The 1,149,976-nt window shown below is 32.2% G+C and overlaps 35 protein-coding genes and 3 long non-coding RNA genes across 61 annotated transcripts; 20 read left to right on the top strand and 18 right to left on the bottom strand.

Moving 5' to 3' along the window:
• Window positions 1-12,272: 12,272 nt before the first annotated feature.
• On the bottom strand, window positions 12,273-31,973 carry LOC139519679 (regulator of nonsense transcripts 1-like). The gene is made up of 23 exons (XM_071311892.1): window positions 31,620-31,973; window positions 29,406-29,563; window positions 28,798-28,887; window positions 28,107-28,316; window positions 26,772-26,984; window positions 24,973-25,145; window positions 24,458-24,556; window positions 23,902-24,010; window positions 23,226-23,433; window positions 22,693-22,839; window positions 22,121-22,324; window positions 21,480-21,623; window positions 20,675-20,888; window positions 20,239-20,356; window positions 19,596-19,752; window positions 18,194-18,336; window positions 17,730-17,772; window positions 17,125-17,256; window positions 16,773-16,845; window positions 16,188-16,352; window positions 15,593-15,720; window positions 14,949-15,065; window positions 12,273-14,012 (listed from the first exon to the last, which is right to left on the bottom strand). Exons 1-23 carry the CDS (start codon window positions 31,791-31,793, stop codon window positions 13,893-13,895), a joined length of 3,339 nt encoding a protein of 1,112 aa, XP_071167993.1. The 5' UTR covers window positions 31,794-31,973; the 3' UTR covers window positions 12,273-13,892.
• A 3,755-nt stretch (window positions 31,974-35,728) lies between these two features.
• On the top strand, window positions 35,729-57,830 carry LOC139519680 (poly(A) RNA polymerase GLD2-like). Its single transcript, XM_071311893.1, has 13 exons — window positions 35,729-35,749; window positions 38,355-38,826; window positions 39,363-39,465; window positions 39,987-40,101; window positions 41,788-41,879; window positions 42,426-42,489; window positions 43,097-43,163; window positions 43,840-43,916; window positions 44,199-44,327; window positions 44,747-44,793; window positions 45,708-45,838; window positions 46,431-46,537; window positions 56,316-57,830. The coding sequence occupies exons 2-13, from the start codon at window positions 38,360-38,362 to the stop codon at window positions 56,453-56,455; spliced, it is 1,539 nt and encodes a 512-aa protein (XP_071167994.1). The 5' UTR covers window positions 35,729-35,749; window positions 38,355-38,359; the 3' UTR covers window positions 56,456-57,830.
• Window positions 57,831-68,479: 10,649 nt separating this feature from the next.
• On the bottom strand, window positions 68,480-69,983 carry LOC139519677 (uncharacterized). The gene is made up of 3 exons (XM_071311891.1): window positions 69,635-69,983; window positions 69,074-69,142; window positions 68,480-68,800 (listed from the first exon to the last, which is right to left on the bottom strand). Exons 1-3 carry the CDS (start codon window positions 69,927-69,929, stop codon window positions 68,574-68,576), a joined length of 591 nt encoding a protein of 196 aa, XP_071167992.1. The 5' UTR covers window positions 69,930-69,983; the 3' UTR covers window positions 68,480-68,573.
• A 408-nt stretch (window positions 69,984-70,391) lies between these two features.
• LOC139519676 (uncharacterized) lies at window positions 70,392-72,396 on the top strand. The gene is made up of 3 exons (XM_071311890.1): window positions 70,392-70,749; window positions 71,465-71,533; window positions 72,046-72,396. The coding sequence occupies exons 1-3, from the start codon at window positions 70,455-70,457 to the stop codon at window positions 72,276-72,278; spliced, it is 597 nt and encodes a 198-aa protein (XP_071167991.1). The 5' UTR covers window positions 70,392-70,454; the 3' UTR covers window positions 72,279-72,396.
• A 7,476-nt stretch (window positions 72,397-79,872) lies between these two features.
• LOC139519675 (uncharacterized) lies at window positions 79,873-81,416 on the top strand. The gene is made up of 3 exons (XM_071311889.1): window positions 79,873-80,230; window positions 80,724-80,792; window positions 81,067-81,416. Exons 1-3 carry the CDS (start codon window positions 79,936-79,938, stop codon window positions 81,297-81,299), a joined length of 597 nt encoding a protein of 198 aa, XP_071167990.1. The 5' UTR covers window positions 79,873-79,935; the 3' UTR covers window positions 81,300-81,416.
• A 4,841-nt stretch (window positions 81,417-86,257) lies between these two features.
• LOC139519674 (uncharacterized) lies at window positions 86,258-94,639 on the top strand. The gene is made up of 4 exons (XM_071311888.1): window positions 86,258-86,511; window positions 87,177-87,259; window positions 89,219-89,514; window positions 90,928-94,639. The coding sequence occupies exons 1-4, from the start codon at window positions 86,335-86,337 to the stop codon at window positions 93,942-93,944; spliced, it is 3,573 nt and encodes a 1,190-aa protein (XP_071167989.1). The 5' UTR covers window positions 86,258-86,334; the 3' UTR covers window positions 93,945-94,639.
• A 34,943-nt stretch (window positions 94,640-129,582) lies between these two features.
• On the bottom strand, window positions 129,583-141,194 carry LOC139519670 (hybrid signal transduction histidine kinase D-like). Its single transcript, XM_071311884.1, has 3 exons — window positions 140,983-141,194; window positions 132,182-132,554; window positions 129,583-131,239 (listed from the first exon to the last, which is right to left on the bottom strand). Exons 1-3 carry the CDS (start codon window positions 141,139-141,141, stop codon window positions 130,212-130,214), a joined length of 1,560 nt encoding a protein of 519 aa, XP_071167985.1. The 5' UTR covers window positions 141,142-141,194; the 3' UTR covers window positions 129,583-130,211.
• A 21,369-nt stretch (window positions 141,195-162,563) lies between these two features.
• On the top strand, window positions 162,564-173,261 carry LOC139518437 (neogenin-like). Its single transcript, XM_071309977.1, has 8 exons — window positions 162,564-162,689; window positions 163,788-164,090; window positions 165,500-165,614; window positions 166,392-166,579; window positions 168,763-169,065; window positions 170,536-170,650; window positions 171,426-171,613; window positions 173,232-173,261. Exons 1-8 carry the CDS (start codon window positions 162,638-162,640, stop codon window positions 173,249-173,251), a joined length of 1,284 nt encoding a protein of 427 aa, XP_071166078.1. The 5' UTR covers window positions 162,564-162,637; the 3' UTR covers window positions 173,252-173,261.
• Window positions 173,262-211,922: 38,661 nt separating this feature from the next.
• LOC139518436 (uncharacterized) lies at window positions 211,923-216,746 on the bottom strand. Its single transcript, XM_071309976.1, has 3 exons — window positions 216,246-216,746; window positions 214,897-215,053; window positions 211,923-212,330 (listed from the first exon to the last, which is right to left on the bottom strand). Exons 1-3 carry the CDS (start codon window positions 216,346-216,348, stop codon window positions 212,195-212,197), a joined length of 396 nt encoding a protein of 131 aa, XP_071166077.1. The 5' UTR covers window positions 216,349-216,746; the 3' UTR covers window positions 211,923-212,194.
• Window positions 216,747-230,654: 13,908 nt separating this feature from the next.
• Window positions 230,655-235,289, top strand: LOC139518435 (uncharacterized). Its single transcript, XM_071309975.1, has 6 exons — window positions 230,655-230,799; window positions 231,034-231,139; window positions 232,829-233,065; window positions 233,432-233,499; window positions 234,130-234,211; window positions 235,095-235,289. Exons 1-6 carry the CDS (start codon window positions 230,723-230,725, stop codon window positions 235,176-235,178), a joined length of 654 nt encoding a protein of 217 aa, XP_071166076.1. The 5' UTR covers window positions 230,655-230,722; the 3' UTR covers window positions 235,179-235,289.
• Window positions 235,290-238,425: 3,136 nt separating this feature from the next.
• On the bottom strand, window positions 238,426-521,982 carry LOC139521857 (focadhesin-like). Its single transcript, XM_071315518.1, has 39 exons — window positions 521,849-521,982; window positions 517,899-518,056; window positions 386,045-386,119; window positions 385,575-385,729; window positions 385,068-385,175; window positions 364,070-364,171; window positions 352,014-352,188; window positions 351,526-351,717; window positions 350,802-350,889; window positions 341,258-341,448; window positions 325,387-325,659; window positions 323,180-323,284; window positions 320,738-320,946; window positions 319,957-320,083; window positions 318,976-319,034; window positions 299,122-299,197; window positions 298,204-298,338; window positions 295,038-295,179; window positions 292,114-292,424; window positions 286,278-286,370; window positions 285,349-285,437; window positions 283,194-283,235; window positions 279,700-279,925; window positions 270,573-270,824; window positions 267,046-267,113; window positions 266,379-266,523; window positions 265,113-265,232; window positions 264,138-264,260; window positions 262,950-263,027; window positions 262,317-262,488; window positions 259,614-259,694; window positions 250,758-250,883; window positions 248,879-248,994; window positions 245,607-245,849; window positions 244,591-244,790; window positions 243,607-243,781; window positions 241,845-242,057; window positions 239,832-239,901; window positions 238,426-238,543 (listed from the first exon to the last, which is right to left on the bottom strand). The coding sequence occupies exons 2-39, from the start codon at window positions 517,950-517,952 to the stop codon at window positions 238,464-238,466; spliced, it is 5,289 nt and encodes a 1,762-aa protein (XP_071171619.1). The 5' UTR covers window positions 517,953-518,056; window positions 521,849-521,982; the 3' UTR covers window positions 238,426-238,463.
• LOC139519668 (FMRFamide receptor-like) lies at window positions 428,723-487,039 on the top strand. Of its 6 annotated transcripts, XM_071311881.1 has the most exons (4): window positions 428,874-428,897; window positions 429,171-429,198; window positions 444,846-444,939; window positions 485,308-487,039. In XM_071311881.1, the coding sequence occupies exon 4, from the start codon at window positions 485,463-485,465 to the stop codon at window positions 486,867-486,869; it is 1,407 nt and encodes a 468-aa protein (XP_071167982.1). In that variant the 5' UTR covers window positions 428,874-428,897; window positions 429,171-429,198; window positions 444,846-444,939; window positions 485,308-485,462; the 3' UTR covers window positions 486,870-487,039. The 6 variants fall into 6 exon arrangements, with proteins under 6 accessions (XP_071167981.1, XP_071167983.1, XP_071167984.1 ...); XM_071311880.1 differs by having other exon boundaries at window positions 428,723-429,198; XM_071311883.1 differs by lacking the exon at window positions 444,846-444,939 and having other exon boundaries at window positions 428,864-428,897.
• LOC139519667 (uncharacterized) lies at window positions 464,081-469,145 on the bottom strand. Its single transcript, XR_011663644.1, has 2 exons — window positions 465,672-469,145; window positions 464,081-464,796 (listed from the first exon to the last, which is right to left on the bottom strand). It is a non-coding gene; the product is annotated as an uncharacterized lncRNA (long non-coding RNA).
• Window positions 521,983-522,160: 178 nt separating the features above from the next.
• Window positions 522,161-530,980, top strand: LOC139521858 (G2/mitotic-specific cyclin-B-like). The gene is made up of 9 exons (XM_071315519.1): window positions 522,161-522,339; window positions 523,635-523,910; window positions 524,364-524,591; window positions 526,031-526,189; window positions 526,625-526,861; window positions 527,220-527,360; window positions 528,469-528,573; window positions 529,222-530,182; window positions 530,860-530,980. Exons 1-8 carry the CDS (start codon window positions 522,313-522,315, stop codon window positions 529,336-529,338), a joined length of 1,290 nt encoding a protein of 429 aa, XP_071171620.1. The 5' UTR covers window positions 522,161-522,312; the 3' UTR covers window positions 529,339-530,182; window positions 530,860-530,980.
• A 6,429-nt stretch (window positions 530,981-537,409) lies between these two features.
• Window positions 537,410-554,475, bottom strand: LOC139521856 (galactose-1-phosphate uridylyltransferase-like). 2 transcript variants are annotated; one of them, XM_071315515.1, is made up of 10 exons: window positions 554,353-554,475; window positions 549,406-549,575; window positions 548,672-548,747; window positions 544,906-545,084; window positions 542,370-542,426; window positions 541,472-541,594; window positions 540,844-540,976; window positions 540,183-540,266; window positions 539,573-539,727; window positions 537,410-537,776 (listed from the first exon to the last, which is right to left on the bottom strand). In XM_071315515.1, the coding sequence occupies exons 1-10, from the start codon at window positions 554,372-554,374 to the stop codon at window positions 537,726-537,728; spliced, it is 1,050 nt and encodes a 349-aa protein (XP_071171616.1). In that variant the 5' UTR covers window positions 554,375-554,475; the 3' UTR covers window positions 537,410-537,725. The 2 variants fall into 2 exon arrangements, with proteins under 2 accessions (XP_071171616.1, XP_071171617.1); XM_071315516.1 differs by lacking the exon at window positions 554,353-554,475 and adding an exon at window positions 554,149-554,213.
• A 14,024-nt stretch (window positions 554,476-568,499) lies between these two features.
• Window positions 568,500-899,734, bottom strand: LOC139521850 (hephaestin-like). Of its 3 annotated transcripts, XR_011664079.1 has the most exons (16): window positions 899,551-899,734; window positions 898,845-899,083; window positions 898,093-898,275; window positions 891,768-892,023; window positions 889,030-889,136; window positions 888,477-888,600; window positions 887,549-887,775; window positions 885,777-885,964; window positions 885,392-885,449; window positions 884,815-885,021; window positions 884,015-884,195; window positions 881,922-882,082; window positions 880,811-880,968; window positions 880,018-880,252; window positions 877,709-878,086; window positions 568,500-568,580 (listed from the first exon to the last, which is right to left on the bottom strand). XR_011664079.1 is itself a non-coding variant. In XM_071315510.1 (15 exons), exons 1-15 carry the CDS (start codon window positions 899,724-899,726, stop codon window positions 877,776-877,778), a joined length of 2,811 nt encoding a protein of 936 aa, XP_071171611.1. In that variant the 5' UTR covers window positions 899,727-899,734; the 3' UTR covers window positions 877,210-877,775. The 3 variants fall into 3 exon arrangements, 2 of the variants coding, with proteins under 2 accessions (XP_071171611.1, XP_071171610.1); XM_071315510.1 differs by lacking the exon at window positions 568,500-568,580 and having other exon boundaries at window positions 877,210-878,086; XM_071315509.1 differs by lacking the exon at window positions 568,500-568,580 and having other exon boundaries at window positions 877,210-878,086; window positions 891,768-892,027; window positions 898,094-898,275; window positions 899,551-899,732.
• Window positions 569,383-635,379, top strand: LOC139521852 (serine/threonine-protein kinase 32B-like). The gene is made up of 12 exons (XM_071315512.1): window positions 569,383-569,557; window positions 573,868-573,994; window positions 587,048-587,103; window positions 590,769-591,094; window positions 614,277-614,314; window positions 616,503-616,592; window positions 619,926-620,029; window positions 623,051-623,167; window positions 631,134-631,259; window positions 631,554-631,688; window positions 632,587-632,651; window positions 633,375-635,379. Exons 2-12 carry the CDS (start codon window positions 573,943-573,945, stop codon window positions 633,823-633,825), a joined length of 1,560 nt encoding a protein of 519 aa, XP_071171613.1. The 5' UTR covers window positions 569,383-569,557; window positions 573,868-573,942; the 3' UTR covers window positions 633,826-635,379.
• Window positions 581,504-586,414, bottom strand: LOC139521853 (craniofacial development protein 2-like). Its single transcript, XM_071315513.1, has one exon. It carries the CDS (start codon window positions 582,820-582,822, stop codon window positions 581,776-581,778), a length of 1,047 nt encoding a protein of 348 aa, XP_071171614.1. The 5' UTR covers window positions 582,823-586,414; the 3' UTR covers window positions 581,504-581,775.
• On the bottom strand, window positions 643,684-671,078 carry LOC139519666 (uncharacterized). 2 transcript variants are annotated; one of them, XM_071311877.1, is made up of 21 exons: window positions 670,902-671,078; window positions 665,780-665,871; window positions 664,933-665,004; window positions 664,130-664,178; window positions 661,616-661,771; window positions 661,022-661,056; window positions 660,389-660,472; window positions 658,970-659,002; window positions 658,178-658,272; window positions 656,600-656,627; window positions 655,678-655,837; window positions 654,919-655,009; window positions 654,506-654,556; window positions 653,769-653,859; window positions 653,029-653,133; window positions 652,646-652,736; window positions 652,064-652,175; window positions 650,791-650,883; window positions 649,924-650,026; window positions 648,992-649,131; window positions 643,684-648,020 (listed from the first exon to the last, which is right to left on the bottom strand). In XM_071311877.1, exons 1-21 carry the CDS (start codon window positions 670,948-670,950, stop codon window positions 648,014-648,016), a joined length of 1,737 nt encoding a protein of 578 aa, XP_071167978.1. In that variant the 5' UTR covers window positions 670,951-671,078; the 3' UTR covers window positions 643,684-648,013. The 2 variants fall into 2 exon arrangements, with proteins under 2 accessions (XP_071167978.1, XP_071167977.1); XM_071311876.1 differs by having other exon boundaries at window positions 643,684-647,994.
• On the bottom strand, window positions 674,397-677,050 carry LOC139518434 (complement C1q tumor necrosis factor-related protein 6-like). The gene is made up of 3 exons (XM_071309974.1): window positions 676,912-677,050; window positions 676,022-676,081; window positions 674,397-674,848 (listed from the first exon to the last, which is right to left on the bottom strand). The coding sequence occupies exons 1-3, from the start codon at window positions 676,997-676,999 to the stop codon at window positions 674,433-674,435; spliced, it is 564 nt and encodes a 187-aa protein (XP_071166075.1). The 5' UTR covers window positions 677,000-677,050; the 3' UTR covers window positions 674,397-674,432.
• LOC139518433 (uncharacterized) lies at window positions 679,851-681,203 on the top strand. The gene is made up of 2 exons (XR_011663343.1): window positions 679,851-680,184; window positions 681,128-681,203. It is a non-coding gene; the product is annotated as an uncharacterized lncRNA (long non-coding RNA).
• LOC139519665 (uncharacterized) lies at window positions 698,724-709,746 on the bottom strand. The gene is made up of 5 exons (XR_011663642.1): window positions 709,562-709,746; window positions 706,426-706,488; window positions 705,861-705,928; window positions 703,912-703,971; window positions 698,724-700,434 (listed from the first exon to the last, which is right to left on the bottom strand). It is a non-coding gene; the product is annotated as an uncharacterized lncRNA (long non-coding RNA).
• LOC139521851 (zinc finger protein 714-like) lies at window positions 771,041-779,109 on the top strand. Its single transcript, XM_071315511.1, has 3 exons — window positions 771,041-771,194; window positions 773,618-773,948; window positions 776,526-779,109. The coding sequence occupies exons 1-3, from the start codon at window positions 771,168-771,170 to the stop codon at window positions 778,607-778,609; spliced, it is 2,442 nt and encodes an 813-aa protein (XP_071171612.1). The 5' UTR covers window positions 771,041-771,167; the 3' UTR covers window positions 778,610-779,109.
• LOC139521369 (uncharacterized) lies at window positions 829,243-830,679 on the top strand. The gene has a single exon (XM_071314848.1). The coding sequence runs from the start codon at window positions 829,243-829,245 to the stop codon at window positions 830,677-830,679; it is 1,437 nt and encodes a 478-aa protein (XP_071170949.1).
• LOC139521855 (tetraspanin-33-like) lies at window positions 850,780-874,468 on the top strand. Its single transcript, XM_071315514.1, has 8 exons — window positions 850,780-851,250; window positions 855,686-855,874; window positions 867,075-867,269; window positions 867,925-868,071; window positions 868,273-868,320; window positions 869,765-869,881; window positions 870,616-872,339; window positions 872,796-874,468. Exons 1-7 carry the CDS (start codon window positions 851,167-851,169, stop codon window positions 870,697-870,699), a joined length of 864 nt encoding a protein of 287 aa, XP_071171615.1. The 5' UTR covers window positions 850,780-851,166; the 3' UTR covers window positions 870,700-872,339; window positions 872,796-874,468.
• Window positions 899,735-908,045: 8,311 nt separating the features above from the next.
• LOC139519662 (DNA-directed DNA/RNA polymerase mu-like) lies at window positions 908,046-940,676 on the bottom strand. The gene is made up of 9 exons (XM_071311874.1): window positions 940,514-940,676; window positions 937,450-937,648; window positions 936,425-936,523; window positions 935,734-935,913; window positions 935,238-935,306; window positions 915,591-915,714; window positions 914,717-914,849; window positions 910,044-910,611; window positions 908,046-909,482 (listed from the first exon to the last, which is right to left on the bottom strand). Exons 1-9 carry the CDS (start codon window positions 940,624-940,626, stop codon window positions 909,396-909,398), a joined length of 1,572 nt encoding a protein of 523 aa, XP_071167975.1. The 5' UTR covers window positions 940,627-940,676; the 3' UTR covers window positions 908,046-909,395.
• On the top strand, window positions 916,978-920,321 carry LOC139519661 (toll-like receptor 4). The gene is made up of 2 exons (XM_071311873.1): window positions 916,978-917,075; window positions 917,929-920,321. The coding sequence occupies exon 2, from the start codon at window positions 917,948-917,950 to the stop codon at window positions 920,261-920,263; it is 2,316 nt and encodes a 771-aa protein (XP_071167974.1). The 5' UTR covers window positions 916,978-917,075; window positions 917,929-917,947; the 3' UTR covers window positions 920,264-920,321.
• On the top strand, window positions 926,963-932,304 carry LOC139519660 (toll-like receptor 4). Of its 2 annotated transcripts, XM_071311872.1 has the most exons (3): window positions 926,967-927,028; window positions 927,604-927,696; window positions 929,624-932,304. In XM_071311872.1, exon 3 carries the CDS (start codon window positions 929,661-929,663, stop codon window positions 931,986-931,988), a length of 2,328 nt encoding a protein of 775 aa, XP_071167973.1. In that variant the 5' UTR covers window positions 926,967-927,028; window positions 927,604-927,696; window positions 929,624-929,660; the 3' UTR covers window positions 931,989-932,304. The 2 variants fall into 2 exon arrangements, with proteins under 2 accessions (XP_071167972.1, XP_071167973.1); XM_071311871.1 differs by lacking the exon at window positions 927,604-927,696 and having other exon boundaries at window positions 926,963-927,028.
• A 361-nt stretch (window positions 940,677-941,037) lies between the features above and the next one.
• Window positions 941,038-942,364, top strand: LOC139519664 (uncharacterized). The gene has a single exon (XM_071311875.1). The coding sequence runs from the start codon at window positions 941,091-941,093 to the stop codon at window positions 942,114-942,116; it is 1,026 nt and encodes a 341-aa protein (XP_071167976.1). The 5' UTR covers window positions 941,038-941,090; the 3' UTR covers window positions 942,117-942,364.
• Window positions 942,365-944,574: 2,210 nt separating this feature from the next.
• Window positions 944,575-956,937, bottom strand: LOC139521849 (phospholipid phosphatase 5-like). 2 transcript variants are annotated; one of them, XM_071315507.1, is made up of 8 exons: window positions 956,814-956,937; window positions 955,335-955,428; window positions 954,571-954,676; window positions 953,225-953,312; window positions 952,213-952,276; window positions 949,863-949,987; window positions 946,439-946,609; window positions 944,575-945,039 (listed from the first exon to the last, which is right to left on the bottom strand). In XM_071315507.1, the coding sequence occupies exons 2-8, from the start codon at window positions 955,406-955,408 to the stop codon at window positions 944,876-944,878; spliced, it is 792 nt and encodes a 263-aa protein (XP_071171608.1). In that variant the 5' UTR covers window positions 955,409-955,428; window positions 956,814-956,937; the 3' UTR covers window positions 944,575-944,875. The 2 variants fall into 2 exon arrangements, with proteins under 2 accessions (XP_071171608.1, XP_071171609.1); XM_071315508.1 differs by having other exon boundaries at window positions 956,908-956,930.
• Window positions 956,938-956,953: 16 nt separating this feature from the next.
• LOC139521848 (WD repeat-containing protein 11-like) lies at window positions 956,954-1,000,458 on the top strand. 3 transcript variants are annotated; one of them, XM_071315503.1, is made up of 29 exons: window positions 956,954-957,267; window positions 960,406-960,475; window positions 961,316-961,357; window positions 962,205-962,358; window positions 966,421-966,594; window positions 967,700-967,801; window positions 968,378-968,489; window positions 969,906-970,083; window positions 970,752-970,875; window positions 971,221-971,402; window positions 971,810-972,062; window positions 972,437-972,521; window positions 973,067-973,173; window positions 973,741-973,813; window positions 974,650-974,904; window positions 977,087-977,198; window positions 987,668-987,774; window positions 988,133-988,253; window positions 990,501-990,669; window positions 991,234-991,408; window positions 991,869-991,934; window positions 992,888-992,969; window positions 994,045-994,230; window positions 994,931-995,097; window positions 995,966-996,060; window positions 996,907-997,004; window positions 997,386-997,466; window positions 999,095-999,239; window positions 999,902-1,000,458. In XM_071315503.1, the coding sequence occupies exons 1-29, from the start codon at window positions 957,203-957,205 to the stop codon at window positions 1,000,042-1,000,044; spliced, it is 3,723 nt and encodes a 1,240-aa protein (XP_071171604.1). In that variant the 5' UTR covers window positions 956,954-957,202; the 3' UTR covers window positions 1,000,045-1,000,458. The 3 variants fall into 3 exon arrangements, with proteins under 3 accessions (XP_071171604.1, XP_071171605.1, XP_071171606.1); XM_071315504.1 differs by lacking the exons at window positions 999,095-999,239; window positions 999,902-1,000,458 and adding an exon at window positions 998,885-999,078 and having other exon boundaries at window positions 957,170-957,267; XM_071315505.1 differs by lacking the exons at window positions 999,095-999,239; window positions 999,902-1,000,458 and adding an exon at window positions 998,990-999,078 and having other exon boundaries at window positions 957,183-957,267.
• Window positions 1,000,459-1,016,234: 15,776 nt separating this feature from the next.
• Window positions 1,016,235-1,041,656, top strand: LOC139519659 (lysyl oxidase homolog 3A-like). 5 transcript variants are annotated; one of them, XM_071311867.1, is made up of 11 exons: window positions 1,016,554-1,016,993; window positions 1,017,418-1,017,435; window positions 1,029,571-1,030,634; window positions 1,032,214-1,032,843; window positions 1,034,227-1,034,397; window positions 1,034,688-1,034,844; window positions 1,035,564-1,035,704; window positions 1,036,181-1,036,298; window positions 1,037,270-1,037,427; window positions 1,037,919-1,038,013; window positions 1,039,595-1,041,656. In XM_071311867.1, exons 1-11 carry the CDS (start codon window positions 1,016,720-1,016,722, stop codon window positions 1,039,718-1,039,720), a joined length of 2,952 nt encoding a protein of 983 aa, XP_071167968.1. In that variant the 5' UTR covers window positions 1,016,554-1,016,719; the 3' UTR covers window positions 1,039,721-1,041,656. The 5 variants fall into 5 exon arrangements, with proteins under 5 accessions (XP_071167970.1, XP_071167967.1, XP_071167968.1 ...); XM_071311868.1 differs by having other exon boundaries at window positions 1,016,570-1,016,993; window positions 1,032,217-1,032,843; XM_071311869.1 differs by lacking the exon at window positions 1,017,418-1,017,435 and having other exon boundaries at window positions 1,016,235-1,016,993; window positions 1,032,217-1,032,843.
• A 13,893-nt stretch (window positions 1,041,657-1,055,549) lies between these two features.
• LOC139519658 (uncharacterized protein DDB_G0283697-like) lies at window positions 1,055,550-1,063,598 on the bottom strand. The gene is made up of 6 exons (XM_071311864.1): window positions 1,063,452-1,063,598; window positions 1,062,548-1,062,641; window positions 1,061,563-1,061,690; window positions 1,059,000-1,060,874; window positions 1,056,747-1,056,833; window positions 1,055,550-1,056,211 (listed from the first exon to the last, which is right to left on the bottom strand). Exons 1-6 carry the CDS (start codon window positions 1,063,498-1,063,500, stop codon window positions 1,056,135-1,056,137), a joined length of 2,310 nt encoding a protein of 769 aa, XP_071167965.1. The 5' UTR covers window positions 1,063,501-1,063,598; the 3' UTR covers window positions 1,055,550-1,056,134.
• Window positions 1,063,599-1,066,253: 2,655 nt separating this feature from the next.
• LOC139519655 (galactoside alpha-(1,2)-fucosyltransferase 2-like) lies at window positions 1,066,254-1,084,283 on the top strand. 2 transcript variants are annotated; one of them, XM_071311856.1, is made up of 4 exons: window positions 1,066,257-1,066,406; window positions 1,069,490-1,069,531; window positions 1,080,416-1,080,483; window positions 1,082,536-1,084,283. In XM_071311856.1, the coding sequence occupies exons 3-4, from the start codon at window positions 1,080,459-1,080,461 to the stop codon at window positions 1,083,489-1,083,491; spliced, it is 981 nt and encodes a 326-aa protein (XP_071167957.1). In that variant the 5' UTR covers window positions 1,066,257-1,066,406; window positions 1,069,490-1,069,531; window positions 1,080,416-1,080,458; the 3' UTR covers window positions 1,083,492-1,084,283. The 2 variants fall into 2 exon arrangements, with proteins under 2 accessions (XP_071167958.1, XP_071167957.1); XM_071311857.1 differs by lacking the exons at window positions 1,080,416-1,080,483; window positions 1,082,536-1,084,283 and adding an exon at window positions 1,073,373-1,077,951 and having other exon boundaries at window positions 1,066,254-1,066,406.
• Window positions 1,084,284-1,084,701: 418 nt separating this feature from the next.
• Window positions 1,084,702-1,117,559, bottom strand: LOC139519656 (methyltransferase-like protein 27). 6 transcript variants are annotated; one of them, XM_071311862.1, is made up of 6 exons: window positions 1,117,149-1,117,559; window positions 1,107,558-1,107,734; window positions 1,105,789-1,105,917; window positions 1,104,344-1,104,479; window positions 1,086,386-1,086,478; window positions 1,084,702-1,085,345 (listed from the first exon to the last, which is right to left on the bottom strand). In XM_071311862.1, the coding sequence occupies exons 2-6, from the start codon at window positions 1,107,711-1,107,713 to the stop codon at window positions 1,085,161-1,085,163; spliced, it is 699 nt and encodes a 232-aa protein (XP_071167963.1). In that variant the 5' UTR covers window positions 1,107,714-1,107,734; window positions 1,117,149-1,117,559; the 3' UTR covers window positions 1,084,702-1,085,160. The 6 variants fall into 6 exon arrangements, with proteins under 6 accessions (XP_071167963.1, XP_071167964.1, XP_071167962.1 ...); XM_071311863.1 differs by lacking the exon at window positions 1,117,149-1,117,559 and adding an exon at window positions 1,116,470-1,116,631; XM_071311861.1 differs by lacking the exon at window positions 1,117,149-1,117,559 and adding an exon at window positions 1,109,491-1,109,613.
• Window positions 1,117,560-1,123,840: 6,281 nt separating this feature from the next.
• Window positions 1,123,841-1,133,277, bottom strand: LOC139521368 (zinc finger and SCAN domain-containing protein 29-like). The gene is made up of 2 exons (XM_071314847.1): window positions 1,133,217-1,133,277; window positions 1,123,841-1,124,733 (listed from the first exon to the last, which is right to left on the bottom strand). The coding sequence occupies exons 1-2, from the start codon at window positions 1,133,275-1,133,277 to the stop codon at window positions 1,124,135-1,124,137; spliced, it is 660 nt and encodes a 219-aa protein (XP_071170948.1). The 3' UTR covers window positions 1,123,841-1,124,134.
• A 255-nt stretch (window positions 1,133,278-1,133,532) lies between these two features.
• LOC139519654 (toll-like receptor 4) lies at window positions 1,133,533-1,136,246 on the bottom strand. Its single transcript, XM_071311855.1, has one exon. The coding sequence runs from the start codon at window positions 1,136,066-1,136,068 to the stop codon at window positions 1,133,540-1,133,542; it is 2,529 nt and encodes an 842-aa protein (XP_071167956.1). The 5' UTR covers window positions 1,136,069-1,136,246; the 3' UTR covers window positions 1,133,533-1,133,539.
• An 8,695-nt stretch (window positions 1,136,247-1,144,941) lies between these two features.
• Window positions 1,144,942-1,145,484, top strand: LOC139521367 (uncharacterized). Its single transcript, XM_071314845.1, has one exon. It carries the CDS (start codon window positions 1,144,942-1,144,944, stop codon window positions 1,145,482-1,145,484), a length of 543 nt encoding a protein of 180 aa, XP_071170946.1.
• The last annotated feature ends 4,492 nt before the right edge of the window (window positions 1,145,485-1,149,976 follow it).

Here is a 1,149,976-nt window from a genome sequence, read left to right as displayed (position 1 = left end):
GAAAATATTAATTATATTGCAGTTCCAAAATATTCAATCAGTGATCACTATCCAGTATGTATTTCTCATAAAAGAGGGTTTAAAACGAAAAAGCAAATTCATGATTATATAACTTATAGATCTACAAAATATTTCAACGAGACTGATTTTATTCACCATTTATCTCAGTGTTCCTTTGACAGTATACTAGAAATTGATGACCCTGATGAAGAGCTACAAAGTTTTATAAATATTGTTACTGAAGTGTTAAATCATCATGCTCCTCTCATTAAAAAGCGAGTTAAGCATGTTTATCAAAATCAGTGGATAAATGATGAAATTATGGAGGGCATGAAAAAACGTGATTATTATCATAAGAAAAAAGACACATATAACTATAAATTTTGGAGAAACAAGGTTAAATACCTCATAGAAAATTCAAAACAAAATTTTTATACTGAAGTATTAGAACAAGAAAAAGGAAATAGAAGCAAATTATGGAAACACTTGCATAATGTAAATGGTAGTGAAAATCATCATGACCATGCAATCTTAAATGACTGTAGTAATAAACCAATTACAGACCCTAAAAGCATTGCTGATACTTTCAATAATTATTTTTCAAATATTACTGAAAATGTTAATCTTAATTCAAACCACAGCACCAGTTGTTCTGGAAAACTTGATAATTATATTTCATGTCGTGTACCAGATAATGTCTTTTTTACCATACCACAAATAACTAGTGAATTTGTTCTCCATCAATTAATCACACTTGATGAGAAAAAAGCAACAGGTCTTGATAATATCAGTGCAAAGTTTTTAAAAATGTCATCACACCTAATTTCAGTTCAATTATGCCACATTTTTAATTTAAGCATCAGAAAATCAGTATATCCATCGTTATTCAAACTGGCTAAAGTTTTACCAGTATTTAAAAAATAAAGGTTAAAAAAATGATGTTTTTAACTACAGACCTATTGCAATTTTACTATTACTATCTAAGATCCTTGAGCGACACGTAAAAACTCATTTGATGAATTTTCTAAACAAATATAATCTATTGTATGTCATGCAATCAGGCTTTCGTGCAAACCATTCCTGTCAAACTGCTATGACTTCTTTGTTAGATAAATGGTTAAAAGCCATTGATGAAGGAAATTTAGTAGGGGCAGTATTTTTAGATCTGTGTAAAGCTTTTGATCTTCTAAATCACAAACTGCTCCTTCAAAAATTACAAAAATATAAATGTTCTTATAATTCTATTCATTGGTTTACTTCGTATTTAGCTGATAGACATCAAGTCGTATCAATTTCAAATACTTTTTCAGATGTATCTACATTAAAAGCAGGTGTACCTCAAGGGTCCGTTTTAGGTCCTATATTATTCTTGATATTTATTAGTGATTTGCATTTGTGTAATCCTAATCATTATCTTGATCTTTTTGCTGATAATAGCACTATTTCTGTAATTGGAAAAGACAAAAGGTATATAAGTCAGACACTCAATGTTGTATTAGAAAATATTTGTCAATGGGTTGATGAAAACAAAATGTTAGTTAATGTGTCAAAAACTAAGACAATGTGTATAGGTTCAAAACAAAAACTGTCTGTGATGTGTAATGACACATTAAATGTATCCATTAATGGCCAAAAGATTAATGAAAGTCACTGTGAAAAAGTACTAGGTATTTTTGTTGACAAAACTCTTTCTTGGTATGATCAAATTAATCATATAATCAAAAAAGTTAATTCTTCATTAGCTTTATTAAAAAGAATCAAGAAATTCTTGAATCACAATGCACGAATTCTATTTTACAATGCGTATATTCTTTCACATTTGGATTACTGTTGTTCAGTATGGGGAAACTGTAACAAGTTTTTAGTTGACAGTTTACTAAAATTGCAAAAAAGGGCAGCTAGAATTATTTTAAACGAACACGATATTCGTAAACCATCCAGTGAACTATTTAAGGAATCTGGAATTATTCCTATTACTAAGAGAATATCTTACCACAAATCATTATTAATGTATAAATCGAAACACCAACTGGCACCAAAATATTTATCAAATCTTATTGTGCCTGCAAGAAGTAAACAATCGTACAATACTCGACTTTCATCATCGGATAATTTTATTGTCCCTAAATCAAATACAGAATTATACAAATCAAGTTTTTCTTTAAGTGGTCCAAAAATATGGAATTCATTGTCCAGTGAAATTAAAAAACAAAAAGTATATCTGCTTTTAAAAACTCTTACAAGTCATTTTATTTTGAAAAGTGTTAAATTTTAAGTTAAGCCACAATGTATACCATAGGTGTTGTTGTTGTTGTTATATTACTTTCTATACGTCTATTCTTTACATGTGTGTAATAGTAGATTAATTATGTTTTATTCATATTGTTAACATTGTATGTATATATAGAGAGCCTTATTGAAAATTGGTTTAATCCAAATAAGTTACTCTCTTTAAATAAAGCTATTATTATTATTATTATTATTATTATTATTATTATCATTTTTAAACACGCCGAACATGCGCAGATTTATTTTCATATCTGAATATAACTTTCACATGAAAAAAGCGATCGATCTAAACATTTACACTTGAAAAAAGATCGATTCAAATAAGATTGATCTTTTTAAAACTACATCGATATCTGGAAGTAGACTTTTTAAGACCGATTGAAGATCGATATTTTCCGTTTTCATTATTCCATCCATCGTTTTGAAAAATGTGTGTTTTTTGCCGCCAAACATAGGTAGTAATTTCCATGCAATCGTGAGAGATATGTACAATAAAAGTTAATTATGTGCGAAAATAGATAACGTGCTTAATACTTCTAATTTTTATTCCCAAATTGGAGTAAACTAAGGGGATATTTTGAATCCCAATCTTTTTAAGATTTTTATAAAAGAATTTTACCGGATGCATTTAATGAAACCCCAGATGCTGTTGATATAAATGACCGCAAAATTGAGTGACTCATGAATGTAGAGGATCTTGTTATTTTTTGTATAGTTCCAAGGCAAGTCTTTCAAAAACGACTTGATAGTTTATCCTGTACTGTAAAATGGTGTTTAGAGGTCAATCTATCTAAAACCAAAGTTAATATGTTTAACAAACCCGGAAAACTTTGTATTGCGAAAAAGATATAATAGAATGTGTTTACTAAGTATCTAGGTTTAAAATGTATATTGACTTTTTAAGCATGGAAAGGGAGAGGTATACAAAAAATCACTATAAGCAATACTCAAATTGCGAACTTCATCATCTTACAATCCAAGTAAGTTTACTCTATAACATATATATATATGACCATACAATAAAACCTATTTTAATAAATGACAGTGAAATTACAGGAATGTTCAAAACTATCTCTGCAGCATGCCAGAAAGAAAGTGAATATTTATTACAGCACCTTTACATATGAACGATTTTTTAGATGAATCCAATTTAAAATATATGAAATATATTTTAGGCTAAACAAATTGTCTTCTAACTTTAAAGGGTTTATTCCTTGAATGCCAACATCCTTTGTTCTATCGACAATTTAACTGTAAAATTATGTTGGCGTTCAAGGAATAGGTGCAAGTAGTTATCACAACAAAAGTGCATGCTTATTAAAATAGTCATACTAATTAAACAAATAGGTAAATACAGGTAGCTAAATCTAGTTCATATTTGTTAAGTTGTAGAAATTCATATTTTGCTGCTCCTGCTTGATAATATGGATTCTCTTAAAATGAAACTTTCAAAAGTGTTGCATCACAAAGTCAGGACTGCAAGGATTCCAGTTTGCACAAATTCTACAATAGACTCTTTGAAGGTTTTTTTTCAATATTTCTATAGTTGTGTGTGCTGTAATAACCTACCATATTACTGATTTTTCTTGAAACTTTGTATATGTGTTAGATTACTATTTTCTTTATTTCAGTTTGTTCAGGATATTTTTCTTGGTTATACAAATTTTTTTTTTTATTGTAAGTGATTCCTAAAAAAAACATTGTTTAGTTATTTGTCATTTTCGCAACTCATCTGAATTCTTTTTACCATATTTCATGAAATTTATGTAGAGTTTCCCGCTTAGATGTTATCAAATTAACTTAATTATTTTTTAATATCATTAATTGTACAACTGAAATCTTCATATAGTTTATATTAACTAATAAAATATTTAAATTGATATGGAACTAAACAAATCTCTTATATCCTTTATTTAGTTTGAAATAATTGTATTAAACTAAAATTTCATTATTTTTTTTAATATTTCTTTATGTTATTAACATATATTCATTCCAAACATATTTGTTTGATAAAAAGTATAAAACGTTTTTTTTTATTTATTTCTTTAAATTCATAATAATTTTACACCTAAAATCTTCTATTTTTCCTTAGGAGAATCGTAAAATGTTGCATTTCTATAATTTTCATTAATTATTTTTAACAGTTAAATTCTTATAAAAACACCTATTGTTATTATATAAACATCTATTAAAATATTTTTGTTGGCATTCAAGGAATAGGTACCATATAAAATGTTGGCATTCGAGGAAGACACCCTTTAAAGCTGTGCTAGGAGAGCTTTATATTTTTCAGTTGTATTATCAATTATGAAATATCGGTTTAGAATTAAAAAAAAAAAACAATATGAAAGATGGTTTGCTATATGATACCTTTTATGTGTAACAAAAACATGTTCACTAATAATATTGAACGCTTTAATTCATCCATACACATACATTATTTTTTTCAAAAAGCTGAACATTCATAATTTGGAAGTAAAGCTAGACTTTGTAATCAAGTCAGTTAAGCAAAAACTTTGTTATAGTTTGGTAAAATTTTGGAACACAAAAAGAATAGATTCAAAGAGTAGTAAATTAGATTTTTATTTCAAATAAATGATGAAGTGTCGTCATATGTAAAATCAGAATCAGTGCCTACGATCTCAAAATAGAAAGAGACAAGATATAAAACTTTGTATATAGCAAGAGACCATTTTAAAGGATTTGTAAGAAATGTAGTTGAAGATGAACAAAATTTCATTACAAGTTGTCCAGCATGTACAAAGATGATCTGTAGGGAGATGTTTTTCAAGGAGATATTTTTCAGTACTTTTGCTAATTTTTCATATCTCTCAAATGAGACAAAACAAATTTTGTTATGTATATTTGAGAATGTGTCTGTACATAAATATTTATGGAACTACATTTGTATATTATTACAAGTCTAGATGTTAAACGAAATGTAAATGATTAGATGATACTTAACAATGATAATTGTAATGATTTTATAGTTCAGGCACTGTCTTGAATTAAATGAAGGTGACTTATTTAGAATAACATTTCGTTTCAACGTATAAAATATGGCAGTGGCTGTTTTCTCGACTCTCTTCGGTGCTATTTTACCAGCTCCAGCAGAATAGCGATCTATATAGAGTTTTGCTATTTTGCCGGTTTTAATTAAGTTTAAAATAACTTATAATTGACAATATCAAACATGTGAACACTATATAACTCAAGTTTAAACCTAAGTGACTCAGTTTAAGAAGTTACCCAATACTTTCAGAGGCGGATTTAGAGGGGGGCAGGTGGCCAGGGCTCCCCTTTTTGCGAAAAAATTTGGTTGCTTATATAGGGAATCACGATGTAGCAAAAATCAATTTATAGTTTCCAATTAAATCTTACCTGCAAAATGGCGCAAATATAGTTTTAACAATAGTATCTTTGACAGCTACATTTATAAAATAAAGAATAAAAATGGGGAATGCGACAGCAACCAATTCAAAACATACAATTCAACCAAAGGTCATTAAGTCTACAACACAGCGAAAAATCACACACCTAGAGGGAGCCCTGAGCAGGCCACGAAACTCAATATTAGATAGATCAAGAATATAGACGCCATTCTATGCTGCTAAATATAAAGATGAACCAAAATTAAAACTTATACAAGAGTAACAAAGGCTAAAGGTTCCTGACATATGCGGCGGGTTTAAACTGGTTTTATTTACGCCCATCATATCGCCTTCATCTCTAGCCAATGTATAAGACATATATAATTTTAACATCCTCAATTTTGAGTGTCACTGACAAACAATAAATTTTGCGGTCCCTAACGAATATTGCCCGGCTCTGCAACTGCCCCAAAAGGCCACTTTAATAAACGAAATCTGCAGAAGGGGTGTTTTACATATATGTACTATAGTTTAGTTGCTATCTCCCTTTACGTTTAATACGACGGTGCTATGTATGAAATTTAAAAATAATTAAACTGCAAGACATCTGCTGTATTTCAAAAGGCTATCTGCTTCTTCAGAAAACACTAAACGTAGTGATTACATCTAGTCCATTTTATTTTTACAAGAGACTCAGATAAAGTCCAAACCACAAAAATAATCAACAACACTATGTACAATTCTATAAGCAATCATTATTCCAAAATGTTATACAGTTACACCAAAAAATTGAAATATTTTAGTTTTCACATTTTTACGCAATTCGACTTAACTCGCAACTCGACTTTCTTAACTCGCAACTCGACTTTTGTAACTCGCAACTCGACTTTCTTAACTCGCAACTCGACTTTTGTAACTCGCAACTCGACTTTTGTAACTCGCAACTCGACTTTTGTAACTCGCAACTCGACTTTTGTAACTCGCAACTCGACTTTCTTAACTATAATAATAATAATAATAATAATAATATCTTTATTTAGAGAGAGTAACTCATTTGGATTACACCAATTTTCAATAAGGCTCTCTTAATACAATAATAATTACATTACAAATAAACAATGCATCAATAATAATAAATTAAATAAAGATTATGTACAATTTAAAATACAATAAACAATTATGATATGGCATTACAGTAAAAATATGATGGTAATGTTAAAAGTACATAGATTTGTATTTATGTTTAAATTCGGATACTGTATTTGATTTTTTTTATTGAATTAGGAAGAGCATTCCACACTTTTGGTCCATTGTACGAGAAACTAGACTTATACAACTCTGTATTTGGTTTTGGAATAATAAAATTATCTGAGGATGAAAATCTCGTATTATATTTTTGGTTTGCAGAAGCTGATACAATAAGACTGGACATATATTCTGGAGCTAAGCCATGTTTTGCCTTATACATTAGTAATGATTTGTGATAAAGTATTCTTTGTGTGATTGGCACAATGTTACATTCGTGAAATAATTCTCTTGAAGGTTTGGTGTAATCATGTTCGTCTAAAATTATTCTTGCTGCCCTTTTTTGCAGTTTTAGTAAACTATCTAACAGAAAGTTATTACAGTTTCCCCATATTGAACAACAATAATCTAAGTGAGGTAAAACGTAAGCGTTATAGTACATTTGTCTAGCTTTATGATTTAGATATTTCTTTATCCTTTTTAGTAAAGCTAAAGAAGAGTTAACTTTTTTGATTATATAATCGATATGAGAAGACCAAGATAGAGATGCATCAATAAAAACACCTAGAACTTTTTCACATGTACTTTCTATAATTTGTTGTCCATTTAAAGCAAGATTAATGTTTTCATTTGATGTAACGGAAAGCTTTTGTTTAGATCCAATGCATATAGCTTTCGTTTTAGATACATTTACAGCCATCTTATTGTCATCACACCAGCGAAAAATATCTTGTAAAACCGTATTAAGTTTTTGACTGATGCAACTTTTGTTTTGTCCAATGACTGATATGGTGCTATCATCAGCAAATAAATCGGTGTTATGATTAGGATTAGACAAAGGAAGATCATTAATAAAAATTAAAAACAACACCGGTCCTAATATGGATCCTTGAGGTACACCCGTTTTTTGTTTTTGTACGTCTGAAAATGTATTTGAAATAGATACTTTCTGATATCTGTCAGCCAAATATGATGTAAACCAACGTAATGAAGTATAAGCTAATTTGTATTTGTTTAATTTTTGAATAAGCAGTTCATGATTGAGAAGATCAAAGGCTTTTGCTAGATCTAGAAATACTGCTCCAACAAGATCGCCATCATCAATGGCTTTAAGCCATTTATCTATTAAAGCTGTTAAAGCAGTTTGACAAGAATGGTTTGCACGAAAGCCTGACTGCATTCTATACAATAACTTGTATTTATTAAGATATTTTACTAAGTGTGTTTTCACATGTTTTTCAAGGATTTTAGAAATGAGTGGTAAAATTGCAATTGGTCTATAATTAAAAACATCCTGTTTTGAGCCTTTGTTCTTATAAACTGGTATGACTTTTGCCAGTTTAAACTCGCAACTCGACTTTTGTAACTCGCAACTCGACTTTCGTAACTCGCAACTCGACTTTTGTAACTCGCAACTCGACTTTCTTAACTCGCAACTCGACTTTCTTAACTCGCAACTCGACTTTCTTAACTCGCAACTCAACTTTTGTTACTCGCAACTCGACTTTTTTAACTCGCAACTCGACTTTTGTAACTCGCAACTCGACTTTCTAAATCGCAACTCGACTTTCTTAACTCGAAACTCGACTTTCTTAACTCGCAACTCAACTTTTGTTACTCGCAACTCGACTTTTGTAACTCGCAACTCGACTTTTGTAACTCGCAACTCGACTTTTTTAACTCGCAACTCGACTTTCTTAACTTCCAACTCGATATTCTGAACTCGCAACTCGATACTCGACAACAAGTGAATCTCATTTTACTGACTGATGAAAGGACTGTTTTTTTGTTTTTTGTTGGTTTTTTTACTTGAGGCCGTAGTTTTCAGTTAAATTTTTATATACATGTAGATACAAATTGAATCTTGATCAATCTTGGGTTAATGGTTAGTAGACATCAGACAATTACTTTGTCAACACAAGAAGGCTTTAAGCAATCATTGGCCAAAAATGGTAGAAGCTAGCTTTTTAGGAGTGAGAGGTAAATATTTATGTCTGAATCAAAATATTCATTTTTTTTCTTACTGATAACAGGAACTCTCTATACTAGTTAGTATAGACTGTCCCTGCTGATAATTAAGCAAAGTTAAATTTTTTTGGCAGTTTACAATTACAAAAAAACAGTCTGAGCCTTACACTTTTATAAAGTTAAACAATTAAATACTTAAATCAAATTAATCTTTGTGGAATGTTTTGAGATTAAGAAATTAGCTTCTTCAAGATCAAGAAATAGCTAGCATATGAAACAAAAAGTTCGATGTTTTCCTTTATTTTACATTTACTAAATTTTACTGATTAAAGTTTCCATCGTTTGATATTTGTGTTTTCAAAATACAATGGATAAAAAGTTTACAGTTATAGGTCAAAGTATACGGCCTGTAAATCATAGCCGCTTGGCTCATACCGAACAGCAAGCTATAAAGGGCCACAACATGACCGATTTAAATATGGAAACAAACGGTGAACAACACCATCAAACGACAACCAGAGAACAACAGGTTCCTGACTTTAAAAAAAAAAAACAAAGAAATATGTACTTAAAAACCTAAGCATAATTCAGACAAAGATTGGTTGTAATTGATTTATAAATGGTGTTTTAGATGGGGGCTCTTTAATTAAATGCATTCGAGCTCACCAATGAGCAAAAATGTTAGGTCCGGTGTTTCTGTTGTCCCTGAGTCCGGTTTCATCAGTGGTCGTCCCAATGAGTTGTAAATTGGCGTGTTATTAAGGCAGCAACCATTTGATTTTCTGGGGGGGGGGGGGGGGGGGGGCTATGGTTTTTTTTGGAAAAAAAAGTTTGTTTCCATTTTTGGGAGAAAAAATAATTTGTTTTTAATTCTGAGAAAAAAAATTTGTTTGTTTCACCCTCAGCTGCCACTATATGTAATGCTAAAATTGAAAAGAAAAAAATTGTTTTCGACTTGTCGCAAAAAAATAGATTGTTTTTCGGCGCAGGCGAAAAAAAAAATTTGTCCAGAAAAAAAACCATAGCCCCCCCCCCCCCCCCCGAAAATCAAATGGTTGCTGCCTAATATCTTTTTGTTATATTGGACCATAAACCGGTTGTCTGAATAGAATAGTATTTTAATTTTTTACGAGCTCAACATCATATTGCGTTGTGAAAAGTCGAGTGGTCTATACCAGCTAATGCTTATAAAAGACTTTAAGTTCTCTAGTGTAAGCTGTATGTCTTTTATAAGCTAGAATTGCTAATGAAGTTTCAATTTGTCCACCGTACTTTTTGTCCAGCTGTACCAGGTCCTCATGCTCGTCAGACAGTTTTCACTTGACCTCGATGGATCAGCGAACAAGATTAAGATTTGGTGGTCAAGTCCATATCTTAGATACTATAAGCAATAGGTATACTATATTTGGTGTATGGAATGATTGTAAGGTGTATATGTCTGTCTGGCTATTATCATCTGACCATTACCTTATTTCCATGGTTCATTGGTCAGACTGAAATTTTCCAGGTTAAGTTTGTTTCTTGAATACTGTATGCAAAGCGTCAACTATATCATATGTAAAGCACGAAAAGATTGTCTGTCTGGCAGGGTACATCTGATTGTGGCCTCATTTTCATGGTTCAATGTTAAGTTTTCCTGGTTAAGTTTGTTTGTTAGATGTGCAAAAGGTCAACTATATTTCAAGCAAATTGGCGAATGGAATGATTGTAATGTGTATATGTATTTCAAATTTGGTTTATCTGACCTTTTCTTGGACATGTTAAGTTAATGTGAAAGTTGTAGTAAAGTTTTATATTTAGTAATATCAACATATCAATGGTTAGTAAAGAAGTGCTCTGTGTTAAGATATCAGAAAAAAAAACACAAAAATTGTAGAAATATTCATTAAAAGGCAAAAACTCCAATCAAGAGTTATCAAAAACTTCAGGAATGTTGATTCATTTGTAGATCTAGTCTTGCTGTTCATTTTTGCTATTTAAGGTTTCTCTCTATCTAGCACTATAGGCCAAATTGTGTTTTAATTGGTGGAAAAAGTTGGACAAAAATTGAACATTCATGTCAAATAAGATTGGAGTCAAACGCACCTACTACATGCTGGATTCAAACTCATCTCAATGTTGATAGGAAAGTTATACAGTAGATGACCAATCAACCACCAAGGCCTTGTGCTAGATAAGACTTCACCTTGACCTATAATGGTTTACTTTTATAAATTAACTTGGATTGAGAATTGTCTCATTGGCACTCGTACCACACCTATATCTATTAGATAACATATTAAATAAACATACAAGTGATTTTAAAATAAATGCATTTAACCCTAGATCTACCTATCTATAATACTAAAATTAGGAGGTCCAATTTGTCAGCCGTCATCACGTAAAAACGACGAATAAAAAAATTCAATTTTATATATAACTAATATAGTACAAAGATGTAGATTAAAAATTACACCACTCCAGGTCCTTTTGTTTTCCACGTAATTAATATTGCCAATAATTAAGAAGTTCCGGGTCAAGTCCGATACCAATACCAATAGTATATTCACCTGTTACCTATTACCTTATCTGTACATTCCGCATCTGACAGGCGCACCACCAAATGGTGTATTAAGGATTAATATGCTATATACACGGGTCATAATCACAGGGTTGACACTACTAAATTGTCAAATTGTTACCTATTGTAGTATTTTAATCAGTAAGACTTTCTAAGATAACAATACGAATACTAAAAATAAGGCGTATAGGTACAGTTTTCAATTTGTTAGCGGGCATGACGTAAAACAGCAAATCAAAGAATTCAACTTTATTTCTAACTAATATAAAACAATGCTGTTGATTAAAATACTCCATTCCAGGACCTTTTGTTTTCCAAATAATTAATATTACCAATAATTGATAAGTTCCAGTTCGACGGGTTCAAACAGAAAGATTTGAAAGCAGAGAAAACTGTGTATCTTATAATCGGCATGACTTTATCAGATGACAATACTAATACTAAAATAAGGCTTGCGCATAGTTATATACTTTAATTCAGTCACGGACCCGCGATATCACGGATGTGTCTAGTATATATATAAATATGTGATTACCAGTACTTTCTTTGATGTACAATCTCCCAAGAGACTAATAATAATGCTTACTGATAGACATCTATGAACACCGACTTTTAAGTCCATATGTACTATAGATGCCAATGTGCTGATCACCCTACTCAAACTAATATTCTTAAAAGTCAATGCTCAACCTCTTAACCTAATTTGCTTAGTGTTTTTAAAAGAATTCAATATGTATACTTTCAACTGATTAGGGATCAAGCTTAATCTCTTCACAACTTGAAGCTAGCGCACTTCGACTAGAACAGAGGCAGTTTTCTACAAAAAGAAGAACACAATCTATTATTCCGCTAATTTTTATTAAGCAAGCTCATTCAGTATTCCATAATAATTTCCTCAAATTACAATAACATTTTAAAACTAAAGTTACACAAGGAATTACCATTTAAACCACAGAGTCTGTCTTTATGTTTTTCAAACAAAAATTCAATTTCAAATTATTCAAGAACTATTTTTAAATAAGTGTAAACTATCTTGATTAAATAATATACATAAAAGTATTAAACATGCATCCTTTATGAGAAAGTGAAACAGCCTAGTTTGCAGGAGTTTTTATGTATAAGCCTAAACACAGCTTTATTTCCCTTTAGTCGACCACAGACCATCCTCCTCTAAAAAAAGTATTGCAATATTCACTAATATGAAGAAAATTTAATTTGGAATTTTGAAGAGATAATAAAGAAATCAAATAAGAATTCCAGGTGCTATGCAAATTTCCCAAAACAGATTTTACAAGCTCAAACATATTTTAATAGTGACAAGTAGGTGCACGACATAGCATGGTACAAAATTCATATCAAAGAAACAATTTTTAACTTCAACTTTACATAGGTCAAGATAGTATATGACACTTAATTACATCAATATAAGTTAAAACACTGTGTATCTAGAGTGCGAAAGATCTTCAAAATAGTGAAACACACAATATATAAATACAAATATTTTTCTTTTTTATATTTATTTATAACTCAATTCACAAATCATAACAAACTTTACAGCTGTCCTTATACAACATGTAAATCAATATCACATTTTGCTTTCAAAAACACCTATCATAGTTATTGGAATCTGTTGTTTGTATTGTGGGCAAGTCCATTTCCATTTCAAAATAAGCTAGTTTCTGCTTCACTTTAAACTTTCTGATATCAAATGTATTTATTATCAAACCTAAATCATAATTTTTATAATTCAATATCTAGTTTTCAATTCCTTTTGAATGTCCCTTCTTGTGAATTATAATTCCAATGGGCTAAATTTCCTTATTAATACTCTAGCTCAGATGAGCTGATTCTTTTTCATTTTTTGGCCTTTGAATTTTATCACCATATAACAGAAAAATAGGATGTTAGAATCTTTTTCTATTCCAAGTCTTTATACTGTTCTTACACCATAGGATGAAAAAAACTGATTTACACAAAAATAATAAAACCAATTACAATTACATGCACATTAAAATAATTGAAACCAAGCAAACAAATATGTAACCATATAATGATACAAGGGGGGATACGGAAAAAAAAATATACATACTAGTACTAACTATAGATTAATTCAAACATTGGATCTGGTAGCAAAATGTTCCAGATAGAAAAAAAAATCATGGTAAACAAAATGATTCGTAAAATAAGTAATCATCATCGGTTTCCACAGTTCACTGTTCTGAAGTGTCCGTTGTCTTCGTCAGAGTCGATCCGAGCACCACCTGTTGACAAACATGGCTGGCAGCTTATGTGCCTCGTGTTTGGAGGTTTCTCAGCACATTGTTGTTATGCCAGTGAAGGCGGCTGGGTTTGTTTCAGGTAGGCCCCATACATACAGACACTACTCCACACCGTATCATTTATTTATGTTATTTGTCCATTGTTTTGCTCCAGTGTTACTGCTGTGCTGCAGTTCTCACCTAGTTAAATGGACCCTGGGATAGCTGAGACGCATAGAACATACGATCACCCTGGTATGTAGAATCCTGGGAGAGCATGCCATCTGCTTGAGACTTGAAGTCATCAGCTAAGTAGCTATCCTGTAAAGATAAAAGAAAATTTTAATTGTTTAATTTTCAAAGTTGAGAGTTTTCTTTTCTATTCTTTCTGGGTTTTTTTTTTTTTGAAGACTTTTCTCTGCCTTTTCTGCTTCAATGTTTTTCATTTTCTCAACTGTCACAATTTGCTTTATTTTGTTACTAATAATACTTTCATAAAAGCAAAACGAATTTTGGAATTAAAAATAATATATATATTTCACAGTTTAAGTTATATCAATCATGATAACTTCATGCTAGAATTTTAGCGCTAAAATTATTATAAGAAAGCCTAGAATTGTCATTCAAGGTTTGCCTATCCGACAGTAAAGGTTCATTTCCCACCCACCCACCCTTTTTTTAAGACTTCATAGGAATGTAAATAGTACGTTATGTAGAAAATAGTTGATAAGATACATGTATGTATTACTGTAAAGATTTTTTTCTTCAACTTATAGAACATTTTTCTATTGTAGATTGTGTTTATATGTGATGGCAGCGGTCGATGACAGCAATTGGACATTTGTTAATTGTTTATAATAAAATAAGATTTCTGTGCTGTCAGGGCTAGCTGATAACCAAATAACGGTGTTGAGTTTTACTTTATAAATGCTTTATCTTTATGTTTGTTTGAAGTATTGAATAAGAACATAATGGCCTTTATTGTGTCTAGTGAAATGTACAATTAGTTACAGTGCTCAAAATAACAGGCAACTTTAAACTCAGGGCTATTCCAGAAAAAAATGTATGGGGGGGGTTGGAAGGCACATTATATTAATAATACATGGGTGATGGGTATCAGAGCAACTTTTCACACTATAATTCTCAATTACAATTGTCTGGGTGGCGGGTGCTGACAAAAACTGCCTTCCAACCCCCACATACATTTTGTTTCTGGAATAGCCCTAATAAATATTTGTTAGAGGCTGGAAAACCTACCTGTGACAGTTCAGGCTGTGAGAGACCTGAGAGTCCAGGTTGACTCATCTGGAAAGGCTGACTCATTGACAATTGTCCTTGGGTCAGTGGACCTTGGGAGAAGGACTGGCCCATTTCCTGAAACATTAAATTGAGTTACATTTTATGATTTTCAGACAGAACTTTCATTTTCACATGTATATATAAGATGTCTTTGTAATTATTGCTAATTTCTATCTCTGTACATACTTTTGGCTTGTTTATACTGTTAAATATTTAGATTCAAACATATGACCTTGATTTATTTATGATCTGGATGAAATCAGTTACAAAACATGAAATATTACGGCTGATGTCTATTTTAACAATTTAATGAAAAAAGCCATCAAATAAAATCATCAACACATAATAAAGTTTAATCATAATTTTTGGAAAATTTCTTTCCCCAAGGTATCAAAATTTATGCTATCTAGACAGTTAAAAGAAAGAACATAGAACAATCTAACGTAATACTGATAAGAATCCATATATCCATGGAACATCCAAATTTAGTTGTTCTTCGTCTGGGCTGATGCTGGAAGTCTTAAGACTTTTGAGATGGAGTATGTTATCAATACCTAACAACAAACATAGCTGACCTTACCCAATATTTAAGATGTACATACCTGACTAGCTTGACTCTGACTCATACCCTGACTCAGAGGCTGTTGTACTTGTGTGTTACTGTAACGAGGAGGTTTCTGTCGACCACCTCTACCTTTGTTGTTAAAACGACCTGGCACCATCTTGTTACCTAAAAATAACAATGTAAGAGTTAGAAATATTGATATAGACTTTTTTTCAAATATATTAGACAGTTTTTCATTCTAAAGGTCAACTTACAATATTAAACATAAAAAAATAATCTTTCATGAATCATTTCTTCCATTATATTTGAAAGAAATAACTTCAACTTCATACTGATTTCTATGGACAAGATGCATTTTTCTTCACTAGGTATGTTCTATGTTGTGTACTGATTTTTATGGACGAGATGCATGTTTCTTCACTAGGTATGTTCTATGCTGTGTTTTGTGTACTGATTTTTGATTATTGGTTGTTTTACGTTTTTTGACATGTCATTAAATCAGTTTGTTTTCAACTTATGAGTTTGAATATCCCTTTGATATCTTTGAAATCTGTATTCTAGTGATTGACAGTTCAACAGAACAGTGGCAGTAAAACACAATGAACGATACTGTAGAAGAATCAAGAACTAACCCATATGCATTGGTGGCTGTCCATTAAAGTTCTGTGGCATGGCTGGTGGTATAAACATGTTAACTGGTACTGGTAGATTAACTGCTGGTCCAGCATAGGCTCTCTCTGGTCCAATGTAACTCATCTGGTCATGGGTACGTACAACTGGTTCCCTGTACGCTTGATCTGAAAGATAAATGTAAAAAGCTTATTACTCACAACACTAGAAACAAAAATGCCTGAAATATTTTTTAATCAATAATGCTACATGTATTTCATGCTTTGGAAAATTCAGCGTTCCAACTATTCAGCATCAGGAACATTATTTTATGCTCTCAGTAAGTAGAACATATATATTCACGAACATACACAAATGATAATATTAACTGTCATTATAAAAAAGAAGATATGGCATGATTACCAATGAGACAACCCTTCACAAGAGACCAAATGACACAGATTATTGGTCACCTTACTGCCTTCAACAAGCAGCAAAGCTCATACTACATAGTCAGCTATATATGATAATAGTATGACTATATTTGGTAAAAAGGAAAGTTTTTCATAGCATGCAATACCAACATGTTGTTATCCAATTCTACTTACTTCTATCATAAACACTTCCAGGTATCAAGACCTCTCTAGCATCAAACATGATGTTACTCATAAATCTTCCTCCCTATAAACAACAAAACAAACATTCTCAACAGGAAATTCTCCAATGCATGTAGAATTCAGTTTTTAAAGTTAAAAAAGTTTACAGTAATAAGATATTTCATGGCATTTTTAAAGTCATGGACTACTTCATTGACTTTATTCTTTAACTTTTGTAACATGTACAGTTTTTATTTTTTTCTCTCACTTAAAGAAGCACAACAATGTATTTTGAAATGCTGCACTAAAAAACAGAAATTGAAGTTTTATGTGCTCTGAACTACATTATTGTACTACTACTAACCGGGTTTGAGGTGTTGACCAGTTTCCTTGGTTTACTGAACTGTATCATGCTCTCCTTCAAGTTGTTCAATGGTCCCTCTACCAAACATTTTTGCTCTTTAAAGTAGGTCAGTAAATGGTTCCATAGAGGTTGCTGTAAAAAAATTAAAAAGAGTTAATCCAATCATTCTAAACTATACATTAGAACTTTAATAACTGGACATAAAAAGTTTTTCAGAAACCTTAAGTTCAATGGAACTTATATGCCTTGAGCAACCCTTAAATCTTACTAAACTAGTTAATGCCTGTATACTATCAAAGTAGAACGCTACATTTTGTGATTAAAATAGCTCCCTAGTGTCAGTGTCACCTCTTTTTATGTGGTTCTCTGATCATGTTGCATGTACTTCTCAAATAATGTTGAATATATGTATGTCTGTTAAAAGCTCTGTACAGAGCTTATGTTGTATAGTTATGTGTATACCTGACTTTAAATAAATCTTTAACACTTTTATGCTTTATGCTGTTATTAAGGAATTAAGACTTGCTTATTAAATATCACAGTCAGTGTATCATGTGTATAGTTTAAACTACATTTTAAATAATAATCTCAACGCAGAAACCTACCTTGGAAAGAACCTTTGGGTTTCCAACTATGATTATTCCAAATCTAAAAAGAAATTATTTCAGCATTAATGTGCATGATCATATATAATCTAGTTACAAAATTCTGAATAAAATTCCTTACTCTTGATACAAAGAATTAGAACTGTGGCCAGGGACAAGAAATTAACTGAGCTAAAAGAACATGTACATGTTTAACCTATTTTGTGTCTGAGCATCTATCATGAAGCCAGGCTATCTATTTGTTATTGTATGTCTTTTTTGAGTGGGCAGATGATGTGGTCTGTTGTACTGTCTATCTTTTTGTAGTTTGTTATTATTTTTATGTATTATTTAAAAATTCCGTAACCTTGTAAGATTAACAATATAGAAAATCTCATGACACAATAAAACCATATTAATTTTATTTCAAAGTAAAATCCCACATTTATACACCATAGATAATTCAGAAATCCTAATTAACTTACCTTGCCCTAGTAAGAGCCACATTAAGACGTCTTGGGTCATTAAGAAAACCTATTCCTTGATGTTCATTAGATCTGACACAGGATAGAATAATGTAATCTTTTTCTCTTCCTTGGAAAGCATCTACACTAGCAACCTCTATTTCCTGAAAATAAAATTATCATTATTTACAAAATTTGATATGCACAAAATAAAATGTTTCATAGGTAGTCATGTATTTGTATACATAAAGCCATAAAAGATACCCATTTATTTTTACAATAAAAACAAACCAAAGCATTTGTATTTTATATTAATTTGATGTTTTTAAATCTATTTTTTGCTTCACTATTTCTATATTTTTTTATAGCTTTTTCGGGGGGCTGGGGATATTTCCCTATATCATAGATGCCAACCCCTTTTGAGACAATCAGTAACAAACTATCAAATTTTCCGTATTTTTGAAAAGTTTTCAGTAATCATTCAAAAACTTGCATTTACCAATAAAAATTACTGACGAGTGGTTGCAAAATGATGTGCACTAAAATTTGTCGTTCAACATGTTGTCTGTAGTATGAATTCCATTCATTAATTGTTCAGATGTTCTGGACTCGTACATTTTCGTTTTGTCAAGGAGAAGTAGAGAAATGGGGAAAGCTACTTCATAAAATGCAAGTTTTCCTCTTCGGAAGTCAGTTAGTTCCCATCAATAGGTTGATAACTCCCGAGAAACCGGAAACATAACATTGTCGTTTTCTAAATACCGGACCAGGACAGAAAAGTAATGATAAAAATCCGCGATTTCCAAATTGAACGGCGATGATTGGGAATCCGTAACTATTCGACTTTGACCGTAATAGCATAATTTGTATCGCAAAATCAGAAAAACTACGTAAAAATCGTAATGGTTGGCATCTATGCTATATAATAGAATGTAATTACATATGCAATTATTTTTTTCATGTTGCCTACAGATTTCTTCTAAAGGATAATCTATTTCTACCAAAAAATCATCAGAAAATTTATAAATTAATAATACCTTCATCAAAATATGAATTAAAAATTTGTATTTTATTGTAAACTGTGTTCATTGGAATATGTGAAATTGTTAAATGTTACTTTTGTTAGACAAGTGTTTACGGAATTTGGAGATAATTTTTCTGAGTTCATTTACATCAATCATCAATTACTTCCAAAACAGTTATAATCCCAAACCAGGTGGTGGTTAATAATGAATATGCTGAGGTAGAAATAAAGGGACTTCCTTAATCTTGTAAAAAATTAGCTCTTCAGCTCATCAATGCAGAAATTCCAACACCTGACCAGATGGAGTATTAAGATAAAATCACTTTTCCTCAAATACACTTTTTCTAAATATTCTAGAATTCTACTGATATCTCATCTTTAAATTCCTATTTTCCCTACCTGGTACAGTTTCTTGTTAAGGGATCCACTGTACTGCATGTACTGGACAATATATGCTCTCTGTCCTTCATATGGTGTTATAATACCAATCTGTTCTGGCTTGATGTTTGAACGAAGAAATCTGGTAGCAATTTTCTCTACATTTGCTGTTTCAGTCCTGTAAGAATTGTCACAATTTAGTCAAATAGATAAATTAACTAGTGAAACTATGAAATAATTGGAAGGTCAAGTGAATAACAATGTTACAAGTGTGGTTTCAAAAAATGCTTCTATGGTGGTTATTATAAAAAAGATGTGGTATGATTGCCAATGAGACAACTGTCCATAAGAGACCAAAATGACAAAGACATTAACAACTATAGGTCACTGTACAGCCTTCAACAATTAGCAAAGCCCATTCCGCATAGTCAGCTATAAAAGGCCCCGAAATGACAATGTAAAACACTCTATTTTCAAAGTGACTTCCTTGGGTACCATGTGTGTTTAAATGGAAAATCCTGAACAATAAAGTATTAATTGTTTCTTAAAATATTCAATTCCTACTATTTAGTTGGATTTTTGTTTAATGTACATATATTTACACACCTTTATTATACTTCTTTACAAATGAAATTTATTTTTTACAATGCAAAGCCATAAATACCTGTTTAAGTATGAAGTTCCAGAGCTGGATATTTCCTCCTGTCCAGAAGTTGTATAAAAGAACATCGGTTTGTCTGGCTGGGGATATGGAATATCCAAATTCTTCCTCGTACGATCAGCTGAAAGAGAATAAATATATGTATATTTCAGTTATGTACAGATGTATGGACACCAACAAAGGCTCAGATCATCTGAGTAAGGGTTTGATATCAATTTTCTTACACTTTGAAAAACAAAATTCAGAAAAAGTCTTGAAAAATCACTTCTTCATTAACCAGTATCATAAATTTGGCAAAGGCTCTTCAACTTTGTTTTAATTTGGCTATATTCACTTTTTTTAATTGAGTGTCAGACAAGTCTTTTGTAGACGAAACATGCAACTAGGGTACAGAATTTCAATCTTGGTATCTATGATTAATTTAATAGGTAGTATTTACCTGGAGAGACACCATTCTGTAGAGATCCTTCATAAAAGATGTTGGAAGGGAAAGAACTCAGTGCTGGGTGCATTCTGTATTGGACTTGTAGACGAATAGGTCTGATACCCAGAACAACAAGACGTTCAAAAAGTGACTGGGACAGACCAGCTCTGGCTGCCTTCTTACACATAACAACAGGTCCTAACTGACAATGGTCTCCAACAAGAATTAACTAAAAGTAAAAAAATAAATATTTTACACATCCATGTAACAAGACATACACTGTGACTGGTATATATATTATGTGACACAGTGATTTTACTGCTGGTCTTTTTGAATGACTTCAGAGGATGATGAATCTAGATTTTCCTTTTCAACAGGTAAACCATTTAATCAATCAGATCACTTTTCTTCTATTCTAAGGGCTATTCCAGAAAAAAATGTATGGGGGGTTGGAAGGCACATTGTATTTATAATACATGGGTGATGGGTATCAGAGCAACTTTTCACACTATAATGCACTATAATTCTCAATTACAATTGTCTGGGTGGCGGGTGCTGACAAAAACTGCCTTCCAACCCCCCCCCATACATTTTTTTTTTCTGGAATAGCCCTAATAGTTATTATTGTCAATGTCTAACATATAGATGCTTAGAAAACAAATTTCAATTACATTATAGTATATTTTGTTGTAGTTTAAAAAAACCATAAATGAAACATAAATGAATGCAAATACATATATTTTAACCAGATCCAGTTCCTATATTGTCAAAGGAAATAAAGAATTCAGATTCGACTTAAGTTTTGATTGGGAAAACCTACCTGTCTACATCCAAGTACAACTGGGATCATACACTCTGGTTCTGTAGCCTGTGTACTCTCATCAATCAACACAGACCTGAACTGCATCTTAGACAGACGTGGATCTCCACAACCAACACATGTAGCACAGATCACATCAGCATGCTGTATTCAAATAAATAAAAATTGTGTTTGGATTTGATATGTTTATCATATTTTCTTTTTGACATTATCAAACAAGTATAAAAACACTTTCTTTTTACTTCAAACAGTAATTACACATCAATCAACAAGTTTATGAAAAGCAAAGATATCTATTTTAAATGATTTTTCACCTTTTCATTTACCTCATTCCACTGTTCTTGAGAGAGTTCCTTTTTTTGTTGTAATATTTAAGTATAATTAAAAATCTATTTTAAATGCAAGATATTGTATGAAAAGAGTCAGGGCTGTTCCAGAAAATACTGTCCCCCCCAGGGAAGGCAATTTTTTTAAATATTATGTGAGTGGTTGTATTTGAAATACCAAAATGCAAAGGGAGTGCTGTTCTAATTAAATTTTATTTCTGTGGGTGGTGGGGGTTAAAAAAAAGTGCCGTCCCTGGGGGGACATAGTATTTTCTGGAACAGCCCTCAGTAAACTCGTAAGGATTTGGTATTAACCTGTAAAAGTTCCCTTTCACACTGTTTCTTTAGAGCTCTGTATCTCTTCTCATCAGCAGAAGACAGTTCCCCTGTCTCATCCTTCAGCTGCTGTAGCTTGGCTAACTCTGGTACACTGTCCATGTTTCTGATCTGGTTGTGTAAAGCCAGGAAGGAAACAGGAGAATCAATGGCCTCCCTACTCTTGGCACATAACCTTACAACCTGAAATTCAAAGTTTCTGTTAATTTAAAAATATTACATATTTATTGAAATGAAATTCTATTCACTTTTGCATCAATAATAACAACAAATAAATTAAAAAAAAATATGAATTTTTCTAATTTTAACAACAGCTCTTTCTGATATCATAAATCATATTTATTTTTTTCAAATCAAACTTAATAATCTTTTGATTTCCCTCATATAAAAAGAAGATCCTTTAAAACAATCAAACTAACAACTTATATTTCTATCTATAACATGAAATCATAGTGCTTTTAAACCACTACCGGTAATCAGTCCACAGTTTACAAACAACACAGAAAGCCCTATTCTGATTCATCAGATGAAGGTGTCAGTAATTGACTTACTTTCAGTCCAGTTTTATGAATCTTTTCAGTGAGTTGATCTACAGCAATGTTTGATGGGGCACAGACTAAGACTTGTCCTTGGTTCTGTTTGGCCAGATGATACACTATGGTGGCTGAAGTGACAGTCTTTCCTGTTCCTGGTGGTCCCTGTAATTAAAGAAATGATCAAATTAGGAAACCCATTTTCTCTCTTATTGTAGAGTGTAATTGTTCTCAAAAAACCTTTTCACTCATTACAAATGATTAGCATAACATATGATAATAATAGAATTAAAGCTAGTAGATATTGTAGCATAAAATTTAAATGTTTTCCAATCAAAATCTCTATCTGTATCTTACCACATTTTGCAAGGACCCAATAAGAAACTATCAATAATTCAAAGTGTGTTCTATAGCTGAAGCTGATACTTATATCCCATTTTGAATCTCCCTTCATCTATTAGTGTTCACTTCAGAAGTCATTTAATGACCACATCAATTCCAAATAATCTACACACGAGATAGAAAAGACTACATAATTCTAAGAAATATACCTGAATCAAGCTGAGTGGTCTCTGGAGAACGGTCTTGACAGCATATACTTGTGAGTGATTCAACTCTGCCAAACTTGGTGCACTGAACCTCTTTGGTAACTGACACTTGATGACAACATCCTCTACCTCATGTCCTAGTAACTTGTGATAGATATATCCCCACACTGAGGTCTCGTCTACAGCAAAGGTCTTCAAACCAGCCTGCATCCTACAAAGAGAAAATAGATGATAGAAGTTTTTCAGTGGCATTTAGTTTGATTGGAAAGCTATGAATATTCAACTAATGAATAAATTTTAGCCAAAGATTGAAATTAAGTTTTAAGCATTGAATGTAGATGACACATCATATTGATTTCATTATTTAGATGTAATATTTTCCACTGGATGTTAAGCAAACAATAGTCAATCAATCATTATTTACATCAAATAGTAGAGTCAGGAAGGAAACAGAAGAATCAATGGCCTCCCTACTCTTAGCACATAACCTTACAACCTGAAATTGAATGTTAATTAATTTTCAAATATGACATTTACAATATTACAAGGGCCAGCAATAGAACTAGTATAAAACATATGTTTTCAAAGCTGCAAACAAAGTGTAATGATACTTTAAATATCCTATACCTCCCTCCATTTTAAGTACAAATTAATACAAATGAGATTACTGATAATTTACCTATCAAATGATGTAGATTTCCACACAAAGTCAACAACAAAGTTATGTGTACATTCTGTAGGTACACCAGCATTACTCTTCAACTCTATAGCTACTTCATCACTATGGTCTGGTAACTGGTTAAGGATTATTTCAAAATCTAGTTGCTAATAATACACCGATTGTTTATTCTACATAATTTATATCCCTACCTGTCTTATATTTATGTAAATATTTTTTTAGAGAGGAATTTTTTTTAGAGGTGGAAATGTTTTAAAAAGTTCTTATTGGAGTATGTCGAAATTTTATATATTGGTTTTATTCTATTGTAAGGTTGTTGTCTCATTAATGAATATTTCACATCTTCTTTTATTAAAAAAATATGACTGATCTGAGTCCTAAATAAATTTGCAGGTTGCACAACTTGATTCATTAAATGTGGAAAAAGATTTTGGAATCTATAAATTAAACTGCATTAATTAATGACTAAATAAGAAATCTACACAAGCACTGGTTTCCTTATTAAGAAATGTCAACTATGTAACCTTCATGCTTTGACAGAATATAGAAAGGATACTGTCTGGTATCTTGATGACATGTCCTACACCAGACCAAGGCTTGTGTAATTCACCCTGGTATCTCAGTCTCAACTCATCTCCATGCATCAACTTCATCTCTGAAATGTTACATAATTAATTTTGCACAAACAATTATTTTTGTCTCTGTGATGTATTTAAAAAATTGATACATAAAAAGTTACTTTTCATTGGCATCAACACTTTGAAACTTTATAGCAAACTTAGGTATTCTAGTTTTACATAATCTAAAGAAAACCAATTTAAAATTTGACATTTGAAATAAATTTGTCAATTACATGTTATTCAAGGCAATCTACTATTATCAAAAATTTGTGTAGATTTCACAATATTAAGGCCAGCATAAAATTATAACTTACAATAAATCGTTGAAAATAATAGACTGCAACTCATTTCACAAAATATCTTACGAGTAAAAACAATAGTAAGTTATTAATATTTCAGTATAATTTCCTATTGAAAGGGTTTTTTTGTAAAAAGAGCCCATAAAAATTACCATCATTAGCTTTAGGGAGGTGGAAGAAAGCAATCCTCTTCTTATTAAGACCAACATCCCATCTGACAACAATGTTGTCCTGGGTTTGAGATTCCTTCAACTTCTTATCATAGTCAGCTTCCAACTTGACGAGAGGACCAAATATATTCTGGTACTGGTATGCATCATCATACCTAAAAAGTAAAACAAAGACAATCAATACACAAATCTTCAATTACAGAATTACAGTAGGATAAACTTTTCTAACACTGTTAATTTCAACATAATGTGATGAATTTTGTGTAAATTGAAAATGTGTTATTAGGACAAAGATGATGCCCCTGTTTGAATATAATGTTATACAGGGACAAAACTTAAAAAAGGCAAAAGTGACGCGAACTCAATCTGAGTATTCTGGTAATAAGACTTGTCTCAATTTGCTATTAATAAGTATTGCAATGTGCATTGTTATTAAATGTAATATCAGTATTTAGTTCAAATATAATCTTAAATCAATCCTAATTCTTTCTTATTTTTGAGATATAGTTTTAGTCATTCAAATGTCATGTCATTTTTGTGCTGTTTCAGAATTTCAAATGTGATGTAATTTTTGTGCCTTTTCACCATTTCGTATATGACGTCACTTTTTTTCACATTTTGAGTTTAGGCCTCGACTAAGTCGGGTATGCTATTTTTTGTGTTGGTCTTTGTAATGTATCTGGGTTTTGTTTTCTGTAATTAGTTAATACTTCAGTTTTATCATGTATATCTTTTATATTCATTTGATTAAATTTACTGTTTGCAATAGCATAAATTGTTCTAAATAATAAGGATGTTCTTTTCCTAAGCAGAAAACCCTAGCCATATTTGGCGCAACCTTTTTGAACTTTTGATCCTCAGTGCTGTACAACTTTTTACTTGTTTTGACTTTCAAACTTTTATATCTGGGCGTCACTGCTATTAAAGTGCGAGGTTTGGCATGCCACAAAACCAGGTTCACCCACCATTTTTTTCTTTAAAAATGACCTGTACCAAGTCAGGAATATGGCCATTGTTATATTATAGTTCGTTTCTGTGTGTGTTACATTTTAACGTTGTGTTTCCGTTGTGTCGTTTGTTTTCTCTTATATTTGAGTGTTAATTCATATTACTATAAGATGTGTTACGGTACTTTTCTATCCCAAATTCATGTATTTGGTTTTGATGTTATACTTGTTATTCTCATCGGATTTTGTCTAATGCTTAGTCCGTTTCTGTGTGTGTTACATTTTAATGCTGTGTCGTTGTTGTCCTCTTATATTTGATGTGTTTCCCTCAGTTTTAGTTTGTTACCCCGATTTTGTTTTTTGTCCATGGATTTACGAGTTTTGAACAGCGGTATACTACTGTTGCCTTTATTTGTGTATAAGTTTAATAAGGTTTGGATGTGGTAAACTTATGTAGGAGAATGGAAACGAAAAATTTCATCATATTTTTCATTTGTAAAGGGGCATAACCCTAGAACAGTAATAAAAAGTGACGCCACCCAAATTCAAATCTGATCTATGTTTTGTTGTAATAAGCATTAATGTGTATAAGTTTCATAATATTTGGTTGAGGCAAACTAAAGTTAAAGACCTGAAACCAATTTCCATAGTTTCAGACAGACATGCTGAGCAGGGGCCATAAATATCAGATGTAACATTATCAAATAAATAAGCGGCTTCTTATTCTTTTTCCAGTGCCATTTAATGTTAGGTTGCTATCTCACTGACATGATCTGTCATATATCTCTTCATAGAAAAACCCGTTGTGTAAATTTCAAATGTCTTTTTCATTACCTGAGTAGAACTTGTTGTGGCTCCTCATCAACTCCTGGCTTTTCCAGATCCTCTAGAGTAGCATCAGGGTTATCTTTCCATAGTTCTTCCAACTTGTTGATCTGCTGGGCTGTAATCTGACGACTTCTCATCTGTTCCTGGTCTGATGGTACTTTAACCAACCATGACAGGAACTGACGATCCTGTATCAATGGCTGCCACTGGTTTGGATCCCTGTAAAAGAAATGGAATATAAGAATTTTTATAGCCTGCTATGTATCATAAAAATCACCTGAAGACAATTCTGCCATTTTGCCCTCTGACAATTCTGGTGTAATGTTGAAAAGTCTTATTTTATTTTTTGTCAGAAATCAGGTCTAAACAAGAATGTGTCCCCAGTACATGAATGCCCCATCCGCACTATCATTTTCTATGTTTAATGGACCATGAAAATGAGGAAAAACTCTAATTTGGCATTAAAATTAGAAAGATCATATCATACAGAACATGTGTACTAAGTTTCAAGTTGATTGGACTTCAACTCCATCAAAAACTACCTCGACCAAAAACGTTAACCTGAAGCTGAACGAACGGACGCACAGACCAGAAAACATAATATATAAAAAAGAAGATGTGGTTTGATTGCCAATGAGACAACTGTCCACAAGAGACCAAAATGACACAACATTAACAACTTTAGGTCACCGTATGGCCTTCAACAATGAGCAAAGCCCATACCGCATAGTCAGCTATAAAAGGCCCCGATATGACAATGTAAAACAATTCAAACGAGAAAACTAATGGCCTTATTTATATATAAAAATTAATGAAAATCAAATATGTAACACATAAACAAACGACAACCACTGAATTACAGGCTCCTGACTTGGGACAGGAATGCCCACAAATGGGGCATAAAAATTTGTGTTATTTTTTTCAAATACCAAAACCAAAGAGCAGATATGCTAGTCATTAAATAATAATTAAGGCACATGTCAAGAACTTTGTTTTAATAATCTAAAATACTACAAAAGCTAAAACTTAAAATTGCAAAGAAATGTTGCCTTCTAGTGGATGATTGAACTTTTGTTTTCACAAAGCAGACTCACTGCACTTATATCTTGATTTCCAATGATCAATACCTCATGATAGACAGCATATTAGTTTTCTAACAAACTACTACATGTATTAACTTGTACAGGAAATTAATTTTGGCAAAATCTTCACAATAAACTTGTATAAATCTTCAGACCAAAAGCATAATTTTACGAAAAAAGTAGTTGGATTCTATTGGTCTGTCGAGATAATTTTTAAAAGTCTGGGTTAGTGGGCTTGGGAGCAAGACTGATTACTTACCAGTTCATATCCTTGAGGTTGGACAGAGTAGCACAAGGTTGTCTACACAACAAGACCACAACAGAATCTGCCTTGGCTGGTATAAAACCCAACAAGAAGACGTTCCTACATCCACAGTTGTAACATTCCAGTATTGTCTCTCCCAGGGGTCCATCCTTATGCAGTGTCACTTCCTTTGCTTTGGCTCTCACTAAATGGTTGATAATGTGGCTACAATTATAGGTAGTATCATTTAACACATTATTATTGGCTAGTTTTTAACAATCAAGCATACAATTTATCGCAAAATTCAAAGAATTAAACTACTAGAATTAAGTTTGTTTACCCATCTGAAACTAACAGCTCTGAAAATTTTACTAAGCAAAGCATGAATTGCTTTACAATTCCATTAGCTATATAAGATGTTGGATATAATTTATTTATTTTTTAATTTCAGTGAAATACAGCCACTGGTTTAGAAGATGGGTATATCATATCAAGTGCTGATGAGCAAATAAAAGAATGAACAGACAAATTCCCGACCAAACAAATGGAGGATCACTATATACCCCTGCTTGAGAAAATAAAAGTGGAAAATATTATCTAACATTTCTTACAGATTTTTCAACTGTTTCTCTACCATTTCTATATTTCAAGAAAAATCTTGATAATACCATGACTTTTTATCTTCATAAATGACAAGAATACAAACCTTCCAGAGGTGTTACCACGACCATTACAGAACCATTTCTTTGTACTGTTACAAAATACTACACAGCTTGGATCATGAATTCCACAGTAACTATAATAGAAAACCTTGTTTAAATATAATGTATACAATCAATAGAGCAGAAGTTGTAACTTGTACTTCCATTTGAAATCAGGTTGGTAAATAGTCAATAATACATGTACAAAATGTAGCAGGTGCCTGCCTAACAAGTGAATTTTTATACAAAGTCTAAGGTATTTGGATTGAGGAATTAATTACATAAAATTTGTACCTTCTTCATGTTTTGTATCCTGTTTGTCGTCTTGTTTTTTTCGCCTTGGTACTGTAATTTTATTTTCAACTTACGAGTTTTAATGTCCTTTTAGTTTTTTCACCTTTCTGTTACAATTTTTTTTTATCTCTGAAGATTATTTAGAAAAAATTGCCATGGAAGATTATCATCATATTTTTGAAATGAAACTGCACTGTTTCTTCTTTACTTAAGCTGTCGCCCATTTCCAACTAATACATTTATAGATCATGATTATTCTTTATAAGCCATATACTTCAAATGTTTATAGCTTTTAATAGTTATCATTAAGAGAACTTACGAGCATGCATGTTTGGGGAGATCTTTCATACAAAACTGTTCTTCTTCATCTTCCTCAAAGTTCAGCTCCCCAACTCCCTGTGCAACATTATTAACTTTCACCTCGATGGTACCTTTCGCATCCACGTCATTAGGGATACTGCCATCTATACCATTCACCTGATAAATATTATAAACAAAGTTACAAACACATCTCAAAAAGATAAAACTTCAATTCTCATTTATAAGAAAAACATAGGTCTCAGTCTATCCAACATGTCAAGTTACAATCCTCAGCATTGAAGAAAGGTACATTGTACAAAATATTAGAAAATCTTTGTGGCCTAAAATTGCATGTTTAGCAAGGGTCCTATATTTGTAGTTCATGAATTTCTTAACCTTTCAAAAACAAGAATGTGTCGAATTCTAGTCAAATCGGCACCTGGTCAAATCGGCACCCAGTATAGTTAAATGGGCACTTAGTCAATTTGGCACCTGGTTAAATCAGCACCTGATGTAGTAATTTGGGCACCCATATTAAATATGTCTTATATATTTTATATCAATTAATATATATTTTTCGGCAGTATTCTAAGCAAATCGATTAAAATAAAGAAGGGGTTGTCCCAAAATATTGACCAATTTACATTTTCGGGGGGGGGGGGGGGGGTTTGTATGCATTATTTTTCGTTCAAATTAATGTGAGTGTATTAAAGGTGTAAGATATTTTTTATGCATGTTTCAACCAGATGAGCATTCTGCATGATTGTTGGTTTAATGCTGTTTAAACTTTCCTGCAAAACGACCTTAGAATTACATATAATTAGTGATACTAATGAAAAGGACTCATAGTTTTCCCTCTTACTACTTCTAACTTTCTCATGATTAAACAACATCTTGCGAAAAGGCTTCATTGTTTTTTATTTAGTTTTTCAATGAAGAAAAAAAAAAACATCAATAACTACTTCTATAGAGATACAATGTACACTGATGTACAGCTCTTTTAATAATGCTAGTAAGACATGGGTTTGGTTGACTTTTTAATCAACAAAGATTTGTATAGGTACTAGTGAATTCTTAAAATTAATTAATTGAAAAGAAAACTTATCAAAACAACAGTCTGAGTCATAGAATTTTGAGTCATTAATGTTAAAAAAAAACTAAAAATAATCAGAAATAGAAAGATCATTTATTCATTTTTTTAATAGTTTATATATATTTATATCAAATATAATTGGATGCCCAATTGACTTCAAATAGGTGCCAATTTGACTAGATGCCGATTTAACCAGGTACCAATTTGACTTTTTCTGTGGGTGCTGAATTAACCGGATGCCAATTTGACTTGTACCCCAATATCACACGGATGCCCTACTAGCACTATCATTTTCTTTGAACAGTGGACCGTGAAATTGGGTTCAAATGTCTTTATTTGGCATTGAAATTAGAAGATCATATCATAGCCTAGGGAACATGTGTACTACTTACTTTCAAGTTGATTGAGACATGGTTCTATTAAATATTTATCAAATTTTATTTTGCTTTAATTCATTGACATGTGTTAGATAAATTCTGATCAATACGATAGAATTAAATATGATGACATGACTTACGCTGATTACGCAGAGAAGATCGAAACCTGTTTTCTTCAACACATGTACTTTTTGAGCATCAGAAACTTCAAACAGGGACCCATTGCAACTACTTGAGGTGTCACTCTATTGTATTTTAAGAACAAAAGGACATTTCCACTTATAAATATAACAAAACTACAAATGTAGATTTACACAACGACAATGTAATAGATAACACGATAGTGACTTAAGGTTTTCACATTCAATCATGTCAAAAGGGGTTTCCTTTGCATGTTTGCATGAATTGGGTGTTTGAACGCTGCAATGGGCACTTGTATTGGGTTTTCAATTGTTTTCTTTATATTGCATGATCAGGCATATACGCAGCTTATCTAGAGCTCTGCTGGTACTAGTAGTAGTAGGTGTTAGTTGAGACAGCTCAAATTGGAAGGATGTTTTTGGTTTTGAAAGGGCTGGATAAAATGAATGTAATTTGACGGAATGTAAATACTATAAATATTTGATTTATTGTATACACTTAAATGTATGATTGCCATGAATGAAACTCGTTGAAACTGAAAGTCAATCAAGTTTGCACACGTGTTGCATACTTTCGTTCCATGACAAGTTAAACTGATAAGAAAACTGACATGCTTATTTACCTGGCTTTGATTGGAGTCAAGCTGTGATGCTTGAGTTTGAGATTGTGTCTGAGACGGGAGCGTAAAATCAGTGAAATCAAAATCCGTTCCTTGCGTGTCGGCCCCAAGGAGATCCTCCTCTGTTTCAAGGAATGTCAACGTTTGGGAATTCGGGGCGTAAGCGTCAACACTCATATTGGCATCGCTTGATTACAAACGGTTCTTTGTTATATCTGTTTAACGTGTTGACTCTTAATTCATGTCAATAACGGGAAATAATTGGTCGGAATGCGTTTCCTCCTAACTCATGCCATTTGTGTCCAAGGCCGTTGACGTCACTACCACAACAAATTATGATGACGTTCCGGTATGAATAAAAGACAGAAATAAATTGTAGAAACACAGGACTGAGCCTGTAAAGTGCCTCTAAATTATATCGAAATATAATACATAAATACATCTACCGATATGCATTCAAATGGTGCAAAACATATGGCTTCAGTGTTGTACAAGATAAAATATGTTTTTTTTTTTATCATGACTCATGATAGATGCATATGTACTTTGGTCTTTCGTGATGTTATATATATATGAATACTATGATTTAATGGATATTCTTTTTTTATACAGCAGAATGCATTGAGTATGTAGGTTAAGGTAGAGTATTTGGTTAGCTTGCTTATTAGCAGAAATCAGTCTTAATTACCACTGACTTGAAAAAATAGGGTAGTCGACCCTATTTTTTCAAGATCCTCAGTCAAGTTAGATTATGATCAAGCAAATATACAATTAACCAACAGTTTCAGTCTGCTTTTTCTGGGAGAACAAGCATTTCAAACCAGGAATTCCAAGATAGATGTGGATCTTCAAACAAAAATTATCCATCTATGCCAGAAGTTAACATCACTGGCAGATATGTCATGCATGGAATACTGAAAATACTAATAAAGTCTAAATCGATCACACACGGCAGCTGCTTTTAAAAGCTCTTCAAAGCTTGTATTTTTACTTGAATTGCATATACCGACTCTTACTGAAGTTTTATGTGTTATATCTTATGGACCACTGAGACCAACTTACATCTGCTAAGGTTCTAAACCGTAACCGTATAGCCACCGAAATAACACCAATATTCAGTATCATCTTCCAAAACTCTTATGAATATGGAGAATTACCAATAGACTGGAAAATGGCCAACGTTTGTCCTATCTTCAAAAAAAGGTCAAAAGTACAAAGCAGAAAACTACCGTCCACGGTATCTTTAACGTGTATAGCAGGTGCAAAATCATGGAACACATACATGTAATTACCTAACCAACAACATCATGTCCCACTCAGACAAACATAATGCCCTTCATAGATGATATTACACAAAACCTAGACGAAGGAATGCAAACAGATTGCTTAATTATATATGGACTTCTCCAAGGCTATTGAAAAAGCAATCTAAAGAAAATAAAAATAACTTGTTAGAAGCACATCAGCTTTATAATTCTTTCTTCGTTGGCTTGTAATTGTGAATAAAATTGACAAAATTTACTTTCAGTCAAATGGAATCATATCATTTATTTGTTCATTTTCTGTCAAGTCTGAAGCTAATGTGAGTTTTATACTCCCTTCCCTTTTGTTTTAAGCAATCCTTTATCTCCTTAGAATCGTTTTGTGGTTTACAGTTTTGTTGAGCCTGTGACATACATTTGTATTTAAGATGCCAAAGCGCGACATAGCGATCCTATATGGCTTTTTATAAATTATCAATGCATCAATCTTCATAAATTATCATGAAACTTGGGCCAAAACTAGTACTCAAGATCAAGACAAAATATCTAAAGAAAATGTTGGATTTTTTAAAAATCCTGTAATGGAATGATAAATGGATTCACTATTTGCAGGGGGAATCCTTGACACAAAAAAACAGCATTCCACAGAACCCTTTACGATATCTATTATTGCACCTGAAAATCTCTGAAGATTAATGTTCATTTACGAAATTTGGAAATTAAAAGGTGATTTTGTTAATTGGTTAATTGCTTTCAGGGGCGTAGCTAGAAAGAAACAATGTGCAAGCAACTCCCAAATTTTTTTTGCAGAAAAATGTTTTTTTTCGGTTTTCGGTCAAAGGACGGTTAATGAGAGGCACTATATGTAGTGAGGACTTATAAAAAAAATATTATTGTAAAACTATTAATAAATCTTCTGAATAGAGTAATACATAAAGAAAACATATTTGTGATACAGAATTTACTCAAAATCGTCAAAAATCTGCTCTTCGGGTCTAGGCAGAAACAAACTTCTCTATTACTTTGTCAATATTCACACTGAAATACCGATGAATATGCAGTAACTGTATGTCGTTGTTCATTGTTGATCGTACATTTGTTTTCAACATACGTAGTACACTGATAGATCTCCATGGTAGCACTCGCAAGATGTTATAAACCAGCGTACATGTTCGGCATCGAGCGACCTCCCAATTAAATTCGTCAAAATTACATGCCAGGTCAGTTTCGTATGTCTCAGACAATGTTGAGATTTGTTCGTCTGTTATATTTCCTACAACACGATGAAGCAGATACAGCACAAAGAAGCGATTTTCTGATAATACTAGACGTACGCGACTCCACTCTCCAGTTCCCTTATCATATGGTCTATGAACGCAAAACATAATGAGACTTTCCAATACTGTTTTGGCGTGTTTGCAGGGTGATTGGCTCAGGTAGTCTGCCGACCACATCGCCTCGGCATATTTTCAATTATATCGAAGGGACCTGATAATTCCAATGCCGATTGGTACATCTCATTCCAAACTGATGAACCGTACACTGTAAAATGTGCTCCAAAACTACATGTCTTCTAAAGACTTCAGTATTACAAATTCAAATCTTGTAAAAGATACAAGTTACTGTCCGATTTTGCCATCATCTCCAATAAAACTTTTATTTTGAAACCAAATGCCGTTATTTAATGATATTTTATCAATTGAAAAAGTGACAACATACGTGTTTCCTTTAACATTCAATTGATAAATTTTTATTTTGCCATTATTTTTTTTGCATGCCGAATCGATGTGCACGCAACTTCGTGTTAGCGTATAGGGAGCTACGCGCCTGGCTTTACCCTCACAGCTCTTTTAAAACATATTTAAAAGCTACTTGTTTTGACATTATCTCTGAATCCAATAACTATTTTATTTCAAATTAACAAAATGAATAATTTAACATAACAAATAAACCATCTAGATTCTAAAGTATGTTGATACTGATGAGTTTTTAATGACAGGAATGGTATTCATTCTCGATAACTCATTAGCTTCCGGGGGCCTCGCTCCCTAGATCTAATCCACTACCAGAAATTGTTTGACATGGATCAGTTTGGGGTCTTCAGACCCCTCGCCGAGGTTCGGGCGTACACGCAAAAATGACCTAGCTACGCCACTGACTTGTAATAGGGTAATACACTTTAAGTCCCAGATCGTGAACTTGTGACTTGAAAAAACCTCCTTCAATCGAAAACCAACAATACAAACCAATAGACCATCAAAATTAGAAGTAACAGTATCATCAAATCAAATCAAAGTTTTATTATTTATTGTCGATGCATAGTAAACAAAGTAACACAAGCTCTTAAGCTTTTAAAATCGACATTATAATAAATTACACACAAGCAAATAATATGTAAACAAAACACACATATTAAGACAATCATACATACATTAAAGCAGGGTATTAAAAGCACATACATAACATAAGGAAATAAAATAGTACTGTTTTATTGAAAGCACATACATAACATAAGGAAATAAAATAGTACTGTTTATGCAGATAGAAATATAAAACCATAGCTAGCTAATTTTAGTATTAATATATAAAAAAAAGGGGGGAAGCAAAGCTATGTATCAATCACTAATGGCATGCATTACATTGGCATGAGCTGCCATTCCAGTTCTGTATTAGATTGGAAAATTGAGTTAGACAATTTTCCTGTCTTATGTGGTTTGGCAGCTCATTCCATAATTGATTTTTTTATGTAGTGATACAATTTTAACTGTATAGTGGTATTTTTATACGCATTGTAACAACGTTCATTTTACTTGTGAAATCTTGCATTTATTCGAATTTGGGTTCCCTCAATATCAGTGACGTTGTGCACAGGTACCTAAACCACGTTGAACTGTGTTTACAAAATTGACTCGGTTACTTCGAAACCTGAAGTAAGATAAGCTGATAAGAGTAGGATCATTTAACCGATTGAGTAATAGGATATACATGCAAAAGCTTATAATAACAAACATATATTCGCAAATTATTAATTCTGTAAACTGGCTGTCAAACTCAAAGAAGCAAGATTCAAGATAAAAGTTTTTATTGACCAATCATAGATCCTCAATGCTAAGGGGCATATACTCAAAATATATCAATTTCACAATGATCATGATGATTATAGCATAACATTTCTCTGTCACAACTTTTTTGACAAATGACTGTCACTACTAATGTTAGGTTTTGAAACTGCTCTAAGACTTTAGCTTCAACAACGTACAGGTGCCTGAGTCTGAGTTTAGGATGTCATTTTCATATATGTGTTTAAATATTACTATTAATACATTACAATTTAATTCCAAGTGGAAGAAAATTCTGTCATTCTGATTGAAATTAAACTTCTCAGAGCCTAAAGGAACATCTGTTAGGTGGCAGGGAAGCCTTAATTAAAATCCATAGAAATTTTTAATAATTTGTCAAAATGTAGTTTTTGTCGTGCTTTTTTCAAAAATGTAATAAAAGTATGCATCACATGAATATTTTTCACATTACAGGTCAATTTCAGGTTGTGCAAAATTGTCAGATTTTGACTATATTTGTGTATAGATTATGCATGGAAAATCCCATTTTGTGTGATAAAAAGAAAACTACATCAGGGCTTTCCATTAAAATGGAAGTAGAAGGCTGAATTAAAATTATAGGCGGCTATAACATGCGTTCGGCGAAGCCGGACGCCCACCAAGCTGTAAGCTTGGTGCCTTACGGCAGGGGGTCTTGGGGCCGCTCAAGGCCCCCAGAAGCTCTGGCATAAATAGAGAAAAATCCTGCATTCTCGCAATCTCTTGGCACCTAATTTAATCTTTCAAATGACCATTTTTTATGTATGAAATTAAAGAAAGAAAAAAAAAAACTCCAAGAAATTTCATTTTTTTTATGTCAGTTTTTTATTTTCATTACCTTATGCTTAAAATTCATTTACTTTTAAAGGAGTTTTATTTAAATAATCATCCGATATGTTAGAAATCTTGATCTATTTATTTTGCATAACTACGTGCATTTGTAAACAAATGACCCCCCCCCCCCTTTTCTCTCTAAAGACTGTTACGCGTATTTAAATCATACAATTATTTCTCAAGCATTGACAGAAAATTGATATATCCTCTGATTTTCTATTTTTTTGGGAAAATGTTCAATAAGTCGGATACATAAATCATTTGGAAATGTTATTTATTTGAGGTCGAGTCGACAATATTCTACTTTCGTTTTTGACCTTGATTCTCTGAACACCACGTGGGCTTTGAAAAATGAACTTCAAAAGATACTGTTTTCCAGATTCTGAACAATATGATCTACTAAACTTTCTTTAATTTGACTAATATTATTCCATAACATAAGATTGTCATCCTATCTGATTGTCTTCACGTTTTAAAAGCCAAAAAAAGCCAACGAGTTAATGACCATCGGAACGTCTCTATTGTTATCTTTCAATGACAACCGGAACGTCTCTCTTGTTATCTTTGAAAAGAAACGATGCATTCTGACTTTAAATAGACAACCAATCAGTGACCTGAATTCATGTGAACTATATTTAGCCCACGGTAAACATTGACTTTTCATTCTTGTTTATCGTGACCGCGACTTTGCGACAAACGTCTCTCGGCTGCCTGTAAACATTTGAAAAAGATATTTTTTTCTTTTTGAATTTATATTTTTGGCAGTGAAATAGCCGGCACTTGAAGCCACCGTAAGCGGCGGATTTCCGCCGGCTACCGGCTTCAATGGAAAGCCCTGCTACATGACAGAATTTGAAGAAAAAAATGTGAAAAGATAGCTCTGGGACTTGCTTTCAGAAAAGAAAAATGCTAGATATTGAAATAAGCATTAAATTCACAACACTTCCTTTATATAATTGCTTTATCTGATTTATCTCCCCTTATTTGGCAAGTTGGAAAAAACTGAATCAAATTGGTACATTTTTGTATTTTTTTTTTAGAAATCAAAGCCTTAAATAAGATAAAACACCTAATTTTCTATATTAACATCAAAAGTCTTACACATGAATTACATACTACCGGGTACTCTCAACATTTGACTTTTCCAGTAAATGAAATGTTGCTACATGTAGATTGATTCTTCTTAAAAATCTGCATCTTTCAAGAGATCCAACTCGTTTAAAAACACTCTGTTTTGTTGATTGAGAAAAGATGCCAAATCAAAGTTATTACTTCTGATGTAATTATTTGCACTTATTTTAATCCCGTTAAATTGAGAATATTCATGTTAACCCTTGAATCCCCAAAAATGATTTTGCTCAGTAAAATTATATCCCACTTGGACATGTTGGAGATTAAAACCCCAACTTGTCCACACTCTGTTCAACAATGTTCAGTTACACACATAGTTTAAGTGTTGGTTATTTGTCTAAAAATATAGCAGCATTTATTTAGAAATCCCTTCACTTTTTCTCAATTAAATTATGTAAATTATTTATTTTCAGATTTTATGGCATGCAGTGTTTTGGGTCAAATACAGTTTTCTCGTAAACAGTCGGTGGTTACTAGACTTCTTCAATGGATTGCTGTACTGAAATCTGAGTGGACTTGTACTGCAGATAAATATCTTGATAATAACTCACAAACAATGTATCACCAAGGTTACAATCCTCAGTTTGAGGACCAAAACTACATGTATTATGTGCAGCAGCAATTTCCAGCCTACATGCAAAACTACAACATGAACATGCCAATGCAACAAAATTTTAGACCACGCCCACGTTTTCAGGGACGTCCCCCTTTCCCTGGTGGGCGTCGCCCTGAACAGAGGCACTGGCAGCAACAGGACAATTATTCTAGTGTTCGTGACAATATAAGACAAGATATAATTAATCAACTAAATATCCAAGTAGGGGATGATGAACTGCATAACAATCCAAACTACACAGCTTTCAATGCCAATAATTCCAATAAAAAGTAAGTGTCACAATGGATTTAAATAGATCATTTGCATATTACACAAATGTACCTTTGACTCTGGATTTTGTAGTTTTTTTACAGGTTATATGTACCTTTTTTGTCAATATCTGTGGTACATGTAGGTCATTAGTACATTCTGGTACTTGGCCAAGTGAGAACAAATATTTGAAGTAAAATTAGTGCAGTTTGAAGAAATGAATATTTCTGTTTTCCCATGATTTTGTGGTTTACATGTATAGAAACCATGCTATAGTTTGAGAGTACTTTTCCAGTTTGTCAGGTATCTTCTTTCTGTTTGCAGATACTTATTTTCAAATGAAGTAAATTTCATGAAGATCTAAAAATTTTGCTTCACACATTCTTCAGACCCTACTGAGCACTACTGTTTTCTGATACATTGAACTTCTAGTAGGGGCATGGTAACCATGAGAAAGCATGCACTCTATTTTCCCACAATCATGATAATTAAGTATTGGGAGGCTTCCATTGATACCTCAAAAGCTGACTCAATACTTTAAACTTTATCATTTTAGGAGAAAATCAGATGATGATGACTCACCAAGTAAAAGTAAAAGATCTAAACAAGATTATATACTCAGGATACCACCAACTCCCAAGTCTTCATCAAACTCACAGGTAAATGTTACTCACAGTCACTTTGGATTCATAAATTGAAATGCTCAGACATGTCAGAGTAAAAACAAATGGAATACCCTAGACTTGTTTTCAGGAAAATGTCATAAAATGTGAAATTGAAATTGTACATGTTGTATGAAATACTGTAAATTCAGAAATTATTGCGATGTTTTTATTATTGCAAAAAATACGACAGGGTTATAATCGCAATAATTTAAACTCACGTTTTGAATTTGTTTATATGAATTAAACAGGATTTTTTTCAACATCGCATAAATTAAAATCGCATTTTAGTCTAAAATGACAAAATCACAATAATAATTTACACCATAATTTCTGAATTTACAGTACTATAATGGTTTACTGCAGTTTTGTAAAACTTATACCTATAAATTGTGATGGGGAAAACATATAAAAAAGCCTCATTATATGTGTGTAAAATGAAATTGAGAATTGAAATGGAGATGTTTCCATTCTCAAAATGTATGCACATTTACAAAATTCTACAATTCTGTTGACAGATAACACAAGCTATGATAGAATATTTTGTTGAGAATCACCAAACAGAGGAAATGTACATGAAGAAGGTCAAGTTAAGGGATGCACTGTACAGTATATTGAATGGAGTATTACCACGTAAGTAAATTTGCCATGTTAACATTTGATTTTAGAGATAGTCTTAAAAAGTAAAATCACAAAAATACTGAACTCTTGAAGAGAATTCAATTGGAAAGCCCCTCATCAAATGGCAAAATCAAATGACAAAACACATCAAAAGAATGGACAACAACTGTCTATTTCTGACTTGGTACAGGCATTTTCATATGTAGAAAATGGTGGATTGAACCTGGTTTTATAGCGCTAAACCTCTCACTTGTACGACAGTCGCATCAAATTAAATAATATTGATAATGAAATGACAATACCTGCAAATATATTAGTTGATCTTTACAAGTATTTTTTTAAATTATTAATTGGATCAATGTTTTGAATGAAATATTAGATGGTTATAAATGAAACACGTAAAAATATTTTCAGTCGCTATAATAGATCTATTCCTCTGTTATGACAATTTCCATGGCAACATTCAAAACATTGATGTTGCATTTTTGAATATGACTCCAATTTCAATGTACATTCATTTACTGATGAAAATTGACACAATGTGCTAGAATGTTAGGCCAACTAAAATTAATTAGTAGATTTTCATCCAAATTTTTGAAAAAAATGGGACGGGTGGGAGGATTTTATTTTTTAAATTTTATTTCATATAAAACCCTCTTGTCAAGAGTTCTTCATACCGCGGGGTATAAGCAAGTGTAAAATAAGCTCATATCGTGTATATACATGCCGTATAAGGAATCATACATAATTTTTCAAACTCTTAAATAAATATCTCTGATTGGCAACCACTGTTATACATGTACATGTAATTGCCGCTTTAGAAACCTATTTATAGTAAACATCAAAAACGAAAAGAAATGCTCTCTTCAGTTGGACTGTACCAACACCAAATTTATTTTGCTTTCTAAGCGATGGTTTGTAGTCCCCATAAAATTAAGAAAATGTATTGGTACATTTTTTGCAACACAAGTATTATGAGTACAGAGTAAAATGAGACCTCAGTGTTGAAAGTAAGCGTTGAAAGTAATTATGATGTAAAACATGAACTTCACCAAAAAGAAGTTGTTGTTAAATGACTACATTGAGGGTATTGGGACAAGAGACAAATGGTGTTTGCTGTTTGTCAACAAAAAACGACAGCCATGGGTAAATCTAAGGGCTTGCTATAATAAATGCATATGTTTGTCGACTTTTTTTTGCTCAATATACGGTCATAAATCTAACAAGATTGTGCTTGTGTCATTCTTTAATCCAGTCATGTTTTTTTGTACCAATTTGTTCCACGTTTCTTGCACTTTGGATATCACAGTCCAAATTTCCTGACACAAAGTCATGAAAATCTATCAATTAATTGAAATTGTTTCTAAAATGTTTGCAGGCCAAAATACAAATATGATGTAAAAATTTTCAAATTTAAGTAAGCCTCTTATCTACATGTTATATGTCTTAGAAAGTTAAGATGTTCTTTTAAAATCACATCAGAGAAGATTAAATTTAAAAATAATATTATAAAAATGACTTTTAAAAATAATATTATAAAAATGACTAAATTTAAAAATAATATTATAAAAATTACTAAATTTAAAAATAATATTATAAAAATTACTAAATATAAAAAGACTTAGTTGATTTTCATTTACAGATTGTGGTTTATATATTGTTGATTCCTCCATGAGTGGTTATGTTTTTCATTTACAGATTGTGGTTTATATATTGTTGGTTCCTCTATGAGTGGTTGTGGAACAATGACATCAGATATGGATCTCTGTCTTATGATCACAGACCAACCAGTATGTACATTTTTTATGTCTGGTTTGAATTAATAAAAAAAAAATCTATTTGTTGCACAATCATGTCAATAATTATAGTTATTGCTGTGAATTTTTCCTTTGATATCTTTTTGATAAATTTTCATATCATACTACTCAATTGAGATAGCAAATTATTTAACTAAGGGTGCATGTGCCATTGTCAATGTCAACATTAATGATGTCATAGGCAAAGGCAAATTTGACTACACTTTTCAACCATTCACTAAGGAAGTTATTTGATGATTTCAGGTTGCAAATTTAACAATGAAGGAAATTATTTTAGTTGGCAGATGTTAAAGTTCACAATTAAAGAGAGACACGATAAAACAAGTCATGTAGACCATTGACCTGACAACACGATATTAAAGACATCCAGAAGTCAAAATCATTTTGCAAAAATATTTACAATGAAATACATAAAATCATGGTTTTTTTTCAAATTATTTTCTTTTTTAAAAAGAAAATGGCATTTCTGATTTTTTATGAATCTATGGTTCAGACTTTTACGGTGATATTTCTTTTCAGATAGAACAAGCCAAAGAGGCACCAGAATTATTATATCTAATCCAGAGGTCTTTCGGTAAATGTTGTAAGTATATCATAATCTGTATTATCTGTTTGTTAACTTATTTAGGGAGATTCAGTGGCTGGGTGGTCTTAAGTAGTTGAACTACTGTATCACAAACATGTAACGACCGAGGTTGAGAGCTCGATTCCTGCACATGACTAGGATTGTCAGTTTCTACAGACAGTTTGTGGTACTCTTAGTCTCTGGGCACTACAGCTTATCAACCACCACTAAATTGCACATTAGTGCAGAAAGTTGCATTGAACACCAATCAATAAAATGAAATTAACCTTTTTAATTCATAAGTACAGTACACAAAGGATACATCAGGTTCAGCATCACCTGCATTGCATACATCACCCACTATGGAAATTCACACTGTCACAATCAGGAACAGGACACAGTGTGAAAAATAGGGGGTGACTCATAAATAATCACATGTTGTGTATAGTAATTTAAGGTCAAATCAAAGGGTAGGCCTTCATTTAGAATGCTGACATAAACAATAAGCCAGTCTAAAAATAGGTTTTGTTACAAATTTTGTACAAATTTCACAGTACTTTCTGTATTTTTGAAAGGAAAAAATAAAGAACTCCAATTGATGTCATTTTGTTTGAAATTTTTTCAGCATTCCTTAACAGATCAATGGTAATAAGAGCCAAAGTTCCAATTCTCAGGTTTACTGACACCATAAGGTATTTTCTTACTCTGAAAAGTAAAATAATTAGTTGGAAAGTCTTCAATTTGCCATCTTTATCAGAAGATTTTTGACATAATTTGTATTTCTGCAGAAAAATTAAAGAAAAAAGGTTGAAAATCAAGTGAAGACATTCAAAACTCATGTCAGATTATTATAAGAAAGATGAAAACTACACTCAAAATTGTTATAAAGATAAAAACTACACTCAAAATTGTAAAAAAGATGAAAACTACACTCAGAATTGTTAAAAAGATGAAAACTACACTCAAAATTGTAAAAAAAATGTAAACTACACTCAAAATTATTAAAAAGATGAAAACTACACTCAAAATTGTTAAAAAGATGAACACTTCACTCTAATAGTTATCAAAGGTACCAGGATTATAATTTAGTACGCCAGATGCGCATTTCGTTTACATAAGACTCATCAGTGACGCTCATTTCAAAATATTTATAAGATATCAAAGTGTTAAAAAGTTAAAAACTTCACTCAAAATTGTTTAAAAAGAAGAAAACTACACTTAAGATAAATTGTTCAAAAGTGAGATAATTTAAATAAAAATTCTGTGAATTTTGCTTGGATTTTTTTTTTATATTATATCGGTTCACGTTATTGGATTATAGTATAAATTGATGACTAATTATGATTGACATTTTAATATTTTTTGCAGTCAAGTAGAATGTGATTTAAATGTAAACAATAGTGTAGGAATACGGAATACACATCTTATCAAGTATTATTGTATGTGTAAGTATTTCATTTATTGTAAGTGCTTCTTTACTGCTCATGCTTGCCGTCAATCCAAGAGGTTGGATTTCATTTCAATTCAAGAACCAGACTTTAAATATGGAATTTGTTACCTCTGAGTTCTCTGCAAAAGAAAGTCTAGTTCAAAGCAGGTTATATATTCATATTACATGAAGATGTTCTGGTACTGATATGCATAAGCATATAATATTTGCCATCATCATCATCACCAATTTAATACCAAATATATAAACTAATTTTTTAAATATTTTAAATTTGTAGTGGATTGGCGAATACGTCCATTAATGCTGTACATTAAGATGTGGTCTCGTTTCCATGACATTAATGATGCCAGGAAGATGACAATATCTAGTTATTCTCTATGTCTCATGGTTATTCACTACTTACAATGTAAGTATAAATGTGCATCGTAAAATAAGTAATTATACTGAAATTTAATTAAATTATTCTCATATAATTTATGATATCAATTATTTGCCACGTTATTTTTTATGTAGGCCTCGTATATGTAAAAAGAAAAATTCTGGCCTTAGTATATTTTTTACCTTTTTTATCTGGAATTCACAGCTAAGGCGAAATGAGAACACACCACTAGTTATAATGGTACCATAAAGCTTTTAATGGTATATATAGTTTGAAATTTTTATCAATTAACAGCCTTGGTCCGGTATAAACAAAACTGCAATGTGGAGGAAAACATCAATAAAACAGCAACCCAAAACCCCTGGAATAAACTAAATGATACATATCTTGTATATATTTGTACTTTAATAAAAACAGCTATTATCTTTAACTCAATGTTTTTTTAGTTGGATGTAAACCACAAGTCCTGCCATCACTACAAAAACTTTATCCTGTGAGTATATTTTGTATTGTTTCTGCTTTTAAACATACTATGTTTTATGTTTTAGTTTTGGATCAAAGACAATGATCTTTTTAAACCTTCATTGAATGTTATGAATTATGAACAAAAACTTCTTCAAGATAAAGAAATGACATCTGAAGAAAAATTGATCTTTTAAAAAGAAGTTATCTTTTTAACAAATAGACAAAGTTTATGACAGTCAACATAACACTTTTACAGCAATCTAAAAAAAAGCACATAGTTGGTTTGTTGAACCCTTGATATATGATTTGTAAGAATGTCATCATTTAATTTTCATCACACACAGATATTATACATATGTTACAGACACATTCTATCTAGTTTGTCTTTTTTTGTTTTTTTTTTTAAATTTAAAGAGATTTCTGTTGCTTTTGGGACTTATATTGGTTAATTGAAAATTAGAAAGATCATCAATGAAATATGACCTCAATATGAAATTGAATTCAAATTCAAATTACATGGGAAAATAAATAAATTTGGTGTTTTTACTGTCTTCTGATTGGTTAAAATTATTAGTTTTATTTTCAATGTTGTCAAATTTGATGGCGACACGCCCACTCTGACGTTGTGTATTCATACGCCAACATGTGTGTACGTTGTTATTGTTAATATAAATAATATAAAACAATTTTTTGAGCCTTATTTTTTATAGAAATTTATTTATAATGAATGGCAATAATTTATTTTGATTTTATTGAACCATAAAACTAATTTTTGACTCTTCACATTTTACATAATCCGCTTCGCGGATTATTCAATGTGAAGAGTCAAAAATTAGTTTTATGGTTCAATAAAATCAAAATAGATAATAGTTCATTTAAAATATTTTCGAAACATCATTACGAGTGATTGTTTGAATGTTACTTTTTACTTTTCTTATTCAGGATATTTTCCATTCAGAGTCTGACATTACAGCATTAAGATTTGATCACCAGCTGAAGTATAAAAGTAAAAATGACCAGACACTTGGGGATCTGTTTTTAGGGTTTCTGGAATATTACACCAATAATTTTGCGTAAGTATAGGACTTACAGTAACAACACTATATGGTTATTTCATCATTGTGGATTTTGTTTTTGTTTCAAAATAAAAAAAATAATCTCAATATTGACGTTTTTAGTAAATAAATGTGGATTGCATACCTGCCAACTGTCAATATTTGCGGGGGATTTTCCCCATGGAGGCTCCCAAATTGAAATTTTTAAAGAGCTATAATGTCCACAATTTTAACAAAACAATTTGTTTTACAATGACTTGAGGCTTATAACAGTATGAAGAACCAAAAAAACAACATTACACTGTATTTGAAGGCCCCCTTGAAGGTTTTTTTAGGAGTATAGTAGCCATCTTGCACACAAAACCCTTGTGGGCATTTTGAAAACTTGGCAAGTATGGGATTGTTTGGTAACGACACACCAATTTAATCTTAATTTTCAGTTCTGTGCTTCTGTGCTATAGATATAAAAAGGTTTAAGTATTTTCAACCTCAACCCCCAATGGAAGATTACCATTTGGCCTCAAGTCGACCATCAAATTGTGTCCAGAAACTTAAGAATTATCCAACAATGGCAATATATAGATGTGACCTTTATCCATTTCTATTTCAGTTTTGATACTCAGTTGATGAGCGTAAGAACAGGAACAAGAATGCAGAAATATATGGCCATAGGCCAGACAAATGATAAAAACCAATGGAAATGCCTAAATATAGAAGGTTAGGAAACAGAAATACATTGGCATAGGCCAGACAAATGATAAAAACCAATGGAAATGCCTTAATATAGAAGGTAAGGAAACAGAAATACATTGCCATAGGCCAGACAAATGATAAAAACCAATGGAAGTGCCTAAATATAGAAGGTAAGGAAACAGAAATACATTGCCATAGGCCAGACAAATGATAAAAACCAATGGAAGTGCCTAAATATAGAAGGTAAGGGAACAGAAATGCATTGCCATAGGCCAGACAAATGATAAAAACCAATGGAAATGCCTAAATATAGAAGGTAAGGAAACAGAAATACATTGGCATAGGCCAGACAAATGATAAAAACCAATGGAAATGCCTAAATATAGAAGGTAAGGAAACAGAAATACATTGCCATAGGCCAGACAAATGATAAAAACCAATGGAAATGCCTAAATATAGAAGGTAAGGAAACAGAAATACATTGCCATAGGCCAGACAAATGATAAAAACCAATGGAAGTGCCTAAATATAGAAGGTAAGGGAACAGAAATGCATTGCCATAGGCCAGACAAATGATAAAAACCAATGGAAATGCCTAAATATAGAAGGTAAGGAAACAGAAATACATTGGCATAGGCCAGACAAATGATAAAAACCAATGGAAATGCCTAAATATAGAAGGTAAGGAAACAGAAATACATTGCCATAGGCCAGACAAATGATAAAAACCAATGGAAATGCCTAAATATAGAAGGTAAGGAAACAGAAATACATTGCCATAGGCCAGACAAATGATAAAAACCAATGGAAGTGCCTAAATATAGAAGGTAAGGGAACAGAAATGCATTGCCATAGGCCAGACAAATGATAAAAACCAATGGAAATGCCTAAATATAGAAGGTAAGGAAACAGAAATACATTGGCATAGGCCAGACAAATGATAAAAACCAATGGAAATGCCTAAATATAGAAGGTAAGGAAACAGAAATACATTGCCATAGGCCAGACAAATGATAAAAACCAATGGAAATGCCTAAATATAGAAGGTAAGGAAACAGAAATACATTGCCATAGGCCAGACAAATGATAAAAACCAATGGAAGTGCCTAAATATAGAAGGTAAGGGAACAGAAATGCATTGCCATAGGCCAGACAAATGATAAAAACCAATGGAAGTGCCTAAATATAGAAGGTAAGGAAACAGAAATACATTGCCATAGGCCAGACAAATGATAAAAACCAATGGAAGTGCCTAAATATAGAAGGTAAGGAAACAGAAATACATTGCCATAGGCCAGACAAATGATAAAAACCAATGGAAGTGCCTAAATATAGAAGGTTAGGAAACAGAAATACATTGCCATAGGCCAGACAAATGATAAAAACCAAATATAGAAGGTAAGGAAACAGAAATACATTGCCATAGGCCAGACAAATGATAAAAACCAATGGAAGTGCCTTAATATAGAAGGTAAGGAAACAGAAATACATTGCCATAGGCCAGACAAATGATAAAAACCAATGGAAGTGCCTAAATATAGAAGGTTAGGAAACAGAAATACATTGCCATAGGCCAGACAAATGATAAAAACCAAATATAGAAGGTAAGGAAACAGAAATACATTGCCATAGGCCAGACAAATGATAAAAACCAATGGAAGTGCCTTAATATAGAAGGTAAGGAAACAGAAATACATTGCCATAGGCCAGACAAATGATAAAAACCAATGGAAGTGCCTAAATATAGAAGGTTAGGAAACAGAAATACATTGCCATAGGCCAGACAAATGATAAAAACCAATGGAAGTGCCTTAATATAGAAGGTAAGGAAACAGAAATACATTGCCATAGGCCAGACAAATGATAAAAACCAATGGAAGTGCCTAAATATAGAAGGTAAGGAAACAGAAATACATTGCCATAGGCCAGACAAATGATAAAAACCAATGGAAGTGCCTAAATATAGAAGGTAAGGAAACAGAAATACATTGCCATAGGCCAGACAAATGATAAAAACCAATGGAAGTGCCTAAATATAGAAGGTAAGGAAACAGAAATGCATTGCCATAGGCCAGACAAATGATAAAAACCAATGGAAGTGCCTAAATATAGAAGGTTAGGAAACAGAAATACATTGCCATAGGCCAGACAAATGATAAAAACCAAATATAGAAGGTAAGGAAACAGAAATACATTGCCATAGGCCAGACAAATGATAAAAACCAATGGAAGTGCCTTAATATAGAAGGTAAGGAAACAGAAATACATTGCCATAGGCCAGACAAATGATAAAAACCAATGGAAGTGCCTAAATATAGAAGGTTAGGAAACAGAAATACATTGCCATAGGCCAGACAAATGATAAAAACCAATGGAAGTGCCTTAATATAGAAGGTAAGGAAACAGAAATACATTGCCATAGGCCAGACAAATGATAAAAACCAATGGAAGTGCCTAAATATAGAAGGTTAGGAAACAGAAATACATTGCCATAGGCCAGACAAATGATAAAAACCAATGGAAGTGCCTTAATATAGAAGGTAAGGAAACAGAAATACATTGCCATAGGCCAGACAAATGATAAAAACCAATGGAAGTGCCTAAATATAGAAGGTAAGGAAACAGAAATACATTGCCATAGGCCAGACAAATGATAAAAACCAATGAAAGTGCCTAAATATAGAAGGTAAGGAAACAGAAATGCATTGCCATAGGCCAGACAAATGATAAAAACCAATGGAAGTGCCTAAATATAGAAGGTAAGGAAACAGAAATACATTGCCATAGGCCAGACAAATGATAAAAACCAATGGAAGTGCCTAAATATAGAAGGTAAGGAAACAGAAATGCATTGCCATAGGCCAGACAAATGATAAAAACCAATGGAAGTGCCTTAATATAGAAGGTAAGGAAACAGAAATACATTGCCATAGGCCAGACAAATGATAAAAACCAATGGAAGTGCCTAAATATAGAAGGTTAGGAAACAGAAATACATTGCCATAGGCCAGACAAATGATAAAAACCAATGGAAGTGCCTTAATATAGAAGGTAAGGAAACAGAAATACATTGCCATAGGCCAGACAAATGATAAAAACCAATGGAAGTGCCTAAATATAGAAGGTAAGGAAACAGAAATGCATTGCCATAGGCCAGACAAATGATAAAAACCAATGGAAGTGCCTAAATATAGAAGGTAAGGAAACAGAAATACATTGCCATAGGCCAGACAAATGATAAAAACCAATGGAAGTGCCTAAATATAGAAGGTAAGGAAACAGAAATACATTGCCATAGGCCAGACAAATGATAAAAACCAATGGAAGTGCCTAAATATAGAAGGTAAGGAAACAGAAATACATTGCCATAGGCCAGACAAATGATAAAAACCAATGAAAGTGCCTAAATATAGAAGGTAAGGAAACAGAAATGCATTGCCATAGGCCAGACAAATGATAAAAACCAATGGAAGTGCCTAAATATAGAAGGTAAGGAAACAGAAATACATTGCCATAGGCCAGACAAATGATAAAAACCAATGGAAGTGCCTAAATATAGAAGGTAAGGAAACAGAAATACATTGCCATAGGCCAGACAAATGATAAAAACCAATGGAAGTGTCTAAATATAGAAGGTAAGGAAACAGAAATACATTGCCATAGGCCAGACAAATGATAAAAACCAATGGAAGTGCCTAAATATAGAAGGTAAGGAAACATAAATACATTGCCATAGGCCAGACAAATGATAAAAACCAATGGAAGTGCCTTAATATAGAAGGTAAGGAAACAGAAATGCATTGCCATAGGCCAGACAAATGATAAAAACCAATGGAAGTGCCTAAATATAGAAGGTTAGGAAACAGAAATACATTGCCATAGGCCAGACAAATGATAAAAACCAAATATAGAAGGTAAGGAAACAGAAATACATTGCCATAGGCCAGACAAATGATAAAAACCAATGGAAGTGCCTTAATATAGAAGGTAAGGAAACAGAAATACATTGCCATAGGCCAGACAAATGATAAAAACCAATGGAAGTGCCTAAATATAGAAGGTTAGGAAACAGAAATACATTGCCATAGGCCAGACAAATGATAAAAACCAATGGAAGTGCCTTAATATAGAAGGTAAGGAAACAGAAATACATTGCCATAGGCCAGACAAATGATAAAAACCAATGGAAGTGCCTAAATATAGAAGGTAAGGAAACAGAAATACATTGCCATAGGCCAGACAAATGATAAAAACCAATGGAAGTGCCTAAATATAGAAGGTAAGGAAACAGAAATACATTGCCATAGGCCAGACAAATGATAAAAACCAATGGAAGTGCCTAAATATAGAAGGTAAGGAAACAGAAATGCATTGCCATAGGCCAGACAAATGATAAAAACCAATGGAAGTGCCTAAATATAGAAGGTTAGGAAACAGAAATACATTGCCATAGGCCAGACAAATGATAAAAACCAAATATAGAAGGTAAGGAAACAGAAATACATTGCCATAGGCCAGACAAATGATAAAAACCAATGGAAGTGCCTTAATATAGAAGGTAAGGAAACAGAAATACATTGCCATAGGCCAGACAAATGATAAAAACCAATGGAAGTGCCTAAATATAGAAGGTTAGGAAACAGAAATACATTGCCATAGGCCAGACAAATGATAAAAACCAATGGAAGTGCCTTAATATAGAAGGTAAGGAAACAGAAATACATTGCCATAGGCCAGACAAATGATAAAAACCAATGGAAGTGCCTAAATATAGAAGGTAAGGAAACAGAAATACATTGCCATAGGCCAGACAAATGATAAAAACCAATGAAAGTGCCTAAATATAGAAGGTAAGGAAACAGAAATGCATTGCCATAGGCCAGACAAATGATAAAAACCAATGGAAGTGCCTAAATATAGAAGGTAAGGAAACAGAAATACATTGCCATAGGCCAGACAAATGATAAAAACCAATGGAAGTGCCTAAATATAGAAGGTAAGGAAACAGAAATGCATTGCCATAGGCCAGACAAATGATAAAAACCAATGGAAGTGCCTAAATATAGAAGGTAAAGAAACAGAAATGCATTGCCATAGGCCAGACAAATGATAAAAACCAATGGAAGTGCCTAAATATAGAAGGTAAGGAAACAGAAATACATTGCCATAGGCCAGACAAATGATAAAAACCAATGGAAGTGCCTAAATATAGAAGGTAAGGAAACAGAAATACATTGGCATAGGCCAGACAAATGATAAAAACCAATGGAAGTGCCTAAATATAGAAGGTAAGGAAATAGAAATGTGGAAGTGCCTAAATATAGAAGGTAAGGAAACAGAAATACATTGACATAGGCCAGACAAATGATAAAAACCAATGGAAGACAAATGATAAAAACCAATGGAAGTACCTAAATATAGAAGGTAAGGAAACAGAAATACATTGGCATAGGCCAGACAAATGATAAAAACCAATGGAAGTGCCTAAATATAGAAGGTAAGGAAATAGAAATGCATTGCCATAGGCCAGACAAATGATAAAAACCAATGGAAGTGCCTAAATATAGAAGGTAAGGAAACAGAAATACATTGACATAGGCCAGACAAATGATAAAAACCAATGGAAGTGCCTAAATATAGAAGGTAAGGAAACATAAATACATTGCCATAGGCCAGACAAATGATAAAAACCAATGGAAGTGCCTTAATATAGAAGGTAAGGAAACAGAAATGCATTGCCATAGGCCAGACAAATGATAAAAACCAATGGAAGTGCCTAAATATAGAAGGTTAGGAAACAGAAATACATTGCCATATGCCAGACAAATGATAAAAACCAAATATAGAAGGTAAGGAAACAGAAATACATTGCCATAGGCCAGACAAATGATAAAAACCAATGGAAGTGCCTAAATATAGAAGGTAAGGAAACATAAATACATTGCCATAGGCCAGACAAATGATAAAAACCAATGGAAGTGCCTTAATATAGAAGGTAAGGAAACAGAAATGCATTGCCATAGGCCAGACAAATGATAAAAACCAATGGAAGTGCCTAAATATAGAAGGTTAGGAAACAGAAATACATTGCCATATGCCAGACAAATGATAAAAACCAAATATAGAAGGTAAGGAAACAGAAATACATTGCCATAGGCCAGACAAATGATAAAAACCAATGGAAGTGCCTTAATATAGAAGGTAAGGAAACAGAAATACATTGCCATAGGCCAGACAAATGATAAAAACCAATGGAAGCGCCTAAATATAGAAGGTAAGGAAACAGAAATACATTGCCATAGGCCAGACAAATGATAAAAACCAATGGAAGTGCCTAAATATAGAAGGTAAGGAAACAGAAATGCATTGCCATAGGCCAGACAAATGATAAAAACCAATGGAAGTGCCTAAATATAGAAGGTAAGGAAACAGAAATACATTGCCATAGGCCAGACAAATGATAAAAACCAATGGAAGTGCCTTAATATAGAAGGTAAGGAAACAGAAATACATTGCCATAGGCCAGACAAATGATAAAAACCAATGGAAGTGCCTAAATATAGAAGGTTAGGAAACAGAAATACATTGCCATAGGCCAGACAAATGATAAAAACCAATGGAAGTGCCTAAATATAGAAGGTAAGGAAACAGAAATACATTGCCATAGGCCAGACAAATGATAAAAACCAATGGAAGTGCCTAAATATAATAGGTAAGGAGACAGAAATACATTGCCATAGGCCAGACAAATGATAAAAACCAAATATAGAAGGTAAGGAAACAGAAATGCATTGCCATAGGCCAGACAAATGATAAAAACCAATGGAAGTGCCTAAATATAGAAGGTAAGGAAACAGAAATACATTGCCATAGGCCAGACAAATGATAAAAACCAATGGAAGTGCCTAAATATAGAAGGTAAGGAAATAGAAATGCATTGCCATAGGCCAGACAAATGATAAAAACCAATGGAAGTGCCTAAATATAGAAGGTAAGGAAACAGAAATACATTGTCATAGGCCAGACAAATGATAAAAACCAATGGAAGTGCCTAAATATAGAAGGTAAGGAAACAGAAATGCATTGCCATAGGCCAGACAAATGATAAAAACCAATGGAAGTGCCTAAATATAGAAGGTAAGGAAACAGAAATACATTGCCATAGGCCAGACAAATGATAAAAACCAATGGAAGTGCCTAAATATAGAAGGTAAGGAAACAGAAATACATTGCCATAGGCCAGACAAATGATAAAAACCAATGGAAGTGCCTAAATATAGAAGGTAAGGAAACAGAAATACATTGGCATAGGCCAGACAAATGATAAAAACCAATGGAAGTGCCTAAATATAGAAGGTAAGGAAATAGAAATGTGGAAGTGCCTAAATATAGAAGGTAAGGAAATAGAAATGTGGAAGTGCCTAAATATAGAAGGTAAGGAAACAGAAATACATTGACATAGGCCAGACAAATGATAAAAACCAATGGAAGACAAATGATAAAAACCAATGGAAGTGCCTAAATATAGAAGGTAAGGAAACAGAAATACATTGGCATAGGCCAGACAAATGATAAAAACCAATGGAAGTGCCTAAATATAGAAGGTAAGGAAATAGAAATGCATTGCCATAGGCCAGACAAATGATAAAAACCAATGGAAGTGCCTAAATATAGAAGGTAAGGAAACAGAAATACATTGCCATAGGCCAGACAAATGATAAAAACCAATGGAAGTGCCTAAATATAGAAGGTAAGGAAACAGAAATGCATTGCCATAGGCCAGACAAATGATAAAAACCAAATATAGAAGGTAAGGAAACAGAAATACATTGCCATAGGCCAGACAAATGATAAAAACCAATTGAAGTGCCTTAATATAGAAGGTAAGGAAACATAATTTCATTGCCATAGGCCAGACAAATGATAAAAACCAATGGAAGTGTCTAAATATAGAAGGTAAGGAAACAGAAATACATTGCCATAGGCCAGACAAATGATAAAAACCAATGGAAGTGCCTAAATATAGAAGGTAAGGAAACATAAATACATTGCCATAGGCCAGACAAATGATAAAAACCAATGGAAGTGCCTTAATATAGAAGGTAAGGAAACAGAAATGCATTGCCATAGGCCAGACAAATGATAAAAACCAATGGAAGTGCCTAAATATAGAAGGTTAGGAAACAGAAATACATTGCCATAGGCCAGACAAATGATAAAAACCAAATATAGAAGGTAAGGAAACAGAAATACATTGCCATAGGCCAGACAAATGATAAAAACCAATGGAAGTGCCTTAATATAGAAGGTAAGGAAACAGAAATGCATTGCCATAGGCCAGACAAATGATAAAAACCAATGGAAGTGCCTAAATATAGAAGGTTAGGAAACAGAAATACATTGCCATAGGCCAGACAAATGATAAAAACCAATGGAAGTGCCTAAATATAGAAGGTTAGGAAACAGAAATACATTGCCATAGGCCAGACAAATGATAAAAACCAATGGAAGTGCCTAAATATAGAAGGTTAGGAAACAGAAATACATTGCCATAGGCCAGACAAATGATAAAAACCAATGGAAGTGCCTAAATATAGAAGGTTAGGAAACAGAAATACATTGCCATAGGCCAGACAAATGATAAAAACCAATGGAAGTGCCTAAATATAGAAGGTAAGGAAACAGAAATACATTGCCATAGGCCAGACAAATGATAAAAACCAAATATAGAAGGTAAGGAAACAGAAATGCATTGCCATAGGCCAGACAAATGATAAAAACCAATGGAAGTGCCTAAATATAGAAGGTAAGGAAACAGAAATACATTGCCATAGGCCAGACAAATGATAAAAACCAATGGAAATGCCTAAATATAGAAGGTAAGGAAAAAAACCAATGGAAGTGCCTAAATATAGAAGGTAAGGAAACAGAAATACATTGCCATAGGCCAGACAAATGATAAAAACCAATGGAAGTGCCTAAATATAGAAGGTAAGGAAACAGAAATACATTGACATAGGCCAGACAAATGATAAAAACCAATGGAAGTGCCTAGATATAGAAGGTAAGAATGCAGAAAAATATTATGCCAGACAAAAAATTAAAAAAAATTTAAAAGTCCAAATATAGACAGTAAGAATGCAGAAATATATGGCCATCGGCAAGACCAACGATAAAAACTGATAGAAATGCCCTAATATCATGAATATAGAAGGTAAGGATTTAGAGATATATGGCCATAGTCCAGGCAAATTGTCAAAATGGATGGCTATGCCTAGATATAGAATGTCATAGGCCAGACAGACAATAGCACCAATAAAAGTTTCCAAATTTAGAAGATAGGACAGGTGTGAAATGATACTGGTTAGTATGCTTAGTGAGATACTAAATGGATATTCAAACTCACAAGTCAATGACAAACTGACAATGCCAAGGCAAAAATTAACCAAAATGACGAAAACAGTATACAAAACACACTATTGAAAAAACAAGAATAAGCAACACAAACCACATTGAAAAATGAGATGATCTTGGGTGCTCCTGAAGGGAAAGAAAATCTTGCTCCATATGTTTTCTCACAACTATCCTTTTATGATAAAATAATCAGTTGAATTGACCCTATAGGTAGGTAAGGCATAGTTATTCTTTCCATTAAAAACAAGTAACAGTTTACCATTACAGATCTATGATGAATGTTAGAACCTTCTGTTAACATTGACAACTTTGTACTAAAAAGGGACACAATTTGAAATAGTTCTGTGCTTTTCTTCACTTGAAACATTATATTCGTTTATATTTTCAGAACCTTTTGATCTCACTAATACTGCCAGAAGTTGTTATGATGAACACACATTTGAGAGGATTAAGAGAGTTATCAGACTTAGCTATCAAAGACTTTCAAGGTCACGTGATGTCAAGGTCATTCTAACAAGTCCATTCTAATTGGTCAAGATAACAGCAACTTTTGAAGCTATTGACAAACAAATTGTGGATAGGACTGTTCAAGACAAAAGGAAGTGTTAATGTTATTTGCCAGAAGATAGTGGATAGGACATATACACTGAATTCTATAATCAGATGCAGAACATCATAGTGATTTTGGGATAGATTGTTTAGTTTTGAACATGTTTTCAGCATGTTCAGTGAGATTTGACTCATGGTATGAGCTGTATCTAATTCTGTGAACAGAAACTGTGATTAACTAAAAATACTTAAAACTTGTACAACAAGAGATTTAACAAGGAGCTTTATTTAAAAGTTAGATAGATGTGAAACGTTTTACTTAATGGAAAAACAACATGATATTGTCTTTAAAATTTAGTGATTGTATTTATGAATAGGTGTTTAAAGTATAACTGAATTTTTGATTGACTAATGTTGATGGTTGAGGTTTATAGCTGAAAAGAGACATTCGAAAATTTGGTGCTTAAATATGTCAAAAAAGCATTTATGTATAATTGGATTACAGTTACCTGGTTACCTTGCAAATACTTATTATTTTAGTGCTGAGATATATGGTGTTTTAGCTCACCAGGCTCTAAGAGCCAGTATGTGTTTCAGTATCTTGAAAACTATACAAGAATATTAACAAAACTGTCTACTCTTGATGGCAGTTACTGCACTCAAATAATTATTTTTCCTAAGATTATATAGACAATTTGAATTGCAAAAGGAATGGCCCTTTAAATGTCAAAAGATTTCAACACATTTTTGTGTTTTAAATGGAAACAATTTAAGATATATATCAAAACTTTATTAAAACAGCAAAAATATTAACTTATTTAACTACACAGTTTTTTCAATGTTTTACACTTTTCCTTTTTCCTTTTTCATGAAAACTTGATTAAATGTTAAGACAAAATATCTGTCCAGCAAAATGAATTTAAAAATTATTTTGGCCTGCACAAATTTCCATTGATTCTACACTTAAAATTCTTAGTGCACACTATCAGTTTTATGATAAAGTGTCGGGGAAGAAAATCAAATACAGACTCTATGGAGCCCTTACTTAAGTTCTACTTGTGCAGTGAAAAGATATGAGTCCCAATCAAGAAAATATTTTCATATTTATCAATAGAATAGTAAATTTATGATAATCAAAGTATTATATAGTTGGTCGAGTCCAAATTTTGTCCATGGGAAAGATTTTATGAAAGCTCATTGAATTTTGCCAAACAATGTTTAAGTTTTGATCTGCATTAATTAATGTGATATTTATTGGGTTATAAACATGATAATATTACATTTGTTATAATGTATTTTGATATGTACAGAGAGCATTTGATAAAAATAAACTATTTTCTAAAAACAGTATAAATATATGTGGTTAAATTTGTTGGTTTTGTATTAATGGAGAAAATAGGTGTATGAGACAGCAACCCAACAACTAAGAAGATATAAAGGGGTCCACATACAGTTTTCAACAATACATAAACATCTGTACAATGTGTCAGAATCTAGATTTAAGTATTTGTCCATCACTATTGGAAAGATTTAAATATACACTTGCCTTTGTGCTGTTCAATCCAGATATGTCTCACCTATATCAATTAGCTATTCAAATCTTTAAAAAAAAATCACTCTTTAGTTTTGAAAATTAATTTTTATGCTTCGATGTAGCAGAGGGTTAAGTTTTATCATTGTCTGAAAATTGGTTTTTGTTCCATTACATTAATTTGCCTCAAACAAATGTTATGAAACTAATACACAATGCTTATTACCACAAAACAATGATCAAGTTTGTATTTTGATGGTGTCACTTTTACTGTTCTGGAGTTGTGCCCCTTTACAAATGGAAAAATAGGGATTTTTTGGTTTCTGTTAACTTTAGTTAGCCTCAATCTGATTTATGAAACTTATACACAATGCTTATTACCTGAAAATACAGATCAAGTATGACTTTGGGTAGCCTCAGTGTTACCATTCTAGAATTATGCACCTTTACATTTGTGGGTACCAATTTTCACGGATTCAGGAAAAATTGTATTATCATTGCTATTAGATTTTGGGATCTTGCTGAGGTCTGAATACAAGCTGTGAAGCCTTTAGAAAATTTGTGCTTTGTGATCACCTATTCCCAGCAAATGGACAACAACGTCTATATCATGAATAAAAACAAGTTTATAGTATGTAATCTGTAGAAATCATACAACCAACCAAAAGCTACCTATTTCAATATTTGTTTTTATGTGCTATCAGGTCTAAATGGTTTAAGCCTTGGGGAAGAGGTTATTGTGCACATATGGCAGCTTGTATTTGCTGTCAAGTCATGTGTAGTTGGAATGATCAGTTTGATGTATAACGAATTTCAACAATCAATAATAACATTACATGCATGTTTCATAAAAATCCATACTTTAGATTGGCTCAACATTCCAATAATAAATTGTATTTCCCAGTTAGATTCAATATTCATGACATCACAAGCATCTTGTGACAATTTGACAACAATCATAGGAAAACACTGAAATGCTTGATACAACTCATAATTTCATTGTAATAGCATACAAGAGTTGACTGCTTCTTTTTGTAATGTTATAGGGTTATAGAAGCTATGATCATGCACACATATATAGATACTGTGATGATTTTCTAATTTCATATACAAAAAGATCAATATGAAATAGTTAATTTTATCCCCTTAAAGGTGAAATACATATGTGAATTTCATGAAAGCCATAAAAGATATGTAGAGAAAATCTGATAGGGGGGTGGGGTTCTTGTTAAGTGTGATCCACTTTCACTTTCTACCAAAATCATACCAATATATATATTTGTTTGCTTGATTTAATGATTTTGCACCATTAGGATGTATTTGCATTTTTATACGACTGCAAAAATTTTCAAATTTCAAATTTCAAAATTTTTGCAAATTTTTGCAGTCGTATATTGGTATCATGGTGGCGTCATTCGAAGACATTTGGTTTTCGCATTCTAACTTTAGTAAAATTAAATAGAAATCTATAAAATTAAAAAGAAATCTATAAAATTAAAATACAAGGTTTATGACCATAAAAGGAAGGTTGGGATTGATTTTGGGGGTTATGGTCCCAACAGTTTAGGAATTGGGGGCCAAAAGGGGCCCAAATAAGCAGTTTTTCTTGGTTTTTGCACAATAACTTTACTATAAGTAAACAGAAATCTATGAAATTTTAACATAAGGTCTATGACCACAATGGGAAGGTTGGGATTGATATTGGGAGTTTTAGTCCCAACAGTTTAGGAATTAGGGGCCAAAAACAAATCCCAAATAAGCATTTTTCTTGGTTTTTGCACAAGAACTTTAGTATAAGTTAATAGAAATCTATGAAATTTTAACACAAGGTTTATGACCACAAAAAGAAATTAGGGGCCAAAAGGGGCCATAATTTAACTTTGTTTGATTTCATCAAAAATTGAACTATTGGGGTTCTTTGATATGCTCAATCTAACCGTGTATTTAAATTCTTAATTTTTGGTCCAGATTTCAAATTGGTCTACATTAAGATCCAAAGGGTCCAAAATTAAAGTTAGCTTTGAATTTAACAAAAATTAAATTCTTGGGTTCTTTGATATGCTGAAATCATACATGTACTTAGATTTTTGATCATGGGCCCAGTTGGTCCAAATCGGGGTCCAAAATTAATTTTTGTTTGATTTCAACTAAAATTGAATATATGGGGTTCTTCAATATGCTGAATCTAACCGTGTATTTAGAGTTTTAATATTTAGAACCGGTTATCAAATTGGTCCACATTGAGGTCTAAAGGGTCCAAAATTGAACTTTATTTGATTTCATCAAAAATTGAATTCTTGGGGTTCTTTGATATAATGAATCCAACCATGTATTTAGATTTTGGATATTGGAACACCACAAAGGGATGGAAAGTATTGTCTGTGGGAGTTATGGCTCAAACCGTTAAGGAATAAGGTGCAAAAAAGGGTGGAAAAGAGTTTCCAGGTTAAAGGACAATTACTTAAGTACAAAACAAAATTTAAAAGCAACTTAAATCATGACTGTATGACATTCTATATTTTATGATGTATTTAAATGAGCAGTTATTGTTTATATATTGTTTCAGATTTCAGAAATGAAAAAGGAAATTTCTTCAAATATCAAAGGATTAATATTCAACAGCATAGTGAATAGCTCAAAAGCGAAAAAAAAAAACCAGTTTAAGTTTATTAGACCACATTCATTCTGTGTCAGAAACCTGTGCTGTGTCAACTATCATAGTGAATAGCTCAAAAGCGAAAAAAAAAAAACAGTTTAAGTTTATTAGACCACATTCATTCTGTGTCAGAAACCTGTGCTGTGTCAACTATTTAACCACAATCCAAATTCAGAGCTGTATGAGCCTGTATCCAGTTTGAATGTGGTGTCCATACTAGCCCCAACCGTTCAGGGTTTACGACCGCAGAGGTCGTATAAAGCTGCGCCCTGCGGAGCATCTGGTTTGAAATCTACAAGGGTGTCTTTTACATGCAAGAGATATGGCAATTTCTCCATCTAACTACTCAATATTTAGGAACATTAATTGCCAGTGGATCATGCAAGTGTACTAAATAACTTGCTCTTCCTTCCAAAAGATTAAAACTTTAAAGCATTTATGTACCAATGCAAAATTACAAGCAGCTTATATTTTATGTACTGACAAATTGACATTTATTCGTTATGATTTTATCTATGAGTCACATCTTGCTCAAGGTCGTAAACCCCTGGTCTAGTATTATAAACGATTATAGATTTGCCTCCGTCATTAGCAATATATAGGCGAGTAAGATGTCTATTGAAACATAAAGCCTTTGGTTTCTTGATTCCATTTTCCTTTTTTAAAGCGACAGAATTCATGATATCGCCTCCTTTCATTTCGAGTTTATGCAAAGCGAATGAACCAAATCCAGCTACATATACATGACGATTAGCAACGGCAATACCAGCTGGCGATACAAGAAATGGCGATGTATGAGTAAAAACCTCTGCACCTTCTATGGAAATACAATAAACTGAATTGTTTTGACTTGTGAAATATATGTTTTGTCTTCTTTTGTACCAACGCATAAATAACGAATGCAATTTCCCGGTACCCTGATCGTTTTTAAATTGTTCCCTTCTATATCCATAATATATATTTCATCATCGCCGCCAATAAAAATTTTATCGTTTTTACAAATATTCCCCAGCAGTATCCTCTGGTTTTTAGCTCATTTCCAGATGTCCAGTTGATCGTATCAACATACTGTAACGATTTGTTGCCGGGCAAGGTAACAAGAAGTTGCGAAGAGTTCGGTACCACTGCAGCGTTAAACGGTCGGTTGGCCGTCTCACACGATTTTAAGAATTCGCCTTCCGCATCAAAGATTAGAAGTTTAAATTGATTTCTAAAACAGAGTACAATTTGGTTATTTTCCGTTACGACTAATCCTGTAGTCCAGACTCCTGCATCTGGCTGTGTGTCGAATTTGTAATTGAGTGATAGTGATTGAATTAACGGTGCATTGTCAATAGGCGGCTTTTTAATGGTGGCTGCATTTGTAGCTCTACTTTTGCAACAACCCATTGCACAGATCTTTATTTGTTATCAAACAATACTGCTGCTACACTGAAATAGTAATATCATAAATCAACATATTGATAACATTTTAGTAGGATTTTCTATATGGATGGGCTTTTGAATAAATAAGCATATTCACCTGCGGAAAAAGTATATTCACCTCGAAAAACGTCGCGTGCTTTTACGTGCATAATTTTGGTATAAAAAAAAAGTTTGATGTACAATTAGTTTTGGTAAATGCATTTCTCTCGGAATATGAAATACAACAATTACTGTCTTTTGTTTCTGTAAATATGTGGTTTCATTGAATTTTGAAAATCTGATATTCACTTCGGCCGTGAAAAATATTTGTGATAAAGGTGCATTGAATCAGCCAAACAATACGTTACTGAAATGCCAATTCTTAAGACACACACACATAAAATAATAAATTACAGATGACAGTAGACCATTAGATTCGATCCGAGAACATAGTTTTTACAAATGATATTTTTAGTCTCCTTTTCTTGTCACGAAGAGTATGTATAGTAAATTATACATATCATACCTGGATAAACATGTCACTTAATCAAAATGTTTTAAACACAATTTATATACTTTTTGTATGTATACTTACATAACTTCCTTAAAGGGGCACTAGCAACGATATACATACCTGCCAACTTTTGAAAATGCCCATGGGGGTTTTAGCGCGCCACAACAATTTCAAAGGTTAAAATTCTTTGCGACAACTATTTTGCGCGTGCTGTTTTGTAGTCTAGAAAAAGTGTCATATTTGCATGATTTGTAAGATGGACTTACATCCCTTTTTCTTAAGTTTATTTGCATGATTCTAGTTATTATATCAGCAGAAAATATGAACATGTAGCTGTAAGACCAGGAATTATTTTCATGTGTAAGGATACTAAATAGTTGTTGACTTTTCCAATTAAAAAATTATACACAAAGAAGGACCTTTATCAGGTTGGGAACAACACATAGGGATCACCCCTCAATGTTTGGACATTAAAAACCACTTTTTAAGTACAAATGAGCACACATTCATATTATTTGAAGAAACTTTTCCCAAAGAACTATACATCTTATGATCTATCTGGTATTATATGGTCAACACATGTCCAAGAACTTTGATATGTTCTTGGCCTTATATCTTCTTTATTATTCAAAATAATAGGACTCTTCATTTAGAAAAGCTGTTCCAAATATAATGTCAGAATTTCCCATTTTTAAGTTAATAAATCTACATTTTTCTATTTTATTTTTTACAAGAGTGACCCCTTGACTAAGGGTAGTCCCTCATTTAAGGGATTCCTCATGTTGATGTGGGTGGGGGGTCCATGTGAAAAATAATGAATAGTACATTATACTTTAAATGATTGAATACATAAATAAAATTATGTTACAGCAAGTGTACATGTAATGTCAATAAATTAGTGAATAAACTACTATTTATTATATTCATGGTAGTACTGCATCATTGAAGTTTGTCAATCAGCCATGCTTTTATTCTTATTCTGTGTAAGAACCTCCTTGCAGTTGAAAAATCATTTGCCATGTTCACGTTTTTACAATTCTGACCAACAAACAGAGGAATACAACACAAGTTCAATATCTAGCATGTTAAAACAATCTTGAGAGAAAACGTTTTTGATTGGCTGATTAATTTGATCATGAGAAACACACAATTTGATTGGCTGAACACGATTTCCTCCATTGGACACAGTTCAAAATCGGGAACAACAATATTTTTCGTGTAGATTTTCACCAAATCGTGTTTTAGAGGGTTTTTCAGGAACACGATCGTGCAATCGTGACAAAGGGTCAAAATCGTGTAGTACACGCCTAAATCGTGAAAGTTGGCAGGTATGGATATATATAAAAAAATAAAGTATGATTTTTTTTTTAGATCAATCATTAATCAAATTGGAATAATGAAATAATAATTTGCTTTTAGCAATCAATTTCCTTTAATTTTGTTGAAATAAGCGATTAAATATAATTTTTGACTGATTCACTTGCAAGTGAAAACGTCATCATCATTCTAACCGGTATTCATGTGAACTTCAAGTTAACCCCTAGCTAGAGATTGACAACGCATGCATTGTACGTGTACTGGTTATTTAAAGAAAAAGAATGTCAACAATGAAAGTGAAACTACGGTAAATCATTTGATTACTAATTCGATGCACATAAAATCATTCTTATATGGTTAAAAACAATGAGAAACATCTATTTTTAATCTATAAAATAAAATCAAACAGACCTATAAAAATGCAATTGCACGTGTTGGTTTAATCTATTCGTATCTTTATTTTTGTTTACATCGCTTATATGGTCATCTGAGGTTAAATCGATAGTTAATTAGATGGCGTCTGGACTAAAATACACACGAAACGAACCTATATATTATCTACCCCATGCTCTGTAAACTGTTTATTTTAGACTTTTGATAGTTTGGATAAATGTTTTACATTGTTATAAACCAAATATGAGAATTTGAGTCAAATCGGTTACAATGAATTTGACAGCTAGTGCCCCTTTAAGGCTTAAGTACTATAGCAAAGCTGAATTTGTACTTATATATTTCCCTTTCATTTGACGTGACACTGTATTATTTGAACTAAAAATAGAAGTTTAAAAAAGAGTGTTTAAACGTTTGAAATAAGAGAAAATATTTATAGTAAGTTATTTATCTGTTAACCCACTTGGTTGCAGCTATTGTTTACCGTCCATTCAAAGTCATTGTTGCCCGTCTAGTTTATTCATTGATATAGTCCATTTAAGTTCTATAAATCTTCAAAAATAATTTGTAAAAAATTATAAAAAAAAGGTTGATTTTTCATTCCCTTCTTTTTATTTTCTTTTAATATAATATAATATAAATTTTGGCTACTTTTAACTGTCTTTTATTTGTGTAAATTAGAAGAAAACAATCCATTAGGATTTTACCTCTCCCTGTACCCATGGAGCCACTACTGTTCCTATCAACAGCACCATTCATTACAAGTAACAACCACTTTTGGGGCTTCGAGGCATTGTACTAATCTTGAGTGCGGGAGGTTATTTGTTCAACCTCCAGCTGGGTCAAACGAAAATGCATGTAATAGTTGCCACTGGATACCAAAAAGCAATCCATCATAGCCACCATCATCTGACATTAGAAATAATAATTCTGACACATTCACACTGAAACAAGTGTTATCATCATTTCAATTTTTCCATTTTAATGACCAATACAAAAGGGACAATGTATTATTAATTCATTGATTATTGGTATTTATGTACCTACATGTATATATGATAAACGTATAGAACTTTTACATGTATCAATCAAAACGTTGGCTATCTAGCGCCGCACCGTCCCTCCCCAACCCCATCACCACCTTATCAAAATCATTGATCCGTATCAGGAATGATACATTTTGCTTACAAGCATCAAAGCATTGATTGTTATCCGTTTATAAAACAAACAAAAAAACATGCATGCCTTAATTTGTGACGAAGATTTATATGGAATAGTGCCCGTCAAATGTAAAAAATTCGTAAGGGTTCCACGGAACCCAGTGTCTCGCCTACTTACGCTGTTAATCGCAGACTCAACAAAAATGAGGAAAAACATCAATAAAAATTTCCTTCTCGATACTGTCTTTTGATTGAAAGAAGCTTCCAAGTTTGGTAAAAAATCCAGGATAGTTTATGAATCTAATAAATGTTTTATAAACTTTAACTGCAAACTGTATGTAATGTTAACTGGAAGAAAACTAAGTCCATTTATAAGTAAAATACGGAAAAAAGTGAATTTTGTTTTTACAAAATTTCTTCTGAATAATATCTTATGATCAGAAACAAGCTTTTGTCTAAGTTTGGTAGAAATCCAGGATAGTTTAAGAACATTATAAAAATTTTAAAAACTTAAACCACAGAGTGAATGTTTTGTTTCTGGCAAAAAAACTAAGTCCATTTATAAGTAAAATACGGAAAAGTGGAAATTTATTTTTACAAAATTTACTTCTTGATACTATCTTATGATCATAAACAAGCTTCTGTCCAAGTTTGGTACAAATTAAGGATAGTTTATGAAAGTTATTAAAATTTTAGAAACTTTAACCACAGAGTGAATGTAATGTTTCCTCGCAGAAAAACTAAGTCCATTTATAAGTAAAATACGGAAAAGTGGAAATTTATTTTTACAAAATTTTCTTCTTGATACTATCTTAATATGATCATAAACAAGCTTCTGTCCAAGTTTGGTACAAATCAAGGATAGTTTATGAAAGTTATTAAAATTTTAAAAACTTTAACCACAGAGTGAATGTAATGTTTCCTCTCAGAAAAACTAAGTCCATTTATAAGTAAAATATGGAAAAAATGGAATTTTATTTTTACAAAATTTACTTCTGGATACTTTCTTATGATCATAAACAAGCTTCTGTCTAAGTTTGGTAGACATTCAGTATAGTTTAAGAAAGTTATTAAAATTTCAAAAAACTTTAACCACAGAGTGAATATTTGTGGACGCCGCCGACGACGACGACGACGCCGACGCCGACGGAATGTAGGATCGCTTAGTCTCGCTTTTTCGACTAAAGTCGAAGGCTCGACAAAAACACTGAGTTAAACTACACAGTTGACCCAGATGTTATTTTATTTGACTGATTGATGAATTTTAAAAGTATCTAAATCTCTTTAACATCGCAATAATAACAGTTTTGATAAAAAGTTACACAAAAACATTCATTAAAAGATTCACTGGAAAATGCCGAAGGTCTACCACTTCTAAAGGTATATTTCAGATCAAAAGTGTTGGAATTGTGAAATGGCCTTATCGTTATTTAGAAATCTGCGACACTATAACAGCCGATTGCATTGAGTGTATAGGTGTATGTAATAACAAAGATTAAAATCATATTACGCATTCAAACCAATTGCAAGAAGCCCAAAACCAAAACAACTAAACCAAAGCCAACAACAACAATCCATACAATCAAACTGATAGGATTGTAGACGTCAGAGTAATCTCGGACTGGCTTGTCTGGCAAAACAGCCGTTGGACGTCAGAGTAATCTCGGACTACTTTGAATGAGAAGATATGAATGAGGCCTTGCCCTCTTTTTATAAAATATTTTTTGTTCTGCTCCCAACTGGCAGTCATATCGTATTCTATAATATTGAATCATTAATAGCTCTGAAACTGGAAAGTTGCAGATATCGCTACTTATTCGTGGGTGTATTTGCCTCGCATGTAGCGAAACAAAAACAAAAATAGGAATTGTATTCATAAATGATACCAAGATAAAATGTATTGCTGTATTTAGGAAACATGGCAGGCTTGAAATTTGATACGCTAGACTCGCGTATCGTCTTCAAAAGACTCGTCAGTGACGCTTCAGATCAAAATAATTAGAAAGCCAAACAAGTATAAAGTTGGAAAGCATTGAGTACCCGAAATTCCCAAAATTTGTGTACAGCTAAGGTCAACAATGCCTGGGATCAGAAAATCCTTAGTATTTCGAATTATTCTAATTACACTAAATTTATAAAAAATGACCATATAATTGATATTATGTCAACATCGAAGTGCTCACTAAAAAAACGATTTGGAAGTGTTAACACATTTAAAAAGTGCTACTAGTGTTTTTAATAAAAAAAAAAATTGTTTTTACACGAGAAACTGAGTGATCATGTGTGGCCTAAGTAAACAAAAGAAGATGTGGGATGATTGCCAATGAGACAAATCTCACTAAGAGACCAAATGACACAAACATTAACAACTAAAGGTCACCGTACGGCCTTCAACAATAAGCAAAGCCCTTACTGCATAGTCAGCTATAAAAGGACCCGAAATGATAACTGTAAAAAATAATTCAAACGAGAAAATGTTATGAACCATTACAGACGATAACAATACCATGGTATTTTACCAACCATGAGACTGAAGGGCAAATATTCATTACCAGGAAGGCTCAATGTTATTAAAACATGTTAAGTATTAAAATACATTGGGTGCTCTTAGTGACTATGCGACCGAAGGGCTATTAACCATTAAAGTACGGTAGTGTTTAGGTATAAAGTCTCTTCTTCGACCTCTCACATGCTTCAAAATAAAACCTGATGACATGTATTGTTTTAGTTTGTTCATTCGTCTGTCCTCAAAAAGAATATACAATTTTTTGTTATGTATCCTGACTATCGCGCCTATGTTAATTTGTTGCGATCTGAGCGATTTTTTTAGTAGATATAGGAAGGTGTGCCCATTGGCAGTGCTCAAAAACAATTTTGATGTAATCAGTGTTTACATGTGAAAAAGGATTGCTCTTAAAATTGGGGCTATAAGAAAATAAACACCGACAACTAAACATCGCTACACACAAGTTGACACAAACCATAAAACAAACAGAAGCTATTTCAAAAAATAAAATAAAATGTTAAAATATGCAAGTAAAAATATAAGTTTATTAGTTGAAATAAAATAAATACAATATTTATAAATAAGTTTTCACATTAAAAAATATTTGATATCGTAAAGTTTATATGGATACATCTGGTAAACCGGAAACGGTGATTGGTCTTGGTTCTCTGGCAGGTCTTCTTCCCTTTTCTCTTTTCGGCTTAGGGATAGCTCCATGATTACCTTCCTCTGCTCTATTTCCTCTCCTTAATTTTTTCTCGGTTTTTATGATTTTTTCTTTTAGTCGCTTGTCTCTTCTTGCTTTTGCTTTCTGCCTTCTTCTTTCTGATTCTTTTGCCATTTTTCCTAAATACGACAAAAGAAGAATACTTATTTAACTTCCTATGATTGCTTATGCATATATTTAGTATGTTTCTGGGTTTTTTTTTTATAGAATAGCCGGGAAAATATATATATATGACATAATCCGATCTGATTTTGAATATGTTTGGCTTCCATAACTCCGCCGCAGTAAAACATAGTAATATTACATTTATAAACATGATATCAATCTTTCAAGTCACTGTATTAACTATGATGTGTACATTAAAGTTGATTATGCGAATCTTTTAGAATTACCTTTATCAGCCAAGGCATCCATGCGTCGAATCTCGACCATAAGTCCCTTATCTTCATTATCATATATATCTACAAAAGAAAAAAATGATGTTGTTCAAAATTCGTTTTTTACATAAGTTCAAAACATATATATTCCTTGTCCCCTTTAAAGCCCTGAATAAGAAATCAGATACATTAAAACATAGAAAATACAGAAGATTTTGTATTCTAATCTACGAACTATAATATTTCTTATCAGTGCCTTCATGATCATATATGCATCAGTTCGATAATTCACCAGATAGTGGTATGAACTGTATATGGAATAAGAAGAAGTGATGCAAATTGTGCCATAAAATTCAAAATCAAATTTCCAGTAAATCCCAAATTCAACTGTCAAGTTAATACCAAATTCAACTTTCCAGTTTATTCTCAAATTCAACATTCAAGTTAATTCCCAAATTCAATTTTGCAGTTAATTCCCAAATTCAACTTCCAGTTAATTCCCAAATTTACTAACTTGCAATGTTCTCGCCGTCCCAAATTCTAACATTTTTTTTTAATTTGAAAATATATGTCTACCTTTTGACGTACTAGCCCTGGATTTGTCAGTGAGTCTTCTTGTTGAGTCATTAGACATAGAGATTGCCGGAAGTCTCCTGGGCTTTATCATCTCATTTTCTGTTAATGTCTCAACAATGAATCTCACACCTCCGGAACGTTCTGTAATTATCCCAACTCTCTGTAACTCCTGCAATATTTCTGGTGATGGGCGCGTTTCAATTCTATTGATTATCTCGAGAGAACTTGAAATCACTCCAATCTTGTTTTTGCGTATTCCTCCACAACAGTTAAGTTTGGCAAATGATGCTCCCATTTTTCCTTTTGGATTTGTTTTAAGCGAGTTTCGAACTGAGGTTTCTAAGTCGCAATTGTGACGTTTTAGGTCATTGTTTGTGATTTAACGTCATGTGATAATTCGTTGCAATGCAGTACAGTGCATACAGCTTGGACAGATATAAACTATTTTAATTAATCCAAGCGGCAGAAGTTTGAAAATGAATATCTGTAATCAAGCTTCGCGTAAACCTCATGAAAGGGTCCTGCCATGTATATCGGTAAATATCCTCATACATTGTATGCACTGTACTGCATTGCAACGAATTGACACATGACGTTAAATTGCCTGTACCAAGTCAGGAATATGACAGTTCTTGTCCATTCGTTTTTGATGCGTTTTGTTTTTTGATTTTGCCATGTGATTATGGACTTTTCAAATTGATTTTCCTCTGAGTTCAGTATTTTTGTGATTTTACTTTTCACAATCAATGACATAAAACGTCACAATTGCGACTTGGAAACCTCAGTTCGACACCCGCTTAAAACAAAACCAAAAGGAAAAATGGGAGCATCATTTGCCAAACTTAACTGTTGTGGAGGAATACGCAAAAACAAGATTGGAGTGGTTTCAAATTCTCTCGAGATAATCAATAGAATTGAAACGCGCCCATCACCAGAAATATTGCAGGAGTTACAGAGAGTTGGAATTATTTCAGAACGTTCCGGTGGTGTGAGATTTATTGTTGAGACATTAACAGAAAGTGAGATGATAAAACCCAGGAGACTTCCGGCTATCTCTATGTCTAATGACTCAACAAGAAGACTCACTGATAATTCTAGGGCTAATACGTCAAAAGGTAGACATATTTTAAAATTAAAAAAAAATGTTAGAATTTGGGACGACGAGAACATTGCAAGTTTGAAATTTTGAGATTTAACTGGAAATTTGCATTATGGATGTATCTGGAAAGTTAAACTTGGGATTAACTTAACAGTTGAATTTGGGAATTAACTGGAAAGTTGAATTTGGAATTAATTTGACAGCTGAATTTGGGATTTAACTGGAAAGTTGAATTTCGAAATTAACTGGAAAGTTGAATATGGAATTAAACTGGAAAGTTGAATTTGGGATTAACTGGAAAGTTGAATTCATGGGATTTAACTTGAAAATTGAAATTGGGATTTAACTGGAAAGTTGAATTTGGGATTTAACTGGAAAGTTGAATTTGGGAATTAACTGAAAAATTTGCATTTGGGAATTATCTGTAATGTTGAATGTAGGAATTAAGTGGAAAGTTGATTTTGGGAATCAATTTGAAATTTGAATTTGAGAATTATCTGGAAGCTGATATTGAAAATGACTGGAAATGTGGAATAATAATCAAACATTTCGCATTTATAAGAATTTTTAAAAACATGGTTCCTCAAAGAAATAAACACCTCGCATTTACCCGTTTCTCAGCTTCATCCTTATATTGATGATAGTCACGTCAATGCACTAATATCATCTATATATTGGGCTTAAGTAGAACACGAATTTTTAACAACATTATGTTTTTTTTTCTGTTTTAGATATATATGATAATGAAGATAAGGGACTTATGGTCGAGATTCGACGCATGGATGCCTTGGCTGATAAAGGTAATTCTAAAAGATTCGCATTATCAACTTTAATGTACACATCAGTTAATACAGTGACTTGAAAGATTGATATCATGTTTATAAACGTATGTTGTAAAGCAGGGTAGTGATGGAAGCTAAATTTATTCAAAATTAGATGGAGCACACAAACTAATTTGCTTTGCTCATTGTTGAAAGTCGAACACAACAACATACCTTACAATCAAGCAACTAGGGATTAAGCTGAATATACGGATTTGATAATTAACTGTTGTTTTGTTCGAATTGGTATGAGGGAAACCTTGTCCTCACCTTAAAAATTTTTGTTCTGCTCCGAACTGGCAGTCATGTTACATTTTGGGATATGATTTATGATCATCAATGTAATACATGGCATTGCACTGCATGTACCGAATAATTACACGGATTATTTTAATTATGTATTTTCCCGGCTATTCTATAAAAACTGAAACATAGTAAATATATGCAATCAAAGGAAGTTAAATATGTATTTTTTCTTTTGTCGTATTCAGGGAAAATGGCAAAAGAATCAGAAAGAAGAAGGCAGGCAGCAAAAGAAAGAAGGGATGATAGACTTAAACAAAAAATAAGAAAAACCGAAAACAAATTGAGGAGAGGAAATAGAGAAGAGGGATCTAACCAAGGAGCTATCCCTAAGCCGAAAAGACAAAACAAAAGAAAACCTGCCAGAGAAACATGTTCAATCAAACCTGCCGTTTCTGGTTTACCAGATGTATCCGTATAAACTTTTAATTAGAATATCAAATAATTTAAAGTTTAATGAATAAATATTTTTTAATGTGAATATTTATTTGATATTGTATTTCTTGAATTTCAACGAATAAACTTATTTTTTACTTGCACACTTTAACATTTTATTAGATATTTGGAAATGGCTTCTGTTTGTTTTAATGGTTTGTGCTAACTTGCTATAATGTGTGTAGATGTTTAGTTGTCGGTGATTATTTACTTATAGCACCACAATCTAGATTGATAGCACCAAATAAGCAATACTTATTATTATAAATAAAAGTCTATAGATTTCCACATGTACATTATACACTGATTAAATCGAAATTGTATCCCACAGCACTGGACACATCTTCCTTAAAACTCGTTTGGATCGCAACAAATTAACATAACAACAATAGTAAGGATACATACAAAAATTGTATATTCTTTGTTCATGAACATAGTACTAAAACGATACATGCCATCAGGTTTTATTATGCGGCGTGAGAAAGGGAGAAAGAGAGACTATCTGTACATCTTAACACTACCGTACATTATGGTCTTCCTGGTAAAGAATTATACCCTTTCATTCTCATGGTCGGTAAAAATACCATCTTATTATTCATTGTTATTATCGTCCATAATGGTTAACCCTTTCTCGTTTAGATTGTTTTAAATTTGTCATATCGGGGCCTTTTATAGCTGATTGTGTTGTATGGGCTTTGCACATTATGGAAGCCCATACGGTGACCTATAGTTGTTAATTTGTGTGTCATTTTGGTCTCTTGTGGAGAGTTGTCTCATTGGCAATCATACCACATCTCAACGGCCTAATTTAGGTACAAAAAAATGAACGAAAAACAAATATGTAACACATAAACAAACGACAACCACTGAATTACAAGCTCCTGACTTGGGAAAGGCACATACATACAGAATGTGGCGGGGTTAAACATGTCAGCAGGATCCCAACCCTCCCCTTACCTGTGACATAGGTATAACAGTACAATATAAAAACTCATCAGATGCATGTCCAGTACGCAATTTAAAAAAAATGTTATTTTTGCAATCACCTGTCCGTTGAATACGGATACAGATTTCATTTTAAGAAAAATAATTTATACTATTATGCTGTTTTTTTATGGAGTTTTTATTTTGCTTATAACATTTTTTTCCTAATTTTTCGCCAAACATACTCGAGGTAGGCCTCTGTCAACTTGATATAAATACAGATTGCTGCCACTCCTTGTAAATGAATATACGGAATTCCTTAAATAGGTATATTTGGGGAGAGGTCATGCCAAGAAATTGCCACCGTTGAAATTTTGAAATTGTCCCGTGGAGAAAATTATATACATGATTAATTTTGACTATTTTGAATATCGCCGTTTTCTAAACGACACCAGAAAACGGCGATATTAAAAAACATGCTCGAAACATGAAATGCAGCCATTTGATTGTTTGATTTTGGAGTATGAGTACAAGAAACTGATTCGAAAGTCTTATGACTTCAAGGCCAGGGGTTGAAGTCATAAAACTTTGCTCATTGCTCGGAGCACAAAAATCATGATCGAAACATGAAATCCAGCATTTTGATTGTTTGATTGTTTGATTTTGGAGTATGAGTATAAAAAACGGACTCGAAAGTTTTATGACTGGACTTCTGACAACACGTACATGAAGGTCATAAATCAATTTGTTGAAAGAAATCAAATCTTTAACTGCTAATGTGTGCCGTTGGAGGTCCACTGGAATGTTTAGCTAAGATTTCTTGGTATGTTCACATGACAAAAACAAAAGAATGGATTTGTCCATATATAACTATTTTTTTTAGGGTACGGCAGTCGACACAGATCAGTGTCCCTTTGAAACTCATCTTTGAGAAGACAAAGTTGAAACGGATTTCTGACTTGATAAGATAATTATCACTAAATAAGTATGTTAACAATATTGCTAATCTTTTCTCGAAAACCACATGCCAGTATTAGTTTGCAATGGTTTTCGATAGCAAACATCAGGAATATATCAAACCCCATTTTTACATCGCGATAAGTTCATAACCGTGAGGTCATTCCGATGTATTGCTGTCGCCTAGAATTCGTCTAAACATCAGACCAACTATGTTAGATCGGAAAATTTTCTTTTGCAAAATTTTTGTTCTTCCCTCTCCGGGATTCGAAATCATGCTACGAAGATATCGTGACACCAAATCGCCTTGCACTGTATCCGCCACGCTATACGCACTGTGCTTAAACGGCTGTGGGTAACTTAAGTTACCCACAGCCCAAGATGGCGGACTCTAAACTCGTTGATACGGGGCGCCGAATGGGACTTGAACTTTTTGTAATCAAAATCAATTTTGTGAACACAAAATTCAATTCTGTCATAACAAAATCATGTTTGTCTTACAAAACTATGTGATACAGACTTGTTTTATGAGAGCTTCAATTTGGTAATGACAAAATTCATTTTTTTGTCAAATAGGTAATATGCAAATATAAACTTATTTGCATACAAAATTGACTTTTGTTACCTGATACGGAAATTAAAACACAAAAGTCAATTTTGTGAGACAAAATTGAATTTGTACGAAATTAACATGTTGATTAAATTAGCATCCTGTGATTTTGTAATCAAAATTATTTTGTGTGTGGACAAAATTGAGTTTTATTAGACAGAAGTGAAAATTTATTACAAAATTGACTTTTGTGGCAGAAGTCAATTTTGTGTCACAAAAGTAAATTTTGTCTACACAAAAATAAACACAAAATTGAATTTTGTCGCCCTATTTTCAAATTAGGTAGCAAAAGAAAAGTCTGTGTTACAAAAATTAATTTTGTTATGACAAAAGTAACTTTTGTCCACTGAAAGATAATTTTGTATGACAAAATTTAGATTTGTAGTATGCTACAAATTTTGTTAAACTGAACTCGTTTTTGTTGAACAAAAAAAAATAAAATTGAGAATGGAAATGGTGAATGTGCCAAAGAGACAACAACCCGACCATAGAGCAGACAACAGCAGAAGGTCACCAACAGGTCTTCAATGCAACGAGAAATTCCCGCACCCGGAGGCGTCCTTCAGCTGGCCCCTAAACAAATATATACTAGTTCATTGATAATGAACGCCATACTAAACTCCAAATTGTACACAAGAAACTAAAAGTTAAAATAATACAAGACTAACAAAGGCCAGAGGCTCCTGACTTGGGACAGGCGCAAAAATGCGGCGGGGTTAAACATGTTTATGAGATCTCAACCCTCCCCCTATACCTCTAGCCAATGCAGAAAAGTAAACGCATAACAATACGCACATTAAAATTCAGTTCAAGACAAAATTGAATTTCGAGTACTAAACTACAAGAGCCACCTAGGATTCACGATATATTAGTATAACACATTTTCATATTATTAATTTATGTTCTAAACAAAAATATTTGTATCAGTTTCGTGAAAACGAGGTCACGGTTAGATGAACCAAGCCAGACAGACATGTACAGCTAACAATTCTTCCATGCAACAAATATAGTTGACCTATTGCTTATAGTTTAAGAAAAATAGACCAAAACCGAAATGAACCTTAAAAATGAGGCCACGGTCAAATAAAACATGCGCGACTGACATATAAACATAAATTATATTTCCATACATCAAATACAGTTAACCTATTGTATATATTTTTCGAAAAGAAGACAAAAACACAAAAAAAAAAAAATAGCTTTGACCAATGAACCACGAAAATGATGTCAAGGTCAAATGACACCTGTCAGTTGGACATGTACACCTTACAGTCCTTCTATACACCGAATATACTAGACCGATGGCTTATAGTATCTGAGATGTGTACTTGACCTCAAAACTTAACCCTGTTCAAGGATCCGTGAAATGAGGTTAAGGTCAAGTGGAAACTGTCTGACGGGCATGAGGACCTTGCATACCAAATATAGTTATCCTATTACGTATAATAAGAGAGAATTTAACATTATAAAACATATTAACTTTGTTTTCATGTAGTCAATGAACCATGAAATGAGGTCAAGGATATTTGACATGAAACTAACGAAAACTATGTAACATGAGGCATCTATATACAAAGTATGAATCATCCAGGTCTTACACCTTCTAAAATATAAAGTTTTTAAGAAGATAGCTAACGCCGCAGCCGTAACCGTAGCCGTAGCACGGTCGGCGGATCATTATCCCTATGTCTAGCTTTCTGCAACAAAAGTAACAGGCGTGACAAAAATCATTGATAATATATATGCACACGTACTGAAAAATTGTGTAAACGCATGCGGAAGAATTTTTAAAAACGTTTTGAGGTTGAGCAAGGGCTGATAACTTTGCATTGAAGATTGATTTTGCTGGAAAATATGAATGTCTACTCAAATCCCTGTCATTTATTCATCATCCAGGCACAAACTTGTCTCAGAAAAAAATATCTCTATCTATACATTAACCTCAGTTTCAGGTATAGAGATGTGATGTTTTTTCTGAGACAAGTGTTTTTTACCATCCACAAGAACTTGCTGTCATCCGATGTTCAGTACTTCAGTACTTTGATTGTTTGTCGCAATGACCATACGTTTTAAAGAATAAGGAAGTTAGTGTTCGTGAATCGTTTTATATAGATCTGAGTGAATCTAAGAATTTTAAGGACCAAGTCTTACGCGTATTCATCAATTAACTGTTTTAATATGACATAATTTTGTTTTAATTTTGCCAGACATTAAATTACTGTAGTATGTTTCACTGATTTATCACACCAAAAGATGCCTTTTAAATTTCGCCTTAATTTCCAGGGTTAACTGACATTGTTTTCATAAACTAATGAATTGACTGCGCTCTTCTTGATTTCGCAAAAATGACCAAAAAAGTTTAAACGCCCTATCTATTCACTGACAGTTACTTTTTCCCGCTTAAAATCTTATCCCTTATTTATGAGAACACTGCTCAGTGCGCTTCAGAAAACTTCACACATTATCTTCTATATATTAACTACTGATGTAGGAAATCTGTGACAAAATATATTAGCATTATTTATAGTCCAGAGGATATTAATGATTATATATATATATAAATTATTCTTATTTACACGAATTACAAACTATTTCCAATAATTCAATAGGCAGAAGTTTGATGAAAATGAATATCTGTAATCAAGCTACACGTAATCCTCATGAAGGAGTCCTGATACAGGAAGATGTGGTATGAGTACCAATGAGATAATTCTCCTTATCGGTCGTCCCCAGTGGCGTAGCCAGGGTTGAAATGATGTGGATGTTTCGCCGAGCGGAGCGAGGCGGAGCGAGGCGGATTTTTTTTGGACCTTTTTATGCAGAAAATTATTTTTTATTTAAGCACATGTACTCCCCCAGAATCCGAAACTAGTTAGATTTTTGTTTAAATTCAAAATACCCACCAATTTATATATTTATATTTTCAACCAAATTTTATTGTTTCCTCGAAACTACCATCATTCAATTTATAAATATTTGATGTAAACGTTTCCCACCCAATCTTATATTTGACATATCAAAAACAGACCCCATTACAGCGGCACTTCTGTATAATTAAGGAACTTCGGAATATAGGAACTGAGGTGACTCCCCTTTACCGGAATTTGAGTCAACAACCTTGGGTTTTTGATTTTTTATTACTTAGCTAAACACGTTGCAGGAGACATAAAAATACCGGGCGTCCGACCGTCCGGTCTTGTTAGCACTCTCATGTGTACAATTCCTTCCAGATTTAGTGAAACTTAGTGAAGCAATGTCTTTGACACTTTCAAAAATAAGTCGTAATTAAATATTTTTAACCAATTATGACCCTTTGAAATATAAATTGTAATTGAAATCCCATTTCATTTGTTGTGAAGCTTTTATTTCTCTTAAGATATCGAAAAGAAAAAAGAAAAAGAAAAAAGTGCTTTTTTAGTTATTCCCTTGTTCCTTGCCCTTTGATATGATATGACATGTAATGTGCATGGCGGGGAACATTGGAACTTTGTTCTTTAGTCGAAAATAAAATGAGTATTAGAACCTAGATAAGAAAGAGGAATTCATAAGCCTAGGAATTATCACGATCTATAACAAATTGATTTTTTTTTATCACGTCGTTTACTATGTCACAAGAAACGATATCAGGATATAGTGTTTTAGTTGTTAGTTGCTATAGTCAGATGAGAAGCCATCACTCCACTAGGTTCAATTTCAGATGAAACATGTTCACGGGGCTGTGTATCCTCGGTTTGCCTTAGCCGATGACTTTTTTTACGAACAAAAGTTAACTTGAAACACTATTCTGCGATTGAACTATCTTGTATACATAAACTAAATTATCCTAAATGAAAGACCAGGCATACTGCTTCGAAAATGACTAGACGTTATCCTCATATCCTCAGCCTTGTTATATTTGGATACTTCCGAGTTGAACTGCTGCTATTTTTTTATTTATTTATTTGTCAAAATGATGTGGATGCTTGAGCATCTGAGCATACATGCAAGCTACGCCACTGGACTCCCACTGTCTATATCACTCTGTTCAACTCTTAATATTATTCCGTATCATGTCTTTGTGACGTCAAATACGTTGACCCGGCCTTAATAACTTTGACCCGGACATATCAGCGACGTCATAATGTTTGAACCGACGTTAATAACTTTGACCCGAACTTATCAAGTCATCTTTTGTGTGCTGGTGAAACAAAGAAAACACTTCTGAAACACGCAAATATAGCCCGATAAATCGATTATCAGATTATCTGCATATTGATATTGTAAAATATCAGCTGCTTGACATTATATGAAGGCTTTTTGATCTCGTTCGCTACGCTCACTCGACAAAAAGCTTCATATTATGTCTCGCAGCTGATATTTTACGATATCAACATGCAGATAACCTGATAATCGGTACATCCAAATAACAATTTATAAAAGTAAACCATTATATTTCAAGGTAAGGCCTTCAATACGGAGCCTTGGCTAACACCGAACAAAAAGTTATAAAGGGCCCTGTGTAGCAGCAATTACCCTCATACATTAGTAATTTAGTTTTCAAATAAATGGCAAATGACTGGTGATCCTTGTAAACATCTTTGGACCGATAAATTTGAATACAATAATGTATGAATGAAACTTGAAAGGGGTATGATATATTGCTGGTTTGTTAGATACGAAAATTGTCATATTGTTTTTAGATACACAAGATACAAACTATCTTTACAGCCGATTTCATTGAGTGTGTAGCCAAAGTTAATATCTTTGGTTAGCGTGCTTGTTAGCTGAACCGTGAAGTCATTTTTTGGTTAGGTAAATTACCCTTCTTTAAGAGTAGACTAGTCCGACGAATAACCAATCTATCTGTCTGTTGGACTAGGCTACTTCGAAAGGAGGGTAGTATACCTGACATAATAATGACTTCACGGTTCAGCTAACAAGCAAGCTAACCAAAGATATTACCGTTGGCTACACATTAAAAAAAATCAGCTGTAACAATTAATCTGATAGCAAGCAGGTTGAAAATAAATATCTGTTACCAAGCTGTATGCACTGTACTGCATTGCAACAAATTATCACATGACGTTAAATCACAAACAATGACCTAAAACGTCACAATTGCGACTTGGAAACCTCATTTCGAAACCCGCTTAAAACAAATCCAAAAGGAAAAATGGGAGCATCATTTGCCAAACTTAACTGTTGTGGAGGAATACGCAAAAACAAGATTGGAGTGGTTTCAAGTTCTCTCGAGATAATCAATAGAATTGAAACGCGCCCATCACCAGAAATATTGCAGGAGTTACAGAGAGTTGGAATAATTTCAGAGCGTTCCGGAGGTGTGAGATTTATTGTTGAGACATTAACAGAAAATGAGATGATAAAGCCCAGGAGACTTCCGTCTATCTCTATGTCTAATGACTCAACAAGAAGACTCACTGACAAATCCAGGGCTAGTACGTCAAAAGGTAGATATATATTTTCAAATTAAAAAAAAAATGTTAGAATTTGGGACGGCGAGAACATTGCAAGTTAGTAAATTTGGGAATTAACTGGAAGTTGAATTTGGGAATTAACTGCAAAATTGAATTTGGGAATTAACTTGAATGTTGAATTTGAGAATAAACTGGAAAGTTGAATTTGGTATTAACTTGACAGTTGAATTTGGGATTTACTGGAAATTTGATTTTGAATTTTATGGCACAATATGCATCACTTCTTCTTATTCCATATACAGTTCATACCACTATCTGGTGAATTATCGAACTGATGCATATATGATCATGAAGGCACTGATAAGAAATATTATAGTTCGTAGATTAGAATACAAAATCTTCTGTATTTTCTATGTTTTAATGTATCTGATTTCTTATTCAGGGCTTTAAAGGGGACAAGGAATATATATATTTTGAACTTATGTAAAAAACGAATTTTGAACAACATCATTTTTTTCTGTTTTAGATATATATGATAATGAAGATAAGGGACTTATGGTCGAGATTCGACGCATGGATGCCTTGGCTGATAAAGGTAATTCTAAAAGATTCGCATAATCAACTTTAATGTACACATCATAGTTAATACAGTGACTTGAAAGATTGATATCATGTTTATAAATGTAATATTACTAAGTTTTACTGCGGCGTAGTTATGGAAGCCAAACATATTCAAAATCAGATCGGATTATGTCATATATATCTATATTTTCCCGGCTATTCTATAAAAAAAAACCCAGAAACATACTAAATATATGCATAAGCAATCATAGGAAGTTAAATAAGTATTCTTCTTTTGTCGTATTTAGGAAAAATGGCAAAAGAATCAGAAAGAAGAAGGCAGAAAGCAAAAGCAAGAAGAGACAAGCGACTAAAAGAAAAAATCATAAAAACCGAGAAAAAATTAAGGAGAGGAAATAGAGCAGAGGAAGGTAATCAAGGAGCTATCCCTAAGCCGAAAAGAGAAAAGGGAAGAAGACCTGCCAGAGAACTAAGACCAATCAAACCTGCCGTTTCCGGGTTACCAGACGTATCCATATAAACTTTACGATATCAAATAATTTAAAGTTTAACGAATAAATATTTTTTAATGTGAAAACTTATTTATAAATAATGTATTTATTTTATTTCAACTAATAAACTTATGTTTTTACTTGCATATTTTAACATTTTATTTTATTTTTTGAAATGGCTTCTGTTTGTTTTATGGTTTGTGTCAACTTGTGTGTAGCGATATTTAGTTGTCGGTGTTTATTTTCTTATAGCCCCAATTTTAAGAGCAATCCTTTTTCACATGTAAACACTGATTATCAAAATTGTTTTTGAGCACTGCCAATGGGCACACCTTCCTATATCTACTAAAAAAATCGTTCAGTTCGCAACAAATTAACATAGGCACGATAGTCAGGATACATAACAAAAATTGTATATTCTTTGTGAGAACAGACGAATGAACAAACTAAAACAATACATGTCATCAGGTTTTATTTTGAAGCGTGTGAGAGGTTGAAGGAGAGACTATCTTTATACATAAACACTACCGTACTTTATGGTTAATAGCCCTTCGGTCGCATAGTCACTAAGAGCACCCAATGTATTTTAATACTTAACATGTTTTAATAACATTGAGCCTTCCTGGTAATGAATATTTGCCCTTCAGTCTCATGGTTGGTAAAATACCATGGTATTGTTATCGTCTGTAATGGTTCATAACATTTTCATGTTTGAATTGTTTTTTACAGGTATCATTTCGGGGCTATGGAGTAAGGGCTTTGCTCATTGTTGAAGGCCGTACGGTGACCTTTAGTTGTTAATTTTTGTGTCATTTGGTCTCTTATGGAGAGTTGTCTCATTGGCAATCATCCCACATCTTCTTTTGTTTACTTAGGCCACACATGATCACTCACAGTACCTAATGTCACACGACATATTACTTTCTCGCAACCTTCGTGATCATGGTTACTAGATCTTCCAAATTATTATGATGTCCATGTGATCAGCAGCAAAGTCAAACAAATGATCAATCATTTGTTGAATAAGAGTAAATTTTAAACTGGATTCCGCTTGTGTTACGACGCTTCACTCAACTGAACATAGTGTAGTATTCAGCCGAGAACCAGCTTATACAGTCATGATTCTATTTCTTGAAAATGACTGACTTTTTGCACATTTCTATTTCAAAAACCATAGATGAATATAAAAGGACAGAGATAAGGAACACGTACAGCCAATAAAATGCATATGTAATGTATTTAATGACGTTGGACAAGCTCGATCCAAGGTATTGTACAGTAAACTCGCAAGGTATTGTACAGTCAATAAGAATACTTGTATCCGACATTGAGAAAATGAATATATTTGGATTTCTGCTGAGACAATCGGTTTTAAACTTTCAGACATGCAAGACTTTTTATCAGAAAAGGTAACAACGATTGGTTTTTCGATGTTTCTGACATTTTTATCGCTGTTGTGAGGAACAGTTTCGATCGATTTACTCGGAGCTCCATCATTTTAAGGAAAACTTTGTTATGCTTTTATTGTTTTTATTAGAATGAAATTCAAAACAGTGTGGCTGTAGCCATTAATTGACACAATAAATTCATCCATTGACTGGAACAATTTACGTGAACGTTTGTCTGTAACGACCACTGTTCACGACGTACCTACGATAGACATTTTTAACTGTGGGGTCACCAAAGGTTTCTTAACGCCTTTAATTATAAAATTATAATTCGAAAAATTAATCAGAAATAACCTTTATGATGTTATTGATATAAATCAAAACATCGTGTTATTTCTGATTAATTTTTCGAATTACTTTATTAAGGTGTTGAGTACCTTTGGTGACCCCATAGTTTAAGTGTCTTTAAAAAGTTTACAGTGAGCAGTGGTCGTTACATACAAACGTTCACCTAAATTGTCCCAGTCAATGGATGAATTTAATGTGTCAATCAATGGCCACAGCCACACTGTTTTGAATTTCATTCTATTTGATCGATCATATTTACATATATATATATAGAATATTTTGATTACCAAAACTTGAAGCAAAAACGTTAAATAGTAACATTTGAGTTCCTCAATCTTTCCATCAAGCAACTTGTTATTTTTTTCGAATGTCGGTGAGCCCCGCTCATCCTTGACAGTCTCAAGAATGACCAAAACATTATAAAACTGTATAGTTCCGTCCTCACACTGTGATTACGCCCGATAATCGTTACAATCGTAGAAATGGAAGCAATTGTAGGGATGACGCGCTGTCAATTTAACTCTTGAAAATCGATAAATATATCCGCATAGCATCATTACGATCCTTAATTGTATTTTAAGAGACAGTCAGATGTATCTACTAGCTATTGAGCGCCATTTTAAAAATATTTGATCGAAGCAACGTCACCACTGGTTCGGAGTTTGAGAAATTATAGCTAGAAAATAGGTCAAACTCAAACATATACCCCTCGACACTTACCAAAGAGGAAATCCTGGATAATCATAAGTCTGTTCTATGCTCCTTTGACATTTTAACCAAAAATGAAGAACTGGATGACATCATATACATGTAGTATGTCAACACTGATGTAACAGATAAAATCAACAAACCTGCGTAGGGGAAAATATTCATTTGGAAAAATGCAGATGTTAAAGAACAAGTTAAAAAGGCTAGTAAATTGAATACAAACTTTAAAGAGAAATCTAAATTGGACAGTCCTAAAACTGTAATGTGAGAACTTATTAAATTCAACTTACTAGCATATACTTGAAAAACAGTACCATTGAAAATGTCATTCTCAAAATTTAATCAACCTTAGATTAACCGGAAAATGAAAATAGAAAAACTAAAAAAGAAAGACCATAAGATAACCGGATCTTGACAGATACCATCTACTAAAAAGCTCAACACAAATAGAATGTAGGAAGGCTGATAGAGACTACATAAATGATCATTTCTCCTGAAATATCAGTAAATCCTAATGGATTCTTCGGATGTATCAAAAGTAACAAAATACATGTGACTGAAAATGGTGTACTAAATGTTGTAAAGCAACTTGAACATCCACAAAGCAGCTGGTCAAGATGAGGCCCCAAACAAGACTTCTCAAAGAGTTTGCACCATGCATAGCAGCAATATTTACCACTTTCTTTCAAGCACTAATCAATCAAGCATCATACCACCAAATTGGAAAGAAGATTTTGTTGTTCAAATTCTCAAGAAAGGAGATAAATCACGTACCAGTAACAACAGTCCAGTTTTCTTGACAGCTTGCCCTTCATGAGCAGCTTGTCGGGATTCGTGTTACTGTTGCACCTCTATTTGTGACATTTTACCTATTGTGTCTGTTTGTTTTGTTCACACATCGTTGTCAATATAATGAATTTTGATGCGACTGTCATAGAAGTGAGAGGTATATGACAGTTATTATCCATTCGTGTAATGTCTTTGAGCTTTTGATTTTGACAATTTTGATGAGGGACTTTCCGTTTTGAATATTCCTCGAAGTTCAGTATTTTTGTGGTTTTACTTTTTTTTTGTCACATGCAAAACCCGAGAGTATATAATCTGCAGTAGTATTGTAGAACACCATGATACCCAGTGCATCCTAAACGACGCTAAGATTTAGAAAGAATCGTTCCTGCGAGTCGCAACTGATCCTTACAATACAAGAACATTGATCTAGGTGAACAAATTGACCTGATCTGGCTTGATCTTCCTAAGGCATTTGATAAATTCCTCATTGGAGACCTCTGTATTTTCAGATGACTGTGTACTGTACAGAAAGATCCACAATGATGCAGACTCACAGCTACTACAAGAAGACACGAACAACGTGCTCAGATAGGAATCTGATTGTCAAATGGAATTCCATCCCAGCAAATGCCAACTTCTACGTGTAACCAACAAACCCATCCCAGATCCAACAAGTTACATCATTCATGGGCATAATTAAGAATTGGTTGACTCACCAAAATACCTCGGCGTATCAATACTTAAAACCATTAATTGGAAAACACACATAGAGAGCATTGCAAAATAGGCAAATTAAATCAAGGCTTTCATCCACAGAAATCTTCAACACTGTCCCAAGGACGTATATTAGTATGTTAGTTATACGTCCTTGACTGTCCCCAACGAACAAAAGCTTTATGATACAATGCGATAGACAATTGTTTGAGTACGCATGCTCAGTTCTGAACCCTTCCACAAACATTTACACACAGAAACTAGAAACTGTGCAAAGAAGATCGGGCAGTCCCGGTTTGTAATGGACGATTACCAACAAAGCAGCAGTGTAACATTAATGCTATAAACAGTGACAACCATTTGTCGAAAGAAGGGCAAAATACAAAGTAGTAATGATGTACAGAATATATAGTACATGTCCTCGTAGCAATACTAACGCTAGAGCTACATAATACATCATCGGTAGCTAGAGGACTCATACCACGATTTCTCGTACAACATACATGCATTCCTTCTTTCCAGACAGCATACGAACATGGAACAGCCTTCCACAACCTTTAGTGGATAGTACCTCACTCGATGATTTCAAACAGGGGGTTCTGAGCTACAGCATCCCTTAATTGCACAATCAGACTGGTTTTTCTTACGGTAGCGTATTAGAACCATCCCTTCTTTTTTTTTTTTAAATTGTTGACTTTAATCTTGGAATTATCACTTAAATTTACTTCACTATATATATATAACGTCAAACGATAGACACAACTGTTGACCATGTTTCTTTGCCTCTTTTTTTGTTTGTTCGATAGGTACATGTAATATCCGATAATCATTGATGATGAAGATAAATCCATACTGAAATATGCATTACGACTAGGAAAAATTGAGCACGCCTTTTTATACTTTGATAAAATAGTAGAAAATTTGAAATGATTTAAATTTGTAGAAGACAATTTACTTATGATAATTAACTTCATAATTACTGTATAGCTTAATTAGTATGCACCGACAAACTGCCCATGACATAAAACATGACAAAAAAGATTAACAAGTCCTAACAACATTATCGTTGAAAAATGCTGAGGTCCTAGGTTAAATTTAACTATATAAGGAAATTATCATGGAGGTTTTTTCATCAGTAACGTGTACATTCATATTGTTTTTGTTTACGTTACCCGTTACTAAAGGTCACGGGATGATGATAGAACCTGCCATGAGGTCATCTCTGTGGAGATTCAATTATCCTGGTGCCGAACCTAATTATAATGACAATGGAGTAAATTGTGGAGGATTTACGGTAAGAATATATTTTTCTTCTTTTTGATATTTTCTACAAAAAAAATAATTCAAATTCATTAAAAACGCATGTTTTACATTGGGGGGGACATTTTATTTGGTAAAAAAATAATTTGTATTTGACACCCCGAATATCAAATGGCTGCTGCCTTATATATTGCAACTTAAAAAATATATATATATATAAATATACCTGTACAATGACTCTTGCATTGACCTTGAGGTATACAGACTTTAGACAGCATCCCCCATAAAACCAAAACGAGTTTTTTATTTTTGCAATAAAAGAAATACAAATGATTACGTTGTTAAATGACGTCCTGCCAATTTACCTAACATATTAAATAAATAACATGTTGAATATTTTGCATATGCTAGACACACTGCTTTTCCTAACCATTGTCTAAATATGAATAACAAATTAGGATATAAATTGAAAATGAGAAAAATTTATCCTAGAGACCAACGACATTGACATGAGCAGCTATTTTAAAGTTACTGTTAGACCTTTAACAATGAGCAAATCCTTATGGGGCGTTATGATAATATGTGAAACAAGACAAACGAGAATATCAAGTTTTCTTATTGGCACTAGGACTCATTTTTCATGACCTTTTCTACACCACGTTTTTATGCTGTATATTTTCTAGTATTTTTCTTATCTAGAATCAACATGAACGTCAGAATGGCCGCTGTGGAGTATGTGGTGACCCGTTCCAAGGACCACGGAATAATGAGGCTGGTGGAAAGTAAGGAAAAAGTAAAATCACAAAAATACTGAACTCCGAGGAAAATTCAACCGGAAAGTCCCTAATCACATGGCAAAATCAAATGACAAAACACATCAAACGAATGGACGACAACTGTCATATTCCTGACTTGGTACAGGCATTTTCAAATGTAGAAAATGGTGGATTGAACCTGGTTTTATAGCGCTAAACCTCTCACTTTTACAAGTCTCATCAAATTCCGTTATATTTACAACGATGTGTGAACAAAACAGACATGATAAATAAAATGGTCAAAATATGGGTTCAGCAGTCATCACTGTGTTACAATTTAAAACAAACAATTTTACAAAAAAGCACACAAGCATCTATCAAATTAAAAACACATTCATTGCTTCGCGTGCCTGAGCATGTTTTGTTCAGGTCTTAGATTTGTTAGACTGATGATGCATCCAGAACAATAGACACTAACTCTGTACATTCACACTGTATTGCTCCGTTTGGAGTGTATGCTATTCCCTCAAGTTTTTACGTCGGGATTTTGCATTCGAAATGAATTTTCTACTTTTGAGAATCGGTATCCTACTGTAGCCTTTGATATATATTGCTCCCAATATAATGAACAAAAGAAGAATGCGCGGGTAACTACTTAAATAAAGCTAAAACAAATCAAAATACAACTTGACAAATAACATTAGCGTGACTAGGTCATTGAAAGGCAGAATGATGTCACTACATTTTTTACAATGACTATTTTCATATACAAAAAGAGCCTTTTTAAGGCTAATGTTTTATTTAAATAAATTAAGCATCGTCTGTCGAGGTTATGAATACATTTACAATTACTACACACTAACATGTTTTTAAATATGCATATCCTGTTAAACATTATTTCTGTATGATGTTTTCTTTACATAAGTATAAATAGAACGAAACTGACATATTGCTTACTGTCACACATCTTATTATAACGTACATTTTAAACAATCAAGGTCTACGACTTCATCTTGTTGTAATTTACAGAAACCAATAATAATTTAAACATGCAGAATACATATAAGATCAGAATAACAAAACCGATTAGTTCCATAAAGAAATCAAAATGTAACTACTCAGTTTTGCTTTTTGTCACACATCTTATTATAACGTAGATTTTACACAATCAAAGTCTACGACTTCATTTTGCTGTAATTTGCAGAAACTAAATTATTAATTTCAACATGCATAATACATGTAAGATTAGAATAACAAAACCGATTAGTTCCATGAAGAAATCAAAATGTTACTAATAATTTAATTCCGAATATGAGTATAAGTAAGTTATAACCTACCGATTGTATGTATCTAGTCTAAAAAATGAAAACAACACGTTAAAAAATTTAAGCATCCCAGGCGCTTTTCTGGATTTTCCTTCATCAGGAACTCTCAAAGCCATATAGATGAAAGTCAAAGATTTATAAGAACAGAAACCATTAAAGAGGTATATGACAAAAAATAACATTATAAAATAGCTAAATCCATCTAAGGCCAACTTCGCCTGATAGAGCTGCAGCTTTGGTTTCTTTATACTAAAAAAACAACATTTTAACGGACAATTTTAGAAAGGATTGTTATTAAGCATGTCAGTACCGAAATACTGACTACTGAGCTGTTGACACCCTCGGTAACATGTGTCTACCAGCAAAGGTATCGATGCAATGATGTAAAAATGAATACAACACGTTATATAAATTTCCTGTAAGACTCTTACGATTAACTTGTAGATATGCATCGCGGACAATGCTTGCATAGTAGAAGAAACGCACCCTATCAGAACATCCAGCATCGCTCCTTTGTGGATTTCATGCGACTCCTTTGGTAAAGTTTTTACCCTAATTTCTACAGTATATACTTCGTGGGTTTTGTGATTTGAGACCATCGGTAAAATACTGTAATTTCATATTAAAGGAGAAAATAATTCTCTTTTGATTATAATTTTAGGTATGCCAAAGGGATAATAGCCAGAACATACAAGTCAGGACAATATATAAAAGTAGTTTCAGATATAACTGCGAATCATGGTGGATATATAGAGCTAAGACTTTGCCCACATGATAGCCCTAGGATACCCGTTACTCAACAGTGTCTAAACCAGTATATATTACAGATCAAAGGAGATGGAAATAGACATTACTTAACAACCAATCAAAAGAGTGATTTTAAAATAAGACACACTGTAAAACTACCCGACTTTGTCACGTGTAGACAATGTGTTTTACAATGGTATTGGAAGGCCGGTTAGTAGGTACTAGAATTATGATTTTTAATTATTAAAAAAAAATAGACATAGGAATAACAAGATGTATTAAAAGTAAACAATTATATTTCAAAGTACGATCATCAATACAGTACATTGGGTCATACCTAACAAAAAACCTCAAAATGACCCGTGTAAAACAAAACAAACAGGAAAACGGTCTAATCTATTGGTGTATGAAAAACGAGAAATAGTAAACACATATGAACCACATCAACACACGACAACAACTGAACAGGCTTCTGACTTTCGACAGTTACAGACAAATTGAGAGCGTTAAGTAGCATAGGCGTGCTATTGAGTATGTTTGTACATTTGTACGTCTCAGTTTTAATGTATCATTGTATGTACTTCATAGCTATAAAGATAAAAAAAAGAACACTAAGTGCTTTAAATCTGATTCAAGCGAAGATTCCAATCAAATTTTAAAAAAAAACCGCGTTATAACTTTTCAATTAATATCCTGATTTGATATATAATTAACAAAGTAACAAAGAAAACAGATAACAGGACTGATCAAGCTGATGTGATAAAATGAGAAAGGAAATGGGGAATGTGTCAAAGCGACAACATGATGCAGTTATTTCGGTTGTATATGCTCATAAGTATGCAAACAAACTCATCATAGATATCAGGATTGAAATTGTATATTTACGCCAGACGCGCGTTTCGTCTACAAAAGACTCATCACTGACGCTCGAATAAAAACAAAAATGGTAAAAAGGCCAAGTAAAGTACGAAGTTGAAGAGCATTAAGGACCAAAAATTTGCCAAATTCAATTAAAGTTATCTATTCCTGAGGTAGAAAAACCTTAGTATTTCAAAAATTCAAAGTTTTGTTTACAGTTGATTTATAATTATATTCATATCAATGATACCTCAAGTCAACACAGAAGTGCTGACTACTGGGCTGGTGATACCCTCGGGCAAGTAAAACTCCACCAGGAGTTGCATCGACCCAGTGGTTGTAATTAAACTCGTCATAGATATCAGGATTGAAATATTATATTTACGCCAGACGCGCGTTTCGTCTACAAAAGACTCATCTGATCAGTGATGCTCGAACAATAAAAAGGCCAAATAAAGTACGAAGTTGAAAAGCATTGAGGATCAAAAGCCCGTAAAAGTTTTGCAAACGAGTTTACATAATAAATGGAATAATACAATTTTTCTTTGTTCACGGTGTTGGCTTCATCTATAACCGCGATTTCGGTTAAAAAGGGTCATTATTCAGAGAAATGCACCGTTCAATCTTTCGTACACGTTGAAATCGTATTTTTTGCACGATCCTACACATGTACAAATATCCATTTTAAGCCCTTCGATTACCCATTAATAACACAGTAAAAAAAGATTTAATATTTCTAATACATCAGTTTTTTTAATTTTTCAGGACAACATTCTGGTATAAATCCAATGACCCGCCAGGAATGCAAAGGTTGTGGTAAACAAGAACAGTTTATCAATTGTGCAGATATAGCCATCACTGACGAGTTTGGTATGTTTCCTATGGTAACAAGAGTGCCAAATTATCAGGTTACCACGCCCAACCCCATGTATGATTCGTTCATGTTTCAAACTCAGGGAATGTTTCCAGATTATTATGACGAATTTAATCCATTTATGACCACTCCTTCGTATTTCAATCCTCTCAACCAACGTTTCATGAACAATGGAAGAAATTTTGGACAAAACAACAATAGATTTATTGATAATAGACGAAATACCGGAAGAAATAAAGGACAATCTATAAATAGAAATTTTAGAGGACCTGTACGAAATGGTTACCCAACGATAAACCCAGTACGTCAAAATATTCAACATAATAGAGGATTTCACAGAGATGGTTTTAGAAATGCTAGACCCCAAGGAAATGTGTTCAATAGAAACAAAGTTAGTCCCGATATTCGAAATCAAAGACGTCCATATAAAAATAGTAGACCTTTAATTTCTAGAAACAACAGACCACACGTCAACATTTTTGCAACTGTTATTCCTAGAAAAAATCAAAGGAAAACCAAAGCAAACGCTATCCGGAATATACGACCTATTCAAATTGCCCCTTCAAAAATTCCAACGACAGATGCTTCGGAGGCAGATGATTCGATGGAAGAAATGATGGATGACGAAGACAATTTTCTATTAAACAGCGCATTTTGGTCTGACTTCCATCGCTTGATCAATATGTCCTCACCTGAAACCAAAAAAGCTTTGTATGAAATAGCAGAAGATGCGGATGACATTGAAGAGTTCCATAGAAATGTGCAATTGATGTTACAGATGCAAACGATGATGCCGGATACACAGGAATCCGTGGACACCAAAAGTGAAAGTGACGAATCATTAGATATTGACTGGCTTTTAGCTCAAACAAAGGATATAGAACTAGACAGTGATGAGAAGAGTTTATTAGGTCTTATGAAAGGAGGATCTACAGAAAGTGATGAAAAGGGAGATAAACAAGAGGATTTAGCAAGTAACAAATATTTATCCAAAGGAAATGATTTATACTTTCCAGATGAAAATAGAGTTCTTGACGATTCTGACGGTGATGATCTTCACGATTCTGATGGTGGTGATCATGACGATGATGATAATAGTGATCGTTTTAATGATAATTCTGATGACAATTCAAAGGAAAGTGATAATTTTGATTATACAGAGTCAACAGACGAGAGTTCTGATCTTGATACAGAGTCAACAGACGAGAGTTCTGATATTGCTTACGCTGACTTAGGTAAAGATTATGATAGTGACGACACAGACAATGAAATGAAAATTGACAATCATATGGGCTATAGGGACAGCCGCACTAAAAAATATCTGTCAAATTATCAAAAACATAAAGAATCAGTGGAGCGTGAAATAAAATTATTTCCAGTCGATGTAAATCCTTGGAATGAAAATTCTCTTTACAGAGCTGATAATATTGATTATGATGACAAGGACGCTGACATAGAAGGAGACAAGGACGCCGACATAGAAGGAGACAAGGCCAAACCATATAACCATCTGTCATTCGATTCACAGCAAACAACTCAAAGCGTCATGAACACCGTCCCTCGAGATAAAATAGAGGTTAATTATTTTCAAAGTGATGCGCATGATTATACAGATTCGGAAGTTGACCAAGAAGGTTATGACATTGATAAAGTTGAAAAGAAATGGGATGATATCCCAGAGGAAAAGGAAAAGAATGAATTTGATGACGATTCCTGGTCGGTAAACACTTTACCGGATGTTACGGCGTCTACAGTTGTGGTTACTGGTAGACGTAGTAATGGTATACGTAAACATATGGAAGATGAAGCTGAAAGAAACGATGAACCAAATTCCCTGATTAATACAAAGGGAGAGAATAATGACGAAAACACGGATAAAAGTATTCACTTGGATGAAAAAGAGAAGGGTTCTAGAATTTCACAAAAAGGTGAAAAAGATAGAGATGAAGAAAATACAATAAATGATATTCAAGGTGAGAATTCAAATAAAGAAATATTAGAAAACACGATTATGTCAAATGAAAATAAGGAATCAATTATGTCAGAAATTTCTGTTGACACAAATGATAAAATGGATGACGCGCCAAATATCAAAACTGGAGAAGATTTCAAATCTATTTTGAAAGGAGCAGATGATATTGCTGAAACGACTAATAACGAGATTGGTTTTCATCAACAACCTGCTGTGGACGACGTTCCGTCGCCGTCAATGGATATGATTGAAACCGGATTTCAATTAAGACCTTCTTATATTGATGATGCATCTAATATTGGCCAAACTACTGGTCATGATTACACATATACCACTGTACCTGCACATATTTCAAATAGTCTGTCTTCAGCTAGTGGAAGCCGAAGGAGTGGAGTATATCCACCACGATCTCAATTAGTTAGACACCAAATTCTTTCAGGACCAATGCAAATGAATCAACCACAAGTCCCAAAACCTAACTTATCAGTATTTCGACAGAAAATTCAAGATACAATATCTAAATCCATGAACGAGAATGAAAACGGTGATATTCTTACAACCCCTAAACTAATGTCGTCTCCGAAAGGTTCTAAAAAAGAACTATCGCCAAGTCTTTCCAAACTTGTATTAAAAATGTTTATGAATTCAAAATCAACAGCAGAAACTTGTTCAGAACCACACCAGTCAGTTTGTACTCCTGTTAAACTGTGGAGTAAATATCAGCAGATTGTCGATTGGTGCAATTCTCTTTGCCAATATGGAAATTGTCCGTCAGCTGTTTGCACTTGCAAGTGCCAGGCACCGTCGAATTCAGTAGAACCGAAAGTCTGTAGAGCACAAAATTCATACAAGAAACAATCCGGTGAACTCGACCAGTGGTGCCAAAAGTCTTGTTCTGCAGGAGATTGTCCGGAACTTTTGTGTGTATGTTCCTAAAGAGCAATTTACTGCTACTCGACTCGTTGCGACCTGGCAGACATACCCCAAAATACGTTTGCAGATTGTTACAGTACATTATGAGGCTGAAAATTAAGTTATCTGATTATTCATACAATTTCAATACGAAAGTGCCAGTATTCATTTATCTCTCTTTGTGTTCATCAAACAGCCGAACTATACTTACGGTATTTACCAATATATAGGGAAAGTACCAGAAACAATGCTGCTTTAAAGAGATTGAGTCAGTTTCCCTGAATATATTTCATACTGCCAATTAAAAAATATCCTTCAAGCGTTAGAAAAAGTAAGAGTATCACACCCTTATATGTTTGCTTTGAGGTTTAAAAAACATTATTTCATGTATATGATTGAAAATTTAAAAAAAGATTTCGACAAGATTTGTGGTGTATAAATGGATATCAAGGCCTAAATCAAATTTTTGGGAATTTTGTTTTTCAGTGCTATTCAATTTTGTAACTGATTTTGGTCTTACAACTGTTTTGATTCGAGGGAATATATGCTGAGTTTTATGTAAGTCATACCCAGGTCTGCGCCTTGAATATTAACTCTGGTATCTTTGGTGAGTAGTTATCGCCAAATTATTTCAAACCTTTAGTGAAGCAAGTTCAACGGAAATTTGCCATACTTCTTTGTCCTGTATTACAAATAGAACCATATTTAATTACGATTATGATTAAACTAAATAATTTCTGAGCTATTTGTATAGTTTGTTTTTATTTTGTTCACACATCGTTGTCAATACAATGAGATTTTATACGACTGTCATACAAACGAGAGGTTTAGCTAGCTATAAAACTAGGTTTAATCCACCATTTTCTACATAAGAAAATGTCTGTTGCAAGGAATATGACAGTTGTTATCCATTCGTTTGATGTGTTTGAGCTTTTGATTTTGCAATTTGATTAGGGTCTTTCCATTTTGATTTTTCCTCGAAGTTCAGTTTTTCTGTGATTTTACTTTTTTATATGAACTATAAGATAGAAAAAACAGCAGAGACACGCCCTATATAGAACCATCAGTTCTCATGAAATCCACAACCAAATCAAGGTATCCATGTCCTTTTTTTCTTATTATTATTAATGTTGCATTAGTAGGTCCAAGGACACAGTTATCGTCCTTTGGTTTTCGTCGTCTACGAATATAATCCCTAGTGTAAACAGTGTATAACTTGCATGTTTTATTTAAAACACTTTCCCAATTTATTTCTTGATATTAAATGCATGAAATATTAAGTAGGGGGATGTAATTACATGTTAAAAGAAATTGGGTGCTGAATCTTTATATTAAGTAGTGATTTGGTCTAGTTCAAAAAGGTCAAATTTTATCACGTTTGAAGCTGTCAAACTGAATTTTACACTCCCTTAACACAGAATTGTCAATATTTTGAGTTAGAGCTGGTAGAAGATTCTATAATTTTGATACTATTTGTCTCCGTGGAAGTACACTACACTGTAAAAATCTTTTTAAGAAATAGCAGGTGCGATTTTTTTTAATTTGAATTTATTGTCTAAAAGAAATGCACTACGAAATAACTGTGTTCTCGGGCCAGTACACACAAATTATATTTACACAGATAAGAAAATATGCGGGAAGGATGAATGCCATGACATAATGGAGTCTTTATGTTCGAAAATCTAAAATCACTTTGCAATGATAAAAGATCGTTATAGGTAAACACGACAGTTACACATACAAGGATTTTACTGCTTCTATTTTCTAGGTAAAACACGATATAATGACTATTTTTTTCGTATTTTTCTAAGGAACTACAAATCAGAGCTGGAAATGCGATGTGATGTGATGCATTCTCAAATTATTGCTTAACAACTTTCTGTTATTCTATTACTGTTTACCGAATACTCAATCTTTCTCATATCAATGCATGCAATTTTCATTCTAAGTTTCCGATGAACTACAGATTAGTAAACTTGAGAATGGAAATGGGGAATGTACCAAAGAGACAACAACCCGACCATAGAAAAAAACAAAGCAGAAGGTCACCAACAGGTCTTCAATGTAGCGAGAAATTCTCGCACCCAGAGGCGACCTTCAGCTGGCCCCTAAACAAATATATACTAGTTCAGTGATAATGAACGCCATACTAATTTCCAAATTGTACACAAGAAACTAAAATTAAAATAATAAAAGACTAACAAAGGCCAGAGGCTCCTGACTTGTGACAGGCGCAAAAATGCGGCGGGGTTAAACATGTTTGTGAGATCTCAACCCTCCCCCTATACCTCTAGCCAATGTAGAAAAGTAAACGCATAACAATACGCACATTAAAATTCAGTTCAAGAGAAGTCCGAGTCTGATGTCAGAAGATGTAACCAAAAAAAATAAACAAAATGACAATAATACATAAGTAACAACAGACTACTAGCAGTTAACTGACATGCCAGCTCCAGACTTCAATTAAACTGACTGAAAGATTATGATCTCATCATATGAACATCAGGCACAATCCATTCCCGTTAGGGGTTTAGTATCATACCATCATAACATATATGAGAAGAACATAACCCGTGTCATGTCAACAACTGGTTTTTGAATAAATGTGTTTAGTTCCGATGCAAAGACCCTATAAGTGAATCAATATTAACGCCAAAATATGCAATCTTTAATGACCTGACAACAGTATCGTAACTATATCCCTTCTTAATAAGTCTATTCAAAGGTTTTGTTAGTTTTTGAGGTGAATACCGACACCTTTGTGTTTTATAAAGAATATTTCCATAAAAAATTGGATGGGAAATACCTGAACGTATAAGAAGTCTGCATGTTGAGCTATATTTTCATATGATTTCCTTATACCGATGATAAAATTTAGTAAATGTTTTAGACCTTTCATACATTTCAACCATAAGTACATCGTGTGATACTAAATACAAACGAGATTACCAATTTAAATCACTCAGTTTGTTAAATCTCTTTCAAATTGTTTCACATTTCGCCAACCCGGGGCTTTTTGTAGCTTAAAAGGGTTGAACGTGACTATTAATGGAAGCTATAATATAACTTAAATACTATAATTATTCGCCGAGTTAATGAGATAGAATATGACGTGAACTCATTTTTACTCAGATAAGAGCACACATACAAAGGTAAATACATAAACTTGAGTGCAATCTTATTTTCAAGTAACTGTTTATAAGAAAAGTAATGGTAAAATGTTCTTGTATAGAAAAAAGATAATGTGCTTTGATTGCCAATTCTTCATAAGATATAAAAAAGAAGATGTGGTATGATTGCCAATGAGACAGCTATCCACAAAAATGACACAGACATTAACAACTATAGGTCACCGTACGGCCTTCAACAATGAGCAAAGATCATACCGCATAGTCAGCTATAATAGGCCCCGATAAGACAATGTAAAACAATTCAAACGAGAAAACTAACGGCCTTATTTATGTAAAAAATGAACGAAAAACAAATATGTAACACATAAACAAACGACAACCACTGAATTACAGGCTCCTGACTTGGGACAGGCACTTACATAAATAATGTGGCGGGGTTAAATATGTTAGCGGGATCCCAACCCTCCCCCTAACCTGGGACAGTGGTATAGCAGTACAACATAAGAACACACTATAAAAATCAGTTGAAAAAGGCTTAACTCATCAGATGGACAAACATACCAAATTGCTCAGTAATTTACATCTATGGGTCACAGTACGGCCTCCAATAATGCGTAAAACTTATACCACATATTCAGCTATTAAAGGCCACGAATTGCTAAATGTATAACACTTCAAACGAGAAAACCAACTGCCTAATTTATGTACAAAATACATATGTGCAAGAATGCATTCTTGTTTTCTGAATCTGTTATGCTTTTGAAATCGATCAAAATAAATGTATTTTTACCAATAACGCAAAAATGAAATACGGCTCAAACAAGGTTTAGAACATTATTTCTTTTCACTAAAAGTTATTTTTTCTAAAACCTTTAACAAAGAGGGAACCACAATTCTGAAAGATAAGTGACCGACGAAAAGATGGTAAGCCTTTTTCTGTATCTTTATTCTCATACAGCTAATGTATTGTATCGGTACAGAGAATATACAACTTTAAGTACAGTAAATAGAATATAAACAATGATGAGTAAGGCACAATGTAACAAATACAGAACTGAAAGTTTTGCCAGATATTTGATATAGTATTAAATACGTATAAACCTAATGCATTGTATCGATACAGAGAACATGCAGAAAACACGATATACATATAGTGATGAGTGAGGCACACTTTAACTAAAATACACAGCTGAAATAACAAAACATATTCACCTATGTTATATACACACACATCGACTTTGAATTTGAATTTTGTCTCTTACTATATTTTGTATATGTCTTTAGTTCTTCTGTGAAAACAATTCAGTCTAATGTGTCAATACAACACGAGCTATATTATCTGCTGTAAATTTCTATATTCTTCCACATATACCGTTCTATTTAGAGCAGTGTATTCGATGCTAACATAACCTTCCAAAATTAGAATGTTGAAATATTTCCGTCTTAAATATAAACAAATCAATACCGATATATATCATTTCTAAAACCTGCTATATGACAACTTTCATCTAAATCTTATTATTTATATCCTGTACATGTTGAATGTTTCATATAAAAACAAATTTGGCTTTTATTTTTATGCTGTTTTGGTGATAAACACATTAAAGTTTTTACGCATAACTGGCTTATAAGTGTTTATGTTTGAGTGTTCTAGATGAATAAATAAAACAGCTTCGCACGCACGATATATTTAAGATAGTTATTTCATTTACTTACACTGTGTCTATAACGCTGTTTTCAAACTAAAAGTCCCCGATGGTATCATTAGCTGTGACGCCGTTGCTTCCGTACCGACATGATTTCAAACATCTTATAAAACCTTTTTAAATCACACGTTCATACATTGATTTGTAAGAAGAAACTTAGGTTACAACTAAACATGGAAAATTAACATGAACTGAACAGATATACTGCTTAGATATGTGTTATTCATATTGGTTCTCATATTACAGCGTATATACGCATTCCTAGCTTTTCATTCTTATCTATTTTATAGTTTATTTCATATACTAACACTGGATAAGATGAACTGTTTATTCCAGATGGTTTCATCAGCTCAGGAATCATACCTTCTGTACTGACACAATTGATAATATACTAGCATACGAATAGCAAATTTCTTGTTCATAATTTAAAAAAATGTAAAAAAGAGAGGTTCCAACTCCCTTATCCAAGTTGACATAATCCGAATTTGAATATTCTGTTTACTTATGGCATATCGCTTACAACATTGCACTTTATTTGTGCATCTCTGACTTTCAAATGTTTATGCATATGTCTGAACCTTCCTGATAAGATAAATCATTAAAGATTTCGTACGCAAACATATTTGTTTATACAGGCGTAATATATCTAAAGATTGTGATTTGTGAACATGATGATAATGATGTCTGTATTAGAGTGTTTTGTTTGCTTAAATAGCTACAAATAATTCTAACTAATAAGAAACCAACCTAATTTATTTCATTTCTTTTGCCCCTTGTCATTGACAATTGTTTTCGACTAATGAGTTTGAATGTCCCTTCTGTATCTTCGCCTCTCCTACACAATCATATCACATCTCCCTATTTTTATATTCGTGTCCCATATTTTTATCGAAAATATGCCCGAGGCAATGATTTGGTAACAGAGTATTACTAGGGATGTTTTCAATAGTTAAGTCAAATGCAAAAGACAAACAGCAGATAGGAAACACAACAAAGAAAACAAGAGACCGAGCAATATGAACCAGGCCACAAACCGAAGCGATCTTTGATACTATGAGAGGGAAACATATACTGCTCCACATAAAAACATCGTCGTGATACTCATTAAAAAAACTTTAAGTTATTTAGTGAGGAGGCAACACACAATAGCAGATGATTAATTGACTCTTATTTAGTCATAAAATATTATCAATCAGTTTTGTAAACCATCAGCAAAAATAAGGTTTTACCCCGAAATTTGAATAACTGTAAAATGAAAATCGCCCAAAAAAATTGAAAGCCAGGGGTGAATAAATATTTGAAGAGCTATAAATGTAAACAGGCCATGCATAGAATGTCCAAAACATCAAAAGTAAATTTTGCTCGAGGAAGTTTATACCGTAGACTTTCTAAATTTGTGTACGTAAAATTTTCGAAAACGTGTGTCAGATCATGACAGACAGTGGTATCAATATAATTCTAGATAATGAACACAGCACTTACGAAGAGCCGGATTGACCTTCTTCAAGAATGTTTTTCTTTCAAACATCTGCAAGTCAGTGATGTATATTCCAAACACGAAAAGGAACCTAAACCCATATAAGGTCAACTCTGCCTGAGGTAGCTGGTACCGAAGTTTCTTATAATTTCGAAATCTTATCAAAAGAAAAACTTGTAAGAATGATATATTTTATAAGATTTAGAAACAAATGCATAGATGGACAAATACAAAATGTAGGAAAGCGACTGTATGAGACTGTGGGCTAGTATTAACAATAGGAACAGAACGATAATTCATATAATTAACTTCTTTATTTACTAGATTTTGAAAATCGTGATACAAGAACTATTTGAACCTCTCACGTCGATATCATCAATCCCCGTAATCCAAATGGTATCATTTATATTCAGCTCGACATTCGCAGTACTAGTAACAGATGTGTATTGTCCAGGATTACTTACTTGCCATGCCTCTATGACCTTATTTGAATTTTTCATAATCTGATAGCCAACATTTTTCGTTGTTGTCGCTATAGCTGACGTTATAAAGTAGAGTCCAGGCACTTTACACGTGAATTTTCCAGTTGATCGAAAATTTGATTGATTTTTTACGGCAGACGATTGTAATATTTTGCTGAACACAATAGCTGTTCCTGCTGAAAAACTCGCTGAAGCAGGAACACACCCCATTAGTGCAATATTTGTATTTTCCTTTAGCAGCGTAACTAGAGTTTTATTCTGTGATCTTTCAATGCGTAAATTGTCATCGTTCTTCTTCACTATTAAATCTCGAAGTTGCTCTACAAGACTTTCGCTATTATTAAATAGTTCATACATATTGCTTCTGAGAGAATTATTAAAACTCTCTAATTCAACATCCCGAGTTGTCGATTCCCTCAGTATATTATTTATTTGAAAGCTTGTTATATTGTACAATGAAAGAAAATCTTGATTTCGAGCTAGCTCGTGGCTTTTTAACAAATTGATAGACGAATCTATCATTTGCACTTTCTTTTGAAGACCCTGTAGCTCTTGTAGTTGGTGAATGTTTTGCAAGTTATGTAAATTTGTTATCTCAGTTTTTAGATCGATCGTTTTTAATTTTGTTTCATTCAGTTCGTGCTGAATTAAACTGAAATCCCTCTCTAATGTCTCGAACTTTTGTTGCAATATGGAGTTATTCCTTTCCAATTTCTTGTTCATCTGCTCAAGTGTCAACATTTTTCTAATGAGTTCAGATAATGTTCTATTTTCAGATATCCTATTTTCTAGATCATCGAATCGTTTTTTTAGTTGAGAGGTTAATATATCCAAACTTCTTTCGTGGTCGTGGCGTAGTTCGTCCAGTTCATGATTAATGTGTACTTTATCGTCAATTGTCAGGTACTGGTTGCTAGAAACAGCGGCCCCAGTGGGATTTTTATCATCTAATAGAAATCCCCAGTTCAAAGCAACACTTAGAAAAAAACTAGTGAACTTCAACATGACTGATTTAGCTAACAACAATTGTTTTCTACCATGAAAGGGCGTTTTATCATTTCAGATATCAGTAATAATTTTATCTGATATTTATTATTAGACGTAAAGGACATACATACAATACAAAGTCTAACAGTTATCATATACGTTCATATATAAATATAATATGAATGCGTATAATACGTGTTTTTTTTTAAAAATAATATTTATTAGTAGGCTAGACAAATACGGCTAAGGTAATCTATGCCTGGGATAAGAAAATCCTTAGTTTTTCGTAATATTCAAAGTTTTGTAAACAGGAAATTTATAAAAATGACCACATTATTGATATTCATGTCAACAACGAAATGTTGACGACTGGGCTGGTGATACCCTCGGACGAAACGTCCACCAGCAGTGGCATCGACCCAGTGGTGATAAAAGGTACCAGGATTATAATGTAGTACGCCAGACGAGCGTTTCGTCTACATAATACTCATCACTGACGCTCATATCAAAATATTAATAATACAAAACAAGTACAAAGTTGAAGAGCATTGAGGATCCAAAATTCCAAAACGTTGTGCCAAATACGGATAAGGTAATACATGCCTGGGATAGGAAAATCCTTAGTTTTTCGTATTATTCAAAGTTTTATAAACAGGAAATTTATAACAATGGCCACATTTTAGATATTCATGTCAACACCGAGAATACGAAAAGATACGCATGAATGCTTTCTCTTAATCAAATTTTAGCAAAGATATACAACTATGAGGACACTGTTATTCGAATATGTACCCTTATTGCTATTGACGTTTAACTAGCTGTCAGTAATTGCGAGACTCTCAGATCTGTAGCAAGTTCCTTTCTGTTGTGTGGATGTATAAGTACCCATATGCGTTACAATTCAAAAATGTCATAAGCAAATAATAGAAAAAAGAAAATTGACAGAAATAACTCCAAGGAAAATTCAAAATGGAATCTTTGTTATAAATAATGTCAAAATATCTGTTCCTGTTGGAAAACACATTTTAAACCATGTGTTATGTTAGGAACATATACTGTTATTTATATTCCAGTGAAAAAATATTCCAGAATAATTTTTTTCTATTTGGAAATTATACTATGAAGGAACTTCTATTTCGTGACAATCTTCTCACTTGTTTCACCTGTATGAAAAATGATTTTTGATTTATCCTAAATAAAAGAAAAAAACTCTCTTTGACCAATTTTAAAGCGTACCGGATGGACCATATTCAGTGAACATTTGTTGAACACATGATATCATGTATTGCAGGTTTTTATAACCTCAAAACAGGTGCCGATAGACTAATCAGAGATACAAGATTTAATATTCGTTTACGAGCGTTTCATCTTCAAATGACTCATTATTAATGCTCGAATAAAAGGGATTGTACTTTATATTCATATGATTAGGAGCCGCTCCGCATTTATGCGCCTGTCCCAAGTCAGAAACTTTCTTCCTTTGTAAGTCTGGTATATTTTTTATTATGGTTCATTATTTATGTTTCGGAGTCAATGTTCTCTGAACTAGTACACATTTTATATTTAGGGGCCAACTAAAGCCCGCCACCGGGTGCAGGATTTTCTAGCAGTACTGAAGACCCTTTGATGTAATTTGGCTGCGTTTTGCTCTTTGGTTGACTTGTTGTCTCTTTTGCACATTACCCGTTTCTGTTTTCAATTTTATTGGAAAGCCAATTATAAATAAAATATTAAAAATCTCAAACTAATAACCTAAATAAAGTAAAAGGCAACTTCCTTAAAGAAGTTACAGCTTTAATTGCGATTCTGAAGCACTGAGTGACCGATGAGCGGTTGATACCCTCGCGTGTTGATAATACACCAGAAATATTCAAAAGAATTTAAAAACCGCTACTGCTGTTCAACATCATATTGACATATCAACTCATCGAGAATATTTAATGACTTTACCGTTCAAAACCATATGCCTACTTATTTTGATAACACAGAACCACCTTTTATTTCGTACACATATAAAACAAAACAGCAGGCCTTGAAGGCATAAAACTTTGCTCAGTGCTCGGAGCACAAAAATCATGCTCGAAACATGAAATCCAGCAATTTGATTGGTTGATTTTCGAGTCTGAGTACATAATTCATGCTCGAAAGTTTTATGACCGTGAGGCCAGACGTTTAATTCCTTATTATACGTCGGTAACAGCAGACGTCTATGTAAAAAATAACACTCCTTTAATTTGAAATTGTGAATCGTTTAACTGATAGATTCAGTCGAGGATTATACCAGGCAATGGGCTAAACGCGAGAAATAAGATGTAGATACTCTTTCTGAATGGATTAAGGCTGAGGTGTCGTTGAAACAAGTCCGAATTAAGAAACTAAATTGGTCTATCAATACCTACGCTACGTCAACTTTTAAAATCCTTAGTATTTTTTTTGGAATTTTGGGTCATTAACGCTTTTCAATTTTGTACTTCTTTGGCTTTATAACTTTTTTGATCTGAGCGTCAATAATGAGTCTTATGTAGACGAAATGCGCGTCTGGCGTATTAAATTATAATATTGGAACGTTTGATAACTTTTTACACCACTGGGTCGATTCCACTGCTGGTGGATGTTTCGTTTCTGATGGTATCACCAGCCCAGTAGTCAGCACTTTGGTGTTGACATGAATATCAATTATATGGTAATTTTTATAAATGTCCTGTTACAAATCTTTAATTTTTTCAAAAAACTAAGGATTTTGTTATCCCAGAAATAAATTACCTTAGCCGTATTTGGCACAATGTTTTGGAATTTTGGGTCATTAATACTTTTCAACTTTGTACTTCTTTGGCTTTATAACTAATTTGATCTGAGCGTCACTGATGAGTCTTATGTAGACGAAACGCGCGTCTGGCGTATTAATTAACAATCCTGGTACCTTTGATAAACATTTAAAGACCCAAAAGTTTCAAAACACTTGTTGTATCTTCATAACAAATATGTTGTTGTCCCCGCAGATAAAGTAACAAACAATATCGTTTTTGTATGTAAATATGATTACATAAACTGCTTGATAAATGAATTAGGTATTGATAATTCACTTGGAAACTCAACATATACTTTCATGACATATATCAAAGAGGAAATCCTGGATAATCATAGTTCTGTTCTGTGTTCCTTTGGAATTTCAACCAAAGATGAAGACTTGATCTTCCATCACTGTATTGGATACCTAAACTACATAAGTGTCCCTACAAACAACGGTATATTGCTAGGTCTTCCAAGTGCTCCACGAAACCTCTTTCTAAATTATTAACATCTATTTTATCAGCAATCAAAGACGGGCTTCAAAGTTATTGTAAAACTGCATATTCTAGAGGAGGCGTGAATCAGATGTGGATACTTAAAAATTCCAAAGATCTTTTAGAGTACATACAATATAACTCTCTTTCAACTTGTAACAGTATTAAAACATTTGACTTTTCTACTCTTTACACTAATATTCCACATTCCAAACTAAGAGACAAATTGAAAGAGTTGGTATTGCTTTGCTTCATAAAAAAGAATGGCCAACGCAGATACAAGTATCTTGTCTTAGGGAGGGATAAATCACTCTGATTCAAACAAATAATTCTCTGAAACTGATTATATCAAGATGCTTGATTTTTTGATTGACAACATATTTGTTACGTTCGGAGGACGTGTTTTTCAACAGACTGTCGGCATTCCAATGGGAACAAACTGTGCCCCTCTACTTGCCGACTTGTTTATTTATTATTATGAGGCTGACTTCATGCAGCAACTTCTTAGGAAGAAAGATAAGAAGTTATCAATATCCTTTAACTCTACTTTCCGCTATATAGATGATGTTCTTTCACTAAATAATTCAAAACTTGTGGAACGCATCTATCCCATCGAACTAGAGATAAAGGATACTACAGATACAGTTAAGTCGGTCTCATATCTTGACTTACATCTAGAAATTAACAATGAGGGTCGGTTGAAAACAAAACTTTACAACAAAAGAGATGATTTCAGCTTTCCATTTGTGAACTTTCCATTTCTAAGTAGCAACATTCCAGCATACGGGGAATATATCTCCCAATTGATACGATATTCCCGTGCTTGCATTTCCTATCATGATTTTCTTGATAGAGGGTTGCTGCTCACAAGGAAGCTTTTAAACCAAGAGTTCCAAATGGTGAAGTTGAAATCATCCCTTCGTAAATTTAACGGACGCCATCACGAGTTGGTTGACTGTTATGGAATAACCGTTTCACAAATGATATCGGATATGTTCCTTTCGTCGTAACTACAATCCCCTTCCCTTTCATGAATGTGACCTACCGAAATATTTACCTGATTTGTTATCACATAAGCAACACGACGGGTGCCACATGTGGAGCAGGATCTGCTTACCTTTCCGGAGCACCTGAGATCACCCCTAGTTTTTTGGTGGGGTTCGTGTTGTTTATTCTTTAGTTTTCTATGTTGTGTCATGTGTGCTGTTGTTTGTTTGTCTTTTTCATTTTTAGCCATGGCGTTGTCAGTTTGTTTTAGATTTATGAGTTTGACTGTCTCTTTGGTATCTTTCGTCCCTCTTTTATAATAAAATACTTTCAAGTTTGAAAAGGATAGCGGGAAGCATATTTTTCCTGCCTGAATTTTTAAGCAACACATATTTATTACTTTTACATGAACATGCGCATTCTCTTTATTTTGCATGCATATTGTAAGAAGAGTACCAATTTTTAAGTATGAACATACCCAGATTTCACGAATCTGTATATAGTTTATTTTTGCATACACATCAAAGTTGATCCGTAATTTTGATAATCATACATACATGTGAACCCATGACCTATCACCATGTTGAAGTAATAGCTACATGTATTTGTACATGTACATGTACTAGTTCAAATGGGGATTATAAGGTTAAAAGAAATTGCACTGCATTTACCCATATACTTATAGTCGGAACTGTTTCACCTCTATTTGTTATTTTAAAATTACAATGTAATCGTGATTGTGTACTGGTTATTTTTCTCACTATTTGAAAAGGGTCAAAGAAATCTGTGTCAATTTCAAATAAAATGCATGCTGGTATGTTTATGCATACATATAATTATATATTTATCTCTAACTGGATCATAATTCCATGTAATCAGACTAGTCTCATCAAAGTATCTAAACGGACAAAGAAAACACTAGTAAGAGTGTTCGTTTTCACGTTAAGATGATGCCGTGTATAGTAATTAGATTTTACTTATATTTCATAGAATACGCAATATTGGGTGCACTTTTGCTTTTCAGTAAAGTGCCATTTAAGCATTTGAGTGAATAATCACAGACCAATTCTTACCAATAATCTTTATAAAGTGTATTTTCAATGTGTGTTTTTTATAAAACTTGTACACCGGAAGTTTTGAAACGGATAGTAAAAGTATAGACAAACACGGAAATTACTTTTACTATTCCGTAAAAAATAAATCAAGTTTTTGGTGGGGTACGTGTTGCTAAAACTGTAGTTTAACAGCAGCAACCCTCTATCAAGAAAATCATGATAGAAAATGCAAGCACGGGCATATCGTATCAATTGGGAGATATATACCCCGTATGCAGGTGCTGCTGGAATGTTGCTATACTTAGAAATGGAAAGTTCACAATTTGAAAATCATGTCTTTTGTCGTACAGTTTTGTTTTCAACCGACCCTCATTGTTAATTTCTAAATGTAAGTCAAGATATGAGGCCGACTTAACTGTATCTGTAGTATCCTTTATCTGTAGTTCGATGGAATAGATGCGTTCCACATAGTCATCAAATTTTGAATTATTTAGTGAAAGAACATCATCTATATAACGGAAAGTAGAGTTAAAGGATATTGCTAACTTTTTATTTTTTCTTCCAAAGAAGTTCCTGCATGAAGTCAGCCTCATAATAATAAAAAAACCATCAGAGTGATCCTTTACAAAGTAGGATTTATCCCTCCCTAGGACAAGATACTTGTATCTACGTTGGCCATTCTTCATTATGAAGCAAAGCAATACCAACTCTTTCAATTTGTCTTTTAGCTTGAAATGTGGAATACTTGTGTAAAGAGTAGAAAAGTCAAATGTTTTAATACTGTTACAAGATGAAAGAGAGTTAGATTGTATGTACTCTTAAAGATCTTTGGAATTTTTATGAATCCACATCTAATTGACGCCACCTCTAGAATAATGCTGTGAAATAGATGTTAATAATTTAGAAAGAAGTTTCGTGGAGCACTTGGAAGAACCAGCAATATACCGTTGTATGTAAGGACACTTATGTAGTTTAGGTATCAAATACAGTGATGGAAGATCCAGTTCTTCATCTTTGGTTGAAATTCCAAAGGAACATAGAACAGACTTATGATTATCCAGGATTTCCTCTTTGGTAAGTGTCGTGAGGGTATGTGTGGAGTTTCCAAGTGAATTGTCAATACCTAATTCGTTTCTCAAGCAGTTAATGTAATGAGTTTTACACCAAAAAACCGATGTTGTTTGGGGCTTTATCTGCGGGGACAACAACATATTTGTCATGGAGGTAGGATAGGTGTTATGCAACATTTGGGTCTTTAAAGATTGACGTAGCATGGACATTGATAGACCCATACAGTTTCTTAATTCTGAGTTGTATAGAGGACCTCACTGCCTTAATCCATTCGGAAAGAGTGTCTACGTCTTCTTTCTCGCACTTAGCCCAAAAATATCTTGATTTCTTATTTAAATAAATCTATAAATGATGTAGATAATAGAAAATCATATTTTGGAAATAATTATGAAATAAATAAAAGAGTACACAATACGTCTATTTTACAAAAAAAAACCTCCCAGAATTTTCAAAGCGGTTCGTGTTTGTACAGGCCGACAAAACAGCCAACCATGTGGTGGTGGTATACCGTTAAAAATACTATGCGGACATTCTTAGGAATGAAATTTAGATTCATCTACATTCAACTTATCATATTTTGATGCTTTTTGTGTCAAATTTACCATGATGTTAATTTTGTAAATTTGTGATTTTTCGCTGTTTTCAAAAACAAAATGCATTTTTTCATAACATTTTTGTTATAAATGATTGAAAAAATTAATATCTAAGAAATTTGAAAAGAAAAAAGGGATATGGGATGTTCAGGTTTCTGGTAAAATAATTTATTGTATCCCTTACCCATTTTCTCAAATTTTTGGCTATAACATTTTTGAAATTCATTTATATTTTCCACTTTGATCCGATAATTTGGAAATAATTCCAGAACGAGATTTCACCGAGACTGAAACGTCAGAAGAATACATCCTTAAGGCCTCTTCTGAACAAAAAAAAAAAAAAAAAAAAAAAACACAGCAAAACATCGTTTTATCTCGGTCTCTGGTAAGTTTTCTACAACTAATCTTTCAGTGCTTTTAACAAGTTCCTTAACTACTATCAAATAACGTATCACAAAATATTGTAATAAACCATATGATGATATAGGAGTTAACTTTTTGGGGAGATGTAAACAAATCTTTTGATTTTTTTAGAAACATTACGTGCTTTTGATGGTCCTTTTGATTCTGTTGACAGTTTTGACTTTTCTACTCTTTACACTACACTTCGACATAATCTTATCAAACAAAAGTTTTCCAAATTAATCAAATGGTCTTTTGGTAAATCTAAATGCAAATATATTTGCTGCAATTCATGATTTTTCTCAATATACTGCCGAAATTTACCCAAAGGAACTTACTTTAAATTTATTAAATTCAAACGGTAATAACTGTCCATTCCTAGATTTAGTTATTACGTTTTGATACGAGAAACTACACACCTTAAAATTACGACAAAAGGGACGATTTTTTATTATTCCTAATTATTAATTTTCCATTTTTTGATGGTGATGTTCCTTTTGCACTATCTAACAGTGTTGATATATCACACCTAGTTTGCTATTCCAGTGTGTCTGTTTTAACATTTTGATTTTAACGAACGTAATCTATGTGTAACTGGTAAAATTATTAAGCCAGGGATTTCATTACCACAAATTACTTTTAAAACCTTAACTTAATTCTTCCATGGATATAAAGATTTGGTTTTGAAGTTTGATTGTACCTGTAGAAACTTTATTTCAAACGTGATAGCTATCTTCATTTTTACGGTAACATTATTTAGCGTGCCCGGAAATTTAGAAACGATCTTGGTAAACTTGTCGATCCTTTAAATCAACTTAATTATTCTAAAATGTTACCAATTCAACACTGTAATTAGATCATTGAATATTGTTTTTATTGGTATTAATATTGATTTTGTTATCAGTAAATTAGAAGCAAAACTAAATGTTATTATTATATACCTATATCTTGGCATTGCACAAGGCCATGTTTTTCTCTGCCTGCTTATGACGTCTTTATACTAAATCCATTGAATGTTGGATGTGTTTTATTTGTAGCGAGACATAAATGTTAGAAGAAAACAAAATATCAGAATATATAAAAAAAATCTTTCCACGGAAAAGTGGAAATATCAGATTAAATAAGAGCAATTGAATAATAGTACAACGGATGTACACCTTTTTTGTTATTAAATGAGACTCACGATTGGAATTATTTAATTTTTCGTTATGATAAATATTATTTTTATTATAAGATAACATATTTCATTTCTACTATTCCTCGATTAAAAAGGTAAACTCCTTTTACTTCCTCTTCGTATGCAGCGTATAAGTTTAGTACGGAGATATTGATATCGTAACCGTCTTTAGAATATACAGATTGTAATTAATACTCTCCTATAGTTTGAAGAGTGTTAAGCAGGACGATTTAGCATACTAGATGTTCTGTCGGCAACAATCTCTATATTGTCATTTGCATGTAGCTCTACAACTGCAATTGCTGTGACGGAAGTGTAAAAAACTATTTTCTCTTCCACCTGTGTGCCAAGAAACCGACACTTTAATGAAATTCTTCTTAATTTGAAATTGAGCTGAATTTGACGTTATTACAACCCAAATGAAATTAAAAAAAATCCGGCATTTCACATGCGAATTGTCCTGTTGACTACAAACTTGAAATATCTTTTATCCACTGGATTGTAAAATATTTTGGAAATTTAAGGTTTCCAATGACTTTGCGACTCTATTAGATGTAACGCATCCCATCAACACAACTTTTTGTGCTTTCTTCTGAAGTGATGTTAAACTTTGGTATGATAACGTTCAGTGCGCAAATCGTCATCCCTCTGTAATTCAAACTGTTTGAAGCTGAAGACTCCTGAAATCCTGATGTCGAGCTACTTCATGACTCTGCAGAAAATTGACAGACGAATCAATTGTCTGTACTTTTTGTCTTAAATCCTGTACACTCTGAAGTTGTTGGAAACTTTGTAGTTGTTGCATACTAATGACGTCAGTTCTAAGATGCATTGTCTGTCTTTCCATCGACAACTTTAATGAATCGCAATTATTTTGCCAGATGTGAAAACTGCCCTGCAGTTCCGTGAAATTCGTGTGCAATTTTGTGAAGTTCGTCTGCAGTTCTTGATGTTGTTTCATCAAATCTGTCAAGACTTTCGTAAACTCAATTTTTGTTTTATTTTCCGACAACGCTGATTCTAAGTCTGCAATTGTTTGTTGCAGTTGAGCAGTCGATATATTTAAACTTCTCTCATGATCACGACGTGTTTCTTCCAACGCATGGTTAATTATTACTTTGTCGTCGACAGAAAGATACTAGTTAGAACCTAATGATTATCCTGTTGAAGGCGTTTTATCCAGGAGAAACCCATTACCAAAGCAAAGCAAACAATTAATCCCAAAATCTTCAACTTGACTGTCAAATCCGTCTGCAATAATGTAATGTGGTAAAATTTTGTACAAAATCAGGTTCAAACCACCATTTTTCTCCTTAAAATGTCCTGTACCAAGTCAGGAAAATGGCCATAGTTATATGATAGTTCGTTTCTGTGTAAGTTACATTTTAATGTTGTGTTTCTGTTGTGTCGTAGTTCTCTTATATTTGATGTGTTTCCCTCAGTTTTAGTTTGTTACCCGGATTTGTTTTTTCTCTATCGATTTATGAATTTCGAACAGCGGTATACTACTGCTGCCATTATTTATCTAATTAACGTCCTGAATTGTTTTTTTTTATCAATCCTAAACAATGATAACTAGTAAGTGCATGTATTGCAGATATGATATCTTAATTGGATTTGAATCTTTAATTCGATTGTATCGCGTACGACAATAAATACACACTGAATAATGTCTAAATACAATTTTTTCCTAAAATAATGCATATAAATTAGCTGGAAATGTTGAAATCATGATCCAATGATTTGCAATAAGAAAGTTGCCATCAAAACAAAGTTGAAGAGAAACAGGCAACACTACGAAAAACAGCAGACCACAAATCACTTATTTTATACATTCTTTTGTTAAGCTTAGCAACAAAACCCAAACAGAAAGGGTCAACACAGGAGTTTCGTGAAACCCAAATTACTGTATACAGAATGTCCCTTAAAAATGGCAAAATCAAAAAACCAAACACGTCAGACGAATGGAAAACAATTGTCATAATCCCGATATGGTACAAGATTTTCCCTATTTAGACAATGGCGAGTTAAACCTGGATGTATAGCTAGCATACATCTCTGTATACAAAACAGGTAAAATGAATAGTCAGAGAACTGGAACTGCAAACACATAATAGTGTTCACTTCGGTTAAGAATGGATTGGCAGTATATATATATATATATAAACGCCTAAAAAAGTGTACACAACAACTCCAAATACAAAAAAAGGTAACTATAAATGTAATTATTTATAAATATTTCGGATAACAGATATCCTTCGTCAGTCAGATTCTGATGTGAAATGAATCATCTTTGAGTCTCGTTAGATTAAACTTTTACTAAATCTTGAATTATATACAATAAAAAAAGTCAAACCGAACATCAGTAAAGACGCTTGCACCATTCTAAAAAAAATGTTAACATGACATAGGTTATATGGTTTATTACAACAGAGAGCTCATATATATGCTTTAAATACAAATAATAATGTGCGATTTGAACTAGCACAATTCTAAAACTGTATCGGGAACGACAATTATGATGGTATAACATGAATACGCATGATAACGTCTGTAAAATTACCAAATAGACAGCATTGGACGATCTAAATATTTGAAATTGAGAGTAAAGTAGTTACAACAGAGTCTGAATATTTAAACATCGTGAACAAACGGCCGTAAAAATAATTACATTTATAGTTACCTTTTTTTGTATTTGGAGTTGTTGTGTACACTTTTTTAGGCGTTTATATAATTTATTTATTGTGTACATGTATCGTTACTCGTAACGATCCAGCGCCCTCGTGGGGAAAATCGTTGACTACTATACAGACGTTTATATATATATATATATATATATATATATATATATATATATATATATATATATATATATATATATATATATATATATATATATATATATATATATATACAACTCGTCTAAACATCAACCCAACAATGTTAGATCTGTAAATTTGCTTTCGCAAATTTTTGGTTCTTCCCTCGCCGGGATTCGAACCCATGCTTCTGTGATATCGTGACACCAAATCGCCTGCACTATATATATAGGATATACAAAAAAAAGGAAAACAACACTATGAAAATTCTGTGTCTATATCAAACCTCTGGACTAAGCCGTACTGGAAATGCACAAAGCAAAAAACCTGATTAGTAATTGCACAAATACCGAGTCACGTCAAGTGTCATGCAACTTAAAGGAGCATAATAGTATATACAGATAAAAGAAAACCGTAAAATGGTATTATTTGTGAAGTACATCTCTTTTATACGAGGAGTTCTTGGACCAACACTGCATAACAGGAATACACAAATCATGCATCACAGATTATTTTTAGAGAGTTTATAAACTTTTCTTTGTACGTAAATTCATCAACAGGGAATTTTAAAAAGAAGAGATATTGACTAAATGTCATTGTAATAACATTTACGGTACCAATTTTTCTGCACCAGATGCGCATTTCGACAAATAATGTCTCTTCAGTGATGCTCGTGGCCAAAATATGTAGAATCCAAAGCTTATATAAAAGATGTAGAGCTATAATTCAAATGTTCCAAAAAGTATAGCCAAATCCGTGAAAGGAAGCAGAGCTTTGCATGAGGGAGATACATTCCTTAATTTATAATATTTTTTAACATTTTGTAACAGCAAATTTAATAACACCAAAAAATCTGTATTTTCATGCCAGTACCGGAGTACTGGCTACTGGGCTGGTGATACCCTCGGGGACTAACAGTCCACCAGCAGAGGCATCGACCCAGTGGTAGTAATAACATTTACGGTACCAATTTTTCTGCACCAGATGCGCATTTCGACAAATAATGTCTCTTCAGTGATGCTCGTGGCCAAAATATGTAAAATCCAAAGCTTATATAAAAGATGTAGAGCTATAATTCAAAAGTTCCAAAATGTATAGCCATTTTTGTTATATATTCTAAGTGGGTTCATACAGAAACCATGAACAATACTGTCCAGTATATGTTATTTCTTACTTCATTTGCAGTCGTCAATGGATTTAAGCATTTTTCTAATAAACAATTCACGATGCAGTCGAAGAAATAATGATTTGTATAGGAGAGTACTAGTACTTTAAAATTTCACTTTTGATAAATCAAATGATTTGTTATGTATTGGTTGGCCTTACTTTCCCTGACTATTTATTATTAAAAATTTTTTGATTCATATTCATGTTTATTTATTAAAAAAATCATAATAGCAGAAATAATAAGAATATCATCAAAGTAACTAATATTCGGGTTTCACCAGATTTTCTGGAAAAAGTGTCACAAGAATTTAAAGGTATTGTGACGTTTTTGACAGATAACAGTGCCTAAATTTTTATTGATATTGTATACATAGTTTTGGCTATAGTTCTTCCAACCCTACTTTGTATTATTTTATTAAAGCAGTAAATGTGTGTATTTTATTTTATTATTACCTATTCATGGTTTGATCGTTTTAATATTGTATATTCCAGAATGACAGAAAACGTGTGTTTTCTTACCGGCAGCTTTTGATTAATTTTACGTTACTTTCACTTTCGCTTTTACCGGAAGTCACGAGTATTATTATAAATATAGTGACAATAGAAATCGTATAATTTGTACACTGTCCTGAACATGCTGTAGTTATATTTTTGTATGTTTTTCAAAATAGGGATAAATGTTAGAGTATTTTATGTAAGGTTTATGTAGAAGAGAGTTTTATTCTAAATATTGTAATAAGTTCTTATGAACTATTTTTGCACCGACGTTGCGCACCTTTTCACAGTAATTGGGCTGTTATGACGTCATTTGATCAGACGTTTAGTGCAAAGATATGAACCTTATAAAGAAGTTTCCTTATTAGGTCATTGATTTCATCCATATTTGGAATTTCTCCCACGCGAAACAACAACACTAGCGTAAGATTCATAGTATTTTACGTCAGTTCCAGCTTGTCCCTACCGCCGGCTAGCAGCTTTATTTACGTGTCTCATAAATTTCAAGGTACAGTTTTTCTAAAGCAGCAGTTTAGTTCCTGTATATTGCACTTTATATGCAATATAACTATTTATGCAGTTCATATATAATCGTTCCAGTTTTCAGTTTTAAACGGAGGCAGAATTTTAATAGCGTTCTTGTTTTCTAAAGATTCTAAGTTTGGAGAATAAAGTTTGATAATAAATTTCAACTTTAAATAGGAAAGGTGCGTCAACTCGGCAAAAGTGGCCGTTTGTTTCGAATAGTAGGGTGGCTGTTTATATATCTTTTTATAGTATAAAAAGAGAGTTACGAAAATAGGGGCTCATTTATTTGTGTATAGTATTTTACATGTATTTATATGGAGAGTTGCTGATATAATCTGTGTTTCCTGAATGTTGATTTTATGGTGTAGCTGTTTTATAGTATTATCTTACGTTCGTTTAATATATGCGGACTATTGTTAATTGTTGATTGTTGTTTTAAGAGATTTATTGCTGTTAATCCATGTTCCAGTTGTTTTTAATATTATTGTCTGGTGAATAAAAGTTATTATACACTTGAAACGATTTTGTGTTTGCATTCAGAGCATCAACGAAAAGGCGGATCTGATACCTTATTACATTACATATAAAAATACAATCCGTCTCACACACACGCACATAAAAAGGAGACTGCGCTGCCCTAGAAACTATATTTGTGTGATATGCAGTATACAGTAGCAGTATTAGTAATTATTTCATGTATTCTGAGCCTTCATATTTCCCGTAAATTCTTTTGGTTCGTTGTTGGTGTCTGTCTGGTCTGGTGGTTGGTTTGGTTGGTTAGAAAGGTTCTCACCGGTTTGCGAACACGTTACAGTATGTTTGGTTGTTTGCGATTTATGCTGGCGTGCACCAAACGTACAGAGACAATTATCAAAGTCGGTATACGTTAGTTGCACGCCAGAGGAACGCTAAGCAATCGTTCAACGCGCGTTGCACAAGTTTGAAGTACGTCGAAAAAACAAAGGTATACGCTTGGTGAACGCTACCACTCGAGGTAATTTTCATGCAGCATAAAAATGTTCATCCAGCTCATGCGTGTGTCTAGCATACACATGTACGCTACACGCACGTAATACATACCTTACAAGCGCGTTGAAAACGCTACAGATAAGTTTCGAGACACGTTTAGGGCACGTTGTATACGCTTTAAGATCGTTCGACTTTAACTAAAACGTATGCGGGTGTGTTTGTAAAACAAACAACCCATAAAAGAACGTCCAAGTTACGACCGGGATGCGTCTTAAATACGTTCAAGAAACGTTTTTCCTTCATAGCGTGCATTCGATCTACGTTAGAAATACGCCAGACATACGCCAACTTACGCTTCTCGTACGCAAAATACACGCTTAAAGCCTGTTGTGCACACTTTACAGATATGATTGACAGGTTGAAGCCATCCAAAATTACTAGAGTATTGGCAACGTACATAATTTCTTAACACGCCCGGCGTACATCGGAGATATACGCTGATGTGTGACGCCGGTATAATCTAAAAATGTTCGTATTTTTCATACATTTATTAATTATTCAGAATACAGAATACACAATAATGCCAGCATTTTGAACAAAATAATCAGATGGTTTGCAATTACAAACAACAGATGATATGCTTTCGTATGTTTTTCATGTTTGGAATGGGTGCATCAAAGCCTTAGTTTTGTGGTGCTATTATATGTAACTCCTATATTTTCGTTTACCCCTAGAGAATTAGGAAAATCCTTTTATTATACACGAGTTGATATTGTGAGATCCTCTCTCAGGGTTGAGAAATTGTAATGCAGAACGAGTTAACCGCATATAAAGACATCGTCCTATCAGGCACGATCTTTATTGTGTCATTTTCAATCAGTTCTACAACCGAATTTCCTGTGGTGGATATGAAAGTCTCACTATATATTGAATAGAATATGTTATTGCAGCGTAATTTTTCATTATTCGAAATCAAGCTTGAGATGAATTGTGCGTTACGATTACAACCGATACAAAATAAAATCCGGTCTTTTGGCATGTGAATAATTCTGTTGACTGAAATCCAGAAATATTTTTTTATCCCCTTTGATTGTATTATATTTCGGAAACCTGATATATTTCATGTCGTTATGGAAGCTGGGACACATCCCAGTAAACAACATTTTCATCTTCCTTCTGCTTCAAAATTTTTAAAATGTTCAGTATGTTGTTCAAACTGCATAATTTGCTTATTTAGAAGAAGCTGAAGACTCCCTAAACGACTACTGACATCCGAAACGTTGTCGGCAAGGAAAATATTAAGTCTGTTTATTTCAATACTATTGTCGTTTGATATTTTCTGTAGCTAATTCGTGGATCTGCAGAATACTGACGGACGAATCAATTGTTTGCACTTGACTTCTTAAATCCTTTAAACCTTGAAGTTGTTTTATGCTTTGCAATTGTTTCAGAGTAGTGACCTCGGTTTTCAAATTCATTGTCTGGCTTTCGGTCGATAACATTAGTGATTCGTAGGTACTTTGCAAGATGTGAAAACTCCGTTGCAGTTCAGTGAAGTTTGTATGGAGTTCTTGATTTTCATACTGCGAATCTTCCATTTTCTTTAGTAACTGCAAGTTTGTTTTATTTTGTGATAATTCCTTTTCTATGTCCGCAAATTTTTGTTGCAGTTGGGCAGTCAAAATATTTAAACTTCTTTCATGGTCACGGCGTATTTCATCTAATTCATGGTTAATCAATACTTTATCGTCGACGGTAAGATACTGGATAGAACCCAATGTTTGACCTGTAGAAGGGGTGTTATCCAGAAGAAACCCATAATTCAAAACAACGCAAACAAGTAAACCTACAACCTTCAACATGATGAATCCTTTCACTGGGATGTATTTTTATTTTACACTTTTAAGGTGGTACCCAACTCTTTCACTTAAATTAATTTGGCTCGTTTAATTTTCATAAAATTTTGACAAATTATTCACCTTGACCCTTTCACAAAAATATAAAAAATAAAAAAATTTGAACCAAGCGTTTTATCAGAAAAATTACACTGGTTATATAGCAGTTTGACAAACGCTAATTTTGATCCTTATGAAACTTTATTTTGTCTTCACAAGAAAACGTGATTAAAACGTTTAGCTGATATTACAGATTTATCTCCCTGTAGTGTTAGGTACCACCTTAAAATAAGTTTGTTATCAAATACGAACGAATAAACATATTTCAGTAAGTGAATACAATGTTCATTAAGATAATGTATATGAAATGGTGGAAAAGTCCAATTACAATTGTACTTCGTATGACTATAAATAAAACTTATTTATATCTTTAATGAGGATAAAAATAGAATTTCACAACAACAATTCACCAAGTTATTGGAAATGTTGATATGCAATGAATTTAACCTTATATTTTCTTTAAAAAGTGTTGACAATAAAAACAGAAATACTGAAGTAAACAGACAACCAAAATGACCAAAATATAAAATCGAAATAAAAAAAACCAACTGTACACACATTGCTATATAGATATAAGCTGAGTAACACGAAACCCACAGAAAGGATGTCATTGCACTCGCGAGCACAGAAAGGTTCAGAAATACATTCTCCAAAATTGAAAACCTACCAACTTATTTGTGTTAAAACGCGTCGATGTACTGATAGAAACCCTACACTAGCGTATTGAAATACATCTCTGTCTTTCTTCAAGTAAAGAACTATTCATAATCCAACAAGTTTGAAATGAAAACATTTGAAATGCTCTCTTAAGATAAAAGAATATTTGAAATACAATCATTACAGGTTTAATTAAATTCGATTCTGCAATAAGAAAGACATTGCCACTATGTTGTTACCACAGCAAACTGCATCACCCTTACCAAAAATAAAAATCTAAGAAAACATAGACACAAGAACAACAAGTAAAATTGACACAAAAGGTTGTGATATAGCTTCTAATTGGCAAAATCAGGTAAAGAATTTGTAACATACTGTAAACCAACTTAATTTCGCGGATACTTTATTTCGTGTTAAGCCCTATCTAGTCAATTTCGCGGCTATTTAATTTCGATTTTCATTTTTCTAATTGCGAAAATAAATCGCTCGCGAAACACATATATATTTTTAACTACAAGCACGTGTTGCATGATCTCTGTATTGACAGATAAATGTCTTGACCAATTGACTGCACTTGAAGTAAATTAACAAAAATACCAAACTTAGAGAAAGTTCTAAACCGAAAGTTCCTAAGCAAATTGCAACATCAAAAGGCCAAACATATTAAAAGAATATCAACTGTCATATTCCTGACTTGATACAGGCATTTTCTTATGTAATCAGTTATGTATTAAACCTGGTTTTATAGCTACCTAACCTGTAGCTTGTATGACAGTCGCATATAATTCTATAATATTGACAATGATTGTGTAAAGAAAGCAAACAGAAGTTAAATATAAAATGTCAAACATAGTGGCACAGCAGTCAACATAGTGTTATAATATATATCACTATAAAAACAAGCAAACATATCAACAAAGACAAACAAAAGGGCATAAACACAAAGCACATCAGTAAAAACGAACGACAAGAATACAAAAATTTACAATAGTTGATAAGTAACGTTAGTACCTAGAATATATATTTCAAGACCATCGTGTATTATAAGTGAAGTTGATACGGAATATTTATCAACAAGGTCTTGGTATCTTCCAAATGAACTTTTTTTTAGAAAAGTTTCCTCTCGATATGTACAGTGATCAGGCTTGTCACATTTAATTTTGATCCTTATGAAACTTTATTTTGTCTTCACAAGAAAACGTAATTAAAACGTTTAGCTGATATTACAGATTTATCTCCCTGTAGTGTTAGGTACCACCTTAATTAAAGAGACAACAGACACGGCTTCATCCGCCTCATTTTTAGACTTATACCTCGAATTTGACATACACAGTCATCTTAGTACCAGAATCTATGACAAACGAGACGATTTTGATTTTGAAATTATCAATTTCCCCCACCTTAGTAGCAACATACCAACTTCACCTGAATATGGAATATACATTTCCCAACTTATTCGGTATTCAAGAGCTTGAAGCTCCTACTCAGACTTTGTAAAACGTCACCAGTGTCTGAGCAGAAAGTTGATGAACCAGGGGTATGTCAAAGAACGTCTCGTCCTTTTTCTAAAAAAGTTCATCGGAAGGTACCCAGAACTTGTTGATAAATATTCCGTATCAACTTCACAAATAATACACGATGGTCTTGAAGTATAGATTTTGCGTACTGACGTTGTTTATCATCTTAAGTACGTGTTATATTATTCTTTTATTTGTCTTTATTAATATTACTTTTACTGTTGTCTGTTTTTTTAGATATCCTTTTGACGTAACTCTGTGCTTATGTATCCCATCATACTTTGAGACGACATAATTATTTTATGATGTGACTCTGTACCTATGTATCTTGTCATACTTTGAATGACAAAATTATTTTATGATGTGACTCTGTACCTATGTATCTTGTCATACTTTGAATGACAAAATTATTTTATTCATTAATATTACTTTTACTGTTAACCAACTTTTTTTGTGATATACATTTTACGTGACTCTGTACTTATGTATCACGTCATACTTTGAACCACACTATTATTTTATTTATTATTATTACTTTAACTGCTAAGTCAGTGTTTGTTATATCTATTTTGCGTGACTGTATTTATGCATCCCGGCATACTTTGAACGACAAAATTATTTCATGTCTACCTGTGCGAATTTCAAACGCTCAATTTTACACCAGTACCCATACCCTCCTTCCTTGATGGGTGCATTTTACATAGACAAATATAATCGTATAATATAATCAAAATGAGGATGTTAATTTGATGTATGCCTTTTTGTGCTTCTTCGTTACATTTGTTGTTTTTATAGTGATTAAGATGATAACACAATGTTGACCTCTGTACCCCTATTTTTGACATTTTTACCTATTATGTCTGTTTGTTTTGTTCACGCATCGGTGACTATATAATGGAATTTGATGCGACTGTCATACAAGTGAGAGGTTTAGCTAGCTATAAAACCAGATTCAATCCACCATTTTCTACATTTGAAAATGCCTGTACCAAGTCAGGAATATGACAGTTCTTGTCCATTCGTTTTTGATGCGTTTTGTTGTTTGATTTTGCCATGTGATTATGGACTTTCCGAATTGATTTTCCTCTGAGTTCAGTATTTTTGTGATTTTACTTTTAACTTATCATCTTACTTATTGTCAACACACATTTCTACTTAATATTATGTGTCAAAGAACAAAAAAAATGTTAAGCCAAAACATGAAATAAAATGTTAAAATACAAACATTAAATACAGTCAAAAGAAACACACTTGATCGTAAGTCGTAGATAACAATCATGCTTACATTTATTCCAAATCCCAAATGTTGATAAACAACTGTTCAACTTTGAAACAAACATGTTGTTGTACCTTCAGACAGAGCTGCACACAATATTGTTGATTAATTAATATATAGTATGAAAAAAATAATGTAGATTTCTTTGTAAAATAAATATGCAATGTTTGATAATATAGTTACGTGTCTTCCTTGATAAATATATCTATAAGTTGCACTTACAGTTGTTTCTCAAACCACATCTCTTTTGGGGAATAAATAATATTCATAGATAACTAATTTTGTTAACGTACTGGTTCCCAGTTATGATCTCTATGTTTCATCTTGTAGAGACATAACTTGGGAATGTTGCCAGTAAATATGCATATCAGTCATATTGAAATATGTGGAAAGCCTAAAGGTAGGGGTAGATGAGACATTTTGTGTAAGTTTAAACTTTAAGAAGTTCGGGGCAATTAATTTCGAAAATATGTCGAACAACCCTTTATTTTGACCTTTGAAAAAAATAGTAGTGCATATGATCTTTCCATTCTAGGATATATTTTTTTTTCAAAACTTCATGTCGTTCAGTTCTAGCCGTAAAAGGAGTTCCTGTGGGGAAATTGCAATGTGGATATTTACAGAAATGCAACCTATACCAATGAACGATTAACAATATGTAATTGGCAATTCACTTGAACACGTCAAATGCTCAAACTGCACTTTCTAAAGGGAGGAGGACATGTCTTTGGTTAAACAAACAGTGTTGATAGGCTCAACTGATCTTTACATGTGACAGTGGAATATTAATGTCTTAATCATCGAGCTATAATGCTCTTCGGTTATAAAATAAAACAGACTTCCCGGGCAGGAATGTCTGACAAAGTTTGTTCTACCATAAATGACCTAATACTATTATTTCCATATGCTCCAATTATTGAAACATTGGTCGAGCTTCATATTTAAAAACTTAATAAAACGTTGTTTCGATTTCAGAGGTTCTAAAGTAGATGATCGTTTCTTTTTCAAAAGTAAAAAGCCAACATGTTCCCAAAAAATATGAATAAAAAAAGGTAAATTAAAATTAGGTTTCAATATGAAAATCGATCAGAAATTTTGTTAGCTAACGTACAAGTACCAAACTTTCATCAAGTACCCAATTTGCACCCGTTTTGCATAACAGCTAGGATTTCTACTAACAATTGTCTCTTTTTTTTGTCATTTATCATTATTCATAAACATACACAAAACGGTTACATTACACTTATCAACAGATATAGTCTATCTCCAGTAAAAAAAAAAGGTGAAATTTACGGAAACGTTGCAACGATTTCAAAAAGTTGACTTTTAAAAATAAGAAATGAAATTATGATTGAAACATTCTATTCTATTCTATTCTAAAGAGAAAATGAAAATATGCTAGATATACTTACAGGAGGTGTGATGAGATGATTGAAGCTGGAAACAAAGTTTATTAGCCGGTAGTAGATGTTCCTATGGGCACTAATTGCGACCCTTTAATCATGTTAATAGCAGACTTGTTTTTGTACTCATTTGAATCATGACCAAACCCGCTAAAGACCCATCTTAATTGCATTTAATTGATAAATTCGACAACGCTTACCATTATATTGATGAATTGTTTTCGTTAAATGATCAAGAATTTTCTAGATATACTGCCGAAATTTGCATAAAGGAACTTTGTACTTTAAATAAATCAAATTTAAACCGTTATAACTGTCCATTCCTATATTTAGATACTTCGGTTTTACGCGGGAAACTCCAAACCTTAAAATAAAGGCAAAATGGACGATTGTTTTCGTTCCGTATTGTTAAGTTTCCCTTTTTGGACGGTGATGTTCCTTTGGCACCTATTTACGGTGTTTATATTTCACAACTAGTTCGCTATGCCCGTGTCTGTAGTGTTGGGACGTTTTTGAATTTTGATTTGAACGAACGTTATCTTTGTATTACTGGTAAATAAATTAGCCAGGGATTTCGTTACCACAAATTCCTTAAAATAGTTATCAAAGGTACCAGGATTATAATTTATAACGCCAGACGTGCGTTTCGTCGACATAAGACTCATCAGTGACGTTCAGATCAAAATAGTTATAAAGCCAAACAAGGACAAAGTTAAATGAGTACCTGAGATCACCCCTAGTTTTTGGTGGGGTTCGTGTTGTTTATTCTTTAGTTTTCTATGTCGTGTCATGTGTACTATTGTTTTTCTGTTTGTCTTTTTCATTTTTAGCCATGGCGTTGTCAGTTTGTTTTAGATTTATGAGTTTGACTGTCCCTTTGGTATCTTTCGTCCCTCTTTTAAAGAGCACCTTAACTAAATTCTTCTATGGATATAAAGATTTTGTTTTGAAGTTTGGTTATACATGTAAAAAACTTATTTCAAACGGGATAACACGTCCTCATTCTTATGGTAATGTTGTTTACCGTGCCCGGAAATTTAGAAACGATCCTGGTAAACTTATCGATCCTTTAAAACTCATTCTAAAAGGTTGCCAATTCAACACTAATTAGATCATTGAATATTGTTTTTATTGGTATTAATATTGATTTTGTTATCAATATATTCAAAGCAAACTAAATTTTATTGTTACATACTTTCATGGATCTACAATCTTTCGATACCTGCATGTATCTTGGCATTGCACAAGGTCATGTTTTTCACTGACTGCTTATGCCATCTTTACACTAAATACATTGAATGTTGGATGTGTACTGATTAATAATTTAGTCATAAATGCATGATTTTTTATTAGTTGTTAGTGAACTAGCTGTCAGTACTTGCGAGTACTCTCAGATCAGTACTTGTTGTTCTTATGTTGTTGGGATGTATAAGTACCCGGCCACGTCCGCTATGTGTTTTTGTTAGATGTATTTCGATCTGTATCCATCCGATGAGTTAAGCCTTTTTAAACTGAACTTTGTAGTTCGTTCTTACGTTGAACTGTTACACCAATGTCCAAAGTTAGGGGTGGGTTGGTATTCCACTAAAACACGTTTAACAACGCTGCATTCTGGCTGTACGAGCCTGTACCAACATGACCAAGTCAAGAGCCTGTAATTCAGTGGTTGTCGTTTGTTGATGTGTTACATATTTTTTTTTTCGTTCATAAATTAGGCTGTTAGTTTTCTCGTTTAATTTGTTTTACATTTGTCATTTTAGGGTATTTTATAGCTGACTATGCGGTATGAGTTTTGCTCATTGTTGACGGTCGTACGGTGACCTATAGTTGTTAATGTCTGTGTTATTTGGGCTCTTGTTGAGAGTTGTCTAATTGGCAATCATACGACATCTTCTTTTTTTATTTGTAGCGAAACACAAATGACACAAGAAAACACAATATCAGAAGAAATTAAAAAATCTTTCCACGGAAAAGTGGAAAATATCTGATTTATCGCAATTGAATAATAGTACAACGGATGTACGATACCTGTTCTGTTATCAAATGGGACTCAAGATTGGAGTTTTTTTAATTTTCCGTTATAATAAATAAATGTTTTATTTTCATTATGCACAAGATGACATATTTCATTGTCACTATTCCTCAATTAAAAAGTAAACTCCTTTTACTTCCTCTTCGTATGCAGCGTATAAGTTTAGTACGGAGATATTGATAGCGTAACCGTTTTTAGAAGAGTGTTAAGCATGATGATTTAGCAAAGTGCATACATGTACATACTAGATGGTCCGTCAGTAACAATCTCTATATTGTCATGTAGCGAGACAACTGCAATTGCCGTAACGGAAGTGTGAAACTATTATCTCCACCACCTGTCTGTCAAGAAACCGACACTTTAACGTAATTCTTCATAATCTGAAATCCAGCTTTATCTGAATATGACGCTATTACTACCGAAATGAAATAAAGTCCGGCCTTTTCACATGTGAATTTTCTTGCTAATCGAATACTTGAAATATCATTAATCCCACTGGATTGTAAAATATTTTGGAAATTTAAGGTTTCTGATGACTTTGCGACTCTATCAGATAAAACGTATCCCATCAACACAACTTTTTCGGCTTCCTTCTGGAGTGATGTTAAACTTTTGTTTTGAAAACGTTCAGTACGCAAATCGTCATCCCTCTGTAATTCAAACTGTTTAACTTGCTTATCTAAAAGAAGCTGAAGACTCCGTTAATGACTACTGACATCCTATACGTTGTCGGCAAGGATATTAAGTCCGTTTGTTTCAATATTCATATCATTATTTGATTTCCTCTGTAGTTTGTTTTTTTCATATCTGGTAGTATTATAAAATGACATGAAATCCTGATTTGGAGCTAATTCATGACTTCTTAGAATATTGACAGACGAATCAATTGTCTGTACCTTTTGTTTTAAATCCTGTATACTCTGAAGTTGTTGTATACTTTGCAATTGTTGCAGACTAGTGACGTCAGTTCTAAGATGCATTGTCTACCTTTCCATCGATAACTTTCGTGAATTGTAGTTATTTTGCAAGATGTGAAAACTGTCCTGCAGTTCCGTGAAATTCGTGTGAAGTTTTTGATGTTTTTTCAGCAAATCTGTCAAGACTTTCGTCAACTCAATTTTTGTTTTATTTTCCGACAACGGTTTATTTACCATCGTCGTTAAAAGAAAAACACGAAAGAAATGTTTAAAATGACAAACGATTTAAAATATGTTTATTTAAAAAAAGAAAGATTTTCGATGTATAGCTTCTAACGTTTCTATGTTTTTATGAACACTTGGATTTAATCTGTTTTTGGTTTGAGTATTCCTGATGCAGCTAAATCCAAATTTTGAAAAACGTCCTGAACACACACAATTAATTTATGTTTTAATTTTATTATATATGTAATTTTTATAATAAACAATAAAACACAAACTGAAAATTTAGCCTCTGTTTGATTAGTTTTTATTTAAATCTCAGAAGTACCGAAATCTTGATTTCTGGGAAGGATGATGACACTCGTCTTCAAACGCGGCCGTGTACAACACTTAGTTTGGCCTTTAATAAACCAAACTATAAACTAAAAAAAGGACAAACTTAGAAACCGAACAACCAAACCAAAAGGTTATATTGAATACGGAGTACCAAAATGATTAATTAATATTATGATATTAAAAGGAGATGTGGTATGATTGCAAATGAGACAAATGAGAAAAAAACTTTCAGTTTCCTTACAAACATCACCTCATGACTGCAGTCGAATGCACCACGAAATATCTTTAAAACGTTTTTTTTTTTATCATGAATCACAGACAAGGACAATGGTCCTTCCAACAGTTCTGATAGGGTCAAATGATCTTTACAAGTGTCAGTGAAATATTCACACACCTTAATCATCGCTATATAATGCTCTTCGGTTATAATGTTAAAACTACAGATTCACCGGGCGTGCATGTCTGACATAGTTTGTTCTACCATCGATGACCTAATACTATTATTTTCATATGCTTCAATTATAGAAACTATGGTCATGTTTCATATAGTTGAAACTATTTAAAAGGTTGTTTCGATTTCAGAGGTTCTGGAGTAGATATTCCCCCCCCCCCCAAAAAAAAGTTAACGCATAACAAAAGACAAGAGCCTACATATTATAAAATAATGAATAAAAAAGTTAAATTAAAGTTAGGTTTTAATATGAAAATAGATCAGAAATTCTTGTAAACTGATAGCTATATATACGTTCAAGTACCAAACTTTCACCAATTGCTCAAATTGAACTCGTTTTGCATAAAAGCTAGGATTTCGTAGAGACTTTAACTAAACAATTTGTCTCTTTTTTCATATCATTTCATTATTCACCTTTTCAAACATGGGTAAATACTCATAACAATACACAAAACGGTCACATCAAATATCAAAAGACGAAGTCTTCACTCTCAAGCGAAAAAAAGTAAAATTTACGGAAACGTTGCATGTGACGTTTTCAAAAAATGAAAAATTAAAATGTGCAATAAACATTCATTTAATAAAAAATATATATAATAAGCACGGACTTTTTCGTTGAATTGTTAAAAAGAATTAAAAGAAAATAAACCAAATTCATTTTTTCGGATGTATATTATTCATTTCAGTAAAACCTCATCTGACCCAAAAAGCAAGCCCCTTTGGTAGCCAGGTGGTTCGGTACTGCGATATTAACTCATTCTGTTTTAGTTTCACTTTAATTTCTTTCATAATGTTTTTATCTCGAGCATACCTAGATATTGACGCTAGGTTAAGCAGGAAATATCGACATACTTTGACATATTATAAAAAATAAGATGTGGTACATGTATGATTGTCAATAATAGACCGATTGACATATAGAACATCACGTAACTAAATGTTCTATACAATGGTTACGTTGTGTAGGCAGTATATTGTAAATGTATTTTTATGGTATACGTGTCCTCTATCGACCTATAATGATATTTCTCGTGTAGAAACATACATTTTTATGATATTATTAGCGCTAAGTTTACCATTAATTACCTATTTATCAACTAGAACAAGTCATATCATAATATATATTCATATCGAAATTTGATCTAATAATGATTATCACAAGACACCTTATATTAATATGTGTGGATATCTATAGAATCCTTATTTTTAGCATGCTTTTTAAATGTTAAATTGCAAGTTTAGACTATATTGCATGTGGTGTTTTTTCTTTCCTTTTTCTAGTTTGTTTTTACAATTTATTGTGAAATTAATGACAAAGTTGATGTCGATATCAATTACGCATATCGTGTACATGTTACTAGTACAACTAACTGGTTTACACGGATAAATTGTAATAAAAAAAGCATGCAAAGACTTATCAATATGAAATTAACCAAGTGGTCAATCTATTTCATATCAATTTTTCAAACAGTTTTCATAAATTGTAAAAAGACGGGGAAGACAGCAACATACTGATGATGAGACAGATTGTCTGTTCTAGTAAGCGATTGAAATAGTTTTTTGGGTATGAAAGACCGATCGTCTGCTCTGGGAAATTGCTAAAATCTGTCAATTGAGTAGAGAATTCAAAGGTTCAAGACTTAGATTGATTCAATAAACGATGTTTCCAACAAAATTATATTCATAATTTCATAATATACAATTGTTAGTGTCCTTGCATGTGATAAATTGTGAACGGAAAAAAAATCAATCATAAAACGATTGAAAAGTTATGTATATGAGGCAGTAACACGACGACAAACAAAAAAACCAAAGACATTTCAATGTCGATATTAAGTTACGGTGTTCAAGAATAGGAAAGTGTCAATACTATATGGAAAGCTCTAAATCGCCAGCGGAGTCTAAAAGAAAGGACTGCAGATTTTAGAAACTAGCAGAGTTTGTAATGTGCTATCGTCATTTACCAAAGCGAAGGCCCCCATATATATTTGTTTTTCGTGTTTTTTTGTTGTCATATTTTTTAAAGTGTTCTTGGTCTTATCCATAAGACATTACAATAAATTTAGTTTTTGAACTTTGACTATTCACCATCTTTTATATTTTTTCGGGCGAACAAAAAAAAAATTAAAAAAATTCGTGAAGCAAACGACGGATTTGCACCGGCACTATGGAAGCAATGCATCACACGTGTACTTTAAGAGGAAAAAAAGTAGTATCACATTATCCCTGGTTTATTTAGGTTGGCTTTATGTGTGTCAATGCCACCCGAGGCAGGTGCAGGAAGTCAACTTAGGAGCGCTGTGATTGGATGTAAGGGTACAACTCTTTTAAAAAAAAATTAACTATGAATAACTGTAGTGTGTATATTTACAATTTCATAGAAACACTATTTTGAGAATTGTTCGAAAAGACTTCCAAAATTATACTATTTAACTTTAATGTCTAAAACAGAAACATAACTGTTTTATTATAAAAGGTGGTAAATTTAGAAAATACTAGTATTGTCGCCTATGGAAGAATAAATACTACCGTTTTCCCTACAGGCAAATGACAAAAAAAAAATACGTAACCGGTAAAATATATTTATTATATTCCATGGTTTCAGGCATCGTGTCATAAATTACACAAAAAGAAAGCAAAAAAGTAAAACAGATTGATGGCGAGGTTGATGTTTTGCTCTAGTTCGTGATAACCTATTGTTACTATTTTGTCTTTTGATATTAATCCAAAATGATTTTAAAAGACAGATTTAGTACTGCATTCATGACCTCGTACGGCATTCATCCCCTTCTTGACCGATCATTGTGTCCTAGTAAGTTAAAATATTTGGCACATTGTAATAAAAAATTAACACTCATCACTTAATGCATGTCCCAGATATCTAATGACAACATATATCCCCAATGTTATTTTTACCTGTCACCTTGTATACTTAATGAACAAAACATGTAGATTGTTAAAACAGTATTTTGTTGTGGAAATGCAAAAAATATGTGTAATTTGCGATTCATTATTTCCATGAATTTTCATGTTTTTTTCATCAATTTTAAAATAAAAATTAATAAATATCTAACAATACAGGTTTATTTAGCTCATGCGTGCTAAATTTGCTACAAGTTCCATGGGGGTATGGCTTGTTGAAAACAACTCAAAATGGGTTGATACAATCCACATAAAAATCTGCATATAACTTGATTACAGTCCATCACACCAGCAGTGGTCACTTGGGCAGTTGTCTGGGTTTGAATTACACGTGATTGTACACCATCTATCCATTGATTGATCCCCAAACGATGTCATGCTGTGACATTTCATTTGTTGCTCATGCGCATATTGAGCATTGTTTTGTCTGTTGTTTTGTTTAGGCGGGCATGTGCACGAGCAAACGGCTGCCGGACATACTCCCGTGGGACATAAAACAGAACACCATTCGTCAAACGGTCTATTGTTATTCCACAGGGGCACAGCTTTACACACAGGGCGAATAAATCCATCACATTCAATCATCCCAGATTCCATAGCCGTATCCATTGGCAACGATGATACATATTGCAATACCATAGCTGTAATTTGATTTTTAGAATCCAACATTTTATCATACGACACTTGTTTCGAAATTGGTGAATGTTGGTTAAAGCCTTTACGTTGTGTCTGATGATTGTTTCTGTACTCTTGAGGTGAATTTTCCCTCTGATACACATATATTTTATTTTGAGACGTACCTGACCTACGACCAGTATTTGAACTCCTTTGAGTGTTTGAGTTCCTTTGTTGGTAATTATTAGAATTTTGAACGTTTGAGTTCTTTGGCTGGTAATTATTAGAACGGTAATTATTAGAACTCTGAGCGTTTGATCTCGTTGGTTGGTAGTTATTAGAACTCTGAGCGTTTGATCTCGTTGGCTGGTAGTTATTAGAAGTTTGAGCATTTGAGCTCGTTGGCAAGTAATTATTAGAATACGAATCCACTGGTGGTTCCATAACAGATGCATCGTAAACCCTTTGAACAGGTTGTTTCGGTGCAGATGTAGTTTTTGAAGGGCTATGAATAACATTCATTTTAGGACCTGTTTTGCTAATAAAAACACCTCTTTGTCCTGGTCGATTTAGAGGTAGTACATTGGCTCGACTGCCTATTGAGACATCCGCACAGTTTATAAAATGTTCCTGGGGTCCACATCCAAAACATTCACCGCCATGACCATTGCTCCCCTTGTTCTGAGCTGCAAAAAAAACCCAACAAAGTTATACAAATAATCAAACTAAATGTGATCAAAATGACTCGCTTTTTTTGTATGATGAGTTTTACCATCAAAAGTAGTTTCATTTCAAATCAGATAAAAATGTGGAACACGTTATATTATTGTATAATTTTTATAGAAAATAATTTTGAGGTAAAACGATAAGAGAAAATAACATACCAATATATAAACTGAATACTATTCACAAGTATGATCTTGATTTGGTTGAGTAGTTTCTATGAAGACCCATTCAGTACAGAACAGGTATAACCAAAGTCCTTTCTACTAAACCGTTAACAAAGATTTTTGCAAAATATAATTCTTAAATTAATTAACATTGACTATTATGATTCCTTACATCCATCCACTCCTATGAACTTTGCTGGAAAGTTGTCTCATTGGCAACCATACCACATCTCTTTATTTTCATATGCAAACATGCAGTACATGTGTATGTCTAAGTGACAGCTATTTACAATTCTTCTCCATGTTAATTTTATTGCCGTCTTACTTTAAACTTACATTTTGTTACTGAAGCAAGCTTTCAATCTTGTCTTATATTTGAATACATCACAAATATGAAAGGAATTTATTGTCTTTCAAATGATTCAATCTAAATTTATCGACAAATAAAAAAGAAGATGTGGTATGAATGCCAATGGGACAACTCTCCACAAGAGACCAAATGAATCAGAAATTAACAACTATAGGCCACCGTACTGCCTTTAACAATGAACAATACCCATACAGCATATTCAGCTATAAAATGTATTTAACAATTCAAACTAGAAAACTAAGGGCCCAATTTATGTAAAAAAATAAACGAAAAACAAATATGTAACACATCAACAAATGACAACCTCTGAATTAACAAGACATGTCTTAACAAAAATTGTATTATTAGACATTAAAAAATCTGCGTACCTGCTCGCCATTTCCACTGTAAGACACACTGTGAACAACTCAATCCTGGAGGCAGCGATAGCTGAAACTCCATAAATAAGTTAGAATCTGGTGAGTCTATAACATATCGTTTTCCGTGACCCATAATATTCAAAACATTTCTATTTAAACATTCCTGAGTTACAGCCCTTGATGGATTATTGTTAGGGCAGAGTCGGAATTCGTAGTACCCTTTATGATTGCTCGTTAATTCTACTGTCACGTTTATGATCTGCCCTGTGGCATAATGCCGCGCTATAGTTCCTGTGGCATATTTACCACCTGCTTCATTATTTCTTGGACTTATCCAAGGGTCACCACAAGGGCCACATCGACCACCATCATCCATCATTTTCTGAAGAAGAAAAAAGAAAAATTATTCAAAATTATTCAGCAATGAGTATTTGTTTTCCTTTCCCCAAGGTGATAGGAACATTTAGTTCAAAATATTGTTGATTTTTTTTTAGTTTTTTTTTTTCAAAATGGAAACTTTACACTATCGGGATTCGGTTCCATTCCCTTGTTAAGATCGGTTTACCCGTTTTCGATATTCGCTGGATAGTACCTAATATCGAATTTCAAAAATGATACTCGACTGATCGGTTTTCTATTATGACATTGTCCCTTTTATCCTCCGGAAACTGATTATCTATTAAATACACATCGGATAATTAATAGTAATTTCTTTCGATGAAAGTTAAATATAAAAAGAAGATGTGGTATGATTGCCAAATATGTTTCGTGTGTTAGTGTTTTAAAATTGTTGATTAAAATGTCTCCGAAATTTTCCATTTAGAAATAGTAACGGAGTTACGAGATTATCATATATACCATTGTGAGCTACAAACATGAGCAGCTTTTCTAGGTCTACACTTTTGGAAAAATTTGTCTTAGCCATTCCCAAAATATCGGTATAAAGTCGTTTTTTTGGACTACAAACGAACTCGTCGCACCCTGAAATGACCATCAGTGAATGACCTCTGAGACCTCTAATCATCATGCATCTACCAACCGGTGACACCTCTTCTCTGCATCTAGATAGATGTATGGAATCGGCCTAGTTGTGACAAATACCATCACGATTATACAATGTGACTTGTGTTTGATCTGGTTTGACTTTTGTTATCATTTATATTCAATATGTGTTCATTAAATTAATGATTATGAGACTGTTTTGTTAATTAGCACACGTAGAAATGAGCTATTAATCATGGTATATATTTTCCTGGACAATTAATCAATTCAAAATAATTCTTTAAATAAATATCCGGTCAATTAATTTATACAACGACCTACAACGTTAACAAACATAACATTATTGTGGTGAAGGTAGTTAGAAATCAAATGTGTACTTTTGGTTTCCCTAAACTACTTTTATTTTATTTTTTTGATATCGCCTTGTGAAAATTTCAAATATCACATACAGAATTGATTGGTAAATACCCTTGATTCCAATCGTCTTTCCGTCTTTTTTGTGTGTGACGTTATTTGACGTCTTTGTGCGTTTGTCAGGCACAAAATCTACGCCAGTAGGTCGAAAAGGGACATCCGATACTTTCCTTATGGTTGCTTTAGTTACTGTTTTTAAATGAACAATTGATATATTTCTTTTGACAGGGTTGAATTTGGTAGGTATGTTATATTTCCTATTTTGCAAATTGGTAATTTCAAAATATATCTATAACATCTTTGAATATCCAATTTGCAAAATAGGATATATAACACGTAAGAATAAAGACGGGTGTTTGAACAATGTCTAGAAGTTACAATTACTTTATCATATTATGACACTTGGATTTAGTTAGCCCTAAGCTGGTTCTCGGCTGACTACTACTTCTCATAGAGTGTAGTGTAATACAAGCAGATTCCAGTTTAAGTTAGCCCATAAAACGAAATCAGAACTTATATTAAAATTGTAACACGTCGTGTATATTTGCTTGTCCACCGGATTGTTCCTGATCCATAATGCATTGTTGCTTATTTTGTAGATATTTAAGCGAGGGAGAGTACTGGAATTTCGCTTTGTGAAACCAATCTGTACTCGAGAAGTAATTCTTCACCGTGCTGAGGTGTGGTTGACATCCTTTTTTTTAATATTCCCTGGTGTTTCCTGACACATGAGAGCAAAGATATATGTACCATAACAAAAATATCATTCTTCTAAAGCATAGTCAGTTGCAGTTATTTTTTAACTGAATACAAATGCCGTTGCAAACGCTGTGTAATTATTGTTGGTTGGTGTTTTCTCTACGTTTAATGGCACACATTTCAAGAAGATGATATCTTATCAATTTAATTAGCAAGATTTTTAGTATGATTTTTTTTAACCTAATGTCATCAATTGCATATATTAACATTGTAAATAATATTACCAATGCAAATGCAGGTAATGAATTAAACAATTTGAACAGAATATAAATAAACTTTATTAATTAATAAAGAAGAATGCTAATTTGGCATACAAATGCAGCCCTGTTATATAATAAATGCAAAACATGCTTCATTCATTTCACGTTCCAAATAAAACATAGATAGCTAAAGTAAATACAATGACCTATTATGATAATTCCTCTCTTCGCATTGCACAAACTTGTCGCTGGGAAGGGCCCGGATACCAGGTTAGAAGAGATGGTTGTACGCAAGTGCCAAATTTAACATACATTTAAAAAATCTGCATGGTAAATGTGTTTTACGGTAGCTATTGCAACTTTTTTTTTGTGGACAAATACAGATATTACAAACTGTTAGAAGACAAATTTATGATATTACCAGTTACTTTATTTTCTTCTTTTCTCTCATGATTATACTTTATATGCTCTACTGCAAACGGTCCAAAAACAAACAAAAACTGATAATAGTTTACGTCTAAAACACCCAAATAGGAAACAGAATACATATACTGAATGTGTGGGATTTACTGTATCAATCACGTATAGGGATTAGAAAATTACAAAAGTTTATTGTTAAAATTGCCATTTTAGTTGGTTAGATGGTTCCAACAGAAATTTGGTTACGATTGGCATATTATTGGCTAGTTTCAGGCATGACCTGTGTTAACCTTATCTGAATGCAAGCCTCGATCGCGAAAAATCCAGACCCTTATAAATCAAAAATATCAAACAAAAAAGAATCGCTTAGAAAATAAATATCAATTTGGGTTTGATATCGTTTCGAGGTTTAAAGGTGGAGAATATACAAGCTTGTTCCTTGCAAATGCACATATAATGTTAACAGGAAGTGTGTAGCAAAACAAACATCGACAGCAACATTGAATATATTAAAATTGAAAACAATTATACCAATTAATTCATGCAACGATGTCAAATTTAATAGATGCATGTTTATTCATTGTTCAATTCTTGATAGTGTCTTAAAACAGTTGCAGTCTTTAAAGTGCATCGTCGTGCGAGCCATTTCGATGCAAACATCGAAGTTCATAACCTCGACAATCAAGCGAATGCTTCAGGAAAGTTCGGAGAACTAACAATTTTGCTTCGGTAATTAGCAAAACTCCTTTCTAGCCTATTTTTGAATTTCATCTACCCCCTACCCCTATTAAAATCAAATGGTAGCTCCCTTACAACTATTATAAATGAAGGGTTATAAAAGAGTACTACGTATATATCATTTTAAATCTTCAATATCCAATTCCTCGTCACATTCAAAACAAATTGACCATACATGTACCTTTTTTTAGTTGGCAAAATTTTACTGTAAAACATTTCGCTGTCTTTTTGGCAACGACCTTGACATCGTTCTAATCATACTCAATATAGAGATTTAATAAAAAATCTTATTCAAAAGATTCCTTCGGTTTTCTTTAGAAATAACACCATTAACATTAAAATATAGACAATAAAGCATGTACAATTATTGTAGTATCATGTACACGCGTAAAAAAATACAAATTTGTTTCTTGGTCGTTAATTATGATTGTCTTGTGTGGCTATTGACATACCTTTTAGGATATTTTTTTGTGGTAATATATATAATGGTGTCAAAGAAAAAAGAAAGTGTATACTAAATAAGTATGGATATGTTTAACAGGATGTCTAAAAAAAACACAATAAAATTTGTAAACAAATATATTATTGACATGCTATGCAGGTTATTTTTTACAATGGTATCTTAACACGGAAAATGCGGTTTATCCTTTACATATTTTTTTTTATACTTTCGCGTCTTAACAAAGAACAAATATAAAAACAAAATGAAAAACAAAAAGATTGTAAATAGAAAAAAATAAATCAAAAATAACATGCACTCAGTGAAATTTACAAATTACCGATAAAAGATGTTATTTTTTTTTATGTCAGAGTTTTTATTGTAAAGGATTCCTTCAGTCTTCTAGTCGACAGCAGAGTACAGAAAGAGAAAAAAAAAAGAAAAATTAAGAGGAACAACAAAGGTGTACGAACAAAAAAGAAACAGCGAAAACTTAAAGATTGAGGTTTGGTCGATGATTTAGCCTCGAGAATACATTTGAGGGATACCAGAACGTTCAGAAAATTGAGAATTTTCATTTTGCATGTCACACCTTTTCTTGTTTGGTCATGTGGCTCTTGTCATGTTGGTCATGGAAGTACACAAACAGTTATGTCATATTCGAGGGGAAAGGGCGACGGTTATGAAAATTGGAACCGAACCATTTCGGGACTTAAGATTTTGTTCGGTTTTGGTTGATGTTCGGTTCTATCAGGTTCACAACGCATACAATTTGATATGACAGGGCTGAAGAACATGTTTGGTATATACAGGTTTTCGGTTTATGCAGGATTCGTTGTAGCCAGGTTTCACTGTATATGAAACAGGTATTTCATAATGTTCAAACAACTCGTGTGGTGCTGTAAACTGTTTGTAGTGATAACTTCAGCTTCAACCCAAAATATGGATACACAGAATATGAAATTTCACAATTAGGAAGCTGTAATCTTCTCAGGGTTTTCCCCCAACCAGCACTCAATGTCAATATCTAGACGTAATTCATGTTATGAAATAGACTAACTATCTACCGTATCCTTATTTCGAGTTCAATGTGATAGATGTGTTTAACAAAGTCACCAAACTTTAAAGTATTTTGATAGAGGACATCATATATATACCGGAACGTACAGTAAAATGATAATGCTAACTTCTTTTCATTCAATGTACGAAGCTCCCTTATAAAGTCTACAAGAAGAGGAGCACAGTTGGTGTCTAGGGGGATGCCAAATGTTTGCTGAAATACATGTCCAACAAACTTAGCAATAAGTTGCCTATCACAAAATAAAGCACCTATATAACGAATCAAAGTGTTTTTTTCTTCTTCAAAGTATGATTTACTGCTCCCTTAATATATTTGAATCTACGTTGTCTGATTTAAACTCATAGAGTGTAGAAATCTCGCAGAGTGTAGAAATCTCGTAGAGTGTGGAAATCTCGTACTATAGTTGTATAAATGAATATACCATGATTCACGGCGCCCTTAGACTAGATAGTTTCACAAAAGTTCTGAAGGCTGGAGTTGGCTATGATTGTTGATTAAATAAATGTTAATAGTTTAGGAAGAGATTTTGTGGAGCATTAGGAAGACAACACTTTTTAACTATGACGTTGTTTGTATTGACACTTTATGTTATTTAGGGTACTGGTATCCCAAACAATAACCGATTGTCTGGTACTTTTTATGCGGAAAAGTTGTATTCTTACACTTGCAAATGAGGTTCTAAAGTACAAACCCTTTTTTGGACGTTTCGACCATGTTACATTTTGTCCAGGGTTGTTTAAGATAAATATAAAGATATAGTATTGGCTTACATCAAGCTGGGCTTTATTATCAAAGTCAACTAAACAACATAAGTTGAAAGAACAGTCCTCAGAGTAAATGATGACTAGTGTGCGCGAACCAACAACAATGAGTAATGACAAGTATAGAAAGTCAGTTCATCATTCTATTCAATTGATTGTAAGTCCATTTCGTATGAAACCAACATTTCTCTATTAAATGTTCTTCGTTGCTTGTTCTTTTACAAAAGCTACATTAAATTCTTATAGTTGAGTAAAAACTTATTGACACGACATTAAGTAGAAACAAAATAGAGATAAAAAAAAAATGATAGTTATGATTTATTTCAATACAAATGTAGATTTACCTTTATATGTTAACCTTGTATTGACACGACATGCGCGTGATAAAAACGGTTGCAATACGATAAAAAGTATTAACATTTCCGCGTGCCAAATGTTTTAGCCAATAGAAAATTACATTCAGTTTTTTTTTTAGTTTTTTAAATTTATTTTCAAGTTAAATTTCAATTTTGGTCAATTTGGTTGTTTTGGGGGTTGTTTTGGCTTATATTTTCACAAAATGTTTATGTCATTTAGAGTGCCGTGTGTGTTTCTATTTTCATTTTTTAGGGGTTGGAAGTGGTTGGAATAGAGATTTACATGATGTTAACCTTGTATTGATGACGGCATGCGCGTGGTACACAGTTTCCATACGATATAAATGTATTAACATTTCCGTGTGTGTATGTTTGAGCCAATAGCAAACACACTCAGTTTTTTAAATTTAGTTTTTGATGTCAAATTTCAATTTTGGCTGTTTTGGTTATTTAAGGGGTTCTTTTGGCTTCTATTTTTTTCTGTCACTGAGCGTCCCATGTGTGTTTTTATTTTCATTTTTGGGGGGATTGGGAAGTGGGTGCGGTGCGATAGTGTCTCATAAAATCAGCAGTTTTCATTAAGTTCGGTATCATATTTTTTAAGTTCATACATGTACAATCGTGTAACAAAATGTTGAACAAATCCTTGGACTTTTTTTTATTTATTGAAAAACGCAGTGCATATGAGTTAAATAAACATCCTCTCAAAATACTCGACATATAGCAACAGGCATTTGTCTCAGAAATATTTTTTCCTATATACCTTAATATTACACTATTAAGGTATATAAGGGGGGGGGGGGGTGTCTGAGACAAGTGCCTGTGCATATAGCCTCGCAAAAACACTCGACTTATGGTCTAACAAAAAAGCCACGAGTCTAAGTTCTTTGTACCGTAATTAGAGTGGACTATCATTGTACCGTAAGAGAGGACTATCATTGTACCGTAAGAATCATGGACTATCATTGTACCGTAATAGTGGACTATCATTGTACCGTAAGAGTGGACTATCATTGTACCATAAGAGTGGACTATACAACTTCGTTTGCACATTACACTAATAAAAATGAATTTGTATAGTTTAAACAATTTTAGATTATTTGTCAAATATGTAACGTTGATTTCTTGCTTGGGATATTATCTTTGAATACCGAAATGAACCAGAAAGTTTCCCATATTTTTTAAGATAAAGGATGTCTTGAACTCATCCCCTCAAAAAACCTCGTGGCATTAAAAGTGAAAAAAAGTCCTCTTATAGATTTGAATTTTCATTAACCTTTGATTTGTGGAATATTATAGTCATAAAACATAACAAAAATAAGTGAAAAAAGTCAGTGTTTGATTCATAAAAGATCAATATGAAAATAAGGAAATGGGAAAAGATAGTAAATGAGACAACTATCCACCAGGGGCCGGTTTCACGAAGCTATCCTAAGACATGACATAAGACATATCTTAGGACATGTCTTATGATCCTCTTATGACTATCCTAGGACATATCTCAGACCTCGTCTCGAAGCTGTCTTAGGATCATCTTAGTTAAGAAATCCTAAACCTGTCGCAAGTTCTTTAAATTTTCAAATAAAAATATGATCTACGGAAAAAAATCATGTAAATGTAGTATGTCTTACCATAAATTATTCTAAACGTATTGATTAATATAATGACATAATTTGCAAAATAAATATAAAAAAATAAAAGTAATTTATATATAAATTATCTTTAAACAATACATCAATATAAATATGAAATTTTCAATGCAAAATTAAGAAAAAAGAATATAAAATTAATACATTGTTTTGGTACAAGTGAGTTGAATTCAATTTCGACTTTATTGGTTATAAAAGGTTAAGAGATAAAATCGTGCAATTTTTATATCAATACATCGAATTTTCATTGTTGACAAATCCTGACAATCCGTCAATGTATATATGTTTTAAGCAGGAACAGGAGAATAGATAATTAGATAATAATAAGATATTTTTTTTCAAAATTAATATAAAAAAGGAGTGCAATTTATATAAATAAACGTATAACTATCCTAAGACCATCATAGGACACCTCTCGCGTTGTCCTAACTTTATGACCAACTTTAAGAGATGTCCTAATTTAGGACCGCTTTGTGAAACCAACTTAGGACTAAGATATGTCGTAAGGCCATCCTAAGACATGTCTTAGTCCTAAGACAGCTTCGTGAAACTGGGCCCAGAGTTCAAATGGAGTGGATATATGTAATTAATATATGTTCTTCAACAATGAAAAACTCACACCGTATAGTCGACTATAAAAGGTTCCAACATGAAAAATGTGAAACAATTAAAACTAAAAAAACTAAAAACCTAATTCATATAAAGAAAACTATTTTTAAAACACAAATATGACATTATGTTTATTTTTATATTTTTAGCTATTTTACAAGTGTACTGTCTTTATAATTACATAACATACGCGTACCGTGTGTATTTTTAGAGACAACTTAAATATCTATCATATTTGATATTCATAAAACCAAATAAAGTATGCCTAAAACTAAAAGAAAACGGATCAGTTATTTGCGGTTTATTTCAAAATAAAATATTGTTTAACAACACCATAAATTATAGTACCATGCAAATAAAAGTACAAAAAATCTAAACTTACCGCAAATCCGCCACAGTTTAATTCATTGTCGTTATAATTTTTAGGAGTTTTAAATCCATATCTCCACATAGAGGACCTCATTGGGGGTTCAATCATTCTGCCATGACCCCAGACTGTCCCAATACACAACAAAAACTGGACTAACGTTAGTTTATCCATAACTGTACGTGTGAACGGTGAACATGGAAGTGAATGATTTAGACATGTTATAGTCTATGATGTGTGACGGAGTCGTTACAGACAATGATTTTCTCATAAATCTGACAATTTAGGACCAATAAATAATAGTTGACCAGTTTTATTTTTAGAACGTACTATAGAATAGCGGAAAGGTTTCCCAAATGTATCTTGCGTACTCTTCCTCGTGTCAAGCCAATGTGTCATTGCATACGTTAATACCATACCAGTATAATACAAAAAAATAAGGGAATAGGTGGACAACCTTGTCAAAGTCTAACATTAAACACGAAATGTGCGTGTTTTTCTTTACGTTTTGTACTTTTTTTCATTGAAAAAAAAATTGTTTTCAGGTTTCATACGAGTACATTGTGCTTGTATTCGATTCGAACGCATTTCAACTTTAACTGTTTTTTTCTGTTTTTCAAAAATATTTGAAATTTGATTATAACAGTTTGTAGACAATCATCTACTGAAAATGCAATTTCAATAAATTAAATCAAGAATCAAAAGCATTAACCGTTTTCGAGAAAAAACAATTATTAAACTTCGGAACTACCGATATATATTTTTATTGCAATATCATGTAATCATTTTACCGGAAATAGTAAATACATCACCATTAACAAGTCAGCAATGATCTGTTTTTTATTTCTTTTTCATGGATATTGCAATAGATAATTGTTATCACGAATCGCATAACAAAAATGGCAATTGCTCTGATGATGTCAAGCATATACCTACGTACTAACCGATACCATGTCACACTATTACAACTATACTGAGAAAAAATATTGTTCAATTGCATTTTAAGCTTTAAATGACGTAGCAAAACATCTTTTTCTATTTACTGGTTTTGATCAAATTCGGATAAGCTATTCAAGTAACCAGTCGAGTAACCAGTATTAATTAATTTTAACGGCAGACGACGCATAAATCATTAACCTGCTGTCATGTCATTCAAAGTTAATTATTGTGTTCAAACAATTTTACATGTGCTATAAATATAGTTCATTAATTAAATTAATTTGTAAACATTTTTATATACATTAATTCATAAACATTTTTATATCAATTAATTCAGGAACATTTTTATATAAATTAATTCATATATTTTTTTTATGTAAATGATACCACAAGGAAATATAATTTTGTTATATTATGTATCATACAATGTATCATAACCGTCCGTAGAGTATGCAAAAGAAAGACGAAATATACCAAAGCAACATTTAAACTCATAACTCAAAATTAACTGTCATTGCTAAATAAGAAAAAAAGACAAACACCGGTATACAAAACACAACATAGAAAACTAAAGACTGAGTGGATGATCCCAGGTGCTCCGATAGGGTAAATAGATCCTGCTGTCTATATGGCACCCATCGTGTTGACAAATTCATTAATCAAGTAGTTTGTATAGGGTAATTGGTAATGTTATCTACACCAAAAACAATGTGGTTTGGGGATTTATCTGCATGGACAACAATATATTTGTCATAGAGGTAGGACCGGTGATTCCAAACAGTTGGGTCTTTAAATATTGATGTAGCATGGATATTCATAGACCAAATTATTATTTTTTAATTCTGAATTGTATTAACGACCTTACAGCCTTGATCCCTTCGCAAAGAGTACAGTATTTATATCACAGATGGGTCAATATCCCATATGCACCTGAAATTGAGAAACTCAAACGTTGTTCTTAAACAAGAAATCTCTGTGTAGTCGATCGATTATAGCTAGAATTCGATGCGGTACACTACCTTTAGAAGTCGAACGAGGTCAATATCGAAATATTCCAGCCGACCGGAGAATCTGTAAGGTGTGCAACTCTAATGTGACTGAAGATGAAATTCACTTTTTGCTTTTGTGTGACCGTTTCTCAGCGAGAAGAAACGAACTCAGACGAGAAGTCACCTCTATTAACTTTGACTCCAAAGAAGAAGCACTAAAAGAACTGTTAACGAGCAACCCGAAAACGGTGGCAAACTTTATCATAGACTGTTTAAGGATAAGACAAGATGTTATATAAGCATTTTTACTTTAATACAACGTAAAAACTGTAAAACTAAATATTTCATATCTTATCAAATGTAGCTATACATGTATAATAATGTTTTTAAATGACAGTGCTTCGTAAGCCTATAAGGCTGGCTCTAAATAACAAGGTTCATAACATAATGTATTATATAATGGCAATTTAGATTGCACTTTAATAAATTATGTATTCATTCATTTATTCATGTAGTTTTATATATTTCACATATTGTATTTTCTAATTTCAACAAGTGACTGAGCGTAACCATTTGTATTGATTTGGAAAGTAGAGGACCCTAGAATACATTTGCAAAAACTATGAAGCTATTAAATGATTTCAACTATAATTTTTTAAAGAACTTATTGTGTGAAAAAGGGGAATTTTACCACGATGTTCGCATCACAAAATAATTTTTGGGGTTATGCTAATTTACAGAAAAATGAATCATGCCCTGAAAATGTAACCACATATGTGAAAATGTTTCATCTTTGAAACGAGCAATCATACATATCAAAGTTTGCGATGTGGACTGAGCTACAGAAGAAAACGTTACCATTACCTACTATGGGAAATCCATAACTTATATTGACCCAGATAGCAAAAGTGTATGCAAAATTTGAGTCTCGGAACTTGAGAACAATAACCTTATGAAAGAGGGAACCTTTGAATTGAGATTAAAATGCAAGTAGGTCACTTCAACGGTAAAAGAAGAGTGTCACTTCACAAGACATATTTTCACATAAAAAGAGATCGGCTTTATAGCTGGTATATATGTATTGAAGACCAATTGAAAAATATTGAGTTTGAGGAAAATTATTATTACCGAAAACAATACTCTCAATTTTCAGTCCTCTGAAAGTTTAAAAAATAATTCATCCGAAAATAAAAAAAATCGGCTATGGTTCTTTTATCAAATGCGCTCTGTCAAATGCTCAATGGAACACAATTTAATCTTTTCATGCGATATCTATACTGTGAGACTTTCAGAAATCCACAAATCCGAAAAAAATGAAACATTTTGTGCTCCGAGTGCTGACTATAGCTTCATGACCCAGAGCTCCTTATCATATATAAAGGAAATGTACTATTATACATGTTGAAGTCATTTATAGTTTGCTATTTTAAAGTATACAAAAAAATTTAATGTATATAAATATATATATAGACTTTTATAACTCTTTTTTATTTTTAATGTCGTTAGAGAAATTATATTTGAGGCATAATTGTGCCCCTCTTAAAACTGTAGATGTGTTTTTTCTGTTCACAAAAGCCAAGGGAAATACCACCATTTATGTAGGCAGAGATTAAACTAGTGTAAATTATTGTCTTTAAACAATTCAGTTCTTTTAATAGCACTAATGAAATATGCCATATGGACTGTCTCTAATTATTTCAAAGTATCTCAGTTGACTTGATATACCCGTGTTGCTATATTTTTGAAGATTTGAAGATTTAACAGTTTAGCTAAATTATTGGTTTTATCAAATTAAATAATTAAAGTTATAGTTATCAAATATATACATGCAGTGAATAAAGTACAACAAAGTGTGAATACTAGTAAAATTGATAATGGAAATGGGGAATGTGCCAAAGAGACAACAACCCGACCATAGAAAAAACACAACAGCAGAAGGTCACCAATAGGTCTTCAATGTAGCGAGAAATTCCCGCACCCGGAGGCGTCCTTCAGCTGGCCCCTAAAAAATATATACTAGTTCAGTGATAATGAATGCCATACTAATTTCCAAATTGTACACAAGAAACTAAAATTAAAATAATACAAGACTAACAAAGGCCATGCGGCGGGGTTAAACATGTTTGTGAGATCTCAACCCTCCCCCTTTACCTCTAGCCACTGTAGAAAAGTAAACGCATAACAATACGCACATTAAAATTTAGTTCAAGAGAAGTCCGAGTCTGATGTCAGAAGATGTAACCAAAGACAATAAACAAAATGACAATAATACATAAATAACAACAGACTACTAGCAGTTAACTGACATGCCAGCTCCAGACTTCAATTAAACTGACTGAAAGATTATGATTTCATCATATGAACATCAGGCACAATCCTTCCCGTTAAGGGTTTAGTATCATACCATCAGTTTTGTAAACAGTTAATTTATAGATATGACCATATCAATGATAATTCATGTCAGATCATAAGTGCTGAATACTGGGCTGGTGATACCCTCGGGGAATTAAAACTCCACCAGCAGTGGCATCGACCCAATGGTTGTAAAAAAAACTAGGATTAAATTTTGTGTTTACGCCAGACGCGGGTTTCCAAAAAGTTTAAAAGGCCAAATTAAGTACGAAGTTGAAGAGCAGTGGGAATTCATCACTAATATCTGTCAATCTGGCATAAATATGACCAGATGAATTTCTGCAACATTCCAAGAACATGATTCCATAGAAATTCCTTCTCAGTTATCATGAAGGATTACCGAGGAATTGACCAAAATATAAAACCCCCTTCTGATATTTGACCACCGTTTTTAAAAATCTGCATAACCACATTGGCACTCTACGACATCCCTTTATAAAAGGGTATTATATTTATCTTCATGATATGACCAAAATTAGCCATGAGGTATTTGGTTCCATTAAATTTGTCAATGTATCTTACTTGTCACCCTACTATACACACAATAGGTAGTCGCTGTGATAAATAAAGATACTTTAAAAAGTTTTTTTTTCTTGTCCACGCGAGATCAACTGTTTATGAAGTAATAAAAAAAATACAATGATATATGGGTGACTGAATTTACCATAATGATGAGAAGGCAATATATTTATATACCATTATTGTTTTAGTTAGATGGTAGACAACTCCATACACAAACAATGTAATAATATCTGATATCATTGACAAAATAATATGAACAGAATGTAAATGTGATGTATGTTTATGTATAAATATGATTATCAGAAGATGTAGTATAATTGTCAATAAGAAAAACCTCCACCATAGACCATAAAAAGTATGAATAGGACTGTAAATGAGGTGTATGTATATGTATAAATATGATTATATGAAGATGTGGTATGATTGTAAATGAGAAAAAATATTTACCATATACCACATAAGTATGAATAGGCATGTAAATGAGATGCATATGTGTATGTGCCCGTTCCAATAAGTAACCTCGTTAGTGTTTGTCTTATGTCTTGTCTCGGATCTTATAGTTTTTTTTTGTGCTTAGAGTTTTGTGGGGATTGCAGATTTTTGATTATTGATGTTAAATGTTTTTTTACCTTTTTTAAGACAGGAATATATTGAGCCAGAAATATTGTTGATACACCTTTCTATTATTTATTGCAAGTTAGATCTACTTTAAAAACTTAAAACTTTGTACACTCTTAAAAATATAAACATTGAATGGTTTTGTCTTTCAAACAAATTGACATTCCATTTTTGCTTTATACAGACCCATAGTCAAAGCGAATATTACGAGTTTTAATTTTTGCTGCATATTATTTTTATTTTGTTTGTTTAATTGTTGTTCAAATTCTTTTTTCTAACTTCGGACAATTACAGAGTATGTGCATGCTTCCGTGACATATTAACAAAAAAAAAAAAAAAAAAAAAAACACTTGAAGTTGGTACGTTAGGACTTGTTTTCGCATACTTATATTTTAAACCTGATCTAACATCCCCTCCAAAAGTCTTCTTTTCGCTTGGTTTGTTTAGTGTAGAATGCGTGATAACATTACTCCACATATTTTTTTCCTTAAATCTATTATCAGTTTTTAATATTGTAATTTACCACAGCATTTATGTGCAAGTGTCCTTGTGAAGGACATGATCGAACATAGAAATACCACAATTTGTTCCCACTTTAAATGACCAATGAAGTTCTAAACATATTTGCAAATTCGTGTTATCGATTTGATCGGTTTGATTAAACTAGCACATAAACAAAACCTATTTGGAAACTGAAAACCAATGAAATAAAATGCAAGTAACGTCACACAGGAGGATCAGGAGTTTGTTGATCTTTAAACTCTTCCTGGTGACTATCAGAAAAAACAACAGTTTAACGTGTCAACATGTTTAACCGTAAATCAGAAAACAAAAGTATATAATCTACAATACAATCAAGGTAATTCACCTTTTAAACTAGAACAGTATAAGTGTTATTCTTTCGTTCAAACTGTCTCATAAATTGAACTTTATCCATGATAAGATGAATTACTTGCATTAGTACAAATACACAATGTTTTAATATAAACTAGTCTTGTAGGTTGAAATGCAACACATAAATCTTCACAATGCATTGCACTAAGATTTAGTATTTTGTCGAGAAACATTGTCCTGAACTGTAAGCTAGCATACAGACCATACAATGAAACTAGTGGAACTATTTGCTTATTGCTATTTAACACTGTTCCTCTGACTGTTCGAGAAAATTATATGACCTTCTTGGTATGCTCTTATTTAACATTCTTTACTGTTATCGAAGTGTTTATTCAAACATCCTACACAGAGTTTAAACCTTGAAACAATTGTGAAAAATGTAAGATATAATGCTTCTGTACATTCACAGCTTTAATTGAAGCTGCACCTGTCAGTAGTATTTTAAACAGTTTTTCATAAGGATATGTGGATATTACAACTTTCGGAACACCTAATATTACCCGGTTTTGTGTGGGGTTTGTTTTGCTTTGTCTTTAACTTTCTTTGTGGCGTATGTTTTACTGTCGTTTTTCTTTTGTATTTCTATGTTGACATTTTATTTATGTTTAAATTCCCATCGGTATCTTTCGCCTCTCTTGAACCTACGAATGAAAACATCGATAATTTAAGTTTATTTGCTACAATTAATTTTTGCACAACAGTATTACAAATAAGAATGAATAGAAAGAAACCCATCAAGTGACAAACACACCCATAACAACCCTTCAAACCACTACAGAAACCATAAAAGACAATACAAAAATTCAAGAGTCATCTAGAGGCCGGTAAAAGACCTTAAACAATAGTAAGAGTTTAATAGAGATATCAAAATTCAAATTGCTCCTTCTAGATAAAAAGTAAAACATTTTAACAGGTGCCTATCAAATACCTACTATCGACGACAAATTTTCAAGTACAGAAATATCAATGCGTCACTTTGGACGAGCAAAAGACTTTTTTTTTTTTTTTTTAACTTCTGAACAAGCTGTGAATACCGTGACACTAATGGTGACTCATCTGTGATCAACCCAATCTTCAGGACTGTTCTGCTATGAAATCTACTGTATATATTGGTTTTAATTTCTGTTTTTCTGTTTTCTATTACTATTTTAGTTTACCTTGTCAACACCTTGTGCTATTTTTTATTCGGTTTTTATCTTTTTGAGTTATGCTTATATTTCCGAAACACAAATATTTAATTCAAACATATAGACGTTCTTAATGTAGAAAATATTAACTTGCGTGTACCAAAAAGCAAGCACAAAATAAAAATTATCTTACTTGAAGTCATGTAACGTTAGTAAATCATGATAAGATTAACCCTATCTTTATCAAATACAGATTTATGTGACAGATTCGAACGGTAGACATGTTCTGTAAGACTATAGAACAATATTAGTATAACCCCGTTAGTAAATTAGAACAAAGACACACTTTACTTCTCGAACGCATACTATAACCTTTCTTAGCTGTTTATCTATAAATTATCGACATTTCCCGCCAGGACAACATTTATTCCTTGTAGAGATTCAGTGTAAAACTAGTTGTGATATTTTTTAGAATAATATGGAATTTTTAAGGCATTTTTTGTTTATGTATCTAATCAAAGATACAATATGTAAGTAAACCCAGCTTTTTGAGATTTAAAATATATTGGAATACATTTTATATTAGGTTAAATGTCTATGTAATAAGAAGTTCCATTTAATTTTAAGATGGGGATAACTTTGCAAGGTATCTTTTCTGAAAAAAGGCATAAAGAACTGTCAATTTTTGAAGAACTATGAATTATTTGCCCCAGGAAAGTATAACAAGTAATCATCACCCACCATTGACATCTGCTTTGAATCGGAGAAACAGAGGGTTGGATGTACTAATGAGAGGGAACCAAAAAAACTGGCCATTTTGTATAACAGGAGATGTCGGGTAAATGTAAATAATACAACTGTACCAATAAATATTGTACATAAAACGTTTTTTAAATCTATATTTTAGCCTTTTGTGGTACTGATCCTTCAGGAATCAAAGTAACAACAAAGTCTACTAAGTCCATTCATGTTGCATGGGATACAACAAAAACAAACTGTGGTATAAGCATAACTGGATATAGAAATTACTTCAACAGCACAGCGCCATTAAAGACTTATAAAGCTAAAGATGTTTCAGGTGCAACAACGGACAATGTGGAAATATTTCCCATTGTTCCTGGATTTTCCTATACTATTTCAGTAAAAGAACTTACCATAAACGGAGCATTATCAAATCCCAATTTTATCAATTATACACATCCACATGCAAGTAAGTACTTTATTAACTGTGTTATATGTGATATCTATATGACAAGTTTTTTTTAAATTGAAGACAAAACAACAATGATTATATACCTAACTACAAAATTATTTCCTTTGTATATTATTGTATTTGGAGGCTTTTTGTTCAAGGTTATTGTTTTTTTTATAATTTGTTTAACATCTCACATCGGTAACTACTCTTTCCTTTATTTATTCCCCTTTAATTTATTGATTTTGTATTTACGTTGTACCATAGATCGCATTTATTCGTTCAGTGTATTTTCACTTGTGTTTTATATGTCTTTTGATTGAGTTAAGCCATTTCAATTACTATTTTATAGTGCGTCTTCCTATGTTATGAAGTTACACTTTTGTTTCAGATAAGGGTGAAGTTGGTACCTTTTAACGTTTTAAACACGCTGCATTTGTTTACACCTATTCTAAGTCAGGAATTCAACGAATAGTAGATGTCGTTTGTTGGTGTGGTTCATAAGTGTTTCTCGATTTTTTCTTTTTAAACATACTTTAGACCGCTGGTTTTTGCGTTTGATAGGTTAACACTGGTCATTTTGGGGGCACTTTATAGCTTTCTGTTCGGTATAAGCTAAGTCTCCATGTTGAAGACATCATTTTGACTTATACTGGTTTACTATTACAAATGGTGACTTAGATGGAGATGTGTCTCATTAGCAAAATCATAAGTTCAAGCACATCAAACGAATGGATGACTACTGCCAATTTCCTGACTTGATACAGGCATTTTCTTACGTATGAAATGGTGGATTAAACCTGGTTTTATAGCTAGCTAAACCTTGCACTTGTATGGCAGTCGCATCAAAATCAAATTCTATTATCTTGACAACTGTGTGAACAAAACAAACAGACATAATAGATTAAAATATAAAATATAGGGGTATAACAGTCAACACAGTGCTATAAACTAAATCACTATTAAATAAATGAATATGTAAAAAAAATGCACAAAAAAGACATAGAGACAAAGCACATTAGCAAAAATGAATGACAAGAATACAAAATATTAACATAGCATAATTTCATACGTTCCAAAGAAACACGAAAAGACATAGAGACAAAGCACATTAGCAAAAATGAAAGACAAAAAATACAAAATTATCATAGAATGATAACACAATGACGGGATGTATAAGTACTAAGTCATGTCAAATGGATATCACCAAAAACAATCTAAACAGTAAAAGTAATATTCATAAAGACAAATAAAGGAATACTATAACACATAATAAAGATTATAAACAATGTCAGTACCAATAATCTGTACTTCAAGACCATCGTGTATTATTCATCTACAAGGTCTTGGTACCTTCCGATGAACTTTTTATAGAGACGAGACGTTCCGTGACATACTGGTTCATCAACTTTCTACTCAGACACAGGTGACGTTTTACAAAGTCTGAGTAGGAATCGCAAGCCCTTGAATACCGAATAAGCTGGGAAATGTATATCCCATATGCATGTAAAGTTCGTATATTGCTAATAAGGTGGGGAAAATTGATAATTCCAAAATTCTAATCGTCTCGTTTATCATAGATTCTGCTACCCAGATGACCGTGCAAATTTGAGGTAAACGTCTAAAATGAGGCGGATGAAGCCGTGTTTGTTATTTTCTCTGATTTATAGTTCTTGGGGATACTTATGTTCTCGGTAAATGATTGGTTAAAGTTTTTTTAATGATATCAAATGTTCTTCTTTCTTCTAAATTTCATATTGTGAGGTCATAAAAAAGGCAACGATGACCGATGATGTGACAAATAAAGAACACATTTGTCAGCAAATCTTTGAAAAGAAAGGGTGAAATAAAATACAGCCTTCGAATCATTTTTATCCAAGAACAACATTTCATAAAAACAAAAAGCCATGCAAGCGTAGTTTTTTTACATATATATATAGATTAATTGATCAGTTAATGTCCTTCAAAGTAAAACATGTTTGTAAAAGTTAACTAAAAAACTATGTAAAATAAAAGTTGTCTTCAACAACAATGTAAAAAATAAACAGCATCTTGATTTAACAAACATTTATAAGAAAGTTGTTTTTATTGATATTACTTTAGATTTATCAACTTTCCCATTCCGACTATGTAACTAGTTTATTCAAAACGCCATTAAGGGAAATAATTGTTAAACATAGTATTGCTGGCAATGGGGCCGACATTTAGTACCTTATATTCTTAAACGTGTGTTGTTTATGACAAGCTGTTTTTACCATTTATTCTATTTTCCAGATAACTTATAAACATTACATTGTTTTTTTATATAATTATGGCCGTTATTTTTCTCGTTTGAATTGTTTTACATTGTAATTTCGGGGCCTTTTATGGCTGACTAGGCGGTATAGTCTTTGTTCATTGTTGAAGGCCGTACGGTGACTTATAGTTGTTAATTTCTGTGTCATTTTGGTCTCTTGTGGAGAGTTGTCTCATTGGCAATCATACCACATCTTCTTTATGATAGTTATAACATATCTCAAAACGTTTCACGTATGTACTAATTCTCGGCGTGATATCCATGTAATTGATACAAGTTGACATCACTTTGGAACCTTACGACTAGAAGACATGTACAATGACCCACTAACATCGACAGTATTCCCAATAATTTGGAAGGCATTCATGTGAATTTATCAAGAATTAAAGACACTTGAAGTAGTCTGTAGTCATCATTTCTGTGTTCATATGGATTAGCATAAACATGGTCATAAGTTTAAATAAACTTTTTGAAATACTTACCATTGTTTGTAATACTAAGGGTTTTCTACCACAGAGATAGATATTACCTTAGTCGTATTTGAGAAAACCTTTCGGAATACTGTGTTGTCAATGCTCTCCAAATTCACATATACAAATAATTATTTTTTCATCAATTAAAATATTAGTGATTTAATTCTTAAGAAATGATGAACATTTGTATAAAAATTACACACAATCGTCTTAAACTTGTCTAAAAAATCATCAAGTCTCTAATTTCAAATTAATAGATTTTTCTTGAAAAAAAATATTTGTTGTAATGTTATGTATTGCTTCAAGACTGCACAAACACTAATTATTTTTGACAAGTGCTATAGATGTCTGTTGACGTTTAAAAAATTAATTTAAAAAATAAGAGTAAGAGTGCAATGAAGCCAAAACTAGATGTTTTTAAAAATGATTTCTAACAGATGCTCACATTCTTTTATGTGTTACATAAACTGTCGCGGGACGTAAACTGGTCTCTATAAAGATAGAGACTGCGTTTTTCTTATGTCAAAATACTATAAAATGTCAAAAACAATAAATAATATCTCTCTTATATTTTCAATGCTATTAAATGTATTTGAACAGAACCTTCAGCTGCGCCGAGTAACATTCATGCATCTACAAAAAGAATTACATCATTAACAATTAGCTGGGATGCGTTAAACGTATTTACCAAGAACGGAGACGTTAAAGGATACAAGTAAGTGTTTTTTCTACACACTACATTAACCAATATAGGATAAATTTTTAAACTAATTCTTGTACATAAAAAGAAGAAGGAAGAACAAGTTTTATAATAACCCTTTTTAAATAGTGTTGAAACACCCGGTTCATACTGCAGGCAAATAAAAAAAGGAGTAAAGAATTGTAGTAGAAACAAGTTTTTTTTATAATTGGCATTGCGTTTCTTGTGTATGACTGTTTTTGATTGCAAATTTTTTGATGAATCAATATGTATGGAATTTTAGAATTATATCACTGCTACATTACTATTTGTCTAGAATTCATCATCATCAGATTTGACGACTGTAACCAAAGTTGACACAGATGACGACTGATATGTTGCAATTGTCATAACCACAATCTAGTCATCTTTCACCCGAGTGTGACCTACCTTGTAAGACTTTTCAGAGGGTTTGTACAAACATTAGCAACACGACAGGTGCCACATGAATAGCAGGATCTGCTTCCCTGTGGTAGATTTTGTATAAATTTATTCATCTGGAAAAATATTTATATTTCCAAAGTAATAACTTAAAACACTTACAAGCATTAAATTCCTATATCAAGTATCCATTGTAATCCGAGTCTAGAAATTGTTTGGAGTTCCGTGTATAAGGGACACAATTCTCCAGCAAGGAATTTCCGTTTTGCTTTGATGGATAATACAAATGACTTCGGTATAGATGCGATATTTCTGATGCCTTGTTTCCGATCTCCGCAATTTAAACTTTGCAAAAATTGGGATGATTCATATGTGACCTACTAAAGCAAAATTTTTATATATATATGTCCAACATTTTTCAGTGGCTTTCCAAATAATTTTCCCAACCTCGTGTCTGTCGACCATATTTGCAGAGCCTATCTGTTAGATTGGTGTTAATTTGATCTGGTTTAAAATGAAATCCAATAAAACTTATTTACTATCTAAAAATTCTATTGACTGGATCCATTTTAACGTACCCATTATGACCTACATGACTGCGAATTAATAATATTTATCGTGTCTGGTGTAAGAATAATCAGTGACCATAGATCTGATTGGAAATGAAATGAATAAAGGCACAATGTAGATATCTTAATATTCGACGATATATGTTTCTGAAATCTCTGTCTTTTTGTCATTTTTTTCCAAATTTCAATATAAAATCCGGGGGTCACGAACCTAGTTTTTTTCTTCGTAAAAATACTTGGAAATTAAATAAAACGATGTTATTTTATATGGGTAATATAGAAGAAACTTTCCTTGTTAGGTAAACATTAATCGATTGAATTGGTAAAATTGGTCGACATTCTCTCTATGGATGGATAAGTTTCACCAAACCCTCATTTTCATGTTACCAGTATTAATAATGTTGTCGTTAATAAAAAAACAAAAGATGTGGTATGATTGCCAATAAGACAACTGTCCACAAGAGACCAAAATGACACAGACATTAACAACTATAGGTCATTTAACGTACGGCCTACAACAATGAGCAAAGCCCATACCGCATAGTCAGCTATAAAAGGCCCCGATATGACAATGTGAAACAATTCAAACGAGAAAACTAACGTTAAGGTTATTTTTGTTAATTTTTGTCATTTTAAATTCGTGTTTGTAGAGTCTACTACCGGGGTCCAGGGCTTATAGGAACAAAAAGTGCAACCGTGCTCGGAGAAGCTAATCATGAATATACTGTAACTGGCCTGCGACCAAATAGTACATACCAGTTTATTGTATCAGTTGTCAATGATGTAGGACATGGTCCATACAGTGGGTTTATACCCATATCAACACTCCCATCAGGTTGGTATAACATTTATATCAAAGTGCTAAATCGTTCTCCAATAATTTTACTTGCCGGTATGTTATGACGAAAAGGATAGTTGTGTTGGAAGTTAGTTTTGATATTTGGGAGAGAAAAAAGGGAGGGGTAAAAGGGGCTGTGAGCAATAGTCAGTCCTCTTCTGCTGATTGACACTTCTTTATACCCAACTGCAATGGTATGCTTACTTTGCTGGGCAAAATATTTTGATAGATGATTTTAACCCATTCTCATATCATTTTATACATTTTACAAAACTTACCAAAATAGTCGTATTTCAGTATATGTACTGTATCTCTTGTTACAATTAATATAATGTACTGTTAAAACTGATTTAAATAGATAAAAAAATATCATTCAAATCAAACCAATGCCGATAACTGGCTACTGGGTAGTTATTACCATTAGAAAACAATCCATTGCACAAACAAAGGTACTGATTATTAAAACCAGGTTCCCCTACATTACTTTTTCTTTTGTCTTGAATGTGAAGTTGTTTCGTTTGCAATCATTCCAGATCTCCTTATTTTGTATTACAGGAATGACAGAATATAAAGGCTACAGTAGTATACCGCTGTTAAAAATAACTAATAAACAAACATAACAATAACAATCACAAAAGTTTTTCGCATTAACATAATCCACGTAGATTTCAGTAACGGCACTTTTATAGTGTATTAGAATTTTTGTGTCTTTTTTCACTTCTTTTGTTCGATAAGAAATATACAGCCGATTCATATATACGTCTATAAGTATCTATTTCTATCTTTTATTTTTCATCAATATCATCTTTTTTTGTTTCTATTTTTGTATTGTATTGATTTGCCATATTTATCTATCTCCTCCAGAACTGTATGTTAAAGTATTATGTTTTCTTAACTGTACCTTTATTTTCATAAATTTATGAACCAAGTGATCGGCCTCTTTCTTTAAAAGCAATTACATTGAATGACATTCCTTGTTTTGGTTTTCATTTTCTTTTGACAAATAAATAGAAGTAAATTCGTTAGCTTTATGATTAAATTTTTTTAAAACTTTGTTGTATTTCAAATACATTCTTTTTAAACTTAACCAAACAGCAACGACTTCAACAACAACTACAACACCATTACTGACAACAACACCGACAGCAATAACGAAGACGACAACAACATCGCCAAAACCACCGACAACGACAAATACAGCAACTGCACCGACAAAAACAACAACAATACCGAAATCAACATCATCCACAACAAGTGAGTCGACTACCCAACGAACAACGAGGTTCGAAAGACAAAAAAATCCCAACTCACAAATTATCATAACTACTACACTACCAAGGCTGACACATACGGCGATAACAACATTAAGTAAGCATAAAACCAACGTTAAGTATAAATATACTAGTAATTATTTTATGCTATATCTTATAATGTTGTATAACTATATAAAACAGTCACAATGACAAGTAATTTCAATATGCAGATGGCCTATGTTAACATATGAAATTAGAATTCAAGTGAAACGTATTTAATTCAATATGAATAATTACATTCAAATGAATAAATCTTACGCTGAAAATACCAGAATCGGACAAATAGGTGGAGAAAACCACAGTGAAATACATACTCCTTAGTCGAAGACAAACTTACAACTTCAAGGTAAAACTAAAAAACGAGGGAAAAACCAAAACAATCAACAAACCACACCATAGAAAGCTAAACACTGAGCAAATCGAAGCACACAAATGATGTTCCGGAAGGGTTAGCATATTCTATTTCAAAAAAAGAAAAAAATGTAAAAACTACGATCGTATACAAATATTACAAATTTACACCATTAAAATAAACTATAAGTTTAGAACATTGTACGGTTTACTTTATAAGATTGTAATTTATACTTTCAGAACATGGAAAATTAAATTCTGGTCAAATAGCGGGCATTGTTATTTGTTGCGTCTTGACGGTTTGTATAGTGATTGTTTGGTATATACTGTGGTCTTGCGAAAGAACAAGGAAATGGATCAAAATCCGCCGTATTCAACCGATAAACCGACAACAATAGTTTGATGAGATCATTTGACAGGAAATGAACAAATGCGCAGAGCTTGACAATTGATCATCGTTTGATGTGTTTTAATTCTACACTTTATATTCCAATTTATTGATAGGACTTTTATGTCTGATGTTCGTCTGGTTTTTTTTAAATTTGTATAACTTATTAATATTTCATTTTATGCTTTATTCTTTTTCAAGCAACTGTCATGTATTCGATGATAATCATATATTTAAGAGATTTTTTAAATGAAATATTTTCATTTAATCAGTGCCTATTATATTTGAGGGACATTCCAGTCTCTAAAATACAGTTTCGTGTAACTGGAATTAGTACATTGTAAAAATATGTGCCAGATCCCAAACTTGTACCACCATTTGCATGATTTTGTCAAATTAAGGCACTAAATATAAGCCGCCACACTATTATAAGTCTCTTTTTACAAACAACAAACTTTTAAACCTGGTATCTTAAATGAATTTTAATATACAATAGTACACATGTGAACAGCTATCAACTGTTGTTGCAAGATAATAGCTTTGTCAAATGTTTAAAAAAAATGGATATTATCGTCGCATTCTCTTCTACAGTGAGGAGAAAGACAAATGTAGTCTTAGATGCATGATTTTTTTATTAGTTGTTAGTGGCTTTGAACTAGCTGTCAGATAACTGCGAGTACTCTCATATCATTTCCTAGTGTCTTTTTGTTGTTGGTATGTACAAGTACCCAGCCACGTCCACTTGTATTTTTTATGAGTTAAGTCTTTTCCAACTGATTTTTATAGTTCGCTCTTATGTTGTACTGTTATACCTCTGTCCCAGGCTAGGGAAAGATTTTGGATCACGCTAACGTTTTTAACCCCGCCACATTATGTATGTATGTGCCTGTCCCAAGTCAGGAGCCTGTAATTCAGTAGTTGTTGTTTGTTTATGTGCTACATATTTGTTTTTCGTTCATTTTTTTTTTATATACAAGGCCGTTAGTTTTCTCGTTTGAATTGTTTTAAATTGTCATTTCGGGGCATTTTAAAACTGACTTTGCGGTATGGGCTTTTCTTATTGTTGAAGGCCGTATGGTGACATATAGTTGTTAATTTCTGTGTCATTTTGGTCTTTTGTAGACAAATGTCTCATTGGAAATCATACCACATCTTCTTTTTTAAATGTATAAATTATTGTACATTTATTAGTGTGTGCAAAAAGACCAATGAACTCAAGATAGATTGTTTGCTTGGTTGACGAAGAAATCAAAGTCACCTTTGTATCTACAATAAAGAGACGCAAAGTTTGGTCGTGCACAATATTTTGTTCAAAAGTGGTTATTATAGCTATAAAACCAAATTTAAACCACCGCTTTCCTTGGAGAATTTAAGTACAAAGTAAGAAATATGGCAGTGGCTTTTAATTTGTCCTTTGAAAGCATATGATCTTTTCCCGTTTTTGTTGTCTCTCCCTATTTTATTTTCCTAGGAGATCGGTTTCATTGTTAAATTAATTTTACACTTTTTATTCATCTAATAATCAGAAACATTTGCTCGTCTTTCTACAACGTTTAAGTTTGTATGTTGATTACAAGTGCTTATGTGATTATGATAACTATGTGGTGGTTTATTGGAACATTTATGGAATTCAGTTCCCACAAAAAAATCATTCCAGTGTTAATCAATGCTCTGCATTCAAATTGAGTATCTTCCAGACTTAGCAAAGTGTTACATGTATGGTAATTTTTTTATGTAATGTTTGTGATTGTTGTTTGTCCTTTCGTCGTTTTTATATTTGACCATGGTATCGTATGTTTTTAACATTACGATTTTTGAGTGTATCTTTGGTATCATCTATCTCTTTTTTATTCATAATAAGACCAATGACAGGGAAATATCAAAATATCCATACACTTAAATGTAAGGGTTCTATTTAAAATTGAGAATGGAAATAGGGAATGTGCCAAAGAGACAACAACCCGACCATAGAGCAGACAACAGCAGAAGGTCACCAACAGGTCTATTTACTATGGATTCAACGTTTGAAATATTTCAACGTTTGAAATATTTTTTCACATAATACACTTTCATATACAGAGAACCTACAAGTTAAAAGATTTGACGATTGGCGATTATGTTAAAGACCTTGACTTATTGTAATTGGCATGCTAACGTCTAGTTAATTTTTCTTTGTGTTTTTATTAGAGGGTTGCATCATAGAGTTCATTATGATCCAGTCTCACTTATTCCTACCGTTTTCACAACGATCAAATAACCTTCAATACTTAACTTTGGTTTCAAGTTTTAATAAATATCCTTTTGTACTGCTTCAATTTGGTCCTGTTGGTTACAAACATATCGAAGGAGCCATTCAATATTACTATGCATTAACGCTCTCACAGATCAATAAATCATAGATATTGATTTTTGGCTTTGTTTTTCTGAGCATTACTATTAAAAATAAACAGCATGCTTAATAAAGGCAACAGTAGTATACCGGTGTTCAAAAGTAAAAATCGACTGAGAGATAACAAATCCGGGTTCAAAGATTGTTTTAACATTGTAACACAGTGATGACTGCTGTACCCATATTTTGTCTATTTTATTTATTATGTCTGTTTTGTTCACGCATCGCTATACATATAACGGAATTTGACGAGACTGTCGTACCAGTGAGAGGTTTGGCGCTATAAAATCAGGTTCAATCCTCCATTTTCTACATTTGAAAATACCTGTACTAAGTCAGGAGTTTTCCTCGGCGTTCAGTATTTTTGTGATTTTACTTTTTACAAACCAAAACCGAGGGAAACACATCAACTATAAGAGGAAATTAAAGGAACAACAAGAACACCGAAGTTCAACGAAAACAAACGTCAACTAACATAAAACTATTTGATAATAACTGCCATATTCCTGACCTGATAGAAGGTGAATTGAACCTGGTTTAATGGCTATCCAAACTTCCCGCTGTATGAACATGTCAAAAAATATCGCTCAAACACTACGTGAAAGAAATACAGCACAAACACATGAAAGAACATTCATAACAGAGAAATACACAAACAAAAAATCTCTTAAATCTTAACGTGCTAACTATAGTCTGTAATTTTTTTACCGGCTCTGCAGTTGATTGAAACACACAAATACTATGTTTATGTACGATGCTACTCAAGATTATTTACCAAAATCAAAATTTGAATTTTAGTCAGTTAGATGCATTCCGTGCTACAATCATACAAGTGAGAGGTTCATTTAGCTACAAAACCAGGTTCAATCCACACTTTTCTACGTAAGAAAATGCCTATACCAAGTCAGGAATATGACAATTGTAAAAAAAACTCATCATAGATACCAGAATTAAATTAAGTATACGCCAGACGCACGTTTCGTCTACAAAAGACTCATCAGCGACGCTCGAATCCAAAAAAGTTAAAAAGGCCAAATAAAGTACGAAGTTGAAGAGCATTGAGGACAAAAATTCCAAAAAGTTTTGCCAAATACAGCTAAGGTAATCTATGCCTGAGGTAGAAAAGCCTTAGTATTTCAAAAAATTCAAAAATTTGTAAACAGTAAATTTATAAATATAACAATATCAATGACAATTCATGTCAGCACAAAACGTGCTGACTACTGGGCTAGTGATATCCTCGGGAGTAATCTATTCGTTTGATGTGTTTGAGCTTTTGATTTTGCCATTTGATAAGGGACCTTCGTTGAATAACTTTACCTCAGAGTTCAGTATTTTTGTGATTTTATTTTTTTCAATAGGACATTATTCAGCCGTTATTATTATTTTCAGTCGGCAGGATTTAAGATTTAGAATTCATGTGATTTGTTGATATTCGAAAAAAAATACAAGCGTTTTAAACTCATCTTATTTATATTCTTGTAATACTTGCTACTCCGTATCTTAAGGGCATACGATACAGTTTTGAACCTGTATTTACAAGTTGATGAAAATTTGCATATAGGCTATTTTTTACCTGACTAAATAAAATATGTAATAAAAAATATACCTTCATGTGCTACTTTTTGAGTAAAATGAGGTCACAATTTTGTATATTAGCTCAAAATTCAGATTTGTGGCCGTATTTTCTTTTTCGAAAGAAAGACGTAACTTTTTTGTTTTAAAAGATAAACACAAATTGTTTTTTTGTTAAATAATTTGTAACTTCTGTATTTTATAAGTATCCTAAAATATTATGCATTTTTTATTCAGAAATAACTCATATTAATCAAATGGTCATGTATTGAGAAAAAAAAACTTCATTTTTGCTGTATATTTATCAAAATTAAAAAAAATGTACTATTTACAGTTTTATAAAATTTGGTCCACATAATCTCCCTTCAAAATGAAACAAAATGTCGTTTAAAATAGGGGTCCATGCACTCGTTTTCAAATGAAATCAGTTTGAATGATAAAAATCAGTTGAAAAATGCATCTTTTCCCGATATGCCACAGTTTGACGTGGCGAAAATAACATTTGACGTTAGCAACGTCATTACCTCCCCTGTAACTGTATCGTATGCCCTTAACAACCAAGACCGACCACAACTATTGAATAATAATGACTAGACACACAAACAAAAACAATCAGCAGCAATCATAAGCTTTTGTGTAAATGATATAAGAAATTCCAAGGGTCACCGACTCCTTCCCCCCCCCCCCCTAATAATCAATCTGTATCTATTTTGTAGTTAAATTTAAAAAAAAGGTAATGTTTTCAGCCTGCAACACGATGACGTTACTAATATTTCGACTATTTATGGTATTTTTTTCACATTGAAGAAGCCCACTTTGAATGATGTATATATACCTTAAAACGGTGTCGTTGAATCTGTCATTAATTGGCATAATCTAAACGTAAACTTATGAATCAGCAACATTTAATAAAAAAATATCTAATTGTCAGAAATTAGAGATTGGATGATTACAAGACACATTTGAGATGGTTTTTAGCCAATTTTATGTCCTTTATATACAGCTGTTCACCTTTTTGAAAGAGATAAATGCTATTTGTTTTTATATCTTTACAATATCGCAATGTTTACCTTTAATTGAAAATCAAAGGAACGTATCTCTTCTATGAAAAAAAAGCATTGAAAAATATTTGGAAATATATTTTCTGTTTTTATCGTTCTACCAAAGTTTTTGGTTATGTTAAGTGTAAAGTTGCAGTCCAATAGTCTTAAATTTGTTTTTAATGCTGTGTTGTGTTTTGTACACTTTGTTTGTCTTTTTGTCCTTCTCATGTTAACCTATTTCGTTGTCAGGTTATTTTCGACTTGTGAGTTTGAATATTTAGTATCCCTTAGGTACCGTTCACCTTTATGCTATAGTCAATCATGATAGCATTGCTAGAATCCTTTCAAAGACAGATGTATGGAATATAATTAAACTTTCTATGTATTTTATGAAAAGATGAAACAATATTATAAAAACGATAAGATGTGTTATGTCAATGAAACAACTCTAACGTGAGACCAATTGACGTAAAAAACTATATTGATTGTATGACCTCAAAGATATATAAATGTTCGATGCACTACCCCTACACTCCCGACCTTCAAGATAAGTAGTTAAGAATAAACATAGATATGCCGTGTCGACAGGTACTATTATACAAGTAATATTATCAAGGAGAACATGGATTTTTTAAAACTTGTTTTGTTTCTATATATGATTAGAGATGCAACATGTAAGTACATGTAAGAAGATTATTTTAAAATTGATTACACCTTATAGAAGAATGGCAGATTTTTATTGGTTGGTAGCTAGTGTATTTTTCACATATTTAAACATTTTTTCCTCATTTCAAACGAATTTGCCTGTTTTTCACCACTCCCGGTGAATATGCCTAACGTACCATGGTATTTACCATTTAGATATTCCTTTTTTACCCTCGCGACCATCTTCCCGCCAAAAGATTTCGAATATGACGTTACATACAGAAAGCGTATTAGTACATGTATAATTCCCGCGGTTCTATGCTAATATCCACTTATCCTCAAATTATGCATAAACGTGTTTATGAATTACAACAAACAAGTATTTATCTGCACCTGTACAGAGAATTTCAAATCTATTCGATATAATTAAACAGATATATCATGTTATGGCGGGGTATTTGCGAAAAATACCAGTCTTGAAACAGAATTTCCCTCGCCTGGTGGCTCGGGAATTTCACAGTCCCTTGACTGGTATTTTTCACAAATAACCCTCCATAACATGATATATCTGTTCAATAACATTGATACGTCTAGTAGAATATGCAATTAGTTATCAAAGGTACCAGGATTATAATTTAATACGCCAGACGCGCGTTTCGACTACATAAGACTCATCAGTTACGCTCAGATCAAAAAAGTTATAAAACCAAACAAGTACAAAGTTGAAGAGCGTCATTTTGTTTTTTACAATATTATTATCATTGTTTTTAATTCTGTAGTAAAATTATTAAAGATTAAAAATTATTCCTGCATTCTCAGCTACATGTGGCATGTACTTGTGGCATACTCCTCGTTTTGCTATTAAAAAGTAAAACATATGGGTTCATAGAAATTGCAGGATAACAGTAACGATTAAATAAGTTTCACAGAAATACAGAGGTTTAATTTGAGGAAGTGACGTAAATTATATAGTTTCCCCTTTATGTGTATATACGTCAAGGAGTTTGAAAGAAAAGTTGGTGTTAATAATTGTAAAAGGAAAGGTAGAGTAAAAGTCAATGACACAGTAACTAAACGATACAAATAATTACAAGATAATAATCATGTCTAATTTCTGTCTATTTCAGCTTTTTGTGGTTCTGACCCTTCAGGTATTAAAGTAACAACACAGTCCGCTAGGTCTATACATGTTGCATGGGATACAACAAAAATAAGCTGTGGTTATACTATAACTGGATATAGAGTTTATTTCAACAGCTTATCTCCAGTCAAGAATTACAAATATAAAGATGTTTCAGGAGCACCAACTAACAATGTGGACATATTCCCTATTGTAGCAGGATTTTCTTATAATATATTTGTCAAGGCTGTTACGGCAAACGGGATAGTATCAAACCCGACATCTATTAATTATACACACCCACACGCTCGTAAGTAATGTATGTCTACTTTACTCTACAATTTATATTTTTACCAATCATTATTGCAGTTTATTCATTTACTTTAACGTTTTAAGAAAGCAAAATAAGACAATATACAAATTTTAAGACGGTAACTCACAAATAAAAAAACGGTGAACATAGCCTTGTGTTTTTGGTTTACAGATACCACAGACTTGAATAATTTACTTTATTTTAATGATTAGTTTTCATGTATTTCTTATCTTATCTTTTATTATTCTATCGTTATTAACTGAAGCATTATAAAATATATATCTTAACCATTTGTTAAACAACAAGATCTACAATCATTATGGTTACGCAATATGGAACTTATTGATTTGGAACGGGTTTTCCTTCTGTTAGTCTTCGAATTTTGAATACTCACAAGCATCTGACAAATACAGCCGTTTTAAATAAAGATATATGAGACTACATTGACATGCAACTTTCTAATGTTTTTGTTTTCTTCATTTATAGAATTCACATTTTATAAATTCCGATTTTCCTGAATTAATATACATGCTAGGTTTGTTTTATTGCGTTTTTGAAAACAGTGCATGCAGGTCTATATTTAAGCTACACAATGCGTGTTCTTATTATTGCAACACTCACCAATTCATATTTTTTGCATTTATAAAAACCTCGCAATAATTTCTGATTTTACAGTTACAACTGTGGGTACACTAACTAGCGTTCGGCAGTTGCTAACACTTTTCTGAATTATGAAATTCATATTATACATTTATATACATTATAGAACATATCAACCTTAAAACAAGTTCATTCAAAATAAAAAGCTTTTTCTTGTCTATTTGTATACAGAAAATCTCTTCAATGACCTCACATTTTTACATATAATTAAATTTGTCTTCAGCAAAAATAGTTATTACTGAATACATTGCGTCTTTGACTTTTAAATATTTGAGTATGAGTTTTCCTGATGAAGGTAAGTTCTTGTAAATCCAGAAAAGGCATCTGACATACGAAATTTTTATTTAGGGGCATTTTCGTGAATAGTTCTGTCTATATCGCCAATGAACATCACTTCTTTCTAATTTTAGTCCTTGGTTGCTCTTATAAGAGAAGAAGAAAAATCATGCATTTAGACAATATTAAAAATAATTAAAATTCGTGCCAATCCCTGTTCAATGAGAAATCGAATTTAAAAAATAAAATTCATAATTGTAAATACGTCGGTTCATTTTTTCCGAGATGCGTGCAATTCACGCTATACACAATTTTAATTCTTGTATGCATGATGAGTTTTTCCGATCAGTTTTTGAAGGTTCAGAGTTTGAAACTTACAATCGTAAAGAAAATCATTCTCTTTCTAGGTTACAATATCAAATTACAATGAAATGTATCTACGATTTTTCATGCCTATTGTTTTAATACAGGTCCGAGTTCTGCGCCTAGTAATATTCATGCATCTGTACAAGAAGAAACATCATTAACAATTTGCTGGGATGCATTAAACGTTTTAACCAAAAATGGAGACATCAAGGGATACAAGTATGTAGTTTATTTTTTCTATGTTTCGATATTGTGAAATGCACTAAAAAATATGAATCTTTTCATTTGTAAGTAATATTTCTTTTGGAAGATTTATACTATGTTTTTGGTTGTCCAGCACAATGGTTATGCTAAATAATTATTTGTCTTAAATGTTCTAACATCCTAACATCTACTAAAATTGACAACAGTTATTTGTTTGGGTAATAGTATGGTGTTATAATTATATCATAAGTAATAACTTCTAAAAAACTTATTTCACTCGAAAGGCATCCATAGAACCTCCCACAAAAGATTCTATACATATGTGTCAACAAACCACAGTAACATAAGCAGAAGTATCAATCTCCGGTAGAAATGGTTAACCAATCAGAATTAATACTTTTTCCATGCTGCAGGTTTTACCTATAACGCATTACTACTAATACACAATAAAATTGAGAATTGAAATTTGAAATGTGTCAAAGGGACATCAACCCGACCAATGAGCAGAAAACAGTCGAATTCCATCAATGGGTTTTAAAGACAGCGATAAAATCTGGCACCCGGAGGCGGGCTTCATTTGGCCCGTAAACAAAAATGTGTAGTAGTTCATACTAAACTCCAAAAATATAAATGAACTAAAATAAAAAAAAAACATCATACACGACAAACAAGGCCAGAGGCTCCTGACTTCGGACAGGTGCTAAAATGCGACGGGGTTTAACATGTTTAGTGACATCTCAACCATCTCAACCATGTAAGTGTTGATCGAATTACGGTTTAATTTATTTGTAGGATTTATTATCGAGGTCCTGGGCTTACAGGCACGAACAGTGCAAACATCCTTGGTGAAGCTAATCGTCAATATACTATAACTGGCTTGAAGCCAAATAGTACATACACGTTTATTGTACAAGGCGTCAATGATGTTGGACCTGGTCCGTACAGTGCATTCATACCTATTCATACTATGCCCCCGTTACGTAAGTATACTATGTAGCATAAACATGCATCTTATTTAAAAGCTGTTTATCACAAAGAGGAAAATACACACATACCACATGTCATATGTCCTTCAATGACTTTAAAGGATGTTTGTATGTCGTAAAGAAATTATATTGGTCACAAAACCTAAAAATTTTAAAATTTAATTGTAATAAAAGCATGGCAAGTTGCAAAAAATACTTTAAACGTCAATCTTTTAGGTAGCAATACACAGTTAGGAGTTTAGTTTCGCATTTTGGCCCCTGTGGATTTTTCAAATAGGAAAGTTATTGTGTAATAAAATTCATTTTTAGACAGATGAGTGCTAATTTAGCCTTCAAAGATGGTTTATAAGTGCATCAAGACTATTTTTTACCTGTTTTATGGGCTGTTTTCTGTTTGACAATCCGTGTTTTTATAGCTAGACCGGACATCGGTCCAGAAATTAATGTACTGTTTACAAACACCCTTTTTCTACATGAAGTTTTTGACGCAATTTTACAAAAAAATGAGATGAAAGACATATGATTTTCATTGGATTTGCTGAATGATATATGTACACAGTTTCAGAAAAGGTATTACTTCAAGGGATTGAAATTCTACTTTTAGCCAAATTTTGGGGAAATATGTGACATCTTTCCCCCCCTTTTTGCAATATTTTATAACAAATAAATGCAGATTGTTGCCATGGATACACCAAAAAAAAATTATATTTTACCATTTTATATACTGGATATAAAATCTATGAAAGATTCTGATTACATACATATGCCCATATATGACACAAACAGTAAGCTTGATATTGCAAGAAAGCAAAGAAAAGGGGAGGGTAAAATTCATGAGGGCAAATTTTAGTATTTTTTCCTAATTGTTTATTGCTACCTTAGTCGATTGATTTGGCGGACTTTTTGACGTTACGGACGACTGTAGCGCCACCTAATTAATTCCCCCTGCTATTGTTGCTGATAAAGCTTGACGACAACGGACGTTTCCAAGGACTTGCTTTCCAACTGTAAAGTACCATGGTATTTACCATTTGGATATTCCTTTTTTACCCTCACGATCATCTTCCCGCCAAAAGGTTTCGAATATGACGTTACATAAAGAAAGCGTATTTGTACATGTATAATTCCCGCGGTTTTATGATAATATCCACTTATCCTCAAATTATACATAAACGTGTTTATGAATTACAACTAACAAGTATTTATCTGCACCTGTACAGAGAGTTTCAATCCAAATCTATTCGATGTAATTAAACAGATATATCATGTTAGGGCGGGGTATTTGCAGAATTTCACAGTCCCTTGACTGGTATTTTTCGCAAATAACCCTCCATAACATGACATATCTGTTCAATAACATTGATACGTCTAGTAGAATATGCAATTAGTTATCAAAGGTACCAGGATTATAATTTAAGGTGGTACCTAACACTACGGGGAGATAACTCTGTAAAGTCAGCTAAACGTTTTAATTACGTTGTGTTGTAAAGGGAATATTAAGCGTTTTAGTGATCACAATTGGTGTTTGTCAAACTGCTATATAATCAGTGTAATTTTTCTGATGAAATGGTTGGTTCAAAATTTTAGAAATTTTTATATTTTTGTTGAAGGGTCAAATTAAATAATTTGTCAAAATTTTATGAAAATTAAACGAGCCAAATTAATTTTAGTGCAGGTGTTGGGTACCACCTTAATACGCCAGACGCGCGTTTCGACTACATAAGACTCATCAGTTACGCTCAGATCAAAAAAGTTATGAAACCAAACAAGTACAAAGTTGAAGAGCGTCATTTTGTTTTTTACAATATTATTATCATTGTTTTTAATTCTGTAGTAAAATTATTAAAAATTAAAAATTATTCCTGCATTCTTAGCTACATGTGGCATGTTCTTGTGGCATACTCCTCGTTTTGCTATTAGAAAGTAAAACATATGGGTTCATAGAAATTGCAGGATAACAGTAACGATTAAATAAGTTTCACAGAAATACAGAGGTTTAATTTGAGGAAGTGGCGTAAATTATATAATTTCCCCTTTATATGTATATATTTCAAGGAGTCTGGAAGAATAGTTGGTGTTAATAATTGTAAAAGATATAGTAAAAGTCACTGGCACAGCAACTAAACGATACAAATAATTACTAGATAATAATCATGTCTAATTTCTGTCTATTTCAGCTTTTTGTGGTTCTGACCCTTCAGGTATTAAAGTAACAACACAGTCCGCTAGGTCTATACATGTTGCATGGGATACAACAAAAATAAGCTGTGGTTATGCTATAACTGGATATAGAGTTTATTTCAACAGCTTATCTCCAGTTAAGAATTACAAATATAAAGATGTTTCAGGAGCACCAATTAACAATGTGGACATATTCCCTATTGTAGCAGGATTTTCTTATAATATATTTGTCAAGGCTGTTACGGCAAACGGGATAGTATCAAACCCGACATCTATTAATTATACACATCCACACGCTCGTAAGTAATGTATGTCTACTTTACTCTACAATTTATATTTTTACAAATCATTATTGCAGTTTATTCATTTACTTTAACGTTTATAGAAAGCAAAATAAGACAATATACAAATTTTAAGACGGTAACTCACAAATAAAAAAAAAAAAAAACGGCGAACATAGCCTTGTGGTTTTGGTTTACAGATACCACAGACTTGAATAATTTACTTTATTTTAATGATTAGTTTTCATGTATTTCTTATCTTATCTTTTATTGTTCTGTCGTTATTAACTGAAGCATTATAAAATATATATCTTAACCATTTGTTAAACAACAAGATCTACAATCATTATGGTTACGCAATATGGAACTTATTGATTTGGAACGGATTTTCCTTCTGTTAGTCTTCGAATTTTGAATACCTCACAAGCATCTGACAAATACAGCCGTTTTAAATAAAGATATATGAGACTACATGCACATGCAACTTTCTAATGTTTTTGTTTTCTTCATTTATAAAATTCACATTTTATAAATTCCGATTTTTATGAATTAATATGCATGCTAGTTTTTTTTTATTGCGTTTTTTGAAAAAAATGCATGCAGGTCTTTATTTCAGCTACACAATGCGTGTCCTTATTATTGCAACACTCACCAAGTCATATTTTTTGCATTTTTAAAAACCTCGCAATAATTTCTGATTTTACAGTTACAACTGTGGGTACACTAACTAGCGTTCGGCAGTTGCTAACACTTTTCTGAATTATGAAATTCATATTATACATTTATATACATTATAGAACATATCAACCTTAAAACAAGTTCATTCAAAATAAAAAGCTTTGTCTTATCTATTTCTATACAGAAAATCTCTTCAATGACCTCACATTGTTACATATAATTAAATTTGTCTTCAGCAAAAATAGTTATGACTGAATACATTGCGTCTTTGACTTTTAAATATTTGAGTATGAGTTTTCCTGATGAAGGTAAGTTCTTGTAAATCCAGAAAAGGCATCTGACATACGAAATTTTTATTTAGGGGTATTTTCGTGAATAGTTCTGTCTATATCGCCAATGAACATCACTTCTTTCTAATTTTAGCCCTTGGTTGCTCTTATAAGAGAAGAAGAAAAATCATGCATTTAGACAATATTAAAAATAATTAAAATTCGTGCCAATCCCTGTTCAATGAGAAATCGAATTTAAAAAATAAAATTCATAATTGTAAATACGTCGGTTCATTTTTTCCGAGATGCGTGCAATTCACGCTATAGGTTTATACACAATTTTAATTCTTGTATGCATGATGAGTTTTTCCGATCAGTTTTTGGAGGTTCAGAGTTTGAAACTTACAATCGTATGAGTTTCAATACTTCGATTTTCTACTGTTTATTTCCAAAGAAGACGAAATCATTCTCTTTCTAGGTTACAATATCAAATTACAATGAAATGTATCTAAGATTTTTCATGCCTATTGTTTTAATACAGGTCCGAGTTCTGCGCCTAGTAATATTCATGCATCTGTACAAGAAGAAACATCATTAACAATTTGCTGGGATGCATTAAACGTTTTTACCAAGAATGGAGACATCAAGGGATACAAGTATGTAGTTTATTTTTTCTATGTTTCGATATTGTGAAATGCACTAAAAAATATGAATCTTTTCATTTGTAAGTAATATTTCTTTTGGGAGATTTATACTATGTTTTTGGTTGTCCAGCACAATGGTTATGCTAAATAATTATTTGTCTTAAATGTTCTAACATCCTAACATCTACTAAAAATGACAACAGTTATTTGTTTGGGTAATAGTATGGTGTTATAATTATATCATAAGTTAACTTCTAAAAAACTTATTTCACTCGAAAGGCATCCATAGAACCTCCCACAAAAGATTCTATACATATTTGTCAACAAACCACAGTACCATAAGCAGAAGTATCAATCTCCGGTAGAAATGGTTAACCAATCAGAATTAATACTTTTTCCATGCTGTAGGTTTTACCTATAACTCATTACTACTAATACACAATAAAATTGAGAATTGAAATTTGAAATGTGTCAAAGGGACATCAACCCGACCAATGAGCAGAAAACAGTCGAATTCCATCAATGGGTTTTAAAGACAGCGATAAAATCTGGCACCAGGAGGCGGGCTTCATTTGGCCCGTAAACAAAAATGTGTAGTAGTTAAGTCATACTAAACTCCAAAAATATAAATGAACTAAAATAAAAAAAAAAAAAACCATCATACACGACAAACAAGGCCAGAGGCTCCTGACTTCGGACAGGTGCTAAAATGCGACGGGGTTTAACATGTTTAGTGACATCTCAACCATGTAAGTGTTGATCGAATTACGGTTTAATTTATTTGTAGGATTTATTATCGAGGTCCTGGGCTTACAGGCACGAACAGTGCAAACATCCTTGGTGAAGCTAATCGTCAATATACTATAACTGGCTTGAAGCCAAATAGTACATACACGTTTATTGTACAAGTCGTCAATGATGTTGGACCTGGTCCGTACAGTGCATTCATACCTATTCATACTATGCCCCCGTTACGTAAGTATACTATGTAGCATAAACATGCATCTTATTTAAAAGCTGTTTATCACAAAGAGGAAAATACACACATACCACATGTCATATGTCCTTCAATGACTTTAAAGGATCCGATAATAATTCATAGACTTTTTTTGCCAGTACAAAGGTCATTATTATGCCTCTCTTACATCAAATACTTGCATTGCAAATAAAATGATCCAATATAATTAAAAGAAATAATAATCTGCCTTTTACGAATTATTAAACTTAATTTTACGTCATGCTTTACTTGTACCGAATTGTAAATATATATATAAAAAAAAAGGATGTGGTATAATTTCATGGACGTCAGTCGGTTTTAGATAAATCCAAAATAGAAATTCTCTGATTCCGTTTCGTTTTCAAAATCGAAACATTCATTTTTAAAATGATAACATTAATCCTTGATGAAATGATCATTAAATGGCATTCATACCAATGATACTAAGCATCAAGGGAGCAAGACACCTGTTGCATTGCTTGGTTTCTAGGTGCAAATTGTGCATATGTTCGTATCTTATCAATAGAATAACGTAACAGCCTGTTTCTCAGATACGGGACCAGATAAAACATAGCTTCAATGTTTTGTATTATCACTATTCCTTAACTACTATACTATGTGAAAAAAAAATGAACATGTTACATTTTATATTCACTCATTTATTTACTGAATGAATCTTTTATCTATTTATTTGTAGTTCATTCATTCATTCATTCATTCATTCATTCATTCATTCATTCATTCATTCATTCCTTCATTCCTTCCTTCATTCCTTCCTTCCTTCCTTCCTTCCTTCCTTCCTTCCTTCCTTCCTTCCTTCCTTCCTTCCTTCCTTCCTTCCTTCCTTCCTTCCTTCCTTCCTTCCTTCCTTCCTTCCTTCATTCATTCATTCTTTCATTCATTCATTCATTCATTCATTCATTCATTCATTCATTTATTCCTTCATTCCTTCCTTCCTTCATTCCTTCATTCCTTCATTCATTCCTTCATTCATTCCTTCATTCCTTCATTCATTCATTCCTTCATTCCTTCATTCCTTCATTCATTCATTCCTTCATTCATTCATTCATTCATTCATTCATTCATTCATTCATTCATTCATTCATTCATTCATTCATTCATTCTTTCCTTCCTTCATTCATTCATTCATTCCTTCATTCCTTCATTTATTCCTTCATTCCTTCATTTCTTCATTCATTCCTTCATTCATTCATTCACTTATTGATACCTTCATTCATTCCTTCGTTCGTTCGTTCGTTCGTTCGTTTGTTCGTTCGTTCGTTCTTTCGTTCGTTCGTTCGTTCGTTCGTTCGTTCGTTCGTTCGTTCGTTCGTTCGTTCGTTCCTTCCTTCCTTCCTTCCTTCCTTCCTTCATTCATTCATTCATTTGACCGCGGTTTTTCAGACATCGACACCGAGCACGTTCAGAACCAACGTTTATGCTTTATAATTTGACTTTTTTTTCTATTTTGCCTCGCCCTGTTTTCATGTTTCAGTTTCAATTTTATTCCAGTTTTAATGATTATTTTTTTAGCATATTCACTTGACGTTTTAATCTCTAAAGGTTGGTATTACTTTACATTACTTTATATTTCAGATGTTATGCAGAAAATATGATACCTTAAGGAGGCTCGAGGGTATAAAAATTTCAGAAAAAAAATAAACATTTGTTTTTCATTACAAATTTTATTTATTACCTTTTGTAGTTGTTACTTTATCATATGGTACAAAAAACATTCAAAACAATTAATTCGTGTTGGCCCCAGATGACTTTTAAAATGTAAACATCATTGAAAAAGTTCCAAATTATCTCCCTTTGGTGGAAACGTGCCATTTTTTGGCTTTAAAATTGAAATATTTCTTTTAACTCATCGGTGACCTATATTTGTTAATATAATTTCGATATATGCTGTACTTAAACTTAATTATTGTAAAATTTGAGCGATTTTTGTAATAAATTTCTTTTTTTATTTCGATATTACCGTTATTTCTCCTATAAGTTTAACAGGAAAAAAAAACACTTTTACAAAGATGTATGCCTCTTTCGAGGGCAGATTGTGAGCACAAATGAACGGTGACCCCATTTTTTCATTTGATTTGTCTATTAACTATAAGATAAAGTTCATTTATAGAAAAATATAGAGAAATCCTATATAAATGATTTAGACCCGCGAACCCCCTTAAATGTTTTTATGATATTTAAGTAATCTTCAAAGCATGTAAAAACCTACTTAAAGACATCTCACTTAAGTAAATCATGATAAGTTGGTTACCTTTAAGACATATTTAAGCGGCTGTATCGAATTTTATTCTTGTACTTTTGGAACAATATAGCCAAGGTACAAATTGTATGAACTCGTAGACAAATAAACTCGATGTGCATACAGAACAAATCAAATCATCGTGAGTAGTTGAATATAGCGTAAATAGATTTGTTTTACCGACATGAACTCCGCACAACAAAATTTGTATCTAATACAAACCTATGTTAACTTACGTTTTTGATCGATATTTTATCGTGTGCTTTTCTATGTTGTGATGTTGTACTATTGTTTCAGAAAAAAGGGAGAAGGTTTGGTACCATTAAAACGTTTAATCCCGCTGCAAATGTTTGCACCTGTCCTTAGTCGGGAATTTGATGTACAGTAGTTGTCATTTGTTTATGTGATTTATACGTGTTTCTCGTTTCTCGTTTTTTATATAGATTATACCTTTGGTTTTCCCGTTTGAATGTTTGCACACTAGAAATTTTGGGGACCTTTATAGCCTGTTGTTCGGTGTGAGCCAAGGCTCCGTGTTGTAGGCCGTTCATTGACCTATAATGGTTTACTTTTATAAATTGTTATTTGGATGGAGAGATGTCTCATTGACACTCACACCGCATCTTCCTGTAACTAATTGGAGTAATTTTAAGTTCGTTTTAACATGTCTATTTTTTTTGGTTCAAGGACGCCATATGTTAGTAAAAATCTCATTCAAAGATATAGAGTTGATACATTGACATTAAGTAGACTATATATAACATAGTAGTCCACAGAAAGGTCAAATGAAAAGGTAATTGGAAAAAATATATTGACTACTTACCAAATATTAGTTTTATTCAGCGGTATTTAGAATTGGTTGCCCGTTATGGCATATCTGTTTCACAAATGACAATAGATATGTCCGCATTTGTCCTGACTACATTCTCTCGTCCCCAAATGAGACATTCCGAAGTTTGTACTTGAATGAGCAAGGCGACGGGTTCGACATGTAGAGCAGGGACTGCTTACACTTCTGAAGAAACTGAGATCACCAAAAGTTGTTGATGAGTTCGTCTTGCTCAGTCTTTAGTTCTTGACATTGTGTTTTGAGTACTGTTGTTTGTCAGTTGATTTTTCCCCCTGTTTAGCCATGACGTTGTCTAAAAATAGAAAAAAAATATAGCTATAGGTCATGATTTATAAAATATACACGGAATTCTTATTTTTATTGTAAAAGGAGCTAAATAAAAATCTTTGTGGCAGCTCTGTTACAAGCTGGTTTTAAATACATTCAAAGTTTTAAGTTTTGATTTAGTTGTCATTGTTGGACCTAAACACTGGTGTTAATAAGAACTTGAAATAATTTTGAATGATATTTTTTGACAACTATGTTAATAAACGACAACAAGGTCTCCAACAGTTAAGGATTGGTTTAACAGTCGAAGGAAAAAGGAAGACAGCGACGCCAATAACGGGGTTGACTAGCCCACTCCGAACGAAGACCAACAAAGCCAAGCTCTATCAGTATACTAAAGACATATATATTATTTAGAATAGAAATACGTCTTCGGTAGTTGCAACGTCAAGTAAGCATTAGCTTATTATAATCCGAATTTACCAAACATTTATACTTCGATATACAATTAGAGTCGCAACTAATTCCTTTTCTATATTTATTTAGTTTCATATTAACAATAGATGTAATGATAGGCAAATGTGCAATTAATTTGAACCGATATGAAAAATGCATTCAAGTGAAAATGTTCGTATACTATGAAAGTAATATAGTATCTGACAAATAAGGTTAAACAGACCAAATTGTAAAAATTGATAAATTGAAAGATAATTATTATAAATTTGCATCATTATAATATCTTTATCCAAAATTATCTTATTTTAATTTTCTAAATTGCAAGATTTTACATTTTAGCAGATGGTGAATTGAAAACTTGCAAAAAAAACACCCAATTATTTGTTGAGTATTAACAGTTTGCCAAAGAAAAGAGGAACGAAAGATGCCAGAGGGACAATCAAACTCATTACAAGTGGTTACAATTGGCTATATATTTTGTTATTCCGACAATACACGAAAATGGATACAAATTTATCGCATTCAACCAATAATAACTATAGTTTGATGCTATAACACTGAGCCTTTTGTTTATAAAATATTTATAACAAAAGTATGTGAATTTAGAGAAGTAATCATATGTTTTTAACTTAATTTACACTATTTTAGTTGACCGATCGTTGCAAATGTTAGTGAGGTTTTTTTTTTTTAAATATAAGTTGAGAAAATAACAAACAAGGTTTCGGTCAATATGTTGTCATGTAACTGACATGTTGTTATGTTAAGACTTCAAACATAATGTATTGATTTCTAGTATATAATGTTTATATTTTAAGAGTTAATGTCATCTTTGAAGGAATTCTAAGTGAACAAATATAGGTTTTTGTCTCCAGAATTAAGGCACTTGATACTGATCGGACCAGTAACCTTTAGCTGCTTTTTTGTTTTTTGTTCGAGGGTTATTTGTGATCCTGTTTTATTCATACTGTTTTTCATAAACAACGATCATATAACCTGCCATACTTAATCTTGATTTCAATTGTGGAATATATATCCTCTTAATTGCTATCATTTGTTGCTGTGGGGTACAATTATCTTGAAAAAGACATTCAACCTAGCTATGCATTGTAGTTGTTTATAAATACATACAGGTAACTCGTTAATGTGTACAGTCATATCTTGAAGATGGTAGGACTTTAACAAGGATTATGTCTTATGTAGACGAAACGCGCGTCTGACGTAAATACAAAATTTAATCCTGGTATCTATGACGAGTTTATTTACAACCACGGGGTCGATGCCACCTGCTGATGGAGTTTTGATTCCCCAAGGGAATCACCAGCCCAGTAGTCAGCACGTATTTGCTGACATGCATTATCATTGACATGGTTATATTTATAAATTAACTGTTTACAAACTTTTGAATTTTTGAAATACTTAGGCTTTTGCTACCTCAGGAATAGATTACTTTAGCTGTATTTGGCAAAATTTTTAGGAATTTTGGTCCTCAATGCTCTCCAACTTCTTAATTTATTTGGACTTTTTTTTTTACCTATTTTGATTCGAGCGTCACTGATGAGCCTTTTGTAGACAAAAAGCGTGTCTGGCGTTAATACAAAAGTTAATCCTGATATCTTTGATGAGGTTATTTATATCCAAACAGACAGTTCCCATAAATGAAATCTTCAAGTCCGTAGTTGAAGCTAAATTGAGTTATTTGGGCATTGGAACCAGCGGCGCTTGTCTCAGATTTTTGTTCCCTATATTCCTTAATATAACACAAGGTACTTAACTTGGATTTTCGAAAAATGTCAGGCGGTGACGAAATTCCGTTGTATGCCGCTTTCTAGGCTGTCAACCCCACTATCACTGGGGTAAAGCTGATGACCGTAACTGCATTCACGGTCATCCCAAGATGTCGGATGAAAAATTAGGGCAGTTTCTGTATTGTCTGTTAAAGTGTTTCTATATCATTTTCTTTACAAATCATACATTGAAACGATGTAAATTTATAAAAGAATCACTCAAAAATCACTAATTACTTCCGAGAAATGTGCATGAAACGGGAAAATCGATATGAAAAAATCGTTAAGATGACCGTAAATCATAATCAAAATATTTTCAAGATGACCGTAACATAAAACAAGGATGACCGTGATTGGTAAAAAGATGACCGTAACTTGTAAAGGATGACCGTAAATTGCATTTTTCTCGTAAAAAATGAAATATTTATTGATATCGACGTTAAAATTTTAACACAAATTGACAGCGATACGACGAAAATTTGAAGAAACATGAATGTGTCCCTAGTACACGGATGCCTCATCTACACTATCATTTTCTATGTTAAGTGGACTATGAAAATGGGATAAAACTGTAATTTGGCATTAGAATTAAAAAGATCATACCATAGGGGAAAATGTGTACTAAGTTACAATTTTATTTAACTTGAAGCTGGACAAACGGACAAACAAACAGACGAACGGACGAACGTACGCACATACCAGAAAAACATAATGCCAATAAATGGAGCATTAAAAACATTAATAATACATACGAATATTTGGTAATCGAGCCCATGTGTATGGTTCCAGAGGAAGCAGATTAAAATCTTAATTTGTCTTGATATATGCAGGCGGAAACACTTTTGAAATAGAACAAAAGAATCGAAGCTCTGTGTTTATCGAGAAAGCGATAAATGTTAACTGTAATGTTTGATATAGTAACAAAATTTTAAAAAGTTAATAGAAACAAATAAAACGACAATTTTCTTATTTTAAAAACACCATTTGCATAAGTTTTCAATGTATCTATTACATAGTAATGCAAAACAATAAGATATCAAGTCGACGACATGGTTCTTATCGGGGCCTTTTATAGCTGACTATGCAGTATGGACTTTGCTCATTGTTGAAGGCCTTACGGTTACCTATAGTTGTTAATGTTTGTGTCATTTTGGTCTTTTCTGGATAGTTGTCTCATTGGCAATAATACCACATCTTCTTTTTTATATATAGTATCTATAAGTTGGATGTAGAAAATGCATAACCTCCGATTTTTTTTTATCACGGACGGAGAACATATCAATCTTTTAGTTCAGAAATTTTCGTGTCTGTCCTTCCATTATGTGAATCAAGAAAAAATTCCCCAAAACAGGTAACGATTGTATCGAAACGAGAAAAATCGGGTGCACCTTTTTATGTTAGGGCATGTTTGGGGTGTATATTTTGTCTTTAAAACGTACAAAGCAAGAGTATTTTATATAGCATCTCGCTTCAAATTCTATCATTATTATATATCAAAGCTACAGGTTGACTTTATAACGTAAAAAAATGACAGTACGAAAAGATGAAATATATGGGTCAAGTGAGATACCTATCTAAAGAATCACAAAAACAGAGTAGGTGTGTTCGAATAGCTTTTTTTTCTAAAAGTACTTGACGACAGTCTTTTAATTTGCATGATGAAAATGGATATCTTCGAAAAAATATGATTTTCTTGTGTGTGATAACTAGGGTTTATAATCTTCAACTACTGAAAATGTTTAGTCTGCCCTTCCACGAAATATTTAATTAGAATTGTTTTAAATGCTTAAGAATTTTCAAAAATTCCATCTGACATCAGAACAGACAATATTTTTAAGTTGAATCAATGCAGATAAGATCATTAACTAATGCTCATTAGCTAGTAGATACATTTGTCTTTTAAAATATAACTGACATATAACGATCGATCGTAATGGTGCTATGTGGATAAATTTATCAGTTTTCAAGAGCAAAATTGGAAGAGCGTCATCCCTACAATGGCTTCCATTTCTACGATTGTGAGCATGAACTGGCGTAATGGGGAGATAATTTTGAAGAAGTAGAATCCTGACTGTATGAATAACATTTCTGTATATATACAAATTGACAACGTTCCGCCTTGTGATACGCTTTTCGTACAATACTATTTTAAGGATCTACTTTGCTGGAGCTCACATTCACTAGTTTATTCGAATGATATTTTCAAAATGTTTCTGTTATTTTATTTGCATGACAAAATGAAAGACGATATAATACCAATGGGTGTACATGCACATTTTTGGCATTTTTATAAATGTGTATTTATTATATGTCTTTTAAAGGAATCCCAGAAACAAAAAAAAAATCTTTTGTCGAGCAGTTGAAGGCTGTGCACCGCATTTTTTTCATTATGCTTGTAAGGTGTCATTTTATCGCGCTTTTGTAGCATTTTTTCCCTTCCTGTTCATTTGAATGTCTTTTGTCAAATTCATTTTAAAAATTAAACCCTCTACTGTAAAAAAGATACATATGGTAATCTTTGCATTTGAAGCACGTCTTATTTTCTTCTACCTATAGGATAAAACTCTCTTATTTATATGTGTATACCAACACGATTAATCATTTGATATAAAAAGATAGTTATATAAATACGGATATTTCTTAGAATTGAGGGTCATCCTTTAAAAGTTACGGTCATCATTTACAAATTACGGTCATCTTAAAAGCAGTTACGGTCAGCCTTGTTATGAATCTCTGATTCTGTTACGGTCATCTCGATTGTGATTTACGGTCATCTTGGCGATTTTTTCAAATCGAATTTCCCGTTTCATGCACATTTCTCGGAAGTAATTAGTGATTTCCGAGTGATTCTTTTATAAATTTACATCGTTTCAATGTATTATTTGTAAAGAAAATGATATAGAAACACTTGAACAGACAATACAGAAACTGACCTAATTTTTCATCCGACATCTTGGGATGACCGTGAATGCAGTTACGGTCATCAGCTTTACCCCAGTGACTATAACTTGTAAAAGCGTAAATCTAAATTGATTTATCTTTACAATGGTGTATAACATGCCTACATTTGTTGTCGGAATTATCCGTAGCAGTCCTACACAAGTATGTCAGTCGTAATAATTTTGCCTGATATTTTCCGAAAATGCAAGTACCTTGTGTTATATTAAGGTATATGGGAAAAAATTTCTGAGACAAGTGCCTGTGCTTGGAACGCGAAAAAAGAAACCCAATACCACAGCATTATTTACAGTTTGCTAGTTCTAATTTTCTGGCGTTTGATTTTATCTCCTTTTGATAAGTTCTGCTTAAAGCATTCTAAAGATTATTAGAATAAAGAAAACGCACACTGATAACTTTTACATTGACTATTATAATGAGAATCAAGTGTACATACATTGACTTTAAACATGATATAAATAGTGGTGCGTCATTTTATGCCGGAATGTTTAATGGATTTTTATTTGGACATCTTTTTGCATACCATTGTAACTGAATGATGAAGTTTGTCTACGTACTGCTTTGCTGTGAAAGTCATTTGGGGGACATATTCCACCATAGAATCTCGTTCAATACTATATATCGCTTTATTCTCTTACAATCAGCTGTACACTAGAGATTTAAAACGCTCTACAAGTCTCGCCATTTTAATTTAAAAAAAAAAAAGAGCTGTCTCCAGTTGAAGAATATCGTAGTATGACCGTTGTACTGGTAGAATCAATATTGCTCAAATTGTTTTTATTTTTCTCCATCGATTGAGTATGTCGGTTATTTATATGTGGTTTGCCTTTAAAAAGTAATATCACCAAAAATATCAACTCCGAGGAAAATACAAAACGGCAAGTCCATAAACAAATGACAAACCCATTAAACGAATGGATAACAACTGCCATATTCCTGACTAGGTACATGCATTTTCTTATTTGGAAAAAGAAGGATTGCACCTAGTTTTGTAGCTAGCTAAACCTCTCACTTGTATGACAGTCGCACCAAATTCCATTATATTGATTGCGTGAAAAAATAAACAGACAAATCAGGTAAAAATGTCTAAAATACAGCAGTCAATATTGTGTTTTAATCTTAATCTATACTATTAAACGAGAAGACCTCATTTTGTGTGTCGCTTCTCTTCTTGCCACAATAAATTAATCAACACGCCACTCTGTCCTATAGGTACAGTGCATAGTCGCATTTGTCATCCATTCATATGATTATTCAGATTGAGTTATTTTGGGAGAAAAACGAGAAAAAAGGCATCCGGATATTGTCCCGTCATTGGACGAAATTTTAAGTCAGATTAGACATCCGGTTTGCGTTTTTCTGTATACTTCCATACATGTATACTACGAATAAAGTGCATTCTCAAGTTTACTATCCACGGCGGTCATAGAGTTTATTAAATAGAGAGGGTCTGTATACAATATCAATAACCACCATGGATTGATTAGTAAACTTAGAATTGAAAGTAAATACACTTTATTTATAGAGTAATGAATGTTCATAATATAGTACAGATATAAAAGCGCTTAAATTATTCATGTGAACTTTTGATAACTTTTTTGAAATTCTCCAGTCATTAAATCTTTTACAAAACAGTGGCGGATCCAGAACTTTTTGTAAAAGGGGGGGGGGGGGGTGTGACTGACCTAAGGGGGGCCTGCTCCAGTCACGACTCAGTGATTCCCTATATAATCAATCAAATTTTTTACACGCAAGGGGGCGGGTCTCCAGCCCCCCCCCCCCTGATTCCGCCTATGCAAAATTCATTGATTTAAAAAAAATGGTAAGATTGCCATGTTGAGACAACTCTCCACAAGAGACCAAAATTACACAGAATTAACAACTATAGGTCTTCGTACGGCCTTCAACAACAAGAAAAACCCATACCGCATACTCAGCTTTAAAAGGCCCCGAAATGACAATGTAAAACAATTCAATCGAGAAAACTAGCAGCCTTATTTATGTACAAAAAATGACCGAAAAAAAAATATGTAACACATAAACAAACGACAACCACTGAATTACAGGCTCCTTTCTTAAATGTTCATAACACACTAAATGTATGTTCATAACAAACGAAATGTATGTTCATATTGAAATTGATAGAAAACCGAAAATTGGGAATTTTGGAAATAAAGGAAGAGGGATAAAAAAAAATATATGTCCCCAATAACCTATGATACTTTTGCTGAAATTCTCCAGTCATTCATTATTTAACCAAATTCTTACAACACTTTACATACTTTAAACTACGCTCTGAATGCCCGCGATTTCGCGGGTGTGTTCTAGTTTTAATAAAACCAAAACATACAAATATGTAACAAAGATGCACAAAATGACATCAAGACCAAGCATATTAGCAATAATTAAAGACAAGAATACACAAATGTACCTTAGCACAATAACACAATGACGGGATGATTTAACCAAGGCAAAGCTACTGAGTCTTTCGTAAACCATTGGTTGTCTTTTCTTTATTTTGTTGTGTTCAAACTGTTATCTGTTTTCTACCTTTGTGATGTATTATTTATACTTTGGTACTTACGTCTTATTCAAAATTTAGTTTTATATTTTTTTTGTAGGGTTTTGTCTGTCTATCTTTGTGCATATACGGATTATTGGCGTGGTCTTGTGACCTATTCAGCTAGTTGATATAAATTGATGTTGTTAGGTAAAGAATATGTTCACATTACAAACTATTTTAAAACATGTCGGCACTATGTAAGTTTAATGGTTATAATCACGAATTGATTGACCAATATGATATGTCAGTTTGTCAACTCACTAGTGACATTGTTTCGTAGTTTTAGATCTTGAAATTCCAGAAAAATTTACTGGTCTGTAATTGTACTGATTATGTCCTTTTCCTGATAGTGACATTTTACTGAGTATGCGTTAGCATTCTGGGTAATGCATCCACACTCCTGTTAGATTTCCTCAGTTTCTGTGTGTTTCCTTGATTTGTCTCTTCATATGCGGGCTCATGGTTTCTTTTTCAAGAATCAACGCTTATCCATTGTATCTTTATCACGTAAACTAATGTCGCCTGAAATAAACAAAACTCTAACAGCACGCTTTTCTTTTTTCCATTCTGAGGAAGACTGAATTAATTACATGATCACTGTAAATTCATCAACCATTTTTTGTTTTCCTTATTACTATTTACTAGTATAGCGTTTTCTCTTGAGCGTTAAGTCAATAGTGTCCATGTGGATTTAATACCAAAACTTTTTAGTTGTGATATACTCATTTTTTATGTAAATTCATTTAATCTTTTTAGTCTGTGTTGATACATGTGATTTAAATTGTTTGTTCATTTCATGTTTATATGTTATTGTATCATAATGTAACTCACAAATATGTGTACGGTTATCCACAGTCGATTAGGAAACGTAAGAGCACCGAAAAACATGAAAGTGATGTCACTCCGAAAGGTCTTCAGTTTGTTTATCTTTTAAACTTGTTCCTGGTGACTTTCTCAGTAGGTGTTAAAAATGTCAAATAGGTTAACTATAAATCAGAAAAAAGAAAACCTCATATCGTCAATTTAGGATTCTACTTTAAAGTAAATACAAATCAGCAATAGCCAATGTTTTATCCTTTAAATATAGAAGTATTTAAAATGTTATTATTTCCTTCAAGCTGTCTCATAAATTCAATGAAATTCGGTTTAAACGATATCTTACTTACAATCTTGTAATAATTGGTTTAGGGAAGGAATCATTCAAACAAATAATTCATCCTGTTTGTCTCATTTAATTAATACACTTCTTTTACATGCGTAATTCATCTTTAGGAAAGGGGTTCAATTGAATATCTTATGAGTACAGATTCAACGAAGTGGAATTATTCACTTGCAAGTGAATAATTCAACAGTGATGGCTTCTTTATCCTCTTTTGACAAAATTGTACCATACTGGTTTTTAAAATCAAATTTTTATTTTGATATTTTATTTATATTAAAGATTGAACGCAACAAATGTTAAGTTTTGTTTTTATATCTCGTAACTAATGTCCCTTTAAAGTCATGTAACTTTTGTAAATCCTGATTAAATTGGTTATATCATTTCTAAAGAAAATTTATGTGACAGTTTCGATTTTTATTCGTGTTCTGTAGAACTTTGACACAATGTATCACTTGTAGATAATTTAAATACCGATGAACTTCCTTGACACCTTAAGCCTTTGATATCAGATTTGTAGAGCGTATTTACTATATATATGTTTTAACATAAAATAACTCGAATAATTCGATTTACACATTAAGTACAAAACTGCAAACAAAACTAGTTGTAACATAGTAAAGAGTCATGGATTTTTTAAAACTTGTTTTGTTTCTGTTTTTGATCAGAGATACGCTATGTAAGTTAATCAGCATTTCATATATAATATTGATACATAATGTAGAATTTGTCGTGTTAATTTCATTTACTACGAATATGGTGAAAAAGTGGGGAAAATGGGAATACATTGATTTATATATCAAACCATATAGTACCATGTTAATATCTTATGAAAAGAAGTAATGAAAATAAAACAACATTAAAATCTGAAGGTGATGATGATAAAATAATTGATGATGGTGTTAGTGATGGCGACCACAATGATGATAAAAAACACAAACCTTATTCCCGCATTCCAACCTAGCATGTAATGTATAGATCATGACAAAATCTATAGTTTACTATCAGGAACTAAACATGTCTGATAAAAAAAAATGCAGGATAACAATAATAAATGTTATTCAAGTTTTAGTAAAATCAGAGAAGGGATTCGAACGAGTTGTGATTGGGGACTTTCTGTTTTGAATTTTCCTCGGAGTTCGGTATTTTTGTTATTTTACTTTTTACTTCGTTTTTGTAGATATAGTTAGGAGTCTTCAATGAGTCTTTATAAATTTTTGATGATAGAAAATATTAGCGAGATATGTGGTAAACGTCAGAGAGACAGCAACTCAACATTACAAACTAGATCATAATCTTGTCTTGTTATTCATATTTTAGCATTTTGTGGCATGACCCATCGGGAATCAAAGTAACAAAAAAGTCCGCCAAGTCTATACATGTTGCATGGGATGTAACACAAACAAACTGTGGTTATACTATAACTGGATATAATGTTTATTTCAACAGCTTGTCACCAATCAAGACTTTCAAAACTAAAGATGTTTCGGGTGCAACAACGGACAATGTGGAAATATTCCCAATTGTTCCTGCATTTGTTTATCATATTTTTGTAATGGCACTTACAGCGAACGGAAGATCACCAAATCCAACCTCTATTAATTATACACACCCACACGCTAGTAAGTAATTTACTGAGTTAACTATTACGTATGTTAAATTTACAGGAGAAGTTTGTTATGTTGCAGACTGCACAACAACTTTTAATACCCAAACCAATCCTGAGATCTAAAACAAAAATTGTAAAAAAAATGTAGATTTGTAACTCATTTTATACAATCTAAAATAAAAGCTTAATTAAGAACAATTTGTATAATTGTTTGTAAATAGTTATCAAAGGAACCAGGCTTATAATTTGATACGCTTGGGTTTAAGTAGATCTTTGGACATTTCAGAACGTCTCTACGAAAGGGATCAATATTAATGTTGCTCTAAAACATTCTTTTTTAAAAACAACATTTCATAAAAAATAAATAGCCATGTATTTTATTTGAATATGAATTAATTTATGATGATTCCGAATGTCCTTCGATATAAAAAATTGAGAACAACACGCTTAATAATTTCATTCCCGAAGCGCTTTTCTGGATTTACCTTCATCAGGAACGCTCAAAGCCAAACATTTGATATCCGAGGATGTATAAGTACCGAAACCGTTGAAGAGCTATATGACAAAAATACCTAAAATTGATAGCCAAATTCATCTAAAGTCAACTTTGCCTGAGAGAGTTGAAACCTTAGTTTCTAAATAATTTCAAAATTTATAGACGGACAATTTTAGAAAAGTTGTTTAAATCATGTAAAAGGATATCTTTTAAAATATGTTACTTCGACTTTCTGTCATTTAATTCACATAAGCTACTAATAAAACTGAAATGTTAAAGCACTATTTGTCTATTATCTCGACAATTTTATATATAGACAGAAACTACAAAATTAAGAAATTGTCAACAAGTTGGGATCTACAAAAAAGTGAATACAACCGAAACTATCCATTTAGATTTTCTTTTATCAGTATTAGCATTTAAACAAAATCAGATTGACATATTCTGGCTTTAAGGAGCCTCTAATCTCATATATTCGTTATTGAAAATCTGTCTAAAATTATTTGTATTTAATGTTAAAAGGGATAATTCAAGAAAAGAGGTGTCGAGATATTTTGCGTTATATCTTATTGATACAAGTTACAGTCACTTACGAATTTAACCAATAGAAAACATGTACAATGAACAACTTATATTAAAAATAATGGCAATTAATTTGGAAGTTCTTCTTTTCTTCTATAACTGTAAATTTACCATGAATTAATTACACAAACAGAAGTCAGCACTACTATTTTGAAAGAAATTATAATTGATGTGTTCATCACTTTAAACTGTTTGAATGATTTTACTTAAGTTTTTTTCTCTAATACAGAAATACATAACCTTAATAGAACTGATAGGCAAAAAACTCTTCGCAATTATTGGTTATCAATGCTGTTCAAATTCGTATTTTATTTGGCCTTTTTAACTTTTTGATTCTAGCGTCCTTGATGAGTCATTCATAGACAAAACGCGCGTCTGGCGTACAAATTTTAAGCCTGATACCTACGATCATTTAATTTAAATCAGCAAGATGTTCTTCTCGAGGAAAGTCAGTAATAAGTCTGATTTGCCGTTCCCCTTTACTTCGTTCAGGATTGGAATTTGCAGGTGTTGCGTAAAAGCTACATTTTTTTGTCAATTTCATGAATATATGTGTATTTGTTACTGTTGAAAACCCAGTAATGCTTTATTCAGTAAAGACATGGATAACCTTTGTATTATTGTTGTATGATGATGCCAGGAAAATACAAATCTTTCAAAATTATTAATCGCAAATCAAACACTATGTTCTACAGTACATTATATCTTTATGATTTCAAATAAGATAATTTCTTCGTAAATTTTGCTTAAATGAGAACTTATAAGTTCTCCAAATTTGCCTGTAGAAAGACAAGTTATTGGATTCTTTAAAAATTAGTGAAAGTTTGTGAAAAAAGCACACACAATCGACCAAAGTGTGTTTAAATTTATCTTGAAATCTTCAACCCTCCAATTTTACGCAAAATTGATTTTCAAAATAGATATCAACAAAAAGGTGACATTCTCTTATGCGTTAAACAAATGCTTCTTGACTGAAGTTATTCTATACAAGGAAAATAACAGAGACTTTATTTTACTTATAATCGTTTTCGTGATAAATACAATTAAATGTGATAAAGAAAGGAATTATACTCATATTTTCAAATATATGAACAGAGCCTACAGCTCCACCAAGTAATATTCATGCATCTAAGAGAGGATTTACATCATTAACAATTAGCTGGGATGCATTAAACGTATTTACAAAGAATGGAGACGTTAAAGGATACAAGTAAGTCTTTATATATCTTTTCTACATAATCACTCATTCTATACTTTTCTATACTTGTAGCGAAGAATGGGGGTGTCTTATAAAGATGTTTCCCTGAAAATAATACAGAAGCATTCTGTTGATACTTCAGCTAAAACAATACAGAAATATATTAAAAAACATTTTCTTTTTTTCCCTGTCATTTAGTGAGCTGTGTATAAATGTTTCATCATTGAGTAGTTTTTAATTATTCAAGATTTCCTATCAACCTAAGATACAACAAGTTAGACACAGTTGACGCTGATAGCAACGGAAATGCTAATGCTAGTGGTAAGCAAAATCCCGTCCTGCCAAATTAATTTATCAACGGGTTTGTAATACATGAGCAACAAGACTGGTTCTATAGGTTTAGCAGGATCTGCTTTCCTTCTGGTGGAGCATTTGAGATCACCTTTGGTTTAGTTTGGGTCTCAGTCTTTTATTTTCTATTTTGTGTTTTATATACTGTGTGTGTTTTGTTCAGTCTACAAAGTCAAGTACGATATGTCCTGTTTAATTATAATCGATTTATGATGGTAATTGTTATTATTCTGCTCAGTTTTTGTGCTATGAATGGCAAATAAAATAAGTGATGTTGTTACCAATTCTATAATCTGTACAGCAAGTAAAATGTTAAGATTCCCAAATTTACCTTAAAAGGAGCCTATAGATTTCTTGATAACTTTTTATTTGTCTCTCCAAATCCAAATAAATTTTATCTGAGAAAAAAACTAACTGTCCCTGTCAAAAAAAATTTCACTAATGGAATATCATTCATCGCAAGTAGATAAATATGAAATCTTAGATAAATTAACCTGCTATGTTTTGTCATCACTGGGCGTTTGATTTCCATCGAAAACAATAGGAACACATTGACCAGTACGACTAAATCATTGTCAGCTATGTATCATATGATCAGTGTACGATGCATAATCTTTGAATGGATAACCAATATGACAACAATGATTAAAAATCGCTTTCTTGATTAGCTTCAAATTCATAGATCTTCGTTTTTTCGCCAGGGACATTTAGTTGTGGACTCCTAAAACACTCCTGCATCTCATTATTGGAATATATAGAACATAACATGTTTTATTTGAACACGAGTAACATTTTAGTCATGATAATGGTAACGTTTTGTGGATTTGGTTACACATTAAATCCATCTAAAATATGTTGCAAAATTATTCTGGTAATCTAATTTAAACAGATATTACACAAAATCATAATCAAGTCTTGCTTCACGTTATAGGTTTTATCCATAAATTCTTGTAACCAGTGTATGGTGGTGTTATCTTTTGATGTATATACATTTGTATTTTTTTATTATCAATTCGTACTTCTAGGATTTATTACCGAGGTCCAGGGTTAGCTGGAACGAAAAGTGCAAACGTCCTTGGAGAAGCTAATTGTCAATATACTATAGCTGGTCTAAGACCTAATAGTACCTACCAGTTTATTTTACAAGCCATCAATGATGTAGGACCTGGTAAATACAGCGGGTTTATACCTATATCAACACTCCCATTACGTTAGTATAACATTATTTTAAAAGCAGTTTATCATAGATAGTAATAAACACTTGTTCTCCAATAATTGTACCTTCTCTGTAATTAGCAGTAGGACAAGAGGGCACATGGGACAATATTTACAATATTTCATCCTCTAATGTGCATTTGGCAATTCTGACTGGAAGAGTATACTTGTTATACAGCAACACTTTTTGATGTGATGCACATACAATCTAACATGATTTCACAATACTTAAAGTGAAAGAAGTAAACAATCATCTATCAAATTATTAACCTCAACTTTAAGAAATGCTTGTATTTTACTGTCGGGTTTTTGACTCGCGTTACAATAGAAATACACAAAATAAGGCTTAAAACTAAAAATGTTTGAACTTGTGAAAAAAATATGATCCAAATTGTGCCAAATACAGTTTAACGTCATAAAAGATATGTTCATCAGTAACAAACGGAGACCAGACTTATATTAATATTAAAAACAGAATAACAGATTAATGTCATAAGAAACCTCAAATTAAAAAAAAACATATGCATGTGTTTTTAATAACTAAATGGATAGTTTTCATTATTCAACTTATGTACATATACTTTTTTTCTGAGGAAAATTCTTTAATTTGTCCACATTTACAAAAAGTTTACTTATTTTTAATTGCTTCTTTCCAGGAAGCGATTCGCCGACATATTTTCCGTATGCATAGCGACCTGAGTGTAACCCTCATCGTAAAAATCCGGTGATCTGTCATTAAATTAAACAAGTATCTGATTGTACATGTTAAACACGTGCTAAATACCCATGCTTTTTGTTATTTGTTTACTATAAAGTGACAATCGGTAAACTTAGGCTTGAAAACACGGCATTTAATGAGCAGCCATATTTTTTAAATCATATCAGACAGAGAGAAAAAAAATGACGATTATACGGTATATTTGCGTAAAAAATGAAAAAAATCGTGCACAGAGAACTAAGTTTATGATATATATACATGCATTGGTTCAAGAATTAAATAAACATTTTTTTCCACCACTCTCTCGTTTCATATGACTTTAACATGTTTAAGATATGCTTCTTGGAAAGAAAAAAAGGAGACATAAAAAGAATATTTAAAAACGTATTGCAGTTAACATTATCCTTTATTTGTATCATTTCAAAAACAACTGTGCTGCATATCCATTGTCATCTGTAAGACAGTTGTTTGTTCTATATTAAAATACAATAAAATTTTTATACGTTTTTATATTAAATGTAGTTTTATGAGCCACATAACGTAATAAATTAAAAAAAAAAAAACCATATCTTATATTTTTTGTGTTGATTTAGTCGTCTTTCGTTAAATTTTGTTGTATTCTACAATTTCAATTTTAGAATAACCCAAGAATTCAAAAATATCGAAAAATAGTCATCTCGTAACAGAGCATCAGTATCAATTCACGAATGCGCCAATCGTAGACTATTTTTGCAATATTGAACTTTTTTTTATATATTACTAATTGAAAAAAAAAATCATTGCAATGAACTATATAATATGTAACAGCAGCTATTGTTTTGAATGACGTCAAATACGTGAAATTAAAGGATTTCATTCATGTGTGAAATAAGTTTTTATTTTACTATGAAATCAACGTATTTCATTGCAATTTCTATGTAATAACTTCATGTATTTTTATCTTGTTGTTTAAGCAACTACTACAACGTCTACATCAACCACAATACCGTCAATAATCACAATGAAAAGAAAAATAACGACGACAGCAATACCACCAAAAACCACAGTAAAACGTAAAGGTACAACACCAAAACTGTTCACATCCGTTTTTAAAAAGAACAGAATAACAACAATAATGAGTTCGACTACCTTCAGACAAACAACGATTAAATGGCCAATAAATCTAGGCAGAATACTTTTAAAGACAACTACGCTACCAAGGGTAACACATATGGTGGTAAAAATATTAGGTAAGCATAACATTATGATCGTACTTATATAAATAAGATGTGGCATGATTTCGGATGTCACAATTATCCGGCAGAATCAAAACAATGTGGGCTACAGCAATTATAGTTCCCCTTACTGGCTTCAAAATGTGACAAATTCTAACGCGGGAATATCCATGTTGTGACAGCTAATCCCTCCTTCTCATACACAACCAGTGACAACATTTTGACAGAACAACAAAAAGTCAAACAAGCCGTTTATTTTTAATTTGGACTAAAGTCACAATAAAAAGAGCTCTTTTTTATTTATATAAAGACGTAACTACATTTGCATATGAAGATACAGAATGCCTATGCTTTTGATTTGATGTGTGTACAAAATATACATTAAAAAAAATGAAGATCTAGTGTACACTATAAAAATGCATATGTGTCAAATTAGAAAAAAAGATTTGATTGAAATAAAAAAAAATGTGCATGATGGTTATATTTATCAGATCGAAATTATGTTATGCTAACTTTCTCCTATGCATGATTTTACATTGCAGAAGCTGATAAATTAAAACCTGGTCAAATAGCGGGTATTGTTATTTGCTGTGTGCTGGCAGTTTGTTTGGCGACTGTTAGTTTTTTACTTTGTTTCTGCGAAAACGCGAGAATGAAGATAAGAAACCGTTGCATTCATCCAACGCATCAGTAGTTGTGGTTTGTTGACATGCTTCATTGAAATATCGCTTATAAAAAAAACATATAGAAAATCTTGTTGGTTATGACTCATCACAACTTATCTAATAACATAAAAGTACTGTATTCAAGTTTTAGTTGGTTTTTTTTTCTCTCACGTAATTGTCACCATCATTAATAGATGAGTTCATAGTTGTTTATATGATACTACATTTTGAATAGTTTTATAACATCCGTCAGAGCTATTGAGTCTAAGAAATGGATTTTTCATGTTGCCAAATTAATGTTTCTTGTGATCAAGCAAGTTAAAAAGTTTTGCGCAGTTTGTTGGACCACTACAGATCAATATACATATTTTTTTTGAATAAATATACTATTGTTCAATATCCCCATCTGTTTTTTTTTTCTTTATCAATTGAACATTATATTCTTTCTATGTTTGAACGCAGTAGGTAGTATCCAGACTTTCATTGATAAGAATTTTAAAAGAGGCTGACTGCTTGGCTGTAAAGGTTCATTCATGAACGGAAATCGAGAATAAATAAATCACCGCCACATAAAAAAGAAGCAGCATAAAATAGCTATATACAAGAAATTTGTTCAGTACAAAACATGGAATTCCAAACAAACTCGTGGTTCTTATATCCTGTTCTTTTAAAGGAATATTAATGTAAGGCAGTCCTCAGCATGTGTTTTTCTTTGCATTTAGATTTAATATAATTTCCGACATATAACATTCCAATTATAATGTTTAAGTTTGAATTTACTTATTTCTATAAACATATGAATATCATGTAGGTTCAGACCAGAATAATATCAGCAAGTTTTTAGATATGAGGGGGGTATTTTGGAGGAGAGGGGTCCATGATCAACTTTTAATTTCGACTGTTTATGACGTCAAAGCGACACAAGTAAAGCACATTTGATATGTTGTTATAAAATCTGCTTTGAATATGTGATGATTGCCAGTGTCAAAAAAACAGACCAAACTATGTGGCAAAGTTACAAGGTTCTTTATACTGGTTTATAGTGTCAGATTTCGTAAGATCTTGTGTGTGACTTGAAGGTATGTCATCATGAACTGTGATGGTAATCAAAATACGTGTTCTTACATTGGACTGTGTAAAAGCAGTTCGTCCTATGACTGTTGAAATGATTGCATACGTTCAGATATAAAGGATAACACGCATAGAGAGAACGATTAATGAAATAAGGAAACAACTTCTAGTTTAACACTTTATGAAGATTGTATGCCATTGTACTCATCCAATTTCACATTATACTCATACTATTTCACATTATACTCATTCAGTTTCACATTTAACTCTTTCAATTTCACATTATACTCATTCAATTTCACATTATACTCATCTAATTTCACATTGTACTCATCTAATTTCACATGATACCCATTGAATTTCACGATATACTCATTCAATTTCACATTATACTTATCCAATTTCACATTGTACTAATCCAATGTCACATTATACTAATTCAATTTCACATTATACTCATCCAATTTCACATTATACTCAGTCAATTTCACATTATACTAATCCAATTTCACATTGTACTAATCCAATTTCACATTGTACTAATCCAATGTCACATTATACTAATCCAATGTCACATTATACTAATTCAATTTCACATTATATTAATTCAATTTCACGATATACTCATCCAATTTCACATTATACTCATCCAATTTCACATTGTACTAATCCAATGTCACATTATACTCACTCATCCAATTTCACATTATACTCATCCAATTTCACATTATACTCAGTCAATTTCACATTATACTAATCCAATTTCACATTGTACTAATCCAATTTCACATTGTACTAATCCAATGTCACATTATACTAATCCAATGTCACATTATACTAATTCAATTTCACATTATATTAATTCAATTTCACGATATACTCATCCAATTTCACATTATACTCATCCAATTTCACATTGTACTAATCCAATGTCACATTATACTCACTCATCCAATTTCACATTATACTCATTCAACTTTACGATCTGTTAACAGTCAGACAATCTTAGTCTTTTTCCTTTTGCAATATTATTACACTATTTCACTTTTCTTCCTTTTCTACAAGTACGTCCTTTTATGTAATATAAGTTACGATTATTTAAAAACGCCTATAAACAGTCAAATGGTTGTACAAAAGTAAAAATATGAGTCACAAATCCGATTGAATACAATTATCAGCCATATTTTTTTTATTCTGTATCGTTTGTTTTAAATAGGACCAACTTTTTTAATACGAAATCACAAGCACCGTATCGGGACCCACCAGCACAGAATCAGGACATGTCTAAACTGAGAAAATGAATAATTTTAATAAATTGCATAGGTTTTTCACAAAATAATTTTGTCGTGTGGATTTGGGTATAGAAAGCGGACTCCAGGGGCATTTTTTTCAGTTCTAGATTTTCTAAAAGTAAGCACTATTATGTTACGCTTACTGAAACAGTTCTGAGAGTCTCATTTTACATTGTCTGCCTATGAACCCACAAGAAACAATTAAAACATCTCAACTGTTTCCTTCCTTGTTTATGCGACAAAACGTCAAAATTCATCTTTTTCGTCTTTGTTTACATCTTTAAATGATCACTAGCACCAGTCAGAACCAAATCTACAGCACAGAACGTTTTCTCGCATGACAACCTTACCCACCGTGCTTCTTACACTGCATCGCTATGAAGTATACACTTAATCACGTGTTCTGTCGATATGGTCAGTAAATTCCGGCGTTTTGCATTTACACCGATTTGGGTTTTTTTCATTTCCGCCGATTTTTTTTACAGGTAAATTACAGGTGAATGTTATTTTGCATTTATTATCATAGACCGTTAGCCAGTTGTACAAATTTTATGAATTGTCAATCAATTGGGATAGCCATGTAACAATGTCACTTAAATTGTCTTTACATTATACCCTGTGCTCAGCCCAACAGACTGGATTTTCCTCCACCAGTTCTGAGCCAGTTGAAAACGACAACATTTTTTTCAACATTGTGAAAAAGCATCCACAATTTGTGTTTTGCAATAATTGCTTGTTCAAAGTCAATAGACATAACCTCGGCCACAAAGGAAAGTTGTTTTTGATGGTAGAGATCGCAAAATATATTCCACATAACTTCATAACACTGTTCATCTTTCGTTTGCATAAATAAGTCCTATAATGTATTCCTTCGCATTATATATTCATTATTTAACGGCTTTATGCCGATATATCTTTTTATGCGGGTGGCACATTGATAATAATAAAAAAAGAAAATTAGCAAAATTAGTAAAAAGAAAACAGAAATAGAAAATAATGCCCCCGAGTTCATATATTATAGGACTGGGCGATTTTTACATAGTAATAAAATTGAGAATGGAAATGGGGAATGTGCCAAAGAGACAACAACCCGACCATAGAAAAAAAAACAACAGCAGAAGGTCACCAACAGGTCTTCAATGTAGCGAGAAATTTCCGCACCCGGAGGCGTCCTTCAGCTGGCCCCTAAACAAATATATACTAGTGCAGTAATAATGAACGCCATACTAATTTCCAAATTGTACACAAGAAACTAAAAATAAAATAATACAAGACTAACAAAGGCCAGAGGCTCCTGACTTGGGACAGGCGCAAAAATGCGGCGGGGTTAAACATGTTTGTGAGATCTCAACCCTCTCCCTATACCTCTAGCCAATGTAGAAAAATAAACGCATAACAATACGCACATTAAAATTCAGTCCAAGAGATATATACCTGATAAAAGTATTTCGGACAGCACTTAAAAGTTCCATCTATAAATATTGCAGACATATCATTGCAAAGACATTCTAGATTTAGGTGTGCAGAAAAAATAAGTATACCTTTTTTGCGAGCATTTGCTCTGACCTTCCGATATGTATATATGGCCAGTATTTACTCACCAATGTTAAACTTTAAATGCAATTATGAGCAAATATAAAATCGGCGCAAATGAAAGAATGAAAATGTTATAAATCGGCGCAAATGTCATACGCCCGTAAATTCGTCGTACATTGAAAACAATGCAGCAATTTATTTCTGACAAACGAACCTCCATGTTTGTATCTTGTCGCAACTTTGCCAAAAAATTCAACTTACTTATAAAAGGTGCGCACTAACGTACACTATTTCATCCCAAAATGCACGCTTATGTTAAGCGTCTCAGCAAACAATGTGGTGGCGGTATGACGTTTATACCAAATGAAAAATAAAAAAAGGAAATGATAAATTCTTCTTGATTCAACCCCATAAATAGTCATATATCTGAATTGAAAAAAATCAGATAAAACATCGTGATTCGATGACACCGAGGTGCCTGCCCTTTACAAAGGGAACGTTATTGTGTCCAAGGTTAATTACAGTTGGTATTTTTCACATCGTTCCGGCATCTTTTTGTATTCCTTACTGCAACATCTATGCTATATATGTACCTACGTTTTAATATTGTATTCATATTGTGACTTATTCGTTCAGTGTATGTTTGCCTGTTTTTGCTAAAGTAGTTTTGATCGCGTTAAGCCATTTCAATTGATATTTTATTGTGTGTCTTTTAATGATTATTTATTTTGTAATGTTACACTACGTTCCAGGGTAAGGGTAAATGTTGGCGCCTGTTGAAACGTTATAACACGATTCGTTTGTATGTTCCGGTCCTATTTCAGGAGTATGTTGTTCAGTGGTTCATAGTTGTGTCTCATTTCTCATGTTTTATGTAGTTAATACCCATGAGGTTGCTGTTCGGATTGTTTGACTCTAGTCATTTGGGCCCTTTTATAGCTTGCTTTTCGTTGTGAGACAAGTCTCAGTGTTGAAGGCCGTCCAGTTGTACATGTACTGACTTTTAATACATTGTGACTTGGATGGACAGTTGTCTCATTGGCACTCATACCACATCTTTTTATTTATATGTGATGTGAGTAATATCTATCTTTTTTTATCTAATAAATATCTAGTTGTGGGAAATGACGTCTACGTTATCAAACAACAATCTATATGTAAATAGAATCGCACCGTTCACTGAACCTTTACTTTGACACTGGTTAGCCGTGGAGGTATGTTCCTTCAATGATTGAATCGACAAAAGTAACACCAGACGACCGGAAGTAACATTTATTCATAAAAAAGAAGGAAGTTCAGTCTCCAGCAGTAGCATAAACTCGTAAACAAAATATCCATCGGCAAGAAATTACACAATTTCGACCGACACTCAGTCTCCAGAAGATAGAAGATACATTCAGCATCCAGAAGTAACACAATGTCGACTGACACTCATTCTCCATAAGTTGTATCAGCCCGTCAGATGTGACATTCATCATCAAGAAGTAACACCATTTCTACTGACACTCAGTCTCAAGAAGTAGCACCAGCCCATCAGAAGTAACATTTATCATCCAGGAGTAACACAATGTCGACTGACACTCAATATCCAGAAGTAGTATCATCCCGTCAGAAGTAACATTTATCATCCCAAAGAAACAGAATGTCGACTGACACTCCATCTCCAGAAGTAGTATCATCCCGTCAGAAGTAAAATTGATTCTGCATTCAGATGTGACACCAAATCGAGTGAAGTAAAGCCTAATCATATAAAGAAACACCCATTCACTAGAAGTAACACCAATGTAGACGAACACCATCAGAAGTAACACCAAACTCAGAGATGAAGACGAACACCATCAGGAGTAACACCAAACTCACAGATGAAGACGAACACCATTAGAAGTAACACCAAACTGAGAGATGAAGACGAACACCATCAGAAGTAACACCAAAGACATGCACGATTGTATCTGTAACATTTTGTATAAAATTCCCAACCGTCTTCTTGTTTCTTTGGAATCTCTGTTACAACACCATGGTCAGGACTGAATGCTAGTAGTTCACAACTGAAACTAATAAATTGAGTCATAATTAATTTGAGTTAAAGATATTTTACAGTTTTTAAATCTTTCTTTAAACTATCTTATTTGATAATCATTACGTCCACGACTGGAGCAATTTCGATATGATGTCTCGACAATATTCCAAAATGTGTCTTCCTCTTTTATTTAAGATTCAGACTTTTTTTTAGTAGATACATGTTAAAAGGGTAAAGAGATATATTTCTTCTGTTGGTTTTTTTGTTTAGAATATAAAGGACTAATACAATCAAGTCAATATGACTTATGACGGTCTTGTTTGTCAAGGGACCCTGTTTTCCTGTATTATTTAATATAAAGCCAGTATTCTCTATTTTGCATATTTTCATTTTTTTTTTCTCTATTCTTTGATACTTTTATCATAATTGCTTATTTTTCTCTTTACTTTATAACTAAAACCATGTTTGCCCATATTTCTTCATTCGCTATATTTAGCATTTCTTGAATCTCAATCTGTTATCCCCCCTATTTTCGCCATGTTAACGTTTGTTAATCATATTCAGGCCCTCCTGGATGACAGGTAGGATATGTGAAAAAAAGTCACGTTTCTCAATCAATTATACTTTTTTTTAATTTATTTTGAAAAGTATCCATTTACATGGATTTAGAAGAAAATGTCTTCTCGTGTCTATTTCATTTTTTATTTTTTCATAAATTCTACATTCAATCTTTTGTTTATATATATTGACGGACATGACAAACGCAACACTAGATTATTCTTGTTAGTCTATTTCCAATATGCAATTCTTGTAAATGAAATGCTTAAACATAAATTTCATGTATTACTTCATTGTAATCTAAAGCTTGAAACTTGTTTTGTCTTCTGTACTATTATTTGTCTGTTTGTGGAGTTTTGTTTTGCCATGGCGTTGTCAGTTTATTTTCTATCAATGAGTTTGAATGTCTCTCTGGTATTTTTCGTCCCTTTTGAATTGATTATGTCATGTTTTATGTTCAAATCATGAGGTTTCACTGAAACCCTGCTTTCCTCTAACTAAAGGATAGTAGTGACTTCTTCTTACCGACGCCCAAATGATTGATACCTAGATGAACCCGTTCTGTTTGGCATGTTTAGAGTTCTGTTTTGTACCTTCACATTTGCTATATCCATTATGCGATACTCGAGCACTCGTTGATATCCTTAATCAAAATACATATATGGTGACAAACTTAAAAAACGCATCACACGTTATGTTGAATAAGATAAGTTAATTCAGGTATGCATTTTTCTAAACAGTAAGAAGTATGGTAGGCATGAATAGTAGTAACTTAGGAACAATCACGTAAATAAATGTGTGATGCGTCAGCATATGTGTATTTTGAGTAGGTATGTCAACGAGTACTCGAGTACGCGAGTATTACTCGGTAGTACCGAGTATCGATTACCAAAATGATGCTCGTCTAATCGGAACCTTAGAACTTAAAATATTTTTTGCTGCAAGATATTCTATGTATTTCAGTATAATGGAATCATTTAAAGCGTTAATCTTTCAGCCATGATATACGACGACTTATTTAACAGCTGACGCTGTGGCCTTATCGATGTCTCGCAAGTTTATACGTTTCGTAATAAAACTAACATTGGCGTACGTTTTAATCCCATATTGATCTAGTCATGAAAAGTTATCAATGAATTTCGTCTGATGTACCATTTCTGTTTGGAGTTTGTGACGTGAAATTTTAATAGTAATAGCACGTTCACATATTCCTACGTACAGTATTCTGATGGCCTGATTTACATTTTCATTACACAGTCTCGGCAATATGAAAACGCAATATTTGCAATTGTTTACTGATTTAAGTGTGGGTAATGATTAAGAGAAATTTTTCACCAAGAACTTTTTTGGAGTTTCAAATTGAAATCATGAAAATACGGATATTTTTGTGTTATTATATTTGCTGTTACAAAATGTTAAAAATTATTATAAATTAAGGAATGTATCTCCCTCATGCAAAGCTCTGATTCGTTTCGCGGATTTGGCTATACTTTTTTTAACTTTAGGATTATAGCTCTTCATCTGTTATATAAGCTTTGGATTTTACATATTTTGGCCACGAGCATCACTGAAGAGACATGTATTGTCGAAATGCGCATCTGGTGCAGAAAAATTGATACCGTTAATGTTATTAAGAAGTTCGTGCGACTTTAATAATCCGTTATGTTGAATAACCTGCGGAATTTCTGGTATGAATTTTCTAAACAGAAAGAAGTATGGCAAACACGAATAGTAGTAATATAAGAACAATCACATAAATAAATTTGTATGAAGAACCCACAATAGATGGGCTAATTAAATGTAAAATACTATAACAGTAACATCACTAGAGTAAATTGTAAGCTGTATACTATAATGGATTCATTATTAATCATTGTATACCTGTTTTGGTTGATTCTTATGGAACAAGTGAACCATGAAAATAAATGTCCAACGACTGTTATATTTTAAATAGGCTTGTACGTAGGCTTCCACAAAATCACGAAATTGAATATCCACGAAAATGCATGTTTTTCTCAATCCACGAAAATTGTAACTAACGAAAATAAATGAATCCACAGTACCTCCTATTTACAATATAAAAAGAAATCTTAAATGGTATTATGTATCTAAACAAACTTTTACCGGGTTTTCTTTCGGGTCTAGCACTTCACTCTCTTCACAGGACTGAAATGTGTATTGAGGAATGACAATAAAATGGGGAAAAAACATACCTTTGATAATGATAATTATGTCCAATGCATGAGAGTAGCATATCACACATGATAGCACACTGCAACAATGATGTTTTCTTTGAGAGTATAATGTCCAGGACTGCTTTATAGTTTGTTGAACATTGAAGGAAACTTCCATCAAATAGTTTGTGCAAAACTAAAAAAAACAAACATATTCGAATAAAGTTTGTGCCAAACTGAAAAAAAACATTCAAATACATTTTCAGATATTTTAGTTCGTAATGATCAAATGAATGATTTTACTTTCAAACGCTGTCTTCTTAAAATGAAAAGACATGAGCAGCTACTATCCGAAGCGTTTTTGTTGTTTTTGTTTTTGTTTTTGTTTTATTTAATTTGATATTAATATGAATATAAAACAGTGCGTATTTGAACGTATAATGCTATAAATAGTTATAAAGGTACCATAAAAGAGGCACGAAAGATACCAGAGGGACAGTCAGACTCATAAATCGAAAATAAACTGACAACACCATGGCCAAAAATGAAAAAGATAAACAGACAAACAATAGTACACATGACACAGCATAGAAAACTTAAGAATAAGCAACGCGAAACCGACCAAAACTTAAGGGTGATATCAGGTGCTCTGGAAGAATAAGCAGATATTGCTCCACATATGGCACCCGTGTTGCTCATGTAATAACAAATCCTGTAAATAGTCTAATTCAGTAGCTCACATTCATGAAAGGGAAAGGGATTGTAGTTAAGACGTACGGAACATATCTGATATCATTTACAAAACGGTTATTCCATAACGGTCAACCAACACAGTTTAACAAATATGTTTAATTGTACGATTGATGTTTCTACTGTTAATATTTTTATATGTTTATAATTTTTGCATGGCATGGCATCGTTTAATGGTTTTGAACTGTTTAGTGGCCGGTTTCTTATTCGTTTTTTAAAACTTTATTTACGACCAGCCGCTAGCAATACAAAATAAGAACACGGGTTATGAAAGCCAATGAGACAACTGTCCACCGAAGTTCTAATGAAGTGTATGTAAGCAATTGTTGTAATTGATATTAGTAGTTGGTTAATATTCAAAATTACTTAGTAATCAATGAGATGAAATCATTCAGGAAAAAATGGAAAGAATATTTTTGATAATTTAAAATTATATTAAAGTATTGTGAATTTAAGAATGTTCCTCAGGGTTCGGTATTTTTCTAATTATACTTTTTCCATAATCTGCAAGTTTTTAAAATTAACACTTATTCGGTAGATGAAATCAGCTAAATGTGAATCCATGATGCGGGTACCCTAAAAAATGCGAATAATATGTAAATTGACCCAAAAGATTATGATTGTCCTCAATTATAACTCTTTAGTAAAATAAAAAAAAATCACTATTCTATTTTAATAGATATTCCAGATACAAATATTTAATAAATGACCACCCAGAAATGTATAGATTAAAAACGGACAGTTCAATGAATTGTAAAAATATCAAACTATAAAAAAAACTATAAAGGATATATTACAGCGCTTTGATGTATTTCGGGGATCGTTCAATAGTTATCAAAGGTACCAGGAATATAATTTAGTACGCCATACGCGCGTTTCGTCTTCATAAGACTCATCAATGACGCTCATATCAAAATATTTATAAAGCCAAACAAGTACAAAGTTGAAGAGCATTGAGGATTCAAAATTCCAAAAAGTTGTGCCAAATACGGCTAAGGTAATCTATGCCTGGGATAAGAAAATCCTTAGTTTTTCGAAAAATTCAAAGTTTTGTAAACAGAAAATTTATAAAAATGACCACATTGTTGATATTCATGTCAGCTCCGAAGTGTTGACTACTGGGCTGGTGATAACCTACGGGACGACACGTCCACCAGCAGTGGCATCGACCCGGTGGTGTAAATAGTTATCAAAGGTACCAGGATTATAATTTAGTACGCCAAACGCGCGTTTCGTCTACATAAGACTCATCAGTGACGCCCATATCAAAATATTCATAAAGCCAAACAAATACAAAGTTGAAGAGCATTGAGGATTCAAAATTCCAAAAAGTTGTGCCAAATACGGCTAATGCAATCTATGCCTGGGATAAGAAAATCGTTAGTTTTTCGAAAAATTCAAAGTTTTGTAAACAGAAAATTTATAAAAATGACCACATTGTTGATATTCATGTCAGCACCGAAGTGTTGACTACTGGGCTGGTGATACCCTCGGAGACGAAACGTCCACCAGCAGTGGCATCGACCCAGTGGTGTAAATAGTTATCAAAGGTACCAGGATTATAATTTAGTACGCCAGACGCGCGTTTCGTCTACATAAGACTCATCAGTGACGCTCATATCAAAATATTTATAAAGCCAAACAAATACAAAGTTGAAGAGCATTGAGGATTCAAAATTCCAAAAAGTTGTGCCAAATACGGCTATGGTAATCTATGCATGGGATAAGAAAATCCTTAGTTTTTCGAAAAATTCAAAGTTTTGTAAACAGAAAATTTATAAAAATGACCACATTGTTGATATTCATGTCAGCACCGAAGTGTTGACTACTGGGCTGGTGATACCCTCGGGGACGAAACGTCTACCAGCAGTGGCATCGACCCAGTGGTGTAAATAGTTATCAAAGGTACCAGGATTATAATTTAGTACGCCAGACGCGCGTTTCGTCTACATAAGACTCATCAGTGACGCTCATATCAAAATATTTATAAAGCCAAACAAGTACAAAGTTGAAGAGCATTGCGGATTCAAAATTCCAAAAAGTTGTGCCAAATACGGCCAAGGTAATCTATGCCTGGGATAAGAAAATCCTTAGTTTTTCGAAAAATTCAAAGTTTTGTAAACAGAAAATTTATAAAAATGACCACATTGTTGATATTCATGTCAGCACTGAAATGTTGACTACTGGGCTGGTGATACCCTCGGGGACAAATCAGAGCCTCACGAATACGAATACCAATACTTCATTAAACCAATTAACAGCAAATAAAGGACATGTTACATATATTTCTAACTAATAGATATCAGTAAGAAAAACAAAAATGCTAATGCTTGCGATAATATGGATTTAATAATAGCAGTTATTGTAAATTATTCAACGCAACAATGCTGTATATTTTTTCATTGTCACAAGACAGAAGCCAAATCAACTGGTTTTCTATATTTTTATTACATATGTTTAAAAAAAAAAAGAAAAAAAAAAGAATAAAACTCAACTTTTACAGAAAATTGATTTCAATCTCAATTTAATTGAAAGAACAAAAATTACATATAAAGTTCTTTTTGATTGGATATATGATAAACAATGACGTCTGTACTGAAGCGATTAAGAAATTAAGAAAAGGAAACAATTTTACCTTCTAGCTGTACCTTCCATTCTACTACATTTTCCTGATTTGTGTATATTCCTATGGCCCTTACTGTAAAAGGAGGGGGGTAATAAAACTCGGCTATAAGTTTCATACCAACGATACGTCCTTCTCCGATCGAAAGAATTCCGTCTATGGCCCTGATCCAAAATGGTCGGTATTCATCACATTTACAAACGTCAGGAGTATGGTAAAATACAGTTTGCTTGCTCCTCGCTGTAAGGGAATCGTCCTTCCGCCTTCTAAGAAATGATTTTTGATTTTTGGTTTTTGGGGTCTCCAACTTCTGAATTTGACATGACAATTGAAGCCTCTCCACATGCCATCACCTCAAATGTCAGTGTCGTAATTCCAGTCAAATCAAGACCATATTTGTTGACATCAACAACATACTGCCAAAAATCAACAAGGTAAAAAAAATCCTTTGTTCCTATGTTTGGTGTTGTAAATGTATTTTCAATTACCAGTCCTATAAAAGGATAAATATAAACCAATCCAGTTCATTCAGAGTAAGACAGGAAAAATATGATAAAAAGGGAGGATAAAATATTTTTTCTAAGTGGCTTATTAAAAAGTTATCGTTGCTATTTCTGTTCGGAATCAGTACTGCATAGATAATGAAATTAATATAAACCAAAAAAAAAGATGTGGTATGATTTCCAATGAGACAGCTCTCCACAAGAGACCAAAATAACACAGAAATCAACGCCTATAGATCACTGTACGGTCTTCGACAATGAACAAAGCCCATACCGCATAGTGAGCTAGAAAGGCACTGAAATGATAATGCTAAACAGTTCAAACGAGTTACTCAGTTGTAAAGATATAACTACCGGTAATTGTTTTTGATTGTAGTGATAGAAAACAAAATTTTGTTCCACAATGCTTCTCAACTTCGTACCTTTTTTTGGCATTTTTAACCTTTTTGGAAACAAGTGTCTCTGATGAGTCTTTTGTAGACGAAACGCACGTCTGGTGTAAATGGAAAAAAATTATCCTGGTATATATATGAGTGTATGATATACAATGTTTTATATAGTTCTCAGAAAAACGATTATACTGTGCAAATAAAACAAAAATGGGGAAAACAAATGATAGCTTTAAATTGCAAAGAGTGATTCGAAATCAGGCATCTTAAATCTTTATTTGCAGCTAAGATTATTTACGGGACATTTTTCTATCACAAAAGACCCCGTTTTCTCTTACGAGAACTACAATTGAATTTGAGCAGAGACAACCGGAGAGTGGAACACAACAAAATGTACATGCATGTATTTCAAACCTGTTAAATAACATCTAAAAAATTTGAATCATGTGTATAAAGCATCTATACTTTAAACAATATTAAGGTTATCTTTTGTTAGTCTCACCTAAAGTCTTCAAAGCAACAATACTCAAAAGGAAAAATCTTTGACCAAAAGCCATCTTCTACTCATTCAGCCAAATTCTTGTAGAATTATGTAATATTTCTAGATCTCTTCTCTTCTGATATAAATATCAACAACATATATGAAATATTTAACAAAAGTTGATATCGTTATAAAAGACCATGTATAATTCCATGACAACATTTTATTGGGAAAATTAAGAACATGGGTGTCGTATAATTTTTCATTTGAAATGATCGGAGATTTTCGGAATGGGAAATATAGTAAATTAACCCAAGATCTGATGGCTTGCAAAAAATTATAAAATCTTTATGAAAACTGCTAAAAATACTGGCAGTTGTTTTCTTATATGCAGTATAAAATAATGGAATGAATTTTAAGACGATAAATATTTAAACAGTTTATCACTTTAGTATTTTTTGTTGGAACAGAGGGTTGACATCGAATATGACAACTGAAAGAGATAAGGTACTGTATGAACGCTGGATGATTAATTCAATAATGTTTACAGTCTTGACTGTCTCCCTTGAATGTATCGTCAAATTACTTTTCCCACAAATAAATGTATATTCATATAAATGTATATTTGACTTTAAAGTCGAAGGTGTATAGCCAATTCCATCCTTGATATAGTACACACTAGCGATAATTCAAATAAACGTAATTATTTTTTAATTAAATTCATATTATCAGAGTTCCATGTGTATTCTAATAAAAACTTACAACACTGAGCTAATTCTAAACAGGTAATTTGTCAGTTTAGTTGAGGTAATTTTCGAAAAACTAAGGTGTTTTAAAATAAATTGATGAGACTTTCATTAAAGTGAGAGGGTTAGCGCTATAGAACCAGGTTTAATCCATCATTTTCTACATTTGAAAATGCCTGTACCAAGTCAGGAATATGACAGTTTTTGTCCATTCGTTTTTGATGCGTTTTGTTATTTGATTTTGCCATGTGATTATGGACTTTCCCAATTGATCTTCCTCTAAGTTCAGTATTTTTGTGATTTTACTTTTTACCTCAAGAATAGATTACCTTAGCTGTATTTGGCAAAACTTTTAGGAACTTTTGGTCCTCAGTGCTCTTGAACTTCGTAATTTATTTGGCCTTTGTAACATTGTTTTGACTTCGAGCATTACTGATGAGTCTTTAGAAGACGAAACGCACGTCAGCCGTAAATGTAAAATTTCAATCCTGGTATCTATGATGAGTTTATTATTTTATTTTCCGTGAATAAAGTATTGTGTTAGTCCAAATACTTATGACGTCATTATAGCATTAATCTTAAATAGCCTCTTTAAACAGTCGTAATCATGATATTTATTTGGACTAATAGTATGAAAATATTTGTAAAATTTTGTGGATCTTGTTTCATATAACAATATGAATTTCAAAATTATATGTGAACCATGAAAATACGTCACTGCTTGTGATATACTGTGTTGTTGTTAAAAGGAGTTGTTCGTTGTTATTCTACAGTCTACATGCGTTTCTCTTTGCTGGTTTGATCTTGCGTTAAAATTGCCATATAATCATGAGGCTGGGCTAGCTATAACACCAGTTCAACCCGCCATTTTTTCAGGTAAACCCAATTTTGTTATTTTTTTTGTTGCGTTTTGGTGTTCATGTTGGTCCATTGTTTTTTATCTTTTAATTGGTGTGTTGTCCTCGTTTTAGTAAGTGGCTCGGATTTGTTTTCTCACAAACGGTTAATGTCTTTTGAACAGTGGTTTAGTACTGCTGCCTTTATAATATACCCATCTTTTCAAAGCCTGACGATTGCACAAAAACGCAAGTATGTCAGAATGTAGCACTTTTGTGTATTTATCCGTTAATTATAAAAGTGGTAAATTATAATCGAAAATTAAAACCAGATTCGCTGAAAGATCCCCCCTAAATCATTGAAAACAATCATGCTGCTTTGACAATAATATCTAATTGTGCAAATTAGATACATTCATTCGGACTAATGCCCTCCAGGTGTAACTTAATACATATTTACAGACTTCCTAAACTCAATATAAAGAACGATACATAGCTGGATCATCAACATATTCGACTAATTATAGAACAGAAGATGTGGTATGATTGCCAATGAAACAACTCTCCACAAGAGACCAAAATGACACAGAAATTAACAACTATAGGTCAATGTATGGCCTTCAACAATGAACAAATCCCATACCGCATAGTCAGCTATAAAAGGCCCCGAAATGACAATGTAAATAATTCAAACGAGAAAACTAACGGTCTCATTTATATATAAAAAAAATTGAGCGAAAACAGTTATGTAACACATAAACAAACGACAACCACTGAATTACAAGCTCTTGACTTGGGACAGGCACAATCATACATGTGGCGGGTTTAAACATGTTAGCAGGATCCCAACCATCCCCCTTAACAGTGGTATAGCATGCGCAGTACAATATACGAACGAACTATTCTAAACATTTTTGTAAAGAACTGACTAATATTCTTTCTACAAAAAAAGATGGCCTTCAAAAATATTGTGATCAGAGACATTCTTCAAATGGTGTTAACCAGATGTGGATTCTCAAAAATTCTAAAGATCTACTGCTTAATCTTAGATCACAATCTCACAATCTCTGCAATTTTGCAACAAGTTTCAAGTTGATTGGTTTTCACCATCATTAAAAACTACCTTGACCAAAAACTTTAACCTGAAACGGAACAGACGGATGAACGGACGAATGAACGGTCGAACAAACGAACGGACGGTCGGACGGACGCAAAGACCGGAAAACAGAATGCCCATAAATTGGGCATAAAAAACACCTTGCGAAATTCTTTAATTTTACTTTCAGATATATTGATGATGTCACTGAATAACCCATATTTCAGCCAATACTTGCATCTCATATATCCCAGTGAACTGGAAATTAATGATACAACTGATACAAGGAAGACTGATACATATCTTGATATTTTTTCCTCAATATTGACACAGATGGACGACTTCACACTAAAATATATGACAAACAGGACGATTTCTAATTCCCAATTATCAATTTCCCATTTTCAGCTGTAACATACCCTCTTCCCCATTGTATGGTGTTAACATATCCCAGTGATGAGGAAAGACAATCCGTAATTTTTTAGACACTATCACAAATGAGTTGATCCATACGATATGTCTGTGTTAAAAAATACAAAGAATATTATTACAGCGTCTTAGATTGTATAGTTTTCGAAAAGGAAATTCCGTTTTATAGTGCACAATCACTTAGTGCTGGACATATGTACAAATATGAATGTAAAAACATACTAAATCCGAAGATTGAAAGTACGGATTTAACATGTCGTAACGTAAATATAAAAAACTGGATGCTCTGAATAAAATTGCTCATTGTACTGAGCACGGATTAATTCAGAAACATTTGAAAAACGTTTGAGTTTTGCAGACGGTAGTGCTGCCAAAAGATCTGAAAGAAATATGGAATCTGTTGAAAAACCTTTGCAATGACTAACATAACAACATAACCACTGGGTCGATGCCACGGTTGGTGAAGTTTTATTCCCGAGGGTATCACGAACCCAGTAGCAGCACTTTTGTGTTGACTTGAGTTAACATTGATATGTTCATAATTATAAATTTACTGTTAACAAAACATAGAATTTTTGAAATACTAAGGCTTTTCTACCTTCGTACTTTGTTTGGTCTTTTTAACATTTTTTTTATTCGAGTCTCACTGATGAGTCTTTTGTAGACGAAACTCGCGTGTGGCGTAAATATAAAATTTCAAAAATCCTGGTATCTATAAAGAGTTTATTCGCCATGAAATATACTCTAAAATAATATGTCCTGTCGACTTAGTAAGTAAATTCGACTTACATTAAGGAAGTTCGCTACTCAGTTTCAAAATAAAAAACTTTTCATAACACAAGTATTTATTGATTAATAAATGAACAAAAAATAAAACCCCAAAAAATATATGGGGCAATGGGCTTGTTTTCGAGAATTAGCCATTGAAATTTTTGTGGGAAATGGTCTCTCTTGACTTTATCATTAATAAGTTTATGTTGTCAAAAACTATTAGAAAATAACAAAGAATTTTAAGACTTTTTCAGATGAATTATAATGATGCATCTACAAGATTTATAAAAAGGAAAATGGGCTAAAATTGTTAAGGCATTCAAAAAGATAAAATGAAATGTTCCCGAAAATCTGACAAACTTCCAAAAGCATGACAAGCGAACATCATTAAATCAATTTCCAGCGATTTATTTCCTACATACCAAACTTCATGCTTATGCCTTGCCGCAACTTTGCTAGCTGATTCAACTTATTTGTTAAAGCTGCGCACAAGCGTACACCATTGTATTCCCATTTTTATTCATAACTGCAGTTTCTATGTTTTAATATTGTAGTTATATTGTCACAAAGATCAAACTTATTCGTTCAGTGTATGTTTGCCTGTTTTTGCTTAATTATTTTGACCAAATTAATGTTACACTAATTTCCAAAGTAAGGATTGGGACGGTTAAAAAGTTAAAACCCGATGCATTTTTATGCATCTATCCTATGTCAGGAGCCTGTTGTTCAGGGATTTTAGTTTGTAAGTGCGGTGCATATGTGTGTCTCATTTCTCGTGTTTTATATAGTTTAAACCGTTGGTGTTGCTGTTTAAATTGTTTTTCTATAGTCATTATGTGCTCCTCTATACCTTGCTTTTTATTTCGTGACAAGGCTCCGTGTTGAAAGCCATACAGGTTTACATGTATTCTATAATCATTGACTTTTAATACATTGTGACTTGGATGGAGGGTTTTCTCATTGGCACTTACATCACATCTTCTTATTTATATGTGATGTAAGTTATACCTGTCTTTTTATCTAATAAATACCTAGATGTGGAAAAGTATGTCTATATTATTAAACACCCATCTAGATGTGAATAGAATCGCACTGTTTACTGAACTTTTTCTTTGACACTCTTCAACCCTGGAAGTATGTAACTTCAATGATTGAATCGACAAAATAACACCAGACGACCAGAAGTATCATTTATTCATAAAAAAAGAAGTAAGTTCGGTCTCCAGCAGTAGCATAAACTCGTAAAAATATATCCATTGTCCAGAGGTAACACAATTTTGACCGACACTCAGTCTTGAAGATAGAAGCTACATTCAGAATCCAGAAGTAAAACCATGTCGACTGACACTCAGTCTCAAGAAGTAGCAACAGCCCGTTAGAAGTAACATTCATCATCCACAATTAATACCATACCTACTGACACTCAGTCTCGAAAAGGAAGAACCAACCTGTCAGAAGTAACATTTATCATTTAGAAGTGACACCAAGTCGAGTGAAGTTACACCTAATCATATAAACAAATACCCATTCACTAGAAGTAACACCAAACACCAACAAAAAGAGATGAAGACGAACACCATCAGAAGTAACATTTATCTAAGAGATGAAGATGAAAACCATCAGAAGTAACACAAAGCTCAGAGATGAAGATGAAAACCATCAGAAGTAACACCAAACTCAGAGATGAAGACGAACACTATCAGAAGTAACACCAAACTCAGAGAGGAAGACGAAAACCATCAGAAGTAACATCAAACTCAGAGATGAAGACGAACACCATCAGAAGTAACACCAAACTCAGAGAGGAAGATGAAAACCATCAAAAGTAACACCAAACTCAGAGATGAAGATGAAAACCATCAGAAGTAACACCAAACTCAGAGATGAAAATGAAAACCATCAGAAGTAACATCAAACTAAGAGATGAAGATGAAAACCATCAGAAGTAACACCAAACTCAGAGATGAAGACGAACACCATCAGAAGTAACACCAAACTCAGAGAGGAAGACGAAAACCATCAGAAGTAACATCAAACTCAGAGATGAAGACGAACACCATCAGAAGTAACACCAAACTCAGAGAGGAAGATGAAAACCATCAAAAGTAACACCAAACTCAGAGATGAAGATGAAAACCATCAGAAGTAACACCAAACTCAGAGATGAAAATGAAAACCATCAGAAGTAACATCAAACTAAGAGATGAAGATGAAAACCATCAGAAGTAACACCAAACTCAGAGATGAAGACGAACACCATCAGAAGTAACATCAAACTCAGAGATGAAGACGAAGACCATCAGAAGTAACACCAAACTCAGAGAGGAAGACGAAAACCATCAGAAGTAACACCAAACTCAGAGATGAAGATGAAAACCATCAGAAGTAACACCAAACTCAGAGATGAAGATGAAAACCATCAGAAGTAACACCAAACTCAGAGATGAAGATGAAAACCATCAGAAGTAACACCAAACTCAGAGATGAAAATGAAAACCATCAGAAGTAACATCAAACTAAGAGATGAAGATGAAAACCATCAGAAGTAACACCAAACTCAGAGATGAAGACGAACACCATCAGAAGTAACATCAAACTCAGAGATGGAGACGAAGACCATCAGAAGTAACACCAAACTCAGAGAGGAAGACGAAAACCATCAGAAGTAACACCAAACTCAGAGAGGAAGACGAAAACCATCAGAAGTAATACCAAACTCAGAGATGAAGATGAAAACCATCAGAAGTAACACCAAACTCAGAGATGAAGACGAACACCATCAGAAGTATCATCAAACTCAGAAATGAAGACGAACACCATCAGAAGTAACACCAAACTCAGAGAGGAAGACGAAAACCATCAGAAGTAACACCAAACTCAGAGAGGAAGACGAAAACCATCAGAAGTAACACCAAACTCAGAGATGAAGATAAACACCATCAGAAGTAACACCAAAGACATGCACGATTGTATTTGTAACATTTTGTATAAAATTCCCAACCGTCTTCTTGTTTCTTTGGAATCTCTGTTATAATACCATGTCCAGGACTGAATGCTAGTTGTTCGCAACTGAAACTAATAAATTAAATCACAAATAATTTGAGTTATAGATATTTTTATAGTTTTTGAATCTTTCTTTAAACTATCTTATTTCATAATCGTTACGTCCACGACTGAAAGAATTTCAACGTGATTTTTCGACAATATTCAAAAAATGTGTCTTCCTATTTTTTTTTGAAATTCAGACTTTTTGTTAAGTAGATACATGTGTAAAGGGTGTTTACATTAAAGAGATATATTTCTACTGGTGTTTGTTTGGTTAGAATATAAAGGACTAATATAATAAAGTCAATTTGAACTATGACGGTCTTGTTGGGGCAAGGGGTACTTCTGTTCTGTATTAATTAATTATATGTCATTTTTCTCTATTTTGTATATGTTCACTTTTGTTAATTTTTTCTCTATTGTTTAATACTTTTGTTTATGCTTGCCTATGTTTCTCTTTACTTTATAACTACTATAATGTTTGCCCATTTTTCTTCATTCGTTATATTTAGCATTTCATTAACCTCAATCTGTTATTTTTCACCATATTTTCGTCCTATTTGTTAACCCTATTCAGACCCTCCTGGAAGACAGTGGCGATATGTGAAAAAAGTCACGTTTCTCAATCAATTATATTTTTTTTAATTTATTTTGGATGGTACCAATTTCCAAGAGATTTAGAAAAAATGTGTTCTCGTGGCTATTTCATTCTGTAGTTTTCACAAATTCTACATGGAAACTGTTATATATATATATTGACGACCATGACAAATGCAACACTATCTTATTCTTTTTAGTTCTCATTTTCCAATATGCAATACTTGTAAATTAAATGCTTAAATATAAATGTCATGCTTTACTTCATTGTAAACTAAATTTTGAAACTTGAATTGATTATATCATCTTTTATGTTCAACTCATGTGGTATGCACTGAAACCCTGGTTTTTCCCTAACTTACGGATAGTAGTGACTTCCTCTTACCGACGCCCAAATGATTGATAGCAAGATGAAACCGTTCTGTTGGGCATGCTTAGAGTTCTGATTTGTACCTTCTGATTTGCCATATCCATTACGGCATTTTTTGTCAATTATGCACTTTAAACCTTAGGACTTAAAATATTTTTTGCTGCAAGAGATTCTTTAATTAGTATTTAAGTATAAGGGAAACATTTATAGCGTTAATCTGTCAGCTATAACATTCGACGACTTATTTATCAGCTGACGTTGTGGCCTTATCGATGTCTCGCAAGTTACGTTGCGTAATAAAAAAAAATGGCGTGACGTTGTCATCCCGTATTGATCTAGTCCTGAGTAGTTATCAATGAATTATGTCTGCTGTACCATTGTTGTTTCGAGTTTGTGACGTGAAATTTTAATATCAATAGCACGTTCACGTATTCCTACGTACAGTATTATGATGGCCTGATCTACATTTTCATAACACAGTCTCGGCAATATGAAAATGCAATATTTGTAATTGTTTACTGATTTAAGTGTGGGTATGTATTGAGAGAATTGTTTCACCAAGAATTTTTTTTTAGTTTCCAAATGGTAATTTAAGAAGTTTCTGCGACTTCAATAATCCGTTATGTTGAATAACCTTCGGTAGTTAAGGTATGAATTTTTCTAGGCATGAATAGTAGTAATTTAGGAACAATCACGTAAACTGGGCTCCGTATAAATGTGTAATGCGTTTTTTTAAGTTCGTCGCATATGTGTATGTTGATGTAACATTTAGTCATTCAGCTAAAACTATAAAAAAAAAGTGCCTGACGATTAATGAAGAATCCACAATAAATTGGCTAATTAAGGTGGTACCCAACACTTTCACTAAAATTTATTTGGCTCGTTTAATTTTCATAAAATTTTGTCAAAGTATTTACTTTGACCCTTTAAGGAAAATATAAAAATTTCAAAAATTTTGAACCAACTGTTTTGTCAGAAAAATTACACTGGTTATATAGCAGCTTGACAAACACCAATTTTGATCATTGAAAAGCTTAATATTCCTTTTACAACACAACGTAATTAAAACGTTTAGCTGACTTTACAGAGTTATCTACCTGTAGTGTTAGGTACCACCTTAAATGTAACAATAGTATAAAAGTAACAGCAGTAGAACAAATTGTAATCTATATACTCTGGATTCATTTTTATTCGTTGGATACCAATTTTCATTGATTTCATGGGTACAAGGTAACCACGAATTTAAATGTTCAACACATCACAAATTTGCTGCATGATTATATGCAGACTTTTCTTATCCCACGAAATCAAATATCTACGAAAATGCAAGTTTTCCTCAATACACGAAAATTGGTACCCAAGAAAATAAATAAATCCACAGTGCTACCTCCTATTTACAATATTAATAGGAATTTCAAATCGTGTATAATGTATCTAAAAATCCTATACCCCGTTTTCTGTCGGGTCTAGCACTCCGCTCTCTTCAAAGGAATGAAATATGTCTTATTTCATTTCTGTTTAGAATTTTGGTATTGTATGCGAAATATCTGAAGTACTTAATACCAGTATCCTTTTTTTTAGTTGTTGAAATAATTTGGAAGAATGACAATAAAAATAAACAAAACCTACCTTTGGTAATGGTAATTATGTCCAATGCATGAGGGTAGCATATCACACATGATAGCACATTGCAACAATGATGTTTTCTTTGAGAGTAAAATGTCCAGGACTACTTTATAGTTTGTTGAACATTGGAGGAAATTACCATCAAATAGTTTGTTCAAAACTGAAAAAAAAACATATTCAAATACATGATCGGATATTTAAGTTCGTAATGATCAAATGAATGATCTAACTGTCGAATGCAGTCTTGTTAAAAAATGAATAGAAACGAACAACCACTATTCAAAGCGTAATGTCGATTTTTGGTTTTTGGTTTTGTTTATTTTTTTTTTATATTAATAATGAATATAATAAATAAAGGCAACAGTAGTACAGTGCTAATAATAGTTATTAAAGGTACCATAACACAGTTAAGCAAATATGTTTTTTAAATTGTACGATTAATGTTTAGGAATTACTTTTAAATCAGTAACGTCACCGGCATTTTTTTACTGTTGATATTTTTCTATTTTTCCATAAGACGAGTGAAGTTTTGCATGTTATCGTGTTATTGGTTTTGACACTTTTTAGCGGCCTGTTTGTTATTTTAAAATTTTATGTTCAACCGTCCGCTAGCAATATAAAATAAGAAGATGTGGTATGAAAGCCAATGAGACATCTGTCCACCGAAGTTCTATTGAAGTGGGTGTAAGCAATTGTTGTAATTGATTTAGTAGTTGGTTCGATATTCAAAATTGCTAACTAATCAATGAGATGAAATCACTCATGGAAAAAAAATGAAAGAATATTTTAAGTAATTTCGAACTATATTTAAGTATTGTGTGGACAACATACAACGAACATTCAAATAGCACTTTTGCTGATAATTGCTTTTAGAATGTTCCTTGGAGTTCTGTGTTTTTCTAATTTTACTTTTTCTATAAACTGTAAGTCTTTATAATGATAAGCACTTATTCGGTAGATGAAAGGAGCTAAACGTGAATCTATGATGCGGGTACCCTAGATAAAATAAAATGCAATAATATGGATTTAATTATAGCAGTTATTATAAATTATTTAAAGCCACAATATTGCATATTTTTCCAGGGTCACAAGACAGAAGCCAAATAAACCGATTTTACTGTATTTTGAATTTTGAACTTATTACGTATATTTAAAAAAAGAATATAACACTACTTGTCGCTGTTGTTTGAATGCTGGACAGTCCGTCAGAAAATCAATTTCGATCTCAATTGCATTCTTCAAAGAACAAAAATTACAAATTCTTTTCTAAATTTTTTTTGGATTTGAAATATGATAAACAATAACTTTTGTACTGAAGCGATTGAGAAATTAATAAAATGAAACAATTTTACCTTCTATCTGTACCTTCCATTCTCCTATATATTCCTGATTTGTGTATATTCCTATGCCTCTTACTGTAAAATGAGGGTAGTTAAACCCAGCTATAGCATCCATACCAACGATACGTCCTTTTCCTATCCTTAGTTCTCCGTTTATGGCACTGATTCAAAATGGTCGGTACTCATCACATTTACAAACATCAGAAGTTGGGAAAAGGATCATTCGCTGGCTCGTCCCAGTAAGGGAATTATCCAAGCGTCTTCTAATAGCTGATTTTGTATTATTCTCGCCACCAATGATAAAATTATACATGGGCTTTTTGGGGTCTCCAACTTCTGAATTTGACATGACAATTGAAGCCTCTCCACACGCTTTCACCTCAAATGTTAGCGTCGTAATTCCACTTAAATCAAGACCATATTTGTTGACATCAACAACATACTGCCAAAAATCGACGACGTGAAAAAAATCCTTTGTTCCAATGTTTGGTGTTGTAAATGTATTTTCAATTACCAGTCCTATAAAATGATAAATATAAACCAATCCAGTTCATGCAGAGTTAGACAGGAAAATGTATAAAATAAAAAAGAGAGGATAAAATATTTGTCCTAAGGTGCTTAAAAAAAAAAAGACAAGAAAAGAAAAAAACGACGAAAAGACAAACAGTGCACCAAGCATTAAAACAAACATTGAAAGCAACAGGGAAAGAACTAAAATTTCAATTAGTTAACACATATTTATTTATAGTGGATTAGGAAACAACTTATTGCAACTTATATTAATCCCTTTCTACTTTGCGGGAAAGAACTAAAATCTCGTTTACCTTTTAAAAATTAATTTGCTATGGCATACTTTTTCAATTCAATTTAAATAAGAGGAAACGTTAATCAGGTTAGTAACAGAAGTGTTTATAATAAGACTACTCTCACAATCAAATCAGAATGACGCCACAAATATTCCTAGCAAGTACTCAGTTGTAAAGATATAACTAATTGTCGTTGATTGCAGTGAGAGAAAAGAAATTGATATACAATGATTTCATATATTTCTCAGAAAAACGATTATACTGTGTAAATAAAAAAATGGGAAAAAATGACAGCTTTAAATTAAAGACCAATTTGAAATCAGGCATCTTAAATCTTTATTTTAGGTTCAAATTATTAACGGGACATTTTTTATCACAAAAAATCCCGTTTTCTCTTAAGAGAACGACAATTTCATTTTAACAGAAAAAACGGAAGAGTGGATTTTTTTTTTAATAAATATCGTTGTCCAAAAAACCTGAGACGGAAAAAATGAAAAGTCTGTTTTATTCAAAATAACTAAACACAATAGAATGTACATGTTATATGTTATTCAGGTCTCAGACAGGATATATACTGTGACATTCCCGCCTTAGAGTTTATAGCCCCTGAGCCGAAAATAACATTAAGTCGGATTACCCCTGACTTAATGTTATTTTCCAGTGCAGGTATTTGTTGACAACACATATATATTGAAAAACCCAACCTGATATGTTCGGCATACGTGATGATATTTCTAATTTACTGTGAACATAATTTTACCATGTATGTAATAATTTATAATAACACTTTTAACATTAAATTAAAGTATTAAAAGTGTAAATTGCGTGATCAAAAATGTATTATTAACTGAAGCACGTCATTATTTTCCCTCTATGAGCCTCTAACATTCTGATAGCTCATGACTATGTCACATAGTAACCGGGTGTTATGATGACGTTTTTGAGGTTCCAATTGGGGATAAAAACGTCGTATATACCCCGGCTGTTTCCTGAATATATACTGACGTCTCTGTGTTGTTATCCAATCACAAACCTCGACACATTTGTAATCCGTACTATATGTATTTATATCCTGTTGAATTACGTCTTACCAAATCTAAGACATGTACATAAAGCATCTATGCTTTAAGCAATATGATGAGTTATCTTTTGTTAGTCTTACCTAAAGTCTTCAAAGCAACAATGCTCAAGAGGAAAAATCTTTGACCAAAAGCCATCTTCTACTCATTAAGCTAAATTCTTGTAGAATTATGTAATATTTCTCTTCTCATCTAATATAAATATCAACATCATATATAAAATATTTAGCGAAAGTTGATATCGCTATGAAAGACAGTGTATAATTCCAAAACAGTATTTTATTGGAAGATTTATTATATATGTTTTCAATTGAAATGATTGGAGATTTTTGGAATGGGAAATATTGTAAATGAACCTAATGAACATCTGATGGCTTGCAAATAAATAATGAAATCTCTCTGAAAACGGCTTAAAATACTACATTTGTTTTCTTATATCCAGTATAAGATATTGCAATAAATTTTAGGACGATAAATATTTAAACAATTTATATTTATCAATGTGGTATTTTTTGTTGGAATAGACGGTTGACATCGAATAGGACAACTAAAAGAGATAAGTGCAAGGCACCTTTTAAACGCTCGATGATAAATTCAATAAATATTCGCAGTCCGATCAATTCGTATTTGTATAAAATGTCAAATATATTGTATCTCTCGAAAGTATCTTCAAATTCCTATGCCCACATAGAAATGTATACTCAGATAAAAGGTATACTTGACTTTAAAGTCGAAGGTGCAAATATATATTACACAATAGCAATAATCAAAATAAAAAAAAAATCTTTACTCAAAATCATATTATCAGAGTTCCATGGGTGTTCTTATAAATACTTACAATACTATAACTAATTTTAAACAAATTATGTGCCAGTTCAGTTGAGTTTATTTTCATTTTCCGTGGATAAAGTGTTGTGTTAGTCAAAATACTTATTACGTCGTTATAGCATTAATCTAGAAAAGCCTTTCAAGACCGTCATAATCATGATAATTATTTGAAAAGTGTGAAAATAGTTATAATTTTTTGGATCTCGTTTCATATAATTGTATGAATTTCAAAATTATATATACATTACAAAAATACGTCACTGCTTGTGTGTACTGTGTTGTTGTTAAAGGAAGATGGCAGTTGTTATTCTGCGGTATACATGCGTTTCTCTGTGCAGAGTTGATCTTGCGTTTGTTTAATTTAACATTATTGCCATATAAGCATGAGGTTTGGTTAGCCATACAACCAGGTTCAACCCATCTTTTTTCAGATAAAGTCTGTTTGTTTTTTGCATTCCAGTGTTTCTGCTGTTCCGTCGGTTTTTTATCTAATAGTTTGTGTGGTTTTCCTCGCTTTTAGTTTGTTGCCCGGATTTGTTTTCTCTCAATCGATAAACGACTTTTGAACAGTGGTATACCACAATTGCACAAAAATGCAAGTAGGTCAGAATTTTGCATTTTTGTGTATCTCTCCGTAAAATTTAAAAGTGGGACATTCTCGTCAAAAATGAAAACCAGATACTCTGAAAGATCCCCATCCTTAATTTTTGAAATCAATAATGCTGCATTGCTAATAATATCTTGGTGCAAATTAGATATATCAATTCGGACTAACAACCTCCAGGTGTATCTAAATACATATTTACAACGAAGTGTTATCATTTATCAGCAAAAAAGGTTACGATTTTAAAGCAAATAAACCAGGAAAAAGACATAATACAGCATTACTAAAGCAGTGATAAGGTATAAATTTAAAAGTTTGATGAGAGACAAAATAGACTTCATTCCAAATAAATAACAATCAAATATCATCTGAAAATGTTACTGCATCTGGAAAATTTGCGATAATGACACCATTCCTGTTTTGTAAAGACTTATTGCTCATTTCAGAACAAAAGGTAATATAAAATATTTGTTTATTACTCCTATATAAATCAGATGTAGCCGTTTCATATATTCGAGGCTAACGCCCTCATATAATTAAAGTTTAAATCTAATAATCGCAAGCGCTCTTGCACTTACAATAATAGTCTCATTGGAGTTTGATAAAATTTATGTGGAAATTAATATCAGTTATATCTGAGAGGAACCGGTAAATCAGTGTGGTTCGTTTTAATGCCCTATCATATATTGTCTAGTGCACTGATTTTCCGTTCTGCTGCTAGTTATTCTGTTCGTCCTGTATCAGGTAAAAATGGTCTGGATGGGGTTTACAGAATAGACAAAAATTACCAAATATACAGAATAGTAAAAAATGAGCAAAACATATAATAAAGAAAAGAAGACTAAAGGGGTGCTAAATCATAAAGAATTACTGTGAAAAATAAAAACAGTATTAGGTGATTTTAGACTTATTCCATTAATTATGGTATCAAATTGAACATTCTAAATAAAGGAAGAGTTTATACTCTTCAAAAAATTCACCAGCACATAACGGATAAGTGTAAACAAAAACACCATAGAAATAGGAAAATGTGGGATGGGGTTCCAATGAGACAACTATCCATCTAAGTCACAATGTGTAAAAAGAAAACATTTCTATAGGTAAAAAAGACGGCATTCAACACGGAGCCTCTGTTCACACTAAACAGCAAGATAAAGAGCGTCAAATAACTCGTATAAAACAATTCAAACAGAAAAAATAACGGTCAATTTAAATAAAATAACTCTATCTAAAAGTCATATAAACAAACAAAAAAAGAGTAGAAATACACTTCACGTATACATTTAATCTATTACACAAAATAAATACAATATTTATAAAAAAAATATTTGGCAAACCAATCAAATCGAATTAATACTTCAAAATGTAAGGAGCTTTTTCAAAGACCTATGCAGAGAAAATATATAGTCTACGCTTAATATATATATGTGGTGCACTCAATATAATTATAATGTGCACAAACAATTTTTTGTGCTATCAATTTAAAATTAATGATGTATATAATTATATCGATAGTAAATTGACTTGGTTAAAACATATACAATATATAGAGGCAAAATGCAGTAAAGTCTTAAATTGCAAGAAACTTCTAACAGGTACTAAGTGGGAAGCAAACAGCCATTCTCCTAGTAACATATATATTGCATTTATAAGATCTAAAATAGACTACGGATGTGAAGTATATAATTCCGCCTCCCATTCCGTAAAGAAAATACTGGACCGGGTGCAAAGTCAAGCACTTCGAATTTGTACCGGTACATATAAAAAAAAATGTAGCCACAAGTGGACTGCAAGAAGAAATGGGTGACCCACCCTACGAAGAACATAGTCAGTGCCTTATTACAAAATCGTTTTTAAACATACCTAGTCATGAGGACAACCATCCAACCAAGGAAAGTTTAGCAAAAAAGTCAGCTTTTCTTTGCTACTCCAGGGTAATAAAACAGAATAAAAAACCATATGTTATTGTTTCAAAAGATATGATTAATCAACATGATGTAGATATTAACCAAATATATAAATATAAATACTTCCCAACACCCTCTTGGCATTTGACGAAACCCAGTGTATGTACACAACTCTAAAATCTCATCTCGAAAAAGGATAATCCACACTTAATTCGAAGTGAAAGTAACTTCATGATTGATACGCAGTACCGCCAGTTTTTAAAAATATATACGGACGGATCTAAAGATCCAAATTCTAATAAAACCTCATTTGCAATACCTGAAATGGGAATTAAAAAAAAGTTTAAAACTGCCTAAGAATATGTCACTTGTGAGCTTATTGCAATATTTCTGTCACAGGCGCGTAGCTACCTATACGCTAACACGCAGTTGCGTGCATATCGATTCGGCATGCAAAAAAATTCGGCATGCAAAAAAAAAATGGCAAATAAAAATTTATAGATTGAATGTTAAAGGAAAGTTTAACACTTATGTTGTCACTTTTTTAATTGATGAAATATCATTAAATAACGGCATTTGGTTTCAAAATAAAAGTTTCGTTGGAGATTAGGAAAAAATCGGACAGTAACTTGTATCTTTTACTAGATTTGAATTTGTAATACTCAGTCTAAGACATGTAGTTTTTGGAGCACATATTACAGTACACGGTTCATCAGTTTGGAATGAGATGTACCAATCGGCGTTAGAATTATCAGAACCCATCGATATCGTTGAAAATATGCCGAGGCGATGTGGTCGACAGACTACCAGAACCAATCACCCTGCAAACACGCCAAAACAGTATTGGAAAGTCTCATTATTTTTTGCGTTCATAGACCATATGATATGATAAGGGAACTGGAGAGTGGAGTCGCTTCTTTGCGCTGTATCTGCTCCATCGTGTTGTAAGAAACATAACAAACGAACAAATCTCAACATTATCTGAGACATACGAAACTGACCTGGCATGTGATTTGGATGAATTCAATTGGGAGGTCGCTCGATGCCGAACACGTACGCTGGTTCATAACATCTCGCGAGTGCTACCATGGAGATCTATCAGTGTACTAAGTATGTTGAAAAAAAATGTACGATCAACAATGAACGACAGTTACTAGCATTACTGCATATTCATCGGGATTTCAGTGTGAATATTGACAATTAAAGTAATACAGAAGTTTGTTTCTGCCTAGACCCGAAGAGCAGATTTTGGACAATTTTGAGTAAATTCTGTATCACAAATATGTGTAGTTTATGTATTACTCTATTCAGAAGATTTATTAATAGTTTTACATTCATAATTTTTTTAAAGGTCCTATCTACATATAGCTCCTCTTTTAACAGTCCTATGATCGTAAACCGAAAAAAAACCCATTTTTCTGCATAAAAGGGTCACAAAAATTGCCAATGATTTTACATCTCTTCTTAATAGTATTTGTATATAAGGTATAACTTGTAAACGGAAATAGAAATGTATGTTCTTTGTAATTTCAATAAAGATCGACGGAAAACAAATGTTCTAACTTTTGAATTTGACTAACATACGGAAACGCACATTTATTTGTATGTTTTCTTCCTATGTTTGCGTTGCGTTGTAATGCATGAATTTACGATATAACGCAAACATTTGCTTTGTTACACAAACAGACGTTTTATCTTATTTCTTATTTAAGTTTCAATGGAATCAGGCTGCATTTATGAATTTTGAAGATTAGAGAAAAAAGGGGTAAATTTTTTGAAGAATAGAGAAAAAATTAGAATAGATGTGAAAATTAAATGTTTAACAGACCCCTCCCCTTCCATCCAGACCCTCAGTCAATGCTACTGATTAAATAATAATGATCCATAAATTAAATGTTCACCAAATACAGAACAAATCAATTACAATAATAGTGTAATTTGAATGTTGCCGATCGCTTATTATTCCGAAATCAGTAAACAGCATTGTATGAACATAAGTAAAGCATAAGAATATGATAGATACCAAATACAAATTGAACAATTTACATTTTACACGATATTATTGATTTCGTGGCTCATTCAGTTCTTCTTTTAAAATGAAAATTAAAAAAGTGATATTGTTTAAACTTTCTACCATATAATATCTGAAATCATTAAAACTCCAACTTGGCAATAGAAACAAAGATCATAAAAAAAAAATTTAAACAAGATAATCAAATTATCAAAAATACAGTCTTAGATTATCAAATAATCATGAAATACTTGTCTGGTAATAAAATAGATCCATTACATGTATGTTTCATTATAATACTTTATTTTGATTGGCTAACAGCAATCTAGCAGTATCATGAATTAAACATTCATATCAAAATGAAATGTAGCATTCATGATGACGCGAGCATCCACAATAAAACACACTGGTAAATAAAAGAAACACTTGATAGAAATCGTGTTTCATGATCCTAGCTAAAAAATATAATTATAAGTATTCAATTGAATGCCTTTTTTTTTCGAAATTTCTTCTGAACTTCATACAAAATATACTTCGATCAACGCTTTTACACCCCAAATAAATTTACAAAATGAAGCATTCTATTCATAAACGATATACTTGTACAATCTTAAAACAAATTTTCTGTACAGGGCATATAAAATGTCTACAGGTATATGAAGAGACTCCGTACATTAAATATCAATTTGTATGAGAAAACATCTACACAATGGCTAATAAAAATAATTCAGTTACGGAATAGAGTAAAATAACAAAATTACCGAACACCGAGGAAAATTCTAATCGGAAAGTCCCTAACCAAATGACAAAATCAATAGCTCTAACACATCAAATGAATGGATGACAACTGTTTTATTCCTGACATGGTATCGGCATTTCTTACATGTACATTAAATCTGGTTTTAAAGCTAGCTAAACCTCTTATTTGTATTACAGTCGCACTAATTTAAAAAAAGATTATAGAAAATCAAATTAGCTTGCAATTTAGAATGAACCTTGGTGACTGTTCAAGTAGTCCATGATCACCTAGTTCCCAACACTGATTTTCCAAGTTACCTGTACTGAGGGTTTTGAACTGTTTTTATATCTTTTTTATATGTCAAATTCATTTTTACAGTTGGCCATGCAGTATGAGTTTTGTTCATTGTTAAAGGTCGTGCGGAGACTGATACTGCTAAGTTTAGCGTTTTTTGCTCTCTGGTGTAAAATTGTCTCAATGGCAGCCACAAGGGGGGGGGGGGGATCTACGTCATCACGCAGGGTGTCGGCGATTGAAATAGGACCACCATCTTGTCGCTTCAAGGTAAGAATTTTACTTATTATGTCAGTTATATGAGGGTTATGATTATACAAAATAGTCCACCAAAGACTATATAAAGTAGGAAAATAAATGAGCCATCGCTCAATATTATTGGTTATCTCAATTTTGCAAACACTTCAATACCAGTTTTAGGAATTAGGTCAACATGCAGGATATCGGCAAATTTTTTCATAACAACATCTTGATTATCAAGAACCGCCTACTTTATCAACAAATGAACATGTCCGAATTCTTTATTGCACTCGGGAAATAATTGTTACTCACAAATATCCGTCATTATGGTCGAAAAACGTCTTATTTTTTTTAAAATGGAAAAAGAATGTCGGCAACACATCGAATATCGAAGGATGTCGGGGACACACTAATATATTAATAATGTAAGTGTCCTTAAAGTTTGATTATATATCAACCATAATAAAGATACGATAAAAAAAAAACAGGATTAGTGTTCCTTGCTTGCTTCCATTTCATGCACTCAATTTCAGGATTCAATGTTTGTAAATATTCGAGAAAAAAAAAGTTTTAGAAGGTGAAAGTCAGATTTCGTTTCAGCCTAAGCCAGGGGTCCCACAGGGGTCAATTATTGGACCAAGTCTTTTTATTTATAAATTAACTGTTTACAAAATTGTGACTTTTTTTAAAATAATAAGGCTTTTCTACCTCAGGCATAGATTACCTTAGCTGTATTTGGCAACACTTTTAGGAATTTTGGATCTCAATGCTCTTCAACTTCGTACTTTATTTGGCTTTTTTAAAACTTTTTGGGATTCGAGCGTCACTGATGAGTCTTTTGTAGACGAAACGCGCGTCTGGCGTATATATAAAATTTAGTCCTGGTGTCTATGATGAGTTTACTTTATACTATATATATATATCGTAAGGATAAACATCCCCCAACAGACTGTCTGGTTCAGTTGCTGCGACTAGTGCTGGAAAACAACAATTTTGTATTCAACGACCAGCACTACTTGCAGGTTGACGGTACCAGTATGGAAACCAAAATGGCACCTTCTTTTGCCAACATTTTCATGGGGAGTCTCGAAGAACGCATCTTTTCGAATGTACCATACAAACCCTTGTCTTGACTCCGTTATATTGATGACATCGACATCAAATGGAACGAAACTGCAGAACGTCTGCAAGAATTTCTCGATTTCTGTAACAACTTTCATCAATCGATAAAGTTCACATCTGAAGTTTCAAATGAGAAAATTGCGTTTCTCGACACCACCATAACTTTAAAAAAACGTAGTAATGACAACCGACCTTCACACCAAAAAAACTGATAAACACCAATTTCTCTCTCCAAAGAGTTGCCACCCGAAACACTGCTCCCGGAGCATTCCGTACAGCCAAGCTATCAGGTTAAAACGGATTTGTTCATCGGAATCAAAATTAAACCATCGTTTGGGGCAACTCAGACAGCAACTTAAATCAAGAGGTTATAAGAACAAAAATATTTCAGAAGCTTTCGGTAAAGCAAAAGAAAAAGACCGAACAAACCTACTTGAATACAAAGAAAAGACGGCCCAGACAAATAAAATCCCGTTTGTTGTTAGCTTTCATCCTGACCTGACAAATCTTTCATCAATTGTCCACAAACACTGGCGACTTATTGAAAATGATCCTTCCTTAAAAGAGATTTTTCCATCACCTCCCGTTATAGCTTACCGCAGACACAAAAACCTCAAAGATATTCTAATAACATCCAAAGTATCTAAACAGGAGATATCAACAATCGGAGGTTATACACCATGCGGAAGGGGCAATTGTAAGTGCTGCAGAGTCGCCACTATCGAAACCCAATTCGTCAGCACAGTCACAAATAAAAATACAACATATTCATAACATCAAATTGCAAAACGCAAAATTGCATTTATGTTCTAACGTGTGGAACTTGCAAAATACAATATGTTGGTGAAACAGAAACACCATTTAACATCCGACTAAATAACCATCGGTCATTTTATACAAAACAAAGGAACTGCCCAATTACAAGACACCTTTTAAGAGCAGGACATGATTTTGAAAACGTCACATTTCAAATCATTGAGAAAAATCAAAATTGGGATACACAAGAAAGACATAAAAGAGAGAGATATTGGATTAATCGAACATCTATAAATGTGTTAAACTTTTATTCCAAGTTCATGTAGTTGTAGCTACAAACATATTTTATGCAACATCAATCAATATGTTACACTTTTCCTCAACTCTTGTATAGATTTAGCTACAAAAATATTTTTTTGTCATGCATCCGATTTCACCTTGAGAGATGCACACGCCTGATGAAGCTAATTTGTTTAGCGAAATATTGCGTATTTCTATTTAACATCTAATAGAACTTTTTAATGTATTACTTAGTGTGTTTAAGTTATATTCTTAGACATTTATATAATTTTAATTCAGTAACTGTATCAGTTTATTTTCACAAACTGATCCACGCTTAAATAGATTGAATGTTGATTGTTGCTATTTTTAGACATTATATATATATATATATATATATGACATTTCATTTGGCCCTACATCTACCGGGTGTTTAGTAAAGGCAACAGTAGTATACCGCAGTTCGAAATTCATCAATCGAGAAATAAAAACAAATCCGGGTTACAAACTAAAACTTAGGGAAACGCATCAAATATAAGAGGAAAACAACGACACAACAGAAATACAACATAAAATGTAACAAACACAGAAACAAGCTATTATATAACAATGGCAATTTTTCTGACTTGGTACAGGACATTTTAAGGATAAAAAAAATGGTGGATTGAACCTGGTTTTGTGACATGCAATACCTTCCACTTTAATGGCAATGATAAATTTAACATTAAAATGACGATGTTACCTGACAGGATTACATTACAAAAAAATGGGAGAAAATATAGGACAGAGAAATTCACTAATAATAGCTAACAAAAAGTATCAGGTTTAAAATTTTATACGCCAGACGTGCGTTTCGTTACATTTTACTTGCAGATGATACCGTAGTTAATTTGGCTTTTTAATCGAACTTTTATGTCTCTACAGTACAAAAAGATCTCATGGGAAACTATGCTGGTAAAGGCATTCCACCCAGAAACCAGATTAAAAAAGCAATCTTATATAACTACACGTTGTTCAACCACACATTAGAATACGGAAGAACTACAGGAGCAAGTGCTATCAATTCTTGCAGTTTGTCATTTTTTGGGGGATCCTTTATTTCATGTTCCATTTCATGTAACATGTCGTTTTGAAGTTGATCTACAAACAATCGTATGCATGGCCCTGTTGGTCCTCTGTTCAACATCAGATTGTATTCGCGATCGTTTCCGCCTGCACAAGTTTAAATTTGATTTGCGGCTTGTCATTAGTTTTAAATTAGATCTAGTCACATGTTGATTAACGTATGTGTTAAAAATAGTATATATTTATAGTGTGTCCCCGACATCCTTCGATATTCGATGTGTTGCCGACATCCTTTTTCCATTTTTTAAAAATAAGACGTTTTTCGACCATAATGACGGATATTTGTGAGTAACAAGTATTTTCCCCGAGTACAATAAAGAATTCGGACATGTTCATTTGTTGATAAAGTAGGCGGTTCTTGATAATCAAGATGTTGTTATGAAAAAATTTGCCGATATCCTGCATGTTGACCTAATTCCTAAAACTGGTATCGAAGTGTTTGCAAAATTGAGATAACCAATAATATTGAGCGATGGCTCATTTATTTTCCTACTTTATATAGTCTTTGGTGGACTATTTTGTATAATCATAACCCTCATATAACTGGCATAATAAGTAAAATTCTTACCTTGAAGCGACAAAATGGTGGTCCAATTTCAATCACCGACACCCTGCGTGATGACGTAGATTCCCCCCCTTGAGCCATATCACATCTTCTTATTTAATCATTGTTTATATTCAAATTTTCAGTGTAACTATGAGTCAAAAAATATGTAAGATATATGCTTCAATTGGACAGCAACGAAACTGCACAAATAAAAACAACAAGACATTTAAAGGTCAATATATATATATAAAGTCGGTGACCATAGGCAGGCGTAAAATGAATTTGCTCAATCACTAATAGCCCCGCGGCTTTGCAAATTTTTAAAGTATTGAGAGAAATTTCAATTGTTTGACCTATGCATTACTTAACGGTGACCTTATACATAAGGGTATGGAAAAGGGTCCTACATTTCTACCATTTTCATCTAATCTTTATATTTTGTGTTCATGCATTGTCTCTTTTGTGCAAAACACCATCCACACCCTAATACATGTATTTTTAGACCTATTATATCATAGGCCGTACTCCAGAGTTGATATCAAACACATATTCAAAAACTGCAGATGCAGTAAGATATGGTCATGTGCCACGCCAAGATCAATCGTATTCTGAAACAAATGCAAAAAAAAAAAAAAACAAAAAAAAACAAAAAAAAAAAACAAACAACCAGACCCAAATTAACAAACGGGACATTTTAGACACACTAATCACTGTCAATTATTTATGTTTATAGGAAATCGAAATCAACAAAATTACAACCATAACCGTTATTAACAAATCTCTTACGCCAAGATATTAATTTAAATGGTAATATTAATATATTATATATATGTGACAGTACCATAAAAAGCTATGTCATTCGCCATTCAATTCCTTTAAGTAAAGTGACTCAAGATAATGGGAGGACCACTTGATATTCTAAGAGGGAGGAAGTTGAAGGCTGTTTCCAGATTATCTATTCATAACAGCTAGATGAACATGTCACGGCGTGTCGTACATGTAGGTAAGAATAAAACATACATAAGTAACTTTTAACTTCAAAAACTAGAGGCTTTCAAGAGACTGTGTCGCTCATCTGACTCTACTTGGGTATTTGAAATCATATAAAAAAGATGAAAATCATAACAGATACTTAAATAGTGGTTAAGGCCAAAAGTTTGACATTGGCCCCATAATTTATTAATAAAGCCTGGTGGCCATCTTAGACAGAAAATCAGCAACAATAGTAACACTTCATCATAACCTCATTAGGAACATTTATGACATGTCCAAGCAGTGGTTCTCTCAAAGAAGACATTTGCATGTATTTCCTTAATAGATTCCTATGTTAAACTAAGTCCCCTGCTGATGGCCATCTTGGATCACGGATCAGCTACAAAGAAACACGTTAAACATTTGGGTAGCACCTCGTAAGGAACATGCATGTCATATTTGGTTTCATTCAGTGGTTCTCTAGAAGAAGTTTAAAATGTAAACAGTTAGTGACGACAACGACGGACGACGGACGCCAAGTGATGAGACTTCGGGCCAGGTGAGCTTAAAAAAGGGAGGGTTATGTGTTTTTTTTTCTTTCTTATAGTTAGATTTTTTTTCTCTTGCAAACGACGAAACTTGATTTAGTTTTTCGTTGCAATCAATCTAATTTTTATATAATTTAACACTATAAGGTATGGGGGAATTTGCATGATCTCTTTGGGGATAAGAATATTTCTTTTAGAAAAAAAAATACCCTTCTCCCTCTTTGAAATGAAATGGTTGTTCCCTTATACAATGAATACTTGTTTATCGCTTTAAACGTAATGTTGAGTAACAACATGTTCATTCAAGAGCCATCTTCGATTTAAAAAAAATCTTTCAATGATGGTGGCAACTGTTACGGTAATGAACTATTAGTATGCATGTATGGGTTTAAATAAAACCATTGAAGTATTATATATAATATAATATTTCAATAATGAAGCTAACTCCCAGCGGCAGAGATCCGTTGAACTTAAAACTATAATGACGTTGACAAAAAGAAACGTTCTTATGTCTAATTAGAATACGTCTTTATTGTGACGTCGGCCCTTCCCATCATTCTCTTCTTTCCTTCACAACCACGTTAAAAGAAATACACACAAAGATTCAGCAACTTATTAAATATTAAAAGAGTATGGAAGAAACAAACGACATCATGACCATATTTATTCCAAGGATGTACGGAATATGTTATGTTTTTTATGGAATCATGTAAGTATGTTAAATAATTTAAACACGAATTGTACTAACTTTTATTTTAAAAATTGTTCTTGGTTTGGGAAGGGCGGATAGAAGTTTGACGTTTTAAGCATAAAAAAAAACTAATAACTGTAACTTTTGAATTTTTTGTTAATAATGAAAATTGAGAATTGTTTTTGACAGCTAGATTTATATTCTTTATAATGGTACAGTTTTGGTTTTACATATTCTTATTTTGATTTATAGATTTGAAGACGAGTTTTTCCATCAATGTGAAAGGATGGTCAGAAAAATGGAAAAGAAGATTAAGCTACACAGACAAATTTACAAGCAACTGCAAAAGCAACAAAAGGTTAGTTTAGAAGTCTATAATTAAAACACAAACATGGTATCACAGGGCAGTCACCATTCATCAATAGTATACAGTTAATCAAAAAGTGTCAGACAAAAAAACTGGCAAGATCTCCTCAGGGGATCGTACAAAAAAAAGGAAAAAAAAGTCAGGAATAATGTTACAATAAGCAAAAAGGGCGTGGAGAAACAATAAAGGTATATTGTAAGATTGCAACCTGGAAATTGTTTAAACATAAGAAAGATATACAATGCATAATTAGTTATTCTCTCAGGGACACCTACGAAATGGGTCATTAAAACTTTAAAAAAACTTTGCAACAATACATTTCACAGAGGAGGCCGGTATACAACTAGCTTATAAATAGCAACACTTGAAGATTAAGTTCGGTGTTTTTTATTCAGATAGTCAGACAGTAGTACCCTACTACCATAGACGGATCGGGGTGGGGGGCTTAGAGCTCTCCTTTTGAGAAAAAAAATGGTTGATTATAAAGCGAATCAATGAAGCATGACTGTAGCCTTCCTTGTCGCCAAAGGGCCAATTGAGCTTTTCTCATCACTTGTGGTCCGTTGTCTGTCGTCGTTATCTTTTACAAAAATATTCTACTCTGAAACTTGTGGGCCAAATTTCACAACACTCAGCCCAAATCATCTTTGTGGTATCTAGTTTTAAAAATGTGTTCGGTGACCCGGCCAAACAACAAAAATGGCCACCATGACTAAGAATAGAACATAGGGGTAAAATGTAGATTTTGGCTTATATCTCTGAAACCAAAGCATTTATAGCAAATCTGACATGGGGGTAAAATTGTTTATCAGGTGAAGTTCTATCCGCCCTGAAATTTTACCCGTTGTTGAGTTGCTGGCCCTGAATTGGTAAATTTAAGAAAATTTTGCCATTTTTTTGTTATTATCTTGAATATTATTATAGATAGAGATAAACTCATTTAATTTACTGTTCACAGCAATAATGTTCAGCAAAGTAAGATCTACAAATAAGTCTGCATGTCCAAATTGGGCAATTGACCCTTTTAGGAGTTATTGTCCTTTACATTTTACAAAACATTTTTTCGCTGTAACTACTGGGTCAAGTTCATTATAGATAGAGATAATTGTAAGCAGCAAGAATGTTCAGTAAAGTAGGATCTACAAACACATCACCATAACCAAAACACAATTTTGTAATGAATCCATCTGTGTCCTTTGTTTAACATGCACATAGACCACGGTAAGGGAGCTACCATTTGATTTTTATGGGGGGGGGGGGGGGGGGGGGGGGCTAGGATGAAAAATTTTGTCCTACATTTTTTTTTAGCTGTAATCTCTGTCCTGCCTTTTTATTTTTCACTCTGTTCGGTCCTGACTTTTTTTTTTTAGTTTATCCAGACTTTTTTTTACCTAAATTGTCGTCCTGACTTTTTTTTTTTTGCAAGTGTCTCATCCTGTCCTTTTTTTTAACTCAAAACTCCTGTCCTGCCTATTTTTTTCAAATTTCATCCTAGCCCCCCCATAAAAATCAAATGGTAGCCCCCTAAGCGACACAAGCTCTTTAGAGACTCTAGTTAGGTCAGTCAGTAAGCCCCCCTTACAAAAAGTTCTGCATCCACCACTGGATACGTTATAGGTCTCTCCTAGTACACTGTTACAGTTATAATTATAATAATAATTGAATTAATTTACTTTTCAGGTGTGTTGGCTTGCTAACAGCAAAGTTACAACATACCAACATTGCTTAGATACTTTAAAGAAGATATATGATCATGTAGCAGAAACTTTAAATAAACGCGAAATGCGCTCAAAGCAAACAGCAATATCTAAGGTTCAGAACCATCTTCAGGCAAAATTAAAACTAGCAAAAAAGGCAGAAGAGAAGTACCAAACTATTATGGAAAATGAATCCAAGACAAGATTATCCATCAAAGAGGTAAATAAATCTTCATAATCCAACAAACCTACACATCGATTTAATCAATTAAAAAGAGGGGTCTGGGTGGCCAAGCCAACTCAATTACCTTACACTTTCAGTTTTCTTTCTATTCTGTGTTTTTAATTTTTAATAAATTTGAATGAATGTGCTGAAGGGTAGATAAGGATGAAATAGCATTTACTGAACAGCTTCTGAAACATGAGATATTTTCGGGGCAGGATAAACTTATAAGCGTTGTATATAATACCCTGACATTATAATATGTCTCTGTGTCCACTATCTCATTAGATAATACAATTTAAGATAAAGGGCTTAGCCAATAAGAACATACTATCTAATTTCAAATCAATTTGATTTTTTCAGATTGAACAGGACATATTCAGATTGATTGAGATTCAAACAAATGACAGGAAACTTACATCAGCATCAGAGTAAGTTAAATGTATATTAGGGAATTAGGGAGAAACCATTTAACTTTTGGCATCGATCTGCTTGACCAAAAATATTTGTTTTTTTCATCAAATTAGGGATCAGAATATTTTTTGGGGAAGAAAACATAATTTCTTATCTTGAAAAAGAGAGGCAAAGGATACCATAGGGACATTTAAACTCATAAGTTGGAAATAAATGGACAATGCCATGGCTAGAAAATTAAAAAGACAAACAAACACAAAACACAAAATAGAAAACTGAAGACTTAAGCAACACAAACTCCACCAAAAACTGGGTATGATCTCAGGTGCTCCAGAAGGCTAAGCGAATCCTGTTCCAAATGAGGCACCCATGAACATGCATGAAATATTTGCTCCTGAATATTCAGCAAGCATCAACCAATAGTTACATTAGCATTTGTATAAATAAAAGGACAAAGAAGCAAAAACTGGGAAAATATTATGAAATATGAATTATAAATGTAAATGTCAACAATAAAAACAATACAAAAGAGGGAAGAAGATCGAGGAGGAATAAAGACAATTTCATACACAAAATAACAATGGATAAAAATTGAACACTTCCTACAATCAATTTGCATTACAAGTATTTTGTCCATTTTATTTCAGTAATAAAAACATACATACAACTATCTCAGTACAAACTCTTGTTGAAAAAATGAGCAGCAGATACCTGGTTACTCTTCCTCAGGTAAGTTCATTTATTAACTTCATGAAGGTCACATGACTAAAATTACTGCATTTAAATCTTTAAATGCTTTAAGGAAGGACTAATATGTTTAAATAACCTGAAAAATGAGGAGTATAAGGTGGAGTATAGTGATATATTATTAGCTTTCAGGTGAAATGAAAATGCAAAAAAGATTAAGGTGGTACCAAACACCTTGACTAAAATAAATTTTGCTCGTTTAATTTTCATAGAAATTTGACAAAATATTAACTTTGACCCCTTGACAAAAAATTAAAAAAATTAAGAAATCCAAACAATTTATCAGAAAAAAATTTCATTGGATATATAGTTGTTCGAAAAACACCAATTTTGATCAAGAACAGGGGCGAATCGAGCCATTTTAATGCTGAGTTCACACGTAATTCAAATTCGATTCGCATTAACTAATTCGAATTAGTTTTATTCGTTTTCGAAACGTTTTACGTCCTAACGTCAATTCTAATTCGAATTGCAATGTGCGTCTAATTCGCTTTACTGTCCAAACGACGTTAACTTTTAATTCGTATTAACAAAAATGTATTTATAATGCGAATTGGCTAAAAAAAAAATTCAATTCGAATTAAATGTCTGTGTGAACGAGGCATAAAAAGGGGGGGGGGGGGGGGGTCCTAACGGTTCCAACTACACGTCCCCATTCAAATGCATTGATCACCCCAAAAAAGGGGGTTCCAACCACCTGAACCCCCCCTCCCCCCTTCTGGATCTGCGCCGGAAGAAGCTTAATATATTAATAACAATAAAAGGTGATTAAACAAGTTCAGATGATTTTTACACAGTTATCTCCCTGTATTGTTATGTACCATTCTAAAGGATACTAGCAAAAGTGCAATTTCTTTTTTTCCAGGTGTTTAATGAGAAGAAAGGATTTCATGCCAAGTTACCAGATGTTCTACTTGTCAAAAGAGAATTCCATAGCGAAAAACTGTGATATCTGAACAAAGAGCATAATGTGCAATATTTTTGTTTGACTTTATTTTTGTACTGATGTTTCTTTTTTAGATTTTTCATTTTACCTTTAATAAACTAATGAAACAAACAAGATCCCTTTTGTAAATCAGACTAAAACATTGCTTTGATTTTTGGTTAAAAATGATTAGATGTGGTATGGTTGACAATGAGACAACTTTCCTTTAGAGATTATAAGATTTGGATGTGAGCAACAAAAGGTCACCATACAGCTTCAACAATGAGCAAAACTTACTTGGTATAGTCAGCTTTAAGACCTTGATATTACAAAATGTGAAGCAATTCCAATGATAATAATAGCTATGTCCGTCTTTTTATGCCTCATTTATGGGCATTATGTTTTCTGGTCTGTGCGTCCGTTTGTTCGTCCGTTAATCTGTCCCACTTCAGATTAAAGTTTTGGTTAAAGTTTTTGGTCAAGGTAGTTTTTGATGAAGTTGAAGTCCAATCAACTTGAAACTTGAAAATTTTAATGCCACATTAGAGATTTTATCCCATTTTCACGGTCCACAGTAAACATAGAAAATGATAGTGCGGATGGGGCATCCATGTACTTGGGACACATACTTGTTTTCATTTCTTTTGATCACTGTCAATGGCATTTAAAGAACTGCTTCACCAAATCTTTTGAAATATTTACAGATTAAATACAAACTGAGATTAGTGTTTGTGGATTTGTAAGTCATGTATTTAGACTCTAGGAGTTGTTGCCCTTGCTACCTTGAATAGTTGTGATATTGTTTGGTCAGGTGGTAAGATCACATTATAATGACTTACGTCATCTATCGGGGTCACAGTAGCTGAGTGGTCTAAGTAGTCCAACTATTGTATCAGTAGCCAGTCAACATTGAGGTTGAAAGTTCAAATCCTTGTTCTCTCCGACACAGTCTAGTTTCATCAGCCAATAAGTAAATAGCCATTAAATAGCACAAAAGTGTTGAAAGTGGGATTAAACATCAATCAATCAATCATTAATTAGGACTGTTTCTCTTTTTTAAACAGCTGAGATGACACGAAAATTTTCAATTTCAAAAAGTATAAATCAGATCTAAAATTCATCATTTTTTTTTAAATTGATAAACATATCATTACCAATCTCTTGACAGCCATTTCTTATACGTTGTGGTATTTATTAAATTTAAGATTTTTATGACCTTAAGCTTTTTGAGTCTTCCAAAATATATTATGGTAGGGCATATAGGTTTTGGTCATTGTTGAAGATGTACCATGAACCGCTTTTGGTTTGCATCCTTGTTCTTTGGTCTTTTAGAGGATAATTTCCTCATCTGCTTATTTTGCAATTAGGTTTATAAAGGTGTAATACCACCAAAGCATGGTACGTCACATCCAGTTGTATACCAAAATAGGTTGAAAAAAATATTCCCTTGAATTTGACAGTTGTAGGTATTTAATCCTACATTTTATTGCAGTAAAACATTTCTGTTTCATAAACATATGTCTTGGGTATTACAAATCACTATTATTTTTTTTATTTTGGGTTAGAATATTTAGTAAACTTGAGGTTACATGGTTCCTAAACCTTGTACACCGGTTAAATAAGGGGAGAAATTTGATCGGTTAACTTCCAGGGATGGTTATTTTATTGCATGCAATGAAATGGTATGTGAATTTTTGTCTATAGTACTTGACATGATAAAACTTTACTCATGCCAAGTATTTCTTTATTTGAAACAAAGATAACTTCTGCAAATTTTTTTGAAAAGTGCAAATTTAACAAAGACTAACAGGGGAAAATAAATGGTGGTATTACACCTAAACCTATCTTACTTGATGTAGAATATATATCCCTATCATCAACAAATTTTTGCATAAATATTTATCATGTTCTACTTTGGATTAAGTATTATTCGTTGAATACCAATTTCGGTTGATTTGTGGGTATAGGTGAACCCCAAATTTATAGATTTGTAAACAGGCTTGGGCAAAATCAAGTATCCATGAATATACAACTTTTCCTCCATGCACAAAATTGGAACCAAAGAAAATAAATAATTCCAAGGTAAATGATAGGAATTCGAATGCAAGATTGCTATGTCTCTCTTTTTCAATGAAGTTTGAAGGTGCTACAAAAATGAGTTGATGAAGTAATTGCCAATGAGACAAATCTTATAGTGATATTGGAATTATCATTGAAACCTAAAAATGTTTTTAAGGAAATTGTGGAACCCCCACCACCTCTTTGATATTCTGTTTACAGCTGATATCTTTTACAAATCCAAAATATATTAAAATAATTCTTGTCAATCAGATTAATTTGTCATTTTAAGCCAATCTTTCCTAAGAATCAGGCAGTGGTGAAATCATGACAAACAAAAACCCACTCAAGTTTACATTTATTCATGTTCAAAATAATAAATCGTCCTGAACATGCATGATATATTTGCCACTAGACGTAAAGCCACCAACAATCAATTTATTAAAATGTATAATGGTACATGTGATTAACCTTTGTTTCCTTCCTGTTTAAGTAATACACATAGAAACGAAAGATGATTAATTGATTGTTGGTTGCTTAATGTCCAGTGGCAAATATTTCATGCATATTCAGGACGAGAACAAGTTAACAATAAATACAATAGGTAGGTTGTTGTAATAGAGGCCATCTAGGATGATGGTCGGGGAAATTTGGACTGCCACTGGAAAATGAGGGTATATTGGATAGGGACAGAAATTTTGCCTTGCAACAGGCCACCTACCGACCCCTCAAAGAGTTGTTGCAAGGGTTCTTAACGTGCAAAGAGCATGGCACTCTCTTTATACGAGGCATCAGATTTAACGTCCCCCTTCTGACCGGACGTGACTGCGAACTTGATATATCCCGCACAGCCAAACGGACGCCCCACTTCGGCAAGTGTTTTACTGCCGGTCGGGAGAAGACCAAGTGACCATATTTCTATACCCAAGTCACCCTTGGAGTGTAGAAACGAAAGACATGCCATTTCTAACTCAAGACTAGGGTAAATTCAAAATATGATGGTTAGGTCAGTGTTTTTTTTCCCCACCAAGTTTGGAAATTTTTCTAAATTGCCTGATTCTTACCAAGACGAACTCTTAATAGAAAAAACCAAAACTATTGAAACTAAAAAGACAAACTCTTAATAGAAAAACCAAAACTACTGAAACTAAAAAGACAAACTCTTAATAGAAAAACCAAAACTACTGAAACTAAAACACATAACAAGAGACAAATAAGCATAGTTTTATTTATTCAATTTCATAATTTGTTTTATATATTGTCATGCACAAACTTTGTCCACACTGCAGCTTTGTGAAAATCTTTGATGTGTCTTTGCATCATACCACTGGCTGTAAAAGAAAATTAATCTTTTGAAATAAAAAATTATAGAAATACATTTATTTAACTGGATACTTTGATTTAAGAGAGAAAAAAATATACAATAAGCAATAGTGAGAAATATTTGTTGAAACTCAATAAATCTAGATCTGATATTTTTTTTTACATTTAAATAAAACAAGTGTAACTGTTAACTACTGCTCACTGATGATACCCCCGCCGCAAGTGGATAATGTTAATAGTGTAAAAATATGTAAGTGTTCGGTAAACAGGAAGTTGCCGAGTGATGAATCTGAAAGTGCATCACACAGTATAGCTGACTTATATAAACCCTGAAACCAAATTTCAGAAATCCTGGCATTGTAGTTCCAGAGAAAAATGCGAAGGAAATTTTCAACTTGGACATCATGTGTAAAATGATAGTAGTGTTCGGTAAACAGGAAGTTGTCGAGTGACGAATCTGAAAATGCATCACACGGTATAGCTGACTTATATAAATCCTGAAACCAAATTTCAGAAATCCTGGAATTATAGTTCCTGAGAAAAATGCGACGAAATAAAATGGTAAGTGTTCAGTAAACAGGAAGTTGTCGAGTGATGAATCTAAAAACGCATCACACAGTATAGCTGACATATATCAAGCCTGAAACCAAATTTCAGAAATCCTGGTAGTGTAGTTCCTGAGAAAAATGTGACGAAAAATATTCATGGGACGGACGGACTGACAGACTGACGGACTGATGAACTGATGGACTGACGGAAGGACAGATGGAGGTAAAACAGTATACCCCCCTTTTTTTCAAAGCGGGGGTATAAAAAAATATTTTGTAAACCTTTTATATAAGAATTCAAATTTATGTGTGAATTAAGAAAATTTGTGAGAAAATGTTTTTTTTTTCATCAAATGTTTATATTAGCAACCATACTTTTTATATGCTTGTCCCCTTTCTAAGGGTCATAATGGGGTTTACAGAATAGAGAATAATGAGCAAAAAGTCAAAAATAAAGGGCAAACAAAATAAGGACAAAATGAAGAAAGAATAGAACAAAATAGATTTTAAAATTTAAGAATAAGTTCAAAGTTCAAAGTTCTTTATTTTCCAATTAAGGTCCCCTGACGAGACATAATGACAACAATACAGAATACAAAATAACATCAAAGTAAATAAAGGAGAAAGAATAATGGTCAAAATAAATAAAAAATAGAGAAAAATGAAAATTGAAGATTAAGGAAATGAAAGGCTCTACCATCCAGACCCTCTTTCTGCTTCTTGAGCAAAATATAAACAAGTTACCTACCTTTGACCATATTCCTCGTTTTGTCAGGAATAACAGAGGAGGATGCAATTATACCTATCCAGTCAATCACCTGCAATGAAACAAAACTTGTGTTTGATTAATACAATATAACTAAAGGCTCTTCAGAGCCTGTGTCGCTCACCTTGGTCTATGTGCATATTAAACAAAGGACACATGGATTCATGACAAAATTGTGATGTGTTTGAAGTCCATACTTTACTGAACGTTCTTGATACTTACAATTATCTCTATCTATAATGAACTTTGCCCATTAGTAACAAAGGAAATTATTTTGCAAAATATTTACAAAAATTTACCAAATAAATGAAATTTGTAAAAAATTTACTATAAAGGCAATAACTCCTTAAGCAGTCAACTGACCATTTTGGTCATTTGCCTTATTTGTAGATCTTACTTTGCTGAACATTATTGCTGTTTATAGTTTATCTCTATTTATAATAGTATTCAAGATAATAACCAAAAACGGTAAAATTTCTTTAAAAATTACCAATAGGGGGACAGTACTCCAACAACCAGTTGTCCAATTCATCTGAAAATTTCAGGGCAGATATATATTGACTTGATAAATAATTTAACCCCTTGTCAGATTTGCTCTAAGTGCTTTTGTTTCAGAGTTATAAGCCAAAATCTACATTTTACCCCTATGTTCTATTTTTAGCCATGGCCGCCATCTTGGTTGATTGGCTGGGTCACCGTAAACAGTTTTTAAACTAGATACTCCAATGATGATTGTGGCCAAGTTTGGTTTAATTTGGCCAAGTAGTTTCAGAGGAGAAGATTTTTATCAAAGTTAATGACGACGGCGGACATAGGACGCAAAGTGATGAGAAAAGCTCACTTGGCCCTTCAGGCCAGGTGAGCTAAAACTGGTCATCAACTGACATGTTTAACCCCGCCACATGGTGTATGTATGTGCCTGTCCAAAGTCAGGAGCCTGTTATTCAGTGGTTGGCGTTTGTTTATGTGTTACATATTTGTTTTTGTTCATTTTTTGAAAAATAAATAAGGCTGTTAGATTTCTCGTTTGAATTGTTTTACATTGTCATTTCGGGGCCTTTTATAGCTGACTATGCGGTATGGGCTTTGCTCATTGTTGAAGGCCATATGGTGACCTATAGTTGTTAATTTCTGTGTCATTTTGATCTCTTGTGGAGAGTTGTCTCATGAGCAATCATACCACATGTTCTTTTTTTTTTATATCAAGGGGCGTATTTCATGAAATAAAATATCTATAAATAATAATAAATGAGAATAAGTAATTTAAAACTCTAAAAATATAAACTAAATGTGATGGAAAGGAAGCGTTATAAATTTATGTTATAAATACTTAATTGACTAAACCAAAAGCAGAGGAACATCAGTGTTTATTGCTGTTCTTTATCTCAAAGTTAAAATAATTAAACCTTCAATACACAGCAAAACCTTACAGTCTCCCTGCATGTTCAAAACAGTCCCTAACAAGAATATGTTCTAATTACAAGGATACCCCACTTGCATTACATTTTCGTTGTTCAATGGACTGTGAAATTGGGTTTAAAATCTATTTGGCATTAAAATTAGAAAGATCATACCATAGGGAACATGTGTTCTAAGTTTCAAGTTGATAGGACTTCAACTTCATCAAAAACTACCTTGACCAAAAACTTTAACCTGAAACTCCAACTTTCATTTTCTATGTTCAGTGGACTGTGAAATAGGGGTCAAAAGTCTAATTTGGAAATTAGAAAGATCATATCATAAGCAACAAGTGTACTAAGTTTTAAGTTGATTGGACTTCAGCTTCAACAAAAACTACCTTGACGAAAAACTTTAACCTGAAGCAGGACAGATGGACGCAAAGACCAGAAAACATAATGCCCCTCTACTATCGTAGGTGGGGCATAAAAATATTTTGAGTACAGCTTTTGCTAGATGTTGAGTACAGTTATTGCTAGATGTTGAGCATGATTTTTGCTAGATGTTGAGTATAATTGCTAGATGTTGATAACCTACATTTGGTGAAAGCTGATCCCAAGGATTATTTTGAACATTTTCTATACATGATGGCAGACAGGACAATCCCGGATGTAGCAGGGCTCCTTTGTTGAATTCTTGTTCCACATCAGGGGAGAAGTAATTGTTGTTAATCATCAGAAATGGGACAGCTATAGTTGATGTCCATAAACACAGAGCACTTGACACAATATTACAACAGAAATCTAAAACCTGAAAGAAGATATATTGTAGTGTTTAAATTGTGTATTATTTATCATAAACTTTTTCAATTCTTATGTAAGCATTGTAAATTCAGAAAGGGTTTGCAATCAGTATAGGTCTCATAAAAATCAAAATTGGTGAAAAATATTTCGTTTTTGCTTCAAGTATCCAACAGTCACATGTCCAATGTCCTTGACCTCATTTTCATGGTTCAGTGACCACTTGATACAAAAGTTCAGATTTTTTGTAATGTTGAATTCTCTCTTATTATAAGTAATAGGATAACTATATTTGGTATGTGCGTATCTTGAAAGGTTCTCATGTCCATCAGACAGTATTCACTTGACCTCGACCTCATTTCATAGATCAGTGAACAAGGTTAAGTTTTGGTGGTCAAGTCCATATCTCAGATACTATAAGCAATAGGGCTAGTATATTTGGTGTATGGAAGGAATGTAAGGTGTACATGTCCAACTGACAGGTGTCATCTGACCTTGACCTCATTTTCATGGTTCAGTGATTAAAGTTAAGTTTTTGTGTTTTGGTCTGTTTTTCTCATACTTTATGCAATAGGTCTACTATATTTGTTGTATGGAATGATTGTAAGGTGTACATGTCTAGCGGGCAGATGTCATCTGACCTTGACCTCATTTTCATGGTTCAGTGGTCAGTTAAGTTTTTGAGTTTTTGTCTTTTTATCTAATACTATATGCCATAGGTCAACTATATTTGGTGTATGGAAATATTTTATGATCTATATGTCAGTCGCGCAGGTATTTGAGTGTGACCTCATTTTCATGGTTCATTGCACAGTGTTAAGTTTTTGTGTTTTGGTCTATTTTTCTTAAACTATAAGAAATAGGTCAACTACATGTGTTGTATGGAAGTGTTGTTAGCTGTACATGTCTGCCTGGCATGGTTCATCTGACCGTGACCATATTTTCATAGTTCATTGGTCTTTGTTTAGTTATCTTGGTTAATGTTAAGTTTATGTGACAGTTGTAATAAATCTTTATACCCTCTTTATCTTTATACAAGAGTACACACGCTGAAATTTCTCGCCTTCTTTACTAATCATTGATATTATGTTGATACGTAGTCCTAAGTATAAAGATTTATTACAACTGTCACATAAACTTAACATTAACCAAGATAACTAAACAAAGACCAATGAACCATGAAAATATGGTCAAGGTCAGATGAACCATGCCAGGCAGTCATGTACAAAAGTTGCAGGCTGGAATAAAACTATCTTATTATGTAGAAAGACCATTTTGAACATTGAATTGCTTCTTCTTTTATAAAACCATCTGGAATTGAGATATTATCATTTAGCAAATGGGAGAAAAATGTAAAAGCATTATAAAACAACGGTGTTTAAATAAAATCAGATATGGTGACCTTCGGCTGTTTTTTTGCTCTTTGATCAGGTTGTTAAATGTCCCTTTGACACATTCCCCATTTCCATTCTCAATTTTAGATATTTGGAACACTAATAAGTCTTTTGGTAATTTTATCAAAATGAACTAGAATCTTTGAGATTAATGAATATAGTTACCTGTGCCATTTGAACATCTTTAGAAATTTCCATCACACCATTAGATATATTACGGGTATGTCCTAACAGCTCTAGGAACCACTGGACACACTGAATTGTTCCAGTATAGTCAGACTGACAATGCAATACCTGGTATAATGTACACTGTAATAACCTTGTCACATCAGCAGTGTCTCTGAAATTTATTAAATTAAATATTAAAATAAATATCTATTTTATATGAGATTAAATAATCTGTCCTTACTACTTTATTTTTGACATTTAAATTTTCCTTTATATCATTTGTTGAAAAAAAAAAAAAAATAGAAAAATGATCAAAATGAGGTAAACAAAATATGGGAAGGGTGAAATATGGACACAGGAGACAAAAAAAAGAGGTATATTTTATTCATAGCTGCAACTACAGTAAATCATCACAGTCACATCGTTGAAATCATTTAGTAGACAATAGTCCAAGTTTCATGAATTTGAAATAATACATGTAGTAAGATAAAAACAAGTTCTGTTAACAATACACACATCTAAAAAATCCTTTCATGCTTATTTGAAATATTTGGGATTAAAGATGATTCTTACTGTACTTAAAGTGGTACATAACACTACAGGGAGATAACTCTGTAAAAATTAGCTGGAACTTTTATTCACATTCTATAGAAAAGGAAATATTAAGCTTCTCAATGATGAAAAAATAGTGTTTGTTAAAGAGGGATGACAGATACCAGAGGGACAGTCAAACTCATAGATTGAAAATAAACTGGCAACGCCATGGCTAAAAAATAAAAAGACAAACAGACAAATAATATTACAACAAACTGCTATATATCAAAAGAAATTTTCCAATGAAGTGTGTGGTTCAAGTTTATTGAAACTTTGTATTTTTGTCAAAGGGTCAAAGTAAATATTTTGCCAAATTTTATGAAAGTCAAACCAACCAAACTAATTTTAGTCCAGGTGTTTGTAACCACATTAAACACCATTACTTACAAACTAGTACTGTTGATTGCTTGATCAATACAAGAATTCAAAGTTGCCATGGGTTGTTTCCCTTTAGACACAAGATAACATCTGATGAACATTCCCTTGTAACATGAATCTTCTGTCGTTAAATCATCACTTGTAATCTTGTCGAATATTTGATCTGGCACTTCAGTAAAACATTCTCCAAATATACACATCAAAGATGGCTGAAATTAAAAAAAGAAATTGTGGCATCAAATATAATCTTTACATGTTTTTGAACATCCTGGCACCTTAAATTTGTAGTAGGTGAGATTCTGCAGGTTTTACTTCAAACTCTATGAGAATTCACAATCTTTTTTAACTCCAAAAAAAATGGTGAAAGATACCAGAAAGATATTTAGACCAAGGTCATATATGATCAGGAGATTTGCAAAATTGATATTAAATTAAATTTTAGTGAGTCAACAAAAAATATATTGAATCTGAAATTTTTAGTATTATAAATCAAATGGTAAAACCCCATGATTTGTCCCTGCTTTAACTCTAATATCTAAAGAGATAAACATAATCTAATTATCTGATTGGTCAATCTTCAGATACACACAAATGAAGGTTGATTTCAAATTGCCAAAAGTCTTGATTTGTACTCTCCAAGGACAAAATTTCACCAAAATTTCACACATGGCAATTTTGTGTAGGAATACATGAATATTTGGAAAACATTAATTTATAAAGGATGAGTTATGAATCGGAAAAACAACACACAGTATAGCATGCTTTTTTGACGTTTAAGGAAGCTCTGATTTGTTGTACGAGTCTGAGACAGACAGACTGGGATAGATGGACGGACATACAGTAACTGAATGATTGACTGACTGACAGACAGACAGACTAACATAAACCATTGTATCCCCTCCCTTGATAGCAGGGGTTTAAATACAAATGTATCTTTTTATCTATGAAACTTTATAAATGAATAATATTCATGAGTTCATGAAAGGCTTTTCCTAGATTGCAAAATTGAACAGTACTTTACATACCTCCTTTATATCAAGTTTGTACAGACACTCAAGACACTGATATAATACACTGGTGATTGAATCTGGAGGGTCTGGAACTTGTAATGATTTGTGTAAACCCTTCAGCACTTCCTGTTTGTCCTGCAGATCAGCATACGATAAAATGTCAACTCCTCCTCTTTCTAAAAATGTCTTGATAACAGATGGAGCCACTGATTTGATCAAAACTGGCAAGGCCTTGTATAATGTTTGTTTACAGTTAATCTAAAAAAACCAAAATATAATATCAATAATTTTTGTGATTTTCATTTAAAAAAATATAGTGTGTAAATCTGACAGTGAATCATCAATGAACAAATCATCCTTTTGTCATATTTTTTTTGCATGTGTGTAATTTATCAACATTCTAGCCCATGCTGACCAAATAGATGACCTGCAACCACACATTGGGGCTTATAGAGGCAGAATGTCAGTGTGAAAAAAATGCCATTAACTGTATGTGACTAGACAATTTCAGGCTTATAAGGGTACATTGTAAAAAAAAAAAAAAAAAAAAAAAAAAAAAAAAAAAAAAGTTTTTACAACAATTTCACTTGCAGTGTAGGGCATAGCAACATCTGTTTTGAGGTAAAAACAGGAGTTAGGCAAGGATGTGTGATGTCTTCTCTTCTTTTCAATGTTGTCATTGACTGGGTAATGAGAAAAACAACAGAAGATGCTCCAAGAGGAATAAGATGGAACCTTTCAGCAACACTAGAAGATCTTGATTTTGCTGATGATCTTGCTCTTTTATCTCATACCCACCACCATTTACAAGAGAAGACAAATCGCCTTAATACATTTGCCAGTCAAGTTGGACTTAAAATCAGCCAAACCAAAACAGAAGTCATGACCCTAAACATCAATAACCCAGCTCCTATCCTAGTAGATGGAAAAGATCTTCCCATCACAGAAACATTTACATACCTTGGAAGTACAATAAGAAACGATGGAGGTGCAGGAAATGACATTATGAACAGATTAAACAAAGCCAGAAATATTTTCAGATCATTAAACAATGTATGGAAATCAGCACAGTACAGTAAGAAGACCAAACTTAAACTGTACAGGAGTTGTGTTTTATCTACTCTGCTATACGGATCTGAATGCTGGAGGATGACAGAATTAGACCTAAACAAACTGTCAATTTTCCATACCAAAAGCTTAAGAAGAATCCTACGTATTTTCTGGCCAAATAAAATATCTAATGAAGACCTTTTGAGACAGTGTCATCAAGATAGCATGGGTACAATATTAATGAGAAGGCGTTGGAAATGGATTGGGCATGTCATCAGAAGAGATAGAAATTCCATCACTAGAACAGCTCTACATTGGACTCCAGAAGGAAGGCGTAAGCGAGGAAGACCAAAGAACACATGGAGACGTACTGTAGAAGGAGAACTGAAGACCATGAATAATACATGGGGAACAGTAGAAAAGATGGCCAAAGACAGACAGAAATGGAGAACCTTTGTTGCTGCCCTACATGCCGATGGCATACCGGGCAGTAAGTAAGTAAGTAAGGGTACATTGTCTAAAATTAGCTTTTTGTATAATTATCTAGAACATGAAGAAACAAAACTCTCTGTCATGTTATTATGACATATTTGTTGTGATAGCATTGAAACAAGTTGTTTCGAATACTGCCATGATAATTAGACTGTTTGGTGACAACTTTTATTTAATGATTTAATAAACACACTGATTTACAAATTACCAAATTATTGTATTTTATTGGTGCTTAGTAATCTTTAACAGAGTATTTGAATAAAATTCCAAAGAATCAAATTTACTACTATACAAACAATGCTAAGCTCTGTTTAAGAACATGTACTTTAAACTTGTTGAAATGAAGTTTAAAAGTTTAAAAATTGACAAAGTAAGCATTTAGAGTTCCTTTTTTTTCTTTTTTTATCTATAATTAAACTGAGAGACCATGTCATGTAACAGTTTATAAGCAGTTGTCCTCATATATGCATTTTATACAGTGCATTCATTGTAGATAGATATATACATATATTTCAGTCATTTTCAGACTCCATTTATGAAAATCTGTAGATCAGAGTTTAAAACTTATATTTGATGTATAGTTCTGTGTCCGCAAATGAGAAGTGTGTTAATATCTCTTCTTCACAAATACTTTATCAATTAAATCTCGTTAATTATCATGTTTATAATAGTTAGCAGCATGTTTCTAACAATGACGTTCTACATTTATAAGTCTAGAAATGTCATGGATGGTCACATATGAAGTCATTCTGTTCTGTAGAACTAGAAAATATTTGACCAGACTATTTTCTATTATCTCTATGTCCTTCATTCAGCAATATTGGTTGCAGGCCAGGAAATAAGATGAATGCTTTTAAATATTTCTTCCATCTCTAAGCATTTCTAAAGAAGGTTAATCCAGAAATGTATAATAGACGCAGGAAGTTCAAGTATGTCCGTCTTTAGTTTTTTCACAATCGATGCTTTAGAATTAAAATCAAATTAGGATCATATAATTGATAAAGCTGTCAACATAAGAATAATGTAATGTCTTCATATGCCAACAAGGAGTTCTCAACATACATATTTGGGTATGTTTGTGGGCTGAAGTATAAATTATAGCCAACCCCCATTCATATATTGATTTTTGAAAAAAATCCCTATCATGTATTTCATAGGAATATCATAACCCATTTATATATTTCCCAACTTCGATATTTAATCTGTAACATCTTATTTAAATTCTATCCATATGGGATCATTTGTATTATTTGATAAAAAAATAAGTACACAGTTTTTACAGAAATCTTCAACAGATCTTCTATCCAAAGTTACTTTAGATCTGTGAAATTGCATTCCATTAAAAAAAAATTACATTCCAGAAAAGTGACCCATTCCAGTGGCACATTAGGGTATACCTTTATATAGAAAAGAAACCCTCCCTGTATATGCCTTATAACAAAAAGTTTAAATTAAACTTATTTGAATGGTTCATTTCAGAAATTGAAATAACAGGTCCATAACATGTATCAAAATTTTGCATGGTCTATGTCATATGCTTATACCAACATGTTTCTAAATCATTTCTGTATATGAAATAGTCTAATTCAAAAATGTAATACCTTATGGGAATGCCACTGTTTTTGACATTCTGATTGGTTAAAATGCTATTTTCAAAATTACAGAGACTGCAGAATTTAGTTAATGATACAAGGAAAAAAAATTAACTTCCAGAATTGATCAATTAAACAAAAACAACAGCTTACACTTAATGTGTTAAATAGTGGCGCTGTCATCCAGGAGGATAAAAACATGACAGCTGTTGGTGAGGCAGTACTCTGATTAACAGCTAACTGTAGGCATAGTTTCTGTACTTCATCACCTGAATAGAGAAAAAAAAAACAATTTAAAAAAGCATTATGGAAATTAATGTAATGAACAAATGTTAGGTAATGAAATCAAGATTGCTCTTGCAGGTACGAGTGAATTGTGCAATATTTATCAGCACCATTTTAATTTGTAAGAGTACTGTGACCTTCATTTTTGGTAACACTCTGTAAGATTAAAAACTATCTGTCACCCTTGCAAAAATAATCATCAATATAGAATTAAGCCATTGTAAAAGTATATCACCCACTGAGTTTTTATCAAAGAGTTTTTTTAGGGGTGTTGCGTGACCATTTTTAGGTTTTTGCATATTGTTTAAGCAGAATAATATTTGCTTATTCATCCTTTTTATCTTGGTCATGTTTGTCTGTCCTTATTCTTACTACCAGTAATCAAATTGATAACTCCCTTAGTAATTCATACTTTTTTTTTAAGAAGTAGGGCATATGAATTTGAAAATGAATAAGGAATGTCTGCCATTCATGAAGTAACAACAACAAAATCCTAGACTGACTTTCGTCATGAAATAAAAAAGAAAGGAAGTAGAGGAAGTTTATTAGTTTATATTTCTGCTAAAAGATAATTAGAGTATATTTTCTATGTAAAAGCCTAAAATGTCTACAGGGCATAGTCTTGATGAAAAGATAGTTTGGAATAACAGGAACAACATAAGAAATCAACATGTTTGTTTAAAAAATTAAACTTTAAAAAGAAAGGGATGAGCTGCGATTTTAATTTAAATCTTACGAAAAGTTGCCTACTTAAATTATGACACAAGACATCTATACACTCCTACTCCATGTGTTTTCAAGAAGTTGGTTAACACTGCTACAAAAAAATCAAATAAATATGAAAAAGAAGATGTGGTATGATTGCCAATGAGACAACTATCCACAATAGACAAAATGACACAGACATTAAAAACTATAGGTCACCATACAGCCTTCAACAATGAGCAAAGCCCATATCGCATAGTCAGCTATAAAAGGTTGTTTTCATTGATTGCCAATAGACTTTATTTGTTGTCTCTGAGGAAAAAATGTGACCAAAATTACAAACATGGCCATTTTGTGTCAGAATATATGATCGTTTGTTAAAAAGAAAATTGATGAGTGATAACAAACAGGTTTATCTATAAAATAAAAGTTTCAAAAGAAAGGAATGAGCCACAATTTAAATTAAATCTATGAAAAGTTGCCTACTTAAACTCGAGAATCTTCACTCCTACTGAAAGTTATTTTGTGTCAATATAATCATGCTAAACAAGGTCGGAATCATCCTTGAACACTTAACTTTTCTGCAAATTAAGGTTTACAGCAAATTTAATTTCAACCCTTAATGTCTGAGTCTTTATTCCAATTTAAGAAACATTAATTTTCGGGCCAAATTAGGCATACAGCCTCGTCATTGAATGTTGATGATTTTTCTAGTTTTGCCCTTCTTCTAAAATTTCTTAAATACGATTAAATCTTTAATAAATTAAAAAAATATGTAGGTATGTAGCCATTTATAGCTGACTTTGTGATATTGGCTTTGCTAATTTTTAAGGCCGCACAGTAAACTATTGTTGCTAATGTCTGTGTCAAACACAATCAATTGTGCAATCTATCAGTCAGACCATCAATACCTATATTTAAGATATATGGAGAAAAATACCCAGAAACAGTTTTCTTTTTATACCTTATGCATGGTAATAAAAAAAAAATAACAAGTTAATTTAATTCAAAATGTATACAGCTTTGCTATAGAAATAAATACCAAAATTAATCCTCATCAGTGGAGTAAGAATACCAGCCCAGTTCACAGGTGGCAGCACTCTTGTGACCTCCTCCTGTATAGAGGTCAAGGTTATCTGTACCAGTTCTGGTGGTATAGATTCTGGACCTGTAAAATAGTCACATGTATATTATTATTTAAGTCATCGATTTGAATTTTTGGTAAGATAATAGTTGATTTAGCAGTGATTCCAATTAAAAAGGCCCTTAGCAAACAAAGTCTAATGATTCAATATATCTGAAGGACTGCATGATCTGTTAACTGTATGCAATTATTTCTTTTTTAGATGGCACAGATTTTCCCCGATTGCTCATTGTTGAAAGCAGTAAAGTGTAATATGAGAAAAGTAGATCTGAGGTATGAGGTCAATGAGACAGCAAGTCAATGACAGATAAACTAAAAAGGAGATATGTGGTATAAGGACAAAGAGGACACATAAACTGAAATGGAGATCTTTGCAAGTCAAGGTCATATGAACAGAAAACAACTCAGGGTCACATAATCTAATAAAATGCTTCACTGAGTGCAGCTTGATACAACCGCAGAGGTTGAACCCTGAACAGTTGGGCCAAACTTGGACACAATATTCAAGCTTGATACTGTCTGAATTTGGATTGTTATTAAATTTTTTACATAACATAGGTTTCTGACACAAAACAAATATCAAGATCTTACAAATCTATTGCACAATACTGTCTAGATTTCTTCTTGAAACTTTATAAAAATTTTGAAAAAAAAATGAAACCCTTGAATAAATTGGAACCCCCAAAACTCCATCCCTGCCTTTCCTTTGTAGTATGGAAACATGTAGTAAAATTTAAGAGAGATCCATACACTTAAACACAAGTTATTATCTAGAAACTATAGATATATGCTCGTTTTTGGCCCCATTTTGGCCCTAATTCCTGCATGAATGGGGCAATAACTCCCAAACTCAATCCAAGCCTTCCATTTATGACAGGGAACCTTGTGGTGCAATGTAGATAGATCCATACTCTTACATACAAGTTATTGTCCAGAAACTTCAAAAATGCTTGTTTTTGGCCCCTTTTTTGCCCTTAATTCCTAACCTGTTTGCACCATAACCCGCAAAATGTATCCAAACCTTCTACTTGTTGAATTAAACATTGTGGAACAAATTCAGACCAATTGAAATACTTATACACAAGTTATTATCCTGAAATCAATCCCAACCTTCCTTTTGTAGTATTGAACCTTCTTATAAAATGTCAAAGAGATCATTTCATGTAAACTAAAGTTATTGTCCGGAAACCAATGTGTCTTCAGAAGACGCAGACAACAACATCATACCATTATACAATCCCAAAATTTTTTTTGCAGTCGTATAAGAAGGAAATCCGTGGTATAAGTCATTGACCTCTTTCAACAATCGCTTTTTAATTATGACGTCAATTTTTTATATTGTGAAACAATATTTTACAGAAACTAGTGGGAAAACTGTTAAAACCAGGATTTCTTTTTATCCCACATTCAATTTATATACAAAGTGTTATGAAAACAAAGACTTAGCAAAAAAAATGAAAAAAAGAAATTCTGCATTGTAATTATAGTGCATAAACTCCCTTCAAAGTTCTATAGAAAAGTATTCATGATAAAACGATTTGCCTAAGGGGAAATAACTCTTTAATTTACATTGAAAAGCATGATATCTGTTTCCTGTTCTTTAAATATATTAACTTTTAATAATCAAAGGTCAGACATTTTGATGAGCATATATTGTTCTGCATGTATCTTCCATCACAATACATGTCATAAGATGGTCTTTAATGACATCCTTTCATTTCATCATGCATATAAAATTTCATAAGAATTTGTTTACCATAAGTCAATGTCCTGAAAATATGTATTCCTTTAGTTCGTTTAAAAGTACTTGATACCTTTAAAGTAAAGAATTAAATTGCAGTTCCTAGGGAGTTTCAGAGGTGATTTAAGCTCTTGACATAAATGGTACTTTGTAGGTTAGACTGATAGGTCACAAAAACATTTAGGGGTATATTTTCAGCCGAGAATCTTTCAATCTGAAGGGGATTTGTCTATTTAAACTAGTTGTTATTCCAAAATACAGTACAAATGTTGATACATAACTTTTGATCATTTAAATAATTTAGATTGAAAAAAAGAATGAATTAAGACATTCTTTCCAGTTTATTATGAATGGTGCATGAACAACTTTTGATTTCATTTAAAGACAATATGATAAACTTCTTTAAGAAATCTGTCTGTGAGAAAGTTTACCAGACTAAGTTAATCAACTCTCGGAAATCAGTCTGAGTAACTTTAGAAAAAAACAATTGTCTTAAACACTTCCTTTGCAAAGCTTACAACTAGATGGATGTTTATCATGAAGCTGGAACAAAAGTGAATACTAAGTTGATGATGATGTACTTTTTTTATTCTATTCAAAATTAGATTGCAGTTAGGCAAAAATTGTTAATGCAAATGTTACAGTTTGAACATGCATAATGAAAAATGTCAACTCAAAGTTACTTCAAACTAAGTTAAAGTTGAATTCCTTTTTTTTGTATTGTTTTTACAATTAGAGTACAAAACTGAAAAAGAGTTTAAAACAAGGAATTATTTGAATCTGGAACAATTTTGAATTCTGGAAAAACTTATGAGAAATTTATGATGAAATTAACCCAACTAAATAGGGTTAGTTATATAGTTCATACTGAAATGATAATGAAAGTAAAATTAACCTTAGCCATGCATATGGCTAGCATGGCTAACCCTATTAAGTTGGATTAGTTTTCATCATATTTTTCTTATCAATTTTCCAGAATTCAAAATTATTCTAGATTCAAATAATTGAATACCCATGATAAAAAAAAGACATTACTCCAAAAGGCAAATATTTAACTTCAGCAAATAACCTTTGAACACAGAACACTAGATCATGTCGTCTATAAAATAATCACAAAGATTTAAAAATAAGTTAATTAGTTTTGATAACATACAAATGAGTATATGTTTAGCAGTGATAATAGTAAGACGCAGTTTTCCGAAATTTTTTATCCATAAACAAGGCTGACTTTATATTCAGACATCTTAACCTTTAAACTAAACTTTTTCTAGATACAAGTTCATCCTATTTTATAAGGGATATTTATCAATGGCAGGCACTTGGAGAAGTGGATGTTCTAGACAAATCCTTATAGTCATATCAGTCTATCAATAATTCTTTAAATCTTATTTTTCCTTTATCCAAGTAAAAGGTTTTAAACTAGCCATAACAAAGGGTTCAATGACCTCGTTTTCGATTTAAAAAATTTTTTTTTTTTAAATTAGGAAATCTTGACTTCTGGTTACAAACAGAATTGTATTTTTATAAAAGTTAAAATATCATAAAAATTGCCTGTTTTGTTAACCTTGTTGTTTGAAGAAATTGTTTTATTGATATACTCATCTTCTGAAGAACAAATAATAACCATATGTTGCTATAAAAAAGTTCCTGGCTTTTTTTATGGTAAAATATCTATAAAAAAAATCCAATATTGTAAACAATTTACAATCGATCAATGTTTTCTTGTTGAGATTTCAGTAGTATATTGTTTTTATTTAATAAAATAAACAAAATAAGAGAATAAAATCTAAAGGTCACTGTAAAATGAGTTATTTTGATAGAAATTAGGCACAAAAACAGAAATGGTTTTAGTAATTAATTGGAAGAACATTGCACCAACTATAAATGCAACGTAAAAACACATTAACCATGTTGACAATGATGTCACAGGATATGGACGAATTAAATTCCCTCTATTTGATGTATTGATGTATTTTTTTAATTTTTTTTTGCAATTGCTATAAATGAACATAAGATACACCAATTCACAGTTGATGCTATGAAAAAGTACAGGCAAGCGCAAAATGACGTATGAATTTTTTTTATAAATGTATGATTTGACAGGTGTTTTTTTTGTCAGATTCATTAGAATTGAGATAACAAAATTGAATTTTAAGCTTGGACAGCATCAATTGGCGATTTGATGATCGCAAATACCGTTTTACTGGCTTTGCAGATGTGAAGCCTGTAAACTTCATTTGAAACCATCAAATTACCAATTGATGTCATCAGTTTAAAATAAAATACAGTTATCAAGTGCACCTTAAGTGAAAGAGTACACATATTTTTTTCTGAATTCAGAACTATAAAATGTAGATAACTGTTGTGTTTCATAACAGTTGACAACTATTATTAGGTCTCCTTCAACAATAAACCAGTGTTACCTCTTGAAGCAAATAAAATTATTATCTTTTACATAATCCAGATAGAAAATCAATCGCTATGTACTTTCAAATAAAAATAAGATGTCAATATAAGATACATGTAGCTTCGCTGAAGTAAAAGGTACAATGTGAACATTCTCATCCTTCTGGTTTTGAAAATTAAAAAGTTCATAAATCTTTTCAATAAAATCTCTTAGATGTTCAAAAGACATTTTTGGTACACCTGTAAACTTTATTTAATTTGCTAAAAACTATCTTTACTCTAAATTACTCCAATTTAAGGTCAATTATGTCAATTTTCATAGTGCAATAGACATTTCTATACTGAAGTTTAAAGATTATATTATCCTATTCACTTATCAATGAAATTGGGATTATTCTAAATCATAGAAGGATTTTACTGTGTCTTTTGTTTAAAGTCATAAGAAACCTCAAATCAAAAAAAATAATGCTTATGTTTTTTTATAACTCAATGGATAGTTGAATGTAAATATACTTTTTTCTGAAGAAAATTCTTTAGTTTATTCATATTTAGAAGAAATTTACTTTATTTTAATTGCTTCCCAATTCCCCCGACATATTTTCCGTATGCAAAGTGACCTCAGTGTGACCCATCTCGTAAAAAAATGGTGATCACAATACGCATGGATGTCCTTAAAATAAACTATTATCTGAATTTACATGTTAAACACGTGCTCAATTTTCATGCTTTTTGTTGATTTTTTGTCGATTGTTGACAAACAGGTGACAATCATAAAACTTCGGCTTCAAAACACGAACTTTAATTACCTGCCATATTTTCACAACAACACTGACTGATTGAAAAAAAAAATGATGATTATACGAAACTAACACGAAAAAAATTATAAATTCGTGCACAGAAGACTAAGTTATGATGTTTGTATGCATTGGTTCAAGAATTGGTAGAACATTATTTTTCACCGGTCACTCGTTTCTTATGACTTTAAACTTTCAATTGTTTACACAAGATTCAGAAGTGTCGAACGAGTACACATATTTTTTCTGAACTAACAAATGTATAAAGCCGATAAACTGTCCTGTTTCATAGCAGTTGACAACTATTATTAGGTTTCCTTCAATAATAAACCTCCTGAAACATATAAAATTACAATTTTTACATAATCCAGATGACAATTGAATTGTTATGTAATTTCAAAAGGTTATTCAAGAGCACTCTCAATATTTCATTTTATAACTGTCACTCCAAACTTTCTGACTTGGAGATCAGTTGCAAACAAACATACAAGCTTTTTTCGTCAGTTAACGAACATTTTCCTTTGTTGTACAAAAAAAAAATATAATAAAAATACTGAACTCTGAAGAAAATTCAAAAACAGAAAGTCTTTAATCATATGGTAAAATAAAAAACTCAAACACATCAAACCAATGGATAACAAAAACAGTGACTTTAAATTCAAAGTTTCCAGTTCCTCATAAGTGAGTGAGTGTTAAATTTCTAGTTTCTCGTTTTATATATAGATTAGACCTTTGGTTTTCCTGTTTGAATAGTTTAACAATAGTCATTTTTAATTGGGGCCCGTTATAGCTTGCTGCTTGGTGTAAGCTATATGGCTACATGTTGAAGACCATACTTAGACCGAGATTGGTTTACTTTTACAAAATGTGACTTGGATGGAGAGTTGTCTCATTGACACTCATGCCACATCTTCTTATATCTATTAAGTATTTATATTTTTGTTCTTTTAAGTGCATGTATATATGACTCTTATCAGTGTGGATAGTTTCATTAATGCCATAAAACAATGGACTACCGGTAAGTTTAAATTGTATTAAAATCACCCATGGTAGTTTGAATGTGAAAAATGTCCATACCAACAAAAATCTATTCAGTTTTAACCCAGTTTCTTGAAGAGTTCTTTTCTAACAAATATTTCTGTTGTTAGACTTAGTTAGTGTAAGTTGAGGTCAATTCAAGAACTGTGTTGTACCTAAGTTAGTCTCATTGTAATGTGATACTCAGATTTTAGTTTAATTCTTACTGAATTTAAATTCAAAAGCATTGAACTTGTAGTAGTTTGGCTGTTATCCTATCCAGCTGTTATCCATACGAAATAACACAAATGCAATAAATTCATTTTATTTTCAAAGATCTGAATTATATGATTTTTTTACATTTTAAAGATTCTTTAAAGATCAGTAGGTCAAGTGTTTTATCTAACTAAATTATAATCTTTTTTTAAACACATTCCCTGAAACCTTTGGTGGCTTCAAAGTCTGAAATATCTCTTACTAAATAACTTCTATGAACTTGAATATTATAGTCTTTTTATCTTTATTGTATTAGGTGAATTTTAATAATGCCATGTGTTTTTCTTGTACTTATATATTCCTGATTAGTCCCAGATTACTCTGACATCCAACGGCTGTTTTACCAGACAAGCTGGGGCCGTGGGACAGCCCCAGCTTGTCTGGCAAAACAGCCGTTGGACTTCAGAGTAATCTCGGACGAATTCCTGATCTATTCAAATTTCAGACACAGTTTGAGGTTAGTTAAATATCTATGGTTTAAATACACGACTAAGTAAAAGGAAGTGAGAACACAAATATTATAAAAAAAAACACATCTTCTTCAATGTTTCAGATAAATATAGGATAATTTTACATGATCTATAATATCCTCTTTGCATGGGTTTTCACGCTTTTATGAATGCACATGGTAAGCGATGGAATTTAGTTCTAATACCCAAAGTGAATGGAGGGGTTGGTAGGATTTAAGGTGGCTCGGGACCATTCAACTGCGCATAATTTCAGGCATGAATAACCAAAGTATTTGACGTAAATTCTATATATTTTTTTAAAATATTTTGATTGATTAGAAATGTTGAATCATTGTAGTTATGTGACTAATAGAATATTTTCGTTATTATCCGTATGTGTTAAAGGGTCAAGATGACATTTCACCCATTTTCACCATTTTCCCGCCAAAATTTTGGTCTTAAGGCAAAATATTTTTTTTTCCTTATCCGTGACCTATGTTTTTTATTTGCTCATTCTTTGAAGCTATAGTTCACCTTTTTATATTACAGTTTTGGACCAAGTGTCATAGAACGTTTTTTTGATATTCCAATAAAAATATGTCAAGACCTCTATTTTCCCTATCATTTCATTGAAAAATGGTCCCTTTTACATAATAGTTTAAAAGTAAAATTTTGAGCTAAAATGGTCCGTGACGCCCTATTTTTTTTCGACCAATTTGATTCACTTTCTGTAAAGTATAAAATAACAAAAAATACGGCACTTCTGATAGAAATTTCGAATAGGCCCGAGCCAGCATAAGTATAACTTTAAACTATTAGAAGTGAGGCCCCTCATGGGGGGGTCCTAGTAATCACATAATCACCATTTTTTTGCCAATATAATCACATAATCATTAAATATTTGCTATCTTTAGTAATCAAATAATCATAAACTAAAAATACAGTCATAGGTAATCAAATAATCATGAAATTTGGCTTAATAATCAAATAATCATTAAAAAAACGGCCAAGTAATCACATAATCAAAAACCCCATGAGGGCCCTCAGAAGTTTGGGGCATATAAATGTTGAAAATATGCCACACAGCACTATGTTTTGACCTTTGAATAAAAAGTAGAGCATATCAACTGTCTATTCTAGGATATAATTTTTTATAAAACTTCATAGTAAAGACAATAACAATCAAAACCAAGGAGTAAACAAAGACTCAAAAAAACAAAGGACATTTACATCAACAGTTATAAATAATAAATAAGAAACAACACAAACTCCACTTAAAACTGGGAGTGAAATCAGGTGCTCCAGAAGGTGGCAACGTTTTAACTGTAAAGGGAGTTTAAATTTATTTGTCTTGAAAGAGGCATATCTTCAATCTATTCACTATTCACAAGTTTATATTTAAGTAACAATTAGTTTTCCTGGAAAATGCCATGTCAATGGCATTATTTCAGCATCTAGAAAGTAAAAATGTACACTTACATGTTCTTCTGACAAGCAGAACAACTCCTTCAAAATATTTTATTCAGTTCAATTTTGAACTTCAATCTACACATAAAAAATCAATCCAATTCATACAATGAATCAAATTGTACATACTTGTACAAACTAAATATCTACATTACAGTTTACTGTCTCAAGGTTCCCAACACAAATGATTTCATAATTTGCAGTGACAGATCTGGTAATTTTGAAGTAAAAGGTGCAGGCAGTACTGTTAAGTGTAAGGCACAGATTCAGTAAATTGTTGAGATCCAAAAAGGCTGCTGAAAAGATCAGGGGACAGGCTAATTGTCGAATTACCATTGTTACCAAGGTCACCTAAGGTTTTGTTAGTAACAAGTTAAACATCGAACTAAATAACTGTTGTTTTTTTATGTAAAAGTAAGATAAGAAATTGTACCCATCACTGTTTAAATTCAATACCATTTCAATTTTGTTAATAAGAGCATGGTTTTCAATTTAGCACAGTTCCCTATAAGTTTCCTCTTAATCTTCTACGTCTTAAAATGTTTCATTTTTATTAGTACATCTAGCTTTGTTGAACTTCGTTATATAAACAATAATTACGTACCAACTTTAGAAGCTTCCAGAAGACAGTCTGTGAGAGCCCTTACGAAGCTGTGTTCCGGCAAATACGAATAGTTGGGTGGAACTGTAATTGAAAATATAAAAAGTACACAGAATTATATCATACATTTTTTTAGTGAAAAATAGGTGAAAGGAAATTAATCTACAATCTAAGAGTCTTGAGGATGAAAACAATCTAATTAAAGTTAAATCTCAGCACTTTTTTTTTAATTTTTGGTTGCTGCGTGGGTGCTAACCAAGGATAAAAAATGGGAGAGTACAGAGATTTAATTTTAATCAGATTGAGGTTAAAGAAAAGTCCAGACTTAATTATGATGCATCATTAGAAAGAAAAAACGTCAATGCTTACAAGGTAGTTATGCTGGCAAGTTCATGACACTTAGGAACAACGGAAAATAGTTTTGCCCTGCAGGACATAAATTCAATAAGTCTTAAAAATAAATGTATAATATAACTCCATGTTTTTGTTCTGCAATTCCAAGTTCTGGCTGGATCATCAGTTTGCCAAAAAATTCCACCTAAACATGTGGTAGTGGCTGTCTTAAATGCAATGAGATCAGAGTTTTTTGGCTCCATGTTGAAGATCTCGCTATGACTAAGATTATAAAAACAGCAATTTAAATGCTTTTTCTTGATTGTTGTATGTTTTTTGCTGTGAATGTTTTTATTTTGTGTCATGAATGAATACCTCATATCCTTTCTTTTCTATTCTATCAAATGAAAAATTTCTTTTAAAAATTTGAAAAAATTAACCAAATTCTAGCCCCTCCATCCCCCTAAAATCTACATTATAATCATAAAAAAAATCCTTTGTAATTAGTTATTTCCCTGAAAACAATTAAAGTAAATATATTTCAAGAAACTAAAGCTCTTTTACATGACAAATAAAAGAAAGATATTTTGTATAGTTTAGATTTTTCTTAATACGAAAATAGATACTCTAACCTTGACATTTTAGTCAAATAATTAATTGATTTCATTAAAGTATTTTTGAATCACATTGATTTAAAGTTTCCGTCATATTGTAATTATTTTAAAAGGAAAATTCTATCATTCATACTTTGCAATTACATTTATTTATTTTTTGTTAATTATTTTCTATAAAATTGACATGCCAATTTTTTTCTAACATCTTAAATGTCCTGTGTTATTATTTTATATTTTTTATTGAAAATTAATGTTTACAAAATCAATTTGTATTCATATTTTTATCCCTAAAGAGTCAATAAATATAATAAGATTTTTTTTTAAGTCATCTAACATTTTTTATTCAATTTATAAAGATAAATCTATAAATTTAAATTATTAAGCTGTCAAATTAATGTATTTATATTACAATAGATTTCACTTTGACATATGTATTGTACATAAGGAACTCATCTGATAAGAAAATTATTTGAAATTCAGTAGTGCGGGACATTTGATAATTATAAGCAAAAAAAACCAAAAGCATTTCAAAAAGTGTGTCTCCTCTCAGACATGCCAACTTTCCAGAATTTTTTCCTTTGAAGTATAATTTCTACACTCTGTTTCCATAGAATATATAAAAAAGAAGATGTGGTATGATTGCCAATGAGACAACTATCCACAAAAGACCAAAATGACACAGACATTAACAACTATAGGTCACCATATGGCCTTCAACAATGAGCAAAGCCCATACCTCATAGTCAGCTATAAAAGGCCCCGATAAGACTGTATTAAACCTTAGGTCGTTAGTTTTTTCGTTTGAATTGTTTTAAATTTGTTATTTCAGGGCTTTTTATAGCAGGCTATATGATATGGGCTTTGCTTATGGTTGAAGGCTGTACTGTGACCTTTATTTGTTAATATCTGTGTCATTTGGTGTCTTGTGAAGAGTTGTCTCATTGGCAATCATACCCAATCTTCTTTTTTTATTTATAACATTTAATCTTATCGAAACAAAAAATTCCCTAATTAACAGATTTGTATTTTGATAATCTCAGTCTTTCTACAGATATAGGAAGATGTGGTGTGAGTGCCAATAAGACAACTCTCCATCAAAATAACAATTTGTAAAAGTAAACCATCATAGGTCAATCTACGGCCTTCAACACGGAGCCTTGGCTCACACCGAATAATAAGCTGTAAAGGGCCCCAAAATTACTAGTGTAAAACCATTCCAACGAGAAAACCAACAGTCTAATGTATGTTTGTGGTCATATATACACTAATTTGAAATACAAACATTTTTTTTTGCTCTATCATATATATATTATATATACTAATTTTGGTGACACAGTATATTGCAAATTAATTGGTACTCCAATGGGAACAAACTGTGTCCCTCCTACTGCATATGCGTATCTATACTGTTATATATTATCATATATGGCCACCATTATAAAAACAACATGAAACACCACCTGATAAAATATTTTCAACAATACCTCCAGATGTTTAGACACAATTAATATCCATTTCTTGGCGGTATATTTCATTGCATGAATAATTGTCTTAAAGGATGAATGACACATTGTAAAAACTTTTGTGCCAAATTTTTCATGATTTAACATTATAATTCCCCATTAATGGACAAAATTCACATTTGTACATGAAGACTTATCAAGAGGCAGCATAAATGCCAGTACAAAAAATATGTTATTCAGTGCTTTAATTTTTTTTTATAAAAAATCTATATATATGTTTGACCTTAAAGACCTACCACTTGCTCTAGTCTCAGCCACAGCACAGGCAGACAAGTACAGATGTCCTAACATCCAAGAACAGTTACTCTGTATTCCAAAGTTATCTCCCTTTAATACAGTATCCATGGCATGTTTGATAATTACATCTACATTTACATCCCCACCTAACATGGAAGTATTACTTTGTACCTGAAAATAAAATTCTTGTTGTGTGATGTTATCTATGATAACATTTATGTTTGACACTAACATGAAAACAACTTTGATTCAGTATTCAGATGTGCAATCTTTACTTTTATATGTAATTTTTTTTCATCTACTTTAAGAGGTAGACCTTTGTTAAGTTACATGCCTCTTAAAATGGCTGCCCCCATTTTCAACTCCTGCTGTACATCTGTGTCAAGGATTACCATAAATATATTTTAAATGTCAGTTTCTACAGACTATTTTAATTATTCAAGCACCCCTAAAACACATTGATGTAACTGACTACTACAAATCACATCACTGGTTCAAAGAGTTATCCCCCATAAACACAGAATTACTCACCCGTGAAACACCTTTGAATAATAGCTAATGACTCATTTCAGCAGGACTTTGGGTCATTCTTGTCAGAAAAAAACCCACTAACTTTTTTTTTTTTTACTCACTGGAATCAAAGTCCTTTCAGATCCAACCAAAGCTATCAAGCCATTTAAACAGGCCAAAGTCACCATGGAATCTTCTTCCTGTAAATAAATACATTACATTATAATACATTATTGTGATTGGCTAACAGCAATCTCGCATCATTCTGAAGTTAACATTCACTTCAAAATAAAATGCAACATTCATGATGACACTAACTGTCACAATAAAGAACACAGGTAATTTTAATAAAAGAAAAACTTTAAAAAATCGTGTTTTCATGATCCTAGCAAAAAAATAAAATTACAATGTATAAGTATTGAATACTTCTTTTAGTAATTTTATAGGGTTGTAAACGAGTTGACTGTACGCATGTTTTTAGAATGAAGCGCTTTCACGCTTCATACAAAATTTATTTCGGTCAACCCAATAAGTTTACAAAAAAAGCCTGTAGTTCTTAAATAAAAATTCAATTCAGTTGTAATGTACTGGAGCAGGAAAACTTGACATCACTTAATAAGATTTTACCACTTTAATAAATATCTACTCAATCTTAAAAGCTTTCAAAATTGTTGACAATGAAATTTATCCAATGGCTAAGCTAGAAATAAATCTTGAAATTTATTTCCTGTTAAAATCTATTTTCTCTCAATTACTGCCAAGGTTTTTGGAGGTTAATGGCACGTTTCTTTCACTTTGTCTTGAGTGCATTTGTCTTTCAATTTTTTTTTACCTTAATTTTATATATTAAATCTGTTTTTTCCATCTCAAGATTCAAAACCTTACACTTTAGAAGTCTTTCATACCTCATTAAAAGATATTACAAGCTCTTATGTTATAGTTCAAATGGCATTTCTCGTATTATATCTTTTGCTTTGAACACAATAAACCAAGGTTTTAAGCATATATATTGAAATAAGTGCAAATAAAGCAACTTTTCTAACCAATATCACCAAATGGGTTTCAGTGACTTGAATACAAAGTAACAAATTTGTCTATTTAAACAACTCATTTAATTTGTAGATAGTACCTAAACCAAAATGTCTGACACTGTGCAAAGACATTTATATAATGTGCAATTATGAAGAATATATCAAAGAATTGTTTTCATTCAAAATGTTTAAAAAACCTAAAAATATGGAATAATGATTTTGCCATTTTGAATTTTAATACTGTCAAAACACAAAAGCAGGAGTTAATTTCTTGGTTACCATTTTCTTCAGAGTAGCCATCCATTTGCCATACAATTTGATCTTGACTTCACCAATGGTAGGATGTCCAGTTTTACTGATACTGTAACACAGCATCCCAAGAGCTAGACTTACTCCTGTAATCTGTAATGGAAAGAAAGACAAATCAGAGGAGAGAAAGAGATATTATTATTGAGACAGCAACATATGTTTAGTACTGTTAATTCAGATATCTCTGCAATGATTTTATTATCCCAAATAGTTGTGACTGGATGGGTTCACTGTGTGAAACATTTAACAACCATTTCATATTTTTCATGGCATTATATGTGGAAAAAAATTCCTGATAGTCTATTGGTAATATGTTATCTTGTATGTTATTGTTTGTTCAGCGAATGCAATTATAAATTCAAGCATTAATTTTGAAGATACAATACATAATTCTTTCTATTGTTGCAAATGTTTTGGAAAGTTCAAAACAGTGCTTAGAAAGGAATTATATTTACTTTCAAAAGCATTGATTTTCAAAGCATTTGAAAAATGTTTTCTTTACTATAAATTTTATTTTAGCAAAATGTCTATTTTTATTGATCTTTATACAGCCCTTGTCATTACACAATTCATGCAGTCTTAAAAAAAAATATTTCATTGATTAAGAATCAGTCACTATTACATAGTCAATGTATGATTATTACAAGAAGCCATTACTAGTATAATATACTCTTGACTTATCTGAATTAAGAATGTTGACAATGATGTCAAATACAATCATATATGTGTGCAAACGTTCTATTTTAGCATTCAAAAAGCAATAAAAGACCTTGATGCCAAAGTGACAAAATTTATAAGGATTTTCTGTATCGACCTGCTCAAATAGCTATCAATGACCTAGTTGCTATAGCGACAAAACTAGCTAATGATTTTGTGTACTAACCTTGAAAATTTTCAATGACCTTGTTGTCATGGAAACATAATGAGTTTATTATGATAACATACCTGTGGATTATCTGTGTTGACCTTCAGAAAGCTATCAATGACCTTGTTGACCTGGTCTGGTGATACAATATTACTGCTGAAGGCTGCTCCAGACACACATGCCAAACATACAGACAAAGCCTACATAATATATAAAACAATATTCATGATATTTTAATTTCAATACATATTATTTTGTTGTAGGTTTACTTTAATCCATCATTTAAAAATTTTGTTTCTTTTTGTTTGTAAAGTGACTTTTTATACGACCGCAAAAATTGTAAAAATTTTGGTCCTATATTGGTATCACCTTGTCGTTGTCGGCATCTTTGTCAGCATTGTCCAAAGACAAATGGTTTCTGGATAATAACTTTAGTATAAGTGAATAGAAATCAATAAGATTTTAACACAAGATTTATAACCACTAAAGAAGGGTTGGGATTGGTTTGTGGGGTCATGGCTCAAATTGTTTAGGAACTAGGGACATAAAAGGGCGGAAATCAAGGGTTTCTTGGTTAATGGACAACTGAGACAATTTTAAAGAAGTGTAAGTGAGGTAATCCAAAAGTAATCCAAACATAATATGTTGGATTACCTCCCTTACACTGCTTTAAAAATTATTTATTCAGAAATATTGTATTTTCTTGAGGTGATTAGCTGTCAATTTACTTTAAGAAGTTACTATTAAATTTATGCTGATTAAGGAATATCAATGTTCTATTATAAGACTTTTATGATGTATTTAAATGGGTAATCATGGTTGCATCTCCAATGGAAATTTGAATTGAAATTATGACCATATCCTATGGGAAATAACTCATTTTTGGAAAAAGGGTACAGGAGGTGAGAAAAAATTTGGAGGGGTTGGGGAGGGGGGGGGGGGGGGCATTTTTTTCTCATTTCAGATTTCAGAAATTAAAAAGAAAACTAATTCATATATTAATACGTTATATTATTTATATCACAAAAGCCAAATATTGAGTATAAATTCTAATCATATAACTAATCCTAAGTTCTTTGACTGCAGTTATTCTGTGTCAGAAACCTATTTAAAATTCAAACCTTTATCTTTTAGTCTTTTAGTCAGTGATGGAAAATTGTTTCATTTACAATCAAATGCATCTATTTCTGCCCTTATTACCATAACTACTTTTGGTGATTCTATCTTTTATGTGGACATAAGATAATCTGTAAACATATATTTTCGATTTTAGCTTCAAATATAAAAAAATTTCCTATTTATAAAGTTAAGGCAGATTTACCTTAATATTGTTCATAGTTACTGACCTGATAAGCTGTATCTTTCTCCTTTGAAGCTTCTAGTTGCCCAGACAGTTTGTCAAACACTGAGGAGACGTGTGCTCTGGCTTCAGTCTTTCCTTCCTCACACATGGCACTTATAGCCATAGCTAGTCCTAGTAAACACCCTTGTCTAAAGTACAATTCATATATATCTTGCATGAGAAAAACTGATTAAATAAGTTCAGAAAGTTTCAAATTTTGAAAATTACCATAATATTTTTGTGACACTAAGCCAGTATTACAGTAAGCTTCGTGTAATTCATTGGGTTTTTTTTCTGACTCATATTTTAAATAATTTGTAAAAAACTGTTTAAGAAGTATTTACATTATTTTGTTTTAAAAACCTGTATATGCACTTGCAAGTTTCTGTATTTATTTCTACAATTTACAATGAAATTATCAGGCAATGAGAGTATATGTTATAAATCTTTGCCTGTTATAGTCTGTAAGTTATGCTAAAATCAGTGCTTTATGGGTATCATTAAACTAATTAAGAGTTTTGCATAATGTTGACTTTGAGATGAAGAACAGCGATACAAATGTTGTTGCTTTTCTTTGATTTTTGCTCTGTGTCCGTGTTTTTTTTATGCCATGAATTAACGCCATATCCTTGTTCCCATTAAAGGTTGATTGAGCGCAGGATTGTTCTCACCTATTATCTTTTGTTGAAAAACAACATTCTTCAAAACTGTCAAGCGTCTTCCAGATCTCTACCATACCCTGTAAAAGAGAGATGGTGATTATAGTTTTTTGTAGACATACTTCTCAGCATTATTTGCAGACTACAAGAAAATGGAACAGAATTATAAGTACATGTGTTTCTTCTCATTATGAAATGACAATCCATTTTTTTTCCAAACTTTCTAAAACCAGATGCTCTGCAGGGCGCAGCTTTATACGACCGCAGAGTTCGAACCCTGAACAGTTGGGGCAAGTATGGACACAACATTCAAGCTTGATACAGCTCTGAATTTGGATTGTGATTAAATAGTTGACACAACATAGGTTTCTGACACAGAATGAGTGTGGTCTAAGAACTTAAACTTAAAAACTTAAAAAATTTAAATTGGACATTTACAGTATCCAAAATCTAAATACATGGTTAGATCCAGCATATCAAAGAACCCCAAGAATTCAATTTTTGATGAAATCAAATAAAGTTCAATTTTGGACCCTTTAGACCTCAATGTGCACCAATTTGATAACCAGGCCCAAATATCAAAAATCTAAATACATGGTTAGATTCAACATATATCAAAGAACCCCATATATTCAATTTTTGTTGAAATCAAACAAAGTTTAATTTTGGACCCTGATTTGGACCAACTTGAAAACTGGGCCCATAATCAAAAATCTTAATACATGTTTAGATTCAGCATATCAAAGAACCCCAAGAATTCAATTTTTGTTGATATCAAACAAAGTTTATTTTTGGACAACGATTTGGACCAACTTGAAAACTGGCCCCATAAGCAAAAATCTTGATACATGTTTAGATTCAGCATATCAAAGAACCCCAAGGATTCAATTTTTATTTAAAATCAAACAAAAGTTTAATTTTGGACCCTGATTTGGACCAACTTGAAAACTGGGCCTATAATAAAAAATCTAAGTACATGTTTAGATTCAGCATATCAAAGAACCCCAAGAATTCAATTTTTGTTGAAATCAAACAAAGTTTAATTTTGGACCCCAATTTGGACCAACTTGAAAACTGGGCCTATAATAAAAAATCTAAGTACATGTTTGATTCAGCATATCAAAGAAGCCCAAGAATTCAATTTTTGTTTAAATCAAACTAAGTTTAATTTTGGACCCTTTGGACCTTATTAATGTAGACCAATTTGAAAACGGGACCAAAAATTAAGAATCTACATATACAGTTAGATTCGGCATATCAAAGAACCCCAATTATTTTTGATGACCCTTTGGGCCCCTAATTCCTAAACTATTGGGACCAAAACTCCCAACATCAATCCCAATCTTCTTTTAATGTCATAAATCTTGTGTTTAAATTTCATAGATGTCTATTTACTTATACTAAAGTTGTGGTGCGAAAAACCAAGAAATATGCTTATTTGGGCCCCTTTTCGGCCCCTAACTCCTAAACTGTAGGGACCAAAACCCCCAAAATCAATCCAAACCTTCCTTTTGTGTTCATAAACCTTGTGTTTAAATTTCATAGATTTCTATTTACTTAAACTAAAGTTATAGTGCGAAAACCGATGTGTCTTCGGACGACGACGATGACGCCAACGTCATACCAATATACGACCGCAAAATTTTTTAGCGGTCAAATTTTTTTGCAGTCGTATAAAAAAAAGGATAGGGTGTATGATGCTGATATTTGACCTATTGATTAATTACCACCTCCATTTTCATGTAATAGTACAAGTTTGAGAAGAATGATATAATATCAAAAAAACCTACATTAATGACCCATTTTCTCTATTAATACCATATTTATCATGTTTATATAGTGACATTTCAATCTCTGAAAATCTAGTTTTATATTACATATCCTTGAAATGAACATCACAATGGAACTCTAATTCAATTGTAGATTTCAACCTAAATTTGTCAAAAGTGGCATGAATGTATGAGTTTTGTAAAAGCTTTCAATACAAATTTCACAGCATCAATTCAATTAAAAATTGAAACTTAAAACTATGTGTTTTGGTACAAAACTAATAGCAGAAGATTTTTCTGTATGTTGACAATGCCTAAAATAATTGCAATCATAAATTACGCTCCCACTTATCACCCTACAAACCTAGTTTCTTTCCCCCACATTAGATAAGACTAATAATAATCACTTTTCTGCTATTAGATTGAAGGTCTCTGTCTAGCCTAGCTATAATATTGGTAACAAAATTATCTGTGAAAAATGTAAATCCCTTGAAATGTAATTTGTAATAGATTATTTATGATTTAACAATATTAGCCTTATTATCCATAAATGCATAAGTTATGGGCTAAACAGCTTCTTGTTAGAAATTATTTGTAAATTGCTGCAATTTTTCAAAATTTTCTTATTTTGTAAAACTTGTTTTCTGGCAAGTCTTAAAAAGCATCAATCTGACATCATATTCAATATTCTTTTAACAGGAGATGTCTCATTAGCTTAAAAGCCTAAGTTAAAAAGCTCAATTACTGTACTGTTATTTTGAGAATTTGGTGTTAATGTAGATTTTTTTGTTTGATCTATTAATAGACTTTTGTCTATCATTAAAGACTGGATATTTCCCTTTATACGATATTTTGACTTTTTTGTGTTACTGGGTTGCTGTCTTACTGTAGTATATTTTATTTTAATATTATTGTGTTCATTTGGCAGTAAAAAAATGAGAAAAGTACATGTATTTAAACTCATTTTTTATGCTTAAAGGGAACAACTTTAATGGCTTGGAAATATCTTTGAATTCAGTATTTCATCTTTCATTTTCCTAGATAGAACCAAATACCCTGTGTAAAAATTTCATCAAATATTCTGTCATAAACATTCACATGCATCATGCAATTTCATGGAACTTTAAGTTTGAAAAAAAGATTGTATCCACTAACAATTGGAAAAAAGAGGCAAAAGATACCCGATGGACATTCAAACTATAGCAAATATTTTGAAAAATAAACTCACAACGCCATGGCATGAAGAACAAGAATGTGTCCTCAGTACAGGAATGCCCCACTCACACTATCATTTTCTATGTTCAGTGGACCGTGAAATTGGGGTAAAATCTCTAATTTGGCATTAAAATTAGAAAGATCATATCATAGGGAACATGTGTACCAAGTTTGAAGTCGATTGGACTTCAACTTCATCAAAAACTACCTCGACCAAAAACTTTAACCTGAAGCGGGACAGACGGACGAACGAACGAACGGACAAACGAACGAACGGACGAACGAACGAACGGACGCACAAACCAGAAAACATAATGCCCCTCTACTATCGTAGGTGGGGCATAAAAAGACCAGCAGACAAACAATACATGTAGTACACAAATCACAATATAAAGACTAAGCAACATGAACCCCACCAAAAACTATGGGTTATTTCAGGTGCTCTGGAAGTGTAACCAGATCCTTACATTTATGAATATGTAAGAACCACTGTTGAAAAAGAAATTTATTCTAAAATATCCTAGCAATAAATATACCCAAATAAGAAAGACCTACCTGTGAACCACAAACATCAGAGAAATGTTCCTCAAATATTCTAGCCAAGAACATTCCAAGTCCAAGTCCTGCATGGAACTGTAAAACTGGTGATTCTTCTTTCGACCCCGGTAACCTTGACAACAATAGTCTGATACATGGCAGAATTCTGGAGGAATCATTAGATATCAATATAGGTACGATTTGACTGAGGGCCACACTGGCTGTTGCCTGGGCCAATGTACTAGCAGGCAGTTTGTCACCTGATGATCTCTGTGTAAAACAAATAAAAAATATGTTAAATTTTGGAACAATCTTTTTGCATACTTTCAACCAATACCGTATTAAAAATAATCGGAACTTAATGCTTCATGATCACCACTTGATGATACATTGGCTTTTGTTTTTGTTTTTTTTTAAGTCTTTGAGTATTGGAAACTATGATTTCAAAATTAAAACTTTAAGCAAGTTTTCAGTTTCCCCAAGCTATTCTTTATATTTTTGGCTCTCTTACTTATCAAGTATTTTTGGCCTCTAGTTTTCTTTGCTATAAACCAAATATAGAACTTTACATATGCCTAGAAACTTGTTTGAATTTGAAGAGTAAATGTTGACATGAAGATCATGTTCTCTTTTGACACTGATCTACCAAAATAATTTTTTTAAACAACAATGTTGCCATGAAATGTTTTTCTCAAAATTAGGTTAATTTTTATCGAGCAAGCTGCTTTATCTACATAAAATTACTATGTACTGTTACATTTACCTAGTATATGGAAAGTATTTCTAGCAAAACAATTTATTTTTCAGGTAATACATTTTTAATTACAATATTTAATTTTACTTGAAAAATAAATTGTATAGGTAATATTTATATCCATACAGGCAACAATTCATGCAGGGATGGAAAAAAGCAATAACAACTGTGCAAAAATAATAACATAAATTGTCTGCTCCTTCAATTGACACATGAATCATCAATAAACAGAGGCGGATTTAGGAAGGCCCAGGGGTCCCGCCCCCCCCCCCCCCCCTTTTTGGGAAAAAATTTGGTTGCTTATATAGGGAATCACTGAAGTGTGACTGGAGCGGGCCCCTCTTAGGCAGTCAGTGGGCCCCCACTTCTGAAAATTTCTAGATCCCCCAGGAATAAATATTAAATATGCGATAAAAACTAGACTGGTACTAGTTTGTGTTATATTTGTTCCTTCCATTACACTTTTATTTTCTACAAGTTTAGTATTTAAATGAATCTTTAGGCAACAACAATGAACCTTAATGAATGCCCAGACCAGAAAACATAATTTATTTTTTACAATGAAACATCTATTTCACTATGAGTATAAATCATTTATTAATAACTACATTTTTTTATGATGATAATATTAACGGGTTAAAAAAAATAATTGTTTTGACTGATGTACTTAAAGCCTCGGCAGAACTTGCAGGATATCTTATTGAATAATGGGCAAAAAGTATAAAAGACACAAAAAAAAGAATAAAGAAATACACGTCAAAAAATAAAGACTGAAGCATAAAGGAATGTTAAAATATAAGGAATAAAGAATAATGGGTAAAAAAGAGATAAAATGTTATAAACAACAAGGTATCAGATTGACAGAAAACCATATTTTTCCTGCATGAAAATGATATTTGCAAGTCTAAAATATTCCTTAACAACTCAACTAAATACTTTTATCATAAGATTAATTTTACACTTAAGATTTTTTGTGAAAAGGGCTACAGAACACCAAAAAAAGATCTAGTAAAAAAATAAATGTTTTTTTTTGTAGGGTTCAGAAATGGAAAGGCCAAAATCAATCTGAGTATCACTGTTGAAATTGAACTTGACCTTCATTTAGTCATAGGGAATAACATATCTAAATTTGAAAAGATTTCTTCAAAGGGTTTTCAAAATAAAAATGTTGCACTGACATTGTAAGCCAGACGCCCACCCAACCACCAAGCTGCCCAGCATTCATCTCCAAATAAATATCCAAAATTTTTGTTTGGGAACCTTGTTAAATTCAAAGAATAAGGAACTGAAGAACCCCTTATCCAGACCCTCTTGTGTGTTGTGGTATATCACATAAATCATATGTCTCCCTTCTGTCTAAAGTCACATCTTTCATTGAACCCAATATTTTAAGATATGACATGATGAAATGAAAAAGCTAATTCGGTCATTTGAATAATTTGCAAGTGACAGCAATTTTTGATTTTGAATCATTTATATTAATTGTCCTATATATTTCATTTAACTTGAGGTCTGCAAAATGGACAAGAAAAATTAATCACAATTAAATAAATAAAGGATTTAGTTTCATCTCCTGATCATCTGAAATTGTCCTATGAGTTATCAACGCACAGATATGAATATAAGAATTAAAATTTCAAATACATTTAACTTTTTTGTTTTGAAAGTACTTCAGGATATTTGTGGCTCTGTTTTAAAATAACAAGCTTTTTAAACTACTGATATAAATTCTATATAAAGTTTTAAAATATACTTGATCATCTTTCTTATTTTGCCATTTACAAATAAGGCAAATATATCAATAACAGTTCTGTAATTTTGTGACAGGAGAAATCAAGTCATTCTTGAAATTGACAAATGTTATACAAAACTAAAATTAACAAGTGTTACACAAAACACAAAACTAATCTCCCAGATGCATTTATATCCATTGTTTTGATGTAATACATATTGGCTGAGTTCTACCATAATATGAAATTTGATAAGATTTTAGAAATTATTATTTTAGCAGCCATATAAAAATTTAATCACATAAGAGAATGTTGTTATTAAATTTTTCCTCACAAACATTTTAGAATCGTTCAGTTATAGTACGTGTATTAAAATCTGAAAACCATTTTCTTGAATTTCTTCTATGATTTTTCAAATAGTAATTTCTTTTTGTAATATAATATCATGCCAACAAATATTTAATAGAAATCAAAAATATATTAATATGATTAAATCTTTGAACCTTAAAATTTTTCAAAGATATAGTGTATCAAACAAGAGAAAGAGTTTGAAATGTGATGTATAAAACCTGAGCAAACAATGAGTTGAACTTCTAAAAAGACTCAAGGCAAAACGTGAAATAAAAATAATCCTTTATATTTTAAAAGATACTATTTCAAAGAAAAGTCTCATTTCTATTTCATTTTTAAAAAGGAATTAATCAAATTTACTACAAAAAAAGTCATTAGAAACAAAGGCTTTAAAATTGAATTTTGAACTCTTGGATGTTTGAAGCCTATTCAATTTTTAAGTATCCATATCATAAACCGTATTTTACTCTTGATTCAAGATGATGTCATTCATGAACATAAATGAAATAAATGCACAATGTCAGCAAATTAGACTTTAGTTGTTAAACTAGGCAGATTCACTGGAAACTTTGTTATAAACAGCGTCATAATATTTTTTTCCTGTTAGAACAAATATTTTATACCATCTATTCTGTTAGGAACATTTACTGTAATATTTAAATTATTCTGTTAGGAACATTTACTGTAATATCTATTCTGTTAGGAACATTTACTGTAATATTTAAATTATTCTGTTAGGAACATTTACTGTAATATCTATTCTGTTAGGAACATTTACTGTAATATCTATTCTGATAGGAACATTTACTGTAATATCTTTTCTGTTAGGAACATTTACTGTAATATTTATGCTGTTAGGAACATTTACTGTAATATCTATTCTGTTAGGATCATTTACTGTAATATCTATTCTGTTAGGAACATTTACTGTAATATCTATTCTGTTAGGATCATTTACTGTAATATCAATTCTCTTAGGAACATTTACTGTAATATCTATTCTGTTAGGAACATTAACTGTAATATCTTTTCTGTTAGGAACATTTACTGTAATATCTTTTCTGTTAGGAACATTTACTGTAATATTTATGCTGTTAGGAACATTTACTGTAATATCTATTCTGTTAGGATCATTTACTGTAATATCTATTATGTTAGGAACATTTACTGTAATATCTATTCTGTTAGGAACATTTACTGTAATATTTATTCTGATAGGAACACTTACTGTAATATCTTTTCTGTTAGGAACATTTACTGTAATATTTATGCTGTTAGGAACATTTACTGTAATATATATTCTGTTAGGAACATTTACTGTAATATCTATTCTGTTAGGAACATTTACTGTAATATCTTTTCTGTTAGGAACATTTACTGTAATATCTATTCTGTTAGGAACATTTACTGTAATATCTATTCTGTTAGGAACATTTACTGTAATATCTATTCTGTTAGGAACATTTACTGTAATATCTATTCTGTTAGGAACATTTACTGTAATATCTATTCTGTTAGGATCATTTACTGTAATATCTATTCTGTTAGGAATATTTACTGTAATATCTATTCTGATAGGAACATTTACTGTAATATCTTTTCTGTTAGGAACATTTACTGTAATATTTATGCTGTTAGGAACATTTACTGTAATATCTATTCTGTTAGGAACATTTACTGTAATATCTATTCTGTTAGGAACATTTACTGTAATATTTATTCTGATAGGAACATTTACTGTAATATCTTTTCTGTTAGGAACATTTACTGTAATATTTATGCTGTTAGGATCATTTACTGTAATATATATTCTGTTAGGAACATTTACTGTAATATTTATTCTGTTAGGAACATTTACTGTAATATCTTTTCTGTTAGGAACATTTACTGTAATATCTATTCTGTTAGGAACATTTACTGTAATATCTATTCTGTTAGGAACATTTACTGTAATATCTATTCTGTTAGGAACATTTACTGTAATATTTATTCTGTTAGGAACATTTACTGTAATATCTATTCTGTTAGGATCATTTACTGTAATATCTATTCTGTTAGGAACATTTACTGTAATATCTATTCGGATAGGAACATTTACTGTAATATCTTTTCTGTTAGGAACATTTACTGTAATATTTATGCTGTTAGGAACATTTACTGTAATATCTATTCTGTTAGGAACATTTACTGTAATATCTATTCTGTTAGGAACATTTGCTGTAATATTTATGCTGTTAGGAACATTTACTCTAATATCTATTCTGTTAGGAACATTTACTGTAATATTCATTCTGTTAGGAACATTTACTGTAATATCTATTCTGTTAGGAACATTAACTGTAATATTTATGCTGTTAGGAACATTTACTGTAATATCTATTCTGTTAGGAACATTTACTGTAATATTTATGCTGTTAGGAACATTTACTGTAATATCTATTCTGTTAGGAACATTTACTGTAATATCTATTCTGTTAGGAACATTTACTGTAATATCTTTTCTGTTAGGAACATTTACTGTAATATCTAATCTGTTAGGAACATTTACTGTAATATCTATTCTGTTAGGAACATTTACTGTAATATTTATGCTGTTAGGAACATTTACTGTAATATCTATTCTGTTAGGAACATTTACTGTAATATCTATTCTGTTAGGAACATTTACTGTAATATCTATTCTGTTAGGAACATTTACTGTAATATCTATTCTCTTAGGAACATTTACTGTAATATCTATGCTGTTAGGAACATTTACTGTAATATCTATTCTGTTAGGAACATTTACTGTAATATCTATTCTGTTAGGATCATTTACTGTAATATCAATTCTCTTAGGAACATTTACTGTAATATCTATTCTGTTAGGAACATTTACTGTAATATCTATTCTGTTAGGAACATTTACTGTAATATCTATTCTGTTAGGATCATTTACTGTAATATCTATTCTGTTAGGAACATTTACTGTAATATCTATTCTGATAGGAACATTTACTGTAATATCTATTCTGTTAGGAACATTTACTGTAATATATATTCTGTTAGGAACATTTACTGTAATATCTATTCTGTTAGGATCATTTACTGTAATATCTATTCTGTTATGGTCGATTGGTGTTATATGTCCAATTTATAAAAACAAAGGTGATGTCACTAACCCTGACAATTACAGGGGGATTACAATACTTAGTTGTTATGGTAAACTTTTTACAGCTGTACTAAATAACAGACTTAATGTTTATCTTGAAAATATGAATGTTCTCTGTGAAGAACAGGCAGGTTTTAGAAAGAATTATGGAACTTATGATCATATATTCAATCTTAAATGTTTAATTGATTTGTACTTACACAAGAATAAACCACTATATTGTGCCTTTATTGATTATCGCAAGGCTTTTGACTCCATTAATAGAACAGCTTTATGGAATAAGTTACTGCAAAACTGTATTGATGGTAAAATGTTTAATATTGTACATGCTATGTATGAAAATGCTAAATCTTGTGTACGACAGGGTAGTCAAATGTCAGATTATTTTCAAAGTAATGTTGGTGTTAGACAGGGAGAAAACCTGTCGCCTGTACTTTTTTCGCTGTTTCTTAATGATTTAGTCCAGTTTGTATCTAATGCATATGATGGGTTGTCAGATGTTTGTAATGCTGTTCATACTGCTCTTGATACTGATGAAATTTCTGTCTATTTAAGATTGTATCTATTATTATATGCTGATGACACTGTTATACTTGCTGAATCTAAGGCTGCGTTACAAGCTGCACTTAATTCCATGTATTTATATTGTAAGACTTGGAAACTTGAAATTAATGCTACAAAAACAAAAGTTGTTGTATTTAGGAAACGTAAATCCCCTGATAAACCTGTATTTACACTGAATGGGGAGGTTTTGAATATTGTTGATGATTTTGCTTATTTAGGTATTATATTTATGTATAACGGTTCCTTTAAAAATAACCAGAATAAATTGTTAGAACAAGGTAGAAAAGCCATGTACAGTATGTTAAGAAAATGTAGAAGTCTAGGATTGCCTATTGATTTGCAATTACAAATGTTTGACACAATGGTAGCACCTATATTGTTATATGGGTGTGAAGTGTGGGGTTATAGTAACAATAATACTGTTGAATCTTTATTATTACAATTTTATAAGATTATTTTAAATGTTAAGAAGTCAACTCCAAATTGTATTATATATGGAGAACTAGGTAGATATCCTATTGATGTATTTATTAAAAGTAGGATGATTGGTCTATGGAAAAGATTCATGTGTAGTAAGCAAGATAAGATTTCATCTATTTTGTATAAATTGTTATACACCATGCATAACAGAAATATGTACCATTCAGAATGGATACGTTGTGTTGAAAATACTCTAAATGAATGTGGTTGTTCTGAATATTGGTTAACTCAAAATGTGTCTAAATCTGTCAACCTAGCTAAGATTGTAAAGCAAAGGTTATGTGACCAATTTAAGCAGAAATGGTGTGCTACTGTGTATGAATCACCTAAATGTCTCAATTATAGAATTTTTAAAAGAAAGCATTGTTTTGAAAAATATTTAATAGAACTTCCTACAGATTTAAGGAAATCTTTATGTAATTTTAGATGTGTTAATAATAAACTGCCAGTTGAAAAGGGCAGGTTTTGGGGAATAGCAAGAGATGATAGAATTTGTGATATTTGTGAATGTAACTCATTAGGTGATGAATTTCATTATTTATTCCAATGTTCTTATTTCAAAAACGAGAGGAAAATGTTATTGCCAAAAGAATTCACTACAAATCCAAATGTTGATAAATTTCATGCTTTGTTTAACTCAGACAATTATAATGTAATATTCAAAGCTGCAAAATTTTGTAAAATCATACTTTCTTTAGTAAAATGATTGAAGTTACTGTTTATATAATATGTTAGTCTTCCATATATTTGGAAATGTATATCATGTATATATGTTAACTTGTTCATTTAATCAACCTATTTTGTTATATTGTGTTAAATTGTATTCAATTGTATTTGTTCACATACCCTGGTTAAGGGTCTTGAGAAATAAAAACTTGAAAACTTGTTAGGAACATTTACTGTAATATCTATTCTGTTAGGAACATTTACTGTAATATCTATTCTGTTAGGAACATTTACTGTAATATTTATGCTGTTAGGAACATTTACTGTAATATTTATGCTGTTAGGAACATTTACTGTAATATCTATTCTGTTAGGAACATTTACTGTAATATTTATGCTGTTAGGAACAGTTACTGTAATATTTATTCTGTTAGGAACATTTACTGTAATATTTATGCTGTTAGGAACATTTACTGTGTAATACTTATAACGTAACGGTACCCAAATTGCACCGAGTACCCAAATTGCACCTATTTAGCAAAACTAGCAGCGAAAATCTTACAAGATTTTCTAGAGACTAAACAATTTGTAATTTTATGATTTGATACTAAGCACATCTTTCAACATAGGTAAAACTATTTAGATATGCACAAAACGTTCACAGTATCTATCAACAGATGAAGTATTTACTGAAAAAGCAAAATGTACTGAAACGTTGCCATGCGACGTCATCAAAACGTCATCTTTTTAAAATGAGCAAATACAATATGTTACAAGTATCCATTTAAAGAATAATGAAGAGTAAGCATGGACTAATATCCAATTGTTCAAAATATTTAAAGAAATTAAACAAAAGCTCTGTTATTAGACTTTTAACTATGTGAATTTAAGCATGGAAGCAATTTGGGTACTCCTCATTTCAGAATCATTGATGGTTTGGAGGTCAGTACGAGACCTATTTTTCTATGATTCCATATGGAATAAAAATCAAATTGGTGTACCTTTATAATAAAGAAGGATAGGGCTACAAAATAAACACAGAATGGACATTTTTGTTTCATCATAAAAAAACGTAGATGAAAAAACTGTCAAAATAGGTGCAATTTGGGTACCGTCACGTTACCTGTGGAAGTGATATTTCATAATACTTTTTCTATTTTGAACTAATATTATGGAGGAACTTCTATTTCGTGACAAAGCAAGCAGGTTAATTAGAAAAATTAAACTTAATTCAAATACAAATAGAGAATAACATTTTAAGAAAGTGCAACAGTCTGATTCATGACTAGGTACAGTGCATAGTAAAATGTAAATTTAATCATGTTGAGCACAGAGTATACACTGGGGATTCATTTATAATCGCAGATACCAATTTTGCTTTGTTTTATTAGGTACTTGATGTCATGGGTTTGGCAAAAATCTACACACAAGTGGCCTTTATGTATATACCTGTTGACATAGGCCCAACAAGGATCCCTTGGGTTTATGATTGACATCTGCCAAGCACATTATGGTATCCATAACAACTGTTAACCAATGAGAATGACTCAAATATTCAGTGCTCCCTTCTGCAACTTCTAGACTTTCTTTATCCAAGTTGGATCCATATCTATTTATAGTAACTGCCAAACCAGCCAAAGCATAAATAGAATTTGACTGGATACCTGGGTTCCCCCTACAAAGAAAATAACAAAACATACATGGACTATTGTTTCTTGTGAATTCACAGCATGCATTTATATTCATCAACCAACAAATATGCAAACACATTTCATACACATATATATAACAGTAGAAAAATTACTGACTAGACGGGGACAAATATTAAAATGCCAGATGTATTATTGTGAAGTTTATCCTCTTTGACATTTGTGTTTACATAACTATTGTATTTCTTCTATTCTAAAGAACATGATACAGTTTAGAGCCAAATTGGCTTTAAATCAAATAATACTGTCAAGGATCTACAATAAGCACATTAATGTTGAATCTATGTGAACTATTAAAATAAAACAATGCTTTTTTTTTTCTAAAGTTTTTCCTTTTTATGGTTCAACAGCTATAAAATAGCAATAATTTGGTAAAATTGCAAAAATATACAAAAACTTGATAGTGAAATGTCACAGACTGATGCATAAAAATGATATAGAGTACACAGCCTTGTCAATAAAGATGAAGTTCCAGAAAGTGTAGATGGTAGTGTATCCACTCAAAGGCAAACACATTTTTTGAGTCACCTGTGTGCTCTGATTTTTTAGCCAACATGTTTCTGAAAATAGTTCATTCTTTGGCAAGAAAAATAATATTACCCATTGATCTGCAACAAACAGGGATTTTAAAAAATAATGTCTCTATACTGAAGCTGGAGGTCAAAACCTAATACAAACTTTGAAGACATGTCCAAAAGTAAAACTGGACAATGCAACAGGGCATTAATTCATGAAAGCTGACAAATCTCCATTATAATGTCAATTGAATGTCACCATAGCATGAATGTTGCTTCAAACCTATGCTAAATATTTTGAAATTCAACTGCTGAGAATGGGGAAACGCTGAATCATTTGAAGAATTTATTTCAATAACTATTTAGTTGATATGTAAGCTTTTTCTTGCAAAAACAGTATGTTACTATTCGTGTAAGGTGTAATTAGGGATGATTGCTTCTAAAAATGCTGACACAAAAGAAAAACCAGACAACAGGAAGAAAATCTCCACACATGCAAGCTAATCATATTTTAAACATATAAAAAAAAAATCATAATCAAACCCATTAAGTAAAGTGCAAATTGACGAGGAAGCAGGGAAATTTAATTTTAAAATAATTTGATTTTTGAAAGCTTCCTCATGCTTTCAATTAAAATTGACAAGTTAGTTGTATCAGTTGTCCAATGCAATCTGGCTATCCAATAATTCTCTAAACAGATGGACAAACCCTATGCTTTTGTTTGCAAGTGTCAGTTCTTATTGTGTTTGTAAAGCAAATATTCTATTGTGCAAGGGCGCTCAAATCATTGGCAGATCCAGGGGGGGGGGGGGGGGGTGTTCCGGTGGTTGAACCCCTCCTTTTTTTTGGCCGATCAATGCGTTTGAATGGGAGCATATAGCTGGAACCCCCCCCCCCCCCTTTTTAAAATGGCTGGATCTGCCCCTGCAAATAATATAAATATAATAAAAAAAATATTTTATGAAAGTGTGAAATAATATGCTGTTTGAAAAGAAAATTTATATGTTTTAACAGTTGCAAAGAACACAAATAGAGACAATTAACAAAGCAGAATCTACAATATAAATTGAAGTCATAATACAGCAATAAAAAACTAAAAAAAAACATTAAATCTTATACATTATCAATACAGGAAACTTCAAAATGATACCTTTGATTTAAACAGCAGAAACAACTATACTACTATGGTAACCTATAAGTCATTTAGTCTCTTATGAAGAGTTGTCTCATTGGCAATCATACCTACCACCTGCCTACCACATCTTCTTCTTTATATTACTACTGTCATAACAAAGAACTTTTTTTTGTTGCCTTAAACGACCTGACTTCCTCTAGTTATTACATCATATACCATCCCATCTCATGCTAATTAATTAGTTTGGTGTGCCTTAAACATTAGCTTGCACTGACATCCTCGTGCAGATGCAGATGCTGCATATTTTTGTTTTAACTTCCTGATTCAAATGATGTTCTAAGCAATTTTGCATAAATGATATTTGTATTTTAATTTCCTCCAAATGCATTCTTAATTTAAATGGAATACTGGCAGACATTGTAAGTGGTGGAGAACATTTAAGAAACAATTGTTGTCTTTTTTTTTACCAATTTCTGTCTTATTTGAAAAACAACTGTTTTAATTATGAATCAATTTTAAACCAGCAATATTTTGAATTATATATTTTTCTATACACACGAGTTGTTGAAGCTCAGAATAATGTATAATATTAAGTCACAATGTCATTATTTGTCAAAATTTGCCATTTCCTTAAAATTGAAAAAAAAAATGATTTCTAAACTTAACACATGAAACAGTGAATACTTTAACTAAGGACAACAGCTCTTTCGCAAATGGGAGATAACTCAAGTTTTGTGAAATGATTTGAAGTGTTTGAATCAATAGTTAGAACAGCATTAATCAACACACCAATAGGTACTTTTATTTTTATTCTGATGTGACATTGCACTCTCTTGTAGTAAACTCTTGTCCTTGACAGGATATCATTAATGTTGTGTACCTGTATCTTGTAATCAAGTACATAGTAGAAATACTTTGATTAGTCTTAATAAATATTTTTAGTTTTTCAATACATCAAATTTGTATTCCATATTTTTGACTGCATCATTTTCTCTCCATTTTTGTTTCTATAAAACATTACTGATTGATTGGTGTTGAACACCACTATCAACAATATTTTGCAAATCGTGTCAGTCTATTTTATTGGTGGAGGAAGCCAAAGTGCCTGAAGAGAACCATTAAACTTCCTATCTAAATTGGTAGATGGCAAGACATTCAGAGAGAAAATCGTATTTGTACTTTGTGCAATTCCGGTGACATTGGGGACGAATTCCACTATATTTTAGAATGCTCGGCAATAGGCGATAGTAGACAACTGCTACTAAAGCATTATTTTGTAAACAGACCAAATATTTTAAAATTTCAGGGTCTAATGAATAGTAGCAACCCGTCTGAACTAAACAATCTGTGCAAGTTTATAAGAATTATTATTAAATGCCTAGAATCTCCTGGGTAATAACTTTATGTCTCTATTTTACATTTGTATTTAAAATTTATACTATGTTAATTTATTTGTATATGTCTCTGTACCATTGTACTTTGGTTTATGAGAATAAAGATATATACCACAGTTGCACATTCTAATCAGAGCCTTTCATTAATTATTGTATGTTAATGTCAGAATTAAAACTGCATGTCCCTTACCTAGAAGCAGTCTTGATCATACCAGTTATTTCTCCTCTAACCCTAAAATGAAGAATAGATATATATATTGTATAACCATTGCAAATATCAATTTCAATTTAGAACTTTTTCTGTAATCTTATTGGGATGTTAAAGTGTTGACTGGTTGAAAAGCATGTTTGGTATGAAGTTCAGATATGCCATTGACCAATGCTTTTACAAACCCTACGTTTCAAACATGAATTATTTTTCCTTTGGTTTCCTATGCCTTGTTTACATTTACATTGTCACATTATTATAAAAGAATGTTTATTTTTTTTAGGAAATACACTTGAAATGTCTATCAATTGTTGTCAGCTAATTAAAATCATGGATTCTTATGAAACAAACTTGAAATGAAATTATCAAAAGATGACAAACATTGAACTTTTCAAGTACAGAAAGTCGAGGATATAAATTTGTATTTACAACTATTTCTTCCTGATTTAATGTCCCTGTCAATGATACTTTTAAAACCTCTTTCCAGGACTCCAACAATGATAATGGAATAATTAGGATTGTCTGACAACTTTTCTTCTTCAGACTTCCTTCTTCAAATTATTTTCTATTTGTTATTTATCTCCAGGGTTTATTTTTTTTTTATGAAAGGATTCAATAGCTTTTAAAGGACTTTCAGGAAAAAAATATTTTATTTCAAGGACACTCATTCATTCTTTATCTAAACAATGTTTTTTCTGGTTTTGATTGGTCTGAAATTAAACATGTTTTGCGCCAACCAATCAAAATTAAATGAAATCTACACTAAATTGGTCCCATCCCGTTAATTTTTTTTCACAAATTTTCCTGGTGCAGGAATATTACATTAAAGTTACTCAGACACTAATGAACTTAATTATTATCATCAAAATATTTTGATTTAAAGGAAAAGAAAAGTCAATCTTTTGTCCTGGCAATGACTATCCTTAAAGATCTTCTGAGATGAAAGAAGAAATTAAATATTGTTTCAATTAGGTTAAAGTGTGTTCAGCCAGTATATGGTATTAATTGAATTTTGAAGGTCTTTTTGGACAATATATGTAGTTTAAAGGCCTTCCCATTTTCTATTTAATTGTCCAATAATTTTCTATATACCAGAACATTCAAAGATTGCAAAGAAAATAAAAAAACAATTTTTTTTTGCAAAATTCAGTTTATTTGAAGGTAGTGTGATCTTGACCCTTGACGGTAATTGACACAAAAAAGTACAAGGGTGTTGTTCTTGCTAAGGAACATTTTCAATCGAAGTAACTGTGGTTTTTAAATGTTGGCAGATATGTAAGGTGGTCAAGATGGTATATATGGTTTTAAATTGTATTCCAATATCAGTCTATTCTCATTGCAAATCCATTGGTGGCCTTAGGCTCTTTCGTCAGGTTGTTGTCTCTTTGACACATTCCCCATTTCCATTCTCAATTTAATATCAATTGTTGCTTTGACTTTGATCATAAAATTGTGAGGGATATTTAACAACCCAATTTAATATTCCAGTAATAATACACTTGACATTAATTGACTAAAATACTTGCTAAAGGTCTGCAAATTTATTGAAATTGTGAAAAACTGCACAAATTGCTACAACCTTTTTATACTTTCAATTAATATTTAGACAAGTGCAATAACCTTATCCATTTTGATATTTGTCACAGGATATGTTTTTCTAAAATATAGATGGGAGTAAAATGTTTTTTTATGAAGACAATTAGTCATGTTTAATTTGAAAAAAAAAAAAAATTCTGTAAATGGACCTTTTCGGTCATATATGTCAATCATTGTATTTTTATGATATCACAAATGACATTTCAGCACTAAAAATCATCAGACTTCTATTTATCAATGAAACTAAAAAAAATATTTTAAAAGGATTGAAGAAATATGAATTTTGCAGTCACTTATAAATAAAGGCTTTTAACCCTACTAACCTATTGATCCTTTTGGAAATTAATTATTATAAATCTCAGAAAGTTAATGTTACATAGCTATGTATCTTATGGAAATCTTAAGTCAGAATGTTGTCACATTCCCCATTTCCATTCACAATTTTATATAAAGAAAATTAAAATAATGTTTTTTTGGACAAAATCTCAGGCCAGCAGAGTTTTTCGGATCAAGTAATCACTATATTGAAACACATATATACCAAAGCCAAGCAGCCAGTTGTTTTTCTTCAGCCTCATGTTCTGTTGTGTGTTCTCTCTTCAACTGAAGCTCAATCTCTGCTGTTCTACCCTAAAATAAAGATGGTAGTTTCCTAAAACAAATTCTAAGCAACTAATAAATGACAAATTATCTGTCAAATAAAAGATAACATACAAGATCTTTGTGCAAAATGTATAAGCACTTCAGATAATTATTGGTGACCTTCAAGCAACTGTCAAGGTGACAAGTTTTTTCTTTCTTTCCAATTTGATGATTTTTACAATCACTGGAAAGATTCCACTGTTCATGGATGTTTTTTCCCTTAAAAGCATGACCAGTTGAATAGTCAAATCCTGTACTGACATGAATAAACATTATCTATTCTGTCATTTTACAATTCAAAATTTTTATTCATGAAAAATAAAAATTATTCAAAACATGTTCTTTTTCAATGCCATGGTAAAGATGCTCTTTGCCAGATTTGGGGCAACTTTCCTTAAAACTTTTGTTTTTCACTGTTTTTTAAATCTTTGATTGATTTTCCCTCCCAGCTGTTTTGATTCAAGCCCACTGGTGAACTCTTATCTAAATGAAAAGCAATACATTTTACGCTTTCAAATTTTAAGCTTGGTATCTTTCAATGAATTTCAACTTTGTACTGTATTTGGTTTATTTGATGACTTGTTTTATTCATGAGAAGGTTGTAATGTCATATTCCAATGTCCTATGCATGTTAAGGGCCATTGTGACAACCATTTTCAGGGCTTTGTAGGTGACCTTTGTATTCAAAATCTCCTGCCCTTAATTAATAGTTTACCAACTTTACATACCCCATCTATTGGTTGCAGAAAATATATGCCACTGGACAGTAAAGAAATGAGTTTTAACTGGTCATATATGCTTTTTCTTTTTATTCAATTGCACAAATACCTCTAGCATAGCTGTGAACAACCTGTCCATAAATGATGTCCATCCTTGTGGAATGACTAGTGTTCGGTGCCACTCTGAGGGCTGGATTGGAACCTGAAATCAAAAATAACTCCATTACCGACGGATATTCTGTGATTTTGTAACAATAATGTATGTTCTTAGTGATAATGGACTGGATAAAAAAAGGACTATTTTCTATGGTATCACTTAAAAGTTCTTACAATAGGGAAAGACTAAAAAGATAGTAATAGGGCCTTATTTATTTTATTATAAAAGCAAATATTTACAGATTATATCAAACACTGTGCTTAAATTATCTAAAATAGAGCTGACTTTACCATGACAGATCTATTAAGTAAGAAATGGAATACTTTTACGTCTTTCTTGACTGACTTCAAATAAAATGTGAATAAAAATATATTGGTTAAGAAAAGACCAAACTTTCAATGACTTAAATCAAAGAAAATGACTGAGAATTGAAGATTATCTAAGATTTTGAAAACAAGAGAAATTTTCTCTGTTATAATCTCCTCGAAAGGCAAAAATCCTAAGATGAGTCATAGATGAAAACTTGCTCTAGTTGAATTGAAACACTATAGATTAAACTGTTTATTGTCTTTTTCCTAGGCAATGTCAATGACTTTTGACAACCTCCTGTTCTCACTCTACTCGATTAAAAAAAGACATTCTCAGGCGAGTAGCTCGAGATGGAAAATTGTCACACATAAGATCAAACCAAAATTAAAGAAACTAGAAATAAATGTTTATTTTTTAAAACTTTGATGGATTAATTGATTGGTTCCAGCACTATTGCACTATTACATGGATGTTAGTTTTTATTGGTGGAGGAATCCAGAGTCTATGATCCGCAAATAGTAAAAAAACTAAAAATATCATAAGGACCTAAGAGCTACAGTTTTGGAGGTAAGTATATAAAACAATTATTAGAAGTTTTCTTAAAAGCTTAAATTCTTATATGTAAAAAAAACCATAAAAACAAGCTAGATTTTCCATATGACAGTTTCAAAACTCAGGCTTATCATATCTGATAACAAAAAATGTATCATCCTTTTAACTGACAACATCATCTCTTATAATATCTTGTAATTTCCTGAAGAACTAAAAAACTATTTCAAGAACAATTCTTGATGTTGTCTGTTTTTTGCAACTTGAGTTTAAACTTCCTTGATACAAGTGCTATTATCTATCAATCCTTTAATCTGTCCATTTACTTTTCAATTTCATTTTGATAAAAAAAACAAAAATAGGCAAATTGAGTTTCGTCTGCTTATGATAGATGAAACTCTGGTTTTAGGACAACAAATATCTTCCTTATTTGCTCCAACAGGTTATTGGCTATTAATTACAGCATTTTAAATTGAAAAACCATAAAACACAAAAGTTTGAACAAAAAGTTTACAAATATTACGTAATCCGTTATGTTAGAAGATTCAAACATGTTTCTTTTATCAATTTCCCCTTTGTAAAGATTTCGTAGAAAAATGTCTAAGCTACAAGTACAATTATTTTTCTATTTCAGTACTCACAAACTTTTATTTTTTTTTAAACGAAAGCATAATAAATCATCTTTTTATACCAAAAAAAGAGAAAAGTATGAATTTTTCTATTTCAGTACTCACAAACTTTTGTTTTTTTTAAACGAATTCAAAGCATAATAAATCATCTTTTTAGACCAAAAAGAGAGAAAAGTATGAAATTTTCAAAAGACACAAATTGAAACTTGACACTCCTTATTGTTGATCAGATGAAATATAAATATCAAATAAACATAAAGCTGCTTTTGATATTGTATACCTAGATAAAAATAACAAATACAAGATAGTTTTTTTTTATCAATTTACTATAAATTACAATAGTAAGAACCATTTTATAAAAAAATATATTTGTCTGTCATGTTTCAGATCATCAAAGAAAAAGAAAAGAAAAATAGAAATACAAAATAAAATTTGTTGTAAATTTTTTTTAATTAGTAAGAAGAGTAATAAACAGATCTATCATGTTAAGGAGGGGTATTTGCGAAAATACCAGTCGAGGAAATTCATTCTCAAGACTGGTATTTTTTGCAAATACCCCTCAAGAACATGCTATATCTGTTTAATTACACCGAATGTTAACATTCAAAAACGCATTGATGATCGTGACATTACAAGCGTCCAGTTGGATTGAGTATTTTTTGGCAAATACCACGGCAGAGAGGGTAAAAAAGGCATATCCTTTTTGCATATACCCCGGCTGCGTTAAAAAATACACTGGCTATCAACCAATCAAAACCAAGGATTCTTACATAAGGTGTAATTATAAAAAAATATTTGTCATGTTTCAGATCATCAAAGAAAATAAAACTCATGGTCAGCTATGTAATAATAAACTTTCCACCGTGGGAGGATTATTTTCTTGTGAAATAACAGAAGCAATTATTTTCTCACAGGTAAAAGAATTTTTTAACAAGAAAATTTAACTTCACAATTAATCTTCTACCTAATCATTTGCCGAGAACAGATTTTTCACTAGTGAGGAGAAATATTTTTCTCATACCGGTCAGGAAATATGAAAATAGCACAAAAATTATAGAAATACAGTATTTAAACTATATGGTAATTTTTGCAATTAAGTAGATTGAAAGAAATTATATACAATAATTTCCATTACTTATACAAAGGAAGAAACAATTTTCATTTTGAAAAGTATTATAAGCCAGAGAAATATAAAATTCAAACAGAGGAACTTTATCCATAGTATGAAAGTGTGATTAATATATAGAGAATTTAATTAAAAATCGACCCATCCAAAAAAGATAAGCTTCATAAATTACATTTGTCAAGAATCGTTTCAGTTCTTTACTATCTCATATAAATCTTGTTTTCTTAAACCCTTTCCTCCATGGATTTTTTTTCTTCAAATGCTTAATTCGCATAGGATTTTTTCAACAATAAAAAATCATCAGTGTTAAAGTATTAATACGTTGCGAAAACAAATATTTCATCAATGAAATTCAAGTTAGATATTCTCATGAATATCCTTTTTATATTAGATGGTCAAAGGACACATGTTATCGTCCTTCGGTTTTCGTTGTCTATGAATATAGTCCCTAGTGTAAACAGTGTAGAACTTGCATGTTTTATTTGATACACTTTACCAATTTATTTCTTGATATTGAATGCATGAAATATTAAGTAGGGGGATTGAATTACAAGTTAAAAAAATTTGGGTGCTGAATCTTTATGTTAAGTAGTGATTTGGTCCAGTTCATAAAGGTCAAATTTTATCAAGTCTGAAGCTGTCAAACTGAATTTTACACCCCCTTAACACAGATTTGTCAATATTTTGAGTTAGAGCTGGTAGAAATTTCTATAATTTTGATATTATTTGTCTCACTGGTAGTACACTACTCTGTAAATATCTTTTTGAGAAAGAGCAGGTGCGATTTTTTTAATTTGAATTTATTGTCTAAAAGAAATGCACTACGAAATAACTGTGTTCTCGGGCCAGATACAAATTTCTATTAAGTCTGATACAGATTGTCAGAGGCAAGACATTTCAAATGAGGTACTACAAAGGCGTCAAAAAGCGTCATTATGGAGTAAAGGGGTAGGCGTCAAAAGGCATCATTATGGAGGAAAGGCTAGGTCTTTACAATGTCTGGTTTTTCAGATTATCAAAAGTTTTATTACAAAAACCACTCAGGGATATATAATAATAAGCAAGATTGTGGGATAATTTCTTTCTTTTTACCTACAAGAATGCATCAAGTTTCAGTATTAAAACCTTTCTTATGGTCAATTGTTGCTATATATGACAGTAAATGATTGATAAGTTGATGGAAATTATACAGTTGTTAGAGGATTTTTTTGTTATCCCTAACCAAAGGGAGGAACAATTTACTAATTAAAAAGTACTCAAGGTGCCATTTGATTTAATGCTGGTGATGTGTAGCTTATCATCCAAAGAGACAAACCAACATTTTACAAACAAAAGTACATTCTAGGTATAATGTTTACGATTTTTTTTCAATCTTCAGCATTTACTGGAAATCAATCTTTCATGCCTTAATTTAAAATGGAATTATCAAAACCATACAAGAACATCCCCCTCCTAAAAACAACAAACAAACAAAAAACCAGCCAAAACAGTTACATGAGAAAACTTGGACTATGGCAAATTGTTTATTGGTTCTAGCTTTCTAGATTTGCTATTCTGGAAATCACTTCAAACTCTACTAAATGTATTCATTTTAACAAAAAGGTTTAAGTCAGTGATTATATGCTATGATCTCAAAACTACAAAGTTCATCAAGGCATAGATTTTAATACTACCAGTTAAAAGATTTATACTAACTCAGCATTGTTTACAAATGGTAAAACAACTGTCTAAAGTTAACCAAAGAAAAGCTCTTCAAACTTATAAGCTTTTATATTTGTCAACTTTCTCAAAAGCTTGTATTCTGAAAAATATGTGTTATTGCTTTTTTCTTTGCCAGATCTACATCTGTTTACAGAAAACAGTCATGTCACTGAGGGATGCTTTTATAGCATGGAATCCATATGAGACAACGAACATTCTCTAATTTTTGTGCTATTTTCACATTTCCTGACCGGTGTGAGAAAAATATTTCTCCTCACTAGTGACAAATCTGTTCTCAGCAAATGAATAGTCGAAATTTGATTATGACGTCTAAATGTTTTGTTTTCTTCTGAATTTTCCTATTGTGACGCCATGAAAAAAGGCAGCAATGCCTGATGACGTCTCATATAAAGAACACAAGTTTCTGAAAATCTTTGAAAAAGAAGGATAAAAATCATCAGGGAAACAGATTCCCACACTATAACTCGTGTATTACGATATTTCTCCACTCTCGACAGTTAAATTTTAGTTATTTAAAGAGCTCGGCAAGCCTCGTGCTTTAAATAATAAAATTTAACTGTCTCGAGTGGAGAAATATCGTAATACACTTGTTGCAGTGTAGGAATCTATATTTCTATGATTTCATCAATTGTTACCCTCCAGGCTTATAGTCAAGTTGAATCTTTATTGTAAGAAATACAATATTATTATAAGATTAAACAACAGGCTATTATTTGAACTTGGAATTATTTTTAATTATGGAATTTGCATAATTTCTTGTGCTGGAAATTTTTAATAAATTCTCCGTTTATTCTGTACTCAAATGTTCTGTGCTGCGCACAACACTTTCTATTACAAAGAAGATAGTACATTTTCAATAGAATGTACTGTGCCGCGCACAACACTATCTATACAAAATACATTGTATGGCAAGTGTTATGATCCACTCAAAACATTATAATACATTTTTTTACCAAATAAAAATTGAATTTATTAAAAAAAATTCTAGGACAAGAAATTATGCAAATTCCATAATTAAAAATAATTCCAAGTTCAAATAGTAGCCTGTTAAACACAATTTCCTATTTTAATATTGTGTAAACTTGACAATATCAAAATAAGAATGTATTCTTTTATTGCCAATGTCTCTAGAAGAGACCACATGAGGTAGATAGATATAAACTCTAGGTCACTGTACAACCTTTATCAATGAGCAAAAACCCATATCTTATAGCAATGGTTTCTTCCAAATGAATAAAAGTTTAAACACTTTTACGTTGAGTTTGTAAGGGAATTACCTTTGTTTAAATAAAAATAGAATCAAACATTTGAATGCAAATTGGTTAATACATAAATAAATAATGCAACCATCAAAAAGGAACAGAAAAAAATAACACAAGACACAAAACCATATGAGAATTCATGGAAAACCATATGAGAATTCATAGAGAACAATATGGGAATTTTATATTACCTCATGCATAAGTGTTGTAAACATCTGCTGAAAAGATTTACTATGAGACATGATATAATGTCTCCTGGGCCTGCCATCTCTCCCAACTTCTACTGGTGGATCATAACTAAACAATAAACCAGCAGCTAAGCCAGGTCGTAACCCAGGTTGTTTTGTCTTTTGGTACTGAGACAGCAGGAATGATGGGATAGATCCAACAGCTTTACCCTGATTGGATGCTGCTCCCTGTCTCCGTAGTGATGAGTGGTAAATTCCTCTTGGTAACTTTTCTACTTCCTTAGCAACCATTGATGTTAGAAAAGCTTCATATCCTATTTGAGAAATACAAATATTTATTATTTGATATTTTTATGATATTTTACACTATGACATTCTTTCAAAAATATATCTGTAGGACACTGAACTGCAATGGTATTTCGAACCACAATGGTCAGACTTAAGTGTGATGGTTCAAGATTGAAGTTCAAAGTTTTATTTAGAGTCGATATTCAATAAACTATATAAACACAAGCTCTAGTGAGCTTTTCAAATCGACTTAATAACAAAATACAATACACACATACAAAAGTCATGAAAACAACACAATTTTAAACATATAATGCATAGTAAGATATCATAAAAGACATATATAAGTTAGAACCATAGTACACTTAAAACATAGCATAAGTTAATAATAAATAAGGCAACAGTAGTATACCGCTGTTCAAAACTCATAAATCCATGGACAAAAAACAAAATCGGGATAACAAACTAAAACCGAGGGAAACGCATTAAATATAAGAGGAGAACAACGGATTGCACAAATCATATAGTCACACGAAAAATAAAAGTAAAATAAAACAGGCATAAACACTATTTGCAAGCACTGCACTGGCATGAGCTATTACTTGGATCCCATGTTTTTTACCAATTTTTTAAATTGGTCAAAAGATGTTTCCATTCGACAATAGTTTGGTAGCTCATTCCATATTTGTGCATCATTATAGTGAAACGATGGTCTGCACTGAAGTTCATTTCAAATAACATGCTTTAAGGTGTGATGGTGACATTGTGATACTAACTTGATAATAGCTACTCTTAATTTAGTTGGTGTTTATTTAGCTAAAGTTGTAGGGTCTGGAGTCAGAAAAACATTGAATGTCAAGAGTGCTAGCCTCACATTCCGAAGTTACAGTTTAATTTCTAACCACTAAAACCAAGACTTTCAAACAAATTGATGATTTTTTGCCTAGCAAGCAACAGTATGGAGTCAGAAAATAGAGTTGGTGGATTTTGTAAATGGCAAGACAAAATCATTCAATAAATTTCCACATATGAACCTTAAACCTAAAAGTAAGGATATTTGGTTTGAAGGTCAATGAAAAAACTATTCGCCTAAGGTGAATGGACAAAAAAATGTACTTCCTCTTCCTGGTACTATATACAAAAATATTTTTATGGAGACAATTCCTTAAATTAAACAGCTGCTTAAATCTCACTAAAAAGAAAAAATACTGCTTAAGGATGTCTACACAATCCAATCAATTTTTTTGGGTGGATGATTACAATATAATATGCCATGTGATGCACTTATTTTCGGATTTCAAAATTTGACGTCTGCCCAAATCTCACCAAACAAAATACAGTTGTTATGGATGTCTGTAAAGACATTACTTATGCTATACCAAATATTCCTAAAAAATGAAGTAACTTTTCAATTGAAAAAGTTTAATGCTTAAAACATTAAAATAATGTAAATATAAACATAGTCTGTAACCTTGTTTTACTGAGATTAAAGCATTCAAGATCTGTTTAAATTTTTGCAGAAAAAGATGTCTCAGGATTTTTCTTGTAAAAAGTTAGTATCTAACTGCATGCATATTTTGATATATTATAAATAACTGAATTCTAATATTTTTTACTACAAGTGATTTTGAGAAGATACTGGGCAAGTCTTACAAATGAATAGTCTAAGAAAAAGGAATAAAAGAGTTAAAAACATTGAGGAAAATTTTAACCCTGATCGTAAATTTATGTCTACGTAGCAATATAATTTTTGTATAAATTTAGTAACAAGTCCTTTTCCAGACTATTAAAATGAAGGTTAGTTAGGTTACTTATTTCTAATTTTTAATAAAGCATTACAACTGATAATATCATAAATTGTCTTGTCTATAAGGAGGAAATTATTATAAGAAAGAATTCTGTAACATGGTTTAAATCAATTTTTCCCAGGAAAATCGTGTCTTTATCCATATTCTAATCCATTCAATTTACATTTAGACAGCTTCAAACTTCATAAATAAGACCACTTCAGACATGTATTGATGTATGCAGATAAAGCACAGGGTTTCCCTAGTTCAAATTTATTGACCAAATTAATTGGGAGTTCTGTCAGACAAGTAATTAAAAAGACATGTTAAAGTCCTTTGAATGCAGGTACGTTCCCTGTCTAAAGAGTTTTGTTAAAATATTATAATCTAAGAAACATATCACTTTTTCATGAATCAATTTACAAAAATTGGTCTATGATGTGCATATCCATATTAAGATTTCAAAAGTTTCTTTTTGGGGCTTTAAAAGTAATTTCTAAATTGTTTAATTCAGTCACTCTCCCCTGAATTTATCAAGGTCATGTTCTTCTAACCTTAAATCCTAGATCTGCTCCTGTTTTAAAATTCTTTAAAAAAAATAATATTGAGGTTAAATCAAGCTTCATTGAAAACTAATTTTTATGGATTTAATTGGTATTGCTGAAACCAGTTCCATTCAATACTTAGGATAAATCATAATTTACCAAGACTAAATCTTCATGGATTTTATTGTTGTAGAATTAGAAAATTCCCAAGTACCAATAAAAGTCAAATTCAGTGAAAACAAAGGTCAAACTAAAATAAAAGAATCATCAGCCACATGTGTCTCACTCTTCCTAAGGTTAAGTTTACCTTTGTGACTTCCTTTTCTGATATGCTTCAATAATCTGACATAGAGTAAGGCTGGAATATTAGGCCAAACATCATCCACAGATAGAGTTGTCTCCCCTTGTGCTGATATTATTTTTGCCTGATCTGTGAAGTCTTCTATTAGCTGTTAAAACATAATTGAAGATTATTTAGAGTAGGACCTGCTTACCCTTACAGAGCCTTTGAGATCACCTTCAGTATGTTGTGGGGTTCATGTTGCTTAAGCTTTATATAGTTTTCTATGATGTATTTTATGTACAGTTATTTGTCTTTGGTCTCTTTTGCCATAAAGTTGTCAGTTTAACGTTGTCAGTTTGGTTTCAATTTGTGTCCCTTTGGTATCTTTTGTCTCTCTTTTAAGCATTGTAATATTTGATTCTGGTTTAATACTAAGTTAGTATAAAATATGGGTGTTGCAAAACGGCGGAAACGGAAAACAGAATGGAAACAGAAAATGGAAAAAGAAAGAATTAGCATTTTTTCTGTTTGGTTATTTTATCTACATAGGCATATTGTATTTTTTTATACTGTAGTATAAAATATGTTTACAAAGAAAGATAAAAAGATGAATGCATTTAAAATAAAAGATTTTAAAGCATAAAGTATTGAAAAAATTGAGACTATGTTGTTTTATGTGTTTTTGTGTTTTATTTATTTGATGAAGTCATGTGTACATCGTTCATGCAATTCAATAAAGTCAGTGGTTGTCGTTTGTTGGTGTTGTTCATAATTGTTTCTCGTTTCTCTTTGTTTTATATAGACTAGATTGGTTTTCTTGTTTTTATGTTTTTTCAGCTGTTCGACTGTTCTTTATATTTAAAAATTTAAAAAAAGTAGGATAAATATCAATAAGATAGTAACTCAACAACAACAAACAAATCTACATACGGCCTAAAAAGATGGACATTGGTCTTGATTCTATAGAAAGGTTGTGAAGTGATCTAATTTTGGAAAAATAGTTTCAATTGTTTTTTTCTTTGTTTCTTTTTTTCAATTGCCTTGAATTAGAATGAGTGATGTTGCGTATCTTGTCGCGTTGTTATGCATTGGTGATTTTCATTGTATCTTTTCTTGTATAATGCCAATGGAAAGAAAACATACAAGAAACCTAATGGGACAATGGTTAATAGACAACAACCGTCCGTAAGGATACCAGGGGAGTAGAATAGAAATTTGAATACACTTTATTTTTATTGCTTGATTACAATACTGAAGTACTTTTTTGGTTTAAACATCGAAAACACATTACACTCCTGGAATTTTAAATCAATAATAACGAATTGATGTGAAAAAAGAGATGGAAAATTAAAATCCTACATGGATATACGATTTGCACAGTGCTCTTATCTAGTGAGTTGTAGTAATGTCCTAGGGTTTTCAAACTCATATTTTCCACACTACTTCAAATAGAATGCCGCTTAGATCTTCTCTGAAAATTCAATCTCTTAGGTTATTCAATCCCTCTCAAGTAGCAATGAAATTTATTTCATAAGATTACAATTGAAAATCGTGTCACTCATTAAGTATGCTGTTTTACTATAGTTGAAAAACTTTAAAAGATAGGTGAAAGATACTAAAGGGACATTCAAACTCACAAGTTGAAAATAAACTGACAACGCCATGACTAAAAAAAGACCAAAAAGACCAAAAGACCAAAAGACAAACAGACAAACAATACTACACAAAACACAACATAAAAACTAAAGGCTGATCAACACGAATCCCACCAAAATGTGGCTCCGGAAAGATAAAAAGATCCAGCTTCACATGTGAAGCCTGTCAACATAGACATGAATTTAAATTCATTCATACTAGAGGAAAGTTGAAATTTGAAATTTACTTTTATTTTTATTGGTTGTTTTTAAAGATTTGGATGCTATGTAAAGACAACTGAAAATCCATTCTTCTCTGTTCTTGTTTTTTTTGACGGAAATAATACTTTAATTTACACTTCGTATCTGAACGTTAATTTTTGATGTTTCAACTGGCCAAACATCCTATAATATTCAAGATATCACTGATATCATTTACTTAAAACACTGTTGGACCTGTTTGATGTTGTCCAATTTACCACGACTCTTTGCTTGCAGAAGCATAGGAATTAGTAAATCCAACACTGTGTTTTACCTGGTTTCCTGTAACTGTTTATTTTCAGTTTAAATGGAGCTTTTTCAAAACATAACATTAATATGTCTGTAACGTGTCCTTATCGATGTTTTGGCAAACTTCTATCTGATTACGCATTGTGTTGGATCATACTTTATGTTAGAGCATCTTTCAGGTAATGCATGTTTGAGATACCTAGCCTAAATGCAAAAATATCTACTCGGGTATTACACCGGTATTGATGATTGGTGTTTTTGCCAATTATCTTGAAAACCGTGTAAAAGATTGCTAAAACCTTTCAAAACAAAAATGATCAACAAGATAAGATCTACATACAAGTCAAAGTTTCTTTATTTTGGGTAAGAAAGTAAAGATAGAGTGATTTTTGACATGGTTTATTCAAGTCTATACTGTTGGAGAATTCCCATTGTTTAGATGCACACAGACTTAGATGAAATGTCAACATATTTGTTTTGTGATTTTGTTAATTCAGTCGTTATTGATTTTCGTAGTTCTTTCCATTTCCCTCCTTATATTCAGTCCATGGAAATATTTCTTTTCGTTTTCCTTTCCGTTTCTCTTTCCTTTCCATTTTCCGTTTCTGCCGTTTAGCAACACCCATAAAATATGGCTTACAAAAAAGGAAAACCTTAAGCTCATGGTTTGTTTTTGTTTGTTGGTGTTATAACTTGCCTTTTATCAACCTTGGCTATATCATGTCAGCCAGTTTTTATTGATGGATTTTTTTTTATCTGGTAGAGAACCACTGACCAGAGAAGGAAAAACTTGTAATCCTTGTCAACTAAGATCAAACTCAAACAATACCTAGTAATAAGCAGAGTTTGAACTTGTTAACCTTGAGTTTTCAAACTAAGTAATCACAATAAATGAACTACATAAACCAATAGCTAGGAGGATCCATAACTGTTTTCTGTGCATAAATTGGGTAGTCTTATTGTAAAATTTAAAGGCTAGTGTCTCAAAAACCTTTTCATTTAAAAGATATTTGTGTAAAAATATCAAATATTACTTCTGGACTTACTGTTTGAGGAAGATGTGACATTTTAAACAGATCAGCAGGAAACATTGACAATGCCTGGAAGGCAGCCTGAGACACATTATCATACAGACTAGTAGACAGCAACCATAGGTTTCTTACTGTGTCAAATACAAATTTCTGAAACAAAAACAAAATGGTACTTTTCAATGTTTATAAACACAAATTTTGTCATAACTGTATAAATTTTTCTAATATATTGCAATATCTGATATTTTGGTGTGTCATCTAAATGTACAAATATATGTTGAGTCAACTACATGCTCTGGTATCAGGATAAAGCTGACATATTGATGTTTCAACTTAATTTGCCTTTTCAGAATCTTAAGGATGTACTTAGGTGAGGTTGTGTCAAATGTTCGGACTCCTTGGTGTTTTTCCATACAATACAGTGTAAAATATTTTGCCCCATAACACCCATTTATTTTTTCATATAAGACTTAATAGCTCATGAAAGGTCATTTACCAAAATTTAAGAAGATTCTTAATTTTCTTTCTTTTGCTTTGAGACCTAATAATACCAATGCAAATATAAGGTAAAAGCCTGAGTCAGCCTTTTCCCGCCATATTTCTAAATCTCAAATATCTCGAAAAGGAGGTCCATGACCTATCAATATTTTTAGCTTATTTTTATCCTTAATTGATGCTCTACCAGCTTATAGTATCAATTTTAACTTCTTAATTTATTAATTTTCACCTAACCTCACCTAAGTACATCCTTAAGTACTATGGGTAATTTCACTGTTTGTACACCAAAATGAAAATAACTTTACATCATTGGTTTAATTTCAATTGTTTAGAACATTTTTAATCAATCACAACGTTTTGGTGTATGCTTTTGAAAATATTACTCAGAATTCATTAGATTCTGAAACAGTGAATAAGCTATTACCAAAGACATACCTGATACTCTGGTGTATCAACTGCATGGTCTGGAACCAATGAAAACAGATCACATATTTTCTCAACCACAACTGGTCTGAAATAATAAATTAAAAATCAAAATTAATGATACATTTCTCTGTAATCTTTTTCCAGAACACAATGTCAAACAGGAAACCAGGTTTACATTGAGTTCATTAGTGACATTGTTAGAGCAATAAAGGGCAATTACTCCTGAAAAGCATAATTAGAAATAGCCAAATTCAAATTTGACTTCCATTTTAAGATGTACAATGTAAAATGAATTGGCTAAACTGTGCTCTAGTGATTGTATCGGGTATGAAATGGATCTATAGGCATGTAAAACTACAGTTACTACCCTTATCAATAACAAGATCTTCCTTTTGGAAAATCAAAATTAATTTCCATTAAAGACATGGCATGATTTTAGTAAAAAAAAATAAAAAATTAGTTAGTGCTTTTGAATATCTCAAATTATTTCAAATACATGTATTGTGACTTTAGACATTTTATTGCAATAAATATTATTTAAGTCTGCATAATATATGAAAATAAAATTTTACAAACAAAAATAGCATGTTTTAATTTGAAGTACATTGACTGGTCCAAGGACACAGTTATCATCCTTTGGTTTTTGTTGTCTACGAATATAGTCCCTAGTGTAAACAGTGTATAACTTGCATGTTTTATTTTATACACTTTCCCAATTTATTTCTTGATATTAAATGCATGAAATATTAAGAAGGGGGTGTTAATTACATGTTAAAAAATAATGGGTGCTGAATCTTTATGTTGAGTAGTGATTTGGTCCAGTTCAAAAAGGTCAAATTTTATCACGTCTGAAGCTGTCAAACTGAATTTTACACCCCCTTAACACAGAATTGTCAATATTTTGAGTTAGAGCTGATAGAAGTTTCTATAATTTTGATATTATTTGTCTCACTGGTAGTACACTACACTGTAAAAATCTTTTTGAGAAAGAGCAGGTACAATTTTTTTAATTTGAATTTATTGTCTAAAAGAAATGCACTACAAAATAACTGTGTTCTCGAGCCGAGTGACTTCATTTATTTCTGCCTATTCAAGAAGTTTATTGTACTTTAAACTTTTTGAACTTACAAATTGGATAAAGTAAACTGTATCATGTGTTATTGAAGCCATTATAAGTGCAGAAATATCTGCAGTCTTTTTATAAAACAATCCTCGTAATTGGTATGTGCTTTTAGTTTTTCTTATATCAGTGAAAACAGTTCATCATTACAACAGCACTATATAAAGATCATGCTATTACAAGATAAAAGTACATGTGTTCTTAGAAAAAGGATTTTTGCTGCTTTTCAAAAATTAATTAGATTTCTCAACTTCAATGTAGCTGCAGATTGACTATGTGTATTTTAACCTTAAACAAATGGAGAATGTGACCATTGGGCACACATGATGCCCCACTTGCATATCATATAAATTGATAAAGGGACATAACTGATGTATGGTAAAAGTGACGCTACCCAAATTTGTACTTGATCTGAGTTTTGTGGTAATAAGTATTGTGTATGTTTCATAACATTTAATTGAGGCAAACTTAAATTAGAGAAAGGAAACCAAAAATAAAGCCGTTTTTCCATTAGTAAAGGGGCATACCTCTAGAACAGTTAAAGGGACACCACTTAAATTTGTACTTGATCTGTGTTTTGTTTAATAAGCATTGTGCAAAAGTTTCTTACATAAATTTACCTAAACGAAAAGTTCAGCTTTTTTTCTGTTGGTATAGGGGCATAACTCTAACAGTTAAAGTGACACCACTAAAATTTAAACTTGATCTGTGTTTTGTGGTAATAAGCGTTGCATATGTATAAGTTTCATAATATTTGGTTGAGGCAAACTAAAGTTAAAGAAAGGAAACCAACTTTGGGACGTACAGATGAACATGGGTAAAATTTAATTCCCCCTCATCTACAACGGATGCATAAAAATCAGTCTTGCCAAGGTTATACAACACAGTTAAACATGTTACACTAAAGTACAGAAATGTGAAATTAGACTTAAAAAGGTTCTACATCCCGAACATGATTGACAAAACACTATTCTCTGAAATAAAACAGTTATGTCATTACATAAGACAGCAATGTTCTTTAATTCTTATCTAATTGACAAATTGGACAGATAAATTGAAAAACCATATAAAAAAGTAATAATACAATAAATAAAGCAAAAAATAAAAACCATAAAGACTATGGCTTCCATTAAATGTATCAAATTCTAATAGCTTCTAGGTTCATTACACTTCCAGGATAAAGACATTTTGTAATGAAATTCCAACTATTTGGAGATTGATTATACTTCCTGGTTCAAGATCTGATACAAAAAAGCTACCGGGAAAGCTCACACTTAGGGTGAGAAAGACCTTTACCATCAGGAATCAAACAGTATTTTTTTTTTACATCTGTTAGTGTCAAATTGGTTAGCATTTTACTGTGATTCATCAAAATATCCTTATCTTGATTTGTCAGAGGTCTCAAATAATAATCGTTACCATTATTTTTGATAAAATTCAACATAATTCATCAAAATCAGACGCTTTTTTTATCATCATACACCAAAAATTACAGTTTAACGTCATTTGGCAAGATTTTTTACCATTTATATTGGTCATGCATGAATGTACCCTCCATTACATCCCTCCACATTGGTCCTCTGTATATTGAACATATTTGCTTTATCATTACTATTTTAATTGATACTGTTTTTATATTCTATTCTAGACATGGTATAAAATTTTGAGATTTTTTAAAATTCAAACTTTTGATATACATTTTGTACTTCAAAATAGTTTTACTTATACTACAGTATCACTACAATAGAAATAGCATTTTATGCTGTAAAGATATCAAGGGCCATTACTTAGGCAGCAACCATTTGATTTTCGGGGGGACTATGGATTTTTTTGGAAAAAAAATTTGTTTCCAGTTTTTGGAGAAAAAAATAATTTGTTTTTGATTCTGAGAAAAAAAAATTGTTTGTTTCCCCCTCAGCTGCCACTATATCTAATGCTAAAATTGAAAGAAAAAAATAGATTGTTTTTCGCCACAGGTGAAAAAAAAAGTTTGTCTAGAAAATAAATCCATAGCCCCCGCAGAAAATCAAATGGTTGCTGCCTTAGCTGAACAGAAAGAATGGAAAAGGTCAAATATAAGTTTTACCACCAATTTGCGATGAGAAACAACATACTTAATAATGAAAGGGATTGGTTGATCAGTTCTCTAGATGTTTTTGTGGAATTGCTTGATTGATTGATTGATTGTTAGTTGCTTAACGTCCAGTGGCAAATAGTTCATACATGATCAGGACAAAGGAATGGCTTGAAGATGCAGGTTGATTAATAACCAGTTCTTTTTATTAAAATCAGTATCAAAATAAATTTGCTGATCCATATCAATAGAAAATTAGCAATTCTAATATGACGTCCTTATTACGCTTTGTAAACAAAGCTGTGTTCTAATGAGCACAAAATATGTTTGACACATGCGCACGAACTTTCTGTGTATATTAACGTTATTTCCATCGTTATCCTTTAAAATATATACATTTAAGCAGCTAACATAAACGTTTATTATATATTTTTATAAAACAACATATATTTACCCTGCTCGTAGTTTTTAAACTTATCAAATTTGAAATGTAATGTACAGACTCCTCGGGGAGGAAACGGCAAAAGCCAATCATTTTTACAGTATTTTCGTATGCTTCGACCTATAAAAGTACTGTATTTGTCCTATTAGAATCGAAATAATTCCTTCATGTCATGCTCTATGTTCATTTTAACATGGGTAGGCATTATATTTGACCACATTTTACACCTCGCTAACGCTCAGTGTAAAATATCGACAAATATAATGCCTACCCATGTTAAAATGAGCATAGAGCATGACATGAAGGAATTATTTCTTAAATTTTAGGAACAATTTGACTAAATCATGGTAATCTTAACAAGCAATTATCCCAAAAGTATTTGTCTGCAAAATGTTAATCACAAGACACAAATTTATTTTTCAGCTGAGGGCTAATTTCTGTACTAGTATATGATTCAAACCTTGTTAGAATTAGTCTTGAGATTGTGATTTCTTTCCATTCTACAAACCCCAGTTATTTTAGATAGCATTATAAATCTATGATATTTTTAAAGACAAACATTTTAGGTTTTATATTAGTTCATCTTTTTCTGTAAAATTCAAAAATTTCTGTCATAATTATCATTACCTTTTTGAACTAACAAATTACCAACAAGAATGTGTCCTCAGTACATGAATGCCCCACTCGCACTATCATTTTTCATGTTCAGTGGACCGTGAAATTGGGGTAAAAACTCTAATTTGGCATTAAAATTAGAAAGATCATAACATAGGGAACATGTGTACAAAGTTTGAAGTCGATTGGACTTCAACTTCATCAAAAACTACCTGGAGCGGGACAGACGGACGGACGAACAGACGGACGAACGGACGCACAGACCAGAAAACATAATGCCCCTCTACTATCGTAGGTGGGGCATAAAAATATACTGTCTCTTATGTTTTGAGAAACCACTATAATTGCAGAATTTCGTGCAGACATTAAATTTCAAACATTCTTCATAATTGGTATGTAATTATTTTGTTTCTTATTTTAGTAAAAATAGTTCAACATTTCATAACAGTGTAGCTCAACTGATTTTGATGATATATGTCACTCATAATACGTACTTCCTTAAGGCTTTAATTTTGCTGCTCTATAAAAGTTTATAAGATTTCTTAACTTTTAGGTAGCTGCTTGTTCAATATATATATATATGCTTAATCATTAAAATACTTTCCAAGGTTTTGATCAAGACACCAAAAAACTACTATTAGTACAGAAATGTAAAAATACAAACAAATATTGTCTTCGTTCTGAGCATAATTGAAAAATAGTATTCACCAAAAATGAAACAGTTATGTTTTTCTATAAGACAACAATATTCATTAATTCTCATAGAATTGACAAATTGGACATATAAATAGAAAAACAATATTAAAAGTAATAACAAAATTAATAAAAACACAATAAAAACCATAAAGAACTAATGGTTTCCGTTGAATGTATAAAATTCCGACAGTTACAACTATGCGGTAGATTTATTACACTTCCTGAATGAGAACTATTGTTTCAATTAAGTCTATTAAATTTCAATAGTTTCTTGATTCATTACTCTTCCTGGTTCAAGATCTGGAACAAATTGCCAAAGAATTTCAGTCACCTTCCAAGAATTATATAACATTAGTAAAGACTAGGGATGTCAATTCGGTGAAGATTTACTAATCGATTACTCGTTGGATTTACAGAGCGATACTCGAGTACTCGCTCGATAAAACATTTACATAAAAGGGAAACATAAAATTATACCCATGTTCTGTATTGTGGGTCGTTGTCTTATGATCGTAATATTCTCATCATTTTTACCAAAGACTAAAAAACAATTGAAGGAATTTCATACCATAATTAATAGCTCATTTACTACTTGTACTAATTATGTAAACTGGTAATAATCTAATCAAGTAATTAACAATATCTATAGAAAAAGTATTACTCAAACAACAGTATTTGAGAGCCTTAAAAACACATTTAATTATCAACAAAGGGGTGATGATTGGATGTGCAACAGATTTGTTCTTATCAAAATTATATTATCTTGTCAATTTTTTCAGGGACGTAGCGATTTCTTGAATTGAATAGGTAACAAACATTCCTGCTGATGAAAATATATGCTCTGACAGTACAAAGATGTGGGAGGGACTAAGATTAGCTAAAAGTGTAAGCCTTGGAAAAATGCTCGTGTTCATATATCCTACACATACTTCTATTTGGAGAAATTTTAAATGACAGTTAAACGCAAACATTCGAATTGTATTTAAATTTTTATTCATTTTGATTAATATATAATTTCCCGAGAAGCTCTCTCAATAGAAATATTTTTGTTAAAGAAAGCAACAACATTATAACAGTAAACCGATTAGTCGAGTATCATTTTGATAATCAATACTTGGTACTACCAAAGTAACTCGAATACTCTAGTACTCGTTGACATCCCTAGTAAAGACTGATGATTGGTTATAACTAACCAATCAAATTTGACATAATGGTCATCTGATATCTAAATAAGGGGAAGAAGTGTGGTTATATATGGTATAACCATGAGAAAACAGCAAGATGTCAACTGATCATTTTTAAATTTACCCAGTAAATACACAGCTGTGTTTATTTCAGCTGGATGTAAAGTTTGTTTATCGTTAAACAGACATGTTGGATAAAGGAGTAGGTCCTGTGAGACAGTTTTACAAAATTGTTAAAATGTACACTTTGTGCTCTTTATTGGAAAGTAGAATACTTTCTGCTACATAAATATGGGCTGATTTTGACAATACAATGCACATATATCGGGTACTAGCATCATTAAGTCATGCTAAATTACTGAAATCTTCACAATTTTATAGCATTTGAGATAATTTTTAGACGGTTTCCGTCTTAAATGGAAGTGGCCCCATTCGTGTTCATTCTTCATATTTAAATGTAAATTGTATTTGATGATAATACATAACATATAAAAAGGTTGAGAGTGAACACGGATGCGGCCAATTTCATTTTTTTTTTTTTTTTCATATTATGGCATAATTTTGAAAGATTTTTCATATTTATTAAAGCTTGAATTTAAGCGTCTGCAATGACTAAATCAGTTCAAATCTTTCACATAAACTTATTGAATTGACTAAAGTAGACACTTAAGTGTTTAAAAAGTGTCCAAAATCTTCAGATGAGCCTGAAATTTGAGGCCAAAATCATCAGATGAGCCTGAAATTTGAGGCCAAAATCTGCCCTTACTCCTTTGACAACACATAGAGATGACAAAATAAAACAAGTAGAACTGTGAAAATTCCCCACAAATGATACCCTGCTATAATTAATAATGTACAATTGGTAAACAGGAAGTTGATTGCTGAGCAATACATGTAAATAAAAAATAAATGTAAAAAAGGCATAGCAATTTGCTCAAATGAAAGGTGATTTCAAATTTCAGGAAACATTGATTTTTGGTTTTTGAGATAAATGCGACGATAATTTCATGCTTGGCCATTATATGTTAGAATATAATTAAATTGAGAAAGGAAACAGGGAATGTGTCAAAGTGACATCTACTCGACCAAAGAGTGAAGAACAGCCCAAGGCCACGAACACAGCGAAGAAAATCCTGCACCTGGAAGTGGGCTTCAGCTGGCCTCTAAACAGAAATGTAATTTCTGTTAAAATGGAAGTGGATGAGCAAAGAAATCAAAATGTTTGTCACATCATATACCATAATTACATGAAGCTTGTAACCAAATTTTAGGAGGCCCTGATTTGTAGTTCTTGAGAAAATGTTACCAAAATTTTATACAAGACCAAGCTAAATTATGTGTAGGAATATAAAACAATTCTGTTAACAGGAAGTGGATGATTCATATATATTTACAGTTTTTACCAAGCTCAAATGAAGCTGGATACCAAAGTTCAGGGAATTCTAATTTGTGATTTCTGAGGAAAGTGTAAATAAAATTGATAGGATGGACAGACAGTAAAACATGCATCTAAACACAGACAGATTAAACCAGTTTACTAGACCTATGCAATAATTTCTGAATTAACAGAAATATCAAAATTAGGCTCTTTGTTGCTTTCTGTTTTTGACTATAATATAATTCTAATCCAGACCTTTTAGAAAGAACTTTAAATGAAAGGGTATTTACTTTAATATTTTTTTTCTTAAATATCAGCACTATTAAGGAAGACTCTAATTCCTTAATCACACTCCCTGACATCAACTTACTTTTTTACTACTAAAGTAAGTAAAGGTCATTAATACTCAGAGGACAGCTGATAGTCAGATTAGAAGGAGTCATTCAACACGCACAAATGACAAACCTAATATAAAAGATATTAAGACAATAAACTAACTTGGAATAAAAACAATTAGGCAGGTGGGAAAAATCACTTCAACACTGGTGTCTAGAGTTTATAAGGAAATTTGGTTTCTAGATCGATGACCAAATAATATAGAGATAAATTAACCATATTAATACCTAGGCAAATGATCTTTGAGCCAAGGTCATAAACTAGGATTAATGAAAGTTTTGCCATTACCTAAGGCACTGTCATCATACTTGTATATGGTTGATGAAAAATATAGCTAGCATTTCATTCAAGTTATATTGACGACATGGGACAGGTTTTATCATTACAAAATGAATTATAATAACTGCCAGACAAAATCTGATTTACTGCTTGTAGTCATGAAGGACAGAGTTATTCATTATTATTTGGTTGGGTTCATGAGTTATTAGTTCAAAGTGACTTATTCAATTTCTTCAAGGAAATAATTTGTAATTAATCACCTTTCAGAATGAGTTTATTCAAATCATTATTATTTGGTTGGGTCCATGAGTTATTAGTTCAAAGTGACTTATTCAATTTCTTCTAGGAAATAATTTGTAATTAATCACCTTTCAGAATGAGTTTATTCAATAGATCAAGAAGTTTGGAAGGATCATATCTAAATTTATGGGCTCTATTGATAACATCTTCATGAAAATCGGGATAAGGTATTCTGCTTGTAATATGGTGTGAACAGGTTTTATGTCTTTAATTTTGTAAATATATTCATGTGTTCAACTGAAATAACCCAAACTAGAATAGAACAATTATTGACAAGAAGCACAAATTAGAAAAAATATATATGCCCCACTACAATTTGGGTAAGGCATAAAAAATAATTCTTTACATTTTATATGTTTTTGAGCTTAGATTTCATCTTTATTACAAGATGTGATATCAAATTTTCAACAGAACCTTGGATCATCCGATAATTTAGACCAACAAGCAAAACATAAACCAAGCATAAAATGTTTTACTTTAAATGTAACAAAATGTCACAGATGTATTAACACTTTGGACCTCAATAAAAATTTAAAGCAAACCTAATCAAGTTGGTCAAGCATATAATATAGGTCATATTATTATCCAAGGACTCCTGTTGATTATGTTTGTCTTTTTTCATCCTCGGATCTTTTATTGAACATCCTAATCATACAATTAGAGGGAATTATTGTACACGCACAAATGACAAACTTAATATGCGATAATAAAGACAATAAACTAACTCAGAATAACAACAATTAGGCAGGCCAGAAATAAATCTTTCTAGACAGTGTCTTATAAATAAGAAAATTCTGTTATAGATCCTTGACCTAAATTTATTATATCAACAAGTACACTAATGTTTTTGAGCCGTAGCCTCTAGAACCTCACTCATAAAATGTAAAACAAATTGTGCTTGAAATACCAAATCCAATAATTTGATTGGTTGATATCTGAGTCCGGTGTAGGCCATTTTGGTGCATTGATAGGACATTTTAGGGAAAACAAGAATCAGTGTCCAAAGTACACGGATGCCCCACTCGCACTATCCTTTACCATGTTCCATGGACCGTGAAATTGGGTAATAATCTAATTTGGCATTAAAATTAGAAAGATTATACTATAGGGAACATATGTACTAAGTTTCAAGTTGATTGGACTTCAATTTTATCAAAAACTACCTTGACCAAAAACTTTAACCTGAAACTCCCACTTTCATTTTCCATGTTTAGTGGACTGTGAAATTGGGGTCAAAAGTCTAATTTGGCTTTAAAATTAAAAAGATCATATCATAAGCAACAAGTTTACTAAGTTTTAAGTTGATTGGACTTTAGCTTCATCAAAAACTACCTTGACCAAAAACTTTAACCTGAAACTCCCACTTTCATTTTCTATGTTCAGTGGACCGTGAAATTGGGGTCAAAAGTCTAATTTGGCATAAAATTAGAAAGATCATATCATAAGCAACAAGTGTACTAAGTTTCAAGTTGATTGGACTTCAGCTTCATCAAAAACTACCTTGACCAAAAACTTTAACCTGAAACTTCCACTTTCATTTTCTATGTTCAGTGGACCGTGAAATTGGGGTCAAAAGTCTAATTTGGCATAAAATTAAAAAGATCGTATCATAAGCAACAAGTGTACTAAGTTTCAAGTTGATTGGGCTTCAGCTTCATCGAAAACTACCTTGACCAAAAACTTTAACCTGAACGGACGGACGGACGGACGAACGGAGCCACAGACCAGAAAACATAATGCCCCTCTACTATCGTAGGTGGGGCATAAAAATCTAAGGTTTAAGTGCCAAAGAATAACCCATTTTAGCACCAGTATAAATTACTGTTCATGGTTATAGTAAAGTGGGTACTACATGTATTCAACCAGGTAAGTTTTCACTAAAATAGGCTATCGAAAATACAGGTGAACGGATAAATTCCGTACTAAAATGGGCTCTTATGTCTGCGCTCAAATGTCTCCTAGTAGTTTTAATTTTTTGCAAAATGTCTTGCACCAATGTGAGTCTGAGTAGGATAATCAATCTAGACAGTTTTATGACGGCAAGTCTTGGTCATCAACTTTTTGTATGAAATTTCTACACTTTTTCAATTCACCTTTATCATATTAGTATTAAAGGGAAATTCCGCGATTTTTTACTTATCATCTAATTATGTTCATCTTAACATAAAAAACACATTTGCAAAGTTTTAAATTTATATTCCTTCTAATAACGGAGAAAATCAAGTATTTGTAACTTTTTTGGTTGAATTCTCGAGTGGGTCGTGACGTATTAGCCCGATTTATTGAATTCTGGGAAAAAATAAAATCTGTTGAACTCTTATAGCTTATCGACAATATACGTAATTAAAAGCGCACAGCTGACGAATGGTCGAAGTTATGAACCACAATATAAGAATGAACGAAAATGAATATGCATATACCGTTTTGTATTGATTGAATTAAACTCCTATAAAATTATCTCTAGTAAATGTTTTTGAATAAATTTAATTAATTATTGTTGAGATTTTTTTCATAAAATATTTATTGAACATTTTTACTGATATTGAACTGAAAATATTTCAGTTCTATTTACCGTTATTGTTTTGATAATCATTTCAATGCAACTAATGTGTGAGCAGAGTGTGTATATTATTTTGTAAAGGTCACTGTATATTTCTCGGCTTGAGGTCAATTCGTTTACCTTGTAGCTATTTAGCCGCAGGTGTGAGTTCAAGCGTACACAGGTATAAATGTTGTTATTTGGAAAGGATAAACAGAAAGGATTAGAAAGAGTATGCTGTCACGATGTTAATACACTAAGATTTAATACACGATGAGAATAAAGATACAATAATAAAATTGTGTAAATTAATTGAAAATAAAATTCAGATTCGTAATTCCGAAAGTGTATAAAAATAAAAGGAAACAATTTTTGATTACTTTCTTAGCGGCAATTGGCGTAAAGATTCAAATATGAAGCAAAAAATAGTAGTTTTAATCTTTTATAAAAACTAAATGCAATATTACCCAATTTGATATACCATTGTACATCTGTTTGATATCATTGACTTTACCGGAATTTCTTAACTTGTATTCAAATCTGGCTGTGTTTAAATGCTAATAAAACTATTGCAATTTTAAAGTTTTTAATTGACCAAAAAATACAACATACAACATGCATGATTTTTTTTTAGTTTCTTTTTAACATTTTATTCTTACATAAATAAATTCATTTGACAATCAATTACACGAACTTTTTGTGAAAAGAATATCAATTATCTAAGCTAAGGCATTATTTCTTTTGAGGATTTTTGAGGATTTTTTTTTAAATTCTATGATAATATTTGTGCAATGTTGAACATGATAGCCGTCATTAATCCAAATAAGTAATACAGTAGTTGTAATAAAAGTTATATTTTAGTCATGCATAACTGATATTGACGAATTTATAATAGTTCGTCCATACATCGTTGTTCTTGAAACAATCATTATTAGTATACATGTAAGTTTCCTGACGTATAAGAGCCATTGAGGATGAGCTCCAGAGAAATCAGACTAGTGGCGTTTCGTTCGTTTGTTTGTTGGGAAAGGAGAGGAAATGCAACCGCTTGTACAGATAAACGACAGAATTACCATACAAGCATTTATAGTCAACACAATCAGAAAGAGTTCCCATCGTTAGACGGGGAATATGAAGGCTTCCAAGAATGAACAAGTGACATGTCTAACTCTGAACAGTTAGAAAACAGACTATCGACATCGACCGCTTGTTCTTAATATTTGAAACTGTATGCATATATACGTATACGTTTATGATATATATATAGTGATGAGTTCTTGCGTCTGACAAAAACTAAATTCCTTCATGGTTATATCTTGCCATACGTTTATATTGGTTTGTAAGGTGATTACTCACAATCGTTATTTGAAAATCCTGTTTGTGAGATGTAGATTCATTTCAATACAGAAATTTCGTCTATATATTTCACAAGTGTATAACACGGAGAAGCTCTGAAGGTCCATTACTCCCATTTTGTTTGGGTGTGAACCATCGATGTTTACAGCAATATCACAGAATAAGATGATGATGGTAGAAAGAACTATGGGCGTCATGTGGCAAATATTACATGCATATCGGACAATGAGTTGTCAATCTGTATGAAAAGATTTCCAATACAACCATATTATTGAGAAGGAATGTTTACATGCTATACTCTCGTACTAGTATTACAGGGTTCTTGTGGCGTTCACCTTAGACACACATCTTTTTAACGATGTTTAAAAAAAGACAGAACCAATTTAATGTCATATTTCCCTATTTTTTAAATATAACTAAAAGTCTTTTATCTGACAAGAATACCCCTATTTAGCGAACAAGTTATTTATTCTTTTTTCTGTTATTGAATACCAAGAAAGAAAATAAATCCCGAAATTAATTTGAAACTTTGATACTCAAAAGTTTCCCAGCAAAATATTCACATTCCCTGGGGATAATTAGTGTTCGTCCAGTGGCATATATAACAATTGTGATGACGAATTACTTCCTTTGTTCGAGAACAATCTTATTGAAATATAAATCTGTGATTTTACTAGGTCCACAGCTTCAATGAACCAAAGCAAAAGTTATACATCGACCTGTATTTAAATCAAATTGGTTCTCTTCTTCTTCTGGTATACAATAGTTTATCGACATTCGATGATTACATACTGTTGGCATACGTGGACCAGTCTATTTACAACCCTTTTACCCCTATTTATTCAAAATATATGTTTTTTTCTTATGTTCAATGTATACATGTATATATTTTAAATTGCGCTATAGTTCCGTAACTTTCTATCCAGTCGTATAAACGAATCGTCGGCAAGTGCGTACATTTTTTTAAATCAATATTTCTGGTCTGTTCCAATCTGTCCTTCACTATTGACAATGACTATATATTACATTTTTCCAAATTCACCCTTGGAAAAAATATTTAAATAGATTTTAATTTCATCAAATCTTATTTTTTGGGTATTATTTATATGTTTATGAATTATATTCTTTACACCAGAAATGTTATTTATAAACACTTACAAGCGTATGAGTTTAGTAATGACAAGTAAGACAGAGTTGTATATTATTCATCTGATAGTTCAAAATGGAAAGTTATAAGTTATAAGTTATCAGCCGTGTACACTGATCAATACCTGCAGAAGTGAAACGATGCATGAACTTGCAAGCCCGACAGGAAATCGCTTGAATACCTGGACGTGTCACCTCACACCCCTCACAATACCTTTGGAAGTAATACCTTTAGCCATGCTGGTGATCAGATGAGGGAAGATCAAAATATATTTGTTTATTACTTTAAAGAATTATGAACAAATTAGATTTTCGAAAACAATTTTCACGGAACACTTATTTATGATTTCAACTTTGACTTTTCACCTAATTCCAATATCAACAGTTTAAAAACAACAGACCATGGTAATTTAAAAAAAGTAAGAATATTTTTCGTATCAAGTTAGTTAGTCGGATAAAACAACCGTACGATTGACAAGATATCGACACGCAATTACGACTACATCGGTTACTGTAGTTTTGTTTCTTTGTGGTTTATAGACATATCGTTTTTATTAATCGGGAAAGAAGACAAAATGGCGGATCGCAGAGAATTGATACTCTAAATTTAAAATCGATGGTGATCGCTTATCTAGCGGAATAAAACTTTAATATCTATGAATTTGAGCATTTTTATACAGAATGAACATAATATCAATTTTTGATTTTTTTGCGAAGTTTCCCTTTAAGTCAATGATATAAGCATTTTATCCATATCATTCATATTAGAGACACTGAATATGTTTTTATCGTCCCTAAATGAATTATGATAAACTGTCAGACAAAATCAAATTTACTGCTGTGATTATTATCTTAAGCCATTAGATAACAACTTTATTGTAATAACAAGGTTGGGGACATAAATAATTAGTTTAGTGACTTTTTTTCACTCCAACACCGAACACTTCAGCAGAGTTTTCTCTTACTTAAAGTTTTTCTTCACCATGAAGTCTAATCGTGGGTGTTACAAAAATATCCAAGAAGCCATTCCATGTCAACCTAAAGCTTTGTAAAATGCTGCCAATTATCTATTTGTCCCTGCTCCAGAAATGACTAATTTGATGAAAGCACACTTCAAAAGAACAATATTAGATTATAATATGCCTTCTCTTATAAGGTGTTTCTACAGAAATTATGCATTTAATATGTTTCAAGGCAACTTCTTACATGAAAAGTACAAATTCTTCAGACATCCTCAGTCAAAGGATTAATGACAAAAAAGGCAACTTCTTACATGAAAAGTACAAATTCTTCAGACATCCTCAATCAAAAGATTAATGACAGCATAATGCAGCGGTTTTCTTTAGTTTTATTTTGATGATTTCTTGTCCTTTAGGGAAATTGGTAAAAAGGATAGATCTCTGTTAAAAGTATAATCTTCTTATATAGACTAGACTAGGGGCAGTTTAGGGCTTGACCTATTTAGACTTTTTTTTTTATTTTGAAGAAAGTATGGTGTATATAAAAAAAAAGATGTGGTATGATTGCCAATGAAACAACTCTTAACTAGAGACCAAATGACACAGACATTACAGGCCTTCAACAATGAGCTAAGCCAATAATGATGGTCTCAGCTATAAAAGGCCCGGCAATGACAAATGTAAATCAGTTCAAACAAGAAAACTAACAAGCCTAATTGATGTACAAAATAATGAAGATAAAACAAATAGGTAACATAGCTTTTTTCCCATTAAAATATTTTCTCACATTTCCTTTTCATTAAAAATGAAAAACAAATGATTAGAAAAGTAAAAGTCAAAGATATCTAAATACCTATTGAACACTTGAAGAAATATATGACCAAAATGGACCTGAATAAAATAGCAAGGCCAGTTGCCTTTAAACCTAAGCTTCTTTAGCATTTCTAAGTAGAAGGTTTATATCATGTAAGTGTCAAAGAACTATATAGCTTACAACTGAGCTAATGATATCTGCAACCATAGAAGTGCCATCAATCGTGGAATGAAGCCAGTGTAAAATGAAAATAAAAATGTTTATCCTTCAATTATTATTATTACCAAGTTTAAGAAAGTCAATGTTTATATCCCCTGCAACCATAGAAGTCCAGAAACTACAGTATTAACCCAGCGTAAATAATGCTAATAAAATTTCCATCCTTTAATTATTATTAAAGTCATTGACCGGTGAAAAATAATGTTCTTCCAATTCTTGAACCAATGCATACAAACATCATTAACTCAGTTTTCTGTGCACGAATTTAGCATTTTTTTCGTGTAAATTTCGTATAATCGTCAATTTTTTTTTCAATCGGTCAGTGTTGTTGTGAAAATATGGCAGGTAATTAAAGTTCGTCTTTTGAAGCCGAAGTTTAACGATTGTCACCTGTTTGTCAACAATCGACAAAAAATCAACAAAAAAGCATGGAAATTGAGCACGTGTTTAACATGTAAATTCAGATAATAGTTTAATTTAAGGACATCCATGCGTATTGTGATCACCGGAATTTTACGAGATGGGTCACACTGAGGTCACTTTGCATACGGAAAATATGTCTGGGGAATTGCTTCCTGGAAGAAAGCAATGAAAATAAAGTAAACTTCTTCTAAATATGAATAAATTAAAGAATTTTCTTCAGAAAAAAGTATATGTACATAAGTTTTACAATGAAAACTATCCATTGAGTTATAAAAAAATGTATGCATTATTTTTTTTGATTTGAGGTTTCTTATGACTTTAAGACTAACTTTTAGCAAATATCTTCAACAGGTCACGATTTTTTTTTTAAATCTATCATTTATTCACAAGAGTGCAGTACTTCAGATGAATAATGAATATTATTTTAAACATTTTCAATAAAAGATAAACTATTGTGAATTCTAGTTTTCTGTTTAATCCGATATAATGAGATCTTTCAGAGGGTGGAGTTTTAAGCTTATATTGATGATAGGAGTTTTATATTAGTATTCCGTGCGAGTAAAGCTGATGGCACTTAATTGTTACATAATAAAGTTAATTTGAGTGAAATTATAAGAATTACGTTAATTCTTGGAAGAAATTGCATAAGGTTCAATTTGGAATTATTTCTATGACATGAAATGCAATTGCAAAAAACAAAAACAAAAAAAATTGTCATGAAATGATGGTGTATATATTTTTTACATTATATAAAATGCCAAAAGCAAAATATGAAATAATAATTAGGCCAATAAACTATAGCTTAATCCTTTTACTGGAATCATACTTGTTTTGCAGTTATTAAAATTGTTCACAAGTTTAGGTAGAGTGGATTCATTCTTTTCTTTGGTTCCAATTTTGTGAATTCAGAAAAAAATTGTATAATTCTGGATAGTTTAAATTTCAAGGCCAAATAAGGCAAATTGCAACTTTGACTTGGAACCTTAGTTTTTTATTATTGCTAAATTGATCAACAGAGAATTTCAGAGCAGTATGTTATAAAATCATGCTAGTGTCAAAGCACGGACTATAGAGCTGCTGATATCCTCTGAAACCATTTAAGAGGGTGGTAAAGGGTTATTTTCGTGCAACGTGTTTTGCCACTTTTATTACACATGCAGCCATGAAAAAGGTTCGTTATTCCCTGTGTTTTGTGAAATCGGTAAAAAGATCAATGTGTTTTAATTGTTCATTTATCGTGAAATGGCAATTTTGTTTCACGTTTTCCCCTGCAGATGCTCCCCTTTACGCCCCCCATTAAACTCCATGGGCAATTGTAACAATCCCATGTAAAATTTGAATAAAAATTTTCAATTATTGCATGATTGTTATTATGATCAACTTTTAGTAAATCTCTGAAACATGTTTCTCTGGAAGATTTTATTTTTAAATGAGCTTGTATTTTACAAGAGTGCAGTCATTGCAGTACTTATGCTGAATTTACTATTCCAAACATTTCCAATAAAAGATAAATTGTTGTGAATTCTTGTATTCGGTTTAATCCGATATAATGAGATCTTTCAGAGGGTGGAATTTTAGGTGTCTTCCCGATTGTCCCACTTTTTGAAATTACAGGTAAAAAGGTAATGAAATCTTGTGGGACAATCGGGAATATGTTTGTGGGACAATTGGGAAGTTTAAATGTGGGACAATTGGGAACTGTTTTTATAATGATTAATTTGTTTTTATAGCGTGTTGCAGTTAATCAAAGGTTACTAATCAATGTAACTTATAAAATATGAACAAAATAAGAACAAATAATAATATTTACATATTTTATTTTGCTCATAGTAGGTACAATTGAAGTATCATATGATATAATATGAAGTCTTTTAAAAAAACATTTTTTTTTAGTCTAAGATGCATATTTGTATTGGCTTTGAACTAGCAGTCAGTACTGTGAGTACTCTCAGATCTGTACTTAGTGTCTTTGTTGTGGTTATGTCCCAAGCCAGGAGCCTGTAAGTCAGTGGTTGTCGTTTGTTGCCGTGTAACATATTTGTTTTTCGTTCATTATTTTGTACATAAATTATGCCATTAGTTTTCTCGTTTTACATTAGTCATTTTGGGGCCTTTTGTAGCTATGTGGTATGGGATTTGCTCATTGTTGAAGGCCGTATGGTGACCTATAGTTGTTAATTTCTGTGTCATTTGGTCTCTTTGGGAGAGTTGTCTCATTGACAATCATACCGCATCTTCTTATTTCTTATGGAAGTCTTGCTCTTCTTTATAATTGGTGAAGAGTCCTGTTGACTGCAAACACAATGGGAAAATTGGAAAAGCAACCTTTAATAGTGATTCTTTGAAAGGCTGATCTGGAAAAGTTCTAGACAGCAGCAAATTTAGAGAAAATGGATGGGGGTACAAGAAATGATTTTTACCAGAAGCATGTGCATCCCATATAAAAGAAAAATCTTTCAAATTTTTCAAATATGTATTTTTTCAATCAATTATAACAAAGAAGTTGAAATAATAAGATTTGTGTTCTAAAAAAAGAGAAAATTCCAAAATTGACAAATTGACAAATTGACAGAATGGTCAATAGTGATTCAGAATAGTCAATAGAATGGTCAATTTGACACAAAAAAGCAATAAAATTTTATTAAACTTTCTTATATTAACACCTACTTCAAGGTTTTTTTTTAAGTTAGATCTATTCAGATTGGTCCAACCTATCTTTATTGAAAGTATAAAAAAAATAAAGTTTAATTGTGAAACTGTGATTTTTGTCATGATAATAGCCCAAAAATGGATAACATTTGATGAAAACTGACAAAATTATCAGAATTGGGTACTTTCAAATGGCTGTAGCAAAAATAAGTGCACCACCATATGATTTTCGTCACCAATTATTTTTCTAGATTCATATATAAACCCAAAAATCAGGTTCAGAAAAAAAGTTTAATTCAAGACCTTAAAAGATCTATTTCATAAATCAGAAATATTATATTTTTTTAATCAAAAGTGTATCAATCTAATGATTTAAAAAACATTTTTTTTATACTTTTATAAAATTAATATTAAATGTGCAATAATTAATTCTTGTTTATTTAGCAAAACAAACAACAGTTACCTTGTTTATCTAAGAACATTTTACTACATAAAATAATGTGGGACAATCAGAACTTTTCATGTGGGACAATCAGAACTCTAAAATTTTAAAAAGTGGGACAATCGGGAATAAACCGAATTTTAAGCTTATATTGATGATAGAGTTTTATACTAATATTCCGTGCGAGTAAAGCTAATGGTACTTGTTACATAATAAAGTTAATTTGAGTGAAATTATAAGAATTACTATAACTGTTTGAAGAAATTACATAAGTTTCAATTTGGAAGTATTTCTATGACAACGCTTTAATTGCAAAATAAAAAATCTGTCATTTAATGATGTTGCAGACAATTTTTACTCCTTTTAAAATGTCAAAAGCAGAATATAAGTTCTACACCATTAAACCTTAGTTAACAAACTATTGGAAATCATACTTATTCTGCCATAATCAAAATCATTCTTAAATTTAGGAATAGCAGATTCTTCTTTTACTTGGGTACCAATTTTTGAATTAAATTTTGGGGATAGTTTAAAGTAAATTTCTTGTTTTTTTGAAAATTTTGCATTAATGACTAAAAGAAATTTGTTTGACTTTTCATAAAATCCTTGCATCTCAAACTGATCCACAGATTTTATAATATGGCAATTAAGAATTTTTCTTTAATTGGTACTAATATTCACAGTCACCATATTAATTTTTAATATTCATTCTATTTTATTGATGTATTTGTAATCTTCAACATAGAAAAAAATGTGTTTTACATTATTTTTTATTTCAAAGTCTGTTTCAGAACAGATGGGGTGAACAAGTCTTTTCATTGTATTGACTAACCTCGTATCAGTACTTAGTTTAACAGACAACACATCCCACGCTGACTTGATGTCAATAACCTAAAAATAAAAAATAAATCTTTATAGTTCACACATTTTCTCATTTTCATTTCTTTAGTCAAGGATCATTCCATCAGACAAGGACCAGAACTCCTGAATGGCAAAAGTGAAAATCATTAATATTGAAAAAGACCTTTATTTTGTCATGAGAAACAACATGCAATAAAATAATTGGTTTTGTCATTATCCATTCAAATGTTAGATAACAGATGAATTTTGGTCTGTTCTGTAGGATTGTTCAATTTTCAAACAGCTACTGTCTTTCTGTTGAGATCTTTTCAACCGTAATTAGATGTAGTGATATTTATTTGCATTTTAGGTGGATTTCTATTGGATGTAGCTCATTTGTTTATAAATCACTTGATTATTCAGGTTTATCATAGGTTTCAACATAAGAAAATGCCTGTACAAAGTTAGGAATATGACAGTTGTTATCCATTTGTTTGATGTGTTTGAGCTTTTGAATATGACATTTGATAACATGCTTTTTCCTCTGCATTTGGTATTCATGTTATTTAACTTTGTCATACTGTGAATAAAAAATTCAAATGTTTAAGAAAAACTTATCCTCACTCTCTTGAATTCAAAGTGACTTAAGGTTGTACCTAACACTACAGGGAGAAAACTCTGTAAAATCAGCTAACCGTTTTGATAACATTGTGTTTTAAGGGAATATTAAGCTTCTCAAGGATCAAAATAAATGTTTGTCAAACTGCTATATAATCAGTATATTTTTTTTTGATAAAACGGTTGGTTCAATTTTTTGGAAATTTATATATTTTTGTCAAAAGGTCTATACTTTGTAAAAATTTTATGAAAATTAAAAGAGCCAAATTAGCTTTAATGAAAGTGCTGGGTACCACCTTAAGGCAAAAATAATAATGGTACTCCAACGTCGTAACTTTAACATTACATAACTTACATCAGCTTCACACAGGTAGTAAAGACCCTCAAGTGCCATGGCTGCAATGGGACCTTCCTCCTCTTTACTAAAAGTGTTTAAAATATCTGACAAAGGTCCTAACATGTCTGTCCCATGCTGTTCTGGTCTGAAATAAAATGAATTAAAGAATATCTTCTTGTACTCATGACAAAGGAGGGTCTGGATGAGGGGGGGGGGGTCTGTTATTCTGTAAACATTTAATTTTCACCCCTTTTTTCTCTAATCTTCAAAAACTTAACCCCTTTTTTTCTCTAATCTTCAAAAAATAAGACCACGCTTTTCTCTAATCTTCATTTTTTAAGGGCATTATTCTTTAATCATTTAACCCCATCCAAACCCTCATAAAGACTTGCTTTATGTGACTAAACTAATAATAACCCTTATATTACTTGTCAACAGTTTATACCTCATACACACGTCATGAATCGAAGAAAACCTTTTTTTTTTTAAATAAAAACAACTCCCCTTTTCCACAAAATTAAAGATCATAGTCTTAAAATACAAAGCTTTAAGGTACTTGCTAGAGAACTTGAAGGGAACTTTGAGAGACAATAAATGTACTACGGATTTCTCCAAAAAAAATTACAACAACTAGAAATTAAAACTAGATGAATATCTATTTACATGAATTATTTGGATATTGCTCAACCAAATTCAAAACGGTCAATAAAGTAAATATTTTCTATAGAAGTGTGTGTAGACTTGGGTAAAACAATGAAATCAGTTAACCATGGTCACAAATGATGGCTATATTTCTCACCTTGTTTTGCAGACTTCCAATAAAGCTTTAGCTCTAGCCAGCTGTACATCATAACTTCCAGTGGAGTAATCTGAAACCATCTGTAGTAGGTGGGGGAAACATCTGTCTTGTAACTGCCATAGGTCTACCATCAGACTCAGGGACAGAGGTTTTAATGCTGGTGTGGTGCCTAAAGATTGGATAGTCTTCATCACTGGTCCAACACAAACCTGAAATTACATAAAAACTTAGTGATTTATAATTTCTTTTTTATAACCACAGTGCTGTCCTCTTTAACTCATTTATTACATCTAAAACTTGTTCTTTATCTTTACCTTTCCTGTGTAATACAATGATTTCCACTAGGGGAGTGAGCCAGCTTGTCATTAAGACACGCCTAATTAGCCCCTGTTTTTTCACTGAGAACCTGTTGCACCATGCAAGGAGAGTAGCAACCGAAACCCAAGCACCGATGTTTATATATCTTTTATTTGGTAGAATTTACAATGCCCAATCTTCAGTTTTCTGTGCAGTGTTTTTTGTGAACATTTGTAGTTTTTCTCCTCTCTTTTTCTTTTGGTCATTTCCGTTTGTTTTTATGGATTTATGTGTTTTGATAATAATAATAATGAACATTTCTTTGACTAACCAAATTGAAATATGCATTACAGATCCTTTCTAGATCGCAGTGATGAATAAAAAAAGTCTATATGTTAAAAAAAAAACTTTTTCTAAAGTCTAGTGCTCAATTTAAAAAAACTAATCTTGCTGATTTACGAAGAAACTTGTGCAACTATAGACCTCAACTATGGAGACAAAAGGGCAATAACTCTTGATCAAATTGTGTCAATTAAAACCTATCTTTTGAGAAACATTTATTCATAATGAGCTTATAACCATTTAACATTTCCATGATAAAGCCCATATGTTCTAACATTGTGTCAAACAGTCATCAATCAATCAATTACAGGAATAATTCACGGACTGGTATACATTCATTCAAATTTTGTTACAGCTACAATGTATAACAATTGATTAACATAGTACAAACAACCCAAATTACAATAGACTTAACCTATAATACATCTGGTATAGAATTCTCAGTAGAAAAGAATGGAATTTGTTCAAAGTATGAATAACCTGAACAATGAAGTAAGGATTACCATGCCTATATATACAAAGTATGAATAAAAGAATTGTGAATGAATCAAAATATAAACAAGAGGCTGTCACAACGACAGCAAACCGGATTTATTAACATTTATTTGTGTCCTGGCAATATCACAAGAATCATAACTGATGAACGGTGAAAGTGAAAATCGTCAATATCAGATTTGACCTCCATTTTGTCATCAGTATCAACATATTAAAATTTGAAAAAGCTTAGGTTGAATGGTTCATGAGTAAATGCAACAACATGAATGGAAACGCCATTTTTTTATCTTTCAAGAACCATAACTCCTGAACGGTAAAAGTCAAAATCGACATTATTAAACTTGACCTCCATTTTGTCATTAGTAACAACATATCAACATTTGAAAAGCTTTGGTTGAACAGTTCATGAGTAAATGCACGGACACGACTGGAAACACCATTTTTTAATCTTTCAAGAACCATAACTCCTGAACGGTAAAAGTCAAAATCGTCATTCTTGAACTTGACCTTCATTTTGTTGTCAGTAACAACATATTAAAATTTAAAAAGCTTTGGATGAACGGTTCATGAGTAAATGCACAGACAACATTTGGTTGCCGCCCACCCGACCGACCGCCTGGCCGCCCGACCGCCCGACCACCCGCCGTACATCCCCAAATCAATAACCTGACATTTTTGTCACAAAAATCCTGTTTAAAAAAACGAATTTAGTAAACCTACATTTGCATATGAATATGATAGACAGTTAATTGTTTATAGGATATGTCAAGCTTAAAATCATCCCTTGTCAAAAGCTAAACAGATGTAAAAGAATAAACTCAAGGTCAGACAACACATCCTCGTGTAACTTTTTGAAAGACATTTATAAAACACTAAATATAAAGATATAAGAAGAAAACCACTGCCAAAGTTCTAACTTGAGGTTAGACCAGATTTACACACACATAAACCACCTGCATTTGTTATCTGGATCATATGCTGTATTTGATATCTCATTAAGTTTTAAATCACCCTTAGCCTTACAGCCAGACAAGATGTAAAAGACTTAACTCAAGGGAGACAACCAATCAACAGAAATTCCTACAAGACACAAAACACTTAAGATATAAGAAAAAAACCACTGCCAAGGTTCTAACTTGTTGAGATTGAACCAGATTTACACACAAATAATCTTGCTTTGCCTATGTAGATCAAATGCTGTAAAAATAAACTGCACAGTAAAAAACCTGCACATTTAATTGTGCAGCTACTATTTCTATATTACATCAGTACTTTCTACCTAGTTATAGAATTCACATCAGTTCTTACCTTATGTCTTGCTATTGCTGGGAGTGACTTAAGAATTTTGAGTTTTACATCCCAGTTAGTCTCCATGCCAAGTTTACATAGCATCAAAGGAAGAAAATTTGGGGACTGAAAATATAATAAAAATTAACCAACATAATATGTTAATCAAAAACACATAAAAACTGTGAATGAAGAAAGCAACAGGGAAATTAACTCAAACTTTTTTTTTAAATGAGTAAAAATTTTGAGTATCTAGTTTCATCAGTATGTGAAGCAAAATTCACAAAATTTTGTATATTTCAATTCTAACTTTATTTTCATGGCCAAATATAAGGCCCTTTACACATATCCACCAGCATATTCGTTTGTTTCATCATGAACTCTTGCTGGGATAAGAATTCATTTATTTTTTTCTAAAACCAAGAAAATTGCTATCTGAAATTCTGAATGCTTTTAGTGTAAACGATTGTTTATTAATTTATTCTGCATTTGGTATTATTGCAGTTCCGTTTTATAAAATATATAGTCCTTTAATTGAAGGTTACAGCAATTAAAGTGAAAGTTTAATAACTTTGCAGCTGCAATAATAAGAATTAACATTTAAACAACTTTTCACAGCATTAAAATAATTAATTAAAGTGAACTTGTGCTGAAAATAATAAGATTTTGAAGCCATAAATAGTTAAATTATAAGTTCATTTGAGGCCAAACTCCTGTGTGAAAAAAATTTCAGAAATGAAAAACTCCTAAAGAAAAATCATATTTCCTTTTTTCAATAACAAAACTATTTATAGAATTGCTGAGTATAAATGTTTAATTATTTTCTTTTTATTATAAACTTAATATAGTATATTTCATCAAGATCTAGATGCCGTCAAAGACAAACAACAAAAGAACAATACTTTTTAATCTTTTAATCATATTTAAGAACCTAAGACGCTTCTCTCATAATCAACTAAGGTTTCTAAACATGATTATCTAAAATGGTTTTAAATTAAGGATGGTAGCATAACCATCAATAGACATTCTGTACATTTCCATGAAACAGAAAGGGCTTATTTGAATGAAATTGATGAATTTTAAACTTTATTAGATTTAGTCTGTAAAATAGCCAATTTAAAAAGATTTAAAGCTAAATGATGTGTTCCAGTTATTGGACAAGGTTTACAGACACAGATACCACTTAAATTCAATTATTTAACAGGTACATACATAACTGCGTTTAAAAATATGCCAAAATAAGCGTGGCTCATGAAAATGACCAATTAAAGGATCTATGTACTCATTGTGAAATCAACATGAAAAACTTTAACTTTCATATTTTTGCATGACACTATATTGTTTAAAAGACCTTCTCCATCAGAAATTTTTCTATAAGTCCTGCGGTGAGGTATCTATAATCTAGAATTGTAGTCTCACATGCATTATTTGGACAACGTAAAAATATTTCTTAAAGAACTGATACATCAAATTGAATGTTATAACCAGAATTCATGAATAAAACTCATATCTATGTTACATTAGACAAGTTATTGCAGGACTTAACTGTTACTTAGTGAAATAGAGTTGAGTCCACTATTAAACTTATAAGAAAATCAATCCTGATGAAGACAAAGAGCAGATAGTGAACCCTATGTATCAACTCAGGTGCACTAACGACACAACCATGCTTAAATCATGGTTTAATGTCAGAACAGATCCAAAGAAAGAGGCGTGGAATCTAAATTCTTATTTTATTCTATTTTTGATTACCAGTTAAGAGTTACAAAATCAAAGTGCTTGTAATCACAGAACGGTAAAGATTGCTTTACCTTATCAGTGGGAAGTAAAATCAAAATATTGCATTGTCAATAAAGCATTGGTTGTAGTTGATTCAATTACAATTCTGAACAATGGGAGATAACTCAAATTTTTAAAGATGACTTTAATAATGACATCATTTATATTTTTAGAACAGATTCCTGCACCTTTTAAAAGTTATGTTATTTTCTTGAAAGTAGAAACATCCGTTTGTGCCTTGAATATCAGAGCATATATATTACATTGATAAATTTCTGGTAATGTTCATGGATATGATATATAGAATGTTATGATCAGTGCCCTATATATTGTGTATCAAAAAGGTTGTGATTAGCCTTGGAAGATTTAGATATCAAGTCAGTAACATAGGCTTTGGATTGCATTTCAGGCAATCTTTACCCAAAAAACCCACAAAAACCTGTCTCTACCTGACTAACATCCTGCTTAGCAATTTCAACCAGGGTTTGTATTCCTAGGTCTGATAGCACTTCAGTCTTGGAAAGCAGGAACAGTGATGCCACCATATTGGTTATGTTAACAGGAACAGTCTTCATCTTTGGAATACATGACTTTAGATTCAATAGCCATGTTTCTGCATGTCTGATATCTGTCCAGATCTGGTCAGCTATAACTGACATTTCTTGGCACTGGTAGCCTTCTGAAGTCATGGTAAACTCAAATTCACTGTTATCTTGTTTGTTCTGAAATTTAAAAAAAAAACTCTGATCAATGATAAAGGAAAAAAAATCATATTGAAACAAAACTTTTACTATATTTAGCATAAACATATATAATTCATAAATCTTAGGAAAGTAATTAATTGGAAATAAATGATTAGTGAAATATTAAGAATTGAAGACTATAAAATCAAGATGTTTTATGATTGCCAAAGAGACAACAATCCACCATAGACCAAATGATGTGGATGTATTAGCAACTATAGGCTGCCATTTGACTTTGCAGATTTCCCATACTATTAGTTCTAATAAGATCTGGACCTTGGTATCAATTGAGGTGCCTCAGACTCATTTAAAAAAAAACATACAAGACCATTTTTTTTAGTATTTCTGCATTTTGAAACTCATCTTGAGAGGGATTTTTGGGTCCCACTTAAATCCATATTCTATCTTTCTGTAAAGGGGGTCTCATTGGGGGTTCTGATCCAGATCCCGCTTACTGATTTGTCAAGATTCCTGTATCTCGCTTACACTATTTATGTAAGCAATTCTCATTTTTTTGTCATTAATCCCAGGTCCTGCAAGACCTCATTTCCTGTTTTCACGACACAATAATTTGACTTTCACGTGTCATGCTTACGAAAAATCGGCAATCCCGTGTCACGCTTAGACCCCAATGAGACCCACTGTAAAGATAAAGTCACTTCTGGTAATTTAGATTAACCGACAAGTCTATTATACCTTTAATTGACTAAACTGACTTATGGTGAAAATTAAATTAGTGATATATATCATAATAGTACATGAAGATTTGAATCTTAAAGCATAAACAGCTCTTAGAGATTTCCTAAAATAAATTCCATCATCCTTTATCACAATTCAATTTTAAATCAAGACGTTCTAATTTCCGTTATGTATGTCAATTATGCAATAAGGAAATTGACATGCTATGTTTGGTAAATCGAACAGCTGCGATTATTAAACTATTACTTTAGCATTATTTTGTCTTTGGGGAACAATCGAATTGACAGATATTATAAACATTTTCTAAGACAATGAATATAAGAGAAGATGTAATATCATAAATAATGATTTAATATACATTTTAAATATGGACGATTAAATTTCCTTGAGGCCTTTAATATTTATGAACAAAATCTATCATCAGTAGAACTACTTATAAAAATAAAGATGGATTGTATTTTTTCATGCAAAAAACAGCACAATTAACAAAATGATTAAGGTAATAAAATGCTGTGATAAATACAAATTTAATAAGTCAATAAATGAACATAAAACGAGAATGGGATAGCAAAGCATAGCTTGACATTTTGTATAAACAGTGAAACCTGTATTATCCGACACACTGGTGGACCAGAAAAAAGGTCGAATGAAAATGTGTCGGATAAAGTAGGATGTTGAATACTCAGGTGTCGAATTAGACAGGCTACACTGTACAATGCTGGAAGACTTTAGGTGGAGTATAGATCTTGACATTTTGATACTGTTGTTGACATGTTATAGAGTATTTTGAAAGACATGAACACCTTACAACCATTTCATCCACAAAATATCAGGGGCAGATTTAAGATTTTTGAAATGAGGATCTAATTCAATTTTATATAATGTAACCCTGAGTAATTCCATAAGCCTGACATAAAACCAAAGACAAGAGTGCACACGCTGAAATGTCTCGCCTTCTATACTAATCATTGATATTATGTTGATAGTCCTAAGTATAAAGCTAAGCTTTATTACAACTGTCACATAAACTTAACATTAATCAAGATAACTTAACAGAGACCAATGAACCTTGAAAATGAGGTCAAGGTCAGATGAACCATGCAAGGCAGACATGTACAGCTAACAATGCTTCTATACAACATATATAGTTGACACATTACTTATAGTTTAAGAAAAATAGACCAAAACACGAAAACTTAACACAACACTGTGCAATGAACCGTGAAAATGAGGTCACGGTCAAATAAAACCTGTGTGACTGACATAAAGATCATCAAATATTTCCAAACACCAAATATAGTTGACCTATGGCATATAGTATTAGATAAAAAGACCAAAACTCAAAAACTTAACTTTGACCACTGAACCATGAAAATGAGGTCAAGGTCACATGACATCTGCCCGTTAGACATGTACACTTTACAATCATTCCATACAACAAATATAGTAGACCTATTGCATATAGTATGAGAAAAACAGACCAAAACACAAAAATTTAACTATAACCACTGAACCATGAAAATGAGGTCAAGGTCAGATGACACCTGCCAGTGGGACATGTACATCTTACAGTCCTTCCATACACCCAATATACTAGCCCTATTGCTTATAGTATCTGAGATATGGACTTGACCACCAAAACTTAACCTTGTTCACTGATCCATGAAATGAGGTCGAGGTCAAGTGAAAACTGTCTGACAGACACGAGGACCTTGCAAGGTATGCACATACCAAATATAGTTATCCTATTACTTATAATAAGAGAGAATTCAACATTACAAAAAATTTGAACTTTTTTTTTCAAGTGGTCACTGAACCATGAAAATGAGGTCAAGGACATTGGACATGTGACTGACGGAAACTTCGTAACCTGAAGCATCTATATACAAAGTATGAAGCATCCAGGTCTTTCACCTTCTAAAATATCAAGCTTTTAAGAAGTGAGCTTATGCCACCTCCGCCGTCGCCGTAGCCGCCATAGCCGCCGCCGCATCACTATCCCTATGTCGAGCTTTCTGCAACAAAAGTTGCAGGCTCGACAAAAAACCTCAAAGCATACAAAGTGAACAATTTTAGGATGATTTAATGGTAAAAACCATATATATTTTCCAATCAAAGTGTTCATACGCCCTCTATTTCCCTTCCCCAGAATTATAATGGTTTTTGTGATTGTGTAGGGTAAAAAAGGCTGTGTTAAATATAAAGTGGAAAAAGATGTCTGTATAAATGAATGATTTCAAGTTGGAATGACAATGATATTAACACATAGATACCATGATGTTACATAGACAATGCATCCATGTATAGTTCCTGACGTACTTTGATATATACTGGGCTCATGCAACTTATAAACATGTTTTCATTTTTTATATACCCTATATTCTATAAGTAACATATTCTCTCTTTGTTGAACTTTACCATAAGTATAAAGTGCAGATTTAAGATAGCCAACTACAGACATAACCTTGATACTGTACTCAAACAAGACAGCTAATGACAATCTATTCTTTTCTTATAATTAATGATTTTATATTATAATCAGGTTTTATAACCAATTTGTCAAACAATTTATTAAAAGAGCATTAATTCCACTTATTTGGACATATACAACTATAATGGCATTCCTTTATGGATTTCTTGTGTTATGTAATTGGTAATTTAAAAATTAAATTATAGTTTATACATATTTTGATAAATTCCTTGGGTTAAACTTCCCCTGGTTTGTTTTCATAATGATAAGGTCAACTTGTTAGCTTGTCAGCTTGGCAGTTTTGTTTTAATTAAGAGATTAAGGGATAGGTATTAGATCATAGATAGGAAACAGCTTGATGACAGCATGGGTGTAATCAGAGAAACATCTGTATATCATTTTGATAGGATGGTCAGTTGTTGTTTGAGCATTGCACTGTTAGCAGTCATATTTTTATTTGTGGATAATTTATTCAGGAAAAAAATTACTTTCCATTTTTCTTGAAAATAGCTATAATATTTTTTTGATGCAAATCAAAACTGGACTTAACACGTTTTAATGGGACTTTTAGAAACTTCTTTGTATTGAAGTGATGTTTGTAACATGGATATTGATATTTGTACCTGCTTCTAAAGATGCTGTTAATTATTAATTTCATTATCAACTTTGTTAGTTGTTAGTTAATGTGTTTGCTTCTCATTAACTATATTGGACCTCGCATGCAGTACATGTATGGGACGGTAATAGGTTGGGATTTACCGTGAAATTGCAAGGTGAACCAAAAAATAAATAAAATTGACATGTTTAAGACTTATTCAGTTACGGAACAATCTATGGAATGATAGTACCTTTAAATGCAAGGAAAAGGTGCTATTCAGAATATTGCTTTTCAGACTTTATTATCATAATGATAATATAATCGAAATGAAGGACATATTCCGTTATTAGCAGATAAAATTCAAGCTACACCTTATATGGTAGTGTGCGATCCCACATGCATCAGTTAGTACACAAGAGGACCACATGCTTTTGAATTCCACTTCAATTTAAATGGACAGAAACTCGGCCTCCATACTTTATTCAACCATGCTTCAGTGGAAATGTTATGTTTCATCACTGACTGGAGTTAGTATCATCAAAATCTTAGGAGAATAGAATACTTGACAGGACATTAAGCAGCTGATTTTTCTACTTTCACTTCAACCAGAAGTTACGCTGTGACAATGTCAATTTATCCCTACTATTATACATACATATGAAGGATCAGGATATGCAGCCTTTACTAGGAATTCAATTACAGAGACTGCAGCTAGTAGAAAAACCAGGAAGTGTGTGGTGTGACGGAATACAAGGTGATGCAGCTGAATGACTGCCTTTCTCCCAAACTGAGGAAAACAATTCACATCAGGTACGAACTCCTTATACTCAATCCTTATTATGCCGGGTATGACATAATGAAATTTCAATGGAGGCTTTACATTACAAATTCATCCCTAGGCTAACTAGGTTTTCATCAGTTATTATAGTGGTGTCTATTCACGTTTTTAGTTTATTATATATCTTATATTTATATATAGTAATACCCCGATGGAGAAATAATGTTATTTCTATAAGAGGGATCACGTAGATACATTGTATGACCACTTATTACCTAGGTATAGGATTCTGCGGATATTACTACTGTTTACGTACAGCTCATATGCCTCTTTACAATATAGTGCAGAGTGGTCTGTTAGAAACATAACTCTCTTTTGTATCAATTTTTCGATAATACTCTTCCAAACCTGTGTGGTAACACATTTTCCACTCCTGGCTTGGTAACTTGCAACAGTCATATAAGCACAAGTGTAAGATAAACTAATCGTCTAGGTTGGGAAATTCGTATTTTTTCAGGTATCAGAGGATGCGCAGCTATGAGATGCTGCAATAGTCATAATATTTGTTGGGTTTGTAAAGGGGAAATCGGAAAATCATATATGTATATACTTACCAAAAAACCGAGAACCATATGAGCCCCAGAGTATCGAATCTGGCAACTTGAAGACACTTTAGTTCCCCAAGACAGTTTTGATTTTCAGTTTCCATTTTAAAACGTTACTAGTATCAGAATTTGAATGACCATCCGTACTATGAATTTTAAATAGTTGAATTGATGGTTTAATATCAGGTTTTCATGCAGGATGGCCACAGGCACTGAACGGTAAGCAACTAACAATCAATCAATCAAACTTGCAGGTTTGAGTGCCTGACCGTCTAGCCCAAGTATTTGTTCAAATCTACCTGAGGAATTCTCATCTAAAACCTTGTCTTTGATCAACCACAGGTGTTTTACACATGAATGTTTTTTTTTTTTTTTTTTTTGCTCACCTTTCAGGGTTCTTCCATAGGTTTCAAGATTTTAACTGTCTGGGTTCTGGATTTTGCATGTTTTCAACTGTCAGGGTTATACCACATTTTCAGATTTTACCTGTATGGATTTATCACAGGTTCACATATAGTTTTAACCTGTTAAGGTTGAACCAAATGTTTAAGACATGATACTGCTTTAAGTTTTATATTTCAGCAGGAACCTGGGACTTTTATAGTATAATAGTCCCAGCTGGTATGCTGTTTATGGTTCTCAAGATAGTAGGTGAAATTGTAACTATAAATCCGCTTAGAAGTGCTAGATAACTTGTCAGTCCTTTGAAGTGAACTCAACTTATGGTATCTGGCAGATGCAGCTGTGCAGGATTCAACATTCATATATTTCCAATATTAGTGAACATTGGAACGTTAAGCAACCAACAATCAATCAATCAATCCAGTGAACATTGGGACCTTAAGCAACAAGCAATCTATCAATCAATCCAGTAACATCGTATCACATTATGTACATTGCACGTACATGTAGCAAGGCTTGCAGACCTGCACGTTTTCATATGCAGTCTCAGAATTTTTACCTTCTTGGTCTACAAAATGTTATTGTTTTTTTTGTTTTTTTTGTTTTTTGTTTTTTTTTTTTTTTCTCACCTATCTTAGTCTTACCACACGTTATTATATGTCTCACTTGTCAGGGTTTTACTACAGTATTCAAGTATTTTTACCTATTTGGGTTCTACCACAGGCTATTGTTGTTTCACCTGTGGGTTCTACCACAGGTTTCTAGGCATCCTTATGTATAAGTACAACCGGAGCAGACAACAGCTGAAAGCTACCAATGGGTTTTCAATGCAACGAGAAACTCCCGCACCCTGAGGCGTTTTTTCAGCGGGACCTATTACATCTCAAATTTTGAAATAATTGTGCTGTATTTTACAGCTAGGAGTTTTTCTCCATTCGTCGACTTAATGTTATAGCGCTCTTTTAATCTAGCTTTTTTTGGATTTCTCCGATGTGGTGAATTTACGTATAGTAGTAAAATTGCCAGGCAGAACACACTATTAATTCAGATATTGATTTTGACACAATTTTCAAAATTTCACAGTACATCTGAATTCCTCCAAATGTGACCCATTTCGAGAAGGTATTAACATTACTATTTTTGAAAATGATATTTTTGATTTGATGAGGAGATATATACAAGTAGAAAAAATTATGGAGCTAGACCAGATTCTTATTTATTTGTTAAAGTTGAGTATAATAACGCTCCTTTGTATAGAGATACATTTATAGCTCTGCTTCGAGAGTCCCTGTTCAGATTAGGGTATAATGATAATAAATTTTGTGGTCATTCTTTTCGAATTGGTGCTGCTACATCAGCTGCAGCAGCAGGGGTTGAGGACCATATTATTCAGACTTTAGGTAGATGGTCATCCGATTGTTATATACGGTACATTAGAAATGACCCAAAAAAACTGTTTGGAAGCACTAAGCAGATGTGTTGTTCTTAAATTTTTATACATGTTTTGTACTATATCAAGGAGTTATAAGAACTTCATTTTGTTAAATCTTTTTAGTATTTTGAATTAATAGTGTGTTCTGGTTTTTTATTTTATGCGTTTTGAATTAATAGTGTGTTCTGGTTTTTTATTTTATGCGTTTTCATTTTCATATATGAAATTCTATTCAAATACTTATTCTTTTTAATGGTATATTGAAAATTTTGTATTATTATTATTATTTTTTTTTTTTTTTTTTTTTTTTTTTTTTTTTTTTTTTTTTGTTATTCAACTTTATAAATATGTATATGTATCATTTCTTGGGGGCTTTCACTCATGCTACTCGTTTCAATTTGGCCTACTTAATTTCAGGGAAATTATTTTCCCCCAATTCATTAATACATTTTATAATTTATTTAGGCTTTGTTTTATTTAAGGGTGATAATTAAGTTATTTTTTGTACCTGTTGGAATCTACCGCAGGAATTCTCATTTTTCAAATTTATACTTGTCTGGGCTCTACCAGTCAGGTTCTAATAGTACCTGTTGGGATCTACCGCAGGAATTCTCAGTTTTCAAAATTCATACTTGTCTGGGCTCTACCACTCAGGTTCTAAAAGTACCTGTTGGGATCTACCGCAGGAATTCTCAGTTTTCAAAATTCATACTTGTCTGGGCTCTACCACTCAGGTTCTAAAAGTACCTGTTGGGATCTACCGCAGGAATTCTCAGTTTTCAAAATTCATACTTGTCTGGGCTCTACCACTCAGGTTCTAAAAGTACCTGCTGGGATCTACCGCAGGAATTCTCAGTTTTCAAAATTCATACTTGTCTGGGCTCTACCACTCAGGTTCTAAAAGTACCTGTTGGGATCTACCGCAGGTATTCTCATTTTTCAAATTTATACCTGTCTGGGCTTTACCACTCAGGTTTCTAAATTTAATTTTTCACCTGTCAGGGCTCTACTGCAGGTTCTTAAAATTGCATAATTTAGACAATTTACTTTTCAATTAATTTAAAATTGTTTTGAGTAGGTAGTGTTTTTCATATGGTTATTTTTATTTGTTTTATTGTAAGTTTTAACGAGTAGCCCCCTAGAAAGCCAAATGATACATTTATTATTATTTTCATATGTATTCAGTATAATAGATTTAGAAATGATTGTGAATATGATATTCGTATACTGTGTATACTATGGTGTCTTAGTATATTAGTTTGTTAATAAAATTAGAATAGTTATTATAAAGTTGCATATGATATCAAGTATCCAGTACGGCAGGATAATGTTCCATCCTAGTTAAACATTTCCTTTTCTACTCTAAGTATCTATAGTAGTATAGATAAATGTGGTATGATGCATGAGACTAGTTATGGTCTTAAGGACACATCAACTGTTCTCGTGGTATGGTATATGAGACTGGTTAGGTTTTGGGTTGAGACTTCTAATTGTTTTATGTGGTATGGTACATGAGACTTATTAATGTCCGTTAGAAGACATTTACATTTCTATGTGGATGGTATATAAGAATTGGTAGCATTTATTAGGAGACATCTATTGTTTCTTGTGGTATGGTATATGAGACTTGTTTGTGTTCTTTAGAAGTCATCTACTGTTTTATTGGTATGGTATATTAGACTCGTCAGTGTTCAAGGAGACTTCTACGTTTCTGACAGTTAAAGGTATAAACCCACATTTTATGTACTTATTCTAACCAGACTAGACCTACAATCATAATACAAATATGGGTTTTGTCGGCTGTTGAAATAGAAAAAAACAACTTCTTTGTTAAATGAAGGCTTGGTATCTTAAGTTCACTGCAAGTTGTTTTTTTAAATACTCATCATTCATGAATGCCTGGAAATTGCAATGCTTTTTTAATACTGTTATTTGTATAAGATTTAGAAATGAAAAGGGGCACTAGAACAGTAAAAGTTGGGCCACCCAAATTCAAACCTGAACTGTGTTTTGTGGTATTAAGCATTGTGTTCATAACATTGTGTTGAGATAAACTTAAGTCAGAGAAAGGAAATGAAAAAAATTCAACAATCTATATTGGGGCAATTAACTATAAAAAGGTAGAAGTGATACCATCCAAATTCTTACTTGATCTGTGTTTTGTGGACAAACGAAATGTATTGGTTCATAACATTTAGTTGAGGCTAACTAAAGTTAGAAAACAGAAACCAATTTCGGGATGTACAGACAGACATATGGATGTACAGAAGGACAAGGGTAAAACTTCATGCCCCTTTTGTAATGACAGCTAGGGGCAAAATAAAAAAAAGGTCTTAGTTTAACTGTTCTAAGCATTAATCAATGACAAGTAAACTATTCCAGTATAGAATCATATCCACACTATTGTACACCAATAGTACAGAGAACCTTTAGTTAATTGAAATAAAATCTAATTAGTTACCACTTTGGATCAAATTAATGGAAAATTAGCCCCCGGGAGGCATATTCTGCAATACCAATTTAAAGTAACCGATAATAGTTCAAGATTTTTTATGTGGATGCATTTATTTTCTTTGAATAAAAGTAATTTATGAGTGTACATAGGTGTTGAAAAAGGGGACTCTTATGGGGAGTTAAAAAGAAGATTTTAAAGGGGACAAGCATAACACAAGTTAAACTTAGCCAGTGAATTTCATTTATCAATGCTATTTAAGGGGCATGTGCAAAATCTACTTTTGGATTTAATGTTGAATAAAACATGTTCCTAACCTTGCTTTTAATGAAGCCTTTTCCACTAGACATTAAGCATACAATTATTAAGCAAATATAATGGTACTATAAAAACAGTCATTTTATTTTATACTGTACAAATTCTTACAGTCTAAGTGTTTTACCATGGTTACATAATATAAGCATTTGCACAATTCTTAATTTGATTAGGAGCTTTTATTCTATTTCCCCCTCTTTACACAAAGTATACCATATTTCCTCTAATTTACCACATTAATCCACAAAATCTCACTCAAACCTATTACCTAAATGGAAGTGAAAAGTCAGTTAATATAAAGTGCAAGATTTCTAATGGACTGCAACTTTTAACTACCCTGATACTAATACAAAACACTCATTTCGATATATTTTCTTTATAAAAATTAACCAAAATTTATATCCCTATAAGGTTTCACAATAAGTTTCCAATCAAACAATTTATCTATGGAGTATTGGTATATTTTATTCTGACAATTTAAGGTTATGTACCTACTCCAACATTTATTTACAGATATTTTGTTATGTAAGCGACAACTTTACTGTTCTTTATCCTTTTCAGACAAGGCCTATGGACATCAATCTACTTAATACAAGTAATCTCACGGCCTTAGTAATAGTACTGATTTCAATTTAATGACAAACTATTGCAATATAGGATCGTAGCTAGAATATTAAGCACTTACAGTACATGGAATATTTGTATAGCTATTATAAGTAAATAAAATTTACTTTTTTTGTACTTTAAAAATTCCTTGAAATCAAATTCAATATATAGTCTTACCACTTTTAGAATTCTTAATTAGTCTGGCTTTTTTGCTGAAAATCTTTACATTTTTTTTTTTGTTTAAAGTTTTATGCAATTTAATATCAAACCACATCCAGCTCAACAACTCATTTTTATTTTTTTTTTGTAATAATAAAATTTATATGTGTCTGCATGTTTCAGTATTATTTAAATTGAATTTATACTGCGTTAGTGTTAGAATCTGATTAAACTAAGAATCTATTTATGCATTTATCTCATAATATCATTCAACTTGTGAAAAGATAATTGCATCAGACAATTTCTAATTCAAAATAGTAGTCCTTAAAATAAACAAATATTTGCCACTGAAGATTCAGCACAGAGCTTATATATAAAAAAACGATGTGGTATGATTGCCAATAAGACAACTCTCCACAAGAGACCAAAATAACACAGAAATTAACAACTAGGTTGTTTGTCTTTTTGTCTTTTTTTTTAGAGTGTGTTCCTATTTGTTTGTGGTTCACCGTGTCTCTCTGTATTTTCGCTTCCATATTTTCTAAAGTAAAAACTGGAATTGTTTCACCATATATACTATTAATTCAGAAATTAATGTGAGGTTTTTATTATTGTGATAAATGATAGTTCAAACTCTCATTTTGAAATATCTTATATGAAATAAACAGAATTTTTCTCAAAATAGTAAAAATTAAAATCGTATTTAAGTCTAAAATGACAAATTCACAATAACAAATGCACGTAATAATTTCTGAATTTATAGTATGTTAACAAGAGTGTGTCCATAGTACATGGATGTCCCTCTTGAACTATCATTTTCTATGTTCAGTTGACCTTAAAATTGGGATAAAAACTCTAAATTGGCATTAAAATTAGACAAATCATATCATAGGGAACATGTGTACAAAGTTTCAAGTTGATTGGACTTCAACTTCATCAAAAACTACCTTGACCAAAAACTTTAACCTGAAGCGGGAATAACAGTCGAAGGAAAAAATATATGTTTTTTAAGGAGATGATTGTGAAGATCTTCGAAAAAATGTCTGCCTTAGAGCATCTAATTGTTGTGATAGTATACCAAACATCCCCTTCTAACTATTCACAAGATATAATTAGTCAATCTTGATGAATAGTTTAACATGGGGTATTTTAAGCAACAAAATTGAGTCACTGCAGGCCTTTTAAAAACAAATCTAGGTCATAGAAACCTGATTGTAAGAGTACACGTAACATTGGATGTAAATATGCCACTGGGAGAATGTTGCTTGTAAATGACTGATGTTTGGTATTGAAAATATAAAGTTCAGTTGCACTGAATGTTATCTTGTCAAGGTATATTTGTTCCACCTAACAGAAGTTCCAGTGGAAACTTTGTTATAAACAATGTCATAATACCTGTACCTGATGGAACAAATATTCTATACTATTTATTCCGTTAGGAACATCTACTGTAATATTTATTCCTGTGGAAATAATATTCCAGAATATTTGTTCCATTTGGAAATTATATTATGAAGGAACTTCTGTTCCGTGACAATCTCATTCAAACCAAATCATAAATTGTCTGTAATATTTATTTATGTATATTAATATTGCATTTCATACTGAACTATTATTAACCTTCATAATTTTCTTATTCTAGAGGTCAAATATTGTACTCTGGTAATAAACTACAAGGAATATTAGAAAATCTCCATTCTGTTGTATACCAAAATCACAAACTAACTTAAATAAATTCACAAGTCTAGACTTGGCTGTAAGAGATTGAAATAGCTTAACATATGGTATAGACACTTCAATGTCACCACCATATTGTTGAAGATCACATTTTAATCTCTTACAGACAATTATAAAAGAAGATGTGGTATGATTGCCAATGACAAAATGACACAGAAATAAACAACTACAGGTCACTTTACAGTCTTTAACAATGAACAAAGCCTATACCACAAAGTCATTTCCGGTAAAAGGTAAAAGTCAGAGTAGGCCTTTTTTTGCCATTTTTGTTAAAATATCAAACATCTTGAAAAGGAGTTCCATAACGTTAAGTCTATCAATATTTTGGGTTATTTGTTCCTTAATTAATGCGCTTCTGATTTAACATTTCCGTTTTAAGTTTCAGATTTTTTAAATTTCACCTTACTGTCCTTTGTGTCTTTTTGGTATTGTTTTGAATATGTTTGTGTTATAAGGTTGCTGTCTAATTGACTGTTATCATATATCCACTTTCATCAATATGGAAAAACCAATTAATGAAATAATGACTGAGTGAATGCAAATGTACTTTTATATACCAAATCTCTTTTTAAGCTTAATCCACAGATTTACGTCAAATTTATGTCTTATGATGCTTCCAAGCTGAATAAATAGAAAAAATCTCAACATCCTTTAAAGAAAAAGTACATCTATCTATTTAGAGCATAATGCTTCTTTTATTAGTTCTACCAGCATGCAAAATTATTTTGCAAGAAGTTGCATTTATCTTTGAAATCCATCTTTGTTTACTTCTACATGTTTGCACTTTTCAGTGAAAAGCTTTATCTTGTGGGCTGACAGTTATCTGCCACGAAAAATTAGTTTTACGATTTGGGCTTTATATTCGGAAGAATGATCGTATCCTTACAATACAATGATAAATTTCTCTTCCTCAATTAAACAATCTTAATTGAACAACCTATTTTTATACAATTCTATCTAATAAACTGCAAGCTATGTAAAGTCAGTTCAATAAAAATCGTGAGTTATGTTCATTTAAAGTTTTCTTCTGCGAGAAAAATCCTGTTGGATCTAATATTATGTACTTTTGGTGCCATTATATAAATCTTCTTGAAACTTCTACATCTATTTTAGAAAATCATAAGCTTTAATTCTTACCAAAATGTATAAAGTGCATGTTAAGAGGAGAAAATTGTTTGCTCGAAAAAAACAATGCAGACATCAACAATGTATTAACCAAGAAACTACATTTTACAAAATGCCAACGGGATTGTGAAATACAAACATATAAATTTGTTGCAATGTATCTATTTCGTTTTATGTATTTGTACTGATTGTGACTGTAATACAATATTTTGAAATCGTAAAACAAGTGCAGTCAGAGAGTATATCGTTTATATAGTGAAAGTCTTGTGACAACTCATATGCTTTATTCTTAATTCTAACTGCCTGTAGACAATTTCAGTATACATTTTTCTAAATGTATTTTTTTTTTTAAACTAGGTGCATGTACATGAAAAAATAATCTTTTGTGGTCTATAAAACCTAAAAATTACAATCCATTATTTTTTTCAAGGACATTAATAAAAGACACATATTTATGACCTTCATAGACACAAGTTTTCTCTTTCAAAGGGTTCCTATAATCTAAGAACATAACTCATCATCGTTCTTTTCAAAGACAGATTTTTATCTCATTATATATTACATTTCTATGCATATCACATCACGTCTTCCAAAAAGTGCATGGCTGAGATGATGTGTTTAAGAATTCATAAAGAAAACCTGAGAAATGTATATTTCATTTTGAATAATGCTACAGCAAACCTACTGACACTACAAAATATCTGAAACAAGTTCTGAACCTTCTGTAGCAAAAGTTCAACAATTTGGAATGCTAAAGAACAATAATTTAATAATTTCATTAAGAAGGTCCCAACTACAAATATGAGTGCATTATCACTGTGAAAGACAGTCAAAATATAACTACATGTAAATGATAAGTTGAAAAAACATACTGACAACACCATGACAAAACTAGAGGCTCTTAAGAGCCTGTGTCGCTCACCTTGGTCTATGTGCATATTAAACAAAGGACACAGATGTATTCATGACAAAATTGTGTTTTGGTGATGGTGATGTGTTTGTAGATCTTAATTTAATGATCATTCTTTCTACTTACAACTTTCTCTATCTGTATTGAACTTGGCCCATTAGTTAAAGAGGAAAATATTCTGTAAAAATTTACCAAAATTTACCAAATTAATGAAAATTGTAAAAAATTGACTATAAAGGGCAATAACTCCTTAAGGGGTCAACTGACTATTTTGGTCATGTTTCACTTATTTGTAGATCATACTTTGCAGAACATTATTGTTGTTTACAGTTTATCTCTATCTATAAAAGTATTCAAGATAATAACCAAAAAATACAAAACTTCCATAAAAATTACCAATTGGGGGGCAGCATACCAACAACCAGTTGTCCAATTCATCTAAAAATTTCAGGAAAAAATTACTATAAAGGGCAATAACTCCTTAAGGGGTCAACTGACCATTTTTGTCATGTTGACTTATTTGTAGATCTTACTTTGCTAACATCTTTGCTGTTTACAGTTTATCTCCATCTATAATAATATTCAAGATAATAACTGAAAACGGAAAAATTTCCTTCAAATTACCAAATCAGGAGCAGCAACCCAACAACCAGTTGTCTGATTTCGAATATTTTGGCCACGAGCATCACTGAAGAGACATGTATTGTCGAAATGCGCATCTGGTGCAAGAAAATTGGTACCGTTAATTTTATTGTCTAATTCATCAACAAATGTCAGGGCAGATAGATCTTAACTTGATAAACAAATTAACCAAGTCAGATTTGCTCTAAATGCTTTGGTTTCAAAGATATAAGCCAAAATATACATTTTACCCCTATGTTCTATTTTTAGCCATGGCTGCCATCTTGGTTGGTTTGGCAGGTCAGCCGACACTCTTTTTAAACTAGATACTCCAATGATGATTCAGGCCAAGTATTGTTGAATTTGGCCCAGGAGTTTCAGAAAAGAAGATTTTTGTAAAAGTTAACGACGACGGACGACGACGGACGACGGACGCCAAGTGATGAGAAAAGGAAAAACAACAGTACACAGAACAGAACCAAAAAACCTGGTTGAAAGTTTTGAATACTGTTGGGTTTATAGCAATATGATACAAAATACCAACCTATAACTAGATTCTACAGTATTCAATGCAAATGAATAAAGGGGATCATTGAGTGGTAGGAGTCTTCCTTCTGATGTATCTACCATGAGCCTTCTATTCAAATAATTGCAGGAGTTTGACTAACCTTTTTTGTTTCTTTTTCTATCAAAATTTTCTTCACTGTTGAGAGTAAAGTTCTTATTCCTTGCTCTAACTGCTGAGCTGTCTTGTTCCCTGTCTGTGTTACAGAGGGAATGGTAACCAGTACAAGAGAAGGTAAAGCAAGCATTCCAACAACAACAGGGTTCCATGAGGAGTATTTTAAAACCCAATTAGCTGAAAAATATTTAAACTGCTTATCAAAATAGTAATGTAAAAATGTATGGAATTTTCTTTATAACTAATGAAAATAAGTGTCTTTTCAAAGACTTCAACTATCATAAACATATTGCTAAGCACTTTTTTTTACATAGAAAAGTGTGCCTAACTTGATAACAAAAGTATCTGAAATGATTCTTAGAATCAGGAAAAGCATTTACAAGACACAAAAAGAAAATTTTATACAATTTCTTAAAAAAGAATTAAATAGACCTCATTTGGAGTTTCTTAGAGTCAGTAATGTATAATCTTAAGATACCGGTCATTATTTAAGTCTGTCTATATATATGGTATATGGCATAACTATGTTAATGATTTATCTGTCTGATTCACTTTATTTGTACAAATAGAATAATTTTACAAGTCATATAACTGAAACATCTTTAGGGTATATAACAGAGTTTTATGCAATGTAAGCTGAATAACAATGATCCACTTCCCAATTTAAATATCGGATAGGCCTTAAGATAGAAAAAGATTGTTTTACCCTTAAAAAAATGAATTTATTCATTCAGCTCAGAACAGATGATATCACAAGAAGTGGGCCCCAAGTGCTGGACTAAAAGCTTTCTTTTCATATCTGCTCCTCATGAAAATAGAAATACTGTATGGTGACCAAATTTCAATCCCCATAAATTTTCTAACTTAATGCACCAATGTGATGGCTATATTTTATATCAGACAAACTTCAAACTAATTCAATTGCCATCCAGTACATTCGAACTGCATTTCTGCATAGCATCATTTTAGAGACAATTATCTACTTCTTTTACCACAATTATCTTCCTCAAGGAGCTTTTAATATATCAAGTACCAATACAAATCATTCACAGCATTTCTATACCTCCAGGGGAGGAAACTCTAAGAACAGAAAAGATGTCAGTAAGAATATACCAAGAATAAAAAAGAAGCCAAATCAATACTTTAGAGACTGTCTGCATATAAATATTGTTTTGACATATTTACTTAACAATTATACAGCATATTCGATACAAGAATAGTAAGTGAGCATTTTATTGACATATTTGAAAGAATTGGCCTCTTTATACACTTCACAGCAAGAGTTATCAAAGAACCTTAAGTGTTTTGTATAACATGGTCAATATAATCAGTTTCAAAGTAAATACAAGGTTTTGTTGACTTCAATCTTACACTTTTTCTGACTGTCCTAGCATTTATTGGATTGACCTCTTTCTTTTATTACCAAAGGGCACACTCAGTTACAAGGTTATTAATGTATATGAAGACTAACTTAGCATGTTGTCCTGTCTGACAATTTGTATGAATTTACACCAGATATTCTTCATCTCACTAGTTCACCAATTTATCTGCAGTTCTTTGGTTGTATTTAAAGTATTAAAAGACAGTATAAAAAAATCTGGTAACCATTTAAATAAAATAATTGAAATCACTCTCTTGTTTATGTAAGATGAAATATAACATTATTTCAGAAAGCAAAAGGAAATATGGTCACCATACTTATAGTCTTGTCAAATACACAAATTAAAACCCTTACAGTAAATAATTTTATACAACTTATTTTAGTGAGTTATCTCCCCTTAAACAAAAAACACAAAATTTGCAAGAAATGTACAATTATCACATTTACAAGACTGAAAGAACATCAGGGCATAATTATATCCCCATACCTAACCTTGTTCGGGGAACAAAAAAGTGTGAACACAACATTAAAATGTATTTATAAAGTGTCATAACTCGAGAATGGTTGAAGTGACACCACCAAAATTCAAACTTCATCTGTGTTTTGTGGTAATAAGAATTGTGTATAAGTTTCATAACATTTGGTAGAGGCAAACTCAAGTTAGAGAACAGAAACCAATTTTGGGGCGTACAGACAGACACTGTTTTCTATATTCCTCATTTTTACTTTTAATTTCATGGAAAACCCGTTTCAAGTATAACATAAACTACAACTATGCACATTGGACATTGTGATACTAAAAAGAGATAATTGATTCCATATAACCACATAACGTCTTTCTTCTTCCTGGATAAACATCCTGCTATCTAATTGATCGGGAATTTGATCCTTCCTTTATTTTCCAATCTTATTTATCCCTCTTATTGTTTAATAAGGATTACATCATTATAAAACCATGGACTACTTTGCAATTTTTTTTATCTTTCATAAAGCGATATGCTGATTTTTCTAAAAAAAACACAAGAAGCTGAGATTATCTTTGTGTCACGTCTTGTATAAATGCATAATTTTCTGTTCGATTTGGTCACGAAATACTGTAAAAACTGCAAAATAATTGTCAAAATTCTGCTCACATTTCAAAATTTTTTGAATTTGAATTATATCCGTAAATTTTTAAATCCTACACACAATGTAATAAATTCATTTTGTGCATGTTTTAGATTTTAATTGTTTCAGCTGTCTAAAAAGCATGTACATTGTTGATAGATGGTTTCTACAACTGCATTTTGGGAGAAACAATATCTATAGGCATTGAAAATTGTAGACTAAAAACGCAAGAAAATTTATCAGTAGAAAAAAAAGTTAGCTGTTAAGGGTGGTAGAATATCTTAATGCACATATATATGATGGTGGAATAATTTTTCTTCTAATAAAGATGTGTCTGGCAAAATTTGTCTTTTTTTCAAGGATTTGCTAAATTTTGTGGGTTTTTTTCTGAGAAATATATTTCTGATATTAACTATGATAGTCTTTTTATTTGATTTCACAATTCAGAAAACAATCAGTACAGATTGCATGAAATTTTTTATGTCATATAAACTGTTTAACCAATGCAGCACTAAGATTAAGCGAACCACACAGCGATTAAAAAAAATTTAACCCTGGTATCAATCAGTTTAGAATGGAGAGTTAATATTCTTTTATATTTCATGCACAAAAAAAAAAAAAAAAAAAAAAAACCTAGCTAGCTGCATGATATACAATACCATCAAAACTAAAACTGATACAGAGAAATGCTGTGCTATCTTTTTTCATTAGTTATTAAAACCATTGGGGGCAGAAGTTAAGCTGTGTTCTAGATGAATAAATATAGATCAGGAAGTTCTCAGCCCTTTGTCAATTACAGATATATCAAACCATAGGAATGATGGTTAAAAAACTAAACATTTTCAGAGTCTCTGCATGCTTCAGTGCACGTGACCACACACTTACTTTTCATGACATATTTATATTTGATCTAAATTTCCGACCAGATGTACTTTTTATGTAGTTGTTTTAAAAAGTTTTTGTAAATTCTGATCCTTATTTTCAACTTTACAGTGTTTCCCTGAATTAAACTACAGTTTAATCTTCACTCTACTCAATTTACTCAACAAACTATGACCGACAAGAAATGATGTCAAATAACATTAGTGATGTTCGCTAAATGTCAAGTCTGGTGTCATGTTGCTTTTTTACATTTCCCAATTTAAAATTTAAATATCTTTTTACATCTTTTTACATCTTGTGGCTTTATTTGCTCTAGATATAGGCTCAATATTTTGGAAATTCGCAAATCATATGATAATCAAAATTTTCATGACAAAAATATCCAGTAAACCATATATAGGCAGAGGCACATAATTTCTAAAGGGCTGCAGCAAATAATTTCCAGCATTATTTATTCAATATGACAGAACACTGTAAGATTCAATAACAACATTAATTATTCTCTTTAAAAAAAAGGAGAGTCTCTCAAGGTGATACAATTTGTCTTTTAAAAAACAAAATAAAAAAATATTAGTTAAATTCAAGTCTGTTACTATTACTGATGTCTGTTGTACTTTTGCCTAATCATTACAAACCAGTATTTATGGGTTATAAAATGAAGGAAATTTAAACTTTTGGATGCTGACAATTTAAGTCTTAAAATCTCACTTTGTAAGGCAGATTTAATCTTGGTTGCTAGTTAATTCAGATAAAGTCCTACTACATGACTAATGAGTCTTTAATTCAGAAAGACATTGATACTGATTACAACGAAAAATGCCTCAATCATTGTAACATAAAACAAGCATTCTGGTATCTTAATTAAGAGAAATTGCCAATTTTAAATCAATTAAATCTGAACTAAAACAAAAAGAAACTAGACTTTGCTGTAGACAAACATTTGCAACTACTATTTCCAATATTCATGATATTTTTTTTATAAAGTTGCAACACTGATGTGAAATTGGGGACCTATTTGAAACAAGAAAGATTGAATATGTCAAGATGTTCTTTATCAGCATAAGCGTAGGTGTCGTAATTCTTCAACAGAATCAATTTGGAGTTTTTAACAAGTTATAAAACTGAATCTTTCTTATCATAGTTAGACTCTGTCACAATCTGTCAGGCTTACCTAAGAAAAAAATCTCGCTAATTATATTGTTGAATTCTTGCATACAACTACACTGCTGATACCATAAATAGAAAAGGTATAGTTTTATTCTGCAAATATTTCAAAACATAACCTTTAAGTTTTAGTGGCTTTATTATTTATCTTACATGCTTATTACAAAAAGGATAACTTATCATTTTCATAACCTGAATGTAACCTTCAAGCTTTAATGTACGTAGGTTTATTATTTATCTTACATACTTATTATAAAAAGGCTTCCTTTCATATCCAGAGCAAAACAGCAGTGTCAAGTCTCAATATATTGAAAATATCTAGGTAGTCTTTTATATAATACTAGCATTAATCTAAAAGTGCATAAAATATAAAAATATGAAATAAAGGATTTCCAGAGCATTTTCTAATAATCTTGTTATTTAATTAAGCAGACTTTTCTTTAATACTGCAGGCATTTTTTGTAATGTTTTGACAGATAGGTGGATATTATATAATTAATATAAAAGACAAAAATATCATAACAAAATCAAAATATGACATTTGGAAATATTTTTTTATAATAATTTCTTTGAAATAATATCTTATAAAAATAGATATTATATAATTAATATAAAAGACAAAAATATCATAACACAATTAAGATATGACATTTGGTAATATTTTACTTTAAAAAATTCAATGAAATTATAACTTAAAGACAAAGCATTTGTGAATCAATAAAAAACCATAAGGCTACAAATTTGAATGAAAGGAGATGTGGCTTTTTGACATCTTTAGCTTAATACTATAAATTTTCCCTAAGTCTGCAGACAGGTTATGAATGAATTCTACAGCTGAGACTACCAAAGTTCTACCATCAACATCAATTTGTTTTATGAAAAAAAAATGTACTTTTTAATACCGTATCATCTGTTCAGAAAAAGCACTTAACATTGGTAAAACAGATGACAAATGACAACATTGACAAGTAAAACAATCCTGATTCGTTATATATTTATTATTCTCATTGGATTTTGTCTAATGCTTAGTTCGTTTCTGTGTGTGTTACATTTTAATGTTGTGTTGTTGTTCTCCTCTTATATTTAATGTGTTTCCCTCAGTTTTAGTTTGTAACCCGGATTTGATTTTTTCTATCGATTTATGAGTTTCGAACAGCGGTATACTACTGTTGACTTTATTCGTATCCTTTTGAAATCAAGTGCAAAGGATTTAGCCTATTGCTAAAGATATCTTGCCTTCTTTTTGTACATAAATAAGGCTATTAGTTTTAAATGGTTTTACATTGTCATTTCGGGGTGTTTTATAGCTGACTCTGCGGTTTGGGCTTTGCTCATTGTTGAAGGTCTTACAGTCACCTATAGTTGTTTATTTCTGTGTCATTTTGGTCTCTTGTGGAAAGTTGTCTCATTGGCAATCATACCACATATTCTTTTTTTATATTATTATAATTAAATATGAGCAGCTCAACTTCTGAGACATATTACTTTAAAGATTTTATATGGCATGAGCTTTTTATTTTTTTCAATTTAAAGATTTTAAATTTGAAAAACAATAAATCAAAATATAATACTCAAAATATGTATAGTACTACTCAGTACTGTGAATTCTTTATTACAATATATTTGTGTTCTAATTCCTTTGCTCAGCTGCTTTTAAGACTTAAATGTATGTCATCTTCATATATATTTCTGAATGAGGTTTACAGAACGGAAAATAATTGGTCAATTCTACAGGGCGTTTAATTAATACAAAATAGATAATAAATTACAAAATTAGTTTAAATAATAGAGAAAAATAAGGAATACAGAATTAAAGACTTTAGAAGACAAGAGCAAACTTGTTGAATTTTATGTTTTGTAGTGATTTTTAACCTGTATTAGAGGCCATTTTATTGGTTAACCAAAGGAGTAGGTTCAGTAAGAGCCCTTTTTGGCCCCAAAATATAGCAGTTTTAGAAAATTGTGAAAATGTAATCTTTCAGCTATATTTTGGAAAGTAAAATGCTTCTGCTACATAAATATGAGCTGTTTTTGACAATACAATGCACAAATATCGCGTTCTAGCATCATTAAGTCATGCTAAATTACTGAAATCTTCAAAATTTTAGCATTTTGGTTAATTTTTAGACGGTTTTCATCTAAAATGAAAGTGGCCGCATTCGTGTTTATTCATAATATTGAAATGTAAGTTGTATTTAATAATAATACAAAACATATATAAAGGTTGAGGATGAACACGGATGTGGTCACTTTCATTTTTGACAAAAACTATCTGAAAAGTGACTTTTTTTTGCATATTTGATAGATTTTTCATATTTAAGCTTGAATCAGAGCGTTTTTAATGACTAAATCAGTTAAAATCTTTCGCATAAATAAATCGAATCAATTGAAATAGACACTTTAGTGTTTAAAAACATTCCAAAAACTTTCATTAGATGAACCTGAAATTTGAGGCCAAAATCGGCCCTTACCGGCGATTTCATTTATTTAAGAATGGTCACACAATAACATATGTTTTATGCATTATTTCAAAATACAACAAGGATATTAAAGTATGAAGCAAAATGACACAAGAGTGCACACGCTGAAATGTCTCGCCTTCTATACTAATCATTGATATTATGTTGATAGTCCTAAGTATAAAGCTAAGCTTTATTAAAACTGTCACATAAACTTAACATTAATCAAGATAACTTAACAGAGACCAATGAACCTTGAAAATGAGGTCAAGGTCAGATGAACCATGCCAGGCAGACATGTACAGCTAACAATGCTTCTATACAACATATATAGTTGACCCATTACTTATAGTTTAAGAAAAATAGACCAAAACACGAAAACTTAACACTGTGCAATGAACCGTGAAAATGAGGTCGCGGTCAAATAAAACCTGCGCGACTGACATAAAGATCATAAAATATTTCTATACACCAAATATAATTGACCTATGGCATATAGTATTAGATAAAAAGACCAAAACTCAAAAACTTAACTTTGACCACTGAACCATGAAAATGAGGTCAAGGTCACATGACATCTGCCCGCTAGACATGTACACTTTACAATCATTCCATACAACAAATATAGTAGACCTATTGCATAAAGTATGAGAAAAACAGACCAAAACACAAAAATTTAACTATAACCACTGAACCATGAAAATGAGGTCAAGGTCAGATGACACCTGCCAGTTGGACATGTACACCTTACAGTCCTTCCATACACCGAATATACTAGCCCTATTGCTTATAGTATCTGAGATATGGACTTGACCACCAAAACTTAACCTTGTTCACTGATCCATGAAATGAGGTCGAGGTCAAGTGAAAACTGTCTGACAGACACGAGGACCTTGCAAGGTACGCACATATCAAATATAGTTATCCTATTACTTATAATAAGAGAGAATTCAACATTACAAAAAATTTGAACTTTTTTTTCAAGTGGTCACTGAACCATGAAAATGAGGTCAAGGACATTGGACATGTGACTGACGGAAACTTCGTAACATGAAGCATCTATATACAAAGTATGAAGCATCCAGGTCTTCCCCCTTCTAAAATATGAAGCTTTTAAGAAGTGAGCAAACGCCGCCGCCAGATCACTATCCCTATGTCGAGCTTTCTGCAACAAAAGTTGCAGACTCGACAAAAACTAAACCCTTAGGACTGCTAAACAAAAGCTTTCTTTTTTTTGCAAATTGATAAGCTGTTTAATCATATTTTTATTCATTACTGAATACTTAGAATTCCATTTTGTATAAAGTGTTTAGCTGATAAAAACTAAAAATATATGCATCTATCTGATGAGTTGAGCCTTTTTCAACTGATTATTATAGTTCGTTCTTATGTTGTACTGTTATACCACAGTGTGACAAGTTAGGGGGAGGGTTGGGATCCCACTAACATGTTTAACCCCGCCACATTATTTATGTATGTGCCTGTCCCAAGTCAGGAGCCTGTAATTCAGTGGTTGTCGTTTGTTTATGTGTTACATATTTGTTGTTCGTTCATTTTTATTTTTTTTATACTTTTTACATAAATAAGGCCGTTAGTTTTCTCGTTTGAATTGTTTTACATTGTCTTATCGGGGCCTTTTATAGCTGACTAGGCGGTATGGGCTTTGCTCATTGTTGAAGGCTGTACGGTTACCTATAGTTGTTAATGTTTGTGTCATTTTGGTCTTTTGTGGATAGTTGTCTCATTGGCAATAATACCACATCTTCTTTTTTATATGGTCAGCACTTTTACAACACTATACAAATTTTCATTTGTTTAGTTTTAAAACATTCTACATAATGTCATTATGTTGTCATATATAGCTGTTATGTAATCTGCATTTTATTTGGAAATAAAATACCAGTTTTAAACATCATATATTTTCTATTGTCCAATCAAAAGGATGGAATCCTTATGACATCTATATAATTTAATTAAAGTGAAATAAATACTTCCTGCATGCAATTGTTCTTTTTTCAAATGTGCTTTTAACTGTGATTAAATTTTTAACACCATCCGAAAAAAGGTAATTTCTTTTTGAATTTGAAAAAGTGCAAAACAATGATATTAGTGCTTTGTGTTATGTTGTATTTTGTGGCTTTCAAAGATCCCATCTCCATATAAGGTATCTCAAGATTATAAAACTGACCCCACTATAATCCCTATATGCCATGTGTTTAGTTTATGTAAATTATAAAGTCCTTGCACTAGCAGCAATAACTTTGAAAAAAATAATTTGATATGAACTTTTCCTCAAAAAACTTCCATCTTTGAGAAAACAAAACAAAAATTGCATGAAAGCAAATTTCTGCTATATTATGACTGGTTATTGTATGGAAATTTAGAAATAGTGTTTCTTGCCAAACTATACTCAGCAGTGTATTTAGGAGAGGGATCAAGTACATTTGATATGCTACTCAAGACAAAACTCCACAAGAACATTGTATTTATGCTATTCAAAATTTGCTATGATATATAACATCTTAGAACAAACTTACCTATATTGACTATTGGACCAATATATTCTTTGGGACTGGTTGAAAGAATTGTTGCTATAGCAACCAGATTTGTGTCTGACATTATATTCTGAAAATGAAAAAAAAATAAGATTCCCTATATAAACTAGATGAGTCAGTTCAAAAAGTATTCCTTTGTGTGCAGTCTTATCCCAGAAAATTTGGTCACTCACAATAAAACACAGACAACAAACAGTGAAATTTGACCTATTAGCTGATTTCTAAAAAAAAATGCTGTTACTCATCATTAACTAATTTGGATTCTCTAAAACTAGATCCAAATCTGGAGACAAATCTGCAGGCAAATCCAGAATAGTACAATTTTCATGAAATTTTCTTGTTCCATCTGTCTTAGTTCCATACATTTGGAAGTCAAATCTCTAAGCTAACACAGACATGGAGAGAAACTCTGCATCTTGGTGGAAAAATTAATTTGAAATATGTTTTTCTATATACGACAAAAATCATTGGAATACAGTTAATTTCCCCCTGAATTGCACCTTTCATAAACTTAATCACAGTTTGTTGATTTTAAATGTGTCATTGGATTTAAAAACGTTTTAAGGTTGATGTATCTTTACAATTTACAACCCTTCTGCCATTTTTTCATATAACATGTATTTCACTAATTCCACTGTGAGCAAATTTTTCAAAAGATTTGATTATAATATAATTAATTCATGCTTTATACATAGCATTATCTTACGCTTTTGCTGTTCATTATACAATTTTGCAGACTTCTTGCTAAGATTGAATAGTTGATTTGTAGTTGGGTGCTCTGTAAACATAAAGAGAATCCAAATCTCACAAGAGTTGACAACTCTTGCTGGCTTTTGATGATTGGTAGGAGTTCTGACAGAAACTGACAAGTCATTGTCAAGGAATCTGGACTGTTCACCTATAAATAAAAATTTAAAAAAAATATCCTTTTATATGATTTTCCCCTTTTTGGTCAATTTTAATATATAACAATAAAAGAACAATAAAAACCACTTTTTTAACAAAAAAGTATTGGCTGAGTTTTTGCCAATGACCATGGTTATGGCACCAGACATCATCCAATCAAAAGTGGTCTTAGATGTATTAAAAACATCAGGTACATTAGAGACTATAGAATATAAAAATCTGATATAATAAATTAGAGAAATTTCGTTTTTTCATTGTTATATTTCTAATAACTAATTACACACAAACCTGAAAGCATGGCAAAATGTTCACCAGGAATTTTAACCCTCTGTCCTCTGAAACCACCTGCAAAAGTGTTTGCTGTAAGTTTACCCTCATGGACAAAAATTGTAGACTTTGCTGAGGTTCTAGGAGTACAAACTTCAGGAACGGTTCCATCAAGGAAATGCAGCTTGTTCTTACACTAAAATAAAGAAGAATACATTAATTGCTAACAGAAAATGTATTCAATGTTAAATTGATTGATTGATTTTTGCTTTTTTTAACATCAAAACTCAAATATTTCATAAATATTTAAGATAAGTATAAATAATTGATAAATCAAAGTAGGAAATATATTTCAATGATACATGTTTCATCTAGGTACTATTCTGACAATACAAACTGACAGAATACTGCTAAAAAGAACGACTGAAAGTATTTTTTTAACAACAATTAACATGTTATTGCAATGTGAACAACTGACAGTATTAAGGCATGAGAACAATACAAACTGACAGAATACTGCAAAAAAGAATGGCTGAAAGTATTTTTTTTATAACAATTAACATGTTATTTCAATGTGAACAACGGACAGTATTAAGCCATAAGAACAATACAAACTGACAGAATACTGCAAAAAAGAACGACTGAAAGTATTTTTATAATAACAATTTAAAAAATGTTATTGCAATGTGATCAACTGACAGTATTAAGCCATGAGAACAACTCACAGTATTTAGCAATGAGAACTGATAGTATTTAGCAATGCAAACTGATAGTAGTTAGAAATAAAAACTGACAATATTTAGCAATGACAATAACTGACACTTGTTAGCAATAAGAACAACTGACAGTAGTTAGCAATGAGAATAACTGAACATAAAAAGCAATGAGAACAACTGACAGTATTAAGCCATGAGAACAACTGACATTTTTTTACAATAAGAACTGAGAGTATATTGCAATGCGAATGACTGGTAATATTTTAGAACATATTGGAACTGACAATATTTTGGAAGATAAGAACTGACAATTTGTTGTAATTCAAAATACTTGCCTAAATTATTTTGATGTTAAATCAGATTTTATTGGAAAAATGACTTATCACATAGTGCATGGCTGAATGTTTTGTGCAATTACAATGACTGACATAATAGTGCAATGACAATGACTGACATAATAGTGCAATAACAATGACTGACGTCATAGTGCAATTACAATGACTGAAAGCATGGAGCAATGTCGATTACTGACATTATAGGACAAGGACAATGACAAATAGCATGGAGCAATGACAAAAGCTGACAGCATAGTACAATGACAACATGACTGACAGCATAGTGCAATGACAACATGACTGACAGCATAGTGCAATGACAATGACTGACAGCATGGATCAATGTCAATGACTGGCATCATATGACAAGGACAATGACTAATAGCATGGAGCAAGGACAATGACTGACATCATAGTGCAATAACTGAAAGTATAGTGTAATGACAATGAATGACAGAATAGTCCAATGCAAATGACTGATAGCAAACAGTAATGACTGACAGAATAATGTAATGACAATGACTGAAGTCATATGACAATGACTGACAGAATAGTGTAATGACAAAGATTGATATAATAGTGCAATGACTGACAAAAAAGTGCAATGAAAATGACTGACATCATGGAGCAATGTCAATGACTGGCATCATAGGATAAGGACAATGACTAATAGCATGGAGCAATGACAATGACTGACATCAAAGTGCAATGACAATGACTGACATCGTAGTGCAATAACTGACAGTATAGTATAATGACAATGACTGACAGAATAGTGCAATGATAATGACTGATAGCATAGTGCAATGATAATGACTGATAGCATAGTGCAATTACAATGACTGACAGCATAGTGCAATGACAATGACTGATATCATAGTGCAATGACTGACAGAATAATGTAATGACAATGACTTACAGCATAGTGCAATGCCAACCACTGACAGAAAAGTGTTATGACAATGACTGACCGCATAGTGCAATGACAAAGACTGACATCATAGTGCAATGACAATGACTGACATCATAGTGCAATGACTGACAAAAAAGTGCAATGACAATGACTGAAATCATGGAGCAATGTCAATGACTGACATCATAAGACAAGGACAATGATTAATAGCGTGGAGCAATGACAAAGGCTGACAGCATAATGCAATGACAATGACTGACATCATAGTGCAATAACTGACAGTATAGTGTAATGCAGTGACTGACAGAATAGTGCAATGATAATGACTGACAGCATAGTGCAATGACAATGACTGATATCATAGTGCAATGACTGACAGAATAATGTAATGACAATGACTGACATCATGGAGCAATGTCAACCACTGACATCATAAGACAAGGACAATGATTAATAGCGTGGAGCAATGACAAAGGCTGACAGCATAATGCAATGACAATGACTTACATCATAGTGCAATAACTGACAGTATAGTGTAAGGACAATGACTAACAGAGTAGTGCAATCATAATGACTGATAGCAAAGTGTAATGACTGACAGAATAATGTAATGACAATGACTGATAGCAAAGTGCACTGACAATGACTGACATCATAGTGCAATGACAAAGGCTGACAGCATAGTGCAAAGACAATAACTGACATCATAGTGCAATGACTGACACAAAAGGGCAATGACAATGACTGACATCATGGAGCAATGTCAATGACTGACATCATAGGACAAGGACAATGAATAATAGCGTGGAGCAATGACAAAGGCTGACAGCATAATGCAATGACAATGACTTACATCATAGTGCAATAACTGACAGTATAGTGTAATGACAATGACTGACAGAATAGTGCAATGATAATGACTGATAGCAAAGTGTAATGACTGACAAAATAATGTAATGACAATGACTAACATCTTAGTGCAATGACTGATAGCAAAGTGGACTGACAATGACTGACGTCATAGGACAATGTATGACAGAATAGTGAAATGACAAAGACTGACATAATAGTGCAATGAAAATGACTGACATACTAGTGTAATGACAATGACTGACAGCATGAAGCACTGTCAATGACTGACATCATAGACAAGGACAATGCCTGATAGCATAGTGCAATGATAATGACTGACAGCATAGAGCAATAACTGACAGTATAGTGTAATGACATTGACTGACAGGATAGTGCAATGATAATGACTGATAGCATAGTGCAATTACAATGACTGACAGCATAGTGCAATGACTGACAGAATAATGTAATGACAATGACTGACATCATGGAGCAATGTCAATGACTGACATCATAGGACAATGCCAATGACTAATAGCATGGAACAATGACAAAGGCTGTCAGCATAGTGCAATGACAATGACTGACATCATAGTGCAATAACTGACAGTATACTGTAATGCAGTGACTGACAGAATAGTGCAATGATAATGACTGACTAATAGCATGGAGCAATTACAATGACTGATATCATAGTGCAATGACTGACAGAATAATGTAATGATAATGACTGACAGCATAGTGCAATGCCAACCACTGACAGAAAAGTGTAATGACAATGACTGACCGCATAGTGTAAAGACAAAGACTCACATCATAGTGCAATGAAAATGATTGATAGCAAGGAGCAATGTCAATGACTGACATTATATTGTAATGACAATGACTGACATAATAGTGAAAAGACAAAGGCTGACAGCATAGTGCAATGACTGAATAAAAAGTGCAATTACAATGACTGACATAATAGTGTAAAGACAATGACTAACAGCATAGTTCAATGACTGACATCATAGTGCAATGACTGACAGAATAGTGTAATGTCTGACAGAATAGTGCAATGTCTGACAGAATAGTGCAATGTCTGACAGAATGAATAGTTCAATGTCTGACAGAATAGTGCAATGTCTGACAGAATAGTGCAATATCTGACAGAATAATGCAATGTCTGACAGAATAGTGTAAGGACAATGACTGACATCATAGTGCAATGACTGACATCATAGGACAATGACTGACATCATAGGACAATGACTAACAGAATAGTGTTATGACTGACATCATAGTGCAATGACAATGACTGATATCATAGTGCAATGACAATGACTGATAGCATAGTGCAATGACAATGACTGACGTCATAGGACAATAGCTTACGTAATAGGACAATGACTGACATCATAGGACAATGACTGATTTCATAGTGCAATGACTGACATCATAGTGTAAAGACAATGACTGACATCATAGTGCAATGACAATGACTGACGTCATAGGACAATGACTGACAGAATAGTGTAATGACAATGACTGACATCATAGTGCAAAGACAATGACTGACAGCATAGTGTAATGACAATGACTAATAGCATTGAGCAATGACAATGACTGACTTCATATGACAATGACTGACGTCATAGGACAATGACTGACAGAATAGGAAAATGACAATGACTGACATCATAGTGAAATGACAATGACTAATAGCATTGAGCAATGACAATGACTGACGTCATAGGACAATGACTGACGTCATAGGACAATGACTGACGTCATAGGACAATGACTGACAGAATAGGACAATGACTGACATCATAGTGCAATGACAATGACTGACGTCATAGGACAATGACTGACAGAATAGGACAATGACAATGACTGATATTATAGTGCAATGACAATGACTAATAGCATTGAGCAATGACAAAGGCTGACAGAATAGTGTTATTACAATGACTAACATCATAGTGCAATGGCAAAGACTGACAACATAGTGCAATGGCAATAATTGATAGAAAATGCAATGCCAATGATTTACAGTATGTGTAATGTCAATAACCGACAGCATGAATCCTATTTGGAAATGTTAGGTATATTGACAGAAACAAAAACAAACGCATACATAGAAACGGACTATTTGAAACAGGGAATTGATGGATTAACAGTAATATCAATATATATCTCACAAACAACTTATTTAAGTGAAAACCAAAAGAAAGATAAAAAATTAGAATTGTGTATAGATCACAGAAACTTGAATTCCTTACAAAACATGTAAGGTATAGTGGAATAGTGGTATATTGTTCTAGATTGTTCAAATTGCTTTAAAAAGATAGTGTTTTCAGTAAATAATCAGGATTTGGTATGGCATACGTTACTCACTATACCAAACGTAAAAGGTACGCATTTTCATTACATTTTTCTCTAAAGTTTAAGAACTCGAGAGCTTTTTTTAACACTTATACAGTATTCAACTTAAGATAATAAACTCTTAATTTCAATACAGAAAGTTTTAATGAACAACTGTCTTAATAATCACCATAAAACGATAAGAAACCAAACCAATAATGTTTACAATTTTTTAATTGTTTTTCTTCGCAAAATAAAAATCATGAAAGACAAAATACTAACCAATATTATCAAAATAGTATTTAACTTCACTAAGCTACAGAATAATCCACCAACTAATTAGGTGTTTTAATGGGAATAAAAACACATTGGGAAAATGATATCGACTTTTGTAACAGTGTTTGAGCAATCCATCAGGATATGATTATCAAAATGTAAAATAAGAAAAATACCAACCTCTAAGGAAAATTCAAAACATAAATTTAATCCAATTGCAACTTCAAAAGCAAAACACATTAAAAGATTTGATAACAACTGTAGTATTTCTGACTTGGTACAGACATTTTCTTATGTAGAAAATGGTTGGTTGCACCTGGTTTTATAATTATCTAAACCTATCACATGTATGACATTTGCATAACATTCCATTATATTGACAACACTATGTGAATAAAACAAATGGACATCATAGGTGAAAAATTAATGTACAAAAGGGGTACAGCAGTGAACATTGTTTTATCATCTTAATCACAATAAAAACAAACAAACATGTTAACACAAATACCGAAAGCACTTTGGGGCTCAAACAATAAACAGGAGCCGCATATTATACTGGAAGCTCTAAATTGTTAAAGGTCATGGTAGGATGTGATTAAACTTAGTACATAATATCTATTTTATAACATCATAAAAAAAGCAACAGTAGTATACTACTGTTTAAAAGTCATAAATCGATTGAGAAAAAAACCAAATCATACTCTGAATTGAATTGGTCGGACATTAAAGTTACTACCCGTACGAAAAACATGACACGTACTCCAGCCGGACAGTAGCCGTACTGTAGCCGTACTGAGAACCGTACTTATAATAATCATTTGGACTTTTCTTTGAATGTCTTATAATGGATAACCCGGTTGGACTTTCAGCGAAATTAGCCGTAAACCGGCTCGAAATATTTAAATTAGCAGGAGTCCGGTTCAGAAAGTCCAGCTGGACTTTCATAAAAGTACGTCTCAAAAAATCCAGCCGGCATTTCTGGCAAAAATTTGGCCTCTTTAAAGTTCAACCGGACTTCTGTAAAGTCCGGCTGAACTTGGAGAAGTCCAGCTGAACTCGCAAAAGTCCAGCTGGAGTTCAAAAAGTTCTGTTTGACCTTTAAAGATGATCTCAGCAGGGGCTGATCCACAAAAAATGAGGGGGGGGGGGGGGTCCACCCGGCAGAACCCTCCCTCTTGATCCACTACTGCTTAGTTTTTCTTTAAATGGTGGATTCTCCTGATTTAATATGCATCCCTTGTTACAATCTGAAAATTAAAAAAAACCAAGATGTCATTATGCATATATACTGATTATTTCTTTTTTTTTTCTACTGTCTTACTGGCAAAATCAAGAAATGGGGAATTGTGACGCTAAATGCTTACTCCTAAAAAGGTGTGGTTATAACCATCATGATTATATATTAAGACTAAATAAATTCAAAGTGCATAAAATAAAGTAAAGCTTTTAAAATCACTCAAACTGATTTTTATTGCATAATTAAGTATTTAATGCAGTTTTTTCTTTATTCTTTTTACTCTTCAAAAATAAAAATTATAAGCTATTCATAATGTTGTAATTATTCCATCAATATGTTGAAGAAAAAAGAGCATATATCAGATAATATCACCAAAATGGTGGAATTCAATTACATTGTACTTACCAGAATATGCAATCCAAAATATGTGCAAACAGCAATCTTCCTAAATTTTCCTTGATGCCAGTCAGAAGTATCCATCTTCTCTAATATAATGTGAAAAGAACTTCCAAACACTTGCTTTACATCCAATGTAAATTTCTCATTTTCATGATTTTGTTCAAGAAAGAAGACACATCTTCCTGTTAATTCCAAATTCAAATTTTGTTGTATTGCAATACATGAGGTTGTTTTGAGGAGCTGTGAAAAATTTTCTTCTTATAACTTCTTGCATATGTCTTAATTTTGAATATGTGATATATTAAAAAAAAGAAAATCAATTATTAATTTGTTCAATTATCAAATGTTTAATAAAAGTTATAGTAATTGCAGATATATGTATTTAGAAATGTGTTATCCTTCAAATGGCCTCATGATCAACCTCTGTGTAGATGCTACTTCCTGTGACCTGTCCAGACTGAGGTTAATTGAAAACAGATGGCACTTTCTACAAGACTACTGCTATTAAATCACTGCTATGGCTCAAGTTTCTAATTGATATTAAAGAATGATGATAATTATTTATTCTATGCATTCATCTTATTAAATATAAATATACTAGAAAATATATAAATTTAACCTATTATTAGATGTAATTTTTCTAGGGGTTTTATTTCATGAAATAGTAAAAATGTTAAATAATTGTTGAAAACATATTAACTGGGATATAATTCAATCAAAATTCAGTCACCTACATTAAATTTCAACTTTCCATTTACAGTCTATGTTAAATATTTTATAATGGAATTGAAAATTTAGGGAAAAGATCACATCTTATAGTTTAGTATATTCTAAAAAAAATATGATATCAATTTTATAACTTGCAAATTTTCATTAACATGATTAATAACTCTTTTCCATTTTGAAAGAGATTGTTCTTTCAAAGAACAGAATCCTAGTGGCAAAGTTTTTATTTCTGTAAGAACAGATTTGGCTGATGAAAATTTTCTAAGTCTAAATTCCTGCTCATAAATGACTGTAAAATTTTCTAAGACAAAAATCCTGCTGATCATTCTACAGAAAGAATAATTTTTCTCAAAAGTCCGGCCGTCTTTTTTTTCTTGTCAGAATTACAAAAAATGCAGTTGGACTTTTAAGAAAATACCGGCTGGCAAATAACCGAAGTATAAAAAAAAGTACGTGTACGGCTCATGTCAGACTGGACTTTTCAAAGTCAGACTGGAATACGTCTCAAGTCCAGCTGAAGTCCAGTTGAACTCCTGTTGAAATTTTCGTACGGGTAGTCACTAACATATCATTTTGTTTTAAATAATTAATTTTACCGATTTATTTATTTTTATACATTAATAAATTGTGTTGCAAGATTTTGATTGTATTTAGAATTCTGCAAAAAGGCCTAAACAACTGATATTTTCTATGAACTACATAGTAAAGGACCATTAAGAGCTTGCAAGTTTGATAACAATACAAGTACTAAATGTACACTAATTGTTTTAAATTTCTATTTATAATATATCAATTAACACTTTTTTCTCTCAAATAAATTATAAAAAATGCTTGCAAACATTTGATATCTTAAATAAAGGCAACAGTAGTATACCGCTGTTCAAAACTCGTAAATCTATGGACAAAAAACTAAATCGGGGTAACAAACTACAAGAGGCTGTCACAACGACAGCAAACCGGATTTATTAACATTTATTTGTATCCTGCCAATATCACAAGAACCATAACTGATGAACATTGAAAGTGAAAATGGTCAATATCAAATTTGACCTCCATTTTGTCATCAGTATCAACATATTAAAATTTGAAAAGCTTATGTTGAATGGTTCATGAGTAAATGCACAGACACGACTGGAAAAGCCATTTTTCAATCTTTCAAGAACCATAACTCCTGAACGGTAATAGTCAAAATCGTCATTATTGAACTTGACCTCTATTTTGCCATCAGTAACAACATATTAAAATTTGGGAAGCTTTGGTTGAACAGTTCATGCGTAAATGCACGGACACGACTGGAAATGCCATTTTTCAATCTTTCAAGAACCTTAACTCCTGAACGGTAAAAGTCAAAATCGTCATTATTGAACTTGACCTTTATTTTGTTGTCTGTAACAACATATTAAAATTTGAAAATCTTTGGTTGAACGGTTCATGAGTAAATGCAAGGACAACATTTGGTTGCCGCCCGCCGTACATCCCCAAATCAATAACCGACATTTTTGTCACAAAAATCCGGTTAAAAACTGAGGGAAACGCATTAAATATAAGAGGAGAACAACGACACAACATTAAAATGTAACACACACAGAAACCGACTAAGCATTAGACAAAATCCGATGAGAATAACAAATATAACATCAAAACCAAAAACATGAATTTGGGATAGAAAAGTACCGTGACACGTCTTATAGTAATGTGAATTCACACTCAAATATAAGAGAAAACAAACGACACAACGGAAACACAACATAAAAATGTTACACACACAGAAACGAACTATGATATAACATTGGCCATTTTCCTGACTTGGTACAGGACATTTTTAAAGAAAAAAATGGTGGGTTGAACCTGGTTTTGTGACATTAACAAACAAATAGTAATATAAAAAACTATTTTATAATTACTCTGCTATCAAATAGTACTAAAAGCATGCAACGATTTCTATTGATTAGACCTAAAATTAATATTATTTTTTTTCAAATTTTATTTCATGACTTCCATCTATTTCATTATAATAACTAGAAATTAACTGCACTTTTGCATGTTACATCTGTGTTACATTTTGTATCTGGTTCCTGATACCAGCTGTTACATGCCCATGATATTGTGGGTAATGATAATAACAGTGAAATTGATTAATGGAACATGATTGAATTTTTTAATATTTACAGTATGTCAAGTTTTGACCCAGTTATCATAGATTCAATCATAGTGCAACAGATTTTTCAACATTATGTATCCGTTAAATCATTAATTAAAAGCCTGGTTTGACAACGGCAAAGTAAAATTAAGCTGGAGGATAGATTCAAAAGCAACTGTGTGATTATAAGTTTATAAAAATCTCCAGTTCTACTCAAAATTAGGTAAACACATATTCCTAACCACCACATATCTAAAATCTAGTTGTCTGTACTTTATAATTTAACATCTAGTATATTAATGTACTTCTTTTCAGTAATTTCAAAAACAATTTAAATGGTTGTTCGTCATTTATTCTATGGATTTTGATATTTTTGGTTCAAAATTATGAGTAGAAATATTTGTTTATTGTTATTGATTACAAATTATTTCTTCAGCTTAATTGTCCATACATGTTATGAAACTAAACTTTTAAAATAGTTCTTTTTTGTGAATGGCAAAGATATTTGAAAAAAAAACAAGTGTGCAAACACTGAAATGTCTCGACTATTTTCTTAGGAATTGGTTTATATATTGAAAGTCTTAAAGATAAAGGTTTTATTACATGTATTACATACATTTAATATGTATACAGATCTATGACAATGAGGTCAAGGCCGGATAAATCCTGTTAGACAGAAAGGTTCATCTTTATAAGTATGGTATACACCAAATATGGCTGCCATATTGCTTGTGGTAATATCTTTTAACATCGACCAATGAACCATGGAAATAAGGTCAAGGTAAGGTGATACTTTCTAGACAGTAATTAACAACTTACTACTACTATATTGTACACAAAATATGGTTGACCTATTGCTATAAAAATTTACAAACACAGACCAAAACACAAAACTTTAAATAACCATGTTAATTAGGTCAAGGTCAGATGAAACTTACTAGACTGATATGTACTCCTTATAATCACTCAATACACCACTTATAATTGACTTACTATTTATAGTATCTGAAAAACTGACATAATCATGTAACTTTAACCTTCGTCACTGGTTAATGAAAGTCAGATAAACACTTACTGACACACATGTCGACGATGCATGGAAACCATATACCAAATTAAGTTAGCTTAATACTCACAATAATTGAGTATTTAACTTTACTAAAAAAATGTATTTTTCTTCTTCAAATAGTCACTGAACCATGAAAATGAGGTCAATGACAACGGACCAATGACAGACCGAAATTTAGAAAAATAAGGTATCTGCATTGAAATGATGAAATATCAGTTTAATCAATACAACTCACAAGCCACTTCTATTGATGTCAACCAAAAGAGCGCTATAACGTACAAATGTGAATAAATCAAAGATACTCGAATTATGTAACCAAAAGAGGCATTCCCCTTTTACTATACACATATTAAAGCTTCATAAATGTAAGATTCTTCTTTACGTTTTTGAAATGAAGTAAAAATAGTCAATAAGATCGATGTTTTCTTTTATTTTGTTTACAAATTTGTCTTCCACCTGCTATACGGTAAAAAAATGTAAGTGTTTTGAATTAGGATGCACATTTTTACTAAAGTTTATCAACCAAAGAGTAATTTATCAGTTATCAAAAGCAAAAAAGGACGTCTTGCACATAAAATCTTAAATCTGGAACCAGTGATGAAAATTTACTGCTGATGGATGCTTCTTTCCTGAGGGTATCAAAAGCACAGTAGTTTGTGTTACTTTGATGACATGAAATATCATATATATACGGCCGGTTCTGTAATGGTGTTTATTCCCCAGTGTCCAGTCTTAACCAGATTTTCACATCATTTTATAATTTTAAGTTTTTCACGCTCTTTACCTCGTAATTGCCTCAACATTTAAAGTATTGTTATTCAAGCATCACTGATGAGAAGAAACCAATGTTTGACGTATTAAATTATAAGCCTGATATCTTTAACGAGTTTCTACATGTTTTATTACATTCAAGTATTTTCATTCAGTGATTTAAAAAAAAATTGAGACAGTAGTTTGCCGTTGATTTAGGTGACAGACAACTCAATTATAATCCATAGGAGCATGTCTGGTCTGACATTATATTGATCACTGTATTTTCCATCATAGTATATTTATTTGACCTACCTTAAATTCTCACTATGGCACAACTGTGAAAATTCCTGACGAATCTGGGGCCATGACTCTGGTCTGTTGTTCAAAACTGTTATAAAAGGATGTGGTGGCAATCTGAAAAAAATGTTTCCACAATTAACTGTTCATATCTAAAACTGTTAATTAAGATTTTGATTAATTTTTCATTTTCTCTATCAGTTCAGTCTTATAAGTTGTCGTAAATGGTTTGCACTTTGCAAAATAAAAGGTCTGGTAAGGGCCTAAGTTGACCCAAATATAAAGTCCCTTGAAATGAAATGATATTGTGTTTCAAGTTTTACTGAATTGTGAAGCAATCGTTTGGATTTCATAATTTGTATTATGTATGCCTTTAAACAATTAGGAATATGAATCTTCAATCTAAATATTTAATCAAAAGTATATTATTTGTCATCAGATCTGTTTTGTCCACAAATGCGCTTTTAATTTTAAAAAGAGTGCACACGCTGAAATGTCTCGCCTCCTATACTAACCATTGATTTTATGTTGATAGTCCTAAATATAAAAATTTACTTCAAGTATACATTAAACTTAACATGTTTCAAGAAAATGAGGTCAAGGTCAAATGACACTTGCCAACTAGACATGTACACCTTACAATCATTTAATTCACCAAATATAGTTGACCTTTAATAGTATTAGAAAAAACAAACCAAAACACAAAAACACTGATCAATGAACCGTGAAAATGAATTCAATGTCAAATAAACCCTGCGAGACTGACATTTACATCATAAAATATTTCCATACACAAAATGAAGTTTACCTATTGCATATAGTATTAGAAAAATAGATCAAATCTCAAAAGTTTAACTTTGACCACTGAATAATGAAGATGAGGTCGCGGTCAAGTGAAATCCGCCAGTTGGACAGGTACACCTTGCAATCATTCCATACACCAAATATAGAACTATTGCTTATATTATCTGATAAATGGACTTGGCCACGAAAACTTAACCTTGTTTGCTAATCTATGAAATGAGGTCAAGGTCAAATGAAGACAGTCTGACGGGCATGAGGACATTGCAAGGTACGCACATGATAAATATACTCATAATAAGAAAGAAATAAACATTGCAAAAAAATCTAAACTTTTTATTCAAGTCGTCACAGAAACCATTAAAAAGAGGTAAAGGACAATGGATATATATATATATGCCAGAAGGAAACTTCGTAACATTATGCACATATATATATATATATATATATATATATATATATATATATATATATATACAAAGTAGAAACATCCAGGTCTTCTACCTTCTAAAACATAAAGCTTTCAAGATGTAAGCTAACGCCACCACGGCCGCCGCCGGATCGTTATTCATATGTCGAGCTGTCTGCGACATAAAGTCGCATGCTCGACAAAAACCTATGGAAATAGGCTTGATCTCTTTCAAGTTGGTTGGAAATATACACTTATGCTAATTGTAACACTAAACAAAATATGCTGACAAATCACTTTTTTCCATATAGAAATTGTTTTAGCTTTCAAATATTGTAGCAATTGCCATTACATCTTTATTTGGAATTAAAGCTTCAAATGATGGCCTTATTTTCCCTTGTTTTGACCAATAAAAAAAAAACAAAATCTAAAATAGTTATCAAAGGTACCAAGCTTATAATTTAATACGCGCATTTCGTCAACATAATTGATCTATTATAAAACAACCAAAGTATACTCTTATATCATCCTGCCCTTGAATTGTTTTATCTTTCTAAAGCAGGAATAAGTTTTAATAAGCAATAAATAAGTTGCAATAAACATTGCCCTTTATAATTATATTTCTTATGAAGATTTCGATGCCCGGTAACATTTTAATGACGTTTAAAAAACATTGTTGCAAACGAACACGATGAACAATTTTGCAAATTTAGATAACTAGGACATAAAATAAAACAAAATAAACGTCACTTTTATAACACTTTCTTCTGGGAGACAAAATGGGAAAAATTATCTGGCTCAATGTTACGGTCTTTCTTTAAATAAATATTCATCATACTTGTTCGTGTTTGGCTTCACTTTTTTTTAATTTTATATCATTTTGGCTTCGGGCATCACTGAAGAGCCATGCATTGTCAAAATGTTCATCTGGTGCAGTAAAATAGCAAAATTGTATCTCATAAAAATCGAATATCATAGTTTCCTGTGTTCACAGCACTTGTTTCTAGAATAACCTCTTTCAAGTATCCTTTAGCCCAAAAGTTTGATACACGTCCGAATAAAAACTAAAAGGGCCTAAATAATTAGACAAAATCATCCCGTGTCAACATTTTCTTAGAAATAAATCAGTCAGTTCGTATATAGTCCTGCTAAAATGTGAATTTTAAAATCAACTTATTACATGAAACTGCAGTATAGGATTTCCCTATACTATCTTGAATTATGACTGACCATTCAAAGACGCATGGTGCTTTCAAGGTTAGCGTCAAACAATTTCCCACGGGTAAGAAATGTTAGAGGTTATAACTGGAAAATAAAAGCAATAAACATGGATTCTGTCACTTCCAGAAGAAATATGGAGACATTAGTTTATCCAATCATATAGGCATTCTATTTTTATTCTTTAAAGATATAAGGAGTGTTCTATTTATATAAAGGAAGAAAACAAACATGAAAACATCTTCTTTTTGTATATGAAGTCTTCACGTACTATAACCTTACTAGAAAACAGCAGCTCTCTGTCATAATAAGAGATAGACACATAATCACATAGCTTTAACATTGATCACTGATCAATGAAACGAGGTTGAGGTTAGAGGGACCATGTCTGGTGAATATGTATACATTGCAAGAAACCAAAATACCTAATATAAGGATCATATTTCTCATCATAAGTGAGAAATCCACATGACAAAAAAAAAATTGCTGAACCATTAAAATGAGGTCATGGACAATGTACACATGACAGACCAAAACCGTAACATAAGGTATCTGCATGCAAAATATGGAACATCCAGGTTTTCTACATTCAAATATTTGAAAATCCAAAACTATTATAAAGAGACCAAAAACGACCTAACATGTAGCTAAATCAGAACAAGGAACACCTTTGAAACGAATCATACCTATTCTTTTGAAAATTTGGAGACACATCATAATTGAAAAACTGAGTTTAAAAATCTGACAACACATAGAGAATATAAATACCTCTACATAAGAAAATGGCTGTACTAAGTCAGGAATATGACAGTTGTTATCCATTCTGTTGATGTGTTTGGGCATTTGATTTTGCTGTTGAATTGAAGACTCTCTGTTTTGAATTTTCCTCGGAGTTTGTTAATTTACTTTTTAAGATATAGTTGATTGTGAGTTGCAAAACAAAACCCCGTTCATTTCGACTGACAAATAACATTAAAATTTAGAAGAACGATATACCAATATTTCTTAAATTAGAAGAACTGTCAGACCAAAGTTTAAAAAGTGAGTAACGTAATAACTATCTAGTTGCTGCTATGGTTAATAATAGAAATTCATATATGGCATAAAAGAAAAAAGTGAGGTTACCAAAGACCAAAACAAAACGTTTTCATTGCAATTTGTAAATGAGTGATCACAAAATAAGAATTTTGTCCAATACATTATTAATTTGAATGAAAAGCATGAACAATCCTGCATCAAATGTCGACTCCAGGTAATTATGTTTGCAGTAAAATGTCATACTTATGTAATGCATTTTCATTATTGTTCAATCGAAGACAATATTTCTAATAGTATTGTCAAATCAAAATGTGCATATGCACTTGTTCAAAAATCTGTAATATGGTGATGCAGGAAGCAACGACGTCGAAAATTCATATTTAAATTGAGATGTATCTGTACACGATTACTTTAAAAGTCAGTGAGTAAGACATTACATTTTAGTATTATTTAGTGAGTAAATATTGTATATATATATGCCTCTGGCCTTTGTTAGTCTTGTATTATTTTAATTTTAGTTTTTTGCGTACAATTTGGAAATTAGTATGGCGTTCGTTATCACTGAACTAGTATATATTTGTTTAGGGGCCAGCTGAAGGACGCCTCCGGGTGTGGGAATTTCTCGCTACATTGAAGACCTGTTGGTGACCTTCTGCTGTCGTTTTTTTCTATGGTCGAGTTGTTGTCTTTTTGGCACATTCCCCATTTCCATTCTCAATTTTAGTGTAAAAATATTAAAAACAATCAAAAGAAAAGATTTTTGTTCCGAAAAATTATGACTGATTATTCTGAAGAGAAAATGTCTTAGATTAGCATCGAAGATGATTTCCCTGGTGTAGAAAATATGGGTCGCTAAGAACAGAACAATTAAATCAAGAAACTATGATTATTTTATTACTATAGATATGTAGTTTGAGACATTGACAAAGAGGGAAGTATTCTATCTTTTCTTCTTCAAACGAATTAGAATCTCTCCTTTGAAAGATGAGTTTCTGATAAGTCCTTCACGGAAGAAAACAATGAAGTCGCCTGTCACCATAAAGACCAAGGTTGCTTACAAAGAAAATACAAAAAGCATGAATATATTGTTACAGTACAATAGATTACGACGCCTCGCGCGTGCACAAATTATCTCTTTGGATATATCTAGTATGCTAACGCGGTGACAACTGCATACCAAATATCATTGAGTTGATATTGGTAGTTCCAATTAAACCCACATAACACAACTAGAAAAAGAAAACCGACACCAGAACACAAAACAAAAGGTAATGTGAATAGCATAATTCGTTTTAAGGTGCAAATCAAATACAACTGCAAATGTTTTCCACACGAAATAATACTCCGGTCAACAATGCTATGATAAAGATTTGTAATCAATGTATTAATTCAAATCTAATGTTAATTCTTTTGAAGTCTCTGACAAGTAACATCGATGGATCCTGTTCTCGTCGTTTCTAATCATCCGACTGATTACTATCAGGCCTAGCTTTATAAAAGTGAGCCGAATGATACCAAAGGGACATTCAAAATCACTATGTCAGTCAACCACAAGATGACAATATCATGGGAAAACAAGAATGTGTCCATAGCCCGTATGCCCCACTCGCACTATCATTTCGATGTTCAGTGGACCGTGAAATTGGAGTCAAAACTTTAATTTGGCATTCAAATTAAAAAGATCATATCATAGGGAACATGTGTACTAAGTTTCAAGTTGATTGGACTTCAACTACATCAAAAACTACCTTGACCAAAAGATTTAACCTGAACTTCACACTATTATCTTCTATGTTCAGTGGACCGTGAAATTGGGGTCAAAACCCTAATTTGGCATTAACATTAGAAAGATCATATCATGGGGAACATGTGTACTAAGTTTAAAGTTGATTGGACCGCAACTTCATCAAACACTACCTTGACCAAAAACTTTAACTTGAAGCGGGACGAACGGACGAACGGACGCACAGATCAGAAAACTTAATGCCCCTCTACTATCGTAGGTGGGGCATAAATAAACCGAGCCAAAAACAATTAACAGTATGGAAAACATATATAAAAACCAAATGAACAATGACTGAAAGAAGAATACCACAAAAATGTTTTTAAAAAAATAACAGTTAAAGATTTTATTCGTCAAAATGACCTATGTACATGTAACTAAGATATTCATCAATAAAATTTTGTTTAAAGTAGATTTAACTGGAACGTCTGTTTTGCTTTAAGGAAGTTCGCTTCTCAGTTTCAAAGTAATTAACTTTTCAAAGCACTAGTTTATATTGATAGGGAATTGATAAAGGAATCCAAAGAGCAAAAAAAAATATAAATTTAAATTTTGGCGGGAAAAATTTCTCTCTTGACTTTTTATAGCTTTATCATTGACAAATTGAAGTTCTCAAAAACTGTTAAAAAGTAATTAAAATTTTATAAGACTTTTACAGATGGCTTATCATTATACATGTAAAAGATTTTCAAAAAGAAAAATGGGGGTCACCTGGCAAATTTTTTCAAGGCATTTAAATGGATAAAACCAGAGGTTTTCGAAAATCTGACAAAAAATCCAAAACATGACAAGCCAGCTTCCTTAAAACCAAGTCTAATCCATCATTTTTATTCATAAGAAATGCATGTACCAAGTTAGGAATAAGACAGTTGTTATCCATTCGTTTATTGATTTTGCCATTTACTTAGGGACTTTCCGTCAACAGTTTTACTTGGGAGTCCGGTAATTTTGTCATTTTATTTTTTATATGAGTTCTCATTTTGCCTTGTTTCATTTGCTATTGATTATTTCATTGCTTGCTTGTATTTCAATCCAACCTAGCTAGCACAAAACATATTTAGAATATTTATTATTTGTTGTAAATTTACTATGGTTTAAGTTATTCAAATCCATGTCAACATCGTTATCAGGTTAAGATGTTGTCAGTTTAAATTCATTTAAAAAAGATCATCAAAATTAAACAACGACTATTGGTTTATTGTTCATTACAAATATCATAACATACATTGTAACTTCATAAATTTTGTGTAAACTATAGAAATCTCTTTTTATGGATACAATTTTAACATGTTTAACATATTCCAAATTCAATTCATACAAATGTGTTAGAAATATGTAAGAAATATATTATATAAATAGTATATAAATGTTTGAAACATTATTAAATATACTATATTACAAATTATATTTAACTTAAAAAAAAAAATATACGCAATAACGACAAAGCTGAAGGTATTCGCCGAGATCATTGAAATGTTATGGTAAGTTACCACCAGAAGATATTGTTTACCTACATCATTGACAATATTTCACAAAATTTAAGACTTTTATTTTATTAAATAGTAATCTCCACAGTGAAATCTTTTTGTAAAACTCTATCTAAAGCATTATTTTGCTTTAAGTGAGGAAGCAAAATATCCTTTTCAATAATTATCCAAATCTGAATCAACGTTATCAAACACAAGTTGTGTGTACTTTCTTTAACTGTTATATAAAAATATCAAGGTATATTTTTTTATAATAAAACATCAGTTTTAGAAACCATACTATTCTACTGTATTAAAAACGTTCTTAAATAATATATGTAACATTTTCATGACTTTTTACAAAAAAATTAATGAAATCCACTGCAATAAATGCCACAAGGATTCTTACATTGAATGTTTTTCTCGTTGGTATTTTTTTTTTTTTTTTTTTTTTTTTTTAAATAAAACACATATGAACCGAGAAAATTTTCTGTCACATTTTCCAAAGATAAGTTAATCCTCTAAAACTAAGGTTTAGTTTACTACACAACATGTTTTTGTTCCATTTAATGATATCACGAGTTACAAAACAAATTATTGTTCATTTCTTGACAAAACAATTACAGCCTTTAACATGCGAACTACTAATATAAACAAATTTATTGATATGTTTGTAAAAATATTAAATGCATCAAATTAGCTTTCCTATCAATATGAATTTATTTGGCTTTACATTATCAGTGTGTTATTGCATGATCCTTTTACTTTTTTGTTTGCTCATTTCTAGAAAGCAAACATATACGACCCAGAAAATGTTCTGACAAATTTTCTACATTCAGGTTAATGTTCGTAAAACGTGAGGTTTATATCATGTACCAGCATGTGTTTGTTCCATTCAATGAAACCACGAGTAAACGAACTCGTTTCGTGGTGACAAAATAATTGCAGCCTATATAATACTAACTAATAATATAAACACAGATATTGGTTTGTTTTCACGCCATTGCAAACCATTTTCGGTAAACAACATATGAACTTTTGAAATTAACAAAATATCATACATAAATTGAAACTAAAAAAGATCGAATGAAGATAAAAAGATCGTGACATCTTAAAGTGGTAAACAAGTGGTAAATAAACTCTTATTATATATGCCGGGATTAAAATACTGTACGCCGACACATTTCGTCATTTGTAATGCTCGAATAAAACATTGGTTGATTGGTGTTTGCTTTACGCCGAAAACTGAGCGCAAAAAGCTATATCGCGGTGATCGAATAAAACAAGTTAAGCAATTAAAGTACGATGTTGAAGAGCATTTAAAACCTAAATTCCGTAAGGTTTTGTCAAATAAAAACCCAAGCAATGTAAACAAGAAAAAAAAGGGGAATATCAACAGAACTATAAAAATAAAAATATATGTGAAGCAACGCTGCAGGAATATGGACCAAAACTGATTATGAATTGTGTTCACAAATCAAACTACACCAAAATATCAATACTGGTGTAACTATGACAATTATGTCAAAAATAAAATCTTTATTTAATGATGAGGATATTGTCCAAAACTGCAGATCCAAGTCAACCCCTGAAGCAACAAGTGTTTTATTTTACTAAAATTCAGTTCTAAATGGATATGATATGGACATTAACAAAAAAAGAGACGTATGCAATTAAACTAGTATCTTGCAATGTTAGACACTTCACAGCTAACCTTAGAAAATTTCTTAACCCATGAAACACAATCTTCATTTAATAATGCTATGTTTTGCCTTATTTTCTGTGGTCTCTCCATTTGACATTTTACCAGATAGAAACCGACACATGTCATTATGTTGCATGTCTCAACAAATTAAACTTGAGAAATAACATGTCTTTGTCATTTCCACAGAACATCATCAATTCATTTGTTTCTGAAAGTGTCAAGTTGATTCCTAAGTAGGACAACTGATAAGTAGGACGACTGTCTTAAAATAATATCAACTAATCGTTATTCAAATGTCATTTTGCAAACCATGTAAAATTCGTAAAGATCACATAAAACATAACGATCAACGTATGTGACGCTTTTGGGAAATTTCAAAATAAGAAATATATCTCCCGCGCGATTCTTAGCCCTGAGACTGAGTCCTTATATTTACCATTGGTACTTATGTGTTTTATAACCTCTTCATCAGTGTTAGACTCTCAAAAATATTACCTCGTGCATCACCGAGGAGACATTGCTTCTCGAAATTCACATTCGGTGCAGTAAAATTGTTACCGTTAATGTTTATTCAATTTATTAGTCAGAAACAATTTATTATATGCGCATAGTTGAGCGTCCAGATGCTTGTCCAACTTATATTTATCAGTTATTGGTAATGCACTTAGAACGACTGACTGATTGAAAAAAAAAAATTATAGAACAAACAACACAACTCAACAAGTTTTATAAAGAACGTGATTTACATGTATGTTAAAGACAATACAAATTCTTGATGTTGATGCCCCAAGTCAAGAGCCTGTTATTCATTTATTGTTGTTGGTAGCCGTCTTTAATGAGTGTTTTTTGCTAAATAATTTGTTATAAATCATGGTTTTATCGATTTAAAGAATGCTTAATGTTACAATAACCAATTATCCTTATACAGAATTACTTAGCTCTTTAACGAGAAACACCAAATAACAAATCTGAAATTAGTTAAAGGTTATTCGTGTTAAGTTATCAACAAAACAACGCAAAAAAATATGTACAGTCTGTACCATATTGAAAATTATTGTAAAAACACTGTTGAACATTAAATCATATCAGACGTTTGTTACTACCCTTTTGATTGTTATAGCTGTTATAAGAATATCAATTGAACCAGTGTACGGTCCGTCTAGTAGCCATTGATTTGGTATTGTCATGACTGAATTGAAACATGTTCAATTCTTTTGTTAATTTAAAGATTCTAAAAAATGTGACGATGTTCAAACTAAGGTTACGATATCTTGAACATGACATGCCAACTCTAGTAAGTGTTTCTTGCACTTGAAGATGTCTTAATTCTAACTCTTTATACAAAAATACGAGATTGCCTAATAAATGTGGCAAATTTCTACATGGTCACGTGGTAAATTATGATACAAGAAATAATCGAAACCATTTCCTCTTCAAAAATTGTGATCAGGCATCCTGTTGGTGAACAGATTAATGTTAACGGTAATTAATAATTCCTTTCAAATTTTCATAAAATAAGGTGCACAACCAGAACTTAATGTTATATCCGACACAAATAATCTCGAGGTAACAAAGAACAATTACCACAAAGGAATCAGAGACTGACGACCATTTAATTTTCGGAATCCTTTAAAAAAACATCCTGATCACCAATGACAATGAGAAACAATAAGATTGTGGTGAAGCATATGCCAAAAAAATATCAAGATTGTCCTCCAAACATTAGTGTTAATTTTTGAGAATTTTTTTTATCTGAATGATAGTGTCGAATTGTTTTTTTTCTGACCTTGAAAAAACCCCATATCTAATCAAAATGAGGACTTTATCCTTAAATTAAGAATGATACCATTTATTTACAATACTTTGGATATACATACCAATACAAAACAATAATTATAAACTGAAGTAAATTATTAAGAGAATAAAACGCCATTCATACCTAGCACCACACTGCTGTCATAAATTTGTCATTATGCCCCTAACAATTGAAAATGATATTGAAAAAGCACCCTTTATGATGATTCTTCAATTGTAGGAACGGCCAGAAAAGTAGTTTTAAATGCCACTTAAGTAATCACCATTGAGTTGAGACTAGAGTAAACAATTGAAGTTCAATAAATCCGGGAAATTAGAACCAAGTTAACCAAAATATGAAATTAAACGCTGCGATTTCAATAGGTAAATAAACGATTATATAACTTACAAACCATGACATGTAATCAAAATTTAAGCCTAGATATTTATGATGCCCACACGAGTATACTAGTGCAAAGCAATAGTATAATATGTTTTCGTTCCATTCAATACACATGTGTTCGGCAAAAAGGTCACATCAAAAACTAAATATATATTCTTTAGAAAACTGGAATCTGGTCAGGTAGAGAGCAACAACTTCGATCAAAATCAAATAACTATATACGAAAACCAGGAAGGCCTATTAAATGAAATGTTTAAAATGAAATAATACTTAATTGACTGAAACATTACGTAAATTTCATTGATCAACATTTCCTTCTTGAAAAATTAAATGATGTGCGCGTCTTCATTTAATAAACACCGAATAAGGCATTTGATTTTGTTCTAAGTGATAGCAAAATTGAAACAGTATCAAAAAAATTAGCAATGCTTAAAAACAATTTTAACCACCGACCTAAATGTTGAACCTACCGACACCAATATAATGTTGAATCACAATGTCTCGATTTTATGCAAAACTGTTTATTCTATCATATTCCTCGTGTGATAAATCAGTTTTCTTACGTGTTTTCAAACCATTTTCGTGGTAAAGTTCGGAATACTAAAAGGTTTATGGCAATTCTAAATGCGTTTAAATACGATTTGCTTAGTTTTTTTCTGAATCAATCCTTTAATCATATAAAAGAGGGACGAAAGATACCAGAGGGACAGTCAAACTCATGAATAGAAAATAAACTGGCAACGCCTGGCTAAAAATGAGAGAAGACAAAGAGACAAACAATAGAACACATGACACAACATAGAAAACTAACGTATAAGCAACACGAACCCCACCAAAAACTAGGTGCTCCGGAAGGGTAAACAGATCCTGCTCCACACGTGGCACCCGTCGTGTTGCTTATGTTATAACAAATCCTGTAAATAATCTAATTCGGTAGGTCACATTCATGAAAAGGAACGGGATTGTAGTTACGACGTAAGGAAAATATCCGATATCCGATATCATTTGTGAAACGGTTATTCCATACCGGTCAACCAACTCGTGATGGCGTTCGTAAAATTTACGAAGGGATAATTTCAACTTCACCTTTTGGAACACTTGGTTTTATAGCTTCCTTGTGAGCAGCAACCCTCTATCAAGAACATCATGATAGGAAATGTAAGCACGGGAATATCGCATCAATTGGGAGATATGTACCCCGTTTGCAGGTGTTGCTGGAATGTTGCTACTTAGAAATGGAAAGTTCACAATTGGAAAGCTGAAATAATCTCTTTTGTCGTAAAGTTTTGTTTTCAACCGACCCTCATTGTCAATTTCTAGATGTAAGTCAAGATATGAGACCGACTTAACTGTATCTGTTGTATCCTTTGTCTCTAGTTCGATGGGATAGATGCATTCAATATAGTCACCAAATTTTGAATTATTTAGTGAAAGAACGTCATCTATATAACTGATGATATATATGACAATGCAAATTGACCTCTGACGGCCGGTAGAAGGATATCCTGACGTAGAGATCCGTTTTGGCATTCTGAAGCAAGGTTTATAAACAATCATATTTTTAAATCAATAACAATTTCATTCATTCTCTCATATCCTCTTAAAAAAATTAAATTTCCTCAGAATAAACCAAAACAACTGGTGTTCTATTTTTTTACTCCTTTGTAACCTTACTCAGTTCAAGCTGGAGTTTCTGATCGATTGATAAATAAGAAATTATAAGTTTAATTTATCTTCCAATAACTGTTATTTCATGTACGTTATTCAAATGTACAATTTCCATCTAGAAACTCCCTTTTTCTCTGTAAGAAAAATCGAATCGGATATTTGGAATGTTAAACAATCCTCGATGTGTTATAAAATGGATTTAAACATTACATTGATTGATCCATACAGACCTCAAACGACAGTGAAACTGATATAAATTGCAAGGGGTGATCTAATGAAGATTTATTTGAACGTAAGAGCTCCAAACAATCAGATAAACGACTTAAAGCTCAGTAGTTACTGAAATTTGCGTCAAAATACCTGATTAATGGGCGGGAAACAGTGGGAGAAGGATTTCTGCATGGTTGAAGAAATAATATTACACTCCTTGTATACTGCTGTCATACATAGAACCAAAATTTGTATGATAGTGATTGATGCTATAGGCATCTCGGACAAAAATGAATTTTCATTTGGTCTTAACAAAATTCAAAAAAGAGTTGACGTTGAATACTCCTGATGATAAAATGACGTGTTATGTATTGTCAAAAGTTTCCAGAAAAAAAGACATATAAGGAAAAAGATATATAGGGTCTATAGAACTTTAAACCCAAGGACTCGGAAAGATTAGTTAGGAAATAACTAAGGTTTACACTAATTCTAAATCTTACAGAATATATTCAATACAACCTCATTTAAAATCTAATTTAAAGTTCTGGTAATTTCGACCTTCAGTTAGATATTTATCATATCTATTTCTGCGTAGTGTTGCTGAGGTAGGTGTCAAACAACATATTACTGGACACAAAACAGTGGTGCTAGGTTGGAAATCTATAAGTTGGGTTCTTAAATATGATAGAACTCTTATAGTCGATATCTAAAAGTAACTGAATTGCCAAACGAAGGCTTTTGTTGGTTTCGAATTGTTCTTTCGAGAGAAGAGTGTTAACAATGTACTTTCAATGTACTACTCTTGAAAGCTTCCGAGAACAGATTCCAATATCTGTTCTCAATAAACATCTAAACATTTAAATAAATTCCACAATGTATATAGTTTTAACCAAAATGTATAGTACAAAAACAGAAGAAAAAGAAGTTATGTTGAAATTTATATTTTTATTTTTGTATTATTCACTGTAAATAAAATTTATATCCCACGCACGCGCGGCATAGTAAAATCAGTGCCCGTCACGTTGTCATCAGTATGTTGATGGAGTGCTGAATTATAAAGAAGAAGAAGAAGAACATAATTCACGCAAAAGACATCGGTTCAAATAACAAGCAAAAACTGTCATCACATACATTTCTATTTACTTTTCTTTATGCTGAGAGATGAAACAATTTGTATAACAAGTCTCTAAACTTATAAACTTAGTTGACATGTTCCTTTTTATAGAATAAATGTCGTTAATTCTGTTTGCTGTGTGGCTATGATAAGAATTATATAATTTCTATCACTGTCATAACCAAATATCTACCACTAGGGAAAAAATAGATAATCTTTATTAACTAATATTACATATTTCCTTGTAGATCATATAGATTCAAAGGATGAGTGAAATGATTATACAAAGCTCTTTTATACAACCATCGGTGAAAACAACAGCGGAAGGCATCGCTGTACTAAAGAAAGTTATTTTTAAACTAAGAATTGTTAGGCAATTTGTCTAGCGCTGAACACTTCGCCAGGGAAAATTGTCACGATGTCACATAAGCATTGGGTCAAATCTTTCAGTTAGAAAGACAAAAAATCCCCATACAAATTTACATATCTATTAATCTGCTAAATAAACGTAGCATACAATCCATAAAAAGTATAATTTTTCGAGCAAAATAACAATACCTACTTAATGAAACATTGCTAAAATGCAAACTAATGAATCTTTTATCATCATTGTGGTGCTCCTGATTACATTATTCGTGGTTTTTCTTTTTAATTAGATATAGGAAGATGTGATATGAGTGCCAATGAGACAACTCTCCATCCAAATAAAAATTTAGAAAAGTAAACCATTATAGGTCAAGGTACGGTCTTCCACACGGAGCGTTGGCTTACAACGAACTGCAAGCTATAAAGGGCCCCAAAAAATTACTAGTGTAAAACCATTCAAACGGGAAAACCAACGGTTTAATCTAAATTAAAAAAAAATCGAGAACCAACCGAGAAACACTTATGAATCACATCATCAAACGACAACTACCGAACATCAGATTACATTGATGCTAGTGATATATAATAGTGATCAGGTTCATTTATCCTACTTGTTTCAATCACAAGGTCGATAAGGAAAGCTGACGATATCTTATGAAATCTAAATATTTAAAATTTGAAATGATACATGTGTACCTTAAAGATACAAATTTGATACACTGACATAAATTTCGGACAATAAATGTTCAGTTTTCAGCTGATAGGTGAAAATATATATGCTATTGATTATTACTACATTGATTATCATAAAAATTATTCCCGAATTTCCTCAACTTCTATCAAAATAAAAGTTATTATTATCGTTACTAGTACGCTTATATAATTTGGATGCGACTAAATGTTGTAAGAATCATTAAATATATACATATTTGTTTTCTCTCTGAAATTTCGACTGAAGGAACCTGGTGTGAAATAAATTAACGAAACAAGAACATTTTCCTTTTGTTTTCATGTTGTTTCTTCTTCTTCTTAATATTTACCATCTTACTCAATTCCTCCATAAGGACATTGATGGAAAAATAGTCAAGATATCGGACGTTAAAATTACTGTAATTCTAATCATACTCTAGTGCAATACATCACAGGGTTAAACAAATAAAAGGAAATTAAACACCTTGTGTCTTATTAGCTTGATTCCAAGGACACTTTGTGACAGTAAAGAATTTCAGACATGGCATGTAGACAGTTGCCAATCGGAGTTATGTTGTGTTGTTGTTAAACAAACAGGTGTCATTGTTAAATTTCTGTTAAATAAAACAATAACTTTAAATATTGCATAAATGGAAATTGTTGTGCACATTTAGGGCCTCTTCTTTTTTGAATTTTCCACAGAGTTGTTTTCTTTTTTTTGTTGTTATTTTACTTTTTATAAAATAGACAGGATGAAAACAAACATTTTATTGTTAATATTTTGTTTGATTGATCAAAAGACGTTTAAGGACAAATATTTCATGGACAAAACCTACGTCATATACGTATTACACATTCTGATAACAAAATTACGAATTGTTTTCCCTCAAAAACATAAAATAATACGCAGTTAATTTGTATATTAACAACTAAATAGGATTTAAACCGGAACAGTCTCAACATAAACATTGACCGAAGGCATATCATATATTGGTAGACGGGTAATTAAGTGTCTCGCAAAATTAGAAAGGAAATCATACAAATACAAAACTCACATTTCATAGGCAATTCAATTAGTTCAATCTGTTAAACTATTCTTTCAAATTAAAAAATAAACAACAACTTACTACATCACGTAAATGATTTTGTACTATAAGTAACCGATCCCATCTGTGTGACATGGAAATATTTCACTGTCATTTACTTCTGTAAAACTGATATTTGAAATTTCAAAAGTGCATTTTCACTGACGCCTATTAACTTAAAGACAATTCTTTCGTAAAATTATAAAGATTTATATTTCTAACAAGTTTACAAATAGTACATTATGTTGAAGCATACAGTCCATAAATGCACTAAATTAAATTTGCTTAACATTATATTTTTCTAATTGACAGATTTCGCTACAGCTTTCGCTAAAATACAGACTTTTAATGCTGCTGAGACAAGAATACGATACTCAAGGGTAACAATAAAACAGTCAAAATTGGAAAAACAACTTCATTGAAGACCAACGGGGAAAAGAAGAATTGAAACCTAGAGAACGTTAATCATTTCACATAAAAGTGCATTTAAATAACATCGCAAACAATTTACCTGGAAGTGATTCTGAAAAGTTTACAGTTGTTGTTCAACTAACATAACAAGTGATTGAATGATATTAGACATCATATTAGGTTCTACCATTTCAGTAAACATTTCTCTTTCCAGAATAACTTATTTACATGATTCATCAAAAGATCGTGAGTTTCCAAAAATTACACTTTGTATGGGTCAAGTTACTCAATCTTCCTTTTTTTTTTTAAATTGTTTTTGGTTCTGTCTTTTCCTGCTGGTCATTACATCGAATGTCTTTTACTTTATCATATGTGTTGCTTACCTCTTTGGTATATTCTTACTATTTTCAATACTTAGGCGATATCAATATTTTAAAATAAACTAAACAAGAATGTGTCCTCAGTACACGAATGCCCCACTCGCACTATCATTTTCTATGTTCAGTGGACCGTGAAATTGGGGTGAAATCTCTAATTTGGCATTAAAATTAGAAAGATCATATCATAGGGAACATGTGTACCAAGTATGAAGTCGATTGGACTTCAACTTCATCAAAAACTACCTCGACCAAAAACTTTAACCTGAAGCGGGACAGACGGACGAACGGACGAACGGACGCTCAGACCAGAAAACATAATGCCCCTCTACTATCGTAGGTGGGGCATAAAAACACCCGCGTCGCGGATCCGTCACTGAATTAAAGTACCTACGCCTTATTTCAAGCCTGAATTTTAAGTATTCGTATTGTCATCTGATAAAGTCGCGCTGATTAAAAAGTCCATAGTTTTCCCTGCTTTAAACATCTTTCTGTTTTAACCCGTCCTTGTTTTCTTACTTCAACCGGAAAATTCATGTGAAACGATTGATTAGTAATACTTATCCATGTATCATGACACATTTCATAACCTCGTTATTCTAGTATTATAGATTTGGAGGGCAGTTCGTCGACTGAGCATGCGCCAAAGCATATAAGACACGGATCGATAAAAGTCTCCTAATTTGGATTTTTTCTCAAAACTTGGCGTTTTCTGCTGGAAAAAAATTGTTTCAAAGACAAATTTAGGAAGTAAAAACACTTCATTTATGTCATAACACAAATACATCGTTTACACTTTTGTGCTCACATGAACTATCATTGATATGGTTATATTTATAAATTTACTGTTTACAAAATTTTGAATTTTTTGAAGTACTAAGGCTTTTCTACCTCAGGCATAGATTACCTTAGCTGTATTTGGCAAAACTTTTTGGAATTTTGGTCCTCAATGCTCTTTAACTTCGTACTTTATTTGGCCTTTTCAACTTTTTTGGATTCGAGCGTCACTGATGAGTCTTTTGTAGACGAAACGCGCGTCTGGCGTATATACAAAATTTAGTCCTGATATCTATAATGAGTTTATTTACAACAACTGGGTCGATGCCACTGCTGGTGGAGATTTATTTCCTCCGAGGGTATCACAAGGCCAGTAGTCAGCACTTTTGTGCTGACATGAATTATCATTTGGTTATATTTATAAATTAACTGTTTACAAAATTTAGAATTTTTTGAAATACTAAGGCTTTTCTACCTCAGGCATAGATTACCTTAGCTGCATTTGGCAAAACTTTTAGGAATTTTGGTCCCCAATGCTCTTCAACATCGTACTCTATTTGGCCTTTTTAACTTTTTTGGATTCGAGCGTCACTGATAAGTCTTTTGTAGACGAAACGCGCGTCTGACGTATATATAAAATTTAGTCCTGGTATCTATGATGAGTTTAATTCAGACGAATTACGGCTCAATGAAATTGGTCTTTTCCTTTAGTAGTATACATATCAATGTCATCAAAGCGACGAAAGGGGCTAGAGTAAATAAATTCTTTGATATGTGCAAAATTAATAAAACCTATGTTTTCATAATAGTATATATTATTTATCTAAGTATTAACTTCGTTTGTTCATTGGAGCAAACGAACTAAGTTAAAATAATAAACACCTGTCTGGATGCTTATAAAATCATGCTTATCGAGTAGAATTTCATGGACATATTCGTCTGAGATATCAAGGTCAAGTATTCTGATTATTTAGCAAATTTGTACACACACAACAGAAAAGTACTAGAAAACGAAAAATAGATTATCTGCATGATTTTCACGTATTTGACGCGACATAAACCCGCTATATTAATAAACTTCTAATGTACTTTTAGGGATTGGTCAATTTACCCTTATATGTAAAAGTACATTAGTCATAAAGATTTTAATCAAATAACTTTTCCTAAATCTGACAATTTCTCACTTCATCATGAAAGCCATTAAAATTTCATTAATAGAAAAACTACTTACATTTGTGGCTTTTTCATATCTTAAAGTGTCCACTGTACAATTTGAGATAACATATATTTGATCCATCAATGTTGTATTCGCGTTATAATACTGCAAATCCTTTATCCAATTGTCTCGTTTTAATTGTATGAAGATCACGTTGTGTCCAGCACAAAAATGCACTTTTAGTCCTTGTATTTAAATATTTCCTTAACTTGTTGGGAGAAAACTTGATGGAACATATAATCAGTTGTTTATGTAAAAGTATAGTTAGTAATGATAGGATTTCGACTAGTAATTATAATTTAACTTCCTAAAACATCAACAACATATTCAATGTGTCATTTCTGCAAGACTGACTGGGTTATATAACTATGGTTGACTGGACTTTTCCCGCCAGCAACAAGACTCATGCCTAGTCGGTGTTCATTTGGGCAGTGGGCAGGATGCATATATACAGATACGCAGACACTTCTACTAGCAAAAGGTATCGTTTGAATAGTTTTACATTGTCACTTCAGGGCCTTTTATAGCTGACTATGCGGTATGGGTTTTGCTCATTGTTGTAGGCCGTATGGTGACCTATAGTTGTGTATTTCTGTGTAATTTTGGTCTCTTGTGGAGAGTTTTCTCATTGGCAATCATAAAACATCTTCTTTTTTATACGTAAATTTGCTAACCTGTGTTCGAATGGTGTGATGCTCTCTGTACATTCAGGTACTTACCAAAAACCTTTTGTGTCGCTGCAATATTTCTTGCCTTATTCTAAGGTACATTTTGTTTCTATCAACTCCTTAAAGTTTAAATACGTTTTGGTTTTGTTATTTGTTGGCCTCAAGCATCAATGAAAAGACATCTATTGTCGAAATGGGAATATTGTGAAATACAGTTCAGTACCGTTATTTGTTGTTGATATATGAGATACCAATTTTTCGAATGGCGTCCAAATTTTCAAACTGAACACCATACATAAACAGTCTCAAATACAAAATGTCGGGAAATTATTTCAAAAAGGGAAAACAGAGATGTCAACTTCATAACGAAAACAAACAATCAACCCCATGGTAAAACAGTAAGAATGATCTTTGAACAAAAGTCCACAAAATACAATATCAAAAACTAAAGATTCAGAATGCACCCGAACAAAAGACCGATACGTACCTATTAAAGCGTTCGGCCGGCGAAAAGTGTCTGAAGCCTAGTTGTCAATGGGTCAATTTTTGCTAACAATCTTACTTACTGACATAGATTCAAGGTTCGCTGCAATCGAACTTACTGATGAGGATACACCTTATTCTAGTTAAATGACAGTGGGTCATACTAAAATACCGGTAAATAAAGCGTACAATATAAAAAAGAAGATGTGGTATGATTGCCAATGAGACAACTATCCACAAAAGACCAAAATGACACAGACATTAGCAACTAAAGGTCACCGTACGGCCTTCAACAATGAGCAAAGCCCATACCGCATAGTCAGCTATAATAAGCCCCGATAAGACATTGTAAAACAGTTCAAACGAGAAAACTAACGGCCTTATTTATGTAAAAAAAATGAACGAAAAACAAATATGTAACACGTTAAACAAACGACAACCACTGAATTACAGGCTCCTGACTTGGGACAGGCACATACATAAATAATAGGCGGGGTTTAACATGTTAGCGGGATCCCAACCCTTCCCCTAACATGGGACAGTGGTATAACAGTACAACATAAGAACGAACTATAAAAATCAGTTGAAAAAGGCTTAACTCATCAGATTGACAAAAATACAAGTAGACACAAATATGTCTAAATCTAAGTTTACCGCATTAATTTACTCATTTTCCAAAGTTTTTTTTACAGTGAATTAGTTTTTCCGAAAAGATTTTTTTACGGATGTTCTTAGGTGAGGTTAGGTGAAAATTAACAAACCAACAGTTTAGAATTGATACTATATACTGGTAGAGCATTCGTTAAGGATAAAAAATAAGCTAAAAATATTGATAGGTCATGGACCTCCTTTTCGAGATATTTGAAATTTAAAATATGGCGGGAAAAGGCTGACTTGGACTGTTGCCTTATATTTGCATTGGTATTATTTGGGCCACAAAACAAAAGAAAGAAAATCAAGAATCTTCTAAAATTTTGGTAATTGACCGTTCATGAGCTGTTAAGTCTTATATGAAAAAATAAATGGGTGTTATGGGGCAAAATATTTTACCTTGTATTGTATGGAAAAACAGCAAGGAGTCCGAACATTTGACACGAATTCCAAAACCTCACCTAAGTACATCCTTAAGTGACCTATTTCTTCTTTCTTTTTTTCTTTTCTTTTTAAATGACCTGCATTTCGCATTCATCTCATTTAAAAATTATATGTAGGTAGCTAATATAAAAATCTATTTTATAAAAAATTACATATTGTAAGTGCAAATGTTTGTTTTAAGTTTTGATGGGAGGAATACAATTGATGAACATTATCATCCTCACAATGTCTCCTACCTTAAGGTATATGGTGAAACAAATGTACCATCCTGTTCTGTGTTGATAGCAACAGCCAACTGAAGCTTTAACAGCGCTGTAATTGCCTGTATAATTCCATTAAGGTTTCTGAAAGTTATGTAATGAAATAATTAGATCAGCACTATTTTCTTATGAACTTGTTACAGTGTTCATAATTCATAATTCCAAATAATCTTAATTTATTGAAAATAACAGCAATATTAATTTTAAAATCTACGTCTCCGTATTTGCTTGTTTTCAATCAAATTAATATTCGGGCGCTGAACTTCATTCATGTCATCGATGCGTAAATTATAAGCCCTGTAGTAAGTGTTTTGATCATTGACATAATTTCTTCAAATTCCTAAACTAAAATTCCCCTTCAGACGCATGAAATTCAGTACGTGTTTATTTCCATTTATTTATTTCACAGTCACACTTGGATAGTTAGTTCTAAACTATATCACATTTATCTATAACAACCAAAAAGAAACTACATCAACTTACTTTGCTGAGGGTACCAAGTTTAGAAGACATCTCATGACAAAATCATATTCAATGACCCCAAGTTGGACTAAATCGACTACGGCATTACAGCAAGTAACAGCTAGTATATTGTTTTTGTCTGTACATTTCTCTAAAAGTATGGCCAGTTCATCAACCTTTTAAAAGAATTAAAATCAGATCTTATCAATTTCAAAATATAGAAATCATGAGGTTAGACTAGAAGAATGCGTACTTGATAGTGAGAGTGGAGTGAGAAGATTATCTCTATATTATCATCTAGTTATCTAGAATCAATCACATTCGTGTTCATCTAATTAAGAATAAAGAAGGTAGGCATATTTCCTGCGATTAGCCATTTTACAAAATATGAACAGATAACCTTTGACAAGTTTTATTTCTAATAAGATATCAACGCTAGGCTTCCTTTGATTACTAGATCGTGATACAAAACTTTTGAGAGATATTCTTACCTGTGGGGTGGATTCTATGATTGTTCCATATTTCTCTTTCTTTTTGGTGATGTCTAATTTTAACTTTCGAATAGCCTGCAAAAGAAATGTATAATAATAAGAAATTTCGTCAATATTTTTTGTAGACTTGGTCGTCAAAGTGGTACCTATCGAATTACCATGCTTTCTTTTACTTTGAAAGAAAGCAATAACCTATACTATTTAAATAATTGATATTTTTAGGGAGCAATGTGAATACAAACAACGCAACCTTGTCAAGAAATACAAATCGTATTTTTTGTTTAACGATGTTCAAATCTCACTATTCAATTAAGGAGATACAAATTAAGATAAATAAAAAAAACACTCGAATAAGGGAAAGTAAACGAACTAAAAAGGGATCAAGACTTGCTAAACCGGCATGATAAAATAAAGCGAAAGTAAAATCACAAAAATACTGAACTTAGAGGATAATCTAATCGGAAAGTTTATAATCACATGGCAAAATCAAATAACAAAACACATCAAAAACAAATGGACAAGAACTGTCATATTCCTGACTTTTCAAATGTAGAAAATGGTGGATTAAACCCGGTTTTACAGCGTTAACCCTCTATCTTTGATGACAGTCTCATCAAATTCCGTTATATTTACGATGATGCGTGAACTAACAGACATAATAAATGAAATAGTCAAAATATGGGTACACCAGTCATCATCGTGTAACAATTTTAAAAGGAACAATTTAACAGAACACAAAAAAAAACATCTATCTACAAACACGTTCACTGATTCGCGTGTGTGACGCCAGAAAATGTTATACGTCACATATATTTGTCGTTCAATGTATATACAAACAATTTTAAAATTTCACATAGGCAATGTAAGCATGTTCAAATCTTGTTAATCGATTAAAAAAAGAAACACACCACGGATTTAAAAAAAAAACCAAAGGAACGAGACAGTGTACCTCAACAGTTTAGGCGTATACTCCTGTGTATACATCACTCGTCATGCGCATTTACGATGTCTAAAATCACAATTGTGAATATAACACAATCGTTTAATTCACAGATAAGATAAGTCTACCTGTATCTAAAGATCTAACACTAGCAAACACATGTCACTTATGAGTTAAGACAACGACACATCGTTTCGTCTAACCAATTCGTTATAGTGTCATTAAAATTGATGAAGTTTCGATATTATTTATTTTTTACTCATCACTCTGTTGGAGAAGTTTGTGTGAAATGGGTTCACCTCTGTCAATGAAGTATAGTGTGAAAATACGTTAGCGTATCGTTTTAACTGAAACATGTTTTGGTCATACAATGGAGCAGAGAGTATGTTCTGTTTTGAAATAAGAAATAGGAAATTGAAAATTAATCGCAGGTTCACTTAGATATGAGAGATGTAAGCATTTATGATCATGCGGGTTAAATGATACTTTAGAATAAATATATGACACAAGCCATTCTAAAAGGAACAATTGAAATTGAAGACAAACACCCACACGTAGGCTTCAAGTTATACCGATTGATTGTATCTAGTACTTAAAGAAAAATCAAAAACAGGTCAACTCATTTAGTTTTAAGATTATTTGCAATTGACGCAATGGTTACTTCTCAGATACATTTTTACAGTTGTATTGTGTCAGATATTAGAATAACACTTTTTTTTCTTGTCAGATTTCATATTATCCTTTTGAGACTTGTGAAGTATAAGTTTCTATCAGTTTATACCAATTAGAACCAATTTAACAATTCATCTATTGTACACTTCAAGGTTTTTTCTTTTAAATGTCAATTTATGATTAATAAAGTGGCATTTACTTTTTTGTCCTTAAGTGTCTATACATCTAGCACTGCGTGAATTTTATAATTCAAATGTTTTTGCATATTCTTTTGACTTATCTCCCAACTAGGTTATTTTTTGTGGTGATTGGTCGCTGCGTTGATATCTAATTTTACTTGCATTGTTAATCATATACTCTAGTACATGTGTGTCTTTTACTGTTGAAAAAAAAATGAAAATTGTAAATATAACATGAAGTATCGTGGGTTATTGCTCACTAATGATTCCTTGCAATAAGTACTAGAAATACCAATTGATGAGCGATGGGTGCTATATAATAACTCATCATAGAAACCATGATTGAAATGTTGTATTTGCGCAAGACGCGCGTTTCGTCTACAAAAAAAACTCATCAGTAACGCTCGAATCAAAAAATTTGAAATTGCCAGATAAAGTACGAAGTAAAATAAATAGTATTGAGGACCAAAAATTCCTAAAATTTGCAAAATACAGCTAAGGTAATCTATTCCTGAGGTAATAAAGCCTTAGTATTTCAAAAATTCAAAGTTAATAATTATGCCCATATCAATGACTCTTCATGTCAACTCAATAGTTATCAAAGGTACCAGGATTATAATTAAGTACGCCAGACGCGCGTTTCGTCCACATAAGACTCATCTGTGACGCTCATATCAAAATAGTTATAAAGCCAAACAAATACAAAGTTGAAGAGCAATGAGGATTCAAAATTCCATAAAGTTGTGCCAAATACGGCTTAGGTAATCTATGCCTGGGATAAGAAAATCCTTAGTTTTGTAAACAGGAAATTTATAGAAATGACCAAATAATTGATATTCATGTCAACACCAAAGTGCTGACTACTGGGCTGGTGATACCCTCGGGGACGAAACGTCCACCAGCAGAGGCATCGACCCAGTGGTGTAAATGGTTATGAAAGTGTTATAACGCATGCTTGAAAGCAACACGAAAGGAAATTTAACTTAGATATGATTGTTGTTACTGCGACACTACGATAACAATTTCATCGGATCACGGGAGGGACCTTTGCACCAGCATATAATCTTTCGGGGCGGGGTTTAAAGAAAAAGGCATCCGAAACACATGAACAACCCTTAAATCAAACAATCAAATCAAACATAACCACATCAGTGTTATACCATATCACACATACTGTGGATTCATTTTTATTCGTTGGATACCAATTTTCGTGGGTTTCGTGGATTCAGGTGAACCACGAATTCAAATGTTCAACGAATAACATATTTATAATAGGCCTTATATAGAGAGATACGCAAAACCACGAAATCAAATATCCACGAATATGAAAGTTTTTAGCAATCCAAGAAAATTAATACCCACGAAAATAAATGAATCCACAGTATTCGATATACTTATTTTAAAATCAACTTATACGAGAATCAATATCAAACGCTGGGAGTCAAAATATATAAATCAACCCGAGTTTGTTGACATATTTTTAGACATATGCATTTCACGATATTGTTTAAATTTGTCCTGGTGTAGAAAGTCCAAAAAGACAAAATTTAAACATTTATCATAGACTTAGAAGTAAAACAATTGTATGTGTAATACAATCAATTGCAATCGTGCTGTAACTGTGATCAGTGAAGATATCGATTTCAGTCACGATAACAAAAGTTATCAACCAACTAATCTGTATGACGTCAGGTCATCGATATCAGTCACGGTTTCACCCTCATTTTGAATCCTCAATGCTCTTCAACTTTGTACTTGTTTGGCTTTATAACTATTTTGATATGGGCGTCACTGATGAGTCTTATGTAGACGTAATGCGCGTCTGGCGTACTAAATTATAATCCTGGTACTTTTGATAACTATTTACATTAAGTCACGTCACGTGAAAATCGTTGTCTTGAGGCACATAATTAAATGGATATTATTTGGCTTTGTTTAATATCCCACACCGTATCAAACCTAAGCCAATATAATAACTCGAGCAAAACTCTTTGGATTGCATTAGAGTCTCATGTTGATACGGATATCATATTGAAAAAATCTTATGATTTTCTCTATTTATCTAATGCATGTACATGTACATTAGATAAAAATTGTTATTGAAAAACATCTATTAAATTATAGTCGGTTTTATGTTAACAAAAACAGCTCATGATTGACTATACACGTATTATTTAAAGACAGAAAAGATAGTTCATTCGAAAATAATAAAATAAAGAACCAACAATCTTAAACGGGTAAGTCTATATGATAAAACGTTAAATTGCCAAATCACTAATCACAGACACAGATGTATAGACTTGCAACAAAAACATACTTCGATTCTATAAATAGGATTTTTTTTTTATTTTAGTAGTTACTAGTAAATAAGAATAATTTCTTTCTGTTAAAAAGTACATATCATTATTCTTAAATTTCATTCATCATGCAAATGATAAAAAAAAACATGATCGTCGATCTCGAACGTGGAAGTCGTATAATAATGTTTTAACGAGACTACTCACTAATAAAGAAAACAGATGAATGGACTAACAATAAAAACATACTTCAAATACAATATGATTTTATAAGTAGTTACTAACAAAACTTTATACTGACGAAAAGTGCATGTTATTCTAAAAATCAATGAAATACATTGTTTCGAAGGCATTATCTTTTCTAAATGAGAGATGCAGGAATTCCAAATACATGTATCAGTATCTGTCTCCCATTTGTATTTTTCACAATTTCAGAAACCAAGTGTCAACAAAAACATTTAACATAGACGATCTCGGTCAATGTACCATATCAATGTAGTTATACAATGAAAATAAAATGACATAAGTCGTCAATAATACGACGGAAAAAACTCGATTACTTCTGAATACAAAATTGTATGTCATTTTTCCTTACAATTTCTTACAAGATTGAAATGAAATCAATATTGTCTTAGGTTAGAAAATTGATTGTTTTAAATTCTACAATCATTCAAGAGACAAGTCCAGTTCAAACAGATAATAAGGATATTGTTTACATAAATCTCTAGTACAACTTTTAATATCCGTACAGAACACCAGATAATACATTGGAGATGAGTTACGATCTAAGTATTCGATAGTGTGCTGGGAAGGGCTATGATCATATTCCTGTTTATTGCATTTGATATGCATGATGTCAATTCTGTTTTTAAAAGTCCGTGTAATCTGTTGGTGTCCGGTGTCATTGCATTCTAGTATTTCATTTGAAGGCGTATGCAATTTTTAAGTATGTATTAAAGTTGGTTTATAAATAAAATAAAGCACTATAATAGAAACGTCGGGTGGGTTGTTTTTTTCAAGAGATAACAAAGTAAGGCTTTTTTTATTACTATTCATAGGATAGAATTCCAATTAAATTTTTTGTTTCCAAATTGAAAAATGTTCTGGAATATTCTTGAACAAATATTTCAGTATTTGTTCCTGGTTGAATAAAGGATATATTCAAAGCAACAGTAGTATACCGCTGTTCAAAAGTCATGAATCGATTGAGAGAAAAAAATATCTGGGTAACAAACTAAAACCGAGGGAAATACATCAACTATAAAACGAAAACAACGAACAGAAGCATTGAAGTGCAACAAAAAACAAAAGACAATGCAACACACACAGAAAAACGAACTATAAGATAACAACTGTCATTTGTACTAGAATATTTGTTCTAACTGGTACAGATGTTTACGCATAATTTATAACACATTTTCCCAGATAATCAACTAAGGACATGTAATGCAACAGAAAAAGAAATACTTTTGTAAATATGGAGGAGATATGCCCCATTGCTGGCTAAACAATTGGAGAAATACATAGCTGTTGAAGCCAATTTTGAAACAATGTGACAATTGTGCATGTTTTAGTGAAAAATACCAAACTCAAGGCAAGTTTTAATCAAACTGAATTGATTTGTATATGAAAGACAACACACATCTTACTTAAAAGAGAACTTTGATCTTTATTAAGAGCATTTTATATCAATTGCAATTAAACAATACATCAAGTCTGTCAAAAGAAATCAAAATTGCACATTTTTGACATCTTTATGCATTTATAAATTGATTAGATCTTCTTGAAATGTGACATATCGTCGCTAGGCTTCTAAAATGTTGTAAATTATATAAATTTTTCAAGAAAAAAATATCTCACAAACAGGCTTTGAAAATTTTGGCAAAATGCATGCTTCCAAAATGTTGTATGTGAACTTGAACATTTTTGTAAATAGCAGTGAAATAAAAACTTTGACATTTCTGGATTATCCAAGAACTTAAATTATTTCACAGAAATAAAGAAATGTACAATATTTTTTTCCCAAAGCCATTCTACAAAGATTTTCAAGTTTTCATACAACATTTTAGAAGCAAACTTTACAAAGAACTGACATTGGCAATTTTGTAATATGTCTTATTTCACACATTTTGATTGGTCTTACTGTATGCTGTTTTGTAATACCAAAAATTTCCTCCCGCCCAGACCATTGGTGTCAAAAGATATTTTTAGCCAAAAATTCATATACGACATTTTAGAAGCCCAGCGAGGATATAATACATGTTATATAAAGAGCCAAAATATACCAAAGGGACATTCAAACTCATAACTCGAAAATTAAATAATAATACCATGGGTAAAAAGAACAAACCAACAAACAAAACATAGTACGCAAAACACGACATAGAGAACTAAAGACTGAAAAAACTGGGGTTGGTTTCTTGTGTCCGGGACGGGTGAGCAGGGTTGGTTTCTTATGTCCGGGACGGTGAGCAGATCACGATCCACAAGTGGTACCCGGCTACTTGTTCATGTTACTTATAACAAGTGTTATAACCTAAAAGTGCTCATATGGCTATTTTTCCACAGTAACTTATCAACTCAACTAGAATATATAAAAGCATTCGAGATGAAAAATCAACCATTACATAGCTGAAAGGAGCACTTCTTAGAATCATCCTTGATGGAGTCTCAAAAGTAAATGATTAATCTTACAGAAATATCGAAGGTTTGAACTATTTGATTTTCATTTCTTTCCTCTATACTGATATTATATGCATCAGGAAATTACGTCACGTAGAGTTATACCGTATCATTATATTTTGTTAATCAAGTAAGTTATATAACCTTTCAGACATATATCGTAGCAATTTACTTAAAATAAACAATAAGTGGGATAAAAGTAATTACTCCCGTGTAATTAGGCATAATAATGAAACTTGACATTGGTTTTTAAACGTTTGCTCTTTTGATACCTTACAAGGAAAGATAAATGAAAAAGCACCATCCGGTATTCGATTTCTACATTTACATTTATCAATAACTTTTCGTATATAAAGTATGTAGAAATCTGCATTAATTAAGTGCGACATTATTTGTGGTAATAAAAGGATCGATTGTTAACCGAAATAATAAACTAAATGACAGTCATCAAACAGCATCCTACGACTGTTCTAGATAACTTTTCATTTCGTAATTTTTTCGACCGTGTATTATAAACTCTCCTAGGGTTTTCCCAGCCCAGTAGTCAGCACCGCTTTTGTTACATGAATTATCAATGATATGGACACAATTAATTATTCACTAATGCAAACATAATAGTTTGAAAAAATAACTGAACATTTTCTATCCCAGGAATAGACAGGTGTATTTGTCAAAACTAATGCTCTTAAACTTCATTAATCATTTGACCTTTTTACCTTTTTTAACGTCACTGAATTGGCTTTTGAAAACGAACAGTGCACTGATGCAAAAAATTTAATCTTAGTATAAAATATGAAAAAAACAAGCTATTAGAGTATTATCAAAGGTACCGGTTATAATATAATACGCCAGACGCGCGAATCGTCTATATAAGACTCATCATTGACACTCAGATCAAAATAGTAATAAAGCCAAACAAGTAAAAAATGGAAGAGCACTGAGGACTCAAAGTTTCAAGAAGTTGTGCCAACTACGGCTGAGGTAATCTATTCCTGCGATAAGAAAAACCTTAGTTTTTCGAAAAATTCAATGCTTTGTAAACAGGGAATTTAAAAAAAAACAACATATAATTGATATTCATGTCAACATTGAAGTGCTGACTACTGAGGTGGTGATACCCTCGGAGACGAAACGTCCACAAGCAGTGACATTGACCCAGTGGTGTAAAAAAATTATCAAAGGTACCAGGATTATAATTTAATACGCCAGACGCGCGTTCCGTCTACATAAGACTCATCAGTGATGTTCAGAGAAATATAAGTGTCATGCATCCGAAGCGTTTATCTGGATCCATCTCCATCAAAAACTCTAAAACACAAATTTTATTCCTGGTATCCATCATGAGCTTATTTACCACATGTGAGAAATACACAAACAGAGAAATTCTACTACGTATTTCCACTTGGATTTCATTTCCGACGGAATAAAAAGTAAGATAACAAAAATACCGAACTCATAGCAAAATTTAAAACTGGGAGTCCTTGATCAAAAGGCAATATCTAGAGCTCAAACACATCATACCAATGGATAGTAAATGTTATAACCCTTACTTGGAATAGGCATTTTCTTATGAAGAAAATGGTGGATAAAACCACACACTTGTATGACTTCCATTATATTGACAACAATGTGTGAACAAAACAAACATAATAGGTAAAAAAAATCTCAAAAAAGGGGTACAACAGTCAACATTGTGTTATTATCTTAATCACTTTATAAACAAACACATATATCGACATAGAAAAACTATATAGCATATATACAAAGCAAATAAGCATAAACTGAAGACACGACTACAAACATTTACCATAGCACAATAACACAATGACGAGATGTACAAGTACTGATCCACGTCAAAGGGATATTATAAAATAAACATTTCAAGTAATAATTTAAAAAAAAAAAAAAGAACACTTTCAAACGAAATAAAGATGATAAACAACGTCATTTCCTACATTATATACTTCAAGACCACGGGTATCAGGTATAAAGTTTGTCATTACGTTACGTTGTATTACCTTGATAAAAGGAAGAAAACAGGAAGTTCAAGAGCTTACAAACTAAGAACTTTATTCATTAAACTTGTCTTTAAGGAAGACTAGAACTCCTTTAAAAAACATTATAAGAACATTGCTTCAAATAATGTTAGAAATGCTAGGGGTTTTTTAAATGAGCAAACTCAAACATTATTTTTTGTCAATTACAAAATCGTGCATTCCAATAGAATATAATTGGTAGCTGCATTACTGAACAAATTTCCTACAGCTTTAATAGTGCAATAAAACCATTAAGCGTTTAACAAATTTAACAAAATTAGTATTACAACAGTGTCATGAGGGCAGTAAATTATACTAAAAAAATTTCTCTTAAACTGTTTGCCATATTAATGCCACTATTATGTATAAATTGCATGTTCATTTCATGTCAAAAATAGCTTAGTTACGTTTGGACTGCAAGTAGTATCGTAACAAGAGAAAATTCATCAGTTCGTTGAACTGATGTTCAGTTAAAACAAAAAACCCTAAAGTGAAGAACAGAAAATATCTAGCTGACAGTACGTTTGTCGATGGCAAAGAAACCAAAAGATAACGAAGTATCTACCATAGCTTACATCGACTTCATTCCTTTTTAACACATTTGCGATCGTTTTGAAATAGCTTAGATATAAGTTTAATTAGATGATCATTTGAGTGGGCCTGGTTGGTATTGTCTACGTTTTGTTTGGTTATCTAATTGGAATTTCATAGACGACAGAATTTCAGTTCTTTTCTAAAAAAAATCTTATACAAAAACCAACATGTTGACAACTAAGACAAAAAGGATAATGCATTTTTAACATTTGGCATTTCCGACTGAACATTATTCTTTATAAAAAAAACAAGTATTATCTTCATTGAAAATTGAAAGACAATATATAATTATCAACACAATGCTTAAAGAAAACAAAATCACAATATCAAAAAGTGAAGTTGGAAAGAGCTGATAATACTATGTGTTGACTATATCATTGTGATATACCAAACCGCTAGTAATACAAGGAACTTAATTATCTGGAATCATGTTTGACGAGGTGATTATTACAATGTCCAGATTGGCAGACACCGACCAGTGATTAATGAATGGTCCTTGGACAAATCAGAAAGATGTCACTTAGGTTGATGGCGAACTTACCAATTATACCATGGATGAAAGTTGAAAACAGCAAGAAGCTAGAATAGAGTCGTTCATTTTCATTCTTCTATAGAATATCCATTAAGTATTTACCTTTGATACAACTAACAGTAATTCATTCGAAAGACGGTATTGAGGGTAATGTGAAACGTTACAACCTAAGGAATGAAGACACCAACATGTTACGAAAAAAACAAGAACATAACACAGTCAGATATATATATAAACATTGACAATGATGTATATTACATAGAGTTAAATAAATCAAAGAACATATTTTGTCGTATTTTTTCCCTGTTTAACTTAAGTATTACATTGATAGGCATTTACTAAATAGGTATTGTTAGTGTCTTGGGGGAGCCTACCCATTTGTTCTCACTTTGTACACGAATAAATAATACTTGCAGAAGACAATTTATTAATCCAGCAACAATATCTTTTATAATATATAAATAAATATCGTGAATTTTTAGAAAGAAATCAGTTGTATAGTTCGAATCAAGAATGACAATCAGTGCTATAGCATTGAAAACTCCAAATCATTTAGCTTCATTAATTTTATTATAACAGAGCATACGGTCATTATTTTATGAAGAATTCTGACAGTTGTATTGAAACACATTCGTTAGTTTGCAGAAATTATTTTGATTGAAAGAGAATTGAACTGTTAACAAATATTATGTCAGTAAATTTTAGTAAAATGTACTGCATTTCACTTAATAATTAGAAAGAACCTTTATAGTCTATGGTTTGAAAATCTAATGGCGCTTTAACAAAACAATATTTGAAATTTTCCTAGAATCTTTTTCACAGGTTTAGTAACAGACGTAGTTATTTGACTTCACTAACATTTCAAAGGACCTCTTAGTATTTTTATCATACTGTATAAGCATAAAAGAATAGGTCAAGTGACTGTCAAGGGAAATATGAACGTTGTTTGCATTCAATGAATAAGATAACCTGCGAAAAAAAAAATTCTAAATGTATCACCATGTCATAACGCAGTTTTGGGATGAGTAACAAATAAAAAAACAATATTTCCTCAATGCAACGATACCGGAGAACTTAACTAAAGTATTTGAAATAAAAAAGGGTATAAGCCATCAAGTATTTAAGTAGATGTGTGCTTAAAAAATATATGAGTCCATCCAAATACACAACCTCGTCATGGCTTTTTATTACTTCTTTATCATGAAGCAACCATACACCACAAGAAGACCCTTTATAATCACTGATACATTTATTAACAGCTTTTCTGCGACTTGGACCGATAAAGAGCTTGGCATATTGTGTAGAAACGTGTCCATCGTTAAAGACCTAAGTTGACTTTAAGATGTCTTTTGGTGTCTGCTTCATTGACGTATTTCTAAAAAGGTATTCAATTCACATGACTATCATGTCTCTCAGTCTTATATATATATATCGCGCTTTTAAGGCGTACTTGGCAAGTTGCGAACACATAGGCTTTTTCTCGGATTAAGAATAATGTGCTGAATGCATATTATTTAAATGGAATTGGAAACTCTACAAAACATATTAACTGCTCATAAGTGTAAACAAAAATAGACACTACGATAATATGAACAGTCTAAGATAAGCAGGGGTATAAATACGTGAATTGATGGAGGCTGGATAGAAATTTGTAATATCAAGATTTCTTTACTTCATACCAAAAGGAGGCTAACGATAAGAATATAAAAAGTTATAAAGATTTTTTTATTATTATTCTGGCATTGCTTCACTGTTTGGTGGCATAAGCGTAATGTATACTCTTTTTTTTAATACGATACATGTTGTTAAACAAGAATGTGTCCATAGTACACGGATGCCCCACTCGCACTATCATTTTCTATAGTCAGTGGACCGTGAAAATTGGGGTTAAACCTTTAATTTGGAATTAAAATTAGAAAAATCATATCATAGGGAACATGTGTACTAAGTTTCAAGTTGATGTTACTTTAACTTCACCAAAAACTACCTTGACCAAAAACTTTAACCTGAACTTCGCACTATCATTTTCTATGTTCAGTGGACCACGAAATTGGGGTCAAAACTATAATTTGGCATTAAAATTAGAAAGATCATATCATGGGGAACATGTGTACTAAGTTTCAAGTTGATTGGACTTCAACTTCTTCAAAAACTACCTTGACCAAAAACTTTAACCTGAAGCGAACGGACGCACAGACGGACGCACATACGGACGGACAAACGAACGAACGAACGGAGGCACAGACCAGAAAACATAATGCACCTCTACTATCGAATGGGGCATAAAAATCAATAAACGCATTATAGATTGAAATATTGTATATGCGTCCAGACGCGCGTTTCGTCTACAACAGACTCATCAGTGACGCTTGAATGAAAAAGTGAAAAAAAGGTAAAATAAAGTACGAAGTTGAAGAGCATAGGGGACCAAAAAGACTCAAAGAAAATCAACATTCTTATGAAACCATTTTTACCTTGCATTATTCTGATAATTTCATGTAGACAGGGTATGCCAATTCCTTAGATGCAATGCAATTATGAAAATTGAATTAAAATGAGGGACCAAGAAGACATTTGTCCACCTGTACTTCCTGGCCCCGACTGTCATCCATTTACCAAACTGAATAATAATATATCACATATGTCTCATCATCACGATGAACAAGACCGGCATGACCAGTCGAAAGCTTCGGATAATTTCTATGTTTTTAAATATTTTTTGATAGCATTATAGATACGAGCATTTGATAGCTCAATCTCTCCTATTTACAGAATAATCAGTGACAAAAATTCGCTTAAACCGGTTCTTCTAATGGAAACTTGAAGTTGACCAGTTTATTAAAGTTAAAGTTCTGGGTTTAGAAATAACAAGTTTATTCTGAATTCAACCAAACAATGTTTACAGATTTTTCCCCTAATCCTTTTAAGTCACGTAAAGCCTTCGACGCTGAAATAATAGATCATTCACCGTCAACACGGAGAAACATAAATCCAAGTGACGGTCTTGCGTAAATCATTTTAACGAAGGAGAAAAAGCATCCACTACTGTACTTTAAAAAAGAAACTATGTTAATATATTCAACTTTTTGAGGTTAAGAATTGCCTTAACAATAGTACTTGTCGTTGATGCATTTGTCATTCCAACCGCATGTCGATCTTATTTTTTTTAAACCAAAATACAAAAAACAAGCTTCTCATTCAATATTCGTCTTCAGTGATTATGTGCAATAGGAATAAATATCTACCAGAATTTAGGAATTTATTTTACGTATTAATTTTTTGGCAATTTTTAATGACAAAAAAATAAAACATTAACAAAAAAGAGAACATTCCTTTACTATTATGGACAAATGCAGGAAAAAAACGACAATGAAAGATGCAAAAAACTCAACTTAAAACTTAGAGTGAACAGCATTCTCCTCGCTTATATTATAGCAATATAACCTCTATCCCAGGTTATATAGACTCGTAAGCAGTTTCTGCTCTACCCGTCATTCTAAATACAAGGTTATATATGTGACACCTGCTACACGTGAACCATGTACTTCGACAACTTGCAACAGGTAAGACTATAAAGCTGGATTAACGTTGGAATAGTTTGGGTAATTCAAACTTGATACATATTTCATGAAACATTTCCAACCAGCTTTTTTCGTACGAGGACATACACCGAAGGAGAATATGTAAATTCAAATAATTGAATGCATGGACCAAATATGATCTACTAACATGAATTATACTATATAAGTAAAGAACTTTCAATGTGTCATATAGGTGAGAGGTTTGGCACTATTAGGCCGGGTTCAATCCATTCTACATTTAAAAATGCCTGTACCAAGTCAGGAATATGACAGTTGTTGTCCATTCATTTGATGTGTTTTATCATTTGATTTTGCCATTTGATTAGGGACTTTCCGTTTTAAATTTTCCTCGGAGTTCAAAATTTCTGTGATTTTACTTTTTTCAATAAAGAATTCACACATTTGTTTTTCAATTATAAATCAAAGTTTTCAATGTACAGCACTATATTATTCTTTTTAGGAAATTACAGGAACAATGTCTCATCCTGAAATTGGAACTGGTTCTAGTTTTAAGATTGTGCATTGCACTTTTATGATAAGTGGTAACATATTCAAATCTTATTTGTTCGACAATCTGCTGTAGATTTTCAATCAATTTGACAATAAAACATCTGGCTTTCCCATTAAACCATAGGATAAGTAACGAAAGTTTCGGTAAACCCGGAAGTTTTATTTCAGTTTAGTGTTATTAATGCGTCTGTAGAATGAAGGCTAGCTAATGAATATACTTTCTTGACATACTTGATATATATCTGTCCGGACAAACATTTTTTTCAGGTCAATGACCTTCAAGTTATGTTCGGCATATACGTGAATATACTACGAATTTACCATTCTATGTTGTTTCCAAAGTCTGTGATTTCAGATTCAATAAAAAAAAATGAAAAACAGTCTATTTACAACAAAGCTGGCACGGAATTCATGCAAAAGCAACTACACGCACATCCTGTTAATTATATCCAGCGAATGCTTCTATCCGATCAGTCACGACTTCATGACACTTTATGAGATCTAGAATATGCGATAGTTGTTAACAAAATATACTTAGAGTGCTTTCAAACAATTTAAAAAATTGTTAATTAACTCCTTTATTATGAAAAACAAAACAAAAAATACAACATCCATAAAACATATCACAAAACTTAATGATTGAAAACACAATATTCACCAAAATCGGGAACAAGGGAACCTTATTCAAATTGAGGATACTGTACCTATTTCTTGGAGTTTTGTAGCAATTCTTCATTTCCGGGACAGTTCAGGGTGTCATTACAAAATGTTCACTTATATACGTTACTTTCAAAAAAAATCAGGAGTAACATTTTAAACAGATGAAAATTTTTAGAATTTGATAAAATACGAATTACTCGTTCGGTTAATGTTACAAAAAATTAAATTGTATCAATACTTGTTCTCAAAAATAGATGTGTCGCCTGTGTAGCATACAAACCATGCAAAAGTCAATAAACCAAAATTGAAGAGGCTGAGCCATCTTCATAAGAATGTTGCTGATAACTAAATACCAATGTCTTGCCATTAGTGGTCCACTTACAATGATCAAACTGTAACAATTGTACAATGATAGGTATAATCAAGTAAAACCGGGTTTGTTCTAACATGAGCAACACGGTGAAACATTGTCAATCGGTTTATGAATTTCGAACAGCGGTATACTACTGTTACCTTTATTTAGAATATAATCTGCTTACCCGCTCGGAGATTTTGGTGCGATTCGTGTTGCTCAGCCTTTAGTTTTCTATCTTGTGTTTTGTGTACTATTGTTTGACTGTTTACATCTTTCTTTTTAAGCCATGGTGTTGTCAGTTTAATTTCGACTTATGAATTTATATATCCTTTTGTTATCTTTCGCCTCTCTTTAACTGTTCCACCGTAATTTGAATATCTTTAAAAAGACAAGTTCAAACTATAACCCCTTTTATGTAGTCTCCTACTCCAAGATAATGATCACTCATTATGATAGTTTACATATAAAGAAAATATACTTTATATAATAAACAAGATAAAATTGAGAAAGGAAATGGTGAATATGTCAAAGCGACAACCACCCGACCATAGAGCAAACAACAGCTGTCACAACGACAGCAAACCGGATTTATTAACATTTATTTGTGTCCTGGCAATATCACAAGAACCTATACTGATGAATAGTGAAAGTGAAAATCGTCAATATCAAATTTGACCTCCATTTTGTTATCAGTATCAACATATTAAAATTTGAAAAGCTTAGATTGAATGGTTCATGAGTAAATGCAACAACGTGAATGGAAACGCCATTTTACGATCTTTCAAGAACCATAACTCCTGAACGGTAAAAGTCAAAATCGTCATTATTGAACTTGACCTCTATTTTGTCATCTGTAACAACATATTAAAATTTGGGAAGCTTTGGAAGAACAGTTCATGCGTAAATGCACGGACACGACTGGAAACTCCATTTTTCAATCTTTCAAGAACCATAACTCCTGAACGGTAAAAGTCAAAATCGTCATTATTGAACTTGACCTCTATTTTGTCATCTGTAACAACATATTAAAATTTCAAAAGCTTTGGTTGAATGGTTCATGAGAAAATGCACGGATACGACTGGAAACACAATTTTTCAATCTTTCAAGAACCATAACTCCTGAACGGTAAAAGTCAAAATCGTCATTATTGAACTTGACCTCCATTTTGTCATCAGTAACAACATATTAAAATTTGGGGAGCTTTGGTAGAACAGTTCGTATGTAAATGCACGGACACGACTGGAAACTCTATTTTTCAATCTTTCAAGAACCATAATTCCTGAACGGTAAAAGTCAAAATCGCCATTATTTAACTTGACCTTCATTTAGTTGTCAGTAACAACATATTAAAATATTAGAAGCTTTGGTTGAACGGTTCATGAGTTAATGCACGGACAACATTTGATTGCCGCCCGCCCGCCCGACCGGCCGCCCGCCGTACATCCCCAAATCAATAACCGACATTTTTGTCACAAAAATCCGGTTAAAAATGATTTTTATTCGTTTGCGGCTGATCACGCTTGATTTTGTCAGTTATTATGGACATGCTCTTTTAGAATACTATATCGGAGTTAATTTTTTTTCTTCTTGTTTTCGCAATTCAAACATTAAGAAAACGTTTGAAGAAGTATGGTTTTTATTCAGACTAGGATCATCTTAGCTATATTTTACAAAACCTTTCGAAAAAATTGGTCCTCACTGTTCTTGTACTTTGTATTTCGTTTGAGCGTTTTCACATTTTTTATTCCAACGTAACTAGTGTGTTTTTTTTATACAAAACATACAAAATGTAATCCTGGTATTTATGATGAGTTAATTCATATTTCTCCCACCTCCTTAAGAAAAATCTCTAAAAAGAATGATGAAAGCATACACTGTGCTTACGTTGTCCGGATTGAAATATACTTTTAAGGATGTATTCTTCTGACGTTTCAGTCTCGTTGAAATCTCGTTCTGGAATTATTTCCAAATTGTCATACAAGTAGAAAATAGCAATGAATTTATTAAGTATCATTCTCAAAATTAACTCTGTTAAAATTATTGTGTATTTACCATTAGCAGTTTTTTAGAAGTCTTTTTTTCAAATTTTATAACCAATCAAGTCGGTCTTTTTTGCCAAATTCTGAGAAAATAGGTGAGGGGTACAAGAAAGGATTTTACCAGTAACATGTACATCCAATATCCCTATTTTCTTTTCAAATTTCTTGCATGTGTATTTTTTTCAGTCATTTATAACAAAGAAGTTGAAATAAATGCAATCTCAAATTTAAAAAATCGACAAAATGGTAAATTCGACACGAAAAAGCATGAAAATGTGATAAAACGTTTTTATATTAACACCTCCCTATAGTTTTCCTAAGTAAAATTTATTGAAAGTATAAATAAAAGTTTAATTGCCAATGGGGAAAAATTTATGAATGGAAAAATCATCAAAATTGGGTACTTTCAAAGGGCCGTAGCAAAAAAAGAAGTGCACCACCCTCTAATTTTTTTCTTCACCATTTTTTTTACAGTCTTATAAACCCCAAAAATCAGGTTTAGAAAAAAGTTAAAATTCCTCAGAGGTGTACATTCTCAAACACTGTTTATAAAAGTCTAGGCGCAGGGAAGTATTACAAAGATAATGTAACAGAAAAATCGTTACGGGATTGTGCAATTCATATTCATAGAACTTTTATGAAAAAGACAATCACCATTCAAATAATGTGTGAAAAAGGAATCATGTGTTTCAAGAAAATCTTCACAGAAGAATACGATTTAGTATACCACTTCCTCATTGTGGTATCAATGATGAGTTTCAGACTTAAATTTCCAAACAGTTGAGCGATGGGTTTAGTTACGTTATCGCATAGCTAAATAAAAGGTTAATCAATAAGACTTTAAAATCTTCAAGACAATTACTATTTAATTCCTCATGTTACTTCATTTGATACATATTGAGGAAGCGTTACGTAATAAACATCATCGTTGTTTGGTTCCTGCTGGAACTTCGTCTAATTGCAAATTATATCACATCATCTTTTTTTTATACTTTAAAGTATAAACTCTGTTGACACAAATCGATGTATATGAGTGATATTCCGGATTATTACGAACCAAACGTGTAACCTTATTACTGGAAATGAGACAGTATTGAAACATAACATAAAATTCTAAAAAAATCCCATGCATTATTAAAAAACAATACAAAAATTTGTTTCTTTTGTCTTTGTAGTTGTTTTTCGTTCCCAGTACCGATTTTATTTGCAAAGCTCACCTCAACGTTTGTTCTATTGTTGTAATATTACATCACCACTGTTTCAAGTAAAGAGATGACTATCGTTTACAAATAGCATTAACCCTGATATATTCTGTCTGAAGCAACATATATATAAAAAAAAAAAAATAAGAAGATGTGGCATGATTGCCAATGAGACCGATTCATCGCGTGCATAGTCCAGTTTTCCATTGTGGTAAATAATTTAATTCAAAAAGTAACGCCTCTTCTGATTGGCTGACAGTGTTTTGTATATCAGCTCATAGACATATGTTTGTTTGATCATATACATGATCCTGTGACCGTGACGTCTTCAATGTTTTTTAATGATTGACTGCGGTTTAAAATGCAATCTAGAATTAAGTTATGAAGAATGACTTTAATATTTTTTTGTTCTATTCAAAATAACATAAAAATGTGGTGCACACTTTAAAATAACACGCTACACGGGTTATTCAGTTTGCACCCGATTTTTGATGTTATTTCTCCATAGACAGAAAAATATTAAAGTCATTCCGTAAATGTTTTTCATAATTGTTCTTTGTGTTATTATATATGCTTAAAACTATGTTAATTGGACATGCTTTGATACTATATATGCCCTTGAATTTTTACTAGATAACATTTTTGTTCGCTTTTGGGATTCCGTATATCGTCAGATTATCGGAATTCCAATGGGGACTAACTGTGCACCAATATTGCGGACCTGTTTTTGTATTGTTTTATGAGTTACAATTTATGACAAAAATAAGCAAAGACCCATCGAAACAACATCTGATAAACAAATTTAATAATACTTTTAGATATTTGGATGTTATTTTGGCTCTCAATAATGACGACTTCAGTATGTATAATAATGAAATGTATCCTGTTGAACTTACTTTAAATAAAGCTAATACTAACAATGACCACTGCCCTTTTCTCGATCTTGATATCTATATCACTAATGGAAAGCTGAATACTAAAATTTATGATAAAAGGGATGATTTTTCATTTCCTATCGTTAATTATCCGTTTTTAGATGGTGACGTTCCCTTGTCACCATCTTACGGTGTTTATATATCTCAACTTGTACGATTCGCTCGTGTATGTAACAATGTTTTTGATTTTAACGAGAGAAATTTATGTATTACTGAAAAATTATTACACTAGGGTTTTCGATATCACAAACTAGTCAAAACATTTACTAAATTTTATCAGCGGTATTATATAGCTCAACATGCAGACTTCTAATACGTTCAGGTATTTCACATCCAATTTTTTATGGAAATATTCTTTATAAAGCACAAAGGTGTCAGTATTCGCCTCAGAAACTTACAAAACCTTTGAATAGACTTATTAAGAAGGGATATAATTACGATACTGTTGTCAAGTCATTAAAGATTGCATATTTTGGCGTTGATATTGAGTCACTGATAAGGTCTTTGCATCGGAACTAAACACATTTATTCTAAAAACAGTTGATGGCATGACACGGGTTATGTTCTTCTCATATATGTTATGATGGTATGATACTAAACCCCTAACGGGAAGGATTGTGCCTGATGTTCATATGATGAAATCATAATCTTTCAGTCAGTTTAATTGAAGTCTGGAGCTGACATGTCAGTTAACTGCTAGTAGTCTGTTGTTATTTATGTATTATTGTCATTTTGTTTATTTTCTTTGGTTACATCTTCTGACATCAGACTCGGATTTCTCTTGAACTGAATTTTAATGTGCGTATTGTTATGCGTTTACTTTTCTATATTGGTTAGAGGTATAGGGGGAGGGTTGAGATCTCACAAACATGTTTAACCCCGCCGCATTTTTGCGCCTGTCCCAAGTCAGGAGCCTCTGGCCTTTGTTAGTCTTGTATTATTTTAATTTAAGTTTCTTGTGTACAATTTGAAAATTAGTATGGCGTTCATTATCACTGGACTAGTATATATTTCTTTAGGGATCAGCTGAAGGACGCCTCCGGGTGCAGGAATTTCTCGCTACATTGAAGACCTGTTGGTGACCCTCTGCTGTTGTTTTTTATTTGGTCGGGTTGTTGTCTCTTTGACACATTCCCCATTTCCATTCTTAATTTTTATTAAATCAGACAGTTTGGTTTTCTCTTTTGAATTGGTTACAGTGTGTTAGTCTGACATGTGATTTTATAGCATACTATATGGTACGGATTTTGCACATCATTGAAAGTCTCATGGTGACCAGTTACATTGTATACGTTCATCTTTGTACTTCATGTCATTGGAATTAATTAAGTTGTGATCCAAGTTTACATTAATCACGTACAGCAACAATCTTTAATACACAAAAAAAAACGTATACATTCTGTAAATTTCGTGGGATGATGAAATTATATACTTTCTTATCACTTCCCTTCCAACTGACCTCACGAAAGAAATAATGTTATTACTGAAAGAAAATATATCATACAAGGTTTTATATCCTTGCTTCAAGACATTTATGTTCCGTTGGGTGTTTATATGAAATATATCTTATAAGGACCCTGAACTAATACTTAAATCGACACCTTATAGTCCTTGACTTATTAATAATTATGCTATAATGGAACTCTACTTATCGACCCTTAGCAAATGATCAGTACGCGTTGTAAATAAATCATCACCCTTTATTGATCATCAAATTTAATTTGTTTACGGTTCCTAAATACTATTTTTTGAGATTATTGACAGTTTTCTTATTTGGTATAAGTAGTAATATAAATTGATATTATCTAACGTATAAAATTCAGAAACTTTTATCTAGTCATTGGTAATAATGTTGAGGGTGTTGTGTCCCTAAGAAAACGACAAACAATACATAACATGTGTATAATTTTGTGTTTCCGTTTTGTAGATGTTTTTTTTTCCTAGCGAGTACTCCGAGTATAGCTCGGTAAACTTAACGAATTAGTAAATCTTAAGCAAGTTGACATCCCTAATCATTACAATTGAAATAACAAGTCTAAACTCTATGAATTTGATAGCTTGATTTTCAATATGAAAATCTAAAGAATATCACTTTTCCACAGTAGTTTAATGGTAAACATATCACCACATATTTGCCTAAAATCAAAATAAAGGAAGAGCCATTAATTGAACCATAAAATTGCAACAACAAAAAAATCCCTTCAATTCCATCACTTATTGTCAAATAGTAAATAAATGTCAATTTGACGTCACTTCACCATTATAAAAGGCAATTTAATTTATATAAAATAGGTTTAGTAAATTCAAATGTGATTTGTAACTCACATAACCATCTTTGTTTTACAGATTACTTTAACCAGATTACTTTTAGCATAATCTCTTTTAGGGTAAGATAGTAAATTTCACAATTGAGATAACCAAGATATTTTGAAGGCTTTTTATAGTTTTTTCCATGGCGGAATGCAAGAATAATGAATGCTTAAAGCAAAAACGTAATGCCGAACTAAGAATATATTTGAATATTGATATCTGACAAACATTACTTAGCGCAATATCTAAAGGATGTTATTCCATAGATTTATAGGACTATTTAGGCCAACAAATGTCATTATCATACGTTCTACTTAAACAAATGTGTGTTTCATACAATATAACCAAAGCCTGTGCAATGCAAACTGTAAATAAATAGCATATACAAAACAAGAAGTAATTGTAACAGGATGCTGTTACGAAGTCTCCCAAACAAAGCTCCGATAACTCCCCATTCATATGGTCCCATGTTCATTTGATTTGATTTTTTGTCCCATACAAGAATATATATGGCTTACAAGTAGGGATCTCCAACATTTACAAGTTTTCAAACAGGAGGGGGTGGTGGTGACCCCCAGGGACTTTACCTGCATTTCATTTGATTTGTTTTATTGTCCCCTACAAGAAAATATATGGTTTAGGGGTGGGGATCTGGACCGTTTACACGATAATAGTACATACTCAAATTGAACGGGGTGGGGGTGACCCCCAGGAACTTCCATCTAATTTGATGTGATTCGTTTTATTGTCCCATACAAGAATATATATGGTTTAGGGGTGGGGATCTGGACCGTTTTCAAACAAGAGGGGTTGGGGTGACCCCCTAGGGACTTCCCTTTTATTTCATTTGATTTGTTTTATTGTCCCCTACAAGAATATATATGGTTTAGGGGTGGGGATCTGGACCGTTTACAAGTTTTCAAACAAGAGGGGGTGGGGTGACCCCCTAGGGACTTCCCATTTATTTCATTTGATTTGTTTTATTGTCCCCTACAAGAATATATATGGTTTAGGGGTGGGGATCTGGACTGTTTACAAGATAATAGGACATTCTCAAATTGAACGGGGTGGGGGTGACCCCCAGGAACTTCCATCTTATTACATGTGATTTGTTTCATTGTCCCATACAAGAATATATATGGTTTAGGGGTGGGGATCTGGACCGTTTACAAGTTTTCAAACAAGAGGGGGTGGGGTGACCCCTAGGGACTTCCCTTTTATTTCATTTGATTTGTTTTATTGTCCCCTACAAGAATATATATGGTTTAGGGGTGGGGATCTGGACCGTTTACAAGTTTTCCAACAAAAGGGGGTGGGGTGACCCCCTAGGGACTTCCCTTTTATTTCATTTGATTTGTTTTATTGTCCCCTACAAGAATATATATGGTTTAGAGGTGGGGATCTGGACCGTTTACAAGATAATAGCACATTCTCAAATTGAAGGGGGTGGGGATGACCCCCCAGGGCATCCCCCTATATTTCATGTGATTTATTTTATTGTCCTATAATCATTTCTGAAGACTGCATGTATCTATCACTTATAGTTTTCAAGTTATATTCATTTAAAAAATTTTGAAAATAAAATCCCATAGGGTTCTATAGTAACACCCTCCCTGCTTTCTACCCCCCAAAACACCCCTTAATAGACCCCAATGCACAAACGAAAGATTGATGGCTCACCTAGACATTTAGTCTACCATTTTATGAAATCCTAAGTCAATCTGACAAGCGGTTTTGGAGAAACGCTGCGGACAAGTTCATTTTTTAAAGCGGCGGAAGAAGAAGAAGAATAATAAAAATAATAAGAACTGAGCAAAAACAATAAGTCTCCAAACTTTGTTTGGGAGACTTAATAACCGAGGATATCAGAGACGACGAACACTACATTGAGACAATTTAACGACCTATCAATCCAAGATGACGTCGAAATAACTTGCAAAAATTATGATTTCAATCGTTCATAAATTGCCCTAATAAAAGGAATTAAAAATCTAAAGCGTATGATCGTTCAAAAAGAACACGACGGCAACATAGTCTTATCGGGGTGCTGCTAAAAAGCTGAAAAAAGCAGAACATCGGTTAAGGTAAACAAATACAATTTAATGTTTACCTATTGACACTATGCAAGACTGTTTCTCAAGTAATTTGTCTTGGAAACTACCATGAATGCAATAAACCAGCGTTTTCATTACATAACTTTCGTATTGTCAATTCTGTTTTAATGACATGTTGTATCAAGTGCAAAACAATTCTCTTGTCGAATAAAAAATGTGACAATTACAGCGTATTGATGATTAAACTTCCAAAAGTTCAATAACAAATTTGTCATACATTTCAATAGAAAGATAAATTACTCCCACCACAGTTTGATTATTGATACGTCTCAACCATTTCGTTTTGAAAAAACAAACAACAGTTAAAACAAGGATAAACAACCAACGATAAACATGTCAAAATGTTGAAAATCAAAAACCCAACAAAAAATTCACGAACGAGAACCCTCCCGTTCTCCCTCCAAAATAAATTAAATAATAATGGACGCAAGTCTTAATAAAGATTTTGGAAATCAATTGCAGTTGCAATTATTACATAAGAATAATGAACCGAAATGTAACTTGTTACACACAGATCGACGGGTGCTATTGAGTGGGTCAGGAACTGATATATCCTTCCCCTGCGACTGAACACAACCTCGTTATGTAGAGGGATTCGTGTTTTGTTTCGTGTTGGTAAAGGTGTAGTCAGTATTTTTAGGCTGACAGGTTATTTTTGACCCTTTTATATCTCCCCCTTATACTTTGCTTACTGAGAACATTTGTCAAGTGTTAAAAACGATGTATAACAGTGTTGGAAATATGAAGAATTTATATGTACATACAGAGGTCTCAAGTGGAAAAGACAAACTCGTGCGATAAACAGCCACGTGAGATAAATATAAGTGTCTATCCTAAAGATTAATTATTTGTCATTCTATTGGGCAACATCACGAAAGATGACCCACACATCTAATAAAATATCCAACAGAGTCCGAATGACGTGGAGTGATCATGAAAGAAGACCCACACATCTGGAAAAAAAACATCAACTAGATTTCAATTGACGCAAAAATATCTTGATCAAATATCGTTTGGCTGGTTTATAGTTTTCTGGTACATATTAACAAAAGACATGTATATTCTTGTACGAATTATTTACAATATATAATTAAAACTTTTGCACTTTTGTAAATTCAAAATAAATTGATAGTGATATTTCAATAAATAAAGGCAATATTAGTATACTTCTGTTCAAAAGTCATAAATCGATTTAGAGAAAACAAATCAATAAAACTTTTTTAAAGTGACATTTAATTTTTTTTATATCAAAAACATCTGCGTTCAAAGCATACCTTAGTTTGCGTACGACCCGATTTTTATCTTTGGAAAATAATATCTTTATTTCAAGGATAACTTTAGTTAGACGAAAAAGTATTTTTACCACCAATAAAATGCAAAGACGTTAATTTCGGACATAAATGAACTAAATTTGAATAGTTAATAATAATGTTTTCATTTTCAAATAAATGAGTGTAATTATTCAACATTCAATTTCAATTACTAAAAGGCACAAATCATGCTTAAATGTACGTTGAGGAGAACATACTATGCTTCACTATCTTTTGGAATGGTTGGTTCCCACTTTTGTCATCACAATGTTTGAAGGGGGGTCGGTACAACGCACGAAATTTTATTTTTACATTGTGAGGTTTAAAAGACACTGTTTCTGGTTGTTCTAAAAAAGACCATCAACGTGTGACAACCCTCATGCTTATATCCAATTTCTGAAAATCGGTCAAGCCCTGAATAAGAATATTTTTAGAACAGTTAAATATGTAATGTGTACAATGATAACATTGTCTGTTCAATTAATTATAACTTTATAATATTTACCGACAAAGGACGCACAAGTTAAAAGAATTATTCATGTTGTGGGTGACCACATGACGTTAACATTATTCACTATTTATGTCACTCATTTGAATGAAAAATTAAAATCAATAAATACGACACATTCGTTTAGAAATATCAAATATTGCATCGTGGTATATCACTATTTATCATATGTTTAGTAGTAAATACAGTAGTTTTGCATATGTGATAAATAGTCTGCTGTTTAATCCATATCGCGCAACTTTGATGCGCACCCTTTATCACACCCTTACCCTTTATCGCATACCCTTTATCACATCCTTACCCTTTATCACACGCCTATTTTTTTTTTTTTTTTACATAATGTCAGTTTTGGTTTTTTTTTTGCTAAAGAAAAATTTTCCTCAAAATACGACAATTTTTTGAATGACGTCATTGTTTGGTATGTGACGTCACGAACGTCAGGTTTTCATATTGTATGTGACGTCACGTACGTCAAGTTTTCATATTTTTTGGCAGACTGAATGCAACTATAAAAAATACAAAACACACAAATAAATAAAATAATAAACAAAATATTTTTAAAACAACAGCACGCAAATTGTAAGGTAACCCAGGTGCTTCGGATAAGTAATTGAGAAGTTCTTTTAAGGCCTTTGAAACTAGAAAAAAGTAGAACTTAAAGTAACCCAGTGCTATGGATCAGAAAACAGTTCATATAATATAATACTCTTCTGTTGAAATATATGATAAAGCGTATAATACATGGCAAAATCCGTATCACATGCCGTATAACCCTCGACCAATATCATCCCTCGGGCCTAAAGGCCCTTGGGCTGATAATGATGTCTCGGGATGATACGACATATGATATGGTTTTCGAGTACATATCAATCAACGTCGCTTATGTTCTAGTAACAAATGATTATAGAGGATAAATTATATATAAGGAGGTACGTGCACACTGCACTTGGTATCATATGTTATTAATACCAAATTGCAGCTGTCTGAAATAAGTCTTAAAGAGATAATAGTCAGGATAAAGAATGACTAAAGAATGAATATTGCAGTCGGGATATTTCGTGTAAATGCCTGATTAACTTGTTTCTATAACTGTAAATATTTATTTCATTTACTGGCACAGGGTCAATACAGATGATGATGGACTGTTGGTCCCCGCGTGTGTTGTCATTAGCTTGAGTAGTCAGTGCAATTACAAGATTTATAATGTATACTTATTAAAAATTCACAGTTCATAAAGTACAAACTTCAAAAAACCAATTTTCAACTCCCTCGGAAAAATGGAAAAATGAATTTGGCTTTTCTGCTTAAGTTCGTTTTTTTATCATATAGCTGATAACGTTTCGGCGTATTTTCGCATTCTCGGCGTTCTTATAATCAAGCTTGAGCGCTTCAGATGCAGGAGAAAATAAACACTTTATAAATGGATAAAGTGTTTACCTTATTTTGTTATTTCATACCACTTGATTTTCCAGGTAAATTTAAAAGAAATAATGAGGTGTCCGGAATATTTTGCGATGTGATATATAAGAAAAATCTACATTAAGTTCGTATAAAGTTCTCAAAACGCGTAAAAACGCTATGATAAAATATGCGCGGTTTTTAATTTTCCTATGACCTTGAACATTATTACGTTGTTCATCTACGTTTTTAATGTATATAGCTGGTTCAGTTCAAAGTAAATGATACCATTCATCTACAGAATCTTGTTTAAAACAAATCTGTCATTTTAACATATTTTATGTGCTTCTATATGTAAAACAAATAGGATCAGACATATGTTATCACAACTGCGATACTCCCTATTGAATATATATCCCGATCTTAATAACTGCATTACGCAGATCCTTTTAACCTTCGACCATAATATGTGTCATTGCGTTACTTGGTATGAATAAAATGTAAAATTACTACAATACAACTGAAAGAAAATTTATCTTAAAAGACAGTTTTCTTTTTTTTTTAAATGCTATTTAATATCCTTCCTAAATAAAATTTTCTAATATTTTAATACACATAACATGAAACATAAACAGATCATCCTCTGAAGCTTTTTAAATGCATTAGATCCTTTTCAATTTCTGAAATTTTTCCACAATACGTTTCACGATATTTTCTTAGGAAAACAGCAATTTTCAATTTTTTTGAAATGGTAAGCTATATAACATCTAAATTATAATATAGGACAATAGAAGTAATACTATAGATCTGTTTATGACTTCAAAATGCAAATATGTGCAGCTTTATAAACACGTTTCCACAGTAAGTAAGAGGTATATAGATCGTAGGTAGTTGAAAAAGAATAACAACCATTGAAGCATTCATTTGGCTCAAGTAATGCTAATAGTTATACCCTTTCAGTTAATTAAAGATATTTTAACATTGGGGTTACTTGATACTTAAGTGTAGAAATGTTATTATATAACGTCATGAACATGTTAAATCTGACAAATCTTACCATGCATGGCAGTCTTTCAATGTATTTTTGTTTTTACAATTAATACTTAAAAAAAAATGGTTAACCCGTAAAATTAGTTATACCACATGAAGGCAGCTGTGTCAAAAAATTACTTTTTTGGATTCATTGATCATATCGATGTAAATTCTCGCAGATTTCCTAACATGCAAAACATGTTGAGAACCTAGACCAATTCTTAGAGTATATTCAAAAATACAAATAATTACAATCTTGATGACTCACGTTCTTTGGACATCTGAGTGCATTTTGTATTTTGGACATCCGAGTGAATTTTGTATATGTATATTGTTATTTTTCATATAAGGAACATAAAAAGTCCACAATATAATGCAAATGGAGAGTTTTCAACAATTAATAACCTAATAAAGTTCCTTAACTCCCTAATATCATATCAGACATTTATATAAAAAAAACTTATTTGAATTGATGTAAAAAGACACCAATGTTTCATGATAACTGCTAGACGCGCTATTTAGCTAGAAAACCCCGCGTTCAATAAGAAAGTCTGGATACTCGACAACGTAAAATCATTTTTTTTCTAAATCGAAAGTGAACTAATATCAATACATATTATAAAAAAAAAAAAAAAAAAAAAAAATATCAATACATATAAACAAATCATTAAAGTTTTATAAAATTGTTCAAAGTATTTTTGAGATATAGTCCGATAAGTGGAAAATCACTAATATTTTTATATCTAATAAATCTGAAATTTAAAGTTGATGTTCTTCGTGATAAAAAAAAATATGTGGTTCTAATTTGAATAGTTTTCCTAATTGCAGCGAAATACACACACTGTTTTTATATCCGTTAACCTTCTTCCAGGGAAAGATAAAAGTACATATATTGCAGTTGGAAAGTAATGACAATGTCATATGATCATTCCAAGTTCAGTCTATATCAGAATTGTTTTTAATTATTTCCTTGTCATATTTTTCTGGGTTTTTGCCTTTGTTTCCGCCTTATAACAAACTATTATCATAGTCATAGTCATGTGTTCGTGATCATTTCAAGTTTGTTTTTATTTTTTCAATGATACAACTCCGTTTGGTTCAAATTAAATGGCACCACCTGCCGAATCTACCGAAACCAACAAAACAGGCAATCGTTTTTTAAACCATAAAACCTTTGATAAATCTACAAAGGAGACATTGGGATAGAAATAAGATAGGAACAATTTAAATATTTGTTCTTTGCTTTTGATCCATTAAATCCTCAGCAACAATTTAGATTTAAGAATTCGTGAAAATATTGATTCCAAGGAAACATTATGCAGATAATTTCATAATACCATAGGGGGAGGGGAAAACAACGTGTATGATTTATGGATAAACGAATGATCTAAGGCAAAAATGCAGCCCGCAAAAGTGAATGTTTTTGTGATTAAGATGTGTTTGAGAACCAAACTTTTTGATTCATTAAATATAGTTCAGAATCACATAACTCTAGTAGTATGGTTGGTATTTGTTTCGTTTTTTGCCGTATCATTGTCAGTTTGGTTTCGACGTATGAGTTTGAATATTCTTTAGGTATCTTTTGCTTTCAATTGCTTGCAGAAACTCCATCAACCACCAATCAGCAAAGACAAATAACATACATAAACTGTTCAAATATAGTTACTCAATAAAGACATATGCTCGCAGTGTAAGACCTTTATAAACTAGAATAATTGTCTCATCTTTAAACTTACCGATTGTGTTATACTCTCGCGATGTTGTTTTGTTCTTTTAGCCCGTTTTGTACTTATTTATGAGATTTTAACATCGATTAGCTTCTTTTGACTCTTATTTACACCATGGTAATAAGTTGTCACCTGCTTGCATCAAGTCAATTGGAAAACTTGTTTTGTTAGATTAATTAAATGAATGTCATGAATGTGTACACGAAGACAGCTACTCGTCAAGGTTAGCATCAGTTTGAACTGAATGAAGACTGATTTGTGACTCTGTAATTGACAAAATCACCTGTCATTAGAACGATATTTAGCTAATGGATATTTTAGTACAGATAAGCGCAATAACCTTGTTATAGTGTGCCAAAGTCAGACGGAAACAAAGTACTCTAAAGTTAAAAAATCTTTCTTATAAACACTCTTTTCCTCGAAATGGTCAATGTAAAAAGACGTGCTTGAAAATGCTTCTTATTCGGCTGAATAAATAATATTACTTGTGACGTACTGTACAAGTCAATCAGATACCCGCTAAACAAACAAAAAAAACATACACACAGTAACTACGAAATATCTTCCATCCCGAAAATAAAATGTTTTTAGGAAAAAAATTAAACAGCATATTCAGTGATACTTTTTGTTTTTATTATTTATATATAATGTGCTGCAAAAAATGAGCTCTAAAGCCTTATTAAACTCGCTCATTATAATCCCACGCGTCTTGTGCTAACTTATGCCGATCCTTGCATGATCAAATACAATTTACAATAATTCTAAATTCAACATCAAATTAAAATTATTAACATCTTATTAAGAAAAATTACTTTTTAAATAAATTATATCGGCTTGTTACGCAGAACCATTTGTTATCTGTTAAACACAGATCAGGGCAAACCAACACAACTCTTCTGTTCAATAATTTTGCATCGAGTGTGGGTGTTTGCCCATCTGTATATGCAACTCCCATTACTTCAAAAGTTCAATTATTTACAATGAAAAAAATCTACAGTGATGGATATCACAGTACAAATATATAGCCGGCCTTTTGGAGGAAATATTTATCACACTGGATACAGTGTCATTGGATTATACAAATGTAATAATGCAAGGAACGTAAGTAAGCGGAAACAACTGATTAATTGGATGCATTAACGAATACAAGGCAGAAATTACCATTTTGCTTCAACTTTTTAAAATTTTATATTCATTTAATAAATTGGATTCTTACAACTTATCTATATAGTGTGGTTTAGTGTCGGCAAAGACTTCATACATTTTCATAGAATTCATCTAAACATGTATACTTTCTTTAAAAAAAAATACCGTATAGCTATACACTTTCGTCTTAATTCTATTGTTATTTCTGATTAGATTATAAAATATTGATTAATCGGATTTCCTAAATTAATGCTAAACATTTTCAAAGCGGGGATTAGCTGCATCAGGCGACTTATTGACACGTGTTTTCATAGAACACCAGGGTTGCGTTCAATATCGTAGCGGCTACACAGGGCTACGTAGATTTGTGTCTACTGAACGAGTAGCTAGCCTATCTGCTATCAAGCTACACGTTCAATAATCATAAATCTACGTAGCCCTATATAGCTGCTACGATATTGAACGCAACCCTGGATTTTAGTATTGAAATTATAATCGCACCAGACATTCTCTACTTTCAACGACATCAAATCGTAAAAAGTTCAACTGAAATAATCGGTAATACTATTGACGTACATTACAAATACACCAACATATAATTAAAACTAGACAAACATGATGTTTACATACTTGGAATCAAGACATTCATTCTTTTAATGATAATGTATGCGCTTATTACAGTTTAGTATATACGTTGCATGGGCGGCACAAAATGATGAATGATAGTTCCAGGGCTATAGTATTCGTTGATCTGTCAGTTAAAATCGATTATGTTTCATGGTCAGCTTATCTAGACTAAAAAACTTTCAATAAATTGTATGTTAGGATCAATTCAGAATGGATTTATTGCTTATCTAAAAGTGCTACTTCAAATAAACATTTAATACATAATAATAATAATAATATATAATAAAACTCTCCTACATTATCCATATCAAATGACAGAAAGAACCGAAGAAGCGTTGAAAGCTGTGCATTTTAACTATACTGTCTCGTAAGACTGCTATACATAACCTTGCCGCATCGTGAAAACGATTTGAATTTACTAAGGCGAAGTTTCCATAATTAACATAAAAATGATATTATGTTTGAATGTTTAAACTTCGTTGATGCAGGTTACACGATTAAACATATAGTTTATGAACCTAAAAATCTAGTTCAACTCATTTGAAATGTGTTTGTCCTATGATTATGAAGTCAATTGAACAATTTGGTCATTTTTATAATCAAAAGACAATGTTAAAGAAACGGATAAAGAAAAGAAACTGAAAATAAAAATATGGAAAAAAAACTTAATATATTATGAAATATTAAAAAAGAATATTTTCTCAAATAAAACGAGAATCCAAAAAAACTCAGTGATTCCTTTCCCACATGGTGTACCGACTGGTATATTCTTTATCAAGGCAATAGAAACATTGCATGCTCTTGTTGTCCATTTGTTTGATGCGTTTGAGCTTTTGATTTTGCCGTTTGATTAGGGACATTCCGTTTTCAAATTTCCTCTGAGTTCAGTTGTTTTGTGATATAACTTTTTTCTGTCAAGACAATATCTACGCCATGTGACAAAAATCTGATAGCAGAAAACAATACAATAAATAATACAACTAACTAATTCTATCAGATAGAACTTTACCATGCATTTTTTGCAAATAGTTACATAACTTAATTGTACACGATGTGAATAAGCTTTTCACAAACGAGATAATTCTAAATAATCCTAAAGTCGGTATCTCGAAAAGACTTTTTTTGTGTCGCATATGAGGAAATAAATTACTTTTTGCAATCTGTAGGTGTTCTGTGAAATATAACTCCCACTATTGCAAAAGTTCAATTATTCACAATGAAAGTAAATGGTACTAATATCAGAAAACATCTAGAATGATGGATTTTACTATGACACGACATTGTATATGTGGCCGGTCTTTTCATAACGGATGTTTATTATATTGGATGCAGTAACATTGGAAATTACATACGTAATAATGTAAGGAACGTCAATAAGCGAGAAATGATTAATTGACTGAATGCATGAAGGAAATTGAAAGGCAGAATTTGCAATTTTGCGCCCACTTTTTGAATTTTTAATCCATTTTATAAATTCGACTCTTACAGCTAAACAAGGTTCTAGTTTCTTCAAAATATGGATACATTTTCATCTTTTTAAACAGAATCAATCTGATTGTCTACTAGTCATTTCAGCAGACTACCGCGTAACACGCGTAATCACTGGTTCTCCGTTAAAGCGCCAATTTTATGACGTTATTTTGTCCCACCATAATAAAGCAAACCTAACGACTTCCAGTTATATACCCGTAGCTTGTTATACTTATATTTGAGAATTTTAGATTTCTTTATTATCTATATTTTTAATTTTTATAAAGTTTAGTACATATTGCACAACGATCGTGATCGTATCGACCGTTCATAATGTTTTCTTCGAAAAGCTGAAATTTCCGTTGATGGAAAAAAGTCCAAGTAGGACAAAATATTTAGAACAATATAGAGTGTAATATGAGTTAAATTTGATCATAAGGTTACCATAAATAATTTTGTTTATAACAATGGTCATTTATTCCAAGTTACATCAGTCTGAAAAACGAAGCAAAGTTGAAAACTGTAGAGATTTGTTAAGCGTGTAATCTCCGTGGAATGGCCAATTCTTTAAAAACATCTTTGATTTTGAAAATAAATTCTACATCCAGCAGATCGATATCGGTGTCAACATTAAATTTTAGTACAACTTCGATCTTAAGGTATACATATTATGGTTCATAAATGACGAAATCGTCGAAATGTAACCTCCGTTGACATTTTGGTAAAGAGTGCTTTCTATCACGTCCGCACTTTTATCGAGTATGGCATGCCAAATAAACATATTAGATAGTTATAATGGATGGCGGATATATAACTAACAGATCAATGATATATTTTAATTCAGACGACATAAGAAGACATGTAACATTTTTTATAAATCAATTGTTTGAGTGTAACAGAGTTGCTTCTTTCTCAAATCTAAAAGAAAAAAAAAACGAACCGGATGTTTTTATATCAATCGTAATGCATGTAAATAATTTAGACCTGTTTTCAATATTCAAGATATGAAGCTTCTATGATTAATATAAATTTGATACCGAATTCAATATGATTTAACAATTATGCAAATGCAAGAAGCCATAAAAATTGCTCTTTCTTTTTTCGTGTTCCACAAGGAGAGAAGCTTTTGATTTCTTTCATTGAAATTAGGAAGTCGGTTAAAAGGGACTGATATATATTCCGCTACATTAATTAACAACACCTTGTACAACATTCTTTTCGAAATTAAAAGCAGTTAGATAGATTAAACAAAACTATCCGTCACAATGCTATATAGTACGGTCTGTATTAGGGGAGGATATCTACATTTCTGTATTCTGTAATTCTTTTTGCCATTTTTTCTCTATTCAGTTAGAAATATATGCCCTTCTCTGTAAAATTCTTAGGTTCTGTTCCTGCATTTGAAAACTTTCGCATCAACAACATACGTAGGACGACACTACTCCGTATAGCCCTTTTTATTCTGTCACTGTACTGCATAAATGATACTATGTTTAGAATAAGTGTAAAACTTGGAGAGAAAAAAGTATTTCAATTTCTTAGAAATAAGGATAATAAACGAAAGTAAAGATGATATGAGGTATATTTTATCAAATTTTCCTTGTGATTCGAGGTACTAGTAATGAGGAGCTGAACGTTCAGTTTTATAACAGTGACAGTACCGGTAGCTAACCGACATTAAGAGAAATCTGAAATCGGATAAAATAAAAATTTGATCACCAAAAAGATTGTATCATTGATTACTCATCTGTCCAACAAAATATAGAAAGAAACACTGCTTATCAATCAATTGTTTTGGTGAATAATGAAATATATTTAATATATGTTGGTACTAAAATAATGTTATACCCCAAAAAATTGAAGACAATGTCTTCCGTCCTCGAGCATCAGTATGAAAATTAAGACGCACGAATTATGACAATGTTTTGATTCTGCAAATCCTTACAATTACAATCAATGGTCAATTTATATATTTTGGAATTATAAAGATACCTAAGGTTTTAAACTCCATCAATCAATGTTACATTCGACTGATTTGACTTTTTCTGTGTGTCATTTTGTTCATATAGCTCATCAACTTTGGATTTCAAATACTTGTCGCTGGGCGTAAATGATGAAGATAAATCAAATATAGTACTCGCTTCGGACGCATCAAATTTATGACTTGTTGTTTTTTTTGGACCACAATTGCAGATCTTTTTGTTGCTTATCGGATTATCGTGGTCTGACATCTGTCACGAGCTATTTTTTTTAAGGTGAATAAAATTTAAAAATCGCTGACGCAATTCACGAGAAGGGTGTAAGGTTAAATTTGCCTACAATAGGAAACAAAATGCTAAGTTAACTCATGCAAGATCGTGATTTTGGCGAAAAACACTGATGCTTATGAATGTATAAAATTTGCATCGCTTATTTCATTTAACCAGTGCGTTTATAACCAATTTGAAAGATCAACGTTTCTTTCGAAATGATCTACTAGAATATTGTCAATAATGAATTTAATATGCAGAAAACAGAAAGTTTCATTAATCTCTAAATCATTTATTTCTGTTATTTTTAATTCACCATATTTTTAATTTTCAAAATTATTTTTTAATCTATAAACCACTTCCTATATCTTGAATTATTTCAAATAACTATATGATATTCAAGCTGAATACGATGCATAGTACTATAAGTTTACTTGAAGAGGATCTACAAAAAGAAGCTGTTCAATTGGTCGTTACTGGTCGTCTAAAAATCAAAGCTGCGAGATTAATAGGCTACAACTAACCAACAAAGATGATGAAAAAAATATCTATGAAAAATGATGTTATATTTTATATTTTGCTGGATCATTTTTTGTTGTGCCTCTCTCATCATTGTTTTTTTTATATATTTATATTGAACCTTTTTAAATTCTTCATCAATGACAACGTATGTAACATCTTATTTATTTTTTGAATATTCTTCTCCCGGTCATTAATCTGCATGAAATATTTGCCACTCTACGTTCAGAAAACATCAATTAATAAATCATATCTCCTCTAAAATTGTATTAATATACAACTGTAAACATTATCAAATAAGTGATTCGTTTAAATTTCAGTCAGATATTTTCAGTTACACAGTGTGTTAGTGACCTAATACGATAAATACGGGGTCAGTAAAATCCATAAGGGGTTTGAGCGAAAAAAGAACCTCATATGAAATTTACTGACCCTGTATATATCGTACAGGTCACTAAAACACTGTGTAACGAATTTATCTTGCCGACTATCTTTATTAGTTGAATTTTAGACTGGAGTCTCATTTGCAATCATACCACATCTTCGTATTGTTATTTTAAAGTTTTCAAGTGTTCAATTTTAAGAAACATACTCCCATTGGTCTGCTAAAAAACTAATAGACACTTCTCGTCTCTCTCCTATTTTTTTCGAATTTACGATACAATGAACAAACAGGTATTAAGGAATATCAAAGGAAGTAACCCATCAAAGATACAAGATCATACAAGTGTTGTGCTTCGGCTTCGAAGGAATTTTTCAAAACAGTTCAAAGCAAGAAATTCATGCGTTATACGCCATACTGTGCATTTTGAAATTAAAACAGTTGATTGATATATGTTTTCGATATCAATATGACCACATCAATGATAATTCATGGTAACACAGATTGGTAAATAGGATGATGACGAAAAGGAGAAAGATTTAGTGGCGAATTATATGCGTATTCGTGTTGAAAGCATGTTTATACGATTTTGTTATTTATCCTGCTTTGTACAAGACTGAAATGCCGAGTCGATTGTTCATGGTACTAGTTCACACAAAAAGGCCAAATTGAAGATTTATCACCTTAATTTGTGTTAAAGAGATAAAAAAAAAACCTTATATATATATATAATAATAATAATGCAGACACCACTGAATATCATGCTTAAATTTTAACTAACAAGAACAAGAAAAAAAAGTTTACGTGAATCATTAACATTTTGGCTTTGAAAATCACGACGTCAAAGAAAATAAAATGACGTTAAATTTTTTTTTTTATTGTTTTTTTTTTTCATCTTAATTGTCTCGAGCATTACAAATTAACGGTAGCACATTACATGTTGAAATTTATAGGGTTGATAGAATACACTATGAGGATGTTCTATGTTCTTTATAAACAAGTTTTGCTGCAATTTATATTTTATCAATTTTTACACTGACGTTGGGCGCTTTAACGGAGAACTAGTGAATACGTGTGACACGTGTTTCCATAAAAACCCAGATTTTAGATTTGAAATCGAAATCGTCCCTGACTTTCTATACTTCCAACGACATAAAATTGTAACAATTCATTTAAAGTCATCAGGAATTCTTTTGACCTACAACATAAATATGCTGAATTATCATTAAACCCAGACAAAGAAGATATTTTCATGCTTCGAAGTAAGACCTTCCTTCTTTTAATAACTATGTACGGGCTTTTTTCAGTTTAATATATACATTGCATGGAAGGAACCAAATGACTGATGATAATTGTAGTGCTATAATATTCGCTGCCAGTTAGAATCGATTATGTTTCATGGTCAGTTGATCTTTACTGACAAGTTGATATTAAATTATATTTGAAGATCAGTGCAGCATGGGTGTAATGCTTATCTACAAGTGCAGCTTCAGATATAGAATGAATAAATAATAATAACATATATAAAAATAAAATTCTTCTAAACAATTAAGTTCTGAAGATAGTGTCAATGAGTAGAAGTGTAAAGCGCTTTACGTTTTAACAGTTTTGCAGGATTGCTATATTAAACCCTATCGCATTGACAAAGCGTTTTGATACTAGTAATCAAATGGCAAAGTTTCAAGAATTAACATAAAAAAGATATATTATTTTCGCTTGATTTTCTTTACTTCAAAGTAATCGTTATACTACCTTTTGAAATAGTCTAACAGACTGAGTATAACACTTTAGCATTTTTAGTAGTATTAGTTTAGTTATACCCATAATAGTCAGAAGATAAGAATTTCTTCTGAATCAGCAATTAATATTGGCAACCCCGTAAACCTTTTGATTTTTTATTTGAAATTCTTGGTCATAGCTTTTCTAAGAGAAGTAATATACAAATGTTCAAAACTCGTAAATCCAGTTTAAATGTCAAAACCGAGAGGAAATTCGTCGGGTAATCGTTAAGAGTTAAACCGGGTGTGTAAACAGGTTCAAGCGTTTATATGTAAATATTATCCGCCATGATGAAGACTTGGTCAAAGCTGGCACGAAAAAGTAAATTAACAAAAATACTGAACTCCGAGGATAATTCAAAACGGAAAGTCCCTAATCAAATGGCAAAATCAAAAGCTCAAACACATCAAACGAATGGAATATAATCAACAAATACACAGAGCAGACGACTCTTCTCGAGTTTTTAAATCTTTGACCTCGACAACATGTCCCACATGACTTAAGACGGAGACACAACGTATTGTATTGAAATAAAACATTTACAATGAAATTTTACAACCTGCAGCTTGAAAAAATATCTAACATATAAAGGAAAGATTAAGACAAGGTAGATATTTTTTTTTTAAATCTAGTTTACAAGTTAAGGAAATTTCATTCTTCGCATATTTGACTTGGGAGGTCTAATAACCAAGTTTTGTCATATATAATAAGTATGTTAATTTCAAAGACAATTCCTTCATTTGTATGGCTTTCACTTAGTCATCAAAAATAAGAGTACGGCTATTGCTATTGAGAAACGAATGAGCAATGCTTCGAAGAACTTAAATTTTATACATTGTCAATATTTCTTCGTCATTCTGAAGGTCAACTTATTTACATTGATAGTCTAAATGGGACATCCATTTATAACGATTTCATTCATGCTAAATCTATAGATGAAACCTTATATGTATACAAACAAATATCAACTTTAATGTTTTAAGTTATAAAAAACTTAATATCTTATGGCGAATAAAAATATATTCCTACATTGAGCAGTTTTTATTCGTCTGGTTTTCAAAACACCTTTGTCCGTCATAAATCCGGTTTTCTATAAAAGTTATATCATTGCATTAGGATTGTCATGTTTGTATCATTAACTGTCGTCGCAGTTTATAAACATTATTACCATCCAAACACGTTCCACTTTTCTGCTTAATATTTAGCTTTCTTTTCATTTATTGCGTTTAACTATCGCAAAATTTATAGGAAAATTGATAACAACTACATCATTAAAACATATTGTTTAGTTAGTGCAAATTATATGCTCATTATTCCGCGTTTTATAACTTATTTCCATTACAACATGAAAAAGAAAGAATTTTGACATCCCCATTGAGACTTGTTAAGTTTTAGAAATGTGCATTTATATGAATTAAAATATAATGATGACACGTGCACATGCATTCTGTTATCCACGTGGTTCAAACAAGTTATGAAAACACAATTACATGTCGATTACGTTGATCTCCTCTCAAAAGAACAATATATAAGCTCAAATACACAATCACAATTCCCACTTGTTTTAGAACTTCATCCTTAGTAATTTTATACATGATATGTACATTTTTTTCTCGTTCAGTGCTTCAAAATAAATCAAACCGTTGGTTAACTCTTGTGTTATTTTTAGAGGTACTTTTAAAGCTTACTATATAAATATTTGGTGACGGTTTTTCCCACTGTAAAATGCCGTTACTTGATAATCGCCAATACGGATACACTTGTTCAACAAGAGATTTGATACTTTTAAAGACAAATTCCCTCTGGATTGTTCTCATTCGCAGGCATTGTCACAAACACGAATATAATTCAATTTTGTATATCCTTGAAATCAAGACATTATTCACCGTTAAAACGACAAGTGAAGGTAAATGTTGAAATAATATGCATATTCTGTACTACGAGTAGTATATTGTTTTATTCCTCAAACTTCTCTAACCACATTCAATTATTGTGCATTTCAAAAACAATAATTAGCTCTACTACCAATACACATTGATGCTGGTTGAGAATATTTTTCTTGACTCGTTTTTATGAACGAACAAAGTATGTCAAATTCTATCAAAATTAAAGTGTTATTTCTGTTCGTATTTCATAATATGCTTTAATGTCTTAAATACACCAACTTTGTTGTTGAAACTCACATGAGGCACTTATTATTCTAAGTGCTGGTTGAGGGACCTTACGAAAATGCCTCACATCTAAAATAAAGTCAAACCAACTCTACGTTAAAGTTTACTAGGACCAAGTTCCTTTGAATTATATCACATACACTTAATTCCTAAGGTCTTTTACAGCTTTATGCGCATTAAAGATATGATTACATTAAATCTTTTTTGTAACCAAATTATAGCTGCTAAACGATCATGAATCAAAAGTATATTTCACATTTTTAGTGTTTATCCAAAGAAGGAGAATGAGAGTCAAATTCAAAATCAAATTTTCTATTTAGATGCTGGGTTTTGTCCTTCAGTTAAAGATTGATAATTCATTTTTACTCTGAATTGTCGGAAAATTAGGTGTTTTCCGTATGTTTAGTAATTAATTGAGTCTTAATAATTTCATTATTACACATGGATAGTGTTTGTATATGATTGTTAAGCAAAAATTATTATATATATATACAATCAAGACTGTGGCGTTTGTTTTCCATTCAATTCGCAATATGTTCATTTAAGCATGTTTTATTATCTACAAGATGGTTAAAGACCCACATTTCTGTCCGTTCTATGAAAAAAAAAACACACTGACTAGTTGTTTTTCAGAACACATTTCATTTTCCACAATTAATTCGTAACGATAATTTGACATTTCCATTTTTATCAGCAATAAAGTACGAAAAAATGACAGACACCTTGACTTATGACCAATATATAGAGAGATTCAATGTTAAACAACAAGACCGAATTACCAAATTAATAAGCATCTTGGCGTAAGCAGTGGATATAGTCTAAGACATGTTCATTTTGACACTTACTTTTCAGAGAAAGAAACATTTATTTACCATACAAATAAGGAAGGTCGAGTATTTACATCGCAGCATCTACTTTACTGTCATTCCCGTACAAATGTTACACACTTTTACATATTTAGTTTTTCTTTATGGACAAAATATATATTATTGCAAACCTATTTGCATATCATTATGTTCAATCGATTTTGCTTCTTTAGTTAATAAATTCATACGGCAATCTTCCATTATGAACAGTGTCATAGAATGTCGCAAACTTACAAATGGGAATTTTATGCGACTGTCATACAAGTGAGAGGTTACACTAGCTGCGACACAAGGTTTAATCTACCATTTTCTACATAAAAAAATGCCAGGTCAGTATAATGACAGTTGTAATCCATTTAAATGATGTATTTGAGCTTTTGATTTTGCCGTTTGACTATGGACTTTTCGCTATGAATTTTCCTCAGAGTCAGAATTTGTGTTATTTTACTTTTTCCATTTTTTTTCACAAGACTTCCAAAATAGTAACACGTGTACATTTTTAATGCAGAACTCAAAATTCAACCCTGATTCTTTGAACTAAAATAAATTATGTATTTGATACATTCTAATGTCATCTTATAAAAAGTTGAAATGTCATCTTATAAAAAGTTGAAATGTCATCTTAAAAAAAGTTGAAAACCAATGAAACAATGTGATACCTCATTATTGCTTATCAAATATCGCCATTTATTTTAAGTTATCAAAACATGTCAAATTCATGCATCTATGGATACATTTAAAAATGTATTATAAATGATAAATATAAATCTGCCATAAACTGATATAGAAAATAAAGACTCTAATAATATATACTTGTATGCATTTTAAAACTATTAGTCGGCGGTTTGGTATCAATTAAGCATTACATTTTATTATACCTTTGCAAATGATAATTGTAAAGATTCAGTGAAGAGATGTTGGATATACGTCAATGAGACCTAAACGCAAAATTCAAAAACAAACAATGGAAAAGACGTATATAATGTGACTCCTACAAATAGCAGACCTTGAATTACCAATGAGAAAAAAAGAAAAGGGTTATCCCAGGTGAAAATCAAAAGGCTTCTTTGGAAACGTACTACTAACTTTAATAAACATGTCTAGTTATGGTTATGCATGGTTATGGAGATCCAATTATGCCCCCCCCCCCCCCCAAAAAAAATAGCATGATAAATGGTATGAAAAATTAAGATATAAGTCATTCAGATAATAAAGCACTTTTCCACAAAAGCTTTAATATGATGTACAGAGAACACATAAAGCTGATAAGTGCAAGTTTGTCTGATGATCTTGTTATTTACAATTGTGGCAAAGCCACTCCGATTTGCATAATCTACAGATATGCAATAACTTTCAGCTACAGTTAAATTATAATTCATCTTTGAAATTTAAATTTTGTGTATTATTCTATCTATTAACCAAGCTGAATAAATTAAAGATAAACATATTTCTATACAAACCAACATTGTGATCATCAACGAAGGAATAAAACACATGTCACAGTTGTTATCCATTCGTTTGATGTGTTTCAGCTTTTGATTTTGCCATTTGATAAGAGACTTTCCGTTTTTCATTTTTCTTCAGAGTTCGGTATTTTGGTTAATTTACTTTTTAGACACAGATCTAAAATTTTGTTTCATAAATTTACTAAAATACACAGACTTTTCTGCAATCATCATACCTTATAGTAATAGATGTTAAATTTCAAAGTATTCGTACGGCCTGGTTGTAAATCGTCCGCTGGTAAATGTCATCCAAAGAGTTTACTAAAATACAAGAAAGTTACTACTAATAATTATTGTTATCCGTAATGCTAATTAGACATTGTATGTATCAAAGTACTGGTAAATGTCATTTAAAAAATTAAAGATTTCACGATGCAAGGAATCAATGCTGAAGAAAAGAAAATACTCGATACGGCTGATCATTGGTTATTCTTATATGAAAGGAAGAAGAGATGAAACCGTATAGCATAGTCGGGTGAAACAAATGATTTGTTACGGTGAATTCAATAACTGTTAGAACTTATTGTGAGTAGTGGTCGTAACATAAGCTTGTGAATGGAATGAAAAATGTTATTGATCATAGTACTAGTGTAAATATGAAATAACTATCAAATTATCACATTATTTGTCCTCGAATATTGGCTTAAATGATTGAGTGATACGTTTCTTTTAAATAAATAACGATATAGATAAAACTGATATTGGTAAAAAGATATTGTGGAATTTGCTGGCGTAATAAGTTGTTAAAGACTTTCATCGGTTTAATATCTATACTGGATATTTTTTCTCTTTTCATAGAATTTCTTCTACCTTTATGGATTAGCAGGTAAGACTTTGTAAATAGCAATAATGATGATAAAATTTGATATAATTATGAAAAAAAGTTATTTGAAATTCAAATGTTTGCTTTGTTTGGGTTTTGCCAATTGAAGCAATTGGAATTGAAATTGAAAAATTACTTAAGATTTTATAATTTCCATAATTACACCTGTAATTGCAGCGGTGATTTTTCGACAAATTGATCAACAATACTTTTTTCTGCATTAATATATTCATTCCAAATTATAAGGAAAGCTATAAAACAAATCGTTAAAAGTACAACGGATTTTATTAAACTTTTCAATCCATTATGTTTTTTATTTAATAGATAGATGCACTATTGAATTTTTTTATTTTTTTTTATTTTTATGAAAATTAAATAAAGTTTTTTAACTTACATAAAGCTCGACACTGTTTTTCAATTTTCAGTTGAAGATAAACATCATATTTTTTTTAAATTTTTATTGATATTTTTCCTTTCAACGCAAAGTTTTGATTTGACTGGTTGATACCTGCTTAACGTTATTGGTATGCTTTTTTTAGTTTCTTTTTTGGGGGGTAGGCTCACAAGAGCTGGAATAAGATGCAAACTTTGATAATATTTTAGATTTGATCTAAAATTGAGCAAATTTAAACCGAGTTAATAACTTTCAAATTAATCCTACTAATGCACAACTAAGAGACCTGCTTGTATTTTAAGCGTGCACGAGAAAATATCGCGTTACGTCAATTAAATTAGTAAATAAAAGGTTTGATAGTTTTAATTATTGTTTTGCTGGCGAAGCAGTGTCGCCTTTCTTCTTTGCATCTACTTACATTCTACTTCATTAATATAACAGTATAACTACATGCGCTAATTTCTTTTGTTCAAAGACAATTTCATTTTTGATCTTAAGAACAGTAAAGCAGTTTTATTAAGAAAAAAAGAAGTACCATGAAAGTTGGTTAATGTATTTCGAAAGAGCTTTAAAAAATAATTTTGAGTCTAACGGGTATTCAAAATAACAATGAATAAATAAAGGCAACAGTAGTATACCGCTGTTCAATAGTCATGAATCGATTGTGAGAAAACAAATCCTTGTTTCAAATCAAAACCGAGGAAAAACAACAACTATAAGAGGAAAACAACGAAACAATGAAGTGCAACAAAAAAAATACATTGCAACATACATAGAAACGTACTATTACAAAACAACTGTCATATTCCTGACTTGGTACAGGACATATTAATAAAAAATGACACTTTTTAAGAATCTTCAGAGTCACAGAATACATTTATGCACCTTGAATTATGTTATCATTTAATCAGAGTGACTTTAAAAATCTAATACCAAGACAGACAGTGGTTATTTTTATTGCAAAATATATATTTTAAGGGTTCTGTTATTTACGTGTAGAAATACATGGACTGCGACTTTCGCTTGAAATTGTTTTTAATCGTTATCAGTCAGCTAATTGATAAATTAATAGAAAAATTCAGTTGATTGTGATTTATCTTATCTTGCTTTTAAATACCTGCTAATTATTTTCAATTCGCTGTGCATTGTTGTAAGTAAGTATGTGTAACTTTAAATTGCACCAACTTACGTAGGCAGACGCCGAAACTGGTAAATAAGACTAATTCCGTTGAAATTCAAATAATGGTGTAAATAAAGCAATAAGAAAAATATTAATGAGGACGCATCTATAAAATGATGAAATCAGACTAGAAATCGGATAAACATACGTAAAACTGCAAAAGGGTGATAAATGTGGCTATTATATATATATAAAAAAAAAAAAAAAAAAAAAAACACATTTAAGATACCCGTAATTGTTTAAATGGGTTGATTATTTAATATACAGTTTTAACAAGAGGAAAGAGAGACAAGTTACTGTTTGACGGGAACAGATTTCATACGAGTCTTTTAGGATCCAAGGCATTTCAAGAGGACTTACCGTAGCAAGAAATTACAAAATCAATAATGTTCAACCCAAAAAATAACACTACGACCATTTGTTCAAGAAACTTTGCAGCCATTTTTCCTTAACTAATATTCATTATATAAATTGGTGGAGTGTTATACCCGAACATACTTTATCCATTAAAATAGCCGATTATCATAATCCGTTATCATACTGTAATGAACAAAACTATGACAAAAGAGCAAACAGTATGAATAAGAGTACAAGTATTTTAATTTAAATATAACTAATACAATTATTGAATAAGTTTTAAGCTAATCAAATTATAACAACAGCATGTATAGTCTGACCCTCTTGGCATTCATTTATTTAAACTAAAGCTTGCACCGAGGCAATAGCAAAACTTTCATAGAACACCGCTCGGATGCTTTAAAACATTAAACCACAATATGAATATTAGTACAGTACTTGTCAGAAAATAACGATTAATAAACGCTGAGTTGATGATGCTTAACAGGTTTTGTGTTTTTTGTTTAGAGATTAACGAAGCAGCGATACAGATGTATCACTTAATTAATAACTGAGAGGGTTTTTACATGATAACCTTATGGTATTTATACAAGAGATCGAATCAGAACAATCAATGGAATAAACAGATTGTTTATAATTAACAGAATTATGGAATACAATATAAACGTTATAGGTTATGTGGTGTATGAGCCTATATCTAAATTGATATTCTATAAAATTGTTTTCCGTTAGGATGGATATTGAAAATCAAGTTGTGCATGTGCATCGATTTGAATACTTTCTTACGTATATTCAGTGGATATGCCATTGTCTAGTTTAACATGGAAGGCATTGTTTATATTGCTTTAAGATGTGAACATACAGTTTAAATTGAAAACAAATATTTTCATTTAATCATTTTATAAAATTTTAAATAAGATATTGAAAGAATGCCTTTAAAACGTCTAGTATAGACAACAACTCTAATTAACGTGTAGACAGATTTTGAATATCCGGTTTAGAAACGAAGAAAATGTTACACAAATATAAAACAATAGACAACTTTCGAGTTCGATGCATTTCCGTCAAAAACTCTGGTTTTAGTGAACGTCATTTGTGCGTTTAGGGGCGTCGTCACTTCCATTCCAATGTTGAGCGAGTGGTTGGAAAACTAATAATTCTATATTGTACAAATTGAATTCTCAAAATTGACAATCAGCATTGATGTCATTAGGGAATTGTCATTAAGTACCTACAGAACAACCATTATTTCTAGTTTATCATGCACAATGAAGATCACCAAGACGCTTGATGAACGTAAATAGTGCAGGGATACAGGCGACCCCCCTCTATCTGGTAAATGACGTCATAAAGGCGCGTATAATTGATGAGTTTTTTTCCGGTGACGGATGAACTCGAAAGTGGTCGATTGCTTGGTTTGTTTGAAAGATCATGTCAATACCAAGTCTTTGTACTGTACTTTGAAAAAGTTATCAAAGATACAAGGTTTTCAACAAAGAAAGCCAGATCATAGCATTTTTAAATTCATATCCGTAAAGAAGATTGATGAAAAGTGAAAACTTTATAAATAAAAAAATCGTGCTAAATATGAAGAGGTTCCTTAATTCAGACATGCACAGAAGAATGGGAAGGATTTAATTGGAATTTTGATTCAATATCAACCCTCCCCCGATCAGAAGCTGGTCGATATGATTGGCCTCATCATTTCGTCATTTAATTATCGTAACTATCTGCTTTATGACGTGAAACAGTTTTGTTAGCTCAATTTTATTTTCTGTAACCAGATCAAATGTAATTACATTAGTTGACACTATCAAAACGACAATTAATTTACAAAATGATGTTTTTCACTCTATCGACGTGGCAATTTTGAAGTAAAATGCTTCAAATAGTACATTGCAGTTCAAGTTTAATTCTTTTCTAACCATTTTTATTAAGTTTAGAGTCAGCCATTTGAGGCATTCAAACGATTTTGGCGTAATTCGCTGGCAGAAACATGTCAAAGGCTCCATCAAAAAAGCATCTTAAGAATGAAGTTCTTAATTAACAAAGTTCATTTGCTTATTAATTTGAAATTATTCAAGAAAGTTGACTGTTTTGCACAAACAACCTCTATAATCAACAATCAATCAATTTTATTAGTAACGTCTAATCAAAATAGACAACTAAGGTTAAGAGTTCAACTGTTCTTTTATCCAAAGAGAATTGATGTTAAAAAATATTTGGAAGTAAAAACTGTGCTAAAGTTCACAAAAACTATGAGCAAACAATTCGCATAAAGTTTCGTTAATGTTGTACCAAAATTCAAAAGAGGAAATGCAACGTAGAGGACTGAAACGGTGACGAATCAGTTAGAATGCAGGCTTTTTCGTTCAATGTGTTTGGGATTTTGATACTGTCATTTGCTAAGGCAATTTCAGTTTCTGTATTTTTGTTATTTTACTTTTTAAAACAACAAAATGAAACATCTAAAACAGGAAGGCTCCAAACAGAAAAAAAATCTTATCTTCCCAATAACTATGTGGTTCACTATTTTTGTTATACTTTTTTTTTTATCGATGACTGAAAGTAATAACCCTCGACTATCTTAATATTAACTGCAAGAAAACAAAGTCCATTAATTTTCCAGTTTCATAAAATGAAGCAGCACCTGATATAGCTTTTCGTTTCATTGAAGTTCATTTTATGAAACTGAAAATCATGCTATCAGTCTGATAAGCAAACTGATTTATGATTAAAAAAACAATTCGGAAGAAACACATTAAATAGCACATACAGGTAGATAAGTGTTGTTGAGGCTAATAGTAGCCGCAAACGGACCATCTTTGTTTATTTTTGCAATAAAAGCATGGTAAACTGTTCCGATTGAGAGTTTCACATTTGAATCTACAGTCCTTTTCATCAAAGAAAGAGGACTTTTGTAAATAGCAACTGAAAAAAAATCTTTATTAAGAGGAGAATATACCAACAAGCAATAAGTAAAACTAAAACTTAAAGACAATGCAAACTGATTGATGTTGGGTGATCCGAAACGATAAATATACTGTGTTTGGATTGCAATGCACGTCTCTTTGTATTTGACTGTTATTGTTTGTATATTGCTCTCCAGAGTTCGACATTAGCTAGGTTTATCCTACATCAACTATAACTCATAAAAACAAAACCAAAATACAAAGGTTTGCTATCATCGTAAGATTATCCAATCTATCCATTCTGTATTTTATGAGTAATTCAGTTTTAAATTCATAATCTAATATGTTACCCTTCTTGCATATCAATTATTAATCCTATGAACTGTGATAAATCTAGGCAATTGAAAGGAATAGAGGCCACCATATATAATCGCCTTTGATGATCAAACCTGTTCAGACAAAAATGACACTATGAATAATTAATAGGGTGCATTAGAACCTAAGTCACCATAAACGTTTTTTACAATCAATGTGCTGCACTAGCTCTCCCCAATCATTATAATGTAGGCATTTTTTTAATAGGGTTAATGCACAGGTTAGTAATGATGTGTGGTAGATTGCACATTAAATGGAATTTTTGACATTTTTATGGCAGCAGAAAGATTTCAGGCGTTCGTCGAATTAACAACACATTAAAAAGCGTCAAGCTTTTTTTCGACATAGCTCGCCTACCTGCCTGCACAGATTTACTCAAGTCACTAGGACAATATTTTAGAGTAATTTCCAAAAAATTAAAAATAACAGTTGTCATTTTATACATTTCTTGAAAGACAGTTATGAATATGAAATGAAAATTAATATGGATATTCAAAATTCACTTCGTACATTTAGATTAAGCGGACCTTCATGGATCATATGTATCATAGATGACCACGGATATGTAACACTTGTCGTCTAGCGGCAATACCGTATTCTTTTCCTTATTTGTAATATCACCAACAGTGACGCTGTATGAACAACACGATAACTAATAAAGCAGGAAATGCATAACCTGCTGTATCACATGAATTAATCGCGTTTGGATTTGTTTAGGGTTCATTTTTGGGAGGGTCATGTTTTTCAATCAATGGATTTTGAGAGGTTCGTATTTTTAGATCATTGCCTTTCTGTTTAGCATTCAATGAACTTTTTATCTCGATTTTTTGTCGTTTTTCAACTTGTTTGATTATGGAGATTGTTTTTAACTATCCCTCTTTTGTATATTCCCCTCCTAAAAATAATAATAACACTCGCCTTAATTGCACTCTAAATCGAATTTACTAAAATCTTGCACATTACCAATTTTAAGTACGTTATCGGTAAAGATCGATTAATATCGAGGATTTGTAGCGATTATCGCTCAATATCATGGATTTATATATGTTATAGGTAACTATAAATGCATTTTAGCGTTTGTCTGTGAATATAAATGATGTTTAAAAGTCGTCATCGATAAACATCAAGGATTATATAAAGGCTATCTATGAATATTGAAGAAACTGTTTATAATTGCATAGAATTATTCTGAAAAGCAGGACAAATAATCCAATACAAACCAAAGCATATTTTTTTTCTCTCGGAAGGACGAGCTTCAAGATTATAGCAAAAATAATTCATTTTCAATGGAGAAAGAAAGTCGTATTTCCTTATCAAACGTTCAATGAACTTTCTTTTATAGCAATTATTATGATTTAGGGATGAGGTTGCTATTGTTAAAATGATGAGGTTTTATATCATAAATAAATGCAACAATATAGGACGAGCATAAACATCACGACTGCTTCGTTATTTATGACTGAAGAAGTTGAGTTTGTCAGTGCAAAGACAAACCAAGACTAAACAAAAACTTGAAAGGAAACATAACAGTCGATTGGGAAAAAAAGCAAACAGACTGGATCGTTTTTCAAAGTTTATTTATAAATACATTAGTTTAATTATATTAAAACTATATAGTTTGAAAATAAAAAAATACTGCTAGATATATTTCTCAGGCTTTTTAACCATTTTGTTATTTCCAGAAAACCAATATTTTATTCAGTGCAATATTAATTTGAAAATATTTTTTGATAAATTTTGCAACGAAAATAATTTGAAACCAAAGTTGTTTAACGCAACCAGAAAGGCGGACTGCGACCCTTCACAAAGCAAAAACTAATGTCATCAAAAAGCCTTTTCAAAGATATTATTATTAAAATAAGACGATGCCTTTATATGTATATGCAAAACGAGTACCATGCCCAGGCAATATCAGTTTTTCAATTTATTAGTTTGAATATCCTTTTGGTATCTTCCACAAATTATATAAAAAAAAATGATGGAGCAACTTCACAACCCCAAACGAAAGACATATGCATTCAAGAAAACTTCGAAAAGCAAAAAATAATTCAGTACAAACTCCTGTTAAAACCAAGTAAGGTGTTCCGAAAAGGAGGGCAATTCTGTGTCATTAAATGAAAACATAACAACAATATGTCCAACGGTATGCTCCACTAGCATTGCCACATTTCCACGTTCAGTGTGTCTGAACAGTGAAATCTAAGCCAGACCGTTAATGCTATACAAATCAAAGACTTTATTTTAAAATAAACATGTGTACTATAATTTAACAACAAATTACTTCAATGTAATATAATTTTAACCAATCTTATACCAGAACCTTTCCCTGGTATGGGACCTGGTATGGGATGAGACGGACACAAAGACCGACAAACATAATGCCCTTCTTCTATCGTAGGTGGGATCTGAAAATCCTCTTCCATGACTATTAAGGTGAAGATTCGTGCAAGTTAATTGCTGATGCTTGATATTAAACAGTTCAACATATAATCGAGAAAAAATTACACTAAGTCTTAACAATAGATCATATGTAACGTTCAATTTCCATTATTTTTTTTATTATTATTTTATCTCAACATTAACCAATTCCCTGACATATTATATTATCTTCTATAAACTTTTTTACTTTTAAAAAGATATCTACCTGACAAAAAACCATCCCTCGGATTATACCTAATATAATAATGTTCTAAAAGCTTCTTTACAACCACAGTTCTTCTTAAGTCGGTCTTGCGAGTATAAATCTATCATCAATAAAGAAACAAAAATCGGTAAGCAATCGCCATAAGATACGCACTATTATAATAGGAAGACATTTACAACTTAATAATTCAATTGTTCGTGGTGTATCTAATAATTTTATGGATGAAACCATTTATATATAATCAAACTTTCTATCCTATTTGGTTATCTTATCAATTATTCAGCTCCAGTTCAATACTAAAACTAGGTATAGGTCGCCATAAATCAGCACATCAGATGGTAAAATCTGTTCAGCCAAGGAGGAAAGTTATGAATAATTTAGAAGAAACAATAAACACAAAGACACCATAAACATTTAATCTGATAAATGGCAATGCCGAAAATTGATATAATGGTCTGCTTTGTCCGTGGAGGAATCGCGCGGGTCGTTTAAAGAGAAAATAGCACTGATATTGAAATTCAATATTTATTCATAGAATTTTAGTAATTCTAGTTAATTTCTTATTAATGACACAAAGAATGAATCATTTATAATTAAAACATAGTGTAAGATACTTAAATATAGAATAAAAAACAAAAAAGGCTTTCTAAGTCACTGAGGAAATTGATTTAGATGTTTCATCAAAACCTGAGAGACAGTTCAATAAAGTATCGTTCTTTGGTGAACATTATGGTTACCAAAGATAAGGTGTAACACCACTAATTCGGGCCCGGCCAGAAAGCACATACTAGAAAGTAGTACATATTTAACACAAAATAGTTCCTACGCATGAGTGTAACTTTCAAAATATGTAGAATATTTAGGTATATTTGGTATCAAATGAAAGCTGAAGGACTGGTGAGCATTGTAGAACACTTTTTGACTTATAACTTTAAATATTGAAAATACTGCATCAAATTTTAAAAAGAGGGTACATTTTGTCTGTTTGTCAGATCTGAAGTACATGTTCTGGTACATCCGAAGTTCCGGGAACTTGTTCTTTCTAATATGCCATTAAAGGTTTGTTATTTTTTTTCAGTAGAAGACACCTTAAAGTGTTGCTTTGACATGCAATGATTGTCACTTTATTTGAACTTTAAACAAAAGAAAGAGATGTACCTGCTTGAAATGGAGGAATTTAACGTAGAAACCGATGGGACCATGAATTAGTGGTGTACTTCTATAACAGCACAAATCACAAATATTAATGCTATTGATAGCGATAGGCAGTTCCTTGTTGAAGGGCATATGGTTACAAAGCATTGGTTTAAATTACTTATCACAAATCTGTCGTTTTTGATTTTTAAATCTAGATCGTATACATATACTTTAACTTCTCGTTTACGTGTTCTTCATCAAATAATTATTCGTCCTAACCAAGCATGAATAATCCCGCTGCAATTGTTTGCACCTGTCCTAAGTCAGGAATATGTTCAGTGGATGTCGTCTGTTTATGTGGTTCATAAGTGTTTGCCGTTTTTATATAGATTAGACCGTTGGTTTTCCCATTTGTATGGTTGTAAACACTAGTAATATTTTGGGCCCTTTGTAGTCCGCTGTTCGGTGTGAGCCAAGGCTCCGTGTTGAAGACTGTACCTTAACCTATAATAGTTTACTTTTATAAATTGTTACTTGGATAGAGAGTTGTCTCGTTGGCACACAAACCACATTTTCCTATATCTATGAAATATTTGCTACCGGGCGTTAAGCAAACAACAATAAATCTGAATCATCAAGTTATAATAAATAAGCCATTTTATTGAAAGTTTTTGCGATGCCATGATGAATTAGTTTACCGTTAGGGAATATCAAGGTCACAGACGCAACTGATATATCTTGTTCTTGAAGCCTCAAAAACATTCTAATTTCCGTATTTGGGACTCTTTATTGAATGACGCTTTTGTTTTTTGTCTATGTAATGTCAGCAAATCAAACATATACTGTGAACCAACTTATTTTCGCGGATACTTTATTTCGCGTTTACTCCTTACTAACACTTTTCGCATCGATTTAATTTCGCGATTTTCAAATTTGCTTGATCATGTTGATGTATTTAAATAGATAAAGATCCAAATTGTACATATTCGCGACTATTTATATTCGCGTTATTTTTGTACTCGCGAATGTGGCGAAAATAAATCGCTCCCGAAAATTAGTTGGTTTTTCATGTGTAATCAGATTTATACTTGACAAGAGCAGCAGAACACTCCGGATGCAGAATTTTCTCGCTGCACTAAAGACAAATTGTTTGCTTTGATCTGTTTCTGGTCTTCGGTCGGGTTGTTGTTTCTCTGACATATTCCCTGTTTCAATTCTTTTTTCTTCTTTTGCATACCAAATTTTAATCTAGATTTTGAGGGATTCGGGTAGCTCCATTCTTAAAATTCTCTATTAAAGCGTTTTTTGGGCGTTTATTTACTTTTAGTGCGTGGTAAACAACATGATACTAGCACATGAAATATACTGTAATACATTGAACCTACGTTCGATCAAGGAATTTTAATCAAGTAATACAACTGTTTTGAATTACCTGAAAGATGAGGAGTTTACTCGACAATCCATGTCATAGATGTTGATGTTTTTAAATCAAGGCGTAAGTGAACAAGACTTAGTTCTTTTCAACAGAATATCAAATTACCGATATTTTTAATTCTCTATAAATTTATACACTATTAACGCTAAAGAGGGTAGTTGACTTTAATGAGTTGAAAGACAAGTGCTCAGTATATTTTCATTCATCATCCTACGGATAAAAAAAAATCCACAAGTGAAAGGTATGTTTAATTTTCAAATTCCCACTTGATTATTTTTTAATATTTTCGATTATTTCCCCCGAAGGGTTCTAGGTTCGAAATCGTCATCGGTCTGCCACTTTTATACATTTTTTATATTATTTAATTTTATATTTTAAATATATATACTTTTGACAAAATTTCATACATATTTACCCTTTTTTTCATTTTTCCTCGCATTCCATTCAAAAAAATATAAAGACTTTCCAGCCATTTCCATTTGGATCACTCCAGTGAGCATTTTCCATTGTATAAGTAGAAAAACCATTCTTGTACTTTTCAAAAGTAATTCAAATTTTTAGACAATGCTAACTCTTCCAAAGGACCTGAGTTCATCGTTGTATACTGCCTAATATTTGGTTTTCTGTGTAGTGTTTTGTAAACTTTTGTTTTTCTTCTGAATGTTGGCATTTATACCACGTTAGTAACATTTCTATTGTTTTATGTTCTACTTCTGGACCCGTAATGTTCAGAGAAAAATAAATAATTTTTTATTTTTTTTTAAATAATACATAATTGTAATGCCACAAGACAAAAGCATTTACAAAGTTGTATTACATTAGCTTAAAATAAATATCAGACAAAATGGTTATGTCTATTAATATAAAATATCATTTCCCAATAGATAAAATAAAAATTTATCTGATTTATTGGTTCGCGTAATAGTTTTACACATTTTAGCAGGAAATCAGCTGAAATAAGAATGGGAAAGGATCTCGACAGAAAATGAATCGAATTCAATTAAATTTTTGTGTCTTTCCTTGTGAAACCACTGACAATAAAACATAAAATATGAGATCATACGGTGGCTATAAGATATTTATATGTCTTAAAATGTCAGGTTCTAATAAATATCGATACAAGGAATTTAAATGGCTTTAATTCTTCTAGATTTTTAGAATTTCACTTGATACTCTGACCGAGTTTCAAAACAAATGACTAAGTTTAAACATGATCCTTAAGAACTTTTTACACGAAACAAATTCCATCATGAAATCAATTACTCTCATTATATGATATAATTCAGTAAACAGTAGCTGATTCTTCTATGTAAAAGCCTTTTGACATGGCATGCAGTCAACCTGGTTTTTTTTTTAAACAAAAAGCAAAAAAGTAAAAATCTTTGCGTATTAGCTGAAAATATCTTCTAATCAAACAAATTTTGTTATCGTATAATTTCGAAGGTAGACCAGATAAACGCTCATGCATAGTGATACAAGATAATATGAAAACACTATATAGATCAATCGAACCACAGAGAATTCAAATACATCTGTTATATCACTTTATCATGTCTATTAACCAAGAAATATGAATAATGAACATCGACAGGTACGTTTTGTTTATATATATTATTAATATAGAATAAGACGATGTTGCAAATGAAACAGCTATCCAACAGGGTTACGATGACGTGGGTTAAAGCAATCATAGATCACAGTGCGGCCTTCAACAATGAGCCAAACCTATAATGTAGAGTCGTTTATAAAATGCCCTACAGCGAAAAAAAAATTGCTATATTCCTTAATATATTAACATGAATTGTGGGTCAATGACACAGAAACACAGAAACAGAAAAAGGCAAAACAGCAACACAGAAATACGAAAACACAAAACAGCAACACACATAGGCAAATCTATTTTGACCAAGAATACAAAAGGTTTATATATAACCAGGCCTAAATTACACCGAGCCATTTAAGTTGTTAAATTTAACAGCCATATATAAAGTTATGTTTAATTTTAACAGAGACTATTAAAAACTTGAAACCTTAGCCAACTTCCAGAGGAAGAAAAAAAGACTCAATATATTAAAACGCAGAGGCAAATAAAAGCTAAACCAATCGTACGTCGGTCCTTCCTTTCCTTGTTAATTCATTCATTCATTCATTCATTAGGGAAAGTATGATAAACGACAGTCGATTGACATTTGTCTAATATGTTTCAGCCCCATTGGAATAATGGTTGGTGTGGGTTGAAATTGAGGACTGTGAAGCAAAAATATTAATGATGATAGGTCACTAAATAGGGCAAGTGTAATATAAGAAGTCGAAGCCTATAAAGTGGTTATCTAAAATCTTAATGTAAAAATGTTGTTCATAAGAAATCAGACAAAGCGTTCTGTACATTTTAATGTTACTTTAATAGTTTACGCGTCTTAACGTATAAAAACACTTCAAGAAGAGCCAATTTCTTACATTGTAACTATTATACGTTGAATGATATGATATATCATTCTTGGGAAATATAACTGTATATATATTCCTTTAAAGCAATTTCCTGAATTATGAAATATCTGCAATAATAAAAACTTCAAAAAAAATAAAAGTAGCTGTACAGTTATATTTTCATATAGAAAAGGTTCGTGTATACGTGGTTTAGGTTTTAAAGGCAACTAATAAGACAAAATGACACGACAAATGATTGTAGATATATTTAAAACGTCAAGGGGCAAATATCACATGCATATTCATAAAAAGAGCATGCTTATTTGATATAAACTTTGAGCCTTTTTTGCACTATATCGATAATCTTAGTCATTATTTTTATTTTGCTAATCGCTTCTTGTCTTACCCGGAATGGTTTTGTTTTCTGAATCCGAGCCGATCAGTATTAATTTTATTTTTACCGCCTAAATGCTGCGTACTTTTATAATTCAACAAGGCGTTGGCAAAAATGATCAGCCATAACATATATATTTATCATATATTTAGTACAAAATACAGCAATTTTGTATATCTAATAAAGGTTCTAGTTTCCAGTCTGTATCACCTACCCTGTATCGCATACCCTGTATCGCATAGCTAAATCCGTATCGCATACCTGGCGTGACGTCATAATTAGAGTGACGTCAACGTTTGACATATGACGTCCAGTTGCTGCATTTTCAGGTTTATTAGGGAAAAAACGATTTCTATTAAAAAAAAACGTCCTATCATTTCAACTTAAATCGAAATATATAAGTTTTATTGTTTATTTGGTCATAATTTTCGTCAAGTTTGTTTCTGCACAAATGCATTTTTTAACGATTTTAATTTGGTTTTAAAAAATATATGATAAACAGAATAATACATGGCAAAATCCGTATCACATGCCGTATCACCCTCGACCAATATCATCCCTCGGGTCTAAAGGCCCTCTGGCTGATATTGGTATCTCGGGATAATACGACATATGATACGGATTTTGCCATGTATTATTCTCTATATAATCGTTATCATTTGCAATATTGTGACGTCAATGCTTTAAACAGTCACATAATTTGTAACCAATTCATCACGTATGGATATCTATTCTGGAATAAATTCTACAAGAAACGCTCGCTTTCTAAGGTTTGTGAATCCAAAAGCAGTTACTACGTAAAACAATACCTCCGTTGAAACCAAAAGAAGTACAATTTCCTTTTTAACAAGAATTATGCCTGGAGTAAATCAAATTAATATAAACTTCAAATGATTTTACAAAAGACAGAACTGAATTTACAGTTATGAAAAGGATCAAACACTAGGGAGATCAATAAAGGATAGATTTGCAGCATGATCGTAAAGGGGGAAATAAAAATTACCTCACGATTAGTTAGAAATGAATAAGTATCATTTTTACGGTAAAACGTAACATGCAATATCATGCACACGATTTTTAACAAGATGTCTATTTTCGCTAATAAAAAACAACATAAAACACCGTTCAAACAAATCTCTATTGAACAGCAATACGAAAATATCAGAATTTGTAAGAAATGAATACGTACCATTTCCACAGAGGTGAGGGGAAATACAATTTTGCAAAAACACACACGATAACTGAAACAAGATGTTCATTATTGCAAAAATTAACCCATAATAAATGTCCTTTAAAAATATCATTATTGAATAACAAAAAGAAAGCTAATTTGATGTGTTGTGTCCCGGTTTTACCGGAGTTATCTGTTAAATTGATGTGTGGTGTCCCGGTTTTACCGGAGTTATCTCTATGAGAGAGGAAAAAGTAAACTGACAACGCTATGGCTAAAAAAGAAAAAAAGATCTTTTGTGTATTTCACTTTTCAATAATGACGTGCATGGTGAGTAAGGAAACAAGACTCCTTTTCTTTTACCTCTGTTTATTCAGAACAGTCAAAGAAAACATTTCACCGAGAACAGTGATGGGCAACATCAAAATTGACAATGTATTAATTAATCTCGCAAGTTTCAGATTTCTTTTGAATAAATTATACTGAAATGATTAGTAGACAAGTTGAAATAAGAAGTCATGGGATCGTGCAGTTTTACACGAACCTTGTAAATTTCATGTCAAGCTCAACAATAATGCATGTTTACGGAAACCAGGTATCATTGTTGGGAAACGTCATGAACATGATTGATGTGTGAAATTTTGTCCACTGGTGTAACTTTATGAGTTTGACTGTCCCTTTGGTATCTTTCGTCCCTCTTTTACAGCCTCGTTTTGACTTTAATTGAAGGACATCATCACACGCGTTCTTTGTTCCCTTTTTTCGATTTTTTTTATAGTGCACTAGGTTAGGAGTCACCTTGCTTTATTTTTTTAACTAGATCTTCAAATCCCTTCATACCAATATGTATTTTTGCAATCGTGGCTGTTTTTAGAAGTTTGAAATTTCTGTCTTTACTTTGTTCCATTTTTTTTTTAAATCCCACGTATTGAGACGTCACGTACAAATTTGATATACGACACTCATCATACATAACAATAATCTCAAAGAGGGATTGTGCATCAAATTCGTTTTGTTTTAACTTCTGTTTGTATTGATAACAATGTGTTCTACTGTATCCTTGAACGTTGAGACGATCATAATAACTTGATGCCAAGATCAATTAACTTCTGTAAGCCTTATTTCGTCTCCAATTTTACATAATTGGAAAACTAGTTTTTATTTTCGCATCTTTTTGAGCATTTAATTAATATCAAGGATTAACACATGCTAAATTAGTTTCAGGATTTATGACTTATTGAAGACTCCCAGTTTATTTAGTACAGTGACTACTTCAGATAATAGATACAACTAATGCAATCCGGTAAATCCTTATACGGTAAGAAAAACATAATAAAATATCAATTCCAAGCAGTTGAATCTGCCTCTTTTTAAACTAATAGAGGTCATCCGAATTATTGGTTTTACATCACATGACAGAACAAACAAAATTGAAATCCTAACAATATAAAAATGATAAAGGAAACAAGTGCTTTCTTGAATAATGTGTAACTGTAGCGACAAACAAGAATTATTAATAAGCGTGAACTGAGTGAATACAGTAGATTTATAGAAACTTCTTTTTACTTTGATTTATGAAAGACTTTATATAAAACCGTAACCTGCGACTGGCTCAATAGTTACTACTCATTTAATGTTCATTAATGTTCTGGGTTGAATCACTTCTGTCTCGTGAATGCGGCATTCTAAGAACACGGACGAACTGTCCCTTTTCTTGCGTATTTGATACAATCCGTCCAGGGTTTTTTTTCATCTTTTTGTTTTGTTTTACTTTTTAAGGGGTGTCATTTAACCGAGATGTCTATACTTTGAGGTTCCCCTCGAGGTTTAGTTCATAAGTTATTGCGCGAAGAATGATCATGGCTTATGTTTACATGATCCATTATATGTAAAACACAATAGCTTAAATAAACTACCATCAAAGTCATGTAGATACACTTGTGGTTCTTCAAAAATGGTGTGGCTAACCAGTAGATGCTTTTAAAGTGGCATATCATTGCAATAAAATGTACTGAGTTACAATTCTTAGTACCATAGCACGGAACACAAGCCATGACAAGTGTAACACTAGTGAATGTTATTTTTACATTTCCTAAACTTAATAAAGATTGATTACACAATAACTTTGTATCTTGAGTTTGCTCAATTCTATTTTTATCGAATAAGAAGCTTCTTCTGTTACATGTTAGCTGTGCCGGGAAAACAGTGTTTACATAACTTTACTGAACGTATACTTGCATAAGCTGCGCTTAGTCATTTAGATTGCAGCAGTCAACTTAATATGTTGAACTGACCACAAGCAAACGTTTGATGGTTAATGGATAACAAGTTTCAAGTGTTACCTTTATTGTCTTTTCAAACACACCATTACTTTGTGAAACATTGAGTAAACAAGAATGTGTCCCAAGTACACGGATGCCCCACTCGCACTATCATTTTCTATGTTCAGTGGACCGTGAAATTGAGGTCAAAACTTTAATTTGGAATTAAAATTAGAAAGATCATATCATAGGGAACAAGTGTACTAAGTTTCAAGTTGATTAGACTTCAACTTCATAAAAAAAATACCTTGACCAAAAACTTTAACCTCAAGCGAACGGACGCACAGACGGACGGACGAACGGACGGACAAACGGAGGCACAGACGGACGGACGAACGGAGGCACAGACCAGAAAACATAATGCCCCTCTACTTTCGTAGGTGGGGCATAACAAAAGAACAAACACAAAGAACTGTGAGGAAAACTGTTTTGCTGGACTGACAACTGGTCAGACAGATAGACGGACAGAGTTAAAACCTAGCGTCGGTACGGCACTAAAAATCATATTGGAGACGCAAACAATGTCAAAGTTAGTTCGATAACAGTGATAGTTTATAGCTTATTGTTTCTTACAAATTGCCTTCACCTAAACAAATAAAAAGATTGAATAGTTGTATAAAGCGTAACAGTGGGGAAATAATATATAGAGATATATAAACTCATTCAGTCAGAGTAAAATGGAGAATATATTCAAGCGTAAGAAATATAGTCAAAATAAGCTCATAAAATGTCTTCATTTTTTTCAGTTATTATTGCTCAAGCTTTCGCTCAATGAAACAACGACATAATTCAAAGACTCGAATCACTATGAAATAAAAATATTACACGTATCGACGGATTTCGAAGCTTGTTTATAAATAATCAAATAATCAGAAATAAATATAGTATTAAAGGACGATAGTATTAGTTTCTTTTCTTCATTCTAGCATAAATAAGTTCATGATCACAAGCTTATCTCAAAATAAAACTATATTTTTTTTAAATAGAATACAAGTTAATTTGTAAAGAAATGCAATGCCCATCCCTATTTAGGACGTAATTAAGAATCTATTGCTTGCATAATATATGGATAAGCAAGAATGAAAGAAAACTTGGCTCTCTGAAGTTTCTAATTAACGAGGATAAAGCGGCAGGTTTCTAGGATATCGCTGTGTAATTGAGCTTTGAGAATGATTTTTATAACCGATGTCATCAATTTAAATGTCAACAAATTGATTTTATCTCGCGAGAACTACAACAATCACCGAGGCCGCTGGGATACTAGACGGAACAGCCAATGCGCAAACTTGTTAACATGAGTTGTTCGTATTACACTTTTTTTCTTGTAGTAGAAATCACCGACCTCTAGAATTAACAAAACCATGCAAGTGCTGTATAGCCACTCAATGTCGTTAAACACTTCCATCACTAGAATTCTAGAATTAAATACTTCTGGTAACATAATCTCAAACTATTTATTGAATAGACTGATAAACATTCACTTTTCTGCTATTAATGAATGTTCTCAAGCTATAATTGTAAGTGTATGCTGATTCTTCTAAAGTTCTTAAGATTTTACCACCTCGTTCAAAATACCAAAATACGAAGGTAGCTAAATATATACTCAAGGTCAAATTTTACCATTGCCTAAACGTCTTTCTTGACCATGCTCCGTTTTGATATGTCATTTCATTTTCTCCTTACGATTTTTGGAATCCTATCCTTTGAAACAGGAGATTTAGTGCTGAGTGTGTTTGTCCGTATTCAACCTGTCCTCGGTGTAACAATTTTATTTCAATATAGCAATTTGGACTTGTAAAAGTTGCTACTTTATAATTCATTTTAATCTATTTTCATGTTGAAATACATTTTACAGCCATGTATTAGGAGTGGAAGACTTTAAGGTCGTGGTAATAACACCGCTCATTTACGTAATAATTCCTATTATTCAAAAGATGGTAGCAATTCAATTTTACACTTATTCAACCAATCAAAAGCATGAGTTCTAAGGTCAGTTATTACAGTATGTTTTTAGTTTGTATCAGATGTTATACAATATAGCGCGGAACTCTCTCCTCGTGTTTTCGGATAAAGTATGTTCGATTCGAAACCTCCTTGCACTGATTAAAAATGTCGTTCCCTCTCATGAATAACCCTGTGGTTCGACATCCTACTATTGAGTTAATTCCGCCTTCTACTGCATGAAACTCGAAAATAAAAAGATTGAGCACATTTTCCTCATTGTAACGTAAATAAAGCTCGCATTTACATCATGCTCGCTCAAAGTATTATATGAAACCCGTATGTTCTAGGAAAAGTCTATCTTTCTATTACCGACTGTTGAATCGAGAATTTATATTTTCGACAGGTGACCAACTCTGTGGTAGGACATCCTGGTAATCGACCAAAATAAGAGATACATAAGAAAAAAGTTAAACCAAGCTTCCAGTCGACAAAACGTTGGGGGGAAATGAATTGTTTTGTGTTTACTATACATGACAAAAACATTGGAAAACAATACTCTTTCCTCCAAAATTTCACCGATTATATATTTGATTTTTACTTCTTTTGGTCGCTCTTAATTGACCGAGTACTAGGATGTTCTACCACGGAATCGGTAACATGTCGTAACTGTATGTATAAACCAGGGTCAACAGTCTATAATATGAATATGAAGTCCCTCGGTGTAACAATTTACTTTCAGAATAGTAATTTTATTTCAATATAGTAATTTTGACTTCTAAAAGTTTCTACTATATAATTCATTTTAATCTATTTCCATGTTGAAATACATTTTACAGCCACGATTTAGGAGTGGAAAACTTAAAGGTCGTGAATATAATACCGCCTATTTATGTAATAATTCCTATTATTATGATGGCAGCGATTCGAGTGCATACGAATTACACCGAACAAAAGCTTGATATCTAAGGTCAGTTATGACAGTTATTGGTATGCCCCACCTACGATAGTAGAGGGGCATTATGTTTTCTGGTCTGTGCGTCCGTTCGTTCGTCCGTTCGTTCGTCCCGCTTCAGGTTAAAGTTTTGTGTCAAGGTATTTTTTTGATAAAGTTGAAGTCCAATCAACTTGAAACTTAGTACATACATGTATGTTCCCTATGATATGATCTTTCTAATTCTAATTCCAAATTAGAGTTTTTACCCCAATTTCACGGTCCACAGAACATAGAAAATGATAGTGCGAGTGGGGCATCCGTGTACTTGGGACACATTCTTGTTTAAGTTTGTATCAGATGTAATACGATTTAACTGGGAACGCCATCTTCGTGGGTACTTTTGAAGCTGCATGAAACTCGTAAAAAAAAAAGAATATACATTTTCTTGCTAACAATGCAAGCACATTTTTCCTCGTGGTATCCCAAATAAAGCTCACATTTATACCATGCTGGCTTAAAGTAATTTTAAAACATGTCCATATGAAACTGGTCCCTACTATACTATATGTCAGTCAGTGGCTGTTTACTCTAATTATACTTCGCTCAGCAACAGTATACGATCTTGCGTAATGCCCAGAATAATGTGCACAAAATTTCATTGCAAGAATTTTTTTTATTCTTCCAGAATATTTGTATGTAACTAAGATTACAGTGAGCTCAATAAAATTCAATGATTGTCTCTTTAGCACTGCCTGTCCCAGTTATTTGAACTATCATTTGTCTTGTGAGAATTAAATGACAATTATTCCATGTCATGAACTAAATCTGACATGTACATTTGTTCAATTATCTACTCTCAATCTATCACACTTCTATGACAGAATCTCTAACCATCCAACTTAGCTTTTAATTTGCTGGTTTAGATGGATGTCATTGTCAACAACACAACGTATTATTGAAATAATGACATTTCTATTGGAATAATGAAGCAGCAATTGTGAACTTTCATACACAAACAATATATAAAATTTTAATCTCATCAATTCTTTAATTTTGGCATCTTGTAATTGTGTGTTGCAAAGCGCCAGTACTCGTGTACTGTTTTGAATTTGTTAAAATAAAATTTGAGTACTTGTGTACCGATATTATCATTTCTATATGATTGGGTTATTTGTGTCAATGGGTTTCTACGTCTTTTATCCATATCAATATTGTGAGATAAACTAATTGTCATTTAGAGAAAACGATATTATTGAGCAAATATCTGTTTAGAAGATTCGGTTCCACGATACTTTGTCCTGGACAATGGCATCGGATTAATATCAGTTTAGCCAAACTGCAAATAAAATATCTGTGTTTGGCGTTTCCCCTTAGTAGCTACTGGTAGTATTTATGAACAATATGTTTTTAGTTTATCTGGAAAAGTGCATTTTCTATCATGAAAAGTTTTTCTAAATATCATTTCCTCTAAGTTTACATCTCTTTCAAAAATTCAAATATTCAAATATTTTTTGGGCACCACAATTACTCACGAGACATTTGTCAACATTCGTGTCTCGGCATCAAATAAGGAAACGATTCATGTCACTGCAGTAAAATGAATAGTCCTGTGTTAATATGATTTCCTCTTTCTATTAATGGAAATCATGATTCCTTATGAGTTCAAGCTTACTGAAATACATGAATGAAATCTTATATTCTTAGCAATGCCGAGTGACCGGAAGGAACTAACTAATCAAATCACAGCAAGTTTAACTACCATGTGACAACTCGGATTATTTATTATAGTTCATGACCTCTTGAGTGATGGACATTACTGATCCACTGTGTTCACTATTCAACAAACGAAAGAGTAAACGAAAACAAATGAACATGGATATTTTGACTGATTTGACTTCGGATGCTACTGAGTTTAACCTAAGATGTTGAGGGTTTTTATAAGAAAACATTTGTCAATACATCATAGTGTTTCTTAGAAGGCTTCATTAGTTTTGGTAATGTCGTACATTTTTAACTGGCACGTATGTACCTCAGTTCAAGAAATATTTGAAGTGGTAATTTCTAGTCGACATATGACTTTTTATCAGAAAATACTTATCGAATTCTAGCAAATTCGCTCCTTACGTCATACGGTTTGATACATTTAAATACGTAAATAAACTCATCATAGATACCAGGATTAAATTATGTACATGTATTTACGCCAGACGCGCGTTTCGTCTCCAAAAGACTCATCAGTGACGCTCAAATACAAAAAAAGTTAAAAAGGTCAAATAAAGGATAGCATATGCACTTATATGGGTAAGGTACTGTTAAATCCTAAATATGGAATATAACACAAATCATTTTTACGCAGATTCCTTTAAACTAATCACAACAATTGAAAACGCCCATGCAATACAATTACTAACTATATAATCCAATATACATATAACAATAATTTGATACAAAGAATCGTATTAACAGGAATACTTTTAATAGATTATTGGAAACAGGAATAGCAGTTATTAGTATAAAACACAATAACCATAGTATTTGAATCAAAACATCTTTTTGCTAATAACACGAATTGACAACAGTGAAGCCGTTACTAACGGCACCAACATACAAAATAATATATCACTTATTGTTTCCTAATTATATATAGACATATTAAAAATAATATAATATTGCTGTTTAACCGACATTTAATAATTGTATAAGTTGTCATAACAATGTATGTATACGTAGGTTACAGTGCAATATATTACTGTATAATTATAATTTCCAACGGTTCGATAGTATAGTGGGAAATTATTGTAATAACGGTACTAGTGAATACTATTGATACGGGTACTTCTTGTGTACACGTATATACATACATGTATCACGTGATACTGATATTTAGCGGGAATATTTTCCCCTAATTGGTCACTTCTAGCCAAGCATCAGACTGGACAACAGTGAAATAAATTTCATTTTCAATTGAATTGTTATTCAATTTGTATTTAGTAGGGATTTATAAAGTAACTTGATTTATTATTTATTCCATATAGTATATTTATTCAGTTATACCAAGGAATTGTATATTTAAATATACAATTCCTTGGTTATACACAGTCCAAGTTTACCTCTCGAGACGGTCTTCCGAGCATTTGGGTTTGGACACAGGTTTCCAAAATTTTCCACTTTATTTAAAATGCAGTCTTTTGACTGCATTTTAAATGGAGTTTGAACCGAGGTCGTAGGGATAATCGGGAATTGGTCGGGTATGCACATTTTTAGTATAAAAACGTCCGATTAATTTATTTCCTTATCTTCTTTTTGTTATGCTACAAACATTTCTGGACAAACGTAAAATACGGACAGACAAAACAGAAAATAGCCCATAAAACAGGTTAAATATAATCTTGATATTCTTATCAACCAACTTTGGAAGATAACTTAGTCATCAGCAGTCTAACAATGAACATTATTGTACAATTAGTTTAATATTTGAAAAATCCGCCAGTGCCAAAATTACAGGATTTTCTTCCCTTCCGGAACATCTGAGATCATCCAGGTTTTGTTGGGTTGCGTGTTACTAAGTTTTTAGTTTTCTATGTTGTGTTGACTGCTGTTTGTCTTCTCGTCGGTGACCGTTTTTCGCTATGGCTGTGTCGGTTTGTTTTCGACCTTTGAGTTTGATTGTTCCTTTGGTGTATTTTGTCTCTCTTTTGAAATGTTACCTCTCCTTGCAAAAGTAAAGACACGTACTATACATGGAGGAATTCGTGTACAGTTAAAAATAATGTTGGGAATATATTTTTGCGGAAGCAGAGTAATGAGAGTTAATCAGATCTGCACACACTTTTAGAGAATCGTGTAGCAGTCATGTGTTCTCGTGTATGGCCGAGTAGAGATCGAAGAGTGGTCGAATGTGGTCGCGAAGGTATCGGGTATTGGTCGAGTTGGTCTGGGATAATATAAAAATACAAGTCGAAGTGATATGGAAGAGATCGGGAATTGGTCTAGTTAATCTGGAATTGATCGGACATTAGTCAAGCAAAGGTCGAAATGATCGAGTACTGATTGGTAAATTTTTTGTATTCCGACCAAACTCGATCTTTACACGATCCTTTCCCTATCAATTCGACCGCTACTCGACGAATTATCGATCTCTTCTCGAGTGACTTGCTTCTCGATCCTTACTCGAATGTTTTTGACATGTCAAAAACTCTCGGGTAGAAAGTCAGATTGATAACGAGCAAGGTAGACTATCCCGAACGTTCTTGACGATTGAGTCAGACCAGTCTCCCGATCACGTAATTTGTCTTGATCGGGCCTGATCGAGTTGATCTGTTTTGCAGTGTGAACCTAGCTTTACCGGAGATCAAACCTGAAAAACTGTCTCACAAATTGAGCTAAATGAGATGATACACACGACCAAATTATTTTTGTTTAATAAAATAATACTATTGACGATGAGTCTTTGATTGAGTAAATTGATAATTGAATATGAGTTGAAAATAGTAAACCTTGGATCCGATCCGTTTCTTATTAATTAACCATTTAATAAATTTAGTGATTGATGAATTCATTACATATTAAATATTAAATTCAAAGATAGCTGTTGCCGGATCTTATTCGTGATAACTGACAATTAAAAAGTATAATGCTGCAATGGTGTCAAATGCCACATAACCGACATTCGGATATTTTCTGGTCTTTGATCAGGTTGTCTCTGACACATTCCCTATTTCCATTAGGAAAATCAAAGCGATGTATGTCGTAGCTGAATCTTATATCTTTCAAACCTCAGTAACCTATTTATATTTGTCACAATCATTTGTCTTTTTGCTATTCCTACCTACCGATTTTTTTAGACAAGAATCGGTAGGTGGTATTAGCTACTTCTAACCCAATAGACTAACATTATATAACTTAAACAAAACAGAAATTCTAAAGGAATTGAATAATGACAACGAGGTTAATATATATCGATAAGGAGAAAATAGGTCAACTAGATGATTGTTTTCATGTTTGTAATACAGACCATAAAAGAGTTGACTCCTGCAGATTTCATTTTCTGTTGAAAAAAGTCAAACATATTTTGTAGACAGTTTATTGGAACGGATTTACTGCATAAATTTGAACTCTGCTTTCATGAGATGTATGAGCTAATCTGAATTATACCGTGGTGCAAGACTTGAGACGTGTCACTCTCCCCAGACAAATTCTGCCGACCAGTATTTGCGTTATACCTATACAGCCGCAAGAGAGATGAACTTGTCACATATCAATTTTTAAGGGCAAATAATTTGATTTGACCGGCAAGTGATAGAAGCACGACCTGTCACACTCGAGGAGAGAACACTTCTATAAAATTTTATATGATTATAACCATGTTTTAGTAATATAAATATATATTAAAAATCGTTTTATTTATAGTTGCTTAAAAGTGTAATTATGTTACCGTATCATATTGAGATCGTTCTGTCTGATTGATATCCTCTCGCGTATCGAACGATATCAGCTCTTGCCTTTGATCAGAAATTATAACATTTGGAAAATCACTGGAAAATTGGGATAATTATTCATAAATGGTATATTATTGATCTTGACTTCTATTCTTATGCTTTTAAGTCCACTCGTTTTAAGAAGCAATCTAAAGTACTAAAATTATAAAGAATTACAGTTTTCTAATTTGTAACTTGTTAATGCTTTTCTCGGCATCTTAACCTTCTACATACACAGCTGAATGGAGCAATATGTCTTATAAGATGTTTTTTAATGATTTGTTGATTTATAATCTCTTCCGCAAATGACATGAACATTCGGGTGATCTCTTGAGGTATTAACAATCCATTACGAATGAAACACGATGTGATATAGACATAACGGTTCTTTACTTTGCCAGAAATATGTTTTTCAAAGCCGATAATGTTCAACTCCCGTCTTCTGTTTAGTGTTAAAAAACTGAACTATATAAGTACTTTGTACTTTATTTGGCATTTTATTTTCTTCTTTTGAGCGTCAGTGATAAGTCTCTTGTGGAAGAAACGCGCGTCTAGCATAAAAACTAAAAAGAGAAATATAAGATGTGGTATGAGTGCCAATGAGATAACTCTCCATCTAAGTCACAATGTGTCTAAATGTTAAAAAAAATATAGGTCAAAGTACGACCTTCAACACAGAGCCTTGGCTCACACCGAACAGCAAGCTATGTAATATAAAAAAGAAGATGTGGTATGATTGCCAATGAGACAACTATCCACAAACGACCAAAATGACACAGACATTAACAACTATAGGTCACCATACGGCCTTCAACAATGAGCAAAGCCCATACCGCATAGTCAGCTATAAAAGGCCCCGATAAGACAATGTAAAACAATTCAAACGAGAAAACTAACGGCCTTATTTATGTAAAAAAAAAATGAACGAAAAACAAATATGTAACACATAAACAAACGACAACCATGCACTGAATATGTAAGCCTGCTAGCTAAGATTTATGAGCCTTTTTTTTTTTTTTGTTATTATTATATTATGAAATTAAATCTTTTTATTTTATTCAATATACCTGTAAATTGCTGCTTCAATTAAAAAAAAATAGTGAAAATACTGCGAACATAAAGAGCATATATATTTTTTTTAAATTCCAATTTCACTTGAACAAATTAATTAATCCTGCATTATTTTTTTGTTTTTAGGAAATATTGTCTTACTTTCAAAAGTACGCTTTTCGATGAAATTATTTATCTTGCAACCTATGCCGTAAGAACATTGTGGGATTGAAATGACTTTTCATGTTTACTAAAATTGATGATAATTGGAGTTTTTAACGACCTTGACTGGCTATACAGCCCTGGAACAGTCGGGATATGAAATTCTACTCGAATTGTATGTGCATCATTTATAGCATTTTTCCGTGAGGAGTAATATGTCTTTAAAGATTGTTTTGTACGATATGTTGATTTCTAATCACTTCGAAGTGACAAGGACATTTTTATGTTTCTAGTAGATCTCTAGGGATATTTAGAATCCATTACTAAAGAAAAGCAACTGTTAAAACCTACATTGCTTCGAGTCAATAAAGTTCAACATGTCCGTCACTTTTTCATTGAAGTTTTTAAGAAAATTGCTACTGATTTATATACAATTAGCAGCAAGAATACGTTCAAAAACAATTTGTTTTCCTTATTTAAATGTCAGCATTTACTCAATATAAGCATTCAACCATTATCAAAGAAAATTGTATTATACTGACGTAAGTGTTTCCCTAATAAAACTTAAAACCCTCTGTTTAACTAGCACTATTACAAAAAAGTAAAACTAAATACTTGACTCCCGAGACAAATTCATAAATGGGAAGTCCATAAAAACAAATTAAACTCTTTCAATCAATAGTACAATTTATACAGGTATTTCCCGAAAAAAATTTACCTCTAGGATTGAGAAATTTTAGTAACGTATCTTGCAACATTAAAATATGCCTAAAATGAAGGGGAAAAAAACGTAAAAACTTAAATTAATTTAAAAGATAACTATATCAGTATCAATCATAAACATTTACAGCGCTTTCCGTCATCAAATTATTTCACTGTTTTTAATTCAACGAAAATTTTTAATTAGTCGACCCATTCATCATGCATGTACTTTTGTGAAACTTTATTACTTGTTGCGCTAAAATTATGTTTTCGATCTGTCGCGATTATTATATTAGAAACATGGCTCTTATTAAAGACATTGCGTTGAAAATAAATAAAGGAAGGTTCATCGCGCGATTTAAAATCAACATACATGCCTTAATTTACATGTATCAAGATGACGACGCACTAATTTCTATTCTTTTTTTTCACAGATTGTTTTACAAATAAAATTACAGTAGAATGAAATTAGAATCGGCTATACGAGATTACTATCCCCAAAAATGAGATCATTTGTTTATCAGACATCAATTGACCCCTACGTAAAATAAAAGTTTGAGAGAAATTAATATATTTTTTAACTTTTTTAAAATTCAAATTGTGATTAAAGTAGCTATTTTTCCTATCCCTTCTGTTGACATTCTATAGTTTTCGATATGAGTAAAAGTTATCAACAGACAATTGAACTGAAACTAACACTTTTGCTGACGAACAGTCCTTCTATTGATGTTTAAGATGAGAATGGAATTAAAGACATATCTGAATACCCAAATGATTCATTCAACTACTAAACGAGTGGGTCGAGAAACAAAATCATTCCAAAATAATTTTCTGATTAAATGGAGATAAGGGCATAATTCGTATGGTATCTTTTTTTTTATTTTCCCATTTTATAAATAAATTAAACTTATGATAAATTGTATAACAGTGACGCATTAAGGCAATGACTTGTGTTTGATTTCCCTTATAAAAGACGTTAAACCATATTTATATAGGATCCAAGTGAAACATTTCAAAACATGTGATATATACGAAAATAGCTTTAAATCTAGACATAAAGACTACAGAATGTTGTGACTAAGAAACTTTGCGAGTCTTTGATAACTCTGTCGAGTACCTTGGAACATAATTCTAAATATATCATTTGTATGCGGCATGCCCTGTGAAATGTAAGTCTATATATTTTTTTTTCATTTTACTTTGAACTTGTATAATTCTTAACTATTTTAGTTTCGCCAGCAGTTGGTTTTTTTATAATCAACTGGTGGTTCGTTTGATCTCAGTTATCCATTTGTCTATATTTTATAATGGCATCAAATTTTCTAGCTTCCTTCATATTTTCTATTTTGACGACACGACACGATAAAAATCGGCAATGACTAATGACAGCATACATAAAGAACACATTCTGTAAAAAGAAGGATAAACTTTGCCTATCACATATATCACAAAAAAAATCATAAGCGCAACAGACAATACCCTCATATATTGTGCTCCTCATGCGAACTTTAAATTCGGCAAGCCTCGCGTTGAAATATGATGATTTAATTTTTCCAGAGGAGACAAATAAAGATGGAACCCCACATGACACATTGGTAGAATCTCTTTATATTTGCATGTTCATTTAATTGACACGAACTTGCAATAGCCTTCCCACAAGGCAAGATTTCTTCTGGATTTCTATATTATCGTAACTATATTAAGTACATAATTCAACGTGGAATGGTAGCGAAATAATTTGAATACCATGCAAAGGTCATACGGTTGCTCATATATATGGTCAGAAGACGTGTAAATAATTCTTAATCCAATTGTATGTCTCCAAGCTTGACCATTCCATTTTATATTTCTACGTCATTTTATTATACTTATTATCAAGAGAACGTTTGTAGCAAATGTGAAATTATATCTGTTCACGATTTAGGTATTAACACTTCACAAGTCTGTAGCGTAAACAGGCAAACCTACGCGTTATCACGTGAACAAGCAATTATTCATGCATAATTCAGGATCATAAAAAAAATACAAATAATAAAAACAAAGATGTAACGTATGATCCTTCTAAATGCAAGTCATCTATAATAAGTGTATATATGCAGTGGACTAGTTTTACTTTTGTATTACGTTTCTGTACAAGTGATCAGTATGTTGCAAACCTATACATAATTGGTAGAAACAAAACATTGTCTTTGATAGAGGCAGTGCTTAGTGTTAGATTCATGAAAATATTGTGCTATAATTATCAAGCTAGATAATCATTACAGATGAAGTAATATCACCAGTTGCAAGGTTGGTCAATTAATAACAATAATTGCACAAAATTACAATTTGTACACGGCATATATATCAATAAAATCAATTTCATTTTCTTTGAATCAACTTGTTTTTTAACCTCGGCTACAGTTTCAGTAGAAATTGCATATTTAATTGAGACTATTTAATTTTTACAACTAATTCTGATGTGTTTGGCGTCGTGTAGAACATTACCTGCATGGATCTGACATAAATGCTAGCTTTTATTCCTCTTCCCTAAATGTTTGAAACACAAAAGATCGATTTTTTGTTCGAATTCGTAACTAATTCCCTTAAAACTTCGTGTTAAGGAAAGGGTGGGACAAAAGACTGTACAATGAACACATCCTAGAAAATTGTATATCTTTCTAATTCTTATATTCATACTTTGAAAACTGAACCCCGAGTGACCTTTCTGAATAGCGTCTAACTATTCTGATATTACAAAACTGTCATGTTTTTTTCTTCTCAACTGGATTTGATATTCTAATTTTTTATTTCATTAAATCTGTCACGAACTTTCAGTTGACCTCCAATGAGAAATCTTTGTCTTTCTTGGTAAAGCCTGAATCTGTCACGACAGAATTTAAGCTTCCTCACGAGCTGCTTAAACACCGATGACGGGTTATTATCCTTTAATATGAAAATCTAGATTTTCTGATTTTGAGACGAGAAAGCTAAAAGTCTAATAAAAGAACGACTATTTTCCTCGTCGGATATTTCAGGCATGTGGCTGTTTCTCTAGTTATCATATAGGCTCATATTAAGTTCACATTAAAAAAAATGTATAACCCCAGTTTCCGTGTGTGAGACATTTGGTGTCAAGTCATGATTATGTAAAACAAACACCATGCAAAAGGTTCGAAAAGCCACAAAATACTTTTCTGTGCCTAAAACTGCAAAATTCAACTGTATATATAGTATAGCCAGCATTAATAATCTACAATCGGATTAATATCATTTCTGGTTGAAAGAAAATTTCCACGTATTGTACGTCTTAAACGACCTTGGGGAAATAATCGACCATGTGGAACATATGATATTTCTATCATCCGTAAATCTATTTTGGATTTTGTGCCAGAAATAACCTTTACGTACTTAATTCTGTAATTGTAGTGCAGTATTTCAAAACATAAAATAAACATTGAATTAAAATAACCTAGTTTTATAACCGACATATTGCAGACGCAATATGACTCTGACAAAAACCTCATCACAACCCAAGGACTTGTACAAGGGCTTGACTGTCATAATTTGACACAGTATCATAATCTATATGTATACAGTCAGACGTGGTAAATAAATGTAAGTTGTTTTATTCATATCTGGTTAAAATTTACTGCATATCTATCAAATAGTTTCTGTTGAACATGCATGTATGATTCAACAACAACGGTCGTAATGGTGATTAAATAGACTTGAAATAATCGCCACGAAATTAATCAATAATATTTTGAAAATTTAACTCGAAGACTTGTATAAATGTCCCTTTGCTATCTTTCGCATCTCGTAAAACAGACTAAACAGTAAGAGAACCATTGTGTGTCTACAATGGTTAAATTACTACATAACTACAAAGCTTTCTTCTTTTCTGAAGGATTCAAAATAAGAGTAAGGAGTTTCGTATGAAAGTGCATTAACCAAAAATATATATATGTATATATGAATATGTCTCATGTGTTGTTTTTTTTCTTGCGTGTTGGGTTTTTTATCTTATGGCCATATTCATAAAACATTCCTGTACGCGATAATGTCAATTCTTCAACAATTGGCAAACAGCCAAACTTTAATGGTCTCAGGGTTTTTTCCGAAGTTTTTAGTTGTACTTAGTTAGTGCATCATACTTGAACTTATGTGCTTTATTGTTACATCACTATATATATAGTGTCTCCTTAATAGTTTAAAATTTTCAATTGCCAGGAATTGCAGTATTTCGTCTATACTCTCCATTTATTCGTGTCGATAAAGCTTAGAAGAAACATGTGATCTTGTCAGCATAAAATATTCAGCTATAATTAATCCATGTAACACATTATAAAGCCATGTAATGGACAAATAGTTAAGTCTAACAGTGACTAACGGATTATGATGTCTATACTTGAAGAATCAATCATATATAACAATAGTATATGGCAAATTAAAGATCTACAATACTTAAGCTATCAAATGTGAAAGCTATCCCATTACAGGTACGCCGATGCAGTAGAGATTTCAGACAAGGGCAATTGCCATTACAGAGCAAACCAATGATGGAATTGGGCTTAATCGGTTACATAAACCTGCTCTTTTGAATGAGTAAGATTGTGTAAATAAACTTATCTGAATTTTGTCCTACCAAAAGATCATTTATTTTGCCTACTCCTGTATCGCACTTTTAAAGTGTAAGTACATTGCACATGTAAACAAGTTTTGCTCTTTTTCAAACTAAAACCCCGGAATTACGAAAGGGACACTCAAAATGATATCTGAGAACGGTATAAAAAATACCATGACCAAAAGAAAACAGACAAAAAGACAGAACACTAAACTAAACAAAACAAAGAGAAGGTGCAGATAATTGGGACTGTCATTGAATAAAATTGAGAATGGAAATGAGGAATGTGCCAAAGAGACAACAACCCGACCATAGAAAAAATAACAACAGCAGAAGGTCACCAACAGGTCTTCAATGTAGCGAGAAATTCCCGCACCCGGAGGCGTCCTTCAGCTGGCCCCTAAACAAATATATACTAGTTCAGTGATAATGAATAAACTAGATTATTTTTGCGTAAGACTAATAACAGAATCTCGTGTGACCTTTTGAAATGTCGTTGCTCGATTTTTTTTTTACGAACAAAGACTTCGATCGATCACCCGTATTACACCGGAACACCGTCGAAAACGGGTGTCCTTTAAGCGAGAGTCTTACTTACGTATATAAATTGGCTCATTATACAGATCATCGTATATTGTCCCTTACTTTGTCGCCCATTCTGTAAAGTTTCTATTATCTGAAATTGTATTAGAGCAGATGCTATGTTTAGTACGATTTTCACCAGATATGTGTTAATCAGCAAAAGAAACTCGTTCAGTCTCATCGTGAGGACGAGATGTAAATAGAACATCATGAATACCGGTTTACCACCTGATCTTGTTTTGAAATAAACATTTTTACGTCATTACGACGTCTATTTCTCCTTTTGAAAAGATATTTTGAAAGATGAGCACGTTTAAATGTGAAAATGTTGAATTTATAAAAAAAAATGTCAGTTATAAATATTTGACAGCCAGTGTTTTTCTTATTAAATGAGTACTTATATGGAAATAGAAATTTACCAATGTTAAAAAAATTAACAATATGTCATATTATTCTCTCTCTGGCGTTTAGAATATTAAACACAATGTTTAATATGAAATATTGAGTTATAAAAGAATTGTCAGGTATTAATATTTGACACCCAGTGTCCTACTTAAGGAATGAGTGCTAATATGGAAATAGAAATTTACCAATATTGAAGGGAAAAAATACTGTTTGTTGTTTTGTTATATTAAAATCGCTCCATTACAATATTGAGCTCTATATGACAAGAACTCAGCAGATTAAAGAGATGGGTATGATGCAATTATGAAAATAGTCAGATGTCATATTTGACAGCCAGTATTATACTTGCGTAAATCTCATATCGACCAATATTGAAGCAAGGAGTAAATGCAACGGTAATTCTATTGTTTTTAGCTTGATTGGCTTTGCAAGAATTCTGCGTTAAAGATTCCAAATCTCAAATTAAAATCAAACTTTTCACACTAAAACGGAATGCATACAGGGGAAAACAGTATTTTTTTATTTATTTATTTTTTTTTTTTGGAAAAGGGGGATATTTATAGCATATAATTTCGTAAGGATTAAGATGGTAAAAGTGCGAGGCTTGTCGAGTAAAATAAAATGCATATAATTATGCACAATACACGAATATTCCCTTTATACAATACAGTGATTGAAAAAAAAATGTAAAGAAATATCCGTTTGATTGTCTTGGATGTATTTATCTTACCTTGACCTTAAATTAAAATAACCGCTGTGACTATAAAGGAGTAGGTTCAGTAAGACCCCTTTTTGGCCCCAAAATATAACGGTTTTACAAAATTGTGAAAATGCAATCTTTAAGCTATATTTTGGAAAGTATAATGCTTCTGCTACATAAATATGGGCTGTTTCTGACAATGCAATGCACACATATCGCGTACTAGCATCATTAAGTCATGCTAAATTACTGAAATCTTCAAAATTTTAACATTTTGGTTAATTTATAGACGGTTTCCGTCTAAAATGAAAGTTGCCGCATTCGTGTTCATTCATAATATTGAAATGGAAGTTGTATTTGATGATAATACACAAAACATATATAAAGGTTGAGGATGAACACGGATGCGGCCACTTTCATTTTTGACAAAAACCATCTGAAAAGTGACGTTTTTTGGCATATTTTATAGATTTTTCGTATTTAAGCTTGAATCAGAGCGTTTTTTATGACTAAATCAGTTAAAACCGTTTACATAAACTAATCGAATCAATTAAAGTAGACACTTAAGTGTTTAAAAAGTGTCCAAAAACTTTAATTAGATGAACCTGAAATTTGAAGCCAAAATCGGTCCTTACCGGACCTACTCCTTTTTCCGACAAGAACATAGCTTTTGGAAAGAAAAAAAACATTTTTACTTATTTTCATTAGTATTTACGTTTTATATTGTAAAAGTTAATGAATCTTTGATTTGCTGTTTTTTAGTTTTATACTCGTCGGTTTTTTTTTTTTTTTTGTGTATTCGGAAAGTCTAATAACACGTACTGATTTATCGCAGTCAATAATTTCTATGACTATAATTATTCCAATGAAGAGCTAGCTCTTGTCCTTGAGTATATTATGTTCTTTGAATGGGCCAAAGAACAACTAAATGCTTTTGTAGCTGTTAAAACCATCAACGAATTGATAAATAGAATTCGTATATAAAATGTGCGGAATTACATGGGATTCAATAATTTCATTGGTTTTATACTGTTACTTTCATATTTATTTTGCAATTTGAATTATAAAAACATGGGATTTTCAATATCCCATGGGACAGGGCAAAATCCCATGGGATTTACCATTATCCCATGGGATTTTGGTTAAATCCCATGGGATTTTTTTTGGTCCCATGGGATTATTGTAGTCCCATGGGATATTTGTTGTCCCATGGGACAAAAAAAATCCCATGGGACTATAATTATCCCATGGGATTTTTAATATCCCATGGGACAAAATAAAATCCTATGGGATTAAAATTATAAATATATATATATAAATATAAAGTTATGTGTATGTTACAATGAATGCTGTTTGGTAGTAAAATGTTTTAAATGTATACGAGTTTTTTTTATATTTTTTATATATACATATATATAATTTTTTTTAAATTTTGTCACAAACATGTTTTTTATTTGTTTATATGACAATAAATATTATTCTTATTTTGGAATGTATAATAATAGTATTTTACAGTCAAAGAATAAAGTCCTTTCACTGAAACAAAATGATGAAATTTCTAAATAAATGAAAAATATTGTTTTGAAATCTTTGTCTTGTTTATTCTATTATGAAAAATAGAACTGAAAAAATATTTCATATTCTGACTGAATAGTTCACTCTTTTCATGAGGTAAGATTTTCTTTGTTATAGGTTCATTGCAATACTTGTATAGGCAAACAATTTGAATTATATATAACTTTGTGGTGTACATAATAGTATGCTTATAATTGCAAATTTATAATATAAACACTTTTTGTTAAAGTTTTTGCTTTCTTTATTCACAGCTTGCTATGTACAATTATTCAGTCCACTATATAAGAGTGAAGTCAATAAATAATTTCATTCACTAGAATATTCCTGCAATTCTTAGACAAAACATTTTTTCAATCTGTTCTTTAAAGATCTTCCTCTGTACATCTTTATTGAATGGAGAGATTCAAATGAGAAGACAAAGCAAGTTTATTTGGACAACAACATTCTAATATCTTGTTCATTCGTTCCATCTTTCAATTGATAATTACATTGTTGTATTTATATGATCAAGTTCTTGTGCATCAATGATCGTGATGATATGACTCCTTTTTGTTTATAGTCATCATGTTGAAATTTCCTCTTTCAAATAAATGTAGGAAAAAACATGTTCCATTTCAAATTAATAAAAAAGTCGCACTATGGAGAAAAATATCAGCTTTAAGTTTTCCGTTCAGTATTGATCTGTGAATGATGACCATGAAAATCCAGATTTCTGACCTACAAATACACAAACTCAAAAATTATCAGTGAAGAGATCAATAAAATGGCTATTTTATCATGTTTATGATTAATATGATAAACTTTCATTTAAATATTCAAGTACTAAATTACAGAAATCGCTTAAATTTTATAATAGTTTAGTTAAAGTACAGCTTATTTAAAATTATAATAAAAAAATATAGGCCACCGATGAGTTAAATAAGATATTACATTTTTAATGCCAAAAAATGGCTTTTTTGCACCAAAGGGAGATAATTTGGAGCTTTTTCAATGATATATGCATTTTAAAAGTCATCTGGGGCCAAACCGAATTGATTGTTTTGAATGATTTGGTGTACCATATGATAAAGATATAAATAAATTGAGTTATGAAAAAAAAATATTAAAAAATTTTTCTGAAATTGTTATACCCTAGAGCCTCCTTAAATGTCATTTGATCTCTATTGGAGAAATGTCTCATTGGAAATCAGACTGCTAAGTGTTTCTTATTTTTATATCAACCCAGCCATATTATACCTGTCTAATATCAGGAGCTTGTACATAGTTCAGTGGTTGATGTTGGTTCATACCCGTCATTTTTATTTTTCATAATTTTTTGTTTTTATAAATTAGTCTGGTATATTTGACGTTTGAATTGATGCTCTGTTTCAAATTTGGTTAGTGTTGACTTTTATAGATTACTATAACATGTATAGGGTATGGGTTTTCTCATTACTTACAGGTCATCAATGGCCTCTAATAAGTAATTACAATGCTTACATCCACTAAATTGAACTCTGATGGATAGTTTTCTCTTTCATCATACCACATCTTATTTTAATAAATATTTAATTATTATTCAAGGACAAAATTTTTTATAACAGTGGACTTACCATTTAGGCTTTGTTGACCTCTGTAAATCTTATTTTGTTGATAATTTCTTCTGTTTATAGTTTCCCCTTTATCTTTCATGTTCTTGCCCTACACATAAAAGGGTAAACATCATTTAATGACAAAAATAACTACTACATGTATTACATAATTAGTAGGCAACTGAAAATTTTGTCTTATTTGTATATAACATCAACTTACTCATCATTCTTGCTGTTCAATATCATGAATATTATCATTATTCTATGAATATGAGGTCACAGTAAAATTAACCTTGGCAGGCAGACATCTTTTTTTATATGATACCTTGTAGTCATTCCATACAACAAGTAGACCTATGCTTAAAAAATCTAAGGCCAAAATTAAAATAATGTTTATTTCCCCTCCCCCCACACGGGTCAAAAATAAGCGCCCGGGTCAAAAAATTATTTTCCACAAAAAAATCGAAATTATTTTTTTCCTGAAAATAATTTGTTTCCATTTTTGGAAAGTGCTTGAAAGCACTTGAAAGCAGAAGGATTGATAATCTAAATAAATACACTCAAATTGAGCACAAACAACTGATAAGTGGCCTGGACTGGACAAGTCAAACCATTCATGTGACCATGCTATGACAATCACATCCAGTTAAAAAAAACTAGAGGCTCTCAAGAGCCTGTGTCGCTCACCTGTTAATGTGTTTACTGATGTCGGCCATCTTCGTTGGTAGGCGGGGTCATTAGACACTTTTTTTTTAAATAGATACCCTAGTATTATGATTGTGGCCAAGTTTGGTTAAATTTGGCCAAGTAGTTTTAGAAATGATTTTTATACAAGTTACAAAAATGACGAAAAGTTGTTCAATATTGACTATAAAGGGCAATAACTCCTTAAGGGGTCCTCTAACAATTTTGATCATGCTGACTTATTTGTAGATCTTACTTTGCTGAACATTATTGCTGTCTACAGTTTATCTCTATCTATAATAGTATTCAAGATAATAACCAAAAACTGCAAAATTTCCTTAAAATAACCATTTCACAGGCAGCAACCCATCAACAGGTTGTCCGATTCGTCTGAAAATTTCAGGGCAGATAGATCTTGACCTGATCAACAATTTTACCCCATGTCAGATTTGCTCTAAATGCTTTGGTTTTTGAGTTATAAGCCAAAAACTGCATTTTACCCCTATGTTCTATTTTTAGCCATGGCGGCCATCTTGGTTGGTTTGACAGGTCACGCCACACATTTTTTAAACTAGATACCCCAAGGTTGATTGTGGCCAAGTTTGGTAGAATTTGGCCAAGTAGTTTCAGAGGAGAAGATTTTTGTAAAAGTTTACAGACGACGGACGCAGGACGACGGACGCAGGACGACAGACGACGAACGCCAAGTGATGAGAAAAGCTCACTTGACCTTTCAGGTCAGGTGAGCTAAAAAAAACCTGCCTTCCTGGTCTGTTTACAAAGGGTAGACCCCGGGAGGGGAAACAGACATTCTTTTAAATGTGGCCTGATAAAATGACAAAACCAAGAAAACTTATCATTGACCAAAGAACAATAAAATGCGGTCATGGTTTATATATGAATCTGCCATTCAGACATGCACACCTTACAATTGTTTCATATCTACCAAATATAATCTACCTGTAACTTTAAACATATGATAAACTGACAAAACAATGCAGTGTTTCATTGACCAATGAACCATGCATGAAAATGAGGTCAAGTTCATATAAAATATGACAGACAGCTAAGTGCATCTTACAATTATTTCATTCACTAAATAAAGGGGCCTTATTGCTTACAGTATCCGGAAAATTGACCAAACCACAAAAACTAAATATTTTCAAAGTTCCTTATACCCTGCCAATTTGTTATGGTTGTGCCTGTTCCAAGTCAGGATCCGATAATTCAGTGATTGTCGTTTGTTTATGTGTAACATATCTGTTTTTCAATTTTTTTGTACATAAATTAGGTTGTTAGTTTTCAACTTTCAACTTGGCTATCATGTGTAAAATCATACAAGTGTTGGGAAAACAGGAAGTTGTCGAGTGATGAATCTGAAAATGCATCACACGGTATAGCTGACTTATTTAACCCCGAAACCAAATTTCAGAAATCCTTCTATTGTAGTTCCTAAGGAAAATGGGACGAAAAATATTCATCGGACGGACTGACTGACGCAAGGATGGATGGACAGACAGGGGTAAAACAGTATACCCCCCCCTTTTTTAAAGTGGGGGCATAATTTTAATACGGGGCTATAAAAACCCATGCAAGATGTCAAAACAAAAAGAAGTAACCTAATTCTTACTTGTTAGGGGCTATTTATTTATTGTCGGTTATACATATAACAATACAACATATTAAAGGTCTGTAGAGCTTTTATCCGACATATATATACGACAAGCACAATACATTTGTACATGAAACATAAAGCTCATCACTGAGATAGTAGTCTCAGATAGAGGGAGGCGGGGTCAACCAAACTCCCCTATTCAATCTGAATGCAGGACAGAAAGTCACAGTCAAAAAGTCACACACTGTCACAGGACAAAAAGTCACAATTTAGTTTTGAGATTATTTTTCTTTGAACAAGAAAACACTCTTTTTGTATTTTTCTTGAAGTTTTATACATGAACATGATGTAGCAACTTTAAATTAAAATTTATTAAAAACAAATAAATCAGTGCATTAAGTTTGCGCACATTACCATTACATTTGCGCACAAAAATCATTACGTTTGTGTGCAGCTTTTGATTACATTTGCACGCATTTTTTAACATGTAAATATAAAAAAAAAGATATAGTATGATTGCCTTTTACAGCTGACTATGCGGTATGGGCTTTACCTCGGGCTTTGCTCATTGTTGAAGGCTGTTTGGTGACCTATGGTTGTTAATGTCTGTGTCATTTTGGTCTCTTGTGGACAGTTGTCTCATTGGCAATCATATCATACCTTCTTTATATTGGCTTATGGTTGAAGGCCGTAAAGACCTCTAGTTGTTAATGTCTGTGTCATTTTGGTCTCTTGTGGACAGTTGTCTCATTGGCAATCATACCACATCTTCTTTTTATATTATGAACAATTTCCTAAAATTAAAAATGAATATATGTAATAAAAAGAAGATATTTCAAAATCTTTTTTCATTTATATTCAATCAATTGTCAACAAATTGTTTGTGACTTTTTGTCCTATTAACTTTGTTACTTTATGCCTGAGTTTGACATGTGTTTGACTTTTTGTCCTGTGACTTTCTGTTTTTGCAGAAGTCCAGGGAGTGTTAAAAAATCACATGTGCAAGTTGAGAGTCAACACTTACACAGGGACTACACAATACTTTTTCAGAATGTCAGCAAAAAAGAATCACTGGTGACAGGGGAGTGTAACCGATGAATTGATCCTGAATCAGATAAGATTTTCCCGGTACGTCTAAACACCGCTCAGGAGGACCTCCTGGGTGCACACATGCAGGGCATACAAAGTGCACTCATGGCAGAGCCTATATAGTCGCCGTCGTATCTGCACACATGATGGATGTATATATTCGTTATAGATCGTCATACACTTCTCATTTTAGAGTTAAATTTGCAAGCAACCTCTTAAGATTCTAAAATAATAATGCTACTAAAAATATATTATTTCCCCCAATTTTCGCAATTTTTTCGCCATATAAAATATTTAGGCGACTGTGCTTTTAGTGAATATAAACGATGACGAGGCCTCACGAATAAATATAAATATGAAATATACTGGAACATCGATTAGCATAGATCGAGCAGCAGAGTAAACTTCCACATAAATCTCTAAGTTATTTACGCCGGATAATATAGACTGTGCTCCTGAATAAAGTTGTCAAATACATTAATTTGTGATTTTTTACTTCTACAAGAAATTTGATTCAAATGCACCATTTGCTGAGCAGAGAATCATTCTAAGCCAGGAACCGTCTATACTAACTGATAACAGTAAGAATAGAAAGTCTCTGTAAAAAGGCAGTCAATACTAACAGAACTGTATTAACTTAATGATACATGTACATCAAGTTCCAGCACCTCACCAAGCACCCTTGCCTTGCATACTGAGATGGCAAACTGGTGTGTGTCAGTATTTTAATATAAAACTGCGTAGGTTCATATCGTTTGATTCAACGTTTGTTTGGTTATTTTTTAAGGATCGTTGTAAAATTATATCTAAATCTTTGTTAAAATACGATTTTAAATTGTTCAATTCTTTCTATTTCATAATTTTGTCAAAGTCTACTTTTTAAAGTTTTAAATTTTACAGAAAAAATGAATATTCCAATTTGATTTGAAGAAAATCTTTTTGAACTGTCATGACATGGTGTTGCAAAGCTGATTACAGGTAACTATAACATACAGTAATTTTCCATTACGACAGTGCGTGTATTCTCGGGTGTGTATAACGTATAGTTTTCTAGAGTACATCCTGTCTACGTGTAATACAGATTGATGACATTATACAACATTTCTTTGGTTAAATGTGATAAGGTATCTGTGTCCATTCCCCATTTCAACACCACTAATTTTTCGAAGAAAAAAAATCAAAAAATAATTATATGAAATTAAGAAGAAAAGTAGCAAATATAAACTTCAGTAATTGCGCATTGAGTAAACATAATTCCAATATTGCATGAACAAATCCGTGAGAAAACGTATATATACATGTATGAATAAAGATGTGTTTTAAAAGACCTATTGGCATTATTTCACACTAGGACCTAAGATAACTAGAACTAAGCAATGATTGATCCAGAAATTTTCATAAGTGGGGACTCATTGACTGCCTTAGAGGGGTCTCAACCCAGGACAAAAGGGGGAGGGGGTGGTTCCAACCATATGTCCCCATTCAAATACATTGATCGTTCAAAAAAAGGGGTGGTTCCAACCCCCGAAACCCTCCCCCTGGATCCGCCACTGATACCTAGTATGCATATAATTAAGAACAGCTTTGAATATATGCATATAAAATAATGGTACGTTTAAAAACCGTTCAGGATCTCCTGGTTGCACACAGGACATTAAGTAACTTAGGACATGTATATATAATAGTAAGAGTTCAGGGTATACATTCGATAACTAACATATTTTATAATTTTGTAATTTTTGTTTTGATAAAATCAGAGACATATAATACATGTATTGAGACATATATAATACATGTGTCTCTGAAAAAATCAAACCATCTTTAAAGAAGTTATTTAAGAATTGAATGCTGCTTTTTGTAAATTTATTGGGGTGTAAAAGCGTTGACCGAAGTACATTTTGTATGAAGCGCGGAAGCGCTTCATACTAAAAATGTGCGCACGGTCAACGCTTTTACAACCCTATAAAGTTACAAAAAGAAGCATTCAATACTTATAATTACATTTGTTTAGCTAGAATCATGAAAACACAATTTTTATCAAGTTTTCATTTAATTTACCTGTGCACTTTATTGTGGGACCTCGTGTCATCATGAATGATAAATGTTATTGTCTAATACAATTGTTTCAGGAATAGCACGAGATGTGCAGTTGGCCAATCAGAATAACGTATTATAATGAAACATACATCTAATGTAATTATTTCAGTTTGAATCGACTGTCTTTTGCATTAGAATTCCAAAACGTTAATGTTATTTACAAATGCCAAAACCTGCAAGAAAGAAACATTTATATTCGGTGATTTTTACACTAAACGTTTTCGTAATTTGTTTTAAAAATATTAAAAAGTACATGTACATCGTTTTTTCAAGATTTGTATAGTAACTGGTTTAATTAAGTCCCCTTGATGAAATTTAAATTGCGAGACGCTAATTAATAAACTATGATCTATCTATCGGCATGCGTCGTTATTTGGGATACGTCACGGATGACCGATGGTCATATTCAATACGATATACCAATCATCATTTGAATTTGGGCAATTGATATTTAATAATTAGGACTAATTGGTGATGGCAGAGAATAAGTCGCTGGTGATGGTTAAAAACATATAGAAGTAAACTTTGCAAAAAAAAAGGTTTCCTCGGAAAAAATTATGAAAATATATGAATATGCTAAATAATTTTTTTTTCCGAAATAATAATTAAAGACGTTTAGAAATAACAAATTTTCACAGTTGGGAAATTTTCAATTCAAGTTATTTCATTTTGAAAACGTTGAAAAATATAGATCTTATTATATGTTAAATGTGGGCCGCTTGGAGATCAACTTGTGAAACCCTGCATAATTAGGGTTTGTCTACTTTCGTCTTTTTATATTACCAAACATTCTATAATCAAGGATTTGTACAAGGCCTTGTTATAATGAATATTATCGCCAATATCACCATAATTAAATAAAGAACAGATACAATATTCGCCTAAAGAGTTTGCCATCTAACAATTCAATATGAAATGTTGAGTCGAAACTGAGGTACCAAATCTATAAAAAGAATCACTATTTTAGTCGAAATTAAACTGTATATAATATTCTTTTTTTCAAAACTCCTGAAATAATTTAACATTAACTATAGAGAGCTTACATATGCAAATCTGTTTAAAAGTATGTGAGCGTAAATAAAATTTGTTTATTACCCCCCCGCCCTTTTTTTCTTCTATAAAATTTAATTGTAAACGATTTTCGTTCTTAATTTGTGTTTGCTCATTAACTGGGGTTCATGCTGTCAAAAAAAAAATGTCTCCTTGTGTAAAAGTTATTGATAAGAAAAAATTGAAGCTTCCAGAAGAATAACGGTACGTCTAAACACCGCTTGAAGGACCTCCTGATTGCACTCATGACATACGAAGTGCACTCAGGACCCTTTATAGTCATCGCACACAGGATGGATGCATATATTCTTTATACGCTTCTTATTTTAGAGTTAAATTTGGTAGAATTTGTAATTCTTAGAAAATAATAAGGGCACGTGTCACTGATTACACAACTACTGAGCCATGAATTATCCAATCAACAAAATTAATTGGATTATCTTTATTGTTGTTTTATACATTGTGTTGTTAGTACAGTGTGACCATGGGGGAAGTAATATTGTGACGTCTAGAATGAATATCACGATGTTTTAAGATTTTCGTCTTTTATTAAAATTTCGTTCCATAAATTTTTAAGTTTTATTCTTAATTTTATTATCATGTCCTGGACCAGTAATTAATTCTTTGCACGAGTTTGAAAAGGGAAATAATTATAAATGTTCATACTTTAAAAGAATTTATATTAATTAAAGTTTTGTATATGGAATCCGTTCTAAACGGTAAAAGCCGTACTTTTCAAACAATCAAACTCATATACATGTAGTTAGATGTTATTTCTCATTTTTATCGAACTTGTCCAGGAATTTTATTTTTGAGTTATACGAATATTTTAAGAAATCCGTTTTTATTAAGTTTTTTTTTCTCTAATTAAAGTCGTTTTGTCCAGTTTCACAAGCCTGAAACGAATTTCAATGCGAAAATAAATTCTGAAAATGAACTTGTCTCCGTTTTCGTCTCCGTTTTTTGAAAATTATGATATTTTGGGTATAATTATTTCTAAAAAATATGTAAGTTAGATTGTAGTAGCGAGAAATTTTAAAAAAGAAGATGTGGTATGATTGATAATGAGACAACTATCCACAAAAGACCAAAATGACACAAACATTAACAAAGAAAGACTATTTCGAAGACAGTTTATTGACACGAAATCCGTTCAAACCACGACTAAGTCTTCGTGCACAGATTTCCGTTAAGGTTAAACTGAATATTGTACATAATTGTCTTCTCTTGTATAATGGTTTGTTGAGAATAAAGATATACAAATGTAATAAAATTTGATATTCAGTCAACATTGTGTTTGTTTAAAAACTTGATTTAGAGAGAGAGATAGAGAAAAGAATCACACTGAAAAACAAAAATCGAACTTGTTACAGAAAAAAAACGCAACTATAAAATAATTTTCTTTATTCGTGAACTGCAAAACACAACAAATTAATTTACCCGTCATCATGAAAAATAAACTGAAAAAGCACATCGAATGAGATATATGTTTTATTTTTTCTATATGCAAATTCATGTTAAAGGTAAAACTGAACTAAACAATACAATTCCTAAAAAACAATAAAGATAATCCAATCAATTTTGTTGATTGGATAATTCATGGCTCAGTAGTTGTGTAATCAGTGACACGTGCCCTCATTATTTTATAAGAATTAACATATCTATCTAAGTTCGATTCAGGCGCGGATCCAGAGGGGGGAGGGGGGTTCCGGGGGGGTTGGAACCCCCCGTTTTTTTGGCCGATCAATGCGTTTGAATGGGGACATGTAGTTGAACCCCCCTTTTTTTGCCCTGGGTTAGGACCCCCCCCCCCCCCCTTTTAAAAATGGCTGGATCCGCCCCTGCGATTTCAACTTCTACCAAAATTTAACTCTAAAATAAGAAGCGTATAACGAATATAAACATCCATCATGTGTGCAGATATGATTACGGTAATGGGTCCTGAGTGCACTTTGTATGTCCTGAGTGCACTCAGGAGGTCCTGAGCGGTTGTTAAGACGTACCCGAAGAATAAATCATTTCCTGAACCTAAAATACATTTATCTGTAATTAAAGAAAATTCGCCTAAAACATTCTCTCATATATTTAAACAATTAATTGTAAAATAATTAATTCAACGTCGGACTTTCTGTCTGTTTACTAATACTTTTCTTGTTCAGTTTAGTTTATACCCATAATAGATGAACGGAAATAAGTACTTTTTTTTGGAAAATTTACAATTAGATGAACGGAATTAAGTACTTTTTAGGAAAATTTACAACTCAAATTTTCAAAAACAAAATTCTACACTTTTTACCTGGATGTTTTTCTCTGTCTCGAAGCCGCAACCTTTGACCCCGTATCAAACGTAGCGACCAACACCTCACATGACGTATTCTCGATGTTGAGGTATTGACAATATACAATCACATTTACCAATCACATTTATCAATATACAGCAAGTAAGTAATTTGGTGTTGAATGCCAGTAGATCAGAATTTGTTAATTGAACTTTACCTGTTTAAGGGGCACTAGCTGCCAAATTCATGTTCTTCATCGATTTTAATAAAATTCACATAACGTGTATATAGTGTTGAATTGTTTATTAAAATGTTGCGCACAATCTTGGCTGATATGCATAAAACCATTATATTTCATGACACTGCATGGAAAAGAAATTGACTTATCGCATAATACCAGAACCAGAGACATATATATTGTATCTAATATCTCTGCCAGAACTAAAAAATAAACTACAGTAAGTCCACATACACATAAGAGGGTATGGATGTTAATTAACAGAATAGAGAACAAAGGACAAAGAAAAAAAAAAGGAATAAAGAATAGTGAAAGAAAGAGAATAATGGAAAAAAGTGTAAGTTATTAAAAATATAACTAAAACAAGAATGTGTCCCCAGTACACGGATGCCCCACTCGCACTATCATTTTCTATGTTCAGTGGACCGTGAAATTGGGGTAAGAACTCTAATTTGACATTAAAATTAGAAAGATCATACCATAAGGAACATATATACTAAGTTTCAGGTTGATTGGACTTCAACTTCATCAAAAACTACCTCGACCAAAAACTTCAACCTGAAACAGGACGAACGAACGGAGACACAGACCAGAAAACATAATGCCCCTCTACTATCGTAGGTGGGGCATAAAAAGAAGACAGAAAAAAAGACACCCCTCCGAGACGAGCCTTACATGCACTGTTATTACCCAAGGTTAATTTTACGGCGGCTCATTTTATTTTGGCTTAGAAATAAACATAATTGACAAGTTTCCTTCCCCTGCATTCTCGATCCCATATGTAAATAGCACGGTGATTTCAAAAAGACATTGATACATCATTACAACACTTGCCGTCAGTATTTGAATATATTGATTAAGAAGGTATAGAAGATTAATGCACGCACACTATTATCCACCACTGGCCTAAATAGTTAGTCCGCAAACAACGAGGGTCATAAAAACCCAGCACTTTGAACACAGCCACCGGCATGGTGTGAATCTGAAAGCTTCCCACTATCCATTTCTACCCATAGAAAACTTTTGCCTTTCATTTATCAAAAATGAAATATGTTGATATTAATGGTATATAAGAATTATTGGGGAATTCAAACCATTCCTATTGTAAGTGATAAAACTAAATTTATATCAGGGTGATTGAAATGAGGAAAAAAAAGGGGGAATCAGGAGTTCAGGGCCCCCTGTTTGGGAAAAGAATTGGTTGATTATATATGGAATCACTGAGTCATGGCAGGAGCAGACCCCTCTTAGGCAGTCGGTGGGCCCCACTTATGAAAAATTCTGGATCCACCACTGTGGTCATGGTGGTCTTCAGTTGTATTATCTTTTAAAAAAAAAATTACACCTGTATATAGTGTATATTCTTTAGTGTAAATCAAGGGAAAATACTGTGAACTATCTGTGCATTGGGGCTTATTAAAAGGTATTTCGGGGGGGAAGAAAGAAGGGAGGGTGAGTCCATGGGAGGTAATCCCCACCCCTTTCAATTTGAGAATATGCTATTATCTTGTAAATGGTCCAGATCCCCATCCCTAAACCATATATATTCTTGAATGGGACGATAAAACAAATCAAATGAAATTAAAAGGAGGTCTTTGGGGGTTACCCCACTCTGTTCAATTTGAGAATGTGCTATTATCTTGTGAACGATCCAGATCCCCACCCCTAAACCATATATATTCTTGTCGGGGACAATAAAATTAATAATGAAATAAAATAAAAGTGAAGTCCCACCCCCTCTAGTTTGAAAACTTGTAAACGGTCAAGATCCCCACCCCTAAACCATATTTATATATTCTTGTATAGAACAATAAAACAAATCAAAGGAAATATAGGGAGAGTCCATGGGGTTCACCCCCACCCCCACATGTTTGAGAAACTTTTAAATGGTTGAGATCCCCTGTCATCCAGTGGTTAGGTGAAAAAATTTCAGGATCCCTGATCCCCACCGTCAAACCATATATATTCTTGTATGAGACAATAAAACAAATCAAATGAATATAGGATCATCCCCTTTGTCTTGGGTTGGGAACCCCCCTTTTTAAAATGGCTGGATCCGCCCCAGCATACCATCTAGCTAGCTATAAAGGCTTTAAAATATGAAATAAAACAAGGAAATTAACAGTGTAGGCAACTGTTTTGAATTTAAAAAAAAGTCTTTTACATATATATAACAATGTTAAATTTTTTGTGCATTTATTTTTGCTTATCGTATTTTCAATAATAGACAAAATTGCATGATTGAATATTGTTATTTAAGAAAAATCAGCATACATGATATAAAATGGGAAGTGGAAACTGGCAATTTGACAAAGAGACAACAACCCAATCAAAGAGCAGACAACGGCCGAAGGTCACCTATGGGTCTTCAATGCAGTGAGAAAAATTCGGCACTGGTCTTCAGCTCATAAATATGTATCAGAAATGAAAACGAGATACAGCTTTCAGTTGTATTAATAAAAACCTCACAATAAGTTCTGAATATCAGAATATACAGTATTGCAAGATTCTCTCAAAATGTACACATAGAGCTGAAAAACTGTCAGTGACTGTAAAATTAATCATGCTTACATTAAAGTCCATGGAATCCATCTTAATATGCATACTCTCGTACAAAGGAATATAAGTATGCAATAGACATCAAGTTTTCAAAAATAAGAGTATCTATGCCATTAATTTACAACAAGATCTTAATCAAGTAATAATTTCGGTTTGTTTAAATATTTCGGAGGTTAGTATGACCTCCTCTTTGGTGATGATGTTTTCGTTTTAAAGTTGGGAAAATTGTTTGTACATGTACCAACAAAAATAAAAACACAAATTCAATCTAGAATTATGTTTTTATCATTTTTTTATGTTTAGGTTGTCAGCAAGATGAAAAGGACAAGTATGCAGTTCAAAATTCAAAATGTGGATAAGTTGAGGTTCTAGGTCTTACCTTTGCAGATTTTCATATTTTGCATGAATGAATTCAAAGGTTATATGATGGACAGCAGAGAAAGAAAAAAACAACTTTTCAATTATCCTGCTCCTGGATAAATGTAAAACATCTTGTTTTTCGGTAAGTTTTATGCTCTGTTTTGATAGTGTTAGTGCATTCATCTTTCCAGTCTTTCCTCTAAATTGTAAGTTTTTGGTGAGTGTTCACCATGAATTTCAGTAAGTAACTTGTGGATTTACATGTATATACTCAAAATTTAGTACTAATATTAATGGGATTTTAACATGACATCCTGCCAAATGCTTGTTAATCATGTTTATGTTCCAGAACAAACAAGTATTTGGACTGTACGCATACAGTCTGCCCAATTTTAAGAAGTTGGTCAAGTTTATTACAAACAAATGTACAGTACAGATCAACATAACTGAAATCTTTAATAGATTAATACAAAAAGTTTAATTGCAGTTAAAATAAAAACACAGGTTTGGTTGAGCTGGTACCAGACAGTACAAGTATACTTAAATGGTCTGACTGTACACATATGGTGGGACTGTAAGTTCTGGACCATAAAAGTAAGATCCGAATACTGATATGGTCTGGAACATTTATACATGTCTTAAAATTAATATCAAACACATTGGTGTTTTTGAACTTGGTAATAAGTTATGTGATAGAACTATAATGTTTTGGGATATCAAAATCAAAAATATCCCATTTTTACTTTTAATAAAGAAGAAGATTATTGATGTATGTTTAAATGTATATTAAAATGAGACAGCAAGCCAACAACACAAAAAAAAAAGGATAAAACATACATATTTTGTTTGTATCAATGTTATAATTTCCAATATGTTCAAGGTATTTTTTCATTGAAATAAAACACAAATTGAAATCTGTCTGAACTTCAAAAGCTTAAAGAAATATTGTTTCTGTTGTCTGCATTTTGTATAATATATTGCAAATTCTTGTGAATAATGGAAAGTTATTATAGTTGTCTAAAGTTTTAACTTTTAACATTGATCTTTATACTGTAAAATTCATAAATTATTGCATGCATTTATTATTGCGATTCTGTCATTTTAGACTTAAATGCGATTTTAAATTTTACGATTTTGAAAAATCCTGTTTAATCCATATAAAATATTTCATAATACGAGTTTAAATTATTGCGTTTACAACTCCGTTGCATTTTTCGCAATAAAAAAAAACTTGCATTAATTCTGAATTTACAGTATATATATATATTATAACTTGGGAAAATACCCAAATTTTATAAAGAAGAATAAATTATTTGATTGTTATATGGTATTAGAATAGGAAGATGTGGTATATTGCTAATTTGACAACCCTCCATCAGAGACCAAAGGATGTAGGCCGTTAGCAACTGATGACACTGGACAACCTTTAACAATCAGTAAAATCCATACCGCATAGCTATTTTTATTGAAAATCATATTATTGCTACATGTATGAAAACAATTTTGTATAATCCATTACTTTAGATTTTATTGGTTCTTTTTCAGAAGGATTGAAATTCACCACCTAAAATAAATGGAGAAAACATAGAAACAAGACCAGAATAAATTCAAAGAAAAAAGTTGGATCAGTTATTATTTTCATCACTCAGTCAATGATTTGAAGTTCTTTTAAATTCAAAAAAATATTGAAACCACAATAATGTCAAAGTTCTGTGCTGAATGTCCAAAAAGTGGACTATACCATCAATCAATGCTGGATGATAAGAAACTATTTATGTTTTGTGTTGAGGGATATTGTGAAAAAAATAGATTTACTTAAATAGCTACTAGTATGTTAAGCCTAACAATAGAGTTTTTATTGATTTCAAATGGCAAATAATTGTGTTTCAAGAAAGTATTCTATAATTCATGAATAAACATATATTGATACTTACATTATCTGCTTTGTTTTTTAAAAGTTTAGTTTTGAACAGTTAAAGAACAATATGCTAAATTAACATTTCCCAAGAAAAAAAGATATTCAATTAAAAAGATTCATCTTATAATAATTTACTACCAAATAGAAAACATTGTAACATACACTTTACTGTTTATTTATATCTATATATTTACAATTAGAATCCCATAGGATTTTAATTTGTCCCATGGGATATTAAAAATCCCATGGGATAATAAAAATCCCATGGGATTTTTTTTGTTCCATGGGACAACAAATATCCCATGGGACTACAATAATCCCATGGGACAAAAAAAAATCCCATGGGATTTAACCAAAATCCCATGGGATAATGGTAAATCCCATGGGATAATGGTAAATCCCATGGGATTTTGCCCTGTCCCATGGGATATTGAAAATCCCATGTTTTTATAATTCAAATTGCAAAATAAATATGAAAGTAACTGTAGAAAACCAATGAAATTATTGAATCCCATGTAATTCTGCACATTTTGGTTATATACATGATATTGTAGCTCTTGTTTGAGGCGGCGGCGGATTTGCAAATGAGTGTTTTGCAAATTAAAAGTGTCCAGTGTTAATAGTTAAAAAAACATATGAGCAGTGACTTTCAATCAATCGTTGCTGCAATACACGTAAACCATGGCATTTTTATGACTTTTGAAAAGATGGCGCAAAATCCCCTAGATATAATACATTTATGAAAAATTAGAAATTAATCCATTTATCATGTACACAATCATTTATGCATTTTTCATACACAAGGATTTGTAATCATAATGGAACTAATTCATTATTCTACTTCCATCATTTTTTTTATCTACGTACTATTTTTTCAGACTGATCTTATGGCGCCAAATCGAATTTATATTGTCTAATTATAAAAATCTACATGATGTAAGAAAATATACGTTTGTTATCATTTTTGATAAAAAATTTCATTTACAATTTGCCTCTTTTCTGATCGCCGCAAAAAGATTTACTTACTTTGCATCTGACATAATAAAGAAAGGATTTGTGGTATGACGGCCTTGCAACAGTTATCTACCAGACCAAATGATGTGAATGTACACAAAACCCAAATCCTGATTTATGTTAAAACGATTAAATGAGATTTTCTCCCTACATAAAAATGAAGGTGCTAGCATTGCGACAAAAGAAATTACCGACGAACGTTTAACAAATAGTATACCCTCCGCAACGAACCTCCGCGACTTCGTTGCGTGGGATAAAATTGCACTATTCTGAAGTGTAAGCATTGAAACTTTTTAACACTTAGACCATATATATATGCTTAATAGTGGTACAATAGTAATTGAAATTATTTGCTAATGGTACTAAAGTAATCGCAAATTACAAACTTATATAACTTGAGTATTCGCAAACTACTTGCTAATAACACAAAATGTACGAAAATAATTGCAAACTTAAAGCTTGTGTGTAGGTAGAACCATTTCCAAAATTAAAACTAACGGAAAACGTTACCTATGTGTAAAAAGAAACAGATGCGACTGTCGTACAAGTGAGAGGTTTAGATAGCTATAAAATCAGTTTCAATCCACCATTTTCTACATTAGAAAATGCCTGTACCAAGTCAGGAATATTACAGTTGTTATCCATTCGTTTGATGTGTTTGAGCTTTTTATTTTGCCATTCGATTGTTTTCTTTTTTTTTTCGTTTTGAATTTTCCTCGGATTTCACAGTATTTTGTGATTATTTTTTTACTTTTTTATGCTTTTTACTATGTCGATTGCAAGTTTACATAGTGAAATTAATTAAGTTGACAGGCAAGAGTAATTTTGTTACAAGACATGCATGTATTTTTCGCAAATGTCTCTCCAAAACAATTGCAATCAAAGGTAAGAGTAATACCCAAAAAGATGAGCCTACATGGGCGCACAACGTCTGCCGCGTGCTGTCTGGAACATTGTAAGTGGTTTCGGTGGTGGAGGAGAATAAATATTTTACCAAATACGATGACGAAGAAGTGATTGGGGTAGACGATTTGAAAAACATGTTTTGGGTGAAAATCCTAAAAAAGGTATTAATTATTTCAACATAGCTTCTATGTTTCTTAATTACCTTTTATGATGACAGAGAAGTGGTATAATTACAGTTATGAATTGAAGTTACTTGAGATTGGAATGTTGCATGTTTCGGCGTCTAAACTTCTGCAATAAAAGTTTTCCAGAATATATCACGTAATAAGTTAATAAAGCAACAAAAAAAATATTTTTGCATTCGTGACATGTCATTTCTGTCTTTGGTAATTAGTGATATTATTATAATTATAACACAAGAAATGAAATCGGTAACAATAAATGTGTTCCGCACCGAAACATTTGGCTTGATTGGCTTAGACGTTAATTATGACAATTATATTTATGTTTAGTAAATCTAGTAGGAAATGAGATAGCGTTCATTTCAAATGCATTCAAATAATTGTTATAGACGTGGAAAGTATTCTTGATTGCTAAATTTAAAATCGATGGTGATCGCTTATCTAGCGGAATAAAACTTTAATATCTATGAATTTGAGCATTTTTATACAGAATGAACATAATATCAATTTTTGATTTTTTTGCGAAGTTCGTATATACCTCATGCCTCTTTTAATTTTAAATCCAAAGAGATTTAGGATTAGTTTTTAGATCCCGTTTCAAGTAACATAGGAACCATTTGTTCTTTTAAAATGGCCGAATGTTGATACGTTTTAATTAAAATGTGACTGAAGACATTGTTGATCACAAATATCAGTCATTTGTGTCTTTCACTGAAGTATTCCACTTGAAAGAGATTTCTTCATTTGTATGTAATACTCCTTTAAAATCCGTGTGTTCCCAGAAGTAATTGTGTTGTCTAAACTAAGAACTGCATCATTAATAGAAGGAAATGTTTAGTCCTGTTATCAAATCATTAGTTTTAACAATGCCTCAGTGCATCAGTCTTCATCATAACTGATAACGGCCTTTGGTTTTAACAATGCCTCAGTGTAACAGTCTTCATGATAACTGATAACGGCCTTTGGTTTTAACAATGCCTCTGGGTAACAGACAAACACGATGAAGACTATATTGGATTTACTGCCAATTTCTGAAATGTGTAAATTGGGGTTAATATGGGGAAGATTAGCTGATATTACATATAAACAATTGTCATCGTTACTTTTATGTATTGATCATGACTTCATAATTATATTGACAGTTAATTATTCTCAACATCCAGAGACATGTATTTATATGTCTCTGTCAACATCTAACATCTAAAGTGTGATAAGAATCGAACTCATGCAGTTGATCTCAATCTAGAGAAGGCCGAAAATTCAATAAACTAAAAGATGAATTATTCGAAAAGGGTCAATTTGATTTCTCCGCAGTTTCTATTACATTGTAGAGGTATCAATTAGGCATCCAGCGCTAGTAGAGTTATCCACGAGTTGAACCTTCACAGATACGTTTGTTCAATATTTCTATAAAAGAAATGCGGCAGGCCTACTTTAGTACAATACCAATTTCACAACCATTCAATAATTCCATTCATAAAAATAAAAAATGGTAATTATAAAACACTGAATCTTGTCAATTCAATCTAAAACTATCAAATGTGCTAATCAAAAACAGCAACAAAGCCAAACTTGCAATAATATTGAAAGTTCGGAGGATAAACGACTTTCTAATGAATACAATTAATGTAGCAAATTGTTACGTAACTGGTATCGCGAGGTGAATTTATGAGGTTGTAGAAAGTTTGTATTGCTGATTAAATGGGCCATTGATATTATTTCCAGTTAATAGAATTTATGATTCAACATATATTCGGTTATTAGTGTAAACATACATGCATAATTGGCAGTTTCACTTCATGTCAAATGAAGGCTATCATATATGATCAATACTTGGCAAGCAAAACGAACGGAAAGATATTTCGTGATTGAAATAATTGTTATGAACTTGGAAGAACTGTTTCATTATACGGTGTTATTTATAATCACTTGTTTGTTCAAAGTGTTCACATGCTATTTTAAGCATCATGGGATTTCCATTGATATATAAATCATCTTTTTTAAGGGTTGTTGACAGATTCAAGGATTTTTCTTACAAATCATGAGACAAAAAACGGAAACGGCTTCTTATTTCAATACATTGTGCTGTATTTGTTAAACACAAGTTTACTGTATTGTTCCTTATATGGTATATAAATCAAAGTGCTGAAGTACTGAACATTCTGGTGAATGGTCAAGCACTTATCTCAGAAAAAAATCACATCTCTATACCTGAAAGTAAGGTTAGGTACATCTTTCTTTATTTTCTAAAACACGTGTCAGTGTAGATGAGCAATAAATGATAGGGAATTTAACCTCATCATAATAACCATAATATTGAAGTGATATAATCATTTGTTATCAGTATACTCTGGTTTGTTGTTATATATTATATTAATAATTCTAATAACAGTTATATATAATTTTCATCCATTTTTTTTTATCATTTTATCTGTCATCCGTTGTAAAAATAATAAGAGATGACGGTATGATTGCCCGAATGAGGCAAATCTCCTAAAGAAACCAAATATCACAGAAATTAACAACTATAAGTAACCGTATGACCTTCAACAATGAGAATCACCCATTGTAAAATGAGAATGGAAATAGGGAGGGAAGTTGGCTTTACTCCCAGTGACAATTATGTCATGCATATTCAGAACGAATAATAAATGAATATTAATTGAGTAAGTCGGTTTGCAAAGCATGTAGAGCACAGCTCACAGGAAAGGAAATTTAGGCTTTCAAGTGTGGTTTTCATTTTGCAGACTGGAATGTTTACCTTGTGATTGATGGATTTCTAAGAAACTTTCACATTTGTTTTCTTACATGATTACATTCAATTTACTCAATTTTGATCCAAATTATTTGTTATGCCTTCAAAGAGAATTTCATTGACTGCTTATATAACTTTCATTCATAAGGCAAGTTAAAATATAGTAAAAGTGTTTGCGACCAATGAAAGTATAGAATTTCATGTTTCTTCTTTGGGAAGAATGTATGCAACACATGTTCTTGATAAGGGATAATCCTATTGTGTATTTACAGTTCACTAATATAGACTAGTATACATATTTGTCTATCTACTTATGCTTTGATGTGTCTTGTTAAGGTTTGCAATAACGGAATAAAATATTGACATTTCATGAAGAAAACAAGTCTACAATGTTAACTATACAAACAAAAAACGATAAATCAGTCTTTTACTAACTCAGATCGAGGCTTAATTTCTGCGAAAATGTATCATTTTGAGAATATCATGGATAGAAGTAAATTATTGGATAACTATAAGTGCAATACACATTCTAAATGCAAAATGATATGGTACCATGCATGTTGGGTGTAATCCAAGACGTGTGAAAAAAAATTAACTATTCCCGACTTCTAACAAAAATAATATATAATTCTGAATTAATCAATTCACAAATATAGAGGGAGTACTAAACCGTAATTAATTCCTACACGTTGTTTTCATGTTAAATACAGATGAAAATTGTCTGCATAGTCAAATAAAATTCTCCTTGGAGATTACAAATGCTTTAAGTTTGAGATAGTCGGACATGGATTTCTGCTTTAGTTCTTCTAGCATGGAACTTTTATACGAGTGTTTCAGTGAATAAAAGAGTCCAGAATTTTCATTTTAAATAATTATTCCAGCTGAATAATGCATCTTCATTACATTTTCAGGAAAAAGTCATGCGAATCGTTAATCCAGTAATTCACTCAACAATTACAATCGAACCGAAAGGAACTCAATTTCCATCACAATAACATCAAAGAGATCAGAATATTGAAGTCACCTTTTTCCCCCATAGTTAAAGATTCCGAAAGACCATATTCAAATGCAGGTAGTTGCTATGGAAACGGAGGATACCCCGATGCTTTCGTTTATTTCCAATAAAACTGGCTGGAATCCGTCCTTTCCACGAGATCAATCACAGCACTTGGATATTACGACATTTCTACCAATCGCTGTTGACAGTCAGCAGCATCACCTAGTAGATTCGGTCCTACTCGAAAGATACATGAACGGGTTTATGGCTATCATAATTATCGTCCTTGGCCTTGTAGGCAACAGTTTGACAGTGATAGTATTGACTAGAAGGACAATGCATTCATCCACAAATTGTTACCTTACAGCACTGGCTGTCTGGGATGGAATGGTGCTTCTGGGAACGTTCTGTCTAATGGTGCTGCCACAGCTGTCAATAGGATTTAAAGGATATGTGTTTCCGTATATCGTTAAATATATTTACCCGTTCGCCTTAATTGCTCAAACAGCAACTTTATGGTTGACCGTATCTTTCACGGTTGAGCGGTACATAGCCGTGTGTCATCCACTTAAAGCAGCTCGGATGTGCACTATAGCCAGAGCACGGCTCGTTATAGCCTTTGTGTCTGTGACGTCATTCCTTTTCAACGTAAATCGGTGGTTTGACTATGAGATCATCCGTCGAGATAATAACACAACGAACACGACAGAACTGGATTATGCTTTTACAGATTTTGGAAAAAATAATGTGTACCGTCAAGTCTATTTTCTGTGGCTTTATCTTTTCATTATGTTCTTCATACCTCTTACATCATTAGCAGTTTTAAATACATTTCTTATATTTGCGGTGAGAAGGTCGCACCAGCAACGGAAAGATATGAACGTCAGGCAGTCACGTGAAAATAATGTGACAATCATGTTGGTATCTGTTGTCATAGTGTTTATGATATGCCAATTACCTGCTTTGGTGTACAACGTAGCATTTTCTGTAAATAGTTATGTCATACATATGTACGGGTGGCAGATTCTGTCAACAATTCGTAATTTCATGGTTACATTCAATAGTGCTATCAACTTTATACTCTATTGTGCTTTTGGACAAAAATTCCGTAGAACTTTCATTCGGACGTTCTGCAGATGTCTTGTGCACGGTGAAAACTTTAATTCGTTAACTTATCCACACTCAACAGTTTTAGCTTCAACAACTACAGGAAATAAATATAGAGTATTAAAAGGTAAAAAGGGATTACATTATCAGATGGCGGACTTATCATGTACTCATAACACACTTCTTTCTAAATACACACCACATTCCAGAACCGATTTACTACCTTTACCAAAAGTAGGCCGTCAGAAATTTGAAAATGGCCGATGTCGTAACAGAAACTATGACTACAGGGGAAACATTCAAGAAGAATCAGAACTATGTGACATGATCAAAACGCCAAACTCTAGTTGTCCACCGTCACCCATTTAAAATTATTATTTTTCTTTTTATTATAAATTACAGCTCAAAATAAGATGACAGTGGGAGATGATGTTAAAGCTCAGAGGTACTCCAAATGGGAAACATGTCATCCTTTTTATTATTCAGTCCCATTTTCACGAATAATGTCAAACTGTTATTGTTATAAACGTACAATTTGATATTTTGTTTTTGTTTTTATTCATGTGTACATTTAATGGTGCAGAGATATTTCAACTTCAGCATGAAAATATGCCGATTACAAACTATTCTGCCTACCGATATCTTCAATCATAATCATAATATGAAACTTTTTTGGTAAGTAAGCACAGCAAACGAGACGAAAAGCTTCATATTGTGTCCAGCATAAACAAAAAAAATGTGATATTCGATTTAACAAATTGCATTTGTGTGGTTTTAATCAAGAAACAAGACAGGAGAGGATTTGATAGGTTATGTAGAGGCCAGGTCAAACACATTTGTCTTCAGAGCCAAGACACATGGGATTTTTGTCAGGCTGAGTGGTGTGATACAGGCGCTTGTAAAACCAATAAAATAAACTAAATAAGAAAGCAGTACCAGTTTGCTGTAATCAAGAGTAATTACTGCAATATACAGAATATTTTCAGCTCTATTATTGACATTGGTTTGAAGATGGTAAGGAGTTCTAACGCAGATTTTTTTTAAATACGACTTTCAAATATTGTTTTGAAATATATTCTAAGTGTCTGTCTTTCACCATTGCTTTTTATTCAGGCAAACCCGTCCCAACCTATAGAATAAAGGTGAAAATAGTTTAGAGTCCATACCGTTCCCGTTATATTCATTTCCATGTCTATTTGGGTTATTTTTTAGCTTCCCAATGACCAATCCCCAAAAAGGGAAACGGCATCATAATACAGATATACTTTGCAACTTCGAACATACGACATTGACATTATGTAACATTGTAAGCTGTGTTTGCATATTCAAACAATATCGGTGATCAAAATAGTAATCACAAAATGCAAAGTACAAAGTACAAAATACACCGCTCCCTCTTCAATTTCTCTAAGAATAGTTATCAAAGTCTGAACACATTTGACATAGACATAGTAATCTGCTGATTTCTAATCATATTTTTAGGTTCCATTTTCAGTAGCGTTAGAAAAGTTATGCGAAAATTCATTTTTACACCAAGTCTGAATCGTTTATTGTATTTGCTCAATAAATGCTATAAGAAGCCTTCATTAGGTTCGCTCAAGATAAAAAAAAAGTTTGGGATGCAAAATACATAAATCGCGTGTGATCCTAATTGAGTTTCGACCACTGGCCCTTGTAATGGATATACTGAAATTCGTTTACTCCGCATATTTGACAAACAGATGTTCCAAGATAAAAGACAGACACCAGACATTATCCATCAATTTAGAGCGATAGTATTCAAACGACAAAAGATAAAAGAAGATCACACTTTCTCGTTTGATATTACTTTGGCAAGACAGAGGCATTATTCCAGTTCTTTGCAGTTTTATTGAAAATTAGTGTTTATGCAATCAACATTTCACTGCAATAAGTAACTATAAATTCTATTCTTACAAATGGTTTGCCAATCATTTGTCAATACAATTAACAGTATTGTTGATTCTATTTCTATACAAAATACAAAGATGTGGTATTATTGCCAATTAAACAAATATCTACAGACTATATTTGTTTTGTTTTGTTGTTTCTTTAGATAAGAAAAAAAAGAAGATGCATGTATTCATCAGTCTTTTCATGGTTAACGAATGTATAGCGAGTGAACTTTGTTGGTGGGTTGCTATTTTCTTCACATTTTAACAACATCTTGTAATTATACTGAATAGTTATTACTTTCATACACAAACACAAACAAACATTTAGATTTGAGCGTCACTGATGAGTCTTATGTAGACGAAACGCGCGTCTGGCGTACTAAATTATAATCCTGGTACTTTTGATAACTATTACATCTCATAACAAATTGCGCTTTACTACTACGATAAGGAATATAACTGCTCGCGGAAAACAAGTACCGTCTTTCAAATAAGCGTGTCTTGCTATATAAAATCTTTGTCAATTCTTTGTCAGTCAAACCCAACCAATATCAATGGGGGTTGAGGAATAGCACATGCAGTATGACGTCACAATTGTTTATATTTACTGGTGGATTAAAATACTTTGTACTAAACCTAACCAACTGAGAAGACCATTGTGATCCGAAATGGCATGGATTGAAGGATATGGGTATGTATTTACCCTATAATAAAATAGCACAAAATAAATTAACAGAAAATAAACACGATACATTTGGCACCACTAAACCAAACAATTAAAATTACATTCTGGAGATGAATTGTGTTATTCAGACGGTATATTTCAAAGCTCAAATCAAAGAACGAGTTCCATTATTATGGCACCCTCAACGGAGTTGGGGTGACATCTTGTTAGTCTATGTTCTTTTTTTTCTTATTTTTCTTATTTTCATTATTTTTCTTCCACTATTTTTGTCCGGGGCAGTTCTGGGAATTGAATGGACCAAATTTGATGGTACTATGCTATAATGTTGACCACCATCTGACTTTGGAATTGTCAAGATGGCTGCCGTTGCCATGGAAACGGGGAAAATATGAAAAAAATCAAAATTTTCAAATTGCTCCAATCTTTCTAAAACTTTACAGAAATATTAAATGGCCGCATGATGTGTAAATGTGCTCTTTGACTTTGGAATTTAAAAAATGGCTGCCGATGCGCTAACAATTGGGGAAGGGTGCCATCCGTTATTGCTGGAAATTACAAATCTAGTTATTGTTCTTATCATAGTTAATATTTCGAGACAATACGTTACGATTATCATTGTTATTATTATTAATATTACATTAGATCACGAAATATTAAATGAACTTTATCACAGATTTTGGTAAAATGTTGCATGCAACTTTAGTTCGTTGTTTTTTTTAATCAAAACTCAGTTTTTCAGTTAGATATCAATGAGTCAAAGTTGTATCCAAATTTAACCAAAATCTTTGATATAGTCCATTTACTGTAACTTTACATTAAACCTGGTGTTTCCTGTTCTTTTCCTCCAGTTATTCAATGTTAGTTGTTTCATTGGTTGTTTCGAATCTTAACTTAAAAGTCATGAAAATATATTTAAGGACACCGTCTCAGCTAATACAAATATCTTAGTGCTAATAGGTCTTAATTTGACACGCAATTATCAACAGGACACGACATATTCTTTCCATTATAACTGGACTACATGAAAAATAAGATCACAACGAAGTAATCACTTTGATCTTAACGAACGTGGACAGTATGTTTCGTGACATTATTTAATATAATTCCAACAAAGTATATCCGTAACATGACGAGGAAATCGCTGTATACGCCAACACGTAAAGAATTGTTTAGTGGAATTGGACAAAGAATAATGAATACGCCAAAGCATACAAAGTCTTTTCAGTATTTTTATTATCACTAATTCGATGTGCGTAGAAAAATATTAGATCTCAAATACAATCGCTTTTTATTTAGAATTAACTTGGTTTTCTTCTTTGTCAGCCTAGTTCTTCATTAATCGATGTATATAGAAACGATTTGTATGCATTTAATATGTGGCCACATGTTCGAAAACACATCAAAATTTGATACCTTAACCCTTTAACCCCCAATCCCGCCTGTAGGCGTGATGGCGACAACCATTATTTGATGGCCCGTATGACCCTCCATACTTTTTTTGAACTGCCCCAACTGAACTGTCATGATAGCAGGGACTTCAACCAAGCAGTTCATGGTCCATCAACTCTTCTCAGATGTCTGTTCATGAAAATTTGGCACTTTGAAAGCCGTTTAAGAGTTCAAAATCGGAAAAACATGAAAAGTAGCCAAAATCAGGTGGGGGTGGGCATCTTTTGATGGCCACTACGTAACTGGAAGTGACTGTTGGTAAAAACTATTATCATATATGCATGCATAGATGGTATAGGAACACAACGAGGTATGATATGGCCAATAGGAATCGAGTCTGTAAAATCTAGGTCACCGTTTTGTCAAAAATCCATAAAAACGGACATTTAGGCAGACCTGACTTGACAATAATAATTCCCAAGCAAGACACTGAAGTCCAATATACTCCCAGCTAGCATGAATGGACTACTGTAACTATAGGGTAATACTTGAATGACAAAAAAAACACAGTCTTGTCAGTGTTCACCTCTCAAGGTCGTTTTAAAATCGGAAAATAGACGGAAAATTAACATTTTTCACGGGGGGTGGGTTCAAACCCACGAGAAAATATTTTTGAAAACGATACTGGTAAGAAACATTTATGGACATGGCTCTAACTCTTTGCGTGTTTTCATCGTATTTGTGATTGATTTAAAAACATGATACCTTATGCTGAAATGACGACAAACTTTTCGAATAAACTCGTGGTACCAGGACAAAATGAGTGTACTCAAGATGCAAGTCTCGAATCACAAAGGTTAAAATGGTCAACAAAGAACAAAGTTGAAGGAGACCATCATTTCTTCATTCGATTAAAAAAAATATCCACAAATTTTTCCTAATTTATTCAGATTTATATCTCTCAAAGTTCATCGGCATTCATTTGGCTGGTGTTATCGCTGTATTCTCCAAATTGTATATACACATCGAACAATGGGTTAAAGTTTCAAATTGCTGGGTTGCAATATTCGTGACTAGTTAATGTAGAATGTTTACATTAAAGTTGCAATTACTTGAGGGTTGAAACTATTTGCTTGAAAAAAAAGTTCCCTAGTTTGGATAATGTAAACAATTTCTCCATACAATTTCATGAGAGAAGTGAACAACTTCTACATGTATTCGATCTTTTAGTGAAGTCTAAGGGATCTTGGTTGAAAACTGTAAGAGTGGAAAATGAGCAGCCTTGACTAATGAGAAAAAATTCTTAAAAACCATGCCATAGTATCATGTCAACAACTTCAACCCGTCTGCAATCTTTCTGTGAAGTTTCAAGAACCTTGGATGAAGACGGTAGAAGGAGTAGATAATACCAATTAGGTATCCACTTTCAACTGCCCTCTTGACAGCCGGACCTCATTTTTTCCTACACGTCTAAAATATTTATAGAGGATAACACGTCAAAACGACATTTAAAAAGCGACTATATAGTAGAGCCGAGAGATATGGAAACTTTGCAAAATTGTTTCTTAAAATATGAAAAAGCAACAAAACATAAGGAAAACACACATCTAACCAACTATTGCTCACTCAAACTATGGTTATCTTTCAAATTCAATAAAAGAAAAAAGACCTGCATGCAGTGGTGATAAGTTTTAAAATGTCCATGTATGGAAAAGCCAGGATTAACATTCTTGACAGCGTTTTATCATTTTTACAAGGCAACCAACTTAGCAGCTTAAAAAAAGTAGCTGTCCATGTTATTCATGCAAAAAGCCCAATGAATGTTTTGCTTTTTCTTAAATTCCACTTTCAACATCTACCAATTTCAATTCCGTGATGAAAGCAAATACAGAAAGACCACAATTTCGTAAAAAAACGTTGACAACATAACTCCTGTATAAATAATTGTTAACTTTCAAGTATTGTATATCAATTAACCGACTAAGACTATAAAGCTCTTGAAAAGCAAAACAACTTCGAAAATTTATATTCCAAAAGCATGCAGACATTTCAGGCAATGTTTTATCGGAAAATCGAAATATATAGTTTAGTATTCATCTTCCGTTTAGTCTTGACTGAAAGGTATAGAGAAAGTATAAAGCAAACTTGGCTGTGAGTGTCATGTCTTTAATCCCTGGCTCAGCTTGACTAATGAGATGAACTGACATCGGATAGGATTGCCCAAAGGAAGTGCATTATCCAAACAACGAAAGATTCTCGTCCGTACAAGAGTATTATTCACTGGGGTAAAGCTGGTGACCGTAACTGCATTCACGGTCATCCCAAGATGCCGGATGAAAAATTAGGTCAGTATTTGTTTTGTCTGTTTAAGTGTTTCTAAATCATTGTCTTTACAAAGCATACATTGGTACGATGTAAATTTATAAAAGATTAACACAGAAATCACAAATTACTACCGAGAAATGTGTATTAAACAGGAAATTGGATTTGAAAAAATCGCTAAGATGACCGTAAATCATAATCGAGATGACCGTAACAGGATCAGCGATTCATAACAAGAGTGACCGTAATTGGTTAAAAGATGACCGTAATTTGTAAAGGATGACCGTATCTTTTAAAGGATGACCGTCTATTCTAAGAAATATCCATAATTGTATTCATAGCTTTTTGTTGAGTTTGTCTCAATAGGGCGGGCTCGATTAACGGATATAAATATATTTAATCAATTTCTTTTAACTATTTGCCGTATTGTGAGTTTATGACAATGATAGTAAATTGCATATTTCTCGTAAATAATTAAATATTTATTGATAACGACATTAAAATTTGAATACAAATTGACAGCGATTCGACGAAAAGTTGAAGAAAAAAACCCGGTTAATTAAACATATGAATATCAAGTAATCGAGCCCATGTGTATGGTTCCAGAGGAAGCACATTCAAATCTTAAACATCTGCCAAAAAAATGACGCACTCCCTTGACAACACTGGATTCGATGGAACTGCAAAATTTTGCATTCAGTTGGTTTTACTGGTATGTTGTCAGCTGATCGTCCTTTTGCTTTATAACCATACCTGTTATCTGACCCGTATTCTGCGGGTGTGACCCGAGATTTTCACAATTCTTAGGGATCACCCGGAACACCCGCCGGGTCATTGAAATAACCCGGGAATTCCGAAAATGACCCGATTTCACCCGTATTTCTTAGCCTTGAGATTGATTTCATAAGTAATATTTCTTTGAAATACTGGCAAAAATTAATTCGCAATGAACAGGAAGTTCATCTAGCTATGTAATCTGTCAAATTAAGTGACCCATTAAGTGCATGGCTTCACTTGACAGCTTTTGGTGTCAAACACACTGTTAATTAACACCAATTACCTTAGCTTTAGGTCGTAAATAAATTGCACCATTGGTTTACAAACTGAACTAGAGTTACTTCCCCTTATTTGTCACCATTTAAAATTATTCCTTATATTTACGTTTTATGGGTGAAAAAGATTAAATCATAAAAATATAAAATTCAAATACATATTGAAAAATAACTTTTCATTATTTTTATACCTTTATACAATTTTTTTTAAAAAGTTGAAAATTATTTTTTACATTTATACTTCCTTTAACTGTATAACTATATTTTATCATAGTCTAATTTCCTTGTTAAATGAAAAATATTATGGTTAAATTTATAAAAATCTTTAAAAGTGCAATGAAATAATATTTAATAAGATTTAAAATGACTTAACAAAGTGAACATGCATTGAGGTTTTGGTATCTTTGATATACATTATAAGAAAATGTACCATAAATACTGAAATTCAGCTCGAAAAAAGTTCGTACGCGTTATGACCTGAGATTTGATTCTTCAATGCAGGTCATGACCTGCATTTTCATCGTCACAGGTTGACAGGTATGTTATAACCTCTAAAAAGTTAACTCCCTTACACTTGAACAGTATCTTTATAGTAATCCAGTTTGCCAGCGTGTCTGGAATATATCTTATGAAGTATATTGATGACTGGGAATAAAACCTTCCGACATCCAGTAACAAATGAAAAGCAATATGATCAGTAAATATTCCATTACATATGGATTTCAATACGGAAATAAAGTCTTCTATCTCTTTTAGTTTTGCTTCAATATTTGGCAATAGTTCATAAATATAAAAAAAAAAGAAGATGTGGTATGATTGCCAATGAGACAACTCTCCACAAGAGACCAACTTGTCACAGAAAATAACAACTATAGATCACCGTACGGCCTTCAGCAATGACCAAAGTCCATACCGCATAGTCAGCTATAAAAGGCCCCTAAATAACAATGTAAAACAATTCAAACGAGAAAACTTACGACCTAATAAAGTTCATTTTTTAATTCCGATTGACACCCTTTTTCTATATAATCGCCATTGACTTTCAAATTCGATATAGTTTGTTCTTCTAAATTTATATTTGGCTTACTAGTATAACCTTTTCCTTGCATTGTTGTGTTACTTCAATTCCGAAATGTACAGACAGATATGCAGAATGACCAGTGTTTTTTATAAAATCGAAAACTTTATTTCTAAAACTAAATGTTTGTGGTCAAACATGATTGTCTAGTGTGAATCAAAATGCTGTCTACATTTAATGACGTGAACTTGCAGGCGGTATAGTGATAAGACATGTACCTATCTGAAATAAAGAACATTATTTTGAAATGGTAGTTGAAACGATATAATGGGTGTACATGCATTGGCATTTTTAAAAAGGTGTATGTATTATATGATAGTAATAGGAATCCTAGAAATAAAAAAATATGTTGGCTTGTACTTGGAGGCTACATATGGTCAAGGAGGTTATATGAGAAGGTCTCATATAACCTCCTTGATATGGTGAACTATGTATTTTTCTTCTAACTATAGGATAATGCAGTCTCGTAAATACGTTTGATACCAACACGATTTACTAGTTGATACAAAAAAGGTAATACAAATACGGATATTACTTAGAATTGATGGTCATCCTTCAAATGTTCAGTATGGTCATCTTTTATAAATTACGGTCATCCTTCACAAATTACGGTCATCTATTTACCAATCACGGTCATCCTTGTTATATGTTACGGTCATTTTGAAAATATTTTAATAACGATTTACGGTCATCTTAGCGATTTTTTCAAATCCAATTTCCAGTTTCATACACATTTCTCGATAGTTATTTGCGATTTCCGTGTGAATCTTTTTTTAATTTACATTATACCAATGTATGCTTTGTAAAGAAAATGATTTAGAAACACTTAAACAGACAAAACAAATACTGACCTAATTTTTCATCCGACATCTTGGGATGACCGTGAATCCAGTTACGGTCATCAGCTTTACCCAAGTGACTATTGGCCTATATTATCGAAAATATTGTAACTATGTTAACATATTAACAGATGATAGCACAGATGATGACAAAATCAAAACAATTAAAACTATGTCATACAAGTAACAGAATCTAGGTGAAAATTTTTGAATGAACTTAAAAAAGCCACGACAAGTCTATAGCGTTTCCCTGTCGGACGAAAAAGCACCTGCAAACACACTTTCATAATACTTTATTAACGTTATTCCGGAAGATAGAATGGAATACGAAAAACAAATATCATAATATTATATCTATTTACAAAGTTCAATTTCAAAAATCCTAATATTACATTATTGGTAAATTTTTGAAGTTAATAGAATCTTATGATTGAAACTCCAAGTTGCAATATATGTTTGTCGAAAACAAGTAAAAAGTTGGTACGGCCAACCAATTAATAGTACGAATTTTAAGGGTTCTTTCAGAGATATATAATGCAAGAGATTCTTGTAATATATGTCTCTGATTCTTCCCCTTCTTTATGCATTTCATCAACATAAGTCTCATACCAACAAAGAAAAATCAATTTATCATCCATAAATCAAAAGCTCTAAACTTTTTTAAACATATTTCTGGTTATAGTTATAATACAGATTTTTTTTTATATGAATTACTTTTTACATTGATAAGCCAGTCATTGCCAGCAAAATAACGGACTCAATTCCTGAATGACATTGTTAGTTAACTCACGCAGTCATCTGAAAATTAAACATGAAATTTGTATCAATTTATGGAATATTTGATTTAAGCTAAAAGTAATAAAGTCTGCTAAATGGAATAGTTTTACATAATTTCATTCATGTTTTCAACATAATTGTGTCATTCTTGTCTTAGTTATTCAACAGATCGAACGAAAATTATTCCTGGCAGTTAAATCAAATTTGGGAATATTTGATAAAAGTAAAAGTACTTTGGTCTCCCAAATGAATTTGTTTTCCATTATGTCATTCATATTTTCAGCATTATTATGCGATTCTTGTTCTTAGTTTTCAACGATCGTGGCGACAATACACGCAATATTTAGTATTATTACTTATAACAAGTGTGCTTTATTCTGAACTATCATAGAATAATTACATTACATAAAAAAAACTTCACGGTTGTGACATTCTAATTGGTCGAAAGTTTTATGACCCAATAAGGCTGCAATAATTGGACGCGCCCACATTTACCGGGACTTCTTTCGACGATTTGCACGTACTGAAAACCTAAGTGCGCATTTATTAAAGACGAAGAAACAAATGATGTATAAACACAATATATTTGAAGTAAGAATATATTAGTATATGAATGTATTAACATAAACACCAAAAACTATTTGGACGAACAATAAAAGCGGTATTCCATGTTCAGTGGTTATTATACTGAAGTATTTATGTTACTCTATGTTCAGTGGGTAAAATAAATAATATTAAGAAAGAAAATGGGAGACTACAACCCGGCCAAAGAGTAGAAAAACAGCAGACGGCAATCAATGTCTCTTCAACAGTTTGAAAATCCCGGAACCGCAATGATCGGTTAATATATTAAGTTAATTCATAACTGGTGTCTTCCCGGTTAATATGAAAATAGCCTCCACGCTGGAACTCAGCATTCTATAGTTTGATAAAAGCATTCCTTACTACAGAAGCTAAGTAATATGTAACACATAAACTTCATTATCATTATATATAGGCATGTAGTAAAACCAAAAATAAATGTCACTGAAAAAGAAAGCTTTGTCAATTGGTTACACGGTACAACTCATTCCTATACTATTACATACCAAGTATCAAATCATTCACACAAATGATAAGTCATATATTTGTAACAAAGTTTATAGTCAGACAGACTGACGAGGAACACCGACGAACAAACTCTTCACTTGGCAAGTTCGTCATCTATAGTAAACAAAATAGTTCAAAAACAGCTATGATAAGTTACAATTCACAAGTACGACATAAATTCTGTTCGCATTCGTATAAACAAGACGAACAATATACTAAAGTGCTTAAAAATATTTAACCCTGGAAGCATTTTAAAATGAATAGTTTGAACACAAATTTGTTTATACTTCTAACAAATGACGAACACTTTGATTACTTTCCATGAATGTCAAACCTGATGCTTATGAAGAAATTTCAAAGATCTACTTTTTAGCTGACATTGATTTTGCAGAAATCCCGTTTGATGTATTCAGAGCGAGAATTTCAAAGGAACTACTTAGCATTAAAATTCTAATATAATCATCTCTTAATCCCTTACCCAACTGAGAAAGTCTGTTTTAGAAATGCATGCATTGCAAATCTATGCATATATCAAATAAGTATCCCCGGGACAACTACGTAATATTGTGCAATTTCTCTTCGTCTTCAAATGGCAATCAATAAACTTAAAGGTCACCCTAGCTAGGCCTTTGGTATGATGAAGATCACAGCTTTGATCTGTATCAAAGAAGACGTCAGACAGTAAATTTTAAGTAACATTATATATTCAGATGTAACCAGAATAACCAAGTTTCTTTTTAATCCGATGAATTTAACGTATGTGCCGAAAAAAGCCTTCGCCTCAGAAATATAAAGTAATATATATTCTTCGTCCTAAGCTGAAATGTCATAAATTTTATTTCTCTGGGAAAAGCGAGTTTTTACCAAACTTGTCTTGGGAATCAACTACTATTTATTGACAAACGGGAAAGAATATCGCAAAATTATTTTGATACAGAACTTTCTACAGTGACCTTCAGACAGTCAAACAAAACGACATTATACTCACGTGACTTCGTGTTACCATAGTAATATTTGTTATGTTAGGGAACAAGACATTTAAAACCTAACTCCCCTTTTTTGCAACGCCGTATACGGCAATTATTAGCCTAATAAACATATTTGTACTAGATTAACCTACTTTTCAAAATGTTAAATAAAATTTGAAATATCAAAACGCAAAATATATGAATTTGTGTTTGAGGGGTAGATGAGGACTTGCAACATGAATTCAAGCCAACTCGGCTATATTAATATCAATTTTCTTAATCTAAGATCAAATGCATCAAAATCTGCTTCCAAACGAGGTCAAAGAGGAGTGGTGGCTGCATTTCAAGTCTTGTGTATATACAAAGCAAAATTAGTTTTAGTTGTAAAAGAGGGACGAAAGATACCAGAGGGATAGTCAAACTCATATACTAAAACTAAACTGACAACGGCATGGCTAAAAATAAAAAGACAAAACAGACAAATAATAGTACAGAAGACACAACATAGAAAACTGAAGACTAAGCAACACAAACCCCACCAAAAATTTTGGTTTTAATAAAAGTGAATTTAACCTTCATCAATGTAATAAGGTTTTCGCTCGTCTGCTTTTCAACGTACCTGATATAAAAACCAGTGGTGGTTTTGGAATCGGTACAATTCACATCTGTATCAAAATAAAAAAGCGGACCAAAATTTTTTTTTTCATTCATCTTTACAAATAGATTCGATGGTTCCCAGGCACATGTTTAGTCTGAAACAGTTACATAATTTTAATTACAATTATTATCAATAATTCGACTCAGTTAACCAGTTTGACGCAATAACGTACAACAGATGAGTATCCTATGGTATTAAATTGCCAATTAAATCAACACTTCCACGTATAATTGAAAACGGAAGAAATTGACAAATAGTGAAAAGGATAACTTAAGTTGTATAATATCAATACAGATTATTTTTTTTTGCAATTAAAACCTTCTTTAATTAAAAGATAGCATGATTTTGTATCAGCAGATTAAGTATGTTGAGCTTTTTTGCTTTCAGTAACTGCTAGTATGCTAGTCTTATGGTATACTGGTGTAATATCGTTCTGTTCTTTTGTTTTGTTTGTTTTAAAGTATACCGTTAAAATACAGTTAACTCCTTCTCATGTGCCAATTTTTATGTGTTTTTGCCCTTTTTGTCACTTATCGAGAGAGAAAAAAGGGAACCTTTAAATTAATCTATTTTAACCTCATGCAGTCAGGAAACTCCCAAAACAGTGAAGTAGAAGGAACAGTTTTTATTAAAAACTTCTCTGGTCGGTTTATTGATTTTAAAATAAACCCACATTGGAGTTACAATATATCATTCACAGAGTTACGCAATGCAATCCTTCATTAACTTTTCAAAATATAATCTTACAGGATCTCGATGCAGTGGATGATTGTTCAATATTTCAAAGCAACATTGGTCAAACCTCTCTTTAGTCGTAGGTTGACGGTTCCCTTATAAATAAGAAAAAGGGTCAACAAGTATCTGACAAAGTAATTAATTATAAAGTTATCAGCAAGTCATTATGACAAATCACTATACTGAAATACATATAAAATAGAATTATGCCAGAAAAAGCGTGTACTATTGGCTTTAAAAGTGCAAAATGTTCATTAGCATGTGTGATGCATGCACACTGAATTATTTCAGAAGCGGTACCGTTTCAGAGACTTTTTATGAAGTAGGAAGAGGGAAATTGCAAATTCGTACTGATGACAACCCCTCAACAATTTCTAGATCCGTCCCTGATACATATACATGTACATAGATACAAATAAAATAATGGAAAAAAAATACATATCATATCTATAAGAACCAACAAATGTGGCAAATAAAATTTTTATCATTCAGAGGAAATATCAGTCCTTTGTTCGCATCAACAACTAACATAAGAATTCAAAAACAGCTCGGAATTTTTCTTCCAACAGTAAAGTACATAGGATCCATGTTCAAACAAACAAACTTGATTAATGACAATTTCAAAAGAAATCATGAAGAAACAGATACAAAACGCTACCGATACAATACCATGTCGAAATCGAATTACACGACAATTCTCTAAAGACTTCGGAGTATTGTTCGACTGTCAAACTAAACTTCAATGTGAGCTGATAAATACATTTCTAGCACTATGATACCTTAAAACGCTACAGCTTCACTTTTAAGAAAAATCGCATTCAAAACTCTTTTTTACTTCGTGCGTTCGAAACGCTTTTTCTGCATTGACATTCATTAGAAGGCTCCATCCAAAAACAGTTAAAAGCCAGGAATGTATAAAAATGAAGAGACGTAAGGACTTATATGAATTATAGGACATAATGTATTGAACATTTTATATTGTACCTATTTAAGAATCGAATAAATCTTTTTGTATTTTTTTGGACGCAAAAAGAGTCGACCAAAACACTTTTTCCGCGCTCAGTTATGCTAAAGTGTACACACGGTCAAAGCATTTTCAACCTTGTGAAACTTTAAAATAACATTTTAATCTTTTAATAACTGTAATACGGAAACAGAACAAAACAAAATCGACATTAATCAAGTTTTCAGCTGTTAAGTTTAAAATATTATCCGATGCATTGTTATGACGTTGCCATGGAAAGCACGTGCAATCATAAATATTGTGTTTAATTGGGATATAAAACATCTTTTTTAAATCACGAAGTGGATGTTCTCTGCCATTCAAAATTAAGGAATTTTATGAAACATCTATGTAATGCAATTAACCGTATATTTATTTATTTTATTTGAATCCTATTTTTGTTTTAGTCTAAGCACAGTTGTCTTTTAACTGCAATTTAAAATAACTTCCCGTATCATATTTGTTTTCAACCACTCAGTCGACGCCACTGCTATTGGAGATTTATTTCCCCGATGGTATCACAAGCCCAGTAGTCAGCACTTCTGTGTTGACTTGAGTTATCATTGATATGTTCATAATAATAAATCAACTGTTAACAAAACTTTGAATTTTTGAAAAACTAAGGCTTTTCTACCTCCGGAATAGATAACCTTAGCTGTATTTGGTAAAACTTTTAGGAATGTTTGGTCCTCAATGCTCTTCAACTTCGTACTTTATTTGGCCTTTTAAACATTTTCTGATTCGAGCGTCACTGATGAGTCTTTAGTAGATGAAACGCACGTCTGGCGTAAGTGAAAAATTTTACTCCTGGTATCTATGATGAGTTTATTCTTATGTTTTTCTGTCAATTTTTTTTTTTTCATTCCATGAATTTACTTGCATTATCGATTTTCTCTGGAAAAGGAAACGAACGTGTAAAAGTTTCTTGTTCTATTTGCATTGTGTAAATGCATTGCTCTTGTTATTGTTTCCTCCTTGGGATTTGCATTTTCTCTGGATCCACTCCATTCGCTGCTCGTGTAAATAAAACAAGTCCTTGCTCACTTTTCGCAAATGGAAAACCTTAGCACTTATTTCCAATTACTCATTTTTTTATTATCATTTTACAGTTCTACCAGAAGATTATTTAAAAGAAAGTAAGACGATACCAAGATTGGAAATCAAACCTCACATGTAGATTAAGCAAAAAAAAAATCAGCAAAAAAGAAATAAGCAACTTTGAAGAAAAATTGAGTCGAAAACAAATATCAAAGATAAAACCGAAGAAGTTGAAGCTGCTGTGGAAGTGTTAACGATTCCTATTCCACAATAGAACGTTCCCTTTCCGAATGACAAATAAAAAGTTAAAAGACTTGTATTCGACGATAAACGAGGGACGAAAGATACCAGAGTAACATTTAAAATCATAGATCGAATATAAACTGGCAATTGCCATGGCTAAAAACAAACCCTGTAAATTATACAGAGGAAAAAGGAAGAGACTCTGGTTTCTACAAATAAAACATTACTGTAGTCATCAGCGACGATTCAAAGCAGTCATGAAGTCCTCTACAAAAATTCAACCGAGATAACCTGAACTTCACAATAATCTATTTGATATATTTTTTTTTTTAAAACAAACGATATCCTTTACTATTATATGCTATATAATAGAATTTGAACTAGCGTTTCAAAAAGCAACGGAATCTGGATCTTCGTCATTGCATATAATTGATTGAGGTAACAGGTATACTGAAGCAAAATTGATCTTTCTCTTTTATTGAAGCCATAAAAACTTCCAATGTTTTTTTATAAAATTTGAAATTATCGACAAAGAGCAAAAGGATGCACGAAAGATTTTCTAATTCCTTATACACAACAACTCAACATTACCACACTGCAGACAAAGTATAAAATCATTTTTTTACCTTCCATAGAAGCACAGAAAAGTTTTTACCTTCCATAAAAGCACAGAAAAGTTTTAACCTTCCATAGAAGCACAGAAAAGTTTTTACCTTCCAGAGAAGCACAGAAAAGTTTTTACCTTCAATAGAAGCACAGGAAAGTTTTTACCTTCCATAGAAGCACAGAAAGTTTTTACCTTCCATAGAAGCACAGAAAAGTTTTCTTTTTAATTTAAAAGATGTTTTAATATAAAAATAAAGTGATAGTTTACTTCGAGTCACGAATAATCCAATACGATACGTGAAATGTTGATATCGGGAATATTATCATTCTGGGTCTATAAGTCGGAACAAGTAACTTGTCTTCACACATGACCATTCTATTTGAGGAGCTTTTATCGTTATATAGTATTGTTTTGTTTCGTATATACAATTGGGTATTTGCATTTTGAATTTCAAATAAAAGAAACAACAAATTTGTGAAATTTCTGATTTTGGAACACCTCTACATATTTTTTGTAATCAATAGAATTTTTTATAAACACATGCAGTTTCAATCATTTATAACATCATCGACATGTACAGTTTTCTATAAGACCTCAAGATTCGATTTTAAATTCGTTTATAAGGAATCAATTTCCAACAGAAAATGACAAATTAATAATCAAGTTTACAGATTATTTTCATCTAAAATTCGTTTTCGATTTAGTTAAACAATTTCCAACCAAAAATAATAAATTAATAATCAAAATTACAACATTCGTTTTTGATATACTTAAGTGAGATGTATATTTTTTTTTAATTCCATAGACTATACCACAGAAACCAATAAAATTGGCATAAGGATGCAATAAGATGGGATGTTATACGGCATCAAAAAAAAATATTTTTTTAAACGAATGATTTCTTTGAATTTTCATCCCATTCATAAATTACCAATGTAGTTTAGAGGACCATATTAACATCTTATTTCTATTTTTAAACCACACAGTAGAAAATATAAAAATTGTTCGAAAGTTGTAAACTGTAATCCTATCTATTTTTGTACCCCCCCCCCCTTTTACACCACTGAACAGATACTTTCAAAACAACTCGTATATCTGAAGTTTTCTAAATCGATGATGATAACTGAACCATGTAATTTAATATATTTTTCTGTGTAGAGCAATTCGTAATTCTATGAAAGACTAAAAGACAGTACAGTTTCATATAGTGAAAAAAAATAAAAAGGACACCATACAGTCTAATAAATACAACAACAATAAACGAGAGCCAATTATATCAGACAGCAACAAAGGACAGCCACTGTCCAACAGGCTCGTGGCTTGGGACGTGAACATGTTTGTGAGCGCACAACCCTCCAATAATCTGACCAGAAGAGTAACAACATGAGTGCACAATGCAAAACTCATTTGGAAATTTTGCAAGTGAAGAAAGACTAAGTATACACATCAATCAACTCCGTGAACAAAATAACCATTTTAACATGTGTTCCCAAAATTCAAATAATCTGCACTAAATATATGTTTAGGTAAAATAATTCTTCAACATTTACAGAACTATTTCCCCTGTGTAGGCAATCGTAATCTTGACAAAGAAACGGGTTTATACGCGTGTAAACCGTTTGGTTATCATGGTGCTTACCAATGAAACATGATTACAAAACATCGAAATTATCTATGGTTTGAAATAGCCTTAAAAAGAAAATAAAGACCGACATAAGATTTATTATTTCTTGACATTATCAAGTTCTTCCAACTAAACCAGGACGAAAACATGACTTTTTTATGTTTTTATTTCAAATATCAATTTGAAGAAAAGAACAGGAATTAAATCCGTAGATTGGTTCCGTTGATGTAATCGCAAGCTGTCATTTATACTTCTATCTCGTCTTTGTATGAAAGTTGTTAAATAGAAAAATTGCGTGATATTTGATTTCATGGCATGAATATCAAAATAATACGATATTAGGTAATATAGTTTATCGCCGTATTGACACAGTGTTTTTAATACTAATATACCACCAACTTTGACAGATAATAGTCGTGTTATCCTAGAATGTGTAGGATGTGCCAATTTCTGTCCAACATAATCGAGAAATTATAACTATTCGCTCACTTGTATTAGTCAGATATGTTTTGGGTTAAATGTCAGAATATCCGTTCCAGTTTCAAACGAATATATATAGGTCATATTTTGAAAATATTATAAATATATAATTTGTGTCCTTTTGACTCACTAAGTGGTTGTCTGGATAAAAGGCAGAATGCCAGGACAAAGGATTGTTTTCTCAATTTTGCTATTTCAGACAACCCCCTAAAATAGACCTTCAAGGAAAGTCAGAAAAAGACAATCGCATTCAACCATGAACCATTCCACTCCTGAATCTACGTTGGAATGTTTCGTAATGGTAAATCCAAAGGAGTGCTTTACATGCGGCAAGGTTCGGCATTTATATGTTTTATTTTTTAGAGTAGCTTTCAAGATGGTGTTTCTAGTATGTCATACGAGCTGTTTACACCAAAGGCTTCTTCATTTTTCGGTATTTACCACATCCGAATATTTACGATGAAAGCGTGCACACGACAATATTGAAAAAATCTAACTAAATTTGATAGTTTTAAAATAATGCTGTGTTGTTTGGGTGATTTCTTTTTAACATAACTAAGGTTTCGTCCCCCGATCCTTAATGTTTGAGGTAGTTAAATAAAGGTTCTTCAATATATCATTCATCAGATTTGTTTTGGGCTTTTTCAACAGGAAAAAAAACTAGTTTCCTCCCATGGCTCAAATATAGCTATGCGATATCATCGTCGTTGTTTATGATTCCAATTCAGCAAATGATGAGGCTACTTTTTAAGCATGTGATTTATGTGGTGCGCTAAAATCAAATTTCTCTTTTATTGTTAACATTATAACGTTTCTTGAATTCACAGGCGTAATAACCTAGTACCTTGGCCATATTAACTCTTTTATAGGCAATATTGACACTTCATTCAGATAAAGGAAAAGAACGATTGACTTACTGGAAACTGATTGCTGCTATTATTCGAATGATGCAGACTGTGAAAGGATTGATCTGGATTGGTGGTAATATGAGATCTAAGGAATAACCGACGTATGAAAGGAATATGGCTTTTGATGCTGTTTTTCTTTTCGACAATTACTAAGAGGTCTAAAACGGTTGAGAAAAGTCCTCATCTTTGAGCGAGGTAAAGAAGACCTGTCTTTTAATGTCGGCTTTTGTGATACTCTTTTTGTTAAGATAATCGCTACACATCGGTTATTGAAACAGAAAATGTAGGAGTAGTTAATAAACAGCATAATAAACAGCTGCACCCGACCATGTGAAAGGCAAGTCCACAAATCAATGTTTCTGAATAACAAAACCGCCAACAGAAAAATCGTAAGGATCCATGAAGATAAATGAGTTATCGTTATATCACAAAAAGGGTTCTTGCCATGAGCAATCAGACGATTGCCGCTAATGGAACATGATATAATTACCTTATCTGGGGCATCCAAGTTCATCCCTTTTTATATATATAGTGCTTATGTTTCGTTGGTTTGTGAATTTACTGATAAGATGGAATTATCCCAAAGACATTTATCATTCCGTCATCGACGATACGTAATCACCAGATATGACTCATCAGCATATCTATCTGGAGTAACAAGTCGACTGTCATTAATGGAACGGATGGTCCTTTCGAGCCACATGGTTTCATTCCCGTTTTTCTTTGCTGGTTTCTAGTTGCCCAATCTTTATTTTGGCTGTCTAGGGATTTGTGTTCTGTTGTTTGTCTTTTCCTCGTTTTTGTTTTGGTCATGGTGTTGTGGGTTTTTTCTTCTTCAAGTTACAGTCCTCTCGTGTCTCATGATGTTGCCTTCAATGAATTCCTCCTTTCATATTTGAATTGGAATTATTTATAAAACAATTCGGTCAGTTATCATCTGTAACAGATATTTCATAACGATCTACCAACTTGTGGTGGAGTGTATAAATCTTGGAAGGATTACTTAAACTTAACCACTTGGAAATATTGCTTTGGTAGTTTCTTGTAATCAGAAACCCTATATCGAGATATGATAATATGAAGCGCAAACTTTGGAATAAGCTGGGAGCTAAATACTCCATATGCAGACACTATTGGAATGTGCTCCATAGAAGTGGAAAGTTCACAATTGTAAAGGTGTAAGCATCCTTTTTGACATAAAGTTTCATTCTTAAGCGACCCGTGTTGTCAATTTCTAAATATAAGTCAATATATGACACAGGCATAACTATATATGTGGAATCATTTGTCTGAAGTTCGGTGTGATAGATGCATTCAACAGTCACCAAACTGAACTATTTTTCGAGAGAACATCATCTATTTTTTGCACAATGTAAGTTAAAGGCGAGTTCATTCATCATGAGAAGCACTGTGTGTATTCCTAATGATACAGGTAAACAAATCGGAAAAAAAAATAAGATACTAAGAGATTGAACTTGCCTACACATGCGCTAGGGGAATGGAGCCCCTTTTTCTAAATATTTTTTGGTGTTTATTAAATTTTGTTGATATTCTGTTAAATTTCACATATTCAATAAATTAGTCCTACATACCAGAGTTAAGCTGTTAGACGCTAGACGCACATTTCAACTACAAAAACTCATCAGTGCCCGCCGGATACTCGAATAAAAAAACGGCAAAATAACGTTATTTTTGGTATCTAACTGTTTTCCAGATACGATAAAGTTAACATTTTTAAACAGTAGTGTAAAACCATTTTTGTTATTTACCTCGTAGAAACATATTGGACACAAAAAGTAAATAACAAAAATGCCAAACTCAGGGGTTATAACGGAAACTCCCTTATCAAATGGCAAAATTAAAAACTCAAACCCATCAAACAATTAGACAACTACTGACAAATTCCTGACTTGGTACAGGCAGTTAACCTGGTTTTAAAGCTAGCTAAACCTCTCACTTGTACGACAGTAAATCTAATTACATTCATATTTGCATCAATGTGTGAACACAAGTTTCTTGAAAACTTACATCAGGTAACACATATGACCAAGAGTTTTGAAATCAAAAGTATAAGATGATAAATCAATTAAGATCACTGTGGAGTAACAAGCATTTAAGTGCGTTTTTGTGTATCCTGTAAAAGTACTAACAGTCTATAGAATCAATAAATATATTGTATCTTGTTATCGTGCAATATGCCAGGTTTGAGAAACAATTACATAAACTTGTTGTGCTTTATAATTAGTTAAAAGCGGAAGAAGGACTCATTTCCTATCAGACTCCATAATTTATTTTACTTATCTTCAAGAAATCAAGAACATATTGGTGATAACTCAGACAATCCTATAAACAGAATTGATAAGAAAAACAAAAATCTAATTGTTTTTCGTAACAAATATTTTAACTGATCCGCACGATCATTTATTTTTAATGAATGTAATTGTCTGATGGATTTTCAATGCTTTAAAGTTATACCATTAAAACAATTTTATCTTATCATTCTGACACAACAACAATGTCTATGGTTTCTATTTGCAATTATAGGTAATACTTAATACATATGCAATAAAATTTAAAGTATCTTAAACAAATAGTGATTATGAATAATCGTATGGAAAACAGAACGTTTCCACTTCATACTTATTTCTTGGGCGTTTTCGTATTACAGTCTACTTGTATTTATTTACATAGTGATTCTGGTGATTGAAAATATTTAATTTATTTAAGACTCATTGATAAATCTTTTAGTAATATAGAAAAAATATAAGTTTACTGAAATAACAATTTCGATTGACATGCACTTTCACTCAAAGAAAAACAAACGTTTATTGACGTATCAACATTATTTTTTTTTAATATTTGTTAACCAAACAAAAGAACCATCCTTTAACAACTAATGAATTGGAAGTATTAAACTACTCTTAAATTTGTGTTACTATTCTTGCAGGAAGGTGGTCATCAATGTGAAAAGAACAGTAACTCAAACAGATCGACGTGCTTTCTACACTGAATTGAGCACAAGCCTACTTAAAGTTTGGAAATCCAAACTAGTGAAGAGAGGAAAATAACCAACAAAATTGTCCAAACAGTAAATCAATAGTCCAAGGCCAGCATTACATGTCTATAACAATTAAAAATATATATTAACTAGATCCAATCCATTTGTGATATTGAGGCATCATTGTTCCTATCGATACATTCAAATTTCGTTTTGCATGTCTTGTTAGATTTAATACATCAGTATGCTATAAGAGTTGCTATCTTAAAAAGTTTCAATGGATTCCAGCCAGAATTTTGTTCATTGCAACATTTTCTAATATTAAGATTTAGCAAGATGATCCTTGTAGTATTGGAGACATTTAGAATAACCTGATGATTGTTTTTGTAAGATTAAATGAAAGCCATACTATTAGCCCATGTGGGAGTTCCTATAAACAAAGTTGCAAGATTAAAGACTATAAAGGTTTTTTCTACTTCCAGAAGATCTTACACAACAATTTGTTAAAGGTCAATTTTCAAATTTCCTGCTTGACGTACTCCTTGAGGAACTTTTCAACAAGCATCCATGCAATTACTCGTGTATTGCCTGGTTTGAGCATCCCGATAAAAAAACAAAAGAAAGTAGATTTATATTTAAACGTGTCAAGAATAATGCCATACTATTCAACATCAAATGCAGATTAAACATCGTGGAATCCCATGAATAAACTATTGTCTATAAAATTCGCTACTTTATTCTAATATATGATCATTTCTCAAATATGTTTTTGTTTTATAAAATAAAAGTTTTAAATCCTTTTGGACAAGGTTTTCTTGACTGCAATGCTAGGGGAGTTGGCAATGCTCTATCAATGCACATATGCTATCGTCTTGTGCTTCCAGGCTACATATTCTGTAGACCATAGTTCATCTTTTGTGTTTTTGCTGTCATCAAGTGTTTTGATAGTGGTGACTTTTGAATTGACCGGGTAACAGGATATTCGTTCATCTTTTGTGCTTTTGTTGACAACAATTGTTTTGATGGTGGTTACTTTCGAAATAACCAGTTAACAGGATATTCGAGTTTGATGATGTATTAGTCTGAAGGTTTTTGATATCTGTTTTGCTGAGACTATTCACAACTTTTAGGATTCTGGTCCTCCTAATGTTGTGATATCCGCTTTTTCATGACTTGTATTGGAGAGCTTCTCTTGTAACAATTAGTGTTATGCATATTTTGCTCAAGATTGAAAGCATTATGCAGCTTACATCTGTGTTGTTAATAATGCTTTTTTTCTGCCCATGTCTAGAAACATATATATAGATATACTGTTCCCAGCCATGTCCAAGACTCATTATCAAGGACTATGATGGAATATCTTATCTTATAAGGGCGTTGATTCACTTTTATTTAGTATGTCATGTATTTTTACAACCATGTTCTTGTCAGTTCCTTTTTAGCTCACCGGGCCCGAAGGGCCTAGTGAGCTTTTCCCATCACTTGGCGTCCGGCATCCGGCGTCCGGCGTCCGTCGTCGTCCTGCGTTAACTTTTACAAAAATCTTCTCCTCTGAAACTACTGGGCCAAATTAAACCAAACTTGGCCACAATCATCATTGGGGTATTTACTTTTAAAAATGTGTCCGGTGACCCGGCCAACCAACCAAAATGGCCGCCACAGCTAAAAATAGAACATAGGGGTAAAATGCAGTTTTTGGCTTGTAACTCAAAAACCAAAGCATTTAGAGCAAATCTGACATAGGTTAACTTGTTTATCAGGTCAAGATCTATCTGCCCCGAAATTTTCAGATGAATCTGACAACCTGTTGTTTGGTTGCTGCCCCTGAATTGGTAATTTTCAGGAAATTTTGCTGTTTTTGGTTATTATCTTGTATATTATTATAGATAGAGATAAACTGTAAACAGCCATTATGTTCAGCAAAGTAAGATTTACAAATAAGTCAACATAACAGAAATGGTCAGTTGACCCCTTTAGGAGTTATTGCCCTTTATAGTCAATTTTTAACCATTTTTCGTAAATCTTAGTAATATTTTACAAAAATCTTCTCCTCTGAAACTACTGGGCCAAATTAATCCAAACTTATCAACAATCATCTTTGGGGTATTTAGTTTAAAAAATGTTTCCGATGACCCGGCCATCCAACCAAGATGGCCACCATGGCTAAAAATAGAACATAGGGGTAAAATGCAGTTTTTGGCTTATAACTCAAAAACCAAAGCGTTTAGAGCAAATCTGACATAAGGTTGAATTGTTTATCAGGTCAAGATCTATCTGCCCCGAAATTTTCAGATGAATCGGACAACCCGTTGTTGGGTTGCTGCCCCTGAATTGGTAATTTTAAGGAAATTTTGCTGTTTTTTGTTATTGTCTTGAATTTTATTACAGATAGAGATAAGCTGTAAACAGCAATAATGTTCAGCAAAGTAAGATTTACAAATAAGTCAACATGACCGAAATGGTCAATTGACCCCCTAAGGAGTTATTGTCCTTTATAGTCAATTTTCAACAATTTTTATAAAATTTGTAAATTTTTACTAACATTTTCCACTGAACCTACTGGGCCAAGTTCATAAGTAAGATGTACAAACACATCACCATCACCAAAATACAATTTTGTCATGAATCCATCTGCTTCCTTTGTTTAATAGTCACATAGACCAAGGTGAGCGACACAGGCTCTTTAGAGCCTCTAGTTGATTAACCCGAGTGAATGTCTATTTAATATCTGCTAGATTCTTTTCGCAGCACTTTTAACCAGTATCATCTGAAGACACTGTTATATACGATCTTGTTGACCCTTAGGTTATTGCTTAAATTTGTTGTTCTTGCAGCTTTGTATGGAGAAAGATACATATAGCAATATTGCATGTATCTGTATAAGTAAGACTTGTTCATATCTTTATGATTTTCAGAATAAAAAACTAGAGGCTCTTAAGAGCCTGTGTCGCTCACCTTGGTCTTGTGCATATTAAACAATGGACACAGATAAATTCATGACATAATTGTGTTTTGGTGATAGTGATGTGTTTGTAGATTTTACTTTACTGAACATTCTTGTTGCTACAATTATCTCTATCTATAATGAACTTGGCCCAGTAATTACAGTGGAAAATATTTTCTAAAAATTTACAAAAATTTATGAAAAATGTTAAAAATTAACTATAAAGGGCAATAACTCCTTAAGGGGTCAATTGACTATTTTGGTCATGCAAACTTATTTGTAGATCTTATTTTGCTGAACGTTATTGCTGTATACAGTTTATCTCTATCTATAATAATATTCAAGATAATAACAAAAAACGGCAAAATTTCCTTAAAATTACCAATGCAGGACAGTAACCTAACAACAGGTTGTCCGATCCATGTGAAAACATCAGGGCAGATAGATCTTGACCTGATAAACAATTAAACCCTGTCAGATTTTCTCTAAATGCTTCGGTTTTTGAGTTATAAGCCAAAAACTGCATTTTACCCCTATGTTCTATTATTAGCCATGGCAGCCATTTTGGTTGATTGGCCAGGTCACGCCACAAATTTTTTAAACAAGTTACCCCAATGATGATTGTGGCCAAGTTTAGTTTAATTTGGCCCAGTAGTTTCAGAGGAGAAGATTTTTGTAAAAGTTAACGACGACGACGGACGACGGAAGACGGACGCCGGACGCCGGACGCCAAGTGATGAGAAAAGCTCACTTGGCCTTTTAGGCCAGGTGAGCTAAAAAAAGAGACCTGATGTCTTATCAAATACTAAATTTCAAAAGCACTGTAGTAATGTCACATTTTAATTGTTTTGTTTTAAATTTATTAGAAAGCACACCTGTCTGTCTTAAAACTAGACTAATCAACTTAATGTATAAGGTATAATTTTCATTTCAGATTAACAGGATTAAGGTGTTCCAATAATCTACTGCAGTAAACAATCATTAAGGTACTTTTCATTCACCCTGACATTCTCACACCTAAATAGCACAAACATATTTCAGAATTAAATAACTTATGCTGATGGTAGAACTTTAGTGGTATCTGCTAAAATTCTCTTCTTTCATCTGACTCTATGCAATGCAGAGCTTGACATATGGTATGGGCCTTCATCTTTTTCAGAAGATCATAGGTTGACTTAATTAGGTCTTTTCTGGGTTTTTTTTTTTTTTTTTTTTAACTTTTTTCAGGTTGCAATTTTACTGATGTATCATGCTCTTCATCTCTTCATAAATAAATATCCATTACAAATATGTTCAGATTCAAAACTGCTTTAAGGAGCATGGCAGACTTTACAACTTTAATTCTCTTAAATATCAAACCTTGACTTTCCAACAACATATATCAACAATAGAGGAACAATACTATCATAATTGTTGACAAGAGTTTTTTTAGAATATGAGCATTAACATGCATTGTTTATTCATTCATTTAAAAAAAAATGATTGATTGATTGATTGTTGGTTGCTTTACAAAAAAATGAAAAATGGCAATACATGAACTAGGAGAACCATGCAATAATAATCAATAAAGGTTCTTATTATTATCATTTTTGAAAATTTCTTTCAAAATTTTAAGGAAAATCAACTATATCCATATATCTGTATATAATTAAAAAAAAATGCAATATGTATTTACCAATTAGCTTAAACAAATAACATTTTAACTATGATTTCATTGTCAAGTGTATGCTGCTGTCTCATTGTCTTATACTCCAAAACATTTTTTTGCATAAAACGATGTTTAATAGAAGACAACACAAAATAAGTTATCAGTGACGAATCTCAAAATCAACAATGTTCTTTAATAAAAATGCAAGAATTCCCCTTGGGAGATATTGAAGATGACATCTTGAAATTAGATCATCCTGATTTTTTTAGCTTTTTTCATTCTACCTGCAACAACATCAAATTCACATTAATGGAATAATCAAATTAATCCAGATTATGATTAAGCACAATAAATCTTGTAATAAGGATGTCTATATTTAGTTGAGGTGTTTTCCAATGTTAATCAGATTATCTTTAGCTCATTTTTATACAAAGACAATGATTATCAAAACAAAGGAAGGAACGTGTAAATTCATATTACAAAATATGTGTTTATAAGGAAAAAGGAAAGAAACATCAATGATACATCAAAACAAAAAATAATAATGGGTAATCATCAACAACTTAAAATAACATAAAAAGCCATCCATCATGGCAATAGTTTTTAAAAATCCCAATTGTACCTACTCGGCCATTCTTGCTATGCAGTACAATTACTTTCTTCGTGCAATCAGAAAGGCCGAGTAGATCGGATTGTAAAAATCTATGTTGCATACCTGCCAACTGTCATTATTTGGGGGGGATTTCCCCCATGAAAGCTCCCAAATGGAAATTTTGAAAGAGCAATTTTGTCCACAATCTTAACCAAAACAGTTAGTTTTATAAATCCTATAAGCTGTAAAAAGTATGAAAAAGCATAAAAACAACATTAAAGTGCATTTAAAGGCCCCCTTGAAGGTAATTTGGGATCACAAGAGTCCTCTTGCACATAAAACCCCCCATGGGCATTTTGAAAAGTTGGCAGGTATGATGTTGTAGTTTTAGTTTTTTTGCTATTTCCGAAATTTTTCAACATGAATGATTTCTCTTTAGTATTTATGATACCTTTGATAATCCAATAACTTAAAAATATCATTAATTGTTTTCAAAGTTTCTCATAAATAATTTCATAATGTCCTTTCACAAAATACACTGCTTCATTTAGGATTGCTTTGATCGATATAGATAATGTCTATATCATTCAAAGTAATCCTAAATTTTGAAACAGAGGTACAGCAGTCAGTCATACTGTTACCATTGAAACCAAAATAAGAACTGCTGGCTTGTAACAATCAAATATAATATCAACAAATAACCACATAATGACTTGTCTGCTGCTTCCGAAATCATTTGATTGATCTGGCTCCATTAATGGTTGATTGCTTATTATTCTTAAACTCTACTTTCAATGCCAAGGCTATTTAATTTCAATAACTCACAACCTCTGGTCTACTTAGAACTTGCAGCCCCCTAGGCCCCCATGAATGCTCAAAGCCTTTATATAAAGGTAAAGAATATCTTAATGAAAGCAAGTTACATAATTTTAGATCTTTAATGTCAGGCAAAATTAAACAAAACATCTTTAATATATTATTTTTATTACAGAAATGTAATCAGGTTATCAACACTTAAAGGTTGCACTTTGTATTAAAATACATCTGTTTCTCAAACCACGCCTCTTTTGGGGAGAGAATATTCATAGAAAATTAATTCTGTTTACATACTGGTTCCCAGCTCTGATCTGCAGGTTGCATCGCATAGAGACATAACTTGGGAAAGTTACCAGAAAATATGCATGTCAATAATTGTTTATAATGAAATCTATGGTAACCCTACAGTCGAGGTAGGGATAGTTAAGAAATTTAGTGTTAGTTTAAACTCTTAGAAGTTCAGCGCATATAAACGTTGAAAATATGCCACACAGCCCTATATTTTGACCTTTGAAAAAAATAGTAGTGCTTATGGACTTTCCATGCTTGGTTATGATTATTTTCAAAGCTTAATAGTAGAAGTGGTACAGTTTTAGCCGTAAAGGGAGTTCCTATGGGAACATGCATTGTCAATATTTACAGAAATGCAACCTAAAGAACCTCAGTTTTAACCTCAAATAAATAATCTTAATTACACACTTATATCTTGACACCTATTGTTAACACTTCACTCTAATCAATGAAAAAGATGAAAATCATGACTTGAAAGTCAGGCCTTAAAGCACTGCCTTTAAAACCCATGATGATAATATTAGACACTGGATTCATCAAATGTTTTGATATTTTATTGTTTTTCCAATTTCTTAAATTTTCCTTTGTCCTTTTTGTGTGATAATTTTAAATGTCAAGCTAACAGACTGAGTGTGAATTTTCTCAGTTGACATGGTTGAGGTGAGTTAGAATACAATGACATCATAAGCCAACGTCATTAATCTTCTCAAGGTTAATAGTAATAAACCAATTATCAATGGTCCTTGAATTCAAGGAAGTTTCTCTGCTACATCTCATCTCAGAGTTATTGCCCTTTGATGAGATTGTAGATGATAAACTCCTTCTTGTTCCAAAGCAATAGATAATCTAGAATCATCTGTATTTTTCTGCACAGTTTAATAAACATTTAAACAAATATTGTTGACCTACTACTTATTGCATTAGAAAAACAGTACAAAAAATAAAAACTTGAGGTTGACCAAGTAAACTTGAAATTGATATCAAGGTAAGATGACACCTACCAGACTGACATGTACACTTACTGATCATCCCATACACTAAATATAGTTAACCTAATGCTTACAGTATCGGAGGAACAGACGTTATTATATAACTTTAACCTTGATAACAGATCCATGAAAAGAGGCGGAGGTAAGGTGAACCCTGTCTGATGGACATGTAGACCTTACAAGGAACCCATATACACAATATAGTTACCCTATAACTGGCCATAATGTGAAATTCTCATGACAAAAAAAAATTACATGCAATCACTGAACCATGAAATGAGGACAAGGACAATGGACATATGACAGACGCAAAATAATGTATCTTTAAACAAGGTATGAAGCCTCTGTCAGGTTTTCTTCACTTTTCGTCACAGGTAAGACATAAAATTGGAGACCTTTCTTCTTTTCCTGATATTTTACATAAAAGTGCAAAAGCAGGTAAACAAGCATTCACTCTTAATTATCTACCCTGAATTTAAACAATACATTGCACTATGTCTAAAAAAATTCAACATATCAATTATAACTAATTGATTCATAAACAGGGCAATAGTTCCAATGCATCTGAAATAAATTCAAAACAAAATATAGTGTTTTAAACAAAATCATTTCCAATTGATGTAATTGATATTGAATACTACTTTTGTCTCTATTTTATTAAGAAGCATATACCATTATGGTCATTCATATACATTGTAGATACTCAGTTTTTGTTTAGTTTAGTTTGTGTACTTTTTTACTACAAAATACAACGGTCAAAAGTCCTTCTGAAAAGTTATACACATATGCAGTCAAACTTTCTATTAGAGAAAAGATGTGTTACACACAAAAAATGAAAATAATTGTTACTAGTGTAGTTATGCTGAACTCGAAAATACAAAATACAGCAGCAGTAAGATCACCAGACATGGAAATCTCAGACTGTCAGACATGCAAGGGTTAAGATTTCATTGTCTTGCATTCTTGGCAGTGTTTGACTTTGTTTTAACCTTCCAATTTTCAAATGGATGATCAAATATGTTGAAAACCTCATGAGTAGACACGTCATCTCATTTGAGCCTAAGATATATATACTTTTCTTCCATTGCAATGTCATGTGTATTCAAACAGGTAGGAACAAAACAAGAAGTATCTGTTCATAAAAAAGGAATTGGTTACATGTAGAATAATAAAGAAAGAGTCTGGCATTAATCATCTTCTTATTGCATTCTTATGTAACATGAGAACATGATTTGCATCTCATAATCTCTGGGATTTGAACTATGGACCTCTAGCACAATTAGCCATAGCTCTATCAACTAAACTAAAGGAAAAGGGCAGCTTATGAAGGGCAGTTATATGTCTACTAGGTAGTCAAGTGTCATTATCTAACATAGCAAGACTATGCATAACTGAGGGGATTAGTAATCAGAATTTTCAGTTTAAACTTTCTGTCTCATATTTGAGGGGGGATAGGACCTTTATCAGGACTCCTTGATCGGGTGTTTTTAAGCTCGGGAATTTCGGGAGTGACCCTTTCGGGATCCGGGAATTCTTTTGTTGAATTTCAGGATGTCGGGTCTAAATTCATTTAAATTTGGGACCTCAGGATTTCGTCTTTTTAAGCCTGGGATTTCAGGATCAGGACCCCTCCTACCCCCACCCCTACCCCTTCAAATTTGTTAATTGATATGACTTTGTTAAAATGATAAAAAATTAACTAATTCTCCTACCTGAATCTGCACTGAAATGTTATTAAATTCCAATCTTCTCTTCAATTCTTCCATCTTCAGTTATTTTCTTTATTCACCTCCAGATAAATTTAGAAAGTAGAAGTTAAATATAGATTAGGGGAAAACACCTCACTGGATAGTCTTTTATGCTCTTCAAACTGAAATGAAAGTTGGTGTTCTTTTATTAATGAGATGAATTATATACATGTACCATAACTAGATTTTGTCATATTCACTTTATATACAACTTCTATAAAAACAATGATGGTTTAAAGTCTTACACAAAATAAGAGAATGTACTCACTTTACGTATAACCTATGCATGTATATGATACTGTAAATTCAGAAATTATTGCGATATTTTTATTAATGCGAAAAATGTGACACAATTATAATCGTAATAATTTGAAATTTCTATACAAATTATAATTTATATAGGTATATTCTCAATATCGCAAAAATTAAAATCATTATTTAGTCTAAAATGACATAAACGCAATAATAAATGCAGGCAGTAATTGCTGAATTTACAGTATATGTATGAAGAGAATTGCAAAAAAACATGACCATTAAAATAAACAACTTTATTAAAGAATTCATCAATATTATATTTATAGTACATGTAGTAGAGTGAGTATGCAAACAGTATTTCCAAGTGAGTTTTAAAAGGTATTTTAAGTTATCTCTCATTCATCTAAGTGTCTAGAACTTTGCATTTTAGATTCCACCTAAAAAATATGTGTCCATTATGGGGACACAATGCCCCTTCCCTCCTTTGCACTTCCACTTTTACATTTTCATGTTTAGTGAACCAAAAAATCTTTGTCAAACAAACCCCTAAATTATGGCATATTAAACAGATCACTTTATATGGTACATATGTACTAAGTGTCATGTTGATTTAACATTAAACTACCTCAAACCAAAACTATAATGTGAACATCGACATCTGGGTCAAAAACATAATTTTGCATGTAAATTAAAAAACTACTTTCATAGGTTGTGCATAAAAAAAACTTATTTAGCCCAGTATTTACTAGATTACAAATTGAAGTGAAAACTAAATCTTATTCTGATGTTCCTTCAAAATATGTTACAAAAAGTTCTTCAAGAGCATTGAACTGATACATAAGCTCATCAAAGATATCAGGATTAAAACTTTGTTTGCCAGACATGTATTTTGTCTACAGAGGACTTATTAGTGATGCTCAAATCAAATAAATGGGGAATGTGTCCGTGGGACACAGATGATTTCCCCATTTGCATGTAATGTTGTAAAGGGACATAACTCATGAACTGTAAAAGAAAGGCTACCCAAATTTGTACTTGATCTTAGTTATGTGGTAAAAAGGATTAGGTGGAGAGTTGTCTCATTGGCACTCGTACCACATCTTCCTATATCTATTGAGCATAAGTTTCATTAGGTTTGATTGAGGCAGAGTAAAGTTAGAGAAAAGAAACGAAAAATTCAATATTTTTTTCATTTGGAAAGGCATATAACTCTAGAAAGGTAGTAGTGAGGCCACCTAAATTCAAATTTGATCAGTGTTTGTGGTAATGAGTATTGTGTATAAATTTCATAACATTTGGTTCAGGCAAATTAAAGTTAGAGAACAGAAACCAATATTTCAGCTTTTTTTTCCATTTGTAAAGGGGTATAACTGTAGAACAGTAAAAGTGACACCACCAAAATTCACCCTTGATCTGTGGTTTGTGGTAATAAGCATTGTGTTTAAGTTTCATAACATTTGGTTCAGGCAAACTAAAGTTAGGAAACTTAAACCAGTTTTGGTGATTTAAGGACATATGGACCTATAGACAGACAAGCATAAACTTAAAGCCCTCTCTTCTATGACAGGAGTATTTTAAGTGAATAGGCTAAATAAAGTACTGTAAACCAACTTATTTTCGCGACTTTCGCGAGTTGAAAAATAATGCGAATATTAATTGTCGCGAATATATAAAGCTTGAATCTATCCTTTTTAAAGTACATCAAGTAAATTAGAAAACCGCTAAGTGGACTAAAAAGGGTAAAACAAGAAGAAAAGGATCTGCGAAAATAAATTGGTTTACAGTGTGACGATACAGTGGAAAGCAGAAAATATGCAGAATTGAAATATCACTGATTCATTATATTTTCATGTTTCTGAGAGACTTGGTGCAGTTTCTAATAGATGTTCATAATAACCAACATAGTGGACTAAATATTTAGAAATGGCAACTTAAAGTGAGAGAAAAAAAATAATCATTTCCCACTTTTTACATTGACTGTGTGGACCTGTCCTTAATAATATGGAGTTTCTATTCAGTAACCTGAGAAGACCTCAACTGAATATTTAAATGTTTTTGCTAAATGAATAGAGATATCAATACAAGTACCTGATATGTAATGTTCGTTTACTTAAGACGCATTCTTCGTAAATCTCGAATTTAAATTTTGCAGGTGGGAGTAGGTGGGGGAGTTAAAGCTTTGAAAATCACATGCTCTCTAAAAAAATATTTACACATAATCGATATTTTGTTTTTATCTCTTCCAGAAAATTGCAACAATGTGTAAATTTCATTTTTGGCAGGTTAAACATGTGTCCTACAATAATTTTGTCTTGACCTTTTGTGTTCATGTTCGCTGTATGTTTGCCTGACTGTACACAGGATTTTGAAGTTTTAAATGAAAATTCTTTTATAATTTTTTTGTAACTATAATAATATAGAAACTCTTCAAGCCAAACACACCTTTTAATATAAGATATTTTTAAAATGACCTAGGGAAAGTTAATTACAGAAATATGTATTTCATTAATAAATGTATTTAAAACAAATTATAGCAACTAAAAAATTCTTCTAGTTGAGAATAAAAGCTAAAACATTTTTAAATAATATCAATTCTTTGATAATTGTCCTCCTACTGACATGACTGACTGAGGAGTTTTAAAATCAGAATATTTCATGGTGCGGCTTACCAATATATAAACTGTATTGTTGTGGTAAAACAGTTTAAAATACTAATCTGTTAAATATATTTATAATGCAAAGTTAATCCTTTTATTTTTTGCATATGTAAGCATTATATCAAAGATTCTGCAGACATGCACTAATGACATAAACATATATATGTATCAGGGGGTGGATTCTAAAATTTGCAAAGCAAGGGGTTTGTGTCCTCAGCTTGATAAAGAATATTTTGATAATTTTGCCTAAAAAAAGAATTTAAGTTTGAATTTGTTCATACTTTTCCAAAAAGAGATATATATTGTGATATGTAGGACTATAGTACTGAAAGAGCCCTTTATACCTAAAAACAGTGTTTGCAAAAGAATTTTTTTTCTAGAATATTTAAGAAATAATGTGAAAATTGTTAAAGTTATTGGTACTAACAGAAAAGTTGAGAGTTTAAAACATTTTTAGCAACATATCATTTTATTAAAATAAATTCAAAATTCTGTTTATATAATATAAATATATAATTTATTGATAGTTTAATGATCTTTCATTAATTCAACATTTGAAGCTTCAGCCAAAAAATCTGACTTTTATCAATTATAGCCAATATTCATATTTTATCCTTCTTTTCATGCATTATTGTTAGTTTGTATACTATAGACTAGTGTACATATAAATGCAAGTATGTACACAAAACAATATTTTAAACATGTCATTAAATCCTTTATTTTATTGCTTTTTAAAGTACATTTTGTTGTTTAAATTTTCGTTATCTTATTTGACCATGTCCAATTTACATGTACAAACAAATCAAAGACAATTTAAGGAATGTAACACTTTTTGATTATATTTTCACATGTGTTTTCATGCCCGATATAAATAATTTTATATTGAATTTATATTCCGTGGATATATATGCTATTTATATCTATTAATAGAAGACGCGTTAATGGAATTATGTACAGACTTGCAGATCTGTTCATTCATGACCATTTAACTACATTTAGCACCTTGTAAATAAACGTGTAAAGTCTTGTTTCATTTTCTCCCACGAAGTTCATTCGGAAATTGTCTTGTACATTCATTTCAAAGAAAAAATCAAAAACTATCCGAAAGATCACATGCAAAGTGAAACTAATTTTTTAACCTATGTTAAATACAATCAAAGTATTTTTAAAAATTCTAAAAGTTAAAAAAAAACGTTCGTCTTTTGAAATTTAAACATTTCAGGACATCGAAATTCATTATTTTACGAAAAAAATTATCCGATAATAGTATTAATCTATCGACCAATCAGAAAGATGTTGTGTAGAAATTTAACCAATCAAACCACAGCGGTTCATTTGAATTGGCCCGCAGAGAATTTCAATGGAAAACATCAGTATGCTATGAAAATAGGCAAGGAGTAACATTGATAAAAGTTGCAGTTTTTTCATAGCTAGTGCACAAAATATTATACGCTTAACAAGATAAAATGGCTTTGACTACAAGAGCACAATCGGTAAGTTATAATTGGTCTTATTTATGCATTTTCGCGTTTGAAACGTATCGTCCAAATGCTGCGAAACGAACTCGGACATGTTTTGACGACCCAAGTAAAGGTATATTTATTTTATGAAACTGATATTATTTCAAGTAACTTAAAGAAAAGCATTTATTAGAACATCATTCTGCAAATATTCGAATGTTTTTTGAGCTCAGGTACTATGAAATGTGTCTAAAATTTACAAATTAGACGAAAAATATTCGTTTCCGTCACGGTTGGCAGGAATAAACTTGTCCATGACATTTTGTCTTCTATATATAATAAACCAGTCAGGACCATTGTGTTTTGTTTATCTTGTTTATTTTCTGCTCATTATTTGTTATAAATTGCCGGTTTTCATGCACCACGTGCATGTTCAAAATTTATTCTTTCATCATTCATGAAAAGGAGTTCATGTTGACCTCCCCCTTTTTTATACAAAAATTTGTTTGCAACTTCATTGTTTGACCTAAACTTTTATTTGACTGATCAAATCACAAATAGCTTATCTAGACTGATTGGACTCAAAATCTTCACTTTATAAGGCCTTGAAAATAATTTTCTGCTACATGTGTCATATGCACTTGATTCAACCAAATTAAATTTGACTTTCATTGTTTTAACACCTAGTATGCTAACAGAAAGTTGTCAATTTTCTGTATTATAAGATGGTGTGAAATCTACATTGTACATGTTCCTTTTTAAAAATAATGAATTAACCCTTGATAAATTTCCGAATATTTACCAGGTACATTTTACTTAGTCTAACTAATTGTGATGTCTTGGAAGGCTATTTTAAATTTTTGCTTTGACGCCTTCCTGTCCACATTTGGCGTCAAAGAAAAAAAATATAATAGCCTTTTAAGATGTCATAATCATTTGGACTACCAGGTACTCTAAACACAAACAAAGACTGGGCTATTTAGTTCTATAGATAAAGAGCTAAATGTTCATGACAAAAGGGACGTATAGTGATCACTATTGCCTGAGGGAGTTCAACTCGGGTGACAGATTTATAGTAAAAGCAGCATACAGCCTAAGAAAAATCTGAAAACAAACAAGATTTATATTACCCCAAGGTCATGAACTATGACTTGTTATATTCATGTCCTATGTTCTTCTGTCTATGTGGATTTGTAATTGCTTGTTGAACAGTATAATTAAAATTTTGAATGAAATGCGTTTCAGCTTGCATTATACATGTATTTAATGGTAGCAATATTTTTTAAGGAACAGTTATTTGTCTTTCATGTATGTCATCATCATTCCAGGCAAACATCATGAGTCAAACTCACAAGATGCCACTTAACAGAGAGAATCCAGATACTGCATTATTAGCCAAAACAATGGCAGGGAGACCTACCTCACAGACGGGCCAAAGATCAGCTCTTGGCGACATTGGAAACAAGGTCAAAGCAATATCAATTGACCCCAACAGAAAACCTGCCGCAATCAAAAAAGAAATAATCCAGCCTGCTGACAAATTAAAGGTGCTAAACAAAAACAAAGGAACTACGTCACTCAAATCTCTAGTCGAAACAGTTTCTGTAAGTATTATTTGGGTACATTAAGTAGTACAAATAACATTCGTCATTATAAAATTATGTGTTCAAATACAAATGAAATGACAAATGGACAAAAAAGATGACCATATGTATAGCTGTAATTGTAAATGCAGAGTATTATTCTTATTATTAGATATATTAGTTTAGGTAGTACTGTACATAAAAAAAATCAGAAATAAAAAACTCTGAAGAAAAAAGCAACATAATAAAAAAAAAAACAGGATGTGGGTGCTCATCCATGACAGGAAATCAGAACATTCACATAAAAAACACTCAAAGTACTTGTCAACTGTTCTTCAACTCAAAGCTGGCGACAAAGATTATTTGAACTTCCATCAGTTCAACAAAGTTTTCATATTTGCCTGTAATATGAACTACAGTTTAAATAATTCAAATTAAAAAAAAATATCTTACATTTTCACCTTTATTTTACAGAACAATGATGTACAGTTAGAACAGATCAGTCAATTTTCGAAACCCGTTTCCAGTGCCAGACCTCCTTCTATATCAGTTCCAGAATGTATGGACATCAGTGCCAATAAGGAAGAAGCTTTCTCAAAAGCCCTCTCGAGAGTGGAAGACATTGATGTCAATGACAAAGACAACCCACAACTTGTCAGTGAATATGTCAATGAGATCTATGACTATATGAGAGAATTGGAGGTATGCAAACAGTGATTTTCCTGGTGTTTAGGGGAAGGGTCCTGGGGCCCATGCAATTGTGAAAAATATGATTGGTCTTTATGATGCGGGGACACAGCATTAGACGTGTACGCCTCGCTAGGGGGGTTTGGGGGCATGCCCCCCCAAGAAAATTTTGAAAATTAGGTGCAAAATCCTGCATTCTGAGAAGGATTAACTGCATGAATTGCCTACAAAATAAGCTATCTTTTTAAGGAAAAGGATTAAAAATAAAAGTTGAATGTGTCTGAGGACACATTTGCATGCACTCAAGCTTTGTAACTTTACTCTTGAAAGGTAAAATTCAACCTATCCCTTCTGATTCTATTTATAATGATGAGAATCTATAGAAATTCTAAAAAGACACATTTGAAATCTGAAGCATTTATTTTTTAGTTTTATTTGAAATTCCAAGTTTTCCTTCATGTTTTTTTTTAAATATGTCAACTAGTTGTTCCAGTTCTGTATCTGAGAGTCGGTCTTTTCCTTCTTTCACTTGTTTCATCAGAAGGAAGTAGAAACGACTTTTTGCTTCCAGCTTCCGGCATTTACTACCGTCCGCCGCCTTTAGCTTCTTTGTGTAATATTTGGAATTATGAGACATGATCTACGTTCATTTTGTTTACATTATGTCTCATTTTTTTGCTTTGTCATTGAATTATTCATTTGGATGTTTCAAGCGCAAACGTGACCAGAATATCGTAGATTGCAATGCAATCCAAAAAAGATTGCAAACCAATCATCGTCTTAAGTGAACGATAATGATAACTCCCGAAATACCCCGAACGCTCATTTATTTGTCAATAAAATAATACACGATACGGAGATACGACAATAACAAAATCTCGCGACGATGTCCATATACGATTGGGAATTTAAGAGCTGAAAATTGGGAAAAAAAGAGCATATTTCTCTTTGGGAATGGGGCCGAAATTCGGCCCCAAAATGAGGGTTGGAAAATCACTGGCAAACCATTGTAATTTAAAATTAATGATGTAATGGAAATATTTATGACTTGTTTCACACTTTTTTAAATTAAGACAAAAAGGATGGGAGATGTTCTTCCCTAGCAATATATTAAGCAATTCCAGTGTTCCACAATATCTCTGGTCTATTTGTCGAGGAAAACTGTGTATATAAAGTGAAATATCCAATATGATAGATGAATATGTCCAATGTTTTAGAATTATGATCGCCTGATTCAAGGCAGATACAAAAAAACACTTTTATAATCTTCTTTAATTTACTAAATAATTTGAGAAAAGGGGGTAATTTCTTCAGAAAGGTATATTTTCAAGTCTAGTTATGTTGCACTGTAGATTGTATCATATAAAATGTTGGAAATACAAATTGATGGAACATTTTGATAGTCTCATCATAAATTGTAGTGTATAAACGTTTTTCTCTTTTTGCAATTTTAGGACAAATATCCAGTGAAAACTGGGTTTTTAGAAGGACAAGAAATTACTGGCAAAATGAGATCCATATTAATAGACTGGTTATGTCAAGTACACCACAGATTTCACTTACTGCAGGAAACACTCTACCTTACAGTAGCCATTATAGACAGATTTTTACAGGTAATTATTTTGGAACTTACAACAAGGGTTTTATTTATTTATGCCCATCAGTTTGAATGCTTCACACAATACTCATGTACAATGTATTAGAGAGATGTAGTATAAAAATAAGCTAACAAAAGAACTGAAATTGAAAAGATGCAAAAAAAAAATAACATGCTGCTTTTCCTTTATATGATGAAACAATGATTTTTCATTATTTTTGTCTTTTCAAATTAAGTATTTCACTTGATGAGAGATTTAAAAAGATAGTTTTGATATTGGTTCAACATCCTTTTTTTTTTTAACAAAATGATGGTTGTAATGAGAAGTAGAGGGAGACCTTAAATTATATTCAAGGCATTGGATGATTTGGATATCCCTTCCTTAAAAAATAAATTGTATAATTGCAATACAAAAAATTTAAAAAAAAAAAAACTTTTTTTCTTATTTCAGGAACATCCGGTATCTAGAAATAAATTACAATTAGTTGGTGTAACATCAATGTTAATAGCATCCAAATATGAAGAAATGTATGCACCTGAAGTTGCTGACTTTGTATATATAACAGACAATGCTTATACTAAGAAAGAGATTCGTGACATGGAAGCAATTATATTACGTGCTTTAGACTTTAGTGTGGGAAAACCTCTTTGTTTACATTTCTTGAGGAGGAATTCTAAAGCTGGACAGGTAAACACAATATTTTTAAATCTCCTTTTGAAATATTTTGTAAGAAGTAAAAAAATATGTGTATGATTATTCATCAATCATTTTCTTCTAATGCAATTTTGCTTCAGAAAAGGATAGTGGGTATCACAAGCACTTTTTCAAACTACACTGAAATTTGTAAAACTAAGCATGTGTAAAAACTATCTATCTTGCATAAATTAGACTAGATTCTATTGATTTGTTGAGCAATTTGGAAAAAACAGAAAAACTCTTTACTACAATTAAGTTTGACATTGAACTTTTTAAGTCACAACATAAAGAAAACTAATGTTATTATTTCAATTATAAATAGGGTAATTACATTTGATATTGATTACAGGTTGATGCAAACAAACATACCCTTGCCAAATATCTAATGGAATTGACCATTATTGAGTATGACATGGTGCAGGTGTATCCGTCCGAAATAGCATCATCAGCCTTGTGTTTAGCTAACAGATTACTTGATGGAAGTAAATGGGTAAGTTTAATTAAATTCATAAATATATGACAAAATATTTTCAGAAATAACTTTTTAAAATGTAAATTTAAGGTGGCTCATGGGTACAAAAATTTTAGCAAAAAATTAAACCTTTATTTTTTCATTACAAATTTTATTTATTACACTATTAGTTGTTACTTTATGATATGGTACAAAAAAAAACCCAAAAAAATTATTTGGTTTGGCCCCAGATGACTTTAAAAATTGAAAAAGCTCCAAATTATCTCCCTTTGGTGCAAAAATGCCATTTTTTGGCCTTAAATTTGAAATATCTTTTTTAACTCATCGGTGACCTATATTTTTTATTATTGTTTTCAAATAAGCTGTACATAAACTAAAAAATTGTAAAATTTAAGCGATTTCTTATATTAGGTTATTTTTTTATTTCGATATTTCCTCTTTTTCTCCTATTAGTTCAACAGAAAAAAAGGACATTAACAAAAATGTATGCTTCTTCTAGAGGCAGATTTTAGCTTAAATGAACGGTGACCCCATTTTTTTATTTCATTTTTCTTTTAAGTATATTATAAAGTTCATTTATGAAAAAATATAGCGAAATCCTATATTAGAAAAAAAAAATCATTTATACCCAGGAGCCCCCTTAATTGGTGGTTCAAATATATAAGAAAAGAAGGTTATGTGCCTGGTATCCATCCATGACACAAATCAGTATGTGCAGAGCTAAGGAACTCTGCATTTATTGCTGTTTTTATATCAGTCTGTGAGGCCCTGGCATCACTGCAAGTAAGCAGAGTTTTAAGTGGAATACTTCCCAAACTGTCAGATGATTGTGTCACATTGTTCATGCTTATTTTATGCTAAACTTCTATAGAAACATACAATTTACAAGCTTAAGAAAAGAAAAAAAAAGTATCGCTTTAAAAAAGAATGTAACCACTTCTGTGATAATCAAAAAATGTTCCATGTTCATAAACAAAGGAGTAGCAAATACAATTTATACATGCCAAAAATAACTTGATCATTGTTGAACATTAACCATGTTAACTGATGGTGAAAAAATAAATTAAATTTTGTTATAACAATTATTGTCAAGAGTTGCACTAATAAATAAATTTCCCCATTTCAGAATGACACATTAGCTCATTATAGTAGTTATGAAGAAACAGAATTAGTCCACACAATGCAAAAATTAGCCAGTCTAGTCGTAAAAGCAGAAAACAGTAAACTCACAGTAAGTTTTTTAGCAGCTGCATAAACAAATAATGTTGACTTGTAAAATAATGGTAAACTGACTGGTCTTTCAAACTCTTGTCATCAAACTGCAATGCAATTGTACCTGCTAATACTTGGCTTTCAGAACCCAAGATTTTGTCTTTTAGTGAATTGTTTTCGCAATATATGTGAAGGATTTAATTTTGTTTGAAAATGTAAATAGATATTGGAAAATTTTCTGAAATTGTAATTCAACTGACTTACATATTTGAGGTTGGCTAATCAAAAGATGTGTGACTTCCTGTTATTATGAAGGAGTTGATATGTAAACTAAATATTCTTTATTACAAACTAAAAGTTCATTTAAGATCTAAGTTTGAGTGAAAGCTTGAGTTGCATAAATTCTGTAGAATAACCCTATTATTGGAATGAAACAAATATGTAGGCAAAGATTATATAAAGAACAAAAGTTTATTTTGTCTGTGTATGAGTTAATTGTTTGTGACATCTTTTAAAATGTAAACTTTTTCAATTCTGCAATGTTGACCAATAAAAATTAAATATCACAGATTATTTATTGAAAAGTTTATTATACATATATTGATTACATATTAACTCCTTCCACTATATATAAATAAATAATAATAAATCTTGAATTCTATTTCAGGCTGTAAAAACAAAATATTCCAGTTCCAAATTCATGAAAATTAGCACCATTCCAGAATTAAAATCTCAACAGATCAAAGATCTTGCAGCAGCAGCAGCTTTACAGAATGTTTCGTGATCAAAATGAACAATTGTTTTTAAATGGTGGCACTGTGTGTGAATGAGAGCATGAGTGAATGCACGTCCTAACTTATTGCCTTCAAAAAGGAATGTGGTGTTTGGTTGTGGTAATGAATGTGAGCGAGAGACGACTACAAGATGTGTCGATATGTGACCCAAATCATGCTCCTGTGATTTTTAAAATATAGCAATTCTAGAACTATCTCGATTTTAAATAGAAGCCCAATTGTATGTTATGTCAAAAATGGATCATGAAGTTTAAGGTTTAATTTTTATCTTTTTTATTTTTTATTATTATACATACTATAGGAATTTATAGACTTTGTACATGGGGTTTATTATCGGAAAGGAACTCATTATCATGAAATGAAGAATTTTTTTGAAAGTGTTTTCGAGTTTGAACTAACCTACCATGACATATTTTTTATCATTCATCAAAGGTAATAGAACTCTTGGTTGTTTCGTTGACATTACCAGAATTTTATCTTTTTAAGTTTTTAATTTTTTGAGGTTAGAATTTATTATAGTGTAGTTGAGGGTAATTTTATATAAGTCACCTAACATTAATCCATGGGGGTCATAAACAATATCGGGTAATCATTTCAATATTCACAAAACAGGATTTAAAATGTTTTTCTTTATAAAGGGTTAAATTATTTATCAAAAAAATCTTGGAAAGCAAATATTTATTCTGTCATCCAACAAAAAAAAAAATTATTTTGGAATAAACAAATTGCTTAAAATAATTTTAGGGAGGGTGGTTCTTTATTTTACCTTAGTTCCAAAGAATTTGCTAGACATCGTGATATTTAGGTTTAAATATAAATTGATATTAGGGAATTGCTTTAACCCTTTCGCCGATGAGTCCCGGTTTACCGGGATTCACACTTCAGACAGCTGACGATCAGTCCCGTTTTACCGGGATCGGAATACCTCTTTTATATTTCCCGCTCAAAACAGTGCAAACATGAGTTATCTTTCTTTGATGAATACCCGGATGAAAGTGTAAACATTGGCGCTTCCGTTTGTTGAAAACCGTGTCAAAATCAGACGAAATTTACGGAATTTACAAGAATTTGAAATGAGGGAACATTTTTTTTGAAAGAATATGGAAGAATTGAAGCCAAACTAGTATACTTTTTTTACATAAAATGTCGTTTTATGTACAAAACACGTGGAATGGACATCGTTCAGTGCGAGGAATTTGTACAGCCTCATAAAAATTTTCAAAATTATGCCGTTTTGGGTTAAAAAATTACGATTTGGGGTCTTAGAGCAGAATTTTGAGAATTTCACCTAGATAATGCCGAAAATTTGAAAATTTGAATATTTTATGAAGAATAAATTATCAAACCATGAACAAAACTGTGAACATGATGTTAGTGAATGAAATAAATACACAAATAACTACAAACAAGTTTTTATTGACATTTATTATGAAGATCTCCCACTTGAGTAATAGTAGCCAGGGAAGCCATCGTCTCAGAGTAGCTTCTGTCTGGGCAGCAATCGGTGAAAGGGTTAAAGAAGTCTTTCATATTCTTGTCGTCATCTGGGGTTGCATTTATTACATGTGTAGTAATGTTTTTAATTATGTATTTGTCTCATGTATTTATGTATATAAAATATTTTGTAATAAATCAAGTCTTTAGTTTTTTTGGTCATCAAAAAGTTGAGACACAACTGAAAGAAATGTTCAATAAATACATAGATGTAAGAAGATGTGGTATGAGTGCCAATGAGACAACTTTCCATCCAAGTCGCAATCTGTAAAAGTAAACCATTATAGGTCAAAGAACGGTTTTCAACACCTTGGCTCACTGACAGCAAGCTAAGTCCAGTGTAAAACCATTCAAACATGCATGTAATCCAGTGAAGACAACTTACAATAGGTGTCTAATTATGTTGAATGTCAATGTGTGCAGATGTTTTTTAAGGCTAAAAGCTAAACATGGTTTGATTTTTTTCAGTGCCTTATTTGGGGACTACTTTTTAATTGAAACCCTCACAATAGGTGCACATAGTAAATTTTAAGTATTACCTCATTCTTTTTCTGAGGTTATGAGATTTATATTGATGCTTCTTTGGAGATTGTTGATTGTATCGGAAAACTCGTCTGTTTTAAGACTGACTTTGATACATTGGTTTATGCTTGGTGCATCTCCTTTGACAGCGAATCTTTTTAATATACTGGTATATTCAATTGGAATAGTACAAAAGTTCTTGTTTGGTTCAAATCAGTTTTGTTGGCAAAATACACATCTGATGAAAGTTCATCTTCCAACTGTTATAAGATCCATAACCCATCAGTTGGTTGGCTACCCTATGTTTCTATAGGTGTGTCAGACTTGAACACTAGTTAATTCAGTATTGTCACATTTTATTGTTCAACTGTTTTCAGGAGGTCAAATAAGTTTAATAATGAATTTGTGAATGCAGAATGCAATTCTTTTCAAATTTCAAATGCTTTTCAAATATGTTATTGATTCCAAGTTCAACATTGTTGAAATTTGTTTTGTTTGTGACACGGGTCTCAGAATGAAATACTAGTACAATCTGGCAACTGCTGTAACTATACCTGGTTGCTTCAAACCTTGTAACAGTATCCAGATCCCTTATGTTAGTTTCTGTCATATGGGTCAATACACCTCAACTTGAACACAAAAGTTGTGCTAAAGAAAAATCTCTATTGATATTGTACATGCTACTATTTGTAAAAAGTGACTCAGCTTCCCATTTGTGTTTATTTGAAAAGGACTATAGAATAAAGAGATAAAAACTATGGGAGTTATTATATGTATGCATAGAAATAAATTTTCAAAGGGATTTTTTTTACAACTGGGAGCCGCGTCATGAATGAATTTTCAGGGGTGTTCTAATTTACATAATGAATCTCATTTGTACCCCAAGATTTTAACCACACATATTACGGATTACAAATGTGTCGAGGTTTCTGATTGGATAACAACACAGAGATGTCGGTATATATTCAGGAAACTGCTGGGGTATATACGTTTTTATCCCCAATTCGAACCTCAAAAATGTCATCATAACACGGGTTACTATGTGACGTAGTCATAAGCTATCAAACTGTCAGAGGTTCACAGAGGGAAAATAATGCCAGTCAATAATACATTTTTGATACAAAATCACGCAATTAACACTTTTAATACTTTAATTTGATGTTAAAAGTGTTATTATAAATTATTACATACACGATAAAATTATGTTCACAGCAAATTAGAAAATCCTTCACGTATGCCGAACATATCGGGTTGGGTTTTTCAATATATATGTGTTGTCAACAAATACCTGCACTGGAAAATAACATTAAGTCAGGGTTAATCCGTAATATATGTGTAATTCAGGTCTCAGAAAGGGTATATACTGTGACATTCCCGGCTTAGGGCTTATATCCCCTTTGCCTTCAGCTCAGGGGATATAAACTCTAAGCCGGGAATTTCACAGTATATACCCTGTCTGAGACCTGAATAACATATAATATGACTCTCCCTTTAAAAAGTAAAATCACAAAAATACTGAACTCGGAGGAGAATCCAATCTGAAAGTCCATAATCGCATGGCAAATTAAATGACAAAACACATTAAAAACGAATGGACAAGAACTATCATATTCCTGACTTGGTACAGGCATTTTCAAATGTAGAAAATGGTGGATTAAACCTGGTTTAAAAGTGCTAAACCTTTCACTTTGATGACAGTCTCATCAAATTTTGTTATATTTACAATGATGCATGAACTAAACAAGACATAATAAATAAAATAGTCAAAATATGGGTACAGCATTGTGTAACTATCTTGAAACGAACAATTTAACAGAACACAAACAAGAATGTGTCCAAAGTACACGGATGCCCCACTCGCACTATCCTTTACCATGTTCCATGGACCGTGAAATTGGGTACCGGTAATAATCTAATTTGACATTAAAATTAGAAAGATTATACTATAGGGAACATATGTACTAAGTTTAAAGTTGATTGGACTTCAATTTTATCAAAAACTACCTTGACCAAAAACTTTAACCTGAAACTCCCACTTTCATTTTCTATGTTCAGTGGACCGTGAAATTGGGGTCAAAAGTCTAATTTGGCTTTAAAATTAAAATGATCATATCATAAGCAACAAGTTTACTAAGTTTCAAGTTGATTGGACCTCAGCTTCATCAAAAACTACCTTGACCAAAAACTTTAACCTGAAACTCCCACTTTCATTTTCTATGTTCAGTGGACCGTGAAATTGGGGTCAAAAGTCTAATTTGGCTTAAAATTAGAAAGATCATATCATAAGCAACAAGTGTACTCAGTTTCAAGTTGATTGGACTTCAGTTTCATCAAAAACTACCTTGACCAAAAACTTTAACCTGAAACTCCCACTTTCATTTTCTATGTTCAGTGGACTGTGAAATTGGGGTCAAAAGTCTAATTTGGCTTTAAAATTAAAAAGATCATATCATAAGCAACAAGTGTACTCAGTTTCAAGTTGATTGGACTTCAGTTTCATCAAAAACTACCTTGACCAAAAACTTTAACCTGAAACTCCCACTTTCATTTTCTATGTTCAGTGGACTGTGAAATTGGGGTCAAAAGTCTAATTTGGCTTTAAAATTAAAAAGATCATATCATAAGCAACAAGTTTACTCAGTTTCAAGCTGATTGGACTTCAGCTTCATCAAAAACATCCTTGACCAAAAACTTTAACCTGAAACTCCCACTTTCATTTTCTATGTTCAGTGGACCGTGAAATTGGGGTCAAAAGTCTAATTTGGCTTTAAAATTTAAAAGATCATATCATAAGCAACAAGTGTACTCAGTTTCAAGTTGATTGGACTTCAGTTTCATCAAAAACTACCTTGACCAAAAACTTTAACCTGAAACTCCCACTTTCATTTTCTATGTTCAGTGGACTGTGAAATTGGGGTCAAAAGTCTAATTTGGCTTTAAAATTAAAAAGATCATATCATAAGCAACAAGTTTACTAAGTTTCAAGCTGATTGGACTTCAGCTTCATCAAAAACATCCTTGACCAAAAACTTTAACCTGAAACTCCCACTTTCATTTTCTATGTTCAGTGGACTGTGAAATTGGGGTCAAAAGTCTAATTTGGCTTTAAAATTAAAAAGATCATATCATAAGCAACAAGTTTACTAAGTTTCAAGCTGATTGGACTTCAGCTTCATCAAAAACATCCTTGACCAAAAACTTTAACCTGAAACTCCCACTTTCATTTTCTATGTTCAGTGGACCGTGAAATTGGGGTCAAAAGTCTAATTTGGCTTTAAAATTTAAAAGATCATATCATAAGCAACAAGTGTACTCAGTTTCAAGTTGATTGGACTTCAGCTTCATCGAAAACTACCTTGACCAAAAACTTTAACCTCAACGGACAAACGGACGCACAGACGGACGGAGCCACAGACCAGAAAACATAATGCCCCTCTACTATAGTAGGTGGGGCATAAAAAATGGGTACAGCAGTCATCATTGTGTAACTATCTTGAAAGGAACAATTTAACAAAACACAAAAAAACATCTATCTACAAACACATTCATTGATTCGCGTGTCTGACGTCTGAAAATGTTATACGTCGCATAAATTTGTCGTTCAATGTATATACAAACAATTTAAAATTTCACATGGGCAATGTTAGCATACAGGGTTAAAAATTCATGTAACAATTATTTTCAGAAATAGACCCGAGATTTAAAATAGTCCAAAAGTTATATAGAATTTATAAGAATCCACAAATAGTTCATTCCACTACGCGATTGAATAATTTTGACACTTGTGGTTAAAAATATTTTTAATTCATAATAGAAATACATCATAATGACATAATAGAACAATGTCATATTGACGGAATCTTTTAAAGTACAGAGTCATGTTATCAGAACCAAAGAAACACAAAAAGTCGCATATACAAAACATGAAAGAAAATACAAACACATTAATAGGATGTTTAAGTACCGAGCCACAATAAATGGATATCACATAAAACAATACAACAGTAAAAGTAATATTAATAATAGAACAAAGACAAATGAAAGAACAATATAACACGTTGAAATCCAGCTCTTATGCATATGATATGGACTGCTACAGAGAAAATGTTTACCATTACCTTCAGAAATCAATAATGCATAATGCCACATATTTTCATTGTCTTGAACTTCAATTTCATGGTTCAGAAAATTGCTAGAATAACTGATTCCCTCTGTCATATGACCAAATTTTCATGGTTTAGAGACTACTTAAAAAAACAGATTTTTTGTATTCCTAATTTCTCTTATGAGTATTAGGGTAGCTATATTTGGTAATAGTTCTATCATATTTGGTGTATGGAATGATTGTAAAGTGTACATGTCCAACTGGCAGGTGTCATCTGACCTTGACCTCATTTTCCTGGTTCAGTGATTATTGTTAAGATTTTGCATTTTGGTCGGTTTTTCTTTTACTGTATGTAATAGTTCTACTGCATTTGGTGTATGGAATGATTGTAAGGTGTACAGAAAAACTTCCATAATTCTTTTGTGCCATGTTCTATGCACTGTCAGATCTTTGAGTGTTTTTATGCCAAGCATGTACTGAATTTTGCGTCTTGGATATATACCCTATATCCTTTGTTTTTCTATTCTATTCTCATTTTAACTTGAGTAGGCATTATATTTGTCAATAACTTCATACTGAGTGTTTAATAACATGGTGTAAAAGGTTGGCAAATATAATACCTATGTTAAAATATGAGTGCACACACTAAATTGTCTCGCCTGTTTTACTAACCATTGATATTATGTTGATAGTCCTAAATATAAAGCTTTATTTACAACTATCACATAATCTTAACATGATCCAAAGAAATTGGGTCTAGGTCAGATAAACCAAACAAGAAATACATGTACACCTAACAATCATTCAATACACTAAATATAGTTGACCTATTGCTCATAGCTTATAAGTAATAGACTTAACCAAGAAAAGTAAACATTGACTTATGAACCATGAAAATGAGGTCAAGGTCAGATGATACCTGCCAGACAGACATATAAAGCTTCCATACAACAAATATAGTTGACCTATTGCTTATTGTTTAAGAAAAACAGACCAAAACACAAAAACTTTAACACTTAGCAATGAACTGTGAAAATAAGGTCAAGGTCAAATAAAAACGACAAGAGTGACATGTACATCATTGAATATTTCCATACATCAAATATATTGACCTATTGCATATAGTATTAGAAAAAAGACAAAAACTCAAAAATTTAACTTGACCATTAAACCATAAAAATGAGGTCAAGGTCAGAAGACACCTGCCAGCTAGACATGTACACCTTACAATGATTCCACACTTCAAATATAGTAGACCTATTGCATACAGTATCAGAAAAAACTACCAAAACGCAAAAACTTAACTATAACCACTGAACCATGAAAATGAGGTCAAGGTCAGATGACACCTGCCAGTTGAACATGTACACCTTACAGTCCTTCCATACACCAAGTATACTAGACCTATTGCTTATAGTGTGAGATATGGACTTGACCACCAAATTTAACCTTGTTCACTGTTCCATGAAATGAGGTCCAGGTCAAGTGAAAACTGTCTGACAGACATGTGAACCTTGCAAGGTACGCACATACTAAATATAGTTATACTATTACTCATAATAAGAGAGAAATTAAAATTACAAAAAATATATTTTTTTTTTCAAGTAGTCATTGAACTATGAAAATGAGATCAAGGACAATGGACATGTGACAGACAGAAACTTCGTAACATAAGGCATCTATATACAAAGTATGAAGTATTCAGGGCTTCCACCTTCTAAAATATGAAGCTTTTTAAGAAGTTACTTAACACTGACGCCACCATATCACTATCCCTATGTCAAACTTTCTGCAACTAGGAAAATTCAGAACTTATGTACTTCATAGCAGACCTACCATACCTGTTCAAAAAGCATCCGTTTTGATTTGATGAAACCATTTGTTATAAAAAATCAACCATTACTCCATGTTGATAAACAAATGAAAAGATACATGTAAACTTACTTTTAGAATGATTTATTTAATTTCTTAGCTAGCAAAACGCACATCCATTTTGATTTTCTGTTTTGTTCAAAACACAGCACACAATGTAATTTTGTTTGGATTGTGACGTCAATCACTTGCAGCCCATGTTTTATTGGAATTAGAACATGGCTTATCATATTAGAATCCATCACATTTTTTTCCTACAAAAGTCTGCCACCACAATTATTAATATATACAAATGATTGCCATAACAATATATTATTCTCTACTCAAGTCTTCCCTCACAATTTTGATCCACAAAAGACTTCCTTTATTTATTACACAAAAGTCTTATCTAAGTTTGTAATGTATATCTGGTAAGTTTCTGAGTTTCTCTGCTGCCTAAAAAAGGAAAAAAAACAGATATGTAATATTGTTTAGAAAACAATTATTATAAGTAATAGAGATGCATCGCAGTGCAATCAACTTTAATAATTCTTATTTCAAAATTTGAAGATTTCTATACTGTTTAACAGATTTTATCAGCTATGGTAGGGATTTCTTAAGGGCATATGATACAGTTACAGGGGAGGTAATGAAGTTGCTAATGTAAATTGTTATTTTCGCAACGTCAAACTATGACTTATCGGGAAAAGATTCAGTTTTCGACTGATTTTTATCATTGAAACTTATCTAACTTGAAAATGAGTTCATGGACACCTCTTTTTTAAAATGCCATTTGGTTTGGTTACGCGAGAAGATTATGTGTGCCAATTTTCATGAAAACGTAAATAGTGCATATTTTTTTAATTTGATAAATATACAGCAAAAAATTATGGTTTTTTCTACATTCATGAACATTTGATAAATATGAGCTATTTCTGAACAAAAAATGCCTAAATTTTTAGGATACTTATAAAATACAGAAATTACAAATTATTTAACAAAAAACAATTTGTGTTTATCTTTTAAAACAAAAAACGAAGGGAATATACGGCCACAAATCCGAAATTTTGAGCAAATATACAAAATTTAGACCTCATTATACTAAAAAAGTACCACATGAATGTATATTTTTTTATTTAAGAATTGAATGCTGCTTTTTGTAAATTTATTGGGGTGTAAAAGCGTTGACCGAAGTACATTTTGTATGAAGCGCGGCTTCATATTAAAAATGTGCGCACGGTCAACACTTTTACAACCCTATAAAGTTACAAAAAGAAGCATTCAATACTTATAATTACATTTTTTTAGCTAGAATCATGAAAACACTATTTTCATCAAGTTTTCATTTAATTCACCTGTGCACTTTATTGGGGGACCTCGTGTCATCATGAATGATAAATTTTATTGTCTGATGTAATTGTTTCAGGAATAGCACGTGATGTGCAGTGAGCCAATCAGAATAACATATTATAATGAAATATACATCTAATATAATTATTTCATATTCAATTTAATCTGGTAAAAAATAGTCTATATAGAAATTTTCATCAAAATGTAAATACGGGATCAAAACTGTATCGTATGCCCTTAAGGAGGACCGAGGGTACAAAAATTTCAGCAAAAATTTAAAACTTTTTTTTTTTTTCATTACAAATTTTATTTATTACACTATTAGTTGTCACTTTATCATATGGTACAAAAATCAACAAAAGAAATCAATTTGTTTTGGTCCGAGATAACTTTTAAAATGTTTATATCATTAAAAAGCTCCCAATTATCTCCCTTTGGTGAAAAAAATGTCTTTTTTTTGCATTTAAATTGAAATATCTTTTTTTCACTTATCGGTGACCTATATTTTTTATTATCATTTTCAAATTAGCTGTACTTAAACTTTACAATTGATTAGGGCGATTTCTGTAATCTAATACTTTTTTTATTTCGATATTACCTATATTTCTCCTATTAGTTCAACAGAAAAAAAGTACCTTAACAAAAATGCATGCTTCTTTCAAAGACAGATTGTGAACTTAAATAAACAGTCACCCCATTTTTTTATTTATATTTCTATTAAGTATATTATAAAGTTCATTTGTAGAAAAAAAATACCAAAGTCCTATATTTATAAAAAAAATCAATTTCTACCTGCGAGCCCCCGTAAGCATTAAGTGCACTGAACGGTACTTTTTAAGCATTTTTTATTTCTTTGTTAGTTCATGATCTTATTTATGGTTATGAGTCCCTTTTGATATTACCTGTTCAGCTGTAAGATCCCTCTGAGGTTGTGCCAACATTTCATATCCAACCATAAACTTCTTGACGGTTGCTGATCTCAATAAAGGGGGATAATACATGGCATGTAACTGCCAATGTTTATTGTCTTCCTTCAATTGAGGTCCTGTCGGGGCACCTATAAAGACATTCAATAAATAATTATAATTGTATTACAAATTTGCATATAATATACAATTACATTCTAAATGAGACATAACTATCCATGAATATAAAACTGACATTGGTTTATCTCACCACAACAGTTTTTTTCAACATGTTGATTTAACAAAAAGATGAAAGAACTGGTTGGTATGGAGTCTTGTTTAAAGAAGGTTATCTTCATGGACTAGTTCAAAGAAAGCTATCTGTATGAACTAGTACATAGAAGGTGATTTTTCACATTCATATGTTATGACCATGTATGCATTATGCAGAATGATAAGCAGTCATCAATCAACTCCTTTAATGGTTTGAATGATTATTTTAAACTTTCAGAATTATCAATCAACTAGCACAAAGTATAGTTTTTACAAAAGACACTGAACAATTATATAACTTACAAATTTTGCAGATATATAGATTAATACTAACCATGCCATCCCATAGAATATGGGAAAGAAACTTCAAACATGTTATCATATTTTGTCAACAACTGTTTGGTAATATCAGCTAAAGCTACAAAACGGAAAAAAACAACTCATTTATAATTACTATATAAGCTTTTAAAATTATATCTACAATTAATTTATCTTTCCCTGATTTATGTTAAAACATGATATAATTGTAGATGTGTGCGACATATCAAAATATTAAGTCATGGATTTTGTTGTAAATTATCTCCCTTTTTTATTAGTAAATAACTGTAGAAATAAATTTCAAGCTACAAGTAAAATATTTTTTCTTATACATACTATTCATATGTAATTATAAGTTATTTAGGTCTCAAACAGGTTATATAATGTGACAGTCCCAGCTTAGAGTTTATATTCCCTTAAAAAAAGGCAAATTAGAAACCTGAGTTAGACATAAATTACAGATTATACCTGCCTTCATATATTTTTTTCAGAATCCGATACTTTCTTAATATTTACAATGTAGTATACATATTTTCCACATATGTGAAGGATTTTGTATTTTGTTGTGAATATTTTTGAATGTCCCTATATTTTTTTAAGAGATTTTGAATTATATTGTTCAAAGTTCACCAACTTTCAAATGGGATTTGATTGGTTGGTACATACAGAACACACACCATCTCTTTCTTCATTGGTTAGATCTTCTATCCTAAGTACATGTCGTCGTGGTAATAACATGGTTTCATAAGGCCACACAGCCCAGTATGGTACTAGCCACACCCAATGATCATTCTGTAAAATTATTCTCTCCTGAAAACAAATTGCTTTTATTAAATTTTTACTGACATATATTTAAAACTTAATTACAAATTACATATTACAAATGTGTCAAGTTTGGGGATTAAAAAACAAAACAGAGGTGTCAGTACATATCAAATAAGTAGCCAGGGTATATAAGATGTGTTTTTTTACTCCAGTTGGAACTGTAATAACTTCAATCACAACAAATTTTACTATTTTATGTGATGTAGTCTTTAGATGTTGAGTTTGAAAAAAGGAAGATAGGTGCAAAACTAGCCATTAAAGGAGTGGAACATGTAAAAAGCCTATGCATTAACCATAGACTTAACTTCATAAGGAGGCACACTCCTAAATACACCTCTTGTCTAAATCTACATAACAATAAAAGAATGTAAAAGGCTCACAAAGGATAAAAATAATGGGTTTATTTCAATTATACAATTTTTATTTTAAACTATGCAAAGAATGGTTAAGACCTATAGATTAACTTTTCATCTCTCATACCTGTTTTTGAAGTTCTTTTTTAACATAATCCACTAACATTGGAGCTCCATGTTGTGTATAATACTGTTTCTGGGTTCTATTTTTTACCATTGGTTCATTAGGCAAGAAGGAACTGGCCCAAACCTAAAAAAAAGTTTATCAAGCATATTGATTTGAATGGAATATCAAGTATATAAATTTCAATAATATTAAAAAAGAAGTTTCACAAAGATTAAATATATAAAACATGAAAACCAGATAAAGGCAATACATATGTATGCTAGGAAAACCTCCATTTGACTCAAAATTTCCATTTGACTCAACATTTTAATCTCGTCTATGGAACCCTGAAAGGAGATTCCATAAAATGATGCACAATAATGTTACATAGGGGAAAAGAGGAGCTTTCAAAGGAGTTAAGGTATCAGGGTTTAAATACAGTGTGTGCAATTACACAACAAGAAGAAGCAATGAAACACTGAAAACTGTTCATCAGATTCTAAGGAAATGTTGATCTAAGATTATTTAATGGACTGACGAACAAAGGAATATTCTTTATATGTTATGTGAGGTCTAGTTTCTAGACTAGTTAACAGAATTCAGAATAATGGTAAAAAAACTGAGAAAAGAATACAGAAAAATGAGATGCTATTATATAAAGAGTAGATAATGTTTTACATATTGGCCTAAAAAACTAAGGAATATAGAAAACTGGCCTAAACAAATCAAGGAATACAGAAAAATATACCCCCCCCCCCTTTCTCCATCAAGACCCTGTTATATAAAAGTTATAAATAGTGAGAAAAAAAAAGAGAATAAATTCCTTCTACATAGAACAGGACATTATCTGTCAATAAAAATGTGAAATGTATCTTTAAATTAAAATGTCATATGAAAAAATAAAGTGATTTATTATTACCTGACAGTGAGGGTGTGGATTAGAACATCCATTAATACTTCCTTTATTTTCAAAAATCTGAAATAAAAAAAATACACATAAAAATATGAGAACTACTGCTAGGTTATAACTTCAATTAAATATGACTTTTGAACTTTTAAATATAAAAAAAGAAGAAGTGGTATGAATGTCAAGGAGACAACTATCCACAAGAGACCAAAATAATACAGAAATTAACAACTAAAGGTCACTGTAAGGCCTTCAACAATGAGCAAAGCCCATACTGCATAATCAGCTATAAAAGGCCCCGAAATTACAATGTAAAATAATTCAAATGAGAAAACTAACGGCCTAATGTAAAGAATTAATGGTCATAGGTAATCAATCTGATTCAAATGTTAGATCTGTTGTGGGGCCAATTTAACAATAAAATATTGTATCTGAAATGATTTCCTATAAACATGATTAATACCTAATGATAAAGTGTACAGAAGAATAACTTATGTTGAAATTTTCCTTGAAATTTTGAAACAAGCCAAGGTCAATTTGTAAAATAATGGTTATCATTTTATTCATGATTAAGTATGTGTGTTAGAGCGTATTTACCATGAGGCAATAGATTAATCATTATCATTCAAACTTTGAATATTGTAAAGTGCTTAGGTAAAGGCTCAAATCTAAAGTGCCAAATACCCTATTTTGCCATTTTACATGAATTTTAAAAATACTAATAATGGTCTATTTCACAAAGTTTTTATTGATTATATTTTTAGAAATATAAATGCTGCATACATGATACATATACTTTTTTTTCAATAATCAAGTGTGGTTCAATGAGTTTTAAATGCTTACAGATTTTCATATAATCCAGGGATGGGGTAATTAAAAATGTAATGGTAATTAAGTGTAATGCATTACAATTTTCCATGTAATTGCATGTAATGTGTAATTGAGCATTTTTTTAATTACATGTAATGGTAATTTAATTAATTACATTGAAAAAAGCATGTAATGCTCAATTACTTTTGAATTACATTTCAATTACATGTACTTTTATGGTGTTAAAGATAAGGATTTGTGTTTAATTATGCAAACTGTAAAATTATATGTACATGTATTTTTCAAGTATTGATATCACATGCTTTTTTAATATATGAAGTCTGTAATTTATTCTGAAGTTTTTATATCATTTATTTGACCTACAGATTTTTTTTTATAGTCTTATGATTTACAAAATGTGAGAATCATATATTAGTGTTGTTCAGTTTTTAAGAAAGATCTTTTAACTAAATAGATTGATAATTAATTAATCAGCTTGTTAAACAAAACAAAACACAAAATTGTGTCACTGTAAAACATCTTTCTTAGACAGTTTTACAATTTAAAATCACTGCATACAATCATTTTGTCAAATTAGTATACACAAAAGGATTATAAAAATAAAAATTAACAGCTGTAAAAACAAACAGCAATTAATCAGATTAAAATGTCCAGAGGCAACGCCACTATTACATATATTTTATCTAATTAGCAAAATATTGCTTATATTTAGACATTATATACATTGTTTGTACTAAAAATTATTTTCAATATTGTGACAAGCACACTTTTTAATATTTTTTTAAGTAAAATAAAAAAAAAATTTAATTCATTTATAATTTCTTTATTCATATTATGTTTAATTCAAATGAGTTCATTTCTGAGATGTCAAAATGCCTTTTGTAAATAGGAACAAATTCCCTCTCCTATCAATATGATGATCTTCTAATCATAAAACTTCCATGTTCTGATCAAGCAATATCTTGCACATTAGCTTCTGTCGAAAGATTATTTACAATTGCTGTTTTCAGACCAGACAGATTCAGACTAAATGACAAAACATCAAAATAACTAAATTAAATGATTATCAAATGCAACGCCATAGGCAGATCCAGGGGGACCTGGGGGGCCCAGGCCCCCCCTTTCGTGGGAAAAATTTGGTTGATTATATAGGGAATCATTGAAGCATGACTGGAGCGGGCCCCCTCTTAGGTCAGTCAGCGGGCCCCCCCGTAGGAAAAGTTCTGGATCCGCCACTGAACGCTTAAACTATGCTTACATGAATATTTTACACATGCATTATATATACATGTAAAAGATTGTTAAAAAATATCATGATGAAATGTAATGTGTAATTTAATTAATTACTTTAGTAAAGTAATTGTAATTTAATTAATTACATTTCAAAAACTGTGTAATGTGTAATTAGTGTAATTGATCATTTTTGCAATGTAATGTGTAATTTAATTAATTACATTCCAATGTAATTGACCCCAAGTCTGATCAGATCAGAAATACTGTCTAATAACCTTCAACTTTTTTATCCTTCAGTAGGTTTAGTGTTAATGACAACAGACCTTTGGTCTTCAGTCTGATATATGGCACAGTTACTAGTCTATTGTTGAAGACTTTATGCTGACCTCTAGATGACTCTTATGAGGTTTTAGTTTGATGTTGGGCTAATGACTAATTGATCTACACTGTATATCTCCTTTCATAATCATTATATGATACTTACCTGCACCCATGTGTATTTCTTCCCCAGATCTACATTGATCTCTGCCCACTTGTCAATCACAGCTCGTACCTCCTCTTTGGACATGATTGGCAGGGTGACATCAGAGTGAGGATGAAAACATATGACTTTACATGTTCCAAATCCAGCTGCTGCTTGGAATAAAGGATCATCACTTGGAGCTGAAAAATAATATCAAAACAGTTACTGTGGATTCATTATCAATTTTACATGGGATACCAATAGTCTATTTGTTTGTATATAAAATATAAAGATGTCACATGGTATGAGTGTCATGTGACAATTATCCACAAGAGACCAAATGATGAAGATATTAGCAACTAAAGGTCACAATACAGCCTTCAAAAATGAGCAAAACATATGTATAAAAATAAAATTGAGAATGGCAATGGGGAATGTGTCAAAGAGACAACAACCCGACCAAATAAAAAACAATAGCAGAGGGTCACCAAGAGGTCTTCAATGTAGAGAGAAATTCCCGCACCCGGAGGCGTCCTTCAGCTGGCCCCATAACAAATATATACTAGTCCAGTGATAAGGAACGCCATACTAATTTCCAAATTGTACACAAGAAACTAAAATTAAAATAATACAAGACTAACAAAGGCCAGAGGCTCCTGACTTGGGACAGGCGCAAAAATGTGGCGGGGTTAAACATGTTTGTGTTAAACATTGATTGGTTAAATATTTCTCAGTCATGTCCTGTTTTTGAATTTGTTTGTTAGCTTTTTGGTCATGAATGTTTGTCTCTAATATTTAATTAACTGTGCATTTGTATTCAGATATCGCAGATCAAATTTATTCGTTCATTGTTTAATCATACGTTTTTTGATTGAGTTAAGTCTGCCAATTGATATTTTATCTTATGTTTTTCTTTGTTGTGATGTTATGCTATTGTTTCAGAAAAAGGGAGAAGGTTTGGATCCATTAAAACGTTTAATCCCGCTGCAAATGTTTGCACCTGTCCTAAGTCAGGAATCTGATGTACAGTAGTTGTCGTTTGTTTATGTAATATATACGTGTTTCTCGTTTCTCGTTTTGTTTATATAGATTAGACCGTTGGTTTTCCCGTTTGAATGGTTTTACACTAGTAATTTTGGGGCCCTTTATAGCTTGTTGTTCGGTGTGAGCTAAGGCTCCGTGTTGAAGGCCGTACTTTAACCTATAATGGTTTACTTTTTAAATTGTTATTTGTATGGAGAGTTGTCTCATTGGCACTCACACCACATCTTCCTATATCTATTGTGAGATCTCAACCCTCCCCCTATACCTCTAACCAATGTAGAAAAGTAAACGCATAACAATACGCACATTAAAATTCAGTTTAAGAGAAGTCTGAGTCTGATGTCAGAAGATGTAACCAAAGAAAATAAACAAAATGACAATAATACATAAATAACAACAGACTACTAGCAGTTAACTGACATGCCAGCTCCAGACTTCAATTAAACTGACTGGAAGATTATGATTTCATCATATGAACATCAGGCACAATCCTTCCCGTTAGGGGTTTAGTATCATACCATCATAACATATATGAGAAGAACATAACCCGTGTCATGCCAACAACTGTTTTTAGAATAAATGTGTTTAGTTCCGATGCAAAGACCTTATCAGTGACCCAATATTAACGCCAAAATATGCAATCTTTAATGACTTGACAACAGTATCGTAATTATATCCCTTCTTAATAAGACTATTCAAAGGTTTTGTAAGTTTCTGATGTGAATACTGACACCTTTGTGCTTTATAAAGAATATTTCCATAAAAAATTGGATGTGAAATACCTGAACGTATTAGAAGTCTGCATGTTGAGCTATATTTACGAATGATGTCTTTATACCGATGATAAAATTTAGTAAATGTTTTGACTAGTTTGTGATATCGAAAACCCTGGTGTAATAATTTTTCAGTAATACATAAATTTCTCTCGTTAAAATCTAAAACATTGTTACATACACGAGCGAATCGTACAAGTTGAGATATATAAACACCGTAAGATGGTGCATACTTTGGCAAGACTACAAAACAAATATCCATAAAATACCACTTTTACATAATCCACAAAATTTTATAATTTATGGATAAATATATACATGTACACAGGAACTTTCTATACTAACTGGACTCGTCTCTATTGATTTTAACTGATAACTTAGCCGCCTATTTAAAGCTACCACCCAACAATAAACTTAGTTTCGTATCTCTATAATATACGATAGTTATTTGCATATTTCACAGTTCATTGTAATTATATAATTATTATTAGTTGTTAATATATAATCTGATTAATGGTCATTAACGATGACAAAAAATAAAAGATTTTGAAAGATGATGAATTATTAAACTTAGACGTATCATTTTAAAGAACATACCAGTTGTGTAAAATGGTTTCCATATCAAACAAGATGGCAGCTACTGAAAATTCAGCGAAACAAATACCTCAAAGTTCAAAGATCAATATTTAAAAAACAATCCGAGAAATCTTTTAAAAAACAACATTTACTAATGACAAAATGTATAAAATTTCATAAAAACAATTTTTTTGTTAAACCTGAACATAAAGTTATGAAGAACACCTCGTAAATGTGAAATGATTTGCTATAAAGTCATGTGACATCAGCTAAGGCCGAGATCAGTATGATAATTTGTATAGACATCATTATAAGTGACCAGAAACGGTAGTATAGAAAGTCCCTGATGTACATGAATCCACAGTAAACTTTAATTTCTACTTTCTTCCACATTTACATATTTTTGAAATTGCTTTTAACTAAAAGACTTTATAAATTCAATTAATAGTTGTTTACATTAGAACGTAAACCCTTCATCATACTGAGTTGAGTTAATTAAATCAATTGTATGTCTTATAACAAGTCAGAATTGGATATTGCTTGATATAAAATAGAGTTATTCACCTTTGACAAGTTTATAACAGTTACTGAAATAAAATAACAAGTTCATTTCAAACAATATCCACTGATTGACAGAACAATGTTAAAGCACATGACATTATGAAAACCTAAAAAATAAACAAACAATTGCCATGGATAAAAAGCAGTCTTTCATGAGTTTTGCTAGTTTCTAATCTCACAAATAAGCAATGGAAATGTAACATTTTGATATTTGACTGCGAAAAAAGATTAATCAACTTCATAATAATGATACATGAAGAGATCATCAGAACTATAGAAGACTATATGATCACTTAAATACTAGTATGCAAACAGATGCTTATTAAGGGTGGGATGGAGCTATATACGTTTAATGCATGGACTTTTTACGTGTCCTTAGCCCCATGATCAGGTCCCATCTTATGATAGTGGGACCCCCTTACAAAAAGTTCACTATTAATGTTGTCCTGCCAGTCATTTTCCCTTACAACTACTTTTCATACATAATTGATCATTTACCAAAAATTAGTTAAATATTTACAACAACAAAAATGTCATAAAAATGAAAAATTTCCTTTTTTACTACAATGTTCTACTAAACATAATCTGGGCTTTTGTTTTTAATCAGCAGGAACGTTTGGCCAAATTTGAAATAAATACCTCAGTAACACTATTAAGGATTTGAGTCAAGTTTGCTTTCAATTGCGTATTGGATTCATATGAAAGACTGGTACTTTTTAATTACAGATAAACAGACAAAAAATAACATGACACCAAGTGAATCCGCCGCATTAATAGCACAAACTGACACTTTTATTAGGTCAGGTGAGATTAAAATTAAATTGTAGTTATACCTGGTTCAGGTCCTTCCTCAAGTAATGCTGGAAAGTCATTTGTAAATACATATGTGCTGTCATATTCTGGGGTAACCTGTGTAAACAAATCAACATGAAAAATAGTGTATCATTTAATTTTAACATACAGTTGCAATCATTTAAATTTTTCATCTCGTTAAAGTGGGTAAAATAAATTATAAATGGCCTGTAAATTCAGAAATAATTAATTAAAAATACAGTCTTTTGACTCTTTAATTGGAATTCTATGAGTTATTCCTCTTCCTATTAAGCAGCACTTCTTTGTTACAATGAGGAGCAATACTGTGGATTCATTAATATTCATGGGATACCAATTTTCATGGATTTCGTGGGTACATGGGAACCACGGATTTAGATGTCCAACGAATTGCAAATTTTCTAAAGGCATGTATGCAGATTTTGCCAAAACCATGAAACTAAATATCCACAAAAATATGCAAGTTTTCCTCGAAACACGAAAATCAGTATCCATGAATATAAATGAATCCACAGTAGCTTGAAGAAGTGTTTTGGGTTGTTCTCATTGAAGTTAATCCTGCATCTCCTTTTATTCATAACCTGTTTATTGCCTAAATATTTAACAGTTTATTGGAAGGAAATTGATCTTTCGCTGTATAATACCAGTACTTGTACAACATGTTTAAGAAAGTTTTTCCTGGACTAGAAAAAAATAATATTGAATGATTTTAGAATACAGAATTAAATTCCATTACTTTTCCATTTGGTCTGGTAACTCCTGGACAAAGAGGATTCTTTGAATCAAATCTGGGGACTTCAGATTCCTGTGGTTTTTCTACTTGGCCTTGCCATGGTCGCTTCATACGATGTGGAGAAACTGTTACCCATTCATCCTTTAAAGGGTTAAATCTTATGTGAGGATGTTCTGAAAAATAACAATGCAATAATTATCATTAAGGAGGCTCACAGGTACAAAAATGTCAGCCAAAAAATAAACATTTGTTTTTTCATTACTATAATTTTATTTTTTACACTATTAGTTATTACTTTATGATATGGTACAAAAATCAACAACAAAAATCGCTTCAGTTTGGCCCCATATGACTTTTAAAATGTGTATATCATTTTCAAAGCTCCAAATTATCTCCCTTTGGTGCAAAAATGTCATCTTTTGGCATTGAATTTTAAGTATCTTTTTTAACTCATTGGCGACCTATATTTTTTTATTATTGTTTTCAACTAAGCTGTACATAAACTAAATAATTATAAAATTTAAGCAATTTCTGTAATTTAAAATTTTATTTTTTTTCGATATTACCTCTATTTCTCCTATTAGTAGAACTACAGAAAAGAAGGACATTAACAAATTTGTATACTTCTTTCAGAGGCAGATTGTGAGCTTAAATGATCAGTGACCCCTTTTTTTTTAATTTCAGTTTTCTATTTAGTATATGATAAAATTCATTTATAGAAAAATATAGCCAAATCCTATATTAAAACAAAAAATGATTTATACCTGTGAGCACCCTTAATAACAATTTATAAATAGTATGGTATACATGATTAAGCATTCTAATATGACTTCCTTATTAAGCTTTGTAAACAAAGCCGTGTTCTAATGAGCACAAAATATGTTTGACACATGCGCACAAACTTACTGTTCATATTAACATAATTTCCATCATTATCCTTTAAAATATATACATTTAAGCAGCTAATATAAACTTTTATTATATATTTTTATAAACAACTTATATTTACCCTACTCGTAGTTTTTTAAACTTATCAAATATGAAATGTAATACATACAGACTCCTCGGGGAGGAAACATGACCAGTCAATCATTTTTACGGTATTTTCGTACGCTTTGACCTATAAAAATACTGAATTTGTCCTATTAGAATCGAAATAATTCCTGCATGTCATGCTCTATGCTCATTTTAACATGGGTAGGCATTATATTTGACCACATTTTACATCTCGCTAACTCTCAGTGTAAAATATCGACAAATATAATGCCCCATGTTAAAATGAGCATAGAGCATGACATGAAGGAATTATTTCTTAATCTTTTTTTTGTGTGTTTTTCTTTTACAACATATTGTCTACATATATGTAATAAGGGTTATAGGTTTGTGTGTATGCATGTGAATTTTTGGGGGTCCTTTATAGTTTGCTGTTTGGTGGGAGCCAAGGCTCTGTGTTGGAAGATGATACTTTGACCTATAATGATTTACTTTTACAAATTATGACATGGATGGAGTTTTGATCAGTTTTTTTTTTTAATTAACTCATGCCACATCTTTTTATATCCCATAATTACAGTACTTAGGTCACTTGAGGACATTCTTTAATTTTCTGTAGACTTGGCTATGTTTTCTTATTACTGTGTATTGTCAAGCTTGGTTAACTCATTAATTGTTTCTCAGTCACTGAATGTACGATGTCCTAACAAACTGAAGCAGCTGAACCCATTTGTTTACCTTCAAATTTTAATGGATTTAAAACCATGTAACACATTGGATCATCCAGTCCAATCAAATTGCTATATTGCCAATTAGGTGATTTTTTAGTCTAAGGCAATCATATTATTTGTTTCTATGATGTTGCTTTGAAATAGTTTGAAATAAATTAGCGGTTTATTTAACAGAAAACCTCATTATTAGCCATGATATTGACATATGATCAATGCAATTTGATATGGATATTCAATTATGGTCAGCAGAATATTGATCCCTTTGTATTGAACAAAAATTTTATCTAATATTTTTTTTAATATATATTTATATTGTTTTTTATCAACCTAAACCTACTCTATATTCCTGAACAAAAATATGGCATGAATATCATTTGTTTTCCAAAGTTTTTCTAACAAACGGGTATAATAAATCATTTTTTGTTTTAATATAGGATTTGGCTATATTTTTCTATAATCTATATATGAAAACAAATGATATTCATGAAATTCTTTCATTTTGGATACGTTTTATCGCGGAAAATCACATAGACGTAAGATGCTTGTCATTTTGAAATTCTTAAAAGTAGGATTTGCTTGCCTGATTTATGAGCTTTATGGAATCTTAACAAAGCAATGGAGGCCAGAAGAGGGATTTTCAGAAATTCCAAACTGTTTTTAGGCATTCCGAAGTCAAAAAGTTGAACAATAAAGTCAGAACGACCGAAAAGATGACCCATTATAGACTATGGTAGCATATCTATGTTAAGCTGATATAACTTCAGTACATTTTGCTTTACTTTTTTTTTTTATAATATTACATCTTAACTAAAAGATCAATAGTTGATCAAAGTTGTACCATATTAACACAGGTACTTGTTTCTATCCATAGAAAGGTCGACTATCCATATAAATATAAGAACCACAAGAGGCTGTCACAACGAAGGCAAACCGGATTTATTAACATTTATTTGTGTCCTGGCAATATCACAAGAACCATTACTGATGAATGGTGAAAGTGAAAATCGTCAATATCAAATTTGACCTCCATTTTGTCATCAGTATCAACATATTAAAATTTGAAAAGCTTAGATTGAATGGTTCATGAGTAAATACAACAACGTCAACGTGAATAGAAACTCCATTTTACGATCTTTCAAGAACCATAACTCCTGAACGGTAAATGTCAAAATCTTCATTATTGAACTTGACCTCTATTTTGTCATCAGTAACAACATATTAAAATTTCAAGAGCTTTGGTTGAATGGTTCATGAGAAAATGCACGGACACGACGGGAAACACCATTTTTCAATCTTTCAAGAACCATAACTCCTGAACAGTAAAAGTCAAAATCGTAATTATTGAACTTGACCTCCATTTTGTCATCAGTAACAGCATATTAAAATTTCGGAAGCTTTGTTAGAACAGTTCATGCATAAATGCACGGACACGACCGGAAACTCCATTTTTCAATCTTTCAAGAACCATAACTCCTGAACGGTAAAAGTCAAAATCACCATTATTGAACTTGACCTTCGTATAGTTGTCAGTAATAACATATTAAAATTTTAAAAGCTTTGGTTGAACAGTTCATGAGTTAATGCACAGACAACATTTGATTGCCGCCCGCCCGTCCTCCCACCCGCCCGCCGTACATCCCCAAATCAATAACCAACATTTTTGTCACAATAATCCGGTTGAAAATTTAAGCTTATATTTGTTGGACCCTTAAGTGTGATGGGGACGCTAAAGTATGATGGTCACGCTAAAGTGTGATGGTCTGCGGTAAAGTGCGATGCCTTCATAAGCTAAAGTCTGATGGTCTGCGAAAGTATAGACATTTTAAACGTAGTTTGATTATGACGTTAAAAGTTGTTTTTACAAATCAAAAATGAACATGTCAGAAGATTAAAAAAAACATCAGTGTGTACATTGGAGGAAAATATTACATGTATTAATACTCACTTCGAAAAAGGGGAAAGCCCCAACAACCACCCCTTTCTCTCGCATTTAAATTAAAGCTTGTACAAATAAATTTTATTTATTCTGACAATGAAAGAATGTTGTATTTATGTTGACAACTTTAAGGGGATGTGTTTACATTAATAGGCTATGTAAACGGTAAGCTACATCAATTATCCAATACGCCCCTGAACATGCATGAAATATTTGCCACTGGACGTTAAGCAACCAACAATCCATCCAATACGCCCGAATAGTTAAAAATTCATTAAAAGGAAATATAGTATTTTGTGACATCTAAATAACCGTTTTAGCAAATATTACAAGGTCAGTCTTCTAAATTTAAAAACAGACTACCTTTAAATCATAAATCGCATCACATTATATGTTATATCATAGCATACTAGAGCTTACAAAAAGACTTGTTTTTAACATCAAATTGTTATTTCAGTATTTTAAGCCCTTGAACCATACTCTATTTTCCCATCGCACTTTACCATCGCACTTCAGCAAACAAGCAACCAACGTACTTTAGCTTGAGTCACCATTGTAAATTAGCATAGACCATCCCACTTTAGCATGACCATCGCACTTTAGAGTCCTACATATTTATTTTATGGATAGAAACAAGTGCCTGTGCATATCAGAGAGTGGTAATAGGGGTACCTTCATGATGAATAACGGTAAAAATTCTTGCCAAATGACGTTAATGGTAATTTTTGGTGCATGACAATAAAATATGCACTTTCTTTTAGACAATAAAAAAATGAATGATTTTGACAAATCACGTTAATTTTTTTCCAAAATTGAAGGTTACAACAATTATTTGATACCTCTGACGAATCACGATAAGGATATTTTGACGAATGATGGTAAAATTTTAATAGATTTGACCATAACGGGTGCTGAAAATGTCCATTTGACTCCTGACTGTAAAAGTCATTACTACGTACCGGCCCTTATTTCCACCTCATCAAATTTTTAATATAAAAAAAAAATTTGACAAGCGTGTGGGCTGTAAATTAATTTCAGTTGAAATGAAAATTAAATAAATTCAAATTCTTATTTCTGTAAATATACAATTGTCTACAAATCTTTTCGGCTTGAAATAGGCACACAAAGTCAAAGATCAGTTGATATACATCGGTCCTTTCTCACTCTAGATTTTAGTTTTGGTCTTAAGACGAACTTTACCGGTTCACCTTCATCACTTTTTAATCTAGCATTCACACTTTTTCTTTAACTTTAATTTATCAGACGTTTAATTAAACAATATAATCTCACCATTCGGGTCAAAATTTGCCATTCGAAGAAAATCAAGGTCGTAAATAGCCAAAAATAAATCAAAAAGAAACAGACACGTTGTTGGTGTTTAGCTTCAGCAGGAGTGATGGTTTATCTGAAAATCAAAAATGAAATAACAATAATAGGCAACAACTGTTCATTTGTAAATTTCACCAAGGGCATGCAGTCTTCTTTGCTAGTGCGCAGGAACATATATATTAGATATACTGTTCCCAGCTAGTGCGGTTGTATAAAAAAAGAAAATTTTCCGGTTCTGATTAAAATTTCTTACAGCCGACATATTTCCAAGCAATTTTTGGGTAGGCAATATACTTTAAAAAAAATATTTCGCCTTTTCTTTGTAAGTTCTGTGACATCATATGATATTAGTGCAACCCAAAGAAGGAACTATACATTGTAATTACAGTACTATACAAATCCATGTACAATCTAACAAAGTCAATCACATTGCTTCAAAATCTAAAATCAGTTCTTTGAATTGCATAAATGTATACAAATTCGTAATTTCGCTTCTGTTTATAAATAATGTTGATTTATTTTCTTATAGTGTCACATTTTTTATCAGACATATATATAAAAATAAACAATTACATTAATAGCACAGAATTAAAATGACCAAATATCCAGCCTTAATTATATAGACTTATGAGACACTTATATGCACAACCATTTCTAAAGTTATTTTTAGTCCAGATAGGTTAGATGTAAAATTCAAATTCTGAAAATCCAAACTGAAAAGAGTAAAAGTTTTAACTTATCATCACACTGAGCTTTAAAAATATGAAATAGAAATATAAATATTAACATGAATTTTAGAGTTACAGTTATAGTAGACCGGCTGGCAAATTAGCTAACCATTTCATATCAATTTCGAATCGTTGTTTATTTACCCACATAGTATTTCATAAAATTGATGGCAAAATCATCATTTTTTATTTTTCCATTTAGACAAAATATTCAAATTAAGATTTCCCCCCATAAACGTTGAAGAATGATATGCTATTTAGCTATTAGCATTTAGCTTGGTTAAATTTGGTAAAACTAAGGTTGATAACACCGCAAATCAGTGGTGAATCTATAAATTTTCATAAGGGGGGGGGGGGACTAATTGCATAAGAGCCGAGGCCCTCTTGAAAACCCCTCTAAATCCGCCTCTGCAAATGTCAAGTATTGATGACTTGCAAGTCAATAATTCAACATCAGTTCATACATTACTTAAAGTTATTCGAGCGTCGGTGATCATGATTTGACAACTTATATCCTTTTTAATAAAATAATGTTTTGTTTAATTTATCATTTGTCAGGTAGAGATATCAAAGCACACGATTCCATATACTTGTTTTCTGGTTAATTATAACTTAAGGCACATGTACGAGAAGGATTGTTCGCCTTTTTTTATGACAGTTCCACAGGCACTTGTCTCTCAGAGAAAAAAAAATCTTATATACCAAGTTATATAAAAAATAAATATTCTGAGACAAGTGCCTGTGGACAGTTCAAAATACAGAATACTTCATAAAATTGAAAAAAAATAGACAACTATACAACATAATAACAACATGTACAACCTATTAAACATCTTTTTGAAAGATTCGGGTAGCTCTTAAAAGAGCTGTTTCTTAGAAGTCATATTTCTAATCTTTTCTACAAGTTAACCTCTCCATCATTCTGTGCAAAGTCTTCATCGTTGTTTACCAGCAGGTTAACCTGGCGCATGACATCGTCAAACTTGGAAGAAGCATACTTCAAGTAAATCAGTAACATTCTTTCCGAGACCTGGAGACGAGACCAGTACATCTCCGCATACACGCTCTGATTAGAAGCCCTTGCTCTTTCGAATCTTTTCTGGATGGAATGAGCTTTTTCTTCAAGGAATCGAACCTGTTTCTTTGCCAGACGATATTTTCGTTCATTTTCATGAAGACGGATATACTGTGCTCGCTGCTGTCTCGTGAAAGCAACCATTTCTGAAATTCAATACGATGTATTTAAAATAGGATTTCAATACGTGTTTGTGGAATAAAAATACTGCATCTGCTTTATAACGGAAAACGAAAACACAGATGGCTTCATGAGGGGGTCGTAATGATACATGGCATAACATATTTAGTGGCTTCATCTACATGCCATATTTGGTGGAATGGATTGATTAACAAGGCACATTCAGTATTGTAAATTTCACTATTTTGACACGATGGACGATATTGTTAATTTATTAGCATGGCTTCATTCGAATGATATCTGCCTTTTTATGATTTCATTTCTCATTCGCTAACTGTATTTCGGAGATATGGCTTCCACTTTTTATGTTACATGTAAAATAAATTATATATTTTATAGTCTCTCATAACTCTTTTTAGAGAAGCTCTTGTTTTATATGTGAAGTTGTATTATTATGAAAATGAGGTATTTAATATTGTCTTGTTATTGTGTTGTCTTGTCTATAATATATTGAAAAATAATCTTGGGTCTTTTTGGTCGGTTCTTCTTTCTTTTTTCTTTTTCTTTTCCCCCCATTTCAATATAAATGCATATGAAGAATCCAAAAAACACACAAACAAAACAAACAAACAAAAGAACACAATTTCTTTAAAGAAATAATTAGAAAACAAATTAATAAGCGGAATAAATAGCATAATAACATTTTTTTCTCAACCTACACCTCTCTCCTATATTTCTGTGAAAATATGTTTAAGAAATAACTTTAGTAAATACATTGATGATTTTTTAGAAGAACTATTTTAAAATCCATGGAAATACAATTGAATAAAGTTTGATAGCATTAGTTACTAATTTTGACAGCTAAAGAAATAGGGGTATATATCACATTTTATACATTGGCCTTTTAGCGCTTACTATACAATCTGATACAAAAATAATAATTTATTTGCGAAATTTTCAAAGGGTTATTTTCAATTATGTTTGGCTTACTACACTGTACTATGGGTCTTGGTCATAGTCAAAGGTCATGCCACTTGACTTATTTTTACTAGTCTGCGGCTTTTTAACCAAATCCCAGACACGTCCGAAAGAAAAAAGTAGGTGCCTTATCATTTTTTATCGGCGGCTTTGAGTAAATACCAAAAAGCGTCAGAAATAAGAATCGAAATGCAAGAGGAAAATACACGAACGGATCAAACTTGATTCAACACACACAACAAAATAATCGTATGAAATTTAAACTTTTTTGTTATGCAAATGTGAAAACTTGAAATGGTATCAATTGCATCATCCTGCTCCGCTTTCCGCGTTAATTATAACACACACGATCCAAATTGTCGTTAACTATAAATAATTGTTTGTAAGTAAAGTGGCAAATATTTCACGCATCTTCAAGAATATATTGGAGACAAGAACATATTTCACAGTTAATCAAATAAATATTGGTCATGAAAACTACACTGTGTAAGTGAAACTACCGTGATGTGTAATTTTACTAAGCTTTAAACCAATCGGAACTACTCGACCTTTCTGGTTGTACGAATAAATGCATTTATAAAGCGATAATTGCCGAGCAGTTACTGTTGAGCTTCAAACGAGGATACATTCATTGTATATGTTGTGTACATGGTGTACAAGTTATCATTTTGTACAAATTATAATTTGTATTTTGACTTTGTACAAATTGTAATTGGTACAAAAAACGCCGGTACAAATTGTATTTGTACAAAATTAGACTAAAATTCACTTATAACTTGTACAATCATTTATAGTAGGGATTGTGTTATAAAAAATAATTGATACACACTATAGAACCTTCTAAACCTTATTTACAAAATGCAAAAACAACCAGAGACAGCAAATGTAATTGGTACTGACATGCATGCCAGCTAATTATTATAGCCGAATAGAAATTGGCCCCTGTGGCAATTCTGATATGAATAATAAAAAATGGCCTCAGTGACAATTCTGATAGACTTATAGAAATTAGCCACATTGAAAATTCTGATAGTAATAATAGAAATTGGCCCCACTTAGAATTCTGATAGTATTATTGAAATTGGCCTCAGAGAAAATTCTGATAATATAATAGAAATTGGCCTCACTAAGAACTCTGATAGTATAATAGAAATTGGCCACATTGAAAATTCAGATAGTATAATAAAAATTGGCCCCACTCAAAATTCTGATAGTATTATTAAAATTGGCCTCTGACAGAGAAAATTCTGATAGTATAATAGAAATTGGCCCCAGTAAAAATTCTAATAGTATATAATACACTGAATTGGCCTCTGTGACAATTCTAACAAAATAATCAAAATTGGCCTCAGTGACAATTCTAATATCTGCCCCAGTGACAATTTTGATAGTATCATAGAAATTGAAGCAATTAGGATAACATTAACGTTGAAAAACAAATCATATGTGCCAGGAACCGTGCGCTGTCTGACTAACAGATCCAAGACAAATCACCATGAAAACGAAACAGAAATTATGAACACTTGCTATAGGGTATAATGTCATTATGATCGTACCACAACTAATCCTCGATATATTTGTCTAATAATTGCATCTGGAGAATTTTGTTACAGTATTTGAACTGCTGTAGGAATTTTTTTCATAGCAACATTTGTGCACTTCCATATTCGCTATAAAAGCAGGAAAGTATTTTTTTTCTATTTTGGGGGCATATACGAATGTGAAAAGCAAATGATTCTGTGTTATTCCCATTGCCATAATTCACTCACATACTCAAACAAATGATAAACAAATATTTCTGTATTTTGTTAATAAGGTTGATTGTGTAGTCATGGAATAAATTATTGTACAAGTTATAAGTAAATTTAAGTCAAATGTTGTACAAATTATAATTATACAAGCACTTTTTGTACAAATTTCAATTTGTACAAAGTCAAAATACAAATTATAATTTGTACAATATTTTTGTACAAAATGATAACTTGTACACAACATATATATTTCACTGAACTAGTACACTTTGTTCGGGGACCGACTGAAGCACGCCTCCTGGTGTGGTATTTTCTCGCTGTGTTGAAGACCTATGGGTGGACTTCAACTTGTTTTTTGTTCTTTTGTCGGGTTGTTGTCTCTCTGACATATTTCCCATTTCCATTCTCTATTTTATTATACATCTGAATGTAAATGGACCTGGACGAAACGTGCCAATGGATAATTTGAACTGCCACAATTGAGGATATGACAGACTAGTTGAAAGGGACTGAAAGTTTTCGTTTGAAACATGTCAACCTAATTGGTATGTAAGATGTTTCCCTGCTGTTCAAAGAATTGATGAAACTAGAACCAACACTATATTCTGACCATACTTGTGTGTATCTATATATATATACAACTCGTCTAAACATCAACCCAACAATGTTAGATCTGTAAATTTGCTTTCGGAAATTTTTGGTTCTTCGAACCCATGCTACTGTGATATCGTGACACCAAATCGCCTGCACTGCAGCCGTCCCGCTAGACCACACGACCACCTGGGCTCTCGAATTACACAATATAAATACACACCCCACTCAAACTAACGGGTTTCCCTTTAATTAGCATTTGTACAACTGTCTGATAAACAGGAGAAGTCTATTACAATACTTTACTCCAGTCCGAATGTTCACAATATTTGAACTCATGAGCTGGACAACACTATTTACACCTCCTATTTTCTGTAAGAATCAGAGTGTTGATTTAATGGAAGCTTAATGTCAAAATTCATGATAGAAGAGATGACTTTTCGTTTCCTTATGTTAAATAACCATAAATGTTGATGGTCCCTCGTCACAAACTTATGGTGTTTATATAAATAAACTTGTTCGATTCGCTCGTGTATGTAACAAAAGGTATTTGATTTTAACGAAAGAAATATCTATGCTACTGAAAAATTATTTCACCAGGTTTTCGATATCACAAACTAGTCAAAACACATAACTAAACTTTATATTTGGCTGTATAGGACATCATTCATGAGTATAAATCAAACATCCGGCATCTTACACGTTCGGGTATTTCACATCTAATCTATTAAGGTAGTATTCTTTACAAAGCACAATAATGTCGCATTCCCCTAAAAAACTAACCAAACCTTAAAACAGACTTATTTACGATACTGTTGTCAGGTCAATAAGCATGGCATATTTTGGCTTTTTAAATATTGATTTAACTTATATATGTCGGAAACAAAACACATTTATTATAAAACCAGTTGTTGGCATGATACGTGTTATGATCTCATATAGTTTATGATGGTATGATACTAAACCCCTGACGAGAGAGATTGTGCTTGATATTCATATGATAAAGACATTTTAAATCATTTTAATTAAGGTTTAGAATTGGCATGTCAGTAAGATTGTGTTAGTAATTGCTAGTAGTCCTATAGTTTGATAATTCATTTACCATTGTCATTTTGCTCTGACTTCTTTTAAACTGAGTCTTAGCTGTGCTTATTGCTGTGTTTTCGTTTTATTATATTGGCAAAATGTAAAGGGAAGGGTTGAGATCTTTAAAACAAAAAACATGTCAAACCCCGCCACATTTTTGCGTCTGTCTCAAATCAGGAGTCTGTGGCCTTTGTTAGTCTTGTGTGATTTTTAATTTTAGTTCATCTATAATGTTTTAAGTTGAGTGGGACGTTTTCGACATTTTCCGCGATCATTGAACTAGTAGATATTTTGTTTACGGAGCAGCTGAAGCTTAACAATTGTCAAAGAACAAATAAATCAGATCTTGAAAAAAAACCAGAATACGAAACAAGCATTACAGAAAAGATTCGATAAATTTAATGTACTAAAAGTCAGCTATTACCAGACGCTTGAAACGGATTAACTAAGATTAAATTTGCATCTCGCAAGTCGAAGAGAAGCTGACAACATAACCATTCAAAAAATATGAAACACGAGGAAAAGGCTAACACAATAAAAGATAATAGGTGGAATAATCGCCCAAGAGACAACTCTGCGACAGAGACCAAATGACATAGAACTTTTCAACTCTATGACACTGTAACGGGCATTCAACAATGAGAAAACCCATACCGTAAAGTCAGATATAAAAGGCACCAAAAAGAAAAACGTTTAACATTTAACTAAAAACTAACATCCTGATTTTGCACAAAACAATAAACAAAAAACAAAACAAAAACTATCATCATTTAATTGCCAAAGTGTATGTCTATATTCAATAGTTTTTGGATTTCCTAGTTATAATTTTAAGTTGATTTCGATGGTGGTGTTTCAGTTAATTATACTATATTATTTACATTAAATACAGTTTTAATAGAATATTCCATTCTTTAATTAGCCTGGAAATTAAGGTAGAAATGGAACTAAAACAACCACAATAATACAACCAATTATAATACATCTTTTTGAAAGCTTTATATGTAGCTCTTAAAAGAGCTTTTTCTAAAAATTATAGTTTGCCAACTTGTCTACAAGTAATATTGTGCAAAGTCTTCGTCATTTTCTACCAACAGTCTAATTCGGAGAATGACATCTTCATACTTGGAAGAAGCATACTTTGTGTAGATTTTTAATAATCTTTTCACAATCAGGTGATGAACCTTGTACTTGTACACATACAGTTTTTGATTCGAAGCCCTTGCTCTTTCGATTCTTTTCTTGATGGACCGACTTTTTTCTTCTAGGAATCGAACCTGTTCCTGGGCCTGACGATATTTACGTTCATTTGCATGAAGGCGGATATACTTTGACCGCTGCTGTCTCGTAAAGGCAACCATTTCTGTTATTACAGTGATTCAGTACGATGTGTGCAGTATTACCTAGGTTAAAGTGTTTGAAGCGTAAGCATGCTGCATCTGCCTTTTAACAGAAATCGAAAACACATGTGGCTTCACGAGGGGGTCGTATTGGTATCGATGACAGTACACAAAAATTGGCTTGCTTCATCTACCTGTCATACAGTGAAATGAAATCAAGCATGTCCAGTAAATGTAAAATTCACTATTTTGACATGGTTGAAGATATTGCGTGGCTTCATGCACACCGTGGTGTCATGCACTATAGTTTCCATATATACTATATACATATTCCAATTGCTAACTACAGCCCGAAGAAAATTATGAGAGTTCAACTTTTTATAATATGGACATAAATTTCAAATATTATAATATCATAAATGATAAGAAAAATTAAAATGTACAGTACATATTGAAAAAAAATACTTGGTCAATTTATTCGGTTTTTATTAAAACAGATAATGTACATGCAAAGGGTCGAGGAACGAATCCACACAAAAACTAATCTAAAAGAAAAGAAAAAAGAAAAACAAATAATTAGATAAACAATCGTACAAAATAAACACATCACAAATAACAGGATCGAAATTTAGTAGTTGCGCCAGACGCGCATTTCGTCAACAAAATACTCATCAGTAACGCTCGAATCTGAAAAAAAGTTAAAAAGGTCAAAAACAAATATACGAAGTTGCCTTGAAGAGCATTGAGTTCTACAAGATTTCTCATAAAACCATATCTGTGAAAATATGTTTATGGAATAACTTAGTTAAATGAAATACCTGGGAATTTTAATAACTGTTACATGCGTGTGTTAGTCGCAGGAAATACCAATTGTTTTTTTTTTATTGTACGACTACTAAATTACTAGGAAATACCCGGCAATCGGAATTTTTTTTTAAAATATGTTATGAAATCTAAAGTTCGCTTAAATCAGGACGTACTTTTTTCGTCTTTAGAATGTATAGTTGACCATTTGTTATCCATTGGACTTTTATAACTGACTATACAATCTGATCATATTTCAGTGACTTTCAAAACTTTCACAAATAAATGTTATTTTGAATAAGATTTGGCTTACTATAAAATTGTTTTGTAATTGTCGGGTGACACCACGGTAGTTGCTTTTATTTTTGTTTATTTGCGAGTTTCAAAACTACCAGAGGTGTGAGGACGAAAATTAATAAAATGCACTTTGAAAATGAAAATAAACGAACGGATCAATTCAAACTAATAATGGTTTACTTTTATAAATTTGTTATTTGGATGGAGAATTGTCTCATTGGCACTCACACCACATCTCCCTATATCTATAAACTCACGTAAAACAAACATTGCAGAACACTGAAAACTGAAGCATTGTGTTACATGTATCATGCGTCAAATTTGAAAACCTGTTCTGGTATCAGCTGCAATGTCCTGTTCCGTTTTTCACTTTGATAATAACCCATACGATCCCACAACTAATTCAATTATTGTTGTTTGCAATTGTGTAGAGTGAAAAGTGGCAAATATTCACGTTTCACTTGTGCAAACATAAAATAGACAGACTTTACTAGCTATTAGGGAGCTACCATTTGATTTTTATGGGGGGGGCTAGGATGAAATTTGAAAAAAATAGGCAGGACAGGAGTTTTGAGTAAAAAAAAAAGGCAGGATGAGACACTTGCAAAAAAAAAAGTCAGGACGACAATTTAGGTAAAAAAAGTCAGGATAAACTAAAAAAAAAAAAAAGGCGAACAGAGTGAAAAATAAAAAGGCAGGACAGGTATTACAGTTAAAAAAAATTCCAGGACAAAATTTTTCACCCTAGCCCCCCCCCCCATAAAAATTAAATGGTAGCTCCCTAAGGAACATTCACAACTCGCTAGTCGAAAAGAAACTGACATGTCACAACGCCAATCCATAACAAAATGAAAGACAGACTAGCAAAAAAAAAAAACTCTACTGAAAAAAAGATACAGAATGAGCCCAACACAAAAATTCAACAACAAAAAAATGGGAAAAGTTCTCAGATGCTCTGGAAGGGTAAACCGATGTTGCTACACTAGAGAAAATTGTTATTTTAAATAGCTCATAGGTAGTACACATTTGCAAATTGGTGAACAGTTTCATGTAAGAATCAAAAGCGATGATGTAAATCGTGTTGCTCATGATAGAATACAATTTAATTAACATATTGTTCTCTGATTTCACTAATACATGTACGAACACGCGAGTTAACTTAATATTTATATACGAGTTTTAATAAGTTTGGAAAGTATAGTCTATATATGTTGACAATGTTATTGAAATTTGTGCCTATTCATTCATAAATTCTATCTTGATCAAAATTATTATAATTAGTTATCAAAAGTACCAGGATTATAATTTAGTACGCCAGACGCGCGTTTCGTCTACATAAGACTCACCAGTGACGCTCATATCAAAATATTTATAAAGCCAAACAAAAGTTGAAGAGCATTGAGGGTCCAAAATTTCCAAAAAGTTGTGTCAAATACGGCTAAGGTAATCTATGCCTGGGATAAGAAAATCCTTAGTGTAATCTAAATTGTTATTCGGATGTGTCTACTTTTGTGTTTCAAATGTCTGGTTATGTAAATGTATTTCAGTTGTTTCCTGTAATTAGTTAATACTTCAGCTTTATCATGTACATTTTTTGAATATTCATTTTATTAAATTTACTGTTTGCTAAAGTATAAATTACTCTAAATTATAGGGATTTTCTGGTTACTTAACAGAAAACCCTTGCCGTTTTTGGCACAACCTTTTTGATCTTTTGGTCCTCGATGCTGTTCAACTTTGTACTCGTTTCGGCTTTCAAACTTTTGTATCTGTGCGTCACACATAGGTCTTGTGTGGACAAAATACACTTCTGGCGTATTAAAATTTTGAACTTGTTGCCTTTTGTTGGCTGTTGTTCGTGTGATTCTTTGTCAATTGTGTTCTCCAATTTATTTATATTGTAGTCCTGTGTTGTCATTTTGATGTTATATTTCACATGGCCATAAAAGTGCGAGGTTTGGCATGCCACAAAACCAGGTTCAACCCACCATTTTTTCCTTTAAAAATGCCCTGTACCAAGTCAGGAATATGGTCATTGTTATATTATAGTTCGTTTCTGTGTGTATTACATTATAACGTTGTGTCGTTTGCTTTCTCTTATTTTTGAGTGTAAATTCACATTGCGATAAGACGTGTCACGGTACTTGTCTATCCCAAATTCATGTATTTGGTTTTGATGTTATATATATATGTTATATTTGTTATTCTCGTGGGATTTTGTCTATGTGTGTTACATTTTAGTGTTATGTCGTTGTTCTCCTCTTATATTTAATGCGTTTCCCTCGGTTTTAGTTTGTTATCCCGATTTTGTTTTTTGTCCATGGATTTATGAGTTTTGGACAGCGGTATACTACTGTTGCCTTTATTTATCATTATGAATCCACATTGTAATTGTAATGCATCTACATTGTAATTGTTGTAATCAATATTGTATTTGTCCAGATTGTAATCATTAAGCATTTCACATTGTAATTGTAATCGATATTATTGTAATTGTTGTAAAAATAAAGTAAAATCACAAAAAAATACTGAACTTAGAGGAAAATCAATTCGGAAAGTCCATAATCACATGGCAAAATCAAATAACAAAACGCATCAAAAACGAATGGACAAGAACTGTCATATTCCTGACTTGGTACAGGCATTTTCAGATGTAGAAAATGGTGGATTAAACCTGGTTTTATAGCGCTAACCCTCTCACTTCAATGATGACAGTCTCAGTCAAATTTCGTTATATTTACATTGATCCGTTAACTTAACCATGTTAACAGATACAATAAATAAAATAGTCAAAATATGGGTACATCAGTCATCATCGTATAACAATTATAAAAGGAACAATTTAACAGAACACAAAAAACATCTATCTACAAACACATTCAATGATCTGTGTGTCTGACGTCAGAAAATTTTATACGTCACATAGATTTGTCGTTCAATGTGCATACATTTTTAAATTTACATAGGCAATGTAAGCATATAGGGTTAAAAAATCAAAAGTATGTAAGAATAAAGGAGTAGGTCCGGTAAGGACCGATTTTGGCCTTAAATTTCAGATTCATCTAACGAAAGATTTTGACCACTTTTTAAACACTTAAGTGTCTATTTTATTTGATTCAATTAGTTTATGTGAAAGATTTTAACTAACTTGGTCATTAAAAACGACCCAATTCAAGCTCAAATATGAAAAATCTACCAAATATGCCGAAAAATGTCACTTTTCAGATGGTTTTTGTCAAAAATGAAAGTGGCCGCATCCGTGTTCATCCTCAACCTTTATATATGTTATGTATTATCATCAAATACAACTTACATTTCAATTTCAAGGATGAACACGAATGCGGCCACTTTCGTCTTACACAGAAACTGTCTAAAATTTAATTAAAATGCTAGAATATTGAAGATTTCAGTAATTTAGCATGACTTAATGGTGCTAGTGCATTGCATAGTCAAAACAGCCCATATTTATGTAGCAGAAGCATTCTAATGTCCAATAAATAACTAATAGTTTACATTTTAACAATTTTGTAAAACTGCTATATTTTGGGGCCAAAAAAGGGTCTTACTGAACCTACTCCTTTCAGAAATAGACCGAGATTGAAAATAGTCCAAAAGTTATATATAGAATTTATAAGAATCCACACATAGTTAATTCCACTACGCGATTGAATTGTCAATGTTATGAGGGGGAGGACAGGGGTAAGGGAGACAAGGAGAAAGGGGGTAGGAGAAAGGAGAAAGGGTGTAGGAGAAAGGAGAGGAAGGCTGTGAGAAAGGAGAAAAAGTTGGAGAAAGGAGAAAAAATAAAATATCTCTCCTTTTAAAAAAATTTCTAATATTTCAAGAAAAAATATCTCAAAAGGAGATGTTTTATTCTAATGGGAGAAAGGAGAACGGGGGTAGGAGAAATGAGAAGAGAGGTGGGAGAAGGGAGAAGGGTAAAAGTATGTTAACTTTACCAAACGACTTGACATATACCAAACTGACATATAACACCTGTCCTTCCCCTCATGTTATGAATCCCCATTCAGCGTTATCGACGTGCACTTTGTAATTAATTGTTACAAATCTGCATTTTAATTATCAGGAATAGTTTTACATATTGTGAATCCACATCTTACTGGTTATAAATCCAAATTGAAATTTGGAAATAATATCAAGACTTCTGAAAACGGCTTAATATCATGTTGCATATGAAGAACTCTATGATATATCTGCAGCTGGCTATTTAGTATGGCAAGCCGTTCTCGTCAAATTATTGGCGAGGTGTCTGGGGGCCGCTCAAGGCCCCCAGAAGCTCTGAGAAAGATAACGCATTCTGAGCGATTCCCGGACTCTTTCTTACAAAGAAACGCAAATAATTTTTAGCTATTTTTTCGACAATATTCTGATCTCAAAGCAAAAACATAGATTCATTGTTATTTAAGACTTTAAGGTTTTAGGCAGAACATTAAAAGACCGATTTGTAGGATAAAGCAAAGATCGTAATTTTCATAATAATTAATACCGGATCTGTCTATCTGTTCTTGTCTTGTATTGTGCTGACTTGTGATTTTTTTATGACTAGACTTAGATATAATGATAGTGCAGTCTGAGTAATGTACTTTAAGCACTAGTACTGCTTAGGTCTACCCTATAGGGACCATATTGGATCATATTGACTTTGTTTTACGGTATTTATGATTCTTTCATTAGTGAAGACCCTCCAGCAACTATCAAGATGAAGAACAGGAATAAGAACTTTGACCATTGATCATTTGTTTTTTTCTTTCTATACATTGACATTGTGTGCGATTAGCTCCCGTGCACGTGTACTTCATATTCCGTTATTGTCTGTTAAAGGGTCTGAACAGGACTTAATGCAAATTTAACCTTTGAATGTAAAAGATTATATGGCAATACTTTGATGGTTTTTTTTCAAAAAATGATTTGATACCGGGAAATTGGTAAACTTACTTTAATTTAAACCATTGACTTCTGTAGCAGTTATGAGTCTTTGAAGCATGCTCACAAACGTTATTTTGATGATATTAATTTCTAACTAGCCATTTTTTTGTTGTTGCTTTGACCTGCATTTGAGGAAATATTCTCAAATAATTGATATAGAATGACACAGAAGTTTACTATCTAGCTCATCTAGCCCCAAACTTCATGTCAGGCATTGCCATTTACTAATAAAATTGAGAATGGAAATGGGGAATGTGCCAAAGAGACAACAACCCGACCATAGAAAAAAAAACCCAAAAAAAAACAACAGCAGAAGGTCACCAAGATAACTTGCTTCTTGCAAGACACTTTCCGTGGAAATTTGATATGAAAACAATCTTTTGTTTTAGTTTTTTTTTTTTGGAATTTAAAACATGAGGCATTTGCCTCATTTGCCTCAATGTAGTTACGGCCCTGTCATCTATACTTGTGTTGACTATCATTCTCTATATAATATGTATTGTAGCAGCCCATTTTTCATTATTTTTTATTTTGTTGTATCTATTTTCTCTATTATGTTTGTTTCTTCCTTAATTATACTAATATGATTCTTTGATCTGTAACACCATCTAGACCCTCAAGCATATAAAAGAATATATATGGAAGAGTCGATAAATTTTAAGTGTATCGTCACAAGTGGTAAAGTTACTGTCTGACAATATCAACGTTTTTCTATCTTGGCATTTCTTAACATGTAATTTGTGCATTATCATATTATTATCACAGGGACTCGGTTAGCAGATTAAAATTTTGTAAATCAATGTTTTTAATTAATTTTTTATTATTTCCTGTCTATTTGCATTACTATATTAACGTATTTAACGTTGCCATCACTATTTCTTTGTTTTCTGGCAATGTGCAGTTTACTATCCATATCCATATACTGAAAAAACTATGTGCAGTTTACTATCCATATCCATATACTGAAAAAACCTATGTTTTTTCAGTATATGGATATGGATAGTAAACTGCACATTGCCAGAAAACAAAGAAATAGTGATGGCAACGTTAAATACGTTAATATAGTAATGCAAATAGACAGGAAATAATAAAAAATTAATTAAAAACATTGATTTACAAAATTTTAATCTGCCGCAGTAACCGAGTCCCTGTGATTATTATAAAGAAATGTCAGAGTATAAAACAAACGCGGCAATTTTTTCCCTATATGGAGGTGTTCCTTCATTATTGGAGGACGATTTGTTAACAGGTTAGATAATTTAAAAAGACAAATGGTCATGTGACTAAATGTCGCGCTTCAGCGACTTTGTGATCAATGGAGCACAAAATCAATCAGTAGGTTAGATACTGAAGCTGTGTGCTGAAAGGTGATGTGATAAAACTTTGATATTTGGCTTTGATATTAAATGACAAGCATTTTATATGCAACCAGAAGCTTGCATATATCATAAGGTAAGTCTAGTTATTTAAAAAAATAAAATAGTTAATTAGTGTATTATTGCAAAATATTTCTTAATTTAGCTTTAGATGTTTTCAAATCGTTATCAATATCAAAATAAGATAAACTGAAAGTGTCAACCCGTAGAATATTAAATAGATGCATAAAATATCATCAGTAACTTTTATTTTATTTTCTTATCCCATTTTAAATAAAAACAGATTTAAACCTTAAATACAATCATGACAATTGGATTTGTTTATATATTTACTAATTTGATTGGTGTTGTTTCCTAATACTATGTTAATTGCATCTTGGAACATTTATACTAATTTTCCCAATTTGACATTTCTCCTTATCTGGGAATATTATACTAATATGTAGTCCCAGTACTAGACTTGCTACATGTCCCTTCCTAATTATTATTTTTTCAATTTTGCCCCTTTAATAATTTTACTGCTATTATAACTAGGAGATTACAATTATACTGACATCTGCAGGGCAATCAGTAGGCCGGCAATTATCAGTAAACATATAAATTAGTAAGAGAGAAATATTAGAAAGGGAATTGTAGCAAGTCTATCCCAGTACTAATGTAAAGTCCTATATATATGCAATACTAATTTAGGTTTGGTCCTTATACTTAGTACAGGAAGGCATTTCACCCATTGAAACAGAATGTCCATTCAAGGATATTTATAGTAAATTTTACTATACAAATCCTTGGTCGCTCTAAAGACATGTTATACATGTAGGTAAGAAAATCTGTAAGAAATATGAGAACTGCTATAATTGTCATTTTTCTTGCTAAGACACCGAGCTCAGGGTCTTGTATTGGAAATAGAAAGATTCTATTTAGAAACATTTAAATGTATTATTATAATGTCTGTTTCCAAGTAGTTTTTAGTAGATGTCAATAGCTATGAGGACCTTGTACAATGCCACTATAACATGCATGTCATTATGCTTTTCCTTTAATATTTACCCTAATACCAGATTATTTTTGAAAAATTAAATGTTTGTGATCACAGGATTTGCAATTTCTGTGGAATTATAGTTTTGCCATTTCAAATTTGTCATATAACATGTATAAAGACATTACAAATAGATTCAGGAATTGAAGTGACACATAAGCGCAATATTTTGCTTCAGTATCATAACTTATTAAAATATGATAAATCATTTAAGGGAAAAATACATAAAAAGTAGAAAAAACAGTCACTAATCAAATTTTTCTCATTATAGCATTCGATTGAATTAGAAGAAAAGAAATGAGCTAGGTATCAATCTTTAGTAATAGGTGCTCTCCACCTAAAATTTGCAAAGCATGGGTTGAGCTTAAAAAAGAATAATTTGATAATTTTACCTCAAAATAATTTTCTCCTCTAATTAATTTTCAGATTCTTATGATTGTCTTGCTTTAAAAGGTAAAAACAAACAAAGGGATTGAACTTAAACAACTTTACTATAATGTTCTTTTCGTAATCTTCATGTTTGATATTTCCCTTGCCTTATATGCATATGTTTTTAACAACACGGAAAATCAGAATTAAGCAGTATTTATATTTAGTGTTTTTATAAATTTAGAAACACGTCAGAGGGAATTCCCCAGTTTTGATAAAAATGTGTAAAGGTGTAACTACAACACCCCTTCAGGCGAAATGGAGTCTTCCATATTATCGCTTCGAGTTGTCTCCCTTCCGGAAGTAACTTCCGTCAATTCTGAATACAACACGTCAAGAAAAATTAACTTGTTCTGTCGATAAACATCGTATTATATAAAAAACTTAATTTAAACTGTGGAATGTGTACAGAAAGGAGTCATGACCACTGACCCAAAGGAAATTAAATATTTAAAGAGTTAGAAATGGGGTTCCTCCTAGAATTAACATAGGAAAATAGGTGATAAGATACGAAGTGAAATACCTTCTCTCACTCTGAGTCTCAGTGACTGCTGTGGAAAGTAAAACTTGGAATTGATAGTACAAAATAAAACACAATAAGTACATTGTTCAAACACTTGTATATATATCCGGGATTGGCTATTTTGTAACTATTCAGATTACGTAAATTACATTTTACATGTGCAGTTGAATAGACAACTTTCGAGTTCGATGCATTTCCGTCAAAAACTCTGGTTTTAGTGAACGTCATTTGTGCGTTTAGGGGCGTCGTCACTTCCATTCCAATGTTGAGGGAGTGGTTGGAAAACTATAATTCTATATTGTACGAATTATACGACAAATTGAATTCTCAAAATTGACAATCAGCATTGATTACATTAGGGAATTGTCATTAAGTACCTACAGAACAACCATTATTTCTAGTTTATCCTGCACAATGACGATCACCAAGACGCTTGATGAACGTAAATAGTGCAGGGATACAGGCGACCCCCTCTATCTGGTAAATGATGTCATAAAGGCGCGTATAATTGACGAGTTTTTTTCCGGTGACGGATGAACTCGAAAGTGGTCTATTAGTTTTGAAAATAATATTATCCAGCTACATGTATACATGTGTCAATGAAAACAATTGTAATCGTATCCCTCAGAGCAATCTGTTCTGTGATTAAGTCTTAATTTGGTTTGAACCCACACCATCCTGCACTTGAGGCAAACACAAGATAATGGCAGCGATTATAAAACTACCTAAGAGTAAGCCTCAGTATAGGATTAACAAAACATTGAAGAAAATAAAAATACATATTTTGGATAAAACATTTGCAACCTAAGATACATGAATTATTTGATAGTATATATTATTTTTTTGGTGTAATTGTTCAGAATTTAAAGAGGACAATGTAGAATTTACAAATTATTTAAATTATAGACCTTTATTATAAGCTTTGACAAGGCGGTCACATTTCATGATCTTCCAACTGCACAATATTTGCTGTAAAACCATCTTAGCAAGTCAAGGGTTAAAATTCAGCCCCCCCCCCCCCCCCCCCTCTCTGAGTGAGGAGACTAAATCATGGCTAGAGAAGATGCTGTAAGCATTAAATTCTAAATTTATACACTTGATTTACAGAATCTTTGAAGACCTCTAATTAATGTCAAATGAGAGACATTGAGTGATTTCTTATTGATTGAAAGCTTCTTATAAATAACATTCTGCCTTGTGAAATTGTTATTACATTCGCTTTATTTGTCATACCAGAAGAATTCATCTTTATTAAAAATTTTGCATAACAAATGGTAATGACTGAACTTACTTCACAATCTGGAGGATGTATGAGGGTACAAATGCCCTTTACCATCAGACGTTAAACAGTCATTTTTGAATAAAGTTAGATTCTAATTGGTTAAAATTTTAACTTGATTTGTCAAAATATCCTCATAGTGATTCGTGAGAGGTCTCAAATAATTATCTTTATTTTTGGAAAAATTAGCATGATTTGTCAAAATCAGTTGTTTCTTTATTATCTTCTGAAAGAAAATGCACATTTTACCATCATGCACCAAAAATAACTGTTAACTTCATTCAGCATTTTTTTTACGGTTATTCCTCATGAAGTTACTGTAATATTTGTCCAATGGAGACAACTTCGAGAATATTTGGAACTTATTTTATGAAGGAGCTTCTGTTTTATGATGCCTCTAGACAGGGTATCTATCGCCTGGCGGTCTCCATTTTTCGCTCTAGAGACCCTTGTTATGGTGGATTTGGGTTTCAAAGTTTCTGATTGTTAAATTTGATTAGATTATTAAATATCAACAACAATTTTGACATATATATAAAGCATATGTACTTTAACAGTAACAGAGATGCCATTTCCTACACAATTATTGTCAGATGATAGCCTGTTTGTAAATTGTAAGAATCCTTTTTTCTAGAAATACTTCAAAAGAATTGATGATAACAAAATGCTGTATAAAAGTGAGACAGCTGGAAGACAAACTAGTGTCATTGATATACAGGATATTGATATAAGAACGAAGGAAAAGTACTGACCTATCTTATTTTAACAGCTTTCATTATCAAATTATTTAAATTTATCCCACCATTTTGAAAATGTAGTAGGCAAATGCTAAAAAATCTCTTGAATTACTATTTTGAGCTCAAATTATCATTCTGGTGGAGCATTTTTATTCGGTTACTAGGCCTGAATATTTCTAAATGAATTTTAAAATATCTATTTAGTTTTGGAGAACTTCAGTTAGACAAAGTATTTGAACTACAATGTATATTCATGTAGATATTGCAGGTTCCTTTACTGCTCCAAAGAAAGAGGAAAGGTGGTGCGATAGTTTCCTTTGATTATAGTAACAAAATCAAAAGTATATATTTTATTAGTTTTAACTAATTTACTTTTTTTCAGGTTTTCAGGAGGGGAAATCAAGAGATCCTTCTTCAAACAACACCTCCTCATGTAGACATCATTCCAATATAAAAGATGGGAGGGGCACAATCCTCCAGACGGGAATCTTTTGATCTGGCTGGTGAAGGTAGGCATCTTAATTGTTTTAAATAGTTTCTTTTGTAGGAGTTAACAAAAACACATGTCCATAAGGCCTTTGGGGACACCTCACCATCAATATTAATCGATGACTGCATTTGTCCATAAACAAAATGAACACATAAAAGGTGGGAAAATTAAAGTATGTTAAAATAATTAATAGAACAACGTTACATTGAAATTTTTTAAGGAGACTAAATTTGCTTCTTTTACTACCTCTATTGATTTTGATTCTTAACAACCAAATTGTAAGGATGATAGTGCAATTTTTCGAAAGGAAGATTTCAACTTCACAACTAGGAATTTTAAATTCATCCAATAGTTTCCTTGTGAGCCCTGCAGCAACCCTTTATCAAGGAAATCACAATTTAGAAAATTCAATTTCTGTTATATTGTGTATGCTGGAAGATATATACCGGTACTCAATATGATGTTGCTGCCGATATGTTGCATAGAAATGGAAAGTTCACAATTGGGAGCTGAAATCTTCTTTTATGTTGTAGAATTTTGTTCTCCACAGACCCAAAATGGTGCTTTTGATGAAATTTAAAGGAAAGAAATAGTATCTCTTTCTCGATAATAACTTGTGAGCTTTGGAGAGGTTTTGTCTCCTTCTAACATGTCTTCTGCCGTGGACCCACTGGGGCAAATCAGACTCTACGTGAGGTTTCAGATATACACGTTAAATTGGCATAGCTATGCCACTGGATTTTGAGAAAAATCCTGTTTATTCATAAAAAAAAAAAAATTCAAAATGAAAGTTTAAATAATTACCATTATAATTCTGTCGCATTTTTCACAATATTAAAAACATCGCCATAATTTCTGAATTTACTGTATTCAAATTTTTTTTGTGTATATTATAAAATAGATATATTGATTTTTTCGTTAGAGGTTTAACATCAAGTTGCAAATATTACATGCATTATGATAAACATGATCAAACATATTTTAAACACATTTTTCATATTTCGTGCTGACCAGTTTTTTTACATACTTCAATATGCTGCTGATGTTAAATTCTTTGGCTTAACCATGCAAGTCACGGACTGAACTGCCATCTTCTTGTACTTTCGTTAAGCACTTTACCATGAGACGATGAATTAAAAACAGAAATTGTTCAGAAAAAGAGATGATTAGCCGACAACAGACAAATTTGTTCTTATTGAATTTTTTTCTTACGAAACAAGCAATATTGTTATTTGATTAAAACAAAAAAGTTAGATGCGTTGAACCAGTGAGTAATTTGTCTTTCTTAATTGTATTTAAGGACAAACTTGACAAGATTGAGTAATTCAGAATTAATGATATGTTTTATTGAAAGGTTATACATTTCATTTCCATATGTGTAAATTGAAAAATATCGTTTGCCGTCAACTACATGTATAATTCAGATAAAATTTGTTATTCTCATATATCCTATTCTGGCATTTCAATCTAAAATAACAGATGCATATATCCAATATGAAATTTTAAAGAGACATGCATTGCACACATGGGAATTTTATGCAATTAAATCTAGATAATAAATTAATGGAAAAATAAATCTTGAAATCATTGGCAGGTATTTGCTGCAGAATGAAATTGAACGAATATTTACACATGATTGGAATATGCTTGTTTGCCTTGATTTAAGTAAATCATGATTATAGGTTGCGATTGTTGATTTTTTCCTCATCAGGTTTATAAAAGGTCAGAAACTGACATTTTGTTATTGAAGAGAAATTGATTATGAGAGACAGAAAATTAATATTTCTTTGACCTGGAGATTTTTATTAGTCTTTGTTGATTTAAGATGCAATTTATTACTTGGAGGATTATGTAAATATTTATAGAAATCATGTAATTGTATTTGCTTTGATTAAATGTATTGTATCTATGCTGAAGCAATTGCACATTGGAAATTAAATTGAAATATTTGGAATGGATGGATGCTCATTAAAAGTTAAATCTTCTTTTGAAATGATTAAAGAAATAACACATACATATGAATGGAGAATCAATTTATTTAACTGTGGAGTCTTGAGGGGGGCAGGACCTTTGTTGGGATTGGATGTTATTAAGCTCTGGAGTTCAGGATTGATTCTTATGGGATCCTGGAATTCTTTTTTCGAATTTCAGGATGTCAGGATTTTAATTTCTTTAAATTCTGGATTAAAGATTTCATGTTTTTAAGCCCGGGATTTTGGGCCCCTCCTATCCCCCTTCAGTCTTAACAGATCTTCTTAAGTAGTCTGGGTGAAATGATGAGGTTATACCTTACAGTGTATCAAAATGGTCCCAATAAACATCAACTTTACATATATAGATTCTGAGATTCATTATTACTACCCTACAAATTTTTTTTTTTGGTCTTTTTAGTGAAAATAAAGTATATTATTAAGACAAACTCTGAAGTCAGCAGTAAAAAGGTTATGTCTACTTTGGAAAGTTATTTGACATTTGTTTTAAAATATTATTTTTCAAATTTCATAATTATAAAAAAGAAGATATGGTATGATTGCCATTCAATGAGACAACTCTTCATTTGAGACCAAATGACACAGAAACTAACAAATTAAGGTTGCCATACAGGCTTCAACAATAAGCAAAGCCCATACTGCATAGTCAGCTATAAAAGGCCACGAAATCACAAATGTAATGCAAATAAAACAAGCCAATTAACTGCCTAAATTAATATACAAAAAACTGGCAACAAACGACCACTAAGTACTGAATTACAGGCTTCTGACTTTGGCCAGACACATATATACAGAATATGGCGAGGTAAAACATGTTAGCGGGATAAGTATGTTTTAAAGGATACTTTTCAATTTCCAGTCATTTGATTTCTAAGAAATATTATCTGAATGTAATGCAACAGTAACTGTTGCTAAGCCTTTTGAAGCTAATTTGTAGAAGGCATATACATTATTCTGTTGAAAATCTCAAATAAATCTTTTCTATAAATCATCTATGTATCATTTGACTTTAAAGGAAACTTTCATTCACATGAATACTTTTGTTTTCAGGCATAACAAGTCTGAAAATTGTTTATCCATCATCATTTGTACATGTATGTATGCATGTATCGATTGTTGAACAAAGCCATCAAAACATTAAAGATAGATTTAGACATAATTTTCTGAAGATTCATCAATAAAGTCCTTGTTACTAATCATAGAGGTGTTTTGTGATGTATGTATCTTAGCTATTTGTGCATCTAAAATACTGTAATATAAAAAAGAAGATGTGGTATGATTGCCAATGAGACAACTATCCACAAAAACCAAAATGACACAGACATTAACAACTATAGGTTACTGTACGGCCTTCAACAATGAGCAAAGCCCATACCGCATAGTCAGCTATGTAAACCTATTTACTTTTGCATATTTTTTGCATTTATCTCTTTCTAGCTGACTTCACAGTAATTTATTTGGGTGCTTTTCTCTATGTGTTGGTGTATTCAGTTAAAAAAAGATAAAAGTTTATATTTGCATTATGTTTTTCTACTCAGAAAATTATTTTTGTAAGTTGACTTGCACATGTCTGTTGCCAGTTTACTGTTCACATCAAAGTTTGCTGGAGAATTTCTGTTAGGGTGAACAAATATACATCTACGTTGATAATTAAGTAATGTCAAAAACTTTAACTGCAAGAACTATTTCCAGAAAACTCAGAAGCAGATTAATATAGTGAGAAATCTAAGGAATTTGCCTATGTTTGAAAATTTTCTACTTGTCACCTATTTGCCTTTTTTCTAGGGTGTAATCTACAGTCCATTCCAATTTTTACCAACACCATGTTGATTTATCCACTCAAAAGTGTGTGTCTACTTTTTAAGAAAGTTTGGTGATGGGTTGTGAATAAAGTTGTTTGCTATGTCAAATACCTACTGAGTTTAGACATATAAATACATTTATACATCTATAGGCTTGTGTTGTGATGTATATATATTCATCCATACTTGAAAATCAATGTGATTTGACCCCAGGGGAATAACTAAGATCAATGTTCATAATAATGATTGTTCAAGAAATACCACTAAATTCATATTAACTGTATGATTAGCACAATGCTGTATGTTTAATTATGTATTATTTGCTAATAGTGGGGTCATTTATCGCCAATTGTTCTCAACTATCATCCACAGTCAATCTCCATACGATGTTCAATACAAGTTTTGTCCCAGAGGAGTATAGATGCTTAGTTCGCTTTCATTTGATTTGTTGAAGTGTTTTCACTTATATGATATTTGATGAAAGGTTGTATGTTATGCTAGTGAGCACCATGGATCTATAGTTAGTTTAACTTGACGATTGTGATGTGATAATCATTGCCTGCATAGTTACATTGGTCAATAATAATAGTTATTTACTTGTATAGAGTTTTTCTCAAGGTCATTGGTCAATAATTATAGTTATTTACTTGTATAAAGTTTTTCTGAAGGTCATATAGATTTGTAAGTATTTTTATACCAATTATAGTATTATTATACAGTGTTTCAACTTATCCTGTATAAAGCCTATTCCACAAATGTTTAGACAGATTAAGGAATATAAATCTTACTCAGTGAAGATATGTTTTTTCTCCAGTGTATAAAAAGAAGTGTTATTTTCTATAGACAAAGACTCATTTAGATTTTGACAATAAGAATTCTAGAACTATCAAATAATTGTCAGATTTTTATACGACCGCAAAAATTAAAAAAATTTTGGTTGTATATTGGTATCACGTTGGCGTCGTCGTCGTCGTCGTCCAAATACTTTTAGTTTTCGCACTCTAACTTTAGTAAAAGTGAATAGAAATCTATGAAATTTTAACACAAGGTTTATGACCACAAAAGGAAGGTTGGGATTGATTTTGGGAGTTTTGGTCCCAACATTTTAGGAATTAGGGGCCAAAAAGGGCCCAAATAAGCATTTTCTTGGTTTTCGCACTATAACTTTAGTTTAAGTAAATAGAAATCTATGAAATTTTGACACAAGGTTTTTGACCACAAAAGGAAGGTCGGGATTGATTTTGGGAGTTTTAGTTCAAACAGTTTAGGAATAAGGGGCCCAAATAAGCATTATTCTTGGTTTTCTCACAATAACTTTAGTATAAGTAAAATGAAATCAATGAAATTTAAAAAAAGGTTTATGACCACTAAAGGAAGGTTGGGATTGATTTTGGGAGTTGAGGTCTGAACAGTTTAGGAATTAGGGGCCAAAAAGGGGCCCAAGTAAGCATTATTCTTGGTTTTCGCACCATAACCTCAGTATAAATAAATAGAAATCTATGAAATTCAAACACAAGGTTTATGAGCATAAAAGGAAGGTTGGGTTGATTTTGGGAGTTTTGGTCCCAACAGTTTAGGAATAAGGGGCCCAAAGGGTCCAAAATTGAACTTTGTTTGATTTCATCAAAAATTGAATATTTGGGGTTCTTTGATATGCCGAATCTTACTGTATATGTAGATTCTTAATTTTTGGTCCCTTTTTCAAATTGCTCTACATTACAGTCCAAAGGGTCCAAAATTAAACTTAGTTTGATTTTAACAAAAATTGAATCCTTGGGGTTCTTTGATCTGCTGAATCTTAAAATGTACTTAGATGTTTGGTTATTGGCCCAGTTTTCAAGTTGGTCCAAATCAGGGTCCAAAATTAAACTTTGTTTGATTTCATCAAAAATTGAATAATTGGGGTTCTTTGATATGCTAAATCTAACTGTGTATGTAGATTCTTAATTTTTAGTCATGTTTTCAAATTGGTCTACATTAAAGTCCAAAGGGTCCAAAATTAAACTAAGTTTGATTTTAACAAAAATTGAATTCTTGGGCTTTTTTGATATGCTGAATCTAAACATGTACTTAGATTTTTGATTATGGGCCCAGTTGGTCAAGTTGGTTCAAATCAGGATCCAAAATTATTATACTAAGTATTGTGCAATAGCAAGAAATTTTCAATTGCACAGTATTCAGCAATAGCAAGAAATCTTCAATTGCACAGTATTGTGCAATAGCAAGAAATTTTCAATTGCACAGTATTGCGCAATAGCAAGAAATCTTCAATTGCACAGTATTGTGCAATAGCAAATATTTTCAATTGCACAGTATTGTGCAATAGGAAGAAATATCTAATTGCACAATATTGTGCAATAGCAAGAAAAATTCTTTACCATTCAGTGATAACAAGCACCTTTTGTTACATTTTAATATTTTATGATGTATTTAAATGAGTAGTTATTGTTGCAAACTCCATTAGAAATTTGAATTGAGATCAGTTTTGAAAAATGGGAAAGGGGGATGTGAAAAAAAATAGGGTGGGGTGGGGGTTAAATTGTTCTCATTTTCAGAATTCATAAATAAAGAAAATTTCTTCAAACATTTTTTTGAGAGGATTAATATTCAACAGCATAGTGAATTGCTCAGAGGCAAAAACAATATTTTAAGTTCATAAGACCACATTCATTCTGTGTCCGAAACCTATGCTGTGTCAACTATTTTATCACAATCCAAATTTAGAGCTGAATCCAGCTTGAATGTTGTGTCCATACTTGCCCCAACCGTTCAGGGTTCAACCTCTGCGGTCGTATAAAGCTGCATCTGGTTTATATGGTCAGGGAAGGATTTTTAGGGAGGTATACAGCTTCCCCTCTTCATTTATGGTTACTATAGGCTTTTTACCAGTTCTAGTACAAATTCTGATTAGTTAGGGATGCAGGCCACCATTTTTCAAAATCGTTGATCAGCATCTGATGGTGCCACCAGGTGGCTATAAGCTGCATGATGACTGTAGTATTCTATTAATAAGTATTAGATACACCTACAAGATATTTTCCTGGAAGAAATCTTTCCAAAAATTCAGTCTATTTATTGCTATAGCTAATGTGACTTTAACCTTTGACATATTGACACCAAAATCTATATAGACCTTATTCTTACAAATAGGCATTTACCAGCGAAGTTGAAAGAGATGTTGGACAAATGATATTGAATCCTGATTTGTGCCAAAAATTTTGTCTTTTGATAGTTGCTGTCACTTTGACTTTTGGTCTATAAGCCAAACAATTTAAAGGAATCTTTTCGAGCCAATGAGGCATTAACAAGCAAGGTTTGGTGAATGATGGTATTAAATTTTTCAGGAATGCCATAGTGTCTCATCAACTGCCACAGCACATCTCTATCTAAGCTGTCAAAGGCTTTGGTAAAGTCGACCAAAAACGGAATAGAGTGATGAATTGAACTCTTGTGATTGTTCGAGGATGACACGTAAGGTTGCTATTTGGTCTGCACATGATCAGTTTTGTCTAAATCCAGCTTGGTTGTCACAAAGCTTTTCATCTATTGCATTTTTGAGTCGGTTTAACATAACTCTATTTAAAACTTTCCCTGGAACTGATAGCAGCATTATTCCTCTATAGTTGTCACAAATGCGTAAGTTGCCCTTCTTTGGAAGCTTTACCATGTGTCCTTCTTTCCATTCTAGCAGGACCTCTTCTTCTTCCCAGATCTTTCCAAACAGCTCATATAGCATTTGAGTTGATGTTTCAATGTCTGCTTTCAGTGCTTCTGCAGGTATGTTGTCAGGACCTGGAGCTTTGTTGTTCTTTAGCATTTTTATGGCTTTCTTTATTCCTTTTGTTGATGGTCTTTTACAGTCTACTGCCAAAAGCTCTTCCGAGGGTGAGATGTCAGCTTTTCTAACAGGTGGGTCCTGGTTCAGCACATTCTTGAAATGCTCAACCCATCTTTTCATTTGCTCTTCATGTGTGTTGAGTGTTTTCCCTTCTTTGCTATTGACTGGTCTACTTGCTTTCTGGAATTTCCCTGTTAGAAGTTTTGTCATACAGAGCTTTGATGTTGTTTGCTCTGGCTGCTTCTTCTGCTTCTGTTGTCAGTTTGTCTACAAATGCCCTCTTATCTCTCCTTGCACTGTTCCTGACATCCTTGTTAGCTATAGTATACTCTCTTGGGGCTGATTGTTTTGCTGATCTTGTTTTGCTGTTGTTCAGGATATTTTTTATATTTTCCTTTTTTTCTACTTTTACAAGTGTTTCTGGCGTTATCCATTCCTGATGTTTTCTATTTTTTAAACCAATTGATGTTTCGCAAGCTGTCGTGAAAGCATTTTTAATCTCTTGCCAGTGATCTTCTATTGAAATTATTTCCTCTGCTGCATTCTGAAATGTTGAGAAGCGATTTTTTAGCTCTATCTGGAATTCTGATTTCTTTGTTTTGTTTTCCAACATTGATATGTGAAATCCTTTTCCTGTTGATTCAATATTTTGGTGTTTCTTCAGCTTCAATTTGACTTTAGCTACAATAAGGGGGTGGTCAGTGGCAGAGTCAGCTCCTCTTTTAACTTGGACATCTTGTAAACTTCTCCTAAACTTCTTGGAGATGTAGACATGCTCTATTTGGTTTTCAGTGTTCATGTCTGGATATACCCATGTTGCTACATGTATATGACATTTTTTGTGTGGGAAAACTGTTCCATCGATGACCAGATTGTGATTTGCACAGTGGTTGGCAAAGAGCTCTCCATTCTCATTCATTTCTCCTAGCCCATGTCTTCCCATCACTTGTTCATAACCGGTGTTGTCGCTTCCTACTTTAGCATTTAGGTCTCCCATTAAGAATGTGATGTCTTTAGAGCTACATTTCCTGGTGGTTTCTTCCAGCAATTGATAGAATTCTTCCTTGATATTGTCCTCTGCATCATTTGTAGGGGCATAGCATTGGATGATGTTTAATGATATCCTTTTATTTTTGGTCTTGAATTTTGCCATGATGATTTTTGCACTTATTGACTCCCATCCAATTAATGTTTTCTGAGCTTCTTTTGACAGCATATATAATGGCAACTCCTTCAGAATGTTGAGCGTTCTCCATATGTCCAGAGTATATAATCATCTCTCCTGATGTTAGTTTTGATTGTCCTGCATCATTCCATCTTGATGGTCATTTGGTTTAAAAGAAAAAAATCCTAAAACCAACATTGTTATTCTGCCAATAGCTGCTGTGGCTAAGATCTTTGTTCTCAAAATCAATGGGAATCTGTCTCATCCCTTAAAGCAGTATCAAAAGACTGTGGTATAGTATGACATATGCTTTGGAAGATAACATTGAAAACTACAAAATTTGCTTAAATATGAGAATGAAAACAACACGTTATTAATTTAATGTGTCCGTAGAGCTTTTCTGGATTCACCTCCATCAGGAAAGCTCAAAGTTAAATATTTGAAAGTCAAGGATTTATCTGAATCTAAACAGTTGAAGAGCTATATGACAAAAAGTACCTAAAAAATAGCCAAATTCATTATATGAGTCTTGCAATAGCTGTTGTGACCTTGACCTTTAATCTATTGACTCCAAAATCAATGGAGGTTTCTCATCACCCATATGATAATATCAAGTCAAATATGGTACAGATATGTTCATAAGATTTAAACAAAAACCAAAATGTTGATAACAGGATGCTGTACGGTGACCAATAGTAGTTAATTTCTGTGTCATTTTGGTATCTTGTAGAGTGTTGTCTCATTGACAATCAAACCACATCTTTTTTTATATATACACCATATTCCTAGAAGTGCTTTGTCACAACTTCACTCAAAACAAGAAATGAGGAATGCAGCGCGCTATTTTAACATTTTTCAATGTTAAATGTACCGTAAATAAATTCAAGCAGTATAATAAAAATGAAATCCCAGCAAAATTAGGTTGGGAAAATTGATAGCTGTTGGTGGATCAAATTAGAATTAGGTCATAACAATTTGCAGCCATTTCAACAACACTTTCAAAGAATCAATGCTCTATAAAATATTTATGACTTTCTTAGACTTGATAAAGATGTCAAATAAATTATTTGTTAATCAGCACAAGTGTACAAAATTGAAGTCAGTGTTGATTTGAACAACAGAGACACGGATAAACAAATCATGTCAACACATTTCCTTTACAATTAGTACATCTAAGAAGGGACCAGTTTTAATGTGAAACATTTTTGGTTTAATTCATCCAATGGCCTTGATCTAAAACTGGAAACTGTTTGTCATGATTAAGTTCCAAAGCTTAGAGACAACTTGGCTTTTCACAGCTACCTAGTCATAAAAAAGCAGACTTGAACCACTGCATGAAGTGAACAACTCGAACAATTGAATACTCCAAGACCTTTCTTTTAGTTTGCAGATGATATACTATCAGTAATTTGATAGACAATTTTTTGTATTTTTAAAAGAATAGTCAAAATCATCTATTATAAACATTACCAATCGTAGAACCAAGGAAACCCAAATATTAAATTTGAAATTAAATGTATGTTTTTTTTGGTTTTTTTTATTCATATTTGATCGACCATCTGGGTTAAGCGGAATTTCAACAAGCAAGGTTTTTCAATCCACATCATTTGAATAGTTTTTACCGGAATATCACTTGTCATCTTTTTATTGCTGACTGCAGTATTACTTAACAGTCTTTTCTTAACAGAAAACTTAAATTACCTTATGAATAAAGCCATAAGATTGAAGTAATATACAACATATTTATTGTTACGGTGGCAGACAATACTTCATTGTACTTGAAATAGATAAAATAGTCATATAATAATGAAAAATTATGCAAGGATTTTCTTCAATTTCCTTTTGCCTGTCATTTTTCGAGACATCTGTAAAACATAGAGCAGAGATGTTGTTGCCCTTAGGGACCGACGTTTTTTCTCTCTCCGGTAGGATCGATATATAGGCTCAATCATCGTCAACATCAGTTGAGAAAAAGCACTAAATTATACAGAGATAGATCATTACACTTTATCAGAATTAAGAGAATGACATTCATCAATACAGTATTGTCAAAGGTTTATAAATTGCAGAGTATTAATTTAAATCTTTTGATATTTATAAGGTATTTTTTCTGTAATTACAGAGTTCACGTTTAATCTTAGTTAGTACTTTTACCTTTTTGATTGGCTCTACCTACTATGCTTGAAGATATATCTTTCAGTATTAACTTTAATTTGATTTTTGTGTGTATTGTAAAGTTGAGGAAATTGTTAGAACTTTTTACGCTTTCTTTTAGGTCATGGTGTCCTTTCTTAAACGTCATGGTGTCGTCTGCTCTTATTCAACTTACAATTTTAGATTTCTCCCTTGGTGTCTTCTTCCTCATTTTACTGAATGAAATAAAACCATATAAATTTTCAGATGGTTTTTGGGACTTTATATTACCCTAGCTGTATTTGGCATAACCTTTTCGATTAGAATTGTTGGTACATGTACTCAAACTCTTCAACTTGGTACTTTATTTGGCCGTTTTAACTTTTTTGATTTGAGTGTCACTGACGTTTCTTTTGTGGATAATTGAATAGTTTAATGGCTTCAAACATTGTCTGAAGAGTTGGAATCAGAATCAAAAGTAAAAAAAACCTTTTTGGTGGATCACAATCAAAAGTAAAAAAAACCTTTTTGGTGGATCAAGGACCTTAAATCAAAATACCCTAGGTCTCTATCACATTCGGTTTATAGGGTCGACCATTACTATATTTCACATACATAGGAGTTAACTCCAATGTAGTCTCAAGATCCCCTTAGGTCTATTTATTGTTAACTTCCTGAGAATATATCTATCAATTGGATAAATAGCAGTTCAAGTATCTTTTACACTTTCAAAGAAGTAGTGCTTTTATGAAACAAAGTGTTTGGGGAGATAACTCCTACTCGTTCAAGGGAAGCCAGTTTTAAAAGCATATGAACTGTTTGATAGTGTATACTAAATATCTAAGAAACATATTACAAAACTTTAAAAAATGGAAAGTCCTAATAATGTACGTTTGACACTTTTACTGAACTAGGCCCAAATGTTAGTTATTGCCATTATTTGGTTGATCTGTCATTTGTTAACTTTTCACAATTTATCATTCCCCTCTGAGACCACTTATCCAATTTTGAATCAAACTTTGCACATAAAGACAATTTTTGAATCTTCATGATAAGCTTAATTTCTTAAATCAAAAATTTATTCAAGATTGATATCAGTATTTCCAATGATTAAATAAGATCTCTTAAAAGCTTGAAATTTACTTAAATGTCAAATAGTCAGCTTTAATTAGCTCTTAAACTTCTGGAACAATTGAATTTAAAGGATTGTACATGATATTAACACATGTTTGATCATTAAATCACAAATTCTAGAAATTCTTACATAGAGGGTTCTCTAACTTAAACAATAAAACTTTTTAAATTTCCATGAAGGAAGATGAAGAAAGATTATAGGTATATTTAAGTATATTTTGGGGGATATTTCAAAATGTTGTTCCATGTAATCTTAATTAATCAAATGACTACTTTTCAATGGTGAATTTATACTGTTTGTAGCAAAAGTGAGCTGCATTTCTGTTAGACTACTTTGTGGGGTCAACAGCAAAGAGACAGCATCTCAATGACACAAAAACCAAATGACATTTAATGTCAATAATCAACAATAGAGAGGTGTCTTTATTCACCCCAAAATAACAAAAAATTTATGACCCCACTCATGGCAGGTCCTTATTACTTTAATCTCAAATCACAAGGATTTTCAAATTTCCTGCCTAATGTCTGTGGTTCTGGAAATTACAGACATTCTCCACCAATAAAACTGTCTGTCCTGATATAGTCATTATTACTTATAGAACTTTCAAATACTGACAATCAATTGATTAAATTCAAACGAAATCTTGTACAGATTTTCAGGAACGCTGTGACATGTAGGTGAAAAAAATACAAAATGAATAAAGGGATGTTTTGTGCATACTTAAATGAAACAGCAACCCAATATCAATAAAAGACACAATTGACATCAAGTGGTCAAGATTTAGTTGTCAGCAATATGCAGTATAATATATGTCATGCTCTAAAACGACAGAATCTTGTTGTTGTGAATAAATAAGACAGACTACCAAGGTTCTGACATCAACTTAAAATCCTTTACAGAACCCAACCCTCCCCTCAGAAAAAAAAAATAAAAAAAAAAATTTACTCAATGAATTATTATGATTGTTTCTATTTATTTATTCATTGCAATTTATATTTATATTTTCAGTGAATTTTGACCATTTTCAAATTCTTAGAGCCATTGGAAAAGGAAGTTTTGGAAAGGTAATGTTTACATAAAATCACAGATTTGTAAGGTTTGTTCTCTGTTTACGTTAACCCTTAAAACTTTCAAATTTATAAGATTCTGTAGTGAAAATCAATATTTTCCTCTTACAAAAACAGGTTTAATAAGTGATTCCTTCTAATAACACATGACACTATTGAAACCATGAAAAGTGCATTAAGGTATATACTCTAAGCCATTATGGATTTTGAATAAAAGTCATGTTGCACGATACTTCTTCTGAAATTGATTAGGAAAATTATAGCGGCATTGTTAAGACATATCTTCAGATATGTAATCTCTACAGTAATTTTCCATGTATAATTCTTCGTAAACTATGATGTGATTGAAAAGTCATGTAAGTCGGGGATATGCATTGAGGCAATATATAACAGAATATAAACTTATTTTTAGACCTGAAATCACTGTAATATCATCTATAGTAAGGTGTCTACATTGAATTAGAAAAATCGGCAAAACTCAATCATTTAATGTTTTAGTTTTTATGCCCCACCTATGATAGTAGAGGGGCATTATGTTTTCTGGTCTGTGCCTCCGTTCGTGCGTCCGTCCGTCCGTTCGTCCCACTTCAGGTTAAAGTTTTTGGTCAAGGTAGTTTTTGATGAAGCTGAAGTCCAATCAACTTGAAACTTAGTACACATGTTCCTTATGATATAATCTTTCTTATTTTCAAACAAAATTAGACTTTTGACACCATTTTCATGGTCCACTGAACATAGAAATTAAAAGTGTGAGTTTCAGGTTAAAGTTTTTGGTCAAGGTAGTTTTTGATGAAGCTGAAGTCCAATCAACTTGAAACTTAGTACACATGTTCCTTATGATATAATCTTTCTTATTTTCAAACAAAATTAGACTTTTGACACCATTTTCATGGTCCACTGAACATAGAAATTAAAAGTGTGAGTTTCAGGTTAAAGTTTTTGGTCAAGGTAGTTTTTGATGAAGCTGAAGTCCAATCAACTTGAAACTTAGTACACATGTTCCTTATGATATGATCTTTCTTATTTTAAAACAAAATTAGACTTTTGACACCATTTTCATGGTCCACTGAACATAGAAATTAAAAGTGTGAGTTTCAGGTTAAAGTTTTTGGTCAAGGTAGTTTTTGATGAAGCTGAAGTCCAATCAACTTGAAACTTAGTACACATGTTTCTTATGATATGATCTTTCATATTTTTAAATCAAATTAGACTTTTGACCCCATTGTTATGGTCCACTGAACATAGAAATTAAAAGTGTGAGTTTCAGGTTAAAGTTTTAGGTCAAGGTAGTTTTTGATGAAGGTAAAGTCCAATCAACTTGAAACTTAGTACACATGTTCCTTATTAGTTGATCTTTTTACTATTAAGGCCAAATTAGATTTTTTACCCAATTTCACGGTCCATTGAACATGGAAAATGATAATGCGAGTGGGGCATCCGTGTACTTTGGACACATTCTTGTTTTTGCTAATTTTAAAGGGAAGTTAAACAGTGTTTGACATGTAGGTCAGCCGGTAGGCCAGATGCCTGTAGAGTTTACTAGAGCTCATATAAATAGGTAGACGCTGTGATTGAATATAAGCAGATTTCTGTAAATTAAAAAAATCAGGGTCCTCTAGACTTTCCTACAAACATCAATGATAGTACTTCTGCTTTTGATTAAAAAAATAGTCACAATCAATGAACTTTAAACTTTGCCATATTTTTTTAGAGTTGAACAGTCTCACAAAGATGAAATTAAAAAAAGTGAGACTTAGGTACTCTGTTTAAAGCAGCGGCATCAACAATGTTTTAGTTTATGATTAGCTGACTCTGCAACTGCACCTTCAGTCATGGTTCATTTTGCATCGTTTACTTGTTTGAATATTGCCATTTTAATTTCATCATTTGCAAATACATTTTTTACAATCAAAATTACAAAATGTGAGACATGGCTCTGAGTTAACAGTTAATTATACACTTGGCTGTATTAGAAATCCCCATTTGAACATATTATGCAATGATAACTTTTAGCTGCTGCATTGAATTTCCTAAAAACTTTAATTCTTAAACGAATTTCTCATGCACGACAATATCCCCTTTTGAAGTTAATTGTGCCATAAAATCTTCTCTATGCTCAGAAACAATTGTTCTGATGCTGTAATTAACTTTAATGACCATAAAATGCCAAGCTGAAAATTCTAAACAAGTTATATTGAGTGAAAATTGTGCAAATTGTACAAATTGACATATTTAATATCTTTGAAATTGTCAGTCCAAACAGTATGTTTTAATGAAAAGTTATCAATAATTTAATTTTAATGGAATTTTTATGAACAAATTCATTTAATTATCACTTCTGTGTTGCAATTAATACAAACAGCATGCCGGTTTTATGGATCAGAAATTGTTCTCTGGACACAAATTTTCAATTTTCAGTTTAATGTAAAATTGTTTAAACACATGTGAGTCAGTTAGTGGATATTGGTTTAAAGATGTTCTCAGTGCACGGCAAGGACGTTAGGTGCGTTTGACTCATACATGTCAAATATTATTTAACATGGATATCCTGTCTATGGTTGCGGTTCTGTCCTGGCTCAATCTCCCGCTTCCTTCACCATAAAAACTGGCTACCATGATTAAGACTAGTATGCGAAACTCATCTATAACAACCATCTTTCAATCAAATTGTTTCAATGAGATTTTCACATTTAACTGTACAAAACTATAAGATAGATAGAAGAAGATGTGGTATGAGTGCCAATGAGACAACTATCCATCCAAGTCATAATTTGTAAAAAGGTTAACCAATATATGGCCAAAGGAGGGCCTGCAATATGGAGACTTGTGTCTCACACCAAACAGCAAGCTATAAAGGACCCCAAAATGACTAATGTAAAACCATTCAAACAGGAAAACCAACTGTCTACTATGTATAAAAAAACAAGAAACAAATGTTTTTTTAAATCAAATCAACAAACGACTATTACTGCAACAACAGGTTCCTGACTGAGGACTGTAAGGGGCAAACACATGCAGCGTGTTTAAGCTTTTTATCAGGCATCAACCTTTGCCCTAACCTGAAGTAACAGTTAAACACATTTCAAATAGGCATGAGTATATATTCTGTATTTTTCAAAAAGACACGAACCTAATGACAAAAATAGAAAGTCATGAAAATGTTTACATACAATGATAATATAATAGCCTTTTGTAGACTAAGTATTAATCATTGTATCCATGATAAATTTATTTATAGACGGTTTTCTAAAATAGCTGGATGTTTATATGATATAAAAAGTCATGAATAAATCAGCCAACAACAAGTGATTAAAAGAATACTTAGAGTAAAGAAGAACCAGTAATGGGGTCACAGGTTTGGAACAGGAACGGGAACAAAAGTGTGGCAAATTTAAACAAATTATTTTTGAATTCCAACATTCCTTGTCTTTTTATTTGAAAGACCTTTTTTGTGACTGGAAAACGGTTTCACGAAAAAGGTATTGGCTGAGATATTCACAGTCTCTTACCCCTTTATTTTTGGAGGCTGTGACCATGTCATTGGACAATACAAATTGATTCTCCATACTTTGGAAGAGAAACTATGATTATGATTTTGAAATATTATCCAGTGTTGGTGCAAATAATCAGTAATAATTTGAACATCTATTTTCTTGTTTCAGGTTTGCATTGTTCAGAAAAAAGATACAAAGAAAATGTTTGCTATGAAGTATATGAATAAACTAATGTGTATCAAAAAAGATTCTGTCTGGAATGTTTATCGAGAAATAGAAATATTAACTAGTTTGGAACATCCATTTCTCGTCAATTTATGGTTCACATTTCAAGACGAAGAAGACATGTTTATGGTGGTGGACCTACTTCTAGGAGGTGATTTACGGTACCATATTCAACAGGAAGTACATTTCGATGAATATCAAGTCAGATTGTATGTTTGTGAGATAGCATTGGCGCTGGATTACCTTCAACAGAATAATATAATTCACAGGTAAATTTAGTCATTGCATAGAATGCACATCTCAGATCCAAAATTGCATGGTGCTGACCAAAAAATTTGGGGAACAGTTTTTTGGTAAGGACTCTCAGAAAACAATGTAACCTAAGTATGAAACAATTCCAAGCACTTCATTAATTTTGATTTGATTTTTGGTGTTTTAACGCCACTTTTAAGCACCACATTTAGGCTATTTACTGGCGGCCAGTTTTTTTTGGTGGAGGAAGCCGGAGTACCCGGAGAAAACCTGATCTTCGATAGAAAAACTGACAATCCTAGTCAATTAAGATTGGAGTCAAGTGAACCCACATGAGCGGGATTCGACCTCACAACCTCAGTGTTGACTGGCTAACAATCATTAATTTTGATGTGACAGCTTGAGTATGGTGAATCATATTCCTGTACTGAACACTTTAAGTCCACAGTGTACTCATTAGGCAACAATATTGCGCAGTAACAAAGTGACGGTAATTATTTTACAGTAAAAACATTACCAGATTACAACATTCTCAGAAATTACAGTAAATTAAAAAAAAAGTTATGACAGTTAACAGTGTTAAATAATGTCTAGATGCAGTCAATCATTCTTAATTTGAAATTATGTTTTTGGTCTGTGCATCCGTTCATCCGTCCGTCTGTCAGTCTGGCTTCCAGTTGAAGTTTTGGGTCAAGGTTGGTTTTTAAATGAAGTTGAAGACCAATCAATATGAAACTTAGTACACATGTGCCCTTTGGTATGATCTCTTCAATTGTAATGCCAATTTGAATTTTGACCCTAATTTCATGGTCCACTGAACATAGAAAATGATAGTGCCTGTAGGGCATCCATGTACTATGGACACATTCTTGTTTACCATTCCAATGTATCAGTTGATTCCAACAGTGATCTTATGATTTTTATGCCCCACCTACGATAGTAGAGGGGCATTATGTTTTCTGGTCTGTGGCTCCGTCCATCTGTGCGTCCGTTCGTCTGTTCGTCCGTTCAGGTTAAAGTTTTTGGTCAAGGTAGTTTTTGTTGAAGCTGAAGTCCAATCAACTTGAAACTTAGTATACTTTTTGCTTATGATATGATCCTTCTAACTTTAAAGTCAAATTAGACTTTTGACCCCAATTTCATGGTCCATTGAACATAGAAAATGAAAGTGGGAGTTTCAGGTTAAAGTTTTTGGTCAAGGTAGTTTTTGATGAAGCTGAAGTCCAATCAACTTGAAACTTACTACACTTGTTGCTTATGATATGATCTTTCTAATTTTAAAGCCAAATTAGACTTTTGACCCCAATTTCACGGTCCACTAAACATAGAAAATGAAAGTGGGAGTTTCAGGTTAAAGTTTTTGGTCAAGGTAGTTTTTGATAAAATTGAAGTCCAATCAACTTGAAACCTAGTACATATGTTCCCTATAGTATAATATTTCTAATTTTAATGCCAAATTAGATTATTACCCAATTTCACGGTCCATGGAACATTGAAAAGGATAGTGCGAGTGGGGCATCCGTGTACTTTGGACACATTCTTGTTTTTAATACTGTGTCATCAACTTTTGTAGAGATGAATACAATTCATGTACATCTATGATTTTTATGTAAATTTCCTCAGTATTGACAAATGGAAGTTTTTAACGACCTTGACTGGCCATACAGCCCTTGCACAGTCGGGATGTTGGACAATCTCCTGTATGACATCATTTTCATAACACTTTACAGGAAATTAATCTTGTCATTGTTATTTGAATATATAGTATTTGCATAATGGCTTTTATTATCAGACAGAATATATTGGTCAGTTTAATACCTTCTGACGGTGCAACAATGTCAGTGTTATTTGTTTGTCTCATGATCAGTGTAAATAACTATTAAATGAAAGACTAGTTGCTTCCTGGCTTCTATGAACTGACAATTGTAGTAAGGTCTAGACAGTTAAGGCTTCCATTATCTTACAAGTGTATTTAGTTCAAGGTGTTAAAAGCTTATATGAACTGAATGTGTTCTCAACTAAAATTTGTAATTCTCATATGCTTAAAGAGAATTTTTTGACAATTTTTGAATTTTTAAGGTAAAATTATGTTGTATTCTAATAAATTTTTCAATGTTCAGAGAAAATGTTACGGCCATGTTCCATATTCAGAATATTTCTACTATATTGCATTTGTTTAAGTATCAACATATGCTCATTTTACCAAAAATCATAAAGATTCATTTATTTCTATGAATAGTAGATGCTACATAATGAATTTTATTGGGTCTTAAAGATTATGGATGCTCTGAGTCTCTCGATTATATTAACAACTTTTGTAGTTGTGAAATTGTTTTGTATAAAAAGCACTTCTTATTTCTGTACATAGCATATTTCAAAAATGTGTCTGCGGATAATGAAGAAAACGATTAAAATTGCATCTTCGCCTTTGATAGATGCTGATGTAATTCTTTTAATTTCATATTGAATACCTCAACGTTTGGATGCTGGCTTCCAATTATTTATAGATTCTGGCATCCCAACATATCCGGAAACTGACATCCCAACATATCTGGATGCTGGCATCCGAAAATATCTGGATGCTGGCATCCTAAAATATCCGGATGCTGGCATCCGAAAATATCCGGATGCTGGCATCCCAATATATCTGGATGCTGGCATCCCAAAATATCCGGATGCTGGCATCCCAAAATATCCGGATGCTGGCATCCCAATATATCTGGATGCTGGCATCCCAAAATATCGGGATGCTGGCATCTCAATATATTTGGATGCTGGCATCCCAAAATATTCGGATGCTGGCATCCCAAAATATCTGGATGCTGGCATCCCAAAATATCTGGATGCTGGCATCCCAATATATCTGGATGCGGGCATCCCAAAATATCGGGATGTTGGCATCTCAATATATCTGGATGCTGACATACCAAAATATCCGGATGCTGGCTTCCCAAAATATAGGGATTCTGGCATCACAACCTTGCAGACATGTACCATTTTTCATTATGACACGAATTTAAATGCTGCTTCCTAATCAATTGGATTTTAGTATTAATCCACGAATATATCACCCAGTACATTTCCGGTTTCGATGTGTGTTGAATGCATATGAAAACAATCAAGTAAACATAAAAAAAAAGCTACTGATGAATGCCGGGAAGATTATATTTTTAGTCTTTGTTCATGTCCAGTGGCAAGTTTAATGCATATTGAGAATGTGACATCATAGGTCAGAGTGTGAAATGTATACTTGACCAACAAACTGAGTCTGAATTGTAAAGTGCTAGTTGACCATGTGAATGCTGATGTCAACAATTTGATATTTATAAAACTATGTCAATGTACTACCGGTAAGTTTCCAATAATTAGCCAATTTTAATGTTATGTTTCTGAATTTGATTACCATTATGTAAGACATGAGGTATCCATGTTATTGACTATTGTGGTCTCGAGACAATACATTTATATATGATGACATCAGGACTATAATTTTCAAATCTGATATGCTCATGTTTCGATTGTTCATAGAATTTTTTTTTTTAAATAAGCTTAATGCAATTGCCAGCTGAAATCATATCAAGTTTAGTAGTTCCCAAGGCTTTCAGAAATCAACTGGAAAAATTAAAAAAAAAAATGCTGCTCATCTTGTATGGCATTTTATCAATCAAATGAATTTGCCCAATGACCATCAACCTTGGAAATTTCTGATGAACTAAGTCATCCAGGACAAACACTCTACAAAACGGATTGGTGACTGTACCTTTATTAAAATGCTAAATATGAGGTGCGTTATATTTAAACCTGCATAATGATTTTGTTTTGTGTCTATGAGAAACCCCATTGGCATCCAATGTATAAATTAAGGAGATTTGTTTCCCGCAATTGCCTGTATACAATAAAACGTGTACCACAATGCAATATTTAAAAATAATCTATTATTGATACTAGTGCACAGTGTCTATGATCTGTACGTACTGGATATTGTCAGTATCTCTGGACTTGCTATATACATCTTCCAATGAGTCAGTACATCATGTCAGGATCTTCTAGTACTTGAGCCTTTCATTTTATTAACAAAACTTACATTTTCTTTATTACAATCATTATTAAACTTGTATCTTTTTTCTGTATTTTAAAATTTCAATATTTGTTAATCATTTAATCAAATCAGTTACACGAACTGGAACTTTCAAACTTTCTATTATCATGTATTGCTAGTGATCTGAAATCAGCTGGAATCACAAAAGATCCGGTGCTGTTTGGATGATTCGTCGTCTGAGTTTAACCTGTCCAATAACTATAAAGTGTTGCGATACATTAATACACAACACATGAATAGTAACCAGAAAGGTGAAGCCACTTCTTTACAAATGCTGAAAAGAGAAATAAATAATTATATGAAATATTATCAACAATAAATTTTCGTTGTAACATCACATCACTAGGGAACGAAAAAACGCATTATTATTCGAAGAAAACCTTCATTTAAACTTCTTTTAAATTAAGTTTTCCACACAAATATATACCTGTTGTTACTATTCAAAACACATACATTTGACATATGAACCACTAGTTCAATTGATTTTTTTATGGAACAACATCCAGGTCTATACTGTACATTATGAAAGGGAGAAAAGTGGGTTTTTTTAGAAATACATCCTACATGTATTTAGCGACTTTCGTGAAATTTAATTCCCATCTAAGGGTGTATTCGGTTAACACCTTTTTTGAATTTGTGTGTTTTTTTTTTTTTTTTAGCCAGTCCTGGAACACAAAACTCTTGTAGCGATATTTACATTTTCCTTAATTTTCATATTTTCTTTTCATTTATTTTGCAAATTTGCTATATAGATCTATATGCATTGCTTTTATTATCAAGCTTCCACCGAACTTCGTTTAAAAAAAAAGAAATAAATCACGAAAATATCAGCTTAAAATCATTTATGAAAAGATGACTCCGAGGCATATTTGTAAGACTAGCTTGACCCATAAAACTATACATGTAACCTATTATTATTAATTCCTGCCAGTAAGCTAAGTACAAAATGTATATATATTAGAGTAAATTTATTTTGAAATCGGTAAATCTGTTATGTATGATAAGCGTTTCTTTCTTTTAAAACATAGTATTTCAAATTTTACATTCAATCTGATTCATATATGACTATGCAGTATGAGTTTTGTTCATTGTTGGAGGCCATATGCCGACATTTAATTGTAAACTGCTTAGTCATATTAGTGCTATATTATTTGGTCTCAGTCCGGTGGAGAGTTGTCTCGTTAGCAATCATACCATTACTCAAATATTACTCGGACTCCAAACGGCTGTTTTGCAAGACAAGCTAGGCCCATGAGCGTAGGAAGTCAAGACTCCGAGTAATCTCGGACGGGCACAAGTTTTTTCTTGAACTCAAAGGACTCTTACCAGTGATGCATTTTAATGGTTTTCTTATAGGTTGTCTAGGGGTAAACAAATTAATTTTGCGGACCCAATATTTTTACTGGCCATGGCCATATTGATGGTGGTTAATCGTCTCGGTGGGGTTTATGCCGATAATATTTTTGTCAAAACTATTCATAACTTCATGAAAAAGTACATATTTCCATAATGCAAAATAAAAAAAATATATGTGTATTTCCTATTTCCATACCTACCCTAAAATAGAAATAGTCTTCTTTCAAGTGTTTTTGGTAATTTGGCACTAAGCACTGTTACAGTCATAATTTCTCTCTCATAGACTCGATGTAAAAAAAATGGTAAAAACTCTCATAGTCATATTAAAGTATGTCCGTCTTGGAGGCTCATCGCTACCATAGGCGGATCCAGCCCCCCTCCTTTTTCGTGTGAAAAAAATTCGACATCTGATAATATATATATGAAACCATTACAGACATACAGTTGTCGAGTTGAGTAGAATATTCCTTATGAATTGCTAAATCTGAGAAATCTCGGACTACGAAGTGCATGTAAAATATAAGCAAATCTACTTTGTCTTACCTGTATGAGTAGCGTTCTATTGCGTATATGTTTCTGTTATATCAAAATGATAATAAATTGCGGCATACTGGCCAAAGAAGTGTTTTTCGTCCTTCCCCTTGCAACCATGTCCACTTCGCCGATTTTAAACATTCTCTTTACATAACGTCATGCGGGTGGGATTTGCCGCAATAAACGTAGAAAAATAGTGCAAGCGCTTTCAGTATTAAACAAAAGAAAAACTAACAAATAAGAGAATATTAAAAGGGTTACCTGTTTTTATTACTTTTCAAAAAATATTTATATCGGTATAAGTGATTCTTGAGATTTGATTTCTTATCATGTTTACTGTCTCTGCATGAATCTCTACGCATGATGGTAAAACACCTCTTACGTCATAATATCCCTGACGTCATTAGATAAAGTGTTGGGAGGAAAACAACAAACGGATTTTTGTTGTTGTTTTATTTTTTGCATTACACAAAATTATGCAATGGAGTACATCTATAGAAATTCGGCCAACAGTATATCAAACATAACTTGTAGGATTACTACATTCGGATATTTTGCAATGTCTGCACTCCTACAGTTTTGGATGCCAGCATCCAGCTTTTTCGGGATGCCAGCATCCCAATATAACGGGATGCCAGCATCCCAATATAACGGGATGCCAGCATCCCAATAAAACGGGATGCCAGCATCCCAATATGACTGGATGCCAGCATCCCAATAAAACGGGATGCCAGCATCCCAAAATAACGGGATGCCAGCATCCCAATATGACTGGATGCCAGCATCTCAATAAAACGGGATGCCAGCATCCCAATAAAACGGGATGCCAGCATCCCAATATGACTGGATGCCAGCATTTCAATATATAGGAAATCCAGCATCCCCAAAAAATAAAAAAATATTTAAAAAAAAATATATATGCAAAACTAGCATCCTAGTAAAAGTAAGATGCTCCAGTACATTATTATTTTAACAACAGCATCTACATCAAATTTTAATGCTGGAAGCATATAAAATCAAACAGACAGCATATGTACTATAAAAAGATGCTACCTTATACAAAATATGAAAGCAATTAAAAAATTGAGAAATACTTTGACAAATAATTTAAAATTAGCATCTTTTCATTGACATATGCTATTTCCTAGTTATTTCACGGAATGTATGAAAAAAACTGTACATGAGAATTTGAAATTTTAGTTGAGAACGCATTACTGACAAGTGAATTAGTTTAGAACATTAAATGAGGTATGGGCTTTGCTCATTGTTGAAGGCAGTACAGAGACCTATAGTTGTTAACTTCTGTGTCATTAGGTCTCTTGGGAAGAGGTGTCTCATTGACAACCATACCACATCTTTTTTTTTTTATATGAGTGGTTATGTAGAGAGTGTCATGCTCTCTGCCATGAAAGAATCCTTGCAACAACCATTTGAGGAAATCATAGATGGCCTGTTGCAATGCTAAGTTTTTCCCATATTCATCACCCTATTAAAATTATTAATTTGTTCTGATCCTGTAGACATATTTGCCACTGGACATTAAAAAAACAAGAATCAATCATTAATATTTCATTATAATCTCAAAGTGTTTTTAGATATCTGGATTTGTTAAATAAAATTACTGTGAAAAGAAGGTCTGTTTCAGGAAGGATGATGATTTTCCCAAAGTAGTTTCCTCTGTAATAAGTATGCAAAACATTTTACTTTAGAATGAAGCAGTTGGCAAAAATTTAAATCATAGTTGTACATACATATAAAACTTTGAAGTATTGATTCCATAATTATTATAAATCATTGATTTTTTAAATGTTTTAAGGAAAATACTATTGTATTAATTATACCCTTTGATGCTATATGAAGTATTAAAGTTATCTTTAAAATATAAGGCATTCAATATTTCATGCTTGAAATTATTTTTGTTCTTTCTTATCCTGATATTCCAAATAGCTGTTTAGATTTAAGCCATAACAATTTGTTTACAGCCTAAATTGGAAAGCTGTTTCTGAAATTACAGATTTAGATAAAGATTAAATTGACATAGAAAAGAATACAGGTTCTGCTATGACTGATGAATTTTCAAGGTTTGAAATTGACAAACAAGTTAATAATTCAGGAGCTAAATAGTTAATAATTCAGGAGCTAAATAGTTAATAATTCAGGAGCTAAATAACATAACCAAGTTTACCAACAGAAAGTAGTTGTTTGGCTCTAATTTGGAAAATAGATGGGGGGAATCACTGTTTGGGGGGGGGGGGGGTACAATTTTCAACATTTAAAGCTTGAATAACTAAATTATCTGAACAATCGGGTACCTAGCTGTGAACTTATCTTAGCTATACTAAATTCCAATTTAGTTGATCACCCTCATTGCGAGTAAAATCTCAGTCAAAATACATCTCAGAATTTTACAAATATACATCTCTGAAACCGATATTATCAAGATGCTTGATTTCTTGATTGACAACATATTTGTTACGTTCGGAGGACGTGTTTTTCAACAGACTGTCGGCATACCAATGGGAACAAACTGTGCCCCTCTACTTGCTGACTTGTTTCTTTATTATTATGAGGCTGACTTCATGCAGGAACTTCTTAGGAAGAAAGATAAGAAGTTAGCAATATCCTTTAACTCTACTTTCCGCTATATAGATGACGTTCTTTCACTAAACAATTCAAAATTTGGTGACTATGTGGAACGCATCTATCCCATCGAATTGGAGATAAAGGATACTACAGATACAGTTAAGTCAGCTTCATATCTTGACTTACATCTAGAAATTGACAATGAGGGTCGGTTGAAGACAAAACTTTACGACAAAAGAGATGATTTCAGCTTTCCAATTGTGAACTTTCCATTTCTAAGTAGCAACATTCCAGCAGCACCTGCATACGGGGTATATATCTCTCAATTGATACGATATTCCCGTGCTTGCATTTCCTATCATGATTTTCTTGATAGAGGGTTACTGCTCACAAGGAAGCTATTAAATCAAGAGTTCCAAATGGTGAAGTTGAAATCATCCCTTCGTAAATTTTACGGACGCCATCACGAGTTGGTTGACCGTTATGGAATAACCATTTCACAAATGATATCGGATATGTTCCTCACGTCGTAACTACAATCCCCTTCCCTTTCATGAATTTGACCTACCGAATTAGACTATTTACCGGATTTGTAATCACATAAGCAACACGACGGGTGCCGCATGTGGAGCAGGATCTGCTTACCCTTCCGGAGCACCTGAGATCACCCCTAGTTTTTGGTGGGGTTTGTGTTGTTTATTCTTTAGTTTTCTATGTTGTGTCATGTGTACTATTGTTTTTCTGTTTGTCTTTTTCATTTTTAGCCATGGCGTTGTCAGTTTGTTTTAGATTTATGAGTTTGACTGTCCCTTTGGTATCTTTCGTCCCTCTTTTATACATTCTGAAGACTGAAGTATGCCTTGGGTGCAGGATTTTCTCGCTGCATTGAAGACCCATTGGTGGCCTTTGGCTGTTATCTGCTCATTGGTTGGGTTGTTGTCTCCTTGACACAGTCCCCTTTTCCATTCTCAATTTTATGAATAAAGTAATTGACAAATAAATCAGGGAAAACAATTATTAAAGGTCAGTTGTTACCAAACTTCATGAGATAATGAAAAGGCTTTATTAGGTTGTAGTAGAGTAGCCAATCTTGACATCATTCAAAGATACAGTGTTATGATAAGCTCTGAATTGATTAAGAGTGTGTTTCTTGTCATGGACACTTGACCAGCATGACTTAAAATTTGACATGTGGTTTAGCGGCCATAACCCTTTATCCATCATTTAGGACAGGAGATATCTGAATTTTGTTGTTGAGTTGTTATCTAGAGGAAATGTATGTCTGGCACAAAAATGATAAGTCTGTTATCTCTGATGGGATTTTACAACCATTTGGTTGATGCAACAAGTGAGGGGGGATAGGACCTTTATCGGGACTCCGGGATCAGGACCCCTCTTACCCCCCCCCTCACAAGTGGTGGAGGTTTCATCATTCTATCTTGTTCTTTGTTTTTTTTTTCTTCTTTTTTTTTTAATATTTGAAGGTTAAATTTAACTAGATACTGGAATAAGAATCTTTTGGGGATAATCTACTGAAAATTTCTCTTTTTGAAACCTCAAATGAATTTTTCAAAACATATTTTTTCAGAAATAACTCCTGTAATCCTTTAATGGATTAAAGAAGGATACATTAACTTATTTTTTTAATTATTAAAATGCATATTATTTAAATATATATAAATGATGATTATAGTTAAATGAGAAAATCAATATAAAGATTTGTTTTGCAAAAAAAAGATGTGTAGTAAAGAATATCCTCTGGTGTCTTTCAGTATTTCACTGTCAGATACAGATGATAATGTCATACTTATATTACACCTTAAAATTTATCTGTTTTAACAATCTTTATAGCATTTGGTCAATTCTATATTGATTTTTATCAAGATATAAAAAGAAGTGAATGAATGGTATGGGCAAAGAAGACAGCAACTAAATGAAACAAAAATTTGTCAACATACAGTCTTGGACTACAGACATTACCGTAGTAGTCAATATGTCAAGATCTAAATTGCTCCGTGTCCAGAAACATTGTGAATAGATTAATCAGAAGCCATTGATGATCTATCCTAAAAACCTAATTACCTAATTGATAAATAGATAAAGTTCTAAAATAATAAATAAATATTACCAGTTATATATGTCACACTCCTGGCTTTAGTCTTTAGGGACATGCACATAAATAAAGTTTTTTTTCTTCTTCAAAATGTTGAATGTTAAAATGAAAATTGTTTAAGATTTAAAAAAATATTATATAAATTGATATCTCTCTCTCTTGAAACTGAATTGATAAAAAATTGCAAGAAACACCTTGTTTATTGTGTATATTAACTTTAATCTTCTAGATCAAAATTCAGGTGGAATAATCTAAAATTAATTCTGACAGAAAAAAAAAATTATACAAACACGTCATATTTTTCATGCGTCGAAAGCGCATTACAAAACTTCCCTTCCTTAAAATTTGAAAGCCAAGGATGTTTTAGAATCGAAACAGAAGAAGAACTTTATGACAAAAAAGGACCTAAAATATAGCCTAAATCCAGAAACTGGTTATTATATAATAACTTTGATACTTCTCCACATATTTTTATTCCTCCCACCCCAACTACACTATCATTTTTCATCTTCAATTACCATGTACCCAACCCTTGCTATACTTTTTCCCTTGTTTTAATGATCCATATGCTTGTCAACCCAGAAAATGACTTACAGATTTATTTTAATATCTGAACTGTACATTAATTCTATTTCTGAAAGTGATCAAGTTATCTCTTTCATCTCAGAAAATCAGTCTTTTTATCAATCTATCTTTTAACAACCTGTCTTTTAATCACCTGTCTTTTAATCAACAGGGTTTTAATCATTGTATGCCTTTATATGTAATTATAAATCTGTTCTACCATGTATGAGATGGGTAAATAATAAGGATCAATCATGACTTTGATTCCAATTCATTAAAGTGATCTATATCAAAGAGATCTATAATAATCAATTGTACCCATTAGCAGTAATGGGAGTCCATCAGAGCAGTAGAACTTTTACTGCAAATCAATTTAACGAAGGACAAAATGTGATAATGTAGAAGACTCCCACAACCTGACTGAGACAAAACGAGAGTCCAATTTTTTCGAGTTTATTTTATACAGAATGTTTGAAAGAGAAATTGACTTGGTCAGATGTACTTGTAAAGGGACCTAGCTGCAATCAGAATGTTCAAAGATTTTAATCATTTTGACAAGATTTTCTAAATATAGCATTTTCAGTTTTATCCTAAAGGTGATCTGCCCACACGGCTAGTTGCTGAAAAAGCAGAAATAGATGTCTTTAATGTGATAATATAGTTTTGACTTTTTTCAGTGAAAGTGCAGAATAATGAGAACGATTGTACTTAGAACTACCCAATTAGAATAAGATCTCTGCACTAGCTCCGCCTTATCATTAAATTATTTTATAGACAGAAGTGCTCCCATGCTTGACTTGAAAGCAAAAGATTGAAAATATGGAGCAAGCACAAAGATCTTATTACAGTAAACTAAAATACGATTATAACTGCTCAATGGTAAGAGCATGCATTTGCAAGTCCACAAAAATGGCTTGAAATCAAGAATTTATTGCAGAATGTGATGTCTGAAAAGTTGAAAAAAAAAAATCAGAAATCGACCAATCAAAATACTGGATTTGCTTGTGCTCCTAGTACTGCATAAAGTTTCATGGTCAAAAGGCCTGTAGAATATTTGCTGAATAGATAAAAAATGAAATAATTGTGGCTAACAAAAAACCCCATTCTAATTGGCTTAAACTATCCAACAAAAGGTCACAGCTACCATATAATTACATTAAAACAACCTTTTCTGTGCAAGAGAAAGTGGTAATTGCGCTGCAAATTTTTGTTGAAATACCATTCTTCCTTGTATGTTATTCTATTGACACTTGACATTTTGATAAATTACGCCATTATTTGTGAAGTAATGGAAGCAGCAGACAACTGCTAATTGTTTCAAACAGAGCTCCATATTTTTTCGCTCGTTTTAAAGAAAGGTTATGTTTTATAATGATAGAAAACTTTATTTTTCAAAATTAAATTTTGCTTTCATTCTTTAAAGATTTATACCAGTTCATAAAAAGCATAGTCAAAATTAGTCCAAATAATTATGACGTCTTGAAAGGCTATTATATTTTTTTCTTTGACGTCTTACTTCGAAGTAAAGCGTCAAAGAAAAAAATTATTATAGCCTTTCAAGACGTCATAATTATTTGGACTAAGTCAAAATACACAATACAGCAACATATAAAAAAATGTTACGGAAAAAATCATAAACCTGTCGGTTTATCATTATAAATCTTGAAGGGGTTTATAAGTGAGAATTCAATGTTTTACTAATGTTAATTTATTTTCAAAGGTACCATTTTCGACGGTTTGAGATTTTATGATTACTTTAATAACTTGGATTAAATGGTTTTTAACAAATTCTGTATACAAATACAAACCTATTCGGAATCTTCTTTTATGTTGAGAAGTTAAATTTATGGTTCATGTTTGCTAAGAAAATCTAGGACAATTTGCTTCTTACGAATCTACAATAAGTGTGAAAAGGTCACCTTATATCAGGACATCTATCAAAGTGCTAAGGAATCACCAGTTCAGTCAGTTTGATCAATCACAATGACACTGTAGGGAAGAAGTAAAACAGACAACACAACCATATGTCCGTAATTAGTGCTCCTTTGACAGGAGGATGTGTCACTAAGAAAGTTTTTAAATTTGCGTCTAATTGGTAGGTCATTGTCCTTAATTAGTGCTCCACTGACAGACAGATCTGTCACTATCAAAGTTTTTAAGTTTCCATCTTATTTGTAGGTCATTTAAGCTTAACACTATTAGTATCTAGTTAAAAATATGCATTGAGATTTTTATACGACCGCCAAAAAAATTTTGGGATCATATAATGGTATGATGTCGTCATCTGCGTCGTCCGAAGACACATTGGTGTCCAGACAATAACTTAAGTTTAAGTGAATGGATCTCTATGAAATTTTTTAAGAAGGTTCAATACCACAAAAGAAAGGTTGGGATTGATTTTGGGGATGAAGGTCCCAACTGTATAGGAATAGCCAATAGGGGCCCAAAAGTGGCCCAAAACAAGCATTTTCTAGTTTCAGGATAATAACTTGTGTATAAGTATTATCATTGCTTCGAAATTGTACCACAATATTTGAAACCACAGGTAGTAGGTAAGAATTCATTTATAGGGGTTATGGGCCAACAGTTTAGGAATTAAGGGCCAAAAAGAGACCAAAAACAAGTGATTTTCTAGTTTCCAGACAATAACTAATACGTGTCAGTGTATGGATCTCTCTGACATCATACCACAAGGTTTCATATAACAACGGGAAGTCTAGGATTGAGTTGGGGTTAATTGCATCAAACATGTAGGAATTAGGGGGCAAAAAAGGGCCGAAAACAAGTATTTTTCTTGTTTCCAAACAATAATTTGTGTCTAAGTGTATGGATCTCTCTGAAATTGTACTACAAGGTTCTATACTACAAAGGAAAGGCTGAGATTAAGATTGTGGGTTATTGCTCCAAGGTGGGTTTCAAAAAGTTGGGGGGGGGGGGGGGGTATTTTGTTTTTCAATTTTTTTAAGGGGTTTTCATGTTTTTTTCACAATTTTTCAAATTTCAAATTTTTGAAAAGTTTCAAGAAAAAATCTTTGATTGCACAGTATTGAGCAAAAGATCTTTGACCACATTCATTTTGTGTCAGAAACCTATGTTAGGTCAAAAATTTGATCACAATCCAAATTTAGACAGTATCAAGCTTGAATATTGTGTCCAAATTTGCCCAAACTGTTCATGGTTTGAACTCTGCAGTCATATCAGGCTGCGCTCAGCGAAGTATTTTATTGCTCTTAAGATTCTGAACTCAGATGGCTAGATATAACAAAACTACATTTCCGTTCCACTGAAAAATTGTGTTGTAATGAAAATAAGAATCATTTGATTGATTGCTTAATGTCAAGTGACAAATATTTCATGAATTATCAGAACCAGCATGTGAAATTAATGTGTCATGCTATACCGGTAACTGGTAATTCAAGAACATAGCAATGTTTGAATGGTATCTTTTACAAGATTATAAACAGCCAAGTCATTTTCAAACATACATCTTTTGGAGGCACTTTGATCAAAAGTCAATTTTTGAATCAAAATGTTTTGGGTGAAAGGATGTTACCTTCAAAAAATTAAATTTAGAATGCTGTTAATGGTTAAAAATGTGCTAAATCAAGGATGTACAACTAACATATTTCCTTGCATAAAAAAAGGCATTAAACAATGGCATAAAATCATATTTTCACTTGAAGATCATCATCTCCAGATTCAGCAAATCGATAATACAATTAAGAAACAGAAGAAACGTAAGATACAATCTTCACATTGTATTTAATAAACTTCAGATAGAGAACTATTAGCCAATTGATTTCGGCAACCTTATAATAATCAAGATTTGTTTCAATCAATTATGAACTATATTGTCATCATTTGCACATTAATTGAAGAACAACAAATGATGTTACTTAACCAGGACATGCGACATCATAATGAACATGAAAGTTCTGTATGTCGTGTTTGTCAACAGGTTCATTACAAGACCATCTTTTAATTTAAGAGAAGTTATTGATTTTTTATGGAGATTTCTTAAGTGCTTCCTTTCTTTTTATAGATTAATTATATAAAAATATATAAAACCAGTCAGTAGAAACATTAAAGGTGTGGAATGGAGTCATTGAACGGGTGGGAATGACGGTCATTAAACCTTAATTCCATATAAAGTAGACAGATTTCCAGATTAGTTGGATTTCAGGAAGAAATCATATTCTGATTATAACACTGGTATAATGATGTTAAGAGATGACATAGCAATTTAATGGTATGCTCAAATTGCATACTTAATTGTATATAGATTAACATTGAAGACCTGTTGATGACCTTTTGCTGTTGTCTGTTCTTCTATGGTCGGGTTGTTGTCTCTTTGACACATTCCCCATTTTCATTTTCAATTTTATAGAAACATAATGGTAAGCTCAAATTGCATATTGGTATATATATTAAAAACAGAATGCATTTACTTACATGTATTTAGGTTAGATAGATAAACATCATAAAGGATTAGATCACCAACATTTAGTTTAAGGCTAGCCGTAGTTGACAAGGGCAATAAGTGTTACCTTTGACATTCAAACTCATGTTGGTTTCAGCACTCTAACATAAGTATGCCTCATGCACATTTTATGAAACTCATACTTTTAGGAATTTTGGATCTCAATGCTCTTCAACTTTGAACTTTATTTTGCTTTTTTTAAAACTTTTTTGGATTCGAGCGTCACTGATGAGTCTTTTGTAGACGAAACACGCGTCTGGCGTATATACAAAATTTAGTCCTAATATCTATGATGAGTTTATACACAATGCAAAGTAACAAAACTCATACATAGATCTCAAATTTGGCCATTGATTCACTTACAGTTTAAGAGTTGTGCCCCATAATAACTTTGTAATTTGCAAAACTTTTCATCCACACTTTTGCTTTAGTTAATAGCCTCATGCAAATTTAACGACACTTGGGCAGTAAGTAGCTTACCATTCTAGATGTTGTTGGGCTGATTTTTGTCTGTTTGCCTTTTGCTTTGGCCTAGAGATCCTTGTTAATTGGTTTACTAGACCTTTCTCAGCTTCGATGAGAGTTACATTTGATTGTTAGTAAGTTATAAGCGGGAGTTTCTCGCTACATTGAAGACCCATTGGTGGCCTTCAGCTGTTGTCTGCTCTATGGTCGGGTTGTTGTCGCTTTGACACATTCTCCATTTCCTTTCCCAACTTTAGTTAAGTTAACTTTCTTTCAGTTTATGAGGTATGTAAATGCAGTAAAACTCCTTAGGCAGAGTTGACCTTTGGCAGTAAAACTCTTTAGGCAGAGTTGACCTTTTGCAGTAAAACTCTTTAGGCAGAGTTGACCTTTAGTGGTTTAGACTGTTTTGTTTTTGGCATTTTTGGTATTAATGCTCTTTGATATTTATAATACATTTTTAAATTTTTAGTCAGAAATGCTCACAGATCTTGGTATTATGCATTTACTGTTTTACATTTAAACTTACAAATATAGTTGTACCATTACCAATGTCAATATTATACACATTACAGTGTCAAAGAGCAAATAAAACATAAAAGACCAATTAAAACAAGTTATTGTCACACTTTTGAGTGGATGAAAAGGGGTGCTTAATATACACAATTTAACTGCATACTTTATACGACCAAATACATTAATGACTATGACCGTAGGAGGAAATCTCATTCCTGACAGTTATTGTATATATGTTGACTGAGGATTGTAAAAATGGAGAAAATATTGAGGTGTACTCATAGAAAATAGAGAAAAAAAAGAAATCCAAACATAGTGAAAAACAAAACTTGTAAATAATTACCAGTAAGTAAACTTCTGTGATAGTATTTTTTTAACATTTGTCTTCTTTATGCTGATCTATAATAACAGATGGTATAAGATCAATGAAGATCGAGGGAAGATGTTTGTTCAGAAATCTGATTGTAATTAATTCAATATTTACAGCTTTGCTTCTTTGACTTTTTATGGGATTATCTGTGATGTCCAGGTTTAATATTTTGTTATTACCAATCACAAGAACAAATCAACTTTGAAATATATCGAGATTTTATGTCCATAAGCTGATGATATTGACCTTTATATATAGGTCACTGAGTAAATTTATGTGTAAAATAATTGACATATTTGATGACTTCTTGAATAAAATCAATTTTATATCACAAATTTGCTCCTTAGAGGACAAACTACTATTGTAAATCTTAAAGACCACTTCATTTATTACCATAGTAACCAATCAAATATTTCTCCATAAAAACAGATCGGAACTAGTTGTAAAAATATCCTAAGGGTCATTTAATATATAGAGAAAAATAATCAGTCGAAGGAAGTGTCCTTATACTGAAAAATTAATCCAGAATGGAGTAAATAACGTTTAATTTGACTAATATGAGACAAACAGTATTCTTAGAAAGAAGACTTGAATTAAATTGATCAAAAAGTTCAATGTCCTATTTGTGATAAAATAAAAAAGTAAACAGAACTTTTATAATTACATTTTTTTTGTACTCAAAATAAGTGTGTAAGAGTTATTATCCACTCACTCATAGAGTAGGTGGAATAAGTTCAACCACCTTGTCACTTTGTCTGTCAGTCTGTGTGTACAACAATAACTTTCGCTACATATCACTATGTAAGGGATTTTCCAATTCATCTTGGCTGACAACAGTCCCTTCTTGTTCAATTGTAATGTAATTTTAAATTTTTATTGGACCTGCTGGACATAAAAATATCTTATAAGACGAGTGGGTTATACTTGCCAAAAATGCATGCAAATTCCATGTTTTTTTTCTTAATAACAATTCAGAAACCTGAAATTATAAGCAGCACTGTAAACAGCCTCAAATAAGAAATAGAATGTAAAAAAGCCCAAAATTAGAGACAGCACTTAATTTAATAGACCTGAAATATGAAACAGCACTTAAGACTCAAATAGTCTGAAGTAGGAATCAACACTGCTAAATGCCAGAAATAAAAAGAAACAACACTGCAAAAAGCCAAAAATAAAATGACTTAAATAAGAAACAGCACTACAAAAAACCTTAAATAAGAAACAGCACTCCAAAAAAACTTAAATAAGAAACAGCACTTCAAAAAACCTTAAATAAGAAACAGCACTTCAAAAAACCTTAAATAAGAAATAGCACTTCAAAAAAACTTAAATAAGAAACAGCACTTCAAAAAAACTTAAATAAGAAACAGCACTTCAAAAAACCTGAATTAAGAAACAACACTTCAAAAAAACTTAAATAAGAAACAGCACTTCAAAAAAACTTAAATAAGAAACAGCACTTCAAAAAACCTGAATTAAGAAACAACACTTCAAAAAAACTTAAATAAGAAACAGCACTTCAAAAAACCTTAAATAAGAAACAGCACTTCAAAAAACCTTATATAAGAAATAGCACTTCAAAAAAACTTTAATAAGAAATAGCACTTCAAAAAACCTGAATTAAGAAACAACACTTCAAAAGTCAGAAATAAAAAAAACATCACTACAAAAAGCTACTCAGAAACAGACAAGAGCTACAGGTAAAATATGGACAGAAAATACCATTCATGTAATAAAATAAAATCATGGACAATATAGTTATGTCATAGGCATGAAATTGTTATTATGTGTTGATTTCGTGGATTTATAGTTTTCACGGATATTTTTACGTTGGGTAAAAATAATGGAATTAAAAAAAGGTCATTTGTATAAATGGATAAAAACTAGACTTGATCATAGTCCTTTACACAGATCTTTATGATGAGTTTATTTCGCAGCCTTTCTACTTTCTTTACTTTTTGGTTCCATCATTAAGCATGATAACTACTTCTAGTAAGTTATAGAATACCATGTACCGATAGTATTAGAGAGATGTGATTTGAAGAATCTCCTGTAAAACACTTTCAGCCTGAATATTTCTATATGTGCATATCACTTTATTTTAATAGCCTCTAAGCTTTTTGTTATTTGTCAGCTAAAGTTCTAATTAGATAATCTTTCCTTTTGTCTTTTACAAAAATGAACTCAATAAGATAGGTGATATCATTTGTGTTTGTTCTTAGAAATATCTACTCAAGGTTACTCAAGGTTACTTATAAAAAACGAAAAATATAGTAAAATACATTAATACTTGTTAAGAATTGAAAAGCTATTACGCCAAACTTGTTTATCGTAACGTTTATTTCTGGATCTAATACTATACAAAATAAACACTAGGCGGCCAAACGAATTAACTTTAGTATAATCACTATATTACGATCTTGACTTTGAAGTTATGTCATTTTCAGTGACACTGTATAATCATGTACCAATAATTTGTCAATAGGAATGATTTTCTTATGTGTCAAAGATACTACATTCTCGTTAATTTACAGTTAAGTCAGTACTGAGCTAGAATTGGATATTGATTCATTCCCCATACATCATTCTATTAAATTAATAACGTTTCTTTTGCTATTGTATTTTTACCAGTATTTTTATTAGCTATTACCATTTTGTGGCACTTTTGTCAAATTAGTATAGATGATATGGCATTAATGTCAGCACTCCTTTTTTCAATATCAAGGCTATCATTTGTGGACCAATTGTTGATTTGTCCTTGTCTTTAATTGAGAGGAATGCAGTTTTGATGTTGTCTTTTATATTGTAAACCAAACAATTTTTGCAAGCAAATTTTGTTTCACAGAGACTTTTATAAGTAGAGGAAAGTAACTTGGTTAAATGTGTCAATCTTGGATCTTCTCTAATATGTCCTGATGTTCATTAGTTGTTGTTTGTTGATGTGGTTCATAAGTTATAAGGTGTACTTTGACATATACTAAATTTAATTTTTACAAATTGTGACTTGGATGGAGAGTTGTCTCATTGGCACTCATACCACATCTTCATATAACTATTTACATCATCTAAGTAAGAATATATGAGGGTCTGGATGGGGTTTACTGAATAAAAAATAAAAGACAAAAAGTGCAGAATAATAGGGAATGCAGAAATAATCTGTCTTAGTAGGGTTACATGTCTTTATGTGGATTGTTGATACCTTGCAGTCTGCACCAAAAACTTTTTCAGCTACTAGTCCGAAGACCAATATTCCAACATTTTTCTTCTTGGTCAAAACAAAGTTTTGCAAAAACTTACTAGTCTGAATGAAATTTTACTAGTCAGGGGAATCGGACTAGTGGCTAACCGTGCAGACTGAGTCCTTGTGAACTAGCACATTAACAATTCTGCTTAGTGTGTTGGTCTTGTACAAAGCAAGGTTAAGATTCACAATTCATCATGTTTTCACCTTGAATATGCAGTTAATTTGCGGCTGGACATTAAGCAGCCGTAAATCCATCATCATTATCATCCTTCATATTTATATGAAAGAAGAATATAAATATATGATATTTCATTATCATGTAATGTTGGTGATTGAAGATGGAATGAAATTTTTAGTCATTGGAGTCATATGAGATCTCTGAATATCGTGAGAATATTTTATTGTGCATGAATGACTTCAAGCTTTCAAATAGATACAATTTGAAATTAAAAATTTTGCCAATATGATTCTTATATAACATGTATGAGGGAGGGTAGGAGGGGTCCTGATCCCGAAATCCCGGGGTTAAAAACCTGAAATCCTGAGGTCCCGAAATTCGAAAAAAGAATTCCCTGATCCTGAAAGGTTCAATCCTGAAATCCTGAGCTTAAAAACACCCGATCCCGGAGTCCTGAATAAAGGTCCTATCCCCCTCATGTATAACGAACCATAGAAGAATTAACTGTTGTGTCTTTGTCAATGAAGCATCAACAAAACAACACAAAACAAAACAAACCAGACATATAGTGGTCAACATACTGGTCTTTGAAAACAATCAAATCTTATATACAATTTAATGTTTCCAAGTTTTTGGGTTTAATTCATTACAAAAAGGGGGATTTCAAGTTTTCAGACAATTACTCAAAAATGCTTTGAGCAGTTTTCCTGAAATTTTGGAGAAATGTTTATATCTAATGAGGTAAGCTTCCATTCAATTTTTATGAATTTCAGATTTTACGTTTACTAGTTATGGGGTTTTATTCATTAAAAAAAGTTTTTTTTTTATATCATTGGGTTGCTGTCTCTTTGATGTCTCATACAACCAGATTATCCTTTAGTTATAAATGAAATGTCTTGTATCAGGTTTGCTCATTGATGTCTCATACAACCAGATTATCCTTTAATTATAAAAGAAATGTCTTGTATCAGGTTTGCTCATTGATGTCTCATACAACCAGATTATCCTTTAATTATAAAAGAAATGTCTTGTATCGGGTTTGCTCATTGATGTCTCATACAACCAGATTATCCTTTAATTATACCCCACGCAACGAAGTTGCGGAGGGTATAATGTTTTTGACCCGTCCGTCCATCCATCCGTCCGTCCGTCCGTCAGTCCGTCAGTCCTGTTTCTTGTCATCGCAACTCCTCTCAAACCACACAACAGAATTTCACGAAACCTTTTCAGATAATAAGGACATACTATGTAGTTGTGCATATCGACGCGAAATTGCAATTCAATTTTTTTTCTAGGAGTTACGCCCCTTTGAACTTATTTCCTTCAATGTACTACTGCAACAGTTTGTCATCGCAACTCCTCTCAAACCACACAACAGAATTTCATGAAACCTTTTCAGATAATAAGGACATACTATGTAGATGTGCATATCGACAGGAAATTACAATTCAAATTTTTTTCTAGGAGTTACGCCCCTTTGAACTTATTTACTTTAATGTACTACTGCAACAGTTTGTCATCGCAACTCCTCTGAAACTACATAACAGAATTTCATTAAACCTTTTCAGATAATAAGGACATACTATGTAGATGTGCATATCGACAGGAAATCACGATTCAATTTTTTTTCTAGGAGTTACGCCTCTTTGAACTTATTTGCTTTAAGGTACTACTTCAACAGATTGTCATCTCAACGTTTCTGAAACCACAGAACAGAATTTCATGAAACTTTGTAGATAATAAGGACATACTACGTAGATGTGCATATCAACAGGAAATTACGATTCAATTTTTTTTCTAGGAGTTATGCCCCTTTGAACTTATTTACTTCAATGTACTTCTGCAACAGTTTGTCATCTCAACTCCTCTGAAAACACACAACAGAATTTCATGAAATTTTGTAGATAATAAGGACATACTATGTAGATGTGTATATTGACAGGAAATTATTATTCAGTATTTTTTCTTATACAATTTTTTTTCCTTATACTTATTTAATTTCTCCAATGACTATGTGGGGACGTGGGGTATGTGAGCGTGCTCACTAAGGTTCTTTAATTATAAAAGAAATGTCTTGTATCGGGTTTGCTCATTGATGCAGGCAGTACAGTTACCAATAGTTGATTACTGATCTATGTTATTTGGTCTCTGGTGGATTTTTGTCTCATTGGCAAGCATACCACATCTTCTTATTTTATATGATTTGTATGCAGATAAAGGTGGATTGAAAAATATTCTTACAATACGGGAGCCATTTTCACAAAAAAATCTTACAATAAAAATTGATTGCAAGTTATACATAAATGTTCATGACCTACAAGTATTTTTTCTTATTTTTTGGGTTTTTTTTTTGTGAAATGAGTCGCTGCTGTTTCTTTATTTTGCTACATTTATTGCTTATGGACATAACAAGTTTATTCCCTGATTATTCCATTATTAAATAACACGATCACTGTAGTATCGCGTTGAGAGGCTTAAGTGATGTATTTTCAATAATTTATCTAAAAGTATTGTTATTTTATTTGCATAATTTAACTTCTATTGTTAAATGTCTCTTATCTTTCTTCCTAAGATTTCATTAAATATTCCGTAAATATCAGGTCTACATACGAAGCACTGGATTTTGAAAGATATTACCACTGGCGGTTCAGTTTGTATTGATCCACGGACATTTTTAGAACATTTTTCTATTTTCAGAGATATAAAGCCTGACAACATATTACTAGATGAAGAAGGTAATGTCACAGCAAATGATAGTTAGATTTTATATGATTGTAGGCCAGACTGCACTATATAAGTGCTTTCTGTGACATGAGAAAATGTCAAAAAGCGAAATTAAACGAAAGATTTTAAGGCGTAGAATTTAAGAAAGTGTTCAGTTATATGGCTTTTTGGAACTTAAGACATACGTATAACCAAATTTCATAACAAGTTTAAAAATTGTATTTTGACATTTTTCTAAAGCCATATATTAGATAAAAGCAGAGTTCATTCACCACTGGTTAGTATTTGTCCTAATATTTCACAAAATGTAAGTCCTAAAAAAATAAATTGTTAAAAACCTGTTTTTCATAAAATGTTCCTTTCTTTTTTAATTGTCACAAATTTCAAAAGTTTTTTATGACCTTAGAAAACTTTTTGCCTACAATTTTATTAGCCTCCCACTCCAAGCTATTTTCAGCAGATTATGCGATCCATTAATGCACCAACAATAGATGTAGCTAAATTGGGTATGTCTAATGCAAGGAAAGGCAAAATTGTCCTACTTATATTTTTAATTTGTTTCTGAAACATTATTGAGCAGTTTTAGAGTAGTGACCCCACTTTAGGAAATTCGTTTGTGGGATATGCCATATTAACAACTTAACCAATCTGGTTCTTGAAAGTTAAATTTATAAGTATGTAATACTTTATCCAACTTTTAAGGGCCCCTGATCGGGCATGCAGGAGCCCTACAGTTTTCACTCTGTTCATCCGACAACCATTTTTGGTAGCACAACATTATGAAATGATTTTCTGTGTCAAAGTTATTGGTTTCCTACCATATATGCATATTTGCTAGGCAAGGATTACGGTTCATTCCCTCCTCTGCACCTTTGTCGAGGGGGCTGGATCTTAATCCTTGGCTAGCAAAGATGCCATTTATGAGAATGCCACAGAATCACAACTTATATTAACTATACATGGGAACTTCTCAATGTAGATTCAAGCAAGTAACTTTTATATAAGTTACATAACCTTGTTTTTGACTTCAATAAGATCAGTTGCATGAACACGTTTTGGGAAAAAGTACATAATAATTAATTGAAAGTTACGTCACCTTCGATTAGTTATTGTGACAACGAAACTCAAGTTGAACAAGGAAATGTTTAATAATTCAACATAAACTTCATTAAGTATTGAATGTAATTGAATGATGTTCTCAGTCGAACTGAAAGTAGAAACCTGTTATTTATTGTAATCTAGTTAAAAAGCTTTAAGCTTAATAGTATTGCTTAAATTCATTGACTCAGTACACTATTCTTTCCAGGAAGTGATTTTTGAGTCATTGAATTTATTATTTTGTGGAAACCATGACAAACACAATAGATATAAAAAGATGTGGTATGAGTGCCAATGAGACAACTCTCCATGCAAGTCACCCAAGTCACAATTTTTAAAAGTAAACCATTATAGGTCAAGGTAAGGTCTTCAACACGGAGCCTAGGCTCACACCAAACAGCAAGCTATAAAAGGTCCCAAAAATTACTAGTGTAAAACCATTCAAACTGGCAATTTTTGCAATTTCAGTACAATAACTGCAAGGCTTTGTGCATATCATTTGGGTAAATTTGATAAAATCAGCAAGCAAACTTTTTAAAGCCTAAATCATGCATGTAAACATCAATCAGAAATCTTTAATTATTGGAAAACACTTCGGGTATTGATCAGAGGGGAAGAGGTTTCTGGACAGCCTTATATTTAAAATTTTGCATAATTTAAGAATAACCCAAATCCACCAAATCATTTATCCTCTGCTAATATCAAACCTTGCTTAGAAGTAAACAATTTCATGATAGCCCCTAATTTAAATTTCCAGAATTGATTAAAAAAAAATCGCAATGGTTTCAAAACTATAAGCTTTGAGCTGTTTCAATCAATTGCAGTTATATCTATATATACTCAAAGTGTTTCCCTATGCAATTATCATCTGTTGCTAGATAAATCACTCCCACAGAAGAATTACTTAACAAGGAAATAGAACAACAATATGATAATGATATATGACATATGATATGGATTATTATCCATTATTAAATACCTCTTTATGTATAATTGGGTTGCTGTCTCTAAACAATTTACCCACACATCTTTTTTATTCAGATATAACTCATCATTTATTGCAGAGCCATTATTAGCAATTTATTGTATTTATATTTGTAGGTCATGTACATATAACAGATTTCAACATTGCTACTATGTTAAGTGATGGGCAATTAGCAACCTCAATGTCAGGAACAACACCTTATATGGGTAATATCTCGAAGCATTACAAATAACTACAGTAATCATGTCAAATTATGCTTTGTTATAAAGCTCAGGTTATCAGTTAATGTTCTATACAAAATTTTGACGGAGTGATTTATGTGCTGCACTTGTTTAAAACGATATAGAATGGAAGTGTTAAGAAGATACAAAATGTAATGTGGGGGAGGTCACACGGATATACCTGTTTTAAAAGACTTGGTTTGAATTGATTAAAGAGATAGTGGACATTGTTTTGAAATAACCAACATTGATCGTTGGTGTTTTTAGTGCCAATTTGAGCACATATGGCTATTTCATGGCAGCCAGTTTTTATTGGTGGAAGAAGCAAAAGTAGATTTTTGGTTTCTGTTCTCTAACTTAAGTTTTCCTCAACCAAATGTTATGAAAATTGTACACAATGCTTATGACCACAAAACACAGATCAAGTGTGAATTTTGGTGACCTCACTTTTACTGTTCAAGAGTTATGCCCCTCTACAAATAGTAATACTACAGATTTTTTTTTGTAAATTTGGAGGTTATTTTCTGTCTCTGAATATAAAAAAAAACATGGATTCACGTTTGGCATATTAGTGTTGTTTAAAAAGTTGAAAATGTGCATTATTTGTAAAATTTACTGTTACAGTTTACTGTTTTTACCCTACATTGGTCTTTTTAGTGTTACATCTGTTAGTTTTTTCTCCCATCCATATGGCTTGCTGCATACATGCATCTTTCTCTTCATGAGAACATTATACATTGGTCTTTTTAGTGTTACATCTGTTAGTTTTTTCTCCCATCCATATGGCTTGCTGCATACATGCATCTTTCTCTTCATGAGAACATTATCAGTTTAGATTTTCATTGCTGCCATAATTTGGCCTTTTTTTTCAAAATACAAAATTAAACCGAATTTCTGAGCAGACCTCAGTTTACTGTAGAAATCATTATCTATAACCAAATTGTATTCAATAAATCAATTAAGATTTTATCAAGATCTAATTCAATACATGTTTGGATATTCAAGATAGTATTTCTCAGTTCAAAACACTTTTAAATCAGTATTGCTCAGGATATTCTTCTTGACCTAACTTAAGATTCACCAGAGTTCTATCAGAGCAGTTATGGTTCTAATGTATGTCTGGTAATTCTTTTTATGCCCCACCTACGATAGTAGAGGGGCATTATATTTTCTTGTCGGTGCATCTGTTAGTCCGGCTTCAGGTTAAAGTTTTTGGTCAAGGTAGTTTTTGACGAAGTTGAAGTCCAATGAACTTGAAACTTATTTCACATGTTCCCCATGATATGATCTTTCTAATTTTAATGCCATAATTAAAGTTTTGGCCCCAATGTCTTGGTCCACTGAACATAGAAAATGATAGTGAGATCGGGGCATCCGTGTACTATGGACTCATTCTTGTTAAAATTTAAAAAAAGCCTTAACAAAATCGAAATAGAACTGATTTTTTTTTTTTGAAAATCGCATGGTTAACACATGTCAAAGACATATGCTACAGCAGATCTTTTTAAATGTTTTTACCATTGCATAATCCTACATGGACTAAAAAAAGTCAGTTAAATGGTTCATTTGGGATAGCATCACTATGATATTGCCCCTGACGACTGTGAAATGAGCTATAGTGCATGTAACCATATATAACGGAAAAAAATATAAAGCAAAGGAAGTTGGGGAAATAGAATTAGATCAAGGTTATTACTTTTGAATTTATGTGAAAATTTGAAATATGATTCATATGTCTGTCCACCCACCCAGCGTATTCCTAGAATGTACTCTTATGTGATCTCCCAAGTGACCTAAAGTGGATGTTATGAAATGTTTTAAAAGTTATTAAATCTTAGATTTGTCATAGATCCAGGGCTATGTTTTAAATATCATTAAATCTTGGATTTGTAATAGATCCAGATGCGCTATATTTTATTTTATTGACCTTGTTATGAAGAAACATTTTGATCTTTAAAAAAACAACATTTGTTTTCAAACGATGGGATTTTTTAACAGAATTCTGAAGTAAAAAGAAGGAGTTTTTATAGGGGCTTATGTCATTGAGACATGTGTGACATATTTGCATTTAAATTTAAACCATTCTCAGAAGTACTCAATGTCAACATATCAGCATAATATATAATAGCAAGGATAAGCTCCCCATAAATACACATATGTATTAAGCATCTTCACATGCACAGCATATACAGCAACTGTCTTATTGATGATGGTGTTAAACCAGCAACAATCAATCAATCAATCTAGTGATTAAAATATTTCCTTCCTGCAGTGAGCACCAAATTTTTCTTTTTAGAAAAGATTCTGTCACCAGACAGCATAATGAATTCCACTTCAATGTCACAGCAAAGATCAGCAACATATAGAAATCAAGTTTATTTATTTTTGAAACAAATAACTTTTGGTTCTAGAATTTTTTTTAGCCGTAATGTCTAATAGACACCATAAAACTTCCTACAGAACATTTTGAACCTACTCTGGAAAACTGGCACTCTTTTCACAAAAGAATTTACAATTAAAATTGATCTTACAAACTGAAATGTTGATGATTGACTTAATACAAGTTCTTTTACTCCTAAGAATTTTATGTGAAAAGAACATTTTAGACCAGGTTTGAGATCTATTTCTGTTCTATTATAAGTACTGGTCTGTTCTTAGTAACCTGAGTATATAAGATGTGAAATGCATGGACAATTTTCTGGACTGGATGTTTTGTTGATAGATTATGCAGGAAATTTTTATAGAGTGTCAAAATCAGAATTGAAAACAAGTGAAGAAGGTAGAGGGCACATTGGAGCAAGAGAAATCATATTAATTGACTTGCTAAATAGAATACTTGTTCTTTTGACCTATTGACATCATATAACGATCATTTTTATTTCATGACATCTGACATTTTCTCTTGTGATGTCAAAATCTTACAGGAAAGAATGTGATATGTTTCCTTTACAGCGGATTCCATCGAGGGTGTAGCCAAAGGTAATATATTTTGTTAGCTTGCTTGTTAGCTGAACCGTGAAGTCATTGTTAGGTAAGGTAAACAACCCTACTTTAAGAATAGACTCATCTGACAGAAGATCAATCGATCTGTCTGTTGGACTATGCTACTTCGAAAGGAGGGTAGTATACCTGACCTTATAACCACTTCACGGTTCAGCTAACAAGCAAGCTAACCAACAATATTACCTTTCGCTACACACTCACTGGAATCTGCTGTAACATTGTAGAAAAATAGCAATTATGTGTACAGATATAGTAAAGATAATTTATTATTACATCTCTCTGTGTATTTAGATGTTTTTATTTATTTTGTTACAGCACCAGAAGTATTTGCCTGTGCTTTAGATGAGTGTCCTGGCTACAGTTATCCTGTTGATTGGTGGTCACTTGGAATTTGTGCCTATGAAATGCTGAAAGGAAGGGTAATTAAATTAATTGTATATATTACAATTCAATTCAAAACTGTATTGCCATTACACCATACATTTATAGCATGTGACACAGCATAGCAAAATGAAAACAAACAATATGTTTACTTTGACCCTAAAAAATCTAAAAATGTTAAAAAAAAAAGTGAACCACATACTTTATCCAAAAAAAAATTATTGGATATATAGCTGTTCAAATGATGAACACTAATTTTGATCTTTCAGAAGCTTAATATTTCCTTAACAATAGAACGTTATTAAAAACATTCAGCTGAATTTTACAGAGTTATCTCCCTGTAGTTTTATGTATTACATTAAATCAAAAACAGTTGTACCAAGTTTGAAATTGAAACCTTTTTTGGCAGCCTGACATGAGAGTTATTGAGATAATGACTATTTTTAGATTTGATAATTTACCATTCAGAATCTGATTATATAATATCTGTTGATTTAATGTATAGATCAAGGATTTAATTTAATACTACAGGAAATTAGATTTTTTAAAATGAAATTGAATTATCAATTTCACATAGGGGTTCCTTTTTGTATCTATTATGGACAGAAATTCCACGTTTCAACTGTGTGCAGGAAGGAAAATTAGAAATATAAAAAAAAAATTGTGGAAAAATAAGGAAGTAACATAATTTCTAATTGAAATGTCTCGCAGTTTGTGACAGTTGCAATTTTCAAATATAGATGCTTTTATAGCAACTCCTATTTCAGGTTGATATTACTTTATTTTTTTGCAACACTAAAATTTATTTTAGTTAGGGAAAGTAGAGTGTAACGTACAAAGTTTGATACATCCAAGCACAAATGTTGGAAGAGTGAGGAAGGTGTTTCTGTCATTATGAGCTTTTAGAGCAACAAGTTTTATTAAGAAAAATGCGTACATATTAAGCAGAGTTGCAAGTACAATTTAATATGAATTCTGTTTGAAATTAAATGATTATTGACTTGCTGGTCTGAGCTGGATGTCAAAGTTTTGGTTTCTAGAAAAAAATCTGTACCGAAAATGATTTTTTTTTACTTTGGTAGATGATCACCATTGGACGAGTGTTAAAGACCAAAGTCAAAGAAAGTCAAATTTCTATAAAAAGACTGAAATTTTGAACCATAAATCAGATCTTTCCCTATCTGTGATATAAATAGAAACTCTTTTGATAGTTAGGCCACTAGGACTAAGGTCTAGGTTACAGCAATTTGGACAAATGTTATGTTTCCCACCATCTGACATGAATTGTCAGCAGACTATTCAGTTTTCAATTACCACAACACAAAAAATCTGTTTCTTTATCGGAAAATCTATAAATCATAATATCGTATGCATCCATGGTGCTTCTATAATTATTTAAAAGATGCAACGGTAATCTTTTTATTCTCTCACAAGGAAATTGTTAAATTGATATTATTGGTTTTGACCCTGTTCTTGTAGTACTGAAGAACCTAAACTACACACAAAAAGGATTTACAAATATATTGTTAAAGTAATTCAAGCACTGTATTGTAATATATAAGTTTATGATATTATGTTTCTCACCATTTGAAATCATCGTTAAGCAGCTTTAATCTACAGTCTTCATTGTACTCGATCAACAAAAAACATTGTTTCTCCCTCTGAAAATCCACACAGATTGAAAATCAGCATATGCATCATAGAGCTTCTGAAATTATTTAGAAGTTGCAATGGTAATCTTATGATCCTCTCACCAGGAAATTGTCAAATTGATATTATTGGTTTTAACCCTGTTGTTGTAGTACCATAGAACTTCAATTGCCTACGAAAAAGGATTTTTACAATTACAGTGTAAGACTGTATAGTTTATTATTCATTTTCAAAGTACTTAATTCAGACACAGTATTGTAGTATATCTGTTAATGCATTCTCAATATATTGATATTAGATAATAGTAAAATGGATTTGACCTAGATTTATTAAACTACTAAATGAGGTCACTGGAACTTTCATGGAAAACATAAGAAGGACTGCACACATGACTATTTCATGATTGTTTATTTTATGTCATTGTGGATTTGTGAGTGTAAGTGGCATTATCTGACATAAGTTTAAGATAATACTGAAATAAAAAAGTAAGGTAAGTGGTATGAAAGGTCATGTATTTAAGCAACTTCAGGTTAATGTATGTCCTTCAATAATGAGCAAAATACATACATCTAAGTCAGGGCCCCAGGATAACAAAAAGTAAAATAATTAAAAAGAGAAAACCATTGGCCTCTAATTTCAACTTGAATAACATTTATACTGGTAGAACAATTAATAAATCTTACAATCTCAGTGTTGATAAGCTATTGATATTACTCGATTTATTTTACTTGACTGGGCGGAGTTTAACCGTTCGCTTATAATAAACCAGTCAATCTATAGATAGGTGTTTTAGGATAAGCTCATCAATGAAGTGCCCAGTCATTCTTTTGTAAATACCTTTGGTGACACTGATAGGTGATTAGAAATCTATAATAATTATAACGGCAATCATCCTTATCACACACATCTTCAAATAGACTGTCCTTATGCAATTCAAATGTAAGCTCCGCCCGATCAGTTGAAATAACATTGGTAACACAGTAGATGAACTATTTAGCCCTCAAACATTATGAGATGGAATACAGCTAGGGTAGTGGTTGACATTGGACATTATGAGATGGAATACAGCTAGGGTAGTTGTTGACATTGGACATTATGAGATGGAATACAGCTAGGGTAGTGGTTGACATTGGACATTATGAGATGGAATACAGCTAGGGTAGTGGTTGACATTGGACATTATGAGATGGAATACAGCTAGGGTAGTGGTTGAAATTGGTGGTTTCAATGACATTCATTGTACTGCAGGCTCCTGACTTGGAATAGGCACCAAAAGATTGTTGCTTGGTTAATAATGTTTAATAGGATTCATCCTTCCTTTTTAAACTTGGGACAACATTGCAACAGTTCAACATTAGAACAAACTGTAAAATTTTAATTTAAATTCTGTTTTTCTTTGATTTTTTCAGCGTCCTTATGATATTCACACAGGCACCTCCATCTTAGAAATAAAGCAGATATTTATGACATGTAAAGCTCACTACTCACAGTCAATGCATGAAGGAGTGAAAGATCTTATAAAAGGGGTGAGTATGTATTGTAGATAATTTTCTTGCAGACCTGTGTTTAATTTAAGCTTGCTTATTTTGCCAGTAAGATACAATTTCAGAAATATACCATTGGACGAATTAGCACCTTAAACAAAAATTTAAACATATCAGTAAAAAATCACTGATAACTAAATTAAGAAAAGACTGGACTTTTTTGGTAAGCTTGAAATCTCCCCTCTTTTCTTGGAAGAAAGTCAACAATGAAACTATTTCAAATTGAGTATTACAATTTAATTTCTGGTTAGAATATTTGGTTCAACAGACAAGGATTGTAATATATAAGTACATTTAGATAAGATTTTCATTTATGTCTGTTTTTGTGTGGGAAATTAATAAGGAAGATTATCATCAAATTCTTTAATTAAAAAAATTTATAAGAATGAATTGATTCCTCTGCTTTTACTTTATGTTTCAGTTATTTCTACGCATGGAACATTATAATTTCATACATTTTGTCTTTCCTTATACAACAGAACTTTTTGATTTGCAGAAAAAAAGACTTTTTTCTTCTCTGTAGTATAAATGATATATTCTGTAGATTTATTTATCTTTATGGGTGCCACTTTTGGTGGATTGAGAAAATTTGTATTTTTTTTATGGATATGTGATTTCATGGTACAGTATTGCCAAATTCTCGCCATGCCAGCTTATAGGAAACTTGTACTTTGTTTTATTTAGATGTTTTTGTTCACCGTAACCCATAAAATCTGCAAAATTTGGTATCCCACAAAATAATCATGTTTCCTTGGCTGTTTAGGAAGTCAAAAGTTATGTTGTATAATATGATTTACTAATTTTATTTTAGAGGCATTATTCTTCCTGTTTTCTTTTTACACAGTTTTTCTTTCATTTTATACTTTTATTTTATCTACAGATATAAAATGTTGTAAGTACTGTGTGTCCTGTTTACCATGCACATTTCTCAGACATCTTAAGTTTAATTTTTTTTATGAAATAACTATTGTATTTTTTTTAACTTTCTAAAGTCATTAATTTCACTGTCACAAATATAATTTCAGGGGATGGGTTTGAAAATCTAGGTTAAACCCCCTAAAATATATTTAGTTCAATCAAAATCATGGTTTATTTTCTTCTTTTTAGCTCACCTGGCCCGAAGGGCCAAGTGAGCTTTTCTCATCACTTGGCGTCCGTCGTCCGTCGTCCGTCGTCCGTCGTCCGTCGTCGTCCGTCGTCCGTCGTCGTTAACTTTTACAAAAATCTTCTCCTCTGAAACTACTGGGCCAAATCAAACCAAACTTGGCCACAATCATCATTGGGGTATCTAGTTTAAAAAATGTGTGGCGTGACCCGGTCAACCAACCAAGATGGCCGCCACGGCTAAAAATAGAACATAGGGGTAAAATGCAGTTTTTGGCTTATAACTCAAAAACCAAAGCATTTAGAGCAAATCTGACATGGGGTAAAAATGTTTATCAGGTCAAGATCTATCTGCCCTGAAATTTTCAGATGAATCGGTCAATCGGTTGTTGGGTTGCTGCCCCTGAATTGGTAATTTTGAGGAAATTTTGCTGTTTTTGGTTATTATCTTGAATATTATTATAGATAGAGATAAACTGTAAACAGCAATAATGTTCAGCAAAGTAAGATCTACAAATAAGTCAACATGACCAAAATGGTCAGTTGACCCGTTTAGGAGTTATTGCCCTTTATAGTCAATTTTTAACCATTTTTCGTTAATTAAAGTAATCTTTTACAAAAATCTTCTCCTCTGAAACTACTGGGCCAAATTAATCCAAACTTGGCCACAATCATCTTTGGGGTATCTAGTTTAATAAATGTGTGGCGTGACCTGGTTAACCAACCAAGATGGCCGCCACGGCTAAAAATAGAACAAAGGGGTAAAATGCAGTTTTTGGCTTATAACTCAAAAACCAAAGCATTTTGAGGAAATCTGACGGGATAAAAATGTTTATCAGGTCAAGATCTATCTGCCCTGAAATTTTCAGATGAATCAGTCAATCGGTTGTTGGGTTGCTGCCCCTGATTTGGTAATTTTGAGGAAATTTTGCTGTTTTTGGTTATTATCTTGAATATTATTATAGATAGAGATAAACTGTAAACAGCAATAATGTTCAGCAAAGTAAGATCTACAAATTAGTCAACATGACCAAAATGGTCAGTTGACCCGTTTAGGAGTTATTGCCCTTTATAGTCAATTTTAACCATTTTTCATAAATTAAATTAATCTTTTACAAAAATCTTCTCCTCTGAAACTACTGGGCCAAATTAATCCAAACTTGGCCACAATCATCTTTGGGGTATCTAGTTTAAAAAATGTGTGGCGTGACCTGGTCAACCAACCAAGATGGCCGCCACCGCTAAAAATAGAACATAGGGGTAAAATGCAGTTTTTGGCTTATAACTCAAAAACCAAAGCATTTTGAGGAAATCTGACATGGGGATAAAAATGTTTATCAGGTCAAGATCTATCTGCCCTGAAATTTTCAGATGAATCGGTCAATCGGTTGTTGGGTTGCTGCCCCTGAATTGGTAATTTTGAGGAAATTTTGCTGTTTTTGGTTATTATCTTGAATATTATTATAGATAGAGATAAATTGTAAACAGCAATAATGTTCAGCAAAGTAAGATCTACAAATAAGTCAACATGACCAAAATGGTCAGTTGACCCCTTTAGGAGTTATTGCCCTTTATAGTCAATCTTTAACCATTTTTCATAAATCTAAGTAATCTTTTACAAAATCTCCACTGAAACTACTAGGCCACAATCATCTTTGGGGTATCTAGTTTGAAAAATGTGTCCGATGACCTGGCCATTCAACCAAGATGGCCGCCACGGCTAAAAATAGAACATAGGGGTAAAATGCAGTTTTTGGCTTATAACTATGAATTCAAAGCATCTAGAGCAAATCTGACAAGAAGTTAAATTGTTAATCAAGTCAATATCTATCTGCCCTGAATTTTTCAGATGAATTGGACAACTGGTTGTTGGGTTGCTGCCCTCCAATTGGTAATTTTTAAAGAAATTTTGCCGTTTTTGGTTATCTTGAATACTATTATAGATAGCGATAAACTGTAAACAGCAATAATGTTCAGCAAAGTAAGATCTACAAATAAGTCAACATGACCTAAATGGTCAATTGACCCCTTAAGGAGTTATTGCCCTTTATAGTCAATTTTTAACAATTTTCATTAATTTGGTAAATATATGTAAATTTTTACCAAATCAAGTTCTCTGTTACTAATGGGCAAAGTTCATTATAGATATAATTGTAAGAAGCAAAATCGTTCAGTAAAGTAAGAAATTCAAACACATCACCATCACCAAAATACAATTTTGTCATGAATCCATTTGTGTCCTTTGTTTAATATGCACATAGACCAAGGTGAGCGACACAGGCTCTTTAGAGCCTCTAGTTTTTAGATAATTATTTCAAATTTTTTAAGCCCATCTCTACTGCTGGTTTGTTGTTTATTTAATGTGAATAAACATATTTTCAGTATCATTCATAACATTAAGAATTATATAAGATCTCTGAATTTGTTAACCTCATGGATAAGTCATTAAACTTAACATGTCTGCATTTAATAGTAGTTTTTTGGCTGGGTTGCACAGAATGCTTGCATGTAGAGAAAAAGTTTGGTACTTTTTTTGTCTAACTTTTGTCCAACTGTAAAAAAAAGTCACAGAAGCAAAAATTAAGAGTGCTGTTTTTAGGAGTCTTCAGATAAAAATAACAGAAGCCAGAATAAGGTGTGATGTTCTAGTGTCAAAGCAGCAACATTTGTCAAAGTTTGGGAGTAGATTACACAGGCTAGACATATATCTGTGTCAAAAAATGTAGTCAACTTGAATAAACCTTTGACCCTTGTCACCCTTTGGTATTCAGTTGTTGCTGTCTTTGTACAATTTATTCATAAACAAATGAATATGATATAAAGAAATATTGTTTTCACCATGGAAAGTGCAGAAAAATAATCAAAACAAAAGATTAATAAGTTCTATAGATGTTGTAAACAGATGCAGACGACACAATATGGATTGTCATTATGAGGTTACTGACATTTATAAATATCATTTCTTTGTCATAAATTTGTTTGGCAATTGTATTGTCATCAAGTATAACATTTTTACACAATACTCCTACATAATCTAGAGCTTAGTATTTTTAACAACAATATTCAGTAAAACATTTAGGACTTCGTACTATATTCATGATTCAGTCTTTATATGGACGCTGACAGACTGCCTTTGGAATTTTATACACAAAATATTGTTTTAATGTTTTAAATTGCACATAAAATACACAAGCTACAAAATAGAAGAGGAGTTTTATGTTTTCTTTTCTGTGAGTTTATCCGATACTCTCTCCATCTGTTTGTCTATCCCTAATCAGGTTACTTTTTGGTTGCGGTACTGTGGAGTGTGGATTCATTGGATTCATTATCATTGGTTGGATACACATTTTTGGTGGGTTTTGTGTGTACAGGTGAACCACGAATTCAAATGTTCACTGAATAACATATTTTCAATAGGCTCTGTGTACAGAGATTGGCAAAACAACCATATCAAATATCCATGTATATGGAAGTTTTCAGCAATCCACGAAAATTGATACCCACGAAAATAAATGTATCCACAGATGTTTACCTTGAAGTTGCAGTCATATATACTTGAAAGGGAAGTAGTTCAGTTTAGTGTGGGCACTATTTTACCCTGAAACTTGAAACTTATCATGCATGTTCATTTTGATGTGAACTTCATTTTAGCCAACTTTCCTGTTTGACCCAGATTTCACACTTCACTGAACATTGAAGTGTGATAGTGTGGGCAGGGCATGGTGTCCTATGAACATATTCTTGTTATATATTTCCAATAAAGGTAACTTTCCCTTGTTCAATAGATGTAGGTTTTTTGTGCAACCTGGCCAACTGAGTGTTTTACCCCTATATAAGTGTAATAATATCGTTTGTTACTTAACAACTAACCTTTGGCACAATGCACATAATTACTATATACTGGTCTTGTCAACATGGATACCTTCATGATTTCAATGCATTTTTACACTGGGATTAAATCTTACTGCATCGAATTGTAATTGTGTCTATAAAAGACTCTTTGCAGCGGAAATTTTTCATAGATTTCTTAACATTTACAGTTATGTGAATTTAGAAGTAATTTGGTGCATTTATTATTGCGATTTCGACATGACATTCTACAATGAGAGAATAATTATTGAGATGACAGGAAAAGCTGTTTAGAAATACATATGTCAGATTTCAGAATGTGGGTTTTTTTATTATGGGGATACTCACCCAGTTGAATCATTTGTAATACCAGAGATATAGAAAACCTCACAAATTGCAAATAATTTCAGCATTTACTATGTATATCAATATAAAAAAGAAGGTGTGGTATGATTGCCAATGAGACTATAAATTACTCTCCACCAGGGACCAAAATGACATAGAAGTTTACAACTATAGGTAACCATTCGTCCTTCTACAATGAGTAAAACTTATACCGCATAGTCAACTATAAAAAGCCTAGAAATGACAAATGTAAAACAATTCAAACAAGGTAACTTAAGGTGGTACCCAACACTTTCACTAAAATTATTTTGGCTCGTTTAATTTTCATAAAATTTTGACAAAGTATTTACTTTGAATGTTTAACAAAATTGTAAAAAATTCAAAAAAATTGAACCAAGCGTTTTATCAGAAAAATTACACTGGTTATATTGCAGTTTGACAAACACTAATTTTGATCATTGAGAAGCTTTATATTGCCTTCACAACGCAACATAATTAAAACGTTTAGCTGATATTACAGAGTTATCTCCCTGTAGTGTTAGGTACCACCTTAAGGCCTGATTCATGTACAAAACTATGAACAAAAACAAATATGATATACTGAAACAAAGTTGAACAATCTGTAACCACTGAATTACGCCAATCCCTCTCCCTAAGGTAACCTGGGATAGTGGTGTAATAGTACAATGTAAGAACAATCTGTAACCACTGAATTACACCAATCCCTCTCCCTAAGGTAACCTGGGATAGTGGTGTAATAGTACAATGTAAGAACAATCTGTAACCACTGAATTACACCAATCCCTCTCCCTAAGGTAACCTGGGATAGTGGTGTAATAGTACAATGTAAGAACAATCTGTAACCACTGAATTACGCCAATCCCTCTCCCTAAGGTAACCTGGGATAGTGGTGTAATAGTACAATGTAAGAACAATCTGTAACCACTGAATTACGCCAATCCCTCTCCCTAAGGTAACCTGGGATAGTGGTGTAATAGTACAATGTAAGAACAATCTGTAACCACTGAATTACGCCAATCCCTCTCCCTAAGGTAACCTGAGATAGTGGTGTAATAGTACAATGTAAGAACAATCTGTAACCACTGAATTACGCCAATCCCTCTCCCTAAGGTAACCTGGGATAGTGGTGTAATAGTTCAATGTAAGAACAATCTGTAACCACTGAATTACGCCAATCCCTCTCCCTAAGGTAACCTGGGATAGTGGTGTAATAGTACAATGTAAGAACAGTCTGTAACCACTGAATTACGCCAATCCCTCTCCCTAAGGTAACCTGGGATAGTGGTGTAATAGTACAATGTAAGAACAATCTGTAACCACTGAATTACGCCAATCCCTCTCCCTAAGGTAACCTGGGATAGTGGTGTAATAGTACAATGTAAGAACAATCTGTAACCACTGAATTACGCCAATCCCTCTCCCTAAAGTAACCTGGGATAGTGGTGTAATAGTACAATGTAAGAACAATCTGTAACCACTGAATTACGCCAATCCCTCTCCCTAAGGTAACCTGGGATAGTGGTGTAATAGTACAATGTAAGAACAATCTGTAACCACTGAATTACGCCAATCCCTCTCCCTAAGGTAACCTGAGATAGTGATGTAATAGTACAATGTAAGAACAATCTGTAACCACTGAATTACGCCAATCCCTCTCCCTAAGGTAACCTGGGATAGTGGTGTAATAGTACAATGTAAGAACAATCTGTAACCACTGAATTACGCCAATCCCTCTCCCTAAGGTAACCTGAGATAGTGGTGTAATAGTACAATGTAAGAACAATCTGTAACCACTGAATTACGCCAATCCCTCTCCCTAAGGTAACCTGAGATAGTGGTGTAATAGTACAATGTAAGAACAATCTGTAACCACTGAATTACGCCAATCCCTCTCCCTAAGGTAACCTGGGATAGTGGTGTAATAGTACAATGTAAGAACAATCTGTAACCACTGAATTACGCCAATCCCTCTCCCTAAGGTAACCTGAGATAGTGGTGTAATAGTACAATGTAAGAACAATCTGTAACCACTGAATTACGCCAATCCCTCTCCCTAAGGTAACCTGGGATAGTGGTGTAATAGTACAATGTAAGAACAATCTGTAACCACTGAATTACGCCAATCCCTCTCCCTAAGGTAACCTGAGATAGTGGTGTAATAGTACAATGTAAGAACAATCTGTAACCACTGAATTAAGCCAATCCCTCTCCCTAAGGTAACCTGAGATAGTGGTGTAATAGTACAATGTAAGAACAATCTGTAACCACTGAATTACGCCAATCCCTCTCCCTAAGGTAACCTGGGATAGTCAGGTGTAATAGTACAATGTAAGAACAACCTATAAAAATCAGTTGAAACTTGTTTCAATGAGGAAAACTAAATAAACCTGTCCTCCGTACTTTAGTTTTTAGATGTAAAAAACACCATAAAGAAAACCAGCAGCACTCAATAACCAAATGACTTTTTCTACAAAACATGAAATTTTAACTCTAACATATATTAAGAAAAAAGAACAGATTCTAGAATCAGTTGACAAAGGTTGACTTCAAGATTACTTGTGCCCTTAAAGATGGAGGTTCTGTAACCTTGATCAGTATTTAATTAACTTGTTTGATTTGATTTTTACAGTTGTTGACTTTAGACCCAGACAGAAGAATATCAAGTTTAGTGACGTTAAAGGGACAGTATTTTATGAATGAACTGGACTTTGACAAAGTTTTATTGAGACAAATGAAACCAACATTTGAGCCTTCGGTAAGTATATGATAAAAGGTTAAGATAGATGAAACATTAAATTTTGCATCATGTTGACATTGTTGTAGTCATAAAATCTACCTAAAAAGTTTTGGTAAAGAAATGTTAATGAAAAACTGATAAATGGATATTTTTTTATTATAAACTATTGTTGTTCAGGAATTTATATTGAATTCTCCTCAATAGACAGAACAACATAGAAAATACTGTATAAATATATTCTTGTTTCATGGTCAAACCAAATGACTTTTTACATTAAAATCCACTATATGTTTTATACATTTTTTTCTTCAGAAAGACCATTTAAACTGTGATCCTACATATGAACTAGAAGAAATGATTATAGAATCCAAACCACTTCATAAAAAGAAGAAAAGATTAGCTAAACAGAATTCTAAGAGAGGTGAACTGTCCAGACAGGCCTCTGTGGTATGTTACATTAATTGTCAAACAGTAACACAAATAGAGGATAGAGTTTTCTAAAATGTTCATGGATTATTTCCAATGAATTGTTTCTGATACTTTTTCTTTGTTTAAACTTAAAATTGACCTTGGTCTTTCCACAGGGAAATTTTTAATGTTCAGTAATTTTACTCATTCATCTTAAAAAAGATTAACTATTTGTCAAAACGAAGCTTAAAGATAACTAAAACTGGCTTGCCTGTCCTTTTTTTGTTTGGCTCAAACAGATGTCTTTGACAAAGTCTGCAAACAAGGTTGTAGAAATTTTGTACTTTGTTGAACATTTAAATTTGTGGTTTTATCTATATACCAACTAAAAAAAATAGTGTACAGTTTCAACAAATCACCTTATTTCTTCAAGATTTTCAATCACACAGAAAACCACACAGAATTTGAAATTGCCTTGGTGGTATCAAGGTATGACCTTCACCTCAAGAGCTGAGGTCAAAAGTAGATAACAAAAATACTGAACTGCAAGGGAAATTGAAAACATAGTCATTTATAAATCTATGGATTCAAAATTTTCATTTGCTGTTTATCTGCCATGTACACTGAATAAATTTTTGTCAATTGTCGGACAATTGTATTTGTATCAGTTGATGATATTTAAACGATACTGGTATTCCTTGTATATCTGCTATGTAATGGATCATTATGGGAATTCATTTTCTGTCCTCATAATTTATGTGGCTCAGTCCATCAATGTTCAAATAATGTCAAGACCATTAGAAAAGTCCAAACAGTGATATTCCCATAATGCAACACTATTTCTTGATTGATTCATTGAAGTTAAAACAGGTTACCAGTTTGTGCTTTGTTCAGTTAACACAGGTTTCATCATATTTATATTATTGTTGTTTTGCAGGACTCAGAAAATACCACAGAGGAAGAAAATATATATAAATATTTTAAAGTTTACAATAGAGAAAAGTAAGTATATCATTGGTTTTAATGTGTTGTTGGTTTGCTGTCTCATCCACATGTACCCTATATCTTCTTTATTTACATGAAGCAAAAGGAGATTAGGGTAATCACCAGTGTGAAAGCAACCTTGCAACACAACTTCTCATAAAAAGACAGGCATTCTTTCATATAAATAGTGCCATAAATTTGTACTGTTTATAATTCACTAGCCTAGACATGATGCTTCATACTTTACTTTTGATTGCATTAACTAGCAAAACATTTTTAAAAAGTCAAGAAATCATTCAATGCTGTTATAAGGTTCAGATAGTAAGTTATATCTTTTATATTTTAAACTGAGTTAGTCTTTAGAAAATGTAAAATTATATATGGGTTTTGCTCATTGTTGAATTGCCATATGGTTACCAATAGTTGTCTAAATCCTAGTCCTTGGTCTTTGGTGGATAGTTGTTTCAATGGCATTCATACCACTTCATCAGCTGAAGAAAAACACATATTTTAAAAAGACTCTTCAAAATAATTATTTTGTATACCACTGATACAAGGGGAATGTGTTATAAAGTGCAATATGTTCTACATCAAAAACTTAAATATTAAATGTCATACACAAATATAAAATTCTCATACAGACATTTTTCTATATAATGCAAAATAGTGTCAACATTATTGAGTGGTGGTTTTATTCAGGGAGCATAAGCCAACATTATATATTGTTATATTTATTTTTAGAATAAAGTATGACGAAGAACAATCAGATAAACCTGAAGAAGAAGTGGAACATGTGGAAGAAGTCCGGAAACAGTCTCTTCGTGAGGAGGCTGAGAAACCATCAATTCGAGGAATACGTGTGAACGAAAGTTTTGACTGTGAGGACGAGGATGAGGATCTTGATAAAGTTGAGAATTCTTCATTTGATTTACCGGACGTACCTGATTTTAAACAAAGACTAAGTGTACATTCAGCAATAGAAGTAGGAAGTGGGCGTAGGCATTCTGGGAAAACTGTAACTTTTAGTGACCGAAGACTTTCAGATTATACTTGTTATTCTCGTCAAGATCCAAATAAATTATCAGAAAGGACAGGGATTATAAAACCCATGTTAAAAGACCGTAGATCGTCTGATATGACGGGACAAAAAACTTCAGTTATTGATAATGGTAACTCAACGGGTAACAGTTGATATTTCTTGCTCAAATTAATTATTTTTGTAGTCAGTCTAAAAAAACTGTAAATTATGAAACTATAAGTACAGCTGTGAAGAGGATTAGTAATTTTGAGACTATTTCTTTTAAAAAAAAATTTGTTGCCTACATTTAAAAAAAAATTACAAACAATTATTCTTCACTTGTTCCACTTAAGATGATATTTTTATACATGTAGATAATATGACAAATATAAATTTTGTGCTGATAGTTCTGCATTTATAACATCAAAATCAATTTGATATCTCATGTCTTTATTTATCATCTTGAATTATTCATAATTATACACATTTAGTGTAATACGAATGTGTTAACCATTTTCTTGTCTGTCAACATAAAAATAGAATCTGGTCGTTATATATTGGAGACATCCAGACTATAGACATTAGTCATACTTTTCTTGTATATCATACCTATTAGGCTTAAGTATAATGCATTTGTAAGGATGGAACATGACTCATTGGATTACCTACCCATTACTAGAAAACTTTCAACTGAGAAATGACTTAAATGACCATTTTTTTTTGGCATTATAATATGTCTGTTGGGTTTCATATGTTAAATAGAAATGTGTGATTATTATCAAATGTCCAGACTTCCCCATTATGCTGCATCATTATTTGTTTTGTTGACAACTTGACACATGTATGGTCTATACTGTAATGAAAAGAAGCTGTAATATTGATCATACTTACTCTCACATTCCTTCCTTAAAAAGATAGTTTTGATGAAGAAAAAAATTACTAAAAACATTCCAGCTATTATGAAGGCATGGGTTATAAATAATTGCTTTGCAATCTTATGATGATTTTACAGTTTGAATTTTTGACTAGCATGATATGCAGTCAGTTTCTTAAAAATTAACCTATAAAAAGTTTTTTTGTTTAAACAGTATGGCTGTAAAAAGCTTACTTCAAAGAAATTATAGTGTAAATATACTTTTGTATCTTTTGATGCTGTTATTATATAGGTTGTCATTAGTGACATCCAACATTTTACTAAAGATCTAGTAGTAAATATTTTTTTTTATACTTTTGACAAAGCTTGTAACACTTCAATGGTATCATAAATAAATTTTGATCAACTAGACTAAGAGCCTCTGAAATTAATGTGAACATATATGTCTTTTCACACTTACAGCGATATAGTAAATAAATCTAATAAAAACATTTTTATTTTTATGATATAAAACAAATATTTCAGCTGTAGAAAATTGCAGATAGGTCCAGAATATCACTCATTTTTGTTTTTATTAACTGTATTGTTAAAAACAACCTTCAAAAATTTAATACTGGTAAAAAGTGTTTTATATATATTTTGTAAAAAAATAAATCACCACTATGTCATGTGGTTACAATTCATTCAACATTTAAAAAGAAAGCTGTCTTAATACTATCCATGTAGATCCATGTGTATAAAAAAGATTCAAGCATTTGAATTACAGTACGAAGTTCCACTATATTTGTACTTGTTAGAAAATACTCAATATATATCAATACTGTTATTTGTGAATAAATTGTTGTTTGATACTGGATCTGTCTTGTCTTTGGTTCAAGTGGGTCCAGCAGGCAGTACTACAAACATTTTTGGTCCAGTCTTGTTATGTGGATTTCTGAACATAAAAAAACTTTTTTTTCTGGAGACAAATTTTTATTGGTCATTTTATTTTACTGCCTGTAAACGGTTTCCCATGGAGAAATGTCCCAACCTACACATATTTTAGTAATTCAACAGAGATGTGTCTTTTTCGTTTAAGCTTATCACAAACTTTAACAATTTTCAATAACTCTGGCAACAGCCACCTTAAGTCTTGCTTCAGTATTTATGTAGTGGGCAGCATTTATAGATTGATATCATATAAACGCATAGAGGCAAAATTTCATGTCTTGCTCATAAAATGCAGAATTTCTGTTCCATAGATATCTTATAAACTCTTTTATTGTGTGTTTAGTCCCTTCTTACACACTTGAGGAATGATTTTACAACTTTGTAAAAAAGCAAAACAAAAAATGCAGTACTAAGCAAATTCAAACAGGGAAAGTCGATAAGAACTGACAAAACCAATTGCTATCAATCAACAGAAAAACTACTGCCATATTCCTGACGTGGTACTTTTCTACTCATGATTGTCCTTTAAATAAATTGCCTTTAAATATTAGATGGCTATACATTATTAATACAAAAGTTCAAGATGGTACAGTATTCATTTGCAGATGTTTACAACAACATACCAATTGTCTGTATAACATAAGACCGTGTGAAAAGATTAATAAGTTTTGAGGCTTACAGAATTGTACTTGACATTTAGTCAATGTATATGTACTGCCTTGACCTTTTGCTTAAAAATGATTGGGGTCCTTTCCTCACAATGCAGTGTCTTCGATAGTTGGGGTGTAATAAAAGCATTTTTGATTTAGAAAAAAGTATGCATAAACCTAAATTTCTATCTATTTTCTTCTGATTTGAACAAGTGTCCGTAAATAGTAAGCTGTCCTGTCCAAAAGTGAACAGTATAGATCTTAATTATTTTTAAAGGTACAATGGTTTGTTTAGGAGATATCATCTAAAACAAATACAAGTGTGCACATGCTGAAATGTCTCACCTGCTTTACTAATCATAACTGAATATGTTGAAAGTCTGAAATATGAAGGTTTTACTACTACATGTATCACATAACCTTGACATTATCAATGATTCATGTAATTGAGGTTTAGTTCAGAGGCCCTGCCAGACAGACATGTTCACCAAATACAGTTAAATCTTTTGCTGCATCTGTTAAACAGACAAAACATATTAAACTTAATATGACCAACAAACCATTAAAATAAGTCAAGGTCAGAAGGAGTCTGCCAGACGGTCATGTTTTGCTTATAAGTAGTATATAAGAAATAGACCAAACCACAAAAATATATCATGATCCATTGAACCACGAAAATTAGGTCAAGATCAGATGAAACCGGACAGTCCAACAAACATTGCTAATGTGAATTGTTATTTTTACGACGTCCAATTGTGACATTTTGGGCAAAGATGCAGTTTTCGACTGTTTGTTATCATTCAAACTGATTTATCTTGATAACGAGTTCATAGACCCCTCTTTTTTAAAATGACATTTTGTTTGATAACGTATGAAGATTATGTGTACCAATTTTCTCTGGCAACAGCCACCTTAAGTCTTGCTTCAGTATTTTTGTAGTGGGCAGCATTTATAGATCGATATCATATAAATGCATAGAGGCAAAATTTCATGTCTTGCTCATAAAATGTAGAATTTCTGTTCCATAGATATCTTATAAACTCTTTTATTGTGTGTTTAGTCCCTTCTTACACACTTGAGGAATGATTTTACAACTTTGTAAAAAAGCATAACAAAAAATACAGTACTAAGCAAATTCAAACAGGGAAAGTCGATAAGAATTGACAAAAACAATTGCTATCAATCAACAGAAAAACCACTGCCATATTCTTGACGTGGTACTTTTCTACTCATGATTGTCCTTTAAATAAATTGCCTATAAATATTAGATGGCTATACAGTATTGATACAAAAGTTCAAGATGGTACAGTATTCATGTTCAGATGTTTAAAACAACATACCAATTGTCTGTATAACATAAGGTCGTGTGAAAAGATTAATAAGTTTTGAGCCTTACAGAATTGTACTTGACATTTAGTCAATGTATATGTACTGCCTTGACCTTTTGCTTAAAAATGATTGGCGTCCTTTCCTCACAATGCAGTGTCTTCCATAGTTGGGGTGTAATAAAAGCATTTTTGATTTAGAAAAAAGTATGCAAATACCTAAATTTCTATCTATTTTCTTCTGATTTGAACAAGTGTCCGTGAATAGTAAGCTGTCCTGTCCAAAAGTGAACAGTATAGATCTTAATTATTTTTAAAGGTACAATGGTTTGTTTAGGAGATATCATCTAAAACAAATACAAGTGTGCACATGCTAAAAAGTCTCACCTGCTTTACTTTTCATAATTGAATATGTTGAAAGTCTGAAATATGAAGCTTTTACTGCTATCACATAAAATTGACATTATCAACGATTCATGTAATTGAGGTTTAGTTCAGAAGAACCCTGCCAGACAGACATGTTCACCAAATACAGTTAAATCTTTTTCTGCATCTGTTAAACAGACAAAACATATTAAACTTAATATGACCAACAAACCATTAAAATAAGTCAAGGTCAGAAGGAGTCTGCCAGACGGTCATGTTTTGCTTATAAGTAGTATATAAGAAATAGACCAAACCACAAAAATATATCATGATCCATTGAACCATGAAAACTTAGGTCAAGATCAGATGAAACCGGACAGTCCAACAAACATAACTTAAGACATTGCTGACGTGAATTGTTATTTTTACGACGTCAAATTGTGACATATTGGGCAAAGATGCAGTTTTTGACTGTTTGTTATCATTCAAACTGATTTATCTTGATAACGAGTTCATAGACCCCTCTTTTTAGCTCACCTGGCCTAAAATGCCAAATGAGCTTTTCTCATCACTTGGCGTCCGGCGTCCGGCGTAATCCGGCGTCCGGCGTCGTCGTTAACTTTTACAAAAATCTTCTCCTCTGAAACTACTGGGCCAAATTAAACCAAACTTGGCCACAATCCTCATTGGGGTATCTAGTTTAAAAAATGAGTCCGGTGACCCGGCCAACTATCCAAGATGGCCGCCATGGCTAAAAATAGAACATAGGGGTAAAATGCAGTTTTTGGCTTATAACTCAAAAACCAAAGCATTTAGAGCAAATCTGACATGGGGTAGAATTGTTAAACAGGTGAAGATCTATCTGCCCTGAAATTTTCAGATGAATCGGATAACCCGTTGTTGGGTTGCTGCCCCTGAATTAGTAATTTTAAGGAAATTTTGCTGTTTTTGGTTATTATCTTGAATATTATTATAGATAGAGATAAACAGTAAACAGCAATAATGTTCAGCAAAGTAAGATTTACAAATAAGTCAACATGACTGAAATGGTCAGTTGACCCCTTTAGGAGTTATTGCCCTTTATAGTCAATTTTTAACCATTTTTCGTAAATCTTAGTAATATTTTACAAAAATCTTCTCCTCTGAAACTACTGGGTCAAATTAAACCAAACTTGGCCACAATCATCATTGGGGTATCTAGTTTAAAAAATGTGTCCGGTGACCCGGCCAACCATCCAAGATGGCCGCCATGGCTAAAAATAGAACATAGGGGTCAAATGCAGTTTTTGGCTTATAACTCAAAAACCAAAGCATTTAGAGCAAATCTGACTCGGTGTAGAATTGTTAAACAGGTGAAGATCTATCTGCCCTGAAATTTTCAGATGAATCGGATAACCAGTTGTTGGGTTGCTGCCCCTGAATTAGTAATTTTAAGGAAATTTTGCTGTTTTTGGTTATTATCTTGAATATTATTATAGATAGAGATAAACAGTAAACAGCAATAATGTTCAGCAAAGTAAGATTTACAAATAAGTCAACATGACTGAAATGGTCAGTTGACCCCTTTAGGAGTTATTGCCCTTTATAGTCAATTTTTAACCATTTTTCGTAAATCTTAGTAATATTTTACAAAAATCTTCTCCTCTGAAACTACTGGGCCAAATTAATCCAAACTTGGCCACAATCATCTTTGGGTTAGTAGTTTGAAAAATGTGTCCGGTGACCCGGCCATCCAACCAAGATGGCCGCCATGGCTAAAAATAGAACATGGGGTAAAATGCAGTTTTTGGCTTATAACTCAAAACCCAAAGCATTTAGAGCAAATCTGACATGGGGTAAAATTGTTTATCAGTTCAAGATCTATCTGCCCTGAAATTTTCAGATGAAACGGACAACCCTTTGTTGGGTTGCTGCCCCTGAATTAGTAATTTTAAGGAAATTTTGCCCTTTTTATGGTTATTATCTTGAATATTATTATAGATAGAGATAAACTATAAACAGCAATAATGTGCAGCAAAGTAAGATTTACAAATAAGTCAACATGACTGAAATGGTCAGTTGACCCCTTTAGGAGTTATTGCCCTTTATAGTCAATTTTTAACCATTTTTCGTAAATCTTAGTAATCTTTTACAAAAATCTTCTCCTCTGAAACTACTTGGCCAAATTAATTCAAACTTGGCCACAATCATCTTTTGGATTAGTAGTTTGAAAAATGTGTCCGGTGACCCTGCCATCCAACCAAGAAGGCCGCCATGGCTAAAAATAGAACATGGGGTAAAATGCAGTTTTTAGCTTATAACTCAAAACCCAAAGCATTTAGAGCAAATCTGACATGGGGTAAATTTGTTTATCAGGTCAACATTTATCTGCTCTGAAATTTTTAGATGAATCGGACAACCCGTTGTTGGGTTGCTGACCCTGAATTGTTAGTTTTAAGGAAATTTTGCTGTTTTTGGTCATTATCTTGAATATTATTATTGATAGAGATAAACTGTAAACAACAATAATGTTCAGCAAAGTAAGATTTACAAATAAGTCAACATGACCGAAATGGTCAATTGACCCCCTTAGGAGTTATTGTTTTTTATAGTCAATTTTTAACAATTTTCATAAAATTTGTAAATTTTTACTAACATTTTCCACTGAAACTAATGGGCCAAGTTCATTATAAATAGAGATAATTTTAAGCAGCAAGAATGTTCAGTAAAGTAAGATGTACAAACACATCACCATCACCAAAACACAATTTTGTCATGAATCCATCTGCTTTCTTTAATATTCACATAGACCAAGGTGAGCGACACAGGCTCTTTAAAGCCTCTAGTTTAAAATGACATTTTGTTTGATAACGCATGAAGATTATGTGTACCAATTTTCTCTGGCAACAGCCACTTTAAGTCTTGCTTCAGTATTTTTGTAGTTGGCAGCATTTATAGATCGATATCATATAAATGCATAGAGGCAAAATTTCATGTCTTGCTCATAAAATGCAGAATTTCTGTTCCATAAATATCTTATAAACTCTTATTGTGTGTTTAGTCCCTTCTTACATACTTGAGGAATGATTTTACAACTTTGTAAAAAAGCATAACAAAAAATACAGTACTAAGCAAATTCAAACAGGGAAAGTCGATAAGAACTGACAAAACCATATGCTATCAATCAACAGAAAAACTACTGCCATATTCCTGACGTGGTACTTTTCTACTCATGATTGTCCTTTAAATAAATTGCCTATCAATATTAGATGGCTACACAGTATTAATACAAAAGTTCAAGATGGTACAGTATTCATTTTCAGATCATTTGCAGATGTTTACAACAACATACCAATTGTCTGTATAACATAAGGCCGTGTGAAAAGATTAATAAGTTTTCAGCCTTACAAAATTGTACTTGACATTTAGTCAAGGTATATGTACTGCCTTGACCTTTTGCTTAAAAATGATTGGCGTCCTTTCCTCACAATGCAGTGTCTTCGATAGTTGGGGTGTAATAAAAGGATTTTTGATTTAGAAAAAAGTATGCATAAACCTAAATTTCTATCTATTTTCTTCTGATTTGAACAAGTATCCGTAAATAGTAAGCTGTCCTGTCCAAAAGTGAACAGTATAGATCTTAATTATTTTTAAAGGTACAATGGTTTGTTTAGGAGATATCATCTAAAACAAATACAAGTGTGCACATGCTGAAATGTCTCACCTGCTTTACTAATCATAACTGAATATGTTGGAAGTCTGAAATATGAAGGTTTTAATACTATCACATAACCTTGACATTATCAATGATCCATGTAATTGAGGTTTAGTTCAGAAGAACCCTGCCAGACAAACATGTGCACCAAATACAGTTAAATCTTTTGCTTATTGTGCACCTGAGACATTCATAACCATAAAAACTTGAATATTTACTTATGAACCATGAAAGTGAGTTCCTGGTTAGAGGAAAACTTACAGGCAGACATGCACACCTTACAATCATTCCATACACCAAATGAAGTTGACCTATTGATAACAGCATCTATTAAACAGACCAAACATTTAAAACTTAATATGACCAATAAACCATTAAAAAAGTCAAGGTCAGAAGGAGTATGACAGACAGTCATCTTTTGCTTATATATATAAGAAATAGACCAAACCACAAAATCATAACATGATCCATTGAACTATAAAAATAAGTTCAAGATCAGATAAAACTGGCCAGTCCAAAAAAACAAAACTTAACATCATTCTTGGACCAAATATCTAGTTAACATTAAGCGTCCAAGATACACATGTGATCATGGAAACATAAGCTTGCTCACCATTCCATATAGTATGTTCCGAGGTCAGATGAACTCTGTCCGACATACATTTTATATATCGCAAGGATCACTTATCTGCTAAATATATATATCCTATTACTCGTAAGATGTGAGATCTATCTTTTAAGCAGGCGTAAAATATGAAAATGAAATCAAAGACCATGAAAACTCCAATACCTTCTGACATAAACAGCTTGACATTTGTATGCACCTGTTGTTTATTGGTTGTGTGTTCATAAGTGTCTTGTTTTTTATACAGATTAGACGTTTGAATTGTTTTAAACTAGTCATTTTGGGGCCCTTTAAAACTTGCTGTGCAATGTGAACCAAGGCTCTGTGTTGAATGCTTTACTTTAACCTATAATGGTTACTTTTTACAAATTGTGACTTGAAAGGAGAGTTGTCTTATCAGCACTCAAATCACATCTTATATCTACTTGATATATGTACAAATCATTTACAAAAGACGCCACACTAGTAATTCCTATGTCTAGCATGCTGCAACTTTCCTCACAGGCAAGGTAAAAAGAATTAATAAATTTTATTTGACCTAGTATCTTCAAAATTAATAGTTTTAGCTCCTCAGTGGATACTGTCAATCAAAGCATAAATGAGGTGTTATTTTAATTTTGCTCAAGAAATACTGAAACACGTCTAGAGAAAATCTATACACCCATATTTTCAGTGGAGTTCAACGTCAAAACTCCCATTAAATCAAGACTTCATTTTATGCTGTCTCATGCAGTTGCTGTTTTCTATTTAGTGTTGGCCACCTTAAATTCTTCTCTGAATCAGTTCTGTGCTCTCATAAGCTTGTGTGCTTCATAAAAGTAGTCATTTCCATGCCCTTATTAAGCTCATTGTTAAAGGCTGTACAGTTACATATAGTTGTTAATTTCTGTGTCATTTTGTCTCTTGTGAATAGTTGTCTCATTGGCAAGCATACAACAACTTTTTTATATTCAGTCAATGCTTTTACACCAGTATAAAATTACGAAAAGAAGGCATTTAATTTTTAAATGCAAACAATAATTTCAGAACTTAAAGAGTACGGTACCTCTTGGTAAACATGCAACTTTACCACAAGCAGTTGTGAGAAAAATAAGTTAACACATGACAGGCTTTTGCTATAGGTTACCTTTTTGTAAATACAGCTGTTCTCAAACCATGCATCTTTTGGGGAGATCTAGAATATTCATAGAAAATTAATTGTTAAATACTGTTCCATCTCACGGAGACATAGCTTGGGTAAGTTCCCAGTAGAAATACATGTGCATATTGTTTATATTGAAATTTGTGCTAACCCTTCATTCTAAGTAGGGGTAGCTAAGAAAATTAGTGTTAGTTTAAACTTTGAGAAGTTCAGGGCATATAAACGTTGAAAATATGCTGCACAGCCCTATATTTTGACCTTTGAAAAAAAATGTAGTGCATATGAACTATCAATTCTAGGAAAAGATTTTTTCCAAAACTTCATAGTAAAAGTGATACAGTTTTAGCTGTAAAAGGAGTTCTATGAGAAATTGCATTGTCAATATTTACAGAAATGCAACCTATAATGAACAAACATAAAACGAGTAGAGATTGCATGAGTTTCTTTATGATATCACATATAGTACATATTTATACAAATACAATGTACATTTTTCTCAAAAACGTAACAACAGATATCGTTAGTTAACAGTTTTTAAAATGATTAAAAAAACATTGTGCCAAGAAAATAAAATTGTCAATTATAAACATTTCTAAAAGTATCTAATATATTGTTCGGACACAGAAACTGATTTGCTTCAGAATGATGCTTTAATGTGTCTGAATTCCTTTAGAATGTTAAAAAGTAAATAAACTTTCTAAACCAATAGGATTACATGTTTCACAGGTCATTAATTCGGAGAAACCATTTTCTTTATAAAAGCAAGAAAGGTAAATTGGTCCAAAGTCTGGAGCTATATTTCCTGAGGAAAATCATGTTTTTCAAATTGTGCATATAAAAATAGAGACAGAATGATAGAAACATTGTCCTTTTTCAGCATGTAAAATGTTCCCTTAGAAATAGCAATTGCCTGATTTTATCTTCAGGGCCTAAGTTTATTTCATTTGTTATACACACAAAAATTGAAAAAATATACCAGTAATATTGACTGGAACCCTGTTTACCAGTGACATTGTTTTTCAAAATATTACCAAGAAAGATTTAAAACCATTAACTTAAAACCATTAAAGTTTACCATGAGGTATGTAGTCAGGTGCTACAAAATTAAACTTTCAATCAAGAGATGAAAAAAATCCAAATAATTTCCTACATAATAATAATAAAACATTTTTTCATCTGATATGCAACTGCTAAAAGCAATAGGTCAATTTTTGGCAAAAGAATCTGCTATAACTGGATATTTATTCATTTGGTATTTGAAAGCATCAACTTATTTATATGAAAAAACATTGGTATTTAGGAATACAGAGCCAGTCTTACAACTGAGCGTCAAATTTTGGCTTAAAAAAACAAACATTGTAACTTTTAATACTGATCAGAAAAATCTTTAAAACCCAGCATGATTATAGGAAAAAATCCATTTACAGTACAAAAATTAGATTATCTTATTGCTCAGTCTGATTAAAATCAGGTTTTTAGATATTTCTTTGCTGCATAAGAATGATTATGCATTCTTTAATCAACAAACAGCAAAGTTATATATCCAATGGACTTATTTAAATCAGACTGAATTATTGCCTTATTTTCAACTAGAACAAGATAAGTAAAATTATAAACTATCACAGTTCAAAAGTAATACTGTATCAGGAAAATGCGATGATAAAATAAGTACTATGGATTCATTATAATTCTTTGGATAATGGTTTTTTCGTGGATTTCCTAGGTAAAGGTGAAATACCAATTTACAAGTTCAACAAAATATAAATTTCCTTTGAGCTTGAAAGCAGAATTTGTCAAAACCATGATTACCAAGTTTCCACAAAAAACATTTATTTCCCCATTAAACCAAGAAAAAAATAAACAAATCCACAGGAATCCATTTTCATATTATTAAATTTGAAACCATGCCTTCTCTGCAATACCTTTTGAAACTAAATGAGAAACTTGCAATGCATTTATAAAACTTGACTAAAATCAAAATGGTCAGGATTTGATTCCAAGTAAACAGTTAATTTATAAATTTGTCCTGATCTTTCTATAATAATTTTAATGATAAGTCAGAATTACGACTGGAGGTAACCCAAAACCAAAATGTGAAGATAATATGATGTTTTTTTGGAGAAACTAAACATATAAAACGCAAACAACGCTAAAATTATAATGCTGATGCTGAGACTTGATTTTGGTATTAAAAATAATCTGATTTCTAAAATTAATGGTCATCACTCAAAATATACAACCTTATTAACAAAAATTTCCTTCAGCTGCACAATACATTAGCCATTTCATATATTCTCGTGAGATTCTATTTAAATGAAAGTTATAAGTCAGATGCATATTCGTTAAGAGCGGTACAGTTGTAAATGGCTTCATTCTGGTTTCATAATCATATAGATGAAAAGTATTGCAAAGGAAAATAATTGATTGTGTTAAAAAAAGAAGTGTTTTGTTGTCAAATAATCGAAACTGTTTAGTGACTAAATTATTAAATTTTAAAAATAATATCCCCAAAATAACTTATTTAATGGTCTTGAAAGTACAAGTGTATCTAGAAAACTCTCTTCATTACAGCCTAAACACTAACAGACTTCAAGTTATTCAGATATTCTTATAAAATGCTAATAATACATAATGCCCATAATTTCTTACTTTATTTTGACAAATCCAAATGTTAATGGCCGTTTAACAATTTCCAAAATAAACAAAAACAGTTTTGTAGGTACAGTAATTGTTTTTTGTATTGTATGTGCCTAATTCAATTAACTAGTACTTGTTTAATGTCTTGTGGTAAATTTTCATGCTAATTCAGGATAAAAAGATGTTCATCTTACCAAACTGCAACATTACAAATAATTCAAAGTTGTCACAAAAAACATTGTTCATCATCTTAATTTATTCAAATGGGAGGTGCATTAGGATGTTATGTAGATGTCATATTTTGTCTACTGCAATACTTAATTTTCTATGCTCCTTCCCCCTTATATTCCTCTAATTAATTATAACATACATTTTAAACTAATACACATTCCTTACACATGTGTTGTACAATTGTTTACATTTTCTTATGAAAAATCATGGAACATTTTCCAGTCAACATTTGACTTGAATTTATTAAATGCTTATACATACAATCCCTTTGAAATTATCTATTAAATGCTAAATCATAAATGAAACTTTTGTAATTTATATATTTTCAGTAACCAACACCCATTCCGACAGTTATACATGCAAAATTATCCTCCCAGTCTAGTATAGAATATCAAATGATATGTTTTAACGTTAAGCAACCTGAGTGAAGATAAAATGTTTTAATTTTATACCAAATCCACAAATGAGAACAAACATCTATTTTTAGTTGACAAAGAAACAATAATTATGATATTCAAACATATACAAGTGCTTATGTAAAATGTTTTACAAAGGTTCAACAAGCAATCATCCTGAATACATATCAAAATGTTTATCTTATATGCTAACTTCAGCTAGGTGTTATTCTATGACATGCCATAAAATGTTCATAAACTTTATAAAATGTGTACTTTGTTTAACATCTAAATTCATGCTTTACCTATAACCACGAAACCCAAGTAAATTGGTATTTAATAAAAATGAATCCACAATGCTGCTTTAAAATGTTTGAACGAGCAACTACCCCATACTCTTTTAACTTTTACTAGATTAATCCAACTGGTATATAAAAAAATCTACAAGAATTAAAAAATTAACTGCAAGCTTTCGAAAATTCACAAAAAATTCTACTGTAAAAATTTTCTTCTCATTCCTTATTAAAAAAACCCTCTTCTACCCATTTCAAGAAAAAATTCATTGAGAAAATAAACTTCCTTGATCTTTTTCTGAATACAAAATTCATCTTCTAATAAAATAACAGCAGTCGGGAAGATACCAGGATGTTAAATAAGACAACATAACAAAATATTTGGCAAATATGGAAATGTCACTGGCCAGATTAAACATTTCATTCCATCCTGAGATAGAATGTTTTAGTGATTTACAGTTATAACATCACACACAAACAATTCTATTATTTACCGGTACTAATACAGATCTTAAAAAAAAAAACACAGAGGACTTTGCAATATAGAATGTTTAGATACATTAGAATCGTCAATGACAACTTCGAACAGTAACATTTACCTCGTAATATTGATTAAAGTCTTATTGATGTTAAATATGTTTTAGAAATACAATTTTCAAAAGAAAAGATACTTTTCTGGTATTGCCAACAAAAGATATATGTGTACTTCTCATTCTATCCTAATTTTGAGCTACAGTTATAAATTTTTTCATGAGGATATTAGTTGTTCCAACCCCTATTAAACTTATAATTATCTGATAAAAAAAAATATAGAAACCATGTTAATCATTGTTTATTTGTTCACTTTTTCAAAATAAAGGATTGAAAATATATTTCAAGAATATTTCTAAAAGAACCTTTGATTCATTGAAAATTGTATTTCTTCTACATTTAATATAATTTTACAGAACTCAAATTCATTTAAAACAGAAAGCAGAAAGAGATTTCTTAATGACTTTTTTGTCTTATTTCTTTAATTGCCAAGGCTTCATATCTAATCCTTTGCTTGAAGGGTTATGCTTATTCCGACATTTGTCACCAAAAGAGCATCCTGTCGTTCTCCAAAAATAGCATTCATCACCATTGACAGGGCCAGACTGTTTCTGAATCTCCTGTGCAGTTGGGGTTGGCAGCTGTACAACTCTGAAAAGTGAACCAAAATCTAGTTACTGAAACAGCAGTTCATAATAAAAGATCTGCTGTATGTTATATTGTGTAAGAGAAGGAAAAGAATAATGTATAAACCCTACACCATAATCAGCATTGATTAGCATAAACTATCACCATATTTATAACTGTAAACAACTAATATTCTATAAATTCAGAAATTACTGTATTCATTTATTATTGAGATTTTTAAATATGTGACAAATATGTAAGATCAATTATTGTGATTTTATCAGCCACAATCCTAGCTAGAAAGGAATAAACGTGAATAAAGTACTAACAAAAGTAAGTTAGAATACAGGATTTATTTTGAAGAAGTTAGGAAGAAAAAGAAAACATCTTTTTGATAAATTATCTAATTCACAACAAAACCATGGGTTGAAATGAAAGTGTTTAACCAGCTTGTTTCCTGAGGTAACTGATAGATTTAACAAGGATGGGTGTCCTTGTTCAAACTTTTTGCGAGGCCTCTTAAAACTTTTCAATGATTTCTCATCCTTTTCTATTCATAAATCTATTTTAAGATCTAAATTTGTATATTGAAACACTATTCCTTTTGTTATTTTGTGCTTAACACCACAATTACTTTGCTAGTATATTACGGCAGACAGTTTTTATTGGCAGAGGAAAACAGGCAATTCTTATCAATCACGATCAGAATAGAACTCATTTGAAAAGCACAGGATTCAAGAGTTGAAAAGTTAATGATCATTGCTGATGAGCTACTTTAGTATACCTCTCTGCCATAAACGGACCCAATTTTTACTTAAAGTACTCTACCAAAACTAAGGGGAAAAAAACAAAGGAAAAATCATGTCTTTTAATAAATTCAGAATAAAACCCTACAGAAAGTAAATATTTTGATAAAATTAGAATTAGTGGGAAACCTTTTCCCATGAATACCCACAATCATGATGGAACAACACCCTTTCCTCAATTTTTCATATTGAAAGAATATAAATGTTGTACTTACTTAGTTGGTGGCGTTTTTGTTTTTTGAAGTATAATTGTACCATGAGGATTTGATTTTCGTATAGTGGTGTTTCCAGTTCCATTTAGTATAGGGTTGTCGGGAAATTTTATTAATAGTTTTTGGCCACCGCATTCATATGCCTACAATGAAAGATAAAGAATAAATACAAGTACGTAAAACATAAAACTTGTGAAGTTTAATTTTGCAACCAAACTTTGAGAAATATTCTAATTTGTAAATAATAGTCATAAATATTTTCAGTATACAAACTTTTGCCCATTATTAAACAATGTTTTTTTTCTCACAAACTCAATGAATAGCAAATGGAATATAAATATTCTGTTAAAACAATATAGTTATAAACTTGATCAATGAAAAATACTAATTATCATTTATAATCATGTTGAAAGTAACTTGAAACTGACAAAAAGAGGAAAACAAGATCGAACAAAGTAATCTTGCTAATTTATTTCAAATGTGGTATGGAAGCTCAATCTTTTATTCATTTTAAACTTCATCTAATATGACTGTCTCTGAAATTTGGGTTGTTCATGGATTATTCTTTTAATTAATCCAGCAAGTAGTAATCTTTTATCAATAAACCCCATCACATTCTTTTTGTGTCTGTCCTGTAGTATAGTGGTTGTCATTGGTTCATGTCAGTCATATCTGCTTTATGTAAATTGTTTTTGCTATAAATTAGTTGTTAGTTTAATAGTTTGAATTGTTACTAAAATTTTATGTTGAGGCCTTTCATGTAACTATATGGTATGGCTTTTTCTCATTATTGAAAGCCATAAGGTAATCTATTATTGCTTACATCCACTTCATTTTAACTCTGTTGAATAGTTGTCTCATTGGCAATCATACTACAGCTCCTCATCTTTTAATAATTTGTGAAAAAGAGGCTGTATAATTATCTTCACAAGTACCTGTAAATGATGCATGGCCTTCCCTGCTGCTTCTTTTGTTGAATAATTTATAAAAGCACAAAATTTTTCTGGTAAACATCGTACACTTGTTACACTGCCATACCTGTTTAACAATAATTAAAACATTATACAATTTTTGATACCCTAAAATTCTAAAATTTAATAATGAAATTATCCAGCAAGTTAATGTATGACAATATTTGTATGCCTTTTGTACTTTGTAATACATGTAAATACATGAACATTAGTATAACCCTGCCTCTGTATAGATGTAAAATGTCAACATCTAGCAAAACATTCCACTCAAACCACTATAAGGGGAACTTAAAAGTGAGGTGTAAGCTTTTGGTCTGTGTTAAAATAAAGTTTATCAATAATAGCACTCCTCATTTTTTTGGATTTTTTTCAAGTGCCTGTTTTAATTTTGTGTCATGAATTTATGCAACATACGTATTGTGGGCTCATTATTATTTATGAAGTACCAGTTTTTGTTGATTCGTGAGGATATGGGTACACACATGTTTGTTGTTAGAGAAGTATTAATTCCATATAGGCTTGTCAGCAAACATAAATAACAAAATTGAGTATTCATGAAAATACAACCTTTCCTCAAAATTGTTTCTGAAGAAAAAAGTTTGAATCTAAGGTATCCATTCTTCATCATACAATTTTTTGCAGATATGACCCCAGTTAGTTTATTTTATTATTTCTGTATTTTACAGTTTGCCAGGTCAAAGACAAAAGTTGACAATGCAAGTATTGGTTCCTTATATCAAAATGTAAGTGCAAGTTATGATTATATCCTACTAATTCTTACATAAACCAATGAACTTGAACAGTTGTGTCTAGTCTATTCTATGTTCTTACCTTGAAAAAATTTTAAATAATTTTTTATCATCAACTTTGTCTGGAAGAACATTTCCTACCCATAAAGCAGTAAGGCCTTCTGGATTTTTAAAACTGAAAAATAACTACCATGTTTAATTTAAGCTCTAAAATATCATATACATTTGTGAAACTCTATAAAATTAGGTATCAGACTATAAAACAAGAATGTGTCCTCAGTACACAAATGCCCCACTCGCACTATCATTTTCCATGTTCAGTGGACCATGAAATTGGGGTAAAAACTCTAATTTGGCATTAAAATTAGAAAGATCATATCATAGGGAACATGTGTACTAAGTTTGAAGTCGATTGGACTTTAACTTCATCAAAAACTACCTTGACCAAAAACTTTAACCTGAAGCGGGACAGACGGACGAACGGACGCACAGACCAGAAAACATAATGCCCCTCTATTATCGTAGGTGGGGCATAAAAAGCCAAGGTTTTGAATTTTCTAGTAAAAGATAACAGATTCTTTTGTTGGCTAACATATATTCATGTGTCTATCCCAAGTCAGAAATCTCACCATTGGTTGTCTTTTGTTATGTCGTTAAGTTTTCAGTCATTCTGCGTTGGTGGCATTTAACAGTATCAGTAAAATTAATTCACAGTTTTTCATGGTCCAGGTATTCCAAATTTTGGTATATTGTATAGACATCTGTCTGATGAAAAAATTATATTTACTCGTTTTGTCTTTTTTGATGACATCTGATTAGGGTTATTGCCTCATTTCTCAATTATGTATACCCACTTCTCCTTAGATTTATATGTAACCATTCATTGCATATTAATCTAGAATTGTTTTTAATGTCATTGGGTTGCTGTCTCAATGATGTACACACCTCTTCTTATCTAATTCACATATACTAATTCATAACAATGAGTCCAGATAACGTTTCAATTTCAACTATTGAAATTCTAGTTTTGCTTAATCTACTTTCATTGGAAAAAACCCTTCATGTAACTTATAAGCAAGCTTGATTATTTGTTGATATTTACATTCCCACAGTAGCATAGCTGCCTGATCAAGACGTATCTGCTGGACAGATGAATTTATGAACAAGCAACAATTGGGATGAGATAAATCCTTTTGAAACAAAATTTTCTTCAGAAGCAGGTTACTAATTTGTACCTGGTTTATATTTTATTTTGTTAATTCTTAAACAGCAACCATCCAAATCAACTAAAAAATAATACTAATGGTTTTTTTTTTTAAAGTGTTATCAAAATAATAGGACATATATCAACTTACTCCATTTTTTCATCTTTGCCTTTATTAAGTTGATGTATTCTTTGGGTTACTGGTGAAGAAAATCCTGATTCATCATCTGAAACATAAACTTCTCCTCCTAATACATTTTCAGCTGAAACAGATCAATTTAAATTTAAGTCATGAAACTTAGGCTTTTTAACATGGTTACTCTTCAAAAGAAAGGTAGTTTTCAGTCCAATAGTTCAAGATTTAACATCCAAATACATGAACCATTAAATTGTTACTCACCAAATAAATTCAACATCAATGCCATAAATTTATAAAAGATGTAGACATCAGAGTTAACACGACTTTTTCATAGCCAATAAGCATCTTATACACATATAAATTAAAATAAAAAGTAACTAAAAAGAGACAAGTGAGCACAATCAAACAACAAATTCTTTTAATATATCAATGAATAAGAAATACAATTTGTAATAATAAGTATCCAATTTTAATAGTTTTATCAACCCAGACATTCTTTTTCTGATGTTTTTGATTTTATGCATTTTTAACATGTATACCATTCAGTACCTATTTTTCAATCAAACAAATGATGTGATCTTATTAAGTACTAACCTACGCCTGCTAGTAAATTATCTAGTGCTGATTGAACAGTACCATATTGTTTAATTGCTGCCTCAGATTGGGCTTTAGAAAAACCCATTTCCTGTAAAAAAAAAAAAAAAATATTTGTACATTAACATATTCAGTATTTGTAAAATTTGGTGTTAGTGCAATTCTAAGCATGATGAGCCATAGCAATGCCATCTACAAAGACACTGCTCTATCCAAAAACTGGAATTGGAACTTTTGACTATTTTCAATTGCATTATGCCTTGTTTTATTTTCTTGCTTCAATTCTTTATGTCACATCTGATTCAATCACATACTGTTAAGACAAATTTTAAAACAGGACTTTTGTTCAAATTTGGTTTTCATAACAAATATATTTGACTTACTTTTATTTGTGAAGTTCTGACACGTAAAAGTTCCTGTACAGCATCTTCACAATTTTTATCTAATTTTAAAACTTGAGAAAAAGCTTCTTCTGCTTCAGAAAACATCTGAAATACACATCAATCAATTTATACATTTATTCATACAAAGGCATAATCCATCATGAGTCACTCATCTCAGAAAAGTAAATGATATCATCATGGGCCATCAAAATCATAAAACAACCACTACACAAAAGACAGAACATTGAGCAAGATGAAACTAATCAAAAATAACTAAGAGTTGACTCATGTGCAAAGGAATTTCAAGCAGTTTTTGTTCCTTAAGAGATACTTTTCATGTTGATCATGACAAGTAAAACATCTGGTTATAAGTCACATCCAACGAGTTGATAGCAGAATGTTTTGTGAATGTTGAAACTCATTTAAAACCATTACTGTAACATTGGGTTGTTGTCTCACTAAATTTCACATCTGCTTTTATTTATTTACATTGTATTTTTTCACCAATCAGTCTGATAAATAGAAATCAATGACCCGCTGATGCATTTGTGTTCAAACTTTTATAAAACCTCATGTATTAAACAATTTCAATTCTTGATTGCCTCATATTTCACAAAAAAAAAAAATATTCTTAAATTACTGGCATTTCATTGCAAGGAAGTTATGTAAAGATTTTGGATGTCAAGATTCCTTAATAGCTCTCTTTTGTGACAATTTTTATTAAAATAGGTAAGTCTTACCCGGAGCCCTGCTAAAGCTCTTCCTTTTCTAAAATATCCTTTTGCCCACTTGTCAGCTAAACGTATAGCATTTTCTGCATCTTTTAATGCTCTGAAAAAGACAAAATATAATTTCCAGTGGTATTGAGATAACTCTAGCATATGTCATTCCCAATATTTACATTTATCTTGTTTTTAAAGTAATGGTTTGCATAGATGGAAGACATTTTATTCCAACTGCCTTCCTTTAAAAATTATGATAAGGAAAACTGTATACTATATAAACAAAGGAAAAATACTTTTACTACATAAATATTTATTTAATTAATCAAAACTAATTCAACCTTTTTCAATTTAAATTTTTACTTTAACCATTTTTTACTATGTGAAGACATTCAGATGTTTAAGGATATGATTGACAAAAATAATCATTGTTTGGAATGTTTTGATCAAAGGTTATAATTTAGCTATCATACCTCAATTTATATGGCAATGACATGTTACACAAATACATTTAGGTGATTTATTTTTTGGTAAATATTGTAAAAACTGCAGCTGAAAATCCCTCAGGTAAAGATTACCTAAGATGGTGTTAGTTTTCTCTTAGTTTACCTTATCTGCTCTAAATCGATGGAAATTTCTAAGAAACATTTTTCCAGAAAATCTTTCTAAATGCAACAAGGTTAAAATGCTATTTTTTGCTCACAAATACTGCAAGCTAACCTAAATAAGAATGACATGTCAATATCAACTCTTACCTTTCATATTGTTGAGTTCTATCGAAACAATAAGATCTATTTCCAAAAAATCTGCAAGAAAATAAAGATCATGAAGATATAAATATTACTTCGAAAAAAATACGTAGGAATCATGCAATGTATCTTCTCTGTATTCACATGTGTTATTTAGTTTGTTTGTATAAATATTACATTTTAAGTTCTAATGAACTTCACTAAATTCTCAAAGTTGAAAGTCCCTTATTTCATTGTTTCAAACTTGTCATGTGACTATTCTGCAATGCTACTAAAATTGGCAACAAAAGGAAATAGATCTCCTATTATATTTTTTTCTTGAGCTAAAAAGTAGACTTATGGTTTTAAACTAAAGTATAAGCAATATTATCAATTCATCCACTAAAACAATGCTTTGTTGGGAGTCAGCTGATACCTACCTAAAATCACGAGGGTCTAATTTAACAGCTTCTGTAAAAAGTTCTATAGCTGCAGTATAATGACCTTGTTGAGCCATCTCGTTACCTTTTACTGGAAAAATAAAAAACTATATCATAAAGCATTGAGAAAAATAAAATCCCTCAAATAATTATAATCAAAGTAAATAGAGAGAGGGGATAGGAGGGGTCCTGATCCCGAAATCCCGGTTTAAAAAACGGAATCCTGAGGTCCCGAAATTCGAATAAAGAAATTCCCGGATCCCATAAGGGTCAATCCCGAGCTAAAAAAAAAATTCCATCTTGGAGTCTCAATAAAGGTCCTATCCCCCCCTCAATAGACTTGCTTGAATCCACCCCATTTGAACTCATTGTAGATACCAGGATGAAAATTTGGTACAACAGACATGCATTTGGTCCACAAACAGAATTATCAGTGATTTTCAAATAAACAAGTTAATCAGGCCCAAAAAGACAGGAAGTTGAAGAGCATTGAGGACTTCACCACACCATGATTTTAATTCCATTTGTGACAGAGATTATTTTTGTTCATCAAATAAATGCATAATAAAGAAATCATCAAGGACACTTTCATTTAAAAAGAATCATCTTAAATATTTGATCTTACAAACAAGTGAATTTGTGCATTGCTTCTCAATTATATAACAATTTGATCATGTTTTCTTAGTGTAACTAACTTTAAACTTATTAAAATACATTACATGTGAGATCATTTGGAAACACTTTATTCTAGTTACTTACTAGCTAACTGACGACTACGTAAAACAACAGGGTCAAGGTCATCAGGTTCATCATCTGAGTTACCTCCCTGTCCTCGTCTATCTTTTACATCTACTGATGACATTTTGTTTTTCTTTTTATTTTTAACTTTTGTAAAAAATGCAGAATTAGGATCAAAATCCTGAAAGAAAGAAACAGTTAGTTTAAGGTGGTACCCAACACTTTCACTAAAATTAATTTGGCTCGTTTAATTTTCATAAAATTTTTTCAAATTATTTACTTTGACCCTTTAACAAAAATATAAAAATTTTAAAAATTTTGAACCAACCGTTTTGTCAGAAAAATTACACTGGTTATATAGCAGTTTGACAAACATCAATTTTGATCATTGAGAAGCTTAATATTCCTTTTACAACACAATGTAATTAAAACGTTTAGCTGACTTTACAGAGTTATCTCCCTGTAGTGTTAGGTACCACCTTAAGCATATTTTAATGTTCAAAAATGACAAATGGATAAGACACAAGTTTTTCAACTAAGTAACGTCTTCTCAAAGAAACAGTTGCTATTGCTTATTTGTTTTATCAAACATATCATTTATTTTTAGAAGATACATAAAAAATATTCAAATTTAAAATAAATGTACAGATTTTTTCAATTAAACTCTTCTTATCAATATACTTGAAACATTCTAATCAAATCTATTCAATAAAATTGTCAGCTATGGGTAACTGGCACTGTGAACCAAAACAAGAACATGTCCATAGTAGACAGATGCCCCACTTGCATTATCATTTTCTATGTTCAGTGGACCGTAAAATTGGGGTCAGAACTCTATTTTGGCATTGAAGATGGTATTTCTCTTTATACCAGAATGCTTTATGAAATATCTCTGGAGAACACTACAAGACTCAACTGAATGTTTGATATAATGGATACATACCGCTCCATCAGATGATGAATCAGATTCTCTGAAAAATCATAAATAAATCATTAATACATGCAAATTACTACATTTATGTAAAAAATTTATATTGATACAAAATTTTCACCAGCCATTTTTCAATTAATGACAATTCATGAAAATAAATTATCACATAAAAGATTTCTGTATGGATCAACCAAGTTTCTTTTAAACAAACAAAATATAAAATATGTTACTGCAAAACTGTACAACTAAATACCTGAATTGATCACCTGGGAAAAACGTCCATTTATTTACATATTTTTCCAAGTGATGCCAATCAAGATGTAAAAGTACAATCCCCACCTGCAAAACATTTAATTGTATGAAATGGCTGAATAAAGGTTTTATCTAAAAGGAATTTGAATTATTTATTTTTTTTGTTTATCTTTAGAAACTTGGTTGAAAGAGAGTAAGTATAACTGCATACATTTCTAAGAGTTTAATTTCAGAAACAACAACTTTGGTTGTAGCAGACTCATTTAAAAAGGAGTTTTTGGGAGTTTTATTTTTTTCTATTCATTAACCATATTTTGTAATAGCTTTCATTCATGTTGACTTAATGATCAGAAACAGTTCAGATAAGTTTTTTACCTAAAACTTAAGCTAAATATGAGAAGCTATACTATGACTTCAACAACTGTCTGTGGTTTGCTTTAAGTCAAGTGGTAGAGTTGTCAAGCATATTCTAGACATGTCATAATCATTCATTTACATTTCTTTTAGACAATAAATTCAAATTCATAAAATTTAACCTGCAAGATCTCAAAAAGATTTTTAAAGTGTAATGTTCTTTTAATAACAAATTATAGTAAATTATAGAAAAGAACAATTCTAACTCAAAATGTTAACAATTCCATGCTGAGGGGGTTTATGATTCAGCTTGACAGTTTCAAACATACTAATTTTCAACCTTTTCCGACTGAACCAAAACTCTTCTTTACTTCAAAATTTATTGGCCAAATTTTAACATGTAACTTCACCCCCCCCCCCCCTATTTACCAGTCTCTGCATAAAATATGACAAAATTTGCAAGTCATTTAATGTCCACACTAGGGACTACTGTAAACAAACTTATTTTCGCGAGCGATTTATTTTCGCGAGTAGAAAAATAACGTGAATAATAATCGTCGCGATTGTGTAAAACTTGAATCTTTCATTATTAAATAGCCACGAAGTGGTCAAGAAAGGGTAAAACGCGAAATGAGGTATCCACGAAAATAATTTGGTTTACAATATATTTGAAGACAATGATCAAAGGCCTATAACTGTGTTCCCTTGACTATATGAATCAAATGTAAAATAAATCAATTTAGTAGGTTCTTAAAAGCAGAACAGAAGATCTATAAGGACTTGCTATAAATTATGACAGCAAGCTGAAAAAGAAATCATGGAGTTGGGTCAGAAATACTGCCTCACAGCAGATCACCAAATGTTCTTAAACATGCTGTGTTAGACACTGTGCCAAGACCAATTTTCAAAATTGGACCAACACAGCTAAAAATTAAAGAAAGCAAATAAATATGAACATTATCTTTCATATATAAATGAACTCACTTTTTTTCTACTTTTTTAGGTTTATTAGGTTTTTCAGGAATTTCTATAGGATCCTTTACTTTTGTTTTCTGTGGTTTATCTTCTGGTTTTTCATCCTGAAAAAAATATTAACAAATATGATAAATATCTTGTAAAATTAAGAATGGAAATAAAATTGAGAATTGAAACAGGGAATTTGTATAATGGACAACAATCTGACCAAAGAGCAGAAATGAGTCCAAGTCCACCAGTGGGTAATCACAGGGAGAAATTCAAAGCACATTATGTTTTTTTTAACCATCCTAGTAAAATGGTTTATTGTTAATCTTGACATAGGTTTGTTGGCCACAATCATCAAAATTGTCTACAGATCAGCATTGTAATTCATTAATTGTGTAATAAATTGTCATTCCAGTCTTTATTAAAGGCATCATTTTGCTCACTTTTAAACATTACTATTGTGGCTAAAATACATTCTTACTTTTTCAGGGCAGTTAGTTTTATTTGGTTAAAAACATAAATATTGTAAAGTAACTGAGAAACTTGACCACTTACAGACAGTGTATATTTTCAATTTTTGTCTATGTGACAGCTGCAAGGCCTGAATATCTATCATAATGGCTATTAACAGAAACAGATATGATCTGCACAAGAAAATTTGACCAAACAGCTGACCACTGATGCCCTATTGATTGATATACAGTACTTTCTCCTCAAATTTTGGGGATGGGTGGATACATAATTGAATACTGATCTTTCAAATCATAAACTTTCTTAAAGACTATTCTAATATAAAAGAATAAATAGACAAACCACTTTTTCTTGTTTCTTTTTCTCTCTTCTTCTCTGCAATTAAATAAAATTAATAAATAGTTTTATTGTTTTAACTAAATGCTTTTTATTTATATTAGATATGCATCAAACTTGGACCTCATTCTAATACTATCTTTATATGAAGATATAGATGACATTTGTTCTTGACCAATTATGACTATGTGTAAATAGTTTCAAGCTTATCTGACAATAACTTCATGATTAACTACCGTAACCAAATCCTTTAACCTGATACAGAATGAAGGGACAAATGGACTATAAGTCAAAACCAGGTGCCCCGCAGGTCGCAGCTTTAAAAGACCCCAGGAGGCCAACCCTGAACAGTTGGGGCAAATTTGGTCACAATATTCAAGCTTGATACTGTCTGAATTTGGATTGTGATCAGATTTTTGACATAATACAGGTTTTTGTCACAAAATTAATATGGTCAAAGATCTAACAAATCTATTGCACAATACTGTGCAATTGGAGGTTTCTTCTTGAAACTTTTCAAATTCAAAATTTGAAAAATTTTGACAAAAAAAGGAATCCCTCAAAAAAATGGAGCAATAACCCTGAAACTCAATCCCATGCTTTCCTTTGTAGTATTGAACCTTGTAGTACAATTTCAGAGAGATTCATACACTTAAACACAAGTTATTGTCAAAGTTGTTTGGAAACTAGAAACATGCTTCTTTTTGGGCCTTTTTTGGCCCCTAATTCCTACATATTTTTGGTAATATCCCAAAACTTAATCCCAGTCTCCCCTTTGGTATATGGTTAATTGTGGTACAATTTCAGAGAGATCCATACAATTACACACAAGTTATTGTCTGGAAACAAGAAAAATTATTGTTTTGGCCCTTTATTCCATACTTTGGTCCCATAACCCCTAAAATGAGTCCAAACCTTCTACTTGTGGTTTTAAACATTGCGGTATAATTTCACAGCAATTGAAATACTTGCACACAAGTCATTATCCTGAAACTAGAAAAATGCTTGTTTTGGGCCACTTTTAGGTCCCTAATTCCTAAACAGTTGTGACCATCATCCCCAAAACCAATCCTAACCTTCATTTTGTGGTATTGAACCTTCTGAAAAAATTTCATAAAGATATATTCACTTAAACTAAAAGTTATTATTCAGAAACCAATGTGTCTTCGGACGACGACGACGACATCATACCAATACACGAATTTTTTTTGGGGTCGTATAAAGTTTATGCCCCTTCTACTGTCAGTAGGGCACAACATTTATATCCCAGATCTTTCTTTAATGAAGATTTTGCAATTTAGCTAAAAGGTAAAATGATTATCCTGGTTATGTTATGTTGTGTTTTGTTTTTAGTTTAAATGAATTTTTTTTCATTTATCTTATTAACATCCAATAATTGCCAAAAAAAAGTGAAATGATACATACCTTTTTCTTTGCTCTACGTTTTTCAGCCCTTCTTTTTTCTTTTTCTTCTTCAGTTATTAATTCTTCAGCATTTTTATTAATTTGCTGAAATAAATTTACAACTCCTATACTGTATGCTACAAAGCAGAAATATTTCTTAATGGGGATTGCAAAAAAAATTAAATAATTTGTTCCAACCACTTGGTAAACATCTCAATATATATATGTGTAATGTATAATGCAGTTATATTTTACAGACAGAACATTTTACTATTTAATTCAACTTTCAACTATTGACACAAATATGAGTATAATATAAATGCAATTACAGAAAATGCTGTATTCATGTAATGCTATCAAAAATTTAAAATGAGTTTTAATTTTCCAGCACTGTGAAATCATTGTAAATTTTTTTTGAATTTCCATTTGAGTAAAAAAATTTCAAAAAAAAAAAAAAAATCAAACTCATGAAATCTTTTCATTGTTTTCAGATTAAGTTTCCAAAATTTTCAATCATCAGTTTTAGATATATCCTTAATATATACATGTATGTTTTGAAATATTATATATTGTTTGCTCTCCAAACTTCTGATCATGGTCACTGTCATAATTAAATTGATGTGACCTTATGATATAATGATTTAATATACTTACTTCTACAGATAAATGTTTATTACTGTTAATTGAACCTGTAAGCAGAAATACAAAATATATAATACAATATAATTTAAGATTGAATTAGTGTAACCTGCCTAATCCAAAAAAAATGTTAGATTAAGCAGAGTGTCTGATTACTCAGGATTTTTTTCTGCAAGGATAGGCATATTTTGGGACCATGAAAATGTGTCAGGTTAAACATGATGTTGGAATACTCAGGTATCGGATTAGGCAGGTTACACTGTAATTGTTTTACACTTTGATTTGAATTATTTTCTGTTAAAAAAAATTTCACCTTTAATAATTATTTATTAATTTGTCATCAGAACGAAATTAGACACAATAAGACAGCAGATTTTTTAATTGATTTTTCTCTACTCAAATCAGTTTTAAAAAGAAAACATATCAAAATCCCTCTGGTAATTTCTCTTTTGTTTCATTAGAAAGGGGGTCTGACTTTTATTCATAGTCTATGTTTAGAAGTTGAAATAAAATTGCAACAGAAATTGAAATCTATTATCAACTTTTTTTAAATTACGTTTTGTAATGATCCTTCTTTTAAATATTCATGTATATCTTATAAACCATCACCTGCTTTAGCTTTTTTCATATCTTGTTTTAATTTAAATCTATCAGGAAATAAACTGGCATATCTTTCATCATCAAATTCATCATTATCGTTGTCATCATCATCATCGTCGTCATCGTCATCATCGGATGAATCATACGTTGAACCATTATGAAAATCTGAAAACAAAAATTATTATTAATATATTACAATACGAAAATTTCAAATTTAACTTAAAAACCAGATGCTCCGCAGGGCGTAGCTTTATACGACCGCAGAGGTTGAACCCTGAACGGTTGGGGCAAGTATGGACACAACATTCAAGCTGGATTCAGCTCTAAATTTGGATTGTGATTAAATAGTTGACACAGCATAGGTTTCTGACACAGAATGAATGTGTTCTAATGAACTTAAAATTTTTGTTTTCTCTTAGAGCAATTCACTATGCTATTGAATATTAATCCTCTCAAAAAAATGCTTGAAGAAATTTTCTTTTTTAATTATGAAATTTCAAATGAGAAAAATTGAACCCAATTTTTTTAATCACATCCCCCTTTCCCTTATTCCAAAACTAATCTCAATTAAAATTTCTAATGGAGTTTGCAACAATAACTACTCATTTAAATACATCATAAAATATTAAGATGTAAAAAAACTGCTTGTTATCACTGAATGGTAAAGATTATTTTAATTTATCAGTTGGTAGTAAAAAGTGAATATACATTGTATATTGTATATAACAAAGATTTAAGTTGATTCTGGACAAAGAAAGATAACTCCAATTAAAAAAAAATCTTGCTATTGTACAATATTTTGCAATTAGATATTTCTTGCTTACTATTCTGGACAAAGAAAGATAACTCTAATTTAAAAAAAATTTGCTATTTCACAATATTGTGCAATTAGATATTTCTTGCCATTGCGCAATACTGTGCAATTGAAAAGACTTGCTATTGCACAATACTTAATATAATAATTTTAGATCCTGATTTGGACCAACTTGAAAACTGGGCCCATAATAGAATTTTAGTACATTTTTGGATTCAGCATATCAAAGAACCCCAAGATTTCAATTTTTGTTAAAATCAGACTAAAGTTTAATTTTGGACCCTTTGGACTTTAGTGTAGACCAATTTGAAAACAGGACCAAAAATGAAGAATCTACATACACAGTTAGATTTGGTATATCAAAGAACCCCATTTATTCAATTTTTGATGAAATCAAACAAAGTTTAATTTTGGACCCTTTGGACCTTAATGTAGACCAATTTGAAAACGGGACCAAAAGTTAAGAATCTACCTACACAGTCATGACAGTTAGATTCGGCATATCAAAGAACCCCAATCATGTGCCAATTATTCAATTTTGATGAAATCAAACAAAGTTTAATTTTGGACCCTTTGGGCCCCTTATTCTGTTGGGACCAAAACTCACAAAATCAATACCAACTTCCTTTTATGGTCATAAACCTTGTGTTTAAATTTCATAGATTTCTATTTACTTATACTAACGTTATGGTGCGAAAACCAAGAAAAATGCTTATTTGGGTCCCTTTTTGGCCCCTAATTCCTAATCTGTTGGGACCTAAACTCCCAAAATCAATACCAACGTCCTTTTGTAGTCATTAACATTGTGTTTAAATTTCATTGATTTCTATTTACTTAAACTAAAGTTATTGTGCGAAAACCAAGAATAATGCTTATTTGGGCCCTTTTTTGGCCCCTAATTCCTTAACTGTTGAAACCAAAACTCCCAAAATCAATCCCAACCGTTCTTTTGTGGTCATAAACCTTGTGTCAAAATTTCATAGATTTCTATTAACTTAAACTAAAGTTATAGTGCGAAAACCAAGAAAATGCTTATTTGGGCCCTTTTTGGCCCCTAATTCCTAAAATGTTGGGACCAAAACTCCCAAAATCAATACCAACCTTTCTTTTGTGGTCATAAACCTTGTGTTAAAATTTCATAGATTTCCATTCACTTTTACTAAAGTTAGAGTGCGAAAACTAAAAGTATTCGGACGACGACGACGCCAACGTGATAGCAATATATGACGAAAATTTTTTCAAAATTTTGCGGTCGTATAAAAATTCTATGATTTCTGGAAAACTTATATATTAACTTAAAACTTTTGAACAGAAAAACAAAGCATGTTCAAATTAAAATATTTACACTACAACTATGCTATTTTTAGTCAATTTGTAATGACAGTTTAAATATTTATAATATCCAATCAGATTGTATAAAGCCTTTTTTGTACTTTATTAAATGTGTCTCCACAGACTTTACAATCTCACAAAAAAAAAATGTACTGTACGAGAAGATTTTAAAAGTAATATGTTTCTGTTTTCGATTTTTACAAAGCATAGTTTGTTCTTGTTTGTACATCCTTTTTCTTTGACGAGAAAGGCATTTTAGGTTTGATTTGAATAACTATTATGAAAATTTTGCCTGCCAATTAAGTTGACTTTTGAAAGATTTTCATTTTTGACATTGTCAATTTGAAAAAAGCTACAATATTTTATTGCATACTTACTCATAGATTTTGTAAATAAAATTTCTTTAAATAATGTTAATGACTGTTCCTGAAACAAAAGTAAAGCATATTGTTAATCTTTCAACAAAAAATGTGAAATACAAAAATTGTTTGTGAAAACCTTGTTTTCCAAATTGTGTCCTCTCCAGGTACTTCAAGCATTATGCCAATGTGATGCTATTTGAAATAAATTTTCAGATAGATTGTCTTCTGGATGTGCAGCTCTAATTTGTAGATATAAGATAGTATTACAATATTCCCAGTTTAACAGATTGTTAAACATGTTGTCTGAACTCAGTCAGCACCAAAATCTTTTCTGAAGATCAGTATTCTGACTTTTGTTCTCTCAATATGTGTCTATTAAAACAATTTTTTGCAAATTTTAGTAGTATGGTCCACCAGACAAGTGGCTTGTAGTGCTGACTAGGCACACAGCATCATCCATGGGTTTTATATTTTACATGATTTATTAATCAGTTCTATTTTTCTACTATATTTTAGGTAATGCAAAAAAGAGTACAAATCAGTTATTTGTTTAAATTAAATGAACACTTTGACAGTTTTTTGGGGGAAGAAGCCAGAGTGCTTGGAAAGAACCACAGACCTGTAAAAATACTTAATTCTAATCAATTAAGATTAGAGTTAAGTGCACCTGCGACATGCAACATTCAAACTCACAATCTCCATGTGTTGAAAGACTAGTTACAATGGTAATGACTGTATAACTGCTGTAACTAAACACAATTCTTATCTGCTTCAACCACTAAGTAGCACTTGAATATGACAGAAAGGAACCAAATTACCTTATTTAAATTTTGAAGGCGTTCATCATTTGTAGTTAATCTTCTATAAGCAGTACTTATTAGCTGAAATTTCTGGAAGATAAAAAAAAAAATGTTTTATAATCAACATAACTTCACATTATCATGCATTTAAATACCCCTTAACACTATGTAATGAGGGAATAGGTGATGAATTTCATATATTGTATACATGTAAAAATGCTGATGTTTCTGTTCTTGATCAAAGTGTATACCAAATTATTATGTAATGATACTAATGAATCCAAGCAAGAACAAATTTACTGGTTTGCTGTCTATATTCTACGTACGCGTACAAATTATATCAATTGTCTTTCTTAACATACTAGGTATATGTATTCTCTTTGTCTGTTCTGTCTGACTACATGTGTTATCTAATGTTTGTAATTAGATATTACTTTTTTACACCTGTATGTGTCTGATGGTAATGTATAATAACTTTAAAATCTTTTAAGCTTTAAAAAGCTACAAAAAAACTTCTCTGCTAAAAACAATCGCAAAATAGTTAATCTTCCAAATAATAAAAAGTGATGCAAAAGAATTCAGATATCTATTTTAGAATTACAGATTTAAATGAAGTGCTGATGGATGTATGCACAAAGGTCATGACATACAATAATATAAAATCAATAATAAGATGATCGCATGTTTAACTCAATTCCCTACAGGCACTTCAACATTGTAAAATGTTTGTTTCAAATTTAGCATTATCATGTAATAATATGAATTATTAAGTCTCCAAACTACAGACCCTTACCGACTGAATTAAAAAAAAAACTCTGGTTTCAGGTTTTGAATAATTGAATGGAGTCTTTATATCAGAACTTACTTTTTGTGCTTGAGGGTTATTATTATTCTTTTCTGGATGCCATTTTGTTGCCAAACGTTTATAACTAGTTCGTATAGAATCTTGATCTGTACCTGTAAAAGATATATTACAGTCAAAGCTTCAGATAAAATGTGTTTTTGTGTGATAATGCAATAAAAACTATATTACCCAACTGAGGAATTGGTACTTTTTATAGTAATTGGCTGGGAATAAGATCAAGGCTATTTTGTTTACACTGAATGGTATTTATGGATCGTGATAATTGCATGCACATGGTCCTGCCTTCTTAGAAATTTGGTTTGTAATAAATGGGTATACATGTATATTGCGTTGATGTATGGATAAACAAAAAGTCAGTTTAAAATTTGTCATTTGTTCTTGTTGTGATTCAATAAAATACTTGCTACGATTTTTGCAAACAATCTCAGATGTTCACTAGACCTATTGAACACTCATCAGTACTTATCAGAGATGGGTCTGATTACTTTCAATGTAATTGATTAAATTACAATTACTTTGTCATTTGTACGATTAAATTAAATTAATGATTACATCATTTCTGAAAGTATCTGATTAAATTAATGATTACATTGGCAAAGTAATCATGATTACATCTGATTACAATGAATTTAAAAACAAAACATTTTGAATGATGTGAATGAATAAAAGTTCAATATAACTATAGCATTTTTGAGAAAGTATTTTATTTGGTTCAATTATAAAATAATAACTTCAAATTAAACTTCATCTATTTAAATAAACACCAAATTTCACTACATATATATATACATAACACTTTATCACCAATGATCTCTGAATTATTTTGAATTAAATTTAATAAAGATATATCATAATCAAAAGTTTTTTTTTATTTTTCTTCTGACCTCTTTCATATGTATTCCAGGTTGCAGTTTATGGAAGTTTAAATATGGATGAAATACAGTTACCAGTTAAAACTATGTTAAATTTTAATACAAATGTTTAATCAAATTGAAAACAATATGCAAGTACTAAAAATCATTGCATTTTACATGTCCAGTCCAAATACATTTTTTTAAATTTTAAACAACATATTTGTCCAACTTTTAATTTAGTTTGTGCTAATTAGATAAATTTTCATGTCTGATTTATCTTTTATCATATATATTTCCCTACAGCTATACTCAATTGGTAATTGCAATAAAGCAAACCTTAATTAGTCTCATACCTGTCAATTCAAAGTTGACAAAAATCACAAAAATTAACAAAAGATTATAATTCAGGGTTAAAGAAAAGTATTACTTGAATATATAACAGTTATTATCAAATATTAATATGAAGATCATTATAAAACGATGAATATACATGCATACAATATCTTTTACTAAGATAAAAGGTATATAATTGTATTATATGTCTCTGCTTAGGATAATGATGACTTTTCAATACTGTAACAGTTTATTTTTTACTGAAGTAGACATGCGTAAAGTAACCAAACCATTTTAGTATGTTAAAAATTTATCAAATATGAATAACAAAGAGGTTCATTTAATGACCAAAAACACAATTTTAGATTTTTTTTTATTGTAATCAGATGTAATCAAAAAGTAATCATGATTACAGGGTATTTTGAAAAGTAATTGATTAAATTAAATTACATGTAATCAGATTTTTGGCTGATTAATGCTTACAGGGTTCGAAATAAGCGCTATCCCGCTTGCCCGAGGCAAGTAAAATCTGCAAGTGAATCTCATCACATAGTTGTCCGCCGGGCAAGTTGAAATTTTGTGTTTGTGTTTCATTCTATCATGTCAATTAATATAATAATATATGCAATAGGTCTTAACCATTTATTGTTAATGAATTTGTGCCAATAAAATATTTGTATAACTATGTCAGACGTAATTTTGTACGATGTACAACTGTGTATTATTGTATTACTATTTTCGCCGTCTTTATTTATTTCATATGCGCATGCCAGGAAAATCGTAAACATCGTAGTTTGTCCCGAATAATTCTATTGGTCAATTCCTATGCGTAAGCCAATGAGCGCCGTCGTTTTAGAATGTTCAGTCGCACCTGCTCGGGGATTTCCGCTACTAATCGTGAAAGGAAGTTCAAACAAAGTGGATGTAAGCACATTTTTTACAGGAAATTTGACAATTGGGTCAGTTTCTACATGTACATCTGAAATTTTTTTGTCACTTTTTTTGTAAAAGTAAAAGTTTTTGTTTAAAAAAGGGTGTATAGAAACTTGAAATCATCTGCCAGGAGAGGTCTAGAATGCAGGATTTGGCACCATTTACCCCAGAGCTTCTGGGGGCCTTAAGCGGCCCCCAGACCCCTCGCCGTAAGTGCGACGAGCATGGACGGCACAGCCGTCCGCATTAGTCGGGCAAGTTAATCTAGATATTGACTTGCCCTTTGGGCAAGTCAATGGTCATTTCTTATTTCTACCCCTGGATTACACTGATTACTTGAAAAATTGTAATCAATTACAGCTGATTAACGATTACAATTACCCCAAGTCTGGTACTTATGCACTAGCCAGATGATATTCTAATAGATAGGGGCTTCAAGCTTCTGCTTTGGCCCAGACTGAGGGTGTTATCATACCTTATTCCTAATGAAGGTTTGATAATATAGTATGTTAAGATTTTTTTTACAAACTATTATCCCTTTTTTATTTAAAAAATTTACAAACACCAAGCCAACTCTACCTGTCAAATACAGAGAACTGCTTCTGTAAGAATTATTGTTCTTGATATTATTTAGTTTAGAACTTTTTTACGAGTAATTCATTCTTTTTTCACTAGTGCAGATATGCATTATAGTGATTTGAAATATTTTAACTTCATTTATGTTAAACCATTATATGTTTAAAGAGTTAACCCATGCTAAGCCAACTTTCCATGTACCTGTCGTATAAAGCAAACTGTTACAGAAAGAATCATTGTTCTTGATATTAAATTAATTATTATTTATCTTAGCAATTTTCTGCAGCTATTTCATTCATTTTTTTGCCAGTTTAGATATACTTTATGGTGATTAACATATTTAGATTTTTTTAACTGTATTTAGGGGAGATTTTTGATTTAGATTTACAGGCCGCAGATTTATCGTCAATGCTTGCAAGTTCGTGACATCTGAGGATTTTCAATTTAATGGTGACGTCATGCAAAATTGTTAATCATTGGCAACATGTTACTTCAGAAAAAACTAAACCGCATATTTATCATTGCACTTTCACTAGTATCGGCTTCAAAAAGAGAAGTTAAGAATGTTCTTGCATAATAATTATTGAAACGTCTATTTCCACTATTACTGTGTTATTCCTCTCATAAAATAACATTGAATTCTTGGGAAAATCCTTTCAGCAATGTTATTGACATAGAAAAAACGAATCGTCATCTATTTTTAGGTTATCTTCTCCTTGAGTATTATTTTTTGAAGTCTGGTTGTAAGCAGATTTTTTATGATCAGAAAATGATTTCATACATTTAGATAAAACAAAATCTGCCAAGTATTTGCATGTATAAGTAAATTAATGATTTGCCATTGAATGCAAATGGAATTAAAAAATACTTTAATGCATTTATGACATTGTGACATCGTTATAGTTATCTTAAACATGTTTAAAGTGTTAAATACTGAATTTCCCAATTGACCATCACAAGTCACATGTAAAAATTCCAATATGTTTTGAATGGACAACCAAAAATTTAGTATGTCCCAATTTCTCTATTTAATAAGATATCTATTTGATCTCAAGTTTATTCTGTAATGTTAAAATACATAATATAATAGACCTGATCTACATTTGTACATGTACATGGGTATCAGGTCCGTTCGCGCAAAATACACTTTCGCGCCTCACATATTCGCCCCCGAAGTCTGTTCGCTCCCCTTCACGTTTCCCGCTCAATTTATGCCAAATAATTCTATTTTCTTGAATAAAATTTGAGGAATTATAATATAGATTTTTTTTTTATTAATTTGATGATTAATTATTAAATGTTAATTATGTATGATTACTGCTAATTGGTAAATTATACACAGCTAAATTTTGTTATTGTTGAGTGTTTAAAAATCATGATTGTTGTTTTAACTTGCAAATTGCTTTGATGTAAATACTGCATGTATTTAGCTTGGTATATATGAGTAAAACTTTGAAGATTTTAAATCAAAAACTCGAAAGATAATTGTTTTTAACAGCTTAGCAGCTTTGAACAAATGTAATAAAAATATTTATAGCAATACCCTAACCAAAATCTGATTTTGATTTTATCAACACATAAAAAAACGTCAGAATCTCACTTAATTTAGAAACAATGAAAAAAATATATTTATATAGAGCAGTTCACTTGCCTAAACATGACTAAGATTTATTTAACACATTAAAAAACGTTGTCAGAATCTAACTATATGCAGAAACAATTGTGCTTCTAAAAAAAATATATTTATATATATATAGCAATACACTTACTAAAACGCGAACGTGTTGGGTGCTAACGGGTAGGGTGCGAAAGGGCGCGAACGTTTATGGGTGCAAATGTGATTCGGCGCGAACGGATTCATGTAAATTTATAGTGTTGCACATGTGCAAAAGCCACTGTCCAATACAAAGGTCACAAACTTACAAGCATGTCTACTTATTTCACGGAATCAGGTCAGAATACGAAATTCAGAATGATCAAGGATACTAAATAGCAAGAAAACTTCCACATTACATCAATTTTCTCGACATTTTAGATCTATCATAAATATTCTGTTCATTGTTGGACAGTCAAACATGATTGGTTGAAGAGAAAATGCATATGAAAGGGTGAGAAACATTCTTGAGATTTTTTGTCATTAGTTCAATAGTTGCTTCAAACATCTGTCCATCATAAATTTATTTGAAATCGTATATTGCGCAAGAGCTACAACATGTTCAGTGCGAACTGTAAATTATGATACATCAAGTTTCCGCCATTTGCTAACATATTATCTATTTTTCAAGTTCAACATTTTGTACCTTCGTTTTCCAAATTGTCTTCTTACATTGCCTCAATACAATAATAGAAGCACAAATTTTAGAAAACAATGCAACTGACAGATTGAAACATATTTAGCAACCGAGAAATTCATTTCTTCAACCTACCAACAGGCAATTCTAGGAGCTCATAAGCCTCCTCTCTTGATAAAGGCATTATCCTAACAATATGTTTAGCTTTAAAAGACGCACTGATACTAAAGAACAAGTATGTGTTTTAGTTTTCTTGTCGTTCAAGAAACAACCGCCATGTTGCCTGTAAGCATGTGTCACGAACACGTGATATCAACCGCTAAATCGTGAGAAATAACGAGAAGTAAACAATGGAAGTCAACAGGTGCCCGTTTTCCAAATATGGCAATACCTGAACATTTTTTTTTATTATTCAGTTCAAAACATATTTATTGATAAATTAAAATTAATAATCATTAATCGATGACAGAACTATTGATTATACAATTTGTTGTGTTTAGTTTTGTTTGTTGTTTTTTTAAGGGGGAAGGGCAAGAATTAGAGTAATGCGGCTGCACTACCATTGTAAACTCGTACCAATGTTTAATGATGAAACTATTCTTTACTTTCACTCAATACCTCTTAAGTCTGTAAAATGTATATAATTTTAAAGTACATGCAATGACCAATTTGTAGCTAATGTACCGTACATGCAGGCACTTGTCTCAGAAAAAAATTCTATAGGGAAAAAAATAACTTTCTGAGACGAGTGCCTGTAGGGGTGGGGGTAGCAATTACAAAAATAATGTAGGTAAAATAAAGGTCGTGCATATATTTATTCCATATTGATAACAATGCTAAATCTACCCATAACAACAAAAATTAGTTTAGACGTAACACGGTTGATTAATTAGTTTTAGTTTGGTGGCTCATATTTGACATTAAATTTTGCTATGACTGAGCCCTGGGACTATTATACTAACAATGACGGATTTAGGGGACAGATGTCACCCCTAATGAGCTATAAATATATATGATAAATGCATATAATTTTTACAAGTATCATACCAAATGTTGGCTAGCTATATATGGCCCCCTTTTCAAAATCCTTGACCTCAACATATTTTTTAAAGGTTTGAATTCTTTTTTTTTAAGTATTAAGTTCACTTCAGATTTGTTTGCAGCTCGTGTACACAACCCTGTGTTTTTTAGACTGTTAATGACATAATTTTCTAAATCCATTTGTTGTCTTTCGATTGATACCAGAGATTGATACTGACTTTAGTCTGGGAGAACATGGTTTGCAAATAACTTTAAAATAGTTACGTCGATTACATACTCTTGGTCGATATACTGATTTGTCTTTTTTATGTTAGCTTTTTTTGTGCTTATGTTAGACATGTTAGTAATAATCCATAATGAGTCAAACCATTTTCAAATTATATTATAGTTTGTTCTTATCGGTTGTGCTGTTACACCACTGTCCCATATTTGGGATCGTTCCGTGAGCGCTGACGTAATCATGTCACATTATTGATGAGCCTGACCAAGCAGTTAAGAACCTCGGCAATCAATGATTATTGTCTTGTATGCTAATACAGCCATTAGGTATAATGGGCACAGCCAAATGGTATTCAGAATTAAGAGTGTATCTAATCCCGACTGGTCGATGTATGCAGCCGATGTTTTTTTTTATAACTAGACACTTTTTCACTCTGAATTGTTCCAAAGACAAAATAATATATTTTCTTTAATTAGCTTTAACGGAACTAAGAAGTCTTTTAATTTCTAGGCTGTACATTGATAGGAGAGAGAGATTGTACAAAGAACGCTAAGAAAAGCAATGGGAAAAATATATTTTGGACTAAAATTACTGTCCTAACATTTTTTCTTTAATTTAGCAAGGTTTCGTTGTACACATGATGTCTGGATCTCGATAATGAAGAGGTTTGAACTAAAAGCAGGGAAGGACAGTACAGTTGGACTGCCATTGGATATTGGATGAAAAGGGTTTGTCAAGCATGTTTTGTTGGGGTTTTTTTTGCTGCAAAGGAACAATGCATCGAGACTGAATTCGTTAGTTGAAGCACTAGTGGCACTCAGCTTAAAACACTGAAAGGAAAACGCGACCTCTGAAATATCGTACCATCTGGAAAATAAGTACTCCATATACACGTGTTCCTAGAATCTTGATACATAAATAGGGCAAATTCAAAATCAAAAATTTAAAGTCACGGTTTTTGTTGTATTAGTAATTTTGATTCTCAACAGATTTTTACTGTCGATTTGTAGTTGCAAGTCAATGTATGAAGCAAATCTAATTTCGCTTAGCAGAGATACAATTTATTTCAAGTTCAATGCCATAGTCTCGGTCAACAGTTACGGTACATCTTATCGAACTATGTATACAGTTCACCGTAAATACATAGTTTAAATCGTGGAATTCAAATTTCAAGTCCCGCATTACTATAATTGTTCAACTTGACAGAAAGTTCCTTCTTGATTCCTATTAAATGTTTTCGTTCATAATATAAATGAACTATATGACGCTGACCTCAATGAACGCATGCATCATATACATCTAAACATGAAGTTAAATGATAATGGTATCTTTTTCTGTTTTCTAAAGAATCGGCTGTATGAAGTCTACTTCATATGAATAAAGTATATTAGTATCGCAAGAACAAGAGCGCAATTGGACCGATTGAGTCAAATTACAGCGAAGATGCACATAAGTCAAATGACTGAAAAACTTAAGTCGACTCGTTATTGAAGCTATAGCCCTTTAATGGTAATTTCACCAATTACAGCCCATTTATATCTTGTGGCTATTGTTGAAGATGAAGGTGAGCGACACAGGCTCTTTAATGCCTCTTATATTATAGGTTTTATTTTCCACCAGCTGATAAGATAATGTCCAATGAATATTGCCTTGTCATTGCGTTTGGTATGTCAATTAAGTGCTTATATGTTCAGGGTTTTTTTTATGAATCAATATGTGTTATCCATCCATCTTCAATCAGTTAATCATATAATCAATTAGAATAAATGTGTACATTTTAAATTAAAGTTATTTGTCTGCAAGAGCTGTTGGAAATATAGAGAGTCAGCATTATTTTCATATCTAAAAGTGTTTTGCTTTTGTTTTACTGTATGATTCTCAAGACTCAAAAACGAACCATGCATAGTACGCGACCAATACTATGCTTGGATGTGCAATTAAATCAAAGAAATTTTCACAGAATGGGACAGAATGACAATCCTTATTATTTCACAATAGTAAAGGCCCAGTAAATTACACTAAAAGGACACATGATTTCGAAGGAGACAACTATCCAGCCGACACCAAATGACATAATTATATATATAAGCAACTACAGGTTACCGTTATGCTTTCAGCAAAGAGAAAAACCCATACCGAACGAAAATGATTAATTCCCTGGAATCCGTTGCCATGAGATTTGTCATTTAAACAAAGTCCTTGTGTAAACATAAAATCCGAATATCTATTGTTCTACTTGTAATAAGCCAATCACAACGTTTGATTAACGCCTGGCTTTTGAAAATATAAAGAAGTCTATAAAGCTTGGAAGCACTAATAACAATGAGTATCTGTCCAATTGACAATTTTAATAGAAAATAATGAAAATATTGTTTAATTTTGTTAAATTTTATTTCGTATACCATTCAGTGAATTAGATATCCAGAAAACATGTTAAAGTTGCTTGGAGGTTCACTGTACATGTATGTCTGTCCCTTAACTGCGTGTTGTTTAATGTACACTTTGTCGCCTTTTTTAAGATCTAATATCATATTTAGAGTTCCCGTATTATAACCAGTAGAACCAGAATAAATAGCGACTGTCCTTTCCTTATTTTTCCACAGGTAAACTCGAAGCTGTTTATTTTTTTGATTCATTACGGAGCATGAAAATTGGTACACCCCTGGTTCTGGTGCTGTGTATACTCCAGTAATCGGATCATAATCATTATTGACGTTCGTCCAAACTTTGTTAAACTTTACAATCTCACCATATTCCAAAGTTTTTGACGCAGTTAAAGAAGCTGCAAAGGCTGAAAATACTTTGTCATGTTGACTCAAACCTGTAAGAAAAAGTATTGAAAATCTCATATACTTTTTTATGATAGTCATATTTGTGACATGAAAGAATTGAAAACAAGAATGTGTCCATAGTACACGGATGCCCCACTCGCACTATCATTTTCTATGTTCAGTGGACCGTGAAATTGGGGTCAAACTTATAATTTGGAATTATAATTACAAAGATCATATCATAGGGAACATGTGTACTAAGTTTCAAGTTGATGTAACTTTAACTTTATCAAAAACTACCTTGACCAAAAACTTTAACCTGAACTTTGCACTATCATTTTCTATGTTCAGTGGACCATGAAATTGGGGTAAAAACTATAATTTGGCATTAAAATTAGAAAGATCATATCATGGGGAACATGTGTACTAAGTTTCAAGTTGATTGGACTTCAACTTCTTCAAAAACTACCTTGACCAAAAACTTTAACCTGAAGCGAACGGACACACAGACGGACGCACAGACGGACGCACAGACGGACGAACGAACGGAGGCACAGACCAGAAAACATAATGCCCCTCTACTATCGTAGGTGGGGCATAAAAAACCATAGTTAACATTCAAAGGACATGAAGCAAATCATTATTCGGAGAGGTAGGACACCGCTAATCTATTATGAAATTATTTTATTAGAGTTGCACTTATAGATTATATTGAACAAAGAATGTGTCCATAGTTCACAGATGCCCTACTTGCACTATCATTTTCTATGTAAATTGGAATCAAAAATCTAATTTGGCATTTAAATTAGAAAGATCATATCATCATAGGGAACATGTGAACTAAGTTTCAAGTTGACTGGACTTTAACTTCATCAAAAACTACCTTGACCAAAAACTTAAACCTAAAGCGGGATAGACGGACGGACGAAGGGACGCACAGACAAGGAAACATAGTGCCCTTCTACTATCGTAGATGGGGCATAAAAACACAGCCGCACACAATTTAATTGTAAATAAAGCATGTTTATCGGTTTATCCCTATTTTAAAAAAGGTGTACCAAATAAATTAAATTATAGTTACACATTACTTCAGTGTCATCCGATATAACAAAAAAAAATTATGTATATGCAGCCTGTATATGAGTTACCTAGATGGCAATATTAATCTTTAAAATGACCAATCTCACAAAAAACGAAATATTGAGAAGGTAGATAACAATTACCTGTTCCTGTTCCTTTGATTTTCTTGAACATACTATGAAGATCTTCAAAACTTGCGTTTTCTGTGTAACAAAAATGACATGAAAGTTCAAACAAGAATTTAAAGGAAAACACACGAATAAATATTAGAATATCAGGGTATATAATACAAACTATATATGATATCAAACTTTATCATTCTTATTAGTTCTTTTTATGGTATCTAAAATTATCTATAAAACCGAGGAAACAATCAAAACCAAGAGTTCCAATTGTTGAATTTAACTTTATGGACGCGGCCACTATGAGTTGGTTGACCGTTATATAGAATATCTGTTTAACATTTTATGACGGATATATATGTCTCATTTATCGCAACCACAATCAGGCTCGTCTTCTTTCCTAAAATCTGATGTACCAAATTCAATAATACTTATCACCGTGTGTGTACCTGCATGAATCACAGATGAGTGTCATATGTGGAGCGACAGGATTAGCTCATCAACCCGCAGCACTTGAGATCACTGCATTTTTTGGTATGTTTTTTTTTCGACATGACATTGTCAGTTTGTTTCGACTTCTGAGCTCGAATATCCCTTTTGTATCTTTCGCCTCACTTTGTGATCCAATCTGATTAAAAAACACAAAAGACAACAAAGGCTAGAGGTTCCTGACTTGAGTAAGGCGTAAACATTTGCGGGCGGTCGGGTTAAACATGTTTTGTGAGATCTCAACACTCCTCTTTACCCATCCGATGTTGAATTAAAAAAAAAACCAGCAATACGCATAGTAAAACTCGGTTTAAAAGAGGTCCTATTCCGATGTAAGATAAAGTAACAGAAGAAACTCAGCAAAATAACAAAGATGAACATATATTAACAAAGGACTAGCAACCTTTAAGATATATACATACCAAGTTTAAGTGTATACGATCCTGAATCCGCCTTATGACCATAACAACCAATTACTAGTACAACTAAAATCAAACAAATAGTGTCCATTGTTTAGCAACAAAAACAAAAACAAGCAGCACACTTCAAATGTGAGAATACTGGAGAAAAAAAATCAAACATAAAAGGCTTAATTGCATCATTGCGTGTTATAAAATTTGATAATGAAATTTGATAATAAAAGAAATATTATATTTTTATAGATTGTTTTACCCTTCCTGGAATTATAAAAACCCTGTGGGATAATTTCCCGTCATAAGCAAATAGCAATAGCATTTAGGAATAGAAGTTCGTTATGAATATTCCAATCAAATATCTGCCACTGGAAATTAAATAAAAAAAACCATTTACCAAATTAATAAAGAATAACAAAAAAAACACCGAACTCCAAGTTAAGTTCAATAAACTGTTGACACAGAGATATGTCTCGCCTATCGGCATAACTGTAATTTCAGAAAAAAACCCAATCTGATGGACAGAAACATCTATACTACTAAAGGGAGAGACCGATTTGATTTAGACGCAACTCCTTTGAAACCGGAAATGTTTATGATATGACGTTTGGAAATGTAGTGTTTTTTACTTTCTAATTTGTCTTTGAAACAATATTTTTTCCACAGAGAACGCCAACTTTTGAGAAAATATCCAATTTCGGAATCCGTGTCTTATACGCTTCCGTGCATGCTCAGTTGACGAACCGCCGAGAAATTTGAAAACTCAACCTTTGCCCAATCCTGAATTTTACCGCGATTTCGTGGGCATCTTCTTGTTGCTTATTAATTCAGTCCCTGGACCACGATCTAGTGGACAGGGTATGAAAATGGTCGACAAACTGATATGTACAGTTAGTATTGTAATTTTTATACAAATTATCGTTGTTTACTGTAGTAGTTCCTATCAATAAAACTTAGGCCGAAAACTTAACTTAACTTGAAAAAAAAATGTCAATTAATTTAAAAGTACGAACAAAGAAAAAGGAGACATGGTCAAGTGACTTTGAATTAATCAACAATTTTTCAATGTTAAGTTATACCAGGAGGAAAGTTTCATTTTAACACCAATGATAGAACCATGCTATTCCTTGCGGCAGTAATTGCAACTTAACATAACTAAGAGATAACTGGGAGATATATACTCTGCAGGTGCTGCTGGAATGTTGCTACATAGAAATGAAAAGTTCACAATTAGGAAGCTGAAATTGTAAATGCTCTTTTGTTCCGACGTTGGAAAGTTCCGGGCGGAAAGAACTAACTAGCCGAAAAGTTCCGGAGGAACTTATTAACTAGTTACTTTGTCCTTCCTCTGGTTTAAAAGTTACACCGGAACAAAGTGACTAGTTGAAAAGTTCCAAAGGAGTATTTAAACTAGTTAGAAAGTTCCTTTTTTGCCAAATTAGTCAAAACCGGAACTAACAAACTAGCACAAAAGATCCAACGGAACTTATCAACCAGGCAGAAATTTCCATTTGGAGAATTGATGCAAAGTAAAAGATCAACATATTATATTTGAAACTTTCAAAGGGAAACCAAGATACTGATTACAAAAGTCAAAAGGAACTTATCAACTAGCCACAAAGTTCCTCTTTGGCAAATAAGTCAAAACCGGAACTAACAAACTAGCCCAAAATACGTTCCAACGGAACTTACCAACCAGTCACAAAGTTCCATTTGGAGAATTGATGCAAAGACCCACATGAGGAGGGGTTATGCTTCGCGGCTCTCTTGAGGGTAATATGAATACTAAATTTGCATAATAATGCAACTTATTCCGTTTTATGTGAGCTATGAAATACAACTTAAATTTTGCTGGACTGAGGAACTTGTTCTTCCCCCTCCTCAGTACATCAAAATTTAAATACATTTTCATTATTTCTCCATGCCTTTTTTAATATTTGTCCCCAAAGAAACCCCTTTCAATGCGTTGGGTATTCTTGTAAATTAATGATTTGCTCTTATATATATGCTGAAACTCATTCTTTCCCCTCTTTCTACAAAAAGGATGAAGTGCATGGTATATTCGGAACGAGCTACATTGTTCCGGGACTTTTCAATTAGCTACTTTTTTCCGGAACTTTTCGACTGCACTCGGAATAAAACAACTAGTTGGAAAGTTCCATCGGAACGAAATAACTAGTAGAAAAGTTCCGCCGGAACAAAGTAACTGACGGAACATAGTGGCTGTAACAAAATCATCTCTTTTTTGTCGTAATTGTTGGTTTTGAATTAGCTGCGTTCAACATAGTCACCAAATTTTTAATTATTTAGAGAGATAACATTATTTATTTAGCATAAAGAAAAGTTTAAGATACTGCTCACTTCTTTTCTCTGCCTAAGAAGTTCATGTATGAAATCAGCCTCATATGAATAAAGGAAATGGACGACAAGAGGATCTTGTTCCCATGGGAATTTTGATTGTTTTGTTGAAAAACACGTCATACAAACGTACCAAATGTGTTGTCAATTTAGAAATCAAGCATATTGATAATGTCAGTTTCAGAGATTTTTTGTTTCAATCGGGGTGATTTTTTAAAATGTAGGATTTATCCCTCCCCAAGACAAGATACTTGTACCTTGGTCATTCTTTGTTTAATGAAACAAAGGGCTACTTACTAAAATTGTACGCAAGGGTCTATACCAAAAAACACAGGCGTTTGGGTATATGATACAGATTTTTTTGGGGTTTTTTTTGTTGATTAAAATATTGAATTTTCTATATTTACAATACATATCTATTACTTATGTGCATGTCTCACCTTGTTTCGAGTGATTTCAACTACTCAGAGAAAATATTTTATATTAATGCGACTGATTTCTGAGTATCGCAATAATAACTCAAATTCTTTGACATCTTATACAAAAATATTTATATTTATCAAAGTTGTACCTTTATATATCGATACTAGTCTCGATCATCCAGCCGCTTTATTTTTCAAAGTAGAGCGTCTGGATGACAAGTGATATAAAAATGGTAATTTATGACATTCGGAATAGTATCGGCTTTTTTAGCTTGTTGTCAAAGATAATGTCCAAGACGAATAACCAAGAAGTTGGTTATTGACTTCGGAAGAAATGACATTACGATAATATTATTGAAAAGCCCGAGTGTACCGATTGTTGTTTAAAGCTATTTATATATTTTTATGACGACATACAATTTATGGAAAACACCATACAGCATGGCGTACATGGGCATGGACGCGAAGGCAAAACCAGCCGACATGATGTCATCCAACCTTGGTAAGATGTTATAACAACACACACTGTAACATAAATTGCAATGCAACCTGATACACCGAGTAGTTTTAATATATTCTTTCATGCATGTCCGTGCAACGAAAACGAACCGTTTATAATTGCTGGGACCACTCGAACAGTCTTATACGATATAAATACATTTTTACGTGTAGTATCGTTAACTTTATGAATACTTGATGTAAAACTGCTATGACTTCGAAATATCACCTTCATCCGAGATAAGTTTGTTGTATCTATCTAAATAAGGGAGCCTGCATCTTGATATGTGTAAAAAAAAAGGGGGGGGGGGCGGAGAGATACACAATGTTTTACTCATTCAAAGACAAACAATCAAAGTGTTTCTAGAAGATGCCATTTTTTACATAGTACACTAAACGGTCAAAATGATTTATACATTCGATTTTCTGCAAAACAAAAGATAGTTAAACAATATTTTCAGCATCAATGAAAAGAGGTGTCAATGACTGCGACAGCAACCAGTGAACCCATCATCATGATTAAGAGTTTATCATGTAAACTAAAACAACAAGTGAAGATAAAATTACCAAAATCTCAGCATTACACAAATAAAATAATGTGGTATGAATACCAATGAGAAATATCCACCCAAGTTCAAATTATTTGGATGTGAGTGGCCTTCAACAATGAGAAAAATCCATGCATGGTTTGGATAAAGCATACAAACAGGGAATGTGTCAAAGAGACACTGGGCAACCCGACCAAAAGAGCAGTAAACAGCCCAATGGGTCGGGTCTTTAACAAAGCAAGATAATCTTGCACCCTAAAGCGGGATTTAGCTTGCACCAGGACAATAGTTTATAAAATATATTTCTATTATGGGTTTTTTAAACAATTTGTTTTTCATATATATGCTATGCTGGTGACTAAAATTTGATATGATTTTAATATTTACTTTCTTTTGTAGACAAACCAATGATGATTTATGGACACAGATTTTATGTGTAAAATGTGAAGAATTAAAACAAAAATGTAATATTCAGGATTTTGATTGTATCATAAACATGCTTCAATTTTATTAGAACAAGACTCAAACTGAAAGATTAATTTTTTAATTACTGAAGCATCAATCAGTATGAATAAATCACAGTACCAAAAATGTTGGGTATACATTATTTTGACAGCCACCACAAAGCGAAAAAAAAAATACACAGACGTATATTGATTAAATGAAACAAATATCAAGAAACATTGTTGTGAGATATGTTAGGGAAATTAGATTTGTATTAACAAATTAAAAATCATACGAACAATTAAACAGTTAGTTTTTACGGTTGAATTGTATCTCATTTTCATGTCAGGCCCTTTTATAGTTGACTACATTGTATACGGTAGGGAGTTTCTTAATATTGAAGGTCATGCAGTGATCACATTTGCGTATATCCATGTCATTTGAAATCTGCTGGGTTGTTGCCTCGTCACAACATGTATAGCAATGATACCAATTTCCTTATTTTTATAATAAAGGTTCACAGGAGAAGTAATTGTTCTTGCTAAGCTGTCCTTTATTGCATGCTAATACATGATGGAATTTATAAGAGTTGGAGAAGTTAAATACACTTCTGAGTTTTTATGTTTTTTACAAGTTACTATGCCAAAAATCCCATTCCATCTTTTCCATGTGCATGATTCAAACATGCATTCAAAGAGTATTGAGTTTCATGACTGACTGGTTATGTTCTATATTTCTCCATGGAGACGGGCTACATTGGCAAAGTGGTTTTGTGTGAAGGTTGGTTCCTAAAAATTTTCTCCCAAAAGGATCAGGCGATTATTGGTGTAACAGCTAAGAAACATTCAGACTATTCTGTCGTTTGCAGTTTTAAGATCAGTTAATTTTGTAAATGAAAATTGAGTTGGCTCGTTGTGTGATCACGCTAAACTGCCAGTTATACTTGTTTTAAGGGAGTTTTCTACATATAAAATTGAGAATGGAAATGGGGAATGTGTCAAAGAGACAACAACCCGACCAAATAAAAAACAACAGCAGAGGGTCACCAACAGGTCTTCAATGTAGCGAGAAATTCCCGCACCCGGAGGCGTCCTTCAGCTGGCCCCTAAACAAATATATACTAGAAAAAATGGATAAAAAAAATAAAGAATAAACTAACGGTGACAATATACTGATGGTTGGTTGCTTAACGTCCAGTGACAAATATTTCATGCATGTTTAGGACGATGTGATGCAATACAAAGAATAGAAAATAGTGGTATTTTATAGTATGAAGATAAGAGAATAAAGTGGACAGATATGCAATAATATAAGAATAGTTTGATCTTGGGTTGCCTTTTCATCGTCTTGTGGTAAATAATGGTAATGTTCAGGACGAATAGAAATTAACAATAATTATAAAAAGGAGGTCCTAATTTATAGCCCGTTCGGGAAGGTTGGAGAAATTATGACTCACTAAAAAATAAAGGCAATAATAATATTCTATAGAAGCAGAAATATAGATTAAAGCCGTATAACGATCCACCTACGGACACATTTTTAAGCGTGCAGAGAGCGTGGTATCCTCTATACACGAACAGTGGCGGATCCAGAACTTGTTATTAGGGAGGGAACCTAGTCTCACTCATGCTACAGAGTTTCCCTACATAAGCAACCACATTTTTCCTACGAAAAAAATGGGGGTGGGGTGGATCCGCCTATGACGAGTGCTGAAGTATTTACATAGGGCCGTAACTAAACCTCAGAATAAAAAGAGGCAGGCGTTTGGGTGTCGCTGTCTGCGGTACTCAGGTATTAAACGGGGCAATCACGGCTGACACAACCGGCCGATAACTAGAAAAGTAGTTAATGATCAAGTCTTGGATAAAAACCATGACACAAAAAAGAGTAAAACTTATATAAAATACTTTTTATCAAAGATGAAAATATCCGAAATTTGAATATAAAGTACGGCCAATTAAAGCTTAATTTTGACTCTAGATCTGTATTATATGTTAAACTTTATACATCACTCAGTTTCAGACAAGAACTCTGAGAACAGGAATACGTGTGAAATTGTTTGTGAGCAGTTTTATTTATTTTACTTCACGTTGATATTAAAATTTCCCATTCAGCAAGTTGGCCAACACAGAGTGAGCTACAGGAATGTCATGTACATTTACTACTACACTGTTGACTGTTGCTTTTTTTATTTAAATTATATTGGGGATAACGGAAAATCTATTTATAGATATGTTCTATATTTAATTATTTGTTACGCCCCCTATAAATTTTTGACCAGTCTGGTTAATCACCCCAGACGCTATATTTAAATATGCGTCTGGGTAATCGAGACTAATATCGATACTAGTTGTTATATAAAGGTACACGTGTTTAAGCTATTTATAGAAAGGTCTGTTTGATTGGATATATAAAGTATGCGGGTAGAATTTCGTGCACGGGTGGTTTGATAGTAGTTCAAGTCATTCAAGTCATTGCAGTCAAGTGCTCTAGATGCTTTTTTCGCATTCTTACAATTAGTACATTCAACCTAGTATGGAAAATTCTGAAAGTGAAAAGACTATTCCTAATACCAAAGTTTAACAACCCTACAAGTTGCGGACAAAGATATGAATGATAAGTATTATTTTGATTTTGTTGTCAATGTATTAATGATAAAAGTTATTTAGTTAAAACTTTGATAAATATAAATATTTTTGTATAAGATGTCAAAGAATTTGAGTTATTATTGCGATACTCAGAAATCAGTCGCATTAATATAAAATATTTTCTCTGAGTAGTTGAAATCACTCGAAACAATAAATCTGCTATTGATAATACATAATTTATATCACAAGCTATTTGTTGCTGATCTTTTGGTAAATGATTGTATTGAAGAAGTGAAGACCAGACCTCTTGTTATAAATCTGTTTTAAAACAATTTCGAAACACTCTTTGCATTTTGTCGGTGCACGCTTTTAGCGGGGTCACCGGCAGAGTAATTTCTATATCGCCTGTCATAGGTAATATAACCAGAGTTAATGACTAGACATTTGTATAGATTGATTGAGTCACGTTTTTCATGGGACTATAGTTTTATCTTGAGTGACCAAGAGGTCATAGGTGAATTGAGTATACAATGCAATATATACAATACAATATTTTATTTTTCCAAATTAAAGGGCCCATAAAGCGCATAACATTTAGGGACGACATCAAAAGTTCAATGAAGGATAAAAAAAATTAATTCATATAGTTTTTTCACTGACCCCCTACCCCAATATTAACTTAATTTGAGAAAAATTGATTGACCAATAAGGATATATGTAAAATTGATGTCAATTTATACAAAACTTGCAGCATTTGACCCCCTACCCCAAACTATTTGAATTAAGTTTTTTTTTATCCTTCATTGATTTTTTTATGTCATCCCTTACTACAATGCATTGTTGGCTACTACTAGTTTACTAGTTAAAACCACTTGAAAACACGTGGAATTAGTGGTAAAACTGTCTACTAATAAAGTGTATGGGATCCTCATATGATAATACATGTTTTTGTTCCGCGAATATGTTTAATGTATATATAACATAATCTTCAATTGGCATGCTCAGATTAAAAACAGTTTTGTTTACTGGTTTCACTATTCGACTTTCTTTTTTGCCTTGTAAAAGTAGTTAAACAGTTTTTTCCCATTGTTCACGGCCGACACTCGGCTAACCGAGAGTTGGTCGGTTAATCTACATTTAGTATGGGGCTATATCGGAGGTTGGTCTGTTAATCGGGTTGGATAAAGTCTGTTAATCAGGTGTTATCGAGAAAATCATTGAAAGTTCAGCATGTTTCATTGTATAACTTTTTAAATATATGTTTATCATAAAAAATATTCATGTCTAACAAAACAATTCAATGTACTGAATCCAGTGGTGTAATTATTATTTTTCTAGCTTCGATGCAAGATCTATAAAATGAAAAGGCGGGTTACTCATCAATAAATTTATACACATTTTACACACACAAAATGTACACAAAATGACACGTTGGTTGAGTTTACTTGCATACAATATTTTGAACATCGAAAAAAGACCGGCATTATGTTTGTTAACCATATTGATATCATTGTGTGAAAAATCTACACGAAAATCTGTATTTTGGTGACATAAATCAATATTTTTTAAAAACCTGATCTGTTAATGGGTCGCATGTATAAAACCCGGTCTGTTAAGAGTTATGAATGGTAATAAAAGTATAATTTTATTGCAATATGGGGTGTCATCGGAACAAATGGGTAGGCTCAAGACGAGCGGCTAAAATATACGGAAACCAAACATGAGCAATGAAACATAAAACATACGGAAACAACACATGCATGAACAATGAACAAATTAGACAATGGAAATTGGAAATTGATAAAAATGGTTTCAAAAAGTGTAATATGAAAGTCATATTGATTTCATCTAAGAATGGTCGCATATATCATGTGGATTCTGTTTAATTGTCATGAATGACACCAATTTGTCATCTACATTGGTAACCAGTATATAAATCAGAGATAAACATCGTAATGTAACTAAACATCAGTAAGTAAAATATATCGGGATGCTAAAATATAAAGAATAGAGAAAGTAAAATGAGTAAGATAAATAAAATGTAGAGAAAAGTGACATAACAATTTAAAGAATACAGAAATAAACAACACCCCCAATCCAGACCCTCATGGTATACACGATAATCTGGATGGAGACGCAGAATATAGAATAATAGATAAGTACAGTAGAGAGTGATGCATTGCTAAAAAAAGAGAGAAACAAATATAATTGTTTAAGAATACTATAGTGTTATTAACTGGCTGTTTCTGTATTAGCACTGGTATATCCAGTTCATAACACTTTTATTAAATGATTATTATAGTATTAATGAATGGGTGTTCTTATAATGGCCCTGTTATATGTCCAAGGTCTGTAATAATGGTCCAGGAAGTCTGTTATGGCCCGAGGCAACGTCGAGGCCATTATTACTGACCTAGGACATATAACAGGGCCATTATAAAAACACCCATTTCTTAATACATTTATTAACCAACTGAACAAAAGTGTATGTGTTACTGCCAACTTGATGTACTCTACTCTTTTAATGACAGTTTAGTTTGGAAAAAACATGTTTGTACTTCATCATCATAAAGCTTATAATATACCAAATATCCAAGATATTGAGTTGACAGAAGTTATGTGTTGAAAAACAGGATGAACAGTGATCCCTATATTTGAAAATCGGCGGCCATGTTAAATTTATTATATTTGATATTTACACTGTTTTTCTGTAATGGCCCTGTATTAATGCCCAGTTTCTCTGTATTAAGCCCAGTTAGGGTTTATAATAAACAGTCATTTTTGGCAATAATGTACTTAGTTGGTTAATAAAAGAAAATTAAAAACCGTTATCAATTCGGCTTTTTTCCGCTTTTTTCTGTATTGGCCCTGTTTAAAAAAAACAAAAACGTAATCAATACAGGGCCAATAAAGTTTGTTTCATGCTTTTTTCTGTATTGGCCCTGTTTTTTTTCGTATTGGCCCTATTCGAACAGCAATATTAAATCTAGAAGTTTACATGCAGTTCCCCTCTGCACTTATGTAGAAAGTAACTAAACGGAATAAAGTGATTTAAACCTTAAGATAACCAAATGTAGCTGCATTCGCTCCTTTCCATTTACCTCTTTAGAATGATTTGTAAACGACAAATGATTAAGTAATAGAAGAAAAGAACCAATTGGATGATGCTGACGAATTATTTAGGTTTAACGTCCAGTGACAAATATCATGTGCATATGAGAACGACAACATGTTTTACGGCACCGCGGATAAATTATCACGTTGTGATTGGTTTAACGCCGTCAAGTGGTGGCCCCTATGAAACCGTAGGGGTTAGTAAATTTCATAGGGGGTTCATAACGCGTTAATGGTGACGTCATATATTAATGTTGTTGTGTTTCATTGTTTATTTTTCAACAAAACGCAGCAGAAAAAGTCTAGCGTGCGATAAATTCGTTATACGGTTAACTACTGACCCCCTATGAATTCATAGAGGGTGAATAAAATCCATAGGGGACTCGACCTCCGGCCTCAACCCCTATGGATTTTTCTAACCCTCTATGGATCCGTAGGGGGACAGTAGCGAACCATATAACTTATAATATGTACCCTGTGTCGTATTAGAAAGACACATTCAGTCGGATTTTAAAACTTGCTACTTTGAACAGACACAAAAATTAAGGCTGATTGAAAATGTTAATAATAAATTCATGCATATTCCAGCGGCCAATCCATATCACGTTATATTGAAGTGACACACCCTTCAATAAAATGCAAAGACAATCAAAATAAAAATGCTTTTACTAGAAGGATACTGTTGCACCGTATTGTCATTTTTTTTTACTCGAGAAGATCTCATTTTTAACTTTTTCAATGGGAAAATATAAAGGTAGCAAAACTATTGTCGTGGCTAAATAACTCTTAACTGACACAATTTCAATTGTCCAACCCATTAACAGACTTTATTCCCATACTTTTCACTAAAACGTGGTATTATTCACGTTATATAACAATTATGAAATATTTACTAATGTCAATTTATTTTTAAGAACCAAAGTACTATTTTGTGTCCTTTAAATGATATCTAAAATTGTTTGTTTCGCCTTTTATTAAAAAAATTGCTATGCGTATAAGCATAAATACTACATACTTGCGCGACGCCTTTTAGTTTTACTGAAAACTGCACAGACTATGAAATGTTTTTACAGGTGGACAATGTTCTATGATAGATATCATTTTGTCAGACACTTTTCTTTTTTTGATTTGGTTCTTATAATATGCCAAAAATCTGTATATTTAATAGAGTTTAACATTAAATTGTGCGTTTTACTCTTAACAGACGTATAACCAACCCGATTAACAGACCAATCGCCCATATAGCCGCATACTCAATATAGATTAACCGACCAGTCTCTCGGTTAGCCGAGTGTCGGCCGTGTTGTTATGCATTGTACATGTGCATTAATTTCACGGTGTGAAACAATAAAATTTGATATGCAGTGACCACTGTCCAGTATGACACATGTTTGAGCTGACTTAAACCTGTATATTGACATTTCAAAAACATTTCTACCTCGAAAAACACTAAGAATTGGCACAGAAACACTACTATCTTAACTGATGTGTAAACTTTTTATTATATGACTTGGAACTTTTATCGGTCGGCTGCTGTCCTATTGACTTATGTGCAATATTTTCAATCATATCAATCCTCTGGATTATAGTGGGTGCAATATTGCCCACTACGTGTTCCAAAACGTGCTTTGTATCCAGAAACAAAAGATGAGGTATGAGTACCAAATGCGATATCTTTTCATCCAAGACACGCATACCTGCCAAGTTTTCCAAATACCCATGGGGGTTTTACGTGCAAAATGGCTCCCATAGTTCCACAAAACCTTCAAATACATGTTGATGTTGTTTTTTGGCTTCTTAATACTTATACAAGCCTATAGCCATTGTCAAATTAATTGTTTTGTTTGAAATTGTGGACAAATTTGCTCTTTCAAAATTTCCATTTTGGAGCCTCCATGGGGGAAATCCCCAACAAATAGTGACAGTTGGCAGGTATGGACACAATCTATTAAACTTCGACAAAAGGAAGCAATCATTGGTTTAACGGTGAAAAGTTAACTATAAATAAAAGTAATATAATAGGTTTAGATCCAACGCCACAATTTTCGAAAAACATGTCAAAGTTCACGTCCTTGTCGCGCATACACATGTATAACATCATTATATATAAATTATTTCATTATTTCATTAAGGTTGGAAAATGTCCGAGTCCGTTAAAAATCATCATATCCGTCAGAAAGAAAGAAAAAAAAGGAACTTTTGAAATACTTAAAAAAAAATGAAACTACAACTGATTGCGTCTTTCCTTCAGAACAAAGGAAACACTTTGAGATAGAGTCCAAAATACTGAAATATGTCAAATCAATGCTTATAGATTTTGTTAGGGACGACATAAAAAAATCAAAGAAGGATAAAAAACTTTATTTAATTAGTTTGGGGTGGGGTCAAAATTACTGCAATTTGTGTTTAATTGACATCGATTTTATATATATTCGTATTGGTCAATAATTTTTTCCCAAATTAAGTTAAAAAAGGGGGGAAAAACTATATGAATAAAGTTTTTTTTTATCCTAAAATTTAACCTTTGATGTCATCCCTTAAAGGGGCACTAGCTACGAGATATATAAAAAATCTAAAGTTTGATTTTTTTTCTGTTCAATCAATAATGATAGTGAAATAGTGAAATAACAATTCGCTTTTTGCAGCCAAAAAGGTTCAATTTTGTCAAATTACGCTAAGAAACATTAATAATTAGTAATTCACTTGCAAGTGAATGAGTCGACCTCTTTAAATCAGCATTCATGCGAACTTCAATTTAACCCCTAGCTAGAGATTGACAACGCATGCATTGTACGTGTACTGGTTACTTAAAGAAAAAGAATGTCAACAATGAAAGTGAAACTACGGTAAATCATTTGATTTCTAGTTCGATGCACATAAAATCATTCTTATACGGTTAAAAACAATGATTTTTAATCTATAAAATAAAATCAAACAGACCTATAAAAATCCAATTGCACGTGTTCATATCTTTATTTATGTTTACATCGCTTATATGGTCATCTGAGGTCAAATCGATAGGTAATTAGATGGCGTTTGGACTAAAATACACACGAAACGAACCTATATATTATCTACCCCATGCTCTGTAAACTGTTTATTTTAGTGGACTTTTGATAGTTTCACTCACTTAGGATAAATGTTTTACATTGTTATAAATCAAATATGAGAATTAAGAGTCAAATCGGTGACCATGAATTTGACAGCTAGTACCCCTTTAACATTGTCAGATAAGAATAAAAAAAAATGTCTTTTGCAGTTTGTGATACGATTGCCAGTGGGACAACTATCCACCTACAGTTCAAAGTAAGTGGATGTTTATTGTAAGTAATGACAAGCAACCGCTATGCCTTCAACCATGAGAAGAACCCATACCGTATAATCGGCTATAAAGGACAAGGCACGATAAGGTCTGTTTTGCCCCCCCCCCCCCCCCCCCCATATTTTCTTATTTTTAAAATTCTGTTTTGAAAAGTTATGTTAAAACATTCCCTGAGGTTTGAAGTTTATTTGGATGAACTTCAAAACCACTAATTTTCGAAACTGGATGAGGAGAGGGGTGTTAATTTTCTGTTATTATTCAAATATTGTAATAATTATTATTATTCGTTTTGCAGGTGATTTTACAACATTTTTATTTTTTTTAGTGCCTGCGCCAACGTGACCCAGGATTTATTTTATTACAATGTCATGCGAACTGTTTCTGCTGTCTAAATCGCCAAATATTTTTCCGAGTCACGTAGGCGCACGATATTAAATTTTAAGAAACAAGGGCCAAAAATCGTAATTTGTCCTTTTGGCGTTTTTGGTGCCCTTTTATCCCCCTCACCTCACCCATTTTCTGAAATTAATGGTTTTGAAGTTCATCCAAACAAACTTCAAACCTAAGGGAATATTTTAACGTGATAAGTAGCTTTCCAAAACAAAATTTATAAAACGAGAAAAAAAGGGAAAAAAGGGGGGGGGGGCAAAAAACGGGCCTTATCGTACCTTGTCCTTTCCTTGGATTATACGTTCAACTTGTTGTTTCTTAAAAACAAATTAAAAAATAATACTTTTCTTCGATTTGAATTACAAGAAACATTATCCTATATTTTTTTTAAACTGGGAAATGTTTATGTCCCCAACAGATATTTGACACACTCTAAGGATCCTTTTAATAGTTTTTTAAACTATATCTATACGAAAGTTGACGTCCTCGTGAATATTATCACCGACTGTTATAAACGGCTAGCTTTACACTAGTTAGTTTGTATTATGAGTAATTGTGTTCTTCAATTTTGTTTCGTTGCTTTCTTGTGACGGAATACCCAAGATCTCCGTGTCATCATCAATCATATTGATGGCTATATATCGGCTTATTCAAACACTCGTTTCTTTGCACATATCATATACAACACTGTACGATAATCTGAGCATGTAAATAACACTTTATATCACGAATTATAAATGTGTTACAAAAAAAGTGAAAAACTAAGCAAAATTGTGATTCCCGCAATGCATGAAAAAATGAGTTACATCTCAGTAAATAACACGTGTTCTCTGTTGGATGTAAACATGTAGTAGTCCATCTTGCATTTTTACTCATTTATTGGATTGATTAAAAACCAAGGTAACAAGAATGTGTCCCCAGTACACGAATGCCCAACTCGCACTATCATTTTCTATGTTCAGTGGACCGTGAAATTGGGGTAAACCCTCTAATTTGGCATTAAAATTAAAAAGATCATATCATAGGGAACATGTATACTAAGTTTGTAGTCGATTGGACTTCAACTTCATCAAAAACTACCTTGACCAAAAACTTAAACCTGAAGCGGGACAGACGGACGGACGAACGGACGCACAGACCAGAAAACATAATGTCCCTCTACTATCGTAGGTGGGGCATAAAAATAAATTGCGTCACCCGTAAATAAACAATTACATGACGTGCGAGGACATAAGTATGCTAATTTATGCATATCCATATAAGGTAGTGTTCCCGACCTGTTAAAGAAACATTAAATAATAATTCAAATGCACGAGAAAGGGTCAGTGGTCAAGGGGAGATAATTTTGCTAGTAAAAAGTCTCATCTATAATTGTGTATTCGGATGCTACCAGTTCTGCTTATTGACCTTATTCTTGTCTATAAAATAATCAGATTTTTCAATAAAATCTGGACTGGTAGAGGGACAGGATTAAGTTTAACATGGAGAGAATATAATGTATAGACACTTTACAAGGTCAGTTATCCATACGGGAAAGTCTTAATGTGGTTTACCGTATACGGACAGTCAGAATTGTGTGGCCTGGGTATAGCGGAGTCAGGTAGTGGTAAAACGCAATTACATAGTTTGGCGATGTCAATGTTTTCTAGTTGTGTAAATAATTATATTTAGGTTTATGACCCCTTCTCATTTGCCTGTTGCCATTTTTGAACGAACTTTTCAAACTCCAAAACTACAGATATAATGAAAAATAGAAATAGGCTATGTTGTACATATATGAGGCCCCTCATGGGGGGGGGGGGGGGGGACCTAGTAATCACATAATCACCATTTTTTTGCCAATATAATCACATAATCATTAAATATTTGCTTATCTTTAGTAATCAAATAATCATAAACTAAAAATACAGTCCTAGGTAATCAAATAATCATGAAATATTTGGCTTAATAATCAAATAATCATTAAAAAAACGGCCATGTAATCACATAATCAAAAACCCCATGAGGGCCCTCATATATATCAAGGGGAAACTTGATGCAAAGCATTATTATTTACTGTTTCATTGGATTTAATAGAAAAAGAGTACTTTGTGGCGAATAAACCAAGATTTTTTATAGAAAATCCACAGCCTTAATGCAGACATTTTTGTTATAAAATTTGAAACATAGATTACTCTCACTTTTCTATGATGTGCTAGTGTTTATTTTTTTACAAAAAGTTCTAATCAACCTGTAAATTCCGAAATACATCGTGCTGAGGCACTAAAGTCGAGCGCACCCTAAAAGGTGTACTTGATTTGGTCCATATTTTAATTTGTTTTAGGGTGCTATAAACAGTTTCGTATAAAAAACTAGTAATTCCCCAACTAAAAATAGACATGGAGGGAAGTCCCTTTTTATCAACATAATTGGTGAAAAAGTATCATGTTTTTTGTATTTGGTTGTAAAGATATGTTAATTAACTTCAATTAAAACAGGTTGAATGATTAAAATAATTTAAAAAATTAGATTAAATATTCATGTTTTGAGGGGAGACAACACTGTAAACAGTCTGTTTTTTTGGCAGTGAAAATTCAAAACTTATTTGCAGCCACTGTAGCTCTTTTCGGAAGCATGAATTTTTTGAAAGACCAGGTAAAAATCTATGAAATTCATACAACTTTGATTATGTATAATGTGCAGGTATCATGTCTTCAGGGGTGTGCACATGACCTGATTTCAGGTTTTTTAAGCTTAAATTATATAGGCAATGTTTTTCCCAGTTTCTCTGGATAAGACTTTTTTATACTATTAAAAGTATACTTTTTTTATTCCATTATAAACTAGAGAACATTCTGATTCCAGTGATATCTAGTTTTATACAGGTATCTTTATTAATCAGTCCACCACTAAGGGTCACTTTTACATGGTCCCTCAAAATATGACGTCATAGAAAAAAACTGTTGATTGCACCCTTAACCAACGAGTTAACTTCATAAAAAAAAACTTGATTTAATGAAATCAATGCTAGCACTGCATGCAATAATCCTATATCTATCAGTCCATCAAATTGTCAAATATGAGAGTACAAGGATAAAGGCTGTGGATTTTAGCATTGAATCAACATAAGGGTGCATAATCCTTAAGTTGATATACAATACAATACAATATTTTTGTTTTCCAAATTAAAGGGCCCCATTAAGAGCATAACATTAATTACAACATGACATAAAACATTACAGAGTGATTAAAGAAACATAAAATAATAATTCAAATGCATGATGAAAGGATCAGTGTCAAGGGGAGATAATTTTGATATCTATTAGACTATTTAAGTTTACTAATTTTCTGATTTTCTTAGTTGCAGGCCTTTATCGAGGTATGCACATAAAGTAGATAAAAATTTGCTATCTTCATTAATCATGATCCATGAAAAAGATCTTTTTTATTAATTATCTAAACTGGGGTATTTTTTGATATAATCAGTCATATCTCTTCAGAGGTTATTGTAAAGAGGGCATTCCAGAAGAAAGTGCATTTCATTTTCAATACAATTTGAATTAGGGAGCTACCATTTCATTTTTATGGGGGGGGGGGGGCTAGATGAAAAATTTTGTCCTGCATTTTTTTTTTAATTGTAATCTCTGTCCTGCATTTTTATTTTTCACTATTCGGTCCTGACTTTTTTTTTATTAGTTTATTCTGACTTTTTTTACCTAAATTGTCATCCTGCCTTTTTTTTTTGCAAAGTGTCTCATCCTGCCTTTTTTTTTACTCAAAACTCCTGTCCTGCCTATTTTATTCAAATTTCATCCTAGCCCCCCCCCCCCCCCCCCCCCCCCCCCCCCCCCCCCCCCCATTAAAATCAAATGGTAGCTCCCTTACAATATAAACATCCTCTCATGTCGAGGTAATATTCATTTTTGTTACCAAATGTTTTAGATATTGAATGGATACCTAGAGATAAATTTTTTGAAGCAGATGCTATAAGCAAGGATTTTGATTTTGACTATGGGGGCGTCAGTGTTGAGTTTTTTGAATTTATAGACTCAGTGGCGGATCCAGGGGGAGGGTTCCGGGGGAGGGTTGGAAACCCCCTTTTTTGGGCGATCAATGCATTTGAATGGGGATATATAGTTGGAACCACACCTTTTTAAAATGGCTGGATCTGCCCCTGAGATTATATGCATGGACCTCATTCAGTTGATAGATGTGCTAACAGTAATAACAAGAACATTGAATTATTCAATTCTAGATGATACATACAAGGTTCATCAGGTGTAATTGCTTTTTTCTTTGACTGGAAGGAGGACAACAATTGGTTGCCCCTATAATTTAGTATGTATAGTTATTAAACATTATATTGTGCCATTTTGGAATTTGTTAAATCAGAATAATTTGTTACGTCAACCTTATGTGGCCGATATGCTTGAATTCAATGATACTAGAGACATTTATGTTCATGGTTCTTATAAGAAAGCCTTGGTTCAGATGATTTTAAAGGCACTGTACTAGCTTCACATACACATTGTGACCTAGTATTGATATAATTTTAAAATTGGATTTTGAATAATGATAAAAATGCATTACAAACAATCTTCTTTATTTTGTGTAGTTGGTTATGGTTTAGGTATTTCCTACTCAACATTATTGTTTAGTATAACATTATAGATATGCCGCTTGGCTAGTGTAACGATTAAGATATGCGGCTTGACTAGAGTAAAGATTAAGAATTAGATATGATGCTTGGCTAGAATAACAATAGAGAATTGGCGCTTGGCTAGCTAGAGTAACGCTTCAGATATGCCGCTTGGCTAGAGTAACGATTAAGATATGCCGCTTAGCCAGAATAACAATACAGATTGCCGCTTTTCTTAAATAACAATACAGATATGCCGCATGGCTTAAATAACAATACAGATTGTCGCTTGGCTAGAATAACAATACAGATTGTCGCTTGGCTAGAATTACAATACAGATTGCCGCTTGGCTTAAATAACAATACAGATTGCCGCTTGGCTTAAATAACAATACAGATTGCTGCTTGGCTAGAATAACAATAGAGATTGGTGCTTTGCTTAAATACAATTAGATACAATTGTTACCCATTTTTTAGAATTTATCCTTGAATTACATAATGGAAGGGCAGACAGGAAAATTACTCAACTAAAAGATTGATATGTTCTTCATACGCGGTAATTTTTTTTTTTTAAATCGGAGGTTATGCATTTTCAACATCAAACCTGGTAGATACCCATGTTGTCGACTTGATATCTAATTGCTCTGCTTATTAGGGACATCAAAAGTTCAATGAAGGATAAAAAAAAACCTTAATTCATATTGTTTTTTAACTGACCCCCTCACCCACCTCTTAACTTAATTTGGGAAAAATTGATTGACTCATATGGATATATGTAAAAATCAATGTCGGATAACCAAATCTTGCAGCAGTTCAACCCCCCCACCCCCAAACTATTTGAATTAAGTTTTTTTTTTATCTTTTGATGTCGTCCCTTAATAACTATGTAATAGATAAATTGAAAACTTATGCAAATGGTGTTTTTGAAATAAAACACTTCGTAATCGAGAAGAAAATTGTCACTTTATTTGTTTCTATTAACTTTCAAAAATTTTGTTACTATAGTAAACATTACAGTAAGCATTTGTCGCCTTCTCTAACGAACAGCTTTTGTTCTATTTGAATCGGGTTTCCACCTTTAAAGGTCAATGTAATGTATCTGAATGCTACATATCGCTTGTCTATAATATGCCATAAATTCATAAGATACACTTTGCACTAAAGTACTAATAAAGCTGGTTTATTTTGGATACAGGTTCTTAATATACGGCTAAATTATTTTATAATTATGGTTTCAAAGCTTGGTGCAGAGGTGCTGTAAACATGGCAGATGGAGATCCGAATCTGCTAAAGATGGATATGTGAAGGAAAATATTATTACCGGCTCAATTATTTGTATCTCATTTAGGGATTTAATTACAATAAATTGATCATACATTTGCCGACCTTTGTTTTTTCGAAAATGCACTTGACTTTTGCAAGTGGCTACTCCCATGTGAGAGTTTTGTATTTATATCATGTATATATTGATAAATGTTTAATGTTTGGTTGAGGTTACGAATAAGAACATAAATGTGAAGATTTTTCTGAAATCTCGATAATTAATCTGGATTTTTGTCCATTAGAAAAAATCTCAATATAAACAAATGCATGCAGTAATTTCTGAATTTTACAGTAGTTTTGTTAACCAATCTCAATGGGGTTTAATTCAAAGTCTGGAATTCTTTGGTACGGTTTTTAAATCTGTTCACATTGATATCCAAATGGTCCAAAATTGAACTGTTTAATTTCATAAAAAATTGTATAACTGGGGTTTTGTGATGTGCCGAATCTCAACACTTATTTAGATTTATAGTTTTTTTTTTACAGTTTTCAAACTGTTCTCCATCAGGGGCCAAAATTCAACAAGGATTGGATATGCTTTTTTTTTATAAGCTGAATCTAACAATGTATCTATAGCTAGATTTCGGATTTTATGCCCGCTGTCATGTAGTTCACATTGAAGTCCAAGGGGTCCAAAAAATAATAATCTCATGGTTCCTTGATATGCTTAACCTAACCATGCATTTAAATTTTGGATATTGGACCACATAGAATGGGTCTCACGGAAATATATTTGTATTTCAAATGTATCAATTTATAGAACATATCTCATTTAAAGCCTTCTCTAATGAGAAAGGTATATATGCCCGATATACTTACTAAAGGTGTGATGAGATGATTGGAGCTGTTAATTTTCTCCTTGATAATATTTATGTACGTTTCTGTAACAAAGTTTATTGACAGATCTAGGTATTCCTAGGGGCACTTATTGCATCCCTTTAATAGAAGACTTGTTTTGAAACAAAGTTTATGACCAAACTCCATAGAGACCCTTTTCTCTTGACTGTTCATGACGTTTTCACACTAAATCCATTGGATGTGGGATGTGCACGGATTGATAATTTAATCTTAGTTGCATGATTATTTTATTAGTTGTTTTGGGCTTTGAACTAGCTATCGGTAACTGTCGAGTACTTTCAGATCTGTACTTGGTGTCTTTGTTATTGGGATAAAAAAGTACCCGGTCACGTTCACTCTGTTTTTGTGAGATGTATTTCTATTTTGTATCCATCTGATGAGTTGAGCTTTTTTCAACTGATTTTTATAGTTCGTTCTTGTGTTGTTCTGTTACACCACAGTCCAAGGTTAGGGGGAGGATTTGGATCCCGCTAACATCTCCACCCACATTCTGTATGCATGTGCCTGACCCATGAAGGAGCCTGTAATTCAGTGGTTGTCGTTTGTTGCTATGTTACATATTTGTCTTTCATTAATTTTTTCTACATTAATTAGGCCGTTTGTTTTCTCTTTTGAATTGTAATTACATTTGTCGTTTCCGGGCCTTTCATAGCGGATTATGCAGTATGTGCTTTGCTCATTGTTGAAGGCTGTACAGTGACCTATAGCTGTTAATTTCTATGTTATATGGTCTCATTGGCATCATACGGTTACCACATCTTCTTTTTATAATTGGTAATTAAATCACAAATTCTAAATTTATAAGTTCTTAGACCACATTCATTGTGTGTCAGAAACCTATTCTGTGTCAAATATTTAATCACAATCCAAATTCGGCATGTATCAATCTTAAATATTGTGTCCATACTTGCGTTAATTGTTCATGTTGTACCAAGTGGCAACCTGGAATTTTTTTTTTAAAATAAAGCCAATCCATATCAAACGTAGTAACCTTCAACGGACACACCCTGTTCCATTGTGCCAACATGCAAAACTTTTAATCTAAATAATGACGTCTGTAAACTGATGAAAGTCTCAAGGATGCTTTGGTATGGGCTTTGCTCATTGTTGAAGGCCGTACGATGACCTATAGTTGTTAATGTCTGTGTCATTTTGGTCTCTTGTGGACAGTTGTCTCATTGGCAATCATACCACATCTTTTTTATATTTGTAAAACAGGTACTTCTCAAATAACAATTATACAATTTATTTATTATAAAGCAAAATAATTAATGAAAACATATTTATACTGTAAATTCAAACAAAATTTCCAAGTATTTATTGCTTGGTAATGCTAAACATTGGACAAACAAAATACATAATTGTCATTTAAGGACATGTTCAAAATAAATCATGCTATCAAAATTTACAATATAATTTTATTTGAGTGAAATCTATCCTGGTATAGCAATTTTTATTAAAAAAAAAATGTATCAAAAATATGATTTTCAGTCATTGGAAAATATTTGGATTAACTAGAGTATACGGATATGTAGTTCCTTGCACACTATCTTTTTTTGTTAAGGTGGTACCTAACACTACAGGGAGATAACTCTGTAAAATCAGCTAAACATTTTAATTACATTGCAAAATTAAGAAAATATTAAGCTTCTCAATGATCAAATTTTTTTTTTAAAACTGCTATATATCAAACCAAATTTTATTGAGAAAGTGATTGGTTAAAGGTTTATGAAATTTTGAAATTTTTGTCAAAGGGTCAAAGTAAATATTTTGTCAAAATTTTATGAAAATTCAACAAGCCAAATTGATTTTAGTCAAGGTGTTAGGTACTACCTTAAATATGTGATAAAGTCGTCAAGTTGACAGTAGAACCTGTAAAAAAATGTTTAAATTCACAGGATGACAATTTAACTTTAAAAAATTGTCTACATTCACAGCTCAACAATTTAACATTAACAAAATTGTTGGTTGACAGATGGACAAATTAACTTTTACAAATAATTGTCTACCTACATAGGTGGACAAGTTTCCAGGGTGAGTGGTAAGGTTAGGGTATCAAGGGCAGCTAGGGTAAGGATTATGATTAAGGGTTAGATTAAGGAAGTTTGCTACTAAGTTTCAAAATAACAAGCTTTTTAGGGCATTATAAAAGGAACCAAAAGAGCAAAAAAAATATTAAAAAAATAGGTCAATGTGCTTATTTTCGAGATATTAGCCATTGAAATTTTGGCGGGAAAATAATCTTTCTTGACTTTTCCATGCTTTATCATTGACAAGTTTAAGTGCCCAAAAACTAATAAAAAATATCAAGGATTTTATAAGACTTCAATAGATAGCTTATAATTATCCATGTAAAAGATTTATAAAAAGAAAAATTGGGGTCAATGGGCAAATTTTTGTAAGGCATTCAAATGGATAAAACCAGAGAATTCTGAAAATCTGACAAAATTCCAAAATATGACAAGCAAACATCCTTAAAGGGTAAGGATTAGGGTTAAGTAAAGGATGAAAGGGAGTTAAAGGGTAAAGGAAATGCTCTATTAATGTGCAATTAAGTGCCCTATATTTTTTTACTCGTGAGATAAAAAGAAAGATTATTTTAATATAGGCATCTGTTGACTTGTCAACCTGTTGACCTGTCTACCAGTCAACCAAAAAAAGACTATTTTATTCTATTAAATTATCAACCATTACAATAATAATTTTCCATTTCATCAAATTGTCAACAATAATAATTATAAAATGAGAAGTATTAAACTAATACTTCTCATTTTATAACTATATAAATATAAGTTTTTATTTGCAAAGGAGTACATATATAAAGCCGGAACTAGATATCTGTATAGTACATTTGAGCCAAACAAATAACAGCATTAAAACAAAAATTTGTTAATTTACAGTAAATGGAAAAAATAACAGCATAAAAAAATGAATCGTTTGGCTTTCAGAATTATAAGTATTTTATTAAACAAAAGAGCAATATATATCTGGTCTGCATGATTGTTATTGTCCATTGGATTGACCACACAAGGCAGCAGTAGAAACACACCTAAAAATAAAATAAAATAATATTTCATTTCTTGACAATCCATAGTAATTTTAAGTAATGTTAAAATATATGAATTAGGTAATGTTTAAAAATTTGAGTGTTTCTTTTAAATAGACAGAATTTGTTGTATATAAAAATACTTGTTTTCTATTCAAATTTATTGATTTACCAAAAAATATTGCAATAGAGATTGTGTAGCTAAATTTGTTATAAAATGAAAGCCATTTTAATAATCTAATTTTGATTTCAAGGTGTTAACATCACTATTACCAATATTAAATTAATTATTTATTGAGTGTCAGACAAGAGCAGAAGCTATAAAGCTGAAAATTTGAAAAATTTACATACAATGTACATGATAAAATTATTCAGAATACCGGTATTTCGATAATCTTTCATTGGTAATTGGTTCTAGTTTTATGACATTTACTTTGTTTTTTTCTCCTTATATTGAATGAAGAAATGAATTCTTTGGAAATTTGTATTGAAAGAAATACAAAACTGAATAAGAAGAAAAATATAATTAAGACATCTTATCTATGCGACAGCACTTGCCATTTCATTGCAAATAAATGTGAGGTTATCTCCACTTTTCAAGTATTCACAGTTCTTTAATATGATAAAAACAACAGTTCTTTTTATGATTCAGTTCATGGTTATTATGTAAAAGTTTAAAAATGGTATAAGAGAAAGTAGATAAAAAGGACTATAAACCTTCTGAACTGTTTAGAGCATTAAAAACATCTGATTTACATCTATAAAGGCTGCAGTAGAAAATAAAAAGATGAAATATAATTGCAAATAATAAAGATTTATAGAAATTTAAACTGTCCATAACATTACATCAATTAATTAAATTTGTAGAAGGGTAGTAATGCCCTTTACCGTCAGGCGTCAAACGGTCATTATCGGCTACAGTTAGCATCAAATTGATTGATAAAAATATCCTTCTGGTGATTTGTCAGAGGTCTCAATTTTTGAGAGTCTCGAATAATGATCGTTACAGTTATTTTTTGGAAAAAAATTATAAGGCCACACTAATTTGATTCCTTGTTCGACGGATCCGCCCGCACCTAAATAAATTAGTTCGTTGGTTTTCCTGTTCGAATTGTGTATGCTAATAACTTTGGGATCCGTTATAGCTTGCTGTTTGGTCTGTATCAAAGCCCTGTTTTAAAAGGCCGTACTTTGACCTGTACTTGTTATTATCAGGTTGAGAACAACCCTCCCTCAGACAAGGGGTCATTTTACTGATGTAGAAAAGAAAATAGAAATACCAAGGATTTGTATAGTTCTTCTATACAAAACCTTTGAAAACTTAGAATTTTGTGCTCAAAAAGAGGACAGTTACATCCTATTTTAAACAACTTTTTCTAAAAGAGGGGTCCACTTATTTTGAATAATATTAAACTGTTAAAGTAAATGTGTTAATTTAACATGGTAACATGGTTAAAGTCCAGGAATATTACAAAATTCTTGGACATGTTTTGACCATTTAATACTAGATAGATATATAGTTCTTTGAGAAAATATGAGCCCTTTTGTGCAAACAAATATGTTATAACTTATATTGATCCCTCATAAAACATGTAAAAGGGATATTTATAACATTAAGGGGTTGCCCCCAAACTGATTATGACTTGGATGGAGAATTGTATCATTGTCAGTCACACATACATAGACCAGATTTAATTATTTCTTGGTGAACAGGGAAAAAATACTTCAGAAATTAAAAAATGTCAAAGTACAAGTTATAAGTCAAGTTTTATTATTGTCAAAACATACTATTTTATGTTTACAAAAAATATAATCGCTCGCCTTTATTTTACAAGCTTCGACTCAAAAATTTGCAAATTAAATATTTTTTTTTTTTTAATTTTCAAATCACTCGCTCGCACCAAATTTTGGAGTCCAAAAATCCGTAGAACAAGAAATTAAATTGGTGTGGCCTAACTTGATTCTTCAAAATTTGTTTGATTTTTTTTCATTGTCTAAAACTTTACATTTTATTGCATGCATACGCGTAGCTACGTTTACGTCAAAACGCCCGGGCGTACACTTGAATTTGGTTAAAAAAATATTTTCATATAAATAAAAAATAAAGGAATTGGTTAACAGTACATCAACATTTTAATTCTTTCTTCAATGGCTTGTAATTGCGAATAAAAGTGACGAAAATTAGTTTCATATTATTTCTGTCAAATTCTAAATCTACCGTTAATTCTATACTCTCTCTCCTTATTTTTTTAAGCAATTCATTATGAGCTAAGATTCGATTCAGTGGCGGATCCAGAACTTTTCCTAAGGGAGGGGGGCCCGCTGACTGACCTAAGGGGGGGGGGCTGGATCCGCCTATGGATATGTGACTTTCATTTTTTGTCGAGCCATTGACATTTATGTCGCGAAAGCGAGCTATTTTGATCATAAATTTCGTCGGCAGTGCCAATATTATAACTATGTACATGCAGGTTCATTACGTAGTTTTAGTTTTAAGATATAAATAATTTTGTCAAACATTTGTGAAATTTTGCGGTAGCTGGACAAAAACTGTTTATGCTCAAACGAGTATCCAGAGCATAATGACGAAATTATATATATATGATGAGTTTTCCCGTATTTTTTTTTTTTTTTTTTTTTTTTTTTTTTTTATCTTTTTTTGCCTTTACTGTCTGACGTTAAAATTTATTACATAACAATTACTTAAACCTTCGTCGAATTCATTTAAACTTCCTTGAAGTTTTTTTTTCATGGTTAATTTCAGAAGCCATTTTTTTCCGTTTCTATTTTAGTTTTAGCGCGATTTAAGTCAGACGATCTGGTCACCGTTTAGTAACATATTGCAAGCTTTCAAATACTTGTAAGATCTAGTTACGTTGTTACATCAGATCGACAGATGCAGAAGCCATCGCTTTGCTAGGTTCAATTTCAGATGAAAACACTTTTCTGCGATTGATCCATCTTGTTTTCATGAAGTAAAATAATTCTAAATGAAAGACCACGCATACTGCTTCGGTAATGATTGAAGGTTATCCACGGCTCCCTTTAATCATAGTTTAAGGTAACTGGTTTGGACGTTTACTCCAAATTAAACCAATGACCGTCATTAGATTCATTCTAAATAGATTTTAAACACAAAAATAGATTAAACATAAAAAAAAAAAAATTATATTGAATCTAAAAAATGTTGTTTTGGTGAGTTTTCAATGACAGGAATTTTATGACATTCTCTATTACTCTAAAACTTCCGGAGGCTTGTCCCTGCTTATCAACTTCCAGTATTTATTTTTTTGGCCTGGATCCTTTTGGGCATTCAGGCCACCGAGGTTCGGGCGTACACGTAAAAATGACCTAGCTACGCCACTGGCATGCTCCAAATTTTACAGTCCGCGTCATTCAGTAAGAATTTTTACGATTATTGGTTATAAAAGTACCCCCATTACCACCCTCTTGTATGTGGACAAATAAATATTTTCTCACCTCAAAAAGATCCAAATTCTACTCCGGCCAGTATCCAACAGGACAAGCTGTGATGCTAACCTGTAATACAAAGTTGAATCAGTTATATACAGCTAATTTCCTAATGCATGCAGATGAAGACTTTGGTTAGTTTGCTTGCTTTGTTTGTATAGTGTACAATTATATTGGGAAAATGTCCAATTGAATTTAAATATGATATATACAGATTTAACTATGTCATATATATTGTTTGGAGATGTCAATCTTAATTACAAAGCTTGAATAAACAATTATACAAACAAAGCAAGCAAGCCAACCAACGTTTTACTCTACAAGCATTAGGAAATTAGCTGTAAACTCTTCAAAAATCGACAGTGAATTAAATGATTTACATTGTGATTAAGGAAAACATGGATTTCTGTGGATATTAAATGATAGAAAGTTGGTTGATAGAAAATTGGTACTTTGTTCAACATCTAAGTTTGTGTTTCATAACTACTCGAGAAATCCAGTGGATATTTAGTTAAAATCTTGATAAATTAAAAAAAGTCAATCAAAGAGCAGATTGCTCTGAGGGCTCTGAGGGATAGGATTGACATTGTATACATGTAGCTGTATATTATTATTTTTAAAACTAATTCAACTGCACATGTAAAATATAATTTACGTAATCTGAATAGTTACAAAATAACTAATCCCAGATACAAGTGTAACAGTATGAACAATGTACTTGTGTTTTATTTTTGTACTATCACTTCCAAATTTACTTTCCACAGCAGTCACTGAGACTCAGAGTGAGAGAACGTATTTCACTTGGTATCTTATCACCTATTTTCCTACGTTAATTCTAGGAGGAACCCCATTCCTAACTCTTTAAATATTTAATTTCCTTTGGGTCAATGGTCATGACTTATTTCTGTACACATTCCATGGTTTAAATTGCGATGGTTTTTAATATAATACGACGTTTATCGATAGAACAAGTTAATTTTTCTCGATGTGTTGTATTGTTTTAGAATCAGTTGAGTCAGGAACATATATATTATTTAAATATACCAAGGATCTTAATATACAAATCCTTGGATATACTGTTCACAGGTTGAGTGGGGAATCCAGAGCAACCATTCAATCTAATACCCCTTGAAGTCAAGAAAACTATACACATGCACATAATTACCTAAACAAACCCTGAAGCAAGAACGTATATTAAATGTTAAAGGTTCTCTATTTCTTTATGGAAGTACAATATCAAATATCAGTTTCATAACGGTGACATATAAGAAAAACTCCATCAGTTTTTATGACAGAAATAGATTTTTCGGAACTCAGAGAACTCTTGCATTTTTATCAAAACTGGGGAATTCCTTCTGACGTGTTTCTAAATTTATAAAAACACTAAATATAAATACTGCTCAATTCTGACTTTCCGTGTTGTTAAAAACATGCATATAAGTCGAGGGAAATATCAAACATGAAGATTATGAAAAGAACATTATAGGAAAGTTGTTTAAGTTCCGTCCCTTTGGTTTTTTTTACCTTTTCAAGCAAGACAATCATAAGAATCTGAGATGTTCCTTAATGTTTAGAATAAAATGGTTGATGTGAGGGCATGGCCCTGAGCCAATGGTATAAGTCTACAGATTGCTAGAAAGCAATCGTATCCCCAAAACAATTTCTGTTTCAAAACTTGACAGTATCTCTACTATCTTGGACAATTATGTACCCTCTTACCTCTGGAGCTGAATATCTCCATGTAATGCAATCTTTACGATACCCGAATCGTTATTTAATTGACATCCAAACACTTTAAGATTAAAATAAAAGAATATAGTTCCAATGTCCCACTCGTTGCACTTATTTGATATTTCCATAGGCCATAATTATATTAAAAAAAGTTGATCGTTCACCATTATAGAACTTGTCCGAGATATTAGGTGTTATGTGGGGGATAAAAATTTAGGTATATCTACCAATATGTTTGCAGTATCAGATCGTCAATTCTTACTTTCAACACCATGGAACCAGTCCTTACATCAGCCTATAAACAAATAATAAAAGCAGTATACTTGTATGAAATATTCCCTTTACAGGTCAATCCAAGCACTATAGATATACTTGTTAAAGAAATCTGTTGTGCTTGTATTGATAGAAAAAAGTCAACTGATAAATATTTCTTGTGGATATGCCATACTGTCCTCATTAACTTTAAAGATCCATGAAATTCTGTTGTGCAGTTTCAAAGGACTTGTAGTGCAACTGTTACAGCAGTATAGGCCTTAATTTAAGTTCAGAGGGGCATAACGTAACCCCTAGAAAAAAAAATTGAACCATAATTTCTTCTTTATATGCACAACTACATAGTATTGTGTACATACTACCTTGTTTTATGAAATTGTGGTTTTAGAGAGTTGCAATGACAAGAACCAGGCTGACGAACAGGACAGACAGGTCAAAAATATTATACCCCACGCAAACTCCCATTTTACATGAATTGAGTTCAGAAATTAAAAAATCTATGTAATTATTAAAACTTACTTTAAAAGTCTGATCCAATTGCCATTTTCAGTCTCAATCCTTAAGGACAAGCCCAAAGCTAATCTGTAATGTTTAAACAAATAATCTGACTTATATATTCAGTTACAAAAAAAATATTCTGGATTTATTTTTGGCAAATAGGATATGAATGATGTAAAAAAACAAAATTTTGTCTTGCTTAAAAATCGAGCTTCATGTGAAAACCCTGGTTCCACCCCACGAAACTCAATTAGTCTGTGAATATTAATGATACTTCAGTTAAGGGGGTTCGCGGGTCTAAATCATTTATATAAGATTTTTCTATATTTTTCTATAAATGAACTTTATCTTATAGTTAATAGAAAAATAAAATAAAAAAGTGGGGTCACCGTTCATTTGCGCTCACAATCTACCTTCGAAAGAAGCATACATTTTTGTAAAGGTGGTTGAAGTAATAGGAGAAATATAGGTAATATCGAAATAAAAAAAGAAATTTATTACAGAATTCGCTCAAATTTTACAATAATTTAGTTTAAGTACAGCTTATATGGAAATTATATTAAAAAATATATGTCACCGATGAGTTAAAAAAGATATTTCAATTTTAAAGCCAAAAAAGGGCATTTTTCCACCAAAGGGAGATAATTTGGAACTTTTTCAATGATGTACACATTTTAAATGTCATCTGGGGCCAACACGAATTGATTGTTTTGAATGATTTTTGTACCATATGATAAAGTAACAACTACCAAAGGTAATAAATAAAATTTGTAGTGAAAAACAAATGTTGAATTTTTTCTGAAATTTTTATACCCTCGAGCCTCCTTAAAACAAGAATGTGTCAACACTACACGGATGCCCCACCCATTTGCACTATCATTTTCTATATTCAGTGGACCGTGAAAAGGGAAGAAAATCTCTCATTAAACATTAAAATTAGAAATATCATATAGGGAACATGAGTACTTAGTTTCAAGTTGATTGGACTTCAAGTTCATCAAAAACTACCTCGACCAAACACTTTAACCTGAAGCGGGATGGATCAGTGGCAGATCCAGCACTTTTTATAAGGGGGCCCCTCTGACTGACATAAAAAAAAGGGGGGGCACTTCATGCTTCAGTGATTCCCTATATAATCAACTCGTGTTTGGAGATATGAATGAAACAAATTCAAATAAATATATTGTTTGATGTCTTATGTACATTTTCATTTCTATAAATCTATAAAAATTGTATGGCTATTTTCCTTGGTAGAATTGGAAACAAAAGAAAGTCATTATTATTCAGATTAATGTACACAAATCAAAACATTTTTAAGTACAATTTTTTTAAACATTTTCTCATTTTTGAATGACTTGTCTGTGAACTTGTATATGATGAACAGCAATCAAATAAAAGGGTTTCTTTGTTGTAGACCAAGTAAATTTGACATTTTCCCTCTCTTATTCTTCAATTTTTCCTGCTTCTTAATAACAGGGACATTAGAAAGAACCAATCGAGCATATCTTTAGTTTGGCTGCATCATTTTTCCATGTGGACTGCTTCCCAAAAATGAAACCAGATAATCTCCAGAAAACTTCAGCATGACATCTCAAAGTCCCCTTCTACAGGCATAGGCAGAAAGCCTGTAGCTGTCGTAGGTCGCTAGCGAACATCCCAGCCGCCCGTCCTCGCGAATCTGCGACGTAGGCCATCTCAACATCCATGACTGTCGTCCCATTTGGAGGTAACCAGCTACTTCCAGGAAACGCCACAAACATCAAAATCACTTAATCCTACTTACATTGCCTATATTTCTTCAAGTCTTTCACTTTGGGCTGCTTCTTCTGTCCTCTTTGGTAGAATTGGAAATAAAAGAAAGCCATTATTATTCAGATTAATGAACACAAACCAAAACATTTTTAAGTACAATTTTTTGATACATTTTCTCATTGTTGAAGGACTTGTCTGTCAACTTGAATATGAAGAACAGCAATAAAATAAAAGGGTTTCTTTATAAGAATGTCTTTTTGTGGATTGAATCGGTCAATTACTATCAAATATCAAATGTATATTATTTCAAAATTACATAAAAAGTTCCCTTTGAATAACGCACACCATATCCTGAAAAAAAAAAGATACCACTGAACTATCCATAGAACAAAAGCAAGAAACAGACAATAAAACCTGACCAATCAGAACTAGCTCAGAAAACAACTGTTAATTGTTAGAAAAGTCTTTGCACTTGAAGCACAATGTATTTCTGAAATGATCATTTGATATTTGTTCTGTCAATATTAAATTGTTTTCAAATTAAGATTAATTTAATATTCTGTTACAAAATTTGACTATTAAGGTGGTACATCTGACCTTCAAAACAGCGGTACTCCAAAAATAACCCCTGGTTTTCTGGATATCTTAAATTAGTGTACTATAGAGCGCATTAATCCCAAATTTTTTAATGCAAACTGACAGACAAGTGAATTTTAGCTCAAAATGGTCGAAATATATTTCTCTTTCACCAAAAGTTTCATTTCTGCAAATTTGTTGGTTAAATTAAGTAAACAATGACACCAAAAGCACTATTTTGTGTTACAGTAGGCCTACTTTTACATACGTTCAAAATTTGAGGGAGTAATTGGTGGTCTGACACCTACATAACACTAAGGAGATAACTCTGTAAGAAACAGCTGAACATTTTTATACACAATTTTTTTTAATTTTTAAACATTTTCTCATTGTTGAAGGACTTGTCTGTGAACTTGTATATGATGAACAGCAATCAAATAAAAGGGTGTCTTTGTTGTAGACCAAGTAAATTTGACATTTTCCCTCTCTTATTCTTCAATTTTTCCTGCTTCTTAATAACAGGGACATTAGAAAGAACCAATCGAGCATATCTTTAGTTTGGCTGCATCATTTTTCCATGTGGACTGCTTCCCAAAAATGAAACCAGATAATCTCCAGAAAACTTCAGCATGACATCTCAAAGTCCCCTTCTACAGGCATAGGCAGAAAGCCTGTAGCTGTCGTAGGTCGCTAGCGAACATCCCAGCCGCCTGACCTCGCTAATCTGCGACGTAGGCCATCTCAACATCCATGACTGTTGTCCAATTTGGAGGTAACCAGCTACTTCGAGGAAACGCCACAAACAGCAAAATCACTTAATCCTACTTACATTGCCTATATTTCTTCAATTCTTTCACTTTGGGCTGCTTCTTCTGTCCTCTTTGGTAGAATTGGAAATAAAAGAAAGTCATTATTATTCAGATTAATGAACACAAACCAAAACATTTTTATAAACAATTTTTTTGATACATTTTCTCATTGTTGAAGGACTTGTCTGTCAACTTGAATATGAAGAACAGCAATAAAATAAAAGGGTTTCTTTATAAGAATGTTTTTTTGTGGATTGAAACGGTCAATTACTATCAAATATCAAATGTATATCATTTCAAAACTACATAAAAAGATCCCTTTGAATAACGCACACCATATCCGGAAAAAAAAAGATACCACTGAACTATCCATAGAACAAAAGCAAGAAACAGACAATAAAACCCGACCAATCAGAACTAGCTCAGAAAACAACTGTTAATTGTTAGAAAAGTCTTTGCACTTGAAGCACAATGTATTTCTGAAATGATCATTTGATATTTGTTCTGTCAGTATTAAATTGTTTTCAAATTAAGATTAATTTAATATTCTGTTACAAAATTCGACTATTAAGGTGGTACATCTGACCTTCAAAACAGCGGTACTCCAAAAATAACCCCTGGTTTTCTGGAAATCTTAAATTAGTGTACTATAGAGCGCATTAATCCCAAAATTTTTAATGCAAACTGACAGACAAGTGAATTTTAGCTCAAAATGGTCGAAATATATTTCTCTTTCACCAAAAGTTTCATTTCTGCAAATTTGTTGGTTAAATTAAGTAAACAATGACACCAAAAGCACTATTTTGTGTTACAGTAGGCCTACTTTTACATACGTTCAAAATTTGAGGGAGTAATTGGTGGTCTGACACCTACATAACACTAAGGAGATAACTCTGTAAGAAACAGCTGAACATTTTTATACACAATTTTTTTGAAACATTTTCTCATTGTTGAAGGACTTGTCTGTGAACTTGTATATGATGAACAGCAATCAAATAAAAGAGTTTCTTTGTTGTAGACCAAGTAAATTTGACATTTTCCCTCTCTTATTCTTCAATTTTTCCTGCTTCTTAATAACAGGGACATTAGAAAGAACCAATCGAGCATATCTTTAGTTTGGCTGCATCATTTTTCCATGTGGACTGCTTCCCAAAAATGAAACCAGATAATCTCCAGAAAACTTCAGCATGACATCTCAAAGTCCCCTTCTACAGGCATAGGCAGAAAGCCTGTAGCTGTCGTAGGTCGCTAGCGAACATCCCAGCCGCCCGTCCTCGCGAGTCTGCGACGTAGGCCATCTCAACATCCATGACTGTCGTCCCATTTGAAGGTAACCAGCTACTTCGAGGAAACGCCACAAACAGCAAAATCACTTAATCCTACTAACATTGCCTATATTTCTTCAAGTCTTTCACTTTGGGCTGCTTCTTCTGTCCTCTTTGGTAGAATTGGAAATAAAAGAAAGTCATTATTATTCAGATTAATGTACACAAATCAAAACATTTTTAAGTACAATTTTTTTAAACATTTTCTCATTGTTGAAGGACTTGTCTGTGAACTTGTATATGATGAACAGCAATCAAATAAAAGGGTTTCTTTGTTGTAGACCAAGTAAATTTGACATTTTCCCTCTCTTATTCTACAATTTTTCCTGCTTCTTAATAACAGGGACATTAGAAAGAACCAATCGAGCATATCTTTAGTTTGGCTGCATCATTTTTCCATGTGGACTGCTTCCCAAAAATGAAACCAGATAATCTCCAGAAAACTTCAGCATGACATCTCAAAGTCCCCTTCTACAGGCAAAGGCAGAAAGCCTGTAGCTGTCGTAGGTCGCTAGCAAACATCCCAGCCGCCCGTCCTCGCGAATCTGCGACGTAGGCCATCTCAACATCCATGACTGTCGTCCCATTTGGAGGTAACCAGCTACTTCGAGGAAACGCCACAAACAGCAAAATCACTTAATCCTACTTACATTGCCTATATTTCTTCAAGTCTTTCACTTTGGGCTGCTTCTTCTGTCCTCTTTGGTAGAATTGGAAATAAAAGAAAGTCATTATTATTCAGATTAATGAACACAAACCAAAACATTTTTATAAACAATTTTTTTGATACATTTTCTCATTGTTGAAGGACTTGTCTGTCAACTTGAATATGAAGAACAGCAATAAAATAAAAGGGTTTCTTTATAAGAATGTTTTTTTGTGGATTGAATTGGTCAATTACTATCAAATATCAAATGAATATCATTTCAAAATTACATAAAAAGATCCCTTTGAATAACGCACACCATATCCTGAAAAAAAAAGATACCACTGAACTATCCATAGAACAAAAGCAAGAAACAGACAATAAAACCTGACCAATCAGAACTAGCTCAGAAAACAACTGTTAATTGTTAGAAAAGTCTTTGCACTTGAAGCACAATGTATTTCTGAAATGATCATTTGATATTTGTTCTGTCAGTATTAAATTGTTTTCAAATTAAGATTAATTTAATATTCTGTTACAAAATTCGACTATTAAGGTGGTACATCTGACCTTCAAAACAGCGGTACTCCAAAAATAACCCCTGGTTTTCTGGAAATCTTAAATTAGTGTACTATAGAGCGCATTAATCCCAAAATTTTTAATGCAAACTGACAGACAAGTGAATTTTAGCTCAAAATGGTCGAAATATATTTCTCTTTCACCAAAAGTTTCATTTCTGCAAATTTGTTGGTTAAATTAAGTAAACAATGACACCAAAAGCACTATTTTGTGTTACAGTAGGCCTACTTTTACATACGTTCAAAATTTGAGGGAGTAATTGGTGGTCTGACACCTACATAACACTAAGGAGATAACTCTGTAAGAAACAGCTGAACATTTTTATACACAATTTTTTTGAAACATTTTCTCATTGTTGAAGGACTTGTCTGTGAACTTGTATATGATGAACAGCAATCAAATAAAAGAGTTTCTTTGTTGTAGACCAAGTAAATTTGACATTTTCCCTCTCTTATTCTTCAATTTTTCCTGCTTCTTAATAACAGGGACATTAGAAAGAACCAATCGAGCATATCTTTAGTTTGGCTGCATCATTTTTCCATGTGGACTGCTTCCCAAAAATGAAACCAGATAATCTCCAGAAAACTTCAGCATGACATCTCAAAGTCCCCTTCTACAGGCATAGGCAGAAAGCCTGTAGCTGTCGTAGGTCGCTAGCGAACATCCCAGCCGCCCGTCCTCGCGAGTCTGCGACGTAGGCCATCTCAACATCCATGACTGTCGTCCCATTTGAAGGTAACCAGCTACTTCGAGGAAACGCCACAAACAGCAAAATCACTTAATCCTACTTACATTGCCTATATTTCTTCAAGTCTTTCACTTTGGGCTGCTTCTTCTGTCCTCTTTGGTAGAATTGGAAATAAAAGAAAGTCATTATTATTCAGATTAATGCACACAAATCAAAACATTTTTAAGTACAATTTTTTTAAACATTTTCTCATTGTTGAAGGACTTGTCTGTGAACTTGTATATGATGAACAGCAATCAAATAAAAGGGTTTCTTTGTTGTAGACCAAGTAAATTTGACATTTTCCCTCTCTTATTCTACAATTTTTCCTGCTTCTTAATAACAGGGACATTAGAAAGAACCAATCGAGCATATCTTTAGTTTGGCTGCATCATTTTTCCATGTGGACTGCTTCCCAAAAATGAAACCAGATAATCTCCAGAAAACTTCAGCATGACATCTCAAAGTCCCCTTCTACAGGCAAAGGCAGAAAGCCTGTAGCTGTCGTAGGTCGCTAGCGAACATCCCAGCCGCCCGTCCTCGCGAATCTGCGACGTAGGCCATCTCAACATCCATGACTGTCGTCCCATTTGGAGGTAACCAGCTACTTCGAGGAAACGCCACAAACAGCAAAATCACTTAATCCTACTTACATTGCCTATATTTCTTCAAGTCTTTCACTTTGGGCTGCTTCTTCTGTCCTCTTTGGTAGAATTGGAAATAAAAGAAAGTCATTATTATTCAGATTAATGAACACAAACCAAAACATTTTTATAAACAATTTTTTTGATACATTTTCTCATTGTTGAAGGACTTGTCTGTCAACTTGAATATGAAGAACAGCAATAAAATAAAAGGGTTTCTTTATAAGAATGTTTTTTTGTGGATTGAATCGGTCAATTACTATCAAATATCAAATGAATATCATTTCAAAATTACATAAAAAGATCCCTTTGAATAACGCACACCATATCCTGAAAAAAAAAGATACCACTGAACTATCCATAGAACAAAAGCAAGAAACAGACAATAAAACCTGACCAATCAGAACTAGCTCAGAAAACAACTGTTAATTGTTAGAAAAGTCTTTGCACTTGAAGCACAATGTATTTCTGAAATGATCATTTGATATTTGTTCTGTCAGTATTAAATTGTTTTCAAATTAAGATTAATTTAATATTCTGTTACAAAATTCGACTATTAAGGTGGTACATCTGACCTTCAAAACAGCGGTACTCCAAAAATAACCCCTGGTTTTCTGGAAATCTTAAATTAGTGTACTATAGAGCGCATTAATCCCAAAATTTTTAATGCAAACTGACAGACAAGTGAATTTTAGCTCAAAATGGTCGATATATATTTCTCTTTCACCAAAAGTTTCATTTCTGCAAATTTGTTGGTTAAATTAAGTAAACAATGACACCAAAAGCACTATTTTGTGTTACAGTAGGCCTACTTTTACATACGTTCAAAATTTGAGGGAGTAATTGGTGGTCTGACACCTACATAACACTAAGGAGATAACTCTGTAAGAAACAGCTGAACATTTTTATACACAATTTTTTTGAAACATTTTCTCATTGTTGAAGGACTTGTCTGTGAACTTGTATATGATGAACAGCAATCAAATAAAAGAGTTTCTTTGTTGTAGACCAAGTAAATTTGACATTTTCCCTCTCTTATTCTTCAATTTTTCCTGCTTCTTAATAACAGGGACATTAGAAAGAACCAATCGAGCATATCTTTAGTTTGGCTGCATCATTTTTCCATGTGGACTGCTTCCCAAAAATGAAACCAGATAATCTCCAGAAAACTTCAGCATGACATCTCAAAGTCCCCTTCTACAGGCATAGGCAGAAAGCCTGTAGCTGTCGTAGGTCGCTAGCGAACATCCCAGCCGCCCGTCCTCGCGAGTCTGCGACGTAGGCCATCTCAACATCCATGACTGTCGTCCCATTTGAAGGTAACCAGCTACTTCGAGGAAACGCCACAAACAGCAAAATCACTTAATCCTACTTACATTGCCTATATTTCTTCAAGTCTTTCACTTTGGGCTGCTTCTTCTGTCCTCTTTGGTAGAATTGGAAATAAAAGAAAGTCATTATTATTCAGATTAATGCACACAAATCAAAACATTTTTAAGTACAATTTTTTTAAACATTTTCTCATTGTTGAAGGACTTGTCTGTGAACTTGTATATGATGAACAGCAATCAAATAAAAGGGTTTCTTTGTTGTAGACCAAGTAAATTTGACATTTTCCCTCTCTTATTCTACAATTTTTCCTGCTTCTTAATAACAGGGACATTAGAAAGAACCAATCGAGCATATCTTTAGTTTGGCTGCATCATTTTTCCATGTGGACTGCTTCCCAAAAATGAAACCAGATAATCTCCAGAAAACTTCAGCATGACATCTCAAAGTCCCCTTCTACAGGCATAGGCAGAAAGCCTGTAGCTGTCGTAGGTCGCTAGCGAACATCCCAGCCGCCCGTCCTCGCGAGTCTGCGACGTAGGCCATCTCAACATCCATGACTGTCGTCCCATTTGAAGGTAACCAGCTACTTCGAGGAAACGCCACAAACAGCAAAATCACTTAATCCTACTTACATTGCCTATATTTCTTCAAGTCTTTCACTTTGGGCTGCTTCTTCTGTCCTCTTTGGTAGAATTGGAAATAAAAGAAAGTCATTATTATTCAGATTAATGCACACAAATCAAAACATTTTTAAGTACAATTTTTTTAAACATTTTCTCATTGTTGAAGGACTTGTCTGTGAACTTGTATATGATGAACAGCAATCAAATAAAAGGGTTTCTTTGTTGTAGACCAAGTAAATTTGACATTTTCCCTCTCTTATTCTACAATTTTTCCTGCTTCTTAATAACAGGGACATTAGAAAGAACCAATCGAGCATATCTTTAGTTTGGCTGCATCATTTTTCCATGTGGACTGCTTCCCAAAAATGAAACCAGATAATCTCCAGAAAACTTCAGCATGACATCTCAAAGTCCCCTTCTACAGGCAAAGGCAGAAAGCCTGTAGCTGTCGTAGGTCGCTAGCGAACATCCCAGCCGCCCGTCCTCGCGAATCTGCGACGTAGGCCATCTCAACATCCATGACTGTCGTCCCATTTGGAGGTAACCAGCTACTTCGAGGAAACGCCACAAACAGCAAAATCACTTAATCCTACTTACATTGCCTATATTTCTTCAAGTCTTTCACTTTGGGCTGCTTCTTCTGTCCTCTTTGGTAGAATTGGAAATAAAAGAAAGTCATTATTATTCAGATTAATGAACACAAACCAAAACATTTTTATAAACAATTTTTTTGATACATTTTCTCATTGTTGAAGGACTTGTCTGTCAACTTGAATATGAAGAACAGCAATAAAATAAAAGGGTTTCTTTATAAGAATGTTTTTTTGTGGATTGAATCGGTCAATTACTATCAAATATCAAATGAATATCATTTCAAAATTACATAAAAAGATCCCTTTGAATAACGCACACCATATCCTGAAAAAAAAAGATACCACTGAACTATCCATAGAACAAAAGCAAGAAACAGACAATAAAACCTGACCAATCAGAACTAGCTCAGAAAACAACTGTTAATTGTTAGAAAAGTCTTTGCACTTGAAGCACAATGTATTTCTGAAATGATCATTTGATATTTGTTCTGTCAGTATTAAATTGTTTTCAAATTAAGATTAATTTAATATTCTGTTACAAAATTCGACTATTAAGGTGGTACATCTGACCTTCAAAACAGCGGTACTCCAAAAATAACCCCTGGTTTTCTGGAAATCTTAAATTAGTGTACTATAGAGCGCATTAATCCCAAAATTTTTAATGCAAACTGACAGACAAGTGAATTTTAGCTCAAAATGGTCGATATATATTTCTCTTTCACCAAAAGTTTCATTTCTGCAAATTTGTTGGTTAAATTAAGTAAACAATGACACCAAAAGCACTATTTTGTGTTACAGTAGGCCTACTTTTACATACGTTCAAAATTTGAGGGAGTAATTGGTGGTCTGACACCTACATAACACTAAGGAGATAACTCTGTAAGAAACAGCTGAACATTTTTATACACAATTTTTTTGAAACATTTTCTCATTGTTGAAGGACTTGTCTGTGAACTTGTATATGATGAACAGCAATCAAATAAAAGAGTTTCTTTGTTGTAGACCAAGTAAATTTGACATTTTCCCTCTCTTATTCTTCAATTTTTCCTGCTTCTTAATAACAGGGACATTAGAAAGAACCAATCGAGCATATCTTTAGTTTGGCTGCATCATTTTTCCATGTGGACTGCTTCCCAAAAATGAAACCAGATAATCTCCAGAAAACTTCAGCATGACATCTCAAAGTCCCCTTCTACAGGCATAGGCAGAAAGCCTGTAGCTGTCGTAGGTCGCTAGCGAACATCCCAGCCGCCCGTCCTCGCGAGTCTGCGACGTAGGCCATCTCAACATCCATGACTGTCGTCCCATTTGAAGGTAACCAGCTACTTCGAGGAAACGCCACAAACAGCAAAATCACTTAATCCTACTTACATTGCCTATATTTCTTCAAGTCTTTCACTTTGGGCTGCTTCTTCTGTCCTCTTTGGTAGAATTGGAAATAAAAGAAAGTCATTATTATTCAGATTAATGCACACAAATCAAAACATTTTTAAGTACAATTTTTTTAAACATTTTCTCATTGTTGAAGGACTTGTCTGTGAACTTGTATATGATGAACAGCAATCAAATAAAAGGGTTTCTTTGTTGTAGACCAAGTAAATTTGACATTTTCCCTCTCTTATTCTACAATTTTTCCTGCTTCTTAATAACAGGGACATTAGAAAGAACCAATCGAGCATATCTTTAGTTTGGCTGCATCATTTTTCCATGTGGACTGCTTCCCAAAAATGAAACCAGATAATCTCCAGAAAACTTCAGCATGACATCTCAAAGTCCCCTTCTACAGGCATAGGCAGAAAGCCTGTAGCTGTCGTAGGTCGCTAGCGAACATCCCAGCCGCCCGTCCTCGCGAGTCTGCGACGTAGGCCATCTCAACATCCATGACTGTCGTCCCATTTGAAGGTAACCAGCTACTTCGAGGAAACGCCACAAACAGCAAAATCACTTAATCCTACTTACATTGCCTATATTTCTTCAAGTCTTTCACTTTGGGCTGCTTCTTCTGTCCTCTTTGGTAGAATTGGAAATAAAAGAAAGTCATTATTATTCAGATTAATGCACACAAATCAAAACATTTTTAAGTACAATTTTTTTAAACATTTTCTCATTGTTGAAGGACTTGTCTGTGAACTTGTATATGATGAACAGCAATCAAATAAAAGGGTTTCTTTGTTGTAGACCAAGTAAATTTGACATTTTCCCTCTCTTATTCTACAATTTTTCCTGCTTCTTAATAACAGGGACATTAGAAAGAACCAATCGAGCATATCTTTAGTTTGGCTGCATCATTTTTCCATGTGGACTGCTTCCCAAAAATGAAACCAGATAATCTCCAGAAAACTTCAGCATGACATCTCAAAGTCCCCTTCTACAGGCAAAGGCAGAAAGCCTGTAGCTGTCGTAGGTCGCTAGCGAACATCCCAGCCGCCCGTCCTCGCGAATCTGCGACGTAGGCCATCTCAACATCCATGACTGTCGTCCCATTTGGAGGTAACCAGCTACTTCGAGGAAACGCCACAAACAGCAAAATCACTTAATCCTACTTACATTGCCTATATTTCTTCAAGTCTTTCACTTTGGGCTGCTTCTTCTGTCCTCTTTGGTAGAATTGGAAATAAAAGAAAGTCATTATTATTCAGATTAATGAACACAAACCAAAACATTTTTATAAACAATTTTTTTGATACATTTTCTCATTGTTGAAGGACTTGTCTGTCAACTTGAATATGAAGAACAGCAATAAAATAAAAGGGTTTCTTTATAAGAATGTTTTTTTGTGGATTGAATCGGTCAATTACTATCAAATATCAAATGAATATCATTTCAAAATTACATAAAAAGATCCCTTTGAATAACGCACACCATATCCTGAAAAAAAAAGATACCACTGAACTATCCATAGAACAAAAGCAAGAAACAGACAATAAAACCTGACCAATCAGAACTAGCTCAGAAAACAACTGTTAATTGTTAGAAAAGTCTTTGCACTTGAAGCACAATGTATTTCTGAAATGATCATTTGATATTTGTTCTGTCAGTATTAAATTGTTTTCAAATTAAGATTAATTTAATATTCTGTTACAAAATTCGACTATTAAGGTGGTACATCTGACCTTCAAAACAGCGGTACTCCAAAAATAACCCCTGGTTTTCTGGAAATCTTAAATTAGTGTACTATAGAGCGCATTAATCCCAAAATTTTTAATGCAAACTGACAGACAAGTGAATTTTAGCTCAAAATGGTCGATATATATTTCTCTTTCACCAAAAGTTTCATTTCTGCAAATTTGTTGGTTAAATTAAGTAAACAATGACACCAAAAGCACTATTTTGTGTTACAGTAGGCCTACTTTTACATACGTTCAAAATTTGAGGGAGTAATTGGTGGTCTGACACCTACATAACACTAAGGAGATAACTCTGTAAGAAACAGCTGAACATTTTTATACACAATTTTTTTGAAACATTTTCTCATTGTTGAAGGACTTGTCTGTGAACTTGTATATGATGAACAGCAATCAAATAAAAGAGTTTCTTTGTTGTAGACCAAGTAAATTTGACATTTTCCCTCTCTTATTCTTCAATTTTTCCTGCTTCTTAATAACAGGGACATTAGAAAGAACCAATCGAGCATATCTTTAGTTTGGCTGCATCATTTTTCCATGTGGACTGCTTCCCAAAAATGAAACCAGATAATCTCCAGAAAACTTCAGCATGACATCTCAAAGTCCCCTTCTACAGGCATAGGCAGAAAGCCTGTAGCTGTCGTAGGTCGCTAGCGAACATCCCAGCCGCCCGTCCTCGCGAGTCTGCGACGTAGGCCATCTCAACATCCATGACTGTCGTCCCATTTGAAGGTAACCAGCTACTTCGAGGAAACGCCACAAACAGCAAAATCACTTAATCCTACTTACATTGCCTATATTTCTTCAAGTCTTTCACTTTGGGCTGCTTCTTCTGTCCTCTTTGGTAGAATTGGAAATAAAAGAAAGTCATTATTATTCAGATTAATGCACACAAATCAAAACATTTTTAAGTACAATTTTTTTAAACATTTTCTCATTGTTGAAGGACTTGTCTGTGAACTTGTATATGATGAACAGCAATCAAATAAAAGGGTTTCTTTGTTGTAGACCAAGTAAATTTGACATTTTCCCTCTCTTATTCTACAATTTTTCCTGCTTCTTAATAACAGGGACATTAGAAAGAACCAATCGAGCATATCTTTAGTTTGGCTGCATCATTTTTCCATGTGGACTGCTTCCCAAAAATGAAACCAGATAATCTCCAGAAAACTTCAGCATGACATCTCAAAGTCCCCTTCTACAGGCAAAGGCAGAAAGCCTGTAGCTGTCGTAGGTCGCTAGCGAACATCCCAGCCGCCCGTCCTCGCGAATCTGCGACGTAGGCCATCTCAACATCCATGACTGTCGTCCCATTTGGAGGTAACCAGCTACTTCGAGGAAACGCCACAAACAGCAAAATCACTTAATCCTACTTACATTGCCTATATTTCTTCAAGTCTTTCACTTTGGGCTGCTTCTTCTGTCCTCTTTGGTAGAATTGGAAATAAAAGAAAGTCATTATTATTCAGATTAATGAACACAAACCAAAACATTTTTATAAACAATTTTTTTGATACATTTTCTCATTGTTGAAGGACTTGTCTGTCAACTTGAATATGAAGAACAGCAATAAAATAAAAGGGTTTCTTTATAAGAATGTTTTTTTGTGGATTGAATCGGTCAATTACTATCAAATATCAAATGAATATCATTTCAAAATTACATAAAAAGATCCCTTTGAATAACGCACACCATATCCTGAAAAAAAAAGATACCACTGAACTATCCATAGAACAAAAGCAAGAAACAGACAATAAAACCTGACCAATCAGAACTAGCTCAGAAAACAACTGTTAATTGTTAGAAAAGTCTTTGCACTTGAAGCACAATGTATTTCTGAAATGATCATTTGATATTTGTTCTGTCAGTATTAAATTGTTTTCAAATTAAGATTAATTTAATATTCTGTTACAAAATTCGACTATTAAGGTGGTACATCTGACCTTCAAAACAGCGGTACTCCAAAAATAACCCCTGGTTTTCTGGAAATCTTAAATTAGTGTACTATAGAGCGCATTAATCCCAAAATTTTTAATGCAAACTGACAGACAAGTGAATTTTAGCTCAAAATGGTCGATATATATTTCTCTTTCACCAAAAGTTTCATTTCTGCAAATTTGTTGGTTAAATTAAGTAAACAATGACACCAAAAGCACTATTTTGTGTTACAGTAGGCCTACTTTTACATACGTTCAAAATTTGAGGGAGTAATTGGTGGTCTGACACCTACATAACACTAAGGAGATAACTCTGTAAGAAACAGCTGAACATTTTTATACACAATTTTTTTGAAACATTTTCTCATTGTTGAAGGACTTGTCTGTGAACTTGTATATGATGAACAGCAATCAAATAAAAGAGTTTCTTTGTTGTAGACCAAGTAAATTTGACATTTTCCCTCTCTTATTCTTCAATTTTTCCTGCTTCTTAATAACAGGGACATTAGAAAGAACCAATCGAGCATATCTTTAGTTTGGCTGCATCATTTTTCCATGTGGACTGCTTCCCAAAAATGAAACCAGATAATCTCCAGAAAACTTCAGCATGACATCTCAAAGTCCCCTTCTACAGGCATAGGCAGAAAGCCTGTAGCTGTCGTAGGTCGCTAGCGAACATCCCAGCCGCCCGTCCTCGCGAGTCTGCGACGTAGGCCATCTCAACATCCATGACTGTCGTCCCATTTGAAGGTAACCAGCTACTTCGAGGAAACGCCACAAACAGCAAAATCACTTAATCCTACTTACATTGCCTATATTTCTTCAAGTCTTTCACTTTGGGCTGCTTCTTCTGTCCTCTTTGGTAGAATTGGAAATAAAAGAAAGTCATTATTATTCAGATTAATGCACACAAATCAAAACATTTTTAAGTACAATTTTTTTAAACATTTTCTCATTGTTGAAGGACTTGTCTGTGAACTTGTATATGATGAACAGCAATCAAATAAAAGGGTTTCTTTGTTGTAGACCAAGTAAATTTGACATTTTCCCTCTCTTATTCTACAATTTTTCCTGCTTCTTAATAACAGGGACATTAGAAAGAACCAATCGAGCATATCTTTAGTTTGGCTGCATCATTTTTCCATGTGGACTGCTTCCCAAAAATGAAACCAGATAATCTCCAGAAAACTTCAGCATGACATCTCAAAGTCCCCTTCTACAGGCAAAGGCAGAAAGCCTGTAGCTGTCGTAGGTCGCTAGCGAACATCCCAGCCGCCCGTCCTCGCGAATCTGCGACGTAGGCCATCTCAACATCCATGACTGTCGTCCCATTTGGAGGTAACCAGCTACTTCGAGGAAACGCCACAAACAGCAAAATCACTTAATCCTACTTACATTGCCTATATTTCTTCAAGTCTTTCACTTTGGGCTGCTTCTTCTGTCCTCTTTGGTAGAATTGGAAATAAAAGAAAGTCATTATTATTCAGATTAATGAACACAAACCAAAACATTTTTATAAACAATTTTTTTGATACATTTTCTCATTGTTGAAGGACTTGTCTGTCAACTTGAATATGAAGAACAGCAATAAAATAAAAGGGTTTCTTTATAAGAATGTTTTTTTGTGGATTGAATCGGTCAATTACTATTAAATATCAAATGAATATCATTTCAAAATTACATAAAAAGATCCCTTTGAATAACGCACACCATATCCTGAAAAAAAAAGATACCACTGAACTATCCATAGAACAAAAGCAAGAAACAGACAATAAAACCTGACCAATCAGAACTAGCTCAGAAAACAACTGTTAATTGTTAGAAAAGTCTTTGCACTTGAAGCACAATGTATTTCTGAAATGATCATTTGATATTTGTTCTGTCAATATTAAATTGTTTTCAAATTAAGATTAATTTAATATTCTGTTACAAAATTCGACTATTAAGGTGGTACATCTGACCTTCAAAACAGCGGTACTCCAAAAATAACCCCTGGTTTTCTGGAAATCTTAAATTAGTGTACTATGGAGCGCATTAATCCCAAAATTTTTAATGCAAACTGACAGACAAGTGAATTTTAGCTCAAAATGGTCGAAATATATTTCTCTTTCACCAAAAGTTTCATTTCTGCAAATTTGTTGGTTAAATTAAGTAAACAATGACACCAAAAGCACTATTTTGTGTTACAGTAGGCCTACTTTTACATACGTTCAAAATTTGAGGGAGTAATTGGTGGTCTGACACCTACATAACACTAAGGAGATAACTCTGTAAGAAACAGCTGAACATTTTTATACACAATTTTTTTGAAACATTTTCTCATTGTTGAAGGACTTGTCTGTGAACTTGTATATGATGAACAGCAATCAAATAAAAGAGTTTCTTTGTTGTAGACCAAGTAAATTTGACATTTTCCCTCTCTTATTCTTCAATTTTTCCTGCTTCTTAATAACAGGGACATTAGAAAGAACCAATCGAGCATATCTTTAGTTTGGCTGCATCATTTTTCCATGTGGACTGCTTCCCAAAAATGAAACCAGATAATCTCCAGAAAACTTCAGCATGACATCTCAAAGTCCCCTTCTACAGGCATAGGCAGAAAGCCTGTAGCTGTCGTAGGTCGCTAGCGAACATCCCAGCCGCCCGTCCTCGCGAGTCTGCGACGTAGGCCATCTCAACATCCATGACTGTCGTCCCATTTGAAGGTAACCAGCTACTTCGAGGAAACGCCACAAACAGCAAAATCACTTAATCCTACTTACATTGCCTATATTTCTTCAAGTCTTTCACTTTGGGCTGCTTCTTCTGTCCTCTTTGGTAGAATTGGAAATAAAAGAAAGTCATTATTATTCAGATTAATGTACACAAATCAAAACATTTTTAAGTACAATTTTTTTAAACATTTTCTCATTGTTGAAGGACTTGTCTGTGAACTGTATATGATGAACAGCAATAAAATAAAAGGGTTTCTTTGTTGTAGACCAAGTAAATTTGACATTTTCCCTCTCTTATTCTACAATTTTTCCTGCTTCTTAATAACAGGGACATTAGAAAGAACCAATCGAGCATATCTTTAGTTTGGCTGCATCATTTTTCCATGTGGACTGCTTCCCAAAAATGAAACCAGATAATCTCCAGAAAACTTCAGCATGACATCTCAAAGTCCCCTTCTACAGGCAAAGGCAGAAAGCCTGTAGCTGTCGTAGGTCGCTAGCGAACATCCCAGCCGCCCGTCCTCGCGAATCTGCGACGTAGGCCATCTCAACATCCATGACTGTCGTCCCATTTGGAGGTAACCAGCTACTTCGAGGAAACGCCACAAACAGCAAAATCACTTAATCCTACTTACATTGCCTATATTTCTTCAAGTCTTTCACTTTGGGCTGCTTCTTCTGTCCTCTTTGGTAGAATTGGAAATAAAAGAAAGTCATTATTATTCAGATTAATGAACACAAACCAAAACATTTTTATAAACAATTTTTTTGATACATTTTCTCATTGTTGAAGGACTTGTCTGTCAACTTGAATATGAAGAACAGCAATAAAATAAAAGGGTTTCTTTATAAGAATGTTTTTTTGTGGATTGAATCGGTCAATTACTATCAAATATCAAATGAATATCATTTCAAAATTACATAAAAAGATCCCTTTGAATAACGCACACCATATCCTGAAAAAAAAAGATACCACTGAACTATCCATAGAACAAAAGCAAGAAACAGACAATAAAACCTGACCAATCAGAACTAGCTCAGAAAACAACTGTTAATTGTTAGAAAAGTCTTTGCACTTGAAGCACAATGTATTTCTGAAATGATCATTTGATATTTGTTCTGTCAGTATTAAATTGTTTTCAAATTAAGATTAATTTAATATTCTGTTACAAAATTCGACTATTAAGGTGGTACATCTGACCTTCAAAACAGCGGTACTCCAAAAATAACCCCTGGTTTTCTGGAAATCTTAAATTAGTGTACTATAGAGCGCATTAATCCCAAAATTTTTAATGCAAACTGACAGACAAGTGAATTTTAGCTCAAAATGGTCGATATATATTTCTCTTTCACCAAAAGTTTCATTTCTGCAAATTTGTTGGTTAAATTAAGTAAACAATGACACCAAAAGCACTATTTTGTGTTACAGTAGGCCTACTTTTACATACGTTCAAAATTTGAGGGAGTAATTGGTGGTCTGACACCTACATAACACTAAGGAGATAACTCTGTAAGAAACAGCTGAACATTTTTATACACAATTTTTTTGAAACATTTTCTCATTGTTGAAGGACTTGTCTGTGAACTTGTATATGATGAACAGCAATCAAATAAAAGAGTTTCTTTGTTGTAGACCAAGTAAATTTGACATTTTCCCTCTCTTATTCTTCAATTTTTCCTGCTTCTTAATAACAGGGACATTAGAAAGAACCAATCGAGCATATCTTTAGTTTGGCTGCATCATTTTTCCATGTGGACTGCTTCCCAAAAATGAAACCAGATAATCTCCAGAAAACTTCAGCATGACATCTCAAAGTCCCCTTCTACAGGCATAGGCAGAAAGCCTGTAGCTGTCGTAGGTCGCTAGCGAACATCCCAGCCGCCCGTCCTCGCGAGTCTGCGACGTAGGCCATCTCAACATCCATGACTGTCGTCCCATTTGAAGGTAACCAGCTACTTCGAGGAAACGCCACAAACAGCAAAATCACTTAATCCTACTTACATTGCCTATATTTCTTCAAGTCTTTCACTTTGGGCTGCTTCTTCTGTCCTCTTTGGTAGAATTGGAAATAAAAGAAAGTCATTATTATTCAGATTAATGCACACAAATCAAAACATTTTTAAGTACAATTTTTTTAAACATTTTCTCATTGTTGAAGGACTTGTCTGTGAACTTGTATATGATGAACAGCAATCAAATAAAAGGGTTTCTTTGTTGTAGACCAAGTAAATTTGACATTTTCCCTCTCTTATTCTACAATTTTTCCTGCTTCTTAATAACAGGGACATTAGAAAGAACCAATCGAGCATATCTTTAGTTTGGCTGCATCATTTTTCCATGTGGACTGCTTCCCAAAAATGAAACCAGATAATCTCCAGAAAACTTCAGCATGACATCTCAAAGTCCCCTTCTACAGGCAAAGGCAGAAAGCCTGTAGCTGTCGTAGGTCGCTAGCGAACATCCCAGCCGCCCGTCCTCGCGAATCTGCGACGTAGGCCATCTCAACATCCATGACTGTCGTCCCATTTGGAGGTAACCAGCTACTTCGAGGAAACGCCACAAACAGCAAAATCACTTAATCCTACTTACATTGCCTATATTTCTTCAAGTCTTTCACTTTGGGCTGCTTCTTCTGTCCTCTTTGGTAGAATTGGAAATAAAAGAAAGTCATTATTATTCAGATTAATGAACACAAACCAAAACATTTTTATAAACAATTTTTTTGATACATTTTCTCATTGTTGAAGGACTTGTCTGTCAACTTGAATATGAAGAACAGCAATAAAATAAAAGGGTTTCTTTATAAGAATGTTTTTTTGTGGATTGAATCGGTCAATTACTATTAAATATCAAATGAATATCATTTCAAAATTACATAAAAAGATCCCTTTGAATAACGCACACCATATCCTGAAAAAAAAAGATACCACTGAACTATCCATAGAACAAAAGCAAGAAACAGACAATAAAACCTGACCAATCAGAACTAGCTCAGAAAACAACTGTTAATTGTTAGAAAAGTCTTTGCACTTGAAGCACAATGTATTTCTGAAATGATCATTTGATATTTGTTCTGTCAATATTAAATTGTTTTCAAATTAAGATTAATTTAATATTCTGTTACAAAATTCGACTATTAAGGTGGTACATCTGACCTTCAAAACAGCGGTACTCCAAAAATAACCCCTGGTTTTCTGGAAATCTTAAATTAGTGTACTATGGAGCGCATTAATCCCAAAATTTTTAATGCAAACTGACAGACAAGTGAATTTTAGCTCAAAATGGTCGAAATATATTTCTCTTTCACCAAAAGTTTCATTTCTGCAAATTTGTTGGTTAAATTAAGTAAACAATGACACCAAAAGCACTATTTTGTGTTACAGTAGGCCTACTTTTACATACGTTCAAAATTTGAGGGAGTAATTGGTGGTCTGACACCTACATAACACTAAGGAGATAACTCTGTAAGAAACAGCTGAACATTTTTATACACAATTTTTTTGAAACATTTTCTCATTGTTGAAGGACTTGTCTGTGAACTTGTATATGATGAACAGCAATCAAATAAAAGAGTTTCTTTGTTGTAGACCAAGTAAATTTGACATTTTCCCTCTCTTATTCTTCAATTTTTCCTGCTTCTTAATAACAGGGACATTAGAAAGAACCAATCGAGCATATCTTTAGTTTGGCTGCATCATTTTTCCATGTGGACTGCTTCCCAAAAATGAAACCAGATAATCTCCAGAAAACTTCAGCATGACATCTCAAAGTCCCCTTCTACAGGCATAGGCAGAAAGCCTGTAGCTGTCGTAGGTCGCTAGCGAACATCCCAGCCGCCCGTCCTCGCGAGTCTGCGACGTAGGCCATCTCAACATCCATGACTGTCGTCCCATTTGAAGGTAACCAGCTACTTCGAGGAAACGCCACAAACAGCAAAATCACTTAATCCTACTTACATTGCCTATATTTCTTCAAGTCTTTCACTTTGGGCTGCTTCTTCTGTCCTCTTTGGTAGAATTGGAAATAAAAGAAAGTCATTATTATTCAGATTAATGTACACAAATCAAAACATTTTTAAGTACAATTTTTTTAAACATTTTCTCATTGTTGAAGGACTTGTCTGTGAACTGTATATGATGAACAGCAATAAAATAAAAGGGTTTCTTTGTTGTAGACCAAGTAAATTTGACATTTTCCCTCTCTTATTCTACAATTTTTCCTGCTTCTTAATAACAGGGACATTAGAAAGAACCAATCGAGCATATCTTTAGTTTGGCTGCATCATTTTTCCATGTGGACTGCTTCCCAAAAATGAAACCAGATAATCTCCAGAAAACTTCAGCATGACATCTCAAAGTCCCCTTCTACAGGCAAAGGCAGAAAGCCTGTAGCTGTCGTAGGTCGCTAGCGAACATCCCAGCCGCCCGTCCTCGCGAATCTGCGACGTAGGCCATCTCAACATCCATGACTGTCGTCCCATTTGGAGGTAACCAGCTACTTCGAGGAAACGCCACAAACAGCAAAATCACTTAATCCTACTTACATTGCCTATATTTCTTCAAGTCTTTCACTTTGGGCTGCTTCTTCTGTCCTCTTTGGTAGAATTGGAAATAAAAGAAAGTCATTATTATTCAGATTAATGAACACAAACCAAAACATTTTTATAAACAATTTTTTTGATACATTTTCTCATTGTTGAAGGACTTGTCTGTCAACTTGAATATGAAGAACAGCAATAAAATAAAAGGGTTTCTTTATAAGAATGTTTTTTTGTGGATTGAATCGGTCAATTACTATCAAATATCAAATGTATATCATTTCAAAACTACATAAAAAGATCCCTTTGAATAACGCACACCATATCCGGAAAAAAAAAGATACCACTGAACTATCCATAGAACAAAAGCAAGAAACAGACAATAAAACCCGACCAATCAGAACTAGCTCAGAGAACAACTGTTAATTGTTAGAAAAGTCTTTGCACTTGAAGCACAATGTATTTCTGAAATGATCATTTGATATTTGTTCTGTCAGTATTAAATTGTTTTCAAATTAAGATTAATTTAATATTCTGTTACAAAATTCGACTATTAAGGTGGTACATCTGACCTTCAAAACAGCGGTACTCCAAAAATAACCCCTGGTTTTCTGGAAATCTTAAATTAGTGTACTATAGAGCGCATTAATCCCAAAATTTTTTAATGCAAACTGACAGACAAGTGAATTTTAGCTCAAAATGGTCGAAATATATTTCTCTTTCACCAAAAGTTTCATTTCTGCAAATTTGTTGGTTAAATTAAGTAAACAATGACACCAAAAGCACTATTTTGTGTTACAGTAGGCCTACTTTTACATACGTTCAAAATTTGAGGGAGTAATTGGTGGTCTGACACCTACATAACACTAAGGAGATAACTCTGTAAGAAACAGCTGAACATTTTTATACACAATTTTTTTGAAACATTTTCTCATTGTTGAAGGACTTGTCTGTGAACTTGTATATGATGAACAGCAATCAAATAAAAGAGTTTCTTTGTTGTAGACCAAGTAAATTTGACATTTTCCCTCTCTTATTCTTCAATTTTTCCTGCTTCTTAATAACAGGGACATTAGAAAGAACCAATCGAGCATATCTTTAGTTTGGCTGCATCATTTTTCCATGTGGACTGCTTCCCAAAAATGAAACCAGATAATCTCCAGAAAACTTCAGCATGACATCTCAAAGTCCCCTTCTACAGGCAAAGGCAGAAAGCCTGTAGCTGTCGTAGGTCGCTAGCGAACATCCCAGTCGCCCGTCCTCGCGAATCTGCGACGTAGGCCATCTCAACATCCATGACTGTCGTCCCATTTGGAGGTAACCAGCTACTTCGAGGAAACACCACAAACAGCAAAATCACTTAATCCTACTTACATTGCCTATATTTCTTCAAGTCTTGCACTTTGGGCTGCTTCTTCTGTCCTCTTTGGTAGAATTGGAAATAAAAGAAAGTCATTATTATTCAGATTAATGAACACAAACCAAAACATTTTTATAAACATTTTTTTTGATACATTTTCTCATTGTTGAAGGACTTGTCTGTCAACTTGAATATGAAGAACAGCAATAAAATAAAAGGGTTTCTTTATAAGAATGTTTTTTTGTGGATTGAATCGGTCAATTACTATCAAATATCAAATGAATATCATTTCAAAATTACATAAAAAGATCCCTTTGAATAACGCACACCATATCCGGAAAAAAAAAGATACCACTGAACTATCCATAGAACAAAAGCAAGAAACAGACAATAAAACCTGACCAATCAGAACTAGCTCAGAAAACAACTGTTAATTGTTAGAAAAGTCTTTGCACTTGAAGCACAATGTATTTCTGAAATGATCATTTGATATTTGTTCTGTCAATATTAAATTGTTTTCAAATTAAGATTAATTTAATATTCTGTTACAAAATTCGACTATTAAGGTGGTACATCTGACCTTCAAAACAGCGGTACTCCAAAAATAACCCCTGGTTTTCTGGAAATCTTAAATTAGTGTACTATAGAGCGCATTAATCCCAAAAATTTTAATGCAAACTGACAGACAAGTGAATTTTAGCTCAAAATGGTCGAAATATATTTCTCTTTCACCAAAAGTTTCATTTCTGCAAATTTGTTGGTTAAATTAAGTAAACAATGACACCAAAAGCACTATTTTGTGTTACAGTAGGCCTACTTTTACATACGTTCAAAATTTGAGGGAGTAATTGGTGGTCTGACACCTACATAACACTAAGGAGATAACTCTGTAAGAAACAGCTGAACATTTTTATACACAATTTTTTTTAAACATTTTCTCATTGTTGAAGGACTTGTCTGTGAACTTGTATATGATGAACAGCAATCAAATAAAAGGGTTTCTTTGTTGTAGACCAAGTAAATTTGACATTTTCCCTCTCTTATTCTTCAATTTTTCCTGCTTCTTAATAACAGGGACATTAGAAAGAACCAATCGAGCATATCTTTAGTTTGGCTGCATCATTTTTCCATGTGGACTGCTTTCCAAAAATGAAACCAGATAATCTCCAGAAAACTTCAGCATGACATCTCAAAGTCCCCTTCTACAGGCATAGGCAGAAAGCCTGTAGCTGTCGTAGGTCGCTAGTGAACATCCCAGCTGCCCGTCCTCGCGAGTCTGCGACGTAGGCCATCTCAACATCCATGACTGTCGTCCCATTTGGAGGTAACCAGCTACTTCGAGGAAACGCCACAAACAGAAAAATCACTTAATCCTACTTACATTGCCTATATTTCTTCAAGTCTCACTTTCGGCTGCTTCTTCTGTCCTCTTTGGTAGAATTGGAAATAAAAGAAAGTCATTATTATTCAGATTGATGTACAAAAATCAAAACATTTTTAAGTACAATTTTTTTAAACATTTTCTCATTGTTGAAGGACTTGTCTGTGAACTTGTATATGATGAACAGCAATCAAATAAAAGGGTTTCTTTGTTGTAGACCAAGTAAATTTGACATTTTCCCTCTCTTATTCTTCAATTTTTCCTGCTTCTTAATAACAGGGACTTTAGAAAGAACCAATCGAGCATATCTTTAGTTTGGCTGCATCATTTTTCCATGTGGACTGCTTCCCAAAAATGAAACCAGATAATCTCCAGAAAACTTCAGCCTGACATCTCAAAGTCCCCTTCTACAGGCATAGGCAGAAAGCCTGTAGCTGTCGTAGGTCGCTAGCGAACATCCCAGCCGCCCGTCCTCGCGAGTCTGCGACGTAGGCCATCTCAACATCCATGACTGTCGTCCCATTTGGAGGTAACCAGCTACTTTGAGGAAACGCCACAAACAGCAAAATCACTTAATCCTACTTACATTGCCTATATTTCTTCAAGTCTTTCACTTTGGGCTGCTTCTTCTGTCCTCTTTGGTAGAATTGGAAATAAAAGAAAGTCATTATTATTCAGATTAATGAACACAAACCAAAACATTTTTATAAACAATTTTTTTGATACATTTTCTCATTGTTGAAGGACTTGTCTGTCAACTTGAATATGAAGAACAGCAATAAAATAAAAGGGTTTCTTTATAAGAATGTTTTTCTGTGGATTGAATCGGTCAATTACTATCAAATATCAAATGTATATCATTTCAAAATTACATAAAAAGATCCCTTTGAATAACGCACACCATATCCTGAAAAAAAAAGATACCACTGAACTATCCATAGAACAAAAGCAAGAAACAGACAATAAAACCTGACCAATCAGAACTAGCTCAGAAAACAACTGTTAATTGTTAGAAAAGTCTGCACTTGAAGCACAATGTATTTCTGAAATGATCATTTGATATTTGTTCTGTCAATATTAAATTGTTTTCAAATTAAGATTAATTTAATATTCTGTTACAAAATTTGACTATTAAGGTGGTACATCTGACCTTCAAAACAGCGGTACTCCAAAAAAAAACAACCTGGTTTTCTGGAAATCTTAAATTAGTGTACTATAGATCGCATTAATCGCAAAATTTTTAATGCAAACTGACAGACAAGTGAATTTTAGCTCAAAATGGTCGAAATATATTTCTCTTTCACCAAAAGTTTCATTTCTGCAAATTTGTTGGTTAAATTAAGTAAACAATGACACCAAAAGCACTATTTTGTGTTACAGTAGGCCTACTTTTACATACGTTCAAAATTTGAGGGAGTAATTGGTGGTCTGACACCTACATAACACTAAGGAGATAACTCTGTAAGAAACAGCTGAACATTTTTATACACAATTTTTTTAAATTTTTAAACATTTTCTCATTGTTGAAGGACTTGTCTGTGAACTTGTATATGATGAACAGCAATCAAATAAAAGGGTTTCTTTGTTGTAGACCAAGTAAATTTGACATTTTCCCTCTCTTATTCTTCAATTTTTCCTGCTTCTTAATAACAGGGACATTAGAAAGAACCAATCGAGCATATCTTTAGTTTGGCTGCATCATTTTTCCATGTGGACTGCTTCCAAAAAATGAAACCAGATAATCTCCAGAAAACTTCAGCATGACATCTCAAAGTCCCCTTCTACAGGCATAGGCAGAAAGCCTGTAGCTGTCATAGGTCGCTAGCGAACATCCCAGCCGCCCGTCCTCGCGAGTCTGCGACGTAGGCCATCTCAACATCCATGACTGTCGTCCCATTTGGAGGTAACCAGCTACTTTGAGGAAACGCCACAAACAGCAAAATCACTTAATCCTACTTACATTGCCTATATTTCTTCAAGTCTTTCACTTTGGGCTGCTTCTTCTGTCCTCTTTGGTAGAATTGGAAATAAAAGAAAGTCATTATTATTCAGATTAATGAACACAAACCAAAACGTTTTTATAAACAATTTTTTTGATACATTTTCTCATTGTTGAAGGACTTGTCTGTCAACTTGAATATGAAGAACAGCAATAAAATAAAAGGGTTTATTTATAAGAATGTTTTTTTGTGGATTGAATCGGTCAATTACTATCAAATATCAAATGTATATCATTTCAAAATTACATAAAAAGATCCCTTTGAATAACGCACACCATATCCTGAGAAAAAAAAGATACCACTGAACTATCCATAGAACAAAAGCAAGAAACAGACAATAAAACCTGACCAATCAGAACTAGCTCAGAAAACAACTGTTAATTGTTAGAAAAGTCTTTGCACTTGAAGCACAATGTATTTCTGAAATGATCATTTGATATTTGTTCTGTCAATATTAAATTGTTTTCAAATTAAGATTAATTTAATATTCTGTTATAAAATTCGACTATTAAGGTGGTACATCTGACCTTCAAAACAGCGGTACTCCAAAAATAACCCCTGGTTTTCTGGAAATCTTAAATTAGTGTACTATAGAGCGCATTAATCCAAAAAGTTTTAATGCAAACTGACAGACAAGTGAATTTTAGCTCAAAATGGTCGAAATATATTTCTCTTTCAACAAAAGTTTCATTTCTGCAAATTTGTTGGTTAAATTAAGTAAACAATGACACCAAAAGCACTATTTTGTGTTACAGTAGGCCTACTTTTACATACGTTCAAAATTTGAGGGAGTAATTGGTGGTCTGACACCTACATAACACTAAGGAGATAACTCTGTAAGAAATTTCCAATGAAGTTATTTACATAAAGTTATTGGCAAATAAAAATAGAAAATGACATCATAGTCATGTCTGGCAAATGTCCAACATACATTAAAAATTATACACAATTTTTTTTAATTTTTAAACATTTTCTCATTGTTGAAGGACTTGTCTGTGAACTTGTATATGATGAACAGCAATCAAATAAAAGGGTTTCTTTGTTGTAGACCAAGTAAATTTGACATTTTCCCTCTCTTATTCTTCAATTTTTCCTGCTTCTTAATAACAGGGACATTAGAAAGAACCAATCGAGCATATCTTTAGTTTGGCTGCATCATTTTTCCATGTGGACTGCTTCCCAAAAATGAAACCAGATAATCTCCAGAAAACTTCAGCATGACATCTCAAAGTCCCCTTCTACAGGCATAGGCAGAAAGCCTGTAGCTGTCGTAGGTCGCTAGCGAACATCCCAGCCGCCCGTCCTCGCGAGTCTGCGACGTAGGCCATCTCAACATCCATGACTGTCGTCCCATTTGGAGGTAACCAGCTACTTCGAGGAAACGCCACAAACAGCAAAATCACTTAATCCTACTTACATTGCCTATATTTCTTCAAGTCTTTCACTTTGGGCTGCTTCTTCTGTCCTCTTTGGTAGAATTGGAAATAAAAGAAAGTCATTATTATTCAGATTAATGTACACAAATCAAAACATTTTTAAGTACAATTTTTTTAAACATTTTCTCATTGTTGAAGGACTTGTCTGTGAACTTGTATATGATGAACAGCAATCAAATAAAAGGGTTTCTTTGTTGTAGACCAAGTAAATTTGACATTTTCCCTCTCTTATTCTTCAATTTTTCCTGCTTCTTAATAACAGGGACATTAGAAAGAACCAATCGAGCATATCTTTAGTTTGGCTGCATCATTTTTCCATGTGGACTGCTTCCCAAAAATGAAACCAGATAATCTCCAGAAAACTTCAGCATGACATCTCAAAGTCCCCTTCTACAGGCATAGGCAGAAAGCCTGTAGCTGTCGTAGGTCGCTAGCGAACATCCCAGCCGCCCGTCCTCGCGAGTCTGCGACGTAGGCCATCTCAACATCCATGACTGTCGTCCCATTTGGAGGTAACCAGCTACTTCGAGGAAACGCCACAAACAGCAAAATCACTTAATCCTACTTACATTGCCTATATTTCTTCAAGTCTTTCACTTTGGGCTGCTTCTTCTGTCCTCTTTGGTAGAATTGGAAATAAAAGAAAGTCATTATTATTCAGATTAATGAACACAAACCAAAACATTTTTATAAACAATTTTTTTGATACATTTTCTCATTGTTGAAGGACTTGTCTGTCAACTTGAATATGAAGAACAGCAATAAAATAAAAGGGTTTCTTTATAAGAATGTTTTTTTGTGGATTAAATCGGTCAATTACTATCAAATATCAAATGTATATCATTTCAAAACTACATAAAAAGATCCCTTTGAATAACGCACACCATATCCTGAAAAAAAAAGATACCACTGAACTATCCATAGAACAAAAGCAAGAAACAGACAATAAAACCTGACCAATCAGAACTAGCTCAGAAAACAACTGTTAATTGTTAGAAAAGTCTTTGCACTTGAAGCACAATGTATTTCTGAAATGATCATTTGATATTTGTTCTGTCAATATTAAATTGTTTTCAAATTAAGATTAATTTAATATTCTGTTACAAAATTCGACTATTAAGGTGGTACATCTGACCTTCAAAACAGCGGTACTCTAAAAATAACCCCTGGTTTTCTGGAAATCTTAAATAAGTGTACTATAAAGCCCATTAATCCAAAAAATTTTAATGCAAACTGACAGACAAGTGAATTTTAGCTCAAAATGGTCGAAATATATTTCTCTTTCACCAAAAGTTTCATTTCTGCAAATTTGTTGGTTAAATTAAGTAAACAATGACACCAAAAGCACTATTTTGTGTTACAGTAGGCCTACTTTTACATACGTTCAAAATTTGAGGGAGTAATTGGTGGTCTGACACCTACATAACACTAAGGAGATAACTCTGTAAGAAACAGCTGAACATTTTTATACACAATTTTTTTAAATTTTTAAACATTTTCTCATTGTTGAAGGACTTGTCTGTGAACTTGTATATGATGAACAGCAATCAAATAAAAGGGTTTCTTTGTTGTAGACCAAGTAAATTTGACATTTTCCCTCTCTTATTCTTCAATTTTTCCTGCTTCTTAATAACAGGGACATTAGAAAGAACCAATCGAGCATATCTTTAGTTTGGCTGCATCATTTTTCCATGTGGACTGCTTCCCAAAAATGAAACCAGATAATCTCCAGAAAACTTCAGCATGACATCTCAAAGTCCCCTTCTACAGGCATAGGCAGAAAGCCTGTAGCTGTCGTAGGTCGCTAGCGAACATCCCAGCCGCCCGTCCTTGCGAGTCTGCGACGTAGGCCATCTCAACATCCATGACTGTCGTCCCATTTGGAGGTAACCAGCTACTTTGAGGAAACGCCACAAACAGCAAAATCACTTAATCCTACTTACATTGCCTATATTTCTTCAAGTCTTTCACTTTGGGCTGCTTCTTCTGTCCTCTTTGGTAGAATTGGAAATAAAAGAAAGTCATTATTATTCAGATTAATGTACACAAATCAAAACATTTTTAAGTACAATTTTTTTAAACATTTTCTCATTGTTGAAGGACTTGTCTGTGAACTTGTATATGATGAACAGCAATCAAATAAAAGGGTTTCTTTGTTGTAGACCAAGTAAATTTGACATTTTCCCTCTCTTATTCTTCAATTTTTCCTGCTTCTTAATAACAGGGACATTAGAAAGAACCAATCGAGCATATCTTTAGTTTGGCTGCATCATTTTTCCATGTGGACTGCTTCCCAAAAATGAAACCAGATAATCTCCAGAAAACTTCAGCATGACATCTCAAAGTCCCCTTCTACAGGCATAGGCAGAAAGCCTGTAGCTGTCGTAGGTCGCTAGCGAACATCCCAGCCGCCCGTCCTCGCGAGTCTGCGACGTAGGCCATCTCAACATCCATGACTGTCGTCCCATTTGGAGGTAACCAGCTACTTTGAGGAAACGCCACAAACAGCAAAATCACTTAATCCTACTTACATTGCCTATATTTCTTCAAGTCTTTCACTTTGGGCTGCTTCTTCTGTCCTCTTTGGTAGAATTGGAAATAAAAGAAAGTCATTATTATTCAGATTAATGAACACAAACCAAAACATTTTATAAACAATTTTTTTGATACATTTTCTCATTGTTGAAGGACTTGTCTGTCAACTTGAATATGAAGAACAGCAATAAAATAAAAGGGTTTCTTTATAAGAATGTTTTTTTGTGGATTGAATCGGTCAATTACTATCAAATATCAAATGTATATCATTTCAAAATTACATAAAAAGATCCCTTTGAATAACGCACACCATATCCTGAAAAAAAAAGATACCACTGAACTATCCATAGAACAAAAGCAAGAAACAGACAATAAAACCTGACCAATCAGAACTAGCTCAGAAAACAACTGTTAATTGTTAGAAAAGTCTTTGCACTTGAAGCACAATGTATTTCTGAAATGATCATTTGATATTTGTTCTGTCAATATTAAATTGTTTTCAAATTAAGATTAATTTAATATTCTGTTACAAAATTCGACTGTTAAGGTGGTACATCTGACCTTCAAAACAGCGGTACTCCAAAAATAACCCCTGGTTTTCTGGAAATCTTAAATAAGTGTACTATAGAGCGCATTAATCCAAAATTTTTTAATGCAAACTGACAGACAAGTGAATTTTAGCTCAAAATGGTCGAAATATATTTTTCTTTCACCAAGTTTCATTTCTGCAAATTTGTTGGTTAAATTAAGTAAACAATGACACCAAAAGCACTATTTTGTGTTACAGTAGGCCTACTTTTACATACGTTCAAAATTTGAGGGAGTAATTGGTGGTCTGACACCTACATAACACTAAGGAGATAACTCTGTAAGAAACAGCTGAACATTTTTATACACAATTTTTTTTAATTTTTAAACATTTTCTCATTGTTGAAGGACTTGTCTGTGAACTTGTATATGATGAACAGCAATCAAATAAAAGGGTTTCTTTGTTGTAGACCAAGTAAATTTGACATTTTCCCTCTCTTATTCTTCAATTTTTCCTGCTTCTTAATAACAGGGACATTAGAAAGAACCAATCGAGCATATCTTTAGTTTGGCTGCATCATTTTTCCATGTGGACTGCTTCCCAAAAATGAAACCAGATAATCTCCAGAAAACTTCAGCATGACATCTCAAAGTCCCCTTCTACAGGCATAGGCAGAAAGCCTGTAGCTGTCGTAGGTCGCTAGCGAACATCCCAGCCGCCCGTCCTCGCGAGTCTGCGACGTAGGCCATCTCAACATTCATGACTGTCGTCCCATTTGGAGGTAACCAGCTACTTCGAGGAAACGCCACAAACAGCAAAATCACTTAATCCTACTTACATTACCTATATTTCTTCAAGTCTTTCACTTTGGGCTGCTTCTTCTGTCCTCTTTGGTAGAATTGGAAATAAAAGAAAGTCATTATTATTCAGATTAATGTACACAAATCAAAACATTTTTAAGTACAATTTTTTTAAACATTTTCTCATTGTTGAAGGACTTGTCTGTGAACTTGTATATGATGAACAGCAATCAAATAAAAGGGTTTCTTTGTTGTAGACCAAGTAAATTTGACATTTTCCCTCTCTTATTCTTCAATTTTTCCTGCTTCTTAATAACAGGGACATTAGAAAGAACCAATCGAGCATATCTTTAGTTTGGCTGCATCATTTTTCCATGTGGACTGCTTCCCAAAAATGAAACCAGATAATCTCCAGAAAACTTCAGCATGACATCTCAAAGTCCCCTTCTACAGGCATAGGCAGAAAGCCTGTAGCTGTCGTAGGTCGCTAGCGAACATCCCAGCCGCCCGTCCTCGCGAGTCTGCGACGTAGGCCATCTCAACATCCATGACTGTCGTCCCATTTGGAGGTAACCAGCTACTTTGAGGAAACGCCACAAACAGCAAAATCACTTAATCCTACTTACATTGCCTATATTTCTTCAAGTCTTTCACTTTGGGCTGCTTCTTCTGTCCTCTTTGGTAGAATTGGAAATAAAAGAAAGTCATTATTATTCAGATTAATGAACACAAACCAAAACATTTTTATAAACAATTTTTTTGATACATTTTCTCATTGTTGAAGGACTTGTCTGTCAACTTGAATATGAAGAACAGCAATAAAATAAAAGGGTTTCTTTATAAGAATGTTTTTCTGTGGATTGAATCGGTCAATTACTATCAAATATCAAATGTATATCATTTCAAAATTACATAAAAAGATCCCTTTGAATAACGCACACCATATCCTGAAAAAAAAAGATACCACTGAACTATCCATAGAACAAAAGCAAGAAACAGACAATAAAACCTGACCAATCAGAACTAGCTCAGAAAACAACTGTTAATTGTTAGAAAAGTCTTTGCACTTGAAGCACAATGTATTTCTGAAATGATCATTTGATATTTGTTCTGTCAATATTAAATTGTTTTCAAATTAAGATTAATTTAATATTCTGTTACAAAATTCGACTATTAAGGTGGTACATCTGACCTTCAAAACAGCGGTACTCCAAAAATAACCCCTGGTTTTCTGGAAATCTTAAATTAGTGTACTATAGAGCGCATTAATCCCAAATTTTTTAATGCAAACTGACAGACAAGTGAATTTTAGCTCAAAATGGTCGAAATATATTTCTCTTTCACCAAAAGTTTCATTTCTGCAAATTTGTTGGTTAAATTAAGTAAACAATGACACCAAAAGCACTATTTTGTGTTACAGTAGGCCTACTTTTACATACGTTCAAAATTTGAGGGAGTAATTGGTGGTCTGACACCTACATAACACTAAGGAGATAACTCTGTAAGAAACAGCTGAACATTTTTATACACAATTTTTTTTAATTTTTAAACATTTTCTCATTGTTGAAGGACTTGTCTGTGAACTTGTATATGATGAACAGCAATCAAATAAAAGGGTTTCTTTGTTGTAGACCAAGTAAATTTGACATTTTCCCTCTCTTATTCTTCAATTTTTCCTGCTTCTTAATAACAGGGACATTAGAAAGAACCAATCGAGCATATCTTTAGTTTGGCTGCATCATTTTTCCATGTGGACTGCTTCCCAAAAATGAAACCAGATAATCTCCAGAAAACTTCAGCATGACATCTCAAAGTCCCCTTCTACAGGCATAGGCAGAAAGCCTGTAGCTGTCGTAGGTCGCTAGCGAACATCCCAGCCGCCCGTCCTCGCGAGTCTGCGACGTAGGCCATCTCAACATCCATGACTGTCGTCCCATTTGGAGGTAACCAGCTACTTCGAGGAAACGCCACAAACAGCAAAATCACTTAATCCTACTTACATTACCTATATTTCTTCAAGTCTTTAACTTTGGGCTGCTTCTTCTGTCCTCTTTGGTAGAATTGGAAATAAAAGAAAGTCATTATTATTCAGATTAATGTACACAAATCAAAACATTTTTAAGTACAATTTTTTTAAACATTTTCTCATTGTTGAAGGACTTGTCTGTGAACTTGTATATGATGAACAGCAATCAAATAAAAGGGTTTCTTTGTTGTAGACCAAGTAAATTTGACATTTTCCCTCTCTTATTCTTCAATTTTTCCTGCTTCTTAATAACAGGGACATTAGAAAGAACCAATCGAGCATATCTTTAGTTTGGCTGCATCATTTTTCCATGTGGACTGCTTCCCAAAAATGAAACCAGATAATCTCCAGAAAACTTCAGCATGACATCTCAAAGTCCCCTTCTACAGGCATAGGCAGAAAGCCTGTAGCTGTCGTAGGTCGCTAGCGAACATCCCAGCCGCCCGTCCTCGCGAGTCTGCGACGTATAGGCCATCTCAACATCCATGACTGTCGTCCCATTTGGAGGTAACCAGCTACTTTGAGGAAACGCCACAAACAGCAAAATCACTTAATCCTACTTACATTGCCTATATTTCTTCAAGTCTTTCACTTTGGGCTGCTTCTTCTGTCCTCTTTGGTAGAATTGGAAATAAAAGAAAGTCATTATTATTCAGATTAATGAACACAAACCAAAACATTTTTATAAACAATTTTTTTGATACATTTTCTCATTGTTGAAGGACTTGTCTGTCAACTTGAATATGAAGAACAGCAATAAAATAAAAGGGTTTCTTTATAAGAATGTTTTTCTGTGGATTGAATCGGTCAATTACTATCAAATATCAAATGTATATCATTTCAAAATTACATAAAAAGATCCCTTTGAATAACGCACACCATATCCTGAAAAAAAAAGATACCACTGAACTATCCATAGAACAAAAGCAAGAAACAGACAATAAAACCTGACCAATCAGAACTAGCTCAGAAAACAACTGTTAATTGTTAGAAAAGTCTTTGCACTTGAAGCACAATGTATTTCTGAAATGATCATTTGATATTTGTTCTGTCAATATTAAATTGTTTTCAAATTAAGATTAATTTAATATTCTGTTACAAAATTCGACTATTAAGGTGGTACATCTGACCTTCAAAACAGCGGTACTCCAAAAATAACCCCTGGTTTTCTGGAAATCTTAAATTAGTGTACTATAGAGCGCATTAATCCCAAATTTTTTAATGCAAACTGACAGACAAGTGAATTTTAGCTCAAAATGGTCGAAATATATTTCTCTTTCACCAAAAGTTTCATTTCTGCAAATTTGTTGGTTAAATTAAGTAAACAATGACACCAAAAGCACTATTTTGTGTTACAGTAGGCCTACTTTTACATACGTTCAAAATTTGAGGGAGTAATTGGTGGTCTGACACCTACATAACACTAAGGAGATAACTCTGTAAGAAACAGCTGAACATTTTTATACACAATTTTTTTTAATTTTTAAACATTTTCTCATTGTTGAAGGACTTGTCTGTGAACTTGTATATGATGAACAGCAATCAAATAAAAGGGTTTCTTTGTTGTAGACCAAGTAAATTTGACATTTTCCCTCTCTTATTCTTCAATTTTTCCTGCTTCTTAATAACAGGGACATTAGAAAGAACCAATCGAGCATATCTTTAGTTTGGCTGCATCATTTTTCCATGTGGACTGCTTCCCAAAAATGAAACCAGATAATCTCCAGAAAACTTCAGCATGACATCTCAAAGTCCCCTTCTACAGGCATAGGCAGAAAGCCTGTAGCTGTCGTAGGTCGCTAGCGAACATCCCAGCCGCCCGTCCTCGCGAGTCTGCGACGTAGGCCATCTCAACATCCATGACTGTCGTCCCATTTGGAGGTAACCAGCTACTTTGAGGAAACGCCACAAACAGCAAAATCACTTAATCCTACTTACATTGCCTATATTTCTTCAAGTCTTTCACTTTGGGCTGCTTCTTCTGTCCTCTTTGGTAGAATTGGAAATAAAAGAAAGTCATTATTATTCAGATTAATGAACACAAACCAAAACATTTTTATAAACAATTTTTTTGATACATTTTCTCATTGTTGAAGGACTTGTCTGTCAACTTGAATATGAAGAACAGCAATAAAATAAAAGGGTTTCTTTATAAGAATGTTTTTCTGTGGATTGAATCGGTCAATTACTATCAAATATCAAATGTATATCATTTCAAAATTACATAAAAAGATCCCTTTGAATAACGCACACCATATCCTGAAAAAAAAAGATACCACTGAACTATCCATAGAACAAAAGCAAGAAACAGACAATAAAACCTGACCAATCAGAACTAGCTCAGAAAACAACTGTTAATTGTTAGAAAAGTCTTTGCACTTGAAGCACAATGTATTTCTGAAATGATCATTTGATATTTGTTCTGTCAATATTAAATTGTTTTCAAATTAAGATTAATTTAATATTCTGTTACAAAATTCGACTATTAAGGTGGTACATCTGACCTTCAAAACAGCGGTACTCCAAAAATAACCCCTGGTTTTCTGGAAATCTTAAATAAGTGTACTATAGAGCGCATTAATCCAAATTTTTTTAATGCAAACTGACAGACAAGTGAATTTTAGCTCAAAATGGTCGAAATATTTTTCTCTTTCACCAAAAGTTTCATTTCTCCAAATTTGTTGGTTAAATTAAGTAAACAATGACACCAAAAGCACTATTTTGTGTTACAGTAGGCCTACTTTTACATACGTTCAAAATTTGAGGGAGTAATTGGTGGTCTGACACCTACATAACACTAAGGAGATAACTCTGTAAGAAACAGCTGAACATTTTTATACACAATTTTTTTTAATTTTTAAACATTTTCTCATTGTTGAAGGACTTGTCTGTGAACTTGTATATGATGAACAGCAATCAAATAAAAGGGTTTCTTTGTTGTAGACCAAGTAAATTTGACATTTTCCCTCTCTTATTCTTCAATTTTTCCTGCTTCTTAATAACAGGGACATTAGAAAGAACCAATCGAGCATATCTTTAGTTTGGCTGCATCATTTTTCCATGTGGACTGCTTCCCAAAAATGAAACCAGATAATCTCCAGAAAACTTCAGCATGACATCTCAAAGTCCCCTTCTACAGGCATAGGCAGAAAGCCTGTAGCTGTCGTAGGCCGCTAGCGAACATCCCAGCCGCCCGTCCTCGCGAGTCTGCGACGTAGGCCATCTCAACATCCATGACTGTCGTCCCATTTGGAGGTAACCAGCTACTTCGAGGAAACGCCACAAACAGCAAAATCACTTAATCCTACTTACATTGCCTATATTTCTTCAAGTCTTTCACTTTGGGCTGCTTCTTCTGTCCTCTTTGGTAGAATTGGAAATAAAAGAAAGTCATTATTATTCAGATTAATGTACACAAATCAAAACATTTTTAAGTACAATTTTTTTAAACATTTTCTCATTGTTGAAGGACTTGTCTGTGAACTTGTATATGATGAACAGCAATCAAATAAAAGGGTTTCTTTGTTGTAGACCAAGTAAATTTGACATTTTCCCTCTCTTATTCTTCAATTTTTCCTGCTTCTTAATAACAGGGACATTAGAAAGAACCAATCGAGCATATCTTTAGTTTGGCTGCATCATTTTTCCATGTGGACTGCTTCCCAAAAATGAAACCAGATAATCTCCAGAAAACTTCAGCATGACATCTCAAAGTCCCCTTCTACAGGCATAGGCAGAAAGCCTGTAGCTGTCGTAGGTCGCTAGCGAACATCCCAGCCGCCCGTCCTCGCGAGTCTGCGACGTAGGCCATCTCAACATCCATGACTGTCGTCCCATTTGGAGGTAACCAGCTACTTTGAGGAAACGCCACAAACAGCAAAATCACTTAATCCTACTTACATTGCCTATATTTCTTCAAGTCTTTCACTTTGGGCTGCTTCTTCTGTCCTCTTTGGTAGAATTGGAAATAAAAGAAAGTCATTATTATTCAGATTAATGAACACAAACCAAAACATTTTTATAAACAATTTTTTTGATACATTTTCTCATTGTTGAAGGACTTGTCTGTCAACTTGAATATGAAGAACAGCAATAAAATAAAAGGGTTTCTTTATAAGAATGTTTTTCTGTGGATTGAATCGGTCAATTACTATCAAATATCAAATGTATATCATTTCAAAATTACATAAAAAGATCCCTTTGAATAACGCACACCATATCCTGAAAAAAAAAGATACCACTGAACTATCCATAGAACAAAAGCAAGAAACAGACAATAAAACCTGACCAATCAGAACTAGCTCAGAAAACAACTGTTAATTGTTAGAAAAGTCTTTGCACTTGAAGCACAATGTATTTCTGAAATGATCATTTGATATTTGTTCTGTCAATATTAAATTGTTTTCAAATTAAGATTAATTTAATATTCTGTTACAAAATTCGACTATTAAGGTGGTACATCTGACCTTCAAAACAGCGGTACTCCAAAAATAACCCCTGGTTTTCTGGAAATCTTAAATAAGTGTACTATAGAGCGCATTAATCCAAAATTTTTTAATGCAAACTGACAGACAAGTGAATTTTAGCTCAAAATGGTCGAAATATTTTTCTCTTTCACCAAAAGTTTCATTTCTCCAAATTTGTTGGTTAAATTAAGTAAACAATGACACCAAAAGCACTATTTTGTGTTACAGTAGGCCTACTTTTACATACGTTCAAAATTTGAGGGAGTAATTGGTGGTCTGACACCTACATAACACTAAGGAGATAACTCTGTAAGAAACAGCTGAACATTTTTATACACAATTTTTTTTAAACATTTTCTCATTGTTGAAGGACTTGTCTGTGAACTTGTATATGATGAACAGCAATCAAATAAAAGGGTTTCTTTGTTGTAGACCAAGTAAATTTGACATTTTCCCTCTCTTATTCTTCAATTTTTCCTGCTTCTTAATAACAGGGACATTAGAAAGAACCAATCGAGCATATCTTTAGTTTGGCTGCATCATTTTTCCATGTGGACTGCTTCCCAAAAATGAAACCAGATAATCTCCAGAAAACTTCAGCATGACATCTCAAAGTCCCCTTCTACAGGCATAGGCAGAAAGCCTGTAGCTGTCGTAGGTCGCTAGCGAACATCCCAGCCGCCCGTCCTCGCGAGTCTGCGACGTAGGCCATCTCAACATCCATGACTGTCGTCCCATTTGGAGGTAACCAGCTACTTCGAGGAAACGCCACAAACAGCAAAATCACTTAATCCTACTTACATTGCCTATATTTCTTCAAGTCTTTCACTTTGGGCTGCTTCTTCTGTCCTCTTTGGTAGAATTGGAAATAAAAGAAAGTCATTATTATTCAGATTAATGTACACAAATCAAAACATTTTTAAGTACAATTTTTTTAAACATTTTCTCATTGTTGAAGGACTTGTCTGTGAACTTGTATATGATGAACAGCAATCAAATAAAAGGGTTTCTTTGTTGTAGACCAAGTAAATTTGACATTTTCCCTCTCTTATTCTTCAATTTTTCCTGCTTCTTAATAACAGGGACATTAGAAAGAACCAATCGAGCATATCTTTAGTTTGGCTGCATCATTTTTCCATGTGGACTGCTTCCCAAAAATGAAACCAGATAATCTCCAGAAAACTTCAGCATGACATCTCAAAGTCCCCTTCTACAGGCATAGGCAGAAAGCCTGTAGCTGTCGTAGGTCGCTAGCGAACATCCCAGCCGCCCGTCCTTGCGAGTCTGCGACGTAGGCCATCTCAACATCCATGACTGTCGTCCCATTTGGAGGTAACCAGCTACTTCGAGGAAACGCCACAAACAGCAAAATCACTTAATCCTACTTACATTGGCTATATTTCTTCAAGTCTTTCACTTTGGGCTGATTCTTCTGTCCTCTTTGGTAGAATTGGAAATAAAAGAAAGTCATTATTATTCAGATTAATGAACACAAACCAAAACATTTTTATAAACAATTTTTTTGATACATTTTCTCATTGTTGAAGGACTTGTCTGTCAACTTGAATATGAAGAACAGCAATAAAATAAAAGGGTTTCTTTATAAGAATGTTTTTTTGTGGATTGAATCGGTCAATTACTATCAAATATCAAATGTATATCATTTCAAAATTACATAAAAAGATCCCTTTGAATAACGCACACCATATCCTGAAAAAAAAAGATACCACTGAACTATCCATAGAACAAAAGCAAGAAACAGACAATAAAACCTGACCAATCAGAACTAGCTCAGAAAACAACTGTTAATTGTTAGAAAAGTCTTTGCACTTGAAGCACAATGTATTTCTGAAATGATCATTTGATATTTGTTCTGTCAATATTAAATTGTTTTCAAATTAAGATTAATTTAATATTCTGTTACAAAATTCGACTATTAAGGTGGTACATCTGACCTTCAAAACAGCGGTACTCCAAAAATAACCCCTGGTTTTCTGGAAATCTTAAATAAGTGTACTATAGAGCGCATTAATCCAAAAAATTTTAATGCAAACTGACAGACAAGTGAATTTTAGCTCAAAATGGTCGAAATATTTTTCTCTTTCACCAAAAGTTTCATTTCTGCAAATTTGTTGGTTAAATTAAGTAAACAATGACACCAAAAGCACTATTTTGTGTTACAGTAGGCCTACTTTTACATACGTTCAAAATTTGAGGGAGTAATTGGTGGTCTGACACCTACATAACACTAAGGAGATAACTCTGTAAGAAACAGCTGAACATTTTTATACACAATTTTTTTTAATTTTTAAACATTTTCTCATTGTTGAAGGACTTGTCTGTGAACTTGTATATGATGAACAGCAATCAAATAAAAGGGTTTCTTTGTTGTAGACCAAGTAAATTTGACATTTTCCCTCTCTTATTCTTCAATTTTTCTTGCTTCTTAATAACAGGGACATTAGAAAGAACCAATCGAGCATATCTTTAGTTTGGCTGCATCATTTTTCCATGTGGACTGCTTCCCAAAAATGAAACCAGATAATCTCCAGAAAACTTCAGCATGACATCTCAAAGTCCCCTTCTACAGGCATAGGCAGAAAGCCTGTAGCTGTCGTAGGTCGCTAGCGAACATCCCAGCCGCCCATCCTCGCGAGTCTGCGACGTAGGCCATCTCAACATCCATGACTGTCGTCCCATTTGGAGGTAACCAGCTACTTCGAGGAAACGCCACAAACAGCAAAATCACTTAATCCTACTTACATTGCCTATATTTCTTCAAGTCTTTCACTTTAGGCTGCTTCTTCTGTCCTCTTTGGTAGAATTGGAAATAAAAGAAAGTCATTATTATTCAGATTAATGTACACAAATCAAAACATTTTTAAGTACAATTTTTTTAAACATTTTCTCATTGTTGAAGGACTTGTCTGTGAACTTGTATATGATGAACAGCAATCAAATAAAAGGGTTTCTTTGTTGTAGACCAAGTAAATTTGACATTTTCCCTCTCTTATTCTTCAATTTTTCCTGCTTCTTAATAACAGGGACATTAGAAAGAACCAATCGAGCATATCTTTAGTTTGGCTGCATCATTTTTCCATGTGGACTGCTTCCCAAAAATGAAACCAGATAATCTCCAGAAAACTTCAGCATGACATCTCAAAGTCCCCTTCTACAGGCATAGGCAGAAAGCCTGTAGCTGTCGTAGGTCGCTAGCGAACATCCCAGCCGCCCGTCCTTGCGAGTCTGCGACGTAGGCCATCTCAACATCCATGACTGTCGTCCCATTTGGAGGTAACCAGCTACTTCGAGGAAACGCCACAAACAGCAAAATCACTTAATCCTACTTACATTGCCTATATTTCTTCAAGTCTTTCACTTTGGGCTGCTTCTTCTGTCCTCTTTGGTAGAATTGGAAATAAAAGAAAGTCATTATTATTCAGATTAATGAACACAAACCAAAACATTTTTATAAACAATTTTTTTGATACATTTTCTCATTGTTGAAGGACTTGTCTGTCAACTTGAATATGAAGAACAGCAATAAAATAAAAGGGTTTCTTTATAAGAATGTTTTTTTGTGGATTGAATCGGTCAATTACTATCAAATATCAAATGTATATCATTTCAAAATTACACAAAAAGATCCCTTTGAATAACGCACACCATATCCTGAAAAAAAAAGATACCACTGAACTATCCATAGAACAAAAGCAAGAAACAGACAATAAAACCTGACCAATCAGAACTAGCTCAGAAAACAACTGTTAATTGTTAGAAAAGTCTTTGCACTTGAAGCACAATGTATTTCTGAAATGATCATTTGATATTTGTTCTGTCAATATTAAATTGTTTTCAAATTAAGATTAATTTAATATTCTGTTACAAAATTTGACTATTAAGGTGGTACATCTGACCTTCAAAACAGCGGTACTCCAAAAAAAAAACCTGGTTTTCTAGAAATCTTAAATTAGTGTACTATAGAGCGCATTAATCGCAAAATTTTTAATGCAAACTGACAGACAAGTGAATTTTAGCTCAAAATGGTCGAAATATATTTCTCTTTCACCAAAAGTTTCATTTCTGCAAATTTGTTGGTTAAATTAAGTAAACAATGACACCAAAAGCACTATTTTGTGTTACAGTAGGCCTACTTTTACATACGTTCAAAATTTGAGGGAGTAATTGGTGGTCTGACACCTACATAACACTAAGGAGATAACTCTGTAAGAAACAGCTGAACATTTTTATACACAATTTTTTTTAATTTTTAAACATTTTCTCATTGTTGAAGGACTTGTCTGTGAACTTGTATATGATGAACAGCAATCAAATAAAAGGGTTTCTTTGTTGTAGACCAAGTAAATTTGACATTTTCCCTCTCTTATTCTTCAATTTTTCCTGCTTCTTAATAACAGGGACATTAGAAAGAACCAATCAAGCATATCTTTAGTTTGGCTGCATCATTTTTCCATGTGGACTGCTTCGCAAAAATGAAACCAGATAATCTCCAGAAAACTTCAGCATGACATCTCAAAGTCCCCTTCTACAGGCATAGGCAGAAAGCCTGTAGCTGTCGTAGGTCGCTAGCGAACATCCCAGCCGCCCGTCCTCGCGAATCTGCGACGTAGGCCATCTCAACATCCATGACTGTCGTCCCATTTGGAGGTAACCAGCTACTTTGAGGAAACGCCACAAACAGCAAAATCACTTAATCCTACTTACATTGCCTATATTTCTTCAAGTCTTTCACTTTGGGCTGCTTCTTCTGTCCTCTTTGGTAGAATTGGAAATAAAAGAAAGTCATTATTATTCAGATTAATGAACACAAACCAAAACGTTTTTATAAACAATTTTTTTGATACATTTTCTCATTGTTGAAGGACTTGTCTGTCAACTTGAATATGAAGAACAGCAATAAAATAAAAGGGTTTCTTTATAAGAATGTTTTTTTGTGGATTGAATCGGTCAATTACTATCAAATATCAAATGTATATCATTTCAAAATTACATAAAAAGATCCCTTTGAATAACGCACACCATATCCTGAAAAAAAAAGATACCACTGAACTATCCATAGAACAAAAGCAAGAAACAGACAATAAAACCTGACCAATCAGAACTAGCTCAGAAAACAACTGTTAATTGTTAGAAAAGTCTTTGCACTTGAAGCACAATGTATTTCTGAAATGATCATTTGATATTTGTTCTGTCAATATTAAATTGTTTTCAAATTAAGATTAATTTAATATTCTGTTATAAAATTCGACTATTAAGGTGGTACATCTGACCTTCAAAACAGCGGTACTCCAAAAATAACCCCTGGTTTTCTGGAAATCTTAAATTAGTGTACTATAGAGCGCATTAATCCAAAAAATTTTAATGCAAACTGACAGACAAGTGAATTTTAGCTCAAAATGGTCGAAATATATTTCTCTTTCACCAAAAGTTTCATTTCTCCAAATTTGTTGGTTAAATTAAGTAAACAATGACACCAAAAGCACTATTTTGTGTTACAGTAACTTTTACATACGTTCAAAATTTGAGGGAGTAATTGGTGGTCTGACACCTACATAACACTAAGGAGATAACTCTGTAAGAAACAGCTGAACATTTTTATACACAATTTTTTTTTAATTTTTAAACATTTTCTCATTGTTGAAGGACTTGTCTGTGAACTTGTATATGATAAACAGCAATCAAATAAAAGGGTTTCTTTGTTGTAGACCAAGTAAATTTGACATTTTCCCTCTCTTATTCTTCAATTTTTCCTGCTTCTTAATAACAGGGACATTAGAAAGAACCAATCGAGCATATCTTTAGTTTGGCTGCATCATTTTTCTATGTGAACTGCTTCCCAAAAATGAAACCAGATAATCTCCAGAAAACTTCGGCATGACATCTCAAAGTCCCCTTCTACAGGCATAGGCAGAAAGCCTGTAGCTGTCGTAGGTCGCTAGCGAACATCCCAGCCGCCCGTCCTCGCGAGTCTGCGACGTAGGCCATCTCAACATCCATGACTGTCGTCCCATTTGGAGGTAACCAGCTACTTCGAGGAAACGCCACAAACAGCAAAATCACTTAATCCTACTTACATTGCCTATATTTCTTCAAGTCTTTCACTTTGGGCTGCTTCTTCTGTCCTCTTTGGTAGAATTGGAAATAAAAGAAAGTCATTATTATTCAGATTAATGTACACAAATCAAAACATTTTTAAGTACAATTTTTTTAAACATTTTCTCATTGTTGAAGGACTTGTCTGTGAACTTGTATATGATGAACAGCAATCAAATAAAAGGGTTTCTTTGTTGTAGACCAAGTAAATTTGACATTTTCCCTCTCTTATTCTTCAATTTTTCCTGCTTCTTAATAACAGGGACATTAGAAAGAACCAATCAAGCATATCTTTAGTTTGGCTGCATCATTTTTCCATATGGACTGCTTCCCAAAAATGAAACCAGATAATCTCCAGAAAACTTCAGCATGACATCTCAAAGTCCCCTTCTACAGGCATAGGCAGAAAGCCTGTAGCTGTCGTAGGTCGCTAGCGAACATCCCAGCCGCCCGTCCTCGCGAATCTGCGACGTAGGCCATCTCAACATCCATGATGACTGTCGTCCCATTTGGAGGTAACCAGCTACTTTGAGGAAACGCCACAAACAGCAAAATCACTTAATCCTACTTACATTGCCTATATTTCTTCAAGTCTTTCACTTTGGGCTGCTTCTTCTGTCCTCTTTGGTAGAATTGGAAATAAAAGAAAGTCATTATTATTCAGATTAATGAACACAAACCAAAACATTTTTATAAACAATTTTTTTGATACATTTTCTCATTGTTGAAGGACTTGTCTGTCAACTTGAATATGAAGAACAGCAATAAAATAAAAGGGTTTCTTTATAAGAATGTTTTTTTGTGGATTGAATCGGTCAATTACTATCAAATATCAAATGTATATCATTTCAAAATTACATAAAAAGATCCCTTTGAATAACGCACACCATATCCTGAAAAAAAAAGATACCACTGAACTATCCATAGAACAAAAGCAAGAAACAGACAATAAAACCTTACCAATCAGAACTAGCTCAGAAAACAACTGTTAATTGTTGCACTTGAAGCACAATGTATTTCTGAAATGATCATTTGATATTTGTTCTGTCAATATTAAATTGTTTTCAAATTAAGATTAATTTAATATTCTGTTACAAAATTCGACTATTAAGGTGGTACATCTGACCTTCAAATCAGCGGTACTCCAAAAATAACCCCTGGTTTTCTGGAAATCTTAAATAAGTGTACTATAGAGCGCATTAATCCAAAAAATTTAAATGCAAACTGACAGACAAGTGAATTTTAGCTCAAAATGGTCGAAATATATTTCTCTTTCACCAAAAGTTTCATTTCTGCAAATTTGTTGGTTAAATTAAGTAAACAATGACACCAAAAGCACTATTTTGTGTTACAGTAGGCCTACTTTTACATACGTTCAAAATTTGAGGGAGTAATTGGTGGTCTGACACCTACATAACACTAAGGAGATAACTCTGTAAGAAACAGCTGAACATTTTTATACACAATTTTTTTTAAACATTTTCTCATTGTTGAAGGACTTGTCTGTGAACTTGTATATGATGAACAGCAATCAAATAAAAGGGTTTCTTTGTTGTAGACCAAGTAAATTTGACATTTTCCCTCTCTTATTCTTCAATTTTTCCTGCTTCTTAATAACAGGGACATTAGAAAGAACCAATCGAGCATATCTTTAGTTTGGCTGCATCATTTTTCCATGTGGACTGCTTCCCAAAAATGAAACCAGATAATCTCCAGAAAACTTCAGCATGACATCTCAAAGTCCCCTTCTACAGGCATAGGCAGAAAGCCTGTAGCTGTCGTAGGTCGCTAGCGAACATCCCAGCCGCCCGTCCTCGCGAGTCTGCGACGTAGGCCATCTCAACATCCATGACTGTCGTCCCATTTGGAGGTAACCAGCTACTTCGAGGAAACGCCACAAACAGCAAAATCACTTAATCCTACTTACATTGCCTATATTTCTTCAAGTCTTTCACTTTGGGCTGCTTCTTCTGTCCTCTTTGGTAGAATTGGAAATAAAAGAAAGTCATTATTATTCAGATTAATGTACACAAATCAAAACATTTTTAAGTACAATTTTTTTAAACATTTTCTCATTGTTGAAGGACTTGTCTGTGAACTTGTATATGATGAACAGCAATCAAATAAAAGGGTTTCTTTGTTGTAGACCAAGTAAATTTGACATTTTCCCTCTCTTATTCTTCATTTTTCCTGCTTCTTAATAACAGGGTTATTAGAAAGAACCAATCGAGCATATCTTTAGTTTGGCTGCATCATTTTTCCATGTGGACTGCTTCCCAAAAATGAAACCAGATAATCTCCAGAAAACTTCAGCATGACATCTCAAAGTCCCCTTCTACAGGCATAGGCAGAAAGCCTGTAGCTGTCGTAGGTCGCTAGCGAACATCCCAGCCGCCCGTCCTCGCGAATCTGCGACGTAGGCCATCTCAACATCCATGACTGTCGTCCCATTTGGAGGTAACCAGCTACTTCGAGGAAACGCCACAAACAGCAAAATCACTTAATCCTACTTACATTGCATATATTTCTTCAAGTCTTTCACTTTGGGCTGCTTCTTCTGTCCTCTTTGGTAGAATTGGAAATAAAAGAAAGTCATTATTATTCAGATTAATGTACACAAATCAAAACATTTTTAAGTACAATTTTTTTAAACATTTTCTCATTGTTGAAGGACTTGTCTGTGAACTTGTATATGATGAACAGCAATCAAATAAAAGAGTTTCTTTGTTGTAGACCAAGTAAATTTGACATTATGAATTTTCCATGTCTTTTTATTCTATTTTTCCTCCGTCCTCCTTGATAGAATTGGAAACTAAAACATGTTCACTTAGCAAAAAAGACAATAGACCATGACTAAGGAGGCAGAGCCAAATAATCGCTGTGAAAACGATTCAAATGCTTATACAACTGCATACCAAATATAATTGACTTACCACTTGTTGTTCCCAATAGTTCCCAATAAACTGACCTAATCACAAACAAATCCATGTAAAATAAGGAAAAGCTTCAAAGTCAATAGACCATGATTGCGGGGGGAGGGTCCAATAATCTCTATGGAAATGAGATGTGCCAATACTAAATAATAGGACTAAAATAAAGGACTGCATACCAAATATGATTGATCTACAACTTGTAGTTCACCACATTAACTAGATCTAATCACAAATTTTAAAATACATTGGTGCCGCTGTGGTGGATGCCAGAAACAGCATACCTTTGTCTCACTTTTAGACCAAATGTCAAGCGAGACAATAATATATATATACAACCATACACATGAAAAATACATCTTGAAATAAGAAGTTTCCTTTAAACAAACCTTAACAAACTAATACATAAACTAAGCAAAATTTCAAAGTCAATAAACCATAACTGAGAAGGCGGGCGGAGCAAAATAATCTCCATGGTAATGAGATGTGCCAATACTAATACAACTACATACCAAATATCTTTGACTACCAAACACATAAAAATATACTAAATGATATAGATCAACCTTACTGCCGAATAGGCAGATAGATCTTCACCTAATGAACATTTCTACCTTTTGTCAGATTTACTCTACATGCTTTTCAGAGACATAAGCCATAAACTGCATTTTACCCCTATGTTCTATTTTGAGCCATGGCAGCCATCTGGTTAATGGCAGGCGGGTCATCAGATACATTTTTTAAACTAGACACCATAAGGATGATTTAGGCCAGGTTTAGTTTGTTTTGGCCCAGTAGTTTCAGAGGAGAAGATTTATGTAAAAGTTAACGGACAACGATGACGGACGCCAAATGCATGAGATGAGCTTGGCGAACTAAAAATAAATTGATCAACCAATTTTTTATTTCTTTGAAGCAACTTTACTCTGAAATGAAATATAAATATATATACAACCATGCATACACATGAAAATATATAAAACAAGAATTAGTCATTAGTAGGCCCCACTAGCACTGTCATTGTCTATTTCAGTGGACTGAAAAAATTGGGGTGAAAACTCTTGAGTTGGCATTAAAATTGGAAAGATGATATTATATGTATTAAGTACATGTGTACTTAGATGGCATGAACTACATAATTAAATTTCAAATGCATTTGACGTTCCAGAAAATGATACTCTTTTCAAGACTTTGCTATTCATTTTTTTCCATACCTGCAGAAGATGCCAAACAATCTAAGTTGGGAAAGAGGTTTGATAAATTTAAACTGTGTAACTGGGTGGACCATATCAAATGAAAGTTGTGTGTTTGTCTACTTTGTTATCTTCTACAGATTGGAAAAAAATGCACATTAAAATCCAGGTATTACATATATTAAGTATTTTGTTTCCTGAAAAATTTACATATACATATAACATCAAAACAATGAATTTTTAAACAGTAACCAGTGGCGGATCCAGAACTTTTCAAAAGAGGGGGCCTGCTGACTGACCTAAAGGGGGCCCCGCTCGAGTCATGCTTCAGTGATTCCATATATAATCCACCAAATTTTTCCCACGAAAAGGGGGGGGGGCGGCCGCCCCTGGATCCACCTATGGTAACTGACCATGCTATATTCACAGAATGTTTGTTTATTAAATAAAATTTGCTGCAGTCTTTAGGTAGTACAAATTGCCATTTGTATTGCTCAGTTGATTATAAAATAATTATTCTACAAATTAACAGAGTGGACTGATTTTATTTCTTTGTTATAATTATTTACACTTGTCGATTTAAATACACTTTTAATATCATTTACATGTATACCGGTCTACTCGATTCCCGTATTAATTTAGCTCATTTAAATATGTCAACTTAAATTTTCGCATATTTGATCATTTAACTTTCATTGGCAGGAGTTATGACTTAAGATGAATATCTGGACTGGTAACAATAAGACATAATCTAGCCATTAACAAGAGGTATATCATATGAATATCTTTATTTACTCGTTCTCGTCATTCGAATCAAGCTAAACATTCATTATATTATCGGTTAACATTAAATTACACAGTGACAGGGCCATTTTGTGTCATTAAAGAAAGAATAAGACTGACCTGACTGATAACATAATGAATTTCCAAACACAAAGCGATCAAGTTATTAAGTAGGTAGGTGTTTATTTTCTAGCAGTTCCAGTGTTAGGTCAGGACTTCCGGCCTTCACATAATTTCCCGCCAAATACATCAACCAATTAACAGAAAGCGGCTTAATGAACCGTGAATATAAACTGGACCCCTGTTGTGTTCACTTATCGGACGCTATAGATGGAATGGCGGACCAGTTTACCGTGAATAGGGATATGCGTACGGTGAACCCCAAAAAAAAGCAGGATGGAGTCAGCAAGGCCGTAACTACCATTGAGACAAATGAGGCAATTTCCTCACTTAAATTTCGGCACTTATATTTTTTATGTGTTTATTTGTTAATTGTAATTAAATACGAAACATAGTCTACTGTTGTTTTGTCTCAACCTTAATTTCTATAACTTTTCAATCATTCCTTTCAAACTATTCCTCCCCAATATAACTCAACATCTCAATTGGTGATGTTCTCGATTACATTAACCTAGGCTAGTAACGGTTACCATCATGGAAAGGCGATACTGAACTGAGGTGAGGAAGGAATAATTCTAGTAAACTTACTGATGTTGCTTGAGTTCACACCAGAGGTTAAGAGTTTGAGTACTATTGAAAATAACCTTTAGAACTAATTCAAAAACTATAAACAGACTGCCAAGTACACTGCCGGGTATCGCACGAGAGCAGTCCTGTCTGCCAAGTACACTAGGGTATCGCAAGAGAGCAGTCCTGTCTGCCAAGTACACTGGGGTATCGCACGAGGGCAGTCCTGTCTGCCAAGTACACTGGGGTATCGCACGAGAGCAGTCCTTCATTTATGAGTCCAATTCATCAACTTTATTTGTTCTCAGTCACTACTGACCTCGAGCTACTGACGAACAAAATATAAATCATATGAAACCTGCATAGATTATTTTTTATCTATGTTCTATGGTCGGGTTGTTGCCTCTTTGACACATTCCCCATTTCCATTCTAAATTTTATTTCGCTTCAACCTAAAAAAAATTGAAAGAACATCCTGCATTCCAATTCGACATTATTGAGGAACGGGAGGACCTTTAAAACGTGATTTTTTTTTCTAATTCTGGACTACGGATTTTGTGTCTTTATATACGGTATTTCGGGATCGGATCCCAACACTCCGTTATTTCATTGATTCTGGATCTTAAATATGTTTCCACTGACTATTACAAGAAAAAAATTGAAATCACGGACCTAGATGTAAACGGCGAAAAACTCCAGGCGAAGTTCACCAGTACCAATATCACACTAGTAAACTTACTCTATATAAAATCATACACGCGTATCTTACCATGTTCTATGCCTAGTTTGTTTACTGGTCTTTACTCTTTGTCAGCATAAAAGCAAGTTTAATATTTTGTAACAGCGATTGTATGATCGTGCTTATCATGCTTATAGGAAAGTTTGATTCCTTTATAGGGAATTTTACACAAACGTACGACGTGTTTTTGGGCATTTATTAACTCTCCAAGTAACAAGCCTCTGCAGTGAACGTTCTTTTTTGCCATGAGACGACTGCAAACGTAGGAAAGGGTAGGCATGAGAGGCGATGGATTTTGTGGTCTTGCTATGCTTCATGTTCATCGCGATAAGAATGTCAGCACGCAAGCGGCCAATTTGAATGACAATCTCTACTGAGTCGATGTTTGTTCTATGTTCTGGCGGCAGACTCAAATTATTATAATTGGATGTTCTGGACTTGAAATTGGTACATATAAAAAATTGCCGATTTTAATTGATATTTTAAAAACATATCATTGTATGTGTATGTAGAAAAACTGTCAATAAAAGTCCGTTAAAAAGATTTCAAAAAAATATATTGGTGTCGTTTTTGGTTTGAATTTAAGCAAAATATTACCAATAGATGCATAATTGTCACACGTTAGTTTGTTTAATTTGTTGTATTCTTTTTGTATATGAAACTGGATGTAATAGACCAAAACAAGAAAACGCCCGTTCACATGCTGTTAAAAGGGCTTGCAAATAAATAGTGTCTTTTGGTTTTGTTCATCATATTTGTATTTTGTTCATTGTTCTGTACTTAAATCAGGCCGTAAGTTTCCCGTTTGAGTTGTTTTGCATTTGTCATGTAGGGGCCTTTCATAGCTTACTATGCGGTATGGGTTTTACTCATTGTTGAAGGCCGTCCGATGTCCTATAGTCGTTTAGCCATTTGGTCTCTGATTGAAATTTGCCTCATTGGTAATCATACCACGTCTTCTTATTTGTATAAGCATGTCCCTATTGTACTTCAATGTATTGAGAGATAAAAATTGAAGTATCGGCAAATGTACACTAATTGCAGATAGACAGATCAGAAAGTGTACATACGTTAAAACTCGTCGTATAGTTAGACGATCGGACAGACGAACAAAGTGTTTTCAATATAGCTCTACTTCTAGACAAACAAGTACGCCATATTCATACGTATACGCCGTAAAAAGGTTATGTAACTTAATTATCTATTGATAAAGCGGTCCTACTAAAAAGCGCCCGGGAGCGCCCGGAAGCGCCCGGGAAAAGAAAAAGCGCCCGGGGAAAAGAAAAAGCGCCCGGAGAAGGAAAATTAGCGCCCGGAGAAGAAAATTAGCGCCCGGGAGAAGAAAATAACAATATTTTATAACATATTTTTTTCTTTAAAAAATAACTAATCATTGCTTGTTTTGTCCTTAATATAAATGGGGATATGTACGATGCTACATCTAAAGTGTTGTTGCACTTTTACATTTTAGATTTCAAAATTGTATATAAGTAAGTAAATAAATATAAATAAGAGTATAAAGAAGAATCATGAAAGACATTGTCCTCGATCAAAATGTATATTTTGTTATTTAAAAATAATCGGTGCCTGAGGTCTAATATTTTCGCAACTACATGAACACTTTTTTATACAGATGCTGAGATAGATTTATTATATCATTTTATAAAACTAAACTTTTTGATTAAATTAATATTTATCTGTGAAATTTGGGTTGTCTTATACATTTTTCATTTTGATATCGTTTTTGAAAAACATGTCTTTTGATGTCTTACATTTTATAAATCTTCCGCATAAACTGTGATCCATTGTTATCAATCTTTCGAAAAGTATTCATATATTATTGTTAAAATTGAAATATTCATAATTGTTTTTGTGCTTTATTACAAATGTCTATTATCTGAATTTGCAAACTAATTGTCTAAAATAATAAAAAAAAAAAATCAATTTTCATATCTTAACAAATTTGTCTCATGCCAATAAAATATCTATATATTTTCCCCGGGCGCTTTTTCTGTTCCCCGGGCGCTATATTTTCTTCTCCGGGCGCTTTTTCTTTTCCCCGGGCGCTTTTTCTTCACCCGGGCGCTCCCGGGCGCATTTTAGTAGGACCCTGATAAAGACATCGTTCAATATTATTCTCTTATACCGGCTGCTGTACTTCCTATGAAATATTATATTACAACTTCATTTTCGGTCGATTGAGGCAATAATGGCATGAGTTAAATTGCACAAAACAGCTCTTATTATAAAACAAGAAGTACTGCTTATAATTTAAATTTGAAAGATGATTATCTTTTGAATGTAAAAAAAATAAAATCAAAGTACGTCGGGACCTTGTAAAGTTGACGATACGGTATCAGTTTGTCATTGTTGAAGGTTATACTGTTGTCAATTTATGGTATCGCCTCACTTAATTCATAGTTGGTTCACATTTTGTCATGTCAATAATGTTGTCTATCCTCTTACAGTACATGAAGCAATTTAGAACTAATGTCGGACGGAGATGCACCTTTATACTTCTATCAGGTTTTCCTTTTTATCGTACATTTGACAAAGCAATCTGCTAGAAACCTTTTTTATAGTCTTTTTTTTATTATGAAAAGGTACCTGTCCAAATTTCGTTTCGTAAATGTTTAGCACAAATGTTTTCTATTTTATGATTAACCATCTTATAAATTTTTATGATAAGTATCAACGCTTTGAAAAACACCTGCATATACTTGACAGCGAACTCGTGTACGGCGGGAATGATTACACGACGTTGTTGCGATTAAAACTTAATGTAACGTAATTTAGCGCCATACTGACAGACGTCGTAAAAAATTAAGGTATATGGCTTTTATTGAAAAAACAAGCACATGGACCCCAATTTTTTTCTTTTGCAACCAATCAAGTACTGTTTCAAGAACACTCCGCCAAAATTTCAGAAAAAAATCAACGATCAATTATTTTCTGCACTTCCGAAAAGACGCAAAAATATAGTCAATTTCTTTATTTCGGATATAGCAATCTAAATCCGGAACATGATTTGATTTAACCGTAAACTTATTTCAGCATGTTGATGCCATGGATCAAGGGAATATTTTACAAAAAATCCGGTTAAGTTATGACTTTTCGTTCAAAAGTATTGTTACTTTCTTTAAAAGTCATAATTTATGAAATTTCAGGGATTTTCTTCCAAATATGCACATTTCGAACCAAATTATCTCAAAAAGTAAGTCATGAAGGTACTTTTTTCTTTGCATATTTGAAAAGAACACATTAAAATTGACCTTCTATCAAAATTTTAAGAAAAAATCAACGAGGGATCTCTACTGTATCGTATGCCCTTAAGCAATGAGCAAAAATGACAAACTTTAACACATATAAAAAAGGGGGGGGGGGAGAGTTGATTAGTGACAAAACGGAAAACAGATGTACTGTAACAATTAAACAACAAGCAACCATTCGGACTTGTGATATGCATACAAATTATTTGGTATGGTTTTATATGTTTGAGCGCTCAACCTCTCTCTAACTTTGAAAAATGGTGAATCCAACAAAGCGCCAGTAAAAAAAGTATATAAACGATTTGAAACAATCATTCTTAAAAATATTGTATTGATTCTCACTCTTGTTGTCACTGACGGATCCAGACATTTTTATAAAAGGTTCGGGGGGGGGGGGGGGAGGGGGCATTGACTGTCATACGAGAGGGTCCGCTCCAGTCAAACCTCAGTGATTCCCTATATACTCAACCAAAATTTTCACACAAAAGGGGGTAGCTGGATTCGCCTATGGTTTTTGATGGGCAAGTAAGATCTTTCTAATTGTTTAAGGTCATTACATGTGCATTACAATAGTGTTAGTAGTGATAGGCGGGTCCAGGATTTTAGATTAGGGGCCACAAACTTAAATTATCGGCGAGCGGAGCGAGGCGAAAATGATTTTTGATCGAAATTATCTCCTCATATACTTTAATAAGCTTAGGACAACCCATGTTTTGTAAATTTTAGGGGGAGGCATGCATGCGACCGCCTGAATCACCCCCTGATTGAGATATTGATTAACCGGTATATATACTTAACATACAATAATAAAATTCATGTCTTTAAATTTCTTGCAGGACTTCTGATCCAACCATGTAGTATGGCATGTAATTGAGATATGCTTTTGGTCGATGGATGTTCATGAAGGACCTGAAGTACAAAGTATATCACTGCAGGGATCTCCATGGCCTGTTTAACGATGGAGCCCCGCCATCGTTCAAATGTCTTGCGCCATCGTCAAATGACTCGCGCCATCGTTAAATTGTCTTGCGCCATCGTTAAATTGTCTTCCGCCATCGTTCAATACTTCATCGTTTTTTGTAGCCCGACGCCATTTTTTTATCAATTATAATCAAATGCATGTGATTGCATAACCCTTAAGCTTTTTATGTTATAATCCAATACAGTTCTAACGCCTGAGGGATATCCGGATTAAGATCGCTAATTGCTTGTACCTGAGCTTGTACAGGTAGATCAACAAACCAGACAGGAGAATACTATCTGAGGATACACGATCCATTGTCAAAGTAATCAACTAAGTTTCAGCAAATGATTATGATCATTTAGATTAAATAAATAAATTAATAAATTAATCCAGTTACAAAGAAAACAGTTTAACAAGTCGAACACGTGCTTTATTTTGACTTACGCAATCAGCATCCCCCTTTTTTAAGAAGTACAAAATAAGACGCAAAACAGTAAATATTATTACATCGCAAATAACTCGAGTACTGCTGTAACGATAATTTAGAATTACTTTAACAGTTTAAAAGTAAAAACTTAAATATTTCCTGTAAAGAAATATCGTATCTAAATTCCGAATTCATTTCGTATATTACAATCAAATTGATACATCCGCGTTTCCGGTTTCTATTCAGACTCGAAAGATGCATGTTGCACAGCATCAATTTTTCCAGATAAAGTCATTAAAAACCTTTTCGTCACATCATTTGTCAACGTTTGCTTTACAAATCTCTTTAACCTTTTACATAACCCGTACGAATTGTTTTGTTGTTGCTGCAAATCAGCCATACCGGTAATGGGCTCTGAATTTGAGTGTCCACGAAAAATAAGCTCCACATCAGATGATTTTTAACCCCCATAACAATTACCAAAAATAAAAGAAATCTGCTTGGGGACCTTCATGACAGCTTTTGGTCATTCTCGACTAAGGGGGGACCATGAAGACTTGGCATTTGAATGGTTAAAAACGGCAATAAATGAAAATATTGATACTTCTAATTCTATAATGAAAATTCAAATAAATATAATTTAAATAAGCAATGAATTAGCATGTTCACCATCTTTGTATGGAGTGATAAAATACTTCCGATCGCGCTACACTGTACAGCGTAGACAAGGTTTGTAATGGTGAAAGTTCCTCCATGGTTCAATTTTCATCCATGGAGATCCCTGTCACTGGATTTAGCTCTTTGTCTAAGTGTATTTTTAAAGTACTTTGCTTTGAGCTCAGTTCATTGTTATGCAATTCATTCTTTGTGAAATAAAGATTTGACAGACAACTCTCGTGTAAAAGGAATTATCGAAGTAGTATCCATTATATGTACAATGTAAGTAATAGGGAGATAATAGCATTTTATTTAGATTTTAATCAAACATTTTTGTTCATTAGCCAAATTAAAAAAAACACAAATTTACCAAAAAAGGTCAATACATATTCTAATTTAACTAATTACACAGAAAATTTACGACAAAATAAAACTGTCTGTCAAAATGGTTCAACATTATGATCAGTATGTGAGAATATCCAGTTTTAAAAGTACATAGTTATTACAAAACAACAAAAGGCAGATTGCTTCTCGAAATTTCAATGACATAAAAAATGTAAACAAACATGATTTTTTCACAAATTCGACTAGAAAAACAACTTTAATACGAATAAGGGCATTCTATTTGAAATAATCAAATGGTTCTCATAGTTATTTTGTATAAACATAATCTGAAGAACTATTTACTCAAAAATTGATTTTTCAGATCGTGAAAGATCACGTACATTTTTGAAGATCGTGAAAAGGATCGTGAAAGATCTGATGCTACGAAGACGTTCAAATTATTCTTCAATTATATCATACTTAATATTTGTTATTGGTATTGAGAAAAGCTATATAGGTCAACATCCTCAATAGGTTTAAGCTTTTCAAAGTACTAATATTTTCAGAAAATGAAATGTAAAATAGTTGGATGATTGTAGGATGAAGCTTTTTATTGTCATGTGAAGTACTCAATTATCACGAGTTATAGGATAAACTCATCATATAGGATACCCACATTTTGTATATTGGATCCTATAAACTACATGTCCGTCAGAAAGGATTCACCTGACCCCGAATTTGCCTTATTTCATGGATGAAGATTCATTTTTGTGGTCTAGTCCGTATCGCGGATTCGTTAAGCTTTAGGATAATTGTTGTTATGATTGTGAGGTGTACATTTTCGACTTCTGCAAAGTTTCAAATAACATCGAACTCAATATCTTGCATCATTCTGCAATGCTCGTTTTATATTGTCTAGCCTTTTGGATATATACCTGTATGCTATAGCGCCATGGTATTTCGTGTATGGTGTACATGTCTGTCTGCATGTTTCATATATGACCATGATGACGTCAATTGTATTTGATATATTGAATGATAGTAAGTTGTCTATGTCTGGCTGTCGATCAGGGTTCATATACTTTTGACCTTATGTTTCGAATTAATTGGCCAAGCATAACTTTTACATTTGTCAGTTTCTAAGGCACTGTAAGGATCGGAACACATTTATTTGGTCTACGGGATATTTGTAGAGATCTGTATGTCATGGTTAATCCGACCTTGCACTCTTTTATGAACCATTGACAATCATAATTTAAAAAAAAAAGATGTGGTATGATTGCCAAAGAGACAACTATCCACAAGAGACCAAAATGACACAGACATTAACAACTATAGGTCACCGTACGGCCTTCAACAATGAGCAAAGCCCATACCTCATAGTCAGCTATAAAAGGCCCAGATATGACGATGTAAAACAATTCAAACGAGAAAACTAATATAAAGGCCTTATTTGTATAAAAAAAATGAGCGAAAAACAAATATGTAACACATAAACAAACGACAACCACTGAATTACAGGCTCCTGACTTTGGACAGGAACATACATAAACAATATGGCGGGGTTAGACATGTAAGTGGGATCCCAACCCTCCCCCTAACCTGAGACAGTGGTATAACAGTACAACGTAAGAACGAACTATAAAAATCAATTAAAAAGGCTTAACTCATTAGATGGACAAAAATACATTAAGCGCATTAAGAGCATTTGACACTTCTAGTAAAACCCTTGATATTATAGACGTTCCAAAAATTAACTATCATAAGTAAAGAAGACGAGACATTACAGCATTTGCGCTCTGGTATTCTAGAGTCTGTAGTATATGTTAAATCAATCCACATCTGCGTTGTATATACAGGTGTAACACCACTAATTCGGGCCCGGCCAGAAAGCACATACCAGAAAGTAGTACATATTTAACGCAAAATAGTTCCTACGCATGAGTGTAACTTTCAAAATATGTAGGATATTTAGGTAGTTTTGACATCAAATGAAAGCTGAAGGACTGGTGATCATTGTAGAACACTTTTGGACTTTTAATTTTAAATATTTAAAAAACTGCAGCAAATTTTGAAAAGAGGGTACATTTGGTCTGTTTGTCAGATCTGAAGTACCTGTTTTGGTACATCCGAAGTTCTGGGAACCAGTTCTTTCTTATATGCCATGTAAGGTATGTTGATTTTTTCAGTAGAAGACGCCATAAAGTGTTGCTTTGACGTGCAATGATTGCCACTTTATTTGAACTTAAAATGAAAGAGGTGTGCCTGGTTGAAATGGAGGAATTTAACATAGAAAGTAATGGGACCATGAATTAGTGGTGTACTTCCTACAGAACTTAAGAAAGTACTGTTGCACAAAATGTTGGTTATCTCAAATTACTCATGAAAGATGCTGTTTTGCTGTAATTTTTTGTTTGATGGATATCATTTTGGTGTAAACGTTGCATATCCATTTATTGGCTAAATAGTGTCGGTCTGTCTGAATTGCACTTCAGAGCTGAATCTTTCAAACTTATTTAGAGACGTTTTTAGTTGTTGTTTTTTTAACTTTCGAGGTACAGTGTTGAATAAAAAAAAATTAGATTTAATGTTCATCCTTATCAAAATAGTTACAGGTTTCAACCAGTTGCAGGTTTATCAAATGGTAAAAGAAATACTGATTTCTGATTACTATTAATAAGTCGGGTCACGCATTATCTTTCACGATCAAAATAATGCGTTGCCTGATCTTTCACGATCAAGTTTGATGGATATTCAACAAATTCAAGGTTTTCATATACAAAGTAATGCTTTTAAGAGAAGAACATACCTTAATTTTATTGTACTATCAGATACACCAAAGATTAAATTTCAAATATATCACGATAAACTGAAATATGACCATTATAGGTACAAAAAGCATGTTATTTGTAATTAATTTCATAGACAAAGCATTGCGCCTTTTGTGTTTTGTCATAAAGTACTGCATATTTTCTCTATCTTATTTCACAGTTATGTTGAGGAAGTTAAACCATTTTGACAGACGTATTTTTTTGTTAGGATTTGTTCCGCGTTTTGAAAATTAAGCGATTTTTTCAAAGATTCTGACCTAGAAATTTCATTAAATGTCTTTCACGATCCGTTACCAGAGCTTTCACGATCGTCTCTCAATACTTGACCGCCGTTATATATTCTTTCACGACCATTTCTCTCGTTAAACCGAATGATACCCGTGCGTGCAATATTAGTATTGCTTATATTCGTATCCATATAACAAAATAAATTGAAAAGAGAATATTTTTGCAATACTTTTTTCCTAATGAATACTGTAACTTTTTAGATCTTTAGACATATTAAGTAGATGTTCATATCCACTTGAAATTTTATCAGATGACTTCTGTGGCAGTTATGAGTCTTTGAAGCATGCTTACAAAGGTAATTTTGATGATATTATTTCCATACTGGCCAATTTTGTTTTTGCTTTGACCTGCTTTTGAGGAAATATTTTCAAATAATTGATATAAAATATCACAGAAGTTTACTCTCTAGCTTATCTAGCCCCAAGCATCATGTTAGACATTGTCATTACTAATATCTTCTAATCTGAGTTAATTAATTACTAAAAACAATTAAATGTCTTTTAATCTGAGAAACAATTTTGACATTTAAACGAAATCTTTTACTTATGATAATGATGTTCCTCCACAACGTAATATAAATAGAACCATACAAATAGTAAGCAAATACATGTTCTCAGATACCATCTCCATATAAATAAAAATCACATCATGAAAAATGAACCTGTTATGCATGTGTTCCTCTCCTAGCTTTAAAATGTATCCAAAATCAAAGATGTGTAACATAGTTCTATCATAATCATTTGGTAATTGATGCAATTAATGTCGCTTCCATGCTCGTCTTGAACTTAAAAAACTGAGAATATTAAACAGCACTTCTAATGCTCAGGTTAGTTTTCATATTGCTCAACACAGTTGATAATAAAGTACCCTATGGGGAAAACATAGAACTTCTTTTTTTCATACAAAACACTGTCAAACATCCAAACATAATATCTACACTGATCTGTGTCCACACTTGTAAATTAAGTAAAAAAAAATCGTTCGTTAACATTGATAATATTTCAAGGGGCAAAAGCTGTCAAATTAATCGTCACCGATTTGACTCAAAATCTCATATTTGATTCATAACATACTATACATGTCGTATATATCCAAAATACCATAATTATAAAAAAGAAGATGTAGTATGGTTGCCAATGAGACAACTCTCCACAAGATGCCAAAATGACACAGAAATTAACAATTATAGGTAACCGTACGGCCTTCAACAATGAGCAAAACCCATACCACATAGTCGGCTATAAAACACCCCGAAATGACGTGTAAAACAATTCAAACGAGAAAGCTAATTGCCTTACTTATATACAAAAAAAAAATGAACAAAAAACAAATATGTAACACTTAAACAAACGACAACCACTGAATTACAGGTTTCGGACTTGAGAAAGGCACACACATACATAATGTGGCGGGGTTAAACATGTTAGCGGGATCCCCTCCCCTAACCTGGTACAGTGGTATAACAGTACAACATAAGGACGACTGACAATAAAAATCAGTTGAAAAAGGCTTAACTCATCAGATGGACAAAAATATAAGATTAGAATAAGCAATTCATTAATGATTAGAATCGATAATATTTATCAACATGGCGTTTGTATTTTTTTTGTGTAGACGCCATCTAATTAACCATATTGATTACCCCTAAGACTACCGACGGTCCGGGCATATAACCCAAAATAAACAGATAGCGTCCACGTGCAATTGGATTTTTCCTGGTCTGTTTGATTTCATATTGTAGGTTAAAATGTATGTTTATCGTCATTTTTACCTGTGTTAGAATTTTTTGAAGTGGATTGAATCAGTCAACCAAATCATTCGTCCTTATTTTCTTTCAATGTTGCCATTTTTCCCTTTTGATAGCTGAATACATGTGTAACGGTAAACCCATCTCCAACTAAGGGGTTAAATCAAAGGTCACTTGAACATGGATTAAACGAGGTCAAAATATTGACTTGCAATTGAATAATTCATGATGAGTAATGTTTCTTATCTTTTTTTTTTGTTGACAAAATTGAACCAAATTTACTGCTAAAAGCAAATTAATATTCCACGTTATCACTTTCTCTAATAAATGAACAAAACAAAATAATATATCATTGTTTTCGTATCTCGTAGCCAATGCCCTTTTAAGTGACTCTCAAAATTGAATAAATTTTGGTTGATAAATAATTGTTCCACAAACATGTGTTCACGGGTGGTAAACACTCACTAGCTACACTAAAGGTATGTTGTCTGGTTGAGATTGTGTTTTATGGAGTGAATCGTTCCATTCAAGTTTTCGAAAGAAGACCTTATTTTTCGAGTGAAAATTCAAATTACGTATATATATACATATATCACTGATTTTACTTTTATTCTCCGCAAGAAGCAATAAACGAACTGTTAACGAGCAACTCGATAGAGTGGTGGCAAACTTTAATCATAGACTGTTAAAGATAAGACAAGATGTTATTAAAATACTTTTACTACACGATGTAAAAGTGTAAAACTACATTTTTCATATCAAATCAAATGTATAGCTACATGTATAATTATGATTTGAAATGACAGTGAATCGTAATGCATCGTAAGCCTATTAAGGCTGGCTGAAATTAGAAATGAGCCGTTAACATTTGCATATTATGTTATGTCAATTCAGGTTGCACTATAAAAAATTATCAATACATTATTATCATGTATCACTTTTATTCACCCCCCCCCCCCCCCCCAAATAAAAAAAAAACAAAAAAAAAAACCAAAACAATTTTTTAATTATATTCAAGTTTTAAACATGAAGCGTACAATTGTTTTCTACAAGTATTTCATTTAAAAATAATGAATATGGTACTAATATTGCAAGAAAATTATAACCTTGTCATTTACAAAAAGAATTGAAGGCACATGCTGTAAATTGTTAAGTTTTCAAATCCTAGTCAGTCGATAGTCCGACCTTGGAGCTGCAGTGGCGGATCCAGGGGGAGGGTTCCGGTGGTTGGACCCCCCTTTTGGACGATGAATGCATTTAAATGGGGAAATATAGTTTGACCCCCCCCCTTTGTCCTGGGTTGGGAGCCCCCTTTTTAAAATGGCTGGCCCGATCCGCCCCTGCGCTGTCTCTTTAATATTTTGGTAATTCTCTAGCATTGGATGATAGTATGTTTGTCTGATGAATTTCCTCTTTTAATTGGATTATATATTTAGACAGATATTCAATGGTCGAGTAACAACAAAAATAACCGGTGGATAGTTTTTCATTGACGGGATAGGCTATTTAGTGGACAACTTTATTCTACGTTTTAAGCAACTCAGTCCTGGTATTGTAATATCGTATGAATAAGATTTTTTAACGGACAAACACCTTACATAGTTCAATCATTTATATAGCATATTGAATAAATTGAAATACGTTCATGCAAGAAGATTATACTTCTTTTTTTTTTTTTTATAAATTTAGGTATATGATGGGGTAACTTTAGTGAAAAAACTAATCTTTTCTTTTTTACAATACATAAATGTTCGTTATAATTTTAATTTACCATCCAAGCTCCAATAAAGTATCATTGTGCGATGAAATACTTTCCGAGTATCCAGGAAACTACTCAGAATATAATAAATAAGACATTGTTTTCCCATTGTATCAATCTTTCAAGTTAAATTTACGAAAAATACATTTTGAGATACTGTTCTGTTCTCATTCCAAACCCTTCATAATTCATCTATTATAAACATGTCATACACATCTAAGAATTTCAATTTTTGCTCGGACTATGATGACTTGTAAATACAAAAATCTTAAACTGTAAAAAAGAATTAGTCAAACAATAGTACCCCCGTGATCTGATATTTTGTATCCACATAGCATGTAAGTAATAAAGCAATGAAAGACTTGAAGTAATCTTCTTCTTTTTTTTTTAATCATTCTCAGACATTTTCCATTTTAGTAGTCGGAATAACATACTGAAGCAGTTTCCATCTAAAAATTTAAAACTTGTTTTATCCAGGAAACTACTCAGAATATAATAAATAAGACATTGTTTTCCCATTGTATCAACCTTTCAAGTTAAATTTACGAAAAATACATTTTGAGATACTGTTCTGTTCTCATTCCAAACCCTTCATAGTTCATCTATTATAAACATATCATACACATCTAATAATTTCAATTTTTGCTCGGACTATGATGACTTGTAAATACAAAAATCTTAAACTGTAAAAAAGAACTTAGTCAAACAATAGTACCCCCGTGATCTGATATTTTGTATCCACATAGCATGTAAGTAATTTAAAGCAATGCAAGACTTGAAGTAATCTTCTTCTTTGTTTTAATCATTCTCAGACATTTTCCATTTTAGTAGTCGGAATAACATACTGAAGCAGTTTCCATCTAAAAATTTAAAACTTGTTTTCTAAAAAAGTTGTAAACATAAAATCGTTTACAAATAACATATGTGGTGTGTATTCTCATTTTAGATATCTTGTCCAAATGAATAATCTTGTCATGCAAAGGCAAGGTGAAAATGAGATAATGTTCTGCACCACAAAATGTACGCGCGGCCAGTTATTGCAGTTTGTAAAATAGTACTATGTTTGCAGGCGAAAAGTGAAAAAAGAAAATTACATCCATGAAAATTCCACGTTTCCCATCAAGAGTGACTAAATTATACGAATATATCAATGTTACAATAAGTTCTTTTACCTTGCAGTAATTGTCAAGGTTTCTGAAGGAATATACGGAGCATGGGAATTTGTATCTAAAAATCATTTGAAAGTGCCTTAAAATTATGCTATGTTGTAAAACTTCTCTGTTAACTTTTTATCACAATTTTTTTATACGCTTTAAAATTGTTATCTCGTGTTTTTTTGCTGTTAAGTTGAGACTATTATTATATATAGTAGTCTCGTTGTTGAATAACAGATTAATCACGTAAAAAGAAAAGAGAACACTTTACATGTAATACACGGATTTTCATCATGTGTATTCCGTTTTTATTTTTTATTAGGCCACCAGAAAGACTTCCGCCTAACAAAATAGGCTGAGCAAAGCAAAATTAGTTTGTATATTGATACATGTTTAACAAAATAAACCAGCATATGTAACATGGATCCTTAAAAATCTGGAATCATGAACTCTTTTCCACAAAATCATAACGTAAGTTCTGCTAAATGATTTTAAAAATAACAATAAACTTTTCATCCATGAAAGGAAGGTTGTCCTTGACCCTGTATCGAGTGGATGACTGTTGGTTTGGCCTAAACTTTTGACACCGTTAATGTGTCTATTTTAAAGTAAAAATGAAAACTTTATCGAGTTTAATTTAAATCCTCAATAATTTCAAGTACAACAGTGAAAAAACGGTACAGGAACAAACATTTATATTTATTAAAAATTTACACGACTGACTAAAGTGGTCTAAAGACTAAAAAAGAGAACACTTTACAGGTTGGGACAATCACCCATTATCAAGGGTAGTAATGTCCTTAACTGTCAGATGTCAAATGGTCATTTTCGGCTACCATTAGTGTCAAATTGATTAAAATTTTACTGTGATTTGCCAAAATATTCTTATTGTGAATCGTCAGAGGTCTCGTGTTTATCATTACCGTTATTTTTGGAAAAAATTGACCGTGATTCATCGAAATGATTGTTTTTATAAAGAAAACGCACATTTTATCGTCATGAACCAAAAAGTAAACATTATTGTCATTTGGCATATTTGTTTACTATTATTCGTCATGAAGGTACCCCCATGTGGTAGTACACCCTCGAGCTCATTATCTTGATTTTAAAATCCTATTTTGGATTCAATATGTGATGTGTCAGATATTAATTTTTTGTGCAATTGTTTCAAGGAAAATATTACAAAGGATTTAATCATTAAATAAAAGACATTAACTCTCAACTCTTGGTTAGCATTGTTTCCAAATATCTGGATGTTTTCAGGGGTGGATCCAGACAGATTGAAAAAGGGGGACCCCAACCCAGGACAAAAGGGGGGATGGGTTTCAACTTTCAAATGATCACATTCAAATGCATTTATCATCCAAAAAAATGTTTGGGGGGGGTCCAACCCCCAGACCAGACCCCCCCCCCTGGATTTGCCAATGGTTTTATAAATTAATGATGAGTATGATTCCTGAGTTATTTGGAAGATGCTTTTTTTCTGGGGGGACCAATCTTGTAATTTACTCGTTTTTCTAAAAAGTTCTCAGTTACCAAAAGGTAAAAGTTGCTGCTATTAACATGATTAACTTGAACAAATGCCATTTTCATTATTTTTTGCAAAATTCCAAATTTTTATTTTTTTTGGCACTGAAAAGTTATAATCCCTTATTAGATACAGGCACTTGTCTCAGAAAAAAGTTCTACATACATTTAATTAAGAATTTTTTTTTCTGAGACAAGTGCCTGTTCCCTTAGAGCTACATTATGTATATATACAAGTTACATTGCACATGTACATGTATACATGTATGCATGTATGATACCCCAAATGAGTTATTATCTTCTGTTGAGATAAGAAACCTCGAACCTGAAAAAAAATGAATGCACATTAGAGTGGAAATATTAAAGCATCAATACGTCATTTCTGGAATCTCTTTCACTGGAAAAGGTCTTTAATTTAGCATGCATTCATGACATCATGTACCAGATAGAAGGCACGCCTGTGTCGCTGCTATTAAAAACTAAGTACTTTCATAATTGTCATTCTTTACGGTAGTATAGAAATGATTTATGTTTGGTAAGTACATAATCTTTGCCCCCTTAGGAATAAAGGAGGGTGACCATCTTATATAAATTATAACTATTAGATTTTAATTTTTTATTTTATTCTACTTTAACATTTTGTTTAAAGATGTGTCCATTGGTTTTACACATGAAAATTAGACATTCTTATTTTACACCATATGGATGATATGTGACTATTCTATTATAAATCAAACATCAAACATCAAACATCAAGTATCTTTTTACAAATAAAATGTCAAGTAGGAAATATATTCGTGAGGTGTTAATTCTTACAATACTGTTATAATATAATCCCAATTAAGATAAATCACAAAAACATTCTCCTCATATAAACTTGCATGATCTTTTAGATAGATCAGAACTTTACAGTATACAAAAAGATAAGATACATTGTAGGATAATTTCATTAACCAATATCATGATACCCAGATTTTGAGCTATACAATCCATTGAATTACAGAATAAAGCACACTCAATTATTGTCAATGAAATAAGTGATTAGAATGATTAAAGTCATTGAAACGAAAACATGTATACACATTTAAACAAAGTAACATAATTATAAACCATGTTATTTACAAAACATTAAGTACTTTTAAAAGCCACTGTGACCTGGAGAAATTGCATTTCTTAATCAAAATGTATAGTCCTAGGTCTATGGGAGACAACTCCTAATTGTTTCTACACACATGTACATGTATACTGGGATAGAAAGTTTCATTAAATTGTTTGTTAAGCATTATCTGCACTCTTATCAATTTTAGCAGTTTAAATTGATTCTTGCTGACTGATTTAAACTTATTATTTATTTCATTTTTTTGTAGAATGGTGATCCTGCAGAATTTCATCAGTTGATGACCAAAAAGTTAATTCAGTCCATTCATCAATTCTTTGCTATTAACTACCAATTCTCAAATACCTTAGCAGTAAGAGCTCAGTTGCTAGTCCAACTTGACAACAGTCAAGATCGTCTGTACCAATTTGAAAATTCTGTTTCAAAAGATGATATTAAATTACCCATAAATGCACCAGATGATGACGTAAAATCTACAACTGCAGGAAATGACAAAGAAATACAGACTGATCTTCTGACAAACGTAGCTGCCACACAAACAGAAGTTTTATCTGAAGAAGTAAAAATTGTCAAAGTTACAAGTGAGTTTAACAATAGAGTAAATGCTAAACTACATGTAAGTACAGTGTACATTAGATACCTCTGATTTATATTAACTCCTCATACATGTACATGTTAAATGACGTAGATACCAGGATTAAAATTTTGTATGCCAGACACAATTTTTGTCTACATAACTTATTAAGACTCATGAGTGATGCTCAAATGAGGGGGGATAGGACTTTTATCGGGACTCAGGGATCGGGTGTTTTTAAGCTCAGGATTGCGGGATCCGGGAATCCTTTTTTTCGGATTTCGGGACGTCAGGATTTACTTTATTTAAATTTGGGACCTCGGGATTTCGTTTTTTTAAGTCCGGGATTTCGGGATCAGGACCCCTCCTATCCCCCCTCTCAAATCAAACAAGTTTAAAAGGCAAAACAAAGTTGAAGGGCATTGTCAATTTGAGGAACCAAATTCTGAAAGGTTTTGCTAAATACATGTACATGGTTTATCATTCTAGGGTAGAAAATTCTTAACCTACATACATGTACATATTGTATTTTGAAAAATTCAAAGTTTTGTAAACAGTTAGTCAATTCTCAGTTCCGGACATCCTGACATTTAAATATTTTTCGAGGGGTGAAGCCAATAGAAATCATCTAGATTTTTCATCGATTTGAAGGTGATTACTGATTATTTATATTGCAGATTATTTTTTAACCAGTAGATATAGTATGATAAAAATCAAAATTGAGATATTATATATAGTGTCTTTAACATTAATATTAAAAGAGTAAAATTACTATATTCAACAGATGTCAATATACATCAGTTAAATTAATTTGCATTGAAGACTATGGAAAATCTAGAGGATTCTTATTGGCATTACCTCTCAACATTGTTCAGTCAGGATTCTACTTCTTCAAAATCATCTTTCCATTATGCCAGTTCATTTTCACAATCGTAGAAATGGAAGCTGTGGTAGGGATGATGCGCTGCCAATTTTGCTCTTGGAAACCGATAAATTTATCCACATTGCACCATTACGATCCTTATATGTCAGTTGTATTCTAAAAGACAAATGTATCAACTAGCTAATGAGCATCAGTTAATGATCTTGTCTGCATTGATTCAACTTAAAACTATTGTCTGATCGGTTGTCAGGTGGAATTTTCGAAAATTCATACACATTTAAAAAAATTCTAATTAAATATTTCGTGGAAGGGCAGACTAGATTTTTTTAGTGGTTGAAGACTATAAACCCAAGATACAAGTATCACACACAAAAAATTATAATTTTTAGAAGATATGCATTTTCATCATCCAACTTGAAAGACTGTCGTCAAGTACTTTTAGTAAGAAAATAGCTATTGGAACACGCCTACTGTTGTTTTTGTGATTTCATTAGAAACAATGTAGGTATTCCACTTGACCCATATATTTCATCTTTTAGAACCGTGATTTTTTTATGTTATAATAGCAACCTGTAGCTTTGATATATAAAAATGATAGAATCTGAAGCGAAACAGATGTATGAAATATTCTTGCTTTGTACGATATCAAGACAAAATATTCAACTCAAACACGCCCTAACAGAAAGGTGCACTCCATTTTCTCTTTTCGAATTGTAACAAATTTTTTGGATTTTTTTCTGGAGTCACATATAATGGAAGGGCAGACATGATAATTACTGAACTAATAGATTGATATGTTTTCCGTCTGTAGTAAAAAAAAAATTTAAATCGGAGGTTATGCATTTTCTACATCCAACCTGAAAGATAACCATTTCTTCGACTTGATATCTAATTGTTCTGCTATGTTCTAGATAAATTAAAAACTTATGCAAATGGGTTTTTTAAAATGAAACACTAAAGTAATTGAGAAGAAAATTGTCATTTTATTTGTTTCTATTAATTTTTAAAATTTTTGTCACTATAGTAAACATTACAGTAAGCATTTATCGCCTTCTCTAACAAAGAGCTTCGATACTTTTGTTTTATTTCAACTGGGTTTCCGTCTGTGTTTACATAGCACAAATACTTATCATTGATTGGTCATGATAAATGCATGAATTTAAATTAGTAATTTGTATATTTTTTTACAAACGTATGAACATGATGAATTTAAGTTAGTAATTTGTATATTTTTTTTACAAATGTATGAACATGATGAATTTAAGTTAGAATTAGAATATTTTTTTTACAAACGTTTCAACATGATGAATTTAGGTTAATAATGTGTATATTTTTTATACAAACGTTTGAACATTATGGATTTTAGTTAGTAATTTGTATATTTTTATACAAATGTTTGAACATGATGAATTTAAGTTAGTAATTTGTATATTTTTTATACAAACCTTTGAACATGATGAATTTAAGTTAGTAATTTGTATATATTTTATACAAACGTTTGAACATTATGGATTATAAATTTAAGTAAGTACAATGTAATGTGTATTTTTTTTATACAAATGTTTGAACATGATGAATTTAAGTTAGTAATTTGTATATTTTTTATACAAACGTTTGGCGTACTAAATTATAATCCTGGTACCTTTGATAACTATTGAACATGATGAATTTAAGTTAGTAATTTGTATATTTTTTTTACAGGATCAACTAGTAAAGATCAGAAAGCAGTTGAACCAGATGTTAAACACAAAGAGGACAATGATAGTGAGGATGTCTGTGTTGATGAATCAGACTCAGATCATGCTGCTGATCTTGTTGTCCTACCGACAGTACCACCAGAGGATACCAGTTCACCAGAAAAATCCAAAAATGAACCAGTTTCTTGCCCACTTTGTTCAGCTACCTTCAAAAGTCAAGGCAAAGTTGAGAATCATTTGAGAGTTAACCATGATATAGGGAATGTCTATCTCTGTAGTTTTTGTGAAGAAATTTGTCCATCAAATCGAGCCTTGCATCAACATCTAGAGGAGAAACATGACCAAAAGCAACCTCAGGCAAATACCAAAAAGAGAGGGAGGAAGCCATCTATTCGGAATGTGAAAAAGCTTACCTCTGGTCTTCCCTTGAAGAAAAGCCTAACTGTAACTAAAGCACTTAGTAAAGCTCAAAATAAAGGAAGCAAGAAAAAACTTAAGACTGTTAAAAAACAGAGAATTCCTCCTCTTAGACTGAAAATAAAAAATGATCAATATGTCAGAGAAAAATTTTCTTGTGAGGAATGTGAAAAAGTGTATAGTTCAAGTAAAGCTCTGCGACGTCATGATCTATCTGCGCATAAGAAAAATAAATATGGTTGTAATATCTGTGACAAAAAGTTCTGTAGTAAAGAATCTCTGTATCACCATAAACGAGGAATACATGCTGGTGAAAAACCTTACACCTGTGAAGAATGTGGGTCATCATTCAATTTTAGCCATAGTTTGAAACTTCATATGCTTAAACATAGCGGAAAACGACCTTTTCAGTGTGTGGAATGCGACAAAACTTATCTTACTTCTAATCATTTGAAAATGCACATGATTGGAGTTCACCAAAATAACAAAATTCACACGTGCAGATTCTGCAGTAAGTCTTTTGCATACAAAACAAGTTTAAAAGTTCATGAAATGACCCATGAAAATATAAAACCTTACAAATGCAAATACTGTGACAAAGGTTTTGTAAATAGTCATTCACTAAAATATCACACAGAATCTAAACATGAAATGGACAAATGGTTTAAGTGTGAAGTTTGCCAGAAAGAGTTTAAAACAGAATTCTCTATGAAGACTCATAGACGTCGTCATAGTATGGATGGCAATAGGTTCATGTGTGATGTGTGTGGACGACAGTTCATGTACAAGAGCACTTTAGAAATACACACAGCCATACATAAGGATGAGAAGACCTACCAGTGCAGTACCTGTGGTAAATCCTTTAAAACGTATGCCACCCTTTATTCACACCAGTATGTCCATAAAACTGAAAGTCCTTACCCTTGCCCTGAATGTGGAAAGCCTTTCAAAACTAAAGAGAGGTGCAAGGCTCACCAGAAAAGGCATGCTGGTACCAAGTCTTACTCATGTGATATATGTGGAAATTTGTTTCAAGACAAAGGTGGACTGTCTAAGCATAAGAGAACAGTCCATGCGGATTATAAGCGATTTGCTTGTCCTGTTTGTGGGAAAACTTGCTCAAGGGCAGATAATTTACGTGTTCACATGAAAATTCATGGAAAGTTAACTCAGAATTCGGAACCTATTGATACAACAACATCCATAGAGTCACAGGTTGAGAAAGCTACTTATAATGCTGTGGCTGATGAAATGAATCGACAACAGCATGAACAGAGAGTGCAGGAACCAGAAGGCAGTGAACCAGCTGTAGGGGTAGCAATACCAGAGCATCGTAAACCATCTCCAAGTGCTGACAGCTATGCGTCTCATCATTCTGTCAGAGAAATGTCAGAATCACCAACGCTAACACCACTAGCATCGAGCCGTACCTACCATGAACAGTCTCATTTTACAAACATTTCCCCAGCACCAAATTTGAATGTACCTTTAGCTTTAACCTCTATGGCTAGTTCACACATACATCCTACAGATAGTAGTGATGTACCAACACCACATGGTGGCCCAGTAACACAGATTCCTAATCCTTCACCTTTTATGTACATGTGGCCTTATATTAATCCTCACCAGAATGTTCAGAATGCACAGGAACATGAATATTATGGACAGTGAAAGAAAGCCTGTTCTTTTTTAAACTTTAATGCCTTACCATACATTGTATGTACCAAATTTATATATTGTGCATTTATTTATTATTGTGTCACTTTTCTTTGATTGCACAAAATTGTGCATTTTTGTGTATACTTGTTTTTGTTTTGTTCAAACATAATCTGCATGCAAGCTTTCAGAAAATCTGTATTTTGATGAAAATTTACCCACAAAAATTCACACCTCACAAATGATTTGAAATGTATTTTTCATACATCACTAGTCATTTTGGGTCTATTTATAGATTTATTCCTTTTTTTTTCTTTCTCAATTATATTTTTTCTTTAAAATTAGATCGTATACATTTAAATATATATTTTCATAAATTGATCTTTGCCTAATTTTGTTTTACTTTTAGAAAAGCCATGATTTCTTTGATGAAATTAAATATACATATTCATCTCCTTACTTTATTTTAAACTTAAAAGTGTCGGAAGAAAAAGTTACACAAAGAAAAAAAGAAAGATAGTATGCATGCATAGCTTGCTCGAATTTTACTGTAACTAAATAAATTTGTTATGGTCTTATTTCTATTATCATGTTTATTATATATATGCATGTGTTTAAATATTGTATTCTTCTGTATTATATATCATGTGACTTTTTTTTATTATAAAATATTTATAATTTTCAATATAATTGGAAAAAATGATAGTATTAGAGTATTATTTTAAGAGCATTGTGCAGTTTTCAAAATTTTGAAATTGAATTAATCGAAGTATGATACATTTTGTAGCAAATTTTCATTGAATTATATTTTTCAGTGTTTTTTAATTTTGTGAACAGTATTAATAAAAAAGAGTACAATATTTTAGATGTTTATTACATCTTTGCATATAATTCAAAAATGTTACTCATTTACAAAATTAAGAAGAACAAGTCAGAAAAAGTTATTGATCATTTAAATCATCAACCATCTATATAGTATTTATTATTATGATTATGTCAATACATTCTCACTGAACCTAAACTACTGTTACATGTAATTCAGAAATTATTGTGATGTTTTATTATTGTGAAAAATGCGACAGGGCTATAATCGCAATAATTTAAACTTGCATTTGGAAATTTTTTATATGAATTAAACAGAATTTTTTCAATATCGCAAAGATTAAAATCGCATATTAGTCTAAAATGACAAAATCACAATAATAAATGCACTCAATAATATCTACATAATATATATTGTATATATTTATTGGAATATCCAGGAGACCAGCCCTTATTGTTAATTTTTTTAGTGTACATTTTACTGATTTGTTTTATCTCCCCCTTTTTATTTTTTGCTTACATTGTAGGTGTAACAATATGAAGCAGAGTTCCATTTGATAGGTTTTATATATATACATGTATGTTTTTTTTTATAATATAATTGGATTTATTTTTGTTCTGGACTGTCACGACTGTTCAAGCAGAGTTTCATGTGCATGATTTTTTTACAACCCCTACCAACCTTCATTAATTCAAGTAAAAATTCTGTATATTCCCAAACATTTCATAATGATATAGTCTGTATGCTGACAGAAAACATTTGTTATAGGCTTTAAATATTTATTGTTATTGGATATTTTACTATTTTCTAACAGTACACAAAATGTTCTTTTAATTGTTCATATATTTTGAAGAAAGTTTATGAAAATTCAGTTTTGTAAAAAATAAGCTGTGGGATAGGGTATGAAAGTTTTGTTAAATGCAAAATAAAATGCTATCAAAGCAGCAATGTTGGCAGTGTATTAAAATAATTTCTGATATATGTGAAAGCATATAAATTGTACCTCAAAACACATTTTGTCATACTTCTAAATTGAATATCTGCAAACAAAAAGTACAAGTTCAATACATTTAGGAAAGCAGAACTTAGTTTTGAAAAGATGAATTTCAGCTGATGATTTCAATGACAAGTTTTGTTGTGTAATCATGGTAATATGAACTTTTGTCTATAACAATTAACCACAAGCAGGTATCAATATTATTTTTTCGAAATATGAATGTAGCAGATGAGTGGTTTACGATTAATTATCTTGGCTACTTTAAAATTTTCAAATTTTGTAGTGCCATCTTTTATTATGATACCAGGGATTTTTTTTAAAGTCTTTATTAAAAATATTAAGAAACCAGACATCATGGTGGCTTACTACCCTTGTGGTGAAATAGTATGTGATGTGATATTATACATGGATTTGTTAACAACCACAGTTCATCATCAAGACAGAGTTCTAAGATTTACTATATTCATGTATATATATTTATCTTACCTCCTATACATTTCCAGGAATATGATTGGTTAAAAGCGTCCGCGTGCAAACCGTGTATATTTGATATTAGGTCAGTAGGGAGGCGGGGTTTATCTCATACACGGTTAGTAGTGGAGTTACGTCCCTTTATATTCCATATTAGGTAAGAAGGGGGCGGGGCTTATTTCATACACGGTTAGTAATGGCGTTATGTCCCTTTATAAAAACAAAACGGTACTGAGAAAAAAAGTTAAAAGTTCCAACAGACGAAGAAATTGATGATTAAGATTGAAATAAATTCATAAAACACATTTAAACCTTACAAGTCGTTATTGTTGGCATCTGTTTTTGTACGATCAATGGAAATATTTTCTTAATGCTAACAGTATTGAAGACTTGCTCATTTTGAGAATCACTAGTCTTAATTTCACACGTTAAGATAGTCGGTAAGATAAATTCGTTACATAGTGTGCTATAGTGACGTAATACGGTATATATGGGGTCAGTAAATTCCATATGGGGATTCGAGCTTCGCTCTCACCCCATATGGAATTTACTGACCCCATATATACCGTATTAGGTCACTAGCACACTATGTAACTAATAGTGTTATTATATATATAATTAGCAGTATTAAATCTAAATATATTGATTGAAATAATTATATTTTTTTATTCTAAAAACAAATATTACTTTGATCAGGTTAATTTTTGAACTTCCACTCCTTTTAAAATTATAAGAATAAAAAGTCATTGACTATAATGTCACTGTTCTGCTGAATCAAATTGTGCTAACTATATTTCTGGAGAATTTCGACAGAATTTCACAGTTTCTTTTCAATACACAGATTTTATCAGTAACTGTGTTTGTAAATGTGTTCTAATTTCATTATTAGTGAGTTTCAGGATGCTATATGCATTTTGGTTCCTGGATAAGTTAAAAACTATTTTCACTTTAAACTTTTTGTCATTCTTTTTCCTGAAACTGGTGCCTGGAAAATAACTTAAAATTTCAATTTGGATGATTTATAACAGCTTCTTCAGTAACTAGACATCTTCTTATTTTGAAATGTGCATATGATGATATTTTGAAATTTCTAACGAATTATTTATGATATTGCATTCAGTATGCTATTGCCAAGCTGTGATAACACCTTATTTCTTTTCCTTGAAGATATATATATATATTTATAGATCAAATTCATTATTTGGTTAAAACTTTCATGAAACTTTACTTATTTTTAACTTTGATTTTAATATTCACAATACCACTATGGCTTTTACATGATCTGTTGTATAGTTTATAGTTTTCTGAACCTTTTTATGTATGTTCTCTAGATCTGTTGCTTCTTTAATTTATTGCTACTTCTGACTTATTAGTCTTTTTATGATCTTGCACTTGGCTAAAAATAACTTTAATTTGGTTCAGGAAGGTAAAAATAAAGAGAAGTTATAAGTACGATTGCCAATGAGACAACTATCTACCAGAATTTAAATGTTGTAGACTGACCCAATCATTGGACATTTATAACCTCGTGTTGTCTTATACTGTTTATTTTGATTTTGATACTAGTTTGTTATTGTGCTATGAATGATTATTTGAAGGATAATTTATAATGTTCTTTCAAGGACATTTGATTCAAGAAATTTTGAAGGGTTACCTTGAAAGGGGGCGGGGTCGAGATCATGTTAAAAATACAAATTCCTTGGGTTATTACTAATGACACATTAATTGTAAATTTGAATAGCAGAAACAAAATGTACTGTGTCCTAAAAATATAGTCCTTTCCAAACAATACATTTTTATATAGATTAATTAGACCTTTGGTTTTCCCATTTGAATGGTTTTGCACTTTAATTTTTGGTGTGAGCCAATGCTCCATGTTGAAGGCAGTACCTTGACCTATAATTGTTTACTTTTATAAATTTTTAATTGGATGGAGAGTTGTCTCATTGACACTCATACCACATCTTCCTATATCTATATAAAATGATTACAGCATTTACCAAAAACATTAGACAGTACAACAGACAACACCAAAAACCAACTTCTTCGAGAAACATAACACAAAACAACAAAGAACAACCGTCGGTCCAGAAAGATTGAATTGGTTTATACACAAAAGAGGCCATCAATTAGTGAGGTCCCCATTTCAGCTTGGAAATGACTGTCTCATGTTAGCCCACTGTTTGATTTATTACGCCAAGTATTTGTATTCACTTGTAAATGTATATGAATCATGAATGGAAAGTGGCAAAATAAAACAGCTTGAATTGTATATTTATTAATGTGTGTTTATTTTTTTCATCATCTGTACATAGATATTGCAATATTTGAAAATGTGATGTTTGTTTTTTTAAATTATTTGTTTTTTATGTGTACCCTTTTTTCCAAATATGCATTTTGATTTGTTGAATTTTACACATTTATCATGTGAATATTTTTCCTGCTTGCAAGGTAAAACAAAATGTATTGATTCAATGTATGCAGGTCAGTATTGATAGTTATGGCTTAATGGATTAAAGTTAGAGAGATTAATTTTCTGTCTTTTTATCCTGCTTATAGAATACAAAATATTGCATCCAAAGTTATGCTGCCTTTTATGGAAACATTTCTATAAAACCAGGTTCAATCCACAATTTTCTACATTTGAAAATGCATGTACCAAGTCAGGAATACAACAGTTGTTGTCCATTCGTTTGATGTGTTTTATCATTTGATTTTGCTATTTGAATAGGGACTTTCTGTTTTACATTTTCCTCAGAGTTTTTATGCCCCATTCATGGGCATTATGTTTTCTGGTCTGTGTGTCCATCTGTTCGTTCATCCGTCTGTCCTGCTTCAGGTTAAAGTTTTTGGTCGAGGTAGTTTTTGATGAAGTTGAAGTCCAATCAACCTGAAACTTAGTAAACATGTTCCCTATGATATGATCTTTCTAATTTTAATGCTTAATTAGAGATTCAACCCAATTTCACGGTCTTCTGAACATAGAAAATGATAGTGCAGATGGGGCATCGGTGTACTTGGGACACATTTTTGTTATACAACTGCAAAAAATTTTTTTGGATCATATAATGGTATGATGTCTTTGTCGTCGTCTGAGTCGTCTGAAGACGCATTGGTTTCTGGACAATAACTTAGTTTAAGGTGAATACATCTTTATGAAATTTTTTCAGAAGGTTCAATACCACAAAATGAAGGTTGGGATTGATTTTTGAGATTATGGTCCCAAATGTTTAGGAATTAAAGGTAAAAAAGGGGCCCAAAACCAACATTTTTCTTGTTTCAGGATAATAACTTGTGTATAAGTATTTAAATTGCTCTGAAATTGTACCATAATGTTTAAAAGTAAAAGGTTGGGATTCATTTTAGGGGTTATGGGGCAAACAGTTTAGGAATTAAGGGTCAATAAATTTTTTTGGGGGTGTAATTATTGTTTACAATTTTTTAAAGGGATTCATATTTTTTTCTCATCACTTGCATCCGTTGTCCGTTGTCTTCGTCCGTCGTCATTAACTTTTACAAAAATCTTCTCCTCTGAAACTACTGAGACAAATTTAACCGAACATAGGGACGACATCAAAAGTTCAATGTAGGATAAAAAACTTAATTCACATAGTTTTTCCACTGACCCCCCCCCCCCCCCTCTTAACTTTTTGGGAAAAATTGATTTACCAATAGGGATATATGTAAAAATCGATTTTAGATATACAAAACTTGCAGAATTTTAACCCCCCACCCCCAAACTATTTGATTTAAGTTTTTTATCCTACATCGATCTTTTGATGTCGTCCCTTAGCCATAATCATCATTAGGATATCTAGTTTAAAAAATGCGTCCTGTGACCAGACCAACATACCAATATGGCCGCCATGGCTAAAAATAGAACATAGGGGTAAAATGCAATTTTCACTTTATAACTCTAAAACAAAAGCATTTAAAGCAAATCTGACAGGTGGCAAAAATGTTCATCAGATATAGATTTATCTGCCCTGATATTTTCAGAAGAATTAGACAACCTGTTGTTGGGTTGCTACCCCTGAGTTAGTACATGTAGTATTTTTTACAGAAATTTGGCAGTTTTTGTCTGGCCTTGACGAAGTCAAAAAGCGAGACATAGGTATGCTGTTTCCGGCGTGTGAGGCGATGTCATCAACAATGTATTAGTTTGTGATAAGGTCTATTTTATGGTGAACCACAAGTGGTAGCTCAATCATATTTGGTATGCAGTTGTATAAGCATTTGCACATCTCATTTCCATGGAGATTATTTGGCCCTGCCCCCTCAGTCATGGTCTATTGACCTCGAATACTTTTTCTTCTTTTACATAAATTAGTTTGTGATTAGGTCAGTTTATTGGGAACCACATGTGGTAGGTCAATTATATTTGGTATGCAGTTGTATAAGTATTGACATATCTTATTTCCATGGAGATAATTTGGCTCCGCCCCCTTAGTCTTGGTCTATTGACTGAAAATTTTTCTAAGTTATCATGTATTAGTTTGTTATTAGGTCAGTTGAAGGGGAACTATTAGTGGTAGGCCAATGCTAATTAGTTTTCAGTTGTATAAGCATTGGCACATCTCATTTCCATGGAAAATATTTGGCCTTGCCCCTCAGTCTAATGACTTTGAAACTTATCTTAGTTGACATGTATTAGTTTGTGAATAGATCAGTTTAAGATGAACTTCTGCATTTGCAAGTATCGTTTCCATGGAGATTGTATAGCCCAACCCCCCTCTTCATGGTTCATTGACTTTGAAACGTTTACATGTTAATGTTTGTATTTAGGTTTTGGAACGACTTATAATAAGTCAATGCCAATGGTATTTGGTATGCAGATCTTTGTATTAGAATTGGCACATCTTATTTACATGGAAATTGTTTAGCCATGAATATTTGCATAACTTGTGTAAGATGTTAAAGTATTGCTATTTTGATTTCAACATTTGCATAATCAAAATTACAAGAAGGCGAGACATATCTCTGTGATAACAGTTTATTTGTCTTTATCTTAGATACTATTATAGTATCTAATTATGTCTTATATAATCTAATATTGTTAATTATGTTTAACCATATTTTACATGATTTCCAAATCATCAGTAAATACAGGTGAGTGACACAGGCTCTTGAGAGCTTCTAGTTCTTCAAAATTTTTCAGTATTGTGCAATAGATTTGTAAGATCTTCGACCACATTTATTTTGTGTCAAAAACCTTTATTATGTTAAAATTTGATCACAATCCAAATTCAGGCATTATCAAGCTTGAATAGTGTGATCAAATTTGCTCCAACTGTTAAGGGTTTCGACCACTGTGGTCGTATCAGGCATTTTATTTTTAGTGTTAATGTCTCTCTCATAATGAGTAATAGGATAGCTTTATTTGGTATGTGCTTACCTTGCAAGGTCCTCTTGTCCATCATACAGTTTCCACCTGACCTCAACCCCATTTCAATGACCAGTGGACAAGGTAAAGTTTTGGTGGTCAAGTCCATATTTCAGATACTATAAGCAATAGGTCTAGTATATTTGGTGTATGGAAGGATTGTAAGGTGCACATGTCCAACTGGCAGGTGTCATCTGACCTTTACCCATGTTTCATGGTTCAGTGGTTATAGTCAAGTTTTTGTGTTTTGGTCTGTTTTTGTTATACTGTATGCAATAGGTCTAGTATATTTGGTGTATGGACAGATTGTAAGGTGCACATGTCCAACTGGCAGGTGTCATCTGACCTTGACCTAATTTTCATGGTTCAGTGGTAATAGTCAAGTTTTTGTGTTTTTGTCTGTTTTTCTTATACTGTGTGCAATATGTCTACTATATTTGGTATATGGAATGATTGTTAGGTGTACATGTCTAGCTGGCAGGTGTTATCTGACCTTGACCTCATTTTCATGGTTCAGTGGTCAAAGTTAAGTTATTGAGTTAGTTTTGGTCTTTTTTTCTAACACTATATGCAATAGGTCAACTATATTTGGTGTATGGAAATGTTTTATGATCTATATGTCAGTCACACAGGTTTAATTTGACCTTGACCTCGTTTTCACTGTTCATAGCTCAGTTAAGTTTTTGTGTTTTGGTCTGTTTTTCTTAAACAATAGGCAATAGGTCAACCATATTTGTTATATGGAAGAAATGTTAGCTGTACATGCCTGCCTTGCATGGTTCATCTGACCTTAACCTCATTTTCATGGTTCATTGGTCAATGTATAGTTTTCTTGGTTTATGTTAAGCTTATTTGACAGTTGTAATAAAGCTTTATATTTAGGATTATCAACATAAAATCAATGATTATTAAAGAAGGTGAGACATTTCAGCGTGTGTACTCTTGTCTTAAACTATAAGCAATAGGTCACCAATATTTGTTGTATGGAAGGATTGTAAGCTGTTACAGAATATGTCTTTTTAGCAGCTTTTATCCTACCTTGACTTCATTTGGATGGTTCATTGGTCTATGTAAGGTTTTCATAGTTAAGTTTGGTTCATGGATACTTTAAGCAATAGGTCAACTATATTAATGTGTAGATCGATTATGAAGTGTACATGTCTGCCTGGCATGGTTCATCTGACCTTGAACTCATTTTAGTTACTTAGAAACAATTCAAACTATAATCAATAGGTCATCCATATTAAGTGTATTGAATGATTGTAAGGTTAACATGTATTTCTCGTTTGGTTTATCTGACCTTCACAGACCTCATTTTCTTGTATCATGTTAGGTTTATGTGATAGTTGTACGGTAAAGAGATAGATATAGGAAGATGTGGTATGAGTGCCAATGAGACAGCTCTCCATCAAAATAACAATTTATAAAAGTAAACCATTATAGATCAAGGTACGGCCTTCAACACGGAGCCTCGGCTCAAACCAACAACGACAAGCTATAAAGTGCCCAAAAATTACTAGTGTAAAACCATTCAAACAGGAAAACCAACGGTCTAATCTATATATATATATATAAAAACAGAAGCGAGAAACACGTAGAAATTACATAAACAAAAGACAACTACTGCACATCAGATTTAGGACTATTAGCATATTTCTAATAACAATAGTTAGTAAAGAATGCCTTTCAGTGTGTGCACTCTTATTTAAATATAATGCATAATATTTACTTTATTGAATTATATAAAGTTATGACCGAAAAAATTACAAAATATTTGATTTTCAGTGTTCAGTTTTTATACGCCCGTTTACATGACGTATTATGGTATACCGTTGTCCGTCTGTTTGTCTATCTGTTTTCACAATGTCTGACATTAACCCACAAATGTTAACTTATTTGAATAAAACTGTGTTGAATTGTTTATATCTATTGATGTGAGCTCCCTTTCTGTTTTGTTTTTAAATAATTTAAGATTTTACGTTTCCGAGTTATGGTGTTTGATTCATTAAAAAAGTCCCCCCCCCCCCCCCCCCCCCCCCCAATTTTCGGACAATAACTTAGATAAGCTTATTGCAGTTCTCATGAAACTTTGGTGAATTGTTTATATCTTTTGATGTAAGCTACCTTTCGTTTTACTTGCATTTCTGATATGACTTTAAGAAGTCATTGAACTTTATTCTTCAAAAACGTGATCATGCGCTTAATGCACAGCTGTTTATTAGTTGATAGATTACATTACTTTAATGCAGTTGATAGTAAAAGTCTCTGCTTTACGATTTTTTACATCAATAACTGTGTTGAACATTCATTGAATGTTGTGAAACTTAGACAGAACCTTCTTTGTGATCCAGATTACTATAGCATTTGAAGAACATTTTTTGTTCTACTTTTTTTTTTATATTTTACTAATAAATGGACTCAAGTGATATTTAAGATAAAGTTTGCATGAAATGCAATCAAAACCGAATTGTCACTGACTTGATAGCTATATTTTACAGGCCTCATCTACCTTTGAGAGCTAAAAAAATAAGTGAAAAACATGTGCATGTCAAACAAGTTATCAATGGTATAGTCATTTATTCACTAAGCTAAGTTATGCCATATAAAAAAAGAAGATGTGGTATGATTGCCAATGAGACAACTAAAATGACACAGACATTAACAACTATAGGTCACCGTACGGCCATGTTTTTTTTTTAAATTAATGTGTACACACTTTTCCTGTGGATTTTGTCCTGCTAGCAAAGTAGAATGAGGTTTTATTGGTTCATTGTATGAAGATCAGTATTGGAAGCTATGTTAACCAATAATCAATGTACCGAAGAACTGAACATCGAATGACCGCAATTTCTGTTGGATGGTCTAAAAAAAAATCATAGTAATTAATACCTCGGATAAGAAAAAGTAAAATAACAAAAACTGAACTCTGAAGAAAGTCCCTTACAAATTGAATAATCAGATTGAAAATGAAACACATCAAACTGTCACACTCCTGACCATGACACATGAATTTCCCCATGTAGAAAAGGGTGGCTTAAACCCTTGTTTTATAGCTGACTAAACCTCTCACTTGTATGACAATCGCATAAAATTCCATTATCTTGATAACGATGTGTAATCAATTTAAACAGACATAATAGGAAAAAATGTCAATAATAGGGGTACAGCAGTCAACAGTGTGTTATAATCTTAATCACTATAATACAAATATGTCAACAAAGAAACACAGAAAGGAATATAGAAAAATCACATTAGCAAAATTGAAAAACAATAACACAAAAATACCTTAGCACAATAACACAATGAGAGATGTATAAGTACCGAGCCACGTGAAATGTATATTACCAAAAATAGACTACACAGTAAAAATGATATACAAAAAGACAATAAATGAGTACTATAACACGTTATTAAGATAATAAACAACGTCAGGACCAAGAATCTAGAAAAAAGTTTAAAAAAAAATACCGTACACAGAGGAAAATTCTAAACACAAATGGCAAAATCAGAAGCTCAAACACATAAAACTAGTGGCTAACAAGTGTCATATTCCTGACTTGGTACATGCATTTTCGTATCACAATGAGAGATTAAATCTGGTGTTTGTCTCGCTTGACGGAGTCAAAAAGAGAGACATAGGTATGCTGTTTCCGGCGTCGGCGGCGACAACAATGTATTAGTTTTTGATTAGGTCTAGTTTATGGTGAATCACTAGTGGTAAGTCAAATATATTTGGTATGCAGTTGTAGAAGTATTGGCACATCTCATTACCTTGGAGATTATTTGACACCGTCCCCTCAGTTATGGTCTATTGACTTTGAAACTTTTGCTTAGTTTTCATGTATTATTTTGTGATTAGGTCAGTTTATGGGGAACCACTAGTGGCAAAGTAATGATTATTAGTATGCAGTTGTATAAGCATCAGCATATCTCATTTCCATGGAGATTATTTGGTCCCGCCCTCTTATTCATGGTCTATTGACTTGGAATATTTTGCTTAGTTTTAATGTATTAGTTTGTGATTAGGTCAGTTTATGGGGAACCACTAGTCGTAGGTTAATGATAATTGGTATGTAGTTGTATAAGCATTGGCATACACCATTTCCATGGAGATTATTTGGCCACATCCCCTCAGTCATGGTCCATTGACTTTGAAACTTTTGCTTAGTTTTCATGTATTAGTTTGTGATTAGGTCAGTTCATTGGGAACCAGTAGTGGTAGGTCAATGATACTTGGTATGCAGTTGTTTTATTAAAGTCCTTGATTAATAAATATTTACATAAAGAGAAAAAAAAGATTTATGCCTGCTTCATAGATCTGAAAAAGGCTTTTGATTCAGTATGGAGAACTGCTTTACTTTATAAATTATGTAAAATGGGAGTTGGCAAGTCTTTTTATAGAGTTATAAAACAACAATACTTAAATACTAAATCATCTTTAAAATATAAAGATTATGTATCAGAATATTTTAATATTGCTAGAGGGGTTAAACAGGGAGACACACTAAGTCCCACTTTATTTAATGTCTTTATAAATGATATTGTAAAAAATTTTGAGGGAAATGATTCAAGTCCCCTTAAGCTTATAAATAGTAAGGTAGGATGCCTTCTTTTTGCGGATGATCTTTTAATCCTGTCAGAATCAAAAGAGGGTCTACAAAACAGTTTAAATAACGTTAAATTATATTGTAACAAATGGCAACTCTCTTTGAATACAAACAAAACTAAATCCATGATTTTTAGTCAGTCAAAACATAAAAGTGAAACATCACATATTTACTATGAGAATAAAGCCATAGAGAGTGTAACAGAATATTCATTTTTGGGAATGTTGATAAAATGTAATGGAAATTTATCACAAAGTACTTTAGAGCTGACAAAAAAAGCAAAAAAAGTATTTTTTGCAATAAAATCATATACTAAATCATTGAATAATCTACTTATAAAAGTAGCAAATAATCTTTTTGATTCTTTAGTAAAACCAATTATGACCTATAATTCAGAAGTAACATATTTGGATACATATATTTCTTTTCATCGAACCAAAAGCAGAAAAAGCAGAGCCTTAACTTCAGGAAAAGAAATTAATCAACTTGATTTTATAGACAAAACCCCCATAGAAAATATGCATCTTAAATTTTGTAAATCTACTCTAGGAATAAGAAAAAATGCATCCAATTTAGGAGCAATAGTTGAATTAGGAAGATTGCCTATAGAATGTTTTATTAAAACACAAACCCTTTTATATTTAGCTAGACTATATAATAATAATATTAATTCATTGTTAAAGGAAGCTTTTTCTCTAGCACAGTCTCTAGATTTGACAGGAACTTACTCATGGTATACATATGCTAAAAATAATGTTAAAGAGACTAACGTTGACCTTAATATTCTTTCTACTTGTAAGGACATAAAAGATGTAAATAAAATAAAAAACGATATAAAGTTAAAAATGAAAAATAGATATGAAGATTTAATTCAAAATAAATTTCAAAACATCGATGATAAAAGTAAATTTTTTCTCTATAAAAAACTTTAAAAAGATTACAAACTAGAATATTATCTAAATACATCTAATTTTCAGATAAGGAGATTAATCACCAAATTTAGAATAAGTGATCACTCCCTCTTGATTGAAAAGGGGAGATATTTTAAAATCCCAAGAGAGGAACGTCTTTGCCATAAATGTAAAATACTAGAGGATGAGAAACATTTTTTACTATATTGTGAGTATAATAAAACTCTAAGAAATGACTTTTTTCATCACATATGTACAGAAAATAATAACTTTAATAATTTAAATGAAGAAGAAAAAATTCATTATTTACTAAATCCATCATCGCCTTTACAAACAAATAAGTTAGGATCCTTCTTGAAAAAGTCATTAGAACTGAGGGCAGGGGACTCTTAACAACTTGTTTGTTGTTATAAATTTTAATGCTGTTGATATTTTGTATGTTTAATATATATGTATATATGTTTATTGTGTTTATTGTATTAATATATGTTGGTCACAAACTGTAAAGTTTATATGACAATAAAATATTTGATTTGATTTGATTTGTATTAACATTGGCACATCTCATTACTATGGATTTTTTTTTACCCTCCCCCTCAGTTATGGTTTATTGACTTTGAAATTTTGCTTAGTTTACATTATTAGTTTGTGTTTACGTTTGTTAAAAGAAAACTACTTATGATAAGTCAATGGTATTTGGTATGTAGTTGTATTTACATTGGCACATCTCATTTCCATGGAGATTGTTCAGCCATGTACCTTCAGTCATAGTTCCTAAACTTACATGTTAAAGTGTTGCTATTTTTGATTTCAACATTTGCATTTTCGAAATTACAAAAAAGCGAGACATATCTCTGTGATAACAGTTTATATAGCTTAATAATTCTATTGACAACGATGTGTAAACGATATGTGAAGAAAACAAACAGACATATATAGGTACAAAAGGGATACAGCAGTCAACATTGTGTTATAATATTAATCACTACAAAACAAGCATAACAATTATGTTAACAAAGATACACAAAAAGGCATATAGAAAATTCACCGCAGCAAAAACGAGACAAGATTACAAAAATAACCATAGCACAATAACGGGATGTACAAGTACCGAGCCACGTATATGGATATCGCAAAAAATAGAATAAACACTAAGTTAAATTCTGAAATATTTTTGGTAAACTATATAAAACAGAAGATGAAATTCATTTTCTGTATGACATTTTTGAGGCACTACTACAGTAACACTTTTCAAACTATAAGAAACATAGATTGAGTTAGAAGGCCTAATCATATCTAGTGTTTGTGTTGAAGAGATGTCCTTTCAAATTTAAATTCAGCCCGTCGTTTTTAGTTTGTCCTCGAAATTATTATGATTTTTCGAGCAAGAGACTTGACAAATGTTCAGGCAAACTTCAGTTCAGATTTAATGATAAAACTGGGAAAGAAGGAGTTTTAGGTGAAGTTTTAATACACCTTATCGCTAATCCCGGCTGACCCGGCCGCTTGAATTTTTGACGCAAACAACAATCACTTTTCCATTGTGGCGTCAGATATTTTTCTTTATGACGTCAAAATTTTACGGGAACCTGTGTGATATCCAGTATTGGCGGACAAATAGCGATAAGGAGTATTTTGACGAGAGGAATATGCTTACATTATTTTTACCAGTAAGTTTTTATCATGACAGTTGTATATCATTTTGAAAAAAGAGGTTTGCTTCATTCGGGACTCATTTGTGTACCGAATTTTCAATGTCATGTGACTGTTGCTGCTGATAGACTTTTGGTGAAACCATGACCTGCTTAGAACCTTATAAACCACTGACGTCATAATGTTTGAACAGACGTTTGTTATTGAGGCTAGGGTATCGCTACCGATGGGAATTTTGATTGCTCGCAGACCAGACTGTAAGAATTATGCATCTTGGTTAACGTCTTTCACTGACTAGTGATGAATTGCATACATTGCTTGCTCCTATCATAACTTCCCTAATATGGGGTTGCTGCTCACAAGGAATAGAAGACGTATTTACTTTGAAGCAAATTTGTCCGTCATGACGAAAAATCACACAGGTTCCCGTATACTTTGACATCATAATTCAAAACATTTGACGTCACAATTAACTAGAGGCTCTTAAGAGCCTGTGTCGCTCACCTTAATTGGTCTATGTGCATATTAAACAAAGCCGGGACACAGATGGATTCATGACAAAATTGTGTTTTGGTGATGGTGGTGTGTTTGTAGATCTTACTTTACTGAACATTCTTGCTACTTACAATTTTCTCTATCCATAATAAACTTGGCCCTTTAGACAAAGGAAAATATTTTGTGAAAATTTATAAAATTTACCAAATTAATGAAAATTGTTAAAAATTGACTTAAACAGCAATAACTCCTTAATGGGTCAACTGACCATTTTGGTCATGTTGACTTATTTTTAGATCTTACTTTGCTGAACATTGTTGCTATTTACAGTTTATCTCTATCTATAATAGTATTCAAGATAATAACAAAAAACAGCAAAATTTCTTTAAAAAATACCAATTGGGGGCCAGCAATCCAACAACCAGTTGTCCAATTCATCTACAACTTTCAGGGCAGATAGATATTGACTTGATTAACAATTTAACCCCTTGTCAGATTTGCTTTAAATGTTTTGGTTTCAGAGTTAGAAGCCAACATCTACATTTCACCCCTATGTTCCATATTTAGCCATGGCGGGCATCTTGGTTGGTTGGCCGGGTCACCGGACACATTTTAAATTAGATACTCCAATGACGATTGTGGCCAAGTTTGGTTGTTGGCCCAGTAGTTTCAGAGGAGAAGATTTTTGTAAAAGTTAACGACGACGGACGTCAAGTGATGGGAAATTAAAGCTCACTTGGGCCAGGTGAGCTAAAAATTAATTGTTGCTTGACGTCAAAAAGGTTATTCGGAGTAGATCTTAGATTATTGGAGGCAAAATACATCTAAATACCAAAAGTGTAAATCAAGAGTTCCAAATGGTAAAGTTGAAATCATCCCTTCGTAAATTTTACGGACGACATCACGAGTTGGTTGACTATTACGGAATAACCGTTTCATAGATGATTACAGATATGTTCCTTATGTCGTAACTACAATCCCGTTCCCTTTTCACGATTTTGATCTACATAACTAAGACTATTTACCGGGTTTGTAATAACATGAGCAACACGACGGGTGTCACATATGGAGCAGGATCTAATTACCCTTCCGGGGCAACTGAGATCACAACCAGTTTTTTGGTCTGGTTCAATCATGATGCTTTCATCTCTTTTTCTATATTGTGTCTCGTGTATTTTTTATTTGTCGGTTTGTTTTTTTTTCTTTTTTAGCAGTTTATTTTCGATCTGTGAGTTTAGAAATCCCTTAGGTAATTTGAACCCCTCTACGGAAGCGTATTAGCGCCACACATTTTTTTTTAATTTTTCTTCCTATGTTTGCGTTATAACGCAAACCTTTGCGATATAACGCAAACATGATATAACGCAAACCTTTTGCGTTATAACGCAAACCTTTGCGTTATAACGCAAACATAGGCGATATAACGCAAACCTTTGCGTTAAACGCAAACCTTTGCGTTGTAACGCAAACCTTTGCGATATAACGCAAACCTTTGCGTTAAAACGCAAACCTTGTGTTATAACGCAAACATTTGTTTTATCTTATTTCTTATTTAAGATTCAAAGGAAACAGTAGTTATTAATGGAGGAGGCTATATATATTAAAATTTATCACCTTTGTAGTAATTGCAAAGTAAAATGCTTGAATAATTAGATCATATCAATGACTAATAATGAGCAGAATAATATAAGAAGATGTGGTATGAGTGCCAATAAGAAAACTCTTCATCTAAGTCACTATTCGTAAAAGTAAACCATCATAGACCGAATTACGGTCTTCAACACGGAGCATTGGCTCACACTGAACAACAAACTATAAAGGTCCCCAAAAACGATATCCATGTTACTACTAGTATATATGTTGTGTACAAGTTGTAATGTTGTACAAATTATAATTTGTACAGAATTTTTGTACAAGTTATCAGTGTTTTATGACCTGCTGAACAAAAATGGATGATGCAAGCACACAGTCTTTTGCTCCGCATATTTCTGTCAATTTTTTACAACTTCATGATACAGTCTAATACTTAGCATTGATACAAAAACATTTTAAGACCTCACAAAGATTTTGTATAGCTATGAATATGGTATAAGCAAAAAAAGAAAATTAGAATTGAAACCATTCAGGTATCCTCATTTCCAGTTTGAAGGCAAGGAGAATAGCACTAAATGTTAGGTTGACGTATATGTATTTGAATTTAAAACATTACACTGGTACATTTTATAAGTTAAACCTGTACCACCTGTTGCAAGAAGGTAGGTATCAAAAAACTTATAACTTGTACAAAAACCCTGTACAAATTATAATTTGTACAAACTTACATCTTGTACACAACATATATATTACAAAGAAAATTGAGTAAATTGAGGTTATACCTAAGAAAAAAATCAACCCTGCTAATATAGCTATAACCGAATATAAATATACTTCCAAAGTAAGCTTTCGTTTGAGAACTGTGTAAAGTAGGTTAGATTCAAACAAGCTACCCTTTGGCAATAAATGTATAGAATGAAGATGTTTTATTAATAAAATTATGTTCTCTCTATTCAAATTGCTACCCAAGCAACTTAAAAATACTTCATTATATTGAAATGAAAATTCAATGACTTTCTATCAAAGAATCTTGATCATATTCTGAGATTTAAAAAAAAATGTTTCCTTATTAATAATTCATTTTAAAGCAGAAAGATCATTTTGTCTATTTGACTTGGAGGTTTCACAATTGTATGACATTATTTTTGATCTTTCAATTTTAATATGACTATATACTAAACTATATATATTTTCTTTTTAAATTATATACTTTTCTGATGCACAAATCAGTCTTAATTTATGTATAGTTGCACTTCAATTATTCCTATGCATATTTATTATAATGATTGGCCTTGTATGTGTTTCTTTTTGTTTTATCTACTAGTAAATCACATCCGAAATGAATGACAGACGGACATATATACAAAACTTAATGAATAATTGAAATCAAGATATTTGCGTTATAACGCAAAAGGTTTGCGTTATAACGCAAACATAGGAAGAAAAAAAAAAATGTGTGTCGCTAATACGCTTCCGTACCCCTCTTTTAAATAAATGTTCGATTAAATATAAATTTTGTTCAGAAATTTATGTCAAGAACTCAACATGTTGGGTTTAAAAAAGAATTTAGATACCAGGATTTTTATCATTTAGTTAAGCGATTCTATGCACCTTGAGCGGTCCATAAAACCCCTGTGGATAAGTTATTTGCTAGTTACGCCACTGACCCAACTAGTTGTGGAGAGTTGTCTCATTTGGAAATAATTACCACATCTTTTTTTTAATAGTTAATAGAAAAAGTAATCTTGTTGAATATAAACAAAGAAAATAATATTAAACATATTTATTAAGTTGCTACTCCTATAGTAAAACTAAAGGAACAGTAGTATATGTACTCCTATTCGAGTCCAAACTTACTGGGGTCTAAGTTGATTGTTATTTTGTTGTTTAACAGATATTTCATCTGTTTTCAATGGCAAAAACTGGAATCTAAAACACAGCAATCTCTCCAACTAGCGCTATTAACCCGGAACCAATAATACTAATAATTCTATCAAATTGACAACGATGTGTGAACAAAACAAACAAACAAACATAAATAGATAAAAAAGTCAAAAAAGGGATGCAGCAGTCAGTATTGTTATAATATTAACCACTACAAAACAAGCAAATCAATTATGTTAACACAGATACACAAAAAGACATACAGAAAATTCACATTAGCAAAAACAAAAGACAAGATTACAAAAACTACCATAGCACAATAACGGGATGTACACGTTAAATGGATATCGCAAAAAAAACCGACTAAAAACTATAAGTTAAAATCTGTTTTTTTTGTTGTTGTTTGTAAACTATATTAAACAGAACATGTACTAGTAATCCATTTTCTGTATGACATTTTCGAGGCAGAACAGTGCAGGTCAACTAAGAAACATAGAAAATCTGATGGAGTTAGCCTGAATGCCTATTTATATCGAGTGTTTGTCTTGAAGAAATGCTCTATTGAATTTAAATTCAGTCCGTCGTTTTTAGTTTGTCCTCGAAACGATTATTATTTTTCGAGCAAGAGACTTGACAATTTTCAGGCAAACTTCAGTTCAGATTTGATGTTCAAACTAGGAAAGAAGGACACTTAGGTGATTTAATTATAATGAGAGAAAACTATATATACTTTAAATCATTTTTATCAGTAAGTTTTTATCATGTCTGTCAGTTGTATATTATTTTTTGATTTTGAAAAAATGAGGTTTGCTTCATCTTCAATCGTGTACCGAATTTTCAATGTCACGTGTTGCTGCTGATAGTCTTGAGGTGACCTGCTTTGAACTGTATAAACCACTGACGTCATAATGTTTGATCAAACCAGTTTGTTATTGAGTTTCGGGTATCACTGCCGATGGGAAATTTGATAGCACGTGTTCCTTGCTGTTTTAGCTTTTCGTGGCCAGAATAAGTATTGTGCATCCTGGTTTAACGCCAATCACTGACTACACTGTTGAATATAAAGAAAGAAAATAATATCATACATGTTTAATTAGTTGCTTCTATACAGTAAAACAAAAGGAACATCAGTATACAAAAACTACACCGAGGGTATCACCAGCTCAGTAGCCAGTACTCCGGTACTGGCATGAAAATGCGGATTTTTTGTGTTATTAAATTTGCTGTTAGAAAATATTAAAAAATCTTATAAATTAAGGAATGTATCTCCCTCATGCAAAGCTTTGATTCCTTTCACGGATTTGGTTATACTTTTTGGAACTTTTGGATTATAGCTCTTCATCTTTTATATAAGCTTTGGATTTTACACATTTTTCCACAAGCATAACTGAAGAGACATGTATTGTCGAAATGCGCATCTGGTGCAGAAAAATTGATACCGTTAATGTTATTGTTGTTATAACATGTATGTCCTTTATTTTCAATTGCAAATACTGGAATCTAAAACACACCAATCTTTTAACTAGCACTATTAACCCGGAACGAAGAATATTGCAATTTATGGGTCATTGTCTTTTGGCTAGTATATTTGCAACCAATACCAAATAATAAAAATATAAATTATGAAAAGGTGCTTGGTTTTAAGTTACCACTCAAGGAATATAGAAATTATGTTTCTGACAATTCTATGCTATTAATCTTTTTTTATATACTCCCTTAAGTTATCACTCTGTTATAGTCAAACAGGCATTATATTTGTTCTTTCATTGTTTCTTGCTGAAAATTAAAGTTAATGAGTTGTTTCATTCGCATCACACTATATATGCTTTCCATTCATATATTATATTTGGTCCTTCTTCTTAGTTTCAGCCATTTTTGTCATTATTTCTTGCTTCAAATAGATTATGAAAATTTCTAATTACATGGCAATTGACATGTACACTAAGAGATAAATCCTTAAAACACAACTGTTTCTCGTAGGCTTTTTTGTATCACACATCTTCTATTGACAGAATATAATCCGAATAGCATTGCACCTGGTAAATGATTCATGTATTTTATCATAATCATGTATTTTTCCTGTTGGCTTAATTCAGTCTGGAATTTGGTGTCTTTGGTTTGGGTGTTTTAGGTGGCAAAGGCAGAAATCGTGTCTTAATTTCTCTTTCAGAGCCGATTTTTATAACTTGCATATTAGTTTGTATTGCCGTATCTTGAAAATCAATAACGGTACTACCTAAGCCTTAAACAGTTCTAGAATGATGGTCGTAAAGATTTTCAAAAATTTCCACACTCGCCTATTTATCACAGACTTCTATATCCAAAGTAGTATGATGTTGATTGAATTCTGGTTAGCTAAATGATTTTTCTCTTTCTATTTACTTCCCGACTTTCGTATTTCATATTTTTGTGTTAAAGTATTTGTTCATAAATGATTTTACTAACTTTATCACCTGAACCCCTAGGTATAAAACAATCTGTATCCGGTGTCTTGTGTAGCCTGGAATATCGGTAATTTCTTTCACGGGTCACATTGTTCCAACTTATCATATCCAAAGCTTATTCTGATCCTACGTTTAAAATTTTACAAGAAGCTGATGTCTTAGCAGTCGGTCGTGATACTTGTTTGTGCCCTGATTTCAATGATATGGGTCTGTTTTTTCTCTTCTTGTTCGTCCCTGACTTTATTTATGATTGAAGACCTTTTTATGTTTTATGGCGACATCTTTAAAGGTTCAAGGGTTTGTTGAGTTACAGACCTATTAGTGAAGGATTTGTCTTCCTTGCAGTTTTGCTATCGATCCGGCAACAACGGTGGTAGTTTCCGAGGTACCGAGCAGGATTTTATCTTCTTGTTCATGATGCAAATTTGGGGATGTTAGAGGAGCAGAGTGAGATTCGTCTGCGTATTTCATATTTTTGTTTGGTAACAATGGTGGAAGTTTCAGTATATTGGAGGATTCGTCCATTTTCTTGTAAGCTAACTGTGATGGTACTTTAACAGGAATCGGAATTTTTAATTTCTGAGTTTGTTTAAGCAACACGAATGCACGCGTCTCCTTTCTATTTCTATTTTTATTTCGTTTGTTATCCTTGTAAGCTATCTGTGATGGTAGTTAATTGGAATCTTTGATTTCTTAGCTTGCTCCTGGAACATGTTTGTGAGCTCCTCCTCCCTAAAAATATTTTCCTTTCGTTTGCTATCGTCCATCATTTGAATCATCTTCCATTCACTATCAAGTTCTTGACTGACAAAACTAAGTTCTGATTCAGACCTTTTGCATGCACAGCAAGGGTCAACATACTGCCCTGTAAAGCAATCATCTGATTCATGTTTTTTTCGTGAATCGGTTCCATCACATTTGCTCTGCCCATTCTTCCCATATAAACATTGGTTTTTCCGACGCTGATCGTTTTGGACTCTTTCAGACGTCTTGTGTTCTTGTTAGTGGGTGCATTGAATGAAATAAGAATAGAAGTTCTTCATTGGAAATATGGTAATAATTGAGTTTAACAATAAGAATAAATTTTGGAATTTTTTATCGTTCGTTTTTTTCTTCAACTGCGTTAAAAATATTTTCTAGAGCATTCTTAAAATCGAGAAGAAACCTTTTCTATTTTTTACAAGTAATTCAACCGGTCTTTCATTGAATTTTGCAGATGATTCATAAATTTCATAACATGTCTGTAAGCTTGATGATGATCTATGTGTTGTTCTATTTCCTGCAGCTGTTTCTTTTATCTAATAGTTTACTTGGCTGCATATTATGTAGTTCGCATAGGGTTGTTTTGATAGCTTTCTCTTTTTCCACAACTAAAAACTCTTAGTTGGCAAGCACCCTGCAATAAATATACTATTAATACTTTGTGTAATTGATTACAGTAGTCGGCTTTAAAAAAAAAAGAAAAATCTTTACAAAAAAATGAATTAAATTAAAATTACTTTTCAAGTATTTAGTGACGTCAAACACGCGGTTCTACGTTAGAGTCTATGTTAATCTACCATTTTGTTCAAGTACTTAAAATATGTCAATCCTTTAAATGTGAATTTAACATACACAAGTATAATTAAAACATTAGAAAGCAATGAATAAGGTCATTAACTTGTTTTGTTCACGAATCGTTGTAAATATAACAGAATTTAATGCGACTGTCATACAAGTGAGAGGTTTAGCGCTTTAAAACAAGGTTCAATCCACCATTTTCTCCATTTTCAAGTCAGGAATATGACAGTTTTGATGTGTTTTGTCATTTGATTTTGCGATGTGATTATGGATTTTCCGAATTAATTTTCCTCGGAGTTCAGTATTTTTGTGATTTTACTTTTTTTTTTACAGGAGTTTTGGTTGAATTTGTGTTCCAGACTTGTAATTTTAAATTGAGTACACCATAATTTGACCTGCTTTACTTACTGCCTCTGCAGTGCCTAAATCTGGTTATATATAGAGTGGTGCATATCTCAAGTACTTACATAGTTATATAAAACCAAATTTCGAACACGTTCTTTACGCTGACCATCGAAATTTTACGGAGGGGCTATTTTATTGTTGCACTGAACATCATTTATACTTAATATCATTCTTAAAATAAAACTATGGCATAAGAGTCGATGATAGTGTTAATGCTCAAGCATGAAATATAAAGCGAATTTTATAAACTTTCTTTTTCTGACAACTTCTGAATACCAAAAACACTATAATACGAATTAAGGTCCGTGTTGCAGGCCGAGAACATGTTAAACAGTTTTTTGTGCAAATTTATAATTGCTCGTACAGTTTTTTGTGCACATTTATAATTGCTCGTACAAACTTCCATTTTTAGTTCTTGTCTTCATAATTTTTCAGTTTTATAAGTCTGTCTACTTGTTTTGTTTCATGATCTGCCTTTAAGTGTGTTGTCATAACTTAAGTTACATCCAATTTTGCATTACTAAATTTTTTTGACAGAATATTTTATCTTCAATGTAAACACATTGATAGTATTTATGATAATGATACAAATGTATCTTTTCAATCACCACGTGTATCTTCTTCAACACAACGAATCGCTATTTGACCGCCATTATATTTGAGATTTGAATTTTTGCAGAAAGTTAGAAATATCTATTCCGATATAGATAATATGAATAATTTGGATACATTGGTTTTATGTCTTTCGTGTCCGTCAATTATGCAGTATGCTGCTCCATTTGTTAAAAAGTCATGGTCACTGAGGAGGGTGGACTCAACAACCGCATGATAGACACATATATGTGTATACTGTTTTGTTGTTTTATGTATGATGTATTGTAAAATTATTATGTTGATGTATGTATGCCTTCAACCCATATGGGTAAAAATGTGCATTTATTCAATAAACATATATTATATAGGACATCGCACAAGTTCCCGTAAAATGTTGACGTTATAATAGAAGATATCTGACGCCAAAATGGAAAAGTGAGTGTTGAGTGATATCAAAAGGTCAAGCGAAACAAACACAATGATACTTTGTGACGTTATCATGTCTCTTTTATGAGCATGGCACAGCAAGGCAAAATCACAGAATCCAGTGGAAATTTGATGTTTCATATGATCAGGTTCAGAGTAAAAGGGAATATATCATGGCAGAAGTTCACTCAAGTTATAAAACGTGCAAAAGACAAAGATATACAGTTTTTTTTAAATGAATTTTAAATTTCTTCATATGATCGAATTATATGCATAGGTAAGGAGAAACCATATCGATTTTTCTTCTTAATAATAAAAAACATAACTAAATATGCTTTGTTATTATAAAATATATACTTTGTTTTAGAACAAGCCTTTTTTTTTTTTAAATTCTTGGAAATTGTTCGAAATATCAATAATGGACTTCTGGTAGTATCTATTATACGTGACTCTGTACTTATTTGTTCCGTCATTGTGTTATTGTTCGATGATAAGGTTTGTATTCTTGTCTTTCATTTTAACTAATATAAATACACAAATAAGGCCGTTAGTTTTTCTCTTTTGAATTGTTTAACATTGTCATTTCGGGGCCTTTTATAGCTGACTATGCGGTATATGGGCTTTGCTCATCGTTGAAGGCCGTACGGTGGCCTATAGTTGTTAATTTCTGTGTCATGATGGGGTCTTGTGGAGAGGTGTCTCATTGGCAATCATACCACATCCTTTTTTTTTTATATTTGTCTATATGCCTTTTTGTGTTTCTTTGATACATGTGACGTGGCTCTGTACTTACACATCCCGTCATTGTTTTATTGTTCTACGATACTTATTGTATTCTTGTCTTTTATTTTTGCCAATGTGCTTTTGTCTACATGCTATTTAGGAGATAACTATATTGTATTTTTTAAGCTCCGATGGCATCAATTGGGGATTTGATGGTCGCAAATTAAGTTTACTGGCGACGCGTTAGCGGAGACAGTAAGCGGGTATTTGCGACCATCAAATCCCCAATTGATGCCGTCCGAGCTTAACATACAATATTGTTATCTCCATGTTAATGAAACCGACAGAAAATAACGTTAAACATTGTATTTGCCGTCTGTGCTTGCGTTGTGTTGATGTATGTATGCCTTCAACCCATATGGGTAAAAATGTGCATTTATTCAATAAACATATATTATATAGGACATCGCACAAGTTCCCGTAAAATGTTGACGTTATAATAGAAGATATCTGACGCCAAAATGGAAAAGTGAGTGTTGAGTGATATCAAAAGGTCAAGCGAAACAAACACAATGATACTTTGTGACGTTATCATGTCTCTCTTATGAGCATGGCACAGCAAGGCAAAATCACAGAATCCAGTGGAAATTTGATGTTTCATATGATGAGGTTCAGAGTAAAAGGGAATATATCATGGCAGAAGTTCACTCAAGTTATAAAACGTGCAAAAGACAAAGATATACAGTTTTTTTTAAATGAATTTTAAATTTCTTCATATGATCGAATTATATGCATAGGTAAGGAGAAACCATATCGATTTTTCTTCTTAATAATAAAAAACATAACTAAATATGCTTTGTTATTATAAAATATATACTTTGTTTTAGAACAAGCCTTTTTTTTTTAAATTCTTGGAAATTGTTCGAAATATCAATAATGGACTTCTGGTAGTATCTATTATACGTGACTCTGTACTTATTTGTTCCGTCATTGTGTTATTGTTCGATGATAATGTTTGTATTCTTGTCTTTCATTTTAACTAATATAAATACACAAATAAGGCCGTTAGTTTTTCTCTTTTGAATTGTTTAACATTGTCATTTCGGGGCCTTTTATAGCTGACTATGCGGTATATGGGCTTTACTCATCGTTGAAGGCCGTACGGTGGCCTATAGTTGTTAATTTCTGTGTCATGATGGGGTCTTGTGGAGAGGTGTCTCATTGGCAATCATACCACATCCTTTTTTTTTTATATTTGTCTATATGCCTTTTTGTGTTTCTTTGATACATGTGACGTGGCTCTGTACTTACACATCCCGTCATTGTTTTATTGTTCTACGATACTTATTGTATTCTTGTCTTTTATTTTTGCCAATGTGCTTTTGTCTACATGCTATTTAGGAGATAACTATATTGTATTTTTTAAGCTCCGATGGCATCAATTGGGGATTTGATGGTCGCAAATTAAGTTTACTGGCGACGCGTTAGCGGAGACAGTAAGCGGGTATTTGCGACCATCAAATCCCCAATTGATGCCGTCCGAGCTTAACATACAATATTGTTATCTCCATGTTAATGAAACCGACAGAAAATAACGTTAAACATTGTATTTGCCGTCTGTGCTTGCGCGTACGTCTCATAGCATCAATTGTCAATAAGTGACGTTATCCAATCAAGATCAATCAAAATGAATGTTTCAAATGTTGTTGCATTAGAATTTGTGTTTTTTGTTACAAATTATGACGTGGCTCTGTACTTATGCATCCGTCATTATGTTGTTGTGCTATCGTAAATTGTGGTATCATCGTTTTTCATTTTTGCTAATATGCTTAATCTATATGTTTTTTATGCTTCTTTGTTACATATTTGTGTTTCCAGCTGTACTTCTATTTTTGACATTTTTACCTATTATGTCTATTCGTTGTGTTCACACATCGTTGTCAACTTAATGAAATTCGATGAGACTATCATACAAGTGAGAGGTTTAGCTAGCTATAAAACCAGGTTTAATCCACCATTTTTACACATGAATATGCCTTTACCAAGTTAAGAATATGACAGTTGTTCATTTGTAATATGTGTTTGAGCTTTTGATTTTGCTTATGATAAGGGACTTTCCGTCTGGAATTTTTTTCGGAGTTCAGTTTTTTTGTGATTTTAATTTTTACCAAGGAAAAAGTGAGTTCTGCACGCCGTATTGTCATAAAATTATATTTAACGGCTTAATCAAATACCAAAGAAAAATGTTAGAATTTTGTAATCAACAATTATATTTAACGGCTAAATCAAATACCAAAGAAAAATGTTAGAATTTTGTAATCAACAATCATAGATTGATATGTAAACAAATGTCATATGATACCTTTAAGTGAAGACTTTTGTTTGAAAAAGTATCCATAACCACAAACCAAAAGATATTCGCAGTATATATTACGTTGAAAAAAACCGTCACCATGAGTCAGCATATCAATGAACTAGAACAGATGATTAAATCTTTAAATTACGATGAAGTAGTAAGATAAACAAACATTTACTTGATTTTCATGACAAGCAACTTGTGTTCTCTCGATCTGCAGAGGAGATAGATGATATAAAACTTTCTGTGGAGGACATGATTGAGAGAATCATCTCAAAGTTTGGTGATTATGATGATAGTCGAAGAGTGTTTGAGGTTTCACAGAAATACCTTGTTGGTATGGCGGAAGAAACGCGTATAATAGAGCCTAGCGAATTTGACTTTCTTGTTGTATTAAAAAAATGTCTGTACCAGGTGCTTTGGATATTATTTTTATCGACAATGAAAAAGATTAAAAAATACCACAGAAGGCGTGAACATGCATTCAAACATGCCCACCTTCAGGTAAAAGACCCGAATTTGGTGAAAACATTCAACAGTCTTTTTATATCATATGATCGATTTATTAATACATATTTTCTGAAGTATATTTATAAAGCTGATTTAGTACAGGTAGCAATTCGAAAGATTGTATATAAAACTATTGAAAGAAATACTGAAACATTGTCATTTTTTACTGATGAGACAAGACATAATGGGCCTGCTTTAACATTACAAATGGAATGGACACCCAAAAGCTCACTTACATCACAGAAATTAAGGATTTCCATAGACATAGTGCTAACTATTGACATTTCTCATCACCTGGCTAGAAAGAATTTTCAGTATTTTGACCAGCTCAAAGATGATAATTCCTGTTTTGTTTTGCCGACGACAGTTGGTTACCATGATCAACCATGCTTTTGATTTACATTTACTCTAACAGAAGTCAAGCGCATGAAATCCTTATCAATGCACCACAGGAAATGTTACAGACTTATGAAGTATATCGTTCTGCGAGATGTGGAATAAGTCTCGAGACTTTCCATCAGATTTAATCAAAACAGTTTCATTGAGACATTCTTTGAAATGCTTAGAAATGACGAATTTTCTTGTTTGCATTTTAGACATCATTACAAAAATGACGATCATGTGTAGTCACTGTAATTCTGCACGCATGGCTGAGAGAATGTTTTTTCTGAAAGACAATTTCGTTACGTATGAGAATTATGGTGAAAAACAGTATAAACACATGTTTAAAAGTCTGACTGTAATGGTTAAGCAACTTTTTGCAAACGCTGGAGTATATTAACAGCCTGATATTTTCTCGACATTGAGATCATTCATTGCGTAGTCAGACTGTTTTATGTGCACCATACACATCGTTAATATGCGTTTCGTAGAATTTCTTTAACATGATCCAGAAGAGCATAATTTTAATGATGGAATCAGGCATCACTGCTAGTCAGTATTTAACCAGAGATGATGGAAAGTAGTGTTTTTTTTTTTAAACATTTTATGTTGAAAATCCATTTTTTTCTGAAGTTGTTGTTTGTTGCTGTATATCATATTTGTTTTTATTCATTATATAAAAGGGACGAAATATACCAGAGGGACAGTCAAACTCATATATATTGTACAGGCTATTACTTTTTTGTTTGTTTTACATTTGTCATTTCGTGGCCCTTTATAACTGACTATGCGATATGATGTTTTGCTTATTGTTGAAGGCTCTACGATGAACTATAGTTGTGTCATTTGAACTCTGGTGGAGTGTTGTCTTATTGGCAATAATGCCACATCTTCTTATTTCTATTACTATAATTAATTTTAGCCGAGAACTGTCTTGGTAACCTATCGAAATTAATTAAAACATTGATTTTAACAGTTATTTTCATGTAAACTTTTTATTAAATGATACAAAAGAAGATCTTTCCTCTTGGCAACCTCATTTACTGTAATCTGTTATTAATCATAAAACCGGTTACTTGAAAAATAAATTCTCTCTCTTCAAGATAACAAGAAATGTTTTTTTAATATTTTTTACCTCCGACAATTTTGACTAAATTTTCAATATTTTACTTTTTTTGAAAAAATAACGACGTCTTCTTTTTTATATGATGATTTTTTTAGGTGTTTTTTTTTCTAATTCATGCGTTCACTTGCTTGTTGGATTTTGATAGTTTTATGTTTTTTCTTTTGATAGGGATACCCATTTTGTATCTGCAGCTCATACACCTCTTTTTACAGTTCATTGACATTTTGTCTCAATTTTTAATCTTGTGGAACACTGATTTTGGTTTTTTGTCTCGCCTGCGTCGAAGGTCAAAGATTGCGAAACATTGGGATGTTAATCCGGCGGTGGTATTGAGCATTGAGGTTTCATAACTTGAATAAAGATGTCTCATGTTACGACATTTCAGTCTGTCACGTATCCGGTGTCTTTGGCCTAATTTTAATGGTCAAGAGAACGAACGAACGAACAAACGAACGAACTAATGAATGAATGAATAAATGAATGAATGAATGAATAAATGAATGAATAAATAAATAAATAAAAACATCCGTTTCTTATATACTGTAATCAGTAGGTAAACTATATTTAGTGTATGTACAAAAATGTCTGTAAGGTGTACATGTTTAGTTTTGTTTTACACTGTAAACAATAGGCCTAGAATGTGTGTTGTATGGAATAATTGTAAGCTGTACATGTCTATCTGGTAGATATCATCAGTCCATAATTTCATTTCATTGTTCATTTCTTATTGATAATGTTCAGTAGTAAGTTCCCTTTCTAAGATACTATGAACATTAGGTCAACTATGTTTGTTGTATGGAAAGATTGCATGGTGTACACGTCTGTCTGATAGTGTTAATCTGACCTTGACCTTTTATTGTTCATTGGTCATAGTTAAGTTTACCTGGTTAATTCTCTTCCCTTATACCTATAATCAATCAGGTCAACTGTATTCGATATATATATAATGATTGTAAGCTGTACATGTCTGTAGGACTTTTACATCATTTTCATAGTTCATTTGTCAATACGAAGTTTCTTTAGATCAGTTGATTATGTCCTGAGAGCAATAGGTCAATTATATTTGGTGCTTGTAATGATTGTACGGCGTACATTTCTCTCTTGACGGGAATATATTACCTGCATCTATCCCATCGAACTAGAGATGAAGGATACTACAGATACAGTTAAATCGGCCTCATATCTTGACTTTCATCTAGAAACTGACAATGAGGGTCTGTTGACAACAAAACTTTACGACAAAAGAGATGATTTCAGCTTTCCAATTGTGAACTTTCCATTTCTAAGTAGCAACATTCCAGCAGCACCTGCATACGGGGTATATATCTCCCAATTGATACGATATTCCCGTGCTTGCATTTCCTTTTATGATTTTCTTGATAAAGGGTTGCTTTTCACAAGGAAGCTATTAAACCAAGAGTTCCAAATGGTAAAGTTGAAATCATCCCTTCGTAAATTTTACGGACGCCATTACGAGTTGGTTGATCGTTATGGAATAACCGTTTAACAAAAGATATTGGATTTGTTCCTTGCGTCGTACCTACAATCCCCTTCCCTTTCATGAATGTGACCTACCGAATTTATACTACTGTTGCCTTTATTTAGACTATTTACCGGATTTGTTATCACATAAGCAACACGACGGGTGCCACATGTGGAGCAGGATCTGCTTACCCTTCCGGAACAGGATCTGCTTATCCTTCCGGAGTACATGAGATCACCCCTTGTTTTTGGTGGGGTTCGTGTTGTTTATTCTTTAGTTTTCTATGTTGTGTCATGTGTACTATTTTTTGTCTGTTTGTCTTCTTCATTTTAGCCATGACGTTGTTATTTTCGATTTATGAGTTTGACTGTCCCTTTGGTATCTTTCGTCCCTCTTTTACATTGATTATCAAGACTAGTACTATTAATTTGATGTGATCATTATAAAACAATTTGATTGAAACTTTCTCATTTGACTTTGTTTGCTCCTCTTATTTTTGTTATCAGTATTATTTCAGCGGTTTTCTAAAGTAAATCATATATGGATATAAGAATATGTGGCATAAGTGCCAAAATGAAACAACTCTACACTCAAGTCACACTTTTGTAATAGTAAACCCTTATCGGTCAAAGTACAGTTTTCAAAACAGAGTCGTGACTCTCACCGAACAGGAAGCTATAAAGAGACCCAAAAATGACTAGTGTTAACCCATTCAAACAGAAAAATCTTTCAAATTTTGAAGAAAAAAAAATTCGAAAAAAACCTTATAAACAACACTAACACACCACAACCATTGAACATCAGGTTCCTGACTTAGGACAGATGCAAACAAATGCATATGCACATTTACAGTACATTTTTATATCCTGATTTAGAATCGGGACTTTTGTGATATTGATTTTTAGCTTTATGTTAATAATTTTCATATAATTGAATGTGATATTGCTCCTCCCACTGATAATTTAGATTAAAGTAGCGAACAAGGTAAGCTAGCTCTTAGTCCTCCATTTTTTGTACTCTATCAAGGAACACAAATTGAATAACTTTTCGGAATTTAAATAACATCATTTGATACGAATGGTTAGCTGTTGCAATTCATATTTTATTTGTAATTACATAACACATCGGATTACAGCTAACGATAAACCAACGGTTAAACTTATTGTAGTGTGAGGCCTAATGTAGACTTTCGTTTGAATATCAAGGTCTTGTTAAGATAATGTTTGATATTACGTTCAGCATAACAGTATTGAGGGCCTTGTTAGTGATATGATTGCTTTCGTAAAACATATCTATATTTGGGAATGAAAACTGTATTCCGATATGGTTTATCGATATGTTCACAGGGGAATTATCTATAGTGTTCTATGATCATAAGGAAGTTGCTCAAAATATTTATTGTAAAATTACCACCCCGTGACGAGGGCTTTTGACTTGAAACTGCTTTCTATATGTTATTGTATTGTGATGAGCAGGAACTAAATAAATAACGAGCACACAGATATGACAAAGAAATTATTTTGAAAATATCCGATTTTTAATTAAAGAAGATAGAGAGAAATGGTGTTCATGCAAGTGATGAGGATTTGACAGTTTGGTAAATTTCAAGTAGGAAACAACGTAAGTAATAACTGTCAGTTTACAAACAGAGGTATTTATTTTTCAGATATGATACTTTAAAAACGAAGACTGTTATGTGGAAATCAAATCTTTAACAACAAATCAATAGATTAGTATATCATACCGTTTAAAACTATACAATAACGTCATTGTGAATCGGGATGTAAATGACCTACAACAGATGATCAAAATTTTTAAAAGCGCTGAAGTATATATTGCGTTAAAAAAAACCGTCACCATGAGTCAGCATATCTATGAACTACAACAGATGATTACAACTTTAAATTACGATGAAGTAGAAAAGATAAACAAACATTTGTTGGATTTTCATGACAAGGAACTTGTGTTCTCTCGATCTAAAGCTGAGATAGATGATATAAAACTTTCTGTAGAGGACATGATTGGGAGAATCATCTCAAAGTTTGGTGAGTATGATGATAGTCGAAGAGTGTTTGAGGTTTCACAGAAATACCTTGTTGGTAGTATGGCGGAAGAAACACGTATAATAGAGCCTAGCGAATTTGACTTTCTTGTAGTATTAAAAACATTGTCTGTACCAGGTGCTTTGGAGATTGTTTTTATCGACAATGAAACAGACTGTAAAAAATACCACATAAGGGGTGAACATGCATTCAAACATGCCCACCTTAAGATAAAAGACCCGAATTTGGTGAAAACATTCAACAGTTTGTTTATATCATATGATCGATTTATTTATACAGATTTTTTTAATTATATTTATAAAGCTGATTTAGTAAAGTCAGCAATTCGAAAGATTGTATGTAAAACTGTTGAAAGAAATACTGGAACATTGTCATTTTTTACTGAATCAGATGCGACAAGACATAATGGCACTGCTTTAACATTACAAATGGAATGGACACCCAAAAGCGCACTTACATCACAGAAATTGAGGATTTCCATAGACATAGTGCTAGCTATTGACATTTCTCATGACGTGGCTACTAGTAAGAATTTTCAGTATTTTGACCAGCTCAATGATGATTATTCCTGTTTTGTTTTGCCGACGACAGTTGGTTACCATGATGATTCATGCTTTAAGTTTACATTTACTCTAACAGAAGTCAAGCGCATGACATCCTTATCAATGCACCACAGGAAATGTTACAGACAGATGAAGTCTATCGTTCTGCGAGCTGGAGAAGAAGTCTCGAGAGACGTTCCATCATATTTAATCAAAACAGTTTTATTGAGACATTCTTTGAACTGCTCAGAAAGGACGAATTTTCTTGTTTGCATTTTAGACATCATTACAAAAATGACGACCATGTGCAGTCACAGTAATTATGCACACATGGCTGAGAGAATGTTTTTTCTGAAAGACAATTTCGTTACGTATCAGAATTATGGTGAAAAACAGTATACACACATGTTTAAAAGTCTGACTGTAATGGTTAAGCAACTTTTTTCAAACGCTGGAGTATTTTAACAGCCTGATATTTTCTCGACATTGAGACCATTCATTGCGTAGTCAGACTGTTTTATGTGCACCATAAACATCGTTAATATGCGTTTCGTAGAATTTCTTTAACATGATCCAGAAGAGCATAATCGTAATGATGGAATCAGGCATCACTGCTTGTCAGTATTTCACCAGAGGTGATGGAAAGTAGTGTTTTTTAAAACATTTTATGGTAAAAATGCAGTTTTTTTCTGAGGTTGTTGTTTGTTGCTGTATATCGTATTTGTTTTTCTTCATTATAAAAGAGGGACGAAATATACCAGAGGGACAGTCAAACTCATAAATATTGTACAGGCTATTAGTTTTTTGTTTGTTTTACATTTGTCATTTTGTGGCCCTTTATGACGGACTATGCGATATGATGTTTTGCTCATTGTTGAAGGCTGTACGATGAACTATAGTTGTGTCATTTGAACTCTGGTGGAGTGTTGTCTTATTGGCAATAATGCCACATTTTCTTATTTCTATAACTATAATTAATTTTAGCCGAGAACTGTCTTGGTAACCCATCAAAATGAATTAAAACATTGATTTTAACAGTTATTTTCATTTTAACTTTTTATTAAATGATACAAAAGAAGATCTTTCCTCTTGCCAACCTCATTTACTGTAATCTGTAATTAATCATAAAACCGGTCACTTGCAAAATAAATCTCTCTCTTCAAGATAACAAGAAATGTTTATTTAATATTTTTTACTTGCAATTGTGACTATATTTTCAATATTCTACATTTTTTGAAAAAAATAACGATGTCTTCTTTTTTATATGATGATTGTTTAAGATGTTTTTTTTTCTAATTCATGCGTTCACTTGCTGTTGGATTTTGATAGTTTTATGTTTTTTTTTAATAGGGATACCCATTTTGTATCTGCAGCTCATACACCTCTTATAACAGTTCATTGACATTTTGTCTCAATTTTTAATCTTGTGGAACACTGATTTTGCCTGCGTCGAAGGTCAAAGATTGCGAAACATTGGGATGTAAATATTGGTATTGGGCATTGAGGTTTCATAACTTGAAAAAAGATGTCTCATGTAACGGCATTTCCGTCTGTCACGTATCCGGTGTCTTTGGCCTCATTTTAATGGTCAAACGAACGAACGTATGAACAAACGAACAAACTAATGAATAAATGAATGAATGCATAAATAAATAAATACATTCGTTTCTTAGATACTGTAATCAGTAGGTAAACTATATTTAGTGTATGTAAAAAAATGTTTGTAAGGTGTACATGTTTAGTTTTTTTTACACTGTAAACAATAGGCCAATCATTTGTTATTGATAGTTTTCAGTAGTAAGTTCCCTTTCTAAGATACTATGAACATTAGGTCAACTATGTTTGTTGTATGGAAAGATTGCATGGTGTACACGTCTGTCTGATAGTGTTAATCTGACCTTGACCTTTTATTGTTCATTGGTCATAGTTAAGTTTACCTGGTTAATTCTCTTCTCCAATACCTATAAGCAATCAGGTCAATTGTATTCGATATGTATAATGATTAAGCTGTACATTTCTGAAGGACCTGGACATCATTTTCATAGTTCATTTGTCAATACGAAGTTTCTTTAGATCAGTTGATTATGTCCTGAGAGCAATAGGTCAACTATATTTGGTGCGTGTAATGATTGTACGGTGTACCTTTCTCTCTTGACGGGATTATATACCTGCATCTATCCCATCGCACTAGAGATAAAGGATACTACAGATACAGTTAAGGCGGCCTCATATCTTGACTTACATCTAGAAATTGACAATGAGGGTCGGTTGAAAACGAATTTTTACGACAAAAGAGATGATTTCAGCTTTCCAATTGTGAACTTTCCATTTCTAAGTAGCAACGTTCCAGCAGCACCTGCATACGGGGTATATATCTCCCAATTGATACGATATTCACGTGCTTGCGTTTCCTTTTATGATTTTCTTGATAGAGGGTTGCTGTTCACAAGAAAGCTATTAAACCAAGAGTTCCAAATGGTGAAGTTGAAATCATCCCTTCGTAAATTTTACGGACGCCATCACGAGTTGGTTGATCGTTATAGAATAACCGTTTCACAAAAGATATCGGATATGTTCCTTGCGTCGTAACTACAATCCACTTCCCTTTCATGAATGAGACCTACAGAATTAGACTATTTACCGGATGTGTTATCATATAAGCAACACGACGGGTGCCACATGTGGAGCAGGATCTGCTTACCCTTCCGGAGCACATGAGATAACCCCTAGTTTTTGGTGGGGTTCGTGTTGTTTATTCTTTAGTTTTCTATGTTGTGTCATGTGTACAATTGTTTGTCTGTTTGTCTTCTTCATTTGTAGCCATGACGTTGTCAGTTTATTTTCGATTTATGAGTTTGACTGTCCCTTTTGTATCTTTCGTCCCTCTTTTACATTGATTATTAAAACTAGTACTATTAATTTGATGTGATACTTGTACAAAAACTTAATCTTTAGGACTAAGTAGGAATAAAGAAGGTGCTATATTTCAACGTGTACACTCTTGTTTTTTCTTCCAATTGATGTTTTGAGGTTTCCGTACAAATAATTTACATTGTCATCACTTTTTATTGGTGTTACCTATTTTGTATCCGAAGCATCTACTTATCCTTATAAAACAATTTGATTGAAACTTTCTCATTTGACTTTGTTTGCCTTTCTTATTTTTGTTATCAGAATCATTACCGCGGTTTTCTGATTTTCTGAAGTAAATCATATATAGATATAAGAAGATGTGGCATAAGTGCCAACATGAAACAACTCTACACTCAAGTCACAATTTTGTAATAGTAAACCCTTATCGGTCAAAGTACGGTTTTCAAAACAGAGTCGTGACTCTCACCGAACAGCAAGCTATAAAGAGACTCCAAAATGACTAGTATTAACCCATATATATTAGTTTCAATTATCATGGACATTGCTAACCATAGACTATTCAAACCCGTATCCACTACATCCAACAGTGAGGAAAAACGTTATTTTTTTAAGGTAGAATTCGCCAATAAAGGTTTAGATGCTGTAAATATTAGCAATATTTTCCATCAAAAATCTGTACAAAAAACTATACCTGATTACTTCAAAAATAAAGCTACACCTGTTATTTCTTATACTTACACCAAGTCTATTGCATCCAAGATTTTCAACCACAAGAGTTTTAGAGGCTTTTAACCTCAAAGATACAAAATCCAAGCCTCCGGATTGCTCATGTACATCGTCACAATACAATTACAGTCCAGCTGGTCATATCATTACTGGTGACCTTGGCATCGTTACCAATGAACAACTAAGAGAGTTGTTAGCCAAGGGACCAAAATATAGAATTCCCCAGCCCATCAACTGGAAAAAGAATTTCAAATTACTGATGGATGCAGTTGAGGACTATGCAAGAAAATGGGTAAAGCGCGAACCAGACGAACCAGAACTGGACACTTTGTCTGAATGGATCAAAGCTATTCGATCATGCATTCAGAGGCGCATACATAAACTACGATGTAATATGAGTACTAGAGTTTCTAACCCTTTCAAGAATCCGGAGGTTGTGGATGCTTTATCCTCTTTGCATGACAAATATGTCGTTGTTCCAGCAGATAAAGCCTCCAATAATATTGTCTTCATATGTAAAAAACATTATTTGCAATGTCTTACTACAGAGCTTGGAATTGATAAAACTACTGGTAATCCTACATATTCTTTAACATCATTTACCAAGGACGAAATTTTACAAAATCATAAATCTGTCCTTCTTTCTTTTGGTATCAACATCAAAGAAAACGAAGAAAACTTGCCCTCATTATACTGGATACCTAAATTACACAAAACTCCATATAAAGAACGATACACAGCTGGTTCTTCAAAATGTTCGACTAAACATCTTTCTAAAGTACTGACTACTATTCCATCTACAGTTAAAGATGGGCTTCAAAAATATTGTGAGGAGATATATTCTACCAGTGGTGTTAACCAGATGTGGATTCTCAAAAATTCCAAAGATCTACTGCTTAACCTTCGATCACAATCTTTGCAATTTTGCAGCAATATAAAAACTTTTGATTTTTCTACGCTATATACTACTATTCCCCATGCTCAGTTGAAAGATCGACTTCACCATCTCATAAAACAGAGCTTTTTCTATAAAAATGGGAATCGTAGATACAGATTTCTTGTTTTGGGTTACAATAATTCATATTTTGTGAAGAATCACACTGAATCTTCCAGAAAATATACTGAAGATGATATTATCAAAATGCTGGACTTTTTGATCGACAATATATTTGTTGAGTTTGGAGGATTTATATTTCAACAGACAATCGGTATTCCAATGGGTACTAATTGTGCACCCCTGCTGGCTGATTTGTTTTTGTACTCGTATGAAGCAGAGTTCATTCAAAACCTTCTAAAAGACAAAAAGAAAAAGCACCTTGCGAAATTCTTTAATTTTACTTTCCGATATATTGATGATGTTCTATCATTGAATAACCCATACTTCAGCCAATACTTACATCTCATATATCCCAGTGAACTTGAAATTAAGGATACTACTGATACTAGAAGGACTGCTTCATACCTTGATCTTTTCCTCAATATTGACGTAGATGGACGACTTCACACGAAAATCTATGACAAACGGGACGATTTCAACTTCCCAATTATATATATCAATTTCCCATTTCTCAGCAGTAACATACCATCTGCCCCTTCGTATGGTGTTTACATATCACAATTGATACGTTATTCACGTGCTTGTTCACGCTATACGGACTTCATATACAGGAGTGTGCTACTTACGCAGAAACTTCTCCAACAAAGTTATGAGGAGGACAGATTAAAATTGACACTCCGTAAATTTTATGGACACCATCACGAATTGGTGGATCCATACGATGTGTGTTTAACCAAACTAGCTAAGGACATTTTTACCACATGGTAGATTGTGGTTTGTCATTACGTCGTCTAATCTTTTAATTACCAAACGTGACTTATTCCCGATTGTGACTGTTTTGCTGAGTGTGAATTCGAATAACTATAAGACGTGTTACGGTACTTGTCTATCCCAAACCCATGTATTTAGTTTAAATGTTTAATATTATATTTGTAATTCTCATCGGATTTTGTCAAATGTGTTGACGTCTTTTCTATTATATTTATGTGTTATGGAAACAAAAATTAATCACCGCCGTCATTTATTAGATTTAATTTTGGTCAACATAATCTGTACGATAATTTACGTTTGAAGTTGGATTCATAACAAACTGCACATATATATATTATAGTTAATTGCTATTAATAAGTATTGCAATATGCATTGTGTTTAAATGCAATATCAGTATTTAGTTCTATTTTAATCTTTAATCAATCCTAATTCTATCTTACTTTTGAGATATAGTTTTTCATATGTGACGTAATTTTTCTGCTGTTTCAGAAATTTCATATATTCAAATTTTTAATGCCTTTTCACCATCGTATGTGACGTAATTTTTAATGCCTTTTCTCCGTCGTATGTGACATCATTTTCATAATTTACTGCGTTGAGGCCTGGACTGATTCGGGTGTGTCTTTTCTGTGTTGGTCATTCATTATGTATTCATGTTTGTTTTATGTAATGAGTTAATACTTCAGTTTCATTATGTATATCTGTTATATTCATTTGATAAAATTTACTGTTTGCAATAGCATTAATTGTTCTAAATAATTAGGATGTTCTTATCCCAAGCATACAAACTTAGCCGTATTTGACACAACCTTTTTCAACTTTTGATCTTCAGTGCTGTACAACTTTGTACTTTTTTTTGCTTTCGATCTTTTATATCTGGGCGTCACTGGTGAGTCTTGTGTGGACGAGGCGCGTTTTTGGCGTATTAAATTTTAAACCTGATGCTTTTTGTTATTCATTAATCATGTGTTTCTTTGTCTAATACGTTTTCCTATTTATTTGTATTGTAGTCCTGTAATATTATGTTGTCATTTCTATGTTATACTTAACATTGTCATTAAAGTGCGAGGTTTGGCATGCCGCAAAACCAGGTTTAACCCACCATTTTTTTCCTTTAAAAATGTCCTGTACCAAGCCATTGTTATACTGTATTATAGTTCGTTTCTGTGTGTGTTACAATTTAACGTTGCGTCGTTTGTTTTCTCTTATTTTTGAGTGTAAATTGACATTGCGATAAGACGTGTCACGGTACTTGTCTGTCCCAAATTCATGTATTTGGTTTTGATGTTATATTTATTATTCTCGTGGGATTTTGTCTGATGCTTGGTCCGTTTCTGCGTTTGTTAGTTACATTGTAGTGTTGTGTCGTTGTTCTCCTCTTATATTTATGCGTTTCCCTCAGTTTTAGTTTGTTACCCCGATTTTGTTTTTTGTCCATGGATTTATGAGTTTGAACAGCGGTATACTACTGTTGCCTTTATTTATCAAACAGGAAAATCTTTCAAATTTTGAAGAAGAAAAAAAAAGAAAAACAACTTATAAACAACACTAACACACCACAACCACTGAACACCAGGTTCCTAACTTAGGACAGATGCAAACAAATGCATATGCACATTTACAGTACATTTTATATCCTGATTTAGAATCGGGACTTTTGTAATATTTGTTTTTAGCTTTATGTTAATAATTTTTAAATAACTGAATGTGATATTGCTCCTCCCACTGATAAGAATATTGATTTTTAGATTAAAGTAGCGAACAAGGTAAGCTAGCTCTTAGTCCTCCATTTTTTGTACTCTATCAAGGAACACAAATTGAATAACTTTTCGGATAAATAACATCATTTGATACGAATGGTTAGTTGTTGCAATTCATATTTTATTTGTAATTACATAACACATCGGATAACAGCTAACGATAAACCAACGGTTAAAGTTATTGTAGTTTTAGGCCTAATGCGGACTTCCGTTTGAATATCAAGGTCTTGTTATGACAATGTTTGATATTACGTTCAGCATAACAGTGTTGAGGGCCTTGATAGTGATATGATTGCTTTCGAAAAAATAATCTATATTTGGAAATGAAAACTGCATTCCGATATGGTTTATCGATATGTTCACAGGGGAATTATCATTAGTGTTCTGTGATCATTGCTCAAAATATTTACCACGCCGTGACGAGGGCTTTTGACTTAAAACTGCTTTCTATATGTTATTGTAATGTGATGAGCAGGAACTAAATAAATAGCGTGCACACAGATATGATAAAGAAATTATTTTGAAATTAATATCCGATTTTAAATAAAAGAACAAAAAGAGAAATGGTGTTTCATGCAAGTGATGAGAATTTGATAGTTTGGTAAATTTAAAATAGAAAAAGATTTTTATAATAACTGTCAGTTTACAATCAAAGGTATTCATTTTTCAGATAATTTTATGATACTTTGAAAATAACAACAAATCAATAGATTAGTATATTGTACCGTTTACAATTATCAATACAATAACGTCACTATGAATCGGCATATAATTGAACTACAAAAGAGGGTTAAAACTCTCAACAGCGCTGAGGTAAAGAAGTTAAACAAATACTTATGTGATTTACACGATAGGGAACTTGTGTTCTCTCGATCTGCAGGTGAGATAGAAGATATAAAACTTGCTGTAGAAGACATGGTTGAGAGAATCACTTCAAAGTTTGTTGAGTATGGTGATGGACAAATGTATGAGGTTTCACAGAAATATCTAGTCGGTAGTATGGCGGAAGGAACCCGTATAAAAGAGCCAAGTGAATTTGACTTTCTCGTTGTATTAAAAAATTTGTCTGTGCCAGGTGCTTTGAAGATTATTCTTATCGACAATGAAAAAGACTGTAAAAACTATCTTACAAAGTATGATCATGCATTCAAACATGCCCACCTCCAGGCAATAGACTCGAATTTGCTGAAAACATTCAAAGATAACTATTTAATATATGATCGATTGATTGATAAAGACTTTCTAAAGTATATTTTTGAAGTTGATTTAGTACAGTCATCAATTCGAAAGATTGAATGTAAAACTATTGAACGAAATACTGGAACATTGTCATTTTATAATTATCAGACAAAACATAATGGGCCTGCTTTTACATTACAAATGGAATGGATACCCAAAAGTTCAGTTAAATCAGAAAAATTAAGCATTTCCATAGATATGGTGTTAGCTATTGACATTTCTCATCACGTAGCTAGAAATGAAGACACAAATGTTCCTCAGTATTTCGACCAGCTGAAAGATGATGATTTCTGTTTTGTTTTGCCGACATCGTATGCCTACCATGATCACCCCTGCTTTAAGTTTACGTTTACTCTTACAGAAGTCAAGCTCGTGAAATCCTTATCAGTGCACCATATGGCGTGTTATAGACTTTTAAAGTATATCGTATTCCGATGTGGAGAAAGAGTCTCGAGAGCTTTTCCATCATATGTAATCAAAACAGTCTTGTTGGGACATTCTTTGGAATGTTTCGAAATAAAGAATTTCCTTGCTTGCGTTATTGAGATCATTGCAAAAATGTCGATCACGTGTCGCCATGGTAATTCTGCACACATGACTGAGAGAATGTTGTTTCTGAAAGATAATTTCGTTACGTATGAGAATTTTGATGAACAAGAATATCAACACCTAATTGGATTTCTGACTAAAATAGTAAACGATAATACAATTGAGAATGGGAAATGTGTCAATGAACTTGTTTCAAACGCAGGGATATATTAACTTCTTCAACTAAATACATTATTTGTCCTAATTTGCCCTTATTTGCTTTAACTTTTTTTTTTATTCGAGCGTCACCGATGAGTAGAAAACACTCGCGTCTGGCGCAAATGCAAAATGTCAATCCTGGTATCTAAGATGAGTTTATTTAACGTATGTCCCGCCATAAAAATATTGTAAAATCCCATTTCGTAGAATTTGTTTAATATTATTGACTAACATGAGCCTAATTTAAAGAATAACACAATTTATAGAAATTAGAAATCACTGTTTTTCTGAATTTAACTAAAGCAGATGTGAAGTAGTATAGTAATTATTTATGTAATTCAGTATTTTCTGTTTGTGTTGTATATCAAATTTGTTTTTCGTTCATTGTTTTGTACATAAAATAACCCATTATAAAAAAAGAAGATGTGGTATGATTGCCAATGAGACAAATATCCACAAAAGACCAAAATAACACAGACATTAACAACTATAGGTCACCGTACGGCCTTCAACAATGAGCAAAGCCCATACCGCATAGTGAGCTATAAAAGGCCCCGATAAGACAATGTAAAACAATTCAAACAAGAAAACTAACTGCCTTATTTATGTAAAAAGATGAACGAAAAACAAATATGTAACACATAAACAAACGACAACCACTGAATTACAGGCTCCTGACTTGGGACAGACACAAACATACATAATATGGCGAGGTTAAACATGTTAGCGGGATCCCAACCCTCCCCCTAACCTGGGACAGTGGTATAACAGTACAACATAAGAACGAACTATAAAAATCTGTTGAAAATGGCTTAACTCATCAGATGGACAAAAATACAGTGGACGTTGCCCGGTACTTATACATCCCGACACAAAAAGGCACAATGAACAGATCTGAGAGTACTCGCAGCTATCTGACAGCTAGTTTAAAGCCACTAACAACTAATAAAAAAATCATGCAACTAAGACTAAACTATCAATCCGTACACATCCAACATCCAATGGATTTAGTGTAAAGATGTCATAAACAGCCAGAGAAAACATGACCTTGTGCAATGCCAAGTTACAGGTATCGACACATTGTAGTTCCATGAATATGCATATTTAGTTAGCTTTTAATTTACTGATAACAAAATCAATATTTATACCAATAAAAACAATATTCAATGATCTTATTACAGTATTGAATAGGTAACCTTTTAGAATAAGTTTATTTAAAGGAGCGACAAGTTTACATTAGTTTTTCATTTGAATTGTTTTATATTTTTACGCGGCCTTTCATGTATGACTATGCAATTTTGGTTTTACTAATTGGTGAAGACCGTTCGATGACATATAGTTGTTAACTTCTATGTCATTTGGCCAGTAGTGGAGTATTGTCTCATTGGCAATTATACCACGTCTTCTTTTTTTTCTATAACTATAGTTAACTGAGAACTGTCTTGGTTTAAACTTATCAAAACTTTGTTGTTAAGAATTACTTTCATTAAATGTGCAATGTGTTTATTGAACTAAAACAAAGTGGTCATCTTCCCTGAACCTATACCGATCGCTTGGGTAAAACACACAGCCCCCAACCACACACACACACACACACACATAGAAGAAATTACGACAGCAATAAATTTGATTTAATATTATTTACTTTCGACGAATTTGATTAAATGTGTCTATATTGGCCATTATGACAAAAGTGTGTCAGAAATCATATCTGATATTCTTCCTCAGTCATAATAACCTTCCATCATTACCGAACTGAACAAAGAAATAATACGACGGGTGTCGTATACGGTGCAGGAAATGCTTACCCTTCCGGAGCACTTGATTTTACTTTCGGTTTTTAGTGGAGTTTGTGTTGTTTCTTATTCATTACTTATAACTGTTGATGTAAATGTCCTTTGGTGTTGTGAGTATTTGTTTACTCCTTGGTTTATCGGTATTGTCATTTACATCTTTAGAAAAAATCGCGATGAACCTTCTGTTTATTTTCTTTGAAGAGTTGGTTAAATTGTTTTTTAGTGTTTGCAACAAAACACAAATGATATTTCAGGAGTGTTTCAAAAAAAATTATATGATTTTAAAGGGATTTTTCAAACTTTTACAATATATAAATCCACATTATAAACCGTCAATTGATTTAAACACCTTTTAAAAGTAAAAAGAATATGTTTTTTTTTTCAAATAAGAACAAGAAGACAAATATAGGATATGCAGTGCTTTAGTTGTTTATTTCGATCATCATCATATGATCATTTATTGCATATTAAATGCATTATTTTATTTTTACATCAATCTAATATTGGAAACAGCAAAAGCATAAAATTCAACTGAATTTCAAAAAGTCGGTAAGTTCGATGAAGAGTCGATAACATGAAAATTTACCACTTAACACAAGCTTGACACAAAAGATAATTTTCAAATACGATAGACAAAATATAAAATATTAAAATAGGTCCAAAAGCACTTAAAAAATTATCAAATATCTACATAAATAATTTTAAAAAAATATTTAGGAGGATAACAAATTAAGAAAATCATCGAAACTTTTATTAAATGTCTTGATGCCAGGTTTGTCATTTCTGTATTCCTCAAGTTTTCAAGTCATTATTTTCAATTTCTTTTTTAATGTTTCACATTTATGTTTTTTCTGTATATTTGGCCAAATGCTATCTACATATATTCGTCAAATCCCATCCAAACCTTCTTATAACATACATAGCAGGAGTGGTAGCCTAAAAAATAAGAGGCTTATGACAAGTATAAAAAAAGTTATAAAAAAGAAGCATAAAAGCAAGAATATATACAGAAATAAAGGCAACAGAAGTGTACCGCTGTTCAATAGTCATAAATCGATTAAGCGAAAATGAATCCGGGTCAAAAACCAAAACCGAAGGAAACAAATCAACTATAAGAGAAAAACAATGGAACTACAGAAACACTGACTGCTACAAAAATAAACGCCAATATACATATAAACGGACTACATGATAACAACTGCCCTTTTCATGACTTGGTACGGGACATTTAAAGACAAATGGTATTTTGAACGTGGTTTTATGTCTAGCCAAAACTCCCGATTATATTTATTTCGGTTTCGAACTTTTTTGATCTGAGCGTCACTGGTCAGTCTTGTGTGGACGAAACGCGCATCTGGCTTATTAAATTTTAAACCTGGTACCTTTTGTTAGCTTTTATTCTTTTATTTCGCTGTCCTATATGTTTTCCAATTTATTTGTATTGTAGACCTGTCTTGTAATATTGTCATTTTAATGTTATATTTAACATTGCCATAAAAGCGGGAGGTTTGGCTAGCCACAAAAACAGGTCCAACCAACCATTGTTTATGCCCAACCTACGATAGAAGAGGGGCATTACGTTTTCTGGTCTGCGCGTCCTTTCGTTCGTCCGTCTGTCCTGCTTCAGGTTAACGTTTTTGGTCAAGGTAGTTTTTGATGAAGCAGAGGTCCAATCAACGCGAAACTTAGTACACATGTACCTGTTCTTTCACTAAATAATTCAAAATTCGGTGACTATGTGGAACGCATATATCCCATCAAGCTAGAGATAAAGGATACTACAGATACAGTTAAGTCGGCCTCATATCTTGACTTACATCTAGAAATTGACAATGAGGGTCGGTTGAAAACAAAACTTGAAACAAAACGACAAAAGAGATGATTTCAGCTTTCCAATTGTGAACTTTCCATTTCTAAGTAGCAACATCCCAGCAGCACCTGCGTACGGGGTATATATCTCCCAATTGATACGATATTCCCGTGCTTGCATTTCCTATTATGAGTTTCTTGATAGAGGGTTGCTGCTCACAAGGAAGCTATTAAAGCCAGTGTTCCAAATGGTGAAGTTGAAATCATCTCTTCGTAAATTTTACGGACGCCATCACGAGTTGGTTGACGTTATGGAGAACCGTTTCACAAATGATATCGGATATGTTCCTTACGTCGTAACTACAATCCCCTTCCCTTTCATGAATGTGACCTACCGAATTAGACTATTTACCGGATTTGTTATCACATAAGCAACACGACGGGTGCCACATGTAGAGCAGGATCTGCTTACCCCTCCGGAGCACCCCTAGTTTTTTGGTGGGGTTCGTGTTGTTTATTCTTTAGTTTTCTATGTTGTGTCATGTGTGCTGTTGTTTGTTTGTCTTTTTCATTTTTAGCCATGGCGTTGTCAGTTTGTTATAGATTTATGAGTTTGACTGTCCCTTTGGTATCTTTCGTCCCTCTTTTATGATATGATAATTTCAAATCCAAATTAGTTTTTTTACCCAATTTCACGGTCCATTAAACATGGAAAAGGATAATGCGAGTGGGGCATCCGTGTACTTTGGACACATTCTTGTTTTTCTTAAAATGACCTGTACCAAGTCAGAAAAATGGCCATTGTTATATTATAGTTCGTTTCTGTGCGTGTTACATTTTAATGTTCTGTTTCTGGTATGTCAGAGTTTACTCATATTTAATGTGTTTCCCTCTGTTTTAGTTTGTTACCCGGCTTTGGTTTTTTTCTCAATCGATTTATGAATTTCGAACAGCAGTATACTACTGTTGCCTGTATTTATATTGCAATGTTTAAAATATCGCTAAAACGACAACATAACTTTAAAGGGATATGGTACAAATAAACGAAAGAACCCATACAGGCATGATAAAGTAAGTTTGGTATTATAGGGCACTGCAAAAACGACATTTTGAAAACTAGTTCAATAAAACGCACACAACAGTCCTTGAATTTGTTTTTGGCACATTATATTATATCTTCATTCGAATCGTGACATATTCTTCTTTCAGCTTCTGCATATAAAATGGAAATCCCTCTCCTATATTTACTTCAGCAGATGTCATGCTATGAATTCTTATACCCCTGTTCAGCTGAACCTTCCTCACCTTGGCTGAACTATAGTATTCCCCTTAGAAAAAACGCACAGAAGCCTTGAAAAGTTCAAATCTGTGTGTGATTTTTGAATAATGCTCGTTTACACAAGACTCCTCTGCCAATACAGATTTTGCGGCTTCAGTTGAATTATACCAGAAATAAATCCATAATAAGGCAAATAAGACATCCCCGCCTCCAATCTTGTCCCCTATTTCAGTAAGTTGACGATCAAATTCCCAATTAAAACCAGGAGTTTCAAAAAGAATTCCCCATATATCCATATATCGGGCAAAAAAACAAGGCAGCCTTAAGTTGAAAAAATTACTTCCGAGATTACTGAGAATGTTTTCAATGCAATCGCCAAATGTAAACTAGAGCATTGTATGTCTCCATGAACATGAAACATTAAGGCAGTTTTTAGCATGAAGGATGATAAATTGATACACTTTCCAGGGTAATTTATTTCCCCAATCACCAACGATTTAAGAACTTTGTAAGCTTTCTTGTGTATTTCATCCATGTTTTGCATTGTTTTTAACTCAATAGCAGCAAGTGTTATAAATACAAGTATTTTGAAAAAAACTGTTATTTCGTTAGTACGGGATGGTTTAAATCTTAAGGATGTTTTTATTGAAAGTGTTTCCAGAAAGAAAAGTCACAATAGTAAGCCGGGTGTAATTGTTGCAGCTGTAAGCAACAGTGACCAAAAAAGGGAGCTTATGAAAGCAAAGCGTAATTTGAAGAACGTACATAAATTCAAGGATGTGTACATCGAGAATGATATGTCATACTCTGAGAGGAGAAATGAAGCAAACTTCCGCACTCTGATAAGAGCGTTTAAACAAGAAAATCAGGCCTTTACTATGAACGGTGGCCGAATTGTGAAGGTACATCATAACAACCAATCGTCAGTGGCAAGTGGTAAGAGCGGAGAAGGCAAACAGAACGAATCCGTCAATGGACGAAATGTACATCAGAATGAAGGAAACAACGGCCAACGACAAGGATACAGCAATCGTGGAAATATTAGAGGAGGTGGACGCGGAAGAGGGCGTGGTAAAAAATTCCAATAGGTTACATGCGGATTTTGGAATGTGAACGGATGGAATTGTGACAGGAACAGTGATAAATTTAAACTTTTATGTGCATGTTTGAATAATAAAGAGCTGCATATACTGGATATCGAAGAAACACATCTGGTTAAGAACAATACAATTAGTGTTGATGGATATACGTGGTTTGGTCATAACCGAATAGGCATTCATATACGCGCAAAGGCTGGCTCTGGTGGAGTAGGATTTTTGGTTCGAAATGACCTGATGGAGCTTTTTAACGTTATAGTTGTGGAAGACTCAATAGACGGTATATGTTGGCTAAAGTTCGAGGATAAGTTGAATTTGGACAATATTTTCTATGCCTGTGTAGTGTATTTGCCACCAGAAAATTCAACGCGTGCCGTGAATGTACATGAATTTTTAGAATCGCTAATGTCACAAATGTATACGATTCCAAAGGGTAATCAGTTTTATTTATGTGGAGATTTTAATTCAAGATGTGGTGATTTAAATGACTTTGTTGAAGGTATAGATACCTTGCCAGAGAGACAAGTAGTTGATTATAAAACTAATAAATACGGCAGCATTTTCTGTGAATTTTTAGCGGACATTAACTGTTGTATGTTGAACGGTAGGAATAATAGTCACAATGACTATACTTATGTATCGACAAGAGGATTAAGTGTTGTTGACTATTGTATAGTACCATACGAAATGTTGAAATCCTTTGATAGGTTTGAAGTCAGGCGCGTTTCTGCGCTTATTGATGATATGGGCATTATCGGTATTGTAGACCCGACACGGTGTATGCCAGACCATTCTTTACTTAGTTGGTCAATGCACTTGAACTTTCCTGTTGATGAAAACACAGAGCCAAAAGCCAATGCTGCTAGCTTTAAAACCAAATATGACCTTGGGAAAATACCCGAGGACTGGTTAAATAGTGAATCGTTTATATCGGATATTGATCGTATACTATGTATTTTAGAAGAGTCTGAAGCTAATCAGTGTGATATTGACAAAACATATGAAAGCTTTATTAATAGTATCAAGTCGGAAATGTCGGAAAAAATCCCTAATAAGATCATTCAAATTAGCAACGGTTCCAGTAATAAGCATCGGAGAATCAAGAAACCTTGGTGGAGTACAGAATTAACAGACCTTTGGAACGAGGTGTGCAAATCGGAAACTATGTATCTTAAAACCAAAAGTTGTCATTCTAAAAAAACAGTTGCGCCATTTATATTGTCAAAACAGGAAAATATTTGACAAAAATGTACAACAGGCAAAGCGTCGTTATTGGTATAAAATGCAGGATGATTTTACCAGTTCATGTGATAATCCGAAAGAATTTTGGCGAAAAATTGGAAAGATAGGCATTGGTGCAGAAAGGCAACGTAACATAACGATGGAAATAAATTTAGAAGATGGTTCGGTATCAACAGATCCAATTTTAGTTTTGAATAAATGGAAAAATGATTTTTCTTCAATGTTAAATGTAGAAAATTGTATACAGCCTTCTGAAAATATCGACTCTAAAGATCAAGATGAATGTGATTATTTATTGGATTGTGAAATTACAAGTGAGGAAATATTTAAAGTAATAAAAAAGGCTAAAAATGGGAAGGCGCCCGGTCTTGATGAGATACCAGTAGAAGTGTTGAAAAACCAAACTGCTTTAACATTTTTAGTTCGTTTGTTTAATGTGTGTTACAATACGGGTAAGGTCCCTGTTCTATGGGCCAAAGGTGTAATTGTACCAGTACCGAAATGTTCGTCGTCTGACCCCAGAGATCCTCTTTCATATCGTGGAATAACTTTAGCTCCAGCTACTTACAAGTTGTACTGTGGTGTTCTTGACTGTCGGTTGCGGGAAAAGTTTGATGCATCGGATAGTATCCATGATGAGCCGAATGGTTTCCGAAAAGATCGTAACACCATTGATCACCTTTTGTCTATAACTAGTATAATAGAGTCCAGAAAACTACGTAAACAGTCTACATATGCTTATTGACTTTAAAAAGGCATACGATACTATAAATAGAGCATTGTTATTTAATAAATTAGAGTTACTTGGTGTTAGTTCTAAAATGATAAAGGCATTAAGATCTTTGTATAATAATGTTCAGTCTTGTATTAAGTTGAATGGTCTTTTATCTGACTGGTTCCCTGTTAATACTGGTTTGAAACAAGGGTGTATAATTTCACCATTATTGTTTAATTTTTTCATTAATGATTTAATTGATGAAGTTAAAAAGTTAAATGTTGGTATTAGCATAGGTGAAGAAAAAGTGTGTATAATGTTATATGCAGACGATGTAGTTTTCTTAACAAAAAGTGAAAGTGAATTACAAATCATTTTGAATACTTTAGAATGTTGGTGTGATAGAAACATGATAAAGGTTAATCTAGAAAAATCAAAAGTTATACATTTTAGAACACCTTCTGTGCCATGTACTAATTTTCCTTTTGTTTTTAATGGAAAATGTGTTGATAAAGTATCAAATTATACATATTTAGGTTTATTATTAACCGAACATTTGAGTTATGAGGAAATGGCAAAAACAGTTGCCAAATCTGCCAGTAGGGCATTAGGGTTACTAATAGCAAAATGTAAAGCTCATGGTGGTTTTCAATATGATGTATTTACAAAATTGTTCAATTCAATTGTATGGTCAGTGATTGACTATAGTGCCTCTATTTGGGGTACTAAAGAATTTTCATGTATAAACGCTGTAAAACATAAGGCTATGAGATTTTTTATGGGAGTGGGTAGATATACCCCTAACTTAGCACTTTATGAAGATATGGGATGGAAACCATGTATTGTTAAACAATGGTCTTCCATATTTAGGACATGGTCACGATTTAATAAGATGTCTAATAGTAGACTTAATAAGAAAATTTTTCTTTGGAGTAATAATATCAGTTTTAATAAAGTAAAAAATTGGAACTGTAGAGTGAATACAAAGTTTAAAGAACTTGATCTTAATCAGTATTGTAATATTGAATGTATTTTGAGCAAGTCTGTTATTAAAGATATTGAAAACAATCTATGTATTATGTACCAAAATAATTGGCATTTAAATTTACTAGCTAATGAAAGCAGTAAATTGCGTACTTACAGGTTATTTAAATCAAATTATTGTACAGAAAAATATTTAAGTATTACTATGCCCGGTAAATTTAGAAGTGCATATGCTAAATTTAGAGCAGGTGTTGCTCCGATTAAAATTGAAACTGGCAGATATGAAGGTATAGATGTAAATGAAAGGTTCTGTTTTAATTGTAGAAAAAATGATTTGAATATAATTGAAGATGAAAAACATGTTTTATTAGAATGCCCAGAATATGCAGATCTGCGAACGATATTTTTTAACAGTGTATGTAATATAGAAAGTAGTTTTAGTAATTTAAGTAATGAAGAAAAGTTTTTATTTATGTTTCATGATGATAGAGTTTGTTATTTTACAGCCAAAATCTGCCATGAAGTACTTTTTAAGAGAAAGTGTATTTTATACTCGTAATAAGTTTCTATAATGTTGTTTGTTTTCTTTTGTATAAGTGTTTTTAATAGTATGGTGTTTTATGCTAAGATATATTGATATATGTAATAGATGTAATATAAATGTATTTTAATCTGTGTTTTTACAGTCTCTCATAACTCTTTTTAGAGTGGCTCTTTTTTTATAAATTGTTAATATTATATTGTGTTGTATATCAAATGTTTTAAAGAGGTGAGACTCTAATAAATTATTTGTTTGTTTGTTTGTTTGTTTATAAACCAACATGGTGGGTCTGGGTAATGATAATTATGACAGGATTTGGCAATGATATGGCATCCAGTTTCTTGAAAATCGCCTTGAAATTGTTTAGAAACCCCAGAATATGATATGACAGTTGTCACGTTTGGGTGTTTAAAAGCTGGCATTAAATCGATTCCAATTTCTATTGAATCCTTTGGCACGAGACCAGGTGATGTGTCCGAAGGTGATAACATGCACGAACCGACATACTTTAAAAGTAACTTTGCTTGTGTTGAGGAATGGCTGTTATCTTCCCTTTTCTTGTTTCGATTGAAAATGGTTTCATTTTTAATACGGACAAAAGCTGTTTCCAAAAGTCATATACGATCTTCGATGTTTCCCCGATAAATTCCTTGTTATGTGTTAGCTATTTATTAAAGATGGTCTTTACACCAGCATCGACAATTTTGATCTTTTGAAAGCACGGTGTACATCCCTTTTGTAATTCTATGGTTTCATTCCTTGACAGATTTTCAAAGATAATCATAAAATCAAACTCATCTGGAGGCCCGACTTTGGTACCTTCATAAAAACTCCCAGATTTAATAATTTCCCCTATTTTAAAAGCAGGGTTTGCTCTGCCAACATTGTCTAGAATATCACGTAGGATTTGAAATGTTTTATTTTCTATATCTTTAACCTCCTCGGGGTCGAGCTGAAATATACACTTTCTTTATAAACCCTCTCCAGGAACTTTTCTCTCATATTAGTTGGCGATTTAATCTGAAAGAATACAAAACATTTATGAGACATGAAAAAATACATTGAATATTTATGTTTAACATTAAAACAATTAAGTATGAACGTCACAATAAACTGGTAAGAAGTAAAACCCTAGAAGGTAAACTGGGAATCAATTCCAACGATATAAAAATGAGACTAAAACTATGAATAGGTAGAATAATATGTAGTAGATGAACAGGAACAGGAAACTTAAGATAGCATTGGCTTTCATGCATTTCATTGCCTAATGACTGGTTATAAAAATAGAGACTCTCATGAACCTTTATCAAAATTTTCTTTGCATCACTGTGACCTTATCAGTACGAATACCTAAAATAATTTCAGGCGTACTTGTTGACACATTAATTTTCTGTTTCTTTTTTTATAAAGTGCAGTGGCTGTATTTGTCTTCAAACCACATTTTTGTAAACTGAACCACCAAAAAGCCAATATAAAATGTTTGGATCCAACCAGTATCAATTATCAAGGGATTTTGTAATATGTTCTGCTGTCAGATTTATCTTTTTTATTCATTTTACATACATATTAGTTGAATGTTTTTTTTAGATGAGACCAGAAAAGAATTCACCTTTACTACGAATTCATTAGTCTCCATTCAACAACAAAATTATTTTAACTAAGAAACTAAAACATAATTTAAAGTAACATTTCCAAAGATGTAATAAAGTGTTATAAATTCGCAAATCCAGTTGTTCTGTGTAGACATGACTTATTATTGATATAGTCTTATTTATAAATCAACTGTCTACCAGATTTTGAAAATATTGTTTAACCCCAGAAACAGATTACCTTAAGTAATCTCCCTTCTTTTCAACTTGTGCCTCTATTTGTAGAATAATGAACTGCTACACAGGCCCTCGCCTAAATTTTTGTTTTTATTTTTGGTTGGGTTTGTGTTGTTCTTCGGTTGTTTTAAGTGTTTGGTATTGTTAGTGTTTTCTTGTGTTGTCTGTATTAATGTTACAAGTGAAGTCATGCCTTTCAAAATTATGAAGACTTAAAGTGGCACTGGCTGTCAAATTCATGTTCACCGATTTGAATCAAATTCCTATATTTAATTCATAACCATACATGTAAAACATTTATCCAAATTATAAAACGTCTAAAACAAACAATTTACAGGGCATCGGCTCAATATTATGTTACTTTGTTTCGTGTCTATATTAGTCTAGATTCAATCTAAGTAACTATCGAGTTGACCTCAAAAGACCTCTGATGGCCATATAAGAGATATAAACATAAAATGATAAATATAGATAAAAAAGATGATAGCAAAATGTGAGGATTGTTCTAGGTCTGTTTAATGTCGTATTATAGTTTAAAACTATATTTTAATCGTTGTTTTTACCTGTATAAGATTAATTTTTGTGGATCGAATCAGTCAGTCAAATGATTTACCTTTGTTTCACGTTTAATGTTGATATTTGTTTGCTTTTGATAACATGACACGCACAACTATGCGTTATTCATCTTTAGCTAAGGAGTGAAATTGAAGTTCATATGAATACGTTCAATGATGTCGAATTATTCACTTACAAGAGTTGATCATCTATTTTTTTTTATTTATTTTGACAAAATTGAACCATACATCAAAGCGAATTAGTATTTCACTATTTTATTTTCATTAATGATTAAAAAATACCAATAATATTTTAGATTTTTCCTAAATCTTGTAGCTAGTGTTCCTTCAAGTGAATCAAGTATTTATACATCCAAAATTCAATATTTAAAGTTCCTTGTTATAGTAAATGCTGTAATGGAGGAACAGAAGCTATAAAGTAATCTTTTGAATTACGGACGCCATCATGATATGTTTTACTCTTATTTGATATCATTGTCGTAGCTGAACGCAGAAATGTTCTAATGGCGAAGCTCTGTTCAAAATCGCCTTTTTTATTTGCCTAGATAAGAACATTGTCCGGAATTTTAATTGTACTTAATGTTCTGAGAAGAGTTGTATGACCGAAAAAAACAGTCTTACTCCTTTTGGAGTTTATAAGATTCCCTCTGGTTTTGTTTGCAATCTGATAATTGATTTGTTGATTATATTTCTCCCGTAATGATATTTAGATATATGCACTGCATTATATTGCAAAATAACGTTATATTAACTAGAGTTCTATTAGGCAGTCTATTATTTCAGAAACTTGAACCCAAATATATAAGTTTCATACATTTTCGAATAATGAATCGATTGAGTGGGAACACAGTTATATAGAATGACACGTTAAATGAAGATTTTACAGTAAAGAGGTGATAGCAAAGTCTACAAGTATTTCGGCAATTATTTTTATATATATATATGGAAGTTGTTTCACAGAATCCCACTCCACTTATGACAGTGTGCAAACCACACATAATTTGTTTATATTTCAGTGTTTAAGCGAGGGATGGCAATACTTATCTGATTCTCATTTTTTTGTCGATGGTATCAAACAATATAGAGTTCATTTGATTACTCAAGCGCAAGGATCGCATTTTTCACTAGTCAAGTAAATTCATTAAAATAGCTTTTATTCCTTACAATGTGAATTTAAATCCATTCTAACCTCTCTTTAAAATTATTTGCTATGAACTGTCAAGAGCACTGTTCTAGAACAATCGTTAGAAAATTCCTCTCGAAAACTTTCACTTGTAAATGAATTCTAAAGTGAAACAGTAATTTTAATATTGAATGTTCAATTCCTTTTGTCAATTTTCACTTATCCACTACGGCAAATTCAATGCTGCTCAGACAATTCACTTACAGTTCAGTAACTTTACCAACAACTCAGTATTTTATTGATGTGTACAGGTAATCAACAACTACGGAACAGTCCGAACATAGACGGTTCCATCCATTTATATATTTTTTTAAGAAAGCAATATATCATACATTATTTATGTCCAGAGTCAGAAGAATATGTGTTCTGATGGTTGTATGAACAATTCCTCCCATACTCAATTAAGGCATTTTCAACTTTCTTCTAGTTGATTTCGCAATATTTTGCATCATTGCATGGTCGTAAAATATAAATGTGAACGCACTTTGTGACTTATACATCTTTTGCAATGGGATGTCACATGAAATATTATTGCGTATAAGAAAACAAGTCAACTATCACCAGCTGTTAAGCAGTAAGCGTGTCATCCATATCTTATTTTGTAACTGCACATACTAGTATTTCCTTTACCCGATTAAAATTTTATTATTATTCCAAGCTATAGTAACAATGTCATCTCGAGTTTTCAAAATATGTTATAGGAACAGTAAAATAAAAATAGACTGGTGGTTTGAACCACCATAGATATATTCGAACGAATTTCAGAGAAAATTTCCTGTCAAATTTAAAAGATTATTTTTTTCTTTCATTTTAAGCATGAATTCGAATATGATGTAGTATGTTTTGGTGGATTACTATTAAAGTTGATTTACTCCTTATACAATCCTGCCTTACCATATGAGATAAACTTACTGGCAAAAATAATTATCAATTACTAAGTTTTTTACGGCCAAACCTTCACTACAAATAAAATGTGTTCACAATACTTTTTGAATAATATGATGTATTAACATCTTTGTCAATATCTATGGAAAATTAAGCACAAGAGAATATTTTTTTTCCAAATTGTGCTGTGGGAATATGTCTTGTATAATTGTTAACCCTGCAAAAAGGTTATTAAGCAGTGTATACAATCTTGACTTAGCTTGCAATACATAAGTGCCGAGGAACAGACAGTTGGAAAGCTAGAGAGACATACAGAGTGATTGATATGTGATTTAACAATGTAAGAACCTTATAAATAAAATATAAGTATAGTAAAGTAAAATACCTACCATTCTTGTATGATCAGAAGTAGCTAAAAGTTAAAACCAGGCGTTTGATGAATCGACTGCTGAACGTTCAAATATTTATTCAAAGATTATAAGGAAGGCAATGTCAGATCTAAAAAAATAAGAAAATTAGGATAAATACATGAGTTTGGGTGGGTTACTTCAATATGTATGTCATTTTTTTTCTATTGCATAATTTTTATCCATTACTCTTTAAATTTTTGAACCTCATCATTTTCTCTTGTTTATATTTTGGATCTGTTTTTTTCGAATTCTATTTTTGTTCCATAATTCGGTATTCTTTAAACCCGATGCAGACCCTCCCAAATATGAAACTTTATATTTTAATGTATTATAGTGTAGCATTTAAATCACACACAATGTGTATAATGTCAAGGATTTACAAATGAATACTTCATTTACAAACTTGAACAATTACAAATGAGCACAATACCATTAAATAGTAACAATAATTGTCAATGAAAATTGAAGCTGATCCCGAAAATAAATTAATCATTAGACTCAATAAATATTGTACAACAATGGACCTTTTAATACTTAAGGCTAATTATAAAATACCAAAAATGAGACACAACAAGGGAACTACCACGTGAAATTATGAAGGAAAAGGATACTGAAATGAATATCCAAGCTTGTAAGAACTGATTATAAACATTATTGCTGCTCAAATGCGGGTAGAAATGAGAAGTAAACGAAATGCATGTAATCGGTGTGTACAAACTTGAAAATATAGTCCGTGGAAAACAATTAAATATGCACATCAACAAATGAAAATAGATATGCTTCAGTTACAGAAAATCACCTCTTGTACCTCCTTTATACTCCGAATACCAAATAGTTTCCCCTCAGCAAAGTCGATGAAGCGAAAAATAATCTAACACTTAAAAACAAAGCCTTTAACCATAAATGAATTTGATAAATTCTAAAACTTTATCTACATTTAGTTTCAATGTTTGCTTCGGCTCGAATTGTTGTTTCTGGTTTCACGTACGTATTCTGCGTTGACAATATAGACACGACACACATAAAAGTGTCTATCATCAAAATACAAGATAAAACTAGTTGGGAATATCTATAAAATAGATAAAAACTCACATAAATCAACTTATCCACATACCTTATCTTTCATTAACCACTTCCTGTATTAAGTAATCTTTGGCGGTTTCTGAGAAACTAACTGATAACAAAATTCACGGAAATATAGATTGGTTAGGTTGTTCTCGTTACACCTAGTAATCTCGTCACGACTTCTAATCGCATAATCAATTATAAGAATTGCCGATAATTTTAAATTACGAAATACTAATTAAAAGAAAACTCTTCTCCCTTTTTATTTAACTCGACGAAAGAAATATTAAAAATATATCTTTCTACATCAAAGATCGTCATCAAAGAGCAAGACCGATCTCGCATAGCAAGCTACAAAAGAACACAACATATTGACAACTATAAAATAGTTCAAACTAAAAATAAACGGCTATATTAAAAATTCTGTAAAAATCAGTAGCTGTAAACTAGTATTACACTATTGGCCCAAAAATTAATGTTATTCAATACATGTTTTGATGTATAAAGTTTCTTTTTTACACTAAAAAATGCGTGTTGATTTGAAGTTATGGCTTTTTAGTTGTTTTTTTTTCTTTCGGGTGTTTTCTTTACTTCATTACCAGCTATTATAGATAATAATTGTTTTATGCTTTATCAAATTGGATAGAATTCAATTGTTACCAAAAAGGTTACCTGTTTTATGTCATTTTTTCTAGGTATACATCTTTCAATATTTTATCAGAAAATAATAACAAGGTACTTAAATACTGTTTATTCACGATCTATTTATTTAAAAAATGTTTTTATTTAAAGTCAGCCATCATTTCGTTTTACTTATATAGGTGAAATTTCATTATGAAATTTTGTTTAAAACTCATAAGTCAAATAGTGACCAACACAATAGCAAAGACACGAAAGACGTCGAGAAGACAAACAAAACAACATCTAAATGTGTCAAACGGTCTTCTGTAATTTCGGAGTATATAATTATGTCATTTTGGAGGACTGAAAAAAACCCGTTAAAATCTCGTCTGGAAACTTATTCTGCACCAAGCGCTGGAAAGTTGTAGTCGCATTACATAATCCGAACGACATTCGAAGATATTCATATTGTCAAAACAGTGCTCTAAAAGCAGCTTTCTCGATATCAACCTCATTCATCGCCAAAACATCGTAACAATTATTTGAATTCATTGTGGAAAACAACATTGCTCTCTCCACTTAAAGCATATTATGATTCAGCAACACGACGTAGTTGATACGCATCTTTGTAGGACTTCGTTTTATCTTTTCTAAAATCCACGCACGTTCAAACATAAAGAAATACTATTTATTCATATTATGAGTTTCTGTTATTTCTAAAACTCTTAGCCATCTGTTTATGTCTGTTGATGGACGTTTTTTTTTAATTTCATACTAATTGAAAAACAAGGCTTCACATTGGTCTTATGTGTAATACCACCAAGTCAAAGTACGTCACATCCAGTTGCATACGAAAAAGGGTCGAAAAGTTTTTCATTGAATTTGAGCCTGTGTGAAAAATCCTACATTTTTTATGTAGAAACAGAATTTTGATTCATAAACATATATCTTAGATGTTTCAATCAAATATTTCAAAAACTAGAGGTTACATGGTTACTAAAAATTGTAAACAGAAAAGAAAGGGGTGTCATTTTGGTTAACTTCAAGTGAGTGTTATTATCATATATGCAATGAACATATATGTGGAATTTTGTCTGTAATACTGGACAGGATAAAACTTGACTCGTGTAAAGTATTTCTTTCTTTGAAACAAAGATAAATTCTGCACAATTTTTCAAAAGTGCCGATTTAACTAAGAATAATAGGAGAAGACAATAATGGTATTACACCCCTTATTCCTATGAACATTTACTGTACATCTAGATCAAATTTTCTTTTTTAATGTAAATCTCAACTTCTTGGATAATCCAGCCATCCAGTTTACCTTAAAATTCCATCTGTATATAATATTGTGTTTCTGGTAATGAAATAGTGTCATGAAAAATATCATTTAGATATAATTATTATCTCACTTTTTTCAGTTTTAAAAGATTATTTGTTTATTATAAAATGTAAAAACTTATTTCCCTGTACATTTATTTTCTCATATCAAAATATGTAAATGGTTGTCAAAACCAGGACTTTATTACTTTATCAAATTCTGGGAGACATTTAGATACACTATCAAATGTGTTTTGTCATTTGATTTTGCCATTTGATTATGGACTTTTCAAAAATAGATTTTCCTCTAAGTTCAGTATTTTTGTGATTTTACTTTTTTTTTTTAGTTCATGTTTAATATAAACCAAATTTTATTAGGCACCTTGAAATATTTAAAAGGTATAAGCTTTCAAGTGGCAATTTTCCAATTTTTATTTATATACCCATGACACCTTTAACTAAATAAATAAAGGCAAAAGTAGAATAATAAGACATAAATCAATTTTAAAACAAAGACGGGTTACAATCTAAAACTGAGGGAAACACATTAACTATGAGAGAAAAACAATGGAACAACAGAAACACTAAAGTGAACAAAAACAAACGCAAACATAGAACATAGAAACGAACTATTTGATAACAACTGCAATATTCCTGACTTGGTTTTTGGACATTTATAAAATTTTTGGATTGAACCTGATTTTATGACTAGCCAAACCTTAATTTACTTTAAAATTGGACTATCCCCGTTTCTCATATGGACTTATTAGATTTTTTGTTTACTTATTCTGGTTTCCCATCCATGATATAGTTAAAATTTTATTTGTAATTCTTGAAGATAGCTTTCTGGTTCTAAACAAAAAAAAGGTTGGTAAATAAAGGAATTAGTAGTATAACGCTGTTCGAAAGTCATAAATCAATCGGGACTAAAATAAATCTGGGTTACAAAATAGAACCGAGGAAAACACATCAACTATAAGAGGAAAACAACGAAACAACAAAAACACTGAAGTAAACAAAAAACAAACGACAAAGAAACACACACACAAACGAACTATAAGATAACAACTGTCATTTTCCTGACTTGGTACAGGACATTTTAAGAAAAAATGGTAGGTTAAACCTGGTGTTGTGGTTAGCCAAACCTCGCACTTTTATGTCAATATTATATATAACACTTAAATGACACCATTACATGACAAGAATATAGTATAAATAAATGCAAGAAAATTCAGGAAAGAAAAATACACAAATAAACAATACAATAGTACATTTCGACATGCTAAGCACAGAATAAAATCGAAACCGTAAATCATCAAGGACAGCACACAAAACAGCACTAGAGAACCACGAACTGGTTCAACGCCATGAAAGTGATGTCACAGGTAAATTTCTAAAAATGTTGATACTGTTCAAGATCAGGATAGTAACTATGTCATTTGATGTATTTATAATAATTACAAGAATATTAATAAAGATTTGTGTTAGCAATTACATAATTAATTGTATTATCTAGCTATGTCATTTTTTTTTTCTAAATCAAAGTGTAAAACAAATAGTTAGTGTACATATCGTGGCTTCAATTTAAAATCTTAGAAATAAACTGGGTGAATAATTATCTTTACTTTTACATACGAATAAAAAATAACAAAAAAGTTGAATTACAACTACAAACTTTAAGACATTTAACAATATCCGATCAGAATTACAAATACAAAAATCATAGAAAAAAATACATGAATGTCGGATAAAAAAAAATACCGCGAAAGGCCTTATAGCAATGCAAATTCACACTCAACAAAAGAGTTATATTCAGAAACAGGTCATGATCGGTACTTAATAGATCAGACTACGTTAATGGTAAATCTCGATCTTAGACGTTTTAAAATTTTCTATAGTTAGTTTACACAGACACAACGTATGCATCAACCCATTTGTGATGGTGTCCATCAAATGTACGGAGTGTCATTTTTAATCTTTCCTCCTCATAACTTTTTTGGAGCAGTTATTTTCAAGTTGCCTATTTAATTAGGCTACTTGTAAATAACAAGCATTCAATATATAATAAGAAGTTGTAAAGACTAAATGTGTTCAATAATCTTTTGTAACGAAATCACTGACTTGGTAATTTATCAGCGCGTTCATTTGAATATACATAGCATTACTGCAGACACCGGCATACCGAACCAGCTGGAAAATATACACACCCAAAGAGGGACCAATAGAAAATCACCAACAAAAATCGAAAAAAAAGCATTAGTAAATCATGAAAAGGATCATTTGTTGTAACCGATAATAGTGTATTAAGGTGGTATGGGAGTCTAAAATAAAAATGATAGAATTTGTTCATGCCAAAACATAGTATCTATTAATCTATGTTCAAAAATATAATAAAAATGACAGGTCACCGCGTATTTTCTCATGCTACAGGACGTGACAAAATGACACATTTTGTATGGATTATACAGGAAAAAACACCATTTTGTGATTAGAAACTAAACAAAATGACAGAACTGTTCAATAAAGAAGGAAAAGATAGCTTTCAGACAATGCTTTGAGAATATCAAAAGAAAAGATAGGGTCACCGTACGTTTTTTCGGCAAAAATGCAAAATAGAAAAAAATCATGTAGAATCCTTCAGAAAATGCAATGTTTTAGAGTAACCTCTCCGAAAAATGTCATTTTAAAATCATTTAAAAACAACCAAAAAAATAAACGCGTGTAAAAATATTAATATTTAAAAGTTATATTTTTATAAATTGGTTCTTTTAAATAAAAATTCAAATTAAATATCTGCATTCTTGCATCAACTTTTGCTAACTTGATAGAAAATCTGGACCTTAGATTCTCTGTTTTTTACAATCCAAGATGGCGAAAGACACCCATACCACCTTATTTATAAGTATAATTAAGTTTCTATGATTAAATTTTCAAAGTTTGATTTGAATATTTGAAGCAAAAGTATCGTCAAGGTGATAACAAGTGCCATTATTTGTTTTTATCTGTATAACATATGGAAGTAGATGAATTTTAACTAAGATATATGCCAACATGAATTGTCATTGATATGGTTATATTTATAAATTTACTGTTTACAAAATTGTGGAATATTTTGAAATACTAAGACTTTTCTACCTCATGCATAGATTACCTTAGCTGAAATTGGCATAACTTTTAAGAATTTTGGTTCTCAATGCTCTTCAACTTCATACTTTATTTGGCATTTTAAACTTTTTTGGATTCGAATGTCACTGATGAGTCTTTTGTAGACGAAACGCGCGTCTGGTGTATATACTAAATTTAGTCCTGGTATCTATGATGAGTTTATAAACTGTACAGGAACAAGTTTTCAATAAAGGGGGCACAACTGGAGCTTACGACTATTTAGAGGCTTTAAAGATAAAACATCCATTGATCTAGTCAAGGAGAAATTTACAGCTTTAATTATCTCTTTACAGTTCTAGTTGGTATATCTACATGAAAAAAGGTAGACATGTTTGACTAAAGGTCAAATCATATTAGGTCAATATCAAAGGCACAATATGTGTCAATGCCAGTTTATTTTTAACAAGAAATACTTCACTCTGATCTCGAGGACTTTGCTATTATTAGGCTACTTGAAAATAACAAGGACTCAATATAATATTAAGAAGTTGTAAAGACTAATTGATACTGTACTGCCCAAATTTGACATGTATTTATAACTAACGAACTTATCAAAAATATTTTAGATCCTTTCTTAATTAATTTGTTTTGTTTGATACTCCTGAATCATTTATGAGTTGATTAAACAAAAGTATCATATATTTATATAGTACATTCAACTATATAGTAAAAATACCAAGCTTATAATTTACTACGCCAACGGCTCATTCTGTCTCTGTCAACACGCCATTGGCGCTCGATCCACAGCAGTAAGAAGGCAAAATCAAATGGAAAATCAAAATTTTGAAATTCATTTAAAATTAAAGAATATAATTATCTCCCTCAGGCAAAGCTCTGTTTGCTTGTCCGGATTTGGCTATAATTTTTGGTTAGTTCAACTCTTCAACGTTTGTATAAGGTTTGGTTTTTCAAATATTTTGTTTTTAAGCATCACTGAAAAGACAGTTGATAAAAATACGTTCTGAAGTACTTACAATTCAAGCATTTAAATACCCGTATTTGATGTCAAAGAAACAAAATTGCTTTCTTTAGAAATATCGATGAATATGATATATTGTCAACTATCCTTAATTTGATTTTTTTCCGTAGTCTTATTATTTGCGTAGTATACAGGTGTACATTTCGTTGTCTCGTTCTATTTCAACTTTACAAAAAATGAAAAGTAATTGCGCCCCTTTATAAGCAGACTTGTTTTTGTACTGTTACGTATCACAGTTTTTGACTAAACTCAGTAAAGACCCGTCGAAATTGCATTTAATTGACAAATTCAACAACACTTACCGTTTTCTTGATGATGTTTTTTCGTTAAATAATCAAGAATTTTCTCAATATACTGCTGAAATTTACCCCATGGAACTTACTTTAAATAAATCAAATTTAAACGGTAATAACTGTCCTTTCCTAGATTTAGATATTTCGGTTTTAAACGGGAAACTCCACACTAAAATTTACAACAAAAGGGACGATTTTTCGTTCCCTATTGTTAATTTTCCTTTTTTAGATGGTGATGTTCCTTTGGCACCATCTTACGGTGTTTATATTTCACAGTTCGTTCGCTATGGTCGTGTCTGTTGTGACGTTTTTTGATTTTAACGAACGTAATCTATGGATTACTGGTAAATAATTAAACCAGGGATATCGTTACCATAAATTACTTAAAACCTTTACTGAATTTTTCCATTGATATAATGATTTTGTTTTGAAGTTTGGTTGCAATTGTAGAAAACTTATTTCAAACGGGATAGCACATCCTCGTTTTTACGGAAATGTTGTTAACCGTGCCCGGAAATTTAGAAATGACCCTTATAAACTTCGCTCCTTTAAATAAACTTATTCTAAAAGGTTACCAATTCAACAGTGTAGTAAATATAAAAAAGAAGATGTGGTATGATTGCCAATGAGACAACTATCCACAAAAGACCAAAATGACAGAGACATTAACAACTATAGGTCACTGTACGGCCTTCAACAATGAGAACAGCCCATACCGCATAGTCAGCTATAAGATCATTGAATATTGTTTTTATTGGTATAAATATTGATTTTGTTATCAGTAAAATAAAAGCAAACTAAATATTACTAGTATGTTATATACATAAACACATTCATGGATCTACAATTTGTCTATACATGTATCTTGGCATTGCATAATGTCAAGTTTTTCTCTGACTGTTTATGACGTCTTTACACTAAATCCATTTTTTTATTGGTTGTTAGTGGTTTTGAACTAGCTGTCAGTTAACTGCGAGCACTCTCAGATCTGTTCCTATAGTGTCTTTTTGTTGTTGGGATGTACAAGTACCAGGCCACGTACACTTGTTTTTTTGACCATCTGATGAGTTAAGACTTTTTCAACTGATTTTTATAGTTGGTTCTTATTTTGTACTGTAATACCACTGTCCAAGGTTAGGGGAAGGTTGGGATTCCGCTAACACGTTTAACACCGCCACATTATGTATGTATGTGCCTGTCCCAAGTAAGGAGCCTATAATTCAGTGGTGGTCGTTTTTTTATGTGTTTCATATTTGTTTTTCGTTCATTTTTTGTACATAAATAAGGCCGCTAGTTTTTTTCTCGTTTGAATTGTTTTACATTGTCATTTCAGGGCCTTTTATAGCTGACTATGCGGTATGGACTTTGCTCATTGTTGACGGCCGTACGATGACCTATAGTTGTTAATTTCTGTTTCGTTTTTGGTCTCTTGTGTAGAGTTGTCTCATTTGCAATCATACCGCATCTTCTTCTTTTTTTTTTTTTATAGATATTATAATGATATACATTCCCAATCTCCAATGAAAAATAAATGATATATTTGTTTTTTCTACGCAGTTTCAATCTATTTTTCTTGTTAATCTATAAGGCGTCCAAATATATAGAATCATTTTCATAACAGTGAGTGTTAATGAGACCATTTTATGGCACGCTCAAGTCTCTCATTGATTGAGTCAGATTATCACGTCGTACTGTATTATATACATTTAAACTGCTGGATCACTTAAGGTTCACTATGTCTAAATCAAATAAATCGAAAAACTAATAGAGAAAAAAACCTTTGTGTTTTGTTTAATATTGTATACTATAGCGTTTTTGTTATGTTTCATCTTATGTATCGAAATGTGTATCAAGTGATTATTTAAATCTCGATTGTTTTGGAATGCTTTTGATAGATTGGTTGAGCATAAAATCATTGCTATCGATAGCCGATGACAAAAAAGTTAAAGGTAAGATAATGCAGACGTATTACCAGATTAAGTATTACGATTGTCCACACTGTTATTGGAATACCTCTAAACTTAGTATCTAATTAGGATATGATTTAGATACAACATGAAGTGTTATAATGACAATCTAATACGTTCATGGTTTCAATAAGTAAGTTTTAAGTGAAACTCATTTTGCGAAGGAAAAAAAGAAGAATAAAAATCAACACGAGAGAAAGCGTGTGATTGATAAACCATTTTAAGCATTGCAGAGGATACAATTTAATGACAAAAAACTACACTGGTTTATTTAGCAGAATATATATCAAAGTACTATACCAATAAACCGAAAATACAAAGAAAAAAATTAAAGAAATGGTTTATTACAAAGTGTTTAAAATTTTAATATCACTTAAACAAGAATTCAACCAAAATGGAAGATATAAATGAGATATTAAGGTGAAATTGTTCTTACAAAACTGGTTTGAAGATAAAGTGCCGTCCTGGTTGGATTGTGCTTCCTATGTAAAAAACCCCAACATTTAACATCATAATATGGAAAGCCAATGATCAAACCATTCATTTGATAAATTTCTAAATAGGTTTTTTGCTTTTGGGTAAACAATCAAAAGAGAGTAAAAAATGCAATGAAGGCAACAGTAGTATACGCTGTTCTACGTATCAGAGTTATTTAAACTAATAAGTAGAAGACACACTGATAAGGCTATAGAAACAATTTGAAAATCGACAGAAAGAAAAACAGAAGTCTACTGACAATTGTGTGACAGTTAAGAAAACTAAAAACTTAGAAACACAAAACCCGGAAGTAAATTAGTATCAAACAGGTCAAACTTTTTTTATAATATATTACGGAAACAAACAAATGGTTTGATAAACCACTTCAAAAGTATAAGTGCTTACAATATTCGTTCAAACCAGGAAAATAACCTCCATTTTCGAAAGCAGAACAAATTTGAACTTTATTGTGTGTCTCTAAACTGGTGTTATATTTTGAAAATTATTTCTTGAATTACTTTATTAAAAAATATGCGCCTTTTCAAATAAAACGACGGTTTCATGGAACAATGCATAATAATTGTATTAAAATCTGTATCAGCATTCGTCTGTTATTACTTGATAATGGGGTATAAAACGTGCTTATAATTAATTTATAAATTCTCTGATCTTACCAACAATTCATTGACGTTCACGTATTACATTTCTTTTTTTAGACAGCAACTTCAATGCTATCTAAGCTTTATTTCTTCTTCCTTCTTGGTAACAAAAGAGATCCGCTAGGTTTTCAAAGTAGTGCATGTGCTGGTATGATCCAAATAAATAATCAGTGTTTGGCTGATGAGATCTTTTTCGAGTTGCACGGAATGCCAACACGTCTCGTTTACTTTTCTTTGTTGATATTTTAGGATATTAAGGAAGAATATTAGCTCTTTTCATCAGTTGTGGTTCTTGATATGCAAACGGTGTACCAATAGTAAATGCAAAGGTACTATCAGACAATATGTATGCAAGTTTAAATTTTATTTGATGATTTATGAAAAATATCATACTGATGACTCAATCCTATTAACTTTGCTAGTATTCAGCAAGTGAATACAATATACCAATAGGAAGATGTGGTATGATTGCTAATGAGACAACTCTCAACAAGAAACAAAAAAGACACAGAAATAAACAACCATAACATATTTCTTTTAGGACGAACGAAGACTTGGGAGAACACAAATTATCTCTTTTTTTCCTGTCTGGGTGTTGCCTACCATGTCCGACGCGAAACAGAGTTGGACCAGCATTTTAAAATAGAACTAGAACACACCCGCGGGGGTTCAGAGCGTAGTTTAAAGTATGTAAAGTGTTGTTGGAAGAATTTTGTAAAATATTGAATGAATGGAGAATTTCAACAAAAGTATCATACGTCATAGGTTATTGGGGACAGGAAAATGTTTTTTTATCCCTCCTCCTTTACATACTTGTTTTTCGTTCATTTTATGTACATAAATAAGGCCGCTAGTTTTCTAGTTTGAATTGCTTTACATTGTCATTTTGGGGCCTTTTTATAAAAAAGCTGAGTATGCGGTATGGGCTTTGCTCATTGTTGAAGGCCGTACGGTGACCTATAGTTGTTAATTTCTGTGTCATTTTGTCTCTTGTGGAGAGTTGTCTCAACATGGCAATCATACCACATCTTCTTTTTTTTGTAGTCAATGAATTTTGTAAAAGATTACATGATTGGAAAATTTCAGAAAAGGTATCAAAACTTCACATGAATAATTTTAGCGCTATGAACATTCATTTATTTACTATATAAATAAAGTGTATTTACTTTCAATTCGAAGTTTACTAATCGATCCATGGTGGTCATTGATATAGTATGCAGACCCTCTCTATTTAATGAGCTCTGTGACCGTGGATATAGTAAACTTGAAAATGATAGCAGATAGAATTCTGAAAATACACTTTATTCGTAGAATATGTATGTTCAAAGTATACAGAAAAACGAAACCGGAAGTCTAATCTGACTTAAAATTTCGTCCAATGACGGGACAATATCCGAATGCCTTTAGGTGTCATACCACCAATTACTCCCTCAAATTTAGAACGTATGTGAAAGTAGGCCTACTCGGACAAAAAAAAGTGCATTTGATGTCATTGTTCACCTAAACTAACTAACAAATTTGCAGAAATGAAAGTTTTGTTGAAAGAGAAATATATTAAGACCATTTTGAGCCAAAATTTACCTGTCTATGAGTTTGCATTAAAAATTGAGGATTAATGCGCTCCATAGTATACTAATTTAAGATTTCCAGAAAACCAGGGGTTATTTTTAGTGGTACCTCCTTTCGGAAGCTCTCTGCTTTCTTATATGATTTTGAATGTATGTTGAAAATTGGCATGCAGAAAGGTGACACCTGTACAATTCAGGATATACCTAGTTTCTATGAAGTTAAACTTAAGGTAAAATATTTAGAAAGCTGTGAAAATTGCAAAATTTGGTTGAACAGATAGGGACTTTTAATTGGTGGTATGACACCTTTTTTCTCGTTTTTCTCCCAAAATAACTCAATCTGAATAATCATATGAATGGATGACAAATGCGACTATGCACTGTACCTATAGGACATAGAGGCATGTTTATTAATGTATTGTGGAAAGAAGAGAAGCGACACACAAAATGAGGTCTTCTCGTTTAATAGTATAGATTACTTCCCCTTTTCGAGTTTAAATTCTGATTAAAAATAATAACTTGATGATTGCAATATCAACCAAATCAGGAAATGTGGTTATCGTTGCACTTGATTAATTTTGAAAATATTTCGTCACAACTTATAGCATTTTGACACCACTGTCTTTGATGTTAAAAACATACTTCGATGTATGCATGCGGGAATTTCTCGCTACATTGAAGACCTGTTGGTGACCCTCTGCTGTTGTTTTTTATTTGGTCGGGTTGTTGTCTCTTTGACACATTCCCCATTTCCATTCTCAATTTTATTCGATGAACATGTCTTCATAAAATTATAATTTTATACAAACTTACACGCAAAGTAGCTGTTAAAAACCATGTCAATCTTTTTTAGTTTTTTTCAATTCTGCGTTTTAAATACATTTGTATATCGAGTGACGTTTTTAAAAGCGTTTATTATTTTATCTTTATTTTGCCAATTGTTATATTTGTGGTAAAAATAATGACTCCTGATCGTGAAGAAGATCTCCAAATTATTTGTAATTCCTTATTTTAGTTTGGCTAAACAACAAAGAAGGACACCTTGTACTATATATAACAGTTTTCAAACTTTAATTAAAATTTGTAAAAAAAATAATTTAATCGCGACATCAATCAGATATTGTTCAGGAAGGAACGATATTCAACCGTTTCCAAGCGAATTTGTCCCGATAATCCCGTTCTCACTCCGCTTCTAATCCGATGTGTATCTTTTGCATGGTAAAATTCGACCGAGTCTGTCACGACTGCTTCCCGATTCTACCGAATGTAATCCGACAGAGATCAGACAGTGAACCGACGATGAAGGAATTTATCCGTTTGAATCTGTCGACACACTCGGGATGATCAGGTACTGTCGGAACGTAATCCTATCACTGTCCGCTCTATCGCATTGCAAACGGCTTTGTCTGGTCTCAGTCGTATTGTATTCTGAAATTGTCGGAACTCTGATGTGAGTATCAATGACGAATTTCGTATTAATAACGGGACTGTTCCGGAACAGTTTCGGCAAAGACGGTTCGCAATCGACAAGATCTGGATGCAATCTGGGCTCAATCGGGAGAAAAAAAACAGCAATGCAAAATCTCTCCAGAGCATTCCCGTTCCACAAGACACCATCTAGAAAACACAGAAAATTGTTAGGATTTTGATCCGATACATCAGAATCTGTCACGACATAGTAACGCTTGTAATCCGACTAGACAAAATCGGCTGAGTTTCCCCGAATGTTACGGGACACACCTAACTGTCGGGGTGCTTCGCCGAACTATCTGGACCATTCCCGACCCGTAGGAATCTGTTACGAACTTAAACGACTGCGTTCAGACAATGATAGGACATTCCAGATAACTGAGGATATTACTCCGACTTTTTAATATAATTTGTTCGCTGTCTGTTCTCAAACGGGAGCAATTATCGGCAATGTGTGAACCCCGCATTACCCCGCTTCGATGTTGAGCCGAAGCGGTAATTTTGATATTTCATTTTGCGCAACAGTTCATCTTGGGGTCCTCCTCGCGGTCCGCGTTTAAAAACTATGTCGGTTTGTTTGAAAACGCATTGGCTATGATTTGGAAACTACTAAGGCTTAAAGTGCCGGATGTAAATTGCAGGATAAAAGCAATATAAATTATGTACATTGTCGAAAGTATGAAATGTATAAGTATTCCCTACGAAACAGGCGAGCCTCGCGTTCCGGTCTATTTCTATTAAAAGACTACTAACACAAAGGTTCTGGTTCGATTCTCGTCGGGATGAAAATTTCAGGAACTCAATTTTCGGCTCTCCTTGATACTATTTGCGAGTATGGTCTTGAGGAAACGATGATAGTCCGTCGGAAGGAGACGATAAATGGCTGACCCGTGTTAAGAGAGAGCCATATCTCTTGCGCGTTAAAGACGCCCTTGTAGATTTCGAAAAAGAGCCAGGCTAATGCTACTACAAGGCAGCACTCGCACCCGCAAAGTGGGAAGTGATTAATATAAGTTGCAAAACTTGTTTCCCAATCCACGATAAATAAATATGTTTAAACTAAAAGCTCGTACAAATAAATCTTATATTTTCCGACAATTTACATATGTTTTATAGTAATCTCAGATTTAATCATGTAATATTCTACTATCATGTTTAATTAGCTTTGTTATATTGTTGAAATTAATAATTTTCCACAATATACTCAACGAGCCGGCACAAAAATAACTAACATAAAAACTCAGTTATACTTTAATCACAAAGCACCGAAGTCAGACTTCTTGCAGTTACTCACATAAGGTATAAGAGTACTGAAACTTGAATCACTGAAAGGTAGTCAAAGACAATTAAAACTAATAAATAAATCATGTCCCTCTCGATAAAATATCATTTCGTCACACATCTCCACGGATTTAGCGTAAAACCGTCAAAAAAGTCTGAGAAAAGTTTATCAAAACATATGAAGAATGAAAAGTAAATAAATAAATTAAAATAGTGCTTAACCTGCCTTATCTTTTGTCACCAAAATATTCTTTATATAACAAGTCGCGTACAATTTTTTTTTTTTTAGAAAATAATACACAAACTAAAAAAGACCAAATTATTTTATTGCCAAGATAATTTGTTTATTTGGTTTATTTTGGTTTTTTTTCTATCCTTTTCTCCTAGATTTACCATATCAGATAGGGGTGTGTGTGTATGCTTCAATTGATTTAGCACCATAGTACCGCGTTATAAAATATACGCACACTAATTTAAGTTCCTGGTTCCCGTTGAAGAAATATGAAACTAAGACTCCGCCTTTTGTTATTTGATCAATTATAAACATTTAAATACACGTTAAAATCCATTCTATTGTTGAGAGGACATGGGTACAATCACCTGGAGCGGTTATTTAAATACATGTGTGATTCATTATAAAATCGTGACTATATACTAGTACTGTGTACATTTTTACCTGGCGATTTTTATATTAAGGAAACAGCTTGTGCATTGATTATCTGAGGATATGTAAATATAGATCAGCTGAAAACAACAAAAACATGGCGTCTCGATCACGATTAGATCGTAGTGAAGTTAGTTTGTGTGTGAAATATTTTTTATTTTTCTTCAATTTTATTATTTTGGTAAGTAAACAACTTATTTAACCAATAGTCAACATGGGGGGTTATAATTTGGGTCAAATAGATAGGTCAATATAGAAAACCGTGCCTAGCTTTGATCTTGTTTATCCTTGTATAATCATTTGGAAGTGCTCGTGTGTGTGAATAATGATGTTTTACATTGATTATGTGCGTTTTATTGTTTTGTTGTTTTTTGTGTATTTTGTGTTTATTTTCTTAGAACTACGAACTATTTGTTTATATATCTTGTTCTGTTCATAATCAAGTATTGATAGATTTATGCAATCCATCACACGTGTATTACATATTTTCATATACATGTAAACATGAATAGATATGAAAAAATACACGTACATTCAGATCGGCTGCTGGGTTGAGTCAGTTCAACTTTAATATGAAGTTTATTTGGGTACACGACCAAAATCCTGAACCGATATACATGATATATATGTATATAATAGACTCGTTTTTCAATCTTGATCTCAATAAAAGTTTTCAATCTCGATCTTAATAAAATTTCTTAAAACAAAACATGATCGGTTCTAGTATATATAAACAAAACACAAGAAAGAAAAAAGTGAGGGGAACGTTCATCTGTGTACAAACTCAAGTTATGTTACTTGATGTCCTTGATATGAAATGTATTAAGATTTTTTTTAACGATCTGCATCATTAAATTTAATTTAAACCATTGCGCATTTTTCTTTTATGTTCAAAAATTGTAATTTGTTTAAAAATATTAATTTGTCAGACATTTAGGAGTTGTTTTCAGTCATATATCATGTATATTATAACTATGTACATAAACAATAATCTTCAAACGTTGATCAACAACTTCAATATAGGAATTCTACATTAAAAGAGAATGACTTCTTAAAAACTTTCTCCAGAAATGACTAAGCAATTTGGATTTCCCAGTATTGCGTTCAGTTTAAAATAAATCTGGAATCAGAATATAAAAATTACATGGCATCACAAAATTAATATGATTATAAAGAGAATGACTAATGGACTAATGTCTTTCCAATTTTTTTTTTAATGAACGTAATTAACATGCTCAAAAAAATATATATTCTGACAAAACGATATATTGAGTAATATAAAAACCAGATAGTATTGACAAATACAGAATTATCATCGTAAATATCTTTATAGATATTTATATAATTACGAAAGATGATTATACACATCATTATTATCGAATTGTCTCCTTATATTTTCTCCGGTAAATTATACCGAAGTGGTTTCTGAAAATCGATTTATACATTGTAAACAGTCACACCCAACCTACGTCCAGGAAGTGCACAATTAGGGTAGGTTTATGTTGATTTGAAGTAAGCAGAAACTGGCTTACTTATATACATAGTAGTGTAGTGAAATGCATATGCATGTATATGTATTATTCTTTTTTAATCCTAAATGCAAAATTACACCTTTTATAAAGGGTCATGCAATACCAAATAAAATATATATACAGAAAAAAACAATTGACTTGATGTGTAAGAATTAAGCTTAATACCTATAATCATAATGAACCTTTCTGATATCGTCAATACTACTACTATGGAAGCATTATATTCATATGACTTGGTCTACAGACTGTTTAAATGAAGACGTTAACATATCAAGCAAGTTTAGGTGTGGGGATACGAATACGTAATACTAATTGATCATGTTGATACAATTTATCAAGATTTTGAAAAGATGACCCCCGCTAACCTAGTCTCTTAGATGATCAAATCAATCTGGGCGTATATTGACGAATTTCAACTGTTAACCTCGACCGCATATTTAAGCTCAACCCATCATTGACTGCGGTGTGCATAGTAACAATCTTTCCAAAACAGACAGTAGATCAACTGACTGTTTTCATGGTTTTTAACAGCTGATACTGGAGATGTTCGATATCTACAGTGAATTACCTTGTAAATTATTAATAACCTTTATAGACTTAGGATATTGATACTTTTCACACATCCCACCCATGCATATATTGTTTCAATATAAATAGTTTTTATTCAAAATACATTAAGTCAGCTTAAGAATGTTTGTAGTATTTATATTCATTTTCATTAACAGCAATTAAGAATTAGGTGGATCAAGGATGTGTATTCTCACTATACAAATCCTTTGGCATGTTGGAAATACATATGATCACATATGAATAACTATCTGAAAGGAAATAAGTAGTTCTGAACAAATTTGAGTATTTTGATTTTGGATTTCGCCTTCTCTCCCCTCTTCCGTAACATTAACCACGGGTTGCTTCAGTGATGAAAGAATGTTATATGTATGGTTCAAATATTTCCGTCAACATTAGCCAGAGAAAACATGATTTATAATTTAAAATTAATACAGGTCATAAAACGTCTTTTGTATCTCTCTATAAGGAATAGTTATTTGTATGTTTATTTTACCTGGGACTTGTTAAAAAGATGCAGAGATAGTGTTATCAGTGAGAATCTCAAATTTCCTTTTTAGAAAAACTATATGAAGACCTTTATCATGTATTAAGTCGACAAGTAGATTTCACCTTTTCAATATTGAGGACATAAATATTAATAAAAACCCCATGAAATCTTAATAGAAAATAAAAATCAGTTTAAATTGTTTTGATGTTGTCCTTTTCCATAGTGAATCGGTTGATTGACAAATTGGAGATTTTTTTTTAAAACAAGTGAGGAAATAGATCATTTGATAAATTTTTCATGAACTATTAAGAGAAATGATGCAGTGAAAAAGGTTACAATTTAAAAGGGATTAATGTTTACACGTCCTTGATTAATATGTTGTCTTTACATTGCATCTCGTTAATATGAAAAACAAAATAATAATAAACTATAAATGGAATCGTAATAAAAAAATTATTTTACATTTTAAGATGTAACAAGGGGAAGTATTGTGTCTCTTTCCGTAACAATTTTTTTTAACATGTTTCTCTTCAATATTATAAAATACGGAACAGAAAAATAATGAATTCCTTTTGAAATGTAAATAGAAATAAATATGTAAAATGTAAGCATAGAGAATGTTGTTGTTCCTCAGTCCCGTAGTGATTTACAATCACGTGTTAGTTGAATAATGCATTCATCTTAATGATAGAACATGATGTCCACTCATTCATTTACATAATTTATTAGCTTTTAGAAGCAATCTTTATAAATTAGCTATTTGCTTAACGTTATCCAACACCAAGATATATTCCTTTTTCTTCAAAAACCACATTTCCGTGACTGTCAGATTTAAGAAATGGTATCATTATGATAAGATTTTAAGATAAACCCATTGTTGTGCAGCTGCATATATATAGCAACACTCCTGTCGGTATATAGCTGGGAACAGTATATCTAACAATATATATGCTCCTGCATTTAGTAAGTGGAATAATGTCAGAGATCAGGGATAAGAGACGATATACTGTGGACTGTCTATACCGCTCAAGCGGTCTTGTTTCGGTGAACTCGCTTCATCGTGGATTCCGTCCGTAGTCGGATCAAACATAAGATTTGTAAATTGGTATGGTTCGCTTTTCCGCTAACATGGCTAAGGTTGCATTAAGGAGAGAGAGAAAGAGCTGTCCGGGACAAGAGACGATATACGGTGGACTATCTATACCCTATTTAGCAAAACCCTTGATCTACAATACTAATCAGTCCTACAAATTGTCGTTGAATACAATTTCGATGAAATAATGCATTTTTTCATGGTATACACATGTTCATGTATATAACGATTGCAATTGAAGTTGACCGAACAAATTTTTCGATTTCTGTTTTGGCTAAAAGACCTACTTCGTATACTTTCATTAGAACCATGGAAGTAATATTCAATATTACTTCCATGAAGAATATTACTTCCATGTTAGAACGAACTTCTCCAACTTAACTTACATTTTAGATTTTAAGTACTAGTACATCATGTACAAGTTTTGCCGAATGTATAAGTTTATGTTAGAAGCAATAAAAGATTAAATATAATTTTACTTTGATATATTATCTACTCTATTTGTATGTTTTTAGATACGAAGAATCACATAGGCTTTAAATTACATAAATGACATGAATGAGGCCGTTAGTTTTCTCGTTTGAATTGTTTTACATTGTCATTTCGGCGCTTTTTATAGCGGACTATGCGGTATGGCCGTACGGTGACTTATTAGTTGTTAATTTCTGTGTCATTTTGGTCTCTTGTGGAGAGTTGTAACATTGGCCATTTTACCAAATCTTCTTTTTTTTATATTTGCTTATTGTGAGGACGTGAGGACCTATTAACATGGTTTAGCATTAACTCTTTTGCCAAAATGGTTCTAGTGTTATTATTTATCGGACTCATATCTGAAACATTAATGAAATAAAGTGTAAACAAATTTTGCCTGTTGTGAAAATATGTTGAACATTTATAACAGTTACTTTTCATTGACATATCTACTTTTTTTCAGATATTAAGTTTTACAGCTGTAGGCGTAGGGATATGGATTTTAGTTATTAAAGAGAAAAAAGTGACCAGCTTTTTGGACGTTTTATTAGACTTATCGTTTTGGTTAGTGATATTTGGAGGGATATTTGGTATCATCAGCTTTTTTGGTTGTTTCGGTCCTCTCAGAGAAAATATAACCTTTCTTAAAATTGTAAGTATAATAATCATGATTATGCAATGTTTTATTGTTTTTCTAACGACGTACATTTAGAAATAACACAACAACATTCAATATAACTTGAACTTCTGGCATACATGTAAATCCATCTGTACATCGCATAAAGGTTGAAGGTTGTACAAAAAACCATCACATTAAAAATGAGTTGTGAATAAAGCAAAGCTGATAAAACAAGTACAAAATAGTAAACCTAGATATCACCCGCCCGGCAGTTAAATTAAACCTTGATAACGAGAGATGTCCGTTTATCTGTACATGCTGTATAAAGAACACTCGTGTTTCCGGCCAGAGAAGAGAACGTTGGATACAATGCCTCGTGGAGGAAAAGTGTTGTGTCATTAGCGCTTTAAAGAATCCTTGCAAAAACTCCTTTTCAACAGTTCGTATGTCTCATATTGATTTCATTCCGTTTCCAACAAACTTCTATGTTACCGAAGTGAGACAAAAAATACCAAAGGGATATTCAAACTCATTTGTCAAAACTTGTGACATAGCCACGGCAAAATACGAAAATACAAATAGTACACAAAACATAACAAATCCTGCTTCATAAATGACATATGTCGTGTTACTTATATCAGTAAAAAAAACGATGGTAATCCGGAGGTCGCATTGAAAGAAAAGAGAACAGGGTTGTGGTTACGACAATTGGAAAATATACGTCGTCATCTGTATCACAGATATCAAATTACGGTCAACCCGACAACAGGCGATGGCGTCCGTTAAAATTTGGATGATTACATATTTCTCGCCGCCAAGCAGACCAAAATGATTCATTGTTCTCGCCAAGAATGTGCTTGTCGCATATGCCACTTCAAGCTATTGACAAACAACAATCTACCAAATCCCCAATCCGAAATATTATAAAAAGTGACTATTATTGCTTCAATTGTTTTTTACCTCTTTAATCCATTTTTTTCTTGACAACTGTAAACTTTTGTAAATTCTAAATATAACAAACCGAATGGGAATCAGATATATGTCTGAGGCGACGGCAACAAGACGACATGAAGACGATGAAAAGATGAGACTTATATGGAACGCCAAAACTGTCTTGTTATGACCATTTTTCATTATATGATGTACATTTACCTTTATATGATGTGCACTTGTTATTATATGATGCGCACTTACCTTTATATGATGTGCACTTGGACTTATATGATGTGCAAACACCTTTATATGACGTGCAAATATGCTTATATTATGTGCAAGTATCTTTATATGATGTCCAAACATCTTTATATGATCTGCAACTACACTTATATGATGTGCATACATACTTATATGATGTGCATACATGCTTATATGATGTGCATACATATTTATATGATGTGCTCATGTACTTATACGATGTGCAAATGTACATATATGATGTGCAAATGTACTTATATGATGTGCAAATGTACTTATATGATGTGCAAATGTCCTTATATGATGTGCAAATATCCTTATACGATGTGCATTTTCCCTTATATTATGTGCAAACATCTTTATATGATGTGGTTGTGTCATTATATTATATGCTTGTAATCTTATATCATGTGATTCGGTTACCTTCATTATATGATGTCGAAACGTCATTATATGATGTGCTTTCATCGTCGTTATGGTCAATGAACATGATTACGATTAGAATGATTACTGTCTACGTCATAACTGATTCCGATCTGCTTCTGCAGAATTGATATAAACCCGGATCAAATCTGAGGTTATTTAAAAAGAGGAAAACCTTGACATGTTTGTTCCTCGATTTTCAAGATGAAAAAAATCACACCAAATATTGATGGAAAATTGTCAAATTATGAATTTTTATCGATGGGTCTACAATAATGAATATACGGGATCTACAATAATGAGCATACAGTTAACTTATTACGTTTTAGAAATAAATCTTTAATCTTTTAAGCGAAAGTGCATTTTTAAGATAAAGTGAGACAGTAAAATTGAGAATGGAAATGGGGAATGTGCCAAAGAGACAACAACCCGACCATAGAGCAGACAACAGCAGAAGGTCACCAACAGGTCTTCAATGCAACGAGAATTCTCGCACCCGGAGGCGTTCTTCAGCTGGCCCATAAACAAAGTGCATTTTAACAAAAATTAAAGTTTCAAACATTTCGGCGGAAGATAAAGATCAATTAATGCAGGAACTAGTTGAAGTATTTCCCGGCAGCGGCGAAAATAAAATAAAACAAACTGTGTGGCTCTTGTTTATAGCTTGCTGTTCGGTTTGAGTAAAAGCTCCGTGTTGAAGGCAGTAGTTAAACCTATAATTGTTTACTTTTTACACATTATGACTTAGATGTAGAGTTGTCTCATTAGCACTCATATCATATCTTCCTTTTTCTATTCATTTCAAAAGACACCAATGAACTCAAAGTCAATTTCAAAAATATTTTATAACGATAGCTACAATATTATCCTCTCTTGCATATAGAATTATACCGGTATGGATAATTGGTTGATTAATTTGTTGATTGATTGCTTTTTAACGCCACTTTTAACACTACCATGCTAATTCGTGGTGGTGAGTTTATATTGATGGAGGAAGCCGAAGTCCCCGGAAAGAAACACCGACTTTCGGTACGAAAAACTAATAATTCTATTCAATTGTGATTGGAGTCGAGCTTACCTGCCACGTGTGGGATTCGAACTCACAACCTACATTTAAGTGTTGACATGCTAGACACTTGGACCCCTCGGCCACCGAGCCCCCCTCCCCCCCCCCCCCCCAAAAAAAAAAGGAAAGAAAGGAGATATGGGATGACCTTCAACTCGTTGCATGACATTTGCTTGCATCTTTTTATTTTTATTCATGCATTTATTGCACACTTACATGATTATGAATGTATGCTTGACGTCCAGCGGAAAATTGACAAATAAAAGACTATGTGGTATGATTGCCTATGAGACAACTCTCGACAAGACACCAAATGACACATAAATTAACAACTATAGGTCACCGTACGGCCTTCAACAATGAGCAAAGCCCATACCGCATAATCAGCTATAAAAGGCCCCGAAATGACAAATGTTAAACAATTCAAACGAGAAAACTAACGGCATAATTTATGTACAAAAAATGAACGAAATTACCGGTATGTAACACATCAACAGACGACCACTGAATTACAGGCTCCTGAGTTGGGACAGGTGCATATTCGTACTAGAACATATTAATGTGAAATGAATATTAACCCTTTTTTGTATTAGACCGGCACCCTGAGTCGGATTTTTAACATGCTACTTAGCAGAAATCCATTTCACCTTACGGTGTTACCCGGACAGATTATTCTGATTCCGAGCCAAACAAGTCTTTGATTTTACTCCTTGATTTAGCAGGGAAGCAGCAAATACCAATTTTAAATTCTTTGGTTTGGAACCGGCCGGAATTCGAACCTACGACCAGCAACACTAGAGGCTAACATGCTACCATGAAAGCACCGCCACTAGACAGTTACCCGTAAAATAAAGGAAAGCCGTTCAGATATACAACTGCGTAAACAGGGCTAACATACTGACCATTGATTTTTTTTGGGTGATTGCAGGGGAAATGGGGGCATGTTTTTTTTTGTAAATTTTTGAATCCAAGTTTCTTGAAAGATATTTTATCTTTTTCAGGGGGGAATCAAAATAATTGTTTCCATTGAAAATGAGAGAAAAAATAAAACAATAATGAAATTAAGAAAAAAAACTATATTATTTTTAAAAAAGAGTTTTTTCATTAAAGTCTAAAAATATGTTTGTCCTGGAACAAGGAAGTACACGTCCTCATGCCCACACTTCATGTTTACATCACGTTGACCGTGAGGGCATTCCGATGTATTGTCGCAACAGAGATTTGACTTTCGATTTTGACTGGTACATGTAATTGATCGTATAAAAACGCAGACATAATCGAGTGCAAAATAACATTATTTGTTGCTTCAAGTAATACTCATAAAAACATTTTTTTTAGAACATATAATAATATGAAAATGTTGTGTCGTTAGAAATGTATTTATACATTTGTAAGTAATATATATGCACACGTACAGAACAATTGTGTTATCGCATGCGGAAATAATATCTCCAGAACGTTTATGCTGGGAAAATGAATGCCTACATAAATCCAAACTATTAGAAAATCCTAATTATTACAGAAGAGTTTTCACTATGCACTTGCACTGCACTATTATTAGAATAGTAGAATAGCATTTGGATCAAAATTATGTATACATGTAACTGTTATATACAAATATTAATTTAATATATAACAACAAACCAGAGTATACTGATTTGTATCACTACAATATAGTTGTGAATACGGTGAGGTTGAATTCCCTGTTGTTTATTCATCATCCAAGCACGAACTTGTCTCAAAAAAAAATATATCTCTGTAAGTTAACCTCACTTTCAGGTATTGAGATGTGATTTTCTTTAAGACAAGTGCTTCTGATCATCCACGAGAACTTGCTGTCATCTGATGTTCAGTACCTCAGTCCTTTGATACAGTTTGTTCTAGTAAATATTACATCAGCCAATGAAATTCGGCCTTCACATTTTTGAAGGTGTATATAAATCCGACAAAACCGAGAATCCCAATGGTCTTTTAACAGAAAATAGAATGGAGCGTTTTCAGATCCGCGTAAGCATAGCTTGGACACACAATATCTGTAATTTAATTAGATTTGTGTCTGAATGAACATAAACACACTGTATTTATTTTTTGTTTACTGAGGCCTGGTGGTCCCTGACAGATAGAGAGTTGTGTTTTTAATTTTTCTAAGTATAATTTTGGGCCATTTTGGCTCTTATGCGTTTTATTGTTTTATTGCATATTATCTTGATACTTATTTATCGAGAAACCTTGTCTTAGCATAATAATTTTCTCGTTTGAATTGTTTTACATTGTCATCATGGGGCCTTTTATACTGACTATGCGGTATGGGCTTTGCTCATTGTTCAGGGACTTACGGTTACCTAGTAGTTAATTTCTGTGTCATTTTGGTCTCTTGTGGAGAGTTGTCTCATTGGCAATCATATCACATCTTCTTTTTTTATATTATAAAAACAGATTTAAAAATAAGTAAATTATAATTATTGTCATTTTCAATTTTCACCATTGGTGGTGGGGACGGGATAGGAAAGATGGGAATTCCTCTAATAATTTTTTAACGTGAAATAGGGGGAAAACACAATAATTCCAAAGACATATACTTTACACTCCCCCCCCCCCTAAAAAACCCACCAGAGAACAATTACACACACCTTTTTCAATACATTTGTTCGTAATAACAAAAAAATACGCATTAAATTCCTTTTGCATTATATAAGTTTGAAATAGCACGTCAATAGTGGATCTAAAACTTCAAGTGTGGAATTTGTTTGCGACTTGGAATTTAATTTGGATATGCCGGTTATGGTCTCATTGATATTTATCACACCTTCATTTAATATTACTAGCTTCAGATTAAACATACTCTGCTGGAAGAAATTATTTGTTGAAAAAATAAGGATTTAGATTTTACTAGACGAGGCTAGCGGAGCTAGGCGTAAAATTGACGTCTTTCGAGTCAAAACTATTAATTTTTACGATGAGGGTCGAACCCTTAACAGTTGAGGCAAGTATGGACATAACCACTCCAGCTTTATATAGGTCTGAATTTTAATTTATTCATTATTCAATATCTGACGCATCATAGGTTTGTGACACATTACCTTTTATATTGTCCAATATCCGAAATCTAAATATATTGCTAGATTCAACATATCAAAGAACCCTAAGAATTGCTTGTTTTAAGTGCCGTTTTGGCCCCTTATTTCTAAAAAGTTTTCGTCTGGCAACAAAGTATTTACGGACAACGAACACATCGCAAAAACATTATACTGCGTCAAATCTATAAATATAAACAACCACCATTTTATTTTAAAAAAAAAATCAAAATTAAAGGCTCCCTTAATTTCTTCCTATCCCCTCTTTCTGGGGGTTGCAAATGATCGGTCCATTATATTGGTCATTACCCATTTTTGTGTTTTTCTTCAGAAAAGTGATATATAAAGACAAACTTCCACAGCTAAAATGATCAGCAAAGCAAACTTTACAAAACAATGAACATACTGGAAATTCATGTACTTAGTTCTTTAAAAAAACCCACGCTAAAGCAAGATATAAAGATATTGCCAAATATAAGCCTAGTACAATGAACATAGAGCATGACATAAAAGAATCATTTCTTTAATTTAATAACTTTAGTTAACTGTATGCCCGTTATTGCAGACCTGGTATATTCATTATTGTAGACCCATTGTCTAAACTTTGCAATTCACAATTTTCCAATAATATCTGGTTTGATTTTTTCATCTTAAATCGAGGAACAAACATGTCAAGGTTTTTTTTTATTTTTTACATCTCAACCATTTTCCAAACGATAGCTACAGATTTGATCCGGGTTTATATTAATTCTGCAGAAGCAGATCGGAATTAGTTATGACGTAGACAGTAATCATTCTAATAGTAATCATGTTCATTGACCATAACGACGATGAAAGCACATCATATAATGACGTTTCGACATAATATAATGAAGTTAACCGAACCACATGATATAAGATTACAAGCACATAATATAATGACACAACCACATCATATCAAGATGTTTGCACATAATATAAGGGAAAATGCGCATCATATAAGGATGTTTGCACATCATATAAGTACATTTGCACATAATATAACTAAGTATATGTGCACATCATATAAGGATATTTGCACATCATATAAGAATGTTTGCACTTCATATAAGTATGTTTGCACATCATATAAGAACATTTGCACATCATTTAAGTATTTATGAACATCATATAAGTATTTATGAACATCATATAAGTATATTTGCACATCATATAGGGATGTTTGGACATCATATATAGATACTTGCACATAATATAAGCATATTTGCAGGTCATATAAAGGTGTTTGCACATCATATAATGACAAGTGCACATCATGTAAAGGTAAATGCACATAATACAATGACAAGTGCACATGATATAAAGGTAAATACACATCATATAATGAAAACGGTCATAACAAGACAGTTTTGGCGTTCCATAGACTTACATATACTGTCGTTATGGCGACAAGACGATAACCAGACAGGTCAAGACGACGAAAAGAAAGCGACAGTTACACTTCCGCAATGTATGTTTACGATCTCTCTAATCGAGGTATCTGGAATTGTTGATTTTAAATTGTACACGAACACCAGATAACCCTGGTTATATTAGACATAATAATGAGATCAATTTCGTGTGTTTTGTGACCTGATTAAATACAGAATTCATTTTATGATGCAGTTACACAAGACATTATTAGGTTCATTTGCTAAAGTGAATGATAATTTGTGAGTCATGCATTATATTCAGTAACGCCCATTTAAGGCATTGATATCGAAATATTACAATTAACTTTCGAAAATTTTTACACCTTGGTAGACAAATCAATATTGTTGAATTAGCATCTATTGGAGCTCGTTCATACAAGCAAGTGCTGTTTTCTCATATAAGTTTTGTGCTTTTCAAGATATATTTACGTTATTTTTTAATCTTCATGTTCCAAGCCCGTTTCGATCTACAGAGGTTTCTTGGGTATATATATACATATAATTATATTGACTTCTCCAGCCCCGAAAAGGTTCCGTATATGAGGAATATCATTTGTGACTGTGCAAGGTGCATGAATGTACATGTACTGTCGGCACAGTACATTAAATCCGATGCACCTTTTCGGGGTGATCAATAATGTGATTAAAATACAGATCCTGTGTTCACGTTTTGTTAACATTCGAAGCGTGCATCCAAAGAACGAGCGCTCTGTTTGTCATTCAGATTAGGAGTGATTCTAAACATGTCCCTTTTCCAATTGAACTTGAAATGTTCCTCGTTTTAGCTCGAATGGCCCATTTGCATACTGTTTATTGCCATTATTGAATATCAAGACGTTTTACATCTTTAAAACAGTGTTATCATATATATTAAGTGGAATTCATCAATCGACTTTATTGAGTTTTTTTTTTTTTTTTTTTGAATAATGAAACATTAAAAGAATAACAGGAACAATTTGTGACAAGAATTACCAATAATATTTGGTATTATAACTAATCCCACTGACTAACTACCAACCTCCGACTAAAAAATAAACGTACAAACACAAACGAATATCTCATGATGCAAAACACAAACATGTTACAAGTACACATAATGCGATGGATTTAAATCAGTTTAACGTCCGTACAAACCTCTTACTTTGCCGTGTTGACTATATATCGTGAAAATATTATAGCTACCAAACGGATGACCACTGTCTTGCGCAGGGAAATTCGCCACAACAGGTCTCCAAACCTTTTAATTGAATCTTTCCGTTCAATAAAACAAAAACATCAAAAGCAACGTCTATTACATGCAGCTATCACAAAGTCTCATCATATTTTTGTTTTAAATCTGCAATATGATATGTGACAGGTCAGTTGTCAGACCATCGTAGAAAAGAACGATTTCACCTAAATGTATACATATAAATCACGCTTGTCGCCCTTTCTGGTAAAACATGTTAAATACTACCGGAGAAGAGAAATATGGTCACATAGGTACATGTATTCTTCTGACCGACCGTTAAACCTTTATTATATTACAGTGGGGCGTCCGTTTTTCTGTGTGAGATGTACAAGTACGTAGCCACGTCAGACGGAATGGGGACGTTAATTCTGATGTCTCGTTTAAAGATAGTACCACGTCTTCTACACTTTAGGAAACCTCGCAGCAACTGTATGATGCATTTATTGTAAATTTGTTCTTTCATCGAACATGCCTGAGATATTTGCCACGGGACCTGAAGCAACTAACAATCGAACAATCAATACAATATTACAATTTTAGTTAGGGCGTCCCAAATTATATTTTTCAAGAAAAGATTATGATAACGACTTGACTAAAACTTTAGAAAGTATTTATGAAATGGTTAGTTAAGATTTTAGCAACGAGAAAAAAAAAGACCGGAACAAATAGGTGTGAAATAACTTGAACAATTAAAATAAAATGAACTAAACAGGATACATTATATGTCTCATGATGGATTTTTTGTTATTTACCACATTGTAAAAAGAAGAAAGTGTGAGAAATAGCGTTTCATGAGAAACAATATTTCTACGTATAAGATGCTGGCATATTCACAAGCGGAGGGGACTAGAACGTAACTCTTTGTTAGCGAAGATGAAATGCTGGCTGATCACTTTTAAGTGTCAATGTCATGGTTTTATGAAATGAAAATTAAAAAAAAAAACATTTGTCGAAGTAGGTAGTGCGCATAAAATTACTGAACAATTTTAATTGAGTGTAATAAACAGGATATAATACTTTTTATGAGGATATATGTTACATGATAAGCATTGTTACAATAAGGAAGGCAAATGTTAAATTATATCGGGACAATTGAATACAAGTTGATTTTGAGTATGTCACGAAATAATATTTACACATTTTAAAGTTTGGCATCTCATAAAATATATATTGTATATTTACGTGCAACGTGTGTCTGGGGTATATAGATTGAATTATTACTGTTTGCTTATTGTAAAGTCGTGAAAGTAGCGAATATTTGTATAAACAGATTAACAATAAACCAAATATACGTCAGTTCTGAAAGCGGTCAACTTTCATGAAAGTATGAAATTTCCCCTTGCAACATGCCAGCTATTGACAACTTAAAAAGTTGAATCGAGTTTTTTTTTTGGTGTGTAAAGTGCATGCTTCGAATTAAAGGTCCCCATTCTGACCGGACGTGGTAGGGTATTTATACATCCCGAACAGCCACACGGATCGTCTCTTTTGCATGTGCTTTACTGCCAGATTGGAGGAGACCAGGAATTACCATATTTCTATACTCTGGCCAACCTTTGAGGACTAGAGTATAGAAATGTTGTTATAACTATCAAGGATTATCTTGTTTTTTTCACAACAGACAAATAACATCACGCAACATGCCGTACTTTTGTCGTTTCTATAACTACTCAGTGTAAAAATAAATCAAATGTCGCCAAAATACATGTAGATACAATTTCATGCGTTTAAGCTTATCAAGCTTCGGTTTAAAGCATTCATATACATTATTGAAAGCTAATGCGGGTAATTCAAAACGATATGTGTTTTTATTGCATAGAGCCTTGCAATTGTTTCACAAAAATCGTACGACAATCTTCGATTTTACGTCTGTCGTACGTCAAATCGTGGATATTACATTCTCTACAAGATTGTAAACTCGCTCGAAGTCAGTCAGGTTTAGCATATGCATGATAATGTATTTACATTTTTATGGACTTGTTATTAGTTATAAGATTTGTTACACGTTATAACCATGGAAAAAAACAAAAAAAATCATAAACGCCCGAGGAAGATGAAATATAAGGTCCTTTGTTCGGGTAACGAATAAAATTGAACAACTCTGAATTTATCTACATAATAAATCACATGTATTTACGTAGTCTATCATGTTTAGTTACGTAATAAATTATGTTTCTTTTATGATACCAATTGGAATTGATAATACACTAGCAGTGCTGTTGACCACATGCACAGGAGGCTGTCTCTTAAACAAATTACCCTTATACTTCAATTCAACACACAGGCAGTTGTCTCTGATTTTTATTTTTCACGTATATACCTTATATATTTATGTAAAACACAGGCCGTCCCTGAAAATGTTTAACTCATAAAAACATATGAATTTTATTTAAATAAAGGCAACAGTAGTATACCGCTGTTCAAAACTCATAAATCCATGGACAAAAAACAAAATCGGGGTAACAAACTAAAAGATGATATATAAATTCGAATTGAAAAAAATACAAAAATGTAACTAATCGTACACATTGCATTAATAAAGGCAACAGTAATATACTAGTACCGTTGTTCAAAAGTCGTAAATCTCGATATATCTGAAACAAATCCGGGTCTCAAACGTAAACTGAGGAACACAAATCAAATGTACGAGAGATTAAACGACCATCAGGAAATCTGAACTTCTTCAAAAACAAACGCCAACAAACATAGAAACGGACTATTTGATAACAACTGCCTTATTCCTTACTTGGTATAAAACTATAATTAATTAATAAACCATCTTGATTTTTTTCAGTATCATTGGTGTATTACGGGAGGAATTCTAATAGAACTTTTGTTCGTTATATTTGTGTTCCTGTTCTATTTCCAACCGGATGTGCTCAAAGACTTGAAAATTTATCCCGAAAACATGTTTAAAGATGGCATCCAGTTATACCCGGATGCAGACGAAGATGTAAATGACTTTATAGAATTAGTACAGCAAGATTTAGTAAGTATTTTCTGACTAGTTTGATAGTTTTGTTCGTGTAAATATAAGGAATTGTAAAATATGAGGCGTTTTTAATGATTCAACATTGAGGAACAGACAATTCTATGTCAGCTATCATTTTCATATTTTCGATTTATCAAAATTGAAAGGAATTAATAGAAATGAGAAATTGTGGTATGAGTGCCAATGAGACACCTCTCCATCCAAATAACAATGTGTAAAAAGTTAACAAATTATGGGTCAAAGTACGGCCTCCAACACGGATCCTTGGCTTACATCGAGAAGCAAGCGATAATGGACCCAAAATGACTAGCGTTAAACAATTCAAACAGGAAAACAACGGTCTAATCTATATGAAAACGAAAAACACTTATGAACCACACAAACACACGACAACCTCTGAACAACAGGCTCCTTACTTAGGACAGGTGCCGACAAATGCAACGGGTTTAAACATTTCAAAAAGCGCAAACCTTCACCCTAACCCGAAACAGTAGTGTAACATTACAACATAGAAGGACACACTATAGAATATCAATTGAAATTGCTTAACTCGATCGAGTTTATAATGTTTTAGTTTTTTTGTGTTCGCGTTTTTGTTTTGAAAACGTTCAGGTAGTAACAATTAACTAACACGTATGCTTACCTTTTTTAGATTGGATGTTGTGGATTTAGCAATGACGATGAAGGATACAAACAGTGGGGACAAAACATGTACTTCAATTGTTCTGTGTCCGATTCTATGAAAAATCTTAATAAACTTGCATGTGCCGTGCCGGAATCATGTTGTAAATACAAGGACGTAAGTGTAGAGCTTAAATATTTTATGTTTTGGAATGTACCCCTCTTTTGTTCTAATTATAAGACTAATTGTAAGTTTTTTTTATAACAAGTAGTCAAATTAAGAATAAAATCTTTTCCTTCCTGTGCAGACAAATCAAAGATATCCTTTTTAAACGGTTTGAATACGAAAGATTTATACATTTTTTTGTTTTTTTTATAGGGTGAAATTAAGAATTTACTCTGTGGAGCAGGGGTACTTAACAAATCGGTAAGTATTCATTTTCTATTTCCAGTTTCTTGATTTTATTTATCGTTTGCTGATCTAAGATAATTGGCAGGAAATTACTGTATGTGCAAAAGTTGTATGCTCATTCCATGACCGAAAATAAAAGAATCTAAAGAGGAAAACAACTAGTGTTTAATACTCTTATAAAAAAAAAGGGAACAACATGTTCTCATGTCTGAGAGCTCAGATATCTCGGGAAAATTAAACATCACTTCTATTTTGTATAGGGACTACTCACAGGAACATTAACATGTATTGAAAATAACCAATCATATAACTTCATATACGTGATTAAAACCAATTCATACAATATTTCTTTAGATAGGATAAAAAGAACACAGGTCTGCCTATCAACAAACTAATTGTTACAAACTACGTAAAACTTGGTTTTTACAATTTGAAGATAATATTTCATAAAAATGTCACAAAAGATGAATCACAGAACTCCACACAACTACCGTATCTTGAGTTATCATCATTTGGGGCCTCCAAAGAGCCTTAGTAAAGAACGTCTGAGGGGAAGGTGGAGGGCACTATCTTCTCGTGATTTATCACCATTAATAGTCCTTAACACAATATACAGAATAGAAAAAAAACCCACATAATTATCCATTATTGTGAACGTTATAGTTTGTTCTTGGCTCGCTATGAATGCAGATTTGTTACTGGGAGCGAGACAATAAGGGTGTCAGAGGTCGTTAATAAACTCATCATATGCTAGTATACAAGGATTACAATTTTAATCGACAAACGCGCATTTCGTCCATGACCACAGACACGAGTAGACATGAGCATAAACTGTCTTAATTAGTTTTGCCAATTCTTAGTATTTAAAGAAGCTGTCAATGTGTGAACATTGGAAGGATTTAATTTGTTTGTTTTGAAATGAACAGTACTTGAAACGTTCGTATGCTATCCACTTATCTTTGTTATTTAATGACACAGGAATTGCCACAACTCATTGTGTAGTTGCTACTCAACAGTATAACTACAAGGTCGCTAAAGGTTACAAAAAAGTTTCCCTTGCTTTTAAATTCATTGCTTCGAGCAAGCTGTAAAAAGGATTAAAGACACATGAACACACAAAAGAACAAAATCGAAAATTCATAAGGTCATTGTTGTTAGTCAAAAAAGGTAAACGACAGAACAATTGTCAAGATAGAATTTTCAGATCCTTTTTGAACAACTGACTTATATTATTCCAGTTTTAATGGCAATTTCAAATAACCCTAGACTGATTTTTATTATTGTCGGATATGAACTTTTTTCTAGGTTTTGTATGGCATCTAAAATTTATGATTTGTTTTTCTATTTGAGTCCTTTTGTTCTTTGAATAAACAGATAACGACAATTATGAAACAAGAAAAGCATTATAGTTAAAATCATTTTACCGTAAGCTAATCTTCTAATCGATCTCGTTTTGTAGCCATCAGAAGTAAGCAATCAGATATATACTAGAGGATGTTTAAAAGGCATTGGAGATATTATTGCACAGAACTCATTAGTGTTTGGTATAATAATCGCTGTAGTTTTAGTTGTACAGGTAAGTTAAGAATTGAACCATATAAAAAGAGATGTTCCCCGAACTACATATTTATTGAAAAATCAAGTGCCATATGGTTTGGTTTTTTTTATTACAAGGACACAGCATAGTATACTTGGACATATGCCAAAATCAAATGATAAAACACATCAAATGAATAGAAAAAACGATCATATTCCTGACTTGGTATAGGCATTTTCAAATGTAGAAAATGGTGGATTGAACCTGGTTTTAGAGCGCCAAACCTCTCACTTGTATGACAGTCATCTTTCACAATGGAAAGGGTCGTAAAAAGACCACTAATATGCTGAAATGGATGTTCTCAAACTGTGGTTCAATTTTTTAAACAAACAGATGATTATTAATTTCACTATATCTTAGCCTGAAATATACATACACGAAAATAAATGAAAATAAGACGCACTTTTAAACGAGATAAACATTTGTCATAGATTTACCTTGACTCTTATAAGCAAGTGTAACATTGATATTAAAAAGAAAAGATTTATTTCACTATATCTTAGCCTGAAATAGACATACACGAAAATAAAAAAAAATAAGACACACTTCTAGATTAGATAAGTATTGTCATAGATTTACCCTCACTATTTTAAGTAAGAGCAACATTGATATTTAAAAAAATGATTTAAAAATGCATAAATATTTATTTTTTGGTATTATCAATATTCTTAACTGTGATTAAATGTATAAAATATTTTTTTCTATTTTTACAGATGACAACTATTTATTTTGCAAAGAATTTAATATTCCAAATCAAACAACAGATTAGAAAATGGAGATACAACCACAATAGATAGATAACTATACATTATTATTTTACATGTGTCCAACGTTCTTTCACAACTCTGCATATTTTTTAATCAGCCTAGATTAAAAGTTAGCACAAAAGCCAAATTGAAAGCTAACACCTTTAAGAATAAACTCTTACTTCTAGTATCATTTATAATTTACACATATGACTTTAGTTTATTGAATTATTATCTGTAAAATTGAATACGCTTGTATCTATTTCACAACTTATGAAGTGCCTTTAGTCCTATGAAATGGAGAAAGTTGTATCCAAATAACCTGTTCACCATTCATTTAGCATATCATTAGTCATTTATATTTCATCTCCCTTCAATATCATTTGTTTCATCCTTATAGTTTACTTCAACGGTTAATGGGAAGTTTTTTTTAACAATTTTATCTATCGTAACAAGATTGGCTTTTGTTTTTACCGATTGATTTTTTTTTAAGATTGCTAATGAGGCATAAAAAAAACACCGAACTGAACCAAATAAACGGTATTGATACATAATTTTCCGGTGGTCATCTGAAATGTTTCATCTATTGATATATTATACAATAACCTTTAATTTAATCAAAGGAATTTTTCTTGTTGAACATACCTCCTTCTAGTAAGAACACGATATCATAAACAAATATGTAAGGAGATTTTGTTTGAATCGATTTAAGACAATTTTCAGTGCATAATTTATAAAACGTTATTGCTTTATATTCTTTAAATATGTAATGTGATGCATCCTAGGTAATTGAAACATTTTAATGTATATATTGATTGTGATCATTATGTTATAAATTAGTCCCTGTCCTCCCATTATGAATCATTATGGGTGTTTTCTTGTTCCATCAATATTTAAGAATGCATATAATTTGTTTCAAATGTTGAATGTTACAATGTTTACAGTATTGTTATGATAATGTGTTTGCAATTATTATACATGTTGCCAAGAATATCATTTGGGGTGCGTTTTGTCATTTAATGTATTTTAGATAAACCCGCCATAACCGATGTTGTTTTGACCTTCGGTTTGAGTCGTATTACCTAAGTACCATTATAACAATATTGAGAGGGCTATTGCTATTTTAGTTTGGAGTTAGGTTTCTTTTTACAATCAAAATATTAAGATCTAAACATCCTTAGAAGTTAGGAATTTTGAGGTGTCTTCTCCGCTTGAATATTAATTCAAATAGCAAACTACATGTATGTTTTGTATATAGAAGATGATCTGTAAAGCATGATCCAAATCCATTTTAAATATATGATACACTAGATTATATTTTTTTCATACGTCATACATGCAAACACCTTGTATATACATGTATATATAATGGGATTCACAACTGAGTTGGACAATCACAATGTGTTTTTTTGGTCACTAATTGCTATTTACAACAATTCCGATACTATATCAAAACAATTGTATATTTTCGTTAAGATGTATGAAACTAAATGTATATTTACAGCATTGTACAATCACAATGTAATTCATGAAATAAAAAATCTGCTTATTTTACTGTAGAGAAGGGGCAGCTATATTGTTTGATACAAATAAATGTATAACTATTTACTCTTCTTAAGAAATAATAACCTGTCTTGTCAATTAAAATATGCTCTTAAAATACATGAAAGCTTATAAAACTACATTTTTATGCCCCACCTACGATAGTAAAGGGGCATTATGTTTTCTGGTCTGTGCCTCCGTTTGGCCGTCCGTTCGTCCGTGCGTCCGTTCGCTTCAGGTTAAAGTTTTTGGTCAAGGTAGTTTTTGAAGAAGTTGAAGTACAATCAACTTGAAACTTAGTACACATGTTCCCCATGATATGATCGTTCTAATTGTAATGCCAAATATAGTTTTGACCCCATTTTCATGGTCCACTGAACATAGAAAATGATAGTGCGAAGTTCAGGTTAAAGTTTTTGGTCAAGGTAGTTTTTGATGAAGTTAAAGTTACATCAACTTGAAACTTAGTACACATTCTCCCTATGATATGATCTTTCTAATTTTAATTCCAAATTAAAGTTTTGACACCAATTTCATGGTCCACTGAACATAGAAAATGATAGTGCGAGTGGGGCATCCGTGTACTATGAACACATTCTTGTTAGTGAATATTTTTTTAAAGAATAAACATTTTTGAAATTAGAAAAGTTGCTTTTGTGTATGATCGAGCTGAATATTTCAAGTCGAAAATATCTAACGCTTCCGTTCGCAAACACAAAGGCTAGCACAGCGTCAACCAAATGTAATGTTAATATATGTTCTATGAATAGTAATTATGGAAAAATGTAATAAGAATAAAGTTATGACTTAACCAAGAGAGAACATTTCCGAAAAATTAGATTATATTTATATCATTTTTCGTTAACCCTTTTGTCGAACAGAATATTTCAATGCACTGCAATAAGATAATTGGATTTACAAATCACCCCTCCCCTCAAAGAAACCAATAAAACATTAAAAGACCAGATATAATTACATTTTAAAGACGATATGATCTTTGTTTATTAAAAAAAGTTGAGAAAGATTGTGTGTGAAAAAATAAAATTTTATTAAGTGAAAACAACTATTTTTATATTATATACCACTGAATCATATAACCAATTGAAAGAGTATTTTTATATCCTTACAGTTTTTATAAAGATAACTATCCATTCATTTGATGTGTTTGAGCTTTTGATTTTGCTTTTTGATTAGGGACTTTCGGTTTTGAATTTCCTCGGAGTTCAGTATTTTTGTGATTTTAATTTTAACTTTAAAATGAAAACTTGAAGATTGATCTTTTTATTTAAGAAGATGTATTGAATACTATAAATTACTAATTGATCATTTAGGGTCACATGTAATAAACCATGTTACTTTATGACTCAAGTTCTCTTATTGGCTAAGGACCCTTAAGGACCCTTAGAATGTTGTCTAGTAAATCATTTTACCCTCAAACCTCGAGCAACATATCAATGGTAAATATTATAATGACTTTTTAACACTTGGTTAACAGCTCAATCCGGTTAAGCAAGATATTGAAAACTTTTTATGGTGTTCGAATGAAAAAGAAACAAAATATAATAAAAACAATATTTACATTGTGGCTGCAAGGTTTTCACCATCAATATATATTTTAAAATTGGCCCCTTGCCAGAGTAAATATACTAAAATTGGGTTAATAGTTTGTATCAGATAGATAACCATACTCTATCTAGCTATGACCAGGTATCAAATAAGGAGTTATCATAAAAGATGCATAGGTTGAACAAATAATACCACATCACCTTATTTTTTTTTATCCAATGTAAAAGATTACCTTAGAAGTATTTGACAAAACCTAACAAAATGTCGGGTTCTCGATGCTCTTCAACTTCGTTATTTATTTAGCATTTTAATTTATTTTATAATCGAGCGTCACTGATGAGTCTTTTGTAGACGAAAAGCGCGACTGGAGTACCAAATATTAAATCTTGTATCTTTGATGAGTTTATTGTATATGTTTTTAGAGTAAGTATTTAACACAGAAAAGAAGCATAATCTGAACGTTAGATATTATAAGATGAGGTAGATCACATTAGATTCAGATATCTGTAGTGTTAACAGAAATAAATGCATTTTATAGAGATCTGTACCTGCTAGTAAGGTTGTATATTATGACTGTAACTATTTTTATACTTGTATGTGGAACACGTATTGTGCAATGGTATTTTAAACTTGTTACAATCAGATGTTATGTTCTTTCATGATAACATTTGTAACTGTTACTTTTTTGATTTATAATAAAATTATAATTTTATTTAGATTGTTTGAAGTTTTAACGCCACTTTTAAGCACCGAATTTAGGCTATTTCGTGGCGGCCAGTTTTTATTGGTTGAGGAAGCCGGGGTATCTGGAGAAAACCACCAACCTTCGATAGGAAAACTGACAATCCTAGTCAATTAAGATTTGAGTCGAGTGCACCCGCACGAGCGGAGATCGCACTCACAACCACAGTGTTGACTGGCTAGTGATTACAGTAGTTACACCTTAGACCACTCGGCCACCGAGGCCCCATAAAATTATAAGGATTTCTTCTTAGTCTTTTGCATTTCCATATCTCATAAGGTTATACAGGGGTTTTTAAGTCTTAAGTAATGAATCTATTATTTGTTTTAGTTCATTTATAATTGTCCAGCAGTCATTTGAACTCCCCTGAATGAAAAGAAAAACTCTTAAATGCAGTTGCCTTAATTAGTATATACAAATATATGATTAAGAGGAGCTTTCTAGATTCTATATAAAAAAGAAAATGTTGTATGATTACCATTGAGAGAACTCACCACAAGAGACTAAATAACAAAGAAAATATGTGCTGTAGGTTACCATACGGCCTTGAACAATGAGCAAAGTCCATACCGCATTAGTCAGCTATAAAAGCTCCGAAATGACAAATGTAAATAATTCAAACGAGAAAACTAACAGCCTAATTTATTTACAAAATATGAACGAAACACAAATCTGTAACACATCAAAAAACGACAACTACTAAACTACAGGCTCCTGACTTGGGCCAGACACATACCTACATAATAGTCGCGGAATCCCCCCCTTACCTAGAACATTGTTGAAACAGTACAACATATTGCCTGTATATATTTAGGTATATGCCAGTTATTTTCTACTCCAGTTTGTTGATAACGTTCGATTTTGTCAGATTTTATGTACTTCCCCTTTCTGAATTTGCCTAAGAGTTCAGTATTTGTGTTATACCCCCCTCGGCAGTTGTATGTGCCAAATGCTACAACAACGTTACAGAACCTGTCAATATGGACCACATTAATTTCCATTACAAACCTAACAAAAAATTATGTGATGTTGGTGAATTTATTCAATTACTTATCATCTTTTGTCGCTACCTAGTCCCCTCCTCTCCACACTTGGCATATTAAGCTATCATTTTTGCGCTATCTACCAATAGATAAAAGTCACACCCATTCGCACAACAGTATTTTAACCAATGACAGCATTTGAACTATCTTTAATGAGGATGTTTAAAATTAATGTTTCTAGTGTTTACAAATTTTGTGTATTAGGATTCGAAAATATTCGTTGTTATTCAAACATTTGCACGAGAAATATACTCAGGAACTTTAATTAGTTGATAAAGAACTTTATAATTGTTACTAAATATTGTTCTATGTTTTGGGGTGAAGACCTGTGCACAATTAGCACGTTCCAATTGTTTATTTACATTTTCTACATCTTCACATGTTTATATATAAGTTACGTTTTGATTGGATGCAGCCATTTACTACTGCGACCAATGGAATTAATTTACCTGTTGATCCAAAATTCTATCTCAATCTGCTAAGGGCAGAGAAGAGGGGACTGAAACGTAACCCTAGGCTTGTAAAGATGTTGTTTTTCCGACGTAGTCGGTATAGTTTCGGTTTGTGCCCTTTGAACTTAAGGACCTTAACTATGGCAACATAATACGCATGCTCGAAAATCCTTTCTGTGATTGGACAAAATGCTGTCATGCTGGGTGATTTGGTTGTGTTTGAAAAAACGTCTTGTTAATTATATCGTGATGGAAAGCAAGTGAAAAACTATAAATATTTGAACTAGATCTTACAAAGATTTATATTTTTATTAAAATAATTGTTTCTCCAATAGCTCTTTGCATCCGTGACAGCTGTTTATTCGGGACAATTATATAATTTTTAATGTAAACTTTGTTGTACGAACGTACACGACTTTTAGAACGCACCTTCGCATGTGAGATTTCCGCGGGGTTTTGGTGAATGTAAACAGAAAGATACGAGGACCGAGAATACTGAATATAAACAGAGAAAACGTTATTCAAATGGTATCTTTGTGCCTCTGAAGGTTATCGAAATGATAGTTTTAAACATATACTCAAATTTAAATACGTCGGATATCTTTTTTAAAGATAGTTCTTGTTTAACATTGATTTCAATTTGACTTGCGAGTGCAGAACATCAATACCATGCCATTGTATTGTTTACAGTCGACATGGGCTGCAATTAGTTGGTGCACATAACCCCTTGATACCCAAGTCATATTAGATCTTAAAATACAGAAAATATCAGAAATTGACTGGAATCGTATATTTTCATAAACGGAATATCGCAGAGCTTTATTTGATAATCTCATTTTTTCTAAATCGATTTCCATATTCCAATGATATGTTCAATCTGTTTCAATCAATCTCCTGCCCTCTTTTCCTCGATTGTGACATTACAAATGTCGACAAATCACTGGATAGATGGATGCACAATTAAAGCAGTAACTGGTTACCCATCTGACATATCTGAGTTTACACAAGTTTCGATCAGAATCGTTTTTCTTCATCTTTTCGTGCAATGATTGGTTATTTGTTGTTTGTCTTTTCGTCGTATTGGAGATAAAGATTGCATTCATGCAAACAAAACCCTTATTTGATAATATATCAATTTGAGATGAAAAAAAGTGCATTGAGCAAAATATTCTAAAAATACTATCAAGTAATATATCAAGAAGTTATCAATGAATTATCAATGAAAATATTAAGAAATTATCAATGAATATATAAAGAAATTATCAATTAAATATTAACTCATATATTCAACTAAAAAATGATGTTTAAGTGAAAAATCTTCAAGAATAACATAAAAAGTACATGGTGCTGTTCTAAAATAACCAATGATGGCATTCTTTGATTTAAAATTGGGGCTATCTTTCTTTACCGATTGTAGTTCAATCTTCCACAGCATATACATAACTAAAGCATGATACATGTAATACGTGCCCATTATATTCCAATTTGAATTTTTGCAGAACCTAAATGGCCTTAGCTTCCAGTTCGAAGCGTGTAAATGAAATGATACAATGATAAATGTTAATTATAACAATCCAATGTTACCCTGGAACTCTATGGTTTAAAAAGTCAATTGAAATTAGGAATCTATTTAAACAAACCTTATTCTAATGGAAAAAAAATCTATACATACTTATGCATAAAGAATCCTAGCTAAATTCAAATAGAGGTTTCACAATGTATTGTATCACATATCAACTTAGCCTATACATGTATTTACATTTCTTACGAGCAAAAATAAAATTAGTTGGCGCCTCCTGTATTTGACGGAACGTTCATTGTTGCAGATAATTTGTTCCAATGCATATCTGTTGTATAACCAGTTAGTCTCCATTTTCCACTTATTTTTGGTGTAACTTTGACCGAAGCACTTGTTCCAGGATGTAATGCTATGACGTCATATCCAACATAGAAACTACTAGATTTTGAAAACGCGACACCTGACATATGTATAGATTGGAATCTGAAGCCAATATTGAAGAAATGTATGAATTGTGATTTTCCTACTTCGTAACTGATATCCGGCAGAGCTCCAACGCTCATTCCATTAACGACTGAAATAATAGAGGAATACATTATTATATGTGTATAGTTGTTAAGTAGTTCAAAGAACAAGGATGTGTCCAAAGAACACGGATGCCCCACTCGCACCATCATTTTCCATGTTCAATGGACCGTGGAATTGGGTAAAAAATCTCATTTGGCATTAAAATTAGAAAGATCACAACATAGAGAAAATGTTTACTAAGTTTCAAGTGGATTGGACTTCAACTTCATCATAAACTACCTTGACCAAATAGTTATCAAAGGTACCATAATTATAATTTAGTACGCCAGACGCACGTTTCGTCTACATAAGACTCATCAGTGACGCTCATATCAAAATATTTATAAAGCCAAACAAGTACAAAGTTGCAGAGCATTGAAAATCCAAAATTCCAAAAAGTTGTGCCAAAAACTTTAACCAGAAACTCACACTTTCATTTTCTATGTTCAGTGGACCGTGAAATTGGGATCAAAAGTCTAATTTGGCTTTAAAATTAGAAAGATCATATCGTAAGAAACATGTATACTAAGTTACAAGTTGATTGGACTTCAGCTTATTCAAAAACTACCTTGACTAAAAACTTTAACCTGAAACTCACACTTTCACTTTTTATGTTCAATGGACCGTAAAGTGGGGTCAAAAGTCTTATTTACCTTGACCAAAAACTTTAACCTGAAGCGGGACGAACGGAAGCACGGACGAACGAACGGACGGACGAACGGACGCACAGACTAGAAAACATAATGCCCCTCTACTATCGTAGGTGGGGCATACAAAAGGGAAATGTATCTCGTTTGATGTCGTTTAAACGTTTAGATAATTGCAAATTTTAAAATCAAATTAAAGCTTTTATGCTTGCATGGTATGAATGTTTGTTTTTGTAGTAGTTCAGTGATTCTGTTGTTCTATTGTTTTCGTCTTATTATCGATGTATTTCCTTCGGTTTCGATTGTGAGCCGGATTTGTTTTTGCGTTATCGATTTCTGACTTAGAAGGTATTCTGTTGTTAGCTTCATTTAGCCTCTGTCTAGCTAAATGATAGCTCAAAGATATCAGAGTTATATTTTGGTACAACCGACGTCCAATTTGTCCCCTCATCGCTCAAATCGTTGACATTTAGAATGCCAAATAAAAAAAAACACAATGAAAATAAAACTGAAGCAACATCTTTTAAGTTTTTGACTTTAGGAAGCAGTTCAACGAGTCATAAATACATACAAAATGTCATTAAAACAAAAATGAACAAGAATGTGTCCTCAGTACACGAATGCCCCACTCGCACTATCATTTTCTATGTTCAGTGGACCGTGAAATTGGGGTAAAATCTCTAATTTGGCATTAAAATTAGAAAGATCATATCATAGGGAAAATGTGTACCAAGTTTGAAGTCGATTGGACTTCAACTTCATCAAAAACTACCTCGACCAAAAACTTTAACCTGAAGCGGGACAGACGGACGGACGAACGAACAGACGGACGGACGAACGAACAGACGGACGGACGCACAGACCAGAAAACATAATGCCCCTCTACTATCGTAGGTGGGGCATAAAAACCAGGGTAAACGTATTATTGTAAAACATACATGCATTCCCCGCCATGCGTAAACACACAAATGTCAAATTTAGGAATAGTACACAAACACTTTTAAGTTACGAATATGATGACTACCTTGGTATCTAAACATCTGAGACTATGCAGAACTGTTGACAGCGAACTAAGTTATATCGTACAGGGTAAAAAGAAACGTCATGGTGATCACAAACATTATACAGTGTCGATTTTTATCCTTTTTTTTTCTCATTAAAGCCGTATTATAGGAATTTTTGTGTAAGGGGCTGTGGTTTCTGATCAATTTATTCATGGTGTCTTCATGGTTGAGAAAGAAGAATATTGGTAAGAAAAAGTAGATTGAATACAAACTATTTATTTTTATACCTTTAATTTTATTATTGTCTATTAGTTCTGTGTCATTTAATTTTGTGTTAGATCCAGGACCATATATCTTTACATTTTCTTTGAAATACCAACTCATCGACTCATCCACTTCACCAAAGAAAATTATTGAATGTTTGAAGTCGGTTGCAGCCTTCACTCCTCTATTGCATATGATAATTGGTCCTATCAAACCAGTTGATATGTCTTTTTCAATATCCAGGGTTGAAAAGTAAGTCTGAAAATATTTTTATGTAAATAACATCAATTTCTCGTATTGTGTCAGTCTATGAATTAATTATGTATATTTATTTTTGACAACCTAAGTACTTTTTATAAACATTTGCACTCGATCGTATTGGTGCTAAAAAGTGATTTCATATGACTTTCGATCCATAAATAAAAGATTCAAAAAGGATTAGCTGTAATTAATATATGTATTCTGATATCAAGAGATTAACTACGGTTCTCCGATTGTTAATATATTTCGTGCGTCTAAATCGCTATTCTTGATACCTTTATTAAGAACGCTCAAACATAAATATTTGATAGCCAGGAATTATTAAATACACTGCAACATTAGCTTTATAACCAAACAAAAATGTCAAAGTCTATAGGATCAATTTTGCCCACAGGGGAATTTTTCTTTATAATTTCCTAATTTAAAAATACTCAATGTTATATAAGTCTGTGTTTAACGTTTTTAATTTACCTTTGCCATTTGTATTTTTTCAATACTAGTTTTATAAATCATACAAGAACATAATCAAAATTTTAGACGTCGTTCGTCACTTGCCTTTGCAATGCATTCTGCATCCCCAGATCCAGGGCCAGCACTTTGTGGAATATTCCAAGTAATATTTCTAGTATGTCTTGGTGATAAAAAATCGGTATAATCTGCCATTACACCAGGCACATAGATAGAGAAATTTCTGTCAGCAATGTTTTGTATGTCTGAAAAAGAAAGACACAGTATATCGGGATTTTTTCTTTACACGAATCCAACTGTTTCGAGATATTGTTTGGTTTTTCATATAAATATCCCGAAATATTTGTTCAAACAAAAAATACAATTCAATAAAATTCTAAACACTGGTTCATCTTTTATTTCTATATTTTTGACGTATTATACATTATCTATTGAACAATGTCATTTATTTTGTTATTATGAAATTCAGTTGCAATTTTGAAAACCTTCTTAAGGTCAAGACAAATCACATGAAATGGTGTGCAACTAGCATATTTTGGCACCCTGTTAAATCGCAACAGATGCAGCCGAAAACTTACAAAAATTGTGATCTCAAAGGATATTTTTATTTTTGAAACACTGAAATATCACATGATGGGTCATTTATCAATTCAATCAAAATTTACATGTTCATTCCGATTCCCATTGTGCAGAGAAGCATTCATATGGAACCTTTATTTTTTTCAAAATGTGATAGAAATTAGGTCAAAATTGTAAGTTTTCAACAAATATAAATTTATTATTGAGTATTTGTTTTTCGCATTGTAAAAAACCCCATCTTACAGCACATTTTGATAGAGTTATTGTCTTATTCACATTCATTTTTTTTGGCACTTTTGTTTTATTTTCTTCTAATGCGTGGATCATTTTTATATGTTCTTGACAATTGGTATGTGTAAGTTTTTTTTAATGCAAAGTTGTCGTGTTTTCGTGGGAGTATTTGATGGAAAAAATATAAGTATATCCCAGGAATAGATCACCTTAGTCGTATTTGTCACAACTTTTTGGAATTTTGGGTCCTCAATGCTCTTCAACTTTGTACTTGTTTTGCTTTTTAACTTTTTTGTTCTGAGCGTCACTGATAAGTATTATGTAGACAAATCGCGTGTCTGGCGTATTAAATTAAAATCCTGGTACCTTGGATAACTATATGACATACTTATTTTCAGACTTTCTCCAACACTGGTATAAAACACATGACCTAAATATCCTTGATAGTTAAGTCTTCTTGTAAAGTCCAAGCGATTTGAATTGGGATAAAGATTTCCAAACATTGCTTTCTTGTATGTACGAGACATCTTCAGGTCCCCAATTTGCAATCTGAAAGATCATAATATTATCAGTCGTTAGCCCAGTAGTCAGTGCTTCACTACTGATATGATTTATTCCAAACTTTTATTAAACTCACTGTTAATAAATTGATAATGTGGAACATTTGTGTAGACATGTTGGATCGATACAAACATAAGTTTATCGATCGTGAGTGGATATAGTGGAAACCCTGACAATTTTGGATGTAAGACTTATAAGTAAACCATTTTGGCATTTAATTTTTGCATTTAAAGTTGTTTTTATATATTACTGTGATAGTACTTTAATTCGTGGGTATCAATTTTCGTGGTTTGAGCAATATTTACATGTTCGTGGGTCTTTAAATTCGTGGATTTTGTTTTCAAATTTTTTGTTTAAATGGTAGCCATTAGAAACGAAAGTTACAAACTTTACTAAAATTGTCCGTTTATAAATTTTGAAATTATTAAGAAACTAAGGTTTCAACTCCCTCAGGCAAAGTTGGCTTTAGATGAATTTGGTTATTTGTTTGACATATAGCTCTTCATCAGTTTCGGTACTTATACATCTTCGGATTTCAAATGTTTGGTTTTGAGCGTTCCTGATGAAGGTAAATCCAGAATAGCGCTTCGGACGCAAGAATTTATTAAACGTGTTGTTTTAAATTTTTAACAAAGTGTCTGGTTTAAAGAAAATTGCAAAGTAAACATGTAAATTATAGGGATCACACTATTTAACCCAAGATAGATTGATCAACATATTAAAGACCATCAAAGGTGTTAATTAGGCCATAAACATGTCACCTAAAGAAAACATTTACATAAACAAATACTATAAACGTCTTGAATTGTAAAATAATTCTTATCAAAGGCAAGTCCAGCATGAAATCAGTATTTCCCATCCGTACGAGAATAATCAGGATATAATTAAAAATGAATATTTCATCATAGCATACCAATACCGGAAATCTGACTTTCATCGAACAAAAACATTTTTTTAATTATAATTAAGAGACCAAAAGTTGTACAGTTACGGTTTTTTTAAAGATTAAACGGGTATAATCCGACCTGCAGTTGTAGTTCATAGTGCGTTTGCCATGTGACTTCTATTATAGTATTCTAAGATTTGGCTATATTCAATATATCATATCAGTAGTCAAACTTACATGGGGATCTTTCCATGTCTTGATTTGGACAACGGTTGTTTTATTTCGTTGGACACTTAAAATCGTGGATAACATAAAGTCATCCACGAAAACCACGAAAATGGTTCCCCACGAATAAAAGTACTTTCACAGTATAGTTTTGATGATATTATCAAAAAAGCAAAACATGGGTAAAAATTGCAATTGAAGGGCACGCACTCAACTAAGGCGTTGTCTGATGATGTTGGTTATGTTGAATTATTTGTCGATCTTGTCTTTAAGATCATTTTTTTATAGAGGTTTCTCTCGATTTTTCATATTACACCACTGTGTCCATGCCACTGCTGGTGGACGTTTCGTAACCGAGGGTATCACAAGCCCAAAAGAAAGCACTTCGTTGTTGACATAAATATCAATTAAATGGTGATTTTATATATTTACTGTTTGCAAAAGTGTGTTTTATTCGATACACTAATGATTTTGTTATTCCAGGCTAAGATAACCTTAGTCGTATTTGGCACATTTAGGGTTTTTGGGTCCTCAATGATCTTCAACTTTGTACTTGTTTGGCTTTCTAACTATTTTTGTCTGAGCGTCACTGATGATTCGTATGTAGACAAAACGCGCGTCTGGCGAATTAAATTATTAAGACCTGGTACCTTGGATAACTATTTGTTATTTCACAGAATATTCCGTTTTCCTGTAAATAGAGCCATTTATTAGGGCAGTGATTATACAATTTTTTAAAGTTGTCCCATCTGCAACTTGTAAGATCATCATACTGTATGGTAATGAAATGTTGAAATATGAAAACTTACTGTTTCCATTTTGTTGTACTTAATTTTTTTCCAGTATAACGCCATCTATCCTTGATGATCCCTAAATATGTCACCTCATCGACTTCCTTGAAATCCTCATTTGTTATACTACGTCCACATCGACTGACATTTATGGAAAATCCAAAAATTTCATCGGGAAAGCTACTTACTTCTTTTAAACCTTGAACGACAAAACATCTTTTCTGTTAATTTGTCCAACACTCATAAAATACAATATATCCAGCATTAACGGAGTAAGTCAAAAGTGTTTATGCACAAAATCAATATAAAATAGATTGCACATCTTCACTATATCAGCCTTTATTACTTATTTCATATTCAACTAATTCAACAATACACAAGGATAGTGACAGATCTGTGCGATAGTGTTGCTTATTCCTTGTTTCTTACTTGAATTATTTTGTAAATGTATACGTGTAAAACAAATGAAATATCATTATGTAATATATATTAAAGATCAGTGGAATCAGTATGTGTAAAACACATACGACAACTGAATGATAAAAGTATTAGCAGTTTCAATTCGTTATAATTTACAAGAACTCTCATTGCTTTTATATTTGAAAACGAAGTGAATTGAGTAAAATAGAATAAAAACGCGCGAGTGAGTGTGTGCGTATGTGTTGTTTGTTTGGATATAGCAATTGAACTGTGAATGCTCGTGCATTGGTAGCGTGGATAATAGATAGTTAAGTTTTGATATAAAAATTATATGTTTAGTAATTTTAAATGTCTGGAAAACATAAAAACTATTTCTAATATAGATGAAATAACTGTACCCTCTCGAGCTGGTTGAAGTGTAACCGAAGTTGGCAGGTGAGGTATCAGTCCAATAGCTGACATTGAAGAACCGTCCATCAGAAATGGGTCACTTTTACTGAGAAGTGTCACTGGCTGGTTTGTAAATGTTATAAAATGGAATCTGTATGTCTCTCCAGCACATAGATGCAGTGGTGGAAAAGACTTTTTGCTCAATCCATTTATGTCTGTATATAGAACAAGTATTGTAAGCAATGAACAACAATAGACAATACAAATGATAGGTTAATAAATTGGTGCATGCTTAAAATTATTGATTTTTCTACAAAATAAAGTCGAAAACGGTATTTTTAAAATGTGCATATATACATAATATATAAATCGATTAAACTATAATGTTAACTTCTGAACCATTATATTTGAGATCACAGCTGAAAACTGTACTATTTACTTTGTAGATGATAAACTAAATATTTAAAACTAGCATGTAAATGAAAAGACAATTCAAACATGTATAAGAAATTAAACGAAAATATAATAGTTATAAAGACGCTGTTTATTATCCACACGGACAAGGAATTAATAGAGCATACTTACCAGTGATATTGGCAATACTTGGAAATACGAAAAGAAAGTAATCTTCCCCACCAATTATCTGCAAAACAATAAACATAGAATAAACTATAAACTACCCCTTTAATTATTACTTTTAAGAATTATTACTACCTACTGTTTTGTTCTTAATTTTTGTTATAGATGCTATATAGAAAATTTGGCTGAAGAATATTTTTATACGATGCACATTTCCATATAACTTATATTTTCCAAAAAGCATTATTTTTTTTTTAATAAATTGATTAACTCTGACTTTTGAACATTTCAGAGACAATGACGTATAAACCTTTAATTGTACACGTGAGAGCACTTTCGATGAAATTTTCTTGTCCGTCAAGGTGCTTGTCGAGAAACCTCTAATAATCACCTGGTTATCATTGGCGTCTAAAGAATATTGTTGACAGACCAGTATAGATCCCACCATTGTTGGTTCTCGATCTAGATCTACATAGTAATAACGTGGGATACACATATCTTCGCCCATCACTGGACCAAAGAATTCAGGTACGAACCAATAGTATGTTCTCTTTTCTCCTGGAGCTGTTTTTATCTTACCTTTAGTCATGATTAAATAATGAATAATGAATAATGAATAAATATAATTAAATCAAAAATAAAACAAAAATGCACTTATAAGGGGTTAAATTCACTAAGACATCGGAATGCAAATATAATATTTAAACAATATATTACATGTTTTAATGGTGTAAATATTTTTTTTTATACAAACGACTAGAGATTGTTTCTATTTATATACTTCCTAATCCGTGTATGGTCCAAATTTTAAATTTTCCGTAATCAATGCTCATTTATTGCGTTATATATTCCAATTCGCTCTCAACTTCTATGTATAGAGCGCCAGTGGCAAGTATTAACTATACACTACGCGAGTCTGGCATAAGATCAATTAAGCCTCATATCATTAGTGAGTTTTGAAACCACCGAATCGATGCCACTGCTGAGGGACGATTCATTGCAAATGGTATCACGTACCCGGCCCAGTAGTTTGCACTTATGTGGTTGAAATTAGATATTCTTGAATGTTTATTTTCTGTAAACTTATTGTTATGAAAGGCTGACATATTCAAAACTGTAAGGTTCTTTAACACTTGGGTGTAGATTTTCGTACACGTGTTTTGCACATTTCTGAAATTGTGGTCATGACTGTTCTTTAACTTCGTGATATTGAATTCAGCTTTGCAGCTGTTTTGATTCGTCACTAAGCCTGGAATGTTTGAGTTTTTATAAGGGTATTTTTACAATTTTTAAAGATCAGGACACAAACAACAGTTAAAACATCTTGTTTTTTTATATTCACCACGCGTTAAAAAAGTCACTTCATATTATAATCAGTTCTGGTATAAACATTACAACAACTTTATAAACTTCAATTCTGATTCCAAAACTAAGCACGTCGACTGAACGTATTGGTAAGATTAGCAGAACTATTTTAGGAACTCCAACTCCAGGACACGGGTAACTTATACAAAGGGGCAAATAAAACCTAGACGACAGTACCGAAGTTGAATTAAACTAACCAACATAAAGTCTAAAACAAGACAACACTATTACTTTGAGATGAACTGGGACAAAATTACAGGCAACATTCTTCAAAATACTGAGCAACATGAACCAAAAACAGCCAATCATTTCATAATAACTACTCATTGTGTCCTTAAACTTTTGCAGACATTACTTTAATTTACAAATTATAACCCTTATTTCAATATTAACCTTGTTACTAGCACGTTTCTATTAACGAAATACAAGCCCTGAATACCGTGTCGAGATGGTAATAGTTCGTTTGCAGTTATAGTTGGAATGTTGGTGCATATTATTTGAAAGTTCACAATTGGAAACTCAAATCTTATTTTCAATGTATAAAGTTTGTTCTCAATAGTTCCTCATATAAATACAATAAATACAAGCGGTTGCCAAGACATGCATAACAATCCCGTCCAAGTGGAACAATGAAAGACTGACCAATTTAAAAAAAATGCTAAAATTCAATTTGAACAAAATACATACAACCAGGCAATATTGCTATTAATGATTACTACTTATAGCCATAACTATAGCGAAAATTCATTGGGATGGAAAATATGGCAACTTATTATGGCAGTTATGAGCTGAGCTTACCAGATACATTGTCGTTATAGACTAATCCTTCGTATTCTTTATTAGTCCTAAGGCCAGCTGGTTTGATTGTAATAGTCTTGTTTAACTTATCATAAAATACGATTTTTATAACATCTCCAACTTCAGCTTTAATTACTGGAACAAAAACTGTCCCCAAATAGGATTCTTTTTCACTCCTTTGAGCTTCTTTATCGAACTTTCTATTTGTATAAGCAAACAAACTATTTCTGAAATTAAAACAATAAGCAGTCCGTTATGATAACAAAAATATGACCGCAAATATAAACAGTTTCCATTCTCAATTTTATAAAACATGGTGAAATAGCTGCCTATCATAATCGTCAATGAAAAATTGTCAAGGCTAATATTTATCACCAACTATAAGGACATTTGTAATCTATTGTATTTAAACGTTCTGTTAACAAAAGGTGTGTTAATCTACCATAACTTGATTTTTTTTTATCTTATCTGTCCAATATGTAGATTTTGTTATTTTTTAATCAGTAGTGTCATTTGTATCTTAAGTTTTCGAGAATTCTCAATCTCTTCCAGGTTGAACACAACTATGCAAAAACTGTTATTTTAATTGGTTCTTTTCAAATTTTGTGATTAGGTTCCAATCAGGTGGAAAACAAGCCGTCATTCTTTTTTTAGTACTTATAATATTCTTCTCCCATCTATAGTGCGAATCCTAAAAACGAGCCTAGAAATATTAACTTTTTACATGTCCTTTTTATTTTGTTCTAATCAAATAAAAGATCAAAAGATATGGCGATAATAATATTCAGTTATTTTCTTTTTAATCATGTAGGAAGGAAATCACATTTTCCTCTTAAACATAAATTTAACTGAGCGGTACAGTCACTTTACATGATAGTTTACACCGACAAGTGCTGGATTTATTAATAAAGTTAATAGTTTACAATACCTCAATTGTCCATCCCAAGACCTGTTTTCAGCAGAAATATAATATTTTCTTATCTTTGTTGAAGTATCTATTATTGGTCTAGGCTTGTCACACTTTTTGATAGTAACCAGTGCTTGCATTCCACCTATAAACGATAGGAACAGAAAATAGGTACTAACTAAGAAAGTCATAAACATTTGAATTGATTCGTGGATATAGGAATGAAAACTTGTTATCGATAAATAAAGTACAGTTAACATTACATTTATCATTCATCTGTCTTAATGCGATCTGCCCCGCCACCTTCTTGATTGCGATATTTATCCGTATTTTCAATCCAACACCAAACTTGAGTACTATTAAAGCTACTGAGCTTGGGGACTGGGTCTGATTGGAGAGGCATCGAACAAGATGTAGAACATTAACGATACCAGCTTAACTTAAATGCCACAGTTTGCCGCAGTGATATGCCGCAGTTTGATGCAATAATTCGTAGCTATGATGTATTTTTTTAAAGCAAAACTTTCAACTTTTATCATGATGTATGTTTTGCCCCATTTCTCGAGTTTCTCACCTTTTTTGTGATATGCAGATGTTGATGACAATAGCCATATTCCTTCCTCAGATGGAACAACTTCCGCTGTAAGAGAAACACCAGAAAATACTGGAAGCGTATCATATCTGGAAAAAGAGAAGATATATATTTGAAATATAAGAATTTTTATTTTGTAAAGGGATAACTTGCAAATTACAAACCTGATTCTTTTAAAAGTATAGAAACTAAATTATGCATGTTTGCTGATGACACTCAGCTTTTTAACAAAAATGAGAAATCAGTAGAAAAATCTTTTGATGTCCTAACGCTATACGAAAAAGCTTCGGGATCTAAAATTAATTTTGATAAAACCAAAGGTTTACTTATAGGATCTCTTAAAAGGAAAAAACTAAAATTTAATAAAATTAAATGGATCACAGGTAGTGTAAAAACCCTCGGAGTAAATCACGGATATGAAATTGATAATGATGCTATATGGCAAAGTATAATAGAAAAGATTAAAAACTGTGTCCACGTTTGGAAAAGCAGGAAACTTTCATTTAGTGGTAAAACCTTAATTGTAAAAAATTTCATATTGCCCATGTGTAGTTATGAAACTGAAATGCGGGGAATTCTTGAAAAATATTCAAAAGAAATAAACAATATTATTTGGAATTTTATATGGGATGGGAAAGTTAACCAAATAGAAAGACAGGTTTGTTGTCTTGATATAACAAAGGGCGGAATGGGCATGATTAGTATAGACTTATTCATTAGAAGTAAACAAATAAAGTCTCTTTATCGTATTCTCCATGAACCATTAGAAAGCTGGAATGCGATTGGCAAGTATTGGCTTCGACACTTTGACAACAAGTATAATGATCAGTATTTTTTATGTAAATGTTCAAATATTAAAGGACTAAATATTAAAAATATTCCTTTATTTTATCAGAAAATGATTTTTACATGGTCTAATTTTCTAAAAATTGGAGATAATCCCAAAACTAAGAACGAGGTACTTAATATGAGACTATTTGGTAATTCAAAAATTTCATTTCAAAATAAGCCATTGTTTTTTTCTTCCTTTCTAAATAGTAACATGAAATATATCAAAGACATATGGAATGTAGAAACCAACAAATTTAACAGTTGTTGTTCTATATTTGAAAAACTTGGAGATAAAAGAAACTGCATATCGGAATTTTCAAGAATTAAAAGTGCAATACCAATTGACTTCTTACAAATATTAGAAATTGATAATGAAATTAATAAGAAACCAAACATAGAATTGAAACTTTCTAATGAAATGGTTATATTAGACAGATCTGGGAAAACAATCAAACCAAAAGAATTAAAACTTAAATATATTCGAGACATGATTAATAAGAATATACATCCAAAATGTCAACTTAAATGGCAAGAATTTTATGGCCACGAAATTAATTGGAAAATAGTATGGGGCAATTTGAAAAAGGTTAAAATCACCAATAAAATGAAAGAATTTCAATGGAAATGCATTCACAATATCATATATACGGAAAGTAGACTTAAAAAAATGCAATTGTCAAACGGAAAATGTCATATTTGCCAAACTGTAAATAATACTGAAAATCTGCAACATTTATTTTTCGATTGCAATACAACAAAATTAATCATTAGTAAAATCAAAGATATTTTTACATTATGGAATATTCAATTAGATGATGATAATTTAAAACAGTTTATGCTTTTGGGAGATAGCAGTGGTCACTCGAACCAAAATTTACTTGTAAATCTATTCTTTATTTTGACAAAATGGTCCGTGTGGAAAATAAGAAACAAAATTAAATATGATGGGATAAAAATGTCCTCTACATATATTTTAAATCTTTGGAAATCATACATGGTAACACATCTGAAATCTGTACCCTGTTATTTATCAATTAATACATTAGACAAAGAGAAAATAAACACATTAATTAATTTCATACTATAAGTACATACCTTGCAGGAGATAGCAGTCATGTTGTCTGGTTTTTTTTATATCTCTTTAATTTATATTCAATTTGATTACGGTAATCCATGGTTTAAAGATGCACTCGATTATGTTAAAATATTATGTGAATCTGGTTTATAGGTGCACTCGTTTATGTTTTTATAATGTTATATTATTTACCACTAGTAGTACATTCTATAAAGATATTCCTTTTTCACTCATTGTCATATAAAAGAATATAAGTATTATTACATGTATACTATTTTTTTCGGATAATATAGTGCACATTTTTCAACCTCCTGCTTCCCGGACAGTTGGCTTAAATGTAAACGGGAATCCACAGTTTGCATCCTGGGCAACTGAGGAAATTGTAAACAGGAAATATTTGGAATAAACAAGTATCAATTTAAAAAAAAAAAAAAAAAAAAAAAAAACCTGATTCTTTTAGTGATGTAAGCCTTTTAGCAGGTTTTCATTTTGTACTCTATTTGAATGTACTTAATCATTATGGTAGCAAAACTAAAGGCAGTGAATACACAGTTACATCGTCACGTTCGGGTAAAATGACAGTCGCGTCAAATGGTTATGAGCTTCTTTTTTTTTAAATTATTTTTCAGGTTTTTTTCTGACAATTTCAGTTTTTTGTTAGAATTCAAATTCTTTAGCAAGACGTGTAAACCAAGAATCATTTTAGATAACTCTCTTTCGTGAACAGATTTCAGAGTACTACCACGCTTTGTTCTTAAATGCATAGATAATGTAAGACATGTGTTATTGCATAATAAGATATTTTTCATGCTACCTCTTGTTTCTGAATTTAAATGACTGTCCATGGAACCTGACAGTGTGAACATCATCAGTTCTACTCAGTGATGCTACATGGAGCCTCGTCTTGGCACCAACACAGAACGTTAAATCAGGTAAGTTTCCATACACAAAACCATTGATGGTGTGAAGCGTGTTCGAATCGTCCTTAGATACATTAGCAAGATGACTCAGGTTTTCGTCAATTTCTCCGAAGTAAAAGAAGGCATCTTCGTCTTTCTTCAAAACTTTGTCTTTTGAGAAAAGAAAGGCGAAGATGGAGAAAAGCAACAACATTGATCTTACTCGTATAGTATTTATCATGTTTTCTATTTTTTATGTGTCTATTTTACAGTGAATTTGTATAATCAGTGATTATGTAGAATCACTGGCTAGTTTAGGGATTATATATAATCCCTAAAATTTTCAGGGATTATGTATAATCACTAAAAAACGTTAGGAATTATACATAATAACTGAAATGAAAAAATAGTTCTATTTATAAAGAAAATGAATAAACTTTAATGTCAAATCATTTATTCCATAAAATCATATTAAAACATCATTATAAACATAAATTGTAAAATGTTAATCACAATATATCAAAGTGATAACCCCATTTCTTTTAAATGTTAGGCACAATATATTAAAATGTTAAACACAATTTATCAAAATAATATGCTTCACATGTTTTTACCACAACATCCACATTTAAAAAACCTTTTCCTGCACATATCGATTCAGATTTTACGACACGCCTAAGACAAATAAAGTGTTCGGTAAAAACATCTGAAGGTACCCCCCAAAAAGGGAATTAACAACCTCGAACTGGTTTTTTGTGAACAGTTGCCATTATTTTTTTCGGGTTTTCCTTTCCTTTCTAACCCTGTTATGAGAATATTTCACCAAATGCCAGCTTCCTCTAAACTTTTGTTGTATTTGTCAATCCTTAGTTCTGCCTGTTTTTCTATACATTAAGATGCAAAAGTTCTCTCAGTTTGACTTTCTTGTTCATTTGATAAAAAAAACCCACACGCACACACAAAAAAAAAAACCACACAAAACATATGTTTCATAATCTTCTTCACCATTTGTGTTACATGTACCACAAATAACATGCTCTGTGGATTTGAATATCCATTTGACGCTGACTTTTAATAAACAAACAATACATGTAAAGTTGTCGCTCTAAAGGGAATGTTGATATTAGTCTTCAACTTTATCTCGAAATCCTGTGTTGGTTATATCTTTACGATCATACTCTGTGTTTAAAAGCAAAAATATTTCATCTGGCAAGGATTATGAAAGACAAAAATTATAATTTGTCTATATTAATTTTTTTTTATCAAAGAAAGGATACTTAAATTATTGACTATCTCTGAAATCATATTAGGGCATTTGTAGAATAATTATCAAAATGTTATCTCTATCTATAATGAAATTGGCCCAGAAGTGGCAGTGGAAAATATTTTGTAAAAATTTACAAAAATTTACAAAATTTATGAAAATTGTTAAAAATTTACTATAAAGAACAATAACTCCTTAAGGGGTCAATTGACCACTTTGGTCAAGTTGACTTATTTGTAGCTCTTACTTTGCTGTTCATTATTGCTATTTACAGTTTCTCTCTATCTATAACTAGAGGCTCTTAAGAGCCTGTGTCGCTCACCTTGGTCTATGTGCATATTAAACAAAGGACACAGATGGATTCATGACAAAATTGTGTTTTGGTGATGGTGATGTGTTTGTAGATCTTACTTTACTGAACATTCTTGCTTCTTACAATTATCTCATCATCTCAATTTAAAATGAACTTGGCCTATTAGTTACAGAGGAAAATTATTTTGTTAAAATTTACAAAATTATTAAAAATTGACTATAAAGGGCAATAACTCCTTAAGGGGTCAACTGACCTTTTTGGTCATGTTGACTTATTTTTGATAATACTTTGCTGAACATTATTGCTGTTTACAGTTTATCTCTATCTATAATAATATTCAAGATAATAACCAAAAACAGCAAAATTTCCTTCAAAAATTTCAATTCAGGGGCAGTAACCCAGCAACCAGTTGTCGGATTCATCTGAAAATTTCAGGGCAGATAGATCTTGACTTTTAACAATTTAACCCCCATGTCTGAATTGCTCTAAATGCTTTGGTTTCCGATTTATAAGCCAAAATCTACATTTTACCCCTTTGTTCTATTTTTAGCCATGGCGGCCATCTTGGTTGGTTGGCAGGGTCACCGGACACATTTTGTAAACAAGATACCTCAATATTGATTATGGCCAAGTATGGTTAAATTTGGACCAGTAGTTTTAGAGGAGAAGATTTTTGTAAAAGATAGGAAAAAATTACGAAAAATTGGTAAAAAATGACTATAAAGGGCAATAACCCCTTAAGGGGTCAAGTGACCATTTTAGTCATTCAACTTATTTGTAGATTTCACTTTGCTGAACATTATTACTGTGTACAGTTTATCTCTATCTATAATAATATTCAAGATAATAGCCAAACTAGAGGCTCTAAAGAGCCTGTGTCGCTCACCTTGGTCATTGTGCATATTAAACAAAGGACACAGATGAATTAATGACTAAATTGTGTTTTGGTGATGGTGATGTGTTTTTAGATCTTATTTTACTGAACTTTCTTGCTGCTTATAATTATCTCTATCTATAATGAACTCGGCCCAGTAGTTACAGTGGAAAATATTTTGTTAAAATTAACAAAAAGGAGTAGGTCCGGTAAGGACCGATTTTGGCCTCAAATTTCAGGTTCATCTGACGAAAGATTTTGACCACTTTTTAAACACTGAAATGTCTATTTCATTTGAATCAATTAGTTCATGTGAACGATTTTAACTGATTTAATCATTAAAACGATCCGATTCAAGCTCAATTTATGAAAAATCTACCAAATATGCCGAAAAATTTCACTTTCAGATTTTTTTTGGTCAAAAATGAAAGTGGCCGCATCCGTGTTCATCCTCAACCTTTATATATGCTATGTATTATCATAAAATACAACTTACATTTCAATATAAAGGATGAACACGAATGCGGCCACTTTTGTTTTACACGAAAACCGTCTAAAATTTAACTAAAATGCTAAAATTGTGATGATTTCAGTAATTTAGCATGACTTTATGGTGCTAGTACCCAATATATGTGCATTGTATTGTCAAAAACAACCCATTTTTATGAAGTAGAAGCATTCTACTGTCCAATAAATAACTAAAAGTTTTCAATTTAACAATTTTGTAAAACTGCTATATTTTGGGGCCAAAAAGGGACCTTCTCCTTTACAAAATTTATGAAAATTGTTAAATATTGACTATAAAGGGCAATAACTCCTTTAGGGGTCAATTGATCATTTTGGTCATGTTGACTTATTTTTGATAATACTTTGCTGAACATTATTGCTGTTTACAGTTTATCTCTATCTATAATAATATTCAAGATAATAACCAAAAACAGCAAAATTTCCTTCAAAAATTTCAATTCAGGGGCAGTAACCCAGCAACCAGTTGTCGGATTCATCTGAAAATTTCAGGGCAGATAGATCTTGACTTTTAACAATTTAACCCCCATGTCTGAATTGCTCTAAATGCTTTGGTTTCCGATTTATAAGCCAAAATCTACATTTTACCCCTTTGTTCTATTTTTAGCCATGGCGGCCATCTTGGTTGGTTGGCAGGGTCATCGGACACATTTTGTAAACAAGATACCTCAATATTGATTATGGCCAAGTATGGTTAAATTTGGACCAGTAGTTTTAGAGGAGAAGATTTTTGTAAAAGATAGGAAAAAATTACGAAAAATTGGTAAAAAATGACTATAAAGGGCAATAACACCTTAAGGGGTCAAGTGACCATTTTAGTCATTCAACTTATTTGTAGATTTTACTTTGCTGATCATTATTACTGTGTACAGTTTATCTCTATCTATAATAATATTCAAGATAATAGCCAAACTAGAGGCTCTAAAGAGCCTGTGTCGCTCACCTTGGTCATTGTGCATATTAAACAAAGGACACAGATGAATTAATGACTAAATTGTGTTTTGGTGATGGTGATGTGTTTTTAGATCTTATTTTACTGAACTTTCTTGCTGCTTATAATTATCTCTATCTATAATGAACTCGGCCCAGTAGTTACAGTGGAAAATATTTTGTTAAAATTAACAAAAAGGAGTAGGTCCGGTAAGGACCGATTTTGGCCTCAAATTTCAGGTTCATCTGACGAAAGATTTTGACCACTTTTTAAACACTGAAATGTCTATTTCATTTGAATCAATTAGTTCATGTGAACGATTTTAACTGATTTAATCATTAAAACGATCCGATTCAAGCTCAATTTATGAAAAATCTACCAAATATGCCGAAAAATTTCACTTTCAGATTTTTTTTGGTCAAAAATGAAGCCGCATCCGTGTTCATCCTCAACCTTTATATATGCTATGTATTATCATAAAATACAACTTACATTTCAATATAAAGGATGAACACGAATGCGGCCACTTTTGTTTTACACGAAAACCGTCTAAAATTTAACTAAAATGCTAAAATTGTGATGATTTCAGTAATTTAGCATGACTTTATGGACTAGTACCCAATATATGTGCATTGTATTGTCAAAAACAACCCATTTTTATGAAGTAGAAGCATTCTACTGTCCAATAAATAACTAAAAGTTTTCATTTTAACAATTTTGTAAAACTGCTATATTTTGGGGCCAAAAAGGGACCTTCTCCTTTACAAAATTTATGAAAATTGTTAAATATTGACTATAAAGGGCAATAACTCCTTTAGGGGTCAATTGATCATTTTGATCATGTTGACTTATTTGTCTTACTATGCTGTACATTATTGCTGTTTACAGTTTATCTCTATCTATAATAATATTCAAGATAATAACCAAAAGCTGCCAAATTTTTTTAAAATTACCAATTCAGGGGCAGCAACCCAACAACGGGTTGCCTGATTGGTCTGAAAATTTCAGGGCAGATAGATATTGACCTAATGAACAAGTTTTGCTCTAAATGCTTTGGTTTCAGAAATATGAGCCAAAAACTGCATTTTACCCTCTGTATTATTTTTAGCCATGTCGGCCATCTTGGTTTGTGGGCACGGTCATCGGACACATTTTTTAAACAAGATACCCTTATGATGATTGTGGACAAGTTTGGTTAAATTTGTCTTTATAGTTTCAGGGAGAAGATTTTTGTAAAAGATAACAAAAATTTGCGAAAAATTGTTAAACATTGACTTTAAAGGGCAATAACTCCTTAAGGGGTCAACTGACCATTTTGGTAATTTGACTTATTTGTAGATCTTACTTTGCTGAACATAATTGCTGTCTACAGTTTATCTCTATCTATTATAATATTCAAGATAATAACCAAAAACGGCAAAATTTCCTTAAAATTACCAATTCAGGGGCAGCAACCCAACAACGGGTTGTCTGATTCATCTGAAAATTTCAGGGCAGATACATCTTTACCTAATAAACAATTTTACAACATGTCAAATTTTCTCTAAATGCTTTGGTTTCAGAGTTATAAGCCAAAATCTACATTTCACCCCTATGTTCTATTTTTAGCCATGACAGCCATCTTGGTTGGTTGGCCGGGTCACGCCACACATTTTTTAAACTAAATACCCCAATGATGATTGTGGCCAAGTTTGGTTTAATTTGGCCCAGTAGTTTCAGAGGAGACGATTTTTGTAAAAGCTAACGACGGACGACGCCGGACGCCGGACACCAAGTGATGAGAAAAGCTCACTTGGCCCTGTGGGCCAGGTGAGCCAAAATCGAGATTTTTCTAAGAATTGGCAACTGCATTTAGCAAAAAGTATTCTCGAATAGTGGAAATATCAATATGACGACAAACCAACCACACAATGAATCGTCCAAAGACTTCCAGAGGGCAACACACATCTTCAACAATAAACAGTTGTCTATACAACATGTCATGCTCAAAATCGTCTCAAGTCTTTAACATTGTGTTAATCTTACTAAAATAAGATATCGAAAAAACGCTTTCAAATGCTTAAAAAGTAAAAGAAAAAAAAAATACCGAACTCCTAGGAAAATCCAAAACGGAAAGTTCGTAATCAAATAGCAAAGTCCATAGCTAAAACACATCAAACGAATGAAGAACAACTATTCTTCAAAAGGTACATGTATTTTCTTATGTAGAAAATTGTGGATAAAATCTGGTTTTATAGCTAGCTAAACCTTTCGCTTGTATGACAGTCGCATAAAAAATCATTAATATTAACTTAAATTATTATTATTATTTGTATTTCAAGACAAACACTTACTAGAACATACAAGGATGAAACCAAATAAACCCGTGTTGACATCTTTGATAAAATCGACATCTGAATGATAGAGATGGGAAATGCATCCTTCCCCGAACTGTGGACCACTTTCTTCTGTGATGTTCCAAGAATATCTATAACTACTACCCGGTGATACACCTGTTTGACCATCATATGCACTACCTGTGGTGAAAAAACAAAGTTAATACGAATATGAAACAAGTAAGGAATGACAATTTGGAAAGATGAATACCAAAACGATCTGGTGCTAGAAGTGAAACTAAAATCACTTGGAACAAAATACTATACAAATCAACATATATGCTATTCTGACTAAATTTATTTTTACTTTGATACAAAATGAAAAATGGAAGAATTAAGTGCTGCACCAATACCCTCATCAAAAGTAAACTTTTTTCAAAAGTAAACTTCCTGTAAACTTTTAAGTACATGACATGCTAGTATACAATTTTGTTTAGGCCAACTGAAGCCCGCCACCAGATGCGGGATTTGTTGAAAACCCATTGGTGGCCTTCCGCTGTGTTATGCTATTTGGTCGGGTTGTTGTCTCTTTGACCAATTCCCAATTGAATTTTGCTCAGCTGGCCCCTAAACAAAAAGGTTTACTAGTTCAGTGAAAATGGACTCATACTGAAATCCAAAAACATATGAATGAACTAAAATAAAAAATCCTATAAGATCAACCCAGGCTCCCGACTTATGACAGGAGCCAAAAATGCGGTTTTTATTACCTTCATTTGCTTTTGTGTAAGGTACTCCGTGCGGATGTATACTAAGACTATGTGATGCGGTGTTGTTGAAAATAACTATCAGTTCATCTCCAACTTCAACTCTTAGAATTGGTCCAATAAAACCTAAATAATCTGGAGAGTCTCTGGTGGTGTTGAAATATCGATCGGTGTATTCTTTGTATATTATTTTGTTGTAAACGTGTTCTATGTTCTGTTCTTTAAGGTCCCTCTCAGTTGATCTATGGAGAAATTATAAATAACGTATTCGTCATCCTAAATACAATAACATATATTGGGAATATTTATGAAGTAAGCACCAGTCATTCAAAAATTATGGATGTCATTTCACTTGCTGCAATTGTTTTAATCCATTTAAATGGTTTCAATTCGTGCTAAACTAGTGGAATGTACAAAATCAATAAAATATGACATGTAGAAAAAAATAATAGAACTGCATTTGATTAGTAATATCTTTTTTTGTCTTATATAGGCGGTTACAGCGTCAATGTAGGGACAAGTTTGACCCTTCTACGGCAAATGTGTTGTGTTACAAATTACAGTCAAACGAGAATTTCCTTATATTTTACTTAAAACTTATACTAAGTGGAATACAGTGCCTTTGAAAATCTTCGATAAAGGTTTTTTGGCATATTCCAGATTTTAAAAGCAGTCATATTAAAGTAATCAGAAAATCTAAGAAACTTACGATACAAGATTCCGACCACTTGGAGCATAATCCCACAAGATTTCTTCAGCTGCAATATAATGTATTTTCTGTTCGGAATTTACTTCAATGGAATAAAAAGAAAACAATAAAACTGCAACTAAAGCGTGCATTTTGGGTTTTAACTGTATAAATGATATACATCTTGCAGTGTACATGTTATTTCCTGACTGATGTTTTCGATAGTATTTTCACTTAAAGTCATTTCCGGAAATGCAAACAATGCACTCGATCTACTTACATGACATCTTCCTTGACCTTAGAGATACTTAAAAGTAAAACAACAAATGGGGAAATTGACCGAAAAATGAAGAAATGCCTGAATATTGTTCGTGTTAACATAATATAAGAGACTTTAAATTAGAACTAAATTCCAAATGTTAGAAAAAAAAGATATGTCAATTCACCTCCATATAGCAAAATAGAATACCCCCTCCAATAAAAAAACATCGAAAACGCCGGTTATATGTTAGTCGTAGATTGTGAAGAGTGATAATAATAATTAAAAAGAATCAAACAAACAACTAGAGGTTGCACTTTGTAAATACAGCTGTTTCTCAAAACACGCCTCTTTTGGGGAGTAATTGAATATTCATAGAAAATTCATTTTGTTTACATACTGGTTCCCAGTTATGCTCTTTGTGTTCCATATCGCAGAGACAGAACTTGGGAATGTTACCAGTAAATAAACACGTGCATATTGTTTACATTGAAATCTGTGGTAACCTTTCATTCGAGGTAGGGGTAGTTAAGAAAATTAGTGTAAGTTTAAACTCTGAGAAGTTCAGGGCATATAAACGTTGAAAATATGCCGCACAGCCCTATATTTTGACCTTTGAAAAAAATTGTGGTGCATATGAACTTTCAATTCTAGGATAAGATTTTTTTCAAAACTTCATAGTAAAAGTGGTACAGTTTTAGCCGTAAAAGGAGTTCCTATGGGAAATTGCATTGTCAATATTTACAGAAATGCAACCTAGATGTGTCGAAACGACACGAATGGCCCCGTCTCAAAAAAGTTGAAAAATCTGCAATTTCAACAACACATGGACACAAACATTATGGTATTCTCAGTCACATATAAAAAATCAGCTCAAAATCTGAAGTCGTATAGAAATAGTCCGTATAACTGTGATTTTCAACAATTTTTAAAGTTGTAAACCCGTAATTTCGGCAAATATCAGCGGAGCGGAACTAAACTTAAACTTGATCTGTAACTCATCATGGTTAACTGACATACCAAAAATCATCCCAATATCTAAGGCGGTTAGAAAAATAGTCCGTATAACTGTGATTTTCAACAATTTTTAAAGTTGTAAACCCGTAATTTCGGCAAATATCAGCGGAGCGGAACTAAACTTAAACTTGATCTGTAACTCATCATGGTTAACTGACATACCAAAAATCATCCCAATATCTAAGGCGGTTAGAAAAATAGTCCTTATAACTGTGATTTTCAACAATTTATCAAAGTCCTAAGCCCGTAATTTCAGCAAAAATTAGCGCAGCAAAACATCAACTTGATCTGTAACTCATCATGGTTAACTAAAAAATCAGCCCAATATCTAAAGGCGTTTAGAAAAAAAGTCCGTATAACGGTTTGTTGCGGAAAGACGGAACCGACAACTTTGTTGCGGGGCCATAAAAATAACCCAACAACAACGGATATTTGGATTGATGTTTGTTAAAGTCCCTGTGATAAATTATGTCATGCATTTTCAAAACGAGAAAAGTTTTTATCCTTTATCAGAATGAAGGATGATAGATTTGCACCGCAGCTTGAATATTACGGCATGAAGGGTATATACTAAATTTGGATAAAAATGTTGCCATGCAAAGTGTCGCCTTCCATCATGACAAATATTGTTATTATACATGCCGAAAGCATTCTTCCGAAACGAGGAATCCGATGAAGGTCCTAATTACGAATCCATCGTGACTGTGTAACTATACATCCATGCACAGATTTAATGCCGGTAGTAGCCCATATACATAGTTATTGTTTTAACCTGAGACTACTGTTATATATATAGTAGTCTAGGTTTAACATTCCACTTAATTATCAAATTTGTATTTGATTTCCGAATTAGGAACCATTCATTTGTGCAAATAGAATCCAGAAAGTGAACGATAAGATAATAAAAATGGTAAAGTTGTTGTGGTTTAAAGTGTAGTCAAAAGGAGGGTGTTAATAAAACTAACCACAGGCGACAGATCAAGGAATCATTCTTTTTGGAGAGATGGTGAAAATGTTAATATTCCAAATTTATTAAAGACCCTTAAGAGCTTTAAAATCCTCAAGAATTAACTAGTTCTAAAGTAAAAAGTTATCGTAATTTAAGCCACAAAAAAACTAAACAAAATAAACCTCAAGAGAAAAAGATGTGAAACAAACTTGAAAAGATGGCTCCAAAATAAACAACGCATAAAACTCCATTTACTAGTATTGCATTTCTTGTCAACCAACAGGGCGGTATCACAGCTGGTATACTACTATTCATAAGAGTACCATTTACAAACAAAAGTCAATGCATCGGCATGATTTAAAATGGCACATTTTGTTTGTATCTCTGATGAAACGTGTGTTGTGGACCATCATTTACCAAGTGTACATTCCATCTTAATAACTTGATAGTTATCAAAGGTACCAGGCTTATAATTTTATACGCCAGACGCGTTTCGTCTACATAAGACTCATCAGTGACGCTCAGATTAAGACGACTTTCAAATTTCTTCGTATGCCCTTTAGTCGTTGATATGCTGAGACTACTATAACACATGTGTTATGTGTTATACTGAGTTGTCTCAGGTTTTATGGAAGGTTGACTTTCCATTATTTTTTTATCTTGAGTATACCAGAAGTATGCATATGGGGTATGTGCACCACAATCATATGGTATGTAATTTACTACCATTAGTGGAGGACTATTAGTCTCATCATCTTTTTTCATATCCAACAATGTATTGTGTTCATGCGTGCTTGTTAAATAATACAATGTTATAAAATTTTCATGGGAGAAGACTGTACAAGTTCGATTTACTTTCGTCTGATCCCTTTTGCATATTTAAGCAAATAAATATGTTAAAACTAAAAGTCCCCGATGATTAGAACATTTGCCCAGTAAAGCCAATGCGTTTGTACTAAAATTATCTAAATTATCATTTTAATATTATTTAAAACAAAAGGGTAAAACATGCTACACAGAAGAACAAGTGATCAGTTTGCTGGAGTTTCTTATCGACAACATATTTGTTGAATTTGGAGGTAGACTTTTTCAACAAATTGTCGACATTCCTATGGGAACGAACTGTGCGCCTCTCCTTGCCGACCTCTTCTTATTTTCATATAATCGGAGTTCCTTCAGACACTTGTCAAACAACAAGAAGATCAAAGAAGCCAGATTATTTAATTTCACTTTCAGATATATTGATGATGTTCTTTCCATAAACAATCCGAACTTTTCTGATTGGGTTCCAGTATATGTCCCTCAGAACTAGAAATTAAAGAAACAACCGACACGGCTTCCTTCGCCTCATTTTTAGACTTATATCTCGAATTTGACATACACAGTCATCTCAGTGGCCAGAATCTATGACAAACGAGACGATTTTAATTTTCAAATTATAAATTTTCCCCACCTTAGTATCAATATACCAACTTCACCTGCATATGGGATATACATTTCCCAACTTATTCGATATTCAAGAGCATGCAGCTCCTACTCAGACTTTGTAAAACGTCACCAGTGTCTGAGCAGAAAGTTGATGAACCAGGGGTATGTCAAAGAACGTCTCATCCTTTTCCTAAAAAAGTTCATCGGAAGGTACCAAGACCTTGTTGGTAAATATTCCGTATCAACTTCACAAATAATACATAATGATCTTCATCTATAGATTTGCGTAGTGACGTTTTTTATCATCTTAAAAACTGTTATATTGTTCTTTCATTTGTCTTTGTTCTATTATTAATATTACTTTAACTGTTTGGATTGTTTTCTGTGATATCCATTTGACGTGGCTCGGTACTTTTACATCCCCTCAATGTGTTTGTATTATCTTTCATTTTTGCTGGTGTGTTTTGTATATGCGACTTTTTGTGTTTCTTTGGTTCTCGTAACGTGACTCTATACTTTAAAAGATCCCGTCATTATGTTATTATTTTATTAAATGTCGTTATGTTCTATTATAAATTAGAAAATACGATGAGCGGCAAACGACAAAATTATTTTAATCGAGCAGTGGTATTAACCATTTTTTGATTCTTAGAAATTCTACAGAACTCAAGTTCTGGACAATTTTAAATCTCGGTCTATTTCTGAAATTAATTCTAACATACTTTTGATTTTTTACCCTGTATGCTACATTTCCCATGTGAAATTATAAAATTGTTTTGTGTAAACATTGAACTACAAAATTTCTTCCTATGTGGCGTATAAATTTTCTAACGTCAGACACGCGAAGCAATGAATGTGTTTTTAATTTGATAGATGCTTGTGTGCTTTTTTGTAAAATTGTTTGTTTTAAGATTGTAACACAGTGATGACTGCTGTACCTATATTTTGACTATTTTATTTATTATGTCTGCTTTTTTCACACATCGTTGTAAATAAACGGAATTTGATGAGACTGTTGTAAAAGTGAGAGGTTTAGCGCTATAAAACCAGGTTCAATCCACCATTTTCTACATTTGAAAATGCCTGTACCAAGTCAGGAATATGACAGTTGTTGTCCATTCGTTTGATGTGTTTTGTCATTTGATTTTGCCATGTGATTATTTCAGATTGAATTTTCCTCGGAGTGCAGTATTTTTGTGATTTTTTTTTTGATAGAGTGCAGCACCTTTATGCAATGTTGACCTTTGTGCCATTTTTGTTGAGGCTTTTTTTTCTAAGTTTTTTTAACGTCTTACATGTTTGCCTTTAATTTTGAGCGTTTATGAATATTTCAAAAACACGTTGTGCGGTTGGAAATCATATCACGTGTTTGTGCATATCTATGACCAATGTTGAAACTTGAGTAAAGCATCATGTCATTCGAATGCTACTCTGAAGTGGAGTGAAAAGTAAAACAACAAATAGTTATCAAAGGTACCAGGATTATAATTTAGTACGCCAGACGCGCGTTTCGTCTACATAAGACTCATCAGTGACGCTCATATCAAAATATTTATAATGCCATACAAGTACAAATTTCAAGAGCATTGAGGATCCAAAATTCCAAAAAGTGGTGCCAAATACGGCTAAGGTAAGCTATGCCTGGGATAAGAAAATCCTTAGTTTTTCGAAAAATTCAAAGTTTTGTCACAGGAAAATTCTAAACGGAAAGTCCATAAGCAAATGGCCAAATCAAAAAAACAAACCTTTCAAACGAATGGATAACAACTGTCATGTTACCACCTATACTATTACTTAGCTTATCCATGGGGCGTTGTCTTTCCAGAACACCAATGAGCCTAGAACATATTTCTAATTTGATCTCGACTGGTTAATTGTTAGGCCCACTGCCAGAAAAGGTTTGTATAAGTAACAGTTTATTTAAAACGATGGTACAAGTATAAAACAGGTACCGTTTCAACAAGGATTTATATAGTAAGATCTTACTATACAAATCCTTGGTTTCAAGAAAAGAATTAAATTTTGAATCGATTTTCCCCCTTTACTTCAAAGCGTGAAAAACATGTATCTCTTTAATAATTTGGATCACTCTGTTCATTATGGAAATCGTTTTTAATAATTTCAAATAGCACAGAATGGGTAATTGTAAACATTGATTGAAAGATTGATAAATTGGATATTTTTATCAGAGACATATGTCTCTGTTTCTATCCTAGGATCCTGTCTCATTGCCCAACAGAATACAACATGTTTATTAGATGGTAGAACTATTAGTTATGGAATAAGATCAAATCCTAATATATGTTGTGAAATATTTTTGCAGCATTATAACATTGCTACAAAAAATTCATAGAAAAAAAACCATACAAAATTCGTAAGGGTTCCGTGGAACCCAGTGTCTCGCCTACTTTTGCAGTAAATCACAGGCTCAACAAAAATGAGGAAAAAATCAATAAAAATATTCCTCTTGATACTATTTTTTGATTGTTAGAAGCTTCTGTCCAAGTTTGGTAAAAATCCAGGAAAGTTTATGAATCTAATAAATGTTTTAAAAACTTTAACTGCAAACTGTATGAAATGTTAACTGGAAGAAAAACTGAGTCCTTTTATAAGTAAAATACAGATACACAGGTACAAAATATTAACAAAATTTCCTTCTAGATACTAACTTTTGATCATAAACAAGCTTCTGTCTAAGTTAAGTACAAATTAAAAATAGTATAAGAAAGTCATTAATTTAGCCAGAGTGAATTTGTTGTTTCCTGATAGAAAATCTAAGTCCATTTAAGAGTAAAATACAGAATAAACGGATTTATTTTTTTACAAAATTTTCTTCTGGATACTATCTTATGATCATAAACAAGCTTCTGTTCAAATTTGGTACAAACCCAGGATAGTTAAAGAAAATTATTAAAATTTTAAAAACTTTAACCACAGAGTGAATGTAATGTTTCCCTGCAGAAAAACTAAGTCCATTTATATGTAAAATACATAAAAAATGGAATTTTATTTTTACAAAATTTACTTCTGGATACTATCTTATGATCATAAACAAGCTTCTGTCCACGTTTGGTAGAAATCCAGTATAGTTTAAGAAAGTTATTAAAATTTCAAAAACTTTAACCACAGAGTGAATATTTGTGGACACCGCCGCCGACGACGCCGACGAAATGTAGGATCGCTTAGTCTCGCTTTTTCGACTAAAGTCGAAGGCTTGACAATAAAAAACATGGTTATTTCCATAAAAGGAGTAGGTCCGGTAAGGGCCGATTGTGGACTCAAATTGCAGGTTCATCTGACGAAAAATGTTGGGCTCTTTTTAAACACTTAAGTGTCTATTTCAGTTGATTCATTTAGTTATGTGAAAGATTTTAACTGATTTAGTCATTAAAAACGCTCCGATTCAAGCTTAAATATGAAAAATCTATCAAATATGCAAAAAAAATTCACTTTTCAGATAGTTTTTGTCAAAAATGAAAGTTGCCGCATCCGTGTTTATCCTAAACCTTATATATATTATGTGTTATCATCAAATACAACTTTCATTTCAATACTAAGAATGAACACAAATGCGGCCACTTTCGTTTAAGACGGAAACCGTCTAAAACTTAACTAAAATGCTAAAATTGTGAAGATTTCAGTAATTTAGAATAACTTAATGATGCTTGTACCCGATATATTATGTTCATTTTCTTGTCAAAACAGCCCATATTTATGTAGCAGAAGCATTCTACTTTCCAATAAATAACTATAAGTCTACATCTTAACAATTTTGTAAAACCGCTATATTTTGGGGCCAAAAAGGGGTCTTACTGGACCTACTCCTTTGACTTTTGAAATAAAACAAATGTCCAAATGACAAATGCAAAGTTGTCAAAATTCGTAGATCAATATCTTTATATGTGGAGTTACGCCACAAATACCACTTTGCTACTGAAACAGGGCTGCATTTAATATTATAGCAGCGATTCCTAGATAACTATCTGTTTTAATTCCTTGCCCAGCTTTGGCTTTACTTTTTGGTTCTTTTTTTTGTTTATAATTCTTCATATTTTTTAATATTTTGGCCTCGAGTAACACTGAAGAGAAATTAATTGTCGAAATGTGCATCTGGTGCAGAACAATTGGTACTGTATATGTTATTTGATGATATGCTACATAACATGGCTATCAAAATGATGTCATTAGTAACAACCTATGCGGTTATATTTTGGATTCTCTAGATTTTTTTTAAAGATATCTAGATCTTTCTAGCAGCCATGCTAAGTATAGTTTCAGTGGTCAAATGTATTTAGCCCTACATAGAGGCAACCCAGTCGATCCAAACATGTTCTCCTTTCACTGTTCATAAGATAAGCTCAGTCTTCCATACCACCTGATTGATTGGTGTTTAATGGCACTTTTAGCTTTTTCACAGCAATCAAGTTTTTATTGGTGGTGAAATCTGGGATGCCATAGGAGAGTCACTGACCTTCTGCAGAAAAACTGCCAATTCTTGTCAATTCAGAAATAAGTCAAACACATCTGTCATGTTTTTGGTTTGAACTCAACATCCCAGTGTTGCCATGCTAGTGATATATCAGTTAAACTATTTAATCCACAAAGACAACCAACAGATCACACGTTTTTTTTTCACTCTATCTTGATTTAAAATTTAACAAAGGTTTTGTTGTTAAGTCTTGTCTGTAATCTATGTCTTTTTTATATTTGTTTCAACAAACATCTTTTTTGCTAACTTTTGATTTGTGTTGTTCCTGTATATTTTCTGGATTAATACTGTTTATTTTCTGGATTATTACTGTTTATTCCCCTTTTAACAAGGATATTCTTTCAATAATTTCATACAGCAACAAGATAATAAAATTCCAAATAAATATATTTTATTTCTAAAACTGACAATTACTAATACCATGCATTTACATGATAAACAGCTGAAATACTAAAATGCATTTTTAAACTGATTCATCTTCATAAGTCCAAATTTTTGCCTAGTCAATATCTAATAAATCTATCAGAAAATAAGTACAGCTTACATTCATTTCATTGAACCATAATTATAATGGTAAAGAGTATATATATATATATTCCAATGCCATGAATAAAAAACATATAATATATCCAAATATTAGTGGGTGACATCAGGATCACAACCCCACCAATATTACAAATTACTCAAATGAGCAAGAATTAAGTAGCAACTGCATAATCATTTGTATTTATACATAGATTTTTAAAAAGAATATTAACCTGATACATAAAATGTTATAAGGGTAAAATTTCTTAATTGTGTTAAAATATGATAAATTTAAAATTATGTTGAAAGTCTGCATGTTGAATATTAAAATATATTTATATCAAAGTTGCATATTCATTTAAATTTGCCAAAAATCATTTAAAAATTTGTTACAACTATAAAATCAATCATAAAAAATTGGTAGGGACCAATTATTAAAATTTAAAAAAATGGTGGGGATCAATAAATAAAAAATTTAAAATTTAAATTTTTTAAATATAAATTATAAAATGTGTAAATAAACAAAAGAAAATATATGCTGAAAGCCTACGAATATGCCATGATAAACATGATAAAATTGAAAATGGAAATGGGGGAATATGTCAAACAACCTGACCAAATGATGCTTAATTTTTCAACAACATTGACTATTGAATGGAAGAACATTGTTGAAATTCCAAACTAAGGTTAATTCTTTCATATCCAAGACAGTACTCTACTGACCCTCTGAATAAGCTGATGTCAGTTACTGACCACACTTAGGATAAGACCATCAATCTGCCACACTCAACTAATTATGATGCAACAACAACTGTAGAAAAGTAAGGCCAAAAAAATAATACACATGTTTCCACAAATGTGCTGTAATAAATGGTCAGGTAGGTAGGTAGGCAATATCATTTTATTTTACAAACATTATTTAGCTAAGTACTACAAAGGGAATCTGTCCTACTTGTTCCAAAATGGCATAAAAAGTGAAAGTGTAGGCACTAAAAAATAGGGCAGGTAAGGTTAGCAGAAACACATGTTTTGGTTTTTTTTGGCCTAATGCATTTTAAAATTCAACAAATTATCATAAATATGTGATTAATTTGAGTAATTCTATGCTGGATTTTATTTCAGACTTTTTTTTTAGTGATTATCTTATTTCATTGTCTTTATGGCACAATCATGGATCTGTACAAACAGTCGTTGACTTGTTAACAATTTCTGTTTTTTGGATGTTGATACTGAAGATTCAAGTTTTCAAAAACTTCTGTTTCACTATTTGCTGGTAAAGTTTTGCCCTGAAAAAAAAAAATAATGTTATTACTTCTTTGACTAGATAGTAGTTTATTGAACTACTAGTATACATTTTTTTTAACATTTCAAACAAATTTAAAAAATTGCTTATTCTATTTATTAAAAATATGTATCTTTGATTTGAACAGTAAATTATAATTATAATTATTGTTTTATCAAGACTCTATATGTATATATATATATATATATAATGCTGCATTTTTTTTCCCTATTTTCTCACCAGAATCCTGCTTTTAGTTTTAAACAGACTTCAATTATCTGTTGGATATCTCTTTAATCTTGTACATATTAAACTTATTTTCTTGGTAAAATCAATTATAAGTCTATCAAGAGATATTCAAATAAATATTTTTTTGGTGAAACATATAAGTTATACTAATGCTTTTACCTTCAGCACACAGGAAATATGAGCCATTTGGCTTTAGTAGTTGAATATTCGTTTTATTATCATTTTAAAATTAAAATGTAATTGAATGAACAAAGGTGCTATATATTGTGAACACATGCTTAGTTTATTGTAACAATAAAATTACATCAGGACTTACTGTTGTAAAGTCATAGAATCCATGGCTTGTTAACTTTCTGTTTAACACCTTTTGAGAATACAATCTGAGGTCCCGATTAAACTGTTTGCTGCCTGTCCATCCAACCAAAGCATAATAATATTGACTGTATGGAGACATAATAAAGTCTACACGACGAGCTATCCAGTCTCTTTCACTCGTAGCTATTGTGAAAGGAGAATTATCTCCATGGCACTTCCTTTGCTTTTTTGCTTTAGGTTCATAATCATCTAAACTGTCTACATTTTCTTTTATTTCTGTACATTTTTCTAGTCCATTTGATAAAGGAATTTGAGCATCATCACCAGAGACTAAATCTTTAGGGAGCTTACAAATTCCTAACCATTTTTCAAAATGGTCTAATTGTCCTCTTGCAGTTAATTTAAAATCTTCAGACAAAACTTTTTCATGAAATGAAGATGATTCGTGAGAGCCACATAAAACCATGTTTAATTTTTCAAGTCTTGTTAGCAGTTTTGGTAAAAATCCAGTTTCTTCTCCATTTGGATGGGTAAACAAAATATCTATATCATGGCCTTGATGTTTCCCTCTGAAAGAAGATATTTTAAATATATAGTGGACTCATTTATTTTTGTATGTAACAATTTTCATGAATAGATGAAAACTTGCATCTTGACAGATATTTGATTTGCATACACTCTTATAGAAAATTTGTAATTTGTTGCACATTTGAATTCTTGATATATGGTAACCAAAAATCCACGAAAAATTTGTATCCAACAAATCTTTATGAATCCACTGTATATTGGTATGATTCCTATTGATAAATAATATCATTATGATTATTCATTTCCCAGATTTACTTGTTATTTCATAGATAAAGAACTACTTTTTTGTTAACATAGAAAAATACCTATCATAACTTTTCATGCATAGTTTAATACCTCCAAAGCAATATTATATAGTGTATATAGATAAGATTGATTGATTGATTGTTTTGTGCTTTAATGCAACTTAGGCCAGGGGTGTTGCACGGACAAAGAAAATATTAAATCGTCATTTCACAAACATGAAAAACAGATTCGTATAGCTCTTAATCAATTCCAGAAAACTTGGTGAATTATGATCTTCCAGCACGAAAACTGATAAAGAAAAAAAATGTATAAATGTTGTACGAAAATAGGTTTCAACACAAGTGTTAACTAGAGGCTCTCAAGAGCCTGTGTCGCTCACCTTGGTCTATGTGCATATTAACAATAAACAAAGATAAATTCATGACAAAATTGAGTTTTGGTGATGGTGATGTGTTTGTAGATCTTTCTTTACTGAATATTCTTGTTGCTACAATTATCTCTATCTATAATGAACTTGGCCCAGTAATTACAGTGAAAAGTATTTCCTAAAAATTTACAAAAATTAACAAAAATTTATGAAAATTGTTAACAATTGACTATAAAGAGCAATAACTTCTTAAGGGGTCAATTGACAATTTTGGTCTTGTTGACTTATTTGTAGATCTTATTTTGCTGAACATTATTGCTGTTTACAGTTTATCTCTATCTATAATAATATTCAAGATAATAACCAAAATCTGCAAAATTTCCTTAAAATTACTAATTCGGGGGCAGCAACCCAACAACAGGTTGTCCGATTTGTCTGAAAATTTCAGGGCAGATAGATCTTGACCTGATAATTAATTTTATCCCATGTCAGATTTGCTCTAAATGCTTTGGTTTTTGAGTTATAAGCCAAAAACTGCATTTTACCCCTATGTTCTATTTTTAGCCATGGCAGCCATCTTGGTTGTTTGGCGGGGTCACGCCACACAATTTTTTAACAATATACCCCAATGATGATTGTTGCCAAGTTTGGTTTAATTTGGCCCAGTAGTTTTAGAGGAGAAGATTTTTGTAAAAGATTACAAAAATTTACGAAAAATTGGTCAAAAATGACTATAAAGGGCAATAACTCCTTAAGGGGTCAACTGACCATTTTAGTCATATTAACTTATTTGTAGATCTTACTTTAGTTTCAGAGGAGAAGATTTTTGTAAAAGTTAATGACGACGGAGGGCCGGACGACGATGCCGGATGCCAGACGCCAAGTGATGGGAAAAGCTCACTTGGCCCTATGGGCCAGGTGAGCTAAAAACATAATAGACTCGTCCACTGGAGAAAACGAGAATAGTTGGTTAATCTGTTGTCATGCATTCCCATTTTTTATCCAAATGGATGATATTTTTTTATTATCTATGAAACAAGAAAATTCCAAATGATTATTTACTAGTCAGTACTTTAACTTAACGTCCACCTGTCCACATTTGGACAAGTCTATTTCTATCAGATGATGCATCTTACAGACTGATGACAAATACGAAAACGAACCTATTGTGTAATTGGTTCTAAACACAGGTTTCGTTTCGCAAAATTATTTGCGCAAACGACATTTCAAGGTCAGTTATAATTGATTCGTCTATTTTTAGAAACATAAATTAGAAGTTTTATTTTTTCACTACAGAAAGTGTTATCAATTTTTTTAGTGATAAATGCATTTCATTTCATAAAAATAAGAATATTTTGATTATTTTTCAGGGATAATGCATTTTTTAGGGTCGGCGGGAATAAAAAAGCATGAAAAGTGAATTTTATTTAGGGGTTGTCATAACAAGGTACATGGACAAATATATATGTAATCATTGATTACCATATAACCCAATCCAATTTTTTGGAGAGTGCATAATAATGTGATTAAAATACCGGTACACTTAAAAAAATAATATTTTCTTAGGATTTATTATGTGCTTTCAGTTCTAGAAAAATCACAGGTTCTAGAAATTTGTGTAGACAACCTTATTTATATATGCATCTTTAACAATGGACACTCTCAAACATTATAGACTAGAATACAATTCATCACTAAAACTCTTTTAATGTTGATCTTGTTTTGCTGATAAATTTTCACAGTTTCTCTCTATTTTCTATAGTAAGAGTCACTATTTTAATCATGTCTGTCATACTGGTTGGCAGGTGGGGACATATGACACATTTTTAGCTCACCTGGCCCAAAAGGCCAAGCGAGCTTTTCCCATCACTTTGCGTCCGGCGTCGTTAACTTTTACAAAAATCTTCTCCTCTGAAACTACTGGGCCAAATTAAACCTAACTTGGCCACAATCATCATTAGGGTATCTAGTTTAAGCTGTTGATATTTTGTATGTTTAATATGTATGTATATATGTTTATTGTGTTTATTGTATTAATATATGTTGGTCACAAACTGTAAAGTTTATATGACAATAAAAAATATTTGATTTGATTTGATTTTAAAAAATGTGTCCTGTGACCCAGCCAACCAACCAAGATGGCTGCCATGGCTAAAAATAGAACATAGGGGTAAAATGCAGTTTTTGGCTTATAACTCAAAAACCAAAGCATTTAGTGCAAATCCGACATGGGGTAAAATTGTTTATGAGGTCAAGATCTATCTGCCCTGAAATTTTCAGATGAATCGGACAACCGGTTGTTGGGTTGCTGCCCCTGAATTGGAAATTTTAAGGAAATTCTGCTGTTTTTCGGTTATTATCTTGAATATTATTATAGATAGAGATAAACTGTAAACAGCAAGAATGTTCAGCAAAGTAAGATTTACAAATAAGTCAACATGACCGAAATGGTTAGTAGACCCCTTTAGGAGTTATTGCCCTTTATAGTCAATTTTTAACCATTTTTTCGTAAATCTTAGTAATCCTTTACAAAAATCTTCTCCTCTGAAACTACTGGGCCAAATTAATCCAAACTTGGCCACAATCATCTTTGGGGTATCTTGTTTAAAAAAATTGCCCGGTGACCTGGCCATCCAACCAAGATGGCCACCATGGCTAAAAATCGAACATGGGGTAAAATGCAGTTTTTGGCTTATAACTCAAAAACCAAAGCATTAAGAGCAAATCTGACTGTGGTAAAATTGTTTATCAGGTCAAGATCTATCTGTCCTGAAATTTTCAGATGAATCAGACAACTTGTTGTTTGGTTGCTGCACCTGAATTGGTAATTTTAAGGAAATTTTGCTGTTTTTGGTTATTATCTTGAATATTATTATAGATAGAGATAAACTGTCAACAGCAATAATGTTCAGCAAAGTAAGATTTACAAATAAGTCAACTTGACCCCCTAAGGAGTTATTGTCCTTTATAGTCAATTTTTAACAATTTTCATAAAATTTGTAAATTTTTACTAACATTTTCCACTGAAACTACTAGGCCAAATTCATTATAAATAGAGATAATTGTAAGCAGCAAGAATATTCAGTAAAGTAAGATGTACAAACACATCACTATCACCAAAACACAATTTTGTCATGAATCCATCTGCTTCCTTTGTTTAATATTCACATAGACCAAGGTGAGCGACACAGGCTCTTTAGAGCCTCTAGTTTACTAAATACCCAAACAATGATTGTGGTAAAATTTGATTAAATTTGGCCCAGTAGAATCAGAGAGGCAGATTATTATAGACGATAACAGACAACCTTGCTGGATGCTGTGTGATGAAAAAGCCTACTTGGCCCTGGGGCCAGGTGAGCTAATAAGTGGACTTTTGACAGATTTTTTATTTTATTATTAAACTTGAAATCTCCAAATTTTTAACCTAACATTTAAAAGTACTTCACAATGCAGAGTAATTTACTACAAAATACCTTCTAAAGCCTCCTGTCAGTTGTACTACTATTCCAGGTAGTATTTTCTCTGCCTCTGTTTGGATAATTTCTGTGAATCGATATGCTTCATTGGATTTCACTGGGTTCATCAAATCATCATGAAATGCTAGACCTTTCAAAATTATCATCACTTTCAATTATTTGCTATCATGCTGACATATATAGTGGTAAGAAAACTTTGTTTAAAGCGTCCAGGGGGATATGAGATTACACATCTTTGAAAAATTATGATAAAAATTAGACATTATATTAGGAATTTTAATTGACATCAACTTGTGCATATAATAATGAAAGTTTAGCCTCTGACTGAAACCAAAAGTCTTGAAGAGATATATTATCAATAGCAAAGGTATTAGTTCTAAAAAAATAAATTTTGAACAATTATCAAGTTGAAGTAAACACAAGATAGATACCAGGATTGAAATTTTATATTTATGCCAGACGCGCATTTCATCTACAAAAGACTCATCAGTGACGCTCGAATCAAAAAGAGCAGCAATGAGACACTGTTATTGTGATTAAAGGATATTTACTAGAAATTTTAATGGAGGATCAAGTTGTCTTTTGTAGAAATCCACCAAATATTTTTTTTTAACCACCAAATAATTATTTCTAACTGATATTGGTGTAGAATACTTTATTTTTGGTCATAGTGTGCATTGCCATCTAAGCCCAAAAGATGTCATTCTCCTGTCAAAAGTATTGATTTTCAAAATTAAAAATATTAAAAATAGGTTTTTAAATGGTATTTGCCTTCCTTAATTTTAAGCAAATACATGTACATCACTATAAATTTATTACCAGTTCTTATTGATTTATGTTTTGTTTAAAAATTTAGATTATAAATGCCTACCCCACTGTACTCTCCAATCTTTGGATATATCCGTACTCTCTTGTGCATCTTTAATGGATGTCCAACCTCTTTCTATCCATTTCTTAGCTGTGGAAGGTCCAACTCCAAAAACACCGGTGAACATCTGTTAATAGATCATTCCTATTATCATTGGTATGGGATATAACAGCATAAACCTTCCACATGTACACAAATTTCCCCCCCCCCCCCCCCGTCATTTTATTAAAATATTATACTGAAACGGGAGATTTCATAATTCATGCATCTCCATTCAAGTTCTAGTATACTAAAGCTTTTACTGTGTTATTTTGTTCAATTTAAATAAGAAAGCTTTTTATATTTTATTCTATATCAAAATGACAATTTATGTGACATTGGTATTCTGATGACATCATCTTGAAATGTATAAGAAATAGGTTCTGTCAATGAGTTCAAGTAACACTCAAGATATTGGACGTCAGACAAGGAAATAATATTTTTTGATTAAATCTGACTGAATTAAGTTGTGACTTTGCCTAAAAAATGGTTTATAATTATCATCTTTTTAAGATATGCATCTTTGTCATTCTTTGACAGGTCAGGTGTCAAATTTCAATTAAAACTTGTAAAATGAAAAAAACATTTTATTCAACGTCTATTATTTTATTTTACTATTATAGTTATGAATGTTAATTTTTTTTTATTTTAAAAGAAGATGCCATTTAACAAAGTAATGTTTAAGACTAATATGAGCTGAGGTATAAATGTCAATGAGACAGCAATCAAACAACACAACAAACCAAAAATCTAGTAGATGTCAATATACTGTCACCAACAATATTAGTGCCAAAAAAAATGATTCAAGTCGAGGGATAAAAACTGGTGAACAAATTAAACAGAGGTCACCATAAAAAATCTGCCATTATAATCAAATGACTTAAAGGAAACAGTAGTATACCGCTGTTCAAACATAAATGATAAAAAACATAACTATAAGATATGACATAAAATAACTACTGACAATTGTTTCTCACTGGAGAGATGGTGGAGTCAGTGCTTGATATGTGAAAAATCTACAGGTTTTTAAATTCCCATAACTCATAAACTGAACAACAACAAAAATGGCAAAAACGTATAATTTTTCCTACAATCTTAACGTTGTGTTTAAATTTCATTATAAATAGTAAAAGCAAATATGATTATTCTTACTAAGTGTTGATGATAATGGTAAATCATATTACATATATGTCATGTAAAACTTTTGAAAGCACACGATTTAAATTATTTTTTTTTTAACAATTTCACTCTTAATTATAGATTTTCATGACTGAACAGAATCTTTTCTTTCCCTAAAAGTACATTGATATCCTGTAATACAGGATATTTTCCACTTAAAAAATTACTTATTATACATATATTTATAATATTATATGAAAGTACAAAATGTATTGAGGTCTCCATTTTTATCTATATGTCTTGAAGTCTATGTGAACACATGACAAACAGGTAATGAAATTTTAATTTTTTTTCAATTGCTTATGTAGAAAACTTGTATGCCTCTATACAATAGATGATGGAAAAGTACAGTGCAATCGTAAAACGAATAGCTTTAATTATTATATATCTTTCTGCAATTTTGTTAAGATTATTTGTGATTTTGTTGTCACCTACTATACCAGACCATAGAATTCAACGATTTTTGGAACTATTACTAATTAGGGTAAGGGTTCAGCTCTTTAACTTAACAACTTATAAACAGTCCTGTTTCCGTTTCTTTTTTTCTTTTAGGAAATTTAGTGACAATATCATTTTTTTTAAGGAATACAAATATACTTCATTGCTTGGGAAACATTAATGACATGCCAGGTCTGCCAAAAGTCTGTTTTTACAGATTTATGACAAAAAAGAGACATATACCAGTAGTTTTTACCATGAATTTAATTGGCCATTTAATACCTCTGTGTTTTTTAACTACAAATGAATGCATTTTGAATAATAGCAAATACATATGACCTGTACCGTTAATGTAGTGGACACTAAATGACTCCTTCCCCATCTGATTTTGGCTGCTTTCTTTTTTCTGATTTTTACTTCTGAGGACAAATTTAAGATTGTCATTGTTTCTTAACAAGGCTTATAAGAAAAAACATGCTATTTTCTGAAAAAGCTGTCTCTGGTGGTTAATATTTACCATTTGAGGCAAACTTAAGGTAGAAAACTGAAACAAATTGTGACGTACAGAAGATGTATTAAGTGTTAATCTTAATGTGTCGACAGGGCCATACAAATGTCAGATTTATCTATGAATATGATTTTTCTAAAAAGTGCAAAAATATATAACACAGTATTATCATTACAGATAGGCCAAACCAAACACAATGAATGCAGTCATATATACCAAGCTGATACTGATTCTGTTCAGCAGTAATTTTCTATATATCAACAATGCTACACTGTGGAACTATCAATTGAAATTCACTTGTGAAAGGTTCTACAAGAAAGGAGAACTTAAAATCGACTGTTCACATAAAAATCTTACACATATTCCTGATTTACCATCAGACACAGTCTATCTTTATTTACAACATAACATCATAATCCAAATACCTAATAATACTTTCGAACACATGACTAATCTAAAGGTACTGGACTTATCATTCAACAGGCTTACGTCGATGAATGACCAAACATTCAATGGACTTGGAAACCTGAAGAATCTAAAATTGAACAATAACAAGTTGACAGAAATGCCAAATAAAACCTTTCAATATAATGCCTGTCTTACTGATCTGGATCTATCGTTCAACGAACTGTGTAGAATAAATTTACAAACATTTATAGGACTTCAAAATCTGCAAAATCTTCATCTGAATGACAATAAACTTCAATACAACATATCCAGATTTCCAACAGGAAGTTTTAAACCTTTAGAATCACTCACAAGGCTTTCTAATCAAAACAACAATTTTTCACCCAAAATGTTTAATAGTATAATTTTTCCAGATAAAACAATTTCTGATTTAACAATGCTTGAAATTTTAGAACTGGATGTTAGCACGGGTTTCAGTGATAAAGCAGTTCTTGGGAACGGGTTCTCATACCTTAAACACCTTTATTCACTCAATGCTTGTAACTGTCAAACATTTATTCTAGAAAGTGACACGTTCAAGTACACACCTAATTTAACACAAGTTTACTTCAATCATTGTTCCCCTAGAGTATACAGTGAAAAACATGAGGAATTTTCAAAATTAATGAAGCTGAAAGTATTACAACTAAATGGATGGCTTTCTTATACTCCAGATTTGGATGAAGATGAACTGCTTGCTTTAATTTCTGGTTTGTCAAATACAACAATTAGAATACTGAAAATGCATTATCTTTTCAATTCATTTTACTCAGTCTCTCTTTCAAGCATACTGAATAATATAAGTGTTGAATTGAATAAGACACTTATTCAAGAACTGCATTTTACAAATAATTTAAATGTACACTTTAATGAATTGGATATGCCTGTAAAAGTGCCACCAAGTCTTAGAACTCTTAATATTAGTGATAATTCTTTCGAGGCCTTAAAACTGAACATTAAACAAGTCACATCCTTAATTTTAGAAGATAACAGACTTGGAAATTATTTGGCAAATAATAGCCTTTTGATACAAGACAGCAAACTGGAGTGTATAAGACTGTCAAACAACTCTATTTACAAACTTCACACTACAATCTTCATAGAACAAAAGTACCTCAGAGTTATTGAATTGAGATTTAATATTCTGACAGATAGTAACTTTGACATGAGTTCTCTGGTAAATTTACACATTTTAGATCTCAAAAACAATAAAATAAAATATTTGAGTGACCAATCAAGAATGGAGCTAGACAAAGTTTTCAAGAACAATGGAAATACTAAAATTGACCTCAGTAATAACCCTCTTCAATGTAGCTGTTTTACATTGCCTTTTTTGAACTGGATGAGACTTAGTCGGAAACATTTTATCAATTACACACAGTTCAGATGTACATTTGAAAATGGAAGTTTTTCGAAGCCGAATTCATTTGAAGAAGTATTACTTAACCTACAGAGAGATTGTACAAATCATTGGTATTTGATAATAAGCGTGTCATTCTCTGTTTTGGCTTTTATAGCAGTATTATCAGCAGCAGTTATTTATAGACACAGATGGAAACTGCGTTACTTATTTTACACAGCAAAATTAAAGTATACATCTCACAAGAACATTGAAGAAAATTTGAATGAATATGTTTACGATGCTTTTATATCTTACTCTGAAAATGATTGTAAATTTGTTATTGAAGAATGCATCAAACATCTAGAAGAAAATAGAAATATGAAATTATGCATACATCAGCGAGATTTCATACCAGGGGAAGAGATAACACAAAATATCATCAGTGCTATTCAAAACAGCCGGAAAACTATATGCATAATTAGCCGATCTTTTCTGGAGTCTTATTACTGTATGTTTGAATTCAACATGGCAAGAATGGAAAGTGTTCATTCAAGGAATGGAAAAAATGTGTTATTTCTGGTGTTTTATGAGAAATTGCTTCCAGAAGAGTTACCACTAGTTTTATATGAATTAATACAGAAACAGTCGTACATTGAATATCCCAATGATGAGCACCGCAATGTCATTTTCTGGGACAAAATTAAAGATGCCATCCATGCATAACTGTAAAGAATAGATTTGTCAACATGAGAAATGAGTTAAAATATATCTGGAAGTTTAATTTTTCAGTACTTGTTTTTCTTTTAATGTCATATGAAACGAGTGACTGGTGAAAAATAATTATTTACTTATCTAATTCTTAAACCAATGCATGTATATATCATAAACTTAGTCTTCTGAGCACGATTTTATCATTTTTTTACGCAAAAATATCTTTTAATCCTCATTTTTCTCTCTCTCTGTTATGAATTAACAAATATGGCAGTTAATTAATTGCCGTAGTATACTAATTGTCACCTTATAGTAAACAATCAACAAAGAAGCGTGAACATTGAGCACGTGTATAACATGTACAATTATATAATAGTATATTTCAATGACAGATCCATGCGTATTGCGATCATCGGATTTTTACAAGAAGAGTCACTTGCATATGGAAAACATTTCAGCGAATTGTTTCCTGGAAGCAAGCAATTAAAAAAAAGAGTAAACTTCTTTCTTCTAAATGTGGACAAATTAAAGAATTTTCTTAAAAAAAAAAATATGTACATAAGTTTTATAATGAAAACTATCCATTTATTTATAAAAAAACATATGCATTATTTTTTTTTAATTTGCGATTTAATATGACTTTCATTTTGACTTTAAAGCCATGTTCCATGTTTAGGTACTTCTCTAATTTAATTTTTTTCACTACTGAAAGAGGATCTGAAATGCTGCTTTTCCTGTCTATTACTTTATCATTTTGTTTCATTTTACAAAAGAACACAAATCAAGCTTCATACTAAAATCAATTTTTAGGCCTCAATAAATGCATTGTTACATACATGTAACGTATATTTATACTATACGATTGTTTTTACCAAATGAATAATGTTATGAGTCATAAGGATCCCCCCCCCCTTTTCCACAAGACTACTTTTAAAGTAAAGTTATCCACACAACTAGTGAAAAGGAAGGAGGTGGTACAGGTCATCTTTGTTCCATGCCTTAACATCATTTTTGGAGGGATTTACAGTTAATTTCAATTGGCGTTTTCTTTGTATAACTGGGAAAGCATTACGTCTGGGATTGAAATTCACATAAAGTGCTAAATTCATTCATAGATATAAAGATTTGAGTTTGAAGTTTGACTGTATCTATACAATTCTTCAAACAAAGACATCTCATCTTAATCTTTTAGGTAATGTTGTTAATAAAGCTTGTATATAGATTTGATCCATGTAAAATCGTGGATTCTTTGAATATTCTTATTCTGAAAGGATTTCAATTCAACACAGTAGTAGGATCTAAAAAATATTGTTTGATTAGTATTAACATTGATTTGACTTTGGATTACTAAAATATAATATTGATGTACATTTTTTGTTTAAGTCAATTAAAGAAAATTTCCTTGAAATTGTTCAAATATATTTTATTCTTATGTTACGTTTTTACATCACTGTGTAAATGTTCAACACATTTCTAATCTTCAATAAGATTCATACATTGCTTAACACGGATTTGGCCATACTTTTTGGACCTTTTGGATTATAGCTCTTCATCTTTTATATAAGCTTTGGATTTCAAATATTTTGGTCAAGAGCATCACTGAAGAGACATGTATTGTCGAAATGCGCATCTGGTGCAAGAAAATTGGTACCGTTAATTTTATTAAGTAAGTACATGTATTTGGAAACAGAAAGTAGGTGTCTAAAAGATTCAATAATTATGACTATTCACACATTGTCGAGCTTCTGTTCAAAAATGAATTCATTCTGTTCAAAAGTTCATTAAAGATGTGATGAATATATTTATTGGAAATCATACAAGACAAACAGCAAGATGGTTGCAATATCCCCCACAATTAATAACAAAAGTGTCTTTACAGCTGATTTCTTTCATAATATCTTTGAAATGATTCAGTAACTTCAACTGGCTGATGTCAAAAGACATAAATTTAGTCAAAATTCTTAAAAAAATACCCTTATTAATTGATGAATTTCAGAAAACTTTAAAGGCTTAATACATTGATAGGTTAATCTTTCATTCCCTCATACACATTATCAATTATTCCCATCAATACAGGAAATGTTCCACTTAAACAGTGAAGTAACATATAAACATGTATTGAAGTCATCTTTATCCTGGTACCTTTGATAACTATTAGCCTACTGCAATTTTGCACAGGTATCTGTGTGTTTGTTGTCTATAATAACAGTAGTCACATAATGAAATGTTTTTCTGAACTGATTTTATTGTCCATTTTTTCATGAACCTTTTTTGTTATCCAACTCATTAGGATAAAAAGGCGAAGAGGTTAGATCTAAAAAGAGATTTAGTTGAACCCAATTGAGTATTGACTGTTACAAGTCAGAAAACTTATCAATTGTCATACTTTCTACCCTACAGGTATTTGTCCTTAAGCAAATTGTACTGACAACACTGTTTATATTTGTAGAAAATGATTTGACTTGCAGAATATGTTGTGTTAATTGGTTGCTGACTGAATGAAACATTATTTTCCTTACATTTCCTTCAATAAATAAAATTGAAGACAGTCAGTCATAAAAACAGATTGTTTTTACTGTTCTTAAAAAAATTAAAAGATTACCTCAGGTTTTTTTTAATCAAGGAAGTAAGGCACTAAAGGGCTTTGGGAAGATCACTCAAGTCCTCACTTCAGTGAAATAATAAGTAATACTTACCATCTTGGTTTTTTTAATTGTTTTTAACTAATTATTCATAAAATTTATTTAGGATAGAAGTTTTCATGTCAAAGTTATACCTTTTTAAACTAGTGACTCATATTATAAGTCATTATTTTGTTTGAATTTCATGACATAGACAACATCTAACTGCACTCACTTCAAACTAACAACCTTTCATTGAAACACTATGTTAAAATATGTTACCAGCACAAATTTGAAGGACAAAAAAGAAAACAGCCAAAATATAGGTCAACTTATTCTTTAACAGGAAATATACCAACATTATAGCAAATGAGCACCAAAAATTAAAAAAAACAAAACACTTTAAAACCTTAAAATTGAAGTTGTCACCAGGTAAGGTTAACTTCGTCCACAGAAAAACTGAACTGCTTCACAGAAAAGTAGTCAAATACGCTATAGTTCAGGATTCCCACCAAATCTAATCTACAATTGTGTTAAAATATTGAATACAATAGCTTATTTTTCCCCCAAAAGAAATGGAATATCTACACTTACAGTGTGGGCACATGGGACATTTGAAATTATGCCTACTCTCAACATGGACAGGTGGAAATAATAAATATTTGAACAGCTAAAATAAAGTCCAGTTTGACAATAATATATACAAACAGAATAGTGAATAAAGTTTTGGAGAGTCAAAAATACAAAATAAAAATTTTGAAACCTTAAAGTCGATGTGGTAATCAGGAATGGTCAACTTTGCCCAAAGAAAAACAGAAATGCTCCACAAAAAGGCAAGAAAACTCATTCTGGCATTAAACTTTGTTACAACAATTAATTAACACATTCTAGTATTCTCAATATGCTCAGGTTCTATTATACTCTAGTTTTTCAGTATAGTAGATCTTATTGTATCATCAGAATCTATTATAAGCCTATGTTATGATATATTTTTCCACAAGTGTTGTATTCGATATTAAGTTCTTTTTTCATTCAAAAGAATGTTATTGTTTCAAAATTCCCATAGGGATCATCTATAACATAATCATTGTTACATATATACTAAAATAATATAAATATTTTGATTTTGTTTGATTAAAAAAACAAATATGACATTATTCATGTTTCTGTTTTGATTTCCTACAATTGAAAGGAGTAGGTCCGGTAAGGACTCATTTTGGCCTAAAATTTCAGTTTCAACTGACGAAAGATTTTAACCACTTTTTAAACACTTAAGTGTCTATTTCACTTGATTCAATTAATAAAAGAGAAAGATTTTAACTGATTAAGTCATTAAAAATGATCCGATTCAAGCTCAAATATGAAAAATCTCTCAAATATGCCAAAAAACGTCATTTTCCAGATGGTTTTTGTCAAAAATGAAAGTGGCCGCATCCGTGTTCATCCACAACCTTTATATATGTTATGTATTATCATAAAATACAACTTACATTTCAATATTAAGGATGAACACGAATGCGGCCACTTTCGTTTTACAGGGAAACCGTCTAAAATTTAACTAAAATGATAGAATTTTGAAGATTTCAGTAATTTAGCATGACTTAATGGTGATACAACCCGATATATGTGCATTGTATTGTCAAAAACAGCCCATATTTTTGTAGCAGAAGCATTCAACTGTCCAATAAATAACTAAAAGTTTACATTTTAACAATTTTGTAAAACTGTTATATTTTGGGGCCAAAAAGGGGTCTTACCGGACCTACTCCTTTATTTAAACAATAGTGATGTCAATGAGTTCATGTGTATTCAAGTTACACTTCAAATAATGGAAGTTGGACAAGGAAATAATATTTGTGCAATCTTTAGTTGTAACTTTGCAAAAAAATTATTCAGTTCATATATATATATATATACTAGAACACACATTATATCGCGGGTCTGTGACTGAACTAAAGTATATAACTATGCGTAAGGTTTGTTATAGTATTGGGATTGTCATCTGATAAAGTCATGCCGATTATAAGACGCACATTTTTCTCTGCTTTCAAAATCTTTCTGTTTGAACCAGTCGACCTGACACTTATCAATTATTGGTAATATTAATTATTTGGAAAACAAAAGGTCCTGGAATGGAGTATTTTTCAATTAACAGCGTTGTCCTATATCAGTTATAAATAAAGTTGAATTCTCTATTTGCTGTTTTACGTCATGCCCATTAACAAATTGAAAACTACCTATACGCCTTATTTTAAGTCCACAATTTTAGTATTCATATTGTCATCTTAGAAAGTCTTACTGATTAAAATACTACAATAGGGAACAATTTCACAATGATTGAATTTAGTAGTGTCAACCCTGTGATTATGACCTGTGTATATAGCAAAATCCGAAATACACCGTTTGGTTGTGAGCCTGTCAGATGCGGAACGTACAGATAAGGTAATAGGTAACAGGTGAAAATACTATTGGTATCGGTATCGGATTCGACCCAAACCTTGTTAATTATTGGCAATTTTAATGATACGGAAAACAAAAGGGTCTGGAGCACTCTGGAGTGGTGTAATTTTTAATCAACACCATTGTCTTATATTAGCTATAACAAAAATTGAATTCTTTGATTTGTCGTTTTTACCCCATGAAGGCTGACAAATTGGACCTTGTTATTTTAGTATTATAGATATATATATATTAATAAAATTAAAATTATATGACTTTGACATGTTTAATATTTGTAGATTACCGCTTGTAGTCGCAACTTAAAACGAATGGATAATTCAGTTTACCCTTATTCATTTTTTCACTATTACAATGTATTATTAAACAAGACTGTGTCCATAGTACACGAATGCCCCACTCGCACTATCATTTTCTATGTTCAGTGGACCGTGAAATTGGGGTTAAAACTTTAATTTGGAATTAAAATTAGAAAGATCATAGGGAACATGTGTAGTACGTTTCAATTTGATTGGACTTCAACTTCATCAAAAACTACCTTGACCAAAAACTTTAACCTGAACTTCACACTATTATTTTCTATGTTCAGTGGACCATGAAATTGGGGTCAAAACTATAATTTGGCATAAAAATTAGAAAGATCATATCATGGGGAACAAGTGTACTAAGTTTCAAGTTGATTGGACTTCAACTTCTTCAAAAACTACCTTGACCAAAAACTTTAACCTGAAGCGGACGGACGAACGGAGGCACAGACGGACGGACGGACGAACGAAGGCACAGACCAGAAAACATAATGCCCCTCTACTATCGTAGGTGGGGCATAAAAACTGTTAAATTAATGATAACATCCAAGAAACTAGCTGGGTATGGCGTAACCAGATGAAGATTGAGACAAACAAGACAAGAATGTTTCCCCAGTTCACGGATGCCACATTCACACTTTCATTTTCTATGTTCAGTGGACCATGAAATTGGGGAAAAAACTCTAATTTGACATTAAAATAAGAAACGCACAGACCAGAAAACATAAAACCCCTCTACAATCGTAGTCGGGGCATAAAAATGTACCAAGAAGCTAGGACTTTTGTTAGTATAACGGCTGAGAAAAACTGTGACAGAAATGTGCTAAGGAATGTGGTTAACCAGTATATTCCTATACATTAGAGAAGAGGTATAATTATTGGTCATATGAATTACTTTCCGCATAGTTGTCTTATAAGTACCCTTTATTTTCTTTCAGACAGATGGACGAAAGTGGGGTGGCGGTCCATGGACAGCATCAAACAGTAACCGTACATGTTCTCTCTTCTGATGACAAAAGCAAACAGATAATATAAAATATTTACCATAACAGTTCTTATCCATAACAATATTAAAAAAACAGCATGATTGCTATATTGTTAACGTCTTTGAAATCATTTTAAAAACATCAAATGACTGATATAAATGAAAATTGGGTCAAAACATTCCATCTGATTAAGTTTAAAGTCTTACTCATAAATTCTTAACTTTTAGAAAACATAATGACAAGACACATCCAATTGTGAATGTATTCTATCCTTATATAGTTCAATCATTTCCTTTAAAACAGGATATTTTCCACTTATAAGATACAAAATAAAGTCCTTTCATTTGTATTGATAATTGTACATTGTATATGAAGTATTGCTGTAATCCTGCATGATATGACAAACAGGTATGAATTCAAATAATTTATTTTTATGCCCCACCTACGATAGTAGAGGGGCATTATGTTTTCTGGTCTGTGCGTCCGTTCGTCTGTGCGTCCGTTCGTCTGTCCGTCCGTCCGTCTGTCTGTTCGTCCGTCTGTCCCGCTCCAGGTTAAAGTTTTTGGTCAAGGTAGTTTTTGATGAAGTTGAAGTCCAATCGACTTCAAACTTAGTACACATGTTCCCTATGATATGATCTTTCTAATTTTAATGCCAAATTAGAGTTTTTACCCCAATTTCACGGTCCACTGAACATTGAAAATGATAGTGCGAGTGGGGCATTGTGTACTGAGGACACATTCTTGTTTGCATATATTTGTAGATTTGATATACTTTCAGGTCCCCTATTCAATATACCAGTAATTTCAATAGATACCAGAATTTTTTTACACCACAATTGTAAACATTATTTTTCAAAATTTTGATTTCTCAAATTGTTTGCATGATTATCTGCCTGTCTGATGTTTATAATACTGGTACCTGAGCTTTTTTGTAAGCTACTTAATATTGTACATACTTTGATGCATCTTTTGCTTTTCAGGTTATCAAGATTAAAAGAGGCTTAGTGTTCAATAATTGCAAGAGTGTGCACACTTAAATGTCTTGCCTGTACAATATGAAGTTTTTAATACAAGTAATAACATATACTTAACATTATCACTGATCTATGTAAATAAGGTCAAGGATAGATGAATGCTGCCAGACAGACAATAAACTCTACAATCATACCATACATCAAATAAAGTTGGCCTATTGTGTATAGTATCCAATAACATAATCTGAACATTGACATAGGAATAATAAACTTAAAGTCAAGGTAAGATGATCATGTGAAAGAGACATGTAATTCATGCAATATACCTTAATACTATTTGGGAATCGGTGACACTTGACATAAGAATATGTGACACTTGAACTTTTGATGTCATTCAACTATCACTTTTCTTTTGTGATATCATTCAACTATCACTTTTCTTTTGTGATATCATACACTTTCTATTGAGACGTTAAAAAAATCCAGGAACCTTTGAGATGACCAGTAATTGTGGAAAAATATAGTTGAAAACTATAAATTAACATATGAGCCATGAAAATACGGTTAAAGTGAGATGAAACCTGCCAGGCAGATATATATACCTTACACCAAAAAAAAGCTGACTTTTTGCTTATAGCATCTAAGAAATTGACGAAACCACAAAGTCTTAACATCATCCAGACAGACATTTACACCTTTCAATCATTCCATACACCAATTTAAGCTGATATATTGCTTATCATATCTGAGAAACTGACAAAACCACAAAAACGTCATATTGGACAATGAACCATAGTAAACGAGGTCAAGGTCTGAAAGTTGTAAGAAAACCTAAATAAAGGGAGGTGTAGCTCAATGTGACAGCACAAATAATTGTAAGATTTCAATAGATATAAAGAAAGAGGTCAAAATATAGTCTAAAAAAATTGATTGACCTATGAGATGATGTAGTGATCATAGATACTCACACAACTGAGATATCATCGATTTGTTTGGTTGTTCAAAACACTCCATTAAAACTTCAATAATTTCAAAAAGAGACTGGCCAGCTTCTCCATGTTTTATTCAGAAACCACATTTTTAAAAAGAATTTACAACAATCATGCTACTCTCAATTCAGATTTTTTTTATTATTGCAAAAAAAGCAATAGGATAAATATATTGCATATTGCATACATAAAATTTGAACCATGAACCCATGTAAATTCATATCCAACAAAAAATGGTAAATCCACAGTATAAAATGTAAATACAATGTATCTGAAATATGTCTATTAGTAACTTACAATAAAACTGTTGGATCTTATCAGATAGCAATATTAGGACATTATATTTTTGCTTGGGTCAATGGATTGCAATAATAAATGCACACAATAATTTATTTAAGAAATAATTGACATGTTCCCATTTCCATTCTCAATTTTAAGCTATACTTAATTGTAGTTTTAATATGGGTAGGCATTATATTCGTGATTATTTTTGCCCGAGCGATAGTGAGTGCTAAATTAACACAAATATAATGTCTACCCATGTTAAAACTACAATAAAGTATAGCTTGCATCAATTATTTTGATTCTGATTAGGACAATTAAGGTTATTTCTATGTCCTATGTGTATAAGTGTAGGGGTTTTGTGTAGGTTCTTCCATGAACCTCCCTTTTTTGTTTGTTATCAAGCAAACGACTGACAATGGAATTTTTCAGAGGGAGGAAATTTGAACAGCCACAAGAACGGTTGTTGTATCTAGGTCAAAAATGTCAAATTCGAATTGCAACACATTACAGTCATAATAAATGAATTAGTAAAAACATTTGCATCATTTAAGAGGTTGGGAGTGTTTTAAGTTAATCACATATATCAAATGCATGCCAATTTGATAAAATTCATTACTCTGCAGTTGTCAATATACACATGTGCAAACAAATATTGGATTTAGAGCATGGGTATATTCACAAAGCGAATGAAGCACGTCATATTAGAATAATTAAAAGTATATGCTTATGATTCAATGTTTTTTTTTCTCCAGATAAGCAACAATTAGAAAACCTGTCAAGCTGAACATTATGAATGCAGTCATATTCACCATGTTGGTACTGATTCTGTTTAGCAGCAATTTCCTAGATATTAACAATGCTACACCTAGAAACTTTCAATTGGAATTCCCCTGTGCAAAGTTCTACAAGAAAGGAGAACTAACTGTTGATTGTTCATTTAAAAATCTGAAAAACATTCCAGATATACCACCAAACACATTTTATCTCAATTTACAACATAACCTAATAACCAAAATAGCAAACAGTACTTTTGAACACATGACTAATTTAACAGTACTTGATCTTTCTTTCAACAAGCTACAGTCACTGAATGATCAAACATTCAAGGGACTTGGAAACCTGAAGAATCTAAAATTGAACAATAACAAGTTAACTGGTGAAATGCCAAATAAAACCTTTCAATATATGACCTGTCTTACTGATCTGGATTTATCGTTCAACAAACTGTGGAGAATAAATTTAGAAACATTTGTAGGACTTCAAAACCTGCAAAACCTTCAGCTGAATAATAATATACTTTATTATAGTATATTAAATTTTCCACCAGGATGTTTTAAACCTTTGGAATCCATCACAAGGCTTTCTTTACAACAGAACAATTTTAAGTGGAAAATTTTTCCTAAGTACGGTATAGCTTTTCCAGATAAAACAATTTCTGAGTTAGCAAAGTTAGAAATTTTAGAACTAGATGTCAATACAGGTGATCATGGTGATAAAGTAATTTTTGGGAATGGGTTCTCCTACCTTAAAAACCTTTATTTACTCAATGCTTGTAACTGTAAAACATTTATTCTAGAAAGTGACACGTTCAAGTACACACCAAATTTAGCACAGGTATATTTCAACCGTTGTTTGCTTAAAGTATATGGAAACAAACATGAAGAATTTTCGAAATTAATGAAGCTGAAAGTATTACAATTAAATGGATCACTGTCGTATCATCCAGATATACATGAAGATGAACTGCTTGCTTTAATTTCTGGTTTGTCAAATACAACAATTGAAACATTGAAAATGCATTATCTTTTCAATTCAGTTTACTCAGTCTCTCTTTCAAACATACTGAATTATATAAGTGTTGAATTGAATAAGACACCTATCCAAGAACTGCATTTTACAAATAATTTAAATCTACACTTTAATGAATTGGATATGCCTGTAAAAGTGCCACCAAGCCTTAGAACTCTTAATATAAGTGATAATTCTTTGGAGGCCTTAAAACTTAACATTAAACAAGTCACATCCTTAATTTTAGAAGATAACAGACTTGGAAATTATTTGGCAAATAATAGCCTTTTGATACAAGACAGCAAACTGGAGTGTATAAGACTGTCAAACAACTCTATATACAAACTTCATACTTCAATCTTCATAGGACAAAAGTACCTCAGAGTTATTGAATTGAGATTTAATATTCTGACAGATAGTAACTTTGACATGAGTTCTCTGGTAAATTTACACATTTTAGATCTCAAAAACAATAAAATAAAATATTTGAGTGACCAATCAAGAATGGAGCTAGACAAAGTTTTTAAGAACAATGGAAATGCTAAAATTGACCTCAGTAATAACCCTCTTCAATGTAGCTGTTTTACATTGCCTTTTTTGAACTGGATGAGGCTTAGTCAGAAACATTTTATCAATTACACACAGTTCAGATGTACATTTGAAAATGGAAGTTTTTCGAAGCCGAATTCATTTGAAGAAGTATTACTTAACCTACAGAGAGATTGTACAAATCATTTGTATTTGATAATAAGCGTGTCATTTTCTGTTTTGGCTTTTATAGCAGTATTATCAGCAGCAGTTATTTATAGACACAGATGGAAACTGCGTTACTTATTTTACACAGCAAAATTAAAGTATACATCTCACAGGAACATGGAAGAAAATTTGAATGAATATGTTTACGATGCTTTTATATCTTACTCTGAAAATGATTGTAAATTTGTCATAGGAGATTGCATCAAACATCTTGAACGAAATGGAAATATGAAATTATGCATACATCAGCGAGATTTCATACCCGGTGAAGAGATAACACAAAATATCATCAGTGCTATTCAAAACAGCCAGAAAACTATTTGCATTATTAGCCGATCTTTTCTGGAGTCTTATTACTGTATGTTTGAATTCAACATGGCAAGAATGGAAAGTGTTCATTCAAGGAATGGAAAAAATGTGTTATTTCTGGTGTTTTATGAGAAATTGCTTCCAGAAGAGTTACCACTAGTTTTATATGAACTAATACAGAAACAGTCGTACATTGAATATCCCAACGATGAGCATGGCAATGTCATTTTCTGGGACAAAATTAAAGATGCTGTACATGCTTGATCATGTTAATTGTAAAATGATTTATTTTTGCAAAAAAAATGAAGACATGTTAGATCTAAACATATTGTACAGACACTTTTGTATTTTGTTGAAAACCTTATGTTGATATTTTTTAGATTTTCATAAATGGGTTGCTGTTAGTATATAATGTATACATTTCTTATCTAATCATAAATTAACTTTACTATGTAACAGTGATCTTAAGTGTATGAATAAGAAAATATATAATGCAGTCAAAAACATGCTAGGCAAAATGAGGAAATTTAAACTTTTTAATTAAGAGTATTAGAACTTAAAAATTAAGGCTATTGAAAAATCAAAGCCTTAAAGGCTGTAAAAGCAATTGCTGCCATGTTAATGTTTGGGGACTTTTATTTTTCATCCACATATATACAAGAATTAAACCTGACATGAGTGTTGTCTAGTTAAAAGTAAGAAGGTTTTAACTTTATATAAATAAAAGACTTTAGCAGAAAGTCATTTTTAATATGTTTTATATTTCACAAGGAGACAACACGTTTACCAGGCTAAAGTTGGGGGTCAAATATACATGTGCTGAAACATATAACTCAAAAAGAAATCATCATGGATTATCCCCTGGTAGTGTTTGTAACTTCCTTGGCAATAATTTCCTTTATTGATTTAATTTTAACTATTTTCATTATTAATTTATATTTAACCATTAACACAAAGTCAAATGATTAAGTTAAAACATTTCAACTTTCCAGACGCAAATGTTAAAAAACGGGAAAGAAATAAAATATCTTACAAGACATAAACATGTAAAGAATAAATGTATATTTCAGCTTAATAAAAATATTTTCATAATGTTACTTTGTCATCATTTTTAAAACTAAGTTCCAAACATTATTGCTCAGTTGATATGTGTCCTTCTGATGCGGTACGAGCACAGGCACTTGTTTCTATCCATAGGAAGGTCGATTATCCATATAAATAGTTTTATATGGATAGTCGACCTTCCTATGGATAGAAACAAGTGCATGTGGGTACGAGATAACTACAATTCTCATGCAATCCCGAAAAGGGGGGTCATCACAGACAAACATGACATTAAATCGTTATCACTGAACTAGTATATATATTGTATAGGGGCCAGCTGAAGGACGCCTCCGGGTGCGGGAATTTTTCGCTGCATTGAAGACCTGTTGGTGACCTTAATTCTGCTGTTTTATGTTTTTCTATGGTCGGGTTGTTGTCTCTTTGACAAATTCCCCATTTCTATTCTCAATTTTATTATACGAACAAGAACAAACAGCTCTACGTTGCTTTGATATTTATCAATTTTCAGGAAACATTGCGAAACATGATCTTCAATATTTCGAAAACATGTGAAATAAAATTGCTAACACGGTGGACCGTCGAGTGTCAACAAACGTAGTAGACTTGTTCACTGAAAAGACGAGGATAATGGTTTCATCTGACATTTGTTATGCAAACCCAGTTTTGATCATGATATTTAAAAAGACATACTTTTTTTCAATCTATGTATTAATAAACTAGAAAATTCCAAATTGTAAATATCTCTTCATCTGGACCGACTTGGCATCTACTACGTTTGGACGGGTCCATTTCATTAGTAAGGTGATCGATAAATATTACGGAGTTTTGACAGAAAAGGAAAACGAACTTATTGTTATGTGTTTTCAACAAGGGTTTCGTTCCGCTAAATTATTTGCGCAAATAAAGTTTGTCTATTTTTAGATTACAGGTAATAATTTGACACTACGCATTAACCTGTGTAGTGATTTAGATTTTACGATAAATGTATGAATGAACGATAATTTTATGAATGAACAAGAGCACCTGACCTCTTAAAGAAACACAAATTAAACAAAAAAAAACCGTATTTATTAGGAGATAATTCAGTTAAATTTTCAATACTAAATCAACAACTGAAATGAATCCATATTTTGTGGAAACATCGTACGAACGGCAGAAAACGGAATCGCATTTATAAAAATGTACTTTTTTTCACTCGGACTTCTATGTTATTTGATAGTCAAACGGTTGACCCTTTAAATACAAAAATACATCTACAAGAACATATTCTGAAACTTCTTAAATCCACTAACTTTTTTTTAAAGTTTCAAGCTATGTATTGCATTAGAAAACATACATAGGTGTTAAAGAATGACTGACCAGGAGCCTGTTTAACAAAATACTATGGCTTGATCTGGGCGGAGTCTCTGATCTGGGTCACAAAGATGGCCATACGCGACGGCATAAAAGCAATTGCTTTAAAAACCAACAGAATGTTTTTATATATGAGGTGAGAATTTTCAAAATATGGAATTCCTGTGTTATGTAGTCAGTCATACCAATGTGCTTACACTTTTGCCAGCCTTTGGATGATTAAGGGATTGTAGTCAGTAAGGGAGAGAGTTTATTGTTTGGTGACCTGTCCATGTGTGATTGTAAGATTTAAAATAAAAAACTTTATGAACTTATTCCTCATATTAACTTTTCTTAATACGTAAACACTTTTGTGAAGGATAAACATATATATCAAGGTCAATTTGGAATTTTTCCCTGGCAGAAACTTTTTTTGTTCTTTCACTGGATTTTTTTTTTATATCAAAAATCGTTTGCAAAAAACAAATTTCCTTTTACTGTTTAACTTCTAATAAAAGTTTTTTTGGTTGCTCCATATAGTATGCTTAGTTTCTCTAATTTTTGTGCTATTTTCACATTTCCTGACTGGTGTGAGAAAAATATTTCTCCTCACTGGTGAAAAATCTGTTCTCGGCAAATGATTAGTCGAAATTTGATTATTACGTCTAAATGTTTTGTTTTCTTCTGAATTTTCCTATTGTGACGCCATGAAAAAAGGCGGCAATGCCTGATGACGTCTCATATAAAGAACACAAGTTTCTGAAAATCTTTGAAAAAGAAGGATAAAAATCATCAGAGAAACAGATTCCGACACTATAACTCGTGTATTACGATATTTCTCCACTCTCAACAGTTATATTTTAGTTATTTAAAGAGCTCGGCAAGCCTCGTGCTTTAAATAATAAAATTTATCTGTCTCGAGTGGAGAAATATCGTAATACACTTGTTGCAGTGTAGGAATCTATATATCTTCTCCCCATTTCAGCCAAAATCTTTAATTAAAAGTAGAGATATTTGGTAGGGAGCAAATGGTATAAAAAAGCCAGCACAATAGGAATTTTGTATGCATAATTGGATATTAGTAAGAATATGTACCTTTAATTAATATAAATTTACCTTCATTTTTTCAAACCATTCTTCATTTACTATTCGATTGATCTCATCACAATAACCATCCAGTAATTCCTAATGAATAAATTCATGATTTCAAAATAAAACCAAATATAAATCATTGAATTCAGCACATCTTGGCGATTAAAATCCAATAGGGAGGATGTAAGGCAGATTTATCTTGCATTTACATTGCAGTAACATATTCTTTTACATTCACTCATTAAATGTTTCCGATATGAAAGAAAATCTTTGCAATTACATTTTAACATTGCTTAATATAGTTTATATCAACTCAGTTCTTTTCAATTTTATCTAGTTTATAATGATTGTCTTTTATGTCAAGAGAAAAATCAGTTAAAAAAACAGTGTTTAAATTGATCCACTTTAGTTTGAATAAAAATTTACAAAAAACAAGAAAATCAATGAGTCATTGACCTTGCACAATTAAAACTTTTTTTTACTTGAGCAAATTTTAATGGTCAATGATGGTTTTACTTGCCCCAATAACTCTCTTACTATGTGGACCAACATGGTTTATCCCGTTCAGTTGATTAACATTGGTCACAGTAACAGGAAAACTTTTAACCACACAGGAGGCTCTGCGAAAGGCCAGTGCTCTGGAATAATCATGGTTTTCATCCTTCATTTCAGCATATTTTTGAAGAATCTCCAATTGTGTCTGCAATAAAAACAAGGTAAAACTTAATTCACCCTCCGCTACGGTGGACAAAGTTTGACATATTAAGTAATGGAAACATATTGTTTAAGGTACAATGTTAGTGATTTTAAATATGTGTGTTATCCTTCTGCCAAGATATTACTCCAGATAAAATTCAAATATACCGTCACATTCCATTTGAAAATTTCCTACAAATATATGAATTGCATGAATTATTTCTTGAATAATAGACTGAAAGTTAATGAAGGAAAGATGAAACATCACCAGGCACTGTTTATTATGTGTATTGGCATATCTACAATATTTTTATGCTTTTCATTTTTTTTCCCCGCTGATACACATAATTAATATGGCATTTATAACGAAAGCTCTTTTTGGAGCTAATGTGTTTAGAGACCTTTAATGTCAGTATACCTTTGCTTACCATGTATATTGCCTATATGAATACATGTACTTCAAAAATAACTTGTTTGAAACAGGTTTAATTCATATGAAAATTTAGTTTTCTTACAGCTAGAAAATCGTTTTGATGTTTCAATGGTGTTGATCTCTGACATGCCCACTCAGGAAATCTAGGTTCTGATGCCCCTTCATTTTCTTCTACATGTACCTGCAATTCAGTAAAATCTATTCAATGACTTATGGTTTAAATGAATATCTATATGTTACAAATAATAAATATCTTTAAAATATAACACTTCCTGTTTATCTTTTATTAATAAGTGGTTATAGACTCCTAGCTAGGAACATGCAAACTTTTTTTATCATATCAAATATCCTTGTTGTTCTAGAAGGAATCAAAGTGAAACAGGATGATTGTTGGTTACTTAGAGTGAAATCACTCAAATCTCTGTGTATCCTGCCACATACTAAGCTACACACAAAGTGAATCACTTAAAAACCATTTGCTGGCATGTTTTTGATTGAATCACTGTAAATCAAGGGGATAGCTGGTGGTTTGGAGTGATAATTCAATTTATGTCATACATGTATAATATATGAAAAGTACAAAGAGATGTTTTAAAGTGGATTTCCAACTATCACCAACATTTATTATAAAAATGTATAAAATATAATAGTGTAAGTACAGATATGTAGTTCTTGGCACTAACACTAAGTTTTTGTGGCTTAAATTGATTACTCGTAATTATATTCTTAGTTGTTTTTCAATGCTTCCATTAGATAAGTTTTTTTTACTACAGCTATCCATGAGGGTCTTGCACAGTCTCCAATTTCTGTTTCATCAGATGTGAAGAATGTTTTTAAAACCTGTATTGCAAGATAGGGGGAAACAAATAAGACTGTTAATGTAAACAGCATGAAGTAATTAAATTTTCACAACTTCAGACAAGTCATTAATTTTTTTAGTGACTTTGGTGAGTTCAAAATATTAACACAAATTTGGTAGACAATTACGAAATTATTTATCCACTGGACAATTTGCTTAAAAGTACCTGTAAGTAGATTTAATTTACAGTATACATAAAAGACCTGTATTAAATTCATATCATCACCGAACATGATAAAAGTACATACTTCTTCTTGTGTATTTCTTAAAAGACGATGATGGTCCTGAATTTCAACTGGTTTTCTAGCCTTTATAGATTGTGTAAACCAAGAAATCTTCAAAAATTCTGGTGATTCTTCATTGTTTTCCTCTGTAGTGTTAAAACCAATGTGCCTCACTGCTTGTTCTTGTGTCTCAAATTCTGTTACTATATGTGTTACTTCAGGGCTGAAATTAATATAAATATTACATGATTGATTAATTCAGGACGATAAAAAAAGTCCATTCTATTGTCACACATACATGTATAGCCATAATAGTAGTATTAGTTATGATAAACTCTTTTAACAGAAAAACTGAGTTCATGACCGAGTGGCACTGCCAAACAAATCTCCATGAAAATGAAATGTGCCAATAAAAAATTTGAAATTGCTTAAAATATACAACTAAATAAATTGAAATTTAAGTGATTCCCCAAAAACTGGCCTATTCCCCCCCTCCAAAAAAAAATGCTGATACAGTTGACACCAGTAACTTAAACATGTACAGCATACCCAAGTCTCACACCAGTAGTTGTTAAAGGCGAGACAAATATATAAATGACACGAGTTTGTGACAGATTATCATTATCAAGGCTGTATACATCCATGCTCTGCTAAAGGAACATGATAATGAATGTTTGAGATGGAATTAATTTGATTTTGTAGAGAATGGTGACTGATGGGACATTTCTTCTTTATCAATGAGTTGTTTCGGCATGACACTATTGACTAAAAACATTCAATTGACTTAAAATATACTTTGTGACTATTTTCTGACTCATTTTGATTTTATATATTTAGGTGGTTTTTTTTGTCACGGGTCTGTTGTAACATTCTTATTTATGCATTGTCAATGATTGATTAATTATAAGATATGGTAGCATTATATAACTTATATATGCAATCTCCATGTTTGTAATCATTAGGGATGGCAATCATGGCAATTGAGCCCCAAAAAATGTGGTGAAAATGATATTAATAATAGGTTTTGTTTTTTTAGGGATACAGACCTGCCAACTATCCCGATTTTGGCGGTATCATCCTGACTTTCATGCCTTAACCCGAATCCCGATATCAGGATCGTAAAACAAGTCAAAAACCTGATTTTCAAAAAATATACCTGAAAAAAATATTGGTTATCGAGTTTGAATTTTTTTTTATCAATTTCCATAAATCTATAATTTTACCTGGAGACATATTTATGACAAGTTTTTGACCATATCCTAATCAACGATCACAACAGGTGTCATTATTTTTTGTTTCAAGTAATCCATCCCCTTATCTGATGGGTCATAAAAATCTTGTAATTAATTTGTAAACAGAATCCGTCTGTCGGCATTTTATCATCATGTGATCACAAATTTGCAACGCTTACCGTAGTTTCAAGACAAAATCGTAATTAATTGAAATACGAAATTTGTGATAAACTCATTAGAAAGCAGCGTTTATTTTTAAATCCGACATGTTTCTGTCCAGTTCTGATTTTAAAATCGATGCCATTTTGTATTAACTTCTACTGTGAATAAGCCTCAGCCAGTAAGAGTAACTCTGAACATAAAAACGATCACTCAAATTTTATCCATTTTCTCTGTAGATTAATACTGATCGACTAAATCAAAATGTTGATCTATCCTTCTAACTTTAGGACATTTAGGTTGAGGTTTTTTGGGTCATGGTGCAAAGATAAGAAGGTCTTTGGAGGGAAGAAAATGGGGGTCTTCACTTTGTCTCTTTTATACTGATAGACTTACTCAAAATCTTTCTTCATCCTTTTAACTTTAGGACATTTAGGGGGAAGTCTTTTGAGTCATGGTGCTAACTTGAAGATTAGAAGGTCTTTGGAGGGGGGAAAGGGGGAGGGTCTTCACTTTGAATCCATTATTTTTAATGCCATTTTTCTCTAAATCAAGCTATTTGGACAATTAATAAGTACAAGAATCATGCAAATAAAAGAAATCAAGGCTTATTAGCTCATCTTCAGTAAACCAAAAGAAAAATGAAGAGATATGAGCTATTTCAAAGAGATATGAGACTACATGTATTTCAGGAGTAAAAAATAGTGTACACAGAAACGCCACAAAAAATGTAACTCTCAAAATCTGGTTGCACACTCCCATGGAGATTTTCAAAAGTTGGCAGGTCTGGGTAAATGGATGAAAAACTTACGTTTGTCTGAAGGGACATAAAACATTCTTGCTTTAACTGTTCTAACACACAAAAATGTCTGACAGAAGGGTTTTAGATTATGTATTCATATTGACCCACAGTCATTTGAATCGATCAGCTTCCATTATGCATTGCGCCTTATTCTTTCCTTGTTGCATACCAGGTCACATGACAATCTTTCAAAGTGAAAGGTAAAATGCCCGAATTGATTGGTCATTGTGCAACTGTCAAAATACGAGAAAATAAATGGTGGCAGGTAGATGAAACTTACATAAATGAAGAGATAAATGAAAAATGAACAAATTGATATATATGGATCCAATGATGTCTGACAGTCGATCAGCTCCAGAAGCAACACACAGCAAATTCATTTTGGACAGGCAAATATACACATTTTAAATAAGGGATGAGCTCTGACATCCCATGGCGCCAGCTTGTCTGGCAAATCAGCTGTTGGACAATGATGTAGTGGATAAAGTAAAATTTGCTGGTCTAGATTTTACATTGTCATGATTGTTATGTTTTAAAATTCACAAACAGGTTTATAGCAAATGATATAAGTAGAGAGAATGGCCTATAATTTCAGGTCACATCAAATTTTACTAATTCTAATAATGGCCTCTGACCAGTAAATTTTATGTATATTATTTCATAAATGAAGGTGTTTCTTTCCAACAATGTGGTGACAGTTTGTTTGGACCGATTAGTTAGGTTGAGTTTTTAGTGCTTTGGTAATTTGGTTGCTCCTTCTGAAACAATATTGATCTGTTCATTTATTTTAGATATAATTTGTGATTATTTTATTTTTTGTGTGATAACTTTTGGTGATCTTTGGTCAATAATTATGTCACAATAAAAATCTATAGTGTTGTCAACAGTTGTTCACCTGAAGTCGTCAACTATGGTAAATTTTCTACATTTTGCAGCTTTTTTCATGTCATCATATCGTTTCTTTTGAATTTTATGTGGCATTAAATATAAAACTACTTGGTCATCCATTCTCCAATGTAAACAAATCAATTCGGAACTCTTCTGTCGTTTTCATATGTAAAGTGATGATTTCTAAAACATAAAAAAAGTTTGCATTTATGTGTTAATAAAAAAATCGCGTAAAAAATTTAAATCTTTCAACATTAAAAATGTTCTCAAACGAAAATGATAAAGAGAAGATGATGAATCTGCACTATCTAAGCCCATTCATTTCCGAGGACAATATACACCTTATCGCTATTTGTCCGCCATTACTGGACATCACACAGGTTCCCGTAAAATTTTGACGTCATAATTCAAAATATCTGACGCCACAATGGAAAAGTGATTGTTGTATGACGCCAATAGTTCAAGCGGAACAGATTCTCGGGTCAAGCGGAAATAGCGATAAGGTGTATTGATGAACACTCTCTTCCACATAATTGGCGGGAAATTTCAAGTAAAAAACGCGGGAACAATTGCAACCTGCAGTGATGTCAGTAGAGACAGTCTTGAAACAGATATTCACATTTGTTACAACTTTAAACAAAGCACATTCTAATCAAGTCAAGAAATGGGATGCAAAAAGTTTACAGAATGCATTTAATTGGGCTAGATATGCTGAAGAAGTTCATTTGAAGTTAAAAGACAGATCATTTGTTGAGGACTTGGATAAGCAGATTAAAGTCATGACAGTACATCTATCACCAGCATCATGTTGTCAAATGAGTTTTGATGAACTTGGAAAAGCATCGCAGATAATGTTTTTGACTCTTATGCAGAATCCATTCTTTCCAGAGAGCCTATTAGAGAATCTCTTTTTATCATATAATAGGAAGTTAGACAGTTTCAGTTTTAAAATTGATGCTGAATGTTCCATTTTATCATCAAACTTGACCACTTTGACAATTGGACAGGATATGATGAAGTCCAGTACTATTGGTAATGAACCTGACGAGCAGAATGACCTGCATAATGTGAACTCTCAAGCAAAATTGTTATTGGATGGATTGTCGAGCATAGTGCCAAGAATTGACGAGACCAAAGCAGATACATATGTTAAAATATTACTTCAAAGAATGACTGAATTAAAAAATGGAATATCTGTAATAGTTTCGATGTATTTGCAATCAGGTCTAACTGAAGATGATGTTAGCCAAATGATATGCACTTTTATAATTCAGTATTTGCAACATAATACAAATATCTCATTTGAAAATGTTCCTGTCGATTTGCTAGTGCAGACATCTTCTCTTGACTATAGATTTTTAGATATTTTCATAAATTGGCTTATTCATATGGCACAAAACTTTTCAGTGAATTACCCTGAAGGGGAGATGTATGAATGGAAATGTAACATCGCTGAACCTTCCATGGACTTTGGAACCATTTGTTATTATTTCAGTCAATTAAGCAAAGCAAATAAAGATATCAAGAAGAAACTACACAGAAAACTCAACGAATATAGTATGGAATCCTTTGCAAATATTTTTAGAGATATTTTAAAGCATTTGCAGTAGCTATATACATTATATGTATATCACATTTGTACATATGATTTTTGTCAGAATCATGCATTTGCTTGTTTCAGAACAATAATTATCAATCTGTTGAATATTGGATTTACTTATTAACCAAGCTTAAGTTATTTATTACAGTCTAATCAGGCTAATAACAATGAATAACCATTCTGAATAATAATAAATAGTAATAAATTCTGATTCATTAGAGTAACTACATTATAAATTTTAAAATAAAATCAAAATGATGCAAATTACAGGTGTATTATTTTGGCCAGATAGATGACAAGTGATTCATATTCTTAGTGACCAGTGCAAGCCTCTTCTATCAAATGTCATGAATGTTCATCAGAGTACATAAAATATTAACAGTATTGAGTAATTCAGAGGATCTGTCCCATCATGTCTTGTGTGATTCAATCATGAATGCACATACAATAAATGTACATGTACAATGTACATGATGTATGTTTGTAGTATGATCAAGAAATCTGCTCATTGGATGCTTAGGGGGCCATCTTCAATTTCCAGTGAGTTAAGATTTTTTGCTCAACTTTTACTGTTTTATGTGTTGATCAACATTGAAATCCCTGTTGCCTTGCTTTTTTTTTAGTGTGCATAGTAATCTTGTGTAATGAATTGATATATATCCTCTCTTTTTTCATAATTGCACTCCTACATGTACATGCAGTTGACTGAATATTGAAGGTGTATATATGATACATGTACATGTACCAGAAACCTTAACACAATCCAAGATATAGAGGTTTTGAATTTTATATTAAGTTAAGGAACATAAGCAGTAGAAAAAAGTGCAAGGTATGTGTTCTTGCTTTTGAGATGTACTCAATTGAATAAATGGCAGATATGATTTAATCTTTAGAATATCAATACATCTAGTATCATATACCAGATTTTTTCTTTCAAAAACTAGGAAATTAATTCATAACGAGAATATTTTAAAATTTAAAAAAAAATAGCAATTTAAATTGTATGTGTACACACTGAAATGTGTTAGCCTGCTTTACTGACCATTTATTTTATTTTGTTAGTAAGTCATGTAAGTAAATAATATATATTTTATTTGTTAGTCCTCAATATATTAAAAGCTTTACCACAAGTATTGCATAAACTTAACATGATTCAAAAAATGAGATCATGGTCAGACAAACCAAAACGGAAATACATGTAAATGTACAGTACACCAAGTAAAGTTGACCTATTGCTTATAATTTCTCAGAAACACTTCACCAAGAAAACTTAACATTGACAAAAAATCAATGAGCTATAACAATGAGGTTCATAGTCAAATCAGCCATGGCAGACAGACATGTATAGCTTACAAGCAATCTGCATTCAATACAGTTAACTATTGCTTATAGTTTCAGAACAACAGACCTATTCAAAACACTTAACACTCAGCAATAAACCATGAAAATGTTGTCAAGGTCAAATAAAATCTGTCCGACTGACATGTACATTGTAAAACATTTTCATAAAACAAATAAAGTTGACCTATATATTGCACTTAGCATTAAAAAAGAAAATGCAAAAACTTAACTTTAACCACTGAACCATGAGAACGAGGTCAAGGTCAGATGACACCTACCAGTTGGACATGGTACACAGTACAATAATTCCAAACACCATATATAGAAGACCTATTGCTTATAAAAGTATATGAGATATGGACAGTTAAATGGATTAGACCATGAGAACCTAACTTGATCACTGATCCATGAAATTAGGTCGAAGGCAGATGACTGACAGGCACAAGGACCTTGCAAGGTAGGTACATACTTTATATTGTTATCCTAAGGCTTATTACTCATAATAAAGGGACCTAATGGGTTGTTTTTGTTCTTGATCGGCGCATTTTTGTTATTGTGGTCCGTTTTTCTACAGATTTTTTTTTTTAATTTTTCATGATTCGTGATCATGGAAATTTATTTTCTGTGAATCATGATTGACAAAAAAATCAACTTGTGAATCGTGTTGAGACCCCCCATCAGCCCTCTCATAATAAGAGAGAAATTAACTTTACTTCACACAAGAAGTTGTTGAACCCTGAAAATGAGGTGAAGGACAATGGACATGTGACCGACACAAACTTTATAACATAGGGCATTTATATCAAAAGTATGAAGCATCCAGGTCTAAGTGGGAAAAATTTGATTGATTATATAGGGAATCACTGAAGCATGACCGAAGCAGACTCCCTTAGGTCAGTAGGCCCCCCCTTTTATGAAAAGTTCTGGATCCGCCACTGAGAGGTTAATGAGGAAAATTGTCATTGGCACTACAGGGATAAAACTAGGATTCTGATTACAATTGTATAAGGCAAAAAGTCAAAAACATCCTTAAGTTTATACTTATATATGGTGAAAACACAATTCTATTGGTTCAAAGGGCTTGTAGCCAGTATTTTTTATTGATTGTGTTCAGAAGACAAAAAACATTGCCCGCAAAAACAATTTTAATAAGCATGATCTCAATAAATACAAAAATCTATAAAACAAGTAACAAATATGTGAAGACGGTATTAAATAAACAACAATTTTATATACCATATCTAGTGGTATTAAACTACAAATGCTAGCTGTTTAAAATAAAAATTGTTTTTTCAAAATAATTTTCATCAATTAACATTTATTCATTCCGACACTTATAGCACAAAATTAAGTCCGTTTTAAAAATAATAACAAAAGTAGAGATATTTTCCTCTTATATCTGGATTTCACTATAATTTTACTTTATTGTTAAGGTATGTTAATGTGATCCTTTATAAGTTGTAATTCAATGTCCCTTGAAGTATTGTCACTAATGTATGGTATATGGCAATTAGATCTGTATACTGATGGATAGTACTGTCTGTAACATGAGTAGGATATCACTAGTCCTAATATACTGCCTACTATCACATCTGAAATGAGATTAAAAGATAATTTACTACAGAATTCAACATAACAATATTTTTATAAATTTTTGTATTCAATAAAATTTGACTCAAGCCTGATATCTTCTGTCAGAGTTTATGAAAAAGCTTAAAAGGGCTAAAAGAAGATTGACTTTCAAAACTATTTTTGTCTGTAATTATAGACCAGTCTGGAATTAGCTACGGGTATCTTTCTTTCTATTCTATAACAAAAATATTGATTCTGGCCACGTTTTGGCAAGATATTCAAATCATTATTGAGATCAACAGTCATTTCACAATTAAATCTAAGACAAATTTTAAAAAGCTTGAAATAACTTTTTTTTTATATTTAGTACTAGTACAGTATCTTTTTAATGCTGTTTTTCTCATTGAACGCATTCAATAAAATTGATTCCTTTTCATTTGATTTCTTTAGCTCTTATCCTTTCCAAAAATATAAGGAGCTGTTTGCTGCATATTTAATTAATTGATTGTTGAAGCATTACATCATTTTTTCTTGGGAGGAGAAGGCATCATATTTGATATTGTGTGGTATGGGCTTTGGTCATTGTAGAAGACCCTACAGTGACCTGTAGTTATTAATTTCTTTGTCATTTTGGTCTCTTGTGGAGAGTTGTCCCATTGGCAATCATACCACATCCCCTTTTTATATATTAAATACATTACAGTATCAAGCACAATAAACTCTCCAAAAATATTCAACTGGAATTTAACATTTTTCAACATTCCCTTAACACGCTGTACTCTTATTGCCCTTTATTTGTCTCTTTTAAAGTAAAACATTACAAGAATGTGTCGTGGACAGTGAAATTGGAGTCGAAACTCTAATTTGGCATTACAAGTAGAAAGATCATATCATAGGGAACATGTGTACTAAGTTTCAAGTAGATTGGACTTCATCAAACACAACCTTGACCAAAAACTTTAACCTTAACTGGGACTGACGGACCCACAGACCGATAAACATAATGCCTATAAATGGGGCATAAAAATAACAGATATCTGATGGTAAATAAAATGCTTCGCTGAGCGCAGCCTGATAAGACTGCAAAGGTTGAACCCTGAACATTTGTGGTAAATTTTGACACAATATTTAAGCTTGATTCTATCTGAATTTGGATTGTGATCAAACTTTTAGCATAGTATAGGTTTTTGACACAAAATAAATGTCAAGATCTTACAAATCTATTGCACATTTATCATACTTTTGTGCAATTAAAGGTTCTTTCTTGAAAATTGAAAAAGAAAATTGAACCCCTTCAAAAATTGTCCGGACACCAAATGTGTCTTCGGACGACGATGCAGACGACATTATACCATTATATGATCCCATATTTTTTTTGCGGTCGTATAAAAATCCTCTGTTTTATCTTATTGCATTTACCTTGCCAATGATGATGAAAATCAGCTGTTCTTGAAGCTGCAATTAAGGTTGCCCATACAAGGGGAATAAAAACCATACAAAGTTTATAGGCATGACCTCTGCCTTTTAATGTAAAACACTGACATTTTCCTGCTATGTAAAGTGCAACATATCCGAAACTGGAAAATGCAACTGAAAAAAAAATTATATATAACAGTGTCAACATCATAGTTAAATTAAACAAATTTTGAGATTTGAAAAAAATAAATCCTCAATTAAAAGAGGTGTGTACAATAACAAAACCTACACCATTTACACCATTTTATAATAAACATCCCAAAAATATGAATGGTTCAGGTTCTTGGCTATGATTTACTTATTTAAATGATGAAACTGATTCCTGTAAATTAAAAGAAGAAAGAAGTTGAGACTTAAATGTTTATCGCTCTAAACTATGATCATATATCTAGGCAGATGCTGATTGGAAATTAAAATTAAATGGCTAATACTACATGCATATCAGGTCCAAATCATATTTATGTGACACAAATATGAATTCTGTTGTGTACTCAACTGTCAAACTTAGCAGTAACATTCTCCTGGAAGACCTGTCACCCTACCAAGACAACTCAGAAATGCTTTTCCTGTTTAATATACAAATGTGAGCCAATGTTCCTTGTTGAAGGCTTTAACCTATAATGGTTTACTTTTTTTACAAATTGTGACTTGGATTGAGAGCTGTCTCATTGGCACTCATACCACATCTTCTAATAACTATACCAAACTCTCACACACGAAAAAACTGTTGACATTGTTGTTCAATCTGTTGGTACAATCTTGTCATTGTAGAGATTTTGCACCTTTTAACATTATAAGACCAGATGCTCCGCAGGGCGTAGCTTTATACGACCGCAGAGGTTGAACCCTGAACGGTTGTGGCAAGTATGGACACAACATTCAAGCTGGATTCAGCTCTAAATTTGGATTGTGATTAAATAGTTGACACAGCATAGGTTTCTGACACAGAATGAATGTGTTCTAATGAACTTAAAATTTTTGTTTTCTCTTAGAGCAATTCACTATGCTGTTGAATATTAATCCTCTCAAAACAAGAATGTGTCCTCAGTACACGAATGCCCCACTCGCACTATCATTTTCCATGTTCAGTGGACCGTGAAATTGGGGTAAAAACTCTAATTTGGCATTAAAATTAGAAAGATCATATCATAGGGGACATGTGTACTAAGTTTGAAGTCGATTGGACTTAAACTTCATCAAAAACTACCTTGACCAAAAACTTTAACCTGAAGCGGCACAGACGGACTGACGAACGGACGGACGAACGAACGGACAGACAGACGGACGGACACACAGACCAGAAAACATAATGCCCCTCTACTATCGTAGGTGGGGCATAAAAATGTTTGAAGAAATTTTCTTTTTTATTTATGAAATTTCAAATGAGAAAAATTGAACCCAATTTTTTTAATCACATCCCCCTTTCCCTTATTCCAAAACTAATCTCAATTAAAATTTCTAATGGAGTTTGCAACAATAACTACTCATTTAAATACATCATAAAATATTAAGATGTAAAAAAAAAACTGCTTGTTATCACTGAATGTTATTTATTATAATTTATCAGTTGGTAGTAAAAAGTGAATATACATTGTATATTGTATATAACAAAGATTTAAGTTGATTCTGGACAAAGAAAGATAACTCCAATTAAAAAAAAATCTTGCTATTGCACAATATTTTGCAATTAGATATTTCTTGCTTACTATTCTGGACAAAGAAAGATAACTCTAATTAAAAAAAAATTTGCTATTTCACAATATTGTGCAATTAGATATTTCTTGCCATTGCGCAATACTGTGCAATTGAAAAGACTTGCTATTGCACAACACTTAATATAATAATTTTAGATCCTGATTTGGACCAACTTGAAAACTGGGCCCATAATAAAAAATCTAAGTACATTTTTGGATTCAGCATATCAAAGAACCCCAAGATTTCAATTTTTGTTGAAATCAGACTAAGTTTAATTTTGGACCCTTTGGACTTTAGTGTAGACCAATTTGAAAACAGGACCAAAAATGAAGAATCTACATACACAGTTAGATTTGGTATATCAAAGAACCCCATTTATTCAATTTTTGATGAAATCAAACAAAGTTTAATTTTGGACCCCGATTTAGACCAACTTGAAAACTGGGCCAATAATCAAGAATCTAAGTACATTTTTAGATTCAGCATATCAAAGAACCTAACTGATTCATTTTTTGTCAAAATCAAACTAAGTTTAATTTTGGACCCTTTGGACCTTAATGTAGACCAATTTGAAAACGGGACCAAAAGTTAAGAATCTACATACACAGTCATGACAGTTAGATTCGGCATATCAAAGAACCCCAATTATTCAATTTTGATGAAATCAAACAAAGTTTAATTTTGGACCCTTTGGGCCCCTTATTCTGTTGGGACCAAAACTCCCAAAATCAATACCAACCTTCCTTTTATGGTCATAAACCTTGTGTTTAAATTTCATAGATTTCTATTTACTTATACTAACGTTATGGTGCGAAAACCAAGAAAAATGCTTATTTGGGTCCCTTTTTGGCCCCTAATTCCTAAACTGTTGGGACCTAAACTCCCAAAATCAATACCAACCTTCCTTTTGTAGTCATTAACATTGTGTTTAAATTTCATTGATTTCTATTTACTTAAACTAAAGTTATTGTGCGAAAACCAAGAATAATGCTTATTTGGGCCCTTTTTTGGCCCCTAATTCCTAAACTGTTGAAACCTAAACTCCCAAAATCAATCCCAACCGTTCTTTTGTGGTCATTAACCTTGTGTCAAAATTTCATAGATTTCTATTAACTTAAACTAAAGTTATAGTGCGAAAACCAAGAAAATGCTTATTTGGGTCCCTTTTTGGCCCCTAATTCCTAAAATGTTGGGACCAAAACTCCCAAAATCAATACCAACCTTCCTTTTGTGGTCATAAACCTTGTGTTAAAATTTCATAGATTTCCATTCACTTTTACTAAAGTTAGAGTGCGAAAACTAAAAGTATTAGGACGACGGACGACGACGCCGACGCCAACGTGATAGCAATATACGACGAAAATATTTTCAAATTTTGCGGTCGTATAATGACTCATCAGACTACAGTGAGTTCAATTAACTATAAATCATCTGCAAAACAATATCTTTTAATTTTTCTTTTTTTCTTTTTACATGTTTTTTTTATATCCAAATATAAATATCAGTTATTTGGATGTTTAAAATTGTATTTTTTCTGACAATATGAGTTGTTTCGACTTTTGTAACATGTAATTTAATTTTTCATTGAAGAAAAGTATGTTTGGAATTTTTTTAACATGCATGATCTGCAGTTTTATCATGATAAGTAATAAAACATATATACTCTACTTGCATGATGAATGTCCACTGGGGAAACTTTTATATCCCTGAATGATGTCTGCTGCATTTCCTGTACATTTTAGATCATTGTTGATTTTACCATCTGGGAAACATCTCTCTAAAAAGTCTGGACGAGGCCTAAAGTGAATGAAAAATAATTACTTCTTTTTAAATTGTTGTCCGGGAAATAAGTGCCTGGTAAAATCTCTACCACTAGTAAATATGATATGGTCATAAAAAATGTACATATAAAAATCAATGCCAATCAAATATGAATTCTATATCAAACTAAGGTGTACCGGTACACAGTAACAGGATGGATAAAAAATTGTCAATATCAAACTAAGGTGTAATACATTGACATGTCACCTTTTACCATTTATGACTGTAGGTCTGAGTAGAATAAATGGAAGAAAATCTACACATAACAAATTAGAATTAGTTTTTGTCCGTTGTAAAAAGTATTCATTCCACATAAGAGACAAGTAACTCAGTTTTTGTTTGATGTAAAAAGCATTCAATCAATATCAGATACAAGTAACTATATAAAAAAAATTAAATACAACTTTTTAATGAATAGAAAGGACAAGGTAGGATAAGGCCAGCGTTTGGCCCCCCTATTTTCTCATTTTTCATATTCTGATTTATACTGATTTGGAAAGCTACTTTGTATGTTAAAATATTCCCTGAGGTTTGAAGTTTGTTTAGATGAACTTCAAAACCACTAATTTTAGCAACTGGGTGAGGTGATGGGGGTGAACTTTCTGTTATTCAAATATTGTAATTAATAATCACTTTGCAACAAATTTTTAGTTTTTAAGGGCCTGCGCCAACGTGACCCAGTATTTTTTATATTCCACTGTCATGAGAACTGTTTTTGCTGTCTAAATCGTTACAATTATCTCTGGGTCATGTAGGTGCACACTATTAAATTTTAAGAAACAATGGCCAAAAATCGTAATTTTCCCTTCTTTTGGCGTTTAAACCCTTTAACTCCCCTCACCTCACCCATTTTCTGAAATTAATGTTTGGTGACACCATTTTTATTTTTATTTTCTGAAGGCATATGATAAAACCTTTCTTTTCTTATCTTATTTAAAATTCTATTATATAGATTTCTTATTATTCACAAAAAAAATGTTATTTATGTATAATCTAAGCAACATTGGACAATTTTGACAACCTGTAGCTTGAAAAATAGCACTTTTGATAATATTTAATAAAAAAAGCATGGAAAAATTTCTATTTTGTTAAAGTATAAGAAAATTTAATATGAGGAAATATATATTAATAATCCACCTAAATTAAACACATGACACTGCATCCTTAACTTAAAAAATTTTGTTACGGTTCCACAGAACCCAGTGTCTCCACTACTCTAGCTGTTAATTGTAGGCTTAACAAAAATGAGGAAAAAAATTTATGAAATATTCCACTCCATACTATCTTTAGATTGTGAGTAGCTTCTGTCCATGTTTGGTAAAAAAAACCAGGATAGTAATCAGTGTTTTCCCCAGAAATTTGTGATAGCATCACATTTGGCGTAAAAAAATTAACTGTATTTTTTCAATGTCATTTGTCGCATTGTGGCGATGCTCTATTACTTTAATGTTATATTGTTCAATTCATTACTGAGAATACAATTAAACTACATGTATAACCATGAAAACAGTTGTTTCATTTATAGTTTTTTTTCCTCTTGTGCCAAATAAAAAGATCTACATGTGGTTTCAGTTACCCTAACTATACCCAACTATTAGTAAAATAAATGAATGGTTTATTATAGTGCAACCTGTATATATGTTACAGTGAATTTGTATAATCAGGGATTATATATTATCCCTAAAAATGACCAGTGATTTCACATAATCACTGAACATTTTAATAATTATTCTACAAATTCCTTAATATGATTTCAGTGATTGTCAATAATTTAAGGATCGATCCTTTGTTTGATAAAAAAAAATTAATATAGACAAATTATCATTTTTTTCTTATATCTTATTTTCATATTCATTGCCATATGAAATAATTTTGCTTTTAAAAACAGAGGATGATCTTAAAGATATAACCAACACAGGGATTCGAGATAAAATTGAAGACTTCAAAATTAATAATATCAACATTACATTTATAGCAATAACTTTACATGTATTGTTTGTTTATTTAAAAAAAGCCAGCGTCAAATAGATATTCAAATCCACAGAGCACATTGATTGGGCTTGAATTTCTTCAAAAACTACCTTGACCAAAATTTTTAACCCAAAGCGGGACATACTGAGGAACTGATGGACAAACAAAAGACAGCACAGGCAGAAAAATATAATGAAAACCTTCAAAACTTAACTAGAAATTCAATTTACCTGCCAACAGCTAGCTTTATACAATTTGTTACAGAAGCAGTCAAGTAGATAGATAACACAACACCTAAAATGAAATTAGACAATAAAACAGAAATTTTGATATCCATTTTTAGTTCTCCACAACTCATATTGATTGAATGTGCTATATTTCAATGACTGGTATATCACATAACCAATGCATACTGTTATGCAAATTTTGACCAGTCTGACAAAATTAATTTTGATTTCAGGAATTTTGAGATATAAGCAAGTAAAACAATGCTAATCTATCAGTTTTTATTTTTTAGACTTAAAGTTTTAGTTTTGAGGTAACAGAACAGAAACTTTTAGTTAACAGGAATATACTGTTGACTATTCTAATAATTCAAAGTTGTATTTGACAAAAATGATCAAAATAACATGGACTTTGAGATATAATGATTAAATTTTTTTTTTATATAAAATAGGACAGAATGATTTTTTGTTTGAGAGTTTACTAATTATGAGGTGACTGAGGTTGAAATTTTGTACATTACTATTTTCTAATACCTGTCTTATTTCACTTATCGGAAGCAAACTTTAAAACAATCACTTAGCATTTTCCTCTTTGGCACAAGTCTACAATTGTCATAATTTTTTTTCCCTATACCAGATATAAGTCAATTAAATATCTTTTAATTTCTGTATAAAAAAAAATATATATTGAGTGTTCCTGTTTGAATGGTTTCACACTTGTCAATTTTGGGGCCGTTTAAAGCTTGCTGTTCGGTGTGAGCAAAGGCTCCATGATGAAGGCCTTACTTTGACCTATAATGGTTTACTTTTACAAATTAAGACTTGGATTAAGAGTTGTCTCACTGGCCCTCATACCACATCTTATTATATCTAGTTATGTATAAGGCTTTAGCATATGCATGATGTAATGCAAACATGATATTATTTTTCACTGAAGCTGCATCTATATACATTTGTAGCTATTGGCAGTGAAAGTTTAGGTAGAGAATTTGAAAACACAGTTACTAATAGCACAAACCTAATATAGCCTGTTGCCAATCTGTTTTATCTCGAGTTTTGATGAAATATACAGTTGCTACGATTATTGGTACTCCAAGAATAGTAATCTACAAAATAAAATCCTAATATATGATTCTATGCATTCTGAAATGAGTTTTTGTGAAAAAATAATTAATTTCATTATCAATCTCTTTATTAGTGTCAATAAAATGGAATTCTATGCAACTGTTATACAAGTGGAAAGTTTAGCTAGCTATAAACCCAGGTTTAATCCATCATTTTCTACATAAGGAAATGCCTGAAAATTCAGAAATATGACAGTTGTTTTCAATTTGTTAGATGTGTTTGAGCTTTTGATTTTGACATTTTATAAAGGAATTTCAGTTGATTTTCTGTTGGAGTTTGATAATTTTGTTATTTTACTTTTCAATATTCTTTAAAAATATTTTGTAACAAAGAATATTTTAAGAGCGGCATCAATGTTCAAAATTGTGATTCTTTATGCATCTATAAACATGGAAAACTATCAAAACAATTAACTGCACTAATCAACTGTGATGAAACACATGTTTTATCCAAAATTTATTCAAATAATTCACTCCTTTGTTAGTCTTGTATCATTTTTAATTTTAGTTTCTTGTGTATAATTTGGGGTTAGTATGATGTCCATTATCACTGAACTAGTATACATATTTGTTGAGTGGCCAGCTGATGGACGCCCTTAGGTGCTCCATGCATTAAAGACCCATTGGTGGCCTTCCTCTTTTGTCTGCTCTATGGTCGGATTGTTGTCTTTTTGACACATTTCCCATTTCCATTCTCAATTTTATAACTGCTTTATAACATCAAAAGTGATTATAAAAAAATATTTATTAATGCAGAAATGTCACTAGATTATTGTTTAGGAATTATGCAAAAACTATGGTTTCAACTTTCAATTCCCCATGCAAAGTTGACATTGGATGAATTTGGCTTTGCTTTGTATGTCACTTTAGGTAATACTAGAACACACCCGTGAAATCGCTGAATTAAAGTATATAACTATGTGTAAGCCTTATTTTAGCCTGGATATTTAGTATTAATATTGTCATCTGATAAAGTCATGCTGATGATAAGATGCACAGTTTTCTTTACTTTCAAAATCTTTCTGTTTGAAACTTCTGTGATCCTGTGTATTTACTAAAAAGTCAGTTCTTAAATTAGGAAAACTATCTAAAGAGACAATTATCTACAAAGGACCAAAGAACAAAATTGTAAACAACTTCAGGTCAGTGTACTGCCTTCAACAATTAGCAAAACCTAAATTAAAAAGTATTGAAAGCTAGAGAATTGAAACACAATAAACAGTCAACAACTTATACAAACCCAAAGAAGATATCCTGGGTAATAACTTGGTGTTCTTGGAAATCTGTAAAGCCAGAATTCCTCTGGTTGGATCTTTCGAAAGTATGGAGTAGCATCATCACTTATGCTAAAAAGAATATAACTCAAAATTATATTTTTGGTAAATATCTTATAAATGAGTGTCTGCGATCAAGCAAATGCTTGTTCCTTTAAAAGTTCTAATATTAACATTTGTTGCTATTCATAGAAAATTATCAACATCTTAGTGGTCAAGATAGCTATTAAACATCAAAGAGTATAGATAAACTTAATTCTAATAGCCCAAGCAAAGTGGTTGTAAAATATGAACAATTAATTGTCCATAGCTGAAGATATTCAAGGACCTTATACAATGAAAAAGACAATAAAAAGGCTTATCCTTTAATTTACTAATCTCAATTGTCTTTGAGTATCATGTGCAAATATTTCATAGATTTTCTTTTACAATCCTTCTGTACAGACAAGTGTAGTAATTTGCTTCAAACATTAATTGAGCTAAAAATTGTGCTATGTTTTTTAACATAAGTAATAGTATATATATCACAGAGTCACCAGCTAGCATTTAGTTTAGCAACAAACATCTGTATTAAGTGATTTTGATCTCTGTACTCAATTTCCCATATCAAAAACACTGGTTACAGATATACAAATAAAATTAGTTTTATAAGGAGTGAACCAATGAAAAGTCAATCATACATTTTGTATTTAGTGCTTAATATCTGTATTATGTAAATGTTAGTACTTACTAGAAAAATACGAATAAGAACAATCGTACTCCAATTTCTACAGCAAGTTTATGCGACTTATTTACCAAGGTCATCACGGTTTAGTGATCTAAAACTGAAATTATAGAAAAAATATAATTACTGGACCTTGAGTACTTGATGATTATTCTCAGAACTCATTTTTTTTCCATCAGCATCGTTTGGGAGTTTCCAAAATATAAATATTTTCAAACTCAATATTGTGGCTCCAATCACAATTTTTGGAGTTGTCTTTTGAATATGCAAAATTAAATTCTGAACAATTTTTTTTCAATAGAGCTTTTAGACATACATGTGACATAAACAAAGTTTTTTGTTGTTTCCAACTTATAAAAGTCAAAATATGTATAATCATGATAATGATATTATAAAATGTGTTAATAATTTTGAACATGTCAAAGTCAGAATTTGACAGAATTGAGCAATGAAACCTTCATAAAAAAAGGATGAAAATGCTTTATTTGACTCAGTGGCAAAAGTATGTTTCCTGTGACAATTAATTTTACTATTTGCTGTCTATGGTCTGCAAATAGTCAAAAAAAAACATAAGGTCCTAAGACTAAGAGCTACTGTTCCGCAGCTACCTGCTGCTTATAAAATTTAACAAGTTATTCAAATATTTGTTAAGCACCAACTTTTTTTTCCGCCCACCTCTTATAATTTGTATAATTGTAATATTCATAATAAAATGCTTCCCTGCACATTGGGACAATTTGTGCCAACAGGCCTTTTAAAGATTGAGGATTCAGGATTGAGCGAAGACTGATACGACAGCAGATTAGTCAAAATAATTATGCAGTGTTTGTATGACTTTTTGGTAAAAAAAAATTTGGAGGCCTTCATAAAAGAAGGTGTAACAGCAAAATCAAAAAAAGCCTTTTTAGGTGGCATATTAAATTATTTGGACTAGGGCTGGATAGACTCGGACTTCTAAATGATCAAAATGGGAACGATGGACTTAGGGCCGGATCGACATGAACACTGGCATGCATTTAATTTGATCTCTCATGCAATGAAACTAGACACAAATCTTGTAAGGCAGCAACCATTTGATTTGCTGGGGAGGGCTATGGTTTTTTTTTCTGTACAAACTTTTTTTTGTCGCCTGTGGCGAAAAACAATCTATTTTTTTTGCGACAAGTCGAAAACAATTTTTTTCTTTCAATTTCAGCATTACATATAGTCATGATAGTGGCAGCTGGGGGTGAAACAAACAATTTTTTTTTCTCAGAATCAAAAACAAATTATTTTTTTCTCCAAAAACTGGAAACAAACTTTTTTTTCCAAAAAAAAACATAGCCCCCCCCCCCCCCCTCCCCGAAAATCAAATGGTTGCTGCCGAAGCCTTTACCAAAAAAAAAAATAAGATGATAGTGGATGGATAAGATCATAACACTTTGATTTATTTATGTGCTTATCATTTCATTTTGACAACATCAACTATGATTGCTAGGAAGGTGCATGATTTACCATAACCAAAATAAAATCATGAAAAAGCGAAGTGATTAAATTAAAACTGAAACATATTTTTTTTATTCAGTCGTGTCAGCTTTACCTGTGCGATCATTGGTGAATCCCGAGAAACTCTTTCGAATCATTCGGAGAAAAAAAAGGAGAAAGCTAAATTATGTTTTGTGTGTTCCTCAAATATAAATCAAATGCACATTCTACCAAAAACTATCTAAGTTAATTCGCTAGATAGAATGGAAAATAACAAATATAATTAGATAATCAAAATTGAATATCAAGTATTCATAATATTCTTAAAATGTATATTATGAGTGTATTTTGAAAATCAGGATCTACATATTTAACTTAGGTACTCCTGAATTTCACATGAAAGGGGAAAAATGAAACTGTCCCCAAAAACAGTCACTGGTGTTCTTCATCTACAGAATAAAGGGGCTTGTGATTGGTAAAAGTGACCAGCTATCTCATAGAATATAACCCATAGTCTTGGATTTTCAAACATTCTTCAGAAGACAATTTCTAAAATTGACATAAATTATTTATAAATTTTTGCTCCTTTCAACTTTTGATAACAACTTTTGACAATCTAACTACCATGCACACCTAGTCCAAATATTTATGAGGTCGTCAAAGGCTATTTAATTTATTTTCTATGACATTATAGGAATCCTCCCACAGGCACTTGTTTCTATCCATACGAAGGTCGACTATCCATATAAATAGAATTCTATTTATATGGATAGTCGACCTTCGTATAGATAGAAACAAGTGCCTGTGAATCCTCCCAATAAAAAAATGAAATAGCCTTTCCGAAAGATGAACTAGCGCACACCTAGCAGAATCCAGGTCTGTTGGCCCTGATTCACTTTCGCCCTAATACATGTTTACCCTGATAACTGTTCGCCTAGGGTCCATTCGCCCTGATTTTTTTTTCTTATTGTCTAGATGCATAATGTTTAATATTTGAACAGAATATCTTAAAGTTTGTTGAAAATTCGCCGAATAATTGTTTTGCCGTAACCATTTTATAAGTTTCCCTTTGATTTAGATAGTAGACCTAATTTGGTAAATAAAATTCATAGTAGAATGTATAATTTATCTTAATTGATATTTGTTACCAAATCATTCTATTTAGTCGATTTTTAAAAGTAGTATAACTATGACTGACTAATATATCACATGTGTTAAAGTAGTTTCAGAATAAAATAATAAATGAGCTTGTTTATATATTTAAATCATTTTCAAGATTTACGATTTCGACAGTACATTTAAAAAAAAAATTAATTCAAAGTTGACTATTTTATCGATACAAAATGTTGTATTTATTATTAATCCATCAAGGACTAGTATATCAACAATCAGTGAGAAGTATGTATACATGTATATGTCATTGAACAAGCTTTCTATGTGTTTTTAGAAATTCCAAAAATATATACCTTATAAAATCTGAATAAGTTTATATTAAACATGTTAAATATGATTGCCCTTAATATTGATTTTTTTTATTTTAAGAAGGGCGCATGAACGTGTTATTAAGGCGAACAGATCCAATACCCTACTAGCCCACTAATTTTTATAAATACAATCCAGAAAAACAGCAATTAACTAGGATAGGGAAATCTGTATGTATGTTTGACTAAAAAAAATATACAATTGCATATTTTTTGTTTGGCATAAAAATAATTACAATTTTCATTAAACAGGTAAACAATGGCAATAGTAAATAAAAATAAGCCGATGTGGTATGAGTGCCAATTAGACAAAGTAATCTCTTTCCAAGTCACAATTAATTTGTAAAAGTAAACCCTTATTAGGTCAAAGTACAGCCTTCAACAAGGAAACTTGGCTCACACTGGACATCAAAGCTTAATATTTATGTAATACAAGGACATCGTCGTGTTGTGGTATTTCCCTGGAGTATGGGAGGTGGGGGCTTCAACCCTTGGACTGGTCAAATTGGTATTGACTGCTTTTCTGCCAAGCACACAGCATTAAGGATTGGGTTCTAACACAGAAAAATATTTGAAGTTAAAGATAAAAATCAGGTGACCTGGTGATAAACATTTTGTACATGTTGTTCTTAAAGAGGACTCATACTGCTATAGAAAGGTTTCAATAAATACAATTTGAGCAAGAGTTACTTCCCATTTGCTGGATGTCTAAAAGTAAAATGTCTTCAAAAATGAGCCAAATTCAACTTGCTTTATTGACCACTTTACTTTAAGCCTTCCTTGAATTATCACCTCTCTCTAGAAACAATTAGACTTGGTTATACTACATGTTTCAAATAAGTTAGTCAAACATTTAACCCTTCAAATAAGAAATCAAGGGAAACAACTCAAAATCAATTTACTATGAATTTTAAAGTACAATGTATCAGCAATCAGATTTTTAGGGATATGCCCATTGGGTGGCCTTCAGTTGTTTTGAACTTTCTGTTCTTTGGTCGAGTTATTCTCTCTTTCACATATTCCCCATTTCGATTCTGAAATTTCATGTTCAATTACCAGGCTTCTCACAAAAGAAAGCAAAGTTACTCAATTTTATTACGGCACAATATATACACAAGACAAGCAAATATATTTCACAGCACAGGATAAACACTCGACTATACCACTGGCAGTCACATATAACATGTAAAGTTAATGTTAATGAGCAAATATAGCGTCAAGCCATTAGAAATAATAAATATAATCATCAAAACAGATCGAATAAACATATGAGCTAGCCACAGTATATACAAGCACATCTTATAAATAAGTACATAGAATACAATAAAATTCATAACTAACACAGTTTTATGCTGAGGGTGGGAGGGTAAATAATTTTAACGATAAATTTCAAATGTACAGCGAATCCCGAAACAAAGAAATATATAAGAGCGTCCAGTATCTGGTAAACAAATTAACCAATCGAAATAAAAAATACTCAGAATAACTTCTTCCGAGTAAATGTTAACAGTGATTCACGTGGTAATTATCCATTTTTATAAAAATAAAAAATTACACATCTAGATCAGAACATTTACAATCACAACAAAACTTTGGATATATAACTTAAAACAATTATTTCATGTAATTATTTTCTGATTTATTGTTTTTAATAACTGTTTCCATCAAAACTTAAAATGTAACTTGCATAAATAAGATATACATGTACTTCATGTTAAGTTAAAAAGAAAGTTTTGAAAATGAATAAATTAAAAAAAAAATGAAAATAACAGACTTTACCTTATTGCTAATTTAACCATGGTAACTAGAACGACAAAAAGGTAAGATGATTCAAATCATGTCAAAGGAAAACAGATAACACAGTCACAAAAAGAGGACAACCAACATTCCATGAAATAGGACACAGAAATTTAAAGATTGAGAGACAAGATCATTAAGATCCCTGTAAGTCCAAGGGTGAACTCAATTGCCAATAAAGGTTAAGCAGTTCCCATTTCACTGGAAGCATATACATTTTTTGTAGATCTTATGGTATATATGACAAGTATAAAACAAATCATTAAGATTTGTAATCCATTTCATCATATATTTATTATCAATTATGGTTTATTTAATCATACGTTATCTTGTAGGGGCTGGCAAGGTTTGATAGCACAAGGATGTCAGAGATATGTTTCTATTATTGACCCGAAAAATGTTCAGGTATAGTATTTTCAACATGTTTAAATTTAATAAATCAGTGCAGGTTTACTAAATTTAAAAAAAAAAAATTCAGATACATTTGTGATATATATATATATCATTGGTTTCAAGGGTAGTAAAACTTTGGTTGCAAATCCATCTGTTAAAGTTGGCTAGAGCCTGCCAATTTGGGGTGTTCTGTTGAATCCCTTTGATTTTAATGCTTTTCAATGTTTTATATGTTTGGCTTTCCAATCTTTTCCTCTCATGCACATACCAGAAATATAGATTCCACCACTAGAACAAGTGTGTTACAATATTTCTCTACCATTGTCTGCTAGAGACAGTTAAATTTTAATATTTAACGCACCAGGCTTGCTGAACTTGTGTTATGCACATGAAATTTAATACCATACTTTACAGTAAGCACACTATAGAATTATAGACAATACATGTACCGATACATAGTGCAATCAAAACATTTTGAAGATGATTATGATCATGATGATTGCATGCCTCAATATGAAATGAAAATTTTAATGTTTTGAGCTTTAAATTTTATCTGAAAAGCAAATAAATAATCTCTGGAATAATAGAGATCTCATACTTCACTACAATTTCTAGACAGCCCTTAGTACTGATTGACATGAATGCTTGATGAATGCCAATCAAATTACAATTTTGTATATTAAACACAACTATGGGATGATATCAGCAAATTATAAACTATATATTAAATAAAGGCCTTTTTTTTTTTAACTCTTGAATTTAATTTAGGGTCATAAATCTGACATATAAAAGTATTTCGTAAGATGAAAAAAAGAAATTATTTGACATAATGACATATGGTATATTTTACAGGTCATACAAGTATTGGTCAAGCATAAGGGAACAGTTGTCAAGGTAGGTCAGAATTAATCTTAGATGAAATATGAAAAATTCAAAAATACCAAACTCCAAGAAATACAAAAGGGAAAGTCCCCTTTATTATGGCAAAATCAAAAGATTCCAACACATAAAAAAAAAATCAAATGAAAAATAATTTTAAAAAAGTACCTCCATAAGCATTTTTTTTATGTAGAAAATAATTTTGATTTGATTTTGCATCAAAAATTGTCAAATATAATTTGCATAGTGTCCAGTATGTGCACCATTTTCAGGAAAAGATTAAGTGTTATTGATTATAATGATAAAATGAATTGGTCAAATAAAATTAAAGGATAGAAGCTCCTGTAAAAAAATATTACATCCAATATTGACTTTAGGGTGTATATTCGTATAGAAAGATGACTTTAACAATCATGCATTTTCTATAACATTTCTGATGTCACGCATTGCCTTTATTATTACATCACACTATGAGTCAGTTTGCCACTGGACGTTAAGCAACCAACAATCAATCAATCACTATGAGTCAGTTGTTCAATGACAACATTCCGTGGATTGATATCTGATTAACTGGTGTAACTTATTAATAAAATGAACTAAAAATTTGTTTTTAGAATTTTCAACTACAGCTGATTTTTCTTGAATAGTCTTTTATCTCTGTATATAAAAAAAGATTAGAGGGTATAATTGACAATGAGACAACTTTTCACAAAGACCAAATGACACAGATTGATTGGTGTTTGCTTTACGCTGCATGAGTGCAAAAAGGCTATATCACAACGAGAGCTTAGTGTATCTCTTCTCTTCATTATTGCATATGTGTCAAAATATTTCCATAAATTCATGTATTTGTATGATTTAGGTGAAATGGTCACATGAGAATTACCACCATGATCTTGGAAGTCCTTATACATTAAGACTAGCCTCTGGTGATTCTAATGGTTTGATTATAATATGGGATGTCAAGCAAGGAGAACCAAAAACAGAATTCAGTGATGGCAACAAACCTATACAAGGTAATATATGATACAAACAAGAAGATGTGGTATAATTGAAAATTAGACCTCCGTCAGAGACCAAATAACAACTACAGGTCACAGTACAGCCTTCAACAATGAGTAAAACCCATATCAAACAGTCAGCGAGCGAAACAAAAATGATAAATGTAAAAACAAATCAAACAAAAAACCTAATATCTTGATTAATGAATAAAACAATGAATAAAAAACAAATATGATACATAGTAACAAATGACTACCACTGAATTAAAGACATCTGACTTGGTATGATACATAGTAACAAATGACTACCACTGAATTAAAGACATCTGACTTGGTATGATACATAGTAACAAATGACTACCACTGAATTAAAGACATCTGACTTGGTATGATACATAGTAACAAATGACTACCACTGAATTAAAGACATCTGACTTGGTATGATACATAGTAACAAATGACTACCACTGAATTAAAGACATCTGACTTGGTATGATACATAGTAACAAATGACTACCACTGAATTAAAGACATCTGACTTGGTATGATACATAGTAACAAATGACTACCACTGAATTAAAGACATCTGACTTGGTATGATACATAGTAACAAATGACTACCACTGAATTAAAGACAACTGACTTGGTATGATACATGGTAACAAATGACTACCATTGAATAAAAGACATCTGACTTGGTATGATACATAGTAACAAATGACTACCACTGAATTAAAGACATCTGACTTGGTATGATACATAGTAACAAATGACTACCACTGAATTAAAGACATCTGACTTGGTATGATACATAGTAACAAATGACTACCACTGAATTAAAGACATCTGACTTGGTATGATACATAGTAACAAATGACTACCACTGAATTAAAGACATCTGACTTGGTATGATACATAGTAACAAATGACTACCACTGAATTAAAGACATCTGACTTGGTATGATACATAGTAACAAATGACTACCACTGAATTAAAGACAACTGACTTGGTATGATACATGGTAACAAATGACTACCATTGAATAAAAGACATCTGACTTGGTATGATACATAGTAACAAATGACTACCACTGAATTAAAGACATCTGACTTGGTATGATACATAGTAACAAATGACTACCACTGAATTAAAGACATCTGACTTGGTATGATACATAGTAACAAATGACTACCACTGAATTAAAGACATCTGACTTGGTATGATACATAGTAACAAATGACTACCACTGAATTAAAGACATCTGACTTGGTATGATACATAGTAACAAATGACTACCACTGAATTAAAGACATCTGACTTGGTATGATACATAGTAACAAATGACTACCACTGAATTAAAGACATCTGACTTGGTATGATACATAGTAACAAATGACTACCACTGAATTAAAGACATCTGACTTGGTATGATACATAGTAACAAATGACTACCACTGAATTAAAGACATCTGACTTGGTATGATACATAGTAACAAATGACTACCACTGAATTAAAGACATCTGACTTGGTATGATACATAGTAACAAATGACTACCACTGAATTAAAGACAACTGACTTGGTATGATACATGGTAACAAATGACTACCATTGAATAAAAGACATCTGACTTGGTATGATACATAGTAACAAATGACTACCACTGAATTAAAGACATCTGACTTGGTATGATACATAGTAACAAATGACTACCACTGAATTAAAGACATCTGACTTGGTATGATACATAGTAACAAATGACTACCACTGAATTAAAGACATCTGACTTGGTATGATACATAGTAACAAATGACTACCACTGAATTAAAGACATCTGACTTGGTATGATACATAGTAACAAATGACTACCACTGAATTAAAGACATCTGACTTGGTATGATACATAGTAACAAATGACTACCACTGAATTAAAGACATCTGACTTGGTATGATACATAGTAACAAATGACTACCACTGAATTAAAGACATCTGACTTGGTATGATACATAGTAACAAATGACTACCACTGAATTAAAGACATCTGACTTGGTATGATACATAGTAACAAATGACTACCACTGAATTAAAGACAACTGACTTGGTATGATACATGGTAACAAATGACTACCATTGAATAAAAGACATCTGACTTGGTATGATACATAGTAACAAATGACTACCACTGAATTAAAGACATCTGACTTGGTATGATACATAGTAACAAATGACTACCACTGAATTAAAGACATCTGACTTGGTATGATACATAGTAACAAATGACTACCACTGAATTAAAGACATCTGACTTGGTATGATACATAGTAACAAATGACTACCACTGAATTAAAGACATCTGACTTGGTATGATACATAGTAACAAATGACTACCACTGAATTAAAGACATCTGACTTGGTATGATACATAGTAACAAATGACTACCACTGAATTAAAGACATCTGACTTGGTATGATACATAGTAACAAATGACTACCACTGAATTAAAGACATCTGACTTGGTATGATACATAGTAACAAATGACTACCACTGAATTAAAGACATCTGACTTGGTATGATACATAGTAACAAATGACTACCACTGAATTAAAGACATCTGACTTGGTATGATACATAGTAACAAATGACTACCACTGAATTAAAGACATCTGACTTGGTATGATACATAGTAACAAATGACTACCACTGAATTAAAGACATCTGACTTGGTATGATACATAGTAACAAATGACTACCACTGAATTAAAGACATCTGACTTGGTATGATACATAGTAACAAATGACTACCACTGAATTAAAGACATCTGACTTGGTATGATACATAGTAACAAATGACTACCACTGAATTAAAGACATCTGACTTGGTATGATACATAGTAACAAATGACTACCACTGAATTAAAGACAACTGACTTGGTATGATACATGGTAACAAATGACTACCATTGAATAAAAGACATCTGACTTGGTATGATACATAGTAACAAATGACTACCACTGAATTAAAGACATCTGACTTGGTATGATACATAGTAACAAATGACTACCACTGAATTAAAGACATCTGACTTGGTATGATACATAGTAACAAATGACTACCACTGAATTAAAGACATCTGACTTGGTATGATACATAGTAACAAATGACTACCACTGAATTAAAGACATCTGACTTGGTATGATACATAGTAACAAATGACTACCACTGAATTAAAGACAACTGACTTGGTATGATACATGGTAACAAATGACTACCATTGAATAAAAGACATCTGACTTGGTATGATACATAGTAACAAATGACTACCACTGAATTAAAGACATCTGACTTGGTATGATACATAGTAACAAATGACTACCACTGAATAAAAGACATCTGACTTGGTATGATACATAGTAACAAATGACTACCACTGAATTAAAGACATCTGACTTGGTATGATACATAGTAACAAATGACTACCACTGAATTAAAAACATCTGACTTGGTATGATACATAGTAACAAATGACTACCACTGAATTAAAGACATCTGACTTGGTATGATACATAGTAACAAATGACTACCACTGAATTAAAAACATCTGACTTGGTATGATACATAGTAACAAATGACTACCACTGAATAAAAGACATCTGACTTGGGACAGGCACATACAAAGTGTTGTGGGGTAAAACTAGTACATCGATTAATAAAATTTAATGTACTATTTCCATGAAATAACTTATGAACTGTTCAGCTTATTATTTACACAATTCAATATATATTGTTACTGATACCAAACATGTTGCTGTTATACATAAGGGTTATCATCCTTGATTGATTAAAAAATGGCACTTTATGTCATTTCTGTGCAATTACTTATAAAACCATTCAACCAATGCTTTTTTAAGTTTTAATATTTCATTACTGATGACAACACTGAATTTCATTATACTCGTTATGTACCTGCTCTGTTATTAAGAATGTTAGCCTTTATAAAACGAAATTTGCTGTAAATTTGACAGCTTTTTTCCTTGTATGAGTAATCTAATTTTGAATAATTTTGAATATTGCAGATTTACAATGGTTGTCAAACCAGGATGCCTCTTATGATTTACTGGTAGCTCTGCATCCTCCCTACTCTATGATATTATGGAATGCAGATACAGGGACCAAGTTATGGAAAAAATCATACACAGAAACATTGTTATCATTCTCATTTGATCCATTTAACCATAGAAATGTTGCATGTAGGTACCAGAAACATTCTTAAAATTATAATATGATTGAGGATATTATTTGCTGTAAGGACTTGTCCATAGTAACATACATGTTATAATTTCAGCTATGGAAAGTTTTATTTGTACAGTGATAGATAATTTTTTTAATTGCCTTCAAGGTGGTTACACAGTACTTACACTATTTTTATGCCCCACCTACGATAGTAGAGGGGCATTATGTTTTCTGGTCTGTGGCTCCGTTCGTGTGTTCGTTCGGTTAAGGTTTTTGGTCAAGGTAGTTTTTGATGAAGCTGAAGTCCAATCAACTTGAAACTGAGAACACTTGTTGCCTATGATATATTCTTTCTAATTTTAAAGCCAAATTAGACTTTTGACCCCAATTTCACGGTCCACTGAACATAGAAAATGAAAGTGGGAGTTTCATGTTAAAGATTTGGTCAAGGTAGTTTTTGATGAAGCTGAATTCCAATCAACTTGAAACTTAGTACACTTGTTGCTTATGATATGATCTTTCTAATTTTAAAGCCAAATTAGACATTTGACCACAATTTCACGGTCCACTGAACATAGAAAACGAAAGTGCAAGTTTCAAGTTAAAGTTTTTGGTAAAGGTAGTTTTTGATGAAATTGAAGTTTAATCAACTTGAAACTTAGTACATATGTTCTCTATAGTCTAATCTTTCTAATTTTAATGCCAAATTAGATTATTACCCAATTTCACGGTCCATGGAACATGGAAAAGAATAGTGCGAGTGGGGCATCCGTGTACTTTGGACACATTCTTGTTCAATGAGCCTTCCCTGGGTACTATGTAGATTCTTTGGAACAGCCAGGATCATTAAAAAAGAATAAGGGTATTTCATTAGATAAAACTTTACATAGGGAAATGGGATATATATTTTTACACATTTTAATCTCCTGATTAGCTAGAATCTATATATAGCTACTGTAGTAAAATTTAACTTGATCAAACATGCTTTAAAGATACAAGAAAACTCAATCTCACTTTTATATTTAAAATAAAAGTTTACTGCTTAATATATTCAAAGTAATTGATTCTTTTCCCCATTACTATATTTACTTCTTAATTTACTGTTTTATGATTTGATTTCAGTTTTAGGACAGGATAGTATCATTTTCATTGAAGACTTCTCTATTACAAAGACCCCTTCAGATAATGGAAAGAAATTTTACATCTGTAGTCCCTCTAGTCAAGGTAAGTTTTATTCATCCTGAAATCCACCATTTTTCTATAAAAAATATATATGTACATGCATTTAATATATAGATATTGCCTCCTGGTATCCTGCTTACATTTTGTGTCAGGGATACTCACATAATTACCGTTGACATCACAGATCATCATTTAGTCCTATTCATGGTCTTTTTGTAAGTAATGCTGGTTTTTTTAATGACAAAGACAACAATATGTAGACACCATTGTGAAGTTAAAGTCAAGATACAGTTTATATGTTTATGTTTAGTCCTATGTATAATTATGTGTATGTCTTAAGATGACTAAAACTAAAAGATGTTTTTTGCAAACTATATATAAAAAAAGAAGATGTGGTATGATTGCCAATGAGACTAACTCTCCACAAGAGACAAAAAAAAAGACACATAAATTAACAACTATAAGTCACAGTACGGCCTTCAACAATGAGCAAAGCCCATACTGCATAGTCAGCTTTAATAGGCCCTAAAATGACAATGTAAAACAATTCAAACGAGAAAACTAACAGTCTCATTTATGTACAAAAAATGAACGATAAACAAATATGTTTATTTTTAGCTTCCTCGCTGAAGGCAGAAAGTTCAAACGGTAGTTTAGAGAAAAAAGCCATGTCATCAAAGAATCTAGCCCAAAAAATGAGTTCAATCCTAGTTGGGGAACCATCAAAGAAGTAAGATTTTGTTCATATCCTACACTTCATATACAAATAGTGTAGAAAAGTAGAAAAATTAATCATAGCAAATAGTGTAAATATCTGTTGATTTTGATATTCTTGTGATACATTTTCTAATTTGAAAGTTAACTTATCATTTGAAATTGATTCAGAAAAGAAAAAAAATAATGCAATATATTACTAGAATGTCCGCTAACAACTGGGCATTTCAAAGGTTCTTTTTTTATAAACATTTATAATTTAATATGTGGCTAAACTGGAATCAGTTAATGTTTTTTAATTGATAAAATTTTAGTGAAGAACAATTGATTTGGCTTTCAAATATGTCTTCAGTTTCAAAATGGTACTGTCTTTTACAAATATTGTACCCATACCATACATGAGGGGGGCTAGAGGGGGACTCATCCCGATTTCCCGGTTTTAATATCAGAAAATCCCGAAATCCCGGAGATATTTTGTTAAAAATCCTGATCCCGATAAATTTGTTCCAAAATTTAAAGTTTAAAGTTTCAATGCTTACGATTTAAACGTCTCGAATATGATTGATGTTCAAAGTCTTTCAGTGTCAATACAAGAATTTTACTTGAATAAACTGGATGCACACGCTTAGGGGGGAAAGGGGGGGGGGGGGTAAGGTTTTGTATAAATCAAAAATCAAACGATATTTTCAAGTTGATTGAATGAATACTTATTAGTATTATAACAGAAAGAGATAATTTTCTACATCCACCTATTTTGATCTTTCAGTTTGAAGGAATGTTTTCTCGTGATCCTATTGATGCTGTGTATTAATGGAAAAGGTTATTACTTTTCCTTTGTCATCTTTGAATTGCCGTCCTATCTTAAACGTCGATCAGAATGGGGACTTTAAATCGGATGCCTCGTGTAAAGAGAGTGCGATTTAAAGTCCCCATTCTGACCGACGTGACTGCGAATTTGATACATCCTGCACAGCACAAACGGATGCCCAATTTCAGCAAGCATTTTACTTCCGGTCGGGAGAAGACCAAGTGACCTCAGTCACCCTTGGGGTTTACATGTACTCTGGATCTACTCTTTTTCTAGATGCGATTCTGATTGAAGTATAATGAATATGGCACTTTTATCTGTCCAAGGTAGAGTTGTTTGTCAATCCCGTTATATTTCAACATAATAATCCCAATTTCCCTTGGCTAAAAACGTGGCTTTCCCATATCCCAATGTTTTTCTATCCCGAATCCCCAATCTTTAAACAAGGCAATCCCGATTTCCTGTTTCTAAAATCGGCCGACCCCCGCGTCCCGAAAATGGTCTAGCCCCCCCCCCTACATAACACAGTTTTATTCTATAACGGGGAACAGATATGATCAGTTATCTAAACAGCTTAAAGGAAACTTAATTACTCTTATAAAATCTTAAATATTTATTTCTCAGATCAACTGCTGACATAGAATCCATGGCTTTAAATGAATGTTTACAGTTGCTCCATCATCAGTCATGTCGACACCATCTCATTTTACTGTACCCAAGGGAAATTCTTATCTTAGATCTAGAAATTAACCAGACTGTGGGCATTATACAAATGGAAAGATCAGGATCACCATATGTGCAGGTAAGTACACAATTGTCTTGGTAAAATAATTTGATCAACTTCACCTATATTTTATGCTGTGGCTGTACAAATGTTATTTCATCGATAATATTTTGTTTTAATCTTGCTTTAATTATTATAGTCCAAGTCTTTTTTTTCACTTTTACTGTTCCAAATTTATGGTACATGGATGTTTGAAATTAATTGAATTTTTATGGAATGTTTTGAAGCACTAAAGGAACATTAAGTTGTAATTTTTTTCTTTGTTTCAAAGTTAATGTACTGGTTTGTTTGAAAAAATCAGTTAAATTTGGTTTTCAGATGGCAAATATAAAAACGCTTTTTGAAATTAATTGAAAAGTATTTGGAGATAACAAATATTATAATAATAAAAAAAGAAGATGTGGTATGATTGCCAATGAGACAACTCTCCACAAGAGACCAAAATGACACTTAAATTAAACACTATAGGTCACCGTATGGCCTTCATGATGAGTTAAACCCATACCGCATAGTCAGCTTTAATAGGCCCCGAAATGACAATGCAAAACAATTCAAACAAGAAAAGTAACAGCCATATTTATGTACAATAAACAATTATGTAACAATAACAAGCACAGTTGCTCATCACATTGTAATCTATTACATGCAGATAGTATTTTAAAAGATATAACCTTTGTATTTGTCAGGTATTATCCTTAAGGCAGAGAGATGTTCTTATTTGTTTACATGAGAATGGAAGTCTCACAGCACGAGTTAGGAGGAAAACCAATGTCATCAATACACCTGCATCTGAGGGCACAGGAGCTTTTGGTAAATATTTTATCAGAATACAGATAAAGTTAGGGTTTTTTTTTGATTTTGGTTTGGATTTTATATATTTAAATTTTCTTGTTTGTGTCATTGTATTTCATTCCACCTTGCTACATTAAAAATGAATTATTGCTATATGATAACCTGAGATAAATATTTTGCACTGAGAAAGTTTTATAGAGAAAAACCGTTTTCGTTGGAGAAGCGTGAGATGGAAAATTATCAGCTATTACAATCGTAATAATCCATTAAGATTACTGTAATATATACAAGGGCATGATGTACAAGTAAGTTTCCAGGCTTATTTTATTTAATGAAAATAAAGATTGTTTTTTTCTGTTACAGACGATTCTCCTCCTCCGATGTCAATGGATATGATGTATGATGTCAGATGTCAGTCAGACTCTATGAGAGTGACTAGAAATAGTAAAGTTTGTTGTATAACATGTTGTCCTGTATCAGAGAAGACAATAACCTTGTCAGTTACAGATGGTAGAATGATTTTCTGGGAAATATTGTTAGCTCAGGTAAAAAAGATTTAAAAAAACATTTCTAAGAAACCATTTACCCTGTGTTGGTTTGACTATTGGATGGATCGAAGAATAAATAATCAGGGGTGAAACAATTTAAATGGCAATATGCATGATAAATCTGTCATTCTAAATAAAGTGTAACTCACTTGTGGTATAATTCAGCTTCATTGAAAAGGGCAGTGAAAAAAAAATTTGATGAACCTGTACAAGGCCTCAACAAATCAACACAAATTCACAGACAAAAAAAGACATAAAGGTTGTCATTTAGAAAAATCTCCATTCTTTATGAAAACTGTAAATTGACCTAGTCTACACAAGTTTTGAATAAGATAAAAGATAGAATATTTCAAAGTTTACATGCTTACTACTCTAATTTTCCTAAAAAATAATTTATTTTACAGAATCCATCAGTGATTTCCACACCAAAGGGTATCAATACAAAATTAGATTTTCCTGTAATTAGTGACATTCCAGCGCCAAAGTCAGTATTGAGCAGTATGATTGGCCACCATAGCATTCCAATAGGTCATGGTCATCTAAAGTTTGTTATGACTGGTTTACTGTCTGGTGTAGCACCTGCAGTAACAGTCATTAGAATGTGTCCCCCTATGACCACAAAGAACTATCATATCTACAACCCACTTTTGGCTCTGGGTAAGTACAATTTTGAATTTTACAATTAATGTTCTGTTCAGATGTATTAATATGGTAGTGGGCATTAAGGCAGCAGTCTTGGATCATAAATAATGTCAACCGATAGAATTAAATTGTTATAAAAACATTTCTGCTTTTACAGAACTTTGTTACTTATGCTGCTCTATAAATCAACATAACAGATTTTCATTAAACTTGCACAGACTCTTTACAGGATATAAAAGTGTTTATAAGCAATTCAAGAGTATATTGGGGTTTCCTACACCTAAAAAGGGAATTTGCCGTTCTTACTTATACCGTTTGGAGGTTGCAGAAAATCTCACACTTTTTTTGTACTGTTTTGTACATCTAAATTTTGTTTGCCTATTTTACAGGTAACAATAATGGTATTATTCAAATTCTAAATATATCATCTGGAGAAATAGAAAAGGAATACAGTGTACATACAACTACTGTCAGGTAAATAGCTGATAAAAAGTTGCTTCATTTCAAATTTGAACTAATCTGTTTTATTTTTTCTAGGCATATCCTAGTTTGCTTATTAACCTAGAAATGTAACTTAAGGCTAGGCATTTTAAGGTATAAGAAATCAATGAAGTTAGAAAAACCCTAAAAACAAGTTTATTTTATTTTGACCTAAAATGAATCAATAAAGTTGGTTACAAGTTAAACATAATCTTGTGAATTCAACTGCAAACCTCTACACAAAATAAAGTATCCTGGATAATAAGTTGGTTTACAGTATACTGCATTATAAGATGATAAAATAGCATTATGTAGACAAACAAAAACACCGAGTATTTTTGCACAATTTAATGACATAAAATAAAAAACAAAAAAAATGGGTTCAGTAGTGTTACTGTTACTGTTACTGTGAGGTAATATCTAGACAATTTAATTATGAAGTATAACCAGTGGAAGCTTTAAAAACCTGAATATCAGGCAAATACCCAAACTATTGTATGAAATGAAATATAAGTATTTTTATTATTTGCGTATTTCAGAGGTATAGAGTGGTGCAGTTTACAGAGCTTTATGTCATTTTCCTACCCAAATCCAGGACCAACAGGACAAGTGAAAAATGAAATTGTATTTGTTGATGTATCATCTGGTAAGTATGTAATGGTACTTGTACATTTTTTCTGCACAAGGAGTTTTTTGTTTGGATATTTGCCTCATTTTTTATAGTTTGTAAATGGATAAGTATAGTTAATCGGTAAATTCTTTTAATGATTAACAATTTTCAACCATAAAATAAGAAGATTTATATCTTAAAATTATAGACAAAGAAGTTGGGGATTGATTGGTATTATACACATAAATTTGTATTCATTAAAATGCTTTTAAGTTGTACTCTTTCAATGTTAGAGGATAACTATTGCATATTTAGTTCAAACACAGATCAAGTTTTAAATCGGTGGCTTTACTTTCACTGTCTCCAGTCATATTGTATGTCCCTATCTAAATGAGAAAAAAAATACTGAGTTTGCCATTCTGCAGTCTCCAGTCACATTGTATGTTCCTATCTAAATGGAAAAAAAATACTGAGTCTGCCATTCTGCAGTCTCCAGTCACATTGTATGACCCTATCTAAATGGAAAAAAAATACTGAGTTTGCCATTCTGCACTCTTACTTTACTTTGCCATAATGGAATGATATTTATATTGTTTTTTTCAGGTAAAATTACACATGTCAGACCGAACAGAGACCATGAATCTCCTATAGAAATATTGAGAGTGTCTTATTCAAGGTAATGTTAATCTTTTTATATTAAAAGAAACTTAACTGGAAAACTTTTACTTCTAAATTATTAAGTTTACCAATATCTTGATCCAATACTGTTTGCTAAGTTTTTCTTATCTTGTTTTTCTCGTACCTGAAGAGTTTAAGTTTTGCAATTTCTTTGACCATTGTTGACCAAACCTGTTTACAAGGTTTTATTCTTGGGTACATGAATAAGGTAATATTATTGTCTCAGATTGTGATCTTCCTTCAATATAAAAAAAAAAGATGAGGGGATATTTTCGATGTTTTATCTTCATCACACTATTTGCATTTTATATTCATTACAAAGTAAACAAAAATATATATAGACCCTGTTGGAAAATTTCACAGCTTACTGTATTTTAAAAAAAATTTGCACTATTTATCACCAATCTCCTTGTTTTAGTTTGTTACTAACTGAAGATATTATTTTTAAAATTGCCTATTTGGTTTACCGGAATATAATTGTTTTAAACAGTGTATCATATTTATGTGAATCTTTTCCCAGTTTGTGGTGACAGCTCTTGATATGCCTACATGTATGTATTTTTGCGCCTGTCCCATGTCAGGAGCCTCTGGCCTTTGTTAGTCTTGTATTTTTTTAATTTTAGTTTCTTGTGTACAATTCGTAAATTAGTATGGCGTTCATTATCACTGAACTAGTATATATTTGTTTAGGGGCCAGCTGAAGGACGCCTCCGGTTGCAGGAATGTCTCGCTACATTGAAGACCTGTTGGTGACCTTCTGCTGTTGTTTTTTCTGTGGTCGGGTGTTGTCTCTTTGACACATTCCCCATTTCCATTCTCAATTTTATTTAACAGGAACTATTTTGTGATTGGATTTAAAGACAAACCAACAGAACTATGGGATGTAAAGACATTAACAATGCTACGAGAGACAGGTAAAAGTCTGCCAATACCAACTGCAATAGAGTGGTCACCTTCATTTGGTGGTAAAACTTCTAAAAAGAAACACAGTCATTTGTTAGCCCTAAGTCATACACCAGAGAGTGATGAGAATAGTTCAGCAGTCACTATGTCACAGAGTACAACTTCTACAATCGAATCAATGGAAAGGTATAGTATTTTGCTTAAGAACTGTAAATTCAGAAATTATTGCATGCATTTATTATTGAGATTTTGTAATTTTAAACTAAAATGCCATTTAAATTTTTAAGATATTGAGAAAAAAATCCTGTTTAATTCATATAAAAAATTTCAAAATGCGAGTTTAGATTATTGTGATTGTTGCATTGTTGCATTTTTTGAAATAATAAAAACATTGCAATAATTTCTGAATTTACAGTAGCCATAATGTCATTATGATTGTAATATAGTATATTGTGGATTCATTATTATTTGTGGTATACCAGTTTTTGTTGGATTTCATGTGTGTCCAGGAACCAAGAATTCAACGAAGTACATATTTTGTATACTCTTATATGCAAATACAAAGTTGAAGGTTTTCACCAAAAATCTCTGTCCGCAAAGAGCTCAAGACTATTCCTATCTAAACTAGTATCAATAGAAGTAGTTTTGGTATAATTAGGGTCCCGCCAAAGGCGGTCCCCTATAGTGATCAGTCTGTCCGTCCGTCCCTCTGTCCGTCCGTCCGTAACACTTTGTGTCCGCTCCATATCTAGAGAACCATTATGATTTCATACTTTATACTTTACATGTTTATTAACCACCACCAGAGGGCGTGTCATGATGTATGTACAACTTCCTAGGTCAAAGGTCAAGGTAAAAAAACTTTGGTTTCAGTTGACAACCCTGTGTCCTGTGGTGAAGATCGTGTCCGCTCTATATCTTGAGAACCGTTATGATTTCAAAGTTTATACTTGACATGTATATGAACCAACACCAGAGGGTGTGTCATAATTTATGAACGACTGCCTAGGGCATAGTTCAAGGTCAAAAACTTTGGTTTCAGTTGACAACCCCATGTCCTATGGTAAAGATTGTGTCCGCTCTTTATCTTGAGAACCGTTATCATTTCAAAGTTTATACTTGACATGTATATAAACCAACACCAAAGGGTGTGTCATAATTTATGTGCAACTTCCTAGTTCAAAGGTCAAGGTCATAAACTTTGGTTTCAGTTGACATACCCCATGTCTTATGGTAAAGATCGTGTCTGCTCTATATCTTGAGAACCTTTATCATTTCAAAGTTTATACTTGACATGCTTATAAACCAACACCAAAGGGTGTGTCATAATTTATTTACAACTTCATAGGTCAAAGGTCAAGGTCAAAAACTTTGATTTCAGTTGACAAACCCATGTCCTATGGTAAAGATACAATTTTTTAATGCACATTATTCACAGCGGGGCCCACAGAGATGGCTCCCATCTCAATGATATCTAGTTTATTATACCCCCGCTTTAAAAAAGGGGGGGTATACTGTTTTACCTCTGTCTGTCAGTCCGTCCGTCCGTCCATCAGTCCGTCAGTCAGTCCGTCCCATGAAACTTTCGTCACATTTTTCTCAGGAACTACACATCCACCCTTTCTGTAATTTGGTATCAACATTTATATATGTCAGCCATACCGTGTGATGCGTTTTCAGATTCATCACTTGACAACTTCCTGTTTACCGAACACTTGTCTGATTTTACACACGATAGCCAAGTTGAAAATTTTCGTCACATTTTTCTCAGGAACTACAATACAAGGATTTCTGAAATTTGGTTTCAGGATTTATATAAGTCAGCCATACCGTGTGATGCATTTTCAGATTCATCACTCGACAACTTCCTGTTTACCGAACACTTGCATATTTTTACACTATTGATATTATCCACTTGCGGCGGGGGTATCATCAGTGAGCAGTAGCTCGCAGTTTCACTTGTTTATATTCCATCTTTTTTATGCCACATTTATTTATGACCCATTTATGGGCATTATGTTTTCTGGTCTGTGCATCTGTTCATCTGTCTGTCCCGCTTCAGGTTAAAGTTTTTAGTCAAGGTAGTTTTTGAATTTTGATGAAGTTTAAGTCAAATCAACTTGAAACTCTGTACACATTTTCCCTATGATATGATTTTTTAAATTTTAATGCCAAATAGAGTTTTTATCCGCATTTCACAGTCCAATGAACATAGAAAATAGTGTGAGTGTCCGTATACTATGTGTACATTCTTGTTTATGTGTAAGACAGTTTTTGTCTATTTTTTTAGGCAGTTACAAAACATTTTTTTTTATCTCCTATTTAAAATACTAGAAACAATTGCAGTTTATTCCTTTTCTAATTTCAGCAAGTCCCCTACACAGAGAGAACATTTAGTTTACTCAGATATGGACGGGAGTCTGTATCATTTCATTATAGAAAACAACACATTTGTAGATGCTTCTAAAATACCACCAGAGGTGAGGGAAAATTGATTATTTTTAAATCTAATCTGAATGCAACTTTATACTAAGGTTCAGTGTCTTTCAGCAGCACAATTATAATTGATTCCTTCTATGTTAAATTTGTATATGCCCACTTATCATGTGCCCAACTTAGGTCTTGTGGCTTCCATGTTTTCCAAGGCTCAGTGTTGAAGGCTGTAACTTGACCTATAATGGTTTACTTTTATAAATTGTTACTTGGATGGAGAGTTGTCTCATTCACGACTCATTGCCACTCACACCACATCTTTCTATATTTATCTTAGCTTTTCATGTTTTCAACTTTAAAAAAAATATGTTAAAAGACTGTGCCACACTTGAGTGTCACCATTGTTGTGGCTTGAAAGAAAGAAGACAGTTAGATGAAGAAACAAAGAAACAGAACAATATTTTGAAGAAACAAAGAAACAGAACAATATTTTGAAGATAACCTGAATAGAATTTTTATATAAGATGTGATAAGATTGCCAGCTCCACGTCAGAGAAGTGACGAAGAAGATCCTTATCTGGCTAAATATAATCTTATGAGAGAAGTGTCCAATCATTTCATCTCTTGTGGTACACTTATTTATCGGCAATTCATATATTTTTCCTTTGATCTTACTGCCTATTATTTTCGACTATCAACGTACTGGCTGTATCACTGATAATATTAGGCAAGACATTGTGTGACGTCATAATTACTGATAAACAGAATAATAGGTAGTGTCGATTTTGATACTGACTATATCATGTGAGATATATCTAAACTCACCCTTTGGGCTCGTCTAGATATACCACATAATATAGTTAGTGTCAAAAAAGACACTACCTATTATTCTATATATCTTCTTTATAATTTCTGGTAATACAAATGTTTTGGAAGCCATGTTTTAAAATATTAGTATCAGTTGATGCTGTAGAAGAAACAATTTTCATTGAACTTATCTCTTGAAAACTTAATAATGGTCATAGCTTGTTAACTTTGACAGTTGTTTTTGTTTCAAAATGGTTTATATGATTGGAGCAGAAGATGCTTACTATTTACGTGTACTTGACTTTTAGGATTTGATAGGGTTTGAGTTGATCAGTCTTTTTAGCTCACCTGGCCTAAAAGGCCAAGTGAGCTTTTCTCATCACTTGGCGTCCGGCGTCCGGCGTCGTCCGTCGTCGTCGTTAACTTTTAAAAACATCTTCTCCTCTGAAACTACTTGGCCATAATCATCATTGGGGTATCTAGTTTAAAAAATGTGTCCGGTGACCCGGCCAACTATCCAAGATGGCCGCCATGGCTAAAAATAGAACATAGGGGTAAAATGCAGTTTTTTGCTTATAACTCAAAAACCAAAGCATTTAGAGCAAATCTGACAGGGGTAGAATTGTTAAACAGGTGAAGATCTATCTGCCCTGAAATTTTCAGATGAATCGGATAACCCGTTGTTGGGTTGCTGCCCCTGAATTAGTAATTTTAAGGAAATTTTGCTGTTTTTGGTTATTATCTTGAATATTATTATAGATAGAGATAAACAGTAAACAGCAATAATGTTCAGCAAAGTAAGATTTACAAAGAAGTCAACATGACTGAAATGGTCAGTTGACCCCTTTAGGAGTTATTGCCCTTTATAGTCAATTTTTAACCATTTTTCATAAATCTTAGTAATATTTTACAAAAATCTTCTCCTCTGAAACTACTGGGCTAAATTAATCCAAACTTGGCCACAATCATCTTTTGGGTGAGTAGTTTGAAAAATGTGTCCGATGACCCGGCCATCAAACCAAGATGGCCGCCATGGCTAAAAATAGAACATGGGGTAAAATGCAGATTTTGGCTTATAACTCAAAACCCAAAGCATTGAGAGCAAATCTGACATGGGGTAAAATTGTTTATCAGTTCAAGATCTATCTGCCCTGAAATTTTCAGATGAATCGGACAACCCGTTGTTGGGTTGCTGGCCCTGAATTAGTAATTTTAAGGAAATTTTGCTCTTTTTGGTTATTATCTTGAATATTATTATAGATAGAGATAAACTATAAACAGTAATAATGTTCACCAAAGTAAGATTTACAAATAAGTCAACATGACTGAAATGGTCAGTTGACCCTTTTAGGAGTTATTGCCCTTTATAGTCAATTTTTAACCATTTTTCGTAAATCTTAGTAATCTTTTACAAAAATCTTCTCCTCTGAAACTACTTGGCCAAATTAATCCAAACTTGGCATAAGCAAGATGGCCGCCATGGCTAAAAATAGAACATGGGGTAAAATGCAGTTTTTGGCTTATAACTCAAAACCCAAAGCATTTAGAGCAAATCTGACATGGGGTAAAATTGTTTATCAGTTCAAGATCTATCTGCCCTGAAATTTTCAGATGAATCGGACAACCCGTTGTTGGGTTGCTGGCCCTGAATTAGTAATTTTAAGGAAATTTTGCTCTTTTTGGTTATTATCTTGAATATTATTATAGATAGAGATAAACTATAAACAGTAATAATGTTCACCAAAGTAAGATTTACAAATAAGTCAACATGACTGAAATGGTCAGTTGACCCTTTTAGGAGTTATTGCCCTTTATAGACAATTTTTAACCATTTTTCGTAAATCTTAGTAATCTTTTACAAAAATCTTCTCCTCTGAAACTACTTGGCCAAATTAATCCAAACTTGGCATAAGCAAGATGGCCGCCATGGCTAAAAATAGAACATGGGGTAAAATGCAGTTTTTGGCTTATAACTCAAAACCCAAAGCATTTAGAGCAAATCTGACATGGGGTAAAATTGTTTATCAGTTCAAGATCTATCTGCCCTGAAATTTTCAGATGAATCGGACAACCCGTTGTTGGGTTGCTGGCCCTGAATTAGTAATTTTAAGGAAATTTTGCTCTTTTTGGTTATTATCTTGAATATTATTATAGATAGAGATAAACTATAAACAGTAATAATGTTCACCAAAGTAAGATTTACAAATAAGTCAACATGACTGAAATGGTCAGTTGACCCTTTTAGGAGTTATTGCCCTTTATAGTCAATTTTTAACCATTTTTCGTAAATCTTAGTAATCTTTTACAAAAATCTTCTCCTCTGAAACTACTTGGCCAAATTAATCCAAACTTGGCATAAGCAAGATGGCCGCCATGGCTAAAAATAGAACATGGGGTAAAATGCAGTTTTTGGCTTATAACTCAAAACCCAAAGCATTTAGAGCAAATCTGACATGGGGTAAAATTGTTTATCAGGTCAACATTTATCTGCTCTGAAATTTTTAGATGAATCGGACAACCCGTTGTTGGGTTGCTGACCCTGAATTGTTAGTTTTAAGGAAATTTTGCTGTTTTTGGTCATTATCTTGAATGTTATTATTGATAGAGATAAACTGTAAACAACAATAATGTTCAGCAAAGTAAGATTTACAAATAAGTCAACATGACCGAAATGGTCAATTGACCCCCTTAGGAGTTATTGTTTTTTATAGTCAATTTTTAACAATTTTCATAAAATTTGTAAATTTTTACTAACATTTTCCACTGAAACTAATGGGCCAAGTTCATTATAGATAGAGATAATTTTAAGCAGCAAGAATGTTCAGTAAAGTAAGATGTACAAACACATCACCATCACCAAAACACAATTTTGTCATGAATCCATCTGCTTCCTTTAATATTCACATAGACCAAGGTGAGCGACACAGGCTCTTTAGAGCCTCTAGTTTTGTGTAACATGTATTGGATGATTGTGTGTCTTTCATTTGGTCCACCATGTTTTCTTACCATGCATTTTCATTGCCTCATTGCCATTTTTACAATCTTCAAACTTATTAACAATACAATAAATCAACATTAGGTATAAAATAAAAACTTAACTATGATTTATATTAAAGAACTTTATTGCCATCATAATACATTTAGTCTTTTTTGTACATGTATGTAGAAAAAATGTAACACAGACCTTAAATTGGACATTTAAATATTTTTCTCCCCCCACCAATAAATCTTATCACCAAGAAATAGTACAATAGTGTTGAAAGTGGTGTTTAAAAACTAATTCATAAATCAATATAAGATTAAATCTAGGAATTTATTGGATCAAAATAATTTTGATTTCTGGAAAATTGATGAGAACTGTATGATGAAAACTAACATGACAAAATGGGGTTAGACATGCATGGATGGCTAATTCTTATTTAACTTAAATAATATTTAAATATGAACTTACTAACCCCCTTAGCCTTGCATGCATGGCTAACCTTATTTAGTTTTGAGTTTTCATCAAACAGTTCTGATCAGTTTTCCAGATTTCTAAATTATTCCAGATTCAAATAATTTCTTGTTTTAAAAACATAGATAAACTCTTACTCATCTTTCGTATACTTTTATGAGTATCTTTTTTCAACTGCAAACATGAGTGCATCTGGTCAAATTTATCATCCTTATTTTTAAAAATAATTACATTAGATGTATGTTTCATTATAATACGTTATTCTGATTGGCTGACTGCAATCTTGCATTATTCCTTAATCAACTTCATTTCACAATGAATTTTAACATGCTTCTACTATAAAGTGCACAGGTAAATAAAAGAAAAAACTTGATAGTAATCATGTTTTTATGATCATAGCGAAAAAATGTAATTATAAGTATTGAATGCTTCTTTAAGTAACTTCTGCGCTTCATACAAAATGTACTTTGGTCAACGCTTTTACAACCCTATGAAGCTACAAAAAGCTAAAAGAAGCATTCAATTCTTAAATAATCACTGTGATGACCAGCATGTGATTGAAAAGGTATTTCACTAGTCTCACAGTATTATGTTCTTGAAAAAAACTTGAATGTATATAAGAGGTCTAAAAGTTTGCAAAACCAAAAAGGTAAAACAATTGAGAGCATGAAAAAAGCAAAAGGACCTAAATGGAACAAATAAAAACATTAAAAGTGCATAATTTGATTTATTTATCATTATAGTTTTAAGAGATGCATAGATTTGTTATATGCAGCTTAGCTTTCTTAGTCCCTTCTGAACGACAACCAATCCAAAGTTGTCCACTGGTGTCAATATCCAGTGACCATGGAAACAAAATGCCAAATTCTTTCACAACTTTGCATGATAGAAGATAACCATCTTCAGAAAGAACATGTATAGCATGTGCAAAATGGTCAGACACTATTATTTGACCTACAGTAGTTGTTGCAAAGCCTAAAGGGTCAAATAGTCTGTAACTTGAATTGACCTTAGGATGACCTTGATAAATCCATCTGACCTGCCCCTTCCTGTTTAAGACCACCACCCTCCCATGGTAGAAAGACATCTTGTCTATAACTAATATTTCATTGTTTATATTTGTTGTGATTCTGTAAGGAGTTGTAAATAGTCTTTGTCTATATGAATTTAACTCGAAAGATTGTTTTTGTTTCTTATCCATCCCAAATATCATTACTTTTGTATTGCTTTCATTTCTAACCTTGAATAAATTCTCTGTATCACAGTAATCTTTGACACCAAGTATTACCTCGTTGTATTTTGTCACATTAACACAACAAATAAATGTTTTAGTTGGTGTTACTGACAGAAAAGGTTTGACCCCTTCTCCATTAAACAAATGTAATGCATGAGATTCATTAAAGTTTAAGAGAATTTCATTGCTTGGCATCACTGACATGTCCCTCACCATAATTGGTAAATCTTTTGATGTGATTATATTGTCATTTATATGCATTATACGCAAAACTTGGGAGTTATAGTCTGATATTAAAGCTTTTTGACTATTTTGGGTTATAATTTTGTGAATAGTAATTAAATTTGTTTCATAACTCTTCAATAATACAATGTTAACATTTGATTGTTTTCTTCTTCTTTGGACTTGAATTCCAAATGATCTAGCAGTTTCTATAGTCTTCCTTGGAACAAAACTTTCAATCTCTTGCAGCAATATGTTGAAGTGAAATTCTGGTAGACTACTTAAAATTTCTACAAGTACCTTTAAAATATTATCTTCATCATTTCTATTCAAGGCTTCTTGTAGTTTGGTTTGAAAAGCTTTCAGAATTTGTTTAAAGTGATTTATGTTTGTTTTCAAATGTATGAAATTTGACTGAATTTGTCTCTGTTCAGTTTCCATACTTGCACATAACTTGGTGTAATTGTCATTATCAGTCTCCATACTTTTTTCTCTTTGTTCAAATTCATCCATTAGGTTTTTGAAAATTAAGTTATTTTCAAATTCTTGCTTTAATATTTGGGTTAAAGCTAGACTAGTGAATGCCAAGTCTTTAGAAATTATTCCCTGCATAATTAAAGTTTGATCATCAAGGCTTAGCAGATGGTGATCTTTGTGGGCTAAAATACACTCTGAGCAAACAGGCTTCAATAAACAGCTGCTACAAAACTTGACCAGTTTCTTCTGGTGAATTTCACATGTAGTTCCAGTTTGTGATCTTGTAACAGAATGAAACGATTTTATGTTATTAATTTTATGATTTTGAGCTAATTGTTGATGAATTATGCTGCATTTTAAACATATATATGTCTGACACTGGGAACATATATAATGAATATTTCTGTCATTTTGACAATATCCACACTTCCTGAATACTTGTGTTTGATGCACATATTCTGGCCTCTGATGCACAGGTTTAGGTGGATCTGATCCAGTTTCTATGATATCATGATTCCGAGATCGTTTATGAATTATGCCACATTTATTACATGTATACACCTGACACTGCTTACATTTATAATTAATATCTTTGTTAATATTGCAAAATTCACATTTCCTGAGTATTTGTACTTGTGCTTGACGTAGCACAGATTTTGAGGGACTAGATCCCATGTTCCAAGTCAAACAAAACTTAACCTTAATAATATCCTGAAAAAAACCCACTTTGACTTGTTTCTAAATGTTTGTAAAATCCAGTTGATAAAAGAATAATTTGCAATAGCAAAATACAACTATGCAACTTGTATATAACTGGTTAGTTTGAATGATTAGATATAGGAGGATGTTCAGATGAACTTTTTAAATAAGTATCAAATTTGTCTCTTTTGTCTCTTTTGAGAAGATAAAATCAAATACTTGAAAGATAGCCAGTTTAAATTATTCATGCATGTTTGTCTTTTTGTAACAAAATGACTTTAAGGTTGTGTTTTTTTCATAATCAGACCATATACCCCTGATTGAAATATATAATTTATTAGTGTTAATAAAATTTTATCAATATATACATTTTTATTTGAATTGAAATGTATTCATTTGTTACTTATTGTATGACTACAATTTTATGTAAAGTCTTTTAATGCTGCTGTTGTTGTTAGCACAATGGTCTTAGATAATTTTTGGTCTATTTTGCAATCTTTTAAGAATTTTTTCACAAATATCTTTGGAAATAAGTACAGATTGGGAAGGATTTGTAGGATTTTCGTCTTGTATTTAAAAAAAAGACTTGAATGGGCTAATGAGTTTAATTAATTCTGATTTACGGCAATTACTTTTAATATTTTTAAATGCTGTGTTTACCTCTCTGAAAGAAGGGAAGAGATTATAGTTTCATATTGTCAAATTGCAATGATTTTATGCATTTTTCTGACCTAAAAGCTATCATATCAGTGTAAAGATTTTGTATATTGTAGCATGATGTTATGTTGATGTGCAAACCAACAAGAAATAATGATTATTTTTTTTTCTTATACATATTATATACAACCTTAAAATTTTTAATAATAAAATTTGTATAATGGAATTAAGATATTGTTGTCTTTGTGGTTGTTGTCCTTAGACATTTGGTTAACAGACAATAATTAGTATAAGTGTATAGATGAAATTGTACCACATGGTACCATACCACTAAATGAAGGTTGGGTTTATTAGGACCCTGCCTAATGGTGGACGCCCTATAGTGATCAGTATGTCTGTCCGTCGGTCTGTCTGTCTGTAACAAATTGTGTCTGCTCTATATCTAGAGAACAGTTATGATTTCAAATTTCAAACTTGACATGTATATTAACCAACACCAGAGGGGGTGTCAAAATGTATGTACAACTTCCTAGGTCAAAAGTCAAGGTAAAAAACTTTGGTTTCAGTCGACAACTCCATGTCCTATGGTAAAGATACAAATTTTTCACCACACATTATTCAGAGCGGGGCTCAATGATATCTAGTTGGTCAACTCTAAAGGAATTGGGACCAAAACAAGCAATTTTCTTGTTTCAGAACAATAACTTGTATGAATCTCTATAGGACTGAACCTCAAGATTCTACATAAAAAAAGAAAGGTTGGGATTGATTTTTGGGGTATTAAACCATAACATATAGGAATCACGGGCCAAAAAAGGGCTACAAAACAAGGTTTTCTGGTTTCTGGACAATAGGTATAAGTCTATAGATCTGAAATTGTACCACATGGTTCCTAAACACAAAGGAAGGTTGGGATTGATTTTGGGGTTATGGCTCTAATTGTTAGGAATATAGATTGCAAAATCAGTTAAATGTAAAAAATTATGCAAAATCTTTATTAGGGTACTTGACTTGTACATGGTTAAGAATAAAAAGACCACTACTGCCTTCCCAAAAGATATGTAAACAGTAGGTTTGTTTTATTCTTTATTTTTCCACTGGCAAAATATTTGCTGATGCTTGTGCTCTATGTTGATTTAATTAGCCCCCAAATGTACCTTGTTCTTTGTCTGAATATTTCTCTTATTTTACTAAATTACTCCTCATAACTCTTTTCTCTTTTTTGAACTTCTTTCAATAACTTTTTAAATATTGAATCAATTTTCAAATTGTTGCTGAAGTAAAAAAAAATTATCACAAGGCTATTCATATTATGCCAAGTCTTTAAAAAGTTTCCCTGATACATGTACATGTAAATCTTAAGTTTAATGTTCATGGTTTAACAGCTGGTAATATTTATGGAATGAAATACACTCTATACAAGCAAGCTTCATTAAACAGTTAATCCATTTCTTTCATGAATTTTACTTGCTGCTTTCTTTCAGTTGTATCATATCATCTATTGTTTTGATACTATGAGATGACTGTATATGAACTATGCAGCATTTTAAACACATATGTATCTGACACTTAATACATCTATTAGGCGCTATTATTTCTGTGTGACATAATCCACAGATACTGTGATCTAGCTCTTGGTGAACAGATTCTGATGTCTGCCGCACATGTACTTGTGCTTGACATAGCACAGATGTTGCATGTTGCTCAGATTCTGACATAAGTTGCATAGTTTTTGGCGAATTAAATCCAGTTTCTGTGATAACATGATTCGGAGATGATTCTTGATGAAGTATGGCACATTTTCTACATGCATACACCTGACACTGGTCACAAGTATAATAAATATCCTTGTCAGCCTTACAAAATTCACATTTCCTGAGTTGTACTTGAGCTTGACGAAGCACAGATTTTGTGGGATTAGATCCCATGTCTCAAAGCAAGGTAATTTTTAGTAACCTCAACTTGAATTTATAATGGTAATAGAATCCACTGTATCAAAAAGGAACAAACAGTAGCTACACACAAAGATGCAGTGCATGTTATTTTGTTTTTTGAATGTGTTTAAATAAAATCCATTGTTCTCAATTCACAAATAGTGCCTGTTTTTAAAAAGAACAAATGAGATGTGATTATTTAATATTATATAATTTGTCTTTTGCAACTGTTAGAATGATTTGATAAGTCTTTTATATTTAAATCATGCCCTTATATCCATGCTTAAAATATAATTTATTATTCTGTTATCAATGCTACTTATATATACTACATGAAATACCTTTTAAAATGACTTTAAAATTCAATGGTCATTATAATACATTCCCAAGTGCTGTTGTTATCAGCTTTTTCAAGAGACTTGAGGTTTCTCTTTTTGATTTAGTTGGCAATCTTTTAAGAATATTTTATACTGCTATCTTACGAAATAAAATATTGGTTGATATTTATTTTTTTTGAATTTGGTCTCCCTTGTTTTTGAAAAAAAGGACATGGAGGGACAAAAACAGTATTTTATTATTTTGTTATTCAGTTTTTAATGCAGAATTTATGTTTTGTCTTCAATAGTAAGGTGCATTATGTTTTTTGGTCTGTGCATCCATCAGTCAGTCCTGTATCTGGTTTTCATATTGGTTTAGCATGTTCAGGGTAGATTTCTATTAATTTTAGTAATTATAGTGGGGGGTATTCTGTTTTTCCCCTGTCTGTCTGTTAGTTCGTCCATCCATCCCATGAATATTTTTAGTCGCATCTTTATTAACATGCTTAGGAACTATAATACAAGCATTTCTGGAATTTGGTTTCTGGGTTTATATAAGACAGCTATACAGTGTGATGCATCATATTAGATACATCACTCAACAACTTCCTGTTTACCAAACACTTGTATCATTTTACACATGATACCTAAGTTGTAAACTTTTGTCACACAAAATGTAATTTTATTTTATTTCTTCCTCTCAATTTATTTTTAGACAAATATTGGCACAATAAAATGTATTGCATGGAAGGGAGATAATATAGTATTTGGTGACCAAGATGGACAAGTGTCAGTGTGGGACTTGAAGCTGAAAACACAAAGGTAACTTTGATTTCACAAAACTCCCCAAAACATGAAAATTTATACAAATCGTGGGACATGTCTAAAAATTTGAGAGTTTCTTAACTTACATTTTATTTAAAAAAAATGATATTGTAATATTGTTTATCAATCATGTCAATATGAAGTAGATATTCATTTTCTATACATGACTTATAAAACTTGTCCACAAATCACTATTATACATAGGTTGTCCTTTAATGTCTTGAATTAATGGGTTGGTACATTAAATATGAATATGTTTTTGTGCATTATAAGTTCAAGTAGTTTGTGTGTTGATCTTTTGATATTTCTTCCGAGTGCCTAAAAGGCGAGAAAAGGTATATGTTTTCATTTTCAGAACCATTCATACCAGAAGAGGATGGATAAAAAGAATAAGATTTGCACCAGGCAGAGGAAACACAAAATTTGGCGTCCTATACTTGGATGGCATGGATATATTTGAATTAAAGGAAGGAAAAGTAAGTACAGAGATTGTGTTGGCACTACAAACAATATGTTGTTACGAATATGGGCTATTTCAGAAAAAATTGTATAGATCGTGCAAGGTTTTTTTATAATTACTAATTCAAAAGTAATTGATAAATACTTGGTTAGAATTCCATGGGTTCTGGCAATAATTTTAGAATCGTTTGACAAAAGTATTGATGTGACTAATATTATTTTTGGATGTAATATATAGTTTTTATACGACCACAAAAATTGAAAAATTTTTGGTCGTATATTGGTATCACGTTGGCGTTGGCGTCGTCGTTGTCGTCGTCCAAATACTTTTGGTTTTCGCACTGTAACTTTAGTTTAAGTTAATTAATATAAAGATATGAAATTTAAACACAAGGTTTATGACCCCACAAAAGGAAGGTTGGGATTGATTTTGGGATTTGGATTCCAACAGTTTAGGAATTAGGGCCAAAACCGGGCCCAAATAAGCATTATTCTTGGTTTTTGCACAAAAACTTTAGTATAAGTAAATAGAAATCAATGTAGTTTAATTACAAGGTATATGACCACAAAAGGAAGGTTGGAATTGATTTTGGAAATTGAGGTCCTAACAGTTTAGGAATTAGGGACCAAAAAGGGGCCCAAATGAGCATTTTTCTTGGTTTTCGCACCATAACTTTAGTATAAGTAAATAGAAATCTATGAAATTTAAACACAAGGTTTTTGACCATAAAAGGAAGGTTGGGATTGATTTGGGGAGTTTTGGTCCCAACAGTTTAGGAATAAGGGGCCCAAAGTGTCCAAAATTAAACTTTGTTTGATTTCATCAAAATTAAAAAATTGGGGTTCTTTGATATACCGAATCTAACTGTGTATGAAGATTCTAATTTTTTGGTCCCATTTTCAAATTGGTCTACATTAAGGTCCAAAGGGTCCAAAATTAAACTTAGTTTGATTTTAACAAAAAATGAATCCTTGGGGTTCTTTGATATGCTGAATCTAAAAATGTACTTAGATTTTTGATTATTGGCCAAGTTTTCAAGTTGGTCCAAATCGGGGTCCCAAAATTAAACTTCGTTTGATTTCATTAAGAATTGAATAATTGGGGTTCTTTGATATGCCAAATCTAACTGTGTATGTAGATTCTTAATTTTTGGTCCCGTTTTCAAATTGGTCTACATTAAGGTTCAAAAGGTCCAAAATTAAACTAAGTTTGATTTTAACAAAAATTGAATTCTTGGGCTTCTTTGATATGCTGAATCTAAACATGTACTTAGATTTTTGATTATGGTCCCAGTTTTCAAGTTGGTCCAAATCAGGATCCAAAATTATTATATTAAGTATTGTGCAATAGCAAGATATTTGCAATTGCACAGTATTGTGCAATAGCAAGAAATTTTCAATTGCACAGTATTGCGCAATAGCAAGAAATCTTCAATTGCACAGTATTGTGCAATAGCAAGTATTTTCAATTGCACAGTATTGCACAATAGCAAGAAATATCTAATTGCACAATATTGCACAATAGCAAGAAATTTTCAATTGGAGTTATCTTTCTTTGTCCAGAATAGTAGTTGAATAAACTTAAATCATTGTTTTATACAATATACAATGTATATTCATTTTTACTACCAACTGATAAATTAAAACAATCTTTACCATTCAGTGATAACAAGCACTTTTTTTACATTTTAATATTTTATGATGTATTTAAATGAGTAGTTATTGTTGCAAACTCCATTAAAAATTTTAATTGAGATCAGTTTTAGAATAAGGGAAAGGGGCATGTGAAAAAAAAAATTGGGGGATGGAGGGGGGGTTCAATTTTTCTCATTTCAGATTTCATAAATAAAAAGAAAATTTCTTCAAACATTTTTTTGAGAGGATTAATATTCAACAGCATAGTGAATTGCTCAAAGGCAGAAACATTTTTTTAAGTTCATTAGACCACAAAGTGGAAAGGGATTAATATAAGTTGCAAAACTTGTTTCCCAATCCACTATAAATAGATATGTTTAAACTAAATTAGACCACATTCATTCTGTGTCAGAAACCTATACTGTGTCAACTATTTAATCACAATCCAAATTTAGAGCTGAATCCAGCTTGAATGTTGTGTCCATACTTTGCCTAACTGTTCAGGGTTCAACATCTGCTGTCGTATAAAGCTGCGCCCTGCGGAGACTCTGGTTGTGGGTTGCTGTCTCATAAACTATACTCCCATTTCCAGGAATTTTCTTACTTATGTTTTACTTTCTTTGTTATAGCTAGAGATGCTGAGTTCATTGAAAAGTCCAAAAGAAATAGCCAAGATAATAGACATTGATTGGGCAGGATCAGACAGACCTGTTATAGCTACAAATGATGGTTGTGTTATAGTGTTTGACATCTTACTTAAATTGTCTCATTGTAAGATAGAAGATCTGGAACTTCCAGGTATACAATTTGGCAATAAAAAAAGTTGAGGCAGATATTCATTAAACTTGTAATGATCTGAAATGTCTTTCAAATTTAAGCAGTAAGCAAACGCTTAATACCAGTATTACTATGCATGTACAATGTATTAGCATGATGAAAATTTAGAGAGTAATTCTCTTTTTGTCTCAAGAATCTATCTTCAAAGATGATCAAATTCCGATAATGCTTGATCATCAATAACTATTAATTTAAGATTTTAAATACTCTCAGAAATTTAATTTGATTGTATTTATCTTGATTGATGATTCAGAACAATTTAATGGCATAGAATAGATCACATCTACAATACAGTGCAATAAACATTTTTAAATGCCATGATTTCGTTGTATACTGTAATAACACCGTCATTTTGAGAGAATATTTGAATTTAATCTGGATTAACAAATCTGATTTTGTTGACAAGTACACACATAACCTTAATTACGCTTTTTAAAAAACTTAACTAATCAATGCAAAAGAAACTGTTATAACCTGAAGAACCATTTAAACAGGGTGTCATTTAATTATTACTTTTATTTTCAGATAACCTGTTTTCACCCCACATCCTACCTTCCAAGGGAGCACTGTTGATGAAGTATTTTCTCCATCACCAACCTTGGAGTGATAAATACACATTTAAGATAGAGGCTGGAGGACTTAGAGAGGAAGATGCTAAACTTGTAGAGGATATAAACAGACAGTTTAGTTTAATAGATAGGTATATATTATTTTTTTTTCACATATGGTACATTTCAATTGTTACGTGCTGTTTGTCAAAGTCAAGCATGTTAGGATTATTGCATTGTTAAATTGTGTTCAAAGACAAATAAATAGAAAGAGGCATGGTAATGGTTTCTGTTGATCAGTCCGGAGAAACTAAATGACATAGTTCCCTATGGACACACATATTTTGTTTTATTGCTAAATAAATATTTTTGGTTTTTGCATCATCTGTAGGTCATTTACTATTAATCACGTTATTATATTGAGATGTACATGTCTGTTTGTCAGGGATCATCCAACCTTGATCTCATTTTCATGTTCAGACTTAAGTTTATATCACTGTGATTCACACCTATAGTAAAGCAAATCATGATTAGTTTACTGATTATTGGTAGTTTTTATTCCATTTTTTTCAACATGGGAAATGCCACTAAAATTTATTGGTTTTGTTTCAGAGATTTGGCTGATTATTTACCAGTTTGTAAATTTGGTGTAGCAGAGAGATGTCTTCTTGTAGCAAGGTATGTAGAAGATTATTTTCACATGTTCGGAAAATATTTGAAGTACAACTTTTTTCACCCTTATAAACCTTTAAAATAGTGTTATTCCAATTATTGAACTAATGCATGCAAACATCATAAACTTAGTCTTCTGTGCACTATTTTATCATTTTTTTCGCATACATTTCGTATAATCGTCAATTTTATTTTCAATCGGTCAGTGTTGTTGTAAAAATATTGCAGGATTTTTATCAGATGGGTCACGCTAAGGTCAGTTTGAATACGGAAAATATGTCGGGGGAATTGCTTTCTGGAAGCAAGCAATTAAAATAAAGTAAACTTCTTCATAATAGAACAAATTAAAGAATTTTCTTCAGAAAAAAGTATATGTACATAAGTTTTATAATGAAAACTATCCATTGAGTTATAAAAAACATATGCATTATTTTTTTTAATTTGAGGTTTCTTATGACTTGAATGTTTTCCTTTTCAGTCAATTATATATGTATTATTCCTCTGCCTAATACTAAAATGAGGATATTTTACAAGTAGTATAATTTAGAAGTTTTCCCCAGACCAATCAAGTCACATTTTATCAGGAAAATCTTGTCAATTTAAATTTATTTTCTGTACTATTAGTGGGTTGATGGCCCATGCCAATAGGTCACAGTATAGCCTTCAACAATGAGTGAAACCCATAGTGCATAGTCAGTTATAAAAGGCCTCGAAATAACAAATGTAAAACAATTCATACAAGAAAATTAGCAGCCAGATTTGTGTAAAAAACCATGAATGAAATAATATGATAGCAACAAACAACTACCACTGAATTGCGGGCACCCGTCCACTAAAACTGTTCATCAGTTTTCCAACTTTAATTTTGCAATCTCCTTTGAAACTTCTCACTCACAAATTTCCTTTAGGGGATCTTATGATTATAAGATTAATTATATTGTAATTTTACAACTAAATAGGTTGTTTGGTGATGAGTCAGATGTTTTATTCTGGACAGTTGCTATGAACTATCTGTGTAAAGAGAAGATTTCACCCATAAAGGTTTGTAGATAGTTTCATATAGAAGGAATGTAGAGGGGGTAGGAGGGGTTCTGATCCTGAAATCCCAGGCTTATAAACATGAAATCCGGAGGTCCCGAATTTAAATAAATTCAAATCCAGACGCCCTGAAATTCGAAAAAAGAATTTCTGGATCCCAAAAGGCTCAATCCTGAAATCCAGATCTTAAAAACACCCAATCCCGGAGTCCTGATAAAGTTCCTATCCCCCCTCAATGTAGAAAGTATGCAAAGAAGAAAAATTACACCAATAAAAACAGCTTTCTTTTGTTGATGTATAAAATATTATAGATTTTCCCTGATGAGCCCTTTATAAATCATTGGGGGAATTGTAAAATGGTGAAAAAAGTTGGAACTATATTACAGAAAACATGGGGAAGAAAATCTAAAAATATCACAAATATTTCACATAGGATTTGCACATAATGCACAATTCAGTTAAAAGTATTTAGCAAGGTAACTGAAGTAGTTACCATAATAATCAGTAATGTAATTACCCCAAGAAAAGTTCATCCTCTAAACTTTCATTACAAGAATATAATTTAACAACCAAAGGGCATTTATATCTTCTGGTTTATTTTAATTTTAAAATGGAATGAATTGACTTATCTCCCTTTACATATGTCAAAATAGATCAATCTTGTCTCTTTTCAATGGCAAAAGTAGCAAACTTTTCAAGAGAATTTTTCTCAAAATAGACAAAATTTAAAAGAAAATCATTCGAAATATTTTATTTTATTAAAGAGATTTCATTGGTATAGAAAAGAAAATACAGATAAGAAGATTTCATAGCTAATTTCCAATTTTTACAAGATTTTTGTTATTTGAAAAATTAAATAAAATCAATTTCTAATATGTTTCATTACCAGGTATTTTTTTTACGCTATTACTGTGAAGACAAAAACAGGAAAAGGATGACAAAGGTATTCTAGAATAATAAACTTTACAAATTTTATTAAAGTTTATAAAACCTGGATTTCGATTGCTTTCTTATTGAAAATGGAAGTATCTTAGTCTTACTTGAAATGTAATTAAAAAATAATATTTCCATGTTTCAGGAGGATAATCAAGCCAGCTCTGGTGATAGATTTGTACCACAGACACCAGCTTATAAAGAAACAAATGACCTTGTTGTCCTAGACAACCCTGAGGAACAGGAGAAGAAATTCCACGAAAAACAGTTGTATGGATGTCATCCATTAGAGAGTTACTTTGACACTATTTGTGATAATCTCAGTTACAAGGTATGGCAAAAGTTAAATACATTTTGTATTATTCATATAAATGAAAATTGTTACTTTTACAACCAAAATCATTTATAAATAGAAAGTTGAAAATATCTAGTCATGTTTGCGGTGTTAAAAGTAAAGTAACACTAATATTTTTACACACTATTTCTCTTCTTACTTTTCTTCTTCTTATCTGTCATTCATTTATCAGATTCTTGCTTAGATGAGCATTTGTGAGTATAAATGGAAAGTACCTTCAGAAAGCTTATTCATCCTCCAACTGAACAAATCATTAAAACCATTACATGCTTACTGTAAATTCAGAAATTATTGCAAGCTTTTTATAAATGTGAATAATGTGGCTGGTTGAATATGTCAATAATAGGAACATGCATTTAGAATTAGATACATATATTTATATGCCCATTTTCCTTTAATGGCAATTATCAATCTCACATTATTGTCCATCTCCAAAAATTGCAATAATAATTATATGCAATAATTTCTGAAATTACAGTATTTTCGAGAGAAAAAACAAAAACATTAAAATCTATAGATGTAGTTTTGTTAACATGAAAAAAAAGATATCTTAACTAGAGTATTATTATTGTCAATTTGGTGAAAATGTATGTGATGTATGTTATTACGTGAAATGCTTTATATTATGATATAAAAGTACTGACTACATCAAAGAATGTTAATTTTCCATTTTCAGAAATACCAGCTAGATAGAGTTGCTCTACATGACAGTAAACGTGCAACCTATGACCACACAAAGAAATGTGCTGAAAATTATGTCATGCTAGGACAAACAGACAGAGCTGTACAGTTATTTTTGGAAACAGAACCTGACAATGATATCTATTACACAGATTGTTTAAGGTAATTTTCAACACTCTGTCCCTTTCTTTACTGTAAAGAATAGGGGGGAAATTGCTCGACAACAGCATCTGTCTTGTTGGCATATTAAATACTAATTTTGAAAAAATAATGTGGTTTTCCTGTATCTTTCAAGAATCCAATCACAAAGGAGTAAGTTCCATAAGGGCCATATTTGGCCTCAATTATAAAGTTCAATGCTACAAGATAAATAATTTTTTTAAGTTGACTTGAAGACATGTGAGAAAGTTTTATAGAACAGTTTCTGTCATAGTTTTATTCTAAAGCGTTGATTTTTACATCCCAGTTAGGTCAAAAAAGGGAATTTGACAAAATGGGCAGGATTTCAGCCAAATTTAACATCAGGAAACATAGAGCGCAGCCGTCGACAACCTAAATATTCAAGTTAGACATGTAAAATGTCATTACAAACATTATTGTCGAAGATCTTTTTTGGTCGACAGATGCGCTCTATGTTTCCTGTCCAAATATTCAATGGAAATTTACCTATTTTCATTGTTTTTTTCGTGGAAAATCAAAATGAGTACTATTTGTGACGTCATGAATAAAACGCAGGAACATAAATCTACAACAAAAAGACTTATTTCCTATCTAGTCTCTGTATTAGCTATTAGTCATTGTGATATTGGTCAATAAATCCCAATTTGAAATTTAGGCTAAAAAAGGGGGCCATTTTAGGGCCTTATCGAACCTACTCCTTTTTACAGAAAAACTTTTGCCAAAAGACAGTTTAGTAATTTTACGATTAACTCAATAGGAATAATGACTTTATTTTAAACTCAAGAAATTTGGATTATCAAGACTTAAATTGGTTTATGTAAATAAGCATCAAATTTATACTTATTTTCAGAGCCTGTTTAGTAGCCAGTATAAGATTTTCTGGAGCTTCACAGAGTACTATAAAATTAGTAGCTACTAATCTGATTGCTAATGGAAAATTGACAGGTAAGAAATTACTATAAATGTGTAATAAGGTGTACACATGTCCTATCAGTACAATACAATAGCACAATCAAGTGAATTATTATAAAATTAGTGAAAGTTGAAGAAACACTATGAAAAAAGGACAAACAGCATTCTACAAATGCTTAACATAGAATTAAAGATTCAGCATTATGATCTAATGATTTCAATGTCTGCTTACCAAATAACAATACATAACATCATTGTTATGTTTACACATTCATGTAGATTTTCTGTAAAACTCCAATGTTCTATGTACACTCATATAGATTTACTATAAAACCTTTGTTTTCTTTGTAAACATTCTTTTAGATTTGATTTAAAACATTCTTTGTTCTATGTACACTCATTTTAATTTGCTGTCGAGCATTCCTTGGTCTGTGTTAATATACATGTATACTCATTTAGAAATACTGTAAAACAAGGTGATGCAATAAGTGTAGCATTGTTGGTGTATTGCAATAAGTGTATTATTGTTGGTGTATTGAAATAATTGTATTATTGTTGGTGTATTGCAATAAGTGTCGCATTGTTGGCGTATTGCAATAAGTGTCGCATTGTTGGCCTATTGCAATTAGTGTCACATTGATGGCATATTGTTATAAATGTAGCATTGTTGGCGTATTGCAATAAGTGTAGCATTGTTAGCATATTGCAATAAGTGTAGCATTGTTGGCGTATTGCAATAAGTGTAGCATTGTTGGCGTATTGCAATAAGTGTAGCATTGTTGGTGTATTGCAATAAGTGTAGCATTGTTGGTGTATTGCAATAAGTGTAGCATTGTTGGTGTATTGCAATAATTCTTATTCTATACCATGTTGTTTCAGAGGGTGTGCAGCTGTTGTGTTTGATAAACAAAGGGTTAGATGCCTGTAGATATCTACAGACTTATAGTGAGTGGGATCTAGCTGTGTGGCTAGCTAAGGTATACTAGTAGTACTTTTTATTTCCACTTACTAAATACTTGGTAAAGTGATTTTTGTTGAAAAATGTATATCAAGAAATAGTTAAATTGAATATAAGTTTTCAAGTTTAAACAAATTGCCCACAATTTTTAATGAAATATTGATACATTTTAGAGAAAATTGTTAACATTCCTCTGTACTTCATTATTACCATTAAAATAAAAGGCATTTGCTGGGATCAAAAGATTAATGGTGTTTGAAATTGATTTCAGACAGTTTTATGCTATTTAGGTTGACTTATTTATGTGACTTGATAAATTATATGGGTTTGCTATGAATAATGTTTGTTTAGAAAAATGTTTTACTATATAATTGTTATATTTTGTTTATTTTAATTACAGTCAACATTGAGCTACAGTGAGTTTGCAGAAGTGATGAAGAGATGGGTGGACCATTTATGTAGTCCACATGTCAATCAAAAGGTAGATAAACTGTAAATAAATAATTAGAATAGCGACTTTTTATAAAATAGTATGCCCTGTGTTTTAAACATAGACGATTATCGTTTGAAACAGTAGACATGTATTTCAGATATGATTCATATTAAATTGATCTAGATAGGGTCATTATCATCTACTGTTAAAACATGACTAAGAAAATATATGGTTAAAATTTAAAAATATAAAAACTAATTTATTTAATGTTATTAATGCATCAGTGACGTGAAGATCCCTAGTAAAAGAATTATATTATGAAACTGCTATTTTCATCCTAACATCATCCGAAACATAGTGTTGTTCATTTATTTTTCATTTCACCAAAATTTCACAGATGTTTGATAAATGTCAATGAGACAGCTTCCCAAATAACATTTTTAACCGGATTTTTGTGACAAAAATGTCGGTTATTGATTTGGGGATGTACCATTTTGGCGGCAATCAAATGTTGTATGTGCATTAACTCATGAACCGTTCAACCAAAGCTTTTAAAATTTTAATATGTTATTACTGACAACTATATGAAGGTCAAGTTCAATAATGGCGTTCAGGAGTTATGGTTCTTGAAAGATTGAAAAATGGAGTTTCCAGTCGTGTCCGTGCATTTACGCATGAACTGTTCTACCAAAGCTTCCCAAATTTTAATATATTGTTACTGATGACAGAATGGAGGTCAAGTTCAATAATGACGATTTTGACTTTTACCGTTCAGGAGTTATGGTTCTTGAAAGATTGGAAAATGGAATTTCCAGTCGTGTCCGTGCATTTATGCATGAACTGTTCTACCAAAGCTTCTGAAATTTTAATATGCTGTTACTGATGACAAAATTGAGGTCAAGTTCAATAATGACGATTTTGACTTTTACCGTTCAGGAGTTATGGTTCTTGAAAGATTGAAAAATGGTGTTTCCAGTCGTGTCCGTGCATTTATGCATGAACCATTCAACCAAAGCTTTTGAAATTTTAACATGTTGTTACTGATGACAAAATAGAGGTCAAGTTCAATAATGACCATTTTGACTTTTACCGTTCAGGAGTTATGGTTCTTGAAAGATCGTAAAATGGCGTTTCCATTCACGTTGTTGCATTTACTCATGAACCATTCAATCTAAGCTTTTCAAATTTTAATATGTTGATACTGATGACAAAATGGAGGTCAAATTTGATATTGACGATTTTCACTTTCACCATTCATCAGTAATGGTTCTTGTGATATTGCCAGGACACAAATAAATGTTAATAAATCCGGTGTGCTGTCGTTGTGACAGCCTCTTGTTAATTAGAATTGTTTTGAGCATGTTATTAAATAGTTCTTGTCATTTAAAAGATAAGGCTGACCAAATGCATTAAATGCAAAGAAAGTGTCCTTCATAACATTCTGAGAGTTATATCTATATATTTAGAGTAAAGCTGTATTAGTCCAGTTATCCCTGGGACAATTCAATAAAGTACTAGAGATGTTGTATGGTATGAGACAGTTTAACAGAGCTGCTTGTTTATATTTTCAGAGTAAGGCTGTATTAGTCCAATTATCCTTGGGACAGTTCAGTAAGGTACTTGAGATGTTGTAAGGTATGAGACAGGTTAACAGAGCTGCTTGTTTATATTTCTAGAGTAAAGCTGTGTTAGTCCAGTTATCCTTGGGACAGTTCAGTAAAGTACTAGAGATGCTATATGGTATGAGACAGTTTAACAGAGCTGCTTGTTTTGCTGAAGCCTGTACACAGTTTGGACTTCTAGATAAATCAGATGATACAGGTATGTATCTTTACAGTAAAAATGATGAGACAATTTAATTAGAGAAAGTGTCTTTGATAACAGGTTTTCTTTTGTATTGTCCCGGGCACATGAAATATAGTTTATGAGAATGTACCAAATATGTATTTACAACATGTAAATTGTTGGTGTGCTGTCCCAAGTTTTGAACTTCATTTAAATCAAATTCCGTAATTTGCAAAACATTTAAAAAATAAAAACACTGTATAAAGTTGATTGTGGATGAAATGATTTAAAAGACACATGACTGCTGATTCAATGAAGATTTCATGTGTCTAGATTTGTCAAATGATTATACTGGCAAATAAAGATAAAATCTAACAGCAATGCTTATATGCATGAATGTATTTTAAAGGGGAAAAAATGTTATTGAATAAAATGCAACATTTTTTATTATATAAAATTGATAATTTAAATTTTTGTGTCATCCAATGTGTGAGGTCTTGTTCTTCAAACTTTTTAAGTCAAATTTCATTTATTAAGAATGAAAAATGAAAACTGAATGTTGAAAGCTCTTTTTCAAGAAGAACGAGACTTGGGAATAAAGTGCATTAAAATGAAAAGAAAAGATTGGTAATGTTATGATTGAATTAAGTGCATAGAATGGCATTTATATATACTTAAATATCTTTGTTGTCTTGTAGTGTCTTTGGTAGAAGCAGTATATCTGGAGTATGCTAGATTATTGTCCAATCTTGGATATAGAGAAGCTGCTGAACACTATTGTACAAAAGCTGGAGAAAAGGGGGAACAGTTCTTAAAAGAAGTCAAGATTTTATTTACCTAATGTATTGAGATTATCATTCACATAGAATTAGTTGTAAAATCATTGTTTTGGACCAATTGTCATACCATACTTTGCGAAAGTGAGACACAGTGAAATTACAGAGGCTTTTATGATGGTTTTCTTTATTCCATTCAAGTTATGCTACAGAAATATGAATGCATATTTAATGCTTTAATCGATGTATTCACTTAAAAACATAGATACTAATATGTTACCCAAAACAGCAAGTGAGTTGTTTTAATTCATGAAATTGTTGGTGCAATATTTGTTTTGGTTGTAAATATATTTTAAAGAATTATAAATTCTCCATGTTGAAATTATTTGTTGACTAATATAGATTTTAAATTATGTAGAAATTATTGATATTGTAATCCAATATATTTATTTATTGTTGAAATATACAATTGACTCAAATTTGTATTTGTATTTTATGCATCCCCCTCCCCTAAGTGATGTTATAAGGGCTAAACTGAAAATCTTTCATACCTCAAGATTCTGGCTCTACACCAACATTCAATTTCTAGAGGGGCCTCGGTTGCCTAGTGGTCTAAGTAGTTACTACTGTAATCACTAGCCAGTCAACACTGTTGTTGTGAGTTTGAATCCAGCTCATGCAGGTGCACTTAACTCCAATTTTAATTGGCTAGGATTGTCAGTTTTCCTATTGAAGGGTGGTGGTTTTCTCTGGGCATTTGACTTCCTCCACCAATAAAAACTGGCCGCTATGAAATAGCCTAAATGCGGTGCTTAAAAGTGGCGTTAAAACACCAAAAAAAAAATATTTTTTAAATCAATTTCTAGAACTAATTCCACATGAACTGTCATTTGTTTTAAAGGGATCTTCACAGCTTATATTATATGCCTGTTTTTTTATTGAACGAAACACATTTTTTTTAGTGTGATTATTTTTTTACTAGTCACACTCTGAAAGTATCTGGTCAACTGTATGATACTGTTGGAAAACCTGTGGATAGTGCAGATACCCCATAAGGGGACATAAATATTTTGTGGAAATGATGACAATGAGACTAACACTTTATACCTTTATCAGGAACAGTCCAAACATTTGAAAGCCATGGATGGATGTACAAATAAATAATTACAAAAATAAGTGTTCAAAGTATTTAAAAAAAAAATATCATGAAAAATTCTATTTTAATCTATTCCCAGAGTGTCATTTACTTTCATGATTGTACCAAGACTGGCAAAGAATATTATCACAAATTCTGATAAACATTATCATATCAAATTGAACAAAGACATTCTGATTGCCTTAGCTTGAATCAGAGCTATAAGACCAGATTGTTTGTTTATTTTTATGAGCAAAGAGATATGTTTTTGTTCATTTGACTCAACATACTAGTTCAAATTTACGAACTTTGATATTCAAATACACGTCCTCATGCATGTGTTTCTTCCATACTCAGGTGAATACAGAAAGGAGATCAAATTCTGAGTCCGATGTATTTCATAACTTTGATAAAATAACTGGAATAGGTTTTTCACTACATTTTGATCCCTTGCATATCTCATCGTGTTAGTATCTGTAATAGTTAAACTATCTGTTAAATCAGAGACATATAATTCAATTGTATCATACGTCTCTGGTTGAATATATTCATTGTGGGATATACATGTTTGTCAGGCAGGGTTCACTTGACCCCTGTCTTCTTACTGTTCGGTATCATTCACACGTTCATGTGATTTTAAAAATCTGTTTCTCAAATTCACTTGTTATACAGAATGATTGTAAAGTGTATATGGAATTAAAAAGGCTCTATATGACCTTGACCTCATTTCAATGCTTCAATAATCAATGTTGAGTTTTTGTGATTAAGTCTATTTCTCAAATACCAGCAGTATTATCAGCAAAAGGTCAACTAAATATGATTATAATGGAAAAATGTCCATTTGACAGGGTTTGTCTGACCTTGACCCCGGTAATTGGTCTGTTTCTCATCTTCCAACAGTAATATTTCCAACTGGTTCCTCTTACAGGATTCAGCAGACCTTGACCACATTTTCATGATTAATGTTTCAATGCTAGGTTTTCGAGATAAAAGATCCGTTTCTGGTGTAGTAAAATGTCAATTATTTAAATTGCATAGAATTATTGTAAGATGTAAATGTTTACCTGTAGTGTTCACTGGACATACAACTCATTGTCATAGTACATTGGTCAAGTCAGTTTCACACCAGATCTGTAGTGTTCACTGGACATACAACTCATTGTCATAGTACATTGGTCAAGTCACTTTCACACCAGATCTGTAGTGTTCACTGGACATACAACTCATTGTCATAGTACATTGGTCAAGTCACTTTCACACCAGATCTGTAGTGTTCACTGGACATACAACTCATTGTCATAGTACATTGGTCAAGTCAGTTTCACACCAGATCTGTAGTGTTCACTGGACATACAACTCATTGTCATAGTACATTGGTCAAGTCACTTTCACACCAGATCTGTAGTGTTCACTGGACATACAACTCATTGTCATAGTACATTGGTCAAGTCACTTTCACACCAGATCTGTAGTGTTCACTGGACATACAACTCATTGTCATAGTACATTGGTCAAGTCAGTTTCACACCAGATCTGTAGTGTTCACTGGACATACAACTCATTGTCATAGTACATTGGTCAAGTCACTTTCACACCAGATCTGTAGTGTTCACTGGACATACAACTCATTGTCATAGTACATTGGTCAAGTCACTTTCACACCAGATCTGTAGTGTTCACTGGACATACAACTCATTGTCATAGTACATTGGTCAAGTCACTTTCACACCAGATCTGTAGTGTTCACTGGACATACAACTCATTGTCATAGTACATTGGTCAAGTCACTTTCACACCAGATCTGTAGTGTTCACTGGACATACAACTCATTGTCATAGTACATTGGTCAAGTCACTTTCACACCAGATCTGTAGTGTTCACTGGACATACAACTCATTGTCATAGTACATTGGTCAAGTCACTTTCACACCAGATCTGTAGTGTTCACTGGACATACAACTCATTGTCATAGTACATTGGTCAAGTCAGGTTCACATCAGATCTGTATTCGGTATGAAAATGATTTTAAGATACTTGTTATTGAAAAGGAAAGTTTGTATTGTAACAAGAGATGACACAAAATCCGTCCGTCTGACAGAATTCAATTGACCTTGAACTATAACGATGGATTATTGATAAGGTTTTTTTTTGTTTCTGTTATGTTTTTACATTAGATTAAGACAGTGACTTTCAGCATGAACGTACGTTTGTTTTTGAAAATACATTTATCAAGTTATATTAAGTTCTGCCTGCATCTGATTGAAGGATACACAATTAATTTACCAAGCATTTTAAAATAAATAAACAATTCATTGTTCAAAAGCAGATGTGACTTGAGGAATGCGATTACATCGATGAGAAAATTGTAACCATTGACGAATTATTTACGCCTGCTAATTGATACAGATACAAACAGATGCAAAACTAATGTGTATAAAAAATTCTATTATAACTGCAGTGCAAATTAGTAGAAAATGTTTGATTTCAAAGTTTAATCCGCCTTTGAGGTCAACAAAAGAAGACTACATGAATGACTTAGATCTTTCTTTAGTATGGGCCTACGTGACGACAAAATCGTAACATCAAATAATTTAATATAATGGGCAGTATCATAAATAATGATATAAGATACACTTTAAAACAATTATGATAAATAAGTTAATTTGGCAATTAGTAAGGTCTATTTCTTGCCAGACGTTTTATCTTTGTAGTTTAAATGGTATTGGCACAATGATAAGATATTTTTATAATCTTATCTCTGACTTATGTCACAGAAACATCTCTCACGTAGATATTTTTTTGCATTGTAAAATTCTAATTAAGTGGAAATGTTTGTTACATTCCGTTGGGTTATAAGAACACCAACATATTTTCTACAGCATTCTAAACAAATGATATGAAAATGAATAACACGGGTGCTGGTGCATCATTCGTTATTAAGTTTATTACATGACTATCATAAGCTATTCAATATTTCAAACACATTGAGCAGTGTATTGTTCTAAATAAAAGATGAACTGTTAGTTTCACTTTTGGAATGCTGTAAATTCTATGTACTAATCTATCACGCCAGTCTGAAATGATTCAACGTCTTGTCTTATCTTATCAAACTCAAAATTTTGCTTATTTATATTGAATAAGGTGGTAAGCCTTTTGACGCACATGAGGTCATCATTAGTTTACAGCGAGGTGCAAGACGGTCAATGCATGGTAATTTTAAAAGTCTTCCTAAACAGTCTTTCTGCTCATATGACTGCAATTCCTCTTTGGTTTTTTTTCACCAAGTAGAAATTAAATTCTGTCTTTATATACTTTTGTCTAAACCACATTGATGGAACTAAATATATGGACCGATCCTATGTAATACCTCTCTACCTGGGAGATGATGTTGCTGTTGCAATTCTCAGGAATAATTCTTATTATGTTGCTATCTCTTGAATGTTATTTGATATACTTTACGTGATTGAGACACACCGCCATCATTGGATGTGTCAGTAATTACAGCTAAAATGTCAAGATCACAAACGTTGGTCTTTGACAGAAGCCATCAGCCAAATAATCACTTATGTAATCCGTTGTGTTGGGAAGCTATTTTAATATAAACTTTTCAAGCAAAATAGTTGTACGTCTATTCATGTTTTAAAATGATTTAAAATGCTGGAAATTTATACCACTTTAAGTTAATGCTAATCAAAATTGATGTTACCAATGTTTTAGAATATTTTTTTTTATTGTAATTGAGCACTAAGACTGATTCGCTGAAGTTGGATTCTTGCAACAATGGCTATCATCCATGTTGATATATTACGTCATGCTACAATATTCTAGGTGTGTGTAAGCTAGTCTGACATAAAGTATTTTGAAGTCAGCAGGGGCAGGAGTACTTAAATTGTCAGCTTTTATTAAATCATGACACAATTATTTCCTTAATGTCTTTTGCAGGGGTGGTTTGAATGAAAGTTTCATTCGCTCTGAAAATAACTCAACGTTGCAGTTAGACGCTGTTTTCTAAAATAAAATATGCATTCAATCTAATTTTAGGAAATGCATTATTCTTATGTGTTTCTTTTGCGCATTTTCTTTTAAAAACACGGTTTGACTTAATATATTATATACTCTTACTAGCAATACGTGCACGTACCAACATATACCTATCATAGGGTTTTGTAAATGGATGGAATGCCATTAATTTTCAATTAATGATGTACTTTAAATATTGGCAGTGGCTATTCGTCCGGCTAGCCGGACAAATAGTCAAAAATGTCTATTCATCCTGCAAGCCGGACAAATAGCATTTTTACGGTTTTTCGCTATTTGTCCGGCCAAATACATAATGATGAAGATATAACATCGTGTTTTGAAGGTTTTGAATGAAACGGGTTGTTTTATAATATATTGTCTAACCTCGGATTATGAACAAAAAACCTCATTCTTTAAAAAAAAAAAAAAAAAACTATACATTTGATTCAGATTTTTTTAATGCTAATATTCTAATAAGGAACTTGGGTATTGGGTGGGGGGAGAGTGGCAAAAACGATTCTCTCTTTTGTTGTTCTGCCTATGAATTTCCTGTAAGGTAAATAGTCGGGCCAATCATTATTGGCTTCATCTATAATTTCAAAAGATCCTGAATTTATAGTTTCTGTGAAGTTTGGTTAAAGTAAGGTCCCCATATGATTATGCACGATTCTTCATTTAAATTGTTCGGCGATTTTTAATTCATATGAAATTTGAGAAGGGCAGGCACGTGTAACCTATACCCAAAAGAAGGATTGTGTTTTCGATAAGATTTTTTTAGAAAAAAATGTATATTAGATACAACAGAAAAAGGGGGGATACCAAAACCCTGGTGTCTTATTCCCAGTCCAGGCATATCAGTATGTTTATAGATCTGCGTTGTAGTATAACTAAAAAATGATGCATCCAAGCAAGTTTGATATAGTATTTTTTCCGAATGCGTTTTGCCTCCATAAGGTAAATAGGGGTAAATCATCAATTTCACTTTAATTTCAGGCTTATTCCTCACAGTTAACATATATCACTTTATAGACATTTGTTTAAAGCAATCACATTCTCTCTGGTTTTCTCTGTGACATCTTTAAATATGAATCACGATCTCCAATTCTCAACACGTCCATTGCATACGCGCTTGTGTTATCCGACACCGCGTGTGTTATCCGACACCTCACCCGGGACACTTTCCACGTCACATGACACTTTTATTGATATTGAATATTTGCGCATCCGCAGACGGATGGCCGGACGAATAGAGATTTTTAACTATTCGTCCGGCTAGCCGGACGAATAGACACTCCGTTAAATATTCACGTCTGTATTGCAACTCCGTAAATTAGATTTTATATATTAATGACTACAAATTTTGAGTAGTGATATCTCACTCGAAGTCATAATTTCCAGAAAAAAGACAAATTTCTTATACTTAGAATTATAACTCTAAACGTCATTTATCAGTTTCATTTACTTTTACACGTAATATAAATCATAAGCTTGGTAATGAATAGCTTGTATATGTCAAGGAAAACAGCAATATACCAAGAACACACTAGCGCACAGAAAAAGAACTTTTAAATTAGACATTTTACAGGATACGATTGACAACGATTCGCAAGGGTTTGTGACATTGAGACAAAAGATACCAAATAGACATTAAACTCGGAAGTGGAAAACATACTGACAATGCCATTGCAAAAACCAAAAATACAAAGAGACAAACAACATTACACAAAACACGATATAGAAAAGTAAAGACTAAGCACCAAAAACCCCGACAAAAACTGGCGATGATCTCATGTGCTTCCGAATGTTAAGTAGATCAAAACTCATAAGTGTCACCCGTGATGTTGCTCAAGTATGTACACACCTGGTTATAAGGCTATTTGGTAGGCCACTTTTCGGAAGAAAACAACTGCTTGTGGTTACAATTGAAATAGCAAAAGTCTAGCTAATATACATCGGACCAAAACACGTAGGTTTATTTTGACCGATTTTCATTTGCTATATTGATATCATCAACGTCAATAAGTTCTTTTTTTTTTTTTGAATCGGTGAAAACATGTGACAAGCTGCAAAGACACTGGCCGTTACGATGTTTCTGCAGGACTAAGCGGTCGTTAACATGAATTCAGTTCTACAAAGACGACAAAAACTGTTGTGTCATCGTCTAACAAATATCCTGTCTTTCCTTTGTTTATCTTAAAGTACATATCACCTAAACATAAAGCACATCAGTCGTGTTTGGAATTTACTACATTTACAAATAAATAAAGTATGAAGGCGGATAGTATTTCGTATCATTCTATAAAGTGCTTTGCTACAAGATTGCATCGTTTTATATACTAACAGTACAGGGATATAAATCTATTACCCATTACATTTGATTGGGCTTATTAACGGCATGATTTAAATCTATTATCAGATAAAATCTCTAGGTAAGAGATGAAAGCGACCGTCTCGTAAAGGTAGCAAAGAGCTGGGCGGGTAATGTTCGTGAATGAGTTGTTTTGAATACTTAACAAGCTTTGATCGTATGTTAGGTCACTTTGTAAAAATCATTTACTGTGGTATTAAATGAGTTTAGGTTTTTAAAATACCACTTTGACACAAATGCTTATAACCAATTATAGTATTTGAGACGATACTGTTTCAAATTGTTAACCACTTAAACCACGATCCTCAATAAAGAGTCTATGTCAACCACGATATGTTGTTATAACAAGGCTCTATTATAAATCAATTTATATCTACAAATTCATTGCATATTTGCATGTATGATTCGACGGTTTACATTATTCTATAAAGCAGTAAAATAACACAACTATAATTGTAAAATTAGAAAGAAATTACTTTAAGTAGTTTCGTAATAACATTCCAATACAAGGATTAAGACACTTAAGATAAAAAACGAAGATTTTTATAAATGACAAATGTATCTATGATGTAATTGGTCAATTTTTTGAACATCTATTATAAAGCAAAGCATACATCTATTATACTGATGGAGACTAGACATCGACCAGAAATTAGGACGTTCTGAGCTAATATAATATATGTTTTTTTTTAATATAAGTTAATAAAGACAAAAAACCTCCTTGAACACAAGTGATTTCTTCTGTCCATTTGCTTTCAGTGTTGTTTGGTACGTATATTCCAATGAATCAGCAATATAAGGCACAGACATATAAAGACATACATAGTTTTTTTTCCAACTTATAAGTATAAAAATATAAAAGTTGGAAAAAAAACTATGTATGTCTTTACATGTCTGTGCCTTTTATTCTAGTTAATCTTCAGAAATGAGACTACTTCGTGTTATAGTAGTCTCAGTTCTGGAAAATGACAGATTGTTCTTTGATTTAAATTTCTTGACGGATAGAGAGAGAGAAATTAATCCAGCACATCACTGTCAATTGTCATTTTAAGATTGTCCGATTGTTCATAAAGTACAGTTAGCAAATTTGATATCGTCCATTTCCTGTCTAGTTTTTCTCATAAATCTTTCTCATTATTACTATCATTTTGATGCAAGAACATAACTTTAATTTAAAGCTTTGTAATGATTAACAATTTGCTTTGTTGTAAGACGGGCAACTTGACACGTCTCATTTTCACACACAACACCAAAATTCTGTAATGGAAGACCTTTCATTCAAAGAATCTGGTAATGAGCAAAAAGGGGTTACGAGATAGTGATGTAGATAAGATGTTGTTTCAATCATGGTTGAGGCCCATTTCAATTATTTTTAGATTATTCTACGTTTATGTATTTTTTTTATGAAAAGAAGAGACATATTCTGCACCCATTGTCTGCATTCCCTTGCGCTAATTATTATTAGGTATCATTCGTAGCTGGAGCTAGGGGTGTATTTGTTGGGTCATCAAGATTTATGATAATTATCAAGAAATTTGAGTTTTTAGAATCTGTGTTTTTAGGTGCGTGAGTGTTTGAATATAATTTTTAAAATTTTGAATAAAACAAAATAATAAACAAAAGTTGAAATTTAAAACAAAAATATTTTTTCACTTTTGAAAAATTTCAGTTACAGGTTGCGAACAGTAAAATTATGAATCCTTCAACGACCCCATAATATTTGAATAATATGATATGATATTATGTTCTTCACAAAATATCTACTTATAAAATATCACACTGCATAAACACTATAATATTTAGAAATCATAAGTAAACTACAAAAGAAAGAGAAAATATCATATCCAAAGAAATGAGAAATATTTATTTGAATTTCGCGTGTGTAAAATTTGATCATCAGGAATCAAATTATACGAATTCTAAAAATTTGAAAAAATAAAATGTAAGGACCTACATTTTCCCAAGGATAATGACATATGTCTATATATGTTATATAATTGTTTGATCATTCATAAATATGATATGCCAGACCATGATCAGTCCTATAGATCATCATTGCGTCTTATCTCGCACACTGTCATCTAAATCATTTACACAAAAAGGGGCAAGATCCTCAGATAAAAGTGTCTGATTTATAGATGCATAGTTGTGCACTTTAGTACACGCTGGTAATTGGCAGCTGTAATTAAAACGACACAAGATATATTAAACTTTAAGACAGAAAAAAAAAAAAAAACTCAAATGAACTTATTTAAGGTGCGTTGAATGTGCAAATGTTTTAGATAGAGTTCAGAACGAAGTAGTTTGTATGCAGTAACCTTATATATTTATCTCCTTCAAAATATGAACTGTTACAGTTCTAAAATTTATTTATGTAGATATAAGAAAATGTGATATGAATTACAATGAGACAACTATCCGTCAAAGTCACAGTATTAGTGCTACAAGGAGTACATTTCAAGTACCTCAGTATACACTAGACAGAAGAGCATTAAAAACAGCAAAACTTAGAACAATACGAGAACAACAAGAAGTTATGAGTAAAGCAGAGGACAAAACGCGAAAAAAACACAATGATATGATCAACAAGATGGGTGTGCAGCTTGGGACCATATACGAACGACAACAACACCTGTGTTTAACTGTGTCGGAGCGAATAAACTATCAGACAGGTGAACAGCAGATGATAGTACACAACGAATAAAAGGCAGCCAGATGTACATCAGGGTAAAAAACTAGAGGCTCTCAATAGCCTGTGTCGTTCACCTTGGTCTATGTGCATATTAACAATATAAACACAGATAAATTCATGACAAAATTGTGTTTTGGTGATGGTGATGTGTTTGTAGATCTTTCTTTACAGAACATTCTTGTTGCTACAATTATCTCTATCTATAATGAACTTGGCCCAGTTATTACAGTGGAAAATATTTCCTAAAAATTTACAAAAATTAACAAAAATTTATGAAAATTGTTAACAATTGACTATAAAGAGCAATAGCTCCTTAAGGGGTCAATTGACCATTTTGGTCATGTTGACTTATTTGTAGATCTTATTTTGCTGAACATTATTGCAGTTTACAGTTTATCTCTATCTATAATAATATTCAAGATAATCACCAAAATCTGAAAAATTTCCTTAAAATTACTAATTCGGGGGCAGCAACCCAACAACAGGTTGTCCAATTTGTCTGAAAATTTCAGGGCAGATAGATCTTGACCTGATAATTAATTTTATCCATGTCAGATTTGCTCTAAATGCTTTGGTTTTTGAGTTATCAGCCAAAAACTGCATCTTACCCCTATGTTCTATTTTTAGCCATGGTGGCCATCTTGGTTGGTTGGCCGGGTCACGCCACACATTTTTTAAAATAAATACCCCAAAGATGATTGTGGCCAAGTTTTGTTTCATTTGGCCCAGTAGTTTCAGAGGAGAAGATTTTTGTAATAGATTACTAAGATTTACGAAAAAAGGTTAAAAATTGACTATAAAGGGCAATAACTCCTAAAGGGATCAACTGACCATTTCGGTCTTGTTGACTTATTTGTAAATCTTACTTTGTTGAACATTATTGCTGTTACAGTTTATCTCTATCTGTAATAATATTCAAGATAATAACCAAAAACAGCAAAATTTCCTAAAAATTACCAATTCAGGGGCAGCAACCCAACAACCATTTGTCCGATTAATTTGAAAATTTCAGGGCAGAGAGATCTCGACAAAACACGAACAATAGTACCTTTATATAGAACAAGAAATACATGAATGACAACAATACCATTTGTACACAGAAGACAAAACACGAACAATAGTACCTTTATATAGAACAAGAAATGCATGAATGACAACAATAACATTTGTACACAGAAGACAAAACACGAAAAACAGACATGTGTACAGACAATAAAACAGAAGACAGTACACAAACTGCAATATTGTTGTACAGCAGATCTGAAGCAATACGCTAACAAAAACAACGTCAAGACATGTGTACTGCAGAGGACAATTACACACAACAAGACAAATACATAAAAGAGAATAATTAACGAACGACACCAAGAAATAACACACTATTTAATATACTTGTATACATAGGCAAATCGATAATTACTGTAGTCAGTCACTTTTCTGGTCTTTTGTTGTTTACTAATAGAAGCAGATAAATTAAGGGATGCTTATTTTGTATTATACGAAATGTAAAAATCCGTACACTGATACATGCAACCCTTCCTCTTAATAGTTAAAAACATTAACACAGAAAGACATATATACCATAACAAAACTAAAATTGTGAGTAGTGCTGTGCAATTAAAACAGTATATGATATTAAATTCAGTATGAGCGTTCAACAACTGAAAATATCTTATAAGAATTTATCGTTCAAATCATGAAAGCAGCGTTGACTACTAGTCTTGTAGTTTCATTCAGACTGACAGTCCACCAGAGCGTCATGTGATGCGAGTATAATCTTCACCATATTCGTTCGAAACCAAAATGTTGGTTATTTATAAGAGCTCCATGTTTGCAGCCTCATTGTTGCATAATAAATTGCGAATTTTGTTTCTTGCATTTTCCTATAAATGTAATAATACAAGCATTCGTCAGGCCTCTGACTCCAACTGAAGCAAGATAAAACAATAGGAAATAAAACAGTTGTAAAAAACACTTATTTATAGTTTTACAGATTGCAAATAAAATAAACGTTAAGCTGCGATGAGAAATCTTCACAGAAAACATAAACAGACAATTTATCATATTAAGAAATCATACATATCACTGTACGATATCACGATTTGCTTTGGTCAGAGGATACAAACTGTCTGCCAGCATGTTTATTTAGGTACAATACATTTGATGTTATTTCAAAGTAATGCGTAAGCACTTTTATATATTTAGCCGAACCATTTGTTTTGTCTTTAAAATTGTGAGCAACGAGTACATATTGGAAATCGTTAATCCATTTACTGTTTGACCTTTTCCCCTCGAGTAAGAAGATATTTTTTACAAAAAATGGATCATATTTCTCAAGATTCTCAAACTCCATTTTCTAATCTCTGTCTCTTAGGGCAGCACTAGAACCATATAATTGGCATTTTGAGATCTTATGTTTACGATAATTTATGCTGTTTACAGTTTCAATTGTTTAATTTAAGTTCCAGATAATATGCAAAAAAGTCAATTCATGATTATCATCATATTGGCATTTTTGAAGATCTACCTAAATGCAAATGTGATTTTTTCACAGTTTAAGTGTTGTTTAAATAATTTTGAAGATAGTATGGAGGAAAGCCGAAATTATTTGTTACCCTTAAAAAAACACACCACCAAATGTTAACAGAGGCAAATTCAAGGTTAACGAGTTTTTTCGAGGGTTAACAGTACGCTCTATCACACTCTCAGCTATGTTTTATTTGAGTTATTATAATGAATGTTTTGTCTTGATTATTGGCTTAATTTTCTGAATTTTAAATTGTTCATGTACATTTAGAATACAACCTTATATTCATTTAATAAAAATAACAAAGGTGAAGCATATGTTTATAATATTGACAATAAATGAACAAGGTCCAATACGGGACGTATTATTTTAGCATTCAAACAATTGTCTTTAAAATTTTCGACTTTTTGTTGGTCTGCACGAGTGGATGACATTCACAACATTGTCTCACGCTGAGCCATGTTATAGAGTGAAATGCCTCCCTCTTATTAACCAATCAAAATCAGGAATTTTGATGAGAAGAATAATAAATAGATATGTTTCATTATACATACTCGTTATTTGACAGAATCTTATTCATGGATTTGTTATTTACCGCAAATATCTGTTTAATTGTAACGAGAGCAATACTCTACACCAGCACTACGAGATATGTCTATAAGACGATGTCACTCAGTGCGTCATTCTCTAAAAATGAATAGTAACGTCTTATTTTTGCTACAAATAAAAAAAAGAAGATGTAGTATGATTACACATGAGACAACTCTTCACAAGTGTCACAAGATATCAAATGACACAGAAATTAATACCTATAGATCACGGTACAGCCTTCAACTACAAGCAAACCCCATATAACAGAATCAGCTATGACACGAAACGACAAATGTAAAACATATCAAACGAGAAAACTAACGGCTTGATTTAAACGAATGAAAAACAAATATTTAACACAGCAAACAAGCAACAACCAAAGAATTACAAGCTCCTGACAATAGAGATGTATTGGTCAATAAGCGTTTTGTTATATGATTAGTCGTATAACTATACGGCCTGTTGTCTTTAATTAGTTATAACCATAGATATCTCATGGGTATTACATCTATGTTATCTCACTGCAACAGACCAATAACCTCTGAAAAGGTTAACATCCGCCAAGTTCTTCTGTGTTACAGTGGTCGTACAACACAAGAAGCAGACATTCTATATTATTTTTTTATATTTGTTTTTTTTTCTTTCAGTTTTACGTTTAGACAGAATTGTTTATGTTCGTATGTTTATGCTCAAAACATCATTAGCAGTTCAAGCGATTCCGATTTCGCTCATAAGAGTTACAAAACGAATAAAAAATACCAAACTCCAAGGCAAAATCGAAACTGGCGGGAAAGTCCAAAAACACCAAACTAATTCAAATATTACATGTTTTTGTATCAACCAATGAATGAACAGTGGGAAAACAACTGCCATATTCCTGACTTTGTATCGGCATTTCCCGAAGAAATGGTAGGTTAAAAACACGTTGGTTAGGTTTGTGTTACTCTGTCTTTAGTTTTCTGTGTTATGTTTTGTGTATTTTTGTTTTGGTTGTCGTTTTCTTTTTCAGCCACGGCGTTGTCGGCTTATTTTCGACTTATGAGTTTGAATTTCCATTTGTTATCTTTTAGTTGAATCTCTTTTAAAACTGGTTTAATAGCTACCCAACACTCTCACTTGTATGACAATTGTTTATAGTCACGTCATATTGACAAACTTGGGTGAGAAACCCAAAAATACATAATAGGTTACTGTGACAATAATTGGAATACAGCAGCCAAAACTCCGTAAACATACATCACAAACATACAACTCAACAGACTCAGACTTTCATAACGATATCAGTTTGTTTATATATATATACATGTATCCGAATTGATGATGTGTTCAACTGACACCGGAATACTATTTTCATGTTCATGGTAAAAATGTTGATAAAATATGTTTTTGCAACGTTATTATAAAGACAGGCTTAGTCTTTTCATTCATACAGTTTAAAGGGTCGTAAAGGGGGTATCTACACGGAAGAAAGCGAAATAAAATTGCCATTTCACGATGCACAAAAATAACCCTTTACCACCCTCAGTATATGTTTACTTTAAGTTGTTTTCAATAAAGACGTACCTTATAATTATCTTTTAACTTTCTTATTAAGGCTTGAAAACTGTCAGAAAAGTATGGAAAAGCTGTTAACATAAGCTCTGTTATATAAGAAAGTAATTATCATTATGTAACAGTCAGACATTTAAAAATATACAAAATTATGTAGTAAAGCCTCGAAATGTTACAGAGCATATATTTCAAAGTGCCAATGCCATTAAACTGAAACTACCACGAAAGAACGTAACAGTGAGGTAGGACTAATTCTCCTGTATATGTTGTGCGTAGTTGTTTAATTGACAAGGTCAAAAACTATAAATTGTCAAACAGTTTATATAGATGTACTGGTTATATAATTGACCTAATGACACACAAATTAAAAATTCATCTGGACGTCAACATGCTGATTTCAGCAAAAACTAAATGATGCGCTTTTCCTTACGAGTTTAAAGTAAAATAAAGGCGAAGATTTGTCAAATATGATGTGCATGAGTTTCTTTATAGTCATAAGTAATACCATGCATTAAACGTTATTTGATAGTACCTCTCAAACCTCAAATGGTCATTTTATTGTTTGGTTAATACCACAAAACCTATTTGTGGTTAATGTCGAAAGAAACTTATTTGTAATGATTTATATGTCTATACATGCAATAGCTTAAATATCAACAAGCATAAAAAGTCGTCCCTTTAAAAATGATAAGTTTTTTCGCTAATGTTTTAATAATCATTTGTGAAATATAAAGTAGAGACGTCCATTTCGATAACAAGTAACATTATAGAGATTCCTCACACATTGCAAATTATAAAGGTATGCTATTTGATAGATCTGAAGTCCAACGTAGAGAATTTATCGAGAACTTACCAATATTTCCTACTCATTTTGCCCTTGCATAGAGGCGTATAGCATTAACCAAATTAAAAACATTTTTAACACTTACAAGTTTACATAAGGACACGTAGACAGAATAGACACTGATCAGTATAGCAATAAGTATGGATTTACATATTTGATCAAAGTTGTCTTTCCCTATTGAAGTTTTCGTGCCCCAATTCACATTTACCTACGAGTTATTATATATTATTTATGATTTTAATCAAAAGATACCTTTAAGTATGAGAGTGATCAACGTACGCTTATGTAAATTTACAAACATCGTTGGATAATAGGGTCTTGTTGTGATATATAAATAAACTGCATCATGTCTTTTTTTACGAGGTTATACTAAACTGCATAGTGTGCATCGTGGAATTTATATTCCTGTTATGAGTTATAGTTTATAACCGCAACATCGCAAAAGCAGGTGCACGAAAACGCCTCCAAGGTTTTCAAGATGCTGAATCTGACATTTTTATAAATTGACGAGTTGGTTGTTTCCGCCTGAGAGTTTTGCTTGTATAAGCAGTGTAGATAATGTTATGAATGAGAGAGGAATTTTAAGTCTTAATGTTTCAATGTTAAAGTTATGATTTAAACAATACGAATTTGAGATTTTTCTGTGAGTGGTGATTGGAAACTAAGATGAAGTCTTGATTTACTGACACCTTTTATGTCTTTGATGACTTTATTTAACAAAATCATTTACCAATAGTTAGATAAGTTTTGTTAATCTTCCGGATCATTTTGTGCACACCTATCTATTCAGTAGTTCAGGTGTTTAGACACTGCTAATTTAAGTTAAAAAACGTTTTAAATTTCCATGACCTCCGACGTATCATGGGTCATGTGGCACGCGCTTATATTGTATTAAGACATATGCACGGCACTAAAATACTGTAAAATGTCTCATTAAGACGTTGGTTTACACCAAGGCAGGAAGGAGAAAGGAGTTGACGGCGGATCTCCCCATTTAAAAAAAAAAAGTATTATGTCTTATTCAATCAAAATGGAATTAATCAACGTGTTTGCTTTTATCCTGAGTATTACTTATATTAAGTGTTATCCTTTTTCTGAAGGAGATATACGTTTGATTGGAGGATCTAGCTCTAGTGAGGGAACAGTATTAGTATTTCATGATAATAAATGGGGATCAATTTGCGACCATAATTGGGACATTAGAGATGCTCATGTGGTCTGTCGTCAGCTCGGGTACCCTAGAGCCTTGCAGTATGTCCATGGGAGTAGATTCGGTAGAGGACGCAGTGAGTTTATTTTTTTTTATTATTTTCTTGGTCTTTATTGATATCATTTGTTATAACTATTTTTATTATCATTATTGACTATTAAAATAAAAAAAATGGAAAAATAAAATAAAACCTAAGAATTTACAAATGTGTAAATGAAGTAAAACAATATAACTGCATGTCCCACAAATCATAAATAGGTGAATTTCATTTTAACAGATTAAATTAATTATTTTTTTATTAACAAGAGACACACTTACGTCAATTTCATTTTGAATGAACTCATGCGGTACTGGCTTTGCTCATTTTTTGAAAGCTTAACAGTGCCCTACAGTTGTTATTTTCTGTGTAATTTGGTCTCTTGTTGAGAGTTGTTTTATTGAAAATCATACCACATCTTCTTTTTTTTTTTTTTATTAATTTTGAAATCTTTTGGTTTTAGCTGACGAGTCCATTTTAAGTATGTACATGTATATATCGACAAAACAATATTGTGTGTATGCTTATTTTAGTTATAAATGTATCATCTGCAAGCGTCAATAAGCAACTACGAAAGCTATTTTTATGTGCCTTATCCAAAATAATTTCTAAGCAAGGCTAATGCGAAGTGGTCAATAAAAGAGGCGATGACCCCGACGTAAAAACTGATTACATGACAGCGATGCTTTTTATTAATGAAAGAAAGGAAAAAAAACATTCACACTGCATTGTTTGTAATACAACATTTATAAAGTATACAGTCAAATAATAATTAAATTGTGAAAGAATATTATAATCAGTATATAAATAAAACGCTTTTTTAACATGCGCACAACTATATAAACAATTATAGTTTCAATTTGAGTGCGTTTGTACCTCTCAGTTGTACCTCTTACATATATAGGTTTGTAACATTTTGCTTCCATCTTCTGCCTGTCTGCATTCTTTGATATCAGGAGTTAACTTATAGGAACCGGGTATAAGCAAAGAAGGCAAAAGACAAACGTCACGGAACGCTTAATTTAAATAATGATGTAAGTGATGCTCACGTTCTTTGCTTTCATCTTCAAAAGCTTATGCTTTTATGTAAATCGTTGCATAATATAGTTCATATATGATTGTTATCGGGATATTCAGTTGTACAATAAATTCATAAGATAATTTTCAAAAGTATTTTAATTATTAAACTAAACATATGGTAGACTTAAGAGAGTTTGTAACGTTTTATAGAGTTTATTGATACGGACGGTACTGTTCCGTTTTTAAAATGCATTTTGTTTTTTTCAAACGGAATATTGCTGTCATTGTTTTCGTTTTACAATAATGAACATAGAACAATAAATTACTAGTATATTCAAAGAAAACTAAGAGTAAAGTATCAGTTAGCAGGGTTCGCAGTGGCGGATCCAAGGGGGGGGGGGGGGGTTCCGGGGGTTAGAACCCCCCTTTTATTTGGCTGATCAATGCATTTGAATGGGAGCATATAGTTGGAACCCCCCCCCCCCCCCTTTACTCTGGGTTGGGAACCCCCCCTTTTTAAAATGGCTGGATCCGCCACTGGTTCTGGTGATCTATGTTTATCTTGTTCATTTTTATATGACCACGTAGTTAGTTAAGTGAGTAACTTTGATTAATGTGGTTTTTAAGATTTTTTAATTAAATGCAATAAAAGCTTTATAGAAGCATAGTTTGTCTTGACATAGTAACCTAGTCCTTGTTTCAGATTTTTATAGGAACACGTTAGCATTTTATTCTAAATGACTCACGTTAACTATTTTTGTGACATACTAGTATATCATTTTCTGACAATTATATACACTTGATATTCGTGTAAATACTTTATGCTTTGTGTTATTGTGTATGCTTATTATTTGAGTGCAGTAGGCTACAACTTATGAAGAGACATGTATTGTCGTAATGCGCATCTGGTGCAGAAAAAATGGTACCGTTAATGTTATTACTACCACTGGGTCGATGCCTCTGCTGGTGGACTGTTAGTCCCCGAGGGTATCACCAGCCCAGTAGCCAGTACTCCGGTACTGGCATGAAAATACGGATTTTTTTTTGTGTTATTAATTTTGTTGTTACAAAATATTAGAAATTATTATTAATTAAGGAATGTATCTCCCTCGTGCATAGCTCCGATTCCTTTCACGGATTTGGCTATACTTTTTGGAACTTTTGGGTTATAGCTATTCATCTTTTATATAAGCTTTGGATTTCAAATATTTTGGCCACGAGCATCACTGAAGAGACATGTACTTGTCGTAATGCGCATCTGGTGCAGAAAAAATGGTACCGCTAATGTTATTATGTATAGATTACATTGCATATGTTATCTATCCGAGGGCACGTAAGTGACCGAGGTTAGATGTTGTATACAATCAATCAGTTTACGTAGAAGTAATAATTTAATAAACCAATCAGTCAATGCAAGGTTGATGCGAAGTGGTCATTTTTTCTGTGGTTATACAGTATTTTAAACATAAATGAAAATTTGTTTGGAAAAAAAAAAATCATTGACTGAAAAACCTAGCGTGCCTTGTTTAGAGAAGAGTCTAATCTTACCATGGCCAGGCACTGTTATGTCATCCTAAATTTGATGGTTTCATATACTTGTTTTTGTTCTTGATGGAGTTTCTTGTTAGTACGGAATATAACAAGAAAATAATTCAAAAATGAATATTTGAACAGTATAATGACTTCATGAAAAAAGCAACAGATATCAAACATGTAAATTAAAACATTTATTAGGAAAACTATACCATTGATACCTACATTTTGACATAAAATGCATTGTGAAAAAGGCTTGCGTGCATTTGTAACCCAACTTTCAGATGGTAATCTTTATTGAAACTAAACCGACTCATTTTCATTTGATTTGTATGAATTGTAAACAGTAGAGATGCATGCCATGTGCCAGACTTTATGATATTTTTTGTCCCTAAGGTTAGGAAAGAAATATTTATCTGTCATCACTTAATACATAATCACCACTTACTATTTGATAATCTGAATTTCTGTTCAATCATGTTTGTTTTATATAGTTTAATTGCCAGCACCTGTATAACTGTTACTGATACCTGCAATCACGTTTAATGCAAGTTCGACATTTGATGGTTAAAATCGACAATACGTCGACGGGTATACTTAAAGAAGCCATTGAAAAAAAAAGCAACATCCATTTTCATTTTTATAGAGTTATTTTAACACTGAGATAGTTTTTTTTGTGTGTGAACTTTATCCCGACGAATGAAGGGGAGGTTCTCGATTTCGCAAGTCTTTTTTAAAGCAATTTCTATTAGATTTCCTATGACAATCAAATGATGTCATCGCATACTCGATCATTTATACTGATCGAATAATACCATTGAGCTATACGACGGATATCGCATGGAACAGGATAAGCGTACTCCCACTTTTGGACATTACGTATTTTGGGAGACGTCAGTTTGGTTGTATTCTTTTGGGTTTTTTTTTCATTATCCTGTCTGTAGCTTCTTACTTTAATCATCCGGGTTCTAATTTCTAGTTTTTTTTTTGCCTGGTTTGGTACCTTCCATGACCGTTCTTTTCTGCTTATCTATTTCAATAGACGTTGATGGATCGATCAATGGCATGCAGTATTTACCTCTCTACGCACAAGAAGTTATTCTGATATGTGAACATGGTTAATGTATGAATCAAAAAAGATGTTAGTTTATCTTTTGATAAATGAGTTGGTCATTTTATCAAATATTACAACAAGTGTTATGGCGATATACAATTTACAAAACTATACTTTAATGTGTAAATTGCAGTTTTCCGTTTTAACATATTTTCTCGAAGTTTAGATTGTATGAAAATACTTGTAAAGTCTATGCAGTATACATTTTCATAAAACTGCGTTTTCTTTTTATGTGATGACGTTTCAGTAACAGCAAAACAATTCTTTAAATTGTGTGATATTCTATTTTATCTAATGGAAAGTTTATTTCTAAACCAGTGTACGTCCGCTTGCATTTCCTCCGAAATAAGTGTTATTGAAGTTTGTACTGCATTCGATGTTTTCCTTAATGTGTTTGTGTTTGTGTTTTATATCTTATCTAGTCCTGTTGGCTGTCTTCTTCTTCATAGTAATTGTTTACAATTTATAATAGATGTACCAAAACATACGGTGACCTTAAGTGTTCACATCCTGGTTTTGTATTCACTGTTGGATAGTTGTCTCGTGCATATGCACTCCTTCAATACCTCAGCTCCGTGTTTTAATATAATGTAACACATTTTGTAATTTTTGGATAAACGATTTATAAATTTGATGAACGTTTCATCAAGGATTTGTATAGTTAGACTTACTATATACAAATCCTTGGTTTCATTAAACAGATACGTATGTAAACCTGGATTAAAAAAAGTATATAGCATTTTTTTCAATTGGTAACTGCAATAGTGGCGGATCTGAAAAATCAATCAGAAAGCGCAAGTTAAGCTAAAATCTCCATAAATATGTTGCCTATTTTATACTTTTTAGACGTTGAACAAAGTGTTACAAAATACGAAAATACGTTTATTGAGTTGTATTGTTTAACACTACTTAAGGTGGCCAATTGTGTCCTTCCCGTTACCGTCACTTATTATACGGGTTTTCAATTTAATTCAATTATGCAAATGTTTGAAAGAAAATACAAACAAAAGGTGAACAATTAAAACTTTTTAAAACAAATATATTAAATTTCTAATCTTTTAGTCATAAAATCCGTGTGAAATTAACTTATTAAATTTGATGACAGCTCTCGTTGCACATTCAACCAGGACAGATTCTTGCACGCGACAACCAAATTCATTTTCGCATTTCTAATTTGTCATCAAGCAGATGTGGTTATTCACACGGCTCATGCGTGTACTTTCTAGCTTGCATGTATGATTATATGATCATATGAGAGGTATTGTTTGCAGCTGTTATGAGTTATTTATTTCATGGTACACCATATACATTTACTAGTTCATTCATCTGTGTATGTATATGCTTGTCATCGTCAATATAATGGTAGAAATACCAACTTTGTAATCAGTTAAGCTCGAAAATGAATTTATGTGTTGCTAAGAAAACATTCTTTTTCAAACTTATTCAAAACCTCAAAATTATAGAAATGATAGAATATATACAGAAAACCAACCTAACAATGGTTCCTGATTCTTTTCTTTTTCCGCAATTGTGGCTAGAACCTGTGCTTTGTCCTCTGACTTCTAAAGCAACGCCATGATCACCTCGCATTGCACAGCCGCATTGTATTTCCTAATACTATAGGAAATCCAATGAATATGGTATAATTTGCAGTTGTCAGTACACATGCAGATATACCAATTTATTTCTTTAGCAATATTGAGATCTAACATGCAGCCAAGTTCTAGTATCTAGTTCTAAGAGTCTTTCTAGTATATTTCTTCAAATACTTTGAAGTACTACTCTTTGAAATGAGTTCACTCGTGTACTAGTGACCTATAAATTACGTTTTATGTGTTATAAATCTTCTTATTCTATAAGAATGGAATTGGTAATTACTTCATTTACCATGATTGAATCTTTTGACAGATAATGGCACAGTGCCACTGTTGGTTAATTAGATTCATTGACGCAATGTCACAAAGACATACAAAGGTCACTTAGCAAGGACAATGACACAGTTTTTATTTGAAGTATTTCTTATGGTATTACTTACAAAATTTATAAACTGTTTTTAAGAATCTCGTCACATACATATTTCTTTATCAAGAGCATTACTGTACATGACATATTTCCTGTTCAAAGACCGTCTTCATTAAACATTTTGTGATCGTGATACTCTCAGTTTGGATGGTAAATTTCAAGCATTCATTGTTTTTTTAAATATGATCGTGTCATATAATTTTTATGTGATGATACACACACAAAACACCCATAATGCATCAAAGTACCCACCCAAAAGAACTTTTCTTAAAATGTAAACTTGCAGAACTTCAAATGAACAATTTATCGTTGAAGTAGTTCAACGATTTTACCCTTTACTGAAGTACGTGCACTCTTTGAAGTAAAGTAAAAAAAAATACGTAAGATGTAATCATAATATTTGATTAATTAAAAACGTTTGTTTTATAAAAAAAAAAGAGCGTCATATCATACTTCTTCTTTGCATAACCTTGAATGTTAATCATTTAATGTTAAAAGTAAGGATATGGTAATATACTAATCTCTGACACAAAACACTATTGAAGACAGACACTTGACAGAACTCCGAAGCAAAGTAATAGCACCTTTATTGCTGTTCTGGATCTGACTGAAGTCTTCAAACCGGAAGACCTATTGCATTTTTGACGGAAGCTATCATCCACATAGTCTCAGCACAGAGTAGTCGAAGTTACGTATTAATAATTTTCATTTTTTACCAATATCTTCAAACATATTTGAAAATTTAACAATTGTTAGATTGCATCAAGAAATCATAATGATAACTTGATATGGTATTGGGTATTTTTTTTTATCGTATTTTACGGTAAAGGAACACTGTCATCTCTAATTGATTGTCCAATGTATTGACTATGTATTTTTGTAGAGATGGCTTTTCTAATAAATCAATATTGAACTTTTCCGTTGATTTTATATGGCAAAATTATTAGAGACCGAAATTATTTTAGGTTCTATATCTGTGTAGGCATGTCGAACATTAGTATCTACTTTGCATTGGTAGTGCTCTAAACCTGAAAAAGCGAGAAAATCTTATGTTGAAAAAAAAAGGGAATTGAAAATCAACAATGAGAAAAACATGTGAAGCTTGATAAGGGAAGTAAATAAGACAAAGTGGATTCATAGGTTTCAGTACAAGTAAGCTAAGTTTGTCTACCTAACGGCATTACATGTTTCTATACATTTTAATTCTTCTATCGAATATAAGCTATTTTTATTTTTGCGAATAAGGTGTTATAATTTTTACAAGAAAACAATGCAATATATTCATAGTATAAGACAATATAATAAACGAAGAGAATGTTGGATAAAACATATCTCAGCGTGAGGACACAATTATTGGGAGTATATATGATGAGATGATATGCTAGGTTACAGCTTCAACATTGTTCTAAATGGCAAACTATGTGATGATTTGGGTTTAACCCATTAAACAACTGATATAACTAACGCTAATTATTGCAAATTATGGCTAAGGAAATGAAAGCGATAAGGAGGGTGGCTAAATTATTGTTAATAAGCTAAAATCAGTTTAAATCATACAAGACGTTCCCAAATGATACCATTATGATATATATAACGAGCCATATGCACATCATTATATCCGTTAAAAAAATTATGTACCACATTGCTGACTATTTAATGAGCCTAATCTCACAGGTGGGGGTGTTAAAAAGTTTTAATGCAATTTTAGTTCCTGTCTGGAGAAAAAATTGTCGTTTGTCTGCTCTGTTAGGTTCCTAGAGGAAATAGGAGTTATATAAATGATGCTCAAAGCAAGTTTGAATAATTACAAGAATGATTAAAAGGAGATGTGGGGTACACACAAAAGACACAACAACATGAAAATACAAAAAAAGAAAACCCAACAAAATCCAAGACATCTTGTGATGGTAAGATTGGTTTGGATTAGTATATTGCGTTGGCTGATAACAAAACTTTACGACAAACAAGAATATTTCGGCTTCACAATTGTGAAATTTCCATTTCGATCTAGCAACGCCTGCGTATGGAGTATATACATCCCGTTTAACACTCCAGAGCTGCATTTTCATCATGATTTCATTGATAGAGGGTTGTTGCTTACAAGGAAACCATTAAACCAATGCATGAAGGGTTACTAGGGGTGAAGTTGAAAAATTTCGGACGCCATCATGAGTTGTTTCACCGTAATGAAATATCTGTTTCACTGATGACGACGGATGTCGTAGCAATAATGCCGTCATCTTTTCATCTTATGTGAAATCAGCATATCAGACTTATCACCGAGTTAATACTTGTAAGAGAAAAACTACAGGTGCCATATGCAAAGAAGAATATGCTTACCCATTCGGAGCATCTGAGATCACCCCTCATTTTGGTTTTGATTTTATATATTTCGATGTTGTATTTTGTTAACTGTTGTTTGTGTTTCATTCTTTAATTTGTTCGTTTTTCTTTGATATGATTATATATAATAGAACATGTTGAAAACAAACATCATAAAATTGAATTGCAAATGACACCAAAATAACCATTGCATCAATAACTTAAATTACTTGATAAGATATAAACATAAAAATGCATTTAGAAGTTCTAAAATCATAAGTAAGATTAAACATTCTGTTTAAATTCTCATTAATGAAAATTATTTGTTGGTTTTAAGAACCATCGCTAAGAAGTTCACTTTAAAAAGTGCAATAAAAGTCGGTAAATCCATCAGGGCACCAAAAGAATAGCAAGAACCTCTGCATGCAATATTTTACACGTATAACTAAGGATTTTCTTATTCCAGGCATAGATTACCTTAGCTGTATTTGGCACAACTTTTTGGAATTTTGGATCCCCAAAGCTCTTCAACTTTGTACTTGTTTGGCTTTATGAATATTTCGATATGAGCGTCACTGATGAGTCTTATGTAGACGAAACGCGCGTCTGGCGTACTAAATTATATAAGCCTGGTACATTTGATAACTAATTAAACACTAGTTGTAATCAAAATCACGCAATTTACAAAAAATTTCTCACAACGCATTGAGTGAGACAAACATTGAGTACAGGGCGGTTGAAACTTGAAACTGTGTGTGATGTTAAAGAATATGTTATCTTTTTTCCCTTTAATTTGTGATGATTGCCTATAATTCTGGTATGATAAAACGCACCCCATACATTACGTAACACTTAAACAAAAAACTGAGACTTTTAACATTTTCATCATTTGTTAATTGATTAAACTTAATGCAAAAATCTGGTGAATGTATTAAACATATCTGTTCATGTGCATGTATAATTCATAAACATCCATGTTATATAATTCCTATACCTGTCTAGTCTAAAAGCAATGATTGTTTATTCTTTGATTGTTTTTGATGATTTTGCATTATTCGACTATTAACGATACTCAACCTTGATAGATGCCAAATTTTTTAAGCATTTCGATAACAATAAATCTGTTATCTGTGATGTTTTAGTTATTTTGATCGTTTGGATTACCAGCATCAGCTTTTTTCGAATAAATAAATGTTTCTATTAATTGCATCAAATGCTAATGTACATTTTATACATAGCTTTCCTATTCGAAAGAAAACATCAAAACGTTCGGATATAATGTTATTCTAAAAGTCTACAGTATATTTAGACGTAATCTATGTTTAAAATAATATTAAAAAAGAAAAGAACCTATTATTTTCGTTTTTCACCGTTTTTAATTAGATATAGGAAGATGTGTATTTAACACCAAAAACACTAAAATTAATAAATTCGCGTAAATGATGCAATAAAAGTATAATGTGATATTTTCATTTTCATTGAATATAAAGTACTCTTTGGACCCAAGTAAGCCCCGTTGCATCGATTATGTCAAAGTTCTGACTATAGTTTAAACTCAACAGAGGTATAAATTGAGGATTTATAAGTACACTGCCACGTCAGGTCGAAATAAAGATGTCCAAGCTAATGCCTTGGTGGGTGACGGGACTTTGCACGTCAAAAAACATACAACACATCTGAAAGATTTGTATGATGTCCTGTTTCAAAGCTAAATGTTTGCCCTTGTAAAACATAGTTACACTCGTTTTGCTAGTGACAGTCCAATTTTACTTCCCTTCATCCCGACCGGCCAATTTCACAGATCTTTTTTTATTTAAAATATAGGGAGAGAACGGTCAATTATCAAATAACGAGTTTTTAAAATCAAATCATTTGAAAATTCTCTTATCATTGGAGAAAAACACATTTATAATACTAGAGTTCGACAACAAAACATTTTAACATGTTAAAGGACAATTCATTGAACAATTTTGTATCAAGTCACATAATCGAGGTTAAACTCAAACAGTTTAATTTAACGTCAAGTAGATTCTTACTATCAACACCTGTTCAAGAATCCTTTAAGACTGATAAACATATGTTAAAGATAGTTTATGAATCCCTTGAGATGGTATTTGTCCTAATATATTTAAATAATACAAATCGTTAACTGTTTGATTTTTCATAAAAAGATAAACACTTGTAAACAATGGATCGCGTAGTTCTTTAAATGTTAAGATTCATTTTCTTATAAATCTATTTACAGTTCAAGCTAAATGATTTTAACATATAAGGATTGAATCGTCTACAGGAATAATAAAGACGTTTGGAGTAGATCATTTGGTGTCTTCTTCGAGATATTGTACAAGTACCTAGTTAAAAATAATTAAACACATTTGACAATTTTGCTGAACTTATCAATTTACAAATTAAACAAAAGATATCTTAAAATGTCTTTTAATGTGGAAAAAAAAATAAAACGTATACAGAATAAGAAAAAATGAAGGTCGATGCCTTTGCAAGCTACAATTAAAAGCTTTTGTTTATACCAAAACGACCTATTTCCGAAAGCAGTGTTAACATTTTATTCACTATATGTTCTACTAGAATACACTAACTCATTTTTGTTTTTACCTGAGAATAGATGCGTCAGAAGCAAATATTTTTTAAACATATTTTTTACAGTTTATAGTGAACAGCCTAATTATGATGCATTAATGTGTGTAACATTCATTTTTATTAAATAAATGCTAGAATTTTCATGGCTTATAATTGCTTATATTCACGTTTAAAATCTGGTGGATAATTATATCATTGACAATCTTATAACATATCCTCATTTTGATTTTTGTCTTCTTCGGAAGGCGACTGCCAATTTTTTTAACTGGAAGATCCCCGATGACCGACACAGGAACGCTAGAAATAAACTCATCATAGATGCCAGGACTAAATTTTGTATTAACGTCAGACGCATTTTTCGTTAGTGACGCTCGAATCCAAAAAAGTTTAAAAGGCCAAATAAGGTACGAAATTGATAAGCATTGAGGACCAAAATTCCTTAAAGTTTTGCCAAATAAAGTTAAGGTAATCTATTCCTGACTGAGGTAGAAAAGCCTTTAGTATTTTAAGAGTTCAAAAGTTTTGTAAACAGTTAATTTATAAATATGACTTTATCATGTTTATCAATGACAATTCATGTCAGAACTACTGGGCTGGTGATACCCTCGAGGAATTAAAACTCCACCAGCAGTGGCATCGACCCAGTGTTTGTAAATAAACTCATCATAGATACCAGGATTAAAATTCGCATTAACGCCAGACGCGAAATCGAATTTTGCAATATATTGAAAACATTTCTACTTTCTCGATCGTAATCAACACATAGCATAAAAGTTTGTAACATAATATTTATATCAAAGTTATGTTTATTTCATACTCAATCATATTAAAAAAATCCGAAAACTGTGCTATTTACATTCCAATTTCTTTTCAACGAGTAAATGATATTTTTAAATTTATGGGAGTAGAGTAAACGGTTTTTGCTTTTCTCACAAGTGCAACATTGAGCTAGAACATTGGTCCGAACATTGAGTAAATGAGAAATTTACATAGAATTTTAGATTTAATTTCTTATAAGTTATTATCCACTTAAGACACCTTTATAAATATTTAAAGAGTTGTCTCTATATGTCACGTTATGCAACAATGAATTGCATTATGATACGAAGTTCAAAGATTAACAACAATGTCAATGACAAAATACTACAAGCGTTTGATCTGTATCAATATAATAATTATTATAAAGACATGTGCAAATCATGGAAAGAGTGGGTGGTCTGAGCCATATTGTCACAATTCAAAAGAATTTGTACATATCAATGGAATTATTAATTTTTGTGCATGTGCGTATAGATTATCGTTTTTTTCTACACATTGATATCGTAAAATATTTGCCGCGAACAGCAATGTGAGCCTTTTTGGCCAGTGAGCGCTGATATTTATCGATATCTATACATAGAAAACCTGATAATATCCATAGTTATATTCCTGTTCTTTCCACCCTTTTTTAAGACATTTTTTTGCTTGACGAAATAACGATTGATAATGTTTCCTCATTTATTGTAACGATGCTTATAACTTATTCTTACACATTGTAACGTCACTGCGTACTTCTCTTTTCTCATTGTGACGTCGCTGATAACTTCTCCTCACACATTGTGCCGTTGTATATGATTCTTAGTTATAACGGCCCTTTATCTTGCCAAACTATATTTGTTTTATATTGAAAATCTCTTGGATACATTAAAAGAAAGCAGTTAGTCTACAAACACATTAACATATTTTTTTATAATTATCCATAACAAATCGCACAAACGAAACATTTAAATACAATATTTACCGGGAAAAAACAAAAGCTTATTATTTTTTAAAAGAGAAACGTTTATAAAAAAAAATATGATTTTTGTCAATAGCTGTTCCTTAAAGCTTCATTCCTTTTTAACATTCAAAGATATAAACGGATTGGTTATCAAACGCATTTTAACAGATTATACTAAAAATCTCAAATGTTTGAATATACGTTACTAGACTACGTAAACCTATGACACAATAATTTATCTGTTTTAGGAAGAGTATGGCTTGCTGATGTCTACTGCCGAGGGTCTGAACAAACTATTTCAGCATGTTGGAACCCCGGATGGGGAACATTTTATCGCCGTCATCGGAATTCATGCGGAGGCCATAGACATTCTGCAGGTGTTGTCTGTTTGAGTATTCCAACACCTGCTCCAACGACGTTACCGCCAACATCGAATATTCTTGAAAATGAAATTGAAAGTGCTGTTGTTCAAAACAATGACAGGGTTGAAGTCGTTAATTCGCAACCGTACAATGTGCTTCTAGGAGACGAAGCCGATAATGTACCCCTTGACATACGAACACAAGTATCAGATCTAGGAGATGAGGCTAATAATATTCCCATTGACCGACAAACTGAAGTGTCAGACCTAAATGGAGGAGCATCAAATGAAAGACTGACAACAAAAACAACAACGCATAAACCGACGACAAGAAAAACAACATCTCCAACAACCGCTACGACGACAAAACAAACGACAACTAAACCGTCGACAACAACTGTAAAAACAATAACAACAACTAAACCCACAACGACGACTACGACAACGACGACGACGACACCAACGACGACAACGTCGCCGACAACAACGACAACGACACCAAACCCTGGTACAACAATATTTTTCCTAGCAGCTCGCTTGCCTCGTAGAATGCGAATAGGGCAATGGACAATGGATAAAGATACTGAAATGTGGGTAATGCCTTTGAGACAAGGTGGTTTCTTAGTTGCTAAACCAGGACAGTCTACAAAGACAGTTACTAAAGAAGAGTATATCCATATGAGACACGAAATAATGAAACCACCAACGATCACAACTCCTTTTGTCCCCATTTCAAACGATATTCAGGATGACGAAACGACGGAAGAAGATCAAAGAAGCGAACGTATGAAAGCAGACGACCCTGCAATAGTGTTAGAAGAAACAGAAGGTGCAAATAGTGTCATTAAATCGGAAGACGATAACAAGAATGAGGTTGACGAAGAAGTTCAGGATTTGTTGACAGAGAAAGTAAGCGAGGATGACCTGGCCAATAGATCATTTAATGTAGAGGTATGTTTTGTATTTGAATAGTTGTAACTACATCTAAAGAAACATAAATAACTACAGCTATCAGCTATCATTTAGCTATCATACGGATATGCACAGAAGGTCCTAAGTTTTGTTATCCCCATTTCCATAATACATTCTAAATTCTAATACATCTGGAATTCTAATATTTTGGTTTTAAGCTTCAAAAATAAGAACAGATTTTTAAGATCATGCATCAAATTAATTGTGGTTTATTCAAATTGTATATGCTGTTAAATTTCAATTAGCTTCCCTCAAATCAACTTGAAAGAGTTTCGCGTTTCTCGAACAATCTAGTATACAAACATTGTTTTTTTTCCTTTAGTGTTATTTTCACGCATTGATCATCATGCAGAATTAACGTTCGAAAGTAAATTCCCCTTGAATCACGAATAACTTATATTACCTGCACTGAGCATTTTCATTCCAAACATATGAATGTGCATTTGACGCTGTTTTTTTTTAACAATATATAAGTTAATGCATAGCTATAATAGACCTTTTCATTCACAGCCCACTTTCACGCCGGTTTTATATTCTAAGCACGCAATTGCAGATAACTTTTCATTCATACTTTCATCAGCTAAAATATTTGATATGTTAGCGACATAAAGCTAATGGCGGCCCAGGCTGTATGACTTGACTTCACGAACTACACATTAAATACAGTTTTGTCAAATACGGTCACCTGAAAAAACGTAATTGTCACATTTATTAAACATAGCTACTTGGTAATATATGCCTCACTACATACCACTACATACCACAGGAATAAGAACTAAAGACCTCACTGCATAACAAACGTTATGTCAATATAAACTTCTTAAATATCTAAAATATTTATAGCATTGAAAGAATGATCATTTAACAGTGCATGTCGCATGAATGTAGTTTTTAGGTTAGCTTTTCCCATTATTCTCATGCATGCAAAGCTTGCCTTATTATAGTATTAGAGCACTGCGTTAACGTTTGAACTGGATAAAATAAAGTTTAGCTGTATATACACATTCAAACCCATTCATTTCCGAAGCATTGCAACATATCAAATTATACAGTTGATAAAATAGGCCCGTTTGAATTGTTTTAAATTTGTCATTTCGAGACATTTTATAGCTGACTATTCGGTATAGGTTTTGTTCATTGGTAAAGGCCGTACGATAACCTTTAGGATGCCTTTTTAAAATCTGTTAAATATGAAGGTAGCAGTAGATCTAAAAATATATATACTCGTACCTACATTTAAACACTTGTTTCGAACTGAAAATATATACTGTTTATTTAGAATTATTGTGTGCATTTATTATTGCAATTTTGAGATTCCGAGAAAAATTCTGTTTTATAAATATAAAAGACTTAAAAATGCGACTTTGAATTAATGCGATTATAACCCTGTCACCTTTTTTGCAATAATAAAAACATCGCAATAATTTCTGAATTTACAGTAATGATCAATGAACGATCTCTTTCTGTTCCTAGCTTTTTCTGCTTTCCATTCTGTCAATTATAAATCCTATATTTATAGCATAATTTATATAACTGCATGGTTGTCTTCATTCCTTAGCAGACCTCTCCGTTACCAACCACACAGAAAACATCTACACAAAAACCGATGACGACAACAACAAAAAGGCCAACGACTTCAACTACTACTCCTAAACCAACAACCACCCCGACAACTACCACTAAGACAACAACCAAACCAACAAGTGTAATACCAACAACACAAGGACGTGTTACACGACAATCCACTGTAAACGATAGAGCAGATGGATTACCAGCTTTGTCTGTTGGTTCATGGGTATTGGACAGGGAGGTTGTTTTATGGGTGTTGAAATTAAGAGATGGAAAGTTCATGATTTCAAAACCAGGCGAACGACCGACAAAATATACCAGAGGTGAATACATCAACATGCGTCGACAAATTTTGGGACAATCGACAACAACACCAGCCCCTATTCGTCAACAGAATAGACAGTCCAACCCGAGGCCAATTGTACAAGATGACGATCCTTCTGTATCATTGGACAGCAGTCCAAGTAGGACACTGGTAAATGTACCTGAAGGTGGTAACACAAACCAAGGAAATAACGTAAACGAGAGAATTGGTACCAGTTCTGTAAACACTGGACTTCCTAGCGGCTTTCATGCACACCGTCATGGGCATGGTAACAGAGCTGACAACAGACATAAGGTATTATATAACGACAAAAACTTTCCCAGAGAAACAACAAAAATGATGGAAACGCGTCCGTTTAGTTTTATAGCTCTTAAATTATATAGGAAGATATGTTTATTTATCATAAAAAGTGCATGATTCCTTGCATGTTTTAAAGTTTATTGCTTGTATCCATATCCTCCATACCCCTATTTGCATTTATAACTTGTCAATGTCAAAGCTAAATGTAGCAGAGCAATCAATTAGATGTTTCGTTAGAAAAAAGAAAGTAGAGAACTCTCAAATATATTTCATTTTCACAGAAAAATCAAGTCTAGATTCAGTATCTATGTTTCAAAAATGTGTTATATGTAATAAAGATTTACATGAAAAACAAAAGTATACAGACAACTCTCATAGAGCATTTATTTTCACATAAAAAATTAGCCGAGATTCAGTATACATGTATATATGTTTCAAAAAGGTGATACAAGTATAAACTTTCTGAATGTACCATTTATGCAGTAGTGTAAATTGAAGTGGAATATCTTCAATCAACCTTTGGCATTGAATTGATAGCTGAAATTCATTTTGATTTTTCTACTCCTGAGTTTCACTCGCTGTCAACATTTTGAGTGTTCTAGATCCTGATTAAGACTAATCGAGAAAGTTATAGTTGATAACTATTAACAGTAGATATTTTATTGATATTAGATATTATTAGAACTATAAACAGATACAAGAACATATGCACCTACATCATTATAACAGGATTCACGCAGTACAATTACCAGAAACAAATGTAACCTGATTTTTCTACTGTTGTGACCCATGATATAATGTACATATTGCTTAGATCGTAACAATATATTACATACTACAACTATATTGGTATACTAGGAGGTGAATGCTTGCTATGCAAAAAATTAAGAAATGCGCAGAAAGAAACATGATACACTGTTTTGTAACAATTGATTAGTTATGTAATCAATTATAGTTCCTTTGAAATAATTCAGAATGCATGACTTACATTACATTACAAATGAACCAAATGATACTACGTGAATTCATACACGTCCTTTCATGTACCAACAGACAATTGTAACAATGCCCTTACGTTTTGGTGTGTGAACTGTGTTCTAATTTAATGAACCTGTTTACATTTTGTGATAGAATTCGTCTTATCAGAGAATATACAAGAACCTCCATTGTCGACGCCTTTGACCTACGTGCATCTTTTAGCTTGCTTTTAAATGACGCCTGTTTTAGAAGTATCTTGTGTAATTAGAGCATCCCTTTCCTTTCCAATGTCTACCAATCTAACTACTAGTATCTTAGTACATATAGATAGATGTTGAAGTATACACTTTTATTTTCAAACCGTAGCAATTTTTTATTTATTTGTTTCGTTTTATTTAGAGGGTACAGGTCAAGTTATCTGGAGGCAGACACAACAATGACGGAAGAATTGAAGTATTACCACCGGATCAAGATGTATGGGGTGTTATCTGTGGTGACCACTGGTCAATAAGGGAAGCAATGGTAGCATGCAGACATTTTGGAGTAGGATATGCAATGCAAGCCGCTAAGGTATAATTGTTCTTACACAAGAAACAAAGAAAATAAAATCGCAATAAAGAAAAGTGAAAACAGAGCTAAATTCTAAAATTTAAAATAAATTGACTTTGAAAAAAGTCTACTGAAATTCCTCATAAAGAACGTAGCAATAATATATTGTTATCGATTTTCCAACTGCGAAAAGAAAATGCATCTACCTAGTATGGAATATGGAACTTGATTTCCAATTGTTTGTTGTGTTTGAGGTTTTGATTTTGCCTTTTGTTAAAGAATGTTTTAAACATTTATTACTTTGTTAACAGACATCTCAATTTGGAGGAAAATATCAGAAGAAATATTACTCTCGTGTAAGATGTAAAGGAACAGAGAAGACCTTAGGTCATTGTACTTGGGAAGAACACAATGGCATGGTACAGTGTGGCCGGTCGGATGCTGTTGCTGCTATTGTTTGCTCTAAAAGTAAATTTTGATTTAATGATTTCTTGTGAAATTGAAAGGACTCTTTGTTTTAAGACTTTTCAATGCAACAGAATATTATTTGTTATTCATGTCCTACGAATGTGCACAAAAGAGAAAAAATCAAAACTCATATAGTCGACAAGCGTACGACAAAAGTTAACCATTGGCAAAATAGAACACAACCAATAACCTTGGCTTGGAAGCACCATTCGGAGTGATTTGATTCAAGAATTAATGAAAACAATATGTTATCAAACAATCGCTTTGCCTTTTATAATTTTTATTGTCATTGCTATATGGGATTAAAAATCATACCCAACAAAATCACATCAAAATAATAATACCAGATATAACCATATGTATTTTACTTCTGCAAAATAATGGAAATATGACATCTATATAATATTAGTATCAAATTTAGACGCAAACTCTTAACATATGGTAATTTTACTGCTGTAAAATGGTTCGAACCAAAACGCATAAGTCAAGGCCAACTAAGGATACACCCGCTTCGTACATACATTTTTTGATACTGCAAACTACCAAAAGACACCATCTGGAAAATGTTATATTTTGAACAACATGAAAAGTAATAATTATTTATAATAAATATGCAGTCAACATTTAATTAAAGTTTTTGATCGATGTTGGTGAATATTTATTAGAAAAAGATTTTTTTTGAAAGATTGTTAATTAATTGTTCTATTTACCATTGACAGACTTGCCAGACCTGGAGCCCAGCACATATATGGTAGAAACAACTTCGTTCCTACAAGACAGGCACATGTATTATTTAACATGTGCTATGGAAGAAAATTGTTTAGCTAAATCAGCTTATGAAATAAAAAGAACTAGTTCACGTATGTATTTTCAAAAGTCATGTATCAAATAATGACAATATTTCAAAAACCAAACAATCTATCCATCAACTTCTCCGTCATGATTAAAGTGATTAAAACGTATGATACCAATTCATCAACTTTCTCTTCACATGTTCTATTTAGTACAGGTTTAGGGGGGTATAATATTTTTTTATTTTTTTTTATTTTTATATCAATGGTGAATAAAGTAAGAGAATAAATAGTGCTCGTAAAAATACAAATGATAATGGAAGATTTTAACGACTTTCACTGGCTATACAGCCCTCGCACGGTGGGTATTAAAAAAACTGCAAATTATGTAGCATATATAGACCCTACTAGGCAATATTAAGCTTGTGTAAGTTACTGTAGCTTTTCACAAAGACCCCTCTGAGTCAAAAATTGTCGTAGGTTAAAAAGAAAGCATTGGCCCTTTGAAACAATTATACAGAAACTATTATTGTTTAACTTTTTAGGTTGGAGAACAAGCACACGAAGACTTTTAAGATTTTCCAGCGTTGTTAAAAATAAAGGTACAGCTGAATTCAAACCAACAAGTACTCGTGCTGATTGGGAATGGCATGCATGTCATATGTAAGTACAGTAAAACCTGTTTTAAGGGTATACGATACAGTTTTGATCACATATTTAAATTTTGCTGACAATTTGCATATATATATAGGCCTTTTTTTACCTGATGAAATTAAATATGTAATAAAAAATATACCTTCATGTGCTACTTTCTGAGTAAATAAGGTCCAAATTTTATATATTTATCAAATGTTCACGAATGTAAAAAAAATATATTTTCATTAGTCGAAAACTGATTATTTTCCAGATAAGTCATGGATCGACGTCTCGAAAATAACAATTTACGTTAGCAACGTCATTACGTTCCCTGTAACTGTATCGTATGCCCGATCCCATTTTGAAATTTTGCTGACAATTTGCATATAGGCTATTTTTTGCTGGATTACATATGTAATAAAAAACATACCTTCATGTGCTACTTTTGAGTAAAATGAGGTCTAAATTTTATATAATTGCTCAAAATTTGGATTTGTGGACGTTTGACAGAAGTACATAACTTTTTTTGTTTTTAACTTTTAGATAAACACAAGCTTTTTTTTTTGTTAAATTATTTGTAAATTCTGTTTCATATAAATGTCCTTTAAATTTGTGCAATTTGTTTTTCAAATAACTAATATTTATCAAAGGAACACGAATGTAGAAGAAAAACGCCATTTTTGCTGCATATTTATTAAATTTTAAAAAATTGCACTATTCACGTTTTCATGAAAAATTTAAACATATAATCTTCTTACGTAATCAAACCAAATAGCATTTTAAAACAGAGGGGTCCATGAACTCGTTTTCAAGTTTGAATGATAAAAACCAGTCCAAAACTAAATCTTTTCCCAATAAGTCATAGTTTGACGTCGCGAAAATAACAATTTCCGTCACCACAAAAACTAATTCTGCTCATAGTTTAGAATGTTACTGCGGATTTTGTTATTTTGTTCAAACTCTACATAACATTTAACCATTTTACGTTTTGGTTATAGGCATTACCATAGTATGGAAATATTTGCTCATTATGACATCACTGATTTGAATGGTAATCGCGTAGCAGAAGGATTAAAGGCTAGTTTTTGTTTAGAAGATTCTGCCTGCGACAGAGGTGTACATCCTAAATTTAGTTGCCAAGGATATGGCGAACAAGGTAATTGTTTTATTGTTGTACATCCAGGGACGTTATTTAATTGAAAGATGGGGAATATTTCAAAACTTTGGAAAATGTTTTTAAATGCAGAACATACGTGTACTTTGACATATTCGTAATTCTAAATACCTTGGTGAAGGGAAATGTTTGAGCTGTATGTCACTCTCGTGTTTACAGTCATTATGAAATATCTTTTTTTAAAATAAGCTCCAATAACAATTAACGAAAAACCTTGCAGTAACAATTATACAAAGAACCTTTCCAACAAGTATTTTGTAGGTCCATAGTATTAAAAGTCAAAATTTAGGTTCCAATCAAACATACAATTATATTTTGGTAATCGTCTAAATTACCCGCACTGAATTCCTGTCATTCTACTTTTCAGACTTGTCTATAGCTTTTTGTCCTGAATAGGCATGAAATATTTACCACTGAACATTAAGCATGCAACAATCAAGCAACTATCTCTAAAATATTTGTTTATTTTGTAGGTATATCAGTAGGATGTTCAGATAACTATATGGCTGATATAGACTGCCAATGGATAGATATTACTGACTTAAAACCAGGAAATTTTAAATTTAAGGTATTACTAAGTACTTTTATACTTACTATAAAAATAAGATGTGGTATGATTGCCAATGAGACAACTCTCCACAAGAGACCAACAAATGACACAGAAATTAACCACTATACGTCACCTAATAGTTAAGGATTAGTATGTGGGTCGTTTGTTTTTTTTACAGAAAACTATAAAACAAAAAAAATATTATAGAAAAGTGCCCATATCAACACAATGCATAAAAAAAAATGCGAGAAGCACTCATATAATGTCTCTGATACTCTAATGTTTCAAACTGTCGGTATCATAAATCAGATATGAAACACAATATGTTATTTTTTTTGGTTTGTCTTTTATGTCTTAAAAAGACATTTTGTAGTTTTCCCTTTCAAAAGTATTATTGACAGTAAACAATATGTTCAAATATCTGTAATTTTCAAAATAGTGGCTTTATATTTCCCTCTGTATGAATTAAAATTACAGTCTTTAACCTAATTGCTGACATTGCAAACGACGCAACAAATATTTTAATTTGGTTTGTACTTTGCACTAGAAAAGGGAAAGACTATTATGAGCACAACGTGACCTATATCATTTAAATATAATATAATATTCTGTAAAAGAGATACACGGTTTGACAAAGTCATGCAATGAGTCAAACGGTTTCAAATTCAATCTTAATAATGGTAGCGTAGTTTATAATCGAAATGATCTTGCACGTAACGAACAATTTCATTTAAATTTGTTTTGTGGGCACTATCTTCTGTCTTTTAAAACACATATATAGGTCTTCAGGTCAGGGATAAAAAAAAACAATCTTGATCTGCATACGGCTTTGTAGTCACTTTGATCCGTGCACTCTTTTAAGATAATGTTTTCTTCCTATTTTACTCTCTAACAATTACGCAATGAGATTGAAAGATAATTTCGTTTTTTTTCTTTTATGGTTTTTAATTAGCTTAGTCAGCTATCAATATAACGACATTTCTTTATATTGGGTTTTTTAATTATTAAAATCAAGATAAAAATGTGAAAGAAATTTATAGTCTTTTGTATTAAAAGATCTTTGAACAAAATGAAAACAAGTCACACTTCTGACTTTTAAAATTATCGTAGAGTTTAGTGCATACTCTGCACTCTTTTTCTCTGTGTTTAAATTTTGATGTGAATAAAACGATATGTGAACTTGTATTGGGAAAGTGAGACAGCAAACACACAAAAATAATTAAAAAAAAAACCCACACACAGACACAAACAACTGATTAGTAATTATTTAAGACTATTTATATTTATTTAAAATTGAATACATGTACCTCTGTTCAAGTGTATTTCACTAATCAAAGACCCAATTTTACTTAAAGATTGTGATTTTTTTTTATTTCAACATTTTCAGATAACATTTTTGTCCTTATTTTCATTTTCAATATCTTTTTTGGTTTTTTGATTTAGGAAATATTTCGCTGGAAATAGTCGATTTAAAAAAGATTTTTGTATCATGGATTTCCATCTAATGAACCTTTAGTTTACAAACATACAATTCATATCTCATCTATTATATTTTACAGTCTTTACACGATATAATAATACATGTACTTTTTTTATTAGCTTGAAGTAAATCCGAGTATGTTCGTACCTGAGATTTCATTTGAAAACAATGGTATGAATTGTGATCTACATTATTCAGGATACTATGCAAGGATAACAAACTGTAAATTACATAGTATTTTGTGAGAAACGTTCGTATTTTTTGTATTTAGACATTGTTTGTACAACTTGTCCAGATTTTGTGAGTTGTACTTTAATGTGATGTTACAATCAAATTGTTTTGTTCTGCTTTGTCTTTCATTATTACCAAAGACTTGACATGTTTGTAAACAAACACCAAAATGTAACCATATATATTTTTTTTCTCGAAAATCAAATGATTTTTAATGTACTGTATTCAATATTATTTTTATAAAATCAGGAAAAATGTTAAATCTTATGACCACCTTAAAATTGTGTACTCACATATTTTTATTTGAAGTTAACCACATCATGTTTTTCTATCATTGCATGTGATTGTATGTGTTGCATTTTTAATGTATTGGTAATGAATAATATCCAAATTGCTATTTTTGACATTTTGAATTGTTCATAAATAACATTTATTCATTACTCTATATGTATTTCTTAATATTTAAGTTAATATAATATAATATAAATTAATTTATAAAACAATAGCCTCGAAACGGAAAACAAATTATATAACAATAGTTATTATATTTTGTAGGAATATTATGAAACAGCAACCTAAGAAAAAAAAAATATATGACATAAAGTTCCATTTCAAGGGACCATTTCTATCCTATTTTTCCATTATACATTTGATTTTATTTGAGCACCACGGTATATTGGTATTTGAAAAAAAAGAGATATTACTTCAAATGACATAAACCATAAAATGTATGTGGGAATTTGTATTTTTAAGCCGTAATATTGACTAAAACAATTAGCTTATTTAAAGCTTTCTTATCATATAAATTTATATTTGATATACACAATATAAGAAAAAAAAAGAGGGCTCTACATCGGGCAATACAAACAAAGATGCTAAAGTAATATGTCATATGGCGTTTTTTTTATATATATTATTGAATAACGTCTGCCGATTTTACTGGACCAACTCGGATAAAAAACTACGGGTTCGGATATGCAAATCGTTTAGGATGAAATAAATCGAAAAAGTATACATTGAATATTCCAGTTTCTATAAATTAATATATTGATATGGTAGGTAACTATTTATACAATTATTCGTCATCATTTATTTGTATTTTCGTTAGTATATGTGTGCTTTTGCATGCGGCAAAATCACCAAGAAGAAAATTCCAAGGTTGTTTTAAATTTATGATATTCCTTTTGCAGTATTTATTCTTATAGTAGACATATTTAACTCTTTTCTCAAGTTGAAGCCAAGTTTCTTAAGTTCCCCCATTTAAGAATCAAGATTTTATTCGGGATCTTTCGTAACATTATACTTTTATTCTGTTAATTTAAACTGAGCTTTTTAATAATCCTTTTTGAATGCTAACAACTAGTAAATGTCACCTTCGTGACGTTTCATTTTATAGATATTTTAAATGTTTAAGAGAAAATATGATCAATTAGAAAGGAGTTTTAAATTCTATAATTTTAAGGCGATTTGTTTTTTATATTACAACTTTTAAAAAGTAAAATATATGACACATTTTTGAAACTTGTAGTAATATTTTTCTTTTGTTTTTTGTTTAGTGTAAAATTTCCTAAAACTTGATATTCAACAGACGATTTTTCACACTGTGAATGCCCTGTGTTTTAAAGTGTGAATGACTTTGATCGTAACCTGAGATTTGAAACTTCTTTATTCAAATGTAATATTTTTGCTTTAAGCTGATAAATGTTTAGTGTTGATTGTATCAAATGAATGTTGAACATTTTGTATAAATGTCGTATTGTATAGCTTTTACATGAAACAGAGTCAGCATTTATGTGAAACTGTATGATATTATCTTTTTTATTGTTGTGTAATGAAGCATGTATGTTTTGTGACAAAAAAACTAATATTTTCAGAAGTTATTATATTTATATATTTGTAAACTGATAAGAAAACAATTTATTACAATAAAAGGCTTTACAGACTTTAAAATACATTATCATTTTAGACTCCGAAAAGTTACTATGGTTTGTGATATGATTGTTTTAACGGTCGTTAAATCACCAAATATGTTGAAAGCTACTTGCTCCAACCCAATATGCACATAACTAGAAAAGAATTTCATTTGGAAAGTACTAAAAATGAATATCCACTTTGAAAAGGTGGAGAAAATCAGTTCAAAAACTTTATAAAATGCTACTTGTTATATAAATCAAACATAGTTGCGTTGAAGAACTTCTCTAAATTTTAGAACGTTCTAAATATAAAGTTACATATCCCGCAGGCAGAGTTGACCTCCGTAATGACTCTAATCCAATGCACGTGTTAAAAAAACCTAGATAGTTGCTTGAAATTAAGCGTCTGCAATAAGCGTGAGGACAACAGAAAATTTCAGTCCTGGTATCTATGATGTGTTTATTTATAACCACTGGGTCGATGCAACTGCTGGTGGAGTTTTAATTCCCCGAGGGTATCACCAGCCCAGTAGTAAACACTTTTGTTTTGACTTGAGTTATCATTGATATGTTCATAATTAAAAATTAACTGTTAACAAAAAAAAACCATTGAATTTTTGGAATACTACGGCTTTTCTACCTGAGGAATAGACTACCTTACTAGCTGTATTTGTAAAACGTTTAGGAATTATTGGTCCTGAATGCTCTTCAACTTCGTACTTTATTTGGCCTTTTTAACATTTTTTGATTCGAGCGTCCCTGATGAGTATTTTGAAGACGAAACGCGCGTCTGGCGTAAATATAAAATTTTAGCCCTGGTATCTATGATGAGTTTATTTAGAACAACTGGGTCGATGCCACTGCTGGTGGAGTTTTAATTCCCTGAGGGTATCACCAGCCCAGTAGTAAACACTTCTGTTTTGACTTGAGTTATCATTGATATGTTCATAATTAAAAATTAACTGTTAACAAAAAAAACTTTGAATTTTTGAAATACTACGGCTTTTCTACCTGAGGAATAGATTACCTTACTAGCTGTATTTTGCAAAACTTTAGGATTTGTTGGTCCTCAATGCTCTTCAACTTCGTACTTTATTTGGCCTTTTTAACATTTTTTGATTCGAGCGTCCCTGATGAGTCTTTTGAAGACGAAACGCGCGTCTGAGGTAAATATGAAATTTTAGCCCTGGTATCTATGATGAGTTTATTTTGAACCACTGGGTCAATGCCACTGCTGGTGGAGTTTTAATTCCCTGAGGCTATCCCCAGCCCAGTAGTCAACACTTCTGTTTTGACTTGAGTTATCATTGATATGTTCATAATTATAAATTAACTGTTAACACAACTTTGAATTTTCGAAATACTAAGGCTTTTCTACCTGAGGAATATATTACATTAAATCTAAACAATCTAAGACTCTCTCATCTTTCAATAGTATTAAAACATTTGAATCTTCTACAATTTACACAAGTATTCCCAATTCCAAACTAAAAAGCAAATTGAAAGAGTTGGTATTACTTTGTTTCATCAAAAAGAATGGAGAACGTAGATTCAAAGTATCTTGTCTTGGGGAGGGATAAATCCTATTTTCCAAACTAAAAGGCAAATTGAAAGAGTTGGTATTACTTTGTTTCATCAAAAAGAATGGAGAACGTAGATTCAAAGTATCTTGTCTTGGGGAGGGATAAATCCTATTTTCCAAACTAAAAGGCAAATTGAAAGAGTTGGTATTACTTTGTTTCATCAAAAAGAATGGAGAACGTAGATTCAAAGTATCTTGTCTTGGGGAGGGATAAATCCTATTTTCCAAACTAAAAGGCAAATTGAAAGAGTTGGTATTACTTTGTTTCATCAAAAAGAATGGAGAACGTAGATTCAAAGTATCTTGTCTTGGGGAGGGATAAATCCTATTTTCCAAACTAAAAGGCAAATTGAAAGAGTTGGTATTACTTTGTTTCATCAAAAAGAATGGAGAACGTAGATTCAAAGTATCTTGTCTTGGGGAGGGATAAATCCTATTTTCCAAACTAAAAGGCAAATTGAAAGAGTTGGTATTACTTTGTTTCATCAAAAAGAATGGAGAACGTAGATTCAAAGTATCTTGTCTTGGGGAGGGATAAATCCTATTTTCCAAACTAAAAGGCAAATTGAAAGAGTTGGTATTACTTTGTTTCATCAAAAAGAATGGAGAACGTAGATTCAAAGTATCTTGTCTTGGGGAGGGATAAATCTTATTTTCCAAACTAAAAGGCAAATTGAAAGAGTTGGTATTACTTTGTTTCATCAAGAAGAATGGAGAACGTAGATTCAAAGTATCTTGTCTTGGGGAGGGATAAATCCTATTTTGTAAAGAATATCACTCTGATTGAAAAAAAAATTCTCTGAATCCGACATAATCAAGATGCTTGATTACTTGATTGACAATATTTTTTGTTACATTTGGAGGACGTGTTTTTCAACAGACTGACGGAATTCCAATGGGAACCAACTGTGTCCGACTTGTTTCTTTATTATTATGAGGCTGACTTCATACAGGAACTTCTTAGGAAGAAAGATTAGAAGTTAGCAACATCCTTTAACTTTACGTTCCGCTAAATAAATGATGTTCTCTCACAAAATTATACAAAATTTGGTTACTATGTTAAACGAATCTATCCCATCGAACTGTAGAGAAGGATACTACAGATACAGTAAGTCTGTCTCATATCTTGACTTATATATAGAAATTGGCAATGAGGGTCGGTTGAAAACAAAACTTTACGACAAAATAGATGATTTCAGCATCCCAATTGTGAACTTTCCATTTTTATGTAGCAATATTCCAGCAACGCCTCTATACGGAGTATATATCTCCCAATTGATACAATATTCCCGGGCTTGTATTTCCTATCATGATTTCATTGATAGAGGATTGCTGCTCACAAGGAAGCTATAAAACCAAGAGTTCGAAATTGTGAAGTTGAAATCATCCCTTTCTTAAATTTACCGACGCCATCACGAGTTGATTGACCGTTATGGAATAACCGTTTGACAGATGATATCGGATATGTTACTTATGTCGTAACTACAATACACTTCCCTTTTCACGATTGCGACCTAGATTTGTAACATAAGCAACACGACGGGTGCCACATGAGGAGCAGGATCCGCTTACCCTTCCGGAGCACCTGAGATCACCCCCAGTTTTTGGTGGGGTTCGTGTTGCTTAGTCGTTGGTTTTCTGTGTTTCGTCTTCTGTACTATTATTTGTCTGTGTGTCTTTTAATTTTTAGCCATGGTGTAAACAGTTTATTTTCAATCTATGAGTTTGACTGTCCCTCTAGAATCTTTCGTCCCTCTTTCAGCTGTATTTGGCAAAACTTTAAGAAGTTTTGGTACTCAATGCTCTTCGACTTCGTACTTTATTTGGCCTTTCGAACATTTTTTGATTCGAGCATCACTAATGAGTCTTTTGAAGACAAAACGCGCGTCTGGCGTAAATATAAAAGTTCAGTCCTGGTATCTATAATGAGTTTATTTAATTGCACCAATGCTAAGACAGTTTGAAACTTTACATGAAAAAAACCCAGATTGGCTCGCTGTTAAAGAATACAATGGGAACAACAATGTTATCAGTCTTAACGCTTACAAGATAGATACAATTGAGAATGGAAATGGGGAATGTGTCAAAGAGACTTTAACCTAACCAAAGAGCAAATGTGTCTTCACCACTGTGAGAAAATTCTTCTCCTGGAGACGGGTTTTCAGCTGGCACCTTAACAAAAATTTGTACCAGCTTAGTGAAAATTAACGTCTCACAAATCTCCAAAAACATATTTAAAAATGAACTAAAATTAAAAAACATACAATTTGAAAACAAACAAAGGCCAGAGACTTCTGACTTGGGACAGTCGCAAAAATGCGCCAAAACATAGTTTGCTTTGTAGAACAGTTGTACATCTGACTGAGATATTCACGTAGAAATCATTTGATTATCTTTAATTGTTCACAAGTAAATTACTTTCAATTATTATTTATTGAATATAGTGTAAAGAGATTGTCTGACAAGCTAACGAATCAGGAGAAGGCTAGAGACCGAAACGCCTTTAGCAAATAGTTTATTGCAACTATGATGACAACTGGTAAAATTTATAAGCTTCTAGTAGTACCTTCAAGTTTTGTCAATGCAATCGCATATTTAAAGTCACATGTACTGCCATTATATATGTCTTGAAGGCATGGAATAATATTACATGTTCTACTATCAACATATCGCGTATGTCTTCAAGGTTTTATATAAATGTGCTACAGGAGGGCTCATTCTCCAGTCTAATTTATAAATTTGTCATAACATTGTCTGCTTTGAGATATGGCTTGGTATTTGTCCCAGAATGAGATGGTCTTCTTATTCATTTTTTAAAAATATCTTTCAAACCACACCCGACTAGAATGATCAAAATCTGAAGTATGATATGTTATTTAATTGAATATCGGGACTAATATAGATAAATTTATATATGTAAATATAGACTGTAGTCTAGTTCGATCAAAATGAAACAGCATAACCCCAAATCGACATTAGTATAGAATACATTCACCTCCAACCAAATATAGCATTACAACTAATGTGCATTTTGAGCCCATTAAAAAATTTTATAACCCTAAGTCGACTGGAAGTCTACAACCCTATCAAAATGTATACCAATTAGTATTGACCATTAGGTTAAAATTCAATTTAAAAGCCATATCACTGTATAGCTGTAGTTGAATATCAGAATTGTGGTTGAAAAGCTTTTTGTTTTATTCAATAATTAAAGTAATTTACACCAAATGAACGCGACAAAGGTATTAATCTTTTGATCCCATATTTGGTCTATAAACAATGCACCCGTCTGGTGTGTCTAAATATGATCTTACTGATTATTAATTAGTCCTATTGCTCTCTGAATTTTTATGCGATCATGGTGGCAAATACCTTTGCGGTACATTAGTAATAGATCCTTTATCACATGTTGCTCATTAGTTAAAATGACATGTCCATTTTAGCTACAAAGAAAACGGGATGATATCAACAAAGTAAAGTGATGATATCTGTATTTTCACTACAAAGGAGGTAATATATATGGCGAAGATATCTAGTGATACTGTTCCTTTGTGTTTTCGTCAAGATGAGAACATTAAACAGACATGTTCAACAAATGTTGATACTTTTCTTTGTGATTTCGACAAGACGAGAAAATTAAAGAGACATGTTCATCAAAGTTGATTATCGAAAATTGAAGGGCTATGTGAAAATAAAGCGTAAATCTTTTGTCCGTGTTCATTTGTTTGACAACATTTGAACAGTGGAAGTTTATGGTATCTAAGATATGATCAATGAATGCAGTCTGACGTGGAAAATGACACTTATTTATGACTCGTCCTTCTTTTTAAATGTAACAATTTACGCATTTGAAAAAAATACGGGTATGAGATTTAAGTATGTTTTATTTGTCTCGAAACACAAAACTTAAATTGTATTGTTATACAATTATGAACACTACATACAACCTGTCGATACTTATATGTTGGTAACGAACAAGGTCGTGGTTTTCTCAGACTGTTATGCAATTTTCGTCTTGGTGGGTTTATTGTGGGTGTTTCAGCAAAAGTTATGGTATAATTTACGAAACATCACAAAACTATCCAAAAGATATGAAATATCTATAACAACGCGGATGGGTATTTGATAACCTATTAGAATTTAGTTTTGGCAATCATTCATGGTTTATTGGTTGATGCAGTTGAACTGTCTTGGAACTTTTGGCTCTGAGTAGCAACACGTAATCCTGGATCGTTTATACTTCGTGCTTTTTGTCTTTTTATGCCTCGTGCTGATCGGATGGCTCTAGCTTTTCGTCTGTTTTACATCTTGTTCGTGTTTTGTGCTGCTTATCACCACGTTCTATGGTTAGGATAGGTTTGAGCGCTCACAAAGATGTTTAAACACGCTTTATTCCTAATGTTGCTGTCCCGAATCTGGACACTGTAATGCAGTCATGGACGTAGGGAGATGTCTGTCATATTTATGTTTCGTTCATTTTGTCATATCATAGTCTTTTACGATTATAAAGTTTGAGTCTGACTGATAGTTGTCTCAATGACATACACACAACTTCTCTTTATTTCTAATGCTCGACTTTTTAATTGACAATATATTTGTTGAATTTGGAGGTTTGGTCTTTCAACAGGTTATTGGAATCCCAATGGGTACCAATTACGCTCCTCTACTTGCAGATTTTTTTTTGTATTCCTATGAAGCAGAATTTATCCAAGGGATTGTACAAAAAGGAAAAAAGAAATTAGCCCAGTCTTTTAATTTCACCTTTCGGTATATTGATGATGTAATGTCTCTTAATAATAATAGATTCAGTGATCACTTGCATTTAATATATCCGAGTGAACTTGAAATTAAAGATACTACCGACACAGATAAATCTGCTTCATATTTAGACCTTTTTCTCAACATGACTACTGATGGTAGTTTAAATACCAAAATTTATGACAAACGCGATGATTTTAATTTTCCAATAGTCAACTTTCCATTTCTGTGAAGCAACATCCCAACGGCACCAGCATATGGAGTATATGTGTCTCAATTGATACGTTACTCTAGAGCTAGCTCAAAGTACGTTGATTTTGTTGAACGAGGAATACTGCTTTCTCAAAAGTTGCTAAGACAGGGCTATGAATCAATCAAACTAAGGTCATCACTCAAGAAACTTTACGGTCGCCATCATGAGCTGATTGGCCATTATGACAAAAGTGTGTCAAAAATCATATCTGATATTCTTCCTCAGTCATAACCTTCCATCTTTACCGAACTGAACAAAGAAATAACACTACGGGTGCCGTATACGGTGCAGGAAATGCTAACCCTTCCGGAGCACCTGATTTCACTCCCGATTTTAAGTGGAGTTCGTGTTGTTTCTTATTTATTATTTGTAATTGTTGATGTAAATGTCTTTTGGTTTTATGAGTCTTTGTTGACTTCTTGGTTTTGATTGTTATTGTCTTCTAATGTTGATACTTTTATTACTAGATAGTCTTTTACAAATAATTAATCTGATCTAATGTGATTCCCTTGAAGCTTACTTTCTGGTGGTTTGATACCCTTTTATTTTGAGTTTTAATTATTTCTTTTCAAAGATGTATTTGTTGTTGTCTCTTTGACATATTCATCATATCCATTCTCAATTTTATGTACTGTTCAATATCCAGTTTTTGTTGATAATTTTGAATACAATGCACCTAGATTGTTTTCTTTGTACGAGGTGCAATAGTTATACCAATCATTCTAAGTAATTGTTATAAGGCTGTCTAAAGTGCCAGAAAGAAGATGTAAGAGGAAATTTTAATTATAATTATGAATTGGTATATGTGCAGTTGGTTTCTGTATACGTGAAGTAAAAAAACTCGTTTAAGTGTTCACTAGCAAATGCAGTATATTATTAATGATAATAACCACCATGGCTAGACATCCACTTTATGTAAGAATATTTGTAAGCATAAAACTAGGAAAGTGATAAGTTACAGGCATTTATATGTAGTACAAAAATAAGCTTGACCTCTGGCCTTTGTTAGTCTTGTATTTTTTTAATTTTAGTTTCTTGTGTACAATTCTGAAATTAGTATGGCGTTCATTATCACTGAACTAGTATATATTTGTTTAGGGGTCAGCTCAAGGACGCCTCCGGGTGCGGGAATGTCTCGCTACATTGAAGACCTGTTAGTGACCTTCTGCTGTTGTTTTTTCTATGGTCGGGTTGTTGTCTCTTTGACACATTCCCCATTTCAATTCTCAATTTTATTGAATTGCTTTGAATTTTGTCCAGAACTGTTATCGCTACTTACACATTATGAATATTTTTCATTGTTGAGGGCTGTTACAGTTATTTACACTTGTTTTAAATATCTAATTGATTTGGTCTCTGATAAAAAGTAATCTCATAGGCAATCACATTCAATCTGTCTTTTTCATAAAGTAATAGTGTATTTTATTATTGGCAGCAGTATACCGCTGTTCAAAAGGCATAAATCGATCGAGAGAAAACAAATCCGAGTTACAAACCAAAACAGAGGGTACATATCAACTATAAGAGGAAAACAACGAAATAACAGAACACAGAATTGAAACAAAAAACAAACAACAGTTATAATCACATATAACTTTTTTTAAAAAGGTTATCATAAAAGTACCATTTGGGAGATAAATAAAACTGTATATCAGTATATAAATATCCATATAAACTACATGCTAGGTTCACTTGCACTCTTATCAAAAATAGGATTAAAATGATACATTACCAAATTTTATCAAAATCAGGTCAAACTATGCTAGAATTGAAACGGATTACAAAAGAGGGGCGAAAGATACTAGAGGGACAGTCAAACTCATAGATCGAATATAAACTGACAACGCCATGGCTAAATTAAAACTACGACAAAAAGAAAAAAAAATGAACACAATGTACAACACAGAAAACTAAAGACTATATAAGAGGTGCTCGGAAAGCATGTAAGCCCTGTCGTTTAACTTAAAATTGCGAACCGATGAAGATACATATTACTATTACAATCGTAATACAAATTCCACCAGGCCAGAAAGAACAAAAGTCAACATAAAAAACAAATGTTATAAAAAAACTGAGACTTTAGAACAGGAGTGAAATTATTGTAAGGGTGTAAATGTGACGCGGCGCAGCTCCTTATCTTGACTCAAAACTCATGAGAGACTAACACGAATCCTCTCGTTTGATACAAGTGGTACTTATCACATGCCGCCTATCAATCTAAGTAGTATTTCATTTAATGTCATTTTAATGTTATATTTAACATTGCCATAAAAGCGGGGGGGGGGGGGGGGGGGGGGGTTGGCTAGCCACAAAACCAGGTTTAACCCACCATTTTGTTCTTAAAATGTCATGTTCAAAGTCAGAAAAATAGCCATTGTTATTATAGTTCGTTTCTGTGTGCGTTTCATTTTAATGTTAGGTTTCGGTTGTGTCGTAGTTCTCCTCTTATATTTGATGTGTTTCCCTAAGTTTTAGTTTGTAACCCACATTTGTTTTTTTCTCAATCGATTTATGAATTTCGAACAACGGTATACAACTGTTGCCTTTATTATTCATAAACATATCAAGAAAAATCTTTTAATTTCAATACAACTTGTAAAGTTTTCTTACAATTATTATCATTCTTAGCCCGATTTTTAGTATGAATATCACCACACGCAACAATAAATTTATATAAAACAAGACGATACAAGGAACAAAATGGTAATGAACTCCAACACAGAGGTCTATTGTTGTAGAAAGTCATCCCCATATTTATGTTTAGTGCTATGAACCACTTTTACCTATACGTCATTCCCAGTTTACAAATCGAACTATCCGGTACATGAATAGTAAGATCTAGATTGTGAACGGGAAAACCACTGGTATACGAAACGCGAGTCTGGCGTAAATACAAAATTAAATCCTGATATCTTTGAAGAGTTTATTTACAACTACTGGGTCGATGCCACTGCTGGTGGAGTTTTAATACCCCGAGGGTATCACCAGCCCAGTAGTCAGCACTTGTTTGTTGAAATGAATTATCTTTGATATGGTCATATTTATAAGATAACTATTTACAAAACCTTTGATTTTTTTAAATAATAAGGCGTTTCTACCACAGTAATAGATTACCTTAGCTGTATTTGACAAAACTTTTAGGAATTTTGGTCCTCAATGTTCTTCAAATTCGTACTTTATTTGGCCTTTTAAACTTTTTTAAATTCGAGCGTCACTGATGAGTCTTTTGTAGACGAAACGCGCGTCTGGCGTAAATACAAAATTAAATCTTGGTATTTATGATGAGTTTATATACATTATACAAATCATATTAAAGTACACTACATATATTGTTGCTTTTAAAATAATAATTTATAAAAATGCTTTTAAAATCATAATTTATAAAAATGCTTTTAAAATAATAATTTATAAAAATGCTTTTAAAATAATAAACAGAAGAAATTACTTTACTTGACATTAATAATCCTAATGATAGCCATCTTTCAAATTTTAGCACGAATACAATTTCAAAAGAGTGTCTGATTGCATTTTGATGTGGAACGTTGTGTTGTAAAATATTATAGCTTTCATGTGCAATACGTTTTTCTTTCTGTATTAAACTTCAGACAGGAATAAAAATCAAAAAGCAAGCTACACATTTAACTAAAGCTTACAGGTGCGTAGCAACCCGTACGCAATAACGCAGTTGCGTACACATCGAAAATCTCACAAAAATAAAAATATGGTAAATCTAGTAAGAATTTAACTAAAGTAATGAAGTTAATAAAAAAAAAAAACCAAAAAAAAAAACAAATATGTTAATGATCACTTTGTAGCTATATTCCGTTCCGAAAACTAGTCTTCCCTTTTCATTTACGAAATCAGCGTCGTGATTCTGATGCGGATACAAACAATTTAAAATGGCTTTAAGTCCTCCGGGTGTCAAAACACAATTGTCACGTCACATCTTCTATGCCTCCTTACCCTGACATCTTTTCTGAAGATTCCAAAATAACTGATGAAATAAAATATGACATTCTTAAGAGACCATGGACATCAATTCATTCTTATGAAACTGGACATGTATCTACCTTTCGTCGATCATTTGATAGCAGAGTTGAATACAAGATTTCTGACAGCAGAGCCACGTTATGTCGCACAAAAGTTAATCCCACAATCATTGACCAACTTACTTTAGCTGTTGGGGACATAATCTTTAATGAAATGCAGATGATGCCCATGTTACAAAAGACGAATTTCGAGATCGAAATTCGGAGATGGTTAACAAAATGGACTGGATATTTTGATAACAATCCTAACAAGCTACAGGAAACATTAAATGTTATAAACCAAGGATACCCGGGAATCTTTCAGATACTTAATGTATTTGCATGTATGCCGGTCTCGACGGCATCGCGGGCAGAACGGTTCTTTAGTACCATGAGAAGAGTAAAGACCTAGTTGAGAAATACAATGAAAACGAATCGTTTATCTGAACTCGGTCTTTTGAACATATACTAAGAAAACAAAATTAAAACAGACACGGTTTTGGACATCTTTAGTAGAAAAAAGAAAGGAAATGGGCATTGATTTTTCAGAATTATCTTTGAGAGAAAAAAAAAAGCTGAAAAACACTGCTTGTTCACTCATAAAATAAAACATAAATTTATATGTGTCTGATTCGAATTTTTATTTATGTATTATCTCAATAAGAAAAATACCATTTAAGTTGTACAGTGTTGGCTTAGAAATTAGTTTGTTTTCTATATGTAAAGTGGGTTCAGCATGATTAAGTAACAAATAAAATATACCTAATCAAGCCATTTTAACCCACTACACATAAGAAAAGAAAAAACAAATTGTTAAGCCCAACAGTACGGGTTTCTTTGTTTTTTCTGATTATTTATTTCCAAAGTTGACTTGTTTCTCCTGAAAGTAAGATTTCTGTGAGGTCATTTTAAGTCATCGGAAATTGCGAGAATGCAGGATTTTGCACCATTTACCCCCAGACCCCCGGCCGTATGACTACCTTCTCCGGCATTGCGTACACATCAAAATTGCCTAGCTACGCCCCTGGCTTATAGGACATAACGACGCTATTTCATTTTTTATGCTGACTTGCCAGTTCAAAGTTAAACGGTTACATATGAACTATAGTACAAATTGTTCTAAATTAATACATTTTAACAATTACGTGGAATCATCTGGATACATTCATAAGCAATTATATCACTTTTTTCAGAAGACATAGTTAATTTAAAAAATGTTCAAGTCAAACTAAGATGATCATTTATGTATCAGATAGTACAAATGATCAAATGCATTTCTGTTTGGTTTAAATTTTATGTAATTGAAGAAAGGCGTTCCTGTAAGGAAATGAGTTAATATTTCCTTACTATTAATAAAAGCATAACATGAACAATTTATTTAGAAATGTATTTTTTTCTAGAAAGATCTAGAAAACTCTTGATATCTTATAAAAACTAAAGATACAACACCAAAGAGAAAGTTTTATCAAAAACGATTATAGTAACTCTATTTAGGACCTTCAATTGTTCGTTTTGAGGCTTGTCGTGTAATTTTCCAAACTTATAACATAAATCAATAAAGAAAACTTTTCTATTACAAAAGATCTATTTAATAAAGAGAATCTGACGTAACAAATAAGTAAATCTCTTGGAGATAAAATAAAATATACACACATTTAAACCATTTCGGACCATAAAATTTACATAGCGAATAGATTTAAACTATGTAATTTCATCAAGAGACAATTTGAAAAATATGTTTTCAGAGAAAATATAGGTTAGGTTTAGTATGACTTTCGGGCAAGAAACATATTCTCATACAATTATAATAAAAAATGTGGATTTTACCACTACATCGAGGGTGATAGGATATTTAACCACAGCCTCGCGATTTAAATCTTTAAAATTTAACTGTCGAGAATCGAAGAAGATGGGTTTCTGGTAATAAAGTGTTTATATTTTCTTTTTTCATGCCATTACAAAAGGAAATTCAAAGAAAACAAGAAAATTCGACTTCATAATCGGATTTTAACCAATGAAGAACTGAGATTAAACGAAACACATGTTGATTAAAAAAATTAATACAATGGGCGCAGAAAGGGATAAAATGACGAAGAATTAGAGACACAAATATTTACGTCAATAGCACAGCAATCCTAAGACAAAATATACTAAATGATATAGTGACGACAATCTTTAACCAAAGACAGATGTATAAACATCCTAAACAACGCTCTAAACAAACGAATCAAAATATCATATAGATCTCTATGAACGTGAGTTCCGATGGATCTGTATTTCTATCAGTTTGAGCTCTGAATCGTCTAGGGTTTATAAAAGTTTTAAACTGAAAATACGTCACAGATTGCGAAAACTAACGATTCGGCAAAAACATACCCTACCACCTTACTACATGCGTAATGAAGACTTAAAGGAGGTTCAGAATAACAACAGTTCCAGCTCTTCTAGTGACACCTGTCGGTCAATTATTGTGATGAGAAATTTCACAATAGCGGTATGGTCAATGTTTCATACTAATATCATTATAAAACAAATCCATACACTCCATCGTTCAACGACACACGACCAACTGTGATAAAAAAAAATCGGATTCAGGAAGACAATGCATAGATGTTTTGTTATTGCAAGAAAGAAGACAAGATTGCGGGCTAACGAGAATAGACACACCTAAGAACCGAGAACGTTAACTTAAGCTTTGGGTAAACATAAACCCAACGAATGAGTGATTTAAGGTTAGAGTGGGATTTCAACTCCCACTTCCCACTACTACCAATTCCTCCCTCCTATTTCCACTTCCCTAACCCTTTATTCCAAGACGAAAACGGGTCAAATTGTCTTCAGCATATCCCTATTTTAACATCCTTTCATACCTCTGTCATTTTTGATTGTTAAAAACGCTTTAACAGTCGCGAGGTAGGGGGAGGAACTATTAATCCCATTGTCAAGTGATACCTATCGTATTGTACAATGACTAAATTACCGTATATTTTCACTGATTTTGAGCAATATCAGACAAGAAGGACTTAATGCACCTTTTATAGGGGAATATTTCAATTAAAAAAAACGGTAAATTTATAATATTTAAACAATTTATTAAGATTAGCAAATGTTTAACTGTTTGTCAAAAGAAAGGTAACCCAATTATTTCAATTATATTTTAAATATCAGAGATGCTTTTTATTTTAAATCGCAACAAATACATTGTATTTACAGTAACATTATTTTAAATTCAATTCTTTAATATATTTCACATATATTAATTTGCAACAGCATTAAACACAATCAAATTTGAATTAAAAAAAAATACAAAATAATACAATGAGTTTATTTAAGTCTCACCATTAACATTACAAAACATAACATTATACATGAATACATAAATAAATATAAAATAGAAATGCCATTTTAAAAGAATTATGAGACAAAACATTGTAAAATCCGAATAAGCCACTGTGCTCCCATTGCCATACCCAAGTCAACGAATAATAACATTTCTTTTTAACTTTCAAACTATCAACAAATACTAAAACACAATGTATCGAGGCTTCCTTTCGATTTATCGAAAATTTAATAAAAAAAAAAGCGAAAGAAATCAGAGGGACCAATTCCAAGCCTAACTGTTGTCAGGTTTAGTAATTAATTTTTCTTCTTTATGAATTGAGAAACCCTCTTATAGGCAAACATTTTCGTTGACCGTTTAGGCTTTTTGAGCATCCTGGATCCGCCACTGAATCCCTTAAACCCTAAATTGATATATCAGGCGCCCCTGAAAGTTTAGCATAACTATACAGCTCCGCATACCAAATTCGAATTTTCAATCAAATGAGAATCAACATCAAGCAGAAACAAACAACCTATTTTAAAGTAATTATACAACTTTGATGTAGACATAAGTTATAAAATAACTAAAATAACAGATATAAGTAGAACAAAGTTGTATGGTCTAAGTATGAAGCTGCCACTATCAAGACCTGAAAATAAAACCATATATCTGATTTAATGTTGAAAAACAGCTACACGAGCAAGCATCTTTGGTTTTTCTAATCTGTTGAAAATTACATTTAGTCTGAAAACAACTAATTGAAATATTGATCTTCGATTTCGTTATACTACAAATGAAGTTTAACAAAATCAGAGATCTATATTTTAATTAGAATTGTATTAAAAGTATTTCTTATTACAAGACATGATAAATATGTACTGTTACTTTATACATTTTTGTAAGGGCATATCATGTTTTATATATGTTAAAATATCACACCTTAAGCGTATACGTTTGTTGTTTTAATATTTTAAAGGAATGTTTATCATTTTGCACATATTCCATTGGCCTTCTTTAAAACCAAATTACAAACTTTGATCTTCTATGATATCCCATCTTTACACTTTAAGATAAAGCTTCTTGGCGGACACTATATATACATAAGAAAAGGGTTAATATGAAGCTGAGCGTTCGAAATACTTGCCGTTAAAAAACTCAAATAAATAACAAGGAATAATACATACCCGTCTTTAACCTTTCTGTACGAAAATGTGCATGCGTAAATAATGAATGTTCGCCACTTTTATGATTTGTTGGTTTTGGTAAAAATTCTGAAGAAAAAAAATATTATTACAAATAAAGGATATATGTCGTAAACGTCGACAAGACAACAATACAACAACAACAACCACAGTGTATACCAATTTTCGTGGATTGAGAAAAAAAATCATTTTCTTGGATATTAATTTCGTGGTTTTGTCAATGTTTGCATATAAGACCCCGTTCACACTAGGACATTTTTATCGATTTAAACTAGACCGGTTCACTTTAGATCGGTTTAAGGGCTAATGTGAACGCATTGAATCGATCTTCAATCGGTCTAAACTAAAACACCAAAAGAGGTAGTTTCGTTTGAATCGATCTAAAGTAAACCGATCTTACTTTAGATGTGAACGAAGAGATCGGTTTAAACTAGTACGATTGAAACGAAAATAACGTATGCGCATGTATAGCGGCAAAACTATCTCAGAGGTTCGTTGTTTAACCCATATGTCTCTGTTAAAAGACCTTTAAAACAAACTGTAAACATGTTGTCTTCACCATAGCATAGATTTGCGAAATCTGTGTCTTCTTTTCTTTGGTTGATTTTTTTTTCTTTGCAGGAACCGCAGTATTTCCGGCGTCGTGTTGTAACTTCGTTGCTACAGTTATTTTTTTCAAAATTAACGAAAACTGCAATAACACCAGATACAAAATTTTAAATTGTGATTCAAGAGAAACAATAACTTTATCCAATTTTTTTTCCAAGTGTGTGTATCAGTGTATCAGCACATGAATTTGATAAATCAGTCAGTGTTTACAGTTTTACGGGCAAAAAGGTTAGATCGATTGCGTTTTTAATTGTAGTGTGAACGCAGTGGTTCATATTAGACCGATAGAGATCGATATGATTAAAGATAATGTGAACGCTAACTGGTTTTATTTAGATCGATAAAAAAAATACTAGTGTGAACAGGGTCTAAGTATATCGAAAATGTGTACTTTGTTGAAAATTTAAATGTGTACATGTGTGGGTCGCCTACACCCGTGACAGCCACAAAAATTGATATTGCATAAATAAAAACTAATCCCGATTGTATTTTATTATTTAATATGGGAATAATTTTTTCAACAGCTTCTAATATAAATGTTCGTTAACGCTAGTATAAGAATCTTACACAGCAGTTATGTATTCGAGTACTCTATTTAACAGCCATAAGTGTCAATTTATATTGTTCCTACTAAAATATATCCCATTGAATGTCGTTTGTGTGTGGACTATGACATATCATTCGTTTCGAACTTGCAACTAGCAGTAGCGAGCACATTTTGAATGTCTGCTTGTCATGCGTCCTTGTTTAAGTAATTGATCGATCATCCTATTGGTAGCAGTATTGTGTGGGCTTTTCATTGTGTTTTTTGATTTTTTTTAACATATGGTATAGAATGTCAATTGGGGAGATTTGTGCCTTCACAGAACTTGTTTACTCAATCCAATTTTGTGTCTGTACAAAATCAGACTATCTAACCCACGTCAGTCGTTATTGTTTGTCTGGTTTTTTAAGAGTTTGGCTTTGGTGGTGAAGTGAAGTGAAGTGCGATGATTTATACGAATCGTGTTATTTCATTTTATTTATTATTGATAAAATTGAGAATGGAAATGGGAAATGTGTTAAAGATAAAATTGAGAATGGAAATGGGGAATGTGCCAAAGAGACAACAACCCAACCATAGAAAAAAGCAACAGCAGAAGGTCACCAACAGGTCTTCAATGTAGCGAGAAATTCCCGCACCCGGAGGCGTCCTTCAACTGGCCCCTAATCAAATATATACTAGTTCAGTGATAATGAACGCCATACTAATTTCCAAATTGTACACAAGAAACTAAAATTAAAATAATACAAGACTAACAAAGGCCAGAGGCTCCTGACTTGGGAGTCAACAACCCGACCAAAGAGCAGAAAACAGACGGAGACCACTGATGGTTCTTAGTGATAATGTTAACTCCGAAATATATAAATGAACTAAAATTAATAAAAATACTAACCAATAACCAATTTACTATACATATAATATATAGATGTGTTTTTGTCGCAAGTAGTTTGTACTTGTTTATTTCAAATACCGGAACATCGAGAAACCATGTGATTGTGAGGACAAACAGATTTCATGAAATTGTTTTATGACCTCTTTGAATTTTTATCAATTTTTTTAAATGTAAATTATTGTTTTATTACCTTTTCTGGGCAGTCGTTCTTTCTTTACATCAGGGGTAAATCCCTCACTCATTTGTAAAGACCTGCGTTTTGGTTGGCTATCCAGATTTATACCTAATTTCTCCGATAGTGGGATATCATTTGACGGAAATTTCAATCCTTCTGGGAAATTATTATATTGACTTAATATTTGCCTTTTGCTGTTGGAACTTGTGGAATTTTTGCTTGGTTTTGGTTTTGTCTTTGTGTTTCTTTTATTAGAAGATTTTGTTAAAAAGTTAAAATTAGGAATTATTTGTTCATTTGAATCACTACTACTATCAGATGAATAGTAATGATGAGGTTTTGTTCCTTCCCCGTGAAAATCATCGTCATAGATATCATCTTTTACATCGTCAAAATAATCGTCGACATCCGAAAGTTTCGATTTTATTCCTCTTTGTCCAAAGATTAACCTATTCTCATTTGAATCATATTCGTCGAAAACGGCTTTATTTGTTCGAAATCTATTATTGACCATGCCAAATTCTTCACTCGAGCTATCAGAATCGGTTCTAATTAAGTGTCTCTGTTTTCCAAATTTTTTGTATTTAAGTAAGTTTTCATTTATATCATCAAAAGCATCATTTTCAAAACCGTTGCTGTAAAATCCATCATCAAGATCGTCGAATTCCATCAAATCGTCATCGTACAAATCGTCGTTATCAAAGAAGAAAGGGTTGACGGGTCCATTGAAAATTCTATTCAGATAATTTCCACCATTTGACATTCTATTCAGATAACTTTGCCGGTTTGACATTCTATTCGGATAATTTCCCCTGTTTGACATTCTATTTTGATAATTTCCCCCGTTTGACATTCTATTCGGATAATTTCCCCCGTTTGCCATTCTATTCAGGTAACTGTGGCCGTTTGACATTCTATTCGGATAATTCCCAACATTTGACATCATATTCATATAATTTCCGTGAAGGTAACGGCTTTTCATGATATCTTCTAAATCAGGTAATTCATCGTCGAAATCGTATATATCGTCAAAATAATCGTCGAGATCGGCTCCAAAATTTCTAATTGGGAATGTAGGTTTGTAGTGTGCTGCGTTAATGCTTTTGTTACTTGAGTGCATGCGCACGATTTTCCTATCGCTCTCATCAGAGCTGTCTCTACTGTTGTCTGCTATTTCACTTGAATATGAATCAAAATCATTGACCTCTGCAGATTCAAAATGGCCCCTGATATGGTTATTTACATAACTTTCATCATATTCAATTTCGTCATTTTCCGATGTAAAATCTTCATCCTCGTCATCATCTCCCCTATCAATGTAATCGTTTAGTGAAAATTTTCCAAATCTAGATGAAAATTGTCGATTTCGTCTATCTCTTACACCGGCATTAAATCGAGATCTGTACGTTTGCCTGTTGCCAATTCGACTGTCACCTTTGTCATCAAAGACATCATCTCTTATATCATCCCTTTCGCGTCTATTTGTTTCGTCAAAATCGTCATATAAATCATCTTTCTTTCCATCTTTGAATGCCTTCTGACGTATTTTATTTCGTCTGGTTTCTCCAAAATCATCAAATTTATCATCTGTTTTCCGTTCTCTTCCTTTTTTCATTTTCTCACCAATATCATCGTAAATATCGTCAGGTTTATTACGTTTACTATTTTTTCTTTTTCTTGTTTTTTCTTTCATGTCATCGAATTGTTCGTCTTTGATGGTGTGTTTATTTGCTCTGGCCTTCATTTTCTCTCCAAAATCATCGAACTGATCGTCTTTCTTTGTGTTCTTATTTCTTTTGGCGGCCATTTTCTCTCCAAGATCATCATACAGGTCGTCTGTTCTTTGCGCCTTTTTGATTTTGTTATTTTCAAAATAAGAGACTTGCACATCTGAAATAAAAAAGAAAATATCTTTCTTAATTTGGTATCGATAGTTCTGTGCTTGATTGCTAGTTTCGATCCTTCCACATGAATTCGAAGTTGCAATGCAACACTTGACATTTATATTTTGTTTTTATTTAAACAAATGTACAATACATATCCGGTGTCAGTTGCTTTAAAACGTACATAATGGCAATCATACCACATTTTGTTATTCTTATTCAAAACATGAATCGATAACAGAACTGTATATTTCACATGCTTATCGCATATATGCTTATCACATGCTTTTATGCATAATAATCAACTTTTTATCTGAAGCCGTGTAATGTTAAATGTCGTCAGACGTAAGAGGAATCTTGTACTATGTTCATGTTACTAACATCTATCCATTATATAAAAGACTTTTGGAATCAAAGAAGGAATTCAATGCGTTGAAAGGAGGGTTGGGTAATCTTGAACAATATTCAGAACATATAGAAAGGCAAGATATGAATAATAAATATCATGGCTTTGAGAAAAACAACGGACAGATGGGGTTTTCAAGTTCTAGTGCCAAATGTTGATTTCAAGTCTTTGCTCAGCAAATGCCATACAGACGATTTATTTCAATGCTGCTAGGGCATAAAAAAAAACGGACAAAAATTCCAATAAATATAGAAATAAAATGAATGCTTAGAACGAGAATTATACTTACCAATTGGTTCCTCCCATGGGTTTTTATGACAGGTTAAACTATATCTTGACAGAACTTGCTCAACGTGGTTGTCATGGATACATGTAGTGGACAATTTTCTCAAACACACCAAATAACTTTGTAAAGACCTGTTTAAAATGAATAAGACATAATCAACACATATATTTTTTTCGAGAAATACAATGCATGCAAAATAATTTTACTGCATTATCTTTTCCATAAAACAATAAGATGATGTAGTGTGATTGACAATGAGACCACTGTTCACCAAAGACCAATAGACGAACACGTAGAAGGCAATCAACACTAGATCATCATATGCCCATATGCATAAAACTTTTTAACTGAAGTGTTCCTGTTATGTAAAAACAATTAAAGAATAACAAACATGATAAACAGCAACAAACTACAACAATGTATATTTATTTTCAGCAGCTATCTTTTCCGTGTTTATTTATTTTGTTGCAAGTACTTTTCCATTTTTTCCCATATATATGTATATATTGATATAATTTAATTTTGGATGTAACGCGTCTTCTAATTGGCTGACGTTATTTTGTTATGAGATGTGCATATATATATAGAAAAACTATGTGCATATAAAGTATAATTTAGTCATGTGACCGTGACGTCATCAACGTTTTTGCATGGTTTTCTACGGTTTAAAATGAAATTTAGAATTAAATTATAAGAAATTACTGTAATATTTTTTCTGTCTATTCTAAATAACATAAAAAATGTGGTGCACACTCTTTAATAACTCGCTACGCGCGTTATTCAGTGTGCACCAAATTTTTTATGTTATTTCTTCATAGACAGAAAAAATATTACAGTCATTCCTGAAATAATTATTGATAACGCTGCTGCATTTGGTGACTAGAAAACAGCAAAAGAAAAACGTCAAAGAAAATGAAATGATATTGGTCATTGTAAAAGTGTAATTATCCACTGTTTTATGATAGCGTTGCTTCGATAATACATTTACCTGCAGAAGATATATTTATCTTTATTAAATGAATTTTCTGCTGTTCTGCGTTGTGTTCCACATTTGTATAAATCACATCCTTTGCTCAGATCAACTGAAAGAGAAGAAGTAAATGTCATCATAGAAAAAAAGGCACCAACAACGTTCAATATATAAAATGTGTAGATGTGATATGATTGCCAATTAGATAACTCTTCACAAGAGACCAAATGACACAGAAATTAACAACTATTGGTTCTTTTTATGTTCATTTTTAAATAAATATGAATGGTAAAATCTTAATTATAAGAATAACACTCTTACTACAGGGTCAAGCAATAAATGATAAAATACAAACATAAACAAGAATACAACAAATCATCTTTTAACTAAATTAAAAATGTAAGGGGATATATCATGCATCAATTGCACTGAACTAGTACGCCGACAATCGGCAACATCTCTTTAAAAGGGTTCTGAAGCCCCAAGTTTAAAAAAAAAGACTCCAGTGTTGGGAATAAGAATGTGTATTAATTTATCAAATGGTTCAACATCTTGAAATGATGGTACGTTGTCTCTTGGATAGCCAAAATAATTTGAACGTAATGAAAAATTTATGTTTCGAATAACTAGGACTCGGCATTTTCACATAATATTTGTATATATAGCAAATAGATAGATGGAAGCAATTTTTGTGTCTATAAAGTTAAGACTGGTCAAGTATCGAAACAACGTGAACAGCTATAGTATACTGAAATATCTACAGTTGTAAATGTATTGTGTAGCGTGTATATAGACATGTTTTAAGATAGATACAATTTTAATTCATACGTGTTACGAACTAATATGCAATGTTCCATATACTTTTGGGAAGAAATGCATCAACATTCAGATATATTAGAAAAAGAAAAGAAGAAAAACTTACCATAATATAAAAGAAGGATAATAAAAACTTTCCGTTCAAAACTGTACATTACTTTCGACTTTAAAAAACTGTATACTTATGAGAAAGAAGAAACAAATCGATGTACATCCTTTTTGACACTCATCAAATCCTAATGTGCATTAATATGATGTAAAATTGACATGTACATAATTGTCCATTATTATACCCTGTATGTAATAGTTACATGTATACATACAAAGAAACTTACATGATAAACTGATGAATAATACTTTTAATGTTGTCTATATATACTAGTCTTACTAATATATTCACTAAATCTTATAACATGTCTACGTTTTATTCTTTATTTTTATACCCCCCTTTCCCAACCTTTTTCCTAAAAGTTCAAAGGAGATATCTTAGCCTTGAAATGAAATAATTACTGAAACTTGAAAATAATTGATCCATTGGTTCCCAGTCTAAAATAATGAAGTATTTAAATCGGTCCAACGATTTATAGAAAAAGAACAGAAAAGGAACAGAAAGGGACCGAAAAGGACAAAAAAAAAGAACAGAAAAGGAGCCAAAAGGATATATACATATATTTTATTTCATTTCTATCTACACACGAAATTTTTATATTGTAAAAAAAAATTACAATGCACTGGCATATCTCAAACTTAAGAGTGTACATTTTAAAGGGACTTATGGACACCAATAAAAAAAAGAAGAAAAACCCTGGTATACTGGTTATTCAGTACAAAACATGATATATGTACAAGTTCCCATTTGTGCACTGTACAATATAGTTTTCAAATGTTACACACCATAAAACAAAATGTTTCTTATGATAAAAACACCTAGGACTTTTATTCGTATACTATTATTATTAGTATCGAAATACAATAAACATTTTCATAAAATAATGTTGTTATTTTTAGATATAACTCTTTGAATTTAAAAAGAAATATGAAGGAATAGAAAACCCGGAACCAAGATACTGCAAGTCCCAGATGTGACTGACTGGCATTAAATTAAAAAAAATATTTTAGCTTGTTTATTTTTATACTATCGAAAAGTATTATAGATTTCAAGAAAAATTTGACTGTATCCTAAATCATATTGTTTTAAAATTATAAGTATTTGCCTATTCTCATCTTTTTTTGGGCATAATATCGACATAGAATGTCTTCTAAAGTTCATTAAGTTGAACGAGAAAGGGTATGAGAGAGGTATAGTAAGATGCATGAAGTAGAAAAAGAAATTAAACAAGAGATCTTAGCAGAATGAGGAAAGGCACACGGAGATTGTTCTGTTTTGTCCTTTTTATTCCATTTCTGTTCTTGAACGGTAAACCATCCGATTCGCTCTGTTCTGTAAGTCCTTGGACCCTTTTAAGTCCTATATTGGTAGAAACAATCAAACAGGCAATACCAAAATTATTCACAAATTAGAATTTCAGTGTGTTTTTATCATATGACACCCTTATGACATTAGTATTTGACACATTATTATGTAAAAATTGCCAGATATTTGTTCAATTTTGATCAAGTTTTGTACACTTTATGATTATTTAGTATGCTACATGTACTTGAATATAAAACGCATTAAAGATATGAACTTTCATAGACATCAATCATGACGTGACAGTATTTTAGCATTGAGTCGAATGTTGAGGGAAACAGTTGTAAAAGATGAGTTATTTTAGTCTTATTTTTAGAAGATCTTTACCTAATTTAAACTTTTTACCAAGAGAAATTTAAAATGGCCATTTACATGAAAACTTTCCTTAGTTTGAGATCTGGAGGCAAACTGGGTGTTTTCATTTCTGTATTCTTTTAATTCTATTGCAGATCTTCTTCTTCTCACATAAGGAAACGAATTTAATAGTTCAACTGATGTATTAGGTCCCTCGAAAACTATATGAATACAGTGTCGGACAACCCAGAAACTTGTATCTTCGCTATCTACATTTAAAACGTTCGCTATATATAATTTGTTATATATGTACCATTAAAACTATGCACCGAGGATGTTACTGTTTATATTTTGGCAGAGCATGCCTTCAGGGCAGCCTTCTGAATCCATCAACTGTGTCTGGCTGATGTAGCTGAATTTGGCAGTTGGTTCCAGTTCCTAATGTTCCTTGGGAAAATGGTTTTCATGTTTTTCTTATTGGCTTGTCTGATTTCTCTTTGTACTTGTGGACTTAGTCTCTTTTGTCTGTCTTGGTCCTCAAGTTGGCGGCACCGCCCCTTAATTGGTGTCTGTTGCAGTAGGGAAACTTTACCACTTTTCTTAAAACCTGGTACGTACTGTGGTGCACGTTATTTGCTGTGAACAGACTTGAACTCTTGTTACATTAATGACCTTTTATGTCTTTTCTATGCAATCAAATACGAGGAGGTATGTGTTAAAATCAAGTCGGAGTTGACTTATTTATTAAAATTTAACATATTATCTGCATCATTCTATATCAATATGTAATGTGTATTATAAAATACTGTTTTTTTTATTTACATAAAAAATATTTGTTAAATGTCTATGCCCCTCCTAGGAACGGCGTGTCCTAATTTGTAATCAGTGGCGGATCCAGAACTTTTCCTAAGGGGGGGCCCTCTGACTGACCTAAGGGGGGGCCCCTCTCCAGTCATGCTTCAGTGATTCCCTATATAATCAACCAAATTTTTCCCACGAAAGGGGGGGGGGGTGGCGGGCCCCCCAGGGCCCCCCCCTGGATCCGTCTATGGTAATATAAAAAATCTTGTCTTTTAGATGATATAATATTTTCCGGATTTTCGAGCTCATTTCCTGAATACTTTCTAAAATTCCATTTATTCCACCGTTTCCTGTTAATTTATTTTTTATTGACGGTTGCCTTGCGGCATGGACAACTTGTTTTAACGCGTAAAAAAATAATTAAACAGTTTAAGATTAATTTTTTCCTTGGAAACATTTGATTTAAACAAAAGAAAGGAAAATATTTTTATAAAGGTAAGAGACAGATCTTGTATCAGCTGTGTTCTTCTCATCAATTATGATCATGATGATGTTCCAGTTTTACACATGTTACACTGACACGAGAAACACATTCCTAGCACTTGTTTTATATCCATGGCAAGATCTACTATCCCTTGTAATACATTTCTGGAATCATGTCTTTCCCCACCACTGAAAAAGATCGTCAAATTTTGCTTGCCTTTAGTTTAAACGTATTTATTTATTATGTTTATAGTAGATTGGGAAACAAATTTTGCAACTTATATTAATCCCTTTCACTTTGCGGGTGCGAGTGCTGCCTTGTAGCGGCATTAGCCTACTCTTTTTGGAAATCTACAAGGTTTCTTTAACGTACAAGAGATATGGCTCTCTCTTTAAGATGTCACTAACTAGATAGAAGGCACGCCTGTAGCCCTACTCTATTAAAAGTTTCGGCACTTTCAGAATCGTCATTCTGTAGGGAAGTATAGAAATAATTTACCTGTTAATACAAGGCTCAAACTACAATACTACTGGGGCAACAAAGCTGCTTTCCTGGCCTTTACTTCCCTTAACCTGACTGTCAAAAGCGAAATCTAGTTGTCCTGTTGTTTATGGTACTCGCTTTCAGTCACTTCCCTCATCGGCAATATTTAACTTTTACCAATAGCAACGGTACCAGCTATGACCGAAATCCAGATTCTTAAGATAATGACTATGGACCTATGACCTCACAGCTGATAGAAGGATATTGATCGCAAAATGAAAAAAAAAATGCACATACCTGTCAACTGACCCGTATTCTGCGGGTGTGACCCGAGATTTTCACAATTCTTAGGGATCACCCGGGACACCCGCCGGGTCATTGAATAACCCGGGAATTCCGAAAATGACCCGTTTTCAGCCGTATTTCTCAGCCTTGAGATTGATTTCATAAGTAATATTCCTTTGAAATACCGACAAATTCGTAATTCTTCCATGAACAGGAAGTTCATCTAACTGTGTAAACTGTCAAATTAAGTGACCCATTAAGTGCATGGCTTCACTTGACAGCTTTGGTCACTGTTAATTAACACCAATTACCTTAGCTTTAGGTCGTAAATAAATTGCACTTATTTTACAAACATATTTCAACTAGAGTTACTTCCCCTTTTTTGCCACCATTCAAAATTATTCCTTATTTTTACGCTTTTTGGGTGAAAAAGATTAAATCATAAAAAAATAAAATTCAAATACATATTGAAAAATAACTTTTCATTATTTTTATACCTTTATACAATTTTAAATAAAAAGTTGAAAATTATTTTTTTCATCTATACTTCCTTTAACTGTATTACTATATTTTATCATAGTCTAATTTCCTTTTAAATATTATGATGATATGTTTTTAAGGCTTAATAGCCAGAGGTCTCAAACATTTAAAAATTACTTTAGAAAAATATGGTGTACAGTCAGAGCTCAGACATAAATAAGTCTGAATCTGCTTTTGACTCATAGAGGTCTAAATTTGTAAGTTTTAGGATTTGTCTCCCTTTAATGCAAGACAAAATACGACTTTAAAAAGTCAAATATTGTTAAGCACGAAATGATTGACCAGAATCAAAAAGTTGCAAATATCGACTACTACAAGTCGATAAGTTACCAAAATTGGTTAACTTCAAGACCCACGCATATTTATAAAAAGGTCATGCATCTAAATCAAATAATGACAACATTGAAAACCAATGCTTTGTTTTCTAAAGAAAAATATGAATGAGAGGCTAAAAAATGGGGGAATCATGTTAATTAATATAACCTTACAATGCAACCACCAGGATCAACACTTAATGAGGTAAAACATCTGTGTTTAGTAAGGATGTTCAATTAGATAATTAAATATAGATAGCTCAAGCCCCTGTGAACTCTCAGACAGGTTTTTGCTGTCATAGGTGGTGTACTTTGGCCACCAAGTCAAGTTAAGTTTTTTCATCAACATAAATAGACCTAAACAAGTCTGTCATTTTGTGACTTAGATAAGTCTAAAATTGAAAACACATTTTTATAATAAATACATGTTTTGACTTCTTTAAGTCAAAAACAGAAATCGACTTGTTTATGTCTGAGCTCTGACTGGTGTAGTATTTGATGTTTGAGGTGAGAAAAAGTAAAGAACATAAAAAAATGTTTAAAAGTGCAATGAAAAAATAATTAATAAGATTTAAAATGACTTAACCAAGTAAACATGCATTGATGTTTTGGTAACTTTGATTTACATTGTAAGAAAAATGCACCATAAATACTGAAATTCAGCTCGAAAAAGTTTTTACGCGTTAAGACCTGAGATTTGATTCTTCAATGCAGGTCATGACCTGCATTTTCATCGTCACAGGTTGACAGGTATGAATGCATTCTATGCACATTAACAAACTTTTGGTTAAATCTACTTGAGTCATGTATATCATGTATATCTATCAAATCAAATCAAAGTTTTATTTATTGTCGATACATAGTAAACAAAGTAGTGAGTTTTTAAAATGGACATCTATGTATATCAGTGTTTCAGCTAGGCCCTTTTTACAGGGAGGTCTGCCCGCCCTTTCCTGAGTACTGCCCTGTGCCCTTTTTACAGTTTCCAGGGCGCCCTGCCTTTTTGAAGATGGATTTCATATTATTTTGTTCCCTTTGATATGATCCGCCAATTACATGAAAATTTTACGAAATTTACCTGGCAACAAGTTTAAAACCCCAAACTAAACAACGGTTACAACAGGTGTCATAATCTGTTGCTACTGCTAATTGGTTTATAGGATGGGTCATTATAATTAATGATCATCAACATTAATTCAGTCAAATAGAATCAGCCAGTCGGCATTTGTCTTTGAAGCAATGTTCGTACAACAATTTGCAATGTTTACGTTAGTTTCATGGAGAACGTAATTGACAGGCAAGTCGAAAACCACAATCAACTTGTTCAATACATTGTTTTACATGTTTTCCTTAAATTATAAATTGAAAAAAAAGTTATTCATGTTATACATTTTTGGAAGCAATTGGAAAAAATCAGCAAAAATTAAAATGACACAAAAAATATTTACATCAAGATTTCATTTTATTTTCAGTGTAATGAGAAGCAATGGCTGGTGCTGTTAAGTGGAAAATAAGTAAGTAAAGATATTTTTTGTATTGAAGACAAATAATTAGTTCAATTTAGACAGTATTTAAAAAAAACCCAGTATAATCAATGTATGTTTGAATAGTTTTACAAATTGTGACTTGGATGGAGAGTTGTAGCATTGGCACTCATACCACATCTTCTTGTATCTATGTACAAAAAATCATTACATTTAAAATTGATTCTTGGGTCTACTTACAATATAGTACTAATTATATACATAAACCATTTTATTTTTTGCTGCCTGATAAATACCATAGTTTTCTATAACATTTATGGGTTTGTTTAAGGGATGGGGGATCATGATGTGTTCATAATAAGTTACTTAATGCAAAAACTGTTTAGATCCATACTTTTAACCATTAATTGCCACCTTTAACCTACAGGTATTCTGATTATCATGACAAAGTCTTTCCATTTAGTAGGACATTTTTTTGGCTTTTAATTTACATTTGTAACAATGCATAGATGAATAAGAGAAAAAAGGTTTTTAATCATCTAAAAACAAATCCTCCTTATAACATGTACATGTAGTCAGAGCTTATAGAATCAATTAGAATTTTGTGAATCTTTTTTCAGTTCTGATGATTCCATGTGAAAATATTATTTTGCAGTTGTCTCCCTTGTAACTGTCAAGAATTTAAAACATTCACAAAAACAAATAAATTGTTTAACAAATAGAGAAAAAAAAACCCAGCAAATTCTGTCTATAATTTGAATTGATTTTATTATATTTGACAATACTTTACTCAAAGGTTGAACATTTAGGATAATTAGTTCTGAAAGTTTTCCTAAGGTGGAAACAATAATTTCCAATTTAAAATTAAACTTTCTGCAATTCTGTGAAATTTTCAAAATTAATATGCCCTACCAAGAATTATCAAATACTCATGAACTATTTTGCCTAGTATTCAAATGATCACTATATAAATTATCAAATAGTCATGAACAGTTTTGTTTAAATAATTATCACTGTAAAAATTATGAAATCAGGGCCGTAACTGCCTATGAGGCAGGCGAGGCAACTGCCTCCCCTGAATTTTCGACACCAAAATTTGTTTTTTGAAGTAGTAAAATGAAATATTGACAATATGTACACGAAGAACTTTAACTTATATTATAAACAACACAAGTTTACAGTTTTAACAGTGTTATCATGATACGTGATATATCTGTCATTTTCCGTATTTTTTACCGAAAGTGAACCGTTTCAGTATTTTATTTTTCTTGTGGCCGTCCGTCTGTTATTCAGTATTCGTACGAGAACACATATGAAACTTTGCTTTCGACAATTTTAAATAAAACTTAACTATTCACATTTATATTGGGGGCTCCATTAAGCAGAGGAAGTTCCCTTTGTATTGTGAATCTTTTATGATATTGGAAATTCGTTACCGGCTAAATCAGCTGTTGTGTCATTTTTTTCTCCCGGCCGATCGTACGAGAACATTATGGTCAATGCCTTAGTAGTTAAACACTCCCATTTGTTGAAGCAGAGACTTTCTAAACTAAGTATATACTAGTTTAGAAAGTCCCTGGTTGTAGTTATATACATGTCTGTTCAGCTTTCAACAATATTAAAATTCAAGGTCCTCGACAAAAAAAATATTGCTTTCTATGATCTTGCTTTATGTTTTTTAACTTACCAGTTTGATTTCTAACAAAAATATCTTTAAATACAGATAATAATTGTTGGTATAAAAATTGCTTCAAGTTAGGAAATCGAAAAAAACGGGTGATTTTTAGCCATATTGAGAACAAAATCCGCGGTCACAATGTATTTAATGTTAATAATTATAGGTCAAAGAACGGCCTTTAAGACGGAGCCTTGTCTTACCCCGAACAGCAATCTCAGTTTGTTTTTGCATAAAAATTGCTTCCAGGTTCAAGCAATACTGATGTTTCTTAAAGTTAGTAAATCAAAGGAAAACGGGTAATTTTTAGCCATTTTACTGCGAGAAAAAAAATCGGCGGGGGGGGGGGGGGGGGCACCCGCTCTCTCTAAGAGGCCTCAATCGGCGGCCCCAAATCCCTGCCTCCCCTGAATCCGAACCCTAGTTACGGCCCTGGAAATGCTCATGTAGCATGGTAATGTATTTAAAAAAATTTTGGTTTGCATGTCAGATTGGCAGTTTTTTATATGTATAATAAGCATGTTCCCTTTATATTTATTTATATTTAAAAATGTGTTGGGAGGAGAAAGAAACTCCAGGATGGATTCAATAAGTGCAGCACATGAAATAAGGAGAAATAATGTTTAGTTTAAAACATGTAAAAGGAAAATTTAAAAAATATCTTTCACAATAAAAAAAAAAGAAAAAATTGGGTCCCATGCCTGAGGCACACAGGCATTTGTCTCAGATTTTTGTTAATATAAGGTATATAGAAAAGAAAAAAAAATCTGAGACAAGTGTCTGAGCCCAGGGACCTGTTTTTAGCTCACCTGGCCCGAAGGGCCAAGTGAGCTTTTCTCATCACTTTGCGTCCGGTGTCCTCCGGTGTCGTTTAACTTTTACATAAATCTTCTCCTTTGAAACTACTTAGCCAAATTTAACCAAACTTGGCCACAATCATCACTGGGGTATCTAGTTTGAAAAATGTGTGGCGTGACCCGGCCAACCAACCAAGATGGCCGCCATGGCTAAAAATAGAACATAGGGGTAAAATGTAGATTTTGGCTTATAACTCTGAAACCAAAGCATTTAGAGCATATCTGACATGGGGGTAAAATTGTTTATTAAGTGAAAATCTATCTGCTCTGAAATTTTCAAATGAATCGGACAACGGATTGTTGGGTTGCTGCCCCTGAATTGTTAATTTTAAGGAAATTTTGCTGTTTTTGGTTTTGACCTTGAATATTATTATAGATAGAGATAAACTGTAAACAGCAATAATGTTCAGCAAAGTAAGATCTACAAATAAGTCAAACATCACCTACATGGTCAGTTGACCCCTGAAGGAGTTCTTGCCCTTTAAAGTCATTTTTCACCAATTTTTCGTAAATTTTTGTAATCTTTTACAAAAATCTTCTCTGAAACTACTGGGCCAAACTTAACCAAACTTAGCCACAATCATTCTTAGGGTCTCTAGTTTAAAAAATGTGTCTGGTGACCTGGCCAACGAACCAAGATGACCACATGGCTATAAATAGAACATCAGGGTAAAATGTAGGTTTTGGCTTATTACTTTGAAACCAAAGCATTTAGAGCAAATCTGACAAGGTGTTAAATTGTTTATCTAGTCCATATCTATCTGCCCTGAAATTTTCAGATGAATTTGACAACTAGTTGTTGTGTTGCTACCCCTAATTGGTAATTTTTAAGGAAATTTTGCCGCTTTTGGTTATTTTCTTGAATAATATTATAGATAGACTGTAAACTGCAATAATGTTCAGCAAAGTAAGATCTACAAATAAGTCAACATGACCAAAATGGTCAGTTGACCTCTTAAGGAGTTATTTCCCTTTATTGTCAATTTTTAACAATTTTCATTAGTTTTTACAAAATATTTTCCTCTGGAACTAAAGGGCCAAGTTAATTATAGATAGACAAAATTGTAAGTAGCAAGAATGTTCAGTAAAGCAAGATCTCCAAACACGTCACCATCACCAAAACACAATTTTGTCATGAATTGATCTGACGATCTGTTTTCTTTGTTTGATATGCATATAGACAAAGGTGAGCGACAGAGGCTCTTAAGAACCTCTAGTTTTACAAGAGCATTGAACCTGTATATAAGGTTGAGGAAGGTGGTACAATTATTCACGGTTCTTACCACAAACATGTACTACCATGTATGTTGTTGCATTTGAATATTTTATTTTTAAATAGGAAATGTTGTACTTGGAGTTTTACTAGGAAGTATCTGTTTGTATACATACCATTACTTAACAAGATGTGGAACAATTTTATGGCAAGATTGCATGGGAATAAATCGACCCAAATTTTTATGTGTAGACTTTCACGGTGGAATGGCAAACCAAATGTTTATGTATGCATTTGGTCTTAGTATGTCAATTCAAAGGAATCTAGAATATATTGTACCAAAAGATATGATGCTTACAGAGATTTTCAATATAACGCCAAATACCTTTGAAGATCATAGGTACCACAGCGGATCAGGTATTTGCACCCATCAAGAAGAAGACATTCTTGATTGTGGTTATGATAGCAGATTCGAAAAATTACCTTCTAAGGATCTTTCATTTAAAGGCTATTTTCAGTCATGGAAATACTGGATACGATATGAAAAGGAAGTTAGAAAAGCATTTACATTTAAACCATGGATATCTGAAATGGCTGATAAGCAAATACGTAATATAATGACCAAACGAAATGCCACCTACAACGATGGTACAACATTCATTGGGGTTCATGTTCGAAATGGCGATTATTCAAATAAACATTTCGCTGAGTTCGGATACAGATTAGCTCCGGCAAGTTATTTAAAAAATGCCATGGATTTTTTCAGGAATCGTTTCAATAAAGTTTTATTTATTGTTTGCACTAATGATTTAAATTGGACTTCCCAGATTATTGGAAAAGAAAAGGATATTTACTTAACACCAGCTGGCAATCCTGCATCTGTAGATATGGCGCTACTGTCATTGACAAATCATACAGTTATGACTGTAGGTACCTATGGTTGGTTTATATCTTGGTTGACAAGGGGAATAACTATTCATTACAAATATCCCTATGTCATTGGATCTGATTTTTCTAAACAATTTCATTCCAATTATTCGGATCATTTTTATCCTGGATGGATTGCAATGGAATGAGTTGAGCATATGAGATTATTTATTGGTATTTAAGATCTGATGATAAAATCATTTGAATTTTATAATTGTATTCCAAAATATGTGATGACTTTTATACCCATAGTTTTAATCATAACACATTCCAATAATCAAAGTTTATCATTTTATACAGCATCACATCATCATGCATACCATAGCAGCATTAAAACTTGAGATGTTTTAATAGAAGCAGTCTGACAGGTTTAAAACATTGTAATTGTAAGAAATAGGGGTATTTTTAATATAAAATTTTTTGCAAACAGCTGATCTTGATTCAGTTGCTTCTACCTACCCATCATGAGCAGTCCACTCCTGTCAACTCCAATTCCACTTTTTGTTTCAAGAAATGATGAATTCAAAAGAAACTCTGTTTACTTTTTAAGGCTTTGATTTAAAAAATATTGAATTTTAAAGCTTTAATCCTACAACCCAAAAGACCTTGGATTGCTATTTTACCTATGATGACGTTGTCAATTTCATGTCAATTTCATTAGCAACGCCACGTTTCTCCTTAGTTTCTAGGGATAATTTTCCATCTCAAGCGAGTAGCATGATATGAAAAATTATCACAAAAAAGATCAAAGGAAAAATGCACAAAATAGCAATAATGTCAAAATATTTCAAATCTATTGACAAAATAACTTGTTAACCCCATTTTTTTTACGATCAATTGATTATTCTTTTGAATAGGGACATATGTTTGGAACCTGTCTTCTTAAAAATAGTTGGATCAGCACCTTTCAATATTAAACTGGGATTTGTTCTATTAATTTTGTAAATAATTAATCACTGTGGCGATATGTCACAAAGGTTCATATATATAGGGTGAGGAGATGTGAAATTTTACATTCGCACATATATTTTTTTATACCTGTAATTTTATTTTTCATATTTTTCATTCCAATATATAATTATATTTTTGCTTATTGAACATTTATTGGTATTTTGGAATTGATTATTATGTTTAAACCTTTATCTATTTAATAGTCTTTTTTTTTGTGTTATATAGATTTTCTATATTGCATTAAATATACTGATATGGTGACAGTGGGTTGGTAATCTGTTCAATAACATATGTAAATAATATATTCCCACAGGTTATCATCCTTTCAGTAACATATTTGAATAATAATTTCCCTAATCTTGTGATTAAATTCAGGATATATATTATGTAATCCTAAAAAAAATCTGCAAACCACTATGATTTGTAAATTACTAAAAAAATTATAGAAATTTATAAATTGACCATGTTCACTATTCTGTGTGGTTATAACTATAGAAACTGTTTGATTTCAGAAAGGGTATTTTTATTTTGTTTTGAAAATAAGTTTTGATGTTTCAAGCCTCAATGTCAGTAGTTGTACTTGAATTTTGTTAATTTGTTTATTTACAATTTTACTTTTAATTTATTTGTTTTTAAACTGCCTTAATTAGTTGAAAGTTTACTTAAAATTGTCTTTACAAAATTGTAGGCTTTGTTACATAATGGTCTATGACCTAAACGACAATTTTTATAGAGGATTCTGTATGTATTTAGATGAATATTTATAGCATCACCCAGGGTATCTGTCTAACCTTATGAGATTTCAATAAAAAATATATAAGATGTTTTCCTTTCTGATCTGAAACCCCCTAACCTTTTTGTTTGAAGTATGAAAATAATGAATTTGACTTGAAACACTGATATATGAGTGTGATTTCTTTTGCTTTGATATAAAAATGTAAAGAAAGACCTTTATTAATAATAAGGCCCAAGGGCTGATATTGTTTGATGGTTAATACATCATATAATATTGACAAGTATTGTTCACAGAATTCTGTAATTGACCTATACATATGTTATATAATGCAAAATTGACCCTGGATGAATTAGGCTACTACAAGTATTTTTTTTTTTTTTGTCATATTTTTTCCTTTAACTGTTTTGGTTCTCATACATCCATTCCTTGGCTTCATATATTGGTATTTGAGTGATCCTTATAAATGTCATCCAAGAAAAACACTTAAGATGCATTAAATTTATAAAGTGTTGTATTTTGTTTTTTTACGCAAATGGGATGCAGTAATGAAAATATATATGGAATATGATTTATAATTTAAATGCAGCTCTTATATTTTCCATGTAACATTCAAACCAACAGACTATATGTATTAGCATACATATTTAATGTGTATAAAGATATATTTTACACTTTTTTGAGTGAAGAATTGATATCCTGAAACGAAACAATTTGTGATTAGTTGGTTGTATTCCTTTTATGTACGTAAGAAATTTTGGAGAGAAAAGTTAACTTTTTTTTATTTTTGCTATCACAAGTCGATCGACTTTTAGAAAATCCAAAATGTCCATTTCTTTGTTTTACTAGAAATCCAAATATATTTTGTTGATTAAGAAAATTATTTAGACATTTACTAGGAGATGTTGAATGACCTAGACAACCATTGAGGGTCATGGATGGTTAGTATTTTATTCATAAAGTCATGTACATGTTACCACACCGATATTAACCTGTACAAAAATGGATGATATTTTTTTCTGGAGTTAAATTAATTTTACAAATCATGTGATATTGTACTGACAAATATATTTATTAACTGGAAATATTTGCTCAAGACTTTCACTTTGTGTATATGACTTAGATTTTTAGTAATAATACTTGTTCATATGTTCATACCATTCCAAAGATTTTTTAAATCTATATGATGTACTTGTACTTAACCATGTTTTAAATAGTCTCTAGATTTCCTTGGCATAATAGAAATGTTTATAAGTTTTATAAAATATTATGCTAAATTGTACAATTTATGCAAAAACATGGTATTGCATTAATTAAAAACTTCATTTTAAATGCTTATTGCAAAATTTGTATGCTATAATTTCTGAAATCCCATTTTTCACCCTAGCCTTTTCATCAGTTGATCATGCAATTGGATAGATATTCCACAAAATAATCATGAATATCTGAATTATTACATGCATTTATTTGGCGAATTTTGAAAAATTAACAAAAATGCAACTTTAATTATTGCAATTTTAGGAAAAGCTTTACATACATGTATATGTGTTTGATATAAGAATGCAAAGTCTTATTATTGCAATAATCAAGAAGTCACATTATAGGCATTAATAAAAACCTTGCAATAATTTATGAACTTACAGTATTCCTATTCCATTTTTTACATGTTCATATATTGTTAAAATTTGAACTAAGAGTTAGCATTTAGTGTATTAAGTGCTACATGTACTAACATTTTATTATGCATCATTGCATGTGGTTTCCCTTATAAATAGCTTTTATGTATTATATGTTTATTGCATGAATGCCTTTTTTGTTTCCTGTGTGCTAAAATATTTTCTAAATGGGAATAAGAAGTAGTGGAATTCAATATCATCCATCTTGAACTTTCCTTAATCATGTTAATGTCTTTTTACTTTGTAAATCCACAGCTTGCATGGAACAAGATATCCATTTAAGACACCTTGTTCTTATTTTTCAACCTCTGTTGTCTATCATGTCTTTGTAGGGGCAGATCAAGGATTTTTGAAAAGGGATTTGATTCCTTATTTAATTCCTGATAAGGGAATGTATACTGAAATACAGCAAATATATAATATGTAATACTTGTGGTAAACTCTTTATCTTAAAGACTTTCAACATGAATCCAATCATCATTAGTATAGCAGACGGGGTATTTCAGCTTTTGCACACTTCTTTATTGGCAGAATAAACACCAAAAATGATCAGCAAGATGAGATCCACGAAAAGGTCAACATCGCCATATTTGACGTATCATTGGAGTTAAAAGTCCTTACGCGTTGTTTTTCCCCGCTCTTTGTTTGTTATCTCTATAGATAGATAGAGAAACTGGACATATTGAAATCGTTACGAAAGATTTGTAGTTCATTATAGAATATTGTCAATCGTTTCCTGACAGTGTTAACCTCAAGATGACGGTTTTACTCCAAAAATAACTCCAAAAATAATTATCTGAGAGGGAGTGCCACAGTCTCTTGGTAAACTTTTTAAAACGTCAAGAAAAACTAATTAGCAAAAATAATTAGCAAGATATATACTACGTGTATCCACAAATAAGTCAAATGACCAAATAATAATTTTACTGCTTGTATAATTTATATCCAATAATAGACCATTTTTACCCATTTTAGCATTTTTGGATTTTTCTGGGAATAAAAACTATAATAGACACATGTATATAGAATACATCGAAATCAGACTCTTCAGAGTATCCTGTTTGAATTCTTACAGACATTTAGTCCTTATTTGTTATAATCTAATAGCTGACATTCAAACCTATTTTAAAATTGATAATTTTTTTCTATTCAAATCCATTAGCTAGGTGTTACTGTTGTAGCGTGACCTTTAGTGCAGAAGGCCTTTGGTTCGATCCCCGACAGGATAAACCAAATAATATCTTTGTTATTAGCTCCTCCGTTTATCACTCAGAACCAATGAGTATACATGTAGGAGCAAACTTTTTAAGACTGGTTTGCCTGGAGAATATAACCCTTAATTAACTGATCTATTGAAAAATTAAGCTGCGTGAAGTTTTTAATTTTAGAGGTGACCCAAAAATAATTACTTATATAATACATATAAACTATATCCTCATTTTTAGCTCACCTGGCCTTAAGGGCCAAGTGAGCTTTTCTCATCACTTTGCGTCCGTCGTCCGTCGTCGACATCGTCATCGTCGTCGTCGTCGTCGTCGTCGTTAACTTTTACAAAAATCTTCTCCTCTGAAACTGCTGGGCCAAATTTAACCAAACATGGCCACAATCATCATTGGGGTATGTAGTTTAAAAATGTGTCCGGTGACCCGTCCAACCAACCAAGATGGCCGCCATGGCTAAAAATAGAACATAGGGGTAAAATGTAGATTTTGGCTTATAACCTTGAAACCAAAGCATTTATAGCATATCTGACGAGGGGTTAAACTGTTTAACAAGTGAAGGTCTATCTGCTATAAAATTTTCAGATGAATCGGACAACCTGTTGTTGGGTTGCTATCCCTGAATTCGTAATTTTAAGGAAATGTTGCCGTTTTTGGTTATTATCTTGAATACTATTATACATAGAGATAAACTGTAAACAGCAATAATGTTCAGTAAAGTAAGATCTATAAATAAGTCAACAACACCAAAATGGTCAGTTGACCCCTTGAGGAGTTATTACCCTTTATAGTCATTTTTTACCAATTTTTCGTAAATTTGTGTAATCTTCTACAAAAATCTTCTCCACTGAAACTACTGGGCCAAATTTAACCAAGTTTGGCCACAATCATTATTAGGGTATCTTGTTTAGAAAATTTGTGCGGTGACCAAGCCAACCAACCAAGATGGGCGCCATGGCTAAAAATAGAACATAGGGGGAAAATGTAGATTATGGCTTATGACTCTGAAACCAAATCATTTAGAGTTAAATTGTTTATCAAGTCAATATCTATCTGCCCTGAATTTTTCAGATGAATTGGACAACTGGTTGTTGGGTTTCTGCCCCGAAATTGGTAATTTTTAAAGAAATTTTATCGTTATTGGTTATTATCTTGAATACTATAATTATAGATAGAGATAAACTGTAAACAGCAATAATGTTCAGCAAAGTAAGATCTACAAATAAGTCATCATGACCAAAATGGTCAGTTGACCCCTTAAGGAGTTATTGCCCTTTATAGTGAATTTTTTACAATTTTCATTAATTTGTAATTTTTGTAAATTTTTACAAAATATTTTCCTCTGTAACTATTAAAAGGGCCAAGTTTATTATAGATAGAGAAAATTGTAAGTAGCAAGAATGTTCAGTAAAATAAGATCTCCAAACACATCATCATCAAAACGCAATTTTGTCATGAATCCATCTGTGTCCTTTTTTAATACATGTATGCACATAGACCAAGATGAGCGACACAGGCTCTTTAGAGCCTCTAATTTAGAGAATACATTCGGTAACAGCTACAATGGTTTAGTTTAACTTTGTTGTCTATTGCTGATATCATTTGACTAAAATACATAACACGCTATACATGATGTATCAATGATTTTAGAAATTCTTTTAGGTAGAAAACAGATTGAAGATCAAGTCCAAACTGATTGTTGTTTATGAACATGTCTATCAAATTAAACGGTAAGCTTAAAGCTGCGTTTAAATATACTATTGAAAATTCAATATTTGGGTTTATATTAGAATGTGTGTTGACAGTTTTTATTCAACCATGCACCTAATCTTTGCAGTCGTTTAAAGGTATGTCGTCGTCGTCGTTGTCGTTTCCAGTCAATTATACCATGCATATAAGTGTATGGATCTTCATGAAATCGGATCTTAAGGTGCCATACAAAAAAGAAAGGTTAGGATTGATTTTAGGGGGTTAATCGGGCAAACGAATAAAGTCTTTCTTGTTTCAGGACAATAACTTGTGTATAAGTTTATGGATCGCTATGAAATTGTTCTATACCTCAAAAAGAATAGGTGATATTGATTTTCAGTGAAGTGGTCACAACAGTTCAGGAATCAGGGGCCAAGAAAGTGGGAAAATCCAAGGATTTTCTTATACCACAATCGTCAGAAACCCGCTAAGCTGGGTTAAATTTAACCACAATCCAAACTCAGAGCTATATCAAGATTGAATGTTGTGTCCATACTTGTCCAAAATTTTCAGGGTTTGATTTCTGCGGTCGTATTAAGCTGTAACCTGCGTAGAATGTAACTTTCTATGCTTAAACATGTGATGATTTAACTAGTTTTCATTGATCACAAAGCAATAAATTTTATCAAGCAATTTGATGAAGTTCGACTATAAACATCTGTAAATTTATCAATGGCAATATAAACTGTTCAATCTATCTCTGAAACAAATAGCTTCCAAATTAGTATAGTTATTTTATATTAAATCAAACATGGGGATTCAATAGAATTTTCTAAACGCCATGTAGATTTAGTTTTATAACAATTGTTTCATTATCTTTTGTATCGAACCATGCTCAAATTCGATACCATCTGTTCCTACCTAGACTACGGTTAATTGATGATCGAACATATATATATAAACACTTGAATTAATTTATGACTGGTTACATTTATTAATAAGACCTACACCCACGAAATCAGATATTCTCTTTTACAAATTAAAAATGTCACCGGTACAATTTCATCTGTATGAACGATTTATTTTAATGGTGTTACTTGATTGCTGATGTGGCAGCAGTCATACATAATTTATTTGTAGCCTTACGTTCTTCATGTATCTTGCTTTTAGTTTGGACGCCGTCACGTCTCAAAAGAAGCTTACCCCTCGACGCTCTTAATCTCACTCCTTGTTGAGTTCACTCAATTCCTTCATGTTTATTTTGATTTGTATGTTCTGAATGTTTTGTGAAATTTAAACATCGTTAGAGAACAATTAACTTTTGGCTCTTACTTACTGTCTAATCCCGTTCTGTTTGATATATTTATCATCTGATTTTAGTAGGAGATGCTCGAAGGGTTTAACTTTATTTAAAGAACAGGAACTGCTGATGAGCACCTGCATGAGTTCACTATCAATATTTGGTGGTGTTCGTGGTGCCCAATTTTTAGTTTTCTATGTATTGTTCGTAGATTGGACCTCATAGGGCCACCCTCTTTTGTGGGATCATCCCCCCTCTTTTAGGTCAGTCTGCGCCCCCTTCCCTTATGAAAAGTTCTGGATCCGACACTGTTGGTGTTTTTCTTTTCGTCAAAAGTCATTATTTTGGGAATAGTGTTCAATGCTTTTCTGACTTGCACCAAATGAAGAAGGTTCATATCCCAAGCATTGTCATGTGTTAATGTGTCTGGTCAATGTTGGGAACCTCACCAGTGGTTATTTTTTGGTTTAGATTGAGGAATGTTTTCTTCAAGAGTATTGGTACATATAGTATTGATTTTGATAGCAGATTAAGAACGTTTTGTAGTCCTTGTTTTATTTATTCACAGTGTCATAATTTTATAGTATACTATACATATCTTATTAATAGACAATTTCTGAAACTCAGTGCTGTAAGTTAGTTGACTCATAATTTTTAGCAATAACATACTCTTTGAAACAAACACCGTTAAACGACAGGTACTCCCTCGAGCTCCTTTGTTAAAACCTGTTGCTATATATATATATGGTGGTGATTTCAGATTAATTTAACCTTAAATTATTATTTTTTTCAGGAAAAACTTCAATCCGATACTTATTTACAGTAGCAGCATTATTTTGCGTATACTACATATACTTGTACTTTTCACGGTGTGGAAAAATTCTTTTTAATGATTTAATTGGGAAGCCGCGACCTAATTTTTTTTGCGTAAATTTCGTAGGTGGGTTAGCCAATCATATGTTCCAGTATGCATTTGGTTATGCCATGGCGGAAAGTAGAAACAGTCAGCTTATAGTGCAAAGAACCAATATGATAACACAATACTTTGATATAAGTTCTAATACTTTTGAAGACCATGGTTACAACAGTGAGACATGTTGGTGTTTCCGGACGAGGGAGAATGATAAAAACTGTGGTTACGACGAAGGTATGGACAGGTTACCTTTGAACGATTTATCGATAATTGGTTACGTCCAGTCTTGGAAATATTGGAGAAAAAACGAAAATAAAGTACGAAAACTATTTACTTTTAATGATAATATTACGACCGAGGCTCAAAATCAGCTGAGAAGTATTCTGACTCAGAAAAATATAAAAATAACCCAAGATCAAGTAATTGTGGGTGTTCACATAAGAAATGGAGATTATACACGAACATTTGGAGGGTATGGATATAACATTGCACCAAAAGAGTATATATTCTCTGCGATGAAATATTTCAAAGAAAAATTTATTAATCCATTTTTTATAGTGTGCACGAATGAAGTTATATGGACTAAACGTGTGCTATCAGGAATGACTGATGTTTATATAAGTGAAGGAAATTCGGCTCCTGTAGACATGGCATTATTATCGTTGACTAACCATACGATTATGACAGTTGGAACATACGGCTGGATGGTAGCATGGTTAACAAGGGGGATAACTATATATTATAAATACCCGTATGTACAGGGATCAGAGTTCGCATCCCAGTTTCATTCCAATTATTCTGATCATTTTTATCCAGGTTGGATAGCCATGGAATAAAATCTAGGTGGTAGATTCATTTTATATCGAAATTTATACACTCTTTTGTAGTTTAAACAATGATTTATTTTTCAAAAGTCCACAAATAAGGGGGGGGGGGGGGGTAATTTTAGAAAGAAAGAAAAAAATATTGTTTGCTATTAAAGAAAGTATTTTTTGTTTTGTTTTATATATATATCGTTTTCTAGCATTATACCCCTTTAAAAAAAATTCCTGGAATTGCCCCTGCGTTTGAATAACTTTGACTCTAAGGTTTGGTGCAGATTGTATTCCCGTTAGTGTGTATTCAATTTTACCTGAACTTTCAAATGAGGAAATGCTGTCTCAAGTATTCGAATTTTTCTTGTAAAAATTGTATATAATTGTAGTATGTATATTATATGCACAAGTCGTGTAGAAATTGTAGGAAGACCTAATGTGAGGTTCAGTGTGGTGTCTATCGGGTTTTATATAATCTTTTGGATCAATTAGTATGTCCAGTCTGTGTGAGACGATGTGATTAACTGCAGGTCATCGTACAACCTTCAACCATGAGCAAATTTCATACTGTAAAAGTAAGATGATGGAAAAACGGTTATTTTTTTAGTCTTTAAGTTATATTGCATCATGTCCTTAAATGTATATGCAGCGTTTATAGTTCCTGTTGTAACTTTGCAAATGGTCTAAACAATAAAGGTTCACTGATATATATTTGTTTCTCGTGCAAAAACATATACCTTTACTTCTTATAATTTCTGTGTCATTTTGTGTCAAATAATTTCTGTGTCATTCTGTGTCAAATTCTGTGTCATTTTGGTCTCTTGTGGAGAGTTGTCTCATTGGCAATCATACCACATCTTTTGTTTTTTTATACTTATCAGTATACTGAGTATTTAAGTAGATACTCAGATCGTCTTTGCAAAACGTTTAAGAAATTTAATAACATAAATTATGTTAACCATATTTAGATTGGCACACAACAATTCTAGGTCAACTTTCTATACGAGAATCATGTTGTTCAATGATTTTTATAATATGTCATATGGCTTGTAAATGTATGACGCATTATATCCATTTGGAAATTGATAAGTAATGAAATATCAAATTAAACTTGTTTTTTGTTCGTTCGTTATCATGAGTAATATAAGACATACATGTATAATAATATAATGGTCATGGCGTTAAAACTTAAACAGGCGGGCAAATAAATGAAAAATAAACAATTGACAGCTTGATTTAATATTTTTAATTCATTTAAAGTGCATATTAGATACATTTTACCACAGCTGACGGATATATCATACTCTTGTTATCTCTTCATATATTCATCTGATATCAATGTATCATCATGGGGCCTTTACTGCAACATTGTACATATAAATTAACATTATACAAACAAATAAAAATCAATATATCATATATGCAATTGAGATTCATTTACTTGATAAACATATATTTGATTTCATTCTAAGCTGCCTTCATTCGGAACAAGTGTAAGCATACTGGAACACCTTATCTGAGTGATATCAGATATTAATCTGCTGAATCATTCTCCATGTATTCAAATAACCCATAACAATCTTAAATTGAAAATCAGATTCATGTTTGCATTTGTCAATTTTGCAAAAAAAATAAAACCCGCAATTTAAAAAGTAACAACAAAATCCCAATAGTTGATGTCCCTAAAAAATCAACATACTCTATATTTAAATATAACACCATTATTGTCAAATGAATAATTAGGAACGATAACTCTTGAGACGCTTTCCCATTTTCCCGCATCTTCTAATTCTTGCATCAGAACCTCTAGTCTGTCTTTATATTCTTTAACGTAGTCCAAATATTCTTCTCTCATAACTATAACAACTAAACCACCTACAACAGGATGAAATTAAATTAAAAACAAGGCGATTTATTCTTACGGTATATCTATTTGTGTTTGACGTTGTTTTGACATTTTTTGTTATAGTCCATCACTGTAAATGATTTACCAATACCATTGAACTTTTGTTTACATGTCTTGAGTATAAATACGCGGATTTCAAAATGGAATATAAACTCCTAATAATTAGCATCATTTCGGGTTTTAGCGCCTACATTTGAATGTGAAGGTCTACAGTTACTGTCTGTTTTTATGGCCGAGCAACAAAGTTGTCGGTGCCATATAGTTTTACCCTTGTCCGTCATTCCGCAACAAACCATTATCAGACTTTTTTTTCTAAACCTCTACAGAGATTTTTCGTATGTGAGTTAACCATGATGTGTTACAAATCAAGTTTAAGTTTCGTTCCGCTCCGCTAATTTTGGTCGAAATGACGGGCTTTGGACTTTGATAAGTTGTTGAAAATAACAGTATTACGTACTTTTTTCTAAACACCTCCAGATATTGGGTTGATTTATGGTATGTGAGTTATCCTTGGTGAGTTACAGATCAAGTTTAAGTTAAGTTTTACTCAGTTAATTTTTGCAGAAATTAATAAGGGTTTACGACTTTGAAAAATGTTGAAAATCACAGTTATAATACAGACTTGTTTTCTATACACTTTCAGATTTTGAGCTGATTTTTGATATGTGAGACTAGTACCATCATGTCCACATGTTTTGTTGAAATTGCAGATTTTTTCAGATTTTTAGCTGATTTTTGAAATGTGAGACTACCATTATATTTTTGTTCACATGTTTTGTTGAAATTGCAGATGTTTTCAGATTTTGAGCTGATTTTTGATATGTGAGACTACCATTATATTTTTGTCCACATGTTTTGTTGAAATTGCACATTTTTCAACTTTTTGAGACGGTGCCATTCGTGTCGTTTGTGTAATGTTTAAACCACGGATTTTGTTTTCCCTTATGGTTTTTATTTACAATAGTATAAATGTATGTGGGTAAATATCAACCCATAGTACAAAACTTACCTGGTTTGGTAATTCTGATCATTTCATGTAAAGCTACACATGGAATGTGACCTTCCCCCATACCTCCAGCAATGATTGTACAGTCATACGTATCTGAAATGAATAAATATTAATTTTTACTGGAAGGAAACACTTGAGGAATAAAAAGAGCTGGACTTTTTTAAGCCTTAGAATCCGGCCGCACGATACATAAGAACACCAAGGAGGTAATGATAAAAATATATATTTGTGACTATAGTAAATGAATTCGGTATAATTTCCATAATTGTACACCAAAAGAAAGCCTATTCCATGAACAATGGCGAGTTTAAATATGCTACCTGGGACAGTGGTATAACAGTACAACAATTGAACAAACTATAAAAATCAGTTTAAAAGGGCTTAATTTATCAGATCGATGCAATACAATTCACAAAATAACCTTAACAAAACAAAAAAGAGAAAAAGTTACAGTTCTGAGACTACTTTCAGTTAGTGGAAGATAGTTTCAAGACAATACAAGTAATACAGAAATCATGTTTCCAAGGCTAAAATATCAGTCAGTAAACATTCAACACCCACATTTTAAATTTATCGTAAAAAATTCATTACCAATCAGAGAGAAAAAAAAACCCATGACCTTGTGCAATGGGAGCATATGGCTATCGACAGGTTGTATGATCTTAAATTTACACATGTGTATAACAATGTTGGTAAGATGATTCACAAAATCAATATTTATACCGATAAAAACAATATTCAAAATTATAGGTAGGTTTTATTTTGTTCGACTGTAAGGCTTGATTCGAAGATACGTGACAATTATTACAGTGTTGAGTTCTCAGGTAAATATGTTACCCTGCCTGAACATTGTTCTGACTACGGACCAACCAGCCTTGCTCTTTCTTACTGCAACGAGTTTATCGGAAAAACAGCAAATACCAAGGTCAAAGTCTTTGTAAAGAGCTTAAAGTTCTGTTATCATTGGAAGTGGCACTTATAGTAATACGCTTGTCGTTTACACACCGATCTCCTTACTTAGGCTTTCTCATATACGTGTAACTTGTGATTTCAAAGATTTCTTGTGTACCTTTTCCAAGTTTATAATAAAACGGGAGTTGAGGATCCTCATGTTGTATAATAGTAGTTTCAGATTTTTTAAAATTCAAATTAGGACAGGTCTGCTTTAAAAACGATCACAACTATGTTTAAAATAGAACTGAAGTCATAGTTATCATATATGATTAATTAACCAATAATATCCTCACCTGTAACCTTGACGACAAGGAAAAACACGTGTAAAGAGATGAGCTCAACCTTGACGTCAAGGACAAATACGTGTAAATATGTCAACCTTGACGTCAAGAACAAATACGTGTAAGAAGATCAGCTCAACATTGACGTCAAGGACAAATACATGTTAGGAGATGAGCTCATCGACGACATTGGCAAATACGTGAAAGGAGATGAGTTCAACCTTGACTACAAGGACAAATACGTGTAAGGAGATAAGCTCAACATTGACGACAAGTTCAAATACGTGTAAGGAGATAAGCTCAACCTTGACGACAAGTTCAAATACGTGTAAGGAGATAAGCTCAACCTTGACGACAAGTTCAAATACGTGTAAGGAGATAAGCTCAACCTTGACGACAAGTTCAAATACGTGTAAGGAGATAAGCTCAACCTTGACGACAAGTTCAAATACGTGTAAGGAGATAAGCCCAACTTCGACGACAAAGACAAATACGTGTAAGGAGATAAGCTCAACTTCGACGACAAAGACAAATACGTGTAAGGAGATGAGCTCAACCTTGACGACAAAGACAAATACGTGTAAGGAGATAAGCTCAACTTCGACGACAAAGACAAATACGTGTAAGGAGATGAGCTCAACTTCGACGACAAAGACAAATACGTGTAAGGAGATGAGTTAAACCTTGACGACAAAGACAAATACGTGTAAGGAGATAAGCTCAACTTCGACGACAAAGACAAATACGTGTAAGGAGATAAGCTCAACTTCGACGACAAAGACAAATACGTGTAAGGAGATGAGCTCAACTTCGACGACAAAGACAAATACGTGTAAGGAGATGAGCTCAACTTCGACGACAAAGACAAATACGTGTAAGGAGATGAGCTCAACTTCGACGACAAAGACAAATATGTGAAAGGAGATGAGCTCAACTTCGACGACAAAGACAAATACGTGTAAGGAGATGAGCTCAACCTTGACAACAAAGACAAATACGTGTAAGGAGATGAGCTCAACTTCGACGACAAAGACAAATACGTGTAAGGAGATAAGCTCAACTTCGACGACAAAGACAAATACGTGTAAGGAGATAAGCTCAACTTCGACGACAAAGACAAATACGTGTAAGGAGATGAGCTCAACTTCGACGACAAAGACAAATACGTGTAAGGAGATGAGCTCAACCTTGACAACAAAGACAAATACGTGTAAGGAGATGAGCTCAACTTCGACGACAAAGACAAATACGTGAAAGGAGATGAGCTCAACTTCGACGACAAAGACAAATACGTGTAAGGAGATGAGCTCAACCTTGACAACAAAGACAAATACGTGAAAGGAGATGAGCTCAACCTTGACGACAAAGACAAATACGTGAAAGGAGATAAGGTAGCACTCCACAGATAGAAAATAAAATTAAAAATGAGCCACAAAATGTTTTATCATCTCCTATTCCTGGATTTCTAATACATTAACCTAACTGTTTGTGTTGTACATGTGCATATGTATGTAATCAGTATATTCCATAGATTTGATTTTCAAAAGTTAAAAGAGTGAAAATTAATTCCTTTTATGTGTATCCATGGCAACATTCTGCATTTATTTACCATAAAATATTGCAAAAAGGGGGGTGGACATGTCACATATCCCCCCAAAATTTGGATCAAACTAGAATTTCAATGCCTTTGAGTGATACCTTTTTAGAAACTCTTTTCATAAATCTTTCTAATGATCAAATAAAAAATGGGTGTCTTTCGCCTCATTTTTTCGTAAAATCCAATCACAAAGTTCGTGCGAAAAAAAGTTGGAAAAAAACATTGCAATAATTGCCGGACCAATGTATGGTAGGGACATGCAAATACGGACTGTCATACAGAAAACAGCCTATATTACATACATTACATAATCTTGATGTTCATATAAACCCAATACAAAGGCTATTTTAATACTCAGCTATCCAAAAATGAATTTTATTGCACACTAGCTCTCATATTTGAAAAATCCACAGGGGCCAAAATGCGAAACTACACACCTAACTGTGGAGTGCTACCTTAAGGTGAAATTTTTCCCCTCCTGCCTCAATTTTTATTATATTTTCTATGTTCTACTAGCTGTTACGATGAAAATGGTACCTTAGTTTTTAAAATTGGTTCAGTAATAAAGATTTTATGAAGGTTAGCAGTTGATGTTGAAACGCGACAAAAAGTGATTTAAAAATAAATGCTGGATCATAGTGAAAAACTTCAAGTCTGTCTCATTTTTGGGGTAAATTTCTAAAACTTTTCCCATTATCTTATTTAAAATCATAAAATTACCTTAAAAGAGGACAAATTGTACAATTTTTAGGTATTTGAAAGCACTTATAGGTCAATTTTGCTGTAAATAGCATACCTAACCTTGGTTTAGAAGCCCTCAAGCAGGGTATAAATTTCTAGCAGTACTGGCATCATTAACTTTAATTCATGCCAAATTATAATATAAAATCCTGCTAAAAATGTTTATTTGACTTATTCGCATTCAAAAATATAAAGCGATACATTCTGAGGATATCATATAAAGCGCAATCTTTGGTTACATTGGCGAAGCTAATGGAGTACAAATTTAATACCGCAACATGTCTAAGTGTCAAAATGTGTATATTTGGTTGCTAAGGACAGTAAACAATAAAATAAACATAAATTGCATTCCTAGCAGATTTTTTACCTTCAGAACTAAAACAAGAACATAAAAGACTAAAGATTTGTGGTAAATTTTATCTTAAAAAGTGCATTTCTGTGCTTTCTGATGTGCCATAAGGTAGCACTCCACAGTTAGAAAATAAAATTAAAAATGAGCCACAAAATGTTTTATCATCTCCTATTCCTGGATTTCTAATACATTAACCTAACTGTTTGTGTTGTACATGTGCATATGTATGTAATCAGTATATTCCATAGATTTGATTTTCAAAAGTTAAAAGAGTGAAAATTAATTCCTTTTATGTGTATCCATGGCAACATTCTGCATTTATTTACCATAAAATATTGCAAAAAGGGGGGTGGACATGTCACATATCCCCCCAAAATTTGGATCAAACTAGAATTTCAATGCCTTTGAGTGATACCTTTTTAGAAACTCTTTTCATAAATCTTTCTAATGATCAAATAAAAAATGGGTGTCTTTCGCCTCATTTTTTCGTAAAATCCAATCACAAAGTTCGTGCGAAAAAAAGTTGGAAAAAAACATTGCAATAATTGCCGGACCAATGTATGGTAGGGACATGCAAATACGGACTGTCATACAGAAAACAGCCTATATTACATACATTACATAATCTTGATGTTCATATAAACCCAATACAAAGGCTATTTTAATACTCAGCTATCCAAAAATGAATTTTATTGCACACTAGCTCTCATATTTGAAAAATCCACAGGGGCCAAAATGCGAAACTACACACCTAACTGTGGAGTGCTACCTTAAGGTGAAATTTTTCCCCTCCTGCCTCAATTTTTATTATATTTTCTATGTTCTACTAGCTGTTACGATGAAAATGGTACCTTAGTTTTTAAAATTGGTTCAGTAATAAAGATTTTATGAAGGTTAGCAGTTGATGTTGAAACGCGACAAAAAGTGATTTAAAAATAAATGCTGGATCATAGTGAAAAACTTCAAGTCTGTCTCATTTTTGGGGTAAATTTCTAAAACTTTTCCCATTATCTTATTTAAAATCATAAAATTACCTTAAAAGAGGACAAATTGTACAATTTTTAGGTATTTGAAAGCACTTATAGGTCAATTTTGCTGTAAATAGCATACCTAACCTTGGTTTAGAAGCCCTCAAGCAGGGTATAAATTTCTAGCAGTACTGGCATCATTAACTTTAATTCATGCCAAATTATAATATAAAATCCTGCTAAAAATGTTTATTTGACTTATTCGCATTCAAAAATATAAAGCGATACATTCTGAGGATATCATATAAAGCGCAATCTTTGGTTACATTGGCGAAGCTAATGGAGTACAAATTTAATACCGCAACATGTCTAAGTGTCAAAATGTGTATATTTGGTTGCTAAGGACAGTAAACAATAAAATAAACATAAATTGCATTCCTAGCAGATTTTTTACCTTCAGAACTAAAACAAGAACATAAAAGACTAAAGATTTGTGGTAAATTTTATCTTAAAAAGTGCATTTCTGTGCTTTCTGATGTGCCATAAGGTAGCACTCCACAGTTAGAAAATAAAATTAAAAATGAGCCACAAAATGTTTTATCATCTCCTATTCCTGGATTTCTAATACATTAACCTAACTGTTTGTGTTGTACATGTGCATATGTATGTAATCAGTATATTCCATAGATTTGATTTTCAAAAGTTAAAAGAGTGAAAATTAATTCCTTTTATGTGTATCCATGGCAACATTCTGCATTTATTTACCATAAAATATTGCAAAAAGGGGGGTGGACATGTCACATATCCCCCCAAAATTTGGATCAAACTAGAATTTCAATGCCTTTGAGTGATACCTTTTTAGAAACTCTTTTCATAAATCTTTCTAATGATCAAATAAAAAATGGGTGTCTTTCGCCTCATTTTTTCGTAAAATCCAATCACAAAGTTCGTGCGAAAAAAAGTTGGAAAAAAACATTGCAATAATTGCCGGACCAATGTATGGTAGGGACATGCAAATACGGACTGTCATACAGAAAACAGCCTATATTACATACATTACATAATCTTGATGTTCATATAAACCCAATACAAAGGCTATTTTAATACTCAGCTATCCAAAAATGAATTTTATTGCACACTAGCTCTCATATTTGAAAAATCCACAGGGGCCAAAATGCGAAACTACACACCTAACTGTGGAGTGCTACCTTAAGGTGAAATTTTTCCCCTCCTGCCTCAATTTTTATTATATTTTCTATGTTCTACTAGCTGTTACGATGAAAATGGTACCTTAGTTTTTAAAATTGGTTCAGTAATAAAGATTTTATGAAGGTTAGCAGTTGATGTTGAAACGCGACAAAAAGTGATTTAAAAATAAATGCTGGATCATAGTGAAAAACTTCAAGTCTGTCTCATTTTTGGGGTAAATTTCTAAAACTTTTCCCATTATCTTATTTAAAATCATAAAATTACCTTAAAAGAGGACAAATTGTACAATTTTTAGGTATTTGAAAGCACTTATAGGTCAATTTTGCTGTAAATAGCATACCTAACCTTGGTTTAGAAGCCCTCAAGCAGGGTATAAATTTCTAGCAGTACTGGCATCATTAACTTTAATTCATGCCAAATTATAATATAAAATCCTGCTAAAAATGTTTATTTGACTTATTCGCATTCAAAAATATAAAGCGATACATTCTGAGGATATCATATAAAGCGCAATCTTTGGTTACATTGGCGAAGCTAATGGAGTACAAATTTAATACCGCAACATGTCTAAGTGTCAAAATGTGTATATTTGGTTGCTAAGGACAGTAAACAATAAAATAAACATAAATTGCATTCCTAGCAGATTTTTTACCTTCAGAACTAAAACAAGAACATAAAAGACTAAAGATTTGTGGTAAATTTTATCTTAAAAAGTGCATTTCTGTGCTTTCTGATGTGCCATAAGGTAGCACTCCACAGTTAGAAAATAAAATTAAAAATGAGCCACAAAATGTTTTATCATCTCCTATTCCTGGATTTCTAATACATTAACCTAACTGTTTGTGTTGTACATGTGCATATGTATGTAATCAGTATATTCCATAGATTTGATTTTCAAAAGTTAAAAGAGTGAAAATTAATTCCTTTTATGTGTATCCATGGCAACATTCTGCATTTATTTACCATAAAATATTGCAAAAAGGGGGGTGGACATGTCACATATCCCCCCAAAATTTGGATCAAACTAGAATTTCAATGCCTTTGAGTGATACCTTTTTAGAAACTCTTTTCATAAATCTTTCTAATGATCAAATAAAAAATGGGTGTCTTTCGCCTCATTTTTTCGTAAAATCCAATCACAAAGTTCGTGCGAAAAAAAGTTGGAAAAAAACATTGCAATAATTGCCGGACCAATGTATGGTAGGGACATGCAAATACGGACTGTCATACAGAAAACAGCCTATATTACATACATTACATAATCTTGATGTTCATATAAACCCAATACAAAGGCTATTTTAATACTCAGCTATCCAAAAATGAATTTTATTGCACACTAGCTCTCATATTTGAAAAATCCACAGGGGCCAAAATGCGAAACTACACACCTAACTGTGGAGTGCTACCTTAAGGTGAAATTTTTCCCCTCCTGCCTCAATTTTTATTATATTTTCTATGTTCTACTAGCTGTTACGATGAAAATGGTACCTTAGTTTTTAAAATTGGTTCAGTAATAAAGATTTTATGAAGGTTAGCAGTTGATGTTGAAACGCGACAAAAAGTGATTTAAAAATAAATGCTGGATCATAGTGAAAAACTTCAAGTCTGTCTCATTTTTGGGGTAAATTTCTAAAACTTTTCCCATTATCTTATTTAAAATCATAAAATTACCTTAAAAGAGGACAAATTGTACAATTTTTAGGTATTTGAAAGCACTTATAGGTCAATTTTGCTGTAAATAGCATACCTAACCTTGGTTTAGAAGCCCTCAAGCAGGGTATAAATTTCTAGCAGTACTGGCATCATTAACTTTAATTCATGCCAAATTATAATATAAAATCCTGCTAAAAATGTTTATTTGACTTATTCGCATTCAAAAATATAAAGCGATACATTCTGAGGATATCATATAAAGCGCAATCTTTGGTTACATTGGCGAAGCTAATGGAGTACAAATTTAATACCGCAACATGTCTAAGTGTCAAAATGTGTATATTTGGTTGCTAAGGACAGTAAACAATAAAATAAACATAAATTGCATTCCTAGCAGATTTTTTACCTTCAGAACTAAAACAAGAACATAAAAGACTAAAGATTTGTGGTAAATTTTATCTTAAAAAGTGCATTTCTGTGCTTTCTGATGTGCCATAAGGTAGCACTCCACAGTTAGAAAATAAAATTAAAAATGAGCCACAAAATGTTTTATCATCTCCTATTCCTGGATTTCTAATACATTAACCTAACTGTTTGTGTTGTACATGTGCATATGTATGTAATCAGTATATTCCATAGATTTGATTTTCAAAAGTTAAAAGAGTGAAAATTAATTCCTTTTATGTGTATCCATGGCAACATTCTGCATTTATTTACCATAAAATATTGCAAAAAGGGGGGTGGACATGTCACATATCCCCCCAAAATTTGGATCAAACTAGAATTTCAATGCCTTTGAGTGATACCTTTTTAGAAACTCTTTTCATAAATCTTTCTAATGATCAAATAAAAAATGGGTGTCTTTCGCCTCATTTTTTCGTAAAATCCAATCACAAAGTTCGTGCGAAAAAAAGTTGGAAAAAAACATTGCAATAATTGCCGGACCAATGTATGGTAGGGACATGCAAATACGGACTGTCATACAGAAAACAGCCTATATTACATACATTACATAATCTTGATGTTCATATAAACCCAATACAAAGGCTATTTTAATACTCAGCTATCTAAAAATGAATTTTATTGCACACTAGCTCTCATATTTGAAAAATCCACAGGGGCCAAAATGCGAAACTACACACCTAACTGTGGAGTGCTACCTTAAGGTGAAATTTTTCCCCTCCTGCCTCAATTTTTATTATATTTTCTATGTTCTACTAGCTGTTACGATGAAAATGGTACCTTAGTTTTTAAAATTGGTTCAGTAATAAAGATTTTATGAAGGTTAGCAGTTGATGTTGAAACGCGACAAAAAGTGATTTAAAAATAAATGCTGGATCATAGTGAAAAACTTCAAGTCTGTCTCATTTTTGGGGTAAATTTCTAAAACTTTTCCCATTATCTTATTTAAAATCATAAAATTACCTTAAAAGAGGACAAATTGTACAATTTTTAGGTATTTGAAAGCACTTATAGGTCAATTTTGCTGTAAATAGCATACCTAACCTTGGTTTAGAAGCCCTCAAGCAGGGTATAAATTTCTAGCAGTACTGGCATCATTAACTTTAATTCATGCCAAATTATAATATAAAATCCTGCTAAAAATGTTTATTTGACTTATTCGCATTCAAAAATATAAAGCGATACATTCTGAGGATATCATATAAAGCGCAATCTTTGGTTACATTGGCGAAGCTAATGGAGTACAAATTTAATACCGCAACATGTCTAAGTGTCAAAATGTGTATATTTGGTTGCTAAGGACAGTAAACAATAAAATAAACATAAATTGCATTCCTAGCAGATTTTTTACCTTCAGAACTAAAACAAGAACATAAAAGACTAAAGATTTGTGGTAAATTTTATCTTAAAAAGTGCATTTCTGTGCTTTCTGATGTGCCATAAGGTAGCACTCCACAGTTAGAAAATAAAATTAAAAATGAGCCACAAAATGTTTTATCATCTCCTATTCCTGGATTTCTAATACATTAACCTAACTGTTTGTGTTGTACATGTGCATATGTATGTAATCAGTATATTCCATAGATTTGATTTTCAAAAGTTAAAAGAGTGAAAATTAATTCCTTTTATGTGTATCCATGGCAACATTCTGCATTTATTTACCATAAAATATTGCAAAAAGGGGGGTGGACATGTCACATATCCCCCCAAAATTTGGATCAAACTAGAATTTCAATGCCTTTGAGTGATACCTTTTTAGAAACTCTTTTCATAAATCTTTCTAATGATCAAATAAAAAATGGGTGTCTTTCGCCTCATTTTTTCGTAAAATCCAATCACAAAGTTCGTGCGAAAAAAAGTTGGAAAAAAACATTGCAATAATTGCCGGACCAATGTATGGTAGGGACATGCAAATACGGACTGTCATACAGAAAACAGCCTATATTACATACATTACATAATCTTGATGTTCATATAAACCCAATACAAAGGCTATTTTAATACTCAGCTATCTAAAAATGAATTTTATTGCACACTAGCTCTCATATTTGAAAAATCCACAGGGGCCAAAATGCGAAACTACACACCTAACTGTGGAGTGCTACCTTAAGGTGAAATTTTTCCCCTCCTGCCTCAATTTTTATTATATTTTCTATGTTCTACTAGCTGTTACGATGAAAATGGTACCTTAGTTTTTAAAATTGGTTCAGTAATAAAGATTTTATGAAGGTTAGCAGTTGATGTTGAAACGCGACAAAAAGTGATTTAAAAATAAATGCTGGATCATAGTGAAAAACTTCAAGTCTGTCTCATTTTTGGGGTAAATTTCTAAAACTTTTCCCATTATCTTATTTAAAATCATAAAATTACCTTAAAAGAGGACAAATTGTACAATTTTTAGGTATTTGAAAGCACTTATAGGTCAATTTTGCTGTAAATAGCATACCTAACCTTGGTTTAGAAGCCCTCAAGCAGGGTATAAATTTCTAGCAGTACTGGCATCATTAACTTTAATTCATGCCAAATTATAATATAAAATCCTGCTAAAAATGTTTATTTGACTTATTCGCATTCAAAAATATAAAGCGATACATTCTGAGGATATCATATAAAGCGCAATCTTTGGTTACATTGGCGAAGCTAATGGAGTACAAATTTAATACCGCAACATGTCTAAGTGTCAAAATGTGTATATTTGGTTGCTAAGGACAGTAAACAATAAAATAAACATAAATTGCATTCCTAGCAGATTTTTTACCTTCAGAACTAAAACAAGAACATAAAAGACTAAAGATTTGTGGTAAATTTTATCTTAAAAAGTGCATTTCTGTGCTTTCTGATGTGCCATAAGGTAGCACTCCACAGTTAGAAAATAAAATTAAAAATGAGCCACAAAATGTTTTATCATCTCCTATTCCTGGATTTCTAATACATTAACCTAACTGTTTGTGTTGTACATGTGCATATGTATGTAATCAGTATATTCCATAGATTTGATTTTCAAAAGTTAAAAGAGTGAAAATTAATTCCTTTTATGTGTATCCATGGCAACATTCTGCATTTATTTACCATAAAATATTGCAAAAAGGGGGGTGGACATGTCACATATCCCCCCAAAATTTGGATCAAACTAGAATTTCAATGCCTTTGAGTGATACCTTTTTAGAAACTCTTTTCATAAATCTTTCTAATGATCAAATAAAAAATGGGTGTCTTTCGCCTCATTTTTTCGTAAAATCCAATCACAAAGTTCGTGCGAAAAAAAGTTGGAAAAAAACATTGCAATAATTGCCGGACCAATGTATGGTAGGGACATGCAAATACGGACTGTCATACAGAAAACAGCCTATATTACATACATTACATAATCTTGATGTTCATATAAACCCAATACAAAGGCTATTTTAATACTCAGCTATCCAAAAATGAATTTTATTGCACACTAGCTCTCATATTTGAAAAATCCACAGGGGCCAAAATGCGAAACTACACACCTAACTGTGGAGTGCTACCTTAAGGTGAAATTTTTCCCCTCCTGCCTCAATTTTTATTATATTTTCTATGTTCTACTAGCTGTTACGATGAAAATGGTACCTTAGTTTTTAAAATTGGTTCAGTAATAAAGATTTTATGAAGGTTAGCAGTTGATGTTGAAACGCGACAAAAAGTGATTTAAAAATAAATGCTGGATCATAGTGAAAAACTTCAAGTCTGTCTCATTTTTGGGGTAAATTTCTAAAACTTTTCCCATTATCTTATTTAAAATCATAAAATTACCTTAAAAGAGGACAAATTGTACAATTTTTAGGTATTTGAAAGCACTTATAGGTCAATTTTGCTGTAAATAGCATACCTAACCTTGGTTTAGAAGCCCTCAAGCAGGGTATAAATTTCTAGCAGTACTGGCATCATTAACTTTAATTCATGCCAAATTATAATATAAAATCCTGCTAAAAATGTTTATTTGACTTATTCGCATTCAAAAATATAAAGCGATACATTCTGAGGATATCATATAAAGCGCAATCTTTGGTTACATTGGCGAAGCTAATGGAGTACAAATTTAATACCGCAACATGTCTAAGTGTCAAAATGTGTATATTTGGTTGCTAAGGACAGTAAACAATAAAATAAACATAAATTGCATTCCTAGCAGATTTTTTACCTTCAGAACTAAAACAAGAACATAAAAGACTAAAGATTTGTGGTAAATTTTATCTTAAAAAGTGCATTTCTGTGCTTTCTGATGTGCCATAAGGTAGCACTCCACAGTTAGAAAATAAAATTAAAAATGAGCCACAAAATGTTTTATCATCTCCTATTCCTGGATTTCTAATACATTAACCTAACTGTTTGTGTTGTACATGTGCATATGTATGTAATCAGTATATTCCATAGATTTGATTTTCAAAAGTTAAAAGAGTGAAAATTAATTCCTTTTATGTGTATCCATGGCAACATTCTGCATTTATTTACCATAAAATATTGCAAAAAGGGGGGTGGACATGTCACATATCCCCCCAAAATTTGGATCAAACTAGAATTTCAATGCCTTTGAGTGATACCTTTTTAGAAACTCTTTTCATAAATCTTTCTAATGATCAAATAAAAAATGGGTGTCTTTCGACTCATTTTTTCGTAAAATCCAATCACAAAGTTCGTGCGAAAAAAAGTTGGAAAAAAACATTGCAATAATTGCCGGACCAATGTATGGTAGGGACATGCAAATACGGACTGTCATACAGAAAACAGCCTATATTACATACATTACATAATCTTGATGTTCATATAAACCCAATACAAAGGCTATTTTAATACTCAGCTATCCAAAAATGAATTTTATTGCACACTAGCTCTCATATTTGAAAAATCCACAGGGGCCAAAATGCGAAACTACACACCTAACTGTGGAGTGCTACCTTAAGGTGAAATTTTTCCCCTCCTGCCTCAATTTTTATTATATTTTCTATGTTCTACTAGCTGTTACGATGAAAATGGTACCTTAGTTTTTAAAATTGGTTCAGTAATAAAGATTTTATGAAGGTTAGCAGTTGATGTTGAAACGCGACAAAAAGTGATTTAAAAATAAATGCTGGATCATAGTGAAAAACTTCAAGTCTGTCTCATTTTTGGGGTAAATTTCTAAAACTTTTCCCATTATCTTATTTAAAATCATAAAATTACCTTAAAAGAGGACAAATTGTACAATTTTTAGGTATTTGAAAGCACTTATAGGTCAATTTTGCTGTAAATAGCATACCTAACCTTGGTTTAGAAGCCCTCAAGCAGGGTATAAATTTCTAGCAGTACTGGCATCATTAACTTTAATTCATGCCAAATTATAATATAAAATCCTGCTAAAAATGTTTATTTGACTTATTCGCATTCAAAAATATAAAGCGATACATTCTGAGGATATCATATAAAGCGCAATCTTTGGTTACATTGGCGAAGCTAATGGAGTACAAATTTAATACCGCAACATGTCTAAGTGTCAAAATGTGTATATTTGGTTGCTAAGGACAGTAAACAATAAAATAAACATAAATTGCATTCCTAGCAGATTTTTTACCTTCAGAACTAAAACAAGAACATAAAAGACTAAAGATTTGTGGTAAATTTTATCTTAAAAAGTGCATTTCTGTGCTTTCTGATGTGCCATAAGGTAGCACTCCACAGTTAGAAAATAAAATTAAAAATGAGCCACAAAATGTTTTATCATCTCCTATTCCTGGATTTCTAATACATTAACCTAACTGTTTGTGTTGTACATGTGCATATGTATGTAATCAGTATATTCCATAGATTTGATTTTCAAAAGTTAAAAGAGTGAAAATTAATTCCTTTTATGTGTATCCATGGCAACATTCTGCATTTATTTACCATAAAATATTGCAAAAAGGGGGGTGGACATGTCACATATCCCCCCAAAATTTGGATCAAACTAGAATTTCAATGCCTTTGAGTGATACCTTTTTAGAAACTCTTTTCATAAATCTTTCTAATGATCAAATAAAAAATGGGTGTCTTTCGCCTCATTTTTTCGTAAAATCCAATCACAAAGTTCGTGCGATAAAAAGTTGGAAAAAAACATTACAATAATTGCCGGACCAATGTATGGTAGGGACATGCAAATACGGACTGTCATACAGAAAACAGCCTATATTACATACATTACATAATCTTGATGTTCATATAAACCCAATACAAAGGCTATTTTAATACTCAGCTATCCAAAAATGAATTTTATTGCACACTAGCTCTCATATTTGAAAAATCCACAGGGGCCAAAATGCGAAACTACACACCTAACTGTGGAGTGCTACCTAAGCCCAACTTCGACGACAAAGACAAATACGTGTAAGGAGATGAGCTCAACTTCGACGACAAAGACAAATACGTGTAAGGAGATGAGCTCAACTTCGACGACAAAAACAAATACGTGTAAGGAGATGAGCTCAACTTCGACGACAAAGACAAATACGTGTAAGGAGATGAGCCCAACTTCGACGACAAAGACAAATATGTGTAAGGAGATGAGTTAAACCTTGACTACAAGGACAAATACGTGTAAGGAGATGAGTTAAACCTTGACGACAAAGACAAATAAGTGAAAGGAGATAAGCCCAACTTCGACGACAAAAACAAATACGTGTAAGGAGATGAGCTCAACTTCGACGACAAAGACAAATACGTGTAAGGAGATGAGCCCAACTTCGACGACAAAGACAAATATGTGTAAGGAGATGAGTTAAACCTTGACTACAAGGACAAATACGTGTAAGGAGATGAGTTAAACCTTGACAACAAAGACAAATACGTGTAAGGAGATGAGCTCAACTTCGACGACAAAGACAAATACGTGTAAGGAGATGAGCTCAACCTTGACAACAAAGACAAATACGTGTAAGGAGATAAGCTCAACTTCGACGACAAAGACAAATACGTGTAAGGAGATAAGCCCAACTTCGACGACAAAGACAAATACGTGTAAGGAGATGAGCTCAACTTCGACGACAAAGACAAATATGTGAAAGGAGATGAGTTAAACCTTGACTACAAAGACAAATACGTGAAAGGAGATTATCCCAACTTCGACGACAAAGACAAATACGTGTAAGGAGATGAGCTCAACCTTGACAACAAAGACAAATACGTGTAAGGAGATAAGCTCAACTTCGACGACAAAGACAAATACGTGTAAGGAGATGAGCTCAACTTCGACGACAAAGACAAATACGTGTAAGGAGATGAGCTCAACCTTGACGACAAAGACAAATACGTGAAAGGAGATTATCCCAACTTCGACGACAAAGACAAATACGTGTAAGGAGATGAGCTCAACCTTGACAACAAAGACAAATACGTGTAAGGAGATAAGCTCAACTTCGACGACAAAGACAAATACGTGAAAGGAGATAAGCTCAACTTCGACGACAAAGACAAATACGTGAAAGGAGATGAGCTCAACTTCGACGACAAAGACAAATACGTGAAAGGAGATAAGCTCAACTTCGACGACAAAGACAAATACGTGAAAGGAGATGAGTTAAACCTTGACGACAAAGACAAATACGTGAAAGGAGATAAGCCCAACTTCGACGACAAAGACAAATACGTGTAAGGAGATGAGCTCAACTTGGACGACAAAGACAAATACGTGTAAGGAGATGAGCTCAACCTTGACAACAAAGACAAATACGTGTAAGGAGATGAGCTCAACTTCGACGACAAAGACAAATACGTGTAAGGAGATGAGCTCAACCTTGACAACAAAGACAAATACGTGTAAGGAGATGAGCTCAACTTCGACGACAAAGACAAATACGTGTAAGGAGATAAGCTCAACTTCGACGACAAAGACAAATACGTGAAAGGAGATGAGTTAAACCTTGACTACAAGGACAAATACGTGTAAGGAGATGAGTTAAACCTTGACGACAAAGACAAATACGTGTAAGGAGATGAGCTCAACTTCGACGACAAGTTCAAATACGTGTAAGGAGATGAGCTCAACCTTGACGACAAAGACAAATACGTGTAAGGAGATAAGCTCAACTTCGACGACAAAGACAAATACGTGAAAGGAGATGAGTTAAACCTTGACTACAAGGACAAATACGTGTAAGGAGATGAGTTAAACCTTGACGACAAAGACAAATACGTGTAAGGAGATAAGCCCAACTTCGACGACAAAGACAAATACGTGTAAGGAGATAAGCTCAACTTCGACGACAAAGACAAATACGTGTAAGGAGATGAGTTAAACCTTGACTACAAGGACAAATACGTGTAAGGAGATGAGTTAAACCTTGACGACAAAGACAAATATGTGAAAGGAGATGAGCTCAACCTTGACGACAAGTTCAAATACGTGTAAGGAGATAAGCCCAACTTCGACGACAAAGACAAATACGTGTAAGGAGATGAGCTCAACCTTGACGACAAAGACAAATACGTGTAAGGAGATGAGCTCAACTTCGACGACAAAGACAAATACGTGTAAGGAGATGAGCTCAACCTTGACGACAAAGACAAATACGTGTAAGGAGATGAGCTCAACCTTGACGACAAAGACAAATACGTGTAAGGAGATGAGCTCAACTTCGACGACAAAGACAAATACGTGTAAGGAGATGAGCTCAACCTTGACGACAAAGACAAATACGTGTAAGGAGATGAGCTCAACCTTGACGACAAAGACAAATACGTGTAAGGAGATAAGCTCAACCTTGACGACAAGTTCAAATACATGTAAGGAGATAAGCTCAACCTTGACGACAAAGACAAATACGTGTAAGGAGATGAGCCCAACTTCGACGACAAGTTCAAATACGTGTAAGGAGATGAGCTCAACCTTGACGACAAGTTCAAATACGTGTAAGGAGATGAGCTCAACCTTGACGACAAGTTCAATACGTGTAAGGAGATAAGCCTTACTTCGACGACAAAGACAAATACGTGTAAGGAGATAAGCTCAACTTCGACGACAAAGACAAATACGTGTAAGGAGATGAGCTCAACTTCGACGACAAAGACAAATACGTGTAAGGAGATGAGCTCAACTTCGACGACAAAGACAAATACGTGTAAGGAGATGAGCTCAACCTTGACGACAAAGACAAATACGTGTAAGGAGATGAGCTCAACCTTGACGACAAAGACAAATACGTGTAAGGAGATAAGCTCAACTTCGACGACAAAGACAAATACGTGTAAGGAGATAAGCTCAACTTCGACGACAAAGACAAATACGTGTAAGGAGATAAGCTCAACTTCGACGACAAAGACAAATACGTGTAAGGAGATGAGCTCAACCTTGACGACAAAGACAAATACGTGTAAGGAGATGAGCCCAACTTCGACGACAAGTTCAAATACGTGTAAGGAGATAAGCCCAACTTCGACGACAAAGACAAATACGTGTAAGGAGATGAGCTCAACCTTGACGACAAAGACAAATACGTGTAAGGAGATAAGCTCAACTTCGACGACAAAGACAAATACGTGTAAGGAGATAAGCTCAACTTCGACGACAAAGACAAATACGTGTAAGGAGATAAGCTCAACTTCGACGACAAAGACAAATACGTGTAAGGAGATGAGCTCAACCTTGACGACAAAGACAAATACGTGTAAGGAGATGAGCTCAACCTTGACGACAAGTTCAAATACGTGTAAGGAGATAAGCCCAACTTCGACGACAAGGACAAATACGTGTAAGGAGATGAGCTATCTTACCATTTTCAACTGGAAGTCTTTTTTCGCACATGAATTCACAGAGAAGTCTACCATAAACGTTCTTTTTTCTTGCCATTGCAAGCATGCCTTCAGCTGGATCCAAAGCGTCTACTTTCTTAAATCCACGCTTATGTAACTATTAATAAAATAAGAATTTCATATGTAATTATATATTTAATTATACATTTTTCGCTATTTCTCCTCTCAGTTAAATGGACACCATTTATGCCATATTGATTGTGTTCACCGTTATGGCAAATGTGTTGCAGATGTCTGAATTACTATACTACATTTACCGCAAGTCTGAAATTTTTATAAAAAAAATGAATTTGACTTTAAGAATTTACTGATCAGGCTTTATCGAAATTACTGTTTCAGACTAAAATACGTTTACTACTGTTTCATACGAAAAGACACATCTGATATCAAGCCATAAATTTCGAATTTTACCAATGGATTATATCTAAAGAAATCAGCACATGGCCATATATTTGTTTTTAATACCTAATATTTCTTGCAAAACGGGGTAACATATCGTTTTACAGGTAAAAAAGCGCAAACGTCCTGTGCCCACTAATACAGAATATTTTCATACACGATTATGTTACTCCGTTTCGCAAGAAATAGGACACAGGACATTTGCGCTTCAAATAGTATGGACATTTGCGCTTTTAGTTTAGAATCACCTGTATTAAATTGACCGGACATTTGCGCTTTTCACCTTTAGTCGACTACCTGTAATCTTAATGAGAAGTAATCATTACTTAAATAAATTGAACTTATATTTGTCATTAGTTAGTTCACATTTACACAGTCTTAGACATGGAGTTTAAAGTAATAGTGACTAACTATATAGTAAAGAAAAAAATGTATATGTCTTGATGGATTTTTATATTGTTTCGACCAAACCCTAAAAATTGGAGACCTTTCATGGAGATGTACCGTTAAAAATTGTAATGCAAGAATTAAAACGGACAATGGGACTTCTAATATTTTGAGTCAGAAAAATGATCATGCTCATCAACAATGCGACGACAGAAAAATTGGAACTAAATTCCCCTTGTATTTATTCTGTTGGATGGGAAGTCTGAAGAAATAAATCATCATTGTTTTACCAAGCTAGTTGAAGTTTGTGATGACAGAAATCTGACTTTAAAACCTAAAACGGTCCCAAGCACTGATAAAAGAGTAGGGAAGTCATAGATATATATATATATAAAAAAAGCGCAAATGCCCTATGTAAAAAGCGCAAATGTCCATTTTTAAAAAGCGCAAATGTCCTATGTTTTGAAGCGCAAGTGTCCACAAAAAAAGGCGCAAAATTTAATGTCCTATGAAAAAGCGCAAACGTCCCGTGTCGATATTAGTCGACCTCCATTAAAAAGCGAGATATGCAAATAATTATATAAATAACAATAACAGTTGATGCTATTAAGATAACTTGCCTCTTCTCCTAAAAATCCAGTCCCTGCAGCTATGTCCAAGATGTGTATAGATTCTCGGTTACCCGGATACGCCTCTACTAAGGCCTCGGCACCATATTTTGGACCGTTGTATCTTTCTGGGCAAAGATCCTATTTAGTAAAGTTAAAAAATAAATTACTAATAAATATTTGTATTCCCTGAATATAGTATACAATCATTCGTATTTCAAAAACGAACTAAAAATGTTATATATAAAGGCAATATCTCTTAGAGAGGGCTTATATAAGCTTTGTCTGTTGCCCAAAGCAAATTCAATTAATTTGAATAAACAAACTGTTTAAACGTAATGTATATCTCTGTCGCAAACTCGTGCCGAGACCTGTGATGGACTCATGAGATCAAGACAAAACTTATAGTTTACCATAATATAACCAGGTGCTCCGCAGGGCGCAGCTTTATACGACCGCAGAGGTCGAACCCTGAACAGTTGGGGCAATTATGGACACAACATTCAAGCTTGATACAGCTCTGAATTTTGATTGTGATCAATTTTTTGACATAATATGGGTTTCTCACACAAAACAAATGTCAAGATCTTACAAATCTATTGCACAATATTGTGCAATAAAAGATTTCTTCTTCAAACTTTAAAAAAAAATTGAAATTTGAGAAATTTGAAAAAAAATATTTGAAAACTACTTCTACCCCCTTTTTTGCAATTAGTCCAAAACCTGACATTCCTTTATACATAATTTACAAGTAATGTAAGGGAGGTAAATCCGAACATACCCAACATTGTATGTTAAATGTCTTGGAATTACCTCCCTTGCACTGCTTTTAACTTGTCTTAATTGTCCATTGACCAGAAAAACCTAGTTTTCCCCCTTTTTTTGCCCCTAATTCCAAAACCGTTTGAGCCATAACCCCCCGAAGTCAATACTTACCATCCCTTCATGGTATGGAAACTTGTAGTATAATTTCAGAGAGATTCATACACTTAACTATATTTATTGTTTGAAAACTACAAAAATGCTTATTTTGGGCCCCCTTTTTGACCCCTAGTTCCAACACTCTTGGGACCATAACCCCCAAAATCAATCCCAACCTTCCTTCAGTGGTATTGAACCTTCTCGTTAAAAATTCATAAAGATCCATCCACCAAAACTAAAGTTATTGTCCGGAAACTAAATGCGTCTTCGGACGACGCAGACGACGACGACGAAATGATAGCATTATACGACGCAAAAACATTTTTTGCGGTCGTATAAAAATAAGGAGATGTGAAATTATTTCAAATGATATAAATATCCTACAATTCCAAAGGTAGTGGGTGTACACGTAAGTACAATGGAGCATCTTATGGCCTTCAACCGTTTTAATAAGCGTTGCAAATTGTAAAGACTAGAAGAGGCAAGGCTCCGTGTTGAAGACCGTAATTTGAACCATAATAGTTCACTTTTACAATTGTAGCTTGGATAAGAGAGTTGCACTCAAACCACATATTCTTATATCTAGTAGTTCAAGATACAAAGTCATCCAGATTTATCGATTATCGGAAATAATAGCGAACATATTTTATTTCAAAAAGAAAAAGAGGGAACATACAGATGGAGCAAAACTGTAACACTATTTTCATTTATGTCTTTTGAGCCAAATTCTTTGAACTATCACAATAAAACTGTAAATCGACGGATTTTTTTTTAACTAAAAGTCATTGCACATTCACATCGTTTGAATTGATCACTTGGGTGTACCTTTCAATTTTATTTATTTTCTCAGTTTTGTTTACCTCTTCATATTTTCCGCTATATCCCCATTTGGAATAATATTCTGCAACCTCTTCTTTAGTCATTCCTTCTCTGTGGGCTCCATAATTAGCACCATATGCACTGGCATCTTCTTGGGGACTAGCCTCTATATAGCTTAATGCTTTCTCGTCTGCCATTTTTGTTATGTTGGTGACAGGCTGCAAAAAATATTACTATTAATCAATTGTTAAATATATAATATTTTCTGTAACAAACATAATGGTACAAAATGTAACAGTTTTTAATTCATACTTTTATTTTATATTTGCACACATCATCGCATTTGCTACATATTAAGGCCACACACATTTGATTATTAGTTCTTTGGATTTTCCCGCTCCTGTTTTGGAGAAATTGACTTTTCAGCATACCGCTCCAAAATTAGTTTCTCTTTGGTTTTTTTTGCCCATGATAGACGTTTTTCTTGTGCTTATATTCATTCTATCGATTCAAACGCACTTGTGATTAATCGATTTGTCAAAATCGGGATGCCAACATGAAGTTGTGCATGTTAGCTCATTGCCGTTGACAAGTATAGTTAATGAACACAGTTATCCAAAATGCATCACGTTTTACCTTTGAAGATCTGTTATAGGAGGCAAAAGTTAAAAATCTTTCGTTAGATAACCACAATCGCATCAATATTTGTTAAAGTCTGAGATTACGTAGACACCCAACAGATGTTTTGCTCTAGACAAGCTGCGACCGGGCCCCAGCTTGTCTAGCAAAACAGCCGTTAGACGTCTGAGTAATCTTTGGTTTACCATATTGATGTGAGAGTGGTCATCTAACAAAAGATTTTTAATTTCACTTCCATAATTCCTCTTGTTAAACTGCATCTCCTATGCTTCCTTAATATATGAACATGAATGGATTTAAATGAAAATTCACACAGACAAAGCTTATTTGACGAAAATAATCAAAATGAACTAAACCACAACGAGACAAGACAGCCGTGTATGGTACAGGCACCTATACATCAAATTATATGCATTAGAGCACGTTTTCCATCGTTTATTTTATGAAGTAACCAAGTTTAAAGATGAACATAATTTCTTAATCGCACTATTTAAAAAATATATACTCGCTTCACTTGTAGGGCTCTCGCCACACAAACACTCATTTTCAAGAAAAAAAATGCAATCAAAATAATTTCGCTCGCTCGCCCAATATCATTTGGAGCTTTTGTGAGAAGAACTACAAATGAAATAAAAGTGGCCTAAATATTGATATTCATAACGTTAAAGTTCATTCAACCATGATACAAGTTACAAATTGACAATTTACGAATTAAGAATATTGAAATTACAAAATAAAAAGTAACAAATTGACAATTTACGAATTTAGAATCTTAAAAGTTCAAAGATACAAGTTACAAATTAACGATTTACGAGTAAAGAATTCCGAAATTTCAGTTACAAGTTACAAACTGACAATTTTCTATACGAATTAAAAATTTGACCCCGGTGGCTTTCCATAGATAGTACTGAAGTCGGACATTGTTAACCGTCTGCGAGTTTTCCATAAGTAAAATATCAGATTTGACGGATGAGATTGTTTCTGAGACACGAGCCGTGCTTACAGAACAAATGCCAAATTGAATACTTATCAAAGTGCAATCAATGTACATATGATTCTGACGCAAAAATCACTTACCATAAGTAAAAGTATCAGTTTTGACGGATGAGATTGTTCCTGAGACACGAGCCGTGCTTACAGAAGAAACATCGATACTTATACAAATGCAATCAATGTACATATGATTCTGACGCAAAAATCACTTACCATAAGTTAAAGTATCAGTTTTGACGGATGAGATTGTTCCTGAGACAAGAGCCGTGCTTACAGAAGAAACATCGATACTTATACACGTGCAATCAATGTACATATAATTCTGGCGCAAACGTAACTTACAATAAGTATTAGTATCGGTTTTGACGGATGGAATTATTCCTGACACATGAGTCGTGGTTACAGAAGAAACGTTAACATGGTTACTAATTATACACGAAGGTGCGATTGTGACGTAAAGTCTCTTATTACAAATATCAGTATCTGTTTTGACGGTGAGACACGAGTCGTGGTTACAGACGAAACGTTAATATTATACTAGTGCACGAAAATTTGATTCTGGCGCAAACGTCAGCTACCATAAGTAAATGTATCAGTTTTGACGGTCCGGATGAGATTGTTCCTGAGACACGAGTCGTGCTTACAGAAGAAACGTGAATAATTATACTCGTGCAATCAATGTACATATGATTCTGACGCAAAAGTCACCTACCATAAGTAAAAGTATCAGTTTTGACGGATGAGATTGTTCCGGAGACACGAGTCTTGTTTACAGAAGAAATGTTTACGTGGTTAATACTTAAACACGTATAGATGTGATTCTGGCACAAAAGTCACTAACTATAAGTATCAGTATCAGTTTTGACGGTGAGACACGAGTCGTGGTTACAGACGTACTGTAAATACTTATACATGTACATATGATTCTGGCGCAAAAGTTACTTCCTATAAGTATCGGTATTTACTCTTGCTATAGCATTTGATCCGTGTTTTTATTCACACAACCTACCTGACGTACTTGGATAGATGTATCTGATTTAAACAAATATGATGATTTTTATCTTTCAAAGGAAACAGGTATAATATCAAATTATCAATAATTACTAATTGCTCAGGATGACAATATGTCACAAAATAAAGTTTATTACGATTGCTTATTATATATCGATACTTACATATGCTGCATGTCTTTATAGAAAACGCCTACGAGAATGACGAGATCGAAGTATAATTACTGAATATGGTGGGCTTCGGCAGTTTTCTGCTTTTTGATCCGGATTTTGTATATTTGACACATTCCCCAATACACATCTCAAATTTTATGAAATCCAACAAAATATTTTTAAGAGGAATTAAGACGTTAAAAAAATGTTTTTTTTATTTGAGTCGAGTGTCAGGATGTTTTTTTTAATACTCAAACTTGTTACTGGTTAAAATCAACCTGAAACATGTTTTAGCTTACTCCATAAACACCATGAGGCGGGTTTTATTTACTTTCAACATGTTTAAGGTTGAATTCAACCAATAACCTGGTTAAGAGTAAAACTTAAAACATGTTTCAACACATAATAAAACGGATTAACAAAAAAAAAAAAACCTTAAAGAAAAACAAAACTTTTAAACAGATACTGGCAGCTTTGCAACCAAATAGAAATGCGCGTTTGTAGGACGAAGAACATGCTTCTAGTTCCCTTTGGTATATTCATGTACAAATTTCAAGAATTATTTTCAACTAAAAAGAAATACTTTTATGCGATTTTCTTGGATTTTTTGCATAGGAACCCGAACCAAGTCCAAAATTAATGTCAATGACATGGTAAATCAGCTATTTCTGTAGAAAAGCAAGCTCGTGTGACATTGTGATTGACAATGTTGTTCCCCGTGTCTGTTATTATTTATGTAGGAAAAACGGACCGTATTCCACTAAATTTTTAAACATATAATAAAATTGGAAATTGGAATGGGGAATATGTCAAAGAGACAACAACCCGACCAAAGAGCATAAAACAGCCGAAGGTCACCAAATGGTCTTCAACGCAGTGAGAAAATCTCGCACCCAGAGATGGGCCTCAGCTGGCCCCCTAAAGAAAATGTGTACTTGTTCAGTGAAAATGGACGTCATACTTAACTTCAAAACATATAAATGAACTAAAATCAAAAACATACATAACTTACAAAGGCCAAGTTGGGACAGGCGCAAAAATGCGACGGGGTTAAACATTTTTTGTGAGATCTCAACCTCCCCTGCCTCTAGCCAATACAGAATAAAAAAACACATAGCAAAACGCATATAAAGTAAAACTAAATTTAAAAGAAGTAAGAGTCCGATGTCAGAACAGGCAACAAAAGAAACCAAGCAAAGGGACATAAAACATAAATTAACAAAGGACTACCAGTCGTTACTGACATTCCAGCTCCAGACCTAAATTAGTATGTTCCAAAATTTCTTATATCTCTTGTTGCAGCAATACTACAATTATTGCCATTAAATATTATTTGTTTTCTCCAAATTTCCGACTTTTTATACCGTAATTTTGTTGTAATTTGTCTATTTATAATGTACAAGTATACTTGAAAGTTTAGCATAAGTTGAATGCGATTGATTTATTTTTTAAAAATATTAAAGTCAAAAATTTAGATTATGATCTGCATGACATGCATTCTCCATGTATAGTGGATAAATTTTCAATAGTACATGCAAATATTAATGCTGTTATTATTCAAAAATTGTGCTTTCTGTCGTTAATATATTTTCAATCATTAAAATCTTTCGTATGTGTATAAGGACCGGTACTGTCACAACAGGGCAATGTTTGTGTGTGTTAACCAGTGCCAAATTGTTGCTGCATCGCCGGGCCCTTTTAATCTTTATCTATTATGGGATTTACATGAATCATTTGCAAAATATAAAATATAGAAAAATGTCAAACTCCAAGGTAAAAAACGGAAAGTCTCTTATCAAATGGAAACACCAAAAGTTCAAACACATCAAACGAATGAAAAACAACTGGCATATTCCTGACTTGGTACAGGCATTGTCTAAGGTAGAAAATGGGGGATTAAACCTGGTTTTATAGCTAGCTAACCTTTCACTTATTTGACAGTCGCATAAAATTTCATATTTTTGACAGCAATGTGTGAACAAAAACAAATTACAAGTAGGATTAAAATAACAAACACTGCAAATATCAACTTTTTCACGTTGAAAAGGGGTCTCATAAGTCAAAGACATCAATCAATTTCTCTTAATGTTCATTGTATACATATGAGAAAATAGGTCCTATCAAAAGTGTTTTGTTTTGTTAACATGAATGATGATATTATATGTTAAAATATATAATAAAATTCTTTATTTGAGAATTTTGGCAAAAAGTGTGATTTGCCTATAGGTATAGAAAAGGTGCAATTTTCTTGTTCCGAAAGTCTTCTGTTTTAAAGACTTGGGTACATGCTATGTCAAGTTTGTCATTAGGGTATTGAACAGTACAATTTTCTATTTTTTATATGAATTTGTGATCAGTTGATGTGATTTTTTTTCATAATAAAAAAAATAAGGCAATCGTTAAGTGTATAATTGTTGCAGCTGTCCTAAGTAAGACCCTAAGTCAGCCTCGAATCTGATCTTCAATAGTTAACTTTGTTGATGTCGTTCATAAATAAATAAATAAATAAATAAATAAATAAATAAATAAATAAATAAATAAATAAATAAATAAATAAATAAATAAATAAATAAATAAATAAATAAATAAATAAATAAATAAATAAATAATCTTTATTTCAAGATGATGATCCCATTAGTTAAAACTAATCTTCCTGAGAGTCCTCAAAATAATAATAACATATTTATAAGTACATAGAGTATTATAAAGTTATATTATACACAATATACAATTGTATTTAAATAATAATGAAAAAGCATATTAATTTGCACAATTGATGAAAAATTTGTAACATTTTGTTTTAAAAGATACAAGTGTATTACTCATTTTTATTTCATTTGGTAAACTGTTCCATATTTGAGAACCTGAATATGTAAATGTTTTCTTTAAAAATTTGTTTTTGGTTTTGGAAGATTTAATAGTTTTTCATCAGCTGAACGTAAGTTATAATTTTGATTATCAGTAAAATGAAAATTTTCTTGTAAATAGTTAGGAACCATACCATTTAATGATTTAAATACAAGTATTGCCTTTTGGTATTGAATGCGTTTTTCCATATTTAACCAGTGTAAACTATTAAACAATAAACTGGATGATGTCATTATGTCAGCTTCTACTATAACCCTAGCAGATTTCTTTAATAACTTATTAAGTTTATTTATTCCACTTTCACAACAGCTTCCCCATATATTGCAACAATAATCAAATAATGGCAGAATACAAGCATTAAAATAGATAATACGTATATGCATAGGTAAATATTTTCTTATCTTTTGTAATAAATTGATTCTGTTTGATATAGTACATGACATTTTATCTATCTGCTGATTCCAATTTAGGTTTTTGTCAATATATAAACCAAGAAGTTTTTCACAATCTACACTTTCTATTTGTTCATTTGAAATATTGATATCTAAACTGTTTCCAGTTGAACAAAGCCTTTGTTTTGAACCAATAATATAGATTAGACAGTTGGTTTTCCAGTTTGAATGGTTTTAAACTATTAATTTTGGGGGCCCTTAAATTTATAGCTTGCTGTTCGGTGTGAGCCAAGGCTCCGTGTTAAGGACAGTACCTTGACCTATAATTGTCTACTTTTATAAATTGTGACTTGGATGGAGACTTGTCTCATTGGCACTCATACCACATCTTATATACATCATGTACATAGTGACAGGTATAGGTGACTTATTGCATATAGTCACGGTGAAATCGGTTAAAAAAGGTTCTGAAGTGTCAAGTATTTAGAAATGGCGGTAAAAACTGCATTTCATATAACACAAAAAAATCTATTCTTTGAGGCATTCTTATCCAACTTTGGACAATATTCAAGATCTTCATGAAGCTGGGACTATTATACATGAGACTACTATAACACTGTGTTATAGTAGTCTCAGATTATACTAACAGTATAATAGTCCCATCCTGAAGTAAGCCGGTGATATTTCATAAATAAATACACCGGCCATACCAGATATAGACATGATAGATGAACATATAGACTTAAGCTTCAATTTTCAAACATGAGAGCCAGAAGGTTTTTTCTCCTTTATGTATATTAGAGCTCTTACTTTTATATCAAATACCATGACAGAGAAAAAAAAACATCGCCGGTAGGCCACCATCTTGAAAATATCTAAACCGTCCTTGGAAGTATGGTTAAAGGTTTCATTAACCAAATAACCAATTGGTTAAGAACAAAAAATAATAAAACATTGAACCAATAACCAAACTTCAACCAGGTTAATGGTTAAAGAAAATAAAACACGCATCTGGTTGAAATGTTCTTTAACCATTTAACCACATGGTTAAAAATGACCCGTCAAAAAAACTGCTTACCATAACAGTGTTTAAAACCAGGTTCATGGTTCAGAATTAAAAAACAGGCCCTAGAGAAATACTGCCCTGACGAGGTTAAATATCCAAGTCTGGGCATTGAGTCTCAAGCACGAGAAAAACGATCCCCGCGAAAAAGTGACCGGACAATTATAGTTATACTGCATGGACATATACTATATGGAAAACGGTACTATTACATTTTCCCAGCTTTAGGTTGGCCTTTTGTGTACCCAAGGCAGGTGAAGGAAGTCAAATTAGGAGCGCTGTGATTGGATGTAAGGGTATAATATATATATATTTTTTTTATCTATCTATGAATAACTGCAGTGTGTTTATTTACAATACAAATTTTGAAACCTATTGAAATATTTTCCAGAGAATTATTTGAAAAGACTTTCAAAATTTCATAAATTTGGTTCAAAATTTCCGTTGGAAATTGTTCATGATACTATTTGGCTTCAATTTTTAAAGTAGAAATATACTGATTCATACACTGCAACAAGTGTATTAAGATATTTCTCCACTCGAGATGCAGTTAAATTTTATTATTTAAAGCCCGAGGCTTGCCGAGCTCTTTAAAAAACTAAAAGTTTAACTGTCGAGAGTGGAGAAATATCGTAATACACGAGTTATAGTGTAGGAATCTGTTTCTCTAATGATTTATCCTTCTTTTTCAAACGGATTAAAAAAATAGGAAAATTCAGAAGAAAACAAAACATTTAGACGTCATAATCAAATTTCGACTAATTATTTGCCGAGAACAGATTTTTCACTAGTGAGGAGAAATATTTTTCACACACCGGTCAGGAAATGTGAAAATAGCACAAAAATTAGAGAATAATAAAGTACTAACACCACACATAACTGTTTATCCAGGTTTTTATTATAAAAAGTGGTAAATTTAGAAAATGTTAGTATTGTCGCCTATGGCAGAATAAATAGTACCGTTATCCCTATAGGGAAATTTTAATTGTTTACTCGTAGCAAGAAAACAAGTTCGGTGACACCATTTTTCTTTTCATTTTCTTAAAATATATGATAAAACCTATCTTCTCATATTCTATTTCAAAATTCTGTCTAATAGATTTCTTTTTATCCACGAAAATGTAATTTTTCATGAACGACCGAAGCAAATTTTGGCAATTTTGAACGACTCGTACCTTGAAAAATAGCGCGGTGGACTTTTTTTTGAAAAAAGCACAGTAAAATCTTCATTTTGGCAAAGTATAAGAAAATTCTGGCTCTTTTTGTATACCCCTGAACTTTGATTTATAAAAGTGTAATACACACAAATTTCCAGCAAATCTAATGATTACAATAGGACAATTATAGGGATTCTGGAGGAGTGCACAATTATCCTTCATTTTTGGGGTCAGAATATGTATTTTCAACCCGTCGTGGTCATGAGTTTTGAAATAAGTATTCGAAGAATTGTGTGTACTGTTTCAATGTTTAGCATACAACATGTACAATACATTATTCTATTCATTAATTTATCAGATGCGACAAGTCTGGTTTTAATCGCGAAACACTAAACCATAAGATCGATGATCAATGACCAAACATACGTACTTAGTATCGATATCGTTCTTCTTCCAGGCATAAGGTAGTTGGGGAGGAGTGCTTTTATATAAGTATAGGTAATTCTTAAGATTTTTTTATAACTATATATATAGGTACTGAATGTTATTTAAAAATATGTACGTTTTTTCCAGGCTTAACTGGCACCCTAGGTAACAAAAGAAAATTGAAGTAACCCCCCCCCCCCATTTTTTTGGGAACTGGATTCAATAATTGAATGTACATATAATCCGTTTTACTTGCGATTTTATCCTCCTGTACTGATTAACCTCAAACAGTGTATGTATGCACCGTCTAATCCTTTCTTATCATTAATTTATAGTATTATCATACACATCTTAATCGATTCGTATCAGCATCGATGTAACGGGTTTATACATCTCTGATATCAGCTGCACACACCAACTACACACGTGGGTAAAAATATTTGATGATCGATTGATTTATCATGTTTATACTCATTTTCATTACGCTCATCACACAACATTTCTTTTATCCTGAATCTTACAGTGCACACAACTTAGATAGACCTATTCAAAATAATTATAAAACTAATGATCTCTAATGCTATTTGGGAACGATACATGGTCAGTATGGCTTTATTAATCGTGTTAATAATCTTATCTATTTAAAAAAAAATGACTTTTGTCTTTTCATGAATGGATTAATAACACATGCACACCATAAATAATTATTATATAAGCTTTTCCTGTTCATGTATATAAATTTATTAAAAATAAGGAAAGAGATAAAATCATTTTACATTATTTTACACCTTATACATTTCCCAGTAACAATTTTTATACCGTTGATCAGCTTGAATCAAAAATATACAATTTATGCTATAAGTATTATTATTTACACACTATAACAACTACTAGAATCATACTATGGTTACTAAAATAAAAAGCGTCTTACTATTCCAGCCCGTGTTGTAAAAAGACAAATCTGCTAGTCCAAACGTATAACTCGCTATCTTCCGAGCAACCCTGGATTGTTATCTCGATCATTGAATTTCCTTGATTATTTACTTTCAATGTTCATCAATGGTAAAAGTCCAATTTTAGACAGGCAGTTATGAAGTATACAATTATAAGGAACAGTTTGATTAATATTCAATAATCCCGGATATCGATATATGTTATTTTTGGAATATTACGACGAAATCATTGTGATTTTTTACAATTTATTATGTGTACAAAGCGGGGGAAATACACACATCTACTTAAGGATAACACTTAGTCTTGCTGACACGTTTTATTTTATCAGTGAGATATGACATTACACAATGTCACGACAACCCATGTATGAATATTCAGACACACAACCAATAAATAATTCATTAAACTTAATAAGCCCTATCGTAGACCAGAAGGAGGAATTTACGTTAATGTGATAATAGAATAATAGATGATTTATTACAGTTAACTGTTACGTTTTTAAAATATTTTTAAACAGGCTAAAAAGGGTAACCGTTATATGATAATACATGTCATACATGTACCATACGATTTTGTCGTGTTTTCTTATTTTGCATAAAAAGTACATCGTCATTTATATACTGGGGGAGGGAGTGGGGAAGGGAAAATTCTCTCTGTTTAGATGTTAATTTTTAGGATGTTTAAAAAATATTTGAAAACATACCCCCTCCATAACAGTTAACTGTACTCATTATTGATTATTGATTATAATTACTTACTGATATCTGTTTTCCTAAAATTGACGAAAAAAACCTGACCCTTTTTTTAAAATTTTTTTTGAATTCATTGTTTTCTGTTTTCTCCTTCAGAATCATTTGAATTGCTGAAATCGGTTATCAATATGTTTTCAACTTACTGTTTATAATATCTGTTTTGAGCAAAATCATATTTAATGGACCCCCTCTCGCCACCCCCTCATTTAAAAGAGATATCAATTTTACAAAAACTCAGTTACTCACGAATCTGTTTACGAAAAAAAAAAAAACTTCTTCATTGATTACAAAAAATAAAAAAAATATATAGGATCTCACTAAAAAAAATGTCGAAAAGAAAGCGAGGTTGTTTTGTAAAGGGATCTATTTAATAGTTTATATGCATGTATGTACGAACAGTTAATAATTTTCGGAATATAAATTTGCTAAAGCAAACGATATATATCTGTCGCCTTGACCTGTATATGTATAAAAAAGAAGATGTGGTATGGTTAACAAAGGAACAACTCTCCACAAGAGACAAAATGACACAGAAATTAACAACAACATGTATAGGTCACCACGGCCTTTAACAATAAGCAAAGCCCATACTGAATATTCAGCTATAAAAGGCCCCGAAATGGCAAATGTAAAGCAATGCAAACGAGAAAACCATGCACCGGCCTAATTTATGTACAAAAAATGAACGAAAAACAAATATGTAATACATCAACAAACGAAAACCACTGAATTTCAGGCTACTGACTTGGGACAGGCACGTACATACAGAATGTGGCAAGGTTAAACATTATCCCAACTCTCTCCTAACCTTGTACAGTGGTGTAACAGTACAACATAAGAACGAACTATAAAAATCAGTTGAAAAAGGCTCATCAGAAATAGAAGTACATCTAACAAAAACACAGAGTGGACGAGGTCGGGTACTGGTATATCCCAACAACAAAAAGACACTAAGTACAGATATACGAGTACTCGCAGCTACTGACAGCTAGTCCAAAGCCACTAACACCAAATAAAAAAAAATGCATCTAAGACTCAGTCGGTATGTATTCAACATCCAACATCCAATGGATTCAATATAAAGACTTCATAAACAGTCAGAGAAAAACATGACTTTCTGCAATGTAAAGATACAGGTATCAACAGATTGTAGATCTATGAATATGTTGCTTTTAATTTACTGATAACAAAATCAATATCTTTACCAATAAAATCACTATTCAGTGATCTGATTACTGTATTGGATTGGTAACCTTTTAGAATATATTTATTTGAAGGATCGAGTATTTTACCAGGATCGTTTCCATATTCCCAGGCACGGTAAAAAACGTCTCCATAAAATTTAGATGGGCTTTCCCGTTTAAATAAGTTTTCTACAGATACAACAAAACTTCAAAACCAAATCTTTATATCTATGGAAGAATTTAGTACAGGTTTTAAGTAATTTGTGGTAACAAAATATCTGGCTTTAAAATTTACCAGTAATACATAGATTGCGTTCGTTAAAATAAAAAGCGACGTCAAAACAGACACAGGCATAGCGAATGAGTTGTGCAATATAAACACCGTAAGATGGTGCCAAAGGAACATCACCATCTAAAAATGGAAAATTGACAACAGGGAACGAAAAATCGTTCCTTTTGTCGTAAATTTTAGTGTTGAGTTTCTCGTGTAAATATTGATATAGAAAAATGCAGTTTATTTTATTTCATATACTTTATTATTTAATGAATGTAAGTTCTACTGTGTAAAATATTTTATATAAAATTATTGTTTAACTGTTCTGTCAAATAAGTACTCTAATAAGCTGTTGAAATTCAGCTGTGGCCAAATTGACCTCCGGTTATATGTCTAGCAAAGTTAAATAAAACATCTTACTTTGGACAACGTTCAACCTACGTCAGCAACTTTATTTATGTTAAGCTATAAAGCTTCTAGTGAAGAGTTACTAGGACATTCATAAATTAATTATAATAAGTATACTGATCAAGCCGCTATGATATTAATAGCGAGTTTCTTGGTATTCTAGGAGAGTCTCTTGGTTTTGAAAATAATTTAGATTTAAAATTATTTTCATTTTAATTTTATTTTGGAAGAAATAATTAAAGTTTATAAGTAATTAATCTTTTAATTCAGAGTTTTATTTTAACAGTAACCAATATTGTTATTATTTGGTATATATAACTTGAATTGTTCGTAGTATTTTATTATTGTTTTCAATTTATTTTGACTTCAAAATGTGTACTTTGAAATCATATTGTAATTGTTTTGATGTTTTCTTTATTAAATTAAGGCGAAGTGTACGTAATTGCACGCCCCTAGCGGAATACGGGATTAAAAACGTTCGTCGTTAGTTACGCAAGTTATCTCCCTTACTCCAAGAAAGGACACACCAAAGAGAAACTACTTTCTGCGGTCTATTATAAACCCAACAAGCACTCCTGTGCTGTCTTTAACCCCATAGAAATTATCTAAATAACTCCAATTAGAATCCACAGCATTCTGTACATTGTTCTGTGTGCAGCCTGACTTAAAAAACACTGTTTTTTTTTTGTTTTAGACGCGTAGGAGAAGGCATTTCGTGTTTATGATATCAACAGAAAGAAAAAAAACGCCTCACAAGTAAATTATAAACAAATAAACATGTAACAATTTTTCGTCTATTGATATCAAATTAATTAAAATGAAACCTGAATTGACCCAACAATATCGTTTTAAAAAGCCGTAGTCTTGAACGAAAAACACAGTACTCAACGTAAAGTTTTATAATAGGTTACAAATAATTAATGAAAGACATGTGAATTTAATTGTTTAATTAAAAAGACGTTGAAATGTTCGGATTTTGTGCAATTGAAAATTTAAGAACATGATTTATATTCATATAAGAAATCAGACGATACCAAGAGAATAATTTGACCACTAGTGCAACACTTACAGGTCGGAAGAACAAAGACAGAAAACAAACAAAAAATAAACAAATTAGGCCCCAAAAATTATTCAGTAACTTAAAACTTGTCTCACTCTAACATTTATCCTAAAATAAGTAAAAATTATGTCATTCAACTCCCAGTTTTCAACTTTTTCTACATGTGCAGAAAATAAACAGGTGTCTTCTATTCCGTCCGCAATTTATGGGAAAACTAAGTCTAAATTTAGAACCATATTGAAATTGAAAGTACACATGTAAGATAAAATATAACATGTCATTTCTTCTTTCACAAATTCCAATTTCGAAGAGATATATAGCGAAATCTGTTTTCTTTTATTGTGCCTGTGTGCATCATTCAAAATTAGAGAATGTAATTTTGAAGTATCAAGTCTCAATTCAAGATTCTGATTGAATAGAATATAGAATTACGGGATGGGGGGGGGGGGGGGGGGGGGGGGAGGGGGGGGGGGGTAGGACCTTTATCGAAACTCCGGGATCGGGTGTTTTTAAGCTCGACATTTCGGGATTGACCCTTCCGGGATCCGGGAATTCTATTTCTGAATTTCGGGTAGTCGGGATTTAATTTTTTTTTAAATTCAGGACCTTGGGATTTCGTGTTTTTAAGCCCAGGATTTCCGGATCAGGATCCCTCCTTTCCTCCTCCCTCTATTATGGTTAAAGAAAAGAGGTCAGGGAAGTTTTGTGATACTTGTAACTGCAATTTGATATTTAGTGGAATGAGAGGTGAAATGTGTTCAGACTATTACATTTCGATTTTTTTTTAAAATTTAACCCAAGTTTACTGCAAGGGGAGTTTTAACAATCTCGATAATCACTGTGCTTAAACGGCTGTGGGTAACTTAAGTTACCCACAGCCCAAGATGGAGCCGCCTTGCGTCAGTTAGATACTTTTCTTCTATAGAATAACAATACCACGAATGCATCAATTAAACAACTGAATTTAAAAGTTGTATTAATCGTTTAGGGAAACCCCTAAACTGGAAAGGTGATTAAATTCGACAAAATAAACGATCACAGCACGATTTTAAAAAACACTTAGGCTGTCCGTAACTTCAAAACAACTTGTCCGTAACTTTTTTCATCATACCAATAGAGATGTCCGTAACTTTCAAAGAATCGACATACGCGGATGTATTGTTTAAACTGATGATAGAGATTGCATCAAATACATATTCACAAAACGAAGTAGATGTCTAGTATGATATAATTCATTGTATCGATGGAAGACAAAATTGGGAAAAATATGAAAAAAATCACGATAAATCCGCAAAAATCGGGTCTCATTTTGTATAACGTCGGGGTATCCGAATCGCCAAGTTCGGAGGGTTGTTTCCGATCATAGCAGTATGATAAACTGTTGAAACATATCATTGTTCGTTTTTATTTTTGAACAAGTAGACTACACAAGTATTTTTTACACATACGTGTAGCATGTATACACTTACTGATTTTCTGCCAGCAACGACAAGGGTAGCGTGAATCCGGGATATTGGATTTTGGAGGGGAACCCAAATTGCCCAGGCATGCAGTGGATAGACTATACGAGACTTAAGTGCACAAACTTTTTCCGTCTTTTTGAAAAAGCCAAAAACATTTTTCTCTCATCCCCACAAAAACCAAGATTTACAGTAAATGGGAAAACTTAAAAAAGGACATTTTGTATAAATGAATAAACCTAGTTTTACAGCAGCTGCATATTTCATTTGTATGCAAGTTGCATTAAATCTCATTAAACTGAATAAAACTAAAAGACACAATAGGTAAAAGTCAGTGACAATAAAAGGAAAAGAGCAGTCAACATAGTGTAACAATTCGACATAGTATATAAAAATATAAATAACTACGTTGGACAACAGGGTAATTTAATAGTCTAACAACCCCTGATAACATACAAAGAGAGAAAAAAAAACATACTAGGAAATATATTCAAAAAATCATAACACTATAACTTATAAATACCGAGCCGCGTCAAAGAGTATTCATCAAAATACACATAGAAAGAAACAGAGGTGAAGGTAAACCGCAAACATATAATTAAACTCAAAACATTAAAGAGTATGGAAAAGCCTTGGTCTGACAAGCGAAAAACGTCGATAAGACGCACATCAGTAAATAATAGTTCAAACCATAACCAGGATGGAGTACCACAAACCCCACATAAAACTTCTGTGGTGTAAGTATGATGCGTTAATAAAATCACATTTGGTGGTGAATGAGTAGTATAAACGGCCGCGAAGGTTACAAATATGATGTTAATTGTCTTCTATAATTGTTGAAATTATAATTCTTAAAATTTTAAATCAAAAGTTACCCACATCTAAAAATAAAGTTACGGACAGTCTGCTTAGTTTCGATCAAAAAGTTACGGACATCTTATGCATTTTTTTTAAAGTTGACCTTGCGCTTTAGTGAACTCTATATTAACAAATTTATGGTAATTGTTAGTCATTTCTTTATTCAATAATCCTATAAATATTTACATTCTGCATGAAAAACGTCGCAAAAGGTACATTTTGTATGAATTAAATATCAACGAGTTTAGAGTCCGCCATCTTAAGTTACCCACAGCCGTTTAAGCACAGTGATAATTATCCATGAGGATCTCGCACTCTGTCAACTCTAGTACCGTGTTCACACTATGAAATCTAAACCGGGTCGAACCCAGGTTAGTTAATCCGAATTAATTACACCGGTTCACACTTGAAAAAGAATTACCCCACTTTGGGTTTTTCCCTTCAACAATATAGACACGCATGCGCAACATCTTGTAAACAGCGTCTGTGACAACAAACGAAATGGAAACCGCCACGGTACGCATGTACGGTTCTTCTTTCTTTTGTCACTGATACGGAAAAATCGGCGGAAGATTACAAATTTAAAGCGAAAAAATAGGTTTGCTAGGTTGAGAAGAATGAGGATGTATTTGATGGCAAGAAACAACTTATTACTGATGAATAGACGCTCAAATTTACAAATGTAGAAAAAGGTAGAGGAAATGTAACATGTAAAAGTAAGAATGAAATCGGTGATGAAAGGAACAAATTCGACTTAGATGCGGATAGTGTAATTTCCATCATACTGATCTATTATACTGAGCATTTCTTATAAAAAAAACTGACTAAGCTAAACTCATTTATTCGCTATATATTTGTTCTGAACAAACGCACGAATACTGTACGCTTCCTTAATTAATTTTCGGTGTGTTACATGCAGATTAATGGGAATAAAATATCAGTGGAATATACTACATGTACAACCTTATCATTGCTTTATAATACTTACGTCTGCAATCAGTTTAACGGTTGCTGGTACCATTGTCACGGAACATGCAGAAGAACTGCTAGTGGATGGCTGTTGAAAAATGTCCATATCTCCATCTTCATCTTCTGGCTCACTGCATTCAACAGAAGAGTTTTTTCTAGAGCTGTGGTTTTCCGAAGAGTCCTTAACTTTCGGTGGGGTTACTGCCGGGCGCCCTCCTAAAATGTCCTCAAGTTCGTCATAATATCTACAAGTTGTTCTGCCATTTCCACTCAATTTGTTGCTGTTCTTTGCATTAAAGTAATTTCTTTTAAGAGTTTTAATTCTCTGTCTACATTCCGGTGCCGTACGAAGATACCCCAAGCCACCCATTGTTCTTATAATTGAAGAAAATACATGGGTGTTTCTTGTTGAATTGTCCAATTCTGATTGAATTTTCCCTTCTCCCCACGTTGAAAGTAAAGCCTTCGTCTCCTGGTCACTCCAGGTTAGACCTCTCTTTTTTGAAGAATTTTGTTCGGCATCCATGTCTATACTCTGTATTGGCAATGACAGACGGCAGAAAACGTCACGTAACGCTATGGCAACAACCCCACATTAACTCCACTTTGCGTTCACACTAGAATGTGGGGTAACTAATCCGGGTTCGCCCCACATTAACTCCACCTCAGATGAGGGGTAATTTTAACCCGGGTTCGCCCCAGTTTAACGTGTTCACACTATTGGAATTTAATCCGGATTAATTAATTCGGGTCGAACCCGGTTTAAAAATGCATAGTGTGAACGGGGTATAGGTTTTCACCTAGTTCATGATCATACAAGAATTGAGAAGCCTGTGGTTTACTAGACTTATAATATGAGACTTTGGAGTTCATATAATTTACATTCAACGTTATTTATCGAATATTTCAAGGCTTTTTGACTATCAATGTTGACCCCCCCGGCCCCAAATTGATTGGATAAAATGAATGGATTACCGCCCCTATTTCAAACTAAAGTCCTATAAACTGACTGGTATTCGAATTTGTTAAAAGAAAAAAATGGTATATGTCATATTGATTCAATACCGTAATGCCGAAAAACAATCATTTGTTTCCGCGAATTCCGAACAGCTAGAAATATATTCCCGAGTTTCAATTTGAGTAACTCGAATAATTTAAGCCCTTTCCATGTCCGATTTTCTCCCACACGAGAAATGTAGCATTCGTACATTAGCTGAATAATACGACTGAATTATTCGGATTACAATTTGTGTAAACCCCGAAGGCACATAAAAGTAAAGGTCCAGCCCGACTTTCGGAAAAGGACTGTTGTAGATTTCAGATTGATTTCCAGAAATATATAGAAATCATACAAAAATGTTGAACGCAAATATTCATCTTCAGACGTATAAAGTTATACAACGGTGCGCATGCAATGCATAAAATATATAATGTCGTGGCTCAGGGATGTGTTGAAATATAGAGATGCTTATGCGGCACAAAGATAAGATTAATTTACCCAAATGTACTAAGAATTACCACACAACTTAAATTTACTTAAATATTGATTTGTTATCCTGTGCCAGACAGATGGCTGATATTTTGAGAAAAGACCTTAATGAAATGAAGTTTTATGGGAACAAAGATTTTGAAAACACGTCGCAGTGTTAAGATTTTAACAAAAATAAGGCACCAAGGTCGAAAATAGTTCTAGTTCATAATGAAGAAAATGTCAACCGTTTTCTAGCTTGGCGATCTCTGCACGCACCCGAATATAATAGAAAAATACAATACAATAGTACACAAAACGTAACAAAGAACTAAAGACCGAGCAACACAAACTCCAACAAAACAACAAGTAAAGATGAAGCGTCGTAACTGTTGCAGCGACGTCAATAACGTTGTCGTTGTTTTTTGTTTTTTTTTACACTCAAGATTCAAATTTAACAGGGTATAGCTTGAAAAGTAGCACGGTTGCTAAGGACTTTCTTTGCACCAATCGATTCCTCAGACATTTTAGAATCGTCTCATAAATTTAAAAAAAAAATCGATTGTCTAATATAATAGAAAATATTGGAAATGTAACAATTTCTGCCGAATTTCACGATTTTCCCTATATATCCTTTGTAATTTTGATGTATGATGCTGTTAACTTCAACACCTCATATATCAAAAACGAAAACGGTTACCCCCTTTTTTTATTTTATTTTCCGATTTCTTTTTACAAGCAGAATCTACATGTAAAATTAAAAAAAAATCCATTGTGTAGTTTAATTACGTACACTTCTTTGTAAAGAATCACTCTGATTCAAACAAAAAATTCTCTGAAACTGATATTATCAAGATGCTTGATTTCTTGATTGACAACACATTTGTTACGTTCGAAGGACGTGTTTTTCAACAGACTGTCGGCATTCCAATGGGAACAAACTGTGCCCCTCTACTCGCCGACTTGTTTCTTTATTATTATGAGGCTGACTTCATGCAGGAACTTCTTAGGAAGAAAGATAAGAAGTTAGCAATATCCTTTAACTCTACTTTCCGCTATATAGATGATGTTCTTTCACTAAACAATTCAAAATTTGGTGACTATGTGGAACGCATCTATCCAATCAAAATAGAGATAAAGGATACTACAGATACAGTTAAGTCGGCTTCATATCTTGACTTACATCTAGAAATTGACAATGAGGGTCGGTTGAAAACAAAACTTTACGACAAAAGAGATGATTTCAGCTTTCCAATTGTGAACTTTCCATTTCTAAGTAGCAACATTCCAGCAGCACCTGCATACGGGGTATATATCTCCCAATTGATACGATATTCCCGTGCTTGTATTTCCTATCATGATTTTCTTGATAGAGGTTTGCTGCTCACAAGGAAGCTATTAAACCAAGAGTTCCAAATGGTGAAGTTGAAATCATCACTTCGTAAATTTTACGGACGCCATCACGAGTTGGTTGACCGTTATGGAATAACCGTTTCACAAATGATATCGGATATGTTCCTTACGTCGTAACTACAATCCCCTTCCCTTTCATGAATATGACCTACCGAATTAGACTATTTACCGGATTTGTAATCACTTAAGCAACACGACGGGTGCCACATGTGGAGCAGGATCTGCTTACCCTTCCGGAGCACCTGAGATCACCCCTAGTTTTTGGTGGGGCTCGTGTTGTTTATTCTTTAGTTTTCTATGTTGTGTCGTGTGTACTATTGTTTTTCTGTTTGTCTTTTTTTATTTTTAGCCATGGCGTTGTCAGTTTGTTTTAGATTTATGAGTTTGACTGTCCCTTTGGTATCTTTCGTCCCTCTTCTTTATATTCTATGTGTCAGTCGATCCCGGCCTGTCTCTATATCGGCAGCAATGCCATGCACCATGCATTGTCATAGCTAGTTTCCCCCATCATGTAAATACAAAGAACCAGCTCTCCTAGATGTAGTTCGTCTGTTGAGAGTCTGTCGGGAATCAACACAACGGCAAATTATACCAACACTCTATTATATACCATTCACATGGATTGCAATGTCGTTCAATATTATGTTATAATATATGGGTGGAGGACCCGGGCATTATATTATAATTTAAAACAGAAATATCTAAATCTAGGAATATAATGTATTGTGTTATCAAGCTGATATTATATATAATTACATAATCTAGCAAAATTCACAAAGTTTATCTTGACAGATATTCTTTATACAGAAATTGTTGTTTTCGATCAAAATTCAGTGAACGTCAAAAGAGATGACTATGACCCTAAATAGGATACAATAGTTTTAGAAAATGTTGCAAATTATGCAAGTATTGATAAAACAAGGTTTTAAGGGTAAAAAGCTTCAAACTCAATCGGTTTACCTAACCAGAGGCGGATTAACGAGCGCAGGTCCCCCCTTTTGTGGTAAGAAATTGGTTAATCATATATGGAAACACTGATACAAGACTGGAGCGTGCCTTCTCTTTGGAAGTCGTATGGCCTGGCTATATGGAATTCTCTTGGTGCAATGCTTTTGATGACAACTCAAAGCCGGAGAAAGATCTTAATGTTTGTCTGCGGGCTTGCAATACAGATCTGTAAATATGGTTCCATCCTTTACTTGCGTTGCAGTGTCAATAAATGTGACCTTAGATTCAAATATTTTGTAAGTGGATTTTATTGATGGATGACCATCGTTGGCATGTTTAATGAACACATTTAGTTCTTGTTCAGTATTATCCCACTTCACGTCAATATCGTCGATGAATCGGAACCCAGAGAGAGGTTGATAAAGAGAAGAATTTAGAATTCGCTTTACTAGTTTTCCCATAAAAATATTGCCATAAGGCGAGCCATCTTTGAACCCATTGCTGTTCGATTAACTTGGAGAAAGTGTTCACCATTAAATGTAAAGTAATTGCATTGCAATACCAAAGTATAAGATATTCAGTTAGTGGAAGTAAGGTGTTGAGAGATTTCCAGACTTCCCTACAGGCTTCAATACTATCGTCATGGTGGATGTTAGTATAGAGAGAGGTAACATCAAACCCTCACTGTATAGTCGGCAACATGTAAATGATATATTTTAAAGATATGTTTGATCAAATTGGTATTTTACAGTTTATTACAAAAAAGACATAATTTTCATAATGTATACTGAATGCATTGATTTATTATTTTCAACGCCTTCATGTACACAAATGTGTCACGAACTGTAAAATAGTGAAGTTACATAACAGTACAAGTTTCTTAAAAGGAGTTAAAGCAATAAAAGCATTAGTTTATAAATACTTATAGGCGGATCTGGGGGAGGTGCGGGAAGCCTGGGCCCAACCTTTTGTGGGACAAATTTGGTTGATTATAAAGGGAATAACTGAAGCATAATTACTGGAGCGGCCCCCCTCTTTGGACAGTCAGTAGGTCCCCTTATGGAAATAGATCTGCCACTGATACTAGGAACAATGGGTTGGTTAAAACGATTGACGTGAATATACGATTACGAATTTACGATGCACAGTTGCTTCAAAGATAAGTAAACAGTAAAGACAAGACACAGTATTTATCTTAAAGGGGCACTAGCTGCCAAATTCATATTCACCGATTTGACTCAAATTCTCATATTTTATTTATAACAATATAAAACCTTTTTCCAAACTATCAAAAGTATAAAATAAACCATTGACAGGACATGGTCTCAATAAGATGTAGCTTCATTTCATGTGAATTTTAGCCAAGACGCCATTTAACTAACTATCGAGTTGACCTTCTATGACCATATTTAAGCGATTTAAACATAAACATAGATATAAATAGATTAAGCAACTCGTGGAATTGGAGTTTTATAGGTCTGTTAAATTTTGTATTGCAGATTAAAAAAATATGCTTATCTTCGTTTTGATCTTTATGAATGATTTTGTGTGGATCGAATCAGTTAATCAAATTATTAACCTAGTTTCACTTTCAATGTTGACATTCTTTTCCTGAAATACCCATACACGGACAATGCATGCGTTATTTTATCTCTTTCTACGAAGTTAAATTGGAGTTCACATGAATACGGATTTAATGAGGTCGAGTTATTCACTTGCAAGTGAATAATTCAGTATCAATGATTATTAGCTCAATTTGACAAAATTGAACCATTTTAGCTGATAAAAGTAAATCATTATTTCATTATTTCACTTTCATTAATGATTGAACAAAAAAAATCATTCATTTGATTTTTTATATATCTCGTAGCTAGTGCCCCTCTAAAAGTAAAAAAATGTCGTAAAAAAGTGATTAACTTTGGGCTTGGTGGGGCCACTTAAATACTTAATTGATAGGGGGTGTTGCTGGGGCTCTGTTACCCCACCCTTTTCATATTATATAGATCTTAGAAATGTATACCTTTTCATATATTGCGAAGGTAAAATTATAACATTTTCCCATATTGGTTGGGTTTCGTTGGGTGTGTTTGAAAAGTGGAATATTAAAAGCTAAGATTATGTTTACTTACGACGAGACTTTCGGGTGTTAAAAAATGACAGGGTTTTTCATATACAAGTATTTGGGACTTTATCGACCTTATCATATATTTCTGATAGTTTTCCCCACCTTTTCCCATATTTTCAAGCTAGAAAATGTGACATTTTCCAGCAAGACGTCATATCACCTTGTATGTAGGAAGTGCCCCCCAAAGACTTTTAGCTGCAGTTCACGGAAAAAAGTGTACCACGACAAATAGTAAATTTGCTGGTTGGTCCTTATATAAAGCTTTATTTTTGTTGAGCCAAGGTGATCGTGTGGTCTAGCGCACCGGATATAGTGCAGGCGATTTGGTGTCATAATATCTCAGTAGCATGGGTTCGAATCCCTGCGAGGGAAGATAAAAAAAATTGCGAAGGCAAATTTACAGATCTAACATTGTTGGGTTGATGTTTAGACGAGTTGTATATACATAAAGTACACAGCCATGTATCACCATCATTGCTGGTGATCCGATGGATAAATATGTTGTAGAGTTGTCACTGACTGAGACGTGCTTATAAACATAATTATTTTCTGTGACTGTATCTTGCATTAATTTTTAGGATCCTTTACTATGGATAATTGAGCTGATCTGTAACAATAACATCTCCATGACTTATATATGATGTACTGTATTACGACACTAGATCAAAACTGACGAGGAGAGGTAACACCCGGCCACCGAAAGCTTTATTTTTGTGAAGCCAAGGTGGTCGTGTGGTCTAGCGCACAGGAAACCGTGCAGGCGATTTGGTGTCACGATTTCTCAGTAGGTTGGGTTCGAATCCCAGCGAGGGAAGAACAAAAATTTGCGAAAGCAAATTTACAGATCTAACAGTGTTGGGTTTATGTTTAGACGAGTTGTATATACATAATGAACACATCCATGTATTACCAACATTGCTGGTGATCCGATGGATAAATCTGTTATAGAGTTGTCACTGACTTAGACGTACTTATAAATATAATTATTTTCTGTGACTGTATCTTTCATTAATTTGTAGGATACTTTACTATAGATAATATAGCTGATCTGTAACAATAATCTCTCAATGCCTTATATATCATGTACTGTATAACGACGCTAGATTAAAACTGACGAGGAAAGGAAACACCCGGCCACCGAAAGCTTTATTTTTGTAAAGCCAAGGTGGTCGTGTGGTCTAGCGCACCGGGTACAGTGCAGGCGATTTGGTGTCACGATATCTCAGTAGCATGGGTTCGAATCCCAGCGAGGGAAGAACAAAAAAATTGCGAAATCAAATTTAAAGATCTAACATTGTTTGGTTGATGTTTAGACGAATTGTATATACATAATGTTCACAGCCATGTATCACCATCATTGCTGGTGATCCGATGGATAAATCTGTTGTAGAGATGTCACTGACTCAGACGTACTGTTAAATATAATTATTTTCTTTCACTGTATCTTTCATTAATTTGTAGGATCCATTACTATAGATAATTGAGCTGATCTGTAACAATAACATCTCCATGACTTATATATGATGTACTGTATTACGACGCTAGATTAAAACTGACGAGGAGAGGTAACATCCGGCCACCGAAACTTTATTTTTGTGAAGCCATGGTGGTCGTGTGGTCTAGCGCACCAGATACAGTGCAGGCGATTTGGTGTCACGATATCTCAGTAGCATGGGTTCGAATCCCTGCGAGGGCAGAAAAAAATCTGCGAAAGCAAATATACAGATCTAAAATTGTTGGGTTGATATTTAGACGAGTTGTATATAAAGAGGGGTCATTTGTTGTAATTCGTATTTGAGAACTATATTCATTCGGACCATTTAAAGGATATTTAATTAAACAATGATAGAGTCTATATGTTCTAAGTTTGTAAGAGAATGATGATCCCTGTCTTCATAATAAGTACTCGCTATCGCTCGTACTTATTCATGAAGACAGGGATTATCATTCTCTTACATATACAAAGAATCTTACTATTTATAAGATATCTTATAATCTTTTTTATGAGATATCTTATAGACAATATGAGATATCGTATAAACTATATATAAGATATCTTATAAACTTTATAAGGTATCTTATAAACATGTATATGAAATATCTTATAAAGTTTATTAGATATCTTGAGGTTAGAACAAATAGTAAAACGGCTTGCAATACTAAGCGTCAATTTAAATACAATAATTCTGTATTTCAAATAATAATGCTTTATTCCAAAAGCAATACAGCTTATATGATACATACACATATAACAATAATCATTTTATATTCACCAATAATAAGAATATTTATAAACTATTTTTTAGTTACACAATATATAGATATAAAGGTGTACTAGAAATAAAATTTGATACGTAATACAAAATACGAAATACGAGCAAAGAATAATGTACTTTAATAAACACAATGATCATAAATAAATAAAGTATACACCTATTGACTTGGTGTGAGGTTAATAGCAAGTTTGTTGTTCCTAAGATACCAACTATTGCTCGAGATCTTTTAAAAATTCGTCGAGAAGATTTTCTTATTCCTTTTTTTTATTGCTTCTGGTAAGTGATATATTAATTTTAAACTAGAACAGACTCAAACAGATTTTTAAAAAGTACGATATCATATTGACGTTTCCAACCGCAAAAATTCATGTGAAAAAGTTTTTTACGTCATTAATTACTGTCCAATGAAAAATAAGTATGAAACAGTACGGGAAATATGTTGATGAAACTATTAACCGGGGTAATAGTCTTTGAAACATTTTACTGGCAAATAGTCTGTGGAATGAAATAGCACAATTATTTCATTACTTTTTATATAGAAAAAACATACTGAGGTATAATAATACCTTCTATAATAAAAAGTCGTCATCGAATAGTCTCATTATGCCGATATAGGCAAAGACTTGATCCATTCTTGTTATAACTAATAGGTCATACTAATATGACAGAAGGTTTTCTTTCAGTGTGTACAATATAAATATTCAAAAAATCTATGTTAGACAAGGTACCCCACAAGCCTGGAAATATCATGGATAGTCACATATGAGCAACAGGACGGGTGCCATATGTGGAGCAGGATCTTCCGGATCATCCCAGATTTTGGGTTGGGTTCGTGTTGATCAGTTTTTACTTTGTGTTTTATTGTTTGTTGCTTGTCTTTTTGTCGTTTTTCGTGGGGTTTTCAGAGACATTATCAGTTTGTTTTCGACTTATTAGTTCGAAAGACCCTTTATATCTTTCGTCTCTCCTTTATAACGTTTTGTTTTCATTTGTAAAATTTGTTACGCCAAAACAACACAAATATAGTTTACAATCATGAACGTCAAACAAAACTTTAACCTGCCGTGTCTCTTTGTGCATGCTGAAATCGGATAATTATAAGCGTATTAAACAAGGCAAACTATTTCTTGGTCAAGTTTTGTGCGTACTTAAATCGATCGTGTTAAATTAAAGTCAATCACTGCTAATCCACTTCTTTAGTTTTTGCCACGTGACGTCAAGGTCATCACAATCACCAGCTGGCCACTGAATAAAAATTACGTAGTTCCAAATATTAGCAAGTTCAACGGGAACGTCTTTTAAGGTCATGTCTTTTGATATGACTATAATGTTTTCTATGTTTTTCATCCTTTTTTCATGTTTCACTCTTTCAATTTCGAATAGACATTCATGTGAGTTTTTGAATTTTGGAGTAAGTAAAAATATAACATGTCTGCTACTTTCTATGCTCTCTGCTTCTATATCAAAATACGACTCTCCGGGTAAAAAATCGCGATCTTTTAAGCATATTTTTAGTTTCCATTCAGTTTCTAATTTTGGAATCAGACATTGTGTAATCCAAGGTATGCAGTCCCCGCCATATGAAACGAAAACATCATAAGTGTAACTTTTACCATATTTTTTTTCAACCATTTTCCGGAATTTGCGGTAAAAAAATACAGCAATGTTCCAGCGTTTACTGTAAATAATTAGTAAAACAACACCAATAATACTGGTTCCCAACAATGTTGAAGAAACTGTCAGCCATATTGAATTTCTACAGTTGGAAAATAAATCATGCATCGTTTCATATGCTTCAAGTACAGTAATTACGGTACCGTTTAAAAGTGTACATTTATATGATCTGCTGTCTAGATCTACTTTGGTTTCTTGTATCCACTTGATAAAATTCAAATTATCACATTTACATTCAAATGCATTGCCCTCAATATAAAGGGAAAAACCATGATTTGTGCTCATTAAATCCGCCCAAACACGTGTAGCATAGTCCACTGTTGAAAGTAAGTTATTTCGAAGGTCAAGTGTTTTAATAGTACTACAAAAAATTATCTGAGTAGGAACGGACTGGAACAAATTTTTAGACAACCGTAATTCAGATAGACGATCCAATTCAAGAAATAAATCATCTGGCAAAATCCAGAGTAAATTTGAAGACATATCCAAATGTTCCAGTTTTTTCAATTTTCTGAACCAAGTTATGAATTTTTTATAAAACATATTATCCAAAGGGTACATAGCATATAGCAAATTGGCACTTCTCCACAATAAAGTTTTTACATGAATGAAATTAACTATCTCTATTTGATACAGTGCTGCATGAAAATGTCCATCTAAGACTAAAGTTTCAGTTGTGAATGATGCATTGCTTTCAAAAATAACAACGTTATTTGAATAACTATACGACACATCAAGGTAGGTCAAATTGCTGCCGCGACGATTCATAAAATGTCTTCGGATATCATTGCATAATAAATTACTTAAAATCAATTTTTCTAAAGAACGTGGCAAATATATGATGTTGTTAGAAGAATGATAATTTTGTTCGTTATGATGAACAGCATTTTCTTCCAGCCAATATCGCACTGGAATAAAAGAATAGTCGAACGTTTTCAATGCGATGGATTTGTTAAAAAATGTATTCAGCTCGTCTATTTGTCTCCCTTTAGTAAATGCAAATCGATTTCCTTTAAAGTATAAATGTTTAATACATTCTGGTCGATCAAATGACAATAGCGAGTTTTCTTCAAAGTCAACTATCCCGTTGTCTGATAAATCTAAAGTTTCTACACAAACAGTTTTCAAATATCTCATCATGTCTTTTGTGACTGTTAATACAAACGGATATTCATCACTATTAAACCTTGGACAATTTAGTCCTCTAAGATTGATTATGTCCAAAGTCTTGCCACTATATGACGATAGCATGCTTAGAGCCTGTTTTAAATGCATGCATGATCCTTCAAAATTTATTTTGGCAATTTTCGGAAAAGGAGAAAGAGCGTTATCATCAACATGTAAAAAATAATGCAGACATCTAGTCAGTCTTAATTCTTCTAAATTTGAAGTAAAATTCTCAAAAGTATCTCCTCGCAAAAATTTCAAAAAGCAACGATCGAATATTAACGATTTCAGGTTTTGTAAGTTTTGAAAACCTTGGCCTAATTCTGGAATGGGAGCCAGATCTAATGCCAAATATACAATTTTTTTAAAAACACCAAATGCTACATCCGGGTACCGATACACATCGTTGTTGTGTTCTTGTATATTCCGTTGTATGTCTAAAACGGTCAAATTTTCAATCGGTAAAAACATTTCGGGTGTATAAACAGTTAACAAATCCAAGGTGTTGTCCGACATATTCAAATTATTTAATCTGCTTAATCCAAAGAATGCCTGATCTTCAATTTTCTGAAGTTTGTTTTCAGACAGTGTTACTTTTTGTAAAAATCTGTACCTTTTGAATGAGAAATTGCTGATAATCTGAAAGTTATTTCTCCTAAGATTCAAAACGGTTATATCACGGGGAAGCGTCTGTGGAACTTGGCTTAACCCTCGTCTACTGCAGTCAGCTATCTTAATGAATTCGTTTGAATCTTCTAAAACTACAATGCTGCACTCTTTTGCACATACTACAGAGAGTGATATGCAAAATATAGGCACAAACTGATATAATTTACACATCCAAATTATATATTTTAACATAATTCCAGTATAGAATCAGTTCAAACAGAAATATATTTATCCAAATCACCGTGTAGTATCCTATGCCTCTTGTTTTCAGCAATTCAGTTTTAGTCTAAGTTTCATACTAAGTATGTGATGGTGTCTGCTTAAAAGATCTGGAATCTGTAAATAAATATTGCAATTTTTTCGATTTGAAATAATCTTCTTACTCGCCGTTTTAGCAGAAACACAAAAAAGATAAAATATCTTTCCTTATTTTTTTACTGATAAGGAATAAATCAATAGTACTTACTTCCTGTTTGTGAGATTACTTTACAAACAATTTTATCTATAGTTCTAGTGTCAAAAAAAATTGGTAGTTGAAGTAAAATCAATATAGAGTCTTATGTTCAAATTATTCTAAAACTGTGGTGATCGCCATCATGATAAAGTGAAGAAATTTGGCCAAGGTAAAATACAATTGTTTAACCGCGCCGCGTTTTTGCGCCTGTCCCAAGTCAGGAGCCTCTGGCCTTTGTTAGTCTTGTATTATTTTAACTTTTAGTTTCTTGTGTACAATTTGGAGTTTAGTATGGCGTTCATTATCACTGAACTAGTATATATTTGTTTAGGGGCCAGATGAAGGACGCCTCCGGGTGCGGGAACTTCTCGTTGCATTGAAGACCTGTTGATGACCTTCTGCTACTGTCTGCTCTATGGTCGGATTGTTGTCTCTTTGGCACATTCCCCATTTCCATTCTCAATTTTAACTTTGTTTTATTAAGTTTGGGATTGGTTTCAAATGACATGAATGAATATAAACATATTAAAAAGTAAAACAAAATGTTCATGCTATTTCGCCAACACGTATGATGAAAATACTTTAATAACAATGCCATTAACAGTTATACTGAGATTAACAATATAATAATAATAAATATGCAACTTTGACCTTAATCTAAAGTAAATATCCAATATTATTTTACCAAAGTTGACCTTATAAGTATTTGGGTATTTTCCCGTCTCTTTAGGTCTTATATAGCTCAAAACTGTGTCGGGTATTTTATACATCCCTGGCCTCAAATATTTAGACTTGAGCGTTCCTGCTGAAGCTAAATACCCCCCCCCCCCCCCCTAATAATTGTTGCAAACATATTCTTATTCTTATATAACATAGTTGTTGTATTAAAGCATATGAAGTTTAAGAAATAGATTAATGAATTATTCCCCTTTGAACAAATGCCGTTAACAAAACAATGTACAATGCGCTTTGGCAGACTGTTTTATTTCAGATGTCTTTTGATATTTGTAGGACTAAAATGTATGGTGGGTTCCAGATCTATGGTAGATTCCTAATCTATGGTAAATTTTTAGTTTCCTAATCTATGACAGATTACTAGTTTTTACATACATCTATGACGAATTTCTAGATTGTTTAGAATCCTAATCATTGGCAAAATGTTAATCTCCTAATTATGGCAAAATTGTAATCTCCTCTTCTATGGCAAATCTTTAATCTCCTAATTATGTAAAATTTTCATCTCCTAATCATGGCAAAATTTCAATCTTCTAATTATGGCAAATGTTCATCTCCTAATCATGGCAAAATTTGAATCTACTAATTATGGCAAATTTTGAATCTCCTAATTATGTCAAAGGAGTAGGTCCGGTAAGACCCCTTTTTGGCCCCAAAAGATAACAGTTTTACAAAATTGTTAAAATGTAAACTTTTAGTTATTTATTGGACAGTTGAATGCTTCTGCTACATAAATATGGGCTGTTTTTGACAATACAATGCACATATATCGGGTTGTAGCACCATTAAGGCATGCTAAATTACTGAAATCTTCAAAATTCTATCATTTTAGTTAAATTTTAGACGGTTTCCTTGTAAATCGAAAGTGGCCGCATTCGTGTTCATCCTTAATATTGAAATGTAAGTTGTATTTTATGATAATACATAACATATATAAAGGTTGTGGATGAACACGGATGCGGCCACTTTCATTTTTGACAAAAACCATCTCAAAAGTGACGTTTTTTGGCATATTTGAGAGATTTTTCATATTTGAGCTTGAATCGGATTGTTTTTAATGACTAAATCAGTTAAAATCTTTCACTTATACTAATTAAATCAAGTGAAATAGACACTTAAGTCTTTAAAAAGTGGGCAAAATCTTTCGTCAGATGAAACTGAAATTTGAGGCCAAAATGAGTCCTTACCGGACCTACTCCTTTTTAATCTCCTATGGAAGATTTCTAGTTTTCAACAATGGGAGCAAAACCAGAACCATAAGTCAAATAAAGGCAACAATAAAATACCGCTGTTCGAAATTCATAAATCGATAAAGAAAAAACAAATCCGGGTTACAAACTAAAACAGAGGGAAACGTATCAAATATAAGAGAACTACGACACAACAGAAAGTTCTGGAATGACAGATGACTTGTTCCAAACAAGATGCTTTATATTAAAAATCTAATTTCTATAACAGTACAGTTATATGACATAAAAAGAGCCGAGCATATTGTTAATATTTATAAAATTCCGAATCTCAGAAACGATTATTTTCTGCACTAGCTCAAGTAGTCTCTGTAATATACATGTAGCTGAAAAATGTTAAAGGTAATATTTTGAAAAAATGAAGAGTACCATAGGGATACAAGAAAATAACAAGAAAAGAGCAGAACATAAAAAGATTTGAAAGAAAAGCAAAAAACATAACAAAGATACAGTCAAATCTAGTAAAATCAAGAGACAAGGTAACACCATAAACACATACGAGCAGCAGAAACACACATGAACCATAAACACCTAAAACCACAAAAACATATTCTTTTCTGTGAATTGCTTGCACCAGCGATTTTCCTGCTACAAATGACTATGGATTTTGTGCAAGAATTCTAACATCATTATCAGATGAGTATATCTTCTCATTTGCAGGGATGTCTGTTACCGTAAACTCAATTCTGAATATAATAGTATTCTGGAGTTCTAAAATATCATATTTATTTTATGGATAAGGTTCTTAGAAAACTGGCATTTCCTTTCTTCTATATAACAAAACCTTGGTCGTTAGCGGTGTCTTGGACATTTTAGTTGCCTGTTTTAATAACAACTGCTTGATCACTGATTATTAATTTTGTAAAAAATCTTCGAACCTAAAAATCTGGGTTATTAAGGTAATATTCAACTTAAAATTGATCTTATATTCATTTTCATAGAAATTTAGCGCTATGAAACAAGGTTCAATACACCTTTTTCTACATTTGAAAATGCCTGTACGAAGTCAGGAATATGACAGCTGTTGTGCATTCGTTTGATGATTTTTATCATTTGATTTTGCCATTTGAGACTTTCCGTTTTGAATTTTCTTCTGAGTCCAGTATTTTTGTGATTTTACTTTTTGACCTTTGGTTGAATATGAGTGATGCATGCCCTAAGCGTACTCATTTATAAAAAGGAAAGAATGTCAAAACTAAAAAATAAAACAAGGAAAAAAAACCTTTTACTTGACTGATACCACATAAAAACATTCATATTCAGATAAAACGATGATTTACATATTTTAAATCAATGACACGGGATCAAACAAACCTGTAAAAATCGTGTTGCACAACTCAACGTGCTTCTCAATCAATTTATATTTATGGTATATCGGATCGAACGATTTATCAGCATTCGTCTAAGGTTACTAAATGGCAACGAAAGTTGGCCATTTTTCTCGTGCATGTCGCGTTCTTATTATTCAGTGACTATCGTCCCACATATTTATAAAACACAATTACTAGAAAACGATATTTGATGTATGTGAAACTCTTTTCGCCAATAGAGCGCAAACAATGCTAAATGTCGAAACTTTAATTGTTGAAAAGTTTACATTTAAAATCTTAAATAGGGACCCAAAATTCTTGAGAACTTCTTTCACCGAATTTATATCTTTACAACCCAGTGTTTTAGAAATTTTTCACGTCTTAGAATCAATGTATATGCATAAAAATATTTATTTCTTCCAATTGACATTCGGAACGATATGTTCTTGATATGTCATGATAATCAATGACGAACATTATTGATTTATTGTGCCATTTTTAAAATCGACAAACATGACGATAGTTTATTTGGTGTCATGTATTGTAGAGATGAGATAAACAAAAGTGCGACTAACTTCGATAAAATCAATTATAATGCATCGATTACCCAACTCAGCGCACGAGTTCAAGTACACCTTTTAGGGTGCGCCTGACTATCGTGACTCAGCACGAGGTATTTTGTAATTTAAAGGTTGTTTAGGAATTTTTGCCAACAATAAACGCTAGCACATCAAAGAAAAACAAGTAAGTAATCAATGTTGTAAATTTTATAACAAAATTCTCTGTATTGATTCTGTGAATTTTCTATAAAAAGTTGGTTTTATCAGCCACAAAATCCTCTTTTTCTATTAAACGCAATGAAACAACGAATAATAATGCTTTGCACGAAGTTTACCCTTTGTATATGTACACAATGGCCCATCTCTACTATTCATTTTTTATGCTGTTTTGATACTATTGTAGTTTCAAAATTTCGTAATAAAATGGCTACAGAAGGGTTCATAACCCTTAAACAAATAGCGCAGCAACTATAGTCGCCGTCATGTAATTGGCACTGGATATTTTATACAAAAAATTCAAACTATTAAAGATAAAATAACCGGTTAGTCAGAAATGTTTTTGGGGAATATTCTAAGTTCCGCTACTTAAGGTAGATCATAATTTTTGAGACATAATTTTCTTATAATTTGCCAAAATGAAGATTTTACTATACTGTTTTTCAAAGATATAAAAAAAGTATGGGTCACTGTGCTATTTTTTAAGCTATGAGTCGTTGAAAATTGCCTAAATTTGGTTAGTTTGTTTATGAAAAACCACATTAGTGTGCATAAAATAGAATTTTGAAATAAATTGTGAGAAGATAGGTTTAATAATATGTTTCAAGAAAATAAATAGAAAACATGGTGTCACCGAACTTGTTTTCTTGCTACAAAAATTTCTCCATTAGTCCAGTGTAAATTTTGTACTAAAAGAGTTATCTCCCCTTAAATGGCTCATTTGAAAAAAAAATATTTTAAAAACCATATTTTTTATATTTGTTAAAATATTTTGATTAATACAATAAATTACCAAGTTTTCTTTATATAAATAAACAGTCTAACCATTAAATTGCAAATTTGTCTCCAAATTTGCAGATTTGGGCAAATAACTAGACCAATTTTGTACTGTGATTGTCCAATCCAAGATGGCGGTATACCATGAATCTACCTTAAAGAACAAACTTCTTTATGAATGAACGCGATTGAAATGTTTCAAATATTTGATACAAAAAAAAACCAGTGTCAATTTCACATGACAGCGATAATACAAGCTATTATTAATACAAACGTTATAACTAAATAACACCCAGTTTAGATTATCTATAATGAGTTTATTTATTCAGCGTATGAACATGAACTTCGTTAATAGTGAACTTCATAAATTTATGCAATTGTAAATCAAGTCAAAAAGCTGTCATCGTATAATTCTATGTCTTTCTGGTTGAGCTGATTTTTTCTAAGTTTATAGTTTTCTGTGCTGTTTATGTGGATTCTTGCATATCTGTGTTCTTTTGACAATGGCGTATACCATCTTACTAATGCCTGATGCATTCTGATTGCTCGGTTACTGTTTTGTTAAACAAAATTAATAGATAACAAAATATTTTTGATGTATGTGGAACCCTTTTCGCCAGTAGGGCGCAACACATTCTGAATTTCGAAACTATTTAATGTTGAATTGTTGTAATTCAAAGTACCATAAAAGGGACCTCAGAAATGTTTGCGGAATAGTTTTACACCTTTTGAATACGTTTTCAACTCAATGTATAACAACTTTATTGCGATTTTCAAGTATCAGACTATAATTAAATTAAATAAAGTATAGTCTAGCCTTTTCAATAGTCGTCTGGCGCGAAAAGGACGATAACTCAATTTTAGAATTTAATATTTTTGGAGACGGTCAATTTCCGGAATTCCATGCTTGATCATCCCGATTTTTTCTTTGGCCGTTGACAACAGAATTATTGCTGCATTCTTTGACAATAAGGTATATTTAACAAGGCAGTATTATCAATGTATTATCGTGGTATCAATATATGCTAGAAATGTTAGATACCTGAATTATTTGTTATTTTGGCAAGGACAATTCATCACGTCCCCTGAAAACATGATTTTGTAAAATATCACTTATCGGCATCTCCGGGCGGCAAACCAGATTAATTTCACGATGATATTTACTACAGCATTCTGATTGTTATTAATTGCTACATATTACCGCGTTTTTGTAAATCGATGTTTGTTTACATTATCAACAAATGTGAGTAACATTCTAAGTCGAGTTGTCGTTCGTAGTGTATAGTTTGTTCCAAACCATTGTTTGTTTCTTGTACAGGTTGGCAGTTGTTTATCAACAATAAAGTTGTTGCAACATAAACACATGTTATTTTCAGTGTGTATGTGTGTTTTTTCTTTCTTTCTTATTAGTTATAATTGTTTATAAAAACAAAATGTTTTTAAATTCATTTCGAAGACAGGATTGTCATGTAATTGTTATTTCCCTTGTTTAAAAACAGAAATTGCGTGTTTCTATATTTAACGATTTACATGACACTATTTAGTACATATTGGTTAAATAATATAGATATTGCTGTTTTGAATTCATTGTTAAAGAGAATTATATATGTTCTAAAATTCAATATTTGTATCGTTGCTTATCATTTATAACCTTTGTTGAAAGACTTAATCATTTTAAATAAGCTGTTTGAAAATATTGTTGGTTAAAATCTTTCATGTGTTGTTTGATTGAAAGCAGTCAATGGCGCTTTTCAAAGGCTGCCAACGCTAATACTGTCACATGGTAAACGATATTGCCCAGCGTTCGGTAAAGAATGTCATTCATGCAATAAGAAGAACCACTTTGCTAAATATTGTATGTCAAAACAAAAGAAAAAAGGAGATGCAATTCAGTATGATTATTACGACAGCGAAGATGAACTTTTCATTGGAACAGTTAGTGTAGACAGTGTTCAACAGTGTGAAGAATGGAAAGAATCTATGTCAATAAACAACCAGTCCGTAGTTTTTAAACTTGATACAGGAGCTCAGGCGAATATCATATCAGAAAAACTATTTCGTAAATTGTCGTTGCCGGATAACCGGACCGAGAAGACCAATATTAAACTCGTAACATACGATGGACACAAAATATCACCGATTGGTACAAGAATGATAAAGTGTACATTCAAAGACAGAAAATACAATCTGAAATTTTTCATAGTACCGACCGATTCACAGCCGATATTGAGTGCCGACACATGTAGCGAAATAGGAGCGATTGTACGAGTGCGCGCCGTAGATAAACCACTGACAAAAGAAGAAGTAATAAGTGATTATGGTGAAACATTTAAAGGACTAGGTACATTGCCTAAAACACATCATATTGAAGTAGATCCTCTGATTCCGTCCGTAGTTCACCCGCCGCGTAAAATTCCAGCAGCACTGCGTGATCAAGTCCCAACAGAATTAGACCGTATGGAGAGCCTCGGTGTCATCGCAAAACAGGACGAGCCGACCGATTGGGTTCATAGTATGGTAGTAGTTAGGAAACCTGGAAAACTACGCGTGTGTATAGATCCGAAAGATTTGAATCGTGCGATCAAGCATGAACATTATCACTTGGAAACAATTGATGAGATTGTTGAAAGATTGCCTAAAGCAAGCGTCTTTTCCCGATTTGATGCAACACATGGATTCTGGCAGATTCGTCTTGACGAGGATAGTTCAAAACTATTAACTTTCAATACGCCATTTGGACGTTATCGATACCGTAGATTACCGTTTGGTATAAGTTCCGCACCGGAAGTCTTCTCGAAAGCTGTCCGAGAAATGTTTGTAGACCTTCCGGGGGTCGAATGTATCGTTGATGATATTCTTGTTTGGCGAGAGAATGATGAACAACACGACGACCGCGTTCGTAAGATGCTCAACAGATGCCAGCAAATGAACTTTAAGCTAAATAAAGCGAAATTTGAGTTGCGCGTACCGGAAGTCCATTACGTTGGACATGTTATAAGCAAAGACGGCTTAAAAGTTAATCCGGAAAAAGTGCGTGCCATACAAGAAATGCCAGCACCGACCGATGTGGCAGGAGTTAAAAGGTTCCTTGGTATAGTACAGTATTTGGCCAAGTTCATACCTAATCTATCAGATGTTTCCGATCCGCTCCGTAAATTGCTAAAAGGTGACATACAGTGGCATTGGGATCATGAGCAACACCAAAGTTTCGAAGAACTTAAGCAGTTAGTATCGTCAGCTCCCGTTTTAGGATTCTATAATGTGAATGAACCTGTTACGATATCAGTGGATGCAAGCTCTAAAGGTCTTGGAGTTGTACTTCTACAAAATAAACAGCCCGTGGCATACGGATTCAGAGCTCTCACCGAGACGCAAAGTAGATATGCGCAAATCGAGCGTGAAATGTTAGCAATCTTGTACGGTTGCGAAAAGTTTGATCACTATATTTACGGTCGCCGAGCCGTTATTGAAACCGACCATAAGCCGTTAGTTGCAATCTACGACAAACCGCTTTATCGAGCTACACCACGTTTACAACGCATGTTAATGAAACTACAGCGATATGATTTACGGATTGTGTACGTTCCCGGAAAACTTATGTTTATATCCGACGCACTTAGCAGAGCCTATCTACCAGATAGCAATGACAAACTTATTGATGATGAACTTGATATTAGTTACATTGAAAAACAACTACCAGAACACATGGTAAACAGAATTGTATTCTTGACGTACACCACATGGTGTCAGATGTAAAACTTGTAAAATGGAGCAACTAAAGCCTCCAGGAACACTAAATTTGGAAGGGAATTTAGCTGAAAACTACAAAGAATGGATTCAGTCATTCGAACTTTATCTTACCGCAACGGGAATTGAAGAAAAGTCAGGGAAAGTACAAGTTGCTACTTTTCTGCATGTTGCAGGCTCTGAAGCACAACGTGTTTATAATACTTTTGACATTGTTGCGGATGATAAAGAGAAAATTGATGTACTTAAAGATAGATTCAAGGGTTACTGTGAGCCGAGAAAGAATCTCACGTACATTCGTCACGTTTTCTTTACCCGAAATCAAGGACCACATAAAAACATAGATAGTTACGTCACGGATCTAAAGAATAAAGCTAAACCATGTGAGTTTGAACATTTATCTGATGGCTTGATTAGAGGTCGTATCGTTTGTGGCATACAAAACGAAGGTTGCCGAGCCCGGCTTCTACGGGAAGCGGATTTAACATTAATAAAAGCAACAGACACTTGTCGTGCACAGGAAATAAGCTCACAGCAGCTAAAATCATTAAAATCTACTTAGGAACATTCTGTGAACGCCGTAAACCTATTTCGTCTACAAAGATAACGGAAATCAAAGACGCGACCGAAGCCGATGAAAATCTGAGAAAGTTGAGTTCCGTCGTTGTGTCAGGATGGCCAAACAGTAAGGAAATGTTACCAGATGACATTCAGTCTTATTGGAATTTCAGGGATGAAATAACTGTGATTGATGGACTACTTTACAAAAGCCAACGCATTTTCATACCGAAATCACTTCAACGAGAGATGTTAGTGAAATTGCACGAAGCACATCTTGGCATTGTTAAGACAAAACAGCGTGCCCGTGAAATACTATTCTGGCGTAATATGAACAGTGATATTGAAAACTTCATTAAAAGCTGTAGCTTATGTAATAAGTTTAGAAAGGCAAACTGTAGAGAACTGCTCAAATCTCATGATATTCCGTCGCGTCCGTGGACAAAGTTAGGAGCAGATTTACTGGAGTTCAAAGGAAAGCATTATTTACTTTGTGTAGACTATTACTCTAAATATCCAGAAATAGCATTGCTTCCGTCATTGTCTAGTGTATCGACAATTTCAGCATTTAAGTCCATGTTTGCCAGGCATGGTGTTCCGTCAGAAGTTATAAGTGACAACGGACCGCAATTTGCGTGTGCTAATTTCAAGGACTTTTCACATGAATGGGACTTTATTCACACAACTTCTAGTCCGCGTTATTCTCAATCCAACGGAGAAGCTGAACGTTATGTACAAACAATTAAGGATATGTTCAAGAAAGCCGAAGAAGGACAAAGTGACATTTACATTTCCTTAATGGAGTATCGTGCATCTCCTATCGAAGGAGTGGGACTTTCACCCGCACAGTTGTTGTTTAACCGACAGTTGAAGACAAAACTTCCCATGTCAATGGAACTTCTCGAGCCGAAAGCTTTTGGATCAAAACAAAAAGAACTAATGGAACGTCAAAAACGTCAAAAACACTATTACGACAAAGCTTCGAAACCGTTACCAAGTATTGCGCCAGGAGAAATTGTCCGCTTTAAGAAAGAAGATAAAAGTACTCGGGAACCAGCAATAGTTGACACAGAACATAGTGAACGTTCCTATGTGTTACGCGCCGAAAATGATAAACTTTATCGACGAAACCGAAAACACATCTTAAAAACCAGCGAAAAAGTGTTTAACAAGGACAATTCACAAAATGACCTTGAGTTTCCAATGGTAGACAATTCAATCGATCGCGAACCGCCAACAGTTATAAATCACGATCATAAAGAAACACTAAACCAAGCTTCCGCTCCGACCGATCCGACAACTGTAACAAGATCTGGACGCATCTCAAGGAAACCTGCGTACCTCACAGAACACTTTGTGTGAAATACAAAAACTGTTAATTTGTTCAATTTAGTAGTTGATAGCAGTTAGTTACATTTTTCTTAATTTTTCTAGTCAAAGAAAGACATTAATTTTACTGATAATTGATATTAAAATTGTTTAATTTGGTAAATAAGAAATAGACATTTTAGAAAAATGAACTTTAAAAACTTTAAAAAGGGAGATGTCATGTATTGTGTTCCATACTTATGTACTCAACGTCATGTAGCAGAGTTACTCGCCTTGAGTTATTAAAGCATTGTTAGTCAGCCATTGTTGTATTCTTGACGTACACCACAAATACTGTATATGGTTGGTGACAACATTGAATGATTGAGATGTTTGTGAACTGACATTCAGTCCGACCATGGGAAGCTGTTCTCTGCCGGATGCGTGCTCAATTATTGGAGTCATTCAATGCTACATTTCTCTACTTTAGGTCTACATAATAAAAATTGTACTTATTGAAAAAAAAATATATATTGTTTTCATTTATTTTATTTAGATAGCGCTATCACATTCGGCATCCATCGTATTTTTATTTATCAGTTGTCAAATTAGACCAATCTGTGGTCTGCATTCCCTGCATAATTGATCCTTTTACATACATGTCAGACCCCACTCCTTTATTTCTTTAATGGCTTTCAGCTTTCCCTCCCCAAATTCTTACTTCATTCCATATTCTGTTCTTCTTCACTCTTATTTTTTCATCAACAAAAATTATCCCTGTTTTATCAAACTTTTCTCACTATTAAGACCACCCTGCCTCAAGCTTTCATCCATCAAATTCTCATTTCTAGTTCTCTTATTCCATAGTTCCCATAATTCTGTCCAACCCCTTAAAAGTGTCACAATGACTCGCACCCATTAACAACCCATCATTCGACAAATTATATTAAACAACCTGATTTGTCTCCTATATGCAAAAATTACGAGTCAGGTTTTTTGCTTTAATATACTAGTAAATGGTAATTTTTTCACACATCTCGTTTTTGAACTCCCATGCGTATTTGTTACTATCAACTATACTAGAACACACCCGCGAAATCGCGGGCATTCAGAGTGGAGTTAAAATTATGTAAAGTGTTGTTAGAAGTTTTATACCTCCTCCTTCATTTCCAAAATTCCCGATTTTTGGTTTTCTATCAATTTCAATATGAACATACATTTAGTATGTTATGAACATTTAAGTAAGGAGCCTGTAGTTCAGTGGTTGTAGGTTGTTTGTGTGTTACATATTTGTTTTTCGTTCCTTTTTTTGTGCATAAATAAGGCCGCTAGTTTTCTCGTTTGAATTTTTTAAGCTGAGTATGCGGAATGGGCTTTGCTCGTTGTTGAAGGCCGTACGGTGACCTATAGTCGTAAATTTCTGTGTTATTTTGGTCTCTTGTGGAGAGTTGTCTCAACATGGCAATCATACCACATCTTTTTTTTTTTGTTATCAATGAATTTTGTAAAATATTTAATGAATGGAGAATTTCAGAAAAGGTATCAAAAGTTCACATGAATAATTTTAGCGCTTATCTGTATATTACTATATAAATTAAGTGTATTTTCTTTCAATTCTTAGTTTAGTAATCGATCCATGGTGGTCAATTGACAAAGTATACAGACCCTCTCCATTTAATAAACTCTGAACATAATTAAAATACACTTTATTCGTACTATTTGTTTGTTCAAAGTATACAGAAAACCGCAAACCGGAAGTATAATCTGACTTAAAATTTTGTCCAATGACGGGACAATATCCGGATGCCCTTTTTCTCGTTTTTCTCCCAAAATAACTCAATCTGAATAATCATATGAATGGATGACAAATGCGACTTTGCACTGTACATATAGGACACAGAGTCGTGTTGATTAATTTATTGTGGAAAGAAGAGAAGCGACACCAAAAATGAGGTCTTCTCGTTTAATAGTATAGATGGCATCAATGCACACAATTCTATCGTTTCAACCACAAAAATTGCATAGCAAATACATTCTTAGGGTTTTTAATAAAGTTTACTTTGCGAGCACAAAGTGAGGAATTAATCTTAAAACAATTTGGTAAAGCAAAATAAATATCTAAAAGATGTTTTAAAAATAGACTACATGTATAGTGGATGAGCTACCCCTTCGTGTAACAAGATTTATCTTTTCTGGGATTTAAACACATTGAGATTGAGATTGAATTGTTTACCTTTGATAACAACCAGTTCCAAAGCAAGATTATTTGTTTGATGATTTTTAATCGATTAACAATATTTTGATAAAGGAAAAGGATAATACTTTCAATTTTGAGGTCTCACAAAGGCTTTTTCACCTTCTATTCTAATTTTACATTAAAAACCCAAATTTAGATGAAAAGGCTATATACTAGTAGTCTTATATTCCTGGATTAAAGTCTAGATCTAATATCGGTAATTTGTTGTCGCCCGGTACTGTCATCTTGCTCTTTACCAATATATAAATAAAGGCAACAGTAGTATACCGCTGTTCGAAATTCATAGATCGAAAGAGAAAAAAACAATCCGAGTTACAAACTAAAACTGAGGGAAACGCATCAAATACAAGAGAACTACGACACAACAGAAACATAAAGTATAAATCGCTCCAGCCATGATAAAATACATTAACAAGATACAGAAGAAAATAGTATGCATCGTATATAAGTATAAACATATTTATTTCTTCCAATTGATATTCGAAGCTATCAAGCAGCTCGACGGGTGCCACATGTGGAACAGGATCTGCTTACACTTCCGGAGCACCTGAAATCAGCCCCAGGTTTTGGTGGGGTTCGTGTTGCTAAGTCGTTAGCTTTTTCTGTTGTGTCTTGTGTACTTTTATTTGTCTTTTTTTCTTTTTTAGCCATGGCATTGTCTGTTTATTTCCGATTTATGAGTTTGTCCCTTATGTATCATTCGCCTCTCTTTTAGTATTTGTTAACTGCAAATATATGTTCTTAAGAGGTCATGATATTTAATGACGAACATAATTGATTTGTCATAATCGATGAACATGATGATATTTTATTCGGTGTATTACATTGTTCAGTGCGACTAACTTAGACTGAATTTGACTCGGAATTTGACAATTAAAATGCATTGATAACTCGACTAAGCGTACGAGGAAATACATAATGCTTCCTCAAC

The sequence above is a fragment of the Mytilus edulis genome, chromosome 4 (genome assembly GCF_963676685.1).
Source record: "Mytilus edulis chromosome 4, xbMytEdul2.2, whole genome shotgun sequence".
NCBI classification, from domain to species: Eukaryota; Metazoa; Mollusca; class Bivalvia; order Mytilida; family Mytilidae; genus Mytilus; species Mytilus edulis.
Note: the sequence above shows the minus strand (reverse complement) of the source record. Positions and strands in the feature narration are given on the sequence as shown.

Excerpts from the sequence above, each read along its gene's own strand:
- LOC139519679 (XM_071311892.1), bottom strand. The coding sequence starts at position 31,793 with ATGAGTGTTGACGCTTACGCCCCGAATTCCCAAACGTTGACATTCCTT. Across the intron at positions 25,146-26,771 it reads CCACAACAAGTTCTACTCAG|GTATGATGATGCATACCAGT; the intron begins GTAATGAAAAAG and ends TTTACTTTTTAG. Across the intron at positions 16,353-16,772 it reads TGGAAGTGTTTATGATAGAA|ATCAAGCGTACAGGGAACCA; the intron begins GTAAGTAGAATT and ends TTTATCTTTCAG.
- LOC139519680 (XM_071311893.1), top strand. The coding sequence starts at position 38,360 with ATGGCATGCAGTGTTTTGGGTCAAATACAGTTTTCTCGTAAACAGTCG. Across the intron at positions 43,917-44,198 it reads TATCAAGTATTATTGTATGT|TGGATTGGCGAATACGTCCA; the intron begins GTAAGTATTTCA and ends TTAAATTTGTAG. Across the intron at positions 45,839-46,430 it reads TATTACACCAATAATTTTGC|TTTTGATACTCAGTTGATGA; the intron begins GTAAGTATAGGA and ends TTTCTATTTCAG.
- LOC139519677 (XM_071311891.1), bottom strand. The coding sequence starts at position 69,929 with ATGGGAGCATCATTTGCCAAACTTAACTGTTGTGGAGGAATACGCAAA. Across the intron at positions 69,143-69,634 it reads CAGGGCTAGTACGTCAAAAG|ATATATATGATAATGAAGAT; the intron begins GTAGACATATAT and ends TTTCTTTTGTAG. Across the intron at positions 68,801-69,073 it reads GGATGCCTTGGCTGATAAAG|GAAAAATGGCAAAAGAATCA; the intron begins GTAATTCTAAAA and ends TGTCGTATTTAG.
- LOC139519676 (XM_071311890.1), top strand. The coding sequence starts at position 70,455 with ATGGGAGCATCATTTGCCAAACTTAACTGTTGTGGAGGAATACGCAAA. Across the intron at positions 70,750-71,464 it reads TAGGGCTAATACGTCAAAAG|ATATATATGATAATGAAGAT; the intron begins GTAGACATATTT and ends TTTCTGTTTTAG. Across the intron at positions 71,534-72,045 it reads GGATGCCTTGGCTGATAAAG|GGAAAATGGCAAAAGAATCA; the intron begins GTAATTCTAAAA and ends TGTCGTATTCAG.
- LOC139519675 (XM_071311889.1), top strand. The coding sequence starts at position 79,936 with ATGGGAGCATCATTTGCCAAACTTAACTGTTGTGGAGGAATACGCAAA. Across the intron at positions 80,231-80,723 it reads CAGGGCTAGTACGTCAAAAG|ATATATATGATAATGAAGAT; the intron begins GTAGATATATAT and ends TTTCTGTTTTAG. Across the intron at positions 80,793-81,066 it reads GGATGCCTTGGCTGATAAAG|GAAAAATGGCAAAAGAATCA; the intron begins GTAATTCTAAAA and ends TGTCGTATTTAG.
- LOC139519674 (XM_071311888.1), top strand. The coding sequence starts at position 86,335 with ATGGAGGTTTTTTCATCAGTAACGTGTACATTCATATTGTTTTTGTTT. Across the intron at positions 86,512-87,176 it reads TAAATTGTGGAGGATTTACG|AATCAACATGAACGTCAGAA; the intron begins GTAAGAATATAT and ends TTTCTTATCTAG. Across the intron at positions 87,260-89,218 it reads AATAATGAGGCTGGTGGAAA|GTATGCCAAAGGGATAATAG; the intron begins GTAAGGAAAAAG and ends TTATAATTTTAG.
- LOC139519670 (XM_071311884.1), bottom strand. The coding sequence starts at position 141,141 with ATGGATAAACTAACGTTAGTCCAGTTTTTGTTGTGTATTGGGACAGTC. Across the intron at positions 132,555-140,982 it reads TAAACTGTGGCGGATTTGCG|AAAATGATGGATGATGGTGG; the intron begins GTAAGTTTAGAT and ends TTTCTTCTTCAG. Across the intron at positions 131,240-132,181 it reads ACAGTGGAAATGGCGAGCAG|CTCAGAACAAGGGGAGCAAT; the intron begins GTACGCAGATTT and ends TTTTTTTTGCAG.
- LOC139518437 (XM_071309977.1), top strand. The coding sequence starts at position 162,638 with ATGGATTTTTTAAAACTTGTTTTGTTTCTATATATGATTAGAGATGCA. Across the intron at positions 164,091-165,499 it reads TTATACACACCCACACGCTC|GTCCGAGTTCTGCGCCTAGT; the intron begins GTAAGTAATGTA and ends GTTTTAATACAG. Across the intron at positions 170,651-171,425 it reads GGAGACATCAAGGGATACAA|GATTTATTATCGAGGTCCTG; the intron begins GTATGTAGTTTA and ends ATTTATTTGTAG.
- LOC139518436 (XM_071309976.1), bottom strand. The coding sequence starts at position 216,348 with ATGGATGCTATAGCTGGGTTTAACTACCCTCATTTTACAGTAAGAGGC. Across the intron at positions 215,054-216,245 it reads ATGGAAGGTACAGATAGAAG|TTTTGAACAAACTATTTGAT; the intron begins GTAAAATTGTTT and ends TTTTTTTTTCAG. Across the intron at positions 212,331-214,896 it reads CATAATTACCATTACCAAAG|TTTCAGTTGCGAACAACTAG; the intron begins GTAGGTTTTGTT and ends TTAATTTATTAG.
- LOC139518435 (XM_071309975.1), top strand. The coding sequence starts at position 230,723 with ATGGAAGAAACAAACGACATCATGACCATATTTATTCCAAGGATGTAC. Across the intron at positions 231,140-232,828 it reads AACTGCAAAAGCAACAAAAG|GTGTGTTGGCTTGCTAACAG; the intron begins GTTAGTTTAGAA and ends TTTACTTTTCAG. Across the intron at positions 233,066-233,431 it reads CAAGATTATCCATCAAAGAG|ATTGAACAGGACATATTCAG; the intron begins GTAAATAAATCT and ends TGATTTTTTCAG.
- LOC139519668 (XM_071311880.1), top strand. The coding sequence starts at position 485,463 with ATGCAGGTAGTTGCTATGGAAACGGAGGATACCCCGATGCTTTCGTTT.
- LOC139521857 (XM_071315518.1), bottom strand. The coding sequence starts at position 517,952 with ATGGAAGAATTGAAGAGAAGATTGGAATTTAATAACATTTCAGTGCAG. Across the intron at positions 386,120-517,898 it reads ACATTTCAGTGCAGATTCAG|GCTATTCGAAAGTTAAAATT; the intron begins GTAGGAGAATTA and ends TTTCTTTTGCAG. Across the intron at positions 264,261-265,112 it reads TCAACACAGATAATCCACAG|ATTACAGGAGTAAGTCTAGC; the intron begins GTATGTTATCAT and ends TTTCCATTACAG.
- LOC139521858 (XM_071315519.1), top strand. The coding sequence starts at position 522,313 with ATGGCTTTGACTACAAGAGCACAATCG. Across the intron at positions 522,340-523,634 it reads TGACTACAAGAGCACAATCG|GCAAACATCATGAGTCAAAC; the intron begins GTAAGTTATAAT and ends TCATCATTCCAG. Across the intron at positions 523,911-524,363 it reads CTCTAGTCGAAACAGTTTCT|AACAATGATGTACAGTTAGA; the intron begins GTAAGTATTATT and ends TTTATTTTACAG.
- LOC139521856 (XM_071315515.1), bottom strand. The coding sequence starts at position 554,374 with ATGGCAAATTTTGACCCGAATG. Across the intron at positions 549,576-554,352 it reads GGCAAATTTTGACCCGAATG|AACATCCTCACATAAGATTT; the intron begins GTGAGATTATAT and ends GTTATTTTTCAG. Across the intron at positions 540,977-541,471 it reads AAAAAGAACTTCAAAAACAG|GAGAGAATAATTTTACAGAA; the intron begins GTATGAGAGATG and ends ATTTGTTTTCAG.
- LOC139521852 (XM_071315512.1), top strand. The coding sequence starts at position 573,943 with ATGGGAGGGGCACAATCCTCCAGACGGGAATCTTTTGATCTGGCTGGT. Across the intron at positions 591,095-614,276 it reads CAGAATAATATAATTCACAG|AGATATAAAGCCTGACAACA; the intron begins GTAAATTTAGTC and ends TTCTATTTTCAG. Across the intron at positions 631,260-631,553 it reads AACCAACATTTGAGCCTTCG|AAAGACCATTTAAACTGTGA; the intron begins GTAAGTATATGA and ends TTTTTTCTTCAG.
- LOC139521853 (XM_071315513.1), bottom strand. The coding sequence starts at position 582,822 with ATGCTGTCAAAAGAAGCTCAGAAAACATTAATTGGATGGGAGTCAATA.
- LOC139519666 (XM_071311876.1), bottom strand. The coding sequence starts at position 670,950 with ATGCCTTTATCAAGAGAGGAGGCTTATGAGCTCCTAGAATTGCCTGTT. Across the intron at positions 665,872-670,901 it reads GCTCCTAGAATTGCCTGTTG|GTACAGATCAAGATTCTATA; the intron begins GTAGGTTGAAGA and ends TATCTTTTACAG. Across the intron at positions 661,772-664,129 it reads TTTATTTACAAAATCTATGA|ATTTTCATAATGGTTCAACG; the intron begins GTAAGTATGCAA and ends TTTTGTTTTCAG.
- LOC139518434 (XM_071309974.1), bottom strand. The coding sequence starts at position 676,999 with ATGGACACTATTTGTTTGATTTTAGTTGTACTAGTAATTGGTTGTTAT. Across the intron at positions 676,082-676,911 it reads ATCGTATACACTTAAACTTG|AAAACGCAAGTTTTGAAGAT; the intron begins GTATGTATATAT and ends TTTGTTACACAG. Across the intron at positions 674,849-676,021 it reads AATCAAAGGAACAGGAACAG|GTTTGAGTCAACATGACAAA; the intron begins GTAATTGTTATC and ends TTTTTCTTACAG.
- LOC139521851 (XM_071315511.1), top strand. The coding sequence starts at position 771,168 with ATGAACTCTTTTCCACAAAATCATAAC. Across the intron at positions 771,195-773,617 it reads CTTTTCCACAAAATCATAAC|AATGGTGATCCTGCAGAATT; the intron begins GTAAGTTCTGCT and ends ATTTTTTTGTAG. Across the intron at positions 773,949-776,525 it reads AAAAATTGTCAAAGTTACAA|GATCAACTAGTAAAGATCAG; the intron begins GTGAGTTTAACA and ends TTTTTTTTACAG.
- LOC139521369 (XM_071314848.1), top strand. The coding sequence starts at position 829,243 with ATGATAAAGGCATTAAGATCTTTGTATAATAATGTTCAGTCTTGTATT.
- LOC139521855 (XM_071315514.1), top strand. The coding sequence starts at position 851,167 with ATGGCGTCTCGATCACGATTAGATCGTAGTGAAGTTAGTTTGTGTGTG. Across the intron at positions 851,251-855,685 it reads TCTTCAATTTTATTATTTTG|ATATTAAGTTTTACAGCTGT; the intron begins GTAAGTAAACAA and ends ACTTTTTTTCAG. Across the intron at positions 868,072-868,272 it reads CATGTTGTAAATACAAGGAC|GGTGAAATTAAGAATTTACT; the intron begins GTAAGTGTAGAG and ends TTTTTTTTATAG.
- LOC139521850 (XM_071315509.1), bottom strand. The coding sequence starts at position 899,726 with ATGTACACTGCAAGATGTATATCATTTATACAGTTAAAACCCAAAATG. Across the intron at positions 892,028-898,093 it reads GTTTCATCCTTGTATGTTCT|AAAGACAAAGTTTTGAAGAA; the intron begins AGTAAGTGTTTG and ends TTTCTTTTCTCA. Across the intron at positions 884,196-884,814 it reads ACTTCAACCAGCTCGAGAGG|GTTTAAAAGAAGTAAGTAGC; the intron begins GTACAGTTATTT and ends TTGTCGTTCAAG.
- LOC139519661 (XM_071311873.1), top strand. The coding sequence starts at position 917,948 with ATGAATGCAGTCATATATACCAAGCTGATACTGATTCTGTTCAGCAGT.
- LOC139519660 (XM_071311871.1), top strand. The coding sequence starts at position 929,661 with ATGAATGCAGTCATATTCACCATGTTGGTACTGATTCTGTTTAGCAGC.
- LOC139519662 (XM_071311874.1), bottom strand. The coding sequence starts at position 940,626 with ATGGATGACCAAGTAGTTTTATATTTAATGCCACATAAAATTCAAAAG. Across the intron at positions 915,715-935,237 it reads AATGGTTTGAAAAAATGAAG|ATGTTCACCGGTGTTTTTGG; the intron begins GTAAATTTATAT and ends ATCTATTAACAG. Across the intron at positions 914,850-915,590 it reads AGATTGGAGAGTACAGTGGG|GTCTAGCATTTCATGATGAT; the intron begins GTAGGCATTTAT and ends TAATTTTGAAAG.
- LOC139519664 (XM_071311875.1), top strand. The coding sequence starts at position 941,091 with ATGTCAGTAGAGACAGTCTTGAAACAGATATTCACATTTGTTACAACT.
- LOC139521849 (XM_071315507.1), bottom strand. The coding sequence starts at position 955,408 with ATGACCTTGGTAAATAAGTCGCATAAACTTGCTGTAGAAATTGGAGTA. Across the intron at positions 946,610-949,862 it reads CCCCAGTGGACATTCATCAT|TTGCATTTTCCAGTTTCGGA; the intron begins GCAAGTAGAGTA and ends TTTTTTTTTCAG. Across the intron at positions 945,040-946,438 it reads TTTTCATCATCATTGGCAAG|ATGTGATAGTAGGCAGTATA; the intron begins GTAAATGCAATA and ends ATCTCATTTCAG.
- LOC139521848 (XM_071315503.1), top strand. The coding sequence starts at position 957,203 with ATGAAACTGTCCCCAAAAACAGTCACTGGTGTTCTTCATCTACAGAAT. Across the intron at positions 960,476-961,315 it reads TTGACCCGAAAAATGTTCAG|GTCATACAAGTATTGGTCAA; the intron begins GTATAGTATTTT and ends TATATTTTACAG. Across the intron at positions 987,775-988,132 it reads TTGAAGCTGAAAACACAAAG|AACCATTCATACCAGAAGAG; the intron begins GTAACTTTGATT and ends TTTCATTTTCAG.
- LOC139519659 (XM_071311867.1), top strand. The coding sequence starts at position 1,016,720 with ATGTCTTATTCAATCAAAATGGAATTAATCAACGTGTTTGCTTTTATC. Across the intron at positions 1,032,844-1,034,226 it reads GAGCTGACAACAGACATAAG|AGGGTACAGGTCAAGTTATC; the intron begins GTATTATATAAC and ends CGTTTTATTTAG. Across the intron at positions 1,036,299-1,037,269 it reads GAATGGCATGCATGTCATAT|GCATTACCATAGTATGGAAA; the intron begins GTAAGTACAGTA and ends TTTTGGTTATAG.
- LOC139519658 (XM_071311864.1), bottom strand. The coding sequence starts at position 1,063,500 with ATGTACAGTTTTGAACGGAAAGTTTTTATTATCCTTCTTTTATATTAT. Across the intron at positions 1,056,834-1,058,999 it reads AGAACGACTGCCCAGAAAAG|AATTTTTACCAAAACCAACA; the intron begins GTAATAAAACAA and ends TTTTTTCTTCAG. Across the intron at positions 1,056,212-1,056,746 it reads TACAGAAAGGTTAAAGACGG|GTCTTGATAGTGGCAGCTTC; the intron begins GTATGTATTATT and ends TTTTATTTTCAG.
- LOC139519655 (XM_071311856.1), top strand. The coding sequence starts at position 1,080,459 with ATGAACATGTCTATCAAATTAAACG. Across the intron at positions 1,080,484-1,082,535 it reads CATGTCTATCAAATTAAACG|GAAAAACTTCAATCCGATAC; the intron begins GTAAGCTTAAAG and ends TATTTTTTTCAG.
- LOC139519656 (XM_071311858.1), bottom strand. The coding sequence starts at position 1,108,215 with ATGCGATTGTGGTTATCTAACGAAAGATTTTTAACTTTTGCCTCCTAT. Across the intron at positions 1,107,735-1,108,152 it reads CCTATAACAGATCTTCAAAG|CCTGTCACCAACATAACAAA; the intron begins GTAAAACGTGAT and ends TATTTTTTGCAG. Across the intron at positions 1,086,479-1,104,343 it reads AAGACTTCCAGTTGAAAATG|ATACGTATGACTGTACAATC; the intron begins GTAAGATAGCTC and ends TATTCATTTCAG.
- LOC139521368 (XM_071314847.1), bottom strand. The coding sequence starts at position 1,133,277 with ATGTCTCTGAAAACCCCACGAAAAACGACAAAAAGACAAGCAACAAAC. Across the intron at positions 1,124,734-1,133,216 it reads AACAAACAATAAAACACAAA|AATGTGGGGTTGTTGCCATA; the intron begins GTAAAAACTGAT and ends CAAAGTGGAGTT.
- LOC139519654 (XM_071311855.1), bottom strand. The coding sequence starts at position 1,136,068 with ATGTTAAAATATATAATTTGGATGTGTAAATTATATCAGTTTGTGCCT.
- LOC139521367 (XM_071314845.1), top strand. The coding sequence starts at position 1,144,942 with ATGGAGCAACTAAAGCCTCCAGGAACACTAAATTTGGAAGGGAATTTA.